Genomic DNA, 1153433 nt, shown 5'->3' on the forward strand with positions numbered 1-1153433 from the left:
CTCAGAGGCGTGGCACCCCGCTGCTGCTGCGGCTCTGCTCCCCGTGTCCCTGGTCTGCTGGGGGGGGGGGGGGGGGCGCGGCTAGTGTGCCCCCCCCCCCAGCAGACCAGGCTTTTGTTTTGGACCCTGTAGCAGAGCAGCTGGGGCGCTGCCGATTGGTCCTGCAGCGCCGCTCTGGGCACTACTGGACCAACCCGGCAGCACCCCAGCTGCTCTGCCCCAGGTCCTGATTCAGCCGCTGCTGGTCAGTTTCAGCAGTGGCTGAATCAGGATGCCCCAGGCGTCCCCAAGTCAGCCGCTGCTGAAACTGACCAGCGCTGACTACAGGAAGCCTGAGGCAGAGTTGCTCTGCCCCAGGCTTCCTGGAATCAGCCGCTGATCAGTTTCAGCAGCAGCTGACTTGGGGAAGCTTGGGATTCTTAAGTTGAATCTGTATGTAAGTCAGAACTGGCGGTCAGTTTCAGCAGCGGCTGAATCTGGACGCCAGTTCTGACTTACATACAGATTCAACTTAAGAACAAACCTACAGTCCCGATCTTGTACGTAACCCGGGGACTGCCTGTACTTGAGTTCTTGTTTGTGAGCTAATCTCACTTACTGTAAAATGACTCTTGGTCTACAATTGGCTTAGCACAGGGGTGGGCAATAATTTGTGATGGGGGGCCACACCAGTATTTTGGTAAGTGGTCAAGGGCCGCACTTTTCAATGGAGGGGCTATGTGGTTTGGGATGGAGGTTGGGTGAAGAAGGGAGCTCTGGGTGGGGTCTGAGAGGAAGTTTGGGTGAAGGAGGAGCTGTGATCTGAGGAAGGGTATTGGAGTACTGGGTCTGGTAGGGGTATGGGTGCAGGAGAGGATCTGGCCTGGAGGAGGCTTTAGGAGGGGTGCAGGATCTGGGAGGGAATTGGGGGAAGCAAGTGGGATGCCAGAGGCAGGCTTTGGCTGGGAGGCGCATACCTAAGCATCTCCCAGCCAGCAGTGCTCTCAGACAGCGCTCTGTGCTGCAGGGAGGGAGAAAGAGGCTTCATGCACTGTTCCTTCCCCCAACAAAAATCTCTCGCCTCCTATTGGTCAGAAACTGACCAATGAAAGCTGAGAAATTATGCTGCATTGCCCCACCACCAGCAAAATCTCTCAACTCCCATTGGCCAGTTTTAACCCCGTAGAGGTCCTGGGCAGGGTCCGCATCACAGTGCCTCAGCATTTGGGTAGTTGCTGTGGTTTGCCTGGAGCTGGTAATGCATGTCCTCTCCCTCTGGCCGCCAGCCCCAAATGAGCTGAGCTGCAACTTTGATAGCTCTACAGCTCAAGCATGCCCAGTAAGGCAAAGGGGGTGTGACTTTCTCAGCTCTCAGGACTGGATTAACCTCCTGCTCCGTGCAGGGAGAGTGCACCCCATCACACAACCTCCACTTTAAGAGTGGGCCCACCATCATGTTCCCCACCCCCCACCAGGAAAAGATCAGTATTTGTGTGTGCCTTCCCCAGACTTACGTATATTGGGGGGTCCACCTACTCTTCATGCAGAAATAATTGTGACAAGGAAGACGACCTTCATCAATAAGTGTAGCAGGGAACAAGTAGCTAGCAGCTCAAAGGGCTTGCCTGTAAGGGCCCTGAGTACGAGATTGAGGTCCCATGCAGGTGTTGGGTCCCTTCGTGATGGCACTTATTGTGTAGACTGCGTAGGAATAATTTAAGGGAAGGATGCGTAAAAGCCGAGTGGCCCTGTAGTGGAGGGTGCAGGGCTGCAATGGATGAGAAGTGTACTTTGATAGAACTTAAGAATAGACCGGTCTGGTGCAGGTTTAGGAGATAATGTAATATCTGTAATACCCGGTATCTGCTGGAGCGCCGTTATGTTCCAAGCACCAGACTAAACAGGTACCATTTTTGTTTATAAGTTTTTCTGGTTGTAGGTCTGTGATAGTTCATGAGGACTTGCTGCACTGCTTCCGGGCAGGCTGTGTCTATGGGAGTCAACCAGCTAATATCCACACATGAAAATGGAGCATGTGGGTGGCAGGATGGTGTATCTGCCCGTTTCGCTGTGTGAGCAGGGAGCGGACTCGTGGGAAACGATGCGGCGGGGCTATGCTCATCTGTAAGAGGTATGGTTACCATGATTGTCTGGGCCAACTCGGAGCCATGAGGATTACCCTGGCCCGGTCCTGTTTGATTTTGAGAATTGTGCATTGGAGAAGTGGGAAAGGTGGGAATGAATATAGGAGAGGTGCTTGCCACTTTATGCTGAACACATCCTCTAGGGAGTAGAGGCCTATGCCTGCTCTGGAGCAATAGCGCACGCAACGAGTGCTTGTGCGTGTGGCAAATTGGGAACCCCCACTTCAGGAAAAGGTGTGTCAACACTGAGGGGTTGATTTCCCACTGGTGATCCTGAGGAAATTGCCTGCTGAGGTTGTCTGTCAGAACATTCTTTGCTTGGGAAGCAGGTTGCAACCACCTTTATGTTTTGTGGAATGCACCATTCCCACAGGTGAACTGCTTCCCAGAGACCTGATAGGATTGGGCTCCTCCCTGCCGGTTGATATAGCACATCATAGTAACATTGTCTGTACATAACTGAACTATTTTGTTTTGGATCAGAGGGAGGAAATGAACGCAAGTATTGCAGACTGCCCTAAGCTCAAGCAGGTTGATATGTACCTTGGTTTCCTCTGGGGTCCACGGTCCTAGAACAACACGGTGGCCTAAGCGGGATCCCCAGCCCAATAGCGAAGCATCTGTAGTGATTGTCAGTGATGCTGGAGGTTGTTGGAAAGGGACCCCTTTGCACACGTTGTCATATAGAGTCCACCATGTGAGTGAGGTTTTTTATCTTGCCTGGCACGGTAAGTCGTTTGTTTATAGGATGTATGTGTAGCTTGTATACGGTCCACAGCCATGCCTGGAGTGGTCTCAGATGGAGGCGAGCATGTGGCACCACAAACGTGGCTGCAGCCATGTGCCCTAAAAGATGAAGATAGTGTCAGGCTGTTACGCAGGGGCTGGCCTGAGCAAGGGATATAAGGTCCATGATAGCAGAGAACCTCTATACTGGTAAAGAGGCTATTGCTATGCTGCAGGCTAGATGTGCTCCTAGAAACTCTAAAGTATGGGTAGGAGTTAGTGTGTACTTTGCTAAGTTTATCTGGAGTCCCAGGCTGTTGAATTAGGGCTCTAGTGGTTTTGAGTGCCTGTTCTATGTTGTGCGCTGTGGGGCCTTTTAACAGGCCGTCATCCAAGTATGGGAATATTGTGATGTCCATTCTGTGCAATGGGGCAGCCACCACTGCCAGGACCTTGAAAAGACCCGTGGGACCATTGAGAATCCAAAGGGTAGCACTTTGTACTGAAAGTGGAGGTCTCCTATCATAAATCATAGAAATCTCCTATGTGATGGATGTATCAAAATATGAAAATAGGCATCCTGGAGGTCAAGGGTACCCAGCCAATCTCCTTTTTCAAAAGCAGGAATGATAGTAGCGAGGGTTACCATATTGAATCACTGGGATTGCACGAAGCGGTTGAGTTTGCGGAGATCTAAGATTGGTTTTCATCCTCCTGGTGGTGAAGAAGTAGTGGTAATAGAATCCCTTGCCTCTGTGCTCTGGTAGTATGTTTTCTATGGCTCCTAGCTGTAGGAGATGTTGTGCCTCTTGTACAAGCACATGCTTGTGAGTGGGGTCCCCGAAGAGGGATGGGGAAAGAGGGTGGGGGGGTGGCTAAAAATAGTATGCAGTACCCAGTTTTGATGATTTCCAGCACCCACCTGTTAGTGGTGATAATACACCACGCTTGATAGAGTGTAGCCAGTCTGCTGCCAAAAGTTGTGGAGGATTTGGATTGCTGCTGTAGAAAAACTGGGGCTGTCAGACCCTCGACCAGGACTTCAAAACACCTGTTGGAACGTTGGTATTTGTGGAGCTGTTGTCTATTCAGGGGCCTGTCTGCACAGCCGACCGTGGGCACTGCTCCCTGACGTCTCCAATTAGAGGTGCAACAGCGCTCATGCACATAAGAGAGAGCTCCCATGGGGACGTTCCTCACAGAAGAAGAGAGGGTTACTCACCTTGTGCAATAACTTGAAGGTCTTCAAGATAATTGTCCCTATGGGTGTTCCACCACCCCCGTTTCTCCCCTCTACTTTGGAAATACTTGTTCTGGGCAGAGAAGGAATTGAGGGGACAGTTGGCCGCATACACCCAGTAGCTGTTCCAAATGGCACGGGCCGGTTGTCCGCGTGTGCAGCCTACTGAGGGCACTGTTGTCTTAATTCTTCTACTAGAGGTGCAGCGGTGCCCCAGATACCTAAGGTGGAGCACCCACATGGACAACTATCTCAAAGAACCTCAGCCACTGCCCAAGACGAGTAACCCTCTCATTTGTACATCCTCCTCAAAATATTTTCTTTGGTAAACACTGCTGCAAAGGATGTCCTAAAAGAGAAATAAAACATGAACACAATCACAGACAGTCTTTTAACAGTGAGCTCAGATGATAGGATGATTTGCTAGGGAAGTTGCTGAATTATCATCATTAGTAGTACTTGAGGTAAAGTTAAAGAGGGAAAGTTAACTACTGTTGTACATTGATTCAGTGGAATGAACTGCATAATGTGATTCTTTCCAGCCCTAATATTTATTATAAACTCTGGCTTCTACATGAACTCTTGGTGCATCCACGTGTATTTGCTGCTTACATTAATGCTTTTAAAGTAGATCAGCAGATTGATTATTCAGAATTTTCTTTACACTGAAATGTGCTGACAGTTATTTTCCTGACTACCTATAAATAGCCCTCTCTGCTTGAGATTTATTTCCTGTGGGCATTTAGAGCTACAATTTCTTACTGTTGTGAATAAAATAAATTACTATATATACCATTAGCTATTTTGGTTCTATGGTGCTATGAAGAGATCTAAATTGTACTGTAGCTCCTGCATCATCAGAGGTATTATTAGCTAAAGACTCCAAATGCAAAATACTTAGTCGCAATTATGTTAGTAAAATCATATTTTGTTGTTCAGATCATAGGCTGAATTTGCAGAGCTAGTACTGAAAAAGGTGGTAACATAACTTTTAAACTTGTAAATGGATCTGAAAATCATTTAATAAACTAAAGCTCTGCAGTGTCACTTGTTACATAATTACTTTTCTAAATTATTGCACTCTAGAGTTTAGGTACCAAGGAATCATGGGTATTAATGCATCATCAGCTTAACACTGCACATAAAACTTGCTTTATATATTGAATCATTCACTTGTTTGAATACCAAAATTAAATTAAGGGAAAACAGATGCTTCTGCCAACTGCCAGAAGAGGTGGAAGTAGTGAAAATCCTAAAAAAGTCCACATGGTGTACCTTGAGGCTGTGTCTAGACTGGCCAGTTTTTCCGGAAAATCAGCCGCTTTTCCGGAAAAACTTGCCAGCTGTCTACACTGGCCACTTGAATTTCCGAAAAAGCACTGATGATCTCATGTAAGATTGTCAGTGTTCTTGCGGATATACTAGGCTGCTCCCGTTTGGGCAAAAGTCCTTTTGCGCAAAAGGGCCAGTGTAGACAGCCCGGATTTGTTTTCCGCAAAAAAGCCCCGATCATGAAAATGGTGATCGGGGCTTTTTTGCGGAAAAGCGCGTCTAGATTGGCATGGACACTTTTCCGCAAAGAAGAAGAGAAGGTTACTCATTTCGTGCAGTAATGGAGGTTGTCCCACCGGGACAACCATCTCAAAGAACCTCTGTTACTGCACAAAGTGAGTAACCTTCTCTTCTTCTTTGAGGAGTGTCTCTGTAGGTGCTCCTCCTTAGGTGACTATATAGCAGTACCCATGTTAGGAGGTGGGTGCTTCAGTTAATGATCATGTTGGGCTTTGGTGAGGACTGAGAATCCAAATTCTGTGCCCCATTTCAGGTAAGTGTCCAGGGCGTAACGTCTGGCGAATGTGTGTGCAGAAGACCATGTTGTGGCTCTGTAAATGTCCATCAAATGAATGCTTCTAAGGTAGGCCACAGATGGTGCCATGGCCCTTGTGCAGTCCCATTGCTGCAAGGGAGCACAAAGCCAGGTAAGGTTCCCCCTAATGCCCAGACCCCCCCACCCGTACCCCAATCCCATCACTTCCCTTCCTCTGCAAGATCCAGCACCCCCAACTTGCTCCGACACCCTCCCTTGTTCTTGTACCCTCTCTCCTGGCCACGCACTGCATCCTCCCTTGTTCCTGCTCCCTCCACCTGGCCAGAAATCCTACTCCCAGCTTTTGCACCCCAGCTACCTCCCAAATCCTGCACCCCATCCCTATCCTACTTGCAGGGAGCCCTGTCTCTCACACTGTACTCCTCATTTTTGTCCCTACCTCAGAGCCTAAGGGTGTCCATAAAATCCACTAGCTCCAGAACCCCAGAAAAGTAAATCTGGTCTATGGGAAGCCCTGAACCTCAGTTTCCCCCTTCCCTTCCCCTCACCCCGTGAGGTTGTGGCACTAGAGGAGTGAGGTATCTCAGCTGGGGCCATATCAGTGAATGTTGGGGAGTTTTGGAGGAGGTTCTTTTGCTTCTCACTTGTGTGGTCCCCAACCAATTTTTTTGAGAGTCAGTGATCCCTGACCCAAAAAGGGTTCCACACCCCTCCCATAAATAAAGCATACATTGAAACCTTTTGTGTTGGACAGAATATTTTACTTTATTTAAAATTAAGTTTGATAAACTAACATGAGAATGTTAAAATGCTTAATCTGTTTCATAATTTAAATTAAACTGTTCTTACTAGCTGCAGCTGGTTCAGAAAATAATGTCACCGTACCCAACAGGGTAGTTCTCAACCCCGCCCCTTCCTCCCGAGGCCCTGCCCCTTCTGTCTGAGTGTAGCCAGTGTAGGGAGGTGCAGGGCAAGCAGAGGGAGTCTGTTTGAAGCTCCCTGTTTCATCCCCGGGCTGGATCCAGTGGCTTGGCAGGCTGGATCTGGCCCCTGGGCCATATTTTGCCCAGCTTGCTATAGAGTAATAAGGAGCAATATGCACAGTTTTGAATAGCCTAGTTCAGTGTCTTCAGGTTTTCTGAATAATAGTAGTAGTTGAATTGACAGTTCCTGGCCTTCTTACTAATTTCAGCCTCAACTCAGTAAAGCATGAAAGCAAGTGCTTAAGTCCATTCTTATTCAGGACAGCTCTTAAGTCTATGAAGCAAAATGCAGGACAATGTAGCACTTTAAAGACTAACAAGATGGTTTATTAGATGATGAGCTTTCGTGGGCCAGACCCACTTCCTCAGATCAAATAGAGGAAGTGGGTCTGGCCCACGAAAGCTCATCATCTAATAAACCATCTTGTTAGTCTTTAAAGTGCTACATTGTCCTGCATTTTGCTTCAGCTACCCCAGACTAACACGGCTACATTTCTATCACTTAAGTCTATGGTTAGCTTTAAACACCTAAAATTAAGCAGATGCATAAGTGCTGTCCTAAATCATTTTTTTACTAATCAGGGTCCACGATTATATGTAGGATGAAAATATGAAGAAATGTCATAGTCTCACAGACACTACAAATAGCCATAGTGGGCCAGATTCAATTAGTAAACCTGACTCCCATGAACCAAATGTACTGCTTAGCTAACAGGGTGCAACTCAATAGTGTGATAAGTTACACCAATGATGAATGTGGTCATCAAGATCAATGAATCCTAGGTTTTGTGTTGTTTAATTTTAAATAAAATTCATGTTCATGTTGTAAAACAATTGTGGTATATAACTTTTCGTCTACATGCACGACACACTGATTAGAGATCATTTCACAATTATTTTATTATTTTATAGCAAACACTTCTCAGTTGAGGATACTAACAGCCAAGCTGCCTTCACTGTAACCATAGCAATGATTGTCCTAAAAATAAAATGACACTCTACCAGAACAGATGAGATCACTTTACAGATCAAGAATCAAGTTCACAATCAGCAACTGACACTTGGACCTGAGGATCTCTCGTGTGACCGTAAAATAATACGGTAATTTGAGAGCTGGTCTCAGACATAAGTGCTTAAGAATAGAATTAACAATGGTCAAAGTTAGATTCCTTGTGAAATGCATGCAGAAATCCAACTTGTGTCTGTAGACAGAGAACTATTTCTGATAGTGAAGAAAGACATTCATGGTTCTATTGCTTTGCCAACATTGATTTTACAACTTTACTGAAGACTCAGTACATAAACGCAGGGACACACATCCTCCATGACTACAGAATACTATCTAATTATGATTCTAATATAGTAGTAACTATATTATAGTGTCAAGTATCAGAGGGGTATAGTGTATACATTATAGTGTATACATGGTGGTTTTAATAGCTCTGCAAATGTGGTTAAAGTCACTACTTGCCAGGAATCAAACACCCAACCTCTCTCTCTCTCTCTCCAGATCTCTCCTTAAAACCCAGTATTTCTATAAAGACTTCCTCAGTTAATCTCTTCAATTAAAGTTCCAATTCTGTAATTGGATCTGAGCAGGTGGATTGTTGCATTCCTACAGAGCCCCATCGACTTCCATGGCTCTCTGCACGGGGATCTGTTCTCACTGAGCTAAATGTAGGTTTGGCACTGGCATCTCCACACTTTCTCAGCCATGTGTAGATGATGCAAGTTTCATCTTCTAAGAAGAGATCTGGGAGCCAATCTAAATCTAACTCTCTGTGGGCAAACCTTTTCACCCTCTCGACTTCAATAAGACTCTGCACAACCACAAAAGTACATCTTAGCCTTTCCAGTTAGAGTTGCGGGCTGTCTCTTTACACATTTTCACTCTAAATAATGACAAACAAATGAAGCAAAGTATTTTCCCACTGCATGGTAAAGATTGAGACATAAAATTGTCAAGTAAAATTTTTCACTTTCTTTAGGAAAAACACACTCTTTCTGAAAAAGCTTTTTTCTACGAGAGGTTTTCCTTGAGTAGAACATTGCTTTAAAAAAGGCTGTGTGTTGAATATAGTCAGTAGCAATACACAATATAAACAGATGCAACCAATTGACTGTGGCTATATAAAATATTTAAAAAATGTAATTGAAAAACAAAAGTCTATCAGATTTATGGAATTTTAAGTAGCACCAGGGCAATTTTTGAGATTTTTCTTGAGTTTTAAACAAATACATATGAAAATCATAAAACAATAACAATTTCAAATCAAGAGAAACATGCTCAAGAGAGAGATTAGATTTTATGCTACAAGACCTTAAGTTTCAGTAGCCACCTTCTCTCAGTTATATGCATATGATCTTACTGGTGCATTACACATTTTGTCTTTCTAGACAGAGTTATTTCAGGAGAAGGGGGACAGAGTTGAAGAAATGTAAGTGCTTTTAGTTTTAGAAAATGCGAAGGAAAAATGCAATAGCTTATTTGTAACTATAATCTGTAAATATATGCAATCTGCTGAGCAATTACACTACATTATTTATTCATGCCCTCAATTTTCTTTTGAATCACTTTCTTAATTGTTTTGTGTATCAGTCCCTTATGTCTGCAGATAGCCTTGTGCTAGCAAAATAGATGGTTTACAAATTTAACAGAGATTTTTGCAGAAAGCAATTCTCTGCACTATCCATTCATTATCTGCTAGCCTGCAGCCACAGCACCTCAAGCTCTCACCTTACAAATCCTGTCATACTAACCCAGGCTAGGTCCCCATGCACTTGGAAGAGGGTATTGATTTAGTGGGTGGTATGTGACATGAGGTACTATATTGTGCCTTATACATTAGGGTTGGACTTCCCTGGTCCAGCATCCTTGGGACTTGACTGGTCCCAGATGAGGGACTTTTCTGGACCACGAGAGGTCATTTATGGCCCCCCTGCTCTGCCACCTCCACCAGGCTTCATGGCTTCTTTGCAGCCTAGCTGGCCTGCCCAACCACCCCGCAGCCCAGCTGAGCTGTGTGCTAGCTTCCGGCCAATACTGCAGCCCAGCTAAGCTGCTTGCTGGCTCCACCCCCATCCCGCCCAGCTGTGCCTCACTCTCCTCCCTCCCCCCTTCCTCCAGCATAGTACCTTCTGGATCACTGGTGTTGCTGGACCAGAGAGGTCCAGTTTAGAAAGGTGCAAGCGGTACATTCTGTGATGGGGTGCACCAACCCTGCACTGGGCCTGAAACAGTCAACCAGGACTATCTGGCTGAGAGCACCCCACCCTCACAGCCCTGCTGGGTATGCTGCAGCTGGAAGACCAGTGTAAAGGTCAGTGGAGCCACTCAGTCAGGGCTGACGGCCGCAGAGGAAGAGTTACTGCCAGAGCTCTGGAGGAGAAGCAGCAGACGGACAGCACCACAGAGGCCAGTCAGTGGGGAACAGCTGGAAAAGCTCCCCATCTGGAGAAGGAAAGTAGGGAAGACGCCGACTGTCGTGATGCAGGTAGGGAGTAGCCCAGGGCAGGGAGACAAGCCCTGGGAGCTCAGTGTGTTGTGGGCAGATTCCCCACTGAGCGAATAGTGGGGGACAGCCCACCACTAACAAGGCCCTGAGCTGGGAACTGGAGGAGAGAGGAGGATCCAGGTCCACCATCCTTTGGGGCTGTTACCTGGTGTGATCATACCACTGAGCTCACTTACTGTCCTCTGGGATTCACCATCCTGTCTTGATTGGCCATAAGTTTTGGTCTTCCCTAATGAAAGCACAGAGCTGGGTTAACAGCTCCCTAGCCAAACACCACAGATGCTGAATCAGCTCAGCTTTTGGGGAGGGGGCTCAGCTATAGGGCCTTGACAGCGTAGAGGAGTCCTGCCCTCAAAAGGGACCAAACCCCCAAATATTTCCATCTTGCTCTGTATAAAAGTTTTGCACACACAAAACTAATCAGATTCACTCTTATCAATGAAAGAGAGAAATGCACATGTAATGTCAACTGGCAGAACCAAGCCTGGGACCTCTGGAGCTTAGTGCATAAGCCTCTACAGCTGAGCAAAAAGTCGGCAGGCTCTCAGCAAAGGCTGTAGAACAAACTCATTTTCTCTGTAAGTGCCACTACATGGGACAATAAACCACACCCAGTAGATGTGTAGGTTACACATAACTGTGGCTATCCTCCCAGGTAACAATTATTTACACGGGGCTTTATAATAAATAAAAGCATTTTCATTAAGTATAAAAAGTAGGATTTAAGTGATAACAGATGGCTCAAAGTAAGTAACTAAGCAAAAGATAAAACAAAACAAGTCAGTTAAACCTCAATCACTAAGAAACTTGTTACATGCAAATGCTCATCCTACCAGTAGTTCTAATCATCTTTCTCATAAGCTAGGCAGCCTCCTACTTTGGGCCTGATTCTTCTCCTTGTTCAGTCTTAGGCTATGTATACACTGACAGGTGTAGAGCTCTGGCAGTTACAGAGCTGCTCACAGAGTGTTGTAGGGAAACCGCTGTCGTGTGTCCACATTGTGCTCCTTATGATGGTGGAACATGTCCACATTAGCAGCTCTTGCAATGCCACAGAGAGCAGTGTACTGTGGGAAGGCTTTGCAGTGCCTCATGGGGCAGTCAGCATAATTGCAGTTTTCCCAATCCCATTGCTCCGTGGTCATCCATGGACAGCAGCTTTTCAACAAATCCAGGGAGAGGTGAGAGTGTGTATGTATGTGGAGAGGCGGGAGATCATGTGTTTTGGAGGATGTCAGCATGCTGTCTTGTAAGTTCAGAGAGCAGGACAACCTGTCCTGAGGGAGCTTGGGGTAAGGAATTAGGGTGAAGGAGGGGGTGTGAGGTCTGGGGGAGGTTTGCCACTGACATCTCAGCTTCCCCTTCTTCCTGCCTGGCTCTTTGCACAGCAAGCTCTCTCTTTTTCCCCTTCTCTCTCACACACAGCTGCCTGTCTCTGTTTTCAACAGCAGGAGCATTCCACCTGAATGGTCTGCTCTATGTCCTAGAGCAAATCAGCACAGCATGCAGGCTGTCAGAAACAGCTCTGAAAGGGGAGATGCACATGCCTTTAGGGCAGACAGCTGAGTTCAAAACAAGAAACAGAGGGAAACTTGAGGGATTATGAGCCATTTCTGGAGGCCAATCAAAATGCAGCAAACAATTTAAGTGTCCACAAAGGCACCCCAGTGCTGCATCCAGAGTGCAGCAAGAACTGTGGAGTTAGTGTAGACTTGGCCTTAGATGTTTCAAGCAGGCATCTTGGGTGGTAAGTGGTGGTCTCCTGGCATCTGTAGGTTGTCAATGATGCACTGGAGGGGTTTAATCTGGGGGCTGTAGGTAATGAAAACTGGTGTTCTATTATTTTCCTTGTTGGGCCTGTCTTGAAGAAGCAGGTTTTAACCCCTCTAGCACATTATTGACAATTTACAAACAATCCTCACTCTTAAGAGGCCTTGGGAGACAGGTCAGTCCTCACCAACGGACAACCCCCTAACAAAGCAAATTCTTTCCAGCAGCCACACATCACACCTCAGACTTACTCATCTCAGGAATCTACTCCTGCAACAAACCCCATTGTCAACTCTGTTCACATATCTATACAAGTGACACTATCACGGGACCTACCCACGTACGTCACAACATCAGGGGATCATACAACTGCACATCCTCTAATGTGATACAGGCTATCAAGTGGCAGCAATGCTCCTCTGCCATGTATATTGGCCAAACTGGATAGTCCCTATGACAAAAGATAAATGGACACAAGTCAGACATCAGAAATGGTAACATACAGAAACCTGTAGGGGAACATTTTAAACTGCCTGGACACTCAGTCATGGATTTAAAAGTATCCATTCTTCTGCAAAGGAATTTCATCAGCCAATTACAGAGAGAGAGAGAGTGCCGAATTGACATTCATCTGCAAATGTGACAGTTTCCCTGGGCTTGAACAAAAACATTAACTGGATGTTGCATTATAAAGCTAGCCTTCCCCACATTTAACACCTCATTTACATCAAAAGCTGAGTATGGATCACTTCCAGCCCACTCAATTAGCCTCATTAGCAGGGGTCCTACAATTGACAGATACCTTTGTCCCCCCACCCCCACCCCCTCTTTTTCTGTTATAAATTCTGGGTTCCTGTTATTTCCACTCCAGCTCATCTGATGAAGTGGGTTTTGCCCATGAAAGATCACAATACTATATATACTTTCGTTAGTTTCTAAGATGCCACAGGATTACTCATTCAGTTACAGACTAACACAGCTACTCTGAAATATATAGAGGTGAGAAATAACAGACCTTGACCCTATTGTCCCTCTGCAAATGTGTGTACACAGAGTCAGTCCCTTACCTCTCTCTCAAACTGCCAAGTTTCAAAAAGTGCAATGAATAAAAGATTGTTGGGGAGCGGAATAGATCTGGACAAGAAGAAAAAGTCTGGAGATAAATGTGAGAAGGGAAGGACAGGCAAAAGAAACAAAAGTGAATCTGATGAAGCAGCATATTACAGAAGTCTTGAGGTCTTTCTGAGTAGCTCACATTGATCTGAGATCTACTATACCATTCGCACTGGCCTCCAGCATTGGTTAGCCAACGATTTCCATCCCAGCAAAGCACAGCGTTCACAGGCCAGTAGTGGTACCACAACATGTACGAGAGTCCCTTCAGTGGTGGACCAAGCTGAGCAATCTTCTCACGGGCATCCCATTTCATCGCCCACAACCCACAAGACAAATAACCACCGATGCGTCCCTTACAGGCAGCGGAGCACACATGAACAACCTGACGATCCAAGGGCGCTGGTCGACACAAGAAATGCTGTTGCATAGCAATGTGCTCAAGCTACGGGCGGTACGACATGCTTGGGAACATTTTTAGTCCCAGATACGGAATACAATTACCAGAATCCTGACGGACATCATGGCAACCATGTTTTATATCAACAGGCAGGGAGGCGCCCGATCCCGTTCTCTCTGTGCGGAGAGTGGCATGGGAGTCAGCCTGCTTCCTCTCACCCCTGTTGTGTGTGTGTCAGATGCCTGCGATGTGCAGGTTAATCGAGTCCAGGCTTATGGGATAACTTTGTACATGTTAACATCCCCGCTCAGCTTCCAGCTTCTCTGCCCTGACTCCTGAGCCCCCATCTCCTAACCCTCTGCCCTGACTCCTGAGCCCCCATCTCCTAACCCTCTGCCCTGAGCCCCCATCTCCTAACCCTCTGCCCTGACTCCTGAGCCCCCATCTCCTAACCCTCTGCCCTGAGCCCCCATCTCCTAACCCTCTGCCCTGACTCCTGAGCCCCCATCTCCTAACCCTCTGTCCTGAACCCCCATCTCCTAACCCTCTGCCCTGAGCCCCCATCTCCTAACCCTCTGCCCTGACTCCTGAGCCCCCATCTCCTAACCCTCTGCCCTGAGCCCCCATCTCCTAACCCTCTGCCCTGAGTCCTGAGCCCCCATCTCCTAACCCTCTGCCCTGAGCCCCCATCTCCTAACCCTCTGCCCTGAGTCCTGAGCCCCCATCTCCTAACCCTCTGCCCTGAGCCCCCATCTCCTAACCCTCTGCCCTGACTCCTGAGCCCCCATCTCCTAACCCTCTGCCCTGACTCCTGAGCCCCCATCTCCTAACCCTCTGCCCTGACTCCTGAGCCCCCATCTCCTAACCCTCTGCCCTGACTCCTGAGCCCCCATCTCCTAACCCTCTGCCCTGACTCCTGAGCCCCCATCTCCTAACCCTCTGCCCTGACTCCTGAGCCCCCATCTCCTAACCCTCTGCCCTGACTCCTGAGCCCCCATCTCCTAACCCTCTGCCCTGAGCCCCCATCTCCTAACCCTCTGCCCTGAGTCCTGAGCCCCCATCTCCTAACCCTCTGCCCTGAGTCCCCCATCTCCTAACCCTCTGCCCTGAGCCCCCATCTCCTAACCCTCTGCCCTGAGTCCTAGCTCCCATTTCCAATGTGGGAAGAAGCCTGATGCCCCAGCTGTGAAATGTGGGGAGAGTTATTGTCCCACATTCTGTATAGTGGGGGGGGGGTCCCCGCATTGTACGAGGTAGAATCTCTGGCCGCAAGCGATGTCCGCGCCCGTGCGCAATGAGCGCAGGGAAGAGCCATTTTGTGCGGAGCAGTGGAGGCAGCAGGACCCCGGAGCAGCCCGGCTCCCGGCTCACGCCCCCCGCGGGGCAAGGACCGAAGAGGCGCAGGGCGGTGCCGAGCTGCCCCAGGGCCAGTGCTTCCCGAGGGCTAAGGCCCGCCCCGTGCTGCGGGGACAAAGGCGCTTGGGCAGCAGCGAGCGGCTGCAGAACCGCGCCCCGCCCCGGCCGCCAGCCAGCCCCGGCCGCTTTCGCTTTCGCGTTGCAGCCTGCTCCGCCGGGACCCGCCGCGCGCAGCTGGGTGCGTAACCTGCCCCTTCCCCGCGGGGCCGGGCTCCGGGGCTCCAAAGCCGCCGCGGCCTGGGAGCCAGCGAGGGGAGGGGCGGCCTTTGTGACCCCCGCTGGTGGAGGGGGGGGGATTCCCGAGGCCCCCCTGGGAGCGGAGCCCCGGCGCTGGAGTGCGGCCCCGCCGTGCGGATGAGCAGCCCCCGCGGGCAGCCTCGCTCCGCAGTGTCGGCGGGCTGCAGACCCACCCAAAGGGCTGCACGAGGCGGGGCGAACTCTCTGGCTGCCCTGGGAAGTGAGCTCGTTCCGCTTTGGCTTTCAAGGGATCAGGGGCCGGTTACGCGACAGCCAGAGAGCGCCCAGGCCTTAGGAGAGCGGCTGCCAAGCAGCCAGCCCCAGGGCCCAGTGCTCCCGAGTCGTAAAAAACAACGTAGAATAGTGATAGAAATGTAGCCGTGTTAGTCTGGGGTAGCTGAAGCAAAATCCGGTGGCTTCCTGGGCTGTATTTTGCCCAGCCCTGATGTACAGAGAGTTGTTTCATATCCACAATGACCATGGTCACGTCAACAAAAATGAGACCCATAATTCAACATCAGCGTAGGTCTTTGGAAAAATGTCTCAGTTCCACAGTGGGTCTGGCCCACGAAAGCTCATCATCTAATAAACCATCTTGTTAGTCTTTAAAGTGCTACATTGTCCTGCATTTTGCTTAAAAAACAATGCAGAGCGTCAGCACACGCTCATGGGCTTTTCCTACTCTGAGAAACTCCTGGTGGGGCACGGAGCGTTTAAAAGCTTATTTAACAAAACATGGACTGGCAAACAGACACAGGGACAGAGGGAGGTGGTTGGAGTCCCCCCAGAAATGTTGCAACAGTATTTCCTAGTCCTGCTTACACGATGACAACAGGCAGGCGGAGCAGACAGGTTGCACAATGTCCATGCTATACGTGGTTGGTATGAGTAAAGCTAGCAGCACTCTGATCAGATCCCTGTAGAACCGTAAAACAGACAGTAAGTATATTGAAGCAAAATGCAGGACAATGTAGCACTTTAAAGACTAACAAGATGGTTTATTAGATGAGCTTTCGTGGGCCAGACCCACTGTGGAACTGAGACATTTTTCCAAAGAAGACCTACACTGATGTTGAATTATGGGTCCCATTTTTGTTGATGTGACGATGGTCATTGTGGATATGAAACAACTCTCTGTACATCAGGGCTGGGCAAAATACAGCCCAGGAAGCCACCGGATCTAGCCTGCGGATGCTGCAGGGAGCCTCAGGCAGGCTCCCCGCTTGCTTTGTCCCACCCGCTCTGAGCCCTGGAGGGGAGGGGAGAGGAGAGGGAAGGGCTTCAATTGCTGCTCCCACCCACAGCACAATCCCATTGTCTGATTTCTGGCCAGATAATTTCACAGATTGACATAATACTGTGTATGAAATGAAAAAATTCTTATAGAAGGTGCCAGGAACAAAAGGACTTTCCCTATTACGGGTCATAACCTTGTTGATCATTGCCAGTAGGAAACATTCAAAGAACTAATAAGAAGCAGGAAAGTTGTTGGCATTAGAGACACCAGTTTATCAGCATACATTCAGTTAGACCCAGATCCCTTGCTGTAGGAGCTTTAGCAAAAATACGAATGCAAGAAGTCATAAGCAGTTACTGCATAAGTAAAATTTCATCAGACACAATTGACAGAATAAAGCAAAAAAGGCACACATGCATAAGGAAGCTGCCAGATCAAATTTACAACATAAGAACAATTCACGATAATCTTTGGATAATATTGTATTCAGTTAATTATTACAATTTAATTACTTTGTGTAAAAAACATAGTGGGGTATTCTTACAATATAGGGCCCTGCCCCTTCTGGGACCACCCTTGACCACTTCAAAAATTATTGCCCACCCCTGGGCAAGGAACGCTGTCAAATCTGACAAGCAGAACATTTATCCTACTTTTAAAAAATATGATAGCTTCCTACCCTGTTTGTCTTTTCTATTCCTCAATCTAAGGTATGAGAAGTGACTTCATAGTAATAAATACCACATTCAATGGGCACCACTGTTATAATGTAGAAGGTTTAGACAATAGTTAAAATGCTTGAAGCCTGAGAACTCTACAGCTGCTATTGATGAATGTCAGGACCCATTTTTGCCAGCGTAGCTGCAACCAGAAATACAAGATTTTCATGTATGAGTTACCAGTGTTTCCTGTGTTCAGAAGCTTTTGGGGTAGTTTATAAACTATCTTATGTTCTGATTTTGCACTAGCTCTCTATGGACTGTGGGGTCTGAAGAGGGTAGCACAACATGGAGGATTAGGGATTAATTAATTCTATGGAGGAAGTAAAACAGCTTTATAAAAACAAACTAATGTATTGATTTTCATTGCTGTTTGATTTGAGGGTGGCTCTTCCTATTTATTCAAGGACCATGAATGGCTGTTGTGGCCTGACAAATATACTTTCTAATCTTTTCAGGTGTACGTCTTTTATTTTTGTCTAGAGACTAATTAGAGTGTGCCCATGTGGACAAAAGTCCGCCCAGAATTTAATTAGAAAATGTGTATGATGCAAGATGGTTTCTCACGAAGGCTTAAGGGGCCAACTTTGAATCTCCCTGTTTGTGTTGTAGCCTGAATTGCAGATTATTGTATTTTACAGCTGACTCCTATCATCCTGTTTTTGACAGAAGGGAAGCTGTGCCTTTGTCGGTCTCTAGAATTGATTTCCCTTTACCCCAGATACCATACACTAGGACTCTAGGATAGACTCATATAGTAAGGTCTGCGGCCTTTGATGTGACTGTGAACTGTAATAACTTTACAACAAGCCATCTGTCTGACTCAGCCATATGCTCTCCCTCCCCTTTCTCCATTGCTTTTACAGGTTGAATACATCAAGAGAGAAGAAGTAAGCTACTGAAAGAGGTAGGGAATGGCCCTTTGTTTCCTCTTTGCATTGAACAAGGCCACTCATATTGCTTTCCCTTGGCTCCCTGTAAAACTATCCATCTGGGATGCAGAGCAGTGAGGGTAGGGGAAGTGTTCCCTGATCCTCCCATAATTATGTTACCATGCTTGGTGTAGATTCTGAGGTACGGCTTTATCGGATGTTAAGACTTGACCTAGCCAGAGTGACTACAAATTTTTCTAGTATATACAATGAAGTATATGTGGTGTTTCATGTGCATTACAAGCTTTTTACAAGCTTTTAAACTGGCTTTCCTTGTGGGCCGGCCCCCACCTGCCACCCTGTGTTGCTGCTTCTGATAGCGAGGCAGCAGTGTTGGTCGCAAGGGGCTCCCCAGGAGTGGGGCCAGGTGCATACTGGCTGCCGGCCTTACCCCCCGTGGACTATTGAAAAGTTGTGTAACTGCTAAAATTTGATGCGGTTACCAAGAATTTTAAAATGCGGTTATCTGTATCGACTATATGATACATTGATAAACAGTGCTGTGCAGCGCCACAGCGAAGGTAGCTCCAGGAGCTGGCTTTGGAGCCACCCACACTGCTGCTCTGCTCTGCAGTCCTGTCTGCCGCGAACAGGGGATGGTGCCGGAGCAGAATCTATCGGAGGCAGCAGGGCAGGACAGGCTGCACTCCGGAGACAGTGCTGGGGGAAATCGGCTTTTAAGAGTGGGGTGCTGCTTGAGCCCCACTCATCCTGTACTCCCTGCGGCACTTCTGCCTTTGAAAAGCGCAAGAGCCCCAGAGGGCTCTTGTACATTTCAAAAGCAGAAGCGCTGGCAGTGGGAACTGGTGCCAGTGGGGACTGAAGCAGACCCTGCTTGTGCTGTTTCCCCACTATGCATCGGCCTCACCTGCCCCCCATGGAGACAGTGCTGGGGGAACTGGCATAAAGCTGTTTCCCCCAGCACTGGCTCCTGCTCCTCCCCACCTTGCTGCCTCTCTCTGATAAGGCAGCAAGGTGGGGGAAGCGACTAGTCAAGTGGCTACTCGACTATCCGATAAGCATTTGGACTAGTCGCTAACCTCCCTAGCGGTTTCACAATTATTCAGTTACATGGTATCTAACATCCCTTCTGTGAAACTCGCAGGACAGTTAATGCTAATTTTCAATAAGTGTTTAAACTCTAAAGAAATTCCAGAAGACTGGAAGAAATCTAATGTGCCAATATTGAAAGGGTAAATGGCAAGATCTGGGTGATAGGGAATCATTATTGAACCAGGAATTTTTGTAGTGGGCCCTGACGGGGCAGTTCTTGATCCTATGCTGTTTAACATTTTTATTGATGACTTGGAAGAAAACATAAAATCATCACTGGTAAAACTACAGATGACACAGAATTTGGGGGAATGATAAATAACAAGGCTTACAAGCTAAATGTAAATGTATAAATGTAGAGATGAAAAATGTAAGCCTTACATAGAACACAGGTGACTCTCCTAGTAAGCAGGAGAACTGATCATCAGTCATGATTCTGAAAATGATGGGGGAGTCATGGTTGAGAATCAGTTGAACATGAGCTCCCAAAGCTGTGACCAAAAAGGCCATTGTGATCCTTAAATAGGGGAATTTCAAGTAGGAATAGGGAGACCATTTTACCTTTGTATTTGGGACTGGTGCTGCTGCAGCTGCTGCTGCTAGACTCCTGTGTCCAGTTCTTGTGCCCACGCTTCAAGAAAGGTGTTGGAAAATTGGAGAAGGTTCAGAGAGGAGGCGTAACAATATAAGCAGGGGGTCAGACTAGAATCACCACAATTATCCCTTCTGGCCTTAGACTCTGTTATTAAAATGTGTTTATTTTTGTGGGAAGTAGCAGCACAGCGATGGGGAGGTGACTCTGCAGGAGTCAACAAACATGGGTAGCTAGTTTAAAAGCCGGCTTCCCGTGCATACTGGGTCCCACCTCCCCCTCCTCTGGGAGGACCTGCATGTAACTATTAGGATTAACCAATAAGCCTATGCTCATTGGTTAATCATGTACCCAGGTGCATGTTCTCATCCTTAGAATCTATGGGTAGATCTACACTGTGATTTAAAAAAAAAAACTATGACACCAAGTCTTGGAGCTTATATCAGCTGTCTTGGCCTTAGGCTGCAGGGCTAAAAATGGGAGCCTGAGCTGTAAGACCAAGCTAACCTTGGCTCTGAGTCTTGGTGCAGTGGGTTTTTCATAGTATAGGTGTCAGGCTGCGTGCTAGTTGATAGTTTCAGCCAAGGGTCCATGTCAGTGACAGACATCCTGTCATCAGCCAAGCACATTGGCCCTGATCCGGCAATGAGTTCAACATGGCAGGAATCCACTTGCATAGAGCTTTCTGGACCATGAGGGATACAATTTGAACAGGAAATAATCGCAATATCTGATCTGAAATAGAGTTCATGGCCTTGGACTCCAAAGACCCTATGCTCAGTGAGCAGCTCAGGAAGTACAGAGAAATAATGACATTATTTTCAGCAAACCTGGGAAGACTGGGTAAGTTCCCAACAACTGAAAGAATGCTGCATCAGAATTTAAAAAGACTGAACTGTGTGGCCTGGTACCTATAGACCTGTCAGTATAACATCAGTCCTGGGCAAGATAACAGAATGGCTGATACGCAGTGTGATTAGTAAGTGATTGGCATTAATTGCATTAATCTGGGTTTATAGAAGATAAATACTGTCAAACTAACTTTTTTATGGTTGATAAAGATAATAAGACTGAAGTAATATACTTCTGTGAAGTATTTCATTTGATATGGCACAACATTTTAACTGGAAAAATTAGAACAATATAAAATTAATATGTCACACATTAGATGATCTCAAAATGTAACTGTGAATAGTTCACTGAGCTTGTTCATTCCTAGTGGGATCTTGTAGGTATCTGTTCTTGACCTTATGCTTTCTAGTATTTTTACTAATGATGAAAAACATATATATAAAATCATCGCTGATAACATTTGCAGATGACACAGTCATCAGGGGTACAAAAAATAGAGATGAGGAGATGTTAATGATACAAAGCAGTCAGGACTGCTTGATAAGCTGGAAGCAAACCAACACTACGCACGTTAATACATCTAGGTGTAAATCTTTTAGAACAGTATATTTAGGCCATATTGACAGGAAGGGGAGTCTGTCTTCGGAAGCAGTGGCTCTGAAAAACACGTGGGTGTGGTCATCTAGTCTGACTTCCTATACGACACAAGCCATAGAACTTCCTCAAAATAGTTTGTAGAGCATATCTCTTCAGAAAAAAATCCAGTTTTGATTTGTGATCAGTGTGGGCAGGGATGGAAAATCTACCACATCCCTTGGTAAGTTGTTTCAATGTTCAATACATATACTTTGTTTCCAGTCTGCATTTGTCTTGCCTCCCTTCCAGTCATTGGCCTGTGTTACACCTTTCTCTTTTAGACTGAAATACCAATTGTGACCCTCCCTGTCATGCTTTATGAGAATTGGCTTATAAATATGAATGTGCATAACTCAAAGATGCTTTAGACAAAATACTTCATGTAAACCTATTGATTTTAATGTTAGTCTGATGGATCTGTATATCTTATTTTTGTGCACATATTATTCTCGTATGTGAAGTTAAAAATCTGAAGTGTTAATCTGTTTTATAGCTTTAAATGTGTTAATGAGGGCCACTACTATACTTTGAGTATTTAATGATTCAGTACTCAAATCAACAACTTGTGAATGGCCTTGTGTGTCCTTTAAGCGGAAAGTGATTGGTGTTAGACCACCTGGTACTGGATAGGGATGTTCAATTGCAGGTAAACAGCTAATCAGGTAGTCGATGGAATTTCCATCGACTACTCAATTAGTTGATAAGGGAGGAAATTGCAGAGCCGCAGCGAGTTAGCTCCCGGCCCTGGGAGCTAACCCCACTGTGGCTCTGCCGTTTTAAATGTAGTAAGCCCTATCCACTAGGCAACTCCAGAACCCATCCTACCTTCAGGACATCCCTTATCCTGCCTTCCTAATACCATTGCCTGCACCATCCCTGGAAAAATTGGTGTAAGGCAGGATAATGGATGTCTTGAAGGTGGAGTGGTGGGATGGGTTCTGGAGTGGCAGGGGTGGCCTACCCATGGCTCGCGAGCCGCATGGAGCTCTTCACCCCTGAAAGTGCGGCTCGCGATGCCTCCCCTGTGGCTCGCAAAGCCACCCCATGCGCCCCTACAAACAGCCCCGGGTGCAGGGGAGCTGTCCGGCATGGCAAAATGGCGGCAGCCAATGGGAACCTGATGTGGTCCGAAAGCATTCTCCCCTCCCCCCTTCAACAATTCTGGTGGCGCTCTTCGCATTTTTTCCGCCTCTGTTTCAGTTCTCTGGCTACCTCTGGCCTTGGGGATTGGGTATTTGCATGGGGAGTGCAGGGGACGGTCTACAAGTCCCAAACCCTCCACCCCCCACCTACCCAGGCAGCCACTGGGGGGCCAACACCCTTTGCCTCAAAGATGGAGCTGGTTCCTGCATTAGTAAGGCAGCATACGAGATGCGCTGAAGGTAGTGTGGTGGGATGGGTTCTACTCTTGGAGCAGCTGGACAGGCAACACCAGTTCCCCGGGAATGGAGCAGTCTGGTATTAGAAAGGCAGGACAATGGATGTCCTGAAGGTAGGGAGATGGGGTGGGTCCTGGAGTGAACTAGGGGATAGGGCATCTGCCTAGGGAGCATCTGCTATGCTGAGTGCAGTGGGCTTAACCTCTGCTGCTGCCCTGTGCCAGATCCCCAAGTCACGTAGCTCACGTAGCCTTGGGGTGCAACTGGAAGCAGGAGGGGAAAGAGCGGGACAGGAAGAGGATGGCCCTGCTTTTAGTAATGTGGGCACTTGTCCAAAAGGAAATAGACTTGAGATCATCAACTCAGATATAAGCAAATATCAAATAGAAATTTTTGATCACTGACATCTTGATCTGGATTTGTATCAATGAGCTAAAATTGATTCATTGTCATTTCCTGTCATCCTTTGTGACGTAATTATCTCAGCAACAGATGTGGAGTTTTATATTTAAATTAATCAGCTCGAAGTACTGATCCACAGTTTTGCATGATAATCACGTGACCAGTGTTCTAGTAAGCGTGGGAATTCATTGTAGAAACAGCGTGAAATGCCATCTAAAGCACATCTCAGTTGAAGTATATGAATAATCCTTTTGCATATTTGAAATCTGGACTCGGTTGGAAAGTACCTTTTTAGTAAGCTGAAAAAATACATGTACTCTGGGAATTTTTCAAAGCAACAAATGGAATTAAACTCCCACTGAAATTTACATGGAAGTTGGATTCCAGATTCCCTTAGGCGCTTTTGAAAATCTCACTCTTAACTATTAAGAATGGTGGTTTTCAAAGGCAGGTACAGTTGGTTCCTCTATCTCCTAGGCTTCCCTGTGTCATAACAAAATCACTGTGTTTCCTCATTTCTCTATGGAATTCCCACTATTATGGTTTTGGTTTGCAAAATAGAAACCTGTGATACACATTTTTTCATGATAGAAAAGTTGATCCAATTCACATTCTGGTGTATTGAGAGGTGGATTCCTCAGATCTTAGAAGCCTGAAGAGTTCCCATGCCATTCCTTAAAAAACCTTCCGTGTGGGTGGATGTCTGTGAGTATGTATAATTGTGGATTTATACAGAGGTGGGGAACGTTTTCTAGATTGGGGCCTGCTAACCCATAGAGATAATCAGTCGGGGGCCGCACAAAAGTGAGAAACCACCCCTCCCTAAAGGCACCCGATGCAGGGAAGGGACTGGGAGGGGGCTTCCCTTCCCTCTGACTCCTGCAAGGGACTTCTCCCTCCCTTCTCCCCTTCCGTCCACTCCCACATGCCTCCTTAACAGTTAAGGAGACATTGCTGGCAGCCTGTGGCTCCAGTTTGCCCGACACTGTTCCTGCTGCAGGCAGCCTATTCAGAGAATGAGGGAGAGAAGCGGGCCAGCTTGTGGCTGCCTGGCGGGGCTGAGAGCTGTAGTGGTGGCCCGGTGGAGCAGGGAGCCATGGCACCAGTGCATGGCTGCCTGATGGGGCCAGAGCTGTGGTGCATGGCTACCCTCCAGGTCCTGGAGCCACAATGTGCGGCTGCCCAGCAAGGGCAGCAGGGCTGGCAGGAGTTGGGGATCTTGGGGATCCAGCCAAGAGGCCGGTGGCAGGGGTCCAGAAATGACCTCCTTTGGTCTGGCAATTTCCCTCATCTGGGAATGGTCAGGTCCGACAGTTCTGGGCCAGGGAGGTGCAATGTGTATTGTGGGGTCTCCATTGTAGACTGCAAACTGCAGAACCATATTTGAGCATACCAGAGGCTTTTCAGTCAACCGTTCGTGTTTCCTGGTATTGCAGGATAGTGGAATTACTGTGGTTCTCTGTTTTCCCAGCGTGTTTATTCCCACTGTATGTAGACAGTGCTCTTACAGAGATGTGTAGAACTGAGTGGTGATTTTCAGAGCAGTGGTTCCCGAGCTTTTTACTACGATAACTCACCAGCTGCCACCTGGCCCACTCTCCCAGCCCTGGGACCTGCTATTCCTGAACTGGGACTGGTGGTTAGCAGGCTCTCTGACTCTGGCTGCTTCTCCTGTGATGCTGCCTGGATCCTGCTCTCCTCATCTCTGCCTTCCGCCCAAGGGAAGTAAAAGCAAGATCCGTGGAACAGCAGCACTGAAGAAGTGGCCAGAGCTAGTGAAAGGATAGTTAACACACTGTCCTTGCCCTGCATGCGACTTGGGGGTGGTTCCCTTCTGTTCCCTCCAGGTTCCAACACCCTAAATCATTACATAGGGAAGTAAGGTGGGTGGGGAAAGTACCTCTGGAGTACGTGTGAGGCAGGGACAAACTGCTGACTCCCTGTTTGCTGACGCCAGCCACTTCCTCTGTTTCGGCTGCTGCCTGAATCCCACTCCTCATCCTGCTGCCCAAGTATGGGACATAGAGGCTGTGTCTACACTGGGCCACTTATTCCGGAAAATCAGCCACTTTTCCGGAATAAGCTGCGAGCTGCCTACACTGGCCCTTGAATTTCCGGAAAAGCAACGATGCTCTACTGTACAAAATCAGCCGCTATTCCGGAAAAACTATTCTGCTCCCGCTCGGGCATAAGTTCTTATTCCGGAACTCTGTTCCGGAAAAAGGCCAGTGTAGACAGCCCAGTAGTCTTTTCCGGAAAAAAGCCCCAATCGCGAAAATGGCGATCGGGGCTCTTTTCTGGAAAAGCGCGTCTACATTGGCCACAGACGCTTTTCCAGAAAAGGGGCTTTTCTGGAAAAGCAGCCTGCCAATGTAGACGCTCCTTTTCCGGAAAAACTGAAAACGGAATAGTATTCCGTTTTAAGCAGTTCCAGAAATTCATGCCAGTGTAGACACAGCCAGAGGGTTTCTAGGTCATCCATCTAGACTCTTCTTGTGACCTGCTGGGGGATGAGGACCCATGATTCGGGAAACACCGTTTTAGAGGCTCTGAGTGCTCAGTGCTCCTATTGATTTCAGTTGAAGTTCAGTGTTCAGCACACCTGGAACCTACAGCTTTGTTGGGGGCTGGGAACTTGATAAATAATTATAATTCACCTACACTGCAAAATTGAGCTGTTAGCTTTGTTGTATCTGGATTTGGGATGTAAGAGTTGAACCATTTAACCGATGAGCATTACATTGCTGTTTCTGTCTACGGTTAAACTCTTCTGACGGTGTGCTTTGTATTGCAGAACCCGCAGCACAGCTGGGTCTGTGGGTGCGGGGCTGGCAGCTGGTGCATGTAAGCTGGCTCTCAGCATGCTCGGGCGAGCTGCCTGCCCTGCACTTAGGGAGCTGGCTGCCAGCCTGCGCTGCAGGTTCTGCAGTATCAGCGTGCCACGAAGGGCGGCAGATGGCTGCCTGGGAGCTGCGGAGATCCCCCTTCCAGCCAGAAGTGGTTTAGGGTGTAATTTCTAGGGTTTTTAACAGTTACACAGTTAGTTACTTTTTTATAACCTTTCTTACATCCTTAAGCTAGATCTTGGTCTAGGCTAGTTTTTTTTTCTCCTCCTGTTTCCTATTGCTGTTTCCCCAGATTGGCTCTATAGCAGAGGTGACTGGTGAGGGGAGACCCGGGGGCCACTACTCCCTCAGCTCAGGGAAAGGCTGGGACAGCTCCTTTCTTCTGCAGGCTCTGTCCCTCCCTGTCTGTGCTTTGCCCCCATCCCATCTCTCCCCATCCTGCCTCTTCCTCCCCCCTCCCCCAAGGGGCAGTTCAAGGAACTAGAGCCGTAGTCACCAACAGGTCGATCGCGAGCTACTGGTCGATCTCGAGGCCTCGACCAGTCGCTCGCGAGGCATCCTGTCCACCCCACCCCCATTTCCCTCCCACCCCTCAGAAGCCCCACTACTTACCTCAACAGAAAATGGAGGTAGTGCACTAGCTGCTCTGCCGGCCCCCTGCACCGCACAGGAGGGATGAGTCAGCCCAGCGGGAGGCGCGCAGGAGGTTTCCCGGTGCGCGGGGGGGGGGGGGGTTGGCCCCGGGGCAGGCGTTCGCGCGGGGCTTCCCGGCGTGGGGAGGGGGTTGGTGCGGGGACAAGCGCGCACGGGGCTTTCCTGCACGGGGGGGGTGCTGGCTCTGGGGCAGGCACGCGCGGGACTTCCCTGTGCGGGTGGGGGGGTCGGGCCCCTGGGCAGGCGCGCGCTGGTTTCCCTGGGGGCGGAGGGAGAATGCTGGGAGGAGGGAGATGCAGGGGACTCTCTGCCTCCACTGGCATCCCACTCCCCAGCCCCCACTCCCAAGCCACAGAACGCTGTCCCCACTCCCCTGGCCCCGACCACAGAACTCGGTCCCCACTCCTGTCCCCACTTCCCGAACTCTGTCCCCACTGGCACCCTGTCCCCTGCTGCAGAACCCTGCCCTCTGCCCTCCCAGCACCCTGTTCCCTCTCCCCTGCCCCTAGCCGCAGAACTCTGTCCCCACAAAATGTATAATTATAAATGCTTCATTTTAGATTTAACTAGCATGAATAAAAACCAGACCATTTATTTCATAACTATAAACACGTGATTTTAATTGTATGTATCGCATAATTTAAAAATAAACTGTTTATCAGAGTGTGTAAGTAAGGGCCGGGGATAGCAAGTGATGGACAGGAGGAGAATAGGGAGGGCGGGGCTTCAAGGAAGGGGCGGGGCGGTAGATCTTCGCCTGTTCTGAGATTTAAAAAGTGATCTTGGGTGTAAAAAGGTTGGAGACCACTGGACTAGAGGTACCACGGTTTTGGCAGTGGGGAGTCCACCTCCGCTCCCCCCCTCACCAGCAGCAATGGGGTAGGCAGAGCAAGGTAGCCCCAGATGCTTTGCTAACCCAGATGTGTTGCTCCGCTTGCCACCAGGGAGTGCAGGAGCTGTCCTTCTCCCTTCCCTGGAGCAATGCACTAGGAAAGCTGAGCGAGCGGGGTTCACCTTGCTCCACTTCGCCTACTGCTGCCAGTGAGTGCGGGGGAGGCTGAACCCCCCGGGCTATGTCTACACTTGCGGTTTCTTGCGCAGTAAATATGCAAATTAGGCTGTGTGGAATATCGCCGCACCTCATTTGCATACCTAATGAGCTGCCAATTTTGCAGAAGAGGCTCTTGCTCCAGAATGATCTGTCTACACTGCCCCTTCTTGCGCAAGAAAAACCCTGTTGCGCAATGCTGTGACACTGATTATTTTCAGGAATAACGGCATTGGGCAAGAGGGTTTTTCTTGCGCAAGAAGGGGCAGTGTAGACCGCTCCTTCTGGCGCAAGAGCCTCTTCTGCAACAATGGCAGCTCATTAGGTATGCAAATGAGGTGCGGCGATATTCCATGCTTAGCCTCATTTGCATATTTCTTGTGCAAGAAGCTGCTATTGAAACTGATCAGCGGCTGATTCCAGGAAGCTGGGGCAGAGCAGCTCTGCCTCGGGCTTCCTGGAGTCAGCTGCTGGTCAATTTCAGCAGCGGCTGAATCGGGGACAGCTGGGGTGCTGCCGCTACGGGACAGCGCTACGGGACCTACCTGGCAGCACTCCAGCTGTTCTGCCCCCGGCTTCTCCAATTCAGCCGCTGGTCAGTTTTAACAGTGGCTGAATCGGGGAAGCTGGGGGCAGAGAAGCTCCAATGGTCCGGCTGTCCGGAGCACTTCCGGGTTCCTGATGGTGCGGAGTGCCAGACCATCAGATGCTGGACCATTGGAGTTTTACTGTATTATCTATTTGCCATTTGTAGAGCCATGACTTCCAAAATCTGGCAAAGGGCAGAAAAGCCCAAAAGCAGCTTTTAACAACATAGATAAAATTCTCAAAAGTAATTAAATGACTTAGCAACCTAAGATTTCACTGATTTCACATCAGAGAAAGATATGTTTGAAAATAGCTATCTACCTATGTACATACATAGTAACGGAGCACTGCACAAACAGTAAATGTGTTTATTTTCACTGTGTTCTTGCGGATAAGACTCATTACCCCATTTTATAGGGAAACTGAGACAATAAATGATCAAGTCAGTTGTCCAAAACTGTGGCAGGAACAAGAAGGGGGAACACTGATCTCCAGAGACTGTGTCGAGTTCCTTGATCACAGTGCTAGTCTTGCAGTCTAAATATTAGGACATCTTTTTAAAATGAGATATAAGCATGTGAAAGAAAAAGTTAAATATGTGCTATTAAAAATGCAGCACAAGACTCATCTGCATCTTCAAATATTTATTTTATGTTTGTGTTGGACTTCTTTTAAAGTAAAAAGCAAACAATTTTTTTTTAAACTCATTTACAGTGGATTCCTCCTCCCCTCCTCCCCCTTTGCCATTGGCACTAACAACTAAAGAATCTATCATGCATTACTGCATTTCATGAACTGGCCAGCAAGTGGTGGTGATAAGCCAGGATAGTACATCAGAAATGTACTTGGCACATTTATTTTGAGAAGTGCACTTCAGGTTTCATGTATTTACACTAGTTAATGTGTGCTAGATTTCTTAAAGGTACTGCTTAGTAACCAGTACTGTCTTAGTAACAAGGGGCTTCACTACACCTCTTGGCTGTTAAACTTTTGCAAAAAAAGGGCAAAGAGACTTTTTTCTTGTTCTTTTATAAGAATGATTGGATTTAGATTTTTTTAATGTTATGACTCTTAACTCTTCAGGTTCTAAAACTACTTGAATACGCACTGTTCTCATTTGTGGGTTGTTTCTGTTTCACTTCCTTTGGAACTTACAGACTTGCGTAATTATTAGTGCTTTACTTAAATGGATCTTCCATTCCTGCTGATACTAATTTGTCATGTACTTTTTTTAAAATTCATAATGAACAGCTCGGAGAACCCCTTCGAGAACATTGCACCTTTTAAAGTGGGCTCAGCATTTTGACCATTACTTGAATGCCTCAAAGATTGAAGTGCAGCAGAAACTTGGATGATTTGAAAGATTGTTCAGTAAACCATCAGTTCAAGCAAGGCCTGTAATTTTTCTTCAACAGAATTGCTCTATTTAAAATTTCTGATTAAAGATCAACAACCAACCAGATGTTATGTTGCAAATGGACTCCATGACATGTTGGCTTCTGGCTTAAAACACCAAAAGAGGGCAGATGAACTGAGAGAACAGTTTGTGATGACACAGTGCCAAGTGCCAGCTGCCCTCATTCACCAGATCGAGCAGGAATTGGACGAAGATGAAAAGGAGATGATTATTTTCCTGTGCCGGGATCTTGTTCCTGATTTATCGAATGCAGATATCAGGGTGCTCTTTGGGGCACTGAATGAAAAGGGAAAGCTGGGTTTATCTGAGCTGTTATACAGAGTGAGGAGGTTTGACTTGCTGCGGAGGGCCTTGGGGACAGAGAAAACATCAGTGGAGACAGATCTGGCCAGGTATCCTAGAGTGGTCTCTGATTACAGGTAATTTATTTCATTTTTCCAGGGTAACTTTTGTTTTTGTTATTAATACAAAATGATGAGTAAAATGATAGCAGAAAAGAGGATCACACAGCAGTATGATAAAGATAACACTCCAAAGTTTGGTTCCTATATGCAGCATAATAGTTTCTTAGAAGTAGTGTTGTTAAAAAGGGTCTTGCTTCATATTTAACAAAGGGGGACTATATACATTAAACAGTAGGTGCTTATGTAACTTATATAGCTAGAGGGAAGAGCAGAGGGAATGAACAGATAGAAGAAACCTCTGCAGCATTACAATATTTAGTGACCCCATTTGTTACTGTCTGCTCATTCAAAACAAGATCATATTAACCTACAGTGAAGGATTGTTCCCATATTGTATCTCCTTGTGCGTTGTCTTGTCTAGTTTTATATGTTCTCAGTGAAGGGTCTTCCTCCTCTTTCCTGGGAGACTTCCCCAGATAAACACTTGCCTCTGTCTGGAAGTTTGTCTTGCTATTCACAGTGGCTTTGTCTACACTATGGTTTTCTGCCAGAAGAGGCAATGCAAACGAAGTGCTGATTAGCATATTGTCACGCTTCATTTGCATAATCTCCTCAGATGCCTTTTGTGCAAAAAGGGGGTTTTGTGCAAGACGGACATGTCCACACTCCCCATTTTTGCACAGGATCTTTATCCCTTTCCACAGTGCCTGTTTTTGCGCAAGAGGCTTTTGCGCAAAAATGGGCAGTATGGAGAGGGATAAGAATCTTATGCAAAAAGGGATTTTTGCGCAAAATGGACACGTCCACACTGCCTGTTTTTACACAAAAACCTCTTGCGCAAAAGGCATTGGAGAAGATTATGCAAATGAAGTGCAACGATATGCTAATCAGCGCTTCATTTGCATTGCCTCTTCTGGCAGAAAACCATAGTGTAGACATAGCCCTTGTGTGGCTTCAGCTCTTGTGGGTCTGGTGTGACCATTGTTGAAGAGGAAATACTGAAAGCCCAGCTGGTTTGATTACTAAAACAGTGCTTTTGCTAACAGTGCGTTCTCCTTATATACCATATACCCCCACTTTGGCTATGGTATGTGCTAAGAGGAACCTTATTACCCCCCAGCAGTGACTTACTCTCCCGCAGTGACTGTCATTCATTCTGAATGAAGGTGTCCAGCCAGGCTTTTTGCCCACATTTTCATTTTGGGATACTTTAACCTGGTTTAATTCTTACTGTATCACTCGCAGCCACCATGATGCTGCATTATGTAAGTTCAACCGTTCCCTCAGACCTGCATCAATTACATTATGTTAAAGAGTGCCAGATCCAGTCTCCAAAGAGGCAGAGACTAACATTTCCGTGATGCTTCAGACCACAACCGTACTTAAAATTGTTCAGGAACCCCTAGGACTATGCATTCCAGGCCTTCTGGTTGATGGGGTCTCCATCTAATCCCTTCCCTCAGAAGTTTCTGCTCAAGTGTTTTCCTAGAATAACTCACTCTAAGCAAGTCTCTGGCCTGCAGTCCCAGTTGTCTGCCTCTCCTCCGGTTTTTACCTGAGCCTGCGTTGCCAGGTCCCAGGCAATGAGCTCCTGGGTAGTAGCATTTTCCCATCAGAGCTCAGAGCAGCCCCGTGCTCCCTTTTACAGACTCCTACTGTACTGCTCTGCTCCCATTTCTCAAGTCTTGGCTCAAGTTTCTACAGGCTAAACTGGTCTGGGCAGTGCTGTGTGAGCCTAGAGCTGATCTTACCCCATTACAGAGTGCTGTTAGAGTTTATACAGTGACTTTTACAGGAACAATTCTGAAAGACTAGGAAGGACTATGGGAATTGAGTCAATTGGAAATTGTGACACATGTTGGGAAAACATCTGCCTGATCCCTATCTTGCTTTTCCTTAGTCCCCTGAAACAGGCAGAAGTCATGTAATCTTAACACAATGTTATGACTTTGTGGTTTGTAGCTAAATCTGATCCCACGTCAAGACAAAGGCAGAGCCAAGAATATAAACCCACTTCCCTTGATTGCCATTGGACCCTTCTCCCTATGGGCTGGGAGACTGGAGAGGTACATGTATTGTTGGCCAGGAATGGATTATTTAATGAAATTGAGGAGCTGGATAGATTGTTCTTGTGTCATGGGACATTTGGGTAGGACTGGGATATTACTGAAAGCTGTTCCCTTGGAAATGGCTGATCTTTCTTGCAGGGTGCTGATGGTAGAGATTAATGAAGAGTTGGATAAACAAGAAGTGAGTTCTCTCCTTTTCCTGCTCAAGGATTATGTGCCACGCATGAAAATGACAAAAGACAAGGTAATACCTATTTTTTGTTTCCATTTTGAGTTTATTTTTGTGCTACAAAATGGAAGAGTTTAGAACAGTGGTTCCCACGCTTTTCAGCTTCACGCCCCCTTTTTGATTTTTGAGAAACCCTCATGCCCCTCTCCCCCCACCCCCACACATAGCAGCAATACTTGTTGAGGAAAAAAAGGAACTGGCTTGGGCTGAAAAACAAAAATAGCAGCAAAAACTTGGGGGGGAGAGGGGCTGGGTCGCCTCACGCCCCCCCTGAAATCCTTGGAATTTCTTCATGCCCCCCAGGGGGGCACGCCCTCCCTCTCCTCTCAGTTTGGGAACCTATGGTTTAGAGTATGAGAAATAAAAGAATTTAACAAAATAACGTGAAACACTAAGGGAGAAGAAAAGAGATGCACAGGAGCAGTAGGGCAAGTGAAACAGAAATAAGGAAATATGGGAGGGAAGATGATGCATTAAAGCCAAATAGAATGTAACAGGATGAAGATCTGGAGCGGTGGTTTCCAACCAGTTCTGAAGTGAATTAGCCACATTATTCTGAAAATGTAAATAATTTTGTGAGACTCTCCGAATATACCAGTTCTTGATTTTTAATGTCAACAGAATGCTTCAAGATTGATCTTAATCAACAGAAATCATCACATTTCACAGAAATTCAATCAATGGGACACAATAATTTTGTTTCACTGCTAAACCTCTGAAATCAGGCAAACACTTTCCACTGACAGTATGCCTCAACTCGGCCTCTATATTTTCATCTCGTAACTATGACCAGTACTTCAACTTGATGTATGTTATGACAGAAATGATGCTTCACAAAGTCATGTTGAACCAACATGGAAAAAAGGTTGGCAGCTGCAGTTTTCAAAATAGCAAACTGATTCTGTCGTATCCCACATTGTCAAAACCGATTTTGACTGATAGAACTGGCTTTGAAGTGTGAGCGTATCTTCTTCCAACTAACTTTTGTCCAGGCCATGCAAATTGACAAGGTCTTGAGAATTAGCAGTGTTGAACTGAAATGGGTTTTTCATTAATTGAAATGCCAACATGAAGTTTTCAAAATCTGCAAAATGCTGGCTGAATTTCATTCCCAGGTTTTAAAGCCATCTCACATAACTCTGACAATCAAGGTAATCACACTCAAAATCACTATCTCCTGTAATTTTTTGCAGATTTGAGAAGTGGGTGAATTTTCCTGCATTCATTTGAATGATGGTTAGCTGTAGCTTAGAAGTGAACTCCCCAATGTGGGGGGCCATATCACAAATCAGCTTCCCCTTTCCATGAAAGTTTCAGATTGAGTACATTCAAGTAACAGCTGATATCAGCCAGGAACCACAAATCAAATTGCCACTGCTTATTTTCAATAGCAGAAAAACTGTCCAGCTTTGCTTTCTTGACAAGAAAGACTCTGATTGGAGTAAGGAGTGCGTGGAACCGCTCAAGCACCTTTCCAGGACTCAGCCATCTCACGCTGGCAAAACAGATAATTTCAGAATGCTCAGATTCGATTTCTTTCAAAAATTCCACAAATTGGCGAAGCTTCAGAGCACTGATGTGAATGAAATTCACGATTTTGATCACAGTATCCATCACATCTTTCAGAGTATCTGTGGTGGTGTCATGTGTCTGGGATATTAGATACAAAAGGAGGCAATAAACACCAAGGATAAACTATATCTCTAACTTTATTATATACAGAAAAGTAAAAGAAAGCAATCCAGACTTACATAAATCCATTCCAATAAATGGGATAGGTAGCACAGACAATATAATAACACCTACACCTAGGACAATACACAAGATATTTCACTTTAAAGATGGGGCTAAAAAAGCTCTAGTGGCAGATCTGGGGGGCAGTGGCGAGGCCCGTCATGGGAGCTATGGGGTTGCCGGAGAGGCCTGGTGTGGGGGACACCAGACTGGGGGACACTTTGGCCCTGAACCAGGCTGGGAGGCACCCAGGCCCCTGAGCTGGGGCCAGGGCTGGATGTGCCTCTGGCAGCAGCCACATGGCAGGCTGTCCAGAGTTACAATTTCCGCCAGCGGCGGGGGGAAAGGCCCGTGCCGGGGTGGGGAGGGCTGGAGTGGGGGTCGCCCTGGCCCCTGAACCAGGGCTGGATGTTGCTCTGGCAGCTGCCTGAGGGACATCCAGCCCTGGCACAGGGGGTGGGGTGCCTCCTAGTCTGGCCCTGGCCCTACCCCTCCCCTGCATCGGCACTCTGCCCTCCACCACAGGCTCCACACCGCCAGCCTTGACCCACGTGGGCGGGCAGCTGTCGAGTTTAAATTGAGCTGCGTGGCTCCTCCGCTGTCCCAGGGGTGGCGCCAGGGCTTGGGTGGGGACAGTGGTGTATGGGAGTTGCATGACCTCTCGGTAGCTCGGATGAAGGGCGGAGGGGGGCATGCAGGAGCTGCAGAGCCTTGCAGGGCTTTGGCTAGGAGAGGGGGGCACGCAGGTCACACGTGGTGTCTTTGGTGGTCTGGGGTGGAGGAGGATGCGTGGGAACCACACAGCCTTGCCTCTTGCAGGCGTGGGGGGAGGGCCAGGGCGCCGCGGTCCCTTTTCCCTCCCTGCCTGAAGGAGAAGGCTGGGCCAGCTGTGGTCTCGGTCTGGCTCAGTCCCCGGAGAGGGAGAGGGCCAGGCAAGCTGCGACCTTGGTCCACGCCAGCCCTCACCCAGGTGGCTGGAGCAAGGGAGCCAGGCCAGCCTCGGTTTGGCCCAACCTCCCAGCAGCCTGAGGGAGGGGAGAGACCTGGGGCAGGCCAGGGCTGCCACACCTTGGCCTGGCCCTCCCTGGTGGCCGGAGGGAGAGCCGTGTAGCAAGCTGGGGGCACCATCCCCTAGTTTCTTTTAATAGGATTCACTGGATCGAAGTCAGTATGCTCAGGCCCGGCCTTTGGGCATGGCGAGCGAGGCGGTTGCCTTCAGGCCCCGCTCACCCGGCTGGGAGCTGCGCGGCCGTGCGGCTCAGCATGCTGCCTTGGGTCCCGCACGTTCTTTGGCCTGGCCTGACTATGCTGCCCTTGGAAATGCCTTCTTAGGTTGTTAGTCTTATTTACCAAAATCTATGTATGACACGGCAAGCACGTTGGCTTTCCATTCACCTCAATGGCAGCATATTCCAATCCCCATTTCTCTTGAAATTTACGTTTGATGTCCTTCCAATCTCTTTTTTCTTTGCAGTTTTTGCCGATGATTTGTTGTTTCTATCGTTTGACTTGGTACTAGTACTTTCACCTGCTTCGGAATTACGCTTTCTAATACTGAACTGATCTATGGATGCAGTTCTAGAAAAATGAATGAATATTGTTCCATTTCATCATAAAGCAGAAATAAGCAATATTGTTGGGGAGGCCAAAAAAGTACCCTCATTTTAAAAGTTCAGTATCTCTGAAAGCGTTAAACTTGTTAAATGATTTTTTTTTTTAATTTAAAAAACAGGAATAAAATTCAAACAGATTTCTTCAAATGTGAGCTTGTATGCTTGATTTTGTTGCTTAGAATGACCATAAGTTACCAAAAAAAACCCCACATTTTTTATGTACACAGTGGTGTATATAAAAATTTCTTCTCAGAAGTTTGATTGTTTTTTTTATTTATTGAACATTTTTGGCCGTTGGGATTGGTCCTGCTTTGGGCAGGGGGCTGGACTTGATGACCTCCTGAGGTCTCTTCCAGCTCTATGATTCTATAATGTGAACCTAATTGTGTGCACATGAGGAACCTGCATTTAAATTGAAGGTTGAAATGAATGCCAGGAGAAAATGAGCTAGCTTGAAAACTGAGCTGCTTCACATAAGAACAAATAATTTCACACAGAACTCAGAAGAACTTTCAAAAAGGCTTTGACAATAAATGCCAGTGGAAAACTAGTATCCGGATATACCAAGCCTCAGCTTACAATGATGCGTGATGATTTCCAGCCTAAGCGGCATATTTAACTATTCCGTGAACTGGCGGAAGTCTCCATCCAGCAGATGCATCAAGTTAATGGAAAGTGGCTTTAGAACTCAGAAGGAGTCTGAACTTTTTTTTATTCTCTGAAAATTGTTGGGTTTTTTTATTTAAAATTTTTTGAATGCAACAAGTTTTGAGTTCTTATTGTTCAAGCCGACTAGCCACACTCAACTGGCCAAATAGCCACATGTGGCTAGTGTATTGGACACCACAGGTCTAGAGAGATGATGAGAGGGAAATATGAAGAGCGTTACACTTAGTGGGACTAGTAGCTGGAAGAAATGCAGAAATAAAGCCTCTCCCCTTTAATGTTCTGCCATTTGAAAGCATGTGGGGGTCCAACCCCTCCCAAACAGAGAAAAATATTGAATGTAACCATGTTTATGGGGATAACATTCCTTTGTGTAATATGTGAACTAGGGGGCAAATTGCTTTATTTTACCAGTGCAGCTCTTCTTCCATTTGAATCCTGAGTGTGTGTGTCTGTGTGATCTCACTCAGAGGGATGCAATAATTGGGAGATAATTAATCTATACTGACAGAGCACAAGTTTAAGGAATTTGTTTTTTATCACTGAGGTTTTTCTAGCAGAAGGGTGAGTGGAAAAATATAAATTCCGTATGCCTTTTATGTTCTGTGGCATGAGAGGCAAGGGTCTGCCTGGCTGACTGAGCAGTAGAGAGGAAATGAAATCTCCTTCCTCAAAAAAATGATGTTTGCAAGAGCATCACAGTCTAGAATCCAGCTAATGAAGTAGCATGATACCAAGAAACCTTGCACCTTCCGGACTAGCAGCTATGTGAATTCTTAGAAAGACTTGTGTTCATTGTCTCTGAAGAGTTAAAAGGAAGCCTGCATTCTGTCCTGTGTTGTTTTGTTGGGCTACTGTGGGTAGACTTGTTCTCCCCAGAGTTTCTGGTAGGGAACAAATTACCGGCCTTGTAGTTTGTAATGCTTTCTGCTGCTCTCCTAGAGTTTCCTGGGTGTTGTCAGTGAGCTAGAGAAGCTAAATCTGGTGGCTCCTAATCAGCTGGATTTGATAGAAGACTGTTTGCAGAACATCCACAGGATAGATCTGAAAAAGAAGATCCAGAAGTACAAACATGAAGGTAAGACATGTTTTGCACCTCCAATACTGAATAGGGACCATTCAGTTCTCCTAAGAATTGAACATGGTTGGTGATGAAGCCATTGGATTACATCTTAAACTACCATTTTAAAAAGTGCTTAGATATCACAACACTAAGGACATTCAGAGGGGAGGGTATAACTTTGCTCTTCATGTGCTGCATATTGGAATACATGCTAGGATTTTGAAGAGCTTTGCAATACATAGATACTATGCCAATAAGATGGTGTCTTCATGGGTCACAACTGGCAAGGTCAAATTCAAGACAGCTGCTGAGAAAAAGGGCAGTCATAGCCCAAGCCTGGCAGTCCTTCACTTCTAAGGTACACCAAACCAGCCAAAAAAGGAACTTCTATTTTACCACAGTCGTTAACAAGAAATTAAAAAGCAGTTTCCTGAGGTATTCCAGTCCTTGAATCACCACCAAAAACACTGGGTTCAGAGGTGACTTGTTCTAAACACCCAGTCTCATTAAGTAAAAGGTTCTGATCCTAAAGGATCAGCCACACACCCAGTATACAACTTAGATCTTTCCCATAAATCACACTGTTTCCAATCCTTTAGTATCTAAAATCTAAAGGCTTGTTAAGTTTATTAACAGAAATAAAGTAATTGCAAAGCCCTTGGTTCAGGCATGTATCAGTGATGGTATAAACTGCTGATTTCAGTCAAGTCTCTGATCATTTCCAAATCACTGGAGGGACCTCGGCCCCTTTGTTAGAACATTCCCATTAGTGTAAGTCCATGGTCAGGAGACTGCAGCAGGAAAGATGGAGATGTGTGCAGGGCCTTTTATGGTTTCTGCCCAGGGCAGAGAGATCCTTTGTTCTCCCTGTGGAAAATCACAGCCCACAACATGATGTCCAGTCACATGGGCAAACTACATATTCATGCATTTACAGGTGGAAGCCATTGCCCACATGCTAGTTTGAACCTTCCCAAGAAGGTGAATCAAATGTGATTTGCCATCTCCCAAGGTCCATTGTGAGTCAAGTACTCCTTGATGACTGCTTTGAATAGTGCCTTTGCAGTACGATAGCCTGTAGCAGTGGTTCTCAAACTGTGGTCCTTGGACTACTAGTGGTCCTTGGCCACTTTCCAGGTGGTCTGCTGCTGGAACTTAGCTTCCCCTTCCTCCCTCCCTTTTCCTGCAGCAGGGAGTCCACTTGGGCACTCCAGCCTTGCCATTCTCCCCCTCCCCCAATTGGAGCTGTTGCGAGAAAGCCCCGTTCGTATGTAGGGATCCGACATAAGTCGGATCCACGTAACCCGGGGACTGCCTGTACTGGGCATAGTACACACCCATACTCAGTTTGGGGAAAAGGCTGTGCTTTAGTAACCATATCTAATATCGTCTCTGCATCATATTTCTGTTCAATTTTCAGCTCTGTCCATCAGTGGTTCTCAGCCAATGTATATAAATGCACTTCAGGCTTCTCTCCCTAACTTGACTCTCATTGACCCACCCTACAGTTCAGGGGTAAGTATACAACAGATCAGCCAAATTCATGGTTTGTCTGAAAAAGCTGTCAGGAGTAAAAAAGGAATTGCCTTTCCAAGAAGCTGGAGAATAGAGAAAACTAATTGTCATTATTGCTAATAACTAAAATGTAATGCATTGCTAGATCTATTTGTCTAGTTTCTGCTGCTTTTTGGGGGCCTGATCTTGCACTTGTGACTCACTTCTGCTGAAGCTATTAGGAGGTTTTATTTTCCTGGAGTTACTAGGAGTTGAAGGCCCCAAGACCTTATCATGGAAAAGCTAAGGTAAATTACTTTCCCAAACTAACTGTTAGAACCTGAAGGTTTTGGTTTATGTTTTTGGGAAAGATAACTTTCCTTAGATTTCCCATAAATTCTCTGATTTGATCAATGATCTTGACTGAATACAAGTCCATTTACTATTATTAGTTTGTTCATGTCTTATGTAATTTGCTCTAGATTTGTGCCTGAGTCTTGAATATGTTGTCTGACATTGATGTCATGATAACAGCTTTCTAAATATAGACCTGTTCTCAGAGAGAATTTTCTTCAATGTTGTCTGTTCTGTAAACATAAATGTATAAATATATAATACACATCGATGTGCATAGTGTACCCACCAACACAATTTCAACCAGTTTAGGAAATACACAAAACTAGTTTTCAAAGTCACTGTAGTATAGATACAGCATTCTGTTCAGTTCAGCTTAACTGGCTGTTTCATGGAAAACACCTCAGTATCTGTTTTCCACCTCTCTGTGGAGTTAGCTTTGTTTTGAGTGAACCTTTGATCAACATTTGTACCCGATAGGGGAAATGTTGCTGTTTTTTAGTTGATAGAGATATTAACTATGTATAATCTTCTCTTTTTGAGAAACCTATTATGTGATATTTAACAATATGTGATTGTACATTTCTGGGAAAAGAGAGAAAATATGTCTTATTTTTAATTTTTAGATGCAGAGCATGCCCAGAGAAAGATCATTAAATGGACAACTTGCCGTTCAGAGTAAGAACACCCTGCCTGTTCTTTCATTATCAGAAAGATCTACGAAAAACAACTTAAAACAAAAAACGAGTAGTCCTGTGGCACCTAAGAGACTAACAAAAATAGATGTATTAGATCATGAGTTTGTGTGGGCAAAATTCATTTCTTCAGATGAGATGATCTTGAGTGGGGGAAAATAGGGGAGGGGTTCCTCAGAATAAGAAGGGAGAGGGGAAAAATTTCCCGTCAATAGTAGTACCTATTGTGTATTTCCTTGTAAACTTAAGGGACTAGCTTTCTGTGGCATTGATGACCTGCCACTCCAGTTGATTCAGCTGAAGCTTGTGAGCACTCAGGATGAGCACTTTTTTTTTTTAATATTTACTCATTTATTCAGTTTTCCAATATCCTGCATTTTAAACATTCTTTAAAGCATTTGGGTGACAATCTATCAAAATTAGTGAAGTGGAATTTAAGGAAGTAAAAATGACACTTTACTGTAATAGAATTAGTCTCCTTCAGATATCATCAATACACCAATGTGGGAGATGTCACCTGAAAATAGTATGTGGTATAAAGCCTGTAGATCTGAGCATTGCCCACATAACTAGATGTGTCACATAGTTAGAGGGAGGATGCAATTCAGTACAAACACTGAATCCAGCTGAGGACAGAAAGATCTGAGGAAATATTCGTATAGGAAAAAAGTTGCGAACTACCCTGGGAAAGGAAAGGAATGAGATCAAGTTTACTTTTTGCTGTTAATTGCCTGGATTACATTGTCCATAAATGTTGCTAGGGATGTCAGCATGTAGTCAAGTACATGATTAACCAAAAAGCCTGGGCTTATCGGTTAATCCTATTGACTATATGCAACACCCTCCCCCTTGCTGCCTCTGTATCAGAGGCAGCAAGGGCGGGAGGTAGGAGCTGGCTTTTAAGCCAGCTCCACGCAAGCACCAGATCCTATGGTGCCACCTCCATCCCCCCACCATCCCCTCTCAGCTGCCTCTGATACAGAGGCAGCAGCGTGAAGGGGAAGGTGCAGGAAGGAGCCAGTACACACAGGAAGCTGGCTTTCAAACTGGCTGCCTGCACATACTGGGTCCCATGCAGCTGCTTGTCTCCCCTCCCCTATGCTGCTGCCTCAATCAGAGGCAGCAACACTGTGTGGATGAGGAATGGGAGGCTGCCATGGAGCAGCCTCTGTCTGCAATGGGCCCAAGCTCGCCACAGTCAGAGGCAGCGCCCTGGGATGCCGGTGCAGCCTCTGTCCATGGGGAGCTTAGCTCAGGTAGGAGCCAGTCTATGCGTGGGGCAGCAATGCAGGGTGGCAGGGGCCTCCCTGGAAGTAGGAACCTGCCCCAGGAACTATTGAATAATCGTGTAACCAAAAATATTTGGTGCAGTTACATAATTATTCGATTATATGTTATCTAACACCCCTGCTGGTGGCATATGTTAAAATTCACATAATTAGTTGTGCCTGTGAGCGATTCTTCTTGGGCAAAGGGTTAGTTTTGATGAAAATTAAAAGTCTGTTTTCAGGCTCGCTACTATGGGAAAGCAGCATATCATTCTATCACATTCTCGAGTCATTTAATTAAGAGGTCTCTTTATGTGGAAAGAGAGAGGAAGAGACATGAGCGTGGAGAGAATCTTACTTTTGCTTTTTATTGAAGAAGCAGAACAAATTAGATTAAATTGGATTTTCAGGCAATTGTATCTGTATATTTTCATGTAGCATAAATGAAGAAATCATTGCTGGTTTCTGTCTTATTTCGTTTCTTTCCCTGTAATTTGTAGTATTTATAAACTAGTAGGATACGAGAACTGCTCCAAAACACATTTCTCATAAGAAAGCCAGGTTAGAAAAAAAACAAAGCCTGCTCAACCAATTAAAGATGAGAGATGGACATAATTAGCCTTTTTTAAACAGGGTTAACCATTGTAAAACAAGATGTAACTATGACTAACTTATTTCCCCACTTCTAGATTCCCTATGTCCATCTGAGCTGGCCCAAGAAAGCAAAGTGACCTTAAAGTCTGCAGTGTGTTACTATCTTGGCTAGTGTATTGCTTGTGAAAGGTGCTTAATTGAAGCCCTGAAAACCAATATCATCTTGTTATCCATCAAACTGGAATAATATGGCCAACAGCAGTGTAGGCATGTCTGTATTGCAGGGTGGATAAAAATCAATGACTTTTAAGGGAGGGAGGACAACACATTTTTATTTTTTGATCAAATACTTTTTGAGGAAAAAAACTATATAAATATAGGTTTAATTAAGATATATCATAACTCAAAGAGATCTCATCATGGAACAAAGATTATAAATTCTAATTCTAACTCATATAATGTTTAAGAAAAGTTTTGTAAATTCCAATAGTTCATAGATTAGGGACCCAATTTTATGGGGTTCCAGAGGCTTCTGCATATATTATTTAGGTTAATTTTTTTCTCTACCCAGTAGGACTCAGTGCTCAGTCTAGAAGATACCATCAGAAATGCTTAGTTTCATAGTTCTCAAACTGTGGATTTATGTCACCAGAGCTAACATGCTTGTTAACACCAAAAATGTTTTTAAATAAATAATAGAGAGGTGAGAAATAACAGACCTCAACCCTTTTGTCCCGCTTCACATTTGTGTAGAGTCAATCCCTCACCTCTCTAAAAGTGCAGAGTTTCAAAAAGTTCAATGAATATTTTAAATTTCATATGCTGACCTGGCTGACAGTCAATTTAATTTTTGTTTAAAAATATTTTATTTAACTATTTTAGTTTAGAAAAAGACCCTAATTTTTAAAAACTTGAATGTTTAACTAAATTCAGAAAGTCATATGCTTGTTTTGTTAAAATATTATGTTTTCTGATGAGGAAAAATATTCAGAACACATAATGTTATTGTTTTAGTTAAACAAAACAATGCCTGTCTTGTGATGTTCTCCTAATACTCATGGCAAGCATATCCTCCAAATATTAATGATTACCCTGTTGAATTGGAGATAGTTCACCTCCCAATGACTTCATAAATATCTGTTTCAGTTACCTTTGGTAAATGAAATAACCAAACAAGGATTCATTTTCTGCTATAGCTGTACATCTAATCTGAAAAGTTTTCAAAATAAATCATTGTTTAAAAAAATATTGTGTACCTTCTAAAAATGAAACCTACATCTATCTCTGAGTTATGAAGAATATGTATTAAGGTTCTGACAATCAACAAGAAGCACTTTTATGTAGAAAACCATGATTAAACTGAGTCTTCCTAACTAGTGATTTAAATCAGATCCATCCTGCTGTACTGCCAGATGCCTGAGCTACCACTCTGATGAGACCCCTGACAAGGTGTTTGCATGTAACTGTGTTTCCATGTCCCTTTCATTCTTGGCATCTCTGCCAAAAGGGATGCTGATTAGAGGCATAAGATGTAGGGTTTATCATGTGCACTTTAGTCCACCAGGAACTAGGCTGAGACCTCCAACTCATTTCACATGTGATGCTTTGTGAACCATAATAGGCCTCTGATCTGCCAGCTCACCATGATTTTTGGTCACTGCTAACATGGGCTAGTTTCTTGTAGTATGCATTTGCTCAGATGTGAAGTAACAGGGCTGAAGGAGAGGAATCTTGGGCTACCTTTTAATTTCATTTTATGTTGAAAGAAATGTCACTACCTATATACTAGAATATCACATAAAAGCTAAGAATCATTATATTGTGTTTTGTAACCACAGTGGAACCAGTTCACACATCAGTACAGGAATCGGGAGCCAGCTCACATCAGGTGAAAAAGGTACATATACACATTAGGCTCTTGTGACTTATTTTTGAGGTGACATTTACATGCCTGGAAAACTTAGTGCTTTACTAGTGCTTTACTAGTGCTTTACTACTTGTTAATTTTTATCAGCAAATTACTGGATGAATTATCATTAGCAAGGGATACAGCAAAGAGGTGGCAAACTTATTAAAAGGGAGGGATTGGAGTGAACTAAACTGTAGTAGATCACTGAGGAGTGAGCCCCTGTAGCTTTTCCACAAGGTGACTGGTCAGTGAAGAAAGAAATGTTGTAATCAGCTGTGCTTCTGCGTGCCTATAGAACACACAGCTAATCTACTTCCTGATGTGACAGTAAGAAGTTGTCCAAGTCCCAAAGCATATATAGTCTCTCCATCTGGGTCGTTGCTGAGAATGGCCATGTGATAAAGACGACTTTTCTTAAATTGAAAATCTGACTACAGTAAACAGCTCTGCAGTCAAACTCACCCCAGTTTTCCTAAAACATCTGTCAAACTCTGCATTTATTTATTGTTTATGCAACTCCATTAAAGATAGTGAGGTTGCATGGAGTGAAGGACAGCCCTATAATAGCAGAGCCAAATAAACACCACGTACCAATCCCTCCTGAACCTTTCACATCCCAATAGTGGAGGAGGGAGCTCTGAGGAGGAGGGGTTAAAAAGGAGAAGGTCTGTGCACTGGAGAAGGGAGCACAGGTATGAAATGAAATAATTATTTGCTCTTTCACTTTTCTCAGGGTTATGATGATCGGTACAGAATGCAGAGTCAGCCTTTAGGAATATGCCTGATTATAGATTGCATTGGTAATGACACAGGTGGGTCTCAAGAACATAACATTCTTTTTCAGCTGTACTCTCCAGCATGGACAATATTTTAATGTAAGGATTATGACTGACCAGACTACATTCTGAGTGTGCATGTCTGTGTGCAAAACAAAGGTCAGGTCTCATTAGTAATCTGGTCTAAATGTTATTATTTGGTACCATTATTTGGTGGTTATTAGGCTTTACTGTTGTATCTAAGGAGCCCAGTGTCGATTGCACATTGCCCTCAGCAATGTAAATACACATAGTAAGAGAGCGTCTCTGCCCCGCAAAGAGCTTAAACTGTAAACAGGGCAAGGACAAACCAAGGGGAAGCCAGAGGGTGGAGGCTCTGAGATGTAAAGTGACTTGCTCAAAGGTCACACAAGAGAGGTAGGAATAGAACGCAAGTTTTCTTATTGCTTTTAAAAATAAAAGGTACAGCGCGCTTCAAACAGCGGGGTTACATTGGACAGTTAACCACTGGACAGCTTGTGTCTTGAGTAGCTGAAGGTACATGACCTTTTGTTCACCTGGGTTTCACCTGGGTTACCTCAGCTTTAATGAGGAAAGAAACTGGTTTGTTTAATTTTCTCTTGACCTTTTGGAAGCGGATACATGGAAAGTTTAATTCCATAAATACCCAGGTAAAATTTGAATTATTCAGTCTTTTCAAAAGCTCCATGTGGCAGATTCTTGCGTATGCAAAAAAAAAAAAAATCAAAGTCTTTCTAGGGTTTGAACTGTGCCAATGGAATACATGAATTGCTAAAAACAGAAGAGAGAGAATGATTGCAATCAGCACCGATTCAAGGCTGGGAGTAGGTAGAAGGAGGTGGTTTGTGAGCAGCTCTCTGTTCCTTATTAATGATGTAGGCAGAGAGACCAGCTTTCAATAGAGCTTGCACTACTTCACATAATACATGGCAAATAGTAACTGTAAAGCATGCAGACACAATAACTCTCTTGAGTGCCCCTTTCTGACCATTTGCATGTGCCTGCACTCCCTCTATTTGTCACCTTCTTCGGCAACTCAGCCCTGTGGCTGAGTCACATACTCTCTTGGGAATCACACAAAACTTCTTTCAGGGTACACATCTATCAGTCTTAGTGTTCTTCTGAATCCATCCCCCACGTCCTTGCCCTGACCTCAGGGCTTGGTTTTATAGTCCCATCGTAAGCCATTCGTCTCCAATAAGCTCCCCACTTGGAGCTGTCTGCAGGCTCTGGCTGCCACACCTTGAGATCTTCAGAAGGATTGACTTTGGCTCTGGTCCTGCAGTTTCTTTTCTTCCTGGCCCCTGATTGGTTGCTTCTTCTAGCCTGCTTGGAGGACTTTTCTGTTGGCTCCCTGGAGGCAGAGTATGGCAGGACCACAAGGCCACCAACAGGGGACCTCGGAGCCTGGTCCACTTTGTTACACACAGCCAGTAAAATTCAGGATACATATCTAGGAACCCACATGGCCTCTTTAGATTGAAAAGTGAAAGCAAGAAGTTCTAATAGCCACAACATGGGGATTTCTGGAACTAGAAATTATAGGAGTGCTGGGGGTGCTGCTGGGCCCCCCGGCTCAAAGTGTTTTCCATCATATACTGGGTTCACAGTTGGTTCACTGTCTCTCAGTACCCCCTCTATAGAAATTGTGCCAGCACTCCTATTAGAAGTGACCCAGATTTTACCTGAGTGCAAGAAGGAGAGTGAAGGGAAGGTTCTCTGAATTTTACTGTATATGCATTTCCCCCAACTACAGCTTATGTAGCATCCTCCAAGGATGCTGTGCCTTTCCACACTCCTAAAATGAAGCAGAAGTTGATTAGGATTTGTTGATTAGGGTTTGTTCAGAATTAGGAAGGAAAGAGGCCTTACTCACACTCCTCAGACTTGAACCACCTATTATAAAATTAAGAAAAGACTATAAGGAGGGCCTCGTGTAAATGATTTTGCAGCTGTGGAAGTGACCACAAAATCACCTTTGAGAGACACAACATGAGCTGGTTTCTGCCTGAATTGGAAGACAGTCTAAAATACTAGTTTTGAAGGACACATGAGCTACTCATTCAGTGGAATAAAGTTAGTGGCAGTGTCACCGGATGATCATGCCTTTTAAAGGGTTTGGGGCTTAGCTGCCCTGTGCCAGGCTTAGCCCAACATCCCAGGTCAGGAAACAAGTCAGGAAAGGGCCAGTAAGAAGGTCTAGTCTCAGTAGTTTGCCAGAGCTCTTAAGGAGAGCAGCCTGCTATGAGAAGGAGCCAGTGAGGAAGGCCACATGGGAAGGAATCCCAGTAGGAGGTAGCAATGACAGGAAGGAAAATCCTTCAGTAAAAGTATGAGCTGTTAGGAAGGCTAGGGAAAAGCTTTGTATTGCATGAACTTGGTTCATAGCCAGACTTCTCAGAGGAGGAATATTGGACAAACATAAATGTGTGAGTCTGGGTAACTGGGCAACAAAGGAAAATTCAAGTAGGGCAGGACGTGAGGTCAGGTATATCTCCGCTCCAGTTAAATATCCAGGCAGCTGGTTGCTCAGGTGGAGACAGAGTTATTCAACTCACCATCTTCTTCTCCCTTAAGATAATTTGACTCTACCCAAAATGGGGAATGAAAGGTGAGGGAGCCCATCCCCCAACCAACAACCCCACTTCTACTACTAAAATATCTGGCTGAATTTAATATCAGACAGGATAAGGGATGGGTATGCTACACGTAAGTTGGGTGTGTTCATAGTGAACGAATGAAAGGTCTGACTTCACTATAGAATTACCACTTTGATGTGGTGGAGAATGCCTTCTGGCAAACCCCACCAGTGGGGAGTTGTGTCTGGCAGCAGACTTGGGATGCAGCAGATAGGTGACGGGCTAAAGAGATCTCCCACTTCCATGATAAGGAGATTAGAGAGGAAAACCATATGCACTTAAATTGGCAGCAGAGGTAGGTGGAAGCAGAGGACTGGGCTCTTAAAGTATGAAAGAATTGAGGTTGGCTTTTCCCCTGCGTGCAGTCCTGCTATTTATGGCCCAATTTAGCAAAGTACTCGCTTAAATTCCACTTAAAGCTAAACCCTAAGTTTAATTAAATTAAATGTGTGAACAAAGGTGCATGCATGCACACGCTGCTAGGAATAAACTGTATAAAAGACACCCAGGCTGCCTGTTTATGCCCTACATAGGAATAAATATATCAGGCTGCTGTTAACTAAGAAAGCAAGGTATTTTTAGAGCTAAACAAGTATTAAAATGGATTCAGTTTCTTGAACAAAAAATCTCAGGGAGCTAAACCTGATTTTTACCTGAATTGTGCATCCTCTTCAAAGTTCAGTCTCCTGAAGAAGTAGGCTACGTCTACACTGGCCACAAATTCCGGAAAAGGGATGCAAATCAGGTAAGTCAGGATAGGGAAATCCGCGGGGGATTTAAATATCCCCCGCGGATTTAAATAAACATGGCCGCCGCTTTTTTTCTGGCTTGGGGAAAAGCCGGAAAAAAAGCATCTAGACTGGCGCGATCCTCTGGAATAAAGCCCTTTTCCGGAGGATCTCTTATTCCTACTTCAAAGGAAAAGGGCTTTATTCCGGAGGTCCACACTGCTTCTTTTTGTGCAAAAACCCTTTGCGCGAAAAGAAATGGCAGAAAATATGCTAATGAGATTGAAACTCATGCTAATGAGTCCCTCATTAGCATATTTTCTGCCAAAAAAACTCGCAGTGAAGACGAAGCCTTTGTGTCTATAAAGGGGCACACACACACATCTGTGACACTCATAAATAGTAATAGAAAATATTTTAGAAACTGAGTATGGGGAATGTGAGAAAACATGGAGGTACAATTATAAATAAATACTGACATCATAAATACTTGTGATAGTTAATGGTTCAGTAAACAGTAAAAGATACCTGTGGTTTCAGCCTCCAACATCTGATTGTCTTAATATTAGCCAAGGATCCAAAAATAGTCCTTCAGAGTGCAAAATGCTGTCTTGAAATACTGTTCAACACAACAGACAACTGAGTTAAAATCTGAGGTCCTTCCCATGTCTTCAGTTTTGGCATAATTATAAGTTCTGATTTGTGGAGTTCTGTTTCATCGATATAGTTTGTCACTTTTCTCCCTCTATACATTTTTCTTTACCAGTTTTCTGTGATTTAGTTAGACCCCGCTGTTATTCCTCCTCTGGAATTGCAAGGGTGAATTAATGCTATGCCTCATTCCAGCAGCTGAATTTTGTACATTACTCTGATCCTCTTTCTTAGTTTTGTATATCTGTCGTACAGTTAGATATGGAAAAATCTGTTATGCTCTCCAGCTCATCTCCCTGCCATAGTACGTCTTCTATCATTCTGTCCACCCTAATTGTAAAAATTCTATACCACTTCTTTTGTGACACTGGGCCTGATCCAGAGCCCGCTGCAGTCACAGTTCAGTACATCTCACACTTGTAAAATACCTATTATGACAGATACAGCAATTTCCTCTGATATCCTTGAAAAACCTTATTGAATTAAACTTAAGTAGTATTTGAGTCAATTGTATTAAATGCAAGGTTTATGTGGGCCAGGATGGTATGTTTCCTCTCTAGGAGGGAGATGTGCTGTGAGATCTGGCAGTGGAATTCATAGACTCATAGAATCCTAGAGCTGGAAGAGACTTCGGGAGGTCATTGAGTCCAACTCCCTGCCCAAAGCAGGGCCAACCCTAATAAATCATCCCAGCCAGGACTTTGTCAAGCAAGGACTTAAAAACCTCTAGGGATGGAGATTCCACCATCTCCCTGCATAACCCATTCCAGTGCTTCCCCACCCTCCTAATGAAATAGTTTTTCCTAGTATCCAACCTAGACCTCCCCCACTGTAACTTAAGACAATTGCTCCTTCTTCTGACATCTGTCACTACTGAGAACAGCCTCTCTCCATCCTCTTGGGAACCTCCCTTCAGGAAGTTGAAGGCTGCTATCAAATCCCCCCTCACTCTTCTCTTCTGCAGACTAAATAAGACCAAATCCCTCAGCCTCTCCTCGTATGTCATGTGCTCCAACTCTCTAATCATTTTGATTGCCCTCCGTTGGACCCTCTCCAATGTGTCCACATCCTTTCTATAGTGGGGGGCCCAAAACTGGATGCAATCCTCCAGATGTGGCCTCACCACTGAAGAATAAAGGGGATTAATAACTTCTCTAGATCTGCTGGCAGTGTTCTTCCTAATGCATCCTAATATGCAATTAGCCTTGGCTACACAGGCACACTGTTGACTCATATCCAGCTTCTCATCCACTGTTATCTCTGGGTCCTTTTCTACCAAACTGTTGCTTAGCCTCTCTGTCCCCAGCTTGTAACTGTGCTTGGAATTTTTCTGTCCCAAGTACAAGACTCTGCACTTGTCCTTGCTGAAGCTCATCAGATTTCTTTTGGCTCAGTCCTCCAATTTGTCTAGGTCACTCTGGACCCTAACCCTGCTCTCTAACGTATCTACCTCTCCCCCCAGCTTAGTGTCATCCACAAACTTGCTAAGGGTGTAATCCATCCCCTCATCCAGGTCGTTAATAAAGCTGTTGAACAAAACTGGCCCTAGAACCTATCCTTGGGGCACTCTGCTTGAAACCAGCCACCAACCAGACATTGAGCCGATGATCACTATGCATTGGGATCGACAATCTAGCCAACTTTCTGTCCACCTTACAGTCCATTTATCCAATCCATGCTTCCTTAACTAGCTGCCAAGAATATTGTGGGAGTCTGTATAAAAAGCTTTCCTAAAGTCAAGGTATATCATATCCACCAACTTCTCCATATCCACAGAGCCAGTTACCTCATCATAGAAGCTAATCAGGTTGGTCGGGCATAACTTGCCCTGCATGAATCTATGTTGACTATTCCTGATCACTTCCCCCTCTTCCAAGTGCCTCAAAATGGATTCCTTGATGATCTCCACATTGATTTTTCCGGAGACTGAGGCTGACTGGTCTATAGTTTTCTGGATTGTCCTTCTTCCCTTTTTTAAAGATGGGCACTACATTTGCCTTTTTCCAATTATCTGGGACTTCTCCTGATTTCCACGAATTTTCAAAGATAACGGCCAAAGGCTCTGCAATGACATTTGCCTACTCCTTTAGTACCGTCGGATGCATTAAATCTGGACCCATGGATTTGTGTATGTCTAGTTTTTCTAAATAGTTCTTAACCTGCTCTTTCTCCACTGAGGGCTGCCCATCTCCTTCCCACACCACCTTCCCATACTTCCTGTCAAGATCAGGAGTGCTGACCAGCACCCAGTGACTAAGGGGTTAACTGATGTCTCCTAGCCAAAGTATCAGATGGTCATTCAATAACAATGCAGGTAGGAAATTCAAACTGGAAAAGAGGGGTTTCTCTCTCTCTCTCCTTTGTTTGAGACTCAGAGCAGTTTCTCTCAGTTATTGAGGGAAATGGGAGATGCTTCTCTCTTCAAGAACAGACTTCTTACAACGTGTGAGTAGGGAAAAGTTTAGATAGTCGATCAGAGTTTATTGTTTTCCTTGTTTGAGGGTTTGGAAATAATGTGTGAGTTTAATTGTTTTTTTTCTCTTTTGTCAATAAGCCCTCAGCCCAGGGACTTTCCCTGAGTATCTATAACAAATGTTGGCTCTTTCCATCTAGCCAATTTACTATGCTTGCAACTGTAGTTTTGTTTTGATAATAAAATATTGTTTTTTTCCTTATTAACTGGTATTGGTTGATTGGTGTGACCGTAGGACTCAGTGCCTAGTTACAAGAGCAGAGTCCAGTGTTGTCCCTCTGTTGTTCCCCAACTCTAAGCAAAACGGAGGTTGGGGCAGGTAGGAGTGTTTTACTTGGGGAGGGGATTTCCCAAGTCATCTCTTCCCTGATTTTCTTGGAATTACTTGGTTGGTGGCAGCAGGTCCCCCAAAATCTGGCTAATAGGATTTTTGGGGGGGAAGACTTTGTACCAGAGCTTGTAGAGGCAAGGTTTTGGAGTGCTCCTGTGGGTCCCCACTTCTGCATTCGTCGTGCCAGAGTGGGGAACAGCCTTGATGCTTCCAATAGAATTCAAAGGATTATATTTTAAAAGTTCCAGACAAGAAGTTAGACACTAAGCCTGAAATGAATTTCCTGGGGAGGTTAATGAGGCTTCCTCATCTCTCGTTATGCTCCAGCCTTCTGAAGGTAAGCAGGTCATTGACTGTTGATCACTTCTTCCCAGAGGCTGGAGTGAAAGGCCTTGCCTTGCCTGTATGAAGAAATGATTGAACTGCCTAACCCGTGTGTTGGTTCTGCATCTGAAACCGTTATAAGCTTATTATCACTAGAGATGTTACAAAGCAGGTAATTGGATAAACATGTAACTGATGAAAATTTTAAGCCAGCTCTCAGTGCACACCAGCTCCCGCCTGCAGCCCGAGAAGCTGACTGCCACAGAAGCAGCAGCATATAGCGGCAGCTGGCTCTCCAGGAGTGGGGCAGGAGCCTGCATGTAACTGTGAACATTAAACGATAACCCTAGTGTTCTCGGTTAACCGTTTACATATTTATAATTTCACATCCCTAGTTATCACAGGGAAAAACCAGTTGTGGGTTTTGAAGGTCTGATACCTAACAGAGGGAGATGTGGTTGGAGATGGAGTGCCCTCTAGTAAGCTTCATGGCATATGTGCAGTTTCTTCGATTTGTTTTTAATGTGTTTCTCTTTGATGCTTTCACCTTAAGAATAAATCTGCCTGCTTAGAGGGGATTGTGTGGTAATTTGTAGATAAAGCAAAGTGCAAATGCTAATCTTTTAGGTAGTCTGGCTTGCTCAGGGATATCATGTGTATGCAGCTGATTGCAGCCTGTGGAGAGAGTGAGACAGGTCTCTCCCCAGAAGAGTGGTGGCTGAGGAGCTGAGAGCGTAAAACAGGTACCCTTGGTGGAGGAATACAGATGCACTTACCCTGAATCTGTGACACCTCCCTCATATTCAAGATAGCATGTTGATACCTTCCTGTGTGTAATCCACTGTGCCACTGATACCAAAGCAAAGAGTCTAGATTTTGGTTGAACTTCTTTAGTAAAACAAACCTCTTGATTTTTCAGTAGTGAAACACCATAATATTAAGAGCCCTTCAACATGGCTGATGGTCACGGAGTCTCGAAATACATTTACTTTAATAAATTCCTCCTTCTTTTTCCAGATTTACTGGAAGTGACCTTTAAAGCTCTAGGCTTTGAAGTTCGCTGTCACAAGTATTTAAGTGTGGAAGCCATGAAACAAACATTCCATGAAGTTGCAAGGCTGCAACAGCACAGAGACTATGACAGCTTTATTTGCATATTGGTCAGCCGTGGGAGCCCTCAGAGCATCTTCTGCATAGACCAGACTTTTCCTGGGTTCCCCTTGGACAGGGTGAAGAAGTTTTTTACTGGAGATTCATGCCCTGAACTTCTAGGGAAACCAAAACTCTTCTTTATTCAAAGCTACATTGTGCCAGCAGATCAGCAAGAACCCACCAGTCTACTGGAGGTGGATGGGAATGAACAGAAAATCACTACTACTACCACAAGATTTTGGAGCTGTAGTATTCCCCCTGTAGCAGACATCTTTTGGAGTCAATGCAAGGTGGATGTGTCTGTGCTAGAAAGGTCATCCGGCTCCTCCTCCTATTATCTGCGCTGTTTGGCTGAGCTCCTATGCAATCCTCATAAAAGGTAACAAAACAAAAACCCTCTTTTCATTCACCTTATTGCCCTAGAGGAAGAGAGGTGAGGTTTCATCCTGCTTAGTATTACAGAGCATTTTGGCAATGGTGTGAGACTGTAGAGGAAGATTGTGCCCTGACCTGGAGGGTTGGTCCATTTGGAGTTCATATATAGACGGTGCAGGCCAGGTATTCTAGACATGGGGTTGAGTTTCTAATTCTGGAGTGGAGTGTAGGGATATACCAGAGCTGGGAGTTGCCAGGTAACTTCCAGCATGGTCCAATCCTGGAAAAGGTATGAGAACAGTCAGGATTCCTTGCTGTTCTCCTATCCCAACACACGTGTCTCATAGACTTTTGTCCAAACTGAAAGTTAACTTTAAATAACAGAGTCCTAGGACTGTTACAACTGCAAACTGCTCTGACTAAATGTTTATTAGTGGTGTTTGTTTAAAAAAATCCCTTCAAGACCTTTTGACCTTAACTCTAGTTCAATCTTCCTCAGAGAGCCACTTGGTCATTTAGGGTGTCTAGACTACATGCCTCTGCTGACAGAGGCATGTAAAATAGGCTACCTGACATAGTCAATGAAGCGGGGATTTAAATATCCCCGGCTTCATTAAAATAAAAATGGCCACCACGCTGTGCTGGCTCAGCTGATTGTCGGCACAGCACAGCAGTTAAGACACGGATTGGTCGACAGGGGAAGTCTTTGTCAACCGCTCCTGTAAACGAGGCATAAGGGAGCGGTCGACAAAGGCTTCCCAGTCGACAGCTGCGACCGATTCACGTCTTGACTGAGCTGAGCCGGCACAGTACGGTGGCCATTTTTCTTTTAATGAAGCCAGGGATATTTAAATCCCCGCTTCACTGACTATGTCAGGTAGCCTATTTTACATGCCTCTGTTGGCAGAGGCATGTAGTCTAGACATACCCGTATTGCTCTATGTTGAATTTTAAGCTAAAGCGGTCCCACCTGCTCTGATGTCCAAGGTCAGTGTGAACAGCGTAATAGCTCTGGACTTTGCCACAGGTGCTAAAACATAACACTTGATCACAAGATGTCATGAGTGGAAGTAATCCAGTCCTCCATGGCATGCTAGCAAGTTTGGAGTATAGGAGATATGTAACTTAAGTTGGTGAGCTCTGCCTCTGGTATTAAAGAGTGAGATTGGCAACGTTCCTCTCATTGAGCCCCTGTCCTCTGGTGTTGAAAATGATAGTCTCCTGCATTCACTTGTGAGAATTTTGTTTCTGTCTCTACAGAAAGCTCTCTCTGATGGATATTCATATTGAGCTGAACAGCAGACTGTATGATTGGAACAGGACTTCGGACCCGCAGCAAAATTATTCACTCCTGCTACAACACACCTTGAGGAAAAAAATATTTTTCCCAGTTAAAAGCTAATTGAATTTTCTTGGAAAACCATGTTAAGAAGGAGATATCCGCATGTGGGCTTTTTCTTGAGTTTTCTTGAGGGTATCTGCTGCTGTAATCGAGTATTTAGGAGTGTTTCGGAGGCGTTTAGGCGTCATGTGTTTCCAATTCTAAACTTCAGGCAGAAGCTAGGATAAGAAAGTCAGTTCATACATAGCTCTGCAGCAGATCTTATAACCCAACCAAGCAGAAGGACAATGTTGGAAGGGTTCTAAATTGCATATTTATTGTATTTAGTTATGTTTTTATTTTTGAAACACATCCATTAGCAGTGCCCATTCCACATCCCAGTATTCACACCAACACAAGAACCAACGGCCCCGGTAAAACGACTACCCCCACGTACAATTATAACTCATTCCCAGCCTAGAATTGGTTGGGAGCTCATTCCAGAGTCTAAGGGCGGTTGGAGAGAATGCCCTACTTGGCAGCTGTGACTGGAATGCTTCTCCTGGCTGTGGCAGCCTGGAACGAGAGGAGAGGCTATCTTTCAGATAATATGGACCCAAGCTGTCCAAGGCTTTAAAGGTCATGATCAACACCCTGAGTTGCCCCTATAAGCCCCAAATAGTGAGTATTGCTCTCAGAGCACTGGTGTTATATGCTCCCACTTAACAGACAGGTTCCCACGTTCTGGACTAACTTCAGCTTCCCGGAAGTTCCCTAGATGTACCCCTTGCGGAAGTGCCTTATAGTAATCCAATCTTTCAGTGACAAAGGCCTGGGTAAGGGCAGGCAGGCCTGCCTCTGAAATAATAAAAGGCCGCACTGGGTACAGATGGCTAAATGTAGTCTTTGCCATAGCTGATGCCTTAGTTTTCACCAGCAACCCGGGATCTGACAAGACTGCTAAACGATGAATCTAGCTCAGGGGTGGGCAAAAGGGCCTCCACGGGATGGATCCGGCCCACGGAGGCCCCGCTGCTCCCCCGTCCCCAGGCCAATTAGAGCCTGGGAGCAGGGGAGCACATGAAGCTTCCTTCCACCTTGCGAGCAGCACACAGTGCTTTGAAGTGCCATGCGCTGCTCGCAGAGCGAGGGGAGACATCAGGCACCCCCCACCCCGCCCTAAAGTCCTGATTGGCCTGGGCACAAGAGGAGCGTGCGAAGTTTCCTCCACCCTCGCCCTGCGAGGAGCACATGGCACTTCAAAGTGTCATACTCTTGCGCAGGGTGGGAGCAGGGTGAGGGAAGCTTCGCACAACTCCCCTGCCCCCAGGCCAATCAGGACTTCTCCTCTCACCCTGCAAGGAGCATGCGGCACTTCAAAGTGTCATGCGCTGCTCGCAGGGTCGGGGTAGGGTGGGAGGAGGCTTTGCAGTCTGGCCCCATCCCTTCCAGATTAGGCCCCTCCCCTTCGAGACCGGCCCAGGGCCACTTCACAAATTTCTGAAGTGGTCCCCGGCCAGAAATGATTGCGCACCCTCAATCTAGCTGGCAGGTAACACCCGTTTTTCATCTAGTAGAAAATCTTGTGACTAAACCAGTTCCTAGGGACGCTTACTCCCACCCTTCTAAGGCTGTTTCAATTCCATCTAGATTGAGCCTCAGCCAGCTAGAGTGAATCCATACTCCAGTCCTGGGGAGACACCAAGTCACCCATTCCACTACACTTGCAGACTCAATTATAATGGCAACATACAACTGAGTATTGTCTACTTACTCCAAACACTGCAACCTCTTCACATGCATGTGATTCAGCTCTGTGCTGCTGCATTTGTACAAGCCAAAGGACTTGTGCTTAGTAATTTTATTTTTCTTAATTGCCTTCTCCATTTCATAAAGGAGTAGCAAGAGATAGGATTACTATAAATATAGCAATTCCTTTCCCTTCTACTATCTGCAAGGTCCTGATGTGAACTCTGAGGCAAGCAAACATGCATATGAATTGTTTTGGTTGGCCTTCAGTCTTTTGCATGATTGGGGCCTGGATGATTCATTTTTAAGCGTATGTCACTGACTGTGCTTCTGTCTCCCCTCTACCTTCTTCCCCCAAAGTAAGTAAACATATAAACTTTGTTGGGGACTGTTTAATATTCTTAGTACAGCTTGCTGTCTAACAAACAAATTAAGGACTTTTTTTACCCTTAAAGGGCTTTCTGGTATAGTTATACCAGCTACCTTTCCTAAAATATATGCAGTTGATATTGGTTATGCTTGTTGCTGATATAGCTCAAACTGGTTCCCCTAGCAAGAATAAGCATGGTTGCAAAAAGGACATTTTTCCTGGTTTCCCTGTATCCTCATGAGGGCTTTTGCCAAAATAGTGATGCCGGCAAAATATAACATCCCTAACTGACATAGGATAGGCAGGCAAAACTTCTAAGGGTAAACCAAGCCTAAAGGGCTGCCAGAGGTGAAGTGTTTGATGGTTTGTCCAATAAGCTTGTTTTAGAAGTGACTATTCTGTGTCCCACCTCACCACATATTCTCCATTGTGGCCTTGGCTGTGACTTTCAGTAACTCTCCCTTGAAGCCAGACTGCTTTTAACTTTCATACAAACAAATCACCACAAGCTTTGAAACAGCTTCTGAAATTGAAACAATTAAGTTATAATTAACCCAGAGTTGGACAAAAAGTGGCTGAGGAACTACGAAAAGTGGCTAAGGAACTAAGTCTCAACCAAAAAAATATTGAGATACCATACAGAAAAACACCCCCCCATATCTATATCTATATATTTATACTAATATATAATTTTGTGTAATAAAATGTGTATATATATATAAAATACATATTAATATCTGCACTGTATGTTTTAATTTTCTAGATATTTTAACATTTTGTTTAGTTTTAATTTAATATTTATTTTGACGTTATAGATCTATGTAGAGAAGGAAATGACTAACAATGATAGGAATAAGAGGGGCAGTTGGTAAATATTTGGGATGAGTGTGACTCGTGCCATGTGACAGATTTGATTGGGTGCCCTCTTGCAGCCATCCCAGCACCGAACTATTGTGAGGGGAATGCAAGCTTCTGTGATTTTCAGAGCTTGACCGGAGTCCAACCACTTCCTCAATCTTGGGATTCCTAAGACACTCTTGGGGTGCAGACCTGCTAGCTAGTACCCCATCCTGAGAGCCGAAACCCACTGTGCAGCTGCTTTCATCCCCTTGGAGTGCTGGGGTGACCCTCTCAGACTTCTCCATACTTGAAAGGTATGAATTTTCTGGCTACAATTTAACACTGTTGCTGGCACTCAACAACTGTGAAGCAGGTACATCCAGAGACTTTGCACAGCTAGAAGATGCTGTAGGCCAGAATACCATGAGGAGTCTGAGGGTCAGCTAACAGGTGCTGTGATTCAAAACGTTTCAGGTACAGGGAAAATGCAGCACAGCCAAATGCTGTTGTGAGGAGTCTTATGCCAACTTGATGATACCTACCAGAGGGATGTGAATTAAGAAAATGACTCCTGAGCGGGACACTGTCTGGCCTTTTGAAACTTTCTGGCCTCTCCTTGCTCAACTGCTTGAGTAAGTGGTGTGGGGGGAAATGTGACCCTTAATTAATCTATGGTTTCAGTGTGGATAGTTGAGTTGTAATTAAACCTAGGGAAAAGGGGGAGGTGGGAAACCACATCACCGCTTTCTAGGAAGTATAAAGAAGGTGACTGGGCTTGGGAAAGTAGGGAGATTCCACTTTGCCCCAGGACGGAGAATGGCAAAAGGGAATTAAGTGCTCTCCCACTGAAATGTAATCACTGTATACAATCGATTTTCTCATGCCTAGTGGAACTGGTTGGTCAGGAGAGAGATTGCCTCAGCAACAAAGTCTCCTGGAGAGGGGCAAGTTTTGGGTTGAAAATGGTAATATTGATAGAGGAGGCCAAGAGGTTCTAAAAGGACAAAGCTGTTTTCAGGAGCCATTTTCTCCCATCAGTGAGGATCTAGCCCTTATGAGGCAGGGGAAACCTTGCTGGACACTGATGGTCCCCTAAAGATGCACAAGGAAAGGGGCACCTACGGATACTGGTTTAAGATGTTTTTTGTTTTGTATGATCTGTACTCTCCTGAACTTTACATGATAAAGTAAACAAGCAAATGTGCTAGTCTCTGTGCAAAGTGTGTATGAATTCCTTCTTTGTATGCCTCTGAGGCTACGTCTACACTGCAGAGTTTTTTCAAAAAACTCCAATTACATCGACACTGCAATCGTGTTCTTTTTCTTTCTGCATTCTCTCACAAGTACTCCACAGCCATAACCTAAGAACCAATTTCCAGTACTTTGTACCAGAAAGACAGGCACTTTGAGCTGGAAAAAGCTGAAAAGCTGGGAATTTCAGCTACACCAACTAACTACCCATCCTGCTCTGTTAATGTTCCCCATTCCAAGAAATATCCAGTGTACAAGTGTGATGGGACAGGCAGCAAAGCAGCGCCGCCCCGCACTGGAGACAGCCCTGGGTTGCGGGCAGGAGAAGAGGGCAGGCAGCGGGCAGCCGTGGGTCCAGAGGCGGCGCCACAACCGCGGACGGACAGACAAGCGCAGTGCAGCCGGATGACGCCGCAAATGATGTCACATGCACGTCCCAGCGGGGCGGGGAGAGGAGTGCGGGGGTGGGGCTGGAGATAGACGCCAAGGTGGGCAGTTTAAAGGGGGCAAGGAGCCCGACAAAAGGGGGGTGAGCCAGAGCGAAAGGGCGTGCATCCTGGGAGGAGAGAGAGTAAGTCTGGCTCCGCACTGGGAGCCATAGGATCCGTCGGGAAAGAAGCGGCCCAGGGCAGGGCCGTGGTCCCCGTGAGTGGAAGGTTTAGGGGCTCCAGTCCCCACCACTGAGTAGGGACGAATGTCACTGCCTTAGGGCCCTGGGCCGGGGCTCGGAGAGAGGAAGGGCCCGAGCCCCCTTCCCTGGGCCCGAGCCCCCTTCCCTGGGCCCGAGAGGCCACCTATGCCGAAGCTCGAGGGGCCCTCATGAACCCAAACCCGGTCCGGAAGAGAGCCAGTATGAAAAGACCACGTATAGAGACGCCTAGAGTCATAGACACTGTTCGGCTCGTACGGGGGGAGGAGGGGACGATTTAGGGGAACTGGTGACAACAAGGTAGATGGAGAGGCCTTCTTGGGTCCAGCATCTCTCCACAGACCAGTACATTTTGGAGCTGAGGGACAACTCAGTGGACACCTTGCAGAAGTGGCAATTGAAATGCCTAGAGAAAACAATTCTTTTTCAAAAAGGCCAGAATTAGGATGGGGCTCATCCTTGAACAGGCCTATCACTGTTTTAGAGCCCTAAGATGGAAACCAGATGTGGTATTCACTCAGCATGCCTACCAGATTGACAAAAACTAAGACACATGGATCTCAGCAGCAAATGCTAAGACGATGGAAGTTCTCTCTCCTACTAAGAATCGAACAGTTCCTAGAGGTGTTTCTCAAGAGGTATAAAGATATATCCTGTATGGGAAACCCAAAGCCATAAGAGAGGCAGAGAGACATTGGAGCCAGGTGAGTGGAGGTGATTGAGAGGAACAGAAGTAATAGCAGTTTGTGGGGATACCAGAAAGGGCATCCAGAGATGGTATGCCACCACAGGGGGCAAGCCAAGGGTCTACCTGGCAGGGGGGAACGCTCACCACCACAAGGAAAGTCCCCCCCACACCATTCTCCAGCAATCTACCTTGCTCTAATGACAAGCACAAATATTACAGATCCACCAGTCACTAGTAGACCCTAAACTCATCAACTCAGAAGCTCAAATAACTGTTCAACCCTTCAAGGCAGACTCTTTTGACCTGCCAACAGACAACTTGACTATAAAGTACAAGGGTTGGTCAGAAATTTGAACTTTTGCAGCCTATGACGATTATTCCATTCCTGTGCTGGTGGGAGAGGACTTAGCCAACCATGTGAGGCAAGCCAAGAGGGTGGAAATGATCCCCCGAGGCAGGGCTAAGCCGGCCTCCACACTTACCCCTATTCCTGAGCCTTCTACAAGGGCCCAGAAACCCCAGGGCCAAACACCCTGGCTTTGTCTACACTGAAGGCTTCTTTCGGAAGAAGCTTTTCCGGAAGAGATCTTCCAGAAAAACTTCTTTCGAAAGAGAGCGTCCACACAGCAAAAGCACATTGAAAAAGCAGTCAGCTTTTTCAAAAGATAATGTCCACATTGATTGGACAGTATCTCACATTTAAGTTGCGATTACTATGGACAAAGTGGCCACCAGGGCACCTTGTGCTTTTTCCTGGAGGCCTCTTCTTTAAAAAAAAACAAACTCTTTTCCGTCCACAGATGCCTTTTTCTGAAAGAGCTTTTGGAAAAAAGGCTTCTTCCTCATAGAAAGAGGTTTACTGCTGTCGGAAAAAACCCTCAGTTCTTTCAACTTTTTGTTGAAAGAACACAATTGCAGTATGGACATAAGTGTAGTTTTTCCGGAAAAACACTGCAGTGTAGACATACCCCCAGATGGGACCAGACCCCAGGCAAACAGCTACACAGTTCTTGAAACTCAGAACCAGCCCAAGAACCAGAATTGGTGGAGCAGCCAGTGCCAGCATCAGAGCCAGCAGTAGATGGCACACAAAGATTGCAGCAGCAGCTAAACCTGCAATGCAACCCAATGCACCAGCAGAGAAGGCCGTCCCTCTGTGCCACCCAACGTGGGGAGGGAAGCAGGGGAAGAAAAACAGGACTACAACTCCCAGCATGCCACATGGCTCACCTGTGGCCATATGAGAAGCCATCTCTGGAGGTGGGGTGGGGGCAGAGTACGGACCAGGTCTGGGCAAAATACCCTTGGCCTGGGAATGCAGTGGGGAACCTCAGGCAGACACCCTGCCATGCACCTCGCCCTACGCTGCCGAGAAAACTGCAGCAGGGCTTGTTTGAACACCTGTGAGCTTTCACACACTGCCAGCACAATCCCATTGGCCAGATTCGGCCAACGGAAACTTCCTGTTAACAGGCAGCTTGTGAACCACCCTCTCCCATCAGATGCCTAGCTGTTGAAAAACCACATGGCCTCTACAGCCAGTGCAGGCAGGGAGGGAGGTTTACATGAGAAGGCTCTTAGTTGGGAGTCAAGTCAATCTCCCAGCCAGGGCCTGCCTCTGGCACCCTAACCCTCTGCCCCACTACCACACATAACCCAAACCCTCTGCCCCGCCTCCTCCCCGCATATTCCCTCCCAGATCCTGCACTGGAAAGTAGGGAAGCAGCAGCAGCCCCTGCTCATGTGGAGGGGCTGCCTGATAGAGGCAGTGGGGGGAGGGACAGGTGGCACCGCGGAGACAGTGCTGGGGGGAAATGGCTTTAAGCCAACTCTCCCCAGCACCTGCTTCAGTTCCCCCCTTTCCCCCACTGCCTCTCAGAGGCAGCAGAGCAGGGGGAAGTGAGTAGTTAATACTCTACTTGACTACCCTGTGAGCTTTAGCTAACATCCCTATCCTGCACCCCCACTCCCCTGCCCCAGGTCACAACCCAAACCCCCAGTTCCCCCCTGCATCCTAATCCCCTGCCCCAGGTCACAGCCCAAACCCTCTGCCCCCCTCCTGCACCCCAATCCACTGCCCCATGTCACAGCCCAAACCTTCAGCCCTCCCCCCCACATTCTAATCCTCTACTGTAGTTAACAGCTCAGACCCCTGCCCCCTAGTCCCCTAACCGAGGTCACAACTGCCTCCTCTACCCACACTCCCTCCCAGACCCCACACCCTCTCCTACACTCCAGTCCCATACTGCAAGGTCCTTTCTGCACCCAAACTCCATCCCAGATCGGATCCCTCCGGCCTCGCCCTCCGAGGAATCTTGAACAACAGCTGCACCAAACGGAGCCTGGGAACTTACCTTCATGCCTTTGCTAGAGGCTACATAGGAACTGAACACACACACTGGATTTCTGGCTCATTAAAACAATGTGACCCCCTTAACTGGCCCACCACTGGAGAGTTGTTAAGGGGCCACTGCACTGTCAGTGGTCCTTTGAAAAATGAATTAACTATTTGTGCTAAACCCTCTTGTATTTGGCAGTGACACTGACTCAATACGTGTCCCAGCCCTGAATGTAAGTGGGGGAATGGTCCCGCTCTTGTGGGGAACTTTCCTGGCTTCTATACACCCCGGTGAAATGAACCAGCGAAAGGATCTGAGTCCCCGCTCCCACTTCCTTTACCCCACGGCTCCCTGATTCTGAGGGCTCCCCCTCCACTCTGAGTAGCAGAGCCCTTGAAACCCCAACAAGGCTGGGCCCAGGTTTCCTGGGGCTTAATCCCTGACCTTGTAGTCACTAGGGGCAGGAGTTAGGGTGTCCCCACTCCGAGGTGCTCTCTTCACACTGCAGGCCTTCTTGGCCCAGTGATCATTTCATAAGGTTCAAAGCAAATACAATTTATTAAACATCAACTGATTAAAGAGAAAAGAATAAGAAACAATGAGAATGGTTAAATGAGAACACACAGCCCTGCTCTGTAGCACAGGGACATCAAAACAGGAGTCTGCAGGGTGTAAGGACAGTCCACAGTCTCTTTCTTAGAGGCCCTGGATATGCTGCAGGGGGGCTACAGGCTGGACACGCTAGCTCTGGTAGTGACCACACAGTCTCAAGCTCGAAATGGCCAGACCCCTCTCCCAGTCCAGAGCCTCTCCCCACACTTTGCTGGTCCCAGGTGCTCATCACATCCAGCTGCAGGCTGTGCTGCTTGGCCAGTTCCAGCTCCTTGTGTGGCTTCTCTGTACCTTTTGGCTCTCTGAGCACTGCCAGTCTGCTGCTCAACACAGGGTCAGCGCTCCTTGAGCTGTGTATGCCTGGCTCTGCTGCTGCAAAAACTGCCCCTCAGCACAGCTTGCTCCTCTTAGCAGTCTCTCAGCTCTCTGTTCCTTTGGCAGGACTTCTTCTGCACACAGCTTGCACTGCTCGGGCTGTCTGTGTCTGGTTCTGTCGCTGCAGGACTTCTTCACAGAGCTTGCACTACTCTTTCAGCTCTCTGTTTGCTCAGAGAGAGCCAGAACAATCCCCGCTTACAACCTGTCAGTCAGGCTGAGCTGGAGTGTTGGCTGCTTTCCATTGTCTCTGGGGTCTGTCAGTCTCATGAACCCTTCCCCTTCTGAAGCTGGAAGCTGGCAAACCAAAAAACTCCCACAGAGTTTTAGTAAGGGGTAACAGTCCCCTTACATGAAGAAGAGCTCTTGTGTAGCTTGAAAACCTCTCTCTCTCACCAGCTGAGACTGCTCCAGTACAATTGATACCAGGTAGCACCTTGCTTCTGTGAGGTAACTGCAAATCATACAAGATTTGAAGCCTCTGGAAGCAATTGGAACCAATGAATCAGACCCATACACAGGAGATGTGCAAAAGGTCCAAGCACACCCCTGTAGGGACCCAAGGAAGTGTGCTCCAGGCAGCCGGGGAAAGGCAGGAGCCTTGCACTGCCCAAGCCTCCCTCCCCCATGTTCCAGCTGGCTGGAGGAAGGCTTATTTCACCCACCCTTGTGCTCCACATTTACAAAAAAGAACCCTCCCTCCCCCAGAAATTCCTTCAGACTGGACTGATTTAACATGCCAAGGTTTCAGGCTCTTGCTCTATGTCTGGCTGGACAGACCGAGGAGAATAACTCGAGCCCCCATGGGAGAAAAAACAAGAACAATGTTAGGGTAAGTTTGCAATAAGCGTTAGTGTGTTAGAACTAACGATGCGTTTTCTCTCATTTTACATTTGTAATTTACTTTGCTCTGTCCATTTTCACTTGCAACCACTTAAATCCTGTTTTATTTACCATCAATCCCAGCGTAAAGAATTGTTCCCTGGGGGAGCAATCAGTGTATACAGCGTCCTTTGATTATTAAAGGGGCCTTGCCTGAATGGTTGGTTTGGGGTTCTGATCCCAGTTGGGGGGATGGTTTCCTGGATGCTGTGTCAGCTTTCTCCTCAGAGCTGAAGTGATTCTAAGTCTGAATTGCTCTTTGGGCTGGGGAAGGTGGGGGAGGCAGTGATCTCTGCTCTGAGGCTTGGCTGGGGGAGACCAGGAGATATGGCTGGGCAGGACAGGGTGGTGAGAAGCTTCAGAGAGCAAGGAGGTGAGTGTCAGTGGTTTTGTCAGCATGCTGGGAAATAGCCCTAAGGGGTCTTCTGTTACCACAACCCGTCATACCCATATCTCTGTCTCAGTTTCCAGGCCATCTCTGTGCTGCGTCCATTACACCTGTGTTAGCCAGAGTCTTGGGGTTCATCTGGGCTCAGGAAAGCAGGGAGCTCCTCCTCACATACTCCCCATGAGGTTCCGACAGATTAGGTGCATCTCCCTCCTGTGCCCTTGTCACGTGATTGGATTTTAATAGGAAAATACAGATCACTGTTGCACCCACTGCTGTGTTTGCCCCAAATTCTGTGCAGAGGGCACCGAGTGAGGTGTCTAATGAAAGTTTCCACTTAGCTGATTCGGTCTCTGCTACTCATATGCTAACAAAGGACAAACTCCAGGGACTTTTAAGCCAGCAGTTTGTTACATAGAATCATAGAACCATAGAATACAGCTGCTCCCCGAGTTATGACCACCTCCACTTACGACCATCCGCACTTACGACCAAAGTGGTCGTAAATGCGGATCTGAGTTACGAACGGCAATCCGCGCTTACGAACAGCGCGATCGCCATGTAACTCTATGGAATCCGAGTTGCAAACACTTCGAGTTACGGACCAAGTGTTGGTCCGTAACTTGTTCGTAACTCGGAGAGCGGCTGGAACTGGAAGGGACCTCAAGAAGTCATCGAGTCCAGTCCCCTGCCCTCATGGCAGGACCCAGTACTGCTCTAGACCATCCCTGATAGACATTTAACCTACTCTTAAATATCTCCAGAGATGGAGATTCCACAACTTCCCTAGGCACTTTATTCCAGTGTTTAACCACCCTGATAGTTAGGAACTTTTTTCCTAATGTCCAACCTAAACCTCCTAAACATCTCTGCTAAGAGCCTGCAGCAAGAACTTGGTGATTGATGTATGCAATGTGCTTTCTTTCACAATTCTACTCTCAACATTTTCTTTCTTTTGATTAATAAAGCATTAGGTTTTAGATTCTAAAGGATTGGCACAGCGTGCTCTTTTGGGTAAGAGCCTAGGTATAAATTGACTTGAGACTGTAGCTAGCCCTTTGGGACCAGGAGATAACTGTTCTGAGCTAGTGGGATTGGTTTTCTAAACTTTGATCTGTCTAAGGAGTGGCACTAGTTGTGGCACAGGTAAAGCTGGGGTGTCTACAGGGATTTCCTGTATGACCCCTTGCGGGCCAGAGTGGCAGCTGAAGTGTTCTTTGTGACTGGTTTGGTGCCTTGTAGAGAAGGACTCCCAGCCTTGGGCTGTAAGTAGCCCTGTTTCTAAGCAGTTCACCCTGATTTGACCCTCTCAGCGATGCCTCCCAAGCAACTGTTCTATTACAGCACCTCAATAAGGCCATTCTAAGCACCTTTTCCCTGCAGCTGCCTGATGCTACCAGACTTGTCAGCACTGGGGGGAGGAGGCTCAACATCAGGGTTCCTTGTAAGCTGGGTTCTTGTGCAGTGACTTGGGAGAGAGCCAAATGCCGCCAACTTAAACACAAATACACCCCCAGTGCTACCTACCAGCCGTGCAGACCAATCACTGAGGCCAGACAACCAGGGATTGCCAGCCACTAAATGGCTTCTCCTCGCACTGTATTTCTGCTTCCCCTCCACTGCTGGGGCAGGAGACACAGGATGCTGGGGAGTCAATGCTGCCTGACAAAAAGCAGGTTTAGCCCGACCTGAGAAGTTGCCTTGTTTACCAAGAGACAGAAAAAACCTGCCAAGCCAGGAACGTGGTACCGTACGGCTTAGACCTGTGGGAGAAACGTGAGGCTCGTTTGCCAAGGAGAATTGCCTAGAATCAATGGGCGTGTCTCTGGCAGATTCAGCTCAGGGAATGGGCACAGTTGTTATTTTCCAGCTTGGAGCCGAAGCTCCTAGCCTGCTGGCAGGGGCCTCATGAGGTGATCTGAGGTGTGGGATGAGTGTTATGCTTATAAGAAGCACCAGGGATCTTTTTAAGGGAAAAGGCAGTATGCTTAGTAATGCTGCACTTACTGAGGGTGTGTCTAGACTACCTAGTTTTGTCGACAAAAGTGGACTTTTGTCGACAAAACTATACCAGCGTCTACACTACCGCTGAGTTCTGTTGACATAACGTCGACAGAACTCAGCAGTTTTGTCGACGCTGGTAAACCTCATTTTACGAGGCATAACACCTTCTGTCAACAGAACTCTGTCGACAGAAGGTGTTATTGCCTGTAACGTTGCGTCCAGACTACGGAGTTCTGTCGACAAAGCAGCTTGCTTTGTCGACAGAACTCAATGTGTCTGGACGCTCTTTGTCAACGGAAGTTTTGTCGACAGTATCTGTCGACAAAACTTCCGTCGACAAAACGCGGTAGTCTAGACGTACCCTAAGAATACATAGTGAAGTAGCTATCATATATTCTCTCTCACACACAGGGGCGGCCCGTGAGCCTAGGCAGACTCAGTGGTCGCCTAGGGCGCCGCCAGCCCAGGGCGCCCGATGATGACGTCACGGCCATTGACAGCTGTGCAGGCGGGGGTGCTGATCGCACCTTCCGCCTAGGGCGCCAGCTGCCACAGCCGGCCTCGAGCCACTCCTGCTCTCACACACACATACACGCACACGCACACATACACACACACACAGAGTTCACACACACACACTCTGTTCTACCAGTCGATGTTCTCGTTACCAGTGTGTGGCTCAGACTGATCCCGGACAGGCAGGAGAGGGGCTTTATCGGTCAAGACCGATGCTCCAGAGTCTTGGCATGACAGAACTGAAAACTAGCAAAGCAGCTCCTTTTTATAGCCGTTTTCCTAAGTTTTCAGTAAGTTTTGTGGTCCTGGGTCTGGCTTCGGCTGCCCTGACACACCTCGGCTGTGTCTGCACCTGCAAATACCCCTGTGGCTTTCCTGCTGTGGAGGGCTTTGAGGTTTGCTGAACTTGACACTGTGGAAAAGCACAAGGCAGCACCAGGCCTCTGCAGCACTGCCCTCATGTGGCTGGCAGTGAATACGGGTGTTGGTTGAACAAGTGTGGCTGCTTTCTGCTCCTGGCTCAGCCCCTCCCAGCTCACACAGGGCACCAGGCCCTTAGCAAAGCAGCTGCTGTCTGCTTGTTCATGGGGTCTGAGCAACCACAGGCAGATCTGGCCGTAGTGAGGGAAAACTTGGACACCTCTCCTATGAGGTTAAGGCTTGAAATCTGGCTAGGTGCCCTTGAACAGGGCGAGTTGAGCACCGCCTGATGAATTCTGTCCTCTGGACCAGAGCTAATGTGGCTTTTTTGTTATTGACTAGCACCAGCAGGTTGCCAGGAGGACCCTTACACTGTCTAGGCTCGGGGACTGAGAGAGACTGTTTATTGCAGCGGTGGATATAGGGCAGGGCGAGCTGGGCCCCGCGCTTTAATAGGCCCTGTGCCAGCACCAGTGTTTAAACTCTCACCCGACCTGCTCGGAGCAGGGTCGGCAGCCTGGGGACCGCGGGGGAGCCCGACGTGGCGCGTTGGACGCTCAAGCCCCGCCCCCACCGCAGCAGGCAGCCCGCGCAGGCTCTGCAGCGGCCGGAGCTAACCCCGCGCTGGCCGGGTCCGGCTGCGTGGCAGCAACAGCCCCGTCCCCACGTGGAACAGAGCAGCGTGGCCGGGCCCTTCGTGGTACAGGAGCTGCGAGCCAGCAGGGGAGGGTCCCTCATGGCTGCTTCCACCCCCCCGCACAAGCCCATTGGCCGGACCTGGACAATGGCAGTTGCGGGAACCCACCAATCACCGCTCCCCTCGGGCTTTTAATCCCCCAGCACATGGCCCGGCAGCTCCTGTGGGAGAAACAGGCGAGCAGCACTTCTAGGGAAGTGTCCGCCCCCCCCAGCCACTCCCACTCCAAAATCTGCACCCACATAACCCTCCTCCCAGACCCTGCACCTCAATCCTCTGCCTGGGGCACAGTCCAAACCCCTGGCCTGACCCGCTCCAGGCCTGCTGGTCCCCAGCCCGCTTGTGTAGTCCCCAGCTGATTTTTCTGTAGGATCAGTGTCCCCTAACCCAACAGAGGTTTCCCACCCCTGCCACAAACACAGGAGGCCCCTGCTTTAAAATAGCCCGATTTACGACCCTTCCCCCCCACCATTATGACCTTTTTCTGTAGTGGGGAAGGGGCCAAAATCCCCCAACTTACGTCTTTGGCCTATTGTAAATGCAGGCCCGAGTTACGACGAGGGTTGCCAGGTGTCTGGTATTGGCCCTGACAGTCCAGTATTTGTGGCTTCGGTCAGGTAGAAAACCCCCAGAAAATACCGGACCAGTAAAATGTCTGGTATTTTCAGTTCTTCTCAGCTGGAAAGCCACTTGGGACTTTCTTGCCCCGCCGTGTCTGGTGGGGCTGGGGAGTGTGAGATTTAAAGGTGCCATGATTATTTTTTGGGGGGGAGGGCACTTTTTTTGCTCAACATCTGGACATCCCTCCCCTTTTTATTAATGCAGAATTTTGTTTAAAAATGAATTACAATATAATTAGAATAAAAATTATCCAACTAAATTAAGTTTCTATCAAATTTACCCAATTCACACTTACTATGAAAATAGCCTTAAATTTGTGCATCTGATGCCTTTTTTCAATTTTTTTCTCCAAGGGGGGGGGGGAGGCAGAGAAATTGTGCTGTCCTGGGCCCCGCAAAACTCTCATCCACCCCTGGTTTATTGAGTGTAAAGACTGTGAGAAACAACAGAGGGTTTTAAATGGAAGCGAACAGAGATATCAGCGAGTTTAGTGCTGAGCAATGGTGCCAGGCAGACAAGCCCAGAGAGTAACATTCACCTCATATACCAGGAACAGGGACAGTGTAAGCAGCTTCCCTTCCTCTGCACTTTGCACCTGACTCTAAGGGCTCACTTTTAGTCACAACACAGTGATTCCATCTCTTTGTCTGTTCAGCCTTTGGCCTCTCTGCTGAATCCTGCCTGAGAGGGAACAGTTATTGCCAAGAAGACTGGTGCTTGTGTAAAAGCCAGCTGTCCACTGGGAGGCAGGCTGTGCTAGCTTGTAAAACGAACCATCTCTTCTAGCTCTCTTACCTACAAAGCCATGATCTGTCATAACCCATATTACAGATGAATTGCTGCACTAGGAATGGGTTTGGATGAATGCTCCTAAATGCTTTAAGAGAAAACGGAATGTTTTGTTTGTTTCACTAAAGGAAGGGAAATGTTAGCAGGAACTATAGTAACTATTGGCCTTTTCCCCTTTACCCAAATTAGTTTTGTTTTCTTAATTTAAAATCCTGTATAACACATAAACAGCAGCAGCAGAAGTCCATTGTATTGGCCAAATCAGGGATTCAAGATAATCTAGCAGGGAGTGTGGGGGAGAATCTAAAAGCAAAAGCCCTCTTCTGGAAGAAGTTGTCTGTGTCTAGTTCAAACCAAAATTGTCTCAGAGAAATTTTATAGCCTGTTTTATCTAGGAGGTCAAATGAGAGGATTTAGGTGGATTCAAAGGTGGCTATGCTCAGCGTTACAATGCCTAACTGATTTAGGAGTTTAAATCCCATTTTTGAAAGTCAATTAGGTGCATTGGAGCCAAAATCCCCTTGATCTTTAAAAACGTGGGTCTAGATGATTATTATTGTCCCTTATTATTGCCTTAAAATCTTGAGTCTATGAAGTTGCACCTCAAGAATATTAGGTGAATATGACATAGATTTACAGATACTAAGGCCATTGTGATACACTTATCTGACCTGTGCCATAACATAGACCATGGAATTTCAACCAGACTACAAAATCTCTCCAATTTCATTATCTTATATAGTAAAATATCAATCTGTTTTACTATGAGAACATTTGGTAGCCATTAGCAGTGTAAATGAAGTATCAGAGACAGACGGTGACAACAAGAACATGAGGCCAAATAGAGAATTGAGACAAAGGAAAGATACAACTTAAAGTCATAGTTTAAAAAAACCTAACAGGCAAGCATCTTCAAGAGATAATACATGGGAAATAATAGAAACAAGTTCATGAAAGTTCAATGTTTGTTCTTGGAAACTGTACTAAAAATACACAGCTTAGCATCACACAAAGATAAGAACAATCCTATTAATAAAAACATTTCTGCTCTAATAAATCAGGCCATTTTAGAAAGTGCTGAGTTTAAACATTCTGGCTTTACAACAATACGTCAATAATGTCTTGGAAATAAACTTCACAGGAAAACCTCGGGTGCTCAATTTCAATTTAGCTTGAAATGTTTTAGGGTAAAAATGGAGATAATGAAATTATAAGGATAATAGTGGCTTAATGTTTTGTGGCTCACAGGAAATTTATGGGTTCCAATATAACCTCAAGCTATACATATGGCATTTTAGAGAGAGAATGAGAGAGAAAGGGGGGGAACAGATTAGTTGCTGGAGAAACAGCGGATGAGCGATATGAATGTACAAAACCCATCAGAGTGCTTTCTTTGTCTGAATGGAGGGACTAAGAAGTGTTGTTCTTTGCAAATGCTATGAGTGTGAGCACCTCTGTGCACAGCGCCAAAACCATGAACAATGTTAAATGACTAACATCTAAATAGACTAACATCTAAATAGACTAGGACTTCAGTCACAAGACTCATTTCCTCTCTCTCCCTGCTTAGCGGGAATATTGTGCACACTGCAAGTCTGAAAAAAATCGTCTCCCTCCCAGATTGTATGCCCCTTAAAAAAGGGAGGGTGACAGGTAGGGGCCCTGGGATGCCAACGGAAGTTTTGGGTACCTCTGAATCAGCCTATTCTTCCAGCCTGGGGTCCCTGAAACCCTGTCCTGCTGAGCCAGGCACTGGCGCCTCTTCCGGCAAAGCTCACAAGCAGGGCCACCCCCGGCTGCAGAAGTACAGACACTGAAATCAGCTCTGGGGAGACTCTGCTTACGGGACGTGTCCCAGCACCCAGACGTCCCCCCCAAAGTACAAACACACATACAAAGCCAAAGTAATAGGAACTTGGCCTCCTTCCTGAGCATGAAGGAAGGCCTGCACAGCCTCTTCCACACCCCCACTTCGAAATTACATAAACAGGGTTATATTACAGACCAGAAGCATTTATTAACTACGAGAAAGAGTATTTTAAATGGACAACGAGGGTAAGAAACAGAGCAAAGGAGATTACTATACTAAGAAAATAGTACAAAGCACCCAATCTAAGTTAGATTCACTGTACATCTGGTTCCAAACAATAATCTCGCACCCTAGACATTGTTGCAGGTAGAGTCCTTGACGGGTCAGAGGTGTCCTTTCTGGCCTGGGTCCAGCAGCTCTCACCCCCTCCCTTAAGTGTCAGTGCTTTTGTTTCCAGGTGTTTTCAAGTATCTCTTGGGGATGGGGAGGCAGAGGCGAGGCAAGCTGTAGATAATCAGTGTTCTCCTCCCCCACCTCATGTAGAATTTCCATATAGTCAGAAATCTTTGCTTGAGTCCCCCCCTCTCCTTTACAGGATCATTCAGCAGACCAATATGCAGTTTAGTATCAGGTTCCCAGGTCACCTGATGCCATCATCCATGGGTCAGGAGCATCCCAGGAAGGCCAAGCCTATTCAGGGCCCATTGTACTAGCTAATGGGCAATCAGACCTGTCTGGCTTTTCCATGGTAGTCCCTGCAGTGTCAGCAGTGAGAATGTCTCAGAACAGCACATATGAAATACAGGCAGCCAGGTCAGGATTCAGAACATCAGGTGCAAACATGACACCTGCATACGACTGGGCTAATTGTCGTCAGGAAATCAGAACCTTGCCAGGGATACCTTACGTAAGCTGTCTTGCCTAAAGCACATCTCCATTCTGTCATTCACTTCATAAGCCTATTTTCATAAGGCATCTAGCAGGGCACATCATGAGGCGTTTGGTTTGTGCTGTACAAAGTCTGGGCATTGAGGAGAATGAAGGGGAGAGAGAGCACAAGCGGTGGGATTTGGAGTGTTGCTGTGCTCTAGCAACCAACAGCCGCTCTTTCGCCGTCCTATTGTCTGGCTGCAAGTGGCTGCCATGCATTTTTTCCTTGAGGAAAGGGGCTTCTTCTGAATCTAGAACCACACAGAAATGCTTCTCTGAGACCCCTTGGGCAGACTGGAAGGGTCGGCTAATTGGTAATCCACCCTGGAATATTTTGAGAGTAAAACGGGGCTGTCTTGCCCAAGCCGGGCTCAGCATGGAAAAACCACAGTAGGAGAACTGCTGGAGGTTTTGTGTCTGAATACTTTGGAGCAGGAATGTGGACTTGGAGGAGCCCTGCTGGGCTAACTGGACGCTTTGAGTCTAGCTTTGGGCTGGTCAGAATCCACTTCACTGAGTCCGGGGAAGCACAGACTGTGAGAGCCTCAAGTTTACAGAGGTTTTAAGAGCTCACTAGACTGGCCCTGGGACGGAGGCAGAGCTGAACTGGAAATGTAAACAGCAGGCAGGCTCCTAAGTCTAAGAGACCAGTAGGCAAACCGCATTCAGGTCCCGGGGGTGATGTCAGGGGAGACCCTACACACATGCAGTAGAGCTGCAAGCTGACACCTCCAACAGGGACAGAGAGGGTGGGGCCCTACTGTACCGAAGAATGTTCAAACAGCCATCTAGGGGCAGAGGCACAGCCCAGAGACGGCCACGCGCCTTCACTGAAAAGCAAGTTTTATTGTTTACGTAAAAGAATGCGACCCAGGGGTGCTGGAATGGGGGGGCAGAGCACTATGGCTCGCCCACCTTTCACCATCTCTAAGGTGAGTGACGGGTGGAAGGGAGGGAGAGGAACAAGCAAGGGCGGGCCTCAAGGAAAGAGGTGGCATGAGGACAGGAGCATGGGGAGAAGAGGCAATGAAAGGGGGCAGGCCATGGCTAGGGTGCTCAACCCCCCCCCCCCCCACTCTAGAACAGTGGTTCCCAACCTGTAGTCCATGGACCCCAACCTGTGGTCCACTATGGTACTGCAGGGGGTCAGTGGAAAGATTTACATGTAAGGAACTTTTCTTCTCTTTTCTCCCCCACAGAGGGTGGAGGTCTGTGAAATTGTAATATATTGAAAAGGGGTCCATACGCTTGAAAAGTTTGGGAACCACTGCTCTGGAGAGCTTCCCTCACTCCCGATAAGAGCCTTCATTCAACTCTCTCCCTCCTCTCCCTGAAGCTTTACTCCCCCTTAGAGTTCAATGGAGTTGGTGGGAACTGGGCCAAGCCCTAAGTTCTCAAGTGACTGTGCAAGAGATGAGATGATGTGATCTTAGCAGGCAACATCAGGATGCTCAGCCCTGCACTAACCCTCTGAGCACACATTTCCCTGCTTCCTTTCTCCCACCTTTTGCATTTCCTGTCTGTTTAGACTACAAACCTTTCAGGGAAGATACTCTCTCTTGCTACATATTTGTTACGTGGCCATCTTAATAAGCCCCTGATTTTAAGTGGGCCTTTTAAACACCAAAATAAAAGCAATACTAATATTTTAGTGCACTTCTTTAGATTTAGCCATGCCAGCGGTCAAAAGTGAGGGATAAAACTCACGTTTTGTCTACACAGTAACAAAGTGAATTAACTAAAGGTGGGGAGTTAAAGTGCATTATGAAAACCCATGAACCCCCTGTGTGGATGCTCTTATTAAGTAGTAAAGTAGCTTCCATTTGCTTTTGGCTTAATACCCTTCGATTTTTTGCCATTTTTATTGCAGGTCCTGCTAAACCCAAACGGCATAAATGGGCAAAAAACATTCTAAAGAATTGGACAAATATTTACAAGCCCCAGTGATAAAATGGTCTGGGTTTTGTTCACTACATTTTTGTTGAAAGGTTTGGGTCAGTTTGGATTTATTCATGCTGGCTTGTTGCTCTTTTGAAGGGGGAATCATTATTTGATTAGCTGTTTGATGGCCCATGTGAGATGAACTCTAATTAAATTCCAAGTGTCCCTGTGTTCACATTTACCACCCTAACTAGGTTCTTCATAAACATCAGTAAAAATTGACATCGTTTATGGTACTTCTCAGCTGATTTTGACGTTATAGGAATGAGCTATACTCCAGGTCAGGTGCAGATTTTTCTTCTGACAGTACATGGCTGTTAGAGCTAGTCAGAAAGTGATTGCGCTGTATATTTGAAAATAATAGCATGACCCGTACATTTGAGGAGCTTTATCACTTACGCACAGAGAGCACTCAGAGGAAAATAATGTTATCCCACAACTAATTTCAGTGCCAATATTACCCATTCTGTCTCCTGACGCATTCTCATTTTCTCAGAAATTATAGGGTAGTGACTGCTCTTAAATCCATCTCCATCCTACCGGAGATAGTCTACGCTTAGAATAGCAGGTGTGATGGACTAACGCCATTGCTGGTGCATATGAGCGGCTCCCTGGATCAGCGACCAGCTGAAGTTTAGGAAGTAGTTTAGAAGGGCGTATTCATTATGCCAGATGCTACTTATATGGCCAAGTAGCAGATCAGGGGCTTCCTGCTCTGACTTAGGGGAATGAGTGATGCATAGAAGAGCCTCAGATTTCATTTTAAAAAGCGAGCAGCCATAGTGCTGCTATGGGCTCCGTGTGGCCAAAGGGGTTTCTTGTTTCTGAGTCCCCTTGGACTCAGTAGGACTTTGTCAGAGAAGATTCTAGCATCTTCATGGAGGTTGTCCTAGCACCCCGCCAAAGTCCCTAGCTCTTTTCCCTGGGTGACAGCCTCGCAACTCCATCGCCAGCTTTGAGAAACTGTCATCCATTTTTCCTTTAAAACTAGGGTTATTTACAGGTTCCTTTCCGAGCCCCATGCTGGATGCGAACCATCATTTTACTGTGTGCTCAGGTTCCTCCTATATTACTGAGCGCAATTTTACTACCCCCTTTGCCTGTTGCTAAGCCCCTGAGCCCGGTGTCAGTGCTTAGCCAGCACCACCACCGCGAATGGTGCTGCAACCCACTTTGGGTTCCAAGCCGTGGCATTGAAATGAGCGCGAGACTGTGAAGCAGTCGTCTCCGGCGCCTGGGGAAGGCTAATATTTTTTCAGGCTGCTGCGTTAGCCACCAGTAACGTTTTGAAAAGCTTGAAATGGCGAGGTTTTAAATGATCCACACAGGGCATGTCATGAAAAACGCAGGCTTGGTGTTTGACAGACGCCAGCTCCCGCTGACGCCTGGAAGCTGTGAGTAACATTGACATCACAACGTTCTCCTCTTCCAAGATCAGTGGAATTCCCAGAAGGTGCAGCTGTAGTCTTGTGAATTTCATTCGGAGTGTTGGTGAGATGCCAGAGCAGGTGCCAGCTTGACAGCCAGCGCTGCAAAGGCATGGGAAGTAGGAGTGGCAGGTTCCCTGCGCCTGGGGCCTGGCCCCGCTGCCGAACCACCACCAGCTTTGGCAGCTCTGGTTCCCGCCCTCCAGCTGGCCCTCACAGGCTTCCACTGGGCCTCTGGGGTCCTCTCAGAACCACTGGTTTTGCTGCCAGCCTCAGAGTCCCTTTGTCCGCTGCCCCATGCCCCTGGGTTCTACAGCACACCAGCCCTGGGATCCAGGCCACTGGGCCTGAGGGCTCTGCTACCATCTGGGTGTGGGGCTCCGAAATTGTCTCCAGCAGCGGCCCCAGCCTGGGGCAGTCAGGGGCTAGAATTGCCAACTCTCCCAGACCATATGGACCGGGCACCATTGCCGCAAATAGTGGTCTGGTCCAGGAGAACTGGCAACCATCTGAGGGGCACGAAAGAGGTGTAAGGGAGGGGATGTAACTCTACACTCCCACCCTAACGTGGCACCAGTAGGACAAACACAGTGGGGGCAGAACTGAGGAATCTCCAGAGCCAAAAGTATCTTCCAACTACCGTTAAAAGGTTGAAGCTGCAATCAGTAACAGACCCATATCCTCTGTGCAGCAGATCTGGAGACGCACAACACACACTTACACAGCCACCCCCAGAAACCTCCCACTAGCAATTTATACATCACAAAAACAGACTCACCCTTTGTTCTCTTCACCCGTGTAATCCCGTTGACCTCAGCATGAATGCTTCCAATTTACACTGAGGGACCAAAAAATCATGGCTAAGCAACGGAAGAAGAGTCATAAACAGAGGCCTGATTCTGACCATAATCCAATGTCAATCAGAAGCACTAATGTACATCTAGCATAAAAATGAGAATATAAATTGGCCCGACGTCTTCCCAGGTATATAAGTGAAGTGAAAAAGCAGTAAATGGAGAAAAAAAGAGCCTGGAGAAAAGGGGCGAAATCCAGCTGTAGTGTAAAAAGGTGTGAGCCTCTTGACTTCAATGGGGTTGTGTCTGTCTATGCCAGGTTTGAATTTAGCCCAAGGAGTGAAGCAGTGACCAGGAGGAAAGGACTACCTAGCATTGAGAGCCAGGGGAACAATGTGGGAACGACACGCTGTTGATGGTGTGTACAACCACCATTTCAACCCGGTGTCACAGGTGGTTGTACACACCTTCAACAGTCTTCTGAAAAAGGAGCCACACGTGAAAGGGGACATAGAATCATAGAATCATAGAATAATAGGACTGGAAGGGACCTCGAGAGGTCATCGAGTCCAGCCCCCCGCCCTCAAGGCAGGACCAAGCTCCGTCTACACCATCCCTGACAGATGTCTATCTAACCTGTTCTTAAATATCTCCAGAGAGGGAGATTCCACCACCTCCCTTGGCAATTTATTCCAATATTTGACCACCCTGACAGTTAGGAATTTTTTCCTAATGTCCAATCTAAACCTCCCCTGCTGCACTTTAAGCCCATTACTCCTTGTCCTGTCCTCAGAAACCAAGAGGAACAAATTTTCTCCTTCCTCCTTGTGACACCCTTTTAGATATTTGAAAACTGCTATCATGTCCCCACTTAATCTTCTTTTTTCCAAACTAAACAAGCCCAGTTAATGAAGCCTGGCTTCATAGATCATGTTCTCTAAACCTTTAATCATTCTTGTCGCTCTTCTCTGTACCCTTTCCAATTTCTCCACATCTTTCTTGAAATGTGGCGCTCAGAACTGGACACAGTACTCCAGCTGAGACCTAACTAGTGCAGAGTAGAGCGGCAGAATGACTTCACGAGTTTTGCTTACAACACACCTGTTGATACAACCTAGAATCATATTTGCTTTTTTTGCAACAGCATCACACTGTTGACTCATATTCAACTTGTGGTCCACTATGACCCCTAGATCCCTTTCCGCCATGCTCCTTCCTAGACAGTCGCTTCCCATCTTGTATGTATGGAACTGATTGTTCCTTCCTAAGTGGAGCACTTTGCATTTCTCTTTGACATGCAAGAAGTCAAAATAAGAACAAGTCCCAGGACTCCCAGACCAAGAAATACCGTGTTCCTCCCATATTACTGAGTGCACTTTGCTCAATGTATCAAGATTTGGTTGGGAGAGCAAGCTATTAACACAGATATGGAGAAAATGGAACCTCTCCCAGCAGCTGACGGTCCAGTGGTAGTTAGACAAAACCCAGCGTGGGCTTAGGAGTGGGCGGTGAGCGATCCCAGCTGCACACAAGCAGAGCTCAGCTGCGGCAATTGCAGATGCAGACCTCGTCCTTCTGAATTCTTGCATTGTTAAGGGCTTGAAGGGTGTCATATGGAGGCTCAGCAGGCAAATGATGTAGCATGTTCTGATGAATTAGCTTCAGGTTCCCTCCCCCTTGCAAAAGAGTAAAAATAGTGAATTGCAGAACTTAATAGGATCACACTGCTCTTTCCTCACATTGTCAGTTTCACTTCATCTCCAGCCTTCCATTACCATGCCTAATGCATACGTCGGTGGAAACCCGCCACGCTAGTGGCAAACACAATGTTGTCTGAAGGCAGCAATGTGTTAAAGCAATTGAGCAAGCAAGCACTAAGGTTTACTGGCCCGGCCATATGGTTGAGTGTTCAATTTCCCGTAGTGGAAGAACGGGGCTGTCATAGAAAAAGATGATGAATACATTTACTTGGGGCAACTTATTATAATGAAGAATGACATTCCCGAGGAAGCAAACTGGGAAATTTCTACTCTCATGAGGAGCATATGGGAGGCATTAAGAGACAAGCAAGAGTAGCAGGCATGTGTATTTTAAAAATGATGGACATTTAATCGATGCTTGTTGCTGGTGTTGACATATGCAAGTGAGAAATGGGTTTTGATTTGGAAGACAGGAAGAAGGTTAATAGCAGTCGAGGTGGGTTGTGGAGTGATTGATACTTGGAATAACTCAGCCTGAAAGAGAGAGAGCGCGCCCCTGGCAGTGGGGTACTACACCCCAGAGAACAATGCGAGCGAGACAATAAAGAACACGGAATGATTGTGGGCAGGTCACTTGGCTACAAGGAGAGCTGACAGGCCAAACAAGCAATGATCAAGTGGGAGCCAAGAGAGAGCATGGCGGAGGGAGGCAGGCAGAGGGGAGGGGGAACGTCTGTTTCAGGTTCCATCCGCAAAAAGACCTGTGGCTAAAGAGTGACAGAAAAGGATGGGGTGGAGGGAATGGTGTCACGCAGGAAGTCAAAGGCCATCTGCGGCCACAGCTGCTCTGTGGGGTGGGTTTATAATGCCTGGGTGGGGGGAAAGCTGAAGTGTATCAGCTAATCTGTCTTCAGTGCATGTAATTGGCATTTCCTGTCTCCCAGCCTTGAGGACAGCGTGGTCGGAGAGCAGCTTTTCTGCACAGAAAAGTCACGCGGTCCAGGTGCGTTCTATAGAAAATAAACTCAAAAGGCAGGACTGCGCCCAGGCCCGTGTAGATGTGAAGCGGCAGGCAGGAGAGAGGCTTCCTGAAACCTGCTTCCCCTGTCAGAATCAGCCCTGCTACTCCCCAAGTGGCATGGCTACAGGGGGGCTCTGGCCCGTGGTGACTTTAAGCTCTCCAACAGAATGGTAAAAGCAGAGCTGGTCTGTGCACAGGGCTGCACGCGGCACCCTCTCAAAGGGCAGGGAAGAGGCCCCGCTCAAACACAGGGCCTCATGGAGTGTCCACCAGGCAGCAGAACTCAGTAGCACCCCTTCTTAGGGGCTGCGCCAGGAAAGCAGGATTTCAGCTTGCAACACTGTGTTTGGAGGGCAGGCAGGCCCTGGTATTTACCGGCTCAGCAAGAGCAGCATTATGCAAACTGTGACACCTGCAAGAGCTTACTAGCCCTTTCCTGCCCGGTCTTCCCACGGAAAAGACAGCCAATGGCCAGGAGGGGGAGCTCCAAGGGGGAATTTCAGCCACCCCCCTCCCCCGACCATGTATTTCTATTAAACTCAGGCTCCCCGAGGCAGAAGGTGAGCTCCCGAGCTGCCGTGCGATTTAGCATCTCACGCTGTTTGTGGTGTTTTCTCTGGATGACAAACGCCCTGCTGCCAAGCAGGCAGCGCTCTTAGTGATTGTTTGTTACGCACGGGCAGGTGTTTAGATGCTGAACAATAACCAGTAGAACTCCATGACTAACTGCCTTGGGGCCCAGGTACGTTTTCTGCTCTCTCTCTCTCTCTTGCTTTCTGTTATTTCCGCTCTGAATCATCTGATGAAGTGGGTTTTCCCACACAAGCTCATGATTCTATACATTTTGGTTAGTCTCTAGGGCTGTGGTCACCAACCAGTCGATCATGATTGACTGGTCGATCGTGAGAGCTCGACTAGTCAATTGCGAGGTATTCGGGGACCCCCTCATTTCCCCCCACCCCCAAGAAGCCCCACTACCTAGCTCCAGCAAAAATGGAGGTAGTGCCGGCTTCCTGCTGAGTGGACGGAAGTCCTGTAGCTGCACACCACGTCCGGGGATTCTGGAAGTGCACTGGCTGCTCCCCTCGCTCAGGTCTGTGGCGTGCCGGAACTTGCAGTGTGGGGGGTCCCTGGAAGAGGTGCGCTCCAGGGCTTCCCTCCACTGTGGGAAGGGGAGTTGGCCCTGGAGGAGGCACGCACGGGGGCTTCCCTGCTCTGTGGGAGGGGGAGTTGGCTCCAGAGGAGGCACGCGCGGGGGCTTCCTTCCTCTGCGGGGGATGGGGGGGAGGCGGGAGTCCTGGGAGGAGGCTGGTGCAGGGGACTCCCTGCCCCCACTGGCGTCCTGTCCCCTGGTGCAGAACCCTGCCCCCACCCTAGCAGCCTGTCTCCTGCTCCCACTGGTACCCTGTCTCCTGCTGCCGAACTCTGTCCCCTCCCCCTCGGCACCCTGTCCCCTCTCCCCAGTGCCCTGCTGCAGAACCCTGCCCCCACTCCAGCACTCTGTCCCCTGCCCCAGCACCCACTAGCACCCTTCCACAGTACTATGTCCCCTGTTCCCACCTGCACAGTTGGGGCCACATTAGTGAGGCTTCGGGGGGGTGGGTGGGGGGCGGTTGGAAGGAGGTTTTTTTTTTCTTGGCATCTCCCTTGTGTGGCCCCAACTGACTTTTCTGTGGGTCAGTGACCCCCTGACTCAAAACAGGTTCCCTGCCCTTCTCAGAAATAAAGAACGCAGAAACTTTTTGTGTTTGACATAGTATTTTATTTAAAAATGAAGCCAGGCCAACAAACCCCCAATTGGGGCCAAGCCCCCATCTGTCGGCAGCATTATAACATTCCTGCACCCCATCCCCCAGACCCTAGATCTGAGCCTATCATACACTGGAACCCTCTGCCCCTCGCCCCTCGCATACCCAACCCAAATTCCTGCACCCTCACAGCCACAAGCCTGTGGCTTGCTTAGTACCGCAACCCTCCTTTTGACCCCAACACTCCCCAGCCTGGAGCCCCCTCCCCAGGCCAGCATCCCCTTCTCCACCTCCTCCTGCATCCAAATTTCCTCCCAGAGCTTGCACCTCTCACCCCTTCCCACACCCAAATCCCTCATTCCCACCCCAGAGCCCACACATCCTGTCTCAACCCAGTGAGGGTCCAGCTAGACTGCAGGAGTTTTTCCAGGATTCCAGAGATATCCCGGAAAAACTCTTCCTCATCCAGGGATGTATTTATTCTTCTGCGTTTTTTAGTGGAAGCGCAAACATGCTCTTTCGGTCACCCCTATATTCCTCGTTCCATGGGGAAGAAGGGGGATTCCAAAAGAAGGGGTTTTTCTAACATTTGAGACAAGCCAAATCTTGGAAAAACCTCTTCCTACATAAGAATTGGGAAAAAAGTGGCAGTGTAGAGTGTATAAGGGCTGGGGATAGCAAGTGATGGAGAGGAGGAGAACAGAGAGGGCAGGGCTTCAAGGAAGGGGCAGGGTCTTGGGGGAAGAGTGGGGCGGTAGCTCTTTGCTTGTTCTGAGATTTAAAAAGTGAGCTTGGGTGTAAAAACACAGGAGACCACTGCTCTAGGGTGCCACAGGACCACTTGTTGTTCTTAAAGTTACAGAGTAACACAGCTACCCCTTTGACGCTCCAAATAGGTAAGCAACGCCAGGAAGCTTAGACTGTATGAGGCCAGTAGGGCTGACAGCCACCATGGGCCCTGGGGACAAGGTATGGGGGGGGGCTCAGGCTGAAGGGGCGGGAGCCAGGTAGGTTGCCAGGTGTCCGGTTTTCTACCGGACAGTCCGGTATTTGCACCCTCTGTCTGGTAGAAAAATTCAGAAAATACCAGACATGTGCAATGTCTGGTATTTTCTGAATTTCCGGCTGGGCGCTGGACGGAAGCCAGGCAGAGGCGGGGGCGGGGGCAGGAGCGGGGGAGTGACTGGAAGGCGGAGATCCCTGTGGTCGCATGCAAAAGCCAGGCAGGGTGGGGCAGGGGCTCCCAGGCACTCCCCCCGCCCGGCTTCTGCACAAACCAGAGGCTCCCAGTGCCAGTCGCGGCCCCGCCTCCCAGCTGGAAGCCTCTGGTTCCGTGCAGAAACCGGGCGGGGGGTACAAGCAGCTAGAAGGAGTGCCTGCTGGGGGCACAGCTTGTTGGACTCCAGCTGCAGCCAGTGGCTGCACCCTCCCCCCGCCAGCTCTGCTTCCCGCTCCCCTTCCTCCAGCCCCCCTCCTCCCGGCAGCCCTCCCAGCCCCTAATCCCCCCCCAGCTCTGCTTCCCGCTCCCCTTCCTCCAGCCCCCCTCCTCCCGGCAGCCCTCCCAGCCCCTAATCCCCCCCCAGCTCTGCTTCCCACCCCCCCCTTCCTCCCAGCCAGCCCTGCCCCCTCCGGGACAGTCTCTCCCCCCCACCCACGATCAAGTGTGTCTGGTATTTTAGGGGAGGTCTACCTGGTAACCCTAGGGCCCGGAGCAGCCAGCCCTCAGCACCGCCCAGACCACACACCCGCCGCAGCCCTCAGAGCCCTGTGGAGTGCCTAGTGCAGCGCATCATTGGCAGCTCAAAGGGGGCTGGGGCTCTGCGGGCAGAGCTCCAGCCCCCTTTGACTCACCAGGCCCTGGACCAAGTGCCCCTTTGTCTCCCCTCTCCCTCCACTGTTGATGGGTCTGCACACGGTTCACATTTTCCTAGAAGGGGGCAGTGTCAAGAACAGGCCGCTGGGACTGGAATTCAAAAGAACAGGATTCAAATCCTGATTCAATGATAGCGTTCTGCTGTGACTTTAGAGAGGCCCTTTAATTTCTCTAGTGCTTCCGTTCCCCAGGTAATGGATTTAGCCTCACAGAGGCAGTATTGATGATCAAGAGATGCTCAGACACTGTGGAGAAATGGGTCACCCAAGCAGCTAGATAAAAGTGTCTTGGGCAGTAGGAAGCCACCCTATGTCGGATGGCTCAGATTAACCATCGGAGTGTAAAATCAATACAGCAATGCAAAGGAATTAATTACTGACCTTTGAATAGGGTCAGATCGCTTCTACACGTACACCGACAAAGTCCATTCTACTATATCTTTGCCCTAGCCCCTCCGGCCCTCCTTGATAACTGTATGACAATTGCACATTGGGATGAAACAATCATGGACCCAGAGCTGTGATCACACCACTCACAATCACATTTTCACCTGCGTATGTGCTGTCGCACTGTGACTTGTTGCCAGGCAGTGGCACAAGCTATAGGAGACGAAGATTTTAATAGAGCTTGCACCAGCCAGTCGGTGCACTCTTTTTAAGGCAGGAGACATACCTGTTACAGTGTATTTGTCTAGGAGAAGGCAATGCAAACTGTGCATGTGTGTGGACATTACATAACAGTGCGGGGAAGAGTCAGAAAGACTCATTCTGCACTACAGGCCACCTTGCTTTGGAGGCAAATAGCACTCCGGGTATGTCTACACTGCAGTTAAAAACTCACAGCGGGGCCAGCGCAGCTGACTCAGGCTGACAGGGCTTGGGCTGCTGGGGTGTTTAGTTGCATGTAGACATCTGGCCTTGGGTTGCTGCCTGGCTCTACGACCTTTTGAGGTGGCCCAAGTCAGCTTGCACTGGGCAGCCGCAGGTGTCTGACTGCAGTATGGATGTACTCTCAGGCTATGTCTACACTACAGGGGTTTTGCACAAAACCAGCCATTTTTGAGCAAAAACCCACGGAGCGTCCACACCTCATGCACATTTTTGCGCAAGAAAGTCTACAGTCAATCGACAGAACAGAGGGCTTTTTGCGGTGTAGGCATACCTCCTTCTACGAGGCATAACTCCTTTTTGTGCAAGAACTCTTGCGCAAAAAGGCATGTTTGAACGCTCAACAAGCTCTTTTTGCACAAGAAACACCTATCACAAAAAGCACAGGTGCTCTGATGGCTATTCTGTGAATGGCCATCAGAGCTTTCTTGCGCAAGAGTGCCCACGCAGTGTGGACGCTCTCTTGCACAAAAGCACATCGCTTTTGTGATGCACTTTGAGGTGTGGACACGCTTTTGTGCAAGACGTTTTTTCAGAAGATCTCTTCTGCAAAAAGCTTCTTGTGTAAAAACCCTGCAGGGTAGACAAAGCCTCGGAGGCTGAAGTCTAATGAACTGTGTGCAATGACTTTCTAAGCCTGAAGAGGCTCCTCTTGCCACAGATTTGGATTTGCCTACCAATTCGGATTTGGAACTTTAAAAGCTGGGAAAGGGAATATTAATCATTTGCAGTTTTGCATTTTTAAAGCACCATTTGTTGAGGTTTAGAAGAAGGAAAGAGATCTGAAACACACACATATTTTCTAGCCAAAGAACAGACAGGCATTCCACACACACTCTTGGGAAAAGACCCTGAACAAACTCGCTAAAACCTCAATCCTTTCCCTTCCTGGATCGAACTGCTGACAACCCAGCCAGCAGTTCTTTCTCTATGTGCCAATCTGGCTCCCATTTGAAACCAGTGGGAGCTGGATAAGCCTGAGGTACTCCAGGAACAGTTACAAACAAGTAATAACTCCACGGACTAACCCCTAACCATTGGAAGATGGGCAACAGAAAGAAAGAAAAGTTAGCTCACATTGTGAGTGTTGAATCAACATGAATGAAAATGGCTTGACTGCAGATATCCTGCTTGGGATTTTAGTTGCCTTTAACGTCTTAACGTTCATTTTGATGTCCAAAACCTGCCAGTTTCACATGACACAATGTCTGAGAGGGGCCACTAGCCAGTCAGTACAAAAGGACGAGAAGGGACTGCAATTCAGAATAGCTTGCCTCGCCTTGTGTGAGGAGACGGTTGGTTTATGCAGAAACATGTGAGGGAACTAGGTCAATATGTAAGAGCGCCAACCTTGGGAGATGAAAAACAACAAACAGAGGAAAGGAATGTAACCTCAGTGGTCTGGCACTGCAAAACCCTGGGAAACATTAATATAGCGGTATCAAATATAAGTCTCAGGAAATTATTATAACAGTGGTTAAGTCCTGTGGAGGCCACGTTTGGAATTCTCAATGCAGTTCTGATCACTTATAAAAGAGGATACTACCGAACGAGGCACAGAACCAGGGGGCAATAAAAATAACCTGGATGCTCATCACTTTTTTGAAAGGCTAGGCAAATCAAATCTGTATCCTTTAGAAAAACAGGGGAGGAAGCCCTTATTACGATACAGTGCAGCTTCTGAGAGAGGAACCCAACCTACTATAACCCACTTGAGCTAGGGCCATGAATGGCATCAGCAAGGAGCAGACACTCTAAAAAGCCATTAGGAAGCATTTCAAGGAATACATTAGCAGGAGCAGAAAAGGGAGCTGCTAAATAAAAAGCTGAAACAACGTGACGGTGAGGAAAGTAGCTAGGGGGAGAGAAAAATGCTGTATGAGAAGGCAAGAGAGCCCTGTGTCATTTTTTTTCCAAATGATAAATGGACTATTAAGCTAGTGGGATTTCTGTGAGTGGAGGGACATAGGGAAAGCCACCTGGGTCAATATGTCAAGTAGCTTGTGTTTGTACAAGTCAGTGATGCAAGTAGTGTTAAAGGAGGCATTACAATAAGTGGGCCAAAAGGTGCCTCTCTCTTTCTAGATCTTAAGATCAGATCACACCAGCATCAGGAAAAACCTGTGGAGAGGTTCTGGAAACTCCATGAATTTCCTATGTTCCCTATGATTTAGACATTCCTTCCCGTGTTGCAGGAAGAGGTACTAGCACCACAGATCCATGGCTATGCCAATATTTGTGGGAGAAATCACATGGGTGTCAGAGTATGACAGCTGAGGCACTGACTTGGTGGCCTACTGCCATCCCAGGCACTCAGAAGTCACCTCCCATTGGTTGCCTGGGGAGATGGGAGTGAGGTTCCTCATAAGCTAATACTGCTGGGAAATCCAGGCAGGTCTGAAAGGGGACTCTGCCATCAAGACTATCTCTCCCATGGTCCACCTGCCTTCGAGCCAAGCACCTACCAACACCAAACAGAGATCATATGTCAGGGCTTGTGGGGAGTCAGATGTGGGGGAGAACAGCAAATTGGCTCCCTTCCAAAAGCGTCTGGTTTCCAGGCCCTCTGCTGGGAAATATATTGATGGGGGCTTGTGAAGGTAGGATGGTTGTAGGGCTCCTCCACTGGTGCAGTGGATAAGGTGCGTGCCTCTGGAGCCAGGAGTTGAGGGCCTGAGCCCCACCTGCCCTAAGAGCAGATGCTGCTGCCACTGCCACCACCACCCGATCTGGCCCTTAAGTCTGCTGATAACTGGGACCAGCAGCTGGCAAAGGAGCACTGAGTGCAGCTGAGAAATTGGGAATGCAAAAGTGACTTTGTCACTTCATTGCTCTACTGATCCTGGGGCTGTGTGTATGTCCTGTGGGCTCCACAACAGCCGATGTAAAATTTGAATCCAATGGTTATGTCTGTTCAAATCAAAACCACATTAGTGCAACCTTGCTGGACTCTGTCATGTGGTGACCGCATTTGGGGAGAATCAGTGGGAGTAGAATGCCTCCATCTGAGTGTCACAACTGGCTTTTTAATGTATGAGCCATACTGCGAGGAACTCAGACGCCTAGATTCATGATGCAGCAATGACTTTACAACACTACAAGGACAAAGAACCAGGACTAGCGTCTTTAATGGCAGTGTCTGAACTGGCAATAATCAAGTGGGAAACTTTTGAACGTCTCTTATTTCTCTCCCAGGGCTTGTATTCCTTGATGTGCTCAAATATACCATGTGCTCCTCCACACTCTAATAATGTTAGTATGACATCCCTTGTTCATTGCAAGGGCCAGTTTCACGATGACATGATCAAAGATGGTGGAAGAACCTGAGGCTAGGAATAGTTATTTACATCATACAGGATAAAGAGCCTCCAAGGAGCAATCTCAGATGCACAGCTTGTGACACTGAAACAAGCAGAAGCTGACAAGCGGCCGGAGGTGTTGAGCTGCGTGGACGGTGTTCATTTTTAATGCAGATCTTGAAAACTGTTGCCGCTCTAGGAGGAGCATAACTAAAAAATAGCTGGGAGGCAAACATATTTGAGTTTAAACAATCTGAATTTAAAACACGACTAACCATCTTGAGGGATTAATCAATTCTTTTTTTTTTTCCTGTGCAGCTGTATTTTGCTAAGTAACACATTCTATTTCAGGGCTGCTAATGCTGGAGCAGCTGCAACACGTTCTGGAATTTTTTTTAAATTCATGGTGAAATTAAAGGGAAAGACATAAAAATGAATTCTTCACAGCTACCCTGGCTGTTGGCATTATAACAGGAACAGTATTTTCAAATACATCATGCATTCGGTCGGTGCTACTTCTAACTAGTACAGGGCATAATAATACGGTATGTGCTGATAACATTTTCCTTCCAGCAATTTAAAGGTGATTTAGGAATATTAGGGAATTAAGTCTCATGGCACCCCTGTGAAACTGGCGAGTATTGTCACTGCTTTAGAGATGAGGAAACCGAGTCACCATTTTTTAAGTGCTCAGGTTCCAAACCTGTGCACACCTCGTTGCATGGACACCACAGCTGTGACTGCAAGCACAAATTAGGTGTTTGCATATGAAAATGGACAGTGAAGGTTGGGATTGGCCACTTGCCCTCAACAACCTGATTGCAGAAACTGAATCTGTTTTTTAGGCACATCACATAAGAAAAGCCACAGTGGGTCAGACCTGTGGTCCATCTAGCCCAGTATCCTGTCTTCCGACAGTGGTCAATGCCAGGTGCATCAGAAAGAAGGAACAGAACAGGGTGGTTACAAAGTGATCTGTTGACTGTAAATTATGACATTAAGATCAAGGACATTACAATCATAAAGATACTGAAATAAAAATGGAGTCTTGGATTTCACACAGAAATTAAAATGAAACCCAAAGGACTAAAGGACTTTGCCACCAAAAACCATCATCTGCACACGGCTGTGCACTCAGCACTGTTGCTCTGCACACAGCACTAAAATCTGCACCAGGAACACTAATTTGCACCAAACACTACACCTTGTGCACTAGAGACGCTCCTACTGTTTTCCCGCCTTGGGACCTTTATAAGCTCCTCTCCTGAAGGGATCGGGCTCTCTGCTGTTCCACCCTGCGGCTCTGCTCTCGCTCTCTTCCTGTTCCTGGTTCCTGCTCCTGTTGAAGAAGAGCCGTGGCGAAGGCTGGGACCTGCTTCCCAACAGACCAGACCAGGTTCCATTCCACTGCTACCTATAGGGTGCATTAGCTCACCACTGTGGCAATTGCCCAGCGCGTTATGGGTTATAGCTACCTATAGCTCTGGACCGAGAGCAGCTGCCTATCACAACTCTTCCGAGGATCCAGAAAGAAAGAAAAAGCCAGCCAACTGCAAATGTTCTTCTTGTCTTTTTGTAAAATGCATGTTACCTACTACCTTGCTCCTGCTGTCAAGCCCACTAGTGCCGATGATAAAGGGGAAAGTGTGCTGACCAAACCAGCCTTACCAGAGAACGATAATGGTCTTGCACCTGCCTTCCACACCCACCTAACCTGTGCCGTGCACCTCAGACTACAGCAACAGGCAACCGTAGAAACAGAACGATTGCTGCTCGTTGGTTGACTTGCCGGGATTTTTTATTACAAATGAAGTTAACTTTGTATTATATGTTGGGGAGCTCTTGGCTGGTTAGAAGCACACAGCCCTTGCCTTGCAAGAGGAATACATCCGAGGCATAACACAGTGGCCTGCTGAGACACACCCTATTGTAGCTTACGGCTTACCTGCCTTTCCTCAGCCTCGCAGCTAACTCCATGGGGGTACACTCCTGCCCATGTGCAGACTTCAGTACCTGGACAGATCTACACGGCAGGATTGGAACTTCTGATGTTACATCCCACTGACTGCAAAAGAGAGCTGGGGTCAGGCCCCAGTTCTGTCAGCAAACTAACGGACTTCTGAGCCTGTCTGATGAACTCTCCACTAGGGATGTAAAGTCCCGTTTAGTTAGTTAACTAGTTAAATGTTAAGTTTAACCAGTTAACTAATTAAACGGGGGCTGCTCCATTCCAGCTTCTTCCAGCTCCATGTGATACTTCGAACTCCCACCCCACATGGGCTGGGTGCTGACAGCTTTGTGCAGGGCTGCTCACCGGTGACAATTGACCTTTATCTGGCAAGTACCCTCCATTAAGGGTGATGTTTACCGGTTACCTGGTCACACCCCTACTCTCAACATAACTAGAAGCTGGTCAGATCACACAGCTTGTAAGTGTGATGTAAGTCTTATGTAAGTGGTGAATGCTGACTGAGAAATGGTAGAATGGGTTAATAACAGGCAAGGGATTTTAAATAACTGCATTAAAAACATCAGTGACTGCTTATTCCATTCACCATGGCCTGCATGAGCCCTGACTCTATCTACTGCCCAGCCGGAGAGTGCTGAGTGAATACTCCATCAGATGTCCCCATGCATGTAACAATTCCCTGGCCTCAGCTAGCACTCACTGGCAAGGGTTTGTAAAATGAAAGATGTCAGGTAACCCTAAACCTTTGTTCTTCAAGGAAAGTCATCTGTCAAGGTCACTTCCTTTGTTCACCTAATCGTCCCACCTAACTGCCCCCTGCTTTGTCTTCTCTGGCTCTCCTGGCTGTGCTCTCTCTTAAAGCCTTTCTTTCTTGCATGTCCGATACACACCTTCATCATTCAAATCACACATCTCTTCTGTCAAGTCAACACAGAAGTAATAATCCACCATAGAGACAAATCCTAAAACCCCCTGCAGCATTTTCACCCAACTGGCGTATTTATGTCTCTGCAGTGATTTCTAAGTGAGCTCTTTGGAGCAACTATGCACAGCCAAGCACACTCTTGGTGTTCAATTGACTAAGTATTATCTAATCATGCTGACATCCACCGCCTTTCACCTATGCTTAGGGGACAGCCCATAAGTTTTTAAGTTTTGTGATGCTAGTGCTGTCTCTTTAAAATTATAGGCCTGAAAACTCCAACAGTTCCTTCACTTATCTGGACCCTGTTACATTTTTTTAGTCAACACCCACTTCCCAGTTTCACCCTGCTAAAGACCTCAGCCCTTATTTATTGTTAGTCGACCACTCCAACTTTGATTAATCATTCTCTGTGCTAATATCAAATAGCCCCTGGCTTCCTCCAACAAATTACAGCTTCTGTCAAATTATCCCCCCGCCTAGTACAGAAAACGGATAAATGATGACCACTCAACCCAATGGGAAAGAAGCAGACGCATTGTAATTATAGCTTTAAAAAACCCACTAGTGAGTCAGTCTCTGAAATGAACTTGAAATGACTTGTGTAGTAGAGGATCAAGAACAGTAAAAGCGGAGATTTATATTTTCTGCTGCTAAAAGCAGAGAAAGCAAAAAACCAAAAAGTGATTTTTGTTATTGTTGCCTTTATGTCGCTTCAGAAACATGGGTCTGAATTTCTCAAGAAGACAAAAAGAGTGTTCTAGAGATTTTAACCCACGGGAAGTTTTGAGGAGGAAAGAAGATCTATTTTGAATGGAATGAACACAATTTTATCTTATAAGGAACTTGTTGCAGGAGTTAGTTATTTGTTGACTAAAATATTAATACTTTCTACATCTACAGTAACTTTTATTCAAAGATCTCAAAGCATTTGGTTCATAGTCAAGAATTAATTAATTCTCATGAAAATTTGTATTATCCCCTGTAGCCCGGGAGGGCTCTGGAAGGGGTTCTCCCCCTGGGTCAGTGGGCAACCACTTCTCCCCACCACACCCCCACTGCATTGTGTGATCAAGTAGGTCCAAATTGGCTTGGGGCTGTAATCCTGAACCTCTTCCTCATACTGATTATTCATGTCAGTTGGCCATTGACTTCAGTCTCCTGGAGGGACGACTGCTCAGCAATAAGAGCTTGAAAAACTGACAGAGCTGGTAAGACAATGGTCTCCGACCTTTTTAAGCACAAGATCACTTTTTCAATGTGAGTGCAATGTAAGATCTACCTCCAACCCAAATACCTTTGCCCCGCCTCCTTCCCCCCTTCTCTGAGGCCCCACCCCTTCTCCGAGGCCTCTCCCTGCTCACTCCATCCCCCAAATCTCATTCACTTTCACCAGGCTGGGGTAAGGGGTTGGTCTTGGGCCAAAGGGTTCAGAGGTAGGGAGGTGGGCTGGGTTCTGGAGTGGCCTAAGGGATAGAGCATTTTCCTGGGGAGTGCAGGGCTGGGGGCTTGAGTCCCTCTCCCCACTCTACCTGCCCTGGGAGTGGCCAGCAGCCAACACAGGCTGCCCCAGGGATGAAGCTGGCTCCCACATTAGGAAAAGCAGGATAAAGGACCTGTTGAAGAGAGGGTGGTGGAGTAGGTTCTGGAGTGGCCTAGGGGATAGCGCATCAGTGTCTTGAGCACAGGGTGGTGGTGGACTTAAATCCCTGCTAGCCCCCACTCCACCTAGACTCATAGACTTTAAGGTCAGAAGGGACCATTTTGATCATCTAGTCTGATGCCCTGCACAATGCAGGCCACAGAATCTCACCCACCCATTGCTAGAATAATCCTCTCACCTATATCTCAGATTTTGAAGTCCTTGAAATGATGGTTCAAAGACCCCAAGATGCAGAGAATCCTCCCGCTAGTGACCCGTGCCCCAAGCTATAGAGGAAGGCGAAAAACCTCCAGGGTCTCTGCCAATCTACCCTGGAGGAAAATTCCTTCCCGACCCCAAATATGGCAATCAGCTGAACCCTGAGCATGTGGGCAAGACTCACCAACCAGACAACCAGAAAAAAGTTCTCTATAGCAACTCCTATCTTCCCACCACTGGCCTATTTACTACTGATAGTGAAAGGTCAATTAATTGCCAAGATCATGTTACCTCATCAAACCATTCCCTTCATAAACCCATCTAGCTTTATCTTGAAGCCAGATAGGTCTTTTGCCCCCACTACTTCCCTTGGAAGGCTGTTCCAGAACTTCACTCCTCTGATGGTTAGAAACCTTCACCTAATTTTGAGTCAAAACTTCCTACTAGCCAGCTTATATCCATTTGTTCTTGTGTCCACGTTGGTACTGAGCTTAAATAATTCCTCTCCCTCCCTGACATTTATCCCTCTAATATATTTAAAGAGAGCAATCATATCTCCCCTCAGCCTTCTTTTGGTTAAGGTAAACAAGCCAAGCTCCTTGAGTCTCCTTTCATAAGACAGGTTTTCCATTCCTCGGATCATCCTAGTGGCCCTTCTTTGTACCTGTTCCAGTTTGAATTCATTCTTCTTAAACATGGGAGACCAGAACTGCACACAGTATTCCAAATGGGGGTCTCACCAATGCCTTGTATAACGGCACTAACACCTCCTTATCCCTACTGGAAATACCTCGCCTAATACATCCCAAGACCATATTAGCCTTTTTCATGGCCATGTCACAATGGCGTCTCCTAGTCATCCTGTGATCAACCAGGACTCTGAGGTCCTTCTCCTCTTCCGTTACTTCCAACTGATGTGTCCCCAGCTTATAACTAAAATTCTTGTTTTTAATCCCTAAATGCATAACCTTACACTTCTCACTATTAAATTTCATCCTATTACTATTACTCTAATTTACAAGATCATCTAAATCTTCCTGTATGATATCCCGATCTTTTTCTGAATTGGCAATACCTCCCAACTTTGTGTCATCCGCAAACTTTATTAGCACACTCCCACTTTTAGCACCAAGGTCAGTATTAAAAAGATTAAATAATAATGGTCCCAGAACTGATCCCTGAGGAACTCTGCTAGTAACCTCTCTCCAGCCTGACAGTTCACCTTTCAGTATGACTTGCTGTAGTCTCCCCTTTAACCAGTTCCTTATCCACCTCTCAATTTTCATATTGATCCCCATCTTTTCAAATTTAACCAATAATTCCCGATGTTGTACCGTATCAAATGCCTTACTGAAATCGAGGTAGATTAGATCCACTGCATTTCCTTTATCTAAAAAAATCTGTTACTTTCTCAAAGAAGGAGATCAGGTTGGTTTGGCACGATCTACCTTTTGTAAAACCATGTTGTAATTTGTCCCAGTTGCCATTAACCTCAATGCCCCTAACTACTTTCTCCTTCAAAATTTTTTCCAAGATCTTGCATACTACAGGGCTACGTCTATACTACATCCCTTTTTCGTAAAAGGGTTGTAAATTAGACCTATCGCAATTGCTAATGAAGCGGGGATTTAAATCTCCCCCGCTTCATTAGCATAAAAATGGCTTCCGCTTTTTTTCGGCACAGAGCTTTGCCGGAAAAAAGCGCCAGTCTAGAAAAAAGCGCCAGAGGGATAGGGGATCTTTCGAAAAAGGCTTTATTTTCCGCAAGATCAGCGTCTAGACTGGAGCTTTTTTCCAGCAAAGGGATGTAGTCTACACGTAGCCCAGATGTCAAACTAACAGGCCTGTAGTTACCCGGGTCACTTTTTTTCCTTTTCTTAAAAATCGGAACTATATTAGCAATTCTCCAGTCAAATGGTACAACCCCTGAGTTTAGAGATTCATTAAAAATGTTTGCTAATGGACTTGCAATTTCATGTGCCAGTTCCTTTACTATTCTTGGATGAAGATTATCTGGGCCCCCTGATTTACACCTATTCAGGAAGCAGCCTGGCAGCCAATACCAGTTGCCCCAGGGATGGAGCTGGCTCCCATATTAAGAAGACAGGATAAGGGACACCCTGAAAGTACAAAGGTGGGGCTGGTTCTTGAGTGGTCTAGGGAATAGGTAATTATCTGGGGAGCCCAGGGTGGTGGGCTTCAACCCAGCCCATGCTGGGAGCAATCAGATAGCCAACAAGATATTGCCCCAGGAAAGGTAGGGACGTGGCCTGGGCCCTGGAGTGGCTTAGGGGATAGGGCATTTGCCTGGGAAGCACAGTGGGGGCTGGCTTCCAGTCTTGCCCCCCTTGACAGCTCAAGTCCCACCCTGGGAGTAACCAGACAACCAACACAAAATAAGGGACCCCACTGAGAGTAGGGTGGGCTCTGGAGTGGACCAGGGAATACAGCATTCACCTGATGGAGCACAGGTGGTGGGTTCGAGTCCCACCATCCCTGCAAGGGGCTAGACGGCCAACACAAGATGACCCCAGGGATGGAGCTGGCTCCCCCATTTGTGAAACAAGGCAAGGGACCTGCTGAAGGTAGGCAATATCTGCAGGCTATACAATAGCTGTGTTATGTTGTAAGAATTTATTATTATTTGTTTCTTCATAAGATTTTATAAAGTTATTTAATTAAATTTATGTCTTTAGTTTCTTTTGGAATTTGAATGTAGGGAGGCTGACACTGGGCGGTCCTTGCTGAAATCCCTTACAGACCGCGCTCTGGGTCTCCAGTTCTTTGCTATGGGAGTGGAGTTTTTCTTAGACACTGGAGGAAGGAAGAAAAGCTTGGCCCACTCAAGGTTACACTTAATCTACCAGTAACAGCTCCCTCCCTCCAATGATAGACCAGCAGACCTGCTGAGGGGGGGCAAAGAGGGCAGGTGCCCCCGGGGCTTGGCATTTCAAAAGGACCTGGGGCTCCTAACACCTCCCTCCCCAATGGAGCAGTGGCATGCTCCGGGCTGCCTAAGGGAGAGAGTGCAGTGTAGTACTGTATGCTCCAGGTGGTGCTGAGGGATGACTGCCCTAGCCCTGCCCCTTCTGCTTAGGCCACGCCCCTTCCAGTAGCACAGAGCCAGCTCTCCTCCACCTTGCTCAGGGGACCCCAGTACATCTGTTGGCCCCCCGTATACCAGCTACTTCTGGTCTGCTAACTTGCAATATTATTAGAGATGAGGCAACAAAGGTTTTCATATGTAGAGTTGTAAACTTTCATATTCTCCTATTGTGAGCTAGAGGCAGAGAGATTTGAATGGCTCTGGGAAAAGTGGAGTCCTTTGTCTAACGGATTTGCAAGAGCGTGTGGTTATTTCCAGACTCCTGTGTTATTACCCTAGTGCTGTGTACCTGCTTCTGATGTAACAGGCTCAGTTCTCTGCTGCAGCCAATAATCGCTACGCACCACTGAGCAGCAGCAGTAACCACAAAGAAGTTGGTCCTTAATCTTGGGGCCAGTCCTATGCCAGCATTGACCTCTAAGGCTGGGTAAAAATTGTCCATTTTTTTTTAGTGCAAAGTTGGGGTTTCAATTACAGTAGTTTTTTGTGTGGAAATTGTTGGCTTTTCTCAAAAACAACAAAATTATCTATTTTTTAATCAGAAATTTTGAAAACCTGAAAACCTAAAAGTTTTGGCTAAATTTCAGCTAAATATTTTGAGAGCTTTTGGAAACAGATTGCCAAAATGTTTGCTTGGGGAGGAGTGGAGGTGGTGGGGGGGGGGGGGGGGGAGCGGGCTTTTGTAATTCTAATGAATTTTTTTTCCATGGGAAGGGAAAAAAAATCTGATTAGCTGGGCTGGTCCCAGTGTTTCTTTTACAGAAGCCTTAGGACTGTTCTCAACTACACCAGATGTCTGTGGCTGTAAAAAGCTGTTTCGGGAGCTGGGGACAGCTGGAACGCAACAGTGCTTTGGGGGCTATCCCCTGCATACACTCCAATGCTGGATGTGTTTGTGGTGTTGGAGATTAGTACCCAGTTCTCTACCACATAAGAGTCCCGTAGGCCATGGAAGTCTAAAGTCTTGAGAAACAGTGTAGTGGTCTGGAAACTGTCCAGTGATCCGGGAACTCTGACATCAAATCTCACTTCTAATTCCAGCCCCAAGGCCTCTGCAGGTATAACACTTATCTAATGCACAGAAATACTATCGGAGTAAGCAATTAATGCCTGTAAAGTGCTCTGAAGGTGAGAAGAAAGGGCTGTTAGTCAAATAAGCAAATATTCCTTGCTTTGGTTTTAAGAACTATTTGTTACAGTCTTGTTGTATACTACAGTGACAGACCCAACCCAAAGCTGGGGCCCCATTGTTTTAGACACAGCACATCCACGCAGTGGGAGAGAGCTCCTGTGCCAAAGAGCTTGCCATCAAAATGTATAAAATGTGGTGGAAGAAGGGCAATACAATGATCCCCATTTTATAGATGGGAAACAGAGGCCTAGAGACATTAAATGACTTGCCCAAGGTCATGCAGGGAGTCAATAGCAGGGCCAGGAAATGGACACAAATTTTCCAAGTCATCATCCAGTGAACCAGCCTTCCTCAGCTGCACTGGTCAGGAGAAAAGTGTGGCAAAGCTGAACATGTGGGATGGTCATTTGGGGCCTAAATCTGTTTTCATTGAAGTCCATGGCACTTCCATGGAAGTGGGATTAGACTCTGTTATATTTAATATTCCACGTACTATTATTCCACATAATATTCCCAGTTCAGAGTAGCCCAAAAGCTGTGGGGATATTTGTGTGTGCACTGGGTTGTTTCCACAATATAAAAGACCCTCTCGTCCAGGCCTGGGCAAAATATGGCCCACGGGCCAGATCTGGCCCGCCAAACCACCCGATCCGGCCTGCAGAGGCAGTGGGGTGCCTCAGGCAGGCTCCCCTGCTTGCCCCTGAGCGCCATGCAGGAACATGGCTGCAGGGCTCCATTTCTGTTTTAAAACTGGACGGGAGGGGGAGAACCCAGCACATTCCCATTGGCTGGTTTCTGCCCAGAAACCAACCAATGGGAGCTGCTTGTTGGAATATGCAGGCAGCCAAGAAGAACCACAGCCTGGTTCTCCTGGGCTCAGTTATTCAATGAAGCACATGGCCCGGCAGGCTGACTGGCTGGGAAACATTTTAAGCTCTGCAGGCAGGCAGGCTAGTTTGGCAGCTGGCAGGTAAGTCTCTTGGTCACAGCCTGCTTCTGGCACCCCAGCCCTTTCCTGCCCCAACCCTCTGCCCCCAGAGGCATACGGAGGGTGTTATGTGCCCAGGGGCAAAGGCAAAATTTGCGCCTCCCCCCCCCCCACTGCTGCCACGTGGCGAGGCTCCGAACCTGGCGCACAGCTGAGCCTGACCCTGGGAGGAGGGGTGGGAACTTGTACTGCATCTATCCCCACTCCCTCCAGTTTGGGGCCCGGTCCCCATGTGCACTAACCTGCTGGTGAAGATGGAGGAGGGGCAGGCTGGGGGCGGGAAGGAGGCTCCAGCTGGTGGCAGCGGGCAGAGGAGGAGCAGGCAAGCCGAGAGATGACAGAGGGAGTGGAGGGAGTCTAAATTGGTGACCCCCTAGTGTGGCACCCCCTCCACCCTTCTTGCTGTGCCACTGTCTGCCCCCCCACCCAACATACCCAAACCTTCTGTCACCTTCTTACACCCATACCCCCTCCCAGATCTGGCACCCCAATCTCCTACCCCAGATCACAGTTCCTTTCCACCCTAGGGCACATCCCAAACCCCTGCCCTCCAGTCCCCTGCCCTAGGTCATAACTACCTTCTTCACCCAAACTCCCTCCTGTACCCCAATCCAGTCTCCCTCCTGTACCCCAATCCCTTACCCCAAGCTCCCCTCTGCATTCAACCTCCATCCCAGACCCCGCATCTCCTCCATTAATACCATGGAAGAGTATGGCCCTTGACCACTTTCCAAAACTTTGGTGTGTCCCCCAGTCAAAAATCATTGCCCACTCCCGCTCTAGACCTTTTAAGTAATCTACACGGACACGTGCTCCTGTAATTTAAATACCCTCAGCAAAGCAAACTGAGAAACTTTTTTTGTCATGGTTCAGGGTTGGCAAACCTGCCCCAAACATTGCCAAGGGGGGTGACTATCCAACAAAAGGTTATACAATTGAAAATAATGATAAGGAACCAGTTGTGGTCTCCGCAAGTCGTTTGAAACCTAAGCTATCCAAAAGTAATGGTTCACCGTGCAGATTGTATCCGTCTGAAATGCTCGCACAGGTTTATTTTGATTTCTGAAAGCACTTTGCTTGAAGCTGTGTATAGAATGAGAGAGTCACTGATTGAGGTTTACGGTCTGCCCCCAGATGCACAAAGCAATAGGAAACTCCCATTGGCTCCTAGTATTGTCTTGGAATCAATGGAAGCTATTGGCACACAAAAGATGGCAGAATTTGGCCCTGTGCCAACAGACAAGCATGAAAGGCAACAAATAACTGAACAAACAAAAGGACCCAATGCAATCCAGCAGCAACTTATAAAGCACATTGTTATGCAAATATCCCAACATGCCTTATCAAAGAAACAAAAATGGGGAGCAGGGAGGGAAACCCAGCTGTGGAATACTGCTCCGCTCTTGGCTGAATCTTAAAAAATCTGATCTCTGGACTTGAAGACAATAAAATTAGTGAAGGCACATCAGGCTTGGGTATAGTAATAAGCAACCAGAATCAAAACTTCCTCTGAGATTTGGAAATAGTAAATTCTTGCCATAGCAGCCCGATCAGGAAGCATGCTCCTGAGAGTGTGTTACCCAGTTTTGCCTGTGCTAGAGGTCTGGATCATCTGGATAAAGTTCAAATAAGTCTCTGAATGACTGGGTGCTCATCCAATCTGTGTGACTGAACCTTTACAGGTTCAGCCCTAGCTAATTAAGACATCTGTTATATACGTGCCAACTAAATAGAAAGATGATAGATGCTCAGAGCTTCATTTAAGGACTTTTCTTCTTTGGAACCATTGAACTACTGTATGCACAGATGTGTAGTGGTTGAGGGAGAAAGAACTGCAAAAGCCAGAAGAGGAATGCAAAGGTTTACTGTGTGTGACGCTTCCTTAAAATCAAGAATGCAGGATAAGGCATCAGGTGAAGCGCTAGGAATGGAATTTTTAAAAGTATCTATGTGATTAATTGACATTTAGGCACTTTTGAAAATTCCCCCTCTGCGTTTTTGGATGCAATTTTCAAATGAGACTAAGGAAGGTGGGTGCACTAAAATTCAATGGAACTTGGACATCTAACTCCCTTGGCCTCTCTGACAAATCAAATATACACAGGAGCTTTGCCCAAAGCAATAAATCAAAAGGCAGGAAAAACATTTTAGATGCGGAACTAAACAAAACATTTATATGCAGTTGTGTAGCCAAATAGATTTGGAATGTGTAGGGTTTTTTAAAAGTGCACTGACACCCAAATCAAAAACCATGTAACATAACATATACAGGTTGAGATTTTCAGATGAGAGTGCCTAAACATAAGCTTCATATTTAAATGCCTAATTTTAATATGTTTAATTCATATTTAAACACCTAATTTTCAAATCATGCTGAGCAAGGAGAACCTGCCATAACTTCAGAGTAAACCATTCTGGGTAATTTCAAAACTCAAGCCAGTTGTTTAGATGCTTAAATATGGACATAGCTCCAAAATTCAAGAACTCTTTTTGATCACTCCATTTAAAAGTAATCCAAAGTGAAAATTCAGCAAACAGCTACAACTCATTTTTCTTTTTTGATACCACTGGAAGCTACATAAAACCAGTATAAACAAAAATAGCAAATGTGTTTGAATTGGAAATTAATGTAAATATTCATACGTGTATGACTTTCATCTCAAAGGACCACTAATGATTGTTGACAACCATATTTTGTGCCCAAGACCACATTCAATCTATTAGGAAGTGTGCCTGATTTACTAAAATATGTGCATGCAATTGTTCATTTCCACCTCTAACATGAATGCACAATTGCTACATTTGTCCATGCAAAGTGAGAAACTGCTCAGGCAAATGCTGCATATGCAATACTGGCTGTTCAGGTGAATTAGGCACTCAGTTATATAGATGACCCAACACTACCAGGTCCATTTGTTCTTCCTGGCAGCTAGGGCCAGAGGAAATCTTGTTGTCCAGTGAATAAGACATTGGCCTAATATTTGAGGGACCATCGGGATATACCACTGATTTGATTGGTGATGTTTGGCAAGTCACTTCACTTCTGTGTACTGCTATGTTCCCTCCCTGTGTGTGTTTTGTCAATTTACATTGTAAACCCTTCAGGGCGGGAACTTGTTTGTACTGATTGTTAGTACTATTGTAATAAAAATAAAGAACACTGTGGGTGGGAGAAAATAAACAATACATGATTTTAAGAACTGGCTTGTTGTATACATTAATTATAGGTTAAGGAGGAGAACTGGAGCAGTTCGTTCACATAACTGTTTGTAAAGCGTGCCCAGGAAGGGCTACAGAAAAGGAAAGGTGTTCCTTTTTTACTGAATCAGGGAAGAAATAAAACCAAGCAAAACAAATTCACATTGGATACAGATCTCTTCTTTTTCAAAGATGTGCACTGTTTTTTCAGTACTTCCTACTGGGGCAAAAAATGTTTTGCCAAAGCATCTTTGCCCCACAAAAAGTGTCAGCGTTTCTCGGCAAATATGGACCTCTTGTAAAAAAAAAAAAGCCTAGAGAAACTTTTCTGCAAAAAGGCAAAAGGCTTGTTTCTGGCTGTAAACGTTCAGTTTTTCAATGAACCCTTCCCTCCCACCCCCAGACACACACAGATTTGTGACCAGCTCCCCTGCTTATCTCTGCCTTGTACTTACAGACCAGACTGGATGTGTCAGAAAGAAAAGGCCAAGGATAGGATCAGTATCCCCCTCATCTCCCCTTTCCGGAATTCTAGGGAAGTCACTTCCACTGAGAATGAGTAAAGTTCAAAGGCTGCCAAAAGAAGCAGGGGGGGAGGATTCCTGCTGCCAAACCCATCCTCTGTGTAACTGCTGAAGACAATTGAACTACACCCGTGATAGATTTGACCCAATAATCCCATCTCTCTCCTCCAGATGTCAGCACAGGACCATATAATATTTTCCCCTCCCCCCAGTACCCATTCATAAAGTGGAAGCTGATTTGTGGTCTCTCTGTGATTGTGAGGAAGAGCAGGCATCTTTGTTTGTCTCTCTACTAGATTTGTTTTTCTAATTTCTTTTTACTTGAAGGTTTACCAGCTGCTTTATTACCAGACTGAGCTTCCCTTGCTGTCTCTCTCCCTTTCCTCCTTTTTTGTTCCTAGACACAATCACCATCTCTGGCCCCAGCTGCCATGGCTGATTTTTCATTACAGTTTAATTTAAAACTGGGATTGGAATGGAAATGTCTTTTTGCCATTTGGGGTTTGGGAGGCCTGTGGTTTTATTGCCAAAGGCACAAATGTTAGTTACTACTGTTGTTCCAGTGTGTAAGTGTTAGAGGCCTGCGGAGAGGGGTGTGTGAGAAAGTGGTGCAGATGCTCGCGGGGAGCGGGGGAAACAAAATAAATCCACCTCACGCAGAGAAAATAAACAAGGCACAGAATTGGATTGAGTATTGATGCTGGTTTACATGTTGGTGTGTTTATTGTGGGGGATGGGGATGGGGAAGCCTGAGAGGAGGTTAATTTGTCCCAGGGCACCAGGTCTGTGTGGGCCACTCATCGGGTGAATGTAAAGATACACAAAGGGCCTGGTACTTTGCTTCCCCTGAAATAAACTAGCTTTCACTTAATACCCACAGACTCTCATTCCACACTGCGAATCGAATCTTAATGGGAGCCAAGCCGTGCTTCTGAACCCCTGCGTGGCAATAGTGCTTCAGGGGAGACAAACTGCAAAGCTTGTTTCAGAGAGAGGAAACTCCATAATTGACCCTCCTGTCTCCCAGTTGTATCTGCCCTGCTGTGAGAGAGGGTTAAGAGCCTGCCAGCCATCAACCCCCAAGGAGGGCAAATGAGTGAGCATTCCACAGGCATTCATTGTCTGCTGCGCCCCTGAATACTCCATATGGGGTGAGGGGTAGGAGGGATTTTCTTGGCCAATCTGTGTAGAAATGATCAGATGAAGAAGGCAAAAATGTCAGTGTGAACGTCTCGAGTTCAAAATTAAATTAAGCTGAAGGGAAATTCAGCCTCCTCTTCCCCAGGGAAGGACAGAGTGAGAGAGGCTGGACAATTACATTCTTCAATTTAAATATTTAATATTGGCTCAGGAAGCTATTGTTTTCAGCATGGCAGATTGCAGAAGGGAGGCCTAATCTCTTATCTGTTATGCTAAAAACAATTACTGCTTCCCCTCCTGGCGGAGCCCTTTTTCCTGGCTGTGTCATTTCAGATGTCAGATGGAATTCTCCATTGCTTCCTTGGGTCATGCTGACTCTTCACTCGTCTTCCAGGTTGACCTCCTCAACTGGCTAATCTGGAACTCGAGTTGGACTAGTACAGATACAGCGACTCACTGTGAGCCAGCCATTTCTCAAGCATCTCCACTCTTACACAGACCCTTGATTACATTCATGCAAAGCACCACTGACTTCAGTGGGTCTGACTGAGTATGGTTCTACCCATATTCTTAATTCTGAGCTAGACTATGCAAGTTGCTAAGGACTGACCAGTCTCAGTTTCCATTGCACTGAATGGGAGGTTGAGGCTTCTCAGCATCTGGAAGGATTGAGCCTTTTTAGAATAGCTATAGAATCATAGAGCTGGAAGGGCCCTCAAGGTGTCATCAAGTCCAGTCCCCTGCCCTCACAGCAGGACCAAACACCATCCAGACCATCCCTGACAGATGTTTGTCTAACCTGCTCTTATATGTCTCCAGTGATGGAGATTCCACAACCTCCCAAGGCAATTTACTCTAGTGCTTAACAACCCTGACAGGGAGATTTTCCTAATGTCTAACCTAAACTTCCCTTCCTGCAATTTAATTGCTTCTTTCCCTATCAGAGGTTAAGGAGAACAAACTTTAGGGTACTTGAAAGCTATGTCATGTCCTTTCTCAGTCTTCTCTTTTCCAGACTATACAAACCCAGTATTTTCAATCTTTCATCATAGGTTGTGTTTTCTACACCATTAATATTTTTTGTTGCTTTTCTCTGGCCTTTCCACCTGCCTCTTGGGGAACCCAGAAGTAGACACGATGCACCTGTTGAGGCCTAATCAGTAGAGTGGAAGAATTACTTCTCATATCTTGCTTACAGCACTTCTGTTAATGCATCCCAGAGTGGTGTTTGCTTTTTTTGCACTGTTGACTGTTATTTAGCTTGTGGTCCACTGGTTCCTAGACATCTTTCCACAGTACTCGTTCCTAGACATTCATTTTCCATCTTGTGTGGTTGCAATGGATTGTTTTTTCCTCATCTCCAAAGCACTTGCAACCCCTCTTAACTTGGTATTATCTGCAAACTTTATAAGTAGATGCTCTATGTCATGATCTAAATCATTAGTGAAGATATTGAACAGAACTGGTCCCTAAACTGATCCCTGTAGAACTCCACTCATTATGGTCTACCAGCATGACTGTGAACGATTGATAACCAGTTATGTACCCACCTTATAGTAGCTCCATCTCGGCTGTATTTCACTAGTTTGTTAATGAGACGACCATGTGAGATTGTATCAAATGCTTCTCCCTTCTCCATAAGGCTTGTCCAAGAAAGGTATCAGGTTGGTTTGATGTGATTTGTTCTTGACAAATCCATGCTGCCTGTTATTAATCCCCTTATTAACTTCTAGATGTTTGTAAATGGATTCCTTAATTATTTGCCCTATTATCGTTCCTGGCACAGAAGTTAAGCTGATTGGACTGTAATTCCTTATGTTGCCCTTATTTCCCTTTTTAAGGATGGAGAAATCCTTTTTGAATATTCTGGTATTTCTCCCAATGTCCATGATTTTTCAATGATAGCTCAGAAATCTCCAGTCAGCTCCTTGAGTATTCTAGGATGCATTTCATCATGCCCGGGTGACATGAAGACATCTAACAGGCCTAACTAATTTTAACTTATTTCTCTATTATAGGTTCTGAACCTACTCCATCTTCCCTCATATTCATTATGTTAGGTGTCCAATCACCATCACCCTTCTGGAAGAAAACTGAAACAAAGAAGTTGTTAAGCACCTTTGCCATTTCCACATGATCTGTTATTGTTTTTCTCTCTTCACTGGGTTACGGGCCCCATGCTTGGTCGTCTTCTTCTAGTGTCCTTGTAGAATGTTATCTTGTTATCCTTTATTTCTCTAGCTAGTTTTCTCTTGTTTTTTACCTTGGCCTTTTGAATTTTGTCCCTACATACTAGTGCTATTTATTTTTAAACTAGGTCAAATTACATTTTTAGGACTTTTTTTTCTTTTTGATTTTTACACCTTTCAAGATCTCTTGGTGAAGCCAGGGCAGTCTTTTGCCATACCAACTAGCTTTCCTACTCAGTGGAATAGTTTTCTCCTGTGCCCTTACTGTTTCTTTGAAAAACTGCCAGCTGCCTTCAATTGTTTTTCCTCTTAGATTTGCTTTCCTTGGGATCTTACCTACCAGCTTCTGTGGTGTGCTAAAGTCTTCTTGAAATCCATTGTCTTTATTTTGCTGTTCTTCCTTCTACCATTCATTTTGTCTGTTTCAGCATAATTGGCTACATAAACAGTTTGATAGTGTCATTCTATTTCCCCACATATGCCTTGCTTCTCCCACCTGCCTCTGCTTCTTACCCAATTCCTATCTTCTCTATTGTCCTTCTCTATCCTAATATCGATGCCACTTGTATAGTGCTTCCAACTGAAGATCACAAAAAGCACTATGAACAATGAATTGAGCTCCCAATATGCCTAGGAGGCACGGGGAATTGAGGCAGTATGACTAAATGACAAATTATCTATTAGTATTTCCACAGTACCTATCTCTTACAATATGTGGGTCCCATAAAAAAGGTTAAAGCCCTTCTAAAGAAGGTTAAAGAAAATAGGGGGATCTGTCCCAAGAGGAGAGCAATTATCTGTCCTGCTCTTTGATTTCATTGTTGGCTCCCACACTGAAGCACACTGCTGGGTTTTCTTGGGGAAAGTTTTATTGAAGAGGGGAGTTTTGCAATGAGGTCTGAAGGTGAACTGGGCACGATCTCCTTTGGCCCAGTGATCTCATTAGTGGCTCTAACACGCTAATAAGGCAGTTCTCTACGCCCGGCCCCTTGAGTTCCATTAGTAGTAGCTGCCTCTTGTATTCAGACAGAGAGGTGGTCCTTCCAAGGGCATGATTGTAAGCCACTCAGTCTGATGATCTGAGGTCCAACTCAGATTCTCTAAATATTACCCTCACCAGGACAAGGGCCCCAAAACCAAGCTAGCAAAACTGCCATACATCACCATCCCAAACATCCTGTATGAAATGCATCCTTGGTTGGTTTTTTCCCCCTCTCTCCAGCAATGCATTCCAGCGGTTTGACCTTTCTCAGAGAAGCAATGCCAGAAAATGAAAATTGTGATGTTTCTTGTCTTGGCTGTTCAGAACGCGGTTATGAAGAAATAACAGCTCTCCTCTCTGCGTGTCTGGCTAGTGGCTATCATGTGTATTCACTGCCAGTAAAGATGGAAATCCTGGTTCAGTGGTGATACTGGAATGTCTGGTGATTAAATTGCCAGTCAAGTGTTGGAAACAAGGCATGAGATGTTAGGCACAGTGTTTTTGGTAAAGGTGAATATCTCACCAAACAGTTAACATTTAGACCTCTCTCCAAGACGCACTCAAAGTTAAGTAGTATCTAAAGTCCTGGCCTAATCCTCCTTGCAGGAAACTATTTAAATCTTTAAATATATTATTGCTTAGGGGGACTAAATAGTAGAGTCTACTCTTTATAGAGTGGGAATCATGTCCAAGTTTTCTCCAGTGTTTACAGACAAATATGGGAGAAAATGTGACCTGAATGCCAGTTGTCCTGGAATGCTAGTTGTCCTGTTTGACAGGAAAATGGGTTTTGAGCTCATTTGCTTCTAGGGAAATCTTTTCAGAAATCTCTTGGAAAACTTCATAGCTGCCACATATGGGACCCATTAACTCCTCATTTCTGCTGGTTCTTAGCAAATTTTTGTCTGGTGACAACACATGAACTTTTGTGTGTTTTTGTTTTGCTTCATATTTCAGAGAAACCAATGGACTCAGTTTGGTTTTGGAAACCACTTAAGGTAAAGTGCAGCCCTGACTTATCCAAAGAATCAGTCAGTTCCGTTAAATCATGTGGAACCAAAGGCAGGCGCTTTGGCAGGACCTGGAGGTTGGCCTACTTCCCCTTTCTTGAGTTTCTAGAGCAGCAGCCAGTGTCCCAGGAAAGTGGCAGGTAGAGCAATGCTGAAGCACACTTGAGACGTGTGCTCCATGGACTCTAGTCGGATGAGATACTCCAGGACAGAATGGGGTGAACGAGTTCAGCAAAATGCCGTGGACAAATGAAGGGGAAGCATCTGGACATTTCAGACATGACCTCTGAAATGGGAACCTGATTCATGTGTGTTGAGAGGAAAGCCCACTCTCCAGCATCATTAAAAGACTAATACGCTGGGCCGAAGCCTCAGCGGGTGCAAATGGTTGTAACGTCACTGACCTTGGTAGCTCATTGACGCCAGCTGAGGAGGAAGCCACTATGAAGACACAAAGATACCAGCAGCCAATCACAGGCTACATCTCTCGGTGTCTGAAACCCAGTGCTTCGGGGAGCCTAGGTACGTCACACATCTAACTGCAGGGCTTAGAGAAGACCCCCTCCGCCCATTTCTGCAACAGTTCTGACTCAAGCTTACAACTGGGCTGACTCTCATCTTTAAAACCCAGAGTCCAAACCCTTCCTGGGTTACCAGCACAGCTGAGTTTGTTAGCCTCAACCTAGCAGCTAGTGGACCATGGCTCACCTCAGAAATCCGTCCCTGCTCACCATTTGATGGGTGGTAAGATGTTACTTAGGAGAGGACCCGCACTGGGACCCTGTTGCAGAAATGGGCTGAGGGGTCTTCTCTAAGCAGACTCGGGAAATTTGCACAGCTCGTGGCAGCAGCAAACTCATTTCTGGCTGGTATTATTAGCACTTCACTGGCTTCATTCATTTTTCAAAAGTGTGATTTACAAGAGTTCTGTGCCTTTGGGTGGAGGAAGGGTGTGTGTGGATTGAACGTGTTCAGCATGCAGGGATATAACCTTGTGCACGTGTTTATGGTGCAGGTATGTTCTGCCTTCTGCAGTTAGAAGAAGGGTTTGCGTACTTAGCCTTATTCCCAAGAAACTGAACAGACAACTGGAAGGCAAGGCAAAAACTGCCAGAAATTGAAGGTCTTTCCTTATAAACCCAGGGCTATTTTTAGTTTTCTAATGTAAAAAGTCAGTGAGATGAAGAGTGAAGTGATCCGTTTCCAGCAGAAAACTAGCTGAATCTTCATTAATAATTCCTTATAGAAAGCCGTGTGCCTTTATCTGACAGCCTGACAAGCCGTACTAAACAACAGTTACTGCGGGGATGTAAGAGATATAATCGCAACACCAGGCCTTATGGAGGTGCTATTGTCATGTTACATTATGATGAGAAAAGTCTCCTCAGTAGAAAGATGTTGCAAGAGGGCGATTTTATCAGGACATTAGGAAAATGTGACTGTGACATTCCACTTTGGGATTTTGATTTGGGGATGCATCAGAAATTAGATCTGATAACTGGAGTGATGGGAAGAAAGAAAAGAAAACACAATTTTTTTAAATCCCAAATGAAAACAAACAAACAAACAAAAATTTCCAAACTTGCTCTGGATCTGCCAGTCACTGATAATTAGAAATAGCCCACCTCAAAATCCTAGCTGTGAACAGCTCAGAGTTGTAGAAAAGATAAAGTCCCTAGTTGTGTGTCATGGCTGACTTCCTGGAAGCAACATGGTCATTAGACTGAGAATCAGGTAACATAGGTTCCCATACCTGGCTTTGCTACTGATCTACTGCATAATGTGTGACAAGTCACTTCTCCTGTCTGCATAACAAACATGCGTTGAGATCTATGGATTCAAAGAGAATGGTATTTTCTTTCATGTCCTGAACCAAGAATCTGAATTCAAATACCCCTAACTTGACAAATTCAGATCTGGATTCAAAACTGAAGGGCTTGTGACCCACATCAGCCGATAATGAAAATGATGTTATCCAGTCTGCAGTGCCTTTGTGCAGGCAACAATGGAGGGAAAGGGCAATTTTTAAAGTTGCATGTCTGGGCTAATTTCAAAATGGTCCTTACCCCCTCAGCTACTAGCTTATTTGCTTTCCTCCCTCTTCCTGATCTTATCTGTATTTCCTAAACCAGGCCTGTCATGCGTGCCTTTGTTAATAGCCCTCCAGTCCTTTCAGAGCAAAGGTTGCCCAACAGCTTTCTATTCTTCCTGCTGCCTGTCAGGAGAGGAAATCACAACGTTCAGGCGAATCCGACAGAGGGAACTGGATAGCACACGGGGGTCAAGGGTAAGAATGCACGAAGAAGTGAGAAACCACAGACGTTGCAGCCGGTCCTGCACAGGAAAGACCCTGTGTCTGCTTTTCCTTGTTTACTACCTTGGGATGTTCCAGGAAGAAATGCAGCAGGTTTTATATCTGAGCCCACGCAGCAAAGCACAAATAACTGCTGATGAGCAATTCAACACAAGAGACTGAATAGACACCTAATAAACTTGGCCTATGGAAAAAGCCTCTGAAATGGCTCCGCTTCATCCTCTCAGACAGAAACAAAGAAGCGTTGTGGACAGCCATGCCTTCATTTACAGGCTCAATTCCCCCCCGATGTTTACATGGAGATATTGGAAGCTCTGGTGAGACAGCAAGTAATGAAGTGCCAGAAGCATGCAGATGATAAAAGTACCATTTGTAACATCTAGCCTGGGCTACTGCAGTTCTCTACGTATAATCTAGAAAAGAAGCCCCAAGAACTCCAGCTAGTTCAGAATATGGCATCCCAACAACACAGGTCACTGGGAACATGTCTTTCTCCCCACCCCATACTCGCGTCTCTGTATTACTGAGCACAGGGATATTCTGCAATGCAAAGCCCTGTATGGTATTGGACCTGTCCTGATTTTCAAAGACCTGTGTGGGATTAGACCTGGCTACTGGACAGAATGTCTCCTCTCATAACCCTCTCGCTCCCTTCCCAGATTTGTTCCATCAGTACAACGGCAGTGTGGGATGATGGGGTTGGTGAGGCTATTGTGGGAGACATCACTTCCCAGAGGCTGGAGTCAGATACAGTGAGAATGCCCACTAACCACACTGAAAGTTTTTGAGGCTTTTAGATTTCTGAAGTTTTGACCAAAGCAGCCACTTTCCTTGAAAATCGCCATTTAGTCATGGATAAAGTTTATGGCCCAAGATTTTCAAGCAGCCCCACAAACCACAAACCTTCCCCAACTGTCAGGAGGAAACAGACGAAGCAGACACATAAAATGGTCTTTAGAGCTTGTGTAGAATTCTGCAGTCACCTGGAGCATAATCATAGAATCATAGAATCATAGGACTGGAAGGGACCTCGAGAGGTCATCGAGTCCAGCCCCCCGCCCTCAAGGCAGGACCAAGCTCCGTCTACACCATCCCTGACAGATGTCTATCTAACCTGTTCTTAAATATCTCCAGAGAGGGAGATTCCACCACCTCCCTTGGCAATTTATTCCAATATTTGACCACCCTGACAGTTAGGAATTTTTTCCTAATGTCCAATCTAAACCTCCCCTGCTGCACTTTAAGCCCATTACTCCTTGTCCTGTCCTCAGAAACCAAGAGGAACAAATTTTCGCCTTCCTCCTTGTGACACCCTTTTAGATATTTGAAAACCGCTATCATGTCCCCCCTTAATCTTCTTTTTTCCAAACTAAACAATGATTGATAACAAATAAAACCACCACCTCTCAGATCTAAAATTAATGCTTTTTTATCACCAGCTGTCTGGGAAATTTCCAACAAAATTACCATTTTATAGCTCAAGAAACTGAGGCACCAATTACTGAACTGAGGTGTCACCCAACAGGCCAACAATGGCAGATCCGGGAATAGAAAGTAAGCATCCTGAGTACCAAGCCAGGGCTCTATCAACTAGAGGTCATTTTTCCTGCAAGCCAAATACAGAGCCACTGATCAGTGGCAAGAGTTGAAAGAAGACAGGGTGCATAAGGGGCAGCAAATGCTGGTTTATTCAGGAAAATTCTCGAATCCGAGCAAAATGTTATATCTTCTTGATTTTAGAGTTCAATGAGTGTTGTTGTGGCAAAAAAAAAAGCCTTTGTGGGACAGAGGGAAATTAGAATCCAAAGAAAGGACCACTGGGAGGTAGCCAAATGCCAAACAGAACCTCTCTGGGGTTCTGAAAGCGGTGAGAAAGTTTTCTATTTTTCCTGTAAAGAGTTTCATATTTGTTTTTCAGTTTGCAGAGAAGCCAAGTCAATGCCCTGGGCTGTGGCTGGTAGCCATTCACAGATCTGTGTCTGGAATATCAGAATGCTTTGCACAACTGTTCAGGAAAAAGAAAAAGAAGGTTTCATAGGGAGAGGTATAAAGAAACAAGCCACAAAACAAAGAAAAACAGAACTACACTGAAAGACGTACCAAGCACGTCTTCCAACATCCATCCCCAAGCCCCTTTCCTTAACTGCTGAACTTAGCTGTCTTATTCAAGGATGACTACGGCTAATAGAAGCCTGGTGGAAAAGCTGCCAGTTACACAAACCAAGACAATGCTATGAACATGCATGAGCAGATATCTACAGATCAAGGCAAATATAAACAGTGCTTGAAAACTAATTAGAAATGTACATGGATAATCACAATGGGAAATGCAAGCCAAAAACAAAAGCGATCAAGAGAGAGAAACAAACAAACATGCACAATTCCCTTCCAGAAGAAGCGAATGCCATGAAAAAAGCTATTGACGGGGCAGGAAAAAGAATTTCAAAATTACATTTGAATTCCAGTGATTTGGGGGAAATACTTGTCCAGAGGTAGGCTGTTTGGAATAGAAAATGGTATTATGGTATAACTCAAGGGAAAAGTAAAATATTGGCATACCAATGCACGTTTTAGAGATAAAGCTGACATGGTAAACAATAAAATACAAAACTGCGAGACTTGGCTGTCACTGAAGTGAAGGCAAAGCTCCTGCTGATTGCAATGAGACAGAATCAGGCTCTCTGAAAGATTACTTTAATTCACAACTCCTGGATGGTTCAAACGAGAGTCCTGCTGCACCCTATGCAGGACAGCAAAGAGCAGTGAGCTCTGGGACTTGGACAAGTGAAAAGGTAAACTGATGTCCTAGGCAGGGAACTGAGAATCAGGGCCATAAATCTGCATTTGCCAAGCGATAGCGATATTTAAGTGAGCTCAGGGGTTGGAAGGAGAGGAGAAGATCAGTAGAGCCCTGGAAATCTGCAGATATCTGCTACCACGGATATGGAAGCAGAATCCATGGCTAATTTTTTGCAGATAGATGCGGATACAAATTTTGTATCCACGCAGGGCTCCACAGATCAGAACTGCAGACCTGAGCAGACAGATCTGGCTAGAACAAAGAAGATGAATTCCCGGGGTCTTTTTCCCCTAGCTCTTGCATATCTAGATATGGATGTGTTATTCTAATTGCACAATTGTGTACTATGAAGAATGCGGAAATATCAAAAATTGCTCCACATTTTTGTTACAGTTTCTAAGCCCTTTGATGGGTTGATCTGTAGGTGGACTTCTACAGATTGGCTTTTCTACCTGTCGGGTCTGGTGATATCAACATACATTTATTAATAGCATCAAATCAACAGTTTTCATTTTGTGTGAAGTAGTTGCAGCAAGCAATTTATTTGATGAATTTAGTCCCGTTTCTTATTTGGGAACGACTACATGGATTTAGACTTCACTAATTTGTTTGATATTACTTACCAAATTGGTTATGCAAACATATTTCATCCCATGTGTTGCTTGCAAATTATTTGTCACAGTTAGTGCTTAAGATATTCATTCATCATGCTATTGATTGGTCACTGCTGTCATGTGGTATTTCTTCCTCACTGGCCAACATTCTGTACTGGAAGCCAACTAGCGAGAACTTTTTGTGTAAATACATATTTGTCTAAATATGAATGATGCCCCCTCTTTGTATGGACATTCTTACAAATCAAAAATTGCTCAGGCATGTATGGAAAGCAAAAAGAGACCCACATGGCTACAGAGTGGATTCACAGAGTTATGTTCAGATGAGCATTCACAAGCACTTGTGGGCTGTATTTAGCTATCTTTTGCCACAGTTTTCACTTCAGAGACATCAATGAGCAAGGGGATCATTTCTGGCAAAAGACCCACTCTGAATCTTCACGCCTCCTCACACCAAATCTCCCCTCGGGTTCAGCTACTCAGTCCCCTCCTGGGAAAGCAGGCAGATCCTTAGTCACCTTCTTCCCTTGCATGGAACTTCTGCCTGTGAGTCTTGTTGTCAGAGGAAGCTTGGCAGCCCCACACTTCTCCAGGGGAAGGTGTTAATCTTGGGGGGCAAAGAAGAGAAAGTGGGGTGGACTGCTTCTCCAGTCACTTCCCACAGCGATATTCCCCCACACGATTTGTTATTTGTATTATGGTAATACCTAGCAACCCAAACTGAGGTCTGTGACATGCATATAACAAGAGACACTCACAGCTCCCAAGAGCTACCAGTCAAAATAGACCAGGGGTGTGAAAAAGGAAGGAAAGATTCCTCCTCCATTTCACAGAGAAATGTAATGACTTGCCCAGGGTTACAGAGGAACTGTGTGGCACAGGCAAGAATTGAACCCAGATCTTTGGGTTGCCAATCATTGCAGAATCTCACCTGAAAGTTGGCATCCCACTACAATATTCCCTGTAAGCGAGGCCACTCAGGAGAGTCAAATGTGGCCCAGCTGATTAGCAGCGTGCCAACAGCTAGGTTTTTGTTTCTACTGGTGATGCACATTCCTGCGGAAGTCTGGATAAGAGTAGCAGAAGGGCTTTGCAGGGGGAAGTACTGGGTTCTGCCAGCAGTGGAGAAGACCACACAGTCTATCCCCACATCCCTATCATCTACATTTAGCTGATAGGAAACAGTTGCTAGCGTCCCTCAGCGTGAGAAGGGTGAGATCTTGCAATAGGGCAGAGGGCAGCAGCACCTGCTGCCTAGAGGTGTTTTGGGCAGGGATTCACAGAGAGGGATGTACGTTCTCAGAGGGGGTTCAGACCCTGGGTGCTTCACTGCATGTAATATTACCCACCAACCCCAGCCCCTCATTCTGCCTGCTACATGGAGCCTGAGCAGTCGCTCTGCAAGTGAGCACAAATTCTGCCTTTGGTAGGACCCCCTAAGTCAGGGCTACTCAACTTTGGAAGCCCTGGGGGCCACAATGATACACACAGCACATGTCAAGGGCTGAAACTTAAGTGTGGTTGCATATGCATGAAAATATATATGCAAATAAATGCAAATACCTTCTTTCACACTGACAGGCATGAATACAAATATTAAGGCAAGACTACACAACACGCAGGCCCCATTTAAGTCAGTTCTGCTGATATTAATACAATGCAATATTTACCCCATTTCCACCCATCTGACAGCACTTTTAATAAACAATGGCAGTCCAGAAATTTAACTACTAAAACGCATATAAGACTATTATATGGACTACTTTTCTGTTTTGGCTCCCGCCCGCGGGCCGCATGTTGAGCCCCAAGTAAACCCAAATCGCACCACGGGCTGCAAACAAACAGGCTGTGTGTTGAGTATCCCTGCCCTAAGGTGCACGAGGGTTGACTCTGAGTTCAGCTTCTTCAAAAGCTTCCTGTCCAAATACACCACTTGAGGGGGTTAAGGAGAGACAAGTCCCAGCTGCCCTGTTCTAGGCTGTAGCCACCATGGCTATGAGCATCGGTGCTAGCTGCTACAGCACTATGGAAAAATCGAAGTGAACTGTGACTACATGGTCTTCCCCTCGCCATGGGAACAGCCCGCTGCCCGAAGAGCAAAGGGGCTAATTCCTTTCACTCCAGGGCTTCAAATAAGAATCCCTGCTTTTCTGGGGGCATAAACAGGTTTCAAAATAAAAGTTCACATGGCTCAGTAGGCCAACAAAGTCCCTTCCTGCACTGCAGGCAGCTTTTCCAGGCCAGGCCCACACCTTTCCTCTTCCTCTTTTCATATGGGCCAGCTGGGCCTCATAGGTTAACAAACTCCAGCTGCATCCACTCCCCAGCCACTTAACCCCTTGCTGTCTGCTTCCAAGCCTGGCAGAGCTGCCCGGAAAATGGGGCTTTGGCCGGATGCTGTGGTGCTAAGGGCTAGGTAAATACATTTATTGAAGTAAAGAGGATCCAGGGCTTTCAGCCTATCACACAGGGTCTTCATGTTACCGAAGATTAAAGCGTCGGGACCCTTCTCCTCTCTAGTCATAAATAAAGATGAGGGGTCACAACCCCTGAGACCTGGTCACAACCCGCCGGGGGTGGAATCTCCAGCTTGAGAAGTGTAGGGTTAGATAGAACTGGAGGCCTCTTGGGACCCAGCAGCTATTATGACTACATGTGTCCAAGAGCGTGTCGCTGGGGGTGGGTTTTTCTGGGGTACCCAATCAGACTGTGAGGGAGGACCCCATTCAGTTTCCTCCCCAAGAGGAGTTAATACATATTTCAGGAGATGTCATGTGAACAACCCTTTGGGATTGCCCCTTACTTAAGCAAAACATGTCCAAGCTGTAGTAGCAAGTACTGTGTGATCTCCTCATGCGCACCAGTACCCAAGCCACACAGGAATGGCACTGATTGCTGCCTTTCCCTAAAGTGGTGAACGACAGTTGTGGACAGATGAAAGCAAAGGGAAACATGAAACGCTCTGCTTTCAAACGCTTTCCCCTCCCCCCTCTTTTTTGGGGGGAAATGCACACCAGTGGGCAGGTTTTGTGATGTCCTCATCAACAGGAATGACCAAACCATTTGTCATTCTTTGGTCTGCTGGAAAGTCCGAGTGTGGGAACACAGCCTCTGCTGACCATGTTTTTCATTCCACACGAGCTGTCAAGTCGCTTAACTGAAGTCAGCCAGGAGGTACCCAGCCCAGCGGCTCCCACTGCTGCAGAAAACTGCAGGAAGAGCACGAAGGGGAGCAGTTTTTCTGTGTCACGTAGGAGGTGTATCGTGTGCCCATGCAGATGGATGCAAATATGTCATTGAAATCTGCAGCTAGGATAATGAAAACTGATAAATACGTAAGTGTGCAGGGGTGGCCCTGTATTGACTCAAAACACAACGCATCTCCAGCCTCATCGGACTAAGTGAATCCCTGTAAAAGGTGATGCAGATTGAAATGCAAGAGCAGCATTGTTTCCACATTTACTCCCATGAGAGGGGCATTTTACGCAGCCATTAGCTCTGATTAGAAATACTTAATTTACTTTCAGCTTTTGCTAGGATTTCACCCTTTTTCCACTGCGCAAGAAAGTGTGTCTGTGCTGGCAGTGAGAACATGCCACCATGGTCAGCATGTTGAGCAATATGTAGGTAAGCGTCGATCCCCCATGCCTACTCCAGCAGTTTAATCAGTAAAGGGAGCGTGAGCTCACAACCTGCAGTGGTGAAGTCAACAGGAGTTTTACTGTTGTCTCTAATGGGAGCAGGAAAAGGGCCCAAATAAACTGACCATGAGCTCAATCCTGCAAACACTTAAAACACATGAGTATCTTTAGTCATGTCAATCATCCCATAGCAAGTTCATATGAGCAACATAGCTTCAAAGCATTACACAACTGGGCCTATAATGTTGTCTGATTTCAGCCTCTGGCTCTGAAAACATGGCAGAGAGGCTGCGTGGCTCCAAGGTTTGGCAAAGGCTCAATTAATTACATTTTAGATAAAAGAAGTAAAACATTGATTTGTAAAGTCATCTTTGAGGAGTTAATTTGAAATAATATAAAACCTTCAATAAGTTGTAAGTCCCAGCTTCACAGTGTTCAATAATTAGTGTTTTAGAGGCATAAGATAGATAATAAAGCTCACAGCGTCATACAATGATTGTGTGATTTTTGACGATCATTCTTATTGTCACCCTTTCCCATGAATTGTCTATTCACTGAGAGTAAAGAGGGTCAGGGAACGGACACTAAATTCTAGAAATGCAAAGGGTTTTCCTTCCCTCAGAGATTTGCAAAATACCCAGACAAGGTTTGCTATTGTTATACTATCTCTGTTATTTTATTGCCATCTCCTTTTGGCCTCCTGAGACATCTAAGCAGCCCAACCATAGTCTGAGGTTTATAAATACAACAAAGTTAAGGCCAACACCGCCCTTTTATTCCAAAGGCTAATCACGAGCATCTTGAAGCGTAAATGTGATCCAAAAGGCTCTACTTCAGGCACTTTTCAGTCTATCTGTATCTGTCTCACTGAGACATGGATTTAAGCCACAACATTTGGAAGCAGAAGGTGAAACCTGAATCTTTAGAACTGGAATTTTGGTTTTGCCCATAATAAAGTTAGGGACCATTTGTAAATCACAGTTTTGGAATTTTTATGAATCCAAAGTAGGGAGATGTTTGAATCTGGAATTCAACTTTAGGTCCAACCTTAATACTTTCCTTGCTAAGTACAGAGGCAGCTTTCTTTTTTTCTCTCTTTCTCTGAGACTTGTTGGTGAGGTCTCTGCTTTGTCCAGGCTTCCAGCTTTCTGGCACTTTCCTTGGGGAAGTTAATCATTATGACAGTCCCTGCTTTTATTCTGAAGGTTAATAGCTATTTTCTTAGGAATAGAAAAACTGTGTTGCCATTTTTTTTTTTTTTTGGTGCTAATCCCAAATGTGATAAAGGACGAGTTTTCAAACACAAGATTTCCAAAGGACTTTGAAGATTTAACTTCACAGAAAAAGTAATTTTAGAGCTTCTGACAGACTGGGTTTATGAGGTCCAAGGAAGAAAGGGCAGAAAGAAGGCAGCAAAGGGTATAGCAGCTAGATGGATATCCAGCTGTGTTGAAGTATATAAAGTGGGGGTGGGGGAGGGAGGGTGTCTGTCTATCAGGGATAAGTCTGAAAATGGATCAACATTGTGGGCAGAATGCCAAAAGGAACAATAAAGGAGACATGTTTGGCTGCAAAATGGAGTTCAGTAAATGCATTTTCTGAGCATTATCCAGCAGTTGTTTGTTCATCAAGGGATGCCGTGTCAAAGGATACTACCTTTTAGTCACAGTTTTAAAAGTAGCAGTAACTGGGGAATGTGCAGACTCAACATTTGGTCCCTCGCCCTGCATGCTCAAAACTCTTAGTGCAGTGAAAGGTTTGAAAAATAACAATAATTGCAAGATCAGACCATTATGGGTAAAATGGTGACAAATTATGGGTGGGACATAGTTTGTGCATTTATAATACATCCTGAACATCTGTTCCCTTCTGTGACAGACCTGCCTCATAGTGTAAATGTAATCCAGATTGTTCAAGCAAGTCTAACACACAGAGAGCACTTTGTTATTAAAAAGAGGGCGTGATAGCAAACAGTGCTCTGGGTTTCAAAAAATACCTCCCACCATTCAGGGTGTTAGCGTCTAAAGATTTGATTCAGCCCCTTCAAAAGAAATGGGGCAAACCACAAACTCCAGATCTGGTTATAGACTCCAAACACACCCCGGGTTCAGTCAGCTTTAGGCTGCCAGATGAATTCTTACCAACATGTTTGCTTTGACGTTCAGAACATGTGGTCTACCATGTTGTTTGTTATCTGAGCTTTCAGGTTTTTATTCAAATGAGGGGGTTGCCTTTTCCCCCGCACGCCACCCCAAATACTCCTTTAATTCAAACCAGGCTGCCAACCTTACACAAAGGCCCTGCACGTCGGTAGAGAAGACACTGTGCTTTCCAGAAACAGCACTGGTGCCTAAGTGATCTCTGGCTTGACTGCTGCTACCCCTGCGCTGTTATTCCCTAGACTAGTGTCTCAGAGAGGCAGCTCTTCTGGGAACACCATAAGATATTAGAATATTAGGTTGGATACTAGGAAAAACTATTTCCCTAGGAGGGTGGTGAAGCACTGGAGTGGGTTACCTAGAGAAGTAGTGGAGTCTCCATCCCTAGAGGTGTTTAAGTCTTGGCTTGACAAAGCCCTGGCTGGGATGATTTAGTTGGGATTGGTCCTGCCTTGGGCAGGGGGCTGGACTTGATGACCTCCTGAGGTCTCTTCCAGCTCTATGATTCTATGGTTCTAAGATGATGTTTCTCTCTCCTGCATGAGATGAAGCCAATGGTAAACGGGACAGTGGTGCAATCCGCAGATGACCCGGATACACTATTGTTATTTAAAGGCATAAAAAGCCACATTGGGCTGCAAGCTTCCTTAGGGTAGTTCCAGTGGTGAGGGGGCAATCTGTGCCAGATGTTAGGGAGCGGTAAGGTGTCCAAAATCCACGGCTGATAACAGTGCCCAATGACGCAAATATTGCAATGATGACGTTTTCCCACTTTCACCCGATGCCATTTGACTCTCCGCTGGTGGCAAAGGGTCAATCTGACAATCCAACTTCACATTACAAGTGGAAAGCAAAAGGAATATTACTTTCTTGTTCACCACAGAAGCATGATGCCCTCAAGGACCAGGAGAGTGAGGGGGTTGGGAGCGAGGGCTGCAGGATGCAGAGAGAACCCACTTTCCCCATTTCAAAAGTGAAGAAATTAGTTTAGTAAAAACAGAGCGTGGATGGGGAGATCCTTTTGTTCGGCATTTATAATGGGATCCTTCCTTCCATTCAGACACCGTGGCAAGATGGTACCAGACTGCACACTCTGTTGAAAGCAGGGAGTCGGGCAACACTAAATTACTTTCAAAGGCCTCCATCTGGGGAACCAGAAATTTTGAAAGCAGGCAATGTTTTCATTGTGTCCAACACACTGTGCTAGCCTGATGCCACATGCTTATCGGGGACCGTCGGAGACAATGGCCATAAACAGATTCCCTGCAGCAAATGGGTTTTTCCTCTGGTTTCAAGCATCAGATGGAAACTTTGCTTATAATGGACAGTTTCCCAGATATTTATGGGCATTGTGATTAGGGAGAGGGAACTGGCCTAGGCAGCTGGCAAGCACTGGCATCAACTGAAAGCGCTAGAGCCATTTAATTTTCTACAAAATAATTCCTTGCAAGCTGGATAATCTTCAGTTAAACAAATCCTCTATGAATATAAAGATTTTATATATTCCACAAAATACTTGGAATAGCAATTGCCTATGTTCTTACTGTCCAGGAGCGTAAACAAAAAACCAAACAACTGATTTATATTTCCCTTATTAACTTTGGAAGAAACTTCTTCTAAAACTAAATCTCCCAGTCTCTTTTTGCAGACTGCATCTAAATACATGAAAAAGAGAGAGAGAGAGAGAGAGGCACACAGCAATCCAAACAGACATCATCTTCTTATACAATATTTTTTCCTTTTCTTTCCTTCCCCATTCCCTTTCTGTCTCTGCTATTTATTTGTCCCTGAACCCCTTAACTCCATTCACCTGAAGTGGGTTGTGCCCACTGTGACAGGGAAGGTTAAAAGACCTGTTAAAAGGGAAAAAGGGCACCTGAGACAGAGCAGCTGCAAATTAATTAAGAGCCAGGTGAGCTGAATCAGGCAGCCACAGGGCCTCTTTAAAAAGCCTTCCCTAGGACTGAGAGGGGGTGAGAGAGTGAGGAGGGTGGAGGGGAGTAAACAACCCAGTGATAAGGAGACTCAGAGTGGTGGAACCACCAGCCTGCTAAAGGAAGGGTTGAGCAGGGAGTGTTGGAGGCTCCCTGCTCCATGGGGCTAGAAGAGGGCTTCCTGGTCAGCTGTGACTGGCTCAGAGTTTCAGCCTAATACACCTTCCTTTATGCTGAGGGCCAGGAAGGCCCAGGGATAAAAACTCTGTAGGTGCAGGCCCTGCTGCAGCCCTCAAAGGGTGGGATAGTGGACTAAAGAAATTATGGATCTTAAAGTGGAGGAGGCCTGGAATTATTTTAAGTTAAAGTTGCAGAAGCTGTCAGAAGCCTGTATCCCTAGAAAAGGGAAAAAAATTGATAGGCAGGTGTGTTAGACCAAGCAGGATGAGCAAGCATCTCAGAGAGGTGATTAAGAAAAAGCAGAAAGCATATAAGGAATGGAAAATGGGAAGAATCAGTAAAGAAAGCTACCTTATTGAGGTTAGAGCATGTAGGGACAAAGTGAGAAAGGCTAAATGTCAGGTAGAGTTTGACCTTGCAAAGGGAATTAAAACCAATAGTAAAAGGTTTTATAGCCATATAAATAGGAAAAAAACAAAAGAAGAAGTAGAACTGCTAATTACTAAGGATGGAGTGGAGATTAAGGATAATCTAGGAATGGCCCAATATTTGAACAAATACTTTGCTTCAGTCTTTAATGAGGCTAATGAAGAGCTTAGGGATAATGGTAACTTAACAAATGGGACTAAAGATATGGAGGTAGATTTTACCATATCCGAGGTAAAAGCCAAACTTGAACAGCTTAATGGGAGTAAATCGGGGGGCCCAGATAATCTTCATCCAACAATATTAAAGGAACTGGCACATGAACTTGCAAGTCCATTAGCAAATTTTTTTAATAAATCTCTAAACTCAGGGGTTGTAGCATTTGACTGGAGAATTGCTAATATAGTTCCAATTTTTAAGAAAGGGAAAAAAAAGTGATCTGGGTAACTATAGGCCTGTTAGTTTGACATCTGTAGTATGAAAGATCCTGGAAAAAATTTTAAAGGAGAAAGTAGTTAAAGACATTGAGGCTATTGGCAATTGGGACAAATTACAACATGGTTTTACAAAAGGTAGATAGTGCTAAACCAACCTGATCTCCTTTTTTGAGAAAGTAACAGATTTTTTAGATAAAGGAAATGCAGTGGATCTAATCTATCTCGACTTTAGTAAGGCATTTGATACAAAATGCAGGACAATGTAGCACTTTAAAGACTAACAAGATGGTTTATTAGATGATGAGCTTTCGTGGGCCAGACCCACTTCCTCAGATCAAATAGGGTCTGGCCCACGAAAGCTCATCATCTAATAAACCATCTTGTTAGTCTTTAAAGTGCTACATTGTCCTGCATTTTGCTTCAATTACCCCAGACTAACACGGCTACATTTCTATCACTATTCTACATGCATTTGATACAGTATCACATGGGGAATTATTGGTTAAATTCGAAAAGATAGGGATAAATATGAAAGTTGAGAGGTGGTTAAAGGGGAGACTACAGCGGGTCATACTGAAAGGTGAACTGTCGGGTTGGAGGAAGGTTACTAGCGGAGTTCCTCAGGGATCAGTTTTGGGGCCAATTTTATTTAATATTTTTATTGCTGATCTTGGCACCAAAAGTGGAAGTGTCCTAATAAAATTTGCGGATGACACAAAGTTGGGAGCTATTGCCAATTCAGAAAAGGATCGGGATATCATACAGGAAGATCTGGATGATCTTGTAAATTGGAGTGATAGCAATAGGATGAAATTTAATAGTGAGAAGTGTAAGGTTATGCATTTAGGGATTAATAACAAGAATTTTAGTTATAAGCTGGGGACACATCAGTTGGAAGTAACGGAGGAGGAGAAGGACCTCGGAGTCCTGGTTGAATATAGAATGACTATGAGCCGTCATTGTGACATGGCCGTGAAAAAGGCTAATACGATCTTGGGATGTATTAGGCGAGGTATTTCCAGTAGGGATAAGGAGGTGTTAGTGCTGTTATACAAGGCATTGGTGAGACCCCATTTGGAATACTGGGTGCAGTTCTGGTCTCCCATGTTTAAGAAGGACGAATTCAAACTGGAACAGGTACAAAGAAGGGCCACTAGGATGATCCGAGGAATGGAAAACCTGTCTTATGAAAGGAGACTCAAGGAGCTTGGCTTGTTTACCTTAACCAAAAGAAGGCTGAGGGGGGACATGATTGCTCTCTTTAAATATATTAGAGGGATAAATACCAGGGAGGGAGAGGAATTATTTAAGCTTAATACCAATGTGGACACAAGAACAAATGGATATAAGCTGGCTATTAGGAAGTTTAGACTTGAGATTAGACGAAGGTTTCTAACGATTAGAGGAGTGAGGTTCTGGAACGGCCTTCCAAGGGAAGTAGTGGGGGCAAAAGATCTATCTGGCTTCAAGATTAAACTAGATGGGTTTATGAAGGGGATGGTTTGATGAGATAACATGATCTTGGTAACTAATTGACCATTCATTATCAGTGGGAATAGGTCAATGGAGGGATGATAGGAGTTACTATAGAGAACTTTCTGGGTGTCTGGCTGATGAGTCTTGCCCACATGCTCAGGGTTTAGCTGATCGCCATATTTGGGGTCGGGAAGGAATTTTCCTCCAGGGTAGATTGGCAGAGGCCCTGGAGGTTTTTCGCCTTCCTCTGTAGCATGGGGTATTGATCTCAGCTAGAGGATTCTCTGCATCTTGGGGTCTTCAAAGTATTTGAAGACTTCAATATCTGAGATATAGGTGAGAGGATTATTCTGGGAGGGGTGGGTGAGATTCTGTGGCCTGCACTGTGCAGGGGCTCAGACTAGATCAGTGGTCCCCAACCTTTTGGGGCTGCCGGGTGCCTGGGGGCGGGGCTGCTCACGCGCTGCGCGTATGGGGGCGGGGCCACTCACAGGCCACGTGACTGGGGGCAGGGCCAAGCATGCGCCACACACCCAAGGTCAGCCCAGGTTCCATGCAGCCGGGGCTAGTGCAGGCACGCGCGGTGCCCCCAGGGCCAGCGCCAGGGCTGGCAAGGGCACGCGCGGGGCCAGGGCCAGGGTCGGCAAGGTCACGTGCGGCGCACCCGGGGCCGGGGCCGGCCATGCGCCCGGGGCTGGCACCTGCCGCATGCCCGGGGGCGGGGGCAGGGCAGATTGTTCTGCGGGCACCTGTAAAGGGCCCGGCGGGCGCCATGGCGCCCTCGGGCACCGGGTTGGGGACCACGGGACTAGATGATCATAATGGTCCATTCTGACCTTAAAGTCTATGAGTCTATGAGTCTTAGTTAATTTGAACAGAATTAACTGTTACTCCTCGTGGAATGAGGAGTAACAGTTAATTCGAACTAAGGACTTAGTTCGAATTAACGTTTCACTGCCGTGTAGCCGTGCGGCAGTGAGTTTGGGCTAGTGAAATTTCAAAATGGCAACCGGACGGGAACATGCAAATGAAGCCCGGGTCATTTGCCTCATTTTCCTACCTAGCTCGAATTAATAAGCTAGTGTAGACATACACTTATCAATAAGGGTAATATAGAGGCACTGATGTTTAAGCCAAAGAAAGGCCATGACAGAAAACAGGGAGCAAACAAGTTGTTATCTCTGTGTTGATGATTGACAGATCTATCTTCCCTGCTGTCCAGACTAAACTCTTAGCCTCTCTTTCTGACATCTAGTCATGACTATTTAGTCATCAGCTCAAGTTGAACATGGCTAAAACAGACCTTAATCTCCTCCTCCAACCCCTCTCTGTTACTTCCTTTCTTGGGTTACCTCATCACCCTGCCTGTCAGACAGACATCGGCTTTGACGCCAAGCTCACTGTGTGTATCCCTGCACTGCACACCAGGCATCCACACACACATAGTCCAACTCACATGAGCAATCTCTCTGGACCTAGGTCCTAGGGGACGGGTCAATAACCTGCATGTGGGCTATCCACTGAGCAGCAGAATTTATCTCCACTGTGCATGAACGTGTGCCCATGCAATGATGCTCTTTCAGGATGAAGCTAGTGATTTGTTTCTAGGTTAAGTTTACATGTTCAATGAACTCTACATGAATTAAACATTTCCATTTCCCTTTAAAAGCTCAGCGAAGATATATTTGCCATTTTGATTGTGGAGGTCAGCTGATCACATATTTGCTTAATCAAAAATATATTGCATGTCTCCAGGTCAATGGCTTTCACATGGTACCAACACATAAAATTCATGCAGTCATTCTGGGAAATTAATTCATCCAGACAGACTTGGGAAATAATGGAATAGATTTAACATTACAAGTACATTAAGCGTTCATGAAAGCTTCAGGGTTGACAGTCCTGGAGACAGCCATCCTCCATCCTCAGCACAGGTACGGTATCCAAAGTAGCAGTGCAAGACGTCTTCATGCATCAGTCGTTAAGGGAGCTGCCTCTGACAGGGCACAGATAACTCCATCTCCCACCCTATTCAGGATCTGATCTTCAATGTGCTGAGCATTCTGACCCCAGTCCAGCACTGCACTTACATGTATTTAACTTTGTGTATGTGAGTCATTCCTTTGAAGTCAAAGAACCAGCCTGTAGCCCAGTCAAGTCCTTAGTCCCTGGCCTTTCTGCTGATGGGCGACAGGATATAGATACAGGAGACCCTCCCGATTCGCAGAATTCCTATTCATGGTTCCGCGTATCTGCATGTCTCTTTCAGCCTGCTGAGTTCACTGCAGCTCCTGGTCAAGAGCCGCAGCTCCCAGTATTCGGGAATTTTACCATGCGTGGAGGTGCCAGGAGCAAACCCACCATGAATAGTGAGGGTTTCCTGTGCTAGGAAATAAACTGTCCTCACTATAACCCTCCAAACGATCTTCTTCTAGTAACAATTACTTGACTGCAACAAGAGGGCCAGGTCTGTGTTAATTATGTAGCTGGAGTTGACATATCTTAAATCGCATTTTCATGCCAGCCACACAGTGGGAGGTTGACGGGCGCACGTGTCCCCGTCAGCTTCCCTTACTCCTCGTGAGGAGCAGGAGTACTGTCGCTGACAGGGGAGCCCTCTCCTTTTGAATGGGCAGGTCTTCACTAGAGCTGTTAAATCGAACCCTGGAAGATGGACTGCGGCACTTCCGCGTTGCGTAGACATGGCCGAGGTGTGAAGTTCTCTATTGCATTTCTGATTCCGTCAACCACTAGGTCTCCCTCATGTACCCTTTTCTCTTGCCAGCCTTGGCCTACGTCGGAAAGTACCGTCCAGGCACTCTTCCATTGCTAAATACCGTTCTCTATTCTTTGACGTGATTCCTACACACTGTTGTTGCCCCACATCCACATTGCATCCTTCTCTGTTGCTGCATGCCCCTCCCACGGCTCAACTCTACAGCTGTTAATAATGCATGGCCAGGTGCCCTTGTGTCATTCTGGGAAGCCAAGCACAATGTCTTCAGAGCCTCAGCTAAATATTTTATGGGTTCTACTGCAATCTCTTCTCGAAACATTGCTTCCCAAGGTCCTTTGGACTGCAGCTGAGTCTCCGGTGGTGTTTTTAATGGCAAAACCCTTTAAGATTGCTATTTATGTCACACGCTGCTTAAAAATAAATTCTGCTGCTGTGCTGTCTGCTTCGCATAACAGAAGTGACAAGCTTTCCTGTTAGCAGCGAGCAGATAATCACACTTCATGCATTTGGTTTGAGCTCTAATGATTTCTTAAACATTTTAAAATGATCTAAATGAGACTATTTGGGCATATTGACAGCCTTGTAATACTGTGTGTTCTCAATACATCACTGCTCACTGGTATCCACAGGCCTAGCCCCCCATTGTAATTATAGACTATATAAGGCTATAATTGTCCAACAAAGGGAATTCATTCAGGTCAAAACAGTATTTGAAAACCATTAAGGCTAGGCTGGCCTGCTTGGGGGTGCTACGGCAACTCACTGCTGTGTTAATTGGTAGTCACAGATGTGGGCTTAGAAAAAGAAGCAAGAGGAGGCTGCGTGAAAGACAAGCTGACATAATTAGTGTGAGTTGGTGGAGAGATGGACACAGCCTCCCATGCAAAAGAAGCTGCTTGCTTGCCAGCTAAAGGCATCGCTGTGTCTGGCTGCAGGGGCTGGAGGCAGCATCCTGCTTCCGTCTGGCTGGAGGATGTAACTCCGAGGTGGCAGACCAAATCCTCAGCTCAGACGAAACGCATCCTCCCTAGCACAAAAGGAAAGCGCTTCACAATGGGGAGGGAAGGGGGGAGATCACCGTGAAATCAAACCTAACTTAGCACAAACGCTTCATCCAGGAGCGCCCTCTTAAATGAGGCAGCCCTGTGAACAGCTTATTAAAGCAACTTAGGTGATGAAGAGAAGACACAGTTCATTGTCATCGGGCTAAATCTGTTCCTTGCACGACATCCCAATAAAGTTTCCTCTCTCTAATCCTTTCTGGCAACCCAGATAACTGGTCTTCACTGCGTATCAGCCACGGTGGGGGCCACATCACGGTCTGGTGAAGTGTAGCTAGCCCATGTGGATGGAGCCACAGCATGTGCTGGGACCCTTCCTTTCCTGAGAAAACCCACAGCAGGGTGGTTCCTTGCAGAGATTCCCATCCATTGCTTCACCAGAGGGCATTTGAGTCTGTTCCGCTACAGAAACTTCCTAGAACTACCCCCGTACCACTAGGAACCCAACTGAGTCTCTGTTCCTTTGCACTGGCCTCCAGAGACCTGCTCCCAATAGAGGTTGACTACTTGGGACTCCCCCAGATGTTCCTCGAGTCCTCCCCTCAAAGAGAACTTCGTAGAAAACGTTATAGACCCAGGCTGGATTCTTTTTACAGTAATTCCTCATTGAACACGTGCCCGCTTAACATGTTTTCGAGATAGCATACTTTTTTTTATGGGAACATTTTTTGAATGACACGACCGTCCCCGGAATAACACGATTTCCCCAGCTGGCCCGTTGCTGGCAGCTGCACGGGGCTTCCCCTGCCTCCCTGCAAAGTGGCGGAAGGTTCGCTGCTCACCGCACCGTTCCCCACTGACTCCCCCTCACCGGACGCCTTGCCCCCTCTCCTGCACCCCCGCTTGCAGGCCAACGGCTGGGTTTCCCCAGCCAGCCCACTGATGGCGGCTGCACAGGGCTTCCCCCGCCTCCCTGCCAAGCGGCGGAGGGTTCGTCACTCGCCATGCCGTTCCCTGGTGACCCCCCCTTGCCGGACACAGTGTGGGTCCTGGCAGACCCGTCACAGGGGCATACTCCCAACCCAATCTCCCTCCCCTTTCTTCCCCTTCCCTTCCCCAGAGCCAAACACCTCCCCTCCCTGCTGTAACCCAGTCTCCTTTCTCCCCCAACCTTATGTCCCAGTTCTAACAGACACCACCACTTGAAACGCAACCCCCCCCTTTTCCATTATTTTCAATGGGAAAATTGACCCTGCATAACACATTTTCACTTAACACAATCACTTTCTGAAACATCTCGATAGTGTGAAATGAGGAATTACTGTACTTTGGCAGCTTTGTGGTGCTGTGTTCCCTCCACTCAGCCTGTCCATTTCTCCTCAGCTTGCCACCTACCTCATTAGGATAGACCTTAGCTGGGTTCAGGGTACGCACTGCAAGGGCAACTGACCCCTCTGTTTCTACACAGTACTGAGAAATCCCCACGCCAAATGGCTCTTCCACACATGCATTCAGGAGGTGCCAGGACCGCTAAGGACGCGTTGACTTGACAGTGTTTGAGAGTCCATGGATCCCTCCACCTAACCGTCAAGATAAAGGGTTTGCTAAGCTAACTGGAGTTAACCCAATTTTATAATCTCTCCTTAAGCAACATGGCTCTTTTTAGTCCGATTCAGTTTAAAAACAACTCCATGGTGTTAGTTACAAGGAAGCCCTTACAATTCCTCAAGGGTGAAGGTAGCCCAGCCAAGTGCCCTCTATTCAGCATAGCCTCTCGTTGAAAAATGTGTGTGTTTCTCCCCGTCTCAGAGCTACACTTTTCATCGCATGGATGTTTTCTCTCTTCTTTGCCAGCACCTCTCCTGGGAGAAGAGTAACCCCAATCACAGAGTCTAAGTCAAGCTTTCCTACCCAGGATGTTTGAGTGGGGGCACAATTAGACAAAATACGATATTATTTATTATTTGTATTAATTATTTGTATTATTTGCCTAAGATCTCCAGTCATGGACCAGAACCCTCTTTAGGTAGAAGCAGTATAAATACACAGCAAAGGGATGATCTTTACCCAAAGAGCTTTTGAAGGAGCCCAGCCTATCAACTCATGATAAAATTTCATTTGGCCCTATTTATCAAAGGTGTCAAAATTAAATAAAGATCCAGATTCAACACATCCATGACTATTCGTCCCAATTAAGTGAAGTGTACTCACTGTATAAAATGTGGACATTCTGAAAGCTGAACTGCATAAACTCCTAAACTATTTGCCATTGAAGGTCATCATGCCATACGTCATCAAGTGTATTTCCCTTTATTTTACAGTACAGTACGGTCTTGTATTTCATCTGTGACCTGGATATCATGAAGAAGTAATGATCTCCACACAGATAACATACAGACAAATAATTTATGTTGTGCATTTGGTAAAATTTTATCAATTTGCTGCAATCAAATTAATTAGCTGAATTAATTAATTCCTGTTAATTTATTTACACTGCATAGAAACATTCCTTGGATGGATAGCTTCGCTAATTGCTATATTCTATTTAAAAAATGTGCCAGTGAGGCACTGTTCTGATGCAGATCATGTTTAGGCCAGGATCTGAGGCCAAATCAGCACTGGCCAGCCCGGAAATCTTGGGAGCTGCAATCTCACAAGTGAATTGCTCTCACAAGATTTCCACCATCTCAACCAAAGTTCTCTGTTTGAAATATCAAGCCAAAAATTCAGACTTGAAGAGGAGACTGGCCCCTTCTGTTCTTTGATTCACCTTAGAACCTGAATGGTAGGAGCGGATTCAGATATGGTGATTTTAACCTACCTCTTGAAATCTGAAGGGGGAAATTAGGGGTCCTAATTTTGGCTCTTCTCCAATTCATTTATTTATAATTGGCTCCACCTGGTATGGTTCAGAAAAAGCAAATGCATGAAATAAATATGTTTACCAGCCCCAGACTGACATATTAGCTTTCCTTTTAACTGTAAGGGTCACAGAGTGCCTCCTCTAATAAAAGGAAAATGGCTGAACAATGTCAGTCTTGGCTTTCTAAATGTCCTTCCTTCCCCTCCCCTCTCTTATTTTCTTTCAGTGCTCCATAGCACCTTTTATACATAACTGGGCATATTCATTCTAACAAGCATTTGGTCCATTTAGTTCACTTTTGTATAACCCCTTGCAGTGCTATTCAATAAAATACGAGTAATTACCATAGCAACTGCAGCATGTGATACATATGGTGCGGCTGCGAAACAAAGCCTTTTTTTGTTAAAAAAGCCACATACATTAGTTTGTAATTATGAAATTCTCTTTTGCAGTGTTTATAAGAGGAAAAAGTGTTTTCAAGTGAAGAGCTATCTCTCGCTCCCTCTTTCTCTGTATTTTTAGTCTTGGACACTCAGTTCTTTCTACAGCAGCATCTCTTCTCACATTTACTCCTACATGTTTATTTATTATCTAAGTGTACATTTCTGTACAATGAAAAGAATAGATTTGAGAGATTTTATATGGATATGAAGGTGCTAAGTGACAGTGTGAACCTCTCATAAGCCTCAGCTGATTCTTCCTGTGCTGCTATTGTTGGCTTGCAATTGAAAAATCTACAAAACAAGGCTTTTCTAGAAAACTGTCATTATGGGGCTATTAAGTCATACCATCAGGATGCATCAGTTTAATGCTTGGGATCAGGAAGTAGCTGGGCCTTGCAGCTCTAATTGCCAGTTTCTTACAGATAGTTTTGCAGGTTCAAACCTTGTTGATGACCTATGATTTCTTAAATAGGTAACCACAAAGTGTTACACTGGTCTGACGGCATGCAGGAGTTTTAAGTGATGGGACGTCCAGCGGAGATAAGAGAAACCAGAGAAATGTGTGTGCTTACAGCTTGAGAGATGGAGGTAGATTGTGTTTTGGTGCTTGGAACTCATGGAAGGAGCTTCATAAGAGTGTGAAGTTCTAGCAATCATCTGGTAGAAAGAAGGTTGAAAAAGGGGAGAGGGTGTTGACTTCATATGGAGAAAATGAAGAGTTAGTCTCTTTGATCAAGAAATTATTTAGATGAGGTTAGAAATAAAGCCACATTTCTCTAGACTATAAGGCTACATCTAGATACCTCCGGTATCTCGGAAAAGCAGTGCTGTGTCCAAGTAACACATCCGTTTTTCCGAAAAAATGTTCGAAAAAGTGGTTGCACTCTTTCACCATGGTGTAGATGCTCCAAATTTCGGAAAAGCCTCTTTCAAAAGAAAATCAGAAAAAGATACGCAACTTGCGTACTGCAAATTGCATATCTTTTTCCGATTTAACTATGCAGCCTAGACTAGCCTTAGTGTTTATTATTTCCAGAGTAAATACATTGTTTCTTGTTTTCCTATGGAAATAGCATTCCGAACTTTATAATGGTTTTCCTTTTTTCCTTGGCTCACATATATAAATTGTTTCACCCTCCCCTTGTGACATGGTGTGGGGAGGGGAGGGACACTGGAAAGATCCATGAGACATTAAGGTGCTTCCTCTCTGCTCTGAGCAGCTTCACCCCTAACAGTGTAATCTGCTATGATATCCCAACAAGGAATCTTTGTCACACGTAAAGAACTAAATCCACTCTCCACTATGAGCACTGGGATCCAATTGACTGAAGGATTTGATCATATATGAAGACGACAGTGTGTACCAGATTGTCCTCCATGCAGCAAAATCCCAAGAGAGGGAGATATGAGGGATTCTCTTGCCCAGATCACAATACATATATGGGGTTGTCTCTTCCCACCCAGAAAGAAGCCATGGGGCTGAGGTCAAAGTCTTACAGATCCTAGGCAAGTTGCAGGTTGCCAGGGACATCCATATAAAGGCCTTGAGTTTCTACATCGGCTCTGGCCAACGAATTTCCTCACTCCCCACCAAGTCCCTGGCAGTACAGGGAGTTTTCCCTTGTACCCCTCACTCCCATGGCCATCCTTCAGGACCAATGTGTGAGGAGAAGCTTCCACAGAAAAAGATAATACAGACCCAGACTGTAGTCAGCCTCTCTGGAGACCTGAAATGAGGAAAATGTGCATCTCAGAACCCTGGTTCTGCTCACTTCTTCCCCCAGGAGGCCTTGTTCCCTTTCCTTGCCTAGCACAGGTCCTGGACTCGAAGTGAAGTCTACACTGGGCCAGACAGCATGAACTGGGCCAAGTGCCCTTTCTGTGCTGGAGGAGGAAGAATTATTCACAGAGCATCTCTTCTTCCTGTCACCTTCCAGACTCAGATATTGTCTCATGACGTTTACTATTAGGTAACCCCAAGGATTTTAAAAAATAATCATCAGTTTTTACAGTATTCAGATAAAGATCCCCATAAATCTGCACGAATTACGGGCATCTCCTTTGACAAATTCTGGCATTAGAGGATACATTTGCTTACATCAATGAGTGTGTATGCATGTGTGTGTACACGCGGATGAAAACTGAGAGAACTGGACATTTAAATGTAGTGCTTGAATGGAGAGTATATTTACTGGTCTACTTCAAGCAATGTATTGCAGTGCTTTGTTGTAGTTCATTATTCAATTTCAGCTGTTAAAGATTTAGTAGGCAACTGGATATACAAATTAATTCTGCAATCTTCAAATCATCAAGCTCTGATGAAGAAAATGGGTCTCTGAAAGAATTGTTGCTGCTACATGTTTATTAGAATCACTTGATGCAAGTGGACGATGAAATCAATGTAACATTACCTCTCAGAAATGGAATTACTGGTTAGTACTTTATCCCAGCTGGAATACAGCTGTAAACACCTGACAAATATGAGTTCATATTTTAAAAGTTAATAATGTATTAATACACAGGAGAGAGATTTATCATGTGAGTCTCAGTTAGATCAAAGTAAAGCAGGAGTAACTCTGTTGATTGCAATAGTACTACCAGGCCAGATTTAGGGCCAGGTGACCCAGGCTTGAAAGAGGGTGCCAGGCGTGGAGGGGCCTCTGTGCTTGAGGTGCTGCTTTTGTTGGTACCGATAAAATGGAAAGCGGAAAGTCTGAAGTAAAACATTTCAAGTATTCTGTATGTGGATTCATTTTTCTCTTACCTTCTAGAATGTTCTGACCTTTGCAGAATCTCATGGAAACTTCCAGACTTTCTGAAAACTACATGTTTTATATATATGGCATAAATAAATACAGATTTACAGATCCTAGTGTGCAAATTTATCATCTTATATGACAATAAATCATGCATCAAACCCATAAAATGGGTTTCAAGTACAATAAAATATAAGATATTCAGATATTAACAAAATGGGGGCAGGGAAGAGCTAAAGATGCTCCTCACCTGAGGCACCATTTCATCTGGGGCTGGTCCTGGTATGACGTCAGTGTAAAACCGACGTGTCAGAAAAGTTAGTCCATGAGTTTTCTTCAGAAAATGTTAGATTGACTTTAACAGAATAATGCATCTAGGACAGAAATAATATTATGGCCCATCAGAACATATCTTCCCTTCCTAATACCCCATTCTCTGTATCCACTACTAGCTGTGTCTCTTCCCGCACCCAGCAGTTCTTTTGCAAATCACAGCCACTAGATAGCGCCTTTTCCACAGTGATAAGGCCAGTGCTGCAAACCTGTTTGTGGGAGAGAACATTTTGCTGAGAAGCAGGGAATTCAGTGACACAGGGAATTATTATGCACCATTCATTTCCTTGTAATTTAACTCTCAGTCTAACAAAAGCATAATGTATAGTCTGGTTTACTGGGCTGATTTACAACAGTTTAGGCAAAAAGAGCATTTCCTTCTCTTCCCTTGGTGCTGACATCAGCAGATGAGACTTGTGTATCTCATCTAAGTTGACATCACCGTCAACAGAGCCATGCAGAATAAAATGCCAAGAGGACTGGTACCTGCTACAAACAGCAGCAACCAGGCAAATGAGAAGAGAAGTGAATGAAGGGGAGTCAGTGTGTTCTTCCCCACCATACCTGCACTCAGTAAAAGAGCAGAGTGGCCTATAACTGCATCTCTATAGGAGCAATAGAGAGAAAAGCAGGAAAGCCACTCGGTGGTTGCAAGCATTGGCATGTTTCCACATATGTGGGCGTCTGCAGCTCTGTGGCCAGCATGTGAGAGCACATTCCCATTACCTGCTGAATCACCATCCTCTGTGTGTTTTTCTTGTGATATTTTTTTACCGAGTGCTTGAAAACTCATGGGGAGGCTCCTTTTCTCCTCCCGGCAGGAAAGGGAGGATGGAGAAGTACTCCTTGGGGGGGGGAGAGGGGTAGAGGTCCTGCCCCTGGAGACACTGGCCTAATCTTGTGGCAGAATTCATGGTGCCTCTTGGACCAGCTCTACACAAAGGAGCAGCCAAAGGACTCTCTGGAGATTTCCCCACATCGAGGGGGCCACTCCAGCAGGTCTACAGCTGGCAGAAACAGCTCCTTGCCAGCCTTTACTGGAGTACCAGTGCAAGAGGCAAACTAGGTCTGTGCCTGAGACAACTCCTGGGTTCTTGACTAGGCCAGAGGGGCCATGGGCACTCAGGTGCATGGTGGAGAGGCCCAAAGGCTGCTTCATGCTGCTTTAGGTCCAAACTAGCCCCGGCAGCACCTCCAATGTGTGGTGCACCAATGAATTTGGCTCTGTCAATGTAAGTGGAAAAGATAAGGCCATAACACTGTGTGTCTCTACACTTCAAGCCCCATGTTCTTACCCAGTTTAGGGGCATCAGTGGCTTACTGCCATTTTTCTTGTTAGTGTGGAGAGAAGAACATGGTTCTTACAGTCTAGCTCAGACGGCTCTCTTCCCTGCCTGAAAATGAAAAGCTGAAAGGCACAAACAGCTGCAAATGGAGCTTGAAATCTCCCATGAATGAGCTCTCTCCCCAGACTTGTGAGCATCCTGTTTTGGCTAAGTCAAAAATCCCACAAGGAAAGTCCCACATGACTGGTATTTCCCTCAGCATTTCAGAGCAAGACTGGAAACTCTGCTCCATAACTGCTGTACACATGTACTCTGACGACAAAGCAACATGTTCTAACACAGATACTTCAACCCTGGCCTTGCACTGAGGTCTGTTCATACTGTTGGTGGGCTGCTAGGTGGACATATATTGTTGTTGAAACAAGCAGAGTACGTTGTGATAAAAGGGGGCAGAACAGGCTTTGTTTGGAGGACAGCAAGCAGCAAAGCCCGTGTGAGGGGAAGAAGTCACTGCTCATGCCAAAGTGGTCAGTTATTTATTAGCCGTGGCTTTTTCAGGGGCATGGGAGCAGACAGGCAGAACTTCATTTCTGAGCCAGTTCTGTTCAGAGCAATGACCATGGTACTGGTCATCAGCATGCACCAGGTGCCCGTTGTCATGGAGGGAGGGAGTGGAGAGTGACACAACAGACCAAGTGGGTTTTTGCCCATAGAAGCCCATGCCCAAATAAACCCCTTAGTCTCTAAGGGTATGTCTACACTACCCCCCTAGTTCGAACTAGGGTGGTTAATGTAGGCAACCGGAGTTGCAAATGAAGCCCGGGATTTGAATTTCCCGGGCTTCATTTGCATAAAGCACTAGCGGACATTTAAAAATGGCGGCGCCCGGCTTTATGCAAATGAAGCCCGGGAAATTCAAATCCTGGGCTTCATTTTCAACTCCGGTTGCCTAACCACCCTAGTTCGAACTCGGGTGGTAGTGTAGACATACCCTAAGGTGCTACAGGACTCCTCATTGTTTTTATGGATGCAGACTAACATGGCGACCCCAAGTCACATGTGGAACAGCCCTCAGCTTGCTCTGGCACAAGCATCGTTCTATTTCTACTTGCCTCCTGTCCACACGCAAAACCAAGCTCCTGCCCTGTGCTCTTGGATAACCAGTCTCATGGAGTTTGTTTGCTGCAACACACACACACACAACTCCTGAAGGGAAGGGCGTAATGCTGGGCCGTGCAGAGCTATGTGGAGACCCTTCAGCACTCACATCCAGTCCAGATTTTGGGTTCTGCTTTATTTTCCAAGCAATGAATGCGTCCTCAGCTAATCCGCAGAAGCTCGGCACCAGTAGCTAAGGAAAGAGGGCTGCCTTTTGCTTTGCTTCAGGCAGCAACATCTATCTCTGCTGTGTCACTGGTATCAGCATGCGGAGCCACGTTATTCCTTCCTTGACAGGAACATGCACACTCCTTGAACAGAGACATGGCCCTGCCACCGAGCAGATGCAGGAGGGGAAGCAATACAGTTTAACCATTTCCAAGGCCTACTAACTGACTGACTGACTTGACTACAGCTAGGCTGCTCCATAAAGGCCCAATAAGGTGATGGGGTGACCACGGGCTTTCAAAATGGCCGCCGTCTCTGCTTGGTAACCAGAAACAAGCCGGGGATAGAAAGGAGGTTGGAGAAGGCTACTGGAGTAGTTTTAGGTACGGTGAAGCCCTCTGATTGGCCACTTGCAAGCCAGACAGTGTTTTTATAGGGCTGTAAATAACAGTCGGTCAGAGGATAGGCTAAGCAAGCTAAGAGGGATGCTGTTAAAAGACGTCCCAAACCGAGAGCCAGATATTAAAAGTAACTTCTAGCAGGAGCCCGTGTCTGTCTGGTGTACCAACACAAGACAGCATGCTCAAAAGACTTACACGCAGACTCCAGATGCTGCCCCCCCGCCACCTCCCGTGGTCTCTGGCATCACTGCCGTGTGTTTATTGAATGTACTGGTGATGTGCTAAGAAAGTGCTGAGCAGAAACATACAAGTCTCACCGCTGGCTTGTGGATAAAGCAGCCAGCAGTGAGCCAGTCTCACTCGCATGGTGCACTGGGCTAGTCTCGAAGCAATGGGAGAGATCTCTTTTTGGCAGAGTCCTGCACCTGATGTCAGCATTTATGGCACCACTGCCTCAGCGACTAGGCAAAGCCTCGCAAGCAGCACATTATAGGAGATGGCTGCATTTCAGAGTAACCCATTTACCTTAAACGCACATTATTGTAGCCATTCAAAAGCAGCTGGAACGTCTGGCTTATTTTATGATCATCTCATTGGGCCTCACATGTCGCTTCCTCATTGCAGAGAAGGGCAGCAAAATAACTAAAGGACTCAGGGATTCCAGGTTTACTAGCATCTGCTACCACAGCCATGGGGTCAGAATCCGAGCAGGTGGAAGCAGGTGTAAATGTTACTGCTGCCAGTATTGGGAGTAAAAAAGGAGTTTCTTCACTCTGCCCTACTGACGCGCTCAGTGTTGTTCTCGTTAGGTTGTATCCTGTGCTAATCACCATAGTACAGGCACACTGGCTAGTCTATCAGAACCGTGGGAAATCTTTGAGTCTTTTCCAAACCCTGGCACATGATGGGCAGTTAGTTACTCATCTTAATGAGGGCCATGCCAGGATAACTTCAAACTGCTGGGAGTCCACTGGGCTGCAAAGATGGAATACATGAATCCAGAGAGCAATGGACTGTGAGTTTTACCACAGTTAGCTCCACGATTTGTGCTGCTGATGCTCATAACTTCACTGAAGCCTCAGGTAGTATCCTGCTGACACTGAGGAGTGTGCACGGTTTGCCTGAGAGCTATCTTTGAGACTTCATGGACATTATAAACTCTCCCGGCACCACTGATGAAACATGCCCTCACTAAGGATACAAGAAAAATACATTCTGCAATTTTTTAGAGCTACAAGCACAAACAAAACATCCCCACCTTAGCAAACTGGATGTGTAATGAATTATTATTTGAAAAACACGATCAAGGTAGACTTGAGGCTGAGAATTCTTTTCCTGCAAAACAACGTTATTATATCTGATACTAATTTTTTAGTGAAACAAAGCCCCAAACCCTAGGTATGCAAGAAATTCCAGCACCATTTTACATTGTTATTACAAGCATTTATCTGAAAATCATCATAGCCCCTAGATATGTTTTGCATGGTTTAAATTAGGTCTTTAACATCCCAGTTAAAATCCACATGATATCTGAGAGTTACATAAGTCATGTCGGTAGATCTCAGAGCTCTCACTGGGTGACTTATGAAGCTAACATCCACTGCACAAATTTCAGATTTTAAAGCAGAGCATATCATTCAACTTTTGCATGTTATTGATTAGTAAGAAGTTTACCGTTACGTTACACCAGTTAGTTATATACTTCACAATGTGCATCACAGTTGTGAAAGTCCTCAAAGCAAGAAATCTGAATTCTAAGGATTATTCCATAAACCAGGGGTGTCCAAACTTTTTTCAAAGAAGGCCAGATTTGATGAAGTGAACATGCGTGAGGGCCGACCATTTTGCCTGACATTCTTTGAACCATTAAAATTAAATGCAAATTAACTATTTTATGCAAAGTTTATCGCAAACGGCATACTTTTCATTTCGTCACATGGATGACAAATCTAAACAGGTGTTAAATCACTCTGCCTTTCATATCTGAAGGCCAGATGAAAAAAAAATCCAGGAAGCTGAAATATATGTCAGGAACATTGTAAAGAACATTACATATTATTGGTAATAAAGGTTGTCTGTCAACTTTTAAGTTAAAAAAATATGAACAGGAACATAACACCAAGTATACATGTTGTGTCCAAATATATTTATAACTGATTTAGACCAACTGACATTAACTGAGATTTTACAATGTATTCATCTCAATACATATGGATTCGTTGGGGGCCATAAAAGATAGATATTGCCAAATTACCTGTGGGGCCGTATTAAACCGGAACACGGGCCGCAATTGGCCCGCGGGCCGGACTTTGGACATGCCTGCCATAAACCAATTAACAAAAAAATCAATAACAAATCAATAGGACAATTTGGTAATTATTTTCGATTAGGGAAAAAAAGGTAACATTTGAATAAACTAGTTGTTGCGATTTGTTTACTTTTCTCCCCCCAAAAGCATACTAATGGGATTGTGTTCAGCAAGGGAGACTCGCAAAAGTGTTTGTACAAAATGCCGCGTGGGGTTCTGTGTTTAATTATTTATTTTTTAGCAATCAGATCTGCTCAAGTGATACATAGAGGCTGTGTCTAGACTGGCAAGTTTTTCCGGAAAATCTTGCCAGCTGTCTACACTGGCCGCTTAAATTTCCGCAAAAGCACTGACGATCTCATGTAAGATCGTCAGTGCTTTTCTGGAAATACTATGCTGCTCCCGTTCAGGCAAAAGTCTTTTTCCGAAAGACTTTTGCGCAAAAGGGCCAGTGTAGACAGCACAGATTTCTTTTCCGCAAAAAAGCCCCGATCGCGAAAATGGCAATGGGGGCTTTTTTGCGGAAAAGCGCGTCTAGATTGGCAGGACGCTTTTCTGCAAAAGCACTTTTTGCAGAAAAGCATCCGTGGCTAATCTAGACGCGCTTTTCCGAAAATGCTTTTAACAGAAAACTTTTCCGTTAAAAGCATTTCCGGAAAATCATGCCAGTGTAGACGTAGCCTCGAGATTGCCGTGTTCCCAACTGCAGCTTTGGAAATTTAACCTGAGTTCTGTTCAACATCAGCAAAAGTAATGAAGGCAGCAGGGTCCCGGGGCAGGGTGAGAGTGATTTGGCTTCATGCCCGGGCAGAAGGCCAAAGGGAGGGGAAAAGGCCAGTCAGCCCTTAATGCCACCTGGATCTTAATGACATGACTCCCCTTCCCGCTCCAGCCCTCAGAGCTGCACAAAGCAGCGATCCACCGCCCTGCTGGTAACTGAAAGGCGGCTGGGGCCCATCACTGCCTCTGCTGCCGTAACAGCACCAGCAGCCAGGAGCCCCCTTTTCAATTGCTAGGTCCGGAGCATTTTGCCCCACCCCTCCACATCGGCAGGCCTGAATGAAGGTTCTGCAGCCTAAATTATAGTCTTGGTACCATGCGGGTGGCTGGATATTGGATTTGTACAAGTGCAAAAGACTCCAAATCTGCAAAATATTCTGCTGACAATGCAGAAAAAGCAACCGACCCCCTCTCCCATGGTTATTCTGGCTCCCATCGCTAACAGAGCTACGTAGCAGCGACATGTGCTTTTCTCACTCCACTCAGCAGACAGACACTGGGGACAGGTCTATAGAGCCAGGCTCCAGAGTCACCAAAACACTGTTCATAGTAGGACCACATTTACGTTTCATGTGATAGCCAGCAAAGTTAATCAGTTTCATGATTTTCAGGTTTTTTAAATTATACATTTAATTAAAAGACAATATTCGTCCCTCAGAAAAGTTTGCCTGGGAGTCATTTAAAATGCTGCTAGATTAAAGAATTCAAGTTTTACTTCATTTGTGATGTGCTAAGAATTTTCTTCAGTAAGTGACAACTTTAGTATCCCTCCAGGGAGAGATTTATACCATGCAAATCTGTGGTGGGAGCTGCAATGTTTTTAAAGCCCTGTAAAATGTATTTACCCAGGTTTTATTAAAAGGCTAAACAGAGTGGGGAAAATCTTAGCACTTGCAGGTTTTATATTCAATGTTGTCATCCGGGTTCAATATTGATTATTCATGCACCTAATATTTTATTATAGGCGAATTGTATAAATTGAGGAATAAACAGGTAAATAGGTAGGAATAAGTATTGGAATTAACACGAAGATCAGAACCTGGTGGGTGAGCAGAATTCCAGGCTAAACATCTCAGACAATAAATAACTTCTCCCCCAGGTCAACTGCATAGTAGACTTTCCCAAACCTTTAGGGTGCATCTAGACTACAGGCTTTTGTTGACAGAGGCTTTGTCGACAGATACTGTTGACAAAGCTTCTGTCGACAAAGGGTGTCGAGAATACATCCAGTTCTGTCGACAAAGCAAGCCGCATTGTCAACATGAGAGTGTAGACGCAAAGGACAGCGTAGATGCAATAACGCCTTCGGTTGACAGAACTCTGTTGACAAAAGGCGTTATTCCTCGTAGAATGAGGTTTACCGGTGTCGACAAAACTGCCGAGTTCTGTCGACGTTATGTTGACAGAACTCGGCGGTAGTGTAGATGCCGGTATAGTTTAGTCGACAAAAGTGGACTTTTGTCGACAAAACCCTGTAGTCTAGACACACCTTTATTGTACAGGTTGGACCTTGCTGGTCCAGCTCCCTCAGGCCCTGACTGGTCCTGAACAAGGGAATTTGCCAGACCAGAGAAGGTGATACCCCTCGTGGCTGTGCTGCCACCAGGCTAGGGCTCCAGCCTGCCCCTTCTGTTGCCTCAGCCCCCTGGGGCTCTCCCCCAGCCCCACTGCTGCTGGAGCTGGAGCACCACTACCAGAGCTGCGCAGGGTCAGAGCTCTGCAGCCACCTGGCGCTGGGGCTGGGGCTGGGGCTCTCCGGCTAGGGCCAGGGCAGAGGGATGGGGACGGAGCTCTGTGGCCCGGGACAAAGCTCCCTGGCTGTCACTGGGGCTGGGGCTGAAGTTCAGCTGGCTGGGGCCGGAGGTCCATGGCTGCAGCCAGGCTAGAACTCCCCAGCCGCTGGGGCCAGGGAGGTCCCCTGGGGCCAGAACTCCCCGCCATGCTGTCCATTCTCCTTCTCCACACACTGAGTCACTGGTTCCCCTTACAGTGCTCCTGCCTTGCTGCCAGACCTCCCTCTTCCTAGGCTCAGTGGTCCAGGAACATGCGTGGTCCCGGCTAAGGGAGGTACACACTGTACTGTATCAAGGCTTTCCTGGTAGCACTGTAGAGAAGAACTGGACAAAGCAGAACCCTCAGACTGGATTCTTGTCCCATGTACGGTGAGAGTCTCGCTACGTTCTTTTACTATTTCTATGAGTTTTATTTCAGCTAGAAAGAATGGGGGCAGGATGGGAAGAGAAGGAGAGAATTACAAAATCCTCCAGCACTCATGAATGGTACAGGTTGTACACATCCCTCTAGGCTTGCTATTACCCTGGAGCTGTTTGACCACCCAAACTCTTTGTTCCCAGGTTCTTTCCTGCTGTTTTTTTTCCAGCACCCTATTCTGTAGAGGAGGCAATTTGTACTGGGATTATCGCCCAAAATTACATGCACTGATTGCTTAAAGCAATGGCGACCACAGGATGAAGAGGCACTCAAATCTAGAAACCACTGGAAACACGAAAACACTGCTATGTGAAGGGGGAGATGAATTGCTGTGCAGAGCCGGTAAGAACACACCTAATCAAATCTCACCCCACATTTTCACCATGACCTTGGATACAATCTGAACTGAACCTTTGAAGGTTCACGTTTTCTCAGTGGGTTTTGCTTGAGGACAGCTCTGTACGTCCTGGTTATGGCATGAACTGGAACAGAAAGTGCCTTTCCCCCACAAAATCCCTTTTCCGTCAGCTTTCTGGTACAGTGTTGCAGATCCTCCAGGGTCAGACGATTCAGACAAGCACCCAGCATTTTGCAATGCTTTACTGGAACCAAACATTTGAGGTTCAGCTCTCATCCTTACGCTCGGCACTTGCATCTAACACATTATACAAGACACATTTTATAATCTAATTCTTTCTCACAGCTGTCCTGTTTTTAACAAGGGGAAACTGAGGCAATGACATTATTTGTCCAACTACACCGACGTCTGACTCTATACATCACCTTTGCATTGCACTCATTCTGAGTCTGTGGAAAGACTTACAGGCTGTTTCAAATTGTACTTCAACCTGCACAATGGCACAATGTTGGTCCAGCAGCTGGAAATAGCTGATGCATATTGGGGTTCTGTCTACAGCCCCCCAGTACTAGGGCTTTAAGGGGTGGTGTCCAGGAATCTGTGGGAGGCCAATCATGTCAGCCTCATGCTCCCTTTGTGCCACTGGAGAGTACGGTACAGTGTCACAGTCAGAAGCTATGTCTACACCATGGGGTTTTTCTGGCATACCCGAGGTACCCCGGAAAAACTCCGTCTCTAGGGAATACGTCTGCTCTTCCACTTTTTTTTGCAGAAGAGCAGATGCGCTCTTTCAGAAGCCCTGTCTTCCTCCTCCCACGATGAAGAAGGGCTCTTCTGAAAAAGGAGGCTTTTCCGAAATTTGGCCCAGTGTAGATGGGCCTAATTTTGGAAAAGCCTCTTCCAAAAAAACGATTGGAAAAAGGTATGCAAATTGCGTACCTTTTTCTGATAGATCATCGCAGTGTAGACATAACCAGAATTAGACCTCAGCTCTGCCTGATTTCTAGATCCATTCTTCTACTGCAGGCCCACTCTTCATTTATGTATCTTTGGTGGAGGTAGCAGTTATACTGGGCATTCAAAGCAAATGTATGCGCACTAAAATGTTAGCAGCCTGCTTCTTCTTTGCTTTGTTTTTGGAGCATCTCCATGTTCCCAGTCACAGTGCACACCCCCCCTACCCCACCCCTGCCCTTGCGCACTGTGATAATGTCCCGGTCAACACCAGGACAGAGTGGCTCTGGTGTATGATGTCATGAAAGCCAACGGCCCTCTGCACGGTTTTTCTCTGTTGTCTTCATAAATCCATGGACAATGAAAGATCCCAGACATAGTTTCCCATGCTGAGCCCTGCTATTTTGGTTGAGACGTTCCATGGCACTTCGTAAGCTCTTACCTCCAAATGCAAGTCCGTAATGAGGCTTTTTTCTAATAGAGATAACACCTCCATTAAAACCCAACCCACCACCACTGCTCTAATTCAAATCCAGAACTATTGCTGTTCTGGATGTCACAAGGAGGAAGAAGAAAATTTGTTCCTCTTGGTTTCTGAGGACAGGACAAGGAGTAATGGGCTTAAAGTGCAGCAGGGGAGGTTTAGATTGGACATTAGGAAAAAATTCCTAACTGTCAGGGTGGTCAAATATTGGAATAAATTGCCAAGGGAGGTGGTGGAATCTCCCTCTCTGGAGATATTTAAGAACAGGTTAGATAGACATCTGTCAGGGATGGTGTAGACGGAGCTTGGTCCTGCCTTGAGGGCAGGGGGCTGGACTCGATGACCTCTCGAGGTCCCTTCCAGTCCTATGGTTCTATGATTCTAAAGGGCACAAGAGCCACCCCATAACCAGCCCCTTTGTCAGCAAGGTCTCAGGTTGAAAGGGCAGAGTCACAGCTAAGAGCAGTTCCTCTAGGGTGGGCAGGCATCCCATGGAAAGAAGAAGGCTGATGGCGTAGCTCAGGCGCTGAACGAGAGTCCCACAGAAAGCATGTCGGTCGTCTATAAGTTACTCAAGCGCTCCATGAGGAAGGGCCATAGATTATTGGCTCTGTGGGGCAGAATGCCCAAGCCCAAGGGAGGCACAGCTGTAATAATAATAAGGGTTGGTGTGGAGGAGCTTGGGCCTGATGTGGCATGTAGTAGAGCCTATTGCCCCTGCTGCAGTCTGGCAAGACCGTGATCGCTAAACAATTAAAAAACAAAAATAAAACAAGAACTACTCAGCTGAGGAGGGCTGACCCGATTCCATTGACTTCAGTGGAGTAATTCCGCCCTTTGACAGGAATAACAGGGAAGAGTTAGCCTAGACCAGGGGTGGGTAATAAAAGTCGGCGATTCACCAGGTGGGCCATTGCCGCTATATTTACCGGCACTCTCCGCAGGTCCTATTGGCTAGGAGCTGTGATCTGTGGCCAATGGGAGCTGTGATCCCCCGTTCCTTAGGAGGCACAGGTAAATATGGCAGTGTGGGGCCCCACCAGGGGCTAATGCTGGCAGATCGGCTGGTATTTGACCATCCTTGGCCTGGCGCTTTCTGAAAGATGATCCCTTTCCACATAAATGAATGAAAAAGGTTTAGGGTGGGGATTTTTTCCCTTCCAAAAGTGAGTAAACATAAAGGAGATGAGAGCATTGAGGGTAAAAGAGAGGGAAAGGGATGAAAGAAAATGGAGGCTTTTGAAAAAGACCTCCAACTGGATTGAAATGATGATAAATGGAGGTGCAGCGCAAGGGTCAGACTCCTCTCGACAACAGGATCTGAGCGCTCTCAAACAGTTGGTGTCTGTCAGTCATGCGGGAGCCCCTTTGGTCTCTTGTGACTAGGGTTTTTCATCGTGGCTTTCTGACAGGATAAAGCAGAGCAGCTAAACAGGATAATTCCCACATTCGGCCGGGTGAGTCATTTCCCTCGTGCTTTTGAAAACCTTGCCGGCGAAGAGGAGCCGTGCTGACAAAGCAGAGGAAGTGCACATTTTCGGATTTCACAGGGTGCCTGGTTCAAACATGTGTCACTCTTACAGAGAACACCTGCAGCACAGTTCAGCAGCAGGCTGGCAAACACACACAACTGGCTCCGCCGGCCTCCGCACTACATGTTGGCTATAGGGATTTCTAACTGCCCAGGCAGCATGATGAAACCTTTGCCTGCTTGGCAGAGTGATGCATTCATTCTTCGCTCTCTTTGTATAGGGCAAGAAATGACAATGGGATTAATGAAGCTGTTAAATGCAGCAGTGGTCGTCTACATGCTAAAGAGCCCCTCAGTGCAAAGGGAAAGAGATACAGAATAATCCTGCTGAGCTGATGTAATAGCTGGTGGGTGCTCCGCAAGGCCAGACTATCATTATCATTGTAAAAGGGCTCACATTAAGAAAGCAACTTGAGTGGCTGGTAAGGATTCTGAGCCTTGTGATTAGGGGGTTTTAACACTTGCAGGTCACAACTGAATCGGGTAAAACATTAGATGATTTCATTTTGGGGAGAGAAATCTTCCTGACTGGGAGGCCTTATGCCAATTGCACAACCTGATCTTGTCAGCGCGGGCTCGAGAATCCTGGACAAGGCTGGCCTGCACTGGATCATACAGATGCATCATCCCGGCTGCTCTCAATAACACGCGTGTCTAATCCATTACACAAGTAACAACCGAGTTCTTCCACTTTGCTCCACGTGCAGCCCTGTTCCCTCTCGAAAGTGAGAGCAAAATGGATGTAAAATGAGATCATGCTAGTGTGCTTTGTCCTGGTGCAAGCAGTCACACAAGGCAATGGAGAGCCACGCACTGACCAGCAAGAGCCAGCAGTCACGGTCATGCCTGCATTAGAATAACAAGGACAAAATTCAGTTTTGCCTCATACACACTATTTCTCCTGAGAGTGGGGTGTATGTCTGTACAGCCAAACTCCATTCTCTTTCCTTTATTATTGTCTACCTATCTTTTTACATTCTTCTGGTGTAGCTGCAGTTCTAAGTCACTACTGATAGGTACAGGATAGAAACCTGACCTGTGATGTATGAGAGGAGTGCTAAGTATGACTTACATAGCAGTACACTTGTATTTTTTTTTCCTGCAGCCATTTCATCTCAAGATGTGATCTTGTCAGATCTTATGAGTGAAGTAGGGTTGAGCGTGGTTAGTACTTAGAGAGCATACTTTAAAAGAAAACCCAGAGCTTGCTGGAAGTGATTGTGGAGATTCACAGAATCAAATTCTCAGCATGGAGATGGGGTCACTGGGAAACAGAAAGAGCCATTTGTCCTCTGAAATATGTGCTTGGCTGGAGCTGGATAGAATGATTTCCTGGCAAAAAAGTAGTTTCTTGAAAAAAGTCAGAATTTTCTCTAGGAAAATTGCAATTTTGTTTTTCCACTGGGAAAGTCTAAATTCGATATTTTGGTTTAGATTGGGTTGACCCAGATCAGAAGATTTCATTTGGCTGAATGGATCCAAATCAGTTAAACCAAGCATTAAGGGTACGTCTAGACTACAGGGTTTTGTCGACAGAAGTTTTGTCGACAGATACTGTCGACAAAGCTTCTGTTGACAAAGAGTGTCTAGACTACATTGAGTTCTGTCGACAAAGCAAGCTGCTTTGTCAACAAAACCCTGTAGTCTAGACACAACCCTACATTCAATAACACCTTCTGTGGACAGAACTCTGTTGACAGAAGGCGTTATGCCTCGTAAAATGAGGTTTACCAGCGTCGACAAAACTGCTGAGTTCTGTCGACGTTATGTCGACAGAACTCAGCGGTAGTGTAGACGCAGGTATAGTTTTGTCGACAAAAGTCCACTTTTGTCGACAAAACTCTGCAGTCTAGACACACCCTAAAACAAAATAACAAATTGCATCCCTCTATCAGCACATTGCTTCATAAGAGCTGTGGATTGAGCCCCGGTTCTCTTCTCTGGGTTGGGTTCAATAAAACACACAAATCTCTCAGAGCCTAGCAGCACATGTGGCTGGAGACATGTATCCAGCTCCTTGTATGGGAGTGGTTATGCAAAGTAGACAATGCAGTGCTGGGAGGGCGTGGCTATGCTAATAGCCAGGTTAAGTCCCCAGTTTTGTCCCCTGGGAATTGGAGGTTTCAAGACGCACAGATTGAGGCTGAGGTGAGTGCTTGTGCAGTCACTGAAAGCACCTGCCTTTTCTCTTGACAAGTCTGGCTCCTGAGGGCTTATGGAGTGATGCTGTAATAAAAGTCATTACAATACAAACACGCGCCAAACAGGCATTCGCAGAGGGGCATGTGGTCGCTGTAACTGGAATGTTTCCCAGACGAGGTAGGCTTTCAGGCACTTCAGTGAGGAGGGAAAGGGGGCTCCTCAGGTAAAGCTCGGCAGTTTATCGTTGCTGAATTGGGAGTCAGCCCAGGGAACATAGTGCAGGCGTCTAATTGATTTAATCAGCGCAGCAGGAAGTCTAGCTGATGATTTTGGTTTGGGAGCTGGGGAGGCCGAATCTTTGCAGAAACAGCTCTGTGACAATCAGCCTGCTTGCGACGACGGCGTGGACCAGGGTGGCAGCATCCGCAGCGTGCGAGTTAACCCCTTGCTCCGGCACTACTTTTAAGTTCATAAAAAAGTTAGTGGTGGAATTGCCGCAGTCTGGCGGGATATGGCCTTGGGATCAAGCACAACCCTGAGCGACTTTCCGGATGCATTCGCTGACCTGGAAACTCGTAAAGCTCAGCTAGATTGCGCTGCACTGAGGGGCTAGCTGGCAAACGTATCCTTGGAACGGGGTGCTCTGCTGCCTTCAGACTAGCCCTTCGCGTGGCTGGGAAGGAGGGCCAGCTTCAAGAGCAGGCTGAGCACTTCTGCTGTCGAAGGATGACTGTGGCCCAGAGGTGAAGCCTCCCACTTAGGGTGGAAATGCCAGCTGAATTTCAGCAGCAGCCTTCTAGCTTTCTCCGTCCACCCCTTGTCAAGAGGCACAGGGCCTGGGGAGGAAAAGACAGGTCAGAAGAAGTGAATGGAGTACAGAAAAACAGAGGGGGAGAAATCACAAGCTTCCCTCTCCCACCATGAGCCTTTGCTTCTGCTGAGGGGCAGACTGGCTGACTGCTCCCATTACACAGCATGGAAAGGGAAGGCAAGAAAAGCCATGCCAGGCTACAGAGAATGCTAATAAAATTATACAACTGGGACTCAGAGAAACATCTCTCCTTTGCAAGCAGAGTCCAGAGTTTGCAAAGAGTTAAGCTTCATCACAGCTCATACTTCTCTTGACAGAAGTTATTTATCAAATCAGAATATCTAATCTAATCTTGGAGATAGATTTCTTTTCTTTTCTTTTTTTTTTAAAGCATGTAGACAAAGAAATTATTTGAAAGAATCTTGACCTTTTATAGGTCACTTCTCTTTTTCTAGCCAATCAGATTCCATTGTTCCCTGAGGTTCTAATTAATTATCAGCCCATTTATTTTATTTGAGATGAAGACAGTGCCCAATTAATTCAAAGATGCATTAAAGTTTTACAATTGAAATTAACGTATTTTACTTTCTGTCATGCCTTGGTCTGGGAAATTAAATTTAAATAAATGTTAACGGAATTGTCAATAACGCATTGCATAAAGGTCAGAATAATCAGGCTGTAATAAAAGGGATGTTTTTACTTCTTTATTATTAGAATGTGTTTTCTTTCTTTCTTTTGTCTTGTGGATAAAGGATCAGAGCAGAGCTTTCTCTCATTTTGCATGACTGTGGCACTGGCTCAAGTGACACGTCACTGCATTGTATCATGCTTTAATACTTTCTCAGCCAAGACCTGGATTTGATTTTCTGTCCCCCGTCTGTGATCATAATTAATGGAAAGTTATATAGTCTCTCCATCTGACATTACGTCAGATAGAACTTTATAGTGGTGTTGCTCCTTAGAATGATTTGAGTCCATAGAACTGAATTTTTTGTTCCTACAACAAAAGTCTTTACTCATTGAATTGTTTCTAGGGGATTATGCTCCATATCCCCAGTAATCTCAATACAGTAGAGTGTTTGTAACAGTTTTTGAAACAATGGTACAACGCCAATACTCAGTGTTCTTGCGAATCCCAGCCTGTATTACAGGCTGTCTTTTAAAATGACAACAAACTGTCCACTGTGCCAACCTTACCAGTTGTGAATGTCCCTTAAACAATTCAACTTTGTCTTGTATGCTTCACGTTCACCCTGGGCACGTTCTTGAAAAAGTTGTAGGGTTTCCGCTAGTTGTGGATGAATTGTATAGAAGTCCCAATTCAGCACCTGGATCCAATTGCAGGATGGGTGCACTTACTTGTAAAGCACAGTTACTGCTGGATATGAAAAATAAATGACAACGGGTAGCACTCTTATGCAGAGGTCACTTGATCAGGTGCCACTAGTATTTGCACTGCGACTTACCTGTTTTCTAAGTTTTGGCAAGTTTCCTACCCCTGCAAACACTGAGCCCTGCCATATTGCACTGGCCAATTCTGCATCCGCTTGCTGAACATTGACCAAGAATGGTTGGAAGGACACTGCAAGAGGCTGTATTTTTGGCAGAGCTCACATATTTAGAAGGGTTTTACTGGAGGAAAATTCACTCCTGAACAGTACACCATCAGAGAAAGCAAAGTTACACCACAGGGAGAGTTTAAAAACAAAACAAAACAAAACAAAAAAACCTCAACACCTGGATGGGAATTAGTTCCACTCACAGGGGAGATACTTGCTTTTTGTGAGAACTGCCCTCCACAGAAGAAAGCCCTGAAGTTTGTATATTCAAGATGTGGTAAGTTGAGCCAATAAAAAGCATCATGTTCTCTGCCTTGACAGCTCAGTACAGGCTTTCGGTCAGCAAACCCGCCAGTCAATTGCATAGTAAGTGGCTTTGTGTAGAATTTTCTACAGTTACCCAGTCATGTTTTACAATGCGGCTTATTTCTTCTTGATGGGTACAGAAAGGTATACTGCAGCGTTGTGAGAGAACCTCTGATACACAATGTGGTTCCCTACTCTTACTTTAGGGGCAGCATTGTCCAAACTATAAAATTCTGTATTGAATCTAAGCAGCTGAGATCATTCAGCTCATTGCCTGAAAGGGGGAGCAGTAGCGTATTGTCCCATATAGAAGCGTATCTTAATAATGGTCCCACGGAAAGCAGTGAGAAAATTCCTAGTGACATCCTTGGGATGGGACATTACATAAGCATTGCCCTAAGTGTGGGGCTTTGCCTTCCGTGCCCACTCCGCTGGGGTTGGAAGGAGTAAAAAGGCCTCTCAAGTATTCTCCCAAACTTCAGCTTCCGTTCTTTTTTCACGGAACTCTCTAGCTGGTATGTTTGTGGAAAGAACTTTGCAAGCTTTCCCTGAGTGCAGCCAATCAGATGTCCAGCTGAGCTGTAAGATATGAACGGGCCATTCATGTTAATAGAATTCGGATACTTTAAATGCCAGCTTTGTTAACTTTTTCACAGCTCACTGAAGCATGTGCAGGAGGAGAGGAAATGTTGGATTATGAATATCTAAAATATAGATAGGCCCTTATTGCATATGGCCGTGGGGAAGCAGAATGCGAAGGGTTTTCCTGAATTGGGGGAGAGGCTCAGCTTTCAAAAACATGGGAAACACTGGTGCTGCTGTAAGGTGCAGAACATCGGAATCCCCTTTGGCTGACTCATCAAGTAATGGAGGTTATTTTGAATCTTTATCCAGAACCTTTCCTGGGACTCGAGCCTGAATACATCACCCCTCCTTCCAAACAGCTTCCCACTCCAGCAGTACTCTGAAGCTGACTTCGCATTTATAACTAAGCCTGCCTCAAATCTGTAACACCGTGGCTAGTATCACGTGCCAGGAACAGGAGCGATAGGTTTGTAAAGACTTATTTGTGAGTCTAAGTAAAACTGGAGTTGCTAAAGCCCTCAATAGGGGGAACACTCATTACTCTAACTATGTTTATTTTAAAAAATCAAATAAAATGACTGAAAGCTTGGGGAAATATCTGTCAACAATCCTTAGCTGTTTCTCCCTGCTTCAGCTGAGAAAGGAGACGAGGTGTTTCAATTCCACATGTGGAAGGAATAAGCCTGAAGGAAAAGCATAAGATTCTTTTAAAATTTTAATTACAAGTTATTCCAGGACCCAGCAGAGTAAAAAACAAGATTTGAAGAGATTCTCTGTCTTGAAACAAAATGCAGGACAATGTAGCACTTTAAAGACTAACAAGATGGTTTATTAGATGATGAGCTTTCGTGGGCCAGACCCACTTCCTCAGATCAAATAGTGGAAGAAAGTAGTCACAGCCATATATACCAAAGGATACAATTAAATGAAATTGAAAGACATCTTGAGGACACAGTTTCTTCCTTCTAATTTCTTCCTTCTGTTTCATTCACTCACTGGCCAAAAGATTAAGGACTCCAGCTGGTACCACTCTTAGAGTACGTCTACATTATGTGGAAGATCGACACTGCCCCAGTCGATCTTCCCTCTACATCGAACTCAGAGGGCTCCCCCATCGGCATCGGTACTCCTGTTCCTCATGAGAAGTAAGGGAAGTCAAAGGAGCATTTGCTCCCATCAGCCTCCCACTGTGTGAACGGCACAGAAACGTGATGCAAGATATGTTGACTCCAGCTATGCAATTTACATCACTGGAGTTGCGTATCTCACTGCAGCCTCCCGCCGTTGCGTACACCAGGCCTTACTGACTCCCCATGCGAGGTGCTGAAGTATTTATCTGGTAATGATGCATGTTAATGTCAACTTTGTAAGAAAAATGAGCTAAAACACGAATTATTTTCTCTGAAGAACTTACTCCTTAGTATGAGCCCTGCAGAGATATAGCACATACTTCTCATCTACAGGCCCAGAGGGATTCTTTACAAAGCCTGATAAATTTGATGTGTTGTTATTACTTATCAAATATCTAATGTATGGGAATTCGCATTTCTCTTATTTCAGTCCCTTTCTGTAAAGAAGGAACAGTCTCGGCCTCCTCTTATTCTTCTGGTTTGGTCTCTCACTAGGAAATCGAAACCACTACCACACAGGTAGGTCTCTCAGGCCTTTGAATAGTAGAAAATACAAGGCTGCTCATGTGACTGCTATTAGCAGTAGTACCACTACTGGCCCTATTCCAGGAGGGAGCGGGCCTTCTCCGAACACCTACAAAGCACAACAGCGATCTCTGCCTGGAGATTACTTTCCCTCTGGCATCAAGCTAGTTTCTCTCTGGTGCAATGCAGTTTCCATGTCAATCCGTGCCAAGAGCAGCCTGCAGAGAAACAGCAGTAAAAGGAAAACCGGTGGCCAAGCTACGGTATCATTTTTTTTTCATTTTACTAATTGACCTTGTCAGGATAATTACTGCAGCTTGTGAGACACTGTCTCTGGCAGGTTGGATGGAAAACTTAACGGTTCTCGTGAAAATATATTACAGAAGGATTTGCTGTGCACAGTGGAAAGTCAGCTCAGACTGATTTTAAAGGCAAATACTTCCTTTCCTGAGGCGTAAAAACCCAGCGACATAGGAGCTTGCTTTGTAGAGACTGCTGGGTGAAATTAACAAGAGTTGACTTTTCTAGGATATTAGGGCTCTGCAGCAGAGCCTTGCATTGACACTGACAAGCATGGGAGGATAATGCCCTGCCCTGCATTATTTAGTATACCATCTGTACTGTCTTAATCAGGGAGGTTAGTTCCAGTTGTCTGGTTTTCTCCTGCTTTCAGGGTGGTTTGTTTACTTTCCGCTCCCTTGTCTCCAGCCCTGCTTCTCCCCCTTCCCCTCTCCCCCCAAATGCTCTCTAGGGGCAATGAGCTGCATTATTTCAGCAAGGCATTCAGCAGCGGCCTGTTGCAAATTCAGTCCATTAACAGGACAGCACATCTGATCTCAACAGCACAAAACTGCGGCTGCCCACCGCTGCCTCATTCCCACATGGGAACAACCACTTTTAAATGGCAATGGCCAGTGCCTAGCACATGGAGATGCAAAAGTTCAGTGAGCCGTGCTCTGAGCAGCGGCGACTGAAATTTAAACTGCCGCTGCATGAGAAAGAGCCTGATGCGCTATTTAGCCCCCTTTCTTATTTAATGGCAGTTCTGCCCAATCTATAAAATCCTTAATATTGAATATGAGCTGCTGAAGTCACCACTTTAAAGGGGAAGCAGCAGTGGTTTATCCAATATAAAAGAAGCCCTAAATCATGGTCTGAATAAAATCACTGAGAAAAAACTCTTATTGATCTCATAGGATCAAAAATTGGCTATAGCGCACTAAATCCACATTTTCCAAAGTGTGGGCATATTCTCGGGGGCGGAATATGAAGAATTAATGGTCAAATGTTCCTGCTTCAATATTTTGTTACGATAAGCCTCCAGCTGTTATGATGCGAAGGGAACTTTGAAAATGGGGCTTGACAATAACTCATGCAATGTTTGCCTGAGCTTGCAGAGTCTAAAACACTAACTGAGAGCTGTGAACGCCCTATGCATTTTAATCGGTGCTGCCAGGGATGATAGTTAATGTCAGAAAGGGCAGCAGGGGGATATTTTTTTGGGACCGACTTGTGCTGAGGAAAAAGACAAGCTTTCCAGATGCCCATAGCTCTTCTGCAGGTCTGGAAAAGGTACCAGAGTGACACGACTAATTGCAAGGTGAAGCAGACCATTAACAATATTCCAAGACATCATTCCAGGTGACGAGGCTACCTAGTTGAAGCGCCAAAAAAAGGGGAGGAGGTAGTATTAGTGGGTTACAGATTGCTGCAATGAATCACAAAAACCAGTTTCTCTATTAAATTCATAACTTGTCTAGACTTACGTTCCCAGTCTAGTCTTTTGAAGGTGTGCAGGGTTCTTTCGAGGACAAAGACTCAGTGAAGTGTTTGCCGACGGGTGAAAGGGTGTTTTGGTCTTTTCCATTTTTCTAAAAGACACAATCGTGCACTTAATGTTGACATTCGAAACAGTTCACTGCTCAAAGTTTGTAAGAAAGGAGAGGAATCATTGTATTATGAAACTATGCATAATCGACTCTCAATCACCACTTTATTTTGGGTAAACTACTAACATCATATGCTGGGGCAGGAGAAGAAATCACAACATTTTAATTTTTGTGAGAGGAGGGTCAACTTTCAAAGAGCAGGGAAACCCTCTACTGGAAAAACCACCACCAGGTACATTTACAATGCAGCAGCAGGGAGATGTAGTTTCCAGCTCAGGGAGATGCAAGTGCTCATTTTGATTGAGCTAGAGTGCTAAAAATAGCAGCATAGCCATGGCGGTGTGATCTAGACATCTGAGTGTTTACCTAAGGTCTTGGGCAGGCGTGTACGTCAGTGACTAGTACATGCTGGGGGAGGGTCTACTGCTACATTTAGCACAATAACTCTAGCAGGGCTAGACTGTGTACCTCGTTATGAACTGGAAATTACACTTCCAGCCATATGCAGATGTACCCAGATTGTCTGGCATGGGCAACAGCTTGAACCTCTCCTTCCTTAGTTTGATAGATAGCATAGAGCGGGGGAGGAAGGTGCGAGATGGGAAGGCTGGAGGGAGACGTGCCCTACACACTGCATCACTCATGCATCCCCCTAGCAAGTGACATGCACAGTAGGCAAAGATCAGCCGTTGACCATTTGGAGTTGACCACACCGGCGTGATTGTCACATGCGAAGTTGCAGAGGTAGGGGGACAGATTTGTTCATTTGTAGTAAAAAGGTGAGGTAATAATAAGGTAATAGGCCCCGCTAGGACTGATGTAGCATGATCAGAGATGAGAAAAGCCCCTTTGCCAAGATGCTGTAGATCACATTAAAAGACTGACGAAGAGTCCCCACGCTGGCATGATTTCAGCTGTTCTCTAGGTTCTGCATTCGTTTTGTGCACTGTCTCTGTAGCAGCACACCCCAGCTCCCACGGATGTGCTGTGTGCTAGAGATTTCTGGTGGCTGGTAAACCGTCCTGGGGAGAGTGCTGTTTTACTGGTGCACAGCCCAAAGAAGCTTTTGCATGCCCGTAATAAAATTCTTCGGGGCCCAAATTCAGTTGCAGGTGGAATGGGAATTGGTCTGTGCGGAGTCTCAATTGCTATCTCAGATTTACAGCCCACTGAAAACTGCAGTAAGATGTTCCCAGCAGGAGCTGGTGAGCAGAAATGACCAAGCAGCAGTGCTGCCTTATTTGAGAAGCTATATAAATACAGAAGCACCACTTAATGGGGGTGGGGGGAGGCGAGCTTTTCTTCTGCCTATCTTGCCATTGCTTTTCACATAGCCACTTGATGTTAAAAAGGAGGCTCTTTGTGAAGCTCTCGTTCCTTTCTTTAGGAAGCACTGAATGATCAAGGCCGAACATGACTGGAGGAGAACAGCCTTGGGGACAAGTGCAGATGTTGAAGCAGCAAGCACTTCACACTCGAGTGTTCATTGTTTAGGCAAGAAGACAGGCATCTAGGAGACAAGGAACCAGGCCAGAGGCTAGAGATACCATTTCACATTCATTGTCCACAGCTCCTCACTTGCTGTCCTTAGGGATGAAAACCTTGCGACAGCCTTTTATAATCCACATGCACAACGGTTGATCTGGGTCTTTTGTACTGGAAGGTGCGTGATGCGGTGGGACGTTTCCACCGACTGTCTGCTCAGAGTTTGTCTCCATCAGATTGTACACAATATCCAGGGCAAGGGGATGGCTTCTTATGTATTTGTGCAGCATATTTCAGCATGCTTACGGCTTGATACATGATACAATAACTTACACGGAGAAGCCAAGAATATTTGTGTGCTTTAACATGAGTTTATTTTAGCGTCTTCACAGCAGGTGAAAGTCGAAATAAGCCACGCAACATGAGCTACATCAAGTGTGTAGCTTAAGTCGAAATAGCTTATTTCAGCTTTAAGTGCTGTCTTACGCAGCAGGAAGTCGAAGGAAGAACACTCTGCCTTCCACTTCCCTTACCCCTTATAAAATGAGGGATACAGGAGTCGGAGTAAGAAGTGCTCCGGGACACTTCTTTACAGTATCCAACAGAAAACTCAGGCAGGCTACTAGCTTGCCCAAAGTCCCACAGCAAGTGTAGAGCAGGTGTGAGAAGAGAACCTTGTCTCCGATCTTGTTCCTTTACCATGTGACCAGCATTCCTTTCTCAAGGTGGAGAGAATGGGATGTCTCCAGATCCCTTGCCTGGGATGTCTATCTATGGGCAATAGGTTACTGGAAGAACCTGCCTCATGACCGATTGACTCAACTGGCCCCTAATTTAAAAATCAAATCTTCACCTGGGAATGGAACAAGCTGCTCTCTGCTCAACTACTGAGAATGTCAGAGGCCGGCTGAGGTCACCTCTTTCCCCGCTGCACTAGGATGTGAGTGTAGCAGAAGTCCTTCTTGCTATTCCAACATGTCCCAACTGACAGACTCATTGGATTACTTGGTAATAAAACTGGAATTCCAAGAGCAAAACACCCGGCCTGCTGCTCTAATGAAAAACGAACCAGGCAGCTACATTAGCAAGCATGGGAGACCCATACGTGCCGTTTGATCATGAATCTTAGATGATGTAATAATAGATCTGCTGGGGAGGAGATGTCCTCCATTATTACCTGTGATTTATTTCTCCAGCCTCTGCTGTTTCATTGATAGCAAGCTTCTTCCTTGAAAGGCATGCAGGTGCATCTGTAAGCCCTGCAGCTTGATGTGGGTTTTCCTTCCCTCCTGGAAAGCATCCAGCCCTGCTTAGCTCAAAGGAAAGGGCAATCCCCCACAGGAGCAGAGAGCTGGACGCCTGCCATGGATGACTGGTGCATCAGTTTAATTTTACCGGTAACAATAATGAGGGTCAGCTTCTAATTCTAGAGACAGTGGTGTGCATGAGGAAACTGCTAATTTCCCCTTCCCCCCCCCCACCCGCTAGCAGAGACCTGAAGCAGGGTAACCCTCTGCAATGTATCTGCAGTCAGCTGCTTTCCAGAGAGCCAAGTGGCAGACAACCTCCTAAAGATTCTGGCTGGTTAGATTTGGGATGGGAAACAAGGCGAAGAGAAGCACCCAGCATCTGAAATACCAGGCCTTGTAAGTGCAGGGCTCCTATGTAACACCTGAATCCACAACTGGCTTGGCTTTGCCCTAGCCCCTCTGTGAAAAATCAGAAGAAAGACACTAAACAAGCAAACAAAACAAATCCCTCAGTCACCACCCACTCCTATTATGGAGAGACACGGGCAGTGCATAATGGGGGGGGACCAAGCCTCCTCTAACCTCATGCCACCAGAGCCAATTTGGGGCCCTCAGAAAAATCTGCTTCTGCTACCGCTCCAGGGCTGATGGAGCAGAAAGGGTGAGGGGTTCTGGGCTCGGGCCAGGGTCCAGAGCTCTGCCAACATCTCAGTCCCCTCCTATCCATGTGGCCCAGACTGAGCTCTTACCACCCGCCTCCCCCCCCCACACCTCCAGCCGGGCCAAAGGGTGGTTGAGAGCAATGAGCAGGGGTCCTTTAGCAGTATATTGATCATGTTCCCATTTCCCCTCTCAGAGACTCTCCTAGGTCAATGTGTTTCAACTGAGTTGTCTCTATTTTCTCTCCAAACATCCTTGGGTAGATTCACAAGCACCCTCAGGTCCATTGAACACAAGGGGAAATTCTTCACAGCAAAATGTTCCCATTTGCACAAGCCCCCTCGCTGGTGGAGGGGGGAGACAATGGGTGAGGCATGTACATACCCCCCTCACTAGTCCCACAAGCCAAGGGTTAATACAGGCACTTCCAGCCACTGCTGACTGGCTGTTTAACCGTGGCGGTAGGATACAAGGGCTGGGAAGAAGAAGAACCTAAAGAGGCCCAAGGGAAGGTAGGAAGGAGCTCAAGGCACTGCCAGTGTGAACAAACCCTGACTCTCCTTGTCTAGCTTGAGGGCTGGAGCTGGGACCCAGTGGGCAAGACCCTATCAATCCCCGATAGACCTGAAAACAGAGAGGGTTTCCAGATTCCTGGCCACCAGGAGTGGACTGATTGCCCCGCTGAGCCAGGTGAGCCAGGGGCTCCCCACCTTACCCCCACACATTCAAGATGGACTTTGCACAGATGCTCTGCCTCATGGGGGGGCTTAGTTAAAGAAGCCTGGTTTGTTCTCAACACCCAGACTAGTTCCTCTGAAAGCTCATTTCAGCGGAAATCATTGACAGGCTTCTGAAGAAGCATGTGCCTTGAAAGGCAACAGATGCCATCTGCCTGGCCTAGATCCACGCGTAAACTCAGCCTACCAGAATATCCAAGAAATCCTGGCCTCCGTCTACTGGAGTGGAAAGAAGAGGACTCATTTATATGAGCCTCACCGTCTGCGATGCTCCTCCTGTCATCCTTTTCATCCTGGCCTTTTCCCTTCCTTAGGGCTGGAACTTCGTAATTCTCTTCACATGGTCCCAAACAAGAGAGAAACCGGCTATAGACCTGGCCTCCAATCAGTCAAGTTTGCATGACTTTTAATAAATGAGTTACACAAGGGAAAGAATAATTTGAACTATTCATCCCCATTTAGGTTTTGGCAGGGTGAGAAGTACAGCTAAATTACCTATAACTGATAAGGGAGAAGACATAGGCATCTCTGAGGACATCTCAGTGAAAAACATCTGGCCAAAAAAGCAAACACAATTAATAGATGATGGATAGGACAGAAAATATTGAAAATGTTATCATGCCACTACGTAAGTCATTGGCAGGTTCCGTCTCAAAATGTGGTGTTCACTTCTCACTACCCCACCTCAAAGAGAGACAGCACAACACTAGTGTATTCCAGAGACACACATACAAGGGAATGCAGACTGGAAGGTGACCATCAGTGCTGACAAACATCTGCCATCATATGGCTTATTCTTTTACCTTGGTTAGACTCTTACGAAGTCTCATGTAGCCCTTTCCATACATTAATCTCTTATTTATTAATTTCTTCATTTAATTGCAATCCCCCTTTCTCCAATATAGTGTCACTCTGATAGTTTTTGGTACTCCAATGACCTGAAGTTAATTACACTGGGACACTATTATATAATGACTTAAGTATCCAATTCCTGTTGCAGCTTCTTAAGATTGATGTGAGTTACTGCACCTACTGGGCCCCCTAACACTAGCTGTTCCAAGAAGCAATTTTTACATGTGTTGAAACATTGCTACTCTAGACTTGATCAGTTTATGAGGTTCGTTGTAATCCCCCATTGTTATTATTTTATTAGACAGTTTCCTGTGATCTCCCTTAATAATATTCAGAAAGTATCCTTTTTCCAAACAGAAAGCTGGTAACATAATCCTGCTAGTGTATTTATGATTTAGGATTTGTTTCTACACAGTCTTTGTTGTCAAGTATCAGAGGGGTAGCCGTGTTAGTCTGAATCTGCAAAAGCGACGAGGAGTCCTGTGGCACCTTATAGACTAACTGAAGTGTAGGAGCATAAGCTTTCGTGGGCAAAGACCCACTTCGTCAGATGCATGTCATCTGACGAAGTGGGTCTTTGCCCACGAAAGCTTATGCTCCTACACTTCAGTTAGTCTATAAGGTGCCACAGGACTCCTAGTCTTTGTTGTGTGAGCCTCTCTACTTTAATCTTACCTTATTAGATGCTATGAAGTCTAACAGGTGTAGTGCTACTTTCCCACATCTGTGATCTAAGCCGTCCTTTGGGTATAGTTTGTAGCCAAGAATTACAGTATCTTATTGATTTTTGTCATTCCACCATGTTTCAGTAATGCCGATTAAAACAGGGTCCTCTTCCCCTCCTAGGCAGGAGTTTCTAGGGCTGTCAATCCGACTGCCATTCATGAGCACTAAATCCACACACAAATATTGGAACAAAAGGAATCTGACACTGAAAAGCTCTAATTTGAAGCTTCTAAAGACGGGTGCTTTCGACAAATGGGACTTCTTTGGAATGTGTCATATAACATGGCCCAAACTGTTTGACAAGAACAAATTACCACAACACCGCCCATTAAAATAAACCAAGCCCTTTTAAAGATACACAAATAAATCCCAGCTGAAGAAGAGGAACAACGCACGATATTACAGGAAATAATGTTTAATAGATAACAGTGGTGAATTAAAAAAAAAAGAGAGACAGAGTGTATCAGCTAATCAATATTTTATCAACTGCTCTTGAGTTTTTCATAAAGGAAGAACTTTTTAAAGCCTTGATTTTTAAATCAGCCTGAAGAGTAGATTCTGTAATTCCACAGGGCAAGTACCATATATAACAAACCAGAGGTAGAACAGCTCAAAAAACTCTGACACCAGCGAAATGTAGATCAGCTGAAGGAAGAGGCAAAAAGGCCATAGTAGCAGATCAAAGAGAGTAGCTTGGCTAAGTATGATGTAGCATTACCATAATGAATGTTGTGAGTAAGCAACAGACTTTAAAATAATTCCTTTTGATTTCTTAAGAAGGCATTTAGTAGACTTAAAAATATACTTTTTTAACCACAAATAAAATTAGAAGAGACTATTTTTGGATTCATTTTAACTCATTTTCACCATCTCCCCAACAATCTATTATATATTTGAGAAAGTTTGTCTGTGTGTATGTCTGTCTGTTTGTTCAAGAATTCCTCCTAAATGGTAAGAGCTGGGATCACCACATTTGATCTGCAGCTTCCTCTTTTCGGGTATGTCTACACTACCCTCCTAATTCGAACTAGGAGGGTAATGTAGGCATACCGCACTTGCAAATGAAGCCCGGGATTTGAATTTGCAGTCAGCCCAGAGACAGGGGCTAGAGAGAGAGAGACTGGCAGTGGGCCAATGAGGCCTGGAGGGTGCAAGGGAACTAGGTGTTCCTGGAAGGAACTGGGTGTTCCTGAGGCAGGCAAGAGGAACTGGGTGTTCCTGGAAGGAACTGGGTGTTCCCTGGTAGAAGAATTGGGGGTCCCAGGGAGTAGGGAGGACCCCAGAGAGTGTAGTGGAGGAAGAACAACAACCTTCTCCCCCTCCCCGGAAGGGGGCGCTTACAATACCGGAGTGAAGATGATGCTGTACCGATGGAGGATATGGGGGAGATGCCAGACGAAAGGGGTGTGTCGGAACAGCCAGCTAATTCCAAAACGTCACCTTGCTGAAGATGCCATGCTGGTGAGTCGACCCCATTACACAATCCATGTAAAAAAAAACAAAAAAACCCAACAACCCCAATGGAACGGAGTCGGGATGTCCAGAGAGCCAATGCAATGAGGAGTTAGGGAGCGGGGCTGATGTGATTGCTTGGTGCGGGAATCCCTTATTTGCTGAAGCTTGCAGGGCCCTGCGTATGCGCCAGGAAATGAGGTCAAAGGGTAGGTCTACACTGCAATTAGAAATCCAGGGCTGGCCCGTGCCAGCTGATTCAGGGTCAGAGGGCTTGGGCTAAAGAGCTGTTTAATTGCAGTGTAGATGTTTGTTCTTGGGCATGAGCCCAGACGCTAGGACCCTGCGCGGTGGGAGGGTCCCAGGACTCAGGCTGCAGCCCAAGCCCAGACATCTCCGCCACAATTAGAAAGCCCCTTAGCCCAAGCCCGAGTCAGCTGGCGCAGGCTAGCTGTGGGTGTCTAATTGCAGTGTACAGATGCCCTGAGATGCTCAGGGCTGCTAACAATTATTCTCAGCACTATTCTAACTGCCTCCTTCTCCTGCTCCGCCCATCCGTGATTCCGCATGTGATTAGGCAATGCATGGCTAGCTGAGCGCTCTGTGGGGTGAGGAGCCATTACACCCTATTACATCTGAGCGACTAACCCTTTTGTGTGCTAGCTGAATGTAATTAAAGCACTTTCCTTGCTAGGCTGTTAGGAGGCAGACGGGGAGAAAACCTACGCGACTGGAGGTGCTGAAGGTAGCAAGGTGGGGGAGGAGACATGGATCCAGTAACTGGCAATTGTCCCCACATGGCATGGAACAGCAGTTCCATGTTGTTTAACGCAACTGGGCCTCCCATGCCAGAGGCAGGATGCATGGGCTTTGTGGCAGAGAGCACAGTGGCTTTTGTCTCTCAAAAGGAGCAGGCTTGCTTGCTGTGTGGCGGCATTCATGCAGAGACAAGCACCTTCCCAAGGCAGGCCGCTGTTGACTTTGAAAAACTCCATGTGTGAGCTCTGCCCCGAGTTCCACAAACTCCCTGAGTCATCCTGCCTTGTTCAAGAGGAGCTGGACAGGCTGGAGAGACCCGGGCGGGGGCATTCCTACAAGGAACTGAACAGACTCAAATAAGCCAAAAAAAAAAATAGTTTGGCATGTGCAAGTGATTGGGGCTACTGCTGTTACAGCAGTAATTTAAGAGCAGCAGCAGCTGGGAAAGGCAGTTTCTCATGGTAACCTTTTCCATGTGTTTCCCTCAACCAGATGCAAAGTCAAAGACCCTCCTCTCAGAGGAGCTGCTTTGAAGTTTTAAGTGATATTTAACCCCTAGAACTCAACCCCTTGTCTTGTTGTAAAGCAGCCAGTAAAATAAAACACCCGTAGTCCCCAGGACTTTGAAGAGGGGAGTTAAAGGGAAGGAAAGAAACGCAACCTTGCCTGGCTCAGGAATCTTAAGAATGGGGCTCTGCTTTAATAGCATTGTTTGAAGTCAGAAAATGCAAAGCCACTTAATGAGATATTGCTTGTTTAAATGTTTTTTAAGCAGTAGTAATACAATTCTGCCTCATGAGCCAGCCTGTGATGTGAGTTCTGGCTGCCGTGCTGAGAGAGAATTTGGTTTTAATTTTGAAAGAAAGTGTGTTTGGGAAAGGAAGCAGGTATGAAAAATACAGCTGCATCCTGGGAGCTATACTTAAAAGAGGGGGTCTATGACTTTTACTTTGCTGATGGAGAGGTCTAGGCGTAGGTTGGACTTAAGAACTTTCAGGCTGCCGTGCAAAAGGCAGCTCCCGTAGGCTCACTTTATGGCTTTTGTCAAGGACGGACAAAGGCTATCTGGCGTTCTTTAGTGAAACCCTGTCTGACAGATAGCAGAATGCTTTTTGCTAGGAGTGTCAGGTTTAATATTTACTTTAGCTACATGACCATCATACTTGCAAGTATCAGTCACCTTGGTTCCAGCATCTTGTACTCTCTAGTGATGCATGATGTTCCCTTATACTTCATGAGTAGATTTGGACCATGAAAAGAGATTTGCTCCAAACAACATTTGGAGAACAACTAGTCAAAACTCTCCAACAGTAAAACAAATGTATATACATCAGAAGCAGGAAATCTGCCAACCAACAGTGGGACCTCTAGATGATCAAAATGCTGTAGACGTGTGTTTCTCAACCAGTGGTACAAGTACCACTAGGGGTACTCGAAGTTTGGGTGGGGGTACGTCTATACAACTGAAATTTGGAGAACTGAATTTTTAAGTTTTATAGCACTTTATTATTTTTGTACATTTTACACCCAAACATTTCATCGCCTGTCCGGCTACAATTAAGTTGTTTAAACAAATGTGTTGCAATGGTAGAAAAAAATTGTCAAACTGTAGGTACTGGGGGTGCTTATAATTTTTTTAACAGAAGTAATTTATAAAAAAAGGTTGAGAAACTCTGCTGTAGACGATCCAGGTGCTAAAGAAGCACTCAAAGAAGATAGGGCCATTGTGGAGAAACTACGCTGATTTGAGGGAGATTCTCTCACACTGCCATTCTTTTTACATGACAAATCTGAGAAGCTGTCCCAGACTGAGATGTCAATGGAGGAGGTTTTGAAATCAATTGATACATTGCACAGTAATAAGTCAGCAGAACCAGATGGGTATTCACCCAAGACATATTTGTGTTCCTTCAACATTACGCATTATGGTATGCAGCCTATCATTTAAATCAGCTTCTGTATAAGATAGCTGGAGGATAGATAATGTGAAATCAGTTTAAAAGTGGACATGTACAAAGGTGATCCTGGAAATTACAGGCCAGTAAGCATAGCTTCAATACCAGTTGAAACTAGTAAAGAACAGTATCCTCAAACACAGGTGAACACCATATGTTGGGGAAGAGTCAACTTTGATTTTGTAAAGAGAATTCGTGTCTTAGCAATCCATTAGAATTATTTGATGGTGGCAAACATTTGGACAAGGTGATCCAGTAGATATAGAGTACGTGGGTTTTCAGAAAGCCTTTGACAAGATCCCTCAGAGGCTCTTAAGCAAAGTAAGCAGTCATTGGATAAGAAGGACGATCCTCCCAGGGATTAGTAAATGTTTTAAAGACATAAGAGAATGGGCAGGAATAAATGGTAATTTTTCAGGAAGGAGGAAATACTGGTGTCCCCCAGCAGTCTATACTGGGACCAGTGCTATTCAACATATCCATAAATGATCTGAAAAATAAGGAAAAAGCAAGATTGCAAAATTTGTAGAGAACTAAAATACTCAAGATAGTTAGGTCCAAAGCAAACTATGAAAAGTTGCAAAGTGAGCTCTCAAAAATGGACAGATGAAATCCCATACTGATAAATGCAAAGTAATGAACACTGGAAAATAATCCCAATTATACATACAAAATGATGGGGTCTAAATTAGCTGTTACTACCAAGGGCAATGCATGGGAGGGACATGAAGGGTCACACGCCCCCCAAAACCTATCATAGCTATTAACTAAGATAGTCAGGGATGCTCTTAATATTCTTAGCCATTGTTTGGCTCAAGCTGGGAGGGGACGACAGAGAATGGAATGCTTAACAATTGTCTGTTCTATTCATTTCCCTCTGAAGCACATTAGCCACTGTTGGAAGACAGGGTACTGAGCTAGATGGACCATTGGGTTTGACCCAGTATGGCCGTACTCATGTTCTAAGAATGGATTTGATAGTGGGTGCTTGCTCTCAGTCATTTTCTGTAGAACTCATCATTTGTTTTTAGTCTGAAAAACAAAATGGTGCAACCGCTCATGCAGATATTGAGCCAGATGAGTATTTTTGGAGATGCTGCCATGTTGTAGTTCTTCCATTCAGGGTTCAGCAATGTGACTCAGGTGATCGCAGCACAAATAGCAAATTAAAATATTGAATATTCGAAGTAGCAGCTAATAATAAATGAGAAATCCATAGATTGATAGAATCACAAACCAGTCACTGAATAACTTCTAATACATGGATTTTTACAAACATATGTTCAAGGACAGTTTGCAAAGAGAAAATAAAGCTAAACTAGTGAAAGAAATTGATTTCTCACTTCTCACAAATCATGCTGTGAAATCTCCTTGCTAACTTTGAAAGTACTACTTGTATTACACCATCCACTCAAATCTTTTTGTTTACTCTATATTGCATGTTCTATTTTATGTAAATTGCAATAATACTTTTAATGGCCTCTTCTCTCATCACTTTATGAAGGATTTACAACACTAAACAGGCACCTTCCATCTGAATCTGCAGAAAAATCAGCGAGCAAACACACACTCCCATCGCTTGACACAATTCACACAAGATGTTATTTCTTTCAGTCAGCTCCCTCCCTTCAAAACAAAACTCATCTGTGTGTGAACTTAGGACTCCTGAAAAAGGCCAGACTGACTGCTCTGTAGAGTGAAGCTCACCTTATAGTCCGCGCTCTGTTATGCCACAGTACAACAGTCACAATGACACCGTTTAGTTGGCCTTTCTAATCTCCTTTCTGCATTCAGTGTGGCTAGAAGCTACTTGCCTGTAAAAGATAGCATTGTGCACCCCATAGAGTTTTCCCACTGATCAACATCTTCCACAGCAGATGCATTCTGCATCAGTCTTCCTGTGCCTGGAGACGTTCCCAGGAGCAGGCTGCCAGATGGTCAGAGGCCAACATACAGACACTGGTGGCCATCTGGGCATACCAGGTGGTCCAACCATGAGTGTAGTTTTGGGGGGAAAATAGGGGGACTTTGCCCCCCAAGCTGTAAGCCTCCAGGAGATGTGGCTCTCTCCCCTCACAACAAGGCCCCATTGGCCTGACTGAGCTTTCCCCTCAAATGTAGAAATCAGACTAAGTCTATGGATCCAAGACCATCCGAAAGCATTCACCACCCTGTGTCCCTGTGAGATGGGCACCAGTGGGGGCTGTCAGCAGCATCAGTAAGAAAAAGGGGCACGAGGACCTATGAAGCGCAAGGTCTGGGATACTAGGTAGATCTGACTCAAGATGGAGACTTGCCCATTTGAGGATGCACTGAGCAGCATCTCTGGATCAGTACAGAAAGGCAGAGATTCTAGATGGTGGCATACAGACGGCTGCGTTAAACCGTAGAAGACTCTCCTCCCCCCGGTCTCCGTTGCAGGCCTGTAGGGATTGTGTGAGCTGGGTTTTGAGTGGGACTGCAAAGAGCCAGCTTAGGGTGTGACGTCGTGGGGGTGCTGTCTGCTCTGTAAACCTGCCCTGCTCGGTGTCCCCCTGCACTGCTCGGTGTCCCCCTGCCCTGCTCGGTGTCCCCCTGCCCTGCTCGGTGTCCCCCTGCACTGTGATGTGTGATTCCCACTGACTCGCCCACACACCTAGTCCCAGCCTGAGCAGATGATAAGGCTTTTCCCCGGGGGAGAGACCAAGGAAGGGAGGCGGAGACGGACACCTGGCTGGGGGGCAGGGCCTGGGAGCTGGGCAGTTTTGGGCTGGGAAAACACGAAGAGACGAAGCTGAGTACTGAGAGTGCAGGGGCCTGCGGACCTGACTCCTGTAACCACATCACGCCTATGCTGTGCTGTGTCCTGGAGAAGCAGTAAAGCCTCTCTGGTTTACTCGTTGGCAGAGCCTCATTTTGCTGCAGATGGGGTGCAGGAGCGGGGGGTACCCCACATGCTGCCACACAGGGAAAAGTGGGGTGAGCTGATCCCATCTGCCTTGGGGATCCGCCTTCTTTGCCTCACTTTGCTTCTTGGTGCTTGTGTTATGGATCTGGAGCCGAAGAAAGTAGCTCTACGTGGCGGTTTTGCTGAAGCAGTCTTTTACTTAGGGCGTTATCTACTTGTGAACATAACACAGAGCAGCAGGCTCATCAGGAGAAGGAGTGAGGTCCCATGAGGACGGCTGTGAGAAGCTCTGATGACAGGATAAGATGTATCTACAGGAAATGGCTTTCGAGGCTCGGAAGTTCGGAGGGAGAGTTTCCTGGAGTCTGAAAAACAGCAGCATTATGGCTTGCGAAAGGGAAAGTGTAGCTTGATACAAATGCAGAAGTGTGCGCCTTTCCTCCTGCCGACCACATGGCTGCAGCAATGGGCCCCATAGAAAACCAGAAAGCTTAGGACCTACACCAGTACCTAAGGAATAGTTTCACGTGCCGTGGCTTGTCTGTGCCCAGCTTGTTGCAGGCCTTGCTGCCTCCTCGTGACACTGCACTGAAGAGAGCACCGATGCTTTTTCATGTATCAGGGGAAGCTCTGGCCCCAATCCCTGCACCCTGTGGGAAGGTAGAGTGAACAGCAGAGGGAATTCTGCAGGATGCACATTGCAGCCAGGCGGCCTTCCCCCTCCTTGGTAGTAGCCGTAGAACGCAGGGGGTGACAACGTATTTCTGCCAATCCCTCCATGGTCCCTGCCCCTCACCCCCAACTCTCTGGCCCCTTCATAGGTCTCTGAAGGGGTGGTGAGGCCTCTACCAAGTCCACTGCAAATCCCCAGGTCCTTTTCTGCACAGCTGCTGCTTAGCCAGTCGGTCCCCAGCCTGTAGCAATGCTTGGGGATTCTTCCGTCCCAAGGGCAGGACTCTGCACTTGTCCTTGTTGAACCTCATCAGATTTCTTTTGGCCCAGTCCTCTAATCTGTCCAGGTCAATCCGTCCCCTCATCCAGTCGTTAATAAAGATGTTGCACAAAACCAGGACTGATCCCTAGGGCACTCCCCTTGATACCAACTGCCAGCCAGACATTGAGCTGCTGATCACTACCCTGTTGAGCCTGACAATCTAGCCAGCTTTCTATCCACCTAATAGACTGGTGTGGTGGAACCTGTGACACCCCCACAGCTTGGGGAAGGGCGAGGACAACCCCCCCTCTGCCTCAGGGTCCCCCGCCCCACCCCTCCCCTGCTCTGCCTCTGCCCTACCTCTTCCCTGCCCTTTCTGCCTGCCCCTGTTCCACCCTCGCCTCTTTCCCCCAACCAAGGTGGCCCAGGAGACGAGTGGGGCTGGGGTACGGACTGGCAGCAGCGGTCTACCCCACCCCACACTCACCAGCGGTAGCAGGGGAAGCAGAGCAAGCCGGCCCCAGCTCACTTTGCTTCTCGCAGCTGCGTTGCTCTGCCCCTGCCAGGGGCTGCATGGCAGCTCCACCCTTTCCCCAGAGCATCTCACCAGGAAAACAAAGCAGCTGGGGCTGCTTCCTGCCACTGCTGGTGATTGTCTGGGGGCTGAACCCCTGCTGTGGGTGCTAGCCCATCCCCCACTCCTTGCTAGTCCTCCTGCTGGCTGGGCCCTCCCACCCCATGGCATTTGGGGTATGACACCCCTCATGCTCTTCCACCTCGCCCTGCATCCAATCCATATGCCTTTAACTTGCTGGCAAGACCATATCAAAAGTTTTGCTAAAGTCAAGGTCCACCACTTTCCCCACCTCCACAGAGCCAGTTACCTCATCATAGAAGGCAATCAGGTTGGTCAGGCATGACTTGCCCTTGGTGAAGCCTGTTCCTGATCACTTGCCTCTCCTCCAAGTGCTTTAACATGGATCCCTTGAGGACCTGCTCCATGATATCGCCAGGGACTGAGGTGAGGCTGACTGGTCTGTGGTTCCCCACATTCTCCCTTTTTAAAAGATGGGCCTGCATATTAGCCTTTCTCCAATTTCTGGGACCTCCCCAGGTTGCCACGAGTTTACAAATAGAGTTCCCCCACACTGTCACTGCAAGGTTGCACTTGAGTCTCCACATTAAAAATTAAATATTCCCCAAAACAAAAGCCATCTTCACTGCCATTACAAATAAACCAGGCAAATATTCTGTGACTGTTAGGGCTTGAATCCCCCTGATGGTTTATTTTTTTGAATCCCTCTTTCCTCCCTCAAACTCCAGATATGACACTGTCCTTCCTTTTTCTTAATTTCTCAGAGTGGTATACGCAGTGAATATTTGCTGAATGTATGAGCTAATGGGAGGTTGTTTCTGGTGATGTGTTTGCTGCTGTGTGCTGTCAAATCTCTGGGGTTTACAACCAACAAAAAATTAATCATAAATTAATCATAATTTCATCACAATCAAAGTAAAAAGCTCTACTTTTAGGGATGTCTTTTTAAAATCACCTCTAGACTGTATAGTAACTACAGGCAGTCCCCGGGTTACATACAAGATAGGGACTGTAGGTTTGTTCTTAAGTTGAATTTGTATGTAAGTCGGAACTGGTACATATTATAGGGGAAACTCTAGCCAAACATTTCTCCAGGGCTCAGTTTTATTCTCCCACACCTCACTTCCCTCAGTCCTTTATTCTCAAGCTGAGGTGTCTGCTGAGAAAAGCCGCTCCGCGTCTCTCTGGTCTGCTGGGGAGGGGGGCGCTAGCTTCGCGTCTCCCTGGTCTGCTGGGGGGGGGGCGCTAGCTTCGCGTCTCCCTGGTCTGCTGGGGGGGGCGCTAGCTTCACGTCTCCCTGGTCTGCTGGGGGGAAGCAGCTAGTGCGGGGTTACCTCACCCCGTTTGTAAGTAGGGATCCGATGTAAGTTGGGTCCATGTAACTCGGGGACTGCCTGTATATGATACCAGGTAGGCAACTGAATTTGTATATGTTCATGAAGTTTAAAAGCTCTCATGAGGAACTTTGTTGGGGAGAAACTTCACCACCTGTGAAATGTGACATTTCTTAGTACTGTTTTGTGCGCTGGGTTTAGAGAAGTTTGCTTTCTGCATTTATCAGTCATTCGCTTAATTCATCACTTTGTTCTACTGTCAGGCTCTCTGTACATGACAGAGCGCTCCATGGCACAGGTCTCCTGTGTAGCCACACTAGGAGCAAACTCTTGTGTTGACATGCTCAAACCACCCCAATGAGCAGTCATAGCTATTTCAGTGGGAGATACACCTCCACCCCCGGGTGCTTTTCTCATTGAAACTTCTGTTGCTTCGGGGATGGTTTTTGTTCATATCCCTGGCTGACAAAAGTGCTAGTGTAGACGCAGCCTGTCGCTACCAAGTAGTCAATGATGTCCACAAGTGCTTTTGAAGTACTTAAAACATTGCTGTGCCAAAAGTAGCAAATAATTAACAGATTTAGTTCCTTAAGGTGTCTCTAGGGCTGAACTGTGACCGGAAAAGGAGGGAGGGGTGTTTGTCTTTGCTTCATATGATGCATAAAGAATTCCTAAAAGACCATTTGTTTTACTGTTTTCTAAAGGGTTGGGTGTTCTGCTATTTGTAATATTAGGGTATGTCTAGACTACATGGCTCCGTCAACAGAGCCATGTAGATGAGTTTACTATAATAGGAAAATGAAGCGGCGATTTAAATAATCACCGCTTCATTTACATCAAAATGGCCGCCACGCTGTGCCGATCAGCTTTTGTCGATTGTTCCGGTAAACCTCATGTCACGAGGCAAGACTAACTCGGTGCCAGTCTTTTTAAATTCCTCTGTAGGGCTCCTTTCAGCTGTCTGACTAACCATCCTTCCTAGTAGGTTAAGTCTCAGTCTGGTTAGTTGTGATGTCACAGCCCTTCTCCTGTAATGCTTTAGACCAGCTTCCCAGCACGGGACGTGAGGCTTCTTATATAAGTAGCAATGAAAACCAGGTATAGTCTCTATAGATCACGTGCAGATTTGCCCAGCATTGCTCAGGTGTGTAACTCAAGAAACGGTTGGCTGGGTTATGTTGGGAACTATAAGGAGGAGGCGGCATGCATGTTGGCATGTGTGCAGGAGGGCATCCCTAGGCCCCTTGAAGAGCTGTGTAGGTGGTGGGAGAAGGGAAGGAAATCCCCAGGCCCCTGGTATGTGTGTGTGAGGGGAGGGAAGGGGGGTAATTGTTAGGCCCTGTAGGAGCCTCACAGGGCGGGGGAAGTAGGAGAATCTCCAGGGGTACGTCTAAACTACATGCCTCTGTCGGCAGAGGCATGTAGATTTGTTTGTTAAGCAAAGGCAAATGAAGCCGCAATTTAAATGATCGCGGCTTCATTTACATTGACATGGCTGCCGCGCTGAGCCGACAAACAGCTGATCAGCTGTTTGTCGGCTCGCGCGCTAGTCTGGACGTTCCCCCTGTCGACATCAAAGCCCTTTGTCGGCAGCCCCGTTATTCCTCGTGGAATGAGGTTTACCGGGGCTGCCGACAAAGGGCTTTGAGGTCGACAGGGGGAACGTCCAGATTAGCACGCGAGCCGACAAACAGCTGATCAGCTGTTTGTCGGCTCAGCATGGCAGCCATGTAAATGTAAATGAAGCCGCGCTCACTTAAATCGCGGCTTCATTTGCCTTTGCTGATCTGTCTAATCTACATGCCTCTGCCGACAGAGGCATGTAGTCTAGACACAGCCCATATGTCCTTGTGGAGTGGCAGAGGAGTGTGCAGGACCCCATAGATGGGGGAGGGAGGAATCTCCAGGCCCCATAGCAGGAAGAGTGATGCTCAAGCCCTATAGCTATGGGGCGGGGGGAGAAGAACTTTACCCCTAGGTGGCCTGGTGGGCAATATGCAGAACCGTGCACCCAGCCAGTCAGTCTCGTGCTGGTGTGACTACCCCCACCAGTACGCACTCTGCAGTGTCCTGTGCCTGCTCGCTGCCCCCATCTTTGCCACTGAAGGTCATCATCAAGAGAGATGACGGAGTATTCCTTTATAATTCTCTCCAGTGTCTGCCCGTTCTCTGCCAACTAAGTATCTTGATATTAGACTCCCCCAGTGATGAGTAGGAAGTGCCTACCCTCAGCAGTTATCAAGGAGAGATTTGATTCTGAGCAAGCCAACTGCAATATACCATGGCAGCCGCATCTTCAAATTACACCAAAACCTTGTACTGTTCATAAACATCCATTTTCCCAGGCTATTACACTCTGAAAGCGATAACCACAACTCAGTCTGTCAACACTAGTAAATCTGGTGCATACCTGCACCAGTGACAGCAATGTTATACACACGCACAAGTGGAGACTAAGCCCAGCCGTTTGATACCCACTGAGGGGCTGGAAATGCCTGAGCCTGTCCATGTGTATGACAGCAGCACTCCCAGCATTGCTAGGGCTACAATGGTCCCCAACCTCTTGGGGCTGCTGGGCACCGGGGAGCGGGGCCACTCATGTGCGGGGCACCAGGGGGCGGGGCCACTCGTGCTGGGCACCGGGGGGCGGGGCCAGGGGCGGGGCCACTCATACGCTGCACTCCCAAGGCTGGTGCTGGCGCTGGTGCCGCTCCTGTGCCGCACGCCCAGGGGTGGGGCTGCCCATACGCCGCGCGCCTGAGGCCAGAACAGCCCATGCACTGCATGCCTGGCACCGGCGCCGCTCCTGTGCCGCACGCCCAGGGGCAGGGACGTCCATATGCTGCGCGCCCGGGGCCAGCACAGCCCATGCACCACGCCTCTGGGGGCAAGTCCACGCATGTGTCGCACGCCCAGGTCCAGCCCCGATCACTCAGCGGGCACACAGAAATGGCCCGGTGGGCGCCATGGCGCCCACGGGCACCACGTTGGGGACCACTGGGCTACACCTTTGCTGGCAAACATGCATAGAAATAGCACGGGTGAAAAATTAGGATAAGATTAAAGTGATTACTGATAGCAGGTGCCAAACTGGAAAAAAATCAGGCCCCTTAAAGGTTTCTTAATTCAGCCCCTGCTGTGGTGTACAAGCAAAGACTAATATCTCTTTAAATAGTTTGGGAGCCCACTAGTGGTGCTCACTGTGTTCTAGAATTTAGAAGACGCGAGACAGCCAGAGGAACAGCGTGAATGCAGCGAGGTCTGGCATAAATGGGTAGAGTTAGTAAACAGTTATTTGGGACCCAACGGTACCTGTGTGGTTTCTTTATATTATTTTTGTTGCGACGAGCAAAAACACAACAGCCACTATCTGCAAAATCAGGCCCATTTAAGACCTCTCAGGCTGGGAAGCCAAAAACAGAGAGGCTGAAAAAAAAATCAATAGTCACTTTTGAAAGTCTTAGCCTAGCTTGTTAATTTTTCACATCTCCAATCATGTCCCTCTCTTCAGAGCTTTCCTTAAAGCTGTTAACCTCTGTGTGGCATTGAGGTGATAAGAACTGAACTCTACACACTAAAAATGGATCTCTGCAAACTCAGGAGGGCTATTTTGCATTTTATTGATCACCTGTGGCTGATAAATGCAAAGTAATGCATGTTGGAAAACCGAATGCAACTATCCATACAAAACAACGGAGTTTAATTTATCTGTTTACCACTCAGAGAAAAATCTCGGTGTCATTGCGGATAGTTGTCCGAAAACATCAGCAGCAGCAGTCAGAAACAGCTAACATAATGCTAGGAAACATTAGGAAATAGATAAGAAGACAGTAAATATAAAGCCACTACATAAATCCATGGCATTCTCACACTTCAAATACTCCATGCAGTTCTGGTCACCACATCAAGAAGATATATTAGAATTTGAAACTGTACCGAGATGGGTAACAAACGTGATTAAGGATATGAAATGCTTCCATAGGAGGAGAGATTAAAGAGACAGACTGTTCATCTCGGAAAAAGAAGTGACTAAGGGGAGATAGGGTAGAGGTCTATAAAATCCTGAATGATGTGGAGAAAGTGAATAGGAAAGCTTTATTTCCCTTTTCATGGAGCACAATAACCAAGGGTCACCCAATGAAATGAATAGGCTGTAGATTTAAAAACAAGCAAAAGGATGAGCTTCACAAAAATCACAACCAGCCTGGGAAAGTTGTTGCCAGGGGATGTTTTGAGGGTGCAAAGTATTGGAAAAAAAAAAAAGAATGGAGTTAATGGCGGCTAGGTCCATCAATGGCTTTAGCCGAGATGGTCAGGGATGGAACCCCAAGCACTAGAAGTCCCTTGTGAATGCCAAGCACTGCGACTGGACAACAGGGGAGGGGTCACCCAGTAATTGCCCTGTTCTGTTCATTTCCTCTGAAGCACTGGGCATTGGCCACTGTCAGAAGAGAGAATATCGGCCATTCCTAAACATCAAGAGCACTATAGGAACAATACCTTTTGAGAGAGACATTTAGCTGGATTCTGCTGCAATCTGCCTGGTTTATCACTTTTCATTCTTGTCCTTTAAAACCTGTTTATAATGGAGCTATTGCCCTGGAATGGAAGAGCTCACCTGCACGGCAAAGCTTCATTGCCAGGCAGCAACTTGCACAGCATCCGAATACCAAACGTATCTAAGATTCATGGAATAGATTATACATATTGCATTGCTTTAAAAATGAAAGCTGGGGAAGAATTACTGTAATTTAAAAACCTAAGTGGGTTTGTAGAGTGACGGAGATTTAAAATTTAAACCTGTTTAAATATTGAGCTGATGGGAAGGAAAAAGTGCTCTTTGGAAATGGAATTCAATGGAAAAATCTCCCTTCAGAATAAAAATGCTCCTCAAACCAGTTTTGCCTTAGGAACACACTGTAAAGTTAGATATCTGCTAGACTAACACCAGCTGGGTAAGCATCAAAATCATGGTCAGCTGAATGTGCTAATGCTCCATTGCAAGAATTTTGCTCAGCATTAGGAATTGAAGGCTGTTTCTGCTGTAGGGCACTAGCTAAGGCATTACAGGCACTTATGGATTGGGGTAACAGTTTGTTTTGTGGGTCTGCTATGGGCACAGATTGGGTAACAGATAAATTGCCGTTTTGTTTTAGCACAGAACCAGATCACTCATTAGCACTCGGGCCCCCTGAGTCTGATACTTTTACTCAGCATGAACAGGCTCTTACTCTGCAACCTCATTTATTGAAATCACCATTGCTAATTGCAGAGGCAGGTACTACACCTGGGTATCCTGGTCTGTCCCTGGTCTGCTAATTAGCTGGCTTGTTCTGGGCCAAACCCGTGACCTATTTGATCTCATTTACCACTTTACCATGGGAGTCTTATTTTATCTCCTTCCTCATGTGTGAACATTAGAGGGTTTTACTGGCTCCATTTCCCTGCTTGATAAGGATAGAATATGCTCTTGCCATACCAAGCTCCCTGGGCTCTTAGCTACACATTCCAGCAGGCTATATTTGCTGATGGAACTAGAGTATTTACCTGACCCTGTGCACAGAAACTCATATATTGGTAAGATCCGTTTGAAAGCTGTCAAAGATCAGCCACTAGGTTTTCTCTTAGCGTTACGCAAAAGGCTTGATATACCATATGTGTTCCACACAAATATAATGAGACAGTCTGGTAAAATTAGCCAGACAGATGGTGGAAATCACACACATGAGATGTGTTGGTAAATGGATAGGTAAGGAGGTGGGTGTTTCAAAAGGCAGAGGAAAGAATAGTTGATTACAAGGATAGATAGAAAATGGAAGGCATTAGAAAAAGAAATATGGGATGATATAAACAAAGCCTCTAATCCAGTTGACTGTAAATCCCTTTTCCTTAATTGGTTTAGAAACTGTGGGCTGTAATGTGAGACAGAGGGCTCTCAGCTGCTTTTCTTCTTTGCTGCCTAGAATCACATTAGATAGAAAACAATAGCAGAGCTGACAGCTCCCTGTCTGTAGGGGCACTTAAAACTAATCTGCTATTGAGACTAATATAATTATATGGGATTATAGGATTGCCACTGATACATAGATTAGGGACCTCCCAGAGGAGAAAAGAGGGCAAGCTGGGGGTCTTGCCAAGGGGAGGGGGAGTATACCAGGGTCCAGTTATTTAAAAAACAACAACCCCAAACATTCCAAGTATGTGTCTCAATGTCAAAAACAACCCCCCTTCTCCGTCTTCCAACCCCACGTTCAGGTAGCACCAAGGGAGTAGCATCAAGGTGAGATTCTTGCGCGACTACTCCCGTTCCATGCACAAAGTTCTGATCTAAAGGAGGTCACAAAGCAAGATGCTCATGTCAGGGTGCTTGCCCATGGGGGGACTCTTTCAATGCACAACACTGAGATTGAGGTGAAACCGAGGCCTATATTTCATATAGCAGCTATGTGGCCCTTACCTTTCCTTCGCATCTACGCACACATGGCACAAATGTGCCAAGCCGTTAATGAAAGGAGGGACTCCTCTGGGGCACGTTTTGAATTCCCGTAAATACCTTTGGCACAAGCTTGTGTAGCAGGTAACATTAGCTGGACCAACATGTTTAGCTCATGTAACACCACCACAGGGTTGGACAAGAAGATGGGGTGGTTGAAGAATTCCAGGAGGCAGCTCTCAAAGGGAGAGACTGGACTGCAGGCATACAGTGGTTCTGTACACTATAGAGAAATAAACATGTGACAACACTCATTTTGGATCTGAGAATTCAGAATTGAAACACACCGAGACCAAACATTCCATCTGTACTGGGTAAAGTACGTCCAAACCTGCTGTAATTTTCAGGCAAAAAGCTTATTCGGTTCAAACATATATCAAATCCTTTCCGCGATGTTTTATTCTTGGAATCAACTAATTCATTGGTCTCCTGGGTTGGTTAGCTGAATGGAGCAGCGTACTCTTAAATGCATCTCTGTTCCTAGGCAAGGTTGAATGCATTAGTTTGATAAAAGAGAGACTTTCCTCAAAATTCACCCCAATCCCAAAATTAAATTTGTTGATTCTTCAAAAATGTTCCTGTGAGGATGGTGTTCCATCACCCAGAAGAAGGTCCTAGCATGTACCTCTTCCCTTCCACCTTCTAGTCGGGCTCACACTCTCCCCCTCTTTCTTCTTTACCGACTTCTTGTCCCCCTTGAATTTTAAGAAGTTAGTAAGTTGGAATCGGAGGCTCTGACAACCTTGCTATTGGTCTCTAGGGCTACGTCTCGACTGCATCACTCTGCCGACAGAGGGATGCAAATCAAGCACTTGGGAAGCGCAAATGAGCCCGGGATTTAAATATCCCAGGCTTTATTTGCTCTCTCAGTTGCATTCTGATGCTGTGCCGATCAGGTTCAGTGTAGAAAGAGAAAGTAAAGTGTAGCCGCGGTTCTGCCGACTGAGGGGAGCTTTTTCGGCCGATCCTGGCCCACACATGGAGGGGAGTTGCCACTTCAGCGGGGCGTAGAAAGACCTTAAAGCTCTAGCCAGGGCTGGCTCTACAGAGCATGGGGCCCGATTCCAGGGGTGGGGCCGCACATGCGCAGGGCCCCAGGCGGCACGGCGCATGCCCCGTGTGTCCTGGCTGTCACGACGCGTGCGCTGTGCGCCCACACATGCACAATGCCCTGGGAGTACAACACAGGCGTGGTCCCCCCAGGGGCACGGCACATGCGCTGTGCACCCAGGACGTCACGACGCATGCGCCATGTGCCCGAGGGCCCCGAGCAAGCGTTGTGCTCCTGGCGCACTGCGTGTGCATTGCTTCCCTGGGCGTGGGGTCCCACGCTGGGGAATCGGCTGCATCGGCCTAAGGCCGGCTCTGGCTCTAGCAAAAGCAAATCTTATCAAAATTGGGGGTGACATTTATATTGGAAAGTTGTACTCTGGCCCTGGCTAGGTCTGGCAGACCCTGACCCTAGCAGACATGGAGTTGACAGTCCCAGAGGAAAACTCACTGAAGCAAAGGAGCCAGCGCTCAAGGGGTCAACAGTTGTGGAACTCCCATCAGAAGAGGCCACATCTCACCATGTTCAGAGTGAGACGCAAGGCCATTTCAGTTATATCACCTTCCCCTCCCCCCACACTGGTCTGAGGAGGGAAGAGAAGGACAATGCCCCCCATATGTTCTAAGCACACCCGGCAGGAAGATGCAAGGATGGGGTGCTTGTTTGAGGTGCTATGCTGGCTAGTCCTGGGGTAACGTGCTATCAGGCCCTTAGCATGTCACCAAAGCCATGGAATCTAAGAGCAAAGCACGCTGGTCCCTCCTCCCACGCAGGCACACAGTTTTAAGTAACATTCAAGCTGTTAAACTCAATTCATGGCCATCCGTCACCCACACCTTGCACTAGTATCACTGCAGTGTTATGGGGGGCTGGCTACATGGGCACCCAGGGTCCCACTAATTCACTATCAAGAGCAGTGCTGATGCATTGGTGATAGTGGAGGCATGGCTCAGCTAGATTTCAGATGGGTTTCTGGTCAGCACGGCTCAGCCATACTTCGGCTGCCCTTCCCTGTGCTACTATTGCTCCACTGCTATTTATAGTCACACTAGCTCAGGAAGCGCAGTGTAGACGTAGCCGAATTGGTAATAAATTCCCATGACTGATTACCCTTCCTTTACATTTGCATCTGATTTCCATTTTGAACTTTGTGAGCTTCAGCTTCCATCAATGCTGCTTACATGCATGAACACCGAGTCACGTACTCTCCCCCAGAAAGCTTCTCACAGCCCTGCCGTATCACCACAGACTTATGTTCCTTCCACATTTAAATCTGGAATGCTGTTGACTGGAGAGGTTTTGTGAGTGTGCGTGCGCAAGCATGGTTGTTACAACCTTAGCACGAAGACTTAAAGCATTGGCACAACACAGTGTAATGTTTCATTTGGAGCAATTTCAAATGACTCCATGTAAATGGCATATAGTATTCCAGATTTTGAGGAGTAAAAATATTATGTGCACTTCATCTGTTTGTTTCAAGAGCTTTTTCTAATGAAGGCGGCATTTTGCTGAAGTGTGGAAAGGTGCTTGATCTAGGGGTGAGTGGAGCGTGTTCATGCTTTGCTTCCAATCCCGGCTTTGCCACTGAAACTTGCAGTGTGACTGGGTAGCAGACATTTAGCCCGTCTGAAAGGGGAGTTGTGTTACAAAGGGCTTTGGGACTCTGAGTAGCAATGAGATTGGAACACAGGCTATGTCTACACTGGGAAATTATTTCAAAATAACTTATTTCAGAATAACTCCCAAAATAACTCTTTCGAAATAGCGCATCCACACTACAAGGCACCATTGAAATAGAGCAGAATTATTTCGCAATAGCATGTCCACACTGAATGGATCCTGAATCACATTGAAAGACCCTCTGGAAGCACTCCGGGGAGGTCATCAGGAGAGCATAAGGGGGCTCCTCTCTACAGCCACGTCTCACACTCCCCCTCGCCATTGCCTTACCCCCTTTGGTCTCCAATAGGTTTTCTTGACTAGTCTACACTAGAATTACTACAGTGGCACAGCGGTACCACTAGTGCAGATGATGTATGCCACTGGGAGAGACCTCTCCTGTCAGTATATTACCCAGTAACTCCTGGGACCAGATTGTCATGGAGCCGTGGGGAGACCAGCAGTGGTTCCAGAACTGCAGAATGAGGAAGGACACATTTATGGAGCTCTGTGAGTGGCTTGTCCCTACCCTCAAGTGATGGGACACTCATATGAGACCCGCCATCTCCCTTCAGAAGCATGTCACCCTTGCCTTCTGGAAGTTCTCCACTGGTCTGTGGGGAACCAGTTCGGCATGGGGAGATCAACCGTCGGGGTCCTGGTCATGCAGGTGTGGCATTCTCGGGCTATTGTCCTAGGAGGGGGGTGGAATGAAGGAATGGGCTTCCTAGGGAAAGGATGGGGGTGGAGGATGGGGTGGTGCAAGCCCCCTCCCCAGGAAGTTTTTTTGGTCCCGCCTCCACAAAGCCCTGCCAGGGGTTGGGATGAGTGCGTGTGTGTGGGGGGGGGGGGAAATCAGGAGGGTGGACTGGGGAAACTCTCAGAGGCCCTGGCACCCCTGTGATTCTCTGTTTGTCTCCTTCTGCAGGTGATCACGGCCATCAACACCATCCTGCTGCGCAGGGTCAACCGTCTGGGCGACGTGGACACTATCATTACCAGGTTTACCAACATGGGCTTCCCCAACTGTGGGGGACTACAGATGGACCCACATCCCCATCCGGGCCCCCAGCCACCGGGCAGCTCTGTATATCAACCTCAAGGGATACTTTTCAATTGTCCTGCAGGCCATGACGGACCACTGGGGCTGGGTCACTGACATCTATGTTGGATGGTTGGGGAAGGCGCATGATGCACGTGTCTTTAGAAACTCTACCGTGTTCCAGAAGCTGCACGCCGGGACTTTTTTCCCTGACTGCACCATCAGGGTCAGGGACATGGACATGTCCGTCTGCCTGGTGGGGGATGAGGCCTCATGAAGCCATACACTGGCCACCACAACCCCTCTTGGGAATGCTACAATGCCCAGCTCAGGAGGGCCCACGTGGTCATGGAGGGCGCCTTTGCCCGTTTGAAGGCATGTTTCAGATGCCTCCTCGCTGGCTGGACCTCGGAAGCACAACATTCCACATGTGGTGGCTGCGTTGTGTGCTCCACAACGTGGGGGAGGCATTCCTGCCAGGGTTGAAGGTGGAGGCCAACCGCATTGGCAGGGCCTTCAAACAACTGCGCACTGCTGCCAGCCGGCAGGCCCATCAGGGGGCCGTGTGCATGGGGGGGGCCTGAGGGAGAGTTTCTCCCCAGGGGCCCAGTGACACTCTCCCCTGGGCCACCCCACTAAGGGCTTCTGCTTCACGCCTCACTGCCTTTCCTCCAGTAACCCCTCCCTTCCCCCCTTTCCTGGTGAAAAAATAAACCGCAAATTTGTTTTTGAAAAACTACAAAATCTGTGTTTTTTTAATTGGGGTGCAAGAGACTGGGGAAAGAACCTGGGAGAGGGGAGGAGAGAGGGGGAAGGAGGAAGGATGAAAACCTTGGAGGAGGGAGCTGGAAGGGGGAGGAGAAGTAAGGAGAGGCTCAGGGCTGGGAGTGGCGCCTGGCTCTGCTGATCCCACCACCATGGGGGCAAAGGCCTCGGGGTCCACAGGTTGGGGTGGGGAGGGTGTTGGGGGAGAAGCAGGAGGGGGAACAGGAGTGGGAGGAGGAGCTACAGCGATGGCAGGGGGGAGTGGGAGCAGGCATCATGCTGGCAATGACGGATTGCACAGCTGCACACAGGGAGCGGCCCGGCTCCAGCAGCTCCCGCCAGGTGTCTCACCACAGCTGGATGTCCTCCTGGAGCCTGCAGAGGATGGTCTGCCCCAGGGATAGGAGTGCCGTGAGGTGCTGCCTCTGGAACTCATCCATGGGTCTCCGGCACCTCCGGGTCCCTTGGGCGTGGGAGGCTGTCCTGGGTGGTGTTGACTAGCCTCCTCTCACAGCTGGCCCAGCTACGGAGAATAAAGAGAGATGGTCGGTCATCCCAGGGGATATTGTGCCTGAAGCCCTGCCCTCAACTTTGAGCCAAGAGTGGCAGTTCTCGGCTCAGTCGAAGGTGACGTGCTTGGAGCAAGTCCATGTGTGCTATGGCCTGCGGACGCATTCCTACAGAGGCCCCGGGAGTGGGTGCTGTCCCGAGAGTGTGGGCATGCCCATGTGCAGGACTGCTGAGTGTGTGTGTCAGTGTCCCCAGCCTCCTTCTAGGGGTGGCTTGTGGAGGGAGGGTGTCCCATCCCAGGGTCACGAGCATGGCAGGCCTCTCTAGACAGCCTGTGGCCAATAGCACAAGGGTCTTCTGTGGTAGCCTCCTGGGGGGGGATGTGTGGCCAGGAGTGGCATGGCACATGCTCCCATGTGCACAAGCTGCTGCGCGATCCCCAGGCCTCAAGGCGATGTGCCTCAAGGCCCCAGGCGAAGTGAGGAGCACCCAGCTACCCCTCACTGCCCACCCCCTCCACCACCCACTGTGTGGAGGGAACGTGATGGTACTCCCATGCTGCTCCTTCCCCGGCCTCAGTTGATGCCTGGGACACGTCCATAGGGAGGGCTACAGGCTCCAGGGTCAGGAAATTGCTGGTGCTGGACTCGTCTGGCTCCTTCACCTCCTCCTCCTCCTCGTCTCTCCCCCCGCCTCCCCCGCGAGGACAACGACGGGCATCTCGAGCCTGGAGTCCACAACCGTGGTGGCGGGGGAAGGGACTGCCCCGCTCCCCAGGATGTGGCCCAACTCTTTAAAATAAGGACAGTTGTGTGGGGTTCTGTCCCAGAGCGGGAGCTGCCCTCCCTGGTCCTGGCATATGCCTGCAGAGTTCCTTAACCTTCAACTGCATCAGTTCCTGTGTGATGGATGTCAGCCATCTGGCCATAGACATCCAATTCCTGCACCTGGTGAGGGGATCCTAGAGGTTGGTATCATCTCCCCAAATCTCCATAAGGTCCAGGATCTCCGCACCAGACCAGGAAGGCGCGTGCCTCTTTCTGCCCCTGGCAGGCTCCTGGGAGCTGTCTGACTTCTCCCTGGGAGCAGTGGAGCGCTGGGTGGGAGCAACAGACAGGCTCATTTTGAGGGAAAAGCGAGGTAGGGGCTGCTGCAGGGTGGCTCAGGGCTGTCAAGGCCTCCTGCGTGTCACAAGCCCTTTCTGCTGAGGCTGCGGCTTTAAGGGCTCTGGGGAAAGGGAGGGGAGAATAGAGTTTTGCTGAGTGTGGACATAGCGGCCAGCAGGGCACCCTGGGAAGGGCTGGAGGTCCCTTATTTTGAAATAACAGCTTTTGTCCTGTCTACACAACCCCCATTTCAGAATAGGCGTTATTCTTCTTAGAAGGAGGTATACAGAAGTTAGAATAAGCCATCCATTAATTTGAAATTATTTCAAAATAACAGAAGTGCTGTGTAGACGCTCACATAGTTATTTTGGAATAACACCCTTAGTTATAACATTTTGGACTTGTTTAATTCCTAAGTGACGCAACTGGACTTGGATTCTCTGTTGATAATGTGCTCCCCAGATACACTGAATGTTGTGAGCCTCAACAATATTTCGGCTTCCAGACAAAAAACAGATGGCGGATAAAAAAAAGTCAGCTTCCTTTCCCCAACCATCACAAGATCTCATCTGAGACTGGCAAGTCCAAACTTTTGTGCATTGGGGAGTATGAGACGTACAAAGAGAGCAGAGCACACAAGAGATAGTGTTCCCAAGCAGGGTTTTTTTAGGCAGATATTAAGCCAGAACAAAATGCATCTGAGCAAAACTCTAAACACCATCCAGTGCTAGGCTGTTCTTTAAAGGACCATTCCTCCAGGACTGAAGTATTTCCTCCAGCAAGTACTTAGTGCTAAGCACATACAGGCCTGGTGAAGAATCTATGTATGTCATTTCTAGAGGCACCATTATCTCAAGCCCCTCGAAGTCTTAATGTATTTATCTTCACCCCCCCCTCCCCCATGAGATCAAGTATGGCTCTCCAGAGTGGAAACACATGGCACAGAGGCACTAGAGGGACTTACCCAGGAATGTTGCAGAATAGAGAATTAAGCCAAGGTCTCCCAGGCATACAGAGACCCAAACAGGGCATCTTGCCTACAGATTGCATTTTAAATGTATTTCCTTTGACCTGATTTAAGTCTGTGCCTTCCTGTTTCATCCAGAACAACCTTGCACTTAGTGACAGGATGAAATCCATTATCTCCTATCTTCCCCATTAGTTTGTTGCTTCCTGTCCAACTAGTCCTAGTCCTTGGAATCCCATCTGGCATAGAATCCCTCCCTCCCCCATCCCATGTTTCTCATAATTTTGTTTGCACTTCTCTGGATCTCTCTACAATAGCCATTTAGAAATGGAGCAATCAGATATGAACTCAGTACCTATGCGTAAGCTGTAACATCCGTTGATGTAACCCCATTGTAATATATTCCTTGGTATTCTCTCCCCCCTCTTTAATACAGACTTCCATTTTATTTGCTTTGGGGATTTTTTTGACCAATGCTTCACTCTGAATTGACATCTTCAAGGTTTTTTTCCAGGGAATTTACAACTCCATCAAAACGCATCAGCGTGTGATTAGTTTAAACTGTTCCTTCCAAAAAGCTTTCATTTGTCAACACTGAATTTCATCTGCTATCATGTTGCCTAATGTGTTTGCTTTGGGGGGCACTTGGAGTTCCTTGCCATCTTTTCTCATTCTGTCATTTTTTGGGGCAGTTCTTGGAGACTTTATACTAATTTTTCCCCTCAAGTTTCCCAGCGGTGTACATCAGGGACCACAGTTTTGTACCCAGTCCACTAGGCTCTTAGAAGCTAGGCAGGTCCATTGACTAGCGGACAGCTGCTAGAAGAGGAACGGAACTATAACTGAAGACTCTAGTCCTGGGATATGACTGGTGGAGTCCTCAGCCTCTATTTAACCCAAGCATAGGAACAGTACGTTTTCCATGCAACTGGGTTCTCCCGGCTCAGGGCTGCTTCCCCTGGAATATCTGCTCCTACTGCCTGCTCCTTGTGCCTGGTAACCTTTACCCTCTAGCTGTCTTGGACTCTGACCTCCTGGTATCTGACAGCCTGAAGCTCAACTCCGGCTCTGAACATTGGGTCAGACTGCCTGTGTCCTGGTTATGACACAAGGATAGGAGCCCTAGATGCTGTCATCTAACCCCGCTCAAAGTAGATCTGGACGATACAGGGCTACAAGTGCCATCACTTGTCTGAGGATCTGCCTGCATTAGGGCTCCAACTACTGCTTTGCGACAATGGGAAATGTTAAATGAAAAATCCTAGTCTAGATATGGCCATTACGTCTCTCGTTAACCACTGGGGACACACTTTTAAAAGCAAACTCCTGTAGAAAGCCAGTGTTAGTCTGAAGCGGCAGCAGAGGGCTGCATGAGCCTGTCCATAGGGCACTGGACTCAGTGACCTCTATTTCTGACTTCATTGAGTGATGTCAGGTCACTCACTTCCCCTCCCTGTGCTTCTTTCTCCTCCCCACCCTTTGGCCGTCTGTCTAACTGTCAGTTCTTCAGGGCCTAGCACATGAAGGCCTTAGTTCAGCTTTGTCCTCGAGGTGCTACTGTAACACAATTCATACACAATATAGAGTATTAACACTGAATTCATTAGATACCAAGAAATAGCCACCCAGCAGTAAGTGCTGTAGAAGAGCTACACTGTATCAGCAATCACCCCAAACCAAAGGCCAGAATCCAGACTTCCTGAAGTCCTACCTTGTTTGACACAGCCATGCCTCTAATTCTGATGAAGACCCTGCTCCTTCAGTAGCTGGTCAATACCAGGAGAGACATTCAATGAGTAATGATACTGTAGCAGTGGAAAAACCTCCAAAAACCAGACTAAGCCTGTACCATGGTCTTCAGGGTATCACCAATAGCTCTGATGTGCATGGATGCTGTGCCAACGAGGCCAGTACAAAAAGCAGCAGCAAAGTTGTTAATGAAAAAAGCATCTAAGCTCAAAAGATCCATTACACCTCTGAACTGTTAATAAGAGGATTGTAGATCCTGATTACAGTCCCCACTTACAGACCCAGCCATAGCTTCTCGCTGAAAGGTGAGAAAACCGATGTAATGGAACAAAGGAAGTGTGCAATCCCCCATGCAAAGATTCTGTTCTAATCATTCTTACTGCACTGTCCTAGCAAAAAATCCATTAAGTCTGAGGCTGGAGGTGCTGGCTCTGATATACTCTAACAAGGAAGATAAAACTACTTGCCAGTGTGTTTCAGGGGTTAGTGGATTAGGATGTGTGAATGTTCTTCTTTTCCTGACTTAAACCACTAACTGGCAAAACTGCCCCCTAATACAAGATTTTGGGCATATCTACACGACACAGCTTTCAGCAACAAGGCTGCGTTGGCACAGCCCTGTTGCTAAAAGTCAGCTAGTGGAACGCTGCTTGTCAGCACTTTTGCTGACAAAATACTTCCACCAAGGGGGTTTCACTGGCAGGAGAAATGGAAGAAAGGTGTTTACAGAGGGTCTGACTATGTGAAACTCAGAACGAGTGCAGCTAAAGCTCTTGTCATTTATCCTTTCTTAAGCATTCAGGCCTTAAGTGGATTTGCCTCAGGTCACCGCAGATGACAGAGGCAAGTGTAGGAACTGAACCCTAGTTTCCTGTATTCTATTCTTGGGCCTTCCCCACAAAATCATCCTTCTGCTCTGAGGAAGAGATTGATGTGAATAAGGGGTAATGATCTGTGCATGCAAACCCACCACTCAACCTCGCCAGTCTGAAAAATTGCTCGGTAGCAGATCTAAAGCGATAGCGCGAGAACTGGTAATGCAGGCGCAGGGTAGTTGGGGCTGTAATGATAAAGGCTTCTTGCTCGACATGATATACCAACCTTTCAGAGAGGGTCAGCTAAATAGCAGCCTATAGACCTCACAAAGCATCTCAACTCTGCCAGCAGCAACCAACTCCCCACTTACTAAAGGGTTAAAGATCACAGGATTGAAGTGAACAAGGTCAATGTTAATTAACAATTTGACTAATCACAGGGTAAGTGCTTCCAGCCGCAGGCACTGTAAAACACTATCTTAATTGACCAAAGATACAGCTCACAGTTATTGTGACAGTAATTTAAAATTAGACAGATGTGAACTAAAGGTTAAACTTCCAGAAAAGCCAAACTTTTGACACACGGCATCTGCATTTGGGGGCCTTAGTTTAACTGGATTGGAATAGACGTGAGTGATTTTTACCAGGTGAGTCTTAGCAGCTCTGATTGACTTCAGCTAGTTTTCCACGTGCGGCTCTTGTGAAAGTCTGGCTCAAGCCGGGCACCCAAAATGCAGTGAGTGCTTGTAAAAGTGTTTGGCACAATGTTTATAGCATGTGCTACCTATAACAGCCCCTCTGATCCTTCCAGTGTTCTAACACAGCTGGCAGGATCAGCACAGATCTCGGAGCTGTAGAGCCTTGTTGAACTAAAATCCCAAGGAGAACACACAACCGGGGAGGGGGGACAGGGAGGGGGAAAAGATCTTCACCCTCCAAACAGCAAACGGCTGCTTTGATCTCTGTATCCCCTGCATCTGATCTGACAAGTATTGAGAATACCAAGCCCGCACCCCCTGTGTCAGTGATTAATGTGCTATGGTCTTTCTGAAAGCTTACAGAGCTTTCCCTCCAGGCCATAACATTTGATAAAGAAATGAATCTCTGCGATTAATAATTCCCTGGGCTGAGATTTTGTTTAATAACCATTCTGTCAGAGATAGATCTGAAGGGTTAGGGTGTGCGTATGCATGTACATTGTGGGGGGGGGGGGAGTAATTTGATTGTGGCCAGGAGATTTGGCAGGCTGGCATTACAAAGCCGCTCCTTAGCAATGTCTGGAAAACCAGCGTGACAAATCGCTCCCTTCTTTGCTTTCTGCATCCCCTCTTCACAACAGAGCTATCTGATTAGGCTCCAGCCAGCCAATCAGAGAATATGATTTTGGAAATATTTCCTCCTTGACATTCAAGAGAACAATTCCTTACCCAGGGAAAATTACATTTAAAAATAAATGGAAAAGCATCAATCAGCTAGGAAAATATATTCAGCTTTTTGGATCTCTTGAGGCAAAGTGATTTTTTTATTATTTTTATTTAAATAGGACTGAAGGCTGTGGTTTGATTTTTTTTCCCTGAGATACTCAAAAGATAGCACTGTAACATTTGCATGTAAACCATTACCTTTCCTCTCTATAGAGACAGTATTTTTCATTAAATCCAAAACCTTGAATATTTACAGACATATTGAGATGCACTGGCAGATATCTGTTAGTAGAGACAGATACACCACATAGTAACAGAAATTACAAGGTCTATTCTGGGGTGATTTCTGTGTGTGTGTATATATACACACTGTTTCATTTCCAGTTGAGATTTTTTTTAACACTAGGAAGCTTCCTCAAATGTTAAGGTAGTCATACATTATACTATCTTTTTAAAAAGTTTTCTCTCTTGCATTACCTCATATTCACTCCCCTGCTTGCTTAGTCTGGATTTAGAAGGACAATTAGCAACCACAGAGCTATCTTCTCCCACAAAATAGTGGTAAACACATCTGCAGGCAGAGATGGTGCTAGCTCATTGGACCCTTTAACAGGGATATTTTTCCTCCTCTTCTGTGCCCCTCACTCATCCCCTAAAATATTTGCATTATTTTCACAAACCAAAACATATACCAACCCAACACATACTTACACACTTATTAGAAAGCCCATGTGGAATTGTATTTGGGGGATAATACTGAAGCAGGTCCCCAGAGCCTCTTGGGCCCAAAAGCAACTGATTTGTTTGATTTTATGTCTAGCACCATCAGTACCTAGAGGACTCACCCTGTTTCCAACCTACTGAACAAGACACATAGACTGTGTCTAGACTGGCCACTTTTTCCAGAAAAGCAGCCTCTTTTCCGGAAAAACTTGCCAGATGTCTACACTGGCCGCTTGAATTTCCGCAAAAGCACTGACGATCTCATGTAAGATTGTCACTGCTTTTGCGGAAATATTATGCTGCTCCCGTTCGGGCAAAAGTCTTTTTCCAAAAAACTTTTGCGCTAAAGGGCCAGTGTAGACAGCAGAGATTTATTTTCCGCGAAAATGGCGATCGGGGCTTTTTTGCGGAAAAGCGCGTCTAGATTGGCCAGTGATGCTTTTCCACAAAAAGTGCTTTTGCGGAAAAGCGTCCTGCCAATCTAGACGCGCTTTTCCGAAAATGCTTTTAACGGAAAACTTTTCTGTTAAAAGCATTTCTGGAAAATCATGCCAGTGTAGACGTAGCCATACAGATCAGGACATTACCCCCTTATGGATGGTTATATTACTACAGCATCTCCTGGCCACAATTAAGATCATAACCCCCTCCTGTTGGATTTTGTATATATATAGCAGGAGACCATCCCTGTCCCAAAGTATTTACATCCAATTAGATAAGGGCAGGGAAAGAAAGATCTGCCCAGAGTCACACAGCAGAGCCAGGAATAGATCCAGGTTTTCTGAATTCTGGCCCTGCACCCTTTCCACTGCACTGCCTTTGCAGATCTGAAATACTGGGATAAAGACCCATTCAGCAAAACATTTACATGAGAGCCCATTTTAATGGATTCCAAAGATGCTTTCACATTCTTCAGCTGTCCCTGAGTCGAAAGCAGGGGTACATAACCTAATGAATGAAATGTGCCATTTTTAGACTGTCGCAGAATTTCTTATAGCATCCTAATGGGACATCCCCGCCCATTGTGTTGTATTTCTCCTATATGTTCTACCACGGTGCCCCATAATTCACTGCAGAGTGCAGAAATACAGGCTTTCCCATATTATTATATGAAGACAAAGTACAAGAGCTGCTCTGAATTACATTTCTCTTCATTTTACTGATTTTTTTAAAGTATTTGCTTCCCATACAGAAATTGTTCCTATTGTATAAAGATTCACTAAGGCACCTTGCTGACAATTTTCCTTCCCCCCCCATTTCTCTGAATTAATAACAAAATGCAAATCAGCGACAGTGTTTTTTTTCTTCCACTTAACACAATACTTGACTAGCAGAACAGTCAAAGATATGCAGTACATATTAATGGAACTTAAGCACCCCTTTCAGCAAATAGGTTTCTACTTTCCTGCTATCAACACCTTAGAAATGCTTAGAAATGCATTGTTCCCACATGACCCACCTCACCTCACATTTTGAAGAATTCCATCTGATCACAATATTTTCCCCCTCTTCCGTTTGTCTTTGGCTAGCATCAAAAATCTATTTCACAACAGGAAAGAGGAATGACCAGCCATCCCTTTCCCTACCCACATGTTAAAGATCCACAGCTCAATATGTCTGATTGCCTAGATAAATCCAGGTGCTATTGTCAAGGCTGAATGTCAACCCTCAGTAACAATGCCTAAGGGTCTATTAAATTCTCCAGCCAACAAGACACACTTATGCAGCAGCTTAAGCCCATGTGTCACTGCTATCAGCTAGTGACCATTGCTTATTAAGTCAGAACTAAATGTGATTTTCAAGAGCATGCTAATTTTTCCTACTTTGCTTAATTAAAACAATCATCTGCAACTGGATTTCTTTTTTTGTCTGTTGAACCACTCAATTAGCCCCTTTTATCTTTGGTGAAATGACAGTTAAGATGTGTTTGAAAAAAATCCGAAATAATCTAGACTGGACTTTGAAAAGAAACAAAGCAAGCATCTTTGTCTCTTGGGCAGTTCTTAGCCCTGTGGCAGAGAGGGTCCTGTTTTGGGCAGGGGGCTGGACTCGATAACCTCCTGAGGTCTCTTCCAGCCCTGGCATTCTATGAGTTGTGGAAGTGGATAAGTGATTATCTGAAGCCACTGAAACATTCCTGCTGCTGCCCAGAGCTGTCTGTAACCCACAGGCACACGACTCTAAAAGTTGCTTTTCCAAGCAAGTGCTCCCACTTGCCCCTCACCTTTTGGATCCAAGTATATTTGTGATGACTGGTAGCCATGAAAGTAGGGGTGGGGTGGAAAGGAGCACTGTCATCTCTCCAATGCCCCTGGGGAAGGCTGATATTTTCTCCCAACTTGTCGTCTGAGGTCAGCTCTGCCTGGTCTGAGAAGGATCTCTCTAGTAGTGCGTTAGTCTGAGAACCGCGACCAGTTTCAGGGTCACTTTGTGAGCGTACTTGCTTTGGATTCATTGCAAAGATCCTCCAGCTGTAGACAGGGGAGGAATTGAACAGGTTTCAGAGGGGAAGCTGTGTTAGTTTGTTTCAGCAATAGCAACGAATCCAGTAGCATCTTAACGACAAACGATTTTATTCAGTCTAAGAGTCTCAGTGGGGTAGCCGTGTTAATCTGTAATTTTAAAAACAACAAGTAGTTCTGTGACACCTTAGGGTCTGTCTACACTACAGCACTAATTCAAACTAACTTAATTCAAATTAGTTAATTTGAAATAAGCTAATTCGAACTCGTGCATCTAGACCTAAAAACTAATTCGAACTAGCATGTCCACATTGAGTGGATCCTGAACCAAAGTTAAGGCTGGCCGGAAGCAGTGCCTGCAGGGCATCAGGTTAGGACTTAGAGTGTGGAGCTGCTGTCTCAGGCTAGCCGAGGGCTGTGCTTAAAGGGACCCGACCCCCACCCTGGACAGACAGTTCTCAGGGTTCCCCGCTTGCTTGTCTACCTCGATGAGGGACAGCAAAGTAGTCCTGACTTGGAGTGCCCTGAGTGCCCACACTCGGCACCTCATAGCTCTTGGCCTTCAGCCCGGCTGCACTTGCCGTAGGCTGCCATCCGGGGGGGGGGGGGTCAATTGGGGGGCTGTCAGGATCCAGGAGGCCCTGCAGGAGAGCTTCCACCCCGAGGAGCCCGCAGAGCCACCCCAGTCCTCCCCATCGGGGGCTCGTACCCCATTCCTCCCGCCCCTCCTTCCACTTACCCCTCCCTAGCCCCCTTCCTGATGTAAAAAATAAAGGACACGTGTGTTCAAAAATAGAAACTCTCTTTATTGAACACAACTGAGGGGGGGGGGGGATTAACCTCTGGGGAGACTGGGAAAAGGAGGTGGGAGAGAGGAAGAGAGAGGGTAGGAGAGGGGAGGGGGAAACCTGGGAGGAGGGAGCTGGAAGGGGGAAGCCAGGGGAAGAAGGAGGAGGGGAAGTATAAAACTATGGTACGCCATATCTTCAGTACTGTATACAGATGTGGTCTCCTCACCTCAAAAAAGATATTTTGGCCTTGGAAAGGGTGCAGAAAAGGACAACTAAAATGATTAGGAGTTTGGAACAGACCCCATATGAAGAGAGGCTAAAGAGACTGGGACTTTTCAGCTTAGAAAAGAGGAGACTGAGGGGGGATATGATAGAGGTATATAAAGTCATGAGTGGTGTGGAGAGGGTGCATAAAGAAAAGTTCTTCATTAGTTCCCATAATAGAAGGACTAAAGGACACCAAATGAAATTAATGGGCAGCAGGTTTAAAACTAATAAGCGAAAGTTCTTCTTCACACAGCACATAGTCAGCCTGTAGAACTCCTTGCTGCAGGAGGCTGTGAAGGCTAGAACTAGAACAGAGTTTAAAGAGAAGTTAGATAAATTCATGGAGGTTGGGTCCATGGAGTGCTATTAGCCAGGGGGTAGGAATGGTGTCCCTGGCCTCTGTTTGTGGCAGGCTGGAGATGGACGGCACGAGATAAACCGCTTGGTCATTGTCTTCGGTCCATCCCTCCTGGGGTACCTGGTGCTGGCCACCGTTGGCAGACAGGCTACTGGGCTAGATGGACCTTTGGTCTGACCCAGTACGGCCATTCTTATGTTCAAGTTTCAGGGTCGGGGGTCTCACTGGACCAACTTGATTTTCATGCAAACCTGCTCCTGGGATGCATGTGGCCAGGCTGGCAGCTATCCTGCCCGAGACATCCACTCTCCTGTGCCTAGTGCGGAGATCGTGGATGTTGGAGGCCACCCCACAAACCTCAATGAGGTCCACGATCTCCGCACTAGACCAGGTGGGTGCCCGCCTCTTGTGGCCTCGGGCAGGCTCCTGGGAGCCACCAGCCTGGTCCTGGGAAGAGGAGGAGGGCTGGGTGGCAGCAGGTGGCTGGCTCATGCCGTGCCAGGTGCAGGGTCTGCTGGCTGGGTGCTGGCAGGCTTGCAACTAGCACAAGCACTGTAGCCAGACCATGCCCCTTTAAAGGCTCCGGGGCTGGGAGGGGGGCAGAAGAGTTTCCCTGGTTTGGCCCAGAGTGGCCACCAGGGCAAGCTGGGGAGGGCTAGCCTCCAGCTAGTTTGAATTAAGTGGCTACACAGCCCTTAATTCTAGCTACTTAAATCAAACTAGGCGTTACCCCTCATAGAATGAGGTTTACCTAGTTCGAATTAAGCGCTCCGCTAATTCGATTTAAATTCGAACTAGCGGTTTGTATGTGTAGCCCCTATTAAAGTTAATTTGAACTAACGGCTGTTAGTTCTAATTAGCTTTGTAGTGTAGACATACCCTCAGAGACTAACACAAATATATAGTATCACGAGCCTTTGTGGGCAACTTGTCTGACGAAGTCGATCTTGTTCATGAAAGCTCATGAGAATATATATATATTGTTAGTCTCTAAGGTGCCACAAGACTACTTGTTAATTTTATTCGGGCATGAATAAAATAAAAATTTTATTCATTTCGTCAGAACAAGGGCGGCCCTAGACTAGCTGCCAGCAACTGGCGCCCTAGGTGAACCATGCAATCGGCACCCCCACCTCCAAACCCCTCAATGATATTGTGCCACCGTTTGGCGCCCCATTTAACGTGGCACCCTAGGCGACCGCCTAGCTCGCCTATATGGACAGGCCGCCCCTTCAGATGCATGAAGTAAACGGAAAAGAAACGGAGAGTAGGGATCCCTTCATTATACCATAATAAAATTGATAGTCTTCTTGGTGCCACTGGACTCCTTGTTGTGCTGACTGCTCAATAGCTGATTTCCTGTTGGAGCCCAGCAAGAAAGAAATAGCAAGGGAGCTAGATATTCATTCCCCACTACACCCCATTTTAAAACGTATTTACTTTAGGCAGGGTCTGAATCCCCTTTTCAGTAATCAGGGAAGGAATACTGCAGGGAGCACCAGGAAATGCCCATTTATAGTGCTGACAAGTAGGAGCTGCCAAGATACATCATGCCAGCACCTGTGAGTGCCAGGAGCCATCACTGGGTGGCAGGCGAGTACAATTCAAGAGGTGGCTTGCATCCCTGGCACCTTGCTTCCTCCCCCTCATCCCATAAGTGTCCAGTTACTAGTAATCAAAGATCATGGAAACTTTAGGTTCCCCCCCCCCGCCCTCATTTGGGGCAGAGAGCAAGCTCAAAGATCCCAACCATTGAGGATCAACCTACAGCCTGAAGGGAACGTACATTGTCTGGTCAAGTCTCTGCAGCAGCGTCAGGAGAGGCGTCAGATCACTCGTGGTGCTGCTGTTTAAGACCAAACAGAAAGCCTGAGTGGCACGTTTCCAGGCAGCGAATGTTGTGTGTGTAATTTTAGAACAGAGCCAACTGTTAGGCACACACATTGGCAGGCACATCTTGCGCGGAGTCTCCCGACTGCAACATGCAAATAACTGTGGCATTAGGAGTTCTTCTGCCCTGAGGAAAAACCAGCAAAGCTCTCCTCATGGATCGGGCCAAAGTGCACCTCCCTAGTCCCCCATCCCGTGGGTGTCTGCGAAGCAAAGGAGGCCGGATTCTGCTCACACTCCTGCACAGCCTCGCAGCTCTGCCTTTCTTTGCCCAGCTGCCCTGTCGCAGTCCGGGTCACCTCATTCCCTTCCCAGGCCACAGCGGTTCACACGAGACCATTCAAACCCGGCTGTCTGTCTGAATGGAGGAAGCCCTAATCTCATTAGATTTCTCATTTGCTGGGTAATACTGTCACAGGGCCATGCTCCACTGCCACAGATTAGCGGGGTTGCCAGAACGCTGCTCCGCTAATGAGTTAATCCAAATAACGCTCAAATCCCAAATCAGATTTAAAGCAATCTAGACAGACGGCCTGCCCCAGAATGGGCAGCGGGGGCGGGACTGTTCTGACTAAAGTAGCAGGCAATTAAATGCCGAGGCTGGGGCTAGTAAGAAGGCTCTAGCTTGTATTTCCTTTGTTTCTCAATAGGGTAGACTCAGTGGAACTGCAACTTTTTCCTGTTTCCACGTGTGGCCGGTCTTCCTTTTGGGAATAATAGGCAGCAACAGCTATATCTGTGTATTCTGTGTCAGCCTGGCCTGCTGAGAAAACCCTTTCTGTAGCTATATGCAGCAGCTGGTGCTGCTTCTGGCTCCATCATTTCATAGGCAGGGCTCAGCGGGGTTGTGCACTTCGGGGCTCTGAGCTGGACCACCGAGAAATCTGGAGAGGACGGGGTGATTGTGGTTTGTTAGTTTGTCACCAATCGAACATGTGAAAAAGAGACATGAGCGCTTGGTATACTGGGCAGGGAGAGCCAAGAGTTTATGATTAGGACTATGGAGCCAGAAACATCACAGAAGAGTGAGCTGTGTTTTATTCCACCTCATGCATAGTCAACAAATTTGCCAATCAGCTACGTTTTAATTTCTAACTATTTCCTTTTGCTGTTGATGGATGAAGCAGAAAGAACAGTTTGATTTTCAGATACTGGTTACAGCTAAGCAGCACGGCTGCCAAACATCTAATTGTGACTTGCACACAGAGCCAATCTGATACAGAAGTCAGCGTGGGGAGGGGAGGACGTCTAAGGAGGAAGAAGGGTCCTGTTTACATTTCTGTTTCTCTTTCTCGGCTTTTCACTTGCTCCTTGGCCTTCCAACTGGGACCACATGGGGAATCAGCTGAATATCTGATCCCCTAGGTCTCTCAGGGGACTAAAGCCTTGAGCCAAAGCTGAGCAAAGTCACTGGGATGGTCTTGCCATAGATTTGAATCAAGTAATAAATTATGGCCTTGCCGAGAGGTGGATTAGGTCTTGCTCCAGCTCTGCAGTCCAAAGCTAACCTCTTAACTACCAGTAATAAGCAATGTGTAAAATGTCACTAGCTTCATATTTTTTTACTGTATATTTGAGTCAGTTAACTGGTCTTGCTGCCATTTTTCTTTCAAAGAAGCGAATACACTGTCAGTGTTTGCACACGGAATAACCCTTCTAGCACACGTGCTCATTTCTGCAGAAAACAAATGGATCCCAACCTAGGGAGAGTGAAACGTTCAACTTCCCTCCTTACCAACTTTTTAAATCGACATTTGCCAGTCAGCCTGCGGTATGACTCCCCTTCCCCTCCGCTTTCAGAGGCAGTCCCACCAAAAGCACTGTTCCCGCCTCCCTGTGCTAACAAGATACTAATAACAATAGTAATCACAACCTGCCTGCTCAGCCCACTCCAGGAGCATGGTGGCCAAGGGTTGATCATTTCTCATTGTGAATTATGACAGAGGCGCATCACCTCACCCCTGGAATAAAGCAGCACCTGCCAATCCTGCTAAAATGACACAGAGAGAAATGAAAGCCCTGCTGTAGCTGATCCGATTCCCTGCTGACTCTAATTACCCAGACGGGAAATTTTACAATTGCTCCCCCCACCAACTCCCGTCTAACGACCGCTCTGCAGACTTTGGCTGGCTCTTTCTTTGTGTGCCTACTGCCACTGAGTGGATTGGCTTCCTAATGAGTCCTGACACTAATGGTACAGCGAGACAGTGCAATTACATATCCCCTCCCATTCGGAACAAACTTGGCAGGAAGTGACCCCAGATCTCACACCCATCCACCCCAAAGAACTCAGTTCTAGCTCTGTAGCAGCAGGGCCAGCTGGTGTACACCCCACCCCCACCCCCACTTCTCTTCCCCTTCCACTGCACAGGTGGCTGGGAATAAAGCGTTCTGGCCTGATCCCTGGCTGGTGGGTATTCCCATTCCTCTTGAATCCAGAGAGCCCCGGCATGGCGTGCAGGTTTGGAAAAGGGAACTGGCACCCATCAAAGAGACATTTTAATTCCTGCCTGCAAGGATTCTAACACACAGTTGTTTTCTATTAGGTGCTTAACAATGTGTGTAACTGAAGCTTCTTTTGGGAGGGGGGGGGGAACATGCGTTTCTGTAATTTCCATGTTGATTGTAGTACAGGTGTAAGAGACTGGTGCTACCTATTGAACTGTGAGCTAATTATAGTAAGAAACAGATGTAGCCTGTTAATGAGGAGACAGCATCTATGAGAAACAGTTAGCGAGGAGTAATTGGGCCTTTTATTTCCTGAGATAGATGGCTTATAGCAGATGTGCTCACAGCCAGCCCCCCACTGTCACAGCATCTGAGCATTAGTCAATTTAGCTTTATAGCACTCCAGTGAAACAGGGAAGTATTCATCCCATTTTACCAATGAGAAACTGAGGCACGGGCAGATAAAGTGATCTGGCCCAGGTCACACAGGGAATTGGTAGCAGAGCTGGGACACTGCAATGCCTGAACCACCAGGCTCGTCTTTAGCCCATGCTGATGGCTCAGCACCTGCTTCGCATGTATCATTTCATCTCTCGCTTCTTGGCTACAGCACACTAGGTAGAGTCTCCCGGTTCTAGTAACCTTAGTGCTCCTTGGGTTTCCCCACAGGAGCCTTTGAGTCTCCTTCCTCACAACTGTTTGTCATCAGGCAGGCAGTTTCCTCCTCTTCCCTCTCTCCAGATAATGAGAAATCCCTGTTACTCTCAGCTGTTATGCAGGGAGTGGACTCCTTCCTCCTCTGCCCGCATTCTCTGAGTCTCTCCAGGGCAGCCAAGCACGTGGAGCTCTTTGACTGGAATGTCTTAGGATCATAAGGTTACAGGGCTGTTCATACTTAAAAAAAAAAAAGTTCTGGTTCTCCCTGGAGTCACCACCTGGTACGAGTTACAATAGAGGCATCTTAAGTCCTATTTTCCTGTTAAATATAGTTGAAACCCCCGCAAAGGGTTTAAACTGAAAAGCAGGGGCCTTTTTAAAATGCAATTAATCATTCTATTCCTTGTTTACCAAAGAACTCAGATGCACATGACATATCTCATGGCATTTTTAGAGACAAAGAAGCATCATAACAAAATAAACAGGTGTTCCCATTCTGTGCCCAACAGCACAAAATGTACAATTCTAGCAACAACAACAACAACTAAAAGAGTAATTTAAAGTGGCTCTGGGCACTTCTATCTGGTGTTCTAGCCTTTTCCCCTAGCTTATAAAGTATTATTTACTGTGGTATTCAATTAAGAACAAGAGCTTGCTATAGCAACCATAGCAATAAGAGGTACCATTCACATGCTGTTTCTGAGACACAGGCTTTTAAGCACCTGTTCAAAACCACTTGTTGATAAGCCTGTGGCACGTGAGCATTTATCTGGGTTAGAAAGGAGGACGCTCCACATGGAATGAACTCCATATTACTTGTATTGCCCGGTGTCTTTTCCCTGGCTTTCATTTTTCAAAATTAGCCCATTTTTATTGGAAAGCACAAAACCCACGGCAATCTCTTTGGCCAAGGATTAGGAGGAGGAAGGCAAAATGTGAAGATTCTTCTTTCTGCCACCATGTGGCAGCAAAAGCTCCTCTCCTGACTGTACCAGTATCTTCATACAGATTCCAGCTGTGACTTGGTGATTAGTCATTCTGGGGACCCTCTCTCATTCTACATCTGCCAGCTGTCAATAAGGGACTCCAGGGAGAATTACAGATGATTTCTGTAAAATTACAAGGGGCAGCAAACGAGAGGATTTGATTTGTTTTTCCTTTTTCTTTTCTAGAGGAGTTCTGGTGCCTACTATTGGCCTGCTCCCTGACATTTCTTTCTCCATTCTCCTCTGGCCTCTCCAAAAAAATCACTAGTCCTCTTGTCATACTTACTCTGTCAACCCCTCCCCTTTCTCCTGCACCCCTCCTGTCAGAGAACAGTGTCCTTTTCCAAGAGGAAGAGTTTTTCTCCTTTTTGTTGCTCCAGAACAGGAACAGTCTTAACCCTGGTTCACAGACAGACACTGGCCAGGGTCAAGAGGAGGAAGGTAAAAAAGTTCATTTCCCTCCTGAGGCAGAGACAGGTGTTATTTGGGCCGCATCTGGGAACGTCTCCTGCACCTTTTCATTGCAGGCCAACAGTTTTCCTCCATGTGTTCAAGCTTCTCTTCTCCATGCATCGTCCCGCAGCTATAATCACATGGTGGAGAAAACCTTCTGGGGCTTTGTGTTGCTCTGAATGGATGTTTCCAAACTAGGGAAACACTTGAATGAGTATCTAGGATTAATCACAACCAGCTAACAAAGACATAAACATTCTTGCCTTCCTTTAGCTACTGGTGTTAAACTTGTATTAAAACTTGCCCCGTCATTGCTAAATGCTCAGTTTAGAGAAGCCCACTGGAAAACTAAGGAGTAGCCATTACCCACCTACTTCCCCTACTGGATCAGTGCATCCTTGGCATTGTATATTTGCCCCTTGCTAATCTGAGATGCAGCTTCCTGAGTCTTTCATCTGCGTGTACTCACTGGATTCCGGTTGGCAGAGTTCCGGGGAGGACTAGAAATGATGGTCATTGCCGCCTAATTATTTATAGCCCTCAATTGCTGGGTCCTTCACTTCCTGTGCCAGATGGTGGTGCTGTCAGATGACTCCAACCCTGCACTGCAGAGCTGGTGGCGTTCCAGTGCTGGGCGTCTCTTGCATACGCACTTCGAATAGCAGCTTCAGTTCCTAAGCAGTTTCCAAGCATGAGACTTGATTATCTTCCGCAGGCTGCTTGCTGGACACAGACTGGATTGAGGCAGAGTGTGGGAGGGACACAAAGGGGGGCACCAACTAAAGGGGGGGGAAGTGCCCTCCCCATGTGACTCATCCACATGACTCATCCCTGCCCCCAACATGGGGTCCCCACACTCTCCCCCTTCCGTCTCTTCTCTTCCCCATCCTATGTTACTTGGGGCTGGACCCTCCGCATCCCTTGTGTATCATGGGAGGGTGCCTTTGTCCCGCTGCGCTGCCCCGTGCCGGGCAACATCCCCTCCCTGGGCAGCCGCATGGGACGGCCCTCCCCACTGGACTTCGGGGATGGCATGTGACCCTGTTGGCCCTGCCCACTCATCACTGCTCAAAGCAATGCCTGCCTAGTGTGAGCTCTGGGCAACATGTGCTTTTTCTAGGCGCTCTAGACGTTATCAACACCTTCTGCAGGCCTGGTCCACGTTGTCTTTAACTACAAGAGAGCCTGTTCTAATAGGGGGCTGTCCTTTTTGGGAACACATCCCTCTCTAAGTGAGATCAAATAAACTTTAAAAACAACAAATGGTCTGGTAGCCCTTTATCGACTAACAAAGCATGTAGATGGGATCATGAGCTTTTGTGGCCACAGCCCACTTCTTCAGATGACCGGAGTCTGGCCAATCTCAGCAATTCAAGTTTAATTAAGAGGCTACAATGACTGGCCCCTTCTCGAGTCACTGAGTCAATGGGAGGCCCTCATCCTCACGTAGTGCTCTCCCTACTCATGCCCCTCTCTCATTCTGCCGGGAGCACTCAAGCAGCGGCTCTAATTGGACTGATTTCAATCTCGTTTTAAAAGCCCGGGATGAGTCTAAATGAAACAATGTTGCACCAATTGTCTTAATTAAAAGACCCTAGTTTTCTCCCTGAATGGAATCGCACCCCAGGTAGCTACCGCGCCCACTCTCAATGCTGACAAGTAAACCACCGGTTTGCCAATTACCCGAGTGCCACATCCAGCGCCTTCAGCACATTTCCCGCTGGAGGCTGTTGCATTCACCCAGGTGTTTAGCGCCCAATTTATTAATGATTCTTTTCATGCAACAGCTACAAATGCCACTCTCGCGCTTCAAAGGCCACGAAGTGATATGTGTGGGCAGAATCACCCCCCCGCCTCACAGCGTAGGGCTCAGCAATTAGAAGGAAAAGCGGTTGCACTCTGCTCCGAGAGGGGCTTCGGTTCCTTCGGAGGAAGACTCCTGCAGCCTTGCCCTGCATATTTTAAAGCTTGCGTTCTAAAAAGTCCCACATTGCTACATACTTTAAATACTTTGTCCCAATATGGTCTGATTATTGTTAAGGAGGGAGCTGTTGCCAATACGGTTTCCACACACTGTATTTCAGAAAGGCCTGGAGGGAGGATGAACAGAGGAAAAGCTTCCTGCTGTTCCAGCTCACAGCTAAGAAACCACAAAGCCACACGCATGGCCAGTGTCCGGGCATTAGACTCTTTCTAGCCATCTGTCTAAAAGGGCCCAATTCAGCCAGCATGTAGGGCCTTGTTTTTAGCTGGAGAACCTGCAGTTCCCATTGGCTCCAGTGGCTAGCGTGGTCTCAGTCCCTGTCAAAGACAGGCCCTGAATTCCTGTAGGAATTCGCCATTATTGTCTGCAGGATTCTCTGAGCTAGGAACGCCCGGGCAGAAACACTCATTGCCTCTCGTTCCTTAGTCAGATCTCCTTTCCGTACAGTGAAGTGCTGTGGCAAATGAAGTCACTGCCCACCCATGTGCGTAAGCCTGGGAGGCAGCTTTGGTAGGTGTCGTGCTAATATCCGGATATTCCTGGATACAAGCAGCCTCTTAAAAGCTGACTGACAACTACCCATCCTGATTCCTCTGCCTATGCATTCCCAGCTGTCTGAACCAGAGAACAAAAAGTTCCAGGCTCCTCATAAAATTCTACCTAGGGATATTAACTAACCTGCGATTGTGTAAATGGGTAGCTGTTGGAATTCCTAGCGGTTACATGTTTACACCAAGGGGAGGCAGGCAAGAGCCAGTGCTCATGGGGAGCCGGCTTTTAAGCCCGCTCCCACCTGCCACCTCTGCTAGAGAGGCAGCAGCACTGGGGGCGGGTAGCTCCATGGGAAGGAGGACAGGCAGCTCAACAGGAGCCAATACATGCAGAGAGCCAACGTGAAAGCCGGCTTGCTGTGTGTACTGTCTCTCGCCTGCTCCCGTCCCCCCCGCCCACCCCCACGCTGCTGCCTCTGACACAGGCTTATCGGTTATTCATGGAAACGACTACACGCCAACACCCCTAATTCTAACGCTGACTGAGCTGAGACACAAACATGCTCTGGGGCAGGGGTCTGAACTGTTCCTAACTGTTTGCCTACCCCACTGACACTGCTTAGATCAGCTCTCTGGCACTGAGAGCAAGATGAGCCCGAAAGGGCCGACCAACAGAGCTGTGACGCTGACGGTAACAGAGAAGGAAAGTGAATTGGAGGGGCCACTCTGGAGGGAAAGACCAGGACATTCCCCACTTGGTCACAAGTTTCCAAAGATAACGGCCATTGGCTCTGCACTCACATCAGCCAACAGCCTCCGCACCCTTGGATGCATTAGATCCAGCCCCAAGGGTTTGTGTAGAGCCTACTTTTCTGAGTGATGCTTTCTGTTCTTTCTCCACAGAGGGCTGCCCCCTCCTCCCCATACAGTGCAGCAGTCTGAGAGCTGACCTCCTCTATGAAGACAGAGGCAAAAAAAAAAAACCCTTGAGCAAATTCAGCGATCCCTACCTGGGCCTTTTCCTTCAGCAGGGAGGATGGATGAGAATACAACTTGCACCTCAAACTCCTTGATCCATCTCCCCAGCACCTCCTCATCTGCAGTGACCTGATCAAGGTCTTTCCTGGCAGAATCGCTGGTTCCTACATGGAGAAGTGGGAAGGTGTTGCAGTCCGAGGGCTTGATTAGTCCCGGAAGACTCTCGGTTACGTCCTGAATTCTAGCTCCAGGCGAGCGGCACGTTTCTCGAGTTTCCTGGGCTGGACGGCAGATGGGTGACTCTATGGCTGTCAGAGAATCTCAAAGGGCTGCTAGTAGCCTCAGGGAAGCTTTGATGAAGCACTTTGATGATGAAGGGCACTGAAACGAACCTCTGTTACAGTTGCTTCCAGGCTGTAAGATCCCCCGGTTCCTCCTGTGAAACACGTAGCCAGGAACATGCCTTTAAAGCCTGCACCTGGGATGGCAGTGATTGGTCTGTGAGATTGTTAAACGGTACATAAAAGTGCTGAACCATCACAGAACTGTGCCTGTATTCATCAGAAAACAGGGCACTGGAACGCAATCAAGCCCCCTGCCAGCTGGTTAGGGAGGTGCTTTCATCATGCTCCATATGCAGCCCACCTCGGGTCTGCTTTGGTTCCTGCTCAAGGGATTGATGAAGGGTACGTGCTAGTGTCCTGCAATGGACGAAGCGGCCCTGCCATGGAACCTGTGCCAGAAAATCTGCATGTGCCTCAGGAGAAGTTTTGATAGCCTCGCCCTGCAGGCTCCCATTGAGATCATGATGAGCACCAGCATCCTGCTCAGCCATCTCGATTAGCTGCACAGGGATGTGTGCAGCTCCCACAAACACAGCCAGGCTCCCACTTTTCCATGCCCTCAGCCCTGTGCTCCACAAGCCACAGCCACTTCCCTGCATCTCTTCCCTGCTTCCTGGCCCCGGAAAGTGATTGCTCAGACTGGCTATGTCCATCAGCAGCGGAGAACAGTTCCTGGCTGCTGGACACACTCAGCAACCTTTGGGGGAACCCTGGTCCTCATCTACCTCAGCCTCTTCATCTGCAATTTCATCCTCTGGGTTAGGTCCTCTGTGTACTGCCTCCGTGCCCTCCGAAGTATCCACAGGGCTCTTGGTGGAGGTGGGGGCACCCCCAAGGATAGCGCCCAGCTCCTGGCAGAAATGGCAGGTCTTCGGTGAAGTGTCAGTTCACTTATGATTGGTCTGAGTTCTTCAACCTCCGCTCCGCACTGCAGCCCGTCCCACCCGTAGCCCTTTGCACACAAGGTTTGAGAAATGTGCCCGTTCGTGTCCCAGTTCCTACGGGTCACTTGCGTCTGGGACTGAACAGACTCCCCATGCCCTGCTCAGACCCACCAGCTCTGCAGCGGTCCAAGCCAAGGACAGTCGGTGCCAAGCAGTGCTCCCTCTAAGCTGCACGGCAGCCCCGCCCAGTCTGTCAGCTCCTTGCACAGAGCCCTGAGCCTCTGACCTAGAGAGAACATTCGGGAAGGGCCAGGCATGGACACCTCGGAAGATCAAGGCACGCTGAGCCCAGGCAGCAGCAAGTGGGATTTCAATTTCACAGGGCTTGCAAGGGGAAGAGGCAGGTGGCTGGTCACCAGGCTGCAGGGCAGCAGAGTTCAGGGTTACCATATTTGAACGTCAAGGAAGAGGGCAGTCCTGAGAGGGCGTTTGTCTGCACTACCTACTCACCTTGCATTCGTGTCCTCTCTTTTGACAGTTCAAATATGGTAACCCCAGCAGGGTTCAAACTGCTGACCAGAGCGGCAGCTTGGGAATTGTGGGCCACTTCCTGTAGGCCAGAATCAGCAACAAAACGCCTCGAGGTGTCTACACTGCGTGTTTGCCAGCAGCATGGGGGCAGGGAGGGAAGAAATTGTCCCTTGAAAAACTGGACATTTTTATCAATGAAAATGGGCGTTTTACCCCACAAAAGCCGTGTTGCAGTGTGCCTGGCCCCACAGCTTTGTCGCCAAAAGGCTCTTTTCTTCAACAAAACTAACTTTTGAGTCTAGAGAAGAGGCAAGAGACCAGTTTAACATTGTCCATCTCTAACTGCGAGGCTGTCCCAAGCATTCAGTTTTGGAAAGCAAAGGCCAAGCCGATAATTCTGACCTCTGCACCCCCCCGCACGCAGACACACAGTGACATTTTGTGCCATCGCTTCTCCTCTTGGAAGCCTTCCTGGGAATAGCCAACTCTAATGCTGGGTTTACAGACAACGCTGTGCCTATAAAAATCATCATGTTCTGCAGCAAAGCAAACTTTGACTTCAAACAGCCACAACAAAACAACAAATCCACCCCTTAATTTTCTACACTCTATTTTTCTAATTAGATGGGTGGGAGAACAAATGTCCACATGCAGCAAGTAGGTGGGCACATGCGAGATAAATCTCCTACTCCCAATACTTGGCATGGAACTGTGCAGCCATTATGCCTTCTAAATGTCAGGGAACGAGCTCCAACTCTGAGAGGTGCCAGACACCTGCTCCCATTACTCTCAGCTTTGCCTTCTGCTACTGCATCTTTTGCTCACAGGCCCTGCTGCAATTCTGCTCTGCACAATCTAAGCCTTACAGTCAGAGCTCAGAGTCAGATTTAGAACTTGCTTCTGTGCGTTGTGAAAGGGAGACACAGACCTAGAGTGGCAGAACCCAAGCCAGGACTTGCCCCATTGGTATGTTTGTGCCATCCTGAGCACAAAGACCCCTCATTCCCGACCCTGCATTCCAGCGAGCAGCATGATTGAAGATTTAAGTCTTAGCTGTAGCACCTAGAATAAGCAATTAAAGCTTAAGTGGAAGTGAAACACTGATAAACAAGTGTGTTAGCTCTGGCCAAGGTGATAGGCATCAGCTAAGAACAGGCAAACTCATAGCTGGAAGCCAAACCAGCGCACATTTTTGTTACCCATTTGGAACAAAAACTATCAACCTTGTTAGAATTGTATTTTGTGTTGAGACTCTATGTACTGCTGGTGCGTACATTCATCTCGCTTGCAATATCTGTATTCCATGCTACATATTCCCTTGTAAGTTTTGCTTTGTAACCTGGGCTGTGTCTAGACTACATGCCTCTGTCGGCAGAGGCATGTAGATTAGACAGATCAGCAAAGGCAAATGAAGCCACGATTTAAATGATCGCGGCTTCATTTACATTTACATGGCTGCCGCGCTGAGCCGACAAACAGCTGATCAGCTGTTTGTCGGCTCGCCGCTAGTCTGGACGTTCCCCCTGTCGACATCAAAGCCCTTTGTCGGCAGCCCCGTTATTCCTCGTGGAATGAGGTTTACCGGGGCTGCCGACAAAGGGCTTTGATGTCGACAGGGGGAACGTCCAGACTAGTGGCGAGCCGACAAACAGCTGATTAGCTGTTTGTCGGCTCAGCATGGCAGCCATGTAAATGTAAATGAAGCCGCGATCATTTAAATCGTGGCTTCATTTACCTTTGCTGAACAAACAAATCTACATGCCTCTGCCAACAGAGGCATGTAGTTTAGACGTACCCTTAGAGAATATGTTTGTTCTGAACTTGTGAAACTAGACGTGGAAACTGTTGGCCCCACCTTCCCATCCAGTAAGACTATCAAAAATTAAGTGGGCCATCAAAAGGCAAAAGTTTCATTAATTGCTCCATCCATCTAGGGAGAAGTGCATACAGAAGGTCTCATCCCATTGATCTGAATGCTAGAAGAAGGAAAAAATAGTGGACATGAATATTCATAATCTCTTTGATGTTTGAACTCTCATAGGGCAAGAAACACTAAACTAGAGATCCTCGGGTTTGCCCTGAAGGACATTTTGAACTGAGAGATCACAACAGCTCTATCACCCTTCAGATACAGATTGTAACTCTGTTGTATGTACCTGCTTGCTTGAACCTGCAAATAATTCTTATTTCTTTTCTCTAAAAATAATGAGCAGTCCTGTGGCACCTTAGAGACTAACAAATGGATTATATCGTGAGCTTTCGTGGGTAAAACCCACTTATTCAGATGATTTGGAGTGGAAATTACAGAATCCAGAGTATATAGACAGCAAATGCAGTAACCTGTCAATTGTAGGACCAGATTTAGTGCTACCCAAGATCCATAAACCTGGAAATCCTGGACGTCCCATCATCTCAGGACTGCTCGTTGTTGCTAAAGTTACAGAATAACATGGCTACCCCTCTGAGACGTCTTTTCGGTGTAAGATTCGGTGTAAGATCGACAGGTCCTCTTTTTGGTGTAAGATCTAGGGTACCAGTTGACCTGGGGTAAGTGACAGGTCTCTTGGGACAGGAAGCAACCCACATATTGTGTGATTTTCGGTGTGAGTGACAATTTGTCCAAGTCCAGGTTACCGAGGTGTCAAGATAAACCACAGAGTCTATGGGGAGTGTCTGTGACTTCATGGGAAGACTGTTCTAATGATCCAGGAGTTCACATTTGTTACGGATGTCGTGAAATCTAATTATAGAACATCCCACCAGTTTGGGTGTCCACCTTGTTTCTGACAGTCTGCTTGGAGGTAGGCCATGTGCCCCTCCAGACAGCACTGCAGGAGGCTTTTCTCCACTAGATCTGGAGATTTCTGTCAGCTGTGACACTGTCTCAGCGAGGTAAAGGAACCCACATTGTAAGTTGAATACAGAAGCTGAAATCGCCCCCGACAGACATCAACATATCAGAGAGGAGCAAGGAATCAGGGCTGTCAAGGGAGCGAATCCTGTCCCAGATAATCAGACGGCATGATTTGGTGGCCCATTCTGGCCTTAAATTCTTAAATGTCTTGCCTTCAGGCTGTTTCAGTTGTTTGGGAGTTTCAGGTCCCTTGGCAGCCTCAGCTGATGACTTTTCTGTGGGCTGGTCTCTAGAATGTCTGACTCTGTCACTTGCCAGCTGTTCCATAGGAACACGTCTGCAAACACAAAGGGTCTGAAAACCATTTGTAGCCTGACGGCTAGGAAGTTTAGACCCTTGTGTTCTCAGCAGCTGCATGATGCAACCCGTGCAATCCACAGGATCTGTTTGTCTTGGAATCAGGAAAAAAGCTGGCTGTTTATCCCACCCCGTGTGAATAAGGGCAGACTTACACTTCGAAATAGAACTGTAAAGAGCATCCGTTGCCAGAAACAACCATGCCTTCCCTTGATACGGCCAGGCAAGATACAGATTTACTTTCTTTTGAAGATACCAGCAGTCTCAAACTTGAGGACCCTTTGGAAATCAACTCTTGCAAAGAAAGCAAACGGCAGTGAGATGCTGGTAGGGACTTGCAAAAAGATTCGAGATTATGATTGCTTCCCATGTGGGTCCTGGAGAACTGCCCAATCTCTGCTCATACAGAAAACCTTAGCACGCCCAACTGTGCTATAAGCAACAGAAACAAAACAGGATCCTTCCTGAGTCTGTTGAACAATCTCTAGTTTCAGGGGGAGGAAAAGAAAAGGGAAGTCAGGATCATGGAGAAGGAAGGGGAAGATCCAGTGAGTAATAAAGGAAAGGAAAGGAAAGGAAAGGAAAGGAAAGGAAAGGAAAGGAAAGGAAAGGAGATGAGGACTTGGGATTCCAGGGATGATGTAGAACTGAAATGAGATTCTGCCCACGGCTTCAGCCAGTCCAGCACCCTGAAATTCATACAGCTAGCCAGTCCATTTCACTTGGAGTGAAAGCACAAAAGCCACACCTGCTTCTGTTAGAGCGGAAGGAAAACAAATCTATGATGGCAGGGGAGGCAGAGTGCAGCAGATTTTATATAGCTTTACCCAGAGCCTGAATGCAGTCCAAAGCTTAAAGAAAATGGCAGCACAGGTTCATTGCCCCTAATACAGCTAGAATGCAGATGAGCCAACAGCACAGCCACAATCCCCGACCCCTTTACATTTGACAGGGTAAGAAAAGATTGGGGGAGGGGAGGGAAATGCATTTGGATTGGAGTCCCTGGGTAATAATATCATTTTGGATCTGGGTTGGATACAAAAGTCGAATGGTCTAGTTTTCTGGTCCCCCAAGAGATACAATTCGATTCTGGCTCTAACAGACTTCCCTGGGAGATTCCAGACAAATATTTCCACCATTCATGCTGTCAGAAGTCTCATGCAATCAGCAGATCAGAACATTTCTGTGAAGTCTTCATGTGACTTTGGCGCTGCCAAATGCCAACTCAGACTACAGCCCTGAGATGACTTTGAACCCACCGACAGAAAATATGGATCCACACCCAAACACAACCACTACTTCCTTATTTTCACTGGATAAATGGGCTGCTCAGGAGACCCTGTAGGTGATGAGACTCCATGTTTGCAACCCCAGTTTTTAAAGGCTCAAACTAGTGTCTCTTACTAGTTCAGTCACAATTTTTTCTCACTCCCTTTGATACACAGGCATAGCATTTCTGTAATATTTTCTTTTTTGTTTAGACTAATTTCACTGTCATAAACATGCTGTCTCTCTTCATTATCCTACTTTTTATATAATAGCATCTTTTCTCGCTAACGTCTGCATCTTAATTACTTTACTCCGCCACCATATATTCACTCATTTTCCTTTCAGCCTGCAGCACAGCCAGGCAAGCATAATTCACCAGATCAGACAGCTCCGAAAACCAGTTTAACTGAATTTAGGTGGTCTAGCCATGCCTGAAGTTTTTTTTTTACTCAGTCATCTCTACTTTGTCCGTATTATGTTGCGCACAGCATTTACTCTGTATTCTTTGTGGAGTATTTTCTCACAACTGGTTGAATGCATTCTAATTTCAAAATTGCAGCAAAATTAAAGTTAAAGAAACGGGAAAAATCTTGACAATGTTTTCATGAATTTCCATGTTATCATACATGTGGGTTACATCTGGGTCAAAACAAAACTGGTTTTATTTTACTGGGATATTTGAGAAAGCATGTAATCCATGTGGTTCTTATAAGGCAGCTCTCTGGTAGATAACTTCTACCTCACATGTGAGACATCTCATCGTGTCGGATACTGCTGATAAGAGTTTCAAAAGTGAGTACTGAAAGGCATCCATTTCATATGGCAGCACCATTCCTTCCTCATCCTCTGTTAAAAAAACAACCCATGTATTATGAGAGAGAAGAAATGCATTGAACTCCAATGCTTGACAGATGCAATCAGACCTGGGGATTCCAGTGGATGAGAAGCTGGATATGAGTCAACAGTGTGCCCTTGTACCCAAGAAGGCTAACCGCATATTAGGGTGCATTCAGAGGAGCATTGCCAGCTGATCTAGAAAAGTGATTATTCCCCTTTATTTGGCACTGGTGAGGCCACATCTGGAGTATTGCGTCCAGTTCTGGGCTCCCCACTACAGAAAGGATGTGGACGCACTGGAGAAAGTCCAGCGGAGGGCTACCAAAATTATGAGGGGGCTGGAGCACATGACATACAAGGAGAGGCTGAGGGATCTGGGCTTATTTAATCTGCAAAAGAGAAGAGTGAGGGGGGATTTGATAGGAGCCTTTAACTATCTGAAGGGAGGTTCCAAAGAGGATGGAGAGAGGCTGTTCACAGTAGTGACAGATGGCAGAACAAGGAGCAATGGGCTCAAGTTACAGTGTGGGAGGTCTAGGTCAGATATTAGGAAAAACTATTCTAGGAGGGTGGTGAAGCACTGGAATGGGTTACCTAGGGAGGGGGTGGAATCTCCATCCCTAGAGGTTTTTAAGTCCTGGCTTGACAAAGCCCTGGCTGGGATAATGTAGTCGGGGTCGGTCCTGCTTTGTGCAGGGGATTAGACTCGATGACTCCTGAGGTCTCTTTCAACCCTAGGATTGTAGGTTCTATGAGTCAAAGGCTATAGATTAAATGGGCTCCAGAGTCTATATATACACAGGCCTGGGAGGAAACAGTCAGCCATGCCTGGCTCCATTTGATCCTTCTACACAGGCTCTTCTTGGCTTACAGAGCTGGAGCCTCTTGTTGTCTCTTGTTGCGCAAACCCCACCGTTGCCCGTCCACATGCACCTTGTTGCGCAAGAACTCTTGTGCAAAAAGGAGTTATTCCTCGGAGAAAGAGGAATACCCGCACTGCAAAACCCCCTGTGTTCTTTTGATTTACTGTACATTTACTTGTGCTAAAATGTACTTGAGGTATGGACGCTCTTCAGGTTTTTGCACAAAAACAGCCATTTCTGTGCAAAAACCCTGTGAAGTAGATGTAGCCTTACAGGCCCAATTCCATGCCATTGATAGTATCCATGCTATGCAGAACTGAACAATGTGACATCTGCTCATACCAAGGCTAGATTTGGCACTGTCGGTAGGATATTTTACCTACTGAGGCTTCATCTAAACTAGTGGACTTCATCATGTGCATAAAAAAATTCCCGTACGGCTTTGTTGCCTGGAACGACACTGAAGTGTTAGAGAATGTTGGTACTTCCAGAAGACCAAACCATAGATACGGCATGGCTGTGTCTAGACAGGCATGATTTTCCGGAAATGCTTTTAACAGAAAAGTTTTCCATTAAAAGCATTTTCGGAAAAGAGCGTCTAGATTGGCACAGATGCTTTTCCACAAAAGCACTTTTTGCGGAAAAGCGTCTGTGCCAATCTAGACGCGCTTTTGCGCAAAAAAGCCCCGATCGCCATTTTCACGATCGGGGCTTTTTTGTGGAAAACAAATCTGAGCTGTCTACACTGGCCCTTTTGCGCAAAAGGACTTTTGCCTGAACGGGAGCAGCATAGTATTTCGGCAAGAAGCACTGATTTCTTACAGTAGGAAGTCAGTGCTTTTGCGGAAATTCAAGCGGCCAGTGTAGACAGCTGGCATGTTTTTCCGGAAAAGCAGCTGATTTTCCAGAAAAACTGGCCAGTCTAGACACAGCCCATATGTTCAAGAACATAAAACCATGGTGGTCTGGAGGGCAGAGATCTGTATCTTTGGTGGACAGCCAATATTCATCGGAGGGTGTGAATGAGGGAGAAGAACTTCAAAAGGAAAGAGGTGTGATTGTGATGGACTCTGCACGGCCTTTACTTTTCCTCTTCCTCGGCTGCGTGAAAGAAGATTAAAAGAAGACTAAAAACATGCCCTAGACATGACATACAAAGTTCTGAAGCAGTGAAGGTGAGTGAGCCTTTCTGCTTAGGTACGTGCATTAGAAGGGCTTGTTTGCAGTGCTTGAGAAGCTGCGTTGGTCCTAGGATATCGGAGAGGCCAGAAGACGGAGGGAGTATCTTTTATTAGACCAGCTTCTGTTGGTGAAAGAGACAAGCCTTCCAGCTACACAGAGCTCCTCTTCAGGTCTGGGGGAGGTACTCAGCACCTCACAGCTACGTACAAGGGTGAACAGAAAATAATTTGGCTCCCCTTGTGGTTAGCGGTGGCACTTTGAGTACCTTTCCGAGACCTGAAGAAGAACTCTGCATAGCTTGAAAACACATCTCTCTCCCCATCAGAAGGTGGCCCAATAAAAGATACTCCCTCTCCCTCTGTGTCTCTTTAGAAGAATGATCCCCTCTCCAAACCCTTTAGCTTAGCATGGGAAAAGCTTCAGGCATGCCGATCTCTAGGAAGAGAGCATGTGGTCTGATTTGGCAATTTGTCCACTAGCAGGAGGCACTGCTGCCGGCTATTTTCAATCCAATTTAGGTTGGCATCTATGTGTTGGTTGCAATTGACATACTGTGCCACATTCAGAGTGGGAACAGTACCACTCTAACAGATTAGCTGGAAAGCTGGTAGGCAGGGATACCAGTGTCTGGATAAAACTGAAGTGTTGAGGCTGGGATCCTTGTCCAAAAACATTGAAACGACAGTCTGTCTCCAGCTTGCCCACCTACAGAAATTACGTCATGCCGCGCGCCAGCTGGGCTTTGTAAACCCCACCGGCGCTTCCAGAGCCATATGGAAGTGTAGTTTTGCTCCAGTGAATCTGGTTCCACAAAGAATAGGAGAAGTATCAGCAGATCTCTATGGGAAACCCTCATGAACCTCAGCTAATTGGTTTTGTGTGTCTGCTGTTTTTCTTGCTGAATGCCTTGCTTAGCTGGGAAGCCAAAGCTGAGCCCTTCTGGGGCTTCTCTTCCATAGAAAATGTTGGCTGCTTGCTGTATGGTAAATTGTGCAATGGAGAAAGATTATGATGGAGCCCGTGCAGATGCACAAAGGGTAGGGGGGCAAGACCTCCCCCCAATTCCACATTGTGCTGGCTTGGAAGGATAATGCATGGCACGGTGCATGCTGCATTGTGTTAAAGGGTGTGCCAGCCCTCCACACTACCGCCACAAAGACTAACGCTGGGTCAGCTGGAAAGCTGTCAAAGCCCCTCTGCTCAGACATCCTCAACAAAGGCTACATCTTGACAGCCACAGTACAGTCCCAACTACCCTGGAGGCAACGCATCTAGTCCTGAGCGGTGCTGTGTGCCCTCCCCTCTCTCAGATTAGGGCTCCCTGGTGCCAGTAGGAGTCAAGAGACGCTGCTGCTAATATTTGTAATGCAGCAGGGGTCACACTTTGTGATCAGTGCCAGAGCAATTTGATTGGCATCTCATTTAGATCTAATTCTCAGTAAATTAGGCTTTTCTTCTTAATTGAAAGAAATACCTGACATCTGGCTTGTACAGATGACTTGTGATAAAAGTATATTTTTAGCATCCTTTCAAAGACTTTTAGTATCCCTAATAAAAGAATACTGTTTTGGGAGGGAGGAGAGGGTTTGTCTAAATCTGCAGAGCGTCCATCTGAAGTGTTTTGAGAAATTCTTCAAAGGTCCACATTACACTTGAAGACTTGGAAATATTTTCAAGACCAGATAATATCTCAAGGAAATGTTTAATGGGCCTTTGAAAAAAAAACAAACGTAAATTAAAACTGCAAAAAGAAGTGTCAGTCATTTTCATTACAGAGAAAATATTTGATCCGAAAAAGAAAGCAGGCGCAGATCTAAGAGTTTGTGTTTCTGCAGGTTAGGTTAGTCTACATGTGTATGTTTATAGCATATAGCTACGGGGTTTGGAGAATGACACTTGGATGCAGTGTACTGAATTCTAAGTGTCCTTCAGTAGTTGGAGCATTGCATGCTAATGCATTCTGATTAGTCAGATTACTTATTTGTCCGATATGTGAGTAATGCAAGGAAATGTATTCAGTCCAAAATCAATCCAGGCAGCCAGCCATGGACAGATGAATGAAAGTGACCAAAAGCAGATTGGAACAGAGAGCAATGGGTGGGAAGGCCCTTTAAGGCTGTTTAGTCTCCAAATATATCAGATAAAAGGCTTAAGGGAGCAAAAGTCAACATTTCCCAATAGAGAAAGCCAAAATCCTTCTCCTTCTGGTCTGGTGCAGCAATCTGGCTTGAGAGACCACTGCATAATTGCCCCTTCTCTTTATCTTTTCTGTTTCAATTCTGTGACCCATCCCTCCACCAGAGACACAAGGCTGGAGGAGCTAAAGCAGTGAGTGTGGTGGCACGTTGTTCCCCAGAGATCTGAAGAGTATCTAGGCTCTCCGTCAAGCCTGGGGAGGATGCTTGTTTTGGGAGGAACAGGAAGGCTGAAATCATTGCCAACCGTCTGTTGAGCTGCTGCTGTCTGGAGCCCGGCAAGGCTGGGAACACAGCAAACCATGCCTGGGCTGCTAAACCAGCCAAAGTGGAGTCCAGAATAAGATCAGTGGATCATAAACTCCTTCTCTGCCAAATCTTCTTGGAATGTGTGTGTATGTGCACGCACACCCACTTGCAGGGTGTGTGTGTGTGTGTGTGTGTGTGTGTGTGTGTGAGAACAGCATGTTGACAGCTTAGTTGTGTTGAACCAACTTCCTAGCTCTTAGAACTAAAGGAAAAGATAAAATTCCACAGTGAGGGTGTGTCTAGACTACATGCCTCCGTCGACGGAGGCATGTAGATTAGACAGATCGGCAGAGGGAAATGAAGCCGCGATTAAAATAATCGCGGCTTCATTTAAATTTAAATGGCTGCCCCGCTCTGCCGATCAGCTGTTTGTCGGCAGATCGGGGCAGTCTGGACGCGCCGCGTCGACAAAGAAGCCTTTCTTGATCGGCACAGGTATGCCTCGTGAAACCAGGTTTACCTGTGCCGATCAAGAAAGGCTTCTTTGTCGACGCGGCGCGTCCAGACTGCCCCGATCTGCCGACAAACAGCTGATCGGCAGAGCGGGGCAGCCATTTAAATTTAAACGAAGCCGCGATTATTTTAATCGCGGCTTCATTTCCCTATGCCGATCTGTCTAATCTACATGCCTCCGTCGATGGAGGCATGTAGTTTAGACGTACCCTGACAGTGCAAAACACTGTAAGACAAAATCCTGGCCTTACCTGAAGGTAAGGACCCTGTGTGGCCACGTAAACTAGCTCTGTGGCAACAAGACTGAGCCAAGGTGCAAAGTGAAAGGAGGAGGAGCCATATTTGCACCACAGAGATGGTAGTGAACTGCTTGGGAGGAGGTGGTTCTTCAACTCAATGGGGGAGAGATCAAAGCTATCAATCAGATGGCATTTTGGGCATAGGCAGCTCATTCAGCCTGTTTCCACCCAGAGAAGACATTCACCTGCTGGGACATCCAGGAAGATGCAATATCTCTGGCACTGCAATGCGTGTCCTTAGGAGCAAACTTTTTCCAAATCATCTCCATCCTTCACTGCCTGGCTAGGGTCTCTCAGACACTGATAAGCAGGGAACCATAACCCAGACCCAAATTACCTCAAACCCTTCTGTAAGAATAGCTGGGGTCCTCAGACAATACATGTTTCTGTTCTAGGTTATAGGTAATCTAAGAGATGCCTTCAGGCCACACAACTGTCTCAGGGTCTCTCCTTTCTGGGATTTAGCCAGGAAGATGACAGGCCTCACTATGCTAGCAAAGCTGGGAGGCAGTGGGCATGCTCATGATGGCATTCCCAGAACTCAGCGTCCTAAGGAATAGTCAGTCAGGGCATAAGAGCAGTGATGGGGTGGACTCTGCATTTTAAGTTTTATTGTTTTCCCCATGGCAGAGGCCTAGACTGGCTCTTGTAAAGTGCATTTGGGGCCGTTACTACAGAGCATGGTGGTGGTTTTTAAATAAGGGAAATCAATATTTCATGATTTGATCACTTTTGTTGATTTTATTTCTTTCCTCTGAGGCGGGAAGCTGAAATCCCTAATGTCAGGAAGGTGTCAAAGCAATTTCACATCCTAGACTTACACATTTGGATCTTACTTGTACCACAGTAAATCCAAAATAACTTCATTGGATTTAGAAACTTACTTTACACGGGTGTTTCAGATATCAGAACAGAAACATTGTATTGTCTGAGACCTCCAGCTATTCTTAAAGAAAGAGTTTTAGAAAGTCCTTCCTCTCCTTCCTCATATGGCCTTACATACACTTTGAATAGGAAGGGTAACAGAATATAACCCCATATGAGAGGCTGCTCACAATCATGAGAGATTTACCGGTAATCGTCCAAGCTTGATTTCCAACCCTTCATTACAAGAGTTAAGTCATAAATATATAGCCCTCTTTCCCATTCTTTGCTATAGTATTTCTGTCAGCAGAACGTGTTCTCTGGGCTGAAATACTGTAAATGTAACCCAGGGACTCTAATAAAATTCATTTGTATGTTTCCTAGATGATGCAGCTGTTCACTTCCCAGAGCTTTGACAAGTAGCACCATGATTCCCCCACTTTACACCTACTTTACACATCAAAGCCTTTCATCACACCCATGGCCCTTTTGGAGGCCTGGACAGAACCCTTTCCAGAGGGCATAAATCCCACCCCTTAATTGCCCAGCTGGGATGCGTCTGGCCATGTGTGTCACTCAACTGATTGCCATGTCTCCATCGCTCTCAGACCTTGTGGCCCAGGGGACCATAACCCAGACCCAGAATCAAAACCTCCTTTCACACCATCCCATGCGCACCCCTGCTGCAATCCCACCGGAGAGCACACTGATGTTCTCGCTTACTTTTATGGGTGATCAGTTGTTTGCAGACCCCCAAATCCGTCTGTAACTTAGAAAAAGGGTTTGTATAAATTCTGTACTCAGGCTTGTGTCTCAGTCTCGGTGTTGTCATAGCAACCTGTTTCACGGGTGGTCACATTGGACCTCTCTCCAGGTACCATTCTACAACAGACATCAGACACAGAGCTGGGAAGGGGTTAGTAGCTAGCTTTGCCTTAGATCTGACGGCACTCCAGGCTAAGGAGGCAGAAGAAACCTAGGGGTTTACATACGCACATTTTAAAGAGACAGGCAGTTACTTAAAAAATAACTTTTATAACAATCTCTGGCCAGTCATTTCAGACACCTATTCCACTTCCCAGTGGCAGCCTCTGCAACCTCGCATTAAGCTGCTAAGGTATCTTTAAATGTTGCCTCGTCTTACCAGCCATCACACAAATGGCCCAATTTTGCAATTGGCCTAAGCAAGTACACTGTCTTCGCTTAATTTACAACCAGTCCTTCCAGCAGAGATAGTGGTTCAATATGTCTTAACAGCCACAACCTTTGCACTGTGGCTCCCATCTTTAGATTTTCAACTATTTACCCATTTTTCTTCTGTGGTTCCATTTCCAGAATCCTCTCCAAGAGGCCTACCACATGCTTTCCTCGGGTGCCTGCGGGACAGCCAGCCAAATTCGGCTCTGGATGAAGACACTAACTCCCCAGCAAGCGAGTAGGAACTGCTCTTGTGTAAACCAGAGCTGAGTTTTATTCCGCATGTGTCATGATCATGAAAGTTGGCCAGCAGCCTGGGGACTAAGGGGTTAACTATACCTAACCCAGGTAGAGTTGGTCAATAGGAATGTAGGTAGGAATTTCAAACTGGGACAAAGGAATTTTGGGGTTTTTTCTCCTTTGTCTCTGGGGCAGTCTCTCTGCAGCTACTGAGGGAGACAGACAGAATGTCTCCCTCCAAGAAAAAGAATTCACTATCTGTAAGTAGGGTAAAGTTTAGATAAAACCGTTAGGTTTTATTGTTTATTGGTTTGGGAAATGGGATCTGATGTCTGTGCATTTAAAAATGGGTTTTGCTCTCCTTTGTAACTAAGCTCCTTGCCCATGGTGGGTTTCCCCTCCATCAGTATGTTACTTTGTTACTTTTCCATCTAGACATTATGCTTGCAACAGGAGTATTGTGGGGATAATAAACGTTCTTTCTCTTTCCTTTTTCTTAACCTGATATTGGTTAATTTTTGTGTCCTGGTTTGTACTTTAGGGGTGAGAGTTCCCAAGTGATCTCTCCCCTGATTTTCTTATCTTTACGTGGGTGGTAGCAGTGGAGTTTTTATCCCCAAAATCTAGGTTGTTAAGATGTGGGGAAGTTTTTACCAACGCCGGGAAAGATACGGTTTTGGGGTACTTTTGCAGCCCCCACTTCTGCATTTATCGTGTCAGAGTGGGGAAGGAGCCATGACAGCATGACAGAGATCTCTTCACATTTCATGCAAATAGCAGAACATTCTTACATTCCAGCCCCATTCTGCCCATTTATTTCATCGTTCAAAACTAATACTTCCCATTTGCAAGCATTTCACAGTGAGTAATTTGTTTAGTGGCAAAGGAAAGTGATTAAAATACATAACACAAATAAAATCATATTCTCATCTTCAGCACTCCTCTATAATTCACCATGAAGAACAATGAGATTACAGTTCTGGGACTATATCCAGAATAAGTAACATTTGTCCTCCTTCCCATTCTTGTTATGATCTTAGTCAAGGCAGTTGAATGATATATCCCATTTGCAGCCCCTTTTACAACATTCGTCAGGTTGGTGCATTAATAGAGTTGCCTGACACCATTTCCATGATATGAATTATTTTTTAATGTTAAGGAAGGTTGTTTGCATAGGAAGCATTCTGTTTGACTAATGCAGCCCTTCCCATTAAATCTGTACCAGGTACAGGTCAACATTATTCCTTTATATTGCTGTTAAGGTCACATTTTCTCTTCACAGTCTTTTCTTTAGCAGGGGCAAGAGGTGGAATGGCAGAGGCAGTGTATCATTGTGCTAATTGCAACGAGAGATCCAGGTGCTAATGAAATCCAGCAAGACGAATATAATATCACCATCCCCGAAGGACAAATAATAATAGCACATAAACAGCACCATATTCAATAAACCTGCCATTAAAAGAGACGCCTATCCCCAAGCAAACAGCTTTGGGAAAACTTATCTTCTTATGCAATCACTTGTGTAGGATTGATAGTCATCGACTAACAGCATTTATTTAAGCTTACTTCAAAGGTGGATAAGCTCTGGTAGCTTCTGAGTGAATGCAATTAGGGAAAAGCAATGGGAAAAAATGAAAAATGCTGGTGAGGCTTCAAAATATATGGGAAAATTGGGCAGGATAGTTATTTACCTAGCGGTGCTCTCACCAAGAGGAAAATCTCACGACTGTTGAGGTCGTTACTAGTAGAGAACAAGCTGCAGTTGGTTTGGAGGCTAAGTCTGGAGCCTTATCTGCCTCTCTTTGGCCTGAAATCATGCTGAAACAGGCTCTCTCCTGAGCTCTCTGGCATGTCTTGAGTCTAATGGGGCCAGAAATTAGATTGTCCTGGACATTCACCAGGTGTGGGAAAGTGTAGATCTGGATCAGAACTTTATTGCTAGCTGTAGATCACACACCAAAGCTCGAAGTCCAAAGGCTCCTGAACCCAAGGAAAGTTTAGACGAAGAAGAGCCCAGAGTTGCAGTTTGGGCTTTTCCACTAGGTCAGCATCTGTTACACTATTTTGGCATTTGCATTCCTGGTCCTAGCCAAAAGAAAAAGGCACCCAAAGGGTGAGAAGGAAGGGAGAAATTAGCCATTTTTTAAAGCACCAACTGCTATGAGAGATAATTATTACATCATACTGCAGTGACATCATCTTCAGCCTTCATCAGATTGTCCTAAATATTGGTAAGATCCTTTTTGGTTGTATTGATGCTCCAGATAATACTAAAGGGATAGATCAAGATGAGAAGCCCAACCTGTGATATTGTGAATTCAACCAATAGAAACAAAACAGTATTGTTACCATGTGGTATATGACCCCATTCTCTTCACCCCATGAGACTCCTCACACTTCACCCCCATATTACAATACCTCCCTATTCTCTGTGTACTAGGTTGCACATGTTTGTCAATGCTATGCAGTAACCATCTGGAAGGGGTATTCTAGAGCATGATGGAATATTTACCCCTGGCCGGGAGGTGAATGCATGTTTTACCTCTAAGCATTTGCAACCCAGGGAGTGAGAAACCAGAGGACAAATTCTATACTGACATAATCAGTAATAAGACCCCTGAAGTCACTGATATTGCATGTCATGGGCATATATATCACCTGCCAATCAGCCCTCAGGCTTCAGGAGCATGCAAACCTGACTGCTCTGGAAGCGACTGGGAGGGCCAGTTTTACTTTAGCCACTGGTGTAACACGCGCATTGAGGAAACACTTCTCTGCATCCTTGACAGCCAGAGAATCTTTGAAAAATATTAGTGAGCCCTTTGTTCTTAGCTCTATCACATGTTTACATTAATCATGTGCCACCTCTTATTTTCCCTGTTCTGTTCATTCCTCTGGGGCACCTGGCATTGGCCACTGTGGGCAGACAGGACACTGGGTCAGATGGACCTTTGGGCTGACCCGTATGGCCGTTTTTATGCTCAGAGCAGATTTACCAAGGACTTCAGGCAAACTCTTTGATAAAGATAACCAGTAAAACAAGTTTATTGAGTATAAAAGATTCTAAGCGATTCACAAAGTCCGAGAAAGTTACCAAAGAAAACAATAGAACCACACAAATCTTAAATCAGCTAGACACCAGGCACTGTTTAGATCAAGCAGTTTTCTCACACCACTGGATGCTGCAGTTCATAATACACAGGTTTCACCCTTGAAACCTGGGCCAGTCTCCTCTGTTGGAGTCTTTGGTCTTCTGACTGTCTTTGTTGCTTGCAGCATCAGTAGGGGAGGAGAAAAGGTGAAGCATGGGGCCACTGTGTTCTTTTATATCCTTCATCCGTGTGCTGGGAGAACACAAGTCCAGGCATGTCTGGGCATTGCTGAGTCACTATGCCAGGTTGAGCAATTCCCCTGGCATGGCCTTGTGTGACTGAGTCATTGAATTGTAAATCCCTTGCCGGACAATGTCTGTTGATGGCTGTTTGACACCCACCAGGGCATTGGATAGCTCCTTTGTCTTTGTTTCTGCGAATCTAATATCTGGGCCGTTCCTCTACTCACAGCATCATTTAGTGACAACCATACATCACAACCTCATAACTTCATAGGCATTTATGATATACACATCCTGATGGACTGGTGGGTTTCAACAGGGCATAGCCTCTCCCGTGTCACCTCCCATGGCATGCTTTCTGTGCAGTAGCACCAGTCTATACAAATGATGAGCAGCGGGTTATGGGTGCTCCCTCAAAACCCCCGTAGTCTGGACATAGCCTGAGAGACGGCTCAGAATAATGAGTAAAGGGGGCACAGAGGTTCCACAGTCCCAGGTTGCACCTTGGGGATCCTCAAACACCCTCTTGGAGGCCGAAGAGTACCTTAGATTAAGCATGATTCATGTCTACAATGTTAGACAACTGGGTGGTTTCGTGCTACAATTATTTGCATTTGTTATTGTAAATCTTATGCTGTGGAGTTTTTGTTTTGTTTTTATTTCTCACCACAAGATCTGGGCAAATCCACCCAGATAGGCCTCTAAAGAAGAGCTTTCTTGTTTTTCTCCTTCCTAAAATGAAACAAACCAAGCTAACTACCTAAATACCAGATCCCCCAATGTTTTGCATTGCCCCTCACCCAAGGCCCACTTTCTTCTATAACTGCCTCAGTGATAGTGCTCTATCACTATCTATGAATATTATCTATCACTATGAATATTATCACTCTGACCTTTTTTAATCACTCAAACCTGTGCCACAACATTAAAAGAAAAAAGAAAAGCAAGAAAACCAACAAGCCAGGCAACTACAGGCTGTCTTTGCTCTATCACTGCAAAAATGGCGTCACTCCAGAGTCAATTGGGTAAAACAAGAGCATCCCAACACCATTCCCGAAGTCTTGCAAAGGGAAGAGTTTCACCTAGTCAGAGCTGGAAACATCTTGAAAATTTTGTTTTTAAGTTTCTTACTTTGAGCGTTCTTACCTTATTTCACTCTAAAGTGCCTTGGAGTTTATTCATGCAGAACATATGGAGTGCTATATAAATCCAAATTGTTGCTGATTTTACTTAAAAGTCAGTCTTTATTTTCTGTTTTACTTCTTCTTCTTTATGCTTCCTAGAAACATCTTTTGCATTGCCTCAGATGTCGCCTTCTCAGCGTGCTTTATCTTCTGTACACATTAATCTTGCTTCCTCAGTCTATGTGACTTTGCCTTGCACAGTGATGGAAAGAGAAATGCGATGCCAAAGCTAATTTTCAAAGAAAATAGCAACATGATTTAAGATCATTCCTATAAATTCAGTATCAATTAAGTTTAATGGTCAAAATTCCTTCATCAATTTATAGAGCTAGGCAGATCATGATTTTTAAAGGAAGGAGTAAGTCCAGGATAGCTCTTTTTAATTGAGAAAAGATTTTTTAACAGCCTAATGTCTTGTCTTTCCTGTACTAGGGATATAATTTGTAGCCTTTTGTTCTTGTGTGAGGTGTTCAGTGATCCTGGTCCAGCATTCCAAGTAGACGCCAAGTAGGTTTCTGCAGGTGTCTGCAGACAAAGTATTTTTCCTGTACAGGCAGTCCCCGGGTTACATGGATCCAACTTACATCGGATCCCTACTTACAAACGGGGTGAGGCAACCCCGCACTAGCTGCTTCCCCCCAGCAGACCAGGGAGACGCGAAGCTAGCGCCCCCCCCCCCAGCAGACCAGGGAGACGCGAAGCTAGCGCCCCCCCCAGCAGACCAGGGAGACGCGAAGCTAGCGCCCACCCCCAGCAGACCAGGGAGACGCGGAGCGGCTTTTCTCAGCAGACACCTCAGCTTAAGAATAAAGGACGGAGGGAAGTGAGGTGTGGGAGAATAAAACTGAGCTCTGGAGAAATGTTTGGCTAGAGTTTCCCCTACAATATGTACCAGTTGCGACTTACGTACAAATTCAACTTAAGAACAAACCTACAGTCCCTATCTTGTACGTAAGCCGGGGACTGCCTATACAGCAGATAGCTATAAGAGAGACCAGTTTGAGACACTCTCAGACATTCCAGGGATGGAAGCCGTAGAATAACTTAAGGGGCAGAGCATGGCACCTAATAATCACCAAGGCTGCAGTGCTCTTCTGTACTGAGACTACAGTCGTTCTGTATTTGTTACCTGGCGCCTACGCAGCAGGAACATCTTGCGGATTGTGGCCATCGTGAAGGACACTGTCTCTCAGTGTGGTCTTTCTGGAATCTCTGCTTCTCCTGATTGCAAACAAATGGAGCAGGGCCAGTGAGGTGAAATCATTGCTCCTCACTTGAAATTGAGTCTTGTCCACTTGTCAAGTGTGGAGCTTGCAGTCCCCCACTGTCTCCTGGTTGCTTTCTCAGAGGGCAGCCTGGTGCTCCTCAAGCCTTTCTGTCTCCCTCTCCCACTCTGTTCTCTTCCCTCTCCAGAAGGTCTTGTTTGCACAGTTGGTCATGGCTGTGGGTGCAGGGGAGCCGACATGCTGCATGAGCCGCTGGGCAAGATGTAGGAGGGGGAAGCTCCGTGCCCCCGGAAGGGGCAGGGGCTCAATCAGAAGGGGCAGGACTGTGGCCACCACCTGTACCACTGCGTCCCCCCAGCACTGCCTTGAACTTGCGGTGCAATGACCCCACTTCCGCAGGCAGCTCGAAGAGCTGCTGGGAGCACCCCGGGTGCAGCAGCAAGTTAAAGGGCCGAGCTCCGGCTGCTGCCAGGGCTGCAGTAGCCCCTCTGAATCGCCGGACCCAGGACAACTGCCTCTTTCACCCCTGCCCATCAGTGGGCTTGTGTAGGTGGCTGTATCCCTGGGTACATCTACATGGGAAGAGAACACCAAGAGCCGGCCTAGGTCCGCTGACTGCACCTTGGGCTCTGGGGCTGAAAAGTTGCTGTATAGACAGTTAGGGTCAGGCTCCAGCCTGAACCTCGACACATACGCCGCAATTTTTAGCCCCACAGCCTGAGCCCCACGAGCCCTGTTCAGCTGACCCAGGCCAGCTGCGGAGATGCTGCAGGCGTTTATCCCCACGTGGACATTTCTCGCCTTGCAGTGTGAATGCTCGGAGGCTTTTGTCAGTTTGGTGACAAAACGTGCCAGTGCAGACAAGGCCTTATTCATGTGATCATATCGCCATAAAACCAGCGTCGTTTCAAATGCACAGGACCCGGGTAGGGAAAACTATATTGTATGCCCAGGAACCTGAAAGCCAAGGTAATACACATGCACCATCAATATACTCTCCCAGCCAACAGCCAGGGTGTTTCATGGCCTTGTGAAAGAGGAAGAATGTAAAACTAGAAGTAGGAAAGGTGGAGTCCATAATTATAGTAAAACCTGCACCATCCAGCACTTAACTATCCAGAAAACTTTAGAACCCAGAAAATTTCGTAGGGGTTTGGCGCAGCCATTCAGAGCGGCGCTTTGATCCGGCCAGCCAGGGCCGGCTCCAGGCACCAGCAACCAAGCAGGTGCTTGGGGCGGCACATTGCCAGGGGCAGCATTCCGGCCCGCAGGAGGAGCAGGGCAGCGGGGAGCCCCACGTAGGCCGCCCTGAGCTGGGAACCCCGCACCCGGCTGCTTGGAGCCTGCGCCTGGCCCTGGGGCGCTGGAAGGGTTGGGTGGGGCAGGGCACTGGGAGGACGGGGAGCCTGGCCCCAGCACAGGGCGGCTGCAGCTGGTGATGCTGAGCCCGGCGGGGCAGGCCGCAGCCATGGTGGCTGTTCCCGGCAGCCGGTTCACTGGACCGGAGTTCAGGGGCTCAGTCGCGGTGGGGCCCCATCCCCCGAGCAGGGAGCCCCGCGCCCGGCTGCTCGGAGCCTGCGCCTGGCCCCGGAGTGCTGGGATCTTTGCGTGGGCAGCTCCGGGTACTTCCTGGGGGGCGGCTGCGGCTGATGAGGCTGAGCCGGGGGGCCTCTTCTTCGCCTTCATGAGAGTGCACTCTCTCTTCAACTCCATCTTGACACCCTCCCCGAAAGGGCCAGGTGCAGTCTGATCACGTGACAAACCCGAGCTATTCCAGCTGATGTTTAAAATGGTCAGATTTTAGACGCCTCGTTCCAAACTGCTCCTGTGCTCGGTCGGGACCAGGACTCCTGAGTGCAGGGGTTCTACCCCTGTGCACTACCAGACATCTAGACAGCGTTCCTGCATAAGGGCTCAACCCAGCTCCATGCAACATCCGTAGAATGATTCCTGTTGACTTGATCTGGGGTGAAATCATTGTTCCACCAGAGTCCCTGGGAAAACGTCTCCTGATTTCAATGGAGTCAGGATTTCACCCTTAGTCCAGTTCTTTGGGCTTGTATTCTGCAAACGTCCCCTGGGCAGTGGAGAACTAGAGTCTGCATTTTGCATAATCTAGAGCAGGGCTACTCAACACGCAGCCCATGGGCCACATGCGGCCCGCAGCCCGTTTGTTTGCAGCCCATAGTGCAGTTCAGGTTTGCGCAGGGCTCAATACACAGCCGCGGGTGGGATCCTTTAAACATGGCCTCCACTGGGAACACGCTCCCCAACGGCGAGGCGTCTTCCAGGCAGGGTGAGCATTGAAAGATGCAAGCGGACGGGTTGGCTGGAACAGACGGGTACAGGGTGTCGGCGTTTCTAGCCCCCAGGGAGGAGGTGCTGGAAGCGCCGGGGCATTGTGTGAAAGAAGCTATTTGCATATATTTTCATGAATATGCAACCACACTTAAGTTGTGGCCGCCGGGCTTCCAAAGTTGAGTAGCCCCAAACCCGAGGGATTTTTTTTTTTAAAAGTCAAGTGCATTCTACACTTCCCTGTTCACTTTAAAGAAATGAGCAGTCTCATGTGCTGTGATGTACCTCTGCAATATGTGGGGTGCAAAAACCATACACATTAGTAAGTCTTGTGTGAAGTCAAGCACATGCTTAAGTGCTTTGCTTAATCGTGGCTTACTTGCCTTGCCTACCATCACACAAGGACGTCTTTGACAGGGTCAAGGACAGAATACAGATCTCACGGCCCAGTCAAGTCCGTTAGCCACAAAACCTACATTTTATCCCCAACAGCAATATAGACTCATGTAGTCTTGAGAGAAGCCTGTAGAAAAGGAAGGGAACTGGACACAGTCAAGCAAGAGATGTTGTCCACTCCTAAATTAACCAACCTCCCCACCCCCAATCTTGTATTAAAAGATAACATATAATAGAAGTTCCCTAACAATAACTTAGAAAATCTGATTTCCCCTCCGTTCCAATAGCAAGAGCCATTTCCTTTGTCTCAATTTACTTCTCAGCAGGAGAGCCATGCTGATGAAGTATCATCAAGTTGTCAGCTCCTACTGAGACAGACCCAAGCACTGCTCCCTGATTGGAGAGATGGAAGCAGTGACAGGTGTTGCTAAAAACTGTCGGGTTTTAAAATTAAAAAAAAAACAAAAAACAACTCTTTCCCTCTCTCTAAGGATATTTCAGAAATAGGAAAGGTCCCCCAGAAGGGCAAAGAAAATTAGGTCGGAAGAGATCAAAGCAAAAATAGGACTGTTTAGTAAAGCAAGGAGCTGAATGCCCAAGGAGGTGACAGACGTATACAGGCACATTAAATGCTATAGAGAAAGTCCAACAGGTGCTGATACTCATTATGTGATTGATAATGCTGGAACGAAAGGTTCACACAATACAATTTAGAAGCTTCCAATCTAAAGGTATAAAATAACGCAGCCAACAATTGACTCAACTCTCCATCAGCTCCTAGCATAACAACAGAAGGCATCGTTAACTGGTGGAATTCGCTGGTCACAAGTTACTACTGGGCCAATGAAATTTGCAGGATTTTAAGAAAAGTTAGACATGGATAACACATATCTATATTTATGAGACTTAGGACACAAAAGCATATTATTGGAGGGATTAGTAGTGCAACCTATCGTTTAGTTCACCTGACACGTCTCATTAGAAGACCCTGTTTTCAGTTGCTTTTTACTTTGCCAGGCGTTAGCATGAAAAATGTCAGCCCAAATAGTTAAGTATCTGCCCGACATTATTTTAATTTCAGCCAACAGGGTTCAGCCATTTCCAAGAACCAGGTTGGAGAAAACTATGTTATAGTGTTTGTATTAAAACAATATGTGGACCTTTTGCTTCGAATGACCCCCGTGCTCCCATGCTTTGGAGCAGGGACTTGAAATTTGACGGGAAAGTGGTTCCTGTCTGAGGGATTTGCTTTTTTCTGTCTCTGTGAAAATGTGCCTATACCCTTTGCGTAACCTAAGCCTCTGAAAAATTGCAGTTTGCACATGCTCAGGAGAGACTTCCTTGAACACGGCTTAATTCACCAAAGATTGTAGCCGCAGTGAGCATGCTCCAGCCCAGAGGTTGGGCAGCACTTTCCTGCAATGGCTTGCAGGCCATGTCCCTTCAGTGTTTGATCTTTGTTGATAAACGTACTCTTGTTTGATTACAAAACCACCTCAGGGCTGCCTGTTAGGATGGTAAAATCTGCAGCCAAACCAACAGGCCGACGTTCTCTCTCTTTGGGGACAGCAAACACAATAACTTCTGTGAGGGTCTAAGCAGCCTGCGGGCTGGATGTGCTTCACCAGGGCTAGCCCCTGGTGGGCCGCCAGACGCTTTATTTACCTGAGGTGGCTGCTCACAGCTCCTATTGGCTGCAGTTCACCATTCCTGGCCAATGGGAGCTGTGGGAAGCGGTGGCTCGGCCAGGGCCCTTTAATTGCACACTCCTGGCCTAGTGAGAGGGTGCTGCAGTGGAGAGGGTTTTGGGGGGGACTCAGAGATATGAGGTGTAACAAAGCTGGTGGAATTGAGGGTCAGGCCATTGTGCTGTGAGCAGGCGGCTGGGAGCAGGGCTCTGAGCACCCCGAGTTATAGGTAGGTGTTGACAAAAGCCCTTCATCAATTTGGGTGAACCCCCCCAAGGCATCCCAGAGCATCAGGGGAGAGGCAAGGAGTGGACAGGGAGAGGATGGAGGGGATGGGGGCAGAAAGGGTCAAGTTTGGGGTACAAATAGGCAGACGAGCTCATGTCCGCTACAGTATGCCCCTCCTCAAAGCCCGGATGAAACCTACAATTCCTTAGTCTCATCATGCCAGGGTACCAGCAAATATCAGTGCAACCTTTGGGCAAAGTGTCCAGTCCCCCTCTAGTGCTGGTCGGCAGAGGGTTACAGCCCGTGCCTGCTGTCCTTCACTCTGCCAGCTCAGACGGCAGAGGTCTGTGAGGTGCAGCGAAAGATTCCAACCCTGCACGTGAGCCATGTGGAGGCCAACGTGATGCCATCTCTTGTGATTTCTGAGTATTTTTTCCATTTCCTTTTTTAAAAGTTAGGAACTGACACACCCAAACGACATTACACAACGTAATGGGCAACAGCCCTTCATTTCTTAGTCACATACTATTTTTTTTCCTGTGAGATCTCTGCCTCAATCAGTGCTGAGGCTGGATGTCTGTGGGATGAACCAGGACTGGGTAGAGAAGGAGGCGATGGCCTGTAGGATCCCTTCTTTGATGTGTTGCAAACATTGGAAGGTGGTAGTGAATGGAGCTGGAGACTGCAGGACGGGAAAGGACGGTCTCCTGAGTCAGGCAGTTGAAGGCTGCCTTAGGAATTCTGTCTGTGCCTATGGCAAGTCATTTACACCAGACTTTCCAGAGGGGGTCACTGGGTCCCTGATCAGACCCCAGGATCAGATTTGCAGAAATACTAGCACTCCCAGCTGCAACTGCTGTCAGTGGTGAGGTGCTTTGAAACTAATAGGTGTTGTACAATGCTACACATTCTGAAAAATCAGATCCCCGGTGTTTCTAACAAGGCACTCAAAATCAGAGAGTTCTTCTCACCTTAATCTCTCTGTACTCTCTGTAAAATGGGGATAACGCCATCCCCTCACCTCACTGGGTGGAAATAAATGAACGTGAAACACTTGGGTACCAGAAGGGTGAGCTCCTGAGGGAAGCCTATGAGTGATTCTGTCTGCGGAGAAGGGCTCACACAGCACAGAGTGAATACGCCAGAGAACCACATGCTGAAAAGCAAGGGGAAAAAAAGAGAACATTGAATAGCTACTTGTAAGTGAACAGACACCATGTAATGTGCAAATCCTGGCCACTTTAATGTTCCACCCGTTTTTGCCCTCTGCCAACCCTCTTCTGCACTGATGTCAATAAATGCACCAGGGGTAGGCTCCCCCCACACACACACCTGTTTGATGGAGTGGCCCTAATCTCCCTATACTCAGGGTTCTTAGGAAAGGGAACTGCAGCAGATGGGGGCTAAATTCAGATGATAAATTGTTTTGCCTCTTTAGTGTGATCTCTTCTCTTTTCTCTTCTCTTTTCCAGCCCATTCTTAAGGGCAAAGTCTCATAGAATTTAATAGGGATGAAACTGGCAGGGTTCTACACGAAGTAATGGAGTTCTATAGAAACCCCATTAATTTAAATAGAGACGAGTCTCCTTTCTATCGTATGTTTGAACCATTCTGTTCTTACAGCCGTGATTTTAATTCTCTCATTTCTATAGGCTGGCTCAAAAATGTATAGAGAGATGGTGATTTCCTATGAAATCCTACAGGGCTTTATAATAGGAGACAACATCACAGAGCATGTAAAGCAGGCTCCACGTGACCTATGTCATTGTCTCCTTTGTTCAATGTTTTTATTTGCGTAGGAATTATTTGTTAATCATTAATACTGTCTTATGAAAGGGGGGAAGTAAATTGCACTCATGAATGTGACCAATAGTTGATAGGGGACATGCAGTGATAATTACTGGATTTTATGAGCTCTTTGAAGCCTGTACAGGTTAAAAAACATGCCTGTATCAATAGGAGATGGGAAAACATAATATTGATTGGAATATTTGATATATATATTTGTAAGATGCCCAGGTACCATGGTGATGAATACAATATCAATACCTGGCCAGATATAGACCATTTATTCATCTTCTGTAACTCTCATCCCATACAGTCCTCAAAGTGAAATACAATACGAAAGCACAGTCGCAGTAACACCCTGCATTTATATAGATGTCTCCACTTTTCAAAAGTGGAAAAATAGAATCATCCCCTCTGACAAATGGGGAAACTGAGGCACGGAACAGTGATGTGACAAGCAGCTCATGGCCACTCAGTAAATTTCCTCAGCCATGAACAGAACTCTTTGCTGATTCCTCTGAATAACTGAGCATCGTTCTTGTGTTACATATGGCCACTTACTCACTTGCATTGTTATGGTCTTTACAAGTGCTGCCAGTCATCTGTTTTAATATGTCTAAGCCACTGCTAAAATACCTAGCTATAACTCATCCTGAGGCCACATTGGAATGAATGCATTAGGGATACAGCACAATCATTACAGCCCTCATAATTGCATTTTGACCTTTTCAGGCAAGTTACTCTCATGGCTTATCACGAATGCATTTAGGTGTAGTCTCTCCTGCACAGATACAGCCTTGGGTCTTGGTTGCCTTTATGAAAGCTACTTTACATTTTTGGCCCACCCTCTGCATGGCTGTTAGATAATTAGTTGCTAAAATAAGTACTTAATATAAATGCAGGAGCAACACAACACAGCTCTACAAAATAGGTGCATTTTGTGGAGCTGTCACTGAGGGCAATATTTGGCTGATGGTTTGAACGATGTTCGCATACAGATGTTATGGAAGGGGGCGGGGGGTTCCATAGTCAAACTGCGGTGGCTTGTTTTTGACTGAATGAAACAGAGAAAGGTAACTAAAAAAAGTTTTATTCCCCAATCAGATCTCAGCAGAGACACCTGTTTCTCAGCTGTTGACTTCACTGGGGCGCCATGCTGGGGTCCTCGCATGTGGATTATGTGGTCTGTTTGGGAACAAGGAGAGCAAACTTTGTTCATGGAAACAGACCAGTGTAAAACTGGAGTCATGTCTATGGCCTGTTCTGTGACAGCAACTATCATGGACTCAGCACTCAAGGTGCACACCCTGCAGATGGGCTACTGAGATCAACTCAGCCTTAAAGGTACAGAACAGAGCAAATAACTTTACAGTCACATGGACTCATACAGCATGAGAAGATATTTTCTTGTGCCAGTACACATGACTACCATCCTTTTAGAATAGGGGGCATAAAAACTCGAAAGAAGTCATAGCCAATCAGTACCGAGATCTTGTTCCTCAACCCCCAATTCTGTTCAGCCCCACGAGTTGGCCTATCTCCTTGACTTATTTTTAACTTGAAGTTTATTATCAGATTTGATTACATAGTTTCATTTGGTGACCAATTTCCAAAAAACAAACAAACATTGGATATATTTTCTAGAGGTCAAACCAGTTCAGAAAAAAGCCAAGTGCAATAAATTCTCTGATCTGCAAGTTAAAAGTCCAACCACTTTTTTTTAGAGTTTTTTTAAAAAATCTACTTGAGTTTTTTCATTTCCAGACTCCTTTATGCTTTCACTCTCTAGCCAGCAGTCATAGATTCCTAGAGTCTAAGGCAGGGATGGGCAACCACAAAGAGTGGGAAGGCTGCATGAGTGTCCCTCTTTCAACTCAATGAGCTTCAGCAGCCCACAGCCCACTGGGGTTCCACCTGCAGCCCCACAGCTCCTCCTCTATCTTCCCCCATCCCCTATGCACCTTTCACACACTAAGGCACTGGAGCCCTGCACTTCCAGGCTCTTCCTCCTCCCTCCCAGCACTTTCAGAACACACAAGTCACCTGATTCATGCTCTGTACCTGCTACTCTCCCTCTCTTATGGCTGCAATGCCACAAACAGCTGATTCAAAAGTCCTTGGAGTGGGGGGGAGGAGCAGGTAAGTGTGGGACTCCAGTACTCTAGTGCATGAGAGGCTCATGGGAGAGGGGTCAGAGAGTGAGTCCATGGGCCACAGGGTTGCCTACCTTTGCTCTAAGGCCAGAAGCGATCATTGTAATCTAGTCTGACCTCATGCATAGCATAAGCCATAAAACATCCCCAAAATAATTCCTAGGGCATGTCTTTTAGTAAAACATTTAATCTGCATTAAAATTTACCAGTGATGGAAAATTTGGGAGTCCCCAGCTGACTCTGGGCTCCATGTGGAGCTGCCGCTTTGAAACACCGCATGTAGCCTTACACCGGGCTCTCTGTGGTGTTTCAAAATAGCAGCACCGCACAGAGCCTGGGGTCAGTGGAGGAGTCCCCAGATGATCCTGGGCTCCTCACAGCGCACCACTTTGAAACACCGCGTGCAGCCTGGGGATACCCCAGTTGGCCCTGGGCTGCATGCGGTGTTTCAAAGTGGCAGCGCCGCATGGAGGCCGGGGTCTGGCCTCATGCTCCAAGTGGTGCTACCACTTTGAAGTTCGCTCTCCTTTTCCCCCCTTGCTGCCTCTTTCTGATGGAGGCAGCAAGGGCGGGGGGAGCGACTAGTCCTTCACATCCCTGTTTCAGAGTCCCTGCTTCCCAGTAACCCCCATCTTGTAAGTATGGCCTGCATTCTTTGTTCCCAAAAAAGCAGTGTATTTATACCATATTTGTTGGCCAGAAGCCAGGAAAGCATCCCCATTCAGGAAATTGCTAAAACATAATACTTAACTTCAAGTACTGGAAAAAGTTCAGAAAAGGGCATCTAAAATGATTAGGAGTATGGAACAGCTCCCACACAGCAGAGATTAATAAGACTGGGACTTTGCAGCCTGGAAGAGCTACAACAAAAGGGGGATATAATAGAGGTCTACAAAATCATGACTGGTGTTGAAATAGTGAATACAAAAGAGTTATTTACTCCTTCCCATAACACAAGAACTAGGGGTCACCAAATGAAATGTATAGGTAGAAGGTTTAAAACAAACAAAAGGAAGCATTGCTTCACACAACACACCGTCAGCCTGGAGAACTGCTTGCCAGAGGCTGGTGTGAAGTCCAAGACTATAACAGGGTTCAAATTCATGATGGATAGATCCATCAATGGCTGTTAGGCAGGTTGGGCAGGAATGGGGTCCCTAGTCTCTATTTGTGACAAGCTGGGAATGGGAAACGGGATGGATCACGCGGGGTATGTCTGCACTACAGAGTTCTTTTGAAATATCGAATAGTTATTTCGAAATACAGCTGGTCCCTGAGTTGCGAACGGTCGACTTACGACCGTTCGCAGTTACGACCAAAGCTGTCGTAAATGGGGGTGCTTGTCAGGTGGGGTGGCCAGGTGGTTATGGCACCTGGGTTATGGGGGTGCTGCATGGGGACCATGGGGCCCAAACGGCCGCTTACACTGCTTGCTCCCCCGCGGCGGCCCGGCTGTGCGGTGCAGAACTCAGCCATGCGCCACGGTGCGTGGCAACAGTGCCCCCTAGAGGTGACTCCTGACACTGCAGCGTTACAGAGTCACAGACATTGGGCTACTACATATATGCTAACTTTGCTGTGTAGACATACCCTTGATGAGTACCTATTTGATTAATTCCCTCAAGGACACCTGGCATTGGCCACTGTCAGAAGACAGGACACTGAGCTAGATGGACCCGGTCTGTCCGGTCTTACATTCTTAAGCATGTATGCCTATCACACTGGGATTTACAAAAAGGTTTCAATTTAAGCATGTGCTTAAGTATTTTAGGAACATACTTATGTATTTTCCAGAACAGAAATGGACTTGAAAAGCCTGTTCCTAAGTGCTTTCCTGAATTGTGTCCTTGGTACTTTCACCCAGCTAGACGCAGGAAGTATAGGAAGTCTCACAGCACAGTTTGCTTTTACATCGTCTGCAATCCAATTCTTCAGAGGCAAGAAGACTGAAAAGTTTTCTGAGAGCTTAGCTCAACCCAAATGCAAACATGACCAGCATTGCCAGTCCCAAACTTGCGAAAATCATTAGGCCACAAGAAATACTGAGAGTGGCTTAAAAATATGTATTTTGAAAGAGATGCAAATGTAAAATTCCTTTTATTTTCCTTCTGGGTTTCTGGAACCCAGGGGGGCTGACAGCCCCACTGGCTCCCTAGGCCAGGTGGTGGAGTGCCCTGCTCCATGCCCCAAGAAAGGTCAGGGTCTAGGCACTAGGCAGCCCTCAGTGCTGCCTGGAGGAGTATCATGCCTGCCCCAGACAATCCTCAGTGTTGCCCATAGCATTCAGCGTAGTGCTCTGGCAGCAGTTTAAAGGGCATGGCACTCCAGCCACTGCTGCCATGAGCTCTGGGATCTTTTGTATTGCCAGGTGCTGGGCAGTTGTTCCTTTCTCCCCCACCACATTGGTGGGCCTGCTTGGACCTTTGGGGTTTAGGTTCTCAAGCGTTTCTCCACCATCTCTAGGGCCAAAGACATTTTAGTTTTCGTTAAATGAAAAACTGAGATTCTCACTGCCCCAGGAGCTGGGGGTTTCAGAAAACGATTCACAAAATACGACAAGCCCCAAAGTAACAGTCAATGGGGCAAGGCTCAATGAATACGATCATCTCCTCTCACCACAGCTTCCCCCACAGTCTTCATGTCACACAAAGAGCACAGAGAATGGTCTCAGCCACCTGAGGTCTGACACTCACAACCCTGCTGGTGCCAAGGGACGAGGCAGGAGCTCAGTGCATCTGAACACCAGACCCTGTGTGCAAACCTCTTCCTTTCCATTCTTACTGCTGACCTGGACCGTTTGCTCTTTTTTGATGAGACACGTTCTACGAGCTCAGCTGTGCAAGGAGCAGAAGAATGGCTAAGTGCTTAGGGTGTGGGCCCCAAGGAGGGACATGAGTTCCATTCCAGCCTCTGCCACATACTTCCTATGTGATCTTGGGCAAGTCACTTAGTCTCTCTGTGCCCCCATTTCTCATCTATAAAATGAGGGTAACAACCCTGCCGCACTGACTATAAAGGGCTCAGATGCTATGGTAATAGGGTAAATATCCTACATAGATGTCAGGGCAATATAATAACTGATCAGTGTGTTACTAAAGTAATTTTTACTTCCCATTTACTTTTATTCTAGTCTAAATATTTCATTCCCTTTCCCCTAATGATCCTGTTAATAATAGATCTGTTTGGTTTGATGATAGGGAAAGGTAGAAACCTATGAATCCAGTTAAGTGAATAAGTACCCAAATAGATGTTTGTAAATTGTAGAGGGGGTGCATGCCAGAAGCTTCCTTTCCTCCATTCTTTTGATCCCAAATGTCCAGCCTAACTTTCATTCCTGACTGAAGCAAATTGACTTCTAGAGGTCAAGAGTCCTGTTGGCTGATCTCTTGCTATAACCACCTGGCCACCCCACCTGACAAGGGCATAAATATTTCTATTGAAAATCAGAAAACAGTAATAAAGAGTGGAAAACCAGAAATCATTCCTGAGGATAGCACAGCTACCCCTTATGTGTGCTGACTGAAAAGCAACCTTTAACCATTAGGCTACGTCTACACTGCAGCCTTTTTCTGGCAGAGAGTATGCTAATGAAGCGCTCATTAGCATTTGTCACACTGTCGTTTGCATATTCTCTGCCGATGCTTTTCGTGCAAGAGGTTTTTGTGCAAAAACAAGCTTGTAGACAGGTCCATTTTGTGCAAAAAAACCCTCAAAAAAGGAGGTATAAGGATCTTGCACAAAGGGGTTTTTTTTTGCACAAAACGGACCCATCTACACTGATGGTTTTTGCGCAAAAAGCATCGGCAAAGAATATGCAAATGACAGAGCAACAAATGCTAATGAGCGCTTCATTAGCATACTCTCTGCCAGCAAAAGCCTGCATTCTAGACATATCCATAGATATGATGGAGCCTTACCTCATCTGGCAAACAGCTACATTTGGGTAGTAAAAGGTACACTTTAATAGCTACAAACTTGAAGAACAAAGTGGGGGGAACGTGTCACAACATCAGAGGCCTCACTTACCTGTACTGAAAGAGGTGTATGTATTTACAGTGTTTACCTCGCACAAGCAAAGAGCGAGGCAACCCAAAAGTCTGTTCTCAAAACCCGCCCTCCTAATATGTATTCAGTACTTTCCTAAGTTGCAAACACCTGGGAACTAGCATAAGCTGGAGGAAAACATGGATTTCTCCCTGCTGGTTCCGCGTTGATTACAATCAAAAAGGAGGAACTGGAAGGGAAGTGTATGTGAGTGCATATCCCCCAGCCAAGATGAGCTCTTGTTGTTTGACTCTTCTGTATTTTTTTCTCTGTTCATTAAAAGTGCAAACTCTGTAACTTTGCACAATGATGTGATAGCATCATTCCCACATGGTAACAAATGTTACATTTCATTGGGATGCACAGCTTTTAATTTCGAGTTAATACAGTACAGAGGGTTTTATGTCCAACGTTTCAAATGCCACAACATGTTGATGAAAAGAAATTACATTGATGAAACAGTTTGGCAGTGATTAATATAATCCATAACTCATAGTGATGTAACAGCTTCAGTAGTTTCTCTTCCACAAAGTGATGTCCAATTACTTGCTATTGATCAGATATTGCATTGCACCAAATGGAATGCCAGCATCAATTCATTCCATCCTATTGAATTTTGGCCAATGTCAATGGATAGCTGGCACATGTTTCCCTGAAACATTTGTCTGCCATCAGGGAGTTGATTAACAGGTTGGCAGTTTTTGTTTGTGATAGGGCGAGGGGAAGAAAAGAAATGTGCAAATTCTGTTTGTGAATTTGTCCTCATAACTGTCACCGAGAGAATGGGATTATTTTTCCCCAGGTCTAAATTTGTTTTATGCAAGCAGCTGCATGCGCCTCTCAGACACGTTAGTATTCTATGCTTCTGTTCACTTATTTTTTAATTGATAACTGGGTGAAAAATTAAAGACCAATAGCTACATAAAAATTACACCAATCTTGTTCTGTATCGAGTTGTATGCTCAGTCATACCTCATGTTAGAAATTAAGCTCTGGAAAGCCAGCATTCCTACCTTCCTGTATCATTTCCTCATGCAAAACTCATCAGAGGAAGCATACGTGCCAGTCAAAATTTCCACAGAAGGAAGCAGAGGCGAAGTGCCTGGGTTGTCTTAGGACACCAGTTTTGACTCACCACCACATTAACCGGTGCTTTGGGCTTTACATTGCTTCAGCTCAGCTGTTGAGGTGTGATGTGGCCAGCTGATGTGTCATTCATTCTGATATTCCCTTTCCTTCGTTTGGATGGTTTTTTTCTCATCCTGCTGGTTTTGGTACACGTGTAACATTATTGTCATATTCCTTTGACAAAAAAAATCCCTAACAAGTGCTGTCCGTGTACATTAACCTCTCTCGGGATGTCGTCTGTCACGCGACTGACACAGGGAGGATTACTCGGCAAAATGGAACAACATCTGCCATGCATGCTACAACTTCCCCTAGATTCCTCGCACCTTATTTTCACTTTCAGCTCTGAACAGGAGTGAGATTTGTTCTGCTGTTTCTCAGCTGCCAGGGGGCTGGGAGGATGCCATCCTTCGACAGCCAGCTGAGAAGATTAAGAAAACAGCCTTGTTAAAACTGGGCATTAAAATAAGAGTTGTCATGAGCTGTCTGCAATGCTTTGCTGCTGATCCCTGAGGGCCTGGGCTTGGCGCATGTTGCTAAAGAGCACGCTGCACTTCTTTAGGTTCCTTACATAAATATTGTAGCTGAAAAATTACAAATGTAGGAGCCCAAGCTCGGCAAGCACATACACACGCTTAGCTTGGTGCATCCCATAGGAATGCTCATGGGTGCCAAATGAAATGCATATGGGATCGGCCTTGTACCTTAGAGACCAGATGGTGTCTCTTGGAAAGCTCTGCAAAATATTTTATTTAGAAACAATTCTGCTGATTCTTCTAATTGCCTATTTATTTAGTGATAGTGAAGATGTGCTTGGCACGATGCATGCACCGAGAAACAGTTCCTTCCCCGAGGAGCTTGCAATGCAACTAACTACAACCACATGGACAGAAGGGAACTTGTCCCCTGATCTGTGTTTCCTAAGAGTTCATCTGTCTCCCTCTGAAGCCAGGAGTCGGATTTATGGCAGGGAAGAGTTTTGTAAGGCAGGACTGGCTTGCTTGTTTGATTGAGTGCACAGGTCTGCACTGAGCAAAGTGCAGTATAGCGTGAGTCTGGAAGGAGAAATGTTTTCCTGTCCTAGTGCGGTGGAGAAAAGATTTAAAGAATAATCCCAACAACATTGGATTGTTATTCTATGGACAACAGTGTTTTGTTTTGTTTTCTTTTCTTTTACAAGCTCTGTTTGCTGCAAACTTCACTAGAAAGAAGAGAAAAAATAGAGACTGGTTTCTCTCAGCAGACTTTCTCTTTTTTTCCAAATGGAAAGCTTTTAAAACAGTGATGAGCCTTAGTCAAATTCCTCCATGCAGATATCCACAGAACTTTTCACGAATTCAGATCCAGTTGTGACGATATCATGAACATTGTCACTGCTGACGTGGCTGTAGGTTGCATTATGTCTTCCATGGAGACCTCACTGAGATTTCTGGGGAAGCTGCATACCAAATACTGTGGGAGCCAGTAGTTCTCCCTCCCAGGCTATGTCTAGACTTCAGGCTTCTTTCGGAAGAAGCTTTTCCGGAATAGATCTTCCGAAAAATCTTCTTCCGAAAGAGCATCTACAATGCCAAAGCGCATCGAAAAAGCAATCTGCTTTTTCAACAGATAGCATCCACATTGAATGAACGCTATCTCACATGTAAACTGTGATTACTATGGTCGGAGTGGCCACCAGGGCACCTGTGCTTTTTCCTCTTTTCTCTTCTTTCAAAAGAACTCCCTCTTCCCCGTCCACACATGCCTTTTTCCGAAAGAACTCTTTCGGAAAAAGGCTTCTTTCTCGTAGAAAGAGGTTTACCAATATCAGAAAAACCCCTCTGTTCTTTCGATTTTTTTCAAAAGAATACAATTGCAGTGTGGACGTAAGTGAAGCTATTTCAGAAAAACAGCCGTTTTTCCAAAAAAACTCTGCAGTGTAGACATACCCCCAGTCTGCACTCCAAAATCTCCATTATACCGGAGGAAATTTAGAGTCACTTCCTTGAGTGTTCTAGTATTTAACTCCATCATTTAACTCCATTCTCCAGGGGATCTGGGAGAAGATTCTGGTCTGAGATTGTGTTTGGGAGGGTGGGGAGGGGGGAAGACTTTTCATTCACACTGAGATAATAAATTCTGCAGAATTGGGGTTTAGAGCCGATATTATTGCTGTATTTGTGTGTGGGGGGGGGGGAGGGGGAGGAGGAATAGAGGAAACAACAAGATTTATCCAAAACTCTGCCCATGGCAAGAAGCTTCACAATTCTAGACGGCCCTCAAATATTTAATCAAAATACAGTAAGAGACTTTAAAAGAAGAAGGCAGTGAGATAGGCATCGTCTGATGCCCGTGATAGGAGAGCCCTGTAATTGAGCTGGAGTGAAGGAGCAGTCTCTCCCCTCACACACAGTGATATTACATTTTTTCCACTTGGATGCCCACTCCAAGCCCACTAATCCATGGATTTCAGAGGGGATAATCCACTGACATCCAATTTTCTGAGAGCCCCCCCCTCCCCCCGCCTCCAGTGAAGCAATTTGTTCACTGAGTGTTGAAAGTGTTAACTCTTTCCCAGCTACATTTTCTTCCCAAGGCAAAGTTTGATATGTTCACAGGAGTGTCCCAGTGCAGCCGGCTGCCGCTCCAATGCCATGAAAGGGATGTCTGAGAGTACATCCAATGGTAAAACTCTGGACCACCCCTGCCAGGAAAAGACAGTCTAACCCAACAGCCCAGTGTCAGGATCTCAAAAATTACAGACACCTAATTAAGAGATGGATTTAAACGACACAGTTTTGGACCCATGTCCAGTTTTAGAGCCCTCCATAATTTTCAGGATATGGGAGTTGGGTCAAACCCATTCTAATATGAATATTCCTCTTTATGACCGCACTAATGCATTTCTATTTCCTAACCAGGAAAGCCTCTAATCTGTTAAAAAGACGCTATTGAATCTGGATTGCACCTGATCCTACTCCTGTTGAGGAAACTCCCCCAACTTCACTGAAAGAATGATAAAAAGGAACTGGTACAGAACACTTCCCGACCAGGATGTGATGGGCAGACACGAGCCAAACACGATGGCAGAGGTTTTGGATCAAGGCAGTACCCTGTAATACATCTGGGACATAGCAACTAGGAAAAGGAAAAGATATCCACAGTTAAAACACTTCATTAATGGTATAGCTAGAGGAGGATGAATGAGATTAATGCAGCCGTCCTGTGCCCAGAGGGAAACTCTATGGGACTCTTTCTTTGAGGTAAAGACACTGTTAGAAGACCTCACAAACGCTTTATTGGAGAGCGAGCCCGCACAGGCATAAACCGCAGTGTCAAATGAGAGCCGGGTGTTCTCTTTGAGGAGAGGTGGCTTGGATGCAAATGACCTGTCCTCCAGCCAATGGATCTTTGCTGTGCGGAGGCCCAGCTAGGGCCATGAATCAGGAAGCGTTCCCACCACACTGCCCAGTTTGAGGAGCCATTTCTCAGATTCAAAATGCGGAAGCCTGGGATGATTCACATGACATCAGTCCACTCACCCTCCTCTGACGACTGGTGGGTAGGATGTGCATGTGTGTGTATGTGTGTGTGTGGGGGGGCAGTTCCTAATGCTATACATTAATCACTTCATAGGAAGAAAGCGAGTTTTAAAGAAAGCAGGGGAAGTGCGGGGAAAGGGGGGACCTTCAGAGTCTTTCACTACCAATACACAGGGCGTCGTTCTGGGAAAAGTTGGCATGCGCTGCTTCAGGCTCAGGAAATCCTGAGCAAACCAGAATGCCACAGTCTGCTCCCTGCACAGTGGAAATTCCTTCCTCAGGGGAGCAGGGCCTGGTGGAGATGAACTCTGCACTGACCTCAGGGGCTCTCAAGGGTTAATTGCAAGAAGAGCTACAATCTCCCACAACCTATTGCTAATTACAGTATTATCGAACAAGCCGCTCTGTGAGGCAGAGCATTTTACACTAAGGCTCCTCTGTGTTTTAAAAACAACCCTCACCCCACATAGGATATGTCTACACGGCAAAGTTAATTCGAAATAACAGCTGTTATTTCTAAATAACTTTACCAGCATCTACACAGCCAAACCGCTATTTGGAAATTAAATCGAAATAGCGGAGGGCTTATTTCAAAATTGGTAAATCTCATCCCATGAGGGATAGCGCCAGTTTCGAAATTGTTATTTTGAAATAAGCTCTGTGTAGACACTTATATCGAAATAGGAGGCCTCCAGCCCTTCCCAGGGTGCCCTGGTGGCCACTCTGGGCACAACCAAGAAAACTCCTCTCCTCCCCCCATCCCCAGAGCCCTTAAAGGGGTAGACTCTGGCCACAGTGCCTGTGCCAGCTCCAAGCCTGCCAGTCCAGAGCCAGCAGTCACTGCACCTGACCCAGTGGCCCCAGCATGAGCCAGGCAGCCAGTGCCAGCCAGCCCTCCACTGCTCCCCAGGGCCAGTCTGCAAGCTCCCAGGAGCCTGCCAGGAGCTGGAAAAGACAGGCACCTGCCTTGTCCAGTGCAGAGATCATGGACCTAATTCAGGTTTGGGGGGTTGCCTCCAATGTCCATGATCTCCGCACTAAATGGAGGAACACAACCGTCTACAGGCAGATGGCTGCCAGCCTGGCCACCAAAGGCCACATGTGAACCCAGGAGCAGGTTCACAAGAAAATAAAGGAGCTGCGGCAGGTGTATGCCAGGGCCACAGGGGGCAGCTCCCAACTAGGGGTAGACCCAGACCCCTGCCCCTATTTTGATGCCGTGGACCGCATCCTGGGGGGCAGGATGGTCCGTGCCCCCCAAGTGGTCATTGACCCTGGGGCAGAGCTTGCTGCCTCCTGCTGCTCCAGCCCCTGCTGCCTCCCCAGCTACCACTCCTCCCCCCACTCCTTCTTCTTCATCCCCACCATCCCCACCCCCTCAGGGATGCCGAGGCCCCCGCACCCACAGTGCTGGGAGACAGTTGGGCTGGCGAGACCCCCAACCCTGAGCCCTGAGCTTCTCCTCCCCCTTCCTCCCCTTGCCAGCTCCCTCCTGGGTTTCTCCCCTTCCCTCTCCCACCCTCCATCCTCCCCTCTCCCACTTTCTTTCCCCAATCTCACCTCAGTTTCATTCCCCCCCCCCCAGTTGAGTTTTGTTCAATAAAGAGGCTTTGTTGTAATGAACACGTGACTTTTATTGTACAGCAGGAAGGGGGGTTCAGGAGGGGTAAGTGGACGGATGTGAGGGAGGAATGAGGCACAAGCCCCCAGTGGGGCAGACCAGGGAGACTGTTACTGCCTGCAGAACGTGCTGCCAGGCTCGCAGCAACACATCCAGGAAAAGCACCGGAGTGCCCAGGGGCAGCTCTGGCTCCATGTTGCAGAGTGCTGTGGTGTCCTGAATGAGGGCAACCAGAGCACGCAGAGACAAAAATGCTTTGTTGTCCCTCAGCGAGATAGGCAAGCAAGCAGGGAAATCTTAGAACTGGCTGTCTGGGGGGAGGGGTCCTTTTAAGCACAGTTCTCAGATAGCTTCAGGCAGCAGCCAAACAAGGTAACTCCTGACCTGATGCCCTGCCAGAACCGGTTCCAGCCGGCCTTAAATGTGATTCAGCATCCTATCAGTGTGGACGCACTATTTCGAACTAGCAAAATGCTATTTCAAAATGCATTTTGTGTCTAGACGTGTTATTCCGAAATAAGGTATTTTGAAATAATGCTGTAGTGTAGACATACCCGTCCATACACCCTTCACATTCCATAACTTCTCCCAGGGTGTGTTACCCTTGTATCCTGACACTGGCCCAGGACTGGAAGATTAGATGGGAGGGGAATAAATGGTCCCAGCATCCTCCCAGTACAAATATTAATCCATGTTACCAGACCAGCAGCGTACAGAAGCCTGTTTCATGGCTAGAGCTGAACTACTGGACCTAATTGCCTGGATTCCCCCTATTCTGGAGCCATGTCGCACTGTAGTTGGCCAGCGGTGGATCAGTCAAGTGTAGTAGGATCCTCTGGTAGCATAAATAGCATAAGAGCTCCTATTCCCCCCCCCCCCCCCACACACACACAGCCACACACCCCTTTTGGCAGCCAGAGCTGGAGACCTGGCCCAGTGTTATTTCGTAGCTGATCATATCTTCCTATGATTTGCTGGTGAGGCTGTGTTCCTGGCAGAGAGAGCTTCTTTTTTCTTCATATCACTTGCACCCCATTGTCTTCACCCCTTGCCATTTTCAGGCCTGCGAAGTTCACTGCTCTAGTCCTGAAGAAGCAAGAGGAAGGCTGCAGTAGGAGCAGCCCCTCCTCCCCTCGGTCTATACTTATTCCCAGAGCCGACACTGTAGAAACATTTCCATGCATATTCAGTCACATTTTTCTAAACAGAGAGGGGATATCAGTTGTTACATTTCCAATCACCACAACCTGATTCTGTTACCTCATCAGTGAGCAGACCCATCCACAGGCCCAATCCACCTTTTTGTATCTGGAAAATCCAGTATTTACACAGAGCTGCTCAGAATGAAACTACAGGGCTCCAATTATTTACAGAAATTTGGCCAATGCTCTGGGATGACTAATAGATTAAAAAAAACCTGGAAATGTTGAATTATTTATTCTCTGCAATTCGTGGCCTCAGATTCACGTATTCTACAGCACTCCCAGCCTTTGCTGGCATGAGAGCAGAAGGCCAAGCAGGGAGCTCAACGTCTATCATGTGACTTAATGTTACACCCGTTCTAGTTGAATGAACAGCTCACAATTTTTTTCAGTCCAGGCGCTCCTCTGTACTCCTAGCTCTTCTCTCTTTAAATCCAATGTCTCCGTTCCCAGTATGTTTACATGGCAGCTTAGCCTCTCATACAGCTCCCTGCTCACTCCCCACTTGGAAATGCACACAGTGGTTTGTTTAATGTAAAGCCTTCACTAAGGAAATTGTCAGATCAGACAGCCGTACGTGAGAAAGTGTTTTTCTGGTCCTCGATTACACTTTCCCTCTGTCTGTCGGGTACTGCTTCTAGCCTGTGAGGTCTGAGACAGCTGGCTGATGAAAAGAATGAGACAGGGAGGGAGGGTTATATTCCATCAGGATACAAGACAGAGATGAGCTAGATATGAGATCACCTCCCTGGGGGTGGCTGAGACCTGGCTGGGTTGTCATTGTCTTACATTCCATGAGGATGCCCCATCGTTTTGCGGAGACAGAGCCCCCAGTGAGGTGCAAAGTCGAGTAGTAATGGGCTTGTTGGTTGTTATAGCAGTTGATGAAGTAATAGCTTTTTTTTTTTTTTTTTTTTTTTTTTGATCTGAGGAAGTGGGTCTGGCCCACGAAAGCTCATCATCTAATAAACCATCTTGTTAGTCTTTAAAGTGCTACATTGTCCTGCATTTTGCATGAAGTAATAGCGTTAGCCTGCTGTTTCCTTTCTCATCATTTCCATGCTCATTTGTTAAAGAGGATGGCAACAACTCAATTCAACTCCAGTCCAAATGGGATTTTTTGTATTCCCACTGTGGCGATGTCCGGTGGCACCTGGAAATCCGTTGCCGTTATAACTGTGATTCTTAAATCTTGACATGACCGCACTTTCAGGAAACAAACCTATGGCACATTGGATACACTGCTGTAAATGTGGAACTCCTCTGTTGAAATTCATAATGGCATTCTATATCTGATGTGAACAATGTGAACCCTCATAAGTACTGCATAGATCCTAGGTTTAGTACCCCCCACCCCCACCCCACCGGTCAAAATGGCATAAACACATTGTAATCAAAGAATGTCTTAATAGCTCTGATTTTTCCAGCGGTCATGGCAGGACATCACCTCTAAGGGGCAGTATGTGTGTGTGTTACAAGAAAGGTAGCGGAGCTAACATTCAGTGGAGGTAACTCTTCAACTTGTTTTCCTGGCTGAGAAATAAGACACAATAGATAAAGTTGCTTTAAGGACAAGTGTAATAAACATGGCCCATAAATAATGAACGACATGAGGAAAGTCCAGCATTGTTTAGAATATTTTATGAGAAATTTATTGCAGTTAATTGAAGGGGAGAGATTGATCACCGAGGAACCTAGCTCATTACTTTACAAAATCTGGATAAATGGCATGTCACTTCTCCATCTGCTTAGCATTCTCCTTTTAAAACCTCTCTTTTTAAAAATGTATTCCAACCCACCACCAAAATGATATCCCAAGCCAGTTTCCCCTTCCCCTACCACTTGAATATGCAGGAAAATAAAAGAAGACTGGCAGTATACAATTCAGCTTCGTCTACACTGCAGGGTTGTTGCGCAAGAAGCCTTTTGTGAAAGAGATCTTGCGCAAAAACTTCTTGCTCAAAAGCGTGTCGGACCTCAAAGTGCATCGCAAAAGTGATGTGCTTTTGCACAAGAGACCGTCCACACTGCATGGACACTCTTGCGCAAGAAACCCCTCTGGAGCATCCACACATGCCTTTCTGCGCAAAAACCCTGTAGTGTGGACATAGCCTTCAAGTGCATTGCCTTTTTCTCTTCCCCGACAGTTTGAAATGTGTTTGAAACCCAGCACAGTGTTGCAAGAGGGGAGGCCAGGATAAAAACATCCTTTCATCTTGCCCCGACTTCTCCTCCCTTGGTGGTTCCTTCCACTGTGCCCTCACAGGGTGAGTTAGAGATGCCATGCAGTTAACAATCATAGGCTTCTTTCAGTAGAACCCTACCAGCCATGGATGCAACGTGGGGAGTTACCTCAGCAATGCAACTGCCCTCAGAGCTTCATTCTAGGTGGGCAACTATTTCTGGTAGTAAGAGGGCCCAAATGAAGCCTTCTTTAAAAGGTCGTCACTGTTAATTTGGCCAGAGAGGGGAGAGAGGGAGAGGGGAGGAGAATGCCAGAACATTATGTGTGATTCTTCCAAACACTTTGGCTGTCCATGCCAGTCTCTGAATAGATATCTGCAATAAGATGCCTCAAAACAGAAATATTACCTGCTGTAGGATTAGACGAGGCTAACTAGACATGTGTCAAGAAGCTGATTGGACCCAGCCCTCTGCTAGCTCCCTCTGCTTCCGTGGGAGTATTATTCATATCACAAGGCCACAGGAAGGACAATTGAAGGGCACTGCTAGAGTAGAACTGGCTATTTCATAGCGAAGACTGAGAGGCCCATTGAGAGAATTACAGACTCTTGCAGGTTTGTGAGTGAGTGGTAAGGAAGCAAGGGCACTCCATCACAAAATGGTTTGCCAATATATCTGGACAGTAGCAGCTGGGAGAGAGCCATCCCTCCAGTGCACAAGAGGCTGAGGGATAGAGAAGCAGCCCTGGTGAACAGAAAGTCTGTGGGGTGCCTGTAGACTTTTAGACAAGTAGCCAAGTGGGAACGGCCCATGATCCACCACTAGTGATTGCAGTTCCCAGTGGTCACCTCGCCAAGGAGGTGCAGTGGGAGAGATTGGGGCACAAGATGGAAACCAAACCCAAGTCCCATCCAGCTTCTTCCATCTTCCAAATATAGTTCCTATTTTTAAAAATGGGGAAAAAAGTGACCCGGGTAACTACAGGCCTGTTAGTTCGACATCTGTAGTATGCAAGGTCTTGGAAAAATTTTTGAAGGAGAAGGTAGTTAGGGACACTGAGGTTAATGGCAACTGGGACAAATTACAACATGGTTTTACAAAAGGTAGATCGTGCCAAACCAACCTGATCTCCTTCTTTGAGAAATTAACAGATTTTTTAGATAGAGTAAATGCAGTGGATCTAATCTACCTCGATTTCAGTAAGGCATTTGATACAGTACCACATGGGGAATTATTGGTTAAATTGGAAAAGATGGGGATCAATATGAAAATTGAGAGGTGGATAAGGAACTGGTTAAAGGGGAGACCACAGCAAGTCATACTGAAAGGTGAACTGTCAGGCTGTAGAGAGGTTACTAGCGGAGTTCCTCAGGGATCAGTTTTGGGACCAATCTTATTTAATCTTTTTATTACTAACCTCAGCACCAAAAGTGGGAGTGTGCTAATAAAGTTTGCGGATGACACAAAGTTGAGAGGTATTGCCAATTCAGAAAAGGATCAGGATATCATACAGGAAGATCTGGATGACCTTGTAAATTGGAGTGATAGCAATAGGATGAAATTTAATAGTGAGAAGTGTAAGGTTATGCATTTAAGGATTAATAACAAGAATTTTAGTTATAAGCTGGGGACACATCAGTTGGAAGTAACGGAGGAGGAGAAGGACCTCGGAGTCCTGGTTGATTATAGAATGACTATGAGCCGCCAATGTGACATGGCCGTGAAAAAGGCTAATATGGTCTTGGGATGCATTAGGCGAGGTATTTCCAGTAGGGATAAGGAGGTGTTAGTGCCATTATACAAGGCATTGGTGAGACCCCATTTGGAATACTGTGTGCAGTTCTGGTCTCCCATGTTTAAGAAGGATGAATTCAAACTGGAACAGGTACAAAGAAGGGCCACTAGGATGATCCGAGGAATGGAAAACCTGTCTTATGAAAGGAGACTCAAGGAGCTTGGCTTGTTTACCTTAATCAAAAGAAGGCTGAGGGGAGATATGATTGCTCTCTTTAAATATATTAGAGAGATAAATACCAGGGAGGGAGAGGAATTATTTCAGCTCAATACCAATGTGGACACAAGAACAAATGGATATAAGCTGGCTAGTCGGAAGTTTAGACTCGAAATTAGATGAAGGTTTCTAGCCATCAGAGGAGTGAAGTTCTGGAACAGCCTTCCAAGGGAAACAGTGGGGGCAAAAGACCTATCTGGCTTCAAGATTAAGCTAGATGGGTTTATGAAGGGGATGGATTGATGGGATAACATGATCTTGGCAATTAATTGACCTTTCACTATCAGTAGTAAATAGGCCATTGGTGGGAAAATAGGAGTTGCTATAGAGAACTTTTTTCTGAGTGTCTGGTTGGTGAGTCTTGCCCACATGCTCAGGGTTTAGCCGATCGCCATATTTAGGGTCGGGAAGGAATTTTCCTCCAGGGTAGATTGGCAGAGGCCCTGGAGGTTTTTCCCCTTCCTCTGTAGCATGGGGCATGCATCACTTGCTGGAGGATTCTCTGCATCTTGGGGTCTTTAAACCATCATTTGAGGACTTCAATATCTGAGATATAGGTGAGAGGATTATTCCAGGAGTGGGTGGGTGAGATTCTGTGGCCTGCACTGTGCAGGGGGTCAGACTAGATGATCATAATGGTCCCTTCTGACCTTAAAGTCTATGAATCTTGCAGCACCTCACATAAGCCTCCCTGGGCCACTTCCTAGCCCCCTTTCCTCTAACGCGTTGTCTCGCAAGCTGCCTACCTGCCTCCGGCCCACAAGGACTGCAGCTCACCAGCATTCCTTCTCCCTCTCTGGATCAAGCTGTGTCCTTCTCTGGAACTCCCAGCGCAAGTCCCTCTCCCTGTCCTGTCCACCCACCACTGAGCCAGCCAGCTCCCTTTTAAACATCACCTCAACTGCAGCATGCTCAGGAAGAGCAGAAGGGCAGGGCCTTCTGAGTCCAGTCCTGCTCATTAACCTTTTTCTGTCCAATGAGGGACTTAGACACCACATCACAGGTCTAGCAATATGGCCCTTTTTGGCCTCTTACAATCACATACAGTGATGTGAAGAGTAAAAATGAGAGCCTGATGTGCATAGCTGTTTCCAGCCGGGAACTGTGCAGTGTTGCACAAGCAATAGACTGCACACACTCATGTGTACGCACACACACGCTTTTATATAGTGAGTATCACTCTTAAGCATCGAATGGGTTTTCTACCAGGCCCGCTGTATAAAACAGTAAGTAGAATTGTTCTGCACTTGTCGTGAGTATGAGAGGTTACTGGGATGCAGGTCCCTGGAGTAACAGTGGGAGATGGACCCCCAAGAACAGAAAGAAAATGTCTACTTCACTCACCCCTCCCACCAGCTGTTAGATCAAAGCACAACCCATACTTGGTGTAGCTAAGTAGTTCTCAACCCTTTCCATAGCAGAGCTGTCTCAGGAGCACCTGCCCCTCAAATCAGGATGCAACTGCAGATCCATTTCTGCAGACCAATTACTCCTGGTTAGTAATACATGGAAGGCAAGAAGGGAATAACAGCCCTAGGCTGAGGACACAAGATGAAGTGGTGCGAAAACTTACAGATATAATATATGTAAGGCTAAGAGCTCCAGCAGCCTGTAACAGAGTGGCGCTCACCTCATGCGAGCTCCCCCCTCTGGGTGAGTGCATTTGCCTGTACTGCCTCTTTAAAAGCCTTTTTGGCTACTCAGCCCTCCGGCCGAGTCACATTCTGTGTAATCACAATCCCTTCCGAGGGGCCCATCCTGGTGCTCTCTGCTGGTGTCTCCAAGTTTGTCTCTGTTTCCCCTCAGTCTCTTTCCCCACTCAGTGAGAGTATCACCTCCAGGGCTCCCCCTTACAACCTCCTCAGCCAGCCTCACAGTCTACCCACCTCGAGCTCTGCCCCACACTGACAGCTGCTGCTCTTTGTAGCTCCTTTTGTAGGCTTCCCTGCCCCCTGATTGGCCAGTTCCTCCAGAGCCCCTCTAGCCTCCTGGAGGACTTATCTATGGCTCTTTCTGAGCTCAAGGCCTTGTCCACCCTATCACACAGCCTCTCTCTATAAAGGCAGGAAACAGGAGAAATCTCTGTGGTGTTAATACATGCTCCAGTGCTTCTCCAGCATTTCATGACCAAAGCACTGGATCTAACCAGGGCTCCCTAGACTTCAGACCCATTTCTGCAGACCAATTGTTAGATCCAGATCTTGAGACATCAAGGGTGTAATAAGCTGAAACTGAAGTAAAGGGACGGTACCACAATATTAGGCATATCTCAGTGACATTACATATCTCAGTCATCTATATGACTCCCAGATTCATAACCCACAGTAAGAATATATATGTGCAAAACAAAAGGCACTTTCATCAATACATATTTCAAACATCCATCTACATACAACAATACCTCTCAGTTCTCATAAGGCACTTTACAGCCATAGAACTCAGAGCACTTAACAAAGGAATATCATTCTTCCTGCTGTGCAGATGGAGAAACTGAGGCAAAGAGCCATGAAGTGTCTTTGCCAAAATCACCCAGCAGACCCAGGAGTAGAACCCAAAATTCCAGAACCCAGCTCTGCCCACTAGTCCACACTGCCTTCTCTCTGTACCATATGTGATCATTAATATATCTAATATAGTTACAGGCATGACACCTCATGATTTTCAGCCCCCACCCCATCAGCTGAGTTCTCTAGTTTCTACCAGTCTGAGGGCTTGTTTTTGCTAGCTTCATTCCAACCAATTAACACTTACCACGTGAGCAAAGTCCTAAACTTGCTCCTTCTGAATAAATGGAAGGCCTGGTTCTTCAGACCTCACTCACTATAAATAAAATTTAAAAAACAACAATTAGTCTGGTAGCACTTTAAAGACTAACAAAACATGTAGATGGGATCATGAGCTTTCGTGGGCAAAACCCACTTCTCCAGATGAAGAAATCTCTGTTATTTTTTTTTCTTGGCCATAATGTTGTCAAAGGTGACTAGTTCTCATGCAGCAGGTTGTAAACCAGTCCTCCCCAAACATTGTTGGCCTCGCAGAATCCCCGTGGGGCTGCTTCACGGTGTGCTGACGAAGCCACTAACACTCGCTTCCTTGCTTTTTCTGGGGCTTCTCACGGCCCTGTGCTGCTGGGCCAGCTCACCTGGTCTCCCCCAGCCAAGGCACAGAGCTGAGATCACAGTCCATCCATCCATCCTGTTCCCCCCCAAAGAGTGATGCAGACATGGAATCATTTCAGCTCTGAAGAGAAAGCAGTTTCTGGCACAGCATCCAGGAAACTAACCCTCCAACTGGGATCGGAATCCCAAACCAACCATTCAGGCATGGCCCCTTTAACAATGACAGGAGGCTGTATATGCTGATTGCTCCCCTAGGTAACAATTATTTACACTGGGATTGATGGTAAATAAAAATAATTGTATTAAATACAAACAGCAGGATTTAAGTGGTTGCAACTGAAAATGGACAGAGCGAAGTAAATTACAAATTTAAAATAACAGAAAACCCATCGCTAATTCTAAGACAAAAGTTTATAGCAAACTTACTTGAAAACTGTTCTTATTTCAACTAAAACTCCAAGCCAGGGAAGATCTTTTTTTCCCCTGGGGATCTCTGGTTATTCCCCCGAGTGTGTCATGCCAGTCAAAGAGTCTGAAAACTTTCCATCTTAAATAAACTTCCTTGTTGGTGGGAATTCTTTGTCCTTACATTCCCCCTTATATGGAAAATTACCTGGCCAGATCCTACCAATTGGGGTGGTCACATGTCTTCCTAAGACCAACCACTGCTTCGATGTAAAGGATGAAGGAGGCTGTTTACAGGTCATTAAGTTGATTACTCAGACAATGAGGTATCCGAGCATTGGAAACACCTTTGATGATTTTCATTTGTACATTTAAAACAATAAACCATTCCATGCCCCATATTTCTAACTTTACATACAAGAGTGATACAGTGATAGAAATGTAGCCATGTTAGTCTGGTGTAGCTGAAACAAAAAACAGGACTATGTAGCACTTTAAAGACTAACAAGATGGTTTATTAGGTGATGAGCTTTCGTGGGCCAGACCCACTTCCTCAGATCAAATATTGGCACAACCATATATACCAAAGGACACATACACCAGAATCAGACACACAGATCCAGCTGATTGACATATTATAATGGAGAGGTTACATGAGGTATTTTGTCCAAAGCATCTTTGAGGTATGGATATTTGTATCCCTACGACAATTTCATACAGCGTGGTGGGGAGAGCTGTGGCAGACACCATCCCTAGAGTCTGTCCTCCATGCTATGTCCTTCTTAGGTCCTGTCTACACTTACTGCTGCAGGCATCAATCTCCTGGGCTTTGAGATAGGATGTCTCGTGCTCCTATCAACTCTGGCACTTCACTGGCTCAAGAAAAGTAAGTGATGTCTGCAGTGGGGACACCACGGCAGTCAGAACAAAGGCACTTCAACTCCAGCTATGCTATTGACGTAACTGGAGTTGCGTATCTTAGTTCAACTTTGCTCCCTCGTGCAGACCTGGCCTAAGCCATCCATTTCACCCCTCATCTCCGCCATTTTTCTTCTCTCTGAGAAAATGCAAGGGCTACAATCCTGTGAGTTCAGAGACCAGCAGCAGGTAGGCTGGCTGATTAGCCCCAACCAGCAGCACCTGGCTAAAGGAGTTGAAACTTAACTGGCTGAGCCTGGTAAAAGAAAGTAGTAGGAAATGGAGGGGAGGCCCACAATACCAGCCAGAAAGCGCAGCGGCCAATGACTGATGGCCCGCAGCTGGAGCGGGGAACTGTTTCCAGCAAAAAATATCCAGAAGGGAGTCTGTGGGAAATCTCGTTATTGCTAAGACTCTGAGGTAAGAGCCAGGAAAGTCTGGTTTGATGGATTTAGCGGTGGGAGGGACAGGCTTGGGAAAGGACTACACGGCTTGTACAAACACTGAGGGCAGAGTCAGGGAAACTTGTGATATTGGCTTGTTAAGGAGGCTTGAAATCAAAGAGAACAACCTCCAAAGACTAATCCTGCTGGAAACTGCCTTCTCTGGGATCTGTGAGAAGGCTCCAGATAGAATTTCCCAGGCAGGGTAGCGGCTCAGCACAAGCAAATGCGGGTCCAGCGGGAGTAGGTGCGATAAAATAGGCCCTAATCCTTCACACTCTTCTGGCTTTCTTCCCTTGTTCCATTGCTGCTCCTCTCCATGGGGTTCTCCTTTGGAGCTGGGTTTGAAGTGACCGAAACACTGTGGCTGTGTCTACACTGGGCCACTTATTCCAGAAAAGCAGCTACTTTTCCGGAATAAGCTGCGAGCTGTCTACACTGGCCGCTTGCTTTTCCGGAAAAGCAATGATGATCTACTGTAAAATTGTCAGTGTTTTTCCGGAAAAACTATGCTGCTCCCATTCGGGCAAAAGTCCTTTTCTGGAAAAACTGTTCCGGAAAAGGGCCAATGTAGACAGCACAGTAGTCTTTTCCACAAAAAAGCCCCGATCGCGAAAATGACGATCAGGGCTTTTTTGCGGAAAAGCGCGTCTACATTGGCCACGGACGCTTTTCCGGAAAAAGTGCTTTTCCGGAAAAGCATCCTGCCAATGTAGATGCGCTTTTTCCAGAAAACTGTTCCGTTTTAAGCATTTCCAGAAAAGGGTGCCAGTGTAGATGTTGCCTGTGAGTTTGGGTTGATTTTGGTCTATAGTTTGGGATGAATAAAAACAAGGCAGGGGAATTGAAGAGTCAAAATAGCTCCTGGCAGCATCATTTAAAAACAATTGGCTTTGACATTTTGTTTCACATGAATGAGTTTCCCTTCAAAACGCCACTTCAAAACGAGGCTCAAAATATGTCATTGAACCCCACCTGAAATTTTTCAGTTGTTTCAGCAAGAAAAATAGAAAACTATTCAGTTTGGGTTTGAAACAAGCCACTCTTTTTTCTTCCAATCTTTTTTGTTTGACCACCAAACTGAAAAATCAATTATGCCTCAGCTTTGCTCCCCGTCTCCAACCTGCCACTCGCTGTAAGCCCACCTGTTGTTCTGGCTGCCTCTCCACCAGCCGCTCCATGGGGACAGGCAGCAGGGGCTCCTGGGGCCAGAGCTGACTCCGGTGGGAACAGAAACAGCTGAGCCTAAGGCTCTGGTGAAGCCACTTTCACAGACAGGCCACCACGAAGCAAGAAGACGATGAGAACTGTGGACATTTTGCGAGGAGCCACAGGAATGTGTTCACAGACCGGGAGCGTGGGGAGATCATTGCAGGGGCCCAAACCAGCTCTCGCTGCAGCCAATGAAAAAATGCCAGTTGATGTGGGAAATGGATCTTGAATCTTTCTTCATTTGGGCCCGGGGTTAGCGCGTGTGCTGAACCAGGGCCTTGCCTCGAGGTAATATAAGGGAGTTGCATTTTCTGAAGCATCAGGAATTGGCTGCTGCTGTTGGAAAGCTAATGGACCTGCTGGGCCAGTGATGTGGTCTAGCATATACTCCATCTCACGTCCCACTTGACATTCTTGATGGCATCTTTTTATGAGTCTCCACTGGAATCTGTACGTTAATTTCCCTATCGTCTGCCCAGGAGAGGTGCATCTGTGTTGCCTGCAGCACTTAGTTTGATTCCTGATGCTCAGACAGGAACATCTGGGATGTTATGCAGTTGACTCGTCCTTTCAAGAGCCCTTTTTATTTCCAACATTTACCCACTTACCCACAAACAACAATATTTATGGAGAGAGCTGTCTGCTCAGACATAAATATTGCTGGCTAGGCTGTCTATGACAACTGCCACCCAGGCAGCAGCTCAAAATGTAGGCAGGTAACTCCTCTCCTGCCTTTGCAGCTAAACCCTTCAACAGATGCTGTCACCTTGCTTAGCACTAAGTCAGTGCTGACGGGCTATTGGGAGAGCGAGGCACTCCTCCTCTGGGCAAGAATAGCAAAACTGGGGAGGGGGAACTTATTTCCATTGTAAAATTCTTTTCACGTTTAGATGTCTGATTATTCAGAAACATAGCAATGGTATAGGCAATGCCAAGCAAATATGAGAGTCAAGACACTATGGACTGCACTTAAATACTGCTGGACTCAATCTTGCAGCCAGCATTCCCAGGTGCTGATTGGGATTTGGACAAAATGCTGGTGCACTGGAGTAATAGCTCCATCGTGTCTCTTCACGCAGATCTTGGGTCCAGGCACATGCTGCTTGCAGGCTTACTCACCCTTCCTAGTGTATGTGAGTTGAAATGGAAGAGTCTTAGCTCTACCATCCTTCACTTGCCAGCTGGGGACTCTGATCCAGCGTGGGGTGGCTGTCATTTGGGGTGATGTAGGAGGGCAGAAAATCACAAACCCACGGGAGGGGGAAAGAACTGTGACTCAGAGGTGTGTGTCTGAGAGTCACATGAGCTCTCTGGGCTACCACTGGGGAAGAAATGCTCACACCCTAGGAGTTGTTCCAGCTTCTGGACTGTGCGTAATGTCAAAACCCAGCTTCTGTTGACAGCCCAGAGATTTGTGGGGGAATAAGCAATGCAAGACTGGGCCCTGAATCATTTGACATGGTTACAATACGATTTCAGACAAAACTACGTTTTACTTAAACCAATTTGAACTTTTCAGAGAAAAGTGTTGACAAAACCAAAATGTTTGAATGACACTTTTTTGCAGATTTCATGCCTTAGAACAGAACAATGCCCCCAACAAATAATAAAAGACAGGGGACTTGGATTGTTAGTGCGTTGAGGGCAGAGACTGTCTTTTTGTTCTGCTTGTGCAGCACCTAGCATAATGAGGTCTTTGAGGAGGGCTCCCGGGCACTCCAGCAATATGATTAATGAATCATCTTCCTATATATTTTAGAAATGTGCATCTGTCTGCCCACCTGCCTATTTGTTCAAGAACTCCTCCTAAATGGTAAGGGCAAATTTGGGATGCAGCTTCCTCTTATCATAACTTAAAGCAAGATCAGGGTTTGGTTGTGCCAGGACAATGAGATGTGCCTGGAATTCGATTGTTTCTCATAAAATGGAAAGGGAGAGGTCTGGCAGGAAGGACAGTTATACTGCAGAATGACCACAGGGAGGCAGCAAGGGGCTAGACAAGGGGACCAGGACAGCTATAACCCCATTGGGTCAGCAGGGGGAGAAGTGGAGAAAGGGACAGCTTATTTGAGTTAAGGACCCAAGCAACATCTGGGAAGTCTTCTACAGGTTGGACCTACAACCTCAGGACATGACCAGTCCTGGATGAAGGATTTTGCCGGACCAGGAGGAGTCGATCTGGCCCCTCTGCCACCAGCTCCCTTCAGCCCTGGCCCCACCAGCAGCCTCCCAGCCGGCTCCACCATCTTGCTGACCCCGCTGCCCTGACGGCACCCGCTGCCATGCCTGGCAACCCTGCCACCTCCGTGTGCACCGGGCTCTCACTGCTGCACCCAACTCCTGCTGTCATGCCGGGCAGCCCCACACCCTCCACGCACATTGGGCTCTCGCTGCTGCACTGGGCTCCTGCTGTCATGCCGGGCAGCCTTGCAGCCTCTGTGCTCCTGGCTCCCTCTGACCTACTGGGCAGCCCCACTATCGCGCGTGGGACTCCCACTGCACTGCCGGGAAGCCCTGCTGGTGCACCGTGGGTGCCTGCTGCCCTGCCAGCCTCCGGGGCTCCCAGTGCTATTTCTCACGGGGACTCTCTGGTCCTGGAACATCCCAGGTCTGCCAGACCAGAGAATCCCAGTTAAGAGCGTTTCAACCTGTAGAACAATAATGTATGAAAGCAAGTGACTGTATTGGATGATCTTCCTTCCAGCTTACTTTATATGGCCTCCTATCAGCTAGGTATTGAGCTGCTGTATTTGTGGTAAGAACATATGTAACTATCTGATATCTAATCGCTTCTTTAAAAAGGGCGATTACATGGTACTACATGAAGCCTAATTTAAATTCACACTGTTATTCCATGTTATTATGGAACAGGTTGGAGACAAATGTTTTATAGTAATTCTAATTTCCCTTAAATTGCCTTATTTCATGCTTTCTAACAAATGTACACATTGCATCAAGGATATTGGTGGGTAGCTTGTCTTGTTCACAGTTTATCATAGGAAATGAAAGTGCTTTTTTAACTTTTATGCTTCTCCCATGCATATTTGCTGGACACCCCCGATAAGTACAGAGAGATTTTTCCTTAGGGCATCATAGACAGTAAAGCTGGGATTAGAGGTGGTCCAAAAAAATTCAGACAAAAATAGTTTTTTGGCAACATTTGCTGATTTGGCAAAATTGAAGTGTTCCATGGAGACAATTCAATTTTGCTACAGTTCTGACAGAATCAAGGATCCCCAGCCACGTGGACTGCCCTGCAGATGGAATCCCAGGAATTCCAGCATCCCTGGTCCAGGGGTGGTCCACCAGGTGGACTGAGTCCGAATTGAAGTTTTAATCAGAACAAAACCAGGTTTCACAATATTAAAATCCTCCAAGGAACAGAATTATCTTTCTCCACCCAGCACTAGCTGGGCTGTCCAGGAACGCTCATCATTGGCCTGTCTACTCCCACTGCAATTTAGAAGCCGAGTAAGGCTAGATGTTAATAATTTCAGCCTACATTTATAATACCGAAAGACAACCTAGAATAACGTGAACTAGAATAATGTGACAAGCCTCAGAGAAGTAGCCATGCTAGTTGGGATCTACAAAAACAAGGAGCCTTTTGGCATTTTAAAGATTAACAGATGTATTTGGGCATAAGTTTTTGTGGCTAAAAAACCACTTTGTCAAATGCAATAATGGTGCCACCCAGAAATTATCATTTTGTATTACAGAAGCTTCTAGAATTCAAGCCCATTTGGTCCTAATTCTTAGCTCCCCAGAGCTAGTGATCTCCCTACTGTAACTTCAAATGTCTTCTCCCAGCACAGCACTCAGGAACTAAATACAGTACACACCTCACATCACCTCAAGTGAGAGATTATTGTGCCATGGTAGGAGAATACCATAAACCTCAAGAGGAAATGTAGCATAGCCAGGTGGGGTGAGGGCATGGCCAGCCCGTCCACTGCATTCCTGCATTCAGGCAGCTGGCACTGAAAAGTGAGCTCCTGCTCCACTCTAAAGTTGTCATAAGGAGCATTCAGCCACACAAATCCATGAGTACTCCATGGGGTAGGATATTCCAGAGCACTGCCATAAGGTACTGCAGCGGTACAATCACTCCAGAGAGGAAGGTGGCAAGCAATGGGCCACAGATGTCTAACATGAAAGCTCTGTTTTGTTCCTGTCAAGGGAAGTGTCAACCTGTGGCGAATGCGTGCTCTGGGAAGGGAGTTCTTCCTCTCTGAGATAAGTAAATCCCTGACACCGCTCCTGGAGCTATGGACACTTTCCTACATGGAAGGTAGGAAGACACCGAATTTAATGTCTCCCATTTTCTAACTACTTCAGGGGTTGCTTTTGCACCATTTTAGACTCTGATTCTGCTCATTCAAAATTTGTTTGTTCCACACACAAAAAAAACCACCCCCAACCTATCACATACCCACCCTCAGGGTATGTCTGCACTACCACCCTAGTTCGAACTAGGGTGGTTAATGTAGGCAATCGAAGTTGCAAATGAAGCCCGGGATTTAAATATCCCGGGCTTCATTTACATCTTGCCGGGCGCCGCCATTTTTAAATCCCCGGTAGTTCGGACTCCGTGCCCGCGGCTACACGCAGCACGGAGTAGGTAGTTCGAATTAGGCTTTCTAATTCGAACTACCGTTACACCTCGTTCCACGAGGAAAGCCTAATTCGAACTACCTACTCCGTGCCGCGTGTAGCCGCGGGCACGGAGTCCGAACTACTGGGGATTTAAAAATGGCGGCGCCCGGCTAGATGCAAATGAAGCCCGGGATATTTAGATCCTGGGCTTCATTTGCAACTTTGATTGACTACATTAACCACCCTAGTTCGAACCAGGGTGGTAGTGTAGACATACCCTCACTTACTTGGAGAGAACGATTTTCAGAGGCAGAAGATAAATGTCATGTCAAACATGGTTTGGAGGGGAGTCAGCTAAGTAATTCCTGGCTTCCTCTGACCGTCTCCAGCTGTTGTGTCCCACTGTAATTTGGCAGCTGTGCATTGCCTCAAACTAGCTGCTATTTAGGCAGATCAGATCAATACTTCTAAACACTTGTCGGATGTAATAATTACTAGTCCAGGGATTCACACTTCTACTCCCATGGATTGGACACACTGGCTGATAATGATCTGTCCATTCACCCATGATCAATCATTTACTCATCCGTAACAGATTGGAAAGGAAATGCAGAAAATGAAATGATATGCTGGGAAAGAAATAGGCCACAATTCAGCAAAGCCCTTTAGCACGGAGGTCCCATGGAATATTAGGTGAATGTACATAAGTTCTTTTTGTCTAGGATCATATATGTCCAAGGCATGTGCTCCAGAGATGGGAGAAAGATTCCTTAGTTACAACCAATCCAGTTTCTAAAGCTCAAGAATTATGGTTTATTATGAGGATTTACATTGTGACAGCACATAAGAGCCTCAGTCAGGCCAGGACCCCATTGTGGTAGGCTTTCCATGGAAAATTTTGATGCTTCACTAAAAAATGAACAAAAAAACCAAAATATTTTTTATTCTCAGATGCTGTGCTTGTGTCTTATAGGTGTTTGCGTTTGTGTGCTTTGTGATTCCATTCTCCTCTGTGGACCAGGATTCCCAGCCGAACTGCATCTTCCATGATGCACGATGGCCATAGGACTGCCATGATATATGGCCTCTTCTCCCCATAATAGGAGACTGTGGTGCATCACAGGATATGTAGTCCAAATAAAGAGTCCAGGGTGTAGAAGAGCATGAGGCTTCTGAACTACATGTCCCATGAGGCCCTGTGGTGCATTTCAGAATTGAAATAGATTTAGTTTTTATTCAGACATCTTGATAAAAACCATGAAGGGGGTTGTTGATTTTGGCACTAGTTCTTCCAGAAAAAAACCTCTGTTTTACAAGTGGTTTTAATGACTATATTTTAAATGACCAAAGTACCGAGTATGATACCCAGTACACTAAATACAGTGACTACAGACATGGGTTGCAACTTCTCATCAGTTGCTGTACTGTATACTGGCCACACATTTCCAAACAAACGTCCTCCAACAACAGCCAGTGGGGGTATGTATCTGGTATTGTGCATCTTCCCTGGCTGCTATACATCAATTCCAGGTCTGTATGTTAATTTTTTTATGGCTGTCTTCCCTTCAATTTTCTACAGGTTTCCCACAATGGCAATAAATGACTATCGATTTTGAGGTTGCTATTTTTGAAAGAGCAGCGCTGGAGACGTAAGCATAAGCTCCTTGACTACAGTAAATAGGTTGGCAAGTAAATGTGCAGCACTGGGCAAAATTCTCCTCTGAGAGCCACACAAGTGATCTCATCACGTCAACTGTAATATTCTGCTTTCCATACAGGCAGGGAGCCTCCCATTAACTTCAGCTGAATATTGCACAAGTAAGGAAAGCAAAATATCAGAGCCAAGATGTGCTGTAGGGAGAGGTAAATGTTGCCAAAAGTTGAGAAATCTGTCCCTGTGCAGCAGTGAATGAAATATATGTTTGAGTGGGAGAGCTAACACGGACAATTACAGCCAATCAAATCAGGAAACACAAACAAGCATTTAAAGGGAAGATTTTCTTTTAAATATATAAGCTGGAGTGAAATGTGCTGCTCTCTGACTGGCAACTTGGATTTTTTTAAAAAAACCCATAGACTGAATTACAAGCTTAATTTGTGAAGCAGCACTTGAAGCAGCACTTGAAGTGGAACCACTTGTGCTCAGAGAAGACTCCATTTCATTACAACAAAAAAACATTCCCTTCTACAATTGGTTTATGGATCGAATACAGTATCTCTAGAGAGGGAAATAGATTAGCTGATCTATATCTGTGAATGACTGTTTGTGCTTATGCATTCACACACATACTCCCCCCACCCACCACGCTATGTGCATTTGACATTGTAATGTTCATTATTAATTTGTTTATTGCATTCAGCTGTGACCTGGAAGCTTTACAGATAAGGTACCTTCCCCCAAAGAACTTTCAGTCTAACTGGCCCTGGCACAAATGAGGGCTGAAGAATGGGATATACTAAGCAGCAGTATGACTGAATGAATGAGGACATTTTGCATGCTGGCAAGATTTTTTTTTTTTATTCACAGATATTTAATCATTTGACTTAACACTTCTCTGCGGGATAAATTATGTACCCTAGGAAAAAAGTGCATTTGAATGTTTGATCTTGAGGACAAAGGAACTGAAGCATGAATTGGGAAGGAGGAAGTGGGGTAATCATGGACAATTTGGAGGCATAAGTGAAAGGAAAAACCTGAGTGGGTGAAGGAGGGAATCATAGAATCATAGAATACTAGGACTGGAAGGGACCTCAAGAGGTCATTGAGTCCAGTTCCCTGCCCTCATGGCAGGACCCAGTACTGCTCTAGACCATCCCTGATAGACATTTATCTAACCTACTCTTAAATATCTCCAGAGATGGAGATTCCACAACCTCCCTGGGCAATTTATTCCAGTGTTTAACCACCCTGACAGTTAGGAAGTTTTTCCCAATGTCCAACCTAAACCTCCCTTGCTGCAGTTTAAGCCCATTGCTTCTTGTTCTATCCTCAGAGGCCAGGAAGAACAAGTTTTCTCCCTCGTCCTTGTGACACCCTTTTAGATACCTGAAACCCGCGATCATGTCCACCCTCAGTCTTCCAGTTTCCAAACTAAACAAGCCCAATTCTTTCAGCCTTCCTTCATAGGTCATGATTTCTAGCCCTTTAATCATTCTTGTTGCTCTTCTCTGGACCCTCTCCAATTTCTCCACATCCTTCTTGAAGTGTGGCGCCCAGCACTGGACACAATACTCCAACTGAGGCCTAATCAGCGCACAGTAGAGTGGAAGAATGACTTCTCGTATCTTGCTCACAACACACCTGTTAATGCATCCCAGACTCATGTTTGCTTTTTTGGCAATGGCAAATGAGCTCAAACTAGAAGAATTATTCAGGTTCTGGAAAACCTGTCTTGCAGTGAGAGACTCAAAACTCAGTCCATTTAGCTTCTCCAAACGAAAGTTGAGTTGATCATGATACGTAAGTACTGATGTGGGGAGAAGATTTCTGATGATAGAGGGCTTGTTCATTTAGCAAAGAAAAGCATAGTGAGGTTCCATAGTGGGTGGAAGCTGGAAATTTAAAACAGAAATAAGATGCATTTTTTTAACAGTAAAGGTAATTAACTGCTGAGTAAGGTGGATTCTCCAGCACTTGAAGTCTTTAAATCAGGACTGGATGGGTGTCTTTGTAAAATAATATGATGGCTCAAACAGAAGTTATGGCATAATGCAGAAATTCCTGGGAAAATTCTATGGTCTGTGCTATGTGGAGATCAGACTAGACAATCCAAATGGTCCCTTCTGGCCGTAAGCTCTACAAACCTGTGGAAACTGAAGAGAGAATGGAGACTTAAAGAGGAGCACGATAGTGCAGGGCCTGGAATGCAAGACATTTGGATGCGGATAGTGAAAGGAAGAGAAACAGGGATTTATTTAATCTGGGGCTAATATAGCTGCTTTCTGTTACTTTCTTGTAGCCATCTGGTGTGACCGCATCACATGGGGAAATCACACTCACAATGCAAAGTGTAGGCATTCCCAGAGACAGGAACTCTAAACAGAGAGGGATGGGTCAGGCCTGGGGAGTGATCCAAGTCAATTTGCATTGACACGACACTCAAACAATAACAATTGAGGTCTGATTCTGAGTTCACTTGCATCACTTTTACACCGATGTAATTTAGTTGCCTTCAGTGGCGCTACCTCTGGTTTGCACTAGCATCCGCAAGATTAGAACCAGGCCCCCCAAGGTATAAAAGCAACAAATCACATTTCAGCCACTCCATGCCCAAAAATAAATGTAGTCAATCTTTTCCAAAATACTAGACTGATGGCAAAACAGTTAGAATTCAGTAAGTTAGGCAATATTGCACTGAATATAAATGAGAGTTATAAGATAAATGACATTTAGTGACATTAATTAACTGATTAAATTAAACTTGATATTTTAATCAGAATTTGTTTATGCAAAGCTCTGGATAAAAAGTATAGTTTAACCTAGTTACTTTTAAAATTCTGGTTACCATAACAACTTCTCCTGATATCAATTAAAGGTGGTCTTTTCTTTGCATTATTTTTAGAATTTTAGTTACCATAACAACAGGATGCCAACTCATTTGCAAAGAGTTAAAATATGTTGTTGTTCTTTGAGAGACAATCAAAATATGATAAGTGGGAAGCCAGGAATTAATACCCCCAAATGGCTGCGTGCACACATTTTTCAAACTCCTTACGTGTGGAATAAGAGACTTGAGATATTTCTGGGTGGCTCAGATGAAACGAGGCTATTTGCTGGTTGGGACGGAATGGGACCGCCAGACTCCAGAGGTCAAATTACAAGGAGGAACAATGCAAATGACAAATCCATTCATGCTAGGTCTCTTGCTCTATTCTAGCAGTAAGACTAGACTAGGTCCTTTCTACAGAAGTTCCTCGCAATAGAAGGAACACCGAAAGGAGCCCCTCATTATGTTCCCAGGCTGGATCATTCTAGTCTATAAAGCCCAGGGGTAAAGCAGCCCTGAGCACCAGACCTGCTGAGTACACAGGCCACATCAGCTGAAACTTCCAGATGCTCCCTGGAGGATACTAGGTGTATGTTCATTGATGCAACCTAATCTTACCACTGTGGCTTGAGTGATCAAGGCAAGATCCACAAATGAGTGAAAAGCACATAGCCAGCGTGCCAACCACATATAGAAAGGCACTGCTACCACTTGGTGTGAAAGGTTTCACGAGGCATACCTGTGCCGATCAAGAAAGTCTTCTTTGTCGACGCGGCGCATCCAGACTGCCCCGATCTGCCAACAAACAGCTGATCAGCAGAGCGGGGCAGCCATTTAAATTTAAATGCAGCCGCGATTATTTTAATCACGGCTTCATTTCCCTCTGCCGATCTGTCTAATCTACATGCCTCCGTCGACGGAGGCATGTAGTTTAGACGTACCCTAGGTGTATGAGCCAGTGTCCAATGGAGGGATCTCGTATAAGGAAGGAGGACAGTGAAATAAATGTGATCCCATCCCCCTCTGTTATGGCTCCCAGTTGTGTCAACAAATCCTTGTGGTCACTGGTATCAAAGGCTGCTGCAAATCAGGCTGGGTGTCTGAATGTATAAACTGTTATGAGATCTCTCTGTCGGTCCTAAAGAAGGAACAAACAGCAGCCTTCACGCCTGCCTAGAGAATGCAGGAAAAAAAGGAGCCAGATTAGGTTTCTCTGTTATTGCCCGTTGACAGCCAGAAGAGAAGGGGGTGTGACCCACATTGCATTGCTCTGTGCTATCCTTGCTCTAGACAAAGAGCCTGAAAGTAGGAGGCTAAACCCTGGAGTCCTGGTTTCATGGAGAGCCCCTTTCTTAATGAGGAAGGAGGCGCCAGTGGCCTTGGTTGTGGCGGATTTGGGTGTGCTCTTGTGACTGGGTGTGATTTAATTAGAAAACAATAGAAGTGTCAGCTGCCATCTGTTAACAGGCTGGATTCCCCACCCCCTTCCCTGGTTCTTCCTCAACTGCAAACAAAAAAAGGGAAGGGAAGGCCGGGGAGGAAGCTGTTGTAAAATGCTGTCTTCTATAGCTTCCTCCTGTGCTTTCTGGGAGATCTATTAAGCCAAACACACTCTTTCCAGTCAGCGCTGGGCACTCGGTTGTGGCAAATTCCACTACAAAAGAGAACTGGATGTATCAAACATTCCCCTCCCCGTGACAGCCTTATTATCCTTCCAGGGAGAGAGAAACAGGCTGCTTTGTATCTGATCTAGGTAATTAGTGCTGATGAACTAATAATATTCCCTTTTTGCACCCCTATTGCCGCTCCCCTCCCCCAGCCCTAAGAGGAGACCTCTGAGTCTTTTGCAGATTCCTGGAGATACCCCTGCACTTTAAGCCCTTACCTCTGGGCCATGACTGTCACGTGGCACCATCTACCCTTTTCATTTTACTCGGAGACATTTCACAAAGTTCGCAAGTCCTTTTATAACGGCTGGGAAACCAGAGCTCTTTGCATCCGCTGGGTTTGCACCAGCATTGCGGGTGCTGCTCTCCGCTACCTTGGGACAGGATAGTTTTATTGTGGGGCAGTGGAGAGAATTCGACAGGCTTAACGATGGCCCTGCCTGACCCGCTGAGCTAAGACTTGTGTTGAGATCCAGCAACATCTCCGTTCCACCACCTGTCTGCAGTTCTGCTGTAGTCTCAGAATGCAGCAGCCTTTGATATCCACCCTTCCCCACCCCCCAGCAATGCCAGTGCTCACGTTTGGTGGCACCAGGAATACACTACTTATAAATTGGATACATGTGGCTGGTCAGGGCACTCCTGGATTAATCAGTCAAGGAGGGTCGATACTGAGAGCAACACCAGACATTTCTGCTACGCGCCGAGCATGCAGCTTCAGCAATGGATACACAGGAGCCTGCTTTTCAGATATGCAGAGAGCCCACAATCCAGAGTCAAGTCAGCGGGATACTCAATGGATGCCGACTATCTAATTACTTATCACAACCCCTGGAAGAAAGCTTCAGCAGTGATGATGTCATACAGTCCCTCTGAGTTTTATCTCCAGTCACTGGGGTAGTCACTTGTTTGGAAATTAGGGTTGTTTTATTACTAAAAAAAGAAGGGGGAAATAAAAGTACTGACAAGTGAGAAGAATCAGTGTTCTGCAGCCGGCAGCCTATAGCTGTGTCTGACATACCAAATAATGATATAACTGTGGGAGTGATGGCTGCAGCTGTTGCCCCTGTAAAGTGATCTACAATAGCACATGATAATAAGTAAGACAACATGTCTGAGTCACTTTATACAACAGCAGCGGGCTAATCCCATGCCACGCATGCACAAAGCCAAGAGTGGTCAGAACACAGCAGTAGGATCAATCCTGGAATAATCACATCCTTAGGAAAAATCCTCTGTGTAATACAGTGAAATCCCACTTAAACAAGTCAACCTTGTGAATCTATTACAGCAGCCTCCCCAGAGAATTGCTGCCACAGCTTCCCTGTAACACAAAAGGGAACATTCATGTGTAAAAACGAATGCAGGAGTAGAATATTTGCTAGTGTGAAAATAGGCTGCTCATGACACTACCAATGGGCAAGATGGTATGATTTCCATGAAGAAGATGGTGAAACTTACAAGCATGCGGCTAAAACTAGATTAGTTACAGCACTGCCCTGTGGTCCTCAGTAAAGCAAAATTCCCATTGCCTTCCGCCGGAGTCTTGTTTGAGTATACAATGCAGGATCCCCTTCATCCCCATCTCGATAAATGGACACTTTGGTTGATATTTTCTCTTATAAATTTGAACAGGAACTAGGTATCCCTGCTGCAGTTTTGGAAATCTCATCCTTCATGCCTGCTGAATTTATTTTTTTCCATTTTTTTTTTCATTCCCACACCCCTTTTGAAAAAAAAAATAAGTGAGACTGCTTACTCAGGGTATGTCTAGACTGCAGAGTTTTTCCAGGATATGAGGTTTTCAGGGTCTTACGAGGAAGAAGGGATGTTCCGAAAAAGGGTTTCCCCCCCACATTTGGCCCAGTGTAGATGGGAAAATGTTGGCAAAGCCTCTTCTGAAAAAAGAAGTGGAAAAAGCTACACAAATTGCAAACCGCAATTTGCGTATGTTTTTCTGGAAGAACTGTGTAGTCTAGACACAGCCTCAGAGGCTAATACATTCAGCCTGGCTAATTCACCTGTGTGGCATGGACCAACCTCAGTTGCCTAATGCCGGGGCATTACTACTTAACTTCTAATAGCTCTTTCCTTCTGTGCCACAGAACTGGGCAAGAGTATGCGGTCCTTAAGCAAGCAAGGTGCTGGTTGACCCCACCTAAAGCAACAGTCACTTTTAAGAAGGATTAACCATAACACTGATGAGGCCATGACCAGCCAGGAACCCTCTGTCTTCATCTTATCCTCACTCCTGAATCGTTTAACCAAAAAGGAAAAAAGGATCCATAGACAGAGGAACTGATTTGCTCATCGACCTCACTTTCACCCTTTTCACTCAACCAGCTCTCAAAATGATCACTACAGTTGCATGGAGAATCTGGTAGAGCACTCAATGCCCTTCCTACACAAAGAAATTCTGCTGTGTGCGCAATACTGAATATTCCAGGAGTCCCCTAAAACAGCTGGCCTCTCCAGACCAGAAGTCCTATAAGTGTGTTTTAAGTCCTTTGATCAGCTACCCAGGATGGAATCGTGTGTGGCTTAGCCATTGAAAGCAGCTAGAAATTATTTAATGAAGAAGAATTTTCTTTGGGGGATAGAACAATGTCTGGAAAAGATCAGATAGTTTTCAAAGTGTAAATAAAACAGCTCTGCTCTTAAACATTTTCTTTCCTCGTTTCTTCTTCTACCCTTGTCCCTCATTACTTATTTTCCTGTCAATTTGGCAGGGTGTCTTGATTTACAACGGCACTCTCTTAGAAAATTTGCTTTGGGAATGTCAGCTAATTAATTATTGTTTCGACATCATTTTTAGTCTAGACCTTTGACCTCTTGGCAGCTCTGCAAAGTACTCTGATGCATTCCACATTTGTTCAGTAAATATTTCTTTCAAACCATTAATTGAGAAACTAGGGAAAGAATGCACTGTCTTGAAAGAGAGCAAGGGAGAGAAAAGAGAGAGAAAAAACAGATTTAGTTTACTGATCAGACACTAAACACAGATCAATGCAGATGACATTATGTCCTGTGAAAAACAGAGTAGCTGACTGTGTACTTATTTGATGGTGGAAATTAACCTGCCAAGTAGTATTACTCTTCGACAATTTTTTATAATCCACTTTCTCTCATTGTTTGATTCCTCAATTCCCTACATAAATATACACACTATCTCTTGAATGGCACCATTTATCTTTACCCTGGCGAGTGGGTGATCATTCTTTTCAGAAGCTGACACCAATACCACGATATGAATTAGTAGCAACTGTTGTTTGCCAAGTGATCCATCTGACACTTTCTCTCTCAGTCCTTATCAGTATTTATTTCACCTTCATCCCCCTCCGCCAGCATCCAAGACCTGTCCAAAGAACATGAACTGTCTAAGGGCTGCCTTCGCTTCCTACAGGTGTAAGCCAGCAACCACTCTATTTAAATCAATGGAGTAAAACCACTGTAAAATGGGTACAAATGAGAGGAGATTCTGGTCCCAACGCTTGTTTACTCCTTTCTCTGGTAACCCTACTCCTATCCCCATTTCTCTGAGGCTCTGATCCTGCAGGGAGCTCAGTACAGGCTGAGCTTATATTTTACCAAAGTCACTGGTGGGAAAGGGAAGTGGCAAAATGATCAGTCTAGTCATGTTCTCCGTCATGGTCAAGCTTTTACATCTATGATAGGCACTATCATTAAAAAAATAGCAAATAAATAGGATGTGATATTTAAATCCCGGGCTTCATTTGCAACCCCGGTTCTCTGATTTGCCTACCTAGCTCGAATTAACGAGCTAGTGTAGACATACCCTATGTGATAAATTAGAGGCTCTTAATACTTAGGTGAGGGAATTATCAAAGAGAGAATGGTCTTTTGACTTAAGAATTTTGTCAACTCTCCTACACGCTAAGTGACTCTGGACAAGTCATTTAAGCCAAATTAAGTGTCTGCATCCATAATCGTTTATATAGCCCAAGAACTTCCTGGTTTCTGCCGGGATGTCCCCTCTGGCCCTAGCAGGGTCTCCGCACTGACTGAGCTGGGAGCACTAGGCTGCAAGAAGAGAGGAAGGGTGCTGAACTGTGATCCTGTTCTGTGTTCTTTATAGAATAAAGCCTGTTCCTGGTGGTTTGTCAGGGCGGGTCTGATCTGACACACAACACAGAGCACACAAAGGAGCCTCAAGCCTAGCCTCCCAAGGTTGTATAAAAAGTCACAAGGTTTCCTTTATGTTGGCTCATAGTTGGCTAATGAACAGGAGGGGTACAACTGCATGAAAATAATGTGCCTGTTTTAAAAGATGACAAGAACCCATATCTCCCATAAAAGTTAAAAAAAGATATTTAAATATGGATTTCAGTGCTTAACTTTAAGGTACACAACTTGAAAAATGTTGGCACTTGTCTTTAATCTTTCCGTGCCTCAACATTCCCATCTGTGTAATAGGTGTAGTACTAGTTCACTACCTCAGAAGGGCATTGAGAGGGTTAATTCAGTATTGTTTGCAAAGTGTGCTGCGATCTCAGATGGAAGGCATTATATATATGCAAAGTATTATTTTATAAAGATCGGCTAGTAGCTCTTCATCATTTCAGATGGCACCAATTATGCTCAACGTGCATTGATATATATTCTCTATTTTCATAAAGTGCTGCTGCATTTGGTTCAGACTTATTTGCAGTCAGATAACCCTATAGATATGAATAATGCCAGGGAAGAGAGAGTTTATCATTTGTAAAAATACCTTTTCAAGAATTATTTTGTATATACTATAGGCCAAACTCGCTGGTATGTGCTCTGGTTGTTTGAACTGCTCTGGCAATGCAAAGCAGCCATAAACCATGAGTCTTTTTGTGTCACTAGAGTGGTGCAAAGCAGCTGAAATATACCACTGACACTCAGCCTGTTTTACTCGCTGACTTATGATAGGTACAGAATAAGTGATGGCCTTTAAAACTGACTCCTTAAAAATACTAAGGATATTTGTGGATACATCAAATTAAGGTCATACAGGTGAAACCTCTCTTATCTGGCACCCTTAGGACCTGACCCGTGCCAAACCAGAGAATTTGCCAGACCAACAGAGATCAATAATGTCTAGCACCATTACCAACACTTCCACAGATTACTGGGCTCTTAGAAGACATTTAGGGGTAAATTAGAGCAAAATAAGAGCACAGAACACTGGTGTCTGTAAACAAACTTTATGGGACCGCGGGAAACTTGGCTACATCCATAATAAGCAGACATCCAGCTAATTAAAATCACACTGGACCATGAATGTTGCCAGACCAGAGAGTGCCAGACTAGAGAGGTTCAACCTGTACTTGTAATTTCAAACTCCTTTTCAATACACAAAAGCATTATTCCTCCAATGTCAAATTTCCATGGGTCCCAGAAAAACTACTTAGTTCAGTGTAAGGGGACTGTTACCCCTTACTAAAACTCTGTGGGAGTTTTTGGTTTGCCAGCTCGCAGTATCTGAAGGGGAAGAGTTCATGAGACTGACAGACCCCAGAGACAATGGAAAGCAGCCAACACTCCAGCTCAGCCTGATTGACAGGTTGGACAGGCCAGTGAGGAAGGGGAGAGGCCAGGCCCCATCCTCCCTGTGAGCTGGGATTGTTCTGGCTCTCTCTCTGAACAAACAAGCTGTGTGCAGAAGAGGTCCTGCAAAGACAGAGAGCTGAAAGACTGCTAAGAGGAGCAAGCTGTGCTGAGGGGCAGTTTTGCAGCAGCAGAGCCAGGCATACACAGCTCAAGGAGAGCAGACCCTGTGTTGAGCAGCAGACTGGCAGTGCTCAGAGAGCCAAAAGGAACAGAGAAGCAACACAAGGAGCTGGAACTGGCCAAGCAGCACAGCCTGCAGCTGGATGTGGTGAGCACCTGGGACCAGCAAAGTGTGGGGAAAGGCTCTGGACTGGGAGAGGGGTCTGGCCACTTCGAGCTTGAGACTGTGTGGTCACTACCAGAGCTAGCGTGTCCTGCCTGTAGCCCCCCTGCAGCATATCCAGGGCCTCTAAGAAAGAGACTGTGGACTGTCCTTACACTCTGCAGGCTGCTGTTTTGATGTCCCTGTGCTACAGAGCAGGGCTGTGTGTTCTCATTTAACCAGTCTCATTTTGTCTTATTCTTTTCTCTTTAATCTGTTGTTGTTTAATAAATTGTATTTGCTTTGAACCTTATGAAGTGATCACTGGGCCAAGAAGGCCTGCAGTATAAAGAGAGCACCTCGGAGTGGGGACACCCTAACTCCTGCCCCTAGTGACTACAAGGTCAGGGATTAAGCCCCAGGAAACCTGGGCCCAGCCTTGTTGGAGTTTCAAGGGCTCTGCTACTCAGGAGAGTGGAGGGGGAGCCCTCAGGATCAGGGAGCCGTGGGGTAAAGGTAGTGGGAGCGGGGACTCGGATCCTTTCGCTGGTTCATTTCACCGGGGTGTATAGAAGCCAGGAAAGTTCCCCACAATAGCGGGACCATTCCCCCACTTATATCAGGATGTCTGTGAGCACTCTCTGATCCAGACCACACGCACACACACAGAGCATTGCTTCAAAACGTGACAGTCAGGATATCCGTAGGGAGGTGTGAGGCCTGGAGCAACTCCCCCCCCCCCCCCCACACACACACACTGCCTTAGGCATGCAGCACAAAACAGCTCTCCCCCAGCCTCTGCTCCCATGCTGCCTCTACTCCACTCCACCCCACCCTCGCTCCGCCCCGCCATTGTACCCCAAGCCCCTTCCCCAAGTGATGCAAGACAGAGGATTACCCAGGGGCCTGGTGTGGGGTGCAGCAGGGGTTGCTCCCTCTTCCTGCACTCACTGAGGCAGCAGAAGTTGGAGTGACCGGCAGCCTGCTCCCCTCCGCCCCGCCGCCCACTTCCAGCCGGCTGCACTCCCAGCGGCAGGAAGCAGCGTTCCCTGGAGCCGGCACTCTCTGCTTCTTGCTGTTGCGGTGAAGCAGAGCGCAGTGGGCCAGGAGATGGGCAGCAGGGCGGAGCGGAGCAGCCTGCCAGGTCACTCCAGCTCCCATTGCCGATGGGAGTGTGGGAACTGATTCCTGCTGCCACCCTGAACCAGGCCCCCCAGCTAATTCCATGGGTGCCCTGGGCCCCGCCCATAGGATAGTTGGGACTGCTACTGTGGGGCCCCCCAAAGCATGGGGCCAGGGGAGGGTGGAGTCCGGCCCAAGCCATCCTATGGTTCTGGCTTCAGCACTACACTTTTTAAGGATTCAAAAACTGGAGAACTGTTGCAAGTGAAATAGCGTTCGGATCTGCATGTTCAGTACATACATGTGACCCCATCATTGCATCCTTTGCTCCTGTCACACTCGTCGTTTGCCCCCATGGGTTATCCTTCTCTTTCCAGCCCACTTCCTGGCCCTCCTCCTCAAATTTCTCTTCCATCCACCCTGGTCTGATTCTCTGAGATGCCAGCTCGAGTGAGTTTATTGAGAGTCCCGTAGGCTGTGTCTACACTGGCCCCTTCTTCAGAATAGCCATGCTAATTTAGAACTTTGGAATAGGGATATTTAAATCCCCCGCACATTTCCCTATTGCAAAGTTCTAAATTAGCATGGCTCTTCCGAAGACGGGGCCAGTGTAGACACAGCCGTAATGTGGGGTTTTCTTAACGTTCAAGCTCCACGAATGGAGGACTTTGATGAACATCTCAGCTTTCAGTACATGTGCTTCCAGACTTCCAGCCCCCATGGCAGTGGACCAAAAACTTGAGAATGTGTCATATATTTTTAAGCCAAGATTTTTGGGGGGGGTCTAACTCATATTTGGATGGTTGAAGTTAGTAGCCCAGATCTCCCCCACTTCTTTCTCTAGCTTCCCACACTCCTTGCTTTCATATTTTTCTTCTGGCTTCTCTCTCATCCTCTGTGTGGATTCCAGCAACATACTCACAACACCCTATGGACCAGCTGCCTTGGCGTTGCACTCTGGATCCCCTAACAGTGGCATTCTAGTTACTTCCAATGGTTTTGTGCTAAGACAAAGGGGACTGGCGCCCCTTCCTTAATTCACACACACACATACACACCCACCTCGGGACTGCTGCAATTTGGCACAGCCTGTTTGTGCAGGTCTGGTGAGAAATGGCAAGATTATTTTCACATACACATCTCCACTGGAAGTTTGTAAAGACACAGCCTGCTAGGCCAAAGGGCAGAACAAGGTGCTAGTACCCTTCTTTTGAACTTGTTGTTCATTTCAACTCTGTTTTGGAAAACCCTTTAGTTTGAATACATAACATTTTAGATCCTCAACTACTCACTGTGTAATTTGAAAAAAAAAAACATTCAGAACTCTGTAACCTCTCCCAGTGGCCGAAACTATCTCGGGTGGAAAAAAATACATCATCACCTACAAAAAAATTCTGTTTTTAAATGAATATATTTTCATTGAGTCTTCTGACAGCTGCACTGTTAGTGAGTCTGATCTAGCTGAAGACAGCTGCATAATTTTAGTTATTGATGAAAATATCTGTAAGATAAAGATTTTGTTTTGCCCATTTTTAACACTATCTATTTCCTTCACGTCTGCCCCAGCAGAGTGGGTTTAAATATTTTATGGTAAGAAAATGGCTATGTTGATCTTATAGACAACATGAAGAATTTTCTGGGGCTGTAGCTGCAAATATAATCTAAGTGAAGGATTCAGGGCAGAAATAACCTTCAAAATGTGGATTGCACACACAAGCAAAAGCTTTGCATCTGAAGGCCAAAATTTTCAAAGCTGGGGGTCCAAAATCAAACTCTCAAATTAATACTCAGGTGCCTTAAATAAAAAGGCCTGACTGTCAAAGGTGCTGAGGGACTTCAGTGCATTTTGCAGGTGCATGGCACTTCTGAAAATCAGACCATTGCTATGGACGTAGGATGCTGCTTTAAGCACCCAGCTATGGCTTTAAGTCCTTCCAATTCCCATGTATGGATGTATCTTTCTATCTAAGGTTGTGTTCACCACCAAGGCTATGTCTACACTACCAGGTTATTTTGAAATAGTAACTCCCAAAATAACTACTTCGAAATAAGCTTATTCCTCTTCACAAGCAGGAGTTATTATTTCGAAATAACAAGCTTGGTAGTGTGGATGCTCACTTTGTTATTTTGAAATAAGGAGAGTTATTTTGAAATTACTGTCCAGTGTAGACATGCCCCAAGGGAGCATCTAAGCACAGTAAACCCACTGTGGATGAATAAAAACTTCTTAGAAGGGCAAAGGACTATGAAGAGTTCCTACCCCAGACTTTCACGCTTAATGATCCTAGATGGAAAACTCAGACATTTTTTCACGGACACCAAAAAAACCCAAACCAAACAACAACCCAAGTCTACTGCATAGCTGTGTCTCCAGGAGACACCCATGTGTTGAATATCAGGAAGATTACCATAAATAAATAAAGAACAAACTGAATTCTGTGCTTGCTTGTCCTATGCCAGGAGCTCCCAAACTTTGCACAACCCCATTTTAATGAAGTATTTCCCGCTGGGACCACGACATCATGGAAGACACCATTTTGAAGTGCAAAATGGCACCTTCCTCACAATGTGTCTTTATAGGTATGATGCACGCAAAGTCATGTTATGCAGAGGATGCCATTTTATAGAGCAATATGGCATCCTTCATCCACCATGCACCTCACGTGCACTGTACATCTGAGGTCAGGCTGTAAGGAACAAAATGGTCTCCTCCACACAGAAGAGATCACCTTGACCCCATTTGCTCACTTCATTTGGGGGCATGACCCAGAGTTTGGGACCCACTGTCCGAGGCTTTGATAAGTCAATGGTTCTTTGTCTTCCTTTTAATGCAAATCCCTTGTACTGTTCTGTTCGCACTGTGTTCCAAAACAAGAGAAAAACTGGTGCTGTGTTTGAAGAAGTTGGTTTATATAGTCGGTGGGATTCTTGTGACACAAATTTAAGACAATAATTCCCATAGGGAATGTAGCAGCCATTACTTATAAAATGCCTTTCTCTGTTGCCATCCTAGGATTGGCTGGCATAATTACAAAACGGGAACCAAACTCCTTTTTGGCTCAGTAGACTTTGATGGATGACGGACTTTGTTCTTTGATGCCCAGGACAACAGAAGGAAGAGGGAACAATCTTCTCATAATATTTAAAGGTATCTTAAAGCCAGAGACAGGGTGACTGTTTCTGGGATAGGCCTGAGAGTTGAAGAACTCAAATGGGATCAGATCATGAACATGACCAAGAATTTTAAGACTTTACTTCTTTAGATCATCATACCTCTTTTGGTTCAATTTTATTTTAACTCAGATGTAGTTGGATACATTGGATTGTGGAAATATACTATGAGATTTCTGATGTTTGGATAGAAATATGGAGCTCTCACAGGTGTTTTCTGTTGAATTGTAGTGGCCAATGTGACATAAGTTATTATATAAAGGTGAAATGGCTCAACTCTTTTTTATCCACAGTTGTGCAAATCCCATGCCTAGACTGACTAATAATCCTAACCCTCTTGAGCTAAATAAAGAGCTAGACAGATTTGGAATTTGTAGACAAGTTGTTGCCAGATCAGTTACGATAGTAGCAACTAGCTTAACTAACACAACATGGGAAATTTGTATTGGTAATGGGTGTGAATTGAGCATTCTCCCAGAAAGCTACTTGATAAATAATGCCTTTTGAAGATTGCTAAGTGTAATCTTCATCTAGACTGTCTGAACTCAGAGGAAATGGAGTTGCCATGCTCTTCTCTCTCACAAGAGCACAGAGATAGGCTCAACACACCAATTATTGCAGGAGATGACGCAGCAGCTATCAAATTAATGAAATTAAAAAAATCCCCAGAGCCAGCTGGCACACTCTGGGATTTTGCTGCTTAATTAGCGGGCTTTGTTCTGATCCTGCTTCAGTGGTTCCATGGGATTTTGACCTCAGGAGAGGAGCCGTGTTCTATGAATCTTATTTCTATTATTTTTAGTCCATAAGAAATCGGAGGGAGCCCCAAAGGAGTGGGCTGGATAATAAAATTTTGGCAAAGATACTGAAGGGTCAGGCCTGGATTCTATTAACAAAATTCACTACAGCTGATCAGTTAAGACACTGGACTTGATCCTGTAGTATTGTGTATATAAGGCCAAATTATTGGGTGATGAGTGAGCAAGGCAGGGAACCAAGATCTTTTACTGATGATATGATTAATATGCAAATGTCCATAGCAGTGGGAGGAAAGCCAAAGATGGAAATACACAGCTAAGGAATTCACTTGCATGTTGGTGCCTCTTCAGATACGTACACTTTTGACCCACATACCTATTTGTATTAGCATGCGCGCCTAAGTGTTTAGAGAGGGGGATGAAAGTCACTTTGTGCAGAGGACCACACGAGGTCTGCTTGCCATTGGAGTCCCCTGAGGGTTGAAACTGAATTTCAGAGATTTTAACATACCTTGTTGTGTGGGTCTGTCATGGAGTGGGCATGCCTGGCCCCCTCAGACGCAAGGCGTTAGGCTGCTCAGGCCTCACAAAGAGTGCTCCACTCTGTATATCTATCAGTCCCTATGGCTCAGGGCTAATAATTACACCCTGTCGCAATGAGGCAGTCTGGCCTAGCAGCCACGGTCACTAAAATCACGCCTCCCCTCCCCCCTTGAAGGGTGGTGAGGTCAGAGACAATAATCACACCCTTCCCTCAGGGCAATGAGGCCTAGCTGCCAGGGTCAATAATCACTCCCCACCCTGGGCTACTTCCTACCCAATTCACCTCAGCCACCTTCTTCGCCACTCTTCTGTGCAGTGGGGACTTCCCCAGCCATTCCCACTGACTGGCCTCCGCGGTTTGATCTGTCCACAGCTCTTCCTCCGAAGCTCTGACAGCAGGGGTCAGCCCCAGCTGAGCTGCTCCTGCGGCCTTTGTAGCTGGCTTCCAGCTGGAGCAAGCCCAGCAGGGCTGTAGGGGTGGGGCTCTCTTGGCCAGGTAACCCTGGCTAGCCCTTGCTCTGAAAAGAGCTGTCTTTCATCCTCGGTGCATAAGGATATGGAGACTTACTGCATTTCCATGTTTGAGACTGTGCCTATTGTGTAATACTTTCCCCCACCGCTCAGTTCTGACCACACTGGTGTGTCTGTAGTCAGGTATGTATGTATTCAATCCCATGTATTTCCATATTCCCCTCTCGAGGTGTGGTACAAATGTTAATACTGCAAATGAATCAAAGTGTGTTGAAACACACGAAACGCAGAGGAGTCATACAAAAGATTTTTACCCCAAATAATCTCTAATCCTTGCATCCCTTAAACATCACCATGGCGTCAATTGAAAGTGAGTCTGATTTACTGGCTAGGGCCCTGGAATAGCAGTCACCTACTGCGGCAAGTCTTTGCCACTCTTTACGCTTTTCCCCCTCCCACCTTTCCTTTGCATTGTCTAGTTACATTGCAAGGGCAGAGCCCCACAACTGTGGGATAGCTAGAAAGCGGTGGGAATAGTATGACAAAGTTGACTTGAGTCCACTATCTTAACCACTAGACCATCCTCCCTCCCTGCCAGCTCCTTTCTCATATAGTCTCATCAGCCCTCAGCTCAGGGGTGGGCAATACTTTTTGGCAGGGGGCCACTCCAAGATATTGGAAAGTGGTCAAGGGCCGCACTTTTCTGTGGAGGATGTGCAGGGTCTAGGATGGAGGTTGGGAACAGAAGGGCACATGGGGTAAGGGACTGGGGTAGAGGAATCGGTGTAAGGTCTGAGAAGTTTGGGCAGAAGAGGGGCTTGTGACCTGCGTCAGGGGATTGGGGTGTAGAGTCAGGGAGGGAGTATGGGTGCAGGAGAGGATTCTGGCCTAGAAGAGGGGCACTAGGAGGGGGTGCAAAGTCTGGAAGGAAGCTGTGTCATGAGAGAAGAGGAAAAGGGGGTACAGACTACAGAGGGTGTGGGTGGTGACTTGTTCAGAGGAATGGGGTGCAGGGTCTGGGAGGGTGTTTGGGTGTAAGAGAGGATTCTGGCCTGGGGGAGGGGTATAGGAGGGGGTACAGAGTCTGGGAGGGAGTTGTGATCTGGGGAAGAAGGATGCAGAGTTTTTGGATGGTGACCTGTGGGAGGGAGTTAGGGTGCAGGAGGGGCAGGGTGCCAGAGGTAGGCTCTGACTGGGAAGTGCTTACCTAAGCCAGCAGCCCTATAGCACCCCGAAGGCAGGCTGGGCTCCCTGCCTGTGGCAGCCCCAGATCACGTAAAACTGCAGGCTGCTCCCTCCATGTGGCTCTCAGCTCTGGGAGGGGAAAGAGATGTGCACTGCCCCCATTCCGCAAGCCAATCTCTCAGCTCCTATTGGCTGGTTGTTTCCAGCCAAAAGGAGCTGAGAGATTGGCTAGGGACAGTTCCTATTGGCCAGTTGTTTCTGGTCAATAGGAGCTAAGGATTGTGTTGAGGGTGGGGAGATCACAGGAAGCTTCCTTCTCCCTGCAGAGCAGTGAGCCCCACGAACTGCCCTTTAAACCACGCAGCGGAGTGCCTCAGGGTCCCGGCAGGGTGGCCTGAGGGTCCCGGCAGACTCCCGTGCCGTATTTCACCCAGCCCTGCCTTAGCTCCTTACCTCTGCCATACTGATTGAAAAGGGTGCCCTACACTACAACAAGGTGACCTCGGCTGTTCCAATTTGACTTGTTAACAGGTTGCAATGACATTCTCTCAAAGGAATGGTCAACATATTAACCACTTAAGCTACACAGCGATTTAATTCACAGCCTTGGTTCCTTATTGCTCCAGATAATAGGGTTTGCGATAGGATACTGAAAATGCTCTGATGCCTACTATACAAACTATACATGGTTAGTAGAAAATCCATTGGGTTGTCAATAATGCGATGTAGAGGGCACTTTAGAGTACATGCCAGGGATCTCTCAAGCCATACAAACAACATGGCTGTGTCTTTTCAAACACATTTCTGAAAGGCACTTCCATTCCACTGTATCCTATTTCACTGGGCAGAAGAAAGTTATTTCTGCACTTGGCTGCTGTCAGAAAAGATTTGCTACACTGCTGATTATCCATTGCTCAGCAATTGTTTTAAGGAACTGGAGGAGAAATTATCCACCCAAAAGTGCTGGTGACTGTTGAAACTGGCAGAACTGAAACAGAGGTCCCTTGCTCAAAACTACTGCTTCAGAATCATAGGGAAGTCTGGGGCTTTTCCAAGACATGACTGTTGGGTGGGATTCTGACCTTGGATGCAGAGGGAGCTGGGAATGTTAAAGGATATTAAGGGAATTAGGAGCTCAACACCCAGCGGGCATGGGAAATGGGTGCCTAACTCTGTTAGGGTATGTCTACACTGCCACCCTAGTTCGAACTAGGGTGGCTAATGCAGGCATTCGAAGTTGCAAATGAAGCCCGGGATTTAAATATCCTGGGCTTCATATGCATCTTGCTGGGCGCCGCCTTAAAATCCCCCTTAGTGCGGACTCCGTGCCTAATTCGAACTACCTACTCCGTGCCACGTGTAGCCGTGGGCACGGAGTCCGCACTAAGGGGGATTTAAAAATGGCGGCGCCCGGCAAGATGCAAATGAAGCCCGGGATATTTAAATCCCGGGCTTCATTTGCAACTTCGAATGCCTACATTAGCCACCCTAGTTCGAACTAGGTGGCAGTGTAGACATACCCTTAGACCCTTTTTAGACCCAGCCAGCATCAATGCTTATGTGATCACTCAGAAGTGAATAAATAGTTTATTGGTTGCAGCTCCTGACAGGCTTGGGTATTGCCTACAGGTTAAGTCTCCCTGACTCAAAACCCCATCCAGCCCCACTGAAGTCAATGACCGCATGGCTCAAGATGCATGAAAGTCAACACAGAACTGTCAGTGAGTACTTCACTCTATGCTTCCTGCATATGGACAGCGCTAAGTAAAAAATAAAAGTCTTCCTTTGGGGGAACTGCTCAGCTTCATCCTGCAGGTTTAATGTAAACTGTTCTGTAGGGATAATCAGTGGAATGAAATGGGACCAGGATGAGATTCTAATAGGGAGGTCGGAGGGCTCTAATAGAAAATAGCTTTCTTAGCCCAGAATAGTGGTTTTATCATTTTGTTTTTAGCATAAGCCCATTTCAAGGAGGGCAAACACAGGGGAAATCTGACTGGCGAGAGCAAACAGTCAGTTTCGGAGCCCAAGGACTGCCAAAAGGGGTGGATTTGCATTCCCAAAACACTTCCAGCCTGATTACGTGCGTGGCAACTGGGAGAGCAACTAATCACAGGCTGCGGAGAATATTGGAGAGCCTCGCGGACACTGGAGAGGATAAACGCCATCTTTAAAGCTGTCCTCATTTCCTCTGGTGCTGCTGTGTGAGCTAGATTTGGTTTGTAAGTAAGTGGAACAGACATGGACTTGATATGTTTATTTTGGTATCATATTAATAAGGTCAAATGTTTGCACTGAGCTTGTGCTTGCATGCATATTGTTTGACATTTCAGAGCTGTTGCACACCAAAAATTGTGTGCACTAACTTCAGTGGAGGGCAGGTATGAACACTCATCTGTTTTCAAATCAGGCCCAGCCTGTATGCATGTGATAAATGTATGTTTTTTATTTACCTCACAATTCAAAAGAGGTTTTCATATTAAGTCAGCTTTCTGTCTATTTCATACAGATAACATGGAACATCTCCTCTAGGGTTTTGAATATATTTACATTCTTTCACAATTAACCCTAATGGGACAAGTGTAGCATTTTCCCAAAGAGATCTACTCAAAGCTGAAAAATACACAGTGTTTAAATAGATCTCATTATATCTGCTACCCCAAATCTCTCCTCTTTATATACAGAGGATTAGGCTTCTTTTCACTGTCATGCAACATTAAAATAGGAAGGCATACACAAGGCTGACACGGATTTGACAAAAAATTAATGATTTGTACATCACTTTAATGCTTTAAATCTGCAATTCATGTATGCTAATTAGGTCATAATGGGGCTGTCTGAGAACAGAACTGTCATCAGGCTTCTCTGTAGGTTTCTGGAAACAGAGATACAGCACAGCCTGCCCCTGGTTGGCTCCTGGCATCCGTGCTGTAACCTGGCAGATCTATGATACCATTTTTTCCCTACACAATTGTTTCCTGGCTGTGGTGCTTTAATCTATCAGAGTGATGATGGCATATCTCAAATAGCTAGCTCCTGGGTTCCGTGATACATCCTAGTGGAAACTGGGTACAGTCACTATATCTCAGTGATTGATTCTTGGATTTTAAGCTGTCATACTGTATCTCAGAGGGCAGCTGTCAGCTTCCTGGATGCATGAAGATGTATTTATGCAGTGTGTTAGGAAAAAAATACATAACTATTTTATTTACAGATAAGTAAGGTTGTAAAGCTTAGAGGGAAAAAAACAAAGGAGACTTCAAAGCATGGCTGTATTTTATTCTCCTGTTGAAAAGCCTTGCATATCTTTCTGTTTCAGGAAAATAAAGCTGCTCCTTTATTCAGAGATCTCTTCCTCAGTTGTGCACCAGTGGTGCAAAGACAAAGGCTGTCACAACAGAAAGAGAAATCCACTTCACAAATAGAACAACAAGAAGCAGCATGTATTGAGTTGGTAACATTGCAAAATATCTTGCTCTATGGTGGCACCCGCTTCTGTTTCTGCGAACTTTTTAAAAAATTAGTTGCAGCAAAACCCCAAGTTTCTTGCCAGCCTTCATGAGAACACAAAGTAATGGAGAAGGAAACCTTTGCTTTCGCAGTAGACTGCGACCCGGGGAACAATCCCACACAGATTGTCACAGGCCTGATCCAAAATCCATTGAAATCAGTGAGATACCACAATGGGTCTTTGATCAGGCCCTAAATGAGCAGTTCAGGCAGGGGACATATGATACTGCCATGTGGAGAAGGATGGGCAGAAGCTAATTAACATTAGTCAAACATGTGAGTGATGTTGGTTTTAGTAATGATCGGGAAGAGGCATGTGGAGATGGTGTGTATATAAAAACAAACAACAACAATATGGAATCAACAAGACCACATGGCATTTGTCAACAGGATGAGTTCAGTTGTTGAATTTCTTCCCCTATCAGCTTCTCTTTTAGGACTGTGAATTCTTTAGCACGGTGACTATAAAAGGCCAGAACTTGAGCACTGTATATCCTTGTGAAATCCGGTGATGTTGACGGTGCTAGCTCCTATCACACCAGAGGAGGATCCAGCCTAGGATTGCCTTTGTGTTTGTAGATCACATTGCACATTTTGATCACGATCACAGTAGAAATAATAATGTCCACCAGCTATTTGCTAGCAGGCATTTATGAAGGGATAATTATCACATGTTGTCTTCTTTTCTTCATTCCATGGCTATTCCTATGAAATTGAACCTTCTTATAAAGCCTCATGCTCACTGTACAATTTGGTTACATTCAAGGACTGAGCACGATGGTCTTGCATGTATCCTTTTGGTCAGAACCCCATAGAAAGCGGCATTGTAGTCCCATAAAAGTGATTGATATTAATTGTATTACAATGATGCCTGGGATCCCAGCTGAGAACAGGGCTCCATTGTGCTAGTCACTGTACATGCCCAGTGACAGACAGTTCAAATTGCAAAGTGTTCACAGGAATAAGTCGATAAGACAGGCGGGGGAAAGGGGAACTGAATCAGCGAAGAAATGACTTGCTGAAGGTCACATAGTAGGTCAGTGGCAGAGCCAGGAGCACACCCAGGTTTTCTGAGTTGCAATCTAGTATGCTCTCACTAGACTATGCTTCCTCTCATACCATGGATCATCCTCCGCCTAAAGCCAGTGCTGAAGCTCTATATTTTAATCAAAGAGTGTTTTCAGACTTACATAGAGCCATGATCTGCAGAGGTCTTGCTTTTACATTAAATGCACACACAGGAGTGGCCTTCATCAAGTTTGAAGGTCTGTACTGCAGTGTAGTCTGCAAGAGCTTCTATGAATGCCCCTGATTTGGCCTTTTGCTGGTCAGATAGTCTCGTTCCAGTACGGGGCAGGGCATGGAGATAAATAAACAATACTGGCCTTGGCACAGAAGGAGGCCTTGCTACAGAACAGATATCATGTGAAGCATTAGAGTAATCTACATTGAAAACTCAGCCTTTGCCAACAGTTGCTACAAAGAGATATTCTTTTTCCTCTAGCCTCCAAGGACAGCAGGAGCTGTAGAACCTGTGTGTTTTGGTTGGGAAATGTTTGTCTAATGGCCATATACCCATTTATTATGCACAGGCTGTAGCTCCTTTAAGCATAGGTAGACTACAAAGCACTTCCGAGCACGAAATATGCTTGTTTAGAGCAATATTTCCAACACCTTTATAAGGTGCTGTGCAATTGCTAATCCAGCTCTGAACTAGCTTCCAACAGAATACAAATGGATGCTTCAGTAGCCCTGGAAGATTGTACAACGGCAGAGACAAATCTTCTTATGAACTTTCCACCCTCTGTTTGCTTTTTGGCTAAGGACCAGCTACAGCCAGCCAACCTGCACTTTTGTGGCTGGGCCAAGTGAAGCGAAAGGAAGTTCAGACACAAAAACACTCGTTATAAAAAGAGAGTCCCTATCGCTCTCAAGTGTTGTGTTAGTACGCAGGGTTGTGAGTGAGCACGCATGCGCTGGAGCGAGAGAACGAAGTAAGCCCTTCGAGTACTCACAGACGGGTAGCCCAAAGGCGTGGTAACAAAAGTGGGTGGAAGCTATATATCAGTTTAACCAGTAGGTGTTAGAGTATGTCTATATAACAGTACACCTGCAGGGTGTCCCATGTAGTGTCACTGAGACCACTTATAGAGAGAGAGAATGAGTTTGCTCTACAGCCTTGGCTGAAAGCCGGCTGGCTCTGAGCTCAAGCACTAATATGCTCCAGAGGTCCCAACATTGGTTCTGCCTGTCGGTGTGACACCTACACTAAAGCAGCACATCAAGTGTTCTGCCAGAGTGAAGTTGCTTTCTACACTGGACAGAAGGGCTTTTCCCATCAATGCTGATAACCCACCTCTCCGAGAGGTGGCAGGTCGGTAACAGAAGTATTCTTCTATCACCACTGATTTTTCAAATTTCCCTATCACTTTACTTTCTCCTTCATTTTAGCTGCTTTCCTATTTCTGCACCTCTGTCAGCCAGCCTCCTCCATATGTATGTTGCTTGTCATTTTACTTGGAAAATACAACTGTAAAGCATAATTAGTATTAATGATGCGAGAGATTGAGTTTCTTATTTGTATTAATTACTGATTAATGCTTTAAATATCTCGAGCACTTACAAGGATTTGGAATTAGATGTATTCCTTTCTGTAATGTCTTCTCTGAGGGGAGGCTCTTACCGGCAGGCATTGACTCAACTGGAGAGCGCAGTGAAGTTGTTTATATGTTCAAGGTCTGTTACTACAAACACAGGGAATACACTGAAGGAGCTTCCTTTAGGGGGAGGAATTATTTCACAGCTAGTGCTGAGCAAAGATGTGTGTTTAGATTTTAAATACAACTGTCACCGTGGAGCTGGAGGGGCCTTGCAGAGGAGGATCTCAGCTCTCACACGAGAGCTTCTTGTTAGCACAGAGAAACCTGGCGCCCAGCGGAGGAGGATCTCAGCTTTCAGTTGAAGAGACACACACACACACACAAATCTCCAGTCTAACCCTTTTCTTTGCAAGGATAGCCTGCAAAATAGATGCAAACTGATCACTGGGCCTCAAAGGAAGAAGCACAGGGCTCCTCTCCTTCTAGGGAGACCCGGACAATCACCCCAGACACAACTTTCATTTCAGTTTGGGGTGTCAGGCATGACTAGTACCATCTTACTTAGCAACATCCTCGGTCCGGCCCCACTGCTGCGCCATTACAGTGGACATGCTGGGGGAGAGAGGGGAGAAGGATAAATTGCTAGACAGGCAAAAATATTTCAAATGCCAAGGCCAGCTCTGCTTGTTAAAAGGTGTTCCCGTGTTCTGAGGCCATGTACACACACTCCAGTGGTGAAATGGGGAAATAAGTCACATTAGTGTCAAGCGCCCACTCAGTGAAATACTTGTGTTCGTGGTTGGGGTTGTACGGGGGTAACTATTGCATTTCAAACATACCACCCCCCACACTGGCATTGTGTATATAGCATGGGATAAAATCTGTGTGTGGAGCAGGTCTGAGGTTCGGTACACAGTTCAAATCCCCCCGGGAAGCATGGCCATTGTTTTATATAGTGCTGCTTTCAATTCTCTTTAAAATGATTCATCCATTTCTATATTCTGAGGTTTGGGGGGGCATATTCGGAGAGAGGCGAGAGAAGGAAGTTGCATTGGAAAGGCGTGATTGGAAGAAAACATTGGCCTGGAAAAGAGTTGTAAATCAAAAGAACAGTCTCAGGGCTCAGGATACAGAAAAAGTCTCCTTGCATCCCTTGCTATAAATGCTGCCCAAAGGAGCGGTTAGCACCTGCAGCAGGGGGCAAATACTGTCTTTCCAACCTGAGCAGGCAGCTGAGGCCTGGTGGCCAATGAACTCCAGTGCATGGGGCTGCTGAATGTTGGGTCCCTGCCAAGGGGGCTGACAGGACAGGTCCGGTGCTAGCTTCATCTTCCCCCATGAACAGCAGGATTTACCAGACACTGGCCCTGCTGCAGCCATGTGGATGGACTTGCTGCTGTGGTGGTGCTGAACTCCTACCTGGAGCGAGCGCTTCCAGCGCTCCCTGCAAGCTGACAGAAGGCCGAGGAATCTCTTCCTGTCAGTCCATGCCTAGTTCCCCTCACCTGCATAGCTCCTCTTTAGTCAGGCTCGGGGTAGATTTTTTTTAAAAGACTCCATGGTTTGGGGGAGAAAGAACAGTTCCTCCAGAGAAACACAGGCCGTAACTGGCTGAAGTTGCTCAAGCACACCTGGTTCCCAAAGCTGAGCGGGACCTGTGACAATGTGAACTGTGCTGGTGCTTCTACTATCAAATTCCCTGCTGAAGAGAAAGAACCCCCGTGAACAAAACACAGGCACGTGGGGCTGTGTGTCCACTCATCCAGGGAGTGCGTAGTCGAGTCCTGGAGCTCAACTGCAGCTGCTGAGAAACCATGACAGACGGCTTTCGGGGAAAGTGACAACTTTCCAATATCAAGCCCCAGGATGTTTTTGTGGCAGTATTTTAGGGCTGTTATCCAAAGCAAATCAAGTTTTAAGACACAGTGTGATTTTTTTGCATCCGTTATTGCATATGGTTTCAGATCTTTATGAAATCTCACCATGGCACCGTGCACAATTTGCACACAAAGTCCATATGGCTCTGGTAACGGTGTAAAAAAAGGAAGTGAGGGTCACAGGCAAAATCACCCAGCACACCACCTCAATGGCCAGAGCTGTTATGCACCGTGACTTTGATTGTGTTACAAAAACAACAGGGAAAAAGTTTGACTGTACTAGTGCAACCAGGATGTCTGCTTAAAGATACACTATATGGCTTACTATAAACCAGGATCCTCAGAATGTAACCTTATGCACATACAGGGCCAGACTGTGCCTGTTAAGTACAACTGACAACCTTATTCCCTCACAAGGAGTACCCACAATGCGACTGTGCCCAGGCTTACATCTTTTTAGAAAGCTCATGGTATTTTCTCTGTGGTTCAATATTTTGGGGTGTCTAGGTACCATGAAGTTTGCCAGAAGGAGGAAGGACTTCAGTTATGGGTAGCACCTATGTGAATATCACAAGCAGAGGAGCTTTTATGGGCGTTTTCCCTCCTGGTGGACCTGCCCAAGAGCCATCCTTCTTCTTCTACATGATGAGAGGGAAGAGGAGTTTGTCCTTCATTTACTTGTCAAGGCTCAAATTCAGGATTCCACCTTTGTCCTGTAAACTGGACAGCCACACAAGACAGCCAGCCCTTCCTCTGTGACAGATGGTGTCCTTGGGATTCCCTCCTAGGGGACACATTTAAATGTAAATTTCCCCTAGCCATGTGGAGTAGAGGTCAGCCATGTCTGTGGAGCGAGCCTCTCATGACTCTATGGATGTCCCTCCATCCCCGTTGAGACCATGGAGCACTTCAGAGACTGTATTAACTTTTCTGCCCTCTCAGTTACAGGAAATCCTGCAAAAGGGGAGCTTCAAGGGAAGCTTTGTGACAATCTGGTAAAGAAGCAGAATCCTCTGCACACATTGCCTCAGCCTCCTGAACTTTATGTTGAAACCTTTGCGTCTGAGGTTACAATTTCGATCGGGGTAGACCATAGAGAGACCACAAGTGAAATCTGCATGGCCAAACTCATTTGAAAAGACTCCCCAACCTTTTTATTTACTCTTTCTTACCATTATTATCATTTTTAAAATTATTTTCTCTGGAGTCCGGACCTTGACTGGACCTTGACCAAGAAATTTGGACTTTGACAAAAAAAATGGATTCCCCTGACTTAGATGAGATCACAGCCACCTATTTCATTTCAAGCACAGAACCCTGCACCTGAGGGCTTGTCTACCTGCTGGGATAATGTGGCCTCCAGAGCTGTGATTTCCAAAGCACGTGTTGTATATTAAATTGTCTGTAGACCTTCAGTAGGAGGGGAACCTCAGGCCAGGGGGCTGGATGGAGCTCCCGGCTTGCCTGGATCTGGTCCCCAATCCTGAGGGTCCCCCACAGCATTGAGGAGCCACATTGTGTGGCATGGGAGGAGAATGTGGGGAGTGTCTTTCCCCTTCTCATTCAGGGGCCAAGTCAGTGACGAGTTGGGTTTTTTTTTGCTTCCCACTTGTATGCAGCCCCCGACTGATTTTTCTGTGGGCCATCCCTACACAGAGCAACTGATACGCAACACATTAGTGTCCATTAGCAATCAGGATTTTGACATTGCTCTCCCATGTAGACAAGCCCCGATTAGGAAGGGGAGTGCCGGCAGAGCTGCTTTTTCCAGGTATTTAACAAACCTGAGCTTGACTGGAGGGGTTATTACTTAGAGGCAGCTGTTTCGTAGCACGAAGACTGTTTGGATTTTTGGCTCTTCATTTTTGCTGTTTTAGTAAGTAAAACCTTGCAATTCACCTGTCGCATAGTAGTGAGCGGGGGTTTAGATGGTACCTATTCTCTGTCTTCTCATATCTCATACAACAGGTGTGTTGTAAGCAAAACTCGTGAAGTCATTCTGCCGCTCTACTCTGCACTAGTTAGGCCTCAGCTGGAGTACTGTGTCCAGTTCTGGGCGCCACATTTCAAGAAAGATGTGGAGAAATTGGAAAGGGGACAGAGAAGAGCGACAAGAATGATTAAAGGTCTAGAGAACATGACCTATGAAGCCAGGCTTCATGAACTGGGCTTGTTTAGTTTGGAAAAAAGAAGATTAAGGGGGGACATGATAGCGGTTTTCAAATATCTAAAAGGGTGTCACAAGGAGGAAGGAGAAAATTTGTTCCTCTTGGTTTCTGAGGACAGGACAAGGAGTAATGGGCTTAAAGTGCAGCAGGGGAGGTTTAGATTGGACATTAGGAAAAAATTCCTAACTGTCAGGGTGGTCAAATATTGGAATAAATTGCCAAGGGAGGTGGTGGAATCTCCCTCTCTGGAGATATTTAAGAACAGGTTAGATAGACATCTGTCAGGGATGGTGTAGACGGAGCTTGGTCCTGCCTTGAGGGCGGGGGGCTGGACTCGATGACCTCTCGAGGTCCCTTCCAGTCCTATGATTCTATGATTCTAAGAATGTTAATGATGCAATACATTCCGTGAACAATGGGAGGGGCAGTACCCTGGGTGACCTTTTCACTATTCTGCATTCTGTTTGGCTGCCCATTCCATCCCTTCCAACTGGTTGTGTGGGGGTTACTGGTGGGGGAGGAGTGGAAATGCCAGCCAATCAAAACACAGAATATTGAAAAGGTCACCCTAGTAGAGCACGCCATTGCAATTCACAGAGACATTAAAAGTCTCATATTTAATCTGATGACAAAGAGTGTAATGAGGGTCGAAAATGGCACAACTTTCATTCGTCTTTTTGACAAACACCATAATGAGGCTGGAATGCACAAGCTTCTCATAGCCTTGTTACACATTTCAGATTGTGATCTGTGCTCCTTCTCCTGCAAGGGGGACATAATCCTCTGTTGCTTGGGAAAGGCACAAATCCAAGGACATCCTGGTCAGCTGTGTTATCATATGTTCAAATTCTGAAATCGGCAGATGAGGGTGACATAGCCATTTTAAACAAAACCCATGTGGAAGGTATAATCATGGCCAGTGGATTGTATGCCAGGCACTTCCATTTTAGTTGTGTGCACATGTGATTGTGTGATTGACAAGTGGACAGTTTGAATTAGCTTTCTGTCTGTGACACTTTCAGTAGGGAAGTCAGTACCAGTACTGGTCTCTACTGGGTTGTTTTGTTTGTTTGGAGTGCTGTGCATGAGGGAAATAAGTGGTTTGCAGGTATCCTGGGCATTCGCAGTAAGTCTTTCAGGCATCCTTTATTTTCTGAGCACATTTTGCTACTCACAGATGCATTGCAGAGTCAAATATTTGTTTTTGTAGGAGTCACTGCATGTTAGAAGGGATGTGCATTGATACTTCTAGGAAGTGGCACCTGGAAATTCTGGGATTTGAGCAATACACAGAGAATATATTCCTAAAAAGTTAACAATGTTCCCAAACTTCTGCATCTCTACTATGCAGCTTTGTACTTTTTGGCTCCAGCCCAGCAAGGCAAGCCACACAAGTGAGCCTTTAAACCTGTGCAAAGTCCCACAGCCTTTTCTAAGATTTTCAAAAGCGACTGAGGTGTAACAAAATGCCGAGGTGTAACAAAAATAGTCACTTTTGACAATCTTGGCCAATGGCAGGACTCAGCTAGTGAGACTGGGGGTCCTTAAGAGGGCTTATTATTTCATCGAACTGGGAATGCTGCACAAGAGACAGAAGTGTTCTGAAAATATAATTTCTTTCTGCCTCTACAGCATCTTATTTCAAGGGTTCTGAAGCTTTTCAGAAAATAGACCACATGTTAGTAGAGAGAGTCTTGTTGATCAGCCCCCTCCTGCTTGCAGTTGTGGAACTTCCTTGAGGTAATGAAAGCCATTTTCTTAGGGAAGTATTAGCAAGGAGTTATTTGATGTGTATTTAACAGTGTCATAACACAATTTAGCAGCTGGAGACGAGGAGAGAGCCTGCACCATGTGACCTGCCAAGTGTCAGTGGGCCACTCCCAAGTGCTCCAGAAAGCACACTTGAAAAGCTATCGTCTTTTTTCACTTTTAAACCGCCTGTATTAATATAGTACCTTTCAAACTCCTTCCCCCTTTCGTATTACAAGCTGCATATACCAAAGGCATATCATCCAACAGCAGGGCTACGTCTACACTGGCCCCTTTTCCGGAAGGGGCATGTAAATTTCACTAGTCGTCGTAGGGAAATCCGCGGGGGATTTAAATATCCCCCGCGGCATTTAAATAAAAATGTCCGCCGCTTTTTTCCGGCTTTTAAAAAAGCCGGAAAAGAGCGTCTACACTGGCCCCGATCCTCCGGAAAAAGTGCCCTTTTCCGGAGGGTCTTATTCCTACTTCAAAAGGGCACTTTTTCCGGAGGATCGGGGCCAGTGTAGACGCTCTTTTCCGGCTTTTTTAAAAGCCGGAAAAAAGCGGCGGACATTTTTATTTAAATGCCGCGGGGGATATTTAAATCCCCCGCGGATTTCCCTACTACGATAGGTGAAATTTACATGCCCCTTCCGGAAAAGGGGCCAGTGTAGACGAGCCCCAGATGTTTAAGAGCACCCAGTTATATCATCACCATACTAGGCTAGGAAGAGAAGAAGGCTATTGTACTCTAGGGGTTGTAACACCCATTCTTATTTACCTACAGCGATCATCCTGCTTTTAGCAGGGGGTTGGACTCGATGGCCTCCTGAGGTTTCTTCCAACCCTATATTTCTAAGTGAAACTTGATCAGACCCCCACTGCCAGAACCTCCCTCAAAAAGAGTCAGAGTTCATTGGTGAGCGTGAGTGGCCACATTAGTACTATACATTGTGCTTGGCAATGTACAAACTCACAGGAAGCTAGGTTGCCTATCCTGCGGAGTCTACAGTCTGAGGCCCCAGGCTAAAAACACTCAATTTGAAAGTATCAGGCTTCAATGAGCTACCCATAACGCACAAAGTTAAGGATATGCATAGGTTTTTGCAGGATCGGGGCTTAGTTTAAGAAAAGACTCAGCAAATTGTGTGAGACAAACTGTAGAAGGGGAGGGGTGGGAAGGAGATCATGGCATAGTTATATAGGTTTGGTACTGTGCAACTTCATCTCTCCTAGTAATTTGAAAATAAATGAATGCATACAGAGCAGCTGTCCACAACTGCCCAGAAGAGCTTAGATTTAATTCCTTCACAACTCAGCTTTGTCTTCATTTTAAAGGTAGCAGCACCTCCAGTGTATTACTGGACCCATCTGATCCTCCCCTGCCTAGTGTGTGAGATATAATGGTTGAAGTGGTCTTGTTTCAAAACCTTTGGTGAAATCCTGGCCTTATTGAAGTCCATGGCAAAACTCCAGCTGGGCCAGGGTTCCCCCTTGGTATTTCCAAAAAGGGGGAAAAAAGGTTAGAAATTCCATTACATTTTAACTGATTATAGCAATGTTCTTAGTAGTCCTCTCATGCTGGAATATCATTTTAATTGGTTCTTAATACAGCAACCATGTGCTTTCAATTTTCTAAATCCAAAAAGTGTTTAACACTTGAGAAGTCTCTGATTTTAAAGCTTATTGGCAGAGATACAGTCTCTATGGCTTAAATTTTCACAGAAGGAGGAAGCTGTAGCTTTTTCCTAAGCTTGGCTGACGGGGAAACTTCTTAAGTTGTAATTTTGTTCCCCAAACACAGTTGTTTAACTCTGGTTGTTTTCTGTGCATTTGATCCCAAGGCATAAGAAAACGATTGGACTGCCATGGTTACTTGAATTCTGCACACAGTATTTGGCCACCTGAATATAGTTGTGGGACTATTCCAGGGTCAAAAAAAAAAAAAGGGACCATAATACATGAGGAATGTCTCAATGACAATCTAGGCTGTGGCCATACTTATTAAGAATATTCAAGCTACTACTGGAAGGGAAATCTTTAAACTGTAGGACTTACATTTTCTCATTTGAAATTATGCTTAGTGGAAAACTCTCAGTCGTACTGAAATCGATACTGTCTTTCCCGTCTGTTGCTTTAGAGCTGTAACAATTTGTAGATATACTTTACGTCTCTTTCTGGGGAAATACTGCTAAAAATGTACAAGTTAAGCCTCTCTTGTCCAGCACTCTCTGATCCAGCAACATCCATGGTCTGGAATGATTTTAGTTAGTTGGATGTCTGCTTTAAGCTTGGGTATGGCCAAGTTTCCTACAGTCCTGTAAAGTTTGTTTACAGCCCCCAGTCTTGGCTTTCAGTGTTCTGCTGTGCTGTTATTTAGCTCTAAACTACCCCCAAATGTCTTCTAAGATACCAGCAAGCAGTGAAAGTGTTGGTGATGCTGCTAAGCGTCAGCATGTTTTTATGCTTTCTCTACATATTTCTTTGTGCCAATACAATGAAATTGTATAACAACACAGACTCTTTGTTATGAAGAGAGCTGGTAAGCTTTGGCTAGAAGTAGGTTTATATAGGGTGTATCAGTATAGTCATACATTATTAAGCAGCATTGCAAGCGTTGTTCCAGTTATTTGCCTCAGTGAAACAAAAATAAAGAGATCCACTCTCTACAATATTGACCTCTCATTATGGTTCAGCAAATTTTCTGGATTGGCATCTGCTAGATTCAGAAGGTGCCAGACTAGAGAGGTTCAACTAGGGTTGGCAAGTGTCCAGTTTTGAACCAGACAGTCCGGTATTTGAACTTTCTGTCCGGGAAACAAATTGAGAAAATACCAGACATATAAATGGCCGGTATTTTCTAATTAAGTAAGTTTTATTATTATCGTGAGTATCGGTACGTAGGTGCGTACTGTCTGGGTGGTAGACGTGCTCACACTGCGTGAGCGTATCTACCAGCCAGGCAGTACACAACTATGCAGTAGAGAGGAGGGGGGCAGGGCTGGGGCGGGATGGAATCCCCAGGGCCGGACTCGCCCGTGCGCCCCGCCGGGACCATGAGCAGAACGGGCAGCACCCCGGGATCTGCATGCGCCTGGTCCAGCCCCGCTCCCCACCAGCTGGTTCCCCTCCCAGGCCATTCCTCCCTCCCCCCTCACGGCCAGCCCTGCTTCCCGCCAGCCGGTTCTTTCCCCCAATCTCCCCCGGCCAGCCCTGCTTCCTGCCAACCATTCTCTCTCCTTCCTCCCCCCCACAATCTCCCCTGGCCAGCCTCGCTCCCCCCGACCTCCTCCCGGCCAGATCCGCTCCCCTCCTGTCCCTCCCCCCCGCCATCTGAGATCAAATGTGTCCGGTATTTTTTTAAGATCATCTAGTCACCCTAGGTTCAACCTGTACAGGATATTATGAATGTATAGAATCTGAAAGAATAAGCTCATGGCTTCTTTTGTGTCAGTAATAAAGATTTTAAAAATGCTTCCCATGCTTCCATTTGGCACTGATTTTGTATCTTCTGCAATTAAAGTAGGATTATAGTCAAAGTGACTCTAAAATGACACATTTATCCTATCACAGTGACTTCTGTATCAATTTTGCTAAGATGATAAATCAAAAGTACATTTTCCTCCTGTCAACACTGCAAATTCATACTGGAATCTCAAAGTCTAAGATATATATATTCTTTATACTTGTTATAATATAACTAGTATAAAAGATCTTGCCATCAGAACTGAGTTGACTATGCATGATTCAGAATAGAATCCAGCTCATTTTTCCATAGCTTTACTGAGGGCTGATGTACATGGAGCCATTTACCAGCATAACTGTAGCAGAATGTCACTTTTATTCCAGAACACAACCACTACACTGGAAGGTTATATTGGAAGAGGTATAGTTTCAGTTTCTCTGGGTAAGAAAGCCCTGGCTGTTCAGTACTAACCGTACAGGTTGAACCTCTCTAGTCTAGCACCCTGGGGACCAGCTCAGTGCTGAACTAGAGAATTTACCCAACCACAACAGGTGAATATTATCTAGCAGCATTACCAACACTTCCACTGCTTCCTGGGCTCTTAGAAGACCTTTAGGAGTAAATTAAAACTAAATAACAGCACAGAACATTGAGAACAAGGACTGGGGGCTATAAATAAACTTTATGGGCCCATGGGAAACTTGGCCACACCCGTGTTAAATGGACATATGGTAACTAAAATCATGCCAAATCAAGGATGTTGCCAGACCAGAGAGGTTTGACCTGTAGTAGGAACTCATTTTATTAGGAAAATAAGTCATAATGACCCAAGCACAGCATATATGTTGATTCGTGTTTAATAGAGGAAGGTTTGACCTACTATACACAAGATCTGGAGCCACTTCTTCAGAAACTATTGGTACTCAGTTCAATGGTCTTCATTTGGGTCCATCTCTAACTTCTTAATATGTAAAAAAGTGACTATTATTATGTTTTAAATGTCCAATGCTTATTTGTACATATGCATCTCTTTTAGATAAAATCCCTTTAAGCTGCTTTTAAATCTGATGGTCACTCTGTGGCTAGGGGTGGTTATCAAACACTTCTGATGATGATATTGTAATCAACAAGGTGAAGTTCAAATAAAGATGTTCTAAGAGACCAAAAATCACTTTGCTTCAGGCGTATTCATCAACAGCCCTAGGTACAGGAGTCCTTTGACAGCAAATCCAACATAACAATTAAGTGCACTGCCACCACATCTTCAAACTAATTACACTCATTCTCTAAGTACCTATCCCTCTTGCTAGAAGAAGAAGAATGCAAGCCTAGCTAGAGAATAAAATACAGAAGAAGAGATTACATCAGTGATGCTGGCAGAGGAAAGAGATGTTAGCCTTCACACAGACTCAGTAATAAATGAAACATTGTGAGAGAAGAATTCATTGGCACATTCTTCCATCTTTCTCAGAAACTGACACCGTAGTCTACTGCCAGGGGGTCCATACAATAACAGCTACAAAGAGGTTTTGTGAACAAACTAATACATCAGCCTGCCATTAATTTCTATATTTTCTGGGCAATCTGTAAAAAGAAAAAAAAATCGACTCAATGGGGCATTTTTCAAAAGTATATGGAAATTCTATAATTGTGCTGTCCAAACATAATAAATCGGAGAGCCTGCCAATTCAAGGTGAGAACTGCAGACTGTCTCTCCAATTGGCTGCTGCAAGCAGGGAAGAGAATAACTCTCTTTGCTTCTCAGGAGCACAGGTTCTCCCCTGGGTAGCATATTCTTGTGGGAAATCTTCTTCCATTCCTTTGGAAACTGGAATCCCCAGATTCATTTATATTTACACCTTCATTACCATTGTGATGCTCTTTCCCTCCCCAAATTCCACCCTCCTTCCAACTTGCTTAACAATTTATTTTCAGGTATTCTTTATCAGATTGTTTCACTTAAGTGGCAAACTCTGAGCATCTTCAGAGAGTCTGGTTCATCCTTGAGCTTCCTCTTGCAGCTTCCCTGATGATTGTATTTGTGTCGCATAGTGATGTAGTGCGGTAAAGGAATGCAGAATTAAAACTACCCTGAAGAGCTTACGTTGTAAGTCAGACAGAAGTATAAAGAGGGTGGTCCTTTAAATGTAAGCTGCATGTAGGAAGGCCAACAGTCTCCTCTGTGATGTCAGAAGGCTTTATGAAACAAGCATCCATAAGCAGGGAGCTGAAGAGCAGAGAAGGTGCTTGTTGGAGTTGGGAGGCTATTCCAAAGATGGGTCCTGATTCAGTAAAAGCATCCCTGGTAAAATTAGCACTTAAGCATGTGTTTAAGACCTGTGGTTATCAATGGAACTTAGTGAATTGGGGTCATAGATTGTAGGTAGATACGTAGAAAAAGACGTGAAGCTGAGTATGGGTCAAAAAAAAAAGTGAGGAGAGGATTGGTAGGTGTACGAGGAAAAAATACAAGGAAAGGACCAAATCTAAAACTAGGAGTAAGAGATGTAGCCCAATGAAGTGATACAAGGATGGAATTAAACAAGACTGGACTGGAACTCCAGGAGAGGAAGATTACTTAGAGGCATTTGGACTCTTTTCCTAGATGAGAAACAAGAAATGCTTTTCTTTGCTTCTTGGGTTTATCCATTATTTTCCCTCTTAAATAAATGTGGTCTCATTTAATTTCATCCATGATTTGGATTTGACTGTTAGTACTGAGGGGAACAATGCTGACACTTTCCTGGGGTCTATATTTTTGGGGGGTAAGGTGGCTCACAGCTTCAGAAGATCATAAAAAGGAATATGAGGACAGGTGCCAGTCCTACCCATGGCAGGTCAGCAGGGCAGTCGGCTGGCGCACTGTTAGCCTTTGCATGCTAGAGGAATACAGTTAGAGAAGAGAGAATAATCTTTAAAAGAGGAGGAATTCAGCACAGAACTTTTTCCAAAGTACATAGCACAAAAGCTGCAGAAACAGAAGGAAAGACTGGAGGGAAAAACCATGGTTGGGTGTTTGGGTGAACAGAACAGTGTGCAGAGGAGCAAAGGGGTCAAAGACAGAAGAGATTATCTGATTTGTATAAAGCCAGTTTCAGAAAAAGGAGTTAAGAGCAATTTGTCTCTCCTGAAGTATGAATTCAAGAGTTTTATTGAATCATCAACATCTGTCGTACTGGCTTTAGCTATTATATTTTGATCTGTATTTTTTTTCTTTTGCTTGGGGTGTTAGTATAGTAAATTGCTAGTGTGAGTGGTACACTGAATAGATATAAGTGCCCCGCTCAACGGATATAGTCTAAAAATCAAGTCTAACTCTTGTGGAAATTTTTCTTTACACAAAAACACCTTTTAAAGAATTTCCCCTGAAAAATGGAAGCTGACCCAGCAACAGTGGGAGGCAAAACACAATGCAACAAAAAGAAGAGTCCAAAACATAAGAGATGGGAGTTATCATGTCTTTGCCTGTGCTGTTTGAAGCATTCAACTTGCTAAAGATAAGATGGCTATTTATTTCAGGCTGCAGCTTCAAGCTGCCTTAGTTGTCAGAAGTCATACATAAAAATATCTTTTCTTCCAGAAAGCCATTCATTATTCAACCTGTACATATTACTCACTCCATTGATTACACAGTGATTATATTTTCCCTTTAAATGTCTGTTAGAATTGGGTATAAAAGATTAATTTTATGCTGGTGTAAGTAGTCTCCCAGACTTTAAATACTTCATTGTTTGGATTAGTTAGTGCAGCTGCAGTGCAAAGTGTGGCATCTTTCTCGGTGAAGCCCTGCTGTGATATCCACCAGCCTTTCTCTTCCTTCTTTGATAGCCTGTCACTGAGTTTCCACATTGGCTAAACATGTATCGACTCATAGTCATAGCACCTAGCTGCTTCAAGTCTCAGCACTACAGCTTGACTATCCCCGTTGACTGTTTCCTCTGCACTGCAGGAGGGTAATACCTCCTTTATCCTTTCTCTCTTGGGATATGGCCACACTACGGGACAAGGTCAAATTAATATACGCAACTGCAGCTACGTTAACTGAGTAGCTTAACTCGATTTTCGGCACTGTCCACACTGCAGGAAGTCGAAGTTAGAACACTCTCCCTTTACTTCCTTTACTCCGTGAGGAAGCAACCCCCCACCATGGGGACTGGAGCACCCCTCTGAGTTTGAATTAGCGGGTCTTCACTAGACTCGCTAATTCAAACCCTGGAAGATTGACAGAGCCAGCTTCGATCTTCTCTGTAGTGTAGACATACCCTGGGTGAGTTGTCTCAGCCTCATTCTAAGAAGGGGTAAGTGTCCAATGGAGCACCACCTGTCTTGGCCCTGGAGGCACTCCCCATGTGTGAAACATGTCTCTAGTGGAGGTTTTGGATTTGTTTTCCCTTCCTCCTTTCTCTGGCAAATGCTGGGGGAGCCCCGTCCCAGCCTGTTTATGACAGCTCCTTGTTTAATTGCCCAGATATGCTGATTGACCCTCCCAGAGCACCAGAAGCTCCCCTAAAACTCTTAAATAATAATTAAATGTTACTGTTGAAACAACATGATCTAGCAGTTAGAGCAAAGGACTAGGGGTATGTCTACACTAGCTCGTTAGTTCAAGCTAGGTAGAGTAATTAGGGCAACCGGAGTTGCAAATGAAGCCTGGGATTTAAATATCCTGGGCTTCATTTGCATGTTTCCGGGTGCTGCCATTTTTAAATCCCCCTTAGTCCGAACTCTGTGCCCCCAGCTATACGCGGCACAAAGTAGGTAGTTCAAATTAGAGATTCTAATTCGAACTACCGTTACTCCTCCTTCCATGAGGAGTAACAGTAGTTCAAATTAGGATCTCTAATTCGAACTACCTACTCCGTGCCGCATGTAGCCACGGGCACGGAGTTTAGACTAAGGGGGAATTTAAAAATGGCGGCACCCGGGAACATGCAAATGAAGCCCGGGATATTTAAATCCCAGGCTTCATTTGCAACTCCGGTTGCCCTAATTACCCTACCTAGCTCGAACTAACGAGCTAGTGTAGACATACCTTAAGAATAAGGAGATTTGTGCTCAAAATCCAGCTCTGCCCTTGCTCAGTGTGTGGCATTGGGCACAGCACTTCTCCCTGCCTCTGTTTCCCTGGCAGTAACTTGATATCCTGGCAAGTGCTTTGAAATCGTTAGTAGAGTTGCTATAAAAGCACATCATAGTCTCACTGTATTTCACTCGTATGCGTCCCCACAGACTGATGGTATTTAATAAGAATACTTCCTGCTGGCAGACAGTAGCACAATACACTACGTATGCCTGATGTAACACAAATACCTACAACCACACACAGGAACTAGAGTGCTTTTTGTTCTGTAGTTGTCACTGTTCTTTCTCAACTCCTTCATCCTCTCCCTGCAGCCCACCCCTCCAGCTCTCCTAGTGCAATACACTGTTGCCTTTGAGGCTACTGTCAATCTGTGAACAAGCCAGCCAGTGATGCTCTTGGTGCAACTGGTCCATCACAGGGGCTGTGTGAAATACCCACAGAACATCACACCTCCACGTACTCACCATATGCGTAGATCTGCAGAGTTTAAGAACCGGTAAACATAGGAGGAGGTTATTAATGCCATGGAATAGCTGGAAAACCTCTGCCCAGCCTCTCTTTCCCTCCCGCCAAGATGTCCTTCTCTCCCGAGGTCCCCCTGAGGATGTGCAAGGAGGGAAAGGAAGCGTCTAGGGCTTGTGGCCTTGTGAAAGGGCAGTGGTAGGGGATGATAAGGGAACTTGAACTTGCATGGATGGGGTTGCTCCACACTGGAATGAAAAGGGTTAAAATAGCCCTAGGAGAGGGCTGAAGCCAGGAGCCAATTGGGAGGGGGCTTGAGGCAGCCAATTAGGGCCGGGTGGGGATATATGAGAAGTTGTCTGGCCAGGAGGGGGACACTCTTGCTCCAGCTCTGGAGGGAGAAGGACCAGTCTGCCTGCTAGCAGGGTACCCTGGACAGAGCATGCTGGGGAAAGGACTGCTGGGGAGCTCAGACCTGAATAGACCCCAGGCTGAGGCCCAGCAACAGGGGCCCAGGGAGGTGCTGGGGCTGCAGAGGAGCAGCCAGGGCAGGAGAAGGCAGCAGGTCCACACCCCCGTGCCAGTGATGACTGGCAGGTTCAGACAGCCGTGTGCCCCTGTGGCAGAGGCTAGATGACCGCTGGCAGTGGGTCACTGAGGTAAGGTGGCTATAGGGGATTGAGGTTCCCTGGGAAGGGCGGGCCAAGACTGTGGGGGCACTGCCACAGGGCGGTACCCTGCGGGAAGGGCTCTGCGGTCTGGGTAGGACACAGGTCCTGACGACTGGCAAACAGACAAAAGATAATAGTGGGCAAGACACTTCCAGGAGAGGGTGCTCTGAGGTTGGACTGAGCTCATTTCCATAGTGGCCAGCAGACGGTGCCACAACAGTGAATCGCAACTTCCTACACAGCCCCGGCAGCCTGAACAGCAGAGTTCTCCCATGCTTCACTGCAAACTTCGTCACAATCGGCTCTGCGAGTGACTGGGAGTCCCTAGGCCACTCTAGCAATGAGATATGTTGTGGCTTCACTAATGAGCCACTCTTAACTAGTGGTTTTTAATAGTTTTTCGTTGTGGAGAATAATCTGCGCTATTAAATAAAATTAATGTGCAGTACAGTCTGTGTTAGCAATGCTAAATTTTGTAGCCCTCCTGAGAAATGTAAAGCTAACTTTAAAAAAAAATCCAAGGGTACAAGCAAGATATTAGATCATCTCACTGTAGGCCATGACGTTTTATCAAGATCCATCTATCCATTATCTTCAAATTAGGAACCACCTGCTCTTCATAACTGTCTGTTTGTATGAATGAGGGACTCTGAGTTTAATTAAATAGCACGTGTGGGTGGAACAGCCTTTCAACAGCCGTGAGGTTATTAATGGACGTCTATATTGAAGTTCTTCACGTTTCTGAAAGGCTAATTACAATGTAAATTTAGTTTTAAATTATTGCTTTGCTGTGGGATGGGAGTTGTCATTTATTATTAAGTATTTTTTAGATCCTAGAGAAAACATTGGTTTGGCTGAATAAACATTCTGTATTCCCTTATTTTGCTCTAATTTAAACTGTTCACTCATGGCTCGATGAATTATAAAATATGCCTACAGCTTTTACCTTCATTATTTTCACAGCTCTTCTTAGGCTGTTGCAGGGCAGAACCAAACCCCATCTTCTGAATGACTGGAGGCCTAGATTTTAAAAAATGGCCCTAACCATTTGATCTGACCTTGAATAGCAGCTCCCAGTGAGCAGCTGCCCAGGTGACAGGGGTGGCCATTAATCTATTATCACTGCTAGTTAAAACATGATAGGTGGAGCATCACTTTAGCCCTATATGCACAATGCACTGGATGTTAAATCTTACACTCTAATATTAACCATGAATAATTGAAATCATGGTGCCTCAACCCCTCCAGCTTTTGTTCGTTTGTGCCTGAAAAGGCAATGTTCCCATTAAGGACCGTACGAGTGCGATGAGATGCACAAACCCCACATTGGGCATGGGGAGGCTGACAGCCAGTACTGGGCCCAAGTAGCTCTGTCCCTCCAACCTTGCGGAGCATGCTCCAGTTAGCGATACAGATGAAGAGATAGCAGTTCAGCCCAGGACACAGAAAGCTGCCCAAGAGGACAGATCAAACCTGAATGCTCCTGAGGAAATAAGATTGTATGTTGCGTCTAGTTGGGACTGATGCTTTAGTTGCCTCTTCTTTTTCCCTGGAGGCTGGTGGTAGGAAATGACTCCTGGGCTATGTCTACACTGGCGCGATCTTGCTCCAGAGCTATGCAAATGAGGCTAAGCGTGGAATATCGCCGAGCCTCATTTGCATATCTAATGAGCCGCCATTTTTGTGGACGAGGCTCTTGCACAAGAAGGAGCTGTCTACACTGCCCCTTCTTGCGCAAGAAAGCCCTCTTGCGCAATGCTGTGACACTGATTATTTTCAGGAAGAACGGCATTGCACAAGAGGGTTTTTCTTGTGCAAGAAGGGGCAGTGTAGACAGCTCCTTGTGCAAGAGCCTCTTCCACAAAAATGGCGGCTCATTAGATAGGCAAATGAGGCTCAGCGATATTCCACGCTTAGCCTCATTTGCATAGCTCTGGCGCAAGATCGCACCAGTGTAGACATAGCCCCAGAGGGTAACTCTGTGTTCCTTTGGGGGCCAGCTACTGTTGATACCTCCTAGGTTCTGGGTCAGATCTTGGAAGAGAAGGGATGCTTCCTTACGAACTGCCTCAGCTCAGGGAGGAGCATAAACCTCCTACCCACCACACTGCATCTCTGATTAAAAGGCCTACCCACAGTCAGCAGGTACTCGGGTTGCTACCTGCTCGGGCAGCTGACCTACCAAGGATACAAGAGTACAATGAGAGACTCACCAAAGCCTGTCTACCTTGCTTTGAGTATCAGTATTTTAGAGTCATCTGCCCAGTGGCCTGCCTTCCTGGTGCTCTTGGATAAAGTGAATGGAAATGGAGGAGACTGGTCAGACCCTGAAATGTGTCATTTGAACTGAGTCTGCCTGATTCACCAGTAACATGAGAAATCAGCAGGCTGGACAGGAAGCTGGCTGTACACCCTGCAAAAAAAGAGCCATAGCGGCAAGCCTCAGAATGTGGGTCACCCACTCAGGCTCACAGGATGGGGCAAAATACTGCAATGTGAACAGTCAGGCTGGTGCCTGGGCTGAGACTCAGTGAGGAGGGATGGTCTTAGAGCCCGGGCTCCAGGTGAAGCCTGCATGTCTGCAGTGCTATTTGTAGCCCTCTCACCCTGAGCCAAGAGACCTGGGTTCTGAGACTCACTCCTGCAGCACCAGGAGATCCCACTGGTTTGTGTTTTGCAGTTAGTAGGTGAGTTCATGTTCACAAACAACCCCAACCAGTGAGTTGCAAACTTTCTCTCTGCTAGTGGCCACGGGGGTCATCTGAAGCAATTGTTTCCCCCTTTCTCTGCTGACTAAATTAAAAACTATCTGCTTTGGCACCAGTCGATTAACTAATGTCAACTGGCAAACGCCACAGCAAAAGATTCCATCTCGGGTCACATTTGCAAGGCCTATAAAGCAGAGTAATTCAGTTGTGTGCGATCACCACTTCAGACACATCCCCATCAATCTGAGCCAACGAGAGTTCACTGCTGTGCCAAGCTAGACAAATGTTGCCAAGACATAAGGAAAAGTCTGAACTCAGAAATATCTGTCAAGGATGGGACTGGCTTGTAGGGAGGATTGAGCCTATATTTCCCTTTGTCATTACACCGTGGCTGACCTGGTAGCGGGTTGCTAGTTAGTCTGTTATCTCTGGTGGCTGTTTTATTTGGCCTTTTGCCTTGACAGGAATGCCCAGCAACGTCCTTCAGGATCTGGGTCCATAACATAAAGAGTCTCTTAGGAGAGTGAATATTCCATGTGCATTTGGAAAAGTGCAGTTTTTTGTCCGGATCTCTCGAATCGAAGAATAATTCCTTCCACCTCAGGCATTGTAGTATTATGCAAGGCAGACTAGATGATAATAGGGATCCCTTCTGGCTTTTAACTCCACTAGTCAATAATTGTAAATGGGAAAGCAGCAACAACAAATGGAGGCAGGAGGTTAAAGTATGGCATTCGAAAACAAAGGGGCAAATGCTACATTCCTTCTCTCCAAGGCAAAACTCTTTCTGTGAAAAGAGGCCGAGGGGACAACTAGGAGCAGCATGACGGCTGGCTGCCTTAAATGCTCTCTGGTTGACACCGAGAGTAGGGTGTGTGTGGAAATGTTTTTCCCATCCCATGGGAATGTCTCAGGATTTCAAGCATTTTCCCATGTGACGTTGGGATTCCACACCAAAATGGCTACTAGCTCAGTGACTAGGGTATTGCACTGATGTGAAAGACCCACGCTTAAGAAGGTGTGTATGTCTCTGTCTCTCTCACACACACAAAGACACCTACACATGGGGGGTGGCCATGTTTCTACACCCCAACTGTTATCAGATTTGCCTGTTACTTCGAGGTCTAGGCTCATTTATTAGAGTTACTCCTCCAGGGGGAGGGCGGTCTTTGATAATTCTGTTACTGTGCTGCTTTTGTCACTTGTGTTTTCACATGGAGCTCTGCTTCTCCCTTTGGGCAGTTCCCTCCCAATGGAGCTATACTGCCAGGCCTGGGTTCCCCAGCACGGGGTTCTTCCCATCCCAGAATCACATCCCCCTCCCCTCCCTAACAGAGCATGCCTGAGAGGACTGGTTAATTAGCGCTCACAAGCTGACCTCTTCTATGTCCCTGGCTCAGTAGGCTGGGTTGGACAGCAATGCCAAGTTGGGACCATCGTGTGCCCTGGGACTCAGTAGTCTGGGCTAACCACCACTTTAAGATCTTCCCCCCTCATACGCTCCTCCAGGTTCAGCATCTCCCTATCCCCACTTTCACGCCACAGACGTTCTGCTAGTAACCTACTTATGAGTAAACCCCACCGGATTGTTGGGTGCTGCAGGGACCTTCAGCTTAGGTACAAGGAGTATTACTGCAGAGCGAATGGGGAAGAAAAAAAACCCTCCCTGAAAGGAGCAGAAAGGAGAAAAAGGAGGGAGGGTGAATAAAGCAACCAGCTTAGCCATGAAAGTTATTTATTTCCAGGTAATAACCATGCAACAAAACAAATCTGATTACAAAAGTAAAGCTAGCAAACTGTAACTGAGCACATAAGACAAGGTTTGGAGGCTATCCAGAGAGAGAGAGAGGTGTGGATCTCAGCACTCCAGAAAGCTTTAATCCATTGGGGTTCCCAGGTGGTGTTGAGTTTTGGGGTTCCCGCATGGCTGAGGGGCCAGAGGACTGGAGACAAGCAGAGTCCCCAGCACATTCAGTCAAGAAAAGATGAAGTCCCCATTGGAACTGATGCAGAATTTGGATCCAAGCATTAAAACACTTCGCTTGAGCATGGCTAGGGGTTTTATAGGGAAAGAACAATGGTTGAAGGGAGGACACTGGATTTGTTTATGGGTAAATTGATGATTTAAGGGAGTATATCAAAGTTATTTATTCAGACTATAAGCACTGCTCATTTCTGGATATAGGTGGTGTTCCTTCAAGGAAACTTATAATGCAGTTAGCCAGCTTTATTATTTTGGATAGAATTGAGCTGATAATTATGGACCTGGGTGCATGGGTTCGTTAGCATCTGGAGCAGAGATTTCCCATCAGGCAATGCTTCCCTGCTTTTGGGGTCCCAGAGTTCAATGCAGTTCTTGAGTTGGACTGTCTCTTCTCCATTCTATATGCGATGGCTACATCTATACTGAGCTCTCTTGCGCAAGAAAATATGCAAATGAGGTGAAGTGGTGAATATCTTCATGCCTCATTTGCATACTTAATGAGCTGCCATTTTTGCACAAGGGGCTTTTGTGCAAAAAGAAGCCGTCTACACAGCTCCTTTTTGTGCAAAAACCACCTCTTGCCCAACAGCAGTTCTTTCTGAAAAAATGCAGCAGAATGGCTCTTGCGCAAGAAGGGGGTTTTGCGCAAAAAGGAGCTGTGTATACGGCTCCTTTTTGTGCAAAAGCCCCTTGCGCAAAAATGGCAGCTCATTAAGTATGCAAATGAGGGGCAGCGATATTCACCACTTTGCCTCATTTGCATATTTTCTTGCGTAAGAGAGCGCAGTATAGATGTAGCCTAATGGAGATGCCTTTTCTGTCTGTCTTTGATGTAATTGAGGCTAGAGGAGTTTCTGGAGGGATTTAGGTGAGTCTTCCCCTGGCTTTTAATTGCTTTCAGTAAGTCTTTCTTCTGACCAACTTTGGTTCAAGCAGAACCTGGAGGAGGGGAGGTCTTTTGTGAATCAGACAGGCTGGATACTATGCCCAAGAACATAGAGCTGGTAAGTAACACTCCTTCCCCCACTCCCTGCTGATTTTGAACTGACAGTCCGTCCTATACCTGAGAAACCATCCCGATGACAGTTTCATTGAAACCAACTTTCCCATAAAAGTTTCATGAACAAACACTTTGTTGACAATTTCTAAGCCAGCTTTAAATAACCACTGTGTGTGAAGGTTCACCCCCTCAGGGTTGCACTTGGGATTGGGGTACCACTGAGCTTGCTTGACTCGCCAGCCTGGGTTCTCTTTACCCTGGGCTGCTCTCAAAACCTCAGGTAGGGACACGCCCAGCTTCAGTTTCACACAGACGCTGAGATCCGCTCTGCATGGGAAAGCTCAACTAGGGAATTGTCCAGCACTGAAGTGCTCAGTCCCTCTGGAGTGTAAATCCAAAACCATATCATCTTGCACTGCACAAAGAACTACACAGCATAAGCTCATTGAAATTCAGTGTAGAGAAAGATATGCACAGCTCCTTCCACCTCCCCGCCCCCGCAGTTATGAATTCCACAAACAGGTTATAGTGAAAACAAAAACAAGTTTATTAACTACAGAAAATAGATTTTAAGTGATTATAATGGATAGCAAACAAATCAAAGCAGATTACTGAACAAATAAAACAAACATGCAAACTAAATTTAAAATACTAAAGAAACTGGTACAAGTGGCAAATTTTTACCCTAAACATTATTTTAGGCAGATTGCAGAGATTCTTAAAAGCCAGCTGCACTGCCCTGCAGCTTTAAAAAATTACTATATTTCATTCACAGGCTAGAAACCCTTCTCTCCTGGGCTTAACTCTTCACCCCCAATCCCAATTTAGTTCTTGTTTCCAGGTATTTCTGTCCCTTTTGGTGGGGAGGCAAAGAAAAACCAAAATGATGTCACTACCCTGCCTTAAATAGCCCTTGTATATGGCAGAAGACTTTCATCTGCAACTTTATTTCCCATGCTCATCAATGGAGAAAATACTGGTTTTCCAAGATGGAGTCCAGCACCAGGTGACTCAGTCACATGTCTCTGTAGGGCTGCAGCAGCCGTGAGTCAGAGATTGCTTACAGAGTCCTTGGGAATACCTCTCTGTGGGTGATAAATATCTTCTGAGATCTATTGTTTTCTCTAATTTCTCTTACTCACAGCAAGCCATCTTGACTAATTGCATTCTGTTTGGTGGGTGTTCTAAAGGTGTAAACGCGCCTCTAATTAATACATAGTCAGATACAGAAATGATACATGCAGACAATAAGTCATAACCTTTCCAATGATATCTCACATGACCTATCTTGCATAAAATACATCGTGGATATGCTATAATCATATCATAAACATATCTATGAAGAATCTGGTGTATAGTATTACACTGTGTTATTGGGCTTCAGCGAGAGATACAACCAGCCCTCCTTGGCTGGAGGAAGAAGAGGAGCAAAGAAGGATTCTCCAGGAGTTTCCTCTCCTCTCCCAAGTGAAAATCAATTGTTGATGGATTGATTAATTGGTAATTGTATGTCATTTCATGTCCTCTCCAATGCCATTACAGCTTTAATGCAGTAGAGTTTCTTCATGCTTTTATCTATATATTTGAGAAAGTTTGTCTGTTTGTCTGTCTATTCCAGAAATCCTCCTAAATGGCAAGAGCTAAGGCCACCAAATTTCATAGACAGCTTCCTCTTATCATAACTTAATGTAAAGTAAAGGTTTGGCTATGCCAGGAAAATGAATGTGCCTGGAATGGAATTGCTTCTCATAAAACTAGAGAAAAGGGACAAAATCACCAGGCAGGTGGAAGGGACTGGCTAGTGGTGCACTCCTTCCCCCACCTGGGACTGGCTAGTGGTGCACTCCTTCCCCCACCTGGGACTGGCTAGTGGTGCACACCCTTACCCCACCTTGGACTTCCTCAGCCCTGAGCCTCTCTCCCCCCAGCACCTTTTACAGAGTGGGGGGCTGAAGATCCCACCCAATTCATACTGGAACATTACTGGCTGTTCCCCTTCATCAGGGAACAAAGGGAAAGTGCACAGTTTGCTGCATTCCTCACTCTGGCTGAGGAGTGCAAGGAGCAGATGAACCTGGACCTACCCCAGCCAAGGGACATGCACCCCTCCCCCGGCTGTTCCCACTGAAGCGCACCAGTCATGCAGCGGCACATCTCACCTAGCCTCAAACTGTGGCAGCGAGAGCGTGGAGAGGTAGTCCTCTTTCTCCCTGGGGTAGCCTGCGTACTGAGCCCCTCATCCATAGGCCCATCCCAGAACAATGATTTAAATGAAGCATGGACATTTTCATTTTATTTAAAAAAAAATGTAATTGAGTTAAGGACCCAAGCAATGTCAGGTAAATCTTCTAATCCCATTATATTTAAAAACTGGTTCCCATCATGGAATTGTATACTGTGTTTGAAGCATGAAGTTGAACGACTATATCGTTCTAGAACTCAGAGGTCAGTAAGAGTTGCTTTGGTGGCTACTTTTGGCTTGCCATTTAAGTCATGGGCTGAAAGGAAAGGATGGGTCTTGGGTGGAAGAAATTAATTCAAAAGTCACAGAACTATTTAGGCATGAAGAAAAAGAATTAAATAGAATGTTGTCATCCTAATATGTTGTGAAATGTACCGCGAGTCAGAAAATCTAGGTTATTTCCAATGCTGCAACTAGCCTGTATCCCGGGTGACCAGGGGCAGGTTACTTCATCTCTGTGCACCTCAGGATAGCTGTCGGTAAAATGGAGATTATGATGTTGACTTCCATTGTAAAAATGATTTGAGAACTACTGATAAAATATCAGTGTCAGCTTGATGCTGTTATTATTAATAACCAAAATTGTGGCAGCAGAAGCCCAAACATTGACACAAATGTGACAGACACCAATTTTTGTATTTTAATTTAACTTATGGATTTCACAAAACTGCTGACTAGGAGAGACGTTTCATTTCCACTTAAGGCACTGGATTGAGAGGAGGGAAGCTGTGTTTGATTGCTGGCCCTGCCCGAGGCTTCCTGTATTACCCTAGGCAAGTCTCCTTATCTTTCTGTGCCTTCAGTGGATAATAACTCTTACCAGTTTGACAGGGCTGCAGTGTAACCAATTAATTGTCCCTAAAGAACTTTGACTTCCTGAAATGAAAGTCACTATAAAAACAAAAAACATTATCATCAGTTTCTTTACTCCTTAGTTCAGTGAAATATCACTAAACAGTGTTAGCTTTTCATGTGGACCATTCCCTTTCTCGCCCACCCCCACTTTTAAGGATCGCCTTCTATTTTTTATGTACTTGTGACGGGGCTGCCCCACCCCGCACTCAAGGCCAGGGAAACCACCTGGGGCCGGGGGCAGAGAAGGCCCCACCCACACAGCCCTACTGGGCATGCTCCAAAGGGAGCCAAGGTACAAAAGGCTGCTGGCCTGCTTAGAAGGGGCAGACTGTGACCAGAGCTGGAGCTAGCAACCCCTGACCAGAGAAGGAGTCGCCCAGGGAGCTGAGCGGGCTGCTGCCGGGCTCGGCCCCAACGCCGGGGCCCCCGACCGACCCCCCGGGACCCGAGCACCGGACCGGACTCGGCCACCTCGGAGGCGGCCAGGGGAAGTGCCACTACAGCCCGACGCCGACAGGTGGGACCGTGGCCGGCTGCGAGCAGGGGGGGGAAGCGACCCAGGGCAGGGAGCTGGAGAAGCCCCTGAGGGCTCGGGGGTTGCGGGGAGGAGCCCCCCCCCCCCGCCGAGCCAGTGGTGGGAACCACCCGCCACTACTAGGGCCCTGGGTCGGGGCCCGGTGGAGAGGGAGGGCCCGGGCCCCCCTACCCCTGCTGCCCAAGGCCACGGCAAGTGGGGACCAGGGTAACAAACACTGCACTGTGGACTAGGCCGGGAGGCCGTATTTCCCCTAGCACAGGGGCACGGAGCTGTGGACTAGGCCGGGGGCCGTATTTCCCCTAGCACTGGGGCACGGAGCTGTGGACTAGGCCGGGGGCCGTATTTCCCCTAGCACTGGGGCATGGAACTGTGGACTAGGCCGGTGGGCCGTATTTCCCCTAGCACAGGGGCATGGAACTGTGGACTAGGCCGGTGGGCCGTATTTCCCCTAGCACAGGGGCACGGAGCTGTGGACTAGGCCGGTGGGCTGCATTTCCCCTAGCACTGGGGCACTGATTTGGACTAGGCTGGGAGGCCGTATTTCCCCTACGAGAGGGGCATTGTACTTTGGAACGAGGCCAGTGGGCCGTATTTCCCCTAAGAGAGGGGCATTGTACTTTGGAACGAGGCCAGTGGGCCGTATTTCCCCTAAGAGAGGGGCATTGTACTTTGAGGGCTAGGCCCAGACGGGCCGAACTAGGCCCCGGATGGGGGTGGCAACCCCAAGACAGGGGCGAGCCCCCCGACAGTACTATAAAGTTTCACTCCTTTTTTCATGGCCTCATAGTCATTGCATTTATGTTATTAACTCTAGAAGAATGCCTTCAGGTGAAAGGAGACTAATAAGTCTGTTAGATCTTTAATTTCAGGAATGGAGTCTGATTTACGGGTTACAATTTGGGAATAATATTAACACAAATTTCCTTGAGAAAATGCATGTAAATTATAGAAAAATAGCTACGATTTTTTTATCTACACTCTTTGAAAGTGAAATAGCTGTAATATTATTAGAATATCCTAACTCATAAATTAATCATTCTTTCCAAATCCTATGAGAGTGGGGTTTTTATATCTTCCTCTAATCTTACACGCATGAGGCAGCAGGTTTATTCTCCACATGCTTATATCAGTCGTCTACTGAGGTAACTAATTTGATTTCAGTGGCATTGCTGCTCAGGAGAATCTCGATAGTAAAGGTTGCAAGTTCTGTTTCTAACTGGGTAAGCCACACTGATGTTTGCTCAAGTCAAGAATACTGTAAGTCCCTGTAGATCCTGAACCTGGATCCACAGTGTTCTGCATTGACAGCAGTATGCTGCTCCCAATCAACAAGTACCCAACTGAACAGGGAGACCATAAAACTTGAAGCTGCATCAGGGAGGGTTTCCCTGTGTCCTGATCTGAGGAACATCTGGAACTCTGGCCAGGGCTTACTTTTTAAACTCAAAGAGAGGCACTGGAAATAATCAGCATAACTGGGATAAAAATCAGGGTACATATTTAGGTGCCTAAACTGGAACAGCCTTTGGAGACAGCCTGTGGCTTACACTGTGCTCAGAACATGCGCTCAACATCTAATTCTTTCCTCCCAACCTCTCCATGGCTAATACATGTTGTTGGGGTTTTTTCAATCAAAACATGCCCCTTTTTTCAACTATAATTTGGATTTACATACATACATATCTGTCTTCAAGCACCTTTTGGAAGATGAGCAGTAACATTGTGATAATGAGGCTGTTTTTAGTTGCTCGCAGCGCACGCATGTTTCACTTTGGGTATATTTTGGAGATCAGAATCAAGCCTTAAAATACGAACATTGGCTCAAGGCAATAAAGGAAATTTAGTGAGGTGTAATAAGAAAGGACAGAATTAGAATCCAGTGATATCACTGTGACGGCACGTTGGGGTTTTCTCGTCTCCTGCACCCCCGTAATAGCACAAACAGACTCCACCAGCCAGTAGAATAGAGGGAGTTTATTGCTCCTTCAGGATACAGCACAGCACAGATGTAAGCTGGTTACAGGAACTGGGGCTAGGATGCCTCAGCCCTCCCCTTGAGATGGGGAAGACTGGGCCCCTAAATTCCAGCCCCATTCCCTAGGCTGTCTCCTCCATGATACCAGACAGAAATTAACCAACTCTCTTCCAGCCCTGCCCCCCAGCCAGGGGTGGCATTCCACCTTCCTTTGTTTCTCTCCCCGGGGGGGTAGCTGGTTGGACAGGTTGAGAGACCCTTTTTGCATAATGACTCACCCCAGGCCCGGCTGGGCTGTGCTACAGACAGCAGCCAGTGGAGGTCACCTACAGCCCACTGCCCAGCATAGCAACCAGCAAGGTACCCCCACTATGTCACAATCACTAATAATATATTGCACTCTCCTAACGTTGAAAGCTGTCAGAAAGAAGAGGCAGAAAATAAGGCAATGTCTACACTGGTATCCAAGGAACGTGTCTGCTTTTTCAAAACAGTTTCCAAAAAAGCGGAAGTGTTCTAATGGCAGTCCTGCATTCCTCATTGTATGAGGAAGAAGGGATGTTCCAAAAGAGGAGATTTTTCTGAAATTTGGCCCCATGTAGATGGGCCAAATTTCGGAAAAGCCTCTTCCCCTCCCCCAAAAAAGCGGAAAAAGATCCGCAAATTGCAAAATGCAATTTGCGTATCTTTTTCCGGCTTTTGTTTGCAGTCTAGACGTAGCCTAAGAAACAAAGCAATTTAGCTGAAAGAGCAAATAGATTGCAGAATGTAGAGACTTGATTTTGCATTTATTGTAAGTGATATGGTTAATATTGGGTTTTCCTCATGTTTATATTTGATGCTTCAGACATCACTTTACGGTGCTATAATTTCAGAAAAGGAATATAAGACTCTGAGAAGTTCATGATTGTAAGGAGTGCATGGGACATGAAAGGAAAAATCATGCTATCCTTCCACTAGACAGGTTTTGAGGTGCATGGCAATCATGTGTCATTCTCTGAGAATGTGACTGAAGAGTCTGAAAGATGCCAGCCTGCTCTGGCTGAGAGTTTTAATTGGAAAGAAAACATTGAATATATAAGATATAAATTTCAGATAGTTATACAACCACCAAAAAATCCACAGATGCCACATAATGATTGGTCAGCAAGTTGTGAGTATGGGTAGTCCCCGAGTTACGTGGATCCGATTTACATCGGATCCCTACATACGAATGGGGCTTTTCTCGCCGTAGAGGACGCGGGCGGCGGGACCGCCCAGATGCGCCACGGTCCCGCTGCCCGCATCCTCCGCGGCGAGAAAAGCTGCTCTGCGTCTCCCTGGTCTGCTGGGAAAGCTACGGCGCAAAAGCTACGGAGCACACCTAGTGCGGCCCCCCCCCCCCCCAGCAGACCAGGCTTTTCTCGCCGCGGAGGATGCGGGCGGTCCTGCCGCCCGCGTCCTCCGCGGTGAGAAAAGCCGCTCCGCGTCTCCCTGGTCTGCTGGGGGGGGGGGCACAGCTAGTGCACCCCCCCCCCCCCCCAGCAGACCTGGCTTTTCTCACCGATGCCTGGGGCAGAGCAGCTGGGGCGCTGCTGGGTTGGTCCCCGCAGCGCCGAGGTGCGGCGCTGCGGGGACCTACCCGGCAGCGCCCCAGCTGCTCTGTCCCAGGTGTCCAGATTCAGCTGCTGTTGAAACTGATCAGTGGCTGATTCCAGGAAGCCCAGGGCAGAGCAGCTCTGCGTCTGGCTTCCTGTAGTCAACCACTGGTCAGTTTCAGCAGTGTCTGAATCTGGACGCCAGTTCCGACTTACATACAAATTCAACTTAAGAACAAACCTACAGTCCCTATCTTGTACGTAACCCGGGGACTGCCTGTACATGTAGAAATACTTCATATGGGCAAAGAAATTTAACATGGATTATCATGATGTTATTTGTCCTCATTCAGAAAAGTAACTAGTAAATGTGGCTATAACTCTAGAAAGCATTTAAGCCCCGTCTTAGCTGTAAGCATGTGCTTAAGTCACTGACTTCAGTGGGCCTTAAGCCGCATCTGAAACGTAAGCAACCTGATTAGGAATATTTTCCTAACTCTAGGTCCATATGAGAGATGGGTTGAACTGAAGCTATGAAATATGGCACAGAAGCCAACATTTTAAAAAACGGGAGCCTAAATTTAGGATGCTAAATAATGAGCCAAGATGTGGAGTATTCTGTCCTTTTGAAAATCTGGCCAATTATTTAGGCACCTACATCCTTATAAAGGCCCTTAACTTTGGGTTCCCATTAAAAAAAACCCAAACCTTTGGCCCAGGTATTCTATTAGGAAGCTTTTAAGGAAAGAGAAAAAGCAATGCAAAGCCCCGTGTGAGAAATGTTCTAAAGTAATACAAGTATGGCCAGGGATGTCTTCCTTACAGAAATGGGTGTCCTATAAAAGATCTCCTCTTGTATAAGTTGTCCAGTCCCAGTCACTTTGAACAGCTCTTCATGCTATTCATTTCAGATATTTTCTCCTTGAGTAAGCCAGATGGAAAAGAATGTAATGCACTGAAACATGTACACTGAACACCAGTGCTTTTATTATATTGGCGATGCAAAGGCCACACTGAATGGTAGCCATGTTAAAGAAAACATGAAATCAAAGTTACCTCAAAAGTGATATTTACCCAAGGGTTTCCACATCAACCTTGAAAGTGCCAGGTGTCCCAGGCAGTCTGACTCCCTAACAGAGAGATAAGAGAAACGCCCTGCAACTGTCTTTGTAATTGAAGGCAATGGAGGGTGCAGGCTGGGTCACTCTGCTGCTCAAACATTAAAAGAGACAAACATTGGATGTGAGAAATGGAAACCTGCTACAGCAGTGCTCACTCCGGCAGGTGATAGATGTTCCACAGGTGCTACTCATTTATCTGACCTGCTCCTTCTCCCCTTGGTGCACTCTCCTCACTTCAAATATCACCTTGAAAACCACCTGTTCGCTCTAGCCTATGACTCATTCTAAACATTACCTAGTCCCGCACCTTTGCGATCTGATTGGCCCCGAACCAGGGAGTTTGCTGGACCAATGATGGTCAATGCTGGTCCCACTGCTGCCGGCCTCTTGACTCCCAGCTCTGCTCCAAGCGGCCAACCCCAAGCTCCAGCCCCTCGCCCTGGCCATTGGGCTTCACTCCCAGTGACCAGCCCAGCTCTCTGCTCCAATAATATCCGTGGTCCTGCCATGTTGTTTTTCCCCATGTGTGCCCGAATCCCAAAGCCCCCAGGGAGTCCCTGATGATGCCAGACCAGATGTGTTACTGGACCAGAGAGTCCCAGACTAGTGAGGTTCAGCCTGTATTAGAAGCAATGTCTGGGTAAAGATTAGGTTCAGTGTTGGTATGAAGGTATCTGCACTAGGATTCAGGTATGAAGCCAATGCTGTCAAAAAGGGAGAAAAATTGTTCTCTTTAGCCTCTGAGGATAGGACAAGAAGCAATGGGCTTAAACTGCAGCAAGGGAGGTTTAGGATGGACATTAGGAAAAAGTTCCTAACTGTCAGGGTGGGTAAACGCTGAAATAAATTACCCAGGGAGGTTGTGGAATCAATAGTGCTACTTTCACAAGATTTCCTCACAGGCCAACTGTTCTCAGTAAATTTTTGAGCCAAAAGCGGAGTCATCCCATATGGATCCTGAATTGTAACTTTCTAGAAGAATTTTGACCCAGGGATATGAAAGTGGCAGGAGAAATGTGAAGGACTTTGGATAGGAGGGTCTAGTTCATGCCCATATGTCAGTAAAACAAAACAGCCATGGAAAGTGCTGTCATGTTCCATTCCTACCTGACTGCAGGTATTCCTCTACACTCCCTGCCTCTATCCCTATTGCTTTTTGTAAAGCACCTTCTCAGCCTCTCTGTTAGGGTTGCCAGGAGTCTGGTTTTGAACTGGACAGTCTAGTATTTAAGCTTTCTGTTCGGGAAATAAATTGAGAAACTATAAATGTCCGGTGTTTTCTAAACAAGATGTCATGTAGAGTGTGATGTAACGTCAAGTGTGTCCGGTATTTTTGTTGAAACCATCTGGCAACCCTACCTCAGTTGAGTATTTTCATGACAGTTCATGTGAAAGCTGCTATGTGAAAAGATGCTCTTCTATGTTTTAGGTAGGACCTTTGACGATGTCAACACGTAGCCTAAACCGAGTATCCCACTGCAAAGCCATTCAAGTGAAATCTCATCTAAAAAACCAAGGGGGCGATGAATCATGGAACTCAGAAGACTAAGGATGCTCATAAGCCTGTATTCAAGTTGTGCTCTGCCTAGCATGGCTGTACAAGAAGCCCTATGACACTCCCCTACTCTTTTGCACCAGCTTCCTGGATCATGGGTAGCAGCACCGTAAGGAAAGCAGCCTCAGCAGAGTTATGTCCTCTTCCCCCGGAAGAGTGGGCAGGGAGCAAGCCAGCTAACACCCGTGGCACTGTGTAGATTATAGCCCAAGGTACGTTCCTGCTAGAAGCAAGGGGAACCTGGCAGGTAGCCTGTGACTCTCAAACTCACAATCTGCCTTCCTGTCTGCTTTATGGGAAGCACATTGATCAGCACTCGTGGCAATACCATGGCTGGCTCCTCATTTAAAAATCCTGTTGCTTGCAATCGGAGTTTTGATAGGCAAAGGACTATATGATACAACTCACCTAATGTAAACGGTGCCGTTAAGCTGTCTTTTACAAGCCAGGTTGATTTTTAAAGTGACCCTCTCAACTTCTACCAATAACTTATTTGACAAAAGCATTTTCTGCCCATGTTGTCTTGAGAGAGCACAGAAGATTAATGTGGGGAATATTCTCAGCTGTTGACAATTTTAAAGATAATATCAGAAAAGCAATACAACATGTTTCCAACACCCGGAACCTAATTCTAATCTCCAGCAAAAGTCAGGAAAAACATTATCACCCTTTCAGAGCAATTTGAGTATCTAGCAGCTTAGAATGAGCAGAGGCAAATGTGAATCCATTAAAGCAGCACCTACATTATGAGGCCATGTTTTCCCCCCAGAAGAGGAAAAGCAGGCACCGCACTGAGGGAGTTTGGCCTGGTGGTTAAAACACTAGACTACTATTTTAAGCTGGTGGTGTGTTTCTGGCTCTGCCTCAGACTTCCTGAGTGACTTTGGGCAAGTGAGTTCTGTTCCCACATCTGTAAAACAGGAAATGTAAATATTTCCTTTGTATGTCTTTGGTATTTATCCTGTAATCTCTTCAGGGCAATTTCTTACCATGCACTTGTACAGAATCTATACAATGGGGACCTAATCTCTTATGTGACTGGAAAAAAAAGAGAATCAACCAGACAACACTACTTAAAGATGTCATTGAAGGTTTTGTCTACACTGCCATGCCACTCGGACAACAGAGATGTAAATAACAGTGCACACCAAAGTATGAGCTGTCACGCCTATGTGTGGATGCTGTGGGAGAAAACGAAACGATTCCTAGTTTGCAAACAAGGAACCTTTTAATTCGTGTCCCCAGCATTCAGTAGGGGGAATTACGGTGAAGCACTTTGGTGCACACTGCTATTCATGCTCCTGTTGTCCAAAGTGTAGACATAGCTATAGTATGTTTCTTTGGGTACGTCTAGACTACAGGCTTCTGTCGACAGAAATTTTGTCGACAGATACTGTCGACAAAACTTCTGTTGACAAAGAGCGTCTACACTACATTCAGTTCTGTCGACAAAGCAAGCTGCTTTGTCGACATGGTAGTGTGGACGCAAAGGACAGTTTACATGCAATAACACCTTTTGTTGACAGAAACTCTGTCGACAGAAGGCGTTATGCCTCGTAAAATGAGGTTTACCAGCGTCGACAAAACTGCTGAGTTCTGTCGACGTTATGTCGACAGAACTCAGCGGTAGTGTGGACGCAGGTATAGTTTTGTCGACAAAAGTGGACTTTTGTCGACAAAACCCTGTAGTCTAGACACACCCTTTGTGTGACTCATGCCCACCCACTGTAATACTCTGTCGCCCTCTAGTGGAGTCTACACCAGATAGATGTTGATGAGTATGCTACTGCCATGGCTAAGAGGAAAGTGTACTTTAGCTCCGGTTGTGGAAGCTTGTGCATTAAGCACAAGAGGTGCCTGATTTGATCCCAGAAGACTGGTGTTTAAAAGGCATTAAATAGGAAAGCATGTTGAATATCAGCATGCACCATGAGGAGGCAATATAGAATTTCACTGATGAGCGTCTCACCAATTTCTCTGTAGTGACCCAAGATGAAGAGAAAAAAAATTATGACGTATCAGACATAATGAAGGTGCATACCGATCCCAAATAGTGATGTAGCAAAGCCAGGTGAAAGTACAGTACATGGGTGAGATGCATACGCTGTAAGCAGATCTACCAAGTGCTTTGCAGCCTACTAGCCATCTAGGTGTATAAATGAGATCACAGCTCTTTATGAAACTCTATTTATACTCAGAATCTATGCCCAGCCACCCTGCCAGTTCCATATACTGCCAGCCACAAATGTTACAAATCATGACTCAGGCCCTCAGGGATCATGAAATATCTTTAAATTGCCTCCTAGTTTTTGAGTATTTGTGCCTCACAATTTCAGGCTTTTCTCAGAAACTCTCAGGACCAGAAACTGCATTTTTTTTTAAAATGAAAGATGCAATTTTCTTGTAATCTCTTGACTCCAATACCTGAATTTTAAGTAAAACACCAAATACATGAAACCCCGAATAAAATTTTGAGAGCTGGCACCACTGTGAGTTCAACATGACAGTGCACGCTGAAATGTAAGGTATGTAATAGCTATAAGTTTATATGGTCCAGGGAAAGAAAATAACCCAACAGACTGTATTTCAAGATACCCATTAGTGCAATAACATTATATATACTATTGGTAACAGAACAATACTTCACCTTCATAGCTACCTGTGCAGTTTTATAAGCGTTAACTTTACCAGAAATGCAAGAAGTAATAGAAGATGACAAGGCTCTAATGCTATAATAGACCTAATGGGAGCACAGACAGGGCAGAATATTACAGCACTGAATTCCCGCATATGGAAATTGGTGCATCAAAATGGAAATTTTCCTCAAAGTTCGAAATGAGATTACTAGTCTTGATATTACTTAATGCTTATGGATACTAGAATCCTGGTATGATTTTTCTGAAGAAATAAAAGATAATAATTATTTTGCACATGTATTGCAGTGGTTTTCATCTGAGGCACTCCAAGCATTTATGCCTGATTTTCAAAAGCTTTTCCAAAGTCAAATCACATCTTTGTGTGCTCCAAATTGATCTCAGTCCATGTATTGCAAGTCAGTTTCTTAGTTGCACCAATTTTCCTTAGGCACTAAGCTCTTAAAAGGGAAAATCTGGGTCTTTGTTAATAGGATCTTCCCTCTTAAAGTGTTCCAGCTATCATACTGAGAATACTATACAAACCGGAGTAACCCAATTCACAATCTATAAATAGTTTGTTTTAATAAATATTTCAAAAGTTGGCATCATGCATTCAAACCCACAACTGGAATGTAAGGATTGGTTAACAAAAGATTGAAGGATTGATATGTAAACAAAAATGAATCCCACCGGAAATATTTTGTAGGCATCACAATTACTGCAAGAAACTTTATGGCCAAAAAGGGGGGGAGGCCTTTTTTCCATTTTGAGCTCATTTAATATAAACAAGAAAGGAAAAAAAAATGCCCCTAGGTGTTTCATTTTCTGTAGCAAGCATTCAAAACTAAAATAAATACCGCAGAGGAACTTTCATTTCAGGCATTTTCCATCTCACAGAATGTAAAATACCACTTGTTTTTTATAGTATTTCAAAATCTGTAATCACTACATTTTCCCCACTTGTGTGTTTAATCACTGCTCATCAACACTCTTCTTTATAATCTTGCTAAATATGTCTGTTTGCAATTGACCCTCCTGTTCCGTACTGTTTAGTTTCTCATGCATAACCACCTATGCAGAGTATTAATACCCTATTCAGGTAATATAGAGAACACTGTGATACATCAGCATAATTAAATAATGTCATCAGACTCTGAAGTATACTCCCTACTGTGGTGCACTGCATGAGAAACCTCCTGTTGCAACACCTCAGGGCCTCTCACATAAAACTGACTTCATTGTAACATACTCCATTAGCAGAGCTGAAGTTTAATAGAGAAATCATTATTTTATTATGTGGGGCAAATTGTTGCATAACGCGTCCAACCACTGGATCTTGTTATGCCTTTTTCTGCTGAAGAACTGTCTACTTTAGAAATCTTGTCCCTGTATAGGTTCTAATAGGTCATGACCAAGTCATCTCTTAACATTCTCTTGGATACACCAAAGAGACCAAGCTGCTTAAAGGCTTGTTTTAGACATAATTATTGTAACTCTTTTCTAAACCCTTTACAGTCTTCCAATCTGCAGCTATCCATGGATATCCGTGGCTGAGTTTTGCAAATGCAGATATGGATACCAATTTTGTATCCATACAGGGCTGTACTTTCAACATCCTTTTTGAAATTTTAATATAACCCAAACACCTGGGCTGTGTCTAGACTACATCCCTTTTTTGGTAAAGGGATGTAAATTGGGCATGTCAATATTGCAAATGAAGCTGGGATTTGAATTTCCCGTGCTTCATTTGCATAATGTCATCCGTCACTTTTTTTCGAAACGAGGCTTTTTCGAAAAAAACAGGCAGTTTAGACGGGGCAGTTTAGACGGGGCATTTTTGACAGAAATGCCCTGTTTAAAAAGCTCCTGCACTCCTCAAAAAATGTGCAAAAAATGAGCAAAATCAGCTCCTGATTAATTATGCAAATGAAGTGCGGCAATATGCTAATCCGTGCTTCACGTGCATAGGCTTTTGTGGAAGAGGGAAGCTGAGTAGAGAGAACCCAAGTGTGGTTCACTGGCCCATGCAGTGGCACCTAGACCACAGCAACAGATAAAACCAAGAGACCTCTAAAGCATGGGCTGAGAGCAAGCTGGCTTTTAGCTTAGAGGGCAGAGCAGTGTTTCTTAAACTGGTGTGCTGCGAGGCAGTCGGAGGTGTGCTGTGGAGAACAACAGAATTCAAAATGGCCACCCTTAAAGGGGCAAGTGACTTTTTTTTTTTTTTTTTGGCTCAATAACTTTCCCCCGGCCCTTCCCTCCTCCCCCCAACCTTTTTGCTTTTTGTTCAACCAAAATTCCTTGGTGTTCCTCATAAAAAATTGTTTGGTGTTCCTTGGTCTTAAAAAGTTTAAGAAACACTGGGGTAGAGACTCCTATACTAAGCTTCAGAGGTCCCAGGTTCAAATCCACTTGGTGGTGATTGTATTAACATCAGAACTGATCTCACTGAATGTTAAATTTAACCCAGCTCTGCTAGCACCATATTTGCAGTCCTACATTCTGGGAAAATTTGAGCAGCTACCCTCTTCTTTCTGGGCTCCTGCCTCTTTTGCCTCCATTCTTAGTCCCTCCCACTCTTATACAGGCAGTCCCCGGGTTACATGGATCCGACTTACATCGGATCCCTACTTACCAACGGGGTGAGGCAACCCCGCACTAGCTGCTTCCCCCCAGACGACCAGGGAGACGCGAAGCTAGCGCCGTTCCCCCCTCCCCCCCCCAGCAGACCAGGGAGACGCGGAGCGGCTTTTCTCAGCACACACCTCAGCTTGAGAATAAAGGACTGAGGGAAGTGAGGTGTGGGAGAATAAAACTGAGCTCTGGAGAAATGTTTGGCTAGAGTTTCCCCTACAATATGTTCCAGTTCCGACTTACATACAAATTCAACTTAAGAACAAACCTACAGTCCCTATCTTGTACGTAACCCGGGGACTGCCTGTATTGCTGCTTCCTTTTTCTCACTGGTCCCATATACTATCACTTTTGCGCTAGACCATGTTTTCAACTATCTCCTATTTCTGGCCTCTCCCTTACTGTCTTTTTATACTATGCTCAAGAGTGTAGCATTGGTGCACAACATTACTTTAAAACTGTCTACTTTCTTGACTCAATCTGTTTGTGCTTATGTTGGTTTCCTGATAGCAACTGCTATAATCAAAGTTGCGAAACTGTTTCTGTTAAAGCCCCTTGTTTTCAAACAATCATAACTTTAAAAATAAAATCACCAACTGGGTTTGAAGTTTTCCATATTTCAGCTCTAACCAAAGATGCTTTTTACTTAGTTTTTTTAATTTGGAAAGTACAAGCATCCTTTTTAAAGTTCTTTAGGGTGTGAATAAAAAAAAATGCACCTTCGCCCATCATGGCTTCTGAAAATCTTGCATGCTTAATTTTTCATTAACATGACTGCAACCTCCCATCCCCAAATAAAATGTATTTATTGTACAGCGTCCTGTTGGAAGGTGTAGATTGACTAAATGGTACATAAAGGAACGGTGAAAATGGCAATACAGAGTTTCATGTTTGTCTCTTGTGATTTACACCTGAAGGTAATGATCAATGTTAGCCTATATCTAGTCTACAACTTTTTTTCAGAAAAAAGTATGCAAAATGCATGTACCTTTTGCCAATTGTTTTTTTTTTTTTTTTTTTTTTTTCAGAAGAGGCTTTTCCAAAATTTGGCCCATCTACACTGGGCCAAATGTAGGAAAAAAACCCTTTTTCAGAAAATCCCTTCTTCCTTGTGGAACAACGAAGACAGGGCTTCTGAAAGAGTGTGTCTGCTCTTCTGCAAAAAAAAGAGGAATAGCAAATGCGTTCCCTGGACGTGTGAAGTTTTTTCGGGATACTAGAGGTATCCCAAACACCCGCAGTCTAGATGTACCCTTTAAGCCAAAAAGATGTTGTTTTCACCTCCCAGCCCTGTAGACTCTTCCAGGAAGCTGAGAATCAAGCAGAATTTTTTCCACATCCCTTATTACCATTGGGGCTAGGATGTGGGGAAGAGGGGAATGTACACAACAGTGTAGCCTCATTATCATCAAATTCTGCTTTCAGAGACGCCTGTGCAATCTCAAAGCCATGAATACGATTTGCACAAATGCACCTGGTTTAATTAAGCACACAATTCTGTTGATGATAAACAAGAAGGAACAGAATCCAACTCATTTCCTCTTAACTATTTTGGAACTGAAAGGAGAACAGGAATAGATGGCCCCTAGAATAAGAAGATACAATTCTGAAGAAGACCCTTTTGTCAGAAGCACTCCTGGGACAAGCAAAGTTTGTAGAAAGGGTGGAGATGTCAGGAAGAGAAGTCCAAAACATATGCCAGTTTGTAATAAAAACCAGCCCTACTTTGCTTTTATTTAGGGTTAGAATAAAATAGATGTAAACCTACCCACACATATCAAGCAAAACTTTAAACACTCCATGAAGAGCTGGCCCTCTTGGGAGTGATCTCAACTCCCACTGATATCAGTAGGCGTGAATGGTGCTCAGCACCCTATAGAAAGCATTTGGTGTCATGCAGGAATGCATTCTTAAGTGGCCATAAAATTAAGTCTATGAATTATAGCTTCTGCACTTTGTAACATCACCATTATTTGTGTGGAAACAGATGAAAAACTAATTATTAACCTTACAATGGAAAATCCATACTTTGTAAGTCATGGGGAAAGAGAGAGATTTCATGGGTTCTCATAAAAATGGCAAATTTCACACTTCTTAAATTAATTGAAAAGCCTCTAAAAACACCAATAAAATTACTTCATAATATTTAAAAATAGTTATTCAATGCTCAAAGTAATTTAATAATGAATCCAAATACAAACAAAATTAGCATGACAGGATCAAACCCTGTATATTAAAATAAGGAAAGTGGCAAGAAACAGCTAGCACGCCAGTCAAAAATGTTTGTCTTGCATAATCAGTGGGCGCTTTTTACTCTGGGGCTATGTCTACACTACAGTTTTTTGGGAAAATGGCCGTTTTTCAAAAAAACCCCATCACTTAACATCCACACTGCAATTGCATTCTTTCAAAAAAAAAAATAGAAAGAACAGAGGGGTTTTTCCGACATTGGTAAACCTCTTTCTACGAGGAAAAAGTCTTTTTCCGAAATATTACTTTTGGGAAAAGGTGTGTGCGGATGGGGAAGAGGGAGTTCTTTCTAAAGAAGAGGAAAGAGGAAAAAGCACAGGTGCCCTGATGGCCATTCCTCCCATAGTAATAACTGCTTTTAGGAAGACATTTTTTCAGAAAATCTATTTCGGAAAGAAGCCTGAAGTCTAGACATAGCCTCCGTGTGTGACTGGTAATGCATGCAGTATTGTTCCAATCAATGAAGCCTTCACAGAACATTTCCCACTTTTTGGAATCAGGAAACAGGCAGCAATAAAACCAGTACACTTCCTTTTTTGAAGGTGAATAGATGAGCCATTCTCTCTTGCCAATCTCTTTGTTAGGAGTCACACATACAAACATTGATTCTGATTGGTGCATTCTCGCTTTTCTTTCTCTGGCCTCCTTCAATTTCTGCCATCCTCCTTACTTCAACATGGTGTTTTCAGTTATCTAGTGTAGGCCGGTGTGTGTACAAAGTTAAATATTGCTTGGACCCACATACTTAGATCACATGAAGACAAAATTGTTTAAGAGCCAGGGGGATCTACTACAGTGTCCTGTCTGTAGCTAGGAGCCTCAAACATAAATACAATTCCTCTGTATTTATTAGCTCTGCCCTGGCTGAGACCATTTAGTTGGGGTTGGTTTTGTTTTGGCAAGGCTGTAGCAGGGGGTTGAGATTTATTGACCCCCTGAGGTCTCTTCCAACCCTATGATTCTAATTAGAATCATAGATTAAAGTGATCATGGGACTGGAAGGAAGGTACTTCTATAGCCAGAGGCGGATTTAGGGCAGGGTGAGCGGGGCAGCTGCCCCGGGCCCCGCGCTTCCCGAGGCCCCGCGCATGCGCCATGTCAAAGGGGGGGGCCATGAAATTTCGCTGCCCAGGGCCCCGCGGCACACTCATCCGCCCGTGTCTACAGCAGTGGCTCTCAAACTGTGACCTCGTAGCTTGAGCTCAGCTGCCCTGCTTCCTCTCTCCATCCATCCCCTCCTTCCTTCATCCTTGCCTCCTTCTCCCCATAGCAGGGAGCCCACACTGGCTCTCCAGCCCCATGCCTTTTCTCCCCCCTCATGCAAGACTGGAACACCAGCACGGGCTTCCTGCTGGAGCGGGGGAGGGGAAGAAAGTTGTGACAAGGAAGAAGTGCAGCCAGAAGTGGCCCCTCATGCTGCTGCTCCCTCTCCTGCTTCCCTGACTGGGGAAACAGCAGAGCACAGTCGTGCTGCCCATAGGCTTTTCCCACTGCTCCCACTGGCCAGAATCTGTCCACTGGGAGCAGAGGGAGGCTGTGCCTAGGACATGGAGCCTGGGAGCTGCACAGGGCATGAAAACAAATAAGTGACCTCCCGCCTCCTCATGCCCAAGCCCCATGGCCCCAGCGCCTCACAGGTACTCCCCTGCCGAGACCCCGCACCCCAGCCTGCTCCTGCACCCTCCCTCTGGACAGACCCTCCAACCCCAGCCTGCTCCTGAATCGTCCCTCCTATCCAGACACCCTCCCCTGCAGCCCACTCCTGCCCCCCCTTCCCAGACACTCACCCCCAGTTTGCTTCTGAACCCTCCTTTGCTCTTACACCCTCTCCCCTGGCCACACACTGCACCTTCCTTTGCTCTTGCCCCTTCCTCCCTGGCCAGACACCCTTCTCCGAACCTGCTCCTCTACCCTACCTCCCCGCCCAGACCTTGTACCCTCACCCCTCAGGCACCCCAATCCCTATCCCACTCATTGTCACCCCTGACACACTGAACTCCTCATTTCTGTCCCCACCCCAGAGCCTGGTGGGTCCATAAAATCCACTAACCCCAGAACCCCAGAAAAGTAAATTTGGCCTAGGGAAAGCCCTGAACTTCAATCCTCCCTGTTACTCCCCCTGGAATGGGGCTGGAGTGCCAGAAGATGGGCAACATCAGTGAGGGTTGCGGGCTTTTGGAGGAGTTATTTTGCTTCTCACTTATGTGATCCCCAACTGATTTTTCTGTGGGTCAGTGGCCCCTGACCGAAAAAAGTTTCCCCGCCTTTTCTGTAAATAAAGAAAACATTGAAAACTTTTGTGTTGGCCATTAATTAATATTTTACTGTATTAAAAGTGAAGTTTGATAAACTAACATGAGAAAGTTAAAACGCTTCATCTGTTCCATAATTTAAATGACACCATTCTCCCTAACTGCAGCACTAGCAAAATGGTTCAGGCGTAGTTATGCAATTGATGTCGAGTTTCCGTTAGCAACTGGTGGTCCATGGAAAGGTTTGCAGGCAGGCCACAAGTTTGAAAACCACTGCCCTAGAGGTCATTGAGTCTGGATCCCTGCACTCCTGGTAAGAGAACTATCTATTCTAGACTGGGAGATCAGCAGCTCTGACATGACATGAGGTCTAAGCACGAGTCCTGTACACAGTGCATCAGCTGTGGATTGCATTTGTTGTTTTAAAGCTTTCAGTAAGAAAAAGCTGGTAACAGGCAGCCAGAAGTAATACAATAAAAAATGCTGGGCAGTCTTCTGCACTATGTTAGATCTTCAACATCAGTGTACAAACATTAAACAAACTTAACCTAAAGCCTTTCGGTTTTTGATTGACTAGGACAAACAAAGCTATTCTCTCCCCATTGGGTTCTTTGCCCTCCTCCAACAAAAAGTCTTCATTGAAAAGCAGCATCTCAAAAGGCCCATCAAGTCTGGCTGGGTTCTGTTGCCTAGGCTGGTGCAAAGAATCATAGAATCATAGGACTGGAAGGGACCTCGAGAGGTCATCGAGTCCAGCCCCCCGCCCTCAAGGCAGGACCAAGCTCCGTCTACACCATCCCTGACAGATGTCTATCTAACCTGTTCTTAAATATCTCCAGAGAGGGAGATTCCACCACCTCCCTTGGCAATTTATTCCAATATTTGACCACCCTGACAGTTAGGAATTTTTTCCTAATGTCCAATCTAAACCTCCCCTGCTGCACTTTAAGCCCATTACTCCTTGTCCTGTCCTCAGAAACCAAGAGGAACAAATTTTCTCCTTCCTCCTTGTGACACCCTTTTAGATATTTGAAAACCGCTATCATGTCCCCCCCTTAATCTTCTTTTTTCCAAACTAAAGATTAATCTTTTCCAAACTTGATCTTCTTTTTTCCAAACAAAGATTGAAGGATCAGGCAGACAAGAGTGTGCAAGGCTCCAACAGGGGCCCTGAGGCTGGAGGGACAGAGGGGGAACTCAGGGCCCATCCAGCAGACAACAGAGACAGCAGATGCCCTTTCCCTCCCCCTACATTGCTCCATCCAGCTGCAGCTCACTTAGTGCTTCCGCCTCCTGGAGTCCTCTCACTCCCCGTCCCTCACCTGGCCCCATCCCTGCCTGATCAGGGCCTAAGGATGTAGCCTTATTAGCCTAATGGTTAATCCAGCCTTGCCTGTGATATGCAGGGTGGGGTTGTATTAGATGATCGAATCATCTCTTATGGCCTCACAGTCTGCAAAGCTCAGCAAAACTGAGAGTGGCACACTGAGAAGCCTTCGGTATTTCCATGTGCAGCCTGTTTGATCCCCAGAACTAACACTGAGTGTGGGAGATAGCACAGGAGGAACAGCTCATACTTGCCAGGGGCTGGCCAGGGGCAAGACATTAACCCTGAAGGGCAGGGGTGGGTGTGTCAGTGACATCACAAGGGCCTTTTGCAGATCCTCAGCTTATTGGTTAAAGGGGGTTGGGAGGCGGTGACCTCATAGAGAGTCCATGACAACGGCTAGGTAGGACAGGCTGCAGGGCAGGGCAATCTCAGAGACCCCTCAGGCTTTGCCACTGGGAGTTTACTTCTTGAGAAATTCAGGGTCATGTACGTGAGTACGAGGAGGAGTCTCTTTGGAGTTTTCTCCTTTCCCACGACTAATTGAGCTACGTGACAGTCGACCCTGTGGAGAAGGTAATGTACATGGCAGAGGGGCATTGCTGGCACTTGATGGCATATATCACATTAGTGGATTTGCAATTGGATGAGACCTTGATGGTGTGGCTTATGTGGCTAGGGTTAAGCCACACTATCAGGGGCTCATTCACCTGTACATCTACTGATGTACGAAACACTTTAACCTCCTTGGACATTCAGTAATGAATTAACAGACTACAGAGTCAATTCCCCCTCTTTTGGTATCCACAGTTCCACATCAACTACTATGAATGAGCCACTTCCACAGTGAGTTGATCAGCCGCATTTATACAAGCTGTCTTTATATATACACCTCTTTTTTGTTGTCCTTATATATACACCCATGCCTCTTTAAACTCCACTCCAATTCATCTGATGAAGTGGACTTTACCCACCAAAGCTTATGCCCTAATAAATCTGTTAGGTTATGTCTACACTACCCCCCTAGTTCGAACTGGGGGGGTAATGTAGTCATACGGAGTTGCAAATGAAGCCCAGGATTTGAATTTCCCAGGCTTCACTTGCATAAAGCCGGCCGGTGCCATTTTTAAATGCCGGCTAGGTTGGACCCTGTGCCGCGCGCCTGAACGAGGTGTACAGCTAGTTCGGATAGGAAGCCTAATCCGAACTAGCTAGTCCGTGCCACGTGTAGCCGCGCGGCACGGGGTCCAACCTAGCCGGCATTTAAAAATGGTGCCGGCTTTATGCAAATGAAGCCCAGGAAATTCAAATCCCGGGCTTCATTTGCAACTCTGTATGACTACATTACCCCCCTAGTTCGAACTAGGGGGGTAGTGTAGCCATACCCTTAGTCTCTAAGGTGCCACAGGACTTCTCATTAGTTTTCCTATCACTAAGCAAGAGCTAATTGGTGGCTGCGCAGCAGTAGTATATTGATGAAAGCATGAGTTCCCCTGCATAGGTCAAAACTTTTTAGTTGGCATTTTTATATGCAATATTTTGCAAAGCAGTCAATAGTTCCCTTTTATCAGTGCTGTATGTTGGGCTCAAGCTCAATGTGTCACACATGGTCTGTTAAATATCCCACTGATGATGGCAGATTCCTGATTTTTGCCGCATCTCACTTACAAGAATTCCCTGATTGTTTTTGATGCTGCAGAGCTGAATTTCTTCATGTATTGTACTTGCGTCCAGCCTCTGAAAATGTCTCATTGTGAGACTGGAAGAATCAGGAAATGATATAAGTGAAAAGACAGTCTGCCACTAATCTGCACAGTGAGCTGAGGCAAAGAAAGCACATACCTGCTGTTAGCATTATATTAATGTGGGGAGAAAGATCACAGGATGGGAGAATAAAGGTGCAGAAGTAATGGCAAAGAGAGGGGAGAGAGTGGGAATGGGGGTTTGAGTGATGGTAATAATACAAGGGAGAAACAGCTCCAGTCACAGGAGGATGAGATGCTTCTAGCCCTTTGCCTGACACACTAAAACCATGTTTACATGTATAGCGCTGCAGTGGGACAGCTGTACCGATACAGCTGCACTGCTGCATTGCATCTGGTGAAGACACTTTATACTGACAGGAGAGAGCTCTCCCATCAGCATAAAAAAACCTGCCTTCACGAACGGCAGGAGCTAGGATCGTGGGAGAAGCTCTTCTGCTGACATAGCATTGTGCACATTAGTCCTTATGTCAGCATCACTTATGTCACGCAAGGCGGTGGAATGTTCACACCCCCACCCAATAACATAAGTTTTGCCGACATCAGTGGCAGCATAAACATAGTCTATGACGAGTTTGGAAAATCTCTTCCTGACTTCCACATGTTCAAGCTTCATAGGTCTGAGTGCTGTTGCCGCAGAGAAAACACTGATTAGTGAACATGGAGCGATGCCAAAGCAGCAAGGATGTGATAAAATGACTGAGCAGACATGTATAACACAAAGGCTGGGTAGGTGTGACCAGAAAGCATATGGTAATGAGAAACAAGCCAAATTCTCCTCTCACTTACCCCTGTGAAACCCCATTAAAGAAACAGGAGTGCTTGAGTGACAGCAATATCTGCAAAACTCATGTAGCCTGTGAATTGTTGTTAGAAAGCTTCCAAAAGATTTCAGGGTATGTGATGGGGGTACCCAGCATGAATAAATATCAGAGGGTATGTCTACATTGCAGAGTTTTTCCAGAAAAAAGGCTGTTTTTCCGGAAAAACTTCACTTATGTCCACACTGCAATTGTGTTCTTTCGACAGAAAGTTGAAAGAACAGAGGGGTTTTTCCAACAGAGGTAAACCTCCTTCTACGAGGAAGAAGCCTTTCCCCAAAAGAGCTCTTTCGGAAAAAGGCGTATGTGGACGGGGAAGAGGGGATTTTTTTTCGAAAGAAGAGGCCTCTTGGAAAAAACACAGGTGCCCTGGTGGCCACTCCATCCACAGCAATCAGAACTTAAATGAGAGAGAGTGTCCAATGAATGTGGACACTATCTTTAGAAAAAAGCACATTGCTTTTTCATTGTGCTTTTGCTGTGTAGACGCTCTCTTTTGAAGATCTCTTCCAGAAAAGCTTCTTCTGAAAGAAGCCTGCAGTCTAGACATAGCAGGAGTCCTGATAGAAGTACATGGAAATAAACTACGGTGGTGAACTTCAGGAAAAACTTTACTAAAGCTTGATATAATGTATTTTTTCACTGCAGGGAAGATGTGAAATGTTTAGATATTGTCCAAAAAAAAAAAAAAAAAGAAAAGAAAAGAAAAGAAAGAACCTTGAGCCCTCAGAGAAGAAGCAAAAAAGATTTCAAACAAAAAAGTCTTGTAAATGTTGATGTCTGTTGAGGCTAGATGTTATTCATTTTGTAACCAAAGAGAAAAGAACTGTAAGTCTGCAATTACTAGCAACTCACTTTTAAGAGTGTGCGATTGCTAACAATGCAATCATGGGACAGTACACTAACTAAACAATTACACACTTATTAGTAAAGTATTGCTATTGGTCTGTAGTGTATATATTTGCAATGTCCAGGAAAGAGCTGGGAAAACAAGACATATTTCTGGTGGAAAATTAAGGACTGGGAGGGCATGTCTATGCTGAGGAGTTATTTCGAAATAACTCCCCTTATTTTCAAATAACAAGGTGAGTGTCCACATACCAAACCCATTAATTTGAAATAAAGGGTGTGCTATTTCAAAATAATAACTCCTGCTTGTGATGAGGAATAGCTTATTTCAAAACAGTTATTTCAGGAGTTATTATTTTGAAATAACTTATTTCTAAATAACTCCCTAGTGTAGACATGGCTGGAATGTATTAAGGATTTACTGCATTATAATCCAAACTGGTGAAAGCCAGTTGTGACTGTCAGGCTGCAGTAACACACTGACACCGCATGCTGGAAAGCTGTTTGTGAGAGGTCTAGGTTGGGAGCTACAACAGTAAGGTATTGCAAGGCACCACAGATCTAGACTGTCTATCACAGGAAGTCAAGAAATTATAGCTGGACTATTTTGGACATGTACATGAAATGGAAGCCATATGGAAAAAGTATAATGCTTGGAAGTATACTTGGTAAAAGGATGAAGGGAAGGCAGAGTGTTTATCTGGTCTGTCCCAGATGGCTTTGTACACCAAGTTTAAGGAATAGAGAGGACTCATAGAAGGCCTTTACAGATTACAGTTAATAGGCAGTCCTGCTCCTTAGAATGTTTGGACCCTATTCCATTTTTAGTATATATATGAATTCTGGTATGAGCTGAACTTATGTGATGTTACAAAACTTCTCTTCTTGTAGGCTGCATTTAACCCCCCATTTAGCTGTATTTTTAAAGGTGTCATTGATTGGGTTTGGTTTCTTATGTGGCTAGAGACTAGAGTTGGACTGAGCTGGAGTTATCAGGGTAAGAGTTATAGCTGAGTCTGCCTTCAACTGCAAAGGACAGTGTAACGTTTGTCTGAAATTCTAGGGGAAAAATCAATAAAAATGAAATAGAAGGAAACAGTTTAAGGAAGGCAAAAGAATGCTGAGCTAGACAACCTGTGGGAATGGCTGAGCAACAGAGTAGAGAAAGAAAACAAATCAAGGGCCTTATGCTTTTTTCCATTGGGAGGCATCAAGGTGAGCAAACCACTGTAAAAAAGAGGGAAGTGAAAGTAATGCAAGACACCTGGCACCCCTCCTAAGCCAGCCCTTTATAGCTAGGATTCTGTGGGTCATGGGATGCTGTATGCTTCACCTTATCCTTTCAGGCACTGAAGATATTCCCACCAGAAAAAGGAGAAGTAACTTTCACTTCTACTATGTGCTGCTCACTCTCTGCAGAGACTGAAGTGCATTCAGGCAATGCTGATAGAGGAGGAGTTAGTCTGTGCTCTTGTGTACTAGAATCTCTTCTCTTCAGTCCCTGGGCATCACTAGTTTTGTTGTCTATGTTCCTTCCACACTCTGTACAAACCTCCTGAGGTCTCTTTCAGCCCTAGGATTTTATGATCATCTCTGGATTTTATAATATAGCCCCAAGAAAAAAGGGCCAAGAAAAAAATAAGCAATAACTTACAAAGGAATAAGATAAGAGAAAACAGCCTGTTACAAAGCTGCACCCTCAGTTTTGATGTTTGGCAACTCTTTCACTTTTAAAATAAATATTATTAATGAAAACGAGTACATGGGTATACATTGGCCAAGTTACAGCAAATACAAGGGCTGATGTTACCAGCCAAAAATATGTCTGTAAACTGAACAATTAATGAAACATGTAATGTATAAAATAACCAAGGAAAACAGCAGTAAAAACGGTAAGGTAAATATAATCTGGAAATGACGGATAGACAGTAGGCACAACACAATGGTGCCCTTTTAAAAAGCTCTTTTCTTTATTTTAAAGGCCAGAGTGTGCTTTTAGATATAGCTTTGAGCAAGGGGGTGGAGGGGATGCATAAATGGTATCACCACAGGCATAGTCCCAGGCTGTAAAAACAGAGGTTGGGTGAGACATCACAGTTACTCAAATCAGTGAACAAATATACTACTCAATTCTGCACACACTACAAGCAATGGAACAGCTTTGCTGAGGGAGAATTAGATTTGTCCAGCCTCAGGGTCATGAAGGCATATTACTGTTGAAAACCTGTCATGTGACATAAAGACAACCCGTGGAAATTTTGCAGCTTCTATTTCATGCATGGATTTTTTAACACTACGTTCAACAGACTGCTTTCAGTATCAAGCACAGAGATGAGAGAAACACCAAGGCTATGTCTAGACTGCAAGCCTCTTTCGAAAGAGAGCGTCTAGACTGCACGCGGAACTTTCGAAAAAGCAAGCCGCTTTTTCGAAAGAAAGCACCCAGTGAGCCTGTTTGCTTTCAAGAACGCCGTCTTTCGAAAGAGCACTTTCGAAAGAAGGCGTTCTTCCTCGTGGAATTAGGTTTACCACCGTCGAAAGAAAAGCCGCATTCTTTCGATTTAATTTCGAAAGAACGCGGCTGCAGTCTAGACGCAGGTGAAGTTTTTTCGAAAAAAGGCTACTTTTTTCGAAAAAACCCCTGAGTCTGGACACAGCCCAAGATAGGCCTTAAGTTGAGTCATTCATTTATCTACCCACTAAATGGGAATGGGAAAGAGCTACACTGGCAATCCCGAAAACCAGCAATCCTTTAAAATAAAGAAAAGAGCTTTTTAAAAGGGCACCACTGTGTTGTGCCTACTGTCTATCCGTCATTTCCAGATTATATTTACCTTACAGTTTTTACTGCTGTTTTCCTTTGTTATTTTATACATTACATGTTTCATTAATTGTTCAGTTTACAGACATATTTTTGGCTGGTAACATCAGCCCTTGTATTTGCTGTAACTTGGCCAATGTATACCCATGTATTTGTTTTAATTAATAATATTTATTTTAAAAGTGAAAGAGTTGCCAAACATCAAAACTGAGGGTGCAGCTTTGTAATAGGCTGTTTTCTCTAATGTAATTCCTTTGTAAATTATTGCTTATTTTTTTCTTGGCCCTTTTTTCTTGGGCTGAGAATAGGCTACTTCCAACATAACCCACTAGAATTTTTGGCCCCACATTCCAACAGGATAAAGATTGAACAGCACATATACTGTTGCATATTATCAGTGTACTATGTCAGTTTGCTGGCCTCTGTTACATTGAACTACATGGAGATGAAAGTGATCCCTGAGGGACAGCGCCTATCAAATCCCATGGGATGACACGTAGTTGCCATTAATACAAAATGTTGGAAATTTATATTTGTTCCCTTATCATTTGAATAAGATTAAAATGCTGACAAAATAGACAGAATGGTGCAAACTGTAATCTATAACCAGGACTGAATTAAGACATAGACCAGTGCCCAAAGACCTAGGTTCTGGGGCCATGTGATTATAATAGAATCTTGGTATTCATTTAAAAAAACCCACAAAAACCCTCTCCCCTTCCTTCCCATTGGCTGAGGATGGAAAACATGCAAACATGACTCAGGGACTCAGCTGTAGCTGATACAATATCTGCCTGAATCTGCAGAGAGCCTGAAATAACTGCTCTGAGATGTCTGAATTGCCTCATTCATCTTCCTAAGCTGCTAACTCAAATACCCACTGATTTGGAAGGCCCTGCCAAGACTAATTCAGCATATGACTCTGGGTATGGCAGGAGAAGAGCAGCGTGAACTCAGCCCACTCACCCAAGCAGACAAACCTTGAATGCTGCCGAAAGTACTGGGGGTCATCTTGCTACCACCTGGAGAGAAAGGAGTGGTGCTTCTGATAGGTGGGAGAAGGGACGAAAGAAGGAAACTCTGTTCCTTTGCTTTTGTTTCACTGATGTGTTTCTACTGCCATTCAAGTAGGGGAAAGAGGGCCATGGAGGAGCTCTGTGTTACATTGAACCTAGGCTCATGAATTGCCTTACTCTGGCTCACACTAATCTACCTAGTATTGCCGTTCATATAATACTGTATGTTTCAATCACACACATTTTTAGGTCCAGGACTATCTAGTTATAAAAGGCCAGATTCTCTACTGGCCTACATCCATTGACATTAATGGAATTAGATAACAAAGAATTTGGTCCCAATTGTTCTAAGGATTGCATCACAGGGCGTGTCTAGACTACAGGGTTTTGTCGACAAAAGAGGGCTTTTGTCGACAAAACTATACCTGCATCTACACTACTGCTGTGTTCTGTCGACAGTAAGTCGACAGAACACGGCAGTTTTGTTGACAGCGGTAAACCTCATTCTATGAGGAATAACGCCTTTTTCCGATAGTACTCTGTTGAAGAAAAGGTGCTATTTGATGCAAACTGTGCTTTTTCGAAAGAGAGCATCTAGACTTTTTCGAAAAAGTGGCTTGCTTTGTCGACAGTACTGGTTGTAGTCTAGACACTCTTTTTCGACAGAGGTTTTGTTGACAGTATCTGTCGACAAAGCCTCTGTCGAAAAAGGCAAGCAGTCTAGACGTACTCACAACTATTAACTTGCTTTTCGCAAGGCCGTATTAATGTATTAAAGGTAGCTCATCCACTTTAAATTTGACCCATGTTTAAATTTTGTAATACATTAGCCTTATAAAACTTACCAACTACAGAAATGCTTCCCCAATTATTTTTGAATTCTACTAAAACATGTCTGAAAAAAACAAAATACACTGCAGAAGGATTATTATTTGTTAAAAAGGAAACATGGTGGCCCTAAGAACCTGGAAGGGAGACTGACTTCATTGACTTTTGCTGTCCAAGCTAAGAGAAATGATTCCATTCTAATTAGTTAAAACTCCATCTGCTTAGCTTTAAAAAAACATAAACATCAATGTTCCCTACGTCTATACATTTGTGAAGAGAGAATTTTAATAATATGTCTTTAAAATGCTGGGTTAAAATAACATAACTTAGGCAAAAGGTTAACACCTACTCCCCTGCGCCATAATTACTATCCTGTTCCCTTCTACAGATTTTTGAGCTGGTGGATGTCAAATGTGTATCTGATCCTGTTAATGCTGGTTTGGAATTCTGAAGTGCAACTTGGACGAGTAATTTTTTCCAGGTAATCAATTTCCCCAGTGATCAAGGACTTGGATAATTGTTATAACAATAATCATTCTTGTAAATATTGGGCATGATTGTTCAGGTTCATACATGTTCAACGCTTGCAACACCAGAACTACTATATTTTCAGTGGCTGCTTTAAATGATTTGTTTTGTTTTTTCTAGTTCTAAAATGCAATAGTCTTGTGGCAGACATTCCTAGAGTCAATAGAAAGTTGTGCAAAATCTGCTACTTTCAGTTCACCAGGAATTGAAATCTTTTCTTTGTTATATGCAATATTGTAGCCATGTTGATCCGAGGATATTAGAGAAACAATGGGCGGTAGTTATTATCTTGTAAAGATATTAGCATTACCCCTCCCATGTGGCCTCCTCCTGGCCCGCTGTTCCTGGGGTTGGGGAGGCATGGGCTGGCTCCCGCCCTGCTGTTCTTGGGGACGGGGAGGCTTGGGCCATGTGGCCTCTTCCCTCCCTGCTGCTCTGAGGATGCTGGGGTGTGGTGCTCCTCTCCTCCCCAGGGTGGGGGAGGGGCATGTGTATGTGGCTTCCTTCCTCCCTGCTGCTCCCTGGGGCGGGGAGGCTGGGCCGTGTGTCCTCTTCCTTCCCTACTGCTCCAGGGATACTGGGGCACACACACTCATGCTCTTCTCCTCCCCATGGTGGGGGCCGGGCCTCAGTGGAGGGGGTGCGGCTGTAGGTGGGGCTGGGGGCCTGCGTCTCCCTAGAAACTTCTCAAGTCTTCTCAGATGTTCTCTGTGACAGACGGTGTGACAGAAACCTCTCCTTCTATAACAGCATAGGAAATTACCTCACCTACCTTGTCTCTCTTTTGGTTGTGTCCGTTGCCTGAGTTCGTGTGACTTTACCACCATCACCTCTTCCCAATATTTCACTTTGAGATTCTTTGAACCTCAAAGTCAAATAATTTTGCCCTGGATTCATTGCGATTTCTACCCGATACTGCATTTAGTTTGCCATATTGTTACCCAATCACTTAGTTTTGTGAGATTTTTTTGAAGCCCTTTACAGTCTGCTTTGATCTTAACTATCTTGAGCAGTTTAGTGTCATCTGCAAATTTTTCACCTCACTGTTTACCCCTTACACCAGATCATTTATAAATAGGTTGAATAGGATTGGTCCTAGTACAGACCCTTGGAGGACACCACTAGTTACCTCTATCCATTCTGAAAACTTATCGTTTATTTCTACTCTTTGTTTCCTGTCTTTTAACCAGTTATCAATCTACGAGAGGACATACGCTCTCATCCCATGACAACTAACTTTACTTAAGAGCATTTGATGAGGTACCATGTCAAAGGCTTTATTGAAATCTAAGTACTCTATATCCTCTGGATTCCCCTTGTCCACGTTTGCTGACCCCTCAAAGAACTCTAGTAGATTAGAAAGGCATGATTTCTCTTTACAGAAACCATGTTGACTTTTCCCCAACAAATTATGTTCATCTATGTGTCTGACAATTTTATTCTTTACTATTGTTTACTAATTTGCCCAGTACAGACGTTAGACTTACCAGTCTGTGATTGCCAGAATCACCTCTATAGCTCTTTTTAAATATTGGTGTGACATTAGCAATCTTCCAGTTATTAGGTACAGAAGCTGATTGTAAGGAGAGGTTACAAACCACAGTTAATAGTTCTGCAATTTCACATTGGAGTTCTTTAATTTGACAAAGCTCCTTTCTATTTTCCTCACTAGGATTTAACTTCCACTTTTTAAATGATGCCTTTTTATCTCTCACTGCTTCTTTTACTTGGTTGTTAAGCCACAGCGGCACTTTTTTGGTTTTCTTAATGTGTTTTTGAATTTGGGGTATACATTTAAATTGGACCTCTATTACGGTGATAGAAATGTAGCCGTGTTAGTCTGGGCTGGTTGAAGCAAAATGCAGGACAATGTAGCACTTTAAAGACTAACAAGATGGTTTATTAGGTGATGAGCTTTCGTGGGCCAGACCCACTTCCTCAGATCAAATAGTGGAAGAAACTATTTCGGTGTCTTTGAAAAGTTTCCATGCAGCTTGCAGGGATTTACTTTTGTCCCTGTACCTTTTAATTTCTGCTTAACTAACCTCCTCATTTTTCTGTAATTTCTCTTTCTGAAATTAAATGCCACAGTGTTGAGCTGCTGAGATGTTTTTCCCACCACAGGGATGTTAAATTTTATTACATTATGGTCACTATTTCCAAGTGGTCCAGTTATATTTACCTCTTGGGCCAGATCCTGCACTCCACTTAGGACTAAATCAAGAATTGTCTCTCCCTTTGTGTGTTCCAGAACCAGCTGCTCCAAGAAGCAGTCATTTAAGGTATCAAGAAATTTTATCTCTGTATCCCATCCTGAGGTGATGTGTACCCAGTCAATATTGGGTAGTTGAAATCTCCTACTATTATTTTTTTATTTTGATAGCCTCTTTAATCTCCCTCAGCATTTCATGAAGAAACTGTGCTGGAACAGTTTTATAGTGAGGGTGATAAGAGCCACTGAATCTAACTGTAAACCCTATACAGGCAGTCCCTGGGTTACGTGGATCCGACTTACGTCGGATCCCTACTTAAGAACGGGGTGAGGGAACCCCAAACTAGCTGCGCCCCCCCCAGCAGACCGCCGAGACGCGCCGCTGTGGTCCCGCCGCCCCCGTCCTCCGTGGCGAGAAAAGCCTGGTCTGCTGGGGGGGAGGGGAAGACGCAGCTAGTGCGCCCCCCCCCCCCCCCAGCAGACCAGGCTTTTCTCACTGCTGGTCAGTTTCAGCAGCGGCTGAATCAGGACGCCTGGGGTAGAGCAGCTGGGGGGCTGCCGGGTTGGTCCCACAGCGCCGAGGTGCGGCGCTGCGGGGACCTACCCGGCAGCGCCCCAGCTGCTCTGTCCCAGGCATCCAGATTCAGCCGCTGTTGAAACTGATCAGAGCAGCTGGGGTAGAGCAGCTGGGGTGCTGCCGGGTTGGTCCAGTAGCGCGAGGGTCTGCGCTACCAGACCAACCCAGCAGCACTCCAGCTGCTCTGCCCCAGGCGTGTCCTATTCAGCCGCTGCTGGTCAGTTTCAACAGCGGCTGAATCTGGACGCCTGGGACAGAGCAGCCGGGGTGCTACTGGGTTGGTCCTGCAGCGCTACTGGACCAACCCGGCAGCACCGCAGCTGCTCTGCCCCAGGTGTCCCCAAGTCAGCCGCTGCTGAAACTGACCAGCGGCTGATTCCAGGAAGCCTGGGGCAAAGCAGCTGTGCCTCAGGCTTCCTGTAGTCAGCTGCTGGTCAGTTTCAGCAGCAGCTGAATCGGGGACACCTGGGGTACAACATGTACCAGTTCCAACTTACATACAAATTCAACTTAAGAACAAACCTATAGTCCCTATCTTGTACGTAACCCGGGGACTGCCTGCATATCAGGGCTACTCAACATGCGGCCCACAGGTGGGATCCTTTGAACATGGCCTCCACTGGGAACATGCACCACCACGGCAAGGCATCTGTGTGGGGGTTGTGTAGCTTTGTGAGAGCTGTGCTGTGGGGTGTAGCAGTGTGAGAGCTGTGCGGTGGGGTGTAGCTGTGTGAGAGCTGTGCGGTGGGGGTGTAGTGGTGTGGTGGGGGTGTAGCGGTGGGGTGTAGCGGTGCGGTGTAGCGGTGCGGTGGGGTGTAGCGGTGGGGTGTAGCGGTGGGGTGGGGGTGTAGCAGTGGGGTGTAGCGGTGCGGGGGGGTGTAGCGGTGCGGGGGGGTGTAGTGGTGTGGTGGGGGTGTAGCGGTGCGGGGGGGTGTAGCGGTGCAGTGGGGTGTAGTGGTGTGGTGGGGGTGTAGCGGTGGGGTGTAGTGGTGTGGTGGGGGTGTAGCTGTGCGGGGGGGTGTAGCGGTGCAGTGGGGTGTAGTGGTGTGGTGGGGGTGTAGCGGTGGGGTGTAGTGGTGTGGTGGGGGTGTAGCTGTGCGGGGGGGTGTAGCGGTGCAGTGGGGTGTAGTGGTGTGGTGGGGGTGTAGCGGTGGGGTGTAGTGGTGTGGTGGGGGTGTAGCAGTGCGGTGGGGTGTAGCGGTGGGGTGTAGCTGTGCGGGGGGGTGTAGCGGTGTGGTGGGGGTGTAGCAGTGGGGTGTAGCGGTGTGGGGGGGTGTAGCGGTGCGGTGGGGTGTAGCTGTGCGGGGGGGTGTTGCGGTGCAGTGGGGTGTAGCGGTGCGGGGTGTGCTAGCCGGGAGAGATCGGCACTGGGCACTGGCTTGCCGTGGCGCCAGGCCCTGACCCGACTGCTAAGCCAGTGTCTCGGGGCTGCGGCCCCTTTAAGAGCCGGGCAGGCCCGGCCCGGCGGGAGCGGAGGCACCGCACGAAGTTCCCCTCCCGGCTGTGGGAGCCGCGGCCCGGGCGGGCGGCACCGAGTTCGCGGGGGGCCCGGAGCCGCGCGAGGAGGAGCCGCCCCCCCCCCCCCGCCCGGCCCGGGGCGAAGCTCGCGCCGGGGGCCCGCCCCGTTGTCCCGCGGGGAGGGGCTGCGGGCAGCCGGCCGGGCCCCGCTGGCGCTTCGCTCCCTCGCTCCGGGACAGGCCGGGCCCAGCGCTCCAGCCAAGGCCGGGGGGGCTCGGGGCGGGATGAAAGTGACGGTTTCCTTCGGGAGGACCGGCATCGTGGTGCCCTGTAAGGACGGGCGGCTCCGCGTCCGGGACCTCACCCGGCAGGCCCTGCAGCGATACCTCAGGACCCAGGGCAAGGTAAGAGCCGCGAGCACGCGCGGCCCGGCGCCGGGTTATGAGGTAAAGTAGCTGCCCCTGGGCGCACGGACACTGAGGGGGCTGCAGTCGGAGGGGCAGATGGCTGTGACCGGCCTAGTGACTCTGCGGGTCACAACGAGTTGCCGCTTCTTCCTTTGTACCTAGAAGTTGGGTTCACCAGTTGTTATAGTCAATAATACCCACAAGCCAGCGGTGTGAGCAGCACTGCCAGATAGCTGTCTGTAGGAACAGTTCGCACTAGTTAACTCCCTACCTTACGTACAATGGCTCACCCTCTAAATGTGTCCAGTGTCTAGTGTGTTGTGCACAGTGGCTGTTCTGCAAATATAGAGGCATCGCGATGGTATTACGTGCCTGGGGGCAAAGGCAAAATTTGCACATCTTCCTGCCTGCCGCAGGGCTCCCAACTTGGCACACAGCTGAGCCTGACCCCGGGCACAGGAGCTTGTACCACGTCTTCCCCCATCCCTTCTAGTTTGGGACCAGGCCCCCGCCTGCACTAACCAGCCTGTGGAGATGGAAGAGGGTCGGGCGGCGGAGGAGCAGGCAAGTTGAGGGATGACAGGGAGCAGAGAGGGACTAAATTGGCATGTTGGCTTCCCCACCCCTCCAGCGTGACATCTGGGATCACTATGCACAGGGCTCGACAAATCACTGTTCCTACTCGCCCGTGGTGAGTAGATTTCAGCTGGTCGCTCCGTTGGCCGGCGCTGCGCGCATGCACAGTCCCAGTCTGGTGCATGTGCGGTGCAGGGCTGGCAAGTAGATCTCGCCACGGTTTGTCGAGCCTTGACTATGCAAATATAATTACTTTATCCACAATAAAGTCTATGTAATATGGTAAGAGATTGGCTCAGACCTTGTGATCCTAGGGATATTGCATGAATAGTGATGGCACCATGTTTATCAAGGCTTCTTTAACTGGTTTGGTTGAGATTAAAAGTAGTAGAAATGGCCAGCGAATAATTCCTCTGGTAGTGACCAATAATTTCTGTTCAAAGACCTGATTCTTGTAAACTCTAATTCAGATAAATAGTTTGTTTTTTCATGGAGACGGTTCCCACGAGACTACTGCCATAAGTAAGGGCTTGCAGGATTGGATCTTCAGAAAGTTAACGGATTCAGAGTGCAAAAGGGCAGTCATATCCAGGAGGCTTGGTTACTTCTCTATTGCTGAGTCTGTGACTTTGCCCAAAGTGTATGACTTCTCTGCTTTTTTTTTTTTTTTTTTGCCTCATGTAAAATTAGAATTCTAATATTTACCTCCCCCTCACAAGAGTATTTTGATTATTAATGTATGAAAACTTCTATTGAAGTGCTATGTTTATTATTGTATTTTGATTATTAATGTATGAAAACTTCTATTGAAGTGCTGTTTATTATTGTACAAATTACATATGTTTATTATTGTACAAATCTGTATTAAACATGATAGAGGTTACAGTGACTTCCATGTTTGGCTACGCAAGCACCTGTAGTACTTTGCCTAGTATGTAAAATACTTCCTGATGCAAGATCTCTGTTCTTTCTCTTTCTATACACACTGGTACACCATGTGTATCTAAATATTCACTTGTATGGAAATTAGCAAATATTATTTAGACTGGACTATCAATGGGGATAGCTCAAACTGTCCAAATATACATGAACTTCACATTAATACTGAGACTTTATAATAAACAAAATGACTTTTGGCATAGTTAAACTTTTTTTTAACTCGCTTCAGCTCTCTACTTATGGTGGTGAAGTTTGGACTAAAACGCTGAGTTATCTGAACAGCTAATGAGGAAAGGCTTCAAGGTGTCCTGCAAAACTTGCCTTGTGCTCTCTTCTTGCTGCTTTGTGGTGTTTAAAGACGTCCCAAAAGAAATAAAAAGGAAAAACCCGTATTCTAGAAATGCAGATTCTGCCTAGTCAAGAAGTCTTCCTATGGTGGCTGGAGAATTAATGAAATTACTTAGCTGTTCTTATGTTCTCCATTCTGAATACTTACACTGGATCAAACCAAAAGTCCATGTAGCCCAGTATCCTGTCTTCCAACATTGACCAATGCCAGGTACCCCAGAGGGAATGAACTGGGTGGTTAACTGATCCCTCCCCTGTAACCAATTTCTAGCCTCTGAAAAATAGAGGCTAGGGGCACCATTTCTGCCCACCCTGGCTAATAAGCAGTGATGGACCTATCCTCCATGCATTTTCTAGTTCTTTTTTTGAACCCTGAAGACTGAACAACTGAGAGGGGAAAGGAACTTTTAGCCAGATGGTCAAACTTTTTTTTCTTCTTCAATACCTAACTAGCTAATCAAGTGAGACAGGGTGGATGAGCTGCTATCTTTGTTTGGACTAACGTTTCTGTTGGTGAGAGAGACCAACTTGGAGCTTACACAGAACTCTGTAGTATGAGGCTGCAGCAACATTGTATATAATTAAATAATATTTATTTTACATTCAGTACCTCTGCCTCCTTAGGTTAAGCTGTGAGAACAGACACTGCATTCCTTTGGAATATCTAGAAGGGGACTGCTTCAGTCCATCCGGGCCTGCTGTACTGTGGGCTCCTCCTGCCAGGCCAGGCATCATGGGTGGGGGGGCCTATTTGGCTGGGCTTCTGGTTAACCAGTTATTGGGTAAGCATACTAGTAATGCTGATGCTTACTAGGTAAAAGGTTAACCCTTTACATCGCTACTGTCAAGTTGGGCAATTGGGCTGAGGCAAGGGACAGAAGTACTGTATGTAGTGTTGGGATAGGGGAGGATAAAAATAGACACAGGAGCTGAGTATATCAGGGTTACAGAATGAGAAGTGAATAAATCAGAAAAGAGCCCCCCCTCCCTTTTTTTTTTAAATGAATGTGATAGTTAGTCTTCATAATGTGTAGGTAAGGTTTTCATTCCATGTTGGGGATTCTATTGATATGAACTGACAACTTTTGCATTCACTTTTTTTTTTAATCTTGATACATTGACTTGATGTAATTCCAGTTTTTGATAATGCTGAGGGCAGTGGGATAGTGTTGATACTATAGTACTAGGTATAAGTACACAGAGGAAATCTTAATTTGCACACAACAATAACACAAGCACATATTGCCTTATATTGAAGGTTTATTTGAAATATATTGACTGAGATGATGCAAAAGTCTCTTGGGGTTTGTCAAAAGTATATATCTGACACTGAAACATTTTGCATATTTGCCAGAAGTGTGTTCTCTCTCTTTTTTTTTTTTTTTTTTTTTTTTTTTTTTTAAGGTGGGGGAACCCACCTTAAAATCTAAATGTTCTGACACTTTTTTTTAAAGACGACAAGGAGTCCTGTGGCACCTTATAGACTAACAGGTGTATTGGAGCATAAACTTGCATCTGACAAAGTGGGTCTTTGCCCATGAAAGCTTATGCTCCATGTCACGTTACCAAATTGGAGGGAAGCAGCCAGATCGCTGCTGCACCCCTAGGTGGGGGTATTGGCCCCAGAAATCTGTATGAAAGGGAGCCATGTGGGGTATTGAATGGGAGCTTGTTGTTTTCTGATCCTGTGTACACTGTTTATGTGAGTGTATAATGTCTGTGTGTGTAGATCTGTACTCTGTGTGGAAACTGAAGATTTCCCTGCATGTGGTTAAGCATTGGGCAGGGCCGAGCCTATGGAGCCTGTGGACTTGCTAATTACCTGTGGGACAATGGTTCTCAATGGGCCAAAGACACACCCAAAGAATGGGGGCTGTCCTGAGAGCAGCCAGCAGGGAAGAGAGAGAGGCTGAGGACCAGGTGACCTGCTACATACTAGAAGAGGCCAGGAAGGAGTATAAAGAGGCCATGTGGTCGATGCCATTTTGTTCTCAGCTCAGCACTTCATCCCAGAGGCAGCACTGCAGGGATTGAAGAGCCCGGAAGACCTGTGAACCCATCCTGATCGTAGGATGTGCAATAAGAACTTTTAAACCAGCAGCTGCAACATCTCTGCTAGAGCCTGCATCGAGAACTGGGAGATTCGGTGCATGTAACGTACTGTACTTTAATAACCTTACTCTCATGCTTTTCTTTCCTGTAATAATAAACCTTTAGATATAGATTCTAAAGGATTGGCCCAGCGTGATTTGTGGGTAAGGTCCAGAGGGTAAATTGACCAGGGATCTGTGGCTGGTTTCTTGGAACCGGACAGAACTTGTTCGGGGTAGGTGGGATTGGGTGCTAGGACCCCCCACCTGTGTATAGGCCCGGGGCCATCTGGGGCACGGATATTGCTGGGGTGTCGGAGGGGTTTTGCTCGGGAGGCTTCAGGCAGGCAGCTGAAGCGCTCTGTGAGACTGGTTTGTGGCCTGTTTGGAGAGGTCGCCAGTCAGGGGGACTGTAAAGAGCCCCGGATTTGAGCAATTCGCCCTGAGCGGACGCCCTAAGCTGTGCCCAGACACGGCCCGGTCCACCACACTCCAATACATCTGTTAGTCTATAAGGTGCCACAGGACTCCTTGTCGCTTTTGCAGATCCAGACTAACATGGCTACTCCTCTGATTGTTTTTTAAAGAAGTTTTTTTTTTTTTTTAAATTCTGATAAGTGAATTTTTGTTCCAGGATTTTCATATGTTGGATAAAAGTACTCCAACACTTTAACATAGTCAAAATCTAAATGTTTAGTTTGATCCTGAATAACGATTTCCCTCCACACCCGAATTGCCAGAAATGGAAAATCTGTTATTTGCCTATAATGAGCTAATAGTAACCTGAGTCACTTTTCTGAATCTTTTCCCAGTGATGTGGGAGATTTTATCTTTTTTCAGGGCACAGGGGGAATTCTGGGAAGGTAACTTAGGAACTCACAGCACTTGAGCAATATTAGCCTATGTCTAGACTGTACAATGTTTGTATTACCAGCTGATGTGCTGTGCTCACTTAAGTTTTAGCCAGTTCCTGCTTTGATGTCAGTCAACTTGAGTTAAAAACCCAGTGTACTTACATTTAGAGGTTTTTGCATGTGGAGGGAACTGAAGTTAGGGGCAATGCTTCAATTATGTCTTGTGTTGCCTTCATTGCAAAAGGAACTCCTTATTTAAGGCCGCACATTAAAAATTTAACTATGTATTGCTTTGTCTCTTAAATCAGGCTTTTAATGGTATTTTAACTTGATAAAATACTGAGCTTCTGTTGTCATATGTTCAGTAGAAAGGAACAGCAGTGAGCCTGCAGAATGAAATGACACCTCTTCTTTTAGACAGTGACATTTACTTTATCTCCCTTTGAAATAAAATGTACCGCATTCCTTTAAATTGTCCTCACTTTCATAAAAGAACAGTCAAGCTATATAATAGAAAAGAACCTTGCATGCAGACATGATCATACTCTGTTTGAATGCGTGTCAGTCCTTCAATATAGAAGTTTCAGAGGGGAAGCCGTGTTAGTCTGTAACTGGAAAAAAATGTAAAAAAACAGCGAATAGTCCTGCAGCACCTTAGAGACTAACAAAAAATGTAGATGGTGTCACAAGCTTTCATGAGCACAGCCCATGAAAGTTGTGTCCACAAAAACTCATGATACCATCTACATTTTTTTTGTTAGCCTCTAACAAACCATACCAAAAATACTAATTAATTCCACAAAGGTAAACTCCTTGATTACTGAAACTCCTTGGATTTGAATCAGTAACATAGCGGAGAAGGCAATACAATGGTCACACATTTTGATAAGCAATAGTGATTTATTGACTGACTTTCAGCAGAGTGCTAGTGATACACAAATACTTAGAGCTATGGTGACTAACGGGCTAGCCATTGGCCAAATGTGGCTATTTGGTCAGTTGTGTGGGGCTTGTTCGCTATAGCAGTAGCCGCTCTAGTGACTACTGCTTCAGATTTGGATGCCATGGATTTAGAGGGTTAATATTTAGAGGGATGGATTGTCACTTTCCCTTTTTTTTTTAAATAATAAAATAGTACTTTAACTTCACACACATCTCTGTGCTCATGCGTGCCACATAACCCAGCAATCACAGCTTTTGGAGCAGTATCTAGCTGCTGCTAAGCAGCCAGCAGAAGGAGTACTAAATGTTCTTTTGCAGTTTCTTTAACAACAGAAGCTTTAAAAAAATATTTTGAACAAAAAGCTAAGTCTCTGATTTGCAAAAACAGTCCAAGTTTTCACAGATGATGTGGGAGATGTCAAATACAGAAATTAAAAAAATGGCATAACTCTGCTCAAATGTCTTAACCTATGAGCATACAGAAAAGTAGGAGGAAGTTATGTGAAATCTACAATATTAATAGAGGCAGAATATTAATGGTATGTAGTATGTGTACTGCTTGTTTCCTCTTCCAGAAATAGATTTTAGCTTTTGCAGGCCCTTTAAATTATGTGCCCTAAAATTGTTCATTCTTTTTATATTTTTAATGCCATTTGTATTTATTATCTGCTTTCCACGTTAGGAATAATTTACATATTTTCAAGCTCTGGTTTTAAACACTTCTAACTTTTTTTTTTTTTTTTTTTAATTTCTCATCCCCTACCTATCTTAACTTTCTCTTGTCATCTTATAAACTGCAATTCATTATCACATTTCTAATTTGCCTTTGGGGCATTTGATATATACGTTTGTATGTGAAAATCATAATTAAAGCTGTTCAGCATTCAAGTTTGCCCATGATAATAGCACACTAATACACTGGAGTGTAATTTGGTAAATCAGATTCCCTACATTATTATGGGTGACTGCTTGACAAGTATAGGACGAGAAGTCCTCTTCCCGATAAATAAGGGAGAGGGAAAAACTAAATTGCTTCACTAACCTCTCTATTTAACAAGAGTTTATACAGAGATAAGCTTGACAATGGTACTGCTATTTCCAGTAATAGTGAGGAGTATAACCTTCTGTGTCCTCTTTTTTTTTTTTAAACACACTTGTATTATTGGGTAATTTGTCCCTCACTTCAACCACCTGGATATTTTATGTTGACATAAGCTTTTTCTGTGACAATGGTTTTATTCTTCCCATGTTTGTGTGTTGATAAAGCCCACTGATAAGCACAATAGTGGGTGGGAGCTTCTTTAGTATTTTGTTTCCTATTCAGACTAACATCATAGGTGTGATAGTACACCGCTTTTGGTATTTCAGTAACACATTTGTGTGGGAATTTTTTTTTTTTTTTTTTTTTGGAAACATAGTTTAAGGAATAGCAATAATGGTTACCGGATGCACTTCAACACTCCCATTAATGCTGCTATATTAACTAAGGTTTTTCCCCCTTCCCTGGTTGGCTAGAAAACCTGCCTCCATGCTGAAAATCAAACTGGTCGTATAAGATGTTGTCCTGTGGGGTTTTCTTTACTTTAACTTGAAAAATGTAATGTCATGCCATCTTTTCAGCTCTGATCAGTAAAAAGTGAACAGGTTATTGGCTTTAGTTAATATTGAGTGCTTTGCTTAAAACACACCTAGGCATTGGTAATCTATCAGATAAATAGAGATGGATGAAATTGGTGAAAATGTCCATTAAGAATAATCCACCATACTGTAAATGTGCATTCTCTCTCTCTCTCTCTATATGATCATTCTAGGGTCTATAAAATTTTCAGTTTCATTTATCAAGCTCAGTGTTGAGAATTGTATGAAGTGTTTGAGAGCTAGACTAGAGGACTCAATACAGGCAGTAGCCGGGTTACGTACAAGATAGGGACTATAGGTTTGTTCTTAAGTTGAATTTGTATGTAAGTCGGAACTGGCTCCAGATTCAGCTGCTGTCACTGAAACTGACCAGGGGCTGACTACAGGAAGCCGGAGGCAGAGTTGCTCTGCCCCCAGCTTCCTGGAATCAGCCTGATCAGTTTCAACAGCTGCTGAATGTGGAGCCTGGGACAGAACAGCTGGGGCGCTGCCCGGTAGGTTCCCATATGACCAACCCGGCAGCACCCCAGCTGCTCTACCCGAGGCGTCCCGCAACAAAAGCCTGGTCTGCTCGGGGGAGGGGGGGCACACTAGCTGCGCCCCCTCCCATCCCAGCAGACCAGGGAGACCCGAGCAAAGCCGCACAGGCGGAGGGACCCCGCCGCCCGTGTGGCTTTGCTCCTTTGCTCCTGTTTCCCTGGTCTGCTGCGGGGCGAGAAAAGCCCCGTTCGTAAGTGCGGATCCGCATAAGTCGGGGACTGCCTGTATTGAAAATTGCTTCCTTCTAGAATTCTGTCAGAGGGCTTCTACTACTTTAAGAACTGATTGCAGTTCACCCTTCATTTTGACAAACATCGATCTATGTAGTTTAAATTGATTTACAGAAGATACAGAGAGACAATTGGTAAGCAAAACTTCTATTATCCATTCACTTCTTCCAAATCAGTGTGTGCACGCTCGCGCTCCTTCATTGATTACTTGCTTTATCATCTTCAAAAAAGCTTCTGACAATGAATAAAATTGAAATAAATTGTTCTAAATACTTATTCCCCACAAAGGTGAAATATTTTTGCTTGTATAAAATGTCAGTGTAATATGATTTCTAACAAGAGGTTGAAAACGTCCGGCAGTATGTATCCTATTGATATTGCATGAAATGCCAAACAACTTTTCAAAGTAGCTGAAGTTACTTGACAACAATGCTTCAGAGGATAGCTGAGTTAGTCTGTAACAGGAAAAACTTAAACAACCAATAGGTTATTAGCACCTTAAAGACTAACAAAACATGTAGATGGTCTTCTGAGCTTTCGTGAGCACAACCCACTTCTTCACCTTCATCATAATCTCCAGGAACCCACCTCTGCAATCAGCCCCAGTGCCAACTCTGTCCACACATCTATGCAAGTGATTTCATCACTGGACCCAACCACATCAGCCACCAAATGAGAGGCTTATTTAACTGCACATTTAATGTGATCTATGCCATCAAATGCCAGCAGTGCCTCACTGTAATGTACAGTAAAACTCCATTAGTCCGGCATCCAATGCTCTGGGACTCCTGATGGTCCGGCACCATCAGGAACCCGGAAGTGCTGGGGCAGCGGGGCAGGCTTCCCCCGTTCAGCTGCTGCTGAAACTGATCAGCAGCTGAATTGGGGAATCGGGGAGCAGAGCAGCTGGGTGCTGTCGAGTTGGTCCCGCAGTGCCGAGGGGCGGCGCTACAGGACCAACCCGGCAGCACCCCAGCTGCTTTGCCCCAGGCGTGGGATTCAGCCGCTGCTGAAACTGACCAGCAGCGTCAGTTTCACCAGCAGGCTGAATCCGGACTCCTGGGGCAGAGCAGCTGGGGTGCTGCGGGGTTGGTCTCATAGTGCTGCCCCTCGGCGCTGCAGGACCAACCCGGCAGGACCCCAGCTGCTCTGCCCCAGGGGTCCCCAAGTCAGCCACTGCTGAAACAGATCAGTGGCTGATTCCAGGAAGCCCGGGGCAGAGCAGCTGGGGTCCTGCTGGGTTGGTCCCGCAGCGCCGTCCTTTGGCGCTGCGGGACCAACCCGGCAGCACTCCAGCTGCTCTGCCCCAGGCGTCCCCAAGAGCAGCCGGAGTGCTGCTGGGTTGGTGCCGTAGCGCCACCCCTCGGTGCTGCGGGACCAACCCGGCAGCACCCCAGCTGCTCTATTGCAGGCATCCCCGATTCAGCTGCTGCTGAAACTGACAGCAGCGGCTGAATCAGGGACGCCTGGGGCAGAGCCGGACTATTGTAAGGGGAGCTATGAGCGGTCTGGGGTGGCATCCCCTCCCACCCCACTCCAGACCCCTCATAGCCCCCCCTTCTGATAGTCCGGCATATCTGATAATCTGGCACCCCCTGGGTCCTAAAGGTGCCAGATTATTGGAAGTTTACTGTATATTGGTCAAACAAGACCTTCTCTACGGGAAAGAATTAATGGACACAAATCATTTATCCGAAAAGGCAACACTCAAAAACCTGTTGGAGAACACTTTAATCTTCCTGGATACTCGTTAAGGGATCTCCAAGTCATTGTTTTGTTTCAGACCAATTCCACAAACCAAATACACAGAGAAGAGTTGGAACTTAACTTCATTCACAAATTTAATTCTTATGAAAATGGTATGAATTGGTATATTGGATGGTTTACATATTATCAACCAACCAAACAATGAAGATGCTAATGGTTCTTGATGTCTGTGTAGGATCTCATGTTGGTCATCTTCCTTTCCAAGTGCAAACTCATGTTCTTGTCAGCCTCTTGTAACTATTTAGTGTTTAAGGTGCTACTAGATGGTCTTTCTTTTTTTTTTGTTAACAATAATGAACTTGATCTGAAATATAATCCCCTCCCATATTTGTTCTGTATGGTGGGTCAATTGAATTGTACCACACTGTGAAGAGCCTTGAGTCCTGTATCAGACTATCAGAAATCTTTCCCCATGGAGCACAGCATTCTTTAGGCTTTTCTAATGAATGGGTCCCGTAAGAACTGCAGGTTTCAGTATAAAGACCTGTCTTACCTAGACATCTTTCAGTATTAAAGTGTCTGTCTGTCTTTTAACCTTAAAAAAATGGATCCAAAGAGCTATAGCAATTGATACAATGCAAAAGGTGTTTTTTAACTGTAATTTTCATACTTTCATGCTTGTCCATATAAAGAATATTCCAAGGCAGTTTTATGAAATAAAACAAATATTGTTAGATTTGAACATCTTGGTCAGAAACAAATTTTTGAATATTAGTGAACCCTCAGATCCCTGCACACGTTAAAGGAAATTCCGTCAGGAAGTAAGTCTTTGAAAGTCACTGCGCACAGTGACTTCAGTTGTTGACCTTCTCTAGTCCAGCACTCTCTGGTCTGGCAACATCCATGGTCTGGCATGATTTTAGCTAGCTGGATGTCCACTCATCATGGGTGTGGCCAATGTTGCTAGACAATATTGACCTCCCGTAGTTGGATACCAATCAGGTCCCAAGAGTGCTAGTTTAGAGAAGTTTGTTTAATTTTACTTTATTATTCAGATAAGCCTGTCTGAATTCTCAGTTCTCCTTCATTCGTTCCTTTTCTTATTGCTTTCTATGGAACCTTGTTTACTAATGAAACTGTAATCCTGTACATGATAGAGACAATCTCAGGTCAGGGGCTGCAGCAGCATCCTGAGGTCTATCACTTATAAGTTAGCCACTAGTCTGTTACAGAGTTTTATTTTTAAACTGTGAGGAAAGGAGCATTTATAATATTAAACAGTGGTTGGATTTGAAGGGACTTTTGGATCAAGTTTCCTATGTGAGGCAAAAAAGTGTAAAAGTCTTGTTTTCACAAATGTTTCCTTGGTTGTCTAATGGATTTTACCTATTGGAGGATTTATGGCACACTGCTGAAAAGTCTGATCAATGTTTTCACTATTATTTAAGATAAAACTATCATTTCTGCACCAATAGCACATGGATTCAGAACTGATGTCTGTTCATGCTGTAGCACTACCACATAATCCCCTCACTTTATATTGCACCCTGTGAAACTCCTGTGCTTTGAAGGGTAAATCAGTTCTTCTTTGACTTCCTAAGGATTATGGTAGCAGCTTTTTTGCTGAATAGAGACCTTTATTTTTAAAGCAAAATGTCTCCACGTTTAAGACAAAAATGCAATGTGCTTGAATGCAAATCCTATATACAAGCAACAGCAGACTGGCACCTAGATTTCTCCTTCCTTTATCCCTTTATAAAAGGTTGTCATTGCAGGTTACTATGATTTTTAAATGGCCAGTGCTGTCTGCAGGTGAGTCAGAGCTTTAATGGTGGGAATACTTGCTCAAAGTCTTATGGATTGCAGCCTAAAGGACTTGTGGTGTTTTTGTTTTGTTTTTTGAGCCACTGCCACTGCTGTTTGTAAAGGGTGATAAATCATTTGTTTTCTATGTGAGAGCTTGGCTAATGGAATTGTTCAGAGTGGTGGGTATGCTCTGAAAAAGTTAACAATGGGAAAATGTGGAGAATGGAATTGCCATACCATCACCTGTCTCAATACTTGGTTGATCTTCATCAGAAAGCTCTAAAAAATTGAAACCTAATGAGTGATATGACAAGATGGATGGGGGAGGGGTGTCCATGTTGCTTTGGTATGCCTCTCACCAGTCTCTGATGCCATAGCTTGCTTTGAGGCAATATTGACTCATCTAGGGTGGCAGGAGTGTCCCAGCAGTGGTTCTGGTGTTTACTTTTTAGCAAGGATAATGCAGAATAGTTATTCTTTGTGACAATACTCCTGTGTAGCTCTCTGCAGCTTCCTCTTGTGCATATTTCCTGCTCAATGTAAGGGGGCAAAGATTGAGGCAAATGATGGATACCAGTACAACCATTGAATAAGTGACACTTTATTTCTCCTCACATCACATTTTGGATTCTCCTTGTTTTTTGTGACCCCTTTCCTGACCCCCTTCAAACCTTATAAAGATTTGGACCTGCATGGATGAGACTAAGGGTCCAGTTAGAGCAGAAGTGTGGAAACCTCAGACAAAGCTGTGCGCTATTTTAAGAGCTCTAGCTGTCAGCCCCTGTGGATGGAACTTGTGCTGAAGTGCTGTGTGCACCTGGGGACCCAGGATAAAGATGACTGCTCCAGTCCCTCATTGGGAGGTGGTGAGGCTCTGGCTGTTGGAGGGGCTGTCTGCTGTGAAAAGAGATATTGATGAATTACCACCCCTACTTCTGTTCTGTTATGGCACTACTTTCATATCTGGTTGCCTAGCCAGAAGCTGCTACTTTCTGCTTTGCTTTCGGAGCTGGGTGGTGGTATATGTACTTCAGGGCAGGAGGAGGGTATAAACTACTACAGGAACAAGAAGGGGGCCAAATCAAATAAGTATAAGAACCCCTGAGCTAGAAGAATGGAAGGTGGATTGTTTTGGCTTTTAATTCTTCACGCTTTTTTGAATGCCCAGATAGCGGGACTTGCTGGTGAGCTCTGCAACCAATGCTTCTCTTTCCATCTCTTGGTTTGTGGCTGCCACCTCTTCTATTGGTTGCAAAGCTCACCAACATTTAGTGCCTTTGTCACCTCCAGAGTGGATTTGTGATGTCTTTGACAACCCTCTGGGTTTTTGCATTTGGCCTTGAATTTGGTTGTCTGAGCAAAGTCAGTCTCTTTAAATGCCCAAAGATCTGTATTCAACACTGGCAAGGTTGTTGAGTCCTGATCTGCAGGCAACCAACAAAGCCTTCAGCATCTTTTTTGGACTCTGCCAATAACAGAAGTAGTAGCTGCAAATAGATCTTGATCCAGGGTTTTGACTGTTTTAGCTGTAAAAGTGATAATCTCTGGGTCTCAGACCACATACAGTTTTAGTCAAGATACCATCTCCTGAGTGTTTAGAATTTGTCTATACCCAAAACACCTGCGTTGAGGTCATTTTCAGGATATTTACTCGAGGGCCTGTAGTTTTAGGTATTGCTCCTGTGACTGCCCAGTTGTGGCTTGAATTTAGTGAACTTCAAATCTTTCTGCAAGACAGTGTTCCCTGTAAGCTGTGCACTTGTGTGGCTGCTCAGAAATTCAAATGCTACCCAGCTTTTTTGCAGAGCGCTAATGCTTTGGTTGGTGGTACACATATGTCAGGTGCACATGAAAATTTATTCTGCACATTGATGGACAATATTAGATGGAACATTGGAACTCCAGGGTGTGGTGTGTGGATTTTTTGGGGGGGGGGTCAGGATTTTGACTTGGGTTTTTTGTGATTTGGTAACTACTGTGTATCATGTCGGTAACTTTATGTGCTGTCAGACAATACATAAGCCTAGTTCCAGCAAGTCAACAGTACTCTTTAAAGTAATATGGTCCTCTAAGGGTTCTGTAGGTGTATGATAGCATAAGGGAAGATGTTGAGGGATTGGTGGATGAAACCAAGAAGGTGCCACTCTGGCAATTGCTGTTCTTGGGCTTGTAGAATCTAATCCCAAGTGTGCCAGAATAAGGAAATAATAGCTGAATTCTATAAGGCCTGGAGATAGGCAGTAGTTGAGAGGGAGAAGCTGTGGAATGTGGGCCAGAGCTTGTGTGCTGTGATAGCAAAGCAGCAACTGTTTAATGTTGAGACTGCCATCCCGAAAGTGGTGAAAACTGAAGCAGTATGAACACCCTTGAGGCTATGTCTATGCTGGGAAACTATTTCAAAATAATAATTCCCAAAGTAACTATTTTGAAATAGCACACCTACACTACACTGGTATAGGGTGTGGCTGTGCCCCTTCTGAGCCAGGCTGGCGGCCATCTGGCCATACATGTCAGCATTTTGCCTTCAGGTGCGGAGATCCTGGAGGTTTGTCTCCTTGCTCCAGGCCTCCGTGAGATCCAGGATCTCGGCACTGGCCTGGACTGGTGTGCTCTTTTGCACCTGGCCACGGTCTTGGGAGGTGGCTGCAGGTGTGCTGGCAGCCACAGGGGGCTCGGAGGGGAGCACTGGTGTCTGCTGTGGCTCAAAAACAGGCTGCTGTGTGGCACAGGGCTGGCAGGGCTCCGGTTGGTATACAAGCCCTTTCCCTTCTGCCTGCAACTTTAAAGACTGCAGGAGAATGGGAGCATTGGAGTTGTCTGGTATGTGACCAGAGCGACCACAAGTGCTGCTGAGAGAGGTCTCTGGAGGCCAATTATTTCAAAATAACACCAGCTGAGCATCCACACTTTAATGTTGTTTTGAAATAAGTTTCGAAATAAGCGTTAACTCCTGCTTGTCATGAGGAATATTTCAAAATAACAAGCCTGTTATTTTGAAATCATTTCAAAATAAAGGGCTTGCTTTGTGGATGCTTGCCTTGTTGTTTCGAATAAGGGGAGTTATTTTGAAATAACTCCTCAGTGTAGAAATGACCTGAGCCAGGGGAAGAAGACCCTTGATAGAGGTGCAGTAGCTTCAAATTCAGAATGAAAGGTGTGTATTGTGTCATAGTAAAGATCAGAAAGCATTTGTTAGTGTTTGCTGAACTCTCCATTCTCAGGCCTGTTGAATCCTAGCTACAAAAATCTTTAGTTTCAACACACTGATGTTTATATTGCAACTGATCTGGAATTTGTTGATGAAACTGTCAGAAAACATCAGCATTTTGCTACATTTGTAGACTGAAAATAATGACTTAAGGAATTACATGCTGTTGCAATATATTCGTAAAGCTTGAGTTGACATAAAAATTAGATGTTTTTCTTCATGATTCTGATTGTAATTAAAAAAAGTCATAGGACCCTTTAACCTATTGAAATTTGCAGAGAACTCATTGGTGCAGTAAATCTTTTATTTACTTAAATCATTTTGATATTGTATAGTAAGGTTAGGTATTAATTTTAATCTATTAACATTTAAAAAGAAATGCATTTAAATAAGATCTTATTTATATTAAAAATTATCCTTTTAAAAAAATGCACCAGCCAAATAACATTTTACAATCTGCCTTGAAAACTCATCACCTGCAGTAATATTTTCCTCTAGATTAGTCACCCTACTGAACATGACCACAAAAGAAGTAATTTTTTTTTCTTGGTTAATTTTTTTGGAGACGATGCTCTGACAGAGTTCAATTGTGACACACACATACACACACACACACACACACACACACACACACACACACACACACACACGAAAAAAAAATTCTGTTCTAGTTTCATAAAGCCTAAAACTTTTAGGAAAGTCTCAAGCCATTAAACATATATGCCAATATGCTTAGCATAATGAGGCTGTGGTCCGTAACTGGAGCTCTGTAGTGCCAGGATAATACAGATAGCAATAAGAACTATGGGACTGTTGTGCCACTTTAACTCTGCAGCCTCTCCGTATGCTGATGGCTGAGTGATCTTAGCTCCTGTAATGGCCTGATGTTTGTCACTGGCATATCACTGAGACACAATGCTACACCAGTGGCAAACGGCAAGCCCTTCTAGGTGCCATGATCACTTAGCCATCGGCATAGGGAGACTCACACAGCAAAAGTGCATGAATGCTCTCTCAGCCACTCATGAAACACAGGGAGAGGCATGAGCCAATAACGTCAGCCTTGTATCCTTGAGAGATACTGTCTTGCATTATTCCAGAATCGCTTAATTCACCATTTTATCAAAGGAAAATGGGTACGTACCAGCCTTTGCCATCTAAGCTGTGATTTCCCCCAGAACTTCAACCAAAACACATTATTTTATCTTTCACTTAAAACAGATTTATTCACAAAGAAAAATAGACTTTAAGTGGATTATAAGTAGCAGGCATAGCAATCAGTTGGTTACATAAGAAAGAAATGTCAAACCCCAATCTAAATTCTACAGACTCAGCTGCTTTTTTTTTTTTTTTTTTTTTTTTTTTTTATCCAGTAGCATTTTGCTCTAATAGACATTACAGGCAACTTATGTTTGTCAGTACACAGGCTGGCTTTTCCTTTCCCAGTCTGGAACCCCCTCTCTTTAGTTCAAAGGAGATAGGGGGAGAGATGCCGCGTGATGTCACTGTCCCTCTTATAGTTTCTTCCAGTTACTAAATAGACTCTTGCTATAATGTGGGGGTCTAAGCAGCCCTCATTGCATATGTGCTCTCTCCAAGATGATTTTGGATTCTTCTTGATGGGCCATCCTAGCCTATCTGTCTAGTGATGGCTGCTCCTTTGTCGCTGTTGGAAAACTAACTGTGGGTGTCTCCCAAATTCACAACTTATTACAGTAACACATAAAGCAGTGCTTCATAGCTTTACATACAAAGGTACACAAACAGGCCGTTAAGGTTCAAATAACGGAGTTTTAACATAACTCCTAAGGCATGCAGTATACAAAACCTATCATAATCATGGCAGTGGTGAATATGGGAGTTTTAGGTAGGAATGTTAGCTTGTAATTGAATTGTTGTGTAAGTGCATCAGATTTTAGCGGGGGTTGAACTGGCAGCCAGTTCACTTCTGGCCCCGCTCCTAGCGAGCCTTTTGCTGCCTGTCTTTCAAAGTTATGGGTGTGGTGTAAAAAATGAGGGGTTGAGTCACTATTTGAGTACTCATTCCCCTCTCCCACCCCTGCTGTCTCTGTAGTAGAGGCAGCAAGGGGAGGGGGGGAGGAGGAGCCATGCTGGGGGAGCTGGTTTAAAAGCAGGTTTTCCCCCAAACCATCTCCACTGTGCGCACGCGGGGGGGAGGGAGGATGGGCATTGAGGGAGAGCCCTGGGGTCCCAGAGCTGGCGCAAGCCAGAACATCTCACTCCCAGCTCATGCTGGCTCTGGGAGCCACCTGTACTGCAGCTCTGCCTTTTACTCTGCCAGGCTCTTGCTACATCGAAAAAGCAGAGCCACAGTGATCTTGGACCTGGCGCAAGGCAGGACTGCTGAGTCTTGGCTTGCGCCAGGTCCCGGACTCACCCCTGCTGTGGCTCTGCATCTTAAATGTAGTAGGAGCTGGGCTTCCTAGACTCCTGGCTTCTACTACATTTAAACTTCAGAGCCACAGCTTATCGACTAATTGTGTGCTTGATACAATTTGTATCAAGTACACGATTAGTCAGTTCATTCTTCTTAACTTTCTCAATGGGGATGGAGTCTGTAAATGAATTCAAGGACAGGATTTCCCTATGCTGCCATTCCCTCAGGCGAGGGGGAAGGGGAATGCCCAATGCGTAGAGCCGCTTCCTCCCCTTTATCAGTCAGATCCGTAGGCCTGATGTGGACAGTGGTCAGCGTGAGTTGGCACTGGCTCTCCAGCTATGTGGAGGAAGGGGTCCCCAGAGCCTTATGTTGGGGAAATCAAGGCAAGCCTCATGGGCCATAGGTTCCCCAATCCCTGTTGTAGGCTCCAGGAGAATTTGAACTCTGATGGAATAACCTATTGAGAATGAAAAAGATTCCATATTAGATACTCAAAGGTGACAAAAGGCTTACTCGATTACAACCCACTTCAAAGCTTTTTTTTTTTTCCTCCAGAAGTAATTTTTAGGGAAGCTTCCTTCAAGTTCAAGGGTCTCTCATTCATTGATTCTTTTTCTCAGTTAAAACTAGCAATTTGTGTCTACTATGAGAGAAGATTACTAGCTCTTTGACTGAAGAATGTCCAGAAAAGCTCTGTAGCTGTTTCTGGAAATACAGAATTTGTTTTCTAGTTTGTTTGAAACACTAGACTTCAAATTGCTTGGAGAAAGATTGATGACACCTGTACTGTTTTACTTTTCACCAGTTATAACTTTGCTCTCAGTGTCTGATTTCTGTTGTATGTGATTTACTTCTGTCTTCTAAACTGCCAGAATGGATAACCTATAGCTTTTCAGTAGTACTTTTAATATATTTTTCATGTGAGGTAGGAGTCATCCAGGGCTGAACTCTAATTGTTGAGCAGGAAAAGGCAAAGTGCATCTTCCGACCAGTTGGATTTGGAGTGTGTGGGAAGAGTAGATAATTGTTAGTCAGAAAGGAAACTGAAGGGAGTAGAAGGCTTTTACTTTTGTTTATGGAATGTATTTTTTATGAAAAAATCTTACGTCACTAGAGAAAGGCATAATGCTGAAGTATGTTGGTGTCGTTTTCTTTCTGGTTTCTAACATCTTTCCGAGCTGCAATAATATAATGGATAAAAGTGTTGTTTAACACTGAGTATAGGTTAATAACCTACATTGTCTCACACCAGCATGAATGTCGCAGTTCCATGTGTACATTGGCAAGTTACTCTGCCTTTCTCCAGATAAGCAAAATACACACTCTTAATAAATGTTCACTACTTCAGGGTTAATACCTGGAGTGGCGTTTTCCTGTTTTTTGTGCATATGACAACATTGTAAATAAAACACATTTTAGCTTTAGCATTTGGGTGTAAAATATATCAAGATACTTGATCTAGGTGCACACTTGTGATAAAGTTTCTCTTTAGAACTGAAAGAAGGTGGTAGAATCTGATAACTGCTTATCCTTTTTTATTGCGGGTCTGACAATGTTTATTAATGACTAAGGATTTGAAATGAGCATCTTACTAAATGAGAGTCTTGGGCCATCGTATGATCCTTTGTCTTATAGGTTTGAGAACACATAATGTGAAAGAATACCAATGTTTCCAGATGGCTGCATCCTTGGTGCTCCTTTCTGTTTAGCTATCATTCAGATATGAATGCTGTTGTGATTATAAGTGTCTTCCATTTTTCTGGATTGAAATAAAACTTTTTATGCATTTGTGTTTTAAGAGATTAACTGTTTGGCTTATCAATAGAGAGACTAGAACAAAAGAAAGCAACTAGATGTTGTAGAGGATATTCTGCTGCTGCTAGCTGAGAGGTTAGGGTTTGTGAAGAAACTTAGGAGTTCTTTTCTCAGTAGGGATGTAATAGTGTGTAGTCTTTTGCTTATCAGTTAATCGACTACACATTTCCTCCTTTACCCCCTGCCAGTAAACTTTTTTTTTTTTTTTTAGCAGGATGTTCAGCAGCCCGGATGTGTCTGGGACCCACCCCTGCTGCTGCTGCTCTGCATTTAAAGTGTATTAAGAGCTAGGAAGGCAGGCAGGCAGCTCAGCTCAGTTCTGGCTCTCACCAGGTGCGGGAACTCAGACCCACCCTGGACAAGGGCTGCTGTCACTCCACGCTGCTGACTCTGTGTCAGAGGATGTTCCCCTCATGGACCAGCTCCCACCCCCGTGCTGCTGCCTCTAATACAGAGGCAATAGCTCAGAGTTGGGAGGAGGTTTCATGAGAGTGGGGCCATGGAGCACTTACTGCCAGCCCCAGGGACTATAGAACAGTGAAGTAACTGATAAGGATTCATGAGGTTACTTGACTATTCAATAAACCGGTATTTAACATTACTAGTTGTCAGCTTTGGGAAGTTAGTCCTATTGGAGAAAAGAATTTGGTTTGTATCACTGTGTTTGTTTAAACTGTCCTTTTCAGTGTGTCCTAGTGGCATCATGTAACATTTTGCTATATTGTCATAATGATCTTATGCTTGAAATACTTAGTTTCCAAAGTTTAGTGATACTTGTACTTAACATAATATTGCTTCAACAATAACCTTGCTGTTAAGCAATGCCTTTTTGGCTAAGCCTTTATATATCTTGATTACAGTGATATCCTTTGGGGATGGGGAACAGTGAATGTGAATATTCCATGTACCTCTCTCGTAATAAATAAATAAATTTATTTAAAAAAAAGCAAGTAGGCTGTTAGTGCTAGACCTCTACCTTCGAAACATTGTCATTGCATCAAAAACTTGAATTTTATGTACTGAATATATAGCAACTTTCGTCAGCTTCTTGAAATCCTGATTTCCTATTTTTAAAGTATATTAAAATAGTTTCACATCTGTATTAAAAGTTTCCTAACTTTGTCCACAATGTTCCCAAAGTAAGAATCTTGATATCCTGCTATTCAACCTTCCATGTTGTAATATACTTCAGTTTGTTTCATGAACCTGTTCATTAACATTCTCTGATTCGATGATGGCAATTTCAAAATTTTTAGTGTCACTAAGAGATTTGTCACCTTCAATATAACTTTCTCCCCTTCTTCCACTCCCACCTCCAGAGATTTAAATGCAAAAACTTAGCTCTTGATTACTTTTCCATCAGACTACTTCTACACGGACAGATGAGCAGAAAAAAGTAATGTACAGGCAGTTCCTGGGTTACGTACAAGATAGGGACTGTAGGTTTGTTCTTAAGTTGAATCTGTATGTAAGTCGGAACTGGCATCCAGATTCAGCTACTGCTGAAACTGACCAGCGGCTGACTACAGGGAGGCAGAGTTGCTCTGCTCCGGGCTTCCTGGAATCAGCCGCTGATCAGTTTCAACAGGCTGAATCTGGATGCCAGTTCTTACGTACAGGTTCAACTTAAGAACCCCAGGCATCTCCAAGTCAGCTGCTGCTGAAATTGATCAGCGGCTGATTCCAGGAAGCCTGGGGCAGAGCAACTCTGCCTCAGGCTTTCTGTAGTCAGCGCTGGTCAGTTTCAGCAGCGGCTGACTTGGGGACACCTGGGGCAGAGCAGCTTGGGTGCTGCTGGGTTGCTCCAGTAGCGCCGCTCCTCGGCGCTACTGGAGCAACCCAGCAGCACCCAAGCTGCTCTGCCCCAGGCGTCCTGATTCAGCCGCTGCTGAAACTGACCAGCAGTGGCTGAATCAGGACGCCTGGGGCACAGCAGCTGGGGTGCTGCCAGGTTGGTCCAGTAGAGCCCAGAGCAGCGCTACGGGACCAACCGGCGGCGCCCCAGCTGCTGCACCACAGGCGTCCGGAGCAAAGCCGCGGAGCACGGGGGCAGCGGGACAACCCAGACGCACCGCGGCTGTCCTGCTGCCCGCGTGCTCCGCGGCTTTGCTGCCCGTCTCCCTGGTCTGCTGGAGACCAGCGAGACGGGAAGCAAAGCCTCTGAGGATGCCGGCAGCAGGACAGCCGTGGCGCGTCTGGGCTGTCCGCTGCCCGCGTGCTCCCCGGCTTTGCTCCCTGTCTCCCCAGACCAGAGAGACGTGGAGCAAAGTCGGGGAGCACGCGGGCAGCGGACAGCCCAGACGCGCTGCAGCTGACCCGCTGCCGGCGTCCTCAGAGGCTTTGCTCCCCGTCTCCCTGGTCTCCAGCAGACCAGGGAGACGGGCAGCAAACCCCGTTCGTAACTGCGGATCCGACATAAGTCGGATCTGCGTAACTCGGGGACTGCCTGTATACGTTAATGTTTTCTAGTGAAATGTCACATATCTAGTAAAAGACTGAATCCTGGAATACTAGAACTGGAAGGGATTTGGAGAGATGAAGTCCAGTCTCCTGCCCTCGCAGCATGACCAAGCACCATCTAGATCAGCGGTTCTGAGCCCTTTTCATGCGTAAAAATTCATGCAGAGTCGCAGCAGTCCACTGATTGTATCTGTTGTACCTATCGATGTTTCCAGTTTGTTAACCTCGCAGAGCCCCTGGAGATGTCTCGCGGAGCCTTGGGGCTCCACGGAGCACAGTTTGAGAAACACTGATCTAGAGCATCCCTGATAGATGTCTATCCAAACTGCTCTTAAATATCTCCAGTGATTGGAGAGTCCGCAACTTCCCTAAGCAGTTTATTCCAGTGTTTAACCAACGTGACAGGAAGTTTTTTCTAATGTCCAACCCCAAATCTCTCTTACTGCAATTTAAGCCCATTGCTGCTTGTCTATCCTTAGAGGCCAAGGAGAACAATTTTTCCTCCTCCTCCTCCTAACACCCTTTCAGATACTTGAAAACTGCTATCATGTCCCCTCTGTCTTCTCTTTTCTAAACTAATCAGTCCTCCTTCATATCTCGTTTTCTTGACCTTTAATCATTTTTGTTGCTCTTTTCTGGAACTTATCCAGTTTTTCCACCTCTTTGTTGAAATCTGGTGCCCAGAACTGGACACTATACTCCAATTGAGGCCTAAACAGCACAGAGTAGAGCGGAAGAATGACTTCTCATGTCTTGCTCACAACATTCCTGTTAATGCATCCTAGAATCATGATTTTTGTGTGTGTGCAACGGTGTCATATTGAGCTTGTGGTCCACTAGAACCCCTACATCCCTTTCTGCAGTACTCCTTCCTAGATGGTTGCTTCTCTATGTGTGAAATTGATTGTTCCTTCCCAAGTGAAGTACTTGTCATTTGTCCTTATTAAACTTAATCCTATTTACTTCAGATCATTTTGAATTATGACCCTATCCTCCAAAGCACTTGCAACCCCTCCCAGCTTAGTATCATCTGCAAACTTAATAAGCACACTCTTTTTTGTTCTGCTTAACTTCTTAATTTTCTCTCTTTCATATGGTGGGAAGATACAAACTTTCCAATTTTTTTATGGATACGATTTAAATCTCACTTGTGTTCTGATGATCTGAACCTTTTTGCCTTTCTGGACAAGGAAAAAAGTTTGATATTTTTGATGAAAAGATGGTTCCCAATCTAGGTAAAATATTTCTTGTGAATTTTTAGCAGAAGTACCACAGTACACATCTTAATGTGTTGGTGCGAGGGCAATGTGCCATCCTCTCCCAGACAATGTTTCCCTGTTTTTGTGCTAATTTTTTTTCCTCCCTTCCCTATGCATCACTTTCCCCTTTCTATCAATTCCATAATTCTGTTCTCATCATCTTATCTGCCATCCTCACACATTTGTCAATTTCCCCCTCTATTACATCTCAGAAGTATATGGCAAAGCAGCTACCACAGCTTTGACTACCTTACCCACTGTTGAATCTGAAATCTTGTGCTTATTACTCTGCTTCTTCATTTGGTTCCCTAACTTGCAGTACTATGACCCCAGGGCTAAGTCTAGACTGGCCCCTTCTCCGGAAGAGGCATGCAAAGCAGGCAAGTCAGAATAGGGAAATCCGCGGGGGATTTAAATATCCCCCGCGGGATTTAAATAAACATGGCCGCCGCTTTTTTTCCGGCTTGGGGAAAAGCTGGAAAAGAGCCTCTAGACTGGCACGATCCTCCGGAATAAAGCCTTTTGCCAGAGGATCTCTTATTCCTACTTGCAAGGAATATTCCTACTTGGTGAACTATTTTTCCAAGGTATTTATAGCTGCTTAACAAGTCGGTCAATTCAGTTAAGTGTTCATGGTGACATTAGAGGACATTTAAAAAAAAAATAATTTGGTATGTTTTGGAAACATGTGGAAGGGGTCTTCTTGGAGTTGTGGGAATGATAACTTTTTTTCAAATTACATGAAACGTGTATCTTAGGCATACTTGCCTATGTAAATGATACAGTAATGTAGTTCAGCATACATACTAGATACACGTGTTGGTCTCTGGTCTGACTCCTTTTTTTCCTTACATAAAGGTAAGGGTTTTGTGTTTGTTTGGTAATGGTAACATCTTGTAAATGTAGAAGGAGAATATGAAAAACTGGTATGCAGTTTAAAAAAGATTCTATTAAAAGGGATTTTGTGTTCCCATGGTGAGAATTGCATGCACAAGTCTATCTGGGCCTGTATTTTAATAGCTAATCTTTCTCAAATATTTGATTGTCTTTCTTTTAAAACCTTGTGTATTTGGAGACGATCAGAAAGACTAGCCATATGATTACTTGGACAGGATACCTTTTGTCATCTTCTCTCAGGAAAGTGTTTCTCTCTATTGCTTATCCTCTAGAGAGGATTGCCTTTTATTCCTCAGTGTCAAGACATGTGCTTATTTATTGCATGATTTAGTAGAGTATCTGTCTTTCAGAATGATCTCATAGCTGCAGATTGAATAACAACTTGTAAATCATTCTTACTGGAGCCACAATTATTATTTGATTATTGGCCTTGCTTTAGCCACTTACATCTCTTAAAATCATGAGGAGCTACCTGCTGATCTAATTCTTTGATCCCAAGAAGATTCCAGCTATTTTCTTCTTCTATCTTGTAACTAAATGGTCAGTTTCTTGGGTGAACACAGCTTGCAGTGACCCACAGTCTTTTACAAGAGGCTTGCCACAGAAGAGTGCTGACTCCCTCCTCCCTCCCCCCCCCGCCAAGAGCTCCCTATATATTGAATTTACAGTTAGACGTACAGTTAATTCGATAAACTTGGACACAGGTGTTCAGTCTACTATGATCTTCCTGAGTGAGCTTGGACCATTTGTGTAGCCCGTGACTTTTGCTCTGTCCAATTAGCTCCCTTTTGCTAATAAGCCAAAAGAGAGGTGGAGCCCCAGCATGTCAGCACCACAGTGTGGTGAAACCAAATTTGTCAACACTAAACTCTAGTAAACTGAGTTAATGAGCAGGTGTTAAAAATACATCATCAGAGCCTTACTTGGGATTTATTTTAACATATCCAGTAGGCAGAGTGATCCCTGGTTGTAACTTTCAAGAGAACTGCTGTTTGTTTTACCCCTTCATTTTGTCTCCTGAGTTTGACAACTCTGGTATAAAGATTTTTACAAAATGTGTGATTCACTGGCATTCATACAAGATTGACTTCGTTGATCTCTTATGAATTCCTAGAGTGTGCATTGCTAGCTTAAGCATTCTGTTGAGCTTGAGAATGAGTTCTACTGCATTAACTCCAAGTGTGTTAAAATGGCCTTGTAAATATTCTTCTCTCCCAGGTCTGCTTCTTTTATTTGTGATAAATGGAGGATTTTTCCCCTCTATTCTCCCTCCTCTGTCTTTTATCATGGTAAAAATTGAGTACAATGTTTTGTAGTGGTAAATTTTTCATATCAATTTTGTAGTTGTCAGGAATGCTAGAAAAGTTTGGCTTACATAAAGTATACGGAATAGGAAAATCAGCTTTTCAGACTTATTTTGCTTGCTTCAGATGTTGTCTTGAGTATATTATGAAAACATATTCTAAAATTGTAGAAATAACCAGCTACTTGTCCTTATATTGAATTGTAACACTCTAATTTTGCTTCAAATCAGGGTGTGTGTGTGGGGGGGGTGTGTGTGTGTGTGTGTGTGTGTGTGGAGTTCGTATACTGGATATTGTTAGGATATCCATCTTATGATTACTTCATCTTTCAGAACAAAAGAGAAACAATTACATGATTTCAAAGAATGAGTATCCATATTTTGGTAGCAAATCAAGTGGCATGCATACTTTTAGGGGGTATTTCCCATGACTTTTGCATATTTTTCCTAGATCTAATTCCAGGCATAGTTGTGAACATGAACAGATCACACTTTCCAATGTATTTTTAGATGCACCCTCCCACCCCACATAAATAGTGGATCCCCCCCATAAAGCTTTTTAGAGACCTGGGGTGATGAATGAACAGAAATGTGTGGAGCAGAGACTACCTCAGCCCCTTTAGCGTGTATCTTCCCTGCTTTTCCCCCCCAAATATGTGAAATGCAGGGTTTCTCCCAGGTTACTTTAGGCTGTTTGTATCTTTATTCTTTGAACATCACCTGTATGTATGTTACTCCTCGAACATACTTCCTTTTTGACTTGATACTTTCTCAGGTATGATGTGTCCTAAAAAATGATCTAACACCGTTAAAGTCACCACGGTGAATAAAGCAATAAGTGATAAGTAACTTGAGGTCCTGGTATTGAAACCCAGGGGATTCTGCCCATCAGGTCTCTGAGGGAGTCAAAATCTGCTTTTCCGAAGTCCAAGGTGTGTATTTTACAACTTTTTTCTTCCTTTGGTCAGGATCCTGAAATCTACCATCTCATGATCACTGCTTCCAAGGTTGTCGCCCACCTCTACTTCCCCTATTAGTTCCTCCCTGTTTGTAAGCAGGTCAAGCTGCGTACGGCCCCTGGTTGGATCCTTCAGCACTTGTACCAAGAAGTTCTCCCCAATGTTCTCCAAAAACTTCCTGGATTGCCTGTGTATTGGTCTCCTAACAGATGTCGGGTAATTAAAGTCCCCCACGAGAACCAGGGCCTGCAATCTGGAAGCTTCTCTCAGTTGTCTGAAGAAAGCCTCCTCTACCTCATACGCCTGATTTGGTGTTCTGTAGTATACACCAACCACAACATCACTGCTATTGTTTGCACCTCTAAACTTAACCCATAGACTCTCAACAGGTTTTTTCTCCCTCTATGTACTGGAGTTCTGAGCAATCATAGTGCAGCTCCTCCTCCTTTTCTCCCCTGCCTGTTCTTCCTGAACGGTCTATACCCTTCCATGACAGTGCTCCACTCATGCGAGTCATCTCACCAAGTCTCTGTTATCCCAATTAAATCACATTTCTTGGACTGGGCCAGGGCCTCCAGTTCTTCCTGTTTGTTGCCCAGGCTTCTCGCATTCGTGTACAAACACCTCAGGGCAATCAACTGGTTATTTTCTGCATTCGAATCGGGGTCCTCCTTTCTTGCTCGTTCCTCTTTACATTTCTATCCGACTTTCCCACTCTCCTCAGGGTTTTGGTCACCGTCCCCCAACAAACCTAGTTTAAAGCCTTCCTCACTAGATTTGCAATCCTGCCTGAGAAGATGCTCCTTCCTCTCTTCGTTAAGTGGATCCCATCTCTTCCTAACAATCCTTGTTCCTGAAGAGAGTCCCATGGTCAAAGAAACCAAAGCCCTCTCTGCGACACCACCTGCGCAACCACGCATTTACGTCCTCAATTTGACAATCCCTGCCCAGTCTTTTCCTTTCAACAGGGAGGATGGACAAGAACACCACTTGCGCTCTGAACAGTCATTGTCTTCGGTCCATCCCCTCCAGGGTATCTAGTGTTGGCTGCTGTCGGCAGACAGGCTACTGGACCTTTGGTCTGACCCAGTACGGCCATTCTTATGTTTTTATGTTCTAAGCTCAAGGCTCGGGGTCAGGGTCTCACTCGACGACCTTGATTTTCATGCAAACCTGCTCCTGGGTGGCCAGGCTGGCAGCTCTCCTGCCCTAGACGGCCGCTTTCCTGTGCCTAGTGTGGAGGTCGCGGACGTTGGAGGCTTCCCCCCAAACCTTGATGAGGTCCACGATGTCCGCACTAGACCAGGCAGGTGCCTGCGTCTTGCAGCCCCGGGCAGGCTCCTGGGAGCCGCCAGCCTGGTCCCGGGAAGAGGCGGAGGGCTGGGTGGCAGCGGGTGGCTGGCTTGTGCCATGCCAGGTGCAGGGTCTGCTGGCTGGGTGCTGGCAGGCTTGCACCTGGCATGGGCACCGTAGCCAGATGGTGCCCCTTTAAGGGCTCCGGGACCGGGAGGGGGGCAGACGAGTGTCCCTGGTGGTGCCCAGAGTGGCCACCAGGGCAAGCTGGGGAGAGGTAGCCTCCCACTAGTTCGAATTAAGTGGCTACACAGCCCTTAATTCGAACTACTTAATTTGAACTAGGAGTTAGTCCTCGTAGAATGAGGTTTACCTAGTTCGAATTAAGCGCTCCGCTAGTTCGAATTAAGTTTGAACTAGCCGTTTGCCTGTGTAGCGCCTATTAAAGTTAATTTGAGCTAATGGCTGTTAGTTCGAATTAACTTTGTAGTGTAGACATACCCTCACTGTAATCCCCAGGCCCTTTTCTGCTGAACTGCTACTTAGCTAGTCAGTCCCAAGCCTGTAAAAATGCTTGGGATTCTTCTGCACTTTTCCTTGTTGAACCTCATCAGATTTCTTGTGGCCCAATCCTCCAGTTTGTCTGGGTCACTGTGGACCTAGTCTCTACCCTCAAATGTATCTACCTCTCTCCCAGTTTAGAGTCCTCTGCAGACTTATCTTTCTCCACTGAGGGCTGCCCACCTCCTTCCCATACTGCATTGCCTAGTGCAGTAGTCTGGAAGCTCACCTTGTCTATGACGACAGAGGCCACAAAAAAAAAAAAGCTTTTCCCACACCATCTGTCACTAGGTTACCTCCCTGATCACTCTTTTATTGCTAACTTGCCTGTAGAAACCTTTCTTGCTCTCCTTCACATCCCTAGCTAGCTGCAAGTCCAATTGTGCTTTCACCGTCCTGATTATTGTTCGAGAATGCAGGGATGTATACTTATACTCCTCCCTGGTCATCTGTCCGCGTTTCTATTTCTTATAAGCTTCCCTTTTGTGTTTCAGCTCACCAAGGATTTAACTGCTAAGCCAGGCTAAATCACCTACCACATTTGCTTTTCTTTCTGCACATTGGGATGGTTTGTTCCTGTGCCTTCAATGTGGCTTATTTAAAATAACCCCAGTTCTCCTGGACTCCTTTTCCCCTTCATGTTAGTATCCCAGGGGATCCTGCCCATCAGCTCTGAGGGAGTCAAAGTCTGTTTTTATTGAAGACCAGGGTGTGTATTTTGCTTCTCTCCTTTCTTCTTTTGGTCAGGATCCTGACCTCTACCATCTCCTGATCACTGCTTCCCAAGTTACCATCCACATCTACTTCCCCTACAGGTTCCTCCCTGTTTGTGAGCATCAGGTGAAGCTGCACATGACCCGTGGTTGCTTCTCTCAGCACTTGTACCAGGAAGCTATGCCCGACATTCTCCAAAAACTTCCTTAAGAGAAGTTTTTATAAATGAGATCCAATAGTTCATGGATTAGGGACCTAATCTTATGGGGTTCTAGGGATGTTAAATATCAGTTAATTGAATAGTCGATTAACCTGATGAATTCTTACAGGTTAGTCGGCTAGTCTGTAGTCCTCGTGCAGCCCCTGTCATGGGGGCAAGGGGGCGGGGGAAGGGGTCTGAGCTCCCGGACCTGGCACAAGCTGGAGCTGTGCTTGGCTGCCTGCCCACCTGGCTCCTAATAGACATGAAATGCAGAGCTGCAACATGGGTAGGTCCAGGACCCAATGTAAGTTGGGTTTGAGTTGGGCTGCTGGTCAGCCTGCTAAAAAACTTACTGGCAAGGAGTGGGGAGTGGAGGGGAGGAGGAAGGGGAATGCATGTAGTCTCTAGCATTAACCTGCAAGCCTTTGCTTATCAATTAATTGACTATACTATTACTTCCCTATGGGATTCCAGAGGCTTCTGTATTGACCAAGGGTGGGGAACCTTTTTTGGGTCAGGGGCCGCTGACCCACAGAAAAATTAGTTGGGGGCTGCACATAAAATGAGAAGCAAAAAGACACTCCCCATAGTCGCCTCGCACACCAAAGCCCAGGCTAATAGAGTTTGTATTCTCCAGCTATGCAGTGGGGATTGAGGTGGGGATGAAGCACCAGTGCAAACTCCCCAGTATTGGGGAGGGGAACCCTGACCCTTATGGGGGGTGGGAGGCAGATCCAGCCCTCAGGTTCCCTGTCTCTGGTATAGACTACGTCCGTGGTCCCCAACCTTTCTGTGGACAATAGCACATTCATGTTTTCAGAAGAGTGTGGCGGGTGCCAACAGTTTTTCAAGGCTTATTTTGCATTTGTACATTAATTAATACAAAAACCATTTAATATTACATAATATATGAGTCCCATAAGATAAAAAAGGTCATTTTACATGTAAAAGGTATTAAAATTATTTGCCCCCCCCCTTTGGAGAGAAAATAGAAAAAAGGCGTCAAATGTGCACATTGAAGGCTATTTTCATATTAAACGTGAATTGGGTAAATGTGATAGAAGCTTAATTTAGCTGGATAATTTTTATTTTAATTATATTGCAATTCATTTTTAAATAATTCCACATTACTAAAAAGGGGGGGGTGTCCAAATGTTGAGGATAAAAAAGCACTCTCTTCTCCCCCCTTCCACCCCTGTGAAAAATTATGGCACCTTTAAATCTCTCTCCCCATCACCACCATGTCCCCACCATCTGCTGCCATGTCTCCTCCCCTTGCTCCATCAGCTCCCCTAGTGCTTGCTGCCCCCCAACCTCTCACTGTCCCCTGCTGTCCTGACTCCTGCCCTTCTCACTGCCCTCAGCCCTCCTGAGACCTGCCCCCCTCCACCAGCCTTTCTCTCCCCCCTCTGCCCACTCCTCCAGTAGCTCCACTCGGATCATGTGAGCTACCCCCTCTCCTAAAACCTCCTTCTACACACCTGCCCTGCCTCTCTCCTCTGGTGCAGGTCCCTCCCCTCCAGGTGTCTGCTCTTCTGCTTTACTCCCAGAATCCCCTGGCACCTGCACCTTCCCTTAGCCCTGTACTCTCCTGGTGCCTCCCTCTTCTCTCACTGCCCCTGCTTCCTTTGCCCTCTTTTTTCCCCCCGATGATCACCACCCTCTGCCCCCGTTGCCCTCATGCCCCTGTGCCCTCGCACATGATTTGCTCCATCCCCTCCTTCCTCATGCCCCCTCTTCTTTTAAGCCTTCTCCCAGCACCTCCCCTTCCCCCCTCTAGTCCCCAATGCCCTTACCCTTTCCTCTCCCTGCATCACCCTATCCCCCCTCACACTGACACCTCCCCTCCTGCCCTTTTCCTCATTGTCTCCACTTGGCCCCCTGGCATTTGTGTCTCCTCTACCCTGTCCCTTGGTGCCTTCCCCTTTCTTCTCCTGACCTGCCCTCCTCCCCTCAGCACAAGCCCTTTCTCCCACTCCTTCCCCCTTTTTTCCTGCACCCCCATCTTTTGCCTTCCAGTTTGAGTGTGTGATCGGGCCCGGCTCCAGCTGCTTCCGAGACGCCAGACCACGTGCTGGGCCTGGAGCTGGGCCGCGTGGTTTTTAAAGTCCTAGGCCATGACGTTACGGCATGCTGGGTGTCTCCCCTCTTGGCTATTGCACAGGCGTTTGAACACGCCGCGCGTGCGCTCCCTCGGATGTCTTGCGAACCTGGCGTCTCCCCTCTCAGCTGTTGCGCGGCAGCATGCGCTCCCTCCGATAGTCTCGCACACCTGCTGGACTTTGAAGACCACTCTTTTAAAACACTGGCGTGGGCACACATAAATGCCCTAGCGGGTGCCATGACACCCGCAGGCACCGCGTTGGGGACCCCTGGATTAGGTCAATCTTTCTATTTACCCAGTGGGACTCAGTGCTGAGTCTAGAAGATCTCATCAGAGCTGCTCAGTTTTGCAGTTATCACACTGTGGATTTGTATCTCTAGAGATAACATGCTTGTTAACAGCAAAAATATCTTTAAATAAATAATATATAGAGGTGAGAAATAACAGACCCCAATGCTATTGTCTCCCTGCAAATTTGTGTACCCACAGTTAATCCCTAATATCACAGATCATGTCAAACCAATCTGATAGCTTTCTTTGATAGGATATTAAGCTTTGTGGATTAGGGAGAAGGGGTGGACGTGATATACCTCGATTTAAGAATGTCATTTAAGACTGTGTCAAATGCCTTACTAATCAATAAACTAGGGAAATACATCTTACATGGGGCTACTATAAGGTGGGTGGATAACTGGCTGAATAACCGTTTTTAGAGAGTAGTCATTAATGGTTGATAGTCATGCTGGAAGGGCATAACAAGTGGGCTTCTGCAGGGGTCTGTTTTGGAACTGGTTCTGTTCAATATCTTCAATGATTTTTAGATGATATAGAGAGTACACTTATTAAGTCTGCAGATGATACCAAGCTGGGAGGGGGTTGCAAGTGCTTTGGAGGATAGGTGACTTTCCGCTTTTGCGCAAAATCTTGCCACCTGTCTACACTAGCTGCGAGTACTTGCGCAAGAACACTGACGTTCTAATGTAGGAAATCAGTGCTTCTTGCGCAGATACTCTGATGCTCCCGCTCAGGGATAAGCCCTCTTGCGCAACTGTTCTTGTGCAAGATGCCAGTGTAGATGGGCAACGTTAATTTCTTGTGCAAGAAAGCCCGATGGCTAAAATGGGCATCGGAGCTTTCTTGCGCAAGAGAGCGTCTACACTGGTACAGATGCTTTTGTGCAAAAGCAAATCTTTTGTGCAAAGGCACATGCCAGTATAGATGCTCTCTTGCGCAAATACTTTTAATGGAAAAACTTTTCCGTTAAAAGTATTTGCGCAAAATCATGCCAGTGTAGATGTAGCACTTGTGAACTGAGAGTTTCAGGAACTGGAGTAAGAAGTCCTCCATCTTGAAATTATTTTAAAAATAACGGATGTGTAGATGTGCACTTAGTTATTTCAAAATAAGGTCAGTTATTCCAAAATAACACTGCTGTGTAGATGTATCCTAATAGGGCTTATGCATGTACTTGAGTCCTTTGCTGAACTATTGCCATAAGCAGTGTCGTCTTCTTGCTAATGGGGAAATTGAGGCTGAGAGCAGTTCTGGCTTGCCTAAGGCAGCAAGAAGAGTAAATGCTGGCGCTTCAACTAGAACTTTGTTTTTGTCTCTAACAATGTACCCTCTAATCTTTTCCATTTTGTACAGATTTTTTTTCTGTCCACGTGCAGGATAAATGATGTACAGAGGCATGTGCATGTGTACCACCAGGAGAAACACATACCCAACTGTGGGTGCTCTGTTAATCAGATGAGAGGCATTGTGCAGCTGCTCAGGAGAGATTCCAATCACAGGGTACGTCTAGTCTACATGCCTCTGTCGCCAGAGGCATGTAGATTAGGCTACCAGACATAGTAAAATGAAGCAGCGATTTAAATAATCGCCGCTTCATTTAAATTTACATGGCTGACGCGCTGAGCCGACAAACAGCTGATCAGCTGTTTGTCGGCTCAGCGCGATAGTCTGGACGCACGGGTGGCGACATCAAAGGTATTTGTCGACCACCCAGGTAAACCTCATCCCAGGACTTATTGTTACACAATTGACGCCCATTCTCTTCAAAGCATTGTGAAGCAATTAACCCTAATCGCGAAGTGAAACATTGTAACTATAACAGTAACTAACTCCGCACTCAGAGAATGTTTTAAGAAATGCCACCCAGAAACTTTTGTGACTTTTTGTAACTACAACTCTTGTATATGTAAAGTTATTATTATACAAAATACTGTATGTGAAACATTAATTAGGGAATGTATGTAAGAGAGACAGTGCTTGGACGATGAATGAATGGTTTTGAGAGGTGCCAGCCTGAGAATGCAGCAACAAAGGGCTGAAGAAGGCGTCAGGTGCCAGTGCAACCAAAAGGTGTCAAGTGGAGAAAACCAAGTACTGGAGGTCCACCCTATGAGATCACTGACGAGCACCTGACAGCCACCCTGGACATCAGCATGATGCAGCAATTCCCCTAGACTGGCATAGGAAGAAATTCCTATAAGAACTGGACTAAAAGACTATGGAGTCAGAGTCCAAGGTTCTGCTGCCAGCCTACCAGGAGCTTCAGATGCGCATCTGATCAGGACTTCGCTCCCCACTCCCATCACTTGTGTACAGAATACCTGGCCAGTATTCTGTCACAAGCAACTTCCAGGCTGGTAACTATAACAAATACACAGAACTTGAATGGATGAATGAATGATTGAATGGATGTTTATATATAAGTGTATAAGGGTTAAGTAGTGATAGGAATAAGTAGTTTAACAACGTTGTTTGCTTCTGTCTTTTCTTTATTCTTTATTATTATCTTTACAATAAATGTGACTTTTTGCCTTATCCCCCTCATAAGATCCTGCTTGCTTTTATTGGTACAACATTTGGACTAACTTCTACAGGTGTGAGACAAGCTTGCAAAGGGTCTTCTGCAGGTCTGTGAAACTTAGTGTAATAAACTAGTAAATACAAGGTGAAACTGGTTAACATAAGTTTCAGGGGACCATACCAAAATTGTGGCAGAGGGAGGAGGCACAAGAGAGGCATGGAACAGGAGGAATAAAAATAAGGGGTATGTCTGTTGCATTTCCTGGACTTGAAGAACAGCTCTATGTAAGCTTGTCTCTCACCAACAGTATTTGGTCCAATAAAAGGTATGACTTCACCCACCTTGTCTTTTATTACTTCTTTGGTGGTGGCGGGCCCAGAAGGTTGAGACTAAAACTTGATGCACACTAAAAAGTTAGGTCAACACAATTGCCTTGCTCAGGGGATGTGGAAAAGTTCACACTCTTGAGAATATAGTTAAGTTGACATCCTCTGGTACAGATGGGGTAGTGTTGCTAGAAATAGCTATCATCTCTCTGGAGATGGATTAACTACCATGACAGGAGAGCCCCTCAAAATGGTAAAGGCACTACAGTGGCCTAGCTAGAGTTGTGCTGCTGCTGTTTCAAGTGTAGACAAACTCCAATGCCAGTACCCGTTTTTGCCAAAAAGCTGTAAGCCAGGGCATAGTTCTTGTGTGGCAGCCGTGCAACTGAAATTCTGAAAGGCAGCAGCAAAACTAATCAGTCTTGCTAATTTCTTGATTCTGATGCTCTGAAAAGCTAAGGAGGGGAATAAAATGCTGTAGTGATTTTAATTGAGTTCCTATTTGGAAACGGTCTTCAACAGTGAGATCTGGAAACTTAAATTTGTGATGGCTCTTCTGCAAAAAATAAAATAATATATATATATATATTTTGCAGAAGTTGAGACTGAGCAGGGAAAAATTGCCACTGGCAAATAATTATTGTTTAAGCCTTAGCCTGTAATCGGTCATGCATCATAAACTGATCATATTTGGGTCTGATCAACATTTGGATTAGAAACCTCTATCTTTTGTGGAATAAACTGCAGCTGCTACATCTCTTTTGCAGAAAGGGTGTCTGCAGTTAGTTTCTCTTACATTTTAAATTAATATATATTTTAAAAATATTAAATGTAATGTCAATTAGATATAAGACTTCTGCAGCAATTGCAACTGTACCTCCTTGGGTATAGGCATTCCAGTTATTCTTTGATATGTGATCACTCCACAGGGGGCAATTTTAATATTAAGCCCTTTTTGCTATGTTCTGTAGGAAGGTCAGGATTCAGTTATTGACTCAGAGATGTGCAGTTAGATCTGGCTGAGGGGCCTAACAATCAGCAGAGATGTGAAGTGATTATTTCTCAGTTATATAGTATGCAAATCCCTTGCTCTGATTCCCTGCTGATTTCAGAACTTGTTATCCATGTGCCCCAACAGTCTTCTGTACAGTGAGATTATTCATAAATTTTCCGTCACTGATAGCAATGGATAATCTGCTGACGTGTGCTTTTTTTGTGTTTTCTAGATCTGCTTAAAAGCAGGTTTAGATAACATGGTTTTTTTAAAAAAAAAAGCAGGAGGCTGTGCTACATCAGTACTTTGGTGGCTGTGCCTGAAACTTAACAGACAAAGCTGTAAGAAGACACAGTCTTATTCCTGCCTGTACAATTACTTTTCTCAGTACTGCTTCTGAACTTTTGAAGAACGATTGTCACATTCTCTTTCTCCAATTAAATTTATTTTTTTAGTGTTTATTTGTAGACTACATGAATTTCCTCTCTGTAACCTCTTCCCCTTCTCCTCTTGTCTCTCTCCTTTGCATGTTGTGGTCTAAGTGTAATGCTTTAAAATATTCGTTGTACCTAAATACTGATATACAACATCCTTAGGCTACATTATCTATCAGGAGTTATCACCTTTTTGCAAAAATGTCACCACAGAAAGATTGTGACACTGATTTAGGTGGGACACTATTGAAACGCTTAAAGATGGAATCTTGTACAAGTTGCATTATTTTTATATGAACATGTTTAATTGTATGATTTTTTTAAAAAAAATCAATTTAAATAAATCTGTAATGCAAATAGAAATTAAATATAATTTAATATAGGAATCTTTACTCATGGTTTTCTTCCTCCTCCACCCCATTCATTTATTTGTGTCCTGGATCAGTCAAACTAAATAAACTAACACTTTTTTTTTCTCTTTGTGAAAAGTGTCATTTAAGTATCAGACATTCAAATAGCCAGATTCCAGATGCCCCCTTTTAAGTGCTTACATGAGTAAGCAACAAGGAGTCCTGTAGCACCTTATAGACGAACAGATGTATTGGAGCATAAGCTTTCGTGGGCAAAGACTCACTTCATCAGATGCATGTAGTGGAAATTTCCAGACACAGGTATAAATATGCAGGCCAGGATCAGGCTAGAGATAAATTCAATAAGGGAGGATGAGGCCCACTTCTAGCAGCTGATCTGGAGGTGTGAACACCAAGAGAGGAGAAACTGCTTTTGTAACTGGCTAGCCATTCACAGTCTTTGTTTAATCCTGAGCTGATGGTGTCAAATTTGCAGATGAACTGCAGCTCATCAGCTTCTCTCTGAAGTCTGGTCCTGAAGCTTTTTTGCTGCAGGATGGCTACCTTTAAATCTGCTGTTGTGTGTTCAGGGAGATTGAAATGTTCTCCTACAGGTTTTTGTATATTGCCATTCCTAATATCTGATTTGTGTCCAGTTATTCTTTTGCGTAGGGACTGTCCGGTTTGGCCAATGTATATAGCAGAGGGGCATTGCTGGCACATGATGGCGTATATTACATGGTAGATGTGCAGGTGAATGAGCCAGTGATGGTGTGGCTGATCTGGTTAGGTCCTGTGAGGGTGTCGCTGGTATAAATATGTGGGCAGAGTTGGCACCAAGGTTTGTTGCAGGGATTGGTTCCTGAGTTAGTTACTGTGGTGCGGTGTATAGTTGCTGGTGAGAATATGCTTCAGGTTAGCGGATTGTCTGTGGGTGAGTACTGACCTGCCTTCCAAGGCCTGTAAAAGTGAGGGATCATTGTCCAGGATGGGTTGTAGATCACTGATGTGTTGGAGAGGTTTTAGCTGAGGACTGTAGGTGATGGCCAGTGGTGTTCTATTGGTTTCTTTTTTGGGCTTGTCCCGCAGTAGGGGGCTTTTGGGTGCATGTCTGGCTCTGTTGATCTGTTTCCTTACTTCCTTGTGTGGGTATCGTAGTTTCAAGAATACTTGTTGAAGAACTTGTAGGTGTTGGTCTCTGTCTGAGGAGTTGGAGCAAACGCGGTTGTACCTCAGTGCTTGGCTCTAGACAATGGATCGTGTGGTGTGTCCAGGGTGGAAGCTGGAGGCATGAAAGTAGGCATAGTGGTCGGTAGATTTTCCGTGTAGGGTGGTGTTTATGTGACCGTCACTTATTTGTACTGTGGTGTCCATTAAGTGACCTCCCGTGTAGACTGGTCCAGGTTGAGGTTGATGGTGGGGTGGAAGCTGTTGAAATCGTGGTGGAATTCTTCCAGCATTTCCTTCCCATGGGTCCGTATGATGAAGATGTCATCAATGTAGAGTAGGTAGAGAAGGGGCATGAGTGGATGAGAGCTGAGGAAGCGTTGTTCCAGGACAGCCATAAAAATGTTGGCATGTTGTGGGGCCATGCAGGTGCCCATAGCAGTACTACTGGTCTGGAGGTATGTAGTGTCACCAAATTTGAAATAATTGTGTGTGAGAATAAAGTCACAGAGCTCAGCCACCAGTTGTGCTATGGCATCATCAGGGATAATGTTACCTGAGTAGTAACATTCCACACCCTTCTCCTATTCACTTTATTATTGTATGTGTTGCTAGGAGCCATAAAGAACTAATATAGATGTTTTTTTACATCTATGATAATATGCCCCTGCCATATGCTTACTAGGTTAATACCAACACTTTTATCTGTGTGCTATGAGTGCTCCTTCAGTCTGGGTAGGCTGCAGGCTCTAAGCGCATATACTCTGTCTGGTATCCCTTTCAGAAGTGGGACGCGATGATCCAGCAGTCCTAACCAAGATTCCCCAATAGCTTAAACACACCTCTTGAGAGCTCCTCTCTTGTCATTACTTTGGTGTACAGTTTACCCTTTAGTGACATAAGATACTTAAAGCAAATCATGCACAAACTGCAGAAGAACCTCTAAGTCATCCCCATTTCGGAATTTCTCAGTGTGCCCTGTCCTCTATGAATCTTCCACTGCACTGTACATTCATAAAGGCAAAGACTGTTTGTGTGTGTGTGTGTGTGTGTGTGTGTGTGTGTGTGTGTGCGCGCGCGCGTGCTATATAATTAGGGCACTACCAGATTCATAGCCCTCTTTGTCCGTTGGCCTTTAGTCATGGGATTTTTAAAAAAATCATATTTCATGACTTCAGCTATTTACATTTTGATATTTTACAGGGTTGTAGTAGTCCTGATCCTCCTCCTCCCCCCCCTCAAAAAAAAAAAAAAAAAAAAAAGTAGGAGGATTGCTATACTGCCTGAGTTGGACAGCTGGAAAGTAGCTGCTGACCAAGAGTCCAGCTCTGATGGCAAAGCTGCTGCCATTAGCAGCACAGAAGTAAGGATGGCATGGTATTATATTGCCACAGCTGCTGGTGGAGTGCTGCTTTCAAAGATGGGCACCTGGTTAATCTCTGAAGGCAGTGCCAAAGCAAAGGTGGCAATATACATCCAGTCTAAAGTAACTTTCACCCACTTGCAACTCCCTTTTTGGTCATGACTATCAATTTGAGAAACCTTGTTTCTCCCCATGAAATCAGTTTAGTATAGGGTAAAACCACCCAAGACCAGATTTCGTGGTCCTTGACCTGTTTTACGTGACAATGAATTTGGTCAGGAGTAGAGACCTATGTGTGATGCAAAGATTGGCACTAAATCAATAATCCCAAACTGTCAGATGAGTAAACAGCACTGTAGATTGTATAAGAGGACTAGTTTCTCAAAATCTATTTAACATGTTTAGTAAGATTCTCTTTATTCATAATGTTAAACTTAATAGTCCTTATTACATAGCTCAGTTTTTTGGGTGGTGTAAGTGACAGTGTAGTCCAGTATTTGGGGAAAAAAGGATCAGCTACTTCTATCTGAATAGATTATATGAGCTTGAAACAAATGAGGATAAGGGTGGTGCTATTTTTTTTTTAATTTGGTTCTGTCAATACAGTGGCCATCAGTAGGCTCCAGACTCAAGAGTGAATAAACTATCTTGGTGTGCACAATATACATTTAATGTACTTGTATGCTATGTCCAGACATGTTATGGGGCAAGCCCCCTCAATGGCCTGGAAGACCCCAAAGTCTGGGTCATTGTCCCCTTTCCACTGGGCAAACATGGCCCATAGGCTCTGTTCCTTGTACAGTTCTCTGTACTAGGGTACATATGGCCCTGAGGCCTAGTCCAAAGCACGATTTCCCCCTTCTAGTGTGTATATATGGCCCTGAGGCCTAGTCCCAAGGCACGGTTCCCTGTATCAGGGTATATGCAGCTTTGAGGCTTAGTCCACAGGTAAGCCTCTCGACTGCTAGGGAGCTGGGTTGTTGTGGGGGGGAAGGTAGGGAAACTCAGGCCCACCCACTCTACTGGGTACCAAGCCAGGTCCCTGCTGACAGTGGAGGATTCTTCTGCCTGCTCGACGGGGATTCTGGCCGACATGCCAAGGTCTAGGAGGACAATCCTCTACCCTGGGCTGCTTCCTGCTATTCCCTTCTGGATGGCCTCCTTGGCCGCTGCTGCTGTGGCGGTGACGGTAGAGGCAGAGGCCATGACTGTTGGGGCTCCTCTGGAGCTCAGGCCTGAGCTCCTTCCCCTCTGGCCATCAGCCCCACCTGAGAAGCTCCCTGGGCTTTTTATACCCCTTCTCCCCTGTGAGCATGCCCAGCAGGGCTGTGGGAGTGGGGCCTTTTTGGCCAGCTGGGCCAGGGTAACTCCCTGTCCCTCAGTACGGGGTAGGTACACCTTGTCACAAGGCACTTGCCATTTTTTTTTTTTTTTTTTTTTTGCTTTTGACTAAAATAAATAAAATGCAGCATTTTAATGCTGATAGCTTGCAACTTCTTTCCTGTTGAAGTTAGCTGCTGTATAACTTTAGCAAAACCTAAACTTACTGGCTGAGTGAATCAAGGCCTTGTGACCTGGCTCTAATTCATCATTTGGTAAATATTTGCATTGTAATTCCTAAAATGCTCTCCCTCATGTAAAGGAATTCAGTGATAAACAGCCTTTAAGTGGTGATGTTAAACATAAACATGACTTGCAGCCCTAAGGCAGAATGACTATTAAACAGTTTTATTAATGTGCATGTATGTTTGAGAGATGCTGAGATGAATTAAATTGGGATTTATTGCCCTGCACGCTTGCAGAAGTGCAGAATATTTTCCCCACTCCAAACTGGTTTGCAACTGAACAGTAGCAAATGGGGTCAGGGAGTTGTCACTTCCACAGAGCAATTGGTAAGTGTTCCCTACCTTTCCTCAAAAGCTGAGCACCAAATATTTTTTTTTTGTGTGTAATCACCCATCCTCCCTGCTCCCATATGAGTTTAATGACCTTCCAATTCACATACATTATAGCTGGCTTAATTTGTAAAGGTCTGCCAGATTTGTCACACATAATGCTACAGCATTTCACAGCAGTTTACAATTAGCCATGGGTAAATTTATCTACACCTATCCTAGGTATCTTTTTCTCTAATAATTATGACTACACCTATACTGCCTTACAGTTAGGACAATGGGATATGAAGCAAGCTGCTGTGCTATATCTTTCCCTGTGTGGACACTGTAGGCTTGAACTAAAAGGTTCCTAGTTTGGATTATTGTAGTCCTGCTTGAAGAGGACCAATGGGTTAATCAGAGTTGCTGGAACAATTTGTGTAGGAGAGTGCTGAGAACTGTTGAACCAAACTGTAATGGAAGCCACTTCAAGCCAAGGGTGCTGCAGACATGCTTCCCCCCCCCGCCCCCAGGAATCTTTTAATTCATGCTTGCACTGTAATCCGAGAGTGAACACTGCAGAAGTTTGGTTCAAAACTGTTTGGTCCAGACTGCGGGGCAGTGTATATGAGTGATTACTCAACTCCTTTAAAAAATCCAAAACTAATTTCACCCATGTGTACAATAATTTCAGATAGCTGCTTTATGGCAGCCAAAGAGGGGCATCTGCTGGTCCCATAATGTGTGCATCATCTTCTATGCCAACTCAGAATGATGCTTACCACTGAGGCCCAGTTATGAACCTTTGGAGGAACTGGCTGCCTGCCAGTGGGTGCAGTGCACGAATCTGTCGCCAGCTCTTGTTCCAGTGCTTTGCTCCTGAAAACTGAATAAACAAAAGCGAGCACATTCATCCTTGTGTTTTGTTTTTATTAAAAATACAGTAATTGCCTTTAGAAGACATGGCTACTGATTTTGGGGTACAAACCTTGATGTACTAATGCCAGCATCCTTCCTGAAGCCAGTGTCACCAGCATTGAAGCACGATCCTCATGTACCAACTTTGCTGGACTATATATTGTGTGCAGGTTCCAGAACTTGCCTTCCAAAACAAGTCCTCTCTTCTCAGTTTATCCATCGTCAGAAATGTGGCAAGAGTAAATGCTACAAAGCCACGCTGAGCAAGCTGTCAACCAACCCCAACGGATGCTATCTCAAAGCGAGCCTCTGCCTGATGGAGGAGAAGAGTCTGTCCTTGAAGCTGAAAAGAGCAAGAGAAGAAAGGAAAAGAACTTTTCTCACAGCTGGCCTGCCATGAAATGTCTACTGCAGACATTCAAACTCCTGAATATCTCAGGACCCATATATAAATCTGTGGTAGAGATCATCCTTGAATAAAGGATCATCAAAGATAAACCTCGTTTTTCTAACAGTTGAGTCTGTTGACTCAAAATGTTATCATGTGAATTAATCCATCCTAATCCTAAGCAAAATTGGGGTGACATATGTACCCTGTCTTTAATTGTATATGAAAATTTAAGCAAGGATGTGGTAAAATATTAAATTAACAAATCATTACTTGATAAGAAATAGTTTTTGTTTTTGAATATGTGGGAAGGAAGGTGCTATTTCACTTACCAAACTTTACAAATTGTTACAGTGGACTGTTTATCATGTAGAAACTGTTTTTCCTTTGCTTCAGTCTGTACCTTTACTACTAAAACTCTAAGGCTATGTCTAAACTGTACCCTTATTTCAAAATAACTCCTGAGAAGATCATACAGAACCTATTGAATTAAAATGTCTAGCCCTTAGGGTTTATATTGTTCCTTTATGGAAAATATAGATTCTTGAGTTGTTAATGGTATCATCAGAGAAGTGCTGGAACTGCTTTTTGGCCTATTCCTACTCTAAACCCTGGCTGTGATTTTTGTTTTTGGAGTTATTTTTTATTACACTTGTCCTTTTTCTGTCTTTAAAATAGTGTTTTGGCTTTTTTAATTTTAGTGGCTCGGATAGGGTAGAATAATTCTCCTGGCATTTGACTTCACACCCTTCATAGGGAAATGACTTATGTCTAATTGACACTCTAGAGCTTAGGATGGAGATGTTACATTTATCGCAGTTAGTTGAGCTTTTGGTGGAAACCCATTCCCCCCTCCCCTCCTGTTCGATAGCAATGTTTGGGGAGTAAAATATATTTCAGATTTGAGATGTATGTGGAATGGATGGGTGATTTTTGCTAATTTGACAGAAAAATTGTGAGAAACATCAATGTAAAATGTGGTTTCTTAAAGCCAAATGGTGAATGCAGTGGTGTTTTGAAGTTCATTCATAAGATCATGATGTTCCACCTAGTGCTGGTCTCTTACTATACAAAGTAGAGAAAAGTGTAAAGCAAAGGAGGAAAGTTGCTCCCACGCATACATCAATAAACTTATTTTTTCTGCTAATGGAATAGTGTAAATTTAATCTTTATATTTTGGTATAAATTTTAACAATTCCCTTTGCTCACATGTAAATACTGAAGAGTCTGCTAAGGTTACTCTTGAATCTCTAATTTGTTTTTTGTATATTTTATTTATGAGAGAGAAGCCAACTTTTATACTGACAATATTTTTCTTTGGATGCTTGTGGGAAAAGGTAACTGTGCTGTGTCAGACGCATGCACGAGCTTGCTCTCTCTTTCTTATGCCCACCCACACAAGCATTCTGTTGTTTGATTCTTTTTGTAGCTCAGGTTTTAGAAAACTTAAGACTTTTTTTTTATTAGGGCATGTGGGGGTGGCTTTTAGTTCATCTGGGTCTTGTATTTTGGGCAGCATGTTGCATTTTTTAGGACCACACAGCTTTGCTTCTAAAACATTAACATCTAGGGCAGAAGCTATAAAATCTCAAATAGATACAAACAGTGGAAAACAAAAATATTTTTACCAGCTGTTTTCCCATAAAAAGGCTCTTAAAACTGTGTACAGAAAGCTTATGAAATAGCATACCATGTATAACTTTTTAAAGATATTTTGGTATAAATACACTACCCCACAGAAACTTGTGTAATTTTCAAGTATAATATTTAAGTAACATGTCCCAATTTTAATAATTTACAGATCTATTTTATATGATCATGGAAAAGGTTGGAGATAAGCATCTATTGCTAATAATACAGATTGTTGCATTTTGTAAGTGTATTATTAGGATCAAAACCTCAAAGTAATAGCAAACTTTAAGTATATCAGACACAGGAGGCCTACTAAACAACCTCTGTGGGTCCACTGGACAATCAGGAGTCTAAAGGAGCATTCAAGGATGATCGGTCATTATGGAGAAATGGAATGAATTCTTTGTATTGGCCTTCACAGCTGAGAACATGAGGGAGATTCCCGAAGTTGAGCCATTCTTATTAAGTGACAAATCTGAGGAATTGTCCCAGATTGAGGTATCTTCAGAGGAGGTTTTGGAATAAATTGGTAAACTAACCTGTAATCAGTCTCTAGGATTGCCCAAAAGTTCTGAAAGAACTCAAATGTAAAATTTGCAGAACTTCTAACTGTGGTTTTTAATCTATCCTTTAAATCAGATTCTGTACCTAATGACTGGAGGATACCTAATGTGACACCAATTTTAAAAAAGAGCTCTACAGGTGATCTGGGCAATTATAGTCTAAAACTGGCTAAAACTGTAGCAAAGAACAGAATTATCAGACCTGTAGATGAAAGTAATTTGGGGGAGAGTCATCATGATTTTTGTAATGGGAAGTCAAGCCTTGCTAATCTATAGGTGGACTTTTCTGGTCCGGCATCACTGGGACCTGACCAGTCCCGAACAAGAGAATTTGCCAGACCAGGGGAGGTCTCTTGCCACCAGCCTCCGAGCCTGTTATCCGCTGCTGGCAGGCTGCTTCAGCAGGCAACCCTGCCTCACCCTCTTCCCCCCCCCTGCCCCCAACCAGGCTGGGCTGCTCGCGTACCTACTGCTGGCTCCCTGGGTGGCACGAGCTCCAGCTCCTGCCATGGGGCTCCGTTCCTATGCAGCCAGGAACAGCTGCCAGGCTGGGACTCTGGCCCCGGCCCCCTGCAGCTCCAGCCATGGCCCTACACAGCTGAAGGAAACTGCAGAGCTCCATACCTGCATAGTCCCAGCCCTGGCCCCATGCAGCTGGGGAAAGCCACGGGGCTTTGCCCCTGCCCTGCACAGCCTGGGGACGCTGGGGGACCCTGTCCCTGCGCAGCCCCAGCCCTGGCCCTGTGCAGTCGGAGAAAGCCACGGGACTCTGGCCCTGCACTCCTGGGGGCTGCTGGAAGGCTCCAACCCTGGTCCTGTGCTCCCCCCAGCCAGGCTGCCAACTCTGATGTCCCACTCAGTTGATCCTCCTGCCCTTAGGCTCCGGGGCACTCTGCTCCAGGAGCACCTTTTGTCCTGCCGGTCAATGGATGTTGTTGAATCAGAGAGTCCCGGATTTTGTAGGTACAACCTGTATCAGAATTCTTTGAGGGAGTCAACAAGCATGTGGGAAAGGAGGATGCAGTGGATATAATATACTTAAGCCTTGTCAAGGGCGTTTTGGAAATCGATCTTGCGCAAAGCATGTAGAATAGTGATAGAGATGCAGCTGTGTTAGTCTGGTCTAGCTGAAACAAAAGAGGAAGTGGGTCTGGCCCATGAAAGCTCATCACCTAATAAACCATCTTGTTAGTCTTTAAAGTGCTACATAGTTCTGTCTTTTGTTTTATCTTGGGAAAAGTAAGCTGTCATGGGATAAGAGGGAAGGTCCTCTTGTGGATCGGTATTTGTGAAAAGATTGGAAACAAAAGGTTAGGAAAAAGATAGTTTTCAGAATTGAGAGAGGTAACTAATAGCATTCTCTGGGGTCTGTGTTGGGACCAATCCTATTCAACATATTCATAAATGCACAGGAGAAAGGGGTAAACAGTATGGTGGCAAAATTCGCAGATGATATTAAACTGCTCAAGGTAGTAAAGTCCGTAGCAGACTGTGAAGAGCTTCAGAGGATCACATAAAATTAGGTGAATTGGCAACAAAATAAAATGGTAGATGACTTTCAGTGCTGATAAATTCTGAATAATCTCTATTGGAAAACATAATCCCAACTATACTTACAAAATGAGGGGCTTATATTAACTGTTACCACTAAAGCAAGTTCTTGGAGTCATTGTGAATGTCTCTCTGAAAATATCCACTCAGTGTGTAGCAGCAATCAAAAAAAGCAACACAGAATGTTGGGAATCAGAGGGAGAGAGAATAAGACACAGAATATTTTATGGATTCTGTATAAATCCATAGTATAGCCACATTTTGAAGACTGCATACAGATGTGTTTGCCTCATCTCAAAAAGATTTAGCTGAACTGGAAAAAGTTCAGAAAAGGGCAACAAAAATGATTAGGGGTATGGAATGGCTGCTGTCTGAGGCGAGATTAAGGGTGTGTCTAGACTACATGGCTACGTCAACGGAGCCATGTAAAGTAGTTTGCCCAGCATAGTCAATGAAGCGGAGATTTAAATAATCCCAGCTTCATTAAAATAAAGATGGCCGCCGCACTGTGCCCACAATCAGCTGATCCAGCATGGCGCAGCAGTCTAGACACAGATCGGTCGACAAGGGAATCCTTTGTCGACCGCTCCGGTATGCCTAGACAGAACAATCAGTTTCACACATACAAAATGGGAAATAACTAACTAGAAAAAAGTACTGCAGACAGGGATCACATAGTGGGCCACAAGCTAAATGAGAGTCAACAGTTTCTCAATGTAGAGAAGGAAAAAAAACACACATTGTTCTGGGGTACATTAGCAGTGTTGCGTTTTTGCTTACAAGAAATAATTCTTCTTTTCACACTGATTAGGCCTCAGTGAGTGTATTAGGTTCAGTTCAGGGCACCATGATTCAAGAAAGGTGTGGACAGTTTGGAGAACATAGGAATGGCGATATTGGGTTAGACCAAAGGTCCATCTAGCCCAGTACCTTGTCTTCCGACAGTGGCCAATGCCAGGTGCCTCAGAGAAAATGAACCAGAATGAAGTAGGGAATGAATGAGAATGAAGAAAGTAAATTCCTGTTTAAAAAGCTAACCTGTTAAACAATACCTTTAGAGGGTAGTGTCTAGCTCTAATGAACCCCTGTCTGCCCACACCCGGAACAATAGTTATCAGACCAATTATAGCAATAATTGCTCTCTTGGTATCCAATATTGCCTAATTGCATTATGAGCTCCCTAGAAGGAACACCACCCATAGCCAAGAATGATCAATTTTTATTATTTAGTCCTTTGAACCATCTGTTTGCTTGCAAAATCACCTAGTGTTCCTTAAACCATTGTATCACAGCAAAAAACCCTCTCCATGAAAGTGTTCTTTCTGATGCTTGGATCTAAATTCTACATCAACTCCATTGGGACTTCATCTTCTCCATACTAATCATACTGGCACTCTGTGCTGCCTGTCTCCACTATTCTGGACCCCCCGCCCCTCCACACACACTCCTGCCCACTCCCAGTTACCATCACCATCAGGAAACTCTGATCAGCTCAAGCTTCACTGAGTGATGAGCTATCTCTCGCTCTGCCCCCACCTCCACCAGTATAGTCTCCTGACCCTACCTTATGTGATCAGTTTTGCTTTGGTAGCCCTAGCATTTGTAATCAGATTTAATTTAGATTTAATACTGTAACTGGTTGGTTTGTTTGTTTGTTTCTATGGCTACTACAAGGAAATAAATAACTTCCGCGGTTAAGCTGGTTGCTTCTCTTTCTTCCCCTCCTCCTTTTGGGGGTGTTATTTTGGCTTCCCCATTCATTCTGCAATAACACTCCTTGTATCTAAACTAAAGATTCTTGTGTCACCCTCGTATCTTAAGGGGTTTGCTCTTCAAATGGGTTACTAGCAGAACGGCTGTGGTGAGAATGTGGAGTAGTGACAAGCTGACCATGTATGATGGTAGTACTTTAAGCTTATTCCACTGAGTCCAAAGGCACATGAGAGTCACAGCTTGGCATTGGTGTGGAACTCTGCCTACTGAGTCTAGGGACACATACAGGATCAGCTTGAGTGCTGATTAACCAGTCTCATCTGATGAAATGGATTTTACTCTTGAAAGCTCACAATATGTTATATTTGTTAGTCTTTAAGGTGCCACAGGATTGCTTGTTGTTTCCTATTACCAATTCTTGCTCTTGTAGGAGAGGCTTGACTTTCCATAACAGGAAGTTCTTGGTGGATGGTGTGGGTGAGGCTGGGTAGTGTATAAATAGAGTTTGCATCTGCAAAATGTTTGCAGGATCTAAGTCTGAGTGTGTGTTTTGAAAAATTATATAAACATTTTTCCAAGTTGTCAGAAATTTTATTGTTTCTAAATTGCAGTGATTTACAGTGATATAGCATTGTTTCTCTGAATTTTTCTTATAATGTGTAAAATCCATCTCACCTCACTTGTATTTGGTAAACACAGATTTAAAATGTATGCTAAGTCAATGCTGATATAAATCTTAATATATTGGACGTCATTCAATTGGTAGTAATCTGACATAAAATTCACATTATTTGTATCATAGGTGTTTCTTTGAATTCTTGAACCAAAATTGTATGTCTAGAATGGAATGTTATTTACTAAAGAAGAGAGAAGTAAAAATAGAATAAAAAAAATTTCTACTGGCTTTATAGAGCTAAAAAGCTGAAGTTGGTTTGACAAAAGACCTTGGTTTTTTTATTCTTCTGCAGGATCCTGCTTATTGGGTGAACATTCACCACCTCGAGTATACAGATGGAGGGATCTTGGACCCAGATGATGTGCTGGCAGATGTTGTCGAGGACAAAGATAAGGTAGATAAAGAGAGAGGTGGTGGCTGCAGAGTTTGAAATATGATGTTGTGCTTGTCTTTCTGTGGGCCTTTAATAGCCATATGTACTTGCTTGGTATTTGAGTGCCAAGAGTGTGGCGTGGTATTTAGTACTCTTAAATCAAACATATCTGCATAGACATGTTGCAGCTATGTTCTTTGTTTAGCGCTACTGCAAAAGCAAAATGTATGATCAAAACAGCTGATACATTCACATAAAATTGGTATTTAATTTAAAATACTTAACCCTTTAAATGAGGACATTATGGTTTTCTTGTGGTTTTATGAAACTGGGTGTGGGTTTTTTTGGTAAGGAGCGGATGTGGCATTGGATGAGATATTAATGTTATGCCAGTAATATTTCTAACTTTTAAACCTCTATAGGAAAATTTGAAAAGCACTTATGAGAGGTTGCCCACCACTGTATTAAAGTGTTTAATCATGACATGTTTGCAGAAACAAAGAGAAATTCTAGTGTAATTGGATGGCTACAATGAATTACCTACATTTTTATTTAGGCACTTAAATGAAAGTGGTTCAATGTATTTTCTATTTTTTTCCCCGTCTTGATATTGTATTCAGCACAGCTGTAAGGATTCTTCCCCTCTGCTTTCCCAATGGCCCTACCTTTCCCTCCTTTTTCTTCAACCTCCCTCTGTCCCATTCCCACAGAACTAATCCATGATTAACTTACATTTAAAACAAGGCTTGTTGAGCCTTACGGATTTATCCTGCATAGTGCTATAGTATAGTGTGAAGTTGGCACCACTTCCTTCCCAATCAGCAAATTGAATCTAGAACTCTGTGGGTGTCCAGCTTGGGAATTCCTGACCCAAGATATATTCTATATTTACATGGAAAAAGCTTTCATAAAAATTAGGGACGTGAACTCATGTACATGGTTAACCAATGAGCCTGGACTCGTCTGTTAATGTGCATGGTTATACACAGGGTTCCTGTATCAGAGGCAGCAGTGGAGGAAGACAGGAGCTAGTATATGTGGGGAGCCTCCCCCTTGCGTGTAAACGTGTAACCGCTGAAAATTTCAGCAGTTATAAATGCGTTTTAACATCCCTAATAAAAATACCTAGTATTGCTGCTTAATCACCTTATCAGACTAGTGTCTGTGGCTAGGGTTGCCAGATGGCTGAAACAAAAATACCGAACACCCCCCCACCCCCCAAAAAAATCCACCAGGAAAAAATTTTGTTGAAAGGGGGGGAAAAAAAGGGGGTGGGGGGCACCAAAGTTGTTGGGAGGCTTCCCCTCCTCCTCACATTCAACCGACTGAGGGCTCCTGGTGGCAAGCGTGGCCTCGCTTCCCAGCCGGGACTCCCAGCCACTTCCCCCACCCACGCCAGGCTTCCATCCGGTGCGCAGATGGAAAAATCAGAAAATACCAGACATTGCACATGTCTGCTATTTTCTTATTTTTTTCTTTTACCGGACAGCGCGCGCAATTACTGGACTGTCTGGTACAATACCAGACACCTGGTAACCCTATCTATGACCTACGAAGCCTTGTTTTATATTGAAATAGTAACTCACATTTGAAATAATTTCATTTAGATATTATGGTAGAGATTTGGATAACTCAGGAAATGATTATGGAATTTAGATCTTTCACCTCTGTCACTTTGTTCTTTCTGTATCTTTGACAGAAGTAAGAATCAGAACAGAAAATGTTCCAGGACTTTAAGACACTTCAAAGGAAAATGGGAGAATTGTTGTAACTTCTGCTCATATAGTTGTTTCTAGGCATTTAGCATTCGCGCTTGTCTTGGCTGTATGTGTACAACAAATCCAAAAAGCAGTGTAGCACCTAAATCTTTAGTTTGTCTTTCTGAACAATCATAGGTAACATATTTTTAAATCTGATATTGCTCAGAAGCAGCGGGAGGTCGACAAATGCCTTTGATGTCGACCACGGAGCTTCCAGACTACCGCGCTGAGCCGACAAACAGCTGATCGGCTCAGCGCGGCAGCCATTTAAATGTAAATGAAGCAGTGATTATTTAAATCGCTGCTTCATTTTCCTATGCTGGGTAGTCTAATCTACATGCCTCTGTCACCAGAGGCATGTAGACTAGACGTACCCTTAGAGAGAACCCTGGCATACATAAATTGCTAGGGAAGAACATAACAACAATCTGAATCACCAGGCCACTGGAGTCCTTTTATTCTTGGAGAATAATAGAATCATAAAACACTAGAACTGGAAGGGACCTCTAGAGGTCATAGAGTCCAGTCCCCTGCCCTCACAGCAGGACCAAATGAGAGACAGAACTTCTCTGAAAACGAATGCCAGGCAAAGCAAGTGTCAAGGTCAAGTGGCTTAATTTTGAAAATGCTACCTACAAGCAGGGAAGTGACAAGCTAACTTAGGACATATTTGATCTTTTGTCTCTTTGGGGATTTTTCGCTTATTTAGACTCATTTAAAAGTCTCAGAGGGGTAGCCATGTTAGTCTATAACTTTAAAAAAACCACGAGGAGTCCTATAGCTTCTTAGAGACGAACTATATAATCTTTTGTGGGCAAAACCCCCTTTCTTATCTGAAGAAGTAGGTTTTGCCCACAAAAGCTTATGATACTAGACTCTTTTGTAATTTAGAACAGCAGGCTGGTATTTTGAGAAGTTAATGGCATACATGAACAAGGATGGCCATCTTCACTTTTTCTGTGTATGTACTTGTATTTACATTCTCCAAAATGACTTGAAAAATAAGACTAGATAATTCCAATAGCAGTGTATTTGCTTCAGCTCTTAAAAAAGGAAGTAGCAAAACCAGGAAGCATCCAGTTTTTCAAAAAACATCCTTATTCCCCTTAAATGTCATGATGTTTGAGTGTTACTTGATGCTCCTATAACCAGTTAACAGCCTATTTCAAAATCCCAAAATTTCTTATAGCTGAATGCCCCCATTCATGCACTTGAAACAAGGAGTAAACATTTAATCCCTCCTGTGAACTGCGTTCTATTTAATAGATCTTTTTCTTTGAGGGTTGAATACCTGAATATTTAATTATTCACTGTATTCAGAAATCTGAAATTCCAAACATGGAACAAAGATGCAGTGACCAGTTTTTAAAGTTCAAGAGATTGTCATGGACAAATGTGGTGGTGTGTTTTATTATTTATTTATTTATTTATTTTTTCAGTTGCAGAGTATAGGGATATTAGATACCATGTAATTGAATAGTTGTGTAACCGCATGAAATTTTAGTGGTTACATGGCTATTGATAATCCCCGGGGGCAGAGCCAGCAGCCAGTGCACTCCCAGCCCCACACCAAAGGGAGCCCCGTGCTACCCCATGCTGCTGCCTCTGTATCAGTTTAAAAACCAGCTCCCTGTGCAGACTGGCTACCTGCTGCTCTGTGCTGCTGCCTCTGATACAGAGGCAGCAGCTTGAGGTTGCAGGGGGCTCCCTAGGAGTGGATACAGAGGCAGTGGTGTGGGGTGGCAGCACCGTGTCTGCAGGTGTCCAAGCTCCCTGTGGACAGAGGCTGTTTCACGGCATCCTCTCCTGGCCCCTCCCCATGTTGCTGCCTCTGATAGAAGCAACAATGTGGGGGCTGGTGGGCAGGTGGCACCATGGATCTGATGCTGGGGGGAACTGGTTTCTAAGCCAGCTCCCCCCAGCATTGGCTTCTGCCTGCCCCCCTCGCTGCCTCTGTATTGGCACCAGCCTGACCTTCCTCAGAGGCAGCGGCACAGGGGTGGGGATAGCGGATCTGGTGCTCATGGGGAGCCTGCTTAAAGCCAGCTCCTCATGGGTACCAGCTCCCACTCCTCTACCCCCACCTTGGTGTCTCTGATACAGAGGCATCGGCGGGGAGGGGGGGAGGAGGGGAAATGTATGTACTTGACAAGATTAACTGATAAGCCCAGGCTTATCGGTTAACTGTGTAGTCGGTTACGTGATGATCTCCCTAGCAGAGTATGTTCCACCTTTGAAATGGTTTTAGTTTTTGGTTAAACCTGTTGTATGTGTAACCCTATGAACAATTCCTCCCCTCCCCCACCTAAATATTGTTTACAGTGTTTTTGTTCTATATGTGGCTTAGTTTTCCATTGTGCAGGTAGAAGTAGTATTTTAAAGTGAGACATTTCATTATGGTTTTCTGATGAGAAAATATAATCTCCATCTAAACAAGACGGCTAATGGCATATTGGGGTGCATTAGGAGGAGCATTTCCTGCAGATCTAGAGAAGTTGTTATTCCCTTTTATTCGGCACTGGTGAAGCTACATCTGGAGTATTGTGTCCAGTTCTGCTCCACCTCCCACTATAGAAAAGATGTGGATGTATTGGAGAGGGTCCATCAGAGGACAACCAAAATGATTAGGGGGCTAGAGCACGTGACTTACAAGGAGAGGCTGAGGGATCTGGTCTTATTTAGTCCTCAGAAAAGAAGAGTGAGGGGGGATTTGATAGCAGCCTTCAACTTCCTGAAGGGAGGTTCCAAAGAGGATGGGGAGAAGCTGTTCTCAGTAGTGACAGATGGCAGAACAAGGAGTAATTGTCTCAGTTACAGTGGGAAAAGTCTAGGTTGGATATTAGGGAAAAACTGTTTCACTAGGAGGGTGGTGAAGCACTGGAATGGGTTACCTAGGGAAGTGGTGGAATCTTCATCACTAGAGGTTTTTAAATCTCGGCTTGACAAATCCCTGGCTGGGATGATTTAGTTGGGGTTGGTCCTGCTTCGGGCAGGGGGCAGAACTTGATGACTCCTGAGGTCTCTTCTAGCCCTAGAATTCTATGAGTCTAATTATGTGCATACCTATTATGCACATGTAATACTTGTACTGGAGAAAAGTTGGTGTAACAGCCTCCTAGTTTTTATGGAAGTTAGAAAATGAGTATGACTGGCCGATGAGGTCTCTTAGGCAGAACTGGTATGGGCGAGTTTTCATACTGTGGGATGTGAAGGAGTGTTTGACAAGACAATATTAGGGTTTGCACAGGTTCTCCTTAGGACGTAGCTTGGAAGGCGGCGTTGGGGATTTGTTTGCAGGTGGCAAAAGTTTCTAGTAGTTGCTTGGGTGAGGCTTGGAAAAGTGATTGTAGAGGCCGTGCAATCTGCCCCTGTGAATGCAAAGAAGAGCGTTAGGGAAGAAGTTAAGCGTAAGTTGAAATCAGAGCTGGTGATAGACTTTGCAGGGCAACGGGGGAGGAGGGGTGGCTGGGGTCCGGGCTCCTGGAAGGGCCAAAACTTTGGATACTCAGCACTGCCACAACTGCACCCACCTCCCCCTCTCAGCCCTTAGTGCCCCTGCCAGGCCCCGTGTTAGTTGCTCCATTCGCACTGCCCCTTTTGCCCCTCCCTAGCCATCTGTCTGCAGCCCTGGTTGAAATGAGAACAGTGTAAACATACAGACTTCCAATATCTTAGCAATAGTCACGTATATAATAACATTACTGCTTCTTTCATTTTGCTGAAGATATAGAACAGTTCAATTGCATTACATACACTTCTCTAAGAAGTGGACAGAAAAAGATGTATGATTCTTATTGTCAGTGTACTGGGTCACAAGAACCAAGATCTTAATATAATGCTGTATTTTGTTCACCTTTTAAGACACTAAGTTAAGACATTTGGCTTAAAACTGAAATGAAGTCCCAATGTTAATAGGTACATGTTTTCAAATACGCTGTCAGGAAGGAGACCGCATACAGTTCTGAGTTTCTTTAAGATACAAATCTATAAGAGCAGTATCCATTAAGATGATTCTTCTTTGAGTGCTTGCTTGTGTCCGTTCCACGTAGGTATGCGCTCACTGTGTGCATGAGTTCCAGAAGCTTTTTACACTTATTAATACCCGTTGGGCCAGCCAGGGAGCCCCCTGGATTGGCGCTGGTATAACCGCGCATATAATCCCCTGCTGGCCCTCCACTCCCTCAGTTCCTTAGAAGGTTGCTGGAATGCTTGGCTTGCGATCACAAGTGTGGACTTAGCACTCTTATCTTGTGTAAATAGTTCATTAGAGTTGTTGTTAGGATAGTTAGTGTTCCCCTTGTTCACCCTCGGTGGGGGGAGAGAAGGAGGGGCATGCTGGGGCCCAGGGCTTCAAACCCTGCCTGCGATCCCTGTGGTGACCTGCATAAGGAGTGCTTGAAGTGCCTGGGAGAAGGCCGTCTGACAGATCCTGTAAGATTTGTAAGTCCTTTAGAGTCCCGTTCTCTTTTAGTCCTCAGCTTAGACTTAAGCTACTCCTAATGGAATCTGACGAAGTGGGTCTTTGCCCACGAAAGCTTATGCTCCTACACTTCAGTTAGTCTATAAGGTGCCACAGGACTCCTCGTCGCTTTTGCAGATTCAGACTAACACGGCTACCCCTCTGATGCTAATGGAGTCAGCACTCCAACCCCGGCACCAGAGTCGGTCCTGTTGGTGAAGAGAGCACCGGGGTCGATACAGGACACATGTCAAAGCTCTCTCTGGCATCGGCGCACTGGCTGTTGCTGAGGCACTGATTCCAGTCCCCGGCACTGAGTGTGTGTAAGAGGGCGTGAAGAGGAAGATCGTCCTCGAGACGGGACCAAGGTGCGCATCCACGAGAGGAACTCCCTGAGGCTTCATCTCCACTGCACCATTGGTGCAGACTGAGCCCGGTGCAGACGGGTAGCCCGGAGACCCAGGACCTGTCTGTGGAGGGGGTAACTCCCGGGCTGCCAGAAACTTAATTGAATTCACATCTTCCTTGGGGCCAGAATCGCCGTTGGTACCGCCTCCTTCACCACTGGGACATGAATTGGGCCTGGCACTGACTACACTGATGGCACTGGCCCTACCGGTGCAGGATCTGGTGCGGTTTAGAGCAGCCGCTTATTCAGTGCCACGTCTCCCGGCACCGGGGACCTTGTCTGTGCCCCGACTGGCACCGCCACTGATGCACCGGGGGAAACTGTCAACTATGGCGCAGCACAGTCAGCACCATTGGCAGCTGTCGTCTGCATCACCTCTGTGGTCCACAGCGGAATATTCCTCTGAGTTGGATGTGGAATCCCTTTCCCCTCCTTTGGGATCCCTCTCTCAAATACCTTTTTCGTCAGGAGGTCTCTTCACTCCTGTCTTTGGAGACAGTAGAAGAGGTTCCCCTTGCATTCAGGGAAAAGGGGTTTTATTCCCGAAATCCAAAGAGGGCCTTCTTCCTGAGGAGGAGCGGGCTTCACGTCCACCCCTTCCTGGACAACTGGCTCATCAGAGGCCATTCCAGGAACCAGCTGCTGTCCCACATTGTGTTAGCCAGGAGAACCTTCTCCCAGCTGGGTCTTACGTTGAACGAAACAAAATCCACCCTCATCCCCACTCAAACAATAGAATTTGTGGGGGCAAGGTTAGACACTACGATGGGGTGGGCGTCCCTTCCAAGCTCCAGATTTCTGGCCTTAAAGGATATTATTTGACGCGTCTAGGCTGGCCCGATGACAACGGTGAGACACTGTTTGAGGCTACTGGGCCACATGGTGGCATGCACTTATGTGATGCAATATGCCAGGCTGAGCCTCCAACTCCTTCAGACTTGGTTGGCGAGGGTCTACAGGCCAGCTCGCAACCACAATGGTACTGTGGTTACCGTCCCTCCGGAGATCCTGTCAAAGCTGGACGGGTGGCTGAGGGAAAGCAAAATGTGCTGCGGGATCCCTTTTGCCTGGCCCCCTCCCTTGATTCAGCTGGTGACAGATGCCTCTGATAGACTCATAGACTTTAAGGTCAGAAGGGACCATTATGATCATCTAGTTTGACCCCCTGCACAGTGCAGGCCACAAAATCTCACCTCCCAGAATAATCCCCTCACCTATATCTCAGATATTGAAGCCTTCAAATACTTTGAAGACCCCAAGATGCAGAGAATCCTCTAGCTGTGGTCTGTACCCCATGCTACAGAGGAAGGCGAAAAACCTCCAGGGCCTCTGCCAATCTACCCTGGAGGAAAATTCCTTCCCGACCCCAAATATGGCGATCAGCTAAACCCTGAGCATGTGGGCAAGACTGATACTGGCTGGGGAGCCCAATTGGCAGACCTATGGATGCAAGGTATGTGGTACATGGTGGAGAGGGGATTACACATCAGTGTCAGAGTTGAAGGCGGTTCGTCTGGCCTGCCAGGCATTCATGCCCTGTTTGAGGGACTGCTGTGTTGCCATTCTAACGGACAACATGACAGCGATGTATTATATCAACCAACAGGGTGGTGCTCGTTCCTCTCCCCTCTGCCAGGAGGCATTAGTCCTCTGGGACCTTTGCATTGTACAGGGGGTTCACCTGCACGCGACTTACTTCCTGGGGTCCTGCAGCACCTTAGTGGACCGCCTCAGCAGGGCCTTCTCATCACACAAGTGGCCTCTCAAGGTAGAGGTAGTACACATTCTTTTCCAGAGGTGAGGAACTCCCCTGCTAGACCTATTCGCATCCCAGAACAACAAGAAGTGCGCCCGGTTCTGCTCTTATTGGGGTCAGATCCCAGGGTCAGATTTCACGAGGAGTAACAGTTAATTCGAACTAAGGAGTTGGTTTGAATTAACGTTTAACTGCTGCCTCTAGCCGCGGGCAGTTAGTTCGGACTAAGGGGGATTTAAAAATGGCGGCGCCCAGGAACATGCAAATGAAGCCCGGGATATTTAAATCCCGGGCTTCATTTGCAACTCCGGTTGCCCTCATTTGCCTACCTACTCGAACTAACGAGCTAGTGTAGACATACCCGAAGATAGTTTCAATGTTCCATATGTCCCAGGAGATTTTACTGCTGATTTTCTACCCAAACCTCATGTAGATGAGAAAGAGAGAGCCCTCTAAACACTAGATGTTAGAAGGGCCCTTGCCTTTTATTTAGAAAGAACAAAACAGTTTTGTAGGTCTACTCAGCTCTTTGTGTCTATAGCAGACGAAATGAAAGGTTGCCTGGTGTCACCTCTGTGCCTGTCATCTTGGATTATGGCATGTATTTGGGCATGTTATGACCTAAAGAGGAGATTGGCCCCGCCTCTCAAGGTGCATTCTGCCAGGGTCCATGCCTCCTCAATGACATTCCTGGCTCAGGTGCTGATCATTTGTAGAGTGGCCACATGGTCGTTTGTCCATACTTTCGCTAACCGTTATGCAATTATGCAACAGACTAGGCAGGAAGTGTCAGTAGGCAATGCAGTGTTGCAGTCGGTTTCTGCTTTGGATTACGACCCTGCCTCCGTGGGTATTGCTTGGAAATCACCTAAGTGGAATGGACTTACGCAAGCACTTGAAGAAGAAAAGACAGTTACTTACCTCATAACTGTTGTTCTTCAAGATGTGTTACTCATGTCCATTCCAATCCCACCCATCTACCCTTCGTTGGAATGTCAGGCAAGAAGGAACTGAGGGGGTGGAGGGCCAGCAAGGGATTATATGCGCGGTTATACCAGTGACACTCCAGAGGGCTCCTGGACTGGCCCAACGGGTACTGCTAAGGGTAAAAAGCTTCCTGAACTCATGCACATGGCACGCGCACACACACCTAAGTGGAATGGACATAAGCAACACGTCTCAAAGAACATCAGATGACTGCAATAAACAGCATTGAACAAAGGATGTTGAAATGAATGCAACTGCTTATATATTAATTAAATATGCAAAATATCAATTAATTGCTTCCTAATAAATTCTCCAATACAAATATTATTGTTTGTCTGTTTTATGGTATCTAGAAACATACTCTACCACCTGGATAATATTCAAATGCTAGAGGAATCCTCAGCTGACAATGAAACTGATTTTATTGTGGTCCCTGTTGTAGGGCTGAGTATGTCTCTTAGCTGTTGAGGGTTGGATGTGGTGGCTTTTTTTTTTTTTTTGGTAGACTCTTAAAAAAAAAGTATATTTCAAAATTCACTTTCAGGTGAATTGAGTTTTGATGAGGAATTTCAAAGGGGAAGGTGTGCTAGATGTGCAAGTGGGGGAGGGCAAGGGAGCTGACAGCCTTGCTAGGCCGCTGGGCAAGGTAGGTAGGGGTGTGGGTTGGGGGTGGGGGGAAGGGAGTCAGTTCTGTGCTTCAGGAAGGGTGGGACATGGGTGGCCAGCCTTTAGTGCTTCCTGGACTATGGTACATTCCCTCCCTACAGCCCTCTGAGCCTCCTGGAGTGCACTGTGTGATTCTCTGGTTTTATCGTCAGCCAGACATAGAGATCTAGGTCAGCATTGGTAGTGTCAGCATGCCTGCATGGCAACAGCTGTGCCACGCAAGCCATTCTGACCACAGTACAGTCTTCCTCAGCATCGGCCATCTTGGCATCGGTGACCTTGGCACTAGCTGTATGCCAAGCCCTTCAAGCAACATGTTATCACTGAGGGCATTGACCAAAGCCAAGGGCCAATGCCATTGTTCTCATTTCCCCCCCAGTGAGGCAGTCGTTGGCACTTCACTATCATTGACCTTGGAGGATAGCAGGATCCTCCAGCAGTTGATGTGCAGCGTGGTCCATAACTTGGGGATCCAGGCAAAGAAACTGGTAGTGGATGCGGATGCCATGATGGAATCCTCATTCCCTTTGGTCCTCTTGTATTGCGCTGCCATTTATGGTTCTGAGTAGGGCTGTCAAGCAATTAAAAAATGTAATCGTGAGTGCCTCCCCTTTGAAACACCCTGGTGACATTTCAACAGAGGCAGCACTGCATGGAGCTCAGGAACAGCCGGAGTTCTCAGCTGAGCCTGGGCTCCATGCAATGCTGTCCCTTTGAAGCGCCGGGGCAGCGTCGTGTGGAACCCAGAATCAGGTGTGCGGCATTGTCCCTTTGAAACACTGCCATGGCATTTCGAAGCAGCAGCACTGCATGGAGCCTGATAGACAGGGCTTGACAATTAATGTAATCTACTCGCCTGTGATGAATAGATTTTAGCTTGGCGCAGCTGTGCAGTGCGGTTAGTGCATGCGCAGCATGCGGTTCCGCACGGCTGGCGAGCGGGGCTTGTCGCTGCTTGGCGAGCCCTGCTGATAGAGGCAGCAAGGGTGGGGGAGAAGTGACTAGTCGACTCGAGTATTCGACTAGTCCTTAACATCCTTATTCTGGACTGAATTTTTGACATACAGTCTATTGCTGCAAGTGTACATAGAAAACTGATGTGTATCAAACTTTTTTTTTCCAGTTTACTTTGGGCTTCTAGTTGTAGTGTTGAAAGTTTCTAAAATGCTTTGTTTCAGAACACTGTTCTTCTAAGGGCAGTCAGTTCTTAAATTTTAAGTTTCTTGGTGCTGAAGAGGTGATATAGAGATTAACAGCTCTAAAGTCAAGGATTTTCAGGATGGAAAAGGAAAAATGTAATAGAGTATGTAAAGAGTAACCAATTAAAAAAAACCTTTCAGACCAGTTTTAGGTGCTATCTTGTGGTAACAGTTAATATGCCTGCCAAAATATGCACTGTGCTGCTTTGTTCTTTGGAGTTTGCTGTCATCTTTTGTGTTGTTTCAGTAATGATCTAATCTTCTAATGTATGTAGGGGCAAAGTACATCCTAACATTTGTGTGGCAGAAACTGGTGACTAAAAATCATTATTTCAGATTTGTGTTTTCCTATAGACTTTTGATTTTAAAAAGTGCTTGATTATTCCTAGTAATACCACTGTGACTTCTAAAAGATGTCATCTAGTATTTCCACTTTTAGCTTTGCTACATTCAGGACACTAGTCTGTGGTTCTCTGTTCTGTATAACGTATGTCTAAAGATATACTTAAGTTAACCACGATAATATGTAAGATGACACTGCAACATTGTTTGCCCCGAGTTTAAATACTCCCTCATGGTTTACTATTTATTTAAATTCTGGGGATGAAAATCTTGACCCATATTAAGAAAATGTCAATAAATGGTATTTACATGCTCTTAACAAATTCTCAGCAATCAGAATGAAAAATAAAAATGTTTTGAGACTCGTTTGCATATTTTTAAAGTAAAAGTTTTGTTCAAAACATCCTTCAATAGGAATAAATATTGCCACAGTATTTAGTTACTGACTATGTAGCTGCCTAATTAGGGGTATCTTTCTCTAGAAGGAAGAGAATTAGAAGAAAGAAAATAACTTTAAATTAGAAAAAAGCATCCTTCACCGTTCTCACCCCCTCAGCCCCCAAGCACAGTTACATTAGTGGGAGCTGTTCTAGTAGCTCTTCCCAATATTTCATCAGTGACCTTTAAATTTGGAAAAAGATTGACCTTTTGGAATATTATAAACTAGAGCAGGGGTGGGCAATAAAACCAGAGTGGTTCAACAGTGTTAGCCCCTGGTGGGCCAGTGCCACTATATTTACCTGCACCTCTGCATGTACAGGAACGGCATTCTGTGGTCAATGGGAGCTGTAATCGCCTGTACCTGTAGAGGCACAGGTAAGTGTGGTGATGTGGGGGCACACCAGAGGTTAGCCCTTGCGGGCTGGTACTCTACCCATCTCTGGACTAGAGCAATGGGAATCTCTACACTCTCTTTCCTTGCAGGGACTGTGAGGACCTTTTTCTCTCATCTTGGTTTGTATTGGATTGCAGGTTCTGAGGTGTCTGAGTTTTTGAATTTGTTTTAAAAATACAAAACAAAATTCTGCTAAAACTAGTGATTTTTTTTTCATTGGATTTTTGTATTGAAATCATGTAAAAATGTTGTAAATTCTGCATAATTTTGATATGAAATGATCATTAGTTCCTAGCTTGTTAACTTTTTGATCAACTGCAACAGAAGGTTTTTTTTGGTTTTGTTTTTAATTAAATAATAAAATGCCATGCCTGGGAAAAGCTCATCTAGTTTGTGTTTTATATTTAAAAACAAACATCCCCCCCAACACAGCGTTGAAAGGGAAAAGAAGGGAGGAAGAGGTGATGCACCATGGGGTCAGTTGTGCACACTTGGGGTATGTCTACATAGCTGCGTTATTTTGGAATAACATAGTGCACATCTATACAACAAGACTTTATTTCGAAATAATAAGGTCGAGCTGGAGGACTTCTTACTCTGACTCATTTCACGAACAGAAAGGGAAGTGGAAGGAAGAGTATTCTTCCTTCAACTTCCTGCTCTATAGACCACACGAAAAGCGGAGTCAAGCTGTTTTGACTTAAGCTACGCAATTGATGTAGTTGAAGTTGTGTAGTTAACTCGACTTTAGCCCTGCTGTGTAGATATACCCTTAGGGAACAGAATGTGTAGTTTAGCATCTCTGTGAAGAATTTACGCCATGAAAATTACTGTATTTCAAATGTTGTGAGTTGGTTTGCTTGAGATGAGATTTGAGCCATGGGTGTTAGATGGAAAAATGTGGTAAAATTGATTACATATTGGACTAAATGTTGCTTAGTTGCTCATTGTTTCTTGCAGAATATATATTCTGAGTCTCTGCATTTTTATGAAATCTGTTATAATTTCTTGCTGGAGAGGTGCCATGCATTATTCAAGATGATAAAATGATTTGAATTTCAGGAGCAGTTGGATTTGATGATGAGGATTTCAAGCTGTGTAATTATGAAACTGCACCCACATAAGCTGGAAGTTCAGAACTTATTAGTCTAATCATTAAAATAAGTGTAGTATTACATTCCAAGGTATGCAATTACAGTATACAATACTTGGGTACTGAGTCACTCTCTTGTGTTAGACTTCATGTTTTATAATGTGCTTCACAGTGTTCATGGCCACATAAGCAGAAATATGCATCCAGGTGTACAGATATCACATTAAAGAAAAATCACTTAAATTTAGAGCCATATTGCATTTCCTGTTTGAATAAATTAACCTCTTTTCATCCATGAATCTTTAAACTTTTTGAAGTTTAATGCTGTAAGTTCAGGTGACATAGTATGTTGTTAAAATAGGTATTCTTAGGGCATATTGCAAAGAATAATTGATTATTTCAGCTGCACTACAGGAAATGCGATAGAAAGGACAACTTATGAATTCCAATATTTTTATTATTTATTTTTTTTCACATTTTGGAATAATAAAAATCCTTTATCCTAATTTTTTTATGAATTCTGTTTTTTTAAAGGATCATTTGAGATGCAGAAGGATCAAGCACGTATCTTGAATAAATAACTGCAGATATTTCAAAGCTCATAGTAGCAATCTGTACAATTAAAAACTTTGGTGATTAGAAAATATATCTGATAAAAATGTGACTATCATGGGTCTGTGACTAGCACTAATCATGTAATATATCAGCCTGCTTTATTAGTTAATATAATTGGAGTTTCATTGCCTGTTCAAATATGAAGAATGAGATTTTATATCTAGCATCTGTTGCATTTAAAATGACATGAAAACCTTAATGTACTCTGAGTAGGTCAAATATTTTCCTGAGATATTTTTGCCAAGTTGATTTTTAAAAAAAATAAACAAAAAACCATACTAACAGATGACAAAGCAGGTTTGGTGTTTTCCTTTTCCTTTCTTTAAAAAAAAAAAAAAAAAAAAAAAGACTTTCAGGCTGAATAATTTCATTATTGGAAATTTTCTAACTATTAAAGCTTTATAAAATCCTCAGTATGAAAACAGGAATATCAAGAACTGCAGACCACTTGAGTAAGTTTACATGTAGTAGTATTTATTAGCATTCCCCAGTTTTAATCTTTTTATCAACTCCTTATATATGAAAGTGGTTGGGGAAAGTGGGGAGTTGAAAGATGTGTTGTGAACACAACACTGTTGAGCATCAATGGAGGGATCAATTGAAAAGTATTGTACCGTAAAAACAGAACCTAAAATTTTGCTTGTGGGATATGCAACGCTTCATTTGTAAACATTAAAGTCAAACAACATACACATTTGGAAGTAAGTACTTTCCACAGTTTAAATAGGGATGTGGTTTGTGAAAATATGTACATGCTTTCTGAGAGAAAAGAGTTCTGAAAGATTAGATTTCAAATGCTCACTTTTTAAAATAAATTCAGTAGTAAAACATTTTGCAAATATGTAATAGATATTTCGTAATGGAAGTATACTCATAGTCATAATATACTCATGTGTAGGCTTTATTATAAGCCAGATGCTTCATGAGATAGAGCAAAGAACAGAAATGGTTATCCTCAATGCTAACATCAAGTCTAAGTAATCTTGCCTGAACACTGAAGATTAATGGACTTGGAACATGTCCAGTTGTGAAGTGGATTAAGGCAGCATCATTTCTCTCTTAAAATTTTATGTAATCTTTTTCATTGGAATTCTCACATTTGATATGAAACTTATTCCTGCATAATACTTCTTTCAACTTCAATTGGTGAGTACAAATGAGGCAGCAGTAGTTCCACTCTTAAATGGTTGAAGATTGTTTTTCAGTAGGTTTCTGTGGGACATTTGGAGCAGAGGTACTCGCTACATACATGCGTTCTAACCAGATGGAATTTTGTGAGGAAGTTGATCCCTCTTGGGATGAAGCCCTGGTGACAGTTTGTTTCCTGGCTTGCCCACTGCGCAGACGGAAGAAGCTCAGGGCACTGTTGCTGCTTGAGCTGTGGCGATGCAGAGTAGTGCTAGTAATGCTGCTTCATCCAATGTGAGTTCAGAAACTCTTTGTCCTTCAGGAGACTTTGAGAGTAATTTGTCCTCATCCTCTATCTCTAGTCTCCTGCAATAGCTTTTTTTTTCTCTTGCTCCCTCTTGTAACAAACTATGGTTAACAGTCTTAGGGTACGTCTATACTACATAAAAGTTTGATGCTGCCACAGTCGATCTTCTGTGATTTCATTTAGTGAGTCTAGTATAGACCTGCTGGATTGAACTGAAAGGGCCCCCCTGTTGGCACTGGTACGTCTGCTCCTCCCAAGTAGTAAGGAAAGCCAATGGGAATATTTGCTCCTGTTGGCTTCTCGCAAGGAAATGTGATGTAAGGTATGTCGACATATCTTACTTTGACCTTCCCAGGTAGTGTAAACCAGACCTCAGAGGGGTAGCCATGTTATTCTGTAACTTTAAAAACAGTAAGCAGTCCTGTGGCACCTTCATCAGCATCATCAACAACAATGGGCTCAATGCCTGTTGGTGTCCAATGCCTCCCTCACTATTTCTTGTTCATAATCTGACCTATTCATGATAACTCCAACACTCCTTTTGTCAGCCTCCCACTGACCCAGAGAAGGAAACATCCCTCAAAATGCTTTGATGGGCAGTGCCATAGTCACCCAGCCCCTCCCACAGGAAACAGGAAGTTAGAGCTGCAGGCATAAGAAGGGAAGCTCCCAGCTCAGTTGGAGCTTGGCTGCCGAGCAGGGCAGAGGCTCTTCCCTAGCCCCAGCGTTGGAGGGCCCTGCTGCGCTGCTCTCCAGCAGACAACTGGGTTGGGCTACCTGGGCCACTACCAGGTCCTGAACTCTGGCCTAGACCACCCCAACTGTGACTGGACCGGGATTCTGAGACATACTGGTGGGAGCCACTGCCCATATCCACCAGTCTATCCGGACCCCCTGAGCATCTGCTAGGCCCAGCTGAGTGGTCCGGACCGCCTGGACCCTTAACAGACCCGGATCCTGAGCCTGTGGACATGGTGCCACCACCTCTGTCCCTAGCCGACTTTAAGGAGCGACACCCGAGCCAGGTAGGCCACCAGGGACAACAGAGAAGTGGCCCAGGGATAGCCGACCCCGGGGCGGCTGAGAACATGGAGGTCACCTGGGCAGCAAGCTGCAGCTCAGAGCCACGCTAACCCAGTGACCCGGACAGCGCGTTACACCTTGGAGCCCCACTGATCCAGTGGCCACAGCGCCGCCACTACTAGGGCCCTGGGCTGGGACGCGGTGGAGTAGGGAGGGCCCTTATCCTCCCCTGCTACCCTTTTCCCTGGGTGGCAGATTTCCCCCACGGGGCAAATCCTCTGCGCTTGTCGGCTCTCCGCTAGCAAGGAGAGCCAACTCCTGGCTTAGCTTGTGAACAGGCCTGTGCCATTGGACTTTGATATTGCTTGACTATTTGTTCGCTGCCTTGTCTCGCCCTGACCAAGGGCCCAGACCCCCGAACTGTGGGGGAGCCCTCCAGATTACTGTTTAACTGTTAATTTGCCGCCTGGCCCTGAATCTGGGCAGGTCACTAGAACTGCTAATTGGCCAGCAGTCAGGCCTTGAGGCTCCGTACTTGGAGCTTACTGAGAGTCAGCGTGGCCTCCTGCTGACTCCAACCACTACAGTCAGCCTATGCACATTTATAGAAACAATCAATGTAGAATTCCAGACAGTCATTTCCACCATCAGCAGGAGTCCAAGTAGACTTCTTCTTGTAGTGTGGTAAGAGGGATCCTAAGGGTCAGTGTATTGGTCAGTGGTGTGGAATAGTCCTTCAGTCAGAGGCAGAGAAAATAGGCTTACAAGTCACCACAGAACTGGATCATGTATGTGGGGGACTGGGGTGGGGTAGAAAGAGTCTCCAAGATAAGACTGACTCTTTTGGCACACTAAATGTATGGTTGGCTAGATTAATAGTGTTGTTTGATGACTTGAAGGGTACCATAGTTCTAGTACCCTGTGGCATATAGTTTATCTTTTTTCTTCTGTAGGGAAGTAAAATGAGCATTGTAAATGACTGGTCTTGTTTTTGTAAAGACCAGCCATGTGGAAAGTTTGTGTGGAAGCTTGATTTTCTTTGAGCATCTCTAGTTTTGAGATCTCATTCTTGATTTTTCTCCTATTTGTTTTATAGAATGCTGATTAGGTGATTCCTCAGTTTCTTTGAGATTATGTGGCACAATCACTCAGTGTAGTTTGTGTAATATGTTGTAGGGATGTTAAATATCGGTTACTTTAATAGTTGATTAACCTCATGAATTCTTATTGTTTATTCGACTATTCTGTAGACCTCGGAGGTGGGGGTGGAAGCCAGTGTGCTCTGGCCCCGCTCCCGAGGAGGACCCTGCCACGCCTCTATCAGAGGCAGCAACGCAAAGTGTCAGGAAGGAGCTGGTCCGCAAGGGAAGCCAGCTTAAAAACCAGCTGGTTTTAAAACTGGCTTCCCTCGTGGAATGGCTGCCTGATACAGAGGCAGCAGCACAGAGTGGGAGCACTGAGTCTGAGCTCCTGGACCCAGTGTGAGTCGGAACTGAGCTGAACTGCCTGGCTCCTAATACACTTTAAATGCAGAGCTGGAGCAGGGGTAGGTCTCGGACCTGATGCAAGCTTTTGCTTATTGGTTAATTGGTTAATCGACTACACTATTGCGTCCTTAGTGTGTTGGTTATAATGGATTTTTCACTTGCAGTCCATTGGGAATGATGTTCATTTGTTTGCACTTGGAGAGGAAGATGTCTGTTTGTATTTGTGTAAGTTTCTTCATGAAAAAGATGTTGGATTTCTGTTTCATACAGCTAAATGCAGTGCCTTGCAGGTTAACAATGGTTAAGAGATCAATTTGGGTAAAACCTGGGATATTCCATGACATGCCTTGTTTTCTGTGCATAGTAATTTGAATTACAAATGAAAATAGAAGATTAGAAATTAAATATTAAACTACTTAGTGATTGAAGCAAAATAGTTTAGCTAGAATATTATTAGTATTTATTCTGTCTACATAGTCAAAATACATGGAAGAAAGCAGGTGGTTATCTAATGCCCTTGCCTTGTCTGACACCATGGTGCTCTCTGATACCATTAAATTTGAATTTGGGCAAACTAAAAAAAAATTGTTGGCTTACACAAAGGCATTTTTTTTTCTGTATACACCTGTTTTCTGTGAGGTTGCACAACTATAGACGGTTGGGACGATAGACTTACATTTAATTCACTCTTCAAATTGACTTGTTACAAGCCCTGGTTGTTGTGTGTTTGTTTCAAAATATTCCAGACAACATTGCTGAATGTGTTGAAAATTAGAATCTTAACCATCTATAATAGCATACTGCAGAAGTTCAAGCGCGGTATATATAATATAGTCTTAATGAAAATGAGACTGAAGGATGCAGCTTACATAACAATAAGATCATTCATAGTTAACCTATATTTTTAAATTATGCTTTTGTGTAATATGATCTTTGTACAAGACACGGAATGTATCCAAGCCACAATGGAAGGGTAAAAAATGAGTCTTTTCTTGCTTTTCTATCTTAAAATGCAGGAACTTAATGATAAATGTAAATCTTTCAACTTAATTGAAGTGGTTAACTTTGTGCTAATTCTGTCACTTATTTAAAAATACATGTTTCTCTTGAGCTGAAGCCTATCTTCAGATCATTGGACTTAGTTTTCCTTTCAATCCTTCATTTCAAGGAATTCTTGATTTCAACTCTATTTCACTTCACATGTTTTTCTTACTGTTGCCACTGTTGAGGAACAGAAAATATTGGTATTACCATTGTTGACAACACTTGATCAGTTAAGTAACTACGTTTCTTCCCTAAACTTAGTTGTGTAGCTTATACTTTTCATTGCATGACCTTTTTTCAGTACAAACACTTTATATGTCTCTCTCATTTTTTACATTCTGCTAAAAAGGCAGAATATTATCTTGAGATAATTTGAAAATTCAGGTATTTCTCCATTTTGATTCCCTTCTCCTCCCCTGACTTGGTGTACAGCTGCAACAGTAGCTTCACAATATGGCTGTAGTTTCCCATTAAAAAACAAACTAACATAATTGCTGTTTTGAGGTCCAGTGTTTAATGCTGCTTTTTCTTGTCAAAGTTCAACTAATTAGCCATAAAAATGAAATAAAAACCTCTATTACATTTAAAATGTTATATCTCTCTGCAGAGAAGTAATTTGATATCCAGGAATAAAACACTTCAGCTGCAAAACAAAATAACAAAGGTTAAAACATTCATAACTCCATGGCATAATAGCCTAACATATGCATTACAATTCAAGAAATCTTGATTATGCTGGTTTCTGTCTTTCCCATTTTTGTTTCTGATGTAGGTCTGTATTAGGGCTTTCAATATAATATAGGATTTTTTTTAACTAAAAAAAGGTATGAATCTGGTTTGGAGGATATTATTAATCCCCTCACAGATGAAATCTAGATAATCAAGAAGCTATCCAAAAAGGTAAAGGTTGCAGCCAAGGGAATATAATAGACCATGTAAACAAGATGCTGAGTGGGACAACTATGATAGAATTTGTTGCATCAAAGCAATGACTGATTTTTAGTATGTTATCCATTCTCTGACAAGAGAATGTGTACTTGGAAGTAGACATGGTTTGTCTCCCTCAGGTTCAGTTTAGTTGTTAAGAAGTTAGGACACTTACTCATGTAGGCATGTGCAGCACATTTCATTAGGGTGTGCACCCAAATAATTTTTTTAAAATGTACTTTGACCCCCCATTAGCTACACTCCTGACCCCTGTTAACCACGCCCCCATTGGCCACACCTCTGGAGGTAACACTCTCCGGGCAATATGGACAAGTAAAAGGTGTCATGTGACCCCCCCTCTAAGGACTTTTCCCACCATCCTCTTACCAATATGGATTAGTTTGGGCCCCCCCAAGCCCACCTCATGCAGCTATCTTGCAATTGCATTAACCCAATGTGTGTGACATTAACTCGGGGCGGAGAGGCTGGGGGAAGTGTTCCTTCTAAGAGTGTCCTCCCATGAGCAGAATGAATTTTGTGTTGTGCACCATTACTGAGTTCATGTGGCTAGTTTGGATGTGCCACTGTGGCACCCAAGTTATTAATAAATATTTTATAAATCTCTACCTTTTCCCTCTGCTGCCATGTCTTCTTCCCTTGCTCCATCAGTTCCCCTGGTGCCTGCTGCCCCCCAACCCCTCACCCTCCTCTGCTGTCCTGACTCCTGCCCTTCTCACTGTCCTCAGCCCTACTGCAACCTGCCCCCCTCCACCAGCCCTTCTCTCTCCCCTGTGCCCACTCCTCCAGAACCCCACTCTGATCATGTGAGCTACCTCTCCTCATCCCCTCTCCTAACACCTCCCTCTGTGCACCTGCCCTGCCTCTCTCCTCTGGTGCTGGTCCCTCCACTGCAGGAGCCTGCCCTTCTGCTTCACCTCCGGAATCCCCTGGCACCTGCACCCTCCTGGTGCCTCCCCCTTTCCTCACTGCCTCTGTCCCCTTTGCCCTCTTTTTCCCTGATGCCCGCACCCTCACCACCCTCTACCCCCAGTCCCTTCATGCCCCTGTGCCCTCACACATGCCTTGTTCCATCCCTGCCTTCCTCATGCCCACCCCTTCTTTCAAGCCTTCTCCCAGCACCTCACCTTGTCCCCCTCTCACTGACACCTCCCCCCATGTCCTTTTCCTCATTGTCTCCACTTGGACCCCTGGCATTTGTGTCTCCTCTACCCTGTCCTTGGTGCCTTCCCCTTTCTTCTCCTGACCTGTCCCCCTCCCCTCAGCACAAGCCCTTTCCTCTCCCACCCTTTCCTCTTATTTTTATCCCTTTCCTTCCCCTCCCCTCCCTTACCTTCGGCTTCTGCCTTCCAGTTTGAGGGGCTGGAGTCAGAGCCGGCCCAAGCTACCGGCCAGCCAGGCTCTAGCCCGGGGCGCCTCAGGAGCGCCGCGTGGTGCTGCCGGGACGGGGCCTGGGGCATAAAAATGGCTCGAGCTTGCGTCTGTAGTCGGGCCCCTGCTGCTTCTGGAGCTGGGCTGCACGATTTTAAAGTCCTGGGCTGTGACGTCATGCCACGCCCGGGCGTCTTCCCCTTTCACCTGTTGCGCAGCGTTTGAGCATGCTGTGCAGCGCCACATCACAAATCCCCCTCCTCTTCCAGCAGCTGCTAGCCGGCCTGAGACATTAGGATGTGCCTGGGCGCACCCCGTGCACACGCCTATGCCTACTCATCTTCTCTGATAGGGATGTAAGAGTATAGCAGTTTAAACTGTTAGAAAATAAGCATGAGCTTATTGGTTATCCAAACAGTTAGATGTGGCTCCTTATCCCCATGCTGCTGCCTCTGATGCAGCAGCATGGTACAGTAGCCATTGTGCGCTGGGAGCCAGCTTAAAAGGCTTTCTGTGTGTAACCATGTAACTGCTGACATTTTTAGCAGTTACATGGTTAACCAAATACATGAATTTTAACATCCCTATGCTCTGTGGGAACCAAACAAAAGTATAAGTCAACTATACAATAATATGATAATGTGACTAAATAAGGTCAGAATTCTTCAAAGATTAGGGCAGATTTGGTAAGGGTATTGCTGAGTGGTATATGTGTCTTGGTCAGTAACTTTGTTTGACATTAGATTGGATGTGGCAGCAACCTTGGCTGCAGTGTTTGGATGCCAGGAATCCCAGGCTGCCATTTTTGGGTCATCTCATTTGTAATTCTTTTTTTGTATTGCTTTAGGAGTCAGAGCTGGCAAGGAAAATGGTAGACAAGAGTGAATGAGGTTTCTGAGTTTCATTCAGCACCATGGGAGATAGCCCTCTACCTGTAGTGTCCAAGTATATTCCATGTATACTACAAAATGGTGTAAATCTTTCTCCTCCCTCCAACTCCACTTTCTGGTCAGGTTTGTTAAGGTCTGCTATAAAGTTTTCTGATAGATGAAGCAGCAATAAAAACCTTAAACAGAACCTGGAAGCCAGCAAACATTCTTCTACAGGGTCAGTGATGTTTCCACAATTTTTTTTTAAATGAATAAAAAAATAAAAAATCATGTCTCCACCTGCTGGAAATAAGGAAGATTTATACTCTTGTCTGGAGGCAAATATAAAGGGACTATCTGAAAGCTAATTAACCGTTCCACAACAGAGTTTAGGAAATTGAACAGTTGGCCGTGTACAGAAAATTAGCACCTGAGGTTAAAACATCTAGAACCCTGGCATTCTTACTTAAAAACAACTGATGGGTGTAGAGATGATTCCACAATATTACAGGGTAAAACCTATTAAATACAAGAGATAACTGGGGGGAAGAGACTGCAGAATCTGCCTGGGAAGAAAACAATCACATTCTGAAAATCATCTTGCCTGCTAGATCATAAGTAATATATGGGCATGTAAAAAGCAAGAGGATTCCAGACTAAGTGAAGTTCATCTGTTTGAAAGCAGTATTTTTCCTCATCCACTCCCATATTTGTGCAGTATTATGGCTTCTGATGTCTGCTATGATAAAGATCTCTAGAAAATTCAAACAAAAACCTTCTCTATTTTAAAGTAGAATTTACTTTTAAACTGCCCCAATTGTCTATATAGGATGTAAATAAATACTGTTCCCGCTTTATAAGCCATTTGTTTAGTAATAGTGGCTAATCTGTGGAGAATGTATTCTCAGCCAAACAAACTTTACATCGTTTCTAGTTATAAAAGGTAGCATTATTGAACGTACCACAAAAATAGTATATGAAATATTTTTTAAATACCTAAGATTTGACTGTACTGGAAACAGTATAGTAGGGCTGTGTCTAGACTGGCAAGTTTTTCCGCAAAAGCAACTGCTTTTGCAGAAAAACTTGCCAGCTGTCTACACTGGCCGCTTGAATTTCCGCAAGAACACTGACGATCTCATGTAAGAAATCAGTGCTTCTTGCGGAAATATTATGCTGCTCCCGTTCAGGCAAAAGTCCTTTTGTGCAAAAGGGCCAGTGTAGACAGCTCAGATCTGTTTTGCGCAAAAAAGCCCCAATCATGAAAATGGCGATCGGGGCTTTTTTGCGCAAAAGCGCGTCTAGATTGGCACGGACGCTTTTCCGCAAAAAGTGCTTTTGCGGAAAAGCATCCGTGCCAATCTAGATGCTGTTTTCCGCAAATGCTTTTAACGGAAAACTTTTCCGTTAAAAGCATTTGTGGAAAATCATGCCAGTCTAGACGTAGCCTAAGTGTTATTGTGAATTATAATGCTTGAAATTTCCCCTAGTGTGCTCCTTGCTCCAATTTAAAAAAAAAAAAATTCCTCAACATTTACTTGATTGTATTAGAATTCCATGTTAAAGTATTATCCACTTGGTAAACCTCTTATACAGTGCAATTTAATATACAGTAGTATAAAATAACTATCCATTCATTGGCATGTACAAATTGTTTGTTATGCTCTACTGTAGAGAAAATGAATATATTTATTCATTTCTAACCTCTTTTGAATGTCCAGAAGGAGTGCAAAATAAAAATATTTCAGTACAGAAAAATAACATATGCCTCTAATTCCATGCCGTATTTATTTGATGTATAGGTAGCCCTCCTTGTATGAGTCTACTAATTTTCAGAAATGGCATGCTTTTTGTCACCACCTTTCTTTGTAAGCTAGCCATCATTTACTACCCTTTCAAAGCCTTTTCTGAATTATCTAAGATCTTCTTAGTACATACCCTGTTTTTTCCAACACTATGGGCGCTTCTAGACTTGCTTTCACTTTTGAAAAAGGGTATGCAAATCTAGTGTGAATTTGCATATCTTCTTCCAATCGCATTTTCAAAAGAGGATCTTCGAAGATTAAAGTAGTCTGGATGTGGTTTTTTTTGGGAAAAATCCCTTTTTCGAAAAAAAACCATATAAACCTCCTTTTTTTAGGAAGATTGTTTTTTTCCAAAAAAAAAAACAAAAAAAACCCTGCATCCAGACTACTTTCCTTTTTAAAAGATCCTCTTTTGAAAATGTGATCAGAATAAGATATGCAAATTCATGCCGATTTTTGCATATCCTCTTTCGAAAGTGAAAACCAGTCTAGATGTGCCCTATGTTCCCAAAGGAAGATCTTTCCCACGCAACTTTTTACATCTAGTTAAAACAACTCAATGCACAGATTATGATATAGATGCAGTCAGGTTTTTGGACATGGGTGTAGAATATTCCAAAATATCTCTTCACTTTATTCAGGAGTGTGTGAGAGTTAACATCCATGGGTTCTTAATATATTTTTGGCAAAATAGTCACATGTAACTGACAAAAGCATTGTTGCTTTTGTGCAACTTTAAACAATGTTACAAGATATTGGTGGAGTGCTAATGAAGATATTTTTAATTAAATTAAGAAACTTAAATTTTTACTTGTCTGATACTTGTCTTAGAAATTACATTAGGCCCCCAAAATAGTGAGAGTATTGTTGTTGACCTTAGTGTAGTTTATGTGTGTATTATTCCAGAAAACAAACAAACAACTCCCCCATTCCCAACACTCCATATAAGTGTGTGGTGTTTGTAGCTGCATCTTTCTGGTGATTGGTTAAAAAATAAAAAGGCATATGCAAATATAAGAAATTCTTTATCAATGTGCAATGACTGAATTCTGTTTTAGTAATAGCAAAGAATATTTAAAACTGTTGGCTAATCCGTTGTCACTTCAGTCCCAAATTTGTCATTCATTCCCCTGGCATATTGAAATATGGTTCCCATAAAAATGTCTTGTTGTGGAATTGATTGTTACTTTCTGTGTTTGCAGCAAGAAATGTGGACTAAATGATGTGCTTGCTCTAGCACATTGTTGGTTATATACGTAAATATTGAAAACCTTACACTTTTCTTTAGAAATCTCGTCACTTTGAGGCTTATAGGAATGTCCCTAGCTAGTGTAGTACAAGTATTCATTAGTATTCATTTCAGTTAGATCTGTCGAGATTAATTGCACTGTTAAACAATAATAGAATTCCATGAACTATAAATATTTTGGATGTTTTCTACATTTTCAAATATATTGATTTCAGTTAAAACACAGAATATAAAATGTTCAGTGCTCACTTTATATTTTTATTACAAATATTTGCACCTAAAACAAAAATAATTATAGTCTAAGATAACATACCATAAGAAATATTTAGTGTGCAAATATATACAGGAAATAAGCCACATGTAAACCTGGGAATTTCCAAGAAAACAAAGACTGGGATACTTTTTTCGCAGAGTGATTTTGCTGCATTTTAAGTCAGTTTTTTAAACCTTAAGAAAATTACAGTATAATTTAAATATGACAGTTCTCACATTTGCAGGATTGCACTGCTAACTAATTCAATTTCACAGAGAAAATAACTGTTTCATAGAACAAAAGTGGAAATAAGTTTGAGGTGATAGAGGTGTATGGAGAGTGTGTGAGAAACTAAAGAAAAGTTTTTTTTTTTTTTTTTTTTTTTGTAAAACTAAACTGTTGAAATGTTGTATGCCCCCATCCTATTAAGAAACTATCCTTTTATGGAGAGCCATAAAGATAAGAAAAACTGCCACAAAGATAAGAAAAACTGTCAGTGATGGCTCTTGGAATGAGTAATTTGTTATTTCGGTGGTCTTAGTGAGGAATGGTGTACATAATTTTTTTAAAGGGGAAGAGAAAGAGAGAGTGAGCGAGCGAGAGACTGAATTCCATAGTTGGCTTTGGCATTCTTGGGTGGTCATTGTATTTTGTAGTTCTTTATTAACTTTTATTTAAAAATAGCAAAATATTTAACAAAGTTGTAATTGACTTCCAGGTTTTCTGTGAGGTAGTCAGTTTTATCACTCTTGGTTCACATGGGGTGGAAAAAAGTGAGTCTCAAGGAGGGTGACTTGTTTAAAGCATGCAACACATGGTCATCATACCTAGGACTAGTATCAGAGGGATAGCCGTGTTAGTCTGGATCTGCAGAAGCAACAAGAAGCACCTTATAGACTAACAGATGTATTGGAGCATAAGCTTTCGTGGGCAGAGACCCACTTCGCCCATGTGTTGCAGATCTGATGAAGTGGGTCTTTGCCCTCAAAAGCTTATGCTCCAAGACATCTGTTAGTCTATAAGGTGCTACAGGACTCCTTGTCGCTTTTGCAGATACCTGGGACTGGTATCCAGGTAACTTACTCCTATCTTTGACTGTGGGGGAAAAAAAGGACACTGTTTTCATTGATTGCTTACCATCCCTTTTCCTTCTTTTCTGTCTTTAGCATGTGTACATAACACACACACTTGATATGAATTTGTTTCTGTAGAAAGGTATTTATTGAAATATTCTGTATATGTTAAAAGATGAGAGAACAGCACTAAATCTAAGAGAACAAGCATCTTGTTGTGTATTCTGGTTCTGCTGCCTTCAGCAGACTGAGATCTACGATTGAGGGACTAGAGATGAGGGGCAAATTTTACTTCAGTTTTTTGCCTGTCATTGTTGTGCACCCTACTTGTAGAGTTTGTTGCATGACTTGACAAGTACTACAGCTAGTTGACATGTTCAGTTCATGTATAGTGGCTTCTTGTTTAAAAACTCAAGATTCGAGAAAAATACATAATGTTCCCTCTATTTCCTGCATATAATGAAACTAAATTCCTTTTCTGTTCTCTATAAGTAGTAAAGGAAATTAGAGAACAGTTAATCCCAAACAATTTAGCTCTACTAAAACATATAGTCTAAACTAAAAAGTGTGAGAACCTATGTTGAAGGAAATGCTACAAGCAAGCGACTTACCTAATGCAAAACACTGGCAAGTTTTTAAGTGTGACATAGTTTGGCCAGTTACTAAGGTGCCTTGGGACATCTTAAATGTCAGATGGTTTGTCACTTCACATACAGCAGTGGATTTATTAAACCACGTCAATTGCAGTTTATGCAGTAGACTATCTGTGGTGAATTGCAAGGAGTTGACCATGTCTGACCATGTTTGAAATGTCCACTACCACAGGGGTTGCTATGCTAGTGTAGGCAGTTGAAGATTGAAAATGGTAATATTTCTATGGCTTAAACTGAGGAGAATATATTTGAAATGTAAGTTCTCTTTTCCTTCTTCCTTTTCCTTATTCCATTTTTCTTCCGTGTCCTATAGCTCTTTCAATCTTGCTTACTCCTCTCTTTTCTTGTTTGTCTATCTTAAATTCTTTATCTCCATATCTCTTCTCTTCCCTTCAGTGCCTTCCCCTGCCTTCAGCTCCCAGTTCTGCAGCATTCTTGAGGAAGGTTCATCTTTTTCAGCCCCTTAATTATGGCCAGCTGTTTCCTTGTCCTTAGGAGCAGAAGCTGAGTCATAGTTCTGTCACCACCTTCTTCAGCTTCGCTCCCCTCTTCCCTATCTGATCCTGATTTCTAGTATTGGTCCTTCCCTGTTCTATATCACAGTCAGTTCAGAACTGGAGCTGTTGGCTCCTGAAAACTGTGCCTGCACTGTGCACAAATGTAGCAATAGTGCTTTGGCTCTCTATTAAGTGAACATTGTATTGCTGCTACAAATAGTGACCAGTTCAGCATTTCATTGTGCACTGACACTGTTGATTTCGTTAACTTGGTTCCAAGAGCATTTGAACAGCTGCTGCTGATCAGCACAGAACATTTATTTGTCGTGGACTTGCCAGCTCCTGTTTCCCAAAATCACTGTTAGATTTCTTGGTTAGGATTCTTTTATGTTTCTAATCTTAGAAGGCTGAGAATTAATTCTCTTTAAAAGGTAGTAGTTTGAGCAGAAAATAACCAACAGCAAATTTTAACTTCAGATGTCGAATTTTCCAGAAGTAAGGGAAATCGTGATGATGATGACGGCGATGATGTTGGTGATCACTTGTTGCCGAGTATGATCATCTTCCATGGGAGTTGTAGCCCCTCAAGTGGCTGATAAGGCCAATCCTTGAACCACAATTTCTGTTACAGTGAGGACAGATGTTTTCAGGTACAGCAGGAGGCTGTTGACCATGACTAGAAGCTGGTCTCCTCTTCCTCCTGCGCCTCTTATCCTCCTCAGCTTGTTGCTGGGCAAGTTCAAAATGCAGGGAGCCATTGCATAGGACTTGTCTCCATTTTGAGTGATCCTGGGCGAGTGTCTCCCAAGTGTCAACGTCAATGTTGTGCTTCTTTAAGTAAGTTATCCTTTATCAAGTCCTTATAATGCTTCTGTTGTTCTCCCACTTTACGGTATCCTTCTTTCATCTGAGAAAACAGGACCTATTTTGGAATGTGCTGGTCTGGCTTCTGAATAACGTGTCCAGTCCAGCAAAGTTGCTGACGGATGATCATTGCCTTAATACTGGTAGACTTTGCCTCTTCCAGAACACTAATGTTAGTGCACCTGTCTTCCCATTTGATCTTCAAGATCTTGTGGAGGCAGCGTTAGTGATACTTCTCAAAGACTTTCAAGTGATGTTTCAGACCTGTACAATAGAATTGGGAGAGTGATGGCTCGATAGACAAAAAGTTTGGAGTCTGTTTGAATGTTGTGACCCTCAGAAACCGTGTGCTGTAAATGAGCAAAGGATGCACTGGCACAGCTCAGATGATTTTGGATTTCTACATCACTCTCTGCCTTGGATGAAAAAAAAACTTCTAAGGTAGAGAAAATGATCGGCATTCTTCAGCGTCTCTCCATTGATTTTAATAGATGGGTCGTATGGTACCTCGTTTAGAGAGGGCTGATGGAGCATTTTGGTGGCCTTGATGTTGAGGGTGAGACCAAGATTTTCGTAAGCATCAGCAAACACATTCAGGATAGTTTGAAGATCTTTCTCAGAGTGGGCAAAAACTGCATTGTCATCAGCATACTAAGTTCTATGATAGATGTGATGGAAATCTTACTCTTAGCTTTCAGCCTGCTAAGCCTAAACAGCTTGCCATCCATTCTGTTGATTATTTCAGTGCCAGCTGGGAGCTTCCCAACAATTAGGTAGAAAATGATGGCAATAAAGACTGTGAACATGGTTGGGGCGATGATACAGCCCTGTTTGATTCCTGTTTGAAAGGTTCAATCTGGGAGCCAGTGCTGCTCAGAACAGTCGCTTTCATGTTGTCATGAAACAACTTTAGGACACTGATGTATTTATCAAAACATCTAGTCCAAAGGGCACGGTGATTCACTGAGTCAGAGGCTTTAATTTGGTCAATAAAAGCCACATGCAGTGGTCAGTTTTGTTCCCAACATTTTCCTTGCAGCTATTGTGAGAAGAAGATCATGTTCGCAGTTCTGCAACATGGTTGGAAGTCACTCTGACTCCAGTAAAATTTCTTCTGACAGGCAGAAGATGAGTTGTAAAGACCCATGCCAGAACTTTGCCTGCAACAGCAAGTAGAGATACCACAATAGTTTCCACAGTCCATTTATCCCCTTTCTTAAAGAGGGTTACAATCAAGGCATCCCCTGTCTTGCTGGGTATTTCCTCCTTTATCCAGATTTTAAGGATAAGCAGGCTAAGCTGCCAAATTAACTCTGGTCCACAGTCTTTAAAGATTTTAGCCAGGATCCCGTCTGGACCTGCTGCCTTGTTGTTCTTCATCTGCTTGATGGCATTGTATACCTCATGCAAATTGTGAGGTCTCCGAGCTCAATTCTAGAAGGTTGTTGGTTGAGGGATTTGCTCAAGAACTTCATCTGCAACCATAGAATTATGATTAAAAAAAAGATCTTCAATATGATTTTTCCAGTTAAAATTAATGGGTGTGTTGTCCTTCAGAAGTGTGGTTCCATCCTTAGAATGAGGGATGTTCATGCCAAGACAAGCTGGCCTATAAACAGCCTTAATGGCACTAAAGAAACCATCTGTATTATGGGTGTCCACGAAATGTTGGAGTTTTTGTGCTTTATCAGTCTACCATTTGTTCTTGAGTTCTCTGGTTTTATATTGGACTTCCGTCTTTGCCTTAGCATGGGCTTCTCTCTTTGTATTGCAATTTATATCATTCTGCGAAGCACAAAATGCCGTTCTCTTCTCATTGTTGAGTTGTTTGATTTCAACATCATTCTTTTCAAACCAGTCCTGATGCTGTCTGGTGTGATAGCCTGTCATTTCCTCACAGGTATTGATGATTTCAACTATCTCCAATGTTCCTCAATTTCTTCCAGGAAACTCTGATGGAAGCTTTTCTTCTAAGACTGCTTGGAAGTGGTCACACGTAATGGGGTCCTTTCGCTCTTGAACCTTCAGCTTGTGCCTGATCTACTTCTTTTTGTAGCTTCCATTGGGGATGATCCTAATTTTCATTGTGAAGTGAATGAGGTGATGATCAAGCCAGCACTGATCCACACTTGTCATTGCTCTTGTGAGAAGTACATCACTGTGATCTCTCCAAGATGTTTTGGACTTGTCCTTTTGTTGAAAAAGGGTGTTTGTGATAAGTTCATGTTCAGCACACTTGGTCAGGAGCAGGATTCCATTTGAATTGCTTTTGCCAACTCCTTCTTTCCCGATTTTTTCCTTTCCACAGGTCTGAGTCTCGTCCAACACGTGGATTGAAATCTCCGGAAGAATGATTTTATCTTCTTTAGGGGGTCTTCAATAAAATGGTTTCCAGCTGAGAGTAGAAACTTTCCTTTACGTCCTTATTGGCATCCATTGTTGGCGCATAGGTGCTCACAGTAATTACCTGTTGTTTTTTGCTAAGCCTCAATCGGAGTGTCAGAAGCCACTCATTGGTGCCTACTGGCAGATTACATGTTTGTTCTTTCTAGCAAAGCCTACTCCATACAATTGAGGTTCATCTAAAGATTTTTCCCTTCCAGAAGTAGGTGCATCTTCCTTCCTCCTCCCTCGCCTGTCCTTCAGCAGCTCCTCTAGTATCAGATAAGGCAGCAATATCTATTAAACCAGTTCAGTCCATGAGCAATGATAGCTATATGTCACTCTGGTTGGACACTCTCTGGGTGTGTCTAAACTACATGGCTCCATTGATGAAGCCATGTAGATTAGGCTGATTGGCAGAGGGAAATGAAGCTGCGATTTAAATAATCGCGGCTTCATTTAAATTTAAATGGCTGCCGCGCTTAGCCAACAAACAGCTAATCAGCTGTTTGTCGGCTCAGCACGCTAGTCTGGACACTCCCGCGCCGACCTGAAAGCCCTTTATCGACCTCCCCGTTATGCCTCATAAGATGAGGTTTGCCAGGGAGGTCGATAAAGGGCTTTCATGTCAGCAGGGGAGCGTCCAGACTGCCCCCATCTGCCAACAAACAGCTGATCGGCAGAGTGGGGCAGTCATTTAAATTTAAATTTAAATGAAGCCGCGATTATTTAAATCGCGGCTTCATTTCCCTTTGCCGAACAAACAAATCTACATGACTCCAGGCAGTGTCGCTCTTGGGGGTCATTGGAACACGCAAGCCTCTCCACCACTAAAAGGTAAAGCTATATGGAGAGGAGTAAGGTAAGTATTAAAGCACTGGCTACTCTAAACTGTTTTCTTATGTTGAAAATACAATTTTTTGGTTAGTTTACAGTGTAACTTTTTCATGTGAGAGTGCTGTTTTTCATTTACACTGGTATTAATAACCCATATTATTGAGTCTATACTTATGCTGAGAAATTTTGGTGTAGAGGACTTTGTGCAAAAGTCAGTTGCAACTGGTCTGAGGCCCACCTTCCTTTAAATTAGCAGAAAAGGCAGTTTTTGCACAATTTTAGATTCATTTGCTCTTCCAAATCCTTAATTTGTATATATTTTGGTTTTTTGTATTGCTATACTTATTCAGATTCAGAGACAGAATTTAGATAAGTATCCAAATTAGACAATACAAAATATGCTTGCATGTTTTTTTTAATGTAGTAGAGTTGTGGAAAAAATATTCAGTAGCAGATGAGACTCCATTTCTTTGCTTATCTACCTATAAAACAGTTTGTTGGCATTTTAAAAATAGACTTATAATTCATGGTGGATTGCAATAGAATTCTTATTCAATTAAGCTCACATACAGTATGTTCCAATATTTATCCAGATTACATACATTCTACTATAACTATGAATGGAGCTAGTAAAGTACAGCAGTAAGAGATGTTTTAAATTTGTAAATAAATGGAACATTGAAAATGGAATTGTAGGACTGTAAGGTACCTGGAGAGATCATCAAATCCAGTCCCCACACTCAATGGCAGGATCAAGCGCCATCTAGACCAGAGATCTCAAACTCCTGGCCCGCGGGCCATTCCCAGCCGGAGCAGTTGTACACTCTAGCCTGAGAGTCCCAGTGGGCTGGGAGCGGGAAAAATTTCAAAAAGCTTTCTAAAAAGTGTACCTATAAATGTTGTTCATGTACCTAACTGCTTCTGAAAAATGACCAATTTTGTGCAGGCAAGTGCCCATTTTTATGTGCATATGGGGGAAATGCCTAAATTTGACTCCTTTGAAAAATTTGGACTTGTTTTTAAAATTGCAAGCGAATAGCCTGGAGGGTTATTCATAAGAACGGCCGTACTGGGTCAGACCCAAGGTCCATCTAGTCCAGTATACTGTCTTCTGACAGTGGCCAATGCCAGGTGCTGAAGAGGGAATGGGGGGGAAAAAAAAAGAGCTAATTTTTTTTCAGGACTAAAGGGTCTTATGCATTCACTCTTTTCTTCACGAAATTGAGGTTTGTGCCCAATCATAGTAAATTCCTACAACCTCTAGGTGCTAGGTAGCATATAGTCTTATATTTGTTATTGACTATTTGCTGCTTATATTGGTTGCTGAGTTTGCAGTAAGTGTCCCTTATTGACTTTGTCAGGTATTTTTAAAATAAATGTAAATGTAAGTAGAATTGGATGCCATCAAAAGGCTTTATAGAGTAAAACTAAAGGTCTGAATGTTTTAATAATACCTCCTTACCTGTTTTATACTCAGGTGTGTGTACTGGAATGCGAGGAGGAACCAACCCTATAAAGCTTTTTTCCCCTCACCTTTTTATTGCTTATTCTTTCAGACCTGCTTTAATACTCATTTTCTTTCACCCATTTCCATTCAGTTCTTTAGGAATGGGACCCCCTCTCCTGAGTCTAGTATGTGAAGCTGCTATCCACTCTGTGGATTGATGATAATTAATTTTTTTCTTTAGTAGATGTTTTTTAATGTTCTATCCTCATTTTTAGTTTCCCTGTACCTTGTACCATCTCTGTCAATTCTATATTGAAACCTTGTGCAGTAGGGAAACTGTCTTGTACAGCACCCAGCACACTTCATGGTGGCTAAGAAGAGACCTTTCAGGACCTCACTGTTTGTCAGTTCATAGTGATAGAAATGTAGCCGTGTTAGTCTGGGGTAGCTGAAGCAAAATGCAGGACAATGTAGCACTTTAAAGACTAACAAGATGGTTTATTAGATGATGAGCTTCCGTGGGCCAGACCCACTTCCTCAGATCAAACAGTGGAAGAAAATAGTCACAACCATATATACCAAAGGATACAATTAAAAAAAATGAACACATATGAAAAGGACAAATCACATTTCAGAACAGGAGGAGGATGCGGGGGTGGGGGGGAAGGAAGGAAGGTAAGTGTCTGTGAATTGATGATATTAGAGGTGGGGAGAGTGGGATGTCTGTGAGCTAATAGTATTAGAGGTGATAATTGGGGAAGCTATCTTGGTAATGGGTAAGATAGTTTGAGTGTTTGTTCATTCCTTCCCAGAGAGTGTCGAATTTTAACATGAATGACAGTTCAGAGGATTCCCTTTCAAGTGCAGATGTAAAAGGTCTTTGTAGCAGAATGCAGGTGGCTAAGTCATTGAGAGAGTGTCCTTTCTGGTTAAAATGGCAAGAAACTGTTTTTTCTTTGTGATCTTGTCTGATATCTGTTTTGTGGGCATTAATCCTTTGGCGAAGTGTCTGAGATGTTTGTCCAATGTACATAGCAGACGGACACTTTCGGCACATGATAGCATAAATTATATTTCTGGATGCGCCGGAATATGTGTTCTTGATCTTATAACTCAGTTCATGTGATTTTATATCACAATATTGAGAATCCTGTGATTCTTGCAGATGCCTTTAAAAACTGATGAAATTTGGAATAAAAGTGAACGGTTAATTTGATTTCCAATTGATAGCTCTACACGGGCTGCTCACTAACTTGGATTTCACTTTTTAGAGTACTGTTCTACAGACTGGTTATAAATTATTCTCCTACACGTGGGAAATATTGAAGTAATTAAACACATTTGGGTTTTATGCATAAATTTTCTAAAATTAACTGTCTTTTTCACACTAAACTTTCATGTCCCTAATTGGGTTGAAATGTGTGAAAGGGAAAAAGCTTTGATAGGGAACTATTTTTCAAAGAGTAGTTTAACTACACTGTTCATACAGGCATTATTAGATATGGTTTGAAAAAAATCTTCTCAGTTAACGGGAGCAGTATCTTTTGTATTAATATCTGATGCATAAATTTGAGTAAAAACCTGTTATTTCCAGATTGTTATTGCTTTCATTCATGTCTAAGTTTTTTCACATGTCTCATTTGAGGGGAAAATACTGTGTCATTTCAGGAATGAAGGGAAGAATTCAGGTTCTATAGTCAGCATGTCAGTCACGAAAATTCTCCTTCCCAGGTTTTCAGAAAATAACATCACATGCAGATGCATTTGTATTGGGTTTGTTTTGTGTTTTGCATTTTTTGTTTGCATTTCAGAGAGTAGCATACAGCAGTATTCCTCAGCCTTTTCAGTGTTTTAACTTGTCTTCAATAAAAATATGCAATGCATGCCCCACTTACATGGTAAACCATACTGTTACATGTCTAATATTAGGAATAGATACAAAATAATCAGTATATCACAATATTATTATACTTGAGTTGTTGCAGTATAATGAAAACTGAGGTTGAAATCTTAAAGTGGTACACATCTGTTCATGGCAGGACCCCTAAACATTTCCCTCTGTAAGTCAATAGCAACAACTTTTCTCTAGCAGTAAAAGACTTCTTACATTTTAAAATTTTAGGTTGCATGGAGTAGGAAACTTCATTGTGTTTCCACAAGTACTTTGTACAGTTTGTCTGATGAATTTTTATAATATGGGTTTAACTAGAGATGGTTTTTAGTGAGTCTCAGAGAGAATTCCTGACCCTTGTCAGCATTTTGGCCCAAAATGGGATTATGCTGAAATGTTGGCAAGCTGCTTGAAACGTACTTTCTCATCCTCTTCAGAGGAGCCAAAGGCATTTCATAAAAACTTAAAGGAGGATAAGCCCAATGATTCCCACTGTGCAAATGCTAACTGATAACATTTGATCTGCACATAACTAATTTCATCCTTCCAGCCAATTCATCTATTCTTTTGAAGTTACCCATTGAAAAGACAAGGTCTGTGAATTATTGCACCTAACAGAGATTTGATTTTAGCTGTAGATCTGTAATAGAGGTCAACATCACATCTTCAGATACTTTGGATCAGACAGATGGGTAGCTCTTTAAAGAAATTATGAGTTCTGCTTGCTATTGCTTTTATTGATTGAATTGCTGTGCTCATCTTTCTTCCATATAAGTCTCCTCATGAGGCAAGAACTTCTTTCGTTTACTATGCGTGGTATCCACAACCATACTCTTTCTGAGACACTCATAAGTCAAAAAACTCCAGAAACTTTAGCTTGTGTAGCATATATTGGATATATTATAAATTAGCTTTCAGTCTCAAAAACAATTTTGCATAATGGTAGATAAAATAAAATAGGGTCGCAGAGCTTTTGCTTTTTTATTTTTGGCATTTAATTTGATTCATGTGTCAACAATACAATATAAAGAAGAGTAACTATGGGTACGTCTTCTTTTGGAATAAGCTATCTTCCGGATTAGCTTATTTTGAAATAGCGTATCTACACGCGCAAAATGCAACAAAGTAGCAATTTGCTATTTCAAAAGATAGCGTCCACACTGATTGAATGCTGTTTCGCATTTAAGGCCATACGGAACCAGTTCAGGCAGGGCAGTAGGTCAGCAGCTGCTTCCTGGAGCTGCTGCCTAAGGCTATCTGAGACCTGTGCTTAAATGGACCCCCCGACAGCAGTTTTTCAGGTTCTTCTGCTTGCTTGCTTGCCTACCTCTGAGGGACAGCAAAGCATTTCTACTGCGTGCTCTGGTTGCCCTGCTTCTGGACACCACAGTACTCCCTCCTATGGAACCAGAGCTACCTCTGGCTATGTGATGGCCCCTGATTGTCATGCTGCAGTTTCTGCAGGCTGCCCTCCTGGCCCTGCAGGAACATGACCCCAAGTTGCTCAAGGAGACCCTCAGCCTGTGTATGGGAGCACAGGTCTTACAGCTGCACCCTTCTGTGGAGGGCCATTTCTGGCAGCTGGACACCAGCTCCAACTGGTGGAAGGGTCTCATCATGGAGCAGTGGGACGACCAGCAGAGGCTCCAGAACTCTTCATGAGGAAAGAAATGTTCCTGGAGCCACGTTCCTGGCTCGCCTCTGCTCTCACACAATGCAACACGTAGATTCGACCCACCATCCCCTCGGAGAAGCAGGTTGCCATAGCAATCTGGAAGCTTGCCACGCCCAATAGTTAACAATCCGCTAGGAACCAGTTTGATGTGGGGAAATCGACAGTCGGGGCCCTCGTCATGCAGGTATGGCTTTTTTGGGCTGCAGTCCCAATGGGGTGGGGTGGGAGGAGTACTGGAAAGGGGGACCCTATGGACAGGGTGCTAGGGGTAGGGTGTGGGTGGTGGGGTGAAGCCCCTTTCCCGGGTGGTTCTGCAGTCCCACCCTCACACAGACTAGCCGGAGGGTGGTGATGCTTCATAGGGAGTGGCTCCTGTGTTGTTTGTGGGGGGAGAGTGGGTGGGATCTGGCACCTCCAAGGGCTCTGGCACCCCCTTTGATTCTCTGTTTTGTTTGTCTCCTTCTGTAGGTGGTCAGGGCCATCAGCACCATCCTGCTGCATAGGGTCATCCGCCTGGGTGTCATGGACCCCATTGTCACCGGCTTTGCCACCAGGGGCTTCTCCTACTACAGAAGGGGCTATTCACAGCACACACACATCCCCATCTTGGCCCCGGATCACTCGGCAGCTCAGTACCTCAATCGCAAGGGGTACTTTTCAATGGTCCTGCAGGCCCTGGTCGACCACTGCGGCCAGTTTTCGGACATCTTCGTCAGCTGGTTGGGGAAGGCACATGATGCTCGCATGTTCCGCAACTCCAGCCTCTACCAGAAGCTGGAGGCTGGCGCTTTCTTCACCTATGGGAGAGACCTTGTATCCCTGGCCGCTGGGGGAGTGGGCTGGTAGGGTGTGTGTGAGCAGCACACACCTGTGCCTGGCAGCTCTGTCCCTGGGAGAGGGTGCTGCTTTGAGCATGTAGGTATGCACACGCTCCAGAGTGTGTGTGTGTGTGTGTGTGTGTGTGTGTGTGTGTGTGTGTGTGTGTGTGTGTGTGTGTCTTTGTCCCCAGCCTCCTTCTCGCAGTGACTCTTGGTGGGAGGGTATCCCATCTGAGGGTCAGAAGTGTGACTGACCTCCCCAGAGCCTGAGAGCAAGAGCCCAGGGGTGCTCTAGTGCTGCCTCCTGGAGTGCAGACTGGCACTGCACTTGTATCGACATGCACGGACTGCAGCGCAATGGCCAGGCTGAGATGGCTGAGCAACGATTACACCACAGCCCCTCATTGCCTGCCACCCGCACCCTGTCTGTGTAAGAAAACAAAGACCACTTACCTGATGTTCCCTCCCCAGCCTCAGCGGATGTCTGAGCACACCCATGCCCTGGGGTGCCGGCTCCAGCATGATGGTGGTCATGGTGCTAGCTGTGTCCTTCTCCTCCTCATTGGCTGGGACCATCAGGTGGGTGACAATGGATGCCTCCAGCCCTGAGTCTGTCACTGGGGTGGGGAAAGGGCTGCACTGTCCCTCAGGATGTGGTGCAGGTGTTCAAAATAGGGGCAGGGGCGAGGTTCTTCCCCAGAGCACGAGCTGTGCTCCCTTGCCCTGGAGTAAGCCTGTCAGACCTCTTTCACTTTACTCTGAACATGCTCCTGGGTCGAGGTATGGCCCTTTGTGGCCAGGCTATTGGCCATCTGGCCGTATATGTCCGTGTTCCTGCGTCTGGAATGGAGATCCTGCAGATTCTCCTCCTCGCTAAGGATGTTAAGTATCGACTAATTGACTAATTAAATAGTCTATGGATTTTGTTGAACACTTAAGGATTTGAAGTCTCTGATGAGGAAAATTTTTCGTATGTCCTGGATAAATATAAAATACTAATAGTTCAGATACAAGATTGGGAAGACAAAGAGAATGAGAATAAACATTACTGGAATCCTAATTTTTTCCATATCCCTTCAGGTAGTAACTGTAGACTTTATTTCTTCCAGACTAACAAGATAGAAATACTCTCTTGAATGACATTTGAATGCTTAATATTTGCTTTATATATATTTCTGTAGACAATAATAAAGGAGCAGGCAGGCTTATCTATAAAATGAGGAACTTAACATTAGAAATAGAATACTATCTAGATCTGTGTGTGTGTGTGTGTAATGTATTCTTAATATAATCAGACAATAAAATGCCATCTTGGTGTCTCGGTTTCACAGCCTCGGTATTTCATGTTTTATAATTTGTACCTCATTGTCATTGCCTTACTTTTATTTGCAAACTAAAAAAGGGTAATGACACTGATATATTTATGTGGCCAAATTCTGGCCCTTGCAGGCTTTGAGATACTAGTAGGTATATGTTCCAGATGTAAAAGTAATATTAATATGGGCAAAATAGGTAAGGTAACATCTGTTTGTGAAGGGATTCGTTTTTGAACCACACAGAACTTTAGGTCAGTGAAAGGAACACCTAGTGGAATCACAACAAAATGCAACCTGGAACATATTGTTTAGCATAAATTGTTAGTACATACTAAAAGGGACCATTCAAGGCATTAACACCTCTATCTTCTGAAGAGAAAAGGAAGGGGTGAGTGGGTTACAGATTGTAATAAACTGTAAATCCAGTGTCTAATTCATGATTTTTGGTGTCTAGCCAGAGTAATGAATTTAACCTCCCACATGCTCATCTTTTGAAAGTGGTGTGCCTGGCTCTTACTACATTTAGAATGCAGAGGTGCAGCGGTCCGGGACCCAGCATGAGCTGGGATTACTCAGTTCTGGCTGATGCCAGGTTGTGGACCTACCACCACTGTGACGCTGTAGTTTAAATGTAGTAGTGGCTCTTACTATGTTTAAAATGCAGAGCTGCAGCAGAGGTAGGTCCCAGACCTGGCACAAGCCAGGACTGAGCATTCTCAGCTCCCGCTGGGTCTTAAGCCTCTGCCTCCCCTGTTCCCTCCCTCCAGCACCGGGTCCTGCTTTCCCTACTCTTGCTGCCTCTGATTCAGAGGCAGCAGTAGGGGTAGGAGGAAAGCGAGTAGTTGGGGAGTGACTCAACTACCAATAAGTCTACTTGACTAATTGCTTACATCCCTAGTTTGAAAAATAGTTGTTCCTGGGCTGTGCCCATAGTGCTCTCTACCACAGAAGACCGAAGAGGCAAATAGTGGACAAAACAGACAGGGTTGCAACAGTTATGTCTCACTTGACTGCCTCTCTTCATATGTACATGGAAGAGCAGTTTATATATAAAGAAAACTAGTTTTTTAAATTTAAAGTAAGAATTCTCTGAAACCTTGTTTAAAATTCAACCCTTTGTTTTTCTGTTTGGAAGTTTGTTTTAATATCTATGAAATATTAATGTTTAATATCCATGAAAGAGTAATGTAACTTCCAGTAAGATGCTCCAGAATTTTAGAAAAGGGTAGGTAAATTTGCGCTTGTGAAGCACAGTATTGTTTCAAAAAAATCTTTACAGCTCTCCTGCTGAGGTATGTGGTTGCTTTTGTGTCTCTTCTTTATTACATGGATCTGTATGATGGTTTTGTCTCATATTAACGCACTTAATCTGCTTTAGAAAAGCATCAGTAATGATTTTCCACTTTTCGTACCATGCTATTTTTAAAAACAGTTCCTTTAAAAAAATCTGCTGTACAATTTTGGCAAACAGCATGAGCTCTGCATTTGATAACAAAGAAGTCACAGATTGTAATGTTTTTGTTGAGGAAAGAAAAAAGTGCAATCAAAAGAAGAATTGAAATGATATAAATTAGCTTTATTGTTCAGCAGATTGCAAGAGTTAGGTAGGAATTGTAGATAAGAATAGCCCTTAGCCCTCTTAAGGATCACCAGAGACGTATGCGCATGCATGAGAAAACCAGGCCTTTGTTAGTGTCCTTTCTGAAAAGGCTATTAAAATAATTACAGTAATTTATAGATTTTTTTTCAATTTAAAATGAGTTCCATTTTTCTCATCCTTTGTCTTGATTTCCTGTTTTTGTGATAGCAGTTGGGTAGCCTTTAAATTATCTGTATCCATTGCGAATTAGGTGTAGTATGTAAAGAACTATAATGTTTTGTGGAGATTGGAGAAGTAGTTTTGCCAGCTTTACTATCTGGAAAATTTGGTAATAAGAATTCTAGTGTACATTACCGTGGCTTAATGGTTAATTATAGTTTGTCATGGGACATTTAAAATTTCTATTTTGATTTAAAAACATATTTTAAGATTTAAAAAACATCTTTTCATAGCTATGCATTCTGCTGTTATCCTTTCTTGCTTTTTATCACTAGGGTTGAATGGATATCAGAGCAGCCTTGCTTAATGCACAAGGTTTTAAAATGCTCTTTCTTTTTTCTTTCACTTTCTTTCTTATAATTTTAATATATAAAATGCTCTTAAGACAGGTTTACGTTAATATAATTAACTACCATGCCAATCTGCAGACATTCTGTCCCCCTTCCTTCCCCATTAGACAAGCTTTTAGATTGTCTAATACAAATAACTTAGTGTACCCAGGATTTGGACTAGGGTATAATATATCTGAATAACGTATTTTTCAACATCTTTAAAAGAGGTGATAGTGTATATGTTCAGTGTATTGGACACAGTGTTATATCCGAAACTTAGGGTTAGGTAGGTTGCCTTTTAAAATTTCATTTCTGACTTTTAATTTTGTAACAAACAATGACATTAATGAGCATTTAACAGTAAGCTTTTAGTCTTATACTGAGGAAGTAAAGTAATTACTGTTGTGGATGTAGGGTTGGGGCTCGTGGATCCTGATTGCAGAATAAGGCTCACTACTTTGAATCAGGTAATTCCCTATAAAGAGCAGCAGGTGGCTGCAGTGAAGGGGAAAGTTTAGGAAGCAGTGCTTGAGTCTGCAAGGAGTGAGGAAAGGCTATTGCAGGAAAGAATCAGAGATCAGGTGAGATGCCTTCAGCAGGGAGACCTGAGAGAGACTATTACCAAGCAGGGGAAGGACTGCAAAGCTCTCCGGGCAGGAAAATACCTTGCCTTCTAAGCAGGTAGGAGATGGAAGAGAAGACTTGTGTTACGTGGAATTAGGAATGGATTTTGTTTTGAAATTTTGAGTTTTACGTTGTTTGGAAACAGGTTTATGAATGTAAAATAAAGATGGGAGTCTGTTTTTGACCAAGAAGAAGTTTGAGGAGATAATTTTATTTAAACCAGGGGTGGGGAACCTCAGGCTCAGGGGCCAGATGCAGCCCCTGGCTTACCTAGATGTGGCCCTTGAGGCTCAGGGCTCCCCCACTCCACTGCTGGGCTGGAGCACACAAAATCTACTATCGTGGGCGCAAGGGGACTATGCAGAGTGTCTTTCTCCTTCTCAGTCTGGGCAACAGGCAGTGAAATTTTTTTTTGTTTGCTTCTAACTTGTGTGAGGCTTCCAATTGATTTTTCTGTGGTCAGTGGGTTTAAACAGTCTGAGAGGCAACGGAGGCTGTCTGTCTGTTGCATGACCCCAGGCCACAAGGGGGCACCCGGGAGAATACGAGTTCAGTTACAGCTACCATAGTTGGGAAGATCCTGCAGTCCTTCTCCCATCAAGGAAGGAAATTGAAAGCATGGAACCTGTCGGATATAGTGAATGGAAGAAGTTGTTCATTTGTTGGCTAATCAACAGAAATAGACATAGGCAAAATAAAAGAAGCAGTTGGCCGTGAAGCAAAAAATACAGACAGCAGGGTTAAGGGGCCAAGAAGAGGGGAGACATTGGTAGAGTGTAGTACTGCACGGGGACCTCTGATGATCAGGAAGTGGCCACCACAGTGACACTCAGTATCCATCTTTACTGTTTTTTCACTTAATGCTAGCAGAGGAGCATAATTATTGGCTCAAGTAATTCACAGTAAAAGCCAAATTGTTTTTTGATCCCAAAGGGTTAAGAAATAAATTGTTTAACTATTTTAGTTTCAGAATTAGTGCAAAGTTAAGATAAAAATGGTTTAATTTCTTGGCTTCAATTGCTGGATTGACTCCCAGGTTTTTGTTAGGAAGCAAATGGAATATAGGTCTTAATCAAGTGCTCAGTGAGGTTAACATAAAATCTCCCGTTGACTTCAGTATGTTTTTGGATCAAATGCATAGGCCTCACCACCTGTCAGATATAAAATATAAGGAAATTAGAATATAGATTAAGTGGGATAGTAGATAATATGCAAGAACAGTTTAACACAGTTCAGCACAATTAGTATAAACTACTTAAAGTTTTTAGTAAATGATGTTGCATTACATAAATATAGAAACATGCAAATATGGCTAGTTTTTTTCTGTATTCAGAAAACTGTTATGAAACTTTTAAAACAGATATTGAAAGCATGGCGTTAATTTTGCCTGAAATACTCTTACATCTAAAATCTATTCAAATTGAAGTGCCCTATTTCAGTGTTCTGTTTAATTTCACTTCATAAAAAAGCTTCACTTCACTTTATAAAAAGTTTCTTTTTGAAGCTTCCTGCTATATGTACTGAAAAAATGACTCGTGCAGTGTTAATACTTTTGTCAACTGGATTACCAAACTTTATTCCTGCTACTCTTCTTTGTGGCATTATAGCACAAGAACATATAAGTATCACAATGGCCATACTGGGTAAGACTAAAGGTCCATCTAGCCCAATATCCTGTATTCCGACAGAGGCCAATGCCAGATGTCCCAGAGGAAGTGAACAGAACAGGTAATCAAGTGATGCCTCTCCTGTTGTCCATTTCCAGACTGACAGAGAGGCTGGGGACACCATTCCTACCCATCCTTGCTAATAGCCATTGATGGACTTAACGCCCATGAATTTATCTAGTTCTTTCTTGAACCCCGTAGCACTTTAAAGACTAACAAGATGGGTTAATAGGTGATGAGCTTTCGTGGTCCAGACCCAATTCCTCAGATCATGTTCTGGAAGAGAATTGGCATGACTATATATACCAAAGGAATACAATGAAAAAAGTGAACCCATTTTAAAACTGACAAATCAGATTTACTACAGAAGGTGGGGAGAGGGAGAAGGAGAGAGGGAATAGCTATTTGAGTCAATGGATGGCTAATCAGGGGTGATAAGTGGGGAAGCTATCTTTTAATGGGTAAGGTAATTAGCATGAGCCAGACTCAGCCTGGAGGAGGGGGAGAAAGGGGAGTGGACTAAAGTCCTTCCATCTTTGTTAAAGTTCAAAGTGTCAAATTTAAGCATAAATGAAAGTTCTGAAGTTTCCCTCTGTAATCTGGTTTTAGTCTCTTTGAAGTAAGATGCATGTAGTAAGGTCGTTAAGACTATGTCCAGGTAGGTTGAAATGAAAACCAACTGGTTTTTCCTTGTGAAGATGTCTGATGTCTGATTTGTGGGCATGAATTCTTTGGCAAAGTGTCTGAGAAGTCTGTCCAATATACATAGCAGAGTGTCTGAGAAGTCTGTCCAATATACATAGCAGAAGGACACTGTTGGCACATGATGGCATAAACTATATTTCTGGATAAACAGGAATATGTATCCTTGATATGGTTAGGTCCAGTGATGGTGTCACCAGAGTAAATATGTGGACAAAGTTGGCAATGGGGTTTGTTGCAAGGGAAAGTTCCAGGGTTGGTATTAATGTGGTATGTCCTGTGGTTGTTGGTAAGAATCTTCCTGAGGTTAGGTGGTTGTCTATAGGAGACTATGGGTCTGTCCCCTAGAGCCTTTCGGAGTGTAGGATCCTGTTCCAGTATAGGTTGTAGGTTATTGATAATGCATTGGAGGGGTTTAAGTTGGGGACTATAGGTAAGGACAAGTGGTGTTCTACTGTCTATTGTCCTATGAAATGTTTTCTTTAATTCCTGCTTAAGTATGGATTTTGTCTCCCCCTCCAAGTACTAAATGTAATCTGGAGGAAGATTTGCTCAGTAGAAATCCTTAAACTGTCCATGGGTTGTATTTAGAATATATTCTGGATCAGGGGTTCTCAATCTTTTTCTGAGGACCCCCTACCCAACATGTTATTAAAAACTCCACAGCCCACCTGTGCCACAATAACTAGTATTCTGCATATAAAAACTAGGGCTGGTGTTACAGGGCAACAAGCAGAGCAGCTGCCTAGTGCCTCATGCCACAGGGTCCATGGAAGTATATTGCTCAGAGTCCCAGGCTTCAGCCCTGTGTGGTTAGATTTCAGCTTTTTCCCCTGGGCCTCATGAAGTCTAACACATTGGCCCTGCTTGATGACCCCCTGAAAGTTGCTTGCAGGACCTGCAAGGGACCCCAACTCTTGGTTAAAAGTCACTATTTTAGATTATGTGGATGGGTCAAGTGGTTGCTATTGCATAGGTTCCTACAAAATTCACAGTCCATTTTAGTCAATTTCATGGCCATAGAATTTTAAAAATCATTATTTCATGATTTCAGATACTTAAATCTGAAATGTCAAAGTGTTGTAACTGTAGGACTCCTAACCCAAAAGGTGGTGGTGAAGGCATTGGAAAGTTATTGTAAGGGGATCATCATATTGTCCCCCCTAATTCTGTGCTACAGCTGGCAGCGGTTCTGCCTTGATTTTGGTAGCTGGAGAGCAGCTGCGGCTGGTCCGGAGCCCGGCTTTGAAGATGGTGCCACTGCTAACAGCATGGTAGAAATAAAGATGAAATGGCATGGTATTATGACCTTTACTTCTGTACTGCTGCCTGCAGAGGTGAGCCCTTGGCCAGCAGCTGCAATTCTCTGACATCCATTGCTGCCCTTACTTCTGCACTGCTGCTGGCATTGCTGCCTTCAGTGCTAGATGCCTGGCCTGCAGATGCCTCTTTCTGGTCATTGAGCTCTGAAGGCAGTGCAGAAGTAAGGGTGGCAATACCACAGGCCCCTCCTCCCAATATCCTTGTAACCCACTGCAGCTCCTTTTTGGGTCAGGGTCCCTTATTTTTGAAATGCTAGTTTCTGCTTGAAATTTGCTTTAGGGAAAAAGCACTTAAGGCCAGATTTCACTGGAAAAGACCTGATTTCATGGTCTGAGAGACGTTTGTCAAGGCTGTGAATTTTGTAGGGCCCCAGTAATGCCATAAAGAGTGTCTTTCATCCCTACGTCATTTGTTCAAATCCAGACCTGGTTTGTTGTAACCAAAAATATCGTAATTACCATTGGATGCCTGTTGATGCCATTATGTGAAGTAGGTTCCTTATAGACAGGTTTCCATATATCAAAGTACTTGGTGGTTTTATTTTCTTGTAATGTTGTTTTGATTGTGGTAGATTTGTAGTGAAGGCACGAATTGGACTGACACACATTCAGGCCAGTCCACTTACCAGTTAAGGGTGAGTATGACATTGTGCTGTGTATGCTTATGAACATGAATATGACATAACTGAACTATGCTTTATGCACAATGCCTCATGTAATACATCATTGGAAAAGGTTTAATCTACTGAATAAGACTTTCCCATTTGTATGCATATACCATTTCTGTATCTGAAATTAGGAATATTGACTCTAGATTTATTATCAATGTGTTCATGTTGGGAAAAACCTATTACCAGCCCATCAGGAACAATAATGAAGAAGCCAGACACAGAGCTAATGGCCCATTAGCAAGAGACAATTGACTGGGGGAGAATTGTCTTCCTGTAATCAAGTTCTGCTGCTACTGACTCATGAACTCTGGGGTACTACAAAGACATGTGACTGTGTCACCTGGTACTGGAATCCATCTTGAATTTTGTACTGTTCCTCCAGGAGTTGGGGGAATCAAACAACAGTTTCCCACCTTAGGGAAATTGTATACAAGGTAATGGAAGTAAACAGTGATGGTCTTCAGCTGGCTTTACAAAATGCATCTCTGCCCTAAGGATATATTTGAAACACCTGTAAACAAAAGCATTGTATCAGCAGGGGTGGGAGAGAACTGTTGGATCAGGTCAGCAAGGGCATGTTTGGCCTGAGACGGACCTTACCTAAAATAGGAGTTAGGGTGAGAAATTATATTTGTAACAAGTTTCTTTAGTGTATTAAGCTTAGCTTGCCTGTTTATTTTGCTTAATAACTTACTTTGTTCAGTCTGTGTCTTATGACTACATAAATCCTACCTTTTATACTTACAAAATCAGTTTTGTTTATTAATAAACTCAATGTAAGTACAGTAAACTTCCGATAATATCTGCCGGATTATCAGCTATTTCAGACTATCGGAAGGGGGGGCTATGAAGGGTCTGGGGTGGAGTGGAGGGGATGCGCCCCTTGGTGCTGCGGGACCAACCTGGCAGCACCCCAGCTGCTCTGCCCCAGGCATCCCCAAGTCAGCTGCTGCTGAAACTGACCAGCGGCTGAATCGGGGAAGCCAGGGGCAGAGCAGCTCCAATTGTCCGGCTGTCCGGAGCACTTCCGGGTTCCAGATGGTGCCGGACCATTGGATGCCGGACCACTGGAGTTTTACTGTAGTTGTTCCCCAGGGTTGCAAGGAATCTTTGCATATATCTCTTTCCCCTGAGAAAGAGGGTGAACATAAGCTTACCTTGCATAAGACTTTATGCAGAGTAAGACCAATTTATCTGTGGTTCCGGTCACATTGAGACTATGTATTTGGATGCTGAGGCAGGTCTCTTTGGCTGAGCCTTCCCAGAGCTGAGCTGATTTGTATCTGTATTATACTGCAAAGGGATGTGATTCTAGTTCTGTGTCAGTGCTGGATGAGGCTGGAGGGCTTGGCACAGAAGCAGAGTTGAGAGCACCCAGAAGGCAAGGAAAATAGGCTGGTATTTCAGCACATTAATTGACAGTCACAAGGGGGTCAAACCTGAGACCAAACCTGTCAGCGATGCCCATTGGTAAAGAACCAAGGAAGCTGTAATATCTTTGCTCCAGAGGGGGCTATGCGGAAGTTGCTCTTTGCAAACTGCAAAGAATGTGGGAGACAGATTGCTCTAAAGTTGGATTGCTTTGCTACCGCTCTCTTCTTATTGGTAAATGGAAAGGGAATGGATTTCATTTACTCATACTGAAAATCAGATTACTTTTAAAAGTGCTAAAATCAAAATAATTTAAGTGTAGGTTGTGGGTATGAGTATCAATTGTTTTGTTTCAAGGACCAAGATGGTAGAAGAGTCCGGCAGCTGCATCCACAACTGAGCAGCTCTATTTAGGATCTGCTCTACTCACCCCATATAGGGAGGGGGCTAGAAAAGGTGCCCTAAACATAGTCCACCTTAACTTCCCTGACTGGATAACCATGTCCAGTGGGTTCACCTCTGTGCGGTCAAAATGGAAGGGTGAATTTTGGAACATGGAATATTTGGGCTTTAATGGACAATCCAGACAGTGGATGACCCGACGTACAACAATTATCGTGTGCAAGCTCCGATGATTTAACATCGACATAGCTGTCTTTCTTTTGGTCTATGCGTTTCTCCAGGGCAGCTAAAAGAAGAAGGTGAAGGTACACCTTTTTCTGGAAAGGAACCCCTAAAGAAGAAAAACAAATTCATGGAATAGGATTTGCCATCAAGAACGAACTGACAAAGATCCTATCTGAAGTCCCTATCGGCATCAATGAGCATCTCATGACTGTCTGCTCAAAGCTTGCCGAAAACCAGCAGGCAACTGTTGTGAGTGCTTATGCACCAACTTTAGACACCAAAGATGATGTGAAGGAGAAATTTTGCACCCAATTGGACACGGTCTCGAAAGACATCCCCAAAGAAGATCATTCTTTTGGGAGGTTTCAAGGCCAGGGTTGGGAGAGATGTGGACTTGTGGCAGACCGTCATTGGAAAAGGAGTTGGCAATAGCAACTCCAATGGAGTGCTCCTTCTTATGAAATGCATTGAACATGAGCTTGTCATCACAAACACCCGCTTCTACCAGAAGAACAAATTTTAGACCTTATGGCAACATCCTCGATTGAAGCACTGGCACCTCATAGATTATGGCATCGTCCGCTCTCGTGATCGGTGCAATGTCCTTCTCATGTGTGCAGTGACTAGTGCTTATGACTGCTGGACTTATCACTGCCTCATCCGATTCACGATGGCAATTAGGATTGTCACCAAATGGAGAACTCAAAAGAAACTGATCTGACAAAAGTTCAATGTACAAGGTTTGAAGGACCTCACCAGACAGTCACTTCCAGATAGTGCTCCAAAGGAAGCTGCCGACAGTACACCTTGAAAATCATGAAAAAGTGCAGCATCGGTGTCAGCACTTGGGAGAACCTGCCCAGGACCATCCCCAGTGGAGAGTAGTAATCTGTGAGGGGGTGGCACAATTTGAGAGGTCCCGAGCAGCACAGACATGGAGAGGTAGAGAAACAGAAAAGAGCAGCAAAAACTGCTCTATGCCCCTCCAATAGCCACCAGTACCCACCCCTTTTGTGATCAGACCTGCTGCTCCGGAATCAGGATGGTCAACCATCAGCGGATCCACAAAGAGGATGGTGACAGGAAGATGTCCTACTTCTTATCGAGTGACTGCCAAAAGAATGTAAATGTGATGAGAATGATACATTACCCACATTCTTTAATGGATAATCTTCCTTTTCTCTTTCTGCTTGTCTCTCTCTTCTCCCATATATGTTATGGAATTGCCGTTTCTTCCAGAGGCTCTGTGCTATACACTTGGAACACTTTTAGAGCCTCCAGAGAGAGAGACATGTCTTCTGTCCCTTTTGAGCATCCACCTGGAAGTTCATTGATTACCCCAAGAAAAGAGTCTTTCATTGTAGAGTTAGGATGTAGGGTTAAGAGTGGTAATTTAAGGCATTTGGGGGGCCCTGGGAAAGGGCACATCATGTCTCTATGTAATAAGTGCTTGGACAGATTGAGACATTCAGATATTTTTGAAATGTGTTTTACAACTCTTAAACATTTCAAACCATTTTTTTCCTTCCCCTGGTGAATATATGGCACAGCTGAAGTAGATATGTAGCAATGTTAATCGTTTTGAAGTGTTGTGCTTCGTTTTGTGACATTACGTGCACGTGTGCAAAATGAAGCATTTTGCTGAAAATACTGCAGTGTAACAATACATTGCAATAAATGGCGTGTGGTAAATACCAAGATTTTTCAAGTCTGAATCAACAAAACAATCAGGAAAAATTAATATATCCCATGCAGGTCAACAGTAGTGTCTACTCCCAAGTATGATTCATGTTCATGTCTGAAGTTTATCTGATTTTAATAGTGTCCCATTAGTCAGGTGTTTTTTTTTGTTGGAAAGTACAGGAGTTCAGCACATTTGCTGTTTTCAGTTTGGAAGTGTATTGAGGAGATGTCATGGAGACTAAAACATCCTATTACATTAAGTTGTTGGGAGTAGGGACCCAAAGGCAAAGAGGGCAGGACTGAAGTGCATTTCTAGAACAGTACTGGGGGAAAGTATGTACTGCAGCTACCTGCTGAGTACTGTAGGTGGCTTTTTTATAAGCATAGATTTTCTATTTCCTGTGTGGCCAGAACCAAAAGAGACCGTTATATTAATATTTGACTAGCTTATTTGAAGACCTGTGCTTTAAAATTTAGATCTCTTTTGTGTTCTCTTTCACTCCAACAAGTGTTGTGTACATGGTGGGATTCAGTGCTTTACCTCCTGCTAAGAATTTGAGGTCTTAGCCTAATTAATCATTAAATGTTGTCAGTCTATCATGATGCGGTTAATTATGAGAGAGACTTATGCATTTCAGATAGTCATGACCCTTTCATGAGTAACTATAGAAACCTAAGCAACAGTAGTTATTAGCTAAAATTACGGAATTTAGAAGCATTTCAGCCTGTGAGTGTCTGGTTAAAAATGTGCAAGTCTTAAAATAATAAAGAAAAGCTTTCTAAAAACGATAATTCTGGATCCTTTAGTTTTTAAACAATGAGGTTATCAAGAGATACATTTCCTGTTATATTTTAGTATAGATTTAGCCTGGCGGGGAGAGGGGGTCTCCCCTTCCTGTCTTTCTGAAGAATTACAAAATGCTTGTGTGAATTGTTGGGGAACACCAAATAGCACAAACTTTGGGCTCCACAGCAGATTGAGAGTTCCTAGAATTACTCAAATGGTAACTGCCAGCCTTTCATCAATTCCTGAAACAGTGGATAGGAGGAAGAGTACCTTTAAAAGAATGTATTAAATACTAACTGTGATGACTAGTAAAAAAAAAAATGCCAGCAGCTGTCTACAGTGAATATAAAGGTAACTAACTAGAATACATTTGAGTTGTGGGAGAGGCTGATGTGGCCTCTGGGAATTGAATCTGTCTGAAGGAGAGAATAGGAGCCGGGGCCCTAATTGTCAATTTTCTCCCTGAGAAGCACTGGTAGCAGACTCTCTGGAGGAGAGTTTGACTGTATTAGCAGGATTGCCTGCCCAAAGAAACTCTAAGGAAGAACCTACTCTATAGCCAGTGAGGCGCAAGAAGAACGGGAGCTATAGATTCTCAGAGGGGTAGCCATGTTAGTTTGTAACTAAAAGTACTTAAAAAAACACAACGATGGTCCTGTAACAACTGAGAGACTAACCAAAAAAATATAGATAGTAACGTGAGCTTTTGTGGGCACAGCCACATTCTTCAGATGGGAAATAATGATATTTGGCAACTGAAGAAGTGGTCTATGCCCACGAAAGCTCATGATACCATCTATGTATTTTTGGTTAGTCTCTAGGGAGTTACAAAGTAACCCTTATTTTCACAGCAGCATTTCAAAGCCAGAACATAAGTGTTTCAAAAAATAGGTGCATGCTAGGGCTGTGAAAGGGTAATCAGTAAGCATCACTTATAACTGGTTCCAGTTAACCAGTGGGGACTGGAGCAGCTCTAGCACCTTGGGGCCCGCTGTGGTCAGGGGGTCATCTGGAGTAGCCCTTGTCTGTGGTGGGCCTGGGCGTGTCACAGACATGGTTGCTCTGGCCATCTGGAAACCTGCTTCCTTTAAAATAAATCTAATATATTTCTGCAGGGCTAATAGAGAAAATACAAAAAAGCATATATTTTCAGTTTTGGGTTTCCACATGAAGTTATATCCTGTGTGTAAATGTACGTTTAAAAGAAAATTATTTGCTTAGGTAGGAACTTAGTCTCACTAGTTACCATATGAAAAATGTTTGTCATACAGTATTTGTTGTGTTAAACAAAAAATTGATTTTTAGGCGTTCAAATTATAGTTATTGTGGATATCAGAAATTTGTACTTTTCAAAGGAATATCTATATAAAAGATGTCATTTGTAATAAGTTGTTTTTGTTTGGGGCTTTTTGTTACTTACATGCAAAAATTGCATCCATTATATTGTACAGTAACTTTATAACCGTTTTAATTCTTCAGTAATAAGTGATATTCTTTAAGATGACTAAATAGATATATGATTTTTTAAATTCACTTGCAGATATTACAAGTACAGTGTTCATGTTTACATTTTAATATGCATAATATAATGTGATGTTGGACTGGTGATCAATCTAATTATGTGGCAATCTTATTGTTCTGTTACATGCTTCAGCTGTAACACTTTGTGCTTCATTCTGAATTTAATTTACACTGTTATAAATCATATAACACCACTGAGGTCAGTGAAATTGCGTCTGTTTTAAGTTAGTGAAGCAGTGAATGTTGCACATTGCTTATGAACTTGGGAACATTTTATCCTATCACTAAATTACTTATGAGTTTAGTTTCTGCTTAATGGATGAATTAATGCACAATTGTATAGATTGAACCTCCCAAATCCAGGACTCTCTCGTCTGGCAACATCCATGGTCTGGAAGGAAGGACTACAGATGTTGCTGGACAAGATGACCCCGGAGGTGAGGAGCACGAGTCAGCTGGGAGGCTCACGGCTGTTGGGGAGCCCCAGCTAGGCTGGCGGGCTGATCCTGGGATGGGTGAGGAGTCCAGGCCTGGGGTGCCCCTGTGGCAGCTGAAAGGAATCCCCAGTCCTGGCTGGGAACCTCAGCAGCAGTGGGGCCGGTGCTGGCCAGGAGGAATCCCTAGCACGTGCCGGGACCCCAGGAAGCAGTTCAGCTGGCAGCAGGTGCAGGGAATCCTCAGCTGGGAATCTCGGTCGAAGTGGGGCCTGTGGGAGCCAGCAGGGAGAATCCTCAGTGGAAATGGGGCTTGCAGTGGCCGGCGAGAGGGATCCATGGCCTGGGTCTGGAACCGCAGCGTCAGTGGGAAGCCCCAGACTGGCCGGGAACCGTGGCGGAGAGGGGAATCCCAGCCTGAGGAGGCTGACCCTGGGAACCCCAGCATGGTACCAGAAATGGGGAGGGAAGCCTACGCTCTGGGTATGCCTAGAGAAGAGCCTTGACCTCCCTTGGTCTGGCAAACTATGTGGTTTAGGACCACTCAGGTCCCAAGGGTGGTGGACCAGTGAGGTCCAATGTGTAAGCATTTTTTCTCTCCCTGATAACTGTCATACTTGCAGAGCAGGTTATGGAGTAACTTGAACCTAAAATGGTTGTCTTATAAGTGGAGAGTCATTTCAGGATTTGGACAGGACCTATAAGTTTGTGGTTAAACTGTTGAAGTCCTTGCTACAGAATGTCATTAAAGCCAAACATTGAGCAAGATTAAAAAAGTGGATTGGACATTGATATGGTAAACAAGTTACCATAGTTAATGATAACCTCTTTTGGACATAAAATATCATGGTTTAAATGAATCTATTTTTTTTAGAGATTAGGAAGAGTCTTGTGTGTGTGTGTGTGTGTGTGTGGGATGTTATCCCATCTTCGTCTTGCACACATGGTATAGACTAGGAATGTAATAGTGTAGTTGATTAACTGATAAGCAGAAGCTTATAGGTGAATGCTATAGACTACATGCATTCTTCCCCTCCGGCCAGGAAATTTTTTAGCAGGCTGGCCAGCAGCTCCGCTCAGTTCTAGCTCACGTTGGGTCAAGGAGCTCAGACCCATGCCGCTCACCCTTTTCCCCCCCTCCCCGAGACAGGGGCTGCCTTCACCCTGTGATGCTTCCTCTTTATCCGAGATAGCAGCGCGGGACAACAGGCAGCCGGTCTGCACGGGGAGCTGGTTTTTAAACTGGCTCCCTTGGCAGATCATCTCTTGCCTGGCACCCTGCATTGCTGTCTCTGATACTGAGGCAGTAGTGCAGAGTGGCAGAGAGCTCCTTGGGAGTGAGGACAGAGCACACTGGCTGCCAGCCCGGCCCCCGGGGACTCTAGAATAGTCGACTCACCGATAAGAATTCATGAGGTTACTCGACTAGTCAATTAACCAATATTTAGCATCCCATCTGACCCAGACTTGTGTACAATGGTGTGGTTTGAAAATGAGAATATAGTGAAACTGCTTTTTTCAGAGAACAAGAATTACACATTATTTTGAAAATTGGCTGTTATTTTTTTAGTAATTTTAACCTTGTCACTATACACATTTTATCAGAATGCAACACGTGTACTCACAAGTGTTTTGAAAATTATATCCTGTGATGCAATGATGCAAAATATGCTGTACAGTGAGAAAATAAGGTAAAATCCAGTTTTTCCATCTGAATATTGAGAGTGATTCTTGATCTCTTTTGAAAAGCACTCTGAAATCTACTGATGAAAAACGTGGTGTAAGAATTAGGCATTATTTATTGATATGCCCCTGCAGATGACTTTTTGTATCAATATATGGGAATTTCTTATTTTGAAGGGAAATCCAATTACAGGACAGACTGTGGAGTTGAGAGAGACTATTATCTATGGTGAGAGAGGACTTGGAATTGGCTGCCTACAGATTACGAGGGGCCAGTTGCAAGATGCCTAACATGAATAGTTAGCATGGAAGGAACAAGCTAGCAGATAGTAGTGAAACATTTCACAGGCAGTCAGCATTTATCACTGCCGTCAAGAATACGGACATGAAAGATACTGTTAGAGGAGCAAAGGCATAGAACCAGCATTTGTTTGAGATGCATCCAAATGTTTAAATTCTAATAAAATAACTTCTGTCTTATTCTAATTATCACTCTAAGCCCCATAGTTTACTTCATCAGGACCAGATTGTGGCTCTGTTAGCCACACTGGAGACCTCTTGCACATGTAGTTCCATTGAAATCAGTGTTGCTATTTATGTGAGTAAGGGTTATCAGTCTGGCCCTGAGAGAAGCCTAGATTAAATAGATTGTCAATAGGAATGCAGTACACTGCGTTAAACGCTCATCAGAGAGAAACAGTTGTCTACGCTATCGTGCAGGGGAGGACTTGTTTGTTTCTGTTTCTCCTAGCAGTGTAGTTTATTGTATCATGGGTTGTTCAGTACACAGGGGATGGATCACTTGATTACCTGCTCTGTTTATTCCCTCTGAGGCACTTGGCATGGGCCGCTGTTGGGTGGGATGGACCTTTGGTCTGACCTGGTATGGTTGTTCTTATAGTCACAGGAGCTTTTCTGGCAGAATGTCATTGCGTCACAGAAGAGGAATTGCTCTCTAACAAACAATTAAAGACTTCTCTAGGTGATAAGGTCTCGTTCTTCTCTAGAGAAGGAACAGTTCACAACCAATCCCTAGTTTAATGATTACTGGTTTGCCCTGTGTCACTAGTGGTAAGAGAACTAACTTCATTCTTGTGTGTCTAATAAAAAATAGTGTGATTATGTAATAGATTATGTATTTAAAATATCTAACGTGTGTGTGTGTGTGTGTGTGTGTGTGTGTGTGTGTGTGCGCGCGCGCGCGCTCTGTATATTGAGATGTTACCCAAATGTGTGATGAATGTATTTCTGATGCATCTTTGAATGTTTCATTTACCTTCTCTAGAAATATCTATTAATCTTCTTCCCAGTATTACAAACAGTGTTGGGGGTAGATCATCCCTTTTTTAAAAAAATTAGATCCCTTTGGAATGGGGGTAGATCATCCCTTTTTTAAAAAAATGAAAACAAGCTTCACCTTTGCCACTAGTCTTTTGACTTTTAATTTTTATATACATAAAATCCATTTTAGGTCATTTTAAGAGGCTTTTATGGCTATCCCAAAGCAGTAGGCTTTATACATTAGGGACATAGATTGTAAAATTTCTGTGCAGCATGTGCCATATTCAAAACTATATCATTATTGACTTGACCTGTATCACTGGTGGCTTGCTTCTTGTGAAGAACAAGACCAAACCAACTTCATGAGGATAAAACCTTTATATACAACATGTATTTAGAATGCTTGTCTGTGTACACACACAAACATATATACTATACAATTTTATGTACATGTGTGATTTCAACTTTAGCTGTAAATCTAGATACACATTTTCACTGTTCAGACAAAACTGTTTATTCGTGCTCAAAATATTCAGACAAAAAAATCAATTTCAGAACTTATTAGTTTGGTTTATCAATATTTGTTTTATGTATTTTGATGTGATGTTGACAATTTTGAGATTCAAAATGTTAAAGCTTTATAATCAGTGTGGAATTATTACACAAGTGTGTGACCCTTCATAATTTTCTGCAGCTATGAAAATTGATATTGATTCCCCCCCACTCAATTTAATTTATCAAAGTTATAAAAAAAATTGAATTTTGCCAAGTCTATATATTGCATAGACTCAAATGTCTTGTATAGAAACATTTTTTCTAATATGTAGGCAATTTAAACACTTACTAAAATTGCACAGTTTTTCTAAAGCTGAGACTCCATCTGAACACCCATTCTGAAAAAAGACTTTGCAGAATTTAATATTTTATTATTTTGACAGATAATATGGTTGTTTACTTTAAAGTACCTTTTTCATTTATTATCTATTTCAATTTTCACATTTATGAAATAGGGCTGTCAAGCAATTAAAAAATTAATTGCGCAATTAATCATGCAGTTAAACAATAATAAGACTCCAGCTGACCCCAGGCTCCGCATTGCGCTGCCCCTTTGAAACGCCATGTGGGTGTTTCCAAGGGGCAGCGCTGCACAGCTGATTCTGGGCTCCACATTGCGTTGCGTTTCAAAGGGGCAGTGCCACATGGAAACACCTGTGTTAACGTGCGTTAAATGACAGCCCTATTATGAAAATGTAATGGTGGTGATAAGGAAATCAGACAATTATTTAATGATAGCAGGCACTAAAATACAAAAAGTATTTATAGCTGTTAAAATACAAGTTGTCAATGTCACATGTCAAAGTACACAAAGTAAATAGCCTTACACTAACTCTACATAACAAATGCTTCAATTTTGATTATTCTCAATGGAAATATTTTTGACTAGTTTTGCATCCATTCTGAAATTATAATTTACCAATAAAAAAATTGGTCCATTAATGGCTATTAGGACAGGTAGGAATGGTGTCTCCAGCCTCTATTTGTCAGTATATGGGTGACAGAAGAAGGATAATGTGAGGATTACCTGTTGTGTTCCCTCCCTCTGGGGCATCTGTTATTGGCCACTGTCGGCAGACAGGATACTGGGCTGGATGGACCTTTGGTCTGACCCAGTATGGCTGTTGTTATGTTCTAAATCAAATCCTCTGAAGTCTAAACAATAAATCAGACAGCAATCAAATGTAGAAATGTATGTAGAAATGTTAAAGATATATAACCAGTAATTTCTTAGTTTCCTCATACTTGTCTGGTTTGCAGACTCATTTGTATTTTTGGATAGTCTTCTAGGAGGTTGTGGGTGATGACTTTGGGGTGTGGAGGGTCTTTTAATTGTAAGATGCCTGGTGATTCTTCCAGTTCAGGTAGAGTGGTAAAAGATTAAACATATTTCTCATTTACACACAGAATTACTTTGTTCTTCTATTACAAATGGTCCCTTCTGCTAATTTGGCAGAAAATGTTAGTTGCTTTAGATTTCATGGATTGTATTTTGAATAGTCTAATAGTTTTCTTGTTATTACTATTCCCTTAGGCATTTATAGGGCTGAGGGTTGCACTGGAGTTCACAATGGTATTTGTTTTCCCGTTTCTTTTTGTATATTAAATTTGATCATTGCTCTTTCCCTAGTGTCTAATTTTCTGTGAAGATCTTTACATATCTGCTATATATTTGGGACAGTTTGTGCATCTGTTAGTTTATCTGTGAGTTTGTTTTTTTCAAGATCTCCTCCTAAACATTATCATAATCATTAAACAGATTAAGTGCTTTAACTTTATTGTTAGTTTATCAAACTTCATTTTAAAATAAAGTAAAATATAAATTTATGTCCAGAAAAAGGTTTCAACATTATCTTTATTTATGGCAGGGTTGGGGAATCTTATTTGGGTCAGGAGCCACCGACCCACAAAAAAATCAGTCGGGGGCCACACAAAAGTAAAAAAACCAAAAACAACAAACCGAAAACCCCAAACATCACTGCTGTACTGATGTGGCCCCCAACTGAGATGCATCATTTCCCTTGCACTCCAGTCCCTCGGGGAAACGGGAAAGAGGGAAGGGAGGACAGAGGTTCAGGGCTTCCCACAGGCCAGATTAACTCTTCCAGGCTCCCTAAAGATTTTGTGGGCCTCCTTAAGCTCTGGGTAGAGCCAAAAATAAGGGGTTCAGTGTGTGGGAGAGGATTGCCAGGGTGTGGGATAGGGATGGGGATGCAGGATCTGAGAGGAAGGTGGGGTGCAGGAGGAGGTGAGCATGCAAGATCTGGATGAGAGGTAAGATGCAGGAGCAGGGTGGGGAGTTGGCTGGGAGGTTGGATCCAGGAGCAGGCTGAGGGTGGGAGAGGTGAGGTGAAGGAGCATATTGAGGATGGGAAGTCTTGGGTAGGAAGTGGGGTGTAGGTGGGGGTGAAGTCTGGGCAGGAGAGGGTACAGGAGTAGGGTGGGGATGCGGGGTTTCGGTGGTAGGGGATGTGCATGAGGGTGATAGGGGTATGGGGCTTGGGTATGAGGAAGGTGTGGAGGGGTTAATCTGGTTCTACACACCCTCCCCATTACTCCCAGGCACCACTCCCTACTGTTCCCATTGGCCATGATTCTGACCAGTGGGAGCAGCAGGAAAAGCCTGCAGGTGAGCAGTTTCCTGAGCTGCTACTCCTCCAGCCCCAGCCGTGGGGATGAGGAGCAGCAGCGCACAGAGCTGCTTCCTCCCCCCACAAGCTGCATCAGTCCAGGAGATTTGGCATTCCCCCTACCCTGCAGCAGGAAGCTGTTGCTGGTGCTCCAACCACTCAGGAGAGGGATGCAGGGCTGGAGCGCCAGCGCGAACTCCCCGCTATGGGGGAGTGGGAAGGGGTCCTGAGTCCACAGCCCGCCTGAGAGACAGCCACAGACCACACTTTGAAAACCACTGATTTAGAACATGAAACATTTAACTGCAAATTAATTTTCCCCTTAATCAAAATAGAAACAAAAGGAGTGAAAATGTAACTATAGTATATTGGAGAACCAAATGTAAGCGCAGATAACAAAAAAAGTTTTGGGGTTTCTGTGGCTTTGTGTAGAAACAATACAAATATGGAAGGTAGTTGTGTAGCTGAAATGGGCTCATGCATCTGGTTACTGCTAGTATTTGAAATTTTATCATTGATTACGTTTTGATAATGGCAAAATTTATTTCTAAAAAGAAAAGGTGGTATTTTTAAAAAAAAAAAAATTTTATTTCAAAGTAAAAAGGTAGAAATTGTGGGGATGTTTAAATTCAGTATAAATCGGTCTCTTGAGATTTGTTTTTACCTACTATTTAAAAGGAAGTTCGAGAGTAATTACTGTATTATGTGATATTCTTGAAAATAATTTCAGCCGTGCATATGCTAATCCTGTTTAAAATGCAGTGCTGACGGGGAAAAATGAGAATATTACTAAAGAATAATTAGCAGAATGAAATTGAGTTAATAGGTGCGACATCCAATTATTTTCTACCCTGGAGATAAATATCAAGTGAAGGTTGAATATTACAACCTTAGTTTGGCACCACTGCTTGTTCAAAGTCAGACTGAAAGGGTAGTAGCCATATTGTGTAAGAAGAGAGAATCACTGTCCCCTACCATTATTGCAATTGTGTGATTGAACCTGCTGCTATTATGAGTTTTTGCTTTGTTTTATTTTGCATCATGGCAAGTTAATTTAGATAGTAAGTGTGTTTCTATGCTGTACAAGAAAACCATTCCATGGACAATAATTCTACAAAATGGTTGGAGGTCTTCCTTATCCATGTAACAGTTTAGTACATTTGCACAGCAGATGTGCTTTTGACAACTGGTACATATCTAACCCCTTGCATCATCTTTCACAATTGAGGTTTTATCCCTGTATTCTGATTCACTAGGAGAGTGATGAAGCACTAGAATGGGTTACCTAGGGAAGTAGTCGAGTTTCCATCCCTAGCGGCGTTTAAGTCTCGGCTTGACAAAGCCCTGGCTGGGTTGATTTAGTTGGGATTGGTCCTGCCTAGAGCAAGGGGCTGGACTTGATGACCTTCTGAGGTATTTTCCAGCTCTATGGTTCTATGATTCTATGATACACAGTCCATAATTCCTACTGTTATTATTAGGAGTGGTGGCTTTAGTGAGTTGCTAAATGCAGTTGTACTGCCATGTGTAATGGAGTTTGGAGAATAGGACTGAGCCAGTGCAGCTGCAAAACTTTAGCTTCCTGATTCATATGGGGGGGGGGGGGGAGCGAACACAACAAATTGAACCGAGTTAGGCAGAATTGGGTTATAAGCCTTTCCACTTTGCAAGCAATGGCTGTGCTATCTGGTTGCAAACTATCAGAAATGGCTGAGAGAAATTTATTTCCAATTTCTCTGAAGTATTAAATAGACCTTAATTCTTGGCAATAAGATATTTTGAATTTTATTCATTTTACATTTGCTGCTGTTGTGTTTGTATGTTTTTGTCACTGCTGATACTCTGACTAGATCCAAGAGCAGTGCATGTTCCCTGGTATATTCTGATACAATGCTAATGCAGTTTTCTACCTCGTCATCATTAGCTGTCAGATGTCAAACTGTGCGATGTTGTATGGAAGTTTTGTAATGCAGACAAGTGTCCACTGGGGACTAAATTTGAGAACTTCCAACTCATTTAATTGATTTGAGTGTAACACTGGCATCCAAATGTGAAGAATAAGTTTATGAACTTGCATGTTAATTTCTAACACACACCAATTTAAAATCATGCATAAATAGAAGATGCTCTGAACACTAGTACAGAGACTGACATCCATCACTCAAATGAAAAAAGTTTCAGAAATAATGGAAAGAATAACCTTGTCTTTCAAGTGCTACCTAGAAAATATGTAAATACTTTTGTAAAAATTAATAACATTAATTTCATTTTCACTTTGTTTGGATGAAACTTCAATTTCCATATCATATTTTTTCATGTTATATTTGTTTGCATCATTAACTTCTGTAGTAACTAGTAATAAGTGTGTGTTTGTTTCCTCTGAATAAACACCAAGAGAAAAAATCTGCGGTATTTTATATAGAAATTAGAATAAAGCAGTGATCCATATTCACTATTGTTGAAATATTATTGTGTGTAGAACTAATGTGAGTAATCCAACATTAGTTATGTCTTGATGCATTTTTTTCAGATTTTTTCACATTGATGGAATGGACAGAAAACTCCAGAGTGTTTTAGGGGAATTTAATAAATGTATCCTCTATTGCACATGAAACAATAATGGTAGTGAAGACTGTTCATTTGTGGTAATGAAATTCCAATTCTAGTGCTTTCAAAATCAGTTTAAAAATGTAAACAGAGTTCCATATAGAATATACAAGCTAGGAAGAATTGACTATTGAGCTGTAATTTTGGGGAACAAACCATCCCCTCTGTAATATAAAACTTGTACAAGTAATGTTGCTATTGTGAAGTCCATGTGTCCCTGAGTTCTTCATAGTAATCACCTTAATTACAGTCCTATCTCTCAGAACTGAAGAATGAAACTCAAATTTCGTCAGAATGCAGGGGGAGTTAATATAAGCAAATTGAAACGTACTGTATTTTTATTCATTAAGTAATAAACTAGGAACTTGTGATTATTGCTATGTGATTCAGAAGTAAGCCTCCTGCTTCAGTTGAAATTGTAAAAAGAGTTTGGACACTGAAAGCCAAATTCTGCTCTCAGATACAACAGTGTGAATCTTGAGTATTTACATTTGCTACCAACCTGCAGGATACTGGAGTGGTTGTTTCATGGATTGTTTTAGTCTCCACGGCTGAGAAACTTTTGGCTATTTCAGCTACAACGACACTTGATTAGATTGTTGCAGGTGGTTGTTTAGAATAAAATTCTTCACTCTGAGGGTATGTCTAAACTACACCCCTCTGTCGGCAGAGGGATTAGATGTATTGAAAGTGCAAATGAAACTGGGATTTAAATATCCTGTGCTTCATGTGCATAATGGCAGCTGCTGCTTTTTTTTGAAACGGGGCTTTTCGGAAAAAAACGGCAGTTTAGATGGGGCATTTTGATAGAAATGCCCCGTTTTGAAATATCCTAAAAAATGAGTAGTACAGGATCTTTTTAAACGGGGCATTTCTGTCGAAAATGCCAGTCTAAACTGCTGGGTTTTTTTTAAAGCCCCATTTAAAAAAAAAAAAAAAAAAGCGGCAGCTGCCATTATGCAAATGAAGCGCAGGATATTTTTAATCCCAGCTTCATTTGCACTTTCGATACGTCTAATTTACATCCCTCTGCCAAGAGAGGGGTGTAGTTTAGACGTACCCTGAGTGTACTGACCCTAGAAGGTATGGATATGAACACTGTTTTGCTTTGAGATCTCAAATATAGTGATATTTTCTTGTATGGCAAAACAATAGAGTTAATTGCTGATCGGATTGGATAAGAAGCAGTACACATTTGTCTGGTTATGAATCCTTATAAAACAAATTCCCTGCCAGAACTACTAAAGCAACTTCGAGCAGCCTCTAGTTCCAGATTACTGCCAGTATACAATCAGTATTAACCTGTCAGGTTGGGACATCAAGCTCTTAGCAACTGTCAAATATTTGGAGGATATTGGAGGAGATTCAAAAGAAGTGGATGATTGTATAGCAAAGATGCTGTCATGCTTTGGGCCCTTTAGTGGACTATTTGGCAATATCATGATTTGAAGCTTGCAATGATGTGATGGAGCTATAGAGACAGGGTTACGTCAACTTTATTGTAGAGTAATGAAATGAGGGCACTGAGGGTATGTCTACATTACAGAGATGATCAAAGCTGCCACTGTCCATCTTCCAGGGCTTGAATTAGCGGGTCTAGTGAAGACACTGTAATTGGAACTGAGGGGGCACTCTGATAAATGCTGGTAGTCTTGCTTCCAGGAGGAGTAAGGGAAGTTGAAGGCAGTGTTCTCCCTTCAACTTTCTGCAGTGTAGGCAGTGCCAAAAGTTGAGTTAGATTCTTCGACTTCAGCTACCACAGTGTAGTCAGGTGATGTGGTCACCTGATTCTAATTAATGCCTTGGTTTGATGAACTGTTCCACAGGAAGATGGGAGGAACTGAACAAAGGTTTTCCTCCTTATGGAGATGCTAGGGTGAGGGAGGAAAACAATGATTTTTTTTCAGCTTGCTTCACCTCTGTGATTTCTGCAATGCACTGACTAGCATCAGGGGATCCTGATTGCCTGTACTAAAAGTTCCCTAATTAGTTTATGGGAATACATTCACATGCACTGGGAACTTTAGTGCATGCCATCAAGACCCTTATGGGCTAGCACATTTTTGTGCTTTAAAAATCTCTTCCCTTCTAGTACACATTGCTGCAGTGTGTAGACCAGTGCTGGGATTCTTCATAATCAGAAATGTTCTCAAGTTCTTACTTAGATTTTCAAAGACAAAACTCTGATCTTTGGGTATTTTCCTAAGTAAGGATTTCAGGATGAGCCCATAAATATAGCTGGGTTCCTTTCATCTGAGGCACTGCGTTTGACATGGAGAGAATGTGTGGTTTATTTTGTTTCTGGGCTATTGTTATAAAATGGTCTCAAATTTCATAATTATGGTCCATAATGAGAGAGGGTGAATGGGTAAGGCCGTTTTTTTAAATAGAATTAACTTCTCTTGGTGGAAGGGATGAGCTGTTGAGCTTCACTGACCTTTTTGGTATGAGGCTAAAAACGAGGAGCTAGCCGACAATGTCACATACACTTTTTTATTACATTTATTTCAAAATCTCTGAAGCATTAAATAGACTTCAACTTTTGGAAGTAAGATATATTGTTGTGTATACATTTTTTTCAAGTAAAATAGCAATAACCAGCATTTGTTATAAAGACTATAAATATAATACATTAATAATACAAGTTCCAGTGACTTCAGTGACCATTTTGCCTGAGATGAGACACTCACAGCGATACTCATTACATCATCTAAGAAAATCCACTTTCTCAAGGTAAGCCTTCCTTATGAAATTCAGACTTTTACAGATGGCTGGCAAAATTCCTCTGCATTTATATCCCATTAAAACATCAAAAAATGTTTTTTAGAATTAAAAATGGAAGTTTTGTAAAGATATGAAGGGCTAGCTGGTGCCCAACTCTGATGAAAAATCAGTGAGTATTTGGTGCCTACCTGCCGTAAGTACCTTTGAAAATCTCCCCATAAGTGTGCAGCAGCAGTCAAAAAAGCAAACAATGTTAGGAATCATTAAAAAAGGGATAGAGAATAAGACAGAGAATATCTTATTGCCGCTATATAATACCATGGTATGCCCACATCTTGAATACTGTGTACAGATGTGGTGTTCTCATCTCAAAAAAGATATATTGGCATTGGAAAAGGTTTAGAGAACGACAACAAAAATGATTAGGGGTTTGGAATGGGTACCATAGGAAGAGTGATTAAAAAGACTGGGACTTTTCATTTTAGAAAAGAGGAGATTAAGGGAGGTATGTGATAGAGGTCTATAAAACATGGCTAGTGTGGAAAAAGTGAATAAGGAAAAGTTATTTACTTATTTCCACAATATAAGAACTAGGGGTCACTAAATGAAATTAATAGATAGCATGCTTAAAACAAACAAAAGGAAATTTTTCTTCATGTAGCACACAGTCAACCAGTAGAACTCCTTGCCAGAGGACGTTGCAAAGACTAGGACTTTAACGGGGTTCAAAAAAGAACTAGATAAATTCATGGGGTTAGGTGGATCAATGGCTATTAGCCAGGATGGGTAGGAATGGTGTGCTTAGCCTCTGTGTGTGTCTGAAAATGGAGTACAGGAGAGGGATCATGTGATGATGGCCTGTTGTATTCACTCCCTCTAGGGCAGTGGTCTCCAACCTTTTTAAGCAGAAGATTACTTTTTGAATTTAAATGCAGTCCAAGATCTACCTCAAATATCAATACCCTTGCCCCACCTCCCTCCCACACCTTCTCCAAGGCCATGCCCCTACTTACTCCATCCTTCCTCTCTTGTCCATCCTTACTCACTTGAATCAGGCTGGGGCAGAGGGTTAGAGTGCAGCAGGCTCTGGTTTTGGATTAAGGGATCTGGAGTGTGAGGGGGGCTCTGAGCTGCTCTTGTGGCAGGCCGTTGGGATGTAGGAGGGGTTATAGGTTCAGGCTCTGGGATGGCATTTGGATGCAGGGGTACTCGGGTCTAGGCTTGGAGTGCAGGATGGGGTTCATGACTGGGGTAGGAGTTCGGAATGTGGGCTCCAGCTGGGCACTGCTTACTTCAGGTGGCTCCTGGTTGGTGGTGCAGTGGGGCTAAGGCAGGCTCCCCCTTGCCCTGGACCACTCCCTAAAGCAGCCAACAAACTCCCCCCCAAGTCCTTTTGTGCCCCTTCTCTGCTTTGTGGAGAAGGGATACAGATTGGGGGAGAAGGCATCTTGACATCAGCACCCCTCTTCTCCCTCCCTTCCCCTGCACAGCAAGCAGAAGGCTCCTGAAGGGACAGCTCCAAGGCAAAGGACAGGAGATGCGCAGCAGTAGGGGGAGGGGCAGCTGAAGTGCGTGCACTTGATAGCCTCTTGGCCAAACCAGTCAGGATCCCCTGTCAGAGCCTCCAAGATCTACCGCTAGATCCCGATCTACTTGTTAATAATATATGGAGATACACCATCTCCTAGAACTGGAAGGGACCTTGAGAGGTCATCGAGTCCAGTCCCCTGCCCTCACAGCAGGACCAAGTACCATCCCTGACAGATTTGCCCCAGATCCCTAAATGGCTCCCTCAAGGATTGAACTTACAACCCTAGGTTTAGCAGGCCAGTGCTCAAACCACTGCTGACCACTGCTCTAGGGCATCTGGTATTGGCCACTGTTGGCAGACAGGATACTGCGCTAGGTGGACCTTTGGTCTGACCCAGTATGGCCGTTCTTATGAGCTAAGTCTGTATTTTTTTCAAATAAGGAATCAGCCAATATTCTATTTTAAGGTATGGCACACAGCTTGTTGCTGAGTTAATAGAATTATGTAAAATTTTGTTCTAAATATTGAGTTTTAGGTTTTTTTTGTGTATGTGGAGTGGTGAGAGTAGAGATTGAAAATTAGCCTCTTGAATTTAGTTTTTATTTATTTACTTGTTTGGGGTTTTTTTGACAGTTAATTCTTCTAGGAGTTAATGAAGAGTCAAATTGTTTCATCTCTTTCTATTAAAGCTGCCAGTTAATCTGTATAATGTGTTTATGTACAAAGTAAAAAGGAGATAAGTGGATGTCATCAATATCTAGAGAACCTTTGCTAATCAAAAATGACTTCTTAGTTTTTAGTTGATTCTGAGATATTTGGGAATGTTAACTTTTTTTTAAACCCCAAAACAACTTGTCACTCTGTAAACTATCCCTAATAGCAAGTATTCAGCATAAGAATAAAAGAAAATGGAGGGTTTCTTATAAGATTTGTTGGAACCTCCTAATTTGAGGCATTGTTAATGATTTCTCAGAGGAGTCTTCTTTTCCAGCCATTTCCTTTTTCTTGTAACATTGATAGGGGAAAACCTGTGTTTTCCTAAAGGGGAGGAATTTCCGTTTTATGAAACGTTTTATAAAAAATTTAATTGCTGATTGTTCTGTAGGTGGTCTTCCTCACTATATTCTGAAGACTTGGGATTCCCAGTCAAGTCTTTTTCAAAATTTCTTTTCATATCAAATGCTTATTGTCAGTGTCTCTCAACTCTTTTTAAGAAGGTTCCAGCTTTTTCCTGTGCATATCTACAGTCGTCAAGTCCTTCTGAGGATTTTTGGAATGCTAACTCTTTACTAAATTATTCTTTGTTTAACAAGATCTCTTCTCTGCTTACATACGTCAAGTATGTAATTAGGGACACATCCTTAATTGCAGAAACTTCATTTGGCCACTTTTATATACACAATTTTATAGGATTCAGTAAATGGTCATTGGCCTACAACATGTCCATCTGCAATAGTCGTAAGATTAGGTGTGTCTAAGCACCACCAAAAATTTGTCTGTGGAGGCATGAAAGCCAAATTCAAAGCCAGTTAAGGAACTGTCTGCTTTCTCTACATTACCAGTTTGTTCCCCTGTAGCAGGTACAGTCTGTTACTCTCAAAATGAAATATTGGTTTTTAAGGGAGTAATATATTTCACAACTATAAAAAAAAAAAAAACTAACACACAAGTTACAGGAATTGAGCAATATGTTTTTTTTCAGCTGCTTGTAGACTTTTTAAAATGTATTAATTCTTTGTTTGAATTTATTAAATTCACATCTGAAGATTTTAATGGGTGCTTGAAGCAGGCAGAGATTAAGACAAATCTATGTATTTGAGAGAGAGAGAGAGAGAGAGAGAGAGAGAGAGTGTTCAAGAACTCCTCCTAAATGGTAAGAGCTAGGACCACCAAATTCAGTATGCAGCTTCCTCTTAAGTCTGCCTTACCTTGGGTTCTCACTACACTGGATTCATTATTATAACATGCACTGCTGTTAAGATTGATCTGAGGGATATATATTAGTATAGGATATATATTAGTATAGGATTAGTATAGGATATATATTAGTATATTAAGTCAGTTTTTAAAAATCTTTTGTTTGTAGCTCTGTTTTGAAAATATTTTCTTTTTTGTGTTATCTGTTTCCATGCTCTACCTTGCTCATATTCCCTAACCACCTTGAATGTCTCATGCAGGCATCCTGGATAATAGGTTGAGTCTGTAATGGGGGGGGGGGGGGGTCTTAGTTTATAGACACCATTCATTCTTGTTCAGTTTTTTTTTTAAATTTAGGTCACCATTACAAAAATAAGTTACCAAACATTATACAAAACAAGTTATTTCCAGTATTTAGTTTCTTACATAAAAAGGTGTGATAACTATTGATTACAGCCTTCATTCAAGTGAATAGACGTAATGGTAAAGTCCTTTACGTTTCAAACAACTTTTCATTAATTTAGTGTAATAATTAACATTTGCTATTAAATTGTATTGAATTTATGCTCTCTGAGCAGTGACCATATTCTTTACATTCTTATGCAATGTGTAGCATGACCTGGGTCCTTGTATGAGGCTTCCAGGCTATCACACAATACAATATTATTGGTTTGTGGAGTCATTTCTACATTTCTGATTTTATCCCTGTTAGACTCTAATATTTTACATATGGTACAGTAGCATTTGCAGCTATCCAACACAAATTTCCATTATTTAGGTTGGAAAATTTGGTAAGTTTACTGAGTGTTGCTGAGGCTTCAAATGAAACTGATTGTGTGTGATAGGACACTGTACAATGGTGGTTTTTTAGCAGATGGGAGGATCACTAAATTTTGTACCAGCTGGGAAAGAGCCCTAAAGCCAGGGGGATTGATGGACTTGCCAGGCCCCTGCGCAAGGTGGTGGGGTGGCGTTGCTCTGATCCAAGAAGCGCCCATGGCTTATTGGGTAGCTGTAATGGCAGTCCGGAGCCCTCGGCCCTTTTGACTCCCCCTTATATCCTACCACCCGTCAGCAGGCCTGCCTAAACATCTCATCAACCTGAATCTTTCATAAAACAGGGTGTAGCACTGCCACTTAAAGGCCAATCATAACCAATTGTGGCTTTCGGGAGGTGGAGGAAGATGCAAGGAGCCCTGTGATGAGGTGCTTGGACTCTCAGAACTGTGAGCCAGTGTGTTAGCACTCTGCATTAGTAAGAATGTCTGTCAGTTCCTTGATGTAGCTGCCTTGCTAACAAAACTGTTCAAGGCCGTACAAGTCTAATTCTTGCCTTTCAGGTGGCACTCAGTGAAATCTAATTCCAATACAGTGACCAAGCCCTATCATTGGAGAAATTAAGTTCGTTACTTCCAAAAAGATGGAGCTATTAGGTTAGCTGAAAAATCACTTTTCTTTTGTAATAAAACAGATTTTTAGTCTTTATAATAAGGTGATTCTCAAGTGATGCTAAGCAAGAATAAAATATATGAGTATGATTACAAGCAAAACAAAATATGCTTTTAAATGACTAAAACTTTTATTTCAGCAAGTTATGAAGTAGATCTTTACATCAAGTTTCTAGTAGCTTTTGGATTTCAGGCCTAGAGGATCTGGCTTTCACAGGCACACAGATTACTTTTGGCTTCCCTTACATTACCAAAATTCATTTTCTCTGCCTCAACTGCCAAGGAGGATTTCCGGGGGTGCAGACTGTCCCTCAGGGTGCTCTGAAAGTTGCTGTTCATTAGCTTGATTGTTTTGTTTGTTTATATATAAATATACTTTCATAGTCTGCACCCTGATTGTCACAAGTCTGTTTTTTGTACTTCTCTTGTAGGGACCAGCTGAAGAAAAGATTTGCATGAGACTAGACCTACTGTTGGCAATAGTGATCCTGTTGGGATATCACTTACTCATTCTCCCTTTGACTAATGAACAGATTTGCCAATTTGTCTCTGCTTTTCATATGCACTTGAAAACTTGATAAGACAAGCCTTTCTAAGTTAGGCTATGTCTAGACAGCAAGCCTCTTTCAAAAAAGAGCGTCTAGACTGCAAGCGGAACTTTCGAAAAAGCAAGCTGCTTTTTCGAAAGAGAGCCCCCGGGCAGTCTGGATGCTCTCTTTCAAAAACGCCCTGTTTGCAGTCAAGAACGCCTTTTTTCAAAAGAGCACTTTTGAAAAAAGGCGTTCCTCCTCCTGAAATTAGGTTTACCGCCGTTGAAAGAAAAGCCGCGTTCTTTCGATTTAATTTCAAAAGAACACGGGTGCAGTCTAGATGCAGGTGAAGTTTTTTCGAAAAAAGGCTACTTTTTTCGAAACTTCCCCCGAGTCTGGACACAGCCTTAGTGCCTTACAGGCATAAGACTTCTCAGCCACTTGAGTCTGGAATATTTTCCTCATTGGTATTAAAAATAGAATGTAGTCAGTTCAGAGTTGATTGACAGTTCCTGTCATGTATGCAGTTGATGGCTACTTAAAAAAATTAGGTTTATGTATAGATTTGTGTTGAGAATAGAATACAGTACTAAATTGTTCATTATTTTAATGGTAATATAGCATAATCACAGGTCTCACCTGTAGAACCATAGCATTTTGCTGTAATAGCCATTGTTGGAAATAGGACACAAATGAAGAAATCATTAATTTAAGTTGATAACACTTGAATGTTAATCAACACTAAATATTTGAACAGGTATTATTTCAAAATTCATTGTTTGACACAACTAGCTGTGCCCTTTTACCAGCTATTGTTGTTATATTTGTTTTCTGAAGACCAACATATCCTTGCTTGTTGTTGTCACGTGAGGGTTGAATAGTAAAAATATGAGCTCTCTTAGAACATGTCTACACTGGGGAGTTATTTCAAAATAACTTGCTATTTTGAAATAGCAAAGCGAATGTCCACACTACCAAGCCTGTTGTTTTGAAATGCTAACTCCTGTTTGTGAAGAGGAATAAGCTTATTTTGAAATAGTTATTTCAAGCGTTATTATTTCGAAATAACCTGGTAATATAGACATAGCTCCATTTAGCTAAGATTTGCCAGAACAGTAGTAATGTTAACATGTTATGTTACTTTGTGTTGTCTCCTGATCATTAATATCATGTGTGCCTGGTAGCATTGATAGAAAACAAACACTTCCAAGAAGCAACTTCTCCAAACTTGAAGATTAGATAGTGAATTATCTGTTGCCACCAGAATGGCTCAACAATGAAAGCTCATTCTTTTCTAATGTCAGAGGACAGTATCTGTGTAAACAGTTGCTAGATTTCTGTGTCTGACAAATTAGTTCAGTATTCAGTTAATGAAGAATTAGTGTGTGCATGTTTTTTTTTTTAAAGGTTTCTCTCGAGAAATCCTGTTTTGGTTTTTTTCCCCAAGAATTCCTGATAGCGTATTTGACTTTATCTCACTGTAGCATTAAAATTATTCTGAATATTAATTAGGAAGAGTAGTTTCTCCACTCTACATATTTTTTGTATTTTCATCTCAAATGAAATTCCCCATGATGGCATTGACTCAAAAATTGATTTGATAGGATTAACTGAAAAATGAACCTGACAAGGAGAAAAATTTGTAAAGTAACAGTCAATTTGGTATTGAAGGAAGCCATGCAGGCCAACTAGATCTACAAACTTTTCTGGTGTTGGTTCAATGGTGCGTGTATGCGTGCTTTTTTGTGCAAGTAACTACATGATGATGAAAACATCTTTGCATAATGTCAGTAATCATTCTCAGGTATTGTAAATCAGAGGCTTTTTTGTGTTACTTTTAATAATAAATAATTTTGACATTTCACCACTGGTACTATTTCTTTTTTTCCTTTTAGATCAGAGTTAGCACTTGCATTGCATTAACTGCCTCATTGCAAAAGCTTGAGTCTAAGACTCAATCAGTGATTAAATTGATTTAGAAAGCAGTAAAGTGGTGCTGCAGATAACTAAGGCAATTTGATTGTAGTCCTGAGGGGTAAGTCTTTTAGTGTTATGTGAAGGGAGTAAATAAAATTTAATCACAGACAAACTGGTTTGATTCCTGCTTTAGGTGTGTGCTGTGCTAATCAGCTGGCCAGAGTACTGGATTTTCTTTGCAATATGAAAAAGGACAGACTATTGCATTTGGTATTATTTGGTAGAACTCATTTCACATCTGTTAAGTTTAGGGAAAAGAGAAAGAAAACCAGAGTGAAAATGCAATGATTGTGTATTAAACAAGAATTATAAAGGTAGAAATCCATTTCTTTCAATCAATAAGAGTTGCTGATGGTAGAAACCTTTCAGTATGTGCCTTGAGTACTGCAATCTGCTCCCTTCAGTCTTAGTGGTATTGTTCTTTTTAGGTTAATTCAGGACCCTACAGTTAGGGATTACGTACTTGATTTTTTTAAAAAAAGCAAAGCTAAATTGTGATGGTCTTTGAAAGTAAAAGCAAGAAAACTGTATTGATGATTGATAGCAAATTTAAGACACTTCATTCTTGAGGCCTAAACCAGGAAAGCACCTGCATAACTAATCATGTGAATAGCAACACTGACTTTATTGAGAATACTGAGGCCAAAAATATTATTGTTCTTTTATTTATAAACTTTTTCCAACATTTGCTTCTTTGACACCCCAGTCTTTGACAATGTTTCCACCTTTGTTACTTGGAAGAGTAGAAAATAAATGTTGCTAGTGTTGATAGCTCTGAAAATTGGCATCTCTGTTTTCCGGAAAATGAAGCAGGTTACTTACCCCTTATGGTAGTACGACGTTTAGAAAGTAGCATCATGATTCAACTGCATACGTGCTTGAACACGCAACTGTAGAGTTTTGGTAACACAGAGCCAGAGTGCTGGAGATACTAGGATTACAGCTTCAATCAGGGCGGGCAATAATTTTTGCAAGGGGGCCATTTAATAAATTTTGTAATGTGATCACAGACTGGCTCTACCCCAGCAAGAGGAGGGGCCTGAAGCGGAAAGAGAGGGGCCTATAGAGTAATTTTCCTCCCAGAATTGTGTGGGCCTAGATGTGTTGAATTAAAAAAATAGGAAAGAACTTGCAGCTCTTGGCTCTGCCACTACAGTGTTGCCTGGCAGCTGCCTGGGATTGCTACAGATATTTAAAAGGCTCATGTCTCCAGCCCGTCAGTAGTGCAATTGAGAGCTGTGAGCCATTTAAATAGGATCCTGCTGCCTGAGCCTCTGCCTGAAATTTGGGGACATGGGCAGCAGGATTTAAATAGAAAATGGCCAAATGCAGTCCACAGGCTGGATCTGGCCCTGGGCTGCATCTTGCGCATCCCTGGCTTAAATAGTGCATCAGGCACTCCATGTGTCCAAGCTAACTTTGTTCATAATGGATATGAATTTCCTGCCCTTCCTCTGATTACCAGAGTCAACTTTGTGGGCAACAAAAGGAAGAGGAAAGGGCTCTCTCTCTCTCCATGCTTAAAATAAATCTTTAGAAATTCTTGCACAGGTTGGTATTAACATGTGCACCTGCTAATACAAATATTCATATGTATGAAATTCTTGCAGGTCATTTAAGGTCTGCTGTTCAGATACTGAACAAAGATATAGAGCCTTCATAAAGTTAGCTGGTATTTATGAAATCTGCAAGTGCTCTGCATCTGAGAAAACCAGACCCTTAATTGTTGTTCTGCTCCTTTGCAGCTAATGTGGACAGACAAGTGGGCTAGGATACTAGTGTCTGTTGAGGGGGTTCTCAAATTTCACTGCACCATAGACCACCTTCTAACAAGAAAAATTACTGTGTGACCCCTCCACCCCCCCGAAGCTTGAGCCCACCTGTGCCCTGCCGCCATGGAGGGATGGGGGAAACACAAAGTCAAAGCCTTAAGTGGGGTCCTGTAACCTGAGCTCTGCTGCCCAAAAGCCTGAAGCCAAAGCCTGTCTTCTACCCTGGGCAATGGGTCATTGGTTTCGGCCTCAGGCCCTAGTAAGTCTAATGCCAGTGCTGGTGATCCCATTACAGTGGAACTGCAGTCCACTTTGGGGTCCTGACCCACAGTTTGAGAGTTAATGCTTTGGAGTGCCATCCCTGACTGCAGAGGTACAGTGTTGTGGCAATGTTACCTGCACTCGCTTAGGCTCATGCTGAGTAGCACTTGGATGCTGATTGTTATTTTCAAGTAGCCACCATGATGGTATTTCTGTTGAAAAGACCAAACTTTGTGTGGCCTATAAATGTGGTCCTTTAAATACTAGAAATTTCTTTTTACTTTAATGGTTTCAGTGAAGAGCTGCAATAATACAATTAAATAATCTTAGAAATTAACTTCCTAACATTGTAAAAAGTTGTAGGAATAATATACGAAGCATAGTGTTGTATGTAGAATTTAAATAAGTGAGGTAATAAACCTTAAGCTGGCACTTTCCCTGTTGTTGTGTTAACTTCATAGAAAATTTACTATCGGAAGAATTTACTGCTGAAGTCTGAAAATAACTTTAAAAAGTGTTGTATTGGGTTTTTATCATTTCTAAGGTATTCTTTGGCATGATGAAAATAATTCAGAAATATTAATATTGTATTTATTTTTTTTCACGTTCTTTTAAATCAAGCCAATCTCTGATGTCTCAAAGTAGGCAGTTAGAACTCCCAGGGAGTTACGAAATTTTAGAGAGAGATAACTGAAGGATCATATGTGTATGTGCTGTGAAATTAAAAGTAGTCCAAGTTGTTTACTTTCTTTAAAAAAAAAATCTTCTCTTAAATGTGTACAGAACGAAATAGAAGAGTAGTTTACTCACATTTTTTGTGGAGTGTTGTAAATTGTACTGTGGATTAACAAGAGAGGAAAATTTAAAAGCAAACCCCAAACCCTGTGAACAAAAAATAACCAAACAAATTTGGGAAAATAATTACTTTTGATGAGTAGGAGAGTAGAATATGTTATATTGTTTTCTGTTCATCAAGTTCCTAAATCCTTATATTTGACAGTTTTTATTGTTTATTGGATGATGATGTGAACATATGTTGGTAGAATTTACAAAGATATTTATGAATATAATTGAATCACTCTTGGTTTACTATTGAATTTAGTAGCTATCTCCTGCAATGCTAGAATTATTATTTTTTTAAAAAAGGTACTAAAGTAGGTTAAATAATTCTAGAATCAAGGAAGAAATATGTCCCGACAGCCATAATGTCAGAAAATAAAATAATTAAAACATAAAGTGCCTTTCAACTGAAGTTTCAAAGCACTTTACAATAGTGTGTTCAGGCTGCTAGCAATGCTGTCTTTCTAGATTGGCTTACATTTTAGAACAGTGTAAATATATGGATACCTTCATATTGTAAAAATTAAGGAATACATACATTTGGTACATGTGTAAAACTTGAAATTAACTTTTATGATCAAATAAAGCTTGGTTATCTAGAACATTTTTTTTAATACTTGATTTTAGGCCAGAATAATTGATGTGCATATACCCAGGAGGTTAAGTCAGTGTTAACATAACTAATTTGATAGACAAATCTCAAAGGTAACAAATAGGAATATAAGAACATAAGAACGGCCATACTGGGTCAGACCAAAGGTCCATCCAGCCCAGTATCCCGTCTGCCGACAGAGGCCAATGCCAGGTGTCCCAGAGGGAGTGAATTGAACAGGTAATGATCAAGCGATCTCTCTCCTGCCATCCATCTCCACCCTCTGACAAACAGAGACTAGGGACACCATTCCTTACCCATACTGGCTAATAGCCAATTATGGACTTAACCTCCATGAATGTATCTAGTTCTCTTTTAAACCCTGTTATAGTCCTAGCCTTTACAACCTCCTCAGGCAAGGAGTTCCACAGAATAACCTGCTTCTGAATGGAATTTAAACATCTAGTCAGTATCTGAATAGTATTGTAATGTTGAACTGGTCGTCTTAAAATATATTTATATATTTTGAATAGAAGGAGACTTGTATTTGTAGGCACCTTCAGAAATTGTATCTATCTGTTGCATTAATTGTAGAGTTGACTGGAGAAAGATATGCTGTTTCGTGGAGGAATTTGCTATTCTGAAATTTGAGTTCTAATTCCAAATGAAATAAAAAAAATTCAAAATTCTCTGTAAAGAGGATGGAGTCCTGCTTCAGGGCCACGTGATCGTTGGGTAACCCCGAAAGTCTTTGGGTTTTGAGGGAGTCCTCTGGTGTGCTGCCGTGGAGCCAGGCCTGCTGGAAACCTGGGCTCCCCAGCAACCCATCAGGTAAGCTAACAGGAAACGAGGCAGATTTTGAAACCAGAGTAACTTTGTTAAAACTGAAGCATTGCAGTGAAACTTTGATTTTGATGAATCAGTACTTTTTCACGAAAAAATGTTTTGTCAGAATTTTTCCTACTAATATTGAGTGTTTTGAGTCTTTTAGAGATGCTATATTCACATTGCAAGACCTAAAATATGTTTTTAACATGAGTTAAGTGATGGATACAGTATAGAGAAAAAACCTTCAATTTGTAAACATTTGTCACGTTTTTGTTTGTGGAGTTAAAATATTTAACACATTTAATATTTATTAAAAGCTCTTTAAGATTGTGTTCTTTTTAGTTTATTGATTTTTTTTTTTTAATTATAAAAGGAAATGCTGAGGCCAACTAATTCCCTCAAATATATTAAATAGTACGTATTTGGCTACACATTTATCATAATTTATCATGTATCGTTATTTGATACAAAAGTTTCTTCCATTTCCTTGAGGACAGAAAAACTTATTTATTGAAAATCTTCAGGTTATAAAGGAAAATATCCACATAGTTACAAATACCATGTAAAGTGAGCCACTGATCTAATACAAGTGCTCCCTAAAATAACACAGTTACTCAATAAGTCATTTAAAGTCATGGTGTTTTAAAAAGACCAGACAGTCAAATGCATAATTTTATTAAAGTACAATTTTGATCAATTAACCTCAAACTTGAGATTTATTTATGAAATGTTAGTAATTTCAGTTCTCTTCCATTTCCACAAATATTTATAACTTGATTTTTCCATTTAAATTGGACAGCCCTGGCAGAGACACATGCCTAATTAGTCATGGAGTCTGAATTATTTGTCCTTATCCTGAGATGTGACCTTATTGATGTCCATTCATGGGGCATTCTGATTGTGAAGTCAATATACCTGTAATAGTAAATAAGGCCAGAGAAGAGAAAACATCAAAACTCTTTTACAGATTTTTCAACTTCATTGTGTTCTATTGAAATACAGGTTGAACCTCCCAAATCCGGTGCTCTCTGTTCTGGCAGCCCCTGTGGTCCGACAGGGCCACAAATGTTACTGGACCAAAGATCCCCAGAGGCCAGGAGTGTGATCCAGCCAGGAGAATGTGGGGGTTGTGGGTTCCCCCCGGCTGGGAATGCTGACGTCAGTGGAGCCAGGCAGGGGCTGGGAAACCCTCACCCAACCAGGGAACCCCTGATGGCAGCAGGGCTAGGAAGCCAGGGATGACCCAGCCCCAGCTGCTGTTGGCCCAGGGGGAATCCCCAGCTTCCACATTCTCCTGGCTGGCTCATGCTACCAGCCTTCATGGATCTTTGATCCAGCTACATCTGTGGTCCTGTCAGACCACGCATGTTGCAGAATTTGTGAGGTTCAACCTGTATTTCAATAGAACACAATGGAGTTCAAAAATCTGTAAAAGAGTTTTGATATTTTCTCTTCTCTGGCCTTATTTAGTATTACAGGTATATTGACTTCATAATCAGAATGCTCCATGAGCTTCGGCCGGGGAACCCACAGAAGCAGTGGGGGCTGACAGCAGTCTGGTGGTCCTGGGCTGAGGAAACCTGGGGAATCCAGCTAGCCCGCACCAGAAAACCTCTGGAACTGCCGAAGGTCGTGGGGCTGACTGGGGCCAGGAGGCCCAGCAAGGGAACCCTGGGGATTCCTGGCAGCTGCAGGATGGGGAGCTCCAGTCGGGCCAGTGTTGACATGGTGGGAAGCCCCAGTCTTGGAGCTCCAGGGAGAGGAACCAGCAGCTGGGCAGCCAGCTGGGGAGCATTGACCTCCCCTGGTCTGACAAACTCCTTGGTCCAGGATGGCTCAGGTCCCAAGGGTGCCTGACCAGGGAGGTCCAACCTGTAGCTCTTTTCCCTTACGACAGCTTTCAGTTCACATAATTGAACCTAATATTTTATTTCCAGAGTTCCATTGTTTTTTTTTTTCCTAAAGTCAGTCTGTGTGTGTAAATGTAAGAGAGAATTAGCTTGGTATTGTCCCCTCCCGCCCCGCCCGCCCCCTCCCACGCTTTCACCCTGCCACCTTAATTCAAGGATGGTACAAGAATATGTGCAGGCGTTTTAAACAAAAAATGATTTTCAAGCATAAGAGATTCAGATACAACGGCAGTTGAGTTGACCTAAGCAGAGAATTTCTGTCGATGATTGTATTTCCCAAAAGGCTAAGTAAATTTGCCTTTGGCTTGTGCCTTAATGTACCAGAGACAAGTAGTAAATCTTCAGAAATGCAGTGCCCTCGAGGGTCTTAAGTTTTAATTGTATAAGAGTTCTAATTATTCTGCTGTAAGTACTGACTTACTTAAAGTTCTGCATATAACGTAATTGGAATGAGACCATCCCGTATGAATCCAGGAGAATCACATGAAGCTCACAAACAATGATTCTAGAAAATGGATTTAAAAGTATTTTAGGAAATAGTAATAGTACTTTGTGTGATGGCAGGACTCTTAATATTATTTAAAGAATCTAAGACTTGTAAATTATCTAAATCTGTACTACTTGTTACGATGGTGCCATCAACTATCCCTTGTTAAGCAGAGTCTGGTCAGACTTATGTTTAGACTGGACAATTGCAAGGTACAGCTAGATGCAAGCATCAGGAAGCAGTTATGTTGATTCAGTAAGTATGCAGTATAGAGACAAGGTGGATGAAGTAATATAATGTTTTGGACCAAATTCTGTTAGTTAGGCCAAGCGTACACTGTGGGGCAAAGCCAAACTAAGATACGTAACTCCAGCTACGTGAGTAGCATAAGTTGATGCATCTTGGCTCAACTTATTGAGGCGTCCTCACTGTAGAAAGTAAGGATGCTAAGTATCGGGTAACTGACTAATCGTATAGTCGATGCATTTTTGCATTGACTATTTGATTAGTCAGTAGGGCACCTCTGTCTTCGAAGTGTTGTTGCTATACTTCAAAAGCGAAAGCGCTCAAGCCTGGGATCAGCTGGGGACTCCCCCACTGACTCCAGGCTGCGTACTGGGTTGCCGCTTTCAAACACCATGGCAGTGATTCAAAGCGACAGCCGTGCACAGAGCTTTGGGTCAGCAGAGGAGTCCCCAGCTGATCCCGGGTTCCCCACGGCGTTTCAAAGTGATAGCGCCACACAGAGCTGAGCTCCGTGCAGCACTGCCTCTTTGAAATGCTGTGGGGTGTCCGGCCTTGGGCACCTCGTGGCATTTCAAAGCAGCAGCGGTGCACAGAGGCCAGGGTCAGCTGGGGAGTCCACAGCTGATCCCAGGTGCCAAATGGTACTGCAACTTTGAAATGCCACAAGGAGCCTGATGCTGGGCTCTCCATGGCATTCAAAGCGGCAGTGCTGCATGGAGCAACTGACCCTGGGCTCCCTGTGGCACTTTGAAATATCCCTCTCTTGCAGCTTCTATTTGATAGAGGCAGAAAAGTGGTGGGGCAGGGGGAAGAGGGGAGGGGAAGAATGTGACTAGTCGACTAGTCCTCCTCATCCCTAGTGGGGGATTGACAGGAGAAACTCCCCCGTCAACTCCCCTTACTCCTCATGACCCAACTGGAGTTGACAGGAGCACGATCAGCAGTTGATCTATCAGGTATTTACTAGGGGTGTGAAAGTGTAATTGTGTACGTGGTTAACTGATGAGCGTGAGTTCATCGGTTAATGTTCCCGGTTACGTGCAGGCTCCTGAGCTGCATGGGGAACTGACTTAAAAGCTGGCTCAAGGTGCACACCGGCTCCTGGGAAGCTGCCTGTTTCCCTGCACTTCTGCCTCTGATACAGAAGCAGCAGTGCAGGGGAGCATGCAGGAGCTGGTAGCTGGTTCTCCGTGTGCACTGGGTCCTGGGTAGCTGCCTGCCGCTCCCTGTGTAACTGCTGAAAATACGGCTCAAGTTACATAGCTTATTTTGCGTTTAGCTCTATTGTGTAGATGTGTCCTTAGTCCAGGGGTGGGCAAAAGGGCCTCTGCAGGGCCACCAAGCGAGTTCATCCAGCCCATGGAGGCTTTGTCATTCCCTCGCCCCCGGGCCAATTAGGGCCTAGGGACCGAGGAGCGTGTAGGGCTTAGAGTCAACCCTGGAAGTTGACTCTAAGCCTCCACAGCCAAGGGCAGGGATCTAGAGACTTCATGTTCTCCCCCATCCCCAGGCCAGTCAGGGTTTGGGTGCGGGGTAGGAGGGGGAGCACGCAAAGTCTCCTCCCGCCCTGCTCCTGTCCTGCAGAGAGTGCATGGTGCTTAGAGGCACTGCACGGTGCTGGCAGGATGGGAGGACTTTTTGCATGCTCCCTCTGCCCCCAAACCCTGATGGGCCTGGGGGCAGCAGGGAACGTGTGAAGTCTCCTCCCACCCTGTGAGGGGTGTGGTGCTTCTAATCACCACATGCTCCTTGCGGGATGGGGGCAGGGTGGGCGGAGATTTCACGTGCTCCCCTATCCCTAGGCCAATCAGGGCTTGGGGCAGGGAGAGTGTGTGAAGTCTCCCTCCCTCCCTGCGAGGGGTTCAGCACTTAAAGTCAGCCTCTATCTGCCACTCAGCTGGCGGTTGACTCTTAAGTGCAGTGCTCCCTTGCAGGGCAGGGGCAGGGGCAGGGAATGAGAGACTTCCCTTGCTCCACCTCTTTGGGCCCTGATTGACCTGGAGGCAGCAAGGGGGAAGTCTTCTCCCACTGCCAGGGGCATGGGTACTTAGAGGGAACAGCCAGCTGTTCAGAACAGCTGGCAGTTCACTCGTGGGCGGAAGGGAGGGGCAAATACTTTGTATGCTCCTCCACCCCCAGACCAATCAGGGGGTGGGGAAGCATGGAAGTGTCTTGGTCCCACCCCTTCCTGGGCAGCCCTGGGACACTTCAGAAATTTGTGAAGTGGCCCCCCCTTGTCAGAAATTATTGCCCGCCCTGCCTTAGTCTCCAAGGGTGCATCTACCCAGCAGTGTTATTTTGGAATCACGGCTGTTATTCCGAAATAACAATGCAAGTGTGTACACAGCAATTATGTTATTTCAAAATAAATTTGAAAAAACAGACAGTTTATTCCAACTTCGGTAAACCTCATTCCATGGGGAATAACGCCTCTTCTGAAATTGCTATTTCAAAATAGCTGTAGTATGGGCGCTCCACTGCTATGATTTCGAAATAGCTCCTCCCCAGGGCCATGCAGAGTAATTACCCCTAGTGCTTCCTGGGGCTCTAAAATGAGGTAGCTCGTCCACGTTAGGGGAACCTGCCTTGAACTAATTTTGAGGCTTCCCTGTAGTGTAGACGCACTATTTCAAAATAAGCTATTTCCGAGTATTTCTTCTAGAATAGTTTGTTCTGAATAGATGTGCAGTGTAGCCGTACCCTAAGGTGCCATAGAACTCCTCATTTTGAGAATTGATTTAAATGACAGGTCAGATGGTGAGATCTATTACCTCATATTTAAGAGGTAAAAATCAGTTGGAGCATCTCAGAGAGAGAGAGAGAGAGAGAGAAACTGTGGGTCAGAGACAGAGAGGGATCCCATAACAAAACCCCTAGAAATAGACAATGTTAAGACAGTCTAGGACGGTTTTTGATAAAATGTTAACAATAAATTCAAGTCCCAGAAAGGTACTAAGTGCAGACCATTTTTAGTATGTGTGTACTCTTTTACAGAGCAGGATATTAATTGCACTTCAATGATAATGCTTTAGCTCCAAAAACTCAAGAGAGGATGTCAGAATAGTTACTTAGCTAATGTTTAAGTTGAAATAATGGAATCATTTTATAATATATTTTATAGCATGCTGCTATGTTTGATGAGAAATAAGCCACTTTTTCTGATAAGTTTGGGTTGTTTTGTTTATATCTACCCTTAAGTAACCCAGTGAACAGACAGACAAAAATAATAGTGGCAGAGCTTTTTGTTCTATGGCTTGAGGTTGCAGTTCCATTAAAAGAGAAAAGTGTTTGGTAGAGAGAATAATAATAGTTGTATTAAGCTTTCTTGTTGCTATGCAGGTTAACTCTTTCTTTAGTGCTGGCCTAGGATTTCTTGCTTGAAAAGTATTCATTATTTTACTTTTGTCAATACTGTGTCCTGAGATTGTATAGTGCTGAATAGCAATCCAGCAGTGTGCGTATTCATAAGAATTCTCTCAGCGAAATTCTTTAAGATAGTCCTTTCAGATCCATAATTTTTGGTTCCATAACCATTTAAATCACTGAATTGCTTTCCCTACCTCTATGGAATTTTTGTTTTGGTTATAAGAAAGATGATAGATAAGAATATGGACTTCTGGTAACTTTCTTGGAACTTCTAACTCTTTCTGTAGCTAATGATTGTAAGTTTTCAGAAATGAAAATTGCTTTGCACTCTCTTAAACTGCTAATGAAAAGGAAGATGAACTCCAAAATCAGCTCTCAGCAGCAGAAGCTAGAGTAGCAGGGTCTGTGGCATCAGTCTATCTGTAGCTCCTGGTAAGTAGTCAACATATTAGAGGACTAAATTCAAGATACTGAAAGTGAAAAATGCTAACCCAGTATACCCCTCTTGGATCTCCTTTAATAGTTGGATCAGGGTTTTCCACTAATTTTTTTCTGACTTGGTCACTGAACTGTCTACACAGCAGCGTTATTTTGGAATAATTGATGTTATTCTGAAATAGCATAGTGCACATCTACATTACAGGCCTTTATTTTGAAATAAATGGTGAGCTGGAGGACTTTTTTCTCTGACTCATGGTAACCCTCATTTCAGGAGGAGTAAGGTGCAGTGTAGAGAGCACCTAATGCCGAGTTAAGCTATTTCGACTTAAGCTATGCAACTGATGTACTGAAGTTGTGTAGCTTAATTTGACTTTAAGCCTGCTGTGTAGACAGATGTACCCTAAAATTAAAGGGTAGAAGGGGATGTAAGTTTTTTTTTTAATTATTTTTTTTAAAAACACATCAGGGACAAGTATAGCTATGAGTTGTAGCCCCAAACTGTATTAATTTATAGGAGGATAATCCTTGGAAAAGAGATCTAGTTCAAAAAAGAGAGACAACCATTTTTCATAAAATCATGGGGTTGGAAGGAACCTTAGGAGGTCATCAAGTCCAACCTCCTGCTAACAGCAGAGCTGGAGAACTGAGTTTAATCCAGCAAGAAAATGACAGATGGTTTATATTCTTTAAGAATCTTCATTGGCACTGGGTATAAAATAATCCATGCAGGAACCCATTCTCATAATACCACTGTGGCCAAATTCTCATCTTGGATGAATGGGCACAATTTCCTGATGAGTTAGAGGTGATGAAAAGCAGAACTTTTAGAAGTTATTGACTATCATTAAACAACTCCAACCCATACTTGATGGGGACCCCATTCTGAAATAAATCTTTCTTGAACTACCCCTCCTGTCCGTCAGGCAAATAATTAGAATTGCTGTGTGCTGGGCTATCTACTAAATTAGTCATTCTAGAGGTTTTGTGGGAGATATTTAAGAAAATACATTATAGGAATAGCCATTATTACATACACGATGCAAACCATAAAACCCCTTTTAGCAGAGCAGTTGATCTTGGAAAAGAAATAACTCAGCATTGTTGCTTCCTAAGAAAAATTCATGCAAAGAAGTTCAGTTACAATTTTAAAACTCTGTCACAAACAACTCTCTTGCATGACCTGTTGGACACTGGGAATACGTTATGGTTTAAAATTATGTTAATGACCCAAGTGTTTAACCACATTTATCATGGAAGAAAATAAAGAAAAGGGCATTCTCTTTCTAGAGGCAAGGGTCACAGCCTACTGAGTCACCTTCGCAATAGGCCAGTCAATGGTCTGTCTTCCTTCTCAGGGAGTTTGTGTCTGTGGTGGTGTGGGAAGAGGTTTGGGGGAGGGAGGAGGACATCCAGACATGCCCGCTACTCTGGGTTAGGGATGTAAACATTAACCAATTACAGGCAGTCCCCGGGTTACGTGGACCCGACTTATGTCGGATCCCTACTTAAGAACGGGGTGAGGGAACCCCGAACTAGCTGCGCGCCCCCCCCCCAGCAGAACGCCAAGATGCGCCGTGACGGTCCCGCCTCCTGCGTCCTCCGCGGTGAGAAAATCTGCTCCGTGTCTCCCTGGTCTGCTGGGGGAGGCCCCCCAGCAGATCAGGGAGATGCGGAGCAAAGCCGAGGAGGACGCGGGCAGCGGGACCGCGGCGCGTCTGGGCGGTCCCACCGCCTGCGTCCTCCGCAGCGAGAAAAGCTGCTTTGCGTCTCCCTGGTCTGCTGGGGGCGGGGGTGGCGCAGCTAGTGCACCCCCCCCCCCCCCCCCCAAGAGACCAGGCTTTTCTCACCGTGGAGGATGCGGGCGGCAGGACCGCCGAGACGCGCCACGGTCCTGCTGTCCCTGTCCTCCGTGGCGAGAAAAGCCTGGTCTGTGGGGGAGGGGGAGCCAGCTAGTACGCACCCCCCCCCCCCAGCAGACCAGGCTTTTCTCGCCACTGGTCAGTTTCAGCAGCAGCTGAATCAGGATGCCTTACCAGTTCCGACTTACATACAAATTCAACTTAAGAACAAACCTACAGCCTCTATCTTGTACGTAACCCGGGGACTGCCTGTAACTGGGTGATGCTTACTAATGCTTTACATCCCTACTCTGGGGTCCATCCCCAGGGACCCTAAAGGCAATGGCAACATGTAGTTTTTCCTCCACTACCAAAGCTATAGCTCTTCCTGAGGCCACTTCCCCAAATGGCCTCTCCTAGCACCGTATTCCTTGTCACTCTCATTCTTCCAGCTCTTCCCACAGTGCACCACCTTAGTGACAGCTCCTCCCTGCTGTATTATTCTGGGACTTTACAGAAAACAATGATCTGAAAAGAGGTTAGCTACCATCAACATTACATAAACTCATTGTAATAACAGACCCAAAAAGAAATACCCTAGGCTACGTCTATACTGCGCACTCTTGCACAAGAAAATATGAAAATGAGATGAAGCGGTGAATATCTCCATCATTTGAATACTTAATGAGCCATCATTGTTGCACAAAATGCCCCTCTTGCACAAGAGCCGTTCTACCGCTTTTTTCAGGCAGAAAGGCTCTTGCGCAAGAGGGTTTTTTTGTGCAAAATGACAGCTCATTAAGTATGCAAATGAGGCACGATGATATTCACTGCTCCGTCTCATTTGCATATTTTCTTGTGCAAGAGTGTGCAGTATACACGTATCCCTAGAGTAGGGGTTCCCAAACTTTTTGACACGGGGACCAGTAAATCCATTCACGAGCTTTTGGAGGACCTGTAACATTCATTTGCATATTTGCAAATTCATTAAGCAAATGATGAATACTCAAATAAGTTGTTTCTGGTCCTCCCAAAGCCCCCAGTGCCAGCTTTAGCAAAGCTTTTGATACAGTTATTCACAATATTCTTGCCAGCAAGTTAAGGGAATATGGAGTGGATACATGGACTGTAAGATGGATAGAAAGCTGGCTAGACCAGGGTTTCCCAAACTTTTTACTTTAGTTGGAATCCATTTTTTTTCAGTACTGTTTTTTGCAGCTCAAAAATGGAAATGCATATTAAAAAAAAATTGAAAAATGAATAAATTTTCAGAGTTTCACCTGGCCACATCCTCCACCCAGCCTGGGCCAGAGCTTGGGGGACTCGACGCCACATGAGCACTCCAGGAGGCGGGAACAGGAGCAGATTGGGGGTAGGGCATCTGGCTAGCAGGGAGAGTGCAAGGAAGGTTAGGGTTGCCAGGTGTCAGGTTTTGTACTGGATAGTCCAATATTTGAAGGTTTTGTCCAGGAAAGAAATTGAGAAATTACCAGACACATAAAATGCCTGGTATTTTCTAATTAGGTAAGTTTTATTATAATGAGGTGTATCAGTCCTTAGCTGCGAACTGCCTGGCTGGTAGATGTGCTCATACTGCCTGAGCGTGTCTACCTGCCAGGTGGTTCGCAACTACTCGAGGGAGGGTATATGGCGGGGGGGGGGGATGGAATCCCCGGCCAGACTCACTCATCTGCAGGGTCTGCATGTGCCCAGGTCAGTCCAGCTCCGCCCCCCTTCTCCTCCCGATCTCCCCAGTCTAGCCCCGCGGCCCCCATCCAGCCCTGCTTCCGGTGGCCAGTCAGTCCCATTCCCCTGATGACCAGCCCGACCAGCCCCGCCGCCCCCATCCAGCCCTGCTTCCGGTGGCCAGTCAGCCCCATTCCCCTGATGACCAGCCCCGCCGCCCCCATCCAGCCCTGCTTCCAGTGGCCAGTCAGCCCCATTCCCCTGATGACCACCCCGACCAGCCCCGCCGCCCCCATCCAGCCCTGCTTCCGGCAGCTGGTTTTCCCCTCCTCCTCCCCCGGCCAGCCTTCCACTGGCTCCTGTCCAGCCCTGGTTCTGCCTCCTGCCCTCCCCGATCTCCGCCGGACAGCCCCGCTATCCCCACCCCTGCTTCCGCCGGCCGCCCACCCAGATCTCTGCGGGGCAGCCCTGCTGCCCCCAGCTCTGCTTTTGCTGCCTTGATCTGTGGGACATCCCCGCTGCCCCCCAGCCCTGCTTTCCCTGCACGCCCGGATCTCCGTGGGACAGCCCTGCTGTCTCCAACCCTGCTTCCCGGTGGCTGTTTCAACCCCCTCCCCCTCCAGCTCGCCCCGCTCTGCTCTGCTCCCGGCAGCCACGCTGAGGCCTGGCATTTTTTTTCCCGTGGCCCGGTACCGGGCCCATAGTTTGGGAAACGCTGCCCTAGAGTATAATCCACAGCAAAACTTAAAACTCACTTGTTTTTAGAGAATTTCCTAGTAGTGTCAGGGAGAATATTATTGGAACAATAAAGTTTAACCTCATTAAAATAATGTTATATAGCCCTTATTGTTCATGCTTTAAACTAAGGAATTTTAAATAGATTAACATGAAAACAGCATGTTCTAGCCACAAAGTTAGCATGACAGTGTTGTTAATGTCCACCTGCATTATTAATTATAAGCATACATGCTTCTTTAAAATCATCCAGATCAGTTCCTGAACTTTTATTCTGTTTCATTTAGAGAAATATTTGACCTTAATTTAAAGGATTTAAAAAAAAATGTATTTATGATACATTGTTTGGCATTTTCACTTTAATGATTTAAAATATGAAAGAGGAAGGCCAAAATATATGTAACTTATGCTAAAATGTGTTTGACTGTAATAATAAATTATTAAACAGAACATTTCAAAACGTATAAAATTTATCGAAAAGTTCCTTAAGGGGCTTCAAGGGGATGTTGAAACCATTACACATAAAAATGTGACAGTTCACAAGCACTCACTTGGCTGGGATTTTCAAATGGGTCCAAGGGAGTTAGGTGTTCAGTACCACTACAAGTCAATGGAAGTTGAGTGCCTCATTTCATTAGGCTCCTTTGAAAATCCCAGTCCAAATACCGAAATACATGTTTCATTTATTTTGGTGACATAAAGGATAAGGGAAAATTCTAGTGTCAGTAAATCATGCTCTTGTGGTTTAAATCTTTCCACACATCATTAGTTCTTGATTTTTGTTGTTCTCCATCACAGTGGGTGGCCAAAATACAGTCAGAACTAGTTACTTAACTTGCTTCTAACACTTCTTCTTCTGGACTCTTAATCGTTTTTAGTAAGGACTAAATTTGCACATACTTTACATCACATCCTTCTTACTCACTGGAAGTATGTGACTTAATTTGAGTGCTGAAATTGTGATATCTGCACATCTGTATGTGTATTCAAATTCAAAACTCTTTTGTATCAATTGAATGATGTATTAAACATTTATTAAACAGTTTGGGCATGGCTATATTGAAAGCTAAATACATCTACTTGTCCTTTACTTGTATATTGTTATTCAAAGAATATAATCTAAGACTCGGTCCTGTTTTAAAAAATGTGAAGATATTTTAGCACAGAGTGGTGGAGGGAAGGGGAACTAAGTTTAAAAGCCAATAATAATAGGAAAGGAATACTGATCTACTAAGTTCAAAATATAGATTTTTTTTTTCCTAGGTGTTCCTAGGAATTGGAAAAAGGTCCTTTTCATGTCTTCAGTTGATCTACTCTTTGCTTCTAGTATATAAAGCAAGACAAGATAGAAGATCTTTGAAACAAAATAGGAAGAATCAGAGCACAATTTAACTACTCAGATGTGAGGTGACACACGAGCTAGAACTGGAAGTGAAGTGACATTAAAGGATGCAGGATCTAGAGAACATAATAGAAATGTCATTGGGAGGATTCTCATAACAAGTTTATCACTATACTGCAAGTAATATGAGCTATAAAGGAGAGATGAAGTGATAAAGGGAAAAGAGAGGTTGTCAAAATTATGTACAGTGCTATTAAGTTACATTCTGCCAATGACTAAATCCTTTAAGGAAAAATTTAAAGAATGAAAATAAAGAAGTGACTGAGTATCTGCTACAGACTGCTATGACAAATAAAAACAGGAAGATGTCTCAGATCTACAGTCAAATGTACTGTAATTTACAAAACACCAATTTATAGGGGATTTCAGCAATTGGTCAGACAAGCAGTCTAACTGTTTTCATCAAAGAAGTTTCTAAATTACAAGGAAAGGAAACTTAATTTGGAAAAATAAAGATTCCATCTAAGGCTCCTTCAGAAATCTGCTCCCTCAGGGCCTCCTGGATGCGCACCCCAGCGTGATGGGCCTGGTGGATGGAAGCTGTCCGCAGCTATTCAAACAGCCTCCCCTTGCCACCAGCCTGTATCCCCCACTCTGGGAGGAAGGACTCCCCTTTGCTCTCCACAAGGTTGTGGAGCCCACAACATGTAGAGACCACCTTGGGGGTGTTGTGCTTCCCCACGTCAAGGCACGTGAACCGGGCCTTGAGGCGCCTAAAGCCGCATTCCACCTGCATGCGAACCCAGTTCAGGTGCATGTTAAATTGTTCCATGCTCAGTTCCAGGTGGTCAGTGTAGGGCTTCATGAGCCACAGCATCAGTGGGTAGGCCATGTCACCCACGGTGCAATTTGGCATCTGCACATCCCCAACCACAATGTCCTGCTGGGGGAAGAATGTTCCAGCCGGCGGTAGAGCCTAGAGTTCCTAAATATGCAGGCATTGTGTGCCCAGCCTGACACTCTGCAACTGTCCCAGGTGGTCAACCAGGGCCTGCAGCACCATGGAGAGGTAGTCCTTCTGTTGAGATATTGGGCGCTTGGTGCTGTGGTGCACGTATCGAGATGTGGGTCCCATTGATCTCTCCTCTACAGTTTGGGTATCCAAGGGCACCAGATCCAGTCACGACGGGGTCCAGAAGTCCGACTTGGATGACACTGCGCAGCAAGATGGAGTTGATGGCCCTCACCACCTGCAGAAGGAAACATAGAAACACACAAAACAGAATGAGAGGAGGTGCCTGAGCACTTGGGAAGACCCCAGGAGCACACGCCTCAGATAGCCGTAGGCAACAGCACCCGGAAGGAACTGCTGACATAATGCCCTGGCTGAAGTGGTTCTGGGTGGCCTTTTATGAGAGAGAGCGTCCAATGAGCATGGACGCTATATTTCGAAATAGCACATCACTTTTTAAATCCACGTTTGAAGCGTGGACGCTCTCTTTCGAAAGAAGATTTTTTGGAACATCTCTTCTGAAAAAGCTGCTTTCGAAAGAAGCTTGTAGTATAGACGTACCCAAAGTAACCACAGTCTCACAAAGAGCATAGTTTCTAGCCTCTCGTTGGTGTAGACAGATTTTAGGTTAGTAAGGCCAAGTTGACACTGGCATTTTATAGTACTGAAACTTTCTGACTTAGGGATGTGAAAACAACGCCACCCCACTGAGCTCAGAAAGCTACAGTGCTGTAAAGTGCCAGCAGGAAGCAGGCTACTCCCCTCTCAGAAGTGGTTTACATAGGGTGCTGGGAGTGCTGTGGCCACATTTTCAGTTTAAAGTGCTTTAAATTGTTAAGTATAGACACAGCCTATATCTTTATAACTTATGCAAAATATATAGAACCTGCTATGATTTAAAAATACTGTAAATTACAAGTGTCAAAATGAGGTAAATGTGTGTACTACAGAACAAAACCCTAGGGTATTTAATATAGTTTGCTTTTTGACTGGTTTGCAAAGGTCTGTAACTCACAGAGCATCTCCTAGTCATACATACAAATCAGTGAAATGCTACTCTGTTTAAAGTGAGCTGTGTTATTTGAAGTTACATCAGAAATCAGTTGAATAATTCTTGTTACAAGAAAATATGATGTCAAGACATAGATGCTTCAGTTAGTCTCAATCCTGTAGACAAAGCTCTCGGTCTAGCTTAAACTCCTAATTAAATGAGTACTGTCAAAAATAGAAATTGAGGAAAATACTGTAAACATTTTTAAACGTTCTCTTTAACCGCTAGAGTTTTGCATATATTTTTATTGACACCACCTCTTGCAGATATCACATAAAAGTAGTGGATAAGTTTGGCAGCAGAATGAGTAACAGTAACAAGGATGTTTCATTTTAAAAGTTAATAACTGATGACATAGTTTCCAGTTGCACATGTTATTTCAAGGACACATTTTCCAATATTTAACATGCACAGGACTAAACATTCACAAAGATATTGATTAACTCGTGCAGGAGAACTAACTCATGTTTAGGAGAATTTAGTCTCCATTGTTTTACAGTCTGCATATTTCTCTGAGGCCTCTATTGACTTGTTGAGCAGTACTGATCCTGTAGCTCAGGTGCATCTAATGCTGCTACATCAGTGAATGATAACTTTGGAAAGGGGTTCATCTTTTCTCGTCTTGAATTAGAGTAGGTAAAACGCATGTGAAACTAATGTGGTATTGCAGAACATCTGTAGATTAAAAGCAGGAAAAGCCTAATTCCTCTCCCTTTGTTTTGGCAAGACTGTTACCTAAATAGGAAAAGATCAGAATAGTCATATCAATAAAGGAAATGTTTAGAATCAATTGTTTTTATTTTTTAAAAAAGTAAAAACACATTAATGCCAGTTACACAGTCACTATTTGTATTACATGCAAATGATGCTGAAACTGAGTTCCATTATGCAGAGCTAGATGGAGCTATAAGATCTTTTGTAGACGAAGAAAAGTCCCTGGCTTTGTGTGTCAATTCATTTGTAGCCCCTACCAGAATTCTCAGTTTAAGACATTTTGTACCACCTTTCTTCTAAAAGAGGTGTCAGAAGGTGATTCCTGACAGTTACAGGTGCATAGATCAGGTATAATTTCAGTATGTGTCATTTGTCTATGAGAAGCTTCTGAAAAGTAGAAACATGCACTAGCTCATAAATGTTCTCTAACTGAAGAGACATTGTCTAACTTGCTTTTCTAATTTGAAAAGTGTGCTCCACTGATGAACGCAGACATTATTGAAACTGCCAGGAGAGTGAATGTGATGGTAGCACGTATAGGGCCTGTCTGAAAAGTATGCAAGTAGAGGAGGCTGGAAGTGCAGACAACTTGAAGAAGCTGATAAACAGCTTTTTCTTTTCTAAAAGCATTTGTTTGGTATAGATAATTAACTGCTCCATTCTTCATAAGTGTAGGGGGCATGATGAGTAGTAGCAGAATGTCATTTGTCAGAACGGTTACAGTAAACAAGCGCTTTCTGGCTCATCCTCTTCTCTACAGTGCCATTCCCATAATTTTGCCTTGTGCCTCGAAAAGCACCTGAGGCATGTGAGCATTTAGCATGATAGACGGGCTTTGGCTTATTACTCAAATAGGTTTCCTGTGTATTTCTTAAAATGGTAGTTTATTAAAGGTCACCTGCTTCCTCTGATAAGTTAATTGTAACAAATTACTTTGTTGGATGTTGTAACTGGATTAGTAATGTCCTTCTACTATTTATGTATTTAGATAGTCATGCTAGTAACTTACTGAAATTAGTTAATTTTTCAAGTGGTATGGGAATAAATTATCTCTCTTACGGTGTGCTTTAGCTCTCTAAATGTTGGTTCATTTCTTGTTACTTTGACTCTTCCTTTTTATATGTCAACTTGCCTTCAGCCTGGAGGGCGCAGAGGTGAATGGCGCCAGGCTATGGATTATTTGCAAGATAACAGGGAAAAGGTCATAGAATTTCTACACAAACATTATTGTGGTGGTTTGGATGTTGTACTTCATTCTGATGCTGCTATGTGGACAGCCATGGCGACTGAAGTCCTCTGTGTGCCGAACATGCAATGAGTGTGCAAAGTTTCCTAGGTGTAAGATTTGCTGATGTGCCTCATCCCTGGAAGGGCCACTTCTGAGAGCAAGTGTGTAGTTCACTCTCAAATCCTGTGCTGGATTGCCAACAAGTATTTCAGTATTGGTATGTGATTGTTTTCTGATGTGCATGAACATCCACTGGGTATTTGACTGAAGCTTTTCTTTATGTAGCAACATAACTGACACTGTGGATCAGATTTTTTTTTAATAGTTTTAATTTGTTTATAGGCTTTTTGACAGCATTTAAAATCTTGATCTTTTTGTTTTAGTGGATTTGTTACCATAAATCCCCCCATGAGGTAGTAGTATCCATGCCTTACAAATGGGGTACTTGGGTACAAAAGCCCTGGTTTTAATGTTACACATGAAGTCTGTAATGCATTCTGGAACAAAACTTAACTCCTCTGAATTCCATTCTGGTGTCTTAAACCATAAGAATGTTCTCCTTTTTCAGGAATGGATCAGTGGTGCAACTTTTCTGACTGCCTGTCTCTGACTGTTTGCTATGAAAGATATAAAATCCACATATATGGGATAAGAAAGTGTAACCCCACACACACTGTTAACCCGTGAATCTGGGCTTATCCTTTCATGTGGACTGTTACACACAGACTCCTGATAAGCGCAGGGAGCCAGATTAAAAGCTGGCTGCTAGTGCACACCAGCTTTCTAGGAGCTGACTGCTGCCCCATAGGTAACCATGTAACTGCTGAAATTTTCAGCAACCACATGGTTACTTAATAACAGGCATTTTAACATCTCCAGTAACTAATACAAAATACCTTGCCCATGGTTGAAGTTGCTTTCTAATCCCCTTCAGTTAATGCTTGAAATTTAAGGGTTTATATCTTTATCCATGTTCAACCCTTTCCAATGTTACCGTGGAATCCACAGCGTGAATGTTCTCATTATCCATATAGGCAGACAACCATATTTTTGAATTCTGTTAAGCCCTTGTTTTCAGTATTTTATAGTAGTGAATTTCATAGGTCTATTATGTATTGCTTCTTAAAATGCTTTCTTTGATCATTTTTAACAGTTTAATTTCATTGAAAGTCCCTTTTGCTTTCTGGTCCTAAAATGATCCTTCTGCACTAATTTTTCTTAATATAGGTCATCATTTGACCATTAGATAGTGACAAATTTTGGTCACTTTGATCTCAGGCTGTACTTGAACTGACAACCTAGAAAGAGATTTCATATCCTATTATTAATCTCCTGATTCATCTAATTCTAATTTGCATAACTTGTGTCCAAATATTACTGTATTACATAGTAATGTTCTGAGCACAGTACTGGTACTATACTGTATACTTTTTTATTGCTGTAGAATACTGCATTATTTTAAGTGGTGGAGTAGCCATGTTGGTTCCAGGGTATTAGATAGTCAGGGTGGGTGAGGTAATATCTTCTATTAGACTAACATCTGTTGGTGAAAGAAACAAGTTTTTGAGCTACCTAGACCTAATAAAAGCTTGTCTTTTTCACCAACAGGAATTGGTTCAATAAAAGATATATTACTTTACCCACCTTGTTTTTCCACAGTACTTTAAAGCAGTAATCCTTTAACTTATTCCCAAACTTAAGTCTTCACTTGCGTGCTAGTTCATAAATTGTTGTTACTGGGACACTACTCAACTGCAATTTAATAAATATATTATATTTTGCAGCAAATACATGTGCAACCTTTTTGGGTAATTGATGGTGTGTTAATATAGGATAATAAAGGCTGTTTAGCTGTTAAATATTTAAATGTGACATGGGGGTCTGTTTTGGAATAACTTATTCATGTGAAAACATAAATAAAATTGGCTGAAGCCTCTCCGTTTAAGTATTTGTCATAGTAGTTCTGTTGTTAGGCATTACAGTAATTTTGTCCATCTTGAACTGATTCCTTTTTCTCTTATTTGTAGACTATATATTTCTCAGAATACATTTACAATGATTCTCACGGGAACAAAAGATGGAACATATGTTTTAGTAGGAATGTTGTAAGCAAGACAAGAGAAATAATTCTTCAGCTCCACTCCGTGCTGATTAGGCCTCAGCTGGAGTACTGCGTACTGTTCTGGGCACCACATTTCTGGAAAGATGTGGACAAATTGGAGAAAGTCCAGAGAAGAACAGGAACACTGATTAAAGGCCAGAAAACATGACCTATATGGGGAAAAACCAAATTTTAAGCAACTGGATTTGTTTAGTCTTGAGAAGACTGAGAGGGGACATCATAATTTTCAAGTATGTAAAAGGTTGTTAGAAGGAGAATGAAGGGGAAGATAATTGTTCTCCTTAATCTCAGAATTGAGGGGTGTGTGTAATTGTTTTCCTTAACCTCAGCTGCTAGGGCAAGAAATAATGGGTTTAAATTGCAGCAGTTGAGGTAGACGGTTAGGGTGGTTAAGAACTGCCATAAATTGCCTAGGGAATCTCCATCACTAGAGATTTTTAAGAGAAGTTTAGACAAACACTAATCAGGGTTGATCTGCATAATACTTAGTCCTGACATGGGGACTGGACTAGATGACCTTTGAGGTCCCTTCCAGTCCTGTGAGCCTACAATTTAACAGGGAAATTCTGGTTTTGTTATCCTGTTTTCTGATAATTTACTGAAGGTAAGTTAATAGCTAGCTCCTATTTAGCTTAGTTCAGTGTTTTAAATGTTTATTTTTTGTTTTGAAGTACAGGCAGTCCCCGACTAACGCGGATCCCTCCGCACTTATGAACAGGGCTTCTCTCGCCCCGGAGCTCACGGGCGGCGGATCGCCACCCGTGTCCTCCGGGGCGAGAAAAGCTTCTCCCGGTCTCCCTGGTCTGCTGGGGGGGGGGGGGGGGGGGAGTCCAGCAAAGCCGCTGGACCCCCCCCCCCCCCCCAGCAGACCAGGGACACCTGAGCAAAGCCGCCCAGGCGGGGGGAGTCCCGCTGCCTGGGCGGCTTTGCTCGTTTGCCCCGGAGCAAAGCCGCCCAGGCAGCGTGACTCCCCCCGCCTGGGCGGCTTTGCTCCTGTCCCCCTCGTCTGCAGGGAGACGGGGAGCAAAGCCTTGGAGCACGCCCGCAGCGGGACAGCCCGGGCGCGCTTGGGCTGTCCCGCTGCGGGCGTGCTCCAAGGCTTTGCTCCTGTCCCCCTGGTCTGCTGGGAAGGGGGGCTGCAGCTAGTGCCCCCCCCCCCGCAGACCAGGCTTTTCTTGCCTACCCCTGGGGTAGAGCAGCTGGGGGCTGCCGGGTTGGTCCTGCAGCGCTGCTCCGGACCAACCCGGCAGCACCCCAGCTGCTCTGCCCCAGGCGTCCTGATTCAGCCGCTGCTGGTCAGTTTCAGCAGCGGCTGAATCAGGACTCTTGGGGCAGAGCAGCTGGGGTGCTGCTGGGTTGCTTCAGTAGAGCCGAGGAGCCGCGCTACTGGAGCAACCCAGCAGCACCCCAGCTGCTCTGCCCCAGGTGTCCCCAAGTCAGCCGGTGCTGAAACTGACCAGCGGCTGACTACAGGAAGCCCCAGGCAGAGTTGCTCTGCCCCAGGCTTCCTGGAATCAGCCGCTGATCAGTTTCAGCAGCAGCTGACTTGGGGACACCTGGGTTTCTTAAGTTGAATCTGTATGTAAGTCAGAACTGGCGTCCAGATTCAGCCGTGGTTGAAACTGATCAGTTTCAGCAGCGGCTGATGCCAGTTCCGACTTACATACAGATTCAACTTAAGAACAAACCTACAGTCCCTATCTTGTACGTAACCCGGGGACTGCCTGTACTCTGAAAATGGCTCTAAATTACAGAAGTATGTACTTTGCCAAAGCTGGCAAACATGGTTCGTTTTGCATCTGAATCCATATCTAAGTGCCAAAATAAGTAACCTGAGAAGCACCCACAGATCCCATCTTCAGGCATTTCTTTCCCCTGTTGTAAACCAGGCCCTTCACATGGCTAGGTCTACCTGCACACTTAAGTAGCTACCTTTGGCCATTCAGGTTTGAAAAATTTGACTTTAAGTAGTGCAACTGATTGATAGCTTGCCTTGTGTTTTCTTTTTTCTTGAGTGGAGGCATACAAAATATGGAGTATTGTTAAAATGAAGTGGAAGAAACTCCTTTCAATTCTTTTTTATCTTGGTTTTTTGTATGAGGTAGTAGTGTTCTGTTTGGAGTATGCAGGGGAAGGGGAACCTCGACAAACTGAACAAATTTAAAATATTTTGCTTTAAAAAAATTCAAATTATAGCAACACCAATACGACACACATAATACATCTGCTGTACTTGTTCAGGTTTACAAGAATAACTTTTTTTAAAAGAAGATTCTACATTCTGAAGTAACCTGGAGGTTGTAATTGTTGGGTGCTGTAGTTGCCCTCTGTCATTTGTGCCTTATCTCCATCAGCTTACAAGAGTGCTGCTATAAATGTACTCCTATAATTTTCATTGCTGCAGAACATTTCATTTACAGTTAGTTGCCAGGAAAAGAGGTAAGAAAATGGTATCTAATGGCCTAATAAAATGATGGCTTTTCAATTTTAAAAACTGCAAAAATTAGCACATTTCTATATGACTTGATCATTATGTTATTAAAAGAAAGTAAGGTGTAGGTCAGATATTTTCAGTTTTTAATTAGCATTGGCAGCCATGAAACTACTGCATAGAAGTTGTGACAGGTTTATTGCATCTGTTTGTGAATCTTTTTAATTTTTTTTAGAATTTCAGTGAATTTTTTTTTATTGTTTAAAGCTATTTATATAAAAGGCAAAGGAAGGAAAATGGTTTATTTGCCACCCTTCCCCACCAGTCCTCTTCACCTTCTAGCTTCTCTTCAGTGCCAGTCCTCAGCCTGAAATGGGGACGCACAAGACTCTATTCATGGAAGATAGGTCCTTCAGCGGCTGTCAGGGACTCAGCCTCATTCTCTGTGTCCCCAAAACCTCCAATTGCCAGAAGCATTTGGTACTAGCATCTGTCGGAGACAGGATACTAGGCTAGGTCAACCATTAGTCTGGCTCACTATGACCTTTCTTACTGTCCTGTAATTCAAATAGCTGTTTCAACTCAGGCAGAGGGGAGAACCCTGGTCCTGTGTTCTGATCTCTGGATGTGTGTTCTGGTGTGCTCTCAGAATGCCCATAAATTAGGTCCCAAAGATCACATAGGCAGAAAAATGCCTCGTGTGTGAATCTTTGTGGAGCGTAAGTGTATTGAGTGCTGAGCTGCTGGACTTAGCTGTAAGCAGCTGTGTGGATGCCTTGACACTGGAGCTTAGACACCTCAGGCACTTTAAGTATGGAAACGTAGCCTCTAAAGCAGGAGTGGGCAGTAGTTTTTGATGGGGGGCCACTCCAAGAATTTGGTAAGTGGTCGAGGGCTATGCACTTCCATTATATTAATGAAGGAGGTGCGGGGGTCTGGGATAGTGGTTGCATGTAGAAGGGGTAAGGAATTGGAGTGTGGGATCTAGGAGGATGTTTGTGTGAAGGAGGATATTGTGATAAGGGACAGTGAACTGGGGTACAGGAGGGGGTGCAGGGTCTGGGAGGGGTTGTAACCTGGGACAGCAGGGAGTACAGGAATTTGGCCTATGACCAGGGATCGTGGAGTGAGGTGCAAGGTATGGGAAGGAGTTGTGACCTGAGGAGGGGGGTAAGAGGGGCTGCAGTGTCTAGAAAGATGTCTGGGGGCTGGAGCAGGGGTGCAGAAGATTTGGGTTGCATGGGGTAGGGGGAATAAAGGGGACAGAGAGTTAGAGGGGGCTGGGGTGCCAGAGACAGACTCTGGCTGGGAGACCTTATCTGGGTGGCTCCTAGCCATCAGCTCAGCAGGTTCTTTAGCTAGGGTCCCAGCCTTCCACGTCCCTGTACATTTTCACAGGAGCTAAAAAGGCTATGTTTATGCTGCAAACACTGTGAGCCTGGCGCGGGGGGGCACTTCATATGCTGCCTGTCCTGCAAACAGGCAGCTTTTATTGGTCAGAAAGTGGCCAGTGGGAGCTACTGGGGGCGGGAGTAGTGTGAGAAGCCTCTGCCCCTGCCTTGGGCTCTCAGCATTCAGAGATTCACATGGCCCTGCAGCAGCTGGCTTTCCTGATCATATTTTGCCCGACCCTGTTCTAAAGGCTCTAGAGCCAGAAAGCAAATAAAACGTACCCAGAATTTATTTTGTTTAAATCTCACAACTTTTAAGATATCATAATTGTTTGTGTCTGGACTCTCCTGATTTTTGAATGGTTGACAACACCAGATCCTTGTTCAATGGCACTGAATTATTTGAGCACTTTAATACTGTTTCTAGCTTTTTAGATGTATTAAATTATGTTTTAATAGTACTGTGTATTTCTTACAGAATCTTACCAGAAAATTCCTTCTGCTTTAGTGGGGAAGTAGATTGTGCTCCAAGCGGTCTTGTCAGAGAACGCAGATGGGTGAAGGGGAGCAAGAGGGAAGGGGATTCTGGGTCTATGGATGAGAAGGAAAGAATCTATCTGGGGAATGTGAATGCCCAGTGCTGTGATGGTGGCAGATTTATTTAAGATTTTGGTAGATTTCAAATATTTAAACCTTTGAGTAAAGTTTGTTAGGTAAACAATCTGAGGGTTGACCATTTACATTTTTAAGACTGAAAAGTAGAAATTTTTACCGGGCGAGTCTGCCCGGAGAGTTCGATGCATGTTGTGATTTTGGATCTCAGATTGTTGATCTTCCTAGTACCAGATTAATTTTAGATGAGAGTTTGCCAACTATACCTAGAGGCCAGGCACTATAGAGGCTTAAATTGTCATGTACTGGTGTTTCGAAGGAATGCTCATTTGGAGAATAGCAATAGTATGGCTGTGTTTGAAATAATTGGTGAAATTGTGGAATGTTTTCTCAGCCTTAAAAGGAAAAAATATTTTGATGGCTTTTGGGTGAGCTTCATTTCTTATATGCAATAGAAATTCTCAACAGGAGATAAATGGTATTTCCTGTAAAGAGGAAGGGTGTGAGCCATTATGTGTTTACCTCAGCACTAGCTGCTAACAGGTGTTTTCTGTTCTTTGAATCGCTCATTTCTAGACAACTAGTTTTAATATAATTTCTTGCTTTTTCAATATAGGGTATGGGAGACTGAAAGCATGTAAATGAAGGCTGGCGTTGACATCCTGAGAGAAAAAGCCTAGAGGAGGAGCTAAAGATTTAATGTAACCACAGGCCTTCAAAGTCATCTGCTCCTCTCTATCTCCATCTCTTTTGGCTAGTTGCCTATATGTTCCCCATAGCATTTGAAAATACAGTGGAGTGTATAAAAAGTCTTGTTATCTCACAGGAACTTACAGCTGATATGTTTCAGCACACAAATTACTTGCCCATGGACAGGATAGTTAGTTTTTTTTTTTTTAAATTTGCATAACCCTGTAGGGACCAGGGGCAAACTAATATAATAATTGCTTAGGAGCAGAGCCAGCATCTTGTAATTATTTTAGGGAAAATATGTTGTAGTGTTTCTGTTTATTGATGTACTTCTCTTGAGTTCCTGAATCAATGTTTTATAATATTTCTAACTGTTCTTAGGTGGTATACTGGCCCTTAAGAATAGAACTGAAATGGTACAGTGACCAGCCAGAAGGCATAATTTAAAAGAACCCCAGGCTCATTTAAAGCATGGCATGACTAATTTATTCAAGAGAGATGCACTGAGAGTTTATATATAAACTACAGATAACACATAATGATGATACTTGTTAGGTCATAGTGTGTCTATATGTAATAAGTGTTCATTTGTATAGTACTAAGAATTTATTTGATTTGTTGGACAAAGGTATCTTTAATGAGCGCATGCTAACAACTTCAGTACTGTGTAGTAGTAGTAATTAATATTTAGTGTAGTATATGGTAATTTTCAGCTTCAGTGAACTTCACAAACATTAATTAATAGTCACAGTACCTCTGTGAAGTAGGTAAATGCCTCCTCTTCTGCCACTTTATACAGTAGGCCGGCAGCACTGAAATTTACAGATTTTTCTGGGTTTAACTTATTGAGCTGCTTGTTTTCTTGGATTCTTTTAAAGAAAAAAAATCTTCTGTTAAATTAGCATAATTTTAGGGCTGTGATTAACATATATGGGAAACAATGCTGCTTCCTTCTTTTTTACAATGTCCTCAGAAGGTGAGAACAGCCGTTTACAGGGCATGTCTGTATCTGGTGTTGCAAGGTATTTATATGCTAGATATGATAAACCATTTCTATGTTCCTTCATGGTTAGGCCACCATTCCAGAGGATATATTTCAATGCTTATGATGCTTGTTAAAAAACAATACATTAAATGCCTTGAGGGAGAGTTGTATGTCTCCTCCTCTGTTTTAAATTTATTTTGCCATATATTTCATGTTATAGCAGTCTTGGATAATGACCTAGCACATGTTGTTCAAATTAAGAACATTTCACAGAAGAGTTGACAAAGAAGTTACCAGTGTAAGATTTAAAAGATAGCTACAGCACTTGACCCAAGGTGTAAAAATCTGACCCGCCTTCCAAAATCTTTGGGGGATGAGGGAAGAAGCATGCTTTCAGAAGTCTTAAAAGAGCAACACTCTGTAAAAACTGCACCAGAACCACTATGGGCATGTCTATACTGCAGAGTTTTTCTGGAAAAACATGTGTTTTTCCAGAAAAACCGCACTTACGTCCATACTGCAACTGTGGAAAGAACACAGTTTTTTTTTTCTCGACAGCGGTAAACCTCTTTCTACGAGGAAAGCGTGTGTGGATGGGGAAGAAGGAGTTCTTTCAAAAGGAGAGGAAAGAGGAAAAAGGAAAAAGCACAGGTACCATGGTGGCCACTCTGTCCATAGTAATCACAACTTAAATGCAAGATAGCATCCAATCAGCATCCAAAGATGTGGAGAAATTGGAAAGGGTACAGAGAAGAGCGACAGGAATGATTAAACGTCTAGAGAACATGACCTATGAAACCAGGCTTCATAAACTGGGCTTGTTTAGTTTGGAAAAAAGAAGATCAAGGGGGGACATGATAGCGGTTTTCAAATATCTAAAAGGGTGTCACAAGGAGGAAGGAGAAAATTTGCTCCTCTTGGTTTCTGAGGACAGGACAAGGAGTAATGGGCTTAAAGTGCAGCAAGGGAGGTTTAGATTGGACATTAGGAAAAAATTCCTAACTGTCAGGGTGGTCAAATATTGGAATAAATTGCCAAGGGAGGTGGTGGAATCTCCCTCTCTGGAGATATTTAAGAACAGGTTAGATAGACATCTGTCAGGGATGGTGTAGGTGGAGCTTGGTCCTGCCTTGAGGGCGGGGGGCTGGACTCGATGACCTCTCGAGGTCCCTTCCAGTCCTATGATTCTATGATTCGTGAAAAAGCAAATCGCTTTTTCGATGCGCTTTTGCTGTGTGGATGCTCTCTTTCGAAAAGTTTTTCTGGAAGATCTCCGAAAAGATAGTCTGAAGAGAAAATCAACATTCCACTTGTTGCATCTGACTCAGATGATAAAAATGAACATGCAGTGGTCTGCACTGTTTTGGCAGAACAAGAAGTATGCCAGAGTGGTCTTGCAGGCTCTGAGGTTTAACATTGTTTTGTTTTTGAGTGCAGTTGTGTAAAAGAATTTACATTTGTAAGTTGCACTTTTATGATAGGGATTTTACTACAGTACTTTTATGAGGCATTGAAAAATATTCTTTTTGCATTTTTCAATTCAAATATTTGTAATCTAAAGTGAGCCCTATACACTTTGTATTCTGTCTTTTAATTGAAATCAATGTATGAAAATATAGAAAAACATCCAAAATATTTAATACATTTCAATCAATAGTCTGTATTTTACTAGTGCAATTAAAACTGATTGTGATTCATTTTTTTGAGTTGATCATGTGAGTTAATTGCAATTAATGGACAGTCTTGGATAATTTTTTACTGATGCTGGATAAACTCAAAATGATTAGTGTACTATCATTGCATCATATTCTATAGTGTTGTTTTTTCTGCGTTAGAGCCCACACATTACCAAAAGGAATCAAAATACATTTTTAAAGACCATTTGTTTGGTTTTAGATGTCTTGTGGTTGCTGAGTCATCCTCCTTCTGAGCTTTTATTTATTTATTTGAAAAACATTGACAGAACGTTGCTGAAACAGATATATTTATTATGATTTTTTCAGTGGTATTTATACTTTCGCTTGTGAGTATCCCAAAAGTATTCCTCATCTCTTTTAAGAAAATAAGAATGGCTATAACGGGTCCATCTAGCCCAATATTTTGCCAGATGCTTCAGAGGGAAAAAACAGAACAGGCAAGCATCAAGTGTTCCATCGCCTATTGTCTGCTCTCAGCTTCTGGCAAATAGATGGTAGGGACACTCACAGCATGGCCTTACATTCCTACCCGTCCTGAGTAATAGCCATTGATGGGCCTACACTTCATGAATTTATCTATTCCTTTCTTGAACTCTGTTATAATTCTGGCCTTCTCTGAAAAGTTTTAGTCTTATTAATCTCTCCTCATACAGAAGAAATTCCATACCATTAATCATTTTTGTTGCCCTTCTCTGTACCTTTTCCAATTCCAATATCTTTTTTGAGATGGGATGACCAGGTCTAATTGCAATTTTCAAGATGTGGGTGTGCCATGGATTTACATAGAGGCATGGTATTTTCTATCTTTAATTATCTATGCCTGTCCTAATTGCTCCTAACATTAGCTTTCTTGACTGCTGCTGCAAATTGAATGGATGTTTCCAGAAAGTGATCCACAATTACTCCAAAAACTTTGTTTTTGAATGGTAACAGCTAATTTAGACTCCATCATTCTGCATGTGTAGTTGGGATTATGTTTTCAAATGTGCAGTGTTTTAAAGTTATTAACATTATCATTCTGTTGCTCGCACAGCCAAATTTGTGAGATCCCCCTTGTTTACCTTTTTCCCCAGATACTTTGTGAATAAGCTAAACAGCATTGGTCCTGCTTCAGACTCCCTAGTGGACACCTCTCTTTACCTCTCTCCATTTCGAACGCTGATCATTTATTCCTATCCTTTGTTTCCTATCTTTTAGCCACTTACTGATCTATGAGAGGACCTTTCCTGTTATCCCATGACTGCTTCCTTTCCTAAAGAGCTTTTGGTGAGAAACCTTTCTGAAACTCTAAATACACTATATCCCCTCGATCATCTGTGTCCACATGTTTGTTGACCCCGTCAGGGAATTCTAATAGATTGGTAAGGCATCATTTCCATTTAGAAAGGCCATGTTGGCTCTTCACCAACAAAATGTGTTCATCTCTATCATCCTTGAGTGCTTCTGCAGCACCTCGATCATCTAGTGGCTCCACTGATTGTTTAGCAGGCTTCTAGCACGTAATGTACTTAAATTTTTGTTTGCTGTTTTCATGCTGTTTTATTGGCTTGCATGATGGTCTCGCCTATATTTATAACTGCATTTATTAGTGTATTATTCCTCACTGAGTCCTAGAAGGCTTGAGGGATACAGTGGCCACTGTAATTGTTGTGATTTCAGAAGTAAGCATTGCTGGAGTTCTGAGAGTGAGAAACAGGCTGCTAGAATTCTGTTACAAGTATATGTTCAATATTGTTTTATGTAGCTGGACTTTTACCACCACGTGACCCATCAGATAGTTGAATTGTATATATCATGGTATGATTCCTTTGTGCATACGTGTCTGGCTATTGTTTGCAGTCTTCTGTTGCTCACCTCTGTATAAATTTCAAGTATAACAGCTTTGACTGAAGACTTCCTGCTACTGCATTGCTTCACTGTACGATCCACTTTTAATTAGAGCTGCTGACACCTCATGAAAGCATTTGAAAAACATTTTGCTTACAGGAACAATTCTACTGACATTTTCTTTCCTATCTTTTCATTGCAAGTAGCATTTGCATGAAAACAGGGTCTCTGTTATTGAGAGTTCACAATCCTCAGTTTGACAACATAATCAGATTAGCGTTCAGCTTTCATAATGGAACTAGATGAAACACCCCTGCTTTTTCTCACTAACCTGAAAATCCAGGCCCAGTTTAATGAGTTTAAAGCAAGTATGGCTCAAGTCATAGTTCTGAGTGGAAACCAGGCAAAATTAAAAATGAAATTTGAGGGGTTCATAGGAGAACCACCTTATGTAATTCCATCTCTGATCAGTGTGATCCTAATAATCTCTGCTGCAGCTAAGGCAAGGAGTACACAATGGGAAAATTCAAACTAAGGTATGCAATTCCAGCTTTGTGACTAGCATAGTTGGAGTCAACATACCTTAGTTTGATTTACTGCAGGGGGTTTCCATCAAACTCCCTCACGCCTCATAACGTGGTGCAATACCCAAGTTGATGGGAGCATCATCAGCAGTTGATTTAGCGTGTCCTTACTAGACCTGTTGAATCCATCTCCAGGAGATTGATCTCTGGAATGTCAGTTTCTCAATAAGTGTAGATAAGGCCAAAAAATTCTGATGTCTTTGTAGGCTAGGATTTTAAGTGAGGTATAAGCAGCAGAAGTAGATGAACTGGTGTTATGCATAAGAGACTCTCATAGTTTTAAAAAAGTGTTGGGATGGATGGAAAGAGTTGGGGAAGGAATTACACAAAATGTGATCTATGTAAATAAAATTGCCTCTGCCTTCTTTTAATTTAGAAATCCCTAATTGTTTATGCAGAACACAGATACATGAATATGCACGGTCCTGTAACCTATGGTGAATATAGGAATTCTCCAGTCCTCCCATGTGAAGATATTTGATAGTGTAAAAGTGTTTCTTCTTTTGCTCTTTAAAAGTATTTGTTTATTAATTCACACATGCATACTTTCTTTTCCTCCTTTCTAAACTGTATCAGGTGTTAATACTTTCTGAGATCTGAAGTGCAGATTAGTGCAGCTTTTAGCACTCAGTTGAACCACCTGGATTCTATTGGTCCCACAATGAGGATGGTATTTTATTTTTAAGTATGTTTTATATTGTTGTTTGGAGTGCCATCTGTGTTTTCTTCCAAGTAACTTTTAAAAAGAAACTTAGATTGGTTACTGTTGTTGCATAATCTTTTCCCCGTGACTGTTTTTAATTATGCAGTAGCAGAAAATAGAAAAGGTAAGGTTTTTTTTAAATGTCTCTCTGCTTAGAGAACTTTCAGTAATAGTATTGGAATGGCAGTGATATAAATCACTGCCAAAGCAAGCACGTCTATATCTATATCTGTAGCTATCTCTTACTGCTATTCCAATAAATTGGAAATTTGTTCATCCATTTTTACCATAGTGAACACTATACTTAAAAGATTACGAAACAATGTCAATATTTAGAAGTTCCTGTGTCTATTTTGAAATTATAGAACGGTGTCCTATTTTTGCAGTGTTTTAGAATATTTGACTGGTGTACTTCCATGCTGCTGTACATTTTTATTCATTTATTTATTTATTTATTTATTTATTTATTTAAAGAATCAGCTATCAGGATGTAAACAAGTTTTTCTGTAACGTGTCTCCTGTCAAGCTCTGGACTTGATCCTATAGACTCTTACGTCAGTAATGGTTGCATGAATGGACCCTGTGACAATAGCAAAAATGTAAACAATAACTCTTTTATCATTTCTTTTATCTTAATGAAGTATAAATTTCTTCTAAATATAATTGACACCACATAAATGCTAACTTTAATAAATATTAACAATTTCTCCCTTTTCTCTTTATTTTACAAATAAAGATGGAGAACAGTTTGCAAAGAACAGGTATTTTGGCCATTAGAAGATTTCACTGTACTATTTTGTGAAGTACTCTGATATTAAGATGAAATGTGCCATATAAGGCCATGTCTACGCTACATGGAAGGTCGATGCTGCCACAGTCAATCTTCTGGGGTTCAATTTAGCAGGTCTAGTGAGCTGAGAGGGTGTTTCTATCAGCGCCGGTATTCCTGCTCTTCACGAGGAGTAAGGGAAGCAGATGGGAGTGTTTGTCTCAGTCAACCCACCCACTGTATAGACAGTGATTTTAAGATTCATCAACTCCAGCTACATAATTAATGTAGCTGAAGTTACATATCTTAAGTTGACCTTCCCATTTATTGTAGATGTGCCCTAAGAGTGAAGTGTTAGCATAAATTCATCCAATAATTAACATAAAATTTTAACTTCTTTAACAAATGCACCTGTTAATTATTTTGTGAATGGGGGAAAAAAACTAAATTACTTGTCTAAAAATGATTTTAAAACAATGTAACTCTTAATTTTTAGATTTTCCAGTATAGTTAGTATTAGTCCGTTTTGGAACTATTGAAAATAAATTGCCCTAATAGTTTTAATGTTCTGTATTAAATCAAGATATGTATTTGTGTATTTTCTATTTTAAAAAAAAAACCCAGTGGTGCTATAAATATATGGAAATGCTTTCAAAAGTTTTATTTTGTGTACATACTCTAAAATACGTTGTTTTATGTCAGGAAAATTCAGGTTGAGAGCTCCTGAAATGGTTTAGTTGTTGTAAGAAGAAACTCAAAGATAGTGACTATTTAATGTAAAATTTCTTGACAGTGGAGTGGTACAATAGATAATTATTAGTAGGGGAAAAACTCTTTTCTATAAAAATGTGTGCGTTCTTTGTTTACATGTTGTATGTCTTTTTTGTGTACATAGTTTTAAAAAATGGTTCATGGAGTAAGTATTATCAAGGGTCAATGCAGGAAGTATTATGTTGGCATATTCTAAAGTAGTATATTTTCACTGGCTCTTGCAAGTGAAGCAGAATGAATAACCATATTTCCTTTTCATGTCTGTTTTATCACTACAAACTGGATTATATTCCTATTTGGTAGCTACTGAAAAAATTGCTGCAGCACCACTTGTAACATCTATGAGACTCTGGCAGCTCTGTTAATTCCTGCGATAGAGCTGCACAGTGACATTCCTTTCTTTTTTTCTAACAGTATCCTGTTAAATACTTAAATATCTGATGCATCTTCCTGCAGCTCCATTTGTTTGATTAGTATTACGATGGCATGACAAGGCAATATATCAGTAGTAATCGATCTGATTAGTATGGAGATGATATAAACACAGATTGTATTGATGTTTAATAGCACAGGCACGCAGGTGCTGTAAATATTATAGATGATTTTGTATGCTGCAAGAAAGGTCTCTATAATAAAGAAGCAACCACAGCAGATTTTTGAGCCAGAATCTTTTTTTGCCAAATTCCATGGTAGATCTTAAATAGCATATGACTCAGCCGTGTTGGATATAGTGTCAGATGAGCTGCACAAACTGTTTTTAATTGGTTCTCAAAATATGCACACATTTTCACAAAGCAGGTATTAATCTCTACTAAAATTATTTACATTAACAGTTTATTGCAACACCATGATAAATATTGCACTGTAGATTTACATGAAAACAAATGCCTTGTCTTTGTCTTCATACTATATTCCATTTCCTATTTCCACTTCTATATCTTGATCTGTAGAATATTTTTCACATGAGCAGAAACATTCTTTCCCCTCTCTTCTTCCGTTCCTCTGTCCCCATCTTAAGAATTAACCTATTCTTCCCCAAACCATACACCAGCGCATTTGAAGCAGCAGTGCACATGTTTGACATTCATACAGCATTATCCTTCTAAGCCTCTTCAACAAACCTTTAAGCTCTTTATATCTATCACTCAACAATTGTGGGGCAAAACTAACTCCACCCGGAGCTATTGAAATGAGTCCAGCCTCCTACAGCAATCAGGCACACACTACTAGATACGTGTCCACTTCCGTAGGCTTTTTCATAATATTCCACTGTCCGAAATATGCAAGGTGGCCAGTTGGGCATCAGCCCTTATGTTTGCTAAGCATTACATTCTCATGCAGGGGCCATCTTTGGACACCAGCTTCAGTAGAACAGTCTTGCCAGAAGCTTTCTTACAAGATCCAAAATTGAGTACTCACAGTGACATCTCTCAAAGGAGAAGAGATTCCTCACCCTGTGCAGTAACTGATGTTCTTTGAGATGTGTGTCTCTCGGGGTGTCCATCAGAAGCAGGGACCCTGCTAAACAACCAGTGAGTCCCTTAGATGATCAAGATGCTAAAGAAGCATTCAAAGATGATAAAGTCATTGCAAAGAAGCTAAACTAATTCTTTGCTTCAATCTTCATGGCTGAGGATATTGGGGAGATTCCCAAATCTGAGCTTATTCTTTTTAGGTGACAAGTCTGAGGAATTGTCTCCGATCGAGGTATCAATAGAGGAGGTTTTGGAACAAATTGCTAAATTTAACAGTAACAAGTCACCGGGACCACGAGTGACTTCTGAAAGAACTCAAATGTGAAAATGAGGGAAGGTCCTTCCATGGATTGATAACTGGTTAAAAGACAGGAAACAAAGAGTAGGAATAAACAGTAAGATTTCAAAGTGGAGAGAGGTGACTGGTGGTGTCTCCCAAGGGTCTGTCCGGGGACCAATCCTATTCAGCTTACTTATAAATGATCTGGAGAAAGGGGTAAACAGTAAGATGGCAAAATTTGCAGATGATACCAAACTGCTCAAGGTAGTTTAAATCAAAGCAGACTGTGAAGAGCTTCAAAAAGATGTCACTAGACTAAGTGATTGGACTACAAAATGGCAAGTGAAATGTAATGTTGATAAGTGTGAAGTAATGCACATTGGAAAAAATAATCCTAACTATACATACAATATGATGGGGACTAATTTAGCTAAACTACTCAAGAGAGCGATCTTGGAATCATTGTGGATAGTTTTCTGGAAACATCCACTCAGTGTTCAGTAGCAGTCAAACAAGCAAACAAAATGTTATTAATCATTAAAAAAGGGATAGAGAATAAGACGGAGAATATCTTATTGCTGCTATATAAAGCCATGGTAGGCCCGCATCTTGAATACTGCGTACAGGTGTTGTCTCATCTCAAAAAAGATATATTGGCATTGGGAAAGGTTCAGAGAAGGGCAACAAAAATGATTAGGAGTTTGAAATGGGTACCATATGAAGAGAGAGATAAAAGAGACTGGGATTTTTCAGTTTAGAAAAGAGGAGACTAAATTGGGAGGGATGACAGAGGTCTATAAAATCATGAGTGGTGTGGAGAAAGTGAATAAGGAAAGGTTATTTACTTGTTCCCACAATATCGAAACTAGGGGTCACCGGACAGCAGGTTTAAAACAAACAAAAGGAAGTTTTTCTTCACGCAGCACATAGTCAACCTGTGGAACTCCTTGCCAGAGGATGTTGTGAAGATTAGGACTTTAACAGGGTTCAAAAAAGGGCTAGATAAATTCATGGAGGTTAGGTTAATCAATGGCTACTAGCCAGGATGGGTAGGAATGGTTGTCCCTAGCCTCTGTCTAGAAATGGTTGACATGAGAGGGATCACGTGAAGATCACTACTACCTGCCCTTCTCCCAGGTACTTCAGATTGTGGGGCATGCTCCTTTGTAGAGATGAAACTGAGGAGTCTGTGCCGTGAACACCCTATTGAAGCACTGGCAGGTCATGAGGTTGGCTTCTCATGTGGGCGGCCAGCATAGGAACTGCTGTGAAAATCTCCAATCAAAGGTACAGGGACAGCTTGACCTGGAATGGAGCATGGATAGGAACACACATTTCAAAGAATGCCAGTTAGTATACAGTGTGAGTAACTTCCTCTTCTGAAAATCAAAGTTCAGGCCCTTCTTCCCCCCCACTACATGACAGACACAAAAATAATATATCCATGCTGTCATCTGTATTCTCTGCACTTGAATTTTTCTCATTTCTTACTACTATCAAGCAGTATACTTAAGAGAAATTGGAAAGGGTGATTTTTCCCTTAGTTCTGACAGTGTCTTGGCACGGTGCCCACAAACCCCGAACAAGAAAATCCAGATTAAAATTTTACTTTAAAAATGTTACTGTGGTTCAAATCTGTCTGCTATTAGGGGAGACAGAAGCAAGTCCCAAACTGCCAACCCCAGAAAAAGTATTGGTTTGTAAAATTGGAATTTGTGTGTGAGGTGGAAGTGAAAATAAAAACCACTTCAGGGCCAGCATTTACTAAGGCCTACAGCTATGTAAAAGTGTTTTGAAATTTAATATTTTTCTTTCTGAGGTTCCGTATTGATCTTTTTACATTCAGGGGACATGACCAGAGCTGGCTTGTAGTTACTGTACTTCAACATCTGCAAAATCTTCTATTTTTAATAAACAAAGAATGTGTAAATAATGGAAGTAAAAACACCTTTTGAATCCTGTATTACATTGGTTAGCTCGACATTTTAAATAGAAAGCTTTTTTCTTTGCTACAAAATTATTTGGAAACCGCTGCAGCTGAGGTTTGGTTTCTGTTTTGTATAATTACATTGAAAATAGTGACTGAACAGAAGAGTGTATCCTTCACGTTCTTATAACCATCCTTAGCATGGCATTTTTGGGTCCCTCCCCCAACTTCTAGAAAACTGTGCTCAGTAAATCTTATTATATTAATTTTGGAGGTGGGATAGACATGCTATATTGATGTTATGGCAGTGTTCATTTTAATAGGACAGTTTAGGCCTTCATTTTTAAATGTTGCTGTAAAGCATAACATTTATTTAATTTTTCTGTTTTGATTTCATGTGACTCAGGTTCATACACAAGACTGCAAAAATTGTTACTTTTTAGAATTATTTAACTAGCATACCTCACCAGTTTTGTGTCAATAGGTCTCATTTTCATATTACACTCTTTCACTGTGTCTACATTGGCACTCCTTTCCGGAAAAGGGATGCTAATGAGACGCTTCGGAATTGCAAATTCCACGGGGGATTTAAATATCCGGAAGATCCCTTATTCCTACCTTCAAGTAGGATATTTAAATTCCTACTTGAAAGTAGGAATAAGGGATCTTGCGGAAAAGGGCTTATTTTCCGCAAGATCCCGTCTAGACTGGCGCTTTTCTCCGGCAAAACCCCGAGCTGGAAAAAAGCGGCAGCCATGTTCATGCAAATGCCGCAGGGGATATTTAAATCCCCCGCGGAATTTGCAATTCCGAAGTGTCTCATTAGCATCCCTTTTACGGAAAAGGGTGCCAGTGTAGACACAGCCTTTCTGTTTATGTAGAATATTGAGAGAGAGCGAGAGAGAGTGCACAAGTGCTTGTTACAACAAGAACAATGTTTTTTTATTTCAGGTTTAAAAGTGACTGTTAAATATCTTGATTTCATCTTATTAGAGTGATAATACTTTCAAAAGTTATTACAACAAATTGTTTTCAGCATAGATTTTTATGTCAAACGTAGGTGATGATATGACAGTGATTTACGTAAACTTACTTATTGCAGATGATTCCTCTCCTCTACCTTCTCCCAAGGATTTCAGGTATTAGTAGAGTCCCTTAGTGTGGGTAGGAATGCATCAAAGAATCCTTTTGCTCCATTATTCTGAAAAACAAAGAATCTAGGGAACTAACTGCAGTGCAGGTGCTTACTTGGCTCTTGACCTCTTGCACAATAGTCCCTTGTACATGTGTATCTCTGCCCTACTGACCCTCCAACCCAGATTTTGATTTTTCACCATGATTCTTGGTCTGGCAGATTGACAAGCCTTATTTAGGCTCAAGATGAAATGTTGTTCTGTTTGTGCATGCACATGAGTTTTAGGACTTTTACAAAGGTAAATGACATTTTCCTACACAATTGTTTGAGGATTAAATATTATAATACACATTTTGGTCCATTCAAACACGCTTAGAATGCTTGTCATGTGTGGAAGATATGAAAGCTTGAGAGAGGTACTGGAACAGGTGATGGACCCAGAAAGAGAGGAAGTAGAATTGACAGTGCTACTGCTGGAATGCCTGCAGTCACTCTTGTCCAAATTCCAGATGTGCATGAGAGTCTGCAGCATGTTCTGGGAAGTGAGTGGTGATGTAGATTCCTTCACAGAGGTTCCCTTTGGCTTTCATTGCTCCTGAGTATGGTTGGTTGCTCCTGATGTATATACTTTCAGTAACTTTTAAAAAGGGATAATATGTTATTGATACCAAGACCTTTCAGATGCACATTGCAGCCTTTGATGGATCAACATATGCTTCAGGAACAACATCACAAGTACAGTTTGTCCCTCAGATTCTGAGCCAGGTGCTACTTCCCTAACACTGAAGAATACCAGTTCTCTCTGTGTGTATTATATTCATCTGTTCATCCATCCATCCATATGCCTAGGAAAGTAACACAAACTATTAAGATCACATAATGACACACCCCCACCCACCCAAAATCTTATTAGAAGGTGAGAGGAAAATCTCTGACATTTATTGGCACCATCATGATGTCCATGAAGTTATCAGTAGCACTCTCTATAAGCCATTCTTCTTGGAGGAGTCTCCCTGTGAGTGCTCCATTTTAGGTGTCTTGGCATGCTGTGCTTTGGATCATATATTTATATCAGTAGTGCCTGATTCCCGCTGCTCTGAACGGTTATCTCTTGTGCGCAGCCAATCATCCCCAGGTCCTTCTCTATTGCCTTTGGCTTGAGTCAGAGCAACAACAGTGCCTTTTCAATTCCATAAATAATTCCTAATCCTTCCAATTTCTTCCATATTTAAAAAAAAAACGTAGTCTTCTCCCTGTCCCTTGGCTTCCTGCCATCAGTAATAGGGAAGTTAAAAATAAATGGGCTACTTCATTTTTTCTCCAGAGCTGGCCCTTCCCCTGGCATACCTGTTTCCCCTGACCTGCATGTTCTTGATGCCTGTTTCAAGTGGCCACACTCAGTGCGTTTGCTATCTGATGCGGGTTAATGCTTTGTGGTTTTATTGCAATAGGGAAAAAATACTAGCAACTTTGATAAAATATTAAATGATGATACCGTTAATGAGTAAATTTATCAAAATAATTACTTTTAATAAATATAGAAAAATACTTCACAAGATAATGTTATAATTCAGTATTTATAGAGTTGCATTTTACTCAAAAGTATAGAAAATTAAAAGTTGACTTTGGAACTTCATTTAAAATATAGTTGTAGATAAATAGTTAGGAGTGTCATTAATATTATTGAAAAGTGCCTAGCTTCACTTGTTTTCATCAGTCCGTCCCATTATTGCAAAACTTTCCCAAGGGATTCATTTCAAAATGCAGTTGGAGTAAAGAAAACAAAAGTAGTGTTGAGATATATTGTTGGGAAGCTGAAGTGTAAATAAAAAGTGAATCAAAAAATAACTCTGCTGTTCAGCTCATAACTTCAGTTCAGTAACTCCCAAAGTTACTTCATGCTTACTTAGGGTACGTCTAGACTACATGCCTCTGTCGCCAGAGGCTTGTAGATTAGGCTACCCGACATAGTAAAATGAAGCGGCGATTTAAATAATCAGGAGGTTTACCTGGGTGGTCGACAAATACCTTTGATGTCGACACCCGCACGTCCAGAATATCGCGCTGAGCCGACAAACAGCTGATCGCCGCTTCATTTTACTATGTCGGGTAGCCTAATCTACCAGCCTCTGGCGACAGAGGCATATAGTCTAGACGTACCCTTAGTATGCTGCTGCTTCTTTCCATTTAGCAGTATTCACCAGGTTTATTTTTTTTTTCTTTTAAAACTTTTCCTAAATTTAGCTTTATTTTTTCAGAGTGAAAATACCCATTGACTGCACTGTATTCACAAATCCTTTTAGTTGTCTCATCTACGTACTTGAAAAAAATTCCTCTTAATTGTCCTTCCTCCTTGTCTTCACTCACTGTTCCTCCCTCATTAATTCTTTTCCAAGTTGGAAAGTTTGCACATATACTTAAACTTTTGCTTCCTTACATCAGTAATGTTTGTATCTATTTCCAGATTCCATCCTGATGTGGAATTCTCTCAACCATTTTGTTGCAAATATATTTCTAGAATTTTTCTTATTTACTTTGGCAGTAGTGTTGTCAGTTGCAACAGTTAATGAGACATGATCTTAACAGAAAGTTGTCAGTGATTTGATTGGCATCATGAAATAGTTCTTAAGATAGTCAGCTGCAATTGAAGTCCTTAAAACCGTCCGATAAGCTGGATCCTGCAACGGGGCTGACATTCTGTCTCTAGAACAGCAAATACATAAGCAAAAGTGCATAACTTTAAGAATATGCATCGACCCATTGACTTAATTCGGATTGTTCAGATGTTTTATAGTTAAGCATGCTTGTATACATGCTTTGCTGATATATGGGCAGACAGCTGAGCACGTTGGAAGATGGAACCTCTGTTTCTTAGTTTATTTATAATAATTTTTAATAATGTTGGGTGGAGCTGGAAGTTTGTTTAAGGTAAAATGATTTGTTGTATTTGGTTGACTTTTAATTCATTGTTTCACTGAAATTTCCCTCTAAATGAAGGAGAACGTTTTGGTGACACTTTTGTTTGACCCTCTGCAGTGTAGTGTTTCAACAGTAGATATTAAAGCAAATGTTTTACAACATAGCTATTTTTAACCTTTTCAAAGAAACAGTCAAACATCAAAGTTTGAATACAGTTCATTATTTGGCACAGACTTATAGATCTCACAGTGCGGGCAATGCCCACTCCAATCTGTCTTGATACTTGACTGTTTTCCAACAGGTTGCTTCTAAATCACTCAGTGTAAAGTATCAGATCTCAGAAGTGGAAACCTGGATGATTTTCCATAGACACTGCCTCTCCCCCCCCCCCCATAACTGTAGTTACATGTCTCTTACTGAAGCGTATACCCGTGATAAAGACTTTCTCATTCAAAATTTAAGGTGCTGTTTGTATGTGGTGCTCGCTTGGGAGAATGGCTACGCTACATTGTGTGGTTATGAAGCGACAATAGGACTTTACTTTAACCTAGTCATGCTATTAATCAGAAGTTACTGAAAAGTGTTTTAAATTCCAAAACTTTTACAGGTTTCCTTAAAAACAGTGGGTTATGATTCAAGCTTGTTTGGTGTGTGATGGAATGTTGTTGAATGAAGTGTCTCCTAGCAGCTCTAGCGTTAGACCATATGTTGCTTCGTGAAGAGCTGTACAAACATAAGATCTTAACCAGGGAAAGTGGGAGGGTGGGTTATTTTCTACAACTTCCTCCTTAGACTTGTTCTGGTTTGCATTTTGAAATATAAGGTTGTGAGGGATTTTGTTTGTTTGCTGTAATTTCACTTTGTAATCAGAAGTGATTCACATTCTGTTGTGATCTTCCAAAATGCCTCCTGTTAAGTGTGGTTCACAGTTAACGCCAATTGCTGTTTTGTGGAATTAAGATCAGTCAAAACTTGCTGGATCACACTTGGAAATTGGGCTCCAGGTATAGATCTTTTTGAAAAATTTGGGACTGTAAATCAGGTATAATAGTACACAAGATGTTGCTCAGATAAAATGTTATATTTTACTTGATTTTTTTTAAAAAAATGATTGTGTAAGAAGACACAATGTATATTAATTTATCTTCAGTTTAACATTTAACACGCACTAGGCTTTGAGACCCTGTTGTCTTACTTAGGAAGCTCAAGTGGCACCCAAAGCTGAACCTGCAAAAACATTTGGAGTCCAGTTGTTTTACATATGGCCCACAAACATCAGAAGAACGTTCTCCACACTTAAAACTGGGCAGAATATGTTGTTATGGTTATTAGAAAGTGTAACTGGTTAACCATGTATGCAATGAGCCTGGACCCATTGGTTAACATTAATAGTTAAATACAGGCTTCAGGTATGCTGCCTGCCCCCTCACATTGCTGCTTCTGTATCAGAGGCAGCAGCGCAGGAGGGGCAAGTGGGAGCCAGTATGCGCAGGGAACCATCTTAAAAGCCAGTTCCTGGTGCCCAGAAAGCCAGCTGCTGCTCTGCGTATAACCATGAAATGTTCAGCGGTTACAAGATTACTTAAAAGCATTTTAATTTCCCTAATTTGTATTAAAGTAAGCTTTACAAGTGCCAACCAAGATTCGGGACAAACTGTGCTAGGTGCTTTATGGACACAAACAAATACTAAGAGACACACCTTGTTCCAAAGAATGTCTCTACTGGGTCAGACCAAAGGTCCAGCTAGCCCAGTATCCTATCTTCTGACGGTGGCCAATGCCAGGTGCTTTAAAAGGAATGAACAGAACTGATAATGATCAGTTGATCATCCCCTGTTGCCTATTCCCAGCTTCTGCAAGCAGAAGCTAGGGACACCACCCCTGCCCACCCAGGTTAAACCTGACAAGATAAAGGATGCAGAATGCCTTATAGACACTTTTATTCTGACAGTCACATAATTTAATTATTCATTATCTAACCAAGCTGTCCACTTGCCCATAGAAAAAGCTCCTGGGTAAACCCCCTTCTAGCCTGCTGCAGAACCTACATTTTCCAACTCCCCAGGTTAACCTTCTGGCACTTATGGTTATGAAGATCCTGCATACTGCTAGCTAGAAACTGAGAAAAGGGAACTAAGGTGAAAGTTCTAGTGAAGTACTTTTCACAAATAACTGGTGAAGTACTTTTCACAAATAACTTTGTATTTTGTTTCTTCCAAATAATTACATAAAAAAATTCTGGAATATTTCTATAGAGGAAATTTCTTCTCCATTGGTATATTCTATACAGTCTGCATTAAATGTTTTCTCGATCTCCTGTTGGAACAGGTCTGTACAAACCTACAAAGAATTAAGTTTTAGTGGTAGACGTTGCCTGGACTGTAACCTAGTTTAGCAATAAAATATGGACCTCTTAGATTTCTGAAATCCATATTAGTGAATGTTTCTCAGTATTTTAACTTTTTTAGATAATGAGGGCACATCTTCATATGGCATTTTAATAGCAACACTGAATGGCCAGAGGGAAGAAGTAATATCCTTAGGAAGCAACAAGTCAGTCTATTGAATGTTTCTGAACTGATTTCTGAACCTTTAAATAAGTCAAATTCACAACCCTAAACTTCAAATGATATTTTAATTGTTTCATATTGGATTTTTATAAAGCATTGAAATGGGCAGTTATGAAAGACACTTCATCTGTCCAATGATGTTAATATGCATCAGTGACGACACAACCACAGAATATGTGAGAACCTTTACAATCTTATAGTACAGGCAGTCCCCGGGGTACGTTCAAGATAGGGACTGTAGGTTTGTTCTTAAGTTGAATTTGTTTGTAAGTTGGAATTGGCGTCCAGATTCAGCCGCTGCTGAAACTGACCAGCGGCTGACTACAGGAAGCCTGAGGCAGAGTTGCTCTGCCCTGGGCTTCCTGGAATCAGCCGCTGATCAGTTTCAACAGCGGCTGAATTTGGACGCCTGGGACAGAGCAGCTGGGGCGCTGCCAGGTAGGTCCCCGCAGCGCCGCACCTCAGTGCTGTGGGGACCAACCCGGCAGCACCCCAGTTGCTCTACCCCAGGTGTCCCCAAGTCAGCCGCTGCTGAAACTGATCAGCGGCTGATTCCAGGAAGCCGGGGCAGAGCAACTCTGCCTCGGGCTTCCTGTAGTCAGCCACTGGTCAGTTTCAGCAGCGGCTGACTTGGGGACACCTGGGGCACAGCAGCTGGGATGCTGGCAGGTTGGTCCAGTAGCGCCGAGGAGCGGCGCTGCGGGACCAACCCGGCAGCGCCCCAGCTGCTCTACCCCAGGCGTCATTGGCGAGAAAAGCCTGGTCTGCTTGGGGGGGGGGAGCACACTAGCTGCGCGCCCCCCCCCCCAGCAGACCAGGGAGACGCGGGTGGCGGGACCGCCGAGACGCGCCGCGGTCCCGCCCGCATCCTCCGCGGCTTTGCTTCGCGTCTCCCTGGTCTGCTGGGGGGGAGCAGCTTTTCTCGCCCTGGAGGACGCGGGAGGCGGGACCGCGGCACATCTGGGAGTCCCGCCACTCCCGTCCTCCGGGGCGAGAAAAGCCCCATTCGTAACTGCGGATCCGACATAAGTCGGATCCGCCTAACTCGGGGACTGCCTGTATACCAGAAATCTGAACATTTAGTACCAAACTGCATCTGACCATTCCCTTGTGCCAATGGGCTTAAATTGCAGCAAGGGAGGTTTAGGTTGGATATTAGGAAAAGCTTCACAATGTCAGGGTGTTTACACACTGGAATAAATTGTCTAGGAAGGCTGTGGAATCTCCATCACTGGAGATATTTAAGAGCAGTTTAGATAGACATATGTCAGGGATGATCTAGACACTGCTTAGCCTTGCCATGCGGCAGGGGTCTGGACTTGATCTCTTGAGGTCCCTTCAAGTTCTAGTATTCTATTATTCTAATTATTCTAAACTGGAATCAATTACAATGCAATTTTAATGAAGATTGTCACTTTTCAGGGTGGAATCACCTATCTGGCGTGTAATTGCTACTGAATTCCATGGAGATTAGTATAGTAGTATGTATATTGTGTATATATAGTGGATTAGTATATTAGCATGCTGTTTCTAATAAAAATAGCAAACTGAAAACTTCATGAATCCAAAAGAATGGTTCCTTTATGATGTGGCTCTCAAAGAAGGCTGTCTTACCTATGCTCCAAATAGACAAAACTTAATTATATGTAGAGAACTTTCATGCAGCATGGTCACCAAACCTTAGGAACACAGTTCAAGAAAGCAGGGATCAAAGTAGCACCTCCACAGGACTTATAGGGAAATAGGTTTGTTTTTTCTCAGTAACATGGTAGCATAAAAGTATAACTGGGCCCAATAATTTACAGGATGTCCCTGGAATCCAAGACAGAGCTGTCATTTAGTGATGGAAAAATGGATTTAAATGAGCTGAAAGCATAGTCACTCACTCCAAATCATCCTATCTTTTCCAAATCTGTGTTGTACATATTTTTCATATAGTAGGCATTATTTCTTCTTCCTGCCCCCAAAACTACATAAGGATGACTTCAGTAAACCTTATACAAGGTGGGACACATAGTTTGTGAAGGTGGTCAGTCATCAAGGAGACAGTATGCTATGTTAAAATTGTCTCTTGTCTCACCATTGCGAATGACTTTTTTTTTCCTGCCTCAGAGGGGTGGCCAAGTTAGTCTGTCACAAGTTTTTTTCCTGTTCGTTAAGTTTATGCAAACACCGTTACAGAGATAGTTCGTAATGTTCCCTTGGTACAGTCAATTTATCCCTTATTGAAAAGGCCCTTAACAACATCTACAGAAGAACAGAAAGCCCTTTCAAATTTTGGGGAAAAAACAGATCATAACTGGATTTTTTGGAAATTAGTTAGTCAATTTTAACAGTTGCTTTAAGTGGAGCTTTACTGTAACCTAATTCAGTACAAGTAACTTCCTCCATCAGTATATAGTTTGTAAATATTTTTTTAAATTCTAATTTTCTTAACAATAAATGGCATTAAGTGATTTGGTTTAATACAGGGACTCTCATAGTTTTATGAGGTTTTATTATATTGAAAGTTTTACAAACAAAATTGTACTTGGGAATATTTAAGAAAGGTATGATTTAAATAGGCAAATGCAGGGACATTTCAAGTTAAGGTTACTTGTTCTGTTGTGCCAACCATTCATGAGGTACTAGATGGAGCTTCAAGCAATGAATGATGTTGCTGTGTACCATATAAAAAACGTATTTCTGTGGATTAATTTGTGCTTTCCAATCTCCTCGTATCTTGGGAGAGCACCTTTCTTTGGTTTCTCCATGGGTCAAGAATTTTTTTTTTCCGTCTCCTTAGAAGCAATTAAAAGAATTGAAAGTGCATTCTTTCACAGAAGGCTGAAAAGAGCATTGCTAGTTAATTATAGATAAATCTTTCACGTGATTAAAACCTGGAAGTTTTTAGTATTCCAAAATCAGTATCAAACTGATTTCCAGAAAATAAACCAAAAACCAAACAATCCCAAACTTCTATAGAAAGAAAAACTAATTATATTCAACATCCACTTGGTGGAAATGAGCAAATAGGAAAAGAGAAAAAAGTGGACAAAGTGTGTACGCCTTTCCATAAATCATATAAATCTAACCTCAAGTATTCATTTACCAAAAGTTTCATTGGCATAAATCCAAATATATTTATTAATATTTTCAACAATTATTCACAAAATGTAACTTCTAAAAATAGCCACAGCACTGAATGGCACATCTTTTTAAAAAGTACTTTACAAATGTATTTCCATAGCGGAGTATGAAACACTTAGCTTCACAAAATAGTTAAGTCACAAGCAGGGATAGTTTAACGCAGAATAAAAATGCTTCTTTCCATAATGCACCCTCCCCCCATGCTATATTACTCAACAAAGCCACCAAGAGGAGGAATCAATAGTTATCTTGGCCAGTAATAACCAGATATATACATTAAGTTAATGAAGAGGCTGGAACTGATTATATGAATTCCTCTGAGGAATTCTTTGCAGTACAACATCACATATACACAGAAATGACTTTAATCTACCACGATTTCCCTGTAGTCATAAAAGGATGAAGAGGAGAGGATGGTGATTCAAACAAGGAGCATAAGACATGAACCAGTCCAAAGCTTGTCTTTTTCTTTCTTTGTTCTCTTTATCCTCTGCAACACCTGGATTTCTCCAAGTTTTAGGGGGGGGGGACCCAAACCTCAAATACCAAATTGTGGGGCACCCTCCACAAGAGGGCAGAGAGAAACACTGGGAGACAAGGGACTGCAGCAGGATCCAGGCCAAACCCTCTTTGCTGTGCCTGCTACTGTATCCCCAGCGTAGCAATGCCCTCATTCGCTTTTTACCTTTAGCCTCAGCTCCACCCCCATCCTGTTCTCCCCACCCCCATTATATCATTAGTCCAAGTTCCTGTGCTAGGCTAACTGTGCACCAATGGAGGGGGAGTATGGACTGATTCCACATCTGGTAATGGGGGAAAAGGATGGGCACCAGTATTCTAATAATTTTTTTTCAGGTACTGACATGTAATATATCCTTGGCACACATTGCCAATGACAGCTGTATATTGTAAAATTAATATATTCATTAAATTAAGCACATAAAACTGTTTTATTTTTTTAAAAAAAGGTCAGAGTTTGTTCTTAGAACATCTTTATCCAAACCATTCATGAGGATCTGCTAATTCATCCAGAATGTTGGGAAGTTAAATTTAGGATCAGAAATTATTTTTACATATTCAGTTCACTTTATATAAATAGAATTTAACATAATTTTGATATGAAAATACCATATAATCTAGACGTAACAGGAAAGATATGTGCGGTCTGGGAAAACAGAACCGCTCCCATGCTTTCCTCAATAGCTCCTTCTACTATGGACTGCTAAAGCCCCCTTTTTTTGTTGTAGTTGTTGTTGTTGTTATTGAACCAAAAAAAAGAACATTAGTGTAAACAGCAGAGTTATTCTCTACTCTTTTAAAGTACCATTATATATAGAAATTAAAGGAAAAAAAGCTGTCTTCCTGATTAATACATGTGAGACATGTACTAATGGAACGTCCTCTGGCATTTTCATGATCTATTCACAGACAAAACTATTGAAGGATCATCCAGGCTGCAGTGCAAACAAATCAGCAACTAATTATCTAACACAGGTTTGGATTTTATTTGTTGACTCCAGAGTAACTTCCTAGTCAGGATTTCTCAGCTAATTAACCATCCTAGTCAGTTCTCTTTGTTTTTGTATATTTCAAATCTGCATTTGTGTGTGTGCAGTCTTGGATCCTAATGCCTGTAGGTGTACGGTTGAAACATAGTAGTCTCAGAGCTCACTGGGGAACCCTTGAGGAAATTTGGCAGAGTTTTAACAATTCTGGATGGCAACTGCTGTTTCCACAGAAGCAAATGTTGGATCTGCAAAAATGAGACAAGGGTCTTTAAAACATTACCGTAAAATAATCACCTGTAAGTGTAAGTTGTTCTGGTTCTGACAATCTGAGGTTAGTTGCCATGGAATCCATAGCTGAAAGAAAGCCTGTATGGCCACTGAAAGGGAAAGTGCACGAAATACCACAACCTGAAAACTAAGTCTCTTTGACATTGACAGCCGTTCACAAAGGAGCTTCTTTGCTTTCGTTCTGTGTCTTTGCATTTTGACTATGTAGTCCCATCAGATTCTTTAGGTATGTGGCAGATTATATTTTAACTTGAAGCAAAGTAGGTTCCTCTTATTTAGTTTGGTCTCCATTCTTTGTCTCCCATCTGCAGTTACTAGATTACTAGAATCCCTCTGAAAGGATAGACTCTGTATAATCCCATCGTTAAACACTTTTATTTGAGCAAAATTACATAGAGAAGCAAACATTGCAGTCACCACATAAATCCTGATGTTTCAAGCCATGGTCTCCTAGTGGCCAAGAACAGAGTTCCTTGGAACCTTCTAAGACTGACATGTCTGTGGGCAGAAGGATGCAGGAAAACTTGATCTTTCCAGGAGAGGATTTCTGTGTTCAAATCTATTAAATGCATTAGAAGAGCCACTTCATCAGCATGTCCTTGATGCAGATCCTGCTCTTGTGCCAAGAGTTAATCCTATGGAGACATTCCATTCTTGTCCTCTCCCAATATCTCTTTTTAGGTACTCCATTCAATAGACATTTTAGCTTCTACAGTTTGCTTTGTCTTTTGAGTACTTCATTTCAGAGTTACTTTAGTATTAACAGAGTATGTTTTCAGTGAGCACAATAACAGTTATAATGCCTCCTTGCATTAGCCACTATTATTAAAGGCTCAATCCAGTATGGTTTAAAGCAAGGAATGATTTGATTTCATTAAACATATTTTCCCTCCTCTTCTAAGCTTTTCCTTTTTTTTTCAGTGTGTGTGCTATATAAGCTTTATATTTACACAGCCAGATTGACAAGATTATAAATGAGAACTGTGTGTGGAAGCCTCTAATTTTTCATAAGTAAATGAATTAATTTATCATAGCTGTTGTGTTTTATTGCTGTCTCCATGCCAGACTGGCCAGCTTCTTTATTCCCCCTTTTACCTTCTAAATACTGAATCCATGTCATTGTGTTTGACAGCTTTCTGATTCCCCTGTCAGATGCAATTTGGTGCTAATCACATTTCCTTTGCTTAGTGTCAGTACTACAGGCCATGCATAATATTCCTGTATGTCCACTCACTTACTTGCAACACAGCTGAAATATCTTGGGCATTAATCTGATAGAGCTGCTACATTGAAATGCAAAAATGATGCTTGAGTAGTAAGATAATGTGGTATGGCAGATGTGCAATAGATAAGTGAGGCTAAACTGGTGATCTTTACCAAGCTCTGCTGCATTTTATTTATCTATTTTGAATATTTTTTTAACAAAATGGAGATTATAATCACTACTGGTTCAGTAGATCCAAATAATTTATAACAGAATTTCTTCTCTGTGGTCAGTGTCTGATGATTCATTTTTATTCCTCCCTCTCCCACTTTAAGCAGGTTGTAGAATTTTTTAAATGGAGAGCAAAACGTTACAGATTTCTGACTAGTCAGTGGTAGCTATTTGTCTTTTGAGGGGATTGGAAATGAATTTCAGTATCCTGCATTTAAAATTATTTCTTTGGAGTTTTATGCTTAGTTCTTGAATAGCTCTACAGTTTTCCCATTATAGCTGTCATTTTTAGTGACTAAATATAAATGAATGAGTAAATATTAAAGTTTTATAAATATTGGTAGCCTCCTTGTGATATATGTAGATACTATGGGTGCTCTTAATCTGTTGAACTCCTACCAAACTTAGTATGTAGCACTTATCCAAAGCTATGTTTTGTACAATACATTTTTCCCAATACAGGCAGTCCCCGACTTACGCGGATCCGACTTACGTCGGATCCGCACTTACGAACGGGGCTTTCTCGCCCCGGAGGTCGAGGTGGCGGATTGCTACCTGCGAGCTCCGGGGCGAGAGAGCCCCGTTCGTAAACTGCTCCGGTGCCCCTGGTCTGCTGGAGACCGTCTCCAGCAGACAAGGGGCACCAGGCGGGTTCCCGCGCTTCTGAGGCTTTGCCAGAGCAAAGCCTCAGAAGCGCGGGGAACCGCCGCTGCTGCTGCTTCAGTCCCGGTGCCTGTGGTCTGCTGGGGACCGTCTCCAGCAGACCACAGGCACCCGGACTGAAGCCGCAGCCGCGGCGGGGTCCCGCGCCTCTGAGACTTTGCCAGAGCAAAGCCTCAGAGGCGCGGCACCCCGCTGCTGCTGCGGCTCTGCTCCCCGTGTCCCTGGTCTGCTGGGGGGGGGGGGGGGCGCAGCTAGTGTGCCCACCCCCCCCCAGCAGACCAGGCTTTTGTTCTGGACCCTGGGGCAGAGCAGCTGGGGCGCTGCCGATTGGTCCTGCAGCGCTGCTCTGGGCACTACTGGACCAACCCGGCAGCACCCCAGCTGCTCTGCCCCAGGTCCTGATTCAGCTGCTGCTGGTCAGTTTCAGCAGCGGCTGAATCAGGACGCCTGGGGCAGAGCAGCTGGGGTGCTGCTGGGTTGGTCCAGTAGCGCCGTGGACCTACAGTCCCTATCTTGTACGTAACCCGGGGACTGCCTGTATACTATTTACATGTTTTGCTTTATGGGTAATTTTTAATAGTGCTTCCAAATGGACATTCTTGTGTGATGTAAAGTAATCAAAGACTTTGAAACTTGATCTCTTTTGGATGTATAAAAATTTAGGTAGCTACCAGTGGAAATGTAAAATTATTTTAATTATACAGTTTCTTTAGTTTCAGCATAATGTACTTTTGCCCTGAAATACTGGTACCTAATATGATACTTCCTTTTAACAGCAGTGACCCCCAAATGATGGAGCAACTCTGGCTATGTCTAGACTGAAGGTTTCATTCAGAAGAAGCTTTTCCGGAAGAGATCTTCCAAAAAAACTTCTTCCAAAAGAGAGCATCCACACTGCCAAAGTGCATTGAAAAAGCAGTTCTCTTTTTTGAAAGATAGTATTCACACTGAATGGACGCTATCTCGCATTTAAGCTGTGATTACTATAGATGGAGTGGCCGCCAGGGCACCTGTGCTTTTCCCTCTTTCCTCTTTTTCCAAAAGAACTCCCTCTTCCCTGTCCACACACGCCTTTTTCTGAAAGAGCTCTTTCGGAAAAAGGTTTCTTCCTCATAGAAATGCTGGAAAAACCCTTCTATTCTCTCGATTTTTCTTTTGAAAGAACATGATTGCAGTGTGAACGTAAGTGAAGATTTTTTTTTTTTTGGAAAACGGCCATTTTTCCGTAAAAACTCGGTAGTGTAGACAACTCCCCAGTAAAGTTATAGCTGTTTAGTGTGGTAACTGAAGACTTTCTCTCGTCTTTCTAAAAATATATTCTTAATGATAGATTAATGTGGATTTTTGTGTGTATGTATGTGTGGGTCTATCTAACTCGACTTTTTAAAGGTGCATATATTTTAGAATGTTTTTCACTTGTCAGCTATGCAGTTAGTTGCTTAAGACCTGCATTTCTATTTCCAGCGTCATACAATCTCTGTTGTACCTCAGATTGGAAAGTTAGCAAACCTTTTCTACAATGGGCACTTGGGACTAGATCTCACACCTGTGAGACTTCTGTCTCAGTCTGTTACTGCCTTCTTGTAAGAGACCCCTTTCAAACTGTATTTCTTTGTATAATCCTTTGTTTGTGACGTAGGAGTGTGTTCCATGTTGAGGCTATAAGATCTGAAAGGATGTGTTGGTATTTAGGGGTGTGTCTAGACTACCTAGTTTTGTCGACAAAAGTGGACTTTTGTCGACAAAACTATACCAGCGTCTACACTACCGCTGAGTTCTGTCGACATAACGTCGACAGAGCTCAGCAGTTTTGTCGATGCTGGTATACCTCATTTTACGAGGCATAACACCTTCTGTTGACAGAACTCTATTGACAGAAGGTGTTATTGCCTGTAACATTGCGTCCAGACTACGGAGTTCTGTCGACAAAGCAGCTTGCTTTGTCGACAGAACTCAATGTGTCTGGACGCTCTTTGTCGACGGAAGTTTTGTCGACAGTATCTGTCGACAAAACTTCCGTCGACAAAACGCGGTAGTCTGGACGTACCCTAGGTGAATAAAGTAGACAAAACCTGAGAGAGAGAAAGAATAGCTGGTGCCCATAATGTTTAGTCTATTGGTGAAGTGTGGGTCAGTTGAAAAGTGTTTCCCCCCCTTAACAGTTAGGTTGAAATTCTTGGTAAGATACTGTTTTATGGTTCATGATACTATTCAGGCAACAATGTTGAGATTATTTTTCTTTGTTGAAACCTACCTGGTCCAACTTCAGAAAGATAAAATGTTCACATTTGTGTATAGTATTGTCATTATGTTGTTCAGCGTTGCAGAGGGCAAATACAAAAGTTCTGCTTTTTTTGCTAATAAAAATTAGTTGCAAAATGTCATGGATCATTAGATGAGCTGAAGCCCCAGTTCCAGTGGGAGGAAGGTCAAAGCACTCAAGGCAGTAAGAGCTTTTTAAGAGTCCTCCATCTCAAATCTTACATTTCTGGTGTGAAGGCACGCTTTCTTTGAGATTTCAGTAAGTAGTGTACTTGCAATAATTTCCTAACAATAACTGTTCTCATCGTTAAAATTAATAAAAAACACAGAGCTCTGTGCACATATCTGCCTAGGGTAAAATTATCCCTAGCTATAGATAAATAAAACCTACAAAGAAACTAGTGCAGATGAGTGAAGTACAGCATTGCATAGTTACAGAGCTGCAATTAATATTCAGTGGATTTTAATTGATGGGGCCCTGCACTATTGGAGAGTTTTTAAATTACAGAATTAGAATGTAGGCGGTTTGAAATATTGGTAAATGAAAATAGAGGAGGTTTAACTAATGAAGTATGGGTTTATTAAACATTTCTTCCATTAAGGGAAAAATTTGAGGAATTTCTATAGATGTTCTTTGCAGGCTTAAAAAAGGATATAGATAATTTTGCAGGGTAGCTAATTATTTTTATACAGTTTTAAAATATATACTCTTTTGCTGTACTAAAAACTTACATTCAGTGGAAAATAATGTACAGGCAGTCCCCGGGTAACGTACAAGATAGGAACTGTAGGTTTGTTCTTAAGTTGAATCTGTATGTAAGTCGGAACTGGCGTCCAGATTCAGCCGCTGCTGAAACTGATCAGTTTCAACAGCGGCTGAATCTGGACGCCAGTTCTGACTTACATACAGATTCAATTTAAGAACCCCAGGCTCTGCGGCTTTGCTCTGCTTTGCTCCCCGTCCCCCTGGTCTGCCAGATTGACATGGCTGTTGACCAGCCTTCTTTTAGGGGAACTCTTTTTAGGCTATGTCTAGACTGCAATCCTCTCTCGAAAGAGGACTGCAAATGAAGCAGATGAAAAATTCATATGAAGTTACAAATCTCGTGCTTCATTGCATAACTGCATCTGAGTGCTTTTTTGTAAAAGGGGTTTCCAAAAAAAGCCCGCAGTCTAGATGGGGTTCTTTGGGGAGGGGAAAACCCTTTTTCAAAAGAACCCCCACACATCATTTTTTCAGGTGCAGGGTTTCTTTCAAAAAAAATTTTTTTCCCCCCAAAGAACCCCGTCTAGACTTTTTTCTCAAAAAACTCTTTTTTGAAAAAGCACTCGGATGTGATTTATGCAAATGAAGCGCAAGATTTGTAAATCCGTGTTTCATTTGAATTTTTTATCTGCTTCATTTTCATTCCTCTTTTGAGAGGAATGCAGTCTAGATTAGCCCTAAGAGATAAAAAGATGCATCAGTATCCATCTCTGCAACAGAGAAGAGGTAAAGTCACCACCAAGTGTGGGGTAAGGGTGCCTGTCTCACTCCTGGCACTCTTGTATTGTCTACACTTTTGCTCTCCAGTCCATGTCTATAACTCTGCCCACCAAAGTCAGTAACACCCTCTTTAATCCCTGGGGCAGGGTGGCTCAATAGTCAGAGTCGTTACTTGCGACAACTTGTGGTGTAGTGTGGCCCAGTGGCTACAGTAAAATGACTTGTCTCTACTCTCAGAGTAGTGCAGTTTTTTAATCCTTTAAAAGCGTCATAAGAATTTATTGCTGAACCTCTACCACTGCAATATTTTAATCCACTAGAGGTGCTGTATTGCAGACAGAACTAGGTGAATTTACTGTTTTAGGTATCTTCAGTCACTTCCTACTTAAAATAGGAGATAATTGAGTACAATACACTGTGAAGTAGAAGATCAGTTTTTATTGGTGCCCTCTTGTACTATAATGGATAAATTTGTAATCACTGAAATATCCTGTCTTAACTATTATTAATAATTGATTTTAGGAACATGATATCAGCTGTCTTAAATGAAGTAAAGATTTTAGAACTTGTTGAAGTGATGTTGAAGTAATGGAGGATCTGATTGTGCAACCATTACTCGCCTTGAATAGCACTTACATATGACCCATTGACTTGAATGGTTTTCAGGAGAACTATTTACATGTGTAAATGCTTCTCATCATGAAGAATCTAGATCGAATAGTAAAGCACTACTTTTAAGATATACTCTCAATTGAAAACATTATCAAATACATATAATTTTAGGAATCGGAAACTTTGTCTTTGACCACAGTGTTTCAATTTATCACCCTTTGGGAGCACTGTAGAATTTGATTAACATAGAAACCATAGAATTATGGAGTCCAGTGCACAATTCAATTTTGTGAGTTGGAATGCCAAAAGTTCTTTCCATGTTTCACGAATAAATTATATCTTTTAAATGGCTAGTAATTATCAGAGAAAAATGCGATTTTAAATGTATTGTATGTGCTTTCCCCACTCAAATGCAGTTATTCCCAAAGAGTGCCATTATTTGGTAGAGAACTTGATCTAATTAGATCAAAAATAAAGCATGCAAAATTGTTGTAAAGATATGTGGACTTACCATAAGTCAGACTGGTATCAAATAATATTAATCTGGAATTTGGATTAGTTTTTTGTCAATTTTGAACAATTTTATTTCCTAAATAATAGGCATTTTAAATTGATTTAATTAGCAGGTGTTCATACTGGAGATGCATAGTATTACAATGCTGTACTTTCTATAACTAAGTATGACAAAAATGGGCATGAACATGACATGTTCAGCAAAGCACATGAAGTAAAGGTGCTGTGAAACAACCTGACATCTAGGAGTAATTCAAGAATCCAGGGGAGAAGGGCAATTATAGCACGATTTAAAGAAGAAATTCTTTAGTGCTATTTTGTGAATCCTGCATTTCATTTCATTTGGGATAAAAGTATTCCTAATACGGCAGTCTCCTGAATATTCATTATTCATCATATGTATTCTGTTTGGGAAGGAGATGTTCATGCTCAGAATATGAAATTCAAGTGCTGTATCACTTGCAGTAAACAGGAAGTGGTGAATTCTTGAAGACTTCATTCACAAATATCTAACATTATGTGTGCATGTGCACATAAAATATATATGCGCACGCACACATCTGTCTCTAACTATGCATACCTTACTTCTTAATCAGTTGTATTCTGAAATGTATTGTGAATGATAGCCTCTTAAATATTGTATTTAATATAGTTATGCGTTTTGGGTGTGATGTTAGAATCCCAGTTTACTAAGAAATTGTGAAAATTAACTATGAAATTATGCTGTAGGAAGCCAATGTAAGCAAAGAAAACTGACTGAAATTTGCATCATGTAGACCATTCTTTTACGGACTATAATAAGCAAAGCAGCAGTAGGATGTCTGCTACGAGCTGATTGCTGAAGTGAGTAATTGTCACTGAAGGGTTTTTTGTTATTTCTAGAGCTGTGACTTTATCTGTGGAAATGTTACTTTTAGTTTCATTGTTTTCATAGTAACGCTGCATTAAGATGTCAAGTCAAAATATTTTTTTAAGTCTCTCTTTTTGATAGTTTGTTTGAAAACTAATATTTCTAAAGAAATGTAGTGTTTAGGATCACAACTCTAATAAAAAAAATTAGTAAATGTTACATGATTTTGCATTTTATTGATCTTCTCCTAACAAGAGCATAGCTTGATAGAAATCTTCTTTTTCACCCATTCTAGATGTGGATATCTTTTTTAATTTTTTTTAATTTTTTTTTAATTTAATATCATTGCCTTTCGAAAGCAAATATGTAAACAGAAGGCAGCATGTGTGTCATTAATTGAATATTACCGAAGGTTGGTCCTACTTTGGATAGGGAACTGGACTTGATGACCTCCTGAGGTCTCTTCCAGCCCTGGGATTCTATGATATGCAGTCAGTTATTAATTTATGTGGTAATATGAACCTTAGGACCAGGCCAATTACTTTAACCAAATCTGAAGGTTTTGTGCAATTCCTGTTCACTTTTGTCCTCTTATGAATGTTAACTTCAATGAAGAATGCAGTGAAGGAATTCTTAGAGGGTTCTTTAAGGGTAATGCCTGCTTGAGGTCACTATCAGCACTCTTTTAAGGGTTATTTCTGGTGTAAGACAAGATCATTCACAGTGCACATAAGACAATATAAAGTGGGTTTTTTAAAGTGTTTGTAGATGTTATAACACACCAGGAATTCCTTAGAATACTCTTTTCGTGTTGGAGGGCCCTCAGAAATTTGTAGCCTCATCTTTACTGTTGTATACAGCCTTATCCGCGTCATAATGACACTGAGTTCTATATAAACTGTTGTAGTCTGGGCAAATGGTACAGACTTGCTAACCCAGACATCAGTCAGACAAATACTTATGGCAGTTGTAAATAACGAATGTTTTTCTGCATGGATAAGAATAGCATTACAGCTCTGTGATGTGTTGGCAGCACCCCAAGATTTATCAAATCTGCACATACAAATGGAAGTTGCCATGCGTGTTGTGCTATACAGATGGTTTTACATTTTCTCCTAGGCTTGACCAGTTTAAGTATGCTTTTCTTTTCTTTCTCCTTTCCTTCTACACCCTCTAGCCTCCTTATCTCCATTTCCCTCCTCCCACTAAACCCTAGCATCAGTTGACAAAAAACAAGACCAAAATCTTATTTGTCAGCCTTGAAAATAAAATTAACATCTATATTACATACAAAGGGTGACAAATGTGGTTTAAGAATAGACCATGTTGTCACACCTGGTGCATACGTTAAGAATCATATGGGGGGGGGGGGGGCAGGAAATGACACAGACTGTTAGAAGTTCCCCCAGGCCATATCAGTCCCTCTTTATTTTAATAGCATCTAGCTTCTATTTAAAAAGATTTTTTTTGCTCTGATTTTATAAAGATAACCAACCAAAAGTGATGATTTTTACAAATTAGGACTGAAAACCATAAAGAGACTAAAACAGTAAAATGATAAATGCTTAATTAGTTCACAGAGAAGCACAGCAACTTTTTGCTGTCTTATATCATGAATACCAAATAAGGCCAAGTAAATAGCTGTGCAAAACCTGTACAAGCTTGAAGGAAGCAAATAACTGAAGTTTATCCTAACTGAAAAGTTATAGTGTCCTTTTATGATAGAATTTCATGTTTGTATAAATTAAGAAAAAGCTATCTAAATTGGAACAAAACAAGATGTCAGTCCTCTTTTCCAAGGCTTGCTCTTTAATTTTGTGTCCAAAATGGAGAGAAGGCCTTAAGCAGAATGAAAGGGAGAACAAAGAGGTATTACAGTTACAGAAAAATATCTAGTACTGTACATAAGTTCTAATTTGGATTTGATATGCAGATTTACTGAGAGAGTAACCAGGTGATTATATTTAGCATGCTATATTTTTAAAAATCAGAACACACACTGTCAAAGGTACCAACAGTTCATATTTTCTCTCTTGCTCATGTATTAAATGGAATTATGCTCATTCCAAATACCTTTCAGTCCACTTACTTTAGAATGTGCACTTTTGTGTTTCTACTACTTTGAAATTCTATAGTGCATTCCTTTGGAGGATCTCCTGACAGTACACCAACGTTTAATTTAGCATCAGAACAATACTGTGAGGCAAATAAGGCTCTACAGTGGCCTCATTTTTAGCAAATTAATATTTACCAACAGTTATCCTCAAATACTGTGCTGTGGGTTATCTCTGTCTTTTTCTGACTATAAAGGTCAGGGTTACCAATTTTGATTGGATGTATTCCTGGGGATTTCATCACAAGACATTCCCAATAATTAAAAAGGAATCTTAAATACTTGAAAACTCGAGGATACTCCTGGAGAGTTGGCAATTTAATAAAGATATATTGCTGTGACTCAAACATCATATTACAATAAAAACTGCATATTTTATAGGAACCACTGTAGTACTGCTGTCAAATTCATTTGGCAATCATATGTATTATCTTACAATTTTATTGTTGTATCTCCATTTGACCAAAAGATATTCTCCAAAACCAGTCAGTTTTCTATAAAATCATTATAGGTGACCATAATCAGTGTGAAGGTAGATCAGAAAGCCAACAATTCTTTTTCCATCTAATAGTGTGTCCTCTGGTTGTTTTTACTGGGACAGATGAAAAATGAAAACAAAGGACATTTCTTATCAAGCAAAACTCAAAAATAGTCTCACGTGAAAACATAATGTGTATGACAGCCTACAAATAACATTAAATATGAATTTTCTTACGCAAGAAAGGAGAAATGTCCTTTGGTATATTTACTTCAATCAACACTAATAAGTTGTGCTTTATGTATTTTATGCATCTGCCATCGTAATTATAAACCCTTGACATTTTAGCACAAGCATTTATATATGTCAGGAAAGCAGCCTACAGTCAGCCTTAAAGGAATGGCTGTATTGTTACTATAGATCTACATAACTGTATTAAAATACTCGCTAAGCAGCTTAAGAAAATAACTGTCATGCATGAAGAGTTCATCAGCTAAATTTTGCCCCAAATCTGTGTTAACTACTCAATCTACTGTCACCATGCTAACCAAGCTCAAAATTGGACTGAAATGAATACATGCAGATTCATCAATCAGTTAGATATGCACAGCTGGTACACAAGATGATGGGTCAGAAATGTGAATTTTGGCCAGATTTGAAGGAAAATGGCTCAGAGGGCTTGAGAGCTAGGAATTAGAAACAATCTGTATTCTGCCTATTTTGCAAATTAACACTTGGTCACATGATGACAAAGTTTAAACTTGGTTTGTTGTGAAGATTTGAAGATTCTGCAGCACACTGCCTTTGCCATTTCCAAAACACTGGTGATACGTATTTAGGAAGTTAATAGGGTGAATTATAATTGTCAGAGTGTACTGTCAATACATGAAGCCACCAGTGATCCAGAGTGCTTGTGTAACCAAGACGTCAACATACATGGGGACAATGGACATAGTATAGTACTTAGACTTTTAAAAAAAGCCACTAACAGGGTCAGTAGCCAAAGGCTCTGAAGCAATGTAGGCAGTCATGCAATAAGAAAGCAGGTCCTCTCATGGGTCAATAATTGGTTGAAAGACATGGCTACCCTTTGTTTCCTTAAATGGTCAGTTTTCAGAGCGCATGGAGGTAAATGGTTGGGGTGTATGTCTCCTAAAGGATTTAGAATGGGCCCAGTACAGGCAGTCCCCGAGTTACGCGGATCCGACTTATGTTGCACCACTGTCTAGATGCTTAAGGAAAGCACTGCCTGGCTAGAGCCTGAATCCCCAGGTCTAGGTTGGAATACCCTTTCACATCCTAACTCCCTCACACAGCCCATATCCCAACACCGAGCCCCAGCCATCAGCCAGCCCTCAAACTCCACATCCCTCATACTCTGCCCCACTTCAGAGTCTGCACTCCTAGCCAGAAGCCTCATCCCCTCCTGCACACCAACCGCCTGCTGTAGCCCAGTGAGAGTGAGTGGAATGAGCAGAGTGGGACCCAAAAAATAGGGTGGGGCAGAGGACGAGCTTTGGACGAGAGCATAGGGTGAGAGCACTTGGTTTTATGCAATTAATTAGTTGGCAATCCTAATTGGAGACTATTATCATAGACGCAGAGGACGGTTATTCTCCCAGCACTAATGGAAAGTTAACGGGAGTTGGACACCTGACTCCTGTTTGTGTATTTGAATAGTATCCTCCTACTTCCTTTTTAATCCCTCCTTTTAGTCTGTTGTTAATATAGGTAAAACATTTACTTTTTAAATGATTTTTAACCTGTCAGTACTTGAAAGCTGATGAGTTTAATTGCATGCAAGTTTTGTTATTTTCCTTAGAGGTTTACACCAAAGTGGCACTGTCAATATGAAGAATGTTTTAGGTTGGAGAGGAAATAGAAGTATCTCTTTAGTTCCACTTATATTGGCTGAAATTAGTAAAGTTATATGTTTATGCTTGTTCCTGTACCCATGAAGACTCTTATTTAAAAAAAGTGAACAATACTAATCTAGTTATCAAAAGCATTTTTTTAAAAAATGCATCATTATGAAGTCTTTGTTTAAAATGGTGTACATAGAATACAAAAGCCAGTTTCTGTTGAGGTACAGATAGACAAATGTTTTCAAATAAGTGTGAATGTTCCACCATTCATTCAAAGGTGATAATTTGTTTTTCTTTCCCTGTGAAATTGTGAAACTTCACATTATTTAGGTTTAATTGTGCTTGGTTAAAACTTGTAACTAATCAGATTTTTCATTGCAACGTATAATGTAGTTTGCTTCTTTTTGTATTGTTGCATACTAATAAACACAGTTTGCATGTATAAACACACTGCCGAAGTGGGAGAGCATACAGTTACTGAAGGTTCTATTTAGAGAGTAGAATGGAAGACTGACAAGCCTTGGAAAATATGCCATTTCTTATGGGGCGCAAGAAGGTGGGAACACTTTATCTTTGGTTGACTCTTAAATGAACCATTCCATTAATTTTCTGCATCTTACTGGGCCAGTGAACCCCTCAGGTGCAATACTTTGCTGCTTTGTATTCAGTCCTTCTCATTCAATGGCATTATTTTCCTCCCATTGTCACTTATCCTACTTGTATATAAGATTACTAGAAGATTTATCTGGCGTTCCTCAGGTCCTTCAGGGCAGGGGATTGTGTGTGTGTGTGTGTGTGTGTGTGTGTGTGTGTGTGTGTGCGCGCGCGCTGGAGTTAAAGTTGGGGGGGAGGGGGCCCACAGGAAAGGAAGCTGAAGCTGTGAGGGTGTAGGAGCCAGAGGGGGCCATGCTGGCCAGGTGGCAGCTCTTTGGTATCAGCCCCAGTGGGGACCACGCTGACTGAGGTGGGTGAGAAGCTTACCTGCATCCCTGCCCCAATGAGGTTATAGCTGTCCTGGTCCCCAACTCTGGCTCATTCCCTTTCTGTGTTATGAAAAACAGTCTAATTCCAGGCAGATTCCATTGTCCTGGCACAACCAAACCCTTCCCTTTCTTTATAAGAGAAAGCTGCCTACCAAATTTGGTGGGCCTGGCTCTTACCGTTTAGGAGGAGGATTCTTGAACAGACAGATTGATTCACTCGCTCACAGACAAATTAACTGTCTCAAGTATATAATAAATATATGTATTTGTTTAATGTATATTTGTAGTGCTATGTGTTTGGGTATATATTTGCTTAATTTTATACACGTTTTTGTATAAATCATGCAGTTGGAATAATTATAATATGTTGGTAGTTTTTGTATGTCTTTATATGTTTATATCATAGGAGATCTTTCCAAAATAAAAATTTGACCTTACTAATTTGTTTTACAATAAGCTTGCCACACATACTGACTACTGTTGTGGATAATAAAAAAAAAGGAATAATTCAATATTGCTCCTTTATGGTTGGTGTTTGCCACAAATATAGGTTTTTAAGTATGCAAAATAAGAAGTAAAAGTGTCATGGGGCCAATAATTTATTATTTATCTTGGTAACTGATAGATTAGTAAAAGGAGCTAGATTTCAGCAGAGATTAATATGATGTGTAGAACTTAAGTCCTAATTATATAAAAAAATCTTTTAAATCTACTCCATGATGGCAAATACTTGTAAATTCTTTCCTTGACTTTTTTTTAAAAAACTGGAAATGTTTTAACAAATATATCAAGTGGACAATTTTTATCAATGGAATTTGGGATCACATTCTGTAGATTATTTGTCTGTATTAATAGAATAATCTTTTGATACTGATATTTCAAGAATTAGTATGCTGATCCACATAACAGCTTAGCTTTTTTTAATATACTGTACTATTTAAAGAGCAGCTGAACCAATTTAAAACATGAAAATATTTAGAAACGTACTTTTTTTGTAAATCTTGTTTGGAGACCATCAATTCTCTCCTGATGTGAGAGGATAGTGATATATTCTCCAATTAAAAAATTCTCCATACTGGAAACAAGCAGTCAATTACAAAAAATTATTTTCAAATAGCTAATTTGCATATCCTTAATTGTATTCATTCCGTTTGAAAGGCTAAAGTTTATATTTATAATGCTTTGATTGATTAGCAATGCATTTGTAATGTTAATATGGTTATGAACTAGGTGCTGATGTAAATGGAGTAGCTCTCTTGAATAAATGTTTTTAATAAATTAGTTTTTTCATTGACAAAGGAAAATCTTAAACTTTTCAGCTACTAGAATCCTCAGTGCATGAAATATCTCTTATATATGGTGCAAAAGATGGGAGTTTAGGTCCAGATCAAATAACTTAATTGGTGATGACTGTTATGGAAATGCTTATAACTAATTACTGTAATATGACAAGAATCTGACAATACAATAGACAGCTAAGAGACTTTGATACTCATCATTGTTACTAGTTTCTCAAATAATGGCAGTAGTAGAAAATGTCTATACCGATTTAGTCTGACTTGGGGACTACATCCCACTTTTTCATGTAGATTTGGTCAGAATTACCCACTCATTTGCAATCTCCACATTCAATTAGGGAATTAAGACCTGGGTTCTCTTTCCAGACTTGCCATTGTCTAACTGATATTGTACCTGGGAAGAGACAGTTTCAAAGACAGCTGAGGCCTGGCTCATAAATAACTTCAACAATCAGAATTAGTATCTTATACATGGTTTGATTGTTTGGTAGCGAGCAAGGTGAATGAAACATGGAAATAATGAATTTTTTGTCTCCCTGTTTTGGCTAGTGGGTAGGGTATTGCATGTTATACCATATAGAATTTCTTTACTACATTGCAATTATTTCTCAATACATTGCAATAATATACTATTATGACCACTGCTGATGTTTCATTCATTCTGACTCCCATTTTACAGTTGTGTAAAATGGGGATTGTAATGCTTTACTTACCTCCTGTAAAATACTTCAGAATCTACAGATGAAAAGTGCTGCACAATTATGTAGTAGTAGTAGTAGTAGTACTATTACTGAGGGGGGATATGACAGAGGTATATAAAATCATGAGTGGTGTGAGGAGGGCCGATAAAGAAAAGTTATTTATTAGTTCCCTAAATAGAAGAACTAGAGCACACCAAATGAAATTAATGGGTAGCAGGTTTAAAACGAATAAAAGAAAGTTCTTCTTCACACATCGTGTAGTCAACCTGTGGAACTCCTTGCCAGAGGAGGCTGTGAAGGCTAGGACTATAATAGAGTTTAAAGAGAAGCTAAATAATTTCATGGAGGTTAGGTCCATAAAAGGCTATTAGCCAGGGGATAAAATGGTGTCCTTGGCCTCTGTTTTTCAGAGGCTGGAGAGAGATGGCAGGAGACAAATCGCTCGATCATTGTCTTCGGTCCACCCTCTCTGGGGCACTTGGTGCTGGCCACTGTCGGTAGACAGGATACTGGGCTAGAAGGACCTTTGGTCTGACCCAGTACAGCCGTTCTTATGTTCTTTATGTTCTGCTACTACTACTATAAAATATTATTGAAATATGTGGGCTGTTGCATTAAGATATTCCACTATTGTCATGCTCTGGGGAATGAAACCACAGAGAAACTCTGTCTGGTGCAACACAGAGCAGTATGCCTGTTGACCATCACTTCACTATTTACCCATCAAATGCCAAATTGAGTTTCAAATCCTGGTGTTGATATTCAGAGATTTCAGCGAGCGGTTCTAGTGCTGTCTCACTCTCCTTTTCCTTCAGTAAAAGCTGCAATTCTGGGGAGTGAAGGAAAGTTATCACAGGAAGTCTTCTGGGAAGCTAACCGAGAACTGTGAACTTCCTTAAACTATGAATGATGGTTTACAACATTCATGAAAAAATGTGTGATGCATGTTTGTCATAGCTTTCCCCCATTACATTAATGTAAATAGTTATTTAGCAAACAAGAACTCCAACCCCACTCTTGTTATGGTTTTGATGTGTATGTCTCGCTCTAGTTCCCCCCGTTTGGATTTATGTATTTGGACAGATACTATAATGGAGAGAACTTGGTAGTTTCTTATACTTTACTATAATTTATATAGCAAAAAAAAGGTGTCTGTTACTACAATTAGGGTACATCTAGATTACATGCCTCTGCCGACAGAGGCTTGTAAAATAGCCTACTACACATAGTCAGTGAAGCGGGGATTTAAATATCCCCGGCATCATTAAAATAAAAATGGCCACTGCGCTGTACCGGCTCAGCTGATCATCGGCACAGCGCGCGAGTCAAGACGCGGATCGGTCGACAAGGGAAGCCCTTGTCGACCGCTCCTGTAAACCTCGTTTCACGCGGCATAAGGGAGCGGTCGACAAAGGCTTCCCTTGTCGACCGATCTGCGTCTTGACTCGCGTGCTGTGCTGATGGTCAGCTGAGCCGGTACAGCGCAGCAGCCATTTTCATTTTAATGAAGCTGGGGATATTTAAATCCCCGCTTCATTGACTATGTCGGGTAGGCTATTCTACATGCCTCTGTCGGCAGAGGCATGTAATCTAGACATACCCTTAGTCTTGTCTGATACATTCAGGATAAATACAAATCAGATTTTATCTGGTAAGAGTATACGTATGGTCACGTAAAGAAAGTTGTTTTTCTCTGAAAAAGGGAAACAGGTTTGCTGCTTAATTATTTGTGATATACTGTGTATCGCTGGAATATGTATCGGTAAACATAAACTGACACATTTCTAACAACCAAACTATAAATGAGTGGAAGACCTAAAAACGTCAGTCTCTTCCTTTAAAGCACTTCAGTTTTAACTCCTCTTATTCCCTCCTTTATTTTGTTTCTCATTCCTTTATCTTGTATACTTTTTTATTCCCTTAGGCAAATGAGTTGGGTTTTTTAGTTCATGTCTCTTTGCTTCAATATTTTACAAATCATCAAGGCATACCTATATACGTGGGTATTTGTGTGCACAGTAATAAACCTCCCTCCCCCCCCCCCCCCCCACACACACACACTCACTCTAGCAGAGGTATCCAATGTTGCTTGGATCCTTAACTGTAGTAACATTTTTTTTTTAATTTAAAGGAAAATGTACATGTTTTATTTAAATGGTGGGTCTCAGAGCAGGAAGGTGGGGGTGCTGGAGGCAGGGCAAGAGGTTAGCTGTGTGGGAGGTTCAGAGCAGGAAATGGAGGATACAAGACCCCAGGCTGGAGGTGGAAGGTATGTGAGTGGGGGGGCTTCATAGGTCGGCCCTGCCGTCCAGCATGTCTGGAGGCGGGGGCAGGCCACCTGTGGCACTCCTGAGCCCTCCAGCTGGTGCATAAGTGGGGACACAGCCTTGGGGGTTGGCCCTGGTCTTCAGCTGCCCCCTGCCCCCTGCTTGTCTCGGCAGGGCAGGGTGCCGTAGGCCAGCCCCAGTCTCCAGCCAACCCCTGCTTCTTGATTGTCTGAGGCATGACGAGGGCTTCACAGTCTGGCTCTGGCCTCCAGCTAATCCTTGCCTCCTGTTTATCTGGCGAAGGGGTAGGTCTCCATAGCCTGGTCCTGCCCACTTGCTCCCCCTTTTTGCCCTCCATCTGGTCAGGAAGTAGGGGGGTGGGGCCCAGGCCCAGCCTCCAGCTATCTCCTCTGATGCTTCCTGGCCTCTCTTCTGGGAGGTGTCTCTTCAGGGGGAGCAGGCTATGGTTCCCAGCTCCAGTGTCTCACAGGGTACCCCGTATGCATAGCCTAGCTGTGGGGGTGGTGATTGGGGAGATTCCTGGAACAACCCCTTCCCCGCCCTCCCCCCCCCCCCCTCGTTTAGCATTGTTTGGGACAGAGAGGCCACTTACCTGGTCCAGTGGCCAGCAACTTGGACAGCCCCATCCCATGTGGTCACTTGGCAATATAGCTGTCCCTCCAACCAGTCTTTTCCCTTTCCATGTTATGGAAAACAATTCCATTCTACATTCATCCTGTTTTCCTGACACATCCGATCTCTGTCCTCGCTTTAAGTTAGGATAAGAGGAAGCTGCGTACCTAATTTGGTGGCCCTAGCTCTTATAGTTTAGGAGGAGTTCTTGAAGAAATAGACTTGCAGACCGATGGATGGACTCGCAGACAGACGCACAAACTCTGTAAAATGTATACATTAAAAAATAATGCCAATCTTATTGCTTTGTTTTTTGGAGATAACTAGAAAGTGAATGGTGATCTTTTTTTTTCCTTCAAATTTAGTAGACACAAAATTAATCTCTTAATAAATCTTAAAAGTACACCCTAAACTGTAGAAACCAGTCAGTGGGCAGCATATGTCTATTGAAAGTATAGAATGAGAGAAGTGCCTCAATGGACACACTGACTATGAAGTTGTTGCTACTGTTGCAATCACTTTCTCTACTGTTGACGCAAGTCCGGATACACTGAGCATGGATCACATGACACATGTTCCTTAAATTTAATTCACAAAAGCTCTCCAATGTAAATGACACTAGGATTTTAAAAGTGAAAAAATAAGAGATCGTGAAATGTTATTTTGTATTCTTGGCCATGCTGTCTTGTAAATACCTTATAATATTGTAAGAACACAGCATTCCCCTATTGTCCTTTTTCATTTACCAGAAGATAAACTGAATACAAAGAAATTATTTATACCCCTAATTTATCGTACATGTACGTGCTCATTGTACTTTGAGATCTGTTAAAAACTTGTTTAAACTTGGCTAACTGGATTTCTCCTCCCCATTTTATTTTTTGAACATTGGCCTTGAGGAGTACAGAAGCCGTGTTTCAGATAAGTCTTATTTTTTTTATGGCTGAAATATGGATTATTTTAATTAGATATTTGGAATTAAAATCCTAAGATATTTTTTCCACTATACTAAGTTGCTAACTAATAGTGACAGCACATTGTGGTCCTGATTCAGAAAAGCATGTCTTTTCAGGTCACTGTTTAAGAACATGTGCAAGTTCCACCGAAGGCTTAAGCATGAGCGAAAATGCTTTCCTGAATCTGTGCCTCTATCATCTGTCATTTTCAAATCTTCTTGATAATTGTATTGTACCACCAAGACAGTGTTTGTACTGGAAATCCGTGCCAGCCATGTTTTAAGTATAAACTGTAATATCTTTGGTTTTACAGTTGATTGCTGTGTATGATGAACAAGAATTGCACAATAAGACTGACTGCACCAATGACAGTTTGACAGACAGGCTCAGCCCAGACCCTTTTGAGTCCGAGGTGACTGCACAGCTGGCCGCCTTTCAGCCAATTGGTGGTGAGATTGAGGTGACTTCTTCTGCACTGAAATTGGGTAAGTGTGCATTGTCTTCCAATTTTTAAACTGATTGCTAATCTTCAGCTAGGAGGGTTATCTGCCATAGCCTTTCTGCATTACTGCTCTCTTGCCTCTTTATTTTCATGGTGTTTATTTGTTGCATCTGGCTTCACTGATGATAATGCTATGGTGAGGCCACACAGAATCTTTCAAAAACAGATTGAAGGTGACTCACATTCCTGTGTATCCTCAAAGCACCAGCACTGTCTGACAAATAGCCAGCAAATTAATGACATCTTTTCTACTAGACATCAATATTACATTTTTGAATGGAAAGAGATCCTTCCAAATATGTGGCTTAGAACACAAAAAGAGAGAAGTAAGGCTACTAGCTTGCCTTACTTTACCCTATTCAGATTATGTATTCTAGGAGGTCTAGAATAATGTGAGATGAAAATTTCTGAGCACATGCGGGTAGGTTAAGATTAGAATTTCAATCTTGGGTCTGAAATGTTTGTGCCTTTGTTGGTTTAAAGGTAGACCATATGATAAATGGAATGTTTTGCATTTGGTTTGGTTTGTTTTAATTTAATTAAAAACAAGAGGAAAAGACTGATAAAAAGAACATTCCACCAACATTCCTTTTATTGGAAAATAAGTTTGTGCCTCCCAGGAAAAGTATTCAATCTAACGGAAGTCAATGAAAACTTCCAGATTAACGTTTACATTGTACAGTCTGAACCTCTCTAGTCTGCCACACTCTTATCCGACAACATTTGTGGTCTGGCATGATTTTAGTTCACTGGATGTCCTCTTATCATGGATGTGGCTAAGTTTCTCATGGTCCTATAAAGTTTCTTTAAAGCCACTAGTCCCAGCTCCTAGTATTTTGTGCTGTTCTTCAGCTCTAATTTACCCTAAATATCTTCCAAGAGCTCATTAATCAGTAGGAATGTTGGTAATGCTGATAGACAATATTGACCTCCTGTGGTTTGGCACTAGTCAGGTCCCAAGGCTGCTGGACTAAAGAAGTTCAACCTGTAGTAGTAGGTCATTCACAGTGTTTGTAATTTCAACTTCAGGATTTCTTTGGGCCTGGAGTTTCAGGAAATGATGTATTCTTGCTGCAACTTCCATATATTTAAGAATGCTATGAATAGTATTCTTGATATGTATGGAAAGGTTTCATCTGTGTGAAAGATCTGTAATGGAATGAGTTAACATTCTGTATTATGCACATAAGATACAATATGAAATGTTAAAGATACCTCAACATGTGTTGGAAAATAAATAATGTTCACATAAGCTCCCTGAAGCATATTTTGATAGACCAGTAAACGTGCTCTGTCTTAGCTCAACAGTGTATTCACATCTTGAGAGTGGGGAGGAATTCTGATTCATGTTGTAGCCTCATGCAAACTTATGTAAAGCAACTAAATTGAATTTTTGTTCATAATGGCAATCCAGTAGACCTTTAATTTTAGCATTGCTGGAGGTCACCACATGTCATTTACCAAACAGTTTCATTTTCATAACGGAAATAATGCTAGGATATTCTGGAGTATTAAGGAAAATGAAGATGGTGTTAAAAAGATCAATCAATTATGGTCCCAATTAATTTCCAATCTATACAAACGGTTGTCTGGAAATAAAAGTGAATTTCTCCTCTAAAATGGAATTAAGTAGAAATGAGGATATTGATATTCCACATTTCGGTCAATGATTGTATTTCAGATTGGTTTAGTTAAAATTAAGGATTTTCTAACTGTATGCCTACAAACTTAAAATGAATTCTTAAAGTCTGCCTGTTTTACTTTCTCGCTTTTGCGTTTCATTGATGATAAAAATTCTGCAAAGCTATTTTGCTCTCATTGTCATCTGTGCAAGTCTATTGTCTGCTGTCCTCAGTTACAACAAGTCTGAAGAAAGATGAACTGAATTGAAAATGCAAATAAAATAAGATATCAGTAGTATTGATAGCTATGAGCTAGATTAAAATATGGTGCATCCTCAGATTCAGAGGTTTCCAAAGTTTTTTATTGTATATCCTCTTTGAGATCTACGAGCTGCTTGTGTACCCAATCCCTTCTCATCAGTGATACTTTGTGTGTTGTTCCTAACACTACCTGCACTTTAGACATCTATCTGTATTACGAACAGATACAGTATGCCATATAAAATTTAAAAAAAGCCTTACATTCTGAACTTGGAATGGATAGTTGGAAGTGAGGGACTGCAGTCCCTCACTTCCATCTGTGTTTCATTGGCATATCTTGATGTACCTTAATTACTGTATTTTATGTAATAAATTCCTACAGACTTTTAAAGCTTTGTCTGAGTACACTACTCTGAATATGCAATAAATAAAATATAACATTACACAGTTTTTCCCGTATATCCTTAGAGATGTCTCGAATATCACTGGAATATATGTGCCACAGATTGGGAGTGCCTGCAGTAATTATTGAATTGATTCTGCTTTGGCTTTCAGAAGGAAAAAAAATTAAAAAGTGTTTTCAGTGAAGAAAGATATGACTGTGAATGTACATAGTGAGCAATCCCTGGAGTAAGAAGATAACTATTTTTATGTAGTAACTTTTCAGGATCGGAGACAGTGTATTTTAAGCATCTGTCAGAGTTCTCTAACCATGAAAATGTCTCTGAATTTACCTTAAAATAGGGATTATATCTATCTGGTTAAAAGGGACAAAATATATAGTTATAGTGTGTTTTTTATACTCATTGCTTTAGAAGTCTGTATCCACCATATTGTCCATATGATGGATGTATTTTTAATGATGTCCCTAGAAGAATACTACCATTTGAGGCTGAATAAATAGATTATAGTGACTAAATTCTTTTGTGTTTAAAAAAAAAAAAAAGTGAGGGAATCCATACAAAATTTAAGAAACTATATTGTAAGTATCAGTTAATCAGTCTTTATTTTTATTAGCTATGTCATAATAAGGTAGTTTAATTAGACATTTGCCTAGCGGTAATGCCTTTTGTTGTTTTTCTTCTCTATCTTATAATTACTTATTTCATCTTTCTTTGTGATCAGTGCTTTCCAGCCAATCGTACTAAGGCTATGATTTTAGTTTTCCCTTTACCAAGTGAGTTATGCTTGTTGTCTGGCTATGACGAAAGAAGAAGAGGAGATATTTGACATGGGTTTAAGGAAAAAATACCTTCCCAGCACCTCTAAGAAAGGAATGGACGGTGTATTACGCACAGCAGTTGTTGACCAAACTTGGTATTTTACCACCGGAAAGACAGGCAGGTTGAGGTTGAGGTGTGTAAAGAGAGAGGCTCCCAGTGCTGTGCTACTCCTTTTCAAGCCCTTTATTCCTAGATGATGAGTCAACAACTACCGTGCCCCCTTTTCACCTCTCTCCTCCCCATACCCAAATCCCCTTGTTTAAAGGAGTAGATAGTCATTTTTCTGTTAACAAATCAATTGACCCTTGAAAGAGATCTTATTTAGAAAACAACCCTATATTTGACTTTAAAGCTCAGGGCACCTCAGGGTTTGTTTATTTCCATGTGTGTGCTAACATTTTTTCAAAAAAGTTTTGGGATGCTGGCTTTTATCAAATTGTTTTCATAATATTTAGCATATATTTCTTTTTAGCAGTTTATAGATAATTGTACAGCTATTGATTGTAAAATTTAATGTCTTTTCTGTTAATGAAATCAAATGTATTGCACAGAGAAACAGATGGAAGCATTTGCATACACTGTTATAAAAAAACTGAACCCTTTTTTGGTGTTGTCTTTAAGAAAATGAAAGGGAATGTGATGCCTTTAATTAGCCCACAGCATCTTAAGTATCTGCCATGCCTACAATATGAGGTTAAATATTGGCATCTGATCCTAGACAAACACCCTTGCACCACACGCATAGAAGAATCGAAGCAGGTTATTTCTGCTCACAGTGTCTGAATTCAAACTAAAAAGCAAGTACGTAGTGGTTTTTTGTTGCTTAAGTCTTTGGAATCCAGGACTGAAATTCACTGGGGGAACTGGGGTCAGTTTAGTTAGAGCCATAACATCACAATGTGGTCATGAGCATTTATTTTATTTGTTTCTTATTAAGCCTGGTTACCAAACAATTCACACTGAGGACAAGGCTCTTTTTCTTAGTCTAATGTCTTATTCATGCCATAGAGTAATGACCTAAGTAGTTAGCTATGGTAATTTTGTACTTTTTCTTTCTTTCATTCCCTATGTGCGTCTGTGTGTGTGTTTCTGTACTTTTCTTTCATTGTGTGTATGTATGTGAATAAAGTTCTGATTACATACTTTCACATAACCATACTTTCTTTAAGAACAGTAGTGTTGTCTCCATTCCGTTGGATGAGGATAGGACTGTAGCAGGGAAGGGAAAGAGTCCTTATTTGTTTCTGCTCAGAGCTGATTCCCCTGATGTTTTGCCTTTCTTTGTTTTGTGAAATGGAGAACACTCCAGTATATTGTGTACACTGCAGGGTACTTGGGTTCAAGAATAAGTCCAGTGCCCCAAGCTCCTTCAATTCATAATTCAAATATACATCATAAGAATATTAGGACAGCCATTGCAGTCTGCCTGCACTGAGTTACCCTAAAACAAAACCTGCCTTTTAAAAACACATATTGAAAATATGAATTGCAAAAGTCAAGCTTGGGGGGAGGGTGCTGTGGTAGTTGTAAGGGGAAGTATGATCCCAAAACATTTGGGCATTGCTATATAGCAAGTGCAGCGTTCACACCAAGGGAAAGGCTATTTTACACACCATATTTCATAGTTTTGAAGAGAAGAGGAGGTGGCGGCACACCCATTCTTCATATACAGCAGCTGAATCTTTATTTACAAATCGAAATTTCACATGGTAAAATGGGCATCGGTAATTTCCTTGCTGGAGGAAGGACACATGGTTCATAACTCTTGACATAAAAGATGCTTATTGTCATGTTCATTTTCATCCATCTGGCAGAATGCCCATCAGTTTCCTAGTGGGACAAGGCCACTACTTTTGTACTTGTGAGTTCCACTACTTTAAGCAGGCAAGAGCACTTGGTTTTCTTGGTGGTGGCTCATATGAGATGAAAGGACTAGACTTCCCTCCCATAATCTGGATGATTGTCTCTTAATGGGCAGATCCAATTGAGTAGTTCAGTCAGCAATACTGCCCTTGCTCCATCTCCTGGCTTCAGTGGGAATCAACACAAACAGGAAAAAATGTACTTTGACTTCCACAAAAGTTGTAGACTGTAAAAGAGCAGTCTTAGACTTGACTTCAGCAAAGGCCTACCTCCCCATGAACAGATTCCAGGCTATGAACAGTTAAAAAGAAATCACTGATAAAACAAGTCATCCTCTGACCTCCAACTACAGCCTCGATCTCTTCCTCCTCTAGGACATGTGGCCTCATATATCTGTATAAGACTGTTCAGCAGGATTCACATCTGTTGTTTACAGGCCTGACTCCAGCCTGTTTACAGACATAGACAGCAAGAATACTAAGGTAGCAACTCCTGCCAAGGTCATGGCTTGTTTTTGTATGGTAGATGAACCCAGAACAAGTGCATGCGGGAGTCCCTTTTTTTCCACCGATACGAGATGCATCTGGGATTATGGTTGCATGCCTTATAGTCTGGGGAGCACACGTGAGTGGTCATGCTGCACGAGACACGTGGACTCCTTACCAGTGTTCCCTGGCTGAGCACTTGTCTGGCCACTAACAAGAAATTCACATTCTGCCCAGCTGATTAGCAGAGCGTCCACAGCTAGGTTTTGTTGTTTCTCTTGGTGATGCACATTTGCATATGCCTCGATGCACATAAAAATGTATTCTTTACATGAATGGAAAAGATTAGCAGGAACATTGACTCCTATCAGTCCCCTCAAGGTAAGGGCAGTCTGCATAGCCTGCAAGGCATTCCTTTCAGGTACACTGCCCTGTTGAATCCAGATGTCAGCCAGCATAGCAAACATCTTTTGCATAAAACACACACAGTGGGGGAAAAAATGTCTTCCTCCCTACAGAGCCATTCTATTTATGGAACTGTTCCTCAGAAACCACATCAGACGTTTGGCAACATACCTACCATGTATTTAGAGCTCTGTAGTAGAGAGTCTCAGCAGCCACTTCCTCTTAGGTCAGCGGGACATGCTCAGTTCCATGCTAGACAAAATTGCTGTCCACCTCCAGTGGGAAACACCGTCCTGGCACCTTTTCAGTTCCCAGATGAACAAGAAGTTCAGTTTATACTGCCACGGAACAGCACTGGGCAATGCCCTTCTGTTATCCTGGACAGAGCACTTGACACGCCTTTTCTCCAATGACACTGGCACTACAGAGCCTGCATCATGGCAAAGCTTAGACTGTTCTGATCATACCAGGTGGGCCAGTTTTTGTTCCTGACATATTACGAGTATCACTTTGAAGGGGCACTTCATTGCTTATGGAAACTACTTTCTTCTTTAAAATGAAAAAAAAAAAAAAAAAGAGGCAGAACCAACAAAGCATCCATGAAACTTTTCCCCCCGCCTTCAATAGAGATGAACTTTTTTCACTCTTCTTTACTAAAGACTGCTTTATGAACTTTCAGCATTGTCAAAATGCTTGTCTAAAGGAATTATTTTAAAATGAAATTACTACCATATAACAGCTGTCTGTAGCCATGAACAGGAGAATCAACAATTTGAAAAATATCATACAAAGGCAACAAAGATTAAAAAAAGATTGTGAAACCTGTGACGGTATTATTTTATAGCTCAGCCAGGTTTTTGCCAGTCAGCCACAGAGAAAGAGGGGACAATGTTAATTGCTTCTGAAGTTAGAACGTATTGATAATACATGTATTCATTTGTGTACAATACGTCTACAACTTTTAGACAAAATGACACATTTTGCAGTAGTGGACATGTCTGTTACAGGATGAGCTGTGTTTTAAACACCTTTTAGTCTAGCTTGAGTGCATCCGTCAGGTAGCAAACAGACTTAGACCAAGCCCATGCACCAACTGCTGTTGGACTAGATCTGTAGGTGGCAGGCTTCCTCTTTCTTGACAACTAAGCCTCTTCACCCCAGGAACCAGCAAACCGGTTAACGTGACTCAAAACCAGCTTCTTTAAAACAAACATTGTTTTTACCCCAAAGTATATAGTGTTTAGGGGAAGTGTTAAAACAGTAAAAAAACATATTTCCCTTATGTGATCCTATATCTTTCCTTTCACTGTTAGGCAAGTTCCATTCAGCCCAGTTGCCTCCATCTCTGAAGTTAGAGAATCAGACTGCTGCTGCAGAATGCTGTCTCTCTATCACAGACTATCCTCCAGCTGATGGACAATCATCCTCCTTCTTGCCTCGGCTAGGATCTCCTGGGATCCTAAATTCAGCATGGGAAGGAATAAAGCTTGGCAGACTAGTTGGAGACTAATTGTAGCTTCCCAGTTGTTTCCCCAAGCTCCTAAGATAGTACCTCATCTTTGCCATTGCTGTTGGTTTCCCTCTAACAGCCTCCTTTGATAATGTCAGACGGTATAGTGAGCTAGCTACACATAAAATCCTATTTGGTAGATTAAAAATGTCTGTGGCTAGGCATAATGTAAAATGTGTGTGTATAATTACATTGCATAGGAATGTAGTGTATGAAATGCTTTGCAGGCAGGTGCATGTTATCTGTGTGGTTTGTAATACAAGTATACAACATACTAACAAACATTCATAATTGATAAAAATCGGGGAATCGGAAACAACCCATAGAAAACATTGTAAATGAACAATAGAAATGGTTGAGTTTTTATTACTTCTCTGAATTTTTGCATTTTTTTCTGAGTTACTGTTTGATATTTTTTTTTCAATTGTGCATTTAGTGATTCTTCTTTTTAGTTAGTGGTAGTTTGCTGGCAGGGTTAATAGAAAAGGAGATAAATTCCTTTTATATATTTAGTTGACTGGTACTCTACATTCCTTGTTGTTAGCTATTGTAGTGGTGTTAGACCCGTAAAAGTTGTCATGTTTCATCTTAGAGGTAGGTTTTTCTTGGCAAATTACATATGCATATACTCCATTACTTAAGTGCTTTCCTGTACCTTAAGATGAAAATATTATCAGCTAAATTGTCTTCTTCAGAAAGAATACTGGAACTGAAAGGGCAAAATTAAAAGTTTAGTCTTTTGGTTTTACCCTATGCCAATTGTTTTTTCCCCTTTCAGTCTACGTTTGCAGAAAAGAAAGCACTAATATAATTATTTATAGACAATCTATCATATGGGCATGTCACTTTGAGTGTCTTTTAGTGTGTCTGCTATTTCAAAATATAGTGGGCTAGCTATTTTGACATCCCTGTAAACCTCATTCCACAAGGAGTAAGGGGGACATTTTGGAATAGCGATTTATTTCGACATAAGTGCTGTGTAGACCGTGCCAAATTTTGAAATAAGCTATTTTGAAATAACATATCTTGTGGAGGTAGAGTAGTTATGTCCATGTAGTTGGGATGATGCAGCACATGTGTAGACACTGTAATTTACGTTGGCAGTGGGCTGTCTTATCAAAATCAGACTCCATGCTGGAGTCATGAAATAGAGAAGAAAGACTGTCATCTAGAGCTCAGCGCCTCCCCCCCAGCCATTGCCGACAAAACTGTGCCCACCCATCTCCTTTGTGCCTAATCAGGTACGTGGAGAGCCAGGCTGGGTAACGGGGGAGTTGAAAGCGAAGGGGGGAACTGGCTCTCACCCCTCACATGAACCCGGTTTACTCAAGCATGAACATTCTCCCAAATAGACTAAGAAATACCGTGCATGTGGGGAAAACTGTTCTATTCACCTTTTGCTTTGGAACATCTCTCTTTTTCTGTAATTTTTACTTGCTGCCTACGTTTGGTCTATTGTGTGCATGTGGTAATGATTCCTCTTCTAATCCAAGGAAATGTGCACATACAAATCTCTTCTTAGAAGCCAGTCAGTTTTAATGCAAATATACTAGGAAAACGTGAGCTGCCTGTGTTGATCTGAGGAAGCATTGCTTATTCTTTTTTAAATAAAATATGACTTTGATCTCTTTCTTCACCTTTGGAAGCAGCTCTCTCAGTGATGGTATCAGCCATTCCTGTGCACTGTTAAGACAGATGGTTTAGGTGGATGACAGTATAGTTGATAGCTCTTCTCCTCTGCAGCATTCAGTTTAATTTGGTTTTAAGTAATTGCGATGATCAATTAAAGCCTAGTAGTGCTTTTTAAAACAAATGGTGCCTCTTCTCTGGAGAGCTAAAGGTTTGTAAGATAACTTGTCTTTTCAAAAGCTTCAGAGGGGTAGCTGAGTTAGTCTTTAAAGTGCTACCAGACTATTTGTTGTTTTTTAAGTTGATCCTGTACAGACTAACAAAACATGTAGATGGTATCATAAGCTTTCGTGGGCACAACCCACTTTTTCAGTCAGTGTATATGCATTATGCACATGGGCTTGTGACTTAAGGTTGGTATTGGTTGTGTTTGAGTCATGAAGTTAAGGGTTGTACTTGCACGTGTGAAATTTACCTTCTTGATGAAAATGAAAGTGTTACAGCCATGCTCTTTATAAAGAAACATAGGAGCAAATAGTATATATGTCTTCTGGCACATCACGAAGTAAATGACTTTCTATCCTGATTTCTGTCATGTATCTGAAAGTGGCTCCACACCTGAAACATCCAGGCTTTCAAAGCTTGTATGTTTTTTAAGATAGAAGTATTTTTATCTGGAAATTATAATATAATTTCTGGGTATTTGAGTCCTTTTAAACAAATGCTTTTGGTGCTGATTTTAACTTCACAGAGTTTGTGTTTCTTGATTCCTTGTTTTAGTCTATATTAATACATCTCTATTATTAGTACATTGCTATGAAAATTGAATGTAAGACCATAAGAACGGCCATACTGGGTCAGACTAACAGTCTATCCAGCCCAGTATCCTGTCTGCCAACAGTGGCCAATACCAGATGTCCCAGAGGGAGGGAACACAACATGTAATCCTCACGTGATCCCTCCCCTGTCACTGTCCTCCAGAGAAACAGAGGCTAGGGATACTATACTTATCCATCCTGGATAATAGCCAGGATGGTGGCATTCTCAGGAATGCTTCCAGTTCCATGCGCAGGGCCAGGTAGGCATGCAGAGCTTCAGAGTCTCAATGCGTGGATGAGACGATGGTGTAGGGAGGAGGGGTTTAGCTTTATAAGGAACTGGGGAAACTTTTGGGATAGGGGGAGCCTATGCAGGAAGGATGGACTCCACCTAAACCAAAATGGATCCAGACTGCTGGCACTTAACATGAAAAAGGTTGCAGAGCAGTTTTTAAACTAAGAGATGGGGGAAAGCTGATCGGTGCAGAGGAGTACGTGGATCGGACAGAGACATCTCTTAGAGGAGAGTCTATCGATAGAGATTCTCTAGGTTTTAGTCAGGAGAGGATGGAAGAGGATAAAGTATGGGCCTGATCAGACAAAAAACATTCACGTAAAAAAGAATCTGACACATCAGAAAAGGGTAGAAAAATAAAAAGTGACAAGTTTTTAAAGTGCTTGTACACAAATGCTAGAAGTCTAAAAAATAAGATGGATGAACTAGAGTGCCTTGTGTTAAAGGAGGATTCTGATATAATAGGCATCACAAAAAGCTGGTGGAGTGAGGACAATCAATGAGACACAATCATTCTGGGGTATAAAATATATCGGAAGAACAGAACAGGTCATGTGGGTGGAGGAGTGGCACTATATGTGAAAGAAAATTTAGAATCAAATGAAGTAAAAATCTTAAATGAATCAACATCTTCCATAGAATCGCTATGGATAGTAATTTCCTGCTCTAATAAAAATATAACAGTAGGGATCTATTATCGACCTCCTGACCAGGACAGTAATAGTGACTATGAAATACTAAGGGAGATTAGAGAGGCTATCAAAATAAAGAACTCAATAATAGTGGGGGATTTCAACTATCCCCATATTGACTGGGTACATGTCACCTCAGGACAAGATGCAGAGACAAAATTTATTGATACCTTAAACGACTGCTTCTTGGAGCAGCTGGTACAGGAACCCTCAAGGGGAGAGGCAGTTCTCAATTTAGTCCTGAGTGGCGTGCAGGATCTGGTCCAAGAGGTAACTATAACAGGACCGCTTGGAAATAGTGACCATAATGTAATAACATTTAACATTCCTGTGGTGGAAGGAACATCTCAGCAGCCCAACACTGTGGCACCTATTTCAAGAGGGGGAACTATGCAAAAATGAGAAGGTTAGTTAAACAGAAATTAAAAGGTAGAATGGCTAAAGTAAAATCCCTGCAAGCTGCATGGACACTTTTCAAAGACACCATAATAGAAGCCCAACTTAAATGTATTCACCAAATTAAAAAACATAGTAGAAGAACTAAAGAAGAGCCACCATGGCTTAACAACCATGTAAAAGAAGCAGAGAGAGATTAAAAAAAAATCTTTTAAAAAGTGGAAGTCAAATCCTAGTGAGGTAAATAGAAAAGAGCATAAACACTGCCAAATTAAGTGTAAAAAATGTAATAAGAAAAGCCAGATTGGTGACACTGGACAAGAGTTGGGTGACATTAAAGTAAATAAAAAAATTCACGTCAGTCATCATCATGTAGAAATGTGTAAATTTTCTATACCCAATTGACATCACTTGGAGTGAGGATTTTCACAGCTAGCATTCCAGCCTCTTTCCTTGCTGCTTCATTAAGTGCTTGTCTACACATGAAATTGTTACAAGAGAACTTAAGTTATGTAACGTTTAAGTGCCTTTTACCCACAAACACATTTTTTCAATGTGGGTATTAAACCTACTTTGGAAGTGGGGTTATGAGATGTGGGATGAAGTAGAGGTGGATGCACCCTTGCCCTGAAACCACTGTTGCACATCTGCCAACGCCTCCCACTGTTCTTTCACACTCCCAGCCTGAGTGGGCTGTACTCTTCTGGGGTCATCCTGACCAAATGTTACCTCTCTATCTAAATGCTTGTGTGCAGCTAGGTATTGTCTTTTTCAGTTCCAGTCACTGGAGAGTTTAGATAACTGTGTTATACTCCTATTTATTGATCAGATGCTTCATCATGGTCTGATGCGGCGATCCTGGGATTCATTGCCTTTTGGCAAGAGGAGCATGCACAGGTCTGTCTTAATTATAGCCACTGAAATGAACAGTTATAAAGCAGCCATCTAAGCAAAGGAAGGAAAGGGGGTACAACTGTGCCTAAACCAATGGCTTAGTGTGACCACTTGTGCCCTTATGTTCACCCTTTCTTACAAACCAATAGCTGATTTTGTACAGTGTATGCATAATGAGGTACCATTTGAAAACTCGTCATTCTCTGATCACTATTGTCCTAGTAAAAGGTGTGTGGCACGTTATATGTAAAGTTATAAGATTCTGTTGTATGACATTTAGTGAGAGAGATTACCAGTCTGCAAAACCAGGAACAAATCTGTTCCTCAGTAACAAAAGGCAAACTGACACTTTAGCCAGGTGTCAACAAGATCAAATAGATTATCACCTGGTCAAGAGGCCATTCTTTGGCAGCAAAAAGGGTGTGAGTGAGAAATATACATCTTGGAAAATAAACAGCTCCTGTCTCTACAGACATCTGTCTCCTGAACCCTCAGCTGGAGATGGTTTTTCAAAGAAAGAAAACTCTTAAGAATGAGGAACAGATGCCCCAAAGTTTCTCTCCCTTTATTTCTGCTTATGACATTGACAAGGACAAAGAATGGATCACTGAGCTGGGGAGGGATTTTGGCTGAATGATTCAGCTAGTAAGACTGCTAGAATATGAGGTGAGGGAAACTTTCTGTTTTGAATTTGTTTAGCTTAAGATATTCATTGCATTTTACCTTTTATTTTCTTGTAACCAATTGTGAGTTTTATGCATCAGTATTTGTAATCACTTAAAATCTATCTTTCTCTAGATAATAAACTTGCTTTATTGTTTTATCAAAACTAGTGTGCTTGGATTGAAGTGTTTGGAAACTTCATTTCAGATAATAGGGTTTGTGCATATCCTCTTCTGTTAATTGAATGACAGACTTTACATGAGCTTGTGTTGTCCAGGATGGTGCTGGGAATTATAATATGCATATTTTTCAGAGGAGATTCTGGAGCTGAGGGTTTGCTGGTATTGCCCTGCAGTGTAATTCATGGGTGTCTGGCTATAGCAGGCATAAATACATCTGGAAGTAATTTACATGCTGGAGGCCTTATGTGGGCAGACCAGGAGTGGTTGCTCTCACAGTAAACCAGTGCAAAAACTCAGCCCAGGCTGGAGAACTGAGGGGACACAGATGTTTAATAGTCCCGATTGTATCCTGGGTAATGTTGCAGTCAGGGAAAGGATCTCTGTCTGGGTTATAAGAACACGAAGGATAATAATAGGGAGAGCTGTAAGGATTTCACTCTGCTTTGTGCTACTTGCAAAATTCTGTGTTTTACAGTGAACTTTGTGCTGACCTGTGGGTGTCCAGAAAAGAAAACTTCAGCCAGAGTGAGTGTTCTGATTTGTCAGGGTCCAAGGAGATTGCACAGTTGTACAGTTCTGCTGGCAGTATAGCTTGTGATTCCCTTCCACTCCTGCATGAGCTACAGGGGCACCATCATGGCAAACAGCAGCACAGCACATTTTCTCAGTTTGCCCCTTGTATTTTTCATAGAATTAGGGTTTTTTTCTCTGTTTTAGGGGCTAGCCACTAAAGTAAGGACAGCCTGCAGAAGTGCACATAGAGTTGTTGACCTGGCTCTGCCACTATCCCATTGGTGAGCTTTTATTTACTCTTCTCAAGTTGGCAGAACAACCATCCCACAGCATTCTCCCTGAGTCTAAGACCCATGGGACATTCATAAGTAAAGGTTCCTGAAAACATCTTACCACTTCCAGGCTCGCCAAAGACTGAGAAGAGCCTTTGGGAATGGAATCTTGAAAGCGAGGAAAAACAATATTTTATCACTTTTGGCACAGAAACTAATTTTTGACTATAACTAGTTGCCTTTCTATGTTCCTTCCAATTACCTCAGCTCCCCGCTCCCCTCTGCAGCTGACCCCTAGTTGCGACCAAGGATGGGGTGCTAGTGTTGAGTGAACTCTGCACAATCTGTATAGAAAGAAACTCAAGAACTCAAAGAATTTCTGTGCGCATCCGAGGAGGGAGATAAAAAGGCAGAGGTGTGGAGGGAGGGATTCATGGAAGAAGACGAAGAAAGATGAGTAAAATGGCTAGATCCTCACAGAGGCACTGCAGAGGATGAAAATGAGGCAGATACTGCTCTTGACTGTTTTCTGATCAAGGACTGCACCGCAGTCTAGACATCCCATGTAGCCCTCTACCTCTGAAACCTCCACAATCTAGGACACACCATTTACTGCAAGCTTTCAAACAACAATGGCCATTTGCTTCTCTGTGCTAGTAGTTGTGCTTCTGCAGCTCCTGCCCAAGCTCTGCATGGATTTCTAGTGAAGTGTCTTTTGATACCTGGAAGTACTGCTGTCACTGCTGATCATCCCAAGTCTGTATCGTTATCCTGTCCCACTAGCTAATGCTACCTGCTCAAGACCCAAAATAGCACTCCAAGTGAGATTGCTCCAGGAAAAGATCTAGGGGAAATGTTCCCTCAAAGTCAGCTGCAGCCTCCTCCTCAGGAGCCTCGTTGCCCTGATTTTGATGTCATTGCACAACTTCAGCTGTGCTTGCTCCAGCCTGTTGATATTTATCACCATTTACTGATTTTGAACCATTGCTGTGCCATGTGGCAGCAGTGATGAGGAAAATACACTTTTATTGTGAAATAACAATGTGGTGTATATGAGCTGCTCTTGCAACAGAGGTTGCAGAGCATAATTTCATGGATACACAACTGTAAAAAAAAAATTTGAGGGGTAGGTGTGTGAGTCTGTAATTTTAAAAACGAGTAAACTAGTGCCTGTCAATTGTAGGTCCCATGTTAATGAGACTAATTAAGTGCGCTGGATGCTTTTGGTGTGGAAATGCAGATGTTAAAGGTGGGAGAAATTGGCTTTCTAATGAGCCAACCAGTTAATGTCTTTGTTCAAGCCCAGGGTAACTGTGTCAAATCTGTAGATGAATTTCAGTTCTGCAGACTCTCTCTCTAATTGGTTAGTGAAATTCCTTTGTAGAAGAATGGCTACTTTTAAGTCCATGACTGAGTGATCAGGCAGGTTAAAATGTTCCCCTACATGTTTATGTGTGCTACCATTTTTGATGTCTGTTTTGTGTGCATTTGTCCTTTGTGGTAGAGACTGTCCACTTTGGCCAGTATACATGGCAGAGGGGCATTGGTGGCACTCGATGGCATATATGCATTAGAGGATGTGTAGTTGTATGAGCCCCTGATGTGCCTTAGGTGGTCTCTCAAACACGGATTTAAAAGTCTACATAACTGGAATTCATCTACAGAGATTGTCGGTCTAGCTATTTCTGTTATTTCCACTCCAACTCATCTGGTGAAGTGGATTTTACCCATGAAAGCTCATGATTCTATATATTTTGATTAGTCTCTAAGGTGCCACTGGATTACAAAAAGGTAAGTTTCAAGTTTAGATAAATCTCAACAATCAGCAGTAATTCAGTGTATTTCCTTGGTGGAGCATTTAAAACAGGTGCTCCAGGATGACCAAGGTGATCATAGGCCCTGACGTCAGTCTCCATCTGGCAGATGTAGTGATTTAACCAAGATCTAATCAGACTCCAAATTTCAGTCCTGCAGATAAAATCTCTTTTAAGCATGGTAGATTAGGGAGAAAAAGAGTGTCTACAAGCAGTGGTAATTCTTTTGAAAATGTGTAATGCCTTAAGATAAGGCATTAAGTTCTTTTCATGCTGATATAATATTTCAGTTCTGATGTTTAAGGGTGTGGATTAACTGTACTACTGACAATTTAACATCCAGGATTCTTGTACTAGTGAGTGATTGTGTGAATGAAAGATGATGATTTAAAAAAAAAAACTTTCTATGATGTGCCACTCTACGCACTGAGAACCCCAACTACTGTGTTTAGTAAAATGGAATGGATGAAAGAAAGTAAGGCTACGTATACACTGCGGAGCTATTTTGGGATACCGGGAGTATCTCGGAATAGCTATTCTGTGTCTTTCAAACAGCCTGTTAATTCAAAATATATTTCAAAAAAATGAGTGCACTATTCTGGCATTCCTGTAACTCTCGTTTCAAAAGGGCTAAGAGATGTTTTGGAATAGTTTTATTTCAAAATTACCTTGAAATCAGCTATGCAATTTGCATAGCGTAAATTGCGTAGCTTATTTCGAGGTAAGGGTGCTGCATAGATGCACTCCAATTGTTTTATAATATGTGCAGCAGGAAAAGCTCATGCTGTTAAAACTTCTTCCAGCACCCTTAAAAATGTATGCGTGTGTATTTTTGTTAGAGCTTCTTGATTTTACTTGCACTTAATTCCCCCCCCCCCACACACACACATTAGGAAAAAGTATTTCACTCCAAAGGCGTAGAGTTCCTACTTGAAAATAAGGGATCTTCCGGAAAAGGGCTTATTTTCCACAAGATCCCGTCTAGACTGCCGCTTGTCTCCGGCAAAACCCCGAGCCGGAAAAAAGCGGCAGCCATGTTCATGCAAATGCGGCGGGGGATATTTAAATCCCCCGCGGCATTTGCAATTCCGACTGGTCTCATTAGCATCCCTTTTCCGGAAAGGGGTGCCAATGTAGACACAGCCAGAGTGATGAGAATTCAACAAATTGAAGAAATTCTTTACTGAAATCTATTGGGAGCAGTGGGAGATTATCTGGGTACTTCTGGCACAGACTCTGATAACATCTTCTTTGCCAGAAGTCCAATGAATCCATTACAAATAGCCTTTCATAGATATGATGTACATATGGTCTTTTCCACGATTTGATTGCTCACTAATGTGCTGAGCTAAGAAAGGGTCAGACTTCGTAATCAGCTTTAGAATACCAAAGTAATCGCCATTGTGTTTAGATCTACAATATCATATGAGCCAGGAAATGGCAGACCACGCTCAGTGAGAAAAATGACTGTTTCAAATATGCACGTGACATGAGATTGTTCTTTAAATAAGCATGCGTTTCCAAAAACTGACTTTCAATTTGGGTTTCAATTCTTCCACTACCATTCTTTTGATAGTTCCTGACTGACAATGTATGCTGGTCACTCATTGTGAGATTGGTAATGCATGCAGTATTCTCCCAATTACTGAAGCCTCTTAGAACATTCACCAATTTTTCGTATCAGAAATCAGGCAGCAGTAAAACCAGCACACTTTCTGTTTTGAAGGTGAATAGATGAGCCATTCTCATGCCAATCTCTGTTAGGCATCACACATACAAATGTTGATTCTGATTGGTGCACTCTCACTTTGTCAGTGAAAAGTTAGCATCTAGATTCTAGCATTTCCCTGGGCCCTTCTCAGTCCAATATGCAATGAGATCTTAAAAAGTCATGTCCCACCTGCCTGGATAGTTGGAAAAGGATATTTTTATATTATCATCACTGGGAAAATCAGTACAAAAATGCTGGGCAACCATCTGATCTATGTGAGCTCTTCAAAATCAGTGTACAAATATTAAATAAACTAAATCTAAAACCTTTCATCTTTTGAATGCCTAGGACAAAACAGAGATATTGTTGGGTTCCCCTGAACAAAAAGATTTCATTGAAAATCAGCATCTCAAAAGATTCATCAAGTCTGGCTGGGGTCGGTTTCCTAGGCTGGGGCAGAGACTGAAGGATCAGGCAGACAGGAGTGTACCAGGCTCCAATAGGAGCCGGGAGGACAGAGGGGGAAACCCTATGGGGGCCCCTGCTGCATAGGAGCAAAGCTGAGTAGCAGTAAACAGAGTCAGGAGGTGCCCCTTCCCTTCCCCTACATTGCTCCATCCAGCTGCAACTCACTCAATGGTTCTGCCTCCTGGAGTCCTCTTGTTCCCCTTCCTTCATCTAGCCTGGGCCCTGCCTGACCAGGAGGCCTAACCCATGGAAGAGCCTAAGGCTGTAGCCTTATTAGCCTAATGGTTGATCCAGCCTTGCCTGTGATATGCAGGAGTGGTCATATTAGATGATCGAACCATCTCTTATGGCTTTACAGTCTGCAGAGCTTGGATCCCCAGAACTAACACTGAGTGTGTGTGTGTGTGTGTGTGGGGGGGGGGTGGCATGTGGCACAGGGGGGAACATCTCATACATGCAAAGGGGCTGGCCAGGGGAAAGACATTATCACTGCTGGGCAGGGGTGGGTGTGTCAGTGACATCACAAGGACCTTTTGCAGAACCTCATCTTATTGGTTGGGGTGTTGGGAGGCAGTGACCTCATAGAGAGTCCATGACAACGGCTAGGGAGGACAGGCTGCAGAGCCCGGCAATCTCAGAGACCCCTGGGCTTTGCCACCAGGATTCTCATTCTTGAGCTCAGCCCTTGAGGGCTGAGATATTTCAGGGTCACGTACGTGAGTATGAGGAGGAGCCTCTTTGGAGTTTTCTCCTTTCCCACGACTAGTTGATCTATGTGACAGATGACCCTGTGGAGAAGGTAAGATCCTCTGAGAGGTTTGGTTCCTATAGGGTCTGATCCCCTTGGTGCTGGCCAAATTGAATGCAGGGAAAACACTAGGTTAAAGTGGGAGAATTTTTCCCACCTAGGCCTTTGTCACTTAGTCAGTGTGGACATTGGGGTTTGACTTCCTTGTTTTCCCTTTTCCTTGCTTCCCTCCCTCCACTCACAGGGGTGGGAAGATGCTCTCTAGTCTGCCTGCTGGGAAGCCCTCAGGAAGAGGTGGGACAGAGTCCTCAGAGTGATCCCCACTGGTGACCTGGGCCAGCTGAGGGCAACTTTATCTCTTACCCCTCAGAGTCTCAGTGCTGACTGGCTGGGTTGGCGGCTTAAGCTCTCCCCTTTCTATTGCATCAGTTTTCCTGACAGCTTAAATTGTTTAAAGAACTATGGGTGCCCCTTCCCTCCCCCTAGATTGCTGTGTCCAGCTGCAGCTTTCTCAGTGCTTCTGCCTCCTGGAGTCCTGTCGCTCTCCCTCTCGCACCTGACCCCTGCCCTGCCTGACCATCAGGGCCTAAGGCTGTAGCTTTACTAGCCTAATTGTTAATCTAGCCCTGTGCCTACCATGGGGAGGGGCTGCTCCAGCCCCATAGGGGCCGGCCACAGGCAAGGACTGCTTTGGCGGGGCTGGAGCAGCCCTTGCCTTCAGGCCACCCCCACCTCTCTTATTAGATAATATAGTTAACCCGTTAACCAATTAAACAGGTTTTTACATCCCTAGTGAAAAAGGGTTCATACTTTAGAAACTGATTTACTTGCATTTGGAAGATTGGATTGAGTCAATTGCCTAATCGTTTGCCTCATCCCAGACTGTTAATCTAATACTTTTACCTATGAGAATTTAAATATCATGGTAATATGCACCATACAAATACGTAAGTCAGGTAGCCAAACATCCTAAATTAGATAGATAGCTGCTATTATGAGTAATTAAAATTGGCTTCAATCTATAAAGGTGCCTCAATATAAGAGAAATTGGCATAGTTTTGTAATGAGGCTAGAATGAACTGCCTACTGAGAGTTACATTTTAAGTACATTGGGACAAATGCACATTGCCTTTGGTGATATTAAGTAATGAGACTGAAGGCTGAGTTAATTTAACCATCTTAGTTGATATGCATTGTCTGAAAATGCATTGACTGTCTGGAATAACATGGAATTCCTCTAAAAAACTAAGAACCACACACTATCTGCTGGATACTAAAAGGGGCGTAATACATGACTGACAATCAAACTGGGCTTCTAATTTTAGCTAGGGTTCTTATGATAGTATGCAAGTTGTAGTAACGTGCTTTCCTGGATTTGAGCAAAATTTTATTTTGTAATACCTGCTTTGTTTACAGTGCTTGTATTTAAAAGTCATTGTGAGTCATAGTTTGAGTGGTTGTTAATGTCTATTTAGTATGCCAAGTATTTTTCAGCCAATAATTATCTAAATGCACTGAGACTGTGATTTCAGACACATATTGTTTTGTATTTTTGTGTACTGGATAAAAGTTTCGATTTGAGCAGAGGCAGTTCTAAAATTTCTAGGGGTGTGTGTGTGATTTATTGTCTGCTGGTGAATATGGAATGCAGAGCCAATCAAGAAAGTAATTGTCATTGGAATGACCTTTCCAATCGACAGTTTGATACATACTTGATGGGCAGCTTTTTCCCATCACAGTCAGCCTTTCTGTGCTCAGGAACAAAATTTGAAATTATGACTTTAATTTTGTATATGATTTATTACAAATCTCCTCCTTGCAGTTTATGGTACTGAATCTACACATGTATGTTTTTCCCTACAGTCATTCTTTATTTTTATTTGGGGAAAAACCCAGGGTATGAAAGTAATTTAAGTTTCTTACCAGTACAGTCCTTAAGGCACTGCTGTGGCGTCGGCAGGAGGGGAAAGGTGGGCAGGCAATGATGTAGAGGTTTAAGAGTGATGGAGCCACTTCTAACCCCCCTCCAACCAGCCTTGGGGGAGTGGAAGGGAAGGGGTGGACGCTCTGGCCAGGGACCCCAGAAAATGTGCAGGGATCTATACAAAAGAACCCCCACTACACCTGTATGCCAGGTGCTCCTGTTGGGGGGAGGGAATTGGGAACTTGCCCAGTTTCACCCACTGGGTGCTTCCATGGAGGAGTGGGGTTGGGTCATAGAGGTGTGGCCTGCACCTCCCATCAGTGCTCTGTCTGCAGAATGTGATCAGGGCACAGAGGTTTTCCCCTCTCTGCCTACCAGGCATTGCTGCAGGAGAGAAGGATCAGGATGCGCAGACTTCTGGGGCCAGATGGAACACCAGGTGTAGGTGGCAAGCCCTTATGTCCTGGTAGGAGTAGAGTGAGGGCTGTGTTGGACCTGGATGCTGGTTGGCTCACCCAGGCCCATACCCCAATTTAATGTTGGCTATGTACCAGCTGGCCTGTACCTGTGGCCAGTTTCTTACTGGTATGCCATGCTAGCCCATCCAGGCTTACTTTCATCTCTTTAACAAAGACACAGATGCCAGATCCATGTGTGCCTGGGCTTGTTCCACCCACAGGAAAAAAAAAGTAGGGTGCTACACACTCACTACGCACATTTGTTTGGCAGGACTGCTGATCAGCTGTTCAGTGTCTGGCTAGTGACACTTGGAAGGAGGGAGAGTTGCAGGGGTGTAAATTTAGGGGAGGGGATGAAGCAGTGGCAGTAAGAGGCAGAATGAGGGAAGGACCATAGAGGGCAGAAAGAGGTAGGGTGAGAATAGGACCTGGGAGAAAGAGTGAAGTGGGGGTAAAGCAAAAAGTAAAAGCATCTGTGAACCAACATCCAATGTACTAGAGAGTTAAGACTCATTAACATGACTTAGCCGTGATATTTGTATTTGTACATTAACATTACTTTTCTGGGCTGTTTCATTCCAAACTAGTGCGGTAGGCGCTTGCTTGTATTCACCATAAAGATGAAGCTCATTTTCAAATTCACCTTATATGATTTGATATTCACGTATTCAGCACTCAGTTTATGACGTGCCACAGTGGACCACTATAGAAAGTGACTTATTTGTTCTGGGGACAAGGCCTGAAGCAGGCCCCACAACACCTAAAATAGAAAAAGGAAGAATCAGTTTTTACAGGTGATATAGACAGAAACGAGAGATTTGGCTGAACTGTGCTGAGCAAGGCACTCTAAGAACAAACAACTTTAGGAGAAGGCTTGGAAAAGACTTCATTTTATTATTGCTCATTTAATTTCTCTAAAGACAAACCCCAGGAAAAGTGGTGAGTTTGATACAACATAGGGCATGCCCTCTTAGAGAGGAAAGTTAACTGTTTAGAATGTGCATTGATATCTCATAAACTTATTTAATTAACTTTTTCTAAAATAAAAATAAAGTAATTCTTAAATATAGTCTGTCTGGAAATGTTTCCTCTGACATTCTATTTATCCAAATCTTTCAGTTATTTATTGGGCTCAAATAGCAGAACTGCTCTCCTTTATTTTCCCTAGTGTAATTAATTTAAAATCTTAGTGTAAAAATTCGTTTGGTTTATACCATATGCTTTTTTCAGTTTTAAAAAAATTCTTTCCAAAACAGAAGGGTTTGTGGGAAAATGTACCGCTAATAGTGAATCTCTATAGATACTAATCCTTTGGCAGGTTGATGCTAGTTAAATGGAAAATGATTGATCTTATGACTTGAAACTAGATAATACAGTGTTTACTTTTAGAGAGAAAGATTGCAGGGCACGTTCTTATCAGCCTTGGTAAAATGTAAATATATAACAATAATGCTGACACAGCCATATATACTTAAAAGCCATTAATAGGATGCTGAATTTTGGGTTCTACACTAAAATTTGTAGGACAAAATTCCCTGAATTAACTGAGGTTATAAAATATGGTCACAAGGGGTCATTTGCAATGATAGGGTCCATCTTTAGAGGCCATCTAGAATTTACCATCTCATGGAAGAAGATGAGATAATACCGCCAGTTCTTGAAAATAAGTTTTGGGGTTTTACAATGCTACCAAATATATTCCCAGCAAACAATAGTGTTTGTAGATATCTGATGATGTGACCTATCCAGAAAAGGATGTTATGTGTTTTGGTATTCAAAGCAAAGAACTACATTGTATATCTGATCTTCCATGGATCATTGTAATAAATATTCAAAGCCAATGCCTCAGCATAAGTAAAATAATACAGAAATATAAGTAAATAAAAGGAGTGCAAAGAGGAGAAACACCCCCCGCCCCTCCAAAAAAGCCAAATATGTTAACAAGAACACTTCCTTATCTAACTGATGAGAAAAATGCCTGTCCTTATTTTTTTTTAACAAGTGTCCAATTATCTAAAATATCTGTGCTGTGTGAAAAAAGATGCTGCTCAGTTTGTATTATCAGTGTTCTGAGGGAGATACTCAGGAATAAATTTAAGATATGTATGTCTAATAGACACACACCATCCTTTTACTGTATGTATTATCAAGGTATTATATACAGTTTCTTAATTATACTTACATTCTCTAACCAATGCTAGTACGATCTGTATCACTATTAAAAGGTCCATGTTTTTTCACAAGTATTAACAGATGTTTGTGCTGGAATTACACGAGTACTGTGCAGCTAGGATTCAATTTTTATTGGTAAAAGTTAGTAAACATTGATTTCACCACAAACACACAAACCCATGAAAAAATATTTCCATCAGTACTAATTGAAATTTACAGATAGGCAAAGTAAGAAAAATGCTACTTGAAATTGTATTAGAATTTGATTTAAGGACATTTATTTGGTATATTTTGATGTGATATTGACAATTTGTTGTAATAGTTTAAAAGCTTTAAGTTTTTGAATCTCAACATTTTCTCCCCTCTATAATTTTGTGCAACTATGAATATTTAAAGAGATGACGATCTAAAAATATCTTTAAAGTAAACATGGATGTTATCCATCAAAATTATCAAAAACACTGTACTGTATTCTTCCAAGCCTATGTACATCCTTAATTCAGTTTTTTAATTCTTTTTAGCTTTCAGACTTTTTGTTAAGTATATAATTCCTGCCATGAGGGCGGGAGATTGGACTCCATGATCTCTCGAGGTCCCTTCCAGTTCTAGTGTTCTATTCTATGTAAAAGTGACAATAGACCGCTGATTTCTCTATCACAGGGTTATCACCAGTGACTTATTCGAATGGATGTCTCTTATGAGATACTCTTTTCGAATGTCTTTTATTGTTTCAGGTATCTGTGTTTTCCATAGCTGGCCATTTAACTGCAGAAAGTAAATGGCTTTGACTGTATTTATTGCAATAAGATAAGATTGAATGAATGTCACTTGCTAGGTTTTGATTACTTTCTGTGGCTTTGTTAGCACGCTCTTTAGCTGGGAAAGGGCTTTTGAGATACTTTTGATTTGGGCTTATGACAGAGGTCCCCAAACTGTGGGGTGCATCCCCCTAAAGAAGTGTCAAGGATGGTCTAAGGGAGCGCAGAGTGATAGGAGTCCCTACCCAGCCCCTCTCCACCCTCAACTCTACTCTGGCCCCAGCCTGCACCCAACCTCTCTAGTCTCAGCCAGGGCATAGCTTAGCTCAAACTCCATCCACTGGCTGCATCTCCATTTCTGGCCTGGAGCCAGGAGCAGACCACACCTGGGCATGGGCCCAGCTTCCAGCCCCACCCCCAATTGCAGCCACAGCTTTGGCCCCCTGTTTGCATCTTCTTTCCTCCTCCCCAAGCTGCAGCTCCACTTCCAGACATAGGTCTGTAGTTATCTCTCACTGTGTATCAATATCAATATAGATATGTTTCAGATTCTTTACCACTTATGTATACTGCAGCTTTACTTGATCTTTAACCTCTTATTCTGTGAAGTGAAGAAGAAAACGGAAGGCAGCCAGTGCAACCATCAGTTTTTGACTGTGTTTTCCTCAGTTCATAATCAAAAGCTAAAACTGTACATTTTCATGAGAGCTATACTTATTGCAATACCAAATAGCATAGGCCATAGAAGCAGCAATTATATAAACAGTGCATCTTCCTTTAGTTGAAATATGGTTCATGAGCCATGCATAAATGCAGCTTGAGAGAGTGAGAATCATAGGATTAACTGGGTCTGGGTTGATTTCTCTGTTGCAATTTTCCTTTCTTAGTTTGTTAGATTCAGTTTGATGTTGATGTTGCTTACCAACTTTTCTAACATTGGGACTGTTTGAGAGTTCAGTGGGAAATGTGCAGATGTTAAGCAGAAATGTAAGCTAACTTGAGTTGATGCAAAATTATATGTTTAATGTATCAAAGGAAGAAAATTAGTAACTCTAGCAGCATAGTGGAGTAGTGGTAGAGCTGGGTGGGAATTTTTTGCCAAAGCTTTCAGTTGGAAAATGCTGATTTGTCAAACCAAAACTATTTGCAGGAAATAGTTGTCTTTAACAAATCTCCCAATTTGAAATTAAAAAAAAATTAGAAATTATTGAAATGTCTCATTCTGATGTTTTTTGAAACTGTTGGTTTTGGGTTCAAAATGACCTTTTTGTCAAAAAGATCAACATTTTTAAGTGGTCAGAATCCTAAATGAAATGTTTGAGTTATCAAAATGAAATGTTGTAATTGACAAAATCCAAAATTGGTTTTGATTATCTCTGAAAGTTTTTGACCATGTCTCAGTTTAGGGTTGGACATTTTTTTGAAATCTTTAAATTTTTTGTAGAATGAGAGAACCATTTTCCTTCCAGCTCTTAAGTAGTTGGCCTATTATACTGTTATGACTTTAATTATACACCACATGGCACAGTTACATAGTTTTAAAAGTATTTTTACTTAATATGAGCATACCATTAACACTTTTGAAGGAATCCATGCATTGTTCGTTTTGTGATGGGGTTTCTTTTTCAGGGGAGCTGTTGCAAATAGTAGAAATGTTTGCCTTTTGTCTTAATATCACCAATTCTTGGGGGGAAAAGCTATTCCTGGAGAACCAAACGCTTGCATCTGAGCTGAGATTTCTAAAATATTTTAATGGCAAGAGGTCTCGAAAACAGGCTATGAGTTGAGAAGAGTAGGAAACACCAACTTGCAGTTGTTGAAAAATTAAGGGAAGGTTAGAATAACAAATACACTCCAGTTAATTCTATTAGCCAAGAAGCTTTTGGATGAAAGAAACAGAATGCCTCTTTTCCCAGAAGTCTTGGGGGGACTAGAGACTTCAGATTGTTAGTTAGTAGCCAGAAGCTGGAAGATTGAGCTTCTGAGCAGGAGTCCAGGTACAACAACCTGGTAGAGGCACTAACACATTTTACATTCACAGCTCAAAGATTTAAAGGGGGTGGTTATTTAGGTGGGCACTGCTTTTGGACAGTAAGCCAGCTCTCATCTGTTGTCCGTGCCTTTTGGCTCATAGGTTATCTAGCTAAACTTAAACAACAAATAGTCTGGTAGCACTTTATAGACTAACAAAACATGCAGATGGCATCATGAACTTTCGTGGGCACAGCCCACTTCTTCAGATGACTGGAGTAATTAGTTGTTAGTTTTCAGATGAGCTTTCTAAGGCTTGTGTGTATTTAGGGGGTGGCTGAAATCTGACAGAAAAGTGAGGTGTAATTTGAGACAGAAGCAGCAAGAGAAAACAGCCTCTTAAAATATGGGTGTAAAAAGTGTGCACAATGTAGGAAAATCTATAAAGAAATGATGGGATGACAAGGAAAAGAAGCAGCAGCCCTAGAATCATAGATCTGGAAGAGACCTCAGCAGGTCATCAAGTCCAGCCCCCTGCCCAAGGCAGGACCAATCCCAACTAAAAGACCATACAAAAAGGGAAACATTGCAGAGGGTGTGGTTTTGGAGGGAGGTGTAAGCTAGGGGTTGGGACTGATGTTTTTCTTCCATGCTAATTGGTGTTGGGTATATTTTCCCTCTCAGCAAATATTGCTTTGTGACCCTGAGAGGGGGAGTTATATTTCAATTTAAAAAGTGTATGAGGTGGAGTTCAAATAAGAGTCATTGGGTTATGGAAGAAACTAACAAAAATACCAGTCTGACAGTAGCCTTGGTTGTTTACAGAGAGATCTTTCTTCTGTGGTGTTTACATTACGTAAAAAGGGAATGGTCGATTAGACGGCACCAGCTGATTCATACTGTAATGTTTCAAGAGTGTTTTGAAATCATTATGGAAGAGGAGACAGAGAGGAAATTATAGACAGCTTTTTTTGAAACTGCTTATTGCTACAAGGAAAATTTTTCTTTTAAAGAATAAGTAGCTTATCTGAGCAATCAAGAAGTTGCTTGAAAAAACAAGTCTGAATGCTTTGAAGCTGTGGGGTTGTCTGTACAATAAATGCTTCATATGTAATTATGTCAAGGCCATTAATTAATCTGCCATTAAGTTTCAGCTGGAGTTTCCATTATGAATCACAAGTTTCAAGTTTAATATTTTTGATATTTTGACTGTCGTCTGACAGACTATCAATATACAAATGATCAAGCACCATATTTGTGTAAATCAGATAATTACCTAGTTAACTACTGTTGTGATTCTTGAGCTTTAATATATATTTGTGAATCGAGATCCACTGTATTCTTGAGTGAGAATTAATGCTCCAAAATGAGCAACTAAGTAAGTGATCCTGTGTCCTGCAAGATTCCAGAAAGCTGACTGACAGAGCTCATTAACACTAGTTTCACTTTGAATAGTCCAATATCAAAGTTACTGCTGTGCAGGTGAATAGTACTTGTAGGGAGAGCGAGAGGAAAACTGAGATACAGGCAAAGGAGGAAGATTATTTCACCTGAGGACTGAAATAAACTGTGTCAATAGGGCAAAGTGACACAGTCAGTCCTGTCATCCAGAGCTGTTGAGGAGACAGTGGTAAATTCACAAGGGTGAAACTGCATGAAGGGACAAAAAGGTTATTCCTGGGTCACCAAAAAATGGTGTGAAGAGAGATTGGATTATTGAGAGAGGCTGAAATTTATCTATGGAGAACTTAAAAAAAAAGAGGGCCAATTTGACTTGGAAATGGAGAGGCAACAAGGTTCTTTGAGGACAGAAGTGATGTGGCTGGCAGCTGCATTGGGTACATGCTCTACAGGTCTGTTGTCATTTGAAGAGGCCACAGAAAAGGTACTGCAGCAGTTGGAAGTGTGAGAAAGTAAGACATGAGTGATATGGGAGATTGAGAGGCTGTTAGAGTTCAGAAAGATGCCATGGTTACAGACTGTGTAGTTGCAACGAAGTTTAGACTCAAGGGTGGTAAGAGTTATGTAAAATTGAGGATGTTTCTTATGCCCAATATAAGCTCTTTTATTTATTGTATCTGTGGCTGAAAGAAGTTGAGGTGAAGATGTTGTTTGGTTTGTTGAAGGCAGGCAGAAAAAGTGGACAGATGAAAGTTGGAAGTAAAAAGTTGTACACATAATATCATTGGTACTAAAATATTAGTTAAGGGGGAAAAAATAGGATGACCAAAAAGGCAAATAGGCCTATGGATTAAATAGGGCAGTGTTCTGACATATATGGAGTGCAACAGAGGTGGGGTCTTGAAACATACATGAGTTTGTCACTGAAGGCCGGTAGGAGTGGAACCTTCACAGGAAATAAACAAACATGGAATGTATCCTAAAGGATTGAATTGGCCAATTGCAGTGACTATGCTGAGGTCAAAATTAGATGAGGAAAGACAAGTAATTTTCACAAGCAGAAACATGTATGGCTAATTTTGTGGAATAGAGCAGATTCTGGGATATTGATAGTCTAAAACACGACTTGAATATTTAGTGTCAAAGGTGTCTAGAGAGAGGCAAACCTACTGTCTCAATATCTTTTCTAAGGAAGGGAAGATTTAAGACGTGATAGGTTAAGGAAAAGTGGTAAAGTTGCAGGGCAAGGATGAGCAGTATGTTTGGAATGAATACCAATCCAGATGGATTTGAATGTCACAATCATATGTGTACTGATACCATTGTGGTCTTCAGAGGTAACCCAGAATGAGTACACTGGCAGTCATAAAGGCATGAATAACTTTGATGAGATCCAAATCAGAGAGAAATGGCTGCAGTGGTTGAGCCAAGTTTTTATTTAGACTCTGCTAGTTCTGTTAGTTTTCATTGATACACACACATTCATCATTTGTCCACGGATGCAGGTACAAGTCAGGGACCAGCAGGAAAAACTGCCAGGGCTGTGAAACTTCTTGACATAGGATCTAGGCAATCTCAGTAATGCAGAGCCGATACTGCTACTACTACAACTTCTAGATATGTCTGCCTAACACCATTGCTTTGTTTCTTTGGACTGAGTCTGTCAGCCTCAGGCCCCTTCTGAGTCAGGCATTGGGAAGACAGAGATGTACCATGTCAATTTCACGGAAAAGAGGCTGAGTCCAGGTCTGTACTAGATCCGGAAAGACAGCTTTAAGGTACACAATTCCAGCTATGTAAATAACAGGAAGTCAGTGGGAGTAAATGCTCCTGGTGGCTTCCCTTACTCATCATGAATGAAGGAATACTGGCCCTGACCAGGGGTGCCCTCAGGGTTCAGTTTCGTGGGTCCTTACTAGATCTGCTAAATCGAACACCAGAAGATCAGTGTCTGGCACGGCAGGTGGAGACATGGCTTTAGAAAGGTATATTCTCTCTCTGTTCTTGGCATTGCATAAGTCCAAATGGCCTCATACATGCATGTTGAATAGGGGGATTATAATCTTTCAGTGCATTGCATAATAGGCTTGAGTAATTGGGATACCCTTGATGAAAAGAAAGAACTACTGAAATGTCATCGTAAGATCCCATTCTACCACGCTAATGTTACAGTAAAACAATCAGCTAACCTGAGATATGAAAAGCTGTTGGTACATCTGAAGATGTCAATCTGGACACCTAACTGCTATTTATCCACAAAAACTAACAAAACTAGCAGAGTCTTTGAACCCTATAGAACTATTCCTTCAAGTGCGCATATGGTTTCCATACTGGAATGTGATGATACATATGGTCATAAAGCCTGCAGTGGTGGTTATATTGGTTTTCAAAGAATGTCACTTTGCTTGCCAGCAGTTTTTTATTTCAGCATGCATTTGGTTAATTTACCGTTGCCATTGTTGAGGATTGTGAGGTTGGAGCTACAGATTTTGTAATTTCTGTATATCAGTGGCTAATACATGTTATCGGGCCTAATAATTTACAGGCACCAGTAAAACAAGAAGTTTGCACGAACAAATAGGCTGTAAGTCTTTTGAATTGTATTGCCCAGTAATTGCACAGACCTTTACCCTGGAGGTCTTTTGACTCCTTGACGTTTTATTTTACCTTTTAGGCACACCGCTGCTGGTGAGGAGGAGCAGTGACCCATCGATGGGCCCACCAGCTGACTTCTACCCAGGTGCTGCACACCCCACTGACAATGGTCTGATACCCGTTGTGACTGTAAGTATCAGCTTGTTTATGGTTTTAGGAAAAGTGAAATTGTTTTTACTTGTGCATATAAATAGCTTTGTTTTGTCTCAAGCCAGTTCTATGGAAAAGGCCAATTCCATCTCTATTTATACTGTTAGGGAGAGTATAATTTTGAGATTATATGACATCTTTAACTCACAGTGAGTTTCCTTTCGTTAATGGGCGATTTAAGTAGAGTGAAACTAGACTATGAGTTTTGTGCAGTAATTGATCTTTTAGTGATTGTACAATATAGTCCAATTCAGCATCAGTCAGTAGCACGTTTTTCTCTTTTTTAGCACCACCAATAAGTAGCCTTATTTTTTTTATCCTCCTTTCTGTTTTTTTTCCCCTGTTTTCTTCACTCTGTATGTCTTTCCTCCTGCCACATCTAGTCACCATTCTCTGAGGCCTACACTTCCTGATTTTACAGACTATTTAATTGCTGATCACTTTAATGTTGATATAGCTGTTCTCATTAGGCATTAGTGCTAACATACAAATAAGATTAATGGGATGTCCAGGGAGTTTATGCCTCACAGGGCTAGTGCTTCAGGCTCACTGCAGATTCTTGAAAGCAAGATAGTTTCAGTTGAAGTTGGGTCACATTTGAAAAGGTTTATTTACAAATTTAACATCAATTTTTTTATTAGATTCTGTAGATATTCATCACATAAGTGTATGTGCACTAGTATACTTGCCTGATATCGTTGGGGTCCTTAACAGTGATAATTGATTTTAAATAAAAGAAAAATGTATAAGCTTTATTTAAATGATGATTGTATAGGGCAGAGATGATTTATTGAAATGATGATTGGGTGAAGGGCGCAGGGCAGGGGTTGGGAGGTCAGGAGTCAGTGCTGGGGGTTAGAAGGTGTGAGAGATCTCAGTGCAGGGGATTGCAGTGCAGGTGTCAGGGCAGAGGTGACTGCAACTTGAGACCATCGCTCCTTGTTCTGTCATCTGCAACTATTGAGTACAGCCTCTCTCCACCCTCTTTGGATGCCCCCTTCAGTGACTTCAGTGAGGCTAGGAATCCATCCACAGTGACTTCTCTGATCTGACTGGGGACACATTATGACTCCTTTTAAGTTGTCTTGTTCCTAGAAGACCTTTAGCTGACCTCTGAGTTAATCAATGGGCTGTTTAAACTTCATTTAATGCATATTTTAAAGATTAAGGAGTCAGATCAATTTAAGAGTTGCTCCTATGGCTAAACCTAGTCTCATATTTTCATGAAACCCGTCAAAACTGGTTTCATTTTATATATTGTGGATGTGTAATTTGCAATTTTGGATAAGTTTCATATTTAATCACCACCTTTTCATGTTTCAAGCCCTTGTTAAAAAGGGTCAGAACCTCCTCCAGTTCTTCCACCGTTATTTGTAATTTTAAAATATCAGCTTTTGTGATTAAGTGTTTGAAGAGTAGCATAAATTGTATGTATGTTCACGTGCCCCAGCCTAACTCAATTGTTTGTTCTCTTTACATATAATTTAATATGGCATGTAAACATAGATATGAATTAAATATTTTATTTGATGTAAAGATTTAGCAATAATCTTTCCAAAATAAAAAGATGTTATTAAAAAAATCAGGCAAATGCTTTGTTGCCTAATATCATTATTTTAAAACCACTGCAAAGTTAAAAAAAAAAATTTTTCTAGTGATTTTAAGAATGATTTGTAGAATTTGTAAGTGCAGTGGTTGAAGGTAGAATCTGAGAAACTAGAGCTAGGAGACTGCATTAAAATGAAACTTTTTCATGTAGCTTTGTTTTTAAAGGATGACACTTCTGGTCCAATATGTTTAGTAGGGCCAAATATTTATTCTTCTTTAAGAGATGACCCTGGGGGCTCTCTACTCTGTCTCCGGTCAGGGAAAACAGCACTTACCTGTTGTTGTCTTGGCTCATGAAACCTTACCCTGATTTCAGAGGAGCTGGCGGAGGATGGGGGGAGAGAAGGTTCAGCTACATATTAAGTACTCATTGTCATGAAATCCTTGTTGTTGTGACTTCATGTTGTGTTCTGCAAAGTGTTTTCAAGATGAAGGGTGGATCTTTTACCAGGGTACTGATGAATAGCTGAACCAGTACACGCAATCAGATGGTGCGCCTGGCATGACTCGGGTTGTAGCCACGTGTGCAGTGGAAATCCAGGATACTTTGTGTGCAAGCATAATAGGGTTTTATGGTCCCATTCATGAGGAGGAATGAAATGGAATTTGAGATTGCGTTGGATATGGCTGTGGCTCAGCCAGCTGTGGGAAATGAATGGAAACTCAATACTTTATTATGTACAGGTATATTTCCATTCACTTGTAAGAATTAAAAAGACAGACCAGCTGCCATAATATGTCCACGTGAGGGCTGTGGCTAGGCAAACATGGATGAAGGCACAAGGTATGTTTCTCTGTTCCATGTGGTAATGTTCATTACCTGTGACATGTTCCAGCCACCCCCTGTATTGTCCAGAGGACACGCAGATTGTAGGGTATGATTGCATACCTCTTAGGAGGTAGCAGGAGCTAATGGTGGTGGTGGAACCTGCAATGTAGTAACTCTGAGTGCAAATAATATCTTGAACAGTTCCTTTTGCTGCTCTCGCTCTTCCTCCACCTGTAGTCATGTTCTATCAGTTTCCTCCTATGCTGTGCAGCCTCCTCTCTCTCCCACCTGTATACTCCAGGGGGCTCGTCTACATTGGCCCCTTTTCCGGAAGGGGCATGGTAATTTTTGAAATCGCAATAGGGAAATGCGCGGGGGATTTAAATATCCCCCGCGGCATTTAAATAAAAATGTCCGCCGCTTTTTTTCTGGCTTTTAGAAAAGCCGGAAAAGAGCGTCTACACTGGCCCCGATCCTCCGGAAAAAGTGCCCTTTTCCGGAGGATCTTATTCCTACTTCAAAGTAGGTGGCTTTGCTTGGGTGTCCCTGGTCTGCTGGGGGGGGGGGGGGGGGTCCAATGGCTTTGCTGGACCCCCCCCCAGCAGACATGGGGGACAGGAGCAAAGCAGCCCAGGTGGCGGGACTCCTGCCGCCTGGGCGGCTTTGCTTGGGTGTCCCTGGTCTGCTGGGGGGGTCCAGCGGCTTTGCTGGACCCCCTCCAGCAGACCAGGGAGACCGGGAGAAGCTTTTCTCGCCCCGGAGGACACGGGTGGCGACCCGCCGCCCGTGAGCTCCGGGGCGAGAAAAGCCCCGTTCGTAAGTGCGGATGCGACGTAAGTCAGATCCGCGTAAGTCGGGGACTGCCTGTAATCAAATGTCTTGCTTGCCCCATGCAACAAGTTAACCCAAATGTGTCTGTGTTCCTTTGGCTGGCTACCAATGTGCTTGATGCAGGATTTTTACTGATGGCCATAGTTAATACTTGTGCTGACATGTAATACCTGAGCATTGACTGTGTTTCCAGTTGAACAGTATAAAGGGTTACATTCTGAGAAGATGTATAATAAATCAGGAGGTTGTTTTGCCTCCCTGGCATGGAAAGTTTTGCGATGGAAGGGCTATAGAGTAGCATCGGTGCATTCTCCATACCCGAGTCTCACAATCTGGACTTGAGCTCTGTCTATAGTGAAAAATGCCTGGGCTTTGACCTGTGTCACAGCAGGGCTCAGGCTCTGCAGACTCAAGCAGGGTTTGTGGGGCTGAACCCAGAGGGGTCCCTGACATGAGTCAGACTAATTTCTTTGTGGATGGAGCTTAAAGCTGAGTTAGACCTCAAACTTCGTATACTGTATAGAGATAAGCCAAGAATACTTGATATAGATTCTAAGCAACACAACTATGTAGTGTTTTTCTCTTAATTATGTACAGCTCTCCCTGACCCTTATGCGCTTCACATTTTATTTATCTTTGCAGTAACAAGGTGAAAGAAAGATTAGAACAGCCTGATATTCTGAGCTTTATCTAGTATTGGTCAACTTGATTAAACTTTACATAGGCATAAAAGGGCTTGTTTCGGTATTGTAGGTATTCTCAAACTTTGTTGTAGTGAGCCTCCCTAAACTTAAAAAAGCAATTGCCCCTTTTCCTCTTTACTAAGACAACAGGAAGAACTGAAAGTATGGTACTTTGCAAGAATACAAGTGATAAAGTGGTAGGGCTTTGATCTGTATGTAGTAGAACATCAGAGTCGTGAACACCTTGGGAAAGAAGAGTGTTCCTAACTCTCAAATATTCAAAACTCTGAACAAAACGTTATGGTTCTTTCAGAATTTTACAACAGCAGTATGGTAACTTTATACAGCTTTGAAATTTACTATCACAGAAGAAAAGTGCTGCTTTTAATTTTCTTAATTGAAATCTGAGGTCTCAAATGCCCAGCCTGCAGGCCAGTCCTGGTTTGAACAACTGCGCAATTCAGCCCAGGATGCCCAGCGGGTCAGGAGAGGGGCTGTCAGTTACCAGCCCCCAAGCCTGGCCCTTTCCCTCCACTCCCCCATCATCCCCACCCTCTCCCCCCATGGCACTCCATCCCCTGAGCACGCAGCTTTGTCAGTCACCAAGAGAGGGACCTGGCACTGCACAGCAGCCTTGGTCAAGCCCTCCTGCACTCCACATGGTGGCAGGAGCTTCAGGGGTAGTGGATCTTGGGAGTCTGTGGGGAGTCTCATAATCGTTCATGTGTTTTAAAATAGAATTCTGATTTAGATGAATCATATTTTTAAAGTAGCAAGTGTGTATGTGTGTGTTTATGCTGTGGAAACATATATAGAATACTTATAATCAGTGTGAGAGCTTGTCAGTGTACTGCTTTTGATGTCTGATTAGATGATCATAGGGACATCTGGAGTGAGTTAGTTTTGAAGTTATTGGTGTGAGGTATTGTAGAAGCCAAAGCTGTCTGGCAATTCTAAACCGCAAAAAATGCTACTTTTTAAGTATCTTTTATAAAGAATAGCAAGCTGAGGACTGTCATATTAACAAAAGCTGCTCTTTCATCCTGATTTTCCTCTTGTTTCTCAACGCTATATTAGTTTTTCTTCTACCTTTATTGTACAGTATGATATGGGATTTATGCCAAAAGGAAACTGCATCTATTTCAGAAGAAAGGCTAGCAGATTTTAAAAATTATCTTCAAATACTCAGCAAGATTTCAGATCAACTGAAAAGGAAGGTGAAAGTGCCTTTTATGCTAGGGAGGGAAGATGCATTTAATTCTTTGTTACTGCTTGCACTATTTGAACATCATTTATCCCTTGCTCCATTCATCTGAAGAAGTGGGTTATGCCCACGAAAGCTCATGATACCATCTACATGTTTTTTTAGTCTCTAATGGTATGTATAGGCAGCAAAGTTATTTAGAAATAACAGCCCTTATTTTGAAATAACTTTCCTAGTGTCTATACAGCCAAACCACCATTTCGAAATAAATTCAAAATAACGGCACGCTTATTTCGAATTTGGTAAACCTCATTCTATGAGGAATAACGCCAAAATTGAAATAGCTCTTTTGAAATAAGTGCTGTGTAGACACTTATTTCGAAATAGGGGGCCTCCAGCCTCATCCAAGAACACTTCTCTTCCTCCTCTCTCCCCGGAGCCCTTAAAGGGGTAGACTATGGCAACAGTGCCGGTGCCAGCTCCAAGCCTGCCAGCCCAGAGCCATCAGTCACTGCCCCTGACCCAGTGGCCCCAAAACATGAGCCAGCAAGCCACTGTCTGCCAGCCCTCCACCACTCCCCAGGAGCAGTCTGCCAGCTCCCAGGAGCCTGCCAGGGCCTGGAGAAGGCGGGAGCCTTCTTCGTCCAGGGCGGAGATCATGGACCTTATTCAGGTTTGGGGGGGATGCCCCCAATGTCCATAATCTCCGCACTAGACGGAGGAACATGACCATATATGGCAGGAGAGCTGCCAGCCTGGCCACCAAAGGCCGCATGCGAACCCAAGAGCAGGTTTGGATGAAAATCAAGTTGGTCCGACGAGACCCCCAACCCTGATCCCTGAGCTTCCCCTCCCCCTTCTTCCCCTTGCTTTCCCCTTCCAGCTCTCTCCTCCCAGGTTTCCCCTTCCCCTCTCTCCCTCTCCTGCCTCCTTTCCCCAGTCTCATCAGAGTTTCATTCCCTCCCCCCCCCGCCAGTTTTGTTAAATAAAGAGAGTTTGTGTTCATGAAAATACGTGTATTATATTTGAATCAGGAAGGGGGGTTAGGGAGGGATAAGTGGAAGGACGTGAGGGAGGAATGAGGCACAAGCCCCCAGTGGGGCAGACCAGGGATGGACCTCCCGGATGGCAGCCTGCAGGAAGTGCAGCCAGGCTCACAGCAACGCATCCAAGAGAAGCACCAGAGTGCCCAGTGGCAGCTCTGGCTCCATGTTGCGGAGTGCTGTGGTGTCCCGAGTGAGGGCAACTAGATCACACAGACACAAAATGTTTTGCTGTCCCTCATTGAGGTTGACAAGCAAGCAGGGAAACCTGAGAACTGGTTGGCCAAGGGGGGTCCCTTTAAGCACAAGCCTCAGATAGCTTCAGGCAGCAGCCCCACACAGTAAGTCCTGACCTGGTATCCTGCTGGAACTGGTTCCGGCCAGCCTTAAATGCGATTCAGAGTCCACTCAGTGTGGACGCGCTATTTCGAAATAGCAAAGCACTATTTCAAAATGCATTTTGTGTGTAGACGCATTATTTTGAAATAAGCTATTTAGTAATAACACTGTAGTGTAGACATACCCTAAGATGTTACAGGACTTTTTTTTTTTTTAAGGTTTTTTATTTGAACATCAGATTTTACTTTTTTTCCCCTGCGGTTTTGAGTACCAAGTAGGGATTAGCGGAGATAAAAGGGCAATGATAAATACATTTACATATGTTCCTTATTTGAGGCAGAAAGCTCTAGATCTTTTAGTGAAATTTAATAAGAACTACTAAATTCAGTTGCAATATTAGTAAAATTATTAGCAACATGTATGCTTACTCACACTTTAAATGTGTACATGCAGCAGAAGCAACAGCAATTATCTAACATGATCATTTTACTCTACATCATTTGAGGGCTCTCAACGAGAGAAACATAGTTGGCTTTTATGAACATGTATCAACAAAAATATGTGATGCATAAAGGGTTTCAAAGGGAGATGTTGCTTGGTGGTGGAGCTGTACTTATTAGAGGTTTGCTGTTTTGTTGTAAAATACTCACTGAGCTTCTGCTCTTACTTAAAAGCACTCTAGGGCTTGATTGTTCACTACTTTCTACCTTGTGCAGTTTGATTGTATAAGTCGAAGGCAGTGAAGAGTCAGACTCAGTGCAAAAAAAAAGCATATTTTGGAGAGAAAGGAATAAAAATGCAGGTGAGGGAGATGAGACCTCTCTCACCAAAAGCATGACTGGCTTTCAGTCTGTTTACACATTCCATTTCTCCCCTACCTCTTAGAAATCCTACCAAATATTATCATTCCATCTGGGAAAGGTTTATATTGGCAGCTTAGTTAATCCTGGGTTTCATAAATTGCACCATCACCACTTTATTGGACAGACATTAGAGTAAAATATTACTAAGTTACTTCACGGACAAGCTTGACTCTGAAATTTAAAAATTGGAGTGGAAAACAGTCAACATGTCTCATGCAGTTCTTGCATCTATATAAGCTCTAGAAATTTTTGTTAAAATAAAGTGGAATCTCCATCTGATGAGCCACTCTGCGAGTAATGGCAAGTATCTTTCCGAGTGGTTAACCTTAACCAATATATGTAATACAAGGAAAAACTGGGCTCAAACATTTTAGTGTAACACATGTTAGTGTAGTGAAATATAATGCTCATCTCTCACATTCTACGTCAGTTCTCTATGCCATTGCTAAAGAGTTCAATGGCTTTGTTTCAATCTCTAATTGACATAGTATACAGGTGCTTGAGGCACGCTGAAGGAGGCGGCTGCACAGGCTGATAATGTTATCCAGCAGTGCCAACTGTCAGAAGCCCTGCAATGGGTAGCTGGACAGGTGTGAGTCAGGCACATGTGCCTGAAGATGCAGTGGTAATTGTGGCTGGGGGCAATGCTAGTTAGCAAAGTTTTCTGCTTAACAGAGTGTCAGATAAGAAAGCTTTCAATGTCACTTGCATTTGTACTAATAATACTGACATCATTGCTGGAATGAATAATCTTAGACACCTTTAAATTTGAAAGACAGGTGGTGAGGGATAATCAGGAATTAGAGCCAAATGTATGGCTTTGGGCGTACGTAGGATGGGCCTATTTTTCAATTCCAGTTTGGATGCAGTTGAAATCTCACAAGAGAAATAAAGTTTTGGGCTCAAATAAGAGAAATCTTCCAATAACAGCTGAGATCATTAAGTTTTCTACAACTGTAGTTGAAAAACCAACCAGGAATAACTACAAGATTGTGGAGATACCAAACACAGCGTCATTGGCTTGACTCAGCCCTGGAGCCTTAATTTAATCTAGATCTGAATCCAGACACCTCTGTCCCAACCTTTGAGTTTTATGAGTAAAATATACAGTTAAGCAGAATATCGCTCCTACTTGAATTAGTCACTGATCATACAGTCATTTTCTGAGTTGTCTTTTGCATGCTTAAATTGCAAAACATAAGGGAATTGATGGGAGGAGTATCATGAGACCTAAAATAGTTTTGTCTTACTCTCCCAATAGTTGTTGGCATCCAGACTATTGACTCTTAAGCAGTTGGCTGAGACGTGGTTACCTGGCCCTGTAACCTACAATAGAAGAGCCTCTGCACAGGGTAGGTTTGCTTCACCTCGTCTAAGGCTAAATAACCCCATATTTGAGGCAATCACACTTCTACATTTAATAATATTGGAGATAAACTAGGCTCTTTCCTTTCCCTCTTCTGCGGTTTAGCATTATTAACGGCAGACTATGAAATAGACTATGAAAAGAGTATACATGTTACCTTTTCTGAAAGGAGAGTCCTCCATTTCTGCTGGCTTAATGTAAGTCTAGGAAACCATCTAAACTACCAGCAGCTTTTGAAAGAAGATATGCAAATTCGGCGCAAGTTTGCATATCTTCTTCCAATCCCGTTTTTGGAAGAGATTTTTTTTTTTAAAGCAATCTAGAAGCAGTTCTTTGGGGAAAAAAAAACTTTTTCAAAAGAATCCTATATACCTTATTTTTTTAGGAAGAAGGGTTCTTTCGAAAAAGGGTTTTTTCCTCCCCAAAGAACCACATCTAGACTTTTTTTTTAAACTCTTCCAAAAACGGGATCAGAGGAAGATATGCAAATCTGTGCCGAATTTGCATATCTTCTCTCGAAAGCTGCAGGCAGTCTGGATGTGCCCTAGGAAATAAGATGACTGCTCTTCCAATCTGGAGTTTGGGAGAGGGTTAGTAAAGGGACATTCTGTGCAAGATAGGAGAACAGACATCAACTGGAACATGCTGTCTTCCAGTGATTGCCATTCTGTGAGCAGCAGTGCTAACCGAAGACCAGCTGTTCTTCATCCTCCTCATCTTTTGACATTTTCCATTGGAGCAAAAATTAATTATCTGCTTCTGACCCAGGACAGACATATTCCAAGTGGGATTTTATAAGCTTGTTTTTTAAAAGTTGCAAGGACATTGAGGAAAGAGGAGAGCCAAGGAACAGGAGAAAGATAGAATAGTTTCAAAAGCCATGAAGGAGAAATATTTCCATTTGCCAGTAAAAGAAATAAATGTTGTTATCTTCTCCTTGGTTTGAAAATTGAATTAAATTTTGTATGTGCCAGCCACAAAGATGTCAGACAGCTAGTATTCTTAGGAACAAATTTAGTTACAGCAGTCTGTCAAAAACTGATATTCCCGTTCTCCAAAGAATTTTCTGTTCTGTTCGTAAATGAAGATTGTTTTGTTTTGTTTTTAAATTCCTGTATTCACCATACAGGAACATGAAATCTTCACTCAGAATTATGAGACCACAGTTGTCGATGCAACGGCATCAATAGTTTCCACATCCTTCCACAAGGGCATCATTTTCTGGGATAATGAACTTTGTAAAAATACAGTAGTACAAAACACAAGCATCGAGTCCAACCTAATAATTTGAGGTTACTTCACAATTGGCAGAGTCAGTTGGAACCTGAAGGTGCCTTTAATGATCAAAAATGTTGGTCTAATGCCCATCTGTTGTTCAAACACCTGCCCCCCCCCCCATCTTGTAGTTGAAGCAAGAAACGTAATTATATTGAACAGTGGTGGGCAACCTGTCGCCCGTGGTCTGCATGTGGCCCATTAGTGTTGTAGGTGTGATATGCGGGATGTTTCGTTTACCTTTGCCACATTACACTGGTTTCCATGCACATCGTTATTTTTCCCTACTGGTATTACTAAAGTGACATGTAAGGGCACATGAAGTGAGGTGCATGCTGACTGCACACAACATTGACTGAGAGAGCTGGGCTCTCCCTCTGCATCCAGTCAAAGTGCTGCTACGGTTCAGTTGGCATGCTCTGCAAATTCTAGGTGCACAAGGACAGTTAGCAAAACTACCCTATTCTCGGAGACAGTCTTGGTTACGAGAATCTCGTGGTTTGCTGACATAAAGAAGGGCCACTCATGTGGTTAGCTCACTAGCCTAGATTGCCTATCAAATTATAGGTCTCTAGTCTGCTAAAATATTATGCTACAGAATTCTTACGGCCATAAGTGGTCTCATTTATTATTTTTATGAGTTTCCCTTGTATAAGTTTTGCACCCAGTGTTTTATCTCACCTGGCCCCAAGGTGCTGTAATGAGAGAGGGCTGGGGTTGTCCTTTCTCCCCAGGGCAGGCTGCAGACTTATACCCTTCATCTACAGTCCCAGCCTAGAGTGATAATTTAAATGAAGAAAAACAAAAATTATTTGAGTTAAGAACCTGAGCAATGCCAGCTTAATCCTCTAGTAAAATACTGGTTGGACCTCCCAAAACCAGGACTTCCTCATCTGGCAACATTTGTGGTCTGGGAGGACCACCAGTGTTCCTGGACCAGGCAGTCCTGGTTGGGAGCTCCAGTGGCAAGAGGGCTGGTGGCTCGGAGCCCAGTGGGGCTGGGACTGGCGCTAGAGCCCCGGTAGCACAGCAGGGGCCACAATAGCCCCAATAACAGGGCTGGGGACATGGCATTTTCAGCAGCAGCAGTAGTGAGGCTGGTGTCAGTGATACGGCAGCCATGGCAACCCCAATAATGGGACTGGGGTCAGGAACATGGCAGCCCCAATAGCTGGGCTAGGGCCAGGGCAGCAGAAGCCTGGCAGTGGGGGGGGGGGGGAGGGGAGGAAGGGGACAGGAGCCAGCAGTGGGGAGAAAGGTGGTCTGGGGAGCCAATAACAGGGATCTTCTCTGGTCCAACAAATTCCCTCGTTCAGGATGCCAGACCAGGGAGGTCCAACCTGTATAATTGTGTTCGGGAAGCACTGAAATGATCATTCCAGCAGGAAGTCAACCAGTCATTACCTGGAGAATTTTAAAGATCATTTAAAAACTGTAAATGTCTTTTATGATGTGCAATCACTTGGCCCCAATGCAACAAGGTTTGTATACATAAGCCTAACTTTGAGGATTTGAATAGTCTAACTGGCACTAGGGATGTAAAGGGGTAACCGGTTAACCAGCTGTCCAGTAAGCATTGCTTTATTGGCATGTTTACTGGCATGGCTGATTAACCGCCAGTCCGGCCGGCTGGAGCAAGTGCCGTGAGCTCTGCCTTGCCATGCTGGGCTAGCCTCCCACCCAAGGCATGGTATGGCAGTCCCTGCCTGGCTGGCCAGAGCAGTCCCCCCCCCACAGTGCAGTGTGACTGGCAACATGGCAGGCTTGTTCACTGGTTAAGCATATAGTTTAACCGGTTAACATTTTAAATGGGATTTTACATCCCTAACTGGCACATGCGTAAGTACTTTGTTGGATTGAGACGATAGTCTCTTTTTTTTTTTTCCTCCTCCCATTTACTTCAAGTAATTAAAACTAAAAATTGGGTCTACCTTTTTTGAGTTCTGTTTGTAATTGTAACCAGAATGAGTGAGTATGTGGAGAGCTAGCTGTATTCTACACACAGCTAGGACTGGGGAACAGAAGAAGACTCCTGCAAAATAAGGCCAATAGTACTGAAAGTGTGTAGCTTCTATTCCAGTATGTTTTCCCCCCACTGTAAATGGCACTCCTGGGTTCATTAGACTGTGTGCTCTCATAAACAGTCTTTTCTGACTCAAGGCTGTTGTGCCTTGCCAGTTAAAACAGCTAGATGCTGGCCCACTTTTTCTGTTTTAATTTTACAAAGATGTCAGATACTGAAACTGTTCCTCATTCTGGAAAAGCTTTGAAGTGGGGAGATAAACAAAGAGCTAAAATAAAATTGAAAGGAACACAAACAACTTTTCATCTTGGTGCTTTTTCAAATAATCTGAATGGATGTAGTAGCCTTGTGCCACTGTAGTAAGTCTGCAGACGTTATCCGATCAATCTAAATTGAGTTACTGTATATGCAGTAAGCAGAAACAGGTGGAAATTAGTTTATCTATGCCAGACTCTTTCTGTTTACTTAGAACAGAGCAACATAAACTAGTTTTTAGACCTGATTAGTTTTATTTTCTGAGATGGGTGGAGCAGAACATGTGCTACATCTATACTAGCTAATAGGCCAGGAAACCATTATAAAGTCATAGCTGCAAATGCAACATATGTAGATAAAGTCTTTCTATAGCTAAGGTTGATATGAAACCCTGATTTGCATGCTCTGAAGTCTAATTTTTATAAAACACTGGATATCTCTGCTTCTGCCTTCCTTCTGTTCAAGAAGGGGAAGAAAACATCCCCCCAGCATCTAGAAACCCCAAGCAGCTGTTTCCTGGAAAAAGGTTAAAATCTCCTCTGCCGGTACTTCAGGTTTGCTCTTCTCCTCCATTCTCCACAGCAGCCAACACAGAAAAGAACCTGTTCAGCATAAGCCAATGATGTTTTATTAGCAAACCGTACATATATTTGTATACATATGCATATTTGTAGATATATCACTCATTTTGCATTTTAATAGGAATTTAGCATCCCAGTCCCTTAGACAGCTTAGAAAATCTTAGTCATCCACATACAGGCAGTCCCCGGGTTACGTACAAGATAGGGACTGTAGGTTTGTTCTTAAGTTGAATTTGTACGTAAGTCGGAACTGGCTCCAGATTCAGCCGCTGTTGAAACTGACCAGCGGCTGACTACAGGAAGCCCGAAGCAGAGCTGCTCTGCCCTGGGCTTCCTGGAATCAGCCAATGATCAGTTTCAACAACGGCTGAATCTGGACGCCTGGGACAGAGCAGCTGGGGCACTGCCGGGTAGGTCCTCACAGCGCCGCACCTCGGCGCTGCGGGGACCAACCCGGCAGCACCCCAGCTGCTCTACCCCAGGCGTCGGCGAGAAAAGCCTGGTCTGCTGGGGGGGGTGGGGCGCACTAGTTGCGCCCTCCCCCCCCCCCCAGCAGACCAGGGAGACGCGGAGCAAAGCCGCGGAGGACGCGGGCGGTGGGACCACGGCATGTCTTGGCGGTCCCGCTGCCTGCGTCCTCCGCAGCTTTGCTCCGCATCTCCCTGGTCTGCTGGTGTGGCCCCCCCAAGCAGACCAGGGAGACGCGGAGCGGCTTTTTTCGCCGCGGAGGACGCGGGCGGCGGGACTGCCCAGAAGCACCGCGGTCCCGCCACCCGTGTCCTCCGCGGCGAGAAAATCCTGGTCTGCTGGGGGGGGGGGGGGGCGCACTAGTTGCGCCCCCCCCCCAGCAAACCAGGGAGATGCGGACGGCACCCCCCCCCCCCCGCCCCAGCAGACCAGGGAGACGCGGAGCAGCTTTTCTCGCTTTTCCTCTGCGGCGAGAAAAGCCCCATTCGTATGTAGGGATCCGACATAAGTCGGATCCACGTAACTCAGGGACTGCCTGTGTAACCTCTTTTCATCAATGAGAAGTACCCACCAAACAAAGGAACAAAAACCTCCCAGAAGCAGTGGAGTGGATCTGCTCCCCGCTACCAAGAACCATTTCTGCTTCCTCGGTCTGTTGGCATCACTGCCCTGACTATGAAAGTAGTAACTCGCACTTCCCCTTCCCAGTAGGCAGCAGAGCATCGTCTCTTGCTCAAGCGAGGCTTAGCACCACCAGCGGATATAAACCAAGTCTCCTTCCACTCTGAACCTAATTCTTTCTCAACTCTTTTGCAAGACAAGAAGAAGAAACCACCATCGTGTTCTTCCCCAAAATCTCCTGGGCTGTGTCTACATAGCACTGCAGTGCAAACTAGGTCAGTGTGAATTGAAAAGTGCACCAGAGTGTTTCATTCTGACTGCTTCATGTGAACATTTTTGGCACAAACTAGAAGACATTTTGTTCACCTTAATGTAGCCCTTTTTTTATTCCACACCTGTGATGTCCATGCAGGGTGGTTTGAGCACAGCATTTTTGTGCACTCTGCAATTCCTACCCATGTAGTCTGTAATGTGGCACAGAGTAGACAAGCCCCAAGACTGTCAAATGACAAAACTTTGCCCAATGTAGACGCTGAGGAATGTAAGAATTTCTGAAGCAGTACAATTGCTAGATTGCCTCAGAACTCTGCATTCTTGGAGTGAAGAATTGTTTCTGAGAGAGAAGAATGATCTTATTTCACACAGGTAAGAGGAGTGAGATCCAGGATAGCTTCCTGGGCCACCACCACCACCAAGCTGAACATAGGACTAGAAATACCATGTTCTCCTTAAAAGAGTTCATCTCACTTTCACAAATAGTCTATAAGCATTGATGACATTTGGGCTCACCATTGATGACATAAATCTGTTGATCCTGAATAGTAAAAACAAACCATTTTACTAGCTGAGAGAGTCAATGCTTCCTTTGACAAAGATGATCTATCATCACCCTAAAATATGCAGAATAGTGATAGAGATGCAGCCGTGTTAGTCTAGTCTAGCTGAAACAAAAGACAGGACTATGCAGCACTTTAAAGACTAACAAGATGGTTTATCAGGTGATGAGCTTTCATGGGCCAGACCCACTTCCTCAGATCAATTTGTGGAAGAAAATTGGCACGACCATATACACCAAAGTGATACAATATAAACAAAAAAGTGAACACATAAAATTGACAAATCAGATTTTAGAACCGAGAGGGAGAAGGGGGGAAGGTTAGTGTCTGTGAGGTAATGATATTAGGGGTGATAATTGGGGAAGCTATCTTTGTAATGGGTGAGATAATTAGCATCTTTGTTAAGGCCCATACGTAAAGTGTCAAATTTAAGCATGAAGGACAGTTCTGAGGCCTCTCTTTGAAGTCAGGAATGAAGTCTGGAATTAAAATCTCTTTGAAGCAATATGCATGTTTTAAGGTCATTGAGAGAATGGTCAGGCTGGTTAAAATGTCAAGCAACAGTTTTCTCTCTGTGAAAGAGCCTGATGTCTGTTTTATGTGCATTGATTCTTTGGCGAAGTGTCTGAGAAGTTGTCCAATATACATAGCAGATGGACACTTTAGGCACATGATGGCATAAACTATATATCTGGGTGAACAGGAATATGGGTTCTTGATCTTGTGACTGGCATGATTAGGCCCTAAAATATGCAGTACACTGAAAACTACGAATTGCTTGGCACTATCTACTTCCCAGTCTACTACTTGCTACCAGCCTCTCTTTTAGAAGTAAGCTAATTGCAGATTGGTTTTTACTGTCTTCTGAACACCAGTTGTCAATATGCTGTGCAAAAGTACCATAGCCTGTTTAGTCAGGCTTCCAGTGAGACTATGGCAGAGGCATGTTCTTGTGGATGACCTCCTCCTATTCACAGACAAAAAGGAGCTGTTCATGCTCATTATGTTAGTTTTCTGATATATGATACATTGATACAAATACTCTTGCCCTGCCTTTAAATGGTTGGGAAGTGAACAGGAAATAACCTGAGTTGGCTCAGGTATTTCCCATCAGACTGAACCTACATGTGCATTAGAGGGCAACTGTTTCTCTACTTCCAAAGCCCTTGCCTGCAGCTCCAGTTAATGCAAATTGCAGTGGCCTATATGCTTAGCCACACATGTCAGTATGATCACATTGCCTTAGTTTCCTGTTCCCTTTATTAGCTTTTCCCTATTTACTATGGAATCTGATCCAATGCATGTATTCTCTCTGGCTATGTCTACACGGTGGGATATTTTTCAGAAAGAGATATGCAAATTGTGATCCACAATTTTCACACCTTTTTCCACTTGTTTTTTTTGTAAGAGGCTTTTCCTACATTTGGCCCATCTACATGGGGCCAAATGTGGGAAAAACCTCTTTTGGAAGATCCCTTATTCCTCATAAAATGAGGAATGGAATACAGGGATGCCAAAAGAACATGCCCACATTTTTGGAAATAGTTCCGAAAAAGCAAACTCGTTCTCTGGACGCAGCAGAGTTTTTGAAAAACTCTGCAGTCTAGACATAGCCTCTGTGATGGTGACTTCAGTTAGGTGTTGCATTGTCCTGAAAACATTCTTCACCCTTACAGCACTGAGAGCCAGAACTTTTGATGGAAAGAGTGACTACAATCTCTTTCCCCCCTTCAGAAGCAAATCATGCACATACATACACGCAAGCTGTTTCTCCTATACTCTGGGAAGAAAGAATGAGAGATACAGTTTTTAAATACATGGAAGGCACTCACATACTACACTCTTTTTGAGGCTTTTAAGTATGCATATAAATAGAAACTGCAGTGCAAAACTGCAAGAAAAGTACAGTCGCCTGAAAACAATTGTTTAAATTAAAAAGTTCTGTGGGAAATACCTTACATTCTCATGAGGGAAGGTGGGAAAACATTAATGTCTGACCTCAATGCACAAAACAGCCTACTAGCTTTAAATTTATTTTCACCAGTTATTTGTTTCAATTAGTTTAGGACAGTTCTGTTTTCCTAAGGTGCATACACTTGTTCTCTCAGCAGTTCTGCTTGTGAAGTATTTCCAATTCTAATCAGGCCAGGATAATTCATGTTTGGTTTATCCATATTTGAAATAATCAAGTGGTAAACAAAACTGCTATGTGCTAGGTATAAGCTTATTAAACTGTGGTTTTAAAACCTAAATAACACGTACGTGCGCGCTCATGCGCACGCGCGCACACACACACACACACACACTTTAACTTATATTTAAGGTTGCTCATGTAAATTTCCTATCAATATAGCCATTAAAAATCAAGAAAATCACCAGCTAAGGCAACATTAATAGTTAGATGAACCTCAAACCGCATCCTAAATACTCCGTCTCAGACTCATTATTTCCAACCTCCATCTGGCCCCCTATTCCTCCAACTCAATCGCAGACAAATCTTTAACTCTTACCATAGAACAATGGAAGGTGGTAATAGATTACAGGCTTCTGAAGTAAAAGTTGATCAGTAAGATTTTGAGGAGCTGGAGGGGAGTGCATTGCATATGAGGTTGCACATTGGAAGTAAGGGGAGTTTTCGATGTGTTTTCATTTCTATATGAAGACATGCTCATAATATCATGTTAATTATTCTGGTCCCTGTGCAAAACAAAATTTTTAGACACCCATACATTTCCCTGGCACATCTGCACTGAGTGACTGTACAGTTTAGGAGCTACTTTCGGACTTTAAGCTGCCATGCTTCCTTTCCTTTTCTGCCATTGCCAAGAATTAACTGATTTTAGAAATATAAACAAGCAGAACAGTCTCAGAAAATCAGCTCAGACCAAGATAGTTTGGGAACAATTGGATATTAACTGCATACTCATTTTCCAATAACAGTGTCGTTGTATGGAGCAAGGAGAGGAAATTATCACTGGACTATAGCATTCAGTTTTCCAGTCTTGCTGAGTACAGCCCAACATTTTAGGCACATTCAGTGGGTGATGAGAATTGGAAATTCTCAGATGCTATTTAAGAAGCTGACTAAAATATAGGTAACTACATCCAGTTTTTTTAAAAATGTGTCCCCGGCACTTAATGGAAACCTGAAGGGAAAGCCACAAACCTAGTAACCTGAGCAGCAGCTTTACATGCTACTCGGATATAAGGATTTGGATTATTATTATATTCAGTGCATTAGATAAGGTGATCGCTAACATGGAATTTTCCTGATTGTCATGGTGTGATTTATTTGGATTGAGATTTCAGTGTGGAAAGATCAAGTTGATAAAATAATTTAATGAACATCTACTAACAAGAGTTTCGGAATTGTGTTTGATCTTATTATATGACGCTGAAATGTTGTCACTTCAGGCTATCCTATGAAGTTTAATGTGTCTCTGAGATATGCCTATCCCTTAGTTGAAGGAAGCAAAGAAAAACAGGGCTATTCTGTCACTGTGAACCTGTTTCCATTGGAATTGAAACAAACGAAGATCTCCTACAGAGACACAAGAGATGGTGGGACTAGTTAATGGCACTAGAGGAGATAGATTAGATGTCTCCTTTCACTTTGTATCATAGACATCAGTACTACACATGCTGCTGGGAATATCTTGTTTACAGGAAGCCACAGCCATAAGTCATAGCATTTCCTTAAAAACAGATACTGTTTCTGGTAGCCCATTTTATTGTGAGCTATTCTTCCAGCTCACTTTTATTTCCCTGTCTGAAAAATGGGAGAGCAGTGAGCCATAGAACACTTCATGTTTGTTTAGGGAGGTACACAAGAAGCAGGCAATCTAATAACCTGTTCCCTTGTCTCTCTTATTGAACAGTTCTCATTTGCTCATGTCACTTGTCATGCTTACCGAAGCAACAATGGTCTACTCCCTGACCCTTGCTGTTGCAATTAAGGATGCAGCTCTATTAGTTTATAGCTGTAGTGCAATTAATTCCTTCTGTAATCCCAAAGAAGTGATTTTAGTCCATAAACATACCTGTATGATATGAAAATGAAGTTAGCAATGGGGATCATGTTGTTGTTTACTTTTCTTGAATTAATTAGAAATCAGACACATTAGTAGCAGCTCTTGCAGTACCTGTGATTGGTCCCTTTGTATTTATAATCTTTACCAGTAGGAGATATTATACAAGACGCTGCTTGTTATCATATTCCAACCCTAATTAATCCATATGGCTTTATTGTTGCCGTGCCGGTTTGTTCCTAGTCAATTTCCATCTGATGATTTGTATTTGCTTAAAAAATTTCAGTGCACCTTACTTCCTCTCAATCACTTTTTTCATAAAATAATTATTTTGCTTTTTCCATTGCGGTTTATACCACCATGCTGTCAAATTATTTACTCACCCAGGCTGTTACTTCAAAAAGCAGTTAATAATTAACATAAGACTAAAAGCATTTTACAAAAGGCTATTTTATAATATATTTTTAATCCCCGTAGAGGTTGAAAATACTTTCATGGATTCAGAAGGATTTGTTAGACATTTTCTCTCAGGTGATCACTCTTTGTGTTTTTAAATTACCTTGTGGATTTAAGATAAGCCAGTAGTATTAATGTCTTAGTTATACGAGTCAACTCTTATAGATTTAGTATAAATATTCACTCGTATACCCTCAAATGTAGGGTAACATCTGAGTTGCAATTTCAAACCCTAAAAGGAGTTTGAAATAGTGCACCTTTTATATACAGAATTGTACAAAATTAAAATACTACAATTTAATTGTATAGAATTAAAATGCGACAGAGTTGCTTTGGTTCCTAGTGAGGATTAGGATCAAGGTCAAGAGCTCTATCTAGGACGGTCTAGTTTCTCACGTTTAAATGTCAGTCCTTAATTCTTTGAAGGAATTTAGACTAGGGATGTAAAATCCTATTTGATATATTAATTGGTTAAACTATGTGTTTAACTGGTTAACCAGCCCATGGCACAGTGGGCCCTGCCAGATTGGAGCAGCCCACCATCCGCAGGCTGCTCCGGTCAGGCAGGGCAACAGTTAACCAGTTGCTTCGGTACGCATGCTGGTAAGGCAATGCTTACTGGGGATCTGGTAACCCCCTTGCATCTCTAATTTAGGCTTTCATTGGACTCTTGTTTTACTTGTGTTGGTTATCTTAAACTTTCCCTGCCTTTGTCGTGCTGTAATGAAGGAGATTGTTTGATTGGACCTGCTGACATCAGAGACTTGCAAGGGACAGAGCAGGGTGCTAAAACTTGATTAAAAATTAAAATCAATATTTGTATTTAAATCAGTTATTTTATTTTTAATCATCAATAAATGATTGACTAATAATCATTGCAATTTAAATCTAACAACATGCTTACATCTACCCTTAATTTCATAAAAATGAATTAATGGCTCTGTTCTGTCCAGCCTAACTACCAGCTGTTGCTTCTTGAAAGTTCTGGGCTTTCAGTTTCTGTTTCTCAGCGGACTAAAGTCACATGTGCAAAGACAGACACAGGCTGGATAGCATTGTTGTTGTTCTGTGCGTATATAGTGGTGTAACTGGTCCATGAAAGGCAGAGGAATTAGTTAAAGATAGAGAGACAATATATAGGAAAGGATGGAAGTTAAAGATACACACACAATATATAGGAAAGGATGGAAGCAGAATGAAATGAACAGTGGAGTGAACAGGAGGGAAAAAGGGAAGACATTATTCAGTACACACACAGCTTCCTATATTCCTCCACATTTTTGCCACAGAAAAACTGTCATGGCTTCTGGGTATAAGTGAGACCTAGCTGGGAATATTTTGTAAAAATTCATTTCCTGGGTAAAAAAGGAAAATAAGTCAAATGTAAGCAGAGCAAGAAGATGTAGGGTCTAGTTTCCAGAATGAAACTTCCTTAGGAAAACTGTTTAGTGGGAGAAAATGATGTGGATGAATATATGGATATGACTGAAGAACGATGTGGATCAACTGGTTAGTAACTTAAATAATTCCGTTGCAATGCATCATTGTTCAAGACTCTCTCTGTGCCTTTTAGTATATGTGTTATTTAACAAGTAAATTCCCAAGCTGCTTCTAATGTTGGATGTTAGTTTAGCTAATCTTTATGGCTTGTTTAATTAGTTAACTAGGTTTAGACTCTATCACTCAAGTATATGGTGCAGAAAGCTGCAGCAAGAGAAATCTAGAGTTACCAGTTGCCATTGGGTGTCGTTGACTTATTTTTTTATAACATAATACATACCTCTCAATTTTAGAAAATTGCGGCGAGAGACCATAACATTGATGATCTAAGTCTGTTGTCTATTTTGCTTAAGCATAACTAAGCTTTCCCAAGGGAACCCCATCTTATACTTGTTTTCTCAAAAAACAGACGTGCCAATCAGTTCAATGGGGCTTACTCCTAATGTAAGCACACTCTACGTGTATGTCTACACAGCAGGGCTATTTTGGCATACCAGAAGTATCCCAAAATAGCTATCCCATTTCTGTTGAACATACGTGCAGTTTTGTCATCCCTGTAATCCTCGTTCCATGAGGGCTAAGGGATGTCTCAAAATAGTATGTTATTTTGAAATTTGATGCTGTGTAGATGCACCAGATTTCGAAATATACTATTTCAAGATTCAATTGAAATAAGATACTCAGTTTGCATAGTGCAAATTGCTAATCTTATCTCGAGTTTAGGATGCTGTGCAGACGCACCCTAAGTCCAGTCGTGCTTAGCTTGAGTACATCTTTTCTGTGAATAAACGAAGATGTTGGAATTATAAAATACTTTCATGACAACCATTTTGCTTCAGCTTCATTGAAGAGAGCAACAGGATCCAAACTAGTTCTCCCTCAGAATGTTTGACGGAATGTGTTACTGATTATTTTGAACAATTTATTAAGAACTGGTCTATTCTCATAAATCGTTGTGAAGCAAACTGTATAAAATAGAAGGAAGTATCTCATCCAAAGTATCTAACATTGGATTAAAGAAGAATGTGCAGGACATTCTCAGTATAGTGAAGCCTATTATCCATACTCTTAAATAAACTTCAGAGAAATTGCTGCTGCATTGCTGATGCTGTTGAAATTTGGAAGACACTTCTGGAGACATTGACAAAAGAAATATCTCACCAGAAAGTTAAACTGCAGGCAATAAAAAAAAGTGAATGGATTGAGCACTAACTTCACCTCATTTTCTTGTGAACATTCTTGACCCCAGATATCAAGGTAGATACCTAACCTCTGAAGATGATGCTGTGATGGCCTGGACATCTCAAAATTATGCTGTAGTAATGTCAGTCATAATACGTGTTAAGGCTGGAGCGAATCCATACTAAGAAATCAATTGGGAGTTGAAAAAGCAAGAAAACTTGTCTTGGTCTGTGAATCAAAATGACAGTGGGAGTGGGGTAGATAAGACAGTTGTACAGTTTTTAGGATACTGAACTTTTAGTGTTGTGCTGACTTGTCTTTTATAGTTATTAAATTTTGGAAATAAAAAAAAAAAAGATTTTAAGGACAACTGTTAGCCAGCAACTCAGGACACTGCTCCAGTTGCAGTTGTGAAACACTTTTGCAACATTTAAGATTTAGTTTAATAAAATATAAGTGCTATGGTGTTTGTGTGTGAGATTTAGTTTTTACCATTCATAACGCGCTGTTGCTGCATTTGCTGCTTGAGACAGATAATATTATATACAGGTTGAAGCTCTCTAGGCCAGCACCCTCAAGACCTGACTGGTGCCAAACTAGGGAATTTGCCCAGACACAGGAGGAGGTCAATATTGTCTAGTAGCGTTACTAACATTTCCACTGCTTACTGGGATTGTAGAAGACATTTAGGGTAAGTTAGAGCTAACTAGCAGCACAGAATACTGAGGGCCAGGACTGTTGGCTCTAAACAAACTTTATGGGAAAACTTGGCTATACCTATGATAAATGGATATCCAACTAACTAAAACCATGCCAGGTCATGGATGTTGCCGGACCAGAGTGTGCCAGACTGGAGAGGTACTGTTTCCTAAATTAATAAAAATAAAAAAAACACCTTTTAAGAAACAAGTAGTCCTCTGGCACCTTAGAGACTAACAAAAATGTATGTATTGTACCATGAGCTTTCGTGGGTAAAACCCACTTCTTCAAATGAGATACATGCAAGATCATCTCATCTGAAGAAGTGGATTTTGCCCACAAAAGCTCATGTTACATGCTCTTTAAGACTAATAAAAATCAAGTAAATATAAAAAAAAATTACAGAGTATATTCTCCAAGATATTGTAAAATTCTGTATTGAGTTGCAAATTAACATGTGTAGTGTTTAGATTTGCACTATTGTTTTAAAAAAATGTGAAGTGGGAAACTTGATTTAAATCAGTGGTTGTCTGAGTGATTTACATTGTGATTTAATGCATTTTGATTTAAACCAGTCCACCCTGGGATAGAGTCTTGAAAGAATTGGTAGACCTGACTACTCTAAAGCTTCCTCCTCTTCAGAGTAGCTATAGATAGATATCTTGCCTAGACAGTGGCAAGAGGAGGAGGCAAGTATTTTCTACCTCTCCCTATTGCCATAGTTTAGCCTTGGGATAGCTTGCTTGCCAGTTATCCATGTGTAAAGTAGGCCAGGAAGATCATAGCTGGTGAATTTTTGAGGCATTCACATGTCTTTGAGGATAGATTCTGTATAGGGTTGCCAGATGGTTTCAACAAAAATACCGGACACACTTGACATTACATCACAATCTATTAGAAAATACTGGACATTTATATTTTCTCTTTTCTCAATTTGTTTCCTGAACAGAAAGCTCAACTAGTGGACTGTCCGGTTCAAAACGGGACACTTGGCAACACTCATTCTGTAAATACGAACATGTTCAATGTATCGGTGTTTAATGGGGGACACTTTATCCTGCACTATGCTATGGAATAAACTTGGGACCATGTGGATTTGTGTAGCATACTGGGAAATGTTGTGAAGCTTTTTATTTTCCTTATGACCAGATAACATTTTAGGGGGCTTTTTGAGCTCTAGTTTTTTAAATTTCTTATGAGACTGAATCCTCATCTGTATTTGGGAGGCAAGGGCTAAGATGTAAATGCCAGATGGGATCATGTGTTATACATAGTCACTTTCTTTGAAGTGATCTGATAAATCTTTAATTTCTGTTCTTAATTTCATGCTTCCTCAGTTGTTGTTTGATCTGGTAAATAGTGTCACATAAATAGTATGTCCAAAATACCTTTTGATGACACTATTCATTGTTGTGAAATGTCTTGACAGCATGTCCATTATTGGCAGATCTCTGAGTCCTCATTAGCCCCCACAAGGGGGAAGAGGGCTTAAATTAAACCCCAATATCTAAAGGGGGCATGTGTGTGCGTGTGCCCATTTTAAAATACAAGGTGTAGCTGAGACTTTTCACTCTTGTTCTCCAGTCCTGGGTGTTGGTTAAAGGTTCAGCCTGTAACATAAGGGTAAGCACAGAAGGGTTTGAGGGCCTTATTTCTCTGGGAAAGAGGCTTTTTGGTTACCCTCTTTTCTCGTTACATTTTATAGAGGGCTGGATTGCTGCATACTCAAAAATGTAGACCTTGATATTCTGTCTGCTACTTGTGAGACCTTGGTTAGAGTGGTTTCTTCAAGTCATTTGTAGTTTTGTGTGTGTTTTATTTCCGTCAGAGGTTAACTGGAGGCTAGAAAATCATCTTTCAAAATATCCTGAATGGCACATATCTCAATGTGCCCCTTTCTGAGGGAGCCTAGCAAGTACTTTTCCTGATTTGCCTTGGAAATACTTAACTTAGGACTGACTTCTTCAGAACTGAAGTAGTCAGTCCTATTTGAGACGCACTTAGCACTGACTGCTATTGAACTCTAACTCCTCTCTAACAGTTGGTAACTTTATACTTTCTTCCTTTGAGAAGCCATTTCCACCAGAGGGGAAGGAATATCAACACTCCACACATCCCAACTCCTATTTGGCTTTTTTACAGATGCAGCAATACACTCTGCCTCATTTTAGCTAACTAGTCTGTAGGTTCTGTCAGCACTAGTGCACAAGGGTCTTCCTGCCAGAGGGTTTGTCAACTGTGAGAGGAGATATGAGAGTCTGTAGGTTATTGATGGCGAAGTCAAAGTATAGTTTGAAATGGTATCCTGTTGGTAAGGGTGAACTGATTGTACAAGAAGGTGAAGAGTGCTGTGAAATGTAGTAGAAGTGGGGTTGTTTGGAGGCAGAGGCGAAATTTCGGTGCCGTGTAGGCAGCTCAAGTGCAGAGCTCCCCTCAATACAAGTTTTTCTTTAGCAAAGAGGCAGTGTTAGACTGTGTTCCACAGTTGTCATGTGCCTGACTCTTTAAGTGTTTTCCACGGAGGACAAGGATGCCTGGTATGAGCCTGTTGTGGCACGGTTCCCAAGTGGTGTTGACATGTGCCTCATCTCTGTTTCATGATTTTCAAAGGCACAACTTTTGCTGGACTTCATATTCTTGAAAGGGACAAGATACAATCAGATAGCCTTAGAGAAACGTTCAGAAAGATTTGACATATTAAATATTTCTTAGCACCCACGTTTACCTCAACCCCGCTCTCTCCCTCTACTGCCAGGGACTCCTTGTCAGTGATTGTACAGCCCCAGCACTGGTTGCATGTTCACTGCCTCTCCATCATCTCCTTCTCTTGTCTCGCTCTGTTCAGGCGGCCTGATGCTCTCCCTTCCATCTCCCCATAGAGAGGCAGCTGTGCAGAGTGATGAGCATGGGGAGAGGATTCATGGAGACAACGGGGACAGGTTTTTGAAGGAGACTTATCTGGGGGTAGCACAAGAGGAAGGATGGTTGAGATCTTGATCTTCGGAGACTTGCATTAAATTCCCTGCTCCATGACAGACTTCCTATGTGGCATTGGGCAATTCACTTAGGCCCAGGTCCACTATATTGCTTCCCTAAAGTGAGAGTGAGTGCCATTCGCTACCTAAGAGTAATGTTGAATGACTGTCAGTAGTTGGGGGACAGTCAAATCAATGGTTTGAGCCTGAGGTGCACTGAAAAGAAGTTATGAAAACCTGTTGATTTTGTGAAATGCTGTTTTACTTTTGGGAGGGATGGGCAGGCTCAATCTTCTGCTCCGATGACACAAAATTTGCCCTACTACCACTATGAAGTACCCCTATGAGACATAAGAAGTTTCAAGACACTCCAAGAAGGTATGGAAAGTTTAGAATTTTAGAAAACGTGGTCTTTCACTAGAAAGCAGTTCTCAGTCTGAACCCGAGAGGCTGATACTGCAGCCAGGGGTCAGTGTTTCATGGGGACACCTTTGCTGTGCCTTGTTCTTCAAGCCACCATTCCTATGCCCTACCAGCAGGACAGGACGATTGGTATAGGAGCTATGGCATCAGAGGATTCAGCTACACAGAGTTGATCCTTCCAAGAACATAACAAAGAATGCCAGGTATAGGACCATAATCGGCTAGTGGTGTGATTGATGTCAAATGGCTTCCCTGTGCTGGAAGGTGAGGTCCATGTTACCTGCTTCAAACCATTGTAGTTTTATCTGCTGAGTTTATTACAATGAGACAAGTCACAGCCTTACCACCTGAACCTAAATCAGTATAAGGAACATTGTTTTTTTAAAAGTGATGGCATCCCCACATCAGTGGATTGTTTGATTTAAGTAAGTTTCTAAATCAACACAATTTTCTCATGTATACTGAGCTTAACTTTTGCCCTCCTTTACTATAGGATATTAGGAGTTGAAGACTTACCTGAAAGACTTGATGTTCTTATTCTCGCAGTGCAGAACAAACAGAACAGTGGAAAAGCAAGCCACTCTCTTTTGTATGTCACAAGCATTAAGCTGGCTCTGCTTTTAGAATTGAAACTTTTGGTGGTGAAGTGCCAAAACAAAACAAAAAAACCCTTACTTTGAAATCTTAATAATGGGCAAAACTGGAAGCTGGCTGGGTTTTTGACATTTGGAAACCATTTTTAGCCATGCTTATTGCAGTTCATGGTGAGGAGCTGGTTTCCAGCACATGTTTTTTACACTGCGATCGGTTGATTTTCAGACACCAGATTAAGCTTGAAAGTATGTCTCTTTAAAAAAGAAAAACAGAATTCCTGTTTTGACTGAAACTCAACTAAATTTGATAATGGATTAACTGAAGGGAATGACACTGAGTTGTCATTTGTACAGTCAGTTTTGAGACCATAAGTGTACTTTCAAGCATTTCAGATCACACTGAATGCACATTGGTTGCTGTTAAAGAAAGGGTTTAGATTTTAATTTGTTGTTACTAACTAAATTTGTAAAGAGTTTTCCATGTAACTGTATATCATTTTGAAAATATTCCTCCCTTAGTTGCGTGGTGATACTAAAATTTGGATTCCATTTTTCAGTGACTGGAGATATGAAATAGCATGCATGACTGCACAGGATACATTCAGAACATTAACTACATTAAATAACATTTTGATGAAGAAATAACCCTGATTTGGTTTGTACATTGCTTTTAGTGATTATTTTTAAAGGGGATGTGATTATTACTCTTTACCAACTGACAAAGAAACCAAACTGTAGACTTATTGTTTGCAAATCTTATTCACATGTATCCTGGCCGTAGTGGCATAGCTGCACTGTCTCTGATAAAGAGACTCCATGCCCATGGGAGAGAGCTCTCCTGTCAGCATAATAAAACCGCCACTGTGAGCAGCAGTAGTTACATCGGTGGAAGAAGCCCTCCACCCAGATCTTCTGTTGGTGGAGGTAATGTTGCTCGGAGGGGTGATTTATTGACATCCCTGAATGATATATGTTCTGTCGACATAAGCTATAGTGTAGACATAGCCCAGGAGTCAGCTCTCTCCTGCGCTCCATATGCTATTGATCCAAAAAAAGGTACCGTCCCCAAATAGTGCCATTTAGTGGTGTTTTCTGTTGCTTGTGGCAGAAATACAAAGAGAAAAGTATATCTGAAGTACAGAAAAGAAAATAAATGTATTAAGGGTTTTTTTGGTAATTCATATTGTATGCATCCATGTTGCCAGTGTAAGCCATTCAGTTGTAAATATACTAGATAAATAAAACAGAGATTTCCATTGTGAATATTTTAGTATTCTTCTACTACCTTTCATTGCTTAAGTCTTACAAGCGAATTTGTTTGCAGTTTATGTAAATGCTGAAAAGGAACTAAGTTTGCCATAGTGCCATGGTGCTACTACTAATAAATGTGGAGGATCAATACTGCTCAGTTTAGTTCTGTTTAATAGACAGATATCACAAACTGCAAATAGGCTATCCACCCTCTCTTATTGATACATCTCTGGAAGTATTATACATATTTTGTCTCCGATAACATACTCCATTCTATGTTTTTTAATTCAAAGACACTGCTTTATATTGCAGTGAGGAGCAAAGGAAAATGAGCACAAATTACCCACAACTAATATAAGTGCAGAGTGGGGAGCATGATAGAATAATTCCCTGTTCTTCCTCCCCCTTCAACTCATCAGGAAAGTCCTTCATATAAACCGTTGTTTGGGTCTCAGAATTTTGAGGGACTGGAGATGGCATGTCAGGCAGGAAGGCAATGACATTAAGTTTTGTTCATTTGCTCTGAGACCAATTGGTAGACTTCCTGGCAGAAATTAATGCTAATTTTTGCATTTATTTATTGCCCCAAGAGTATTCCCTTCCAGCTCAGAAAGAGGTGTTTATGGAGCCAACTCAGCTGAATGATCTTTGCTCCCATATGAATACCCCCAATTGCTCTGACGGGAATGCAAATGTCCAAAGGTTATGCACTATACTTGAAAACAAATGTCTCATGTCCAAGTGTGAGAAGCAGTTGGAATGGTAAATTTTAAACTCATAATACCTGGTTCTTCACTGTATTGCACTGATGTTTAGTGTTGGCATATATTCTCCATAAATAAATTAAGTCATGGATTTTCAGGACTGCTAATCTAGCACGTTTCTATTAAATCCACTTCAAATTAATTAAAAGACCAAAAGGTAAATAAGGCATTAAAATTAAAAAGTACATTTGCACAGCTGGAACCATCCACAGTGCCTGTCCATGTGATATCTGGCTCTAAACAGTGCTTTCAGTACTTTATTTACATGAGCTCAAAAATCTGCTTTCTGTCTTGGGTTTTATCTTTATTCTTTCTTGAAGCACTTAGGGTAAGTGATTCATTATTTACTGTGACAGAGTCAGGCAAGAAGGCTATAAGAGAGTAGTGGAGGGAAAATATATTAGCCCCAAATTAAATAGGTCTCTGTTCTCAGGGTAGCTAACAAGGGCTAATCCAAAACCAGCAGGAACCTTCTAGAATCAGTCAGAGCAATCAGGCCAATTAAAACACCTGGAACCAATTAGGAGTCTTCTAGACTCAAGGGAGCCAGAGTAATTAGAACACCTGGGGACCAATTAAAAACCAGTTGAGAGTGGTTTAAAAAGCTTCCCCTTGGTTTGCTCAGTGTGTGAGGAAGGAAGTGATGAGAATAAATGTATGGGGGAGAGCACTCCTGGTGGTGGAGAGTCTGGGAGAAGAAAGTGTAAGCACTTACCAGGAGGAAGAACCTCTGGTAAGGAAGGTGCCAGAGAAGACTGTGGGGAAGGGGCCTTCCCCCTTTTAGTTTTGTTACTAAAAACATTACGGACAACTGTTATTACAGTCTCTGGGCTGGAACCTGGAGTAGTGGGTGGGCCTGGGTACCCCCTCTAACTTCCCACTTCAGTACTAGAAAGAGACTGGTTTTGGTACAAGGATTTGTTCTACCCTTTACTATTGGAAGGGGCTGTGAAAATTATGAAGTTTGGTTTCCCCTCTTTTCTCCCTGCTGGCCAATGATGAGAGTTGCTCAACAAACAGCAAAACACTGTGTCTAAATTGAGGGCTGCTGTGATCCTCTGAGGCAAGTAATCCACCTAAAATCATAGGACCCGCTGAGGTTAAGGAGGAGCTTTACACTTCACCATTTCCAGACTTCACTAAAATTCAACAAACCACCTACAAGGATCATTTCTCCTCCCTTCAGAAGAAAAAGGACAATAAACTATCCAAACTGCCTCAGGATCTCAGTCTCGATACTTTCAGCTCCCCTAGCAACATTGTCTACTTATCCAGCCACTCTCTTAGGACAGATTCCTCTGCTGGGCTATCTCAAGGACTTTGCTTCTTCCCTACCATCCTTACGAATATTATTCAGTTCTGTGGAGATCTGGAAGACTATTTTCGCTGCCTTCGCCTAAAGGAATATTTCCAACACACCGATGTCCAACACCTTGAACCCACCCCTGAAATCGGCACCAGTGCCAACTCTGCCCACACATCTACGCTAGCGATTTCATCACTGGACCCAACCACATCAGCCACCAAATCAGAGACTCATACAACTGCACATCCACTAATGTGATCTATGCCATCAAATGCCAACAATGTCCCACTGCCATGTATATTGGCCAAACTGGACAGTCTCTACGGGAAAGAATTAATGGACACAAATCACATATCCGAAAAGGCAGTAACCATGAACCTGTCGGAGAACACTTTAATCTGCCTGTACACTCCTTAATGGATCTCCAAGTCACCATATTGTTTCAAACCAATTCCACAAACCAAATATACAGGGGAAGTTTGAAATTTAACTTCATTCACAAGTTTAATTATTATGCAAATAGTATGAACAGGGACATCGGCTGACTTGCACACTACCTTCCATGTCCTAATGCTGTGGTCCATGATGACTTTTTTAGTGGTCCACAGGAACATTGTCGAAAGTCACACAGCGTGTGCAGGCGCCACCGTTAGGCTGTCTTATGCCGTGTTCACAAGCACGTGACGCGTCATTCATAGCGTCACCTCGGATGCAACCGCGTTGTGTTGCCAGTAACTTCCATCTGAGGCTTTGAGCGTCAGTGTAGCTGCCGCCATCGTGTTGAGTGGTTGCTATGTCGTTCGTCCTGTGCTACATGTGCTAGAGGTGGTCCATGAACATTTTTTGATTGGCCTGGTAGTCTGTGGACTGAAACGAGTTGAGAACCACTGTCCTAATGATTTAACCAACAAACCCAACAATGGAGGTGCTAATTCTTCTTATCAGACTCTTGTAACTATTTGAACCATCTACTCTCTCTCTCACTCTCTTCCCTTCTTCTTCTTCTCCCCCCCCCCTCTTTTTCTCTCCCCCTTCCTTTATTTATTCTTTGATCTGGAATTCTAAGGCTATGTCTAGACCGCAGGCTTCTTTTGGAAGAAGCTTTTCAGGAAGAGATCTTCCAAAAAAACTTCTTCCAAAAGAGCACGTCCACACTGCCAAAGCACATTGAAAAAGCATTTATCTTTTTTGAAAGTTAGCGTTCACACTGAATGGACGCTATCGCTCATTTAAGCTGTGATTACTATGGACGGAGTGACCACCAGGCCAGCTGTGCTTTTTCCTCTTTCCTCTTCTTTCTAAAGAACTCCCTCTTCCCCATTCACACACGCCTTTTTCTGAAAGAGCTCTTTTGGAAAAAAAAAGGCTTCTTCCTTGTAGAAAGAGGATTACCAATGCTGGAAAAACCCCTCTGTTCTTTCGATTTTCTTTCGAAAGTATGCAATTGCAGTGTGGACGTAATTGAAGGTTTTTTTGGAAACCAAAACAGCCGTTTTTTCGAAAATACTCAGGCCATGTTTACACTACATACATTCCATTCATCTGAAGAAGTGGGTTGCTCCCACGAAAGCTCATAATACCATCTGATTAATGCTTATCAGATAGTCGATTTGACTACTCACTCTCCTCCTACCCCCTTTGTTGCTGCCTCTATTAGAGAGAGGCAGCCAGATGGGGTGGGGGAGCAGGAGCTAGTGCTGGGGGGAGCTGATAAAGTTGGTTCCCCCCAGCACCATCTCTGTGGGGGGCAGGGGAGGCAGAGCCACAGCAGGAATTAGTGTGAGCGGATGCTTCAGTCCCCGCTCCTGCCTGTTCCTTCTGCTGGTGGTTCTGCTTTTGAAATGTACAAGAGCCCTTCTGTTCTACAGTGGTGTAGCGCTTTAGCTCTCAACTCTCAAGTGCTAGCCTTAAGTCATGACATGTTTTATGTTGAGAGGAGTGGTGTGAGGTCACTTCTGAAGATTTTTACCAATATTACTATTAATTTTTTCTCTGTCTTTGAGCCATGCACTTCGTTACACTAGGGTTTAGTAGGTCTAGTTTTCCTAGCCTCTTTCACAAAGCAGCTGCCTAAAAAAGGTGTAAACTCTTAATATTATTACAGCTAATGGAGAATTTCCTTTATCTTAGGTGGTAAGAGGCCTTTGATTTTGGAGCTGTCAGTTTTGTGTTTGTTTGCCTTGGCAGCTTTTATTCAGTTTAATGGCAGACCAATACAGTGTGCACTAGTTACAATTCCTCAGACCAGAAATGATCCCTGCTTTACTTAGATATGTTGAAATGCATAATTTACTCTACCCTTGTATAATCATCTTAAAGGAGCTAAAAAATTACTATTTGTGCAGCATCTCAGATTTTTTTATAGCTCTGTACAAAGATCTCTGTGATACACATAGTTGTACTACATTCAACTATCCGCACCATTTCCCTGGCCTTCAGTACTTTAGGGCAAGATACAAGACAGCCTCTATCCAGCTTTTCATGTTATTTCTGCAAGTGTTGTGCAATACTTGAATTTTTAAATACTGTATTTACATTGGCCCTTGTGTAGTATAGCTGGATAGAATTTTTACTATACTGTACCAGAAACTTTCCAATAACAGCATGGTTTAATTTTAAAATATATTGAGCGTACTGTGTGTATATATTTTTATTAATTTAGAATTTAAAATTATTGACCATAACGATTAATACTCATAACGAAAACTCACAAAGAATGTGTGCAAACCCAAATTAGTAACTGATAACTAAGTCCTGATTAAGATATTTAAAATAAATAAGGTCAGGATTTTTTCCTTTCCAGTAATTTTTTGCATTTGAATGTTTTGTTCTCCCCCACCTCCATTTGTCAAATTTTCCAATTTTTTTTTAATGATGGTGTCATAAAAGATGTTCCTAACCATTAGATCTTTCCTTCCTTATCCCAATTCTCATGCTGACACCAATTCAGGAAGGTATTTAAGCACATGCTTATCTTTAAGCACATGAGTAGCCTCATTGATTTCCAGGCATGTGCTTCAGAACTATCTTGATGAATTGGAACTTCTAGTGGCACATTCAGAGATCCAGAAAACCCTGCCTAGTTGTGGAGGTGAGGGAGGGGGAGGGGGAATGTTCCTGTCACCATTCCTCAGCTTACACATGTTGCTGGAAGTCTAAATGGCCTTCCTCTGTACAGTTATTAAATGTCAGACTGCATGCATATTGAGTTAAGAACTGTTACATCTGAAGTATAACTTTTCTACTTTTTAAAAAAATTAGCCCATTGCTTAATCAGTTTACTGTATCCAGCTTGACACATACTCCCCTTCGCCACTGGAGTGTGGCTGGCTGGACATAAACACATGTTCCTCCCGTTTTATCTTTCTGAGATCTCTCTGTCAGATGCTTGCTAAGATGATTTAGACCTTTTCAAATTCAGTTTAAGTAGCTTCCCTCTTATGTCAAAATCGGTAAGAACAGGTGCTTGCTTAGGAGCTATATTGTTTAAATAGAATTCTTATGAATATATATGTAATTCATGAATGAGTGTGGAAGTGTAAATGAGAAACACTCAGTGTTAAGGCAGGCCTGCTTTCGGCTACCTTTTAAGGCAAGGAAGGACCCTGCAAGTGTATAAATTAATGTGATAAGCGGCCAGGTGGAAGTCTCTTTCTTGGACAAGATGTAACGACACAGCAGAAACCTGGGACCAGCCTAGAGAAAGTAAAGCCTGGAGGGATCTCCCAAAGGGATCCAAAGGGATCTCCTAAAGAACCTCATGGCCGGGTCTCCAGGAAGCTGATGCCTGGCCAGCACTCCCAACCACCTGTGAAATCTAAAGTAATCTACTTTGCACTTGCATCCTGTCTCCAAACTGCCAGTATAAATGTGATGTATGTGTGGGAATACCACTTAACCCTTAAGTATCAGTACCAATAAACAACTCCAAAACCAATACTGCTGCAGCTCACCCTTTGTCTGGGTTTGTTCCTCATCAGGTCTGAGAAAGTGCAACATTTACCGACTGGCTTCATACTACTTTCCCAAATCATACTGAGTGGTCCAGTGAAATATATTTTAATTGACAAACTGAAATGCAGTAAGATTCATATTCTCATATTTGCTGTCTGCACTAAAATCATCTTCAACTGAGTAATTGCATTTGTAGATGCCACAGAATTCCATCAACTATCCATTTCAAATGAATTTTATTCAAGTAATCAAGAGGATATTGTGGTTTAATATGTAAGGGAGCCTGTTTAAAAATATGTATCCCCTTTTATTGTGGGAGAATGATCTACATTAAGGACACTTCTGAAAAGACTGGAAAAGTCCAGTAGAAAATTTTGCAGTATTTTTCTTCAGTTTAGCAATATTTTGTTGACTGGTGTGTAGATTAGTTTGGCTTATTTTAAGAGAGTCTTATCAGATTTGTAGATGAATGGATGTTGTACAATTAGAAATATTTCATTCTTTTTAAATTATATGTCTGTTATAAAAATATTAGTTAAAATATGGCAGATTAGATGTTGATTAGTCTGCATCTTCATCTTTGAGATGGACTTTGCAATTAAGAGCATATTCAGCAAAACTTTTTTCTATGACTGCCTATTTTTTAAAAGACTAGTTTCATGTTTGAATTTTATAGAAGAAATAAATAGCAAAGTGTTAAAATGAAGCCAGAATTCTCTGGAGGTCTTTTAGCTCTACATATGCAGTACTAAACCTTCTGCTTGCAAACATCTATTTCAGACAGTTTCTCCCCTCTCCCCCCCTCCCCCCGCTTTTATTTTGTACTGTGTGGGTAGAGACAGACATGGTGGTGATAGTCTAATGTTGAAAGATTAGCTGAACAGATGAAATGCTGATCTTGACGTGAATAGTTTTTGTTTCTGATACCTAAATGAGTTTAATCTAGTTCACTAAAAGTGTTTAATACACAGCAGATTTGCTTTTCCTTTGCTGTTTCGAAATGTCTTTTTTTAATTGATTCATTCTTTCTTCTACAAAGACGAGAGGGCTAATGAGTGACGTATCTTATAAAATATGCTTATTTTGTAAGGTATATCACTGTTCAATATGTTGTCTAGCTTTAAAATAGGCTTGTTCCATAGACTGAAGAAATAGCTAAAGGTTCATTTAAAATACATGTCTGTCTGTTTAATGTTCATAGATACAGAGCATCCCCGCTGTAAGTTGCCCCAGTAGACATCTGTTCCACACTAAGGTCATTGATGTTTGTAGGAACTGATGTGTTATAAGTCCCCCCCATTACCCAATTTCAAGTTGCGCAAAAAACACTTCCCCCAATTTGCGCAGATGGAAGTCAGCCGTGGGGAAAAAATTCCCTGCTTTAAGTTGTTCTACTATAAGTCCTAGTTTTTTGGAATGTATATTGGACTTATAGCGAGGACGCCCTATGTTCACTTTTCTTGTGGTGCTTTTTTAATAACCAGTTAAAATTTACTCATTTGGGTAACTGGTAATATTTAATGGTAAGCAATGTCATACAGGCTTTTATGTTGTTAAACAATTTACCTTAATGATACTGGACTAGACCTAGAAACCTTAAATGCCAATAGTATTTTTGTAGAAATAATGCCGCAACAGTTATTTAGATGGGAGTCCTGCATGTGAATACCTCCTCCCAACTGTCTTTCTCACCCTAAAATTAAGATATATTAGCATCCAAGGTTTTGATTAGGCCCGTTGTAAAACTAGGAACTTAAAATAGGGTGTAGCAGGACAATTCAGTTAAATTAAGATTTGAATTCTGAACCTTTTCCAGTATTTCTAGGGATTTTTGACCTGTAATATAATCAGTGTCTTCTTATAATTCAACAAAAAGCACTTAATTTGAGTTTTTTTCTGTCTCTCTACACACACACACACACACACACACACACACAAAACAAGGTGGAAAAGGGTTTTTTTCTCTCTCTACACACACACACCCACCCACCCACCCCCCAAGATGGAAAAATTATGAGGTTTTTTTGAGGAAATGCACTACTTTGATCACTCTATCAAAATCTTAAAAGCGGTGCAACATGTGTTTTTGAACATTAAAGCAGTTCTCAATTTGTGGTTCAACTGATTTATTTTTAAGGTATTTAAAAAATAAACAGAACATATTTGTATTGCCCCGTTAATAGTCAAGTGGGCTTGTGCTCTTTTGTCTCTTATATGGAGTTTAATTGTTGGGTCTAATCCTGACTATGTAAATGTAAACACCTTTACTTGCTAGCTGCTGTTAATTGGTTTGGGAATATTTATGAAAGTGTTTATTTTTAAAGCTAAAAATAGACCTTCAGTGTTTAAACTCATTCGGGCTGTCAGAAATGTTCCCGTGATCCTGAAAGTGTTGCTAAAAATGTTCACTTTTTAAATGTGGTAATTAAACTTGTCTGTTGTGAGAGCAATAGATGATACATTTCCTGCATTTGTAAACTAAGTATCCCTTTAAGCCCATGAGTTTCCCTGCATGGTTCTGTTCGTTAGATTGGTAAGATCTGAACTCCTTCTGAACTTTTTTGAAAGGAGGGCTGCTATTGGCCAAATAAGGAAGTAAAGAGCTGTAACCTGCTGCTGCTGCTTTGTGACCTTTTACTTTTAGGATTAAGATTTTTCTGGTGCTGAGTCTCCTTTGTTAATAAAAGCCAGTGTCCTCAAGGGATGCAGCACCGTAAGCTTGAACTTCAAATAACTTTTTTCACTTTTAACTCTTTCAATTAAAATAAAATTTCAAATCAAGATATTTCATCTTAGACTCTGTATGTGTAATTCATTCCCCTGGTTGTTGCATGTATTTATTTGTACTCTTCAGATTGATAAAAGATTGTAGTAAGTGCATTTTATGCCATGAGTGTAAAATGTTTCTCCTGTAGGGCTGCCACATGGGGTTTTCCTCAGGCTACTCTCTCAACTCAGTCTATGATTTCGAGACTGTCTTTGGGGACATTATCGTCATGGCAGATCCCAAAGGAAAGGAGCCTCCTAGCAGACTGTTCTCTAGATACAGTCCTAAGGTGCTTCTTTAAGTTTATCCATCATCCAGTCAATGCTAATATTCAAAACAATGGTGGAGGAATTCCTATGGAGGTTGGGAACCAGGCTTGTATCTCCCATTGACTTGAACATAATTTTCCATTCCATTAGAGAGTTCTATCAATGGAACTGTCTTTCTAGGGACTCCTAATTTTCATCAAGTCTGATCAGTTCTTATTTAGTTAGAATTCCTCAGTTTGTTTTCCTGCTGCTACTAGAGTGTCATAAGTAAGACTGTGATGAGAATGCCTTGAAGAAAATTCTTTTACACCTTTTCACCTGGTTATCGCTGTCTTTTCAGTACAGTATCGTGTTTGTTGTATGGCAAGTCTAAACACAGTATTTACTGTTGAGCAGGGATGATAGTACATGTTCTTGAGGGGGTGAGGTTTTTCCAGTATATCTCAGTTAATGGTTTGCATGCTCTCATGTGCATGGAGTTGTGCACAAGTTGAGAGCTGTAGCCAAAGGAATATTTTTTTTCAAGCACTTCAATGTGTTTTCACAGTATTGGCTAAGAGGATAAGTTTTGAAGTTGACTTTATTACAAAAGGTTCATTTTCTCCCCTTTTGGTCCTAATTTGAAAGACCAGTTTTAATGGAAAATGCAGGACAATGTAGCACTTTAAAGACTAACAAGATGGTTTATTAGATGATGAGCTTTCGTGGGCCAGACCCACTTCCTCAGATCAAATAGTGGAAGAAAGTAGTCACAACCATATATACCAAAGGATACAATTAAAAAAAATGAACAAATATGAAAAGGACAAATCACATTGCAGAACAGAAGGGGGATGTGGGGGGGTGGGAAGGGGGAGGAAGGAAGGTAAGTGTCTGTGAATTGCTGATATTAAAGATAGGGAGAGTGGGATGTTTGTGAGTTAATGGTATTACAGGTGATAATTGGGGAAACTGTCTTGGTAATGGGTGAGATAGTTCAAATTCTTGTTAAGTCCTTGTTGGCAAGTGTCGAATTTTAACATGAATGACAGTTCAGAGGATTCCCTTTCAAGTGCAGATGTAAAAGGTCTTTGTAGCAGAATGCAGGTGGCTAAGTCATTTAGAGAGTGTCCTTTCTGGTTAAAGTGGCAAGAAACTGTTTTCTCTTTGTGATCTTGTCTGATATCTGTTTTGTGGGCATTAATCCTTTGGCGAAGTGTCTGAGATGTTTGTCCAATGTACATAGCAGACGGACACTTTCGGCACATGATAGCATAGATTATATTTCTGGATGCGCAGGAATATGTGTTCTTGATCTTATAACTCACTTGGTTAGGTCCAATAATGGTATCAGCAGAATGAATATGTGGACAAAGCTGGCAACGGGGTTTGTTGCAAGGGAAGGTACCAGGGTTGGTATTAGTGTGGTATGTCCTGTGGTGGTTGGTAAGAATCATCTTGAGGTTAGGTGGTTGTCTATAGGAGACTATGGGTCTGTCTCCCAGAGCCTCTTTGAGTATGGTATCCTGTTCCAATATAGGCTGTAGTTTATTGATAATGTGTTGGACAGGTTTAAGTTGGGGGTTGTAGGTGATGACAAGTGGTGTTCTATTGTTGGTTTTCTTGGGTCTGTCTTGAAGTAGATGGTTTCTAGGTATTCGTCTGGCTCTTTCAATTTGCTTTTTTATTTCTCTGGGTGGGTAGTTGAGATTTATAAATGCTTGGTAGAGATCCTGAAGCTTTTTATGTTTTAATGGCATTTTCTTTACATTTCTTAAGCAGGAAGTAAAAATGTTTTCTGTTTTTCAGTGTGTGCTGTTTCATGACTTTACTCTCTACACATGATTTAAATGTTATACCCTTTATTTTCAAAATAAAAACTGTAGTGTTTTTGTATTATGCTGTCAGTTGAATCTGACTAAATTATGTGGTGGCACAGTTATTACTTCTGCTGATGTTGAAAAGTCTAAAATCAGCCTTGGAGGTATTGTTGTGGAATTGTTTATTTTTAAAATATGGTTCTCGTGTTGCCATAAGCTTATTCCCTAGCACTTTAACGTTTGGCCAGAAGGTGATGGGTTTAAACCTAATGCAGTTCCACAAGTTAGCTGAGGTATTATATGGAATTCCCTTTGGCCCCTTCCTGGTGATTATCGCACTGGAACAAGAAATTCCATGCCACTTCTCAAATTGTAAACTCAGTGTTCTGATCTGCCTACCCTCTGTCAATAAGAGGTTTTAATACATCAGTTCCTAATAATGACTATTGTGATTGAATGCCTTGTATCTTTGAGTTGAGAGTACAGCTCAAATGTATTGAATTTGGTAGTGGGATTCTAAGGTCTCTTATGCCACAGACCAGGTGATCAAAAAGGTATTTTATGTCTTCAAATGTAGGAATGTATGTGAGTAAAAGGCACAGTATGAGATTAAATTCTGATATTTCTATTTATGTTACTATTGCCAACCCTATACAAACACAAAAGCCACTTCAGTACTGGAATTACCATGTTTGCATTGCTAGTGAGTTACTAGATTTACTACATTCCTGTTAATTAAGTTTGTCTATTTGTGGACCTTATTACTGCAAATACTGGATTTGCCAGGAAGTGGAAGTCATTACTTGGAGACTGTCAGATTTGCATCACTTATCCTTTGTTTGAGATTGCATTGTTGATTTATGAGAGAATACAGAATAGGGAACTCCTACACTTTTAATAGGGAATTGTCCCTTAAGTGTGATTCCACTATGAAAAGGACTGCAAAACATCAGTACATCTGCCTCCTTTGTGTACAAAGTCTTATCTACTTACTTTAATGACCAAAGATACCTTTTGTTTTTGTTAGGTGAATTCATTTTGCTGTTCTACATTGGCATGAGTTGGCTTCTATGCAGATTAGGTAACAATTCTATTGATACTTTAGATTCGAGTTACAAAATAATTTGAGAACAAGAAAAAAAGTTTGATATACAGATTTCAAGCTTAGTTTGCAAAGCTAGGGGTTAAACAAATCCATCTTTTTTTCCTCATTATTGAAAAACTGATCAATGAGTAATTGAAATTATAGAAACACCAGTTAGTCTGACTCCAACAATATCAGTGATACAAAATTATCTGTGAGAAATGGAAAGTTATAACACAGTTTCTTCATAGGCCATAAACTGTTATTGAGCATTGATATTGTTTTTAGATGTGGTATATAACCTTGCCTCTTTGGTTATCTGAAGACAACTTAATAAGACTATATACTGCAAGACTGTGTACCCATTGAAAGAATTAACTTTAGTTTTTTATCTGGTTAAGATCAAACAATGAATTGAATTCTCTTTGTACGTTGACATCTGAAGATTTATATCTTCCAGCTATGTTCCTGTTACAGAGCTGGCAGAAGTGACCTCTTCAGAGAAGGTCTTTGTTATGGATTTTGCTCTGTTTACATTTTTGCCATGAGGGTCACAGTGAAGTACAGTACATTAAAGCTAATACATCACAAGTTGACAGTGGTCTTATCTCTTTGATACTTCTTCCCCCTCTCCCAATAAGGAAAAAGGCAAGCACAAAGAATATGAGGTTCTGGAACAGAAATTAAATAATAGTTCCCAAAGTTCTTTGTTGTTAATGTCAGGTCTCTATGTACAATATATTTTGTGTCTGGTCAAATGGCTGTGTAACATCCTTTTCTATGAAGTTGTTGCAAAAAATTGCTTTTACCACATAAATATTCTCCCTGTAGTATGATTTGCCAAAGTAGATACTGAAGAAGAGGCAAAGCTATTAGGTTTCTTCAGAGACAACCAGTTCATCATGAGCTGAGGAAGTGACTCTGGATTGGAAGAAGTGAGAGTTTGAAGCCAGATCTGCATAAGAGAGGGTACCTCCACCATACCTCCATGGAGCTCAGAAGCACTAGAAAAATTCCGCCTCAGGCACTTTCTTTCCTTGAGAATTTGGTGATTCTCCACAACCCTTTCCCTGCAGACATTCCTCCTCATCCACTGACAAAAGGGATAGTGGAAGCCAGATGGTTCTTTCTTTTCCCAAGCAGCTTTTAGAGGATGCAAGCTCTAGTCTGCAGCTCCTACACTGTCCGTTGAACGTGGAGGGTGCTTTGGTGACACAGTATGTTGTGCTTCTGGTTAACTCACCAGAGATCTAGACTTGTGGGACAAGATGGCTAAGTGAGTCAGAGCATCAGTAGAATCAGTTTTTTCTCATTATTGATATCGTTCTACCCTGAACTGACAGGCACTGACTATATCAGAGTCACCACTGGACCATAGGTTTCTGGGGAAGGAATGAGCCACTAAGGGAAGGAGAAGAAAATGAGGAATTGGGGACAACTACAACATGAAAGGGAAAGTGCCATATCAAATACTTCAACAAGCCAAATAAGTTTAGGCAGGGGTGATTGACATTCTGTAATATAGACCTAGTGCACTGTGTAACATGTGATCTTGATTACTATACAGCAGTGGTCTCCACCCTTTTAACCACAAGATCACTTTTTCAATTTAAGTAAATGTAAGATCTACCTCAAACCCTTCCTTCCCGCCCCTTCTTTGAGGCCCTACCCCTGCTCTGTCCCTTCTTGAGGCCTCACCCTGCTCACTCCATCCCTTTTCTTCCCCCATCCTCTCTCACTTTCACCAGGCTGGGGTAGGAGGTTGGGGGGCAAGCTCTTGTCTTGGGCCAAGGAGTTTGGAGCATGGGAAGGGCTCCAGGCATAGCCAGGGAGGAGGATTGGAGTCCAGGAAGGGTTTCAGGGTACAAGCTCTGGGAAGGAGTTTGGGTGCAGGGGGACTCGCATCTAGGGCAGGAGGTTGGGTGTAGGAGGCAGTTAAGAACTGGGACAGGGGTTCAGGAAGCAGGCTCTGGCTGGGCACCATTTAATTGAGACAACTTACGGGTGGGAGCAGCGAGGTTAAGGCAGGCTTACTCCTGCCCTGGCCCTGCACCACTCCTGGAAGCAGCTGGCATGTATAGCAATGGCTCCATAGTGCCATGTGCTGTCCCTCACCTACAAGCACTGAGCCCACAGCTCTACGGGCCACGGTTCCCAATTATTCATCAATGGGAGCTGCAGGAGTGGTGTCTGCAGGCAAAGACAGTAGGTGGAGACTCCCTCCTCTGCCTTTCTCAGGGGCTGCAGAGATATGCCAGCCACTTCCAGGAGCACAGTTACCAAAGGGATGATTACTCCAGCCACAACAGGTTAGGCATTCAGGTTAGAACTCACTACTCAAAGAAATAAACTTAAGCATAAGAGAGAAATGAAAATTATAAAATGCACAGACCATTAAAAAACATTGTTCTGAAAGCAAATAATGGCCGTGGACTTTCCAAAAGATTAATCCAAGAAGTCATTGTAAGCATGAAGAATGCTGTTTAATAAGGAAAATACCTCAGATACCAAGTCCTCACAGAAATAGTGCCTCTCATTCTATATATTGAAGAGAACCCCTCATTCTCACTGCCAGTTGGAATGTTGAGAGAACTTCTGCATGTTCTTGTTTTCCATTTTAAGTAGAAACTCAGATATAATGCAGCTGTTGTTTCAAACCCATAAAAACGTATTTTGTTTCAAAATGTGAATCTCTCAATAGGGTGCAACACTATTATCTTTTGAAGATGGAGAAATGGATCTCACTGGGCACACTGAACAGCTGACATCTCAGAAGGCCAAGTTCACTTTCAGGTAGGAACACTTTCTGTTTAATATTGATTTATGAATGTGCTTGCCAGCATGCAAGATGAGAAGACTGTTACATTTTTTTATTTTTTTACCTTTTCCATCCTGAAAATTCACTCCCCCTTGCATACATAAGCACTTTTATGTATGAGTATCTTTTCCCTTGGATGATGAATCTTTATGACTTTGACTTGTATGTTTGACTGGTTATGGGATATGAGGGAAGGAAGAAATATGATACTCCTTTATATGTTTGTAGTTTGCTTTTTAATCCATTTCATAAGCTGCTTAAAGATTAAGATCGGCAGTGTATGTTGTAGGGATGTTTGAGTGTAAACGACTAACCATTTAATCGATAAGTGGGTGCTTGTCAGTTAACGGTGCCAGATATGCTCAGTGAAGCCTTCTCCCTGGGAGCCAGGCTGGTGGCCGCAGTCCTGGAGAGCACCTTCCATTTCTACTTTTAAAGACCCCCTTAATATTTCATGTAAACTTATTACACTGATTTTTTCTGAAATTGTCTCCAGTTTCTTATGTCTAAATTATCCTGTTTTTCACGTTAGCAGACTTTTATCTTAAGCTGTTCAAAGCAGTAATTTTGTTTTTTTTTCCATGTTTGTATGTCTTCTGTACTGTTTTACGGTACTCTAGCACTAAACAGAGATGTCTCCATCCCTATCCTTCCTACAGAGTAGGGATATATGCCACAGGGATATTTAATCACTCTCTCACACTCTTTTTTAGGATCCCCTCTAGACATATGGCAACCTGCTCATGGAATATCTTTTTTATCTGCACTGCATAATCTTTGTTTTGAAGTCTGATCACGTGTGTATCTGATCACATTATTACCAACTTTTGTGATTTTAAAAAAAATCATATCTAGCCGTTTTGGGGTATTTTTTAACTTGAAGACATGATGAAAGGCTGCCAATTCACGAATTTTCGCTTATTCAAAATGATCACCATCTCGTATTGTGGCTGGGTCTATAGCTAGCAAGAGAGCCACCAATCTCATGAGTTTTGAGAGTCTGTCTCAGGATTATTAATCTCTTGAAATTTGCCTTACTGTAGTAAGCACTGTCATGAGGATTCTTATCTATTTTTATCTTTGTGCTTATATGGTTCCCATCACTGTAATATTTAAGCCTTTCTCAGTGCTTAATGTGCATCCTTACAATTCTTGGGTGAAGTAGGGAAGCACTATTCTCCTCATTTTACAGTGGGGGAACTGAGACCAATGGTAAGGACTTGCCCAGATCACCTAGGAAGTCGGTTTCCAAGCTGGAAATTGAACCCAGGCCCCGAATGACATCTCAAACAACTAGATCATCTTTTCTTTTTTGGCACATCACCAAATTCTTTCCCCCAAACAATACAGATGTTTGTTTATCCCTCTTTCTCTGTTTTTGCCACTTTGCTTTGTGTCTGGCTTCCTCCTTTTTTAATGAACAATGGGGAAGGCCATGGTTTTCAATCCATCTGTCTGGTTGATTGGTTTAGCCTCCCTCTTTGGGCTCTGGTCATGCAGGATGTGGCAGTTTCCAGCGTCTCTTTAAATGATTTCTGACACTAATCTATTTGTAGAATGGTAGCATTGTGGTTAAAGGGTATCAAAGTTCCCTCCCTCCCCCCCAGCTTGCTATGCACCTGCCAGGTCTTCAGTCTAGAAATGTGAAAGTGTAACCATTTACACAGCTAACTGATGAGCCTGGGTTCATTAGTTAACATGCATAGTTACATGCAGCCCTCCTTCCTCCATGGGAGTAGGTGTGCGCAAGGAGTTGGCTTTTAAGCCGGCTCCTATGGAATCACCTACCCCTCTCTGACTATCCCTCACGTGTAACTATGTAACCGCTGAAAATGTCAGTGGTTACATGTTTACTTGAGTAAATGAATTTTAACATCCCTACTTGAAGCTATATGCTTGCTAATTAGTGTTCATCAGGCATGTGTTGAACATAGTTAGCTTGGTTGCCAATGTTTCTTATGAAATTTAGTTAAAGGTTTCTACAGCCTTTTTCACCTGATGTAATTAGGTGAAATCTGTGCACTCATTTGTTTAATGTCTCTTGATCCCATTAATTTGTAATTGGGATTAATCAAACCCTGCTTATGATATATGCATGATTATTGTTGTCCTTTTGCTTGTACCAGTATGGTTTTAATTATAGAACTTTTTCCCTGAAAACAACTTCATATTGTTGTTGTTTGACATGTTGTTGTTTATCAAGATAACCAGGACCTTGCTGCTACTCAAGATTGTTCATAAATGTATATATCTCCAGCTATCAATCACTTATCTTTTTGTACCATGGAGGTGCTTCACAGGTAAATTAGATTTGCAAGGTGAGGTGTCTAGTTCATGAAGTCTTCTGCACATCTTTCTTTCTCTAGTCAAGGAAGCTATATTATTTTTGCATTTAATCTTTGTATCCTCCATATAATTTGTGTTGTGGACATTCACATGTAGCATTATCATGTAGCATGCCTATAAGCTGATCATACTCTGAACTAGTCTAACTTTCTCTGAAAGAACTTAAAAAACAACACAGTCTTGTAGCACCTTCAATGGAGGGTGGGGAGAGAAGGAAAAAATTGGAATCAGATAGAGTGTCCCTGTTTGGTTTTTATATCATTAGGATGTGGAATGTAGTGGGCCATCCAGCCAATGTCTTTATTCATGTTTGCTCTCTCAAAAAATATCGGCCCCTGGCACCCAAGGCACCGGGCCATGAGGCACAGCACATGTTTGGCATCCAGACGGCCAGAGGAGCAAAGGACTGAGCACCTTTTTACTGCCACTGATGGCACCAGTGGTACATGTGAAATACTCAGCACTGACGGCACAGCCTGCCTTCCCAGTGTTTCCTCTGGAACCTCCTGGTAGCGCAGACTTTTACTGCCAGTTCAGGCCTCTTAGTCACTTCGGTACCCAGAACACTGCTGTTCGGCACTGATGGCACACCAAATACCTCCCATTTCAGCTTGTCGCCACACCAGTGGGATCAGCATCTCCTCCTTCAAGTGATGAGGAAGAAGACTCCTCCCTGGTTTTCCACACCACAGGCACTCCTTCCTGAAACCAACACAGCATCCACCTCATGGGCAATCCCTCAGTGACTGCCCCTACCAATACTCATGCCATCCAATTTGCCTTATTGGGATCCTTGGGCCATATACCTGGCTCAACAGCCTCAATCATTCCTACAGCTCCTGCACGCAGATCCTAGGCTTCCCCTGCTCAGTCAACAAATCAATCCATAGCAAAGGAAGAGGAAGACCCTGAGATCATGGAGGAAGAGCCAGTAGTTGACTCCAGAGCACCAGCACACACATCTTCCTCCAGTGTGGGTCCCTGACTATAGACCTATTTGCAATCAGCAGCAATTCCAAACACCCATGCTTCTCTTCCAGAGTGGGCCTCAGCCCCCAGTCCTTAGGCCCCCAGGCCGTTATGATAAAGTGAGATGCACCCCTCATATACATTTTTCCACCACTGTCACTCTTCCGTGTAATAAACAGGACAGAACCACACTAATTCTAATAGCCCCCAGTTGGCCCGCAGAGCTGTGGTTTATTTACCTTCTCAAATGACAATAGCTCCCTCTTGGCGTTTTCCACCTGTCCCTTGCTTGATCACATAGAATGATGGATGACTGTATCACCCCAATGCTCAGACCCTGCAACTTCGGGCATGGCTTCTTGCTGACTGACCCCACTTGAACCATCTTGCTCTGCACGTGTCCCGGAGATTCTTCTCAATTGCCACAGTCGGTCTACTAGAAAAACATATTTGCACAAATGGCACCAGATCTCAATATGGTGCAATGATCATCTTGTCACCCCCATCAGCTGCTCTTGCATATATACTCAAATATCTCCTAGCGCTCAAAAACGTAGGACTCTCCCTTAGCTCCTTTAAAAGTACATTTAGTTCTTGGAGGACTACTGAATTTTTGCTTTATGAAGGAACTTCAGAATTCTTATCCTTCTATAAAATCTCCAATTCCCTCTTGGGATCTTAAATTAGTGCTAATGGCACGTAATGGGCAAATGATTTGAACACCTAGCAAGGTGGATACCTGTTCACTATTGATTTGTCCTTGAAAATGGCCTTTTTAGTCGCCATTAGTCCATCACACTGCGTGGGTGAGCTTGAAGCCCTAATGATGGACCCTCAGTATACCACCTTTCATCAGGGCAAGGTCATTCTCCAGCCACATTCCATTGTTCAGTAATAAATGCTCTAATAAATATGTATAAATACAGTAAACACTTATAAAAATTGAATTCATACTGTCTACTTAGAAAAAATACTGCAGGTGTTCTTCCTCACTACCATTCCCCTTTTCTGTCTGGATCTACTTGAGTGCAAGGGTTTATAGCTAGTAGTAGGAACACTTAACTCTACAGTATTTCCAGAGGAATTTATCACCAGCCCTGACATTCCACCCCTTGGCACATCATGTGGAAAGAGAAGTGGTTTTTTTGCAGACCTTGTTTTAAGAAGTTTTTTCCATAGTAAAAATAATCCTGTTAACAAAGAATAAACCTCATCCATTTGAAAGTAGATATTGAGTTTATTAATATTGCATTTGGAATTCAGAGAATATTTCATGCATGGATAATTCATTAAGTGTTTAATTACACTTGTTCCCTCTTGCCTTCCATTTCTTTTTATCAGAAGCAAGGGTCACAGTTCCTTGACCCACTTGATTTAACCACAGTGAATATATAAATAAAGCATATCTGTAACACCTTCCTTCTCCTCCTCTGTTCACTTTGCTTTTGTTCTTTGTCTTCTTGTATCCTGACAGCCTGGAAAGCAGAGGTGGAATGTACTGTAAAAACCCAGTGCCTGGAAGCTGTATGATTTCTTTCTTGCATCTATAGACTGTTGATCTAATGTGAATAAAGCAAAAAACAGGTTATTAGTGGAAAGAATTTTATTTTTGGTGCTCAGTATTTTGAGTCTCTGCTAGATAAATACATTTTAGGTACATACATGAGGTGGGGAAGGAGGAGGTTCTTTCTAAAATTGATTTTGGAGGTTTTTTAAATCCTTTCAAATGTAGGGTGAGTTGACTGGAGCATTGCTGTCCTCTCAGAGGAGAGAGTCTGTAGTCCTGTCTCTGTCTGGAACGCCTCCCACCATCCTCTGAATGTTCAGCTGCCTTATTCGTCTCATTAAAAAAGCATCTTCTACTACCTTTTCCTGTTAAGATCTTTCCCTTAGTCTTCCACAGCAATCATTCACCTAAAGACTCTCCTTTTGAGTCTTAGGTAATTTTGGACTGATTCTAACCATCTCTGTTTTATTTTGTTTTTTAAAGAAAAAGTCATTTTGTCTTCTGACTACGTTTAACTGACTGCCTGGCCCAGAAGCAGAGCCCAACATCCTGGGTGCAGTTAACTCTGACACCCAGTGAGTGTCAGCTGGAAGCTTTTAAAAAATCCAGGTTTGGTGTAGAAATTGAATTGCATGTGCAAATGCATTAGTATAATATATAAATAAAATATTGGCTCATTCACATTCCCTCTGAAATTCCCATTAGTAATTGGGCAAAGAGCATTTTTGCCCCCTGAAAAAGCACAACCCTTCACTCACCAAGCAAACAGCACAGCCTGTGTTTGTGGATGCTTTCTCCTTGTGGATGTTTTCCCTTGTGCAATGCTTGCAGCAGTTGATACGGCTGCATATACTTGTGTAACACAAACGGGATTAAAAGCACAGTTCAAGTAAATACATTTAATCTCCCTGTATTTGGGAGCAAATGTTTCTTTTGCTTCTCATCTATTGATGGTCAGTGTAGACTTCACAAGATGTGCTCAGGATTGCACCAATACATTCCTGCTTGCCCTGGAGCAGTCAGTTCCAGAGGCAGCAGTTTCATAATCTGCATTTTTTTCCTCTTACAAATTTCCTTTAAATTTATAGTTATCAACCCCAAAAATGCTGCCTCCCCAAGTTCGACCTGTGCCAAGAATTACTTGGCACACAGGCTAGACAGGGCTGTAACTGTACTTGAGCTGAAGAAATAAGTAAAGTATGGTGGATATTTGACCTTTTATCTTAGTTATTCAGTTTGGCCCTGAGGCAAACAGGATCCAGTCTGTCATATTCCCCAGAAGAAAGGGAATTCCACCAATGCGTGGATCTTCGAATTACCTTTATGAAGGTCAAAAAGAACAGGCTTTAATTCATTGGTTGTGTCTGAACAAATCCTATGGACAGTCCAGGTCAGATGTCTGTGCTTTTCTGAAAAACTTATGTAGAATGCCTTAGCTTAGGAACACATCAGATTTATTTTCCCATTTTAAATTTCACAAAACATTAATTCTTAATACAGTATTTTGGAAAACAAAAAGCTTCAGGTATTTGACTATAAAAGCACTGTTGGTGCACAGCATCTCTGAAGATCAGATTACATACTTAGGCACCTAACATTAGGCCCTCAACTTTGAAAAGTTTGCCTGTTGTGTTTCAGATGAACTACCAGGCATGCATGTAACTGCATTTTTATTAAACAATACTGATCAACATTTTAACAATGTGTATATACGTCCATTATGGTCAATATGATGGACTGTGAAGGATCTGAGAGAAATCAATAAACATAGAGAAGTGAAGAATTTAAACATTAAATTCTAATAGCACCTTTTGTCCATGATATGTCAGACTGTGAGCTCGGCTACCAACTATGGTAACATAGGGCAGATATTCTTTTTTTTTTTTAATGTAGACCGCTGTAGTAGTTTTAGCACAATAGCTTTAGAGAGAGACACAGACATACTTAAATTATCTTAAATATGATTTTAATAATGAGGGACAAACCTTGAAAGCCTATCAAAGTTTATTCCAATAAATATCTTAAAAGGTTTGTTTTGAATCTTAAGAGAATTTATCTGGATATTTGTGTATCCATTATGTTGAAAGTCTGATAAGGACAGTCTTGGTAATAGACCTAATTGGTGCTATGGAACCTAGAAAAGCAACACACAGATGCACATTCTATATATCGTTTGTGTGGGGACTAAATGCTCCAAAGCTCCCATTTGTTGCTGGAAGGCACACACAGAGTATTACTATTTTGACATACTGGGTCAGACCTGCTCTTTCAATTGTAAACATATTAAAATGCTCAGGACGTGTAAGATGGGTTTAAAACATAGTTAAGGCAAACATCACAAGTATTTTGTGAGGGTCTGTTCCTCCTGGCTCCACTGAGATGGTAGGTCTTGCTTACCCATTTTTAGAGCCTTCACCTTTTTTGTGTATGTACAGTGGGTGGTGCAGAATCTATAAAGAGCTCTCCCTGTGGGCCCCACTCCTGGATTTTTGGCTGTGGGGAAACTTTTTTTTCCTCTGAATTTTTAAATTTCAGCTATCTAGAAATTATAAGGCCTGTGAGCACATTGTCAGCAGAGCTTGTAAGTGGTGTGAACCCATGCGTCTACTATCTATACATAACTGTGCCTGTGGAATTTATTAATATGAGGACTAAAATTTGGAGCTCATTCATGCAGGGCTGGCCTTACCGTGAGGCGAACTGAGGCAGCTGCCTCAGGTGCCAGACTGTGGGGCGGGGAGGAGAGGAGTTACTAAGACCCAGAGAACTGAGACCTTTCAAAGTTTTGGCCCAAGCGAGAGGGCATGGGGGAGTCATTTGAGCTCCCCACCTCAGGTGCCAAAATGATGTGGGCTGGCTCTGCATTCACATGATCATCAGCTCCAAAAACTATTTCAGCAAAATCTGTAACTACTGCTCTCTACTTTCCTATAAAGAAATATTTTTACTCTCCCACAGAAGAGTTTTCAAATGTTGTTCTATAGGGTGATATCTCCTCTTTTTTAACATTTTCTTAACCAAAATATCTTGGGGTAAAATTTGATTTAGATGAGATGAGGCATTGTGATCATTTTTTTTGGTTTGAAGAAAAAGGTTTAAAGTATTTTTTTTTCTCCTAGTGCATATAGGAAATGTGTTCTTCCTGTCTGAGGTCTCAATATTGCAAATACTCAGCACATGAATAACTGTTAAGCATAAGTGTTTGCAGAATAATGACATTAATATATAAGCTGTCCATCTCCCATCTGATTCCTAAGACAAGTTGCTTCCAAGTCATCGTTATTCAATCGAATAAAGTATCTTAACCAGGAAATGTACTTCATTAGGGGAAAAAAATACCTAAATCTGTCAATGCTCAATTGCAATCAGTGTCCTCTTCCTGGCCAAAGAAGGTAGATGACTCACTTTTAGCAATATGTGAAGTGATCCCCCTGGTTTAGCGTCTCACTTTCCCTAAACAGGAGGTGACATCCATTGGTTAATGTAGTTTGATTAAATTTGCATCTGTTTAAGGTTGAAGAAACATTCACCAGACTTTTGTTAGAAGGTGAACCTTCCCTTGTGTTTTTTTCAGCACTGTTTTGACGGTTCCAGCACTTGAGATGGCATAGGGATTTGGGCAAAGAGAGTGGAAACATTTTTCAACTTGATTATTGTTCTTGAGTTTTTATGTCAATCCAACTTTGAAAGAGAAAAAGAAAGAGAGAAAGAAAGCCTCTTTCTACATATTAGCAACTTCTGATGCATAGTTTACATTAATACCTATTGAGAAGCCATGTGTTTAAAAAAAATCTGCATGAGGGTTTCATGTGACCCTCATTGAACTATTGAGAGGCAACAAATATTAGTGTGGTCTCCAGCAACTAGCAGGAAGGAAATATATTCCACGTTTGAGCCACCATAGGTGATCTCAAAGATTTTCTTAAAGGAATTATTTCCCATTAAAGTGGGCCAAATTGTTGTCTTGAGATGCTCAAATTCTGCCTTTTTTGATCAGCAGGGTTGCATGCATGTAATTGAGGGCCCAATGTGTGGCTTACTTTGTTGGAATTACATGTTGGCTGTTTTTCATATTGGTTTGATTAAATGTCCTTAACATATTGTATGCATATTTAGGGATTGTCTGCATAGGGAAATTGATTGAAATAGCTATTTTGGTCAAAGCTATTCCGGAATGGTTCCCTTTGTGGATATTCTATTATGGAATAAGTCACTTTCTTCTGGAACAACAATTACTCTTCAATAAAACAACTTTTATTTCAGAATAGAGTGGTCACATGGGGAGCTATAGCTCATTCTGCAATAGCTGCTCTCGTCTATTTTCTATAGACAAGCTCTTAGGTAAATGACTACTAATGTCTATGGGCATTACTAATAACTACTTCATTTCTCATTCAAAACATATAAATTCTCACCTACAAAGTCAAAGATGTTAAGTCAACCATTTCCAGCTTCAACATCTTATGTTGAGTTCTGCACTTAAATTCCCTTGACTGCATTTCTTGTCTGCCTTAACATGTTTTTTCTATACATTCCTTAGTACAGCTTCATTTGTGTTTTTCTTCCCTCTTTCTTAGTTGTATGACAAGAACAGTAGAGATTTCTGGGGAAGGTGGACCTCTGGGAATACATGTAGTACCCTTCTTTTCATCTCTGAGTGGAAGGTAAGATATTTTCCATATTTTAGAGAAGCATGTTAATGAAAAAGATGTCAGCTGTGTTTATTTCTCTTGATATATATCTACTGTGAAAGCATGAAGGGGAGCTAAAACTATTTTAATAGCCAATAACCAAGCCCAATATACTCTCTTCCTTCGCTGACATCTGTTATTCTGTGTGTATTTTCCAAGAACAAAATCCGTTTTTGTTACATGTTCATTATATTTGCACTTTCAAGGGTCTCTGAATTTATTTTTCTGAATGAAAACATAGTAAAATGGTCTCTTGTTAAGATTATTGTACTTCCTGAGAGAGTTTTGTTGTCCAATTGAATTTGTATCCCTGAACCCTTGTTGCTAAATAGCAGACCAGACATTAAAAAGTCAAAATGACTTTCTAGTCATTTACTCCTTCAAGCAAGTCACCTTTCAAGTTAAGTTCTCAGCAGGTACAAACCACAAACTTTCCTTTTGCATGGTAAGATTATTTTAATTTTAAAGAATTTAACATAGTTTATTAAAATCACAAAAGACTACCATAGAGGTAAGTTCATATTGATGTACTGTAGTTGAGAACATGTCAGCATTTTCATTATAACTCTCTATTTTCCAAGTTATGTAACTCAGATATAATTTTTTTCTCTAAACTGAAATTTGACATAGGAGGTTTCTGCCAAAGAGCTAATTTGTAGTGCTGGCAGAATGAGAGCCCTGTGACAGGGATGGAAAATTGCTAGTGTCATAAATGGCATTGCTTTATAAAATGTCTGCTTCTTGTATTAGGCCAGTTGTAATTACAAACTTTAAAAAGGTCACAATCTAACCATAAAGAGAAATGTTTCTTAAGTTATTGATTTTCAGAAGTGAGGAGGACAAATTGTATTTTCCTTTTAAGATAATCTATTTGTGAATATTTTCACAGCAGGATTTAAGAGTTTAGATAGACTGGCATATTTTAGTTGCCAAATTGAAAAGCAGGCTGGCCATCTGCTGCTTGAAAAAAATGTCATTACCTTATTTCAGGAGGAAAGATTGAAAGTTAGGAGTTTTGAGTTCTGTCATGGGCTCTGTCAAAGGCTTCCTGTTTTACCTTGGGAAAGCCACTCTGTTTCTCCATCTCTAACATATAGGTAATACTTCCTTATTAGGGGGCATAGTGAGGCTTAATTTGCTAATTCTTCTAAAGTATTTTGAGATCCTCAAGTGGAAGGCACCATAAAACTGCACAGTATCATCAGTATTGTTATTGTGATGCTGAATTCTAACTGTAAGGGCTCATCTTTAAAAGAATTCACTGAATTACCAGCAGAGCTCCTTGGCCTACTTTGTGTGCATGTTAATATTCCTGTTTACAAATGCTGTGGAGCATAGCTTACAGCAAGCTATTTTTTGACAGACAGGCTGATTGTTTACCTAGTTGTCTTGAGAAATTCTAATGACAGTTGGCAGAATTGTACTGGAATCTTCGTAAAATACCAGAATGTTTTAACCACTTACTCCTGTTACCTAATCTAACAATGTATGTCTACACTAGCCCCCTAGTTCGATCTAGGGAGGCTAATGTAGGCATTCGAAATTACAAATGAAGCCCTGGATTTAAATATCCCAGGCTTTATTTGCATGTTCCTTTCTGGTCGCCATTTTGAAATTCCACTAGCCCGAAGTAACTATTACACGCGGCAGTGAAACGGTAATTCGAACTAAGTCCTTAGTTCGAATTAACTGTTACACCTCATTCCAGGAGGAGTAACAGTTAATTTGAACTAAGGACTTAGTTCGAATTACCATTTCACTGCCGCATGTAGCAGTTACTTCGGGCTAGTGGAATTTCAAAATGGCAACCGGACGGGAACATGCAAATAAAGCCCAGGATATTTAAATCCCGGGCTTCATTTGCAATTTCAATTGCCTATATTAGCCTCCCTAGTTCAAACTAGGAGGCTAGTGTAGACATACCCACAGAGACTAGCATATACATTTCATAAGTCATCAAAACACAAGAAAGCAAAAGAAGCCATTTTGTTTCTGTTAATGAAAGACCGCATTTTATCAGTCATGTTGGACATCCACGTTGACTGGTATTTGCTAAGGAATAGTATTGCTATTACACCAGGCCTGCCGACGGAGGGAGGTAAAAGGGGGCAACTTTCTTGGGGCCTGGCAATTCAAAGGGGCCCATGGCTGCCATTTGCTGTGGCAGCTGCTGAAGCCCCAAACTATTTAAATTGCCACTGGGGGAGAAAGACACGGTATGGGTAGCTGCCCCAGCGCCACCCCTTCTGGGAGCGCAGAGCTACCCCTCACCTCCTTTTGCCCAGAGGCCTGGCGTGTCTTTTGGCTCGCCAATATTAGACTAATACATGTATTCATCTTCGGTGAATAACATTTAGGCATCTTCATTGCAATCCTGTTTTATTTGGTTTTATTTTCAGAATGAGTTTGAGCCACATGGTTGGCACTTAGGCTTTATGGACCAGTTAACAACAACTAGTTGAAATTTTTTTTTTTTTTTTGCACTTAGACTTACCATAAAAGAAGGAAATTAAATTAAAAAATCACATTAAAGTAAAGTTGAAGTTGAGTCTCCATGCAATTGAAGTAATGAAGTTAGACTGTCATAGCATATTTAACTCAGCCCGTGTGTTCAGATACTTCAACTCGTATGGGGAATATCAGGCTGGTTGGTGATCTTACAGTACTATGTGGCTATAGTGTTTTGGCACAGTGGGATTAGTTAAGATCATAGTAACAGATTTAGTTTTCAATTTCTTTAATTTCCATATTTTTACTAGATTGAATCTTAATGTAATTATTTTAAATTAAATTTTAACATTTAGCTCCTTGGCTGCAGGTAATTGGCTCTTTCTATTGCTATTCATAGCAACTTTCCCTTACTCCTCAAAATAAAAAGCTTTCTTTATCACAGTACAGTACTGTAGGGGGATCCTGTACATGACACATTTGTTACAATGCAAAATTCCACTAATGTTCATGAGTGGAAGATGCATGCTTTTAAAAAATATATGTTTGTAGTTAAGCAAAACGTATATATTTGGCCATTCTGTTACATGATAAATTTAAATAATGAGATGAATAGTAATGGTATAAAGGAACATCAAAATTATATCTTGATGCTTTACTGAGTAAAAGCAAGGGAAAGAGTTTCTAGGGCTATGTCTAGGATTAATGGAACCTGAGTCAGTATATCGTGGGTTAAAGAACCCAGTTCTTGAATATCTACGTTGAAGGGGAGGTAGGGGGAGACCTATGATCCTAGCTATGGGTTAGCATGATTATGGATGTGGGAGCGAGTGGTGCATAGGTTTGAACCTGTGCTTACATTGCAGTGCAGACATATCCCAAATGTCATCTATTTGGTGCATAGATGGCTTTTGAGAGTTAATGTATAAAAACAGGATTATAAGGGGTCTGCGTATGCACAAAGTATTCTGTTATATGGAATGTTTGACTACTCGGTGAGACCCCACTCTCAGAAAAATACAGGTTTTTTTCACTTGAAGTCTTTCCAGTTTGCTGATTTGTGCTTAGCATGCTATGAGAAGGACATCAGCCTATCAAAGACAGAAGTCTGATTCTTTTTTATGTCATTTACTTTGTACTTTCACGACACTTTCTATTTGAGCTTCTGAAAGCACTGTGCAGCTACTAATATAGTAAACCTCACAATATTGATCTCATTTGTCATGTGAGGAAACTGTGGGTCAGTAGGAATTTAATTGATCTGACAAACAATGTTCAAGAAGTCCATAGGTATATGACGCAGATCTCCTGGTGACGACTTTTCAGAATTTTAGTATCAAATGCATGCTGCCTCTTAACTGTGCTTTGCAGAGCTTCAGGGAATCCTAGGCTTTAATACAGGAAGATTAGTCTAATTTCTGTTTCTTTGGACATGGCTGGAAAGAGATGATTTCTTGCATATGTTGTCCTTCCCTCATTGGAAATAGGCTTCCAATTCCTTCCTCTGTATTTTTCTTCTAGTATAATTAGAACTACTGTTTTGCACTTAAATTTAACCTTTTCCGTGTTATGATTCCATCTTATTTCTAACCTAACATTTGTCTGGAAGAATGGGGCTGGTTTTCCCTCCATTTCTCCAACGCTTGGTTAATGCAGTTGGCATTTTCTGAAGTGTTAGGAAGGGTTACCGATAGTGTCAGCAGACTAAAATTATGCTGGCTGGTTTCATATTCTTTTTGGAGTCCTTGTTCATTGATGGAAAATAGAATTTGGAATCTCTCCTTTAGACTAATGACTTAGTATGGTGTGATTAATAGACCACAAGAAGAAATTTGTTCCTTCCTCAATAGAGACCAATATCTATTTGTAATTATTGTAAATGTCTTGTATACAAATCTAATGCATAATAATCATCAGCTTTATTATTGCTTTTTAGGATTCTAGGACTATTTATCCGTGGTATTGAGGAGAACAGCAGGTCTAGACGTGATGATCTTTTCCATGAAAATGAGTGTATTGTGAAAATTAACAATGTGGACCTCACAGATAAAACCTTTGCACAGTGAGTGCTACTTAATTACTTAATTGATTCTGTTAATCACAAGAATTTTATATAATGCTGTATTTATTGAGGTGATTAATGTAGCGTGTTTCAAGTAAAGTACCATAAAATATGTATATAACTAAAGCATCATAATTCTCATTCATGAAACTTCCAAATGCAGTAATGTATAGTTCCCATCATAGACTCAAATAATAGAAATTATAATATTGGGAAAATCCTACCGTGTGTTCTAAATTGCTTTGTCCACTCCAGTTTTAATGAATTTGAACAATAGAATACTACCTCAGTTGAGAAGTTACTGTTCAGTGTTAAAAATTGTTCCTTTCATCAGTGCTATTGCATTTCATTACTCCTTATCTGTGTCTTTGGAAGATCCTAAATAAATTCTCTCATTCCTTTGCATTTACATTTTATAAAGTTATAAGCTGTTAAATTATCACCTCTTAGTATTTGTTTAGCCATTCCACGCTGAAGATGTAGCTTGCATAACTTTTTAAAGCATCAGTGCCTTCACCCCCATTTCATTTTTTTCATCTTTAGTTTCCTTCCATTTTTAAGATATTTCTAGTATTCTAACTGTGTAGAAATAGTCTCCTTTCTGCCTCCTCCTGAACATCCTGTAGACTATGAATGCCTTTCAGCCTGTAACAGTGTGGAGAATGTCACCCTCTATTTTCTCTGTAATGCTCTTGCTTTCTGCAATACTTGGAAGCACTGGAGTCAATGCTAGTTCTGACAGTTTCCCTTTGAAACTGAGAGACTCAGGAGGCTTCACTTGCTCAGTTTTTGCCAAATATTTAATTTCCTTCTGACACCATGTAACCTACAAGAGTATGATAATTGTCTTTACTACCTGGCCCCATCACCTGCAATGAATCAGGGGTGCAAAATTTGATGCCTTTGTCAGATGACAGGGCTTTAAAACTGCTTATTCCAATCACTTCTGATATTGAAAGTTAAGAATTTGGCTGTTTTAGTGGTAAGGTCATAGGTCCTGCTGTTGATTGCAAAGGGTCCTTTAATATCTAGAAAAGGTGTTGGTGATTACATTTTCTTTTCCCAATTTGAAGTTTTTGAATACTGCCCTGAAAGGTTGCTTCTTCCTCAGCTTGAACCCTAGAAGACAATTTGTTATACTTCTGGGTTCGTAATGGTTTTCTACATTTCTACTGTGAATTTCCTTTTTCGATTAGTGTTAATAGATTCAATTCTATTTTGCTGTGTGATAGAGACTTTAGCCCCTCTTTTTTTTGTTGAGTTTTGTTATTTCTTTAAGTATGCATTTGGGGGCTCCAATAATTTGATTTTTTCTGCCCATTACATTTTAAAAAAATATCCTGACAGTCATTTTGCACTCTGGTAGTACTTGTAGGTTTTCCTCAGATTTACTTGTGTTCTCACCATTATTTTTAGTCTGTGCTAAATGGCATTTTTGTTTCAGTTTTAACCAAAAAGTTTAGTAGCGATTGGGTATCTATCTTAATGGATGACAATGAGGTAGTATCCGAGACTAAAATAAGGAAAGAACAAACTTAAAAATACAAGATAGGTGTCTTCAAGTCACCAGGGCCTGATGAATTACAGCCTAGAATATTCAAGGAATTGACTGAGGACATATCTGAGCCATTAGTTTTTATCTTCTAAAATTCATGGAAGATGGGTGAAATTTCAGAGGATTGGAAAGTGGTATTATATTCGCCAATCTATAAAAAGGGGAATGAGGACAAGCCAGGGAATTACAGACCAGTCAGTTCAAGTTCAGTGCCACGAAAGAGATAAAGGAGCAAATAATGTAATCAGTTGTCACATTATCTTCTCTGTTTATATAAACTGACAGCATGGATTTGTCAAGAACAAATTCTATCAAATCTACCTAATAGTTTTCTTTGAAAAGGTAACAAGCCTTGTAGAGGGGGGAGTGGTAGATGTTGTATCTCTTGATGTTAGTAAGTCTTTTTAATCTGTCTCTCATAACCTTCTAGGGACATACAACCTAGGTAGAATTACTATAAGGTGGGTGTATAACTGGTTGGAAAACCATTTCCAAAGATTAGTTGTCAGTGGTTCACTATCTAGCTGAAAGGGCATATAAAGTGGGCTCCCATAGGGATCTAGTGCTCTTCAAATCTTTGAGTGGTTTTAGGGAGTGGCATAGAAAGTACACACTCTGGCTACGTCTAGACTGGCCCCTAATTCCGGAAAAGTCATGCAAAGCAGGTAAGTCAGAATAGGGAAATCCGCGGGGGATTTAAATACCCCCCACGGGATTTAAATAAACATGTCCACCGCTTTTTTTCCGGCTTGGGGAAAAGCTGGAAAAAAGCATCTAGACTGGCGCGATCCTCCGGAATAAAGCCCTTTTCTGGAGGATCTCTTATTCCTACTTGTCTACAAAACTATACTTGGGTCTACACTGCGGCTGAGTTCTGTCGCCATAACGTCGACAGAATGTAGCAGTTTTGTCGACGGCTGTAAACTTCATTCTACGAGGAATAACGCCTTTTGTCGACAGAGTTCTGTTGAGAGAAGGCATTATTGCATCTACACTGTCCTTTGCGTCTACACTGTTGTGACGTAGTGGGGGTACCTTGCTAGGGCTGTGGCGACCTCTGCTGTCTGTAGCAAGACCCAGCAGGGAAGGGGGGAGTCATTATGCAAAGGTGGCTCCAAACTGGTCTGACCAGCCACCCCCCATGGGGAGAAACAAAGGAAGATGGATGCTGCCCTGGCTGAGGGCAGAGCTGGAGGAGAGTGAGTTAGTTCCTGTCTGGAAAGCAGGGGAGAAGGAGCTGGGGAGGGAGCTGGGACTCCCGCATTTCAAGGGGGGCACTGAGGCCTCTTAGCCCCAGTTCCCGTAACCAGATTACATCTGTGCTGTGCTATATCCTGGAGAAGCAATAAACTACCTCCATTCTACTGGCTGGTGGAGTCTGTTCGTGCCATTTCGTGGTGCAGGAGACGGGGGACCCCAACGCGCCGTCACAACTGTCATGTCAAAAAAGCGGCTTGCTTTGTCGACAGAACTGGATGTAGTCTAGACGCTCTTTGTCAACAGAAGCTTTGTCAACAGTATCTGTCAACAAACCTTCTGTCGACAAAAGCCTGTAGTCTAGACGTACCTGAAGTGACAAGCAGCTTAATCAACTGATTTATACAATGCTGTTATAAAAGTGTACAGAGTGAGGTCTTTTCTTCAGTGACACACTGGTGGTTAATATCATTGTGAAATGCATGAATTAACACTGTGTGAGGAAATAAGAATACTTAATGTCATTATGCTTTAAATTCTGTGGCCAAATAGGGGGAGAGATTCCTCCTAAGACAGGAGAGAAGACAGTTATTTACCTGTCTCCTGTATATGTTGTGTGTGGCAGAATCACAACATGAAAGCCTTGTTAACATGGAGGGGGGGTGGGAATTCCCTAAAAACAGAAGCACAGCATGAGGTCAAATAATATGTAATCAAAAATAGAAGACATATTTGTCGTTCCTCATTAGACAGACTCGGGAGGCCAGAGTTCTTGCAAACTGCGAATTATGGGTCCTTTAGCTATGGAGGGGTTGAAGTATCTGGAATCTGAATATAGCTGAGACGCCTAAGAAGACATGGGAAGACAGCACCTTGTCTTCTGTGGAAGGTCCTACCTGAGGGAAAAGTCAACTTTGGTTAGAAAGAAGACTGATAAGGGCAAACATCTAAAACAAAACATGTACCTTTTTTAGACTTCTGTGTTGGGTTCAACCTGTAAGTAGTAACCAAGGCTGGTGGAAGCTGTTGTCGGGCTGTGGACAGTAGCTAGGGTCAGAGCTGCTGAACCAGGATGTGATTCGCATGCTGGTAGCTGCCTGTGAGTGGCCTAGGCTGGAAACACCAGCAGAAAAGCATTGTAAAGCATTCAGGTTTGTGGCAGGCTGTGATTCATCCCCTTACTAGTCTGCACTGAACCCCAAACAGCACAGTACTCAGATTTTCTGGTTTTGATGTATCTGTTTTCATGCCTCTATTTAAAGGGCTCAGGATATCTTCCGTCAGGCAATGAAATCTCCAAGTGTCTTCTTAGAAGTGGTTCCTCCATATAATCGTGAGCTATATGAAAAGTCTGTCATTGCTCCCCTTTGTTTGCTTGATAATGATGGAGTTCCAAAAACAAAGGTTCCGCCTCCTGTTATTACAAAACCAACTGTGAAAAGAGACCTGTCTGGAATGAATGGCCTGGAGACAGATCTGCACTCAACGTTACAACATACTAAGAGTCCCAATCTCCCAAGGTTGGGTAAGAAGCCATCTTCGCCATCACTGTCTCCTCTAATGGGCTTCGGCAACAAGAAAAATGCAAAGAGAATAAAGATAGATCTTAAGAAAGGTAAAGGTTCAACAATGAGCAGTGATATACTATAACAATTACATGTTCTCTGTATTGATACCCTAATTTTTAACTGAACTAGTAACATGGAAACAGCATAATATTTCAACAGCTATATTTTATATTAGTAAAATATAAACACAATGTTCCGAACATGTCAGTAGGAACTCTTGCCAAGTTTTTCCTGCCCTATTTTGTTTTTACATGCTGGTCTGACAGTGTTGGGGTAGGAAGTTCATGTATGGTGATGCCACTTCATTCCTCAGGCCACATCTATACTTATGTGGAAGTTCAAATTAAGATACATATCTCCAGCTACGTTAATTGCGTAGCTAGAGTCAGTGTACCTTAATTCAAACTTTGTTGTGATCTCCACAGCAGGAGATCAACAAGGAGTACCAGCATCGACGGGGGTGCCCTCCGCATTTGATTGGTGGGTCTTCACTCGACTCACTAAATCAAATGCTGGAAAATCGACTGCCACAACATTGATCTCTGTCTAAATATAGATGTAGCCTGATTTAAGAAAAATGAGCCAAACAGGAAAAACAAATACAACATTTCCATGGCTTTGCACTTAATCTGAAGTGAAGAAGAAGCTATGTAGAGGGTGTCAGGAGTATAGATTAAAAACACAATAAAGCAGAGCAAATATGTGGAATGCAGGAATGAAATTTTGAAAATGTGTAGTGCAGCTCCACAGATGAATTGAAGTAGAGCTTTCAGGCACTGTAATTCATGGATTTTGACATCTGAAGGGACCATTATGATCACCTATTTACCTCAGGCCATTTCTCTAGTTTGTCCAGATAATTTTGAATTATAATTTTATTTTACAATGCACTTGCAACCTCTCCCAGCTTGGTGTCATCCAGTCATGCCATTGACTACAGGCACACAATATGATGTCCTTTCCTATGTTTGTGCTGATTTGCCTAATATTTTTACTATAATTCTGTTTGCTTTACACCATGATGTGCAAAATATTTTATGGGATGATGTTACTCTAAAGGATTTATATCTAAAGCAGTCTCAAAACTTCCTGGGAAAGAGGTATTTAGTGAGCCTCCCCCTCCCCCCCCCATTTAGTTTCTGATTGGAACACGGGTAATTCAGAAATATTTTAATTCATGCCTATTAACAACAAGGTGTGAACTGGTCTCTTCTGATTGTGGCATAATGCTCTTCCATGCAGTCATGCACAATGGCTTTCGTTAAAGAAGAAGCTTTTGTTAAAAGCTTACTCGCTTATTTGCTAAATGATTGCTCTTGATACTTGTATTTTTAAATGTAGCTGTTCCTTTCATTTTAATATAATTTTTTGTTGAATTTTACATTGACTCTTCTCTGTCTGCACTCTAGGTCCAGAAGGACTTGGTTTCACTGTGGTTACCAGAGACTCTTCAGTACATGGCCCTGGTCCTATTTTTGTGAAGAATATTTTGCCAAAAGGGGCAGCAGTCAAAGATGGTCGTTTGCAATCAGGAGACAGAATACTTGAGGTTAGCAGAACTGGGAGTACCATAACAACCTCTTCCTTCTAACCACTAAGTTTATTGACTTTAAAAATATATATATTTTCTATATATTTGTATTTACTGTAACTAAGATAGCATGACATGTTTTAATACAAACCCATATTCACCCATATTGTAGGTTGTTGGTGTTTTTTTATAAGCACGGTGCCTTCATACTGCTTCTTGACTTAAGTGCACTAATACAGTTCAGAATCAGGGGCATGTGAAAAACGTCTTGCAAGGCATTCAGATGAGAGAGCTGATGAAATGGCTGCCTGATATTGAAAGTAGATGTATCATTTTTTTAAAAAGCAGGTCTCTGAAATAATATCCAAGAATCTGTGTGTTCACCCTGAATGTTTTTTTCCAGTGCACATTTAAAATCCCTTGTGTTTTCTGTCTTTTAAATGTTCATACTTGTATGACTTATGAACTCATAACCTGAGACTATTTTTACATGCTACTCTCAGAGTTCTGATGTAAACAATATTAATATTTAGCTCAGGGGTCGCCAACCTGTAGCTCCAGAGCCGCATGCGGCTCTTCAGAAGTTAATATGTGGCTCCTTACATAGTACCAAATCCAGGGCTGGAGCTACAGGTGCCAACTTTCCACTGGGCCAGAGGGTTTCACTGTTCAACCCCCAGCTCTGCCCTGCGTGCTGTCCCCCTCCACACTTTCCCCCTAGGATCCTACCCTCTCCACTGAGCCACACCCATGCTTCCCCCCTCCAGTGTCTCCCACTGAGAAGGAGCTGATCACAGTGGGCAGGAGGAAAAGGAGGAGGCGACACTGACTGGTGTGGCTGCCAATGGGCAGGATGTGCTGTGAATGGTGGTGGGGAGATGATCAGGGCTGGTGACATATTGCTGTTGCTCTTTTGCAATTTGCATTGGTAAATTCTGGCTTCTGATCCGGCTTAGGTTGGCCACCCCTGACTTGGCTATTGTAAAGTGCTTTTACGAACTGAATAACCTTCACAAAGCTCAGTCAGGTAGGTATTATAAACCCCATTAATAGATGGTGAAAAATAGCAAAGAGGATAAGTGATTTGTGCAGGGCCTGAGAGGAAAGTCTCTGTGGCAAGCAAATTAAGGGCTTTGTGTGCATGGCACTCCAGCACACATTAAGGGGGTGCGAATTCCAGCACGTATTGAAGTGCTGGTGTAGAACTGCCCGTGTAAACTCTGCCAGGTGAATGAACAGGTATCTGATTTGCAGTAACATCAACTGCCAGCAGAGTCTTGCAATGCAAGCTAGATACTTTGTAGCTCCTGCTAGTCAGGGGGCAGTCAGTGTTCAGCACCTCTCTGTGTGTGCTGCAACTCACAGTCCCGTATCTATGCCTCAGCACCATCTAGACAAGCCTTAAAACTCAACATTCCTTGGAGCTCAGACCACTGACCCACACCTCTCCCAGGTTAGAAAATCAAACACTGTGCTTGTTAGTAAGATTTGTCGTTTGTTTGGTTTTCCCCCTCCTAATTATATCCATTAGGTGAATGGCAAAGATGTCACTGGCAGGACCCAAGAAGAACTAGTGGCTATGCTGAGAAGCACTAAGCAAGGGGAGACTGTCTCTCTGGTTGTGGCGCGGCAGGAAGAAGCCTTTCTGCCTCGAGAACTGGTAATATTTTTTTCTGTTATGCGGAATCAGACTAGTCCTGTGTTTAGAAATTGACCTAAGAAAAACAAGGAAGCTGTCACTGGATGAGAAGCCAGTGAAGGGTAATTATTTAAAGGTTGCCTTGGGAAAGTATTTATATTTAATTTTGCCCATTATTTAATACAGTTCTTTGATATTTGATTTTCATCCCAGAAGTGACTTCATAGGTATAATTCACAAGGGAATACTGTAAATGAATTATGGAATTATGACATTGAGCATGCCTGAAAATAAAGGACTTTTTTTTTTTAAAGGCTTAGGGTTTTGTTTTAAATTTGAGTGTGTATGGTGAATTTCATTGCTTGTGAAAGTAATGGATTAATGACACTGGTTGCAGACAGGCTCCGAAGCTTCCTTACACCACGTTGATGGTGCCTCTAAAACGTGCTGTTGTGCGGTACTGGGCATCTCTTAAGCTGTGGTAGCTATGTGAGGTGAAGGGAAAATTCCATAATAGTGCTCAGGAATACAAGGGGAGAATCTTGTGTTTTTGGCAAACGTTCTTTGATTTCATAGAAAATTTTATAGTATGTGCAAGCTAAAAGTGTTTTAACAGATTTCCCATTCATTTACTCAGCCAATGTACTAGTACTGTGAAAGCAGGGATTTTTACCGTGCTTTGGAAAACCTTAAATGTGAAACTGTATTCTTATATACATAGGAGGAGTCCATTAATGTGGAGAGGGCTATCTGATACATACTCAAAAAACAGTAAATAGTCCTGCAGCACCTTAGAGATTAACAAAAAATGTAGATGGTATCACGCGTTTTCATGGGCACAGCCCACTTCTTCACATGGGTTGTGCCCACAAAAGCTCATGTTACCGTCTACATTTTATATTAGTCTCTAAGGTGCCACAGGATTATTTGCTGTTTTTAAGGTTTTTTTCAGTTAGACCAACCTGGCTACCCCTCTGTTACTTTGATACATACTTGTTTCCTCTCAGAGAAGGCCATCTCTTTCCCCTTATCTTGACTGATGCATATACTTGGCTTTTCAGTGAGAGCTCTGCGGATAAAGGAAGGACAGCACTTCCTGCCTTTGTCTCATTCTGTTTTCTTTGAAGAAAACAAATAGGCTTGTTTTCTTACTTGAAGGACTTGCCTTCTCCCTTTTTGTCAGGACTTGACTTTTCTTTACTGCCTGTTAGCACAATCTCCTTCTGCAATCCTCTTTGGTATGTTTTCTCATAGTTTTCCTTATTTCCTTGTTATCACCTAGTCTTTCTTGAGCAAAGAATTTGTGTTGCCTGGAGTCCTATCGGAAGCCCTGGAGTAGGTTAGTTTCTGTGATGTGACTCTCTGTCTTTGTGCAGCTGCTAGCTACTGCTTCCTGAGTATGTCGGCCTGTTCCAAAGTCAAAATACAGTGTGCTGCACTAATCTATTTTTGTTTTCATTTTCCTTTTTACTTGAGCAATTATGTCAGGGGAAAAATTAGTGACGGAATGCTGTCAAACCCATCCCAGGTTAATTAAAGAGATAACATTGCTAATTAATCATTCCCAGAGCTGCCAACCATCCCGACCTTGGCGAGACTCTGTTTAAAAAGATCCTGAGTTCTAAATTTACTGTGTGTATGAGCATTAAAGAGAGTTTCTAAATAAATGTACAAACCTGTCCACTATATTTACGATCAGAACTCACTCTCCTTCTTCCCAATTTTGTAAAAATAATAAAGATTAATCAAAAACAATTTTGTTCTGTAACTTAGAAAATACTATTGCTTAAGAAATGAATGGGGGGTTTTAAAGTGTGCCATACTTTTTTTAAAAAAAAACCCATTTCCATTTCTGTTTTTTCTACCTACCATCATGTTTTCTTCTATCTGTTGTGTGCCATGTTATCCTGGAAATCAAAGCAACCCCTCGTAGGTAAAAGAGGCTGCAGAAATTTTTAAAGTATTTATTATTTCAATCAGCCATGCTTGCTTTCTAATGAAATTCTAGATCCTACTCTAGTCCTTGTAAACCCATTGAGCTACCATATAACACATTTTAGTAACTGAAATCTGTATTGAATACTTTTAAAGAACATCTCCTTCTAAATTTAGAAGCCTTTCAGTTTCAGTAATGTCTGCTTGGTAGCTTGCTACAGAAACATGGTTTACCAAAACTGCTGAGCTACCAGATGTTCAGATTAATGATGGAAGTCATATGGCATCTGAAAATAGTCTCAGAAGAGATTTTTAAAAGAAATCAGAATTAGCTGATTGTGCCTTTTGTTGTTGTCTTAAATTTTTAAGATTGAATTAATTCTCTGCCACCAACAGCACATTTTAAATAGAGAAGAAAACACAAACAAAATGACTTAGAATGTTTGTTTTTAGCACAAAAGTAGAGGGATGGCTAATCCAGTATTTACTAAGGATGATCTTAGGAACAGGCTGAAACCCTATGTATTGCATGTAGAATTTGACCCAGAAGTTTGTCATGGTGGCATTTTTACCAGTAGTGTAAATGCTTCTACAGCAAACCTCCTCTTCATTTGAGCCGTGCTCTAAATATATGGGTTTAGTTCAAGCTGCTGTTGTTGGTGATCTCAAAAAATCCATATGGTTTGGCAACCTCCCTTCTGAAAGGCATAGTTCAAAACCTCTGGGTCCTCATGATAGAGCTTTCTATGGCAAAGTCTTTAGCTTTGGAACTGACCCCCATGACTGTGACAGTCCTTCCCAGTCTCCAGGGCATGGCACAAAAGATGGATGTTTTATTTTCATTCCATTTCATCTTGTTTATGTTCTTATCTGTTTAAATAAACATACTGGCTTTAGCACTAGTTCCAATAAAATGGAGAGGTGGAGGGTGAGCATGAATCGGTGGATTTGTGGTGCTCTGAAAGTGCTGGGAGGGAGAGGAAGGAGTAGGAAGTAGAGGGAAGGAGGCAGACATGGGCTCCAGGTGGAGCCTCACCACTGAAGTAAGATGATAGGGAGGGTAAAAACAAAGCCTCTTGTTATGAAAGCTTGTCTCAGGAACCTTTGAGCAGTATCAGCTTGCATAGGAGCACCATCTGAGTTTATTGCCATTCGGGTCTTGTGCTGATAATTTGCTATCAGGTATTACAATTAGATATTGAAAGCAGTTAACCTTTATCCCGGCTGTCTCTTGCTGCTGGTGTAGGTGAGGGGATGTTGTACAAAGGGGATAGTATTGGATAACAGAGGATTGGAATTTAGTTATACTAACCCTATCTAATTATAATTCCATTGTGTGCACATTATACATTACATAAAGCCTAACGCACACTCTATGTTACTGTCATTACTCAAAAAGAGACTGAAGCTCTTATGAGATTTTCTTATTGAAGCAAATGAGGAAAGTAGAATTTGGACCAACCACATAGTATCCAGTTATTCAAAAGGTACTAGGCATTTCTGCCAGTTAACAGTGTAATAGCTGAATAAGGGGCTGGTTACAAAACTCAGGGGATGACCTTGAATTGTTTGATTACCTCAAACTCTACAGCCTGGCTTGTGATTAGTGCATTCTGTAGGTGCATGTGGGGTTTAAGCAGTGCAGTACCGTGTACATTTTCTAAAATATGTTTAAAGATTAGAGAGGAAAATGACTCACTAGTTAGGGTTAGATTTACCAACTATTATCAAAATTAATGAAACGTATATCAAGCCAATGCTACTGTTCCATCGTAGTCTGAAAATATACACTTAGTTTTGATCGAGTGTTATCTGTGTGTGTCTTCTCTCCTTTTCCCCAGGAAAAAAAAATTGTGATCTCAGGGTGGCGCACTTTTTTTTTTTTTTTTTTAAATGATTTAAAGATCATTTGCCTTTTTCTCCATGTTGGTAAAATAAGCAAAGTCACTTAAATTAGAATAATCTAAATTTTAACTCTTCTGTGGCATGGTACTATTCATTCCCTGGGCAGTGGCTTTTTAAAATGTTCTTGTTATGCTTAATGAGTGCTTAAGCTATAGGATGTATATGCACAGTGGAAGAGAAGTTCCCTTCCACCAAACTTGTCAAAAGTAATAAGGCATTGAAAAGGTTGATATGTGTTTTTATGTATTTTAAATCTTGGCATGCACATTACTGGAAGCTTTGCATCTGTTTGTTATTTTAAAAATAGTTTGGAATAATCAGCTCTATGCGATCATTATTCGCCTTGATTCTGTGCACACGGCCTCATCCCTTGAGGAGAAAACAAAGCAAAACAACAAACAAACATCACAGTGATGTTTTTATAACAAATACTGAAGGAGAAGAATCTATGTAATATAAATGTTGATCTTTAAATATAGAATTCTCTTTTTACATATTTACTACGCAGCATGGAAGGAAGCACAGTTAGAGGCAAGTTCAGTTATGCTTTTTCTTCCACTCACTCTGTTATTAACTTGTATGTTTTAGCTTTTTCCTAACTAATTCTTTACCAAAAGCAACATTTGTTGCTTACCTGAAATGTTGCTTTTTGTATTCTAAGTATTTATAGCATGTTTTGTTTTTCTTACCTGTTAATCTACAGGAAAAATGGCACCACATTTCAACCTAGCCTTAACATTATTGTACCTCCAATTGATTGTTCTTACAATTGCAATAATTTATTTATTTAAAATTCCTGATTAGTAGATTAATTTAGGAACTTGTCTCATATACAAATATCTTAAATTATGGTTTAGATAAATTCAGTTGCAGAACTACCCTAGCAATTTAACTGTTCCCTCTCAAAAATTAAATCTTGTTTTTTTTTTTAAATCTGGCCCTTAATAAACATCAAATGTTAATGCTTGTAAAGAATATATACTAATACAATTTCTACACAAATATTTTGTACTTCATATAAATAATGCGGAGAAAATCTTATATTTATATAGTACCTTTCATTCCGAAGTGCTTTATAGATTACATACATACCAAGATCACATTTCCCTCAAGGATTTCTTGTTCAGAGAGTCTTACTTGTGGGATCTGGGGCACCACTAAACTGGAATAATCTAAAACATATTGAGAGGGACCATACCCATGTATCTCTGTACATGAGAAATATAGTTTAAATCGGGGTGGGCAAAAGGGCCTCTGCAGGCCTGATCCGGCCCGCCTAGCACAAATTCTTCTCCGCTCTGCCCCTGCTCCCCCGTCGTGTGCTCCCCACCCCCAGACCCTAATTAGCCTGGGGGCGAGGGAGCACGCGAAGCCTCCTCCCGCCGTGCTAGGAGCATGTGGTGCTTTGAAGTGCCGTGCGCTGTTCGTAGGGCAGGGGCAGAGCCGAGAAGGCTTCGCATGCTTCCCGACGCTCAGGCTCTAATTGGCCTGGGGGCAGGGGAGCGCGCAAAGTCTCCTCCCATGCCAGGGACATGGGCACCTTGGGGAAACATGGGGGTGGGGGCAAAGGCACTCCCTCACCCCCAGACCAATCATTGTCTGGGGGCGGGGAACTGGGAAATACCTTGGCCACACCCCTTCCGCTTGATGCCCTCCCCCTTCCTGTGCGGCTTGGGGCCACTTCAAAAATTTCCAGAGTGGCTCCTGGCAAAAAATTATTGCCCATCCTTGGTTTAAATGAACTAAATGTATATAGTTCCCTCAGTATTTGCAGTGTCAGCTGTGTCTGTTATAGGTAACAGCTGGAGCAGTGTTTCTTAAACTTTCTGGCCCACAACCCTCTCTGCTCAATGCAGACCTTTTTGCAGACCAGCCATGATGACAAAATGGGCACAGCATGGAGGGATTCAAGGTCTGGCTGGGAGGGAGGGTGCTGGAGCGGGCTGGGAGTGAGGGAATCTGGGACAGAGGAAAGGTGCAGGAGGGGTATAGGGATGTAGGATCTGGGCATGAAGGAAATGAGGAGTGCTTACCTGGCTCTGTGCCTCCTGCCACTTCCAGGCATCACTCCACTGCTCCCTTTGGCCATGATTCCAGCCAATGGGGGCAGCAGGGAAAGCCTCCAGCTGAGTGGTTTCCTGCACTGCCATTTCCCCCAGTTGAGGGGAAGGAGTGGCAGCGTGCAGAGCCACTTCCTTCCCCCTACAAGCCGGATCTGGCCCACATGGCTTGCCTGCCCCACTTTCCCCTGCAGCGGGAAACTGGTGCTGGTGCTTCATCCTCATGGTCGGGGAGGGGCCTATGGGGCTGGAGTGTCAGCTCAGGCTCTCCACTGGTGCAGGGGGACAAGCCCTGTGCCCATGGCCCACCTGCAAGAGGGTCACAGTCCCCATTTTGAGAACCTCTGAGCTAGAGTTCTAGAAATATTGTACTGGCACACAGTTATGTAGTTACCTTGTTCATTACCTAAAATGACTACAAGGTTGAACCTCTCTAGTGTGGCAACATCCATGATCTGTCATGATTTTAGTTAGGCAGATGTCTGCTTTTCATGGGTGTCGCCAAGCTTCCTGGGGTCTGATAAAGTTTGGTTACAGCCACCAGTCCCAATTCTCAGTGTTCTGTGCTGTTATTTAGCTCTAAGGGTGTGTCTAGACTACATGCCTCCTTCGACGGAGGCATGTAGATTAGCCAGATCGGAAGAGGGAAATGAAGCCGCGATTAAAATAATCGCGGCTTCATTTAAATTTAAATGGCTGCCCCGATCAGCCGATCAGCTGTTTGTCGGCAGATCGGGGGAGTCTGGACGCGATGCCCCGACAAAGAAGCCTTTCTTCATCGACACAGGTAAGCCTCGTGAAACCAGGTTTACCTGTGTCGATGAAGAAAGGCTTCTTTGTCGGCGCATCGCATCCAGACTCCCCCAATCTGCCGACAAACAGCTGATCGGCAGATCGGGGCAGCCATTTAAATTTAAATGAAGCCGCGATTATTTTAATCGCGGCTTCATTTCCCTCTTCCGATCTGGCTAATCTACATGCCTCCGTCGAAGGAGGCATGTAGTCTAGACACACCCTAATTTACCCCTAACTGTCTTCTAAGAGTTCAAAAAGCAGTGGAAGTGTTGGTAATTCTGCTAGACATTATTGACCTTCCATGGTTGGTCAAATTCTCTGCTTCAGCACCGGTCAGATCCAGTGTTCCCTCTAAGCTGCACAGCTTCAAAGGTGATTAATCAGCCCCGCCCAGTTAGTCAGATCTGAGCCTCTGAGTTGATGGGGCTGATTAATCACCTATGAAACTGTGCTGCCACGTAGCTTAGAGGGAACACTGATCAGGTCCCAACGGTGCTGAACTAGAGAGGTTCAACCTGTATCACATTTTTAGGGAGACCTCTATATGGAAGAGATCGTATCATGAAGTATTTTTAATGTATTTTTTTAACTCTTTAGGTTAGAATAATTTGTTTGAGGAGTTCAGTTTTTTCTTAAAAGACTTTTTTTGTCTAGAAGGTGTTACTTCTGCATCATTTTGGACTAGGACCGGACCAGTCCTGTACAAGAGCAAGGGAGTTTGGTGGGCAGAGTGCGGGACAGCCTCCCTGCTGGGCTCCTCTCCTCAGCTACCTGGCATCTCTGCCCCTGGCTGTGGCAATGCTGCAGTCTCCCGCAGCCCTGCTAGCCCTGTGAGCTCTGGCAGCCCTGCTGACCTCTGCAGCCCCACTGGCATTCGCGGCCCTACCAGCTGCAGGTTCTGTGGTCCTCTAGCCCCATGGGCTCCAGTGGCCTCACCAGCTTCCCAGCCCTGCTGGCTACAAGGTCTGGTGCCCTGTGGGCTTCACCACCCCACTGGCCAGAAGGGCTGGCTCTGTTCCCAGCTGCCAGCAACCTCTGCATTGGGGCTGTCTAGTCCAGCAACATCTGGACTAGAGAGTCCTGGACCACAGAGGTTCAACCTGTAGTAGAGTGAGCTTTTGCCAATGCTGTTGTGTACCAGTCTAATACCCATCAAAAAAACTAATTTTACTTGGTTCCCAATCTTTCTCAAGTATCCCTTAAAAAGATGTTTAAGGGGTGGCTTTCTTGGACTTTGATTCAGGAGAGTCTATTTTCAAACACTTAGGAAAAGCCTCTTGAAGATGTGCAGATAAGTTGAGAGGGTATTTGCATCACCACTTTCAGTAGTGGAGAGCTCAGAAGTCTTAGTTGACATCACACTTGAATCCATGAAATAAGAAATCCAAAAGACTTAGAGACTGGGGCTTGGAGATAATTATAACATATGGCTCTCAACAGAAACTTGCTTTGTGTACTTCAGCCATCCAGGCTACAGTATTTATTTGCTCTAAAGTCAAGATATAAATCCATATGGCAGCTATAGCGGGTTACAATATGAAAGTGTCATCAAGCCTCTTCCATCTATTCATCAGAAATAAACCAGTTCATTCTGGCTCTAAGATCTATGAATGTATCTATGAAAAAGCCCTTCTTGGATACGAATTATTATTGTGAACCTCTCTGGGATTTAAGTGGATAGACAAAACGATCATTCTAAAGAGTGCTCTCATTATCCATCCCTTCTTTAAAATGGTACTGATTAAGTCAGTTAGAAAAATCAATGAGATTTGTATGTGTCTGACCATGTACTAACTGTATTCCATAGACCCTGGATAGCATCTCAGTGCTGTGCTAAACTCTCGAAGGTGGTGTACAAATTTAGTTCCTGATTAAGCAAGATCCTCAACCAGATGCCTGCCTTCAAGTATGTTAGTCGGATTACTTGCATGATTAAGTGCCTGGCTAAAATGGGACTCTAGTCTTAACTAGTCAATATGTCCCCCAGTCTGCTTCCCAGAGTCTCATAACTTAAAAAAAAGGCTGAATAATTAGGTGTTACAAGGGCAATAACATCCTTACTGTATGAGGGAGGTAACCTAGTGACAGATGATATGGGAAAAGCTGACGTACTCAGTTTTTTTTGCCTCTGTCATCACAGACAAGGGCAGCTCCCAGATTACTGCACTAGGCAGAACAGTATGGGAAGGAGATGGGCAGCCCTCTGTGGAGAACAGGTTAAGAACTATTTAAAAAAGGTAGACATACACAAATCCATAGGTCCGGATTTAATGCATCTCAGGGTACTAAGGGAGTTGACAGATGTCACTGTAGAGACTTTGGCCATTATCTTTGAAAGCTCGTGGAGATCGGGAGAAATCCTGGATGATTGGGAAAAGGCAAATGTAGTGCCCATCTTTTAAAAAAGGGAAGAATGATAATCCAGGGAACTACAGACCAGTCAGCTTTACCTCAGTCCCTGGAAAAATCATGAAGGGGATCCTCAAGAAATCCCTTTTGAAGCACTTGGAAGAGGGGAATATGAGCAGGAATAATCAACGTGGATTCACAAAGGGCAAGTCATGCCAGACCAATCTGATTAGCTTCGATGATGAAGTAACTAGCTCTGTGGACATGGGGATGTCAGTGGATGTGTTTAGCAAAGCTTTTGATACGGTCTCCTACAATATTCTTGCCAGCAAGTTAAGGAAATATGGATTGGAAAAATAGACTGTAAGTGGATAGAAAGCTGGCTAGATTGTCGGGCCCAACAAGTAGTAATCAACGGCTTGATGTCTGGTTGGCAGTCGGTTTCAAGCGAAGTGCCCCAAGAATTGGTTCTAGGGCCAGTTTTATTCAACATCTTCATTAATGACCTGGATGAGGGAATGAATTGCACCCTCAGCAAGTTTGCAGATGACACTAAACTAGGGGGAGGTGTATACATTGGAGGGCAGGGACAGAGTCCAGAGTGACCTAGATAGCTTGGAGGATTGGGCCAAAAGACATCTGATGAGGCTCAACAAGGACAAGTGTAGAGTCCTGCACTTGGGACGGAAGAATCCCAAGCATTGGTACAGACTGGGGACCGACTGCCTAGGTAGCAGTTCAGTAGAAAAGGACCTGGGGGTTACAGTGGATGAGAAGCTGGATATGAGTCAACAGTGTGCCCTTGTAGCCAAGAAGACTAATGGCAGATTAGGGTGTATTAGGAGGAGCATTGCCAGCAGATCTAGAAAAGTGATTATTCCTCTTTATTCAGTATTAGTGAGGCCGCATCTGGAATATTGCATCCAGTTCTGGGCCCCCCCCCCCCATTATAGAAAGGAGGTGGACGCATTGGAGAGAATCCAGCGGTGGGCAACCAAAATGATTAGGGGGCTGCAGCTCTTGATCTACAAGTTGAGGCTGAGGGATTTGGGCTTATTTAGTCTGCAGAAGAGAAGAGTGAGGAGGGATTTGATAGGAGCCTTCAACTTCCTGAAGGGAGGTTCCAAATAGGATGGAGAGAGGCTGTTCACAGTAGTGACGGATGGCAGAACAAGGAGCAATGGTCTCAAGTTGCAGTGGGAGAGGTCTAGGTTGGATATTCGGAAAAACTATTTCACTAGGAGGGTGGTGAAGTACTGGAATGAGTTGCCTAGGGAGATGGTGGAATCTCGTCCCTACAGGTTTTTAAGTCTCAGCTTCACAAAGCCTTGGCTGGGATGATTTAGTTGGGGTTGGTCCTGCTTTGGACAGAGGTCTGGGCTCGATGACCTCTTGAGGTCTCTTCCAGCCCTAGGGTTCTATGATTCTACGATAAGGCTCTGAGCTATTACTTATGATGGTACTTTCACAAAAGAGACCATGAGATTTTGAATAAGCACACAGAGGAAATTGAAGGATCTTGTTTTTCCAGTCTCCTCTGACACAGTCTCACATAGTAAAATGTGAAATGCAATTTATCATCCTGGGAGGATTCAGGTGCTTAATCTGATTCTGTCAGTACTCAAAGTTGTGGTTCCAAAGAGTCTAGGTATTTCAAACTAAAGAACCTTTCTGTCTAATATGACATGAACTTGCAGTGCAGTAGTTTAATGTGCAAGATATCCAGCCACAAACCCTATAATATTCACCTATCTCCTTTTAACAGGAGGTAATTATCTTTATGTGAAACTGTCTTTATCACAATATTGTGGGTAGGTAAATGTGGATATAAAAGTTCTGTAGAAGTGTGGTAAGGGGGTACATGCAACAGTGACTTCAATTATTTACCTTATTGTGATTTTACATTAGACTGTTACCCTGTTTTTAGGAGCATTACAGAATATCTACCACAAAAATATATCCTAAGTGTTTATGGTAACTCACTAAATAAACAGCCACCAAAGTGTGTACATTTTTTAAAAATTGTAACTAAGTTCTTGGATAGGAGGTAAAGAATGGTGTAAAGAATAAAGTGGGTTATTTTTTAACCTCTTTGTCAAATACTCAATATTCAGATACTGCTCTTCAACCTCTGTGGTTTCTTGCAGAAAATAGTAGTGAAAGCATGTAAATGTCTTATTTCCTTCATAAGCTGTTGAAAATAACCCCCATGGGTTCATTGCCTCTTGCTCTGAGCTCTGAATGACACTCAAGGGAGTTGGCATCTCTTATCAGAACTGAGCAGCCAGGCAAGGGGCAGCCAGCACATTGAGAGGCCATGATGGTGTGCTGGTCAAGGGCATCAGTCAGGTAGTGAAAGGCATCTTGTTGTGTTAAACAAATGCTATTTCCTTCCTGACTTCAGTGGGAACTAGTGTTTTTTTGTAAGTTTCTCCTTTGGCAAAAGAACAATAGGAATAAATAAGGCAGCTCTTCTAGTCAGGGAGATGTGTATTAGAATATCATAAATGCACAGATAAAAAGTGCAGTGGCCAATGAGAACAGGCATTCTTAGATTAAATTGGAGGTTTAATTGAAAGTGGTGTCTCAGAAGTTGCAGGATTAAGCGTAATATTGGGTAGACACTATGGAGCACATAGAGAAGAAATAACACAACTGCTTATTTTTGAAATTGTCCAGTTCTGTTTCTGTTGTAAATAGAAGACAGTTTCTACTGTAGACAGTGGAAGAGATTGAAGATGCATTTAGACTGTGCCCTGTAATAAGAAGAGAGCCTGAAACATGTATCATAGGCCTGGTGTGAGGCCTGAGAACCCTAAGTAAAAGTAGTCAGAACTTTGCTAATATAAAGCAAAGTTGAGCTGTGAGCAAGAGACAGGCCCTGTTCAGAGTCTGACAAAATCAGAGCTGATATTGCCAAAATACACACAAATAAGAGGTACTGGGCAGAAGTCATATAAACACATTCCGGGATAGTACCAGAGCGTCCTGACACCAGTATACACCCCAAAAGACAACAGGAACAAAACGACCCATCTTAAGGATAAGGTCAGGATGACAGCATGATGGATTGGGATGTTTTGATCAAACCAGCAGTAGGTATAAGGTCAGCATATGTTAGTGTCGCACCTTGATAAATCAGGAACAACACATAACTTGTTTGCCTTTGTGTAAAAAGATGCATCTCAGAGGCTTTGTCATAATTTGTTGGGAAAAAGTCAACATGGTTTCTATAAAGGGAAATCATGTCTTACTAATCTATTAGACTTCTTTGAAGGGGTTAACAAACATGTGGACAAGGTGAATCCAGTAGATATAGTATACTTAGATTTCCAGAAAGCCTTTGACAAGGTCCCTCACCAAAGGCTCTTGTGTAAATTAGGTTGTCATGGGATAAGAGGGAAGATACTTTCATGGATTGAGAACTGGTTAAAAGACAGGAAACAAAGGGTAGGAATAAATGGTAAATTTTCAGAATGGAGAGGTGTAACTAGTGGTGTTCCCCAATGGCTACGTCTACACTGGCCCCTTTTCCGAAAGGGGCATGCTAATTTGACAGGTCGTAATAGGGAAATCCGCAGGGGATTTAAATATCCCCCGCGGCATTTAAATAAAAATGTCCGCCGCTTTTTTCCGACTTTTAGAAAAGCCGGAAAAGAGCATCTACACTGGCCCCGATCCTCCGGAAAAAAGCCCTTTTCCGGAGATCTCTTATTCCTACTTCAGCCGGCAGCACCCGTGCGTCACGCGCCTGGGGCTGGCGCTTCTGTGCTGCGTACCCAGGGGTACAGCCCATGCACTGTGCTGCATGCCCTGTGCTGCAGTACCCGGGGGCTGGCACCGCCCCTGTGCCACGGGGCTGGCTCCGATCACTCGGCGGGTGCTCAGAAATGGCATGGTGGGCACCATGGGGACCACTGGTCTAGGGCATAGCTGAAAGTCCCACCGCTGACTGAACTGGTCCATTTACCTGTAACAATTCAGCCAGGATATTATTACTGTGCTTTGTTTGGCCATAAACCTGGCCAGGTGCCTTTGTCCCTTATCTGATATTGTGGTCATTCAGGGTTCTCTCAGGGTCTGCTGGGCCAGCTCTCTGCACAGTGCAAGGGCAGTAAACAGAGGGAACACATGCATTCAACTAAACAGTTATCAACATTTGGCAACGCATGCCATCTGTCTTGATACCGTATTGGTGGCCTCTGATGACAGGCCCTGTAGGTGTGGGAAAGTATTAGGAATACTAAGTAGATATTACACTGTTTGAAGGATTACATATAGCTTTTTAATTTACAAGTCAGGGATCTGTAATTCGCATGCACTTGTTAAAGCTAAGTAAAAACCAGTGGCAACACATAGCTAGCAATGTACTCAACTAAGTCTCCTGCCACTCTGAAAATAAGAGATTCTATCTGCTGCATTGACCATTGGTTTGCTATAGCTCCAAGTTTTTCTGCTATTATGTCTAACAAGTTTACACAGTTGTCTTGTCCTTCATGTACTTTGCTGACCATTTTCTGACTAATCTGACTAAAGAGTAAGAGTTTGCAGTACCGGGGGGGAGGGTAGGTTGAGGTGATTTTATTTTTGGTCAAACTCCAGTCATCAATCCAGGTTTGGGAGCCAACATTCCCATACAAGAGCCTTGTCTTGACTGACATAACTGTGAAGTCATTTGCATTTTGAGACTATTGATTCTGTCATTGTCATATCAAACAAATTATAAAATTGCTGCAGTTTGGCTATATCTAATACATATTGAATTTTCAGAGGTCTGTAATAAGATTTAAGAGAGATTTGATTACAGCAAGTGTTTAATTTTTGGAAAATTACTGTTTTCACTTATTTCAAATCCTGTAGTTGCTGAGTAATACCAGCTGCCATAACAATCTATGTATGAATTCCTGTGCATTCCTGCCCTCACTGCAAAACTTTTCTAAAGGCTGCTGCAAACAGATCTTACTATAGATTCTGGGGCAGTTTCTGTTTTTCTGTTTTCTTTTGTTTTGTTTTTTTGCCTACACAGCCCAAAAGTTCAAAATTGATGAATTTGTAGATGGGGAGGCAGTGATACAGACATTAAGAATGTCAGTTTCCAAGGTACACCACTGTTTTCAGCTGCTTAAGTCCCAACAGCCCCAATTTTGGAGCTGTCTTTTTTTTTCTTATTGGGAGGTCTAGAACTGGATGAGCTCAGACCAGTGAATCCTGGAAATAGTGGTCCAAGCAAGCATGGATCTTTTCAAGTGCTTTTGACCTTAATGTCAGGATAGCAGAGCACACTCTCACCCCCTATTCAGTTGATCCACCTACCTTTTTGTTTTCTTCCAAATATCTCACCCCTTTGAGATGGGGAGGCCAACCTTCACACCATAGATGTTATCAGGTCTGTCACTTGCTGGATGGACTGACTGAAACTATTCAGGACTTATCAGAGTGAAGGGTCAACCAGACTTCACCCAAAGACTATTAAAATGGTTTTGGACCATATCAGAACATGTTATACAGTGTGCTGGACCCATTTCTGCTTCTTGGGACCTATTTCATCAGGGCTCAGGCTGCCTCTGAGTTATCCTAATCTCAGAGATTTATACAGCATATATCCAGAGTTCATCTATCACCCTCACTCTGCATTACTCCTTGGCAAGGGTTCCATATCCAACACCTGCTTTGGCAAAGCTGCCCTATAATCATTGTTTCATTAGGTGCTAAGTACCTACCTCTAAGACATGAGTTACTGCTTCAGTCAGCAGAGCTGGAATACATGGGGACAGTCACTCAAAGAAAGGATGATTATTTACCCTACAGTAACTTTGGTCTTCAAGATGCTCATGTGTATTCCACAAGTTCCATTATTTTGCTGCAGTCTTTGGCAATCTGGGTTTTGATTTAGTTATGGAACTGGAGACAAATTGTGGCTGCCTTACTCTTTAAACTCTCAGCTGTATGGCAGGACATGCAGGGTGCTCTAGTCAAAAAGATTCAAGTGACATATATATGAAGTGCATGTGCACCAGAAAAGAAATATCTACGCACAACACATCTTGAAGAACCACAATTACTGTAGGCTAAGTAATCATTCAGTACTCAAGCAGTCTTCAAGCTCATTGATTTTCTTTAGGTTCATGAATGTATCTAGGCAGAATCAAAATGCAGTGCCTTGATTTCCCATACTTGTAATTTAAGACATTTCATGGGTTCCTCAGGATCATTTTGTGACAGATGAATGATCTCAGAAGCATGAAAACCTTTAAAAAGACTATTATATGTGACAAATACCACAGGCCTTAGGAGTAGTACAGTTTGCAACTCCCAGAACCGGAATTCTCTGGTTTGGCAGCATAGGACCATGGATGTTCCTGGATCAGAGAACCCCGGTAGCCTAGTGGCAGTGGTGGGCTGAAGCAGTGGGATGGGACAGGGTCTGGGGCTGGTGGGAGCCTCAGTAGCTTGCAGTAGCGGGGATAGAGCTGGCAGTAGCCCCCGGCAGCCCATGATAGTCTTCTGTACTGAGACCTGGTCGGGGCATCTCCCAGCAGTGCAGGATCGGGCAGGCAACAGTTTGTGGCAGAGGGACCGGGGCTGACAGCAGCCCATGGCGGCATGGGACCAGAGCCCCAGGCAGCCCATGGAAGTGGGACCAAAGCTGGGGCTGGCGACAGCCCCCAGCAGCTTGGGGCCGGAGCCCCGGATAGTCTGCAGAAAGTGGGGCTGGAGCTCGTAGGCTGCTACGGGGCTGGGACTGGATCCCAAGCCCTTGGCAGCCCCCGGCTGCCTGACCAGGGCAGAGACAGTCCCCAGCAGCCCTTGGAAGTGCGGGCTGCTGGAGCCCGGCATGCAGTCTGGCTGGGACAGCAGTAGTGAGATCAGCAAGCAGCCCGGCAAGTGCTGGAAGTAGTCCCCCTGCCTTGTTCCTCAGCTGGCAGAGTTGGCAGCTGGGGGCTGTGGCAGGGAACCGTGTCTGGTCTGGCAAATTCCTGATTCAGGACGGGTCAGGTCCTGAGGGTGCTGGATAAGAGATGTCCAACATGTAATAAATTTTATATCCTTAAAAAAACAAGGAGTACTGTGGCACCTTAGAGACTGACATTTATTAGGGCTTAGGCTTTCATGGGTAAGCCCACTTCATTAGATGAATTGGGGTGGAAATTACAGAGGCAGCGTGCGTGTGTGTGTATATATATATATGCATATATGTATGTATATTGCGCCAAAGCTATTCCCAGTGGGTCTTGCGCTATTAGTGGACAGTATTAGCCTCAGAGGTTTGCTGTAGCCCTCCACACAGTGTCTTTCTGTTTACTAGAGGCAGGAGCAGTGGACTAGCTCAATCAGTGGCAGGACTTTCCACTGTTCCGCTAGGCCAGACAAAGACAGATACAAACAAAAGCTTCAGAGGGGTAGCCGAGTTAGGCTGTAACAGGAAAAACTTAAAAAACAACAAATAGTCTGGTAGCACTTTAAAGACTAACAAAATATGTAGATGGCATCATGAGCTTTTGTGTGCACAGCCCACTTCTTCAGATGACCAGTGTCATAACAAACAAATTATGCATCATTCCTGATGTATCAGGATGCCATGTTATGTCATACCTGGGTGCTTCACCACCCTCCTAGTGAAATAGTTTTTCGTAATAACCAACCTGGACCTCTCCCACCACAACTTGAGACCATAGCTCCTTGTTCTGCCATCTGTCACTACTGAGAACAGCCTCTCTCCATCCTCTTTGGAACCTCCCTTCAGGAAGTTGAAGGCTGCTCTCAAATCCCCCACTCTTCACTTCTGCAGACTAAACAGACCCATGTCCCTCAGCCTCTCCTCATAAGTCATATGCTCCAGCCCCCTAATCATTTTGGTTGCCCTCCGCTGGACCCTCTCCAATGCATCCACATCCTTTTTGTAGTGGGGGGCCCAGAACTGGACACAATACTCCAGATGCGGCCTCACCAAAGCCGAATAAAGGGGAATGATGACATCTCCGGATATGCTGGCAATGCTCCTCTTAATGCAACCTAATATGCCATTAGCCTTCTTGGCTACAAGGGCACACTGTTGACTCATATCTAGCTTCTCATCCACTGTAACCCCCAGGTCCTTTTCTGAAGAACTACTACTTAACCGGTTGATCCCCAGTTTGTAACTATGCTTGGGATTCTTCCGTCCCAAGAGCAGGACTCTACACTTGTCCTTGTTGAACCTCATCAGATTTCTTGTGGCCCAATCCTCCAATTTGTCTAAGTCATTCTGTACCCTATCTCTGCCCTTAAGCGTATCTACCTCTCCCCCCAGCTTAGTGTCATCCGCAAACTTGCTGAGGGTGCAATCAATCCCTTCATCCAGATCATTAATAAAGATATTGAACAAAACCAGTCCTAGAACCGAACGTTGGGGCACTCCGCTAGAAAGCGACCGCCATCCTGACATCGAGCCATTGATCACTACCTGCTGGGCCCGACCTTCTAGCCATCTTTCTAGCCATCTTATCGTCCATTTATCCAATCCACAATCGCTTAGCTTGATGGCAAGAATATTGTGGAGACCGTATCAAAAGCCTTGCTAAAGTCAAGGTATATAACATCCGCTGACTTCCCCATGTCCACCGAGCCAGTTACCTCATCATAGAAGCTAATCAGATTGGTCAGGCACGACTTGCCCTTTGTGAATCCATGCTGACTATTCCTAATCACTTTCCTCTCTTCCAAGTGCCCCAAAATAGATTCCTTAAGGATCCCTTCCATGATTTTTCCAGGAACCGAGGTAAGACTGACCGGCCTATAGTTCCCTGGATCATCCTTCTTCCCTTTTTTGAAGATGGGCACTACATTTGCCTTTTTCCAGTCATCCGGGATTTCTCCCTATCTCCACGACTTTTCAAAGATAATAGCCAAAGGCTCCACAATGACATTTGCCAACTCCCTCAGTACCCTCGGATGCACTAAGTCCGGACCCATGGATTTATGTACGTTTAGCTTTTCTAAATAGTTCCTAACCTGTTCTTTACCCACCACGGGCTGTCCATCTTCATCCCATCTTGTGTCACTTGGCGCAGAAGTCCAGGAGCCGACCTTGTCTGTGAATACAGAGGCAAAGAAAGCATTGAGTACTTCAGCTTTCCCCACATCATCTGTCAGTAGGTTACCTCCTTCATCCATTAGGGGCCGCACACCCTCTCTGATCACCTTCTTCTTGTTAACATGCCTGTAGAAACCTTTCTTGTTATCTTTCACATCCTTAGCCAGTCGCAATTCCATTTGCGCTTTCGCCTTTCTGATAACCCCCCGGCATTCTCGAGCTATACCTTTAAACTCCTCCCTGGTCATTTGTCCAAGTTTCCACTCTTTGTAAGCTTCCTTTTTGTGCTTAAGTTCACCAAAGATTTCCCCTGTAAGCCAGTCCGGTCTCCTACCCTGTTTGCCTCTCTTGCTACGCATCGGGATGGTTTCTTTCTGTGCCTTCAATAAGGCTTCTTTAAAATACTGCCAGCTGTCCTGGATTCCTTTCCCCTTCATGTTAACATCCCAGGGGATTCTGCCCATCAGGTCTCTGAGGGAGTCAAAATCTGCTTTTTTGAAGTCCAAGGTGTATATTTTACTACTCTCTTTTCTTCCTTTGGTCAGGATCCTGAAATCTACCATCTCATGATCACTGCTTCCCAGGTTGTCACCCACCTCCACTTCCCCTATTAGTTCCTCCCTGTTTGTGAGCAGAAGGTCAAGCTGCGCACGGCCCCTGGTTGGATCCTTCAGCACCTGTGTCAAGAAGTTATCCCCAACATTCTCCAAAAATGTCCTGGATTGCCTGTGTACTGCCGTATTGGTTTCCCAGCAGATGTCAGGGTGATTAAAGTCCCCCATGAGAACCAGGGCCTGCAATCTGGAAGCTTCGCTCAGTTGTCCGAAGAAAGCCTCATCTACCTCATCCACCTGATTCGGTGGCCTGTAGCAAACACCAACCACAACATCAATGCTGTTGTTTGCTCCTTTCAACTTAACCCATAGACTCTTAACAGGTTTTTCTCCCTCTTTATACTGGAGTTCAGTGCAATCGTAGTGCTTTCTTACATATAGTGCAACTCCTCCTCCTTTTCTCCCCTGCCTGTTGTTCCTGAACAGTCTATACCCTTCCATGACAGCGCTCCAGTCATGCGAGTCATCCCACCAAGTCTCTGTTATCCCAATTAAATCATATTTCTTGGACTGGGCCAGGGTCTCCAGTTCTTCCTGTTTGTTGCCCAGGCTTCTCGCATTAGAGTACAAACACTTCAGGTAACCAGTTGATCGTCCTATCTTCTCCATTCGAAACATGGGTCCTCCTTTCTTGCTCCTTCCTTTCTGCATTTCTTCCCGGTATCCGACTTTCCCACTCCCCTCAGGGTTTTGGTCACCGTCCCCTGACGAACCTAATTTAAAGCCCTCCTCACTAGGTTTGCAAGCCTGCCCGCGAAGATGCTCCTTCCTCTCTTCGTTAGGTGGATCCCATCTCTTCCTAACAATCCTTGCGCCCGGAACAGAGTCCCATGGTCGAAGAAACCAAAGCCCTCTCTGCGACACCACCTGCGCAACCACGCATTGACGTCCTCAATTCGACGATCCCTGCCCAGTCCTTTCCCTTCAACAGGGAGGATGGACGAGAACACCACTTGCGCTCCGAATTCTTGGATCCTTCTTCCCAGCGCTACATAATCTGCAGTAACACGCTCAAGATCATTCTTGGCCGCATCATTAGTTCCCACGTGGAGAAGCAGGAAGTGGTAGCGATCTGAAGGTTTGATCAGCTTGGTAAGCCTCTCAGTGACATCCTGAATGCGAGCTCCCGGTAAGCAGCACATCTCTCGAGATTCCAGGTCCGGACGGCAGAGGGATGGCTCAGTCCCTCTTAGGAGGGAGTCCCCGACCACCACCACCCATCGTTTCCTTTTGGGGATGGTGGCCGTGGAACCCCCATCCGTAGGACTATGCATTCCATGCCTTCCAGTAGATGGTGTTCCCTTCTGCTTTCTTCCTTGTGAGGTCCCTTCCAGAGCTTTCAGCACTGCAGAGCCTGTGGAGAGAGCTTGAAAGCGATTGCTTACCTCTATAGCATCGGGGGATTCCCGTGCTGGCCTTTTCTAGAAGTTACATGCTGTTGTTCCCACAGTACTTCTGTCATCTCTTTTGCTGCCGCCCATGTACATTGAGCTGGTTCTCCTATTCAGTTTTCCAGATTTCTCTCTGGTGGCACTAAGTGAACTTCCCAATACAAAATACTTTTTGCTCATTCAGTTTCTCTCCTGAAACACCAATTAACTGCTGTTTCTCTGCCTTTGTCACTTGCATAAGTTAAGTTCTCTTTGCATTTTGCTTCTGACACAGATGCCCCCTATGTTACCATGTTTTCCAGTTCTTCCTTGCTGTAAGCCAGAAGGGCCAGACTGCCAGTTAACAGTAGCTGGAACTTAGAGTAAAACTGAATATCAATATGCTCCCAAGAAGGAGCAGTTCTTAGATTAGTTTAGTACTGCTGGAGAAGGAGCAGTTTTGAAAGGTATTGAGGGGGCTTGTCTAGAGAGTTCCTTGAGTAATAGGTACGAGCAGCTGTTGTTTAAATTTAGCTTTTAATTTATTGGGGTTTTCTTATAATAAAGTTAATTGATTCTTAGAAAGCTGCAGTGAAACTATAAGGATTCCAAATTGGGTATTAATGGAGAGCTCAAAGAAACCTAATCCAGAACAAAAAATAGTATTTCTGTCTCACTGAACAAATGTTAAGATCTCATTGCTACAGATAACATGCCAAGGCGCGGTCAAGATGATAACCCAGTGTATTAGTGGAAAGCACTAATCTACAGAATACCTTTACTAAATAAATGTAAAAATGTTATGTAAAACTTACGTGTTTGGTTAACTTTCCCATGTTCTTAGCAGTTTACTTATATAGAAATCTAGTTTAGAACTGAACTCAATTATTTATAGAAACTAGGCGATAAAGCATGTTGGTACTTATTTGCAGTATACAAATGTGTAGTAATTGCCTAGTTATAATGTTGTCCACTAGAATTAACAGTATTTTGCAGCTTCCTTGTTAAAACTTTCTGTCCTCTGTGGAGATATGGCAAGAAAAAAAAACCACTTGAGAGAGCTGTTCACGAGTGATGAAAAGTATGTTTTATCCATGCTGTCTCTCCTGTCATCATTTGAGGACACTGGCAGTTTTCCAACTTCTTCACTATAAAGACCTTTTCTTATACCCAAGCTTTCTTGCACTGTGCTGAAGGGGCATAAAGGTTGCAGTTGTATTGGCTTGGAGAGTTGTTTTATGTATTGTGTTGTTTCAGCAACTGTTTATTTTGTGAATCAAAGGGATACTGAAGAAAAGCGCAGACAATATATAAATGAATGTCAGAAAGAGCACAGGGTATTCATGGTGCAAAATGATATGATTATATGAAATATCATTGATATTCCCTTCCATTTGCTATGCTGGTGGTTGAAACTAAAGCTCATATTTGGTACAGAAACCAGTGTTGGTGATCCATTTTATATAAGGCATTTGGGGAGCTATTGGTACTGTAGGAGGTACTTCAGATGTTTGGTGTGGTTGTGGAATATATTTCAGTGAGAAGCCAGTTTCTGTTGGGACAGTGGTGGTCCTGGTATTTTACTTTGGCCCAAATGTTGTGCCACTCCCCCATTTCCATTTTGAATAGTCTGAACAGAAGACCTGTCCCTGCCTCCATAATATCTAAGTATTTATGCTAAAAATCACTCTGATCCTGGGATTGTCAGGTTTCTGCTGCAGTTCATTCCATAGCCATAAGAAATCTTAGTTGTCCAACACTGTGTGATACAGCTTAGCCGCAGATGCCTTTTTGGTGATACACCTTGGCAGCAGCACCCCATTGTGGTGATACACTTCATAATTGCAGATCGTTAATCAGTAAGATCCAGTCTAATGCACTTCAGCTAGAGAGAAAGGGGAGGCACTGCCCATGGGTTATGTGATTTAGTAACTTGATGTGAGTCATTGGCACAGACGACAATACAAATCCAAAGGTCAGACATCCAGTCATATTCTCTAACCACTCTAGTCCTTTCTCCTTTATTTATTCTAATTCGTTGGCTTTGGAAAGTTTGATAGGACTGTTTCCTCCTCGTGTTATAATTTTGTTACATACTTGCCTAAGGAAAAATCCCACAGAAAGTTTACTTCAAGTGAACAGAGCCAAGAGAGCACATAAGTATAGCAAGAGTATTGGAGATAAGCTGATGACATGTAGATGGTAATTGTCAGTGTCAACACCATGCCATTTTTGTTTTCCAATTAAATGAAATAAATTGGCTTTCATACAATTAAATGTAATAAATATTTGTATTTGGTACATATTAGAATTGAGGTTCATAGTTAGCTCACTGAATCATGTGATTTTTTTTTTCCTCGAATAGTAGTTACTCTCCATCAGCAGTAATGGCATCTTAGATAAATGTAAGTGAAATGTGTATTCATTTGATACCGTTTCAATGATTGACATAAACAATACGGGTAAAAACTAAATGCAAGTTAATCACACCTCTTGCTGCAAGTTAATCATACCTCTTGCTGCCCATGTAGGGCGTTAAATGTCTGCTGCCTGTTGGATAGAGTCATACATGTTAAGGTCATAAAAGAATTGTAATGATTATCCAGAAACTAGCCCCACAATTGGCATACATTGATACCTGTGTTGATATTTTCTGCAGAGATGGCAGGGAAGTGCTGCATGAATTTCCTTGTAGCCATGAATGTGGTACAGAAGAACCTCAGAGTTACAAACACCTTGGTAATGGAGGTTATTCATAACTCTGAACAAAATGTAATGATTGGTCATTCAAAAGTTTACAACTGAACATTGACTTAATACAGGTTTGAAACTTTACTGTGCAGAAGCAAAATGCTGCATTTAGGCCATCTTAATTTAAATAAAACAAGCAGAAAAACAGTTTCCTTATTTAGCCAAAACCTTTTAAAAACTTTCCTTTTATCTTTGGTAGCTCACATTTCACACAGAACAGTACTGTATTTGCTTTTTTTAGGAGAGGGGTGTGTGTCTGCTGCTGTCCTATCATGTCTTTCCGGCTCCATATGCAGTGTGTTGTTCGCTGGTCAGTTTGTAACTCTCATGTTCATAACTCTGAGGTTCTACTATACCTCCAACTTGGGTCTAAAGAGCATTGGCAGTACAGTGATGAAAAGTTTCTGCTCCCATTCTTTGTGTGGTGTCCATTCTGTGGATTAACAGAACTTCAGTCCCATCACCTTTGAAAAAATGTTAACTTCATGCTCTGCTTATTAAAATGGTATTTTTCTGCACAAACCATTTTCTGTTAATTTTGTTTCTTCCACTTGTGCTCCAAACTTTAAAAATGCCCAGACATGTACCCATTCATCCAGTAAAGTTGCAGTAATTTTTATTAAAATAAGCAATCATTACATGTAAAGGCAGTGGGAATTTATTTGGGTAATTTTTTAAGGTAGCTGTTTGAAATTCAGGGTCCTTGCCTTAAATATGTGGTAGCATCAAACTTACAGTAGTTTTTATGTTTCCATTTCCCATGTAATCATATCTATAAATATTTTATCAAAATATGTTAGATCACAGAATCATGTGACCAAATCATAGCCAATTGCCATGCTGGTTTTTAGTTTGTGGTGCCAAAGAGCTGTTAACTAGATAAAGGAACTATGATGTAAAACTATTTTTAGTTACATGAACCTGTCCAAATAATTACCGTAGATTTGGGAAACCTAGAGTGTGCTGTGAGTGTAATAGTCTCTGTCTTTCCACCAATGTTTCCATCTTTCAATTTCTCCAACAGAAAGGAGAGCCCAACTGCAGTCTTCTTTCGCTAGAGACCACAGAACAGCTGACCTTTGAGATACCTCTAAATGATTCAGGCTCTGCTGGACTTGGTGTCAGCTTGAAAGGCAACAAATCTCGGGAGACTGGGGCTGACCTTGGGATTTTCATCAAATCTATTATCCATGGAGGTGCAGCTTTTAAGGTATGGGAAAACTGTGTTAGTTCTTGTCTGTGGTAGCTTTCAGATATTCACATGCTCAGTTGTGGTTCCGGCTTAATCACTCTTTCAGTTTTTAGTGAGGAAATACCTCTCGTCTCACTTCCTGAAAATTACTCTTGTAAATAGTGCTAATTCCAACTCATTGCATAATATTTGTGTATGTATCGTACACACCAATATTTTACTGCATAGTTATGATTGCTCAAGTATTTCTTTATAAAGAGATCTTACAAAGATGTAGACTTGTATTGCTAAAGTGTGTATTTTTCTAATGTTTTAAAGTGTTGTTAGAGTCAAGGCTCTGCATTTGAGGGACTTTTGAGAAATTGACTGTGAGCTTTCGTGGTTAGTGGATTTTGGAGTGAAATGGGCTTTGGGTAGAATTTCCAAAAGTGCCTCAGTGAAGGGGACTTAGAGCTCCATCATCACAGAAACATTTTTGAAAAACCTACCGTTTGCCTTAATTTAAGGAGTCTGTGATTTTGTTTGTTGGGGTGAATTGAGGTTGGTGTGGAGGTTAATGTTGCCTAAACAGGATTTCCTTAATTTTTAATGCATGCTGATAGCAAATGCACTTGAGCAACTTAAGTGTACATTACTGGCATTTTTTGTCTGAGAAATTCCTTAGTGTGTGGTATGGTGGTGGTATGGTATGGTGTTTTAACAACAAAAATGTTAAATAGATTGGGTATGAATGTACTGAAAGAGGAGAACATAGTTCTGATAGATGTCCTGAGGCACATCAGAGCAATGGTGGTTACTGCAGTGGGCCTCTTCTGCATGTAGACTTTCATATATGGGTGTGTGTGTGGTGTGTATTGTGGGAGATTCGTATCTTTGCGAAATGTGAAAGAAGGACGATAATAAGGGCACATCTTTTTCCAAGTTGAAAGTGCTAAACTTTGCCTGCTTAAAATGTCCAAGGCCAGGTCCAGACTACCAGGGAGGGATGGCTTAAAGTACGCAATTCCAACTAAGTGAAAAACGTAGCTGGCAATGTACCGTAAGCCAAGCTTTGGTGCCATCCTCACAGTGGGAGGTCAAGAGGAGAAAAGTTTCCCTCGACTTTCCTTACTCTTCACGAAGAGTAGGCATATCAGCACCAATGGGGGCACTCTCAGCATTTGATTTAGTAGGGCTTTACTAGACCCACTAAATCAAATGCTGCAGCATCAGTTTTCCTGCAAGTGGAGATGTGGCCTAACATGGAGAAAGGCAACTCTCTGTCCCTGTCTCTTACACCTTCTCTTTCCATGTTTGTGCCTGTCCCCTAAAGGTGCCCTCTGAAGCGTAGGCAACCCTATTTGTTTATGACAGATAGTCCTGGTCTCTCATATCTAGCAAGTTCTGTCAGAATGAACGCTGCTTTGGTAAAGTGCTCTGGACAGTTTAAAGGTGGAGATGATACAAGTCACGTGTGAGGGCACAGAGGGGCATGAGGGAAATGGGGGCAGAGTGGTGAGGGGGTGGGCACCAGGGAAAAAGAGGGCAAAGGGGACAGGGAGGGAAGGGGGAGGCACCAGGAGGGTGCAGGGGTAAGGGAAGGTGCAGGTGCCAGGGGATTCTGGGAGCGAAGCAGAAGGGCAGACACCTGCAGGGGAGGGACCAGGACCAGAGGAGAGAGGCAGGGCAAGTGTGTAGAGGGAGGTGTTTAGAAGAAGGGATGAGGAGGGGTAGCTCACATGATCAGAGTGGGGCTCTGGAGGAGTGGGCACAGGGGGGAGAGAAGGGCTGGTGGAGGGGGGCAGGTCGCAGGAGGGCTGAGGGCAGAGAGAAGGGCAGGAGTCAGGACAGCAGAGGAGGGTGAGGAGTTGGGGGGCAGCAGACACCAGGGGAGCTGATGGAGCAAGGGGAGGAGACATGGCAGCAGAGGGAAAAGGTAGAGGTTTATAAAATATTTATAAATAACTTGGGTGCCACAGTGGCACATCCAAACAAGCCACATGAACTCAGTAATGGTGCACAGCACAATTCATTGTGCTCATGGGAGGAAACGCTTAGGCTATGTCTACACTGGCGGCTTCTTGTGCAAGAACACGTCCATGCTGCCATGTGTGAGCTGTGCTTTTGCGCAACAACATCCATGGCAGTGTGGGCGCTCTCTTGAGCAAGAAAGCTCCAATGGCCATTTTAGCCATAGGGGTTTCTTGCGCAAGAAATCCCTGCCGAGCATCCACACTGCCCTCTTGCACAAGAGAGCTTACACCTGTTAGAAAAGAGTGTCTCTTGCCACGCCGTACTGTAAATGCTCTTGTGCAAGAGCACGCTGGCAGTGTGGATACTCTGTGGGTTCTTCCGCAAGAACCGCTGTACTTGCACAAGAAGCCACGAGTGTAGACATAGCCTTAGAGGGAACACTTCCCCCAGCCTCCTTGCCCCCGAGTTCATGTCACACACCTTGGTTTAATGCAATTGCAGGATAGTTGCATGAGGGGGGTTTGGTGGGAGCCAAACTAATCCCTGTTGGTAGGAGGATGGTGGGAAAAGTCCTTCGAGAGGGGTGACATGACACCTTTTTCTTCTGTTCATGTGTCCATCTTGCCCAAGCGTGTTACCTCGAGAGAGACCTGGTTAATGGGGGTCAGGAGGCGTAGTTAACGGGTCAGGGGGTGTGGCTAATGGGGCACCACCAAAAATTATACAAATCTGCCACCCCTGCCCGGAAGTGTGCCGGGTGTGCTGCAGGAGGGGTGAGTTGAGCACAGGGTTTCCCTGTGCCTGGGGGGTTGGGGATGTTTTGTGTGCAGTGTGTGGTTTTTTTGGGGGAGGTGTTGTTCAACCAAAATTGCTGCGGGGTCCCGTCGAAACTGTTTGAATTGGGCCCCACACTTCCTGAAGCCGGCCCTGGTGGTCCTCATGACGTAGGAAGCAGCAGAGGCTGGTTGTGAACATTCAGTGCTTTGAAGCTCCTGTGTTTACCTCCCTCCTCCTCAAAAAAATCAAAATCATATTCTATATTTTCAATTATTCCTCACAAATAGCTCCATGTAGGCCTTTAGTGTAGGTTGTAACCCTTGTGCAATTGTACATTTGTGACTTGAGATTGTGGTGATACATGATCCTGAAAAAAATTGGTGGAAACCTGACAAAAGCTATTTTAAACAATTTAAATCATCCTACAAGGCACTTAAAAGTGTGAAGTGCTATAGATGATAACAGTTCCTGAAAAAGAAATCATTCTAAAAGATGGGCTGTGAATGTTCCTGTTTTAATTAAGGGATTCACACCTTGCTTTAGGTGGAGCCTAAATAGCCTTCACTACTGAGTCATTAAAGCAGTGGTCCCAGACTGTGCAATGTGCCCTGCTTGAGGGGTGCAGCTGAATTTTTGGGGGTATGGATGGCAGAGCTTGAGCCAGCCCCTCCTGGGGGTGGGGAGGACTGCCATCCAGCTCCACTCTGCCCCCAGCCCCGCCTCAGTCACAGCTGCACTCTGCCCTCTGCTCCACTCCCAGGCCAGCTCCACCTTCAGCCCAGCCAAGCCAGCAGTGCAGTCATGTAGGGGATTCCACTCTTGGGAGAGGCGCAACAGGAAAAGTTTGGGCACCACTGCATTAGGGCTTTTCCATGATAGCACACTTCATTTCGTATTTTTGTTTGGGCAGCTTTTAGTCTTTCCAGACTTCCAGAAGTGATACAGCTGGACCCATAAAGCAGTGTAAAGATAGTGACATTGCAAACGTAGTTAGTGTTTACAAGAAGAAACATTCAACAGGCCTGTGGGACAGAGAATAACGTATTCAATGGAAACCTACTTTGTTGGATTCTTTTTACTTGTCAGTCAAAATATTGTTAGCATTGTGGACAAAATGTGCCTCAGCTGAGGTTAGCAGGTGCATAGAACTGAAAAATCAACACAGTAAAAAATCACAACATTATGACTCGTAGGGATGTCAGCGTGTTGTTGCCTTGGCTTACCAGTTAATCTTGATGACTACACACGTTCCACCCCCTTTCTGCCTCTATATCAGAGGCAACAAGCGGGCGGGAGTGGGAGCTGGTGCCCGTGAGGAACAGGCTTAAAGTAGGCTCTCCACGAGCACCAGATCCGCCTGCCTCCCCAACCCTAAGCTGCTGCCCCGATAGAGGGAGCTGATACATGCGGGAAGCCAGCTTTCAGGCAGGCCCCGCACATGTGCTGGCTCCATAGGCACACCTGACCTCCTGTTTGCTGCCTCCTACAGAGGCAGTGAGGGGGAGGGCAGGCAGGAGCCAGTGCTGAGTGGAGCCGGCTTAAAACGTGGTTCCCCCAGCATCAGCTCCACAGTGCCACCTGCCCCCACTTTTCGTGCCTTTGCCTGTATCAGAGGCAGCAGCGAAGGGGGCAGGAGAGGCTGCCATGAAGCAGCCTCTCTTTGTCCCTGATAAGGCTGGGCCACCATGGACAGAGACTAGTCCACGGCAGCCCCTGTCCATGGGGAGCTCAGACCCTGCGGAAAGGGGCTGCTGCTGCGGACTAGTCTTTGTCTGCGGGGAGCTTGGACTTCCTGGACAAGAGCTGCTGCCAAACGGCGCTGATGCCTTTGTATCAAGCAGCCGGTCTGCACGGGGAGCTGGTTTTTAAACTGGCTCCCCTGGCAGACCAGCTCCCACCTGCCACCCCACGCTACTGCCTCTTCCCAGCAGAGCAGGGTGGCAAAGGGTTCCCTGGGAGTGGGGTCAGGAGTGCACTGGCTGCTGACCCTCCCCCCGCGGACTATTGGATAGTCACGTAACTGCTAAAATGTCATTGTTACATGACTATTCAGCTACACAATAGCGAACATCCCTAATGACTTGTTCATCTGTCTCATGGAAGTAAGGACTCGTCACTTTTTTTTATTAAAAAGCACTTGAATAACTTGCTACTGTTTAGGAAATGTATTAGTAGCAGTTAGACCAAATAAAATTTGAATAGAGATAACTTTAGTGAAATTTAAAAACAAGACTCTTAATCATCTCGACATGTGGTACAGTTAGCTGTTTGGGATATGTAATGTAATATTGTCTTTAGTGTTATCTCAGCAGATCCTATCAGTTCTGTTTTCTGTAGAAACACCTTCAATTCAAGTCGTGTAAATTCTGCTAGGCTGCTGAGTAAGACAATTCACAACATTAAAAACTACACAACTTCATGCAAGTGGTGTTAAATGCCAAGTAGCATCAATCAAGGTGTTAGCTTTTATATGAATGTTTAATACTTAGTTGCCTTTATTACCTTTCTGAAACAAAGGGGGCTGTTTCTGTGATATTAAGAATGCTGGTAGTCTATGAAACAAAGTCATTTCACTTTGGTGTTTTTTTTCTGTGCTAAGGTTTCAAGTGTCAGAATTTTACCCATATGGACTCCCCTCCCTGCCTTTTACCAATCATAGGAAGAGCATTTTTCCCTATTCCCCAGTTCTAGATTTGTGTGAGGGGCTTAAACTTTTTTTTTTCCAGTATGGAGAATCCATATATAGTTAGAAACATAAATAGCAGATATTTATTGGGCCAGCAAGGGGTAGCTATTTACTGTATATTTCAGAGAGTGTGTCTGTATGTCTGTCTGTTGCCCAGCCCGGAGCCATGCATCCCTCCCCCTTCTATGCCTGCTGCAGCTGCAGTGGCCATGGACAGGCACTTCTCACATGTCCCCAAGCTACTGCTCTGAGGGAAGGTTGCAGTTGTCCCCTCTCCCTGGGACAGTCTGCATACTGAACCCCTCATTCCCACCTGCACCCCAGAACAATAGCTGTAAATGAAGAAAAATAAATCCTTATTTGATTTAAGCATGCGAGCAACACCAGGTAAATTTTCTACTTCTTTATTTTCCTGTGGTTGGCTCTCTTGCACAGCACAGTAGTCACCCAAGTGAGAACAACTACACAATTCCTTGCATCAGTTTATAAAGAGAAAGAGTGGGCGTGTGTGTGTGTAAATTTGGGATTATATCATTTATATCAAAAGCCCTGCATATTGGGAATTTTAAATTCAAAGCTTTTATTTTCCCCTGTAGTTTATTGTACAGATTTTAGAACCAAAAAAACTTGGATTTAAGCACATGTATTGCTTTTAAGTTAACCAAAGTTCTTTCGTGAAACAGTGACTACTGCAAAATCAAGATGTTCAGAACCCTTTAGGCGTGAGGATGATCTCACAGTATCTCACTTTTGTGGCTGGAATGTAAAAATAACTCTGTTTTTTGTTATATTGTTAGATATTACAGTTTTGAAAAACAACCTCCTCCCACACAATTGCAATTTGTCTTCAAAAGAGCATGAGTACAGGATTTGCAGATCAGCTTGGAGTCATCAAATTATTTCTTACCCTTTTACAGATCACACACAGCAGCAAGAGACCAACGAATGTGTCTCAGCACTGCAATAGATGTAGTGCTACAAATTGGATATTTATTCATGGAATGTGCCTTTTTATGCTGTCCAAATGTCTTTAACATGTCAGAGTTTGAAAGACTACTTTCACCAATGTGTCTTTTCCAGAATGAAAAGAATATATTAGGCTATGTACAAAATGTAAACAATGTTGGCTGGGTAGTATTATCTCTTATCAGTCTGGACAGAAGGTCTGAAGACAGACCAATGTTTTTCAATGACTTCTGAAATTTTAGCACAGTGATTTAACTCGTTTGTTTTAGAAGACTGTGAAGAAATCCAGTAAAGGAATTGTGAAAAATATAGGGGAAAATTGAGATTTTTATGCTAGCTTTTATAAAGAAATTGGAGTGTATTTTATAGATTTGAGAGAATGTCAACTCATCCAGTGTACCTACAGCTACCAATAAGCATGGAATGATTTAACTCCTCCTGCAGTTGGTGTACAAACAAACAAACAAAAAAATTAGTGACATGGAAAAATTAAATAATCCTAATGAATTTAAAGAACTGTACAGGATAAAAGCACTGTCATACTTAAAGACCCACATCAACGTCTGTCCCTGATTTTTGCAAAGGATGTGCTCTTCAACTTGGATAGCTGTAAATGAGGTATTACCAATATGCACGACATTTGCAGTTCTAGAGCACCTTTCACCTGCGGGTGTGATGTTAAAGTGTCCATTGTTATGAATGGATTTAGCTGAATCCTCTCATTCTTTAATTGTAGTGTTTTCAGTTTCCCATGTCTTGTAACATGCTGGAAGCGCGCTTGGTTTCGAATCCCACTTTTCCTACACACGCCCTCCTCTGTAACTGAAATACAGTAGAACTACTACTATAAGCTTTTCAGGGCAGAGATTGTTTCTTCCTGTATGTTTGCACCACACCTACCACAATGGGAGTGCAAGCCTCTTGGAGCCTTTAGTAATGTAAATATTAGGGGTTAATTGTGTGGGGTTGGACAGGAAGCAGAGTGCCCGCTCTGAATGCCAGGAAGCTGTTCACTCAGAGGGAATGAGGTCAGAGGTGGTCAGGGAGTAGCCAGAATGTGATTTTGAGGGAGCAAACTATGGCCACTATTACAGTCAAAATGCTAGATGTCCTGTGGCCTGCCTGCAAATAGAGGTTGGCATAAATTTACCTTTTGCTTTGATTCCCACGCAAATCACATTTACTCAGACACTGCAAGGAGATCTTAATTTCATTCTTAATAACTATGACCCACTTTCAGGCTCAAAGATAGAGTGGAAAAATACAAATTTGTGCAGATTCTAAAAGTTGTTTTCCTAATCAAAAAGAAAGAAACCTTTTAGAGATAAAAGAAAAAGTACAAATACTGTACGACAGTACAAACATGTAGCCTGTCTTGAGCCAAGTGGATTATCTTGTAGTACAGGATACTAACACCAGTCACATGCAAATCTGAGTTTGAGGGTTGTTCAAATGTTTTCCCCACTCTTCAAAATCACAGAAAGTCTCTGTGCTAAATAAACGTTCTCCTGATCTCCTGCAAATACAGCATTCAGCTGCCTTCCAACTGTTTATTGTTGTTGGTGGGTTGGTTCAATAATTGTAAATGGACTCGATTGTAGAGCATGTAGTACAACTACTTTGCTTTTGTTTAGTCCGTCAGATAACTCACGAGTTTTGAATTTAAGTCTACCTCATTTAAAGAGGTCAAACGAAGTTTTAAGAACTGACTTTGTAAAAAGACAGCCAACATTTATAGAAATACTAAATCTCACATGAAAGGCTTGCAAAGCAAAAACAAGAAAGTACAGGAATTTCTATGACTGCCACGATTAATTAAATAATTTACTGTTCTAGTCTCATCTGTAGGGTAACATTTAAAAATGTCTACTGTATAATTGTATATATTTGTCCATCCAGTTTTGATAGATTTTTAAGCAAGCGTGCTTATTCACAGAAACAGCCACAGAACAGTGAAAGGATTGTATGAGAAGAACATGAGTCTGTTTTTAAAAAATCAAAATCGTTTGATCTTTACAAAAAAGAAAGCCTCTTTCCTCATGCTTCCATTGAAAGCAATAGAATCATTCGTTTCAGTGAATTTTATTAGGGCACAAAGGAATTATAACTGAAGTCCTAGTAATAAAATGCCCTGTTCCAAAGTGTTAACTCTTTTCTACCCGTCACTTTCACGTATCTGAAAGCACCATTTTTATGGAGTGGGAGGGAGGGTAGTATATTCCCTTGGCTGTATGTTAAATGCATGCTACCATAAAACACAGACAATTGAGTATTTTCCACTATATTCCTCCCAAATGGCACTACTGCTTTCTGTGCTCCTTTCCTGGTCCTTTTGTCAGAAGGTCATAATCCTCCTGATTTTCTTCTGTCCATTACACTCCCTCATTGCTGCACTCATTTTCCATCCCTGTTTGTTTTCCTTTTCTGGACTTTGTTGTTCCTTTTTGTACTATGGCACTGCTTTCTAGTCATACACTGCTCTGGTAACAGTGATTGATTCCCAATTCCAGCAAAAATAATACTTGAGAAAACTGGGTTTGTCATGTCTGCTGTCACTCACACAAATCATTTAGTTAAACTTGGCAGCAATGCTACAAGAGTTAATTGAACATCAGAGTGATAGAAAAATAAAAATGGAAAAGTGTATCTATATTTTGGATCACACCGCCATGAGGTGTATAAACAGTTCTGAGGAGTACATTCTGAACAACACATGAGTACATGATTGAATTAAATAAATGTTAAGCAAGCTAATGCTTTTTGATCCCACTTGCTTGTCTGCCTGTTCTTTCCAATCCTCTCCCCTTCCCATTCATCCTAGATTCCTTCAATCTCAGCCCCTTTCTCTTCCTTCTTTCAGAGTTGTGATACACACTTGATAACTGTGAATTAAGTGAACTCTAAGAAAAGCCTTCACTTCTGGAAGAATTCCTCTGTCCTTTTATTTACTTTTTAGCAGGTATATACAAAAATTTTTAAAAAAATCACAGATATGAATAAAAGCAACAGTAGGCCTATGAAAGGCAGAAAATAAGCGCCCATATGTTTATTATTCCAGCAATGAAAGTGACTGGATTTTGTCAAAAACAAAAAATTACTCTAGTTGGCACAACCTCAGTTCTGTTAATGGCAGCAGGTTTAGCTGTTAAAGTACATGAAGAGCTTTTAGAATTTAAAAAGATGTTGTAATGTTCATTCTTGGTTGCACAATACATACTAAACTGATGTGGTATGTATACTCTAATCCAGAGTCCATATTTCCATTTTCTCTGCTGTAGGACTCCTAAAAAAAAGTAACGTGCACAAGAAGAGATGCCTCTTGAACTAGGGTTGCCAGGTGTCTGGTTTTGAACTGGACAGTCCAGTATTTGAGCTTTCTGTTCAGGAAACAAATTGAGAAAATATAAATGTCTGGTATTTTCTAAATAAGATGTAATGTAGATTGTGGTGTAATGTCAAGTGTGTCTGGTATTTTTGTTGTAACCATCTGGCAAACCTATCTTGAACTGTGCTTCCCAGTATTGTGAATTGGCCAGCTTGCTTTCTTTTACATAGACTTGGTAATATTTGCAACTGAAGTGTAGGTAGCTTCTAAGAAAGAAACACATGACTCTCTCCTGCCCAGACATAATATTACTTCAAAGTTTTGGTTGTTTTGTAGGATGGCCGCCTACGAATAAATGACCAGCTGATTGCTGTGAATGGAGAGTCTCTTCTGGGGAAATCCAACCATGAAGCCATGGAGACACTGAGGCGGTCCATGTCTATGGAAGGGAACATTCGCGGGATGATTCAGTTGGTCGTTCTCAGGAGACTGGATAGACAAATGCAGGTGATGCATAAAACTTGTTCACGAATTAGACTTTTTCTTGTGACAAGAAAGAATTGTATGCACAGTTCATAACAGTTATTAGGGCAATTCTCCGCCCACCATTTGGAAAATATCTCCTGTTTCTGTGTGAGAAAGATAGTGGGTGAAATCCTGGACTCATTGAAGTCAATTAGAAATCCTTCCTTCAGGGTTCGCTGAGCCATGGTGAGCCCTCTCACCAGCTGTGCTGTCCAGTGATCTGCACATGCACAGATCGCCCGAACCCGGCTCTTCCGAGTTGTAATCTACTCGCCACGGGCGAGTAGATTACATAGTTTCAAGCCCTGCCTTCCTTATTTTCAGTAGGGTTACAATTTCACCAAACATATGGCGTTTAAATTAGAATTCTGGTTCCATAAATATTTACATCCCTGCACTGATCCAAAAGAGTGAACTCATACTTGCATAAAGAAGGCCACTTGAAAAAAAATTACTAGTTTTGAATTCTTCTGGTTTTTTTGGTCTCAGCTGTAGGGAATGAGGCAAGTGAGCTGTCTGCGTGACTTTGCTATCCTTGTAAAGAAATGTGCTGTCTGCACTTGGCTACTGAAGATGCTTATCTACCAGTCATGCAGATTTTAACTTTTACTGTGAAATAACGTGTGTGTGTGTGTGTGTGTGTGTGTGTGTGTGTGTGTGTGTGTGTGTGTGTGTGTAATCATAATCATGGTATAGGGCTCTGGGTGAGGCTTTTTGTTTTGTTTTTTAATAATCCTGTGGGAGCAGAGGTGTAAATTTTGCATTTTTTACATATAAAGCGAGAATGATTGCTCAGGGAAAGGGAATTTGTCTTCTCTTAGGAAGTGAATAGTTAACTCTAGGTGCTTGATTCCACTTCACTGATTATATTGAAACTTGCTTTACCACCCACCTTGAGTGACATTAGAAAAAACCTTTTTTTACTGTAACTGCACTGGGAAGTTGCTTTTCACAAAGGTTGTCTCATATAGATGCAGTGTGACATAGAAGAGAGGAAAACAAGGAAAGCAGGTGTGTGCTTTACCTGGGGCACTTTCTGAGATCATTGGCCAATATTTTCACATCTTTTCCTGTAGGAGACATAGACCCTTTATAGTCTTATTACCACGCTAAGACAGTCAATGTAGATGCCACTTCAGTCAGGGTAAAATCATATTGTAGGGAAGTGATTGTTAATTTAAGAAAGTAAGTTGCTTCAACTTGAGTTATCTTTCATGGTCTGTTTCTTATGTAAAACTAGTATTGTGCATTTATATTTATTGGGTGTTCTGATAGGTATGAATGATAACCCACTTACTGAGAAGACTAGAAAGATAGCTTATCATTGTTAGCTTCTTCTGTTTTTAAAAAAAGTCAACTTGGGCAAAAATACTACAACTGAATTATTGATGTAATAAAAATACAAGAAGCTTCTTTTCATAGTCAAAGTATATATTTTATACATTACCAGATGTATGAAACACGTAAACAATTTTGACACATGCCTGTGAAGAATACATAATGAGCTCTTGATTGAATCAAATTCATTTTAAACAGAAATTAATTTTATAGGATGTGCTCTTGGTTCAATTGTAATTCCATTTGAGGCTGGAGACTATAGCAAAATGGGCCATGACCCATTCTTTTCCTTCCCCAAAACTGTTTCCTGCCTGCTGTGTCCCAGCTTGGTACATGCAGAGTATGTTTAAAAATCCATTATTTGTTTTATTGGCCAGGACACTAATGGAGGCCTTCCATGACAGCTCTGTTTTACAAGCTGAATACTCTAATTAGGCTGGTTACTGATCAGTTGTTGGGATATTGATTGTGTCATTTATCAAAAAGCTGGAAAAGCAGATTTTTTTTTTTTTTTAGTGGTAGTTGTTAATTTAAGACTGCCTGTCCCAGTAGATCCCAGTCTTTAATTTAGTAAGAGTAGTTTGTATCCGTGCAGGGCTTGATTTATCCAGCAATATACTTGCAAAAGGTAATAGATATGGAACTCTTGGCATAAGGAATAAGTGGTTAATCTCCCCAATGTACCTTAAAGAATTCTGGTACACCAGAGGCACATATAGTTGTTAACAAAGGTTAATAAAAAGACTCTGAATATACTATTCAACTGCTGGGGTATAGAGCACTATAAGGAGGAGGAGAAAACAGTTAACATGTTATTTGGCCAGTGGCTACTTGAAAGAAAAGGAGCTTGAGGGTATGTCTACACTACAAAGTTAATTCGAACTAACGGATGTTAGTTCGAATTAACTTTGATAGGCGCTACACTAGCGCTCCGCTAGTTCGAACTTAATTTGAACCAGCGGAGCGCTTAGTTCGAACTAGGTAAACCTCATTTTACGAGGACTAAGCCTAGTTCGAACTTACTAGTTCGAATTAAGGGGTGTGTAGCCCCTTAATTCGAACTAGTGGGAGGCTAGCCCTCCCCAGCTTTCCCTGGTGGTCACTCTGGCCAACACCAGCGAAACTCTATTGCCCCCCTCCCAGTCCCGGACCCCTTAAAGGGGCATGGGCTGGCTACGATGCCCGTGCCAGGTGCAAGCCTGCCAGCACCCAGCTGGCAGACCCTGCACCTGGCAAGGCTCGAGCCAGCCACCCGATGCCCCCCAGCCCTCCCCCTCTTCCCGGGACCAGGCTGGCGGCTCCCGGGAGCTTGCCCAGGACCGCAAGAGGCGGGCACCCGCCTGGTCCAGTGCAGACATCGTGGACCTTGTCCACGACCTCCGCACTAGGCACAGGAAAGCGGCTGTCTAGGGCAGGAGAGCTGCCAGCCTGGCCACCCAGGAGCAGGTTTGCATGAAAATCAAGGTGAGACCCCCGACCCTGAGCTTAGAATGGCCATACTGGGTCAGACCAATGGTCCATCTAGCCCAGTAGCCTGTCTGATGACAGCGGCCAACCCTAGGGACCCTGGAGGGGGTGGACCAAAGACAGTGACCAAGCCATTTGTCTCGTGCCATCCCTCTCCAGCCTTCCACAAACTTTGGGCAGGGACACCACTCCTACCCCCTGGCTAATAGCACTCCATGGACCCAACCTCCATGAATTGATCTCACTTCTCTTTAAACTCTGTTCTAGTTGTAGCCTTCACAGCCTCCTGCAGCCAGGAGTTCCACAGGTTGACTATTTGCTTTGTGAAGAAGAACTTTCTATTACTAGTTTGAAGCCTGCTACCCATTCCTTTCCTTTGTGTCCTCTAGTCCTTCTATTATGGGAACTAATGGAGAACTTTTCTGTATACACCCTCTCCACCCCACTCGTGCTTTTCTAGACCTCTGTCATATCCCCCCTCCATCTCCTCTTTTCTAAGCTGAAAAGTCCCAGTCTCTTTAGCCTCTCTTCATATGGGACCTGTTCCAAACCCCTGATCATTTTAGTTGCCCTCCCCTCTCCCACCCTCTCTCTTCCCCTCTCCCACCTCCTTTTCCCAGTCTCCCCCAGTTTTGTTCAATAAAGAGAGTGTATCTATATTGAGAGATTCTATTTTTGAACACAATTGTCCTTTATTTTGTACATCAGGAAGGGGGGCTAGGGAGGGGTAAGTGGAAGGAGGTGAGGGAGGAATGGGGTACGAGCCCCCGATGGGGAGCACTGGGCTGGCTCTGCGGGCTTCTGGGGGTGGAAGGTCTCCTGCAGCCCCCCAATTGCCCCCTCTCCCCAGATGGCAGCCTGCGGCAAGTGCAGCCGGTCTGATGGCCGAGTGCTGTGATGTGCCCAGTGTGGGCACTCCGGGCAATCCAAGCTAGGACTGGTTTGCAAGCGGGGTGGGGGTGGGGGTGGGGTTGGGTCCCTTTAAGCACAGCCCTCGGTTAGCCTGAGGCAGCAGCTCCACGCTCTAAGTCCTCATCTGATGCCCTGCCGGCACTGCTTCCGGCCAGCCTTAACCCCGGTTCAGGGTCCACTCTGTGTGGACATGCTAGTTCGAATTAGCAAAATGCTAATTCGAACTAGTTTTTTAGTCTGGATGCGTTAGTTCGAATTAGCGCTGTAGTGTAGACATACCCTATGAGAATAGGTCTGTAGTTGTGTCTGTGTTGTCGCTCAGTGATGTAGGCTCTCAGTGCTGAAGTGTTCTCAGGTAAGATGGCCTTATGGTCAACCTGTCTTTCTCTGGAAAATCACCACAGGCTGAATCTCTCTAGTCTGGCTCCCTTTGGACCTGACTGGTGCCAAACCAGAGAATTTGCCAAATCCCAGGAGGCCAGTATTGTCTAGCTTCATTACCAAAGCTTCCACTGCTTACTGGATTATTAGAAGACATGTAGGGGTAAATTAGAGCTAAATAGCAGCACAGAACACTAAGAGCCAGGACTGGTAGCTGTAAACAAACTTAATGGGACCGTGGGAAACTTGGTCACACCCAAGATAAGCGGACATCAAGCTAACTAACCAGAGAATGCCAGACTAGAAAAGTTCAACCTATAGTCTTATAAAGCAAGTTTCAAAGATATTTTAACCCACCTCTGCTGCTTTGAGGTACTCTGTTGCATGTATTTTTCAGTATTATCAGCTGTACACCTATTAAATAAAAGTTCCAAAACACTTCATTCATATGTGCACAAGTGATAGTACCCAAAAATGGATGCGTAAGTGTTGGTGCCTGTGTTACATACTCAAGACTAAGTGTATTGTTTAAAACTGGAAATTTTATTAATACAATAATCAGATTCAGGCAAACCCAGAGCTTGTAAAAGCTGACTAACAGTCGTGTATTCTGGAAGTATTCTTCTGCTACCACCCTTTGACTTCTTCAGTACAGTTCCTTGTAGTATTGGCATTCCATCCTCTACTTATAAAAAGTTAAAGTAATACTGAAATATTGTAACATACATATTCTAACTTTTAAGTGCTATACCTGCAATATGAAATCCACTGGCCCAGGTGAAGGCAGCTTTGTAAAATGAAGACCAAGTGAAGGCCCCTTTGTGGTTATGTGTTGGCTTTTCAAAGAAACTACAATGTTGAGAATATCATTCTACCATGTAATAATTAGCCAAAGATTTTACTGTCTATATTTGTCATTTTTCTTCCTACTACAGCTACAGAAGTGCCTTTTTGAGCTTGTCCCAGTTTGATAAATTGTGCATTTTAACAGCAACTGTCAGGAGAATAAATTAGGAGTTACAATATGGAGATGAGGGTAGGAAATATCTCAACAGAAAAACAGAGTAGAGGTGTGGCAAGAATTTGTTCAGCTGCCAACTAGGAGACGTGGGTTTAGGACTTACAAGGCTGCTTTAGTGTGTGATCATCAGAGCATACGCACTAGTTGGCAAAGAAGTACCAGTGGTATTTGTCTGTGCTCGTATGTTGACAATGCCACAGGCTGCCTTTGCAGATGGAGGAATCACGTGAAGCCAGTTGTGGGTCAGAAAAAAGAAGTCCTTTTCTCTGTTTATCATCCTTAATGGTCATTTCTAATATAAGGATAATCTTTTGTTTCATGGTCAGCAGTGGTCTGAAGACATCTTTGATGTTTCTCACTGGAGAGTTAATAATGCATAATAAATACCTGACACATAATGCACAAACCTCAGTGTGATTTAGTAATTGTTGTTCCATGGCTGTGTTAGATTTTTTTTTTTTACATTAAAATGTACGGTTCTGTTTCTTCTCAGGAGCGCTCAGATCACGGGCTTTTTCAAAAACCGGCACTTGAGGGCAGTCAGGCCTTTACCGCTGTCTCCAGGTGCAATGATTCTGTCCTACAGCAATTTATAACTTATAGTCCTCAGGAAAGACTGAAAGGTATGTACTGTGCATCTTTGTTCATGCCAAAAAAGTGCTCTTTTTGTCTTCAGAAATCCACATCATCTAGAAAAACAGTTAATTAGAGTAAGTGCAGGCTATGTCGCTTTGAGGCTCAAAGATCTGCAGCGGGTGGGAGAGCTGACTCAGAAGTTGTGAATTAAATTCCTGGCACATCTTCCAGTTTAAGTAGCAGTTTCTAGCTCACTGCCCAACACATAAATTTGGATAAAAACAAATGATAATTGCAAAATATATATTGTCAAAATACTTATTTTCTATACATCCTTAATCGGTAGAGTGATTATTTTACAATGCAAATTGTCTAGTTTGTGTCCTATTTTATAATCCAAAAGGAAGTTCTACTATAACATAGTAGTCATAAGGTTTGCTATTTTAATTTATTAAGACTTAAAGTATGTGTAAGATTAGGTACAGACCCTTACAATAAAACACAATTAGAATATCCTATTTATATTACACATTCTAAACTTTGAAACTTTTAATTGGCTGCTATGTATGGCCCTGTCTCAATAAGGTATTTAAGCATATGTCTAACTTTTTCAGCATTGAGAAGTCTCATTAGGTGTTCTCATCCATTCAGTGGGATTACTCATGTTCCTAATTAAACACATCCTTAAGTAACTCAGTAAGAATCAGAATAAGGCCTGTTTTGGGAGTGGTATATTCTCTGAGGGATCCTAGCAGCAGAGATTACTAGCATTTGTCTTTTTGTTTTCCTCCTCCTTTGTTTTACATTTTTGAGAGGCTAAAGAAAGGAGACAGCTCATCACAGTGTGAGAGGAGAATGGATGTTTAGCTCTTGAGAAGACACCACAGACATGGGATGAAGGAAGAAAGAGATAAACCAAGGCATTGGAAGATTATGGGTGGTGTCAGTCAACGGGCTAAGGAGCACAATATTTAAATATTACTGAGAAAATAGTGAACTATCTTTGCATTGTGACTTAGATTTTAGAGAGACTTATTTAGTGAGATCAAATAAAATGCTAGACGGGAGAAAAGGAAACAAGACACATGATACCTAGAAGACGGTTCTAAATAGCAGAGCTGAAATCCTTAGGTAGATGTGAACAGCGTTTATGGCCCTAAAATGGTACAGTGCACATACATGTAACATGTATTTTATAGTTGAAATATTTGTTTAATTTAACCTCCTTACATGCGCATTCTATCAATGTAGCTCTTTTCTCCATCTCCACATCATTTGTTAGGCTTTTTACAGTTTCTTCAATAATAGGCTCCAATCATACAATGATATCTGCACATCTGAAATCCTACACCCCCACAAGGCCCCAGTGAACTTGAATGTGCTCATGTGTCTTCCTGCACTAAACAAGTTGCAAGATTGCAATCTTATATTGGATACAGGGATTTGTCTCTTGCTATATGTTGGCATAGTGCCTTGTCCATTGGGATTCCAGTCCTGAGCTGAAGCTCTGGATGCTACTAGAATGTAAAGAGTAATAAAAGACAGCAGAGAGGTCAATTCAATACTGTGCTTAATGCAAAAAATTAGTGGCAGAAGTTGAATTATGTTACCAATTGTCACAGCTCAGTTAATGTTTTCAAATAAGTTATTTCCAATACCAACCACTGCTCTACACGTAAGACTGTCCTAGAAATTCAACAAAAATAGATTGACTCTTGGCTTATTAATACTTTTTTAAAGGATCTTTTTTATTATACATGAGCAAGACCAAATGTAATGTCTGGAAAACAGTTGTTATAGCCAAAACATTAAATTTTGTCCTGCCTGTGGATATTTCAGTTAAGGAGGGTTTTTAATCCAATGATGAAATGCCAATGTTCAGTCTATTTTTGCATGAATAATACTTGCCACCCACAGGTCCCTACTTTTCTTTCTTGCCAAGCTGTTGTACAGAAATAGCATTTTTAGAACAACCTCTTCGAGAAGCAGTACTTCAGTGCCAGCAATTTTACATTTCTGGTGCTGAAAGATTACTGGAATCTGCCTCATCAAAGTCTCCTTTGCATCCAAAAAATGATCAGGGCTTGCAGGAGAATTGCTGTCATATCTCTGGTTAAGAACTATTGTAAAAATGAAATATCTACCCTATAAGGCTTGGCTTGTTGAATCTTCATGGATGTACAAGTGTCTACATTTAGAAGTGTGTCATTTGTGCATGAAAAGATTGATACAGAAAATTGCCCTTACTATTTTACTTTTAAAATTTTGCATGCTAGAAAAACAATACCAGAAACTTTCCCTGCTCCAAATGACATAAAGCCTACAGCCCAACTGTCACAGTTACTGGACTTACCTGCACCGTTCCACCGTAGGTCTCTTAGAGTATGTCTAGGCTACATGGCTCCGTCGACAGAGCCATGTAGATGAGTTTACTAGACATAGGAAAACGAAACGGCTAAATAATCGTCGCTTCATTTACATAAAAATGGCCACCGCCCTGTGCCGATCAGCTGTTTGGTGGCAGTTTGGATGCGCCGCGGTCGACACGGGAAACCTTTGTCGACTGCTCCGTTATGCCTCATGAAATGAGGTTTACCGGAGCGGTCAACAAAGGCTTCCCGTGTCCACCGCGGTGCGTCCAGACTCCCCCGCTGTGCTGCCAAACAGCTGATCGGCACAGCACGGCGGCGGCCATTTTGATGTAAAGGAAGCGGCAATTATTTAAATCGATGCTTCATTTTCCTATGTCTAGTAAACTCATCTACATGGCTCTGTGGACAGAGCCATGTAGTCTGGACATACCCTTAGAGCACAGTTCTCTCACATGCCTGGCCTCAAACCAGATCTTCCCTCTGGGATTGGAATCCTGCAATTCTCCTATTCTCAGATCAGCACTTGGGCCACAACTCCCTGTAATTTAACCACAATTATTTTAGCAGATCTGATTTCTCTTCAGTACCTGCAGGTGCCATGACAGTGGTAACCAGTGACCATTCAGCCATCTTAAAGCAAAGGATTATTTATTTAGAATGAAAACATTTAAGAGAACCTGTTTTAAAATAATAAGCCCATCTGAATGCTGGTCTGCCTGCCAAGAGCTTACCATCTCTCTGAAGTTACTCTGGCAGGCCCAGCCAGTGGTGCTGAAAAAATCTATATAGAGGGGAAGCTAAGAGCTGTTGAATCAAACTATAAACTCTGCATATTATGGAAATTATTTCTAGCCTGCGATATGACATCACCTTCAGCATCCCTAGTTCCAGCACTTATGGGCCCTGCTTCTTCAGATTCTCTGTGCAGAGCCTCGTTTTAAGCCACCCCATCCACCTGGGACAGTCCTTGTCAGCTGACCTTCCTTCTCTCCTAAGAGGGCTTTCTAATAGTTTGGTGCTTTTTTTGTCGCTAGGCACACAGCCTAGCAAAACAAACCATACATCTTCATGGGATACAGGCTATAGGATCGTCAAAGCTAACAGCTGTCTCCATTGTCTTTCAAGCATATGCTCTCATGATTTTCTCTGGAAGCCACGATGTTGCCTTCCTGCTTGATTTCTAACTGCCTCTATTAAATGAGATGACTATATTCATAAAGGAAAGCTTAATAGCCCAATATACTGTAGTTTAACCTCATTGACCAGTTCACATGTATAATAATTTTCTGAATCCTATATTGGTATTCCTAGATTCTTACCTAGCAGCGCTGCATCTGCCACACTAACCTCAAATGTACTAAATATCAACCATTCCCACTGAATTCTAGTAGAGTAAATTTAATGAGAATTAAAGGGCAGTCACTACATTGCAAAGGGCATATGGTAACTTACAGCATGAGGCCCTATAGGGAGAGATTTGGAATTATAGATGAGCTTGTGGTATAGGTCACTTTGTCATAATAAGAGTAATGCTCTCTAGAAAGGAAAAAGGGCAGCTTGAAAAAATGAGGGAGTGAAAAGACACAGAGGAAGAAGTTAGTCTAGTCACTAGTTTTTCTCCGGAGATGCTCAGTATTGTGAGAACAGGAATGAAGGTAGCACAGAATGAGGAGAGTAAGGATGGGATTTATGGAAACATTCAGAATGGTGTGAGAGGAAAAGAGGTTGGCCAGAAACTAGTGATCACAAAAGGAGAAAGTGGCAGGGAAAGGACAGAGAAAAGGAAGGAATAATGGCAAAGAGTAACTGTTCATGGTCATAGATAGAGACTTTGGGAGAGAGGGAAGAATTGTGGTTTTTGATAAATCACAAATCAATATAGTGACTGAAGTTCTGAGTTAGGTGGCATGGTTCAGGACAGCTGTACCATTCATCCATATCAAATCTCTGAACCTTCAAGTTCAAGTCCTCTTGCCTTCAGCTATCTTCAGTTGGAACCCTGTGAATGCGACCACTCTTAGTAGCCAGGGTATAGCACTCCTGTGTGCCAACCATAGATCATTCAAGAGATCCAGTTGGATCTGGCTACATGAAAGACTTCACTTTGGTAGTTGTGATCAGTATGTTAATGCAGTGACATAGAACAGCCTTTCCAAACAAAGTATTGTTTAATCTCAAGAAACAAAGAAAAGAGGGTTGAACCCAGCAAACAGTCTGCACGTGTGTTTTATCTGTCTGACCTGAAGGTGAAGGACACCTAGCTTGCTCCAGAAACTCTAATGTTTGGGAGCTTAGGGAAGAACAACAGAATTAACCAGCACACCAGCAATCCCTGTCTCTTCCCCTCCATCTTCAGGAACAGACAATCAGTCACCTAGTCTGTCTCTGCCTTGTATCTCTTGAAACTGCTCAGTTAATGCAGCCTACTAGGGTGGGTCACAGAGAGACGTCCAAACAAAGATATTGTCAACATCTCTTCTTTTCTACTACATATTTTAGAGAGTTTGTCTGATTGTCTCTGATCAAGAACTCCTCTTAAACGGCAAGAGTTAGGACCACCAAATGCCACTTCTTCTTATCTTTACTTAAAGCAAAAGATTTGGTTGTGCCAGGAAAACAGGATGTGCCTGGAATGGGATTGCTTCTTAGAAGACCAAACAGAAAAGAGATAGAATCACCAAATCGAGTACAGTGCTCAAAACTGACATCACTGAGTGAATGTTGAAGACACTTGAACCAAGATGAGGTAGAAAAACAGGATAAAGCTTGGAATAGGATTGCTTCTTAATAAACCTTACAGAAAAGAGATAAAATGGAGAAATTTGGAGTAGTGCTTCATTTTGGCACAGCTAAATCAATGCTTAAGGTTTGAAAACTAGAAGAAAATGTTATTGGAAACCAAATTGACTTTAGCTCTTTATTGTTAAAACATAGCAAATAAGCATTTATAGGGATAAAGGGAAAAGTTACACTTGATGGAATTCCCATTTTTTTAAAAAGTATTAAACAGAAAATTTTAGCAGTCCCTTTTTTTAAGTAATCCAAAATAAAAATTACTTCATAAAAATAACATTATTTTTGAACAATAAAAATGTACATTTTCCTTTTATTTAAAAAAAAAAAGAAACAAGTCCTTAATTGAGTTAAGGACCCAAGCAATGTTGGGTATAGTTTCCTATAATTATCAGTATAAGGGTCTTTACTAGAAGTGTGTCCTATCTAGGTGCAAATTAGCACATATAGAAAAGAACAGAATAACAAATGCATAAACATACACGCAATATTAATAAAATTCCTCATTCTTCACGTTGAGTCAGACCAAAGCTTGGAAAAAATGAGGAAGTTAGTGCAAAAACAGTAGAATTAGAGATACTGGCATGGTAGAAATTGAAGAAACATGGTATGAACATAGAGTGAAGGGCTAACATTAGTTGGAGACAGATATCAGATGAAGGAAGTGAGCCTCTCTGAGGGAGATGAAAAGAACGTGAGAAGAAGCAATAGGGTAGAAAGGAGAAGGGACTAAATTGAGAGGAGTGGGAAAGGTTGGAGGACACAGCAGCCGTAAGAGCAGGGCTGCAGTACAAGGTGAGGCAGCAATACATGATGAACTGCAGGGAGAAAGCAAGGATTCAGAGAGCATGAGAGAGTGCATGGTTATGGATCTAGGCAAGCCTGAAACATGGAGTTGAAACTGGAAGGAAGTAGGAGAGAAGATGGGCACACACTTGGAGAGAGTTATATGGCGGGCAGGATTATAGCTTGATGAGTGAGGGAGAACACCTAGGAGGAGGAGAGCGAAGAGGAGTGCAAACAGTGGAAGGAGGATAAAGAGATGAGAAGAGGGTGTGTGTTAGTAGCAAAGAAGGTGAGAACTGTAGAGGATTCCCCTCTGCTGCAGTTGAGTTTACTATGCTGTACTTCTTCCAACCTCTATAATCACGTACTGTGACATCCACAGCAATTCTGTTAAACAGTGGTTTTCTCAAGCATTGTGACTACTTGGATACCTGTTTTGAGCCAAACTCATCCTGGTATAAATTGATCGTCATTAATGGCATTACAGGAGCAATTTAGACTATGATCCAGGAGGATTTCCTGCTTAGCCCTCCTGTCATGGGATAGTAGCAACTTTTCTTGTCTCCTGTTAAGAACAGATAAGGAGAAAGAGGAGGTGTCTGCAGAGAATGCACTTTGTTGTCTAGCTGGAAGGTAATAAATGTTGCCCTCAAACAAAATTTAAGCAGTTATACTTACTGTTAATTACATTAAAACTGTAGGAGGCAAGGCTATATGCATTCAAATTCAGATCCTTCACTGCACTTTACTATAAGCAGAGTTTAACTGAATTTATCTTTAAATGTGCATCTTCAAAGTGGCAAATCAACTCTTTGGAATTCCCAGGATGTGCACTTTCTGCTTCTTATGATTTAATCCCTCTTTGTTAGTTTAGGTATTTGTATAATTTGTGCATCACTTTAAGCCTTCAAGTTATTGATCAGTGAACTGGAGTAAGAGTTCTGCTACTACTTTGTTTAACCCTTTATAGTTTCAGAGCTGACGGTGTCTGACTATGGTAGTGGTGAGAATGAAGTGCCACCTCCCATACCCCCGCACCCAAGCGAGGAGCAGCTTTCTGAAGATTATAATCATAGGTTTGGATGTACTTTTTATTGCAGTTATTTTTATTATTTCTGGCTGGAATCAGTTAACAGTTCTCACTGATAACTGTGATGAGATTTTTCATTGATTAAAAGCACGGCTACTGTACATGTAAATAGATGTGGAATCTATACCATAATAGTTGTGGTCTCATTGGTGTTCAGATTTTTAAAAATGTTTTTATAATCCACTGTTTTTCAAGGAGTACCGTATATCCTATAATTTTTCTGTAACCTTAAACACATTAGACACAGGTAGATTCTTATTTTTTTTTTCATTCTGTTTTACTTCATGTATGTGAATTTCATTGGAATCTATTTTGTCTTTTTAATATGATGCTCTTTTATCTCAAAGGTGTATAATACACTTTCACTTACAAACTAACATAAACAAACAAAATCCTTTGTAAATTAATTAAACCTATGGGCCAGATCTCAGATGCTTTACTTTGTGATGATCTGTCTATATATCTCCTACAGATTGAGAAGGATATGAGAGATTCTTACTCTCATTTGTTTTTAAATACTTATGCTCACATGCCCTAGAGATTGTCAGAAAATGCAGTTACATCTAAATTGAAATGCTTTGCAAAATTGTCTACTTCACTAAAAATTCCTTTTGGGGAAAGATGGTGGACGGAAATTGAATTCTTGAAACACACTTTGCAACATTTTTGAATGAAAAATTTCAATCTTTCATATTGAAGTTATTTTTGTTTGAAATTATCTTAAATTTTGAATGATAGATTGTAATATAAAATCAAAATGAAAAGTTTTCATTGAGCTGAAACTGTTTTTGTGGAAGGAAGGGGAATTCTCCTCCATAGAGCATTTTGAAATTTTCAGGTTTCATTCCAATTCTAAACTGAACCAAATTTCCAATCTCAATCCTTTGTGAAACAGAATGTTGTTCCTCCACATGGGTTTATTTATGAGGCGCTTTTGTGGAACAGCAATGGGTGGTGGTGGTCTTTTTAAATGTCATCATTCAAATAGATTGTTGACATGTCAAAGAGAGTGAAACAGGTGCAGAAGCTGCATTTTGTGCAACCTATTTGGTAAACAGTTCAGACAGGAGGCAGTTAAATAGAGCTCAGCAGAAGGGAAAACAAGACTATTGGCACTGGATATTTCCCCTTCTGTTCTGTTAAATAAAATCATATTTAAATATTAAGTGTGTAAAAACAGCAGTTATCTTCACGAAGAATCAGTATTTAAATATATATAATTAAGTACATGTGAGTAGAGGTGCTAAATCTCACAAAAGAAACTTGACAATCAGAGACTGATTTAAGATGCATGACTGCAAACAACTGGAAGGAAAAATACATTTATACTGTGAAAGTTTTAATTACCTCACTTCATTTTGCATTAGTGCTTAAATATTTTGCATGGCTTTTTCCACAGTTCTGTAGTGGACTCAGCAGCATATTTAACAGATCAGAACTTCAGCTTCAGATCCTTGACACCAGCCAAGCAGCCTGAATCAATTAATCTGAAAGCCTCCAAAAGCATGGATCTTGGTAAGGTGATGGGAAGGGAGGTCATCAGGTCATCGTTTTAGTCTTAGCATATTGCAGTGTCTCCTTATTTTCTGTGTGTGTTTCATAAACATGTACATAAGTGAGCATGTTCTATGTAGAGATGGCATGGTAGGAACAATGGACTGACTCCTATAACATCCAACTAAATTACCATTTCTATAAAAGTTTAATTAAGGATATTTTTCACCAAATGTCGTTTTGTTGCCATGCATTATATTTAAATCTCAGCTGAGGAAAAGAGCTTTTGTGAAAATGGGCCATCAGAATTGCCGGAGTTTTATCTTTAAATAATCCGTGCATGTCTAAATCTGTATCAGAACAATAAACATGTTATTTTATGTTAGAATTTAGATGATGGCAAAGCTGCATTAAACAACAGCTGACTTTAAGACAAGTTACATATTTCATCATTGACAATAAGTTGAACAAAGAAAACATTGCAGTAGATTTTTATAGATGCTTGTATAGGAGTACGGTTATGGTCCAGTTCCCATCCAAGCTCTGGAGAAAATTTTTGCAGTGTGGGTAAAACTTAGAGAGAATTGTTTTCACATTAGCAAACTATTTTTGATGAGGGATGTTTTGTTATATTTTTACGCAAATACTTTTATGTGATAAAAGTCCCAAGGGTTTATTACAGGTGAAAATTGAGTTGTATTTTAGTGGTAGTAAGAAGAAAAGTCTTTTAAAATTCAAAGAATCAAGAACCAAGTGAAATCTTTATATTCTTCTGTGTGGCACATCTCACTCTTTTTCTAGATATCTTTATCGCTCCAGAGGAGCTCTGGGAAAACATTCCCTTGGAAACGCCTTTTCTATTTCATGGGACACTCCTCTCCTTTATGCATTCCCTCGCTTTCCCCTCCTACACAAAGTCCTCAGCAAAATCAGGGTGGACCAGTTGCGAGTCATATTAGTAGCACCTGCGTGGCCCAGACAGACATGGTATCCTTACCTTCTCAGGATGGCGATGATGGAACCATATCCTTTCCCACTCCACCACGACTCCTGTCACAGAATCATGAGAGGACTCTCCACCCAGACCTCCACAAGCTCCATCTCCACACCTGGCTCCTTCATGTTTCAAGGATGCCGAGATTGCCTGTTCGGACCCGGTGAAAGAGATACTAATTAACAGAAGAAGACAATCCACCAGAAGGACATACTTGTACAAATGGAATCGATTTTCTCAATGGTATAATTGTTTATACACAACACGCCCAGAGTCTGCTCCCCTTCCTATTCTGTTGGGGTATGTCTACACTAGAAAGTTAGTTCGAACTAACGGATGTTAGTTCGAACTAACTTTCCTATGCGCTACACTAGCGCTCCGTTAGTTCGAACTTAATTCGAACTAACGGAGCGCTTAGTTCGAACTAGGTAAACCTCATTTTACGAGGACTAACGCCTAGTTCGAACTAGCTAGTTCGAACTAAGGGCTGTGTAGCCCTTTAGTTCGAACTAGTGGGAGGCTAAGGCTTCCCAGGTTTCCCTGGTGGCCACTCTGGCCAACACCAGGGAAACTCTATTGCCCCCCTCCCGGCCCCGGAGCCCTTAAAGGGCCACGGGCTGGCTACTCACTTTGTGCCAGTTGCAAGGCTGCCAGCACCCGTGCCTGCACAGCCTGCACCTGCCACAGGATGAGCCAGCCATCCGAGGGCTCCCAGCCCTCCACTGCTCCCCACGACCAGCCTGGCGGCTCCCGGGAGCCTGCCCGGGGGCGCAAAAGGCGGGCGCCCGCCTGGTCAAGTGCGGAGATCGTGGACCTCATCGAGGTTTGGGGGGAAGCCTCAAATGTCCACGATCTCCGCACTAGCCACCGGAACGCGGCCGTCTATGGACGCATGGCTGCCAGCCTGGCCGCCAGGGGCCACCAGCGCAGCCGGGAGCAGGTGCGCTGCAAGATTAAAGACTTGCGGCAGTCCTACTCCCGGGCCTGCCTGCCAGGGGCTGACCCGGAGGCCTGCCCCCACTTCCATGCCCTGGACCGCATCCTGGGGCCTCATGCCGTCCCTGCCCCCCGGGACGTGATTGACCCCGGGGCAGAGGGACCGCTCCTGGACACCGAGGAGGAGGAAGAGGGCTCTGAGAGCCAGGAGCCTGCTGCCAGCCTTCCCAGGACCCGGGACCCCCGAGGCACCCCACAGAGCCGCTCGCCTGCATCATCAGAGGCCGGGGAGGCATCCACCTGTGAGTACCCTCGTGTTCCCCTTATGTGTACGGGGGGCTGGGGCGAGAGGGAGCCCCGGGACCGTGCGCCTGGGCCTTGCCCACTACGGAGCAGCAGCTGGGGATCCTGCAGGGGCCCTGGCCTTGCAGAGGGGAGCTGGGTTTCACACACCTGGGCCCCTGGGGTAATTGACCGCTGGTCTTCTTGCACCACAGCTGCAGCACCGGGGACTGCAGGGCGCACCACACCGCCTGCAGCAGCCGCCCGCGCCCGGGCAAGCAGGACAGCCAGGAACCAGGAGGACTACCAGAGGCGGCATCTCCGGTTCCTGGACCGACAGCTCCGTCTCCAGGACCACTGGGTCCAGGAGGACCTCAGGCTGCGCCAGAGGAGTCTGGAGGCCCTGGAGGAGCAGGGCCGTGCCCTGCGAGGCCACCTCCAGAGCCTGCTAGACCGCTTTCCATTTCCTCCTCCCCCTGCTCCCCCTCTTGCTCCCCCTCTTGCTCCCCCTGCTCCCCCTCTTGCTCCCCCTCTTGCTCCCCCTCTTGCTCCCCCTGCTCCCCCTGCTCCTCCTGCTCCTCCTGCTTCCGCTCCTGCTTCCGCTCCTGCTTCCTCCACACCCCCTGTCCTCTCTGCCCCCCCCTCCACAACCATTCCCCACCGACGCCCCCGGACCCGCAGTGTGGCGAGACGGGAGAGGCACCCAGACTCCCACCCCTGAGCTTTCCTTTCCCTTCCTCCCTTCCCTCCCCTCCCCTTCCAGCTCCCTCGTCCCAGGTTTCCCCCTCCCTTCTCCCACCTTCATTCCTCCCTCCCCCACCCCAGTTCTCTGAAATAAACAGACGTTTTTGTTTGAAAAACAGGTGTCTTTATTGTACAGTAGATAGGGAGGGGAAAGGGGAAGGGGGGGGGTAGGGTGGAAGAAGGCCCCGGTGGGGCATGCAGGGAGAGGTCAGTCCTCCTCCTCCTCCACCTGGAAGCTCTCCCGCAGGGCTTCCCGGATCCGGATGGCCCCCCGCTGGGCTTCCCGGACGGCGGCGGTGCGGGGCTGACCGTAGTGTCCAGCCATGCGGTCAGCCTCAGCCATCCAGGCTGGCAAGAAAGCCTCCCCCTTCCGCTCACACAAATTGTGGAGCACACAACATGCCGCCACCACGGGAGGGATGTTGTGCTCGGCCAGGTCCAGACGGGTGAGGAGGCATCGAAAGCGGGCTTTCAGTCGCCCGAAGGCCCCCTCCACCACGATGCGGGCCCTGCTCAGCCTGTTATTGAAGGCCTGGCGGGAGGGATTGAGGTGTCCCGTGTAGGGCTTCATGAGCCAGGGCTGCAGTGGGTAGGCGGCATCCCCCACCAGGCAGACGGGCATGTCCACGTCCCCGACCCTGATGTGGCGGTCGGGGAAGAAGGTCCCGTCCTGCAGCCGCTGGCACACGGAGGAGTTCCGGTACACCCGGGCGTCGTGTGCTTTGCCGGACCAGCCCACATTTATGTCCGTCAACTGTCCCCGGTGGTCACATACGGCCTGCAGGATGACGGAGAAGTACCCCTTGCGGTTCACGTACCGGGACGCCTGGTGTTCCGGGGCACGGATGGGGATGTGCGTCCCGTCGATGGCCCCCCCGCAGTTGGGGAAGCCGAGGGCGCCGAATCCCCGGATGACGGCATCCGGGTTGGCGAGGCGGACCACCCTGCGGAGCAGCACCCGGTTGATGGCCTTGACCACCTGCGGAGAGAGACACAGCAAAGCGTCAATCAGTGGGGCGCCCGGGTGGCTGGGAGCGTGCGTGCCCTGGCAGTGCCCCGTGCCCCACTCCCGGAAGCAACCCCCCTGGCAGCGTGTAGTACGGCCGGGACAGCCCGACCCCTCCGGTGCGGGGCGCTTTCGCCTCCTCCCGCCCCCCCCTTTGTCCCTGGGGCGGCCCATCCCCTCCTCGCAGCCCCCCTCCCCCCCGGCTCGGTGGCCGACGAGCGCCGTACCTGCATGAGCACTGCTCCGACAGTGGATCTCCCCACGCCGAACTGGTTCCCGACGGATCGGTAGCTGTCCGGCGTGGAGAGCTTCCAGAGGGCGATGGCCACCCGCTTCTGGAGGGGGATGGCGGGCCTCATGCGAGTGTCCCTTCTTTGCAGGGCAGGGGCGAGCCACTCGCAGAGCTCCAGGAAGGTGTCCCTCCTCATCCTAAAGTTCTGGGTCCACTGTCGGTCGTCCCAGTGCTCCAGGACGATGCGGTCCCACCAGTCGCTGCTGGTGTCCAGACGCCAGATGCGGCGGGGCACGCCGGTGCCGGGGCGCCGCCGCGGCTCCTCCACGGCCCCCAGGGCGGCCAGGCGGAGAGGCAGGGGGCTGACGTTCCCCAGGTGGTGCCAGGCAGCCTCGAGCCATTGCTGGCAGGCTTGCAGCAGCAAGTCCAGAACGTGCACCAGAAGGTGCAGGGCGAGCCGTGACTCCATGTTGCCACCTGCGGCGGCCCCCCCGAAGGGAAGCACCGACACAGACGGGCACAGAGACCGACGCTTTGCTGTCCCTCGGCGAGGTTGGCAAGCAAGCAGGAAAAGCTGAGAACCGGCTGTCCAGGGGGGGTCCCTTTAAGCACGAGCCTCAGATAGCCTCAGACAGCAGCCACACAAAGCAACTGCTGACCTGATGCCCTGCCAGAACCGGTTTCAGCTGCCCTTAAATGCCCCCCTGCGTCCAATCAGTGTGGACGCGCTAGTTCGAACTAGCAAAACGCTAGTTCGAACTAGTTTTTAGTTCTAGATGCGCTAGTTCGAACTAGCTTAGTTCGAATTAACTAATTCGAACTAAGTTAGTTCGAACTAGCGCTGTAGTGTAGACGTACCCTTGGACTGCTTATTATCCCTGAAACAGTCGGGCCTCACCCTCAACAGGTCCACACGGCAGCCATAGCTGCTTTTCATCATCCTATCAATGGGTTTTTCTTCCTCGCTAACCAGTTAACTAAACGCTTCCTCAAAGGTCTGCAAAACATCTTCCCACCCATCTGTCCACCGGTTCCCGTCTGGGATCTGAACCATGTTCTAAAAAGCTTGACAAAGCCACTGTTTGAACCTCTAGCCACCTGATTTTGGTCTCACTTGTCCATGAAGGTGTCCTTTCTGGTCGTGATAACCTCCGGCAGGAAGGTGAGCGAACTCACGGCCTTGATGGCTGATCCTCCATACACGGTGTTCACAAAGGATAGAGTGATACTCTGACCCCACCTGAAGTTCCTCCCCAAAGTTCCTTCCGCCTTCCACATTAACAAACCCATACACTTACCTGCCTTCTTCCCAAAACCACATGCTGACCCTGTTCAGGCTGCATGGCACACTCTCGACATCTGAAGAGTACTGGCATTTTATGTCAATCGAACTAAACCTCATCTAGGCTGTTCTTCTCCTATGCTGAGAGATCTAAAGGGCAGGCAGTCTCATCTCAGAGAATTTTGAAATGGATCACCTCCTGTATTCAAACTTGTTATACTTTATACTGCAAACACTTACCTAAAACAATCATGGCTTACTCCACCAGGGCGGTGTCTTCCACAACTGCCATTCTTAGCAATGTTCCTCTTCAAGACATTTGCAACACCGTCACTTGGTCATCTGACCACACATTTGTGCAACATTATGCATTCTCCTCTTCGATTGCGTCTTCCATGGTGGTGGGACAAGCAGTACTATCCACAGTGACTACCCCACGGCTCCAAACCCACCTCCGCGAGCCGACAACTGCTCTGTAGTCACCCAGAGTGGAGCACCCACGGGGACCACTCAAAGGAGAAGAAAGAGTTACTCACCTTGTGCAGTAACGGTAGTTCTTCGAGATGTGTCCCCGTGGGTGCTCCTCTATCCTCCCTCCTTCCCTGCTTTGGAGCCTTGTTCTCTAGCAGGTAGAGAAGGAACGGTGAAGCCGCACCACGCACACGCCTAATGGATTCCAATGGCACCTGCGTGGCGCGGCAGAAACTGCTAGAAAAAGTCTCTGGTCGCCAGTGCAAGGACGCACCAGCACCCAGAGTGGAGCACCCACAGGGATACATCTAAAAAAAGAACCACCGTTACCGCACAAGGTGAGTAACTCTTTCTTACAACCACAAAAGCTTTCAAGGCTCATTTTGCCAATGTTATGATACCACAGGTACTGGGAATTTTGTGCAGTTCTGTATATCGTTGCTATTTAGCTGAGAGGCTTGCTTGTGAAATATGATGAAATGTATTCCTTTGCCCACCTTTGAGAGTTTACATCTCACTAGTCATCAAGGCTGTTAATATTCTGATGCTTTCAAAAGTTTACTAGAATATGCTTTGAAATGATGCTGTATCATATCCTTGTTATGTTCCAGTGTTCTCTTTGTGCTCAAAGCCAGGTATTACTTAATTGTAATTGCAAAGAAATTGGGGCACTGGTATTAGTCATCCACAGAAAGTTGCAGACACTCACTAAAATGTGAAAATCTGTAATAGTAGGTTGGATTTCTGTGCAGTCATTTTATTAAAGTATATTCTTTATCCACCGTTAGCTTTTATTGAACACACACAAGTATCTATACAAGATGGGCTATATGTAGGAATCTGCATTTTACTTGTAACAGGGAGACATCTTCCAGATATAAACCCATAGTCTACTTCAGCTCCTTTTTGTTGCTTTTTCACTTGCAATTCCAGCCACAGTCTTCTCTGCAGTTACCCAGGTGTCACTGATTAGCCCTGTAATTGGAAATTAGTAAACAATTCTACAGATGACACAAGAAAAAGCAGAGCCTAGCTCACTTCCTCTTATCTGGTTTGCACTGTGCAGCTAACTAGTTTATAAAATAATAAACCCCTTTTTGTCTCTAATAAGAGTGAATATTCTTACTTAATAGAATGAGCAATTCTACTGAGTAGGAATACGCTATTGTTATATACTCACTTTTCAGAATAGTATCACGCTTAAAGCTATCATTGTTTTCCCTTCACATCTACTTTTGTGCAGGTCAGAAACTCTTTGTGGAACACCAGTCTGTTTTTCAATTGTAGCAATACAAATTAAATCATTACTAATACCTTTAATGACTGATGCTTAATATAAGAAAATAAGAGGGAATAATGGAATACTATTGGGGACTTGAAATACAGCATCGTGTCATTTTCAATCTACTCAGCACAGTTGAGGGAACTGCACACATGAAGGTGGAGTTAGGTTACTTATCTACTGATATTTTACTGTATTGCCTTCAGCTAGTTTCGGTCTCCAACACTGATTGTACACAGGGGCAGAAACTAAAGAGGTTGGGTTCTGGTACCTGTTTTTCTAGCTGCGGTCTCTGTAATACACATACAATGAGTCATGTGGTCTCCATCAAGGTTAACAGTGATTCTCAGGTGCATGTGGTATACCATAAGAGCTCAAAATTAGACTCTATATATGTGTAGAAACCCCCAGCTACTTGTAGGATACCTAGTTCCCAGTGGTTGTTATTTAGGGCCCTATAAAATTCACAGTCTATTTAGATCAGTTTCATGGCCAGGGGGTTTAAAAACTGCTCAATTTCATCTTTTCAGCTGTTTACATATGAAATTTCAAAATGTTATAGCTGGGGGGGGGGGTCCCAACACAAAAGGTACCCAGAGAAGGCTCTGATCTCCCCTGTCTCCCTGCCCCTCACAGCTCTGCAAGGGAAAGACAATCCTGTCCTTCGTGAGTGCAGCATTTGGTTCACATGTAGGAGTCCCATGGCGGGGAAATTTGGTACCTTTCTCCACAAGTCTCCTCCAGCTCCCTCCCCAACCTTGTGGTGACTTGCAGCTAGGAGTCTCCCAACTGAAGCGCACTCAGCATCACGGGGAGATCAGTCTTTACAGAGAACGGCTTTTATGTCACGACTCTTGACCCTTTATTCACTGCAGTGAAATTGTAAGTGCCCTAATTCTTATTGAAAATACTTTTTATTTTTTTTAATCGTTAGTAATGTATGTAAAATCTGCTTTGCGAGAGAGCTGATATTCTTTTTCAGGGAGGGGATCGAAAGCGTACTTCCTTTGAGTACTCGCTCATGTCCATTCCAGTAGGTGTGCGCGCGCACACCATGTGTATGATCGTCAGAGCGTTTTCCCTTAGCAGTACCTGTAGGGTTGGCTATAGAGACCACTGGAGTGGCACTCTCATGGTCGTGAATATAGGACACTCCCAATCTTTCTCCTGTTCAGTTATTTCTTACCGCCAAATGGTCATTAGAGTTACTTCCCTCTCTTGCTTTGGAAGTGGTTATTTGTTAACTAGTTGTAAATAGTTTTGAAAGTTATAATTAGTCATTACTAGAGAAGATAGATGCCTACAAGTCACCAGGGCCTGATGAAATACCTCCTCTGTCAGCTCCTTGAGTATTCTAGGATGCATCTGAGCCTCTAGCTATCATGTTTGGAAAATCATGGGAGACAGGAGCGATTCCAGAAGACTGGAAAAGGGCAAATCTAGTGCCCATTTATAAAAAGGGAAATAAGAACAACCCAGGAAACTACAGACCAGTTAGTTTAATTTTTGTGCCAGGGAAAATAATGGAGCAAGTAATTAAGGAAATCATCTGTAAACACGTGGAAGGTGGCAAGATGATAGGGAACAGCCAGCATGGATTTGTAAAGAACAAATCATGTCAAACCAATCTGATAGCTTTCTTTGAAAGGATAACGAGTCTTGTGGATAAGGGAGAAGTGGTGGATGTGGTATACGTAGACTTTAGTAAGGCATTTGATATGGTCTTGCATGATATTCTTATCAATAAACTAGGCAAATACAACTTAGATGGGGTGACTATAAGGTGGGTGCATAACTGGCTGGATAACCGTACTCAGAGAGTAGTTATTAATGGCTCATAATCTTGCTGGAAAGCTATAACAAGTGGGGTTCCACAGAGGTCTGTTTTGGGACCGTCTCTGTTCAATATCTTCATCAGCAATTTAGAAATTGGCATAGAAAGTACTCTTATTAAGTTTGCAGATGATACCAAGCTGGGAGGGGTTGTGACTGCTCTGGAGGATAGGGTCATAATTCAAAATGATCTAGACAGATTAGAGAAATGGTCTGAGGTAAACAGGATGAAGTTTAATGAAGACAAATGTAAAGTGCTCCACTTAGAAAGGATCAATCAGTTTCACACATACAGAATGGGAAGCGACTGTTTAGGAAGGAGTACGGCAGAAAGGGATCTAGGGGTTATAGTGGACCACAAGCTGAATATGAGTCAGCAGTGTGATGCTGTTGCAAAAAAAGCAAACATGATTCTGGGATGCATTAACAGGTGTGTTGTGAGCAAGACACGAGAGGTGACTTCTGCACTGGTTAGGCCTCAGTTGGAGTATTGTGTCAAGTTCTGGGCACTGCATTTCAAGAAAGATGTGGAGAAATTGGAGAGGGTCCAGAGAAGAGCAACAAGTATGATTAAAGGTCTAGAGAACATGACCTATGAAGGAAGGCTGAAAGAACTGGGTTTGTTTAGTTTAGAAAAGAGAAGATTGAAGGAGGACATGATAGCAGTTTTCAGGTATCCAAAGGGGTGTCATAAGGAGGAGGGAGAAAACTTGTTCATCTTGGCCTCGGAGGATAGAACAAGAAGCAATGGGCTTAAACTGCAGCAAGGGAGGTTTAGGTTGGACATTGGGAAAAAGTTCCTACCAGTCAGGGTAGTCAAACACTGGAATAAATTGCCCAGGGAGGTTGTGGAATCTTCATCTCTGGAGATATCTAAGAGTAGGTTAGATAAATGTCTATCAGGGATGGTCTAGGCAGTATTTGGTCTTGCCATGAGGGCAGGGGACTGGACTCAATGACCTCTCGAGGTCCCTTCCAGTCCTAGTATTCTATGATAATTATAGTTAATTTATAGCTTGTCTCTTCGGGGGGAGGAGGGAGAAGATGCCCTGGTTCCTAGTTCCCCTGACTGACACATGCCTCAGTCTCAGGGATTTAAGTCCTGTGAGAGCTGTGGGAAGCCTATGCCCAAGGATGAGCCACACATATCGTGCCTGGGAGAGGGCCAGCAAACAGTGCCCCATTTACAGGAGATTTGGCCCCGTAACAGAAGAGTGGGACTATTGCATTAAGCTCTTTATAATGGTGGCAGCTCTTTGCCCTCCGGTGACACCAAAGGCAGCACCGGCTACGGTGGTGAGCAATGGTTTTGGTACAGGATGCATTGGCACCAAAGAAGGATACCTCAAGAGAGCACTGTCACTACTCCGTAGCTCGCAAAGTGGGTTTGAGCATGTGGCACCATTCCCATTCCTCTTGCCACTTAAGAAGAAAGCAGACTGGGATAGGACCCCCACCTGGCTTCTGTGTAAAGGTTCCTGTTGGGTGCATCCTACATCAGGCACCCACAGTCTGACCTGCAGATCCCAGTACCATCTACTCTGGCCTAGCAGGGGCTTTGAGTCTGGTGATGGTGGACTCTCCTGTTTGGGCAAGGACAAGTTAGACCTCCCCTCCGCTTCTGATACCTTCGCAGCTATGTTATTGCCATGACAGTGCAGTCCCTGGCACAGCAGCCATGGGCACCAGCGCCGGTCCAGGCACCGATGGCTGCACTACCACTAGTGCCGACACAGACCACAGCACTGACCATGAGAGTGGTTGCAGTCTCCTGCGACTCTTGCAGCACTGTTGATGGAGCACCCCCAATTCAGCGTTGTGGCAAACCAGCGATACTGTAGCGCTGCTCTCTGTCTTTGGAGTACCCGTCCCAAGCACTGTCAGGTTTTCCCTGCCACAGTCCAGCTCAGGCTGCTCGTTGGACTCAGGTGGTGAGTCATTGATCTCTTAATATAAATCTCCTGAACCGGGAGAGGGGGGTGGAGGAGAGTGGGGGAAAAGTCAGTGTGCCCTCAGTCAGCCCCTTTCATCTGCCTGCTGTGTCTGTCTCTTTTCTGTATAATTGTATGCATCCCTGTATGAATCGGGGGGGGGGGGGGCGCTTCAGTGCCCCTCCCCCACACAGCCAAACCCTTACGTTGCTTTCAGTTATAAGAGGAAGCTGCTTCTTAAATTTGGTGGTCCCAGCTCTTACTGTTTAGGAGTTCTTGAACAGAGCGATTCACCAATAGACACACAGACGTACGAACTCTCTCTCCCTCTCACTCTCTCACACACACATGCTCTCTCTCTCTCTCTCTCTCGCACGCATGCAAACTCTCAAATATATAGTACATAATTTTGCTCAGCCCCATATTAGCTGAAAGGAGAGTCTGATGCCTTTTTTTTTTTAAAGTCCTGCCTTCCAATGGATGATTTGGCAAATTAATGTTGAATGCAAATTCTTGTTTAGAAAGTGATGACACTCCAGTATCTCTTCAGTCCCTTTACTCATTCACTGAGGAACTTAACTGGGTTTTATGCTTGCTCACAACCCAAACACATCTGATTTATATTCTGCAGTGATGATTGACTTACTTAGAAGGTCACCATAATAGTCAACATTGAACTTCCCCTAAGTATTGTTCTAACCGTATTCCTATCAAGACATTCCTCCATTTGAGAAATAATGCTCTCCAGTACCACTCTCTGTCCCTGAACTGGTTCCTTCCTGGGATCTCAGACTTCTATCATGGTTTCCCAAAGCATCATCCAGCTCAAAGCAATCCAATAAAGTAAAGCTGATCTCCCACACCCGTCTCTAAAACACTGGCTTCTCACAATTTTGAGATGACTTGACTTGAAAAGCCTGAAAGCCTGATCTGTAACCTACTAAATCCTTCATTGTTTTTTTTAAGAGCTTATTTAGCTAAATGTTCGCTTCCTTGAAGAACATCCCATGGCCTGTATTTCAGCATATTCATTTAATAATTACCCCTAAATACATAAATTGAGTTGGCTGGTGTCTGCACTAATCATGCCCCAAGGATAAAGAACTCTGTGAATATGTCTAATGATATTATAACATCTAATTCTTCACCACATTTGAAAACAAGAAAAAAACCTCTTTTTCCAGGCCATGCAGCCTAATTAACTGAGCTCTGTGGTCTGTTGTTGGTTGTAGAAGGGTTTTCTGAGCAGCATCACAGGATACTCATCATGGGTGTTGTGGTGCACATAAAAATGGTTTCTTTAAATACCAAGCCTACAGAGTATTTTGCTTGAATTGATACACAACAAAATTGCTTTACACCAATATCCTTCAATATTATGTTGCTGCAGGTTAAAGCAAGCAACATTTTCATGTTTTGCATATAGTTCCCATAGATATAGTTTTATAGTATATTTATGCAAAGCTTAAGTTATTCCTGTGCATAACAATTTATGGAAATCAAAGGGATTTATAAGCAAACAACAAAACATTCCCTTTTCTTTTAAAGCACTTGATTTTTCACCCTCCAGTTTGAGAACAGCAACAACAAAAAATCCCTGTTGCCATATATTATTACTTTTGAAAAAAAATACAGCTAAAGGGGGGAAAGCTGGTGTAAATTGAGGTTGATGAGCTATTATTGTAGTTATTTTCTATACAACTGTGTGGGGAAATGTGTGGTTAAAGGAAAGGGGAAAATCATTCTTTCAATGACTTGCAAAGAAATTATTGATTTCCTCCTCTCCTTTCCCATCTGTCATTATCTTTTGAGATAAGTGTCAGATGTATTTGCAAAGTGGAAGATACAACACATTTTCATTTCTGCAGTTTCAAATCTGTTATGTTGGGGTTTATAAAGGTGCATAATGCACAGGCCTAAGCCTGGCCCGTAATCTATATGTAATCATGCACGTGTCAGGATCAGATTCTGGCAGGCCTTGCAGGGGTGTTAGGAACGAAAACATAGGGAGCCCTTTCTCTCTTTGCACAATAGTGCAAAGGGCATTTTTAAAACCAAATATGTGCACCCCTGCAGCACAAGGAGTTGGGGGCCAAGTTGCACAAGGAGCAAGAGATTTCACAATGCGGGAATGATCACTCAAGTCAGAACGGGGGGGGGGGGAGGGAGGAAACATACCACACCTTTCAAAAAGTAGTGTTGCTCTCAGGCAAGCTCCCCTTCTGCTCCTGGAGGCATTCTGGCTCCCTCAGCACAGAGCTGGGCAGACTATCACTCATATCTACTGGTGTTTTAGAGCTCTCTGTACCCTACTGCTATAGTAGTGGCAATAAAAGGCTTGAGAGCGCCCCCAACTTTTACGTTACAATAATGGAGGCCAAGGGCCCAAACCAGACACACAACAGAACATTCTAGAAGTATTCTGACATGTAGGTGTTTTGTACCAGCACGGGGCGGGGGAGTTACCTATCTCATAACTGTTGGCGTTGGAGACATGCTGCCCATGTCCATTCCAATATGATCGTGTGTACGATCATTGGAAAGTTTCTCCTCTAACGGAACCCTTCAGGCTGGCTGTGGAGCCCCCTTGAGTGGTGCCCTCATGGCAGTGTATATAGGACACTATCAGCCCACTGCCTGCTCAGTGCTTCTAGACAGACTACTCTGACAGGGAAGGCAGGTGGGGTTTGTAACGGATATGAGCAACACAGCTCAAAGAACAACAGTTGCAATAGATGGGGAACCCCTTTTTTTCCTTTGAGTGCTTGCTCATGTCCATAACAATAGGTAACTCCCAAGCAATTTCGTTGGGGCAAGGGTCAGAGTTCATGTGGTTGCTGATTGTATGTCCACTCTGCTGAATGCTGCATCATCCCTTGCTTGTTGGGTGATGGCATAGTGTGACATGAAAGCGTGAATGACCAGCTTGGGCAGAAATGCTGGATGAGGATGTAGCTGGACCTTGCCTTTTTTACAAAATCGTATGGAGGGCTCAGAGGTAAGGCCCTTAGCTGAGAGGCCGTTCTGGCCAATGTTGCAGTCATCAGGAAAGCCACCTTCCAGGAAAGGTAGGAGAGCGATCAGGTTGCCATGAGCTCAAATGGATGAGCCACAAGCCTGAGAGAGACTAAGTTGAGGTCATCCATAAGGGTAAAATCTGTGCAGGCCCTTGAGGAATCGGCCAACCTTAGGATTCCCAAAGACTCTTTTACCTGCTGTTTCTGGATGGAAGGTCAAGATGGTGGCCAGGTGCACTTTTACAGATTCTGTTGCTAGACCCTCCTGTTTTAGGCTCAGTAAGTAATCCAGAATGAGGGGCCTACTGTGGGGGTATACCCTTCTGCAGGGACCACATAGAAAACTGTTTCCACTTTGCCAGGTAAGTGGCTCAGGTGGAAGGTTTCCTGCTTTTCAGAAGAACCACCTACATGGATTCTGAGCATTGGAGAGTCAACAGATTCAACCACAGACTTTCCAGACCATAAGGTGGAAGAAGTTCAGGTGGGGATGCTGGAGCTTGCCGTGGTCCTGAGCAATCACGTCTGGACATAAGAGGGAGGGCTACTGATCTGTTGACTGAGAGAGTCAATAGCATTGTAAGTCAGTGATGGCAGGGCCATGGTGGTATTATTGGGATCTACAAGGCTCTGTCCTGGTGGACCTTGAGGAGGACCGTGCATAAGAGGGAAAGGTGGGAAAGCATGGAGTTTGTGGTTCATCCCTAAGAGATTAAACAAATACGTGATGAAACTGGGGCTGTGGTTCAGGAAGGAGCAGAACCTCTGGCACTTCCTGTTGCTCTGTGTCATGAACAGGTCCAAATGGGGAAAGCCCCGCTTTTGGAAAACTGAAAGGGCACCACTTGCAAACTGGATATTGCTGGCTGTTCCCCTTCCTCAGGGAGCAAGGAGAAAGTGCATAGTTTGTTCCATTCTTCAGTCTGTCTGGGGAATGCAGAGAGATGAACTTGAACCTGCCCCAGCCAGGTGACATGCACTCCTCCCCTGGCTGTGCTCGCTGGAGCACAGCAACCATGGAGAAGCATGTCTCACCTGGCTCCAAGCTGCTGTGGTGAGAGAGGACTGGGGTATTCCCCTCTCTCTGGGGTAACCTCCATACTGAACCCTTTGTCAAGCAATGCCGAGTATATATTATATGCCTTTGACTGTCTAAGAGCCCAAGTATTAGCTAACATCTAAAATTCATCCAACTCACTTCACAAGTATATTTCTAATACTGTTCAATTTTCTGAGGGCACACTGTAAGTTAAAGTATTAGAAATGGATGCTACAGTGTTCTCAAAAACTAGGGAAACATTTGAACTTCTTAATGGATCTCTAAATAGAGAATGAACCCCAAAATGTTGGAGTTACAGCCAGTCCCCGAGTTGCGAACGGTCGACTTACGACCGTTTGCAGTTACGACCAAAGCGGTTGTAAATGGCGGACCTCGAATTACGAACGTGGTCCACGCTTATGAACAGCGTGGTCGTGTGTAACTTTATGGGGTCCGACTTTAAGTGGAAACAGTTTTCTATGTGGTCCATGCAGAAAGGTATACCCCCCCAGTAGGCCCCTCATTCTGGATTACTTACTGAGCCTAAAACAGCAGGGAAGATAATATCTACCAGGGAAGATAATGGAGCAGGTAATTAAGGAAATCATATGCAAACACTTGGAAGGTAATAAAGTGATAGGGAATAGCCAGCATGGGTTTGTGAAGAACAAGTCATGCCAAACTAATCTGATATCTTTCTTTGATAGGATAACGAGCCTTGTGGATAAGGGAGAAGCGGTGGATGTCATATACCTAGACTTTAGTAAGGCATTTGATACGGTCTCGCATGATATTCTTATTGATAAACTAGACAAATATAACTTAGATAGGGCCACGATAAGGTGGGTGCATAATTGGCTGGATAACCGTAGTCAGAGAGTTGTTGTTAATGGTTCTAAATCCTGCTGGAAAGGGATAGCAAGTGGAGTTCCTCAAGGGTCTGTTTTGGGACCCGTACTGTTCAATATCTTCATCAATGATGTAGATATTGGGATAGAGAGTACGCTTATTAAGTTTGCAGATGATACCAAACTGGGTGGGGTTGCGACTTCTTTGGAGGATAGGGACATAATTCAAAATGACCTTAGCAAGTTAGAGAAATGGTCAGAGGTAAACAGGATGAGGTTTAATAAAGAGAAATGCAAAGTGCTCCACTTAGGAAGGAACAATCAGTTCCATACATACAAGATGGGAAGCGACTGTCTAGGAAGGAGCATGGCGGAAAGGGATCTAGGGGTCATAGTGGACCACAAGTTGATTATGAGTCAACAGTGTGATGCTGTTGCAAAAAAAGCAAATATGATTCTAGGTTGTATCAACAGGTGTGTTGTAAACAAAACTCGTGAAGTCATTCTGCCGCTCTACTCTGCACTAGTTAGGCCTCAGCTGGAGTACTGTGTCCAGTTGTGGGCGCCACATTTCAAGAAAGATGTGGAGAAATTGGAAAGGGTACAGAGAAGAGCGACAAGAATGATTAAAGGTCTAGAGAACATGACCTATGAAGCCAGGCTTCATGAACTGGGCTTGTTTAGTTTGGAAAACAGAAGATTAAGGGGGGACATGATAGCGGTTTTCAAATATCTAAAAGGGTGTCACAAGGAGGAAGGCGAAAATTTGTTCCTCTTGGTTTCTGAGGACAGGACAAGGAGTAATGGGCTTAAAGTGCAGCAGGGGAGGTTTAGATTGGACATTAGGAAAAAAATTCCTAACTGTCAGGGTGGTCAAATATTGGAATAAATTGCCAAGGGAGGTGGTGGAATCTCCCTCTCTGGAGATATTTAAGAACAGGTTAGATAGACATCTGTCAGGGATGGTGTAGATGGAGCTTGGTCCTGCCTTGAGGGCGGGGGGGCTGGACTCGATGACCTCTTGAGGTCCCTTCCTATTCTATGATTCTATGACTTACAAACAAACCGAGTTACAGCCAATTGCTTGGTCCGTAACCGGTTCGTAAGTCAGGAATAGGCTGTACTTGATTTAGACAAACAAGTTATAAAAAATCAATTATATGTGTGTACTGATGTTGTGAACATGAAGGGACAGGTAATAATAAGGTTCAAATGATAAGATAATAGCATTATAAACCTTTTCCCCACCCAGTGGCACTAACTTATAAATGACAGATTTGATTATGAACTTTTGGATTAACTTTGGAGCCTGGAAAAGTGATAATTACATAGTGCAGTTTTATAGTCAGGATAGATCTGTATTAAAGTTGTACCGTGTTTCATTAGAAAGAGATTCATGTGGTTTGGTAGAGGTTAGAAAGAATTAGAAATGACAATTCTAGCCTTCATAGTGTTGATGGGCTGATGTTACCAATGGTATCTTTACAATAGTAGCGTGTGCCAAAGATTTGATTTCCTTGAGGGCTGCAGTATCAGAATTAGCAGGGTGAGAGCGACTATTAAAATAAGTCCAGAGCCTGTAGGATCACACACAGAGCAAGAGCAATAACCACAAAAACAGTCACGAGCTTTTCCCATTTAAAAAAAAAACTTAATATACTGATGATCAATGTTGTAGATACATACATGAAGATGGAGGAATACCATAAATGTCCAGCATCAATGTTTTCTGACTCACATCCCTAATGATAACAGTGTGAGATGGGTGTATCTGTGGAGGGTCTGGTGGATTTTTCATTCCGAGGGAGCCCTTTTATTCTGTGTTACGCTTATATCCATAATTATTATGCATATTCATGCATTCCAATTCCAATTCCTTTTCCCTTTTCAGGACTTCAACACCATATAATGTTGGGGTGCCCCACTTTCTATAGCTTGTCATTTTAGTTCCCCTGATTCTCTTTAACATTTACATCAATAAGTCTCTGTAGTAACTTGCAGTCATTGCAGAATTTCTCATGATGTTACAATAGGGCAACCTGAGGTAATGATAGGCACATGGTCACATATTTTCATGAAATCAGCCATTAGCATATCTTTTATGATAATCTTGTAACTTTACTGGTACAGGGTTACCCTTGGGTTAACTAGTTGGGTCAACTAGTTAAGGGGAGACTACAGCTGGTCATATTGAAAGGTGAACTGTCGGGTTGGAGGAAGGTTACTAGCGGAGTTCCTCAGGGATCAGTTTTGGGGTCAATTTTATTTAATCTTTTTATCGCTGATCTTGGCACCAAAAGTGGAAGTGTCCTGATAAAATTTGCAGATGACACAAAATTGGGAGCTATTGCCAATTCAGAAAAGGATCGGGATATCATACTGGAAGATCTGGATGACCTTGTAAATTGGAGTAATAGCAATAGGATGAAATTTAATAGTGAGAAGTGTAAGGTTATGCATTTAGGGATTAATAACAAGAATTTTAGTTATAAGCTAGGGACACATCAGTTGGAAGTAACGGAGGAGGAGAAGGACCTCGGAGGCCTGGTTGATTATAGGATGACTATGAGCCGCCATTGTGACATGGCCGTGAAAAAGGCTAATATGGTCTTGGGATGTATTAGGCGAAGTATTTCCAGTAGAGATAAGGAGGTGTTAGTGCCATTATACAAGGCATTGGTGAGACCCCATTTGGAATACTGTGTGCAGTTCTGGTCTCCCATGTTTAAGAAGGATGAATTCAAACTGGAACAGGTACAAAGAAGGGCCACTAGGATGATCCGAGGAATGGAAAACCTGTCTTATGAAAGGAGACTCAAGGAGCTTGGCTTGTTTACCTTAATCAAAAGAAGGCTGAGGGGGGACATGATTGCTCTCTTTAAATATATTAGAGGGATAAATACCAAGGAGGGAGAGGAATTATGTAAGCTTAATACCAATGTGGACACAAGAACAAATGGATATAAGCTGGCTAGTAGGAAGTTTAGATTTGAGATTAGATGAAGGTTTCTAACCATTAGAGGAGTGAGGTTCTGGAACGGCCTTCCAAGGGAAGTAGTGGGGGCAAAAGACCTATCTGGCTTCAAGATTAAACTAGATGGGTTTATGAAGGGGATGGTTTGATGAGATAACATGATCTTGGTAACTAATTGACCATTTGTTATCAGTGGTAAATAGGTCAATGGAGGGATGATAGGAGTTACTATAGAGAATTTTCTGGGTGTCTGGCTGATGAGTCTTGCCCACATGCTCAGGTTTAGCTGATCGCCATATTTGGGGTCGGGAAGGAATTTTCCTCCAAGGTAGATTGGCAGAGGCCCTGGAGGTTTTTCGCCTTCCTCTGTAGCATGGGGTACAGATCACAGCTGGAGGATTCTCTGCATCTTGGGGTCTTCAAAGTATTTGAAGGCTTCAATATCTGAGATATAGGTGAGAGGATTATTCTAGGAGGTGGCGGGTGAGATTCTGTGGCCTGCATTGTGCAGGGGGTCAGACTAGATGATCATAATGGTCCCTTCTGACCTTAAAGTCTATGAGTCTATAACTTTTTCAGGCCTAAATCCTGATATGACTAAGCTGCAGTCTGACAGATCTAACTTGACTGTCCTATCTTTTTTGTACTCTTACCAATAATGTATGCTTATCAATGCTTTAAGCATATAATACTGTAGTACACTGTTACCTACAACTTAAATCTATTCATCACACATTGACTGCATATGAATTAACCCCAACAATAAAAAAAAACTTGAATATATAAGGTATTTAGCTACCCAACAAAGGTGTGATATGAGGGCTGATGGCCTCAATTAGCAGAGTAACATTGAAGAATGATGGGTTGGTGAGCCACCAAAACAAAGGGGAGAATTTGGTGTCTGTGAAATGGTACAGTGATGTGGTATGCTGCCAAACAAAAAGCTTTCATTTAAAAATAAAAATGCGGTCCTTGTGCACTCTATACCACTGAGTGTATATCAGTGGCTCTTTAGTAGTAATGTTAGGTGGAAAGAGAGGCTTGTGCTAACGTATGGGATGTATTGAATCTACAATGTCAGGGACTCTTGGAACATAATCAAATTAAACTGTCAAATTAATTCCAATCTTAAAAGAACAGTTTAGAGCAAAGAAGTACAGATAGGAAAAAGAATCCGGGAAGTCTTTCAGACCCTTGATGCTTCAGGCTGTAAGTAACTCAGGTTTGATACCCGATATTAAGGCACATTGGAAAATGTTGCCTTTTGCCACTCGCTGCTTAAAGGCCATACTTTAGCCTCATTCTTCATGTAAACCATTCATTAGCCTTCATGAAGAGAGGTGTTCAGCACGTGTAATCCCCATTAAGGTGAACAGAGTTAGCCAGTGCTCGGCATGTCTCAAGCTCCTCAGGTCCATTGTTATTAGGGGATGGGAGTGGCTCTGGATAATTTATGGCTCTTACTTTGTAGACCTGGCCCAATACAATATGGCCCTTGCCTGCATTAGAGCATCAATAGAAACAGCAGATTCTAGAGGAGAAGGTGTATAAAATGCGTCTGACTAGGGAACTCATCTGAGTTTTCAACTTGTAGCCTACCGTGTAACAGGAAACCATCCTCCCCTCTCCCCCAGAACAGAAGGGATAAAAGTCCACAGCACTTTTAAAAGGTAGTAGAAGATTTTAAAAAAATAAATGAAACCACTAGTAAAACATTCAAAGAGATAATAGAGAGCCAAAATTTGACACAATCCCTATGAATAATTTACTCCCACATCTAGATTGGGAGCACTGTACCAAGAAAATAAAAACTTCAAGAGAGTCATGTCACTAGCACCATCATTGACTAAAATTAATTGATAGTTCTATGTCTTTCCTATGTGGAAAGGGCTTTGTTTCCTTGTTTTTCTGTAATATGTTTAGATCAGAAAAAAGTCTACTCTAAAAAACTTGTATGCAGTGTTTGTGTGTATAGTTAGGGAATAAGCTAATGAATTCGTTATTTTAAAAAGTTTTTATGTTGAGCTTCCTCAAACTAAGAATGTTGTTTGAGGAATTAGTTTTCCAAAAAATGTATTCATGTTTTGTTGGTTTGCTTTTTTATTTTTGCAATCAGAAATGCAAATTTCTCCGCAAAAGCTTTAGTAATATTGTGCACAAGAAATATGGTACTGTAGCTTATAGACATTGTAAGTCTTTTTTTTTTTTTTAAATAATAGATGTTGGTCCACATGCAAAACCAGTAATATAAATTAAAGAAGCAATGTCAGTTACTTTATTTTACCAAAGGCAGGATATTGTAACTTGATTTTTGTGTGTGCAAAACAACTTTAAATTAGCTTGACAAAAGAAAGCTGTGGTGCTGAAACTGATCTGCAGAAAAGCAGGAACATTGATTTCTATTGGCAGAGGCATTGATTTTGGTTTTCTAAATAACTGTTGGAAATTAATTTACTGACCATTAAGAAAAGTATTGTGGTAGCCAAAGAAGCAAAACTCCCACCCTGTTTAGAATATGCACTGCATGATACGCCACTGAACAGAAAGAAGTTGATGTAAAACACGTAACATGGTTGTCTTGCGCCCAGCATGGAAATATTAATCAAAGATTGAGTAGTAGGAAGTAGATGAGCCTTTTTACCATTATAGCTACTTCTACTGTTACTGAGCATTGCATCATATTCTAGAGCGCTGCTTCACTTCGAGCACTTCACCATGAAATACTGGAAATTTTAACTTTATTGCATATTCATGTTACCTCTTGACCTAGTGCTGGCTTTGTAATAAGAGTAATGGTAGCTGGGAGTGTTTAACTGGAGAGATTTTTGGCTTATTAGTAATCTGCCATCTTCTGTCATCAGAAGACAATCATATGGGTCATGGCAACTCCCCAAATGTGTACGTTTGTATTAACTGATTGAAGTGTTGCTGACTATTAAGGATTACAGTGAGCATTGCAGGGTGCAGGGTAGGGTGTGTGATGGGGCTCAGGGCAGGGGTGAGGAGAGCTGGGCAAAGGCACCAGGACCAGGAGTTGGAGGGTTTGGGGTGGCAGGTCTGGGAAGGAGAGCCTCTGCTGTGGTGCTCAGCCCTGGCATCTCCTCTGGGCCCTGGCATCTCCTCAGTGGGGAAGGGATGATACGGTTCCTGACTCCACCATCTTCTCCAGGGGTGGATGGGGGGGTACCTGGGCCAGGCCGTAGCTCTAGGCTGCACATCGTCTCCCTCTCCCCCCCCCCCCCCCGCCCAGCATCTGTTGGGGGAGGGCAGTTCGTGGCTTCCCCAGTGTTGGCTGTGGGGTGCCAGGGCCGCGATGTCCGGCCCCGCCACGTGCTCTGGGGATGGGGGCCAAGATAGGCCATGGTGCTGGCCCCCCAGCCTGTGTTTTGGGGGGATGCATCAGGCTGCGGCTCCTGCCTCCAGGGAGAGGGCAGGGTTGGGTCACAACTTCCGTACCCTTACTAGTCCTCCAGCTGGGGTCAGGCTGGGCTGCAGTTCCCCAACTCCCTGCATGTCCTACAGAGTGAGGCCAGATTTGACCACAGCTCCTGGACCCTCCCACCTGACCTACACTGGGGGACTGAGCTGGGCCACAGCTTCCCCACCCCTCCTCCATCAGTTCTGTGGGGGGAGGCAGCCGAGCCAGGCTGCTTGCCCTGGTGTGGGGTTCAAGGCTGGGGCCTAGCTGCTTTCCTCGGCCCTGGCGTGAGGGCTGGGGTGGGAGGGCAGGCCAGGCCACTTTGTGACCCCCATGTGAGGTTTGTGTGAAGGGGGGCACTAGGCACTTTCTCTGTCTCTGGTGTGAGCCCTGGGGGCGGGGCTGGGCCACTTTTCCTGGGGCTGAGTTCGGGTGTAAGGCTCAGGACTAGGGTTCCTAGCCCCAGTGTCTTTGGGAGGGGGAGAATTCCAAGGGGGTCAGTGCAGGTGGGGTCTGGCAGGGATCCCCATGGCCGGCACTGCGGCCATAGGCTGGGAGAGGTGTTGGCGCAGGGGGACACTTAGCTGGTCTGGAGAGTGGGGGGGGGACTCGCATCTGTAGTTGGCCACTGTGTTTCTGCTCTGGCTGCCCCCCGTGGTCACTCTGCAGTGTCGCTGTTCCCTGTGCTTGCTGCCCCCAGTGGTGAGTCTGAAGCATTTCATCCTCCTCTCTGTGCTCCCTCCCCTTCCATGGTCTGGAAAACCATCAGATTGCAGGCACTTACTGTTTTCCTGCTGCATCAAAACCCTGACCTTGTTTTCTGTCAGGATCAGAGGAAGTTACAAATATGGTGATCCTCACTCTTACATTTTAAGAAGAGTTCTAGAACAAACAGACTCCCAAATGCACAGACACACAGATGCTATAAATATAGATAAATATTCTTGTTAGGGAACATTATAGTTAATTGTTTGTACTGGGACGTTTTTCTGTGTGCACTCCTGTCTTGCAATTCTAAGAACATTCTCAAGCATTTTCCTCTTCAGCTGAAAGTTTCCATGGTTAGTTTTGATGATAATTTCAGAGGCAATTTCTTTTCTAAATGTTTTGTCAAAAATAATCCAACCATAATTGGGTTAGTAATGATTTGAAGTGAGAGTTCCCCCACAACTTTAAACAAAACATTTAGTTGCCTTTCTGCATAGATAATCCAACAGTGGTTGAACTTTAAAACTTTCCATGTGGCTAGGCTGCGTTGAAGAAAAAGGAAAAAAAAGTAAAAGATGAATGGTGTCGTCATTGTGCAGGACTCATCTTACTAACGTTTGATTTTACTTAGATGTGAGGCAGCGTGATGGAACACATCCGCATATTCACAATCTGCATACTATTGTAACTATCTTTTTACAGTTTATGCCATGTGAAATGTCTTGCTGAGTTGTAATATCATGGTAAAGTGCTTGTTACATCCATAACTTTACATATAAGGTTGTAAGCTGAAATCATGACTGAGGTCTATTTCCCACCTAATTCTGAAGAATTAAACCAATTTCTCAAAGACAAAGGGCATATTGGCCTTATTTTTGCAAGACTTTTTCAGTTTATAATTATTTTACTCTTCCTCTTTCTGTAAAGCCTGTATGTAAGATATGCTTATGTTACACGAATGTATCCCTTTTAATAATATAAAACACTCTCAGGCAAACCCAATTATCAACAGAGTTTGTAAAAAAATCCATGAACCTTGATATCTTTTTTTATAGTTATCATGTACTGTAACACAACCTGCTTCAGGTAATTACCATAAATTATAGCGGTTGCCATTAGTGACTGTTATAATTAAGGTTGCAAATCAGTTTCCATTATAATCCCTTGTTTTCACACAATCATAACTTGTCAAAACATTAACCTGTGGGACTGAAGTTTTCTATGCTTACCGTTGGCTTGAAAGAATATATTTTGGGGAGCAAAGTTTGAATGGTCATGCAGGAAACTCATTGTGTTGGGGTGGATTACAGAGGTGCCCTTGGGGTTGTAACCTGGATGCTGATCAAGCCACTGAGACTGTCTTCTTGCCTTCTGGAGCGCCTCACCACCCTGTCCTATTAGGCCAGAAGCTCTGGTCTCCCCTAGTCAAGGCACAGAGTTGGAGTTGCTGCCCCCCTGCAGAACAACACAGACACTGAACCAGCTCAGTTCTGGGAGGGTTCAGCCAGAAGGCCATTGGCAGCATCCAGGAAAGTAACCCCTGAAAGAAACCAAACCCCCAAATAAATCTGACTTACTCTGAGTAAAAGTTTTAGACAGAGAAAGCTCATAAGATCAGCTCTCTTTATCAGTGAAAGAGAGAAAGGGACAGTGGTTGCTTCTCCCACCGCACCCTCCAGTAGCAATTATTTACACTGAGCTTGGTAATAAACCAAAGTGTTTTTATTAAGTATAAAAAGTAGGATTTCAGTAATTGCAAATAAAAATAAACAAATCAAAGTAAACTATTAAGTTAAAATAAACAAAACATATCAGCTAAGCCTAAGAAGCTATGCTAAGAAGTTGTTACATGCAAATTCTTACTCTAAACAGTTGTTCTAATCATCTCTTTCCCAAACTAAGCAGCCTCCTACCTTGGCCCCGATCTTTTTCTCTGTTCAGTCTTAGATGTTTCCAGCAGTCATCTTAGGTGGTAAGTCGGGGAGGGGTGTGTGTCATGGTATCTGATGATTCCCCTATTGCTTTGTTCCCCTTTATATCTCTTTTGCCCATGGTGGGAATTCTTTGTGTTCAATTCAATTTTTTCTCACCTTGAGTGGAAAAGTACCAAGTCCAAAATAGTTTTCAGCATCAGGTGGCCTGGCCACATGTCTTTGTAGGACAACCACAGTTTGGGCTTATAGGAAAAACAAAACCAATCACAGGTTGTTGACTTGATCACCAAGCCATTAAGTTCCTAAAATATCTCTTATGGTTTTACTAGAAAACGTGGACTAATTAAAGAGATTCCTGTTTAATATTTGTAACCTCACATACAAGAAAGATACATGCACAAAAACAGAATATACAGATTCAGAGGATTACAACTTCTAAAGTGACGTTACCTGACTTATTTTACATAAAGCATCTTTGAGTTACGCATATTCATATTCATAAGCCAATTTTCATAAAGCCTGACCCCCATGACACTCATTTCCAGTCTTTTTGAGTCATGAGAGCTGTTTGAAAAGCATGTCTGACTCTGGTCTCCTTAGAGACCATATATCCTAGAAAAATGAGCATAGGCCCTGCAGCCCAGACCTCTTTTTGTGTTCCATGCCCACTTCTGACATGGCTGCTGCTGCTTCTTATTGAGGATAGTTTAACTGTCAGTGGGAGAGCTATCACACGGAGAGGCTATATGGCAGATCTTACAGCAGTGCAGCTTCATTGGCATGGCTGTTTGGCTGCAAACTCACTACTGTAGATATAGTCCGAATCATTTTTCATAAGAGCCTCTCCCCATAAAGTAGGCCAAAATGAATTACGTCTGTTTTACTCGTGAGGAACGTAGATGATGTATGTCGAGAGTGTGGGGGGATATGTTAGTCTAGGGTAGGGGCAGCCAACCCGTTACAGACGAAGAGCCAAAATAGTGGTGGATGCAGTGCAAAGAGCCAAGGGAAAGAAGTTGCTGAGAAAAAAAACAAAACAAAACACTGCCCCTTTAAGAGCCGCATGTGGTCCAAGCAGGCTTCCGCCAGCCACAACGTCAGAGCTCGCTGTGTCAAGTGGCATCCTGCCCAGACAAGGGAAAAAGGTCAAAGCAGGGGACCATGAGAAGAGCCGTGGGTGCAGGAGTTGCAATTTTTCCTTTGAAGAGCCGCATGCGGCTCACGAGCCACAGGTTGGCCACCCCTGGTCTAGCAACTTGATCATTGGCCTGTGCATCAGGTAACCTGGATTCTAATGCTGAATCTGACCCTGACTTTCAGATTGACTTTGGACAAGATGCTTCACTAGTCTGTTCCTCTGTTTCCCATTTGTAAAACTGGGGAAATATTTACCTGCCTTTTAGAGCTCTGTTAAAACTTAACTTACACATCAAGCCAGGCCTGATGGCTACAGTAACACAATGTGCACTAGTTGCTGTTCAATTTAGTCATTTACCTGTATTTACCACACAGTGGTGTCTAAAATTCTATAGTAGTTCAGCCAAGAGAGAAAAGGAAGTTTCTCTTGTATTACAGATCTTACTGTGGTCTTTCCCTCAAACTGTGGGTAAACATTGACTTTTAAAAGATGGTCGCTGCAGGGAAGGCTGTATAATAAATTCTAGTTTATATTATATTATATTTTGTAGTAATTGGCATTCTGTTCTGCAGTAAAGGGAGATCAAACATAAGTCCAAAGAAGTGAGTAGGCAGGTGGGATTAAGAATAAGCTATCAACCTTAAACGCTTATTTCCCTGCTAACATTACATTAACACTTGTTCTTTTGCATACAATTATTTTTAAGAAAAGGCGATTCGTTTTTTCATACAAGCTTCTGGGAGAATGTTTTAATTAGTGTCATCAGATATATGATGATAAACTGAGGTATACTTACTATGAAAAATTACAGTTTTAGAAATAGTTCTTCACTTTTCTATACGCAAACTGTCTATATGCAAGGTAGTGTAGATTGTATGAGTTGTAAGCCAGTTTGTTGTATGAGTTGTAAGCCAGTTTGTTTTCAAAACATAAAATAGCATAGATTCTATAAAGCAAGGGCAGGCAACTTTTTTTGGGCTGTGGGCCGCTAACCCACAGAAAAATCAGTCAGGGGCTGCACACAAGTGAGAAGCAAGAAAAAAAACCCAAACCTTCACTTACGTGGCCCCCAACTGAGGAGAAAGTACTCTCCCCTCATTCCCCTTGCACATCAGAGCGGGGGGGGGGGGGGTCCTAGTAGATTTTGTGCGCTCTGACCCTGTGATGGGGTAGCAGGGGGGCTGGAATATCAGTGCAGGCTCTCCAATGCTAGGGGGACCCTGAGCTTCGGGAGCCTGATCCAGGTAAGCTGGGGGCTGCATCCAACCCCCAGGCCTGAGGTTCCCCACCCCTGCTATTGCTTCCAGGAGATCTGATGCTTGCACAGAGTCCACTGACTGTAATGGGTGTTTATGCAAATGGGAGGGTCCCCACTTATGGCCTCTGACTTGAAATGTTACAATTCTTCAAAGTCCTGTGATTTTTCTGGCAAAATGTGGTATTTACAAAATCAATTGCCCTTCTCATAACTGGATTTTGAGTGTAACAATGCTGTGTGCCTGATCCGTGGCCCAATAAACTCCCAAGCAATCATTCCATTCAAACAGGTTTTACTTCAAATTCTAGATCTCTGAGCTATCCCAGGTGGTTTGAAGGGCGGGGGAAGGAAGCCTTTATGCAAACTGTTACAAACAAAACATGAATATATGTGTGTAAAATGATTTGACATTATTTCCAAAACTACTGGTTGTAAGAAAATTTCTGATTTGTCCCTCTCTTTTGGGCTTTTCCAGTGGCAGATGAAAGCCAGGTTAGCTCATTGGCTGGACACAAACAAGGTAAGAACTTTCTTGTATCTTACTTGACCTGCCCTTTGCTCAACAAGTAGCCAGTGTGTGAGCAACAGCTGGAACTAGCTTATAGCAAGTGGCATAAAAGTTTGCAAATTAATTCATAGCTTCACTTCCACAGTGATAAATTAGGGCTTGCTTATTGCTTGGCAGTGTATATAGCTGCATGAATAGGCTGGGATCATTTTCAGAAAAAGCAATAATGGTTTCTTTAAAATATATATCTATTGAAAAGCGAGCAGAATGTGAGTTAAAATAAGCAAAAGACAAAACCTGTTACCTTTTCTTGAACCAATGTAAGCACTTAAACATTGTAATTTATGAACAATATAAATGTCTCATTTTCTTTGTCTCCTGGAAGACTTTCAGTTTTCCGCTCTCACAGTCCAAAATATTAAAGATAAACAGCCCTGTTAAAGCCTTCACTATTGGCGTTTCACTCCTATTTATTCACCTTTTGGTCTGACTGTACTACCAGAAAGACCTACTTTTTCTTAAACTGCTTAAGATCTGTGTTTCTTAGCAATGAAAGTTTATGTTCAACAGTATTACCATAAAGTCCTGTATGCATTGTAATAACAATTCTGTTAAACAAGTTGCAATACTATACAAAATGTAGTTGCCTTATTACAATAACAAACCTTGTGGATAGGGGACTTAGTAGTTGTGGTTTATCTTGACTTTAGTAAGGGCTTTGGCACAGTCTTACATGGCCTTCTCATAAACAAACTAGGGAAATACAACCTATTTGGAGCTACTACAATGTGGGTGTATAACTGGTTGAAAAACATTCATGAAGAGTCCCCAGTTCTGTGGTTCACAATCAAACGAAGAGTATATGAAGTAGGTTCCTATAGAGATCATTTTTGGGTTCAGTTTTGTTCAGTATCTTCTTTGGTGATTTAAATAACTGCATAGAGAGCACACTTCTAAAGTTTGTAGATGATACCATGCTAGGAGTGGTTGCAAGTGCTGGATAGCATTAAAATGCTAAATGAGCTGGACAAACTGGAGAAATGTCTGAAGTAAATAAGATGGACTTAAATGAGGACAAAAGCAAAGTACCCTTAGGGAGAAACAATCAGCTGCAGTCATACAAAATGGATAAGGGGACAAGAAGGAAGCAGTAGATGCGGTATACCTACACTTTAGTAAAGCATTTGATACTGTCCCCATGACCTTATAGATAAAGTAGGGAAATGCAACTTAGATGGGGCTATTAAAAAGTGGGTACACAACTGGTTGGATAACCATTCTCAGAGAGTAGTTATCAATGGTTCACAGTCATGCTGGAAGGGTATAACAAGGGAGGTTCTTCGTGTGCTTGCTCATGTCCATTCCATGTAGGTGTCTGCGGGCCGCATTCACAGATTGTCAGAGAGTTGTCCCCTAGCAGTACCAGTTGGGCCAGCAGAGGGGCGCCCCCTGGAGTGGCGCCACTATAGTGGTGCATAAATACCTCTGCTGGCCCTCCATCTCCTCAGTTCCTTCTTACCACCTGTGATGGTTGTTGGAGCCCTTATCTCGCTTGCAAGCATGGTTCCAGCGGTACCAGTTAGTTAGCACCTAGTTGAGTCCCATTGTTCTCCAAGTTGCTTTCCGTGTTAGTTTAAGTCATTGTTTTATCTGTATAGCTAGTTACTGTAAGTGTTGGGTTGGGGTTTGCCCATTGCATGCCAGGACCTCATGACTTAAAGCCCTGTGCAGACTGAGCTACGCCTATACCCCGTCGGGACCCACATAATTCAGGCGTAAAGTGTCTGGGTGAAGCTCACATCCCAGCAAATTGCAAGATTTGGCATAGTTTTAAGCCCCGGACCCAGTGCGAGAGACTCACGCCTGAAAATATTCCTGATGGAGTCAGTGCTCTGACCAGCACCGGCTGTGGATGCAGCACCAGAATCCCGCAGCACACTGGCCTCGGTGCGGGAGGCACCAGGTTCCTCCGGGGCCTCGACGGCATTGACACCTTTCTAACTGGTACCGGCTGTGTCCGCGGCACCAGCGGTGATGCGCTCGCAGGAATTGAGAGAGCACTCATCTTCCAGCACCCCTATCCTGATGGCACAACCTGCAGCACCAGAGTACTTGATGCCTCTGTCACTGGAGCAAGCTGGTGACAATGGTCTGTCACTCCTCCCAGCACCGCTCACCGGGCCCATCTTTGGCACCGCCGTGAATTTCACCCCCAGAATCTCCTGGCACCTGCACCTTCCCTTAGCCCTGCACCCTCCTGGTCTCCCCCTCTTCCCTCACTGCCCCTGTGCCCTTTGCCCTCTTTTTCCCTGATGCCCACCCCCTCACCACCCTCTGCCCCCTTTCTCCTCATGCCCCTGTCCCCGCCTTCCTCATGCCCACCCCTTCTTTCAAGCCTTCTCCCAGCACCTCCCCCTCCCCTGGCTCTCCTGCGCTCACGGTGTCACCATTGAAAAATGACGAGCCTGCTTTCAGAAGAAAGATCTCTGCAACTTTGAGCAGGCTGGGTGGAGTGGAGGAGCCGCGGCTCCCGGCTCTAGACGGCTGGCTTGGAACCGCGTGTCTGTGGGGGGAAAGGAGCTCGCGCGCACGCAGGAGAGAACGAGCCAGACCCAGCACTTGGCAGGAGGCAGTTGTAGTGGCGGTGGAGAACGAGTACTCTTTGGACTCTGACATGGAGTTGGTGCGGTCCTGGGCTTCGGCCTTATGCTTCCAGTCCTGGCACCACTCCAGATCTTAAGATCATTTTTGCTCCCAGTACCACTCATGCCACCGCAGCGCTTCAGGCCAATAGGTGCAGCAGAACTGGTCAGCTCAGTGGCAACACTCAGATCAGTGGCCTTTCTGGACCCATGGGTCTACCATCAGGCATAAGGGAGTGCCCATCCATGGTGGGCTCCTCGCACTCGGGGCCAGCAGTCCTGCCCTTGGCCACACTGCTTCCCCGATCACTGGCACCAGACCAAGTGACATCAACCTGGAAAGATTTCCCTAGGCCCTCATTGGAAGAGACCAGGGATCAGGACCCTCTGAGCCACCCATCTCCATTCCAGGCCTAGGAGCGACCTCAAGAGCATGAGAAGTCGACGGTACACAAGTATTCATTGTCCTCCCCAGATGAGGCCCTGGAGTTGGCTTCTCCATTGATGTCAAGAATGGATTCTCGGGTTCACCAGGACCTTCTCAAGAGGCTGGCACAGAGTCTAGGGGTGCATCTCGAGTGGTCATCGGAGGATTGCAACCTGATGGTGGACATCCTCAACTTGGAGGCCCTATCTTGTTTGGCCCTACCCTTGAACAACGTGGTAGGCAAAATTACAAACACTCTCTGGCAGACGCCTGCCTCTATACCACCTATGGGTAAGAGAGATGAATGGAGGTACATCAGGTGCACACCTACATGGAATGGACATGAGCAATATATCTTGAAAAACAACAGTTACAAAAGGTAAGTAACCTTTTTTTCCCAAAGGAATCAGTTTTGGAACCAGTTCTGTTCAATATCTTCGTTAATGATTTAGATAATGGCATAGAGAGTACTCTTATAAAGTTCTGGACACCACATTTCAGGAAAGATGTTGAGAAATTGGAGAAGGTCTGAGAAGAGCAAAACAAATAATTAAAGGTCTAGAAAATATGACCTATGAGGGAGATTGAAAACATGGGGTTTGTTTAGTCTGGAGAAGACTGGGAAGCGGGGGGAAGATCACTGTTTTTAAGTACATGATGGTTTGTTACAAGGAGGAGTGTGAAAATGCGTTCTCTTTAACTTCTGAGGATAGAACAGGAAGCAATGGGCTTATATTGCAGCAAGGGAAGTTTAAGTTTCACGTTAGGAAAAACGTCCTCTGAGGGTGGTTAAGCACTGGAATACAGGCTAGGGAGGCTATGCATCCTCAGTCCATGAAAAACCGTATAAGGGCAGGGTAAACAAACAGCTATTAGGGATGGCCTACATAAGACTTAATCTTGGCCTGAGTGCAAGCAATTGGACTAGAAGGCCTCTCAAGGTTAACTCAGATTATTTAGTGATGAACTTTTACCTGTGGTAGGTAAACATGAAATTCAGTGCTTTTCCTTATTACGTATTTTGATGCTGTGTTTTCCATCAGTTTGTTAGATCTCAAACAATTTCACCTTTCTATTTAATTCAACGAAGTGTAACTTTTCATAAGGTTGTTGTTTTCCCAGTACAAGTGTATATCTACTCACTTTTTTGGCCATTAGAGCAGTGGGAGGCAGGTGTGGATGTACGAAATAAAGAAATTTTGTGTGTGTGTGTGTGTGTGTGTGTGTGTGTGTGTGTGTGTGTGTGTGTGTGTTTCATGCCCACAACCCCCACTGCATAAATGTATATGCTGCATAAAATTCTTTCAGCATCTAACCCTGAGAAAAACAGTAAATGAAAATTCAAGGCTCTAGGGAAAATGCTTTTTATGAAATGTCGATCACACACCAGCATTTGCTCTGATTATGAGGTACTTATGAAGTTGTGAGCCTCATTTTGTCACTTTCTGTCTCTATCTGATCTGGCACAAGAAATGTATCAGAACTATTCCAACAGAATATCTGAGTTTCATATCTTCTCAAATGTATGGGGACCTCCAACTTCGCTCTCTGATGGTTACCCTCTCTGTTTAATTCTTCTGTTTTTCTCATGACATGCCTTTCTCTCTGAGACGTCCATTGATTTCTGGTCTTGATTCAGTGCTCAGAGTTACTGCACAGCTTTCCTTGCATACACTTTTGTCTAAAAAAACTGTATTTAAAGACCAGTTAAGATCATTTAAAGATCAGTTTATGGTGTACCTGCCCTATACAGCTTTGTATAGCTGCTGTAGCTTTGTTACTACACAGCTCCCTGATTTAGGAATTTCATATTGAAGATCCTTTCCTTAGTTTAGGGTAAAAGATCTCCCTTTAAATTCTTCCTCTGGTTTCCTTCTCTAGTCTGTGTATCACAAATATTCTTTCTCTGTAACTTGAGAATCAACTCGTATGTCCCATTCCTGCAGATGGGAAGGAACATTTTGTTACCCCTGACTCTCCTTTGAGTATGAAAAACCTTCTAAAAATGAGTCAGCAGATGGAAAGGTCTTTGGGAGGGCCCCATTCCCCCAGTCAGGAGAAGGTTCTTAATATTCCAATATCATTCAGTTTACCAAGGGTAAGTAGAGTGTCTTCCTATCAATAAACACTGGAACAGAGTCTGTTGAGGTCATAATTTGTTGGCAGTCAGTTGTAAAAAGGTGCTAATATTCTAGAATTATCAAGTTCCTAAACAACGCTTCCAATTTTCTTTACACAATCTTCTCCAAATTCTCTATAGATGACCTAATGAAAGATGCTGCAATCCCCAGTCTTTTATTTGTTTTTGTTTTGAGGAAGGGGATTAGAGCCATTTTGGCCAATTATTGGCAGACTAAAACAACTGCTATCCTTTGAAAACAATGAACAGTCCCATGGCACCTTAGAGACTAACAAAGATATCAAGAGCTTTTGTGAGTAAAACCCACTTCATCTGATGAGTTGCAGTGGAAATTAAAGATCCAGAGCACATATAACATTCAAAGAAGTTACTTGTCAAATGTAGGACCAGTGTTAATGATGCTAATTGAGTCAGGCTGGATGTGTTTCATTCATACCTACCTTTTGATATGTAAATGCAGATATCGAAAGTGGGGGAAATTGCCTTTGTAGCTTATTAACCAGTTAATATCTTTATTCAAGCTGAAGTTGATAGTGTCAAACTAGAAAATGAATTCCAGTTCAGCAGTGTCCCTCTGTAATTGTGTAATAAAATTCCTTTGTAGAAGAATGGCTACTTTTAAATCCATGATTGAATCTCCAGGGACGTTAAATTTTCCCTGTACTAGTTTATGTGTTCCCATTCCCAATGTCTGATTTGTGTCCATTTATCGTAGAGACTGCCATGAATATTGGCCAAACTGAACAGAGGAGCATTGCTGTCATATATCACATCATGTATCACATTTTGTGGCTTATGTGGTTAGGTCTTGTTATAGTCTTGCTTGTATAGATGTGTGGACAGAGTTGACAACAGGGTTTGTTGCAAAAGTAGGTTCCGGGTGAGCGTATCTATGATATGGTGTAGGGCTGCTGGTATTTGCTTAAGGTTGGAGGGCTCTGTAGGCAAGGATTGGCTTGTCTTCCAAGGCCTGTGAGAGTGAGAGTTTGCTTTCCAGGATGGGTTGTAGATTGTCAATGATATGCTGGAGGGGTTTAGTTAGGGACTGTAGGTGAGGACCAGTAGTGTTCTGTTACTTCCTTGTTGGGCCTATCTTGAAGTAGGTGACTTCTGAGTACTTGTCTGGCTCTGTCAGTCTGTTTCCTTATTTCCCCAGGTGGGTATTAAAGTTTTAAGAATGCATGATAAAGATTTTGTAGCTGTTTGTCTGTGGGATTGGAGCAGATCTGATTGTATCTTAGGACTTGGCTGTAGACAACAAGGCTGTGTCTAGACTATATCCCTAGTCGAAATTGCAAATGAAGCGGGGATTTAAATATCCTGTGCATCACTTGCATAATTGCGTCATGGTGCTCTTTCGAAAAAGCACCATTTCAAAAGTAAAACCATGGTCTAGACGCAGTTCTGTTGAAAACGACAGACTTTTTGAAAGATCCTGTACTCATTTTTTAGGAGTACGGGATCTTTCAAAAAAGGCTGCCATTTTCAAAAGAACTGTGTCTAGACCGCAGTTTTACTTTCGAAATGGCGCTTTCTCGAAAGAGCGCCATGACGCTATTATGCAGATGAAGTGTGGGAAATTTAAATCCCCGCTTCATTTGCACTTTCAAAGTGCCTCATTTACATCCCCTCTGCCAACAGAGGGATTATAGTCTAGACGTACCCCAAATTGTGTTTTGTTTCCTGGATGGAAACTAGAGGCATGTAGGTAATAACAGTAGTCAGTAGATTTCCAGTATGGGGTGGTGCTTATATGACCAACATTTATTTGTACTGTAGTGTCCAGGAAGCAGATCTTTTCTGTGGACTGGTCCGGGCTAAGGTTGATAGTGGGGTAGAAACTGTTGAAATCCCTGTGGAGTTCTTCAAGGGTCTCCTTCTTGTGGGTCCATATGATGATGATGTCATCACTGTAACATAAGTAGAGGAGGAGTACCAGGGATCAGGAGCTGAGGAACAGTTGTCCTAGATCATCCATAAAAATGTTGGCATATTGTGAGGCCATGCAAGTATCCGTAACAATGCCACTGACTTGAAGGTCATAGAATCATAGAAAACTAGAACGGGAAGGGACCTTGACAGTCATTGACTCCCGTCCCCTGCCCTCACAGCAGAACCCAGTACCATTTAGACCACCCTGATAGATGTCTAACCTGATCTTAAATATTTCCAGTGATGGAGATTCCACAGCCTCCCTAGGTAATTTATTCCTGTGTTTAACCACCCTAACAGTTAGGAAGATTTTTCTAATGTCCAGCCTAAACTTCCCTTGCTGCAGTTTAAGCCCATTGCTTCTTGTTCTATCCTCAAAGGCCAAGGTGAACAATTTTTCTCCCTCCTCCTTGTGGCATCCTTTTAGATACTTGAACCTGAAAACTGCTATCATGTCCCCTCTGTCTTCTCTTTTCTAAATTAGACAAGCCCAGTTCTTTGTCTTCCTTCATAGGTCATGTTCTCTAGACCTTTAATCATTCTTGTTGTTGTTGTTCTCTGTATCTTCTCCAATTTCTCCACATCTTTCTTGAAATGTGGTGTGCCGAACTGGACACAGTACTGCAATTGAGGCCTACTCAGTGCAGAGTAGAGTGGAAGAATGACTTCTCGTGTCTTGCTTACAATACTCACAACAGGTGTAAGTTTTCAAATGGGAAATAGTTACTTGCTATCATTTGGGTTTACCTAACCTCAACATGGAAACAACTCTGTTAGCAGAGGATTGAAAAGCACTTTTCCCATGAACATCAGCGTCTAGTATTGCCTAAACCAAAGCTCAAAAAAAAAAAAATATGAAAAGCAGATTCCTCCTTTCAGCTTCTTACGTCCCTCCCTGCACTGTTCCATGCAAATAATCGTATTTGAAATTTTCCCAAGAATATGGAGTTATTTTTATACTGTTCCTGTGTGCCTGACACATTCTGTCACTTAAGACTACTGAACCTGAAACCAGGGTTTCCATCACATACCTTTCTTAGGTTTCCCTTTTATGAGAAACTGTTAAGAAACTGCAACCATTTTCAGCTACTGGGAATAAAATAGCCTGTTGTTTTCTCATTACAAAAAGGAGAAATTCCACCTCATCCTAGACTTCAGGAAATTAAACATATTTCTCTAGTGAATTAATTATCACATACTTGCAATCAATGCAATTATCCCTTCTCTCCTTCAGCATGACTAGTTCTATGAGATGTGTGGTTCAATAACTTTGAAGGAAAAATACTTCTAGTATCTAGTGGACGGAAAATGTTTCCATCATTGAGTCTCACCCTTTGGTCTAGTTACGTACAACATGGAGCATATTTACTAGTTACTGGGCAGAAGTAATATTACTAGTTACTGGGCAGAAGTAATATTTACTAGTTACTGGGCACATTTTGGTTTCCTTGGTCTACCTCTGCCTAGGCAAAAGTTTTCTGAGCAATGCCCCAAGACAAGGCATTAGAAGCATGTGTAGTGTCTACTGTAGTGGTCCCATATTTCTATTTCCTGATATATTTCACCCACAAAGAGTAGTCTTTTTTTTGTTGTTGTTCCCTAATGAAAGTATGTGTTTTTAGAAACATCCCTAGATTTCCCTAGGACAAGGGTGCTCCTACTGGCTGATATCCCTGCAGGGGCTTATATTCACTTACATGCACCACAAACATGGGGGTGAGGGATAGCTCAGTGGTTTGAGCATTACCCTGCTAAACCCAGGCTTGTGACTTCAATCCTTGAGGGGGCCATTTAGGGATCTGGGGCAAATCCATCAGAGATGGTACCTGGTCCTGCCACGAGGGCAGTGGACTGGACTCGATGACCTCTCAAGGTCCCTTCCAGTTCTATGTGGCTATGTCTAGACTGCATCCCTCTGTCGACAGAGGGATGCAAAATCAAGCACATCAAAATTGCTAATGAAGCAGGGATTTAAATATCCCACAATTCATTAGCGTAAACATGGCCGCTACTTTTTTCGACATGGAGTTGTTGTTTTTTTTAAAAATGGCAGTCGAGTCACAAATCTGTCAAAAATAAACCCTTTTTGACAGATCCTTTATTTCTCAAAAAATGAGGTTTACAGGATCTGTCGAAAAAGGTTTTATTTTCGACAGATCCATGTCTAGACTGCCTTTTTTTTTTAAACTCAGTTTCAGAATCCCTGCTTCATTAGCAATTTCGATGTGCCTAATCTACATCTCTCTGTTGGCAGAGAGGTGTAGTCTAGACACACCCTGAGATAGGTATATCTCCGTGTATACATATATATATGTATATATATATATATATATGTGTGTGTGTATATATATATATATATATATATATATATATATATATATATATATATGTGTATATATATAAACAAGAGTATGACTGTACATTCTGGTTATTGTGGCATTGTGCACATGGCCTGTCTAAAAATGAGTCCATTGCAAAATCCATGTTCTTAGAATTGCAGAAATTTTCACAGTAACTTCTGTTCTTCACAATGGAAATCGAAGAATTAGCATGGTATTATGTCCCTCTTAGTCCTCCCTAGGAAGAGCCTGTATCCGCAGTGTGTGTTCATTACGGCATCCTCAAAATTCTTTCAGGAAGGGCCATCTCCATCTCCCTTTGCACTTATCAAAATAAATTTTTTAATTCTCTGGATCTCAGTGATAACAAACTTGAAAGAAAGAGACACACACACAGTTCCCCTTTAAAAATGTGAGAGACCCAAAATATCCAAGAGGTCAAAATCCAGAGGTATTAGTTCAGTTTTGTACAAGCTCTTCCTTAAATATTTTTTCATTTTCCTTCACTAGAAGAACAATAATGGGAGGAGGAGGAAGGGATTATTTACAAGAACCTGTAGATGTAGAAAAAATCACGTACTACTTTGTTTTCCTTTTATCCTCAGTTTGCTTTCCTATTTTGATTTACTCCTTGGAACTCTTTTAATATGTATTGACTGTCTGCTGAGGACCTTGCTGACACAGCTCTTTAAGATGATGCAGTTCTGGAGAAAAGCTGATGAGTTCTTCTTTATGAGCTTTGACATATTAATTAGTAAAATGGGCTAAAAAAGCTTTCCTGTTTCTATTTTAATGTCTCATTTTCCAAAACACCTGTCTGCATAGATGTAAGACAGAGAGGCACCATAAGAGCACCAGTGAGCGAAAGGGTAAAGCTGCTTGGTAGCAAATTTGTGATCTGTGTTTTACTTTCAATAGTCAGAGTCACAAGATCAGGTTGAATGGGTGAATGGGGAAACTGCAGCATCTTCTCAGAAAGGATCTTGCTGTTGTAGAAAGCAATCACCAGGATGAACCGGTTCCCTGTCTTGCTCTTCTCTAGAAGTCTTATAAGGTCCATCCCAATCTGCTTGAACATACACCTACAACTGGTAGAGGAACAGGTGGGGGAGGGCTTGTTGGCATTCAGGGTAAGAAGCACAATAGTCCCTTATCTCTTGGTGTATGCCTGGCCAAAAGAACCAACATGCCATTCATTGGAGCATCTTTTCCCTAAGTGTCTTGCTCAGGGAGTCGTGTGCACTAAATGTAGGAGGCTTTGGCGTAGCCTCTGGAAGACCAACATCTGGTGATCTCTTATGCTTGCGGGTCCACTACCACCCAGTATAGACTGTCTTTCCCAATCTCAAAGCATGGCTCTTATGGTCATCTCAACTCATTCATTTTCTCTGGATTGTGGACCCTGGCCCAGTCCTAAACTCATCTCAGGGTTTGGTCCTCCCTTTGTTCCTTCAGGAAATCCATATCCCTCTCCAGCTCCACCTGAACATCTTCCCCCAGCAAGCTTTACTGTGCAACTACACTGATGTAAAGGAATCAAACACCTAACCCACACAATTATACTAATGCAAAAACTGTGCATACACCAGGCCTAAGCGAGAGGAACAAAGCAATACTGTACTGCTGTACTGTGAGAATCTATAGATATGGTCATAGAAGGCAATGTTACATTTTATCATAGATTGGAGGCTTGAGAGAACAAATGCTAAACTTCCAACTTTCATTAGTTCTTAAGGAAGAATATGGATGAGATGATCCTTTACTTGTCCTAATACTAAGGGTATTCACTATGAAGTCTGAACTGTTTGTTATACAAAAAGAGTGTCTTCCAACATGGATGCAATAAACTGTTAATGAGTAAGCAGATTGTAAGTTGGTGGTGTTTGCTTCTGCTAGAGACCAGGAAAGAATTGAAAGAAGGTAGGAAACAAAAACAGTACCTTTATCATATTCTAATGTTTCTTCATTTAGCAAGGGAAACTCAAACTAGGTATTCCAGATGTCAGTTAAGATAATCTTATACAAAAATTAGGACTGATGGAGCAATCATTTCCCCTCTACCAAATTACCTGTACTTTTACACGAACACTTAATTTTTTCACTGGGTCAGTGGGGGACAGGCTAGGAACTTATTAGTTCTTATGCCTCAAACTGGTTTTAGACAAGAACTTTCAGGTAACAAAATCTGCTGTATCATTTACTTTAAGTAAATAGCAACTTCTTCTCTGGGTGCATGGCTAGAGGTCCTCACTGATTATCCTCATAGCCAGAGACTGAAGATAGGCTACAAGGAGATCCATTAACCTGCCTTCTTAATGACACTCCTGGGTTGCTTGGCTGGGTGGTCTTCCACCATGGAAGGGAACAGGCAATCACTTCCATCATGAGAGAGAATTGTTTTAACACTTTCACATCTATAACTTTTCCTGCCAACAGTACAAAATGTTCTTCCCTCTACAGAGTAGTCTCTTATGTAGAGAGCCTTCAGGTCTTTCCCAATTTGCATATATCTGCAAGGGGGCTGTTCTGATACCCAGAGATTACTGGGACAGTGCCCCATTTCTCCAGATATATCCCTATTCTGGGGGGCTGGGAATGAGTGTTGAATTCAGTACATCAAGGTTACACTGCTCAGGGAATTCTCTACAGTATTGTTAATCCAACTTTATAGCTGACACGTGCTCAAGGAGCAGAAAAAGCAGCAGTGCAGGCCTTGCTGTCTCCTGCTTCAGGCTTCCTCTTCCTGTTTAGTTCCCTGTATTCCTGTGGTTTTTTCTTCATTTAAACCCCTTCTGCTCAACTGGTCTCCTTTGTTCACTCCTGGTAAGTTTCCACTGCTCCTATTTGCACTGTTCCCTTCCAAGGAGCAGCTAAAGTGGTTTTTTAAGGAGGCGGTTCACCCACTTTTCCAGATGTTTGCTCCTGAATGGGGTCTTTATGCCCTAAGCACTTACTATGGTATCTGTCTGATGCGTACCTTCTACAGGCCATGTGAGCGATGGTGGATTCACACATGTGTAAGGACTCATAATACGGCAGCATCTCATAATACAATTTAACAACATCAGTCACAATTCATAAGTTGTTCAGATGTAGCCCCAGTCCTATGCATGGTTTTTCTTTTGTCTTTCTGTTATATAAACTTTGTTACCATAGTTTTATGTTGCCAGAATTTCTTCCTATTGCTAGGCATTACTAGTTGCTGTTAAGTATGCAATTCAGTGAAACCAGTCTAATTGGGATGGGGGATAATATCAAAAGGATATTAAAAACATAATTCAGATGTTAATAGCTTTAATTATTACTTCTGCTTCATATAAGGCCTGCCTGTGTTTAAAATGAGCACCTCTCTTTTGAGACTGAATGTATTGGCTGTCACATTACAGGGGACTAAGAAGAAGCACACATGCAGAGGTCTCAATCTGTTACAGGCTGAAATATCCAACATGGGAATGGTGCAATGTCAGCATGAGTGATTGTAGGTTGTTCACTGGTTGCACATTCCAGATTAAAATCATGGCCCTTTTTCTTACGCCTACCTGCACTTGTTCCTAACCTGCCACATTTCATGTCCCCTCTGCAGAGTTCTGCTTTGAGTCAGAGCTCCAGGTGCTCATCTATCATTTTCAGGCTTGAGAGCAGGAGAATTCTTACACACTATGTCTCTGATTTTTCCCTTATTTCTCTTGCACCTCATTGTTGCTGTTTATAACAACAAGTTGTGCCGTGTGGTTGTAAAATTTTGCCATTCTGATTTGGATTTTGCACTGGCATAAATGTGAACCCAGTCTGACCTCCCACTCAGTCTGCTTTGATGTGGAGAGGTCAGAGATTTCTCAAAGGGAACTGTGGAACTCCACTCCAATACATCTGATGAAGTGGGTTTTTCCCACGAAAGCTTATGTCCCCATAAATCTGTTAGTCTCTAAGGTGACCCTGGACTTCTTGTTGTTTTAGCAGCTACAGACTGACACGGCTGCCCCTCTGAGACTTTTCAGAGAGAGCTGTTCATCAAAACTGTCTTGGTATAGAATAGTCCATCTATCTCTACAAAGTGAAAGACACCAGGGGCTTTCTGATCTGTCTTCAAAGTTTCCTAAGTGTGATTCAGGCTTTGGGGAAGTCTGCACTATTATGCCACACCCGTACATATCCCACCAGAACCTATTGATTGATAGAGACAGGGAGGGGGGAGAGAGAGAACCTCAATTACATGGTCTTCCTTCCCCATATATATCTCCAGGCCCACCATCTGCTGCTACCCCTAGCTTTATCAAGTAGCTGCTTGATTCTTATCAGTTTAACCTCTGTCCATGAGGTTCTGAATAGCAGCTATCAGAACTAGAAACAATTATTTGTAAATAAAATTTTTAACTTCTGCAGAAATTAATAGTTTATGCCCTGTAACTTGCCAGAGAAAATGTGTCTCATGCTGTGAATTAGCATTTAAGAATTCAATTTGTTTAATATTTTTAAGGCTGTGTTTTAGTCATGGGTATTTTTAGTAAAAGTCATGGACAGGTCATGGGCAGTAAACAAAAACTCATAGCCCCGGATCAGTCCATGACTTGTACTATATATCCCTAACTAAAATTTGGGCTGGAGGGGCCACAGGTGCTCAAGGGGCACTATGGATGCTGGGGATGTGTGGCTAGGGACCCTACTGGTGTTTTGGGGTGCAGGCTGGTGGTGGTACATTGCCCGGGACTCCCACTGGTGCTGGGGATGAGAGGGTTGCAAGACTGGCAGACTTCCGATAGCTCCCTGCAGCTACTAGGGGGAGGGAAGGCTGGGAGGCTCCTCTGCACACTGCCCACACCACAAGCTCTTCTTATGCAGCTCCCATTGGCTGCCCTTGAGGTAAGCATGACCCCATATCCCAACCCCATGCCCTGGTCCTGAGCTCCCTCCCACACTCAAACTGCCCCAGCAGCGGCCAGTGTGATTGGCCCAGGGACTGGTTGCTGCAGAAGTAACGGGGAGGTCAGAAAGTCACGGAATCTGTGATTTCTGTGACCTCCATGACAGACTTGCAAACTTCAATATAGGTCATAAGCTGATCTGATTTTGTGTGTGCATCTGAGGCAGTCGGTTGGAACTATATTAAATCATATAAATGTAGATGATATCGCTGACATTGCATGTACATATACAGAAATACGCACATCCACAACACAGCTACATTCTAAAATGATTTACCTCCAGTGCAGTCTCACTGGAATGGGGATGTAATGGGATGCAAGTAAGAACAGAAAACATAAGTATTTAAGCGAGCTCTTATGATACTCCAGGCCACTCAGTCTCGGCTTCTAGCTGTGAGGCTGTGAGTGAGTAAGATTAAGAAATAGTACCTAATGTTTTCCCCAGGTTCTAAGTGAGCAGTGATGGTAAAATGGGAAATAGAACCGAGCCTACATTAGCTGTATCCAGAAAAAATGGTCTGACATTTAGAAATATTGATCTCTTCTTCCAGCTACCATTTGCTTCGGTTGCTACTGTGGCTGCTCAGCACCTTCCAAAGCTAAGCTTCATGTTGGGAGCAGTCAATCAGGTGAATTTGCCAGGTAGAATCTTGGGGATTTAGATGTTACATTAATCTCTAAATCAAGGCTCGTTGAACTGTTGACTGATTTTTGCATATAAGTATAAAGTGAAATACTCAAACGATAAAATTTGGCTGGTAAAACCTTCAGTTTCTACATGAAAATCCTCTGACCTAAAGAAAATGGTTGAATTCTACAAAAGGTTGTTTCCATGCATTTATAAGGCTTTCTAAGGGCTCTTTACGTAGGAATAGTGATGAGATATGGGGACTGATTACAGCAGGTGGACTGCATAAAGGAAAGGGAGTAGCTTGAGAGCCTGTATCAGCCATTAGTGAGAAGAAACTGCTCAGGTCGTTGTAAAACCATAGGCTACCTAATTACAAATGTACAAATTTCAGATCTTCTAGTCTGTACTCTCTTCACCTAGTCTTTCTTATCTGCCCCTTACGGCTATGTTTAGTCCCCCAGCTAGTATGTGTACATTTATGTGCTCCTGCGTGTTCAGGACAACGGTCTACAGATGTTTGGGAAAACCCTTGAGTGTATTAGGGACTGAAAAGCATTGGCAGTTACTCTGGCTCTTTTAGTTGTTCATCATGAATGAAGAAACCTGCAGCCACTGTCGAGTGCCTCATTTCTTAATCTTCCCCTCTAGGAGTTAGGTTTTTATAGGCATAACAGCCGGTGCTGGCAGTGGGCACATTGAAATCACTGGCGCCAAGGAGTTAATGAATTTGGAAAACTTCCCAGATGATACATCTGTCCCTCTAACTTACAGAGATCAGTGAAGGAGGATTAGTGAATGACTCTGTTGCATAGTTAGAAAAAGGGGGCATAAACTTGGGGGGAAGCAAGAATAGATAATTGCTGACCCGCTGGAAAATATGCAATGAAATAACTCAGAGATTTACCTGTGTGTTTTTTTCTGCTCTAACTTGCCTGTTTACCAAATGCTACTGTCTAAGGTTTGGGTGTGTGGAGGGAGGGAAAGATCTATAATCCTCAGCAGAGTTAAGAATTTTTTATTATTATTTAAATCCTCTCATCTTTCTTTGCTAAGATGTAGTTTTTTAAGGGAAGCAGCGGGTAATTGATATTCCAACTCCAGCTCATTTCTCAAACATTGTCTTATGTTGTGTTTACTTTTCATAACATTTTAAATAAAGTTTTATCGTAAGGAATAGGTTGCCAGCACTTATTGATATATGTCTTTGCATAGTAAAAACTATACACAGCAATATTGTGGAGGAAAAAAAGTTGAAAGAGTTGTGTTGTTGCTAATACATCTCCTGAAACAGCATCTGTCATTGTTAGTAGCTCTTGCAATAATAATAATACCTAACACTTTCCATACAATTTGCTTCAAAAAGGTCACTAATATTCTTATTGTACACAAAAAGCATGCTACGGTCAGTCAGTGTAAATTGTATTCCTGATTGTGCTTTGCATGTGCCTGATCTTTACCATTAATTATGAAGGGTGGTACTGACTGAATACTTTATTAAACTTGGTTATCACCAGCAATTCAGTTGCTAGTTAACGGAAAGTACTAAAGATGAAGCCAATAGAGTTAACAATCAATTCTGGGTCACTTTAATAGTGAAGAGTCTGTATGTGCATGCAGTAAGCCATTAAGGAGAAAGCTGGTTGCAGGTTGTTTGGATGATATTTGATTCTGTTAGAGATCAGGAAATAGGCTTGAAACAAGTTAGAAAACACCAGCCAGGGAAGAAGAAATCACCCTCTGCCAGCACTGCTCCAATTCCTTTTTCATTATTAACCAAAGGTCCAAAACATACCTGTGCATCCCAAAGCAGTCTCACAGCCCTGCAAGGGTCTTAGCTCTCCTCTCCAGGACTTCCCAGCCCTTCCCAATAGCTAGTCCCTGCTCCCTGCAAGCATCTATCTCCTTTTTATTCCCTTTCCCTTACAGTTATGGAATCGACCTCTCTCGAGTCTTTCCTGACCTGGATGTCTCCTATCTGGTCTTATGCCTCAGAGTAGGAAGCCTTCCTGTAGGGCACCTTATTAGGAATGTGACCTTTTATTCTGTTTATAGTTAATCATACTTCCCTGGGTTCTGCTCTGGCGGCTATAGTCTTAATAAGTTCAACAGAGTTGTGTCTGTTAGTTCTAGCTCTAGAGCCCCTGGGAACACAAGAAATTGTAGGAAAATATCACATGCAATCACAAAACCATCTATCTTTTAGTAGTTTTATTTAAATTGCCAGTAAAATCAAGGGGAGAGAGAGAGAGAGATGCACAGGCACGCGCGCACACAGCCCTCACATGGATTGGTTGTCAATGTAAGAGACATTCCTGCTGGAGTCTCCCATAGGAAGCTCAATTGGCCTGTTCTAGGTACCCCTTTTTATACAGTGATTCTGTGTACACCTATTCTCTTTGCTTATACATGCTGTCATTATCTGGCATGGAGGGAGTGTGCAAGAGCAAGGGAGGGTGAAGGAGCAGGCTGGGGGTAGGTGTCCGGGCAGGGGGCAGTGAGGCTGGGGTTGCAGGGTTTCAGTGGAAAGAGTGAGTGAGGGGCCTGGGGGTGCAGGGTCTTGGCAGAGTGGTGAGTGAGGGGACTGGGCATGCAGGGACGGTGCATGGCTCCTGCCTCCCCGTAAGGGGGGAGGCCTCACAGCTCTGGCCCCCGCCGGGGGGGGGCGCATGGCTCCCAGCCCCCCCTCCCTGGGAGAGGGGGAGGGCACGTGGCTCTTGGCCCCTTCTCTTCGCAAGGGGGAAGGGCGCATGCCTCCTGACCCACAGCACCAGGGAAGGAGGGAGGAGGCAAGGTGGCTGAGGGCAAAGGAAGGCGGCAGGATGCAGTGACGTGGTGACATCACTCTGTCCTCCCACAGGAAAAATATGTTTTTAATACAGAGAGAGACTGTAGATTTTACAATTAAATTTAACTTTCCTAAATATGTTTCTTTAGTATTACCCATTCCTGCATCTTTTCACAGAATTTTAGGGCATTAAATCATTTGCAGGTCAACCAAATGACCTCAAATAGCCAAGTTAGATCTTGCAGGTTTCAGCCTACAGTTTCCCTATATTTTAGCTTGTCTGAGGGAGGTGGTGGAATCTCCCTCTCTGGAGATATTTAAGAACAGGTTAGATAGACATCTGTCAGGGATGGTGTAGACGGAGCTTGATCCTGCCTTGAGGGCGGGGGGCTGGACTCGATGACCTCTCGAGGTCCCTTCCAGTCCTATGATTCTATGATTCTATGACCTGTCACCTAAATCCTCTAAATATTGTTCCCTCTAATACTTGGATGGGCTCAATCTTTTATGTTTATTTACTATATATTTGAAAAAGTTTGTCTGTGAGCGAGTCTGTCTGTCCATCCATCTGTTTGTTCAAGACTCTTCCTAAATGGTAAGAGTTAGGACCACCAAATTTCATATGCAAGTTACAGACTTGGTTGTGCCAGGGCAATAGGATGTGCCTGGAATGCAATTGTTTTTCACAAGGGAGAGGACTGCTAGCAGGGACAGTTAGGGTATGTCTAGACTACCGCGTTTTGTCGACGGAAGTTTTGTCCACAGATATTGTTGACAAAACTTCCGTCGACAATTTGCGTCCAGACACATGGAGTTCTGTCGACAAAGCAAGCCGCTTTGTCGACAGAACTCCGTAGTCTGGACGCAACGTTACAGGCAATAACACCTTCTGTCGACAGAGTTCTGTCGACAGAAGGTGTTTTGCCTCGTAAAATGAGGTATACCAGCGTCGACAAAACCGCGGAGTTCTGTCGACGTTATGTCGACAGAACTCCGCGGTAGTGTAGACGCTGGTATTGTTTTGTCGACAAAAGTCCACTTTTGTCGACAAAACTAGGTAGTCTAGACACACCCTTACACTTATCCTGTGATTTCTCTAGTACTAGTCCTCTCCCTATTGCATGATAGAGCTGTCTCAGTGTTGCTCCTTTGCAGGCTGGCCACCACATCTAAGGTCCATTACAAGAGTCAACTGGCCCCAGGGGTTCTTGACTATGGTCTGATGCTTGTGCAGAATTCTTGTTGAGACTGTTAATGCTGAATTGACTTCCTGTGCATGATTTCCTGCTTTTTCATTCCTCCTAAAGGCCTAGTGTGTATTGTTTTAAGTGTGAAAAATGAACAGAGAATATGAAGAAGATGAATTAGGTTCATTTTTGGAGGGTGCATTTGGGACAGAGCACCTTGAAAGGAGAAGTTAGCCTGGAGACATAGAGCCTAATCCTGTAAAATACTGTATTTCCTCCTCCCTGCTAACTTCAGAGGTGGAGGTTGCTCACTGTTTTGTAGACTCAAGGCCAACGTTGTGATGGCACGATGAAGTTTTCTTTGAGGGCAAGTTCCCCTCCAGTTCAGCAAAGCTGTGTTCTATTTTCAGTATGTGGGTAAACAAGGAGAGAAATGTGACCAGTTTGTACCTTGGTAAAAGCCTCTTTTCTCTTGGGAGTAGTGCATAGGGGCCAGAAGAGGAACTGAATGTCTATCACTGATTTGTAGTGGAGGTTTTGATGTAATTACAGTATTGGAATTACATGTAACTATATTCTAGATGCCAAACAATAAATATCAAAAGAAGCAAACAACTTTCAAAACCTTGAAAAGATTTGGAAAAGGTGGCATGTTTGGCATTGACTAAAAATATGAATCTTTAACATAGTCATCGTGCCTGTTCTCCTTGATAAAGCAGAGTAAAAGAAACCTACAAAAGAAATTGATAAAATTAACTCATTCCAAAATAAATGTCTGTAGATCTTCAAAGTCTACTGGAAAGAGTTTCTTGCTATTTTAGACACTTGAAGTAAACTAAGCCAATATAAAGCATCAAATAGGGTTATGAATACAATGATGAACATGTGTAGGACACGCTTTAAGAGTGCCAAGAACACAACTTCTATGCCAAGTGTTTGGATACCACCTGGAAAGAAAAAAAGGTTATGACCTTAAAAAAACAAAAACAAAAAACCACAGAGCAGTAGAGAAAGAAGTCAAGTCTATCAGTGTGACACTCATAAACATGAACAGACCAGTACAAGACTTAAATAACTGGTGGATGCTGAATGCATCTCCTGGTGCAGGAGGATAAAAAAGAAAAACAGTATTTGTTGCCTGTCTGCAGTTGGCATAATTTCCTATGTTCACAAAAGGTTTATTTTTAGTTATAATAAACTGAGAGACCATAAAAAAGAAATGAAATAAAATATGGTTATTCAGATGTCTCTACTTTCATTGCTTTATAATATACTTAGATGTTTAATTCTGAAAACAAAATGGCAAAATCATTTGACTGAAGCCCACTGAAATTAATACATTTTTAAAACAAAACACTTTCTATTAATGTTACAGGTACAAAAAATAGTAAACATTACATGTAGAGCTAAGTGTTTTCAACTATTTAAAATATCTCTTGATTGTTTTTGAAACCTACAACAAAATAAAAATAACAGCAGTTAGTTAAAATATCCTTGATTAGATAATATATCCAAATTATATTAAATATTGAAAAGATCAATATTTATTAAAGGCTCTTTCTTTCTACCCTTTGGGCAATAAACAGACTAAAGTTATTAAATATCAATTAATCATTGCTCTCACATCTATCATTTCTTTAAAAAAAAAAAAGCATAGACACGAGTAGATAATATACAGATTAGTGTTTTTTACTACTCATTAACATTTCATGAGCCCTATTAGAAAATGAGTAAGAAAATGCAAATTTTGCATTTTATTTTTCATATGGTAGATACAGTATTACAGGGTTAGTAAACAAGTGGGAAAGTAGAAAGATCCCAGTGCAGTCTATAAACAATATCAATTTATTAACAAAAAAACTACTACAGAAATGAACAGTAGCTAACAATAGTGTTAAATGTGTCAGCTTTTGAACAGCATAATGCAATACAACATGAAACTGAAATAAATGTGAGAGATCATTACCAAATTGGGGGCCGCAGTTTTCAGAAGTGACTTTTATGTACAACTTGACACAGTAAAGTACTTGACTTTCAAAGGGAAGTATCACAGTTAACTGCACTTCTGCTCTCTCTGGTCTCCCCAGGGGTTTCCCTTTAGGTTTCAGACCTCCATTTGTCACTTCTCTATGAGGTGTTTCCCTCTTCCTCCAGACCAGGGATTTAGTTTTTCAGTCTCCCTACAATTCCCTTTGACTTTCCCAGCAGGGACCTTAGTTGACTACATGTGCTTCTGCTTTCTCTCAGGCATTGCGACAAAGCTATCAGTGACCCTTTCATAAAATTCCATACATTGATTTTAGGATAAAAGTATAGTCTCTCTCCAAGTTACGGACCAAACACTTTGCCGTAACTCGAGCTGTTTTTAACTAGGACCCCATTGAGTTACACGCAACTGCGCTGTTCGTAAGCGCGGGTCGCGTTCGTAACTCGGGGACCAGCTTCACGATGGCTCCATGGGAGCTTTGGTCGTAAGTGTGAACGTTCATAACTCGACCGTTTGCAACTCGGGGAGCGGCTGTATGGTAAAGACAAAACAGTCTACATGCTTGCTAAGATTACCTCGACAACCCATCTTCCACATGGAGACCCTAGTAGGTTTCCAGTCCTTCTGGAGTTTGTCCTGTTGGTTACAATCTAGTCAGTTCTTGACTCATACGAAGGTTGAACAAAATGACACAACTATATTTGGCTCTATCAAAATTGGGTTAATTTTCACAAAATCTTGTTTTGAAATAAAAGTGGAGAAAAAAGTTCCAACAATTTTAAAGCATCCTGTTCTGATTTTTATTTTGAAATTACTTTATTTTTTTAGACTTTGTTAACATTGCAGTGTGTGATATAATACAAGACAGTCAAAACCTAAATGGAACTTATCAACCTGAAGATAACAACTTGGGGAATTCTCAGCCAGTAGTGTTGTTCAGTTGTATTCCAATTTGGAATGAAGCAATTTCAATATCTTGAAGTCCTCTCTGAAATGAAACTTCTGTCATATACACAGGTCTGTTGAGCACTCTGAAAATATAGTCAATTCAAGAGGTTTAATTTGGACACATAGCAAATTAAAGCACCTAAAATCCTGACCTGGGCATTTATCTACTAAAGAATTTAAACACAGCAGAGGAAAATACTGCTTTTTTTTAAGCCTCTGTTTCTCCAAAGGCACCTCTGGAACAGATGAAACTGTAGAGCTAAAGAAGGAAAATAACCTTTTAATGAATTATATCTACCAATATGACATTACGTAACCCCATGTTGTAACTGAAACCCCATTTTAAACTGTAAATACATAGTAACTAAAGTGATTCCATATTGTAATTAAAATCACATTTTAGACTTTGTATTGCCTTAATTCTGTTTAAACTTGGGGGGGGGGGGTCTGTAACCTCATTTAAAAGTGTGAATGTGGGATTGCATGTAATGGGATTAGTCCCAGATGCCAGCCCATCTCAGTGACCAGCTGTCAGCACCACCTAATGGCGGAAGAACAGGGCTGGGCAAGAGGTGGTTGGCGGGCCAGATCCAGCCCACCAAGCTCCTGGATTTGGCCTGTGGCCTCGCTGGCACACTTACTACAGAGCAGTAGTAAGTACAGAGCTACTTTAAAAAGCAGGCTACTAACTGCTCTGCAAGCTGGGCAGGAAGGAGAAAGCTTCACACGCTGTCCCTGCTCCTTTCCAAAATCCCTCCACTCCCATTGGCCAGTTTCTGCAAATAGGAGCTGACAAATTTTGCTGAAGGCAGGGGCAGCAAATGAAGCTTCCTCCCTCCCTCCCTGTGCTGGAGCAGAGACACATGGAGCATCTCACCCAGCACATAGTCATGGAGCCTGCAGAGCTGCTTCCTAGGAGCTGTCTACGTAAGCACTCCCAGTCACAGCCTGCCTCTGGCACCCCACCTGCTCTCTCCCCCCAACTACCTGCCCCAGGTCACCACCAAAACCCTCTGAATCCCCTCTTCCCACCTCCTCCAGGTCACAACTCCCTCGCAGAGCCTGCACCCCCTTGTATACCCCCACCCCAGGCCAGAATCCTCTCCTGTACCCTGACCCCCTCCTGGACCCTGCACCCCAAACCCCTGCCCCAGATTATAACCCCCTCCTTCACCCAAACTCCCTCTCAGACCCCACACTCCCTCCTGCACCCTAGTCCTATATCCCAAGTTCCCTTGTACATTCCACCTGCCGTCTTAGATGCCACACCCCCTCCATAAAAGTGCAGTCCTTCACCACCTATCAAAATCTTGGAGTGGCCCCTCATTAAAAATTATTGCCCACCCCTTCTTTCAAACAATGTGGGTGAGTCCTGCAAAAGACCCCACTTGAGAGAGGGAGACAAAAGTCCCATTAAGAAAAAGATCAAAGTTGCATCTTAATCATAACAGTGCTCTGGGGCAGTAGGACATGACAGGATCTATGAACTAAGACATATAAAAAGATGAATGCAAAATTTTAGGATTGGGTCTTTCCAGGGTGGCATCAGAACTATACAGTCAGTCACTAAGGTGCTGTTGCAAATCCCAGCTTCCCTCCCAACAACGGATATTGAACGATATTCCTTTGTTCCCCAGTAGGGGTATGAACTATCTTTACACACACCCCACCGGAGTCACTTGTCGTCAATCACAAGGAGCTGCAGAGGCAGCTAAGGCCTGCCCCAAAGAATAAGGATTCAAAGAAGTTGGACCTCTTTGGACATAAGTGGTATTCGACTGGGGGACTCCAACTTCACCTCTAGAATCAACAGGCACTGCTGAGTCACTATATGTACAGTTCCTGGAATATGTTGACTGATTTCCAGGAAGTGCTCTCTGCAGACTCACCGTAGGAGTTTGCGGCAGTCCTGGAAGAAGACAGAATAGTGGCCTGTACCTCTCTTTATGTGGCAGTAGACTCTGCCAACTCAGCCACTAGATTTATGGCAACGGCCACTGCTATGCAGAGAGAAACATGGCTCCAAGCTTTTGGACTCCCCCTTCAGGAGATCCTGACCACTGTCCAGGACTTCCCATTTCACTGTTCATGTCTGTTCTCTGACAAGACAGAAACCTGGCTGCACATAGTCAGAGAATTGTTGTTAACGGTGCTAAATCCTGCTGGAAAGGGATAACAAGTGGAGTTCCGCAAGGGTCTGTTTTGGGACCCGTACTGTTCAATATCTTCATCAATGATGTAGATATTGGGATAGAGAGTACGCTTATTAAGTTTGCAGATGATACCAAACTGGGTGGGGTTGCAACTTCTTTGGAGGATAGGGACATAATTCAAAATGACCTTAGCAAGTTAGAGAAATGGTCAGAGGTAAACAGGATGAGGTTTAATAAAGAGAAATGCAAAGTGCTCCACTTAGGAAGGAACAATCAGTTCCATACATACAAGATGGGAAGTGACTGTCTAGGAAGGAGCATGGCGGAAAGGGATCTAGGGGTCATAGTGGACCACAAGTTGAATATGAGTCAACAGTGTGATGCTGTTGCAAAAAAAGCAAATATGATTCTAGGTTGTATCAACAGGTGTGTTGTAAGCAAAACTCGTGAAGTCATTCTGCCGCTCTACTCTGCACTAGTTAGGCCTCAGCTGAAGTACTGTGTCCAGTTGTGGGCGCCACATTTCAAGAAAGATGTGGAGAAATTGGAAAGGGTACAGAGAAGAGCAACAAGAATGATTAAAGGTCTAGAGAACATGACCTATGAAGCCAGGCTTCATGAACTGGGCTTGTTTAGTTTGGAAAAAAGAAGATTAAGGAGGGACATGATAGCGGTTTTCAAATATCTAAAAAGGTGTCACAAGGAGGAAGGAGAAAATTTGTTCCTCTTGGTTTCTGAGGACAGGACAAGGAGTAATGGGCTTAAAGTGCAGCAAGGGAGGTTTAGATTGGACATTAGGAAAAAATTCCTAACTGCCAGGGTGGTCAAATATTGGAATAAATTGCCAAGGGAGGTGGTGGAATCTCCCTCCCTGGAGATATTTAAGAACAGGTTAGATAGACATCTGTCAGGGATGGTGTAGGTGGAGCTTGGTCCTGCCCTGAGGGCGGGGGGCTGGACTTGATGACCTCTCGAGGTCCCTTCCAGTCCTATGATTCTATGATAGACTAATTTACATGAATAAAAAGAAATGACCTATTTTGTGGGGGTTTTAGAAAATGGAAACCATGAGTAGATTCTTGAGTAAATAAAATAAACAATGAAATTAATAGCAGTACTAGAATTACTAATGTTGGGATGTGCTTCAATAATTTTGAATCTGTTGCCCAAGTAAGTGTTATCTTTTCAAGGGGATTATTTTTAATTTCAAATAGAATTTCTAAGTGTCTCTATATAACTCAATAGCCTGAAGTTTTCAAGATAGCTAGTTTAATTTCTCAACTAGATTAAGAAAATCTAGTGATTGAAATGCAGCAGTCATACATTATATGGCAACATCAATGTTTGTTATTAATCAAACTTGCTGTTTTCGATTAAACTGCTGAAATACTATCCTTCCAATTCCTTCAGTGTGCTCCACTGAATTTGAACATCATTCAAACCTACTGCAGCAGGCAAGAATGCTGACATTGAAGAGTTATACAGTTAGATATACAAATGTATTAATGCCGTGCCAAAATGTGTTCTACTGATGACTAGGCTGTCAGTGCTGAAGTAGATTATAGGCTTTTGATTAGAATGTATAATATTAGGAAAATTTACCTATTGTAGTAAATATGGAAGGGCAGAGCTATTAACACAGACTCAGAATAATTGATTCTCAAAAACCGTTTACCTTGCAACAGCAGAAATTTCCATGCTTGACTTCAGGATCCAAGATGATTGTATTATTTTTCACAAGAGATGAACCACTAGCGTCTTCATTTGAAAGATACTATGAGGAGTTGACACTGACTCAATTACAGGCTGACACACAAACCATTCATCTGAAATACTATACTTATCTCAACAACAATTCAGGTTCAATCTCAACATAAATCTGAGAGAATTAATTTGACATCAAAACAGTTGCTTATTTTCACCTTAAAGTGCAAAACTTCTGAGTGGGCTGTAGAGACAGAAACGGGGGCATGTTGGGGTGACGTGCACATCAAGAGGAGGAATGTATTGCATACAAGTCTTCTGCAGCTCATGAAGTGCTAAACAGTCATCTGCAAGGAAAGCATTACATTGCAAAAATAAGGAGTCTATAACCTAGCCACTCAAAAAGAACTCTGTGCTTTGAAATTAGCCTGGGTGGCAGAAGAGCAAGGGAACACCTCAAGCTCTTAACTGTTTGTGGAAGAATTACCTTTTTTTTGTCCTGTATTTTCACAGCATCTAGCCCACCGTGCACTACAGTACAAACAATAATAGTGCGTTCAATGAGAAGTGTGAAAGGATGTTAGAAACAGGAGCCTCCTTTGTTGCTTGATGGCAGTCAGACATTCCATAAAGACATTGAAGCAAGAAAATATTCCACAAAGCTAGAAAGCAATAAAATCATAATAGGAGGCAACGAGACTAAGAAATAAATTAATGGATTGGTTATTTTTACTAATAACTTCGTTTGCTATTTTGCCCTTTTATTGAGAAATTAATCTGCTCTGTAGAATCTCTGGCACTGGCAAGTTGTGTTATTTACTAACATTTCTATTTCAAGAGGGGAATTATCCAGTCAGTGCTATGTTTTACTGCACCGCTACTTTCAGGGGGAAGTATCAGGCTCTACAACTGGAGCAGCTATGTTGAGTGTTACTATTGAGTGGAATAGCTACTGTTCCCTCATATCTGGGTTGTGTCTCCTTACTCTAGAGAAGCAGGAAACTAGAGTTCTCAAAGTTAGTGAATTATGGGTCCCCTACTGCCAACTCCCATTCAAAAGTCTGCTAAGATGCTGCTGACAGTAGTGGCTCCAATTTGCTCTTCTTGCAAGCTGCAGGAAAGATACCAATGAGTGAATTTCTGTGGCTTTATTTTCTGCACTACTGCTTCATATTTTTTAATTTTTCATTTTCTCTTCCCTCTTCAGCTACAGCACAGATTATGGAGAGCTCACACAGCCAGCATGTTAAAGATGACTTAGGCTGTGTCTTCACTAAGGGGAAGATAGATGCCGCTGCAATCAAACTTCCGGAGTTTGATTTAGCAGTTCTAGTAAAGACTTGCTAAGCCAAATTCAGAGGTGTCCCCATTGGCGGCCGGCACTCCTGCTCCTGTGAGAAGTAAAGGAAACTGACAGGAGAGTTTGCTCTTGTCAGCCTTCTGCTGCAGGGACAGCAGGGAAGCTCAAAATAAGGCACATCGACTCAGGCTACGTAATAAATGCAGCTGGAGTTGCATATCTTAATTCAACCTTCCCCCTTAGTGTAGACTGGCCTTGACAAGAGATTTTGTTTTTTCCAGTGTGGGGAGTACAACCAGATGCATCTGCCCACTCACTCACAGGTGTCCTAAGCTGACATGAAACTCTTCAATTTAAAGAAAGTAAGCTTGTGTGTGGATTGGTGCTTCCTATTTGTATCGGGATATAAGTTCAACCCAGGTCTTATAGCTAAAGTAAATATGCCTAAAGAGCTAATGGGATGGCCAATTCAAAGGGACTTAGAGGTTAGTTAACCAAATCCTTTGGGACTTACTGCGCAGAGAAGTCCTGTTGATCATCAGAAGAAATCTGCAAAGCAGTAACCTGGTCCATCTAACACATATTCATATATATTTAAATATTAAATCTCCAGATTTCTGCAAGTGCATCGTTTGGCTACTTTGATTCGGTATCTCTGTAATGTTCTTGGGCTTCTAATTTTCTCTTGCTTCAGTTTTCTTTCACTCTGGATACATGTGTGCTAGATGAGGGAGCATGTAATTTTGAAGAAAGGCCACTATTTTCTCAACTGTTCATTTATTTTATTTTAGGGAGACATGTCCTACCTCTTGCCACATGTCTGCGATGCGTGCACACACCCTTTTTTGACAGGGATATGACTCAGTGTGCATAGTACATCTGTGTTAATAATCTTTGTGTTCCAAACATCTGAGTTTAGTTTCCTGATCAGAGGTAAACTTACTGTATATGAGTGTCAGTTGTAAATTATTGGAATACTTGTTAAGCATAATGAGAGAGCTGTTGAGTAGCACAGGTTAATCCTGCAGGGTATGCATAAAATTTTGGAAATTTTATAAATATTGAAGTAATTAATTTGATCATGATAGGTACCCAATTCTAGTACAGGTTGCTATTCATTACCTTTCCAAAGAATTAGAATAGAATGACTTGTATTAGATTAACAAAAAATTCCTCTTATTTCTAGTGCAAATAATATATTTTATTGGTTATTGAGAGAGAAATATTGCAGGTGAAGGAAGCAGAAATAGTTCCAGAAAAATAGGATGTGTGCCAAATAATGGAATTCAGGTTCAGGTATTCAGTCTTCATATCCGTACAAAAGAAACAATAGCATACAATAAAAGACTTGATATAATTGTATGGGTTACAAAAAGGTTTGACTAAACTGATCATGGAACACTCTAGAGAAGCTATTTTCCTCCACATTTGGTCAACTTAAAGTGTAATTTAAATTGTGGCAGTAGTCACAGTAACAAAGGGTACAATAAGATGTTCTGACATTGGAAAAGAAGCTTAGCAGAGCTGTTTAATATCTTTTCAATTGTTCAAAATGCTAATGTGCATTGTTCTTAATGGTTATGAGGGAGGTGTTAATGTTAGTGGAAGCAAGAAGCTATAATCTCTGGTATGTTAGTGATATTGTCATTAGTAGTTAGTCTTAAGACTCTATTAAAGAGCTAGTAACACAAGTAATGATATCTAATGTCTGCTTCAGACGCTTCTAGCCTTTAGAAATACAATTGATACATCTGAGGGGCAGCATATTACAACAAGAAGTGAAAGTTGGTACTTTTAGGTTGTAAATAAGTGTTTGACGACGAAGATAAATAAGCAAAGGCAAAGGAGACAATTCTTTAACAAATGCCTGTTGAGAGTTTGTAAAGGGAAGCCTTTATTTCAGGAGAAAGGAATACGTTGAGCAGCTTAACAGTCAGGGTGGGTACGAGGGGTGTCATTTTCTGTGTACCCAACTGAATACCCCATGACCTGCTTTACAGAATTGCTGAGCATTCAGGTCTGCAATTGAAATAAGTGCAAACTGTGTTTTGAGCATGTGACATGCTGTATCATGATAAATACTCTGGAAAATCCAAGTCCTCGATGGCAAATTGGGCACCCAGAATTAGTGGAACCTTAATTTGACCTTAATTTATCTCTTCTCAACTCCCCATGTATAAAGCAGTGATGATATTACCCTTTCATTTCAAGGTAGTGATGTAAAATTCATTTATTTGGTTAACTGGTTAAATGTAAGCAGCGGAAGGGGGACTTGTTTCATAGAGTCACTGCCCTCTGTAGCAGAGTGGTATTAATTGCTTTGGCTACTTGTATAACAGCCCCCACTATAGATTCCCCCACTCCGAATTGATTCCCAGCAGACCGGTACTTGTCTGGCATCGCAAGCTTCTACAGGGCAATTCTCTCGAGGGATGTTAGATAACATGGAATTGAATAATCGTGTAACCACATTAAATTTTATTTGATAGTTCCTGGGGTGGGGCCGGCAGCCAGTGTGCTCCTTTTCCCTCTACTGGAGAACCCCCTGCCACCTACACTTCTACCTCTTGATCGGCAGCAGCAGCACAGGGTGGTAGGTGGGACCCTTTCCGTGAGGGGAGCCGGTTTAAAAACCAGCTTCCCTTGCAGAGGCAGCAATGCAGGGTGGTAGCAGCCCCTGTCCGTGGGGAGTCTGAGCTCCCTGCGTACAGAGGCAGCAGTGCGAGGTTGGGTGGCAAATGGCTCCTGCCTGTCCCCCCTACCCCTCTGCCTCAGTAGGAGGCAACGGAGGGTGGGCAGGTGGGTCTGCAGAGGCACTATGCACGTAGAGCCTTGACATTAGCAAAGCTTTTGATGCTGTCTCCCACAATATTCTTGCCAGTAAGTTAAAGGAATATGGAGTGGATACATGGACTGTAAGATGGATAGAAAGCTGACTAGACTGTCGAGCCCAACTGGTACTGATCAACGGCTCAGTGTCAGGTTGGGGGTCGGTTTCTAGCGGAGTGCCTCAAGGATCAGTTCTAGGACCAGTTTTGTTCAACATCTTTATTAATGACCTGGATGAGGGCATGTATTGCACCCTCAGTAAGTTCGCAGATGACACTAAGCTAGGGGGAGAGGTAGATACGCTGGAGGGCAGAGATAGGGTCCAGAGTGACCTGGACAGATTAGAGGTTTGGGCCACAAGAAATCTGATGAGGTTCAACAAGGACAAGTGTAGAGTCCTGCACTTGGGACAGAAGAATCCCAAGCAGTGTTACAGGCTGGGAACCGAATGGCTAAGTAGCAGTTCTGCAGAAAAGGACCTGGGGATTACAGTGGATGAAAAGCTGGTTATGAGTCAACAGTGTGTCCTTGTAGCCAAGAGGGCTAATGTCATATTAGGGTACATTAGGAGGAGCATTGCCAGCAGATCCAGAGAAATGATTATTCCCCTTTATTTTGCTCTGGTGAGGCCACATCTGGAGTATTGTGTCCACTTCTGGGGCCCCCACTATAGAAAGGATGTGGACACATTGGAGAGGGTCCAGCGGAGGGCGACCAAAAGGATAAGGGGGCGGGAGCGCATGACCTATGAGGAGAGACTGAGGGATTTGAGTTTGTTTAGTCTGCAGAAGAGAAGAGTGAGGGGGGATTTGAGAGCAGCCTTCAACTTCCTGATGGGAGGTTCCAAAGAGGAAGGAGAAAGGCTGTTCACAGTAGTGACAGATGGCAGAACAAGGAGCAATGGTCTCAAGTTACAGTGGGGGAAGTCTAGGTTGGATATTAGGAAAAACTTTTTCCCTAGGAGGGTGGTGAAGCACTGAAATGGGTTACCTAGGGAGGTGGTGGAGTCTCCATCCCTAGAGATTTTTAACTGTTGGCTTGACAAAGCCCTGGCCGGGTTGATTTAGTTGGGATTGGTCCTGCATTGGGCAGAGGGCTGGACTTGATGACCTCCTGAGGTCTCATCCCACTCTATGATTCTAGAGCTGGCTTAAAAGCCAGCTCCCGCACATATCGGCTTCTGCCTGCCCCCTTCAACCTCTGTACTGTTCCCTTGCTATGAGAGGCAACAGCACTTGTGGGGAACTGGCTTAAAGCCAATTCCGCCCGGGATCCCGCCTCCGCCCCCCCCCCCCACACTTTTGCACCTCTGTATCAGAGGCAGCAAGAGGGAGGGGAGCTTGTGCCCATGGGGGCTGGCTTTAAACCGTGACATTTTGTTCAAAATTGTGAACGTTTGCAAGTTAGCAACAACCTCTGTTCCTGAAGTGTTTGTAGCTCTGAGGTTCTATTGTAAATCACTGATATGACTCCAATGCAGGCTGTGGTTGTTAACCTCTGATCTTTATGCTGTAATTTATGTGAAATGGGTTATACTCTGACTCCTTGTGGGCAGGTGTCTCCTGACGAAAAGAAACACCAGAATTTGGTGCATGTGTTCCAGGTACAAGCAGAGTAACCAAAGACCAGATCTTCACTCGTGTAAATTGGTATCACTTGAACCATATGGATTTTTGATGATTTACAATAACTAAGGATCTGGCCCTTGGTCTCCAGGCCTAAATATGGTCTCTGGTGGTCTGGGTCAAGGTCTATTAGGATAGTACTTGTAGAATACCCATCATCCATCTTTAAGTACCTGAACTAAGCAAAGGTTTCAGTGTTCTCTGTTATTAATCTTTCATATGTATCAGCTCACTTTTTAATGGAACTGCTAATATTTCTGTTAACTGAAAATTATTTGTTTAAGACCAGAAGGGACCATTATGATAATTAAGATTTGCCTTCTGCATTGCACTGACCTTAAACTTGTATCCAGTGATTTCCCCATCTGTCTCTATCCCAACAACTTGTGGCTGAACTAGAGTATACCTTTCAGAAAGGCATCCAACCTTAATATAAAAATTTCAACTGAAGGAGAATTTATCATATCCCCCTATTAGTTGTAACTGTGACTTGGCCTCAGTGTTATTTATCATGCCACCAATATTAATGTCACCTTCAAACTCTGGCCCTGAGGCTAGAAAACACTTTGGCTTGGTCTACACTATATGTAGACCAAGTAAGACACAACTCCATCTACGTAAATTGAGGAAGTTAGCTTTATTTGGTCCTTTCATTGTCTCTTGCCAATTTTTTTTTTATTTTTTAAAAAGAACTTTTTAATTGAAGGAGTGCATCCAATGGGGGAGCAAGAACACTCTTGCAGGAAGGATAGAACCATGTACCCAAGCAGTTGAAAAACACAAAGTAATACATCATATAATTAGGCTTCAATCCATATCAATGTAGGTATCTAAGAAGGTACTTTTGTTTTATAAGCCTCAGTCAAAAAGTTGGTACCAGCTAATCCCAACAAGGCTGCCAAATGTCAGATTAGTCTGTCTTTGCATATTGTATAATACTTTGTAAGACCTTTTATAGCTGCTTAAAAGAACAATTTTTTCCAGTTTCATGTTGTTAGAACAATTCACTTTTGTGGAAAAAACTATAATTTTTAGTATTTTAAAGAACACATTAGATTACATCTTCATCTACTTATTTTTCCCCCACTTCCCTTTTGCCTTTCTGAGTTTACTACTTATATCTTATCAAAGTTGTCGTTGAGGAGCATTTGCAAGTATCCCTTTATAGTTGCAGGTGGGCGGATGGACAGATAATTGCTTGTTAATTGCTCATCTAAGTATTGCTAACAATGAATCTGAAATATGTCTGCATATTCACTTGCCTGTGAGACATGCTTTGTAGATTATTGCAAAAATTACACAGATCCAAGTAAAGTTAGAGGAAATAAAGCAGACATGAAAATTAAACTTCCCTTGTCCCCAAATCCTAAGAAGGAATCTAGTTCTATTTTGCATGCAAAGTTTAGAAGATTTTCTTTGGTCTTTCTGGAGTTATTAGTGAAAAGGGGGGAAAGTGTTATACTTCGGGGGGGGGGGGGGGGAGACCTTTTTCACTTCTTCTTGACTCAAACATACCTGAAAGGGGTTTTATTTATTTTTCCTAATTTTCCAAAAATTCTCCACAAAAAAACAAACCAAACCATACCTCAACACTTCATCTCTGGACTGGGATCACACATGGAAAATTTTAAAAGTGTCAAGATAATTTCAAGTTTGAAGCATATAAAAATAATCTAGGAATGATAAAGAAAATCCTCAGGGGAGGGAGAGCTCAGTGGTTTGAGCATTGGCCTGCTAAACCCAGGGTTGTGAATTCAATACTTGCAGAGGCCATTTAGGGATTTGGGGCAAAAATTTGTCAGAAATGTACTTGGACCTGCTGTGAAGGCAGGGGACTGGACTCGATGACCTTTCAAGGTCCCTTCCAGTTCTAGGAGATAGGCAATCTCCATTATTAAATTAAATGTAATGCAAATTCATCTGTAGTTTCATCTATTAAGAAAGCTATAACAAAAATGCTATTATCAAACTTTTTAAAAATTCTGATAATCTTTTTAGAAAATAGTAGGGGATAAAAAGGACCTTCCTTTGATGAGGGTACTTTTGTTGAAAACCTACATAATCCTTTCCCAGATCTTTTGGAGACAGATTTACTATACAAACTTTTTTCTTGATTAATAATAGCTCTGTTAAACTTCTGTATGTGCCAGTTCAAAAGCTGTATTTTTGCTTTAGATACACTGACTTTCTGGAATCCTTTTCCAAGAAACAAAATATTTTAAGATCGTAAACTATAATTTCAAATAAATAATATTTTGGGAAATATCCTGTGCATATGAGTCTCAAATGTTCTCCACATGTTTTATGTAGATAATTTAAAGGCATCTTCTGGAAAAATGTATAATTTTCCAGGCTGAAATTTAAACACCGTATTTCCGCATAGATAAGTACAGAAATTGGGTTTTCATGATTACTCTTTAAAATCTAGCCACAGAGCAAGCCAAATTTAGGTTTAGGTTTAGGTTTGAGGAAGACTAAATCAGTTCCATTCTTCAATTCTGTTTTCATAGAATCATAGGTCAAAAGAAGAATAGGTCAAAAGGAGCAATGGGTTCCAGTTACAGTGGGGGAGGTCTAGTTTGGATATTAGGAAAAACTATTTCCCTAGGAGGGTGGTGAAGCACTGGAATGGGTTACCTAGGGAGGTGGTGGAATCTCCATCCCTAGAGGTTTTTAAGTCTCGGCTTGACAAAGCCCTGTCTGGGTTGATTTAGTTGGGATTGGTCCTGCTTTGGGCAGAGGGCTGGACTTGATGACCTCCTGAGGTCTCTTCCAGCTCTGTGATTCTAAGTGTGCAGGGCAATACATCGCATTCTGCTATGGAGGATCATAACTCTGGGAAATATGCATAATGCAGTGGCTGGCTCTGCAGCCATAGGATTTCCCAAATGGAGAGGGGGAGAATAGATGGCACACCTACTCCAATGTTACTACCAACCCACCTTTTCACTGAGTATATCAACAGGAAGGGGTGGTACTTGATGGTGCAGACATCAATGTGGGGTGGTCTGGAAAGGTTCATCACGCATGCATCTTCAGGAACACTGGCCTGTACAGAAAGCTACAAGATGGGTACTTTTTCAAGACCACAAGATTATAGTGAGAATATGTGGAAATGCCATCGTAAACCTGGGTCCAGGGCTCTGGGCACACTCTTTCCAAACATTGTTCCTAATGTCTGCACTTATGTGCTAATTGATTTAGCACTTTACTGATCAAATCTTGGCCAGCTCTCTGACACGATCCATGAGCCATCAAGGTCTCTGCTGTTCAGCACAAGGCACAAAAAGGAATCAGTGAAAATCAGGTCGTACATTGTAACATTTCACTTACCAACCCCTTTTTCTGACATTTCCTCTCTCTTTCCCACTGACCCTTGCAAGGAATGCATCTCAGAAAGCATCTCAAGTGAAGGGGTGGGCATTGCTGGCAGCTGAGCATATGAACAAAAGAAATTCCAGACGGTGCTAAAAAAACGCCCTTTGCAAGAACATAGTTCTAATTAAGCCACATTTCTCCACATGCAGATAATACCCTGGTAGACATCTCCCTGCCCAGTGTAAGCACAACCTGAAGAGCGCTGCACCTGCCCTAAGCAGCCCTTATAGTTGCCTGAAGTGCATCATGCAGTGCTCCAGCAGTAATTTAAAGGGTCTAGGGCTCTGGGCACTGCCATTGCCATAGTAGTGGCAGCAGTGGCCAGGAGCTCTGGGCCCTTTTATATTGCCGGGCCCCAGAGCAATTGCCCCTTTTGCCGCCTCCTCTTCCCATCGTTGGGCCTGCTCATGCATTGCATCAAATGCCTCGACAACCGTGTGGATGAAACCAGACAGTCGTCTTCCTCTGCAAGGAACTCGCGCAGAAAAGCCAGCCAGCAGGAAAGGGGGTTTAAATTTTGTGGGGCTTGCAAGGGTGCGGGTAGGGATGTTAAATTTCAGTTAAGCTAATAGAGTTAAATTTCCATGACTACTCGATTAGTCTATAAGCAGTGGGGCAGGGTACTCACTATCCTGGCTGCCTCTCTGCCTTTTTAATGTAGTAAGAGCCCTCCGCAGCTATTGCTACATTTCAAAGGCAGAGGTGGCGCCATGGGCAGTCGGTAATTTGGCAAGGGAAGGCAGAGACTTCCCAAAATTGCCTACGCTACCGACCGCCTGAGGCTGGGGCCACCACTGGGGAAGGCTGGGGCTGCAGTGCAGCAGCCTGGCTCGGTCCGGCCACTGAGGAAGGCAAGGCAGCCCTGCAGCCAGGGAGCAATGAGCTGTCGCATGGGCAGCCTGCATTTCCCTGGCTGTCAAGGAGTGCCGGCCAGGGCTGCAACATGGCAACCGTGGCTCTCCACATGGCCCAGAAGCTTTGAGCAGTAGGGAGCAGGGCTGAGGCTTGCTTTCCCCAGCTGGCCTTTCACCTGATGCCCATGGGTGGCACAGTGGGAAACCCCAGACAAGCAAGACTGCTTGAGTCCCTGCTTCCACCATTCCCTACTATGCCTGTGCCTCCCCTGAAACTTCCCCCTCCTCCCAGCACCAGCTCCTGCTCTCCCCCAGTTGCCTCTGATACAGAGGCAGCAAGGAGTGGGGGGAAGTGACTAGTCGACTCAACTACCCAATAAGCTTAGTCAACTAATCGCTTTCATCCATAGGTGTGGGCAGGTAGCTGACCACAGGGCAATGGAGTTGAAACTGCTGAATGGAGTGGATGACTGGGAATTGTGGGCCATTTCCTGGAGACCAGAATCAGCAACAAAACGCCTTGAGGTGTCCACACTGCGACACGGGACAGAGAAGTCCGTCATGAAGCTGGAAAACTTTTGGCCACAAAAATGTCCATTTTTCACAACAAAAGTCACGTTGCAGTGTGAACGCTCACATGGTTTTGTTGACAAAAGGCATTTTTCCTCAACAAAACTTGCCAGTGTAGACAAAGCTTGAGATGCATTTGTGTTTGTAGTCTGCTAATCTAAAAGTGTTTTTCTGATAAGGCTAATACCCAGATCATTATTCTGAGCCTTGAGATAGGGTTTAATTGCCACTTGGCCAACAAATGTTTGTTTCTTGCCTTGTGCAGCATTGAGGGAACCCAGCAATGTAAACTATTGACTGGTGGAAGATAAACAGAATAAATACAGTATTTTATGTTCTTTTAATTCAGGTCCAAGTGGATTTGGATTAAGTATTTATTCAGTTTTCTAGCTGTTTCAGATATTGTGGCATATTGATTCCTTTCATTACTAGCAGCCATTTAACCTAACCCAGAACCCGTATTTTAAAAACCATACATTTTAACTTACGAGCAAAGGCTGAAATGCTGTGAAAGCCTTTTTATTAGCCAGGCTTTCTCTTGCTCCGTGTTCATGTGTCACCCATGGCAACAATATTTAGAGCTTCTTAAATTAGAGTGGCTGTTGGGCAGTTACAGAAGAAGAGGATAGCTGCACTAATATGAACTCATAAACATCTCAAGTGTGTAGGGTTTGCTGGTCAGAGAGTAGTCAGGTGTACAAAAGAAATTTTCTATAAGCAAAAGATTTTTCTCTTTTATTTTGTTGATTTGGTTTTCTGCTAGTCTTATAATTTCTGCAGCAGAAACAACAAAGAGATTAATTTATACAATTGATTTTTAATTGTGGGTTAAATCAGTAACATTGAAATGTTTTTCTTCACTCTCCGACCCTGTCTTTTTTATTATAATAATAATAATAATTAATAATCTTTCCATGTTGCTAGAATATTCTTGATTAATCCCCAAAATAATTCTTGAAGCAATTTTTACCACATAGCCCCTTATGGAGGAGCAATACATTTGTAGAAATGTGTCCAGACTGATACTTGCTGTGAAAATTGGCTTGGCACTTATTAATTTAATCAGTTGTACATAAGATGACTGATTTAAAAGGGTTGGGGTTTTTTTTGCATTCACATGCAAATAACTGTAAAGCAGCTGCAATTAGAAAACATTGAAAAGCTAGTAATTTATGTTTTTAATTCAAATATAGATATTTTATAAAGTATGAATTTAAAACAAAATCTTATTTCAAGATTAGAGCCTAAAATGATTAAGTGATTTCTCTGGCCCTCATTCAGCATACAGTTTAAATCAGTGGTTCCCAAACTTTTCAGCATCACGCCCTCCCTTTCTAATTTTTGAAAAACCCTCATGCGCCATCTGCTTCCCCCCCCCCACACACACACAAAAAAACTAGTTGAGCAAAAAAAAAAAAAAAAAGGAACTGAGCAAGGCAGCAAAACTTGAGGGGGAGGGCTGGGGTCACCTTGCACCCGCCCCTAGAATTTTGGCACGCCCCCCAGTTTGGGAACCCATGGTTTAAATACATGCTTAAATCCCACTGAAGTCTGTGGCATTTAAGCATAGGCTTAACTTAAAGTATATGCCTAATTACTTGGCTAAATATAAACCATCTTACATGTATCTAAAGGTAAGCATTTACTGGAATGCTTTTCCAAATCAAAGCTGTAAGTATAATTTCCATTGACTTTAAGTCAATGTGATTTTTACCTTTGATTCTAACGAAATAGCATCAGGCTCCAAATTTCCAGTCAGTCTTTGTATCACTCACCAGATCGCTGTGCTGTTCTAAACTGAAATATCCCCATTTGTAGATTGACTATTCTCTACCATGATTAACATTCTAAAAAGATGCTCCACTTTCTTTGGCATTAATCCACATATAATACGAAAAAAAATTAGGGCATGCTTTTTACACTGAGGCTATTGCAAAAGGAGCAGTATTCTCCAATGTATAGCTAGCCTAAATTTAACAAACCAAAGCCATTGCACTGGGAGAATATGCCTGTCTTAAAACAAACCTATGTGCATTCCACCTTTTTTAAATGAAAAGCTGCCTGTTTTGCTGGTTATCAGAGCTATGACTGTTTAAACAAATTTTTTCTTCCTCAGTCCTTATTGTGTTGCACACAGGTGGTTCCCTGTGTCCACGCACAGCCATGTTGAAAGTACCAGAGCTCTGTGCAGATGTAGGAGTCCTCCTGTGCATAACGCGTTGCACAATCAGGCTCTGAATTTGTTTCTGAGGCAAGTCATTATTGTGGATTTGCAATATCGGTCACTTCCTTAGCAACAGACTGATATAATAAAAACAAGGTTATTATTTCACTCTAGAAGCAAGCAAGAGGAGAAGCTGAGCAAGAAGGCTCAAAAGAAAATATGTGCAACTAACTACAGAAAGGGAAACTGAAATTAGCAAAGTAAATGTAATTTTCTATAGCTACTCCCAGTAAAAAGAATTCTCAAAGAAATGTGGTGTCTAATTGATGTGCTTTATTTTCTCCCATAGTATCTTTCCTCCTTCTGTGCTCGTAAGTAGAATTTGGTATTTTACATAGCCCCACCCATGTTCTCTCCTATTCAGAGATGTGAAGTTGCATGGATATTAGCACTGGGAGTCTCATTTACTGTGCAACTTTGGATTGGGATCAAACCATTTTTTTTAAATGTCTGTGCCTTTGTAATATATATTAATTTACTGAAAGCATCACGTCCCCTGGTCATCTGTAGCATGAAACAGATCTGTGACTTTATCGGGGAGGGTGGGAGAAGGAATCAAAGTACTGTAATCACAGGGAACTGGAATTCTTACTACTTTCCAATTTTGGACTGATCAATTTGCAAAGTACTCAGAGTCGTATTTTCTGAAACATGATGATTTTTGAGTCTGTTCTGCCTTTCCCATATCTATACTCCACTAGTAGGTTATAATAGTTAAATTCTAGAATGCATTTTACAAACATAAATTATGCTTTGGAAATCTCTCCTGTTCTGAAGAAGGTAAAGTAGCTTAATTTATTCTTGGAGTCACACTACACGCAGGACTCTCAGTTGGCACCAAATGGGAAAAAAACCCACAAGCTATCTTGAGGTAGGGATTCAAATTCCTATAAAAACATTTTGTTGCCTGTAATGCAATGGTATCAAATAAAAGGTTATGTCAGAGGTTAACCTGTGCAATCACATAAAGAAAACTAATTATTCTAATAAGTGGCATCAAATTTTGTAAAGAGATTCGCTTAGCTATGTTTTGTCTAAAACGTTCATCACAAAGCTAAACACGTCTTTGCTTGAAACTAAATTTCTTCTTAATTCATACTCTTATTTCTGTGACTGTGTGAAGCTCATTACCATTTTGCAGAGATGTATAGAAAAACTCATGTTTAGTGACAGGCAGTTTTTCTTGAAATATTAACACATTGCCTGAGAACGGCAATATTTGTTAGTGGTAGACTGTCAAAAATGGCTACACCAGTGTTCATTCCCAACAGCATAGTGCTGCACTTCTGACTAATAACTTAGTGACTGCATTAGTCCATGCATCTCCTTCCTCAGCTAGCGAACAGCATCCTTTCCAAGCCTTCAAGCTGTAAACCACTATTATTCATACTTGAAATTGTAGATCATGCAAGTGTGAACTAATTTACAATCATCATATACAGTAAAGTAGATTGAAATGTCAGTAAATCTTAAGTCTGTAGCAAACTTTTTCAATCAGAGAACTTGTTAAATTTCCTGATGTGTTGATTTTTCTTTCTTAAATGTATCTGTCAGGTGTAACATTATTCAGCACTTGGTATTTCTGCTTCTAATTTAAGATACTTGGCTTGAAGTATACACCAACTAGAAGATGGATGTTATTTCTTATTTGTGAGTGCAGGAAATTTAGCACATTTTCCTTGCTTTTATCAAGTCTTTCATAATGTCTGCCATGCTTGCTAAATGAACCAGTGTTGAAAGGGTCATAGCATCATTAAGGTCTCTCTACAGAAAAACTCTCTGATAGCTGCTTTCTTGAAAAGCACAAACTAAAAATTGCAATGACTTTGAAATCCCTCTTTTCCAAATCGTTCTGAACATTCAAGCAGTTGATGTTTTAGGAAGTTTTGAGTGTAAAAATTTGAGAAAGTCCTTTTCAACTATATACGTTGTGACACTTTTATGAAATATATGAAATCACGTTAAACTAAGACGATTTGCAAAAAAGTGAACATGACTTAACTTGAGTCACTGTATGACTATGAGAGCCTTATAGGCAGGAACCATGACTATCTGATTTCTGAGGTGCCTGGCATACCAGGTTGGTAATAATGACAACTACTTTCTCTTCTGACCAAATTCTTAATAGATGGGGGAGACACTTTTTGAAAAATGCATCAGTATATATAGAGGAGGATTTTCAAAGGCATAAAGGAGTATTAGATATTATATCTCCCCTTTTGCCTTTTGAAGTCCTCTCCCTGACCTTAGTTGACCAAATCAGTTAGTCTTCTTGCATACATCACTGTAATTTGAATACTTCTCTGCATGATTTTTGGGAAGCCCTACAGTACCATTTTCTGAGATTTAATACTAATACAGTAGACTTCCGATAATCCGGAACCTTTGGGACCTAGGTGGTGCCGGATTATCGGATATGCTGGACTATCAGGAGGTACTATTAGCTGGTTATATATATACTGTATATAAAGTGTTCTTCTTTGAGTGGTTGCTCATGTCCATTCGAAGTAGGTGTGCGCACCGCGTGCACCACGTCTTCCGGAGCGTTTTCCCTAGCGGTACCCGTAGCGCTGGCAGGGCGGCCCCTGGAGTGGCGCCCCCATGGCGGGGCATAAGTACCCCTGCCGGCGCTCCCCCACCTCAGTTCCTTCTTACCGCCGTGTCGATCGTTGGAGCGTCTCTCTCTCTCTCTAGCTGTTAGGCTTAGGTGGTTTAATGGTTCCCGTTTCTCACTTTGTAAATAGTTGTGTAGTTAGTTAGTTAGGTTTTTTGTTTTGTTCCTTGTCACCCTTGGGGGTAAGGAATGCCAGGGCAAAGCCGCAGAGGCACGGGACCCCGCCGGTTCTGTGGCTTTGCTCGGGGTGTCCCTGGTCTGCTGGGGACTCCTCCCAGCAGACCAGGGACACCCTGAGCAGACCAGGGACACCCGGAGCAAAGCCGCAGAGGCAGCGGCAGCCCACGCCTCTGCGGCTTTGCTCGGGGTGTCCCTGGTCTGCTGGGGACCCCCCCAGCAGACCAGGGACACCCGGAGAAGCTTTTCTCACCCCGGAGGACGCGGTGGCAGGACCACTGCGCGTCTGGGTGGTCCCGCCGCCCGCGAGTTCTGGGGCGAGTAAGTGCGGATCCGACGTAAGTCGAAGCCGCGTAACTCGGGGACTGCCTGTACTGAAATAAGAAAGGAATGTCCTCTGATACTTTGGAAATTAGCCTAGGAAGTAATTATTCAAGCAGGGAGCCAATGGGTTCTGAGGCGAGGGACAAGGTGCCAGTGGGTGCTGGGGCAGGGTACTCATGGGGGTCTGGGTGGGGAGGAGGGAACAGAGACTGGGACCTGGGGATCCTGCAGCTGCGTACCAAGGCCCAGGAAGTGCGTGGGCTGCTCCTGTGTCCCCCAAACAGCAGCGTGGTACCTGAAATGCTGGTCTGTCGCGTGCCGGCTTAATAGGAATCAGAAGAGGAGAAGATATATACGTGAATGCTAACAATATCTACTGTTCTTGAATAGGATGGATTTTGTACAAGGGATATAAATTCTTATGCTTCTGAGCATAAGCCAATCATAAATTGCTGGTGGAGAGTGGGGAAGGAAAGAACCTTCCACAAAGAGTAGTTTGTTCCTTAATTGTTCATTAGGGGGTTTTGATGCATCTTAAAGCATCTGGTAATGGCCACTGTCTGTGAAAGGAAAGGTCATTGGTCTGCCTATTTGTGCCAGTTCCTATATCTCTTAACAAGTAGATTGACTAGTATGATTGTTGCAGCCTCTGGAAGAAAGGTGAAGGAAATAACACCTTTCCAATTTCAGCTTTTAACTTTAAAACTGCCTGAGAGTTAGACGTAACTCTCCTGTTAAAATAAACACCTTCACTAAATATTCCCATTTTCATAAGGGAATAATTTAATAATTGATAGCACTGTCATCAATAATGAAAAATTTAATCGTCCATCTGGATTCAGATATTCTTCCACTGGCAGATTTTACTGCTATAGTGGGAAGTTCCAATGTTTCCAGTGAAGTCTCAGGCTAAATTATTATACCCTGAGGAAAAGGGTGACTAAATGCTCAACTATTAATCTGTTAGAGAAGGGCCTTGATAAGCTTTTGAATAAATGCAGGTACCTTTTAAGATGACAGAATGTGGGGAGCTCACAGATAAAATTTCACTTTCATGTCTAGTGAGAAGGAAATGTAGTTAATATTTAACTATTTCACTATACCTTATGTAGGTGACACAATATTTAATAATGCTAAGCCATAAAGTGATCACAAGCTATTGAATTTTGCTTTAATTTTAGGCACATTAGCAAGGGTTTCAATGATTTTAATGAAGCATTTGAGTGAATTTACTAGATAAATACACAGTGCTCCAGTTTTCTTTTGGAACAATAAACCTAAAATATTACATGAAAGTGTTCTTGTTGGGGGGAAAAACAGGAAGTTCCTAGTTTTTGCTAAAATTAATTCCTGAGGGGGACTTTCATGGTAGGGCAAGCTGGCAAAATAAAGAATGCTTATACAAAAAGCAGCATACTTTGCCAATAACTTTGTTTCCCATGCAATTGTTGAAGACTAAAGACTGGATAATATATAATCATGTTATGAAAGATAACATCTTAATATGTGCACACAAACTGTGATTCAAATGCAGGGTGGAGTGGTGGTATGAGGAAGAAGTGTTGGATAGGGTAGTGGGCAAGAGCTCTATAAGGTAGAGTTTGAAAACCCAAGCAGATGAGAGGACACCCTGAGCAGGGGTGCCATTTCAGATTTTGATGAGGGTGGGAATCAACTTTAACCGTGATTCCAGGAGCTAATTAGGCACTTGAAAACTCTAGTTTTCTGATAGATAATTTAGCAGTTAGCTGTCAGGATCCCTGTATCTAATTCCTATATAAATGTAAGACAAAAATTAGACCCACTGAACTCTAATATGTTTTGATAGCTCGTGGTAAGATGATGGGGTCTAGCGGGTTACAGTAGGGGCAGATACATTTGAGTTCTATGTAAGAATATAAGAACGGCCATACTGGGTTAATTCAAAGGTCCATCTAGCCCCGTATCCTGTCATCTGACAGTAGCCAATGCCAGGTGCTTCAGAAGGATTGAGCACAACAGGCACATGAGTGATTCATCCCATCACTCATGCTCAGCTTCAGGCAAACAGAGGTGAGGGACATGCAGAACATGGTGTTGGATCTTTGCCCACACTTGCTAACAGCAATTGAGGGACCAGTTCTCCATGAACTTACTTAGTTCTTTTTTGAACCCTGTTATCTTGGCCTTCGTAACATCCTCTGGCAAGGAGTTCCAGAGATTCATGGTATAGAAATACTTCATTTTGTTTGTTTTAAATCTGCTGCCAATTAATTTGAGTGACTCTTGGTACTTGTGTTATTTGAAGGAGTAAGTAACACTTCCATTATTCAATTTTTCCACATCATTCATGATTTTCTGGACCTCTGTCATATCTTCCCCTTTATTCATCTCTTTTACAAACTGAAAAGTCCCAACCTTTTTAATCTCGCCTCATTTGGAATGTGTTTAATACTCCAAATAATTTCTACTGCCTTCTCTAATTTTTCCCAATCCAATATATCTTTCTTTAAGAATGGGTGATCAAATTTGCACACATGTGGGGGTACAATGGATTTATATAGAGGCAATATGATCATAGATTCATAGAATACTAGGACTGGAAGGGACCCAGAGAGGTCATCGAGTCCAGTCCCCTGCCCTCATGTCAGGACCAAATACTGTCTAGACCATCCCTGATAGACATTTATCTAACCTACTCTTAAATATCTCTAGAGATGGAGATTCCACAACCTCCCTGGGCAATTTATTCCAGTGTTTGACCACCCTTGACAGTTAGGAACTTTTTCCCAATGTCCAACCTAAACCTCCCTTGCTGCAGTTTAAGCCCATTGCTTCTTGTTCTATCCTCTGAGGCCAAGATGAACAAGTTTTCTCCCTCCTCCTTATGACACCCTTTTAGATATCCGAAAACTGCTCTCATGTCCCCCCTCAGTCTTCTCTTTTCTAAACTAAACAAACCCAATTCTTTCAGCCTTCCTTCATAGGTCATGTTCTCTAGACCTTTAATCATTCTTGTTGCTCTTCTCTGGACCCTCTCCAATTTCTCCACATCCTTCTTGAAATGCGGTGCCCAGAACTGGACACAATACTCCAACTGAGGCCTAATCAGTGCAGAGGAGAGCGGAAGAATGACTTCTTGTGTCTTGCTCACAACACACCTGTTAATGCATCCCAGAATCATGTTTGCTTTTTTTGCAACAGCATCACACTACTGACTCATATTCAGCTTGTGGTCCACAATAACCCCTAGATCCCTTTCTGCCGTACTCCTTCCTAGACAGTCGCTTCCTATTCTGTATGAGTGAAACTGATTGGTCCTTCCTAAGTGGAGCACTTTGCATTTGTCTTTCTTAAACTTCATCCTGTTTACCTCAGACCATTTATCCAATTTGTCCAGATCATTTTGAATTGGCAAATTCAAAATCCTATCCTCCAGATTAGTCGCAACCCCTCCCAGCTTGGTATCATCTGCAAACTTAATAAGCGTACTTTCTATGCCAATATCTAAATCATTGATGAAGATATTGAACAGGGCCGCTGGGGGCGCAGCCTGAAGGATTCTGGCTGCGGCTAGTGGCTGCACCCCCCACCCCCTGCCAGGTCTGCTTCCTGCCCCCCTTCCTCTGTCCCCCCCCCCCATGCTCCTCTCCAGCCCCCCGGCGCCCGATCTTCCCCCAGCTCTGCTTCCCGCCCCCTCTTCCTGCCAGCCAGCCCCGTGGCCCACAGACACCCCCCCCCCGCCAGCCCTGCTTCCCGCCCCCCTTCTTTTGGGCCCCCCTTTCCTGCCAGCCAGCCACACAGCCCCCGATCCTCCCCCAGCTCTGCTTCCCACCCCCTCTTCCTTCCGGCCAGCCCCACGATCCCTGCCCCCCCCCTCGCCAGCTCTACTTCCCCCCCCCCCCAACAAGTCCCACCCCCCTCCTTGCCGGTCCCGTCCCGTCCCCCCCAGACAAGCGCGTCCAGTTTTTTAGCGGGATCTACCTGGCAACTCTACCTCTATTAGCTCCTTGAGTATTCTAGGATGCATTTCATCAGGCCCTAGTGGCTTGCAGGCATCTAACTTTTCTAGGTGATTTTTAACTTCGTGTTATTTTATTTTAACTTCTAAACCTACCCCCTTCCCACTAGCATTCCTTCAGACTTCTCGGTGAAGACTGAAACAAAGAAGTCATTGAGCATCTCTGCCATTTCCAAGTTTCCTGTTACTCTTTCTGCCTCCTCACTGACCAGTGGGCCTACCCTGTCCTTTGTCTTCCTCTTGCTTCTAATGTATTTATAAAACGTCTTCTTGTTTCCCTTTATTCCCATAGCTAGTTTGAGCTCATTTTGTGCCTTTGCCTTTCTAATCTTGCCCCTGCATTCCTGTGTTGTTTGCCTATATTCATCCTTTGTAATTTGGCTTACTTTCCATTTTTTATAGGACTCCTTTTTTATTTTTTATTTTTAGATCATGCAAGATCTCGTGGTTAAGCCACTGCGGTCTTTTGCCATATTTTCTATCTTTCCAACACAGAGGAATAGCTTGCTTTTGGGCCCTTAATAATGTCCCTTAGAAAAACTTCCAACTCCCCTCAGTCTTGATTCCCATGGGACCTTACCTATCAGCTCTCTGAGCTTACCAAAATCTGCCTTCCTGAAATCCATTGTCTCTATTTTGCTGTTCTCCCTTCTACCCATCCTTAGAATTATGAACTCTGATTTCATGATCACTTTCACCCAAGCTGCCTTCCACTTTCAAATTCTCAACCAGTTCCTCCCTATTTGTTAGGATCAAATCTAGAACAGCTTCCCCCCGGTAGCTTTTTCAGCCTTCTGAAATAAAAAGTTGTCTCCAATGCAGTCTAAGAACTTATTGGATAGTCTGTGCCCCGCTGTGTTATTTTCCCAACATATATCTGGATAGTTGAAGTCCCCCATCACCACCAAATCTTTGGCTTTGGATGACATTTTCTCTCTTGTGTATTACTTTCCTAATGAGTCCTAATATTCTGTTAGAGTATTTTTATTGTCACTAGGCATGGAGCAGATATTTTCAGACAACTGTTCACAAAGACTCGAAGATTTCTTTATTGATCTGTTCAGCTATTTTAGACCCCGTCATTTTGTATGTATATTTTTGTATGTATATTTGTATGTGTATTTTGCCCTGTTCATTACTCTGCATTTATCAACACTGAATTTCATCTGCCATTGTGTTGCCCATTTTAACAACAGCAAAGCCAAGGGAAAGGCACATCAGAACTTATAAGGCACAACGTAACTTAACCAGCAGGGGAGAAGTCACACACACAAAAATGGGCCAAAGGCAGAAAAATGAAAACCAGGAAGCAATGCCAGCAATGTCGTAACTAGCATGTGTATAGAAAATGCCCAGCATTCAGGAAAATATGTAGAAACTATAATAAACCCAACCACTATACTATGTGCAGAGAAAGTAGGAAAGTGCATGTTGAGTGCGGAAATGGATTCCTTAAGTGAAGCTCTTCTTCAGCACGAGATTGGAGGAGGCTGAAAACTCAAGTGTGGCTAAATAAAATGTGTATACATGGCACTTACATGAGATACATGATAGACACTGGGGCACAAGTAAACATGATAACAGAAAATGATATTAAGATGTTAGAAGCACAGGCACGTGCAAGTTTAAAAACGGTCTATAAACAATTCCAGTGTTGGGAAAATGCACACTGATACTTAAATACAAAAGGAGAATGTAAAGCAAAAATGGATGTTAATACAAGCAATCCCACTTTGCCTACACGCAGGAGAGATGCTTGATCTCGTTAGTGGATGTATACTATAAAGCAGCATTACCACCCACTGCCGCCCCTCTTACCATAGCTGTTATGACAGGCATGTCCTGCCCTTCCTCTCAGCCAACCAGCTGCGGGCAGGGACAGGGTCTCCTCCCGGAAGCAGAAGAGCGGTTCACTGTGTGGCAGGAAGGCCGCGCAAAGCCTGGCATGGCAGCCTTAGAGCAGCGGCGACACGTGCAGCAGTGCTCAGCAGGTGGCTGGATGATGGGGGCATGGCAGGCACTGGAAGCTCCGGGGGCAGGTTTACTGCTGTGAGCTCTGGGGGTGGAGGCCCTAAGAGGTGGGGGGCTGGCACTGGAGGGGCTCTGTGGGCAAAGCTAATACTGGGGAACTCTGGAGGTGGGGCTAATACTGGGGGGGCTCTGAGAAGCAGGGGCCTGACACTGGGGGGTACTGGGGTGTCCAGGGTAGAAAGCTGGCACTGGGGGGTTCTCGGGGAGGGGCTAGTAGTGAGAGGGCTATGGGGTCAGGGCTGGCACTGGCAGGCACTTGGGATGGGGCTAATATTGGGGATTAGGGGTTGGCACTGGGGGGGCCCTGGGATCATTGGGTGTAGTGGGGCCTTGGAAACAGGAGGTTGGCACTGGGGTGGGTCTAGTGGTGGGAGGCTCCAAGGGGTGGGAGGCTGGCACTGGAGGGCTGTGAGGGTCAGAGGCTGGCACTGGGAGGGGTTGGGTGCAGGGGACTCTGGGGTCAGTGGCTGGCACTGGGGAGTATTGGGGCATTGGGGGGCTCTAGGGTTTAGGCTGGCACTTGGGGGGCTCTTGGGACCGGGGCTTTTTATACCATGGCCTGACACACCCATTTACAAACTTTTGGTGGACTGGTAACATTTTATTTTTCATATTTGTTGTTTGCATAATGAATATGCAAATATGCAAATAAAATGTTAATGGACCACCGAAAGTTTGTGAATGGGTTTGCCAGTCCACAGTATAAAAACGATTGGGGACCGCTGCTATAGAGAGTCAGAACGATAACATAAAACTGGATATTCAAGTAGTGCTATGATCACCTAAAGGTGTATTCACAGGAAAAGAATGTCTCCCAGTAACATTTCAAGAGCAGATGCAGCACCTGTGATGCATGCGACCAGAAAAGCTCACAACCCTTTAAAGAGGCTAGAAGAGGGATTACAAAACAACATCAAATAGTGTCATTTGGAGAAGAGAAGAGCCAAAAGGTTGGGTTCCTTAGTAATTGCAGAGAAAAGAAAAGGTCAATGGAGCTGAACAAAAACATGAAAAGCGAACACTTCCAGTGGCCTACAAAGATGCAAACTGTGGTCTGAAATGGCAGTAGCTAAATTCTTCAGCAAATTAGATGTATCGATGGGATTCTGGCAGCTCATTTTGAACACTAAGGGCTCCAAGATCTCCACTCTCAACACAGAATTTGGCAGATACTGCTTCCTAAGTCTGCTTTTTGAATATGTTTGGCTCAGAAGTATTTCATCGTACAATGAGCCATTTACTAGAGCAGTGGTTCTCAAACTTTTTGGCCTGCAGCCCACCCCACTCAATGCAAACCTTTCCGTGGACCACCAGCCAACTGCCGATGATGACAAAATGCCTTTGCTTATCTCTAAATACCTTAAATACTAAATTTTTTGTATTAGGCTTCTGAAGCTATAACATAAGGGGATGTATATGACCAGTGATAGAAATGTAGCTGTGTTAGTCTGGGGTAGCTGAAGCAAAATGCAGGACAATGTAGCACTTTAAAGACTAACAAGATGGTTTATTAGATGATGAGCTTTCGTGGGCCAGACCCACTTCCTCAGATCAAATAGTGGAAGAAAATAGTCACAACCATATATGACCAGGAAGTATGGAAATATTATTAATTAAAATTAAAATAAGTAAACAGATCAAGCTCTTTAACTGTATCATGTTAGTTTACCAAACTGTTTCAAATAAAGTAAAATATTAATTGATGTCCAAAACAAAAGGTTTAAACATCATCTTTATTTATGGCAGGAGTGGGGAACCTTTTTATTTGTTTTGGTTTGGGGACCACTGATCCACAAAAGAATCAGTTGGGGACCACACAAAAGTGAGAGGCAACCCCCACCCAACAAATAAACTCCAACCCTCACAAATGTGGCCCCCTCCTGAGACACCTCAGTCCCCTGGCACAACAGCCCCAAGTCAGGAGGGAGAGAGGGCAGGGAAGACTAAGATTCAGGGTTTTCCGATTAACTCTTCTTGGGTTCCAGGGTTAGTAGTTTTTGTGAGTCCCCCTAAGCTCTGAGATGGGGACAAAAATATCACATTTGGAAGCGAGACTGACTTCTGAGAGGGTCTTGCCTTATGCATCAAAGAATCAAGTAGACCCCAACATGACTTTCATGACTTTCACTACAGTCAGAGCTTTAAGCAGAAACTCTCTCAAACCACTCACTACATAATAAAGGACTTGGAGAAGCACCACCACAAATACAGTGTCTGCTTTTGATAAAGTATGACATGACTGAGGATTTCCAACTGATGCCACACAGTAAAGACAGACACACTCCCAAGAGAACAAGATCCATCTGACAAAACATAGCCTGCAGCAGACAGTAAACATGCGTGTGAACATAATGAGTGTTGTGCTGTATCTCCAGGTATATGGGATGAATCGTAGACAAAAACTGCTGAAGATGAAAGACTGTAAGGAGTGCTACAAGCAGTGAGCAAAGCAGTTAAAAAGCAACCCTTCGTATCTGTGTGCTCCTACTGTAAACATGGGGTTTCAATGATCTTAGGCATGCTCTTGCAGGGAACAGAGTTTGTGTTTCTCCAAGTGATGAGAATGAAAATATTGGATCGAATATATGAAGGCTACCTGGAAATGAGTGGGGAGAGCTAGAGAAATTGTTTTCTGACAGCAGCTGAATAGTGACATCAAAGTAATGGCAAAGTATGTAACAGGTCAGAAGTACGAAACTCATTTACAACAGATGTATAAATACTCAAGTATCTGACTAAAAGAAAGGACGGCCAAAACTATGCTAAGCTACAGAACAAGTTGACATAAGTGATGTCACTCAGGGAGGAGAATTAGCCACCCTCTAAGCAACATACCCTATGCCAACTTAAGCACTAGTGTAGACAGGCACTGTCAGTGGGAGGAGGCAAGAATTGCACTGATCCGTCAGAGCTACATTGATGGAAGAGTCACCTCACTCATATTCTGGTCGCTGCTTAAGGCAAAATCTTTCTAAGGAATCGTAAGTGTCTGCTCAAAGACACCTGACAATTTGGTACCAACATATGTTTGCTCTCCCTTCACTTAAGATTAGAGCAATTCATAAACTGACCCTGTTATTGACCATGAGACTGGCCAGTCTGTTACAAAGAAGTGTTTGACAAAAGAGGATTTGCAATGCAGCAGATTGGGAAGGCTGCTGAAACCCCCTCGTCATTGACTGAAACATGTTAGGGGTCTGTTTAAGAAAAGAGTTGAGTCAGTTATTGCATTTGTAATAGTTTGATTATCTTTTGGTTCAATCAAAAGATGTTTTTAAGAAGGAAGCGCTGTTCTGAAGCAAATCCTCCTGCGAGTGTTCAGATGTCATTCTTCCTGTACACTCTTTGTTTTCTTAGACATACTGAATGGCTGGGGGCAGAAACAAAGGAGACCAGCACAAGGCAGTCGCAGGCTGCAATTACACAGAATAGTTGGTCTTTTCTTGCCACATTTGTGTACAGAGTTCTGTTTATAATAAAAAGTTTACTTTGAAACTGGACTGCTCACCAGTGAAATACGAGGCATAAGTGATACTGATCATCACAGCATAGGGCACATCATCGCTCTGCTCTCCGTTCCTGGGCAATGTGGGCAGTGCTCCTCTCCAGGCTCCCCAGAAGGGCGGGGCCTGAGGGGAAGGGGTGGGGCTAGGGCAGCCAGCCCTCAGTGCAGCCCAAACCACACCACTTCACCCTCAGCCAGCCCTCAGTGCTGCCTGAGGTTCCCAGGGCAATATAAAGAACCTGGGACTTTGGCTACTGCTCCTCACGTCTGTTAGCAGTCCTGGCTGGACACAGTACAATTGGAATCTTTGGAGAATTTAGCTCCCAAAGTTTAGCAAGTCTGTACTGAGCATGTGCTAGCCAAGATTTTTCAGTCACGAAACTTGGCCAAATTTGATTACATTTTCATTTACATTTTACATGGTAAAAGACAGAATTCTGACAGCAAAGTTATATCCCTAAGCTTGTTCACAAAGTCTACATCTACACAGCAATGCTATTTCGAGATACCGGTGGTATCCCGAAATAGCTAAACCACGTCTTTTGAGCGCGCCAGTTATTTTGAAATACAGCGGGCTCGCTGTTCCGACGTCCTTGTAAATCTCATTCCACGAGAAGTAAGGGACATTTTGGAATAGCGATTTATTTTGAAATTTGGTGCTGTGTAGACAGCGCAAAATTTTGAAATAAACTACTTCAAAATTAACTCGAAATAAGCTATGCAATTTGTGTAGCTCAAATTGCGTAGCTTATTTTGAGCTTCAGGTGCAGTATAGACACACCCAAAAAGAGCTGAACCATTTTAGCTGAAACATTTAAAAAAAAATCAGGATGAGACAGGCATATAATGTGGATAATTTTACCCCAAATGGTTATAGTTCGTGTGATAGTGTTTTAAATTCTACATTCTCTTTATCCCTTCTTTTAGTGCCTCACATAAGCACAAATTCTGTGTAATATTTCCTACTTATTTAGAGATCAATATGGACGTCATTGATGAGTTAAGGATAGTTTTCCAGCCTGAACTTGCTGGCTTATTTCTATATAAGACAACCACTTAAGGGTATTTAAAACTAGTTTCTTTATGTATTACATCTTTTTTGTGGAGGTGAGAACTCTGCGCATGACATTCTCCAATCCTGCTGTTAATGATGTTCTATTAATTATTTGTCGCTGATGCAGGCAGCAGCTGCTCCCCATGAAAGTCAAAGGTATCACCTCTGTAATAATGTTGCCTACATTTGTCAGACAGTAGTCCTAACCCTAAGTCTGCTTCATGGCCCTGCCCAGGTCCAGGGTTGTATTTAGTTTAACTGCTCCAGTGTATCATACTCTCAGTTATCGAGAGCTGTGTAGTGGCTTCCTGTCCAAACCTGGCAATCAGAGCAGTTTTCTGACTGAAAAGCCCTTTCTGTGCTGATCAGAGAGGTTTTCACTTTGCCCTTTCTTTTGCAGTGATTATGCTTCCCTTGTCTCTTGTTCCTCACTCTCCACCTCAGACAGGCACCACAGTGCCTTTTACTGATGCACACGTTTTGAGTGATTTTAAGCACCTTTATGTTGTATGCAAGTCAATGCTCTAAATCCATTTTAGCACTCACTAATTTGGCAATAATGGTAGTCTCCAGAATGGCAATTAGTGAACAAAAGAAGGTTGCACTTCGTGACCTAGCAACAAGGTTTCCCTTAAAATGTGTTTCTGTCTCTTCATTTTTTTAACCTCATGTCAAAGTCCCTAGGGAATGGCAATGTAAATTGCTTTGTGTAGACCTTTATGACGATTCAACATTTGATGCCAATGCTTAGCTTTTCCAGTTTCTTTTAAGATTTTACTAATTTCATATTTTTTAAAATTTCTCAGCCCTTATTTCTCACAAAAAAAGGACACTTAAAATGACTGAGACTTTTTCCTGAATTGCTGAAGTAACAGCATGGTATCAATATTCCTGGTTTTCTTGTGATTGTAGAATCTCTTCAGTAGCAGCAGTCAGTAAATTGTATGTGAAAGTCTCTTGTTCTGATGTCATACAGCTACTTGTGGTAGTAACACCTATCGACGCTGTTTAATATACTGTATCTTTTAATATGACTTACACTGACACTTTAGAATACATAATCTGCTTTTATTTTATGCCTTTATTGGTTCCATTTCCTGGCTTGTCATATACAAATTAAGTGAAAAAACAAAATTCTATTTCAGATTGCATCACAACTATTCATTTTCTACCTTTCCTTCCCCCTGATTAGTGTACCCAAGAGCTCTCACTTAGCTTTCCCATCTCTTGAATCCTTTTTTGTAGGTGAAAAATCTTGATAAATTGCAGTGAGGCACAGCTACGATATTAGCAGTAGCTTCCCCAAAAAATTCTGTCGGGCATTAGATGGATGTGTTTGTTCATCAGCAGAAGAAATGAAGGACTAGAAATCTAATTTCTTTCTCTCCAAAAGGAAAGAGGCAGCATCGCCGGACAAATACATTTATAGTTTGTTTGTTTTGCTGGAAAAGTTTATACTTTGTTCCTGGAAAATCTGCTGAGTGTATTGATAGTTTAGCAGTGTTCAACACATGTGACTTGAAGTGAAGGATTATGTGACTTGTAGGAGATCTGGAGATGTACTCTCACTGGAAACTTGTTTGCAAATATCTACCGTTCATGCAATCTGAGCCATTCCAAACACCAAAAATTTGTTTTCCTAAATATTTTTGGGAGCTCTACAGATACATCATCTCTAACAGGGACCATTTAGCAGTGTCCTGAGTGGGGTGATTGCAGTCATTGCAACCTTCATCTTCAGTTTGATCAGAGGGGAGCTTCAGCATAACAGCAGTAAATTGTCTTTTAAAGTTTCCCCAAATCTTAGCTGAAATCTCCATGGAGTTTCAACTTGATGTTGTTTTTAAAATTAATGACATGGTTTATATCAGGTTTTAAAGCCACTGAGTATTGTATGTATACAGTTCAACATGTATAATTCAATTACTTTTATTTCTATGTAAACATTAGCTTTTCCTTCTCCAGAGTCTCCAGGCAAAGATTTTGGTCCTACTCTGGGCTTAAAAAAGTCCAGCTCATTGGAGAGCTTGCAGACGGCTGTGGCTGAAGTCAGGAAAAATGAACTTCCTTTCCACAGACCCAGGCCTCACATGGTCCGTGGTCGCGGCTGTAACGAGAGCTTCCGAGCTGCCATTGACAAATCTTATGATGGACCTGAAGATGCAGAAGAGGGTATGCCGGGGCATCTACTTGTTTGGAAAGCTTCCACCTCTTAGTACAGACTAAGGCGCCATCCAATAAAGCACTAACACTAATATCCATAATGGGATTTAAGGATGTGCTTAATTGTTGTGCTGAACTAGGGCCATATTACTATATATGCTGTCCCAGGGCCTGAGTGAACTTACACTGCACTTCCTCAACAGAAAGTCTAATTGATTTCAGTAGTGGGAGTGAATCGTGCCCAGACTCCACAAAGGTTTATGTAACCATTTTGTTTTCGATTTGTGTTAAGTAATGTCTGTCTTGTTAACTTTTGCTGCTGTTTTGTTTGTTTTACGACACTCAGCTTCAAGTTTTTCCTTTGCCAGCTCCCTTTTCCATACTGAGACCGCACCACAGCTCCCGCCCATGTAGCTAAGATCTAGAGGAGCCCTGTTTAACGGTAAAGGAAGGACAGAGCAGTCACACCTTGACCCAAATTATTCATGACACCTATGGGAGTCACAATCCCCAGATTGAGAGATCCCTGTTTTACAGCATGAACTGTAATGCTATGTTCAGTTCTTGAACTCTAAAGTAAACCTACACTAGGGCTGCATCTAGACTGGCATGATTTTGCACAAAAGCAGCTGCTTTTACGCAAAATCTTGCCGCCTGTCTACACTGGCCACGAGTATTTGCACAAGAACACTGACTTTGTAATGTACAAAATCAGTGGTTCTTGTGCAAATACTCTTCATGCTCCCGCTCAGGGACAAGCCCTCTTGCGCAGATATTCTTGCGCGAGAGGGCCAGTGTAGACAGCAACGTTAATTTATTGCGCAAGAAAGCCCGATGGCTAAAATGACCATCGAAGCTTTCTTGTGCAAGAGAGTGTCTACACTGGCACAGATGCTTTTGCGCAAAAGCAAATCTTTTGCGCAAAGGCACATGCCAGTATAGACGCTCTCTTGCGCAAATACTTTTAACGGAAAAACTTTTCCGTTAAAAGTATTTGCGCAAAATCATGCCAGTCTAGACGCAGCCTTGGTCTCCTCGAAGCAGTATAAAAGTGATTGTACTGCTGTTTCTTTTACAGACATCAGAAATAGCTGAGAGCAGGGAGTGACTGCATTAGTTTTTTATAGTAGTTAGGATATGCAGGTTCTTAGAAGCTCTTGAAGAAATAAGCTCTTGCTGTTTATGTCCCAGCTTGTGGGCTTTTTTGAATTGTTGGAGGTTAACAGGCCAGGTTTCGAAAAGAATAATGTTTTACCACATGTCAAGGTTTTCATACCAGAAATAACTACTAGAAAATAAGTAACTATAATAATTCTGTGCTTAATTTACAGTAGAAGCCCTGCTTGAATTAACTAGATATATGTTTAGTCTGTATTTTAAATTATACAGTTAAATGAACGTGCACTGTGAACTATTGCAGCACTTTAATCTCCTGATTCCAGATTTCACATTTGCATTTTCCTGCTCATAAATGGTCCTTAACCATTTTTACTGATTTTTCTTTCTGTCCCTGTAGATGGTCTGTCTGATAAGAGCTCTCTCTCTGCTCAAGAAACTCAGAACTTTGAAGCAACTCCACAAGGGAATCCTGAACTAGAAGATGTAGAAACCAAGATAAAGAAAGACAACAAATATAAAGAGAAGGAGAAGAAAAAGGGAAAGATCAAAGGTAAAGTCAAAGAGAAGAAAAGGAAAGAAGAAAATGAAGATCCAGAGAAGAAGACTAAGAAGAAGGGTTTTGGTGCCATGCTGAGGTACGGTTTTTGTGTTTAAAACATATACAAGCACAGGCATGCCCAAAAATTTTCCTGAAGAAGCTCGTGAAAATATCCAGTGAAATCACAGATAATCTCATTTAGCAAACAAAAGCACTTAAGTGTCTCAGAACACACAAGTTCTTATTGACAGAGTCCTGCAAATCCACAGACCATTTTTGTGGACAGTGGATCACACAGGGCTCTATTTGCTGGCAGTGTCCGGCTCGGGCAGCCTAGGGGGTGAAACTCACTCAGGGTTGGTGGCCTTGAGCCAATGCTGGAATTGGGATGGATAGGCTGGAATCGAGGCTGTCCAGTACCCGCTTGCCATGCCACTTGGGCTTGGGCCCCTCCACCAGCACCAGCATCCCCACCGTGGCTTGGCCCAGTAGCACTGGCTATGCTCCTGGGCAGCAGGGGCCAGGGTGCACATCCAGCAAATGGAATAAGTGGGGCCCTGACACTTCACCCTGCTGCCCCACTGTGGTGCAACACATGTTGCTGCTGCCGGGCATTGTTTGCTGAAGAGCATCATGCAATGTGAAACCCCTTCTCCCTCAGCCCCTCCTCCACGCTGTCCCTTTCCCTCAGGTCCCTACCCCTGCACTGTCTCTAACCCCTACTCCCTGCCCACGCACTGCCTCTTCCCTTCAAGATCTTGCCCCGTGCCAACTCATCTCCTCTCCCTCCCATCTTGATGGCTTGCTGCTGTGGGCACAGATAGAAGCCAAAACAGGCGAGTGGATCACAGGTAGGATCACACATTGATCCTAGTGGAAGCAGATCCACCTTTTTATATCTGCACAGGAATCTAGTTACTGACTCTCAAATAATATCTAAATGAGAGAGGGGCAACTGTAGACAGCAGTTGTGGGGGTGGAGGGGAGCCAATGACCTTAAAAGAATGAACAAGGCTTTAGGGGCACAAGTGAAGGAATTTTAGAATGAGAACGAGTATAGTGTTAGTATCAGATGTCAGAGCTCATATTCACAGCAAAGTTTTTGATTCATTAGAGTGAGGGGAGTGTCAGAAGAGTCAGAAAGAAGAGGCTGAAGTAATAAAGGTTTGAGATCAAGGATTTTAGCAGCAGCAAAGCATAAAAAGAGGCAGATGTGTAAGACATTACTGAAGTGAAATGTGTATGATTTAGTGACAGGACATCTGTCGGGGAGAGAGAAGCTGAAGATGACACAAAGGTTGAGTCTCTGTTAGGTAGAGGATAGCTGACAATGATTAATATTTATGGAAAAAGGTGGGATGTCTTTATTAAGTTGAGTTGAGTTTTTGACAAGTTGAATTTCAGCTGGCAGCAGGACTTGTCATAGGAGTTATCAAAATAAGAGTACAAACAGGGGTAGAGAGAGGTTGACTAGGGAAGAAACCTGAGACACTGTGTTGTAGATATGGTCATTCTAATTATGAGGTTGCCCAGAAAAAGTGTAGAGTGAGAGCAGAATGAGGGCAAAGGATATAATCCTAGGCTAGATTGACAGAGGAAGGGAGGAAGAATCAACAGAGGAGATGCTATAGGAGCAGCTAGAAGAGGTAGTAAAAGAACCAGCAAATCAGAGTTGCTGTTGCCAAGAAAGGAATAGATATTAAGGAAGGAGGTTCTGCCCCCAGTCTAGGAAAATATCAGTGGAGAAGCATCATTGGGATCTGGTCATTAAGAGATTTTTGTTAATGAAGAGCTGATCAAGACGCATACTAATCCGCCACCTGCTAGGAAAATTACATTCGATATTTTGTGGAGAATATTTTTATACACCATAGTAAGTGTTTGTGTGTGTGTGTGTATATATACTAGAAGATTTACTCAGCGTTGCTCTGGTCCTCAACTCGATTAATTTTTGTTTTTCTTCATTTAAATCATTGCTCTGTTGTGGGATTGGGGATGAAGGGTTCAGTATGCAGATTGTTCCAGGAAGAGAAGATTATCCTAGTCCTTTGTCACCACAATACCTTTGGTCAAGGTGAGACCAAGCTTCTTCGTGGATGCTGCAGCTCCAGCGGGCACAGCCAGGGGAGAAGTGCATGTTCCCCAGCTGGGACAGGTCCAGATTTGTCTGTCCCTGTGCTTCTCAGCCAGAGTGAGGAATGCAGCAAATTGTGCACTTTCCCCTCACTCCCTGAGGAAGGGGAACATCCAGCAATGTTCCCCAAGAATAGAAGGGGGAGCTAAGCCCCTCCTCCCCCACCGTGCCCTCACTAAAGGGTGCAAGGCTCGGGGGTGGGGCAGTCCTAGACAGGGCAAGGGCCTTTCATCTTCTTGGTGATTGTCTCTTTTCTGTACGGTTTTCCCAGAAACAATCCCATTTCAGCCACATCCCATTTTTCTAACACAACTAAACCCTTATCCTGCTTTAGGTTATGATAAGAGGAAGCTGTATACCAAATGTAGTGACCCTAGCTCTTACTGTTTAGGAGGAGTTCTTGAACAGACAGACAGAGAGACGAATTCTATCAAATACATAATAGATACACAATGTAAATAGTGATTGCATATTTTTCATATCTGTACTATGTTCACGTGAGCTGTCTTGTTTCTCTTGTCAATAGCATTTAAGGTATTAAAACCACTCCTAACCTTTGTCTTTAGTATGAAAAAATTAACTGAGATTTTCTCACAGCTGAGATATTTGAACATATTGGAATCACTGGTGAATACTCCCTCCTCCCTTTAACAACAGAAAATACCAAAGCTGTTACCAGTTGCTAACAGATTTCATTTAGTTCCTCATCTGTTGCTCATCTGCTATTTACTTGTGGGTTGTGGATTTTTTTAATTAAAAATAATTGATTTCCTCTTAGATTTCTCAAGGATTGAAGTTTTATTCAGGTAGTTATGATTCAGGGAGACCATCAAGCAAGCATGTTTCTATTGTTCTAATCACTGTTTAAAAACTCAGCGTTATGTTTTACAAGGTTTAACAGGAACTTTCTGCTTCCGCATTTGCTGTGATTATCCCTTTGGGTCTCAATTTGTCATTTTTTAAAAATACCATAATAATGTCTGCCAGCATTTGTTTGCAGGACACTTTATTTCATGATGTTTGGTCTTCTATTCTTGGTTGTAAGGGCAAGGTATGTTGGTAGTGATATATTTATGACCCCTATGTGCTCTATCCAAAGAAGAACAGAAATCTACTTGAGTGAAGTATTTGCATTTCAGCATTAGCTCACATAGCATCATGTTGAATTTTAGCATACTGTGTTACATTGCTGCAAAATGACTTATCAAGTGACCCATAATGGAGGTCCTGTGATGTTCTGTAACAGATAAACAATGGCATTCGATATTGTCATTAATGTAGACGTGGTTGAATTTATGCCATAATGTTAGGAAAAGCCAGTGTCTAACACTAAGCAGTTAGTCTTTTTGAACATACCAAACTATTCCTGTTCAGTTACACTCTAAACTTTTATGTATTCCATAGAGACCTATAACAACAGCGAGATTAGACAGTGTCCCATTCATTTCTCAGTTCAGCCCTTTCTTCCTGCACTAATCATTGTTTCAGGCCATGACAAGGTTTGGGAGACATGCTCTTCCTCAAGTCAACTCTCTTCATCTTGAAGAATTCTTCATTTGCATGAAAAACCCCGTGCTGTAATGACACACTTTATGCTTTAAATAAGGCCATTGTGTCATTCATTGTTAGAGAATTTCATTTAAGCCCTTTCTAAATTGCTCTTTTGGCGGGTTAATTAACCCCTTGTTGCAGGGCACTGGAATTTCCTGATGTTGAACACTTATGTTCAAAGTATTAGCATTTAGCACTTGGAGCTCTGGACAGACCTAACCAAGAGGTTAATCTGAAGAAAATATCCTGGGTTTGATAAGTGCTAGACTCTAGGTTCTTAATTTGTGGTCTATAGTTATTTAATTATCCTGCCTGTCATTACATATTTGCCCCACAAAGTTGGGTTTTAACTCCGTTTTTAATTTAAGTCAAAGGCTGAACGTTTAAATCATCAAGGGAATGTGACATCTGCCCTACTCTGTCCCTGATCCCACCGCAGCTGCTGCAAGTCTAGTGTATACTAAATGTATCACGTCTGTGGTCCTGTTATTACTTTTTCCAGATAGTGATTGTAAAATTTCTGAGTAGCCATTCAGCTTTATGGGTAAGAAGGTAAGTTAGCTAATGGACTGCAGCCATGCCAGTGAAATTTTAATAGCTAGTTCCCGGTAGGCAGAGACCAACAGACTATAGTCATGATGTTTTGCTCCAGCACCAGACTGACTGTGTACTTAATGATTCAGTGGCAAAAAGACAGCCAAACTGGTGCACATAGGGAAGAAACCTCTTATCCTTTATTCAGTCTGGGTTCAGAAGCCCACTGAAAATAAAACCTCTTGTCTTAATGTAACCCAGTTCCATTTATACAATTAGCTTTATAAAATTGGTATCAGAAAAAAAATACTAGATTTGCATGTCAATGGCAATTGCAGTTCACAGAAGCAGTTCTGTGTGTATGTCTCGCTGAGAGCAGTGAAAAAGGTACAGAAAAGAGAATTGGTTACAGTCACTTCTTTCCTCTTTGGAAATGCTACTTTCTACACATAACAATTCATCTTAAATTATTTACTTTCCTTTTCACAATACAAGCCATGAATATTTTATTTTTGTACTCTTTAATTTGCCTATTTTCCTTTGAGCAACATGCCCTACTGCTTTTATTTTTCATTTTAGTTGGAAGAGAGAAATGACCCTCCTTCCTTCTATTCCGCGCCCCCGCTTCCCCCTCCCCCCACCTCCCCATTACTACTATAGGCCTTGTGCTCGGAATGATACTTTTTATGACCAGCAGTGTTGATCCTGTAATGGTATTGCAAAGTAGATAGCATAATATACAGATATTGACTTCCATTAAGTGTAACGGTGTGATATTTTATATTATTTTTTCTAGCCTGTGTTGCTCTGCGAAGTTAAGCATTTGTGAGAAAGCTAGCAAACTAATGTAGACAAACAGGGTGAATAATTGCAGTATGTTGCCTGGAGAGAGATTTAATATGTATAAAGAAAGCGATGGAAAGAAATATATGAGTAAACAAAAAAGAGACAACTAGATTGAAATACAATCAGATTAAGGTGATTTCAGAGTCGTTTGTGTCTCAGCTAACAAAGAAATCTAAGACCTATTGTGTTGTGTCCGGAGACAAGTTTGGTAGAGCAAGCCAGTTGAAGTGGCCAATGTACATGACCTGCTGTTCTGGGAAGCTGTTTATTATTACGATGCCTTCATTTCCTTTCATCATTAAGCAAATCCACTGTACACATATGTCAGTAAAATAAAACTGTTTATTTTAGTGTGTACAGAAGAAGGAGGCAGTAGATGCATCTAGTGAATTTTAAGCTGTATTTGTGCTGTTTGTCAAAAGAAACTGAATGCTGTATGACATGTTCTCCTCCTCCATAGTACTGATAACTCCTTAGTTATGTTTGTAGCTTGTCCAAAGCAGAAATGAGGATTTTTCTGTACTAAAAATGATCGTGCAGACTGCCTACTAAAGACTTATTCGTTTAATTAGGGGTCTGTTCTCCTCTTAATATGCATGCATAAATCTCATTAATGTTAATGAGACTTCTACAATAGACCCCTTATTCTCATTACTTCACTTGGATAATGAGATATTTGCTTAACAGATCAGAGCACAAAGTCCAGCTTGATTACTTTTAAAGAATAGAAATCATAAACTTGTATTTTGAGAAGCTAAGTATACTTTATAAAATAGCTGCATCTCTACGTCAAGTTAAAATACCATTATTTAAGATGTAATTAAATTAATAGAATTGAGAGCTGTATCTTTAAAAGACAATTTGCATACTCATTTCTATTAGCTATCTACATAAATATACACACACATGCTTAATTTTCATATCTGTGTATGCAGTGCTTGGTAAAACAAATGGAAACTCCAGTGCTGCTTGAAATATGGGCTCTAATTTAACAGACAGAACTTTTCTGGGGATGACAAGCTTCTCACAGGCTTCTCTGAGCTTGTGTGCTCTAGTTAGTGTATGGCAAGCCAGGGTCTGAAACTACAGACTTCACCATGTTGTTCCTGCTACCGCACTCACTATAGAACTTGGTGTGAAGTAGCAGGGTCCACATCATCTGTTAATGCAGTAGTGCCCACGTTTTTCCTCCCCCACCCCGTGAAGGATACTGGCCATGCTCTCCCCTCCCCCCATTACTGCACAGATGGCTCAGCAGAGGAGCTTGGGCAGAAGGCAGAGCTGGAGACTGAACTGCGGGTGAAAGAGGAGGTGGAGCTAGGGGTAGAAACTGAATAGGGGCAGAGGTGGGCTCCCTCCTCCCCTTGGGAGCTACCCCATTTTTCACTGCATGTCCCCCCTCCCCACCAGTGTTTGTCTCTGCACCCCTATTTGGGCATGGCCCACAGTTTGGAGACCAAAGTTTTAAAGCATGGCAGTCTAGCATGCAGATTCCACCTCGGTATATTCTGAAAGTGAATTGCTTTTTTCGTTGTATCCCTCTGTTATATAATGGTCATGACAATTCACTTTCAGAATTTGATCTGAGGAAGTGGGTCTGCCCCACGAAAGCTCATCACCTAATAAACCATCTTGTTAGTCTTTAAAGTGCTACATGACTGCTTTTTTTGTTTTACCAAGATCAGACTAACACGGCTACCTCTCTGTTACTTCTCCTCGTTGGGTATGTTCTAACATCATATTTATTCTTCATTCAATACACTTTTCCATTACTCATTTTAATGAGGCCAGGTCTATGCTACACAATAAATTGGTTTTAAGATGTGACATACATTAAATCAAATTTCCCTAGCTCTCCACTGTGGGAGGTCGACAGGAAAGTAAAGAGACTTCCCTTACTCCTCGCAATCCCATGGAATACTGGGGTTGATCCAGATGTCATCAGACTTTGATTTATCAGGTCCTTACTACACCCGCTAAATCAAACCCCAGAAGATCAATCTCTGGAATATCAATCTTCTCATAAGTACAGTCAAAGCCTTTGTCAACAAGAAATATATACAGTATAGGTACAAGACACAAATTCTACCATTAAACAACAAAATCAAATATTTTTTTCTTTGGCTTTTTCTTATCCCTCAATAATTGTTGATATATAAAGAAAAATAACACCAAATGTATGGAAATAGAGACATATAATGGAAAGGCTAACAGATTCCTTAACTACCAAGTGCTGGCAGGTTCCAGTTTTACAGGTATTTGCCATTAAGAGCCAGCTCTACAGAAAGTGAAATGTACTTATCTCACTGAATTATGAGTTATGCCAGACAAAGGAGTCAAACTAAAGTAATAGTTTATAATATGGAGACATTGATTAAATGCACATGACATATCAAATCCAATTGACATTTTAAGTTGCAGTGATTACAGACATGCAGCCATTTATTTAACTGTTGCTTAAAAAAATGTTTCATTCTTAATAGAAGACAGTCAGGCCTTGCCAGTACTTCACTAAGCTGACCTTTTGTTTTGCTGATGTGCAAAAGGGAGCAAAGCTGACTTTTGGAGTAGTTGAAATTTTAGAATAAGTGGCATTACAATGCTTTAACAATACCAGACCCTTGTGAGCCATTCTTCCCCTCATCCCTGCTCTGCTTTTTCAGGACAGGATTTTAGAAATGGAAAGAATAGGCCCGTGGGTACACTGTTAGCCTGGGACTTAAGAATCCTACATTCAGTTCCCTGGTCTGCCACAGGCTGTTTGTGTCACCTTGGGAAAGTTACTTAAGACCAGATTTTTAAAGGTATTTAGTAATGTAACCCAATTGATTTTGATGCCTCAGTCCTCCACTTTCACAGTGTAGATAATCTTCCTACCTCACAAGATTGTTGTGAGAATAAATACACTAAAGACTGAGGTGCTCAGATACTACATTAATAATAAATATGATTGTTATATGATTATATTAGTAATATATTATATACCCATCCTCCCTATTCATTTGTCATTGGGTGACAACCTGGGAAGCAGTGATCATGAGATAGTAGATTTCAGGATCCTGACCAAAGGAAGAAAAGAGACTAGTAAAATACACACCTTGGACTTCAGAAAAGCAGATTTTGACTCCCTCAGAGTCCTGATGGGTAGAATCCCCTGGGATGCTAATATGAAGGGAAAAAAAGTCCAGGACAGCTGGCAGTATTTTAAAGAAGCCTTATTGAAGGCACAGAAAGAAACCATCCCGACGTGTAGCAAGAGAGGCAAACATGGTAGGAGACCGGATTGGCTTACAGGGGAAATCCTTGGTGAACTTAAGCACAAAAAAGAAGCTTACAAAAAGTGGAAACTTGGACAAATGACCAGGGAGGGGTTTAAATGTATAGCATGAGAATACCGGGGGGTTATCAGGAAAGCGAAAGCGCAAATGGAATTGTGACTGGCTAAGGATGTGAAGGATAACAAGAACGGTTTCTACAGGCATGTTAACAAGAAGAAGGTGATCAGAGCGGGTATGGGGCCCCTACTGGATGGAGGTAACCTAATGACAGATGATGTGGGGAAAGCTGAAGTACTCAATGCTTTCTTTGCCTCTGTATTCACGGACAAGGTGGGCTCCTGGACTAATGGGCTAAGTGACGCAAGAAGGGATGAAGATGGAAAGCCCTTGGTGGGTAAAGAACAGGTTAGGAACTTTAGAAAAGCTAAATGTACAGAAATCCATGGGTCCGGACTTAATGCATCCGAGGGTACTGAGGGAGTTGGCAAATGTCATTGAGGAGCCTTTGGCCATTATCTTTGAAAAGTCATGGAGATCGGGAGAAATCCCAGATGACTGGAAAAAGGCAAATGTAGTGCCCATCTTCAAAAAAGTGTAGAAGGACGATCCAGGGAACTATAGGCCTGTCAGTCTTACCTCGGTTCCTGGAAAAATCATGGAAGGGATCCTTAAGGAATCCATTTTGAGGCACTTGGAAGAGAGGAAAGTGATTAGGAATAGTCAGCATGGCTTCACAAAGGGAAGTCGTGCCTGACCAATCTGATTAGCTTCTATGATGAGGTAACTGGCTCTGTGGACGTGGGGAAGTCAGTGGATGTGATATACCTTGACTTTAGCAAGGCTTTTGATACGGTCTTCCACAATATTCTTGCCAGCAAGTTAAGGGAATGTGGATTGGATAAATGGATGGTAAGATGGATAGAAAGATGGCTAGAAGGCCGGGCCCAGCGGGTAGTGATCAATGGCTCAATGTCAGGATGGCGGTCAGTTTCTAGCAGAGTGCCCCAAGGTTCGGTTCTAGGACCGGTTTTGTTCAATATCTTTATTAATGACCTGGATGATGGGATGGATTGCACCCTCAGCAAGTTTGTGGATGACACTAAGCTAGGAGGAGACGTAGATATGCTTGAGGGCAGAGATAGGGTCCAGAGTGACTTAAACAAGTTGGAGGATTGGGCCACAAGAAATCTGATGAGGTTCAACAAGGACAAGTGCAGAGTCCTGCACTGGGGACGGAAGAATCCCAAGCATAGTTACAAGCTGGGGACCAGCCAGTTAAGTAGTAGTTCTGTAGAAAAGGACCTGAGGGTTACAGTGGATGAGAAGCTGGAAATGAGTCAACAGTGTGCCCTTGTAGTCAAGAAGGCTAATGCATATTAGGTTGCATTAAGAGGAGCATTGCCAGCAGATCCAGAGATGTCATTATTCCCCTTTATTTGGCTCTGGTGAGGCCACATCTGGAGTATTGTGTCCAGTTCTGGGCCCCCCGCTACAAAAAGGATGTGGACGCATTGGAGAGGGTCCAGTGGAGGGCAACCAAAATGATTAGGAGGCTGGAGCATATGACTTATGAGAGGCTGAGGGAGTTGGGTTTGTTCAGTCTGCAGAAGTGAAGAGCAAGGTGGGATTTGACAGCAGCCTTCAACTTCCTGAAGGGAGATTCCAAAGAGGATGGAGAAAGGCTGTTCTCGGTAGTGACAGATGGCAGAACAAGGAGCAATAGTCTCAAGTTTCGGTGGGGAGAGGTCCAAGTTGGATATTAGGAAAAACTATTTCACTAGGAGGGTGGTGAAGCACTGGAATGGGTTTCCTAGAGATGTAGTGGAGTCTCCATCCCTAGAGGTGTTTAAGTCTCAGCTTGACAAAGCCCTGGCTGGGTTGATTTAGTTGGGATTGGTCCTGCCTAGAGCAGGGGGCTGGACTTGATGAGCTTCTGAGGTCTCTTCCAGCTCTATGGCTCTATGATTCTATGATTCATCTCTGTTGTGTTGTGTCTTTTTAGAATGTAAATTGTGTAGGTATTGGTTCTGTATTTGATTGTACATCATCCAGCACAATGGGATTGGAATACTGGACACTATCCAAATATGAACATTTGTGAGTATACTTCAACATATAAATAGTAGGTCTTCCCTCCATTTCTGTAGCACATTGAGTCTAATCACCCCAACCAGTTTACAAATGTTCATTTAGCCATGATAGTGTAAGGAAGATAAGTAGGCTTTCATAATAAAGAAACTGAGGCACAGATTCATAAAAGGAAGGTCACATAAGAGTATTTGCTATGTAGAACTCTATGTAAATGAGGACTATGCTGTATAATTTGTGATGATTTATATATTGCTGCCTATTGCCACTTGCCTCACAAGTTGAATAATAGTCTGGCTGCGTTACGACACAGCTCCTATGAACACTCGGTGTGTCCTGCACTTCCTGACAGATTTGCTTGCCTCTGAGGCTCACAGCAGCCCTCAGTTTTAGGCACCATGCCTAGGGCTTTAGTTTGCTGTTTGTTGAGCTCTTTTCATCATTGGCCAGCGCATAATGAAAGGGAGAATAAACTCCAGAATGGGGAGGTGGGTGTTGGGGGCGGGCAGACCCAGGCCCACTCTGGGTTCCCCCCCAGGGTCCTGGAATAGTAGCTGCTTGTGTGAATCAGCTGTTTGTCAGAGGCTGGAGAGGGCTGTCAGGAGACAAATCGCTTGATCATTGTCTTCGGTCCACCCTCTCTGGGGCACTTGGTGCTGGCCACTGTCGGTAGACAGGATACTGGGCTAGATGGACCTTTAGTCTGACCCAGTACGGCCGTTCTTATGTTCTTATGAATCCCCGACATCTGCTATAAGACAGTTCCAAGACCTCTGGGCTACTTCTCCCACATTTTCTTCTCTCCAGTTCATCCTCCTGGTATTCGGTTGTTATCTCCTTTCCTCCTACTCCTAGCAGCGCCTTCCTCTGTCCTCTCAGCTACACAAAAGCCCCAACTGCAAGCAACTGTAAGCCTCTCTCCCCTGACAGGGGCTGGTTTTATACTGGCTCCCCTTGTGGACCAGCTCCCGCCTGGCACCCTGTACTGCTGCCTATGATACAAAGGCAGCAGCACAATGGCTGCTTGACCTTGCTCCCAGGGACTGTAGAATGGTCGAGTAACCGATAAGAATTAATGACGTCAGTCGACTATTGAATTAACTGATATTTAACATTTCTAGTCCTAATTAGCCTAGGACACCAGGGGCTAAGCATTGCTTCTGCTGGTTCTAAACCTGCCCCTCCCTGTTACTGTGGGAACAAAGATCTCCTCCGTCTGAGGCTTATAGATCTCCCCTCCACTACTTTTTTATAGCCTTCTATTCTGACCCTGTCACAATGTATGGGATCGGCTTTACAAAGTTCTGAGTCTGTAGTTCTGAGACTGTACCCTCTAGCTCTTCACTATTTAACTTCATTGTTAGGTTTAAAGTAATGTATTGTAGACTTGTGCCATTTTTTTGTTCTGTATTTGAAGGTAGTGGATACCTAGCCTTGCACTAACCTCGGATTATCAGATTTATAGGTAATAAAGTGAAAATAGAGTTGTAAACATTATGTTCCAGTGACAGGTGGATGGTAGAGTTGTAAGAACTCTTATTTTCTGGTAAGAAAATAACAAGGCAGAAGGCAAGCTGTACTACTTTGTATTCTTTCAGCTCCACAACCATGTTTTGTTGGGTTTTGTTTTGTTTTTCCTTGTCTAGAAACCTGAATGCATTTGCTGTTGAAGCTGCTTAATACAACTGACATACTGATGTTCAGCATTTGATTAAAAACTAGGTTGATGAAGTAAACTAGTCAAAGAAATATGCTTTCCTTTATTCTTTTGTTGTGGAGAGGTGTGTTCTTTCAAATGCCACTCAGCCTCCCTGACAACCAGAAAAGATGACTGTGAGAGTTCACTATGTTAAAATGTATTTAGTCTTGTTAGTGATATATGTTAACATTATTGCATTTTTAATGAGACCAACACAATAATAGAACAATCTAAATGTGAGAGCTTCATGATACATTTGACAAAAGGTGGGGATTTTGTAGTACTTCCCATTGCATTGGTGTAAAGAAATAATTCCTGCTCCACAGAAAACAGCAGTCAACTGAAGCTGAGTAAATAATACCCCTAATCTAGTAGAAGACATACTGAAGCATTCTGACCTTATGAGGAAATTTGCAAACTTGTCAAGCTAATATGAATTGGCGTGAAACCATAAAACTAGGAAGACAGTGCCTTTAATAATTTCAAAATCATCCAGGGCCAGATTCAAAGTCCATCAAAGTCAGTGGGTATCTCAGTTCACTTCAGAGTCGTCGTATCCAGCCCCCAAAGTTGCTGTGCATTATGCCTATGTGATTCAACTGAACCAATACAAAACTTCTGTATGATTAATACGTTTTCTTTTGGGTTACAAGGGTACAGTGGAATTTACTCAGAGTTCTATCTTGACTTCAGAGTGAAGCTTTTCTCAAACTTCCTGGAAGGAGCTTAGCTTGAGAGAGAGGACTCTCTTCCCTGGATAGTGACTCTAGTGTCCGCGCATGATGGCACACCTGGTTGCTGTTGCTGCTCCTGGCTTCTACCCTCCTGCCCACCTCCTATGCCCATTCCCCTTCCACCTACCCCCCAGGTGAGTGCCCATGCCCCCGGCTCCCCTGCTATCCCTGACCCTGCTCCAGCCCTCTCTCCTGCCCACCCTCCTGTGGTCCCTGGACCCACCCAGCCCCAACTCTGACAAGATCCCCACACCCGAGGTGACACATCTAGCTGCCTCCCTCCCCCTCCAGGTTATGAGCACGCCCCCCCCCTTCCACCCACCTTTTTTTAATGTAAGATAAATACCGACTTCGTTTTGTTGAAAACCAAACAGATGTCTTAATTGAGAGGTCTGAGAAAGGGCAAAGGGAGGAGATGCAAGTCAGAGGCCCCTAGGGGAAAGCTCTTTGGAGAGTTACTGAGGTGCTTGAGAGAACCTCTCCCTCAGGACCTCCCAGATGCGCACCCCGGCCTAATGGGCCTGAAGGATGGCAGCTGTCCTCGGCTGCTGGAAGGCTCATCCCCTGTGACCGGCGTCTACCCCCTCCCCTCACCCCAGGAGAAAGGCCTCCCCCTTCCTCTCCACAATGTCATGGAGGACAACATGCTGCAACCACCTTGGGGATGTTGTGCTCCCCCATGTCAAGGTGGGTCAGCAGGCACCTGAACCGCGTGTGCCTGAGGTGGCCGAAGGCACACTCCACCAGGATCCGAGCCTGATTCAGGCGGACATTAAATTGATCCCTACTGGGGACCAGAAGTCCAGTATATAGCTTCATTAGCCACAGCATCAGGGAATAGGCTGTGTCCCCCACGATGCACAATGGCATCTGCACGTTCCCAATCGCAAAGTCATGGCAGGGGAAGACTGTGCCTGCCTCCAACTTTCCGTACAGGCTAGAGTTCCAAAACACGCAGGCATCATGTGTCCTGCCCACCACTCCGACAGAAATGTCTGTGAACTGTCCACAGTGGTTGACCAGGGCCTGCAGCGCCATAGAAAAGTAGCCCTTCTTATTAATATATTGGGCCACTCAATGTTCTGAGGATGTGGGTCCCATCTATGGCTCCAGCGCAGTTTGGGAACCCCAGAGCAGCAAATCTGAACACAAACAGATCCAGATCTCCCAGACGGATGACCCTCCGCAGTAGGATGGAGTTGATGGTCCTCACCATCTACAGGAGACACACACACAAAACAGAATGAGAGAGGGAGTGCCTGAACCCTGGGGAGGTTCCTGCCCTGCCTCTCCTCCCCTCCCCCAAATACCCCCGGAACCACCCCTGTGAGGCTGCCCCCCCACCAGCAGGACTGTGTGAGGGCGGGAAAGTACAACCCCCTGGGGACTGAGCTTCCCTCCACTCCCACTCCACCCCCCACCTCCTAAGCCCCCCTTTCCTGAGTGTCCCCCTTTTCCAGGACTCACCTTCACTGGAGGGACTGTAGCCCCCAGAGTGCCTTACCTCCATGAGGAGGGTCCCGGCAGCGGACTTCCGCATGCCAAACTGGTTGCCCATTGACCGGTAGCTGTCAGGGCTGGCGAGCTTCCAGATGGTGATTGCGACCTGCTTCCCCAGGGGTATGGCGGGCCGCAGGTGGGTGTTGCATCTCTGGAGGGTGGGGGCAAGTCAGGCACATAGGTCCAAGAAGGTGGCCTTCCACATGCAGAAGTTTTGGAGCCACTGCTGGTGGTCCCACCGCTCCATGACCAGCCGGTCCCGCCAGTCAGAACTGGTGTCGAACCTCCAGAAACACCACTCCACAGTGGGTTGCAGTTGCCAGAGTGTAGCTCCCGCACCCAGGGAGGGGATCCCAGGAATAAGCTCGGGGTCGAGCTCGGTCAGGACCAGGAAGGCAGCTGGCACGAAGTGCTGCAAAAACTGCAACATGGCCGTGTGGGGCCATCACATGCCCAGGGGCAGCTCCACCTCCATGGCACCAAGAGAAAAGCTGTGGTGTCCAAAAAAGCTGGGCAACCACAGCAAGCACTGCGAGAGCTTTGCCGTCCCTCAGAGGCAGACAAGCACTCAGGAGAAGCAGCAGTCCGGGGGGGTCTCTTGAAGCACATGTCTCTGCAAGGCTCCGGCACCAGCACTTGGAAGAAACTGGTGACCTAAAGCCCTGCCTGAAGTGGTTCCCGGTGGCCTTTTATGCGACAAAGCATGCAGTCAGTCTGGACGCCCTCTTTTGAAAAAGTGCGTCCATTTTTTGATGCGCTTTTATGCATGGACACTCTCTTTCGTAAGACGTTTTTTTCAGAAGATCTCTTCCGAAAAAAGTTTCTTCCAAAAGAAGCCTGCGCTCTCGATCTAGCCTTGGTTAGAACTGTGCAATCCCAGTCTCTTGTGTGGAATTTCACGAATATAATTTGGAGCAGAATTTAGCCGGTTAATTGGAATGGAGTAATCAATTCTTTTGATAATTCACAAATGGGAATAAAATTCTGTTCTCCATCTATTCACTATATTGGGTCTGCTGCATGAATAGGAACTAAAAGCAGGAAAAGCTTGTTTTAGTTCTAAAATAAACTAATATAACTGAATTTGGGGGAAGCGGTGTAAAAAGGTAACATTTCTTTTTTGTAGAGCTGGGCAAGAAACAGTTTTCCCACCCCATCTCAGATTCTGAGGTTTGAAAAATGTTCCCATCTTTTTTTTTTTCCATAAACAGTCAATCTCAAAAATTTTCACAAACGGGTACTCTGGAGGGTGGGAGAAAATTCAGATTGGGTTCATTGAAATATTTTGGTTTGATCATTCAGAATATTTTGTTTCCATTTTGACCTTTTAAATGTGTTTAACCTTTTTAGTGTAAATTAACTACAATTTCAGAACAAAAGGGCATTTTGAATTGAACATGAAATTTTTTGTTTTTAAAATGTCCAAACGGGACATTTCAAAAAATTTGGAGGGAAAATAATCAAATTGGGACCCATTTAGAAACCAAACTTTTCCTACAACAGTTTCCATTCTGACAAATTGACTTTTCCCATTTTTTTCATCTGAAAATTCCCAACCAGCTCTACTCTTGTTATTTTTTCAGAGTAAAATTTTCTAGCTGGGAAACCAGGGGAGTTTTTGTATGTTAGGAAAATAGTTGATGTAATGTTGACTCTAAGGGCTAAAATCATGAAGTGTGCCTGTGCGAGGTGTGGGGGCGGGGAGAGAGGAGAAAGTATGTAGGCTAAAAGTGAAGGATGCTAATAACAGTTCTCAGAATAAGGAAACTACTTAGCTTGAAACTCAGTTGCATATATTTTTCTTCTGTGCTTCCACTCACTTTATTAAAAGATTGACTCAGGAAGAAAGTAATCTTGATTTTTTTTTTCCCTCCCGAAAAAGAAAAAAAATGAATTGTGGATGATGGGTAGGGATAGCTCAGTGGTTTGAGCATTGGCCTGCTAAACCCAGGGTTGTGAGTTCAATCCTTGTAGAGGCCATTTGGGGCAAAAATTTGTCAAGGATGATACTTGGTACTGCTGTGAAGGCAGGGGACTGGACTCAATGACCTCTTAAGGTCCCTTCCAGTTCTAAGAGATAGGCAATCTCTATTAATTTTAATTTTGTTTTATCTTCTGTCACATGGCAAAAGTCCAGTGAGCAAATGCCCTGAAGAGGGCCAGCCGTGCTGAGGAGAAAGACAGAGCTCTGCCATTCCCTTCTTTAGGGCAGCAAACACCATGAGGCTTCGTGGTGCATGCATGTGTAAAAGGATTAAAGCTCCTTGCACCTGATTTCTCCTTCCCATGCAGATATGGACACAAATAAGTCCCAAGATTGGGCTTGCATGGCTGATCCCTTCCTTTATTAAGGAAAAGGTTACCATTAATTGTATTACCAGCTACATAAAGGTTACAGTTGGTTGTATCAGCCATGTTAGCCTTCAAAAATTATCCAAACATTTAGCTAAACATTTAGTCAACTTTGCTGCCTTTGCTTGGGGGACTGCAAGATAATATATTGGGGAGGGAGTGGCAAAGTCCACTTAATATAACCATAGCTAGTCAATATAAAAAAAGTCTTCAAGAAAGCATATGAATGAGTACATAATATTTTTAGTGTTATTTGTAATACATACGAATACGTGAAATAAAGGTAACTGAAGACAAATCCTAGGTAAATTAAGGACAGAATAGTCATTAAAATGTAATTGATCTTCATTACTTGAGTAACACTATTTTTTTCTTAATTTTAACTTTCTGGCATGCTTTTCTGTTAATCAAGGAAAGTAGTCTCTTTATACTGTACCTCCCAGAATCCCTGATATGACACTTTGCTTCGTGTTAATCACTCCTGGATTTGTGTCCAGATACAGTTATCCGCCTCAGCTTGTTTCTAAAATGAAAGTTGGGAAGTATGCATGTTATTCTTCAGTTAGACATAAAGTGAAACAGACTTTGAAAAATCATTTACAGAAGAATTGTTATGAGTATTGATTTTTTGACAGTCTAATTTCTACCTGCAGGCCTTCTTGCCATCCCTCTCTCTGAACAGCAGAAATATATGTGGGGGAGGGAAAAGGATATGAATCCAACTTTTAAGTATTCTTTAACTGACCTTAGGCAGATACTTAGATGGAAATGATGGAAAGGTTACAGATGGCCCATATTAACAAGTCTGTTTATATTAGATGATGATGTGTTTCGAGCCTGATGGTTGAATAGTCTTTTTTGGAAATGTGCATTTACGTACAACACATAAGGAACAAGTTCAGTCTCCGTTCATTCTTAGAAGTCTTTGACATAGGTCTCTCTAAACATAACTCAGTCCTTTTGATTAAGGGGAGTTTTTATGCAAGTTTAACAGAAGATAGCTTTTCGGGGAAATGATGCTTAAGATCATAGGTTCTGAAGTATTAACTATCTTTGTCATTTAGGATACTGATATAAATGTCTAATGCTTTCAGAAAGAGCAAGAAAGTCTGGAGAGTCATGTAAAAATTAGATGTTTGTGGCATTTGGAGTAGATAGTAAATTTCAATTAAGTCACAATTCTCTGTCGTAATCTAGGAACTCAGCTACAAATTAGGCCATATAATGTCACAGGCTATCTCAAATACTGTCATGCTCATATTATGCCAACACATGATCATTTACCTTTTAAAAACCTGGGATATTCTTCTAATAGTGAGTAGTTGAACTGTCTATGTAATTCATTACCCCCTCAGCTGTGCTATGAATGGTTTATGTTATGGATTGTCGTTATTCTCCATGGTGGCATGGAGAATAGACTGGAGATTTAAATTGCCTTCCACTGCACGAGCTAGATACGTTCTGATGACTTGCTGTGAAATTGCATTTAGTTTTGGGATATCTGATGCTTCTGAATATAGTATAGTCAGTTGTACTGATGGGCAAAAGGATTTGATTTATATAGGTAGACAGGGTAAAATGAAAGAAAACCTGCAGAAAATGAAATTAAAATGTTAGTTGATGTTATTTTTAAAAATGAGCTGTTGAATACATGGAAAGAGTAAAAGATTGCTATCAAGAGGAACATAAGCTGAAAAATTATGTAACTATGGATATCTATTTATATGTAAAGATATATAATGTGAGACATAATATCTTAACATCGACATTGTATACTTATGACTGCACTGGCTCATTACCCATTGCATCAAGGGTCCTAAAAGGTGTATTATGCCATTTACCAAACGGTAGTTATTTTCAGAACAAATGGCCTCTGTTGAATGTACTTGTATTCTGTCCATCTTTAATAACAAAGCCTACACTTCGCAGCAGAGAAATGATCTGCAGGAAATAAGATAGAAATTGGACATCTCTTAAGCTCTACTTTTAACATTGTTTCTTTTGCTTCTCCAAGAGTTCATTTAAGGAATTTAGTGATAGAAATGTAGCCGTGTTAGTCTGGTGTAGCTGGAACAAAAAACAGGACTATATAGCACTTTAAAGACTAACAAGATGGTTTATTAGATGATGAGCTTTCGTGGGCCAGACCCACTTCCTCAGATCAAATAATGGAAGAAAATAGTCATTTTCTTTCATGACTATTTTCTTCCATTATTTGATCTGAGGAAGTGGGTCTGGCCCACGAAAGCTCATCACCTAATAAACCATCTTGTTAGTCTTTAAAGTGCTACATAGTCCTGTATTTTGTTTAAGGAATTTAGGTATTGTGGATCAGTCAGATAAATTTCTTAATGGATATTTGACTGCGGACAAGAAAACAAATAATTCTCAAGTTTATTGTATACAGCATTTTTATCAATCAGGTGTAAAACTTTGTCCATCTTGGTCTTGTTGTAATAATAATAAATAATAATATTAAACAACATAAGCACTGTTATTACCATTTGATAAACAAGTTAGGCAGGGCCAGAGACCAAGTCAGTTTTGAAAAGTTCAGGCAGTGACTTAAATGCACAAGCAATTTAAGAACTCACAAATGTCTCACTATATGCCGAGTCATAGATTGTTAGCTCAATGGTGATGGTGCTGTTATGGTAATCAAATTTCATAAATTAAATGAATAATGTTAAATAATTTGTTGTTGTCATTCGGGTTACCAGGTAGGTGTAGAAAAAATACTGGACACACTTGATGGGGGGGAGCTGGCTGGGAGGGGGGGCGAGGGCAGCACGGCTGGCCGTGGAAGATGGGAGGGGAGACGGGGGTGGGGCTGACAGGTAGGGGGTCGGGGGCAGCACAGCTGGCCGGGGTAGATCGGGGGGCGGGGGCAGCATAGCTGGCCCGAGGAGATGGGGGGGTCGGGGGCAGTGCAGCTGGCCGGGGGAGATAGGGGAGGCCAGAGGCAGGGCTGGTGGGCGGGGGGTTGGGGCAGCGCGGCTGGCCTGGGGAGATGGGGAGGGGTGTTGGGGGCAGCGTGACTGGCTGGGGGAGATGGGTGGGAGCCAGGATGTGGGGCAGGGCAGCTGGCCCGGGGAGATTGGGGACGAGGAGGCTTCCGTCAGGCGCCCAGCCAGAAATCCAGGAAATACCGGACACTGCACATGTCCAGTATTTTCTGGATTTTTTTTTACTGGACAGAGGGTCCAAATCCAGACTGTCCAGTAAAATACTGGACACCTGGCAACCCTAGTCATATTTCTTAAAAGTAGCTTTGATGTTTTAAAAATAAATCTTAAATTAAATAAATCTTAGATTAACACTGAAAAACTTTTAAAATGCTGCCTCCTTTTATGATGTTTCATATTTTTCCATTTCACTCATCTGAGACATTGAGAACAGATGAGTCAAATTCACTTCCTATTCCTTATGCTTTACCATAGTGCCACAATATCTAAACCTCAGCAAGGCTGCTTGGATCTAATCATAAAAGCTGTTCTTATTTTATGTTAACATTCAGAAAAATGTTTCTTGAACTTTTTGAAAAATTGTTCTAAATAAAATCTTCACTTTGAAACACTCTCCTTTAAATTATACATATGAAACAGCAACAAAATACCTTCAAATGAAGGAAATGCATTACAATGTGGTAAATGAATATTTTAATTTTAATTTAGGATCTTTTGCTTTTTAACATTTTATAGGGAAACTAACAGAGAAATGTGATTAAATTACACAGTGAGAGAATTAGCGGTAAATTTAGTGCACCAAATTGCTGTGTGCACCATTTTGCAAATAATTCAAAATTAAATGCTCCTTATGGTATCGTTTAGTCAAGAAAAATATGGATTTTTTTTTCTTTTTGAAAGGGAAGGTTAAAAGGACTGCCTTTCTTTCGAAACAGTTAAACATGCTGCCTTCTGATTTCTTTAAATCATACTGAGTATTTGTACAAAACTATTATTATCAAAATACAGTCAGTTCTGAAAGTTGGTTGGTTCCGTGCAGGTGGAGAACAGATGGATCTTTTTCAGGGTCTCAGTGTTTTTTGTTATCTTAATACTTTGTACGCATTGCTGTTGTAATAGAGAGCAGTGGTCTGGTTTGACTTATTAAAAACTTGGATTTCGGTTACAAGTACATCAGACACAGACAGTTGTTGAACATTATTCTGTGTTTGGACTTTGAAGAGCTACCCATGTATATTTAGGATTTTGTATGATAAGAAGCTTTTTTTGTATGATGAATTGGGTTTTGAGGTATTTGAATCTACTCTAATTTTATTGCCAATCTTTCTCTTTAAAAGAGATATCATTCAGCCCCTAAATCTATGTATCTGTATTTGATAAGACTGACAAATGTTTTTTATTAGACTTTTTGGAGTAGCCATTCAGAAGCAATCTTCTCCTCTAGGCTGTTGTATCTCATAAAGATTTTCCCATTATTAAAGCTCTTGATTACACCAAAGCGACATAGTTCTGTGTTATAAACTTGTTTCGATTTTAAAAAACAAAATAAAGGAGTGTCATACTTCGTTCGGATGTTGTTTTTCTTAGGTCCTTCTGTCTTAATTCCATCCTTACTATCCTGTTACAAATTTTGTCGTGGTATTTAAAGGACCTTGTAACTTCAAGGCAAGAAGCAAGATATTAGCTTTTCGTAGACAAGATCCCACACTTGTACTGTGAATTTAGAATTGCTACAAAGGTTAGCTAGAGCTCTAACAGCTTTTCTCCTGAAAAGAGAACTTGACACATCTATCATGTCTGGAAATTTCTGCCTTCATAGAGGAAAATGTGTCACTTCTGTGCATGTAGTCTGACCTGACTATCCTAGGCATTTGTATTCCTTTTATCACCTACACTCGTATATAATGAAGGAAGTCCTTGTAGGCATGATCAGCCACAGTGAGTGAGTGAAACATAATGGTTTCAATCAAGGTTTCTGCTAACCCAAGTTAGTTATTACTCCTTTAGTCAAAGGTTCTGGCATTCACCTTAGAAACTGAAGATAACGATTCTGTTCTCAGACGTATTCCTTGGCTATTTTACTAGTGTGTACCACAGAGCTGTTGGTCGCAACCTTCTACTTAGACTTGCAAGGTATTTTTCATTCTAAATCATATTTTTCACCCTTTTTAAAAAGTAGCCTAGTTGTGACCTAAACTTCTTTTTCATTTAGGGCATTTCATGATGGCTTCCACTCTGTATAGCTATATAGGAACAATTTCCAAATGCTTTGTGTCTGTCCAGGTGTGTATACGGTTGTTGAAGAGACACAATCCCAGTTTACTGAGGGAAAACAGACTCTTTACACATCTCCTACAACATTGATATAACTGAAAAAAGATTGACAGTGAAAAGTCTTAAAGCTGCTATGTGCCATACGGTTTATCATTATCAAGTTATACCTAAGATCAGCGGTGGGCAAGATATGGCCCACGGGATGGATCCGGCCCACCCACCCCTGCAGAATGGAACAGTGCCACTCAAAGTGACTAGCTGCTCTCTGCGCTGGGAAGGAGGGAGGCTTCACATACTGTCCCCACCCCAGCAAAATCTCTCCTCTCCCGGATGAGAGCTAATGTGGGAGCAGGGGCAATGCAGCACAATTTCTCTGCTCCCATTGGCCTGTTTCTGGCAGGGAAGCCTGCTTTAGAGTGCTCTTGACTAGAAGTTGCTTAGGTAAGTGCCTCCTGGCAGAACTTTGCCTCTGCTACCCCACCCCCTTGTGCCCTCAGCTCCCTCCCAGATCCTGCACTCCCTCCTGTGCCTCTTCCCTAGGCCAAAATCCGCCCCTGCACCCCTACTAGCTCCTGGATCCTGCACTCCAATGCCCTTCCCCAGGTCACAACCCCCCCCCTTCACCCAAACTCCTTCACAGACTCCGCACCCTATCCACAGAAAAGTGCAGCCACTGGCCCCTTACTTACTTAAGGGCTCCCCATCAAAAATTATTGCCCACCCCTGCCTAAGTTTCTTGGATTTTGTGTGTTAATGTTATAAAAAGATGGTATTTGTAATTGAATTCAGTGTTCTGTACAGTAGAGCAGGCTGTGGGGAAGAGCAGGGATTTTGCAGAGGATTTTGATATTTCCAGATTTGGTTTTGTCCTGACTAGGAACAAACTCCCACAACTTTGAAATTGTCTGCAAAAGGAAATAGAGCCACGCAGATTCAGTGGAGGCAGTCCACTTGGTAAGTTGTCCCAGAAAGTCCAGGCGTCTCCGGTTGCACTGCCATAGACTAGGCAGGCTGTTGAGAGGGTGATCTGACCAGAAATCAGGCAGTGTTTTGTCTGTTTGTGTTTCGGAGGTATGCTGGCAAAATTAGGCCAACTCCAGGAAAGATTTTCATGCTGCCAAATCAGCAAATTCAGCAAAACTAGGTTTCATCAACATTTTTCCCACTAGCTCTACTTTGTAGTGGCTACAAATCATAGATTCTCTTACGACAGCAGAGTACAACAGCAAACACAAACCAACGACTGAATATTGAAACTTCGTGTGTAAATATAAAGTCCCAGCAGAGTTTTTCTTTGCATTACACAGTGTTATGGATTATCTTCTATGGCTAGAAATTCATTGCAGACCTTTTGTGGTTTCTTGTGTCCTGAATTACAGGAAGTTCTGTAAATAGGTTTCATATGGTGAATGCATGACTCTAGAAGTCTCTCTTTAAAGGTAATTATCTTCACAATTTTAGTTTGATCCGTACTCAGACTTATCTGAGCATTTGTTAGTCACCTATAAGTTTAACTTAAATAAAATAAGTTGATTCTTCTCAATACCTTTTCCCTAGTTTTGGTGTAAATTATTTGATAGTTAGAAGGATGATCTAGAACCTTCATGGTGGAGGCCTGCTGTGTGCTCCACAAGCTTTGTGAGAGCAAGAGAGAGACTTTCCTGTCAGGGTGGGGGTGAGAGGCTGAACAGCTGGCCATGGCTTATGAGCAGCTAGACTCCAGTGCCAATTGAGAAGTACAGCAATGGGTTGTGCTCATCCGATGAGGCCTTAAGGGAGAGTTTCAGCTAAGACCAGCTGTGGGGCTCTCCCCCATGCATCTCCACAAGGGGCCTCTGCATTCCCCCTATATGCCTTTCCTCATCCACCCTTCTCTTCCCCTGCCCTCCCTTCCCCCTCTCTCCTGCAGGGCAAATAAAAAAGCCTTTTTTGTTTGGAAAAACATGTCTGTTTGTTTGGGGGGGGTATAAAACAGGGAAGGGCCGGGGAAAGAACTGGGAAGGGGAAGGGGAAGGGAAGACTCAGGGCTGGGGCTGGGAGTGACATCTGCCTCAATTTGGGAGGTCCCACCACCCCGTGTTGTGGGACCCTGGTGGTCCTTGGGGGGCTCTGCTCCCTGGCCTTGTTGTAGGCTGGCTGGAGCTCTTTTATTTTCAGCCAGACCAGGTCAAGGGTCTAAGTGTGTCCCTTTTCAGACAGGCTGGCAGTCAGCTGGCTGTAGACATCAGCATTGCACTTTCTGGTGCAGAGATCCTGGAAGTTGGTCTCCTTGCCCCAGACCTCAGTGAGGTCCAGGATCTTTGCATCAGTCCAGGTTGGTGCCTTCCTGCATCCCTAGCCAGTGGCAACCACAGTTGCTGTGGGAGTGATGTCAGCCATGGGGGGCCATGTGCCACAAGCCCTTTTCCAGCAGCCTGCTGCTTTAAGCTCTGCAGGAGAAGGGGAGCAGTTGAGCCTGCAGGTGTGGCCAAAGTGGCCACAAGTGCAGCTGTGAGAGGCCTCTGGAGGCCAGTTATTTTGAATTAGCAGCACCAGATCATCCACACTAACGCTATTTCGAAATAACAATTTAGCGGGTAGAACCAGACTGCTGGCACTAAACATTAAAAAGACCATAGAGCAGTTTTTAAACTAAGAGATGGGGGAAAGCCGATTGGTGCGGAGATGCACGTAAATCGGAGGGAGACTTCTTTTAGAGGAGAATCCATGGATAGGGATTCTCTAAGCTGTAGTCAGAAAGAGAGGAGGGGAGAGGGCAAACCATGGGCCAGAGCAGACAAACAACCGCATACAAAGGAATCCAATGCATCAGGGAAGGGCAGACAAGCAGTGGCAAATTTTTAAAGTGCTTGTACGCAAATGCTAGGAGTCTGACTAATAAGATTGGTGAACTGGAATACCTCGTATTAAATGAGGAGATTGACATAATAGGCATCACTGAAACCTGGTGGAATGAGGAAAATCTGTGGGGGACAATCATACCGGGATATAAAATATATAGAAAGGATAGAACAGGCTGGGTGGGTGGTGGGCGGAGTAGCACTGTATGTGAAAGATAATGTAGAATCAAACGAAATAAAAATATTAAGTGAATCAACATGTTCAATAGAATCGCTATGGATAGTAATTCCATGCTCCAATAAGAAGAAATTAGCAGTAGGGATGTATTACCGACCATCTGACCAGGACAGCGATACTGACATTGAAATGCTAAGGGAGATTAGAGAGGCTACCAAAATAAAGAACTCTGTAATAATGGGGGATTTTAATTGCCCCCATATTGACTGGGTACATGTCACCTCAGGAAGAGAAGCAGAGGTAAAATTTCTCAATGGCTTAAATGACTGCTTCTTGGAGCAGCTGGTGCAAGAACCCACAAGGGGAGAGGCAATTCTCGATTTAGTCCGGAGTTGAGCACAGGATCAGGTCCAGGATATAACCGTTACAGGACCGCTTGGGAATAGTGACCATAACATAATAACATTCAACATTCCTGTGGTGGGAAGAACACCTCAGCAGTCTAGCACCCTGGCATTTAATTTCAAAAAGGGGAATTACACAAAAATGAGGAGGTTTGTTACACAGAAATTAAAAGGCACAGTGACTAGAGCCAAAACCCTGAAAGCTGCATGGAAACTTTTTAAAGACACCATAATAGAGGCCCAACTTAAATGTATAACCCAAATTAAAAACATAGCAAGAGACCTAAAAAAGAGTCACCGTGGCTTAACCACCATGTAAAAGAAGCAGTGAGGGACAAAAAGGTATCTTTTAAGAAGTGGAAATCCAATCCTAGTGAGATAAATAGAAAGGAACATAAACACTGTCAAATCAAGTGTAAAAATGTAATAAGAAAAGCAAAAAAAGATTTTGAGGAACAGCTAGCCAAAAACTCAAAAAGAAATAACAAAATGTTTTTTAAGTACATTAGAAGCAGGAAGCCTGCTAAAAAACCTGTGGGTCCCCTAGATGATCAAGCTATAAAAGGAGCAATCAAGGACGATAAAGCCATTGCAGAGAAACTAAATGATTTCTTTGCTTCAGTCTTCACGGCTGAGGACGTTGGGAAGATTCTTGAATCTGCACTGTCCTTTGTGGATGATGAATCTGAGGAACTGTCCCGGATTGAAGTGTCATTAGAGGAGGTTTTGGAACAAATAGAAAAACTTAATGTTAACAAATCTCCGGGACCGTATAGCATTCATCCAAGGGTTCTAAAAGAACTCAAATGGGAAATTGCTGAGCTATTATCTGTGGTTTGTAACCTATCCTTTAAATTGGCTTCCGTACCTAATGACTGAAAGGTAGCCAACGTGACACCAATATTTAAAAAGGGCTCTAGAGGCGATCCTGGCAATTACAGACCGGTAAGTCTAACTTCAGTACTGGGCAAATTAGTCGAAACAATAGTAAAGAATAAAATTGTGAAGCATGTAGAAGAACATAATTTGTTGGACAAAAGTCAACATGGTTTCTGTAAAGGGAAATCCTGTCTTACTAATTTATTAGAGTTCTTTGAAGGGGTTAACAAACATGCGGACAAGGGGGATCAAGTAGATATAGTATACTTAGATTTTCAGAAAGCCTTTGACAAGGTCCCTCACCAAAGGCTCTTGTGTAAATTACATGGCCATGGGATAAAAGGGAAGGTCCTTTCTTGGATTGAGAACTGGTTAAAAGACAGGAAACAAAGGGTAGGAATAAATGGTAAATTTTCAGATTGGAGAGGGGTAACTAGTGGTGTCCCCCAAGGGTCAGTCCTGGGACCGATCCTTTTCAACTTATTCATAAATGATCTGGAGAAAGGGGTAAGCAGTGACGTAGTAAAGTTTGCAGATGATACCAAACTGTTTAGGATAGTCAAGACAGAAGCAGACTGTGAGGGACTCCAAAAAGATCTCACCAAACTGAGTGATTGGGCAACAAAATGGCAAATGAAATTTATTGTGGATAAGTGTAAAGTAATGCACATCAGGAAAAATAACCCCAACTATACGTACAGTATGATGGGGGCTAATTTGGCTACGACAAATCAGGAAAGAGATCTTGGAGTTATCGTGGACAGTTCTCTGAAAACTTCCACACAGAGTGCAGCGGCGGTCAAAAAGGCAAATAGGATGCTAGGAATTATTAGGAAAGGAATAGAAAATTAGACCCAGAATACCTTACTGCCCCTGTATAAAACTATGGTACGCCCACATCTTGAATACTGTGTACAGATGTGGTCTCCTCACCTCAAAAAAGATATTTTGGCCTTGGAAAGGGTTCAGAAAAGGGCAACTAAAATGATTAGGGGTTTGGAACGGGTCCCATATGAGGAGAGGTTAAAGCGACTGGGACTTTTCAGTTTAGAAAAGAGGAGACTGAGGGGGGATATGATAGAGGTATATAAAATCATGAGTGGTGTAGAGAGGGCCGATAAAGAAAAGTTATTTATTAGTTCCCTAAATAGAAGAACTAGAGGACACCAAATGAAATTAATGTGGAGCAGGTTTAAAACTAATAAGCGAAAGTTCTTCTTCACACAGCGTGTAGTCAACCTGTGGAACTCCTTGCCAGGGGAGGCTGTGAAGGCTAGGACTATAATAGAGTTTAAAGAGAAGCTAGATAATTTTATGGAGGTTAGGTCCATAAAAGGCTATTAGCCAGGGGATAAAATGGTGTCCTTGGCCTCTGTCTGTCAGAGGCTGGAGAGGGATGGCAAGAGACAAATTGCTTCATCGTTGTCTTCGGTCCACCCTCTCTGGGGCACCTGGTGCTGGCCACTGTTGGTAGACAGGATACTGGGCTAGATGGACCTTTGGTCTGACCCAGTACGGCCGTTCTTATGTTATGGGTTATGCCCCTAGGAAAGCAGGAGCACAGATTTCAAAATAACCAGCTTGATATTTCAAAATAACAGACTTGGTAGTGTGGACGTGCCGCATGTTAATTTGGAATAGGTTTGGGGTTTCCGAAATAACTCCCTACTGTAGACCAGGGCTTAGAGACTAACAAAAATATATAGACTATGATCTTTACTGGATAAAACCCACTTCATCAGAGGAGTTGGAGTGGAAATTACAGATCCGGAGGCACTGTGGATTTAGAGTGCCCAGTCTAACACTCTTTGAAGTCAATGGGCAACTTCATTCATTTAGCTGAGTACTGGATCAAGTCTGTAGTCAGTCTAGTGATACTAAGGAGATTTGAATGGCTAACCGTTTAACTTATAAGCATCACCCTTACCAGGCAATGCTTACAGTTACAGATAACTGGTGGGGGTGGGGCAGCCCCCCACCTGATGTGGCCAGGGAGCTGTTCCAGCCCAGAGAGGCCCACAGCAGGCCCAGTGTACCACAGACAAAGGAGCTTCAGCCTGGCTGGAGCAGCCACCACCTGCAACAGGCCCCATCTGGTGGGCAGGGGGGCACTCAAACCCCTATGGAGCAACACCCACCCCTCTTCCACCCCCCCCCCCACGCGGTGGCCAGAGGAGTGTACCACACCCCCATTTAAGAGGATAACCCATTAAAATAGGATAACGTGACATTTAACCAGTTAACTAATTAAATGAGATTTTACATCCCTAAAAGATAGGGACATTATTAAAGTTAGCTAGTTGTGCATGGGCATAATTATGTGCATAGCTAAGACAACAAATACATACATATGTACATGCATTGTACCACCTCCTTCTCCACCTGGAGATGTGGTACCAGGTGGCTGTCTGGTCTTCATCACCGCTAATGGAATGGTGCTGGAAGTAGGTAAGAAGACGCAGTCTGTGTCTTTTCAAAGGCAGTAGGTGTGTTGTACCCATGGAGACTGACATTGTTCATCTCCAAGTGCCTGCTTCTTCTCTTGCTTGTTGTTTTCTGTGACTGTCAATGGAGGTTTTAATTTCTGTTGATGCTAACTGAATAATCATAATCAGACGGTTAAAAATGTAAAAGGGAATAACTTTTTAATGTATAAATCTGGCCTCTTCCACTGGGTGCTTGAATTTATTGGGGGCTAAGTACCTGAGATGTAAAGCTGATGATATGAGCGGTAACCATTACATTTGCTTCTTTGTGGAATATAGGCCTCAACTTTCTATGCATTTTCCCAAAACCACATTTTTATACTTTTTTTTAATTTGGAAAGGTTTGGGGGGTTTTGTAAGTGAATATATTCACAACAGGTACTTTCAGGTCATCACTGACCCCAGGATGCCTACACAGGCTCCATTGTGACCCCTGCTGCTAATACTAGCGGTAAAATTTAATCAGGCATTCACACATGCTTGCTTGCTCTTTCAGAAATTCACAAGGAAGGTAGATTGATTTAAATCACTAATTTGAATTGTGTTTTCTAATTGTTCTTTGCTACTTGCTAATTTGGTGCTTCATTTTGCCAACCAGAAAGACATGCTATATCTATGCACATTTATTTAAGCAGTTATTTAGCTTAATTTATATTTATTCTGTTTCTTAATGTTTCAATTTTTTGCTATCTTAGAAAATAGGGATGCGTTTCTTATTTATTGGATGATTAACTTTTTACTGATGATTTATGTCAAGCTCTATTTGGATGGAAATTCAAAATCAATTAAAATGCACTGAAAGAGCATTTTTGTATTAACTAAAAGTACTTTACATGTGCTGGCTATATAAGAAAAACATTTATCAAAACACATTTTGAATTTAAAACTAACTGCTTTATTTTAAAAGGAAGAATCTGTAGTTAATGAATTGAGCTAATTTTTGGGTCATTATATCCATTAGAATTTTAGATCTAGTAGAGCTCATCCTCTCAACCTACTTTTTATTCATTGATTGGAAGTGGGAAATAAGCATTCCTGCTTTTCCAACTCCCAATTGTTCACTTTGAATGAACTTGTTGTTGAAATGAACTAATTGAATAAACTGAAATGAAGAAAATATTCTCTGTGCACCTGCAGAAGAGGCTACTCCTATCAAAAGGCAGTTTGGCATTTCAGCACATTTTACTTTCAGGTGCTTAGTATAGTCTGACTTTCTTTGAAAATTGGCAACAAATGTGTACTGCTTAATAATATTTTTGTATTTAATTTATTTGAATATATTATAATTAGTTTACTATTTAGCCCCGTTTGTCCAATTCAAATTTAATTTTAAGTAGGTTTTAATGTATTTAATTTAAATTAAAACCCCTTTTCTTTCCTGCCGGTGTATCCATCATGCCAGCAATGGGGCTTTCCATATTTCTCTCACTCTTCCATTAGCTCTATATTAGCATGAGCTCTGTAGTAGTAGCTTTCCTTATTTATTATTCAGCTGTTTACCTAGATCCTGTTTAGCTAGCTGCTGATACTAGGGATGCTGCAGGAAATCCTGGCTTGAAGTGGTTTCTATTGTATACAGAGTTTACAGTTAGGCTCAGTGGCTCTCAGCACTCCCTGTATAAAAATTGTTCCAGCACCCCTGCCTAGATCATTTGGGGGGGGGGGGGTTAGTTTCTGTTTAAGGCAAATTTAATGAACTTTCTGTTATTTAGCCAACTAGTGCTCTTGGCCCATTCCCAGGATATGAAATAGTAGACATTGAGGATTGTGGCAAGAGGGAATATGAGCACTGGGATCCTCCTGTGAGTTGTAGTTGTGGGGAAGCTCTGTGAAAGCAAGGCAACAAAGTGTGCAAGGACTCCCGATAACAGGCAAAGGGCACCCTTGTCTGATTGCTGCTAGTTCTAGGCCAATGCCTGATAAGTCTAGTCCTCCAAATGAGCTAACATGGAGGAGGAGGAAGGGCACTGGATGATTGTATTAGTAATGAAGCAGGTAAGGGTGTCTTGGATCTGCTTGCCTAGCTCCACTGTCCAAGCATAGTATCATTGCTGACTCAGGCTCCTGCACTGACCATGGTAACATGGAAACCAAAGAGAGAGACAGTAGAAATCAACAGGTGGTGCTCTTTCATCCAGGTAATTCTGCTGGTGGCTCTCTTGCTATGTGCAGGAATCAGCTAAACTACAGACTGGGTCCTGTGTGCAATATTTTATAGAAAAGTTCAGCTGTAAAGTCAGCAGTATTTGACAGAACAGGTAGCTGGCAGCGTAAAATCAGTAGCTGCAGAATAAATATTTTCATGGTTTCAACACAAATTGCTCACAATATGAAATAAAAGTTCTACCATACAATTAAAGACAGCGCAAAATAGCCTACTGTTATTCTGACTCTGTTTTCCATTGTTCCTGTAGATATTTATTTTTGTGGGTAGAGTTCAACAAAGTTTTGTTCCGTACATTATGTGACACAGCTGACAGCCTGTTAAATAATTGTTCACAGTCTCTTGAAGTCTTATGTAAAATTTTGTAAATGAGTAAAAGGCTTGCTGTAAAGTTCACCTACTCAGAATACTCCGAGCATGTGTCCAAGTTTGCCAGGTTTAGAACAGGATATTGCAAGGGTTTTGCAAGTGCCTTGAGGATCCAGGTTCCACCTTTGTTGTCCACTTCGGCTTTGTTAATGAATTTCACTTCAGTGCAGATGAATTGATTAATACACAGTGCTAACAAATCAAAAGTTCAGGTTTTGTGGGACACTGCAAGATCTGTGAATGTTGTCACCCTTTGCCACGAAGGGACAAATTTACTTATCAGCTTGTAAAGTTTAAAGAGGGTGAATTTTAGGGCCAACGAGGAATTAGACCCCCAACTTCCACCAGTACAGGGAGACCAAACGTCCTTTTGTGCCTTTGACTATCACACTATTAAAGCCAAATTTAGCATCAGGCAGGGTGAGTAGAGTATGTTCCATGCCTGTGCTCAAAAGCTTTTAAAAGTTTCTTTTTGTTTTACAGAAAAAGAAGACAACTGCTTGCACTTATTTATTTAGTAATGCTTCAAAGTATTTACCATGGTATATGTACTTGCTTTTACAAAAAAGCAGAACCCTATAAAACTTCCCATTATCATCAGCATAAGCATTCCTGCTACAGTGATAAGGCACATTCTCTTCCTTTTCCCTCATCTCCCTTTTTTTTAAAAAAAGGAAGAAAATCTTATATTGTACTGTGAAGATCACCTAACTCTGGACCAGGCAAACCTAGAGCTGCCAGCTTTCTGTTCACACACAACTAAACACCCTTGCACCTCCCCATGTCCCACCTCTCCTCTGAGGCTCCACCAATGTCCCACCCCTTCTATAAGGTTACCACCACGTGAATACCACCCAAAAGTGAACAGTGAGTCAGAGCCTGGAGCAGATTTACTATGTGCTCATAGCAAACTCTGCCTGAGTCCCTACTACTTGTGCCTGTGCTATAGGGTACAGCTACACTGAGATAAAATCAGTGGCACAGAGCTTCAAAGCCTGGGTCAGCTGGCTCAGGCTACAAGGCTATAAAATCACATTGTAGACATTTACACTTGCACTGGAGCCTTGGCTGCAGCCTGAATCTCTGTACTGGAATTTTCTAGATCTGCAAGCTGGAATTAGCTGTCTGAGGTCAGCTGCAGCCATGCCATGCCATGGGTCTTGTAGTGCGCTGTAGACTTACCCTCTTCAAGGATCTTAAAGTACACTAGCCTGGAGCTGACCAAGATGTGAATGAGTTATGAGGCCTGTGATAGAAAAAACAGATCTGAGTCTCTTGGCTAGTCACACATGTACAATGGCACTGTGGACCACCACTGTGCCTTGGGGTTCTGAGCCTGGTAATGGATACATTAGTTCTGTGAACCAACTTGACAAAATGCAGACAACCCGCCACTGCAGATAAGCAAACACCGCCTTTCCCCATTCATCTCAACACTTTCCCTGGCAGACAGTCATCACTTCTGACTTGTCAAGATTAAATTGCAGCCAGTTTGCTTCCACCAGATCCCTATCTTGGTCAGATACTGGGAAGGTAATGCGGCTGTGTGGTATCTAAGTTTGATGACAGGAGAGACGGGATGAGTATTGTTGGTATGATCACTTGATAAGTGCAGGACAAGCATAATATTTGAATTAGTTGTGAGCAGCTGTTCTGTAAAATGCCAAATTCTGGCTGTAATAGGGAAAAAGATGCACTAGAGTGAGAGACTTTTTGGTGTCATTTGTCTCTGCCGCAGGGAAACGAAATTTCTCTGAACATGCCATGGCTGGAGCCAAATAGACAGGAAAAGGTATAAATACCTACTCACTAACTCTCTCACACATAAAACTATGCAACTACTAGAACTAGATAGAAGATGGGGAAGGGAATTCCCAGCAAGTTTACTCTTCAGACTTCATTACTCATTTCTTTTTATTTAACTGTGTTGATAAACTACCTAGTAAATAAAACAAAATGTAATGATCAGAATATAAATAAATCGGACTTCTCTGTGGGAGTCAATATTCTGATGGTCGGGGTGTTGGTGATCTCTGTTAGCTTCTCTGAGAATCGTTTTAAGCATTTTCTTCTCCTAGGTTTTGTTTAATTTGAAGTGATGTAAATAAAAGACGTGTTCCTCCCCCATGTACTATTTTCTTTGGTCCATATTGTTTAAGTCTAGAAATTATATCTGAATCTTTGTGTTCAGGTGACAAAAAGCATGTTTTGCATTTCAATGCAGTTAAATCCTTAGGTGACTTCTTTTCTTAAAATGTCCAGGCATTTAAATTCTCAGACTTTCCACTCTGCCTCCTTGGTATTTCTAAGGAAGAGCAGAGCATTCAGCTATCTTCACTGCAGCGGCTTCTGGGTGTCAATCTGTTCTAAATAATACCGATCATATTACACAAAGGGCGATTTTTCATTGTCATGAATTTCATAGGAAGCTACAGTCCTTAAAGTGAAGTTCTATCTGCCAGAAGTCAAGCGGAGCTGGATCTTTCAAAGGAAATTAAACCAGTAGTGGAAAGTTCTTTAACCATATAAATAATAAGAAAGTAAAGAAAGAAGTGGGACCACTTAAGCACTGAGGATGGAGATTAAAGATAATTTAGATATGGCCCAACAGCTAAACAAATTTTTATAAAGAATAATGAGCACCATGGGGACAGCAGCAGAGTGGATACTGGGAGTTGGATGTAGAAATGACCACATCCAAGGTGGAAGCCCAACTCAAGTAGCTTAATGGGACCAAATTTAGGGGTCCCAAATAATTTCCACCCAAGAATATTAAAGGAACAGGAACATGAAATTGCATGCTCCATACCAAGGATTTCCTCCAACTAGACAATTGCAAATTCAGTACATAGGTGAAAGACGTGATCTGGGAAAGTACAGGCCTGTTAGATTGTCCTCAGTAGTATGCAAGGTTTTAGCACATATTTTGAAAAAGAGAGTAAGTAGTTAAGGAGGTACAGTTAAACAATAACTGAGATAAAATACAAACTGGTTTTACGAAAGTTAGATCTTACCATACCAATCTGATCTTTCTTTGAGAAAATAGCCAACTTTCTAGACAAAGAAATGCATCTAATCTATCTGAATTTCAGTTAAGCATTTGCTACAGTTCCACATGGGAAATTACTAGTAAATTGGAGATTAATACAAGAATTGAAAGATGGCTAAGGAACTGGTTAAAGCAGAGGCTATACCATATCATGTTGAAAGGTGAACTCTCCGGCAGGGGTAAGGTTATTAGTGGAGCTCCTCAGGGATTAGCCTTGGCACCAATGTTATTTAACATTTTCATGAATAACCTGAGTACAGAAAGTAGAAGCATTTGTGCCTGATGAACTTGAAAGAGGACTGGAATACTGTATGAGAGCCATTGGTTGTACGTTCAAGCACCAGACCAAAACTTCAGGCTCTTTCTTTCTCCTGCATTCCCCCACTTTTTGAACTAATGCAATGTCCCTTCCTTTTTTCTGCTCTAAATTTAAGTATTCAGCCGTTTGAAACTTCAGCCAGTTTTCCCACAACCAATAATTTCCTTCATTCTATTGACCCCCTATATTTTTGTCATATCCTTTTGAGATAGGACGGCCAGGTTTGAATTCCAGGTGAGGATGTACAATTGATTTATAGAATGGCATTAGAAAAAGTGCCCTTGTCTTAATCTTTTCTTTTTCATGCTTGGGGCCAGGGTTTAGGAATTAAATCATTGCTATTCTTCTGTCTCCAGTCACACATTTTCCTGTCACTTTTGCTCCACTTTTGCAACAGTGTAACAGCTGTGGAAAGTGTACCACTGTCTTTCTTTCCCAGATGCTTCTGGATAGGAAATTATCTTTAGAAACACCTCCCAGTAGTCTTTGGAGGAGAGGAATAATAATACCCAGGAACATTAAGCAAAAATCTTTGTCATTTTGATCAAGGTTCTGAACTACAGTATCTGGAAAGTTGTGTACCTGTATAAAATTCTTCTGAGTTCAGTTACCATGGGTAAATTCAATAAACATCTCTTTCGTGCTGCCAGACATTCTTACAACAAATAACCTAGCTTATTTCTGTGCAATAAAGATCATGTTAAAATTGAGTAACTTGTCCGTCGTCATAAGGATATTTCCAATCTTCGACCCGTTCCTTGAAAACTTTAACCAGAGCTGATAATGAACACTTTATTTGCCAAATCATTTGGATTCGATGTGAATATTTGCCAAATAAGTTGGTTCCAATGTGAATTTTTGGAAAGATAGACTCAACAACTTTACGGCCAATTAAACCATCATAATTGTCTAATTCTGACCTTTGACAAATTGCAGACCTCAGAATCTTTCCCACCTATTCCTGTAATAGACTCATCATCTCTGGCTGAGTTATTACAGAGAATCCACCATTTACTCTTCCCATGTTCGGTACTACAAAGGACTGCAATCCCCCACAATCTTTGCCAATCTGATATGAGCAGAAATTCCTTCCCAACCCCAAATATGGAGACCAGTTAGACACTGAGCATGTGGTGAGACCCACCTGTCGGATGTGTGGGAAAGAATTCTCTGCAGTAACTTATTCTTCCCGTCTGGTGTCCCATCTCTGGTGATTGGAGATATCAGCCAATAAAAGTTGCGGATGGATCATGTCTCACTGTAGGCAACCTCATCATGCCCTCCATAAAGTTATTAAGTCCTATTTTAAAATGTTAGATTTTTTTTTTTTGCCCCCACTGTTTTCCTTGGAAGGGTATTCTGCAGCTCCACTCCTCTGATCATTAGAATCTTTCATCTAATTTCAAATTTACACTTGTTGATGCCACTTTATATCCATTTTTTCAAGCCAGACTTTTTAAATCTCCTCTCATAAAGTAGGTTCTCCATTCTCCTTATCACACTACAAGGCCTTTTCTACCCCTGTTCCAGTTTTAATTTGTCATTCTTCAACATGAAAAACCAAAATTGCACACAGTTGTCCAGATGAGGTGTCACGTGTCATTGATAATCACAATTCATTATCTCTACTGGCAATATGTCACCTAATGCATTTTAGGGTTGCATTAGCCTTTTTCATGGCTGTATCAAATTGATGACTCAGTCATCCTGTCATTGATCTATACACCCAGGTCTTTCTCCTTCCCTCGTGCTGCTAGACAAAACATGCAGCCATCTAGGGCACCATGAAATTTGGGAAAAGTTGTCCAAATCTTGTACTGTATTTTTTCATCTTTAAAATTTGTCAGGGCCACCTTTGTACATTTCTGTCCTAATTCTTCAGGCTCTGTAAAGGGCTTGCACTCTGTTGTTTAACAATAGGAGACAGTGCTTCTTTCTTTCAAAAGTTTTCAACAGCTTTTTCCAATTTCTTATTTTCCTGCTTTACTTGTTTGAGCAAATCTTATGCCTGGACTGCCTGTTGCCCTGCCAGCAAAGCCTGAGCTTTCCAGTGCTCAACAGCCTGTGTTGCTTCCTCTATTTCTCTCTTTTTTTTTTCATTTATTTGAGAAGCTATTATAGTGGAATACTGTTTAAGGCATTTTACTGACATAGACATTAATTGCGAAGTTCTAGCTCTTTTATTACTATTCTTTAGAGTTTTAGTTTTTACTCTTTACTTTACAGATGCCAGTCCATGTTTTCTCACTTTCTTTTTTAAATTCAATGGATCCCCTTTACTGGCAATCCTGTGGGCCCATGTTTCATCAAACTCTGCAGTGATTTTCAGGGAGCAAAAGGAGGGGTTCCCTAACATGTGGTTTTCTGTCATGTTAGATCATGATTCCTACAGTGGACAACTCACTTACTTACCAGATCAGCGGTCTTAGTCACCAATGTAGTAGTTCAGGATAACGATACAGTAAATTCAGGATTCACTGGTGTGGCATCCTGGCAGGTCTCTTGCGCTGTCAGTGATGATGACTTTTCAGGTGTGTGCATTTTCATATGCTCCCTCAGTATATCTGCGTGGGTAGCTGGCACAATAGACTTCACGAGAGCCCCCAAAGACCACAGACTCAGATAAGATATGAAGGTATCTGAGTCAGGTTTATTGTCTAACAGAGTACATTAATAGTTGTCGGTAGCCAGATGGCCCCCAAGTCCCTACATATTTGTACCCAAGACAATAGGCACGGCTCAATCGATTATAGGGATTTCATTATCGCCCCCTAGGCTGGCCAAAGTCAAGGTACCCCAATATTTATAAACAGAAATGAACAATCTGTGATACACACCATACGTATCATCTTACACATTAATGGCACATTTGGTGCCTCCCTTTGTACTTTCCTCCAAAGCAGTCGCTACCCGTTGTTATGCTTTCACTCTTGTCGTTTTAAACTATTTTACCATGTACGTAGCTGGGTGTCCCTGGACCGTCCTGATGGAATGTATTTACATACTTCATGCGCTTTTAGCAGTGCTAGGACCAAGAGACACGGGCTTGGAGGCAAACATTTGCTTTTGACACAGCCTGTCTATTACTCATAGCATAACTCTTGCTTACTTTGGTTCAAGCATCAGGCCCATGCTTCACGCTCTTTCTTTCTCCTACAGACATTATGGAGAGCTATCAAATAATGATGAATGATACAGAGAAGATAAAGTCAGGCACTGATTTTACCCTTTTCATAGTACAAGATCATGGAGACATCCAGTGAAATTGAAAGCAAGTGTTTAAGTCTTTTCAGGATTAGGGCTCTAATTTGTTCTTCAGCCTGGATAGTTTCAGTGAGCTATAACTAATCAAGTATGAACGGATGCATTACAGCTGGTCAAATAGTGTAAAAGCCAGTTTACAAACATTTGCATGGTTGAAACTTTTCTCATGCAGGTGATTTTGGGCCTATAGCCAAAATATATTCAGTCAAAAAATGAAGTGTTTAGAGAAATAGTTACTAAGGATTATAAAATGCAAATGTTTATTTAGTGGGAAAGTTTATCCAATCAGGGAGTATAAACAATACCATGTGGCCAATCAAAGACAACAAATAGCAAATATCCCAGGTGATCACTGTGAAATGACCTTGATATGCAGTTAATGGATAATCCAAAAGCTACAATTTGTTCACAAAAATTATTTGATGAACAATCAGTGATGATGAACAAATTAAGGAAAATTTTTTGATAGTTTGGGACAAAAAAGTACTAAATTATTTGTTCTTCAAATTCTTCCATGTCCTTAACTATCAATATGAATTTATCTGACTGTTAGCAAAAAGCTATTAAAGAAATACAACTGATTATGAAGCTTTTATTGAAACCTTACGTATTTGGGAAGCAGTGTCTGAAATAAAATGTTGAAAATATTGTGTCTAATATATAGCAGTACTTGGGTAGTCTATATAATAGTAGTCATAAAGTTTTCAGCTGTGACCGCAGCCTCACATTGTTCTGAGATTTATTTTTGTACATAAAGCAGACACCGAGAAAAGTGTTTAGCATGTTACAGCCTATTTTCTTTGGAAAGTATCGCAGATGGACTAATCTTCCTGTGTCTTGAGCTTTATCATTGAGATGCCAGAAATGTTTTGTGATTATGGTATAATCCTCTGCATTTACCTTTATTGATTGGTCACTCTACAGTCATGAAATTAGCAACAAAGTGATCAAGGGGTTACAAGTCTCGCTGACTTGTTTTTATACACACCACTTTGGATTATCCTCAGGAAAGAATAACTAGTACCCAAAGCTATCATATACCAGACCCTCAGTTGAAGGCAATTTACACCATTCTTTCCAAAATGTAAACATAGCTGGGACTAACTAATTTTATTTCTAATAATATTTTCAAAGACCACATCAATTCGGTAGCAAAGGGAGCAAAGATAAGTTAAATTTTTTTGGCTGTGCTTTTCCCTTAATGTCACCCTCTCAATAGGGAGCCCTTGCCATTCTTGACATTTGACAATTGGCTTTGTGTCAACCATGGCAAGAGCTCCCTCTTGAGATTGACAGCAGAGGTTCTTATTTAATTAACTAGCAGAGATGCTGCCTGCATATGACAGACTGTACCTCCCTTAGTCCCCAGAATGAGGTGCAGTTAATCTCCTGCAATATACAGTATATGGGAGCATGTTCCCCTCAGTATGTTTGTACAACTCTTAGTAATATAATGAGAATTACGTGCTTGTAGTAAAGGGCAAATAGCTAACTCTGCGCCAGAGTTCTGTCCTAATTTAGGTTCTTCTAGTGAACAGTGTAATTGCAGCCTTCAGCTAGCAGTATTTTATGTATTATATTTTTCAACCATTCCATTATTTCCTCTCCTATTTAGTAACATTGTAACTGTCTAAATGTTTTGCTACAGAAATGAGCTAGAGCCAGATTTGTCAAGTTGCCTCATTTAAACTCTTGAGAACAGGAAGCTGTGTGTAAAGCTTTCTGGGGAAAATATCTCAAAGGGAGTTTGAGAAGACTAGACACTGATTCTCCTGGACTCTAGGTTGAAAAAAATCATAGTGCATTTGTGTCATGTGGGCAGATGTTTCTCCTACAGCCCCTCTAGCTCAGTAGAAAATCACTCAGATCCATGCATCACTTGAAACCTCTACTACCACCAAGATATTTAAAGGAATTGTATTTATAGTTATAATTGACAACCACTGTTTTGACAGGCAGACAGATTTCTCCTCCCAGTGGCTTCTTGTGATTGGCCTCCAGTGGACCTTAACATTAGCAAAATACTACTGAAGAGAGTCTACAAACTAACAATAAATCTCTAAGGAACAATGTTAACCACATTCTGCTGTGTCTAATTAGAAGTGTGCAAGAGCTCTCTGGTTATGGCCACAGCGGGAAGGTATTTTTTTATCATGCAGCCTGATTTTGACAGTTAAAAAGAGCAAAAACATCTATTATTTATTATATTGAAACACATTTTTCAAATTATAATACAGCAGATTTTGTTGGTGGTGGGTTTTGGCTTCATTTTGCATTATACCTAAAAATGTCTCACATGCAATACAAGAGACTGTGATATTGCAATTAGTAACTCCTAAACTATAAAAGTTCACTGTATCCTAACTTACTCACTTATTTTTCCTATCTGTCTTTAATACTCTTCTAGTCTAGTCATTAGAAAGAGGCTCAGGAGCTTTCTCTTCTTCTTCTTCTTCTTCTTCTTTTCTTTTGAGGATTGATGCCTTCTTGCGGTGTCTCCCATAGAAATTTTCCAGTGTCAAAAACTTGTATTTCTATATCCTCCTTCAGACACTCTGGAGAATAAACTGTGAATGGGGACTAGAGAGAGTGGAAAATGGAAAGAGAGGTGGGAAAGGGAATATGAAAAATAGAAGAGGTTCAGGAAATGGAAAAAATAGTAGGGAAAGGAGGCACTCTTGCACAAGAAGTTTTTGCAGAAGATCTCTTACGCAAAAAGCTTCTTGCGCAAGAAGCCTGCAGTTTAGATATAGCCTAAGAGAGTAAAAGTCTCCCTTTGCTGCAAATCCCTTCCCTATTTCCCACCAAAACTCTTCACAGTACGCTGTTGTGACCTGTATCCCAACTTTCTATTTAGAAATTCTGGTCTGCCCATACGTTGAGTAGAAGCAGCATTATGAACAACAGAAAGAAAGGAAGTGGAATGAAGGAAAAGGGAGAACAAAAAAACAAGAGAGACATGGTAGATGTCTGATTAAAAAATAATTTTATAATATTTGGATTCCTAATTGCTGTCTTATTTCAGCATTCATATGAGAACTGATTCTTTTCCTTTCCACGCCCTTTAAATGTCTCTCACCTGTACTGCTGTCAGGGGAGAAGTAGAGCACTCTAGCAAACAGTGTCCTAGAGGGAGGTAAAAGGTTAAATGGTTAGCCTCACCTTTAATGGGGTGAGGCTTATCACTTCTGGTTAACTGGTAGGGGCTGGAATAGCTTCCTGCCAGCACTGGGTCGGGGTTGCTCAGGTTCCATGGGACTCACCACAGGCAGGGGCCAGACCAGCCCCTGTTTGTTGCACGTCCAACCCATCCCTTCCTTCCACAGCAGGTTACACACTGTAGTTCCCTGTGGAGCAGGCTGCAGAGCCCTCAGCGAAAACCAGAGAGGCTTCACTAAGCTTTATTCTGCTGAGCCCTCAGCACGTGTAACCGCTAAGATTGTTTGCAGTTACGCGTTTACCTTTTTAAATGACTTTTTACATCCCTGGTGTCCCGGTGTAGCCCATGTAAAGTAGAAATTGGGGGTTGTCCTAAGCTAGCTTAAGTGTAGAGAAGTATAGAAAATGGAGTTCCAGTGTGAACAGAAGTTAGAGATAAATTCGAGGCAGTAAGATTAGGAAAACTGAAGTTAGTAAGGGCATGAACCAAGGTTATGTTGCTGCTAACTTTTGGTTATCGCTGGTTTGAGCAAGGTTTTTAATGGGTGCTTTGGATAACTGTGAAATGTATTGAAATGGTACATATATTGCTAGTATTGGAATGGCACTGATGTTAATTTAAATAATGTGCAATTTAAAGAGCCAGTAAGGAAGTAGTAAAAATATGAATATGGCAATGGGAAAGTTTAATGTTAATAAGTGTTACAATGGATTTTGAAAGGGGTAGTATTTGTTGATTTGGGGAGAGCTCCGGTTAACCTGTTTCCCTTTCTTGCTGAGTGTGAAAATGGAGGGAGGAAAATAAAAGAATAAGGATAAGGGAATTAACTGCTGACTTCCTGGCTCTTTCCTTTCTTCTCCTTTTGATTTCAGTAAAATAAGTTCTGTAGTTAATTTCCCCCTAGTCTAGCCTAATGATTTGCATTTTTCCTTTTCTCCTCCAGACTCACCTCTACCTTTCCCCAACTCTGTCCAACTTCTCCTATGTCTGTAACAGGCTTCCCTCTACCTTTACTGATACTATGCAGAGTCCATAATAAAGTCTCAGCAGATGTCATATTCTGCTAGGATTGAGTCCAGCTGCAACTTGAAGGTCATGTCTGCACTACAAGATTATGTTGACCTCATTTACATTGGCATAAAGCCACTGTGGTTAATAAATCGTGTGTGTGTGTGTGTGCGCGTGCGTGCGTGTGTACACACATGGTTCCTTGTGTCAGCAGTGTGCGTCCTCCCCAGGAGCACTTGTATCGATTCTGTTGTCAGTGAGGGGCATCATGGGACAGCTCCTGAAGACCAATAACAGTCAGAATAAGCAATGCCGTGTGTACATTAATGCTGAGATGACCTGATTACATTGACCATGCCTCTGCACCACATAGGGAAGTGGTGTTACTAAGACCCTATGGAAAGTCATTAATGTCAGCAGGAGCCACATTTAAGTGAAGTCACTTCCATAATTAGGTCAGTCTAATTGGGTAATGCAGACCAAGCTTAAATCTTCCAAAACAAGAGCAAGGGCTTCCTCAACGAAGCAGCTCTCAATTCTCTTTAGCTGATTTATTCTTATTCTTCATAACAATGATTATTATTACTTGTAGAAGTAGGTATCGTTTGGATTGTGGCAATCCTCTAACACCCCTGTCAGGATTGAGAATCCTGAGTGCTGTACAAGTAGAGTGGAAGGCATGCTGCTCCTCCCCCCCACCCACCCCCCATAAAATCTGTTTTAAATTGGAATCAATCCCACACTTTTTTAAGCTTTGGGTTTAGTTTGTGAATTGGGCAATTACTGTTTTGCCAGTTACCTCTGCAACATAGTGTGTTTCGATGGTTTGAACTCACCCAAAGGCTGCTTTCTGGGCTCAAGTTACAGTGTGGGGAGCTCTAGGTTGGATATTAGAAAAAACTATTTCCCTAGGAGGGTGGTGAAGCACTGGAATGGGTTACCTAGGGAGGGGGTGGAATCTCCATCCCCAGAGGTTTTTAAGTCTTGGCTTGACAAAACCGTGGCTGGGATAATTTAATTGGGGTTGGTCCTGCTTTGGGCAGGGGGCTGGACTCAATGACCTCCTGAGGTCTCCTCCAGCCCTATGATTCTATGATCCCAAATGCCTCATCCCTAGCCCAACTCCAAAGCCCACACCCTCAGCTGGAGCCCTCATCCCCCGCTCCTGCACACTACCTGCCCCAGCCTAGAACTCCTTCCCACATCTGCAGCCATCATTTAGAGTCAAACCCCCATTTAAAGCCCTCACCCCAACCCCTTGCCCCAACTGAGTGAAAATGAGGATTGGGGAGAGCAGCCACCGAGGGAGGGGGGATGTAGTGAGTAGAGGTCAGGCCTCAGGAAAAGGGTGGGGCTAGGGTGTTTGGTTTTGTGCCAATACAAAATAGGCAACCATGATCCCATGGCTTTGAGACCAGACGCCCATGTGCAGCACCACTTCCTGGGCCAAAGCACTGACAACAATCAAATTAACTGAAGTTCTGTTACTTGACTACAAAATTAGATACAAATATTTTAGTAGAAATAAACAGTTGCTATGGGGGATTGATGTTTGTCCATATAAAAATAATGGAATGACTTCACTGAATGAGGCCAAGTACATAAAGCAGATGCTTTGCAAGCCATAGCCCCCTTACTCTTCTATCATGTTTCAGTCCTGACCCACAAGAAGTTTGTGATTCAATCTCTGAGGGTGTGTCTAGACTAGATTGTTTTTTCCTAAAAAACTGCCCTTTTTTTGAAAAAACTTCACCTGCATTCACACTGCAATTGCGTTCTTTCGAAATTAAATCGAAATATCGCAGGGTTTTTTTCAACATTGGTAAATCTCAAATTACATGGAAGAACACCTTTTTTGAAAGAGCTCTTTTGCAAAAAGGCGTGTGTAGACACAGAACAGAGACATTCTTCGAAATAAGAGGCAATCGAAAAAAATCTCAGATGCTCTGGTGGCCATTCTGTGAATAGCAATCAGGGCTTTCTTTCAAGAGAGCATCCATGCAGTCTGGATGCTCTCTTTCGAAAAGGCAGATCACTTTTTCAATCTGGTTTTGAGGTGTGGATGCTCTCTTTCGAAGGAAGCTTGAAGTCTAGACATACCCCGAGTGTTCTGAGTACAGCACCCTGCCAGTGGGGTTTAAATGCAATAGACTGTTACTTTTGATGGATAAGTAAATGTTTAGTGAGAACTAGAATGAAAATCTCTAACTTCGTTCCTCTTTGTCACTTAATCCTGATGTTCCATAGGTGTCCAAAAGGTGTGTGGGGAGGGGATACACACAACAGTATATCATCTCACTTTGTCACTTAACTGCTAACCTAATATTAGGCATAAGCAAGGTAAGTACTTCCTGGAGTGCTAAAGGGTTAGGAAGGACTTCCTGTGGAATATGCCTAGCTTTGTAGTGATCTGGCAATGAAGTGTCTCGCGATTGGCCTTCTGATGAGAAAACGAAGGGGGCTTTAGTGATGCCTGATATGTAACCTAGTTGTCAGTTGTCTCTAGTCTGATTTTTGCCTACCTTCCCTGACATACCTACAGTCTTATTAAAATGTACTATGTATCACCACTGTTATGTTTTTCTGATCACAGATTTCATATACATTATATGATGCATTTTAGAAGTTAACACTCACATTTCATACTGAAACAATTTAAAAACAAGTGGGGAACATTTTCCAAAGTCACTTAAGTGACTTAAAAGCCCAAATCCCTTTTCAAAAATAATGTTTAGGCATTTAAGAGCCCAAGACTTAATAAAAGTCAGTGTGACTATTTTTAACAATGGGATTTATGTACCTTTGAAAATGTTATTCCTGGACTACCACAGGGATTTCATTTGCAAACTCCATATAGGATAATATCTAGCACAGCATTCACTTTCATTTCAGATGTAATTACTTGCCTGTGGTATTGAGCAAAGGGGGAAAAATCAGCCACTGGTATGGAAAAGGAAGAAAATATGGGAATATTTGGAAGAATGGTAGTTACACAGTCTAGTGGACAAGCAAATAAAGCTTGGTGGATTGGACAGACTATAAATCAATTTCTGATTCCTGTGGTCAAGTTGTAAATCATAGCTTTACAGCACTGTGGGCTTTTCCTTGGTGATATGCCTGATGTGGGGTATACACTGCTTGGACTGGGTGCCCCTTGCAAGAAATGGAAAAAATGTTAATTAGAAGATGTGAGCACTAGTTTGTGCTGACCATGGAAACAGAAGCATGATCACCATTTGATGTCATAGATTTCCTACCATTAGTTAATGTCACGGGAAAACCCCACTTAGTAAAGGCACAATTCCTGCCTCCCCATACAATGTGAATATATTATCACTTGCTTCAAAAATAAATATATTAAACTGTTGTTATCTTTAATAACCACCCTCAGAGATCAGTCTCAGGAGGGTAGCCATGTTAGTCTATAACTTGAAAAACAACGAGTAGTCTTGTGGCACCAAAATCCAAAACACCAAAACCAGGATACATTTAGCCCTAGATGACCATTTTTGATAGCTTTTCATGTAGATGTTGCACTATTGAGCTTCACTGTGTAATGTAGGTCATGCTTTTGACATTTAGCTTTCTCATTTGATTCTCTGTATTTAATATAGATATGTATTTGTTAAGTACTGTAGCAAACAGACATCTCAGAAGATTTGGTACTAAGAATTTCTTGAAAGACTCTTAAAGGTAGTAACAATTTTGCTATCCAAGTATTTATACAAATGCTGTGAAATATCCTCCTTGAACTCTGTTTGCTTCATTCTAATGATGCCTCTGAATTTACATGATTAGCAGTATGTAAAAATAAACACTTCAACATTCGTGTGTTCTAATGGAAAATTTCTCTGGTTTGGCAACTTTTGAGTCTAGAGTCTTTTTCTTCCTAGAACTTCCCTAACAGAAATACTGCATGATTGGTTTATTTTGTCAGGAAATTCAGAAGGTAGATAATATGTGGTGTAGATAGTTACATAGAACATAGAGGGTTAATGTTCTGTGATCTTAATTTTAAATTCCAGTAAATACGGTTTTAGCTTTGATCCTATGAGGACTAATTCCTTTGTCACTCTACTAATTAATTCAGCATGCTGGAAAAAAGATGCTAATATGGGCATCAAAGAAGTAGAGGGTGGGGGAATTTTGTTTTTTGTTTTTAATCAGAGTTCTTAAAAAGATAAGTTTTACTCCCATTGGGCTGAATCTGGATCAGTCATTTTCTTCTAGTTCCCAACAGTTGAATATAATAAAAAATATGTCCTTGTTTCTTTCAAAATTGGCATAAAAAACATCAGCAACCAATATCAGGGTTGTTAATAAAGGCTTCTTTAATGAGACTGCTTACCCTTAATAAAGGGGAAAAAATCTTCTGAATATCAACTTTTTCTGTTTAATCTTTCCTTTTCCTATTGCCTGTAATCAGTTAAACCCCACTATTTCATTGCTGCAATTGAACTCCCTCCAGAGTGGATTTGAACATAGTTAGCATGAGCGTGCTTTGATTTACCAAAATACAGCTAAATTTAGGCCTTCATTTAAAAAATTCACATCAGATTTATAGTTACAGAAAATCAAATACATTGACCTGGACTGCATATGATTAAAGTCATTAGCTTGTGGCCAGATCACTTTCTGTTTCCACATAGTATTCTATGATTGTCTTAGCAGCCCTATGAACATAGCATTCGATTAAGTTTACTGCTTAGAACTACTTCCATCTGGAAATAATTCTATGATCAGTGCCACTTCTGACATGATCCAAAGCAGGTTGAATGAACTTGAAAATCCCAGAATATCTATTTAACCACTTCCTGCTAGCAAAAGAAATTAAATCTGCTTAGATCCTCTTGCTCCTTCTTAGTTTGTGGAAAGAGTGGTGCCAGGCATGGAGGAAAAGAAAGGCATGCATCTTTGCTGGAGAGAGACGATTATTTTCTGTAATGCTTTATTTTAAATGATGACTAGCTTGTACTTTATAGTTATGCACTTATTCTCCTATTGCCTGCTTCTTCTCAGAAACCTGCTACATATTCGCTGTAGTATGGTGACGTCAGCAAAATCTTTACTCCCAATACTACTGTACGGCTTCCTTAGCTTCTGCCCAATAAGTAAACATTTAATAACCCTTTTAGGTATTTAGAAAAACACTAAAAATGTAAAACAAATATTTAATTAATGTTGCTGTTAAAATAAACATAAACATAAAATGAGTCTGGAGCAGTAATTACAAGTAGTTAATCTGACTCACTAAAGATCTTTACAATGATGTCTAATACCCTGTAAAAATGTATGTATGAAAGTAATCAAAGCACCGCATTGGTTATAGAGTGTATTTCTTCAAGAGTGATAAAGTCACTTAAAACACATGGCAGTAGTGGCAGTTAATAAGCTTTTTACAGTTGCTGTGTGGACCTGAAAATCAGACTTTATTAGTATCTTTATCATTCTTGCTCACCTATTCACTGTTACTTGCATTCAGATTTAATTTTGAAGGTTATTTTTATATTTCTAGTGTTGTGGAGATGCTTTAATAATGTCAGTATGGGCTTTATGTTCTTCATTTACTGTGAAATAGATGTTTCTATCATATACGCCTTACAAATCATGCTGAATTTTTTTCAAATGATTTCTATAAATGTCAAGATTTTGTGGGAGTGTTGATTTGTGTGTATAGGTTGGGGTTTGGGGTTTTTTTTTCATGTCTTGGACCCTGTTGAATTATTTTTCTTTTACCACAGCTGTTTGCAATTCTGTTCTTTATTAACTGCAGTGACACCTACCGATAGGAGGAACCTAATTAACTAAAGAATTCCCAATTGCAGAATTTAGCTAGCAAGCTGCTTGGGACCCTACACAGCAGATGTTTCTCCCGCTTAGAAGTGTTGGGACTTTATAGATCTCCCTGCTTTTTAATCCTTGAAGCAAATATCAACACGTTTGAGATCTGGAAACTCACTTTTCAATACAGAAATGAAATGTTGCCATGACCACAGTTTTAGATCTTACGTTTAAGACATTTTCCCCACTAACCCCAGAGCAGGACCATAGAACAGAAGGTTTCCTTGAAATATTCAAATTTAAAAAGGGAGGAAGATGTTGATAGTATGAACAGTCCAGTAGCATTTTTCCCCCATCATTTCTCTTGAAATTCACTATAAAAATAAACATTCCCTCTTTATATACCAGAACCCATAATATAGTAATAAACATTCCAGTAAGAAATCTCACATCTGGTATTCAAAGGGTTGATTCACTCAGTGGAAAATACCTTAGTTATTCTCAGGACGTCGGTGATTTCTTTCAATGGGTAAAGCTAATACTAGCAAAGGGAAATCCATCTGAGTAGTACAACATGTTTTCAAGAATAGTACATGGGCTTTCACATTAGGATGACTCACTCATTTCCATCTTTCTGAGGGCAGATCACGTAAAGAAAATCCCTCTCTCTGCATCTGCATGCAGGAGTAGTGTGCTCAGAGCATTTGGAATATTGCCCTTGTAAGGTGGAAAGCATACTAATGGTTTTACAGCTACAACTTCCTTCAAAGGTATTACACCAGCTAATCACTAGATTGTGTCGGTCACATACATTTCTAATTTTTCTGCTTGTTTTTTCTCCTCTATTATTAATTTAAGTAGCTACATTCCCCACAAACCAGTCTAGGGGGGCATGCAAAATCTATCCATTCCTTGGACTTTCTGATTATATTCCTCCATTTGCTATGTAAGTTTCTGAATAATTAACAATTCTGTCACATATTCAGAGAATTTTGTGCAATACAGTGTAGTGGAAAGAGCTTTTAAAGACTGGTATGCAATATTTGTATTCACTAATGATTTTATACTTATATCAATCATTTTAATATAAAATGTAGGATTTACTGTAATCAAGTTATTTGTCATTTGAAGATTTTGTAAACTTTGAGGCCCAAAGCCATTCACTTTTCACAGAACTTTCCTCTTTACTTGATTAATACACAACGCAGTTGTGAGGCTTGCTTCCATACCATTAAACTCAGTGGGAGTTTTGCCATAGATTGCAGTGGGAAAAGAATCAGGCCCAGTGCAAGGTTAGCAAGGAAAGAATTTCTCCCTTAAAAGTTAGAGAAATATTAAGCCTGGATTGCACAAAATTATGCAAAATTACAATAACTAGAAGTTAATTGTAATCAGCCTATTTCTGGTAATTTAGAACACATCCGAGAACCTTTGCAAATACTATACATTTCAGAACATGAGGTACACATACAATCAATAAAGATGCTGGATAGTTTGTGATTATAAAAATCCAACACCAGTTTAAAAAACGTTGGATAGATAAATAGATAGATACAGATATAAAATACAAACACACACACTCTTAATATCCATGCTTAATTTTTTTCTGTACTGCAAAACATATACTGTAATAATAATTACTAATAATAGTAATAAAGTATAGATTGGGTTCAGTAATGAACAGAAGACACCAAAATCAGAAGATTTGCCCAGCCTTAAGCAACATATTTTGTATTTAGTATGGAAGGTAATTATTGTAAACCCACACAGCTCCAGGGTGAAGTCAAAAATAGCAGAAATACTGGTTTTCATCAAGATCAACCCACCATTGCTAGTTTATAATTATATTTGACCTTACCAATTTGTGGCCGCAGTAGCTATACTAGCAGACTGTTGTGTTTGTGCAAAGAGAAATGAAACTGGCTGTTATTACAAACTAAATTATCATTTTATTTAAAAAGAAATGTCTTCTGTAAGCAACAAATAATACCCAGACTTGAAAGTCAGAAGTGTTCAAAAAAAAATTTTTTAATTTTGTATGCTACATGCTCGCTTTACCTCCCTGCAGCTATACACGATGCCCAAGAATAATATTTTCCAAATCTGTAAATACTCTACACAAATCCTAAACTCCACAAACCCGTAATTGATGCTATAGGGGAACCGTAAGCAGGAAGAATACAAAGTGCCAGAGTCAGACCAGGGCCAGGACTGAAGTGCTAATGCATCCTCTCTTGAGGATACTGCTATAAGAGATCATCAGTGATTATGCAGGTGCTGGAAAACAGAATCTTTTCCCAGCCATCCTGCAAGTTCTGGGGTGTTGAACTAAAGTGGGTGTGCTTTAGCGGGGAGGTTGGTTGGCTTTTTCCTTACGTTCTTGTATGAAATAACATCTGCAAGTTCCCCTCTAGCTCTTCTTTTATGCCTATATCCTTTCACCTCTTATGTGTCCATCTCTCTTTCTAACACACACACGCTCTCTCAATCACTGTTTCTCACACTCAAACTCCTGCACCTACCTGTCTCTTCCTAGCTGCTGCATTCCCCCCGCAGATTATGGGAAAACAGAATCTGTGTTGCTGCTCCCTGTGGCTACGCTACTATTTTTTACCCATTAGTGAGAGCCAGCGTGAGCATGTCTCCTTGAGCTGGACATCACACCTCTAGCTCCAAGCGTAGATGTGGTGTGACAGAACATTCACAGGATTTCAGCTTTGGTCTAGTGAGGGATGCGATTTACAACTGAAATGTGTGTGGTGCAGTTGAGCTATCATACTGGAGGCAGTATGGCGGAAAATGAAAAATGAGAAGGATAAAAGAAAGATCACTGAGGAAATGTTACTGACCATTTGAAAAGGCATATTAATGAAGTTAAAATACAGCATCCTCAATGGAGAAATAATTTTGTAAATCATTAGCCTTAATTTGCACTTGAAAGATTGGAATGTGATTAAAAACGACTGTTCATATATGACCTATGAAATTCAGAATTTCAGATTTGGGGCGTGGGTGGTTTACTAGTACTTGGTGGCCCATAATGCCGTGTGTATTAAAGATTTTACTCAATGAGAAATTAAATGTAGCTCTGCCACTTTATAGCCTCTTACAAGCTCTCTGAAGAAAGCAATATAGTTTTGCATATCTTTATACAGGGCATAGTTCAGTAGAACCCCAGGAGTGATTGATGTCTCAGGGCAATCTCATAATCTAAATATTAAATAATAATATATTATTAGACAGAAAGTGGAAGCATTTAAAAGAAGACTTTTGAGAACTAGCTCACTCTCTCTCATCTTGTAAGAATGCAAGATTTATTTTGATGCTGAATACACCTTCCTGTGATTTTAAACAACCCTGTGTCTTTAAATTAAAGCCATATGCAAATGAGTGAGAATTTTTACCAATAGAAGTAGAATGTGTTGTCAACTCTGTATGTTGGCACATAAGATTGCTTTGAAGATTGTTATGAGAGAGCCTGTTTGCAGGGTAAGAAGACCCTTCAGCTACTTTGAAATGCATGCTAATAATAGCAAAGCTTAGCAACCATTTTTATTTACGTTGTTGAGGGCTGGTAATTTCTGTAACACACAATGCCTTTAAAATACTCAAGGTTCAAATACATTCATAATCAAATATTATGTAAATTGTCCATGATCAGAGTAATTGGTAATTTATTTTATTATTTTGCTAAATACCTTACTCAAGGCAATAGCTCACTATGTTCTGGTAACTTAAATCTCCAAGTTACTTTGTTGTGTGCTCAGTAAATATTGCATTTTTCTTCTATTAATTCTCTCCTCTTTCCCTGACCCTTCCCTAACGTCTTAATCAGATTTGGAAAAAAGAAAGAGGAGAAAGGTGGGAAAGCTGACCAGAAGGGAAATCCCAAACATGGCACGCTAAGAGAAGAAGAACTAGAAAAGATGAAAGATGAACGTGAAAGGTGAGTAAATCATGTAAACATCTATGTTGAGTAGAACAGAAAGCAAGGACTTTCTATGTTAGGAGAAAAAGCCAGGGCAGTTGTTCCAGGCCTGGGCCAGTGATAAGCCATCTCAGACCAGAAGGTCTCTGCAATGCAACAGTGTTAGGCCAGTCTTCTGGCTTTCCCATTATGAGGTTGCTGCTGTCCTGGGCTAATGCATAACAGTATCTGTTCTGCTTCCTTTGCTTCTCGGAGGCTACATCTACACTTCAGGGTTTTTGCGCAAGAAGTCTGCAAAGTAGGGATGAGCTTTTGTGCAAGAGAGCGTCCACACCGCATGGACGCTCTTGTGCAAGAAAGCTCTGATGGCCATTCACAGAATGGCCATCAGAGTACCTGTGCTTTTTCAGATAGGCTCTTTTTGCTCAAGAAATCCCCGCGGAGCGTCCACACATGCCTTTTTGAGCAAGAGCTGTAGTGCCAAAAGGAGTTATGCCTCGTAGAAGGAGGTATACCTACACTGCAAAGAGCCCTCTGTTCTGTCGATTGACTGTAGATTTTCTTGCTCAAAAACACGCTTGAAGTGTGGATGCTCCGCACTTTTTGTAGTGTAGACATAGCCTAAGAGTGCTTACTGCATTCTCTGCACACCTTGGTGCAGCAGCGCCTCTACAGGGCCTATGTTACCCAGGGCCAATAAGAGGAGCTGCTCCTGGGGTCTGGCCTCACTTTCCTCTCCTCCCTCCCTCCCTCCCAAAGCTACCAGAGCTGCTACTTCTGGTGTTCTTTGCTCCCCTGCCTCCTTCCCCCTTCCAAAGGCAGTAGGAGCAGCTTCTTATGGGCCTCCAGGATCCCTTTCGTCCTACAACCTCCATAGTGGTTTCTAATGCTCCAGGCCTCTTCTGATGGTGCCAATTAATAGGTTTCATGCTTCATTTGTAGCCTTAATATATTCATCTTTATGATGTTTCCTCCTTTTTGTATGTTTTATTCACTCACGATTCTGGAAGAAATTAATGTCTGGGTTCATGTTGTAATATAATAAAGGTCACACATGCTTAATAGGCCCTTCACTTTCTATCTTGAAATGCATTTTGTGTGTAGACGCGTTATTTCGAAATAAAGATGTTTCTAAATAACTATTTCGAAATTAGATATTTCGAAATAATGCTGTAGTGTAGACATGCCCTAAATGAACAGCTCTGCCTCTGTGTTGCTGGTCAATAGCTACATAAGACCTTTACCCTCCCTTTATGAACAGTTACCTGGTTGTAGGGCTATTGCACATTGTGACTTGGTAATTACAGTAAAACTCCAATAGTCCGGCATCCAATAGTCCGGCACTCCTGATAGTCCGGCATCAAAATGGCAAGAGCCTAGTGAGTGAGCTTCGGCAAAAAATGAGTCACAAGGTAACAGCAGCAGCAGCTGAACTGAACGAAAAGGGTAAAAAAGGGTTAAAAAAACTAAAACATTACACTATACTGTATACAGTATGAGCAATAAAAAGGGTTAAGAACACTTTATATACAGTATATACTGTATACAGTATATACATAACCAGCTTATAGTACCTCCCGATACTCCGGCATATCTGATAATCCGGCACCCCCTAGGTCCCATAGGTTCCGGATTATCGGAAGTCTACTGTAGTGGGATTTGATGGGGGAAAATATCTCAGTGGTTACTAATAATATTTATTCAATTCAGGAGATCGTAGGCTATCTGGTTACTGCAGTACTGATACTGGATATACTTACCCAATGTTTTAATAGGTAGTTTATCTAAATTAAATAATAGCAGGGTAGGATTTATACCATGTGCTTTAAAAATTATGTAGCGTATCCCTGATTTTGCCAGGCAGTAGAGTGCCACCTTTATTTTAAACTGCTGATTCCCAATTTGGATGCTGGCAATTTGAGAAGTATGTGTCCTTCATTTTAAAGAAGCCAGTGTCTTTTATTAGGATGCTGGAAAGCTAATAAGTATGTCTCCCATCTGTTAAAGGGCCAGTGTCATTTACTAAAATGTTGGCAGAGTGAAAGGAATGAGTCCTGTCCAAAGGGCTAATGTTCCAAGTGGACATGAGACAATTGTTCTTAGCATTTCTATGGTGTTCACTACTTTTAAAAAAAATCCTAGTCAGTGACTGACAGTAAGTTGGTAAGGAGGTATTACAAACAGGCAGCCTAGTATCTTCTTCATTCTTTTTCTCTTCCCTAATAACGATTTAACTTTCTGACCTGGAAGTAATTGAAGTGAAATGGAGAACAGCAGGTGTGTTGAGAAATTGATGAACTTATCTGTTATTTTTAACTTGCTTATTTTATTCTTCTTCCACATAGCAAACAAATAGTAATATTAGCCTCTTTCCTTCAGGTAATCCTGCTTACACCATGCAAAAATCCTTGTATTATCCCAAAAGCAGATAATGTATTTTGTATATACAAGCAAGTCATGCCAGTTCTCTAACTAAAACAAGAACATAGTTCTATATGTTTTGTAGTTCAAGATTATCTACTAGTTGACTCTTGAACCCTATCTTACATTGCTGATCAAAGGGTGACAAAGATTTTATCAGTAATAAAGGAAAAGTGTACACTCCAGCTGGTTTTCTCTCAAACATGTTTGTGTGCAAGAATGATATGAGGGGTTGATTAAGATCAGCCTCAAGATAAGTAACCCAGTTTAAAGGAAATTGAGTACTTTAGATTGTTGACTATCCACCTAATGATGATGCTCATGAAGACAGTAAAGATGGGTTTTATAGCTACGTCCCAAGATTCAGTAATCCTATAATGTGTAATGTAATTCAAGCCTAAGATTTTAATGCACATATTGGCAAAGAATACCATGTGGAGAGCTTACACTATAGATCTTGCTGCTACTATGACTTCACTAACTGCAATTCTGCATGCGTTGTCTCATCTTTAACAAACCAAGCTTCACTAAAGATTTAGTAGAATGTAAGCATCATATTCCCAAATGCACTCTTGTGTAGAATAAAGTGTATTTATGACAAAACTAACAAGTACTTAACTGTAGACTGATAGACTACAGAACTGTAAACAAAACAATCTCCTAGCTAACCTTGAGCAAAGTATTAATTACTTTTCTAATTTTGACTTTCATAAGTGATATTAATTACCTAGCTAATTTTACCTTTCCATGAATAGTTACATGAGTAATTTTTATTCTGAAGTCTCAGTTCCATCCCTAGAATAACAAACTTAGTTTAGCTGCTTGAGGTTGTATTTCAGTGAAATGCTGACTGCCCAGGTTTTTCAAAGGCTTACTACACTAACCAGTACTCCTCCTCCACACGTGTGTATACATTGATCTGACATATTTTTTTCAGACCCCGAGCTGTGCATATCAGGTGTTAGTGGAAGAGGTCAGAGTCGTTGATTTTAGAGAAGGGTGTGATAGGATTAATGATCAAGGGAATTTCAGCATCCCGACAGCTGTGAAGGTGGCATGATTTTGGGAGATTGGTTTTGCATACACTGGACATTTGACATCCCTCCAAAGGCACAAGATTTCTGTGGGTGGTGTTTTCCAGTAGAAAATGCATTCGCAACTTAGAAGAGTGGGATTGCCCTCTACCCAGTAAACTACTATTTTATAAAGTCCAATAGGCATTAGACTGTACACTGTATGAAGTAAAATGTTGTAATCATGTAACTTCTATTGACATTGACATTCCACATCTTTCCTTTCCTTTCCTTTCCTTTCCTTTCCTTTCCAATTTTGTACCATCAACACACCCTACACTAAAAGGTGAAGATAAAATGCCATCATTGTTAATTATGCTGCTGGCCAGAAAGCAAGAATTCCATTTAGCAAAAAGAATTTAAGGTTTTCAGTTTTATTTTAGTTCCACATCAGAACAAAACTAAGAGCTTTCAAAATTGCTCCTGAAAAAAATGTGAGAATGAAATAATTAAATGTTCATTGGGCCACTTACCAGCGGCGGGGGGGGACGGACCAGATTCAAGTCCCTGCACCAATTCAGGATGAGTGGGCTCTTAAACCTGGATCTTCCATATCCCAGCCCTCACCACCAGGCTGTTGGTTATTTTGGCATGGGTTTCTCTGTGGTTTTGGCTAGAAATTGCTTCCTGGACCAGAAAAACATTCCCAACAAAGTGAATAAGTTTCTGCAAAAAGTTTGTTTTGATAAATTGGCATGTTCCACTGCAAAATTCTCAATCAGCTCTAATTATTTATTGTTTATATTAGAAGTAGTTCCTAGCAATCCCAGCCAAGTTTAAGTGTTCATTTGTGTGAGATGTTGGAAAAATATATACTAAAGACTCAGACCCTGCCCCACGAGCTTACGGGTTAGGTATAAAAGATAAAGGATGGGAGAAAGGGAAAGTATCATATTTTTTATTTTACAGATGCCAATTTAGTGACTTATCCATAGTTACAAAAGGAAGTTTCTTTCAGAGCTGGGAAATGAGCCTACCACCTAAACAAAAAACAAATAAAAAATGAAAACAAAAAAAACCAACCTTACCTTCTCTTTCTGAAACCTGTGTTACATTCTATGATTGATGCTACTGTGGGTTTAAATTGGTTAATGGGGATTTCGGATGTCAGTTTATTCTCTTTTTTCCGCTCTCCTTTAGTCTTTCCTCACTTGTAGTGGCATACACGACTAAACCTTCACATAAGTATGTCAGAACTTCATGCTAATATTGTATGTGAGGAGGTTTTCCTCGCCCAACTCTTTGATTCCTTGTGCTGGTAGCTTGTCCTTCCTAACGAGCCTTGTGGATAAGGGAGAAGCGGTGGATGTCATATACCTAGACTTTAGTAAGGCATTTGATACGGTCTCGCATGATATTCTTATTGATAAACTAGGCAAATATAACTTAGATAGGGCCACGATAAGGTGGGTGCATAATTGGCTGGATAACCGTAGTCAGAGAGTTGTTAACGGTGCTAAATCCTGCTGGAAAGGGATAACAAGTGGAGTTCCGCAGGGGTCTGTTTTGGGACCCGTACTGTTCAATATCTTCATCAATGATGTAGATATTGGGATAGAGAGTACGCTTATTAAGTTTGCAGATGATACCAAACTGGGTGGGGTTGCAACTTCTTTGGAGGATAGGGACATAATTCAAAATGACCTTAGCAAGTTAGAGAAATGGTCAAAGGTAAACAGGATGAGGTTTAATAAAGAGAAATGCAAAGTGCTCCACTTAGGAAGGAACAATCAGTTCCATACATACAAGATGGGAAGCGACTGTCTAGGAAGGAGCATGGCGGAAAGGGATCTAGGGGTCATAGTGGACCACAAGTTGAATATGAGTCAACAGTGTGATGCTGTTGCAAAAAAAGCAAATATGATTCTAGGTTGTATCAACAGGTGTGTTGTAAGCAAAACTTGTGAAGTCATTCTGCCGCTCTACTCTGCACCAGTTAGGCCTCAGCTGGAGTACTATGTCCAGTTCTGGGCGCCACATTTCAAGAAAGATGTGGAGAAATTGGAAAGGGTACAGAGAAGAGCGACAAGAATGATTAAAGGTCTAGAGAACATGACCTATGAAGCCAGGCTTCATGAACTGGGCTTGTTTAGTTTGGAAAAAAGAAGATTAAGGGGGGACATGATAGCGGTTTTCAAATATCTAAAAGGGTGTCACAAGGAGGAAGGAGAAAATTTGTTCCTCTTGGTTACTGAGGACAGGACAAGGAGTAATGGGCTTAAAGTGCAGCAGGGGAGGTTTAGATTGGATATTAGGAAAAAATTCCTGTCAGGGTGGTCAAATATTGGAATAAATTGCCCAGGGAGGTGGTGGAATCTCCCTCTCTGGAGATATTTAAGAACAGGTTAGATAGACATCTGTCAGGGATGGTGTAGACGGAGCTTGGTCCTGCCTTGAGGGCGGGGGGCTGGACTCGATGACCTCTCGAGGTCCCTTCCAGTCCTATTATTCTATGATTCTGTGATTCTATGATTCTAATGCAAGTTAGTGGTTCATTGAAGTGAGGCCCTATTTTAAATATAATTTTGTTCGTGCTTCAAAGGCTTTTGACATAATTAGCTATCTACTCCATAGGGCTATACTTTGCTCATAAAAGGAATAAAAGTAAATACTACGTCGGAGGCTGAATTTTTTTGAAATGCTCACCAACCTAGGTCAAATTTATATTCGTGATATGTCCGTGGTCAGTTGCTATGAAATTGTTACTTTTTTTACATTTTAAAAACAAGATGATTTTATTTTAGTAAATTATTAAGTACCAGAAGAGGTAGTCATTTACTTTTTTTTTTTCCAACCAAGGCTTTTTCCCTTCAGTGGGAATACCTTTTATTTTTGTAACATTTCAAAACTATTGTTAAACAAGTGAGAAAAATATATTAGGTACTTGAGCTTTACATATAGTAATTTATTCTCTTTTCAGCTGAGAATAAAGTAAATAATAGTTGAAAGAGAGCTATTTTTCCTGTGAATTTTGGCTTGTTTTATTGGAGTGTTCCTGCTGAGACCAAAGTCTTCTTTCCAACATTCTAACATCTTACAAATCTAAGAATAAAATTTCACTAAATGAAGCTCCTTATTGACACCCAGGGTGATTTTAATAAATGGCATATGACTTAATGAGTATTAAGACAGACTGTGTACAAACTAATGCTCTGCACTGGTTCCTTATGAGAGGTAGGTTTAATTAACAAAATAAACTTAGTTTTGTGTTTCTCATTGGGATTCATTTGGAGATTTCAAAAAGTAGTATAAAGTTTTTATGCAGAAAGGAAGTAAAGAAAAAAGAATGGTCCTTATTTTCAGCAGCTGGCCTGAACCAAAGGTTGTTAAGAACAAATCTCAAATTTAGAGAAAGTTAATTGGATTCAATTTCTACATTGAAGATTCTGAATTTTCCTTCCAAAGGCTAATGAAACCTTCTCCCTTGTCTTATTTGCTGCAGCATTTGTTGCCCTTCTCATAGTTTAAATCAATACATGTGTTCTTGATATTTGGCAAACTGAAATTTAATTTTGCAGCTGTGTGATCCCTGTACAAACTAAATGCATCTTACGGAAATAAAAACATTCAGAGAGAAAACACTTTGAGAGAAAACTAGTAAGTGAAAATCTATTCCTCTTCTATCAGAATATATTTCATTTTATTTAATTATGGGTGATTTGTTTGTTACTGGAAATCAAAATGAAAACCAGAATAGCCACATGAGCTGCAATCTGCCAGCTATTGTTTGGAATGAGAAGTGGATGTTTGTGATGTTCAAAAAACAAATATGTGAGAGTTTTAACTGTTCAGTACATTTTAAAACCTACCCATGCAGATAGCTAACAAATCCATGTGGCGTTTGTGCTTCTGCGATAGCCTGCTGCTAAGTCTTTTGAGTATTATTATTTTACTAAAAATAAAAGCCTGAAGATGATCATATTGATTTGTTGATAAAATCTTGGTAATTGGCTTTTATCCCAGCTCAAATATAGGGAAACTTTACTTGTTTGGGACTTCTGTGTTTTTGAATCACTATTTATTAAGGGTTAATCCAACATGGCATTACTGTTCATTGAATATTCCTGACTTTGCAGTACAGCTAGGTCCTGTGCTTTAGACAAAATAAAGTGTTGGATGGGATCCCAGTTTTAACAGTCCCAATTTATTATAACCATTGAACCCTGATCAGATCACACATTGGATTAGATCCCAGTTTTTTTAAATGTCCCAATTTATTGCTGCCTTGGAACCCTGATAAGAATACATATTTGATTAAGGCTTCAGTTTTCAAAAAATTCCAGTTAATTACTTGTAGATTCTTATTAGCTCATAGCAGTGTAGCACGGTATGTAGGAGTTATGAAAAAATTACTGGATGATGTTGCACAGGTCAAGGTCATCGCTTCATTTTGTGCTGACAGTATGAAGTTATCAGATTTCTGTTTATTACGCTGGCGGCACTTGCACTGGACAGGAGGACAGATGAATCCCATCCCACTGATTCTAAATGATTCTCATTTTAGATCTGCTGCTGCTATAGACACCAGACCGTGTAATAAAAGCTTGCCATTGTACAGTGAGGGGCTGGTAGCTGGCTGTGACTGACTGATGTCAGCAATCCTCTCCCACCGTTCACATCACATTTAAACCAAGTGGCAGTTTTTGAGCTTTCTGATTCCAATTTATGTTGCTAAAACAGAATTTGCTCTGACAGATCCAAGGAGCTAGATACTGCTAGGCCACAAAAGACAACACCAGTGCAGTGCCAATCTGGGTCTTGAATCTGGAATGGTCTGGCTGAGAGCTGAGCACTGTATTGGCAGGGGGAGTGAGACTGACACACAGTATGGATTATTTGGCAGAGGATGCTTTTCTCCAGTCACCAGGCTTCTTTCCCAGATGCCACTGTCCATTCAGCACTTCCCAATACATCATAGGCTGGCCCTCTAAAGAACCCCAAAGTTCATTCCTGTAGTATAGTCTCACTGGTTCATCCTTCATTGAGACAACAATTGTACTATAATCCAGAGGCTTTTTTGGAAAGTCTGTGGTTTGTTTCCTTTTCATGCTTGATATCTAGTTATTACAATACTACAGGCTCAATTTTTTCAACACGCCATAATAGAAGCCCAACTTAAATGTATACCCCAAATTAAAAAACATAGCAAGAGACCTAAAAAAGAGTCACCGTGGCTTAACCACCATGTAAAAGAAGCAGTGAGGGACAAAAAGGTATCTTTTAAGAAGTGGAAGTTCAATCCTAGTGAGATAAATAGAAAGGAACATAAACACTGTCAAATCAAGTGTAAAAATGTAATAAGAAAAGCAAAAAAAGATTTTGAGGAACAGCTAGCCAAAAACTCAAAAAGAAATAACAAAATGTTTAAGTACATTAGAAGCAGGAAGCCTGCTAAAAAACCTGTGGGTCCCCTAGATGATCGAGCTATAAAAGGAGCAATCAAGGACAATAAAGCCATTGTGGAGAAACTAAATGATTTCTTTGCTTCAGTCTTCATGGCTGAGGACGTGGGGAGATTCCTGAATCTGCACCGTCCTTTGTGGGTGATGAATCTGAGGAACTGTCCCGGATTGAAGTGTCATTAGAGGAGGTTTTGGAACAAATAGAAAAACTTAATGTTAACAAATCTCCAGGACCGGATGGCATTCATCCAAGGGTTCTAAAAGAACTCAAATTGGAAATTGCTGAGCTATTATCTGTGGTTTGTAACCTATCCTTTAAATCGGCTTCCGTACCTAATGACTGGAAGGTAGCCAACGTGACACCAATATTTAAAAAGGGCTCTAGAGGCGATCTTGGCAATTACAGACCGGTAAGTCTAACTTCAGTACAGGGCAAATTAGTCGAAACAATAGTGAAGAATAAAATTGTGAAGCATGTAGAAGAACATAATTTCTTGGACAAAAGTCAACATGGTTTCTGTAAAGGGAAATCCTGTCTTACTAATCTATTAGAGTTCTTTGAAGGGGTTAACAAACATGCGGACAAGGGGGATCCAGTAGGTATAGTATACTTGAATTTTCAGAAAGCCTTTAACAAGGTCCCTCACCAAAGGCTCTTGTGTAAATTACATGGCCATGGGATAAGAGGGAAGGTCCTTTCTTGGATTGAGAACTGGTTAAAAGACAGGAAACAAAGGGTAGGAATAAATGGTAAATTTTCAGATTGGAGAGGGGTAACTAGTGGTGTCCCCCAAGGGTCAGTCCTGGGGCCAATCCTTTTCAACTTATTCATAAATGCTCTGGAGAAAGGGGGAAGCAGTGAGGTAGTAAAGTTTGCGGATGATACCAAACTGTTTAGGATAGTCAAGACAGAAGCAGACTGTGAAGGACTCCAAAAAGATCTCACCAAACTGAGTGATTAGGCAACAAAATGGCAAATGAAATTTAATGTGGATAAGTGTAAAATAATGCACATCACGAAAAATAACCCCAACTATACATACAGTATGATGGGGGCTAATTTGGCTACGCCAAATCAGGAAAGAGATCTTGGCGTTATCGTGGACAGTTCTCTGAAAACTTCCACGCAGTGTGCAGTGGCGGTCAAAAAGGAAAATAGGATGCTAGGAATTATTAGGAAAGGGATAGAAAATAAGACCCAGAATATCTTACTGCCCCTGTATAAAACTATGGTACACCCACATCCTGAATACTGTGTACAGATGTGGTCTCCTCATCTCAAAAAAGATATTTTGGCCTTGGAAAGGGTTCAGAAAAGGGCAACTAAAATGATTAGGGGTTTGGAACGGGTGCCATATGAGGAGAGGTTAAAGCAACTGGGACTTTTCAGTTTAGAAAAGAGGAGACTGGGGGGGGGGGTATTATAGAGGTATATAAAATCATGAGTGGTGTGGAGAGGGCCGATAAAGAAAAGTTATTTATTAGTTCCCTAAATAGAAGAACTAGAGGACACCAAATGAAATTAATGGGTAGCAGGTTTAAAACTAATAAGCGAAGTTCTTCTTCACACAGCGTGTAGTCAACCTGTGGAACTCCTTGCCAGAGGAGGCTATGAAGGCTAGGACTATAATAGAGTTTAAAGAGAAGCTAGATAATTTCATGGAGGTTAGGTCCATAAAAGGCTATAAGCCAGGGGATAAAACGGTGTCTGTGGCCTCTGTTTGTCAGAGGCTGGAGAGGGATGGCAGGAGACAAATCGCTTGATCATTGTCTTCGGTCCACCCTCTTTGGGGCACCTGGTGCTGGCCACTGTCGGCAGACAGGATACTGGGCTAGATGGACCTTTGGTCTGACCCAGTATGGCCGTTCTTATGTTCTTGTGTTCTTATGTTCAGTTACACTGGTCCAATCCAGTTGCCTTGATGTTTACTTAATTACCCATTGTTTTGGGGATTGAATACTAAAGCACCACATTAGGAGACATACTTAACCTTCCACTTCAAAATATTGTGCCTGACCACAGAATAAAAGATTGACAAAACAAAATCAGACTTTTGGTTGTAAAAACATTCAAGTTATGAATAGGGTTTGTTAATACTTATATGAAAAGTTCATGCATGTTCATTATGAATAAAATAAAATGTTTAAAGCATTTGGCCAGATATTGCCCTAGACAATCATATGAAAAACTCAATTCACTTTAGTAAGTGTTGCATATTAGGGTTGATGGACAAAAAACTTTTGCCTATTTTTATGTAGATGAATTAAACCCAACTGAAATCCAAATGACCTCGTGGAGCAACGAGGTACTTTCTTCTAGACAACACTTTTCTCAATATATGTATGCATTAGGGAAATGAGAGACAAAAGCTGAAATGTTATGTAAAATCACAGTTGAGATATTAAGACTGTAAATCAGATGTAAATTGAGTAATCATTGCAGTTTGGAGATTCAGGCAGCATCACGTGAGTGGAAAAACGCAGTGGCTTTGATTCCACTACACACAAGGAAAGAGAAAATGAATGGAAGAATATTTATTACACTAATTAACCTGATTAAAAGATTCACAGATTTGAACCTTTTTGTGAAATCCCAGCTACATCTCGCCACTTTCACAGCAACTCCCTTTTGACTATATTAATTGAAAATCACATGCTAATTATCGTAAATGACCTGTGCCTCTTACCTATCTGTTCCTGTTTTACACTTCACCTTTGCTAGTTATTATTGCTTCTCCTAGTCTGTCTTTGGGAATTTCCCTCACTGATGCTTGTTCAAATCACTCCTTAAAACACAAATTTCCTGCGAAACCTATCCATTTTAATCCTTTTTATCAAAGAGTATTTCTGTATTCTATTGAAAACCCCACCACCACTCTTTGTGGAATCCATTGTTCGGGTTTATTTTTCTCTTTGACTGTATTGTCTACTTGTTAGTGTGCATCGTGGCATTCCATGTACTCTACACAGCATTATGCCCACAATCTACACTTGACATAATAAAACAGATTGTTGTATGACTTGTACATTTTCAGCAGAAAGTTTGTTCATGCTAGCTAGAAGAAAATAGTACATTATCTGCCTTTCGGGATCCCTCAAGCAATTCCAGTGCTGTCAGTAGAAGCCTGTGAGCTGTGTCTACGTAGTCACAACTGTAGCTGCAGCCTTTTTGCAGTAGCTAGCAGGTTTTGTTCATGTTGTTATAAATGGCAACTGGAAACATTTGGTTTGTATAGTGCACATTGTGCAAAACCGTGGTTCATCTCACCTAAGATACACAACAGAGAAAAATGTGAAGGCTGTGATGTTCTGTTTCTTCCCTTACAGCGTTCATGCTGGTGGTACACAAAAAAAGGTGCCAGCTATGGAATATGTGTTAATGGATCACATTGGAAAGACATCTAAGGAAGAAATTAACTTGTATACCATAAATTATTGTTCCTGTGCCGAGCAGCCACAGCAGAAAATAGGAGTAAAAGTTTCAAAAACACTTTAAGTTCCATTTTTCAGAACTGACCTAGCCTAAGGCCCATTGACTTTCCATAAGATTTAGACTCCTTCAATGTCTAAACCACTTTTGAAAATGTCACTTAAGTTATTTTGAAAAATGTATCTGTACTCTTATTGAGCTGCAATGTGAACATTTGGCTTTTGCAGCCCCATATCATATTATTCGTGGTCATGAAAAGCTATGCGTGATAGATTCTGGGCTTAGAAGATAGAGAAAGTCTTTAGGCCGGAACTATGTGTTTGGTTTCGGATGACAAGTAAGAGAGCGGGATAACAGGAAGTTGAGGGCAGCACATACTATAGCGTTTCTAAGGTGCCTGTGCTCTAACTACCAAGGTGAGAGGGCTGTGTTTTCACAGATGCACAGCTAACGGAAGCTGATGTGTTTGTCATGCAGTGATTTAACTGGATGCTTGGTTTCAGGTGGCAGGGTAGAATGAGCAGAACTGATATGTGATACACATAGGAAATGTCACTGGCTTCCCTCCATTCTGTGTGGTTTATTTCCCATTCCCTCATCAGGAAGTTTATATAAACTTAGTATTAGGCTAAACTGTTCAGATTGTGACCTGTGCCTCTCCTCTTTAGTTTCACTGCTGGTGTCACAGTGGTGAGTGACACGTAATCTCTCACTTCCACTTGTTTAATCAGACCCATCCTGTGATGCATGTTTGGCTCCCCTGTAATAGTAGTACTCTCATTTTTGTGATGAGGGCAAGAGCTGGAACTACCATAAATTATAAGGAAAAGCAACAAAAGAGCCGTAAGAGTGGGGAGAAGGAGGAAATACGGTGAAACAGGCTCTTGTTGGTGTGTTTTGTAGAAAACAAATATTCCTAAGAATTGGGTCAGAACGTGGTGCTGTTATGCACGCAGGGTATTTAAAACTTCAGAAAATGGGATAGAAGTGAATAGGACAAGAGGAATAAAGGAAGATTTAGTAAAATAGATACAAAACTGAAATTATATAGACAGTGTCGTTCAGTTCTCACATCTGGGCAGCGCTTGGATTGAAATGAAAAACAAAGAGTAAAAGAAAGATCATTGAGCAGATTTTATAGATTTCCATGAAAGAGTGAGAAAGAAAAAAGAAATGTTAATACAATTATAATAGCTCTGTTGAAAAGATGAGACATTGATCATCAAGAAATTCACATACCCTGGCATTGACTGGTCAGCATATTATAGAAAGGAAGGAATTGTTCTTGAGCAGGTACAGCTTATAGCAGTGAAAGTGATTGTAGGCTGCATTCATAAGGAAAATTTGAAGAAGCTAGGCTCATTCACGGTAACAAAAGAAAATTGTGGTAACCTAATTCCAGTTTTTGTTGTGCAGAAGGTACAAGTATTGATGGCAGAGCAAATTACTTTCACTGTCGAATATGAAAGCAAGTGACACATGATGCCACTGTGTTGTGCTACTCTGTTACCATCATGTCTGCAATCTCTAAGGGGTATGGGATATGTTGGTTTAGTTCACCATTGCAATTCCAATTAGTTGCACCAAGTCATCTATAGAAGACCATGATGGATGGTATCCCACACACACCTGTAGAAATTCCCTGATATGCAGTATCAAGTATTGTACTAGCTCTTCAGCTAGTGTCAATAGGCAAATGCCTTCATTAAAGTCAATGGAGTTATGCCATTTTACAGCAGCTGAGGGTCTGGTCTACTGTTTTCAGTTTCCTGGATATATTTGCAGATATTCAGCATATCTCAGGATTTGGCCGAATAGCTGAAACAGTCTTAAATTGCTATAAAAACATTTAATGGGGAAAAGGCAGAACTTTCTGAGACTTGGACTGCAGAATTGATAAACTTTCTGGGTCCAGTAGCTACCAGCTATGTGCAGGGGAGGAGGTAAACAGAGTGCTTTCATCTTTACATTTCTAAACATAACCCCATGTAGGACATGCCATATATATTAATCTTTTGCAAGATGATTTCTCAGGAAGTCACTGTAGGAGCAACCAGTATCCTAGACCCCTCTGTGACGGACCGGGCCGTGTCTGGGCACAGCTGCGGGCATCCGCTCAGGGTGAATTTCTCAAATCCGGGGTTCCTTACAGCCCCCGACTGGCGACCTCTCCAAACAGGCCACAAACCAGTCTCACAGAGCGCTTCAGCAGCCTGCCTGAAGCCTCCCGAGCAAAACCCCTCCGACACCCCAGCAATATCCGTGCCCCAGATGGCCCCGGGCCTCATACACAGGTGGGGGGGTCCTAGCACCCAATCCCAGCTACCCCGAACAAGTTCTGTCCGGTTCCAAGAAACCAGCCACAGATCCCTGGTCAATTTACCCTCTGGACCTTACCACAAATCACGCTGGGCCAATCCTTTAGAATCTATATCTAAAGGTTTATTATTACAAGAAAGAAAAGCACGAGAGTAAGGTTATTAAAGTACAGTACGTTACATGCACCGAATCTCCCAGTTCTCGATGCAGGCTCTAGCAGAGATGTTGCAGCTGCTGGTTTAAAAGTTCTTATTGCACATCCTACAATCAGGATGGGTTCACAGGTCTTCCGGGCTCTTCAATCCCTGCAGTGCTGCCTCTGGGATGAAGTGCTGAGCTGAGAACAAAATGGCATCGACCACATGGCCTCTTTATACTCCTTCCTGGCCTCTTCTAGTCTGCAGCAAGTCACCTGGTCAGAGGCCAATCTCTGTGTTTCCTGCTGGCTGCCCTCAGGTGACAAATCCCATTCTTTGGGTGTGTCCATAGCCTATTGAGAGTCATTGTTCCACAGGGCTTTGCTACTCAGCCTGTCCATAGCCATGCTTAACCACATTCACAGAAATATTCAGCTTCCACACAGATTACAGATTCCTACCTACACACACAGACATTATACACTCATAAATAGCGTACATAAGATCAACAAACAATAATCTCCCATTCAATACCCCACATGGCTCCCCCCATACCAATTTCTGGGGCCAACATCCCCACCTAGGGGTGCAGCAGCGATCTGGCTGCTTCCCTCCAATTCAGCAACGTGACACCCTCTTCCTGTGGTTTTGATGTCTATAGCTTTATGGCAAATGGGAATCCATCTCTTTTGTCACAGTGCAGTGTGCACTCCCTAACATTAGGATCCTTTCTGCACTCACTCTGGAAAGATGGTTTTGTTCCAAGAATTTATCAGGTTATAACTTCTTCCAAAAATATTTAACAGAAAATGTGGTGAGTTTATTCTGGTGGCAGTGGCATGGGCAGGCTGGGTCCCTCCTGCTGTGTAGTCTTTCTTTTATCTTTATTCAGGAACCCGTAGAGGATGAAATCTTTTGCATATTTTCATCTTCTCACTCATTATTCATGCCAGGGCTGTCTTGAGGTTTGAAACTACAGTATAGAAAGGAAAACCAATGACTGCTTATTAGTGTTTGTTTTCATCTGTATTAATTTCAGCATAGACTTTATATGTCCATGCTTGCCTTTTTCTCCACCCCAGAGTAACCATGTGTCCCTCCACAAAGGAGTGTCCTTTTTTTTCAATATGTGTTCCAGTGCCTTGAAAGTTTTACAAAAACAATCTTCTCCCCCACTTGATATAAATCCCATCAAACTCTGGCCATATGAAATATCAGTTAGCTGGGCTAATGGAATGGACAGAAGGCTAGCTGAGAGCTCAGGTATCTCACTGACCAGGTTTGTTATGTCAATACCATGATATGCTCTCCATGAACAACTCCCCCCTTCCCCCCGGGAAATCTCCTCTTCACATTGCAGCAGATAGGGAATGAAAAGATTCACTCTGGAAAGAGGGAAGGTGACATGGGAGAAGGAGAAATGTTACATGAATGAGGCCTTGACCACTCTTTCCTCTGAGGAAGCTGGCAGAAGGCAGAGATGGAACAATGACACCCATCAGAAATTGTCTTCTGTAACACCCCTGTCCACCACAAGATGCATCTTGGCTTTTCTCACTGAAAGTCTGGTTATCATATTCATCTCTGTCCCATAAAATCCATGGTCTTTTGGGGAAAGGCAGGTATTCCAAGGTTGCACTGTACATATTAACATGCTTAAGTATGTTTAGAAAAGATTTGATGTTTTGCAAAAGATAAATAGGATGTGATTGCTTACCCAGCTGTTTTTGGTGAAGAATTATGTAGAACACTGTTAAATATATTTTCTAATGAAGCATAATAAAAATCCTCAGGTACATATTCCAGTTGGTTGCACGTATCTGGAAAGAATGGATCAACAGTTTTTGTGTTTTCTATCAAGGTGGTCACCAGTGTTGAACCACATTAAGTAGTGTCCTACTTACTATTCTTTCTATACATTCACTATCAAGTGCTACTGTGCTTCAGATACAGTGACAGTGGATATATGTTGACTTTTTAACAGCAACCAGTGCCGGTGTGATATTTGTTTCTGCCTTGCATTTTTTCCTGCATCATACACTTCCATAAGTTCCATTTACTCCAGGGTATTCTCCATACTACAGTCAGCACGCTGCTGTCATTTTTCTTCTTGTTTGTTTATGCTCTCTTAAAGAGGAGCTGAAGATTTAACAGAAGTTTCACATTCATGGAACTTTATTGTATTTTTTTTTTATTGTCAGGAATAAATGTTGACTCACTGAAGTTTGGGTTTGAAATTTACCTGGATATGTTTTACCATTCCTATTCCCTGCAGATTACACAATGGCACTGATTAGCAGAAGTGTTTTGTAATACCACTTAAGGCTTTATCACAGTGGAGCACTGCCAGTAATAGTCTTTAATTCACTTACATGTACCAATTCATCTCTATCAGGTTTCTATTAATTTCTCCCTGTTTTACTCTGTCCCTAGCCCCTATATAATGAAGCATGAGGTCTTCCATTTATGTAACATATATATATATATATAAAATATTTTGCTTTGGCTTCTGCTTTGCAGACAACTGTGCCATCATCACATTTATTTCATGTTTAATCCACTTTTTGCAAGTTAATTTATTTAGAAGAATATGTCTGGGTCAAAGAAGCAATAATATTTTTATGGTCAAATTTAGATGGAAACTGAAGATTAAGTTAGCTATTTAAGCCTGTGTTGTTTTTAACACAACTCTTTAGTAGAGCTATATATCTAAAATATTAGATCTATGTATAATTAAAAGTGTGTGTATGCACTCATACGCAAACAACACCTATCAGGAATGTTTGTGAAAAATTGCACCCTACTCTGCAATAATCTGTTATCAGACTGCAGAAAGACAACTTGCATGATTACAAAGCTGCATGCCAAAGGAACAGAGCCTAGAGATTTCTAGTTGTGCTCCTGAAATATATAGATAGTTTACATTTATAACAGCTGAGAAATGTTTTTAAAATTTTGTTTGATGCATCATCAGCGTGCTGTCATTGCTGGAGAAAATCCAAACTTGTTTGTTTCTTTTTAACAATTAGGATTGGTGCAAAACATCAGGAGTTACGGCAAAAGCAGGCAAGAGGGCTTGCTGATTACTCCACTAGCCCTATAAGTCCCCCCCCTGATATTGATGATGATGAGATGGACCCAAATTATGCCAGAGTGAATCACTTCAGGGAGGCATACCCAGCAGCAAATGTCTACAGGCCATCGTCTCCACCTGCAGCAGAAACCTTTGGATACCCACACGATATCCCTACAAAACCAGGAGAAAGAGAGCATTTAGAAGGACTATATGCAAAGATAAGCAAGCAGCACCATCCACAGAATCCTGCTGACAGGTAATGATACCCAGTGGCTGCGGATTGCCTGGTTTTTCAGTTCCACATTTACCTGTATTTACTTGATTAAGTACAATGGGTTTGCTTTTGATTTACATTTTTTAACAAAGAGCAGTCTTACCCCAACAGTGCCCCTGAAGAGTCTACATAAAGCAGCAAATAGAATCATTAATGAAAGGTCCATATTTCACAAACCAAATGAATGAACTGCCTCCAATACAATTCCTGTGCTGCAGAGAAAGTGTATTTTTTCTCTTTTATACAGAAAAAAGTTTTATTCTTCAGCAAAATTCTGTTTTTAGATCCCTTTTGGTCCTGATGATCACCCAGTGCCCATTCATAATGAGTTTCTGTGTGATAGTGTGATATATTGCATATGTTTACAGTTTACATTTCCCCAGCTGTGTGATATTACGCACTTTCAATTAGGTTGGGGAGAGAACTGGGAATCATGGCATTTTATGCAGACTATAAAGTGTAGCTTCACAAGACTGATTACCTTTCACAGCCTTTCCAATAACCAAGTGAGAAAGAAGGAGCAATTTTTAATCCTTACTGTCAAGCGACTGGGTTGATAGCATTAAAAAAAGATGGTGAAGTTTTTCTTTGAATTAAAAAGAAAACCTTGTGACTCAGTGATGCAGCCACAACTGTGAAGTTTCTAAAGCAAGGGCAGTATAAGAAATATATGATTTCATTAATGTCATATTGCTAATAAAAATGTACATGGGAATTTTTTTGACCTATGTGTGAATGTGCGAGGAAGACGGGTGAATGGACATTACAGGAATTGGGAATATGGGGTGAGGGAGCAGTTTAAATGTTAAGGAATTAATCTTGTACTGTGGCTTATAATGTGGTTCCTTGCTGCATCATTCTATGCTGTATGAGTTTGAGGGGCTGTGTGAGCACAGACGTGGGAGAGTTTTGACTGTGTAGATACAGTACTTTGGATATGTCTTAGGTCATTGAGATATAGCTCGTCAGTAGTTTGTGACATGAACAGAAATGTGAGTGTTTAGCGGGAATATGTCACATCCTCTCATTCATCTGAATACAGTATTGGAGAAAGCTCTTAGTTGGGTAGTCAAGGAGAAGAGGCAGATAACAAGCATCTCCCCTTCTACACCATCAACACCCCATGCATAGGAGCAAGTTATGTCAACTCTGTCAAATGCTGAGGATTTGAAATCTAGATCCAAATCTGAAATTTCTCACATTCAAACATGCTTAGATTAGGTGCTCTCACCTTCTCACCATCGTTGGAGATTAGCCACATCCATTCTGGTTTAATTAGCACTGTGGTTGCACTCTCATCTCTCTTTGCTTCTTTCTTTCTGTCTTTCTTTCTTTCTGTCTTTCTGTCTTTCTTTCTTTCTGTCTTTCTGTCTTTCTGTCTTTCTGTCTTTTTCTCCTCAGCATCTGAGGAAGCAAGTTGTAGCTCTCAAAAGCTTATGCTCTAATACCCTGATACATTTGTTATACTCTTTAAAGTGCCACTGGACTCTGTTGTTTCTGCTGAAACAGACTAACACAGATCCCTCTCTGAAGCCTATCATTATTAGGTGTAGTGCTAGCTGCACCAAGTCTAATTAGGGTTAGAGTTCTGTTTCAGATTTCTATTGTAACAGGACCAATTTCTACAATTCCCATTGAAACTGAAGCTGTGATATGTATTGCTTTTCTATTAAGGTGAAAAAGAATATACAAGTCTTTCCCACGAACATCTTATTTCCACTTAAGGTTTTGGCTAGATATAGTGTGTCTAGCCACTAAATGTAGTCTTTGTTTACTTTAGAGTTAAGCATGAGCAGCAAACGGATCCAAATCCAGGTCTGGTTGCAGTGTTTAGAGCTGGTATTTTAGCATGAACTCATCTCTAATTCCAAGCCACACAAGCAAAATTACTGGAAAACTAAAACCAGCACTTAAACAGGAAAAAGTGCAAAAAAATTGATGATGAAGGGGGACATGAGGCAGAGTTATTCCTGAATTAACCTGATATGCCTGGGTTGGTCCATTACCACTGGCTAGCAGGAATATTGGGGTGCATTAGTAGGACCATTGCCAGCAGATCTAGGGAAGTGATTATTCCCCTTTATTCAGCACCACATCTAGAGTATTGCGTCCAGTTCTGGGACCCTGATTACAGAAAAGATGTAGACGCATTAGAAAGGGTCCAGTGGAGGGCAACAAAAATGATTAGGAGGCTGGAGAACATGACTCATGAGAAGAGTCTGAGGGATTTGTGGTCATTTAGTCTACAGAATAAAAGAGTGAGGGGGAATTTGATAGTAGCCTTTATCTATCTGAAAAGGGGGTTCCAAAGAAGATGGAGAGGGACTGTTCTCCATGGGGGTGAGGAACAATGGTCTCAAGTTACAGTTGGGGAGGTCTACTTTGCATATTAGGGGGGCGGTGAAGCACTGGAATGTATTACCTAGTGAGGTGGTGTGATTTCCATTCCTAGAGGTTTTTGAGTCCTGGCTTGACAAAGCCCTGGCTGGGATGATTTCACTGGGATCCGGCCTGCTTTTACCAGGGTGTTGAACTCAGTGACCTCTCCTGAGGTCTCTTCTAGCCCTATGAGTCTATGAGTTTCTTGGGCTTGTAAAGCCTGTTTGATCACATTATAGAAATTGGAATTGGGGGTGTGGATTTCTGTTAGAATTAATACTGGCAAAGGCAGCCTATCTTTCCTGTCTCAATAACAAAAGATAGTTTGTATTCACCATCAAGAAATCTGCCAAACTTCAGTGTAAACATATAAATTTATAGAATGATGTCAAAGCCAACAGTTACTTAAAAACACTGCACCAGTATACTGTCAACTGCAGGCAAAGAAATCCTGCCAGTGGGGAAGGAGGTAGAGATATGGATGAAAAACTACATTAATTACCAAGCCAAATCTGTCTTATGTCAGGTGTTGTCTGCATCAGAACAGTGAGGAGGTGGATAACAGATACTTAATAGCCAAGCGAAAATTATCTTGCTTTTATGAGGGTGAGCATTTATCAACAGGTTGGTCATGAAATAGTTCAGGTTCTTCCTCAAGAGATGTCCTTGTGGATGCTTCAAGCTTAGCCTAGATGCTGTCCCAGTGCCTGGATTGGAGATTTTGAAGCAGTCTGGCACGGGCCACACACACACGATGCTACCACTACATGCCATGGTGGCTGTAACGGCACAGGAATTACTCGAAGCTTTATGGACTTTGCTGATGATAACCTGATACCAAAAGACCACAGTCCAAAGCCATAGTCTCAGAAGGCCAAACAATTTAATACACAGCTTTACAGGCAGCCTTTGATGAGCTGATGCCACAGCAGAATCTGTTGCGACTCCCACAGTGATGTGCAGGGCTTCTTGGTTCACACTTCCCACATTTCCAAGGGACATACGGTCTACAGTAGAAGATGTGTCCTTCAATGGAGAAAAATTGTGTGCCAGCAAAACCAATAAGGACTCACATCTCACACTTCATGCTCTTGGTATCCACACCCCAGCAATTGTTTGCCAATCAACTTCACCCTTTTTACCATCACTGGGCAGCCATAACCTCCTACAGATGGGTTCTAGATGTCATCCTTTCTGATTATATTATCCCTTTTTTTCCCCCACTACTGCACACCCACCTACTATGTCCCTCTTCAGGGACCTTTCCCATGAAATGCAGCTTCATCAAGAAGTAGAAGATCTTCTACACGTAGGAGCAGAGGAACCTGTTCCGCTACAGCACAGAAGGAAAGGTTTTTATTCCATTATTTTTTAACACAAAAGAAAGCAGAGGCTGATGCTGCATCCTCAGTTTTCAAAGACTCAACAAGTATGTAAAAACGCAACAGGGGATTGGTTTTCAGCTCTTGATCTATAGGATGCCTATTTTCGTGCCCTAATCCAACCCTCAAGCAGATGGTTCCTGAGATTTACGCTGTCCACAGGCCCTCGCGTATTCTCCAAGGTCCTAGCAATCGTCACAGCATACCTTCGCACTCTTGGGATAATCATATTCCCCTACTTCAACAATGGCCTCCTCAAGGCTCACACCTACGTCAAGGCAATATGTACCACACAAATGACAATTCTGTGTTTACAGAGTCTGGGTTTTCACAATGCACATTTCAGGCTCATACAACATCACCGCAGATGCATTGAGCAGACGATTTCCCCAACATCACGAGTGGATACTCAACAAATTTGTGCTGCGCTCCCTCTTCCTCAGATGGGGATAACCAACCATCAATCTGTTTGCAATGCCCCACAACTCCAAGTGCATAAACTTCTGCACCAGGGCAGGCATAGGCATGAGATATCAAGGGGATGATTTTCTCATCAACTGGATGGACTCTCTGGGAGTGTCTAGACTACAGGGTTTTGTCGAGAAAAATGAGCTTTTGTCAACAAAACTATACCTGCGTCTACACTACTTCCGTGTTCTGTCAACAGTAAGTCAACAGAACACGGCAGTTTTGTCGACAGCGGTAAACCTCATTCTACGAGGAATAATGCCTTTTTTCAGTAGTACTCTGTTGAAAAAAGGCGCTATTGCATGCAAACTGTGCTTTTTTGAAAGAGAGCATCTAGACTCTGTCAAAAACGCGGCTTACTTTGTCGACAGTGCTGGTATCTGTCAACAAAGCCTCTGTCGAAAAAAGCCTGTAGTTTAGACGTACCCTCTGTGCTATGCCTTTCCCCTGATTCCTCTACTGTCCGAAGTGGTACAAAAGATCAGAACGGACCCAGCCTGAGTGATCCTAATAGCCTCCGCATGGCCAAGGCAACCCAGGTAGCCCTTCCTGCTCAGGATGTAAGGCCTTTCTCTCCAACATGACATGATCACTCTGGGTCAGGGGAAACAAACCTATCCTGACCTGTCCATACTGCATCTCACAGCATGGCTCCTCTATGGCTCTTGAACTCAGAATACTCAGATCAGTTACAGCAGGTACTCATCCACATCAGGAAACAGTCCATCTGCTCTTCATGTTCCCACAGATGGAAGTGATTTGCACCATGGTGTGCGTCAAGATGGGAAGACCCATTGACAATACCTCTTCCACTTGTACTGGATTGTATGCTTACCCTCAAGCAAGTGGCTTTATCTCTTAGCTCCATCGGAGAACATCTTGCAGTGATCATTGCATTTCACTGTTGGATCACTAGCTTATCAGTCTTTGCTCACCCAACTACAAAGACTTCAAATTCTTCATCCATTATAGCTTGGGACCTAAATTTGGTTCTGTGCACCCTTACCAGGCCACCTTTAGAATCACTTGCATCTTGCTCACTGTTACACCTTTCCATGAAGGTCTCCTTCCTCATTTCCATCACTTCAGCTCATTGTGTGGGAGATATAGCAGAGCTGTAATTCACAATATTTTTCAAAGACGGTCACTTTAAGGACTCATCCAAAGATTCCCTCCTCATTTCACATGAATGAATCTCTGCAGCTCCCCATCTTTTTTCCAAAACCACATGCTAATTCATTTTAAACTTCCATGCATACTCCGGATGTCCATGGGGGCTTGTTTTTTATTTAGAAAGAATCAAAGCCTTTAGGAGGACTCCGTGACTGTTTCTATCCATGGCAGACCATTCCAAGGGTACTCCAATCTCCAAGCAAGTGCTTTCCAAATGGATTGCAGATTGCACATGCTTATGCTATGGACTCAAGGGATGTCAGCCACCTGACAGTTCGTTCCACAAGATCTGTTTCCACCTCGACAGCATACCTGCACAATTTACTGATGACAGAAATCTGTAAAGCCACCACCTGGGCGCTGCAACATACATTTGCCAACCAGTATGCACTTGCCTATGGTGCCGGAGCTAACGCGTCTTTGGGCAGAGCAGAACTGTCCTCAGTGTTCCAATGCACTGCAATGCCCCTACCGCCTTAAGGGAAACTGCTCTTTAGCCACCTAGCATGGAGCACCCACAGAGACATCTCTCAGGACACAAGCAAATGTTGCTCACCTTGTGCAGTAACTGGAGCTCTTTGAGATGAGTGTCCCTGTTGGTCCTCCATTACCCACCCTGCTCCCCTCTACTTTGGAGTTGGGGAACTCTGATGTAAAAAAGGAACTGGAGGGCTCAGGGCACACATGCACGGTTCTGACTACAAAGGTGCATAGTGGCAGTACTGTGCACGCATGGCCCATGCTGGACTACCTCAAAATCTCCGATCCATGCACCAGGAGAGCACCAAGGCCAAGCAGGGAGCACCCACAGGGACATTCATCTCGAATAACTCCAGTGACTGCACAAAGTGAGTAACCTTCACTTTTGCTAGGTTTCCCTCTGTCTGTCCCTCATGATTATTTGCTGTTAATTTTTCTTAATAAATGCTGTTTTTTCCCTCCCACCTCTAACTCACAACTAGTGATTTAGTTTGTGGGGACTTAGTGTGACTAAAATAAATGAGTTAAAAAAATTCTTTTTTTGGTGTCAGCAAACAAAGCATAGATGATCTCATTTGAGTCTGGGAATTCCAGTTATGTGTCATTGTCAGAAAGAATTAAAACTCATCAGTTGAATCAAGAAATCAGACTTTTTTTTTTAAAGTATCATTTTTATGACTTTTATAAAATTATGAGGCCACTTATAATGAGAGAATTTCTGTGGCCATATAAGTGCTACTAATAGCTGATATATAATTAACTGCCTTTCCCTCCTAAAAATACATAATAATCTCAATTTATTCTTTCATTATAGTGTCCCACTCATGGGTTGTCCCAAACTAACCGAGGAACCCCCTACAGTTCAAAATGCAGGCAGGAGTGCTCTACACATGTGATGAGAAAATTACTCAGGTTATTATGAAGTACATGGTTAACCCCTGCTATGTAAATGCATACATGGGGATGGAGAGGCAGGTTCCTGTTCTACTTAATGAAAAGTTAACAGTTGTGTCATGACCAAATTCCAACATGCATAGCTTCATACCTTCTACCTAAAACTCCATCTGTAATTTCAGTTTTGTATAGTTTTCTTTTCTTCCTGTTTGCAAGTATGTAGCATTCCTGTACACAGTTAAACAGTTGGTGCATTTCTTCTCAGTGTTGGCTGCATTGCAGGGAAGGTGAAGTAATCCTATGAGTATTTTGCCAAGATCTTTGGAATGAGAGGTGCTATAGAAATTAAGTCATTTTTCATGAGTGTAGTAAAAGCATTAATATCTTATTGCAAAAGTCGGATTCAATTATGTTACCTAAAAACAATACTTTTCTATTCAAACCTCAATTTACATCTTATCCAAACTGATAATCAAGGTACCGTTCCACTCTAAAGAAATTGCCAGGGTACTAGTAGGGTGCTAGTCTCTGATATACAGAGGACATGGATATAGACTTCCAATCACGGTGAGTCAAACAGAAATTCGTTGAAAATAGATCTGATTATCCAAATGAGATAACTTACAGGCAGGAAAGAATGTATAGAATGCAAGAAAACAACAATAGAATTACATTTGGTAAATTGGCATAGCAAAATAAAGATACAGGCTGTAATCCAAATAAGCTATACATAGAATACATAACAGTTATAATGTAATGATCATATAGAAATCCTGCACAAACAAAGGACCTCTACATGCCCATGCAAGAAAGCATTACAATATTACACTAATGTTAACATTTAGCATTTAACATTTAGCAGTTACTTGTCAGCATTTGATATTTACATCTATCATGCTGTAAGCACTGGTTGAGAAGTTTGTAGTGGGGCAGACTGGCCACCCATTGAGCCAGAGGCGGAAGAAACCCTCCGGGTGCCATTTTGGGTACCGCCTAGCCCCTCCCTATCACCTGACTGGAAGTCAAGGGGCGGGGCTAGGACTATAAAGAGCCAGGCTGAGAGCTCAGTCTGGGCCGAGCCTCGGTGGGAGCCAGAGGCCTGCCCAGAGCTCCCTGCCACAGGGACTGAGGCCTCCAACTGCTTCTGACTCTAAGGCTTACCCCAAACTCCCTGACTGGGAGACAGAGACCTGGCTAGGATCGCCACCAGGCCTGCTCTCTGACTCAGAGGGTATGTCTACACTACCACCCTAGTTCGAACTAGGGTGGTAATGTAGGCAACCGGAGTTGCAAATGAAGCCCGGGATTTGAATTTCCCGGGTTTCATTTGCATAAAGCTGGGTGCCACCATTTTTAAATGTCCGCTCGTGCGGACTCCGTGCCACGCGGCTACACGTGGCACAGACTAGGTAGTTCGGACTAGGCTTCCTAGTCCGAACTACCGTTACTCCTCGGACTAGGCGTAACAGCTTTATGCAAATGAAACCCACGAAATTCAAATTCATATTCAAATCCCGAGCTTCATTTGCAACTCCGGTTGCCTACATTACCACCCTAGTTCGAACTAGGGTGGTAGTATAGACATACCCAGAGGAACCAGAGGCCTATTCTGTGCTCCCTGAAGGGGAGACTGGGGCGTGGCCTGGGCGTACAGGGAAGGAACCTGAGGACCCGCCTGAGCTCTGAAGTTTGCCTTTCCCTTGGGTTCGTGAGCTCCTGCCGAACCAGCAGGCCCCGCCAACCGTACCCGAGAACCCGGAGGACCTGACCGACCTGAGGGATCTGTCTGAACCTTGGTGCCAGCCTTCACCCCGAGGACCTGCCAGAGCTTCTGGACGAGCCTGACCCAGAGGACCTGTCAGACCCCGCCAACCAACCGAATCTCGAGGACCATCCCAGACATTCCTGCCTGCTGCAGCCAGCCTACCAGCTGGAGCCGGAGGATCAGAAGCAGCTGAGGCCTGGATTGGGCCACTGAGACTCCTGCTGGAGGAGACCCTCCTTGACTCCCCGTGGAACCTACCTGAGACACAGGTACAGTTCCCACTGAGGGGGAGATGGGAAGTGGCTCAGGGAATAGTATGGGCTGGTAAAAGCCCTAGGCCAGCGCATTGTGGACTGGAGCCCCTGCTGAGCCAGCAGCAGCTGTGCTGCATCTAGGGCCATGGGCCAGGGTGCAGTGGAGTGGGTTTGCCTGCACCCCTCCCCCCCACCTACCGGGTGGCAGTCTCCCCCTCACCACCGCTGCGGGTGAACTACCTGCCCTCCTCCTGAACAAGGAGCTTCCCCAAACCTGTGTTTGTGTGCAGCCCAGCCTGTCACCAGGCCTGGGCCTCTGGTACTGTTTGTTTGTTGCCGCGCCCTGCCCCAGGGCCAGGGTTCATTGTACTGTTGGTTGGGTGCCCCACCCTGCCATAGGGCCTGGGCTCTGAACTGGTGTATTGTGTTTGTTTACGGCCCAGCCTGGAACCAGGCCTCAGCCTCTTAAAGTGGCAGGACTATTGCTGCTGCCCTGCCCTGAACCAGGGCTAGGGCCATACTATTTAAGGAGTGACTGCCCCTGCCAAAGACAGGCTAGGGCCTCTTGAACTTATGGACTGTTGTTGTATTTGTTGCCCCGCCCTGATCTAGGGCCAGGGCTTACCTGATTATTTGCTGCCCCACCTGGAACAAGGCCTGGGCTAAGGAACTACTGTTTATAACTGTGGGTTATTTGTTGGCCCACCCTGACCTAGAGCCAGGGCTCATCTGGGTTTTTGGACTCCTAGACTGGAACGTGTGGGTTTGCTGCCTCTCAGCCCGACCTGAGGCAAGGCCGGGCACTGGGACTAGTTGCCTCTCGCCCCAACCTGGAGTAAGGCCGGGAGTTGGACTATTTACCCCCTGACATGTCCTGGGCAAAGCCAGGCTGTGGGACTAGAGACTCAGGGACTATTTTAAGAGGCTGCGCAGTGGGATGGGCGCGTCTCCCACTGACCCGGAGGCAGAGGAACCCCTCCGGGAGGCCTACCGGCGTATACAGTTGCAGGATGGATAGGAGAGGTCTCATTCAGAACACAGGCATTCAACTTTATTTACAGACAAACCCATACACTCTTTAACAATAAACAGGAAGAAAAATGAGACTAAAATTTTCACAGTCCAATTCCCTCTGCTTCATCTATTGGCTCTTCCGCTCTGTCAGCAATGATGCTGAGATAATAATCGCTGTTGTTGTTGCGGCTATGGTCATCCCAGTTACCGCTGCTGCTGCTGGGGGCAGTTGCAGCTGGCTGGCCTGTTGAGGAAGCCATTGCCATGGCAGTACTGGAATGCTGCTGCTCCTGCCTCTTCCTACTCTTCCAAAACTGCAGGTGTCTTGTAGCTTCTGCTCATCTCAAGATCCCAAACCCATTACCAACTCAGCCTGGTGGCTTGTTTTCACATTTCGGAATCACCAAATCACTGTTCTGAAATGTGATTTGTCCTTTTCATATGTGTTCATTTTTTTAATTGTATCCTTTGGTATATATGGTTGTGACTATTTTCTTCCACTATTTGATCTGAGGAAGTGGGTCTGGCCCACGAAAGCTCATCACCTAATAAACCATCTTGTTAGTCTTTAAAGTGCTACATAGTCCTGTATTTTGTTTCATGCAAAAGGCATGTATGTGTATGAGGATCTGCCCTCGCTTATATTGGAGGGATGGTGTCGTCGTCATCTTTATTGCATAAATAAAAGCAAAACGTTGAGATTTTCGATACAGCTTGAATGTATCACCCTCCACATCTTTCTTCCCTCCACATATGGCCCTCCACATCTTTCTTCCATTGCTGATTTTTCTAGCTACGGGCAAAGGTCCCAATTTCTGTCTTGTTCAGGGGTTGTTGGACCAAAAGCTGGGTTTTGTATCTTTTAATATGCTGCAGAATAATCTGAGTATTAACTTTGCTATGCACATTAAGCCTTTTTTGAAAAAAAACCCTGCCATTTAATTTTAAATGCTAATATGTATGTGGTTAATTAAGAAGCCAAAATTGACTATAAGGTTGGTAAGCTCTAAGAGAAGAGAGAGAGAGGGAGATCATTACACTACTGCTCATGGATAGCTATTTGTGAACCAGCTGATAATGTGCAAAATTAAGATTTCGTAAGTGGCATTTTAAATGAATGGTTAATGGCTGAAGATTAATTAAACAGTCAGAGCTGTTCAAAAGAGAAGCTGTTAAAATCTTGTTTATAGGCCAGTCACTTGCATATTGAAAGTGCAAGCCTCTAATAGCTTCTGGTATTTCCATTTAACAGGCTAGTAATTTAACTAAACAGTTCTTCTTGAACAGGAAAATCTACCTTAGTAGATGAGCAGCATGGAAATATAGTTTTCCTTATATTTTTCATAATTAATAGCTGAACAATGAACAGACCAACACATCTCTGGGATGTTTGTAATCCTAAATAACAATAATAAACCTAATTCTGAATCAAAAGTGGAGAAAATTATTAAAACTCTGTAACTGTCAACTAGAGCTAGGCAGGAAATCGTTTTCCTGTCCCAAATTTTCAGATTTCAGAAATGTTCCTGTTCCACATCAGGACAAAACTGAGGCCTTTTGAAGTTTTTTGTGAAAAATAAGGACATGACTCTCTCACATAATATGTGAATGCCTGAACTGCTAGCTATTTGGGAGAGGAGGTCTCTCTCTCTCTCTCTCTCTCTCTCTGTCTCTGTCTCTGTCTCTCTGTCTCTCTGTCTCTGTCTCTGTCTCTGTCTCTGTCTCTGTTGTTTTGTCTGGAAATTTCAATGCACCTAAAAAACCTTTCCCAATGCAAGTTGAATCAAAACTGATATACTCCTGCAAAATGTTTAATGTCAGTGAACTGAAAATTCACAATTCTATTCTCAAGTAATATCTAGTTGGTTTCTCACCCCTCTTCTTATCTTGGAGTCCTTGGGAGTTGTTTCCCCATTACACCAATGAGCTAGCCAATTTGTCTGACTTACAGGATTGTTTACATTAGGAGAAGCCATGGATGATGTAAGTTACATATTTTCTTTGTTGCGACTGGTGCCCACGGAGGGTGGAGAGAGGGCCACCCAGAGGAATGGGGAGGGGCCATGAGAGAGCACCCTAATTATTAATCAAAATTTTGGCAGAGACACAGTGGGGCAGTGCGCACCTCTTGGGTGCTACCACTATGCTTTGATGCTGCCTTGTCTATTTACAAAGATACAAAGTCCTGTTTCCCTGAACATAGAAACAAACAGCAGACTGTGTCTTACTCAACATTTCCATGTCTTTCCCTTCCATCAGTTACATGCCTGCCTTACATGCTCTGTCTCCTTCCTTACTCTCAAGGCCATCCCCACAATTGTTACTCTTGCTGTCCGATGCCTTTTTTGGTTAAGTATATAGGGGAGGGGTAGGTAGACAGAAAATTCTGGCTGTGATTAAGACAGCAGAGAGATCAAGACAAACAAATGTGAAGAAGTAGTTCCTAGACTTAAGCACAAAAAGGAAGCTTACAAAAAGTGGAAACTTGGACAAATGACCAGGGAGGGGTTTAAATGTATAGCTCGAGAATGCCGGGGGGTTATCAGGAAGGTGAAAGCGCAGATGGAATTGCGACTGGCAAAGGATGTGAAGGATAACAAGAGAGGTTTCTACAGTCATGTTAAGAAGAAGGTGATCAGAGAGGGATATGGGGTCCCTACTGAATGAAGGAGGTAACCTAGTGACAGAGGATGTGGGGAAAGCTGAAGTACTCAATGCTTTCTTTGCCTCTCTATTCACGGACAAGGTCGGCTCCCAGACTAATGCGCTAAGCGACGCAAGATGGGATGAAGATGGACAGCCCTTGGTGGGTAAAGAACAGGTTAGGAACTATTTAGAAAAGCTAAACGTACACAAATCCATGGGTCCGGACTTAATGCATTCGAGGGTACTGAGGGAGTTGGCAAATGTCATTGAGGAGCCTTTGGCCATTATCTTTGAAAAGTTGTGGAGATCGGGAGAGATCTCGGATGATTGGAAAAAGGCAAATGTAGTGTCCATCTTCAAAAAAGGGAAGAAGGACGATCCAGGGAACTATAGGCCAGTCAGTCTTATCTCTCTTTCTGAAAAAATCATGGAAGGGATCCTTAAGGAATCCATTTTGAGGCACTTGGAAGAGAGGAAAGTGATCAGGAATAGTCAGCATGGATTCACAAAGGGCAAGTCATGCCTGACCAATCTGATTAGCTTCTATGATGAGGTAACTTCTGATTAGCTTCTATGATGAGGCTCTGTGGACATGGGAAAGTCAGTGGATGTGACTTTCTAGATCTGTTTAGTCTGCAGAAGCGAACAGTGAGGGGGGATTTGATAGCAGCCTTCAGTTTCCTGAAGGGAGATTCTAAAGAGGATGGAGAAAGGCTGTTCACAGTAGTGATGGATGGCAGAACAAGGAGCAATGGTCTCAAGTTCTGGTGGGAGAGGTCCAGGTTGGATATTAGGAAAAGCTTATTTCAGTAGGAGGGTGGTGAAGCACTAGAATGGGTTACCTAGGGAAGTAGTGGAGTCTCCATCCCTAGAGGTGTTTTAAGTCTTGGCTTGACAAAGCCCTGGCTGGGTTTATTTAGTGGGGATTGGTCCTGCCTAGAGCAGGGGGCTGGACTTGATGACCTTCTGAGGTCTCTTCCAGCTCTGTGGTTCTGTGATTCTGTGACTTGGTAAAGAGGAGTGATATCAGTGGCCATGTATTAAATGGATCTGAATGAGAGAAATGTGAGATTCCAAGAAAAGAGAACACAATTAAATTACATCTTTAATGCAAAAAATATATATTTTAGCTGGTTGGAGTTCTGGATAGGACCTTGACTGCCAGGTATATCTTCACTTTCAGAGTTGACCAAGTTCTTACTTGGGTCTTACTAGTAACACTTCTGTCCACACACAAAAATCTCTGACCAATGTTTAGTGGGCGGTGCTTTCAATCTGAGCTAGCTAGCTACTTTTTCTGGTGACAGCTTTTTAGTGAGGACGCATGCTAAATAACCTGAGTCCTCCAGTGTTTTCCCATAATTTCACCCTATACACCCAGAATAGCATACACGTTCTCCCACAGTCTTTGAGAGAGAATCTTAGAAGAGCTCGCTTTACTGCAGCACAGAGAACCAAGGAATCTGCGCCTAGAAGTTCTAGCAACACACGGAAGTGAGCAAAGCAGAATGTGGAATACAGTGACAGCTTTGCCGTGCAGCTGCTAACCTGAATGCACAGACCTGGGTGTCAGTCAGCTGAGTTAATTCTGAAATGGAGACATGCCTTTAAGTGTCTGTAAGTAAGGTAGAGTTCTGAGCAGACTAGACAGATACTGGATTTACTGTGGTGCAAATTTACCTCCTTTTGGGGCTTACATTTATTGTTAACTCAATAACAAAACATAAACTTCAACCTAAGCTTTCTCCCCAGCTTGGCTATTCGGTAGGATTTTCCATGCAGGACCAGTCAGCCCCAGCTCATAGTTTCCTCTGTCTCAAAGAATCAGTCAAACCCTTCTATATCCTGGGCTAGGACTTTAATAGGAACCACCTGATTAGAACTCAGGGTATGCCTACATTACCCTGCTAGTTCGAACTAGCGGGGTAGTGTAGACATACCCTCTGTGAGAGTCAACAGAGACAAGATGGCATCTTTATGCAGGGTCAAGTGTGTGACATTAGGAGAGAACAATGGAAAAACCTTATTATTCCTGAGCAGAGTTTAGGACCCTGTCAGTGTCAAGATGTCATTGATGGAAAGCCAAGCAAACACTGAGCAACATTGCAATAGTATCAATGGCAAATATAAACAGCATCAAGAAATTGGATCCTGTAATCATTAGAAAAATGAAAGAATCTAGCTAGTTGTAAAATGTAGTCATTACTGTATGTTGCTAACAACAAAATTTGGATGTCTGGAGAGTTATGGAAAAACTGGTAAGTGGAAAGATACCTCCTGGCAATTGTTCGGTGCATGCAATTGATGGTGGACTTAGAAATGTTGTTTTTGACCAGTGTTCATGGTGTCATTAATACAGCCCATGGTCCAAAGGGTCACAGCAAACTTTAAGAAGCAGTGTGGTATCATTCTCTTATTTCCTCGTCAGCTCTGGCCTACCCACTTGATGTTACAAGTGATAAGTGAGCAGCTACCCTGGGAACTGAACCTCTTTGAGTGCTTGCACCTACAAAGGGAAGCCTGGCACCATATGGCAACAAAAGTAATTGCTGGCGAGAGGCTTGACTCAGTAGCACAAATTCTCTTCCAGGTGAATGGCGTTCTGCAGCAGGTTTGTTGTTGATGTTAGTAGGCCCGTAGAACTTTGGCCATTGTACGGGGACTGTCACTGCCACAGAAAGCAAAAGAGCTTTTTTATAACCACACTCTGGGTTGTATCCCAGAGAAAGCAAGGCCTCCTGTGAGGAGACAGGAACACAGGAAAGTCATATTGCTTCAGCTAACCCAGTAGCAGGTATCTGTATATCATGATGCAGCCTAGATTTCTGGAGTCCATTTTTAAACACTAAGGGTATGTCTACACTACAGCACTAATTCGAACTAACTTAGTTCGAACTACTTAATTTAAACTAAGCTAATTCGAATTAGCGCATCTAGACTTAAAAACTAGTTCGAATTAGCGTTTTGCTAATTCGAACTAGCATGTCCACATTGAGTGGACCCTGAACCGAGTTAAGGATGGCCGGAAGCAGTGCCGGCAGGGCATCAGATTAGGACTTAGAGCGTGGAGCTGCTGTCTCAGGCTAGCCGAGGGCTGTGCTTAAAGGGACCCAACTCCCACCCCGGACAGACAGTTCTCAGGGTTCCCCGCTTGCAAAGCAGTCCTGGCTTGGAGTGCCACACTCGGCACATCACAGCACTCGGCCATCAGCCCGGCTGCACTTGCCACAGGCTGCCATCCGGAGGGGGGGGGTCAATCAAGGGGCTTCAGGAGAGCTTCCACCCCGAGGAGCCCGCAGAGCCAGCCCAGTCCTCCCCATCGGGGGCTCGTACCCCATTCCTCCCTCACCTCCTTCCACTTACCCCTCCCTAGCCCCTCTTCCTGATGTACAAAATAAAGGACACGTGTGTTCAAAAACAGAAACTCTCTTTATTGAACAAAACTCGGGGAGACTGGGAAAAGGAGGTGGGAGAAGGGAAGAGAGAGGGTGGGAGAGGGGAGGGCAACTAAAATGATCAGGGGTTTGGAACAGGTCCCATATGAAGAGAGGCTAAAGAGACTGGGACTTCTCAGCTTAGAAAAGAGGAGACTGAGGGGGGATATGATAGAGGTCTATAAAAGCATGAGTGGTGTGGAGAGGGTGCATAAAGAAAAGTTCTTCATTAGTTCCCATATTATAAGGACTAAAGGACACCAAATGAAATGAATGGGTAGCAGGCTTCAAACTAACAACAGGAAGTTCTTCGTCACAAAGCAAATAGTCAACCTGTGGAACTCCTTGCTGCAGGAGGCTGTGAAGGCTAGAACTAGAACAGAGTTTAAAGAGAAGTGAGATAAAGTCATGGAGGTTGGGTCCATGGAGTGCTATTAGCCAGGGGGTAGAAATGGTGTCCCTGGCCTCTGTTTGTGGAAGGCTGGAGAGGGATGGCACGAGACAAATGGCTTGGTCATTGTCTTCCGTCCATCCCCTCCAAGGTACCTAGTGTTGCCCACTGTTGACAGACAGGCTACTGGGCTAGATGGACCTTTGGCCTGACCCAGTACGGCCATTCTAAGCTCAGGGTCCGGGGTCTCAGTGGACCACCTTGATTTTCATGCAAACCTGCTCCTGGGTGGCTAGGCTGGCAGCTATCCTGCCCTAGACGGCCACTTTCCTGTGCCTAGTGTGGAGGTCGTGGATGAGGTCCACGATGTCTGCACTAGACCAGGTGGGCGCCCGCCTCTTGCGGACCTGGGCAGGCTCCTGGGAGCCGCCAGCCTGGTCCCGGGAAGAGGGGGAGGGCTGGGTGGCAGTGGGTGGCTGGTTCGTGCCATGCCAGGTGCAGGGTCTGCTGGCTGGGTGCTGGCAGGGTTGCCCCTGGCCCGGACACCGTAGCCAGCCCGTGCCCCTTTAAGGGCTCCGGGGCCGGGAGGGGGGGCAGAAGAGTTTCCCTGGTGTTGCCCAGAGTGGCCACCAGGGCAAGCTGGGGAGGGCTAGCCTCCCACTAGTTCGAATTAAATGGCTACACAGCCCTTAATTCGAACTAGTTAATTCGAACTAGGCTTAGTCCTCGTGGAATGAGGTTTACCTAGTTCGAATTAAGCGCTCTGCTAGTTCGAATTAAGTTCGAACTAGCGGTTTGCCTGTGTAGCGCCTATCAAAGTTAATTCGAACTAACGTCTGTTAGTTCGAATTAACTTTGTCGTGTAGACATACCCTAACAGAGAGTGTTCACATTAAACATTTTATACTGTCCAGTTATCTACAAAACAGGTGACTGCCTCTCTTTGTCACTCCTTCAGGCTGAAGGAGAAAAACTCTCAAATTTAATATGAAAACAATTTTTTATTTTTTTAAAAAAAGCAAAGCAATCTAGGTTAAGAAACGTCTGAAATGGTAATGCATAATGAGGTGGGGGAGGCGGAGAAGCTCATTCAGTCTTTGGCGCATTTCCTTCCTCCCATCTCTGTCCTGATCCTCTCTTGTTCCACAAGCTGGCAAACCTCTTCGCCGCAGAATGGCAGTGAGATGTTGTATTTACATTGTTTGCATTAGAAAAATCCATGCTCTTTCCTCTCAATTCAGTGAGGTGTGTGCTCAGCTCTTCTTGACTTGTAGAGAAGATGTAGGAAGGATGGGGGGAGCAAGAAAGGGCCAAACAAGTGCTTTAACATTTCAAACACTCCTTCATTCATTTGACAGTCAATCATTGTGGTTGATTTTCTCTGTTCACTTAACATTTTAATTTGAAATTAAAATATTCAATAGTAACTTGTGGGTGTTTTCTATTAGTGTGGTGTTAACTAAAGTATATCCTTCAGTGTTAGAGTTTATCTACCATAAACATGTCTCCCTTAAGCCTTAGAGTAGTATTCAGCCCAGGAAATGGTTATTACCTCATAAACGGGAATCGGCCTCAGATAATCATGATGGTATCTACATAAAATCTATGGGAAACAAATTATGAGTCTTAGGACAGTCTAGAAGTTTGCTATTTGGGGACACAATTATAGGGTGACTGTGTAAATGACTGAAGAGAATTAAAGAAAATATTGAAAACAGAATAACCTGGTTATTCTTGTGTAGCTTTGTTATTTCCCAGCTAGAAAATGTACAGCTTTGATGAAGAGGTGAAAGCACATTACACTTTTGGGGCTCTTTCCCGTGTCTCAGTTGCAGTAATTGTCTGAAAGGGCTGCTTTAATTGAGCACTTTCATGCAGTAAATGTTCTGCTAACCAGGGAACCTGAAGTGCTTCTGCTCAGTTCTCAGGTAATGATAGAGGAAGCTAGTTGCAATGCAAGTCCTTGCTTTACAAATCAGCAGCTACTTCCATAATAATGTGACAGAGGTATGGGTTAGTGTAGGAAAGCTTGGGGAACACCATTAAATCAGCAAAGCGCCTGCTTCTAATTGTTATTGATTGGTAAGTACACAAATTACAGGCAAACAGATTGCAGTCCCTCATCTGAAGAAAGTATTGTTTCTTTTTTTCAGTTATTGCTATACCTGGTTGGAATGAATACAAGAGACACTTGCTTTATGTTTTATACAGTATTTATGCAGCTGCTTCAGAAAAGGGAGGATAAAGGGGGAGAGTTGATCTTTTCCTTCTTTTCTCTATAAATGCCACTGTCTGCATCCGTGTTGATGTTTTGACCTCCTTGCTTGCAAAGCTTGAAAAGTCTTGTGCTCCTTAGCAACATATTCTGATTCCACAGCTGAACAGGCAGAAATCTAATTTTCATTCTGGAGTGCCACTGCGAACTTGCCAATTCTTTATCAATGATATACAGTAGCTCAGTCTATCCTTACCAAACCAAGTTGATCTAGACTAACTATTCCCACACATACCAGATGAGCCCACGTGACAATATTTATTTTGTGTCTTTGATCATCTAACCTGCACTCTGTCCACTAATTCATCTCTGCTAGCACTATTTCAAATATGCCAAATCTCTGTTCAGTTTCTGACCTCTATTTTTTTGGAAAAAAAAAAAAACCTTCATACAAAAGTGTATTTTCCTAGATGTGAAAAATCTATCCCTTCCCACGGATTCAAGACTAATCGTATTCAGTTCTTGGCTAGTGAAAGACTTGAGGTATCATATCTTCTGCATGCTTTATCCCTTTAGAGAGTATAGCATTTTAATTTATTCCTGCTTTTTCCTGCTTTTTCCATAATGTATCATTGTGGCCCCGAGAGCTTCCAAAGTTGAAGAACCCTGCATTACTGCATATATATCTGCAATCTAACACTCAAATGACCCCAAATTTGGGTCCCAAATCCTACTGTATACTCTCCTGCTACACCAAATTTCAAAGTCAATCTTTAAGGAGGACTTGTGATACAACTTTAATTATAGTGGTGTTGCCATGCGCTATGATACATTATGGAAAAAGCAGAATCATAGTGCATAGCAACACCACTATAATGAAAGTTGTATCACAAGTCCTCTTTAAAGATTGACTTTGAAATTTGGTGTACCAGGAGAGTATACAGTAGTACTTGGGACCCAAATTTGGGGTCATTTGAGTGTTAGATTGCAGATACATATGCAGTAATGCAGGGTTCCTCAACTTTGGAAGCTCCCGGGTCCACAATGATACAGCATATGTGGAGGGCCACAACTTAAGTGTGGCTGCATATACATGCAAATATATGCAAATAACTTCTTTCACACTGATGGGCAAGAATACAAAGATTAAGCCTTAAGCCGTGCCACCAGACCCAAACGTGGCCAGTGAGAGCCAGTCAGCACCTCTCAGGCTCTGCCCACAAGGCTAAGCAGCCAGCACCTCCTCCATGGGGGCTAGAAACGCCAACACCCTGTACCCATCTGTTCCAGCCAGTCTATCCGCTTGCATCTTTCAATGCTCACCCCGCTTGGGAGATGCTGCTCTTAGGTTTGCCAGGTGTCCAGTTTTGAACCAGACAGTCCAGTATTTGAGCTTTCTGTTTGGGAAACGAATTGAGAAAATATAAATGTCCGGTATTTTCTAAATAAGATGTAATGCAGATTGTGATGTAATGTCAAGTGTGTCCAGTATTTTTTGTTGAAACTATCTGGCAACCCTAGCTGCACTGTTGTGAAATGTGCTCTCAGCGGAGGCCATGTTCAAAGGATCCCACCTGTGGGCAGTGTGTTGAGCCCCGCGTAAAACCAAACTGCACTGTGGGCCGCAAACAAATGGGCCACGGGCCGCATGTTGAGTAGCCCTGCTGTAATGGAGAGGAGAAGTGCTCACCAGCACCTGATCACTAAGGGGTTTAACTCAGGTAGCTAGCAAGGGTCAACACCACGGGGCCGGGAGAACCAATCAAAATAGAGTGTTGGAATTTGAATTTTGTAAGGTATCCTTCCTGCTGCTTTTTGTTTGGGGGAGAAAAACCAGGAGTTGAGAGACAGACAGAATGATTTAAACCCAGGCAGGACTACCATGCCTCCAAGGAATTCGGGGTATGGAAGTGGACTGAACAAAGAGAAGATTGGAAGTAAGTAAAGGGGGGGGGGGAGTGAATCTATTTGCATTCAAGGTAATTTTTCTTTATTTTGTGGTTTGGTTTGAACTGCTCTGTGTGAATCTATGTCTCCCCTCCCCATTTATCATCTAGCATTGTTTCCAGAGATTGTCCTCTGTATTTTAATTTGTTTTCCTTAGTTGCTCTGTAACATCTGGCAACCAAGTATGTTTTATAAAGTATATTTTTTGTTTTGTAATAAAAATCACTTTTTAAAGGTGATTATTTGATTTTTGTGTTCTAGAGGTTTGTCTGTCTGTCTCAGACTAAGGTCAGCTACTCGAGACTACAGCTTATTTTTCTTTTTTCAAGCTCTTTTAGGGCAAAAGAGCTTGGGGTACCCCAGGGATGGGTTCAAGTGTTCACTGCTGGTTTGGTGGCAACTTGTCTGTTTATTTCTCAGAGCAAGGAATCTCTGACTTTGGGGAGATTTTGTAAGCAGAGCCTGTAGAGGCAAAGGTGTGTTTTTTCTTTTTGAGCTCTTTGCGGGACCCCATCTTCTGCACTCCGAGTTCCAGAGTGGGGAACAGCCTTGACATATGTCCTGTGGGGAAAAAACCATTTTAAAAAATGTGTTCAGGTGGTTTTTTGGGTTTTTTTCTAAATTTTAGCTGTTACTACCTGAGAGAGAGAGATCTTGCAGTCGTCATCAAAAGGTCTCTGAAAAACTTTGCTCAGTGCACAGCAGCAGTCAAAAAGACGAACAGTATTAACAGCTATTAGGAAAGGGACAGAAAATATCATAATGCCTCTGTACAGATATCATAATGGCTCTATCCATGGTGTGCCCACTTAGATGCACATGATTTATTGGGGACAGTCAATATGGTTTTTGTAAAGGGAAATTGGTGAAGCACAATGTATTAGAATTCTTTGAGGGGAACAACAACCGTAGGTATGGGTGATCCAGTAGATATAGTATACTTAGGCTTTCCGACATCTTTTGACAAGACCCCTCCCAAAAGGCTCTTAAACACAGTAAGGTGCTCATGAATCAATAAAAAATAGGAAACAATGAGTAGGATTAAGTGGTCAGTTTGCAGAATGGAAAGAGGTAAATAGTGGTGAGCCATAAGATAAGGGTCTGCTCTGAAACCAACCTGTTCATAAATGCTCTGGGAAAAGGTAACAACTGTGAGATGGCAAAATTTGCAAAATTAGTCAAGATAAGTTCAAAGCGGATTTCAAAAAGTTGCAAAGGGAGCTCACAAAACAGTGAGTAGGCAAAAAAGTTGCAGTTGAAATTCAGTGTAGATAAATGTAAAATAAGGCATATTGGGAAACAAAATCCCAGCTATATACATATAAAATGATAGGGTCTAAATTAGCTGCTCCCACTCTGGTATATATTAAAAATGTTTTCAAATATTTTCTCATTTTTCCTTCTCTGAGTCTGAGGTCTAGCCATGGTAACTAAGGCTGTCTAATTGTACAGATGGAGAAAAACATAAAAGAGTACCAAGAAAAAATGTTTCTATTCAAAAAATTTCAGAATACATTTTCTGTAAAGTGTGACATAAAATACATGACATAAGGTTTGTTGGCACTTGTTTTGGATGATCTAACTCACTTGTTTTAGCACTTATCTGATAATAATACGTAGTGTTTATGTAGCACATTACATCTTAAAAGCAATATACAAAACATTAATTTCCACACCAACTCTGCTTGGCAGGTAAGAAGATGATAGTGAGCCTTATTCTGCAATATGCACTAGTGCAAAATTTCACCAATGCAGGGGTAAATCTTGACTTGTGTAATTTGCTTTAATAGAATAGTTATTTAAAATGGTCAGAAAATCAACCTGTTGATTTAAAAGTAATATACATGAACACACGTGTACAGGAAAGAAATAAGATATCCCAGGATCAGAATGCAGGTAGTCATCCTCATAAATGTAGTTAATAAATGCTTTATATAGTAAACATGTAATTGCAGTGGTATAAAGTACAGGAAAAGGAATGGTCACACTATAGTAACATGTGCAGTCATTGTTGATTTGAAACTCTGTTCTCTTATTTCAGCTAAAATAGCACACTGGTGCTTAAGAATGTGTATCTTTGAAAATCAGCAGGTATAATTTTCCAGAATACACAGAAATTTGTATTCAATATCAGAGGCAAAAATGAACCATTAGATCTGACATTGGAAAAAATTGCAAATTGTGTCCTTGTTACCTTTATCTACTCCAGATGGTGTAGATTTCCTTTATGGAACCTGAAGTGAAAATAATTGTTGCCTATGGACTCATATTGTCTGTTGTGAAGGCTGAATCCTAAAATAAAATCCTGATCTCATTGAAGTAAATGGTAAAACTCCTGTCAACTCCGATGGAGGGATCCGGATTTCACCACTATTCCCTGGGATCTCCATGTAAAGAATGATGAAGTGATGTTTTCTTTTCCATTTTGTGCTCATTAGTTTCACAGCCAGATAAGTGTAACCTGAGCTTTTTTTGCCATATTCCTGCAGGACTGTTTTTTGTTAACTGTATTTTTTACCTTTTGACCTATTCTTTTAAAGTCATGCTATTGGGGAAAATGAGTTTTATGTTTTTTTTCAAAGTTTTGAAATAGTAATACAGAGGAAATTCATCAGAAATTGTCTGCAACGTTAATTGGACTAGACTATAGCATTTAAAGTAACCCATTCTATCGTCCATTTACCTCCCATGTGAAATGAAAACTCTATTTTGATCTGAACTGTCACAGATAATTTCTGTGCATAAAACACATCCAGGGACAGCTTTCAAATGGAGTTGTCACTTCTTGTTTAGCAGGCAGGGGACTCTCTATTGTTGTCAAACCCTCTTTGCAAAAGCATCACTATCACACTGATATGCGCAGTTATATGTAAAGGGGGGGGGGGAATGGTTGCACAGTGTATTGGATTGTCCATCAGTGTTGTTGATGCTGGTATCCTCCAATGTAGCACTCATTTATTCCTTATGGACAAATACTTTTTAAAGGGTTTTACCAAATCAGTAGAGAGTAAGAAAATCTAATTAAGTGTGAATAGATTAATAAGTCTTTATTAATTAAAATATTTTCCTTGGTAGTGATTTACAGTATATATGGTGTAGTGTGCATTGGAAGATTTCAACATGAGCAATGCACTACTCAAAAATAAGAAAGTCAAACAAAGCCCCTCAGTGGGCAGACCGTGTTGGATTTAGTATGAATCCTTCTTTCTGAATTGTGTTGTTTTCATTAGATATAAAAATAATTAATAGTGCTTCTGTAGAGAGAGTCTGTCATTTTAGGATCTTCACACAATTAACAAATATTACAGTAGTTTCTCAGTTCACCATTGAGATAGGTAAATATAATTTTTTCCTATCTCCTGACTTCATTAATTCATGGACTTTGCCTACTCTAAACTGATCTCTGAGACAATCCCCAGTCTAGGTGAAAATGCTTAGTGTCAAAGGAGTGAGAGGGGAGTCTGTGCACAGAATTAATCTAGACTTTGGGGACTGTGATGGGGTATCATGGGCTTTAGACTAAGGCCAAGTGCATATGACTGATGCACTGCACCTTACACTGACTACCTAGATATTTCTGGATCTTTTTCAGTGCGTCTGTTCTGATCTTTAAATCTCTTAATGGGCTAGGTCCCGACACCATCTGTGTGTGCATCACTCTCTGTCTCTGTTCTTCTGGGTACTCCATCATAGCTGCTATGATTAAACAATATTATACAGCTGACAATCTCCAAGCTAAAGTTACCCAATCATGTGGAGCATTCCACACAGAAGTCCCTTCTTGTCTCTGGAAGTACCTACAACTAGAGACCAGGATGAGTCTGCATATTAGGCGTCCTGTGAAATTCATCTCTTTATGTAAGTTTTCCTGCAATAGCAGACTGAGGTAACCTGTTGCTGATCTTTTGGAAAATGACCTACAGCATAAAAAACAAGGAGAGAGTTGAATTGGATTTATTCTATTCCAGACACAAAGTTCATTGTGAATCTTAGGGCTCGTCTTCACTGCAGTGTTTGCTTGATGTATATCTCAAGTGCTGCCCCTAACCTGACTCCTGTGGACGAACACACACACACACACACACACACAGTAAGTGGTGCTTCACACTTGAGCTTGACCCATCATTGACACTCAAGAGCTGCTGATGCTCAAGCTAGCAATACAGTGAGTGTTTAGCTACTTTGTCATTGTCATTGATTTCCACAGAACCAGTATTTTACCCATAATCTTGTTGCAGTTTTTAAGAATTCATAAAAAAGCACACTGAGTGCATATCTGAATTATAAAATCTACTATCCAAGCATATATTCCTGCCAAGAAGCAATGACAAGATGCAGATAAGAACTCTAGGAAGCTAGTTTCAAAACGGTTTTCTGATGAAGACCACAATCCTCTGGAACAGCTATGAAATACCTGAGTAAGCTAATACATTCTTCAGGATGTTATTTCCCTTTTAATTAAATGAAAAGTTGAAATACAGTTCTGCCAGGATTCTGTTTTTATACCTCTTGCAAGCACTGCAATATGATCTGTTTTCTTCAAGGAAATTTGCCCACTGGTCCAGATTGCACCCACATGAGTGTATGTTGTTGAAATGCTCAGTTGAACCGCATTGATATAGCACCTTTTGTATTTTCTCTAAGGGTATGTCTACACTACAGAGGTTTTTTTCTGAAAAAAACTTCAATTACGTCCACACTGCAATTGCATTCTTTTGGGGGAAAAAATCGAAAGAGCAGAGGGTTTTTTCCAACATTGGTAAACCTCTTTCTGTGAGGAAGAAGTCTTTTTCCGAAATAACTCCTTCGAGAAAAGGCATGTGTGGAGGGGGAAGAGGAAGTTCATTCACAAGAAGAGGAAAGAGGAAAAAGCACAGGTGTCCTGGTGGCCATTCTGCCCATAGTAATCACAGCTTACATGCAAGATAGCGTCCATTCAGTGTGGGTGCTATCTTTCGAAAAAGCAGATTGCTTTTTCAATGCACTTTTGCAGCGTGGACACTTTCTTTCGGAAGAAATTTTTTCAGAAGATCTCTTCCGGAAAAACTTCTTCTGAAAGAAGCCTTCAGTCTAGACAGCCTTAAAGGGCAAAAAATTGACTGATCCTGCCTTAGCATTTGGTAATTTAGTTAGTGTGATGAGTGAACCATAGGCACTTCCTTATTGTCTCCATGACTACCATAGTCAGTACTGAATAATTCTGTAATGTTCTGCTCATAGTGGTAAACTTGTATTTGACACAGTTCTCATAGGGCCTGATGTTGTGGAACCTTTGCTGTTGTTTTTACCAGGCACAGAATCAGGTCAACATTTTACAAGTGGTCATAGTATTACGATGCAAATCTGGACATTTTCTTGTGTTTCCTTCATGGATATGAGTTCTGTGGCTGTCTCCTTCATGTGCATTGTTTTGTTTCTTATATTAATAAATATACAGCAGAAATCTGGAATAAAATACAAAACTGATGGTGCCAAACAGCCTAAGAAATTAGAGAAAGCACATAGGATCAAGATCAGGCTTGATTTCCAGACTGTGCCCCTGAAGTTTCAGGGTATATTTAAAACGCATATATTCAGTATGTCCCTGGCTTTCTATTGGAGAAGTGCAAGCTGGTGAGGGTATCTCTGTTCTTGCTCTTTCCTGTAAATGGAGCCAATTGATGGAACAGTCTTAATGACTACTTCATAGGAAATAGTATATCAGATGAAAAGAGAAGGAGGGTAATTTTGCATATTAATAAGATCAGAAATCCATTTGATTATAGAAAAATGGGTTTCCAGGGAAATGAGAAATGTTAAGTTGATTGTGCTTTAGACAGTAATAATCTACTTCTTTTGGGATTTTAAACCACTGGTCATTACAAAATACATCAGATGGAAACCTGATACCAATTATTTTTCAGTCTGGATGTACAGTTTTTATGGCCCAGCCTTATTTCTTCCCTACAATTACTGCTTGTGAAGAATACTGGATAGATAGCACTAAACAATGATGTTCTCTGTTCATAGAACCGATGGTCAGCAGTGCAAATTCCCTCAATCCAACCTGCCAAAGTGCATCCAACCGGCTCTGCAGGAACTTCCTTAGTGGGTGATACTCTGAAGTTGGAAGCCTTGATCCATTTTTATGCTCGTTTGGTCCTTAATTTTTCTGTTGAGATTGATAGTTGTGTTATACGCATCTGTCCATCATTACTACCTACACTGGGAAATTGAAATGCCTGAGACTCAATATGACATGGGGGGGGGGGTGCTGTCTGCTCTGCAACCCGGGGTTCGCCTGCGCTGTGGTGTGTGATTCCCACTGACTCACCCACATGTGTATTGGCCCAGACATGTAGTCCCAGCCTCAGCAGTTAGCAAAACTCTTCCCAGAGAGAGAGACAAAGGAAGGGAGGCGGAGACAGCCACCTGATCCGGGAGCGAGGCAGTTTCTGGCTGGAAAACATGAAGGGATTAGACTAAACTGAGGGGGCGTGTTGTACCCTGGAGAAGCAATAAACCCTCCCTATTCTACTGGCTGGCAGAGTCTGTTCTTGCTGCTACAGGGGTGCAAGATTGGAGGGGTCCCTGACATGCTGCCATACCCTACTCTTGGCTGACCCTTCCTCACAGTTGTTTTTTTTCCAGGTTCTCAAGAAAATGGTAGACTTCAAAGAGAATCCAGACAACAGGGGGTCTCAGGCTCACGAACTGTCTTTGTTACAAGACCGTTCTCTCCCTTTCTCTTCTGATATAGTCAACATCACTGTCAAACATACTGCTCCATCCATATTCACCATGATCTTGTGCTCTGCCATCTGTCTGTTGTATCTGCCTGTGGTATGCCTCTGGTGTCATGCTTAGATTGTAAACTCTTTGGGGCAGGGAAGGCCTTTTTAGGCACTACTGCAGTACAAATAATAATCATTTATTTTATGTTTTGTACTACTGAAAATCCTAGGGTTTTGTAAACAGTCTCAAGGCCAGAGAAATTTCCAGAAGCCTGTAGTTAGGCAAGTATTCTGTTCATAGAAACTGGAATAAGATAAGCAATGCATTTCACATAAACAGCACTGAAAAACCATATTATGGTAGTGAATTTTGGTCACAATTGATCAATCCGATTCAAACTTGAGACCAAGAAGAGTAAGGTTATGTATATCTTATTACTTTTGAACTATACATTTCCTATTATAAACAAGGTCTAGTTTTAGTTGATGAAACTAAGGACTAGAACTGGAGGAAAGAAGAGATGATAGTGCTGGCGAGACTGAGTGTGAAGGAATGGACGAAGAGAATGAAAAGAGGGGGGTGAAGTTTGAGAGAAATAAAAGAAAAACAGGTGTAAAGATAGAAAACAGGAGAAAAATTAAGTCAATGAGGAATGAAATGATTGAGAAAATGTGGATGGTGCATTTCTTGTCATTGACAGACAGGGAATTTTGCCTAAAGAAAAGTTAATTTAGGTACTGGAAATTGCATGAGCAGTCAGGAAGACCTGAATTACATGGTTAAAGTGAAATCTTGGAACAAAAACAAATGTAAAATACTATGAGGGAAAGAGAGAAAACGTGGATGTATATTTCTTGCACTTCCAAAATTATTACTCCTCCCCTGTACAGCCCTTTCACTTATAATTACCTGAGACACTGTTTAATCTTGGGATTTTTTTTAATGGTCATAGATATTAACGTTAAATTGGATCATTCTATCGGAATCTGAAAATATTTTTAAAATGATAATTATATTTTCACAGCCACATCTGTACTTGTTATTGAGCAGTGCCAATATCCATCCCCGCAGTAAGAAATATACCATTCAGTAGACATGTTACTTGAATCCTCTGGTTAAGACCAATGAAAGGAGTCTTCTGGTAACAAGAAATCTCATTCAAATAAAAGAGGCGGCAGCATCACCCATTTTTATATTTTAGGGTATCACCTATTGCATTTCAATATACTGTGTTTCATATTATTATTGTTTGTATTATGATAATCCCTAGAAGCCTGGGTCATAAAGCAGAACTCCATTGTGCAGTACATACAGAATGAAAAGACAGTCCCTGTCCAAATACTAAGTTGTATTCACTAGAAACATACTACTGAAACAGATGTAAATGTAAATACAAAACTTCAGACTGAGGTCCATATATGATGATAAAATAAAGGTCATTCCCAGCAATAAGGTAGCACGGCATCCTTAATCCAACCCAAAGTGTCTAATGTATAAGGACTCAGTTCTGCCCTGATGTACACTCCTTGCAACCCCACTTCAGTCAATTGCACTATAGGAAAGTCAAGGGACAATTTTAGCCTTAACTCTTTATTAAATTCTATGAGAAGACTTCCCGTGGTGGCAGGTGGTGTCATTCAGAATATGCTACATTGCCTGCTAACACTGGAGAAGTGGATGCCCATTGCCACAGGTGGCATATCCCATTACTGACAATAAATGAGCAATATCAGCAGCTTGTTTTAAGTGCTTATTTAGGAAATTACCTAATAACCCTTCACATTTTCCAAAATTAGTTTTCAGTATTAAATTTTACCTATTTTTTTACCTCAGCAGCAAGAGAAGAGATCATTTCTTTGTTTTCTGATTCTTTGCCTGGAATAAATGTAACTTCAGCATTCTGTAAGTCTTCTTTAACATTCAGTATTCAGCTTCAGATGTGTTCCCAAAGGCTAACATTTCCATCATGTTACAATAAACAAGACCCATAGGCTTTGTGTCACTACCAACACTTACATTTCAGGTTGAGCTGAGCAGCAAAGATCATGGTAATTTGTGATGATAATCCTACCTAAGAATTAATCTAGACTGTTTTTCCCTTTTGTTCCACTTGGATTCAGATATCATCCCCATCACCAGGGTATCTGACCAAGCAACTCTGGGATTTAGCTAGCTAGAGCCCTTCCAAATGTAAATTCATAAGGAAATTACAATGATCAAAGGAGATATTTCTTGTCAAAAGTGATATTTCCATAAGCATTATTATCAGTTTGAATGGAGGGATTTTAGGAAGAATGATACACTTATTAGTTAATGAAAAAAAGTGTGACACTAGAGAACAGAGATTCTTATGACACACAAGATTAGTCTGTCATCATCATTACCAAACCTTTCTGCATTTACAAGAACAGTTTCTGTTAAAAAGGTGGGTATATATGCATGCACATACGTGATTAGATATACCCACAATTATATATACAAACACTTGGAGAGCCCACACCTTACTTGCTAGTGTCAGGTTCAGTTGATAGACAGCTAAGTCAGCCTCTTTTTATAGTCCATTTCTAAAATGAAACCATAAATTCTAAAGCTGGGCTTCATCATTGCAGAGAAAAAGCTTTTCCAGCCTATTGATGAAATATAACATTTGATAGGATTTATGGGGCCCAGATTCAGGAAGATCATTTGCAGAGCACTTAAAACTGATTTTCCTGCCCTTTGCCTTCCCTCCTCTCAAACGCACGTACCAAAAAGAAGCCATTAGTAATGAAAAATTATGAGGAAGAATTTGCTTGATTTCACACAAATGTCAGTTTGAGAAAGAGAAGGAAAAAAAGTCACAGGGATTTACTGTAAGGGGTCTGTCTAAAACCAGGCTGACTCTTTGTGAGAGGAATACTAACTTTGCTGCAAAACCAGGCACCTGGTATGTTTATTGTTATAATAAATTCATATATACAGCACAGTGCAGGATTATGAATTTATATTGTGCTCCCACCAACAGACAGTTGCAGAGTAGCCTCCTAAAGTTAAAAATAAAATAAAATAATACCCTGCTTCTGTACCTTGATAATGTTTCCTTCTGGCTAGTTTTATTAGAATGATAATTTCACAGAGGAAAATACATTCTCTGTAACTTGTGATCACAGTATCTGTCAAATGGTAGGAAATGAAGAAAACTGCCAGACAGTGTCAGATTTATTAGCAGCTCTAAGAAGTCCAAAATTAATGCATTTTCTTGTCTTTGATGGGTGAGATATCTATGTGCTGTACTTATCCTAATGGACAAGTGAAGGAAGTAGCACTCGTCAATTAGCTATCTCATTAAGCTGACTGCAGTTTCTCATGGAACACATAGAGGAGTGCTACCTGCTCACCTAGCCAGCCCTCAGATTTGTTGATGTTATGAAATATTTATAGTACATAGTGCTGAGAGGTTAGTGCTCCATTGTGCTAGATGTTGTACAAAAATATAAGATGACACCATTCCTGGTACATGAAACTTACAATCTCAGAAGACAGCTCACATATGAAGAGTGGGGGAAGTATCAGACAGTCAAATATATACCACTGTTATAAGCAGAGCTGCTAGTGACACTTTCCATTATAAGATCCTATTTTCATTTGCTTGTAACTTGGTGGAACTTTAACCATTCAGACTAAAATTTCCCATGTTGGGGTCTGCCTTAGGCTGATTTTTTTTGAAAAGTTAAAATTGTTTATCTGTTTTCACAGATTCCAAGGCCAGAATGAATTGTCGTCCAATCTCCTCTATAACAGAGGCCATAGAAATCCCCCAAAATGATTCCTAGAACACAGGGGTGATGGGGCACAGGCCACATCACTGGTCTCCACACGTGACTTCTTGTGCTGCTCCAGCCTGGCGCAGTGAAGGGACTACTCCCTCTCCGCCCAAGGCCCTGCCCCACCCCACCTCTTCCCTCATATCTCTTGTCCCGACCCATGCAGCCCAAGGGGCTAGCCAGGGTTTGGTGCCAGCAGCAGGGCTCACAGCTCTCATTAGCAATAGTGGGGGAACCAGAGGCACGAGACCCCCAACCCGCTCTGCTCCCCTGGCCATGTCATTTGGGAGAGGGGTGGAACCACTCCTCCCCCGCTCTGCATGCACTCCCCAGCAGGAAGTGGACCAGTGTAGCCAGGAGGGGGAGCTGAGTTAGTTGGAGCCCATACTGCTATGAGCACCAGCCCCGCCCCCCTTGCTAGTTCCTGGGGCGTCTCAGAGGCTTTGCCCTTTGCCTCTCTCGCCCACCCACCCCATGCACGTCACCCCGGCTACATCCAATATTGATTTTAAAAATTGCCAGTGATGGAGAATCCACCACAATACTTGTAAATTGTTCCATTGCTTAATTACCCTCACAGGCAAACATTTCCACCTTGTTTCCAGTTTAAATTTGTCTACCTTCAACTTCCACCCATTGGACATGTTGTATCCTGTCTCTGACAGATCGCATAGCCCCATATTAAATATTTGTTTCCCATGCAGATACTATATAGAGTCTAATCAAGTTGCTCCTTCACTTTCTCTTTGTTAAATAGATTGAGTTCTTTCAATCTATCAATATTTTGGCAACGAGATTAGAGAACAATACATTGAATTAACCATATTTAGTATTGGGTAAGCTGTAGTGCCTTTGTGCTTTGAATCAGGGTTTGGAATTTGGCAGGGGTGTCAGTGATGTGTTTTAGCCGCAAAAAATTTACCCCAATTTGGCCAAATTATAAACCTTACAGTTTTCATGTACTCAATAAACAAGCGAGTGGGAAGAGGGAGAATTTTTTTCTATTGGATCAACTTTTGTTGGTGAAAGAGAGAAACTACATAGAGATCTTTGTCTGATTTTGGAGATCTCTTTCAAGTGCTTGACTTTCCAGTATGAATATTTTAATGAAGTTATTTCTAATAAACTATGCACTATATCCACTAGCATTTTAAAACTTTCAAAAAAAAAAATAAAGGATGTGTATACTATCCCGATTTGCCTCACAATCCAGCCATTATTAACTGACTGACTGCTATATGGCCATCTCTGGAGAGACGGGTCTCCAGGATTGCTGTGAAGGTGGGGGAAGCTGTCACTTTACATACTAGAGAAGACTTTTATTTATGTGTAAGGCGCATCTAGGGGAAGAATTGGTATGAAAAGCTAACAAATGGGTGGATGAGGCTGGCATCCTAGCCTGTAAGGCATCCAGCAGATATCAGAAAGACAGGTGGAGATGTAGGAATGAGGGGAGAAACAGAGAAGTCAAGCATGGAAAGATAGATTTGTAAATCGTATTCCTAAGGATGGTCAGAGAAACAGTGTGATCGGGTATTACTGAAGAAGAAAGAGTTAAGAAGGAGAGGAAGACCCACTGAAAGATATGCATTAGAGCAGTGTTTCCCAATTTTATTTGGCCATGGAACCCCTATAGTTGCCTTAAAAAAAAAAAAAAGGACCCTGCCACATTTTGCTGAGCAAAAAAAAAAAAAAGCCCTCGCCATGGCTCTGTCTCTTTAACAGAGGGTGGGGGAGTGCCAGCTCTTTACGGAACCCTTGCTTTCGCTTCGCGGATCCTCAGGGTTCCCCGGAGCACCAATTGGGAAACACTGCATTAGAGAGAGCTCCGAACCAAAATGCTGGATCTAACCATTTGGGGTAAGTTCCAACTCCAAACCGAAGTGTATGGTTTGTTCCTTTCTTTACACTATTTATGGGGTGTCTTAAGCACTGACCACTGACTAAATTTAACACATGTAAGAAGCTAATGATGTAAAAAACAGCGTTGTCTTCAAGTCGTCATTGTCAAGTCCAAGTCGAATCTCAAGTCACTACAGTTCAAGTCGAGTCTCGAGTCCCTAAAGTCACTTTTGAGTCAAGTCCCAAGTCGAATCTCAAGTCTTAATTTAAAAAATGTCAAGTCATTTTTGTACAAGCCATCAGTATCGGCATATTCAGACAATTTTTTCACTAAGTCGATTTAACAAAATTAGCAAGTCTCAAGTCAAGTTTCAAGTCACAAACAATGAACCTGAGTCGAGTCTCAAGTTGATTCACCTAGGCGACATAAGTCGGATTCGAGTTTGTCGTGGGACTCGAGTCAACAACTCTGGTAAAAACTGAATGAGTCCCCTTTCCATCTGGAGTACAACTAAATCATTGGTTGTGGTGTACTTGGGCAGTGCATTATACAAAGATGGCTTTGTGCTGTTACGGCAATGCCTCTTTGTTGTTGCTTCTAGAAGATGTGCATATGCAACATGCACTCGAGACAATGTTTGGACCTGACGTGAAATCTGTTTATGCCTCAGTTGGAGAGAAAGTTCTTCGTCTGTCATGTGTACACCTGTGATCAGGCGTAGATGTTAGCCATAGCTTGAAAACGGGACCTTATCATTTTGACAGCTTAAATGAATTTGTCTTGCTGCACCACCCATGGCAAAGCGCAAGGTTTCAGTCCCTTGAACTGCAACTTCACCAAGGGAGTAACTCTTTTAAGCCCACTTTAGTGATATATGTATTAAGCATATCTCTGAACATCCATGTTGCATCTGAATTCAAAACCTTTTTGTATAATTTCAGTGTTTGGTGGTACATAAAGGTAGAAGGTAGACAAAATTAGATGTATGTGAAGATACACATCAACTGGAAAGAATAATAAATAATATCAGCCCGTCTGAATTTCAGATTGTAAGGATTCGAAGTCTCCATATAACTTACTTTTATTTACCAAGCAACATGTATGCTAGTACAGCCTAATCCAATTCAATCGCTGATGTTCATAAGAGCAGGCAATATATCCACTACTTTTTCAATAGTCCAGATTTGTTCTTTCATTATATTTGGCTTGTTATACAGCGAAGCGTAGGAGAGCATTACTCCAGATGTCTTTATTTGTTGGCTCCCTTCACCGTTTTTGTTGCTGTCAGCAGCAAAACTCAGTTACATCTCAACAGTGCAAATTCTCTTTGAATTTTTGGACGCCCTAACCAGTGCAATGTTGGAATGTGTGTGAATGTCTGCACAGTATGGTGATTGGAGTGCTTGATGTAAGAGAAGCTGGAAAATGGTTCCAGCTGGGGAGCATTCTTGAGGGAAGCACAAAATTCTCTCCAAATTGTCAGCATGCTGCTCAGTAAAAACATAAAAAATATATAACCGTTGGCCTGCTTTGCTTTCTTTAATGCACATACAGATATCACCAAAGGAAGCAACTTTCATTTTCAACAGTTTATATAAAATTATCCTTAAATTTTACTTTCATTTTACCATGTTTATTAATATATTTATTCTATCTGGTCATGAGGGGAAAGTGATCAGGAATAGTCAACATGGATTCACCAAAGGCAAGTCATGCTTGACTTAACTTATTGCCTTCTATGACAAAGTAACTGGCTCTGTGGAGATGGGGGAGGTAGTGGATGTGATATACTTTGACTTTAGCAAAGCTTTTGATATGTGGTCTCCCACAATATTCTTGCCAGCAAGTTAAAGAATTGTAGATTGGATAAATGGACTGAAAGGTGGATAGAAAGCTGGCTAGATTATCTGGCTGAGCAGGTAGTGATGAACGTCTAAGTCTGGTTGAGTCTGTCAAGCAGAGTGCCCCAACAGTCGATTCTGGGGCTAGTTTTGTTCAACATCTTTATTAATGACCTGGATGAGGGGATGGATTGCACCCTCAGCAAGTTCGCAGATGACACTAAGCTGGGGGAAAGGTAGATACTTGAGGGCAGGGATAGGGTCTAGAGTGACCTAGACAAATTGGAGGATTGGGCCACAAGAAATCTGATGAGGTTCAACAAGGACAAGTACAGAGTCCCAAGCACTGCTGGCTAAGTAGCAGTTGTGCAGAAAAAAATAAGCTGGATATGAGTCAACAGTGTGCCCTTATAGCCAACAAAGCTAACGGCATATTGGGGTGCATTAGAATAGCAGCATTGCCAGCAGATCTAGGGAAGTGATTATTCCCCTTTATTCAGCACTGGTGAGGCCACATTTCAAATTTTGTGTCCAATTCTTTGTCCCCCCATTACAGACAGGATGTGAACACTTTGGAGAGAATCTAGCAGAGAGCAACAAAAATCATTAGGGGGCTAGAACTCATGACTTACAAGGAGAGGCTGAGCGATTTTGGATTTATTTAATGTACAGAAGAGAAGAGTGAGGGGGGATTTGACAGCAGCCTTCAACTTCCTGAAGGGAGGCTCCAGAAAGGATGGATGGAGGCTGTTCTCAGTCGTGAGGGATGGCAGAATGAGGAGCAATGGGCTCCAGTTACAGTTGGGGAGGTCTAGGCTGAATATTAGGAAAAACTATTTCATTAGGAGGGTGGTGAAACACTGGAATGGGTTACCTAGGGCAGTGGTAGAATCTCCATCCCTAGAGGTTTTTAAGTCCCGGCTTGACAAAGCTCTGGCTGGGATGATTTAGTTGGGATTGATCCTGCTTTTTGCAAGGAGTTAGACTCCATGACCTTCTGAGGTCTCTTCCAACCCTATGATTCTATAGTGTGTGCTCTTGGTATATTTGTATAAATGTTTTACACTATATGTGTTTTAATAAATACAGTGTATTTGGCCATTAATAATAATCATGTGATTCTGAGAGCTTTGGTTCTTGTGATTTGTAATAAACATTGATAGTGTTACTAGTTTGTACTAAGCATTCAGTATGCTCCATCAAAATGGCAGCTCTAATTAGGTTCCTTGAATTAGCTAATGGATTTTCAGAAAGATAGCTTACAAAGCTCTTACAGCTGTCCAAGATATTCCTGCCATGGCAGAAAGACAAAAGGCCCCTGGAAGCTACAGACTTTAAAGCTCTAGAAATGCAGCTGACAGTTAAGGAGATAAATTGCATTTGTATTTTTCCCGTAAAAGTCCTAATACTAGATTAATGCTATCCCAGTAGTAATCATCCATTAAAAAACTCACTTTATAATAAGGATGCATTTTGACCATATGATCTATCTTCTCTCCTCTCCCTCTCCCAACATTTTGGGCAGGGAATAATTTTTTTCTTTTTAAGAAGAGTGGAGTAAATTATTTCTTGGACAGGTTACAAACTCAGTAAATTGTAACTTTTAAGTTTAGGAAACTTCATTGGTGACATTTTAAATGTACAATATTTTCTGTATAGGCCAGGTATTGTAGAAAGAAACCATACATTGAGTTAGTTCCTGCTGGTCTACAAATAGTGTGGATTTGCATGTATGTAACAGAGCAGAATGTAGTCCCTTGTGTATTACTTGAAGAGGTGTTTTCTTTGACATAAAAGATAAAGTCAGCCATAGGTTTGTTGTTTTCAGCAAAATGTATTTTAGGATATGAATTGCATTGCTCGCTATGATTGAGTTCTCAAATCCTCAATCCCATACTTCACATGAGCGCTCAGAAATTAACGCTGCAGTGCACTGTCACCCAAGAATCCTTCCACTTTTGCAGTAAATGTCCTGGAAGGGAGCCTCTTCCCATAATTCTTTAAAATGTTTTGTTTAATTGTTCTGCCTTTTAAAAAAATGGTTAACAAACTCTAGAGCAGAAAAACAAAAAATTTAGAAAAACTTAGTTGCCAATTGTATACAGGAATGATAACCATTAAGAAATATAACTGTTTCCTTGCAACGATTTAGTGTTCAGCATTTGCTTTGTTGAATTGTTAGAATGGCTGTAAATGGGGTGGGAGGGTTGAAAATGCACACACTGTGCTGATGTGACCTATACATCGCAAGTATGCCAGCTGCTTTTCTACAGTAAAAGAAAAAAAGAACAAAACCTTATTTTAATACAAAGTGCCAGAAATGGCAATTTAAGTACTTGTGCCTTGTAAATCCAAAAGAAATTACCTCAGAGAGAGAAGGCCCTCAATTATACCTAGCATGTGACTTTATCATGATGGATAAAAAGCATAATGGATATAATCTTTACCAAAGAAACCAGAAACTGTTGCGTTGTCTAGAGGCTACTGAAAATGCCGGGAAAGTCTGTTTTTCATTATTTTCACTGTGTATTGTTTATGGAGAGTTCAGTTGTTGTCAGCATCCGAGTTCCTAATCTGCCTCTCTCCTTAACGCTTCTGAGACACATTCAAATCTCAGATCAACAAGACAGAAGTAAACTGTTCATATGCCAGAAATTCAGGCTTTGCCATTAACTAGACTGAACTGTAAGCCACTTTTTTTATTAATTAAAATCTAGTGATTGCTTTCCCCTAACAGGCATATTAAATTTAGCAGAACAAAACAATCACTTTCCATCACAAGGAATACATGCTTGTTACGCACAAGAAATGTCTTTGAAAAATTGTCTTTCCCTCCCACTTGATCACAAATAATCAGCTTTAATTAGAATTACATATGACTCTTTCTTTTATACCTTTCAGAAGGGTAGCCGAGTTAGTCTGAAACAGGAAAAACTTAAAAACAACAGACAGTCTGGTAGCACTGTAAAGACTAACAAAACATGTAGATGGTATCATGAGCTTTCGTGAGCACAGTCCACTTCTTCAGATGACATTTGAAGAAGTGGGCTGTGCCCATGAAAGCTCATGATACCATCTACATGTTTTGTTGTCCTTACAGTGCTACCAGACTGTTGTTTTTAAGTTTTTCCTGTTACAGACTATGTTGTATACCTGTTTATGATGAGGTTAATGCTTTTGTTTGATAATTTTGTTTTTCTAAGGCAAAAGGAGATTGACATCTCATTTTCATATCATATTGTGATCATCAGCTACAGGTTGTAAAAGAAATAAAAATTGAGACAAAATGTGGCCCTGGATGAAGAGATGGTCCTAGCCTGAGTGTCTGGGCCATCTGGCACCACAAATAGGAAAAGGTGCTGCAGGTCACAAGGAAGAGGGGAAAATAATGGATTCTTCGTATCCAATCACAAAGATGATTTATAAACAGTTTTTTGGGGGAAACTCTATCTATCAGTCTCAAATAATTCCATAAGGCTCCTGTGAACACATTGTCAACTGGTTTGAGCAGGAAAAGGTTAATTGTACAGCTAATTGACCTGGTAAGACTAAGAAAGAAAGAACTTAAAAAAAAATTGAATCCACAAGAGCCTAAGAATATTATATACCTACTGTTCACTAAGCTCCTCATGTCAAATGGTCAGCAGTGATGTTATAAGGTCAGTAGGGCTCAATTTACATCCAGACAAATGATGGTCATGTGCTGCTTTAGGAGGTTTTGACCTTTTGGATCTAAGTGGCTGTAGTGCTTTTATATTAGTCTGCAGAATTGAAAGGTGACAGCATATGTTTGGCAGAGCAACTTTTATGACTTTTGTTTTAGGTATTATAGAGCAAATTATAAGTCAAGGATGTTCATCAGAAATTTTAGTATGTGGATTTAAACATACAAATTAAGTTGTAATCTCTGATTTTGTTTTTCTTCTAATTATCTGTGCATGCATGCAGCTTTATATGTATTTGGGCATGTTTATAGATATAGCATTATGCATGTACTTATCTGCTTCTTGTCTATCAGCCTATGTATAGACACACCTCTTAATATATCCCCATGCAAATGGTTAAGTGGAATTCCAGACTCTGGTCCCAGAATCCAACATGTATTCCAAGAGTTGCCAAATTAAGCATGCTGCTGTAGCCCCCTTTTATATTGGCAATGTCTGTAATTACATAAATATACAAGGCAACATGCTCAGAGCAGAAAGGCAAATTCTACAGAGTCCATCAAGCTCATGGAATTTCCATGGCTTAAAATGTTAAAGATTTACATTTCCTAGATTTGCTTGTAAATGCCTGATGTATATCCTTAAAACTTGAGTTGTCTCTATATGAAACTTAAAGATATTGCTTTGTTATCTTGCAGGTTCTGGAATTGTCAATGAGAATTTTTCTGACAAGTCCTTTATTGGAATATCATTCATTTACTCAAGTGCAGATGTCAATAACAAAAGCTCATTGCTTCCTAAACTATCTTTCTTTCAGTGGCTGACAAAGATGAAAGTTGAAATATTGTAGAATTATGTTCTCACTACGGATTTTCATTTTATCGTTTTTTTCAACCGTTTTTCTCTTTCTATTATTGAGGTTGCTAAAATACCTTGATAAAAAATGTAACATTTTGGTGAATGGAAATAAATGCTGGCATCATACTGTATCCTTTGAAATGCTTTGGTCTTGACGTCTTAAATGAGAGGTGAAATAGATGAACAATGCTAATGTATATGTGGTTTATTGTATTTCTTTATAATCTATATGCATGCTCAAGGCAGCATATTCTCTTCAATAGCTATAATATAATTAGTTTTGTATTATTAAAGGTAGTGAATGGAAGATTCAGCCCACTCTTTTGAATCAACATGAGATTCAGTTTGTATTTTATTCATTTGTGAATGAAAGCTTCAGCAAAGTATTCATTTTTCACAATTGTTGAAAAATGTAACCCCCAAGTTGCTTATAGGCTGCTAGTCAACCGAGTAAAATTAGATCCTGAGGTAAATGACTGAAAAGAAAACCTTTGCAATATTAATACATATAGGAAACCCGCTAGAAAGGAAATCTTCTTTTAGAAATGTCTGAGTATGTCTTTAAATGATACAGCTGACTCCTTACAGGCCGCATTTGTTTGTAATTTGCAGTGTGTTTCAACAAGTGCAAAGACACAAATCTAGCTGAGAGTCTCCTCTTGGCCACTAAATGGGTTGTGAAAGGACCCATCCATTGAATCCCTAGGGCTACGTCTACACTGCAGAGTTTTTGTGCAAAAACTCACAGTGTCCACACTACAAGCATGTTTTCGTGCAAGAAAAAGTACAGTAGATCATCAGAAGACAGGGCTTTTTGTGCAAGAGTTATTCCTCTTTCTACGAAGAATAAGCCTTTTTACACAAGAGCTCTTGCGCAAAAAGGCATGTGTGGACAGACACATGGGTTTATTGCTCAAGAAACCCCTATCGGAAAAAGCACAGGTGCTCTGATGGCCATTCTGTGAAAGCACATGTCAGTGTGGACACGCTGTTGTGCAAGAACTTTTTGCGGAAGATCTCGTCTGCAAAAAGTTCTTGCACAGCCAGCCTGCAGTGTAGATGTAGCCTAGGTATCTGAGACCTCTGGAGTCTGAACATGCACTGTCCCTATCTTGCGGGCTCTAGGCACACTCTTAAAATGCAGATCCTCTGTCTAGCACCCTCCCATAAGAGTTGCCTATTGCCCAGCCCCTGGAATTAATGATGAACCCTCAGACTACCCCCATAGCTTAAACACACTTAGGACTCCAGCCTCCTCTATGGGTTATATGAATAATGTGACACACAATTTTGCACAGGAATCTAAAATTATTGCTCTGTACTTAATTTCATGGATAATATAGAATTCTATGTAAAAAACACACTACAATGATTTCCCCATTCACAGTTTCCTAACCATTACAGAGCAGTCTTAAGCCTGAGGTTGAAGTCATCTGGGAGCTGTCCAGGATACTGCTCTTGACCAGTGACCATACAGTCATTAGAGTTAGATTCCCTCCATTGTCCTAAGTCTGTTGTGTACCCTCCTGTCAACCATGATGGCTACACAAACCAGCATTCTGTGATACAGCAATTTCATGATGCCAAATTCATAATATCGATCAGAATTTTTAAGTTGTACATGTAGATTCCCCAGCTTGTTACATGTAATAAGACATTGCATGATATAAAAATGGCATTTTTTACTTGAACAAGTGACATTGAAATCTCTGTGCCAGATCTGAGCCATAAAAATACATGTTAAATGTTGTTGATGATGCATCGATGCCACAAAAAAAATTAACTTGTGTGTCATGTTGTGAAACGCTATTATCATGCTGGTTTCTCTAGCTCCACTGAACGCTTCAGAAAGAAAGTCAATGGAATAAAATGTAATATTGTTTTACATGCCCCCAAATTGACTCATATGCTATCTTTGTGCAAAATTGTGAATGCCATTTGTAATCTTCAGTCTCAGTTGGAGAATGCACTGGGTGGCAGACGTCTAGTGGACACACTCTGTCTGAGAAGCTGCCACAAAGCAAGCCAAAAATTGGAATTGCACAATTTCAAAATAAAAATAATAATACATCCCAAATAAGGAAAATGTTGCAATTTTTCATGGAATGGCAATCTCATAAAATTTAGTTTCCAGTATTTTGAAATGTGCCATTTTGATTTTTTCAACTGGTTTCATGTTGAAGTGTAGAACATTTCATTTTGATGTATTTGAAATGTTTTGAGTTGAAAAAGGTAAAAACAAACGTTTCTACCTTGTTTTGATCCATAACAGAAAACACACTAGAGACCGTTTGTATTCGAATTTTCTGTGCATCACTCAGACCTCATAAGGGAGGAGAGAGCAAGGTTATGCTCTGTCTCAGGAAAACAAAGCAAAAAACTCTTAATACCCTCCTGAATGGGAAGTGAAAAGAGGGCATTGGTGGGAGAAGCATGTGAAAGCACAACTCTGAGGTAACAGGGCAGGCAGGTCTGTTTGCTGGTCACCACTGTGACACTGACTTTCTGGCATGCTGGGGAAAGAGTCAAGTACCACAGCTCTCTGGTCCCATCTGAGGAGGAATTGGAAGTGAACCCAGGCCCCCTACTACCAGCAACAGCCAGGTTCCCTCTAAGGCCTCGCAGCTGAATCAGCCTCGCCCAGCCAGGGTCTCAGAGCTCCACATACAGAGCTGTCTGGCTGGGGGAGGAACACTTCTGCCTCAGCAGCAGCAGCAACTGAAGGGCAGAGCAGCCAATCTCTCCCAACTGGTATGGACAGGTCCCATCTCATGCTACTCTCCCAGCTCCTATTTTATGGGAATGGGACCAAGCATGGACAAGAGCAGGTGACCAAACTGCCCTCTATTGCAGCTCAGTAGAGGTAGTAGTTGCAAACTAAAAGCAGCAACCTACTGCCCCTCCTGGTTGAGTTTTAGGCCAGCTGCTGCTGCCTATCCCTATGAAAGAGTTACTTTACAGAAACACAACAGGGTAGCCATTCTGGCATACAGCAAACTTCTCATTTTGATTTGTGGGCTAGGTTGCAGTTACAGGGGATCCCAGGACTCCCCCTTAGGAGCCATATGCACAGCCCTTGCATGCATTCCTCCCGGCTGTATTGTGGCTTCTGTATGAAGCCAGAACAGATGTGAAATCTTGAAAAATCTATGCATGAAATTATTCTGTGACCATGAAACACACACAACTGTTAACAAGCCAAACATGGTACAAAATGTCTTGCTGTTTTCACAGTTTTTGTGAGGAGAACAAAGTGACACAAGGTACACATGTGTTTCCTCCTGATGCCTCCTTCTGAACCCTATCAAGCTAAACAAAGCCCCACAGACAACAGAGATGAACGTCATGAATAAAGCAAATGTGGTGTGAAAGAACTTTCTGTTTGCATAGTATTAGTGCAACTCCCCTTCCAAAAAGATTATAAAAGTGGGGATGAAGGTATATTTCAACTCTCACCCCACCCCAGGGACACCTAAGGTACAAAAATCACCTCAGCAGTGTCTTCCTTTCTCTTCACCCTCTTTGCCTCCACCCCTGGATTCAGGGTCTTCCAACAGACTGCCGATTGATGTGCTCTCATGTGTCAGGGTGAGGTCTTCTGGTAGCCAGCGTCTGTTCGTTCTGAATGAGCACCTCTCCACATTCCCTGTGGGATACAGGAGCCAGTGCATGCTGCACTAGAGAGGCACTTTGAATAGAGGTGTGATGACAGAAAGGAGAAATGGGTGACAGCCAGCTGATCCAGTGCTGACCACATACCCGACTTCATCTGCCAGTAACAAAGAGTGGTGCTGCAGATGCTCCCTGTCAGTTTCTTTCTCAGGGCTTACTGACTCTTCCAGAGTAACAGAAGCCTAAATAACCCCAAGCGCTGTCATTAGGAGGGGAAAGTCAAATGCCTAGTTACAACATGGGGAATAACTGACTACGTGGCAGTACTGCTGGAAACAGTCGAGGGATTATAGTGGATCAGAACTTGAATGTGAGTCAGCAATGTGATCTAGTTGTATGAAAGGCTAATATCATCCCAGAATGTGTGTGTAAAACACTGAGGTAATTGTCCTACTCTACTTGACACTGGTGAGGCCTCATTTGGAGTGCAGTATTCACTTTTGGGCACCACGCTTTAGAAAAGAAGTGGGCAAGTTGGAGAGAGTTCAGAACAGAACATCAAAACGTTAAAAGATCTAGAAAATCTGAGCTATAAGAAAAGGTTAAAAAAACTGGGCATGTTTAATCTTAAAAAAGGAAAACCGAGAGGGGACCTGATACAAGTCTTCAAAATGTTGAGGGCTGTTAAAAAGAAGGTGGAGATCAGTTGTTCTCCAGGTCCACTGAAGGTAATGTTTTAATATGTAGCAAGGGAGTTTTAGGTTAGGAAAAACTTCCAAACTATAGGAGCAGTTACGCACTAAAGCTTCCAAGAGACTGAGGAAGTCCCATCATTGGAAATATTTAAGATCAGGCTGGACAATCATCTGTCAGGAATGACTTAGGCTTATTTGAACCTGCCTCAGGGTAGGGGACTGGAGTTGATTACCTCTGCAGGCTCCTTTCAAGCCTACATTTCTGTCATTCACGCCAACCTCAGCCACTTCTGATTCAGTCTCATTAAATTAATGAAAATCGTTCTGAAATCTGCTAGTCTGAAATCTGAAAGTCTTCTGGCTTTGTATGGAGTGGGCACCTCATTTGAAATCTTTTCTTACCAGGTAACAACTCCATAGCTGCCTTAATTTTTTTGTGTGTGAATGTGTGAGATGAGGTGCATTGTCTCACTCTGTATGTGAAGAACATATCGTGTGAGAAGCTAAGTCAATGAAATAAGTTATGCAGTAAATTGTGTAAGTGACAAAGTCTGTGGTAATTTTTAGTTCTTTCAGGAGGTGAGTTCCAAAGTGTACATTTTGCGCCTGCAGTAATTCAGTCTCCTGCATTCACAAACTTCAGTGAGGCATTCCAGTGGGTCTGCTTAATATAAATTGACTTTTACTGGCAGATTGTTTATATATTTCTTCTGTCAGGTCAGGCTTTTCAGCATAAGCAGACATGCATCCTAAGCATTTGAATTGGTATTCTTCTACTGTTCTCCTACTTGAGAACTGATATCTGATCAAACCCATATTTTAATTATGTATTTATAGGCAGATGGGGGAATAGTTTACAGGCAACGTATGATCTTCCCTGCAAATGTCAGAAAATTGTGGATTTTTTTAATATTGCCTTATCAGTTTCTTTTTTTATTACTGATGACTTCATTCTGCCTGAATTCAATGCTTCAGTTTCTTTGGGGTAAACTAATAGATTATGTATGCGATATTTGCACAGCACTGATTGAATTCATCTGGTGAGTTTGAATGTGGTTCATATATTCACATAATTGTCAGGAGCCAAGCTGAAATTCAGAACTTGCATGAGCATTGGAGAAGGTATCATATTCATCTTCCATTACTCCAGAGTGAGTGAAACTGTTTTATGCTACACTAGCATAGCTCTAAGTTTTCTCCCAATATAAAGAGGGCCTTAAAAAGCAAGTATTTCTTTAAAGGCATTGATAGAAAAATTTCAGGGGGTTTCATCTTCAAAGGCTATGCTTATTGTTCATACGTTAGGCATAAGATAGGGCACACTGCTCAGGTCAGCCTTTATTAAACGAGTAAGTTTTCTTTCAAAAGCATCTTTAATTTATATTTTCCTGGAACTTCAGGGGGTAGCCAAGTTAGTCTGTACAGAAAAAATCAACAAATGGTCTGGTACCACTTTATAGATTAACAAAACATGTAGATGGTATCAGGAGCTTTCGTGGGCACGGCCCACTTCTTCAGAAAACCGGAGTTTTGAGTTTAGGATGTGCAGACCCAAAATAAATAGGAGAGAAGGAGGGGAGGGAGGGGAAAAAAGGAAGGTATGGAATACAGGGAGCAGAGGGTATATAAAATCAGGAAGGTAGAGGGAATCAGTAAGTACATAAAGATTGGGTAGTTAAAACGAAGCAAATAAGAATCAAAGTCAATTGATAGTATCCTTCCTGACATAGGAATCTACACAAAGAGCTGTTTGCACCTTCATTGACTGCTAGGTAGCTAGTGTCCCAGCCATCCTTCATCATGATTGAGTCCATTAGCATGAGAATTGAATTTGCGGATGAACTCTATTTCCAATGCTTCTCTGTGTATCTGGCTAGTAGAATTGGTTTGTGACAAGACAGCCACTTGAAGATCTTTTAAACAGTAATTAGGAAGATTAAAGTGTTCCCCAATAGGTTTCTGTATGTTTCCTTTATGTATATCTGATTTGTATCCATTGATTCTTTCCCGCAGAGACTATCCAGTTTGTCCAATATATATAGCAGTGGGGCATTGCTGACATTTGATGGAATAGATCAAATTACTGGATATGCAGTCAAATGACCTTTTGATTTGGTAGCTTATGTTGCTGGCTTCAGTGATGAATTTGCTAGTATAGATATGTGGGCAGAGTTGGTATCGTGTTTGGTTGCAGGGCTGGGTTCCTGGATACTTATGATGTGGTTGTGTAGCATGGTTACCGGAAAGAATTTGTTTCAGGTTAGGGGGTTGTCTATAAGCAAGAATAGGCTTTTCTCCCAAGGCCTCTGAGAGTGAGGGATCATTTTCCAAGATGGTCACAGAGCCAAAAAAGTACCCAGACATGAACTACTTCAAGATAGACCCAAAAGAGAAAATAACATAACTCAGACCCCTCTGGTGCATTATACACAATGTACAACCCATCTTGGAAAATGATCCCTCACTCTCAGAGGTCTTGGGAGAAAAGCTTATTCTCATTTACAGACAACCTCTTACAGTCCCATATACTGTATGTTGCAAAATATCTGTTTTAGAAACATTCCATAGACTTGGACAAGCAGGGTTTGTGCTAGTACTCTAAAAATAGGTATGTAGACAGTGCTTCTAATGTTCTAACCCTGGGAAACAGGAAAAAAGTCAACCTATAAAATAGTAATATTATTATACATGGAAAAGAAGCATCGGACCATTTTAAATGTTTGTAAAATGTATTCATCCCTACTCCTGCAGAGACTTATGCATGTGCTGAACACATGCATTGAGTCATTCTGTTGACTCTATTGCAACTAGTCTCCGTGCATAAAGTTATGCACATACGTAAGTCTTTACAGTGTTACGGTCAAATACATTTTACAAACATTCAAAATTACCCGATGCTACTCTTTCATATGTAATAATATCATAATTTTAGAGTTTCTATTTCTCAAGCTAGATAGGGTTTTTTTGTAATTGAGGTTGGGTTTCCCACCTCTTTTATGGTATAGAACTGTTTGTGCCTATCCCTGAGAGCTAATGAAATATTAGACTAAAAGGCTCGTAGTGCTCCAGATCTGAATGCCTGCATTGTTTACCTCAGCCAAATGCAATATCAAGGAAGATTCCATATTTAGAGTGAAAAAGTAAATATTTCTGTGGTTTATAATTATTTTGTTTATTTAAACATAGTAGCCATATGTGATTGTTCTTAGGAATGCATGTGTAGAATACAGGTGAGAGGATCGGAGCTGCCTCGTATGTTTATCACATTGTACCAGCATTATATGGGGGATGGGCAGTGTACATATGTAATTTATTATTTTACTTTCCAGTGGTTGTCCAGCTGTTGGGAATGCAGACCGCATCCAGAAGTTACGGAAGGAATATCATCAAGCCAGGCGAGACGGCTTACCTTTCTATGAGGATGATGAGATGAGAACACGGCCATCTGATTATGATCAATACTGGGTAGGTTTGCAGCAAAATGCTAATCAGCAAATCTTTTTGCCATATGGAAAGCTTGCAGAAGACACTGGCTGGTTTGGTTTGGTTTTCCAGAAACTTTGTATCTATGTCAGTTTCACATGAATATTTGGTTTTTGTAAGTAACTCCAGCCCATCAAACAAATCATTTATATCAATTAAACTCTACTTGAAAGTGAGACATTTCAAATGTTGTCATGTCTACCTGCTGTTAGGGCTTGTCTCCACTTACCAGGAGATCGATGCTGTGGTGATCAATCTCCAAGGTTCAATTTAGTGAATCTAGTAAGGACTTGCTAAATTGACCGCTGATGTCCCCCCTCCCCACCTCCTGCAGTGGGGATGCTGCAAAAACTCAGTCTAAGGTACATCAACTCCAGCTATTCTCTTCATGTAGTAGCATTTGAGTATCTTAGGTCGACTTTTTCCCGTAGTGTAGACCTGGCATTAGATGTAAGCACTGGCCCAGAGGCAACTTCCAAGAAGGTTCCCAGACAGCATGATTTCTCCCAAAATCTTGAGGCACACATGGTTGCACTAGATCTCTTAGGAGGATGCAGTATGGTCCATCTGCTCATCCTGCTATTGCTATTGACAGACTCAAATTGTGTCTGAGTACTATATGGAAATACGGAGGCACAAGTGTGGGGGCCAAGGTTACTTACATCCTTCCCTTTCATACCGGTGCTGGGGTCCTTACAGTCTGGGCCAGATACTGCCCTTGTGTCCCCTGGTCACATTGTTTTTAAGTGAAAAAATTAATACCTTGCCCTTTTGTAGAGCCTCCACTCAGAGGATCTCACCGTACTTTCCCAATAGGATTGAGTTTAGTCTATTAACATATCTAGTAGGAAAATAACCCTTTCCCTTTATTACAGCTATGAATGGTGGGGAACAAAGTGCAGTGAGTGTACAGAGGTGTACCATCCAAGTGTGGGAAAGAGCCACCAATTGAATGCAGTGCTCCTGACCCCTCTGATGCCTTACATATATGGTTTATCTTAATATCATAGGAGACCATTATGGAATCAGTCCTGCAGTTCTCTGAATTCTTCCTGAGCAAGAATTCCAGGTGTGCACTCTGTCTCTAAAAATAAATGAAGCCAATCAATATTCAGGCATGCAAATCTCTGGCATGCTGTACAACATGCTGCAATTTAAGCCAAATTCAAACATTATTTTAAAAAACAAACATATAATAATTTAAAAATTGTTAGAACTCAAGTATAATATAATGTTATAAGCACAGGTCAGTGCAGTCAGTGCATGCCAACCCAGCAGTGGGGTTGTGCTAAGGATGCCTGGCTGGAAATAAGGCCATGCCACAGCATCCCAGCAGGGGAAGCCTGTCTGGTTCTGCCATAGGTCGGCAGCCCGATTGGCGCAGCGTACTGGCTGGCAGTGGAACTGGGGCCACAGCAACGGGCCCAGGCCTGCCATGCCCGTAGTGGGGCTGGAACAGCAATTATGGCAGCGGAGCCGGGGAAGTTGTGTTACCTGGCTAACATTGGGGCCGAAGGAGCCAGTGGCAGGGAGGGGCGGCAGGCTGAGAGAGACAGAGACAGGGGTTCTTCCCTGGTCTGGCAAATTCCCTCATCCAGGACTGCTCAGGTCCCGAGGGTGCCAGGCCAGTGAGGTCCAACCTGTATTAATATCATCAGTGTTTCCACTATTCCCCAAACTTGCCAGTTTATCCGTTAGAATAAAGAATTGAAATCTTCAGTCACTGTGCTTATGTTCCTAAAAGAACAAAACAAAAAGCAGAATGCGGCTTTATCACAATCACAAAATGTATATTACATTGTGTGTGTGACATTGTATAAAGCCACAATTTTCCTGAGTTAATTTCAGAAATATCCCAAGCAGTCTGTGGAGTTGGAGTCAGTGAACCAAATTTGAAAATCTATTACATTTCCATTCTTTGTTTTAAAAAAACTGTTTACAAACAAAATTTATAATATAAATTAAATGTCTGTCTAGCAAAGACAGAGGCTAAAGAAATAATCAGTGACTTGACAGTGTCTTCATACCTGGGCAATGATGTACCTAGAGCAAACTGAGGATTTCTATTTCTTAGCTGAAACTGATAAGGCTTTATTACCCTTCCGAAGAGGTTCAGATTTATGGCCCAATATAATTTCCAAAGATTCACAAAGGTCCCTTACAGGTAATCCCTTTTAAGTCTTTTCTATTAAATGTAATGCCCAAAGATCACTGATTTCCAAAGCTTCGTTTTTCCTGTGAGTCAAGATGTCCTTAATCAAAGTACTCAAGAGAGCTTTAAAGCTCTCAGTCTTTGATTGATTAATATTAGAGGCATCAAAATTATTTCTTTTCGTCTTTCTAAGGCATGAATTTTTAACTGTTTTTGTTGAGAGGAAGACCTGCTTTCTATTGTTTGTTCTATACTCTACCTTGATGGCAGAAGTTTGTTGCAACACCTTAATAGTTCAACCAGTTGAAGTCACTTGTAAAGTCTCAAAGACACCTGACCTTGTCTAAAAAGTGCCAACAACTGGGAGGCTATACAAGTGAAACCTCCTGTTTCCCTCAGTCTTTCCCTCCCCCGTTTACTATTGCCCCGTATGCTGGTTCAGGAAAAATAGTGGCTGCTGCTCCATTTCTCCTCACACTTGTTGGTAGTTCAAGAGCAGCCCTCTGATTTAGGGCCATTAGACTGCTGGTATGAGTAACAGCTGCTTTACTCAGCCTCTATTCACCAGCAAAGAGACAATCTGATGACTAATTCCATCACTGTAAATAAATAAAAACTCACTTTAGTCAGATCTCTCCCTTAAAGAGGCAGGAGGCAGCTGAGCAGGAGGAAATCCTGCTGTTATGAGCTTCATGGGCTTTTCTTCTCACAGCTGGAGAAGAGGAGAGGCCTCCTGATGTATTTTTAATACTAGGTAAGCTTAATATTATGCTTTTGTCAGTCAGCATGATACCCAAGCCCGCTTTCCTTTAAGATGTCTTGCTAATGTGCAGCAGCTGCTGTAATCACTATAAACCATCTAATGAAATATTCAGATAAATTAGAAAATAACATACAATAATTTAAGAAGACACTGTCCACAGCAAAGCAGTGGGTTCAGAGATGGACACTGGGGATTATCCTCCAAAAATAAGTCTGAGAGCTCATGCCACACATTTCTATCTTATAAAGCTGACATTGACAAGTGGCCTTTAGCTGACACTGTAATGGGACAATTTCTGGTGGAAAGGGTATTTCTAACAATCCACTTTTTAAAAAATGGGATAAATCAAGTTAAAGTGCAGAGCCAGCTGAAAAGCCAGCATTGTAAGGGAACATAATCTCATGACAGGCAATTGGGATCCATAAATGTTTTAAAAATAAGGTCAAAAATTCATTTTAAATAAGGTTGCTAGTCTCTCTTCATTCAATTCGCCTCTGTTCTTCTCATTTGTTGTTGTATATATTTTTGTTCCCTCGCTCTTTTTCAGCTCTCCCTCCTCAGTATGTTTTTTTTCTTTTTCTAAGGAACAGCTGAATAATTCAGTTTAGCATGTCTACATAAAAAGATACATTTATATGGCACAGTTTGAGCTAACTAGCATAAAACTTCAAAATTATTTCCAGATACTTTGTTTCTTTTTTATTTTTTGTTTGGTTTTTCGCTCTTTGGTTGGTCCCTCCCTCTGTCTCTGTCTCTCTTTCCAACTTCATAACTCTGAAGAAAACATAAGGCAGATTTATAAGGGTTAGATGGTTTAAAGTGAAACATTTTTTTACTTCTCTAGGCCCAATTAAGTAAAAAGAGATGTTGACTAGAAAGTAAACAGGAAAAAATGTATGTTGCTTTATTTTCATTGATAAAACTGAAGTCCACTGGTAATAGATTGGGTGCATTACTGGAGACTATCGGTTCTCATTTCAGTAAGTGTGTGCATGTGTGTGCAAGTTAAATAATGCACATTTTCATGAGCATATTGGTTTAAGAGCCTGATCAAAGCCCATTAAAGAATCTCATTGACTTAAAGTGAGCCTGCTGATCAAAGGGAACTGTGTTAGAGATGGGCAATAGGGACTTAAGACACTCCCATTAGGAATTGGAGGGAGTTACAGCAGGAGCATTTTATGGGCGCTGTCTTTCCCATTGCTTCACTAAAACAAGAAAATAAAAATTAGGGAAAAGGAATGTTTAATAAGGCAATAAAGTGTGTGCACATGAGAGAGAGACAGTTCACAAGTTTGAAAAACTCAGAATAAATAACCTATTTGAGGATTTACCTGGATTTTTTCACAGATTTCATACCAATCCTGTTACTTAAAACTTCAGTTCTGTCTTCACTTTGACATTAAATTCTTCCCACAGCCTTGTTTTGATCATGTTCTTCCAAGGACTGCATAGAACTCATTACTAATTGAGTGTGGTTTTTCACCTGTAGGTAACTGCAGCAACCTGACAATATTCTATATGATACCTTGTACACAGCAGATCTTATAATTTTTTATCCTAATTTACAAATGAGCTTTATATGTTGACAGAAAATGAAAGGGAAAATTCCATTCTTCAGCTATCTGATCTCTACTCAGATCTGTGCACCAGGCCTTAATATACTATCTATCAACAGGTTCTGATTCAAGCAAATATGCAGTGTACTGAGTTTTGTCAGTTCCCAATTAAGGTTACAAAAAAAATCATACCCATTTGTGTAAAAGGCCAAGCAGTTTGTTGTGCGTCTGGCAAAGGTCCAAACCAAAAAAATCAGAGAGAGAAAAGGAAGTTTGAGAACTGCATTATTTTTCCATATCGTGTCAAAAGCTTCTATACTTACTTTGGAGTGGAAAAGGAGCTTTTTGTGTTTTAATGAGCAATTCATTCCAGCTTCAGGATGTTGAGTTTAGAGCAGGTTAGGTTCCCAAAAACCACAAACGTTTGTGTTGGATCCTGGTTAAAAACCAAAATTCCAACTTCTAGAATAATAACATTCCTGACTTCTAGTGCAATGGGAGAAATGTCAATTTTATATACTATGGAAAACCATAGGAGAGCGCCTATGAATTCCAGATTTTCTGAACCGTTACTGACTACTGCACAGTTGGATGCAATTTAATTCTTTTTAGTGGAAAAGAAAACTCATTTAGAATTAAGCAACTTTGAAAACTAGCATTCAGAAATATTTGTGGTGTTACAAAAGCATCCTATTAATAATGAAGATTAAAACCTCCTATTAAAATGTGTTTTACCAATCAAGAACTTTCCTGCAATTCTGTCTGTCCTGTGAAGAGTTGGGATTGGGATAATTCAGAAACGATGTCATCTGCCCTAAGCAATGAGATTCTGGTTTTTGGGGAATGGAAGAAGATTGTTGTGGTAAAATCTTAGTCAAACCTCATATGAAAAAAAAAAACTGTTCCAGAAAGGACACACAGGAAGACCCAAATTCACCCGATTAGCAGTGGTAAGTATGAATAATTCCCTAACCTTCTTTGGAGTCGCTCCTACTTATGCCCACATTTAATTAGGCACAGCATATCTAAACCAGAGCAGAATCTGAAATGCTGTTGGCTCTTAGCTTACATTGTCAGTACTGTTACATACCATCTTAATAAACTCCATAGGGGTAGCATTCATGCCTTAAAAACTATGTTGAGTTCCAATAATATGTAGTGTCGCTTATTCTGAAAACTCAAGATACTGCTTTTTGCAATATATAAATGTAGAAGTTGGAGTTTAAGGAGAGCAAATATTAAAGTCTCTCTCTTATATCCTACAAGTAAATGATTTAAATACACGGAAGCAAACAATATCCTGTTTCTTTACTTTGCTTACTGCTGACTACAACTTTGACACATCAGCAATGACTCTCATATTTATGGATGAAGTCATCTTTAAAGAGCTCCCAGCACACTCGAGAGAACTTAATATATTAACACATGCTGCAGTGGTCATATCTCTTGCAGTTAGTGAATGATCATCTCGTCTCTCCCAAACTGAGAATTTGAGCACAATATCACAAAAAACATGACAGCTGCTGTATGTGTTGATTATTATTAAGAACCATAGAGGTTTATTTTATAATTTTTAAGTACAAACAAAGCCACTGAACTTAAATTGTTTAAGGGACATCAAAAACAAACATCTAATTGGTGATTTTGATGATCCGTGGAGTTACTGAATAAGTGATTATGCTATGGGATGCATAAGCACTTGTATGCTTTAGCAGGCATTTGCCTGTAATTGGGGGTACATTTTTTCTGCGTGCAGAAAAATTGCCCTTTTAAAGCTTGGACCTTGTGGGTTTGTGTTTGCTAGTGGGGCCATGTGGTTTATCTGAGTGGTAAGATAGCAGCCTTTTTGAGAAGGTGGTTTTGTTTTTGTTTTGTTTTTTAAACAAACCATCTCTAGTTCAGCCACCTACAGGATTGTTTAAGAATCACTCAATATATGGGTAATAACAATGAGGGAGACCTGTGACACCTTAAAGACTAACAGATTTATTGGGGCATGAGCTTTTGAGGGCAAAAACTCACTTTGTTTTCATGGATTTTGCCCATGAAAGCTGATTCCTAAATAAAATGTTACTCTTTAAGGTGCCACAGGACTCCTCATTGTTTTTACTCATGTGTGGAGTGGTTCTTAGAAAATCCAGCATGTGGCTAACACGGCTACCCCCTAAGACTTGTTTCTATACATGTGTGTGTGTCTGCATATGCACTTATAAATATGCCCCTTCTTAGGCTGGCCTCTTATACGATAGAGCATGAATCACTGAGAAGTTAAAAGAGGATTGGGATTTTAATTTTGAGTCTTCATGAATAAGTTGCCAGAGCTACTATTTCTCTTTGAACCTTCCCTTCCCCTTGCAGAAATATACTCCAGCCTTGTACAACAGCTCAGTTTCTGACCTCCAGCAAGTCAATGCCCCACATAAGACAGCTTCAAATACAACTTCTCACAACTCTGACTACAAAATATTCTGGACAAACTGGAGAAATGGTCTGAGATAAAAAGGATAAAGAATAATAAGGACAAATGCAAAGTACTCCACTTAGGAAGGAACAACCAGTTTCACACATACAGAATGGGAAGTGATTGTCTAGGAAGGAGTACTGCTGAAGACGAGTTAGGGGTCATAGTGGATGACAAGTTAAACATGAGACAAAACAGTGTGACACTGTTGCAAAAAAAAAGCAGACATGGTTCTGGGGTGCATTAACAGGAGTATTGTAAGCAAGACAAGAGAAGTCATTTTCTGCTCTACTCAGCACTAGTTAGGCCTCTCAATTGGAGTATTGTGTCCAGTTTTGAACATGAATCAACAGTGTGGCACTGTGGCAAAAAAAAGCAGGCATGATTCTGGGATGCATTAACAGGAGTGTTGTGAGCAAGTCTAGAGAAGAGCAACAAAAATGATGAAAGGTCTAGAGAACATGACCTGTGATAGAAGACTGAAAGAATTGGGCTTGTTTAGTTTCGAGAAGAGAAGGCTGAGAGGGGACGTGATAGCAGTTTTCAAGTATCTAAAAGGATGTTACAAGGAGGAGGAAGAAAAAAAGTTCTCCTTGGCCTCTGATGATAGGTCAAGAAGCAATGGGCTTAAATTGCTGCAAGGGAGGTTTTGGTTGACCATCAGGAAAAACTTCCTGCCTGTCAGGGTGGTTAAACACTGGAATAAATTGCCATGGGGGGGGGGGGGGTTGTAGAATCTCCATCACTGGGGATATTTAAGAGCACGTTAGACAGACAACTGTCAGGGATGATCTACACCAGGGATGGGCAATAATTTTTTACTGGGGGCCACTTCAGAAATTGTTTGAAGTGGCTCTGGGCTGCACTGGAAGGGGCGGGGCCTCAAGCAGAAGGGGTGGGGCTGGGATATTTCTCTGCTTCCCCACCCCCAGACCACGATTGGTCTGGGGGTGGGAGAGCATGTGAAGTCTTTCCCCCTCCCCCCCGAGGTTCCCCCTAGGTAACTTCACATGCTCGCCCTTCTGTCCCCAGGCCAATTAGAGCTCGGGGGCAGGGGAGCATGCAGCGTTTAGAAGCACCACACATTCCTTGCAGGGCAGAGGCAGGACAGAGGAAACTTTGCGTGCTCCCCCTCCTCCAGGCCCTGATTGGTCTGGGGACGAGGGAGTGAGTGGAGTTTCTTCTGCCCTGCAAGGAGCATGTGGCGCTTAGGTTGGGGTCTGATAGACCAAAATGAAGGCTCAAAGTCAGATTCCCATATGGTAGGATGTTGCGAAGGGCTTTACTTTTAATATTAAATATATATTGTATGTATAAAAAACCCTATGATTTGGCTTCTAACTCTAGCAATGGTCTAAATAAATATCTCTTGTGTTGTATGTTTTTATTTTTTATGTGATACTGCTCTGTCAAGTTCCCTAACATGTCTCACTGAAGATCCAGGAAATTATTACTTAGCTACTGTACAATGAGAATGTTGGTCCATATTCCTGCAGTTGTTATTTAGGAACGCTTCCTGACATCAATAGGCATTTTGAGTAAAGACTTTCAAAACTTTGTCCATTTAAGGTAACTGAAAGCAGCTTTCAGAATAACCTCAGTGCAGCAGCCCACAGTGGTTTATACAGAACTCATGGAATAAAGTAGAAGCCAAAATGAGTTGGGTCACACAGAGCAACAATTTCAGTGAGAGTGTGCCAAAGTACAGCTCTATGATTTGTAAAAATAAAATAGTGATTGTTAAATATGTGACTATTGAAGATATTTTAGAATATATTTTCAAAATAATTTTTGGACTTACCTTTTTACAGTTTTAGTGAAGGAAATGTTCATTGCAAAATGCATTTGCAGAACTGTTTGTTAAATTACATCAGAGCCACAAGTCCAGTGGCACTGAGTGTTAAAAGTATTGTGATGATGCTCTTGTCAGGCAGCTGAGAACACTAAAGAGTTCAAGATTTCTTCACTGCAAAGATGTGAAAAGTAATTAGAATGTATCACTGGATGTTGTGCATAAGCAATTATCTATGTATAGAGACTTGATTTTTTTCTCAACAAACAAGCAACTTTGTTATAATTATTTAGAATGAAATATAAAGTAAATGACTCAGACACTGAGAGATTGGATGGATAAATGTATCAGTTCTAATGTAAGGATTTTAGTGCAGACGCTAGTCTAATAACAAGACAGCATTAAAATATAGTACCCAAATGGAGAAGAAAACTCCATTTACCAGGTCAGGCTGATACATGACTGTGGCTCTTCTCTCGGATACTTGTTCTCTTTTTCAATTTTCAGTCCACATTTCTGTGACAAACAACAGTTGTCCCTGGGAGCTAGGAAAAAGGAGCACTTTTTGCTGAAAATGTGATCTAATGAAAAGGGAGACATGGTGGATGAGGTAATATCTTCTGTTGGAACAATTTTTGTTGGTGAAAGAGAGAAACTTTTGAGCTTCAAGATCTCTTCCTTCAGGTCACCACAGAGCTCTGTGAAGCAGAAAAGCTTGTCTCTTTCACCAACAGATGTTGGTTCAATAAATGGAATTACCTCACTCTTTTTGTTTCAGATAGCCTAAGTCTAACATGACAACCACAACAATGCAAATATCTAATTTAAAAACATTCCACCTAGTGAATTCTTTTTGTGTTTGCATTTCTAATTCTAAAAATCTTCTTGAATGTCTATGTATGCTTTAGTAAATTGGATTTTTTTTAAGTCTCTGTGCTTAGGAATTTACCACTACAAATAAAGGACTCTGTGTGAGTCATGAGAATAGACACTTGTTCAAAGTAACATGATCTGAGGGATCAACTATGATGTTAAGCTGACTTTTGTCTTTTTATGATTCTTGCTGATCAACCATTTATTTATTTGGCAATTAGCATGTCAAATGCCACAGTTTATGTTTTTGCTACCTTTTTCTGTTCTGTTGATTTAAATAATGGTCTAGTGAATGTGAATGTGTCTCTCAGACCACTGTCATGGGGATTCTGTGCTGCTGCTGAATTGAAGGTCATATGTCCCCCACTGGTAATATCTAATGAAATTCTACTTTAACTCGAGTGGTAAAGGATTGAATGCTTTTTAGAGCAGAAGGATATGGGTTCCATTCCTACTACTAACAGTGATCTGGATGACTAGTTGGTTCTTCTTTCGGTAGTGTCCCTGTGGGTGCTTCACTTCAGGTGTTGGGCTCGTCCCGGTGCCACAGATCAGAGAGTTCTCAGCCGTAGTCCAGCCGTACTGCACATGCACAGGAGGCGTCACACGCCCTTCACGCTGTTTCTGAGTGCGTGCACAGTACGGCTCCCACCAGTGCCTCCTTACCATCCACAGTCGCAGGCAGAACGAACTGCGTCTCCTCAGACCCGAGGGGAAAAAAATTTGTATTAGATAGCTGTAGTCATAGTTTTAGTAATAGTTTTAGTCATACAGTTAGTTAATTAGTTAATATAGTTATTAGAGTTTTAAAAAATACATTTTTTGTTATTCCCTCTGTATAGAACCCTTTACTCCATACTTATAACCATGCCGGGGTCACCTGGCTTCAAAAAAATTTACAGAGTGCTGAGACCCGATGCCCACATTGGATGGGCACCATAAAATGCTTGGGAGAAGGGCACATTCCTCAAAAATGCCCACATTGTGCCAAGCTGACGGTGAGGGCCAGAAGAGACCATGAAATGCGGCTAAAAATGCTGCTTTTCAACAAGGCCCTGCAGCCTCCGCAAGCTAGTGCCTCCGTGCCAGAGCCACCAGACCGGGTGAGACATAACTACCCACCCACGGCAAGAAGTAAACTATCCCCTCCCCGCCACTTGTCCTCTAAGAGACTGAGTGTGAGAGATAATCCCAGCACATCGGGAGCAACCTCAACAATGCAAATATCTAATTTAAAAACATTCCACCTAGTGAATTCCCACGGAAAAGCATCCCACGAGCTGGAGTACCTCGGCACCAAGCCCAGCACTATCCAAAGCCTCGGCATCGATGGTGCCTGTGGTACCCAGAGCAGATTCGGCACCAGCACCGAGGAGACAAGCTTTATCATCGGCATTGTCTGTCTCAGCACTGCATTCAGCACCACGGCCAGCAGCACCTACTCCACCTACAGCGGCGTCAACCACATTGGCACCGCCCACGGCGCCGACCCTCTCAGCACCAACTGCAGACCCGAGGTCTCCCTCCGTCGCAGAGAAGTTCGGCACAAAGCCCCACAGCTCTGCCTGTAACACCAGCACCGAGCCCCTCGGCACCAGATCCTCTTGACGCAGCACCGAGAGCAGCACTAGTTCAGACTGCATCGCAGGAGCAAGAATATTCGCCTCCAATACACCAAAAGGCGAGACATAAATCTAGGAGGGTATTAACACCATCCCCGAGTCCAGGAGCATCAGCTTTCTCACCGCATCCCCAATCTCCATCCCCACTTCCGGTGCGGTTCCATCACGACATCCATTCCAGATCAGTGGAACATCACCACGGCTACTCACACCAGTACTTGTACTCACCTTATCCTGAGATCCCGGTACCAGTCGCACTCAAGGAGTAGATCACCAAGGTCACCAACTAAATCATCTTCTTCTAGACACTATCACTCCACCAGGAAAACTTATTCACTCTACTACTGCCCAAGACACCACCATGAGTATGACCATTATTACAGTCGCCACCAGTACCTTACCAAATGCTCACATTCCAGGTCCCCTAGCCATCATGCAAGCCAACGGTCTCATAGTAGACTGCCTACATCATCAGATGCGCCCACGAGACCTCCCACACCTTTAGGAAACACACTACCACCATGTCAATCTACTCCTCCGACTACTCAAACACAGCAAAACCAGTCTATGAATCACCCACGGACCAGTCATCCTCTTCCCAGACAATGCTGTGTTTCCCGGCGATTCATCCCTTACAGATGACCTGCACCAATTCCATGATCTTTTTAAAAGAGTGGCCGACTCACAGGAGGAACAACTCCTTCAAGTACAACAAAAACAATACAAGCTCCTGAAAAACCTTCAGCCTTCCCAGAAGTCCAAGATGGCATTACCCCTGGACGAGGCAATTCTAGAAATTGCTGATGAGATATGGCAAACTCCAGCCTCTGCTCAACCAACAAACAGAAGAACAGACAAGAAATACTTTGTGCCATCCAAAGGCATAGAGTTTTTTTTATGCATCCTCAGCCCAATTCATTGGTAATGGATGCTGCCCAACAGAGAGCAAAGGCTCCCCAGTATAGAAATCTGGCCTCTGATAAAGAAGGGAAGTGACTCGATTTCTTCAGGAGGAAGGTCTACTCCTCCACAACGCTTACCCTCAGAATGGCAAACTATGCGGTCTTATTGTCTAATCATAACTTTGACAACTACACAAAACTGACAGCCCTTATTCCACATCTCCTGTAGGATAAATGGCAGCTACTGAATGCCATAGTACAGGAAGGCTATACATCTTCAAGAGTGGTGCTGCAGATCGCCCTGGACATAGCAGATACAGCAGCACGCACTACAGCTACTTCTGTAGTGATGCGCAGATCCTCCTGGCTCCAATAGACAGCAGTCCCCAAGGAGTTACAGACCAAAGTTGAGGATCTCCCTTTTGATAGACAGAGATTGTTTGTGGAAAGAACAGATCAAGTACTGCATTCCGGTAAAGATACAAGAACAACGCTCAGAACCCTTTGGATGTACACACCACCTTACCACAGAAAAAGATATACACCATATACCAGACAGAGACCTCTCTCCTATCCCACACAGAGGTCTAGACCATACGATCCTCAACAACAGGGAAGACCACGCCAAAAAAACACCCAGAACACCAGGCAGCTAATTTGACAGGACAGTCGAGGGACTGCAGACCATTCCTCTTACCCACAAGCCACCATTGAACCTATTTCATCACAGGCTACAACCCTACCAACACGGGTGGTTTGCCATCACCACTGACGGTTGGGTTCGAGAGCTAATCACATCAGGCTATACGATTCCCTTTCTCTCTCCTCCCCCAACCACCCCTTCCTACCCATTCCTCTTCAGGGACCCCTCTCGCAATGGCCTATTGATGCAAGAAGTCCTGCACCCACAGGGACACTACCTGAAGAAGACGAGGAAGTTAATCACCCTCTGCAGTAACGACGGTTCTTCGAGGTGTGTCCCCCGTGGGTTCTCCACAACCTACCCTCCTCCCCTCTTATTGTATTTCAGATCTTTACCGATTAGGAGGAACTGGTGGGAGCCGGACTGGGTATGCACTCAGAAACAGTGCAAAGGGCGCGCGACGCCTCCCGCTCATGCACTGTCCGGCTGGACTACGGCTGACAACTCTCTGACCTGCGGCACCGGGACGAGCCGGACGCCTGAAGTGGAGCACCCATGGGGAAACACACCTTGAAGAACCATTGTTACTTCCTCTTTTGGCACTCAGCAAGTTTGCGGATGACACTAAGCAAGGAGGAGTGGTAAATAACACAGTAGGATAGAGATAGGGTTCAGAGTGACCTAGACAAATTGGAAGATTGGACCAAAAGAAATCTGAAGTTCAACAAGGACAGGTGCAGAGTCCTATGCTTAGGATGGAGGAATCCCAAGCACTGCTACAGGCTGGGGACCGACTGGCTAAGCAGCAGTTGTGCAGAAAACGACCTGGGGATTACAGTAGATCAAAAGCTGGATATGAGTCAGTGTGCCCTTGTTGCCAAGAAGGCTAATTGCATATTGGGGTGCATTAGTAGGAGTATTGCCAGCAGATATCTCTATTCGGCACTGGCGAGGCCACATCTGGAGTATTGCATCTAGTGTCGGGGTCCCCGCTACAGAATGGATCCTTCTTTGAGTAGGGGGTTGGACTAGATAACCACCTAAAATCTCTTTCCACCCTAATCTTCTATGATTCTATGTTATTCTATATCTCCATTAAGGTCCAAGTGGTCATAGTGTATAATAGCTTAACTCCAAAGCGCTAGGTCTCCACAATAGTTCCCAACAGTATATTAAATTCTGCAATAATATTAATGTCATCAGTATCTGCTATTCATGTGTATGACTGTAAAAAAAGGAGTATTGCAGGATTTCTGCTGACATAGTCTTTAGTCCAGTTTTGATGGTGAATACATTGTTCTATTCTTAACTGTCTCAGCTTTATATCAGCTGTGCCAAAAGTCATGATTGTCATAATTATTATACATTGCATTATTGTGAATAATATAGTCATAAATATGTGTCCCTTTGTAGATTATTCAACATATTCAGTTAACATGAGAGTAGTTTCTTTGGGACATGGAGGCAAAAAGTAGAGTTATCAAGGCTGTTCCCCATTCTAACATAACAAATGCAGAAGTGGGGCCCCGCAAGAAACACCCCCAAAACCTTGTCTTAACGGGCTTTGGTACAAAAACTTCCCCCAAAAATCCTAATACCTGGATTTTGGGAAATCTGCTGCTAACACCCGAGTAATTCTAAGAAAACCAGGGAAGAGATCACATGGGAAGCCTCCTCCCTAAGGTAAAACTCTCCCCCGCCCCAACCTCCGTTTTGCTTGGAGTTAGGAAAACAGAGGACAGACAGACCTTCCAGGACACACAAATCAACCAATACCAGTTAATTAGAAAAAAAAAAACTTTTATTATCAAAACAAAACTACAATGCAAGCATAGTAAAGTGGCTAGATGGAAAGAACCACTAATTGATAAAGATTCTCAAGGAACCCCATGGGTTAAAACTTAGTTACAAAGAAAGACCAAACACTTAACCAGCTCAGACATTAGTTCCAAATTCCCAAACCAGAAAAACAGCAAAACCTGATGGACTAGTTTAAACTTTTCCCTACTTACACATTGTAAAAAGTCCTTTCTTGGGGAGAGAAGTGTTTTCCATCTCCCTTAGTACCTGGAAGAAACTTCTCTGCTTTTCAGACAAAGGAGGGAAAGATAAAGACTCCTTTGGCCCAGTTTGAAATTCCTACCTGCATTGTTATTGACTGATTAGATACCTGGCTATGCACAGCGTTAACCCCTTAGTCACCAAGTGCTGGTCAGCATTCCTGATTATAACAGGAGTGGATAAGTTTTACACATTAAGGTATTCCTAAGAACAAATTGCAGCAGTAGCGGATAAAGATCAGGATTAAATCTTAACCAAAGCGAAGTCAATGTCAGAAGTCCCATTTTTCCCTAGGTCATTCAAAACAAGGTAAGCAAAGCGTAACTCTGCAGTCACTCTACACTGGTGCTTCTATTTAACATAGATCCCTCTACTTCAATTACATTTAATTTTACAACATATCTGCCACAAAAGTGATACACATGTATAATTCAGAGTACATGACCATGTCCTACCGTGCCCTACATATCTCTCCTGCCATCAGCAAAACAAAATTTTGACATTCTTAATTCCATGTTTCCTGAGGAATGAGTACACAGGGAATTAATAAAGTACTGTTTGGTGGCTACCAACTAGCAGATCTGGTATTAACATTTCTGTTTGCCTTAGAAGCTAATTTTCAAAGTATTTTCCATTAATTTGCCAGGGAGATACCTGTCAAGTTGGCAATTAAACAGTAATTGGTCACCCAGGTGCTTATAGGGATTAATAGATCTTTCCCTTCAACATATGTTCCCAAGTTTGAAATAATAGCTATACTGTACGGTAGCATGACCCCACTTGAGTCTAACAAAAAAATTAAATTCCATCATTTTTTAATGCAAATGTTACCTTTGTAAATGATGGCCTGAAAAGAAAGAGTTTCCATGGTAACCTTAGGGAACACATAACCTGTTTATCATAACTTCTCTATGAAGCAAATTGGGGGGTGGGGAATATGCTTTGATGTCAGCTATATTTTCCATCAGACATTATTCTACTGCTGAGTGTATAGGTAATTTAACTAAGCATGCCTTTCTTAAGTAAACTTAGAAAAAAAAATCTTACAAAATAGCATTGGAGGGAATTGTGGTAAACAGCATTCAGAACCAGTAACTGACCTTTTTACTTCTCTCTTCAGTTTGACAATCAGGTTAACATCTTGAAAGACCCAAATTAAAAATTAATGCTCATAACGGGTCTCTTCCACCGCTTTTTCTCTTTTTTTCTTCTCCTTCTTATGCTTCGTGCTCAGTATTAAGGTATCCCTGACACACTTAAACTTGTTTTCTTGTTATTCCATTTTGCCACTAAAAGTACTGTTTGAAAGCTGCCCTACTGTATCTCTGAACTTATATATTGTGGCGCTATCACAGAAAAATAATATATTGATTATACTTCACATTCAGTCCTGACAGGAGTAGTTGAGGTGGTAGCTTCTGGAGCTGCCATTAGCAATGAATGAGTTTTATGTCTGCAAGCTGCTGGAGGGTTGTAGTTTCCTGCAGGCGTATAGTAACACCTAGGTAAAGGGAAGTATGAATATAACATTTTAAGGTCATTCAGAGTAAGAAACAGATGTTGAAATTTTCCAAAATACGGCTTTGACGTGCCACTTAGGAGTCAACGAACTGACAAGAATGACCCTCTCAGCAGTGATTTTGGAACTGGAACACAGGGAAGGCATTGCCCACAATACCCCATCTGGTATCCATCTGGTACCAGCAAACAACAGACAGTACCAGATCACGGAGAAACTATACCAACTGCTCAACTGGTATCAGCAAGAAAAGAAGGTCACCACCCAACAGCAGTTGCAACCAAGAGAAACAATGTCTGTAGCATTTGCAGACTGGTACCATGGAATCCAAAAGAACCTGATGCCAGAACATATGGAAAGCAACTGCTCTTGAAACCTGCTTATGCTGATGCAGTTTACTCAGTATTAATCCAGGGATTTTTTTTTTAGCCATATTGAATTTGCAGTCTGGAGAGCTTTTGTCATAATGCCATTTCAAGAGAGAGACTCTCTTTAGTCATCTCTGTGTTTAACAGGATTACGGTGGATTTAATACTCTGTAGTGCAGACTAACCATTGAAATTCTAAAAATGCTGTTCCAGTGTGCTGTTAAATCACAATCGAAGGGGTTGGGGTTAAATTTTAACAATTTGATGATAACTGTTTGCTGTTTTCTTTAACATGAGCTATTTGGGCAGAAGGTGGGGTTATGGAGGTGGTTTCTTTTCCACTTTTATCAGCTTGCTTTTTTTTCATTCTTCTGATTTTCCTCCTCTTCCTCTTTTTCTTCCATGAGGAAGTGCACTGTTTGATACAGTAGCTAAGTGTTTAGAATGTAATAATACAAGTCAGAGATTTACTGCCTCTAGGCTACCTCTTCCACTCTTGAGGACCTCCAGCAAGGCACGATTTTATAGACAATGAAAGGCTTTCTCTCCCCTGTGAGTCTGCCTAACTGAAGAAAGCTTTTCACTGTCAATTTCCACCACTTGCGCTGAAGTTTTGTTCCATGCCCTTCTGTTTTCCTCGCTCTCTAACACCCTCCCTTTCATCCAGCATCAACAGCAGATGCAGGCAGATATGGCAGAATATCAGAGTTGAATTCTGATCATTAAATGCTGCAGAAACTGGGCTGGAGACTTTAATCTGCCATCTACATAATGGATATAAATCATGAGGTGCTTTCCTGTTTGCTCCCCAGCTTCTGACTTTACAATCCTATTCTCCCCAGTAAAGATGAAAGATTGTGCATGTGCTTGCAAAGAGTAGCCATTGCATATTGGATTGGGTGCTGTAAACTCTGCTCACTTGGCTGAAGTCACTTGGCTGAAGAAAGATGCTGAAAAGCCCCTGACTTGGAGAAAAAAATTCAATTCAATTTACTCCATACAGTGTCTCTCATACAAAGGATTTCAAAATGCTTTATTAAGAGAGAACATAATGAGAAAATGCTGTATAGAACTATGTATATAGCAAGCAAGGCAAAATGATGCAAGATGATCAACTGGAGTAGCAGAAAAGAAGACCGTAATTTAAAAGCAGTAATCATGTGGATAAGTAGTCTTGTAAACTAATTACAGTGAGGAGAAAAGCAAAGAATGCAGACTGGGGAGGAGCAAAAAGGGGCTTAGTCTCAATCATAGGCTAACAAAAAGAGTTAGATTTAAGGTAATTCTGAAGGATGCAAAGAACTGGCTCTCACTATATTGTAACATACTTAAAAGGGAGCTGGCCTGTGCCCCTTGGCCTCATTCCTCCCCCAAAAAAGTAAAGCCAAAATTAAATGGTTCCTCCTCTGAGAGCTTTATGATAAGACTTTGTGAATTGATCTGCTTCCATGCTGAAGTAATTGAAATGTACCTACTGGCTTAGAAAAAGATAATGCTGATATGATACTGACCTTTTGGGGGGAGGGATGAAGGGAGTATTAACATTTTTATAATTATTTGAAGGGTCTCTGCTTCTCTCTTTTAACTGTGAGCAATAAGTATTGTGAGTATGGATGTTACCAATCTGGTGTTCATTAAAGACAATTAAGAGGTAGAATGAACAAAAACACATTATAGGATTAATGGGAAGCCACCCAGGGAGAAAGATAGGGGCCAGGAAATGATCTTGTTTCGCATGGATAAAGGAAACTGATAGCTCTCAAGGATTGTTCAATGGAGATTCAGAAACCCGAATATCCACTCAGAGTGGGGATCCTTTTTTGTTTTCTCTTATAACTTCTTTTTCTCCTTTGCTGAATTCCCTTTGCTTGCTTATAGGAGATATGGCAAATGATGAGATCGCGTTTTCTATTTAGCTACAGCAATTGCCATGTTTTTAAACACAACCACTTCATAGGAACAGCCTGTTCCCCTTTTAAAGTTTCCATCTGTGCTTGTAGTGTCTGTCTATTGTCTTTATACAGTATTATTCTCTGTATCTAAATCTAAATCATGAGTTCACCTCAATGAATAAGAGCCTTACTGAGGTGGAAAAACAAACACTAAGTTAATCAGCCCTACTAGATTCAAGTTTGATGCACAGATGTCACTGAAGCTTCTTGGTGGTTTGGGGATTTTAAGCAAGATAGATACTGAAAACAAAGTTATTGTACATCAATGACACCATTGTCTAAGCCCTATTGTTTATATCTCTTTCTTGTTTGTTTTCCAAAAGAAGAGGGCTCATGAGATTAAGAAACACTTAATTGTCTAGCAAGCTGATCGTCAAATTAATGTTCTGACTGCTTTGGCTCATCTTTTAAACAAAACTGTTCAAAACCACTAACCAGGGAAACCAAGATCATCAGTAACTCTGATGTGCTTGCCTCTGTGCATTTTTTATGGGAAAGAGGAAGGATGGTGTGATTATTATCTTTTTTCTTTATACAATAATGTTTTCTTCACCCAAGGGAAATGCATTCTAGCAGCATGAACATAACTATTAATCAACGCTTCTAGTGATAATCAGGGAATGAAAAATGATGACCAGAAACTGAAAACGCGCTAGCATAGCTGCCTTGGAGTTCTTCCTTGAGATCATGCCCTTGCATTTTAACGTGGATAATTCTTTAAAATGGATAATTCTTATAAAATTAATGGTGATGCATTCTGAAATGCAGTGATTTAGAAAACTAGTGCTTATTTATCACCCTGCGTGAAAAATATATACACACAAAGAGTGGGTGATACATTGAGATTGAGAGACGTAATGTTTTAAAGCTTTCCAGAATAGTTGCTGTCCTAAACATTTTGAGCCAGATTGTCAACAAGGTTAATCAGTGTAGCTCCTGTGTACTAATTTGAACAGAGGGTCACCTGGGGGGCTACCTGGGAAGTTTGACTTGGATGGCAGCAAAGATCAGGCTCCCCTGCACTGACCGTGGCAGCAGGAGCCAGAGCAACCCACTGCGCTCCACTGCAGTGGCAGGAAGCAGAGTGCTCCGGCCCCAAGTTGCTCCCCTCTGTTCCCCTAAGCCCTGCATCACTTGGGGGAACACAGCGGGCTAGGGCCTGGGCCAGGTCTGCTTGCCACCACTGCAGTAAAGCAGAGTGCAGCAGGCTGGGGGGTGGGCTGCATTGCTTTGCTTTCCCCAGCTCCCACCACTGCAGTGAGTCGGGGAGGGCCAACCCCAGCTGCTGCCTGCACCAGATCCTCTGAGATCCCATCCATAGGACTGTTGAGGAGATGCCATGGGACCCCCAAAGCACAGGGCCTGGGTGGCCACCCCAAACCACCCAACGGGCGGAGAACATGTATGGCTCCTGTTTTATTGAAAAAAAGGAAGTAAGCCTGAGGGGAGAGACAGGTCTTATCTCAGTTCTCAGGATTAGTTCAAGAAGAGTTTTATGTTGTTCAAACTATGACAAACATTGTCAAAAATAGTTGGGGGGCAAAGGAGGTATTACTACAGTTTTAATGTCATAGCCTTTCATCCTGCAAAGAGCAAAGTGCTCTGTCCCCAATTCAGTCAAGCATGTAAACGCACACCTAACTTAAGCCTGCGAGTAGATCCATTGAAATCAATGGAACTACAAGTAGACTTAAAGATAAGCATATCATAGAATCATAGGACTGGAAGGGACCTCGAGAGGTCATCGAGTCCAGCCCCCCGCCCTCAAGGCAGGACCAAGCTCCGTCTACACCATCCCTGACAGATGTCTATCTAACCTGTTCTTAAATATCTCCAGAGAGGGAGATTCCACCACCTCCCTTGGCAATTTATTCCAATATTTGACCACCCTGACAGTTAGGAATGTTTTCCTAATGTCCAATCTAAACCTCCCCTGCTGCACTTTAAGCCCATTACTCCTTGTCCTGTCCTCAGAAACCAAGAGGAACAAATTTTCTCCTTCCTCCTTGTGACACCCTTTTAGATATTTGAAAACCGCTATCATGTCCCCCCTTAATCTTCTTTTTTCCAAACTAAACAAGCCCAGTTCATGAAGCCTGGCTTCATAGGTCATGTTCTCTAGACCTTTAATCATTCTTGTCGCTCTTCTCTGTCCCCTTTCCAATTTCTCCACATCTTTCTTGAAATGTGGCGCCCAGAACTGGACACAGTACTCCAGCTGAGGCCTAACTAGTGCAGAGTAGAGCGGCAGAATGACTTCACGAGTTTTGCTTACAACACACCTGTTGATACAACCTAGAATCATATTTGCTCTTTTTGCAGCAGCATCACACTGTTGACTCATATTCAACTTGTGGTCCAATATGCTTAAGTACTTCACTGGATCAGTCCAGAATGTTTGGCACCTAATAAACCTGAACCCAGTGAGCATTATTTAAAAATATATGAGGCCTTGACTCTACATTGGGGCTCTGTGCAAATGCAGAGGTCAACCCACACAGGGCCATTGGTGAATCAAGTCCCTAAAATACGTATTCATTGTTTTGAGCTGTCAAAGAGATGCAAAGAGTAAGAATTAGTTGCCTTCCCAACATAAGACACTCAGGACATCATATAATAATTTAAAAACACAAATATAAAATTACACACTCAAAATTACATCTCAAGTAGAAAGAAATGCAAGAAATTCTTCAGAAGCCACAGTCAGGTCCATGAGGACATGGAAAGCACTGATTCTGTCTTCATTCTCCAAAATTACTGTGTGTCAGTTTAGCATGTAAGTGGAATGTAAAAGTGATCTCAGTAAAATAGAGGTGATTCTGAGATTTTCCCATTGAACGTCATTTGGGTTTGCCATCATAGCCACTTGAAAAAGGAAAGAGCATACAACGGAAAAGTATTGAAGATGCTATCCTATGTCCAAACAATGGCAGAGTGGTATTGATGGGATCATATAACCCCTTCTTTGAGGACTGCTTCTGTCATTAAAATCAATGCAACTTAATTAAACCAAATTATAGATAGATACATCTATAAATAAGATATTAAAGTGTGCTGCTGAATATGATAATTGCTGCATATTTAGCAATCAGCGTGTGTGTTCTGCTTTTGCCAGGAGGGATTTCTTTCAGTGAAATCAATGGAGCTTTATTAAAAACCATCTAAATTAGAGGGAGAAATGATGAGTGTTATAATAACGCAAAATCACTGTTTCAACTTTCCACTGCAAAACCAGGAAACCAAAATACATCCCTTTTTCTGAATGTAAGGAAAACATCAGAAAAACTCTTTTGAACTAGGAACACAGTTAGAATTTTTAAATTTAAATGTTTGCCTTTTGGTTTAAAAATTAAAAAGAACATGGATAAAGGTCTTGGAAGACATAGTAATGAAGGTATCAGAGAATCCAGGGATGAAAAAGACTTGTTAGATCACCTAGGCCAACTCCTTCAGTTCACCAAATCCATCTCCCTGTATAACGCCTTTCTTCTGCTTTGTCTAGAAAAGAAGAACGTATCAAATCAAATGCTGGTTTTTTTAATGTCCATTTACTACAGTTGTGTCAATGGTTAAAATTCTGAAGGTAAAACTGGTGAGTTTTGAATTTTGATCTGTGGTACAAAACATCAAGGAGGAAATAGGGGCAAAATCATTTTTACCTCTTTCAGTTTTTCTCAATTTTCAGCTAATAGAAAACAAAATCCAAGTGTGTCTCAGCAGAGAGGAGACCTGCAGGTCAAAGAGCAAATTCCTTTTACCGTGGCTCTTTTTTGCATGATGAATTGCAACCCCTGTGATTAGATGTCCTCCCGGACAAAAGCAGAGCTTTAAGCAGGGAGGTCAGACAGGCATCTGGAGCAAGCCCTTTAACAAGAAATGTACAAAGCAGTAAAGCATATAGCATGCTGTGCTTATTCCCAGACTTCTGTCCACAGAGCTCAGGGTGCTGTGCAGATACTAGGTGAATTTTTCAAAAAAAGCCAAATAACGTAGGAGCACAAGTCTCATTGAAAGTCTAAGGACTCATGTGCTGGGTCCCACCCATTAAGTCTCCCATCACCCTTGTGGGCTAGGTAAGCCCTGTGTGTGTCCTACAGACATCTGATCTACCCCTCCCCAGGTAAAGGCTTTGTATTAGGGCTTTCAATTGACATGTGGTTAACACCTGCAATTAACAAAGTCCAGGATTAACGCGTTAAATTTTTTAACGCATTAATCGCGGGTGTTAATGCTGCCCTGCCCCATGAAGTGCCGCTGCGGTGCAGCACAAGGCAGAGCCCGGGATCAGCTGGGGACTCCCCAACTGACCCCAGGCTCCATTGCCGCTTTTGAAACGCACGGAGGTGGCGTTTCAAAGGAGTAGCCACCTCACAGCTGAGCCAGGGATCAGCTGTGCGGCAGCTGCCCCTTAGAAACACCGTCTCCATGTGTTTCAAAGGGGCAGTTCAGCCCGGGGTCAGCTGAGGACTCCCCAGCTGACCCCGGGTTCTAGTAAAATGCCATGCGGAGCCGGAGATCAGCTGTGGAGTCCCCAGCTGCCCCTTTAAAATTCTACCTCTGCTCCCCAGCTGATCTTGTGTAGTTCACTGGAAGTTGGGATTTTTCAATTAGCATGAGAGTTGGGTTACACTGGGTTACAATTCCATTCTAACTGCCAGCTGAAAGGACATATCCGGGTCCTCCAATAGCTCACCAGGGAAATCAAGATCTATCAGGTAGGCTAGGTAGATCCTAGGAGAGAAGTAGAATGCCATCCAGAGTGAGGAATTATGGGAAGAGAATAAGACAAGACCTTGGGACTCCAATGATAGCCCAAGACCCCCTTCACGTTAGGCAGTGCACAAATACATAGACAGTCCCTACATTAAGAAATGTAATGGACTCTCTGTGTAAATATATAATGTATTTGTACAAAAAATGCCCAGCCAACACCAGAAATGCTCACTGCCCCCATGTTAAATGGTATAGTCCAAATAGTTCCTGGCTAAGTAGATTTCTTTTCCCTAAACTTATGATGAATTCAGAGAACAGACCCAATGACAAGTCAAGTATGTTTTCAAACCAGTCTCACCCTCAGCATGAAAGAGAGTAAGTGTCCGTGTGCTTGTAGCCATCCTCTTTTTGTTTTGGTTTGGTTTGGTTTGGTTTGGTTTGGTTTTTTGGGTTTTTTTTAACACCAAGAAAGTATTTCCAGATACCCAGTTAACAGTCAGTTCGTAACAACACTTGCATTTTGAGAGAGTAAATAAAAATGCTCAATATACCTATTGTATACAGTTTGTTTACTCTGTCCTCTCAAATTTTCATCTTCTTGCTAAACTCAGTCCTGATCTTTTCAATTCTTCATGTGCTTCCAGTACTTTCACCATTTCTAATACAGTCATACCACTAATTTATTTAATTGCACTATAATAGTTTCTGCATAATTCTCTATCCCATTCTTTTTGCATCCTAGTATTTTGCTTGCTTTTTTTTTTTAACCTCTTTTATAAATTGAGCAGAGGTCTATAGTGGCCTCTCCAATCTTTTTTCTGAGTTAATATAGTTAATTATTTATAGTTAATCTAAGGCAAGCAAATACTGTGTTTAAAATTGATTGTGTACCAGTGTTTGGACTTGCAGATCAACTTTTGTTCTTACTACTTGGTGCTTGATCTTATTAAATTAGTCCTTCTAAAGCAGATTATTAGCTTAACTAATCCCAAAGAGAGTTGATACAGAACCATCCTTTATAGTGTTTCCAGAACATAGCTAAGAATTTAAAGAAGCAGACATTTCCAGAGCATCAGGTCAATGTCTTCTTTCAGAAGCCATTTTACTTTTAATTCAGCAATATATCATCTTTACTAACGTGCAGACAGATGGAAAAAGGAAATGAGAAGGGATGGCCGAGTCTTTAATTAAAGACACAGAATTTGCTCTCTGAGCTTATTGTACAGTTCTGTGGTGGATGCAAAGAACCATCAGTAGAACCTCATGTTTTTCAGGAAACTGAAATAACGTGAAGTAAAACAAAAAACTAACTTCACAGCAGTATCTCCATCCAGTGGGGCTGGACTCTGCTCCAGGTGTTATGACCTGGTGCACACGTCACACTGGGTTGATCCACTCATCATGGTGGAAGGGACTGCAATCCCGTTTGCTAGGTCACAATGCCTGGAACAGGCAGGCTGGCCCAGCACCACTGTACAGTGAGTGCTGAGCAGGCTATTCTGCAACTACAGGATCTCCCGGCCACCCCACCTGGGCCTCCCAAGATAAAAGGAAGTAAAACAAAATCCCCTCCAAAATAAAATGAAAACCTATAAAACGTCAAAGGGATTCACAGGAATGTACTCATCAGCTATGTGGAGCCAAATTTATGAAATTGTAGCCACAATTAGTTTCTATGGCAACTGTATCTCAGAGCACATACACAAACAGAACTGGCAGGAGGCATCTGATTTTATTTTCTCTGTAAGAAACAATCAGAAAATTGATGCTTCAGGTTGTTACAATGCACACATCTAATGTAAGTACTTTTTACTTGCATAGTGACTACATAAGTTTTTCTTGGTAAACACCTGGTAAATGTCATCATTTCATGTTGCTGTACATTGACTGCTATTACACTTATTAGGCTGAAAAGTAATCACCAGGAAACTTGCATTCTGGTGTAGAATTTGGAATTAACCGTCACGTGTACAATTTATCTTGTATCCGCTGTCTTGCATCAAGCAGGGAGGCAGTATTTTACATGATTATTGGGCTCAGTAAACAAAAGCTTAAATATGTATTCTTTGCTTTGCTTTTCCTCAAAACATACCAAAAAGTTCTGGGTTTGTCTATCACCAGAGTACTTAGCTATTTAAAGAAAATTACCAAACTGCTCAAATTAGAAGTGTGAGAACAGCTGAAGTGACTGTGAATTTTTATACTCGTTTGTGGTGTAAAATGTGTGTCACTTTTTCTGGTGGAAAAATGAACAAAATAATCTGTTTAGCCTTCTACCCACATTTGGAAATCTATGACAGTGATTTATTTTCCCTAAGTGAGGCACTGTTAAAGTAGGGTCATTTCAAATCAGAGATGATTATTTTCTGGTACTCATCAACCTCTTAAGGTCTTCTAACCATTTTGATTCAATCGGAGATATTAGTCAAGGGCCCCTCCAGAAAAAGTTGTTCACTTAGCAAAAGGTTGGATTATTACTAATATTAACTCCCAAATATTAGGATGTAGAGTCTTGGTATAAGGCTGCTAGTCTACAATGATTCCTGAAACCTGCTTAGCAACTTAATCTGATAATACATCTGTTTGCTTTGGACTTGGTTTTTTTTTTTTTTTTTTTTTGCAATGGATCTCTGCCGAAGAGATATTGTACATGAAAACATTGTGTACAGGTAAGTAAGACTAATTACAATTCAGTGCACAAATTTTCCATCCCCACAGATTTGAAATCTCTTTAAACCGATGTATTATGCATAAATTACAAGATTGACAGGAGGGAGCCCTAACCTGTAGAATGTGGAAAACATCTTACTTTTGGTTTGTTTGCCTTCAGACGTTTACAGAAAGGCTAGTGTGATTTATTCTTTTCTTCTTAATGCATTGTTAACAAGTGTTTGCAAAGGCATTGAATCTTCCCTTCTGCCATTAATTTGTAAAGGGGGAAGGGAATTTTAAATGGTCTCATGGTGTATTGCTTTATAAAACTGCTGATTCTAGCAGTGCCAGAATACGAATACATACTAATGTAGGATACACTGAATGCAGTCAGTGAGCTTTCTGCATTTATGATGGAAAAGAATAATAGCTGCATTTTAACAAAGCTCTTAACACTTGGACCATCAACAGGCATCGAGTGAGTAAAATAGGGAGAACTCTGGTGAGCTAAAAGCATCTAAGTTCAGCATTTCTACCTTAGTTTAAGTCTTCCTGTTAGGTTTTCAGACTCCAGCCAACTACAGCTGCCATCTTGAAAACAAACCAAGTAGAGAGCTGATGTTTTCACTGAGCTTCACTTCTGAAATTAGACTCGGGCATGACAATTGCACTGACATCCCTGTTGGATATTCAGTTTTACAACAGCAAAGCTGCTGGATTTGTGTTATGAATGAAAGCAAAGGTTGTTTATAGCACATTTTTTTACTGTAGAAAAATCGACAATAGATGATAAACAGATGTGGACCTAGTATGTAAGCTCATCTTTTCTTTGAATAATGAATGCATTACTCAGCAATATTAAGAGATGCTTTTATATAATCAGGTTTAGCTCCTAATTTTACTGAATTGCATGGGAGACTAACCAAAAAAGTTTACAGTATCTCTGCTGGCCTACTGCCAAAAGAACTGCACTGAGGACAGTACCTGTTCTAAAGAGTCCTTTGATATGTAACCCTTTCTTCTGAGCAGTGATAAGATTTAAGAAAGGGATTTGTGAATTCTCCGAGCCTCTGCCTTTCTTTTGTTGATTTTGGCACGCTGCTGCTACATCATTTGTTCTCCGATTATCATTTTGAGATGCATTGTCAGTAACTGGGGTGTATAATTGATCTTCATCTCTAATTACTCTTCTCTCCACAGGTGTCTGGAAAAGGTCCAGATGGGAGTTCACACAATCTCCACTTTGAAGGGATGGAAAGGCAATATGCATCCTTACCCAGGTACATCACTAAGGTTTCCCCATGCACTGATTCTCCCTACTATTTTTAGGGAAATCTGCATAAAACAGCTGTCTGGTTCTGAAATGAGAGATTATGGTGCAATTTTTTCTCGCTGCCTTCTGCAGATGATTTAGTGCCATTTTTATCACTGTGTTAATAATTTAGACAGTTGATTTAAAAAAATAAAATTGTTCTCATTGAACGTGTCAGCAAGAGTCATGATCCACAGGGAAAGAACATGACGTTGAGGAAGCTTATTGTGCTAGAGTTATAGCCGGTCTTAGCAGGGCATAACTGTGACCAAGTTTATAGTGCTAAAATAATATCTGATAGTGACAGATCATTGCTGTGAGGAGTTTGTACTGCAGGACTGACAGCTCCTATAGTGCCACCATTACGGGAAGGACTAGCAATCCTGTCCCAATATGGTAGCTTTATATTGTAACTTGGTCCCACTGGAAACAGGAGAGAATTTTCAGACTTTTATTATTATTATTATCGAATGGATGATGAACAGTTGTAGACTGGAATCAGCAGGGCATGGTAAAGAGGAGCCTTTCAAACATTACAGTCCACATTTTGTGGGAGCTATAGTTATAATAGCAGTGTGTGAGAATCACCAAGCTAGAAAAAGAAATGAAGAAAGGTTACAGCAGTGGGAAGAAAATAAAAATAGAGAATATTTACCTTCCAAACATGCTAAGTGAGACAGTGGCTCTTAGGTAGATATGTGGAGGAGCAAGTGTTCCTATATGTTGGTGAGATAATCATCTGTGCAATGTTTCCTGGGGACCCAAAGATCATGGCACATCAGTGGGTGTTTTTAGGAAATAAATGAGTGCATTGTAGCTACATCTATTCTTCTAGTTTTTCCATTTGACTGTTTGTTTCTAACGGTGGTAGGGCAAATGCTGATTAACCTTAATGTAATATGGCATGCTGCTATGAACTAGAATATAAATAATATTTCATTGCTTGAAAATAATTCAACCTCTCTAAGAAAAGCTCTCTCTCAAACTTCAGCATTGTTGGACTTGAGTAAGAACTTTTTAATGTGTGCTGTGTCGCTTAATGCACAGAATGCATCTGTGGTTTAATGACTGCCTTTTGGTGACTTGTATTGGAGGTTTGCAGTAACGTTGGTCCCATGATATTAAACAGACAAGGTGGGTGAAGTAATATTGTTTATTGGACCTACTTCTACTGTGGAGGAAACTGCAAAGCCTCAAAGGACCTGAAGAAAAGTTCTTTGAAGCTTGAAATGTCTGTCTCCAGTCAACACAAGCTAGTTCAGTAAAAACTTCACCGACTTGCCTCTCATATCCTGCGACTAACACCGCTATAGCAACCCTGCTTGCATAGTGTTGTTTGATTCCCAGCAATGTTTTCTATTTTTCCTGTTCTCATTATCCATACATCTCTCCTGTTCTTTTTTCTCAATCCTACTAAGTTCTTGTCTTCAGTTATACCTTTCATCAGAAAGTTCCACCGGTTAAGTACATGTAGAGTAAAAAACCCTTTTTATCAGTTTTAAATATTACTGTCTTTCAATTTAATTGATCATCCTCTTGTTCTTGAAATATGAGAAAAATTTGAACAGCAGTGTGCAACAAACCTTCTTGACGCTATTCATTGTTTTGCATTCTTTTTTCATTTTCTCTCTTATTCATTTGTTCTCCAAACAAAACAGTTTTATTCTTTTCTGTCTCTTATAACATGGTAGTCTTCCTATGCCTCTAATCACTTACATTATACATCTCTGAATTCCCTCTATTTCAGCTATGTCTTTTTTGGGATAGGGTGACCATAATTAATCCAAATATAGAATCATAGTATTACAGAACTGGAAAGAACCTCAAGAAGTCAACGAATCCAGTCCCCTGCCCTCACAGCAGGACCAAGCACTGTCTAGATCAGAACTACTCAACATACAACCCATAGTCCGCATGTGGCCCGCGGCCCGTTTCTTTGCGGCCCGTGGTGCAGTTTGGGCTTAAGGGGCTGAACACGCGGTCCACAGGTGGGATCTTTTGAACATGGCCCCCACTGGAAACACACTCCACAATGGCAAGGCATCTCCCAGGCAGGGTGAGCACTGAAAAACACAAGTGGATGGGATGGCTGGAACAGACACATACAGGGTGTCAGTGTTTCTAGTCCCCCGGGAGGAGGTGCTGGAAGTGCCAGGGCATTGTAGGAAGTGCTTTGTGTTCATGCCCGTCAGTGTGAAATAAGCTATTTGCGTATATTTGCACATATATGCAACCACACTGAAGATGTGGCTCTCAGCATGTGCTGTGTGTATCATTGTGACTCCCGGGGCTTCCAAAGTTGAGTAGACCTGGTCTAGAGCATCTCGGACAGGTATCTGTCTAACCTGCTCTTAAATATCTCCAGTGATGGAGATTCCACAGCACCCCTTGGCAATTTATTTTGTGTTTAATCACTTTGACAGTAGGGAAGATTTTCCTACTGTCCAACCTGCTGCAATTTAAGGTCAGAGGCCAAGGAGAACAATTTTTCCCCCTCCTCCATGTAACATCCTTTAAGAAATTTGAAAACAGCTATCATGTCCTCTCTAAGTCTTCTCTTTTCTAAACTAAAGAAGCCCAGTTCTTTCAGTCTTCCCTCATAGGTCATGTTCTCTAAAACTTTAATCATTTTTGTTGCTCTTCTCTGGACTTTCTCCAATTTCTCCACATCTTTCTTGAAATGTAAAAGTGTTCAGACCAGGACACAATACTCCAATTGAGGCCTAATCAGAGTAGAGCAGAAGAATGACTTCTTGTGCCTTGTTCACAACACTCTTGTTAATGCATCTCAGAATGATGTTTGCTTTTTTTGCAACAGTGTCACTCTGTTGACTCATGTTTAACTTGTGGTCCGCTATGACCCCTAGATCTCTTTCTGCCGTATTCCTTCCTAGATAGTTGCTTCCCATTCTGTATGTGTGAAACTGATTGTTCCTTCTGTAACTCCCTTTTTCCTCCCCAGGTTACTCATGAGCAGGTCACACTCACAGGTGTGCCTGGGCACCTGATGGTTTTAACATAAAAGGAGATCCTGAGTACCCCACTGGTGATGTTGTTTAGTTGGGGATTCACTCCCTTGCTGCAGTCCCTGGCTCATAAAGAATATACAATGGTGGTGCCTCCACCTGGCTGGCCCTGTACACACTTAATGGTGTGCCTTGGGAGCCTACAGGAATAAAATTATTCCAGCAATAATCTGGATCTAACTCCAGGACAACAAATTACAAATTATAAATAATATCCATCTAATTGATTACATTAGAATGAATACACCTTTACTTAACAACTTAAAGAAACAGGGTTTAACAGATTAACAGTGAATAAAATCAATTAACAAAGTACACAGAAGTAACAGGAACTTATCTAGCTGGCATTTTCACTGCCACCATGTATCCCACCCCCGAGTGTGCACTCCTCTGGACTCAGAGTTCCAGACACTTGCTTGCGTGGGCATGCTTGAAGATCTGCAGCTGGAGTGGAGGTTCTCTGTAGGTTGTGTGAAGGGCCGGATTAAGACCTTTAGAGGCCCTACGCACTGAAAAGATTATGATGCCCTATACCGTAAAATCTCGGGGGGGTGGGTTGGGGTTGGTGCCCCTGCTTTGCTGGTGCCCTAAGCATGTGCTTAGTCTGCCTATTGGGTAATCCAGCCCTGGTTGTGTGTGTGTTAGTCCAAGCAGTGCAGCCAGCTGCAAAGCAGGCTCCACCAAATGCCAGCAGTACTGGTTCCCTGGGTTGGACACTCTGCCTGTCTTTGGGCCCAGAGTTGGTCTATATATCTGAGGTCTGTCCCAGGCAGCACTTCCCCAAAGAACCTATTTACTTACAGCCTCCTCCTGTGTGCTGGTTGTTGTGTAGTCCTTCTGAGCCACAGGCACAGCCAGTGTCTCTCCCCTCTTGGGCAATCAGCTGCCCCAGAAGCAGCCTGCTAGATCCAAGTCCCAAAGGCTCTCAGTCCCGGGCTTTAGTTGCAGCATAACAGTTCCTGGACTGGATAAGGCTCCTCCACTGCAGCCTGGCTCCTCTGTCCCAAAATGGAGAGCCCCAGACTCTTGAGACCCTCTGTCCACATGCCCAGACAAGCCTTCTCTTCCTGGTTTCCTCAAGGGCACATGGGAGTTGTAGTCCCTAGGGCTAGATTGCAGCACACAGGATCCTCCCAGAAAAAGTCAGAGGCACCTTCAGTAAGGGGACTACACTTCCTAAGTGGAGTACTTTGCATTTGTCCTTATTAAACTTCATCCTGTTTGCCTCAGACCATTTCTCTAGTTTGTCCAGATCATTTTGAATTATGACCCTATCTTCCAAAGCACTTGTAGCCCCTCCCAGGTTGGTATCATCTGCAAACTTAATAATTGTACTCTTTCTGTCATCATCTAAATCGTTGATGAAGATATTGAACAGAACCAGTCCCAAAAAAGATCCCTGAGGAACCCTACTTGTTATGCCCTTCCAGCAGGATTTTCAGCTATTAACCATTCTCAGAGGGTAGTTATTATCCAGCCAGTTGTGCACTCGCCTTATAGTAGCCCCTTCTAGGTTGTATTTCCTTAGTTTATTGATAAGAAGGTCACGAGACCTGTGTCAAAGATATACTACGTCCACTGCTTCTCTCTTATCCACAAGTCTTGATATCCTATCAATAAAAGCTATCAGGTTGGTTCAACATGCTGGCTGTTGCCTATCATCTTATTACCTTCCAGATGTTTGCAGATGGACTCCTTAATTACTTGCTCCATTATCATCTTCCCTGGTACAGGAGTTAAACTGACTAGTCTGTAGTTTCCTGGGTTGTTCTTATTTCCTTTTTTATAGATGGGCACTATATTGGCCTTTTTCCAGTCTTCTGGAATCTTTCCTGACTTTCATGATTTTTCAGAGATGATAGCTAAAGGCTCAGATACCTCCTCTATCAGCTCCTTGAGTATTCATGCCCTAGTGACTTGCAGATATCTAACTTTTCTAAGTAGTTGTTTAACTTGTTTTAAACCTACCCCATTTCTACTAGCATTCACTATGTTAGGCATCCTGTCACCATCCATGTTCTTGATGAAAACTAAAATAAAGAAGTCATTAAGCACCTTTGCCATTTCCTAGTTTCCTGTTATTGTTTCTCCCTTTTCACTGAGCAATGGGCCTACCCTGTCCTTGGTCTTCCTCTTGCTTCCAATATACTTGTGGAATATCTTCTTGTTTCCCTTTATGCATCTAGCTGGATTTAGCTCATTTTGTGCCTTTGCCTTTCTAATCTTGCCCCAGCATACCCGTGTTGTTTGCTTACATTCATCCTTTGTAATTTGACCTAGTTTCTACTTTTTATGAGACTCCTTTTTTATTTTTAGATCATTATAAGATCTCCTGGTTGATCCAAGGTGGCCTCCTGCCATATTTTCTCTCTTTCTTATGTAATGGAATAGTTTGGTTTTGGACCCTTACTAATGTCCCTTTAAAAAATTACCAACTCTCTTCAGTTGTTTTTCCTTTTAGTCTTGCTTCTCATGGGACCTTACCTACCAGCTCTCTGGGTTTACTAAAATCTGCCTTTCTGAAATCCATTGTCTCTCTTTTGCTCTTCTCCCTTCTACCATTCCTTAGAATCATGACCTCTATGATTTCATGGTCACTTTCACCCAACCTACCTTCCACTTTCAAATGCTCAACCAGTTCCTCCCTATTTGTTAAAATCAAATCAAGAACAGCTATTATTCTTTCATATGGCATTAAAGTGTTTTCACCAATATTTTCATCCTATTCTTTTTGCACTCTGTGTCTTGTTTGCTTTTGTAACTGCTGCTACGTTCTTCTTAGGCAATTCCTGTGGGCCACTCACAATGGCACCCAATTGTTTTTTCCCGAGTAATTCTATCTGACTCAAGCCATTAATCTCCCCATGTTTTTCTCAATACCTCAAGTGTAGCTAGTGGAAACTAGACTCCATACCCTAAACCTTAACAGGCTTTGAGTGTTCAGCTGGCTATAACAGGGAATTTAGAACATTGTCATCATTTTTTGTTGGGGATCATTGTAAAGAGGGCTCATCTGATGAAGTGGGTTTTGCTCACAAATATATATTTTTGTTCGTCTCTAAGGTGCTGCACGACTACTTGTTTTTAAAGTTGCAGACTAACACGGCTACCCCTCCGAGTTTCTGTAAAAAGGGAGGCACACTGTACTTTCATTGGGGTGTCAGTACCTTTTGGCCTCAGCACCCTCTCTGGCAGAGTTCAGACCATATCAATAGTTTGCTTCCATAGTGTTTCCATCAGTGAGAGAGCAGGGTGTCGGGGTGATGTGCTCTCGATTGCATGTGGTGTTCAACCGTTGGGCTGCTGTGTTCTGAACCAATTGTAAATAGCTCTTGTAAGTGTGGTGGTAAGAGGGGCTGTGTCTACACTATATCCCTCTTTCAAAAGAGGGATGTAAATTAGGCCAATCAAAAGTGCAATTGAAGCGGGGATTTAAATATCCCGTGCTTCATTTGCATAATTGCGTGTCAGCATTCTTTTGAAACAAGGTATTTCAAAAGCGAAACCATCATCTAGATGCGGTTCTTTCGAAAAAACCACCCTTTTTTGAAAGATCCTCAGAGTACAGGATTCTCTGGCAGATCTGCCCTCTGTTTGTAAATCTATTTTACAATGATCCTGTGCTTCTTGGAGTACTGGAATTGGGCTTGTTTAGTCTGGAAAGGAGAAGACTGAGAGGGGACATGATAGCGGTTTTCAGGTATCTAAAAGGGTGTCACAAGGAGGAGGGAGAAAAATTGTTCTTCTTAGCCTCTGAGGATAGGACAAGAAGCAATGGTCTTGAACTATAGCTACGGAGGTTTAGGTTGGCTATTAGGAAAAACTTCCTAACTGTCAGGGTGGTGAAACACTGGAATAAGTTGCCTAGGGAGATTGAGGAATCTCCATCTCTGGAGATATTTAAGAGCAGGTTAGACACATTTAAGAGACGTCTATCAGGGATGATCTAGACAGTACTGGGTCCTGCCATGAGGGCAGGGGACTGAACTCGATAACCTCTTACGGTCCCTTCCAGTTCTAGCATTCTATGATTCTGAGAGTCAGAGAAGTGTAGTAACCAAGCCCAGAGGTCCCCAGGGCAGAGTCTGAATCCAGCAGAATAGACTGCAGACTTCCTGGCAACTAGTAATGGAAATGAGGACTTTTGTAGAGCTGGTTGTTTGAATATCCAGAAGTACGGATGAGTCCAAGTGGAACACCAAGGCCAAAACCTCTGGCAGATCTGCCCTCCGATTGCTAATCTATTTTACAATGAAGGCACTCGGATATTATGAAGAATGGGCAGCAGCACAAAACCTTAAGGTCAATAGAAGTCCTTCCTGGGGGGTGATATTATGGAGATGTTATGTTCTTCAGTGTATTTTCTTTTCCTCTCTTCCCCAGTATTGCTGCCTCCTTTTCTGGGCTTAGCTGTATTCACTTGCTGTGCATCCAGCTGTTGAATTTCAGCCAAACCACTAACAGCTGTGGGAGAGGGAGAGTGCTGTTTCCATCTGATCTGGAAGGGATGTGTAGCCGCATGTCCCACCTGCACACTGCTGGCATGTTAGTTTGTGCTGTTCACATTCTCCATTAGAGACCTCGTTCCGATGCCCTTTGCTTGACTGCAGCCTGATTGGCCCATCCCTAAATCCTGCTATTTAGCTGTGTGGAATAGGCTAATGTTTCCCCAAAGCTCATCATGGGCAGTATGATCACAGAGATCAACTTGCACATTGTGGGAAATTGGTAAAAAAGGTGGACTGTCTGACTCGACCATAAATGACCAACATCCTTCTCACCGTCCTTTGAGCAGCCAATCAATGCAAAAGGGAGGAATTGAATGTAATCAGCTGGCTTTTAGGACTAGAAAGTGGGGGTGGAATGGGGTTGCAGAGACCATTTCCTAACAAATTAATCCCATTTCTAATCTTACATAGCTTTATAAAAGTGTCACCAGCATGTAGGACTTACCTAAATTCATCAAGCAGACAAGCCAAGTTTCAAAATTCCCAGGGAGGAAGGGGAGAATACATCTGCAACAGAAATGAAGGCATCCAATCTTGGGCTGTGACTGGTTTCTCTTGGGTAAAAAATCAGCACAATAGCTGGAATAATTAGATGCCCAGGCAATAAAACTGTTACTGCTCTCTGGCAACAAGCAAGAGCCTTGTTGGAGGGCATGAGAGATTGGAATTAATGAATAGGAAAGCTTTGGCATCTCTCTGAAATAGGCAAGAGAGAACTAGAGTTACTATCACATTACTTTGAAAACTATACCGTACCTTTCATGGGCACCCATTCAGCAGTGGCACATGAGCAGTGACACAGTTTTTGGGTGCTGAGTCCCCTTACTCCTGTCTTTCCCCATTCCCAGCAGAGGCCAAGAGCAAAGCCCCAGCACACGGGGCCAACTGCCGGGACCCTAGGAGCTGGGTTCTTGGCTACTGCTGCACGAACCAAGGGCTCTGCTGCCTCCTGGCACGTGGGGCTCTAACACGGGACAGCAGTGGAGAACCCAGAGCCCAGGACTAGCAGCTGAAAACCCAGTGTGCTAGGCCGGGAGCTCCCGAACTCCTCGTTCCTGTGCCTATGCCATTCATCTGCGAAGGTGTGCAAGGCTATTGACAAGGAATGCATGATTGTCATTGGTAGCATGCCTAAGCTCTGCTGCTGTATCTTTCATTACAGTTCAAATCCCAGCTTTAAACACCCATATCACTTGGCCTTATGATCTCATGTTTACATCACCCTTTCCTGTGAGTGCTCAGTAGCTGACCCAAAGTACAGTGGGTCAGATTCTTAGCTGCTGTAAATCAAAGTGGCTTCATTTGCTCGTGATATTTGTTTCCCAGCAGAATTGGAGAGAATGGCGTTCTGTAAGTGTGCGTGCCTTTTCAACAAAAGAAGCAAAGAATTTATAATATATGGGTGTAATCCTGTTCCTATTGAGTTCAGTGATAAAACTCTGCTGATTTCAGGGCAGGATCTGTTCTATGTAAGGTTATTTTTTTAATTGAAAGTTGAAATATTTCTCTCTCTTTAAAAAAGTCAGCAACAGCCTTGAAACAATCTTTAATATGTGAGTAGCTTAATCAATAGCCACCTGACTCATGTGGTCAAGTTTTTACCAAAGCTAGTGCCGGGTTATGGGCTTTATTTAAAAACATCAAGAGAAGTAAATGCTGCTTACTGAGTTCTTGGTGTGATCCTGGGGCAGGCTAGTGACAGGTTCCCATCTCATACTACACTGTGCAAGATCATCTCCAGAAGGGAAGCAAAATGGTAAAGGCAGAACATGAAGCTTTGCAAGAAAGATAGTTCTTGGCACTCAATAGTTCTGTGATGCTCCAGGACTAAGGCTCAGTAGTGCTGACTGAATGTTATTATTAAGCAGTGTTAATTCCTCCCTGTTAGAAGGAGACGGTCTTGGTTCTTATGCTCCTCGGGGTGCTATATGGGAATTATCATAGAATCCCAGCGTTGGAAGAGACCTCAGGAGGTCATCGAGTCCAGCCCTCTGCCCAAAGCAAGACTAGTCCTAACTAGATCATCCCAGACAGGGCTTTGTCAAGCTGGGACTTGACAGCATTGGAGATTGGAGATTCCACCCCCTCCCTAGGGAACCCGTTCCAGTGCTTCCCCACCCTCCTAGTGAAATAGTTTTTCCTAATATCCAACCTAGACCTCCCCCCACTGTAACTTGAGACCATTGCTCCTTGTTCTGCCATCCCTCACTACTGCGAACAGCCTCTCTCCATCCTCTTTGGAACCTCTTTGGAAGTTGCAGGCTGCTATCAAATCCCCCCTCACTCTTCTCTTCTGCAGACTAAATAAGCCCAAATCCCTCAGCTTCTCCTCGTAGGTCATGTGCTCCCCTCATCATTTTGGTTGTCCTCTGCTGGACCATCTCCAGTGCAACCACATGCTTTCTATAATGGGGGGGCCCAGAATTGGACACACTACTCCAGATGTGGCCTCACCAATGCCAAATAAAGGGGAATAATCACCTCTCTAGATCAGCTGGCAATGATCCTTCTAATGCACCCTAATATGCCATTAGCCTTCTTGGCTACAAGGGCACACTGTTGACTCATATCCAGCTTCTCATCCACTGTAACCCCCAGGTCCTTTTCTGTTGAACTGCTACTTAGCCAGTCGGTTCCCATAATATGAGGAGCCAGAAAATTTTTACTTTTAATAACCCATCTCTCTCTTTCACCTGAGAAGTATTTATGTCATTAAACCAGTGGACAAATGTTTCAGTTCTTTGGGGTTCTTTATGTGATCCAAGAACAAGCATTTGTGGCAAAAAGAGCATTTAAAAATAACTGTAAAGAGTAAAAAATGAATTCGGATTGTATCGATCATTTCTGTGGCCAAGGAGAACAGCACTTGACATTCACAAGAGCATTTATACGCAATATAATATGCACTCTAAAGATGTGAAATCTATAAATGGATTTAATGAATGAACTGGCTCCAGAGCACAGTGGAGGCATACTGCATTGCCATTGCATTGCCAGGAGCCTCAGTTCGGGATCCACTGTGCAACTTGCATTCCCTTGGTCAGTAAGTACAAGAGGCATCACAGCTTCTCAGGGCAGACTGAACCATTCTGATCATCTAGTCTTGTCTTGCTTAGTAATAAGCAGGTCTTGGAGTCTTACCCCATAGTTTCTGCATCAGGAGTGGTGGTGCTGCATGAATCCCGGGGTCAGTGGGAAAGTCCCCAGCTGACACCGGGTTCCACATGGCTCTGCCACTTTGAAATGCCGTGTGCAGCAAAGTGGCAGTGCTGCGTGGAGCCTGGGGTCTGGCCCTAGGGTCTATGTGGCGCTGCCACTTGGAAGTATACTCCCTTCCCCCCTCTTGCTGCCTCTTTCTGATAGACACAGCAAGGGGTGAGGAAGCGACTATTCAGAAAACTATGCAATAAGCATTTGCTTATCAGATAGTTGACTAGTCCTTCACATCTCTAGACTGAATTAGTCTAGCTTCAACTTCCAGACTTTGGATCATGTTTTGCCTTTTTTGGCTAAATTAAAGAAATCTCTGGTCAGGCTTGTACACTGTGATCAACTCATCTCCTAACCTTGGACAAATGAAAAGAACTGAGCTGTTTAAGTTTCTCACTAAAGGCATGAAGACAGCATTGTCAAAGCGGCTGGACCCTTCCCTGTACAACAGTTTGTGAAGTAGTGTTCACCATCATTAAAGCTATGTCTACGCTGCAGAGCTATTTTGGGATACTGGAAGTACCCCAAAATAGCTATTCCGCATCTATTGAAGCAGCCCGTTATTTCAAAATAGATTTCAAAATAACAGGCAGGTTATTCCAATGTCCTGGTTACCCTCATTCCAGAGGGTTAAGGGGCATTTCAAATAAGCTATTTTGAAATTACCTCGAAATAAGCCACGCAATTTGCATAATGCAAATTGCATATCTTATTTCGAGGTAGGGGTGCAGTATAGACACACCCTTAGACAAAAGCTATTTCCCATCATTCTGAGCAAAAGAAAGTTTCCATAACAGCTGCCCCCCATAAAGGAGGCCCTCAAGGAAACAAACAGGAGTGCAGGTTCTTTGTCAAGCTACACTGGCCTCCTCATCAAGTTCCAGCTAATTGCTATTTTTCAAAATTGTGAAGTCTGCTCTTATTTTGCAGCTCCATTGCTTTTCCCTTGTGTACCGCAAGTATTTCCCCTCCGCACCTGTCATTTCATAACTTACGCTCTCATCTCCTCTGCTCTCCATGCTGCCTTCATCTCCTGGAATTGCCTCTCACTACCACTGTCCAAGGCAACTTCCCTCTTTTCATGCAAATAATTCTTTAAAATTCATGAAACTTGCATCAGTACAAATGTTATCTGTCAATTAAAAATGGCTACCTCCTTGAATAGAACCGCCATGTGGTTCATCCATTACATTTTGTGTTTGATTTGTATTTACTGCCATTTAATTGCAAACTGCTCTCGTTTGATACACAGCTAACCTAAAAACATCAGTCTTTCCTATGATATCATTCCTGTGGTGTTCTACGTAGTTATCTTCTGATCACTTTCCTAGTGCTTACAGATTATCTGCTCTTCTCTTTTCCATTGTTTATCTCTTCAGTTCATATCTGCATTACACACTGCCTTGGATTTCCATTTCCTTACTGCAACGCTGGATGTAGCACATGCAAGAGGATGGCAATGATATTACATTCAGCATTCAAAATATCAATCTTTGGCACCACTGGGTCTTTGATAGCAACAACCTGGGACAAAGGAAACTGCACAGAATAACCCATCGGTTATATTTTATAAGTGTGTCATTCTTGCCAAATCTTTATCCGTATTGAAATAATTTATTAATCTAAGTCCAGACATGTCTTGAGAATTATCAGAGGTCTGTTCAGTCATGAAGGCTGTCTTACTGAGTATATCTCATGCATTTGTACAAAGCTTTCTGTCACCTTTTGATGTTCAGTAGAATATACTCGCCTGTTGCAGTCATCATAGAATTTTAAATGTTAACCTTGAGGTTGAAGTAACTCAGATTTAGCTGCATTTATTTTTTTCTGAACATTTCTGTAGAAATATAAGCGATTTTCTATCCTGGGATAAGTGACAATTAATCACTTCCCATTGACCACTCTATCCTATATCTTAGTGATACAGTGTTAATATTTTTTGATATATATTCTTCTCCTGTTTGAATGACATCACTGACTCTACCTCACTCCTATGGGCGACCTACTATGTAGAAACAACCATGGCAAAAGATAGGTTACCGCATCGTTTTCCATCACCTGGTTAAAATTTGTACAGATTGAACCTCTGTAGTCCGGCACCATCGAGGCCTGATGGTGCCGAAGCAGAGAACTTGCCAAACCATGGGAGGTCTGTATTGTTTAGCAGCTTTACTAACACTTCCATTGATTGCCGGGCTCTTAGAAGACATTTGGGGTAAATTAGAGCTAAATTACAACACTGAGCCAGGACTGGTGGCTGAAAACAAACTTTATGGGACTGTGGGGAACTTGGCTACACCGAGGATAAGTGGACATGTGACTAACTAAAATCATGCCATACCATGGATGTTTCCAGACCAGAGAGTGCCGGATTAGAGAAATTCAACCTGTAGTGTGCACAAGGACCTCATAATGGTATAACTGGGCAAAAGTGAGGGATGTATATGCACAATCATTCAAGGAGAACCGTTTGAAACAGTCAAGTACAGTATCCTCAGTTTGGAGCCAAGATGCAGGACTGCAGCTTTTCCATGCCACTGGTGCAGTCTGGCTACTGGAACCATGTACCATGGTCCCGTGGCCTCTTACTTGGTCCCCTGTCCGCATTAACATATATTGGTCCCATACAGGGACCCTTTCTACAGTGTGCAAGACACTGGGGAATAAGGCGCCACCATTAGTCACTCCAGCTGCAGTCCAGCATTAAGGTTGAGTAGAACAGAAAACGCCTGCTGGCCCCTGTACTCCAGGGTACTTCCTTAGGGTAGAAATAATTTTTTTTGATACTGAAAAGATTAAAATGATAGGTGGTTCTTCAAGTGCTTGCTCCTGTCTATTCCATGCAGGTGTGCGCACACTGCATGCTTGGGTGTCAGAAGCGTTTTCCTTCAGTGGTACCCATTGAGCCAGCTGGGGAGCCCTCTGCAGTGGCACTACTATATCAATGTATATATATCCCTGCTAACCTTCTACCTCCTCAGTTCCTTCTTACCTCTGCGATGGTAGTTGGAGCGATCTCAGCTTCTTGGCAAGTCTACCCTCAGCTTATCTGTAGATAGTTCTTAATGTTGTAGTGTTTACGTTAGTTAGTTAGTAGATGAAGAGTCAGCAGGAGTTCCTGCTTTGTTTCTTGCTCTTGGGGAGGGGATGCCGTGGCCGCATGATTTCAAGCCCAGTTCTAAGTGTTTCAAACCTGTGCCCCGTGGTGAGCCCCGTAACGCTTACTTAAAGTGTCTGGAAGAAGGTCATCTTGCAGACAGCTTTAAGATTTTCCAGGGCTTTAAGCCCAGAACTAAAAGGGAGAGAGATTCCAGACTCGAGCTCCTCTTGATGGAATCTGCCCTGCAACCACCAGCACTGGAGTCAGCACTGGTGGTCTGGAGCGCACCAGGATCAGTGTGCAAGGCCATGGGTGCCCTGAGGCCTTCGACAGCACTGAACAAGAGCACCTCTTCGTGAGACCACTCTCAATCACTGGTGCCAAAGAAGAGGACTCATTGGGGTAGATCCCCTCTAGACATGGGCATAGAGTGCAGCACCAGGAGGGACACTCGGAAGCCCTTTCCCTCCCCCCCCCCCAGTGTCTTGGTGCTCCTGTGCCAGTGGGGCACCAATTAATCTTGGCACGGAGGGGGTTAGTCCAGCACTACAAGACATAACTATGGAAGATGTCCAACAGCCCTCAATGCCAGATGCTTTCGACGCAGCTTGGGATCTCATTGAGCTGATGTCGTCACTGGGTTTGGCACCGACGACAGAGGTCGGGGAGAGCGTGAATGCTCCGGCACTGGCCATGGTGACCAGGCTGTCACCAAGACTAGCAGCACCATCTACCACACCGGCTTTCACTCTGCCAGGCCGTGCACCCTGTCACCTGCTGCTGGTGCAGTCACCAGCACTGGGATTATCCAATGAGTAGAGGCTGCTGGCTGCACTTGTTCAGCACCGGCAGAAGCCTACAGCAGTGTCACACCACCAGCCATGGCACCAGTCCCCTCACTGTTGTCAGTGGCACTGCCCTGGTAGCTTCCAACTACTCTTCTGAGTCAGCGGCTGAGTTGGTGTGGTCGAGGGCCTCTTCGACTTGCTCCCGTTCTCGGCAACTTGGGGGTCCAGGCCGAGGACGTTATGGAGGAAACCAACCCAATAGTCGATAGCATCATGGCTGATGCTCCAGCCAGGGTAGCACTGCCACTCAACAAGACAATGACCATAATTTCAAAGAACCTGTAGCAGACCCCAGCATCTATTTTGCCAACTCAGAAGGAGATAAAGTGGCGCTATTTTGTCCCACAATTGGGGCATGAACATCTATATGCACACCCACCCCAGGTACCTTGGTTGTACAGGCAGCCAACCATAGAGAAAGGCACGGTTAGCCTGGCCCCACACCTAAGAGTAAAGAGCCCAAGAAACTGGGCTTGCTGAACAGAAAGGCAAATGCCAAGAGGGGACTGCAGCATTTCATCATCAATCAGCCAGCGATGCTTAGAGGGTACACTTATAACACCTGGATAGCCATTGATAACTTTAAAGATATCCTCCTGCAGGACTCCTGTCAAGAGTTCAGAGCTCAGCAGGAGGAGGGTAACGTCGTCTCATGCATGGTTCTGCAGACAGCTTTGGATGCCACAGACTCCACCACATGGACAATGTCTACTGGCATAGTAACGTGGCACCGTTCATGGTTGCAAGTGTCGGGCATCCCACCAGAAGTGCAAATCATGATCCAGGACCTCCCTTTGAGGTAGCTGGACTCTTCTCAGAGCAGACTGACACAAAGCTGCACAGCCTCAAGGGCCACCCTGCAGTCTTTGGGGATATATACTTGACTCCTCTGAGGCATCCCTTCAATAGTAGTCCCCCCTCACAGCCCTACCAGCAGGAATATAAGCCTGATCCTAACAGGAGGAGAGGCCACAACAATGATGGGGGGAAGAAATAGAAGGAGGTCGAAGTCCGATTCTGACCGTGGTTCGGGCTCTCCTTCCAATCAGCAGGGGCCCAAGTCGGGATTTTGAAGATGTGCCCAAGGGAGGAGTTCCAGTCCCCAAACCAGTTCCTCCCATTGGCAATCGTTTCTCCCACTTCTACCATGCTTGGTCCCAGATCACATCAGACCCCTGGATACTAGACATGGTAGGAGTGGGTTATTCTATCCCATTTCATTCCCTCCTGCCTTCCTGCCACCTGTCCTAGACCCTTTTCAGGGACTCCTCTCATGAGCACTTTCTAATACAGGAGGGCTACGTCTACACTGGCCCCTCTTCCGGAAGGGGCATGTAAATTTCACTAGTCGTCGTAGGGAAATCCGCGGGGGATTTAAATATCCCCCGCGGCATTTAAATAAAAATGTCCGCCGCTTTTTTCCGGCTTTTAAAAAAGCCGGAAAAGAGCGTCTAGACTGGCCCCGATCCTCCGGAAAAAGTGCCCTTTTCCGGAGGCTCTTATTCTTACTTCAAAGTAAGAATAAGAGCCTCCGGAAAAGGGCACTTTTTCCGGAGGATCGGGGCCAGTCTAGACGCTCTTTTCCGGCTTTTTTAAAAGCCGGAAAAAAGCGGCGGACATTTTTATTTAAATGCCGCGGGGGATATTTAAATCCCCCGCGGATTTCCCTACGACGACTAGTGAAATTTACATGCCCCTTCCGGAAAAGGGGCCAGTGTAGACGTAGCCGAGGTGTCATTGCTCGTAGAGGTGGGAGTGGTAGAGTTGGTTCCAGAATGGCTGTTGCTACACTTCAAAGGCAGAGGCGCCCTATCGACTAATTGAATAGTCGATGCAAAAATGCATCAACTATTTGATTAGTCAGTTACCCGATACTTAACATCCTTAATAAGTAACTTTTTTTCTTCAGTATCTAGAACCTTGGAACCTCCTGCATTGATACCAGCTCTGTGTCCGTTTCCTGACTGTAATGTTTGTATAGACTTCCATGTTTGCTCCCAAAAGGAGGGTTCTTTCATAGCAAGGCTCACACTTCTATTCATTGTATTTTTTGTCATGGTCTCATGAAGTCATTCTAGTATGATATTTATCTGATCTCCACTCTGCCTAGCTCCTTTTCTGTTGTTGTTGTTTTCTGTTTCATCATGTCTTGGTTTTACAATACAACAGAAAAAATATTATGATGAGGATGGTATTTCTTATAAGAATTAAAATGCTTCTGAAGTCAAGGAAAGGACACTTAACTGTGCTAATTAAATGTGAGTTTACAAAAATAACATTTAATTTTAGATTATAAATGCCAATCTGCCTTTGGTTAAAAAAAAAAGTACCCAATGATTAGAGGTTCATGGTAATTACAAAACTTAGCCACCCATTGTCTTGAAAAGCCAGGAAAAGAAAACAAACCAGTCTCAGCATAACAAAGGCTTCAACAAGGATTGTAAAGTGCAACACTGACATACTGTTAACTTAATTTAGGCCTAGAATTTAAATTGTATTTTTTTTAAATGTGTAAAAAGGTGATTGGAGAGAAGGGAATTCCAGAATGCATTATGAATGGAAATTTGTTTTATATGTTTGAATTTAATTGTCACTTTCAGTATTGCAAACCTAAACATGAGAGGATTGTGTTAGTATATAACATCAGAATTTGAATATAACGAGAACTAACTATGAGCAAAAGTGAATAACCTAACTTAATTATCCAAGCCAAATCAAGTGTCAATAATAAATGAGAAGCATTTATAATGGAACATTTGATATCTTTTTTATTTTCAATTTTAATGACCTGTATTGTTAATAACTTGGATAAGATAGGTATAATTTTAAATATGATGACCCCCTTTATTGAAAATACTGCAAAATCTTCAAATCTGAGAGCTTTCCGTGCAATGATTTCATTACTGTATAAGTGAAATATGTGTGTAGTTGGTTTTAAAGACCTGACAGGTGCGTTTTGAATCAGTTTTAATGGGAATATTGGTCCTACTCAAGGCCCTTTAGGAAAAAAGTTGCAATAAAACAGCCAAGATGAAATACATGCAGAGAAAAAAGAAGTTGTTCCTCCATGAGAGAGCACTAGCTGGGGAACTGAGCTGATATGCTCATTTAAAGATTAGTTTAAATCCAAAATCATACTAGAATCTAACAACTGAACTTATTGTACTTGCCACTGCCAGGTAATAAAACTCATTACTACAAAAGCTTCCAAAAAGCCAGAACCATCAGGAATGTCATCATACTTCTAGGAGGACAGAGTCTAAATCCTGAATGGAATTCCTCATGCCAATACATGCTAACCATACAAAGCTGAAACATAGAGATTCTCTCATTTTTGCATATTGGTAAATGCAAAATTGTATGGTGAAATCATGACACAGTTTCACACTGATGGCTTCTAAGTTATTATGAAACACTGTCAAAAATCTAATCCCCAAAAGTGCATAGACAAGTGTATTTATTATCTTAAATAATGAGTGTCTTCAAGTGAGGTATAAAAAAGCAGGCAATAATTTAGGGGGGGTTCTTGTTTATTTTACACATCTGTCTCAAAATGGGCTTGCATCTAAGCAGACATGACTTCTCCAAAACTCTCGTCTAAAAAGAGGAGTTAAAGATTGTAAACAGGATCATACTTACGAAGATCTTATAGTAGAACTTGAAAGTGAATAGTTTGTTTTTGGGAGTAATTTCAGCTTCCTTACAGTGGAACATTAGTTGAAATTAACAAGATACTTCCTATCGAAGCCAAATTAGGTCTTTAATACTGAAAGGCATTCTTTAGAAAGTCAAGAAGGTCAAGGGTCAAGACATCAAATCATGAAGTGCAGCTGTCAGGCCACCCCTGCAATTTCCATGGGAGTAACTAAAGAAAATTTAGCAAAGAAAATGCTACGGGAACAGGGATATTTCATACAAAAAAACAAAAACTAAAAAACAGATCTCCCAGAAGAATACTTTGGAGGTGGAGAGGGGGGCTGACAGAGTTGGGTTTTGTCGGTTTTTCTAATAAAGTCACTCAACTGCTCTCAGCGAAGAGCCAGTTGATGCAATATGGAATGGTTTAAAAGTCAATTAATATTTTGAAACTAAACAGCTGGCCGAGGTCGTAAGTAGATATTAGTTGGGATAAATAAATATTCTTTAAAGTGTCACGTGTACAAAAAGCATGAGTCTTGTAGAGAATTTAGTGTATGTCAAAGCATAAAGACCTCCCGGTAAATACAAAGGTACTAAATTCTGCTTAAAAAAAAAAAAAAAAAAAAAGATCTAGAAAAAGGCTGTCTCCAAAGAGCGGCATTTGAGTTAATATTATATTATACATAGTGAAATTATGGCGATGTGGCCTCATTAACCGGAAAAAAAAAGCTGCATTAGCCAGCCCTCCAGCGAGTACAAGAACAAAACAAATTTTCAGGAACAAAACATTAATGAAAGAAATAAGTGTCAGTAGAAAACGTTTTAGGTTGAGATGAAGGATCTGTGAAAAACAGATAAGTGAATGCAAATTAAAAAACAAAGAGTATGTCCCACAGAATATATCAACAGAGTGACATGCTAAGTGAAACCTGGGGAATGAGATGTGCTACGAAATGCAGATGTGTATCCTCTGCATTATCAACGTGGATGTTGAAATTGCCTAGGAGACCAACAGACTGGGAAACTCAACAGGATGGTTCATAAATAGGAGATCTGTATACTTAGGCAGAAAACATAGCTGCTTAAGCTGAATTATAAATTAAATTTGAAACAGCCAAGACCTTGGACTTTTAAAGTAACGAAGTGGCACTGTGTTTTGCCTTGAGGTTCCCTTAAAATAAGTGGAGGAAAAGACAACTCTGCCAGCCCAAGCTCTTGAGATTCACTTTCTCTAGAGAAATAGACCTGGAGGTGAAGATGAGAGACAGGCCTTCAGTAATGAAAAGTGGCAGGAATACCTGATAGAAACAGCTAGCAGAGGCAGAAGGAAGGAGTCCAGCAATACATACCTTTGTGACACACAACATAGTCAAGCCCCACTTTGTAGCTCGCTCCATCAGTATTCTTCAGCAAACTCCTAGCAGTATAATCCATGAATGTCTTTCCCATTCTGTCAAGATCCAATAAACAAACAACTGTTCAAACACTACAGTGGTGTTGTCCATGAGCAAGGCAGGGTGCTGTTGGTTTTCATAACCTCAGCCTGTCACCTGGCTTTTATCTAATCTTCACAGAACAGATCTGGTGATTTAATTATTTAAAAAATGGTGTTATCAGAGAGTTATGCTGTTATTGGTGATCTCAGTGCAGCCATGACCACTTTGTGGGGAGAGATTTATTAGTGATTTAAAGGTGGTTAATTTGGGATCGAGAGAGATTGCTAAAGAAGTTAATAGTAAAAGCAGTTGGTAGTGCAGTATTTCTCTGAACTTATTAGACAGTTTTCTGACATGTCAAGACAGTTTTCTAAATTTTATTTTTCATCCATCTTTCTCTTCTTCCGTTTATCCATCCATGGTTCTTTTATTACACCCATCAGCATAGTATCCAAATGTGGTCTTTGCTAAGAATCTGCTTCTGTCATACTTACACTGAGTAATAGAAAAAGCTTGAACTAAGGGTAGTTGAAATCACTGGAAATAGTCCCTCTGACTTCAGGAGGTGTTGGATCAGGCCTAAATGTATCCCTGCAATAAAATCCTTCATTTCTTCAACTCTGCAGTAAATTCCAGAACAATGAACTAAACTCTGGAGCTATGTAACACACAGGATTTACACATTTGATTTTCTTATCTATACTCCGCCAACCAACCCAGGATTACTGCTAGCATTCCAACCGTTCAAACAACTATTTGGTTTTTTGAACAAAAGAATCTTCAACAGCATTCCCTCTATCTTTTCCCCAAATATAAATAAACTAAAACTGGACTGAAAAAGTATAGTCGATTAATGGATAAGCAAAAGCTTATAGGTTAATGCTATAGACTACAGGCATTCCCTCCCTCTCCTTCCTCCCCCCCCCCCCCCGCCTCTCCCCCCTCTATGCACACACACACCTCTTCCCAGTAAATTTTTTAGAATGCTGGCTCAGTCCCAGCTTCCACTGAGTCCTGGACCTACCCCCACGGCAGCTCTGTATTTAAAGCATATTAGGAGCCAGGTAGGCAGGCAGCTCGGTTCAGTTCCGGGTCATGCCTGGTCCGGGAGCTCAGACACCTTTCCCCCAGACAGGTGCTGCCTGGGGACTATAGACTAGTTGACTTGCCGATAAGAATTCAAGAGGTTAATCGACTATTCAGTTAACCGATATTTAACATCCCTAATTCAGATCAGTAACAGTATTGGACCAACAATATTAAGATCCCGTATCTCTTGACTTCTTAGGGCTAGTAATAAATGCCGTATTCCATTATGCCATTACAGACATTAAAATCCCTGCTTTCCTGTACCATGCAACATTCATTTCTAATCCAAAAGTTTTGGATTATTTCTTGAGTTTTTAAATGTATTTTTGGATTAATTCTTTTGTTTTTTGAGGCCTGTACAAAAAATTCAATTAAATTTTTTATTCAAAATGTGACACAAACAAAATACAATGGTGTGAAATAGCATAAAGGCTTCATTGACCCTAATTTAGGACAATTTGCATAACTCATTTCTGACTTCCCCACAACTAATATTAATAAGTAATGAGGCCATGCCATATTCATGCCAATAAAAACTTCAAACATGTCTGCATATATAATACATATACCATTATTCTGGAGTTTTAAATAACATTTTGGAAGCAGTAAATAAATTAAAAGATTAACTGAGTCTTTAAGCAGTGTTAGTATCTTGTTGCACTTAAAATCTTGATGTGCCATGGAGCAAAGTTAAAATACAACTGTATTTGATTAAGTAGGTGTTAACAAAATTCATACTTGCTACTGATTTTAATCTATTTTAAAGCGAGCCTCACTTTGCTAGCATAGTGCTCCTTTTTAGTGTGATAAAAGCTGAGCAGGAAGTATCCCATTTTGGTAAATATTACTTTTAAAAGAGTTAATCCACTCCATTTAATGGAAAAAGGGAGAGAGAGCGCTGCTTTGAGAAGACTCCAATAGGCATTAATTTAAATGTTACAGCCACTGATAGAGAGGTGAAAAGTAATGTGAGCTGGGAGCTGTTCCTCTGGTCAGCATCCTCGGTGCACAACGTAATTGATATCCCATACTCTTGCAGCAGCTGAAAAAATAAAGCAGAACATGGAAACATGTCCACTATATAACAGCCATAGGAAGTGAGAGAAGGAGGGTGTTACGCTTTAATAGAAAGTGAATTACCTACCATTTTTGTTCCACTTCAGATGTAATTCGACAAGGAAAATGTGCACTGTGTTAGGTTTTGTCAGACTGAATTTTGGAAATTGGCAGCTAAGCATGGTGGAAAAGAGAAGAACTAGCAGAAGCAAGGCTATATAAAAAGTCCCTATGCTAATCGTGAGCCTGGAGTCAGTGGGAGGAGGTCCTCACATATTTAATAATAGAAGCTTTTTGTCATTTAAAGACAAAAAACAGCCTTTCTTGTTGAGGTCAACAAAAGGAACTTAGCAGTACAATCTGCTATAGGATGCAACAAAATCTGGCAAGCAAAAACAATCTCAGCGGGCTTTCACAGTTGAAAATCTATGAGAATGACTTTTTATATGGCTCAATGTATCAGCACATTGTGTTCATAAGCCAGTATTTCACCCCTTTTGTTAAGACTGGTTTGTCATTTTGATTATGAATTTTGACTCCATTTATTAAAAAACAGAGAAGATATATATATATATATATATATATATATATATATATATATATATATAAAAAACCAAGACTGTATGGAGTTTCAGTTAAAAATAACACAGCCAATCAGGTGTAAATGTACTGTCATGCTGTACAACCAATAGCAAGTAATAATTCATACTGCGGATACAGAGCAAAATCAAAATAAAACTATACAAAATGAACACAAGAAGGTTCTAATGTACAAAAAATTGACATTTACACAGTACTTTTAATCTAAACATCCCAAAATAGTCAGTACACTTTACAATTACATATATCAAGAATACAATTGTTCAGCCTCACTTATTTTCAGTATCGTTGTAGTCCTTGTTTGTCCAGAATTTTGGCAAGCCAAGAACTGAAGAAGAGCTCCCGTGTAAGCTTGAAAGCCTGTCTTTGTCATCAACAGAAGTTGATCCAATGACAGATATTCGACAGTACATCTTGCATCTCCAATATCACTTATGTTACTAAGGCATTTCTGAAAATTGTACCCAGGATCATTTTATGTGTGGCTATAGTGCCACCACCAAGGCAAAGGAATGTGAAAGTTGTTTAGCAATACCCAAGAGTTTGTGGCAGAAAGGGAAGAACAGTAGCGCTTGTCCAACTGAAAGTACTAGGAATTTTTTGTAAGTCATATCTAATTACCAGTTGGAATTGAGCTAGGGCTAACAACTTGGATTTTAGGCCCAACAAAGTACTTCAGCACAGGCTTAACTTTAACTAAAAGTTTGATATTCAATAGAAATTGGGTACCTAACTCTCTTAGGTGCCTTTGAAAAATGCCAGCCTAAATGCACACCAAAAGCTTTCATTTTCAGTTTTTACTGATTTTTACTGAAAAATTCCTTGGTTCTATAAAACTGTTTTTCTTTTTTTAATAGAATTTCACTGAAATTTGGAACACTGATACATGAAAATATTAATTTATTAAGAAACTCCAATTCATTACATTAGGTAGAGAGGTGTTTATGTTAATAATAAGCTAGACTAAGTGCAGATGTGATGCTCCCTGTTAAAGTAAGGCAATTAGTGGAAGACATATATATACACATGCATATTGAATTTCTTTTACTTTCAGTACTCTTATTTTTTTTCCTCTGTTGCTTTTTTCTATCACCCATTCTTCACTATTAACCCAATAAACTGTAATGTTAATTTTTGCATCCTTTTTTGCCCATTTAAAAAAAAAAGTACGAAACACTGACAAATTCCCAGGAAATGTAACAATGAAATCTGAAAATAGAGGGCCTGTGTGCATATTATAAAACTCACAGGAGGTGCAATATGGTTAAGTGAGTGTTACTCACAGAAACTTAGCATTTGCATCTCCTAGTTTTGCTTTTTGTTTTGGGTTGTTGGTTTGTTTTTCGTTTGGGTTTTTTTTTTTTTTTTTTTTTTTTGCAATTTGAACTGTGCCTCCTTAACATTGCATTAATGCAGTATTTTCCATTTCACATTGTAAACAATAATGAAACCAACTATTTGCTGAATTCTATGACTATTTATGTATCCACTTGTTTGCACTGTTAATGCAGAATTTCTTTGATATTATTGGAGCAAGTGTCAACCCTAATGTCATTTTAGTGCAAGTCTTTTGTGTGACGAGCTGGCTGCTCTCCCTTCTCTTTTGTTATCAAACATCTAAGGAAAGCTCTGTTAGTGAGAGATTACTCCAGTGGTTCCTTGGTTTTACTGAGATTTCATCAGAAACGTTTCTTCTTTTTTTAATGGACAATGGAAAATGTTCGACTGTCCATTATTACACTTTTGTACACAGTCCACAAATATAAATGGAAATTATAATTACATCTTGTGTTCGGTCACAATGGAAATCACTTTAATCCCAGTGTGGAGGTGGGAGGGGGGGAATCAATGAAAAACCCTTAACCCTAATCTTTTCTCCTTAGACTTTTAATTTTCAGTTGCATCAGCTTGCACCAGAAGTGTTAAAAGTTTAAAAGGACTTCTTTGGTACACAGAGAACCATTTTGCAGTCTTAGAAAAGTAATGCTTTCTTGTCCTATTTCCATATGGAAAGCAGCAAGAAGGTTCTTTTTAAGTACTTATCAAGTGATTGGTATTATGTGGAATGTTCCGTATTTTGATCTTTTGCTTATTCAAAAAAAAGGGTGGCAGGATTGAACTTTTAAACTTTTCTACTGGAAATAGCATTTACGATGTTTGTCCTACAGGGTGTGTCTAGACTACAAGGTTTTTTCGAAAAAAGTGGCCTTTTTTCGAAAAAACTTCCCCTGTGTCTAGACTGCCACCACATTCTTTTGAAATTAAATCGAAAGAACACGGCAGTTTTTTCGACCGTGGTAAACCGCATTTTATGAGGAAGAACGCTTTTTTTCGAAAGTGCTCTTTTGAAAAAAGGAATTCTTGAATGCAAACAGGGCTTTTTCAAAAGAGAGCATCCAGACTTTAGTGGTTGCAGTCTAGACTCTCTCTTTTGAAAGAGGCTTGTAGTCTAGACGTAGCCACAGATGGGCCTGAGTAAAAACCACGTCAGAATTCACCTAAACTTTGGAAGAGTAAAGACTTGAGTCTAAATGTCACAGCTGATAATTATTTCTGTGATGAACTTTACTGATTCCCAAAACTCAGACCTTAGAACTTGGGGATGGATGCTCAATCAAGATCTCAATTTTGCCATGTTAGCTCATCTCAAGATTTCATATTTAAAATCTCTAAAACTGGGTTTTAATAACTTCTAATAGCACACACAGATTGTACCATTGAGATATATGGCACTGCAGCTTTGGATCCTCTTCTTACTGCAGATTTGTATTCTAGAAATCTGTGGTTTCATTTTTTGTTTTTGTTCAGGTTCAATTTATGTTTTGGGGAATAAGCCAACAACTAACTAAGGAAGCTGGAAAAAGCTTCCTTATTTGGTGGGTTCTGCCATAATTGTCCACAATGCAATTTTGTGAAACTTTCTCAGAAGGATCTAGTAATGACCACTGTCAGAGTCAACATACTGAAATAGTCTGATACCTGTGTTCTTAATTAAATTAGATACAACATTCAATAAATGTAATTAAGATTCATTAAGTGCAATATCCTGTTCCTTCATGATTGCATACAGAATTCCAGAGTTTAATGAAAATTTATTTGAAAGTATGAAAATCATTTTACTGGAGTCTTTCTTTTCTTAGAAGAAAAGAATGTAACAAAACTTCTCAATGCAGAATGAGTTTTCTTATTAATCCAAATCTAGTACTTTGAGGGTTACACTTTCTCCATTAGGTTGTTGATTTTGAGCCTTAATGATCAGTATTGGCTTGGGACTCTCTGAATACAGATATTTCATGAATATATTTGGTTCTTATGTTCTTAATATAATTTCCCTTTATAAAGGCCTAATCCAAAATTTATTAAAATTTTTTGATCAGACCACAATTAATTTATACTGCCTTGTTCCAAAGTTCATTGCATTGTTCTCCTTCCTGCCTCTGGAAGAGTTGTTGTGTTCAGCCATGGTAAAGCATTCTTTCTACTCTGCCTCCCTCTGGGAAGCACCCTGATGCTTTTTACAAACATCCTGCACAAAGATATGTTGCACTATAAGGTCTAAAAATACATTGCACTCTGTTGTATTGAAGTGACCTTTGTTATTCATTAGTGAATCAGCAGCCTTGTAACTGTGGCTTAAAATGAGCTATTTTAATAGGTCTTTATTGTCAGTGATGATTTCCTTGATTTAAATATACTGGAGCTAAGATAATTCTTTGATTGATTCATTATGTAAACTATTTGTTTCAATATTAGAATTACATTCTTTACATACTAGTTGGCCAAATGGAGAGATTCCTTCTTTAACCCCCTCTGAAATATATTCCAGATTCTTAATAGGTTCAACTAAGGAGGGTCTTTTTCTTCTATTTCCCTCACTTCTGGGCAAACCCCACTTCTGCTCTTGGCATAGAGGTTTACATATGCAGTGGGTCAGAGGGTGTGCACCTGGCACATGAAAGAGAGATCAGTGAGGCTATCCAAGGTGAACAGGGACTGGAAGATGTGTCCGGGACCAGTGTGTTCAGTCCTACACATATTCACTGGTTGTTACACCATATGGACCGAAAGGCATGAACCTCTTCAGTCTGCAGGGAAAGATCCCGTGCATGCAGCTTAATATCTAGGAATAGGTACCAATCTCTATATTTCCATCTTACTCTTTTAAATAAGGAAATTAAGTGCAACAAAATGTAGAAAATACTTCCGCTAGGTTAATGTGGAGATTAAGAGCATAAAAATCAGCAATTATGGTTTTCACATCTGTGAACAGGCCACATTGCTCATATATATATCTAAAAGCATTACAATTAATGCCATAAATAGTAAAATGCTACATATGCACAACGGGCTGAGTTACACTTGCTTGTGGGAACTATATCTTGAATTTCCTGAATTTTGGGCAGTTAGTCTCAAATTAACAATGCATTGATGTGTGTGTGTGTCAGATGCACACAGAGAAAGCTATTACATTGTATGTGTTGAGGTGGGATTTTAAGAATTAAATGGATTCACTGCTATTTCTCACTCTTCAGTACAGTATGCTTTCTGCTACCAGAATTAGGCTCTTAATCTAATCAAATAAGCAAACCATCCCATACCGCCATTTTAGAGAATAGTGAGAACTTTGTAAACAAGGAAAACCACTGAATACAATTGAATGATAAGATCACACTCCATCATGCTGCTTAACATCTGGTAAAAATTAATTACATACAGTATTTATAAAAGGCATTGAAGAGACAGAGAATTCAGACAGACACAGGACACAACAACCCATTCCACAGAGCAACGGGTTAACCTTTTAGCAGTGCTATATCACTACAACAGGATTACAGCCTTCTAGCTCTGAATCCCGTCAGTATTATACATTTACTTTTAGCAAACTTTTTGCAATCCTTGGGGACATATCTTGGTTCTTCCTCAACTGCAGTTGTGCAGTGGAAAGGAACAGGGCAGGATTGGAAAGGCACCCCAAGTAGTCCATGTCCTGACGGATCTTCAGAGCTCTGCTGTGCCAGGGCTTCCTGCATCCCTGTAGGTGTGAGAAGGGTTGAGATGTGAGAGAGCTTGGATCCATGACTAGGCTGGTCCACTGACCATTCTCCTTCCATGAAAGGTGGTGGTGTTTACACTGGCACTTTTCTTTAAACCCCCCGTGTACAGCACTCTCTCTAATGTAACAGGAGGGCTATACTTGGTCTGATCTGAATCAGATGGTAAAAACGCCAAGCCTTGTTCCTCGATTTTGAGCCAGAAAAGGGACAAATGGCAGAGACTCCCTGAAAGTCCACTGGGAAATAGGTGGTCAGATACTATGGTGATGGGCAGCAATATAAAAAGGGTAGTTCTGTAGGCAGCGTAAAATCTTTAGCAAGATAGTGTCCAATCTACAGGTTTTCCCCAGAAGCAGCTGCACTGAGGCTAGTGTAGCAGTGGGAGGTTTGAAGAAGAAAGCTAACATAAAGAGCCCAAAAGCACCCCCGCTCCAGGGGTGATTGCAGCCACATTGTCGTAGCTATGCCAACTCTATGCGCTGTGTTGAGCATTCCTGTCCTCTCAGCCTAGGAGATTCCAGGTCACAGGTGTGCAATGGTTTCAGGACTTACCCCCGTTATATCTGGGCCAAACATGAGGGACCCCACCCCCCAAAGTTTTAACCTCGCTTGTGGATCCAAAGGGAGTAGTTGTCAGGTATAATTACCTGATTCGCCTTCGCAAATATGGAGATTGACACACGTTGTACGTGTCTTAACTGCAGCTGTAAAATTATAGGTTCGGTCACTTCTGTTATAAACCGTTAGATGTAAATGATTGCAGCTGATGTCTCCTGATTGGCTGAAGAAGGGGTGGTTAGTGGAGCATTAGTGGAGCATACTATGCTGAGAAATCTAGAGTCTGTACAAACAATACCCTATGCTGGTAGAAGTAAAAGTCTAGAATCAAACAAAATTAGACATAGGGAATAAAGGATGGATTTACAGTTTCTTTGAGTTGTTCAGGAACAAATCAGTAAATCAGAGGCTTGGAGCCAATGTGGGTTGAAATAACATCTAAAGAAAGACCAGAAAAGCTTTTATGCAAAGCCACTGTCAGCTTCCGTAGGACTTTGAGCGTTGGTTTTACTGCACAGAAGGAAAAACAAAATAGGATATCTCAGTGAGTTTAACTGAATCTAGAAACAAAAATAAATGGAGGGGGAAATAACCTACTACCATTATTCCAACTAGATATCTCCTTTATGTATTGAATGATGATTTTTCCCTCCCAGATTGTGTCATGGGAGGTATAGCTGACAACCACCCTTTATCATGGCGGCGGCGGTGGGGAGGGCTGTTTTAAGTGTTTTAATTTAGATGAAGGATGATTAAAAAAAAAGCTTGGCAACAACATTAATAACGCATCTTACAGGTTGTAGTAGCCTGCTGAAAATCAGACTGGATGTTCAGATCCCAAGGGTGGAGTAGTGAAAACTTTAGCTTCGGTTGTTATTACTTAGAAAGACTCTTTTAATGATGTCTGTTATTTGATGAAAACCATTTTAACAGCACAGCTGAATAATCACTGTGCTTTAAATTCATTCCACATGACGAATGGAATGGAATTTGGTTTTAGAGACTTTTAGAGCTCTGTACAAAATGAGTTGGATACTTGTAGTTCAGCGAATGTACAGGCAAACGGAGAAACTATTATATATACAGCAATAGCTCCCGTGCGGCTCTGGACATTGCATACAGCCTGAGTGTATGCCTTTTTAATAGAAGAAATTGTGGATGGGGCATTGGGATTACCTTTTTAAAAACACGCTGTGGCCTTTGATTTCTATCTTTGCAGCACCCAGAAAAGCAGCAGGACTGAGTAGGATATTGGACTAACCTGTATTCGACTCTTGGGTCTTCTACTGACTTGCTGTGTGATCTTGGTCAAATCACCTGACCTCTCCCCTCTCTGCTTTTCTTTCCTTCTGTTACCCTTTGTCTGATTTGTCATTTTAGACCATGATCTTTTGGGGACAGAGGCAATCTCTCACAGTGCCTAACACAGTGGGGGACTAATATTAAATGGAAGCCCCTAGCGGCTCATGGAATATAAATAACATCTTTCAGAGAGACTTTGGTGTAACATCACTCACAGTGTAGCAGTGTTGCACCTGTTCAGTATTTGTTATCCTTGGGTGCAAGTCCAAATCTAAATGTAATATTCAGCTGGGTCCTGAAGTTTCTTTTCTTTTGTCAGTTTGAGATGTTTGAGCTTGATTTAACCCTTCAACAATTAGTAGAAAATAAGTGACTTTTATTGTATTGGGCTGATAATCCTGAAAATAAACCCCTTACATAAACTTCATTTGTTGAAGGTTTGAAAATACAAGATTCCTTATATAAAAATGGATTTTTCTATACTCGGAATATAACTTGATTTTTTTCCCTCCAGACACAAAATCTCCCCTGGCTTCACACTTGCCCACTGGTGGTAAGGATCCATTACAATGTTTGGACACGTTGATAGGATTCCCATTAGAGCATAACTCCCTTGCATGGTCAGAGAAGTTAACTGCGGCGTGATGCAAGACAGGCTTACAAGAAGCTGAGGACTTTTGTCTCTACAGTGAGCATCTAGCCCACGCTGATCTAGGAAACAAAAGGCCAAGGGGACCTGAAAATCTAATCCAGGCCTTTCACATGATAGCATGTGGGGGCTTTCAGTGCAAGAGACATGACTACCTAGTATTGAGACTGGGCTGCTGATGCCAAGAGGTTAATGACTCACAAGGCATTAGTCAGTGTCGAATAATGAGGAACATTTGAAATGACATATGTGGTAATGACTTGCCACTTAAATTTCTGATCTATTTAAAACCCCCTATAAGCTTGAAAAGATCACAGAATAGAAATGTCTTGCTCAATAGGCAGTTCTTTATTCCATATACCCCACCAGAGGAGATTTACCACGCTCGAGAGCATATGAACAAAATGAGAGGGAGCAAGCGAGGGAAGATTACAGAGCAGTTGTCTTGTATCTGTATCAGGTACTTACAGAATACCAACCACTGTGCTTGGAGGTTTTTTTTTGGTTTTTCACCTAATTACTTAATTATCATGGCTCTTGATATTTGTAGACAAGGAGAGTGGCTTTTACACACAGGGCGAGGATTTTCAGAAGGTGGTTCAAGTCCTTCCACTGAAATCAATAGGTGTTTCACACATACTTTCAATAGGAGCAGAGTTTAGCCAATGCTGAGTGTTTTGTGAAAATCCCTCCATAAATTCTAATGCTGGCCAGAATAGAGCACAGTTTGTTCCTATTGTCTGTAAGCGGCTTAGCACAATTGCCATTGTAGTGGTACTCATCTATGCAAAAGGGATCATTACACTCCCTGGGGACATCACACAACCTGTGTTCTTGTCATCTCATGGTAGAAGTTTAAAACATTCCATCAGGTCACTAAATTAATTGTTTTTTGTTCTTTTTGTGCCTCTGTTGGTCTGTGTGGTCTGTGTTGTCATCAGGACCTAAATTCCCTGCTTTGGGCTCAATTTTGAGAGGCCCTGGGCACCTAATAAATATCTTCAACTTCTAATTAGTTCAGTGGGAGCTCGGGGTGCCCAGCACCTCTCCAAATGTGTCCCTCTGCTGCTGCTTCTGTGGTGTCTCCATTACAGAAGGTTTACAACGATGGCGATCTCTTCTGTACAATCTCTTTGTGGCTGAATAATCCTTTTAATCCACCTGTGGTACCGTTGTCCACCCAAGTCCTTCTTTTTCTGCCTCATGTTTGCCAACCATCAAGTTTCCTTAAAATGTGCCCTGCAAACAGAAGCTGTTTTCATAAGACTTCTGACAAGCATTTGCTGGTGTCCAGTCATCTCTAATATTTTTGGTTGGTTAGTGGCTAACCATGATATGCTTTCAAAGAGAAAATGGATTGATTTTCCAGTCACTTAAGGCTGATCTGTACACAGTTTTTGTTCTGCTATTACCATACCAATATTAGCACCCATATATGATCCAACCACAGATTGGTCCTGCCTGATCCAGCACCCTTGAGAGTCCCAAACGAGGGAGCTTGCCAGACCAAAGGAGATCAATTCCAGCCCTTCTGCTGCAGGTCTCTGGGCTCTCCGCAGGGACACCAACTGCCTGACTAGGCTCCCCTTCTGGCCACCAACTCCGCTGCCAGTCTCCTGTCTGTAGGACCAGCTCTACTCCCGCCACCAGACCAGCTCTGCTCCTGGCCCTGGCCAGGGCTCCCAACATCCAGACCAGTTCCATTTCAAGCCCCCCAGCCACCCGACCGGCTCCACTCCTGGCCCTGGCCAGGGCTCCTGGCCTCTGGACCGGATTCATTCCCACCCTGGCCTAGCTCTCGGCTGCCAGATTGGTTCCAGCCACTGGACCCCTTGATGCCAGACCCCTCACCCCCCACCTGGCTTCTGGTCCCAGCTGTCCTCCAGCTGCCACCACCCCCCCCCAACCCAGCTTCACTCCTGGCCAGCAGCCCCTGGCCACTGGACCAGCTTTGCTCCGGGTTTTGGCCAGACTCCTGGCTGCCAGGCCCTCTGCCACCAGACTCCCAACACCTCCCAGCATCTCTCTTATCCAGGGGCTCTCTGGTCTAGCAACATCTGTGATCCTATTGGACCATGGATGTTGCTGGACCCAGAGAGTCCTGGACCAGAGAGGTTTAATGTGTACACATATATTTTGGAATTTACCACTTTATACTGGTTTCTGAAGTGTATTCAAAACTTGTTGGAGTAGCAAAAACTGTGCCGATGAACTCTTACGCTAGAGTCAGTCATAGAATCATAGAACACTAGGACTGGAAGGGACCTCGAGAGGTCATCGAGTCCAGTCCCCCGCCCTCAAGGCAGGACCAAACACTGACCATCCCTGATAGACATTTATCTAACCTACTCTTAAATATCTCCAGAGATGGAGATTCCACAACCTCCCTGGGCAATTTATTCCAGTGTTTGACTACCCTGATAGTTAGGAACCTTTTCCTAATGTCCAACCTAAATCTCGCTTGCTGCAGTTTAAGCCCATTGCTTCTTGTTTTATCCCCAGAGGCCAAGATGAACAAGTTTTCTCCCTCCTCCTTGTGACACCCTTTTAGATATCCGAAAACTGCTATCATAACCCCCCTCAATCTTCTCTTTTCTAAACTAAACAAACCTAATTCCTTCAGCCTTCCTTCATAGGTCATGTTCACTAGACCTTTAATCATTCTTGTTGCTCTTCTCTGGACCCTCTCCAATTTCTCCACATCTTTGTTGAAATATGGCACCCAGAACTGGACATAATACTCCAACTGAGGCCTAATCAGCGCACAGTAGAGCGGAAGAATGACTCCTCGTGTCTTGCTCACAACACTCCTGTTAATGCATCCCAGAATCATGTTTGCTTTTTTTGCAACAGCATCACACTGCTGACTCATATTCAGCTTGTGGTCCACTATAACCCCTAGATCCCTTTCTGCCGTACTCCATTCTAGACAGTCGTTTCCCATTCTGTATGTGTGAAACTGATTTTTCCTTCCTAAGTGGAGCACTTTGCATTTGTCTTTATTAAACTTCATCCTGTTTACCTCTGACCATTTCTCCAATTTGTCCAGATCATTTTTAATTATGACCCTATCCTCTAGAGCAGTCGCAACCCCTCCCAGCTTGGTATCATCTGCAAACTTAATAAGCGTACTTTCTATACCAATATCTAAATCGTTGATGAAGATATTGAACAGAGCTGGTCCCAAAACAGACCCCTGCGGAACCCTACTTGTTATACCTTTCCAGCAAGATTATGAGCCATTAATAACTACTCTCTGAATACGGTGATCCAGCCAGTTATGCACCCACCTTATAGTCACCTCATCTAAGTTGTATTTGTCTAGTTTATTGATAAGAATATCATGCAAGACCGTATCAAATGCCTTACTAAAGTCTAGGTATACCACATCCACCGCTTCTCCCTTATCCACTAGACTCATTATCCTAGCAAAGAAAGCTATCAGATTGGTTTGACATGATTTGTTCTTTACAAATCCATGCTGGCTGTTCCCTATCACCTTGCCTCCTTCCAAGTGTTTACAGATGATTTCCTTAATTACTTGCTCCATTATTTTCCCTGGCACAGAAATTAAACTAACTGGTCTATAGTTTCCTGGGTTGTTCTTATTTCCCTTTTTATAAATGGGCACTAGATTTGCCCTTTTCCAGTCTAGGGTAACTATTGAAGTCAGAGGAGTTTCAACAGTGTAAAGCTTCTGTGAAAGGAGAATCAGGCCCTAGGTATCTGCTTTGTGTCCGTAATATATCCCTGATTGAATTCCTAGCAAACTGTGATGTACCTTTTCTCCTTGCAATCCAAAGCAAATACAAGTAGCAAAAGTAGGTGTTTTTCCATTTTTTCCAGTAATATAGGTCATGAATGATCATTATTTTTATGGGTCTGCAATGCCTATAGAAATCAAAGCTATGTAATATCCATTGCAAAGTGTTCTGCTAACCCTGTCCAACCACATTCATGCCTGCAGTAGGGATGAGGGTCTGGTAACTGGAAACCTGTCGTGGAAGGAATTCCAAACACAGTCCTCCAACTAAAAACAGCTCTCTCTGCATGGCGTGTGCTACATGAGACTTGAGGATTGTATCAGTTTACGTTATCTGATTTTGTAGTCACGCATTGTTGATAAAAGAACAGGAGGAGACAGCACCTCCACCAGCTCAGCCCATAAATAATCTGTGTGTGGTATGTTTGAGGTTAGCATGACATTGCTAGACATCTGCCTTCTACTGAGAGGTACAAGCGTCTTCACTGGCAGCTACAACAGAGCCTTGTGCTGCAGTTTCCTCTTCATGCTACGATATAACATTTGGGAGTTTTTCCAGCTTTTTAAATGCAAAAACCATTATCTTCATTGATACATGTTGGTTTGAAATGGCACAGAACATTTGTTTTTAGGAGTAACCAGCCTGCAAAATGACAGATTTTAATGAAACCATGAACAATGCAGTGACTTTTTAAAAATCTGCATCAACTTTTTAGCTATATGTGTGAGTTACAGTGGCACTTATACCACTTACATGTGCACGCTGAATATTCAGCTATTGAAGTTCTTGGTGCTACCGCCTAGAGCCAGCACTGCTTTTTCTGCTATGGGCCAGGACCTTAAATATCAGCGAAAGAGAGAGAGAGGGACCGACTACATTGCAACCAGGATTTTTAAAAATATAAGTTGGAGGTAGTTTTAAATGCAAACTCTCAGAAGAAGCACTTTGTATGTTGTTGTAAGATTGTTTGCCTCGTTTCATTCCTGGATCTGTTCTTGGTTTTTATCTTCTTTATATCCTTTCAATGTAGTTAGGGCCCTTTATATGTATCGCTCCATTGTGATGCAGGGTCCTTTATGACCCTGTTTTCTTGAGCACTCCCATCATGGCTTTTGTAGCCTCAAGCGATCACCCAGGATCTCTCTAAGCAGTCTATGGCTACACCACACAGCTTTTAGTGGAATGACTATGCTGCTGAAAGGCACGCAGTATAGCTGCTCTTTCTTGGCAAGAGAGAGTTCTCCCGCTGACCAAAACTTTCACTGCTCCCTGAGCTGCACCCGCTTTCTCATCCTGCTGACAAAGCCCTGTTCACAGCAGCGTTTTTCATTGGTTTGGGGGAAGGAATATTCTATTAAACACTCCTGAACAGCAAGTTTGCCCAAGAAGTGCCAGTGTAGACAAAGTAGAAGAGGGCACAGGCGCAGTATTTTAATCATTCTTTAAAACAAGGGTTCTTTTGGGTTCCTGATTACAGAAATAGATCACAGTTCCTAACTGATCAAGGTTTTACATGTCAAACAAAGACAAAGTCTTGCATAGACTTTTTCCATCAAAAAGGATGCAAAAGATGATGCAGCCAAGTGTAGGTTTCCATTAGCTACTGAGTATGTGACTCTTTGAGGGGTATCTCAATAAGAACTTCTCTTCAGAGCAGAAGAAACATTTTCTCACTCTGATAACTGGAGAATTACTGAAATGGGGACATCACAAGACCCAAGAAAGCAGAAGTTGAGCAAGTGGGAAGGAAAGCTATTTGTAGTTTATATGCAACTTTTTCAATGACACCCATTTAATTTTAATCACTAAATTAACTTTTTGGAAAAACAAGAGCTTCCTTAAGGATTCTGCTCCTTTCAGTTAACATGTAAACAGCCCTGAAAGCTCTCAGAGATCCATAGCAAAGCCAGGGAATGTCACAAAAACAAACTGGAAAAGAAAAACATCTTCAGGCCTTCTTTATCCATCAGCAAGAAGCAGCAAACGGCACAGGCACAATATTTTAATCATCCTTTGCAGGTTACCTTTAAAACAAGGGCTCTATTGGGCTCCTAATTACAGAAATGGATCGCAGTTCCTACCTGATCAGTGTTTTAAAGGTCAACCAACACAGCTCCGAACCAATAGGTTAGGGATTGAAACAAGTTATCAGGGAATGAGGGGAAGTTGGCATGACCTCTGTCTGTGCCATACCTTCTCTCTGAGGGCACGTCTAGACTTGCTTTCACTTTCGAAAGAAGATATGCAAATTCCCTTTTTCAAAATAACCGTGTAAACTTCTTTTTTTTAGGAAGAACAGTTCTTTCAAAAAAGGGGTTTCTCGAAAGAACCGTGTCTAGACTACTTTATTTTTCGAAAGAACCTCTTTTGAAAAAGCGATTGGAAGAATATATGCAAATTTGTGCCAAATTTGCATATCTTCTCTTGAAAGTGAAAGCAAGTCTAGACATGCCTTTGAGAGTGGGGAATAGTATGTCCCATCATCCCAATTCAATAAACAGGCTTTTAAAAGACACATTGCCTACATCTTGTCACTGTTTGGGGAGTGAGTATTCAGGCTGTGCTAAAGGTTTTGTTTGATTCCTTCCTTGAAGACCGTGTTCCTGCCCTTCTCTCTTTCTGCAACTTCCTTGACAAGAACTATATTAACTTAGCTGGTCCTGCATCTTTGCTCTTCACTGGGAAATGCACAAGTGAGCCAGTCAGTAAAAGACTGAACTACAAGATCATCTCCTTTCCGTGCTGTTGTTTAAGTTCCCCATCTGCAGCCAGCCATTAAGCCCACTGGCCCCTAGGTCAAACAACTGACCAGAAAGCAAACAGCTGAGGGTCCGCTCAGCTCTCACTCAGCATGTGCTCCTAAAGGGCATGCTCCTAATCAGGCCCTTTGGAGTGGCTGGACCCGCTTGACCCAATTTGTGAGGTTTGGATGGGTCCCATAGAGCAGTGATTTTCCACTTCAAGTTGTTGATCTGACCCACAATCTGTGGGTCACTGGAGAGGTGTGAGCCAGCGTTCTGAACTCTGAACCCCCCCAGCAGCTAACAAAAACAGAGCGGGTGGAGGGAGGGAAGAATTTCATTAGGTCCTGTGCCAAGAGAAAATGCAGAGTTGTTTTGCTTCTACTCAGAAATGAACACCATGTCCAAGGGGCTGCAATTACAAAGGTGTTTGGTTTGGCTTATGGGGTTTCTTTTAAAGAAAAGTAATAACACACACAAGCAGACAATATAAGGTCAGATGAAAATTGAGGTGTTTCAAAGTAGCAATGCATTCACCTCTGGAATCACCATTCCTGGAAATTGCCCCCACTTCTTCCTTTACTCTTGTGAGGGAAGCTCTTCCTGGGAACGACATTTAAGATGCCGCAGGTTGGTGTGTGAGTCGGAGGAGTGTAGAGGCTTAAAAAGCTGATTTTTTTTTTGTGCCCTTATACAAAATAAGTCTTACACATTTTTAACTGCTGGTTAACGTTAACATGAGGTAGGGAGTGGAGGCTCCAAAGAGTACTTTGAACCACTCTCTGGCTCCCTTTAATGCCAGCAGCCTGGATCTGAGAGCAAATCACACATAATAATCTAACAAGCATGAAGTGGGGGGAGGGGAGTAGTAGAAACATGGAGCATAAGGCCAGAAGGGATCATAAGATGATCTAGAATGAATCATCAGGGAACAGTTCAGTTTCACCATCCAGGGCTTATTAGAAATAGGAACAATGGCTTGGGTCATCCCTGAGGAAGGGATCCAGGCAAGGGGGCTAACACATCCACAAAGAATTCTTTGTTGAGTTTTCCTCAGATCCTTCTCCTTGAGGCTTGCCAGCAAAGCAGACTTGCCAGGGCTCCGATAGCCTCCCCAGGACTGGCCCTCAGAGACGACTTTTAAGTGTGCGCTGCTTTTATCCAAAGTGTGGAGGAAGCTGCAGAAATAGTAACACGCTGGCTTTTCCAAAGGGTCTCTCGGAGTGGAATCATGCCTGACCCCGTCCGTTCCTTCCCATCCTCCAACTGACAGTCCCTGGCCCCACAGGCATAGCTCATCCATTTGTACTCACCCCCCAAAGAGGGACTTCCCCTCTGCATGGGGAAAATTGGCCATCAAACCTCATTTCAGTACTTCTGTGGTTGAATCTGGATTCTTCATTCCCAAATGTTACTCTGTCACACGTCTGAAAAGAAGCCATTCCCTCTCTGTCCAAAGCCTCCTCTCCTCCTCCCCGCTGTGTGGACACATAACGTGCTGCCTTTGCCATCCAGACCCTTGAAGAGTAAAGAGACACGAGGGTGCAAGCAGTGATGCATGACTGCTTGTTCCCAGAGCAGCTGTCATTGCAGCTTTGACAGAATCTGGTTCCCACCCATTACGTTTAAAATACTTTAACATCATGAGTTCAGCTTTGTATCAAGGGTCCAATTCAAAATGGCTCAGGCTCCCACTGGGCTGTGCATCTGTCCTAGGCACATTTGCATCATTTAGAGTTTTTTAAAAACACAATTAGTAATATTTCTGTCTTAATGAGAACAGCTAAGAAAAATGATATTAAAACATATGAGCATTAGCTTGATGAACACCCTTTTCTCTCGGATCTTGGAAACAAATGCCAAGTATGACACACACGCGTTTGTTCCTTTTATTTCTTGAGTTACAACTGCTTCAGCTTTTAATTCCTCTTGCACATACTGACAAGCTTCCAGTAGCCATGCACAGTGTGGCTGGCTCGTCATCATTCTCACCCCCTCTGATAGAAACACCCAGAGCAGTCCTGCGGCTTGCTGCGGAAGTGAGACTTTGTGGCCAGGCCTATGTGTGAGAGTAGACGCGCCAGTTGTCTGAACACATGTGGGTTAAGAGTCCTTTTAGTATCTCAGAGGGTGGCTTCGGCCTCTTCAGCACTTTGCCTGGACTGTCTCCTGAACAAACCAGGAGTGTCTGTCTTTTATAATGTTGTGTTTTTAAAGCAAAAAGTCTCTGGGGACCATCGGGTCCTAAAAGTCCAAGGCCTGGAATTCTTCCTTTCTCTCTTTCCATTTTAAACAGGAAACATTTGCACTAAGCGATTCCAGGGGGAGTGTTGTAGGTTCATTTCAAGGCAGATAATGTTTGTTCATTGCCTATGTCTGTGATTTACCCCATGGGCTTAAACGAGTGCAGCAGAAAAACACATGTTGTGTTTCACTTCATACAAAACAATTTTCGATGGCATCTGGGAGGGGAGCATGGGTTAAGAAATGAGAGGCAGGCTTATAAAAGCACTGTGTGAGAAGAGAGGACTTGGTGGAGGAAGTGCAAGTCATCAGCAGCCAGTTGGACACCTCATATCTTTTACAATAGAGATTAGCTTAATAAATCCACATCAATGTATTTAAAGAAACAGCTGATGAGTTCAGTCCTGTGCCCCAGAGCAGGTGTTACTGATTCACATTTTCAGACTTCTCTTTGGGTTAGAATACCTGAAGCCTTCCTTGGGCTTCTACTCAGGCAAAAAATTCCACTGAAGTCAATGGAAGTTTTTGCCCTAGTGAAGTATAAGGACATTTGCAGCCACGATGGTAAAACTGCTAATTGTGCTGACCTGTAAGAGATGCTGCGGTGACATATCTATGCACAAGGATTATTTTTGCCTTTTAGAAGTATCACACATTAAACTGCTGAGGAGAACTAGCAATCCCTCATTAGCGTAAATCATGGAATTTAAGACAGAAAGGTACAAGAGGACTTTATAGAACATCCGCTGGGATTACATAATCACGTGCTGCTTTTCACATGCACCAGCGCTTGCCAAACCCTTACGGATGCAGACAAGTTACAGAACAGGCTTAACATCAGACTCTCCAACTCACAGGGGGGTTTTGAAACCTCACTGGCGGCTAGCCCATTAAACACAAATACTGTATCCTAACAGCCCTGGTGTTTCTTCCAGGAGTTCCAAAATTTCCCACTACAGTGTTTTGAGAATTTCACAGTCTGACATATTAGAAGAAAAAAGTGAGCCAAGGCTGGAAGGTGTGATTATTTGTGCACAGAAGGCTTACGGGATTTGCAAAGCTGTAGCCCAAACTCATCTGTTTATCCTCAGGCTAGATAAGACACAATCATACACACATTGTTTAAAGGTCTTTGTTTCCATTATGGCAAATGGATGAAAGGAGGCCAGCTTTGTGAGTTGAAGGGCTCTTCCTTTGTTGATGGGCCATGATGATCGCAGGACCCCTGCGCCCAGTGTCCTGTGTATTAGAGATACTGCAGCATGCAGCTGGGAGGGTTTTTTCACTCTCTAGCTCTGCTTTGACTCATCAGGTCAAGTCACTGGTATTTCCTGTCCCACATTAAATGCAGAACTTTAACTACAGTGTGTTGCTGGCTTGGAATTTTGCTTTATTTATCTAGATGTATTTTCTTCCTCCCCAGGTGTGGACCTGCAGAACCCATGGAGTATTTAACAGGGCCACGGGTGATGTACAAAGAGAGAGATCTTCCATACTACCAAGGAGGGCAGCCTGCTGTCCACCCCTCTAAAGGAAACTACTCTCGAGCACAAGATCTGAGGGCAGCAGAATTGCGATACCCCCCATATTACCCAGCCCAACACCTAACCACCCAGCACAAGGGACCCCTCCGTCAGGATGTCCCACCTTCACCTCCCCAGATGCACAGAGTGCCAGCTTACAATGAAACGAGCCGAACCAGACAGCGTGGGAGCAGCCCGGACCAATACCAATATAGACAGCCGGATTCCAGGCAGAAGAATCCCATGACTGCAGCTGTATAGCCTAAAACTGGACTTTGTCAGCATGGGCTGGGTCGGAGGATTCCTGCTTTTGGTCCTCACAAGCTTAACTGCATGTAGGGATGGCACATGAACTGGAATCGTTCTTACTGATCCGGCCTCAGAATAGGTTCATAGGAATCTTGGGCCATATCAAATTAAGATACAGTGCCTTTTAGGTACGTGAGTTACCTAACAGTCAAATGTTTTAACACCAGTTAAAAATAGGAAGTTATGGCTAAAAAGTAAGTGTGACTGTTAGTACAGCTCAGGGCGATTTACCACATATAGCTACACAGGCACACAGCACACCGTCGGTAAAAGACCAGTGGTATTAGCACGAGAGTCCACGTTGGATCCACACCACAGGAGTATTATATCAGAGAAGCCTTCTCGTGACCTGACACGTATGCAGTACAGTGCTCCCTGCCTGCAAGGCTGTTCTCAGGAGCAAAGAATCTTGTATAGTCTGTGCCACGTCCAGCAGTGAGTTTACACATGATTTCCATGCTGTTCATCTCCCACTTTAACCAGCTGTTTAAAATTTGGGGAATGCCGTAGTCCCTGCTTTTTAATCTTGCCTCTGTCTCCCTCTTTCTGCTTGTTTGCTGGAGCTTACATCTGGTAGCCCTCATATTTGGAGTAGGTCTGCATCAAGTTTATCTGCTTTGCATATTGCTAATGGTACAGTTGGACTCGGAATAATCTTCATCAGCTGTCGGGCAGTTTGGAGAGTATTTATAAAACTACCTTACAAGATAATTAGGGGAAGAGGCACCATCTGAAAAAAGTCTGTCTGTCTGTACCCGTGTGTCTGTCTAATACAGAGCACAGCTCTTAAACGCAACGCCTGGGGGCAGATGTTCAGCAGCTGTCAATAAGTGTAGCTTCCTGGACTTTAGTGGAGCTAATCCTATTTATGCCTGGCCTTAGGCGTGAAGTACGGTAGGGCCATTAAAGATGCTGCTCCATCAAGTATTCAGATGGATCAGGCAGGGCAAATCCACTATTTGCCCCCACTCTCCTCAGGTTTGCATAAAGGTGTCTTCTGGCATATCAGTTAATTAATTCTGAATCTGTAGTTGTAAGCGTCTGTCCTATTCGCCTGCTGTGACCGTGCCTGGCTCCTGCCCTGGGAATTCTCACCTGTTCATGCAGGACCCACTGCATTCAAGAAAGGAAACTCAGCCTCTGGCAGTGCAGATTCCATGCTAAGTGCCAAACGCCAATTTGCATGGCAGTGACCTGCCAGGGGAGGGGAGAGGAGATTTTAGGCTTTTAAAAGCAACAAGAAGTGGGGAGGAGAATGAGGATGTGAGAGGAGAGATTGCTTTAGAAGCTGGGTACAAAGAAACCAGGAATGAGGAGAATGGTTTGAAACAATAAAGGCTTTTTCAAACACGTAGGAGAGGAGAGAAGCTGAGGTTGATGGAGAAAGAGAAGACAAGGAGAGGGACAAATGGGGAGAGAGGGAGAGAATGTAGGAGAGGGATCTAGCCTCTTTCCCCCAGTTCTCCAAAGACATTGGATTAGGGCAGAAGGAAGAGGAGGTGGCCTGACAGGCTTAGAGGGGAAGTTAAAGATGCCCTGAGGCAGTTTGAAATGTCCCTCCCAGCCATGCGACTTCACAGCCCACAGACATTTACTACCCAATCTAAGCAGGTTTCACTTGCTTGGATGCTTCTCTCAGTGATTTGTCATGTTAAGTACCGCTTAGGGAGCCACAGAGCCTGGAACTGGAAACACATTTTAAGTAGCTTCTGAGCATCCGTAATTCTTCAAGCTCTGGCTTTGGAAGCATCAGAAGCTAATTTGAACCCTCTCCTCTCAGAAAGAGGCCTCAGACCTGGCCTGGCTCACGCCATTTGGTATGCAGCACATGTACCAGGATTCATTACACAGGTCCCCTCCCAATTCATTGGGTGTGTATCCCTTTGTCAGGCCTGGTAAGGGTTCATTTGATCTCTAGAGTGCATGGTGAATCTGGGTCTCATCGGTTTACACTGCTGCACTCACAAAGGGCCCTTCCAATCATCAGATGCATTCCCGTTTCACTCGACAACACTGTGTAGGGTATATGCCACACACCGGCATCGCTGAACAGGCTTTCTGTACTGGGTGGTACTGTGATATACCCAATTAATAAAGATTTGGTAGCCCTAGGATAGCTGCTAGCATGAAGGTCCACCTAAAGTGAAGTGAAAGTGAATTAAAATGTTTTCCTTTTTTTTTTTTAATACATCCCCAAATACAGTTGCTCCAGCTGTAAAGAAACTCTGTATTTGTGACAGTGGCTTGATCAAGCCTGACCACAATTAAGAACAGCTCTGGATATAAGCTACTGCCTTATCATTCATTACCCACTAACCCTTCAAATGCTCCTCTGCACAGCACAGCTTACAGAACTCATTTACAGTATTTCATGAGCCAGGGCCAAATAAAACCAGGATGGAAACAGCTTCTGGGTTATTTATGGCCTTTGAAGGGCTTGCTCAGTTGTCTCTATGTAACCTGATGCCTCCTGTGAAAGCTCCCATTGACTGCAATGGCACCACTTGGTTAGGGCACACAGATCAAACAAGCACCTTGCAAGTTGTTAATCTTACCCAACAGGTAATACAGAAGAAACTTAAAAATAGAAAGAAGTAGACACTAATATAATATATATGGATGCATCATATACAGCTGGAAGCTATGAAGGAGAAAACTTCTGACCTTGCTGGGGGACAGAAGCAAAAGGTATTACAGCCCATCTCATTAATCGCGGGGGCTCGTCTGGGCTGATTTAATATCTTGTAGAGGTACAGTATTTGCAAAGTATGATATATAACAACTGTAGATATAGTCTGCTTCTGTGCAATGTAAAATGTACGACTTTAGCACCATATTGTGGAAAATATGTACCGTGCAAATTTCACGAGGTGCTACAACTGACAGTTGAAAATACACCACTTGCAAAATCTAAAAGAGCCGTTAAGTAACAGGTTGCTCTTTTCCCCATATGTCCATATGCTTTGGAGTGTTATGTGTCTGAAATGCTCTTGACACATAGTTGCCTCACATTCCCTCATCAAAAATGTGCCAATCCAGCAAAAACCTTCCTGCCGTGAGAGTTTGCAAGGATAACCCTGGTTACTGCAGGAGCCAGAACACTGTACATGTGCACAGTAGTGGGAGTCAAGATTAAACAAGCAACCTACTTGCATGCCAGGAGGGCTGCTGCGACTCCCCACACTGCTGGGCTGGGTTGGCCGAGTTGCCACATTGCTTTCTGATTCTGGTGAAGGGGCAGTTGGACTGTGTCTGTGAAAGATTTAGTGATACAAATAGAAATCCGTGACTTTGAGTGACCAAGCACTAGTGATCCACTGACATTGGTCCGTGAGGAAACATTACCACTGTGATAACTACTATTATAAGATGACTCTGGGGGAAAAGGGAGGGACCCAAGAATAAAAACAACCCTTGTTCCCTAAATAATGCACATTGCCCTAAACACCAGCTCACACAAACTAGAAATAGCGTCACATGCTGCCTAATTTTTGTATAGAGTGAAAGTGCTACCTCCTCCTCTTCATAAGCATCAGCAAAGATTTGGTTTTCCGAAATCTGAGTGAATCCCATCTGATTTCTCTTCTGGGGCCTCCTGATCCTGAGGTCTTCCACTGAAATGGAATTGCTCCTCCCAAAATGGAGACCTGTTTACTATCAACATATAAACCAGGATGTTTTGTTGAACCGTCGCTTTTCTCTTTGGTCTTGGCTTTTTTACCTGACTCTGGTTGTGTGTGTTGAATACAAAATATTGTGAAATCATGGGGCACTGAGGGTTCAACACCAAATTTGAAAATAAAAAAATTGGTACCACAAATGATTTTTCATTGTTGTTATATGCAACTATATAAATTTTACCTGTTTTATTTTGCATTAAAATAAAGGCTTTAAGACTATAAACCACCATCTGTTTGCATATTGATTCTCTTGCCTCTTGGCACTTCTGAAGGCTTCAGTTTCTTGGTCTGTGATCTGGGGTGGTCAGGATTTATGGGAGAACTTCAAGGAAAATCTGGCATGGCTGCAGGAAATGGTTATAATGACTCATTACACTTAACTTTGATTCCTTGAGAGCCAGCTTTGAATGAGTGCCCCAGCAGTGTTGTAGGAGATGCTCTGCTATTGGACATTCCAGATGTGTTATAAAACCAACGTCCTGATCCCATGGCACTTTTCACAGACATATTAACTCCTGTCATCTGCTGACTGACCCCCTTTAAGAGGGAACAGGGTCCAGTGTACCTGTGACTGAATCTTATAAAGCAGGCACCTGAATCTTATAAAGGAAGATGTAGCAGAGGCTGCAGAGGAATTGCAGCAAGAGGGGGTGCCAGCAGGAGACCCTTGACTAGAAGAAGAGTTTTAAGCTGGAAGGCAGACCTAGAAAACTGAGCTTCGGCTAGGAGTGGCTTTGTGAACAGCAGCCAGGAAAAGAACAAGAGCTCCGGATGTGATAGAGGACTCCAGAGAGAATGAACTTTGGGGATGTGGTGAAAGATTTTATTTTGGAACCTTGCATCTTGTATTTTGAACTGTTCCTGTTATTCAACCAACTCCAGGCAGGGATGATATTGGCCAGAAAAAAGTCTGTGTGGAATTCTCAAGGGCCATGAAGATGTGAAACCGAGAGCCGCTATGCGACGCCTGGCCACTGGAAGATGCTCTTCTTAGCACACATTACCTTCTGATCCACACGGACACCAATTTTGAAAGGTCTCCAGTCAAAGAATTGGGACTTTTAGCTAAAGCTGGATGGTAGATAAAGTGTTGATGCATGTTGCAAATTCCCCCTTTGCTAAAGATAACCGGAGAGCTAGCTAGAGATAGTTAGAAGGCATAGGCAGAGTAGAAAACACAATAATCATTATTTCAAAATAATGTAGTTGCCAGAGAAGCAAGGCAAATTGTTTTCCAAGTTTTCCCAAATGCAGCACTCTACTGCCCTGGGAACTGCGCTCACAGGGCGTAAACTGCATCATGCTTCCATCACTGCTTCCTCTTTGCGTAAAGAAATATGTGGGGTTTTAACCAAGCGAGTCTCATCTATTTTAATGAGTCATGCAGCTAGAACCGCTGAGATTGCATACGGTTACACGACTATTCAATTACATGATATCCAATATCCCTCCTGGGGACAATGCTGTGATCACCGTGTACAAGAGGAATAACTTTGGCATGGGCCTAAAAGGTGCTTGACAAGCCACACATCCAAAAAGCCAGTGCTGGCAGTGCTCACAGCGAGGGTTGCCAGCTTTCTACTCTCACAAAACCAAAACCCCTTGCCCCGCCCCTGGTCATTCTATTCCCCCTCCCTCTGTCACTCTTCCCACCCTCATTCACTCATTTTCTCTGGGCTGGGGCAAGAGATTGGAGTGCAGGGTGGGGGAGGTGCAGGTTCTGGGATAGGGCTGGGGATGAGGGGATTTGGTGTAGGAAGATGCTCCAGGCAGGGACTGAGGGGTTCAAAGGACAGAAGGGGGACCAAAGCTGGGACAGGGTGCTGGGTGCCCCTCACCCTTTGTGGCGTAGTGGGGGACTGTCTGCTTTGTAACCCAGGGTCCCCCTGCGCTGTGATGTGAGATTCTCACTGACTCTTCCAAATGTGTATTAACCCAAACACCTAGGCTGTGTCTACACTGGCCACTTATTCAGGAAAAGCAGCCGCTTTTCCGGAATAACTTGCCAGCTGTCTACACTGGCCACTTGCTTTTCTGGAAAAGCACTGACGATCTACTGTAAAATGGTCAGTGTTTTTCCGGAAAAACTATGCTGCTCCCGTTCGGGCAAAAGTCCTTTTCTGGAAAAACTGTTCCGGAAAAGGGCCAGTGTAGACAGCCCAGTAGAATTTTCTGCAAAAAGGCCCCGATCGCAAAAATGACGATCGGGGCTTTTTTGCGGAAAAGCGCGTCTACGTTGGCACGGACGCTTTTTTGGAAAAAGGGCTTTTCCGGAAAAGCATCCCGCAAATGTAGACGCGCTTTTTCTGGAAATACTTATAACGGAAAACTGTTCTGTTTAAAGCATTTCCGGAAATGGGTGCCAGTGTAGACGTAGCCCTGGGCTCAGCCTCCCAGGGAGAGAGACAAAGGGAGAAAGGTGGAGACCAGCACCTGGCTGGAGGGGCCTGGGAGGGAGGCAGTGGCTGTCTGGGAAGCATGGAGAAAAGAGAATAAGCTGGGGGCATAGGGGGATGGACCCCTAACCCTAGGGTCTGAGGCATCCTGGCCCTGGCCCCTGTAGCCACATCACATATGTGCTGTGCTGTATCCTGAAGGAACAATAAACCCCTCTCTAGTCTACGACTGGCCGAGTCTGTTCTTGGGTGCAGGAACGGGGGAACCCCGACTGCGTTGTCACACCCTTACAGCAGCCTTCAACTACTGAAGGGAGGGTCCAAAAAGGCTAGAGAGAGGCTGTTCTCAGTGGTGACAGATGGCAGAACAAGGAGCAATGGGCTCAAGTTACAGTGGGAGAGGTCCAGGTTGGATAGTAGGAAAAATTACTTCCCTAGGAGGGTGGTGAAGCACTGAAATGGGTTACCTAGGGAGGTGGTGGAGTCTCCATCCCTAGAGGTTTTAAGTTCTGGCTTGACAAAGCCCTGGCTGGTTGATTTAGTTGGGGTTGGTCCTGCTTTGAACAGGGGGCTGGACTTGATGACCTTCTGAGGTCTCTTCCGGCCCTAGGATTCTATGATTCTGGTTGGGGGTGCAGACTCTGCTGGTGCTGGGTCTGAGGGGCTTGGGATGCAGGACGGTGATCTGGGCTGGGATTGGGAGAGCCAGGGGATTGGGGATCAGGCATGCAGACTCTGGGGGGTATTTATCTCAAGCTCCAGACAAGCCCCCCTCCAGCTCCTACACGGAGGCAAGGCCAGGTGGCTCTGTGTGCAGCACTGTCCTCGGGCACTGCCCTGCTGCTTCCATTGGCCACAGTTCCCAGCCAATGGGAGCTGCAGAGCTGGCACTTGGGGTGGGGGCAGCATGCAGATCCCCTGGCTACTCCTATGTGTAGGAGCTGGTAGGGGGGACATGCTACAGTTTCTGGGAGCCTGCAGAGCCAAGACAGGTAGGGAGTCTGCATTAGCGCAATTGCACCATGAGCTGGACTTTTGACAGTCCAGTTAGTGGTGCTGACTGAAGCTCTCAGGGTCCCATTCCAGTCGAAAACTGGCCACCCAGCCTCCCTTCTTGCAGCAAAAAATCTAGCACAGAGGGGCCCTAAATGGAAACTGGCTTGCATCACGTTTCCAGAAGAACATCTGCATCTGAAAGAAAATAATTTCTTGGGAAACATGTCCAGTCGAGTAAAACTCCAAAATAAGACATTCAATTGAGAATTCTATATAAAACCCATGCCCTTTGCCTCCAGCAGGTAATGAATAAAAATGCTATAAAGAAGCAATGAGCATTCAATGTTTTATATTTAAAATATGTTTTGTGAGGAAAACAATGCACCATAGAAATGGGACTGAAAGGTTCTCAGAGATAATGCCAGAAACCGCAAGATGTTAACTGCATTGTCATATAAGTTTCAAGGTAGGATTTTAATTTTCTCTTATGAATCATAGAAGCAGTAGTGAAAGCTGCCATTAAAATTCATTAGAAGAAACATAAACTCACATTAAAATCTACCCCATTCTTTGAATTCTTGGTCCTATTAGTATGAGCTGTCGGCTACTCTGCCAAGCCTCACCTACACTGTGTGATTTAATCTAGGAGCTGCTCTGCTGAATTGGAGTTTTTCATGCGTCACATCTGTGAATCCAAGGGGGTGGGGAGGAGAAGGGGGGGTTTAAAAGCCCCACAAAGTGCTGCTTTAAATTGCAGCTTAGATTTTAAAAGCAGAAACCTCATGCTTTAAGAGCCTGGGTATGTCCATGTTTTTCTGTGCATACAGAAGAGCAGCAGGTTTGAAAAGGTGACTTGAAAATAAAAGAGGAAATATGCCTCGCTGCATATTGGCCCCTATTGGCCCCACATCCAGTTTTCCTGTTCAAAATGCTCCCAGCAGTTTTCTCCTAAACACAATGAGCCCAGTTCAGACATGTAATATTCATGTCTAGGGATCTGGCAAAATGGGGCACAGTCAGGTTATGAGGGGCCAATGGCAGGGAAGGGCCTCAGTATGAATTACATATCACAAAACAAATTATTAAGTCATCATATTTGCATAAAATTAAAACATGTATTTACTAAATTCTTCAAAAAATGTTGTTTTCCTAGCGTTAGCTGTTGCAAAGTAATGAATTGTGTCATTGTAATTCAAAGACCTGACAATTTCCTTCTCGGTGCCCAAGAGGGACAAAGCACTGAAGTGTTCTTGAGTCATGGCAGATCAGAGGACATTTTAGACCCTTGTTAGAAGAGAGAAGGAACAGTCTTCACTACAGTTACTGATCATTAGTGACAAATACAACTGTAATATGCAGTTTCAACATGTGGGAAACATTCTCTCTCACTGGGTTCAGTGATAACTGGGTGCATACAAATAGATACGCTTTCGCCATCTTTTCTTTCTCTGAGAGTGATGAGAATTCCACAAATTGAAGAAATTCTTTACTTAAATTCTACTGGAAGAGTATCTGGGTACTTCCGACACAGATGTAGATAGTGTCGTCTTTGCCAACAATCTAATGAATCCATTACAGTTAGTCTTTGATAGATGTGATGAATGGTCTTTTCCACAATTTGAGTGTTCACTGATGTGCTGAGCTAAGAAAGGGTCGCACTTTGCAATTAGCTCTAGAACACCAAGTTAATGTCCATTGTGTTTAGATCCAACAGTCTCATCTGAGCCACAAAATGGCAGACCATGGTTGGCAAGAAAAACTATGGTTTCAGCTTTGCACGAGAGAATTTTCTTCCAAGAAGCACGAGCTTCCCAAAACTGGTTTTCAATTTGCGTTTCAATTCTACCACTAATTTTCTTTCGGGTTCTTTAGCTGCTACCTGACACTGTACACTGCTCACTCAGTGTGTGTGACTGGTAATGCATGGGGTATCGTTCCAATCAATGAAGCCGGAACATTTCCCACTTTTTGGAATCAGAAAACAGGCAGCAATAAAACCAGTACACTTCCTTTTTTGAAGGTGAATAGATGAGCCATTCTCTTGCTAATCTTTTGGTTAGGGCATCACGAATGCAAACATTGATTCTGATTGGTGTATTCTTGCTTTGTCAATGAAAAGTTAGCATCTAAATTCTGGGGATCCTTCTCAGTCCAATATGCAATGAGATTTTGAGACGTCATGTCCCACTTGCCTGGATCGTTGCAGAAGGATATTTTTCTATTATCATCACTGGGAAAGTCTTCAGAGGAGTGAGGTGAGACTGCAGCTACAGAAGTCACAGAGACAGGAGGCTATTCCTTTACATCAGGTGCAGCAGGTTCATTTGAGCTGCTATTTTCCTGGATTTTCCTCACCACCAGCCTTAATGGGGGGAAAAAACATTAGGAGAGAAGGAGTAGCTTTCAGCACTACAGCTTGTCGTTGCTCTTTCTCTGGCCTCCTTCAATTTCTGCCATCCTTCTTTCTTTGACATGGTGGTGTCTAGTATAGGCTGACTCTGTGTACATTACAAAGTTCAATATTGCTTGGACCCACATACTTAGCTCACATAAAGACAAAATCACAAACACCATTAATTGAATTCCCAATCCGCTTCTTCTACACACTGTCCCCTGCCTGCCCCATTACCTCCATCCCTGTGTCTTTCTCCTGTCCCACGTCATCCCTCTTCCTTCCCCACCGTAAAGAGCAAGGCGGGGGTGGGTGTGTCAGTGACATCACAAGGGCCTTTTGCAGAACCTCATCTTATTGGTTGAAGGGGGTTGGGAGGCGGTGACCTCATAGAGAGACCATGACAACGGCTAGGTAGGACAGGATGCAGAGCAGGGCAATCTCAGAGACCACCTCAGGCTTTGCCACCAGGAGTCTCCTTGAGTTGAGTCCTTTGAGGGCTGAGATATTCCAGGACCACATACGTGAGTACAAGGAGGAGCCTCTTTGGAGTTTTCTACTTTCCTGCGACTAATTGAGCTACGTGACAGTCGACCCTGTGGAGAAGGTAAGATCCTCTGAGAGGTTTGGTTCCTATAGAGTCTGATCCCCCTGGTGCTGGCCAAATTGAATGCAGGGAAAACACTAGGTTAAGGTGACTCAGACCCTGTGTGACTCAGAAGGGGGCAGGCCTGACCTAGGCAAGCAGGCTTTAAAAAGCCAGAGCAGAGCGACCAGGGGACTGCAGACAGGGGAGTTGAAGAGGGAGTTGAGCAGAGGGAGTGACTGATGGTGATGAAGACCCGAAGCGCTTGTGCCAGTACTTCTCCTGTCTCCTCCACCTGTGCCTGTATCCAGACGGAGAACCTGAGCATGGATGCCTCTACCCAGGTCCTGGTGTGGTCTTGCAGTATTTGTGGCTTGCAATTCCCACTGACTGATCTCCAGGCTGGAGGAGACAACCATTGTGAAAGGTGCCTGCTGGTGGTCTCTCTCAGGCAGCAGGTGGGAGAGCTACAGGAGGAGGTGGCCAGGCTGAGGAGCATTCGAGGCCATAAGGAATTCCAGGACAGTATTCCTGTGGAGTCCACTGAGGTCACTGTCCTAGGATGTGGGACTGTTGACCAGCCACTTATGGAGGAGGCGGTGGTGCAGGGTGAGCACTGGCAGCTGGTTACTTCCGGCAGCAGGCAGTGTTCCACCCCTGCTCCTAACCCTCCCACTGTGTTGTTACATAACCGTTACACTTTACTTTCTGCAGGAGACAAGGAGTCACCCCCCACAGTGGAGGAGACCAGGCCTTGCACCACCAAGGTTGAGCAGTCTCCTGCCACCACTGCGAGGAGGAAACGTAGGGTAGTGGTGGTTGGAGACTCTCTTCTGAGGGGAACGGAGGCGTCCATCTGTCGCCCTGACAGCTCATCTCGAGAGGTATGCTGTCTGCCAGGGGCCCGTATCCGAGATGTTACGGAGGCATTGTCGAGGATTATCCGGCCCTCTGACTACTACCCCATGCTACTCATCCACGTGGGCACAAATGATACTGCCAGGTGTGACACTGAGTGGATCAAGCGTGACTACAGGGCTTTGGGAGTATGGGTGAGGGAGTTTGGGGTGCAGGTGGTATTCTCTTCGATCCTTCCTGTCAAAGGTAGGGGCCCGGGCAGAGAGAGGTGCATCCTGGAGGTGAATGCCTGGCTGCGAGGATGGTGTCGCCAGGAGGGATTCGGCTTCCTTGATTACGGGGTGCTCTTCCAGGAAGGACTGCTTGGCGGGGATGGAGTTCACCTTTCCAGGAGCGGGAAGGCCTTGTTTGGACACAGACTGGCTAACCTTGTGAGGAGGGCTTTAAACTAGGTTCGACGGGGACAGGTGAGCAAAGCCCACAGATAAGTGCTGAATGTGCGGGACTGGGAGATGGGTTGGAAATGGGGGCGACTACGGCCTATAATAGCAAGGAGAAAGGAGGGTCAGGGCACAACAGGGAGGCAAGATCAAATCAGTATCTTAGATGCCTATATACAAATGCGAGAAGTATGGGTAATAAGCAGGAAGAACTGGAATTGCTAACCAATAAATACAACTATGATATCATTGGTATTACAGAAACCTGGTGGGATGGGACGCACGATTGGAATGTTGGTATGGAAGGGTACGGCTTGCTCAGGAAGGACAGACAGGGAAAAAAGGGAGGAGGGTTGCCTTGTATATTAAAAATGTACACACTTGGACTGAAGTGGAGATGAACGTAGGAGATAGCTGTGTAGAGAGTCTCTGGGTTAAGCTAAAAGGGGTAAAAAATGAGGGTGATATCATGCTAGGAGTCTACTACAGGCCACCTAGCCAGGTGGATGAGGCCTTTTTTAAACAATTAACAAAACTATCCAAAGCCCAAGATTTGGTGGTGATGGGGGACTTCAGCTATCCAGACATATGTTGGGAAACTAACACAGCGGGGCACAGGCTATCCAATAAGTTTCTGGACTGCATTGGAGACAACTTTCTGTTTCAGAAGGTTGAAAAAGCTACCAGAGGAGAAGCTGTTCTGGATTTGATTTTAACAAATAGGGAGGAACTAGTTGAGAACTTGAAAGTGGAAGACAGTATGGGGGACAGTGATCATGAAATAATAGAGTTCACGATCTTAAGGAAAGGTAGAAGGGAGACCAGCACAATTGAGGTAATGGATTTCAGGAAGGCAGATTTTGATAAGCTCAGAGAACTTGTAGGTAAGGTCCCATGGGAAGCAAGACTGCAGGGAAAAACAACTGAGGAGAGTTGGAAGTATTTCAAAGGGACGTTGTTAAGGGCCAAAAAGCAAACAATTCCACTGTGTAGGAAAGATAGAAAATATGGCAAAAGACCAGCTTGGCTTAACAAGGAGATCTTGCATGATCTCAAAATAAAAAAGGAGTCATATAAAAAATGGAAACTAGGACAAATAACAAAGGATGAATATAGGCAAGCAACACGGGAATGCAGGGGCAAGATTAGAAAGGCAAAGGCACAAAATGAGATCAAACTAGCTACAGGCATAAAGGGAAACAAGAAGACCTTTTATAAATACATTAAAAGCAAGAGGAAGACCAAGGACAGGGTAGGCCCACTGGTCAGTGAGGAGGGAGAAGCAGTAACAGGAAACTTGGAAATGGCGGAGATGCTCAATGACTTCTTTGTTTCGGTCTTCGCCGAGAAGTCTGGAGGTGTGCCTAACGTAGTGAATACAAACAGAGAGAGGGTAAGTTTAGAAGATAGGATACAGAAAGAACAAGTTAAAAATCACTTAGGAAAGTTAGATGTCAGCAAGTCACCAGGTCCTGATGAAATGCATCCCAGGGTACTCAAGGAGCTGATAGAGGAGGTATCTGAGCCTTTAGCTATGATCTTTGAAAAATCATGGAAGACAGGAGAGATACCAGAAGACTGGAAAAGGGCAAATATTGTGCCCATCTATAAAAAGGGGAATTAGAACAACCCAGGAAACTACAGACCGGTCAGTTTAACGTCTGTCCTAGGGAAGATAATGGAGCAGGTAATTAAGCAAATCATATGCAAACACTTGGAAGGTAATAAAGTGATAGAGAATAGCCAGCATGGGTTTGTGAAGAACAAGTCATGCCAAACTAATCTGATAGCTTTCTTTGCTAGGATAACGAGCCTTGTGGATAAGGGAGAAGCGGTGGATGTCATATACCTAGACTTTAGTAAGGCATTTGATACTGTCTCGCATGATATTCTTACTGATAAACTAAGCAAATATAACTTAGATAGGGCCACGATAAGGTGGGTGCATAATTGGCTGGATAACCGTAGTCAGAGAGTTGTTGTTAATGGTGCTAAATCCTGCTGGAAAGGGATAACAAGTGGAGTTCCGCAAGGGTCTGTTTTGGGACCCGTATTGTTCAATATCTTCATCAATGATGTAGATATTGGGATAGAGAGTACGCTTATTAAGTTTGCAGATGATACCAAACTGGGTGGGGTTGCAACTTCTTTGGAGGATAGGGACGTAATTCAAAATGACCTTAGCAAGTTAGAGAAATGGTCAGAGGTAATCAGGATGAGGTTTAATAAAGAGAAATGCAAAGTGCTCCACTTAGGAAGGAACAATCAGTTCCATACATACAAGATGGGAAGTGACTGTCTAGGAAGGAGCATGGCGGAAAGGGATCTAGGGGTCATAGTGGACCACAAGTTGAATATGAGTCAACAGTGTGATGCTGTTGCAAAAAAAGCAAATATGATTCTAGGTTGTATCAACAGGTGTGTTGTAAGCAAAACTCGTGAAGTCATTCTGCTGCTCTACTCTGCCCTAGTTAGGCCTCAGCTGGAGTACTGTGTCCAGTTCTGGGCGCCACATTTCAAGAAAGATGTGGAGAAATTGGAAAGGGTACAGAGAAGAGCTACAAGAAGATTAAGGGGGGACATGATAGCGGTTTTCAAATATCTTAAAGGGTGTCACAAGGAGGAAGGAGAAAATTTGTTCCTCTTGGTTTCTGAGGACAGGATAAGGAGTAATGGGGTTAAAGTGCAGCAGGGGAGGTTTAGATTGGACATTAGGAAAAAATTCCTAACTGTCAGGGTGGTCAAATATTGGAATAAATTGCCAAGGGAGGTGGTGGAATCTCCCTCTCTGGAGATATGTAAGAACAGGTTAGATAGACATCTGTCAGGGATGGTGTAGACGGAGCTTGGTCCTGCCTTGAGGGCGGGGGGCTGGACTCGATGACCTCTCGAGGTCCCTTCCAGTCCTATTATTCTATGATTCTAAGGTGGGAGAATTTTTCCCATCTAGGCCTTTGTCCTTAGTCAGTGTGGACATTGGGGTTTGACTTCCTTGTTTTCCCTTTTCCTTGCTTCCCTCCCTCCACTCACGGGGGTGGGAAGATGCTCTCTAGCCTGCCTGCTGGGAAGTCCTCAGGAAGAGGTGGGACAGAGTCCTTAGAGTGATCCGCACTGGTGACCTGAGCCACCCCTGGGCCAGCTGAGGCAACATTCAGAGTCTCTTGTCCTGCAGTCTCAGTGCTGACTGGCTGGGCTGGCGGCTTAAGCTCTCCCCTTTCTATTGCATCAGTTTACCTGACATCTTAAGGAGTTCAAGGAACTATGGGTGCCCCTTCCCTCCCCCTAGATTGCTGTGTCCAGCTGCAGCTCTCTCAGTGGTTCTGCGTCCTGGAGTCCTGTCGCTCTCCCTCTCGCACCTGGCCCCTGCCCTGCCTGACTAGGAGGCCAGTCATTTTTGAGCTCACAGTCATTTTGATTACACATGACGGTGGGGGGAAAGTCACCTGCTGCATTTTTAAAAACTTTATTTAGCAAGTTTTAACAAGCTGACAAAGCTTTCCCTCAAAATACAAAGCAACAAAGCGGTCATAATTGCCACGAGTGAGCGTTAGTTTAAAGAGACGTTACATAGGAGTAAAGACAGCAGATCTTTCTGCTTAAGAGTGTCACCATATTAGAGAATGAGCATCTCTGCACCACCTGTAGTATGTCATGTCTAGTGATTTTATTAAATAGACTAAAATCACCATAGGCACATACTTAACAGAGCAGGTCTGTCTATCCAATGTTAATATTTAGAGCCCTGCGCACATACAAAATTTCATATCCACATTTGCATCTGCAAAAATGACCTGTGGCTATAATGCAGCTATGCACAGATTTGCAGGGCTTTATTAATATTGAAAAAAATTGGAAAGGCGTGTTGGCCCTTTTCCAGGTGAATATACTTTGAGTATTAAATAAGAGATAACCAAATAGCTAAGTCTTTATCTGTCTTATGTCTGCTTTGCTGGGTGCATAATTAGTTTGTTTATTTTTCATAACAACCTCCCCTACTTCCTCAATGGTCGGAAGTACTAGAAGTATTCCAAGGAAAGGCTACCAATAGTCTAGCAGCTACTAGCAGATAAGAGGCTAGTTCTTCATTCCCTTTTGTGTGACCGTTTCCATGAGGGAGTCCCAGGAAGGTTACCAAAGGCTCATATGTGTAATGAAGATCCAACAGTTTGCGACATTTGGTTACAAAGCGCGTCCCAATACTCTTATGTGACTGGACATGCCCACCATATACATACAATATTTTGTACAACTTTTGCCACATCTATACTCCTTCAATCTCTCTATTTCTCAGCCTCACAGTCATTGAGGTACCATTAATAGTATCTTAATAAAATTATTTTATTGTGTTACAGACTGAGGTTGCTGGTCCTCTTTTCTGGCTCAAATCCCATTTCTTGGGGGTGATTTGTTTATCCAGCATGTCATAGATGGTCTTTTTTTTTTTTTGTTAGAAAAGCTGTCTGCAAAGATTGATATAAATTCCTAATTGACCAGATGCCATCGCTTCTGTTAAATTAGGTTTCTGTATAAAACAGGTTTTCTAGAAGAAAGTTGAGAAACGTGAAGTCTAACTTGAAAGTACTTGTACGAGGGTACAATGCGCCAGTTAAAGTGAGTTAGAAAAGTGTCTTTAGAGAATAGCTGGCCAACCATGTGATTGCATGGCTCTCCCACTCTTGAAGCTCTCTGCTTTGGTGTAAAATCTGGATTATTTCCAGTGAATGACACTGATGATGAAAAAGAAGTGATCTCTAGTTCTATCCCAGACCTGTAGGATAAGCTTTGCTAAAGGGTGTAAATTGCTGAGGGGATTAATCCATGGTAGCCTTGTGATGTTTACATGGTCATCATTTTCTTGTTTAAGGAAGGCCTGGTGTTGGGCAAAGTGGGCCTTCAGTTTGCTATTGCTTTAAGCTGGATGGCTTGACTGACATGCTGCATTTTTAAATGAGGAATGCCTCTGACTAATGGACAGCTTGACCTGGAGCAAGATCCTGCAGGCCAGTTATTAACCTGTATGCTTTGCAGGTTCACTACTTCTATACCATTGTAATTTAGGGGCCCAAATCCCCCTTGCCAGCAATTTCGATGGGTGTGAAATCTCATTGCTCTGGTAGTATTTTACACCTAGTGGCACTTGGATACATTTTTTTTTAATTTAGCTGGAAGGGACCTTGAGAGGTCATCAAGCCCACTCCCCTGCCCTCACGGCCAGACCAAGTGCCATTCCTGACAGATTTACCCCAAATGGCCCCCTCAAGGATTGAACTCACAACCCTGCAGGCCTCTGCTCAAACCACTCAGCTATCTCTCAATATGAGGTACAGTACAGGGTAATGGTGGGCCTAGCCCTATGCCTTCCAAAGAGCATAGGTTTGCAAGATGCTGAGCACTTTGGTTAATAAACCTGCCTTTCATTCTCAGCGCTTCAGTTCTTCTCTGTTGTTTGTAAATCAGACCTGCGAAGTCCAAATACAAAAAGGAAGGATTTGTGGTTTCATTGCACTTTCTGTTCTGAGATCTGAGTGGCTTTACAGAGCTGGTGAACCCTGATGAAAGCCCGCAAAGGTCAATGGGAGTCTTTTCACTGACTCTGGTGAGGGTTGCCAGGTGTCTGGTATTGGCCCGAACAGTCTGGTATTTGTGGCCTCTGTCCGGTAAAAGAAACAGAAAGTACCGAACATGTAAAATGTCTGGTATTTTCTGTTTTTCTCAGATGGAAGGCCGCTTGGGACATTCCTCCCCTGCCGCATCTGGCAGGGGCAGGGGGAGTGGGGAGCCTGGGGATTTAAAGACACAGTGACTCTTTTTTTGGGGGGGGGGGGGGGGTTGGGATTTTTTGTTTTTGTTTTTGTTTTTGTTTTTTGCTCAACCAACCCTAATTCCAGTGAGCTTTGTGTGACCCACTGGCCTGTGTGTTACACAATGTACCTGCTCTGTGCCCTGTTCCCAGGGATAAGTTAGGGACAGCCCTCAGCTTACAATCATAGACTCATGGGGTTGGAAGTGGAGTAAAAACGGGACCCTTGTGGTAAGTGGCTGTCTGGAGTGTGTGTTTGTGTGTGGGGGAGTTATTTGCTGTGTGCTGAGCTTGTGTTTCTTTGGTTGGTTGGTTTGTTTGTTTGTTTGAAGGAGCTTCTAAAAGGTTTGAGATCTAGAAGCCTCTGTTAATTGGCTGAGCCTCAGTCAGGGGGAGGGGCTACCAGAGCTATATAAGCCTGTGACTCAGCGACCAGGAACAGCTAACAGGAGAGTTTGGAGAGGGAGTTCTCCAGGCAAAAGAGGAGTAAAAACGGGACCCTTGTGGTAAGTGGCTGTCTGGAGTGTGTGTTTGTGTGGGGGGGAGTTACTTGCAGTGTGCTGAGCTTGTGTTTGTCTCTTTGCTTTGTTTGTTTGGTTTGTTTGTTTGAAGGAGCTTCTAAAAGGTATGAAATCTAGAAGCCTCTGTTAATTGGCTGAGCTCAGTCAGGGGGAGGGGCTACCAGAGCTATATAAGCCTGTGACTCAGCGACCAGGGAGAGCTAACAGGAGAGTTTGGAGGGGGAGGTTAGAGGGCACTAGTGACTTCTGTCCTTCTTTAAAACATAACTCTTAGAATAATCTATACTCCAGAAGTTTAAAAAGAATCCCAGTTTATACTTAAACTTATTCATTACAAACATGGAGACAGAAGCCCAGCAGCAGAGTGGGGGCTATCCTGTTTATTGCATTGAGTGTAACATGTATGATTACCTGCCATGTGGGCAGGCGGTGTATGTGTGCACCCATTGCAAGGAGCTCCTAATTTGGCTACGACAAATCAGGAAAGAGATCTTGGCGTTATCGTGGACAGTTCTCTGAAAATTCCACACAGTGTGCAGCGGCGGTCAAAAAGGCAAATAGGATGCTAGGAATTATTAGGAAAGGGATAGAAAATAAGACCCAGAATATCTTACTGCCCCTGTATAAAAGTATGGTACGCCCACATCTTGAATACTGTGTACAGATGTGGTCTCCTCACCTCAAAAAAGATATTTTGGCCTTGGAAAGGGTTCAGAAAAGGGCAACTAAAATGATTAGGGGTTTGGAACAGGTCCCATATGAGGAGAGGTTAAAGCAACTGGGACTTTTCAGTTTAGAAAAGAGGAGACTGAGGGGGGATATGATGGAGGTCTGTAAAATCATGAGTGGTGTGGAGAGGGCCGATAAAGAAAAGTTATTTATTAGTTCCCATAATAGAAGAACTAGAGGACACCAAATGAAATTAATGGGTAGCAGGTTTAAAACTAATAAAAGAAAGTTCTTCTTCACACAGCGTATAGTCAACCTGTGGAACTCCTTGCCAGAGGAGGCTGTGAAGGCTAGAACTATAATAGAGTTTAAAGAGAAGCTGGATAAATTCATGGAGGTTAGGTCCATAAAAGGCTATTAGCCAGGGGATAAAATGGTGTCCTTGGCCTCTGTTTGTCAGAGGCTGGAGATGGATGGTAGGAGACAAATTGCTTGATCATTGTCTTTGGTCCACCCTCTCTGGGGCACCTGGTGCTGGCCACTGTCAGCAGACAGGACACTGGGCTAGATGGACCTTTGGTCTGACCCAGTACGGCCGTTCTTATGTTCTTATGTAAGTGACCTCAGGAGTCATTGAGTCCAGCCCCCTGCCCAAAGAAGGACCAGTCCCAGCTAAATCATCCCAGTCAGAGCTTTGTCAAGACAGACCTTAAGCTTGTGTAGAACTTGTGTTTAGTTCTAGAGGTTCCAGGTGTCAGCCAAGATGGCAGCCATCACCTCAAAGGGTATCAGGCTTTCAAGCCTCAGAACACCCCTTTGAGAGAGGGAGATGGTGTACTGTACATTTTATAGGCAAGGAAACTGGTGGTGCTGAGGGATTTATGCCAGTACTTCCCAAAGTAGTCTTTGATATGCAGTGCCTCAGTTCTGGAGAGGTCTACTCTGAAACAATTGGGCCTGATTTGTCCGAGATGCTGAGCCCCCATAGTCCTCACTGACTTTATCCAGAATTGTGAGTACTCAGCACTGCTGCAAAACCAGGCCCAAGGTGCCTCAGGCTGAGCACTCTGCCACAGAGACTCCATCTGAAAACCTGAGGCACTTGCCCATCGGCACCAAGCCTGGTCAGTGGCAAAGCCACGAATGGAGCTGAGGATCTCTCTGGTGTGAGCACTTAGCTTCTGAATACAAGCACGTCTATTAAAAAACAAGCTCATCGATTTAAAGGCAGGGGTCTCCAACCTTTTTAACCGCAAGATCACATTTTCAATTTAAGTGCAATGTTAGATCTACCTCAAACCCTTGCCTGGATTCCTCTGAGGCCTCGCCCTGCTCCACCCCTTCTCAGATGCCTCACCCTGCTCACTCCATCCCCCTTCTCCCCAAATCTTTCACTTTCACCGGGTTGAGGTAGGGGTTGGGGTGCAGGCTCTGGTCTTGGGCTAAGGGGTTCGGACTATGGGAGGGGATGCCCAAGGGTACGGAGTGAGGGGAGGAGGGACACCCTGACATCAGTGCCCCCCCTTCACCCTTCCAGCTCTCCCAAATGGCAGCTCCAAGGCAGAGGGTAGGAGCAGCATGACAATAGGTGAAGGGGCAACGGAAGTACCAGAACTTGAGAGCTTCCCCGCCAAACCAGTCAGGATCACCTGACAGAGGCTCCAAGATCTTCTGGTAGATCTTGATCTACTGGATGGTGACCACTGATTTAAAGGAGACCAACCTCTGTCAGCTAGCAGCTTTGCAGACCTTTAATTATTAGTATTGATTTTGTGCAAGCAATGTGCCCTGCTCTGTGCTGGTGGAAGCGGGAGTATGGGAACTATTGCTGAATTTAGCTTTGGTGTTTATCTTGTAATGACACTGTTTAGCAGGGTGGGATGTGGGCTTTGCAGAGAGCTGTGGGAGGGAGACTGGAGTGGAGGATGTGAGTAGGGGGCTCTCCAAGTCCTGTTGGATCTTATCCCACAGTTGGAAACACTTTGGCTACATCTACAAGTTTTCCGTTAAAAGCATTTGCGGAAAAGAGCATCTAGATTGGCACAAACAAAATACAGGACTATGTAGCACTTTAAAGACTAACAAGATGGTTTATTAGATGATGAGCTTTCGTGGGCCAGACCCACTTCCTCAGATCAAATAGTGGAAGAAAATAGTCACAACCATATATACCAAAGGATACAATTTAAAAAAATGAATACACATGAAAAGGACAAATCAAATTTCAGAACAGAAGGGAGATGCGGGGGGGGGAGGTAAATGTCTGTGAACTAATGATATTAGAGGTGATAATTGGGGAAGCTATCTTTGTAATAGGTAAGATAATTAGATTCTTTATTCAGACTCAGGTGTAAAGTGTCGAATTTAAGCATGAATAACAGTTCAGAGGATTCTCTTTCAAGTGCAGTCTTAAAAGGCTTTTGAAGCAGGATGCAGGTAATCAAGTCGTTGAAACAATGTCCTTTCTGGTTGAAATGGCAAGAAACTGTTTTTTCTTTGTGATTCTGTCTAATATCTGTTTTGTGAGCATTGATCCTTTGGCAAAGTGTCTGAGACGTTTGTCCAATGTACATAGCAGACAGACACTTTCGGCACATGATAGCATAAATTATATTTCTGGATGCGCAGGAAAAGCGTCCGTGCCAATCTAGACGAGGTTTTGCACAAGAAAGTCCCGATGGCCATTTTCGCGATTGGGACTTTTTTGCGCAAAACGGTTCTCAGTTGTCTACACTGGCCCTCTTGCGCAAAAGCATTTGCACAAGAGGGCTTTTGCCCGAATGGGAGCAGCATAGTATTTCCACAAGAACACTGACAATGTTACATGAGATCGTCAGTGTTCTTGTGGAAATTCAAGTGGCCAGTGTAGACATCTGGCAAGTTTTTCCGCAACTGCTTTTGCGGAAAAACTTGCCAGTCTAGACACAGCCTTCATGTAACTAGAAAATTCACATTAATCGTCTTGCTGCCAAGTAACTTACTTGGCCACATGACTTTATTACCCCTTTTGTTTAAAAATAGGTCCACATCAACCTAACCAATGAGCAGGGCTTTGCTTAACCTATTGCTCACCCTTCCCTGCATCACCATACCAAGTGTGATACGGTCTGGTCTCACAAAATGGAACACCATTCCAGTGTGAAAACATGACTTAGCTCTAATTCAAGCTGAGCACACAGTCACGCCTTTAGGATCCACTTGGAGGCAGACAGATTTCCGACATGTTAATTAAGCACAAACTACCAAATGTTAAGTCCCCTACTGAGTGTAAAATCATCTGGCGTGCACTAAGGCCTGCCTTTTTTCCTAGCTAGTGATTCTAATTTGGGGGGGGAGGGGGTGTATGGAGTCACTGGAGCATATCTATGTAAAGTGTGTGTGCCTTTGTCTTTGTGCTCATGAGTCTTGCATGCATTTTATGTCCTGCATGTTTATGGGGACATGCTATTTAATGACCATGCTGGGTGTGGGCTCTGTTCACATCTCTCGCCTCTGGGAGCATTCTCAAATGAAGATGTTTCAGTGTGTCCTTATCGCCTGATTGCTAATGTAACACTGTGGGAGGGTAAGTGCAGGAAAAGAACAAGTTAAAAAAATCAGACTGGTATTGTGGAGCCCGGATCATTCTCTTGCGCTCTCAAGAATATATATGCACTTGTTCTGCAGGGTTTTATTTGTTTTTTTTTTAAGATTAATTAATATCACTGGAAAACAAAACTCCCGGAAAACCTGGAGTTTCAAGAAGTGAAATTAAACCAAGCAGCAGCCGCTCAGTGCAGGGGTCAGTCTCTGGATACAGAGATCCTGGATGGCTGACCCAACTCAGGTAAACAAACATTTCTTGGGCTAAATGATGAGGAATGTATCGGGTTTCTGAAAACCTCCCATGCTCACCCACCCTGTTGGTACACAGAGCCCAACGGGGCAGCAGTGACTGCGGAGCTCCTGGTGGTGATGGGTTCTTACCCCACTGTGTTAGCTGACAGTGGTTAAAAACGCCGCCAGTCTGTCCAGCGCTTGTCCCACTGCTGATCCTAGTGGAGCTGCATCAGGTGAGAATGGGAGACTTCCACAAGTTTCACAGTGGAGAGTTTGCTCGCTAGCTATCTCTGCACTGACCTGTTAAATTCCAGAAGGGAGAATAAGGGAAAACAAGGAGAAGTTTGCAGATTTTAAAACCAGAGCCAGGCGCTGGTGTTGGAAACCTTGCCTGCCTGGTTCCCATGCACATATTCCTTTCCCTGGGGCAGGACTGGAACCCAGTAAGCATCCTGCTCTCTAGACGGGGGAGAGGAAAACATGGTAGAACCTGATGCTGGGTTATGAATACCAAGCTCATGGTACTGCTGCCTGGTTGGAAGGGCGGGGCCTGGAACTTGGTTCCCAGTTTCAAGTCCAGTATTGATTTTGCAGAGCGGCTCAGATAGTGTGAGTGAGTTCTGGGTAAACCCCAAGTCACTGGTTCCTTGCTGCTGGGTTGCACTGGAATCTCCCCTAGATACTCCGTTTATTAACCAAACTCCTGAGCGACAGCCACCACCGGACTCCCACTAGGCAGGTTTGGGGATCATCGGTTTGGCTTTCACTGAGAGGGGTGTGACTGGAGAGCTTACAGTCCCAGGGGCCCTTCTGAGCGAGTTTGTCCTTTTGCTTCATGCCGGATCAATGCCAGAGGCACATGACCTCCACTTAATACTAAACGCTGCGAGGACTTGGCAATTTGTCCTTCTGATGCAGGGTGATGATATATGGACCTTGTTCCTGATGAAGCTTCCTTCAACCAGCCTTGACCCGCTGCAAAATCCTCTTGGATGTGCTAAAGCAAAGCACATCTGCTGATCAAGAATAACTGATGTCAGGTCCCCCAAAGGGGGTGTGTGTGTCCAGGTGAGGATGGCAAGAAGGTGATGCCCTGACCTCCTCCATTCCGGAGGGGGCAAACATCCCCTCAGCTCAGCCCCAGGAAGTACGGTAGGCACAGCTGAAGGAGCAGTGGGTTCCAGTCAGTTGAATCCAGACAAAGCCAGGAAGCTGATCACACTCAGCCAGGTCAGGGAGAATGAGATTTCCACGACAATAAACACATCTGATGACCAGGAAAGCTTGGTCTTTGAGCAGGGCCAAGCACACAAAGGGAGGCTGGCTCGTGCGCCCTCTGAATGGGAAGTGGCCGCTGTGACAGAGCAGGAAAGAGAAGTGTGCTGTCTCTTCGAAACTTTGATCAGCCACTCTTAATTATGCAGACTCCAGAAACGGATGGCAACAACAAGATCCCCACTGCGGAGAGTCAGAATGTGTCACTCTCCCACCTACCAGCCTCTCCGCGCTGCCTCTTTGAAATCCCTCCCTGACACCGGCATGGGGTTCTAGCAGCTGGCCGGGCAGCCTCCCTGCAAAGTTCCTTCCTTCCAGCCCCCTCGCCTGTCTCAGTTAGCTCCCTTCTAATCTGCTGCTGCAGGCAAACACCGTCCGTCCGGGTGGGACTCTGTTCTTTGTCCCCTCGCCCCTCGCCCCTCCCCCGTGTGCAGGGCATCACAGAGTGCCTTGTGTTTCTGAAGTGTATTCATCTGGGTCCCCCTGCACACAAGCCCGAGCAAAAGAGGCCCTTTGATCGGCTCATTAGCCTTAGACCAGACCGTCATACAGAGAGACTTCAGAGAGCCAGGCGAAGTTTGATTCTAATTCGGTAACAGATTGCGGATCAGCAAAGGCGGGAAAGGGCAAGTATTGAGAGTGTCTTCCAATTCCTCCCCTTGCGGCGCTTCAGTCATCTGTTCTCACTCGCAGGCAGTCTGGTGTTTTCCTTCTGATTTTGGATCTCTCTGCTAGTGTAGCTATTAGCAAACCAAGAGCCCCAGAGAAGGGGACCCCACAGTTCCGTAATGTTGGCTTGATCTGGTGAGAATCCTGTATTTAGCGGGACTCTTCAAATGACTCCTTCGCCTCTCGCAGGGGACTTGCCAATTGTTACAGAGAGGCCTCTGCTGTAGTGCCTGCATTTTGATGTACGGTATCACCCTTCTCTTTCTTTTTATGAGGGTAATAATTATCCTGCTGGAACAGTTCACTGGGAAAGTATATAATTTGACTCGATGATAGCATTTTGCATCTTTCAGTGGTCTGCAGCAGCTAACAACCCATGCTTTCCTGCTGTAAATTCTTATGCATGAGTTGCCGTAGTCCCATCGTGCATCAAGGGAGAATGAGTGTGTATAAGTTTGCAGGATTAGAGGTCATATATGTATTCCCTCGGACTGTGTTGCGATGAAGCGATGAACTGCAAAAATGACCCTTCATGGAACTGTATTCGGCCCATCCAGTCATAGTATCTGTGAGCAATAACAACATTTGACACTTAAAGCGCTGCTCTTCTGAGGATCTCAAACCACGTTCTAAATGTATATTAATGAAATAAACTTCACACATTCTTGTAAGAGAAGTAAACATTAATGCTCCCAAAGTACAAGTGGGCAAGCTACGTGGAATAATGTGTTGGCACTCCAAGGCAGATTCAGCAAACCTGAAAAAAGTCACAGTTCTGAATAAGTGTTCACAGGGGGAGTTATAATGGTATAATTATACTGATATAGTAATGCCACTACATTTTCCCACGTAGACAAACCCAAAGGAATTGCCTAGGTTATGTCTAGCAGTTTAGATAATTAAATCTGAAAACATATATTAAAACACCACTTTATCCTTCACATTTTTTTTGCTGGCTGTTTGCTTTCTGAAGAATGCTCAGCTTGTCTGAATTGCAGAACAGATGCAGTAGCTACAGCTTAATTGAAATGCTGCTTTTTGCTTCTGGCTTGGAAGAGATGCAGAATAAGCCATTACAATGTCATTTTTGTTTGCAATTGTTTTTTCATTTAATTTTCTGGTCTCTGGTAGGAGCACAGTGTTGTGGCGATTGGATTACCAAGGCTACTCGTGAATGCTTGAACCCTTTGCTACTTGCACTATCCTGCTGACACACAGGCTGGGAAGAAAAGGTAGCATGTTTGGTCACTCTTCAGCTGTCAGAAATAATCTGAACCATCCGGTTTACTGCTGCATGTGAAGTAGTTAAATTGACCTAATTTTCTAGTGCAGACCAAGCCTTAGTGACCATTTTCAGAGTTCAGCAAAACCTCTGAGTTACAAACACCTCGGGAATGGAAATTGTTCATAAGGCTGAAATATTTGTAATGCTGAACGTTATGATCTTTCAAAAGTTTAAAACTGAACATTGATTTAATTCAGCTTTGAAACTTTACTGTGCAGATGTAAAAGCTGTTTTCTCTTTATTTCTTTAGTATCTTAAATTTAATACAGCACTGTACTGTATTGGGGATTTCGTGGGAATTTTTGTCTCTGGTGCTGTCTGATTACGTACATCTGGCTCCAAATGAGGTGTGTGTTTGACCGGTCAGTTAAGTTGTAACTCTGTTGTTCATAATTCTGAGGTTCTATTGTGCTTGGCACTTTACAGTGGATACAAAGTTTCCCTGCCCAAAGGATTTTCAACCCCTAACATGAACTTTCGTGTGCCTTGTGATTTTTCAAAATATTTCTTAATTGAGGGAGAGGGTGACCCAGGAGGTTGGTGATGGAACAGAGAATCTGGTGAATACACGTTTCCTGGGGAAAGACTGAATGATAGGGGAACAGAAGATGTGATGTTTTCCTATCTTGGCTTTGGGATGTTAAATGAGACAGAGATCTGAAGGTCTCTGATAGCTGATAGTGTGACTGAAAACCATTTTTGTAGACTGATGCTAGTGAGCGGATAGTCTGAAACGTAGACAATTCCAGACGAAGCCCTGGCTGGGGACCTGCATCTAGCCACAAAAAGGAAAAAGAAAGACTTTTAAATACAGCCTGTCCTTGCTTGAGCTGATCGCTATACACAAAAAGGCTGGGCTGCAGGGAGCCTACAGAAAGGCCCATTTGGCCTAGACCAGCCTACTGCATTGCGTTCCTAGGTTACATGCAAGACGCTCTGTATTTCAGGAGGGTTAGTCTAGGCCAGCAACATTGGCTGCTGTTGATTCTTAACCATTCTAAGCAGGGACTGCAGCATAGAGGCACAGAGCAGGCACTACAAACATGGTTTCTGCTCCAATACAATATTTCTAATAGTTGGTGGGGGAATTGCTTACATTTCACATGGCCCCTGTACAGCCTGTCTTGGCTTGTTTACTGTTTATAAAAGGGTAACTCCAACAACCAGCCCTGGGAAATCTGCAGTCGAAACTCTCCAAGAACCAGAAAAAAATTGAAGAGGGAGTTAAAAAGAAAGAGCATTTTGTCGTCATCTCAGCAACTGTAAACTCTGGAAAGAGGAAATACAGAATGAATTCTTGTATATGCTCAATTCCCCCTGCCCTGCATCTCTACTATCATTTATATGAGTAAAAAGCAGGGGGGGGAATCACATCCCAATTCTCCATTCACCCCAATAGTAGCATTTTACATCTATTTGGCACAGGTCCTGACTTCACTCGATACAAGGCAGTGGGAAGTCAGGCAAATAATGTGGAAGCAGCAAGGGATTTAGATTTGGCAAAGAAAACTCTGATAGCTCAGACATAAGAAGTTTGTGCCTCACAGCGACAAAATGTATCCCCAGTGTGAGTCTTGAAAAATTGTAGAGAAATCTGAATAACAACATCTTACATTTATAGAATCAGTGCCTTTCTGCCCAAAGTATAGGAGGATGGCTTACTATCACTATTCTCCATGTCTTTGGTTAGATTGTAGGATCTTTGGGAGCATGGCCTTTCTCTTTGTTAGATGTTTACACAGTGTCTGCTAGTACAGGCTTTGATCCTTGATTGGAGCATCTAGGTCTTACCACAGTATAAATGATAATAAGGTTCATCTGCCTCTAGGGTGAAACATGGCAGGTGTTTAATAGTGCCCAGCAATGCAACTCAACAGTTCAAGATGACAAATGAAAAAAAAATTGAATCCCCTTACTACTGGTAGGCAGAATGTAATGTGGCCCATGCTGGAATATGGCTAGCGCATTGGGACTAATATCTCTACACGTATGAACAATCCCCTGGGATCCTTAATAACCACAGATAGTAATGAGCTTAATTTTGTGTCTCATTGGACAGATGACACTTCCAGTAGCAAGAGCTCTCTAACACAATGTGTTTATTCAGGACAACACCCAGTGAGAGGCATAAGCATTGTCTTTTTCTTTTTCTGCTAAGGAAGCTGGGAGACTTGCTTAAAGTCACACTCAAGTATCTAGCCAAAGAGTTTCTGTCTGCGTTAATGTCTCTCTTAATATTTTGTGAGTCCTGTAGTGGTGCTTGATGTGTTTTAGGAGTCACCAGAAACTGGCCGCAGCTGTAGGTAGGTAGGCCTTGTTTGCAAATCTAAACAAACATACATGGCTATTTGGGAGCCAACTGTTTCTGTATTGGGTCACACATTGTTTTTGTCGCGTAACAAGCAACAGACAGCAATGACTCACAAGCTTGTGCCTTTGGCTGCTGCTTTCCTCGGAGTGGGGGGATGTGGTCATGGAGTTTACAGAGTAGCAGAGGATGAGTCGTTCCTCCTCCTTTTTCTCTTTGGAAGTTACAGTGAATGGATTTGTATAGAGTTAGTTCTAAAACTCAAAAGAGAGGAAGGTGTGACATGAGAGCAGCAGAATAAGGACAATGGACTTCAAAAAAGGAAACTTTACAAACCGATAGGTATGATCACTGGGAAGAAAATCTAAGAGACCACCAGGAGAGTTGGCCATTTGCTGAAGGCACATCTGCAAGTTACCCAGATGTGAAGGACAGACAAGTAAAGGCCAATGTGGGTGTATCAGGAGTTCTTTCATGATCCTAAAAACAAAAAAGAATCCTACAAAAAATAGAAATATGGAGGAGTACAAAAGAATAAGCACAAACTTATAGGGACAAAAGAAGAAAGGCTAAAGCACAAAATGAGTTAAAAGATAGTAAGAAGAAGTTCCATAAAAACATTAGGAGCTAGAGAAAGAAGATGGAAAAGTGTGTATCTTAACTACTTGGAGGGTAAGAAGTGCTAATGACAGATGACACCAAGGAGGCAGAGAGAGTTTTTAATGCAAATTTTGCTTCAGTCTTCATTGAAATGAGAAACTGTGACCGAATGCTTAACACAATTAACATAACAATAAAGGTGAAGGGACACAAGCCGGAATAGGGAAGGGACAGGTTCAATAATATTGAAATAAGTTGATGTATTCAAGTGGGCAGGGTCAGACAAAATCACCCTTTGCTACTTAACAAATACTTGGAAGATCTGTGATTTCATCAATGCGAATAGTCTCACCACCAATGCAGATTGCAACTTTTCCCACGCCGTCCAGTTTTGTGTGGTTCTCGTCCATATCATTCCATGAATCCTCCATAAAGGAACCATCCAACGTGCTGAAGGCCTTCCTCATGATTTTTTTATGTCTTGTGGATACTGTGGCAGGGTCAGGCCAGAGAGCTGCTGCAGAGGGGGGGAAAGGCAGCCCCAAAAGGGTAAAAACCTGTAATTAGAAGCAGAGGGATGCAGGAGAATTAGATGCAGCTGGGAAGGAGCTGGCTCAGGCAGATTGGGGCCAGCTGATTTCTCTGTTGACTGGCTGAAGACCTTTAAAAGCCTCAGCAGTTGGAAGCAGGGGGAGAGAGTGAGAGGATGGAAGAGGGGTGAAGGAGAGACAGGCAGCCAAAGGTTAAAGAGCAGTTCATTCCAGCATTAGAACAGAAACAGCCAGGGAAGGAGTCCGAGGAGGTGTGACCAGGCTTCCTACTGCAGAGACTTGCTGCAAACCCCAAACTCTGGGGTTGGGAGTGAGAGGCTAGCTCCAGCGGTGGCCTGGGTAAGAGGGGCCCTTGCACAGTACCAATGGATTATATGTCCATCTGCTGTCTCTGTCTCACTACATGGCCAGTCCATCTCTTTTTCTGATTGTACATAACTTGGATGATATCGTTGACACTGTTTTTTGTGCGCAAATCATTGATAGTAACATGCTGTAGCCTACTTACACCCACTATGCATCTTTCCATTGCTCTTTGGGTGGTTTGCAGCTTTAATTCTTCTTTAAGTGCCGTGTTCCAGGTTTCGCAGCCATACAGCATTACCGGAAGGGTACTGGTGTTAAAGAGATGGGCTTTCACAGTGGTGGAAAGTTTGCAATCAACGAAAACGCTGCATTTTGTTCCACTGACATCCACTGCAGAAGATGAAGAAATGGAAAGGTTCTATGGAGAACCTGATAGGATTCTTCAGACTAAAACAACATACATGGTGGTGCTTGATGACTTCAGTGCCAAGATGGGTGTAGTAGAAGAACGAGAAAACGACATTGGACAATATGGCTTGGGTATGAGAAATGAAAGATGCCAAAGGCTGGTTGACTACGCAGAAGCCTCACGTCTATATATCATGAACACCTTCTTCAAGAAGAGGGTTGGAAGGCAATGGACTTGTGGTGAGTGCTAAATGATGTAATAAGAAAGGAAATTGATTATGTCCTGGTGGACAAGAGGCAACTGGTTACAGATGTAATGGACATTTTAGAATTGGCTGTCTATATACAGTCAGATCATGGACTGGTTAGAGAGAGGGTCAAAATAAACATCATACAGGAAGAAAGGGTGAAGGTGAGAATTAGGCACTGCATGCAGGTACAACAGTTCTGCTCAGATCTGTTAAAGTATGCTGTCAACTCAGAGCCATGGGAAATGGACAAAATCAAAGATAATGATTCCAATTACTATGGCTTTTTAGCAAAGTTCAACAAACATAAAACTGCTGCCACTGTGAAGAAGCCAGAGGAGTCCAGAAGCAGTCTTACCCAGCAAATGCTTGATTTTCTTGCCAAGTGGAGAGACATGGCAGCCAAGGGCGATACCGGCCTGGAGTATAAGCTCATCTGTAAAATGTTGAGGAGAAAGATGATAGATTATGAGCAGTAATCGCTTTGCAAAACAGCAAAATCATCAATCTGCCCTGGTAGTCTGCATGTTCAATGTGCTTTCACTTAGTTGATAATTGTTTGGAGCTTCTGAGTCTCTGGCCCATCCTTTGACCATTTGGGCATGCAGTGTCCTTCACATTTGTCTCTCCTAAAACATTCTCTCTCTCATTCACACAAACAATACATTTACACAATTGCAGCATGGGACAAAAGGGTATTTCTAGTCACTTTAACAAAGTTACAAAGTCTTTCAACATTAAACTTCTTTTTATCTATTACAAGGCCTTGCCTAATATTAATATCATTATGTATTAAAATATTCCATCCCTTTGCTTTAACATCAGAACATGATAACATCAGTCAGAGCTGACACTAAGTTAACAAAGCTGCCTGGCCTGTCTGAGGCCTACATCTTGCTGCGTCTAGACTGGCATGATTTTGCAGAAATACTTTTAACGGAAAAGTTTTTCCGTTAAAAGTATTTCTGCAAAAGCGCGTCTAGATTGGCACGGATGCTTTTGCGCAAAAGCATCCGTGGCCAGTCTAGATGCGACTTTGCACAAGAAAACCCCGATCGCCATTTTAGCCTCTGGCGAGGTCTGTGCAGTCCTGCCTTACGGCACCCCCCCTCCCCTTTTTAGTCTCTCCAGGTAAATCCCCGGCTCACTCTCGCCGTCTCAGGTCTCTGGACACGCCGCCGCCCTCCGTTTGGCTGCTTGGTCTGTTATTGGCCGGCCCCTAGCCCGGCCGGGTTGGGCGCTTGCTGTCAGGTTGCTCCGTGCGCCCCCTGCGAGTCCCTCGCCGTCAGTAGCTTCGGCGTCTGGGGGAACCGTGGCTCGGGGCTCCTCCGAGCGTGCCGTCTCCACCTGTGGGGGGGTGAGAGCACAGCCAGCCCCTGCTCTCCTCCCCCCTTCTGGCTTCCGCGTGCGCCCTTTTGGGCGTCCCGGGCGGTGTCCCGCCCTCCTATGCTCACCGTGCCCAGAAGCCCGTCCTGGGTCCTAGTGCCCTCCCGCCGGGTGTCCTGCTCGCCTGCACCTGCGCAGGCAGTCAGCCCCTGTCCGCCTGTGGCAGCGGCAGCATTACCCTTGTTGACGGGTGCCGCTGGGCCGCCGACAATCGTCAGAGCTTTGGCCTCCCCTTCCCCGCCTGTCACCCGCGTATCAGGTCTCCCGGGTCGGGGCCCCCCACTGCGGCCATTTCCGGTCCTCCCCAGCTGCCGGCACCTGCCGGCCAGCTGGGTGGAGTGCGGGGATCGGCTTTCCCGTCACAAAGCCATAGGGGCTTTTTTGCACAAACAGTTCTTCCCTGTCCACACTGGCCCTCTTGCACAAGTGCAAGAGGGCTTTTTCCCAAGCGGGAGCATCGGAGTATTTGCGCAAGAAGAATTGATTTTGTACATTACAAAGTCAGTGCTCTTGCACAAATTCCAGCGGCCAGTGTAGACAGCTGGCAAAATTTTGCCAGTCTAGACGCACCCCTTGTGTTTAAGTTTAATCCAAACCTTTTGCTATAACATGCATTCATTATAACTAACTGACTTATTATTTACACAATTACAAGGCTACAACTGATATACTATACCCTGGTGATACCAAAACTGGAATATTGTGTCAGTTCTGAGTGCCATACTTTATAAAAGATGACAAACTGGAAGAATCTAGAGGAGAGCAACAAGAATGATTAAAGGGTTAGAAAACCTGACCTATGAGAGAAGGTTAAAAACTGGGTGTGTTTAATTTTGAAAAAAGAAGTCTGAGAGAGGATTTGATAGGAGTCTTCAAATATGTTCAGGACTGTTATAAAGAAAACAGTGACCAAGAGTTTTCCATCTTTGCATACAATAGGCCAAGAAGTAATCCGCTTAATTTGCTGTAAGGGAGAGTTAGGTTCGATATTAAGAAAAACTTCTTACCTCTAAGGATAGCTAAGTACCAGAAGAGGTTCCCAAGGGAGATTGTAGACCTATGGAGGTTTTTATGAACAAGATAGACAAATACCTATTAAAGATGGTTTAGGGTTATTTGGTCCTGCTTCACCATGGGAGGTGATCTCTGGAAGTCCTTTCTATCACTACATTTATAAGAGTCTATGATCTCAGAAGTTCTCTGGAGTGGAGTCAGCATCTAGGCATACTGAACATTTCTGTCTCTGAGGAGCCATTTTCTTTTTTGGACTCTACTGGATTCCAAATAGTAGACTCCTCTGTCTCCACTCCTAGCCTCACTCCCACCTCCTGTCCCCCACCCACCCCAATTTGGAAAAAATACAGAATACCCCTGAATTCTGACTTCCATTTACATGTTGCACAGAAGTCCCTCCTTACTGGAATCTCATTTTCCAATGATTGGTCGAGGTGGGAATGAGGGAGGAAACTAAAATATATGTGGAACAAAGCAGAGAGCCTGGAAGCAACTGGTTATGCTGTTGTAAAAAGAAAGTCCAGGTGCAATCTCTCCAGTGCGGATACTGTCTGCCTTTCATACAGATGTCTTCATGTAAAGCTCCCGCTGGCATCCCATTCCCTTTGTGTATCTGTGCATAGAGAACGAGAATGAGCGACACTATAAATTAATATCCATTGGAATGACAGCTGCTTGTGTCTCGCATAGCTCAGAACACGTGCCCTGATGTAGAGTGATTAGTTCGTTATAAGACTGTAGAGTTGGATATTCATGCTTGATCAATTACAGACAAACAACAGATTATTTTACCACTACCAGGGTGGGGAGGATAAGGGAAGATCTTTAGTAACTGCATTTTCAATAGCCACAAGCAGTTTGGGATCTGGCTTGCAGAGGGGCTGCAAACCAACAGCCCCCAGCAAAGTCAGTGATTGCTGTGAATCCTCTGGCCCTCTGAAATTTAGTCCTGGGTTTATTCTACGAGCATCCTAGTGCAGCAGAGATGTAGATGCAAATGCCCAAGGCTAGGCTTAGCTGGTGCCTCCCAATATCCAAGTGTGTAACAATGCAAAGCATTATGCGCTAGAACCTCTAGCCATAAGGAGTTGTTTAATTTTGTTTTGTCCCTAATTGTCTTCTTTCTCCCAGTTAAGCAATAAGGTGCTTGTCAGATGAGTGTCCAATTAGTAGCTGTAATGAGCGACGAGGAGTCCTGTGGCACCTTATAGACTAACTGAAGTGTAGGAGCATAAGCTTTCGTGGGCAAAGACCCACTTCGTCAGATGCATGTAGTGGAAATTTCCAGAGGCAGGAATAAATATGCAGGCCAGGATCAGGCTGGAGATGACCAGGTGGATCCAATCAAGGAGGATGAGGCCCACTTCTAGCAGCTGATCTGGAGGTGTGAATTCCAAGAGAATAGAAGCTGCTTTTGTAGTTAGCAAGCCATTCACAGTCTTTGTTTAATCCAGAGTTGATTGTGTCAAACTTAAAGATGAACTGTAGCTCAGCAGTTTCTCTTTGAAGTCTGGTCCTGAAGTTTTTTTGCTGCAGGATGGCTACTTTTAGATCTGCAATTGTGTGTCCAGGCAGATTGAAGTGTTCCCCTACAGGTTTTTGTATGTTGCCATTCCTAATATCAGATTTGTGTCCATTGATTCTTTTACGTAGGGACTGTCCTGTTTGGCCGATGTATATAGCAGTGGGGCATTGTTGGCACATGATGGCATATATTACGTTGGTGGATGTGCAGGAGAATGTACCAGTGACAGTATGGCTGATCTGGTTAGGTCCTGTGATGGTGTTGCTGGTGTATATATGTGGGCAGAGTTGGCACCAAGGTTTGTTGCAAGGATTGGTTCCTGAGTTCGAGTTCGAGTTATTATGGTGCGGTGTGTAGTTGCTGGTGAGAATATGCTTCAGGTTGGCGGGTTGTCTGTGGGCAAGGACCGGCCTACCTCCCAAGGCCTGTGAGAGCGAGGGATCATTGTCCAGGATGGGCTGAAGATCACTAATGATGCGTTGGAGAGGTTTTAGCTGGGGACTATAGGTGATGGCCAGTGGTGTTCTGTTGGTTTCTTTCTTGGGCTTGTCCTGTAGCAGGAGGCTTCTGGGTACACGTCTGGCTCTGTCAATCTGTCTCCTCACTTCCTCGTGTGGGTATCGCAGTTTACAGAATGCTTGTTGAAGGTCTTGTAGGTGTAGGTCTCTGTCTGAGGGGTTGGAGCATATGCGGTTGTACCTCAGTGCTTGGCTGTAAACAATGGATCGTGTGGTGTGTCCGGGATGGAAACTGGAGGCATGCAGGTAAGTATAGCGGTCGGTAGGTTTTCTGTATAGGGTGGTATTGATATGACCGTCACTTATTTGTATCGTGGTGTCCAGGAAATGGACCTCCCGTGTAGATTGGTCCATGCTGAGGTTGATGGTGGGGTGGAAGCTGTTGAAATCATGGTGAAATTCTTCCAGAGTCTCCTTCCCATGGGTCCAGATGATGAAGATGTCATCGATGTAGCGTAGGTAGAGAAGGGGTGTAAGTGGACGAGAGCTGAGGAAGCGTTGTTCCAGGTCAGCCATAAAAATGTTGGCGTATTGTGGGGCCATGCGGGTGCCCATAGCAGTGCCACTGGTCTGGAGGTATATGTTGTCACCAAATCTGAAATAGTTGTGTGTGAGGATAAATTCACAGAGTTCAGCCACCAGTTGTGCTGTGGCATCATCAGGAATACTGTTCCTGACAGCTTGTACTCCATCTGCATGTGGGATGTTTGTGTAGAGAGCCTCTACATCCATGGTGGCTAGGATGGTGTTTTCTGGAAGATCACCTATGCATTGTAGTTTTCTCAGGAAATCCGTAGTGTCACGAAGGTAACTGGGAGTGCTGGTGGCATAGGGTCTGAGCAGAGAGTCCACATAGCCAGACAGTCCTTCAGTAAGAGTGCCAATGCCCGAGATGATGGGGCGTCCAGGATTTCCAGGTTTGTGGATCTTGGGTAATAGATAGAACAACCCTGGTCGGGGCTCTAAAGGTGTGTCGATTTGTTCCTGTGTTTGTTTGGGGAGTGTCCTGAGCAGATGGTGCAGTTTCTTAGTATATTCCTTAGTGGGATCTGAGGAAAGTGGCCTGTAGAATTTGGTATTGGAGAGTTGTCTGGCAGCCTCCTTTAGGTAGTCAGGCCTGTTCATGATGACAACAGCACCTCCTTTGTCAGCCTCTTTGATTATAATGTCAGAGTTGTTCCGGAGGCTGTGGATGGCATTGCGTTCTGCACGGCTGAGGTTACCAGGCAAGCGATGCTGTTTTTCCACAATTTCTGCCTGTGCACGTCGGCGGAAGCATTCTATGTAGAGGTCCAGACTGCCATTTCGGCCCTCAGGAGGAGTCCATGTGGAGTTCTTCTTCTTGTGCTGTTGGTGGGAAGGTATCTGTGTGTCAGTGCACTGTTCAGTGTCGTGTTGGAAGTATTCCTTGAGACGGAGACGGCGAAAGTAGGCTTCCAGATCACCGCAGAACTGTATCATGTTAGTGGGGGTGGCGGGGCAAAAAGAGAGTCCCCGAGATAGAACAGATTCTTCTGCCGAGCTGAGTGTGTAGTTGGAGAGATTGACGATATTGCTGGGTGAGTTAGGGGTACCATTGTTGTGGCCCCATGTGGCAGGTAGGATTTTAGACAGCTTACAGTCCTTTTTCCTCTGTAGAGAAGTGAAGTGTGTAATGTAGATCTCCTGTCTTGTTTTAGTAAAGTCCATTTGTGCAGAAGGTTGGTGTTTTATGAGAGACTCCAGATTGGAGAGCTCTTTTTTGATGTTTTCCTGTTTGCTGTACAGGATGCTGATCAGGTGGTTCCTCAGTTTTTTGGATAGTATATGGCATAATCTCTCACTGTAGTCTGTGCAGTATGTAGATAGCAATGGATTTTTCACCTTCAGTCCATTTGGTATAATGTCCATCCGTTTGCATTTGGAGAGAAAGATGATGTCTGTTTGTACTTGTGCAAGTTTCTTCATGAGGTTGATAGATTTCCACTCCATACGGCTAAATGCAGTGCCTTGCATGGTGTCAAGTATCAGAGGGGTAGCCGTGTTAGTCTGAATCTGCAAAAGCGACGAGGAGTCCTGTGGCACCTTATAGACTAACTGAAGTGTAGGAGCATAAGCTTTCGTGGGCAAAGACCCACTTCGTCAGATGCATGTAGTGGAAATTTCCAGAGGCAGGAATAAATATGCAGGCCAGGATCAGGCTGGAGATGACCAGGTGGATCCAATCAAGGAGGATGAGGCCCACTTCTAGCAGCTGATCTGGAGGTGTGAATTCCAAGAGAATAGAAGCTGCTTTTGTAGTTAGCAAGCCATTCACAGTCTTTGTTTAATCCAGAGTTGATTGTGTCAAACTTAAAGATGAACTGTAGCTCAGCAGTTTCTCTTTGAAGTCTGGTCCTGAAGTTTTTTTGCTGCAGGATGGCTACTTTTAGATCTGCAATTGTGTGTCCAGGCAGATTGAAGTGTTCCCCTACAGGTTTTTGTATGTTGCCATTCCTAATATCAGATTTGTGTCCATTGATTCTTTTACGTAGGGACTGTCCTGTTTGGCCGATGTATATAGCAGTGGGGCATTGTTGGCACATGATGGCATATATTACGTTGGTGGATGTGCAGGAGAATGTACCAGTGACAGTATGGCTGATCTGGTTAGGTCCTGTGATGGTGTTGCTGGTGTATATATGTGGGCAGAGTTGGCACCGAGGTTTGTTGCAAGGATTGGTTCCTGAGTTCGAGTTCGAGTTATTATGGTGCGGTGTGTAGTTGCTGGTGAGAATATGCTTCAGGTTGGCGGGTTGTCTGTGGGCAAGGACCGGCCTACCTCCCAAGGCCTGTGAGAGCGAGGGATCATTGTCCAGGATGGGCTGAAGATCACTAATGATGCGTTGGAGAGGTTTTAGCTGGGGACTATAGGTGATGGCCAGTGGTGTTCTGTTGGTTTCTTTCTTGGGCTTGTCCTGTAGCAGGAGGCTTCTGGGTACACGTCTGGCTCTGTCAATCTGTCTCCTCACTTCCTCGTGTGGGTATCGCAGTTTACAGAATGCTTGTTGAAGGTCTTGTAGGTGTAGGTCTCTGTCTGAGGGGTTGGAGCATATGCGGTTGTACCTCAGTGCTTGGCTGTAAACAATGGATCGTGTGGTGTGTCCGGGATGGAAACTGGAGGCATGCAGGTAAGTATAGCGGTCGGTAGGTTTTCTGTATAGGGTGGTATTGATATGACCGTCACTTATTTGTATCGTGGTGTCCAGGAAATGGACCTCCCGTGTAGATTGGTCCATGCTGAGGTTGATGGTGGGGTGGAAGCTGTTGAAATCATGGTGAAATTCTTCCAGAGTCTCCTTCCCATGGGTCCAGATGATGAAGATGTCATCGATGTAGCGTAGGTAGAGAAGGGGTGTAAGTGGACGAGAGCTGAGGAAGCGTTGTTCCAGGTCAGCCATAAAAATGTTGGCGTATTGTGGGGCCATGCGGGTGCCCATAGCAGTGCCACTGGTCTGGAGGTATATGTTGTCACCAAATCTGAAATAGTTGTGTGTGAGGATAAATTCACAGAGTTCAGCCACCAGTTGTGCTGTGGCATCATCAGGAATACTGTTCCTGACAGCTTGTACTCCATCTGCATGTGGGATGTTTGTGTAGAGAGCCTCTACATCCATGGTGGCTAGGATGGTGTTTTCTGGAAGATCACCTATGCATTGTAGTTTTCTCAGGAAATCCGTAGTGTCACGAAGGTAACTGGGAGTGCTGGTGGCATAGGGTCTGAGCAGAGAGTCCACATAGCCAGACAGTCCTTCAGTAAGAGTGCCAATGCCCGAGATGATGGGGCGTCCAGGATTTCCAGGTTTGTGGATCTTGGGTAATAGATAGAACAACCCTGGTCGGGGCTCTAAAGGTGTGTCGATTTGTTCCTGTGTTTGTTTGGGGAGTGTCCTGAGCAGATGGTGCAGTTTCTTAGTATATTCCTTAGTGGGATCTGAGGAAAGTGGCCTGTAGAATTTGGTATTGGAGAGTTGTCTGGCAGCCTCCTTTAGGTAGTCAGGCCTGTTCATGATGACAACAGCACCTCCTTTGTCAGCCTCTTTGATTATAATGTCAGAGTTGTTCCGGAGGCTGTGGATGGCATTGCGTTCTGCACGGCTGAGGTTACCAGGCAAGCGATGCTGTTTTTCCACAATTTCTGCCTGTGCACGTCGGCGGAAGCATTCTATGTAGAGGTCCAGACTGCCATTTCGGCCCTCAGGAGGAGTCCATGTGGAGTTCTTCTTCTTGTGCTGTTGGTGGGAAGGTATCTGTGTGTCAGTGCACTGTTCAGTGTCGTGTTGGAAGTATTCCTTGAGACGGAGACGGCGAAAGTAGGCTTCCAGATCACCGCAGAACTGTATCATGTTAGTGGGGGTGGCGGGGCAAAAAGAGAGTCCCCGAGATAGAACAGATTCTTCTGCCGAGCTGAGTGTGTAGTTGGAGAGATTGACGATATTGCTGGGTGAGTTAGGGGTACCATTGTTGTGGCCCCATGTGGCAGGTAGGATTTTAGACAGCTTACAGTCCTTTTTCCTCTGTAGAGAAGTGAAGTGTGTAATGTAGATCTCCTGTCTTGTTTTAGTAAAGTCCATTTGTGCAGAAGGTTGGTGTTTTATGAGAGACTCCAGATTGGAGAGCTCTTTTTTGATGTTTTCCTGTTTGCTGTACAGGATGCTGATCAGGTGGTTCCTCAGTTTTTTGGATAGTATATGGCATAATCTCTCACTGTAGTCTGTGCAGTATGTAGATAGCAATGGATTTTTCACCTTCAGTCCATTTGGTATAATGTCCATCCGTTTGCATTTGGAGAGAAAGATGATGTCTGTTTGTACTTGTGCAAGTTTCTTCATGAGGTTGATAGATTTCCACTCCATACGGCTAAATGCAGTGCCTTGCATGGTGTCAAGTATCAGAGGGGTAGCCGTGTTAGTCTGAATCTGCAAAAGCGACGAGGAGTCCTGTGGCACCTTATAGACTAACTGAAGTGTAGGAGCATAAGCTTTCGTGGGCAAAGACCCACTTCGTCAGATGCATGTAGTGGAAATTTCCAGAGGCAGGAATAAATATGCAGGCCAGGATCAGGCTGGAGATGACCAGGTGGATCCAATCAAGGAGGATGAGGCCCACTTCTAGCAGCTGATCTGGAGGTGTGAATTCCAAGAGAATAGAAGCTGCTTTTGTAGTTAGCAAGCCATTCACAGTCTTTGTTTAATCCAGAGTTGATTGTGTCAAACTTAAAGATGAACTGTAGCTCAGCAGTTTCTCTTTGAAGTCTGGTCCTGAAGTTTTTTTGCTGCAGGATGGCTACTTTTAGATCTGCAATTGTGTGTCCAGGCAGATTGAAGTGTTCCCCTACAGGTTTTTGTATGTTGCCATTCCTAATATCAGATTTGTGTCCATTGATTCTTTTACGTAGGGACTGTCCTGTTTGGCCGATGTATATAGCAGTGGGGCATTGTTGGCACATGATGGCATATATTACGTTGGTGGATGTGCAGGAGAATGTACCAGTGACAGTATGGCTGATCTGGTTAGGTCCTGTGATGGTGTTGCTGGTGTATATATGTGGGCAGAGTTGGCACCGAGGTTTGTTGCAAGGATTGGTTCCTGAGTTCGAGTTCGAGTTATTATGGTGCGGTGTGTAGTTGCTGGTGAGAATATGCTTCAGGTTGGCGGGTTGTCTGTGGGCAAGGACCGGCCTACCTCCCAAGGCCTGTGAGAGCGAGGGATCATTGTCCAGGATGGGCTGAAGATCACTAATGATGCGTTGGAGAGGTTTTAGCTGGGGACTATAGGTGATGGCCAGTGGTGTTCTGTTGGTTTCTTTCTTGGGCTTGTCCTGTAGCAGGAGGCTTCTGGGTACACGTCTGGCTCTGTCAATCTGTCTCCTCACTTCCTCGTGTGGGTATCGCAGTTTACAGAATGCTTGTTGAAGGTCTTGTAGGTGTAGGTCTCTGTCTGAGGGGTTGGAGCATATGCGGTTGTACCTCAGTGCTTGGCTGTAAACAATGGATCGTGTGGTGTGTCCGGGATGGAAACTGGAGGCATGCAGGTAAGTATAGCGGTCGGTAGGTTTTCTGTATAGGGTGGTATTGATATGACCGTCACTTATTTGTATCGTGGTGTCCAGGAAATGGACCTCCCGTGTAGATTGGTCCATGCTGAGGTTGATGGTGGGGTGGAAGCTGTTGAAATCATGGTGAAATTCTTCCAGAGTCTCCTTCCCATGGGTCCAGATGATGAAGATGTCATCGATGTAGCGTAGGTAGAGAAGGGGTGTAAGTGGACGAGAGCTGAGGAAGCGTTGTTCCAGGTCAGCCATAAAAATGTTGGCGTATTGTGGGGCCATGCGGGTGCCCATAGCAGTGCCACTGGTCTGGAGGTATATGTTGTCACCAAATCTGAAATAGTTGTGTGTGAGGATAAATTCACAGAGTTCAGCCACCAGTTGTGCTGTGGCATCATCAGGAATACTGTTCCTGACAGCTTGTACTCCATCTGCATGTGGGATGTTTGTGTAGAGAGCCTCTACATCCATGGTGGCTAGGATGGTGTTTTCTGGAAGATCACCTATGCATTGTAGTTTTCTCAGGAAATCCGTAGTGTCACGAAGGTAACTGGGAGTGCTGGTGGCATAGGGTCTGAGCAGAGAGTCCACATAGCCAGACAGTCCTTCAGTAAGAGTGCCAATGCCCGAGATGATGGGGCGTCCAGGATTTCCAGGTTTGTGGATCTTGGGTAATAGATAGAACAACCCTGGTCGGGGCTCTAAAGGTGTGTCGATTTGTTCCTGTGTTTGTTTGGGGAGTGTCCTGAGCAGATGGTGCAGTTTCTTAGTATATTCCTTAGTGGGATCTGAGGAAAGTGGCCTGTAGAATTTGGTATTGGAGAGTTGTCTGGCAGCCTCCTTTAGGTAGTCAGGCCTGTTCATGATGACAACAGCACCTCCTTTGTCAGCCTCTTTGATTATAATGTCAGAGTTGTTCCGGAGGCTGTGGATGGCATTGCGTTCTGCACGGCTGAGGTTACCAGGCAAGCGATGCTGTTTTTCCACAATTTCTGCCTGTGCACGTCGGCGGAAGCATTCTATGTAGAGGTCCAGACTGCCATTTCGGCCCTCAGGAGGAGTCCATGTGGAGTTCTTCTTCTTGTGCTGTTGGTGGGAAGGTATCTGTGTGTCAGTGCACTGTTCAGTGTCGTGTTGGAAGTATTCCTTGAGACGGAGACGGCGAAAGTAGGCTTCCAGATCACCGCAGAACTGTATCATGTTAGTGGGGGTGGCGGGGCAAAAAGAGAGTCCCCGAGATAGAACAGATTCTTCTGCCGAGCTGAGTGTGTAGTTGGAGAGATTGACGATATTGCTGGGTGAGTTAGGGGTACCATTGTTGTGGCCCCATGTGGCAGGTAGGATTTTAGACAGCTTACAGTCCTTTTTCCTCTGTAGAGAAGTGAAGTGTGTAATGTAGATCTCCTGTCTTGTTTTAGTAAAGTCCATTTGTGCAGAAGGTTGGTGTTTTATGAGAGACTCCAGATTGGAGAGCTCTTTTTTGATGTTTTCCTGTTTGCTGTACAGGATGCTGATCAGGTGGTTCCTCAGTTTTTTGGATAGTATATGGCATAATCTCTCACTGTAGTCTGTGCAGTATGTAGATAGCAATGGATTTTTCACCTTCAGTCCATTTGGTATAATGTCCATCCGTTTGCATTTGGAGAGAAAGATGATGTCTGTTTGTACTTGTGCAAGTTTCTTCATGAGGTTGATAGATTTCCACTCCATACGGCTAAATGCAGTGCCTTGCATGGTGTCAAGTATCAGAGGGGTAGCCGTGTTAGTCTGAATCTGCAAAAGCGACGAGGAGTCCTGTGGCACCTTATAGACTAACTGAAGTGTAGGAGCATAAGCTTTCGTGGGCAAAGACCCACTTCGTCAGATGCATGTAGTGGAAATTTCCAGAGGCAGGAATAAATATGCAGGCCAGGATCAGGCTGGAGATGACCAGGTGGATCCAATCAAGGAGGATGAGGCCCACTTCTAGCAGCTGATCTGGAGGTGTGAATTCCAAGAGAATAGAAGCTGCTTTTGTAGTTAGCAAGCCATTCACAGTCTTTGTTTAATCCAGAGTTGATTGTGTCAAACTTAAAGATGAACTGTAGCTCAGCAGTTTCTCTTTGAAGTCTGGTCCTGAAGTTTTTTTGCTGCAGGATGGCTACTTTTAGATCTGCAATTGTGTGTCCAGGCAGATTGAAGTGTTCCCCTACAGGTTTTTGTATGTTGCCATTCCTAATATCAGATTTGTGTCCATTGATTCTTTTACGTAGGGACTGTCCTGTTTGGCCGATGTATATAGCAGTGGGGCATTGTTGGCACATGATGGCATATATTACGTTGGTGGATGTGCAGGAGAATGTACCAGTGACAGTATGGCTGATCTGGTTAGGTCCTGTGATGGTGTTGCTGGTGTATATATGTGGGCAGAGTTGGCACCGAGGTTTGTTGCAAGGATTGGTTCCTGAGTTCGAGTTCGAGTTATTATGGTGCGGTGTGTAGTTGCTGGTGAGAATATGCTTCAGGTTGGCGGGTTGTCTGTGGGCAAGGACCGGCCTACCTCCCAAGGCCTGTGAGAGCGAGGGATCATTGTCCAGGATGGGCTGAAGATCACTAATGATGCGTTGGAGAGGTTTTAGCTGGGGACTATAGGTGATGGCCAGTGGTGTTCTGTTGGTTTCTTTCTTGGGCTTGTCCTGTAGCAGGAGGCTTCTGGGTACACGTCTGGCTCTGTCAATCTGTCTCCTCACTTCCTCGTGTGGGTATCGCAGTTTACAGAATGCTTGTTGAAGGTCTTGTAGGTGTAGGTCTCTGTCTGAGGGGTTGGAGCATATGCGGTTGTACCTCAGTGCTTGGCTGTAAACAATGGATCGTGTGGTGTGTCCGGGATGGAAACTGGAGGCATGCAGGTAAGTATAGCGGTCGGTAGGTTTTCTGTATAGGGTGGTATTGATATGACCGTCACTTATTTGTATCGTGGTGTCCAGGAAATGGACCTCCCGTGTAGATTGGTCCATGCTGAGGTTGATGGTGGGGTGGAAGCTGTTGAAATCATGGTGAAATTCTTCCAGAGTCTCCTTCCCATGGGTCCAGATGATGAAGATGTCATCGATGTAGCGTAGGTAGAGAAGGGGTGTAAGTGGACGAGAGCTGAGGAAGCGTTGTTCCAGGTCAGCCATAAAAATGTTGGCGTATTGTGGGGCCATGCGGGTGCCCATAGCAGTGCCACTGGTCTGGAGGTATATGTTGTCACCAAATCTGAAATAGTTGTGTGTGAGGATAAATTCACAGAGTTCAGCCACCAGTTGTGCTGTGGCATCATCAGGAATACTGTTCCTGACAGCTTGTACTCCATCTGCATGTGGGATGTTTGTGTAGAGAGCCTCTACATCCATGGTGGCTAGGATGGTGTTTTCTGGAAGATCACCTATGCATTGTAGTTTTCTCAGGAAATCCGTAGTGTCACGAAGGTAACTGGGAGTGCTGGTGGCATAGGGTCTGAGCAGAGAGTCCACATAGCCAGACAGTCCTTCAGTAAGAGTGCCAATGCCCGAGATGATGGGGCGTCCAGGATTTCCAGGTTTGTGGATCTTGGGTAATAGATAGAACAACCCTGGTCGGGGCTCTAAAGGTGTGTCGATTTGTTCCTGTGTTTGTTTGGGGAGTGTCCTGAGCAGATGGTGCAGTTTCTTAGTATATTCCTTAGTGGGATCTGAGGAAAGTGGCCTGTAGAATTTGGTATTGGAGAGTTGTCTGGCAGCCTCCTTTAGGTAGTCAGGCCTGTTCATGATGACAACAGCACCTCCTTTGTCAGCCTCTTTGATTATAATGTCAGAGTTGTTCCGGAGGCTGTGGATGGCATTGCGTTCTGCACGGCTGAGGTTACCAGGCAAGCGATGCTGTTTTTCCACAATTTCTGCCTGTGCACGTCGGCGGAAGCATTCTATGTAGAGGTCCAGACTGCCATTTCGGCCCTCAGGAGGAGTCCATGTGGAGTTCTTCTTCTTGTGCTGTTGGTGGGAAGGTATCTGTGTGTCAGTGCACTGTTCAGTGTCGTGTTGGAAGTATTCCTTGAGACGGAGACGGCGAAAGTAGGCTTCCAGATCACCGCAGAACTGTATCATGTTAGTGGGGGTGGCGGGGCAAAAAGAGAGTCCCCGAGATAGAACAGATTCTTCTGCCGAGCTGAGTGTGTAGTTGGAGAGATTGACGATATTGCTGGGTGAGTTAGGGGTACCATTGTTGTGGCCCCATGTGGCAGGTAGGATTTTAGACAGCTTACAGTCCTTTTTCCTCTGTAGAGAAGTGAAGTGTGTAATGTAGATCTCCTGTCTTGTTTTAGTAAAGTCCATTTGTGCAGAAGGTTGGTGTTTTATGAGAGACTCCAGATTGGAGAGCTCTTTTTTGATGTTTTCCTGTTTGCTGTACAGGATGCTGATCAGGTGGTTCCTCAGTTTTTTGGATAGTATATGGCATAATCTCTCACTGTAGTCTGTGCAGTATGTAGATAGCAATGGATTTTTCACCTTCAGTCCATTTGGTATAATGTCCATCCGTTTGCATTTGGAGAGAAAGATGATGTCTGTTTGTACTTGTGCAAGTTTCTTCATGAGGTTGATAGATTTCCACTCCATACGGCTAAATGCAGTGCCTTGCATGGTGTCAAGTATCAGAGGGGTAGCCGTGTTAGTCTGAATCTGCAAAAGCGACGAGGAGTCCTGTGGCACCTTATAGACTAACTGAAGTGTAGGAGCATAAGCTTTCGTGGGCAAAGACCCACTTCGTCAGATGCATGTAGTGGAAATTTCCAGAGGCAGGAATAAATATGCAGGCCAGGATCAGGCTGGAGATGACCAGGTGGATCCAATCAAGGAGGATGAGGCCCACTTCTAGCAGCTGATCTGGAGGTGTGAATTCCAAGAGAATAGAAGCTGCTTTTGTAGTTAGCAAGCCATTCACAGTCTTTGTTTAATCCAGAGTTGATTGTGTCAAACTTAAAGATGAACTGTAGCTCAGCAGTTTCTCTTTGAAGTCTGGTCCTGAAGTTTTTTTGCTGCAGGATGGCTACTTTTAGATCTGCAATTGTGTGTCCAGGCAGATTGAAGTGTTCCCCTACAGGTTTTTGTATGTTGCCATTCCTAATATCAGATTTGTGTCCATTGATTCTTTTACGTAGGGACTGTCCTGTTTGGCCGATGTATATAGCAGTGGGGCATTGTTGGCACATGATGGCATATATTACGTTGGTGGATGTGCAGGAGAATGTACCAGTGACAGTATGGCTGATCTGGTTAGGTCCTGTGATGGTGTTGCTGGTGTATATATGTGGGCAGAGTTGGCACCGAGGTTTGTTGCAAGGATTGGTTCCTGAGTTCGAGTTCGAGTTATTATGGTGCGGTGTGTAGTTGCTGGTGAGAATATGCTTCAGGTTGGCGGGTTGTCTGTGGGCAAGGACCGGCCTACCTCCCAAGGCCTGTGAGAGCGAGGGATCATTGTCCAGGATGGGCTGAAGATCACTAATGATGCGTTGGAGAGGTTTTAGCTGGGGACTATAGGTGATGGCCAGTGGTGTTCTGTTGGTTTCTTTAGCTGTAATGAGTTACAGTAATATGACTATGACTTCAATTCCAATTCCTTAGCAACTGTAATTGCAGAAACAGATTGCATCTCCCCTCCCCCCCCAAAAAAGAAGTTTAGCAATGTTTTTTAATGGAAATACCAATGGGGGTGAACAGCAATATTCAGCCAGTCAATGACCAGCAATTGCATCTGTGCTAGCAACAGCACCATCTAAACACCACTCAGGTAATTCTTCCTCTCATTAGGAGCACAATAATTCATAAGCACAAAATGATTAGGGGGCTGGAGCATATGACTTATGAGGAGAGGCTGAGGGAGTTGGGTCTGTTTATTCTGCAGAAGTGAAGAGTGAGGGGGGATTTGATAGCAGCCTTCAGCTTCCTGAAGGGAGGTTCCAAAGAGGATGGAGAGAGGCTGTTCTCAGTAATGACGGATGGCAGAACAAGGAGCAATGGTCTCAAGTTGTGGTGGGAGAGGTCCAGGTTGGATATTAGGAAAAACTATTTCACTAGGAGGGTGGTGAAGCACTGGAATGGGTTACCTAGGGAAGTAGTGGAGTCTCCATCCTTAGAGGTGTTTAAGTCTCGGCTTGACAAAGCCTTGGCCGGGTTGATTTAGTTGGGATTGGTCCTGCCTAGAGCAGGGGGCTGGACTTGATGACCTGCTGAGGTCTCTTCCAGCTCTATGGCTCTATGATTCTATGAAAGTGAATAGGGATTAGTGTGCTCTATTGTTGGTAGTGGGAGAATCAGGAGATTTGTGTTCTGACCACTGTGCCAATAATTGCATGGTGCATATAAGGATTTTTGTTCCTCAGTTTCTCCATCTTTGAAACAGTGGTATTACTAAGACTAGCCCACCTTTCCAAACCACTCTGAGCCCTGCTAGTGAAAGTTCCTACTATTATTAATTAGTGTTCTTTTTTTTGTACTGATATTGATTTTTGTTTGCTGCAGAATAAAGGTCCTCCCTTCTACCTTTAGCTGCTTTTCTCCCAGTCAGGTCTCTGGCATCCCCCTGCTCCTTGATCCCAGCACCCCACCTGACTTCTTCTGCTTTCTGTTCTAGCTCCTGCCTTTTAACCTCTGTCCTGTGACGCCAGCTGCCCACTCTGTTCATAACCCCTGTGCTGCAGTTCCATGCTCTACCTCCTTCCCTCAGCACTCTAATGCTGCTCAGAAGTCTGTCTAGTGAGTCGTCTCAGTCTCTTCTTTCATTATTCTCCCAAGACACCCTGCTCCACTCTCACTATCTCCCCAGCCCTCCTCCCAGCTGCTGCTGACTTATAATTTACCCCACCCGCCACTTCCTAAATTTTCCACCATAACAAAAAACTCAGGAATGAAGCAATTAATATGTATTATTTCAATAGGAGTGTTAAAAACAAAGCGCTTTTGCAACAACTTCCCACTCATAACTGCAGAGACTATTGTGAGGCAGAAAACTTATGAAATAGCAGCTGTAAAGTATATTAAAAAGCCTTTATTCACTGCCATCACAATGTGGCAAAAGAGACTTAAATACAGCTTTTCATTTGTTAACTAAAAGCTGCCATTCCTCAGTCTCTCTGATGATAATGATCCCCACAGTTACCATCAAGCTTGCACACACCCACAAGACATTGAGTTTCATACCAACTTTGCTCCATATATTCTTGATAGCAAGGCTCATAGCACCGCTCACTCCAGACACAGAGTGACCAAACCCTCCATGTATGACAACCGTGGCTGACACATGGAACCTCTCACAGAGAGAGGAGGTTCTACAAAGACACTACAATTCTTCTTACCTGTGTTGCAGTAGCATCTGTGTCCGGTGCAATACAGACATAGAACAAGAGACAGTCTCTGCCACTGGAGCTGTCAGTCAAAGAAAGACAGACACTAGGCAAGAAAGGATGGATTATTATCCCTCTTGTACAGATGAGGAACTGAGCCACATTGGGAATAAGGGTCCAACCCAGAGGTGATTGATTTCAATTGGTCTGGGTCACAGGTGACATGTCCAAGTCATTAGAGAGTCTGTGGCCATTAAACCCAGCTCTCCCGGTTCCCAGTCCAGTGCCTTAACTTTCTTCCTCTCAATGCGCCCTTTCTCTCTTAGGTGTAATTTTATTTTATTTTTGTTTACAAATTCCAAGCACTTATGGGCAACATTTTAAAATGTGAGCATCTAAAACTAGGCCTCTAAATCCATATTAAGAGTCTTAAATGAGTTGCCTGAGTTTTTTCAGAGGGGCCAAGTGCCTGCATCTCCCTTTGGAGCCAGATTTATGTGCTTGGACTAGAAAACATGGGGCCCATCACACAATAACCTGGAGAGAACCAGGTGTGGTTCCCAATCCCAGCCCACTAGGGAACTTTGTATTTCGTACTCCATGCCAGGAGCCACGTTATGCCACTGAGTGTTAAGCAGGCTCCACTGTTCATCTCAATGGGAAGTTCTGCTGAAAAGAATCCATGGCAGAACATGAGCCTAGGCATGTGAAGAGAAGATGCGCTCGCTCCTTTGATGGGGAAGGAGCCACTTGGCAGTGAGCAGCATGGACTAGGAGCCACCTGCCATCCACCTTGACCAGAAGGGCGTGAGTTCTCAGCGCCTGTGAGATGGGGGGGCAGGAGAGAAGACACAATGGGAAGCTAACCAGCACTTAAGTATCTGTGCGTGGGCGGCGCATAATATTCGAGGCCTGATTGAAGGGTCTTGCGCATCTCAGAGAAACTCTTATGAGGGGAATCTTTAACCCATTAAAACCATCTCCTGTCAGAGCCCAGCAGAGAGTCGATGTCACGTGCCATTACGGGTATAATGAGCAGACTCAGGCTGCGAAGTCAGCTCCCAATGCAAGACTGAAGTCTCCCAACACCTGGGGGAGGAGGACTCATGTTTTGGCTCAAGGTCCATGCTAACTCTAACTTCGAATCTGGTTGATTGGGTCTTCTCCCCTCTGTCATCCCCTCTTTTACCAATGGTGTGAAGGGCCTTTCTTGGGTTCGTTGGCTGGACGTCAGTTGGCCTATGGACAGCTCCCTTTGGAATTCACTAGTTGCCTTTTACCTTTGCTGCTTGTGGCAGCACTTAATGATGAAACTCGTCTCCAAACAGCATAGTATTTAGTAGAGTGGATGGAAATCTCTTAAATCTGATATTTGCAGGCTGGAATGAGGGGGGGGAAGGTTAGTTTATTCATGAAAAAACATGAATAGAAGGAAAGCAAAACCGTTTGTACCTTGGGGCTTCCTGTACTCTTCCTGTTGCGGAATCTGCTGAGGGTAGCTCTTGGTATAGCTCTGGTTGTTGGGTTTGCAGGGACCTGTTGTGATAAACAGGAGACAGACTAGGTAATCTGATCATCCTATTACTCTGAAATTAACTGGTTCTTAGACTGTGAAATTCTCAGGGCGTGTGCCAGCCCTCCCTGAGAAGCTGGAAATTGTCTCATACTCTGTGAGTACATCTACCCAGGGATAAAAGACCCACAGCATAGCTGCATCTTGCCCAGGTCAGATGACTCAGTCTCTCGGGGCTCGGGCTCAGACTCTGTGTTGGAAAAAGTGCTGTGTAAGAGTTTCAGGCTTGGCTTTATCTGCAGAGCAATTTTTTTTCAGACCTGGAGCCTGACCCCTACCCGCCTGAGTGAGTTGACTTAGGCCAGCCACAGATCTTTTAGCCCTGTGTAGATGTACCCTGTGACATAACTATCAACTAATAACATTCTGTACTTTCCCCCTGTTATTTTTTGTATTTGTGTGGCCTCAGCTTAGATAAAGACCCCATATGTGGTAGGCACTGCACACACATGACAAAAAGACAGGTCTTGCCCCAGGATTTTGCAGTCTCAGCAAATGTTGCATATATAATCTATGCATATGTCACATTTGTGTTGTTTGGCTATTAGTTTCTATTTGGCCTATTTCAATTGTAAACTCTTTGGGTCTGTCTACACAGCACGCTTATTTCGAAATAAGCTATTTTGGAATTTTTTTCCAAAATAGCTTATTTCAAAATAGCCTGTCTACACTGCAAGGAAGCCTCAAAATTAGTCCGAGGCAGGCTTCCCTAATGTGGACGTGCTACATGGATTTAGAGCCCCAGGAGGCACTGCGGAGTAATTACTGTACAGTGAATGGCCCTGGGGAGGAGCTATTTTGAAATAGCAGCAGTGGAGCGTCCAGACTACTGCTATTCCAAAACAGGTATTTCAGAATAAGTGCTATTCCTTGTGCAATGAGGTTTATAGGTTTAGAAATAAGCCATCTGTTATTTCGAAATTATTTTGAAATAACGGAATTGCTGTGTAGACGCACACATTGTTATTTCGAAATAACTGTGCTGTGTAGACACGCCCTTAGTGATTGTCTTTTATTTGATGTTTGTACAGTGCCGAACAGAATGAAATCCCAATAATTTTGAGGTGCTGCTGTATCTCAGATAATAAAAATGTATATAGTAAATGAAATAATTAAAAAAATCATATGAAGAAACCAGAACCTAAAAGATCCCCTATCCTAATGGTCCAGAAGAGTGAGTGTATGATCTGCCAGAGGGATGTATATGAAGCCTGTTCATGGCTGAAAGAGCTATGTGATTGCATCACAAAGAGAATACACTGCAGAATGTGCATGAATATTAGAGGAGAGGAGAGGTCAAAAGCTAAAACATGATAAGAAAAGAAAAAGCATCTTTAAATACACACATGTATTTTCTTGCCAGGATCTATCAAACCAAGTGCCAAAATAATGGTAATGACATTTTGTTTATAAGAAAGAATAAATTGCTTCTGGCTGGGAATTTGTTTGCCAAGTTTCAGGCAGGAGGGAGTTGAAATGACCCTGTGATAATGTGGTTTAGGAATGCATGTGTTTTAAAGAGGTGTTATAATGGGATTGCTAGCAACCCCCCTGTAATACTATGCAGTTAGGGACCAGTTCTGCAACAGCACTTACTACCCATGTGTAGTGCTTACATCCATGAACAGCCCTACTGAAGCCAATGGTGTGGCTTATTATTTGTATTATTGTGGTGCCTAGAGGCACCAGCCTTGGTTCAGGATCCCATTGTGCTAGGCTCTATGCAAACAAGGAACAAAAAGACAGTTCTGGCCCAAAGAGGGTTGCAATCTAAGTATAAGACAAGAGACAACAGATGGAGATAGACAGATGAGGGAGCACAAGGAAACAATGAGACAATATTGGTCAGCATGATAGTATTGTTCCCTGCACACCAGCAGCCGAATTGTTAGCATTTTTAGTAGGCATCAAAGCAAAGGAGAGTTTTAAGGAGGGATCTGAAGGTGATTAAAAAAGTAGCCTTGCTTACAGTGATCAAATGTGTCTGCTTTGTAGTGTTTGCAAGTCTCACCCAAATCTCAGCAACAATGAGGAGTCCTGTGGCAACTCAGAAACGATTTATTAGGGCATAAGCTTTTGTGGATAAAACCCACTTCATCAGATGCCTTAATAAATGTACTATTCTTTAAGGGTGCGTCGACACTGCACCGTTATTTCAAGATAACAAGCGTTATTTTGAAATAACAATGCGAGCGTCTACACAGCCGTTCTGTTATTTTGAAATAATTTCGAAATAATGGACAGCCTTTTCCAACATCTGAAAACCTCATTCTGTGAGGAACAACGCCTATTACGAAATAGCTATTTCAAAATAAGGCGTGCGTAGATGCTCCACTGCTGCTATTTCGAAATAGCCCCTCATCGGGGCTATTCTAAGTTATTCTTCTCCAATGCTTCCTGGGGCTTTAACTTGAGATAGCACATCTACATTAGAGAAGCCTGCCTCAGACTAATTTTGGGGCTTCCCTGCAGCATAGACGTGCTATTTCAAAATAATGTATTTTGGAATAGCTATTTTAGAAATAGCTGTGCACTCTAAACGTACCCTATGGTGCCACAGGACTCGTTGTTTTTGCAGATACAGATTAACATGGCTACCCCTCTCAGACAAATCTCCATGGCACCAATGGATGGCCACCATCTCATGACTTCAATGGGCTTTGGATCATGCCCTGGGTTTGTGACTGTACGGGTACGTCTAGACTACAGGCTTCTGTCGACAGAAGTTTTGTCGACAGATACTGTCGACAAAACTTCTGTCGACAAAGAGCGTCCAGACTACATTGAGTTCTGTCGACAAAGCAAGCTGCTTTTGTCGACATGGTAGTCTGGACGCAAAGGACAGTTTCCATTCAATAACACCTTGAAACTCTGTCGACAGAAGGTGTTATTCCTCGTAAAATGAGGTTTACCAGCGTCGACAAAACTGCTGAGTTCTGTCGACGTTATGTCGACAGAACTCAGCGGTAGTGTGGACGCAGGTATAGTTTTGTCGACAAAAGTCCACTTTTGTCGACAAAACTCTGTAGTCTAGACACACCCTACTTGTCTAGGTGCCCAGACCTATACCTGTTCAATTTGCCACATGGAGGTTTTGCCATTGACACTACTGGGAGCAGAGTCAGACCCTCGTTACTCACAGGCAGGAGAAGATAAACGGAGGATCAAGGAACACTGCGGTGTGGCTAGTGACCTTCCTCATCATTAAAACAGAGGAGCTGGCTGTGGAGACCCAGGCAGCCCTTCAGTTCGGCTCGGCATGGGCCATTGTAGGCTCTGGCAGTGATATAGAAAGCCTGGGGCTCCAGCAGCTGCTGTTTCTGCTGTAGCGGTGGCAGGGAGCTCAGGCCCTTTTAGATCACCGGGCCTGAGGGCAGCTGCCTCCTTTGCTCCTCCCTCATCAGTGGGCCTGCTGCTATGTACCCCCTTTCCTGCAAATGAGGGTCTGATTCAAAGAGTGGGGACATGATTGGAAGCCTAGTCTTTGGATTAGGGATGGTAAAATGCGCTTATTTAGGTAAATGTGTAACTGCTGAATTTCACATCAGTTGTATGTTTACACACACACACACACACACACACACACACACTTACACTCCTGCAGAGCTGCCTTCCCCCACCCACATACTTGTGGGGAGCCATCTTAATAGCTGGCTGCTCACATGTACCAGCTTCTGCGTGCCCTCCCCCCGTGCTGCTGCCTCTGCTTCAGAGGACAGGGGGAGGTGGCTCCTTGGGAGCCAGTACATGCAGGGGGCTAGCTTGAAAGCTGGCACCCCGTGTGTTCCACTTTCCACCTCCCCAATCCCCAGGTAAATAAGGGATGTGTGTGCCTGGGGCGGGTAAGGTGATGGGTTCAAGTCCTGCCGTCACAGGGAGTGATGGGACAGCCAACATCCAGTAGAAGGTGGGATAAGGGATGTCCTGAAAATGAGGTAATGGGGTGGGGTCTGCTGTGGATTAGGGGCTAAGCCCTCCTCCTGGGGAGGGAAGGATGGCAGGCTCAAGTCCCATCCCCACAGAGAGTAACAAAGGTCTCTTTGCTGGATACAACTGTGCGTGTCAGTCATGTAGATGGGTTCACAATTCACATCCCTGCTGTGGATTAGGCTCTCACTGTGGTCCTTGGGTTTCTGGAAACTTCTTTTTGCAGCCCTTGGTTGGGTAAACTCAAATGTCCCCTCTTTCAGGGAATTGGGGAAGTCAGATTTCAGAAGGGAAACCCCCTTCATCACCACCCCTGCATCATCTGCAGAAAACAATCCCTGGAGGGTAAACATCACTTCCTGACAGCAGCTGCTGCTCTACAGAGAAAGGAGAACTAAAGAAACACTGTAACCACTTTGTTCCTCATGAGGAGATTGGGGCAGTAGGGAAGTTCAGATCGAGACCCAAACCTCCCTAGGGTTTGGTCTGACCTGGGGTTTTGGGTCAGTGACCACATTAACCATCAGTGTAGCTCCAGGTCCTGCTTGCTATTACAATAGCCAGCCCCTGCATCCCAGGCTCCCTGTTGCCTCTTCATTCCACTTCTCATGCAAACCACCAGCTTACAGTTGTCCCACTGGGGCTGTTGCTGCCTAATGCACCCACCCAGTGGGGATCCCATTAAAGCAGTGGATGGAGTCTTTAATGAAATTAACCTGCTGAAACCAAGAGAGCGCATTTGGCTGAAGTATACCCGAAAGCCCTGGATTATACTGCAGCTGCTTCAAAAGAAATCCATTCCCTCCTTTCACAGAGCTGCTGAATTGAGAAATAATACGGCACCTTTATATTCGCAGCCTAATTTAGTCAGCTTGCCGAAGTCTGAAAGCTTTTTTATTAACTCTGAAGATGCAGCTTTTTTTCTTTAGTATCACAAACCCTTCCCAGACACATCAGCTCAGAGCAGGCTTTGAACAGCCCAGCTCAGAGAGTGGAACCTCAGGGTTTAAAGTCCTCTCAGAGAGAGATACATCTCCTAGAGCAAGGATGAATCATTCCCTCTGCTAATCCGATTATGTATTTTAACTCTATTAGTTCGCTTTCTTTATTCTCTCACACATCTCTTTTTATTGGTGCATTTTCCCATTCCCTTGTTGTGGTTCTGATTATTTTTCTTCATCTCTCTTTCTGGATTTCTTTATTCTTTTTTTCGCTTCTTATATTTTCTGCCTTATATTCCTCATCCAAGTCTTTCCTGATTTGCCTGACTGTATTTCCTTAATTTCCTTCTTAGTTGCTTCTTTTCCTTTCCCCTTTGTTTTCTCTGCTGTGTTCTTTTTTGGTCACAGCTGCCCCCTGATGGTTCCCAGGTACATTACAGCTCAGGGCTGGAAGCAAAAACAGAGGAATGCCCTAAGATGGGTAATAAAGATGAGTCTGAGTAGAGGTGGGAAATGTATGCATTGTTGTATTTTAAAAACAGTAAAGATGGGGAAGCAAAAAATAAGGGTATTATCCCCAAACAAGGAACTTTATTATTAACAAAGCAAGTGGGGAGGGTGGACCCAACCCAATAGACTGAAGTTTGAATGGCATTTTAGTAAACTGTGTAGGAATAAGTATTGCAAGGAAGACTGAGAACTAATAACTAGCGTGGGTGTGAGTTGATCCACTCTGAAGCATTTTCAGTAGCAAAAGGTCAACGTCCCCAACCCTGCCCTTTCAATCACTATTTTCAGACTCAAATTAGCAGCTCTTGCATTGGCAGTGAAACAATAACCAAACTGTTAACTCAAAGGGTATCCACATAGAAACACTGATTCACAAATTGTATTCATGTTTCTATGTACATGTTTCTAGGTGTACAACTTCCAAAATGAGCTGCTGACCCTATTTAAATTCATAAACTCATAGGACACTTAGTTAATTATTAATTGTGGCCGTAAATTGAGACATAGTCACAGATATGATATACTAATAGTAATAATTAATATTTAGCACTTGTACAGCGCTTTTCACCTGTGGATCTCAAAGTACTTTACAAAGGAAGCATTATTTCGTAATGGGAAAATTGAATTCCAGGCCCAAGGTGAGTCAGTAAGGGAATTTAGGTCTCCTGGCCCAGCCCTGTGCTCTGACAACTACGTGTGTTGCCCCAGAATCTTTGCTCCATCTCTCACTTAATGTTGGCACAATCTCTGTTTATATCCTCATGCAGGCCCAGGTATCTATTTTTATTCTGAATTCTAACAGTGTTTCAGCCCTGCCATTTTGTTTGCTTGCTTTGTAATGTTGTCCACTGTCCGAAGGAAATTTGTCTTGATATAGCGGCAGGAAACAGCCTGTTTTGTCTCATTGCTCTGGGGCCCTGAGAATGGTATAAAAATACACGACACATCCTTGATTAATTTTTTAAATATGTGTGAAGAAAGGTGTTGTTGTAAGGCTGAAGGTTGCTTATCTTACTAGCATCTCTTGTTGGACAGTTGATGGTACATGGCATCAGTCAGGGAGAAAGCTGCTGTGCCAAAGGAAAGTGATTGGATGACTGCTAGTTGAAAAGATGAGATAATTAGGGGAAAGGGCAGCGCTAAAGTGTTCCAGAGAAAACCTACCTATATTGGCCCTTTGGCCAGGAGCAGAACAAATAAGGCAGAGCCAATATTTGAGGAGGCTCATGTTCTCCGCTACAGAGGAGTGGGAGGGGGAGAATTCCACTGTATCTAAACTGTAACCAATGCTTTGTGAAATTCTTTCAACCAAATCTAATGCAGCTGGTGCAATAAATGATATATTAAACTACAATTAAATTACATATTGTCTCATTTTCAGTGAGGTTTTGTGGATGTTTCTTATAGTCAAATATGGAAAAAATGTTGCCATCCCTACTATGTCTGGTGAACACTTGTTGAGCCTTTAAAATTCCAGAGAAATAGCATAATGAGCCTGATGCTAAGAGCCTTCTATGTGCTGAGCTCCCGTGGGGTTCTACATGTGGGTGAGCTTGCAAAATCCAGCCCTAAATTTTGCACTGAGCCACAGCAAAGACGCTGTTGTGAACAAGAGCTGATTAGATGCTCTGGTGGTCCCTCCCTTCTAACCTTTAAATCTATGTTAGGACTCAACAGCTTCAGCTCAAAGTAGGTCATATTGTGCTGAAATCAATGGCAAAGCTCCCATTGGCTTTTGGTTCACATCTGATATTTGACCCACCCCTGCCTACCTCCAAACTAGTAGGTGCCATCAACTTTTGCTTCATCTCCTAAAGTCACATGGTGGAAAGTGAAGCTTTCAGAATTGGGCAATGCTATGTCTTTAATAAAAATAGCACATTCTGGAAAGAATACATCCAGGTATGATATTAAATCCATGGCAGCCCCCACTGGTGGGTAGAGACCATGAAGAGATACCAAAAACTGATGGGGAGAACTCATTAGGGTGCACCAGCTAATTTCAGATTTGATGACTAATATTTTATTACCGTCCTTTCTCACTCAGTGGCAGATGAGTGGTGCTACAGTGAAAAATGTTAGTGATTCCTGTACAAATATTGCTTTCCCTCAAATTGTAAAGAACGCAATCAGACAAACCTTAGACAGATAAAAAAAATCTCCGCGGGGTAGCTGTGTTAGTCTGTAACTTTAAAAACAGCGAGTGGTCCTGTGGCACCTTAGAGATGAACCAAAATATATAGAATCATGACCTCTTGATTCTATATATTTTGGTTAGTCTCTAAAAGTACCACAGGACAACTCGTTGTTCTTAGATAAAACACTCAGTGTAGTCAATGGGAATTTTGCTCATATACTGTAAGCTCTGCAAGATCAGGACCAAAGCAGAGTCAGCTCTCTCTCTGATTAGGGCTTGGTAACCTTTCCTTTTTCTATGCTCTTTTGATACACATCTCAAGAGAGGAATGATTCATTCTGTGGATTTCGGTAGCACTCTGATATCTGTGTTATGATTTGTGAGAACTATTTATATTCTAAAAATCACACTTTGCTACTTTGCTAGTCATCTAACCATTAGCAAGTAGTAAATAATATTCACATATTTTCAAACTGGAAATGCAATAAATATGGGACCCAGTTCTGCTCCCATTGAAGTAAAATGGGAATCTTTTAATTGACTTCAGTGGGAATTTGATCAGGCCTAAGAGGAAGACTCAGAATGAGGTATCAAAGAGGATCGGTCTGAACAGGTAGTCCTTGACAATGCCTGCCAAATCGAGACCCAAAAGGCAGGTGAGCAAAAATCTATCTTACCCTGCCTGGTTTTTGAATCGCTCTGGGGCTTAGGTGGCAGGCAGGGGTCCGAATGTCAAGGGGGAGGTGGCAGTGCACATACTCAGAGACAGGAACCTAGACTCTGGGAAAACTTTCACTGCAAGAACATAGGCACTAAGTCAGTTTACGCATGTATAAGAATTGGCAAGAGTCTTATGGATGGCAGTGACATCTGTAAGTGGACTTTGGTGCCTAAACCTAAGAGGTAGGCATCTGGTATTTAGGATCGGGGTCTTATTGATGTTCATGGTAACCGAATCAATACCTATTTGTGTGTGTGTGTGCAGATGGTATTATAAAGTGGAGCACATATAAGTTATGTCCATCACCGCAAACAAACTCTAGTGAAACTTTTATGCCCCACACACTGTTATGTATTTTGTTTCTGTTTGGTAACCAATGCTTTTAACTGGTACATGTTGTTTTGTTTTTTAATTAATCTACCTCAAGTAAACTCAGGTTACCTTAAATTACCACACACAGACCTCTGAGTGATAGGAAATATAGACTAGATTGTTTAAACAACTTTACAAATACTTTTCTGCACATCTGTGGTCATGATTTTGGGGTCTACTCCAACTTTGTACCCTTAGCCTGAAATTTCAGCTCTCGGGGCTTCTGTACACTTACAGTGTTGCAACTGCACCAGTGCAGCTATGCCACTATCGTGCTTAGTGAAGACACTGTCTATGCAAACGGAAGAGCTTTTTCTATAGGCAAAGGTAACCCACTTCCCTATGAGGCAATAATTAAGTTGATGGAAAAAAACCCTTGCATTGACATAGTGCTGTCCACAACTGGAGTTTCGTTGGTATAATTGTGTCACTCAGGATGAGGATTTTCCATATTCCTGAGAGATGGAGTCATACCAACCTAAATTTGTAGCGAATACCTGGGCTCAAATAGGACTGAGAAGTACCTACTCTTAAAACTGCTACTGGTCCAATGAGAACTGCCAGTATGGCCTGTTTAGTCATCGTAATCTGGATGGAGATTCTACACTGAGGTTGGGGTGAGACTCAATATTTTTGTGCTATTTAAAAAAAAATTACTTTGAAATTTGCTCTGAAGTTTGGTATGTTAAAAGTCTTGCTTTTAGATCAGGGAACAGAGTGCAGGTGAAGCAGTTAAAGATGTGAAAGAACATCAGTTTATCACATGGTTGTAGAATAAATGGGATTCTTCATGTAGCTATCATTGCCACCTATGTGATATAATGTATATGAAATGAGAAAGAGAATGTTTATTTTCTCAGAGGCTACGTCTAGACTGGCATGATTTTGCCGAAATACTTTTAACGGAAAAGTTTTTCTATTAAAAGTATTTCCGCAAAAGAGAGTCTAGATTGGCAAGGATGCTTTTGAGCAAAAAGTGCTTTTGCGCAAAAGCATCCGTGCCAATCTAGATGCGCTTTTGCGCAAGAAAGCTCCTATGGCCATTTTAGCCATCAGGCTTTCTTGCGCAAAAAATTAAGGTGCCTGTCTACACTGGCCTTCTTATGCAAGTATTCTTGCGCAAGAGGGCTTATCCCTGAGCAGGAGCGTGAAAGTATTTACGCAAGAAGCACTGATTTTGTGCATTACAAAGTCAGTGCTCTTGCGCAAATTCAAGCGGCCAGTGTAGACAACTGGCAAGTTTTTGTGCAAAAGCAGCCGCATTTGCGCAAAATCTTGCCAGTCTAGACGCACCCAGAGTGTTTAATTTGTATTATATAAGGCTAGTGTAAAGCATGGGCAAAGGAAACAGTCACAGGGATTCTTACATAATGGAAGCACTGGATTTCCCCCTCCAGCAGCACATGCAGATAGGAAAGCAATTTGCCCTCAGAATTGCCCATGGGCATAAGAAATTCTTGTCCTGATGTGTCCCCATGTAACATTTTTTCTGTGTCCTACTTCTGCATGGAGTCTCACCTAAATGATAACTAGCCCTGGAACGGTGTCATTATTTTAATCATTTTGGCTATTGCTGCTGTTTACAGCCATTGTGATAATGTGGTAATGATGTTTATTAAAGTAAGACAGCCTTGGAACCCACAAGCTCATCCTAAAATTCAAAAATCCAGCTGAAGAGTTTCAAAAATGGTTAGCCTGGGGCTCTGTGTCAACATTGTTTTCATCTTTTTAAAAAATAATTATTAGGCATAAATTGTCTACTTCTTAGAATAGTTGTGACCACCATATCATCAGGACAAATGTTTCTTCACTGCTTCCTGTGTTCCTTTCTCCTCTTCTTCAACTGGCTTGTCTTTGCTTTTTGTGTGGCTGGTTTTTCTTGAACTAATAATGCCATTTTATGCCTAGCTAAAGTCCCATAAAAATTCCAAAAAGTATTTACACATCAGCACGTGTAGTTACTTTTTAAAAATCTACTCATTATTAGTTAATGCTTTCCTGATCATTATGAAAAATAGAAGTATTTTTTATTATGTAATTATTTAACAGCAACATTTTTTCTTTCATGGTATAAGGAAAAGAGTAATTAATGTCTGGGTGTTTTGGTTTGATTTAAACCAGGATGCCAGATGAATTTAAGGCTACAGTTACTTTCTTTAGATGCTGACCTTGTCTCATCTGGTCATCTGCTGCAGCATTATAATGGTTATATTATACTGCAAAGCTTGGGTATAGTTGAGGTTACATCAGAGCAGTCACTACATTTTCATATGTCCATCTCTCTTTTGAATGGTGCACCAATGGCTTGCATGGGCACCAAGTTTGCATAATTTTTGGTGGTGCTCGGAATGGGTCCACGCAGAGCTGTCCCCTCTATAATAGCGTTTAAAGAGAAGCTAGATAATTTCATGGAGGTTAGGTCCATAAAAGGCTATTAGCCAGGGGAGAAAATGGTGTCCTTGGCCTCTGTTTGTCAGAGGCTGGAGAGGGATGGCAGGAGACAAATCGCTTGATCATTGTCTTTGGTCCACCCTCTCTGGGGCACCTGGTGCTGGCCACTGTCGGCAGACAGGATACTGGGCTAGATGGACCTTTGGTCTGACCCAGTACGGCCGTTCTTATGTTCTTATCCATACAATACACTGGGGCAAGCACTCCAGTGCCCATGGTTCGGGGGATGGTCTAGAAGGTTAATGGGGATCAGTGAGGGGAGCCTAGTGCCAGTGGTAGTAATCAGCCCAGCCCTCGCCCGCTGTGCTGTACTCTGTGCTATCGACTCCTGGCATCGCTCAGCAAAGGGGATGGATGCTGGAAACAGGTGGGGCAGGGCTTGTGGGAAGGGGTGGAATGGGATGGGACAGAGAAGTGTGGGCTAGGGATGGGTTGCTCGCTGCTGCTGGCAGCCTGGCCCCCACTAACTCCTCAGGCTGCGTCTCCCTGAAACGTGGGGCCAGGGGCCGCTGGTTGAGCTGAGCCCACAGTCTGGACTATTGATGGAACACAGGCACCAAGGGCCCGTATAACTAGCTGCCTTTGCCTACATGGGCTTAGCCTGGTGGTTCTGCCTGTATTTATTTTGCCTGTGCTTTCAAGCAAAATCCCTTCAGCCAGTGGAAGTGTTGGATAGATCCAGCAATGGCTATTAGCCCTGACGGCCAGGGACGCAGCCCCATGTTCTGGGTGGCCCTAGCCTCTGATTGCCAGGTCCTGGGACTGGAGGGCAGGGGCTGGGTCACTTGACAATTGCTCTGCTGGTTCTTTCTCTCTGGAGCAGCTGGCCAGAGCCCCTGGCAGATGCTTTCCTGGGCTGGAGGGACCATTGATCCGCCTGTCTGGGCAGTGGGAGGCAGAAGCTAATCTGCCTCCCAGCCTGTTACTGCTGGCGGGAGGGGGGCTGTCCAGTAGCTCCAGGGGCCAGGTCCTACCGGGGGTTAGGCAGCCCCTCCCTCTCCCACGAGGGGAAGCAGGGCTGGCCCGGGCCGAGGCAGGTGCCCCTGTGCCGCAGCCCTGCAGGGCTGGCGCGGGCTGAGCCGGGCCGGGAGAGGGAGCCGCGCAGTGGGGCGCACGGGAGGGGCGGGCCCTGGGCGAGCGTGTAAGCGGAGAGCTCTGCCTCTCGGCGCTGACATGCACGCGCGGCGGCCTGAAAAGGCTGCGAGGAGCCGGGCGGGCGGCACAGGCAGGCTCCCAGCCCGGCGCGCCTGAGCCTCTCCCGGGAGAGACGCGCGCCCGCACCTCCCGGGCAACGGGGAGCCGCAGCCGCGCCGGGGAGCGGGGGAGCCGCAGCCGCGCCGGGGAGCGGGGGAGCCGCAGCCGCGCCGGGGAGCGGGGAGCCGCAGCCGCGCCGGGGAGCGGGGGAGCCGCAGCCGCGCCGGGGAGCGGGGGAGCCGCAGCCGCGCCGGGGAGCGGGGGAGCCGCAGCCGCGCCGGGGAGCGGGGAGCCGCAGCCGCGCCGGGGAGCCGGGGTGCCAGCCCAGCGCCGGGGAGCGGGGGAGCCGCAGCCGCGCCAGGGAGCGGGGTGCCAGCCCAGCGCCGGGCGGGTGCGATGCCCGGGGCGAGCCGCTGCTGCCGCTGGCTCTCGGGGGTGAGGAAGGCGCGTCCGAGGCAGTGACCCGCTGAGGGGCTGGCGCTCAGCCGCACGCACCAGCCGGGTGCTTTTCGGTCGGGGGAGCAGCCTCGCACTGCCCGAGCTCCCGGGTCTCGGCGAGGGGGTTCCCGCCGGCGGCGGGGGAAGGCAGGACGCCTCGGCACGGAGGAAGGGAAGGAGCGAAAGGCAACTAGGAACATTTGCCGAGGAAATTCTACGGCGCGGGGTGCAGTCCCGGTTTCCGAGGAAAGCCCCGAGCGAGCCAGCGGGGAGGGAAGCCCCCTCGTTCCCCTAAAATGGATCCATTGCCTCTTGTCTGGGGATTGCTAGCGCTGTGCCTGCCTGGACCCGGAGCGCTAGGAGAAGCAGGTAAGACCCACAAAAGTTAATTTTCTCAGCGGTACATGCTAACCCTTTGCCTTTGAAAGCAAGCAAGGAAGCAGGGAAGGAGCTGGCCTTTTCCCGTTACACGAGTCAGCAGCAGGCTTGCCTCGCTAGTGCCAGGACTCTGTCCCCTTGCTGGAAACACAACTTTTCTCCCCTTGGCTGTAGCGTGGTGAGGGCTGGGTGTCTCTGTTTTGAAGCACGCTCACACGGAGACAGGCTTTGGCTGTGTTCAGATGTCACATATGGAATAAATCAAAAGGGGTTTGAAAAAAAACTACAAAGCCTTCGCATTACAGTTTTCAGGGGATTTTTTTAAATGTTTTGAAGCAGAACATATCTCCCCTGAGTTTGTTTCCCAACCCAGCCAGAGAGGCATAAATAATTTATAGCCACTCGGTTGTAGATACATTTACCCAGTCTAATTAAATAAGGCATGAATGGGCAAGGGAGAAAAGCAACCTACTTTTTGCATATGAAAAAGTTGGTATGTTTTTAAGCGGGGGTGGCGTTCAAAAAGCCCACATGGCGGTCAGAAGATCATTTTTGGGCTTCGTGTCTAATAAAATGCACCACTCTGGAGCAGCTAGGGATGTTTCCCTCCCTCCCCAGCTTCAGTGTCTGCGTTTCCAGGGAGAGAAGCTAGTGCATATACATTTTTATTAGCTAAAACAAACAGTGCGGACCTCGGAGGTCTCAGGATCCCTCTGAAGTGGTTCGAAACTTTTCTGGATGGAATTCGGCCCTAAGCAGTTGCCAGAATTAAAAAGCGGGGGGCTAGGGGGTGGGAGAGGGTGGGGGAGAGGAGTGGAGGGATGAAGACAAATTGTGTTGAGATAAGGGAAACAAAGAGGCTCCAATCACATTCCGATCCACTGTTTAATTATTACATGCAGTAAATACATGTGGGCTGCCGTATAATTGAAGGGACTGGAGTGTGGCAACATCCCTCCTCACTGCTGAAGGGCGCACTAAAATCATTCCGTTGGAGATGGGGCAGGGCCCTTTCCCGATAATTAGCCGCTGGTCAGTGAGTGAAACCCTGATAACGTAGATCGCGAGGGGGGAATCCCCGCAAAAATAAACACAAACCTCACCTGTCCTACAGGGTCTCGCCAGTATTCGGGAGAATACACGTGCAACTCGCGGACAAGCGGGGGCGGCGGGGGGCTAGGCTGAGCTAGCACCAGCCACCCCGCGGCTCCGCGCTCAGGCGCGCTGCATGCCAGTGGGCATAATGATTGCATTGAGAGAGGAGCCTGCGTGACACGCGTTAGGGCCCCTGCCACTGTGGCTCTCGCGGGCGGGTGGCGAGCCTCTGGCGGGCGGGCTGAAGCTCGGCTCCTGCTCGCTGCGGTGCGTGGCGGTCAAGTCGGGCTGGGGCGCAGGATGGGTGAGGGGGTTGGATGTGAAAGCGCAGCGAGACCCCTGGGCGGGGCTGCAGGCTAGGAAGCGCCCCGGGGCTGCTCCAGCTTCCAGCCGCGCAGAAATGCAGCGAGCGCACCCCGGCCCGCTCCGTCTGCGCCTCTCCCCGGGGCACGTGGGGCTTCTCTCTGGGCCGGGGCCGGATCCTGCTCCCAGCGATTCCAGCGGGAAGCAGGATCAGGGCGGACACCTACTGCACCGAGGCTCCGCCTGCCTTGCTCCGGGTTAACCGCTCCCCCCTCCGCCCCGGGCCAGGAGCGTCGCGGGGCAGGATCCAGCGCAACCTGCAGCAGGCGCGAAACTTTTTAAGGGAAACCCTTTAAATGGGGGTTACACTCCCGCCAGCCCCACGGGGGGGGTGTGTGGGGGGGGCGGGGGGGAGAGTCCAGCGAAACCCTGCACATCGTCTCCAGGGCAGGGTCGATTCTGCAGCTGCGAAGCGCAGGGCGGCGCAGAGGCCTGGAGGGGCTTGCTGCTGCTGCGGGGGGGAACCAGGAGTGATGCCAGGGGGAGTCCGCCATAGAGGGGGAGTGGCAGGCACTTCTTGGGGCGAGCCTCTGCCCCCGGTGGGGATCCTGGACCAGGCAATTCTTGGGGCGAGCCTCTGCCCCCGGTGGGGATCCTGGACCAGGCACTTCTTGGGGCGAGCCTCTGCCCCCGGTGGGGATCCTGGACCAGGCACTTCTTGGGGCGAGCCTCTGCCCCCGGTGGGGATCCTGGACCAGCTGGGCCCGAGGTGTGTGTGTGTGGAACAGCAACTGGGGAAATGCAGCATCCCCCCGCGATGGCTCCCAGACACATTGCATCAGATCCCCGGCTGCCCTCCGCTTGGCCGGCAGCCCGCCGGGGCCGGGATCCGCATTTGAGCACACACCCCGCCTCATTCCTCTAGCAAGCTGGGCTTCCTGGTCCTCCTGGCGCTAACCCTCCCTCCCTCCCCCCGCAGGCCGGAGGCTGCTGCCTCTCCGGCGTGCCCAGGCAGCCTCGCCCCCACTCGGGATCCATCTGCTGGGGCCAGTGGAGCGGCGAGCAAGGCGGCCAAGCAGCTCCATAGCGAGTGTGAACGGCGCTTCCCCGCCTAAGCCGGGGGCGAGGGAGCTCAGCCAGGGAAGCCCATTGGCCGGGGGGAACCTCCCCTGGCTTCCCCCGCGCCCGGCCACCAGCCCTTGCTGCGCCCGGTCTCTGCCTGCCGGAGAAGGGGGCCCGCCTGCCCGCCCCCCGAGTCAGCGAGCGGGGCTCGCATTTGCTCCCGGGAGCGGGGAAGTCTGGCGGCTGCTTAGCTGCGCGGAGGGACTCCGCTAGAAAACCCACCTGGGGAGAGCGGGCTGTGATCACGCTCCGTGTGCGCGGGCCGGCTGAGCTGCCATTCTTCGCCCGCCCGAGGAGCCTGAGCCTAGTTTGGGTAGCATGGCGGTGGCTGGGATGTCCACGCACCTAGTGCTATCTCCTCAAGGGACGTGCCATGCTAGCAGCAACTAGCTCATTTCGACCAAAGGGCAGGGTTCACACAGGCGCCTTGAGTTTCTTCTGCTATTATTTAGTATTCTTTTCTGTGAATTTAGTGCTTATGAAACCTAGGCACCAGCTTCCACAGCCCTGGGAACTAAATCTGCTCTCTGTCCTGGGGCAGGTTGTGGTAACACAGGCTTTCCACCGTGCCCAAGCCCGACCCAGACAGAATACTTCTAAGGGGGGCATGTGGGACTTCACAGTCCCTGCCCATTCAGCCATGGGCTTTTCTGAACCGTCTGCCAGTTAGTAGGGGTGATGAAGTGTGGACATCCGTTCACTTAGCCAGTACAGCCTGGCTATGTCTAGACTGCAAGCCTCTTTCGAAAGAGAGCGTCTAGACTGCACGTTGAACTTTCGAAAAAGCGGCTTGCTTTTTCGAAAGAAAGCATCCAGTGAGTCTGGATGCTCTCTTTTGAAGAAGCCCTATTTACATTGAAAAACGCCTTCTTTCGAAAGAGGAACTTTCGAAAGAAGGCGTTCTTCCTCGTGAAATGAGGTTTACCGCCATCGAAAGAAAAGCCGCATTCTTTCGATTTAATTTCGAAAGAACGCGGCTTGAGTCTGGACGCAGGGGAAGTTTTTTTCGGAAAAAGGCTACTTTTCCCGAAAAAACCCCTGAATCTGGACACAGCCCCTCAGCCTAATTCCTATCTGTGCTGCAGGGACTGGACACCATTACTGAAATACACTTGCAGGGTGGGACAACTGCCCTTCAGCTCCAAAATGACCAGGCTTGTCAGGTGAAAGGGATCTAGAGCTGATTATAGTAGTAGGTTCTTTCCCCCTGTCTCTTGATATTAGAGGGCAAAACTACACCCACTGCTAGAGGGAAAATGTACACATAGACCCTCCCTACCAGAGAGCCCTCCTCCCCCAACTATAAGATCATCTAACTGACATCATTTGATGCCCTGGTGGGGATTTGTGGAAGTGTGCCCATGACTGACTGACAGTTCATCCCTTTTCTGGACCTTTCTGTCAACGCAGTTATCCCTAAACTTTCCTAACAGCACGCCTAAAGAAGACATTTATTTCCTTTGTTGTGGATCAGATGGTACTAAATGACAAGTTGTTTTTCATAAAAAAAGGTCCCATGAAGAAATCCACAGATCCCTCCTGCAAGTTCTGCTTCCCTCTCCCCCGAGACAGGCTATGCAGTCACCTGCACCTATGGGAAAGGGTTTTGTCACAGTCTGAAAGGGGATATTGTGGGTGGACACCCTTGTTCAGTATAACAAGTCCACAGATGTGGGTGTCCCTAGCTTCTGTTTGTCAGAGGGTGGAGATGGATGGCAGGAGAGAGCTCGCTTGATCAGTACCTGTTTGGTTCACTCCCTCTAGGGCACCTGGCATTGGCCACTGTAGGCAGATGGGACACTGGGCTGGATGGACCTTTGGTCTGACCCAGTATGGCTGTTCTTATATACAGCAGTACTTTTCCCCAGAAACTGAATTTAGAGGGGGTTTGGAATTTACGGGGGTGGTTAGGAAAAGTTTATTTGACCACTAGGGAGATGGGAGAGCTCTGGTGGAAGGGGTGTTCAGCATCTCCCTGAATTGGATGGTCACAGCTTTCAGGGCCAAATCCTTGTTTTATTCACATGAGGAGTTCCATTGACTATTGACACGTGGTCCTTGCTGAGATTGAGCATAAGGTGCTAGGATAGCACCTTGGCTCTAATGCACTGAGCAGCCACAACTCTGATACTCTTAGGTGCTGTGTGCCCTCATGTCCTTGAGCAGATACAGAATCAGGTTTCTAGAGGTGAAGGGCTCTGAATCCCATTACTGTTCTCTCGTGCCAGGCAGTTTAATAAAAATATTTGGGCGAGTGCCTTCCTCCTCTCCCCAGCCGCTGGTGCTGTTTGCATTTGCAGTTAAGTTCATCCTGTTTGACATCAGAATATTTGCTGTCAAGGAAATGGTTGTGATATCAAAAATAGTGGAATATGACATCACTGTGTAATCCAATAAGAGAAGATAAACTGTGACATGGCTCACACCCTGATTTATATACAAGTAATTTTAGTAATTAGCAAACATTGTAAGAAAAACATGTCAGAGGTGGTGGATGGATTTATATTGGAAGTCTGATGTCTGATTTGAAAGCTTTTCCCCATTATGAAAGTTCCTCTTTAAGATCCCCCACGGGAGGTAAATAGAGGAGAGATTTTTTAATAGACAATAATATGATAATCCACAAAGGAAAAAACCCACCTCTTGCAGTAATTTTTACTGTAAGAGATAAACAGTGCAGCTGGCAATTTGTTTGTAGTCAAACAATAACTATGTCAGGAGTGGGTTGGAGACCCTAGAAAGATAAATCTGATGGCTTGATGTCTGTGTGTTTTTTTTTCATCTTTCCTCAGCTAGTTGCAGAAGCAATCAAATAAGAAAGTAAAGGTTTTGAGTGACCCAAGTACAGAATGATTCAGATGATGTTTATGCAGCTCTGAGCAATGCTCCCTTGGAAAGACTTTCAAATATTTTCCTAAAAGCTGGTATTTTTAGAAATGACTTCTGTAATCTAGCAGAACCAACAACCCACTTCCATGCACACATGTGTGGGCAGCTCACACACGCACACATTGCTTTGCTTTTTAAAATCTTGTGCTATTAGCTGAAACCTTACTGGAGGGGAGAGGATTTTTAGGCTTGGAATCCAGCAGTTGCCAGGAGCTTCTTTAAAACATATGAGTAATGTGCTCAGGGAGGGAATATAACCCATGTCGAGGGGGTATTTGTTTTTCTAACTTTTTTTCTGGTAGAGAATTATCATCATTTGTGGCATCTGCTGTAGCAGGCAGACATGCTTTCCCCCAGAGGGCTCTAAGAGACACTTCCCATCTCCATTTCCACATTTTTCCTCCACCCGTTATTTACTCTGTGCTCTAAGTACATTGTGCCGGGCTAACAGGACTGAGATCAGAAAGTTCAGTTTTGGGAGGCTGTGCTTGGAGAACGTAGCTCTCCCCCACTTCAAAAATGTCACTCTGCACTGGCCATTGGATTGGTTTCCTAACCAGATCCGGTGCAGTTGGGTTCCAGGACACAGCGGTCTTGTATTTCGGATAGCCTTAGAGGAGAAAGCATCCTTCACAGGGTTTAGGATGCTGTCAGGCTCAGATAAGGCTGGGATCTTATCCTGTGGGACCCTCAGTTGTATTAATAAGGAAAAATTAATTTTTAAGCACTGGGATGGCTGCCAAATTATGTGACCTCTGACAGACCAGCTGTGCTGTATAAATACATCGTATGTATCTGAACGCTGTGATCCGATCTGAAGTTGAAATACTGAAGCCGTCATTTAGCAGTAAGGGCAGGAGGCGTGTTAGAGAAAACTGTAAGCTGTTAAGCCTTCTTCCATTGTGATGTGAAGTGGCAGAGGCAACCCTCACATCTTGGGGTTTCCTGCTTGGGGTCTCTCATCCAGAAAGCAGGGAAAGATGAGAGAATGTACATGCTAGGGAGTGGAGGGAAGGCATGAACAGCTCCAGTTTTATCATCATACAGGGGCCCTTTGACACATTTTTAATTATAATGAAGGAATAACTAGGTTATTTTCAAAATCCTTTCTATTCTGGTTGAAACTGTGGTAGCAGCATCCCCACAGATCAGAGTAGCTGCTGGCAGAGTTTTGCAGTGGTTTGGCCTACTGTGGCATGGTTTTAATCATCCTCAGAATCAAAGGTCCAAGTTGTTCTCCAGACTTTCTCCCTGTGCAGTGATAGACGCAAGAACTGACTTCAGTGGGAGTTTTGTCTGAAAGGGGATTTCAGGAGTTGGTCCAGATTGATCCGTCTGTTCTTCTCTCCTTCAAAAACAAGAACTTATCCCAGTAAACCTTTATTCACACAAGAACTCCAGTTGAATTCAGTGGGACTACTTACTTAAGGGCTTGTAGGATTGGGCCACAATTCTGGCTGTTAAACAAGGACTCAGTGTTATTAAAAAGTGCAGATGACTTGCTATCATTTTGACTTCCTCTGCGCATTTTGTTTTGTGGCAGGGATTTTCATTTGGGCCTTTAGTTTTTCTAAAAATAGTTTTTTAGAACTGTTCCTTTTCAGAGGGATGTAGAGGAAGTGATTCAAGTGTTGTGGGGAAGGATCATGATGAAGACTGTATTAGCTGGCATGCAAAGTTAACCTACACATTAATAAAAGTGGGTGGAGTTTTTCTCTGAATTGTTCTTCCCCCTTCAGACTTGAGGATTCAAGAAAAATAGGACCCAAAGCTTGAACAACTTGTGTTTTGAGTCTTTTCTGATTTGCCCCTCCATTTAGGTGAGACAAAAGTGATACAGGTAGTTCCTATTCCGACATCCTGAACTCAATGGTTGAGAACCTGGCTCTGAGCCACTGTTCGTTCTCTGGCCACGTCTAAATGATAGGGTTAATGAGACATGAGGCTTCCATGCAGGCACCATTCATTTTTATTTTACTTGTGTTTCTTCTTAGAGGGATCCCTCAGAATCTAGCTCTGGCCTGGAATTCTTTCTTCCGGAGTTGGAAAGGGGGAGAGAGAGAGATGTAAAGAAATGTTGTCATGTGCACAGTTCCACATCCATATGCATGCCACCCCCACCCCCTCATGCACTCCCCCTCAGCTCCTTTCCTTCCTCCTCCCTGACCACTGAATGTTTGCTCGACAGGGAGCAATGTATTTAAGGCATTTTCCAGAATGCGTAATAACTTCTTCTCTGGTTTTAAGGGTTAGCAGTTGCTACATATGAGAGAGCCGTCCAAAACACAAAATAGCTTTTGCCCAGCAAGGCTCTTAAATAATATCACCCCCTCCTGTGTCTCCATAAAAGAATCATGAACTAATCCAGAAAAGTGGAGGAAGACTATAGTAGGGGATAGTCTCCAGTGGGGTGGTACACATTAGCACGTCACTGGCATGCCTGGTGGACGACACAGTGCCAAATGCTCAGTGTAAAGCCGTTGAACAGCTTCTCATAAGGCATCTTCTTGGAGAGCTTGGCCCCATGAGGGGGAGGAAGGGAACTGCACTTGACTGGATTGGAATTGCAAAAAATAAGTGTTTGGATACAGAAGGAAATAAGACAGATGATCCTGGAAGGTGTTACGGAGATAGGGGCTGCATGGGTAAAGTGCAGGCTCCTTTTTGGCATTGTAGTACGAGCAATCATTTAATAAAAATTAAAAGTTTATATAACACCTGTCATCAGAAGAGCTCAAAGCTCTTTACACATATCCCAGGTGAATGCATGGGTCCCTTCCTTAATTCATGAAGGTCAATTGCCTCTTAATTGTCTTTCACCATCCCCAAACAAGCCTTTTATCAAGTGGGTGGCGGATCACATTTATTTTGCTTATTACATGTTCTGTCCCAGAAACATAGTGGATAGGGGACCTGGGTTTGACTTCAAGTGCTGCTGTGTAACCTGGGGCAATTAATTTCACTGCACTGTGCCTCAGTTTCCCCACCTCTGCATAGTGTTTTGAGATCTACACGTGAAAATCACTCTGTGGGTGCTAGATATCACTCTGAAACAGTAGTAGGCCTTTATACAATTTCAGTTGCTTGGAATTATAATGCAAAAGCAAGTGGAAACAGCTGCTATTTTTTCCTCATTGACCTGAAAGTTGTAATGTTGTTTGTTCTTCTACTAAAATGACAATTGGAGTAGCTATGAATTGTAATTCCAGACCTATCACCAATGGCTCCAGAATTACATTTGCAGTGAGGCCCGGAAAAGAGTGGACATAAATATAAATCAACACTATTAGATCAGTTGCCCTATTGGAATTGCATTTGTTTGTGATATCAGATGACAAATAATGAGCTTAATGTAGGTGGCATTATGTGAAATGGCTATGATGTAAAATCTCATCAAAGTAACATTTTTAAAAACAAAATGAGAATTTGTAAAGACTAGGGGATCCGATCCTCAGCTGCTGTAAATAAGTCTAGCTCCATTGATTTACACCAGTTGGGGTTCTGGCCCAGTGATTTTCAAGGAACAGTTTCTAGTTGTCCCAGTGTTAGGTTTCTATTAAGTTCCTTCCCTGGATTAAGGGAGCAAGGAAGGGTGCAAGATTGGAAATCTTTAGCATCTTTTAAAAGAAAGTTAGTAAGATTTTTCCTTGTAAAAGTTCCCAGGGAACAGTTCCATTTGATTAGTTTCCAGGAGTTCACTGTTCACTGATGTCCAGTACTAGTAAGTAAATATATTGTATCCCTTCCCAGTTGCCTTAGGAAGTGGTCAAATGGCTGCATTCCTAGGCTGATGGATTGCCTCATTTATTTTTTGCTTAAGCCCAGACAGAGTTTTTATGAGGCAGTCTCGTGACAGGCTGAAGTCACTTGGAATAAAACAAAATCCTAGTTCAGATCACAGACATAGCCGTTAAAATCAGCTTAGCTGTGGCTGTGGTTTAACTCTAAGAGCAGCTTGGGCTCAGACGGGAAAGGATGGCATCTGGGGAACTTCCCATTTTATAAAATCCCCCACAATTTGTGCACATGCTTAATCACTTAGCGATCGTTTTACAGAAGGTGCTGTATAGCTAAATAAGTATGTTTACATGTACGTGTATATCTGGATCAGGAAGTTGTTCAGGAAGCCTTTGAAACGTTATCCCACAACAGAAATCAGACCAATATGACACCTCAGTTAAATATGACCTCCGCTATTGGGGCTAAAATAGCTAACCCTATTAGCTTTCTCCTGTGCTGGCTGTCTCTTTGACAGATCAGTAAGCAGTGTTTAAATCACAGATACCACGTGTAGAGTTTGATCTCTGTTCATGCTCCTAGACTGGAAGTTCTCCGGGGTGAGGTTTTTATCATATGGTAGTGGCTCAGGTAGCTCTGTGATGGGTGCTCCTATAAAAACCTAGATAGATACTTCTAAAGCACCGTGGATGGTTTCATAATAACGAATCCACCAGGACATTAGGACACTAGTTTTTTCTACCCAAGCCCTATTCAGCAAGCGTGCGTCTACACTGCACCCATAGCTTGAAATAAACTACGCAATTTGAGCTACGCAAATTGCATAGCTTACTTCACTCAATTTTGAAATAGCTTATTTTGAAATTTGGCTCTGTCTACACAGCACTTATTTCAAAATAAATCGCTATTCTGAAATGTCCCGTACTCCTCGTGGAATGAGGTTTACAGGGATGTCGGAATAGTGAGCTTGTGACACAGTATTTTGAAATAACGGGCGTGCTCAAAAGATGCAGAATAGCTATTTTGGGATATCTCCTGTGTCCCGAAGTAGCGCTGCAGTGTAGATGCAGCCTGTAGGACTTGTTTCAGCCATTTGACTCTAACAGGACTTAACTACATGCGTAAGTGCTTTACTGAATGGGGATACTTTGGTGAACTGCAGACTCGAAGTCTAACCTTAGGAGTCGCTGAGCACTGTCCACTGTCCTTCATGTCATTGGGAACAGAAGGCGCTTTGCTCGTCACAAGGGGAGCACAGTCTGACAGGATCCTCTCCGCACGGAGCTGTAAGTGTACACCTGCTGGCATGAAAAGGAGCCTTTAAGACACAGGCTCTTACCATGAAATTTTGGTGGCCTCTTTTGGTGGCTGCGCTTTTACCTTTTCCTAAAATTTGTATTTGTTTTTCCTAACGTTAATTAAATATTCCCACATACGCATCCAAATCATTGTAATTTATTTATGTGGGCTTTTTCCGGCCCCAGTAATAAAAATAATGATGTGAAAAGTGATCTTTGCTTTTCATAGCACACTTAGGCTATGTCTAGACTGCAGGCTTCTTTCGAAAGAGGCTCTTTCGAAAGCATCTTTCGAAAGAGAGCGTCTAGACTGCACAGAGAAATTTCGAAAAAGCAGCTTGCTTTTTTGAAAGAAAGCATCCAGTGAGTCTGGATGCTCTCTTTCGAAGAAGCCCTATTTACATTGAAGAACGCCTTCTTTCGAAAGAGGAACTTTTGAAAGAAGGCGTTCTTCCTCGTAAATTGAGGTTTACCGCCATCGAAAGAAAAGCCGCGTTCTTTCGAATTAATTTCAAAAGAACGCGGCTTGAGTCTGGACGCAGGGGAAGTTTTTTCGGGAAAAGGCTACTTTTCCCGAAAAAACCCCTGAGTCTGGACACAGCCTTAGTAGTGAGCTGGGGGGCTGTGATAAGTAATACTAACAAACTTAGCGCCAGTGTCCTCCAGACCCGGACATGCTCAATCCCCTAGCTCTGCCCCAGGCCGTGCCCCCACCTGACTCCCTCCTGTAAGTTTCCACCCCATCCTGCCTCTTCCTGTTCCCACTCTGCTGCAAGCCCTGCCCTTACCCCACTTCCCACCCCCCCAAGTTCTTCTCATCCCATGCTATCTCTTCCATTCCCTTTCCAGCATCTCCTGCTTACCATGAAATAGCTGATTGTGGTGGGCAGTAGGCACTGGGAGGCTGGGGGAGCAGTTGATCCATGGGGCTGCAGTGAATGGGAGGAGCAGGGGCGGGAGGAAGAGAGAACTGGCTTCTGGTGGATGCTAAGCACATTTTTAGAGATTCTGCTTTAGGGCATCTCCCCTTTGTGTGACATTCTGAAGAGCAGAAATCTTTGGTCCTGAGAGGAAGAAGGGAGAGGAGCACAGGCTGCAGCGTGCATGGCATTTTTGTAAAAGTACATGAGGAGTGCAGCTGGAAGGGAAGGAGCCAGTGAGCAACAACTCCGCGTTCTCTTCTCCTGTCTCCTTGCCCTCAGACAGAGATCTCAGAGCCCACATCTCACATCCTACTTTCTCCCGGGCTGGGAAAATGGGGAACACTTGCTCTTCGGTCTCATTTATTCCTAATTTGAGAGTACTTGATGCATTTGAGAGAGTTTCCTAACCCAGATTAGGGATGTAAAAACCTCTTAAAAACAATAACTCTGTAAGGGTATGTCTACACTACAAAGTTAATTCGAACTAACAGACGTTCGTTCGAATTAACTTTAATAGGCGCTATGCAACTTAATTCGAACTAGTGAAGCGCTTAATTCGAACTAGGTAAACCTCATTCTACGAGGACTAACGCCTAGTTCGAATTAAGTAGTTTGAATTAAGGGCTTTGTGGCCATTTAATTCGAACTAGTGGGAGGCTAGCCCTCCCCAGCTTGCCCTGGTGGCCACTCAGGGCACCACCAGGGAAACTCTTCTACCCCCCTCCTGGCCCCGGAGCCCTTAAAGGGTCACGGTCTGGCTATGGTTCCCATGCCAGGTGCAAGCCTGCCAGCACCCAGCCAGCAGACCCTGCACCTGGCATGGCACGAGCCAGCCACCCGCTGCCACCCAGCCCTCCGCCTCTTCCCGGGACCAGGCTGGCGGCTCCCAGGAGCCTGCCTGGGGCCGCAAGAGGCGGGCGCCCGCCTGGTCTAGTGCGGACATCGTGGACCTCATCCACAACGTCCGCACTAGGCACAGGAAAGTGGCTGTCTAGGGCAGGAGAGCTGCCAGCCTGGCCACCCAGGAGCAGGTTTGCATGAAAATCAGGGTGGTCCAGTGAGATCCCCGACCCTGAGCCCTGAGCTTAGAACATAAGAATGGCTGTCCTGGGTCAGACCAAAGGTCCATCTAGCCCAGTAGCCTGTCTGCTGACAGCGGCCAACACCAGCTACCCCGGAGGGGATGGACGGAAGACAATGACCAAGCCATTTGTCTCGTGCCATCCATCTCCAGCCTGCCACAAACAGAGGCCAGGGACACCATTTCTATCCCCTGGCTAATACCACTCCATGGACCCAACCTCCATGACTTTATCTAACTTCTCTTTAAACTCTGTTCTAGTTCTAGCCTTCACAGTCTCCTGCGGCAAGGAGTTCCATGGGTTGACTATTTGCTTTGTGAAGAAGTTTCTGTTAATAGTTTGAAGCCTGCTACCCATTCATTTCATTTGGTGTCCTCTGGTCCTTCTATTATGGGAACTAATGAAGAACTTTTCTTTATGCACCCTCTCCACACCACTCATGATTTTATAGACCTCTATCATATCCCCCCTCAGTCTCCTCTTTTCTAAGCTGAGAAGTCCCAGTCTCTTTAGCCTCTCTTCATATGGGACCTGTTCCAAACCCCTGATCATTTTAGTTGCCCTCCCCTCTCCCACCCTCTCTCTTCCCCTCTCCCACCTCCTTTTCCCAGTCTCCCCGAGTTTTGTTCAATAAAGAGAGTTTCTTTTTTTGAACACGTGTCCTTTATTTTGTACATCAGAAAGGGGGGCTAGGGAGGGGTAAGTGGAAGGAGGGGCGGGAGGAATGGGGTACGAGCCCCCGATGGGGAGGACTGGGGTGGCTCTGCAGGCTCCTTGGGGTGGAAGCTCTCCTGCAGCCCCCTGATTGACCCCCCCCCGGATGGCAGCCTGAGGCAAGTGCAGCCGGGCTGATGGCCGAGTGCTGTGATGTGCCGAGTGTGGGCACTCAGGGCAATACAAGCCAGGACTGCTTTGCAAGCGGGGAACCCCTGAGAACTGTCTGTCTGGGGTGGGGGTCGGGTCCCTTTAAGCACAGCCCTCGGCTAACCTGAGACAGCAGCTCCATGCTCTGAGTCCTAATCTGATGCCCTGCCAGCACTGCTTCCGGCCATCCTTAGCCTCGGTTCAGGGTCCACTCAGTGTGGACATGCTAGTTCGACTTAGCAAAATGCTAATTCGAACTAGTTTTTAGGTCTAGATGCACTAGTTCGAATTAGCTTAGTTCGAATTAACTAATTCGAATTAAGTTAGTTTGAATTAGTGCTGTAGTGTAGACGTACCCTACCTGATTAAAATTTAAATTAGTTCCATGGTTAAACGAGTTCCATGGGACCACGGCCCCGTGAGCTGCCAACCCCACCAACTTCGTTGGCCCTTGGGCTGCCAGCCTCTGTGGGCTCTTGGCCCTGCTGGCCTCTGGTCTCCACGAGCTGCGTGCTTTGCAGACTGCCAGCAGAACTGGCTCCATTGGCCATGGGCTCCTGGCATCTCTGGCACCAGTCCCACCCGCAGCCCATGGGAGTCTAAGTGTTAACTGGAACCATTAAGCAGCAGCTTATTGTCTAACTGGTTACACTTTCAGATCTCTGACCAAGATAAAGCTGACTTGCTGTCTGTGGGCTAGATGCAGGCACAGTTTGTAGGGGCAGCATTCCAGAAACTGAGGCTGCAACTTTTTGTTTGGAAAGCCCTGAAGTTTTGCAGATGCTCCCTATTTGGCTACTGGGAGCTTTGACTCTCACTCTCCTAGGACTCTGACAGCCTGTGTCTCACCCAGCTAGTGGGAGGAGCTCCTTAAATCAAAGCATTGGGACTTTGCAGGTTACGTACATGAACTTCATAGATCATTCATGTCTGCTCAGTGAGATGGCTTTAAGTTACACCCCAAAGTCCTGTCCCAGTGTAACAACCACCAGGCAGATTTGAACGTGGGACCTCTGGAGCTTAGTGTAGGAGTTTCTACAGCTTGAGCTATAAAGCCAGGTGCTCTTAGTACTGACTGTAACTGCCACTCCATGGGACTGTGAACCACACTAGGGCTACCTCTACACTGCCCTCTCTTGTGGAAGAAAATATGCAAATGAGGCAAAGCGGTGAATATCGCCACACTTAATTTGCATACTTAATGAGCCACCATTTTTGTGCAAAGGGCTTTTGCCGTTTACACGGCTCCTTTTTGTGCAAAAAAACCCCTCTTGCACAAGAGCTGTTCTGCCGCTTTTTTTAAAAAAAAACCCTTGTGCAAAAATGGTGGCTCATTAAGTATGCAAATGAGGCGCAGCAATATTCACCGCTTTGCCTCATTTGCATATTTTCTTGCACACGAGGGGGCAGTGCAGACATAGCCTAGGTGTGTGGATTACACGAGCATGCACTGAGTTCAGCCAAAGGACCTCTGGGTAGCATCCTCTTCTTTGGTAGTTCTAAAGTGCTGGTCATGGTTTTCCTAGGCTGCTCCATGCTCTTCTTGCAAGCAGGTCTCTCACTGATTATGCAGTGCTGGAATGTCTCAGCGCTGTTTCCTTCCTTGAATTGGTATGAGAGCAGGAGCTGCTCCTACGTCGTGTGCTATTTTTGCACGAAAGCATCGTAACCAAATACATCCAAGCAAATCAAAAAGATAGATTGGTGGTTTCATGTCGGAAGCTACTAACTCTGAGCGGCTGCAGCATGTGTGGTTGTTTTGAAAAGCCCCACTTTGGCTTGGGTTCATTTAAGTTACACTTGGGACTGGCCTTTGCTTTTTACAGTCAAGATCAGAGGATGCACTGAGCCCTACTCTTGTGATGTCAGCAAAATCTGGTGGGGTTTAATTGACAGAAAACTCAGTGGGAGAACACCCTCTTGCTCAAGATTTCACATCAGGGCCCTCTCAGATAATCGCTTAGGCAGATCCCTGAGACCCTTTGATCTGCTTGTGTAATGCTTGCCATGCCAACTTCAAAGGGAGTAGCGTGCACATGCATGTGAGGGGCTGATCTTACCCTGTGAATTTCAGCAAGAAGAGGTTTCTCCTAACTGCCCCTACCCTAGCCAGAGCAAAGTGTTAGTTTAGAGGAGTTTCTTAGGGATTGGGGCTGGGTTGACCCGCCACCCTCGATCTAGCTCCCCTCCTCCAGCAAGCCTGGGTTGGTGGTAGCATCAGGAAAGCTGGTTCCAAACAGCACATTTAGCTATTGAGTGGAAGAATGTGCCAGGCCCCTAACAGACCTGGCTAATATTTAACATTTCATTTTAATTTTATTAAGTGTATTTAAGGCTGGCGAAAGCTGCCAAAGTGCACTGAAGACTGATGTCTTCTGTTTAATCTGAACACCATACAGTGCTCAAGCGACAGCCCTGCCCTCTTCCCTCAGCCTTTCCAGCCCATGTGCCTCAAGTCCTGACCTGCATAGACAGACTCCAGGGTGGGAAGGGCAACTCAGGCCTTGTCCACACACAAACTTGCCCCCTTTAGTTAATGCTGCTTAAGTGGACTCTGTAATTTCAGTTTTCAGAGTGGTGCTGCCCACAAGGGATGACCATTTTGGTGATGAATTTTTGTGGTGAGGGCATTTATCCACTGGAAGTTGGAGTGACACTTGCATCAAATTGTCTAGCCATTTGGCCATTTGGTCAGGCAAGGTTGCTTTATGAGGCCTCATCTTGCTGATGTTAATATCTACCATCATAGTATATAAGCACTGATTATGAACCAGCCGCCGCCGCCGCCGTGTATATTCCTTGCAACTCTCTCTATTTCAGAGGGGCTGCTAAGGATGGAATGCCATGGCAGCCCCAGCTCAGTTAGAGTAGCAAGTGAGTCACAGTAAAAAAGAGAAACATAGTCAAACTCCCTAGTATCTATGGGGCTGAAAAATGCAGCTCTCCACCCCCATCTGTTTGCTTGTTTCATTCTGTTTAGTTACATTTCGCCTTTTAGACTGTAACTGTAAATGAAATTCGGGTGTAAAACGGTGGCCCTGAGTCTGATCTCACCTACCCGGTTTATATCAGTACAGTAAACTTCCGAGAATCCGGCACCTGTAGGACCCAGGGGGTGCCGGATTATCAGATATGCCGGACTATCAGAAGGGGGGGCTCTGAGGGGTCTGGAGTGGGGTGGGAGGGGATGCCACCCCAGATCTCTCATAGCCCCCCCATACGATAGTCTGGCTCTGCCCCAGGCGTCGCTGATTCAGCCGCTGCTGGTCAGTTTCAGCAGCAGCTGAATCGGGGATGCCTGCAATAGAGCAGCTGGGGTGCTGCTGGGTTGGTCCCGCAGCGCCAAGGGGCGGCGCTACGGCACCAACCCAGCAGCACTCCAGCTGCTCTTGGGGACGCCTGGGACAGAGCAGCTAGGGTACTGCCCGGTTGGTCCCGTAGCGCTGCCCCGCGGGGCTGCGGGACCAACCCGGCAGCACCCCAGCTGCTCTGCTCCCAGCTTCCCCGATTCAGCTGCTGGTCAATTTCAGCAGCAGCTGAATGGGGGAAGCCTGTCCGGCTGCCCCAGCACTTCCGGGTTCCTGATGGTGCCGGACCATCAGGAGTCCCGGAGCATTGGATGCCGGACTAATGGAGTTTTACTGTACTATCTCCCCTGAAATCAGTGAAAATACTAAGGGTTAAAACTGGTGGGAGACCAGAATCAAGCCCATGGAATTGGTCAGTCCTGTCCTATCTACCTCATATGAGTTTACATGACAATGTATGACCCTAAGATTTGGAGCGAAAGTAGATTTCTGTACCAAGAATGAAAGAAGGATCAGATTCTATACCCATGTTCACGTGATGGAGTCTCTTCATGCATGAGTGGTCTTATTGATTTAATTGGTACTACCCCTTGAATAGTCACACAGTTCAGCATGAGTAAGGTTGGTGGAATCCTCTGATTAGTTGGCAGTACCAGTCTAGTGGGTAAGCATGTTGAGAAAGCTGTAAAGAAGATGATGAGGAGTGGAAGGATTGAATTTGTCATTGTGTCACCCTTTCCAAGAAAAACAGTCGTTATCTCTGTTAGAGTGTGAGTGTGTGCAAATTGTGTGTGGATTTTTATGAGAGTGTGTGGAAGTGTGTACATGAGTAAAGTGTGAATCACACATATTATATCTCAGCATCGACAGACAGATGAATTCTCTCAGGCATGCGCGTGCTTCTGAGTCTGCCTATCTGTCTAAAATCCACATAGCCACATGTGGGTGCATGTGCTTCAGAAGAGAGAGAAAGGGATCTGCGCAAGAATGTGCGTTTGTAAATGTTTTAGTGTTGAGCAAGCTCTCTGCGGAACAAAACCAGATGTTTTTATGAGTCCTTAGCTCTTAACTGTTTTGTCATACATTTTGTCTTATTTGGGAAAGGAAAAAGTCACAGCAATTCCTTTGAAGGCATGAGGAGAGAGTTATTTTTAAGGTGGAATATAATTTTGAATATCAGAAAGTAGGAGGAGATAAAAATAGCCCTATTTTGTGTCAAAGGAAGGGCTTACTCCCTTGTGGGGAGGACAGAACACCCCTCCTCCTTTGAGGCGGCTTCCTGTCCCTATTGTTCACTTCTGTGTCTGTACACTGCACATGGATTTTTTTTTCTTTTTCTGGAGAATTTGCAGAGAGGAGGCAGCAAGTTAAGTTGTAGCATGAGCTGGCTGTACGGTTCTCATTGCAGAAAGACTGGCACAGGGCAAGGTGATTACCAGGCTGTGATTTTCCTGCCAAGAGCTGGCAGAAGAGCATACAAATTGGAAAATTACACCCTCTGCAGCCTACAGGACAGCTGCTGCTCCACACTCAGACACGTTTAAGGCCAGATCCTCATCTGGCATAAGTCACAGTAGTTCCATTGGCATCAGTGGAGTTAGGCCATTTTGCACTAGCTAAGGATCTTGGCCTTAAATCTTCCCAAAGGATAAGCCTAAATTTCCAGTGGCACTGACTAACAAGATGTTACAAAACCTGTATGAGTGGTGTCCTGTGGTTTATACAGTGCACTCAGCACCCAGAGGAATGTAATTTGGTTTGCTTAAAGAGGCGCGGGAGTAACTTTCAGAAGTGGGCTCATTTGTGATGGGCTAATTATCTCTGCCTTTGTGTAAGACCTGGTGTAATTGTTCATCTGTGCTAGAGATCACACTCCCTCCTGTGCTTTGTCAGTGAGTACAAGATTGTACATCTCCATTAAAGGAAATGCCCTGGCTCTGTTTTGGGATCTAATGCATATTTGCACATCAGAGCTGAAATGAGTGGATGTGGCATGGCTTTAAAGCCTCACCGTCCAGCTAGTGTGAAGTGCTATGCACGCACCCTTTCTTTCCCCTATGCATCTGAGCACTGGACAAGCTGTTTGTTTGTCTAAGAGGGCAATGCTGCAGACAATAATATTGCCAGGTTGGGGAATTACTGAACTGCATCTGTAGCGCAGAAGATCCGGTCCTGTGGGGTAGCTGCTGAGAGGCAATCTATAATTCACAAGGCCTTGCTGCTTCATGCAGATGGTGATATTGAAGCATGACTGATGCCAGCAGCACAAAATCGCGGAGGCATTTCCTTTTCCCCCCTTTGTTTGGCTCTTTCCTCCCGGTTTGCTGTGGTTATTACATTAAACCCTTCGCAAGGGCTGAACCATTTCAGCCTTTACTCACAAACATCCCACAAGTTCAGTGGGGGGTGGCTTCTGGGACAATTGAGGTCACTCCATCCCTTAACAGGGCTGGTTTAAAGCTCAGGAATGACTGGACACACACATGCACTTGCTCCCACTGTCTCTATTTCATTGTTCTAGTTTGGGCTGGGAGTGGCAGGGAGGAAGCAGCCCGTCTCTGAACCAGGGATCAAGCTACAGGATGACATTAACTCTTTATTGGCTGAATACTGGCTGCATCTGGGAAGGCAACTGAAGCATTTTCCATAGTGGCCACTTGATGCTGTTGGCTTAGCATCATCTGGTTGGCAACCCCCACTGGATTGCTAGAGAGCAGCACCATCAACTGGATGGAGCCAGCTGTGGCATGCAGTGGTGGTGGCTCTCCTGGGATTGGGGTAATCAAGGAATGTAAAATATAGAGAAAGGGACTTTGTTGGGAATCTTAGTATGTTATCAATTGACTCTGTAATGCAGATTTTCCTCCCAGTGAGTAATGAAACAATAAATCAGATTTGTGGTGTTCATAAGATTAAATGTTTTTTTGAAGATGAAATCGTCCTCTAGGGCCTTTTATTACCCAAAGCTGAAAGTGCTTCTTTGCTCAATATGTAATTGTTACCAGGCCATTTCTGGGCCACAAAACCACCATTGTTGATTATCAGAGTCTGCAATTCCAACTGCTTCACTGGCGTGAAGAATTTCAAGAGAAGAGAGACAAATCAGAGAAGAGAGCTACTTAGAAGAGGGGAGTGGAAAAACGGTCTTGTGGTTTAAAGCATAGGACAGGGATCAGGGATATGTTCCTGTGCGAACTTGGAAAAGTCACTTAACCCTCCGTGTCTCAGTTTCCTTTCCTGCAATGTTAGAACGATGCTACTTCCCTACATTGCAGGAGAATATTGTGATTTTTCATCCAGCAATGTTTGTACAGTGCCTTTGTGGTTTCTATGGAAGAGTGCCATAGAAAGCTTGTAAAGGAGCCAACAGAGGGGAGAAAATAAAAGCAGCTCCAAATGATCTGATATCTCACTGCCCCTTTTTAAATAAATCTGCAGTTGTGTAGGCAGGCACATTTATGGCTCTTTTCTAGTCTATCTGAAATATGGCATGTGTTTGTGTGTGGCGGGGGAGGAGGGAGGGAATACTGTATATAATAATTGTAGTTGCAGACTGTGCTGCCTCTGTAAAAGGCCTTTCTCAGACAGCCAGAGGTGTAAATGGCCATGTGTTTGAAGTTCCGGAGCCAGTTTCAGCCACTTGTTCTCTTGGTTGTTTTGCAGTTCAGTCCTGTGGGGGTCGTTTGAATTCGAAGGAGGCTGGTTACATCACTTCACCTGGATACCCACAGGACTACCCCTCCCACCAGAACTGTGAGTGGATCATTTACGCCCCGGAAGCAAATCAGAAGATTATCCTCAACTTCAACCCTCACTTTGAAATTGAAAAACATGACTGCAAGTACGAGCCTCCCTCCTCTTCTTCTTTACTAGATAAGCTGCTCTTCTTCCTCTCTTAATCTAGTAACATGAGGACCAATCACTCCCAGAAACAGGAAACTGAGTGGCGGTTCCTGTCTCCTAAGCATACCTCATTATATCACCGTCCTTCAAAGTAAGCAGGTGTCTGGCTTACCTTGTAGCAGGCTGTTGTGTGACTCCGTCACACGCAAAGGGAAAGTGAATTCCAGCCTCCGGTATCTGATACATAGTGCTCCTTGGCTCATGGGAAGTATTAGTTTGGTTTCCTGTCCTGCTGCTGATTCTGCTGCACTTGGTGAATTGTGATTTTTAAGGAGAGATCAGGAAGCAGGATATCCAGGAAAATCAATTAGCAGCTAGTAAATAATTAACAGCATCAGTGGGCACCATGGAAGGCTGAATTAATGATGTGTCTCTGTGGATGTATAATCCAGTACATACCCTGGGGAGCCCATGACCAACTATTGGGATGTTTGAAATGTGGAAAAGTTTAGGGTCTCCTAAAATGGGCTGAGTTTTTTCACACACAGATTCCCTTTGATTTATGAAAGTATCCACATATGAGACTATAGCAGGGGTGGGCAATACAGCCTTTCTCCGACTTACGAACTGGTTACGGACCAAGCAATTGGTCGTAACTTGGTTTGTTTGTAAGTCGGACCCCATTGAGTTACACGCGACCGCGCTGTTCATAAGTGTGGATCGCGTTTGTAACTCGGGGTCCGCCATTCACGATAGTTTCGGTTGTAACTGCGAACGGTCGTAAGTTGACCATTCACAACTCGGGGACCGGCTGTATGTTTGATGGGGGGCCACTCCAAGAATTTGGAAAATGGTTGAGGACCGCACTCTTCCATGATATTAATGAAGGAGGTGCAGAGTTTGGGATGGAGGTAGGTGCAGAAGGGAGCTTGGGGCAAGAGAGGGAGTTTAGGTGAAGGAGGCAGTTGTGATCTGGGGCACTGGACTGGGATGCAGGGGGTTGGATTGTGACCTAGGGCAGGAAATTGGGATACAGGAGGGGGATGCAGGGATTTGGGTTGTGAGCTAGGGCAGGAGGGGACTGTGATCTGGGGCAGAGGATTGGGGTGCTGGATCCGGGAGGGTACATGGATATAGGAGGGGGCAGAGGATTTGGGTATGTGGCGAAGGGGGTAGGAGTGGGGGGCAGAGGGTTGGGGAAGAGAGAGCCTGGGGTGCCAGAGGTTGGCTCTGCCAGGAGACTTACCAGCCAGAAGAGGTTCCTGAATCAGCCTCCCTGCCTGCCTCGCTCAGCACAGGCTGGAGCCCCTTGTGCTTGTGGCTACCTGTTATTGAAACGGGCAGCTCTTATTGGCCAGTTTCTGGCAAGAAAACAGCCAATGGGATTGTGCTGGAAACAGGAGCAGCTCCTAATGCTTTCCCCACCCCCATCCGGACTCACAGTTTTTAAAGAAAGACCGGCCCACAGTCGTGTTTCTGAGCGGCGTGCGGGTAGGGTGAGGCAGGCGGGGAGCTTGCCTGGGGCTCCCCGCAGCCTCCGCAGGTCGGATCTGGTGGCTTGGTTGGCTGGATACAGCCCGCAGGCCATATTTTGCTCAGGCCTGGATTATAGGGTCAGGCCCACTGACACCAGATAATGCTAGACTTCTGGCTGGTAAGTCTAGCAAAACCCTAGGTGAATTTTTTGAAGATTAATAATTGTAGCGCCAGTTCCTCAGGAGGTGTACATCAGCATAGCTTCGCTGGCTTCAATGGAAGTACGCTGCTTTACACAGGCTGAGAATGGGACCCATTAAATATGCATCGGCCCTGAGCCAACCAGTGCTGAAGTTGGTGAACGCAGAGGAAATTGAGCCCTTCGCAAGATCAGACCCATGTACATGAGAGGGGAAAAAGCAGGAACCCAGAACAGGAAGCACACTGTCAGCACCGGTGACATAACCAAGATACTGAGGGACATGATCAGAGTTTTAATATGGCGTGTTTGGGCAGAGCTCCGTAATTTACTTGTGGTTAGATGCAGGCACCCAAAACTTGTGATCATAATGATGTAATCGTGCCACTGGGCTGCCCTGGTGTGTGACCTTGTATAAAACGGGAACTGATCTCCCTTGTGAAGCACTTGGAGATCTACTGGTGAAACCCCTGTTAAGAGCTCGGTAATATTAGTTGTCAGTATATAGAGAGGCGTTTGATATGTGATTAGGAGTTCAGAGTCCTGGTTCTGTCACTGACTCATTCTGTTGCTTTGGGTAAGTTAGGGCCAATACTGTAAAAGTTTTTAGCACCCCCAGGCAGCACCAACTTCTCAAACAAAGCCAGTGTGTTGGAGGATTCTGGAAATCTGGCCCTGTTGCAATCTGTGTCGGAGCCAAGCTCTTTTGGAAAAGCTGGCCCCAGCTGCAGGTGCTCAGTGCCTAAAACCTGGCCCAGAAACTGTTGCTCCCTGTCTCGGGGCCTGTTTTTCCCATCTCTAAAATGGGGATGAGGAGACAGTTGTGGCAGGAGTCACCAGCTGTCACAGTTAGTGTTGAGAATGGCTAATCGGCAAGCTAAACCAGAGGTTTCCTACTGCCAGTCCACCACTGCTAGCTGTTGGGCTGCGGCGGCTGCCGGATTTCAAGCCACAGTAGCACAGCTCCGGCAGCCATGGTGGGTGAGGCAGTGGCAGGAGGAGGTGGGGAAGGTGACACCTCCTCCCCTCCTTCCTCCTCCCCGCCAACCCGTTCGCGCTTGGGGAGGGAGGGGGCACGAAGGTGGAGGGAGTGCACATACCACCAATGGCCGCTCCCCCTGCCCTCATGGCTGCGTTTGCCAGCAGCCGTGCTGGGGCTGAGGAGGCTGCAGGAGGCACCTCCCTTCCCCTTCGGTAATTGCAGCCGGCCGGGGCTCCCCACTCCCCACCCCCCATGCCCATGCAGCTGCTTTTGCTGGTGGTAGAGCTGGGGTTGAGGCAGCAGCAGGAGAAGGTGGAGAAGGAGGCACCTCCCTCACCCCTTGGTAATAGTGGCTGGGCAGGGCTCTGCGTCCCCCCTTCTAGCCATGGGGGCGCAAAGGGGGAGGGAGTGCATGCTGCCAACGGCCACTCCCTCTGCCCGCGTGGCAGTAACAGCCACACTCTCTAGAGGGGCAGCCTCACTCTGGGCAATGTGGGGTGGGGCGAGGGCAAAGGGGTGTTGGGTGAGGGCTGATGGGGTCATGGGTCAAGTGTTGGCATGGGCTGTAGGGGTCAGATGTTAAAGGGTCAAAGGGCATGGGGTGTAGGGATGAGGTGGACAAAGCGTGTTAGGCAATAGGAAGCAAGGCGCTGAGTTGGGGCAAGTGTCCAGTGTCTACTTTCACTTTTGAAAAAGCGAAGAAGATATGCAAATTAGCACCAAATTTGCATATCTCCTTTTGGAAGGAAACCTGTAGTTTAGACATGCCTTTCATGAGTGAAAGATACCAGTTCTGATGAAACAGTGGTGGCTGGAGCAGCTCCCTGCCTGCCACAGGGAGGCAGTTACCCAGTTAACAAGTTAAAAATTATGTTTAACCTATTAGTGAATTAAATGGGATTTTACAATCCTAGTCACTATTGCAGCTAAGTTTTCCAAGTTGTTTTTCTTAGTGGGTGAGCAGTTTTGTAGCCTTACAAAAAAAAAAAAAAGGTTTGTGTTTGTTTGCTGTAGCTGGAGGGAGACTTTGGTTAGAATCAATTTGTGAGACCAAGCTGCTCTCTAGGGCAGTGGTCTCCAACCTTTTTACACCCAAGATCACTTTTTAAATCTCAGAACAGGAGAAGATCTACTGCCCTGCCCCTTCTTTGAAGCCCCGCCCCTTCCTTGAAGCCCCACCCTCTCTATTCTCCTCCTGTCCATCACTTGCTATCCCCAGCCCTTACTTACACACTCTGATAAACAGCTTGGCTGTGTCTACACTGGGCCACTTATTCCGGAAAATCAGCCGCTTTTCTGGAATAAGCTGTGAGCTGTCTACACTGGCCCTTGAATTTCCGGAAAAGCAACAACGCTCTACTGTACAAAATCAGCCACTATTCCGGAAAAACTATTCTGCTCCCGCTCGGGCATAAGTCCTTATTCCGGAACACTGCTCCGGAAAAGGGCCAGTGTAGACAGCCCAGTAGTCTTTTCTGCAAAAAAGCCCCGATCGCGAAAATGGCGATCGGAGCTCTTTTCCAGAAAAGCGCGTCTACATTGGCCACCGACGCTTTTCCGGAAAAAGGGCTTTTCTGGAAAAGCAGCCTGCCAATGTAAACGCTCCTTTTCCGGAAAAACTGAAAACGGAATAGTATTCCGTTTTAAGCATTTCCGGAAATTCATGCCAGTGTAGACACAGCCTTAATTTTTAAATTATGCGATATATAAAATTAAAATCACGTGTTTATAGTTATGAAATAAATGGTCTGGTTTTTATTCATGCTAGTTAAATCTAAAATGAAGCATTTAGAATTATACATTTTGTGGGGACAGAGTTCTGCGGCTGGGGGCAGGGAAGAGGGAACAGGGTGCTGGGAGGGCAGAGGGCAGGGTTCTGCAGCTGGGGACAAGGTGCCAGTGGGGACAGAGTTCGGGGAGTGGGGACGGGAATAGGGACAGAGTTCTGTAGCCGGGGACAGGAGAGTGGGGACAGGGGAATGGGGACAGCATTCGGGGAGTGGGGACGGAAGTGGGGACAGCGTTCTGTAGCTGGGGACAGGGGAGTGGGGACAGGGGAGTGGGGACAGAGTTCTGTGGCTGGGGAGTGGGGTCTGGGGAGTGAGGAGTGGGGTGCCAGTGAAGGCAGAGAGTCCCCTGCATCTGCCTCCTCCCAGGATTCCCCCCCCCCCCGAGGGAAACCAGCGCGTACCTGCCCTGGGGCCGACCCTCCTGCATGTGCCAGGAAACCCCACGCGCGCGCCTCCCCCGGGGCTGACTCACCCCTCCTGTGCGGTGCAGGAAGCTGATGCTCCCTCCCGCAGTGCACCCGGCAGAGCAGCTGGCGCACTTCTGGAATCGCCGGAAGTGGTGCTAAGCTGCGGGAATTCTGTCCATCCGCGGGAAGCCTCCATTTTCACTTGAGGTAGGTAGTGGGGCTTCTCGGGGGTGGGAGGGAAATGGGGGTGGGGCGGACAGGACGCCTCGTGATCGACCTGTTGGTGACCACGGTTCTAGGATCTAGGAATCAGTGGGTTGAGATTGCCCTGAAGGTGGAGGTTGCCTGCATGTGTGTGAAGTTACGCTTTGGGAATATACCCATGCCCTGATTCCTCTTCCTCCTCCTCCTCCTCTGACCTGAAAGGGCCTACAGCCTGTGTTTGCTCCCTGGAGGGGCAAGGCTGGTGTCAGAACGGGATATTGGTCTCGGAAGGGGCACTAAATACCTGTTAATTCCTGGGTAAGGTTCAGCCGGTGAGCATGAGATCTCTGAGAGTTTTTCCCTTGGTGCAGATTATTTTAATTGTTTTCTTTTTTGTCTTTTTTTGGGGGTGGGAGCATATCTGTTCAGTCCCATATTTCTTTTTCTTTTTTTGAGCTGTGTCCAGCCACCTTAGGATACATCTATACTAGCTCCCTAGATTGATCCCGCGCTTGATTTGCATGTTCCCGGCCGGTTGCCATTTTAGAAATTGACTAGCCCGAAGTAACTGCCTGGGTCTACACGCAGCAGTGAAACGGGATTCCAATTTAAAGCCCTAACTCGAATTAGCTGGTATTCCTCCTGCAATGAGGTTTAGCAGCAAATTCGAATTAGGGGCTTTAAATCGGATATTTAAATCCCGGGCTTGATTTGCAATTCCGGTTGCCCTCATTAGCCTCCCTAGATTGATCTGGGGGCTAGTGTAGATGTACCCTATGGTATAACTAAGCCTTTACACCCATCATGAAAGAAATAATTTGTTATAATTGAAGCCTGCAAAGGTCTTTCTCTCTCTCTGCACTGAAGAAGCTCCTTAGTTTGGAAAGTACTTCAAAACAAAGAAAATTGGAGGGCTTTGGTTATTTTCTCCTCCCGTGTGTTAGTCACAGCCAGGATATTAGTGCGTGTAGGGTGGGTGCTTCCTAAAATAAAGCTTGGAAAAATCCGGCCACTCTCTGCGCTGCCCTTCAGACGCAAGGGTGCAGCAATAAAGCCAGGAGTAAAAGGGGAAAGTGAAAGAGAGACGCTCTGATTAAGAGCAGCCAAACTATTTGGAAATAATTGTAATAGCCTGTCTGCTCGCCATTTCTTCCTTTCAGCACTACGAGTGCAGCTGCTGTTTTCCTACTGCTGCTCTTCAGTCCCATGCAGTGGGATTGGGTATCTGCTATCTGAACCGGGAAGCAGCATCCAGTTTGAAAAGAGCATGCTGCTTCTGTGAAAGGTTGCCATTCTGTCACATTGCATTGCATAAGCCATGCAGCCATGCACGTGCCAAGTTTTATTTTTGCTCTCAGGAGAGACTTGAACCAGCCTCCCATAGATGAGAAATGATTATTCCCCATACGCCACAGTCACGTGGCTGTTCTGCCCAGTCCTTTGTAATTGCCATTTCTCTGTTCACTATGTACTGTTTGCTTGGAACACCCAGCTCGGTAGCTTCAGTGTTGCTTGAATTACTGCATTCTACGGCCACCTTTTCCAGTGACACATCCCGTCCCCAGCTCTGTTTCTCTTTGGACTATTAAAAGCCCCCTCCAGCGATGGTCTTCTGAAATCTCCCATCCATCGCTCTGCTGAACTAATGGTGCTGAAGGATTAGATTGAGCAGAACTGCCTTTGAATTCCAAGTCTTTTCTGTATAAACAGGGCCAAACCATCACATAGGCTCCCATTACAAACAAAAGAACCTCTCATTTGAGTTGTAACAGCTTGACCAAGTCAACATTATCTAAAAATATACATACATAAGAAACAGCCCAGCATTGTTTTTTTCTGTCGACTTTTTCTGAACGTGAAATACAGTTGATTTGTGAATAATCCAATGGATTTGCTATCTCTGACTGTGATGATTTCACATACAGTATTGGCTTTAACAAGAATACTTGTAGCCCCCTCTGGTGGTATCATGCCATACAAGACAAATATCTCAGGAGAGTCTGGTCCTTGCGAGAGGTGGCTGGCTGTTCAAAGAGATGACGAGCAGAATGAAACCAAGGATAGGCCTGAACCACAGAGTTTGGACTTTCCCACAGTTTGGATCTAAAGATGTGGCCTCATCTTGAATGAAAACTGTTCTCAGAAAAGGGTACGGTGTAACGAACTATGGGAAATTCATGCAGATTTCCATGAGATGAGGTGGACAGAGTATAAAGGGACAGTGCCACCAGTCTTGTGCTGATCTGACCATCATTTAATTCACTTACACATGTCTCATAGTTTATTTTAAAGTTGGTCTACCCATCCTGGAAAATATCAGTTTCCCCCAAGGAGAGTAGCAGCATTGACAGATTGCCAAATGCTCTGCTGCTGATTTTTTGTATTCCAGTAGCACCTAGAGTTCTCAACGAAGATCAGGACACCATTAAACTAGACTGTACCACCTCCACAGAGAGGACAGTCTAATAGGCTAGATAAATAAAGGATGGGAGGGGAAAGAGAAGTAAAGTGTCTTGACCCGGGTTATATAGTTGTTCAGTTACGGAGTCAAGAGTAGAATCCATTACTCATGACTCCTGGATCAACCAAAACACTTCTCCCTTGCCCATGAGAACAACCATGCTTTTGTGTGATCCATTGCAGCTGTGGGTGTTCTGATGTGGGATGAGATTCCGTCAGGCACATCAAGCCAGAGTTATTAGCCTGCAGGGTCCTGTTGTAGTTGCATAAGTCTCTCTTGATATTTCTAGCAAGCTAGGCACTGAAACAAGCAAACAAAAATATTCTGCTTCCTTAGCAAGCAGGTTGAGTCCTATAGATTTTAATATCCTGCATGGTCACAGGCAGAGAGTCAGTGCAAAGTGGGTGTGAGCGCCTACAATCCAAACCACAGCTAACAACTATAATTTTAGGCCCACGTGTCCTTGACCATATCTCTTCACACAAGAACATAACATTGCAAGAAGCCTTCCTTCCATCAGCAGAGGTTAAAGAGCAGACAAGTTAACAATTATAGGTGGCTAATTAGTAAATGTTTGAAAAATGTGCATAATTAAATCAATAGTAAACATTTTAGAAACAAAGCTATTTCTTTCTGAATTGAGAAAATCCCTAGAAAATAGAAATGTGTGAATAGTGTTAGAGAAAGATGTGTTTTGTGGAGATGTAGTGCAGTGGGAGGAGTTCAATTTTAACTGGGAAAGGAAGGGAAATCATAGCGGAAACATTTGTGAAGGCATTTGGTTCTTGTAGATTTATGGGTTGGACAGGTAGAAACAGCGTTTTGAGCTAGGGCAGTTCAAACCTCAACAGTGTCTACAATGGAATATGTAGCAAAACTGGGACATATTGTAACTGAACTTTGCCACAATCCCAATCCCCTTTAATAATTCCTAGATAGGTAGGTGCATTTGCCAAAATTTCAACAGCAAGCGAACCAACCCTGTTGGCATTTAACATTCCATTCGTCTTCAGAGTTAACGCCTGTTGAAATGAATGGGACACTTCATCTTGCTCTTCAAATTCTGTTGTGGACTGTTGACTATCTATAGACATATGCAGCCAGCTTTGGGCCAATTTTTGCTTGTGTTCTCAGTCGTGCATCCTTAAGTGATTGTTTGAATTCTTCAGACACCAGTGGGGCAGAAGAAATGCTGCGATGGTTTATTATCCCACCATGCTGCTTTACCCAGCCTGCTGGGGATGCAGGAAGGTCAGATTTGGTATCCCTGTTAGAACTGTTAGAAATTAAGGTCCTGATTGTGGCCTTAGACAATGGCCCTGAGAGCCTCAGAGACATACTTCTAAGTCACGGTCCTTCCCTTGTTTATCTCTTGCTCTCAGGGATAGTGATTTACTGCTAGGCGATCCTGTCAGTACATTACTACTTACCCTGTTCTGGCTCAGCATCTCTGGGTAGAGAAGAAGGGAACAGAGCCAAGGCACTATTCACCTATTGCAGGGAGAGGTAAGCAAATGAGTAGCTTTACTTACTTCTGGATCTGGGTCTGGACCCAAGATCCAGACAGTCCAGTGGAGGCATAAGGGAAATTTCTTCCAGTCACTCTCTATCCTTACCATATTTCTTCTGTACTTTCTCTTGTATCCTGTATTGATCACACTTAATGAAAATCCAATGTAAAAGTAATAAAGCAATCTAATTAAAACAAATGGACAATAACCACAAAGAGTGAAATACTCGTGCCTAGGGGTCAGGATACCTGGGTTCTGTTTGTGGCAATGCTCCAGACTTGCTGTGAAGCCTTAGGAGTATCACCCATCTCTTCTTTTTGTGTCAGTTTCTCCTTCTATAAAATGGGGATAATAATGCTTCTGTGTCTCAGAGCGCTGTTATGAGGATTAATTAATTATTATTTGTAGAGCTCTTTTGTGCCATAAGTATAAAAAAATCTTCTTTAAGGGCCTGATCCCTGAGAACATAAGAACGACCATACTGGGTCAGACCAAAGGTCCATCTAGCCCAGTATCCTCTCTGCCGACAGTGGCCAATACCAGATACCCCAGAGAGAGGGATCACAATAGATAATCCTCATTTGATCCCTCCCCTGTCACCCACCTCCAGAGAAACAGAGGCTAGGGACCCCATTCCTGCCTATCCTGGCTAATAGCCATTGATGGACCTAACCTCCATGAATCTATCTAGCACTTTTTTGAACCTTATTAAAGTTCTATCCTTCACTGCATCCTCTGGCAAGGAGTTCCATAGGTTGACTGTGCATTGAGTGAAGAAAAACTTCCTTTTGTTTGTTTTAAGCCTGCTGCCTATTCATTTCATTTGGTAACCCCTTCTTCTTTTATTGTGGGAATAAGTAAATAACTTTTCCTTAATCACTTTTTCCACACCAGTCATGATTTTATAGACCTCTATCATATCCTCCCTTAGTTTCCTCTTTTCTAAGCTGATAAGTCCAAGTCTTTTTAATTTCTCTTCATTTGGGACCTGTTCCAAACCCCTAATCATTTTTGTTGCCCTTTTCTGAACCTTTTCCAATGCCAATATATCTTTTTTGAGATGAGGTGACCACATCTGTATGCAGTATTCAAGATGTGGGCGTACCATGGTTTTATAAAGGCAATAAGATATTTTCGGTCTTATTCTCTATCCCTTTTTTAATGACTGCTAACATTCTATTTGCTTTTTTGACTGCCACTGCACACTGAATGGATGTTTCCAGAGAACTATCCACTATGACTCCAAGATCTCTCTCTTGAGTTGTTGTAGCCAAATTAGTCCCCAACATATTGGCTGTGTCTACATTGGCACCCTTTTCCAGAAAAGGGATGCTAATGAGACAAGTCGGAATTGCAAATGCCGCGGGGGATTTAAATATCCCCCGCGGCATTTGCATGAACATGGCTGCCGCTTTTTTCCGGCTCGGGGCTTTGCCGGAGAAAAGTGCCAGTCTAGATGGGGATCTTTCAGAAAATAAAGCCTTTTCTGGAAGGTCCCTTATTCCTGATTTTAAGAGGAATAAGGGATCTTCCAGAAAAGGCTTTATTTTCCGAAAGATCCCGTCTAGACTGGCGCTTTTCTCCGGCAAAGCCCCGAGCCGGAAAAATGCGGCAGCCATGTTCATGCAAATGCCGCGGGGGATATTTAAATCCCCCGTGGCATTTGCAATTCCGACTTGTCTCATTAGCATCCCTTTTCCGGAAAAGGGTGCCAATGTAGACACAGCCATTGTGTATATATAGTTGGGATTATGTTTTCCAATGTGCATTACTTTACATTTATCAACATTAAATTTAATTTGCCATTTTGTTGCCCAATCACTTACTTTGGTGAGATCTTTTTGAAGCTCTTCACAGTGTGCTTTGGTCTTAACTATCTTGAGCAGTTTGGTATCATCTGCAAATTTTGCCACCTCACTGTTTACCCCTTTCTCCAGATCATTTATAAATAAGTTGAATAGGATGGGTCCCACGACAGACCCTTGGGGGACCCCACTAATTACCTCTCTCCACTCAGAAAACTTACCATTTATTCCTACCCTTTGTTTCCTGTCTTTTAACCAGTTAACAATCCACGAAAGGACCTTCCCTTTTATCCTATGACAACTTACTTTACTTAAGAGCCTTTGGTGATGGACCTTGTCAAAAGCTTTCTGGAAATTAAGTATTCTACATCCACTGGATCCCCCTTGTCCACATATTTGTTGACCTCCTCAAAGAATTCTAGTAGAGTAGTAAGGCATGATTTCCCTTTACAGAAATCATGTTGACTTTCCCCCAACGAATTATATTCATCCAAATCCTACTGCTATCACTAGAAGCTTTTCCACGGACTTTTAGGGTCATTCAGTCTGTCCTTTAGAGAGATTCCAAGTATTTTTGCTGTATGTAATTTATTTATGTGATTTGGACATTAATTTATGTATGAGAGAAAGGAGGGACCTTCAGTTAACATCCAGGACTGGAAGTTAGGAGATCAAGATTCTGTTTCTGCCTCCATGATTGGCTTACTGCATTCCCCTTGGGCAGATCATGTAGGGCGGTTCAGTTTCCCCGTTGTAAAAGAGAAGACAATATTTAGCTCGTAGCTTGCTCTAAGCATAAAAACCCAAAAGCTGGAATTCCTGCTGAGGGAATCCATGGGAATCCATGTCAGAATGTCATACAACCTCAGGTGGAAGTGCTAGGCACCCAATGAAGTGCTCAGATATGAACAGAGGCCAAGAAGTCTTCTTCTGATCAGGCATGACTTTCACCAACATGTGTGAAATCTGCAATAAGCATAGGCAGCAGAATGCCATAGACTCACTGGGCCCTGAGGAGAATTTTGATTTTCCTTGATCCAAGATCAGCACAGATCTATTTGTTTAAATGGGAGAAATTATCTCTTAGGAGGAGACCAGCACTCAAGAGTATTTGAAATGCCAGCTGCTACACAGCACTTTGAGTAGCCATGTAGTAACACACGGAGTGTAAATCAGTCTGTGTGCCATGCGATTCCAGATGAGCTAATAACAGATATTGCCTACAGTATGTGATTAGCTTATTTTAGATAAACTGACATATTAGTTGGAGCACTCTGTGTCAGGCCCTCGCTATGCCGGGTTAGTAGAAAAATCATTACAAATAGCAAAGAACTTTTTTTCTTTAAAGAGAAAAGCCCTTTGCAGTTCCTGGGATCCACATGAAACGGTGTTGAACTATTGCAACTCAGGCAGCAGTGAAAGTAACTTAGCATTTCTTACAGGTACTTTCCTATTGCAACTCGGGTCCCTGCCAGCTCTTTAAATAACTCCCTTGCTGACTTTTGCCGCAGCTCAGCCAGTTCTTGCTGGAGCTGTGCACCAGGGTACACCTACATACATTCATTTCTGAACTCAGGACTTTTATATTTTAATGGAAAAAGTAATTTTCAGATGAAGGTTGCCAATATCTAATTAGCTTCTAAATCTAAAGCCAATTAATCCTGAAGTAGTGAGGAAACTCTCAGAACAAACCCCTAAACCAAGGGTGTCAGTTACCTCTCTCTTGGAATGCGGGACAGGATGTTAGGGCACATCTACACAGCAGCATTATTTCGAAATAACAAAATGTGCATCTACGTAGCAAGCCATTATTTCAAAATAATGTCGAGATGGAGGACTTCTTACTCTGACTTCTGTAACCCTCATTTCACAAGGAGTAAGGGAAGCCAAAGGAAGTGCGTTCTTCCTTCAACTTCCTGCTCTGTAGACAGCGCCAAAATCCAAAATAAGCTCTTTTGACTTTTGCTACACAATTGACATAGCTGAAAGCTGTGTAGCTTAATTCGACTTTTGCCCTGTGGTGTAGATGTGCCCTTAGAGTGCAATCAGAGAGTGACTGAGCAACTTGTCTTCTGCACCAAATTATATGTCAATCCTACAGAAGAAACAGAAGATCCGCAAATAAAAGCAAGGAACAAAGTGACTCTTTCCTGCGGACATTCAGAATTCCCCTTTGCTGATTCAAGGAGCACAGTCCCACTTAGTTCAGTCACTGATTGTAAGAAATGCAGGCTGCATTTCCCAGACCTTGCTAGGTGCTTTCACAAGACATTGTAGAAGGAACTTCTAAGAGAACAAGAAAAGGCCAATGGACTGGAAATTCAGAGCGAATAGTTATTGACAGACATCCAGTAAGAGCTAAAATGTCAGGGGGTTCAGGGTATCTACTCTGACATCTTTCCAAGGACCACTGTTTGATTTTGCATACTAATGTAATGTTTTATTCCATGTTTATTAAAATGAAAGAGGAAGCTATATCAGTAGCCCCAGGAGTTGGGATACTGGCCCTGACATTTGACAAGGAGGTGGCTAGCGGCAGGAAATAAATACTGGTCCCTTATCAGCATGCTCGTGTGTCACATAATTATTGGAGGCAAGAACCAACTAGTATTATGCGTTTTTCTGTAACTTGCTTAAAGTTATGTTGCCCCATTTTCTCTCTCTCTCAAACGTTTTTCCTGCCGCGCGACAATCAGGCTCTGGGGTTTGGGGAGGATAGCAAGCAGTGCGTGCAGCCCCCTAGTATTTCTTAATATTTCATTTGTTATTGTTGTTTTGATTTCTTTGATTTTCCTACCATGCACCTTCCAGTTTCAGGCAAGTGGTCAAGGAGTGAGACCTCTTTCTGTCTCTTTAAGTATGGCAACTTGGAATATTCCTGCCCGCCCATGTCCCCTCCTTCTTCTCTCTTTTCATCTGGATTCTGGAGCTGTGAGGGCTATAGTAATAGAGTGTCAGAGGACGTAATTGATTCCTCACACACGGAGAGAATTCTCTTGCCTTTAGTGTCAATGGAGCTGAACCAAAGCCTTGGAGGGTGAGAAAGGCGTGCAAATACTCCCTGGATGAGCTTTCAGGGCAAAACAGACTCGTGTGTGTGTGTGTGTGTGTGTGTGTGTGAGAGGGGTCGGGGGGAAACTGAGACTTAGTCTACACTTGCAATTAAACGTCATTCACCATTCACATGTGCTTAAAAAAATACCCCCCCCCCCCCAAAGTTTTGCTGTAACTAGTACAAGTGTAAAGGCCACTTTGTTGGCAGAAGCTCTTTCCTGTAGACAAAGTGAAAGCAGCTCCTGGGAACCAGAAGTATTTTGTCAGCAAAAGTGCTGACAAACAGCATTTATACATGCTAGCTTTATTCGACACAGTATTTAAGTGACACAGCTGGGTTGTGTAGTGTAGCTATAGCCTGAGTGAGGGTACATCTAGACTACATCTGTTTGTTGGAAAAAGCTACGCAAAATGGAAAGAAAATATTTCTGAACAAAGAAGTCGCAGGGCATTGTTTGTGGGGGAAATGGGGAAATTTCAGTTGCCTGGATGGGTAGATTATAGTCATCCCACTTCCAAATGGTCCCTCTGTAAGAGGAAGTATTTTGATCTACTTCACATTCCCACACACTGCCCCTGCTTTTGTCCAAGTTTGTTCCTCTCTGTCCTTGCTTACTTTAGACTGTTTTAACAGTGAGAAGTCCTGTGGCACCTTAAAGACTAACACATTTATTTGGGCACAAGCTTTCATGGGCCAAATCCCACTTCATCATCTGACTCTATTCCATAGCTCCTAGGTGAGTAATCAGGCCCCCATCTATGGAGGAGACATGACATCAACTCAGTCTGTCTCTGAGCTTCTGCCTTGTACTTTTCTTCAGTGAACCTTCTGCTACTTATTATTATCTCTTATTTATTCTATTTCTTCTGCTAGTGAGCAAGCGCCAGTGAGCGGTGACAGTAAAATGAAATAGGAAACAAAGTCCAATTTTCTCCACAGATGGATTGTAGCAGAAGCAGGGAGGTGCAAATGTAGTTTCTCAAGTGTCTGTGTGTCAGGATGGGCTGTGAGTTGTTTCAATTCTATTACAATATTAACAAAGAAGAACAATGTGGAAGCTGGGGGTGATCCTTGAAGTATTTAATCTGCTTTATTCCTGTTTTCATTCTGGTTTCTTGTTTCTGGAATACTAAAGACTTTTGGCAACGAACAAGCCCCAGAGCTAAAGTTAGAAAGGTGGGGAATTTATAGAGATGGCTTTAGAGACAGAAATAAAATTAAACAGCCATATGTAGTCCCGAATAACAGCCTGCAGAAAACCTCTAATGTGCACATTAGCACATCTTATTTTCTTACATAATGAACAGTTTCCCGGCTATGTCCCAGATGCCAGCTCTTCTCTCCTCCAAGGCCGCTCGGTTGAGATCTGCCACAGGAACGCAGCCTGAAGAAGAGATCGTAAAAGATGTGGGGGCTGTATTCAGAGTTCATTTTGGTGGGAGGCAGTGGATGGGAGGCAGGAACTAAATTCTCATCTGTGTCTAAACTGGCCAAAGAAGCAGTTTTAAAATCTTTGATTCTCCTTTCTATGTGGTATGTTTGGCTGGATTTCACATAATGTACCATAACAGCTAGAAGAAGCTCTACCTCAGCACTACTATCATGGCAGTGAAAAACCCAAAGATTATGAATAGAAGTTATTTGTGGCTTCCTTGTAGTTATTTGAGGCCGTTTGGAAGCAGTTTTCCAGTGTGTTTTGGGTTATTCTCTCTCTCTCTCTCTTTCCCACCTGACTGAATGGCTAGTTTTTCTTATTGATTTCTCAGAAATTCTGGTTATGTAGGTTAGGACGATTTGAGAGAATAGCCCAAAATAGAGTGGAAGAATTGAGTTCACAAAACCCTGTTGCAGGGTTTGACTCACTACCACGGTGCCTCCTGTCAGTTATGCTGGGAGTTAACTCTATCGACCCCCCCCCCCCCCCCCCGCTCCTCTCCACACACTCGCTACTAGCAGTGTTTCGCTACCATCGCTTCCACTCTATTCCCTGTCTGCACCTGCATGGATCCCAACTTGTGCCATCTACCTTGGGGCACATCCCTCCGCCTGAACCTCAGCACCATTGCCTGTCCCCTCTCCTGGCGGAGCAGCAACCCCTGGTCTTGTCATCTGCCTCAGGTGCCTGCTGCAGCCCTCAGTCTAGCCACTCACTCCAGCCTCTTGCTGCCCCTCCTCCAGCTCTTTAACTCCACCAGCTTCCCTGGGCCACTTCTCCGTAGTCCCAGCATCTTTGGCTCCCATCCCAAACTCTCTTCTCCCAGGGCTTCGAGCCTGCCAGACAGCCTCCTAGGTCTGCAGCTCCTTACAGAAGTCTTACTTCTTCCCAGGGCTGCCCTTTTATCACGGTGCCCTAATTATCTTCAGCCCCATTTGGTGGCTGCCTGCCACTCAGACTCCTGCGGTTGGTTTTAACTCTTGTAGGGCTAGTGTCCTAACAGAAACCCCATAATACCATGCCTGCACCACACAGCCTTAGGCCTGATTCCCCTCTCACTTACCCCAGTTTCAAACCATTGTAACCCCATTGACTCTGAGTCCGTTCTGATTTGTACATAAGATAAGGATCAGGCCCTTTGGGCTTTCCTACTCCACGGCCCTGCGATGAGAGCCAAGTGGGCATAAAACATCAATAACTTCTGAATTAGTAGCGTTCTGCGCCCATTTTGCACTGCATGAATGAGTACACAAGCTGCAGATTAGAATCATACCTTTTATGGCCACACACCAATTTATGGGCACCCATGTAAATTAGGAGTGATTTCACATAAATTGTTGAATTATAGCTATGTAAAACCAATGTAAGTCAAATCTATTTACTATATTTATAATTAATGGCTATAGACAAAATCTCATCGGCAGCAAATATAAGATTATAATTCTTTGCTATGATGTCATCAGAAAGATTGCTTTCCAGACTCTGACATCATGATCATAAAATGTGCCACTTAAAAATCTCCTACACTTTTTGCAAAGTGTTTGACTTGTGTTATTTGTATGCTGCTGTTTCTTAAGACACCATAAAAGTTACTGGGGACTTTTCTCATGCTTCCAAAATGCTCTATTTGATTTGAAGGCAGTTTATGGAAAAGCATAATGTTGGGTGGTGACATCAGAGCAACCGATGGAGCCAGCCAGCATACAGTTGACATTAATTCTGCCTGCCGCTAAACATCAGTGTTAGATTGAGCTGCTGGGTCACTTACCTTTCTCCACCTAACACTGAGCTGCTCTATAACCACCTTTTGTCAAACTGCTGAGTCTCAGCTGTGACGTCATTGCCATGAAATAGGATATTCTTAAAGCATATTTAAAAACACCAACTGCTTTCAGAAGGTTTTATAGAAGGGATGTTGTAAAAGAAGCAATTAGATTAGTGGCAAAAGTTGTGGCTACGCAGTCTTCCAGTATTCCTGCAGTAGTGGGCAGTATATTAGCCCCTTCCATGGAATTTGCATTATAACAACAATTCAACATTTCTTCCTATTATGAGCAGTTACAGAAGGAAATTCTGTGCTAAGCAGGGCAAAGAAGTGGTTGCAGGTAGAGGACCTGACCAACACTGAACATTCCCCAAATTTAGGAATGTTGGATCTAATCTAAGTGCTTACTTGTCTGTCTTTCTGTTTGTGTATCTGTGTAGCCTAGACTAGTCTAATAGAATATAATCTGTCTAATCAAGTCTCGATCCTATTCCTGGCTCTACTGCAAACTTCCTGTGTGACCTTGGGCAAGTCACCAATCCTGTTTGCTTTCTTACCTCTCAGGGTCTTCTGAGGATACATTCATTAATGTTTGCCAGGTGCAGAGATATTGCAGTCACAAGCACCATGGAAATACCTTTACTATAAATAAAACTAATAATAAAATATGGGGAAAGTTGAGATTATAACTTCATAGCTAGTTCCCATCTCTAGATCACAGGCATGGCTTGATGAGATAGAAAAACATGCCCTATTTGTAGCCTAATAGCTTTGCTTTTCAAAAAGACCAAAGTAAAAAATATAGAGGAAAATATTATCTGAGCTCAAGTTTTGCATGTGACTGTTACAGCTGGGAAACTAGCTAATTTGAAAGTCTATGTATTTTTCTATGTCCTACTTTAAGCTCTGCCTTCCATTTCCAATGACTGCATCCCCCCTCTTCCTACCTACCATTTGCTTACATGTCCCTGCAGTGGTATCTTACCATCTCTGGATGACGCTGGCCTCAGAAGCTAGGCAGATGTGGTTGACACTTAAGTTTGTCGATTCCTGATCTTGCATTGAGCAACATAAAATTTGAGGGCTGCACTTTTGACTGTGTTGCTCAGTAGAATAGCTGAAGGGTGAGTCTGCTGGAGAGCCCAGAGATATCTAGTTACATTTTTGCTAGGTGTATTATTAGGGTTGCCAGGTGTCCCGTTTTCGCCCAGACAGTTCAGTATTCGGGTCCCCCGTCTGGTTAAAAAAACCAACAGAAAATACCCTCGACCTCCTCTATCTCTGGCCAGGAGAGATAGGGGAGGTCGGGGGCAGCGCAGCTGGCTGGGGGAGATAGGGGAGGTCGGGGGTAGCGCGGCTGACTGGGGGAGATCAAGGAGGTTGGAGTCAGCACGGCTCCCCATGAAGCAGCCGAGCGTCTACAGAGCGGCCACTGACGGGGAAAATACCTTGGACCCCGCAAGGTATTTTCCGTATTATCTGACATTTCGATTATCCGGCCATCCTTCAGTCCCATTTAGGTTAGATAATCGAGATTCTACTGTAGTGGCTGTTGACTGCTGGGCTATCCATTTGTATCATTGTCTCCTTCAGGTTTGGGAAAGGAATTGGTTATGGTATTTGGCAGTAGTTTCTTCTATGAAAATATGATTTAATGTTCAGTTACTCTAAAATTGTGTCTTGTGTTGCACCATGTTCACTTAACCAATGGAATTATAGTATTGCATGTGAATGAAAACCAACTGTTTTGTGATTGGCTAAGAGAGTTCAGATGCCATCATGCCATTATGTTGCCACACCCAACATAGAAATGTTCCAAAACTGTCTGGAAATAAAACTGTAAGTGCAGAAAACATCCAGAGAGTCCCAGTTATCTTCCACACACACATGCGCGTGGCCCCAACCTCTACCCCACACACACAGAGGAAAAATCAAGTCTGGAAACTGTATTTAAACTCAACATAAACAAAGTTCTAGCAAAACCAGATTTTAATATGGTTTGGCCAGTGACCTAGCCATAACAGAACGACATTTAACAACATGCTTGAGGTTGGGCCAGTGTGTGGGCAGAACCTATGTGTGAAAGAAAATGAGCAGTCTCCGTTGCGGAAGTTAGCCTGAATTTTCAATTTAGTATGTGAATTCTTGGAATGAGCATTTCATTTTTAAGGCATCGAGAATGAAGTTTAACTAGTAAAGAAAACAAATGCTCTTATAGTGCTTTCTGGCAGAAGCACTATACCAGTGTGAATACTGTCCCACTTTGCAGCTCTGTTTATCAGTACTGTAAAAACATAATGAGAATTTCTCCTGAATAAGGAGTACATGGTTTGGGCCAAGACATTTAACAACAACAAAAATCCCTCATGTGTTTATATTAATTCCACATTTGGCAAAAATGATCTCTCGACCTCCTGCAGACTTATTTAGTTGGGTTGTTGTAAGAATTGATTTATTAAGAATTAATTTCATGAGGAGAAAACTCCTCTTTAGATGCTTGGATGAGGCCAAATGTTTTCATATAGAGAGGAGCAATTATTTCCCAGTGAATAACTCATTACATGAATTTAGCCTTTTTTAAAATTGCAAATTGTCTTTGAGCAGATTGCAAAATTCACACGTTTCTTATTTGTTTTTGAAATTATTCACTAATTCTTGGTCTACAGTGTTATAGATCTTGTTATTTCATAAAGTGCTGGTTGATTTCATAAGTCATGTATCTTTTTTTCTTGAGACCAGTGCTTTCTGATGCGGTACCAGCACCTCCAGTCAGAGCTCAACAACTTTTCCCCGTAGTACCGGCACCTTTTTTTTTTTTTTTTTTTAAACAAAAAAAGCACTGCTGGAGACTATTTGGTTGATTTATGTCATGGAGGTAGTATGAACTCAAAATTCCTGCTGTGCTGTTGAGTTATATGAACAAGAGAACAGAAACAATGTGTTCTGACTATGGGTACGTAAACTAACCTATTCAGCACAAATGGCAAATTTTACAATCAAATTTACAATTTGAAATTCACTTTTGATGAATACAGGCAGTCCCCGACTTACGCGGATCCGACTTAGGTCGGATCCGCAGTTACGAACAGGGCTCGTCCCGGAGGACACGGACTGCGGGATCTCGCGGTCCTGCCGCCTGTGTATTCCGGGGCTTTCTCCGCGTCTCCCTGGTCTGCAGACCAGGAAGACGCGGAGCAAAGCCGCGGAGGGGCTCGGGCAGCGGGGCAGCCCAGGCGCGCCTGGGCTGCCCCGCTGCCTGAGCCCCCCCGAGGCTTTGCAAAGCCTCGGGGAAGCCGGCAGCGGAGCAGCTTATAGCTTATTTTGAAATTTGGTGCATCTACACAGTGCCAAATTTTGAAATAACGCAGTATTTCGAGACATCCCTAAACTCTTGTGGAACAAAGGTCACAGGGAGCCGGAGTAGTGCGTAATTTTGAAATCATGGGCGTATTTCAAAGATGTGGGGTAGCTATTTCAGGATACCCCACTGTCTAAACGTACCCTGAATGTGAAAGGGCTGCAAACATGGTTAGAAAAAACTCTTTTGAATTAAAGTAGATATACATAGGAAAAAAATGTCACCACTGTTTGCTGAGTTCTAGTTGAAATAAACAAAGAAACGAAACCCTACCAAAACAAGGCACTGCTGTGCACATACAGTTTTTCCCCTGGGAAGAGGATGAACGAAAAAACAAACCACAAGTGACAGATGTTAATCATATTTGCTTAATGCACTTAAGGAAGCTGCTTTGACTGTCCCATGCGAGGCTAGATCTTCAGCTGGTGTAAATGAGTGTAGCTCCATGATCTAGTCCCATGCATGTTCTTCCACTGGGATAGATCACTTTTTAGAGGGAGCTTTTCAATGTGATTTGGTTTATTTTACGCTGGCCAGCCATATAGTGTTTGTCACCAAATTATAGGCTGGCTAGTTACAGTTAACTCAGTGCCTGGCTCTGTATAGATAACATTTTAGCTCCAGGCATTTTCAGTTGGAGTCCAGCCTGACTAACTCCAGGAAAGGTATGGGACCTGGCCTATTCGGTTTGCCTTCCTTTCTGAGCAGCACATTCAGTCCTGGGCTTGTTGCTTGATGATGTATGTGTGTCTTGCAGCACAGGAATGAGTCACATGAGAATCCTTCTGTGTCCAACAAGCTACTTCTTCTTTCAACTCTCAGTTTCCAAGTAGAGGATCTTGTGATGAAATAGAAAGTAAGAATTCTGCCTGCGTGTAGCATTTCTGTGCTCTCCTGTTTCCCTGGAGGGAGGAGAAGCAGCATAGCATGTTGTTTTAACAGGTTGACGCTAAGCAAATAAACAGAGAAAGAGAGTTGGGTGGTTTTCTGTAAATAATGCTAGGCTGGTCAAAGAATAAACACAGAAATGAGACAGAGAGTGTTAAAGATTGCATCATGTGCAATGTAAAAACTGTTTATCTGCCACAGAGATACCAGTGCTACCTTGTTGTAGACATGTGGCCAAATGATTAGAGCCCTGCAAATCCATAGATATCCGGTTTGCATCCACGGGTATCCACGCAGCGCTCTACACATAAACACTGCAAGTGGGGTTGCCAGATCCTTTCACAAAAAATCCCAAACATGGCAGGAAAAAAAGATTGGCTGAGGAAAAAAAAACAAGAATGGGGAGCCAAACTTGTTGAGCAAAAAAAAAATAAAAAAAAAATTGCTGTAACTTTAAATATTCCCACGCTCCTCCAAGAATGTTCCTGCCTTCCATCCGAGAGAAACAGAAAATACCGGGCATTTTACATATCCGGTATTTTGTGATTATTTTTTTTTTAACTGGACCAGGGCCAGAAATAATGGGCTGTCCGGGTGAAAACCGGACACTTGGCAACTCTAACCAGTGGTTCTGTGGGAGTTTTCAGTTCAGATCAGAATTACACAATGGGCTTTTATCTCTGTGCTGGTCCAAACTAAAACCAGAATTCTTATTTATTTGTTGCGCCTAGGAGCCATAGTCATGGGCCAGGACTCCATTGTGTCAGGCTCTGTACAATACTCAACAAAGAGACAGTTCCTGTCCCAAAATGCGCAAAAACCAGCAGAGTGTCCATGCCTCGAGCATGTTTTTGCGCAAGAAAATTGACAGAACAGAGGGCTTTTGCCAGTAGAGTTATTCCTCTCCCCACAAGAAATAACTCCTTTTTGTGCTACAGCTCTTGCACAAAAAGGCAGCTGTGGATGCTCCAAAGGGGTTTTTGCACAAGAAACCCCTATCGGCAAAAGCACAGATGCTCTGATGGCCGTTTTGTGAATGGCCATCAGAGCTTTCTTGCACAAGAGTGTCCGTGCAGTGTAGACAGCACTTTTGCAATGCGCTTTGAGTTCTGGACACACTTTTGCACAAGAAGTTTTTGCGCAAGAACTTTGCAGTGTGGAGACTAAGCCTTAGTGTAAGACAAGATAAAATAGTGGATACAGACAGATGGGAATATAAGGAAACAAGATGACATTGGTCAGCATGATAGACACAGTGGTCTTGGCATATTACTAATGATCCAACACCACTAAGCTTTGGATGATTTGAAATCTGGCTGGGGATCTGAATTCTGTGATTTGGGCCCATCTCTCATAGCCATGGAGGGGTTCATTTCTCCCTCTCAGTTCCCACACTCCAGCTAGCTAGCTAGCTACCCACACTTTGTATGGTGTATGCTGCTCTAGTGCTGATCACAGCAAGGTTCTGGATGTGATTAATTAGACCTCATTATCAACAGTCACTTTTATGTCGCTTTTCTCCGCAGTGTGCGCGTCTATGTAGCTCCTTCCCAGATAATGACTGTGTGAGTTACAGAGCTCAATTTCCAAACTTGGGCACACAAAGTGAGTGCCCAAATTCATCTGGGCTAACGAATGTCCCGTTAAACATGTCCAATGGAGGATGGGGATGTACGTGCCAAATCAGCAGCAAAATACAGGCTGCTGGTGCTTAACTGAGACCTAAATTTGAAATGAGTTCCCCAGTATTTGCATTTAGGGTTTCACTCAGGGTTTTAGGAGGAGTTGGATGTTTCAAAGGGGCAGCACCGCACAGCTGATCCCGGGCTCTGTGCGGCGCCATTTCAAAGGAGCAGCAATGCACAGAGCCCGTACCTGAGGCTCCATGTGGCGCTGCTGCTTTGAAGTATCCCCCCTTCCCCCGTCCTTTGCTGCCTCTATCTAATAGAGGCATCAAGGGGTGGGGGAGTGGCTAATCGACTCGACTAGTCCTTAACATCCTTGGTATGGAAGACTGTCTGGATAGTGTTAGAATGGAAACTCTTACAAGTGGCCTGGAGTAATGAATCATGGTCAGGGGCTTAAAAGTGTTTTTTCCTATCTCTGCCACTGCCCTCTTGTGTGCCCTTGGGCAAGTCATCTAGGGAGGGACTATCACATTTTGTGATTTGTGCTCCTAAATCACTTAGGTGCATTTTAAAATCCCATCTTTACTTCTCTGGAAAATCCGAATTGGAAATAATGGTAAGAAAGTACAGTAAAACCTGTGCTATCCGGAATGCTTGGGGATGAGGGCGTTCTGGTTATCTGAGGCTCCCATCAACCTAGGAAAAATCAATGGACAATAATAGTAAAACTCAAGTTTTTAATATTAGTAGTTTTGTAGTGTGAGGCAGTTGGTCTCATATTTCTATTTTGAGTTAAAGATGATTACTACTTCTTAAATAAAAAATTGTTAAGCCAATCATGGTAAACCGAGGCAGGCCTGTGCGCCTGAAGATGTGACAGTACTGTGGCTGGGGGCAATACCGGTTAACAAAGTTTTCTGGTTAACAGAGTGCCGGATAACAAAGCTTTCATTGTACCTACTTCATAGGAATGCTTGACAGTGAATGATCATTTGGACAGGCAGCAATATCTGAGAGCAAATATAAATATAAATAACACATAAAACAACTTACTAGAGGGCACAAGAGAAGGAAACACAGGAGGCTAGTTATGGCATAAGAGGTAGATCTAGGAGCAAAGTTTCATTGAGGGAGGTGTTTGTTACAAATAATATTGTTTATTATTTGTATTGTATTGTTTATTATTTGTATACAGGCTTCAGCCTCATTGTGCCAGAGGCTGTATAGACTATAACAAAGAGATGACCTAGGCCCCCAGTGTTTAAGGAGAAAGATGCATCAAACAGATGGAGAGCACAAGGAAGCAGCGAGACTCCTGGGAACAGTGGACTAAGCAGTGATCACAGAACACCAGCTTGTCTAATTGTCAAGTGTCTTTTACGAATAAATGTAAAGGAGGATAGTGGCCTGGGTGATTTTTATAAGGAGCTTCTCCTTTGCATAAGGGGGAGCATGGGAGCCTGCATGATGATGACTTGTCCAAACGTTTGGCAAATGGGCAGTTAAGGGCAACGTTGTAGGCCTGGAGGTGAGAGTTTATATCTGTGTAAGTGAATTATGGATGCTAGGTGGACGGGTGGGCGAGGAGAGGCCATAACAGACCTTAAATGTGAAGACAAGTAACTTGCGCCTGTTGAAGTGGGAATGGAGAGATGCAAGCAAAGGGTGACAGGTTCAAGGCAAGCAGCAGGGTAGGTGCTTCTGTGAAGTGTGCTGGCACCTCTAGGAGGGGAAGAAGGACACACTGGGTTTACGGCTACGCTCTGAAACATCGCTCTGTTTGTCATGTGTCTCTTCTGTCTCCCTTTCCTCTCACGTGGGCAGATATGACTTTATCGAGATACGGGACGGCGACAGTGAGTCAGCAGACCTGCTGGGCAAACACTGTGGGAACATTGCCCCTCCGACCATCATCTCCTCAGGCTCCTCTCTCTACATTAAGTTCACCTCGGACTATGCACGGCAAGGTGCTGGCTTCTCTTTGCGCTATGAGATCTACAAGACAGGTCAGTGTCAAAGGCAAACTTTAGACGAGCAGTCTTACAGGACCTGTCCTCCAAGCCGTTAACAGTAGGATCGTCACAGAGCACATCCCATAAGCCATGTTTTCAGTTGGGTTTTTAGGATGGGCACAATACACGGGTTGGAATTTTTTTGCAAGTCTCTTTCATCACATTTCCAAGAAGATAAAGATTTTAGTGGTGCATTCTAGTGCTTTTTGATTCCCAGCTTGGCATGAAAAGCCGGTTTCCTCATTAAATTCTCTTGCATTCCAGAACTACAAACACTGTATCTTTTCTTCATGACATCTACCGTGCTTGTTAAGTCATGGCTAAGTGAAGATTGTCCCTCCTTTAGAACTGTGTAGAGCTCCTGTGGATATACAACTTACGTGCTGATCAATGACTTTGTTTTCTTTTTCTGGAAGGAAGGGTTTTTGTAACGGGTGGACTGCTGGTTTAAAGGGCTGCTGCCTGCAGTGGCAGCAAGGGAGTCAGACAGGCGGCTGTTGAGTTCAATATAACAGGAACTATTCATAATTCTGTTCAATACAAAACTATTCTGGAAGAAAGTAAAAGCTGCTCAAAAGGCCTTTTTTATATCAGTGCAGTCTAAATATTTGTGAGAACTGCATGCATGAGAACAAGTAGTCTCAAGAAAATACAAAACTCCGTGTGCATGTGTGAGAGAGAGGAATTGGACATATGTCACTGTAATTTATGTTGCTTAGGGGTGTGACTAAATCACCCTTCTGAGCAACAAAAGTTACACCAACCCAAGTGCACTATGTCGGCAGGAGAGTTTCTCCCTGCCGACATAGTGCTACATTGTCCTGCATTTTGCTTCAACTACCCCAGACTAACACGGCTACATTTCTATCACTTTTCTCCCCCTGACATTTCTCACAGAGATGGGAGAGAGCTCCATCTTTTGGCATAGACCATCTTCATGAGACACACCACAGTGGCACTGTTGTGCTTCTGGTGTAGACTAGCCCAGAGAGAGAGAAAGGCAGAGCTTGTGTGCTCAGGAGGGGCCTAAATATGCTTTCCACAAAGATACCCGAGGCTATCTGTCATAGGACTAGGTCTTGTGCCCACATTCCATTGCTAGAATACTGGAGGAAAACACACGACTATCACGTCAGTAGACTATGAAACAAATGCATGAATATATACTGGAGAAAAAAAATAGGCACAACATTGTTTGTTTGCTTTCCAAGATCTTAATACAAGCCATAAGTCAGGGTTGGGGAACCTTTTTTGAATTGGGGGCTGCTGACCCACAGAAAAATCAGTTGGTCAGGAGGCATTCGGGTGCCAGCATGGGCTCCCCAGTTCTGGGGGCAGGAGCTGAGCCTTGGGGGCTGGATCCAGGCAAGCTGGGCCTTAGGTTCCCCTCTCTTGACATAAATATTTAGTGGTTTTAGAGAGACAGATGGTCAGAAAGATTCAAAGACATACAGACAGACTTGGGTGCAGATGACCAGCTGCCTAGGGTTGGGGACACAAATGAAACAGGACTTCTTAGCTTGAAATTAGAAGGGGAGATGAGTGGATTAAAAAATTCTGCCCGTGTATCTATCGATTCCTGGGATGACGTATTAAAATGGAGTTTATGAGGTGGTGGCCCTATAGTAGGGATGTTAAAATGCATTTATTTATGTAAACGTGTAACAGTGCTGAAATTTTCAATGCCGCCTCCCCCTCCCCTGCTGCTGCATCTATATCCGTTCCCCCACCCCCCGCTGCTCCCTCTGATACAGAGGCAGCAGCGTAGGAAAGGAGGGCTGCGTGTAACTATGCACGGTAACTGATGAGCCCAGGCTGGGTACATAGTAGGGATGTGAGTGAGTAGTCAAGTAGTCGTCTACCCGATAAGCCAAGGGTGGGGAACCTCAGGCCTGGAGCTGGATGCAGCCCCTGGCTTGCCTGGATCTGGCCCCCGAGACTCAGGACCCTATCCAGCATTGGGGAGCCCAGCTTGCACTCCAGTCCCCCCCCCCCCCCCCCCACTGTCCGTTGCAGGGCTGGAGCACACAGAATCTACTAGGTTGGGCCCCCATGCTCTGGTGTGCGAGGGATATGTGGGGAGTCTTTCTCCTTCTCAGCTGGGGGCCATGTCAGCGAGGGGTTTTTTTTGCTTCTCACTTGTGTGTGGCCTCCGACTAATTTTTCTGTGGGTCAGTGGTCCCCATCCCAAAAAAGGTTCCCACCCCTGCAATAAGCATAGGCTCATAAGGTAGCTGAGCTGACTACTCACATTTCCCATTCCCTCCCTCTCCTCCAGCAGGGAGTAGGAGCCGGTTCTGGGGGGGAGCCAGCTTAAAAGCTGGTTTCCCCTCAGCACCCTCTCTGCAGTGCTGCCTGTCCCGTCCCCCCCCAGCCCTGTTGCATCAAGGCAGCAGTGCTGGGGGGTGCAGGTGAGACTGCAGTGAAGTGGCCTCTTCCTGCAGCAAGCTCACACTCACCATGAGCAGAGGCTGCTCTCTGCGGCGGGTCCCAACGGGGAGCTGAGACCCCCTTTCCCATGGACAGGCTGGCGCAGCCTGTGTTCACGGCAGCAGCCCCAGTCTGCAGTGGCCTGGGCTGGCTGCAAACACAGGCTGCTCTGGCAGCAGCCCCTGTCCATGGGGGATGTCTGCTGGATCCAGTGTGAGCTGGCACCGAGCAAGCCCAGCTCAGTCCATGTCGTGTGGGGTCCGGCAGCTCCCACCACTGTGGCTCTGCATTTTAAATGTCCTGCCTGGCTCTTGCTATATTTAAAATGCAGAGCCACAGCGGGGGTAGGTCCTGGAAACGGCATGAGCTGGGACTAAGCCGGGCTTGCCGCGTCTGGGACCTTCCTCCCCTGGGCTCTGCAGTTAAAATGCACTTCCTACATTTAAGCTGCTGAGCTGTAGTGGGGGTAGCTCCTGGACCGGCGTGAGCCAGGACAGCACGCCTTCCCTTATCGACTAATCGTGCATTTGTATCGACTTCACGGTTAGCCAGTTACCTGCCTCCTCACATCCTTAGTACACAGGTGTATGTTCACATCCTTACCATTTAGAGCCCCTGGCACACAGCTGAGCAATTCTTTTTCAGTCTGGTAGAGGGTGGAGGTGCCCATACATACCAGCCAGTTCACGCTGTTATTGTTTCAGTTAATAGTTAGGACATTGACTAATCCTGAGGGCGTTTGGTTAACCCAACCGGCCTGAGGGCAGAGATGAGGATGAACCTTCGTTCAGGGGGGAAGGTAATTGTCTTAAACCAGGGCTGTCTCACCTCCTTCTATCCATAGCCCATAGTCCTATCACAGTCCTTATCCCACTTGCCCTTGCCCTGAGTAGTCCAACAAGCAGCTGTGGCCAGGATGATGCAGAGCTGACCCAGAGCCAGGGAGAGACTGGCTAGCAGGGAGGTGCAATGGGCTGGCAGGAAGAAGTGCTCTGTGCATTAAGTACGAGCCAGGGAGGGGCTAAAGTCATGGGGAAGGAGACCATCGAGGGAAAGGAAGTAGGGGCTGCATCAGAGCAGCAGAAGGAGCAGGAGAAAGCTGACTCTTCTCATTTCCTGTCTCTCAGCGTAGATTCCTCTACTGCACAAATAGTGGGGTTTCCACACTAGATCCAGTCCTCCTTGTTGATACCGAGTGCTGTTACATTGCTCACTGTTCTCTAGGGAAAGGGCGCTTGGCTTGACACCGCTCCAGACAAAATTCAAAACAGAAGCCAGGTTTCACTCCCTGGAGAGTGGGAGGACCTGAAGCCGGTTGTTTATGCAGTCTCAGCGCGCCGGCGCCCACCTAGAGAGATCCGTGGCCTGTGGAGCCATCTCCAGAGGCAGGAGATAAGAGGGTCCCTGGCCTCACATCTGACTGTGGAGTAAACAAATCCTTTTGTTTGCAGACAAATAGAGCAGATGGATCAGAGCTAAGGTTCAGTCAGCACTGGTGCTCATCCAGTGACATTCCACTGGCTTTAAAGGGCATCCAGTTAGGAGACTGCGCCAGTGAATGAAACCCTCAATGTTCAGCTTACCTCCCACTTAAAGCTAACACCTCCTCTCCAGTACACATGGGTTTCTAGGTTAAGAGAGGCACTTGGCATATGAACAGCTGCTTCCCAAGGGTTTAGCCCCTGGTGTTGGACAGTTTTGCTGTGACACTCGAAGATGACATTCAGGTCACAATTTGCAAACATGCCTTATAAGTTTGAACACTCAACTCAAGCTTAATAGGGCCTGAGTTTCAGAAAGTGCGGAGCATACCCATCTCCTGAAAAGCAGGCCTCTTTAAGTGTTCCCCAAGTTTTATCCCCAGAATCATTGCGCTTTTGAAAAGGTTGGCACCGTGACGTTCCTGGTACCAACAAAACTTTGTTGCCAGATACATCCTGCGTTAGTTCTTATTTCTTTGACTACCTAGTAAAGTTTTCAAAGCTCCTTTTTATTATTAAACATAAGAACGGCCGTACAGGGTCAGACCAAAAGTCCATCTAGCCCAGTATGCTCTCTGACCAACACCAGATGCCACAGAGGGAGGGATCAAACAATCAATCCTCAGGTGATCCCTCCCCTGTCAAACACCTCCAGAGGAACAGAGGCTAGGGACACCATTCCTACCCATCCTGGATAATAGGTATTGATGGACCTAACTTAAATAAATCTATCTAGTTCTTTTTTGAACCTTGTTAAAGTTCTATCCTTCACTGCATCTTTCAGCAAGGAGTTCCACAGGTTGACTGTGCGCTGAGTGAAGAAAAACTTCCTTTTGTTTGTTTTAAACCTGCTGCCTATTAATTTCATTTGGTGACCCCTTGTTCTTTTACTGTGGGAATAAGTAAATAACTTTTCCTTATTCACTTTTTCCACACCAGTCATGATTTTATAGACCTCTATCATATCCTCCCTTAGTTTCCTCTTTTCTAAGCTGATAAGTCCAAGTCTTTTTAATTGCTCTTCATATGGGATCCGTTCCAAACCCCTAATCATTTTAGTTGCCCTTTTCTGAACCTTTTCCAATGCCAATATATCTTTTTTGAGATGAGGTGACCACATCTATATGCAGTATTCAAGATGCGGGCGTGCCATGGTTTTATAGAGAGGCAATAAGATATTTTCTGTCTTATTCTCTATCCCTTTTTAAATGACTCCTAACATTCTCTTTGCTTTTTTGACTGCCGCTGCACACTGAATGGATGCTTTTAGAGAACTATCCACCATGACTCCAAGCTTTCTTTCTTTCTTTCTTTCTTTCTTTCTTTCCTTTCTTTCCTTTCTTTCTCTCTCTGTCTCTCTCTCTCTCTCTCTCTCTCTCTCTCTCTCTCGTAGTTGTAGCCAAATTAGTCCCAAATTAAAAATGGAAGAATAATAAATTGAGCCCACTTGGAAAGCCATCCAAAGAAAAGAAGGAGGATCCACTCTGTCTCCAAATGCTGCTCACTGTGCTTTGGGAGCTACCAGCTCTGCACTTCATGGCCCTGGCTATCCCTACCTCTGGGCATTACAGTGAGAGCAGTTTGGAAGGCCTGTTTAAGTGGTTGCATCTGAAAAAGTGGGTTTTGCCCATGAAAACGCATGGTATTCTCTCTCTATATTTATTAGTCTCTAAGGTGCCGCAGGACTACTTGTTTTTGAAGCTACAGACTAACACGGCGACCCCGCTGAGATTTTTAGTTGTTTATGTGCTGAACTGATCTCTTAGCCTGGCAAGTGCGAACAGTCAGCACATATTACTGAAGTGAACATGATTTCCATGTATTATTTGCAGGTTACCTTTACAGCCAATCATTGTTTGCTGGTTAGAGCCAAGCTATGGACAAAGATACTAACTGCTGCAAGTGACCCACACGAGGAAACGGTTGCTATCTAACAGAATCACAGTTACATTTCTGTGCATTCCCTAGAGGACGTTTCCTGACAGACGACATCTGGTTTATTGAATATTTTGTGCTTTCCTTCTCAGCTTGGAGTGTGGATTAGTCTCTTCATAAATCTGGCTGGCTTTTATTTGAGCAGGAGTAAATACAGTCTTATTCTTGATCATTGTGTAGTTTTTGGTTTGTGCTCCTCTTGTGCTCCCTCTGCATTATCACACCAGAGAAGCTGGCTGCTCTGCTATAGTCAGTTAAGAGGTTCCTCTCAATGTCGTTCTTGCTAGGAGTTCTGTAGTACCTGTTATCTCAAGTTGACCTCCTAACTGGAAGGCTCCAATTAGTCCCAAGAAGACTTGTACCAACTGGGTGGGTGGGGCAGCGAGTTGATGGAGGAGAAGCACAGCACCCCTATAAAACAAAGTGAATGTCAATCCTGTGTCACAGTCATGAGGATAAAGGTCCCTGGAACACCCCTCCAACGGCCCACAGGCTGGAGATTTCCATTGTCAATTGTCCAGCCTCTGAAGAGCAGGGGTTTTAACGCAGACATGGTGTGAATAGGACACAAACTCCCCTTCCTCCCACTACACCACCCTGAGGCACCTTGCATCTGTGAGAAAAAGGAAGCACTTAGCCGGCAGTGGTAGAAGGGAGGCCAGCATCAAGGTCAGCAATAAATAAGTGGCAACATTGTCTGTCCTCTTGGCAATCAGAAAGTCTTCCTCAAGAATAGAAATAACTAACATTTTTGGTGCAGACAGCTGAATAAGAGAGAAAGAGCACTCTGTTCCTCCTGTCCACAGAATTTCTCACACATGTGTGTGCGCCTGCATACACCCCCACACATACATAACCCCCAAAATCTTTCTGCCACCACAGTCTGGAGACAGAGGCTGGACTAGTCACTCGTACACTCTACAGCTACAAGGGAACTTTGGGTGTTGTTGCTCTACTAATCGCCAGTCTGGGGTAAAATAAAATACGTAATAGTGATAATGAACCAGTGATAATTTGCCCTTTGCTAGTAATTGTCCATGTGGTGGTTTCAAAATGCTTTACAGGCAGTATTGAAGTAAGCCTTACAGCACCATTGTTTGTATGTGAACACCATTATCCCTATTTTGCTGATAGGGAAACTGAGGCACAGAAAGGTTAAGTGACTTCTCCAAGGTCTTGCAGGAAGTCTGTGCCAGAGCTGTGGAAAGAACCCAGATCTCATGATTCTCAAAGGGAAATTTTAGCTCAGATATGCTATTGCTATGTTCTAAGATAGATGTATACAAAATCAATAGGTCAGGAAGGTCTCTTTCCATTCCTTCCTCCCCACTCAGTCACCCTCTCTGATTGTGGGAAATGATTCCTTCCAAAAGTTCCCCAAATATAGCTACAGAGAGCTAATTCCTTAGTCCGACCTTACGTTTGTTTTATCCCTCAGGCCTATTTCACCCCCTGCCTTCCCACAATATGCTGGGGGAACTGGTACATTTTTTATAGTCCACATGCACTAGCCCAGTGGGAATCTGCTGAGCTCACCCTGAACATGGTGAATCCAGATCTGTAATTACTGATGTTGTGTCACAAGAACGGTTGCATGTTGGAGTCTTCACGTCACAGCTCCAGCTCAGAAGAGCTGGTGCTCCAAGAGCCCATCTGTAGATTGTAGGACTGGGGAGAATAAGAACTGCAAACACTTCCTCATGCCTGACCTGCTACTGCTGTTGCCTTAGAGCGTAACTTCTGTCCTGCTGTTATGGTGACATTATAACAGTGTGTTGCAACAGGTGCGGTCATGATGCATTGTAGGACAGTTTGGGCTTCCAGCCTTTTGGGGTTCCCTTGATACCATTTTCACAGTATTTGCAGGATTAGCCGTCGATTCTGGCTGAGGTTTTCAAAGCAGTCTAGACACATGTCTACAGTGAATGTGCAATGTGTGATCAAAGCCCCTCAGAATTATTTGACAATCTCGTCCTCTAGTTGACAAAGCTCCTGTATCCCAAGAAAAACCCCAGCAAAATCCAACGGCTTTGGATACAGAATGAACATTGTCTGGCGCACACCTGTCCATGTCAGCCCTGTTGCTGTTGTTGACACACCCACTTTTCCTACCCTTGCAGGCTCTGAAGACTGTTCTAGAAACTTCACCAGCTCCAATGGCACTATTGAGTCCCCAGGATTCCCTGATAAGTATCCCCACAACTTGGACTGCACTTTCACCATCATGGCCAAGCCAAAGATGGAAATCATCCTTCAGTTTCTGACCTTTGACCTAGAGCATGACCCCTTGCAGGTCGGAGAGGGAGATTGCAAGTATGATTGGCTGGACATCTGGGATGGCATTCCTCAAGGTGAGCATTGGGGTGATGTATCACCAACCTTTTCCCTTTGTCTACCTATGCTCCCATTAGCCAGCAGTAATGGGGAGTCTGAAACATTTCACAGAGGACATGACTCATTAGTATCCTGCAGCATTAGACAAATGCAAAATACTGTTGGTCTTTTCTCAGCTGTTAAATACAGCGATGATGCAAATTTTGCCTGTCCCCAGTAATGGTGAAATATGGGTTTGCCTCCTTGGAGTGTCAGCATAGACTTCATATTATTCAGTGGGTGTTCAGATGTGCACTAGATATGTGGAAAGATAGACACATAGATGAAGATCAAACTGTTACTACACCTGTTCTTCCTCTGTTCTTGTAAAAATGTGAGTGACAGAAACGAAAGAATCAAAAATGCCTTTTTTTCATCCTTCTTGGTCCTGGAGGGTTGATTATTACTCACTGTCCACTGCCAATGTATTCTTGGCAAGTAGAACTCACGTGGTGGGTTAGGTAAAGACTAATGAGCTCAATCAAAAGGTGGGAGCTACTTTGTGCTACTCTTTCTTTTGCAGTGGGCCCTTTGATAGGCAGGTACTGCGGCACTAAGACTCCTTCTGAGATCCGCTCAGCTACTGGTATTCTCTCACTTACCTTCCACACTGATCTGGCAGTGGCTAAAGATGGCTTCTCGGCTCGCTACTACTTGGTCAAGCAGGAGATCCCAGAAAGTAAGTTGCAAATTTCCCAGTCAGGCCTGTTTCTGGGACTTATTCAGTCATGTGTGCTTTTTATTTAATTTCCTGGAGTGTTTCCATCATTCAGTGTGTCTGTGTGAGTGAGCTGGGATGAGTGTTTTCAAGAGGATGTTTTCCCAGACAGCAATACACAGAGAAATGAAACTATTTTAGCATCTGCATGGAAAAGAAAGTTCATGATGAATTGCAGTTTCCATTATAGTCTCACCTTCAAGCTTATGTACTCACTGTCTCTTTTTTTCCTTTCTTCCCCTCCATTTTTTTTCCTCCCCCTCCCCCCCTTATTTATTCTTGGATCTGGACTTCCAACACTAATCTGAAGAAGTGGATTGTGACCACGAAAGCTCATGATACCATCTACATGTTTTGTTAGTCTTTAAAGTGCTACTAGACTATTTGTTGTTTTTTAAGTTTTTCCTGTTACAGACTAACTCAGCTACCCCTCTGAAAACTTTTACATGTTCATAATGTTTTCATATTTCTTTTGGACTAAAAAATGCCTGGTCTCAAATCAAAGGATTTTTGGGAAATGTGGGCAAAATTGGTGCAGCCGTATTACCGATGGGTGGGGAAAAATACAGTTTTCCCAAAAATACACTTTCCCAAATTGCCAAGTGGACTTTTATGTTTGTCTAGTTAAAAAATGCTTGAAGTTAGGCATTGTTTTGTTAGCCTCTGTTAGGAAAGGGGAAAGTATCTGGTGTGATGAATATAAGTTCTGTTCTTTTAAAATTATGAGCATTTAAACTCAGCAAATTAACTCATGGATGTGAGATTGTTTTATTTCATTTTTCCTTGTGTCATCCTTCACCTAAGACCAAGGTCAAATCTTTCACTGTGATGTCATGTTACAACAGAAAATAGTCTCAGGACCTTCTTCCCATAAGTTTTAAGCCTCCCCTGACCCCAAAAAAGGGAAGGTTGAGAACCCGTGACGTAGAGTAGTTTAGAATACTGGGCATGCGCCATCAGGATCTGCTGTGCTAAGGACATTTGCATTACGATGGCCACTGTGCAGTAGTCTTTTGTTTTGGTATGTCTCAGTTAGGAATGCCTCAGCTAGGGCTGCATGAGTTAAGGGTGCCTCAAGGGCACTTCAGTTCTTCATTTTTATACCCTTTACTCCCCGTTTTGTCCCCTTTTATGCTCTTATTTAAAAACAGGGAAATTAAATGTTCTCTCTAATGATAATGCACCTTAAAGTTTGAAAAATCAAGAGGACTAAAGTCAGAAAATACAAACATGTTAGTGTTAAACCCTGCTCTCATTCACAGTGATGTAAAGTGAGATTTTAATGGCACTGCTTAAGGCATATTTTGGCCCAATTTTTAGTGTAGTATTAACTCAGCCATGTTTAACATATGGGACATTAGTGGAGCTATCTTAGTTTATACCAGTTTTGGGTCTGCCCATGCAGTATCTTCTACTCATGCTTTCTTTGGGGAATGTATTTTATTGTTTCTCAGAACACACATGCCATAAAATATACAGCATATGTGAAATGTGGTGGAGTTACCGTGTATTTAAAAGTTTTAAAAGTGAGAAAATTCAACAAGTTGAGCGCTAGATGCCTCAGACTTCATGGTAGTGAGCTTTTAAGGCAGTGTACTCCATGCAGCCACCTACAGACCCACACTCCCCATAGGACAACACTTACCCATAGACAGACATTTTTCAAAGCTGAGCGCCATTCTTCATCACACATGTATGTTTCCGTGTGATTCCAGCAACTGTGGCAGAGTGCATCCTTTGTGCATTCTTTTCCCGCCTCTCCCAGCTTTTGCTAGAATTCACCTCTTGGCTTTTTAGGAGCTCACAATCAGGTGAGGGGGCTTGGCACATCTTGAAAAGGGGCTGAGAGAGGCCTAAACAGGGTATAGCCAGGGAGAGTATCATGAATCCACAAAGGTGAAAGAACCCCATTATAGAGGAGAAAGGATCTACATTGAGCCCCACAAGTGGCACTTTACAAATCTAAGGCCAGACCTCTTCTTATTGTGGGTTTTTTTTTTTTTTTTTTTTTTTTTTGCATTGAATGTGTACAAAGCTAAATGTGCATAAATCGGATCACCTTGACAGACTTATGGGTTTTCTCTAGGATGCTGGGGAGCAGTTTGTGGCTTACTTACACTCGAAGGCAAAAGATCGTGAATATGTAAACTTGGCTGTGTGTGTGTCTTCTCCAGACTTCCAGTGCAACATTCCTTTGGGGATGGAATCTGGCAAAATCTCCAATGAACAGATCAGTGCCTCCTCTACCTATTCCGACGGGAGGTGGACTCCGCAGCAAAGCCGGCTCAATAGCGATGACAATGGGTGGACCCCCAATGTGGACTCCAACAAGGAGTTCCTCCAGGTTGGTACAGATCGCTGTGAGACGAGGAGGAACTAGCGTGCTAAATTATCGAGGACGAATGTTAGATCTGGATTTTATTAAGGCTTTTGACACAGTCCCCTATGACAAACTAAGCCAACTAGGAAAAGGTGGAAAATACTAAAGGGTGGGCACAATGCTTGGAGAAGTGTACTCAGAGTAATTCGTGCTCTCAGACTAGGAGGATGTATCTGCTGGGGTGGCACAAGGGTCTGTCTTAGGTCTGGTACTAGCTTGGACCATGGAGTGGAGAATATGCTTATACAGTTTTCTGGGAGGGGGTGCAAACATTTTGTAGCACAGGATTAGAATTTAATACAACCTGGACACATTGGAAATTTTTTTTGAAATCAACAAGATGCAATTCAATAAAGACAAGCGCAAAATACTGTGCTTAGGAAGGCAAAATGAAATGCACAGTTACGAAATGGGGAATAACTGGCTCAGCAGTAGAACTGCTGAAAAGGACTTGGGGCTTATAGTGGATCATGAAATGAGTATGAGCCACCAATGTGTGATGCAGTTGTGAAAACCGTGAATGTTGTTCTGGGAGGTATTAACAGAAGGGTCGTATGTAAGACACGGGAGGTAATTGTCCTTCTCCATTCAGCACTGGCGAGGGCTCATCTGGAATAATGTGTCCAGTTTCGGGCTCCACTCTTTAATAAAGATGTGGACCAATTAGAGAGAGTCCAGAGGACAGCAACAAAAAAGATAAAAGGGTTAGAAAACCTGACCTATGTGGAAAGGTTAAAAAACATGGATTTGTTTAGCCTTGAGAAAAGAAGATTGAGGGGATCTGATAGGAGTCTTTAAATATGTTAAGGGCTGTTATAAAGAGAAGAGTAGTTGATAGTTTTCCAAGTCTGCACTAGATAGTTCAAGAAGTAATCAGGTTAATCTTCACTAAGGGAGATTCAGGTTAGATATTAGAAAAACCTTTTACCCTCTAAGGATAGGTATGTACCACAATAAGTTACCAAGGGAAGTTGTAGAATCTCCAACCTTGGAGGTTTTTAAGTACACACTAGACAAACATCTTGCAGAGATGGTCGGGATTTACTTGGTTTTAGATGGTCCTGTTGCATCATGGGGGGCTGGGCCAGATGACCACTCATGATCCCTTCCATCTCTACATGTCTATGATTCTGTGACTAATGAGCTGAAGAGATGAGGGAATTGGGGAGGTGATACACTAAAGCTTAAGAACAATTTTGTGTTGCCAGGCAGCTGCTGTTATGTGCAGTGTTGAACTGACCTCTAGACCATGTTTGTCAAAAGCAGGCTCTGCTAGAGGCCCAGCCAGCATTGTGTTCTGAGCGAGTGCTGAAAGGGCATGCTGGCACTGGCAGGCACCGCTGTGCGGCCTTGTAACCAGCACTGGCGGAGCGCTGCTGTGAGAGAGCATCTCTGCGGGGTGCAAAGCCAGCATTGGCAAAGCCCCACCATTGCACTCCAGATCTTCAGCTTTCCTCCCTCTCCCCCACTTAGAGCACATTGACTGTCATGCTGTTCTGCTGACCCTTGAAAATAATAAGGCTTGTGGAATATTTTATTGCCTTTGTGTCGTGCAGAGAGTCAGCAGTGGGTGAGCTGCTGTTTAGAGAAGTCAGGATGACTCGGCCTTTGTGAAAGGAGCTATCCCTGCTGCTGGCCTATTATCATTCCTGCACAAGTCCTAACTTGACCGTATGCCCCCTGAATCTCCATGGACTTTCTAGAGTAGTGGCAAGCAACCTGCGGCCTGTGGGGCACATGTGGGCCTTTGGGGTTCTCTGTATAGCCCACAAGACCTTTTGTTTACTGTTGCCCCTGCACTGGGTTGCCAGATTCAGCTGGTCTTCGTCCACATAGTTTTCTTCCTACCGGTAGTACTATAAAGTAACATGCATGCAAAGGAAGGGCACGTGAGGTGAGGTGCATGCTGATTGCACACACCAGCGTATGAGCCATGTATCCCTCCTACAGCCAAGCAAAGTGCTGCTCAGCCTGCAAACACTTGGTAGACTTTGAGCAGTTAGCCAAACTACGCTGTCCCGCGAGACCATTTTGGTTATGACAGTTTCGCAGCCCACTGAACTGAAGGAGGGCCACTCATCTGCCTCACTCACGAACATAGGCTGCCAATCTCTGGTTAGAGATCGGAGACAAAGAGTGACTCTCTTGCTGCTTACACGGACGATTGGCTTTGCAGCTACTTTCATGACTGGAGTTGTAACAGAGTGTTGTGCATATGCAGCTAGCATAATATTGATTCCACTGGGGACGTCGTGAGCATTGGCAGTGTGGAGTTCAGTGCAGGATTTCTTTAGGACTTTTGTTAGAAGCACATTGTCTGTCCACAAATGGTTTCTGAGTGGCTATAGCATTGTGAGATGGTGCATGCTAATGGGCATTATGAGCTGTAGGTGCTGCAATTGCATTGTCTGAAGCAGATGTCTCATTCTTCATTCGTGGCAGTGATACCAGGCCAGATTGCACGATCTTTTTAACCCACATAACCTAACCAACTAACTAAAACTGAAAATTGCTGCTCTTGCTAATTGGCCATCATGACTATTTTCCATGGGAAAGCCTCTGTCCCATTTAAAAGAATGCAAGCTTTCCATTTTAGTAGCGATCCTTTTGTCTGGTTTGAGGGGAGACTTTGTACTTTCGTTTATGGCCAAACTTCAAAGTCCTTAATCAGTTTCACCCAGGCCTCACACTAGCTAAATTCCTGCTAAGGTCAAACTCTGCTTTTTTTTTCCATTGAAATCAACAGGAGTTTGCTTAAAGATTGAGTACAAACTGAGAAAGGGCATCAAGACTTTGCCCCTTGTGATCAATCACACATTCGTACACAGTCACTCAGCCTGTTTCATACTTAAACTACTCACCAATTGTGGTTGCTGCTGTTTATTATCTGTATCACTGTAGCACAGAAAGGCTGGATTGAGACGGGGTTCCATTGTGCTAGATGTTATACAAACATAGTCAGGAACAATCCATGTACCAAAGAGAATACAAATAGACAAGACAAGCAAGGGGGGAGGGGCATAGAGACACGTGTGACATATTTTACCCATGTTTTCCTCTGAAAGTATAAAATTCCTGCAAAACTGCAGCACGTGAAACAATTTTTTCCCTGTAGCATATTCAGTTGGAGCACGTCTACACAGCAGCACTATTTCAGAGTTACTGACATTATTCCAAAATATCATAGTGCGCGTCTACACTACAAGCCTTTATTTCGAAATAATGGCGGGCTGGAGGACTTCTTACTCCAACTCTTGTAACCCTCATTTTACGAGGAGTAAGGGAAGTTGAATGAAGAGAGTTTTTCTTTCGACTTCCTGCTGTGTAGACAGCAACAAAAGCTGACATAAGCTATTTCATCTTCAGCTACGCAATTGATGTAGTTCAAGTTGTGTACCTTAATTTGACATTAGTCCTGCTGTATAGACGTAGAAAAATCAATCCTGGAACAGTTGTGCCGCGTTTCCACAGAACACTCAAGTGATAGTCGTGGCAAAAGTCACAGCTGTGTCTATATGCTCCAACAAAAACAAATGAGATTGGTATAAATCAACAACGCTCCAGTTGATCTGCGCCCGCTGAAACCATGCTGGTTTTCACCCTCTGAACAACTGGCCCTTAGTCTTTAAAAATGAGGGGCTAATCCAGTCTATCATGGGACTGGTAGCAGCCACCATTTTCTTCCTTGTTTTCCTTCCCTTCTTTCTTTACCCTCAAACAGGTGGACCTTCGTTTCCTGACCATGTTGACAGCCATCGCTACCCAGGGCGCTACCTCCAGAGAAACGCAGAATGGCTACTATGTCCGTTCCTACAAGCTGGAGGTCAGCACCAACGGCGAGGATTGGATGATGTACCGGCATGGTAAAAACCATAAGGTGAATTCATTGTTCCTTTGCAGCTGCACAGTGGGAGCCTTGCCATGGGTGGAGGAGTGGGAGGGGAACGGCGAGAATACATTTTACAGATGGAGCGATTTATTTTGTAAGGTCTGAGTTGCTGACACTGCTTGGTCAGAGCTGACAGGCTGCATGGGGAGCTCTCCAGAAATGATCTTGCTCATCAATAGAGTGATCAGGAAATACTGTTCCTTGGAAAACCTGGCTGCTGTTGTGCCTTGCTCAGTGAAGAGAGCCTGCGGTATGTTTTTGGACTGCAAATGAAGGAGAAAATGCTTTTCACAGCCCATGTTTTGCCCTACAAGATTCATTGAGCATTTATGTCTGGCGCCCCATCGCCATGCTGGGTTAACAATCACAGAACCACATGAAACTGCAATTCAGGAGTTATTGAGGCCTGGAAATGAAAGGGCACAAATCCTGAGAGGGGATCACTGTGTCCCAGAGAATAAAGCGAACAATAAATAACAAGGCGCAGTTCAGTTGTCAGGCATACGGGATCTGCAATAGCAATCACAGTAGGCAGGGCTGCTTGTGCCCGCTATAGCCACAGCTCCTGGGGGGGGGGACTGGGGTGGGGAGGTAGGCTATGTGTAATATGGATGTCTGACCCTGGGCGATTGCTGAGCTGCAGGATGTGCCATGAATGCTCAATGAAGGTAACGCTCAGGTTGTGCTGTGTTTCTGAGACTGGGTAGGGAAACAACTGGCTGCCAAGGATTTGACTGTGTATAAAACAGAAGTGGCTTTAGGTAGGGGCTCACTGTAATTCACCTGGGCTGTACAGATGCTCTTTAATTAAAGGCAAGACCCAGCCCCGCCCCTTCCGCCCAAAGCCCTGCACCTCGAGCCAAGCCCCACCCATTCCCAGTCCGATTCTACCTGGCCACGTGGAAAGCTAGGGCTATCGTGATGCCCCTGACCTGGCCATCCCCAGTGGCTGGGGAAAGCTGCACTGCCCCACCATGGCCCCATCCCCTCCACCCACCACGGCCAGCCTGCTGAGCTGACTGCCTTCCCTGGTGTCCAGGGAGAGCCGGGCTGCCGCACCACGGCTCCAGCCTTCCCCGGGGCCAGGGAGAGCCGGGCTGCCGCACCACGGCTCCAGCCTTCCCTGCCGGCAGCCCCAGCCTTAGGCATTCGGTCACGTGGGTAGTTTTGGGAAGGCTACGCCTTCCCTTGCCTACATTACTGACCGCCAATGGCAGGTAGCTGCACAGCAGTCGGTGGAGCTGTGCCCGTTGACACCAGCTGCAGATCTGTCCCTTTGTGTTTAGCAAGACAGTTCAACTACACGGCCTCCTTTGAGCCATTCTCTCCTTGAGCTTTTAAATACAAATCTCTCCCTCTCTCCTCCTTTATATTCATTCCAATCTCTCTCCTGCTCCTTTCGCTGGAGTCACCTCCTGAGGCTGGTGGAGAAGTAATTGCTTTTTGGTGGCCTGCCTATCCTGAAATCCGGGTGACTGGTTTGTTCCCCTCCCCTGTGAATGTTCAGCCTCCAGCAGCTGTAGGATGAGTGCAGAACCTTCTTTATTCGTGTCGACTGCGTCCCTGAGTCCTGAAGTGCAGCTCAGCACATGGAGCACCAGTGTGCTGGCCGTGCTTCCCCTTTAACGTTGCTCACTGCTGTCCTTTCATTAGGAAACCTCCCAGATGTCTGTATTTAATGTGCAGATTCCACATTGCTCCTGGTGCGTCAGTGCAGCTCTCCGCGTGGTTCAAAGTGAAATGGTCGAGCAAACCGTGCCAAATAGATTTGTCAAGTCTGCCGCAGTTTGATTTGATGCCACGAGGAATGGGGAGGGGCGGGGGACTCTGTATTCCTGACTGTGTTTACGCATATCGGCCCATCTCCCTCTTGCCCGTGGAAGGTGGGCTGGAAGCCAAGCTTGACTAGCGCTGCCATTTAACAGCTACATTTTCAGCATGGAGGGTGGAACTGAGCATGGGGGGGCCAGATAATGTTCTCTTGGAAGTGGACTGCAGGTTTGACTTACCCTCCAGGGCTTACTGTGCGAAGGAAGAGGACAGAGTGGATAGATGTAGTGTTTGCTGCAGAATCGGAAGGCTAGACTTCAATTCCCTGTCTGCGGTGAGTGTTGGTACAGTGTACCAAAGGCAAGGGAAAAGGAAAGAGGAGAATAAAGTGGAGGAAGACGCGATGAAGGAGAGATCAGGGCAGTGGGGAATGAGTGTTGTCTTGCAGAGCGCTACTACACTGAGGGGAGGGGAGGGGGAAGGAAGGGTAGCCCAGATTGCAGGCATGCTGCCCGAATGAGATCAGGACTAATTAGAGTCTTTCTGTTTCCACTCCTGTCCACCAACCTGCCTCCTCAGCCCAGCTGCTCCCAGTCAACAGGTGAGGGAGGCTGTGCTGTGCAGAGGAGAGCGATTACAGCTTAGTCTGGGGCATTGCAGGCATGCTTCGCTCCAGATATAGCCTAGAAAATTGTCCTCATAGGCAATACATCCACATTCATCTACACGAATGTGGAACAGACGTGCCTGTTATACATTAGTCTCTCTCTCTCACACACGCGCATGCACGCACGCACGGTCTCGCACACACATATGAGTCATAGACCCATGTTGCAAAATATGGATGCAAATTTCCAACACTCCAAAATATATGCAGGTGCGGAGCCAGCATTTTTGGTTGATCTCTGTAACAGAGATGAGCGGCATAGTTGGGGCTTTGTCTTTCTCATGCATTCACAGTATTTATAATGTCAGCACAAAACCATAGGCAGTTGGTGCGGCTGGGGCTGGGGAAGGCAAGCCCCCCGCCCCACCTACAGCTCTGCTGTGGCCCTGTCCCCATGGGAGGGGAGGAGGCAGAGCAACGTGCTGAGCGCTCCCCAGCCTCCCTGGAGCACCGGGGAGGGGAAGATAGGGAAAAGAAGTGTGGGCACAGCACAGCTACTGAAGTGCTAGGGAAGGGGAGGAGGTGGTTCCAGCCTCCCCAACCAGAACATGGGGAGGGTGGGCACTGGGGGCAGCATTCGGCTCCCAGAATGCCTCTAGTAGCAGACCCTTCCCTGGCCTAAGCCACCAGACACCCATGCACAAAAGAGAGAATCAGTGGAGCCAGTGGGCCACGTTTCCAAGCTCAGTCTAGTGTCCGTTTATCACAGTCGCTTGCCAGGCATTTTTTTAAGATGTAAAATGATTTGCTCTCTCACTTTGGACGTGTGTGTTCAGGGGTCTTGGTGAGAGCTTAGTCCTCCGGCTTCTTTGCCTAGAGAGCTCTAGGGGCAATCTAGCCACTGAGCTGCTGTGCTGCAGATGTTTAACCCATCTCCAAAATCCTGACATGCTTTCACTATTTGTGTAGGTGAAACAAGGATGACTTCAGAGCTGTCCATATGTTAACCCCTGGAGCAGCATGTGTACAGCCGTACAGGTCCCAGCCTTCCTACCATAGGGACAGTTCTACACTTCTGGAATCCAATTCATCCTTTATAGCATGGCAATAGCTCCCGTTGCTCTTGGGCACCAGGTGACCCCCTGGTCCAGGTATAGGATCCTATGTTATATCTTTAATGGGGATAACTTTTCATCTCGGATGCAGAGATTCCACCCAGCGGTGGTTCTGTGCTCGGTGTATACAGGGCCCAGTCCCGCGTGTGTTCCTCGGGCAACGGGAGTCAGGTTAAAGGTTGAGCTGCACTGCTTGGACTGTCTGCAGAATCCTTTCTCTTATTGTCACCACCACACCCTGATCCTGGATTGGATGAATGCAGAACTACCCCACTCCTTCTCTCCTTACGACACCAACCTGCCCTGCTCCCCATTTCAGGTCCCTGCTATTTGGCAAGAAAAATAACCTCCCCTACTTTTCTCCTTCATGCTTTTCTGTCTCAGATCCTGAAGCCCTAATCCTGTTAACATGCTCTGTTCCAGGCCTCTGTCTCCATGGGTAACTTAATCCCACAGTAAATCTAGTCCGTGCAGAGAGAGACACACACACAGATGGGGGAGGAGCGGCTGCTGTCACCTCCCCCACTCCAGAAAACACACAGCCTCACCCTGGAATGTCCCAAGAAATTGCATGATGACAAAAAGAGCCCTAAAAATAATTCCCTGTTCCCAATCATAACCTGCTTTTGGGATTTAATGGTGCTTTTCTCGTCTTTGCTTCACTTCTGACTTGGCAGCTGGCAGGATTCCCACACCCGCTGGAACTAATGCAGCTTTAAAAAAAAACCTCGCTGACAAGGGGAAGTTTTAAAGTGAAGAGTGTCCTGCGTGTGATTTACAAGTGGAGGCAGGGGGTAGAAAACCCACCCTAGCCTAATCCAGCCCTGGCATCCTCCCTCTCCTTGTGTTTCTGCAGCAAATTAATTAAGCGAGTCAGCTCTCATTGATTATCAATTTAATTTTACATGCAGACCTGCCGACCAGACTAAAACAGAAGTAAATATAAAAGTGAAGGGAGGCAAGTCTTTGATGCTGCAGTGAAAGTGCACTGCCTTGGCCACTGCTTAGAAGATGCTTTTAATTTGTTAATGGTTTTCACATTTGTCTTCCAACTCTGCCACTCTCGTGTGTGCATTTTCTCTCTCTGATCCATTTATCACAGCCAGACCCTCAGCTTGTGTAAGTCATTGCATATCCATATCAGTCAATGAATCTGCCTTGATCTACACCAGCAATGGGTCTGGTGCACCATGTGTGTTGTGTGGCTTGCAATGTACCAAAGTAGGGACATAATGTGACATTCTCTTCGTGTAACAAAACATCTCGGCTTCCCTGGAGTTCTTGGTTTTACACATTTTGCTGCTGGTTTTTCCTGTGCCATGACAGTTGCTGCGGGCATAGTTCAAAGACTACTGAAATCAATGGGAATCTTTTTCCACAAATCTTGTGGTCTCTTTGGATCAGACTTTTAGTTCAAACTAATTTGATCAACAATAGGTTTCTCACCAGCAGGTCAATGTCTGGCAGCTGAAAAGAAACAAGGGGTGATGGTGAAGGTTTTCACTCAGTGATGGTGGGTCACTCAGTTGTGGGGGGGACTTCAAATTGAGACACTTGAAAGGGCCTGCTTTTCTGAAAGTGTTGAGCACCCACTCCCAGAAAATCCAGCCCCAAAGGTCTGCCATGCTGGGCGCCAAAGAGTATCACCCACATCTGTCAGTGCTTTTCCAAACATAGGGCATGTGCAGGTCCAAGGCTGACCCTGTCAATGCCGATGACAGGAAAATTGGAGGTAATGGGTAGCAATGCAGCCAGCTTCACATTGGGTTGCATGTTTAGGGGACTGGCAAACGTGTACTAGAGTAATGCAGTGTAGGGATGTTAAATATCAGTTAATTGAATAGTCAATTAACCTCATGAATTCTTATCAGCTAGTCAACTATTCAGTAGTCCCTGGGGGTGGGGCAGCAGCCAGTGCGCTTCAGCCCCACTCCCGGGGAGCCCCCTGCTACTCCATGCTGCTGCAGCATGAGGTGACAATAGCCAGTCTGCGAGGAGACCAGCTCCAACCTCTGATACATTTCAGGGCATGGGGGATGCGTGTAGTCTGTAGCATTAACTCATAAGGCTTTGCTTATCGGTTCATCGGTTAATTGACTACACTATTATGTCCCTAGTGCACTGTAAGTAACCTTGGAGCAAGTAGCCAAAGTTAAGGGCTTAACTGGTGGAAAACCCCTGAAAGCTGTCAGAGGCGAGGCTAGGCCCATGCTATGGAGTGTATAGCAGCATAGCTCTCGCACTCTAGCTGTGCCAGCATAACCCCTTAACGCAGATGCAGCCTATTCCAGTAGAAGAGATTCTTCCATCAGTACTGGGACAGCACTTCCCTGAGTAATGAGAGCTGGGTTAACTGAGCTCTGTCTACACCTGGGGGTGAGTCAGGATAGCTGCAGCTCTCAGGGGCTTGGATTTTTCACAGCCACAAATGCCATAGCTATGTCCGCCTTGGTGTTAAGAGTATACCAGGCCTCAGTCCTACAGTATATAAGAGGTAATATTTTTACTGTTTAAAGCATTTAAAAGACATACCACCAAGTGCTTCCTCCTGCCTGCTCTGCTCAGTATTAATCTCTAGGCAGTATCAAAGGGAGGATGCTATCCTCTGGAACAGGATGCAGCAAGGGCCACAAAGATGCCAGCTGGCCTTAAAAAGCAGACGGTGGTTATTTCGAGCTGCACATCTTTACCAGCAGCTCCTATTCATAGGAGTTGCCTGCAGTTCATAACCAAGGCCCTGACTTAAAACACATACTGAAATGCTTCACAGAGTCTGGTTCTGTCTGAGGAAGGAACTTGGCTCCTAAGATATGAAGCAAAAAGGAGGGTCAAAAGACTAGTCTCATTAGAAACAGGAGGAGGATTTAAGGCAGCCTAAAAGATGTTTTCAGCATTACCAAAGAGACTGATAAAGTTCTGAGGTCCAATATTGGTCTTCATTTCACTGATGTAAATTCAGAGTCACTGCTGAAATCAATGGCATCCTACACCAGAGTAAATTCAGAATTAGGCCCACATTTTTCATATTGCAAAGGGAGGTCAAAAATTAGGAAACATAAACTAGGAAATAAGCCAGAATGGGTGTAATCAGCAAATGGGCCAGAATAAGGGTAATCCTCATATGGAATAAATTACCAGGAAAGGTGCCTGAAACAAGGAGGATAAATGCATCAAAGAGACACGTAGACATGTGTCTGGAGAAGGAAACTGGGATTACTTTAAACCAAATAAAAGGGGGTAACATAAGAGCCAGCTAAACATTTCCTGTTCTCCCAACTTATGTTCTTAGGTGATGTGTTGCACATCAGTTTTGCAGGTGACATAAAGCTGGAGCCATTTGTTTAAGGTGGAAATGTATCCTCTCACTCAGAGCATGGGTGTGCTCTCTCTGGGTATGTCTACACTGCCGAGGTTTTTTTTTCAGAAAAACAGTTGTTTTTCTGAGAAAACTTCAAATTGAAAGAACAGAGGGGTTTTTCCAACATTGATAATCCTCTGTCTACGAGGAAGAAGCCTTTTTCCAAAAGAGCTCTTTCAGAAAAAGGCGTGTGTGGACGGGGAAGAGGGAGTTCTTTCGAAAGAAGAGGAAAGAGGAAAAGGCACAGGTGCCCTGGTAGCCATTCCATCCATAGTAATCTCAGCGTAAATGCGAGATAGCGTCCATTCAGTGTGGATGCTATCTTTTGAAAAAGAAGATCGCTTTTTCGATGCACTTTTGCTGTGTAGATGCTCTCTTTCGGAAGAAGTTTTTTCAGAAGCTCTCTTCCGAAAAAGCTTCTTCCAAAAGAAGCCTGTATTCTAGACACACACACACACACACACACACACACAGCATGGGTGTGCTCTCTCTCTCTCATGCATATAAACACACACTCAGAACATGAATGCTCGCTCTCTCTCTCACACACTGACACGCACACACGCACACACTCTTTCTCTTTCTCTCTCACTCACAGAAGCCACCATTTGTCTAGCCCCCCTGCTGGAAAAGGGTGTTTGTTAACTGCTGAGCAAGGAAAGGCTGGATGGGTGGTTGGACAGCGATAAAATAGGATATTAAAAGCCCATAAGACATGCTGTGTTGCTAAACAGTGCCAGCGTGATCTATAATCTTTGGACTAGCATTTCTGTTGAAGTTCAAATTTACTCCAAATCCCAATTATCAACCTTGCTCGGCCCCCTCCTCCTCGGTCTATAACGAATGCCATCACTTCCTAGAGGCAGGATCCCAGTCCTTTGCGTGGAGAGCTGAGTTCAGGTTGCGGCGCTGTGAACACTGACAGCAACCGTCATGGGCTTAATGCTGAATTACTCTCTCCTGCTGTAACAATCTCCATGCCCCAATGTGTTGGATTCCAGGAGAGCTGCATTAATATGTCCTGTCTGCAGGCTTTTAAAAAACGTCAGTGGGAGCCTTATGAAATGGTTCTTAGCTCCCGTTCAAGGCAACAGGCCAGGTTACAGCCTGACTTGCTTTTCTGCAAATCGCAGGGATCTATGGTTGAATTATTTAATTCTTGCCTCTGAGAGAGGTGAGCCAGTGCCAGGCATTTTCCTTTCCCTACCCTCCTGTTTTGCTCTCAGATAAACTTCACGGAAGCTCTTGTGCTTAGCAAAGCAAATGCAGGGTAGGAGAGAGCATAAAGCGCAGCCAACGTTGCAGTGTCTATGCAGTTCCTGGCTTGAAGCAGATGATGCGCTAACCCTGAAAGCCTGGCATACTCAGAAAGAAAGGAGCACATCCAACTTCTCTCGGGAAGTAATGACTTCAGCGCCCCAGGGTGGGCAGTTGTACAACACAGAGAACCAGTTTAAAACTACATTCAAGCTGAATGCTGCCTTTTCCACTTGTTCCACCCTATGGCACTGAAAACTAAGAGCCATAAGTATACAGTATGTACCAAGCTATTAATGGAAAAGTTACAGAGAAAGAAGGGGGGCAGTGTAGAAAACCACATGATTGTTATTGATTATGACCATCTGGTAAGACGACAGCTTGTTTGTATGATGCTGGATCATAAACTGTCCCCAAAAGCTTTCTTTTGTGCGAAAGGCATGGGTGGCCATTGATTATAAAGAGGAAACTGCAGCATGATCTGAAATAATAATGCTTAGAACGTGCATGCTGGTGTTCTCTGTAGATCTCCATACATGGTCACAGAGGCAGGGAAGGATTATTATCCCTTTTTATTGATGAGGAAACAGAGGCAAATAAAAGTTAAAAGCCAAAATTGGCCTTTTATTTTGGGTGCTTCAGGTTTTTAGGGCCAAACGTCTACGGTTCCAGTGGAAGCCAATGGGAAATGAGGCCCAACTGGGCACCCAAAATCAGATTTCATTTTTGGCCCTACCAGCTTCCCCAAGATCACACAATAAATCAAGGGCAGTACCTGCTGCCCGCTCCACCGAGTCCAACTCCCTAGGCACGTCTCCTCAATGCCTCCTGCTGCGGGGCACTAGCCTGTCTTAGAAAGCCCCTGCCCATTCTTTTGCTTTGGGTGATTATTTTGCTCAGTTAAGGACATCCTGATATTTTCTCTCTCTTGCAGGTGTTCCAAGCTAACACGGATGTCACTGAAGTGGTCCTGAACAAGATCCACACCCCAGTGCTGACTCGATTTGTCCGGATCCGCCCCCAAGTCTGGCACAATGGGATTGCTCTCAGACTTGAGCTCTATGGCTGCCGAATCACAGGTCAGGAGAATTTCTAGCTGCTTCCCACTCCGGTTCCTCTTGCCTGTGGTAACCGCTCCTATGTAGAGCAGAGACAAGGACCTTAATTCTGCAGTCTGTCTTAAGTCCAGGTCACTCCCATGCACATACCCCTCCCCTAATTTTGCCTGCTTTAGCCTCTTCTGCAGCTGGCAGTGTAGATGCCCTGCTCCTGCGGAAGGAAGACACACCCAGACTGTTTGACAGGACCCACACTTTGTAAAAGAAGCTGTCAGGGTCTGATCAGGAAAGACGTGTTAGCAGACTCCGAAGTGGATGTGGGTGAGAAGCCAGCAACTGGAGGGAGGCAGGGGATAATTTGCACAGAGCTTCTGAAAGTGAGGATGTTCTGAACATCCACTGAGAGGTTCCTGCCGACTCTGATGGCTGCAATAAAGGGAGTTACAGCTGGGTTGAGTGTTTTGACATTTCCATACCTAGCAGTTAAGCGCAGTGGGACATTGCCTGTTAGTGCAACGTGGACACACTTCAGCATGCTTTTCCCTTCTTCCCCTGCTCCTTTTCTCTCTGTGCAGATTCACCCTGCTCCAACATGCTGGGGATGCTTTCCGGTCTTATCTCTGACTCCCAGATCTCTGCCTCCTCCATCAGAGGGTACGACTGGTCCCCTAGCATGGCGCGGCTGGTCAGCAGCCGCTCGGGATGGTTCCCACGAATCCCCCAAGCCCAGCCAGGGGAAGAGTGGCTGCAGGTGGACCTGGGGGTCCCTAAGACTGTGAAAGGAGTGGTTATCCAAGGGGCCCGAGGAGGAGACAGCATCACCATGGTAGAGGCTCGATCCTTTGTGAAGAAGTTTAAAGTGTCCTACAGCATGACTGGAAAGCACTGGGAGTATATAGAGGACAGCAAAACTATGCAACCCAAGGTAGGACCTGTCTGTCAGACTAGGACAATGCTGTTGGCTTGGCTATCTCCACATCCAGCCTGTGCTCAACACACTCTCCTGTCTTTCTTCACTGTGGGCTTGCTTAGTCCTGAGAGAGAGCCCAGAGTGTCAAGGCTGTGGTGGTTGGACGGTGTGTGGGATCCCTGCCAGGAGGCTAAATACGCCTTTAAAGGAAGATGCCTTCCAGGTGTTACTGACCCCCGGAGACAAGAGGGTGATGTAGGACACGTGATGGTCTCAGCTTTTTCTACAAACCTTTTTGCCTACTGGGACATTCATGGACCTGCCCGTTCCCATTTATAGCAGGCTTCCACTGTCCCCATATGTAGCACTTATGGGACAGGCGGGATGATTGTGGCCCCCCTGCTCTAAGAAATTAGGTCATTGGGTTTTAGTGAACTTCTGCATGCACGTGGGTGTGAATGCTTCTCCCCCTGAACGTTTAAAAGACTGGAACTTTGGTCACGTCGTAACAACCTCAATCCCACAAATGAGTTGTGAGCACCTAGCTGTGACAATCACCTTAACTTTATTCCCAGTACACTGACAACGTAAAGGGGAGTTGTCCGTAGTGTCTGCCAATAACCACTGCTTAGCCACTGGGGAAAATGAGTATTTAGATGATCACAGACAATAGCCTCTCTCTAAAGCCAGGGACAAAATGTGATGTCATTTGTGCTGAAAATCAGTGGAATAACACCAGCCTTGCATCGGCGGATCACTTGGGTGGGAATCTGCATGGGCAATATTAAGTTGGGGCCGGGGCATGTTGTATGGTTCTGTTAGAAACAAGCTCTGTGGTTCTCTTGAGTTGGGAACAGCATACGTTCACTTACAGAGGAACAAGTCGGAACCAAGTCCCAGAGCAGTACAGTCAAAGCTGTCTGTTTCAGATGCCACAAGATAGCGCCAGGTCTGCACTGTTTGGGCTGAACCTAAGCTGCCTTCTAATACAAGTTTGTTTTAGGAGAGTCTTTTGTTTCCTGCATTTCCTTCTCCATTTTCATATTTTGTCTCTTATCGGGCCTGTTTGCAGGGACTATCGGATAGCACTGAGTGTGGCAGTCTTACTGCCACAGGTACCTTGTTGTGTCTCCCATGTTTCAAATTCTTTTGCTTTACAGCAATGGACAGTGATTTTAGTCTGTGGGAAAAAAAGTTCAAATGAACATGAAATAGGAATTGGTTTGCCAGAATGCTTCATGCTCCAGGTTTGTGGGTAGATAGTACACATGATGAAAAGATTAACTTCTCTCTCTTTGCAGCTTTTTGAAGGCAACATGCATTACGACATCCCTGAAGTCCGACGGTTTGACCCTGTCCCTGCACAGTACGTCCGGGTTCACCCAGAACGATGGTCTCCAGCAGGAATTGGGATGCGTTTGGAGGTGCTGGGCTGTGACTGGACAGGTTGGAACTTTGCTTTAATTTCTGTACTTAGTAGGTCAGTAGGACATGGAGATATTTCTTGCCATAATAGAGTGGGTGGGATATAGGTATATCTCTCTCCCTTCATTCCCACAGGAGGTGATGTTCTAGTTCTACAACTTCAGCAGAGGTAAACTTGAGCTGTGAAAACACAATTTACAGCATGATCCAAATTCAGACTTTTTCCATACTAAAGTGTGGTCAGATTTGGTGGTCTTCTTGAGATCTGAGAACTGTCTGTCCTGGATGGGGGGTCGGGTCCCTTTAAGCACAGACCTAGGATAGCCTGGGGCAGCAGCCCCACACGCTAAGTCCAATCTTGATGCCCTGCCGGCCGGAACTGGTTCTGGCCAGCCTTACCTTTCGATTCAGGGTCCACTTAATGTGGACGTGCTATTTTGAATTAGAAAAACGCTATTTCGAATTAGTTTTTGTGTCTAGATGCGTTACTTCGAATTAGCTTAATTCAAATTAACTATTTCAAATTAAGTTAATTCAAAATAGCACTGTTGTGTAGACATACCCTTACAGAACACAGTCACTGTGGTTGGGGAGAATTGTGCCCATTTACACTAGAGCTAAATTTAGTCCTCTGAGTTGCAATGTGAAATGGTGCATCTTGGTCCATATCTGAAAATATAACAGCTCCCTCCCCAGCAAATTCATCTTAATACTGTCCCTTTGGGCTAGAGGGCGATTCCTGCAGTTTTTGAGTTTTTCTAAATAATGTATTTATCTGTTTAAATCTGGCTCAGTTCTCCAGGGCTGCGTCTAGATTGGCAAGTTTTTCTGCAAAAGCGGCTGCTTTTGCGGAAAAACTTGCCAGCTGTCTACACTGGCCGCTTTGAATTTGCGCAAGAACACTGACGAGCTAATGTAAGATTGTCAGTGTTCTTCCACAAATACAGTGACTCTCCCGTTCGGGAAAAATCCCTCTTGCGCGAATGCTTTTCTGCAATGCTTTTGCGCAAGAGGGCCAGTGTAGACAGCTGAGAACCGTTTTGCGCAAAAAAGCCCCGATGGCGAATATGGCGATCGGGGCTTTCTTGCGCAAAACTGCGTCTAGATTGGCACGGACGCTTTTCTGCAGAAAGAGCTTTTGCGCAAAAGAGTCCGTGCCAATCTAGACGCTCTTTTCCACAAATGCTTTTAACGGAAAAACTTTCCCGTTAAAAGCATTTGCAGAAAATCATGCCAGTCTAGACGTAGCCCAGATGTCAGGGATAAAGAGGAATGATTTCTATGTAAAACAGCATCTCAAAAAGGCATTTTCTTGTAAGAGTTCTGCTCCAGGAATCTTACACAAAGTACAGCCCATTGCTGGCCATTTACCAAGTTTTTCTTGCCCCTTTCTTCTATTATGTATACAAAATATTTTACAATCATTTAATAGCAAATTATCAAACAAAACAAAAATAGGGTGAAATCTTGCCTCCATAGAAATCAATTCTGTGATCTCAATTAAATGATTTAACAGTAAATCAAGATCTTTCTAAAAGACACTTTATCGGACAAAAAGAAGTTCCAGGCTTGATGCAGACCCCTCTAGCTGGAGTTTTATAGCCTGGCCAGCATGTGTTCATTTTCTCACTCTGGCTATAGAGACTCTTGCTTTTAGCTAGAAAGATCCCTGCTGCAATCCCTGATGTAGCCATAGCTCACACAGGCACAGTTTGCACTCAGAAAAGAGAGACTAATCTGAAGATTTACTCAGCCTGGCCAGACTTTCTCCTCTGTCCTCGTGTGCTGCTCAGCTCACAAACATCCCACTCTCCCCACCTCTAATATCATCAATTCACAGACACTTACCTTCCTTCCTCCCCCCCCCCCCCCCCCCGCATCCCCCTCCTGTTCTGAAATGTGATTTGTCCTTTTCATATTTGTTCATTTTTTTTAATTGTATCCTTTGGCATATATGGTTGTGACTACTTTCTTCCACTATTTGATCTGAGGAAGTGGGTCTGGCCCACGAAAGCTCCTCACCTAATAAACCATCTTGTTAGTCTTTCAAGTGCTGCATAGTCCTGCATTTTGCTAGTGCTCTCAGTCCTCTTAAGACCTCTCCTGGCATAGAGGAATCACCATCAGGTGGAGAGCCTACAGAGCAAGCTCCTGTTCCTACTTCTCTCTGCAGCTTTCTGCTATCCCCTGATGACTGATAGTCCCTTGGGGACCATTGCCAGCTGGTGTAGCATAGAGCAGCCCTGAGACTACTCTCACCTGTGCTAAGCCAGGCAGAAAATTGACCCCATGATGTCTCTCCTGCCTCCCCCACAGCTCACTCTGTTGCAAGCAATTCCAGGCCATACTCTACCGTGCATCTGTCTCAATCCTTTATGCTTTTTCTGTACGTTCACCATTATAGCTCTGTCCGCTATGAGCTTTGAACTTCTGCTAGAAATGGCCATGTTGAAAAGGGATTGCCACACACAAGTGTTCCAATGAATGTTGTCAGCCATAATTTCCCAACACTCCTGTCTCGTCATTTGTACTTTATGTATCAGAGGGGTCGCCGTGTTAGTCTGAATCTGCAAAAGTGGCGAGGAGTCCTGCTGTACTTTATAGACTAACTGAAGTGTTGGAGCATAAGCTTTCGTGGGCAAAGTGGGTCTCCTCAGGATTCCTCGCCATTTGTACTTTGTCACTTTTAAAAGAAAAACTGCTGGCTATAAATGTGCCGAAATATAACTGGAGCATGCTTTGTGATTCAGGAAATGGGGGAGCAAAGTGCATCACAGCTGCGATCTGGGGAGTGGAGAAAACCTGTGGTTTTATATAAACTACAAAACCCAAAGAGGGGCAGTGTCGCAGTCTCTCAGTGTGACTCAATGCACATGCACAAACAATTAGAATGTGACTACCTTGTGCCACCCTGCCTCGTCTGGCCCTCCATGTGCACGCTGCTGATCTGTAGAGCTAGTCCTGTTTCAAAGGGGACCAGATCAACGTGCTCTCACAGATGTCGGTAGAGTGCACATGGTTAGTCCACAACAAGCTCGAATTGGGTGGATTTCCCCACTCCCCAGCTTTCTGCAGTCTGCTTGTTTGTGCAGACAAGCCCCAAGCCATGGCTCTGTGGTGGAGGCGAGACCCAGACATGTTACTGAGCTGGGTTTAAGCCTGGCTGTGAAGCCCAAGGCAATAGCACTTGCTTGGGAACAAGGCCAGTGACGTGGTTACAAAACAACAAATGCAAACGTTTTCAAATAGGCTTACAAGCTGTAGCATGGTCACTGCCCAGCTGCCACTGTTTCTGTTTATGCCATTTTATCGATTCACGCAGGTAACTCATAGCAGCTAGGCTCAGAAATGCGTTATTATCAGGGAGCTTAAAAAAAGAAGTGACTGGTCAGCCACTGGCTTGTATCAAAGGCCTGCTGACACTTTTCCTTTGGAGATTGATGAACATTGGCTTGTGACCTCTCTTCTCTCCTTTGAAGTTCCAAGACATCTGGTTTCAATTGCCCAACAACTGTGCGGCATGATCAGCAGGTACCTCTCACTGCACAAACATGCCAGGTGGGAGAGAGAGACGTTCTCCTTCTCACTTTCCATTTCACATCCTACCTTGGCCCTGGGATTTTCATTATCTTGTCTCCCCATCTTGTCATGCTCTGCCAGAGCAACTGATTCTCAGGGTACATGGTGGCATGCTGTGCGGGGCGGTGGAACAGTCTGAGCATCTGGACTGCATATGGTACTTTGCCTTTCATAGGCCTTTCCCTTTGACACATTCCTACTATAAATCTGCAAGCCCAAAAACACATACCGAGGGGAAGTAACTTGCAGCTTTTGACACGCTGCCTTCAGCTGATGGGTTTTTTTAAATGACTGTTTTTGTGCCTTGCTGCTTCCAATTTGCTTGTCAGTAATATGTGGAGTTTTATGGTGTAGTAATAAATTTGGACTTAAATAGTAGGAGGCTTTGAGGTTGTTCAGTATTTTACAGTGAATAAAAGGCAGCTGAAAGCAAAACAGGAACACAAGAGTCTACGTGCAATATGTTCACTCACAGAAGTGGGAAGCAGTGTATGGAAAATATTCAGTGTATTTAGCCATTTCCTTCTGCTTCTGGCTTTATTAAATGATATCCTGAATGTTGCCAACAAAAAATCCTAATAACATGTAATAAAGCAAAGAAACGTTTAAAACCTGGGGAGGACACTGGACTCGGATGTCTGCTCTATTCCTCATATAAATGGAGGGGAAGAGGGAACTTCATTCCTGTACCATTAACCTTAATATCTTCTCATTTCTGCTTAAAGTTCCTTGACACCTGCCTGCTTTTAGGTAGGTTCCCAGAGTCTGCATAGAAAAGAAGGAACTGGGACAGAGCTGTTTTAAATCTACAGTCAGGAGGGTGGAGCTTGAAAACTGATGCTTTCTGCTGTGAGCCAGAGCATGCTAGGGATACTCTGGATCCATTTGTGGTTACATCATTTGCGGTGTTGAGTGCCTTGGTGGGTTTTTTCTAAAACTGGCACAATTGGTGGGAATATTTTATGTAGTTTTGCCTTTATGAAAGAAAGAATATGCAGCCTGGGCTCTCTGTTATGCAGTGTAACAACAAACCTCCTAGCTAATTACATACATACATAAAAAATAGCATATCAGTTTAAAGGAGATCCTTGTCCAACAGAGTCCACAGATCAGAGAATTCCCTATTTCCTTTTGGGGTCTAAAAGAAGCCTCACAAGTGATTTGAGCCATGATGACATATGTAGCATGTTGTAAATTATTGTTGCTTTCTTATCCGCTCTGTATAGGGCTCAGAAAGAAAAGAGTTCTGTTTAGTTTCCTCCTTTGGGCTCTATGAGTATGCGGCTTATTATCAGCTGTTCTTCTTTGTTTGCTGTATGCAGATGTAAAGCCCACTTCAGAGACACTAATGCCCACCTTGAAGAGTGAGGAGACCACTCAACCATACCCTACTGATGAGGAGACAACAGAGTGTGGTGATGGCTGTGGAGAAGGTGATGGTATGTACCAGACCCGCGCACCCATAGAGCACTAGATGATGGGTTAACTCGTTACGGTCATACTCTTATCTTTCCATTGGCTCCTACCCAATGGGACTGAGTCCTGGAAATCTGTAGAATGACAGTACTAGTGAGGGGTCAAGCATCAAAGAATCAGGCTCAAATTCTGATCGATTATACCAGGGAAGGGTAGTACAGCTAGGGAGAAAGGGAGGACGATATGGTGCTAAGGGCACTAGCCTGGGACTCTGGAGACTTGGGTTCAGTTTGCTCCACCACCGATTCCTTGTGGTCTCTCCGTGCCTCAGTTTCCCATCAGTACATGGTGATAGTTGCCCTGTCCTACTTCACACACCTGTTGAGAGGATAAAAGTATTTAAGGCTGTGGGATGCTCAGATACTATGCTAATGACACTACGGCTGTGTCTACATTGGCAAGATTTTGCGCAAAAGCAAATGCTTTTGCTCAAAATCTTGCCGTCTGTCTACACTGGCCGCAAGTATTTGTGCAAGAACACTGACGTTGTAATGTACAAAATCAGTGGTTCTTGCGCAAATACTCTGACGCTCCTGCTCAGGGATAAGCCCTCTTGTGCAAGTATTCTTGTGCAAGAGGGCCAGTGTAGACAGCAACGTTAATTTCTTGCGCAAGGAAGCCCGATGGCTAAAATGGCTATTGGAGCTTTCTTGCACAAGAGAGCGTCTACACTGGCACGGATGCTTTTAGGCAAGATCATGCCAGTGTAAACGCAGGCCACATGTGTATGCAGGAGAGTGTCTCCATTGAATTCAGTGGGTTTATGCCACTGTAACTGTAAGCAGAATTTGGCCCTCTGAGGCTTTGGAGACGTGCCCGAATGCATAGACACATACTCAGACCACATGAACTTTCAAAATTTGTCTAGAAAATTGCATTAGAAGAGGGTTGCTGGTAAGATTTCGCCAGTGTTTTGGCCCATCAGCTTTAAGGCCTGGAGGGAAACATAAAAGGAAAACCTAATGAGACCTTGAAAACAAATTAACTATTCCATGCTGTCCATTAAGGTTCAATTCTAGAAATGTAAGTCATAGATTCAGTACAAGGGGCCTGATCTCTCTGCACTGCTGTTACACCTCTCCACTGCCTCTGCCCTCGGTGGAGTGACTTTGGAGGTCAGCACGCCAGTTTTCGTTGAGCCACAGAAGTCAGGTGTGCTGCACAGCGCAGTCTGAGACACGCTTTCTACCCTCGTGATGCGTTTTAGCATGTAGGGCCAATACCCACGATGGTTCCCTTCATGCTTAGCTCTGAGTTTCATTCTCAGACTTTACAAGCTATGAGGCATATTTAATCAGATTTAGTAGAAGCTATTGGGACTAGTCCTCCCTGGGAACTAGATAAAGTCGTAATAAAATGAGTTGATATGGGATTGGGGAGGGGATGTCTCTTCCCACTGCATGGTAGTGTTCACCTGATGGCTGCCGTGTGAGTCCCTGACCTCTTGCTGATTGTCATTAACATTGGAGACACGGTGATTTTAAAATTCCTCTGCTCACGAAGGCTCCGAACACGCCGTGGCTATATTTGGCCAATGCTCACTGGCACGTCCTAGTCAGGAGTGTCTCCTCGGACATTCTCTAAGTGCTGCTTTAGAACCATTAGCCCACTGCTGCCCTCTGTCGCATAGGGAACAGTTTCATTAGTGGATACTGACCCAGGAGTGACCATTCATAATCCCAGGCATCCTGTTCCCTTCTGGCACGAATGCTTAGACCTGTCACTTGATAGCTGCACTTTTGGGGCACTCAAGATTCTTCTCTTTTTGGAGCCAGAGTGGAACTGCAGCGCATGGGGCGGGCCCTTGGGAAACATTCGTCTCTGACATTTAAGATGGAATTTAATCTTTGGCCACTCTGGGGGATGAAGAGAAGGTGCTGATTAGGGGCTGGAAGCATTGGGTGCCTGCATTTCTACTGGCTTGGTTTGGTAGATTAGCTGAAGGACTGGGTGGGGGGCATTTTGATGATGCAGAACTGAAGGCTGATCCTCAGAGCTGCTGAAACATGAGATAGGTTGAAAGCATCCATCAGAGAGAGATTTCATGCTTTCTTTCAGTATTTATGACTTGCCAGCTAGTTTAGTTTTTAAATAGCATTGGTCTGTTGCAGGTGGTTCTTTAATTAAGTTTCATTTTGTTATGTTCCTTTTATAAGATGCCCCGCTTCCTGTAGGATTCAATTGCAACTTTGATCTCCCTGAAGACCTGTGTGATTGGTCTAATGATCCTGCAACAGATTATATGTGGTCTTTCCATTCTAGAAGCACATGGTTCAGCAATTCAGGACCAAGCACTGGATCCTTACCTGGTAAGCCGGATCATCCGTTCTTGGGGAAGGGCGAAAAGGCTATAGCATTTTCTCCATGGAAAAGATTGTTGTAATACTGCCTAACAGTCACTGAGATTATGCCGAAGTGGGTATTTTTCCTGTGCTAATTCTTTGGATATTCTGCTTGGTTGGCTCTCTTCTTTTTTATAGGTCCAATAACCATGGCACTGAATTTCAGGGGCTGAGATTCAGTGAGGTGGGATTTGGGAGCGGAGAGCTCAAGGAATTCTGTATGTGCCGGGTAGGTGTGGCAGGGGTGTCTGAGCATGGGAGGTCTGGATGCAAGGGGGCTGCGTGGATGGGGGAGCATTTCCCCTCCCCATACACTGGCTTCTCTCCCAACTGCTCAGGAGTGAGGGGGGGCAGGAAGTAGGGGAGGATGTTGCACCTCCTGCAGCTGGGAGAGGTTTCAAGGAGGTGGGTCTCACACAGTCTTAGACTCTCCTTGCAGGGGAAGAGGAAGTCATAGAATCATAGGACTGGAAGGGACCTCGAGAGTCCCATCCTCTCTTGCCTCTAGTCCAGCTGGAACTAGCTGTTGATCCCAGCCTAGGGTAGGAACCACTGCTTGGGTAATTTACCCCTCCACTGGCTGTGCCGCTGCCTGGAATGATGTACCTGCACAGCTTGGGAGTAGAGCGTGACTGCTCTTGCAGCTTCCCTTTGCTTGGAAGAAAGTGATTTTTGCGAAGCTACATGAATTCTGTGCATGCACCGTGGGGAAGAATTCTCTCGGGACAAAGGATAGGTCTACACTAACCTCCAAGTTCGAAGTAGGGAGGCTAATGTTGGCATTCAAAGTTGCACATCGAGCCCAGGATTTAAATATCCCGCGCTTGATTTGCATCTTCCCGGCTGGGCGCCATTTTTTGAAATTTCCAAGACCGGACTCACTGCCCACGTCTACACGCGGCAGGGACCCGGTAGTTCGAATTAAAGCCCCTAGTTCGAACTCCCTGTTAAACCTCAGGATCTTGATGCAAGTCCCAATCTCCCTATAATGGGGTATGTCTACACTAGCCCCTAGTTCGAACTACCTGTTAAACCTCCTTGCAGGAGGAATAACAGGGAGTTCTAACTAGGGGCTTTAATTCGAACTACCGGGTCCCTGCCGCGTGTAAACGAGGGCAGTCAGTCCGGTCTTGTAAATTTCAAAAAATGGCGACCAGCCGGGAAGATGCAAATCCCAGGCTTGATTTGCAACTTCGAATGCCGACATTAGCCTCCCTAGATTGAACTAGGGGGCTTGTGTAGACAGACCCTATTATAGGGAAATTGGGACTTGCATCAAAATCCTATCTGGACTTCTTCATGTGAGTTCATCAGTATACTCCCCACACTGTGTTTTCCCTCTTGCTATGGTGTCCGTCCTCTTGTACACACGTTGTAATTATCCCGTGGCTGGATAGAGCTTGACTTCAGCTATTCTGCACCCAGTGGCTGAATCGAATAGACTTAAGTCATCTGTTGGGATCGAGCTCCCCAGGACCTAGAGATACAGAACATTCGTTCTGCTTGAGATTTACTCTTTTGTGCTCTGGCATAGACTTGTGGGAACAGAATAGGGGATTTGGGGTTCTGACTAAGGAGGAACGAGCCTTACAGGTCTTAGCTGTGGATGGGTTTTGCTCAGGTTTGTTTGAAGAGATCAGGAGTGAGTCAGTCCCTGCAAATTCCTTATCCCTGTATCTTGGAACGAGCCCTGGGACCTTTGCCATCGTCTTATCTAAGATGACAGAGGAGCAGTGTTGTTGGGTTCAGAGTGGGCTCACCGGTTTCTAAATTACTTCAGCTGAAGTTCACTTGATTTTGAGGAACATGGACTGAGTTTTGGGCAGGACATTCAAAGGTCCCATTGAGGCAGGATGCGGTTCACCTAGCTTTGCTTCTGTTCCGGATCCCAAATGGAGATATAAGGACTTCAATGCCTGTATCTAAAGAGCATAAGGATATGATAGATTGAGTTGACCTTGCCCATTGGTTCTTACCTATAGGATTGAGTGTTGAAACCTAACCTGTCAGCCATGAGACAGAGGTACTGCCTAGACCAGGGCTGGGCATGAATGGCCCAGGGGCTGGATCCAGCCCACCTAGCACTTGGAACTGGCTCACAGACTGTATCTGGATGCTTTCTATTGAAAGCCTGCTGCCTGTGCTACCAAATTTCCAAGCAGTGGCACAGGCAGCAGGAGCCTATTTAAATGGTTCATGGCTCATGGTCGCCGCACTACCCTGGCGAAGGCTGGAGCTGTGAGCCCTTTCAATAGCCACAGCAGTCCCAGGCGGCTGCCAGGCAATGCACTAGTGGCATGGCCAAGAGCTATGAGCCCTTTGCTGTGTTTTTAATTCAAAACCTCTGGCCCCAGACTACTCTGGGGGAAGGCTAGTCCCCAGCCCCACCCCTTCCAGAGGGTGGAGCCAGCCCATGACAACCATTAAGTGGCCCTCCTGTGAAAAATATTGCCCACCCCAGCCTAACCATTTTAACGGTCACTTGGAAGGCAGCCTAGGGGCACCTGGCAAGCAGAACCAGAGAGGAATGCAAATATATATATGAAATATGTTGAATAATGAGGCTTCTCTCTCAAACACACACATGAACGTGCACTCACTGTTACTTATAACATACAAACACACACCTGCTTTTTCCCATTGGTCAAGTAGGCACCCAGATCTCTTACAACCCCCACGCTGTATTAAAGACAAGCTCTTTGGACAGCCGTCATATTCTTTGACTTGACGCAGGGCACAGTGTGAAAAACAGAGAAAAACACATTTCCATAGTTGGAGTGTTTATCTCTTCAGACTTTGAGTGCTTACAAAGATTAATATCTGCGGATCACTGGGGCCTCAGGCAACAGGAGAGAACACTTACCGCCAGTCCCAGGGTTAATAATGCCCCCCCATCTCATTTGCTGTAATAATGTTTAATTAATGTAATAAGCCTCCTGCAAGTAGGAAAAATTACCTATTTTTATAACTCAGACTCCATTTTTCATTTCATTTCCTCTTCCCCCAGTCTTCCTACAATTAATTGCCCTTTTTTTCTTAAAAGACGTGTGTGTGTGTGTGTGTGTGTGTTTAGGGACAGTTTGGGATGAGTGATGTTCCTACCCGGGATCTGGCCCTCTCTGGTTGTCTGCCCCATTTCTGGAGTTTGCACCCTATGACCTTCCATTTCTTACCCTGGCTCTCTTTCTCTCTGGTACTTCTGAACTGCAGTCTCTCCAGCCCTTGGGGACTGCTCCCAGCCTTCTGTTGATTTAGCGAGCTTTGCCTCTGGCAGCCACAGGGAGATTTCTCCAAGTAGCTGCTGTTTGCAGTACAGTTGTGCCTGGAGTATATCTGTAGCAATGCTGGATATTAGATCAAGGGGATACTAGAGAGACAAGGGAGGTGTTGTCTCCACTAGCGCCTAGAGTCCCGCACAGAGTTGAGAGCCCCATTGTGCTAGGTGCTGTACAGACACAGTGCTTCATGTTCACAAAGGTGAGCCCCAAAGTGGTGCTGGCCTCTTCTCCCTCTGGCCATGCTCTCGCCTGAAGCACTAAGTCGGTGAGATGAGCTACTGGCTGTAGAATCATGGCACTGCCCCACTGATCAGTTGCACCCCATTGTTCGGAGAAGAATGTCAGGCAGGATAACATAGGAGCTGCCGGGCGGTGAGCGGGTCTAGCTTTCCGCTGCATTGGAAGAATGTAAAAGGATTCATCCTGGAAAGGACAATTGGGTGCAACGTGGTTCCTGCTTTAAGAAATGAGGAAGGACAACACAAAGGGCAGTGAGTAGATGCTTTTTTCAGCTTTAAAAAGAGACCTGTGATGTTAAAAAAGAGCCTCTTGTAGTATGCTGCGTGGAAGCAGAATAGCAAGATTGTTAGCTCACACTCCTTCATTCCTCTGAGGGTTTTCTAGTTACCCCCTCCAGCATTTTGCTTCTACTTATAAAATTCATCCCCAGACTCCAAGCAAAGAAAGGATAAAAAGTCCTTTCTGCTCAAGGTGGTCTTTCCTGCTGAACCCCTGCTCCTGCCAAGGGTGAGCAGTTGGGTGAAGGGGAGCAGCTGTACTGAGTTTAAGGGCAGGGCACATTCAGATTTGTTGGAGCTCCTTAAATTTAAAGGTGCTGCCATGGAACGCTTGGTGCTGCCACGGGAGAAAGAAACGTGCTGTGCCTTTAAGAGGCATGTGGAATGTATTTCTGTTTCTTCATCAAATGGCAAAACAAAAAAATTAAATTAAAAGGAGGGGCCCTGGCTGAGTGAGCATGGGAAGGGGGAATTGGCTGAAATATTATCCAAAAGGCATTTGATTAGAAAAATCTGTTGAAAGGCAGGCTCGGATTCCTTAGATATCTTTCGATTTCGTTTTGTGTGTGCTCACAAGTATTTCTCCTGTTTGGCATAGGGAACAGCTCCTTGCAACTGACAAGACACCCACTAGTTGTATTTCCAAGAGTCTCTCCAGGACCTTGGCGTTTCTTTTATTAGCACCATGTTTCTTGTGCTTGTAGCAGCACGATTGTCTCCGTCATCCCTTAGAGCCTCCCATGACAAATTCAGCTACCCCTATTGGTGACAGGGCGCCACGCTGCTTAACTCAGCAGAAAGCCATCCTGTTTCCACCTGCCGCTTGCCTTTTTGTGGGGCAAAGGAACCCACTTTCTTCTACTGTCATGCTCCAAAAGGGGATTGCAGTTTTTTCCCTGTGGATTTTCACGTCAACAGATTGCCCCCTGTAGCTGCATTGAGGGAGTTTACTACCATTTGCAACAGGGTCAACTTTCAATGAGGTTCTGATCCTGCTCCCATGGAAGTCAATGGCAAAACTCTCACTGATGTCAGGGGGGCAAGATCAAGGTCCTGAGGGACCAGAATAGGAACCCACTTGTTCCAGTTGCTAAACTAGGTATCTTGAATCGGGCAGGTGCTGAGAAGCTCTGCCATAGTCGTCCTCTTCAGTGACTGCCAAGAGTCTGGAAAGATACTGGGCAGCATATTTTCAGTTGGTACAAGTCGGTCTTGTTCCATTGTCATCAGTGGAATATACCAGCTTAGAATCTGGACACGGATGTTTAGATTTTTTTTACAGGTGTAAAGGAAATGATTAGAAGATGTTACAAGAACACTGTCGTTTAGAAATCCTAGGGCTCCATCCTATAGGCACACACTTCTATCTCCCCGAGTGAGCAAAGGCTGTTCGGACCTTTGTCTGCGAAATAAGCACGTGTGCGAATCCAGCATTGCTAACCGCACCTGGCACTATACGAAACTAGTGGGTAGGAGTATTGCAGTGTCTGAGCAGTGACGGTCACTGGAGAGAATTTCACTGTGGCTTTAGGCTTGTGGCCAGCTCCACTTTCAGGGGCAGAAGTGCTCTCATACTTGGATTGCAGGACCAGCAGGAAAAGACTTATTTGTTTAAAAATGTTTCCAGTGGGGAAATATTTGCATTGCTTTGAGGTTTTGCAAGAGCTCATTTTGTGAATATATGTTGGGCCATAGTTAAGCTGCTGGTGACCCTTTGACTAGCCTTGTGTTAGTCCCATGGGATTTTCAAGGGCTGCATTTTTATTGCACTCTATAGAATTTAGGCGCTTGGACCCTAATCCTGCTCCACTGCTCCACTGAATCAGTAGAAGTGGTTGCTGTTAATTTCTGGGGAGTGGGGTTGGGCGTAGCCTCCTGGAGCCTGACACCACGATGGGTCCTTGTGAGTTTCTGGGGCATATTTGCAGTGTTACGTACTGCTCCCTATCAGTAAGGCTGGTGCGGTTTGTCCCTTGAAGGCTCAGCCCAATCACTTAGAAGTCAGTGGGAGTTCTGCCATTGATTCTTGTGGAGCCAAGGGAGCCACCCAGTTCTTATTTGCACAAATAGACCCTGATCCTCGTGCGCTTTGCCAGTGCACCCACTGAGGAAGAAGCAAGTAGCTGCTCCACCCCAAGAACAGATCATGACCCGCACTGTGAATTACAGTGTGGTTGCTAATTCTTCCCTTGCTCCCAGCCCTCCACCTGCCTCAGGTCCCTTCACTGGTCGGCCAGCTACTCTGCTTACACCCCTCCCCGCGTCTGTGCACAAGAGAAAGTGTAGCAGCCCTATGGCTGTACTTGGGCCATCCCTTCCCCCTGCAATGTGGGTAGACTGAGCTGGGGAGAAAGAGAGTCCTTGTGTCCATTACCCTCATGCACTGTAGCACAGCCAGGGTCATGACATGTCCCTAAAGGACTGGCAAATTCCCATTCGCTTCAGTGAAAACAGTGCTGGGCCCCAGGCTTACACTGTGGAAGTTTTCCTATAAATGGATGTTTCCATTCCTTTGCTTTGAGAGAGAGAGAGTGTGAGAGGGAGAGAGAAAGTGTGTGTGTGTGTGTGTGTGTGTGTGTGTGTGTGTGTGTGTGTGTGTGAGAGAGAGTGAGAGTGAGTGTTTTAAATGACTGACTGGTTAATGACTCCCAGAGCCAGGTTTTGGGAAATGTAAAGAAAAACAGATACCTAGCTTGTGCTGTGTCAAGGCTGTTCCTCACTCTGGCAGTACGAATGCAGAAGGTGGGGGCCTGCAAGCGCACTCCAAAACCTTGCCTCTACAGTCACTGGTTACAAAAACTTCCCCCCAAAATCCTAATACCTAGATTTTGGGGAATTCGCTGCCACCATGAAGTGCTTTTGACCCCCTCCGAAAAGCCAGGGGTGAACACTTGAAACCACCCCCAGGGGGACCCCAAGCTCTTTTGCCCCAAAAGAGCTTGAAAAAGAAAAGAAGACAACAAGCTGCAGTCTCTGGTAGCTGACCCCTCAGTCAGAGGCCTGCAGATACCCACAGACAGACTTTCCAGGACACAAGAATCAAATCATCACCTTAAAAGTGATTTTTATTACCAAACAAAAGATAAACTTGATAAAGCATCGTTGGTTGCCAGATGTTACCGAGCAAATGAGGAAAATAAATTAAAACAGAGAAAAAAATCTCGGCACGGTGCTTAGATGGTAAACAGGGAGGGAGGCATGGTAGTAGTTGAACACAGAGTAGTTCAAGCCAAACCATAAAATAAAGAAAAATTACCTTGAACACGACTGGCCTCGTATTTCCCTGGTACTCACTTCTAATTTTTCTCTTTGTTCAGTCCGCTCCCCTGTCCTGAATTCCATGGGGTGGGGGCATGATAGTGCTTCCTGGGTTTAAATCATTCTGTCTTTCTCAATCCCTGGTGTTACTGTCCAACAAAGAAAGCAGGCAGGGAATCTATATCCAATTCAAATTCCAAGCCTCTATCTTGTTGTGTTTACTATGGACAGAGTGGCCACCCGGGCACTTGTGCTTTTTCTTGGAGGCCTCTTCTTTTGAAGAAAAAAACAAAAAAAAACCCTCTACACATGCCTTTTTCCGAAAGAGCTCTTTACCGCTGTCGAAAGAAAACTCCCTGCGGTCTTTCGACTTTCTGTCAAAAGAACACAGTTGCAGTGTGGATGTAAGTGTAGACGTACCCTGAGTTAACCCCTTAGTCACCAGCACTCCTCCAGTTCATTACAGTATGTAATGCCTTTATTTGTGGGCTGCTGCCTTTAGTTGTACCTGCATAAAACCATGTAGGCACACAGATCAGTGCATGCACTCCTCTGTTTCATGCAAAGTGTGCAGTTTCTATTGGGTTGTAGGTGGTCTGCATGCAAATATTGAGCAGATCCTTTATCGTAAACATCTGGCTCTAACTACTACTTGAGTGTTTGAGGCACTGATCACTCAGAAGCAGAATTCATATGGCCCTCATCAGCGTATTGGGGCACCCCATGATCAGTATGAATTTTTAGCTTACCATCAGCCCTGTGAGATAGGGGAGGATGTCACAGGTGGAGTGCTAAGTACAGGGTCACACACCACATCACTAGTATAGCTGGGAACTGAACCTCAGATCAGTGTCTCATCTCCTGGACCATCTCCTGCAAGCTTGGAAGAGCAGGAGCAGATCTAGATCTGTAGAGACTGGAGAGGTTAGCTATTGGGTAAGAGAATAGTTGACTAACCTCACGAATTCTTAGCGGTTAGTCGACTATTCTGTAGCTCTCGGGAGCGGGGTTGGCAGCTAGTGCGGTCCGGCCCCAATCCCGGGGAGCCCCCTGCCATGCTATGCTGCTCTAATACAGGAGCAGCAAGGGGGGGAATGCGAGTAGTCAACTACATTAACCAATAAGTCTTGGCTTATTGGTAACATCCCTCATAGAGACAAGTGAAAGTGGTGGTTGTGACTATGCACTAGTGACAGCAATCACAAGCAGCAAAGCCCTTTACGACCGAAAGGCAGGAGTTGGTGGGGAGTGATGCTTCCAGTGAAAACCCCACAGGAATTAGCTTTGTAATAATGGTGAGTGCAGTGACTTGGGAAAGAGGTATGGGTGAATGTAAAGATCTGACACAGAGTAGCAATTGTAAGTCTACAATGTTCAACGAAGAGGAAACTTTATGGCCTTTGACTGAGAACTGTGGTAATTGATTATTTATATCCTACCCAATGTGTTCTGTTGGAACGCTTCCAGATGTGCTGCTGGGACCCATCAGGGTAGCTGTTTTTCTTGGGAGCCTATTGTTGTGTATTCAGAAACCAAGTGCAGATAGGTTGACCTTGTGAGACAAGCTGCTGTACCAACTCATGATTTAAGCATGACCTGAGCTGTTAGACTTCATCTCCCGCTGCACCTAATAATCTCTCAAATGGCTCACTAGTAGGAGGGGAAGGTGCTAGCCAAAAGAAGTGCATGTTGGCCAGATGGTTTGTTTGGATTTCCAGATGGTTTGTTTGGAGGATCAGTCTTCTGATTGACCTGGGGTTTGCTAAGGTGCACGTATAATTGATTATGCTGTTGTCTGGTCAGTGACAGTTGCGTGTTCACGCTGCTCTTGCTCTACTAAATCCAGATGTATCCATAAATCTCCATGGGAAGTGGCAGAAGCACCGTTTGCAGAAACAGCAGTAGGCTAAGATGCTGTGAGCTGTTCTGTGAGCTGGCCTTTTGAACCTCGGATGCCAGTTCTGTGGGAGCCTTATCGACTGTGTCATTAGCAAGAACAGATGCTTAGAATCAAAAATCCAGGGGAATGGCTGAAATGCATTGTTTGATCCTGAAAAGATTGATCAAATCTTCTATGTAGTTTTTCTTCAAATGTTTTAGCAACAGAAGAGATTTTCTTTCAGGTGTCTTCTCTGCTCTGCAAGCCTTCCATTAACTGTGTCAAAAATATTAACTGCTGGAACAGCGTGGCTCACGCATGCTGAGTCAGCAATTAGCTCTGCAGTGGCCTTATTTAGTTGGTCTCAGCATGTTCACAAGGCTTTTCATTAAGGTCCCTCCTGCCATTAGAGTGACCCACTAGCTTCATGTTCAAATGGGATAGCAAGTGATGTCTGCCTTTGCTCAACTGGTCCTGCTAACCTGCATTACAAAGCACAAAAACACATCCTAACACAACCTGCTGCCAGCTGCAGGGGAGCAGGTGGTAGAATTGCCCCCAAACTGAGCACATCTGTGGATCACACTGCTTGGTTTTGTTCAAATAGGTCGAGACCGTACTTTATCTCCAAAAAGAGACCAGCCGAGAGTCCTCAGAAACGCAGGGAAGTTTGAGTTTCAGCAGGCTCTGAGAGTGGTGTTGAGGTGATGCTGGATTGTTTTTGGCAGCATTTCAGAAAATTCTTTGATTATACAAACTGCTGGAAATGGGAACAGTTCACCAGGTCAAATCAGCCCTGCTGTAAGTGGACACATCTCTCCTGATGTCAACATAACTTTGCCACGGCTTTATTTAGCTCACACTCGTTTCCTGGCCCACCAGCGTCTGATGCATAGCCAGAGCTACCGTGGGCCGATGCCACGTTGTCTTCAGCTGTGCAGCTGACTGGGTTTTTCAGAGCCTGGGAATATCTTCAAGGCCTTCTGTGGGAGCGAGGGTGGCTCAGTACCTTACTCAATTATGCCTAAATAAGGTTTGACTTTAGCTTCGGAATATGGGGTATGCAGAGGCCGCATTTAGGATCATAGCCACATTGTGCTAGATACTGTACAAACACATAGGACGCTATCCCTACCCTGAACTGCTTACAATTCAGGACACTTGTTTTGCAATTGGATCTACTCAGGCATCTCCCGGTGTTAGAGTCCCATTGACTTGACCAGGTCTTTGCAGGGACACAAGGATCTCATGGCAGGATCAGTCTAAGAGGTCAATCAACACATGGAAGACCCAAGGATACAGTCAAATAGCCCTTTCTGAAAAATGGCGTCTAACAACTCAAAACTCCAAGTGGCGTTTTTATTTGTGACTGAGTGACTTACCTGGGAAGCAGTCTTAGTCCTTTTAGGGTTGCTTTTTATTTTTGGTTTTGTTTTTCCTTTGAAGAAGCTGGTGGAAAATTATAGAAAGAGAATTTGATTTCAGGAGAGCTTGGCTACTGATTATATCTTATCACTGCGTATGCATGAAGTACAGTTTGTCCTTTTTGCTTCCTCCTCTTGTTTATCGCTCACACCTTCTCCTCCTCCACCACCACTCTGTAGTGAATCACCTAGACCCCTCCCCCATCAGAGAGCGGCATGGTACTTTTTAAAGTGATTTTCATTCAGTTGGGACTAGGCAAACACTCTGATCATTTCTCTGCTGATAGTTGCATTAAACTGGACAAAGTGGACAAATTCATGTGAAGTCAATGGAGTTTCCCAAGGAATAACCGCGTCTCTGTTACTCCCTGGACAGATGATAAAAAAGTATACAAATGTTTAGTATTTTGTTCAAACAAAATTTGACTTTGTCTTCATTTAGCTGATGCAGAAGCAGTAGTAAATTGATTGGGTTGGGGGCGGGGAAGGGTTGAATGGGAATTGCCTTCTGGTGTTTTGAAACCTGAGCTCAGTCCATCCATGGGTCTTGCTCTGGAGATGTGTTTGGTGTGATTTTCAAATTGCTTATTGTTGAGCTAACTCTTCTGTTACTGCAGCGAGGAGTCCTGTGGCACCTTATAGACTAACTGAAGTGTCGGAGCATAAGCTTTCATGGGCAAAGACCCACTTCGCCAGATGCATGCATTTAGTTAGTCTATAAGGTGCCACAGGACTCCTCGCTGCTTTTGCAGATTCAGACTAACACGGCTACTCCTCTGATACTCTTCTGTTACTGTTGGCGATAAAACTTGAGTGGGAGCAGACTTAGGCCAGTGGAGGGGTTGTCAGAATCATACCCAGAGAGGTCAAGAAAGCTAAGACAGCAGGAGTGCAGTAGGGACAGAAAGCTACAGATCTCAGGGCATGATGTTAAATCAGTGGTATTCATGTCAAAGGAAAGGAGAAAAGAGCTGTCACATGGAATGCTAATGACACCAGCCATATAGTAGCAGTTACATGTTTACAAAAAACCCATGTTTTACACATCCCTCGTCTAGATTAGCCCAGCCAAGTGCGGTGCCTGAGGCCTTTTGCTGTTCCATGCATTTCTAAGTCCAATTACATCTGTTAATTTCGCCTGTGTGATGGGATGTGGTTGGCCTTTATAGTTCTGGTAGCTATTCTTTTTCCCATATATAGTCATAGTCCAAAAAGTGACTTGCGTGTATTTAAAAAAAGCATTATTGCACTCTACACACCTGTTCCTTGTGTCTAACACTGAGTCATCGCTGCTTACTTTTCTTACAAAAACAAGTTCATTCTCTTATTTGCACTTCTGGAGCAATTCAGCTACAGCATGGAAAAACTGAGAACCGGGCTTCGTTCTGCCTCATGTATCATCAACAAAATTGTCAGCTCGGTTTTGATTGCAAAGTACTTACCACCGGTGATGAAAAGAGTCACAAAGAACACAGCGTGATAAGCTTGATATCCAGATAGTAGGGCGCGTTTGCAATGCTAGTGCTTAGAAAAATCATCTTCGGGTTGTAAGCCAAGCACATTTTAGGCAGAATAAATATGAAACCCCCCACAATGTCATTATTACAGAGTCATTTTTTCTGACTATAACTTGTCCTAATTATGTCAATCTTTGGCTTATGCTTTCCAGTGTCATTATCGGTATCCTAGCACACTATGGCTGCTGGTGATAAAGACATCTCCCTTACTGCTCTGTCTCAGGCTTCTTATTGATGCAGTGTGTACTTCTCTTTCAGACACTAGACTCTACAAAAGTATGAATTTATGCTTGATAAAGCACAAGTTTTCTAATGTCCAGTAATATCTCTTGATTTATCTGGATTGTTTGGGTGCAGATGTTTTTGGCAGGGCTAGTTTTGTTTCAGAACCTGTAACATTCTGGCTCCATTGCAGAATTATTTTCTCTAGAATCTGTCACTGTTGGTTTTCAGTTCATGTTACAGACATCTCCGTCTTCCCCACATCAGAAAAAAATTTCCATTTATTTTCTATTCCAATTTCTCCCTCCTAACAGCTCCCAAATAGGGTTGCCATCTTTCCCAACTGGACAGATGGGACACCATTGATGCAAATGGCGTCCAGTCCATTCGGTCAGGAAAGTTGATGCTACTCCCAGCCTGTGTATTTCCCCTCCCTGAAATGCTGCTGAATGAATGTGCAGTAGTGTTTTTGTGTGTTTTTATAATGAGAAATACCTCAGCATTGCTCTGCTCGTGGTATTTTGTTGGGATCCCTGTTGTGAATCCTCTGAAACTTAGTATATCTACACTTGCATCCTCTTTCGAGAGAGGGTTGCAAATGAAGACATTCAGAATTGCAAATGAAGCCGGGATTTAAATATCCCACACTTCATTTGCATATTTGCATTATGGCGCTATTTTGAAATAGTGCTATTTCGAAATAACAGATGCTGCTAAGATGTAAGAGTAAACCCTTCTCTCGAAATAACCCTTATTCCTCATACAATGAGGTTTACTAGTTATTTCGAGAGAAGGGTTTTCTCTCGAAAAAACCGTGTCTTAACAGCATCTGTTATTTTGAAATAGCAGTATTTTGAAACAGCACCCTAGTGCAAATATTCAAATGAAGTAGGGGATATTTAAATCCCGGCTTCATTTGCAATTTCGAATGTCTTCATTTACATCCCTCTTTCGAAAGAGGGCGCAAGAATAGACATACCCTAAGTTCTGAACAAGTTCACGCAGGATGTACGGCAGGAATGGGCACACTCATTCTCCCTGCCCATTTTTTCATTCAGCACCCATAGAAACGAAGCACAGTATTCATGTTGCAAATACTATAGAAAGGAAATCCCAGTTTCTGGCTATGTTTCAACCAGAATATGAAGCTCACCAAGCTGCATACAGCAAATGATTCACTAAACCAGCGTGGAGAGCCTCAGACATGGGGTGCCAGATGAGGCCCTTGGCTTGCCTGGATCTGGCCCCCGAGGCTCAGCCACACACTCCCAAGCATTGGGGAGCTTGTGTTGGCATTCTAGCTACCCCACTGCCCTCCTGCGGGGCTGCAGCATACAAAATCTACTAGGCTGGGCCTCTCTCGGTTCTGGCGTGGGAGGGGAATATAGGGAGCGTCTTGCTCCTTCTCAGTTTTGTTTTGTTTTTGGATTTTTTGCTTCTCACTTGTATGTGGCCCCCAACTGAATTTTTTTTGTGGGTCAGTGGCTACTGACGCATAAAAGTTCCTCCCCTCCCCCCGAATGGTGTGTGAGTTTAAATCACTACATGATGCTCAAAAAGGGTACATCTTAATGTGTATAGGGTAGGTTCTACGGACCAGTGCACCCCGTGAAGCAAAATATGAGCCAATGTACTTTAGAAGGACCTGTAGATGATGTGCCATGAGCTGGGTTTGCTATCCTCTCAGGCTGAGAACAGGAAAGCACAATATTCATTACAAATGCTATCAGGTCATCCAATCAGGTTTTACCTCCTTTCTCCTTGGACAGAGAGTAAACGCTACTTGCGGCTGCAGAGCAGTGGAAGGAGAGAGGACCAACACACCCGGCTCCTCAGCCCTGTGATCTACTTGCCTAGGAGTGCTGTGTGCATGGTGTTTCAGTACCAAGCATTTGGGAGTAATGGGATAATGCTGCAGGTGTGGCGGGAAGCAAGCCAGGAGAAAAAGCTGTTGTGGATCATCTCAGAAGACCAAGGGGATGAGTGGAGAGAGGGACGGATCCTTCTGCCAAGCTACGACATGGACTATCAAGTAAGATGATAAAGGGCCGTTTACTCTGAGCTACCAGTGGATTTTAGAGATACTTATGTCAATATTTCAAAGGGCTGTGCCCATTCATCATTGGGGAAGGTTGTCAAGGGTGCCTGTTTTCACTGTATTTCTTATGTTGCTATAGTAACTAAATAACACTCTATTTGTTATTCAGAATGTGCCTGTCTTTATACACAGACTTAGGTCTTTGTTCATCCTGTTGCCTTTTATATCCCTGAAATCTCCCCTTTTACAAATATTTCCCTCTGTTTTCTTTTAGATGATTATCAGGTAATCTGACAAGAGACACAAAGCCCTAAGGAGCAAACACAAACAAATCCTGCCAGTAGAAAGGTGGGGAGGTGAGAGGGAAGGAGCCCGCTTTGAAAGAGAATGAAAACAAAGCAAACACCACTTTCCTGACCTTGGCTCCAAGTCTGAGTGTTGGGGATGGGGGTGGGTGAAGTCAGGACGGTGTGACACCTTGAGACCAAAAGGCAAGCAGACAGTATAGATTAAGGGCCCCATACTGCATCCTTTGTGTCAGTGGGAAGAGGATTGAGCCCACAAGACCTCGCCAAGGCCCCCAGCATCCCATTGTGAGGTTAACAAAAGGGTCGCGTGGGTAATGGTTGCAGGGTAGCGTATCACTCTCTTCCCCAGCCAAAGAGTTGCCACAGCTGGCTGGTAAGGCAAGCCAAAACTCACCAGAGAACATGTGTTGCCTTGCTAATGAGTCACTGTGCTCAGCATGCAATGACCAAGTAGGAATGGGAAAAAGGTCTCTGCTACATGGGACTAAGGCTCTGGCCCTGCAGTTCTGACTTCTGCAAAATTCCCAGTCGACTTCAGTGGGAGTGTTGCTTGTGGGAGGACTGCAGAACTGGCTTTAAGTTAGCAATGGAGGGAAGTGATTGTTACTGCACATATGAAGGAAAGGTCTTTGCACCAGTATCCCTGGAGATGTATTGCTGGTCTGTGTATGTTCGCTTGGCTTTTTAATAAAATACTGGTGCACGCAGTGTGCTTACAGATAAGGGTAGTTGGCATTTAGATAGTACTTTGCATGTTAAAAGTGATGTACAGACATCAGCTAACTGAATATTACTTAAATAATGCAGGTATTTGCACCCAGCATTTTTAACAGCTAATTAGTCTATTCAATTTTTTTAATGTCCTCAGTGATGAACTAGAAACAATGTGCCTGTCTCCCACCGTGTTTTGATATGTATTATCACTGTATACTTAACCCTTTTTTTTACCATGCGCTGTGCCCAATATTAACTCAGTGGGCTAGCTCCTTAGCTGTGCTGCTCCGTTGACCTCAGTGGAACTATGCTGATTGAGTCCTGCTAAGCCCATGACAACTAAGAAACCCTCCAAGTCGATTGCCCTGGCTTGTAGTCCCTGAAAAATGAGTTTTATTCAAACAAAGTGTGAGTTGGGAATCCAGCTGTCACTAGCTCAAATGATGAACTTTTCCCTGAGTTCTTATTCAGTCCCTGCTCAGGCAGAATTCTCACTGCCCAGGAATTTGGACACCGGATTTGGCCCCTTGCCAATAGTGCCTAAGGGGGGACCGAAAAGTGGGGCGCACACTTCCGTCTCTTTCTCCCAGGGCAAGAAGAACTGCTTGGGAATGGAAGCTTAATAATGACATTTCTGTTCTGACTTACTCCTAGATTGTGTTTGAGGGTGTTATAAGAAAAGGACATTCGGGAGAAATTGCCATAGATGACATCCAGATCGGCTCCGATATCTCCCTAGAAAACTGTATGGGTACGTACACAGCTGTCTCACAACATCATCGATTTATAGGGCCAGAATGGATCTTGGCGACATCTTGCTCCACCTCCAGCATAACACAGCTCATGGAATTACACCTGCTGATTCTCATGTCCTCTTGGCAGAAAATTAGACAAGGAATCACTGTTGCATGCAGCAAAAGTAGTCCAGTTCATGAGAGCATGAGAGCCTTTGTTTCCAAGAGTTTGCCAAGGGACCGGAACTCTTCTCCTGCCTAAATTACAGTGATTTTTCTGGATTTTAATAAAGCTGGTCTTTGCATCTGAGGGAAATCAGGAGAAATAAGTCCTTAGGGAAGGCAGGTACTGGTGTCAGAGGCATCAATGGGAGTATATATGTCTACAGAGGAGGGCTGAAACAATAGGTGGGGTTATTAAAGAATTCGCAATAGAAAGGGCATACGCAAAATTTAAAAGGAAAGCGCTAGACAAAGGAAACCAGCTGCCAGTCAGCATTACATGCTTGGTGGGGCTGATGGGTTCAATAGGAGCCTTTTCTAATGAGAAATAAATAGCAGAGGGGTTTTGTAGCAATTTTAACATAATAATGAAAGAGAAGCTTGTACAAGAATTCATCATTTCTTGATCCAGGGCAAAAGTCATGTAGACAGGTTCATTAAACATGAAAGCTACATAAGCTTGAAAACATTTATTAGAGATTTACCACTGGAATGGTAATTCAACCGTTCACCCATCTAGCCTACCCATTCCTTTGTTGCATTTGAATAATGGCAGTCACCAGATAATGAACCTGGGCTAGAGTGTGCCATGATTTCATTGTCATGGCAGAGTCTGGCCGTAGAGGTATGATGGGAGGAGCTGGACTATGAAAAATATCCAATAAGTAGGGTCAGTGGTGGCAGATGTCCATGGGAGTGGACCTCCCCTTCTGTACAGCTTCAGAGCGGTGCTTGGCTGTTACATACCTCCTAAGGGGCCACATCTAATTGGGCTGAAATCAGAATTTTTCCACTGGAGCTGGCCATGGCCTAAGGTGGACTTAGAAAGGTTCATATCAGCAAGATAACTCTGAACAAGTTGCTAGGATCCTCCTAAATTCAGCATGATAGGGCACTGGAACAAGCGAGAAAATGAACAACACATGACAATTTATAGTCACATTGCTTAATACACCACCGGATGACACTGCAGTGATAAGGGCAGTACAAGAGCTAGACCAGATTTGTTCTGAGCTCTGTGGGTCCCAGTTTCTTTGAAGCTTTGAGGTCTCCTGACCACTTGCCCTCGTGCCAAAAGAGCTAATGTGGCACATGCAAAATTCCGTGTTGGCAATTGACAAACATGGCATGGCCTCTACAGCATAAAAAGAAACAGGAATGATGAATAATGTTCTTATGTTGTTAACATTTTTCTTTTCGAGTTTTTTATAAAATAATCTTGCCTGATCGCCAATATTTTGTTTTTCTCTACATGTAAGAAAAGCTTTAAGTGTTAAAACAATCCCATTTGTAAGTCATAAGGGTCCATAAAAAATGATAGTTCTAAAAATTGCGTCAAACTGCTTCATAGATTTACATGTATCTTTTCAGGAACTCTAATCTGAACCTATGAACCTAATAATAATTAGGTGTTATTTTGCTTCTGATCATGCCTAACAAAGGGATTTTAAAATGGTTTTAACTGAAAAATGTAATGCTATCTCATCTGTAAGGTCACTTCCGAAGCCACCATAGTCATATGAAACAATATGCGCATACCACATTCCTTCTTTGTCAGTACCATAAAAGTAACTGACCAGAGTAACAGGCTACTGTTTTTAAAATGTAATCCTGGGAAGTAATCTGATTCCCTTTCAGCCTGAAAAGAACTCTAATAACTCTCAATAATTTTTCCTTTGGAAAACCTGTCACTCGTGTCCTGAATTTGAGCGATGATTTCACATTGCTCTTTACAGCCACAGCCTGCTTGTGTGACTCACAGGCGTAATGCAGAAGTAAACTAAAAATACTCAGAAGTCATTTACCTTTGAGCACAAGTAATCACTAATAACCCTGGTTATTGCTTTTCAGATCCAATGATTTGTAACAGATCGCATCTTCAACCCTAACCCTAACTTCAAAAATCATGCTCCTTTGTGTATTGGATCTGTAAGACATGGGTAGCATGTAGTGACGTGGCACCTGTGAGTGCAAACTGAAGCTGGATCTGGTGTCTTGGGTCCAGCCCATCTCTAAACACCCCTCACTGATTCTGATTGGAATTTGGTAGCATGGTCCCTGCAGCCAAACACTTCAGCACTTGGAGCATACTGTACCCTGAAGTTTGGATCTAAATTCAGCTTTTTAGCTCAGGCCCATCCCAGATTACCTATAAAGGCGCATGGCCCATCGGCAACTGCCCATAGCAGAAATCTCCAGCTGCTGGAGATGGGACATTAGATGGAGAGGTCTTTGAGTTACTACAGGGAATTCTTTCCCAGATATCTGCATGGTGGGCCTTGTCCACATGCTTGGGGTCTACCTATTGCCATATTTGGGGTTGGGAAGGAATTTTCCCTTAGGTCTGACTGACCGAGACTTGGGGTTTTTTGCCTTCCCTGCAGCATGGGGCATGGATCAATTGCAGGTTTAAACTAATATAAATGATGAATTCTCTCTACCTTGAAGTCTTTAAACCATGGCTTGAGGACTTCAGTAACTTACCCAGAAGTTATGTGTCTATTGCAGAAGTGGGCAGTTGAGGTTCTGTGGCCTGCAACAGACAGGAGGTCAGACTAGAGGATCAGGATAGTCCCTTCTGCCCCCCCCCCCCCCCCCGACTCTCTGCAACATTGCGATCCCAATCATTACTTCCATTAAGAGGTTCCTGTGAGTTAGCTCCAGTTTATTACAAACTCACCCTAAAATTATTCTTATTCCAGCTAAACCTCCAAACCAGGGAAGTCTCCTTTTCTCTGGGCTCTTTAGTTATCCTCTTGAGTGTGCCATGCCAGCCAAAGATAAAGAAACTGCTAGCTTCCCATTGTTTTATAGATTCCATTTTGGGTGGGAATTCTGTTTCTGCATTTCACCCTTACATGGAAAATTCCCTGGCCAGCACCTACCAGTTAGGGAGGTCACATGACTTCCTAGGACCAACCACTGCTAAGATTTTAAGGACAAAAGGGCTGTTTAGAGGTGACCAGACTTTGGGGGAAACAACCTTGATGGCTTGCATTTTTAAAACCACAAAGCATCCATATATCTAACTTTACATACAAGATGATAGATATACAGATCCAGTGGAGCTATCCCTCAGCACATGGGGGGGTTTGTCACAATAGGGTTACCAACTTTTAAATGAAAAAAAACCCAGCATCCCCTGCCCTCTCCCTGCCCATGTCAAGCCTACCTCCACCCCAAATCCCAACCACAAGGCAATCCCCATCACCCCTTTCAACAGCCATGTATAGTATCTAAAGAGGTACTGCTTGAGAACTTCATTGCTAACCAACAGGTGCGTTTTCCAGCCAGTCTACGTAGTCTGTTTTGGGTAGCCCATTGTCATTGAATGTGTCATTTCTGATTCGAGCTTCTTTTTTCCAGGCGTGCAGTAGGATCTGCACCATTGCCCTGATCATGCGTTATTTCATAGGCCTCGCGTGTCTCCTGACTCTCACGTGACTCAAACTCTCTTTCATACACACAGGAGGTGCCCTTGTGTCTCGGTGGCCAGACAGCTGCTGTTTCTTCAGTAATTTTGATGTGTTATCACTTAAACTGCAGCATCTTTAACTGAACACAGAAACTTTTAGCATCAGCTATCCCCAGTGTATTGTGGTGTTAAATGCAAATCTTTTGACCCACATTAAAGAAATCCTGGCAGATTAAATAATTTTTCTGGAAACTGGCACATCTACAAAAAAACATCCAGGCCAGTCAGCTACTGGCAAAGTGGTAACCCTGTTCCCAGACAGCAGATTGTAGTCCTGGGCTACGTCTACACTGGCCCCTTTTCCGGAAGGGGCATGTAAATTTCACCTATCGTAGTAGGGAAATGCGTGGGGGATTTAAATATCCCCCGCGGCATTTAAATAAAAATGTCCGCCGCTTTTTTCCGGCTTTTAAAAAAGCCGGAAAAGAGCGTCTACACTGGCCCCGATCCTCCGGAAAAAGTGCCCTTTTCCGGAGGCTCTTATTCCTACTTTGAAGCGCCCTTTTCCGGAGGCTCTTATTCCTACTTTAAAGTAGGAATAAGAGCCTCCGGAAAAGGGCGCTTTTTCCGGAGGATCGGGGCCAGTGTAGATGCTCTTTTCCGGCTTTTTTAAAAGCCGGAAAAAAGCGGCGGACATTTTTATTTAAATGCCGTGGGGGATATTTAAATCCCCCGCGCATTTCCCTACTACGATAGGTAAAATTTACATGCCCCTTCCGGAAAAGGGGCCAGTGTAGACGTAGCCCTGGTGTGAGGAGGGTCTGGATGAGCAGGTTTGGAGAGTAACCCACCCTGCTCCTGTTCTGCTCCAGCAGCCAGGCCAAATCTGAGTGGCTCTGGCGTATGATTTTGGGCCCAACCCATGAACTTACCTATAGCTAGTGGGTCGCCTTAGTAAAAAGTTTAGGAATAACTCTATTGGGGTCCTCGTACAGTCAAAGGGGTCATAGATGCTGATGTTTGGCCTGAGGAGATGTCACTGATAAGTAATTAAGCATGCATCAGATGGGATCTTCTGTTTGATTTAAACATTCTCCCTTCTAACACCAGAATATGTTTTCCCTTTGCAGAACCTATCACAGCTTTCCCAGGTGAGAACTTCTACATTCCAGGTAACTCTGCACTTCTTTGAGTCATTTCTCTGATGGCACAAGTTCATTTTCTACTGTATTTTTTAAATCGGTCTGCATGTGTGTGAAAATAAGGTGCAGTGTCCCCAGACAAGGGGAACTGCAAATGTGCAATATGCTTTCCCAGTGGCAGATGGCATTGCCTGTGCACTCCTCATGGAGGGGGGGCGAGGGGCTAGTAGAAGGTTTTGCCACCTCACATCTAGTTACAGTTAGGAAACCCATAGACAAGACCCAGCAGAAAAAGAGAGAAAGTGGTCGGTTTCGCAGTGCCCAGGGGGGAGCAATGAAACTTAAAAGGTAGAACCCAGAAGCAAAGAGAAACCACTGACAGACCTAACCAAAAACACTGGTAGTGAACAAAGAGTAAAATGAGGTGGCAGCAATTTATTTTAGCATGAGATGGTTGCTATCCAGCGTACAGATGCCAAAACTATTAGTGAGGCACAGTGGCAGCTGGCTTGCTTGCAAGGGGAAGGAAGGAAATTAGGAGGTAGAATTGAAAGAACACCTGCCACAAGAAGTTTGGAAGTTGACATTCAATAAAAGAGAATCAAGGTGAAATGGTGCATTTAATAGCGTGAGGCTACTCTAAAGGATACCAAAAGGGATTCTTCTCTGATAGAACTTGCAGAGTAAAACAAAACGAAGAGGAGTTCAGAGCTAGTGCCCTGCTCGTTAAACATGTTTCTGGTTCAGTGAGGATGCTGTTTTCTACTCTGAAAAAATGTGAGCTGTCCTCTTCTGGGGAAGATTTTTTTTCTCTTTTTCAGTGTCTAATGCTCATTGCCTCTCCAGAAATGAGTACATAGAGGCTATGTCTATACTGTGCCCGTTTGGTGCAAGAAATATACAAATGAGGCAAAGCGTGGAATATCGCCATGCCTCATTTGCATAATTAATGAGGCTCTGTTTTTGCGCAAGAGGCTTTTGTGCAAGAGCCGTTCTTCCGCATTTTTTTCAGGAAGAATGGCTCTTGCGCAAAAGCCTCTTGTGCAGAAATGGAGCCTCATTAATTATGCAAATAAGGTGTGGCGATATTCCATGCTTCACCACATTTGCATATTTTTTGTGCAAAGCAGGCTCAGTATAGACATAGCCAGATTGTCAAACTCCAAAGAAGGAAAAGCAGGAATCCTTAGGTTTAAAAGGCATTCCACCTACCAAAAACTGGTCCCTTTATTTCAGCTGGGTATTCCCCCTTATGCCTCGTGGGATGAGGTTTACTGGGGAGGTCGACAAAGGGCTTTAAGGTCGACAGGGGAGCGTCCAGACTGCCCCGATCTGCCAACAAACAGCTGATCGGCAGAGCACGGCAGCCATTTAAATTTAAATGAAGCCGCGATTATTAAAATCATGGCTTCATTTCCCTCTGCCGATCAGCCTCATCTACATGGCTCCATCGATGGAGCCATGTAGTTTAGACACACCCAGAGTGACCAGTGAGCTAATGGTATAGTTGTGGTAACGTTCTTCATGTAAGTATTCTAGGTATTTGGGCTGTTTATAGGCGAGTTTGTGTCCCTTCCACTGAGACCCACAGCCTTGGTGACAAGCTGGTAGTGTTCTTGCCTGAGGCAGCAGGCATCATAGGCAAGGGAAGGCTTTGCCCCCTGTCAGCCAGGTTGCTGTTGGCTGACAGAGCTGTCTCAAGGAGCTGGACCAGCTGGCTCCTCCTAGCTGTGGAAATGTTGATTCCCTGGCCGTTCCGTGCTCTGGAGAGTGCAGAATACTTCTGTACTAGTCTGTCACACACACCCTCCCCATCTGTGCCAAGCAAGTCCAGTGTTGCTTCCCCAGTATCCAGTCCCACTCCTGCCGCCCTGCGCCGTCTGTCCTGGTGCTGGGTCCACTCTGGCTGCCCAATACTGGGTCTGGTGGCCTGGCTGCGGGGGGTGGGAGATCTGTATGGCCAAGGGTTGGGAAGGCTGGGGCCATATCACTGGGCTCCCCAGTCCTCCAGGGCTGTGGCAGGCCACAGCTGCGCTACCGAGCTTTCCTCTCCAGTGATTTGGGGCTAAGGGAGCCTCTGAGCACTACTCTGAGGCCGGGCGGGGTGGGGTGGGGGCAGTGGCTGGTGGCATATGGGCCAGGCCAGCAATAGGAGGGAATGGAACCAGGAGCTTTTTCTGGGGCAGGGAGGAGAGAGGCAGTGTTCTGGCTGATGTGTCCCTGGGTAATAGAATTGCTTGTAGTTCACCCCTCCTCCACCCCGTGTTAAGAGCACTGGCTTGTTCACTGTGACTCAGCAGTAAATCCCCTGCCAGCTATTAATTTATTCTTAAAATTTGCTGCAGCAGCAGCAGCGGTTGCTCCTCGATTGCTTTCTAGATGGCAAAAGTGATCACTGAAGACTCAGGGTGTGTCTGTACTACACAGTGACTTATATTCAGGCAGTGTAAACACTGTTCCTGGCATCTTTGCCAACAAAACCTTCCTCCCCTTACTAGCCACGTTTTCACTGCTGGCAGGAGTGTTCTCTTGTGCCTACAAAGCTTTTGTTGTTCAGGGCACCTGCTTAAGCACCTGTGAATCACAAAAGCTTTGTCACTCAATTGCCAGTGCAGACAAAGCCTGAGTCTCAGGCTAACGCAGAGGTGTCTGAAGAGCACTGGCTAATCTGAAGGCTGCCAAGAGTAACCTAGTGTGAGATTGTCATCACTCAGGGACACAATCCCCTTTTGTGCTGAGGTGCTTCTATTGGTCCCATCATGCACTGCTCCATCACAATGCAGGGAATGGGCACACACATCAAGATGGAGTGTTACATGGTAGGACCTGTGGTGTCCATGGCGGTCAACTCTGCTTCAAGGAGGAGGATGGCTAGAATCAACCTGTTCTTACACTACTTAGTATAAGAACATTTGGCTCCTGGCAGGATGAAGTTCAGGCTCCCATAGATTTATATCCTTTTATGTCCATTCAAACTGCACTGTCTCAAAGGGCAAGTTTAAAAAAAACCAACCCTAGACAGTTTAACAATAACCCGGTGTGTGTGTGGGGGCCATGGTAAGTCCTACGTTCCATCTTAGCTAGTGGGCCAGGCTTTGATAAGACCAGTCAAGTGTTCATAAACTATGACCTCATTTGAGAGATGGAGCATCTGACCTTCACAAAAAAGGCATTGCAAGAGCCAATGTCTGGAAGCTGAATGACCCTAGACAAATTTGGGAGGAAGTTTATAACCATTACTACAGGTTTCCTGGGAGCATGGTAGATTCTGCTTCACCAGTTGATAATAGATTCTGCATCACTAAAAAGGGATGTCGGTCTAAGGCCAGATCTACAAAGTCGAACTAAGGTACGCAACTCCCATTTATATGAGTAGCATAGCTGAAGCTGACATAAATTAGTTGGACTTACTGTGGCTTCCCCACTGCGGGAGGAGGGATGTCAATGGGAGAAACTCTTCTGTCCACTTCTCTTACTCCTCGTGCTGCGGTGGAGTACTGGAGTCAATGGGAATGCAATCAGTGGTGGATTTAGCAGGTCCTTTCTAGACCTTCTAGATCAATCCCTGGAGCATGGATCTCTCAGTAAATGGAGACAATGCCTAAGAGCGGTGCTGAAGCTCAGTACAGGCTTGATGCAGGAGTCATTAGGTGAAATATTATGGCCACCTATGTTATACAAGAGGTAAGACTAGCTGATCATCATGACTCCTTTTGGCCTTGGAATCAATGAAATCCCCCACCACATTAATAATCCATATTGGCATATTTTTCAGTAAGTTTGAAGGGGAACATATATCTGTCACGTGGCTGCAGCACAGGACCACAGACCACGTTTTAGGTGTTCTAGACATATTATTTCCTCCTCTTTTCCTTTATTTTTTGTTATTCTGACCTAACTAACTCTTTGGTTTTAATGTTAAATCCTGAAATTGCTATGTGGCTGGAGAGGAAGGAGGTTGTGAAGGATACTGTGTGTAGACAGGACAAGAGTGGACATGGGCACAGGTTGCACGCACTCACCAGACCTCCCAGATCCCAGGTCTGAATGAGGCATACGTAATGACACACATCCCAGGTCACACACAAAATAAAGTGCACAGAAACTCGATGAAAACAGAAAAGTTGTTTGTTTTTGTTTAAAGAACTTGTGCTCTAATGAATGGAAGAAATGAGAGAGTGTAGATATGTGAGAGAATGGAAGGGAGACCAGAAAAGTGATGTAGTTAAGAGGATTTTTTATCTTACCAGAGCACTTTTCTATATATAAAATAAACTTCAAGAAAATAAAGAGCCAATAAATACAGAGCCGGTCACATCAGTGTTCTGCATGTGTTGAATGACTAGCAGCTATTTTTAGCAGTCAACAGCATATAAGGAAGAACTGTTAATGCCTGGAGACAAATGCATTTGATTTCTTAGCTAGTTGAGTTGCTAAATTGACTCAACAGACCTCTGCTATCATCTCAGCCTACCTTGGGCCAATGTGATATAGTAAGGAAAGCAAGAACCCTGGGGCTAGACCCTTCCACTGCCTGAGCTGTGCTCAGCACTGACCTGAATGGGGTGGAGCAGAGGTGGCTTGAAGCCATTTTATTCCCTACCAGTTCTGAGCCGGCCTTGGCCTGGCTCAGTTCCTAGAGCAGGTTAGAGTAACACCAGGGTTGCTGTAACTTGCAATGGGCCTTATCCTCAAAGGAGGTTGGTATCTTTGGAGTCCTACAGTGCTCTCAGGCCCATACGCAGGAATTTCTGGGGGGGGAGGGTGCTTTTTTTGTAAATGTGGACCACAAGGGTGTGAGTGCACCCCCCGGGATCTCCCAAGTCAGTGGGGAAATCAGCCTCAGCCATCCGCTGGCTGGTCAGAGCATGGGGAAGGGAGGCTCAGGCAGCATGCTGCTCCTGCCTTCCCCTGGCCAGCTAGAGCATGCTTACTTGGGGAGCCCGAGGGGGGTGCTTTCACACCCTTTGCGCACACGCACCCTATGTATGGGCCTGGCTCCAGTCACACTCTTCGCCTCCCCTCCTTCCGCCAGCCATGTTACCTGCACCAGTGGGGCTGTGAAGAGTGACATAGAGTTGACTACACAGGCCCTGTACCATCCGGGATCACTCCCTACTTGGGGAACAATTGCTAAGCTAGTTTTGTGGCTGCTCAGGTCAGGACTTTTAGCTTCTATTCACTCTTCTAGCACTAATGCACAGCCCTGGACATTAACTTCTCTGGCTCAGTGTGCTTCTCAAATCAATGCATATGACAGTGAATCCATATCTGGGAGTCAGGGCCCATGGGAAGACCAAACTCCACAGCCACACCCCCTAAAATACACTGTGGTGTTAACTGGTCACCCTTCTTTTCCTTTCTCCTCCTATCCTACTCATGCACTGAAGGTCCATTCCTGAAGATGCTCCCTGACATGAAATTCACTGACCGTAGTCTCCAAGGCTGGGTTCTTTCTCTGTAGTCTCCAAGAGGTTTAGCTCCCATAGGGGTCTTCAGGCAGTTGGGCTCAGACCCCCCTTTTCCGCTCATGCATGCCCAGAAAGGGGGGAGCTTATGCCTACCTTTAGCAGCTCATTACTCTGGTTCCCAAGGGTAATGTGCTCTACTGGCTGCTGTACTGTGTGTTCTCCAGGCAGCCTGGCTTGCCAGCCTACACTTCTGGCTCCTCTGTGCCTGGCCTTCAGCTCTGGTTTCCCAACCGGCTGCTGCCTGGTTGCCTGCTATAATGCAGAACATGAATTCCAATAAATTCTTTCTTATGGAAACATCTGGAGAGCAAGAGACAGCTGCAGGCAGGTTCCAGCAGGAAGAGTGTGGGGAGACGCACTCAAAATCAAGTGCTTGGCTGCAATAAAATGGCAAATTCACCAGCAAAAAAATGCTGAACTTTAGGGAACTCTTAGGTAAACGTCAAATTCCACCGATACAGAATTGCAGCGTTCACAGGGTCCTGACTGAGATACACGGTCCAGGTCATACTTCTGAAGCAGCTGTTTCAGACTCTCTGTAGACTCAGGCAGGCACTGCTGCCTTGATTTACGCTAGTCACATTTTAAGATTATGCTTGGGACAAAAGTGTTTTTGAATGAGTGAGTATTTTGATTCTAGGCGTGATTTCTGTGGCAAGGAGCAAAGTTGGTGGTAAATTCCACCATGTACGTGGGCTTGTAGCTCAGAGTAGCTATGTGAGAAGTTAGTTGTTTGTAAAGTTCTCTTCAATGGAAAGTACTATGTAAGCACAGGGTACATATTACTGGCTGTCGCACCCAGAATTGAGCCTTTCAGTGTTTGAGAGGCAGCTGCTGTGTTGCTCCTTCTCATGCCCCATCTAGCTGTCAGATTAAGAGTAGGTGTTTTTGAGCAAGCAAGGCTGGTGATTAGACATGTAAATTTGTTACAATTCAGCTAAGTGGATTTGCTTTTGGAAACAGTGACTGGTTATCTGAGAGACTCTCTGGTATATTAGTCACCCTCACAAAGCTCTTAGAAAGCCCCCATCATTCAAAATTAAACAACTGCCTGGGTGCATTTGGCAGAGGGAAAGCAAATTTCTTTTACATGCTTCTGTGTCCTTCACCTAAAAAAAGCACGAGCCTGGTTTTAAAGAGAGGAAAGCAGCAGGCCTTTGGAAAGCAGCCTTTGGGAATGTCAAGGCAGGCATGTAAGGTCAGATCCTTAGCTGATGCAAATAGGTCTCACTCTCCCACTTCCCTCCTGGCCTGGTGGTTACACCAGCTGACACGCCGAGCCTTGAAGTGCCAGGTAGCTCCAAAGGGCGGTAATTAAAGCATCTGTGTGCTTCCATTCCTGTGCTGCCTGGGTGGCAAGTGGAGCTCTAGTGGAGTTATTTGCATCATTTGTCATTTTGCAGGACAGTTTGTACTTTTACACCCTCCCCAAAGAGACCAGCAGTTTATTACCAGGGCATTGTTTTATGACCACTTTGTTTAACTCTCTTCTCAGCGCACCAGCCAGCTTGAAATAAGGCAATTTTTCCACAAGAACGTTAAATAAACATTCTCACTTGACATTTTTTTCCATAGGAGCGTGTGCGCACTTCCTTTGAGCTCAGTGTAGCCATTAATCTCCTTCCACCCTGCCCCTCACCCTTGGTAAGCTGCCTACCACGCAACTGTGCGTGGAGCATCTGTGTCCCAACTTTTTGCATGGCAGGAATAGCCCAGTATGGGTCTATTTAAGGAAATAAACATCTGGGGACACTTTTAGGGGTCCCCCAATATTTGATAGGGACAACCCGCTCTCTCTCATGGTAGAAACTAGGGGAAGAAGCAAGGAGCTGCTGTATCTGAGTGAGGCGGCAATGGTGCTTAGGGCCCCTTAGAGCCAGGTATGTGAGAAGGAGGGGGCAGATTGGACAACCCCATCCAAGAGTCTTGCAGTATGGGAGGGTAAGCACCCTTCGCCCCTCAGGAAACTGACTCGGGCGTGGGCAATAGAACACTAGTCAAAGGGAGTTTATTGTGTAGTACGTGTATTATTGCAGCTCTCGGTCATGGACCATGTGCCCGTTGTGCCTTTCTTTCCTTGTCTTTCATGGCCCCTCCTCCCGTAGCACTTGCACACGTTGCAGTCTGTGACGTACGTCTCCTGCAATCCCCATTGTTCAGAGGGGGAGCTGGGGTACAGAGTGGCTTGCCCAAGGTTACTTAGGCAGAGTTGTTGACTCGAGTCCCACGACTTGAACTCGAGTCCCACGTAAGTCACCTAGCTGACTTGACTTGAGACTCGACTCGGGTTCATTGTTTGTGACTTGAGACTCAACTTGAGACTTGCTCATTTTGTTAAATCGACTAGGTGAAAAAATTGTCCGAAAATGCCGAAGTTGATGGCTTGTACAAAAGTGACTTGACATTTTTTTCAATTAAGACTTTAGACTTGACTTGGGACTTGACTTGAAAGTGATTTTAGAGACTCGAGACTCAACTTGAGACTTGAACTGTAGTGACTTGAGACTCGACCTGGACTTGACAATGACGACTTGAAGACAACACTGCACTTAGGTCAGACACTCTTGGCATCTTTGCTTAGGCCTAGAATCGGTGCAGTTCAGGATGCTACAAGCTTCTTCCAGGCTGCCTTACCCATGTCCCTCTACGCTGCCCTGGAGGGACTGCCTCTGCAGGAGGATGTAAGGAGAATAAATGGCTCCAGTACTGGCATCCAGTAAATGGCTTCTCTGTCGAGACAGGAGCTCAGTTAATGGGGAGTTGTGACAGTGCAAGTATCCGGGGAGGAACAGACCGTTCTTGTCCAGAATTACAAATGTGTGGGTGGTTTCCAGTCTCCTGCTCCGAAGAAGCAGGATGTAACCTGTGGATATTTATCAAGTGCTCTGGATGTAGCTTTGATCCCTGTTTTTCACTCCCGTCACTTTTTGTGACCAAGAAGCAACTGACCTCCTGCTCTGGCTGCAGTAGAACAAAGCTCTGCAAACCTACCACATAGATCATCACCTCCATCTCATCGGACACTGTGGGGAGGGTTGTTATGGGAAACCTCGTTGCTGTGAGCATAGCAGGACTCATCCTTCACTACTTCATTTTTCCCTTGGAATCTTCTGAGCATGCGCTGAAAACAGGCAGAGTTGGTTGCCAAGCAGCAGTTATTATCAGTGAGCTGAATAATAAGTTGACACCAATTCACAGAAGCCCACAAACTATCCGTTGTAAGACACTCCTGGCAGCTCCATCTGTGTGGGAAGAGTCCCTCTCTTGCAGAAATGAGAGCAAAATGAGAGGAGAGTCAGGCTGCCTCCAGAGAAATACTAAAATGTCTTTGTTCAACAGCAGAACAAGTCGTCTGGAACGTTTCCTCAGAGACTCTCGCCCATGGACCAGACAATCAATAAATTCCAAGAGTGCATCCCCAGTTAGATATCACTTGTCTCCTAAAGCAGCATTTGGGAGAACTGAATAATAGTTGCGGGAGCATTTGTGCTGTCCTGCTTTAGTGAGATATGTGGGTTTTATCGTAAACATACGAATTAGCATCTTCTGAGTCTGTTGGAGTGCTGCATGTGTGTATGTAAGGATGGGCTGGAACTAAAACAGTAGTCGTGCGTATGCCGTATTCTCCAGACATGACCTTTACAACAAATAGCTCAGCCTCAAAATGATACCCACCTCCCTTGCTCCTTTTGTGTTCGATGGGTGCAGGCACAAAAAGGGTTAAACACGGAAGAACAGAGGGCGCCCTAGACATTTACCAAGCCTGAATTCAGCGACACCAGTGGCTGAGAGTAGTTTAGTTTTCAGCAGCGTGGATTGTGCGTTCCTGGCTTGCTAAAACATAGAAGATTGTGGGCTTGATACAGGAGTGGCTGAGTGGCCTGTGCTATGCAGGAATTCAGGCTAGATGATCGTAATGGTCCTGTCTGGCCATAAACATCCATGTGTAGATGCCTAGGGCACTCTGTGTAAGAGATCTTTTCACTGCCTTTTCCATAAGAACAAAAACTATTTCTTCCTCTGATTTCTTTCCCAGCAGTCTATTGCAACTTCCTTATGGCTTTGCTATGAAACTCTACCTCCAGTTAAAACTGTGATGTTTTTGTCATTGCCTGACGCAACTGGCATGTAGAGACAAGGCTGATTTGGGGAAGGCCTTAAAAAAAAAAAGCTGGAATTTGTATTTAAATCCAGGATGGCTAATTAATAAACTGCTTTAATGTGGCTGCTCACCAAACACCCAAATTGTGTTTCTCCCAAAGAGGAAGTTTCATATCTGGAGCTGGGTCACATAATCTCACTTAATGCTGCTCTGTACTCTTGAAAGCATGTGTGTTTCTTTTTATTAGTCTGCATGCATCCCACCTAGCAACACTCTTCTATGTCTCTCCACCAGGGGCCACCCTTCTGCCAGGGAGCGAGCCCACAGTGGACACGGTGTCAGTGCAGCCCATCCCAGCCTACTGGTATTACGTTATGGCCGCCGGAGGTGCTGTTCTGGTGCTGGTCTCCGTCACGCTGGCCCTTGTGCTCCACTACCACCGGTTCCGCTATGCGGTCAAGAAGAGTGATCACGCCATCACCTACAAAACCTCCCATTTTACCAACGGGGCTCCGTTGGCAGTGGAGCCCACCTTAACAATAAAACTAGAGCAAGACCACAGCTCGCACTGCTGAGAGCGGAACAGGAGCAAGAACAAAACAAACAAAACTAAGACTTCAAATCTGTTGCCTCGATTTTTGCACTTTTCTCCTCACCTAGCGTCGGTGTGAACTCTAGACATCTCTGTCCCTGTCCCTTACCTTCCTAGACCTTCTGATTCTTTTACAAACTCTTAACTAATGCTGCATCTTGGATCACCAGAAGAGAGATACCGTCCATGTCATGTTGAAAGGGAATGCTCCTCTTTATTATTTTCAAAGACTGGTTCTCCCAGTAGGCCACCTGCAAGGAAATGGAATGGCAAGCCTAGAAATTGGGGTGTGGATGCGTGTGCACGTGCGTCTCTCTCAATCTATGTATGTAAGTGTGCATGGGAGTGCGTGAGGCTGAGTGACTGAATGTATATTTAAAAGAGGCCCCTTTTTAACTTGCTTGTATTGCTTCTGCTTACACAGGGAATGCGTTATCCCCTGTGGAAGTCCTGGGATACCATTTGTGATAAATATACTGATTTGTTTACTTGGGGAAGAGAAAAATGCTTTTTGTTGCCTTATCTAGCTTTGGCTGGGTTTATATTTCATATCGTAATGTCAGTGGGTGAATAATGAAAGGAACCGGCCATGCTGGCCCTCTTAGATGGTGGGAAGAATCCAGAGAGGTTCAAAGACATTCAAAATTTAGACCTTTCTGTCTTAATTATTTCTTCAGCCAGCATGATAATATAGCCCTTGTTTGGTAGCGGAAACTACTCCCCCAACACACCCATATTCCGAAGTGAATCTATTTCAAGTTGCCTTATAACTGAAAAGCTCATAAAGAATGTTTAGTTTTTATCTTTTAAACCCAGCCTTGGAGTAATGTGTAGATTTAAGCCAATCTAAGATGGATGTTAAATACTGTAGTTTCTTGAATCTGAGGTTTATTTATTTTTTACGGAACCTCGCCACGGATGCTGATGGTTTTTATGTTTACCTTTTTGAAGGGAGAAGTGAGGGGGGGATCTTCTTCCTTGTCATTTGACTGGAAATTTACAAAAGATGAGTCTAATTTACCTTCTGTTTTCTCTGCCCAAGTTTGTAGCTGCTGGATCATAAAATGGCTAATTGACTTTCTAGAATGTCAATTAGTTTTGCATTTGCTAATGTTCTGCTTCTCAGAGCATCAGTAACATCTAGCAAACAAAGCACTAGCAGGCAGGCCTGGTGAAACCCAGATATTGCTGCATCTTTAACTAAGGAGAAATAATGGAAACCGAGATAAGCCTCTGCCTATTGATTGGGTCTGAAGTAATGCAGTGAAAATGCCTTACATAAATTACCAAGTGATGACACACAAAGGTGGTTTGAATCATTAAATCTGATCTATTTGCAGGCAGAATGGGCTTCCATGGAACAAAGTTCAGTCTTTCTCATGTTCAGTTGTGACAAGGGATCAGATCCTCCCCTCCCCAAGACCTCTAGCCACCCTTTCTGCCCTCCCCACCCCGAGAAAAAGACAACAGTTCTGCAACAGATTTCTGCCTTGCTCTTTCTGTCAGACCAGGAAAGTGTGTCGCACGCACGCACGCAGGGTGGCACCTGTCACGACAGAGGCCAGGGCTTCTCGAGTCTTAGCCAATCCTCGGCGGCTCACGTTCGGGGATTACTCTGGCTCTCTCCCCCAGTCTTAGACAGAGCGTGCTTCAGCCCATGTGGCCATTTACTCTGCCGATTACAGAGTTGTCGGTTAGCTGCTAACATCACACGGCGCTGCTGAGATTGTTCCTAAAGTGCCCAACTTCTAAGAACGATTCTCCTCATGGAGTGCGTGTGTGCTGGGGGACGCTTCTAGAAAGAGAGCGATGTGGAGAGTAAACACACATCTGGGACTGCAAGCCTGGGGCCAGGGGACTAAGTGCCTTCAACTCCCATTGAAGTCAGGAGGCACTCGGGAGCAGCCATCCCCTCTTACTGAATGCCTCTTAGGAGGCATTCAGTACAGTACCATGAGGGCTTCTTCCAGCGCGGAAGCCATTTATTACTGAGCGTCTTCATTATGTAGCACTGGCAGGAGCCACTTAACACAGATAATAACAGATATAAAATATTGAAATGTGTTGCTACGTTTTCAGATCAAACCTACCCTTTCAGTAGGGTAGAAGAGCCTCCAGTAATATTTCGGAAGGCGGTACGACATCCCTGTGTAAAATTCTCCTCTCAGCTACATCAAGGCAAGCCTGCTGACATTAGGGAGCATGCTCTGGTGTGTGAGAGGAGAATTTGAGGGCTGGACTTAAAAATAAAAATCACCAAAGACACCAACAGAAAATCACTTAACTATTTTTACTCCCAATTCCCCCCCTCCTAGAACTGTGATTGCCCCAGCATCGCCCAGTTGCCTGTGTGTGGAAATATCTCGTGGAAATTTGAAACTTTAAAAATGTATTGTGTGGAATGTAATAAAAGGATGATATTTTTCTACAAACATCTGAGGGGGGGTTTCTTCTTCTTTGTATATGAGAATGACTTTGATTTAGGCAAACATGTTTCATTACATGTTCCTGTAAGAGTTGTCGGGGTTCTTCCCTTCAGCAACTCAAATCTTGATTCTATATCCACTCAAGTCAGTGACAAAGCCTCATGGCCAGATCCCCAGCTAGTGTACATGAAGTCAGTGTAGGAATGCCAAGATTATAACTGACTGAAAACCTGACCCCTGTGCTCAGCAGCAGATCCGTTATGGTTGCTTTTAGACTCTCTTCTTTTGTAGCAGTCCTAGTTAGGAGTCTGGGGCAGCTCAGCCAACACATGATTGTTTGGGGAGTTTGCTAAAGTTACTTAACTGCTAAATTGCTAAATGGGATTATATGGAGTTTCTCAGGATGGTGAGCCAGGGACCTATAATTTCATAGTGCCCTAGGGAGGCTGGCTAGCTCAGCTAAATTGTGCACTCAATCCCTATACAAGATGCATGAAATACACCATTTAAAAAAAATGCAACTATTTTTTTTAGAACCCTTTCTGCTCCTCTATCTGATGTTCACCATTGCTGGGAATTTGTCATGAGGACTAACACAGGGTTGACAATTAAAATTACCTGGTCCGGGCAGCATGGGCCAGACGCTTGCTGGTGTTAGTTGGTTCCACTCCTTTGACTCCAATTGAATTGTGCCTCTTTACACCATCCGTGGACCTTGGCTCCCTTGCATATTTATGTTCAAAAGCAGCCTGAAGGTGGAAGGCCAGTGTGGCGAGCGCTCTGATTAGCAGGTGTACAGTTTTGCAGTGAAAGGAATCCATCATGTAACGGTTTCAAACCAAAGCTAAACTAGGAAGTGAGGGCCAGATCCTTAGCTAGTGTCAGTCAACACAGTGCCATTGACTTCAGTACAGCTTATTAGAGCCCCAGGAGGGTGGGGCTATGCAAATTGGCATTCTGGCCACTGCGGAGGATCCACATCTCACGCAGAGGGAGCTCTCCTCAAGCTCGCTCGCTAAAAGAAGCAGAGCAGCCAGAGTACGTGGCGGATGGCTCGGGAGAGTGGCCCGAGTACATCGGAAGAGATGCTCAGCAGAGCAGCGGCTTTAGGTATGTCTGTGCTACAGCTGGAAGGTGGAAGTCCCAGCTCAGGTAGACACAGATGCTCTAGCTCTGCTCAGGCTAGCCGCTAAAATACAGCAGCAAGACCATGGTAGAGCTGAGCTAACGTGTGTCTGCCTCCCCACCTTGGGAAGCAGGCTCCCGGCTGCACTGTACCAAGCCCCAGGATTAATATAAACATCTCTGGTATAGCATGTCTTCTTTCCCTGGCCTTTTAAGTGGGCCTGTGCTTCTTACGCTGTAAGAGCCAGCAGGTAAGCCTTGGAGTTAAACTATGTTTTGAAGTCAGTTCTCATTTTTTTTTCTACAGAGCACATTTATGTATATATTTATTTTCCTTTGACATTCTGCTTTCGTCTGACATGCAGTGGCACTTCCTAGCTTTATGTGGATTTCAGGCCAAAATAAAAGAATTCAGAGTTCAGGTTGTGCCCTCTTGCTATGGCTGTACAGATATAACCACTGCTGTAGACCTTTTCTTGTTATTGACTTGGTTCTGTAGATCACTGGCCCTCAAACACTAGGAATTTGCATTGTGCTCACTTCAGCAGCCATCCTAGAAAAAATGCAAAACAAACATAGGAGCAAAAACATACAAAGGGAAGGGTAGTTTGGGGTTAGTTATACCTTATATGCTTCACACACAAGTGGCCCAAGATTCAACCAGGAACAAATACAGACTGGATGGGAAGAGCATCACACACAAACAGCCAAAATTAGCACATTTGTGCAAAAAACAAAGGGCACTTGCAATTCTAGTCAGAGCTCTCTTCATCCCTAAAAAGCTCTGTCAAATGGGTAGAGCAAGGGTGCTCAAGTAGACCATGGACCAAATTGAGATTCTTTTAACCAAACCCTGCAAGCTTTTTATTTACTTTTCATTATTGTTGGAGGGTTTTTAAATTATTTTCTCTGGGGTCTGGACCTTGACTGAGAAATGTGGGCCTTGACAAAAAATACCTGATTACCTCCTGGGAAGGGCCGGCTGAACAGTGAAGGATCAGAATTCCAATATACAGCTCATGTCTATTATGCAATAGGGAGACATCCCAGAACCAGCCTCAGCAGATATATACACAGAGGCTACGTCTACACTACAAGGTTTTTGCGCAAAAACCTGGGGAGCGTCCACACTTCGAATAAGCTCTTGTGCACTTAAATGGGCAGTTAAACGGCAGAACAGAGGGCTTATTTCCGCCATAGGTAAACCTCCTTTTCTGAGGCATAACTGCTTTTAGTGCTACAGCTATTGCGCAAGAAAGCTAGTGTGGATGCTCCAGAGGGGTTTCTTGTGCAAGAAACCCCTATGGAAAAAAGCACAGGTGCTCTGATGGCAACTTTCTTGCGCAGGAGCATCCAGCAGTGTGGACACTCTCTCTTGTGCAAAAGCACATCGCTTTTGCAATGTGCTTTGAGGTGTGGACGTGCTCTTGTGCAAGAAGTTTTTGTGCAAAAACTAGTGCAAAAGGCTTCTTGCGCAAGAAGCCTGTAGGGTAGACGTAGCCAGAGTGATTTTTGAATATCTGTGTCATTATAGTCTCACTTTTGTGGCTCTATCCCAGCTATGTCTGCACTACAGAGTTTTTGTGGAAAAACGGCCGTTTTTTTCACAAAAACTCACGGAACGTCCACACCTCAAGCACATTTTTGCACAAGTAAATCAAAAGATCAAAGGTGTTTTTGCACAATTGGTAATCCTCATTCTACAAGGAAGAACACCTTTTTGCGCAAGAGCTCTTGCGCAAAAAGGCATATGTGGATGGGGAAGAGAGGTTTTTTTGCGCAGGAAGAGGGAAAAGCACAGGTGCTCCCTCGGTGGCCATTCTGTCCATAGCAATCACTGCTTACTTGTGAGAGAGCATCCAGGCAGTCTGGACACACTCGCAAAAGCACATCGCTTTTTCAATGCACTTTTGCAGTATGGACGTACTTTTGCGCAAGACATTTTTGGCGGAAGATCTCTTCTGACAACAGCTTCCTGCGCAAAAAGCCTGCAGTCTAGACATAGCCCTAGAGCTGCACCATGAGCATACGGCCGGATAAAGAAATACAATCAGCCAGTGCATGATTGAAGGAAGACTTGGGCTTGTGTCCATGACAGAGCGCTTTGCCTACACTTAAAACACTGCAATAGTGCTTCAGTGTAGACACTACCTGCGCCACCTCCCTTAAAAAGGGTGTCTAGGTCACTGGATGAATTCTTCCACCAACCTAGCACCCCCTATACAGGGACATTGGTCAACAGAGCTATGCTGCTCAGGAGTTTTTCAAAGTCCAACCTGCATAGTTAAGCCAAACTAGTTCTCTAATGTAGACCTGGCCGTAGGAGGGAAACAACCCTCCCAAGTTCTCAGCTTCAGTAGCAGTCCTGTAATATGAGGCCCATAGCGGCTGGTCATACGAGGCACTCGTGTATATGCATGAGGCAAAGCATCTCACTTTGCTGTAGCAGCAAATAATACAACGTTCTCTGGTGATATGCAAAAATCAGAAGCCGTAGGGGATTTTATCAATAATGGCTTAAGACTTGAATGATTGGGATGGGGAAGGGGGTTAGGCCTTATGTACACTGATCCTCTCCAACCCCCTAACTCCAGTTGATCTAATCTACACAACTTTAGTAGGTTGTCAACGTACTTACCGCGGTGTCTTCTATGTGGTAAGGTCAGCCCATTGACTCTGGCTACTTGCTGTGTCCTGGTAGAGTTCTGGAGTCAATGGGAGAGCTCTCAGAGATCCATTCAGTGCATGTAAGCAGATGTGAGAAATCAACTGGCTACAGTGTCGCTCCATCACATAGTGAAGACAAGCTCTTAGTGTGCCACGCACCTACTAAAGGCAACACTGGCTGATATGGTCATTGGACTTCTCACATCCACTTGGTTTGCATTGTTTCCTGTGCCGGTGTGGTAGAGGAAATGTATGACCAACCCCTGTCTCGAGGCCTGATCCTGTACCATTGAAATGATTGGGACTCTTGTCATTGAGTTCAATGGAAGCAGCTTGAGACATTATGGGAGGAAGCTTTCTGAAGAAAGTGAGGTATGACCATACTTCCCCCATGCTCTCATCCCCTCCTAATTATCCTTGCACCCTTTTTTCCAAATCACTTTTATTTTGTTTTCCTAAGGTTCGGACATATTCAGAAAGGAGCCCACACCCAGCATGTTAGACTGTCCCTGTTGCTACAGCCACACAGCAACTAGCAGGTGTAATTCCCAGGGTGGTTGCATGTTAGCTGGAGCAGCGTGTACAGCAGCAGTGTAGCTGCAGCCGCACAGGATGTGGCATGTGTTAGCCACTGAAGTACCTTGGTGGGCTCGCTACCCAAGCCACAGCCACCCCTGTGCTGTCACTGTTACATGGCTATTTTAACATTCTGACTGGAGCGGGACTAGTGTGTCCCCATCTAGCCAAGCTGGGAATCACTCCTCCCGCTGCTGTAGTGATGTGTCCACAGTGACATACACAGTCATGCACCCCACACACCCCTGAGGCCAAACCAGGGCTTCCCGGAGATGGTTTAAATGCAGAGTGACAGTAGTTGCAATACCCAGCAGGACTGTCAAGTTGATAGTGGGGTTTGTTTGTTTGGGGTTTTTTTTTTTTTACGTTTATGTTAAACTCTATCCAAAACATGGCTTTCATTTAAAATTTGGCAGGAATTTAGTCTGTGTATGTAAATTAAGTGTGTTTAGTGTTCTGGGAGAGAAAATTGTTTGGAAATGGTGAGGCTATTTCAGAATATGAGCTAGCAACACTTCATACGGGGGTGTGTGTGTTTGTGTGTTTGTAAAGTGTTTTTCCATTCTTGCTTTGGGATCGCACAACAATCAAGTGATTGCATCTATAGAGACACTGCAACAGTGAGGAAGCAAATTGAAACAATGTCAAGCTGGGTCCATACAGGCTGCTTCACAGTGTCAGAACAAAATGACATATATTTGAGTTATGCTGCTATAAAAAAAAAGCTAGAAATAAACAATTAAAGGAAGTAAAAGGCTAATACTTAAGTTAAAATAACATTAAAGGTGAATCCTTATTCTTTGTGAACAGAGATGTTCTCATTTCTGCTACAACATTTTTTATATGCCCTGCAAATATTGGCACGCTGCTCTAATTCTGTATATGGAGCCCCTTCCCCCAATATTATACATGGGCTCGTGTGCCTAGTCCTAGTATTGCAACCTATGGGTGTGTCTACTCTAGACTACAGGCTTTTTTCGAAAAAACTTCACCTGTGTCTAGACTGCTGCCGCTTTCTTTCTAAAGTAAATCGAAAGAATGCAGCAGTTTTTTCGACAGTGGAAAACCTCATTTTACGAGGAAGAACACATTTTTTCCGAAAGTGCTCTTTCGAAGAAAGGCACTATGTAATGCAAACTGTGCTTTTTCACAGCAGAGCATCCAGACTACCTGCTGGAAAAAGCGGCTTGCTTTTTCAAAAGTACTGGTTGTAGTCTAGATGCTCTTTTTCGAAAGAGGCTTGCAGTCTAGACGTCACCTATGTGTAACGAAGCATAGAGATTACAGTGATCTGTGACTTCCATGGCAGAGTATCAAAAGTGTTGCAATGCTTAGATACAATGGAACTGAGCATATGGGTGAATGGAAATGACAGGCAGAAGCATGCTTGCAGTGATGACCTTTAAAAGCCTGCTATGTTAGCCTGCTTCACGGCAATCCTGAGTCAAGCAAATACTTAAGCATACACTCTGCCTCAGCACTAGTCAGCAAAGCACATAAGGATGTATTTAACTTTCCGCTTTGCTGACTTGGGCTGCTTTGCTGAAGCAGGGCCTTAATCAGTACCACCACTACTAAGCTCTAGCTCATACATAGCACTGAGCATCTGTAGACTTCAAAATGCTTTGCAAAGGAAGTCAGTATCATTATCCCCAGTTACAGGGAAGGAAGGGATTTACGCACCTGTTAGGATAGTAGCAGAGCTGGGAATAATCCCAGGCCAGAGCTCTGTCCAGTAGGCCGCTAGGCTCCTTAGTAACTGTGAAGAATACCTAGGAAATAACTTGAGTTCTGTGTTTTGGTGTGTAACTATTAAAGGCTATTGGGAAGTCATTTATGTAATTATTAAAGGCAGTTGACAGATTCTAAAGATTATGGTATGCCAGACTACACTGACACCTCGATGCTGTTTTCACTTGCAACATAAACTCATTCTGAGCTAAAGCAACAAAAAGGGTCAGCACATTACCTCCCATGTCACATCCCCTGGGATCATTATGTTCAGTCATTTTTTTAAAGCAACCTACATTAAACCTCCTAATGTCTCTAAAAATACCAACCTCTGTCCTACTGTCCCCAGGTCTTGAGCTGGCATGTTCATTCTATTGAAGATGGTTAAACTACATTGATTAAAACCTCCTCATCTTCCTTTTTCAGGATTCTTAAATTAGCCTTTTAGCTTGCTGGCGGTGATCTCAGATACAATAGATAACCGTCTCTGCTCGGCATCCGGCCATTTCGAAAGCCATCACTTACGCTGGCTTCATCTTTACTGCTTTTCAGCTTGAATAGCTGGAGGTTCATAGCCATAATTTACCACATTTTCCTAAAAAGGGCCTTTCAAACCAGGCAAAGCTTTCAAATGCATCATACTTAAATAGAGTTCACTTAACTTTCTTGCATACCTTTCCTTAATGATTTTTTCATTTAAAATTTCAAGTAAATTTAGTATATGTGAAAGATAGCAGATTGATAGTGCTTTAAGAATGAAAGCCCTTCCTTTATGCACAGGAGAGGTGATAAATCCTGTTTATGCACCTCATGGGCGTGGCTGCCCAAAGATATGCCTTCAACCTGGCTTACAGGGAGTACAGCCAAGGAGTCAGGTTTAATGGCCCAATCAGGCTACGTTTACACTGCAGCGTTTTTGCGCAGAGCGTCTTAGGGTTGCCAGATGGTTTCAACAAAAATACCGGACACACTTGCCATTACATCACAATCTACATTACTTCTTATTTACAAAATAACGGACATTTATATTTTATATTTATATTTTCTCAATTCGTTTCCCGAACAGAAAGCTCAAATACTGGACTGTCCAGTTCAAAACCGGACACCTGGCAACCCTAGAGCATCCACACCTCAAGCACATTTTTGTGCAAGAAAATTTTCAGGAATTGACAGAACAGAGGGGGTTTTGTGGTATCGGTATTCCTCTTTCTACGAGGAATAACTCCTTTTTGCGCAAGAGTTATTATGCAAAAAGGTGTGTGTGGACGGGCAGCAGGGCTTTTTTTATGCAAAACCAGCCTATCAAAAGAAGCACCGGTGCCCTGGTGGCCATTCTATTAATGACAATCAGAGCTTTCTCGCGAGAGTGTCCATGCAGTCTGGATGCTCTTTTGTGCAAAAGCACATCGCTTTTCTGATGCACTTTTGCAGTGTGGACGCGCTCTTGCACAAGAAGTTTTTGCAGAAGATCTCTTCCGCTAAAAGTTTCTTGCGCAAGAAGCCTGCAGGGTAGACGTAGCCTCTGGTCTTCACGTCTGTGCTGAGACTTGTCAGCAAAGGGGTTAAGCCAAATGTGGTGCTGTTTTCTGCAAAGGGAGCACATAGCTATTAGGAACTGGACATGTTCTTACGTTCTTATGACATTGAGTGCCTCAGGTCCACAGGGTTCAAGGGTGGCTTTGCTAATTACTTGGGATGGGAAAAGGAAGAGTGAGGGGTTGTTGTAACTATCAACACAGCACACTAGAGCAGTTGCATGACATCACAAACAAGTCAATGGCAATAGAATGCATGTGAGAGCGGCCCCTGGCTTTGCTACAGGACTGAGCTGAAAGAGGAAATGGATTGTTTGGGAGAAGGCTCTTAAAAGCCCATGTCAGTAATATTGGCAAAGGGAATACAGAAAAAAGGCTAACACAGTAAATAGCTTTTCGCATAAATGTTCTCTTTATTCAAGTTCTCCCCAGTGCTTTAAGGCTGGGAGAATTGATATATTCTTTCAGAAGTGTTGATTATCTGATATGCATTTAGTTCCTTCCTGCTCACCAAAACTAACTGAGAAGAAACTAAAACAGAGTTGAGTTTCTAATGCATTTTCGGACAAAATGAATAGCCTTGGGAATATTCCGAGGCAGGAACCTCCACAGCTGCCTCAGTGGGGCCCAGAGAATCCCTCTCCGGTGGGCCAAATTCAAGCTTCACTTCTGCTCATGTGATCCATGTTTTCACAGTCACTGCATGGGTGAAACTGATAGCAGAATTTGACCTTTCCTCTCTTGATTGATGATTAGCTTGATGCACTTTCTGAGTGATTGTTGTAAATGAACAATTGCAAATACTTGCAAGAGGCCCTCGGGCAGTTGTGCAAATCCTAAAATGTTTCCATCTGGGTGGGGCAAGTCTTGGAAATGCTCACAAGTCAGGTGAACATGCTGCATTTCTTTTGAAAAGCTAGTGATAGGGCATCAGCTTAATTAATTGGGTCTGTAGCTTCAGCGTTGATCATTATAAGGGACACAAACTGTCCCTTTTGCATTCATATTCCCATCTTCAATTGAAAATTAAAAGAAACATTTTTAACTAGTAGTTCAACTAGACTAAGGAGGGTGAAGGGAATGTGATAATGGCTCTGTGGGAAAACAATAGCATTGACACTAGTGTTAATGATACTGCTATCCATCTCCAGTCTTTCCTTGGGAGTTGAAGGAATGCTGCGTGACCATCTGATGAAGTGGGTTTTACCCACAAAAGCTTATGCCCTAATAAATCTGTTAGGGTATGTCTACACTATCACCCTAGTTCGAACTAGGGTGGTAATGTAGGCAACCGGAGTTGCAAATGAAGCCCGGGATTTGAATTTCCCGGGCTTCATTTGCATCTCGCCGGGCGCCGCCATTTTTAAATGTCCGCTAGTGCGGACTCCGTGCCGCGCGGCTACACGCGGCACGGACTAGGTAGTTCGGACTAGGCTTCCTACTCCGAACTACCGTTACTCCTCGTGAAACGAGTTTGAACTAGGGTGGTAGTGTAGACATACCCTTAGTGTCTAAGGTGCCACAGGAGTCTTTGGGTTTTTTCCCCTCAAATAGCTAAATTCATCCTAGCCTGAGTATGTAGAGATCAAACCTGCATGGGCTCCAGCTGCAAAACATTAGATCAGAGCTCCTTCAAAATTGCAGGATGATTAAGACCTGGGGTTTTATTCTGGGCTTAGCTCGAAGTCTGGGCAGAGAGCCCTGTAGATAGCTGAATCATTCCATGCTACATTCTTATGCTATAAAAGTTAAATCTCAAATTCACTGGGTTTTCAAATTGTCTCTGTTGTTGTTTCCTACTAATAAGGTTCCTGATCCAAATCACAGTCGATTAAAATCTTCCATTCACTTTAGTGGGTTCTGGGATCAGGCCCAAAGACTGGGGGATGTGGCTACTCCTACTCCATCCAGGTCTCTTGCCCTCCCTTTAGGCCTGATTCAAACAGAGCATGTGACCGTCTGGAAGTGGCCCTCTTCATTCTATGGCCTCTCCAGGCAGGAGGGGGTCAAATTCTCAGTTCTGGACTCCTTTCTCCTCAAGAGGCTGGGACCCATGAGAGCAGTGGAACAAACTAATTATACCAGCAGTGAATTTGGCAGACCAGGCTCTTGAAGGAAGCCAAGCCTCGTCCTTCTTAATCCCGGATTAAAGGCCAGAGATGAGCTACATTTACTCATATTGCCTTTTAAAAGAGCCTGATTTACATAGGGTCAGTGCTCAGTAATTCTGGCCTCTTTAAGTCTCTCCCCTTGGGCTCCCCAAAGTTGAGGTATCTCAACACTTACTCATTTAGCCAAAAACATTGATGTGTTTGGAAGGAGAATTACACCCACTCTCTCCTCAGCCAGAATGATGGTGGGGCTTCACGGGGGTGGTGGGAACCCAAAGGTTCAGTTTGGGACACAGAGGATCTCTTGGGGGGACAGTGCTGCTGATAGACACCAAGACTTCTCGGGTGCATAGAGGGCAGTGATGGATAGCCTATTGATTTTCTTTGCTAAGGCACTGACATTTTTTCCCTCTTGATAAGTGTTGGTGAGCTAACAGTTCAAACCACTCAATGGATGTGTGTATGTCTTTTTCTCCTTCTTGTCAAGCTTCGTTGTTCTGTGCTATCAATTGCTCTAGCTCACTAAATGAATACAGGCAGTCCCCGGGTTACGTACAAGATAGGGACTGTAGGTTTGTTCTTAAGTTGAATCTGTATGTAAGTCGGAACTGGCGTCCAGATTCAGCCGCTGCTGAAACTGATCAGTTTCAACAGCGGCTGAATCTGGACGCCAGTTCTGACTTACATACAGATTCAACTTAAGAACCCCAGGCATCCCCAAGTCAGCTGCTGCTGAAACTGATCAGCGGCTGATTCCAGGAAGCCCAGGGCAGGGGCTTCCTGTAGTCAGCCACTGGTCAGTTTCAGCCGCGGCTGACTTGGGGACGCCTGGGGCAGAGCAGCTGGGGTGCTGCTGGGTTGGTCCAGTAGCGCCGCCGCTCCTTGGCGCTACTGGACCAACCCAGCAGCACCCAAGCTGCTCTGCCCCAGGCGTCCTGATTCAGCCGCTGCTGAAACTGACCAGCAGCGGCTGAATCAGGACGCCTGGGGCAGAGCAGCTGGGGTGCTGCCGGGTTGGTCCAGTAGCGCCCAGAGCGGCGCTACGGGACCAACCGGCAGCGCCCCAGCTGCTGTACCACAGGCGTCCGGAGCAAAGTCGCGGAGCACGGGGGCAGCGGGACAGCCCAGACGCGCCGTGGCTATCCTGCTGCCCTCGGGCTCCGCGGCTTTGCTCTGCTTTGCTCCCCCTCTCCCTGGTCTGCAGACCAGGGGGACGGGAGCAAAGCGGCGGAACACACGGGCAGCAGACAGCCCAGATGCGTCTCCGCCGCTTTGCTTCCTCTCCCTGGTCTGCTGGAGACCAGGGAGACGGGCCCTGTTCGTAACTGCGGATCCGACATAAGTCGGATCCACGTAACTCGGGGACTGCCTGTAGTAGTAAGCTGGAGTTGTTGAAAACAGTAGAGTACTGTACACATTTCTGAACAGAGGCACCTGTGTAGCATTCGCCCATAAAGCTTCTCATGACTTACTCATTAATTTAGGTTGAATCAGTCATCTGGAATTTTTGTAAAGGATCTTTGAACAGTGAGGGCATGTCTAAACTCAGAAATTATTTCGAAATAACTTATTTCAAAATAATAACTCCCGAAATACCTATTTCAAAACAGCGTGTCCACACTACAGGGAAGCCTTGAAATTAGTCCAAGGCAGGCTCCTTTAATGTGGATGACTTAGAGCCCCAAGAAGCACTGAGGAGTAATTACTTTGAATGACTCTGGGAGTAGTTATTTCAAAATAGCAGCACTATTGCTATTTCGAAATAACTATTTTGAAATAAGCATTATTCCTCTTATAATAATAAGCAGGAGTTATTATTTCAAAATAACCAGCCCCTTATTTTGAAATAATAGGCTTGGTAGTGTGGATGTGCCACTTGTTATTTTGAAATAACTCCCTGGTGTAGACCAGGGCTACGATGGTACTGTTTAGGCATATTACACTTCTTTGGCCCTGTCATTTTTTAAAAACTGTATTCATCTCTTGCTTCAATCTCTTGCTTCTTTTGCAAATTGTGGAAGCTAGACAACAGTGGATCTGTTTTCAAAGATGACTCTTTTTGGAATGTGCCACTTGAGGTGCTCTTTAGGAGCCTGATTTTCAGATGGCAGGTGCTTGACACGCCTGATGTTCTTTGTTTCCACCTGGGCACCCAAAAAATAATAGTTTTGAAAAATGTGTAAATACAGAAGCATTTATCCTGGAAAGAACCAATTCTGGAAAGATTACACTGAAAAGTAAGTGAGCTCTACTCTGACTAAGGCACACACATTTGGTTAACAGGGCTTGCTCTATGCTGAGCAATAAAAAGAAATGTCACCACTAAAAGGCATTTGGATCAGGGAGATGTTAACATAAATGTCTGACTATGGACAGCCAGTTACAAATCTCCCTGTCTTGCTCAGTCTCAACCTGCTTTTACATTAAAACTTGTAATGATGATACATGACTTCCTTAAATTACTGTGAATTTATTTGAAACCAAAGGGAAAGTGGGTCATTGGGTTTTGCGTCCACTAAGATATGTGTGGGATGATAAAATAGAGAGTGTTAAATGGATCTAGCATTAATGGCAACTAATGATGGGCACTAAGATACTATTGAAAGTTATAAGGATAATACCCATGACCATGTTAATAATGAGTTATGGCCATTATGAAGACACTAGTGACAATATTTCAATGGTACTCAGATTATCCGCTTGCTTTCCTTTTCCTCTGTTTTTTTTTTAAGCTGATCATTTAGTGGAAAAGAAATGTGATGAGATGTACCATGAAGCACCAGTTCTCTTGCACGCTCGGTACTATTCATTGACTTTGGCGATTGCTATGGAAAGCTTTGCTATAGTTCAGACTTGACAGGTCTCATAAAGTGGATGTTTTCAATGGTCCCAAAACATGTTTTGTCATTCTAGTGGGCTTTCCAAGGTTAGAGGATGGCTTTGCAATGCCTGAGCAAGACATTGGCGATGACAATGAAGACAGTGAGTATAAAATGCCATTCAGACTATTTAGGGGACGCTTATGTTGTATTATCATGGTCTACAATTATTACTAGAGAAAGGTACAATCCACAGTTTTGACTGCGCATTGGAACTTTTCTCAAGTATAGGAGTATTTGAATCCTATTCAGCTCCGCTCCCTCGTCCTGATCCTAACAGCCCTCCAGAAAACACCTTTCACCAATCCCAAAACGGTCCACTATGATTTTAGCATCATTGGGAGGGGAGGTTCCCAAGTGTAGCACTGTCTCTTAGGTGGTCTCTGAATGGCTGGGCTATTAAAATCTTACATGCTCCAAACTCTCCCCCGAGATCACAGTTTGACTTTGAGACTGTATTACCTCTGCTCTGAGGTAGGAGAGGTGCAGATGGTTTACAAAAGTTGAGGAAGCTGGGTTGGCTAGTGGTCACAACACAAGAATGGCCATCTGGAGAGCTGAGCTCTGATCCAACTTTGCTACCTGCTCTTTGTGTGCGTGACTACAGGCCAGCCATCAGTCTCTCCATGTTTTGGCTTCCCTCTCTCCAAAGTGGGGATAATAATACTTTTCTCTCCTTGGTAAAGTACTTTGAAGTCTGCAGATGAAAAGTTCTGCACACTCACAAACAACTGCAATTAACACAGCATCTGGGCCAATTTAGGAGACACTGGAAAAATTGCTGAAAGCCTGTAGGTGGATTTCAGCAAGGAAGAGGACAGCTTTAAAATATATAAATAAAGCTTTACAAACTGTCAAAAATTCTTAGGGATTCATTTCAGGATTTGGGATGAGATTTGGCCATGTCCTCCCCGCCCCCAAACCAGCCCACCTTCTCCTGTTGTCCAGAGTTTATAATGTATGAAAGATTATTAAAATAATAAGCCAGATCTTCAACTGGAAAATCAGTGTAGCTCCACTGAAGCCAGCTCTCGGCACTTGAGAATCTGGCTCACCTCTCTTTGTGGCATCTATGACTAAAGTTCACCTGAGCACAGGGTTTCAAGTGGGGAAGTCCTCATTGGGTGGTCTTGGGGTGATAATTATATCCTCCTGCCTCCCCAGGGATGTTGTGAGTATTAATGTATGTACGTACAGGGTTCTGAACACGTGCTCTGTAAATATGATCATTGTCTCAGTTACTGACAAAAGCATACTGCAGAAGTAGTTACAAGTAACACTCTGTCCTTCAGTGAAACCCAGCCGTAATACAGGCCTCATTGTGTGCCCATTGACATATATAGCAAAGCTCCTATGGACACTAGTAGAGTAGGATAAGGCCTTGTCAGAAGAAGTGCTTTCTATAGATGAAGAATCCTTTCAGTCAAGACAGAGGTATTTAGTACAGGAAAGTTTGCATTGATGCTGCCTAACCCTTTCTCTGCATATTTTGCATGGGCTTAAAATGTGGCATGGTAAAAAAGTGGTTCTCTAAAAGCAGGCACCTATTACTAAATATTTGCTGCCCTATTGCTGCCTATGTGCCATTCAACTTTGCATCTAAGTTTCTAGAAAACATGATTTTCTTTTACTATTCATCCGCACTGAAACATCAACAAACTGTATTTGTGGTGGGGCAAACAGAAATGAACCTTCAGCCTTCGGAGGTCTCTTCCAGCTCTATAGTTCCATGATTCTAAGCATTCATGGAGCTCACTCACATTGCAGCTTGACGTGTAAATGACACAAATTAGGTACGGGAGCTCTGGCAGGTCACAGAGATGGGCTCCTTACAGGAGATTCCCACAGAACCAAATTTCTTACTGCAGCTGCACTGAAAGGTCAGCGTCTCGGATGGTGTAATTTGATATCGCTCCACTGGCTTAATTAAAGCTCTGCTGATTTATGCCAGCTGATTAACTGACTCTTACTTTGACCATCACAAACATTATTATTTACAAATAAGTGTAAGGTGAAGGATGGTGTCTGCCTAATAAATGTCCATTATATTGCAGGTTATTTCAGTCTGGACAACAACAACACCCTGTTTGCCACTAACTCTCCAGTAACCCCAAGGCTGGGCAAAGACAAGAGCTGGCTCTACACTTTGGATCCAATCCTAGTCACCATCATAGCGATGAGTTCCCTTGGCGTTCTCCTAGGGGCCATTTGTGCTGGGTTGTTGCTCTACTGTACCTGCTCCTACACTGGTCTGTCTTCTCGAAGCTCCACCACACTGGAGAACTACAACTTTGAGCTGTATGATGGCATCAAGCACAAGGTCAAAATGAACCACCAGAAGTGCTGCTCCGAGCCATGACTGATTGCAGCAGAATCCCACGTGACGTTTCATTCCAGCGCGGCTAGCTGGTGAAGATTACTTTTTTTCTATGGGAATGGAATGCCATAATCTCAAACCAATCTGGAATGCAGAAGGGGGCATGAGGCCCTTGTCGTAAACCAGAGCTGTAAACTCCAGTGAGCAGATTACAATCGGCAAGGACTGTGGTATCTAAACAATGATTTTAATGATGAAAACTGTGCTGGAACAAGGAAAGGAGCTCGTATGTCCCCGCCCCTCCCCGCCCCCTTTTTGTGAATGATTGAGACATGGCCCAGGAAATGTTGGTTTACATTTTGGATGTGAGGAATAAGATGTTGATCATTATTTCCCACTTCCTTTCTCAAATATGTGGCTGAAAATTCCTCAGCCATTCTGTCTTTAGAAATGACACTCACCCAAAAGCCCATCCTGCTTCTATGCCCATTCAGATATTCTTTGGAGTTAAGGGATTTGTTCTTGGTGTATGTTATATCAATCCGGCAAGCTGCAGTTTCTATGCCTAAAATGAAAGCATGTTGTTGCCTTTAACTTTCCATATTCAGGTGGGGTAGGGGGTAGAAAGAATTACACCAGTTGTAGGGTCAATGGAAAAGGGTGTACTTTTTTAAGAGAGTAAGAAGCAAAGTAGAAAGGAAACTTTACATGAGAAGCACCCCTCAGAGAGACGCTGAAGAGCCTTAAAGTGATTTATGAATAAGAGCCATTTATTAAATCCAGATCTTGGATTGAAACAGCAGTGGCCTTCCTCATAAGGGCTCTTTTATAAAATATATATAAAAAAAAGAAATAAAAAGGATAAAACTGTAGGAAACAAAAGACACACAATTATAAGGTTCCCAAGATTCTGGAGAAGGCTTTTTTTTTTGAGAGAGAGAGAGAATGGTCTGATATATATTTAAATATTTTGATAATGTGATTGCCACTCAGAGTAAGACAGAAAAATTAACTAGCATCAGCCACCATCCTGTGAATTAATTGAGTGCTCTACTAAGGCGGTACCCAGTCTTTCTGCTTTGGGTTACAGTAACTTCCTCTGCTTTCCATGGTGTCAGGCATGAGCTGCAAGACTCCAGTTTGGATATCAAGTAAGAGTTTAGGCCAAAATGCAGGCACCTTCTCATCCCTTCAGAGCAAAGCTGTTTTGCGTCTGACCTGTTGCCAATACCCCCAACAAAATTATGTGGTGTTTTGTTTTAATCAAGTGCCTTAGAAAAACATATTGTTTCTATGTCTAGAGATCAGTGATGTATCAAACTACAAGCAAGGCATTCATCCTTCCCCTCGTCTTCCTCTTTGTAATATATACTTCACTGGAGCTCTACTGGGTAGAGCCTAATTCAAGTGTCTTGTTCTTGCAAATGGTCTGGTTATATTTTGTGGGTGTGCGTGTACTACAGAAGAGGTGTGTGAGGACCATAATGTAACAAAAAACAAGGTTTAAAATCTGTGGTTTCACAGCAGTGACGTGATTTCAGTTTTAATACAGCTTGGTTATCTATAATAATGTTTCCATATTCCTGCACATGGGTTATCCATATGGAAGCAGGCACCTTGCCAGCAATTTTATCCTTAAAGTGCCCATAGATCCTGTTATTTTCATATGACTTCCAGGATCTTCTTGTGAGATACCTGAGCTGGCTCAAATATCTTTTCATTTCAGATATAAAAATATTTGGGGGGAGGTTTTTTGGCTGGGTGTGGGGGTGGGCTTGTTTTTGTTTGTTTTTACAATCTCAAAGTTTTCTGGGCATAGTGCGACATGAAGTGGCATTTGCTCTGTGTACTAGGAGCAAGCCAGCTAACAGAACAAGTACTCAGTATGATGAGCAGCATTTAGAGTGAAAAGAGGTAGAATGCATGTGGGCATGATTCGAGGGCTCTTTAGCTCAGCATGCATGTTAATGGCTCTTGCTGAGAGGTCCATGAAACGCTCACTTAGAGTTATTCGAAAAATCCTCCTGAAAAATAAGCACAGGCCATTGTTGACAGTCATGACACAGACATACACATTTTGAAAAGTACATTCTTGTCTGGTATGTGACTGTCATGTTCCTAACAAAAACACCGGCACAAAACCAGCCCTGTTTTTATTTTGAAAAATTGGTCATCTTCACTTCATCATTCTCAATCTACCCATTTCTCTACAATCCCTCCTCCCCCGTAAAATGTATCAGACCATTTCAAAGACAGATTGCTGCTACTCATCATCAACTTTATCCCGCTTCTAATCACACAAAAGGGGAAGGGTGAATGGAAAATGACCATAGTCACCTGCCTATAAAAGTCAACCTATGGGAACAATAGTCATTAATATATAGTAACCGTAATGTTACAGTGTCGAGTAGGCAGCTAGAAGGGGAGAGTTCGTATATACATAGAGTCAGCTTGATGTGTGGTTACGCACGCATGTGAATTCTCTGTATGTATCATGTATGTTAATGATTATGTGGGACTGAATAGTGTTACTGTAGCTCTGGTCTGGGACATGAGTACTGCTGATCCTGGCACTAATTTGGGAGGGATCTAGCCAAGCTGTGCATAATGGATAAGAACACACTGTAAGAGTCCTGCATGTTTATTCCATGTTGGTTGGTACAGGGCCCTGAGTGTGCACACTTGCTAAGCAGAAACAGGCCAGTCATGCTGCATAGGTGATACCTCGCTGACTGCTCCTGGGTGCTATACTGTTCTAATACAGATAACGGTGTTTCCCTGTATCTTTAAGAGGGAGAATAAAATTGGTGCAGACAATTCAATGCATCTCCATCTGCAAAGGCCAAGTATCTGCGCAATGGCCTTTCCCGAATACGCAACTAGAGCAGTGTTAATAATGCCTTTGCTGGTGTATGTTACCGCCACACCCTCCCAGTGTCAGGTAATCATTACTTACAGGCATGTTGTCATGTTGCTGATTTCATTTTGCAGGGAGGTGAGCATGGGAATTACACCTTAAGAAACTGTACGCAGAAGCTGAACTTTTCCAAGGGTTGCAGTGCAAGGTAGTCGACTATTCCCTGGCTGAGCCAGGACATAAGGACTTCAGCTCTTTTACTGTGATTCTTTAGTGTAAAAAGAAAAATCAAGCTGTGTTTATATGATTTGTATGAAAACCCTTTAAAATGCCTATTTAATAAACATGACAGTAGAGAGGCTGTTCCAGTTTGTTTTGTTACAAAAAATTTTTAAAATAAAGCGGGGGGGGGGGGGGGGGGGAGAGTTTGCTGGGGCCTTTCCATGGGGAAGTTGCAGGCACCCGGGAAGGTGGCTTGGCCTATCCAGGCAAAGGAGCCCAGGCAAATGCAGTTTTGAGGCAGGGCTGATGGGTGATGTAATCCCAGATGGAAATCGCATGCTTTGGGAGTGTCCAAAGGGCAAGGCTATTGCTCGCTGTAGTACGGTTTGGGTAGCAGTAAGACCAAGATCTCCATCAGGGCAGAGAGATGGCCTGAGGCGTGAAGCTTGGGAGGGTTCCTAGGTAGGGTGACCATATTTCCCTATGGCAGATATGGGACAACAGACTAATTGCTCTGGTTTAAGTGAGTTCAGCCGCAATCGATCACAGCAAGGCAGCACACATGGTCAAAATAGCCCCCATTAGAAGACACACTGCACTGCTATCTGCCTCTGTATTTTAGAAATGTGCATCCATCTGTCTGTTTGTCCGGGACGCTGCTCGTGCAAGAACTACTCCTAAACAGTCAGAGCTAGGGCCACCAAACGTGGGAGGCAGCTTCCTCGTATAGTACTTTAAAGCAAGGTGGGGGTTCTTCTTTGAGGAGTGTCCCCATAGGTGCGCCACCTTACGTGCTTCAGCGCCGGAGATTTGTGACAGCAGTCCCCTTGGCTGACCGCACATCTGCAGAGCTGGTGTGTGTTCTGAGCAGGCTACTGCACATGCGTCTCCGGTTGCAGATCAGCAGTCACCCCTTCACCTAATTCAAGACTTATTTCCTTGTATATGGTTTATTTAGACAAGTTCAGTTGTAGTTTAGATTCTTAGAGAGAGTTTCTATTCCTAAGGCTTTTTTTAAAAAAGGAGAGAAGCGGCGATTGCTTCATTACACTAGCAGCACCTAACAGCTGCACACTACAACTGAGCCTCCGGGAAATGCCTGGTTTGCCTGGATTCAAGCGGTGTACCACCTGCAAACTTGCCATTTCAATCTCCGACGGCCACCACTAGAGCCTCCTCTGTCTCGGGCAGTATCAGGTATCAGAGAACTGCCCATGTGGCCAGAAACTGACTAACCGCTCTAGGAGAGCGAGGGGGCTTCAATTAAAAATGCTCCAAATAGAGAGCAGCTCAAGAGAGCCCACTGACCCTGATCAATCCCCCTCCCAGACAGAGATCACCTGGGACGGAGTCGGAAAGAGCGGCTCCCCCCGGGTCAAGCCCAAAGGAGCGGCAAAGACTAACGTTAATAAATGGTCTTGCTCTTCCTCAGGGACTGAATCGCCATCAAGGAAGCAATCAGTCCATGCTAATGCTGCGTCTCTACTCCAAGCGAAGGGGTTGGACAAGCAGCGATCAAAGGGAGGAGAAGAGTCAGGATCCCAAGTGCACACGCCACGCGTCAGACAAACCACTGACAGGAGAGAAAAGTAAAGCCTCTTGTCAGCACCAGCAGGGAAACCCACTCCAAAAGCTGAGGCACGGAACAAGCAGCGCTCACACACGGCACTCAGCCACAGCACATCACCAGCACCACTGAAATATGCTGTACAGCCTCTCTTACAATTAATGCTGCCACAAACGCCTCCCCCCCTCCTTCCAGCCTGCTCTCCCCCGATACCTCAGTTCACACGGGCAGCTGAACTGACGGGTCACTCGGTACCAGGGACGCCCCGTCCGGTACCCACGGTACCTCTAACGCGCTGCGGGGCACTAGCCACTCCAGCCAGCTCCGTAGCAGCAAGCGTTAGTGACAATGATACATAAACCACATCACACAATGAGGCATTATTCTCATAAGCAACAGTCTCAGCAATGGCAGCCATCACAATGGATGCCACCACCCGGTATTCCTAACTGGCCATACTGGGACCCTTGGGCACGCTACAGGCAACAACAAGTTACACAGCCTCCCATGACACCATGGTCCCATACTTCAACCAGACAGCCCACAGAGCATTACAGCTCTGACATGGAGGATCAGGACGGGGATACCATGGGGGAAGATCACAGTTTACTACCTTCCCCACTTGCACATACTTCTGCCACGTCTCCAGATGACACATTAATGCCTCCACCATCAACAGCAGGGGAGGATATATTCATAACTGTCCCTCCCCCAGCTTCCCCCCATCACTTTTCAGAAACCCGTCTCACGAGAGCCTACCTCTACAAGAGACGGAGCACCTCCTTACCGTGGGGGCTATAGAAGAGGTGCTGGGAACCTACTAGAACTAAGGGCTGTAAGGAATGATTGCATGTACTTTCTTCCAATGATTAAAAAAATGGTACAGACAACATCTCCACATTGTATTACAGCAACAGGCAGGGAGGAACACTGTCACACCAGCGATGCCAGGAGGCCATACGCCTCTGGGAATGGAGTTTCCCAGGAAACATTCACCTGATAGCAACCTACCAACCGGGCAAAGACAATATACTAGCGGATAATCTAAGCAGACAATTCCCACAAAACCACGAGTGAGAAATAAACCAATCAATGCACACGCACCTCTTCAAGAAATGGGGATTCCAGAAAGTGGGCCTATTCGCCACACACAAGAATGCTCAATGCTCACAGTACAGGCAGTCCCCAGGTTACATGGATCCGACTTACATCGGATCCCTACATAAAACCGGGTGAGGCAACCCCGCACTAGCTGCTTCCCCCCAGCAGACCAGGGAGACGCGAAGCTAGCGCCCCCCCCAGCAGACCAGGGAGACGTGAAGCTAGCGCCCCCCCCAGCAGACCAGGGAGACGTGAAGCTAGCGCCCCCCCCAGCAGACCAGGGAGACGCGAAGCTAGCGCCCCCCCCCAGCAGACCAGGGAGACGCGAAGCTAGCGCCCCCCCCCCAGCAGACCAGGGAGACGTGAAGCTAGCGCCCCCCCCCCCCCAGCAGACCAGGGAGACGAGAAGCTAGCGCCCCCCCCCAGCAGACCAGGGAGACGTGAAGCTAGCGCCCCCCCCCCAGCAGACCAGGGAGACGTGAAGCTAGCGCCCCCCCCCAGCAGACCAGGGAGACGTGAAGCTAGCGCCCCCCCCCCAGCAGACCAGGGAGACGTGAAGCTAGCGCCCCCCCCCCAGCAGACCAGGGAGACGTGAAGCTAGCGCCTCCCCCCCGCAGCAGACCAGGGAGACGTGAAGCTAGCGCCCCCCCCCAGCAGACCAGGGAGACGTGAAGCTAGCGCCTCCCCCCCCCAGCAGACCAGGGAGACGTGAAGCTAGCGCCTCCCCCCCCCAGCAGACCAGGGAGACGTGAAGCTAGCGCCCCCCCCCCCCCAGCAGACCAGGGAGACGTGAAGCTAGCACCTCCCCCCCCCCAGCAGACCAGGGAGACGTGAAGCTAGCGCCTCCCCCCCAGCAGACTAGGGAGACGCGAAGCTAGCGCCCCCCCCCAGCAGACCAGGGAGACGCGAAGCTAGCGCCCCCCCCCCCAGCAGACCAGGGAGACGTGAAGCTAGCGCCCCCCCCCCAGCAGACCAGGGAGACGTGAAGCTAGCGCCCCCCCCCCCAGCAGACCAGGGAGACGTGAAGCTAGCGCCCCCCCCCCCCCAGCAGACCAGGGAGACGTGAAGCTAGCGCCCCCCCCCCAGCAGACCAGGGAGACGTGAAGCTAGCGCCCCCCCCCAGCAGACCAGGGAGACGTGAAGCTAGCGCCTCCCCCCCCAGCAGACCAGGGAGACGTGAAGCTAGCGCCCCCCCCCCCAGCAGACCAGGGAGACGTGAAGCTAGCGCCTCCCCCCCCAGCAGACCAGGGAGACGTGAAGCTAGCGCCTCCCCCCCCCAGCAGACCAGGGAGACGTGAAGCTAGCGCCCCCCCCCCCAGCAGACCAGGGAGACGTGAAGCTAGCGCCTCCCCCCCCCAGCAGACCAGGGAGACGTGAAGCTAGCGCCCCCCCCCCCCAGCAGACCAGGGAGACGTGAAGCTAGCGCCCCCCCCCCAGCAGACCAGGGAGACGCGAAGCTAGCGCCCCCCCCCCCAGCAGACCAGGGAGACGCGAAGCTGGCGCCCCCCCCCCCCAGCAGACCAGGGAGACGCGAAGCTGGCGCCCCCCCCCCAGCAGACCAGGGAGACGCGAAGCTAGCGCCTCCCCCCCCAGCAGACCAGGGAGACGTGAAGCTAGCGCCCCCCCCCCCAGCAGACCAGGGAGACGCGAAGCTAGCGCCTCCCCCCCCCCCCAGCAGACCAGGGAGACGTGAAGCTAGCGTCTCCCCCCCCAGCAGACCAGGGAGACGTGAAGCTAGCGCCCCCCCCCCCCCCAGCAGACCAGGGAGACGTGAAGCTGGCGCCCCCCCCCCCCCCAGCAGACCAGGGAGACGTGAAGCTAGCGCCTCCCCCCCAGCAGACCAGGGAGACGTGAAGCTAGCGCCCCCCCCCAGCAGACCAGGGAGACGTGAAGCTAGCGCCTCCCCCCCCAGCAGACCAGGGAGACGTGAAGCTAGCGCCCCCCCCCAGCAGACCAGGGAGACGTGAAGCTAGCGCCCCCCCCCCCAGCAGACCAGGGAGACGTGAAGCTAGCGCCCCCCCCCCAGCAGACCAGGGAGACGTGAAGCTAGCGCCCCCCCCAGCAGACCAGGGAGACGTGAAGCTAGCGCCTCCCCCCCCCCAGCAGACCAGGGAGACGTGAAGCTAGCGCCCCCCCCCCCCCCCAGCAGACCAGGGGAGACGTGAAGCTAGCGCCCCCCCCCCCCAGCAGACCAGGGAGACGTGAAGCTAGCGCCCCCCCCCCCCCAGCAGACCAGGGAGACGTGAAGCTAGCGCCCCCCCCCTCCAGCAGACCAGGGAGACGTGAAGTTAGCGCCCCCCCCCAGCAGACCAGGGAGACGTGAAGCTAGCGCCTCCCCCCCCCCAGCAGACCAGGGAGACGCGAAGCTAGCGCCCCCCCCCCAGCAGACCAGGGAGACGTGAAGCTAGCGCCCCCCCCCCCAGCAGACCAGGGAGACGCGAAGCTAGCGCCCCCCCCCAGCAGACCAGGGAGACGCGAAGCTAGTGCCCCCCCCCAGCAGACCAGGGAGACGCGAAGCTGGCGCCCCCCCCCAGCAGACCAGGGAGACGCGAAGCTGGCGCCCCCCCCCCCAGCAGACCAGGGAGACGCGAAGCTAGAGCCCCCCCCCCAGCAGACCAGGGAGATGCGAAGCTAGCGCCCCCCCCCAGCAGACCAGGGAGACGCGAAGCTGGCGCCCCCCCCCCCCAGCAGACCAGGGAGACGCGAAGCTGGCGCCCCCCCCCCCCAACAGACCAGGGAGACGTGAAGCTAGCGCCTCCCCCCCCCCCAGCAGACCAGGGAGACGTGAAGCTAGCGCCTCCCCCCCCCAGCAGACCAGGGAGACGTGAAGCTAGCGCCTCCCCCCCCCAGCAGACCAGGGAGACGTGAAGCTAGCACCTCCCACCCCCCAGCAGACCAGGGAGACGTGAAGCTAGCGCCTCCCCCCCCAGCAGACCAGGGAGACGTGAAGCTAGCGCCTCCCCCCCCAGCAGACCAGGGAGACGTGAAGCTAGCACCCCCCTCCCCAGCAGACCAGGGAGACGCGAAGCTAGCGCCCCCCCCCAGCAGACCAGGGGGACGCGAAGCTAGCGCCCCCCCCAGCAGACCAGGGAGACGCGAAGCTAGCGCCCCCCCCCAGCAGACCAGGGGGACGCGAAGCTAGCGCCGCCCCCCCCCCAGCAGACCAGGGGGACGTGAAGCTAGCGCCTCCCCCCCCCAGCAGACCAGGGAGACGTGAAGCTAGCGCCTCCCCCCCCCCCAGCAGACCAGGGAGACGCGAAGCTAGCGCCCCCCCCCAGCAGACCAGGGAGACGTGAAGCTAGCGCCCCCCCCCCAGCAGACCAGGGAGACGTGAAGCTAGCACTCCCCTCCCCAGCAGACCAGGGAGACGCGAAGCTAGCGCCCCCCCCCCCCCTCAGCAGACCAGGGAGACGCGAAGCTAGCGCCCCCCCCCCCCAGCAGACCAGGGAGACGCGAAGCTAGCGCCCCCCCCCCAGCAGACCAGGGGGACGCGAAGCTAGCGCCCCCCCCCAGCAGACCAGGGAGACGCGAAGCTGGCGCCTTCCCCCCCCCCCCCAGCAGACCAGGGAGACGCGAAGCTGGCGCCCCCCCCAGCAGACCAGGGAGACGCGAAGCTAGCGCCCCCCCCAGCAGACCAGGGAGACGCGAAGCTAGCGCCCCCCCCCCCCCCCCCCAGCAGACCAGGGAGACTCGGAGCGGCTTTTCTCAGCAGACACCTCAGCTTGAGAATAAAGGACTGAGGGAAGTGAGGTGTGGGAGAATAAAACTGAGCTCTGGAGAAATGTTTGGCTAGAGTTTCCCCTACAATATGTACCAGTTCCGACTTACATACAAATTCAACTTAAGAACAAACCTACAGTCCCTATCTTGTATGTAACCCGGGGACTGCCTGTACTGCCCCAGGGCAGGCATAAGTCCCCACTCCCTTGGGGATGCCTGCAGTATACGATGGACAGCACACCTGGCATATGCGTTTCTGCCATTTGCACTTATACGAGTGAGCCACAAGATCAAACACGACGGGGCCAGACTAATACTCAGAGCACCCAACTGGCCCAGAAAAATGTGGTACCACACCTGCTGCAGATGCGCATTCGGCCATCACATCGCTTTCCACCAAGGGACTGGACAGCCCTCCACCAGGAATTGCTGTTGGAGGGGGCTGAGCAGTGCACCTGCGGCTTCCTGGGTTGAGACACTGCCTCCCCCCTCACCTCCCACCCCCGCCCTGAGCGCCCCTCACCTCCCACCCCCGCCCTGAGCGCCCCTCACCTCCCACCCCCTGCCCTGAGCCCCCCTCACCCTGATTCCTGCACACCCCTGCCCTGAGCCCCCCTCACCTCCCACCCCCGCCCTGAGCGCCCCTCACCTCCCACCCCCTGCCCTGAGCCCCCCCTCACCTCCCACCCCCTGACCTAATCCTCCCTCACCCTGATTCCTGCACACCCCTTGCCATGAGCCCCCCTCACCTCCCACCCCCTGCCCTGAGCCCCCCTCACCCTGATTCCTGCACACCCCTGCCCTGAGCCCCCCTCACCTCCCACCCCCGCCCTGAGCCCCCCTCACCCTGATTCCTGCACACCCCTGCCCTGAGCCCCCCTCACCTCCCACCCCCGCCCTGAGCGCCCCTCACCTCCCACCCCCTGCCCTGAGCCCCCCCTCACCTCCCACCCCCTGACCTAATCCTCCCTCACCCTGATTCCTGCACACCCCTTGCCATGAGCCCCCCTCACCTCCCACCCCCTGCCCTGAGCGCCCCTCACCTCCCACCCCTGCCCTGAGTCCCCCTCACCCTGATTCCTGCACACCCATGCCCTGAGCGCCCCTCACCTCCCACCCCCTGCCCTGAGCCCCCCTCACCCTGATTCCTGCACACCCATGCCCTGAGCGCCCCTCACCTCCCACCCCTGCCCTGAGTCCCCCTCACCCTGATTCCTGCACACCCCTGCCCTGAGCGCCCCTCACCTCCCACCCCCTGCCCTGAGCGCCCCTCACCTCCCACCCCTGCCCTGAGTCCCCCTCACCCTGATTCCTGCACACCCCTGCCCTGAGCGCCCCTCACCTCCCACCCCCTGCCCTGAGCCCCCCTCACCCTAATTCCTGCACACCCCTGCCATGAGCGCCCCTCACCTCCCACCCCCTGCCCTGAGCCCCCCTCACCCTAATTCCTGCACACCCCTGCCATGAGCGCCCCTCACCTCCCACCCCCTGCCCTGAGCCCCCCTCACCCTAATTCCTGCACACCCCTGCCCTGAGCCCCCCCTCACCTCCCACCCCTGCCCTGAGCCCCCCCTCACCTCACACCCCTGCCCTGAGCCCTCTCCCCCACATCTTGTATTTATACACTTTCATGGAAAACGGCACCACAACAATTCAAAGACACTCAGCTGCTGTTTGCAGCAGTTTTATGAACGACGTGAGCACCACAACCAAAACCCAAGAGCGCGTCCCCTAGTTTGACTTGCAGTTTTTGCCATACGTTGTTTTTCCCAACTCGTTTAGCACCCCCAGAATTTCTATTGGTCCTGTCTGCAGGCAGCTCAACAAGCTCTTCACAAAGAGAAGGCTTCTCAATCAGTTGCTACAGAAATCCACACCGTGTAGGGGAAGTATTGCACGGTGCAGAAGTGACTCAATAATGTTTGTGTTTACCCCCATCAGAGGGAGCAGCTACGAACTGTGTGTGGCCAGGGGGAGCTAGGGGCTGTGTGTGACCAAGGAGTAGCTCAGGGGGCAGGGAGGGGGTGGCTAGGGGCTGTGTGTGGCCAGGGGGAGCTAGGGGCTGTGTGCGGCCAGGGGGAGCTAGGGGCTGTGTGTGACCAAGGAGTAGCTCAGGGGGCAGGGAGGGGGTGGCTAGGGGCTGTGTGTGGCCAGGGGGAGCTAGGGGCTGTGTGTGACCAAGGAGTAGCTCAGGGGGCAGGGAGGGGGTGGCTAGGGGCTGTGTGTGGCCAGGGGGAGCTAGGGGCTGTGTGTGACCAAGGAGTAGCTCAGGGGGCAGGGAGGGGGTGGCTAGGGGCTGTGTGTGGCCAGGGGGAGCTAGGGGCTGTGTGCGACCAAGGCGTAGCTCAGGGGGCAGGGAGGGGGTGGCTAGGGGCTGTGTGCGACCAAGGCGTAGCTCAGGGGGCAGGGAGGGGGTGGCTAGGGGCTGTGTGTGGCCAGGGGGAGCTAGGGGCTGTGTGCGACCAAGGAGTAGCTCAGGGGGCAGAGAGGGGGTGGCTAGGGGCTGTGTGTGGCCAGGGAGAGCTAGGGGCTGTGTGTGACCAAGGAGTAGCTCAGGGGGCAGGGAGGGGGTGGCTAGGGGCTGTGTGTGGCCAGGGAGAGCTAGGGGCTGTGTGCGACCAAGGAGTAGCTCAGGGGGCAGGGAGGGGGTGGCTAGGGGCTGTGTGTGGCCAGGGGGAGCTAGGGGCTGTGTGTGACCAAGGAGTAGCTCAGGGGGCAGGGAGGGGGTGGCTAGGGGCTGTGTGTGGCCAGGTGGAGCTAGGGGCTGTGTGTGACCAAGGAGTAGCTCAGGGGGCAGGGAGGGGGTGGCTAGGGGCTGTGTGCGACCAAGGAGTAGCTCAGGGGGCAGGGAGGGGGTGACTAGGGGCTGTGTGTGACCAAGGCGTAGCTCAGGGGGCAGGGAGGGGGTGGCTAGGGGCTGTGTGTGGCCAGGGGGAGCTAGGGGCTGTGTGCGACCAAGGAGTAGCTCAGGGGGCAGGGAGGGGGTGGCTAGGGGCTGTGTGCGACCAAGGAGTAGCTCAGGGGGCAGGGAGGGGGTGGCTAAGGGCTGTGTGCGACCAAGGAGTAGCTCAGGGGGCAGGGAGGGGGTGGCTAGGGGCTGTGTGTGGCCAGGGGGAGCTAGGGGCTGTGTGCGACCAAGGAGTAGCTCAGGGGGCAGGGAGGGGGTGGCTAGGGGCTGTGTGTGGCCAGGGGGAGCTAGGGGCTGTGTGCGACCAAGGAGTAGCTCAGGGGGCAGGGAGGGGGTGGCTAGGGGCTGTGTGTGGCCAGGGGGAGCTAGGGGCTGTGTGTGGCCAGGGGGAGCTAGGGGCTGTGTGTGACCAAGGAGTAGCTCAGGGGGCAGGGAGGGGGTGGCTAGGGGCTGTGTGTGGCCAGGGGGAGCTAGGGGCTGTGTGTGGCCAGGGGGAGCTAGGGGCTGTGTGTGACCAAGGAGTAGCTCAGGGGGCAGGGAGGGGGTGGCTAGGGGCTGTGTGTGACCAAGGAGTAGCTCAGGGGGCAGGGAGGGGGTGGCTAGGGGCTGTGTGTGGCCAGGGGGAGCTAGGGGCTGTGTGTGACCAAGGCGTAGCTCAGGGGGCAGGGAGGGGGTGGCTAGGGGCTGTGTGTGGCCAGGGGGAGCTAGGGGCTGTGTGCGACCAAGGAGTAGCTCAGGGAGCAGGGAGGGGGTGGCTAGGGGCTGTGTGTGGCCCAGGGGGAGCTAGGGGCTGTGTGTGACCAAGGCGTAGCTCAGGGGGCAGGGAGGGGGTGGCTAGGGGCTGTGTGTGACCAAGGCGTAGCTCAGGGGGCAGGGAGGGGGTGGCTAGGGGCTGTGTGTGGCCAGGTGGAGCTAGGGGCTGTGTGCGACCAAGGCGTAGCTCAGGGGGCAGGGAGGGGGTGGCTAGGGGCTGTGTGTGGCCAGGTGGAGCTAGGGGCTGTGTGTGACCAAGGAGTAGCTCAGGGGGCAGGGAGGGGGTGGCTAGGGGCTGTGTGCGACCAAGGAGTAGCTCAGGGGGCAGGGAGGGGGTGGCTAGGGGCTGTGTGTGGCCAGGGGGAGCTAGGGGCTGTGTGCGACCAAGGAGTAGCTCAGGGGGCAGGGAGGGGGTGGCTAGGGGCTGTGTGTGACCAAGGAGTAGCTCAGGGGGCAGGGAGGGGGTGGCTAGGGGCTGTGTGTGACCAAGGAGTAGCTCAGGGGGCAGGGAGGGGGTGGCTAGGGGCTGTGTGCGACCAAGGAGTAGCTCAGGGGGCAGGGAGGGGGTGGCTAGGGGCTGTGTGTGACCAAGGAGTAGCTCAGGGGGCAGGGAGGGGGTGGCTAGGGGCTGTGTGTGGCCAGGGGGAGCTAGGGGCTGTGTGTGACCAAGGCGTAGCTCAGGGGGCAGGGAGGCGGTGGCTAGGGGCTGTGTGCGACCAAGGAGTAGCACAGGGGGCAGGGAGGGGGTGGCTAGGGGCTGTGTGCGACCAAGGAGTAGCACAGGGGGCAGGGAGGGGGTGGCTAGGGGCTGTGTGTGGCCAGGGGGAGCTAGGGGCTGTGTGCGACCAAGGAGTAGCTCAGGGGGCAGGGAGGGGGTGGCTAGGGGCTGTGTGTGACCAAGGAGTAGCTCAGGGGGCAGGGAGGGGGTGGCTAGGGGCTGTGTGTGGCCAGGGGGAGCTAGGGGCTGTGTGCGACCAAGGAGTAGCTCAGGGGGCAGGGAGGGGGTGGCTAGGGGCTGTGTGTGACCAAGGAGTAGCTCAGGGGGCAGGGAGGGGGTGGCTAGGGGCTGTGTGTGACCAAGGAGTAGCTCAGGGGGCAGGGAGGGGGTGGCTAGGGGCTGTGTGCGACCAAGGAGTAGCTCAGGGGGCAGGGAAGGGGTGGCTAGGGGCTGTGTGTGACCAAGGAGTAGCTCAGGGGGCAGGGAGGGGGTGGCTAGGGGCTGTGTGTGACCAAGGCGTAGCTCAGGGGGCAGGGAGGGGGTGGCTAGGGGCTGTGTGCGACCAAGGAGTAGCTCAGGGGGCAGGGAGGGGGTGGCTAGGGGCTGTGTGTGGCCAGGGGGAGCTAGGGGCTGTGTGTGACCAAGGAGTAGCTCAGGGGGCAGGGAGGGGGTGGCTAGGGGCTGTGTGTGGCCAGGGGGAGCTAGGGGCTGTGTGTGGCCAAGGAGTAGCTCAGGGGGCAGGGAGGGGGTGGCTAGGGGCTGTGTGTGGCCCAGGGGGAGCTAGGGGCTGTGTGTGACCAAGGAGTAGCTCAGGGGGCAGGGAGGGGGTGGCTAGGGGCTGTGTGTGGCCAGGGGGAGCTAGGGGCTGTGTGTGGCCAAGGCGTAGCTCAGGGGGCAGGGAGGGGGTGGCTAGGGGCTGTGTGTGGCCAGGGGGAGCTAGGGGCTGTGTGCGACCAAGGCGTAGCTCAGGGGGCAGGGAGGGGGTGGCTAGGGGCTGTGTGTGGCCAGGGGGAGCTAGGGGCTGTGTGCGACCAAGGCGTAGCTCAGGGGGCAGGGAGGGGGTGGCTAGGGGCTGTGTGTGGCCAGGGGGAGCTAGGGGCTGTGTGTGGCCAGGGGGAGCTAGGGGCTGTGTGTGGCCAGGGGGAGCTAGGGGCTGTGTGCGACCAAGGAGTAGCTCAGGGGGCAGGGAGGGGGTGGCTAGGGGCTGTGTGCGACCAAGGAGTAGCTCAGGGGGCAGGGAGGGGGTGGCTAGGGGCTGTGTGTGGCCAGGGGGAGCTAGGGGCTGTGTGCGACCAAGGAGTAGCTCAGGGGGCAGGGAGGGGGTGGCTAGGGGCTGTGTGTGGCCAGGGGGAGCTAGGGGCTGTGTGTGACCAAGGAGTAGCTCAGGGGGCAGGGAGGGGGTGGCTAGGGGCTGTGTGTGACCAAGGCGTAGCTCAGGGGGCAGGGAGGGGGTGGCTAGGGGCTGTGTGTGGCCAGGGGGAGCTAGGGGCTGTGTGTGACCAAGGAGTAGCTCAGGGGGCAGGGAGGGGGTGGCTAGGGGCTGTGTGTGGCCAGGGGGAGCTAGGGGCTGTGTGTGGCCAAGGAGTAGCTCAGGGGGCAGGGAGGGGGTGGCTAGGGGCTGTGTGTGGCCAGGGGGAGCTAGGGGCTGTGTGCGACCAAGGAGTAGCTCAGGGGGCAGGGAGGGGGTGGCTAGGGGCTGTGTGTGGCCAGGGGGAGCTAGGGGCTGTGTGTGACCAAGGAGTAGCTCAGGGGGCAGGGAGGGGGTGGCTAGGGGCTGTGTGTGGCCAGGGGGAGCTAGGGGCTGTGTGTGGCCAAGGAGTAGCTCAGGGGGCAGGGAGGGGGTGGCTAGGGGCTGTGTGTGGCCAGGGGGAGCTAGGGGCTGTGTGCGACCAAGGAGTAGCTCAGGGGGCAGGGAGGGGGTGGCTAGGGGCTGTGTGTGGCCAGGGGGAGCTAGGGGCTGTGTGCGACCAAGGCGTAGCTCAGGGGGCAGGGAGGGGGTGGCTAGGGGCTGTGTGTGGCCAGGGGGAGCTAGGGGCTGTGTGTGGCCAGGGGGAGCTAGGGGCTGTGTGTGGCCAGGGGGAGCTAGGGGCTGTGTGCGACCAAGGAGTAGCTCAGGGGGCAGGGAGGGGGTGGCTAGGGGCTGTGTGCGACCAAGGAGTAGCTCAGGGGGCAGGGAGGGGGTGGCTAGGGGCTGTGTGTGGCCAGGGGGAGCTAGGGGCTGTGTGCGACCAAGGAGTAGCTCAGGGGGCAGGGAGGGGGTGGCTAGGGGCTGTGTGTGGCCAGGGGGAGCTAGGGGCTGTGTGTGACCAAGGAGTAGCTCAGGGGGCAGGGAGGGGGTGGCTAGGGGCTGTGTGTGACCAAGGAGTAGCTCAGGGGGCAGGGAGGGGGTGGCTAGGGGCTGTGTGCGACCAAGGAGTAGCTCAGGGGGCAGGGAGGGGGTGGCTAGGGGCTGTGTGTGGCCAGGGGGAGCTAGGGGCTGTGTGCGACCAAGGAGTAGCTCAGGGGGCAGGGAGGGGGTGGCTAGGGGCTGTGTGTGGCCAGGGGGAGCTAGGGGCTGTGTGCGACCAAGGCGTAGCTCAGGGGGCAGGGAGGGGGTGGCTAGGGGCTGTGTGTGGCCAGGGGGAGCTAGGGGCTGTGTGCGACCAAGGAGTAGCTCAGGGGGCAGGGAGGGGGTGGCTAGGGGCTGTGTGTGACCAAGGAGTAGCTCAGGGGGCAGGGAGGGGGTGGCTAGGGGCTGTGTGTGGCCAGGGGGAGCTAGGGGCTGTGTGCGACCAAGGAGTAGCTCAGGGGGCAGGGAGGGGGTGGCTAGGGGCTGTGTGTGGCCAGGGGGTGGCTAGGGGCTGTGTGTGGCCAGGGGGAGCTAGGGGCTGTGTGTGGCCAGGGGGTGGCTAGGGGCTGTGTGTGGCCAGGGGGAGCTAGGGGCTGTGTGTGGCCAGGGGGTGGCTAGGGGCTGTGTGTGGCCAGGGGGTGGCTAGGGGCTGTGTGTGGCCAGGGGGAGCTAGGGGCTGTGTGCGACCAAGGAGTAGCTCAGGGGGCAGGGAGGGGGTGGCTAGGGGCTGTGTGCGACCAAGGAGTAGCTCAGGGGGCAGGGAGGGGGTGGCTAAGGGCTGTGTGCGACCAAGGAGTAGCTCAGGGGGCAGGGAGGGGGTGGCTAGGGGCTGTGTGCGACCAAGGAGTAGCTCAGGGGGCAGGGAGGGGGTGGCTAGGGGCTGTGTGCGACCAAGGAGTAGCTCAGGGGGCAGGGAGGGGGTGGCTAGGGGCTGTGTGCGACCAAGGAGTAGCTCAGGGGGCAGGGAGGGGGTGGCTAGGGGCTGTGTGCGACCAAGGAGTAGCTCAGGGGGCAGGGAGGGGGTGGCTAGGGGCTGTGTGTGGCCAGGGGGAGCTAGGGGCTGTGTGCGACCAAGGAGTAGCTCAGGGGGCAGGGAGGGGGTGGCTAGGGGCTGTGTGTGGCCAGGGGGAGCTAGGGGCTGTGTGCGACCAAGGAGTAGCTCAGGGGGCAGGGAGGGGGTGGCTAGGGGCTGTGTGTGGCCAGGGGGAGCTAGGGGCTGTGTGTGGCCAGGGGGAGCTAGGGGCTGTGTGTGACCAAGGAGTAGCTCAGGGGGCAGGGAGGGGGTGGCTAGGGGCTGTGTGTGGCCAGGGGGAGCTAGGGGCTGTGTGTGGCCAGGGGGAGCTAGGGGCTGTGTGTGACCAAGGAGTAGCTCAGGGGGCAGGGAGGGGGTGGCTAGGGGCTGTGTGTGGCCAGGGGGAGCTAGGGGCTGTGTGTGACCAAGGCGTAGCTCAGGGGGCAGGGAGGGGGTGGCTAGGGGCTGTGTGTGGCCAGGGGGAGCTAGGGGCTGTGTGCGACCAAGGCGTAGCTCAGGGAGCAGGGAGGGGGTGGCTAGGGGCTGTGTGTGGCCCAGGGGGAGCTAGGGGCTGTGTGTGACCAAGGCGTAGCTCAGGGGGCAGGGAGGGGGTGGCTAGGGGCTGTGTGTGACCAAGGCGTAGCTCAGGGGGCAGGGAGGGGGTGGCTAGGGGCTGTGTGTGGCCAGGTGGAGCTAGGGGCTGTGTGCGACCAAGGCGTAGCTCAGGGGGCAGGGAGGGGGTGGCTAGGGGCTGTGTGTGGCCAGGTGGAGCTAGGGGCTGTGTGTGACCAAGGAGTAGCTCAGGGGGCAGGGAGGGGGTGGCTAGGGGCTGTGTGCGACCAAGGAGTAGCTCAGGGGGCAGGGAGGGGGTGGCTAGGGGCTGTGTGTGGCCAGGGGGAGCTAGGGGCTGTGTGCGACCAAGGAGTAGCTCAGGGGGCAGGGAGGGGGTGGCTAGGGGCTGTGTGTGACCAAGGAGTAGCTCAGGGGGCAGGGAGGGGGTGGCTAGGGGCTGTGTGTGACCAAGGAGTAGCTCAGGGGGCAGGGAGGGGGTGGCTAGGGGCTGTGTGCGACCAAGGAGTAGCTCAGGGGGCAGGGAGGGGGTGGCTAGGGGCTGTGTGTGACCAAGGAGTAGCTCAGGGGGCAGGGAGGGGGTGGCTAGGGGCTGTGTGTGGCCAGGGGGAGCTAGGGGCTGTGTGTGACCAAGGCGTAGCTCAGGGGGCAGGGAGGGGGTGGCTAGGGGCTGTGTGCGACCAAGGAGTAGCACAGGGGGCAGGGAGGGGGTGGCTAGGGGCTGTGTGCGACCAAGGAGTAGCACAGGGGGCAGGGAGGGGGTGGCTAGGGGCTGTGTGTGGCCAGGGGGAGCTAGGGGCTGTGTGCGACCAAGGAGTAGCTCAGGGGGCAGGGAGGGGGTGGCTAGGGGCTGTGTGTGACCAAGGAGTAGCTCAGGGGGCAGGGAGGGGGTGGCTAGGGGCTGTGTGTGGCCAGGGGGAGCTAGGGGCTGTGTGCGACCAAGGAGTAGCTCAGGGGGCAGGGAGGGGGTGGCTAGGGGCTGTGTGTGACCAAGGAGTAGCTCAGGGGGCAGGGAGGGGGTGGCTAGGGGCTGTGTGTGGCCAGGGGGAGCTAGGGGCTGTGTGCGACCAAGGAGTAGCTCAGGGGGCAGGGAGGGGGTGGCTAGGGGCTGTGTGTGACCAAGGAGTAGCTCAGGGGGCAGGGAGGGGGTGGCTAGGGGCTGTGTGTGACCAAGGAGTAGCTCAGGGGGCAGGGAGGGGGTGGCTAGGGGCTGTGTGCGACCAAGGAGTAGCTCAGGGGGCAGGGAAGGGGTGGCTAGGGGCTGTGTGTGACCAAGGAGTAGCTCAGGGGGCAGGGAGGGGGTGGCTAGGGGCTGTGTGTGACCAAGGCGTAGCTCAGGGGGCAGGGAGGGGGTGGCTAGGGGCTGTGTGCGACCAAGGAGTAGCTCAGGGGGCAGGGAGGGGGTGGCTAGGGGCTGTGTGTGGCCAGGGGGAGCTAGGGGCTGTGTGTGACCAAGGAGTAGCTCAGGGGGCAGGGAGGGGGTGGCTAGGGGCTGTGTGTGGCCAGGGGGAGCTAGGGGCTGTGTGTGGCCAAGGAGTAGCTCAGGGGGCAGGGAGGGGGTGGCTAGGGGCTGTGTGTGGCCCAGGGGGAGCTAGGGGCTGTGTGTGACCAAGGAGTAGCTCAGGGGGCAGGGAGGGGGTGGCTAGGGGCTGTGTGTGGCCAGGGGGAGCTAGGGGCTGTGTGTGGCCAAGGCGTAGCTCAGGGGGCAGGGAGGGGGTGGCTAGGGGCTGTGTGTGGCCAGGGGGAGCTAGGGGCTGTGTGCGACCAAGGAGTAGCTCAGGGGGCAGGGAGGGGGTGGCTAGGGGCTGTGTGTGGCCAGGGGGAGCTAGGGGCTGTGTGCGACCAAGGCGTAGCTCAGGGGGCAGGGAGGGGGTGGCTAGGGGCTGTGTGTGGCCAGGGGGAGCTAGGGGCTGTGTGTGGCCAGGGGGAGCTAGGGGCTGTGTGTGGCCAGGGGGAGCTAGGGGCTGTGTGCGACCAAGGAGTAGCTCAGGGGGCAGGGAGGGGGTGGCTAGGGGCTGTGTGCGACCAAGGAGTAGCTCAGGGGGCAGGGAGGGGGTGGCTAGGGGCTGTGTGTGGCCAGGGGGAGCTAGGGGCTGTGTGCGACCAAGGAGTAGCTCAGGGGGCAGGGAGGGGGTGGCTAGGGGCTGTGTGTGGCCAGGGGGAGCTAGGGGCTGTGTGTGACCAAGGAGTAGCTCAGGGGGCAGGGAGGGGGTGGCTAGGGGCTGTGTGTGACCAAGGCGTAGCTCAGGGGGCAGGGAGGGGGTGGCTAGGGGCTGTGTGCGACCAAGGAGTAGCTCAGGGGGCAGGGAGGGGGTGGCTAGGGGCTGTGTGTGGCCAGGGGGAGCTAGGGGCTGTGTGTGACCAAGGAGTAGCTCAGGGGGCAGGGAGGGGGTGGCTAGGGGCTGTGTGTGGCCAGGGGGAGCTAGGGGCTGTGTGTGGCCAAGGAGTAGCTCAGGGGGCAGGGAGGGGGTGGCTAGGGGCTGTGTGTGGCCAGGGGGAGCTAGGGGCTGTGTGCGACCAAGGAGTAGCTCAGGGGGCAGGGAGGGGGTGGCTAGGGGCTGTGTGTGGCCAGGGGGAGCTAGGGGCTGTGTGCGACCAAGGCGTAGCTCAGGGGGCAGGGAGGGGGTGGCTAGGGGCTGTGTGTGGCCAGGGGGAGCTAGGGGCTGTGTGTGGCCAGGGGGAGCTAGGGGCTGTGTGTGGCCAGGGGGAGCTAGGGGCTGTGTGCGACCAAGGAGTAGCTCAGGGGGCAGGGAGGGGGTGGCTAGGGGCTGTGTGCGACCAAGGAGTAGCTCAGGGGGCAGGGAGGGGGTGGCTAGGGGCTGTGTGTGGCCAGGGGGAGCTAGGGGCTGTGTGCGACCAAGGAGTAGCTCAGGGGGCAGGGAGGGGGTGGCTAGGGGCTGTGTGTGGCCAGGGGGAGCTAGGGGCTGTGTGTGACCAAGGAGTAGCTCAGGGGGCAGGGAGGGGGTGGCTAGGGGCTGTGTGTGACCAAGGAGTAGCTCAGGGGGCAGGGAGGGGGTGGCTAGGGGCTGTGTGCGACCAAGGAGTAGCTCAGGGGGCAGGGAGGGGGTGGCTAGGGGCTGTGTGTGGCCAGGGGGAGCTAGGGGCTGTGTGCGACCAAGGAGTAGCTCAGGGGGCAGGGAGGGGGTGGCTAGGGGCTGTGTGTGGCCAGGGGGAGCTAGGGGCTGTGTGCGACCAAGGCGTAGCTCAGGGGGCAGGGAGGGGGTGGCTAGGGGCTGTGTGTGGCCAGGGGGAGCTAGGGGCTGTGTGCGACCAAGGAGTAGCTCAGGGGGCAGGGAGGGGGTGGCTAGGGGCTGTGTGTGACCAAGGAGTAGCTCAGGGGGCAGGGAGGGGGTGGCTAGGGGCTGTGTGTGGCCAGGGGGAGCTAGGGGCTGTGTGCGACCAAGGAGTAGCTCAGGGGGCAGGGAGGGGGTGGCTAGGGGCTGTGTGTGGCCAGGGGGTGGCTAGGGGCTGTGTGTGGCCAGGGGGAGCTAGGGGCTGTGTGTGGCCAGGGGGTGGCTAGGGGCTGGGGGTACGTCTACACTACAGCGCTAGTTCGAACTAACTTAGTTCGAATTAGTTAATTCGAACTAAGCTAGTTCGAACTAACGCATCTAGAACTAAAAACTAGTTCGAATTAGCGTTTTGCTAGTTCGAACTAGTAAGTCCACATTGAGTGGACTCTGAACAGGGCTTAAGGATGGCTGGAAGCAGTGCCGGCAGGGCATAAAAGGAGGACTTAGAGCATGGAGATACTGTCTCAGGCTAGCCGAGGGCTGCGCTTAAAGGGTCCCGACCCCCACCCCGGACACACAGTTCTAAGGGGTGCCCCGCTTGCAAAGAAGTTCTGGCTTGGAGTGCCCTGAGTGCCCACACTGGGCACATCACACCACTCGGCCATCAGCCCGGCTGCACTTGCCGCAGGCTGCCATCTGGGGAGAGGGAGTAATTGGGGGGCTGCAGGAGAGCTTCCACCCCCAGAAGCCCGCAGAGCCAGCCCAGTCCTCCCCATCGGGGGCTCGTACCCCATTCCTCCCTCACCTCCTTCCACTTGCCCTTCCCTAGCCCCCCTTCTTATTGATGTACAAAATAAAGATAACGTTTCTTCCAACATTGACTCTGTCTTTATTGAAAAAAACTGGGGGAGACTGGGAAAAGGAGGTGGGAGAGGGGAAGAGAAAGGCTGGGAGAGGGGAGGGCAACTAACATGATCAGGGGTTGGGAACAGGTCCCAGATGAAGAGAGGCTACAGAGACTGGGACTGTTCAGCTTAGAAAAGAGGAGACGGAGGGGGGACAGGATAGAAGTCTGTAAAAGCAGGGGTTGGGTGGAGAGGGTGCATTCAGAAAAGTTCTTCCTGAGATCCCATAAAGAAGGACTAGAGGACACCAAAGGAAAGGAATGGGTAGCAGGCTTGAAACTAGTAAGAGAAAGTTGTTCTTGACAAAGCAAATAGTTAACCTGTGGAACTCCTTGCTGCAGGAGGCTGTGAAGGCTACAACTAGAACAGAGTTTAAAGGGAAGTGAGATCAAGTCATGGAGGTTGGGTCCATGGAGTCCTATTAGCCAGAGGGTAGGAGTGGTGTCCCTGCCCAAAGTTTGTGGAAGGCTGGAGAGGGATGGCACGAGACAAATGGCTTGGTCATTGTCTTCGGTCCATCCCCTCCAGGGTCCCTAGGGTTGGCCGCTGTGGGCAGACAGGCTACTGGGCTAGATGGACCTTTGGTCTGACCCAGGACGGCCATTGTAAGCTCAGGGCTCAGTGTCGGGGGTCTCAGTGGACCCCCTTGATTTTCATGCACACCTGGTCCTGGGTGGCCAGGCTGGCAGCTCTCCTGCCCTAGACGGCCACTTTCCTGTGCCTAGTGCGGAGATCGTGGACAAGGTCCACGATGTCCGCACTAGCCCAGGAAGGTGCCCGCCTTTTGCGGTCCAGGGCAAGCTCCCGGGAGCCGCCAGCCTGGTCCCGGCAAGAGGGGGTGGGCTGGGGGGCATCGGGTGGGTGGCTCTGTGCCGTGCCAGGTGCAGGGTCTGCTAGCTGGGTGCTGGCAGGCTTGCACCTGGCACGGGCACCGTAGCCAGCCCGTGCCCCTTTAAGGGGTCCGGGGCCGGGAGGGGGGCATAGAGTTTCCCTGGTGTTGGCCAGAGTGGCCACCAGGGAAACCTGGGGAGGGCTAGCCTCCCACTAGTTCGAACTAAAGGGCTACACAGCCCTTAGTTCGAACTAGCTAGTTCGAACTAGGCGTTAGTCCTCGTAAAATGAGGTTTACCTAGTTCGAACTAAGCGCTCCGCTAGTTCGATTCAAATTCGAACTAGCGGAGCGCTAGTGTAGCGCATAGGAAAGTTAGTTCGAACTAACGTCCGTTAGTTCGAACTAACTTTCTAGTGTAGACATACCCTGGGTGTGGCCAGGGGGAGCTAGGGGCTGTGTGTGGCCAGGGGGTGGCTAGGGGCTGTGTGTGGCCAGGGGGTGGCTAGGGGCTGTGTGCGGCCAGGGGGAGCTAGGGGCTGTGTGTGGCCAGGGGGAGCTAGGGGCTGTGTATGGCCAGGGGGTGGCTAGGGGCTGTGTGTGGCCAGGGGGAGCTAGGGGCTGTGTGTGGCCAGGGGGAGCTAGGGGCTGTGTGTGGCCAGGGGGAGCTAGGGGCTGTGTGTGGCCAGGGGGAGCTAGGGGCTGTGTGTGGCCAGGGGGAGCTAGGGGCTGTGTGTGGCCAGGGGGAGCTAGGGGCTGTGTGTGGCCAGGGGGTGGCTAGGGGCTGTGTGTGGCCAGGGGGAGCTAAGGGCTGTGTGCAGACAGGAGGATACCTCAGGGTTTGTAGAAGGGGGATCTAGACACTGGGAGCCAGAAGGGCTTTGTGGTCCCCCTGTTCCCTGAGGGCTCTGCCATCTGTGCAGCTGGGCCCCCACCCCGCAGTTCTTACTGGCTGTGTGAGCAAAGGGGGCTGGGAGCCGAGGGGCAGCGTCAAACCCTTGAGCAGGAGAGGAGGGCCCACAACCACTGCCTGTGCCTTGGCACCCGCCACAGGCGCAGCTGCCCCACCCTGCCCGCCTCTGGCGTCCCACCTCCAAATGGTGCCCTGCGCTTCCACTGAAGTTTGGGGGCAACATCCTCAGCCCCCCCCCCAGCTCTGCCCATGGGCTTGGGGGCGTCTGTTGCAGGGGGAGCACCAGGGATCCAGGCTTCAGCCCTGCTGCTAGGGGTGGGGATTGGCACTTCAGCTCCTGCTTTCAGCCCTGCAGGGGTTACCAGGGCTTGTGGCTTTAGCCCTTGGGAGAGGGGAGCATGAGGGATCAGGGCTTCAGCTGGTGGGGAGGGACAGGCTGAGGACTGGGGCTCGGGTGCTTCATGGGTCAGGGCTTTAGCCTGTGGGTGCTGGGAGGTCAGTGTGGGAGGTGCCATTGGGAATCAAGATTTCAAGCCCCACAGCAGTTGCTGGACATCATGGCTTCAGGCCTGCATCCTACCGACCACCCCATGTGGAAACCCCCTCCCTCGCCCCCACCGCCACACAGGCTGCCTCTCCTCCTCCTGTCCAGCTCTGAAGCAATAGCCACCTTAGCGGCACAGCCAAATAGCCACGCTCAGCTGGCCAAATAGCCACATGTGGCTAGTGGCTAGTGGCTAGTGTGATGGACACCACGGTCCTACAGGCTGCCTGTCCTCCTGCCTCCGCGCCCCGACAATTTTCTTCCACTATTTGATCTGAGGAAGTGGGTCTGGCCCACGAAAGCTCATCACCTAATAAACCATCTTGTTAGTCTTTAAAGTGCTGCGCAGTCCTGTGTTTTGTTCCTAGTATGGTGTGATTTGTCGTAGGGGATCTCAGCTGGGGGGCTCAGATCACAGCTGGAGCTGTCACCAAGGAGCTGAACAGCTGGCACTACTCACACTAATTGTCACACCAGTCGTGAAGCCAACAACTGACTCAGGATGTGAAGGGGCAGGTTTTGGCTACTCGTGTCGTTGATACAATTTGCATCAACGACACAGTTAGCCAATAAGGGGAGGCGCTCTGCAGAGCCACAGCGGGGGTTGCTCCCAGGCGCCTGTCTGCTTCTTACTACATTTAACAGGCAGAGCCACAGCAGGCCCAGACTGGCACGAGCCAGGACTGCTGGGTCCCAGCTCATGCCAGGTCCAGCAGCCCCTGCTCACGGCGGCCCAGGCTGGCTGCAGACAGAGGCTGCTCCGACAGCAAACCCAGTCCGCAGCTAGCCTGGGCCCCTGCAGACGGGCTGCTTCCTCCCCCCCCCCGCTCTCCTCCCCCCGCTGCTGCCTCTGTAGGGCAGCCTCCCCCCCCGCTCTCCTCCCCCCGCTGCTGCCTCTGTAGGGCAGCCTCCCCCCCCCCGCTCTCCTCCCCCCGCTGCTGCCTCTGTAGGGCAGCCTCCCCCCCCACTCTCCTCCCCCCGCTGCTGCCTCTGTAGGGCAGCCTCCCCCCGCTCTCCTCCCCCCGCTGCTGCCTCTGTAGGGCAGCCTCCCCCTCCGCTCTCCTCCCCCCGCTGCTGCCTCTGTAGGGCAGCCTCCCCCCCGCTCTCCTCCCCCCGCTGCTGCCTCTGTAGGGCAGCCTCCCCCCCCACTCTCCTCCCCCGCTGCTGCCTCTGTAGGGCAGCCTCCCCCCCCCCGCCCTCCTCCCCCCGCTGCTGCCTCTGTAGGGCAGCCTCCCCCCCCGCTCTCCTCCCCCTGCTGCTGCCTCTGTAGGGCAGCCTCCCCCCCCCGCTCTCCTCCCCCTGCTGCTGCCTCTGTAGGGCAGCCTCCCCCCGCTCTCCTCCCCCCGCTGTCTGCCTCTGTAGGGCAGCCTCCCCCCCCACTCTCCTCCCCGCGCTGCTGCCTCTGTAGGGCAGCCTCCCCCCCCACTCTCCTCCCCCTGCTGCTGCCTCTGTAGGGCAGCCTCCCCCCCCACTCTCCTCCCCCCGCTGCCGCCTCTGTAGGGCAGCCTCCCCCCCCACTCTCCTCCCCTGCTGCTGCCTCTGTAGGGCAGCCTCCCCCCCACTCTCCTCCCCCCGCTGCCGCCTCTGTAGGCAGCCTCCCCCCCCCTCCTCCCCCCGCTGCTGCCTCTGTAGGGCAGCCTCCCCCCCCACTCTCCTCCCCCCGCTGCTGCCTCTGTAGGGCAGCCTCCCCCCCCGCTCTCCGCCCCCTGCTGCTGCCTCTGTAGGGCAGCCTCCCCCCCCGCTCTCCTCCC

General features: G+C 44.1%; 3 protein-coding genes and 3 long non-coding RNA genes across 20 annotated transcripts; 4 read left to right on the forward strand and 2 right to left on the reverse strand.

Annotated features, from left to right (window-relative positions):
- The first annotated feature begins 15021 nt into the window (after positions 1-15021).
- On the forward strand, positions 15022-58768 carry CFLAR (CASP8 and FADD like apoptosis regulator). 3 transcript variants are annotated; one of them, XM_075934300.1, is made up of 11 exons: positions 15022-15292; positions 18174-18214; positions 29541-30125; positions 32318-32423; positions 37364-37499; positions 38905-38999; positions 39959-40010; positions 43728-43786; positions 44532-44610; positions 52759-53272; positions 54529-58768. In XM_075934300.1, the coding sequence occupies exons 3-11, from the start codon at positions 29779-29781 to the stop codon at positions 54668-54670; spliced, it is 1530 nt and encodes a 509-aa protein (XP_075790415.1). In that variant the 5' UTR covers positions 15022-15292; positions 18174-18214; positions 29541-29778; the 3' UTR covers positions 54671-58768. The 3 variants fall into 3 exon arrangements, with proteins under 3 accessions (XP_075790415.1, XP_075790417.1, XP_075790416.1); XM_075934302.1 differs by having other exon boundaries at positions 29705-30125; XM_075934301.1 differs by lacking the exons at positions 15022-15292; positions 18174-18214 and adding an exon at positions 19164-21553.
- A 277640-nt stretch (positions 58769-336408) lies between these two features.
- On the forward strand, positions 336409-941368 carry PARD3B (par-3 family cell polarity regulator beta). 7 transcript variants are annotated; one of them, XM_075934321.1, is made up of 23 exons: positions 336410-336783; positions 384689-384790; positions 525858-526029; positions 555869-555978; positions 598516-598607; positions 608032-608118; positions 612530-612655; positions 616670-617022; positions 618385-618524; positions 620038-620166; positions 644022-644207; positions 654233-654403; positions 660034-660163; positions 667038-667143; positions 668557-668672; positions 696454-696498; positions 750734-750940; positions 752448-752685; positions 804281-804391; positions 822185-822487; positions 869308-869443; positions 896694-896773; positions 937053-941368. In XM_075934321.1, exons 1-23 carry the CDS (start codon positions 336664-336666, stop codon positions 937411-937413), a joined length of 3621 nt encoding a protein of 1206 aa, XP_075790436.1. In that variant the 5' UTR covers positions 336410-336663; the 3' UTR covers positions 937414-941368. The 7 variants fall into 7 exon arrangements, with proteins under 7 accessions (XP_075790439.1, XP_075790437.1, XP_075790438.1 ...); XM_075934325.1 differs by lacking the exon at positions 336410-336783 and adding an exon at positions 487742-487810; XM_075934324.1 differs by lacking the exon at positions 804281-804391 and having other exon boundaries at positions 336409-336783.
- On the reverse strand, positions 924106-940715 carry LOC142830256 (uncharacterized). Its single transcript, XR_012905407.1, has 2 exons — positions 940611-940715; positions 924106-924349 (listed from the first exon to the last, which is right to left on the reverse strand). It is a non-coding gene; the product is annotated as an uncharacterized LOC142830256 (long non-coding RNA).
- A 24367-nt stretch (positions 941369-965735) lies between the features above and the next one.
- On the reverse strand, positions 965736-986332 carry LOC142830257 (uncharacterized). Of its 2 annotated transcripts, none has more exons than XR_012905409.1 (4): positions 985127-986332; positions 968417-970281; positions 967627-967704; positions 965736-967002 (listed from the first exon to the last, which is right to left on the reverse strand). It is a non-coding gene; the product is annotated as an uncharacterized LOC142830257 (long non-coding RNA). The 2 variants fall into 2 exon arrangements; XR_012905408.1 differs by having other exon boundaries at positions 965736-967267.
- Positions 986333-999283: 12951 nt separating this feature from the next.
- Positions 999284-1130714, forward strand: NRP2 (neuropilin 2). 6 transcript variants are annotated; one of them, XM_075934328.1, is made up of 17 exons: positions 999284-999747; positions 1020042-1020219; positions 1045010-1045191; positions 1053164-1053394; positions 1053940-1054095; positions 1056309-1056478; positions 1060236-1060391; positions 1069445-1069589; positions 1070144-1070493; positions 1071780-1071924; positions 1076805-1076921; positions 1079115-1079267; positions 1093166-1093428; positions 1095111-1095207; positions 1099958-1099999; positions 1125219-1125287; positions 1127239-1130714. In XM_075934328.1, the coding sequence occupies exons 1-17, from the start codon at positions 999675-999677 to the stop codon at positions 1127541-1127543; spliced, it is 2832 nt and encodes a 943-aa protein (XP_075790443.1). In that variant the 5' UTR covers positions 999284-999674; the 3' UTR covers positions 1127544-1130714. The 6 variants fall into 6 exon arrangements, with proteins under 6 accessions (XP_075790443.1, XP_075790444.1, XP_075790445.1 ...); XM_075934329.1 differs by having other exon boundaries at positions 1099958-1099978; XM_075934330.1 differs by lacking the exon at positions 1125219-1125287.
- On the forward strand, positions 1060402-1069248 carry LOC142830258 (uncharacterized). Its single transcript, XR_012905410.1, has 2 exons — positions 1060402-1062507; positions 1063750-1069248. It is a non-coding gene; the product is annotated as an uncharacterized LOC142830258 (long non-coding RNA).
- Positions 1130715-1153433: the final 22719 nt, after the last annotated feature.

Source organism: Pelodiscus sinensis, chromosome 7, assembly GCF_049634645.1.
Source record: "Pelodiscus sinensis isolate JC-2024 chromosome 7, ASM4963464v1, whole genome shotgun sequence".
In the NCBI taxonomy this organism is placed as follows: Eukaryota; Metazoa; Chordata; order Testudines; family Trionychidae; genus Pelodiscus; species Pelodiscus sinensis.

Bases quoted from the DNA above. Each gene is read 5' to 3' on its own strand.
- CFLAR (XM_075934300.1), top strand. From the start codon at position 29,779: ATGTTGGCTTCTGGCTTAAAACACCAAAAGAGGGCAGATGAACTGAGA. The intron at 37,500-38,904 runs GTAAGACATGTT...TTCAATTTTCAG, and splicing joins CCAGAAGTACAAACATGAAG to CTCTGTCCATCAGTGGTTCT. The intron at 53,273-54,528 runs GTAACAAAACAA...CTGTCTCTACAG, and splicing joins CTATGCAATCCTCATAAAAG to AAAGCTCTCTCTGATGGATA.
- PARD3B (XM_075934321.1), top strand. From the start codon at position 336,664: ATGAAAGTGACGGTTTCCTTCGGGAGGACCGGCATCGTGGTGCCCTGT. The intron at 598,608-608,031 runs GTAGGAACACTT...CCTCTTTCTTAG, and splicing joins AAGGCCAAGTTCACTTTCAG to TTGTATGACAAGAACAGTAG. The intron at 654,404-660,033 runs GTGATGCATAAA...GTTTCTTCTCAG, and splicing joins GACTGGATAGACAAATGCAG to GAGCGCTCAGATCACGGGCT.
- NRP2 (XM_075934328.1), top strand. From the start codon at position 999,675: ATGGATCCATTGCCTCTTGTCTGGGGATTGCTAGCGCTGTGCCTGCCT. The intron at 1,060,392-1,069,444 runs GTGAATTCATTG...TCTCTCTTGCAG, and splicing joins GGCATGGTAAAAACCATAAG to GTGTTCCAAGCTAACACGGA. The intron at 1,125,288-1,127,238 runs GTGAGTATAAAA...ATTATATTGCAG, and splicing joins TGGCGATGACAATGAAGACA to GTTATTTCAGTCTGGACAAC.